The sequence below is a fragment of the Callithrix jacchus genome, chromosome 10 (assembly GCF_049354715.1).
Source record: "Callithrix jacchus isolate 240 chromosome 10, calJac240_pri, whole genome shotgun sequence".
NCBI lineage: Eukaryota > Metazoa > Chordata > Mammalia > Primates > Cebidae > Callithrix > Callithrix jacchus.
In genome coordinates, this window is record NC_133511.1 from 100,952,827 (window position 1) to 101,961,043 (window position 1,008,217).

A 1,008,217-nucleotide genomic window follows, 5' to 3' on the forward strand; every position below is an offset into this window, starting at 1 on the left:
TTCTAGGTTTTCTATTGTGCAAAAGTAACAGTGGTTTTTGCCATTACTTTTAATGGCTTATGCACATAAAGGTGTTTACAGTAGCCTTGAATAATAAATTGTATTTCTGTGATATCAGTTGTAAAATCTCCCATTTCATTTCTAATTTAGCTTATTTGGATCATCTCTCCTTTTTTCTTGGTTAATCTCACTAGTGATTTGTCAATTTTATGTATCTTTCCAAGGAACCAGTTTTTGTGCCATTCATCTTTTGTATTTTTTGTTTATTTCAATTTCATTTAGTTCTGCTTTGATCTCATTATTTCCTTCCTTCTGCTGAGTTTGGGTTTGGATTTATTAATCACCAATTTTTTGAAACAAAATAATTTAGAAACTCAAATAATTGCATGAGTTTTTTATTTAATGCTGCTTTCTGAGTTGCAAATGAAAGAAGAGACTTTTGAGGACTTTATTGTTGTATTCTTTTCCCTTACCTTTGTAACCTAGGAATTTACTTGCTTAAACTTTTTATTTTTATTTTTATTTATCATTTCCTTCTATTATTGTGTGTGTGGTGTGGGATGGGGAGCCCTATGAGAGACAAGTAAGTTTGACCTTGAAAATAGCTCCGAGGCTGTCTAATTGGGCCGCTGAAGTAGTCTTTTGGGATCTAGAGTCATGAAGGTCATCTCATAAATTCCTGTTCCTTTTGTGCACTATGGGTAAAAGTAGAGAGAATATATTCTATTCAAGGATGGCCTATCTATATGAAGAGGTCAAATGCATTGAAATGAAAAAAAAAACCCAAAAACTGGAGCTAGTGACATTGCAGACAGATTCTAACATTTCTCCACACTGTTTTGTAATTCAAAAAAAAAAAAAGAAAAAGAAAATGTACCTCTCTGCTAAGAACAGCAATGGTTTGATTATACTTATTGGGGTTAGGTGACTAGGGACTAAAATAAGTGATGCCTCAGTGTAAAAGTAGGTGGAGAATTCCATCTTCTAATTTTCCGTTTTAACAGTCAGGAAACTTTCAGAAAACTGGGTCCCCATAGGGTAATTCCCAATTACCTTCTCCCCCTATAATAAAATAAATAGAATATGAGAGAATTCATTAGTTATTGGACTAACATCAAAATACACAACTCAGTATGAAAACCTTACATGTTTAATCTAATTTAATGTGGTAAAATAAAACATAGACTGTTTTTCCTTGGAAAGTCATGTTCTTACAAATACTTAAAAATGTCTATTTTTGTTAATGGTACTCTAAACTAAAAGCAACACATAAGAATATCAGGAGTATTTTATCATCTTTTCTGCCATTGTTTGTGAATGAAGTGTCTTCAACCCTCATGTGTCTTTGTTGAAACATTGTTGGCAGAAGCCATGAAAAATAAATAATACCAACCCAGTGGACATAGAACAGACTGTGGATAAATTGAGATTGCAGCAATTTGAGGCACCAAATGGCACAATGCTTCTAATCATTGATGTTTCCATATTGTAAAAAAGGTGTGAAATGCATTTGATCATCATGGATTATCTTTTTGATATGCCGTTGGATTCGGTTAGCTGGTATTTTGCTAAGGATTTTTGCATCTATGTTCATCAGGGATATTGGTCTGTAGTTTTCTTTGTTTGCTATGTCCTTTCCTGGTTTTGAAATTAGGGTAATACTGACTTCATAGAATGATTTAGGGAGGCTTCCCACTTACTCTTTCTTGTGGAATAGTGTCAATAGGATTAGTACCAATTCCTATTTGCCTGTTTGGTAAATTCAGCTATGAATTCATCTGATCATGGACTTTTTTGTTGCTGGTGGTAATATTTTTTATCACCATTTCAATCTCACTGCTTGTTATTGCTGTGTTCAGTGTGGTGCTGGGATAATTGGCAAGCCACATGTAGGAAAATGAAACTGGATCTTCATCTCTCATCTTATACAAATATCAACTCAAGCTGGATCAAAGACCTTAAATCTAAGACCTGAAACTATAAAAATTCTGGAAGATAACATCAGAAAACCCTTCTAGACATTGGCTTAGGCAAAGATTTTATGACTGGAACTCAAAAGCAAATGCAACAAAAACAAAAATAAGTAGGTGGGGCTTGATTAAAGAACTTTTGCATGGTAAAAGGAACAGTCAGCAGAGTAAACAGACACCCACAGAGTTGGAGAAAATCTTCACAATCCAACAAAGGACTAATAATATCCAGAATCTACAAAGAACTCAAACAAATTAGCAAGAAAAAACAATCCCATCAAAAAGTGGACTAAGGACATGAACAGACAATTCTCAAAAGAAAATATGCAATGATCTCCAGATTCATCCAAGTCCCTACAAAGGATACGAACTCATTCTCAGCAAACTGACACAAGAACAGAAAGCCAAACACCGCATGTTCTCGCTCATAGGTGGGTGTTGAACAATGAGAACATGTGGACTCAGGGAGAGGAGCATCACATACTGGGTGCAGTTGTTGTGGGGGGTAGGGGAGAGACAGCAGGGAGTGGGGAGGGATAACTTGGGGAGAAATGCCAGATATAGTATAAACCTAAAGTAAAATAAATAAATTTTCTAAAAAAGAAAATATTCAATCACCAAGAAGCATGAAAAAATGCTCAACATCACTAATGAGCAGGGAAATGCAAATCAAAACCACAATGCAATACCACCTTACTCCTGCAAGAATGACCGTAATCTAAAAATCAAACAATGATAGACGTTGGCATGGATACAATGAAAAGGAAACACTTCCTTTTTCTTTTTTTTTTTTAGACGGAGTTTTGCTGTTGTTGCCCCAGTTGGAGTACAATGGTGCAATCTTGGCTCACTGCAACCTCCACCTTCTGGGTTCAGGAGATTCTCCTGCCTCAGCCTCCCAAGTAGCTGAGACTACAGGTGCCTGCCACCACGCACGGCTAATTTTTGTATTTTTAGTAGAGATGTGGTTTCACCAACACTGCTGGTGGGAATGTAAAGTAGTATAACCACTATGGTAAACAATGTGGAGATTCCTTAAATAACTAAAAGTAGAACTACCCTTTGATCCAGTAATCCCATGACTGGGTGTCCACCCAAAAGAAAAGAAGTCATTATACAAAAATGATACTTGCACATGCATGTTTATAGCAGCACAATTCGCAATTGCAAAAATACACAACCAGCCCAAATGCCCATCAATCAACAACTGGATGCCCAAATGCCCATCAATCAAGAAACTGTGGTATACATATATATACAATGGAATACTACTCAGCCTCAAAAACTATAATTGATAATAATAATAAATACCTGTTCATACCCTCCTGTAGCAGGTTGCTACATTGATTGTCCACAATGAATCCCATCTTCCTGTATCCATGCCCTTGCTAGCTCCCTCCCACTGATGCTGGGCTTGGCCATGAGCTTTGCTTTGCCAATGGAACATCACCAGATGAGACATCAACAGAAGTGAATAAGTGCCTGCACACTGGGGCTTGTCCTCTTAAAATACTGACACTACCACAAAAGAAAGCTAAGATATCTTTGTGTAGATGCTACCACCTAGATACTGCAGCTAGCAGCCCCAGCTTCTCACCTAGTGCAGAGCCCAAGGCCCTCCAACATCTGGCTCCTGCCTGCTTCTCCAATCCCCTCCCTCTCCCTTCCCCGTCTCTCCCCTCCCCTCTTTCTATTCACACTGACCTTCCTTCTGATCCTCAAACCTGGCAGGTTTGTTCCCATCTCAAGGCTTTTGCCCTTGATGATCTTTCTTCTTGGAAAACTTCCTCCCAAAATCTGTACACAGCTGTCATTTTTCTCTCACTGAGGGCTCTGTTTATTGTCACCCCCTGCTACCACCTTCTCTGACCAGCCTAGCTAAAACAGCCCCTCCCTTATGTAGTCACTCTATATCATAGTACCTATTTTATCTTCTTGATGGCTCTTAGACACACCTTAAGTTATTTGTGTCTGCTTGGATTGTCTACCGCTATTGACAGGGGGCCCCTTGGGCACAGGGATTCTTCTTTCCTTACTGCTGTTTCCCAACCTGGCACACTGTCTGGCTCCTAATAGGTACTCACTAAGAATAGATTGACTAACGGACGAGTAGATAACACAGCTGGCACTCAGACCTGAGCAGCCAACTGTCCCCCAGATGCTGAGGGGTTTCCAGGATATGTGATGTTCAGTGACAACACTGGGAAAGTCCCAGGCAAACCAGAAGAGTTGGTCACATTCCACTGCCCCACCTTTGGGATTCCAGGACATCGCATGTAAAGTCAGAGACCTCGTGCTTTACAACAGTGCCTAACTCAAAGCAGGCAAATGACAAATATGCATTGGATAAATGAATGAATGACCTGGCTCCCATAATTAGAAGCCCAAACAGAATCTCCCTGTGTCAGTTTGTTTGAACTGTGTGTCCTGGGTACCCCACAACATCACCCTGTGGGTCTAACTAGTCATCTCAGTATCCTAAGTTGTGAGCTATAATGACATCTCCAGGCAGTCCCCAATTCATGTATTTTGTTTTCTCCACTCTCTAGCTGCTGGATTTCAGCTCTAGGCCAAAGGCCTGCATTGAAGGGGATTGAACACAAACAAAGAATATAGAAAACGTATTCAGGTACATTGGAAATTCTTTTCTCCTTGGGAATGTTTTTTCCTTCTCATTAGAATTTGGTGATAAACCCTGCAGTCCTACACATGGGAATGGAAGGGAGTGGATGCACAAAGGTAAGTTATGATGGCCCCTTAGCTGCAGCATGGAGTCGCGAGTGGGAGAAGGCAAGTGTGCATGCCATGCAACGGTGGAACCAATCTGGGACTTAACTGGGGAGGGGCAGAGAAAAAAATAGACTGCTCTAGTAATCAGGTTCTGAGCCAAAAGGCAAGGGACAGACTCCCCTGTGTAGTACACAAAAATACATGTTCAAGGCCTCAGAGTTTCCACAGCTGTAGAGAGGATGGCTTTGGAACCCAAATGACCTGAGTCAAACTCTCAGCTCTGCAATAAACGTATCAGTCACCTGTCTCTATCTGTTCTGTATCACAGATTCAAAACTAACTGCAGGTCTGAAATATTGGAGGAAAATAAAAATAATACGACAATTAAAAATATAATTAAAATACATTATAACAACTATGTTCATAGCATTTGCATTGCATTAGACACAAAGCAATCTAGTGATTATTTAAAGAATATAGGAGGATGTGTGTAGGTTATATACAAACCCTACACCATTTTATATAAGGGAGTTGAGCATCTGTGCATTTTGGTATCCACAGGGTTTCCTGGAACCAATCCTCTGTGAATGCTGAGGGACCAACTGTACATGTGTGACCTTCAGCAGATTATTTAACCCCTCCAAGTCTCCGTTTCTTCATCTGTAAATTGAGATTGCTGTGAGAACTGAAGATTATGGAAGTAAAGCAATTGTCACATAGGAGGCACTGGTGAACAGTGGCTGTCTTTCTCATCATTACATTAAAAGTTTATATCCAAGGGAGAGTTGTTTGGGCCAAGGATAGTAGGTGGCTCTGTACCCGGATAATGAACAATTATCATTGCAGCTGTGCTTTAGGGGCCCCCTTTGGCATCCTCATGGGGAGGTGGCAATAACGAGGCTGGTGGTTTAAGATACCCAAAACACTGCCTGACTAAACCCTCCCTCCCCCTCCAGCACTAATTCCTGACTTTCATTTCAATTTAATAGATTTGGGTTTAACAAGATAATTATTATACTTGAAATAAATACTGACTGGCCAGAAATGCAATGTTTCCTGCAAATGAGGAACAAAGAGGCCACCTCGGTTACGTCTCTGGTATATCTCAAACACAGCCTCTGAATAATTAATTTGCCATTTTGATAACATAATAACTGGCCTATTAAGCCAACAATCCTGCGTTTATTAAATGCTAAATTAATGGCAAACAAATAAAACCTGAGTCAATAGTTGGTTTGCCAGATATTAAAAGCTCTCCTCCCTGAGGATTTGTGTGGGAGGCAAACCACATGGCCGGGGCGTGTGGATCTTAGGAGCACGTAGTAGGAAACTGAAAACTGAAGGTGTATGCAGGAGGATACTCAAAACTCAGATTCTGCTCCGGTGGGAGAATATTACTAGGATCATCTGGAGTAGGTGCCAAAGAAACCACTTGGATTTTCCACCAACACCGTACCAAAGCCATAACATTTGCTTTTTGTTTGGGCTTTCTGAATATTCTTTTTTTGTTTGTTTGTTTGTTTTTTTGAGACGGAGTTTCGCTCTTGTTACCCAGGCTGGAGTGCAATGGCACAATCTCGGCTCACTGCAACCTCCACCTCCTGGGTTCAGGCAATTCTCCTGCCTCAGCCTCCTGAGTAGCTGGGATTACAGGCACGCACCACCATGCCCAGCTGATTTTTTTTGTATTTTTAGTAGAGACGGGGTTTCACCATGTTGACCAGGATGGTCTCGATCTCTTGACCTCGTGATCCACCCGCCTCAGCCTCCCAAAGTGCTGGGATTACAGGCGTGAGCCACCGCGCCTGGCTTCTGAATATTCTTAATGCCTGAAGATGGGGCTTGGAAGCAGGAAAGATATGTAGAAAAGGCCGGGTGCAGTGCCTGACACCTGGAGTCCCAGGACCTTGGGAGGCCGAAGCAGGTAGATCACTTGAACCCAGGGATTGGAGACCAGCCCGGGCAACGTGGCAAAACTCCGTCTCTACAAAAAAAATTAAAAATTAGCCAGGTGTGATGGCATGTACCTGCAGTCCCAGCTACTTGGGAGGCTGAGGCAGGAGAATCGCTTGATCCCAGGAGGTTGGGGCTGCAGTGAGCCATGATTGTGTCACTGCACTCCAGCCTGGATGACAGAGCAAGACCCTGTCTCAAAAAAAATGTGGGAGATAGTAGGGATCCCAATATTAGAATATCTCAATCAAGAATAGTGGAGAACTGAAGAATAGAGCCCTTGTTGTAGTTAACTACACAGTACAGATGTGAACAGTATGGGTTTCAATGAGGAAACAATTAGGATGTTATTGATTGCATATAAAAGCAATTCTAACTCCAAACAGTTTCTACATTAAGAAAATTAATTCTCACCCACAGGAAATTCGGAAATATATAGGCTTCTCAGTTGGGATGAAACCAAGCTGCATATAAAAGAAAACATTAAGTAACAGTGGTTTATGTTAGTTAGAAATTGCTGGCTTACATGGAGAAAATGCTGTATTTCTCTCACATAAAAGAAGCCCAGAGAAAAACAGTCAAAGCAGATATGGCAGGACCCACACTCTCAGCATTGCCATCTTCAGTGTATGACTTGTATCCTCAAGTTATCTTCATGGTCACATAACGGCTGCCATAGTTCTAGCCATCAGGCCCACATTCCTGGAATCAGGAAAGTAAAGAAAGGTAGGGCAAAACCCACATAACTTCCATTGACAAGGAAGTCTAGAAAATGTGGTTTTATATCTGACTACATTACTACACTCATCAATACAGATTTTCTGTTAGTAAACAAGAATAGAATGCACATTGGAAAGGCAAGGCATTGTTTCTGCTGCTTCTCGGAGGCTTCTCGGATGGGTTATTTAGTAACTCAGTCCAATCCTCAAGGAACCAGATTCTCTTCATCCCTGTGCTTCCATTTTGGGTATCAGCCTCACTCTCAGATTTGGCAGCAAATGGCTGTGCAGCAGTTCCAAATGTCCCATCCTGATGCGACAACATCCAGAGCAAGATGAAGGAAACCCCTCCCATAGCACTCCCCCCAAAGTCAGAACACTTTTCTCAGGATCTTATCAGCAGATTTCTAATGGTCAAAATTAGACCAGGGAAAAAGACAGCTGTTCCTTTGGAGGTGAGAGTGAGCGCATATTCCTTAAGGCACATGGCTTCATGGGGGAGAGTGGGATAACTGGCCAAATTTAGGGTCTGTCAGAAAGGAAGAGGGAGGTGGGAGATAGATGCTGGATGGAAAGACCAACTCCACCATATTTAGCCCGGGACCTTATCACGGACTAATAATAACCACCTAGCTGGGTTTTCCTTCTCTGTCACATGGCAATATCAATGACTAACTTGTAGGATGTTGTAAGGCTAGAGTGAGATGATGTATGTCACGCGTGTGTGTGTGTGTGTGTGTGTAATTTCACATTTCTATAGATAATGAGCTGCTCCATGCTCTTGTAACACAAGAAATGCTATAGGTCTTTATTTCTCTAATAAAATGGAAGCAGCTCACACTCCCATATACCAGATTGGAGGGAAGTTCAGTTACTGCACTTTTGAGACTTCGCTGGGGCTTATGGATCCCAAAAAGGAGGTTTGTCAAACTGCCACTTTCATACCAGGATGCCTCCTGAATCACCTGGCCTCCTGTTCCTTTTGCTGTTACTGCTTTTCACTACTTCCTACAAACTAAAAGTAAAAATACTTCTTGTAACAGCGATCAAGAATGCCCTCCATGGCATGCACTCCAAGTGCTACACATAAATGAACTTGTTCAGTGTCCCCAGGGCCCCTCTGGGTCTGTGGCCCTCCATGTCTGCTGCTGCTGCTCCCAGCTCCATGCTCATGCCAAGATAGCCTTTGAAAGACTGATCTTTGAAAGACTGAAGGCCTTTGAAGTGTCTCCTCCACTGATTCACTGCCACAAAGCCATGCAAAATCCTAGAGGCCCCTTGTCTCGCGCTCTAGGACTTGGGTTCTTCATGCCCAGTTTTCTCAAGCACCCTCATGATTATTCTCCTCTACAGCCCCCAACCTAGAGCCCACACTCACTGTCTTGCTTCTCGGTTTGGGAAATTTTTCTACCCCTCTTGGATATTTTCCTACTTCAATTTCAGCCACTCCCCCATGCACCTACAAACACCAGCTATTCCTGCTGTATTATCCAAAGCTAGAGGCTGACAGCTCCCTAACCCTTCCACACACCTCCATTGTGCAGCTGCCATATGGGTGGGATATGGTGTTCCCACCACCACTCTCCCCATAAGTGTGCTTTGCTCAGATAACCTAAGCCAGTTAACATTCCCCAGTCAAATGGACACAGTCAAGTATAAGAAAGAGACCAAATATGAGTCAGTGAGAATACAGCTGAGCTTTTCCAAGAAACTTCTAGGGGCAAAAAAGATTTTTCTGTGTCCTTCTAGATAACATGGAAGTAAAGGCTGGAACTGCTGCATCCATTTTGCCACCATGAGGAAGCCAGGCTGCTACCATATGAAGAACCTAACAGAAAGCTTGAAAGAAACCAGCACTGGATAACATTGGTGAGTCCCTGAACTGACTCAACCCAGAAGACCTTCTAGGTACCTGTGCCTTAAATCTATCTCCTATATTGTTTAAGCAATTTGGAAGTGAGATTCTTATAGTTAGAAGAAAACAAGACTGAAGTGACCCTATGAGGCATCCATAAATGGCCCAGACCTTATAAAGGCCTTAATTCTCTCAGGCTGTAATAAAAACAGCCCAGGTCAAGGGAAGAATATGAGAAATGCTTCCCTAACTGAGGACCTAATTAGATTTCTAAAGGAGTTCAGGCGGAACCTAAAAGAAACGACCCGTAAATGAAGGAACTCATTCATTCGTCTATCCATCCACCCATTCACTAATAATTAGAATTCTAGCTCCTTAAGGTCCCTCCATAGCTCTGCACCAGTATCTAGGCTCTGTCCTCATGCAAACAGTGCCACTGTGCAGGCCTTAATCCAATGCAGGTGATACCCCTGGCTCCCAGCTTTTAATGGCACTCAACTCCCCTCCCTTCCTTTTCATCTCCACTGCTGCCACCCAAGCCCACACCCTTGCTACCATAATTCCAGCTCCAATGGGGCTACTTCATAACAGTCACCTAACCTCTCTGCCTTTTGATAACCTGATGCCATAAAGCATGAATTATTCATCTGAGAGCATTCCCTTGATCATTTCAGTCTGCTCAAAAATATATGCTGAGTATAATGAATTTAAATGTCCAGGAATATATAAAATTTTTTGACAAGGAAAAGGAAGAAAGTCCTTTCTCTTCAAATTTCCTTTTCCCAAGGTAAGGTATGTCAACAGTTAGATATGTTTCCTTTCAGACTTTTTTCAAGGAACAAATATATTTTGGACTTTTCTTTTTCAACAAAGCACAGTATAGCTTTCTAAAAGTTACTATACTACAAGAGAGGGACTGCCCTGAGATCACATAAAAAACCATCCCTACATGATTCCTTAGGGCCACATTCACTCAAAATAATGGAAATTTAAACTCAACTGCCCTGCTGGGAGAGTGCTCTGAACACGATTGGAACACAACTCCAGTTTTGTTGCTGTGATATTTCCGTTGTTACATCCTCCACTGTCTTCATTAGTGCATGCTATTGTCTGACACAATGTCACTTTTATTCCAGTTATAGCCAGAGGCGGTTAACACAACATTCCTGGTATTTTAAATTCCAATAAAACTATTCTGCCTAATGGTCCTGTTTCAGCAACTTTAGAGGGTAGAACACCAGCATCTGAAGTTGCAAATGAAAAAAAAAAAAAAAAAAAAAAAAAAAGCTTTCCATGGTATCTCAGAAGGTCCATGGCTGGGCATGAACTCCTGAGAATTCCTGGTTCCTTGGTCTCCCAAGGCATACACAAAAGAGTTGACTCAGAGGCTTGGCTTAAAATGATGTTAACACCATGCTGGCTCTGGGAGCAAATCTTACATCCTAATTCCCAATCTGTGGTAATCAAGACTACAACTACTCAGCAGTTCTGGGACCCATCCCAGGGAAGCCAGGGATGGGTATCAAAGCTGCCAGTCTGGGGTCCTTTCGAGCTGGCTTTCCAATACAGATGGGTGGTCAGGATCAAGTGACCTGTAGACACACTGGCCCAGATTTGAATCTGGCCTTACCGTTTCAAGGTTGTATCATCTTGAGCAATTTACAAGTCTCTGAACCTCAGTGTGCTCATCTGCAAATGGAGCTTGTAAAATTCACCTGAAAATGTTTGTGGGGCTATGTGAGCTGCCTGGCATGTAGCGAGACTCAGAACTGGCATCCATTGCTAGTCCATCCCTGGTTGTTAGAGATGTGGCTTCTGGCTTCCAATAAGTAATTTCTGATCATCTTCCCCAGCAACCGCCCACCTTCACTTCCAAAGAAAATAAACAAATCACAAGGAATAGGTGGGCGGCAGAGGGGAGGATTTATTGTCACTCGAAAGGACTCCTGTGGGCTGACCGGAGGGGAGCTAGCTGAGCAAGTCCTCTGTGGCGCAGATGTTGCCAGGAGGCATTACAGAGAACACAGAGCATTCTTCCTCCCCTCCTAAACTGGCCAAGCTCCCTGCTTCTCACTTTATCCTCAACCTCTTGGGCCCTGGCTGGGTGCCTCTTTGCTGGGAAACATGGATGGTCTGCATAGAAAATGCAGTCTGGATTTGAGCTTGCCTTAGAAGAGCCCTAAATCAGTCTGCCCCAGGGCAGTGACATGTTTGTCTCTGTCTCTGCCTTTCACACATACACACACACACACACACACACACACACACACACACGTACAGATTAAACCTTGCGTGCCGTCTGTGTGCTTCATATTCTCTGCCTCCCAAGCACTGTAACATTACAGGTCATGATAGAAAAATCAAAAGATCCCCTGTTACTTTTCTTTGCCCTAATAAAGGTCTCAAATTCCCTTCCTAACCGGGAAGGCAGCACTAAACAAATTTATCATAATTCTGGATCGGCTAACCATTGGAATCAAGAAGACAAGTGTTGCTATTGTCGTGTGGGTGTGTTTGCCGTCGTAATCAACATTTATTCAGACCCCAGGCAGACTTGTCACTCTGCGATGTATCACCAAGCATATGAATGATGAATCCTGCTGGATTTCAATTTTTGAATCCTTGCAAAAGATGCACAAAATTCATTTTGTCGAGATGTTATGGAATAGCTCTACTTGCTTTATCCATTGTTAGAGGTTTTATATCATTGTTTTAAAACAAATGCAAGATTATAACTTTTTAAAAAAATCAGACAACACAAAAGTGTCAGGATGGACATGTGCAGAATCATAGTCCAGCACAGAACTATTTCCTTACATACTAAAGGCTGGATGAGCTGATGCTGAAAACCTGGGCCTAAAATGAACCAATAAGATTCCTCCTTCCTGGAATATAAAAGCTTGAATGGAAGGTGCCTATAGCTGAGACATCTTATACCCACACCCTCGATCAAAGGCACTCCTGTTTATGTACCCCGGGCTGCTCAATTTTGGTGTTTGCTGGTGCCCATTTTTCAGTTCTTCTGATGCTGTTACTTGTAGTGAGTATAAATTTTGCAGTCACAGCTGGGCACAGTGGCTCGTGCCTGGAATCCCAGGTGTGAGAGGCCAAGGTAGGAGGATCACCTGAGCCCGGGAGTTCAAGACCAGCCTGGACAACAAATTCAGATCATGTCTCAACAAAAAAATTAAAAACTTAGCTGGGTATGGCGGCACGTGCCTGTAGTCCCAACTATTTGGGAGGCTGAGGCCAGAGGATCCCTTGAGCTGGAGTTCAAGGCTGCAGTGAGCTATGATTGCACCACTGCACTCCAGCCTGTGTGACAGAGCAAGACCCTGTCTCAAAAAAAAAACACAAAACAGATTTTTACAATCACACCGACAGATGTACAAGAATGTCATATTGCTTATTACTCTCTATCTGATCATTACTCTTAACATGAGCAGCACACACCTATTAATACTTACACATCAATCCCACGATGAGATATAAAGTAATAACACATGCAGTATAAAACTGAAAGTGCCCCCCGCACGCAAACATCTTCTTGTGGAGTAATGCCATTAACAGTTTAGTGTGTGTCCTCCCGGACATTCTTCTATGCAGTTTCAAGTGTGATTTTTACTGTTTATTGAGTGCCTACTATGTGCCAGAAACTGCATGTGAACTTTTCACTTGCTATATTTTATCTAATCCCATAATCTCATTGAATTCTTGCAATACTTCTGTAAGGCAAGCATTAATAGCCTATTTTTACAAATGAGAAAACCGAGGTGGGAAGACATCTATAGCTCAGCTACTCTCACTTATCCTAAAGCGCCATGCAGGTCTGTTGTCACCCCTAGCTAAACAGCCCTCTCAATGGGGAGAGATGAAGACTAAGTCAAATACTGTGCTTGGATCTGCTGACTTGATTTTGCCCTGAGTGAGCAGGGGTATCGTGCACAGGAGCAGAAAAACAGGAGGAAGCTTTTTGCTTGTTGCCATTTCCTATTAGCTATCTCAGAGCTGTTTAATGATCTTTTTCCCCAAAAAACCTTCACTCAGCAAATACGTCAGTAATAATAATTACCTGAATTTTCTTTCTCTGACTTCTTGGGTTAGCTCTTCTGCTTACTGAAACAGGTAGGCAGAGAAAAGTATTTAAAAATAATATCTCTCTCTTTTCCCTAACTTTTCGTCCTCATTTTCCTTCCCCACTTCCTTTCTTTCATAAGTGCTAATAAGAGAAATAGAAGAAGCCAATGCAGGCAGGTCAATTGAGGCCAGGAGTCCAAGACCAGCCTGGCCAACATAGTGAAACCCTGTTTCTAACAACAACAACAACAAAAATACAAGCATTAGCAGGGTATGGTGGCATATACCTGTAGTCCCAGCTACTTGGGAGGCTGAAGCATGACAATCACTTAAACCCAGGAAGTCAAGATTACAGTGAGCAGAGACCACACTATTACACTCCAGCCTGGGTGACAGAGCAAGACTCTCTTAAAAGAGAGAAAGAACGCACCATTGAATGGGAAAAGAGCATCTAAATATTCTAGCTTTTTAGCAGTCCTTGGTTTCTTTTATCTGCCCTCATTACTGGAGTTTTAACAGCCATTGTAATATACAGGCAACATGCACCTATAACTATGTGTAAAACATGAGATAGAGATAGAATCTGCAGATGTGAGTCATACAGATTCAAAAGTCTCGTGGTCTGAGGTTTGCTCTAATGATGCTCCTTTTTCCCATCAATGAGATGGGAAAATAAGATCTTGGGGTGTTAATGGGGGGATCTTAAAGATTAAAAGCATGGAAAGTCTCAGCACTCTGCCTGATAGAAAGTATACTGAAAATGATAAATTGTGTCTACCAGAAATCTCTTCAGGGACTCCCCAGTTTGATCTCTAGAAAAACCTTTACCTGAGGTAGAAGCTGAGATCCTAAATGGATCCTGTATGGGAGTAGCCCTGTTGTACATGATGTAAGAGGAAAGTTTCACCTGTTTCCCCACAAGGAAGGGAGAGAGAAAGGAAAGAGAAGACAGCTGCATGAATGAAGACCTTGCATAGTGTGGTAACCTCTCCTCAGCAACGCCCTCTCCCCCAGACGTTCAGTAAAGTCACTAAATTCATGATGTCTTAGTCCAAATGCGGGCGGAGAGGTAGTTAAGGCACTGAACTTCACATTCATGTTAACGTGTGTTGGAGCCAAAGCCACAACTATGAAAGCAGGAAGTGAACACAGAGACAAGTTTGAGGCACAAAGCCCCAGGGAGGGAAAGTCATTGAACTTCCCGCCACCGAGACCATACAATAGGAATTTGGGTTAAGTCTAATTGGATCTCAAAACAGCAGGTGGCTTCACCTGACAGCAGGGTACGTCATTACTATCATCATGATCATCACCATGGCTGTCATCACCATCATCATCAAATGTTATTGACTGTCTGCCTTTGGGATGCAAAAAGCTGATTTTAGGTGACCACACCTGGGGCCCTGGAAGCTAACACATTCTTAACGAGGGCTGCATTGCCTAAGAATGTCTGTTTTTTCGCCCACCTGATTGTGGAAATATAAAACTACCTCTACGGTCACCGTTCCCCATCAGTGTCTGTACATTATCCCTTGCCTTTTCCTACTCTCGCCAGCCATTTTTCAGTACAGCAGCAATGACTTTTCCTGGGTCTGAAAGTCCCTTGATCTCCCACTTAGGTGGTTCACAATTCCAATGCCACTTTTCTGCACTGCAGTAAGCCCCCAGTTATAAATTACTTACCTGCTGGCCATCATTTTAATGTAAATGGATTTTAAAAAGCAGCAAAGGAATATATTTTCATTTGGAGTTAAAGCATCCATTTTTTATTTGAGTGTGAGCCCGGTCTAGGGGAGATGGCAGAAGAATGGCTCCAAGGCTAATATGGTTAATGATTATGATGGAAATCCCAAGAGCAGCCGATATTTCACTTGCAGCCATCTCGATCCGGGCTTTGCTGCTTGCAGTACTCTTTTTCACTGCTACTTCCATTAACACCCACTGCCTATGATGGAACCATTAGGATAATATCTCTGCTTTCGGCAGCCTCAATTGGTCTTGACACATTATCACCCTAAGAGCTTAGCCATGTCACACTAAGTCCTATTTATAATAACCCTTGGCAGGAGCCAGCAAAATAAAACCTGGTACTTATGAGCCACCTTTCATCTGAGGAAATCAGAAAGCTTTACAAGCTTAATTAAGCTTCAGCATCTATCTGACTGATGAGATATGTGGGGCCTTGGAAAGCTGAGGAGGCACAGAATCACTAACTGTGCACTGGATAAACCTCTGGGCAGCAATGAAGAACAGAAATCAACAAAGAAGAATGAGAGTCACCTCTTTCAGTGGGAGTGTTTGTTGAGTGAATTTTTTTCAGAGTGGGTTGAGACCAACAATCATAGGTTATTGACGAAGAGGCCATTGAGGGTCTCTAATGAGGCACTTCTCAATCTAGGGAAGGGGACTGAGATTTACTTCTTTTGCCAAAAGAGGATTAAGTTAATTCAACACCCTTCCTTCCTTCCCTTCCTTCCTTTTTTTTTTTTTTTCAAGATGGAGTCTTGCTTTGTTGCCCAGGCTGGAGTGCAATGGCGTGATCTCAGCTCACTGCAACCTCCGCCTCCTGGGTTCAAGCAATTCTCCTGCCTCAGCCTCCCAAGTAGCTGGAACTACAGGCATGTGCCATGCCTGGCTAATTTTTGTATTTTTAGTAGAGATGGGACTTCACCTTGTTAACCAGGATGGTCTCGAACTCCTGACCTCATGCTCCATCTGCCTCGGTCTCCCAAAGTGCTGGGATTATAGGTGTGACCACCACACCTGGCCTCGATGCTTTCAAGGATGAAGAAGTTGAGGAGCTCCTGAAAGATGTGGTAATCTACCGGTGGGCACATGGCTGCTGAGTTCACATACTGTTCCCTCTACTTGGCTGAATGTCCCACCTGACCTGTAAACCTCCATTTGCCCAACCAGACTGATCTTGATGAAGCCTTCCTGGACTTCCCAGCAGAATCAGTAACTCCCTATTCTATGCTCCTACATGTGCTTTCTATTTCCATAATAGCTACAGCAATTGATATTTATTGAGTCCTTACTAAGTGCTTAAGATACATCTCATCCATACAATAATGAGGCAGGTACAGTTACCATCTTCATTTAACAGATGAGTTAAGTGGTCCAGAGAGGCTATGTAATTTTTCCAACACAGCACAGCTCACAGTGGCAAGACTCAGCCTGGCTACACAGTACATGTTCCAAAAAATTAACCCACACTACTTTCCCAGCAGCCCAGTTGTTATGGAAGAGATCTGTTTGTTTGTAAGTCAGCCTCTTTTAGCGCCTAAGCTCTGATGTGAAAGGGTATATCATTCAGGAAATTTTGGGCTGCAAACAACAAAAACCCCAACTCAGAGTAGCTTAAACCACAGGAAGTCTGGAGGAAGGACATTTTCAGAGTTGATTAACTTCCGTCTTTCTACTCTGCCTTCCTGATTGTGTGAACTTAGTTCCCCTCGTATGAACATGACTTCCCCAGTTCCAGGCCTCCCATCCAGCCTTGAACCATGCAGAAAAGGTGCCATACCTTTCTCATGTCTCTGCAGGAGTACCGACATCTTTCCTAGAAACCTTCCACTGGGCTTCCCAGAACATTCACTAGCCAGAATGGTCTCACGTGCCTATGCCTTAACCAGTCACTGCAAGGAATTGAAATTGCCATGACTGGTTTCGCCCAATCAGGATTCAGCAGCCCTTTAAAGTCAAAGGCACGGAGGAGGAAGGTAGAGACCTGCCAAGAAAGAGGAAAAGAAGGTGGAAGATGAAAAGGAGATAACAAACATTCCCTGATGCAGGTGTGAAGGAAGATCAGATGCCCAATCACTTATAACTCAGTCCTTTGGCCTTTACCATGTGGGCAATAAATGTCTGTTGAACTGAATTATAGTAGAGAAGGTCACACCTCCAAATGCCCAGTCCAGAATTCTTACCATCATACTCTATAACCAGGACTGAAATATGTGTTGGTAACTGCTCTAAAATTTACAACATTGATTCACCAGTGCTCCAACCTTTAGATTCAAGCCTTTAACGCCAGCATCTGCAGGAACCTTTTCAAAGCAGGTCCAAAAGACAGCTAGTTGGAATACAGAGAATCATAAAAATGTTAGTCTCATCACAATTTACAAGGTTCATGTCAACCTCGACTTTCTTTCCAGAAACACGATGTGTTCTTAAAAGTGGGACTTGTTCAAGCAGATCGGTTAATTGCATTCAAAGACTACTCTATTTCCTGACCTCCTTCTAGATCTCCAGCAGGATTTATCTGGAACTAGGCAATATACCTGCCCTTGACAGCCAGGGATGTGAGAATGAGATCAGTTAAGCCATTTCTGGAAGACCACGATCACAGTCAAATAGAGATACCAAGAAAAGGAAACTGATCCCCAAGCAGTTTCATCTTGAGTTAAGGTACATCTCATCCACACAGTAATGAGGCAGATACAGTTATCATCTTCATTTAACAGATGAGTTAAATGTACCCTGGGGTACAAAGATAGGAAGGAGGGAGTATCTTAGTTCAGGCTACTATAACAGAGCACCATTGGCTGGGGCGGTTTAAACAACTAACATTTGGCCAGGCTCAGGGACTCACACTTGTAATCCCAGTATTCTGCGAGGCCGAGGCGGCTGGATCACTTGAGGCCAGGAGTCTGAGACCAGCTTGGCCAACATGGAGAAACCCCATCTCTACCAAAAATATAAAGAAAAAAAAATAGCCAGACATAATGGTGGTGGGCACATGCCTATAATCCCAGCTACACAAGAGGCTGAGGTAAGAAAATTGGCATAGGTTGCAGTGAGCCAAGATTGCGCCACTGCACTCCAGCCTGGGAGATAGAGCAAGACTCTTCCTCAAGTGTGTGTGTGTGTGTGTGTGTGTGTGTGTGTGTGTGTGTATTTGAGGAGGTTGGGAGGTCCAGGATGAAGGTGTCAGAAGACTGGATGTCTAGTAAGGATACTCTTCCTGGCTCATAGGCAGCAGTATTCTTGCTGTCCTCACATGATAAAAAAAAAAAAAAAAAAAAAAAAAAAGAGCTGGAGATCTTACAGGGTTCTCTCTTATAAGGGCACTAATCTCATTTATGAGGGCTCCACCCTCATGATTTAATCACCTCCCAAAGGCTCTACCTCCTAATGCCACCACATTGGAAGTTAGGATCTCAACATATGAATTTGTGGAGGGGAGAAGAACACAAACATTCAGTCCATAACAGAGACATAAATAATAAAACTCTAGCCCAGAGGTTTAGAAAACTCCCCAGGGTCAAACAGTAGTGGCCAGTGTTGGAGTCATACCAGTTTCAAGAAATATTACACTCACCTCTGACATCTTTTTCCCCTCTCTTCCTTTTTGTAGAAACATGTGGAAGGGTACATTTGGAGGCCTCTGTCTTTTCCAGGGCCTTATAATTCAGGAGATCCAAAAGAGGTCAGGATTGAAGGAGGCAGAGCAGTAAGAGGAAGGCAGAAGCTGTCTGCCCAAGGCTGGCTGGAGGCTCAGGACTTTTAACAAGCGTTACACTGGGAATCTCGGCAGAAGCCAGGTGGTCTAGCTCCACAGGGAAGAAATATTGCAAAACTATCAGGAAAGATACCATTTCAGGCTTAAAGCAGGTGCATTGATCTGGAACACCATCAGTGTTAGGTGTCTCAAGACCAAGTGAGGCTTGGTAGAGGACAGCAACAATAGAAGGAAGACATCCCCATCTGGGCAATGGAACAATGAAATAGAAAGGAAAAAGAACAACAACAGCTATCATATAGTGAACACTTAGATGGTCTTTTAAGCACTTTAAATATAAGCACCAACTTAATTGTCCCAATCATCTATAAGATTTGTTTGGCTGGGCACGATGGCTCATGCCTGTAATCCTAGCACTCTGGGAAGCCGAGGCAGGCAGATCACAAGGTCAGGAGATCAAGACCATCCTGGCCAACATGGTGAAACCCCATCTCTACGAAAAATACAAAAACATTAGCTGGGTATGGTGGTGCAGGCCTGTAGTCCCAGCTAGGGATACTGAGGCAGGAGAATTTCTTGAACCCAGGAGGTGGAGATTGCAGTGAGCCGAGATTGCGCCACTGTACTACAGCCTGGGTGATAGTGTGAGACTCTGTCTCAAAAGAAAAAGAAAAGATCTGTTTCTATTCATTAATTACTAGTAATCATTAGATATTGTATATTGTTACGATTTTTATTAGTAATACTAGTAATAGTATTCCTACCGCATTTTACAGATATATACACTGAGGCATAGAGGGGTTAAGTAACTTAGCCAAGGTCACATACCAAGTAAGTGGCAGGACTGGGTTTTAAACCAGACAATCTGGCTTGACATTTGACACTCTTAACTATTTCACTTGGGAGTAACCCCAGAGAACATATGAAACCAAAATTTCATCTGAGTTGAATCTATTTTGATGTAATGTAATAATTTCTGCCCCTGACATTTCCTAGCAATTTATAATTTACCAAGGGTTTGGTCCCCATCATTTTGGAATCTCAGCCCTGCCACTTTCCTGCTGCATGACCCCATTCCAGTGACTGGCTAAGCTTCTGCTTCCCCATCTGTAAAGCGTGGATAATAATACTTGCTGGGAGGGTTTCATGAGATAAAGCACATGCGGGGTTTAGAGCCCCACATCAAGCCCATAATAAGAGCTCAGTAAGTGTTTGCTGCCACTGTTGCTGTGGTTATTATTAATATTTCACTTGAGCTACATTACAACTCTGCGAGTTAGGTAGATTTATTAACTCATTTCTCAGGTTCTGAAACTGAAACCTACAGAAAAAATAAATAACTAGCCCAAGGATCAAACCAGAAAGCACTAATGCCAGACTTGGAAAATATTCCAACTCCAAGCTTCCTCCCCTGCTTCCAACTCTTAACTCCACCTCCTCTTTTCCCCAGGAGGCACCATTACATGAACCGGATCATTCTTCAAACAGGACTGTGGGAAAGTTTGAAGATATTGAAAGTCCCAGCTCAGGGATAAATTCTAAGGAGTATTAAGAAAGCCATAAAGGTGCAAATAGATTTCTCATCCCCAAGCAACAGCCAGAAGGCAGAAGGGACTGAGGTGATTAACTATGGGGACATTAGCTATAGGGACATGGCGATTAATTCAGCTACCCCATAGAGCCACAGTGGTTTGGCAACAGTGGCAGGGGAGTGACCTCAGACCGGGAAGTAAAGGAGAATGGGAGTATGCATCTAACAGCTAAACAGAAGAATGTTCTTAAACCCTGTCTCAAATAATCAATTGCCATTCCAAAATTGCATTCCACTTTGAGGAAGGGGAGTGTTTGTTCCTTTGGCTTTCTGTAGTTCTGCATTTCACTTAATTTATTAAAGTTTCAGTGAATGCATCCTGTTCTGGTACAAGATGCATTCGATCCTGTGGGTATAGGAAAAGGGCTGTTCAATGATAAAGTTAGTTCATCTTACAAGGTGTACGATCTTAGTCAATTTCTTTAAGCCTGGGTTTTTTCATCAGTACCAGTAATATGATTGAGAGATTCCAGGAATTTCTAGTCTCTGTATTTGAAGCCAGCCCTCCCAGAATTAAAATCATGTGCTTCCCCTCACATCTATTATACAGAACTCTCACCAGTATTTTTTCTTTTTAAAATTAATGTAAGTTCTTATTTTGTATCCTTTAATCAGCTGAACAATAACCCACAACCCTTGGACCAAATTATTTTGTATTCTTTAGTAGTGAGGTGTTTAATAAAAATTAAAATTAAAAATAAACTTGATACATGCTACTTGCAGAGCTTCATCTCATTAGCATTCTAAAGATATATTCAGCAGATTGTTGTTGAACACACACTAAGCCAGGCATTGTGCCCAGGCAGCCATAAAACAATGGACAAGACAGACTCCCCAGGAAGTTTACAATGGTAATTACTTACAACTTTTGTTAACAACCAGAAAGACAGAGACCCCAACTACTGTGGATTTCTCTATACCCCCTAGAACATAGCTTGGGACATAGTAGACATTTAATAGTCTCCAAGTTTAACTTGAACAATTAATCATCCAGTTAAAAATGTATACTTCTCTCCATTGGATGATATTCTACTTATGCCCACAAGGTGGCAATCTTGCTTATAGTTTGCCCTCGCTGAAAAAGACTGCCTTTCAAATAAATATATACACATCCCAGTATAAGTTACACCAAAAGAAAAAAAACTAAATTTATCGAGTGCTTATTTCGTGTAATATACTCTGTTAGGTTGTATAAGAAATAAAAAGTTGGCCGGGCACGGTACTTACGCCTGTAATCCCAGCACTTTGGGAGGCCGAGGCGGGCGGATCACGAGGTCAAGAGATGGAAACCATCCTGGCCAACGTGGTGAAACCCCGTCTCTACTAAAAAAATACAAAAATTAGCTGGGCGTGGTGGCGCTCGCCTGTAGTCCCAGCTACTCGGGAGGCTGAGGCAGGAGAATTGCTTGAACCTGGCAGGCGGAGCTTGCAGTGAGCCGAGTTCTGGCCACTGCACTCCAGCCTGGCACCTGGCAACAGAGCAAGACTGTCTCAAAAAAAAAAAAGAAAGAAAAAGTTGATAAGATATAGTCCCTGCCTGCTAGGGAAAGATGGGAAGGACCTCGCATAGGGCAGAAAGATAACACTTTGAATGAATTAATATATTTTGATGTAACCATATGGGAGTCATAGTAATCTCATTATCAGATAAGAGTTATAAAATGGCATGATATGGCCACCATGTGGTTGGGAACAGATTCAACAAAGATCCCACAGTTCAGCCAATATGTACTTAACTACACCAGTGAAAACACTTGACCGTATCCTGGGTCAGTGCTGGAATACTCCAGATGTGGTTTTTTGGTGCCTCTGCTCAGTCACAAACAGAGTGTCTGCTCTATAACCCTACAATGTTTTTTCTTTGGCGAATAAGACATAATCAGTGCCAGCTGATGAGGTAGTCCAGTTGAAAACCCCCACGTGTACCTGATGGGGAGATGAAAGGAGAGAAAAGATACACCATGTAAGGAAATAGATTTAAAACTATGGCCTTCAGGAGGTGGATTCCACCACGCCCCGATCTTGTGTCTACCCTGGGTATTTCATTGTGGATCTGGGACTCACTCTGATGCAGAGAGGTAAGGAAGAGGGCCGACTAGCATCCAAGAGTTTTCCTAGTAAATTTAACCCAGAGGTGGCTGGAAGATGTGCTAGGGTGGAGAGGTTGTTTATTCTGTTTTGTTTGCTCCTTCACCACCTCCCGGCCCCACACCATTTCTTTTTCCCTTAAACCATAAAAGCAGTAAATCAAATGTAGTATGGGATTGAGGGGGTTTTTCCCCTTTCTTATGGAAAATTCTTTTCATTGAAAAATCATATTTGGGGAACAAAGTGACTGTGTTAAATGACAGTGAAACTTGAGAATGCTGACTTGATTTTAAAAATAAGGATCTTTCTTGATGGAGGAATAATCAAGTGCATGCGGCTAGGAGACCTCGGTTTGACTTTTAGCTCTGCCACTTGCTAACTGTGCAATCCTGAGCAACCCCCATCCCTTCTCCATGCCTCACTTTCCTCATGGACAAAACAATATCATTTCTTTCTAAAAGTCGTCCCTGACTCCCCTCTTGCCAAGACGAGGTTGGATGGCTATAATCTCTCCTAGCAACCTGAGAGTCCCACTGGAATGTAAACACCAGCAGCACTGGGACCAGAATCTGTGGATTTTGCTGCTCCTGAGCAGAATCAGAACCAAGGGCAGTCGCTGTGTGGAATGGATGCACGAATGAATGGGAGCTGGCCTAGGTGTTCAAGGGGCACGTTCACGACGAGGTTTCATGCCCTGTGAGTCCCTTGGGAGAGGCAGAGCGGCCAATAGTGATTGGTGCTAGTGTGCGTGCTCGGAAAAGGGGGTGTCGGTTCAAAGTTGTAGGCTACAGACGGTTCCTCTTTCCGCTGGAATCACATCCTCTGTGGCTCAGAGACGTTCCCAAGGATTTACATAAAGCAGCGTGAATCACCAGGGCAGAAACTGAGAAAGCAAAGGGACCCTCCCTGATCATAGCCTGGCGCAACTCGGAGCGCGGTAGAAATCTGAAGTTTGCAGGTGACCCGGCGCTGCCTAGGCTAGGGGCCCAGCGACCACTACACCCCCGCGAGGGCCCAGGGTGCGTCCCTCCCGCCAGGCCCCAGACTCCGGCTCTGCGCCGCCCCCTCCTACGCCCCTGCGCGGGCGCCGCCAGTCCGGCTTCCCCCAGGCCCCTAAGTCCCCAACCGAGTGTGGGGCCGCCTCTCCCGCTCGGAAGGAGCCATCGCCGCTTTAAGGGGAAGAGGAGGGGAAGGGGGCGGAGGAGCGGGGGGCGGGGAGCGGCGGCGGAGGAGAGGGAGGGGGATCCCCCTCGCTCCCACGTGGTCCGGGCGCCTGTGAATCGCGCCCACCGGAGGGTCTCACAGCGAAATACAAAAGCAGCTGGGAAGCGGCGGCGACGCGAGTTCCCAGCGCCCGGCGGATCGCGGGACACAGCCCCGCAGCCGCGATGGAGCCGAAGCGCCCGAAGCCCCGGAGCCCCCGAGCTGCCGGGCCCGCCTCGCCGCCGGGACCCGGGTGCCGGGGCTCGGCTTGAAGCGGCGGCGGCGCACCGGCACAGCCGCGAGAGCATGGGCAGGAGGATGCGGGGCGCCGCCGCCACCGCGGGGCTCTGGCTGCTGGCGCTGGGCTCGCTGCTGGCGCTGTGGGGAGGGCTCCTGCCGCCGCGGACCAGGTTCGTCTCCCGTCCGCCAGAAGACCGACTGCCACGGCGCCCCGGCCGGAGCGGCGGCTCCGCGCCCGCGCTTCGCTTCCCTCTGCCCCCGCCCCTGGCGTGGGACGCCCGCGGCGGCTCCCTGAAAACTTTCCGGGCGCTGCTCACCCTGGCGGCCGGCGCGGACGGCTCGCCCCGGCAGTCCCCGGGCGAGCGCAGGTGGCACGTGCCAGCCGGGCAGCCCCGGCCGGAGGAGAGCGCCGCGGTGCACGGGGGCGTCTTCTGGAGCCACGGCCTGGAGGAGCAGGTGCCCCGGGGCTTTTCGGAAGCCCAGGCGGCCGAGTGGCTGGAGGTGGTCCACGGCTCTCGGGTGGTAGCCCTGGAGCGCGGGGGTTGCGGGCGCAGCTCCAACCGACTGGCCCGCTTTGCCGACGGCACCCGCGCGTGCGTGCGCTACGGCATCAACCCGGAGCAGATTCAGGGCGAGGCCCTATCCTACTACCTGGCGCGCCTGCTGGGCCTCCAGCGCCACGTGCCGCCGCTGGCACTGGCCCGGGTGGAGGCGCGGGGAGCGCAGTGGGCGCAGGTGCAGGAGGAGCTGCGCGCTGCGCACTGGACCGAGGGCAGTGTGGTGAGCCTGACGCGCTGGCTGCCCAACCTCACGGACGTGGTGGTGCCGGCGCCCTGGCGTTCGGAGGATGGCCGTCTGCGGCCCCTCCGCGACACCGGAGGCGAGCTGGCAAACCTCAGCCTGGCGGAACTGGTGGACCTAGTACAATGGACCGACTTAATCCTCTTCGACTACCTGACCGCCAACTTCGACCGGCTCGTAAGCAACCTCTTCAGCCTGCAGTGGGACCCGCGCGTCATGCAGCGTGCCACAAGCAACCTGCACCGTGGTCCGGGCGGGGCGCTGGTCTTTCTGGACAACGAGGCGGGCTTGGTGCACGGCTACCGGGTGGCAGGCATGTGGGACAAGTATAATGAGCCGCTGTTGCAGTCAGTGTGCGTGTTCCGTGAGCGGACCGCGCGGCGCGTCCTGGAGCTGCACCGCGGACAAGACGCGGCGGCCCGGCTGCTGCGCCTCTACCGGCGCCACGAGCCTCGCTTCCCCGAGCTGGCCGCGCTCGCCGACCCCCACGCTCAGCTGCTACAGCGCCGCCTCGACTTCCTCGCCAAGCACATTTTGCACTGTACGGCCAAGTACGGCCGCGGGTCTGAGGCTTAGTGTCACCCGGAGGAAAAGAGAGAGACCTGGGGCTGGGGTATGGATGATGGGGGGAAGGGCCGTCGCTTCTGCCACTGTGGGAGACCAGCTGGCCAACGCCCACCCGCAAAGGTGTCTAAAAACTTCAGCTCTTCACCCACCTGCCCCTTTCTTTCAATCCCACTCTGCTTCCTTTCAAAGTTCTGGGAGGACGAACTCACCGAGGCGAGAAGTCTAACATTCCCTCCACCCAGCTTATAAAAGGATTCTTTCCTGTGCCAGCACAGAGATTGGATCCGCAGAAACTGGCTCCTGGGGTTTGGCCTCGGAGTGGCCGTCCCTGTGGGAGATGCACCCCATTCTTGGGGTCCCCCCATCCCCTTTCCGAAAAAGGAAAACTTCCGTTTGAGCCGTTGAGCTAATTCTGCAATTTTCTACCAAGCACAGCGCTGGTGGCCCGGGAGCAGGGCTGTGACATTGGCTGGTGGAGCCCCCTTCCTGTGTTCTCCCTTTGTTCCAGCGCCGCGATGGTGAGATCACTGTTCCAAGCAGGGGGACGGCTCCCGATTGGACAAAGAGCAGGACCTCCAGACTCTGGGGAGCCCTGCAGACCTTGACAATTTGCCTGACTCATTCCTGACCTCTTGTCATTTTGGCCTGAAGGCTGCGAATTCAGGGCCAGCTGTATGCACTAAGTCAAATAATGAATTTTTTCTTCCTCCCTTTCCCAGCTGACCAAAATTTTGACAATGATGATGTTCACCAGAAGGAAAAAAAATCAGTTTTATGCACTTTATTTTGTTTCTATTTTAATTTTTTATTAAGAAAAACTTTTTTATTTGACAAAATTTGCCTTCTCTGTATATATGTGCATAAAGTGTCGTGTAAATATACTAAACAAACTTATATTTCAATAAAAGGGAGTTTAAAATTTAGAATTTAATTCCTGTGGTTTTAACTTGTTTGATGTTTCTGGTGCCCCATCTGCTTTCAGAATAAGATTTAGGTTTTCTTTCTTGTGGATGTACTTTTAAAACAAAGGATGCATATCCATGCCAGTTGTGACTACAGAACTTAAAGAATTGAACAAAGACGAGAGCAGACTCTGTCCTCACTCAGATGAACCCTGGTGCTGGAAATTTGAGTTTAGCTTAGAATGTGGGGGGAGATGGAAAGACAGATGGGAGGAGAGTGTTCTATTTCCTGGCAAATAAAACTTTGATATGAAAGGATTTCACTGTAATATATTCCTAGATTAATCATTTGGCAAATATGATAGAACCAGATGTGGAGACTAAAATATGACAAATGCCCCCTTTTAAAACTTAGCTACAGTGATCACATGTTGCAAACTATTTTCAGTATCATAATTACGGTGCATCGCAATGTGTACAGATAATAAGCTGAGCCCACATTGGGAACAGGTAGATAAAGTCAAATTAATTCTTATCTTTAATCTCCTAGCATAAATTCCAATGGATTCAGGAGATCATAATCTCCAACATCTGGACTCATCATCCAGTTCTCTAAAGAGGTTGTACTGTTTTCTTGGTACTAACTGCATGGTCCCCTCAGAGCACCCAGCCCGAGACCACAAAAGCGTGCAGTACTTTGACATTTGGACCCTTTTTAGGACTTCAAACAAAATACTTTTGGATTTTTGACTCGAGGAAGAGGTTGATTTTTATTTTACGGGCTTTTGTGTTTTATTTTGGCATTTTCTTTGTTATCTGGGCTCAAGTGATCTTGCCTGTTACTTTCTTTTTATTTAATGAACTTTAACTCAAATCAACTTTTGGTTGCAACTTTAATAGTTTTTTATTTGACTTGCCTTTGTAAATCTAGGGTTTTATAGAGTCAGGAAGCTATAAAATCTCTGTTGCTCCCCCTGCCCCCCTACATTACAACATAGTGTGTAATTTAACTATGTAATGTCATCCTTAGGTTTTCAGTGCCTTTTGCGAAGCCCAATCTTATCTTAGCCTTAAAAAAATAGTCCATAAGCTATGTGTGGTGTAAGTAAAATGTATTCACAGTACAGCCATAGGATGTACTGATAATGGCAAATTTATCTTTTTTCGAGACATTGTTAATGTGATACCTCTCATCATTACACCTTTCAGAAAGAAACATTTTCCATTTCTGGGGATCATTTCACTATTAGATTTTCTGTTTAAGTTAATGGAGGCTGTTCAAAGAACAGGACAAGTATTTGGCAACCTGCATTTTTACCCAGTGTATTCATGGAGGAAAACAATGAGCAGTAATAAGTTAGAAGTTTCACAGATTGCACAGGAAATACATCCTGGCTCCCATGAAGATTCAGCACTGGTGAGTTCTGGGCCAGCGGCATTCTCTACATTCTTTCTATATTTCAGTTCCGAGCCCAGACTTGATCGTGGTTAACCCAGAGCAAAACACTGAGCATAATTTAAATGGCTCTTCTCAGATTCTTTAGTGAACCATACCTGCCTGTTCGAGAAATAAGTTCAATTACGTGGTGGAGTTGTTAATAGAACCAAGACTTAATTACAGAATGGGTTTTAACGGTTGCTCTTCCTCGTGGATAATAAGTAGGTTACGGCATGGAAAGATCAATTAAAGCTTTGCCGTGGTCAGTGAATGCTGCTGGGGTCAAATCATTTCTCAAATGAATAACAACAACGAAACAACTTCAGACCACAGCATGATTCGGAAAGAGTACTGGGTTCTGCAGGCAGATAATACTCTGAATTCTGTCCCCTGCCTGCTTAACTTCAGCAAGTCATTTAACTTAGTTCCCTGATCTGTGAAATGGAGATTCAATCAGAATATGGTGGATTTAAATGTTAACATATAAAACATACAAGCACATACAGGTGCTTCCAAAAAAAACCTCTTTTTATTCCTCTTTAAAAAAAAAAAAAAAAATCTTGCCCTTCTTACACTTCAGTAATTTTCATTATCAAAGCCAAATCTGGCTGTTTCCAAGGTCTGTATCAGTTTTCAACATGTGTTAGTAAATTAATTCAACAAATTGCTTACTAAGGACCGTCTTCCAGCACTATACAAGGCACTGGTTCATAAGGCAAAGGGCACAGGTTTGATCTCCACATGGGTTTGAGTGGGTGGTTTCAGGGCCCAAGCAGACTTCGGCATCAAGGCAGCTATACTACAAATATATGAGGGTGGCTTAGATTAAAAAAAAAAAAGAAAAGCAGATGGCTTATTGCAAATCCATCACCACTTCTGGAAAGCTTCAAGAAGTGATGAATCTTTGCAAGAACAACCCTCTTCCCCATTCCTTCTGCCAAGAGAAAGCGGGCAGTTGACCTTTTCTCCCTGGATTTGACTTTTGATTAATTTGTTTTGTCAATGACATAGTTCTAAACTAAACTCTATTAAGTGTATTCACCCTCCTGTCTTCCAATCAGAAAGAAAAATTATTTTAACACATCTCAATGCTTCTCAACCTTCTGCCTACAACTGCAGCTAGGAGAGTCCTCTAAGACCTTAAGGTTGATTAAGTGGATTAAATGAGCAACTATTTATAATATTGTCAGAATAGTGCCTGGCACACAGCAAATGCAATATAAGTGTTTGTTTATTGGTGCGGTAGAACATTTCTCCTCTAACTCAAAAACAGACGCACCTTAAGTTCCAGACATGATCCTCTTTCATAATCCTGTTCTATCTCTGCAGTTGTGGAACACTATCTACATGCTTCTGTTTTGAACCCAGGAAAACCAGCTAGAGTGCTTGAGTCTGGCAGGAATTACCCAGAACCCACAGCTGTCAGCTAGCTATCTTGTGTCTGAGGATGCCCTCTAAGTGAGTGGTCATATGTACTTCCTTCTTTTTCACAAGGAGGCTGTAATTCTATTCCTGGTGTGGCTCATCAGCTCCAGGGAGCAGTGAGCTGTGGAACTCCAAATCTTCTGAGCTACCGTGAGCTATCCATAAGTCATGGATCATCCAAGCCTAAGTGCTGATATTTTGCCCCTGTGCACACCAGCCCACGTCACACAAAATCACTGATCCCAAGTGGTAGAAGGGCCGTGGGAGTGCTAGAGATGAAGAAAAGGGAATTCAGAACGTAGCAAATGTTCCAGAACATAATAGAATGTCAGCTGCCAAGGAGGTATGAAAATCTAAGGACAAGGGTTGACATCACCTTCAAACATATTTTAGGCATGGAAGTCTAATAGAAATGATACTGGGAGACAGGAGACCTGGGCTACTTCTGACACACTATGTGACTGGAGAAAGTCATTTCCTCTCTCTGGCTCCAGTTACCTTGCCTGCAATGCGAAGGTATTTGGTTAGGTTGATAATTTCCAATTTTTTGGACCAGAACTCACAGTAAGACACACATATTTTATATTGTGACTTCGGTTAGGCAGAGAGACACGCGATCATACCACTGAAACAAAAGTTTCACAAATCAGTACGTATAACATACTTTTCCTTTTTCACCCAATGCTATTCTATTCCTTCTCCTCCTCTATTTCCTAACGCTAACTGTTACCCTCTAAATTGATTTCATAACTCACTGGTGGGGCACAGGCTGCACTGTGCAAAACACTGGATTAGATCATCAGTCTCCCTTTCAGCTCTAAGATTCTAGGGAAATTCCATTTATAACCAGATTACTACCTACTACAATATTTCCCCAAAGGCGATACAAACACACTTGAATTTTGAACACTCTTTAAAAACAAAAGAATGTAGTGCTTTATTTCAGAATGTAATTGGGAGAACTGCTCTAAATCTTACATAGGGTCTTTCTATAAATACTTGAAACATTCCCATATTTAGATATGGGAAGTAACTTTCAGTCTGTTCCAACCATGTATGAGCAAACAGTGCTTTGAAGCAAAAATAATAATAATCTTCTGCATCTCTGCTTCCACACGGCCCAAGGACGACTCAAGAGGACAGTTCCTCTTCTGTGTATTCATAAAGATCAGATGTAGGAGTCATAATTTTTTAATGTGACTGTTTTACCAGTTTCTCTTTCTGTGTCCTGCTGTGGGGGAAACTGCATTAATAAACTATGTCTTAATGCTGCCTAGCTAGAATTTTTTTCTCTGCAGGACTCCACTAAATATAGCTAGAGGAATGCTCATTTTATTTATCTTTCCAACTTTCTTTCCATTTTGGATATGTCTTCCTGACACTTTGGAAATTTTTCTCCTAATGGCACCTTAGTTTAGTTTAGGTTTTTTTTTCGTTTTTTTTTAGGAGAATAGAGAACTAATTGTTCATTGAGTAACAGCAACAAAAAAGAACTCCTTTTTTCTCTTTCATCTGTGCCATATGGTGTCTTTTACGGTTTTATCAGTTATTTTACACCCTATGCAGAAAAATTATGTATAACTGGCATTTCTCCAGTACCAACTCACAGATTCTACTTTGCTGAGAAATTGTGGGTTAAAAAATAGAGAGGTGTCACGTTTAATTAGATACACCATGCATTTGTCTTTGCCACTTTCCACCTTCCTCACAATGATTCTTTTTCCTTTCTAATGTTCACTAAAGACTTTGTCCCCATCTCACAACTGGCCTGGAGAGGCAAAGTGGTTGGGCAATGATTAGTAATGAACTCTTTTCTTCATTGTGGTAACATATGCATAATATAACATTTTTCTTTTTTGTTGTTTTGCTTTGTTCTGTTTGTTTTGTTGTGAGATGGAGTCTCCTTCTGTCGCCAGGCTGGAGTACAGTGGCGCAATCTCAGCTTTCTCCAACCTCCCCCTTTCTGGTTCAAATGATCCTCCTGCCTCAGCCTCCTGAGTAGCTGGGATTACAGGTGTGCACCATCATGCCAGGCTAACTTTTGTATTTTTTTGTAGAGACTGAGTTTCACCAGGTTGGCCAGGCTGGTCTCAAACTCTTGGCCTCAAGTGATCTGCCCACCTTGGCCTCCCAAAGTGCTGGGATTACAGGCATAAGCCACTGTGCCCGGCTCCATTTTGATTATTTTTAAGTGCACTGTTTAGTGTCATTACATATACTCACAACTTTGTGCAACAGCACCATTGTTTATTTCTGACACTTTTTCATCAATCCCCTGACCCCCTGCCAAAACACCTCTGTAACCATTAAGCAGTAACTCCTCATTCCTCCCTTCCTCTAGCCTCTGATAACCTCTAATCTACTTTCTGTCTCTATATTATATCATTGCCTATTTTAGATATTTCTTATAAGTAGAATCATACACTATTTGTCCTTTTGTACCTGGCTTCCACACACAGCCAAGGTCATGGAGGTAACGTGATAAAAGTGAAGCAATACTGTTTGGGAACTGGCAGAACGGCCTTTGAACCTGATATTTACTATTTGATAGCCCTGGACCATAAGACAAATTGGTGAACTCCTTATTTCCCTCATCTGGAAAAGCAATGCAAAGACTACATAGTCTCTGGAGTCCCTTTCAACTCTAGAAAAATGCCATGTTTTTATGTACAACAACTACGCAAATGAATTCCATTCCTGACTTCCAGTTTCTTTTCCTTACCTGCAGATTCCAAAACTTTTTAGGTACCTCCTAAAAAGCCCCAGTCTATATACTAGGCACTGTGGATTCAGTGGTGAGCAAGATAGGTAAGAACCTGCCTCCATGAAGCTTAGAGTCTACCAGTGAAAGACAGATAATTATCTAGCAGATGCTAAATATGAACAGTGCAATCTATAGTAAAGTGCCATGGGACCATATAACAGGACTTTGGATGCTCATCTGGAGATAGGTCAAGGAAGGCTTACGAGTTGGCCCATGTTTATCTCCAAATTTCAGGAAAGGTTTGAAGAAAAGGAGGGTACAAAGAGGAATTTTCATAATGGTTTTCTGAACAACCTAAAGATCTTCTGCTGCCTGTGGTGAGGCATGACCTCTATAGCTTCTCTTAGAGGGTTGAGGGAGCCCTGTAGTAGTGGTTTAAACTTTTCCAGCAGGGATGCTATGTACTTTCTGCAATAGGGCATCCATTTAAATAGTAATCACCCCAAGATTGGCTGCATAGGGAGAGTACAGTAGGAATTAATATCACAGGGAAATTAGTTCTGTCAATAACATCAATACCTACTTTTTACTGAATACATACTAACAAACCAGGCTTTGGGTTAGGGATTTTGCAAGATTGTTAGGATAAGCAATGATATCTATACACCAAATATTTCTGTTACAGACATGGACACTAAGGCTCAAAGGGATTAAGTAAACTGCCCACATGGCTGGAAGACTTGGTTGGGGCTCTGGCTTGAAGAAAGATCTATCTATTGCCAAAGAGTGAGCTGTACTTTTTCCTCTTCATCTTTTTCTTTTTTGTCCTCTTTTTAAATATTAGTCTTTTCTAATTCTTTAAAGTTTCTTTCTTTGTCTTTGGTGTCCTATAATTTCATTATAATGTATTCATATATGGTTGAGGATTTGTTTATTATTTGTTTGTTTTGTAAAGAAAACATCTTGTTATGTTGCCCAAGCTAGTGTCAAACTCAATCCTCCCAAATGTTCAAGCAATCCTCCTACCTCAACCTCCCAAAATGCTGAGATTATAGGAATGAGACACCATGCTGGGCCTTCACTGGGATTTTGTCATTGTTGTCTTTCTGATAGAAACATGCTTTTTCTTAAATCTAAGAATTCCCTTTTATTTTCCAGTCTAGAAAAATTCTCACTCATCATCTCTTATTTTCTCTTTCTTATTCTTTCTCTTCTCTCCTTAGAGAACTGTTACTGGGCATATGTTATCTTTCTATCCTTCATGGCCCAATCTCTCTCACATATCTTTTATCTTTCTGTGTTGCTCTCTGGGTATTCAGTTCTGTCTTTTAGTTGATTAGCTTTCTCTCTGATAGTGTCTAAATTGCTGCTTAACCATCCCTAAAGATTTGTTTTTTCTGTCTGTTTGAATTCAATGACTTTATTTTCTTATTTCCAAAAGTCCTATTTGGTGCTTTTTCAAGAATTGCCAAACACTTAAAAAATGTTTTCTCTTCTTTTCTCGTGTATTCAAGACTTTCTTTGATGTATTCAGTCATTTAAAATTATACATCTGATTACTCTATCTGAAGTTCTGGGGTGCTCTAACCCTGAACCCCAGACTTTTGTGTGTCTCCTGACTTGCACGTTTAGAGCTGCCACATAAAATATGTGAAACCCAGTCAACTTTAAATTTCATATATGCAGTGAACAATTTTTTCATATATATGTGTTGCATGTAATATTTGAAATATGCTTATATTAAAAATTATACATTATTTATTTGAAACTTGAAGTTAACTAGGTGTCCTGTTATGTTTTGTTTTGTTTTCCTAAATCAGCAACTTGACCATGGAGGCTTTTTATTTTGTAATTTTAGATTGTAAACTCATGTTCAGGCAGGATTTTATCTGTGAGACTCTCACTTTGTTTGGTGAACATATGTCTTTCCCAAGATGTTTTCATTTCCTTGTAGCAGACAACCCAGGGTTAAAGCCAGACTGGATTGCTTTTATATTAATCATTTTAAAGTGTAAATTTAAATAACAGACATATGACAACAGGAGGAATCTTCCCAGAGACCTTCATTTTTTTCCCAACTAGAGTTCAAGCTAAGACAAGCAATGTCCTCTCACATCTTCCTTTGCTAGAAGGATAAAGTTTTCCTTTGACAGTCCTGGCTTTATGGAGGGTCTTTGAAAGATTCAACTTTCTCTCCCACTGGGGCACATTAAACCCAATCTGATTACAAAGACCAGACACACACGCACACAAAACCAGGGCAGCTCCAGTTTCAGCTCACACCTATCATTCTGCTTTTGGTTTTCGCTTTGTTTTAGGCCCCTGGGGATTTTCCTTACATTTTTATGAGCTCGGCTATGCATTTAAAAAGATGTTTGTTATATTTTATAAAACATGTATAGGTGTTTTACGGAGAGAAGGTTTTTAGGTCATGTAGTTTGCCTTATTGCTAGAAACAAAGTCCACCTGAGCTCCTTCTAAAGCCTGTTATCAAATCCTGCTTGCAATAAGCTGGCCCTTACTTGAGGATTAGATGCCCTATTTGGTTATTCAGAGAGATTTCCCCACAATGGAAACATTTACTTTAATAGGATTTGACCTGAAATAATCCATAAAACAAGTGACCCAGGAGTAAATAACAAATTCTGTTCTGTTTGCCACCAGCAAGTTTGAGATATATGCCAGGAAAATGATTAAAAGGAAAAGATTGGGAACAAGGGGAAAGGCGAAGGATTGTTAAAAAGAATCGCATGTGGTAGAGTGGCAAAGAAGCAGCCTTTGCCTCTGGTACAGATAGCCCTCACACTGACCTTCAATCAGCATCGGAGACAGCAAAATGATGCCACATTGCAGGGGAAAGAGCTAGTGCCTCTGCAGGTTACATTTAGGATGAAAGAAAGGTCAAGTTACTCCAGGGAAAATTACTTTTCATTTGCAGTCAGCATCCTACCTCTGCCACAGCTCCCAACCATGTAAAGTCCAGCCATCACCACTTGATTTTTGGCCCCTTGACACTGAAGAGCACATTCTGCCAACCTTTCAAAAACGAAAGGCTTTGCCATCACACGTGAATCTCAACCTTGCACTCCCAGAGGCAGCACATTCAATTTCATTATTTAGTGAGCCTATCTCTAGTGACCTATTAGCAAAATCAAAAATGCTAATGAAAAAAAAGGTTAAGCATCTTTAACTTTTCAAGGCATTGAGCTAATAAAAGATGCCCAGAAAACATTGCTGTGTGGCTCCCTTCTCCTCCACCTGTTTATAGTTGGGACCCATCCAAAGTCTCCCTGCAATAGAACATTCATGACCCGACTCCACGTAGTGTCTGTCTTTTCTGATACTACGATCCTGGATGCATGACTCATATCATAAAAATTATTATAGTGACTCTAGACTTAGCAATTCAGAAGTTGGTGCTCCATGTGAAATCCCTCCTGGGCTGTTTTCAAGTGATTACTCTTGGCCCAGGTATGTGCTGCATGTATCAGTATAGTTATGTTGGTTATTAGACTATTGAAATACTTCCAGCTCAATTGATAAATGTCTACTCCGAGGCCCCAGAGTGATTCTTCCACGTTTCTGAACAATACCTCCTCACCATCCCATGATCCTGCAACTAGCAGGTTAACACCTGGAGTAGCAGAGAGTTTCCTGAACCAGTGACCCAACACTAAGACCAACAGTAAGTTCTGATTGCCCCTTATGTAATTAGAATAACATTTCCTGGATATAAGATGTAAAGGTTCAAATCCATGGAACAACAGACGTGTCATCCTAAGCCCTATCTTTAGTTCCCCTGCTTTATTCAAAGCCTTCATTTTGAATAAAGCCTTCACTTGGCAAACAGGCATTAGGCACCTCTCATTGCATTAATGTTTCCTGGCTGCTAACTGTGGGTCAGACACCATGTTAGGTGGTAGAACAGGTCAGTTAACTGGAGAGATATGGTTTCTGATCTTCTGTAGTGTAGAGTCTGGTAGAGGAGACAGACATTAAGCAAATTATTACTGTAATAAATGGGATGACAGGAAAATACATGGCCCTATGAGAGTGTTAATAGGGGACAACCTCACATTGGAGGTTGAAGGATGTGGCATTTAAACAGAGACCAGAGCAATGTGCAGAAGTCAGTCAGCATAGAGGGGAAAAGAAGGAGTGGAGAGCATTTCAATCAGAAGGAATTGCACATTTGAGAGCCTGAGAGAAGGAGCTTGCTGTACGGAAATGAAAGCCTGGTGTGATTGAAGAGTACAACCCTAGAAGGGGATTGCAAAATTTGAGGCTGCAGAGGTAAGTAGGCACCTACCTACTAAGTGCCAGGCACAGAGGGTAGGAGATGTATATCATAATCCTCACGGCTTAGGGAAGCCCTATCACATAGTGGTAAAGGCCAAATTACAGAGGGAGACTCTATAGGTTTGAACCCTGGCTCTTTCATTTTCTGGCTCTGAGAGTTTAGGCAGGTTACTTATGCTCTCTGACCCTCAGTTTCCTCATTTGAATATAGGAATAATAATCCAACCAACCTGTTTATGAATTAACACATGCAAAGTACTTACAACAATGCCCGACACATAGCAAAGACTCAGTAAATATAAGACATGGACTACTAGGACACAAGAAAGAAGTGGAAACACAGATTAAATGGCTTATTTTCTACCAATTTCCACCCAGTTCAAAAGTGGTTATGTGGTGATATGGTTTGGCTCTTTGTCCCCACCCAAAACTCACGTTGAATTGTGATCCTGAGTGTTGGAGGTAGGGCCTGTTGGGAGACGATTGGATCATGGGGTGGTTTCTAATGAGTTAGCACCATCCCCCTAGTGCTGTCTAGTGATAGAGTTCTCACAAGATCTGGCGGTTTAAAAGTGTGCAGCCCTTCGCCCTTCATTCTCTCCTGCTTTGTCATGATAAGATATGCTGGCTTCCCCTTCGCCTTCTGCCATGATTGTAAGTTTCCTGGGGCTTCTCAGCCAAGCTTCCTGTAAAGCCTGTGGAACTGTGAGCCAATTAAACCTCTTTTCTTTATAAATTGCCCAGTCTCAGGTAGTTCTTTATAGCAGTGTGAGAATAAACTAATATATGTAGTAAAACATTCTGTGCTTAATAATCCCACTTAAAGGCACCAACATTGTCTGTGCTATATAGTTCAAGAGATGCTTATGTAATGACCCTCCCTCCCATGACCCATTCTATCAAAAGGAGTTTCCGGCCAGGAATGGTGGCTCACATCTGTAATCCTAGCACTTTGGAAGGCCGAGGTGGGCAGATCACTTGAGCCCAGGAGTTTGAGACAAGTCTGAACAACATAGCAAAACTCTGTTTCTACTTAAAATAAAATACAAAAAATTAGCTGGGCATGGTGGCACTCGTCTGTAGTCCTAACTACTCAGGAGGCTGAGGTAGGAGGATCACCTGAGCTTGGAAAGCTGAGGCTGCAGTGAACCAAGATCACGCCACTGCACTTTAGCCTGGGTGAAGGGAGTAAGACCCTGGCTTAAAAAAAAAAAAAAAAAGCGGCCGGGCGCAGTGGCTCACACCTGTAATCCCAGCACTTTGGGAGGCCGAGGCGGGTGGATCACGAGGTTGGCAGATCGAGACCATCCTGGTCAACATGGTGAAACCCCGTCTCTACTAAAAATACAAAAAGCTGGGCACGGTGGCGCGTGCCTGTAATCCCAGCTACTCAGGAGGCTGAAGCAGGAGAATTGCCTGAACCCAGGAGGCGGAGGTTGCGGTGAGCCGAGATCGCGCCATTGCACTCCAGCCCGGGTAACAAGAGCGAAACTCTGTCTCAAAAACAAAACAAAACAAAAAAACAAAAAAGCAGTTACCATATGCCTACTCTAGGGATTTGCTACTGATTCTTTTCTGAATCAATTTCTTCACAGATGCCTCAAAAGCAAAGCCACAGAAACCTGCTGTGGCAGGGAGATCATCCAGATAGTGCCGAAGAAACAAAGCCATCATCGACAGAGTTGTTATAAACAACAAAAGAAAAGACAAAAGAGGATAAACCACCTTTCTTAAATTTATCACAGTGCAGGACAGAAGGAAAAGGAAATCCAAACAAGAAAAGGCACACTATGGCCCCCACAATACTTCTGACAGGTTTACAGAAGACTTTCCTGGGTGCTCAGCTGGTACCCAAAGAAATGTATAGCAGCCTGGGAGCAAACAAATCACCCTATGATGTCATCCCAAGATTATAGATCCCTCAGGATTCCGCAGAGTTGTCATCAAAGCCATCACCACATTAATCACCCTGGGCAAGAACGGGAGAAACTGGAGGTGAAAAGGGCAGATTAAGTTCTTAAGTCTTTCCCCAGAGAATGCCACATGAAGATCACCCTGTCAAGTGTACTCTCATGAACTCAGTAAACTTTGGGATTACTCAAGCTAAAGGCAGCAGCTTTTCCTTCGAGGTCATTGTTTTCTGCAGTCTGATGGGCTTTGGGTTGTTGTCTCTTTTGTTTTTGTTTTTTGTTTTCATGGACCTATGCTGCCCTGACATTCTGTGAAAAGACCATGGACATGAGGGTTAGTTGCTATGACCATCTCCTTTGCAGAAATGGACCACAAAACATTTCCCACTGAGGGGACTAAGAAAGCAGAATTAACATTTGTTGTGGTTATGGTCACTCAGCATCTATTTCTTCAAAAACATCTGGTTTGCTTTGGAAAAGTACCCAGTTGTGGTTAGTGTTACTGAATCCTAAATCTAGTTCTCCCATACATGGTTCTCCCATACACACTCATCATGCCAAAGAGTGGGCATGTGATCTAAACTCAGTAGATTGAATTCTCCCTTTTAAGAAGTTGCTTCTTGGCCAGCCATGGTGGCTCACACCTGTAATCCCAGATCTTTGGGAGCCCAAGGCAGGCGAATCACAAGGTCAGGAATTTGAGAACAGCCTGGCCAATATGGCGAAACCCCATTTCTACTAAAATATACAAAAATTAGCCAGATGTGGTGGCGCATGCCTGTAGTCTCAGCTACGCGGGAGGCTGAGGCAGAAGAATCACTTGAACCCAGGAGACGGAATTTCCAGTGAGCGGAGATTGTGCCACTGCACTCCAGCCTGGGTGACAGAGTGAGACTCTGTCTCAAAAAAAAAAAAAAAAAAAAAAAATGAAGTTGCTTCTTAACTATTTTTTCCAGCTGGGAAGACAGTTGGAGAGGTCCTGCACCTAGAACTTCTGCAGCTGCCTGGGACCTGTCTATTCCAAGCGACATACTTCAAACTTTCTTTCAAATCTTCTTCATTTCTTGCCATTAAATTCCCATTTTGCTTATGTTTCCCAGATGTGTGTTTTTGTTGCTTACAGTTAAAGACTCCTGATTAAAGAAAGCATTCAAAAAGTAGGAGGGGTGGAAATGATGTCTGGAATGATTGTCCCATGACAACAGATATTTCACCTACTGCATTGTACAGGGGTGAAGACTATGTGGTCAGGAAAGGAGGGGTGTCCACCTTTTCTCATCTGTTTAAGTGGGTAGCAGCCTTTTGACCTGGCTGGGACCCCTGTCTTCACCCCGCCTTGAAGCTGTGGAAAAGGAGGCTCAGTGGCGCAATGTGTTCTCTTGCACTCCGCAGGGTCTTGGTGAATGTTTAACAGTTGGCTTTGGGTAGGGGATGTGGACAAGGGTTGATCTGTAATGTTTGCCAGTTTCCATGGTGTAAAAATTCCCACTGTGGTCAGTTTCAAGCTATAGATGTGATGTCATTGAATAGAGTTGGAAAGAGATGTCATTGAATGCAGTTGGCACATAACTCCCCTGAGCGTGCCACTGCCTCTCTGCCTCTGACTGTGGCAGTGGCACAGGAAAGCTTCTGGGTAATAATAATGGCTAAGACTTATTTTACACTTTACCTTGTGCTACATACCATTTTGGGCATTTTACTACATGTATTATCACATGAATTTAATCATGACTTCTTTGACAGATGTGATTCTTGCCTCTATTTTATAGATAAGAAAACTGACTTTGGGAGGCTGAGGCAGGTGGATCACGATGTCAAGAGATCGAGACCATCCTGGTCAACATGGTGAAACCCCATCTCTACTAAAAATACAAAAAGAGTTAGCTGGGCACGGTGGCGCGTGCCTGTAATCCCAGCTGCTCAGGAGGCTGAGGCGGGAGAATTGCCTGAGCCCAGGAGGCGGAGGTTGCAGTGAGCTGAGATCGCGCCATTGCACTCCAGCCTGGGTAACGAGCGAAACTCCAGCTCAAAAAAAATAATAATAATAGAACGATCCAAGATGGCCGATCGCTAACATCCCGGGATTGCAGCTCTCAGGGAAGGCGCGGAGAACTAGAGGACGCCACACTTTCAGACAAAGTCTGGTCGCTCACGGAGCAGAAGATCCCACAGTGGTGGAAACACACAAGTCGCCAGTGCGACTCTCGTGGTCGGCGCAGCGGTTCCGCTGGCACCTCCGCGCGGCAGCACTCAGCGCAGAGTAAACGGGACCGCTTCCCCTTCTGACCAAGGTTTGGAGCCCTGGGAAGGCAGAGTCACCTACTACGGACACAAGAAGGAAGCCCGACAGGAGAATCCTGGGCAGAAAAGCACCATCAGTTTTAACGCCGCTGCTCTGGCCCTGGGAACTAACAACCTGGACGTCCACTCAAGAGACCTAATCTGAAAGTTGGTAATTTCAAAGACGACAGAGGATAAATTTACAATGACGGGAAGAAACCAGCGTAAAAAAGCTGAGAATACTCAAAGTCAGAACGCCTCTCCGTCTAAAGATGATCACAGTTCCACATCAACAATGGAACAAGGCTTGATGGAGAACGAGCGCCTCCTGATGACAGAATCACTCTTCAAGGCATGGATAATAACAAACTTCGGTGAGTTAAAAGAACATGTTGTAGCCCAACGTAAAGAAACTAGGAACTTTGAAAAAAGGTTTGATGAAATCCTATTGAGAATAGACAACTTAGAGAGGAGTATGAGTGAATTAATGGAACTGAAGAATACAATACAGGAACTCTGAGAAGTATGCACAGGTTTAAACACTCGAATTGTTCAAGCAGAAGAAGGGATATCAGAGGTCAAAGTCCAACTTAATGAAATAAAACGTGAAGAAAAGATTAGAGAAAAAAGGATAAAAAGGAATGAGCAAAGTCTCCAAGAAATGTGGGACTATGTGAAAAGACCAAATTTACGTTTGATAGGTGTACCTGAATGCGACGGAGAGAAAGAATCCAAGCTGGAAAATACCCTTCAGGATATTATTCAGGAAAATTTTCCTAAACTAGCAAAGCAGGTCAAAATTCAACCCCAGGTAATACAGAGAACACCACAAAGATATTCCTCAAGAAGAGCAACCCCAAGGCACATAATCGTTAGATTCACCAGGGTTGAAACAAAGGAGAAGATACTAAGGGCAGCCAGAGAGAAAGGTCAGATAACCCACAAAGGCAAGCCTATCAGACTTACAGCAGATCTCTCGGCAGAAACTCTACAGGCCAGAAGAGAGTGGGGGCCAATATTCAACATCCTCAAAGAACAGAACCTTCAGCCCAGAATTTCATATCCAGCCAAACTAAGGTTCACAACTGAAGGAAAAATAAAATCTTTTATGAACAAGCAAGAACTCAGAGATTTTATTACCACCAGGCCTGCTTTACAAGAGCTTCTGAAAGAAGCATTACACACAGAAAGAAACAACCAGTATTAGCCTTTCTAAAAATACACCAAAAAGTAAAGAGCAACAACATAAAGAAGAATTTACACCAACAAATGGATAAAACAGCCAGTCAACATCAAATGGCAGTAACCCTAAATTTAAATTGACTAAATTCCCAATCAAAAGACACAGCCAAAACCCAACGGCATGTTACATCCAGACCTGTTTCACATGCAAGGATACACAAAGACTCAAAACAAAGGGATGGAGAAAGATTTACCAACCAAATGGAGAGCAAAAATAAATAATAAATAAATAAAAAGCAGGAGTTGCAATTCTTGTATCGGATAAAATAGACTTTAAAGCAACAAAGATATAGTGGTAAAAGGAACAATGCAACAACAAGAGCTAACGATCCTAACACCCAGATACATAGAGACTTAGACACAATGAGACAGAAAATTAATAAGGATATCAAGGACTCGAACTCAGATCCGGAACAAGTAAACTTAATAAATATTTATAGAGCTCTCCACTTCAAATACACAAAATATACATTCTTGTCAATACCACATCACACCTACCCATTAGTTTAAATGAAACATTGATTGGCCATTATTAATACCCAATTTTTTTCAAAATAAAGCAATATTTCCATTTACTCTCCCTCTTTCTCTTCCTCTTTCTTCCTCTCCTTTACTTATTATTTTTTTTTCTTTCCTTCTCTCAAAAAAAAAGAAATCAACTTGTAAACCTCTAGATCCAGGTCGGCAATGTCTCTTTCATTGCTTGATTTCCTTCCTTCCCTTCCCTCCCTCCCTCCCTCCCTCCCTGCTTCCTCCCTTCCTTCCTTCCTTCATCCCTTCCTTCCTCCCTACCGTCTTTCTTCCCTTCCTTCCTGCCTTCCTCCCCCACCAAAACAATAATAATAATAATAATAATAATTAAAAAAAAATAAGAAAACTGAAGTACAAAGAAAATTAGAAATTGTTCCAAATCCTAAGACTTGCAAGTTGCGGTGCCATGATTTTCATCCCTGGTCATTGTTTCCAGGGGCATCTTGCTTAACCACAACATTGTGCTGAGAGAACAAATCAGATCATGAAAGACTTCTGCCTTCTATAATGCAAGGTGAGAAGTGGCATCAGGCTCAAACAACCCAGCAGAAATGACAGAGAAAATGTCTACAGACACACTCAACACAGATGTTTCCTATTCGAATCTAAACTTTATTTTCTGTATGTACATTCTAATAATTCATACCTCATCTACCACCAAAAGGGTACAAGGTGGCTTGATATAGTAATATCTAACAATTATTGAGTACCTACTGTGTACTGTTTACATATTATCTCATCTTCACAACAATCCTTTCGAGAGAGGAATTGTTCTGCCCATTTTGCAGATAAAGAAACTAAAGCTCACTAAAAGTTGATCTGCCTCAGCCCACATAACCAATAAATGACCAAAGAAAGGCAGATTTTTTTCAAATCCTCTTTATTTCTTTGATGCGGAAATAGGCACAGAGTGGTTAAGTAACTTGCCCCATGTGACATAGTTAATTAGTGCTGATGCAAACCCCTCTCTATTTGCTGCTGAGGCCCATGATCTTCACACCATATCCAGTGACGTCTCCCTTTAAGCAGATCCCCTCGTGATGCAGCCAGAATTGATTTTCCTAGAAAGCCCTGTCTGGGACACTCAGGAAAATGACTCTGCCAAGTGACCATTGAAGAACCAGCTGTAATTCCACAGCTCAGAGGGCTGTCTCAGAACCTCCTGCCACTTGCTCATGATCCACAAAGTCAGATATTTTTCTCTCTGAAAAGCTCACCTCTCTGCAAAGATCAGCAACAGGTTAGATGCAACATCAAAAGAATGAGTTTATTTTCCCAATAGTGGTTACCTGTGATCTTCTCTTGTGACTTCCCTATGGAGACTGGGCTGGATGGGGGAGGTACCGCACCAGAGTGCATGATTCTTCTTGTGTGTGATGCTGAGTGGCTTTTGCCGGATGCATACACAACCCAACCTGACTGCCTTGACAGGTGTGATATGAATGAGATGCTCCTGTTATTGGTGATAATGAGACTTTTCAGTGTCTGTCAGTTACAGAACAATTGATGTCATCCGGTAAGTGGCAGCTTCTCGGCTAACTTGAGGCAGGGCTGCTGAAACATGGAACACTTTAAGAAAGTCGTTGATGCTGGTTCTGGAAGGGTTAACACACCCCAATGTGCCTGCCTTAGCTCTTCCAGCAGAAAGAGGAGGGGGTGGACTGGGGGTGGGATGTGTCACATTCAGACACATATCCATAGCAAAACAGTGGAGAAACAGTTTAAACCATAACACTCCCTATTCTGGCTTGCATACTGATGTCTTTGGAATTACTTTTCCCTGCTCTGGCAATCTGTCACCTGTAACTGGGGAGGAAAGGTAGGCATCAGAGAGCCTAAATGATTAAGCAGTGTAGTCTTGTTTTTAAGGAGCTGCCTTGCAGGTCCTTGACCTCATTAAAGCACTGATGGTGGGACAGTCCTGCAGGAACACCTGAGAATCCCTGAGGGTACCTCTCAACACCACTTCTGCTGCAAATAATATAAACATAGGATATCCAGCCCCCAAAAATTAAACCTACAATTATCATAGGTCCAGCAATCTCATTACTGGGTATACACTCAAAAGAATTAAAAGCAGGGAATTAAACTGATATTCACAAACTAATGCTCATAGCAGCATTATTCACAATAGCCAAAAGGTGGAAATAACCAATTATCCACCAATGGATGAATGGATAAATCAAATGTGGTATATACATACAACCTTAAAATCACTTAGCCTTAAAAACAAATGAGTTTCCGACATATGCTACAATGTGGGTGAACCTTGACGACCTTATGCTAAGTGAAATAAGCCAGGCACAAAAAGACAGAGATGGTGTGATTCCACTTAGATGAGGTACATAGAGTCGTCAAATTCAGAGAGACACAGAGGAAGATGATGGTTGCCAGGGGACAAGGGAAGAGAAGAACGGAGAGTTATTTTTTAATGGGTACAGAGTTTCAGTTTGGGATAATAAAACATTTCTATAGATGGATGTTGGTGAGGGTTGTATAAAAGTGTGAATGCACTTAATGCCACTGAACAATACACTTAAAAATGGTTGACATGAGGCAGCGTGGTGGCTCACATCTGTAATCCCATCACTTTGGGAGGCTGAGGCGGGAAGATCACCTGAGGTTGGAAGTTCAAGACCAGCCTGACCAACATGTAAAAATACAAAATCAGCTGGGCATGATGGCACATGCCTATAATCCCAGTTACTTAGGAGGCTGAGGCAGGAGAATTGCTTGAACCTGGGAGGCAGAGGTAACAGTGAGCCGAGATCATGCCATTGCACTCCAGCCTGGGCAACAAGAGCAAAACTCCAGCTAAAAAAAAAAAAAAAAAGGTTAACATGGTAAATTTTATGTTATGTACATTTTACTACAATTCAAAAAAAGATACCTAGCACAGTGCACATAGTCAGAATACTTACAAATCACAAGCCAAATGAAAGAGAGCTGGGGTATTCATTGCCATAGTCTATAAAGTGTCCCACAAATGTTAGCTAAATGTGTACACTTGCCTTTAGCTTACTTATTCTTCAGGGAAGTACCATCAGCTTCTTTTGACAGAAGAGGAAATAGAAGTCAGAGAAGTAAGATAAGTGGCTTAGGTTCCATGGCAGTGATAGAAGGAAGATGTAAAACCTTGATCTGTGTATCATCAAATGCAGTGCAATTTACATACTGCAAAACGCCCAAAAGTGTACCCCTTTTCAGGGTGTTCACATGCCAGACAGTCAGATGAAGCCAACTTCTCATGTTCTGTGAAACATGGGAGAGCTACCCTCATAAATACTTCAGAATTTGTCAATGTAGAAGAAGTCAACTTTTAATTTATAGAACTAAAGTGTATATCTGCTCTGATCATAGCTAAATAGAGACCTGGAGAATTTCCTTAATAAAGATGCAACATCTATCATGTGTGGCTTTGGCTGGCTTAGTAAGAAACAGAATTAGAAAATTCAAAGCATTCCATTTATAATCAAGAGAGCCATGCTTCCACTGCATTGGTAATAACCACACCCCACTGGTAATCACCACACATCACTGGTTATTTTTCTAAACCTAGTTGGAATAACTTACTTATCCCTGGCCAGAGCTCTCTCTTAGTCTGAAAAAGGTAATGATGTGTTATCCTCAGTCTGTTTTTCTTATAGGTTTGAAGATCTTGGGGCTGTGTACTTTTCCCAGGTATTCGTTCCATTCTCAATGTTTATGTTAGCATATACATTTAGTCTAAGCCAGGCTTGGACGAGTTCAGCATAGTGGTTCAGACCATGGGCTCTAGGGTCTCACTGCCTGAACACAAATCCTGGCTCTACCACCTACCAGTTATATGACCCTGGGCAAGTCACTTCATTTTTCAGTGACTTAGTTTCTTCATCTGTGATATGAAGACAATAATAGCGCATACTTCATTGGACTACTGTGAAATTTACCTGCTCTAATAAAACTACCCACCAGGGTGCCTGGTTTAAAATAAACATACAAAGTATATTAGCCATTATTATTAATTTCTTTGAGCACATGGATGCATCTTACTTCCCAAATTCTTGTGATTCAGAAAAGATCTAAGATCACTTATTTTCAGAAGTGCACCCACTACTATTTGAGGAGAGGGAAAGAAAAGGCGGCTTTGAACTAAGTATAAGCATCACACATTCTCCTCTGGTACCAATTACTGTGATAAATTGAAGGTGACAAGTTATTTTATGACATAAATGCAAATCAGCATTCACTTCACTGTTATTTTCCAATGCCCTGGCACTTTAATGGTCCCCATAAGTTTGCTTCACTTGCAGCAAGTATCAGTATGTTCACAGTCAGCCAGAGAATTTATTTTTAGGTGGGGAGTGCAATGAACTGAGCCCACCAGCTGACTTAGAAAAATGATCACATTTCCATCCACAAATTATTCGCAAAGCTAGTTAGCATTTGAGCCTTTGTTGGTGAAATAACGCAATAAATAGAGATGTGTCAGAAGGGCTCATTTCCACCTGCCAGACTTGACTCTCTAAATATCCGGCATTCACACATTTGTGGGTGCGTGTGTGTTTATTAGAAAAACAAAAACTTATCCCAAAAGGTAAAATTCCCTGCAATGGATAGGAGTAGAGACCTTTTACTCCTCAGAAAACACTGCGGAGGGAAGAGCATGGCTTCCTGTCTGCTGAGCCAGTAAAACTGCTGTATACCTGAAACTAATGCTGGCAACATCAACATGAAAGGAGACAAAAACGAGGAAAAAACCATTTGTTTGCCTTTCAGCACCGAACTTGATTTCTCGTTCTGCCGGTTCTACCAGCCTGTCATTCCTTCTTTATTGATGTTGATGAGGGGAGGAGGGGGGAGAAACCAAAAAGTTAAAAAATTTAAAAAAGCACAAACAAAACCAAAGAGACTGGCAGCAACTGTCGCTGTAAACAGGCTCTACCTCTCCACCTGTCATTGCACCATTAACAGGCAGTCGAAGCTGTTAAATACACTACCCAGTTAATTTAAAATACAACTTCAGACAGACAACCCCTAATTGTTAAAAGCTTTTTATTAGGACATAAAGATAATCACAGAATTAAGTCATTAAGAGTCATAATAAGGAAACTGATGCTCAAAATGAAACCAGATCACCAATGCAACCTTCCTCTGTCAAGGAGTTAGCAGCTGCATTCATTCATTTACTTATTAACTAAATATTTAGTGAGTGCCTACCACTCAACCCCTGCCAGTGAGGCACCAAAAAGAAAGTCTTACATTCTAAAGACAAGTGGCATTTTCCCCTGCTTCATCCCTAGAATTGCTGTTTGTGTGTGTGTGTGTGTGTGTGTGAGAGAGAGTGTGCACATGTGTGTATGGTTTGCATCCTGAGATGCAACCCACGTGCAAGAGCAGGGAAGGCTGAGGGAACCCGGCAGTAAGAAACACTTTTAAGCACACCACAGAATGAGGTGGCTTTCTATCAACACCTTTCCTTAGGGACATTGCATTAAGCATTCCCTCTTACAAGTTGCCGCTTAGAGACACGATCTTATCCCCTCCCCCATCCTCCAACTTGAAACCTGACATTGCTTCACATCAAATGTTTAATTTCCCATTGTTTGAAATGAAATGGTATGTAAGGCATGCGTTGCCATGGATGCAAGATCCAACGTGCATATAGGGTTTTCTGAAGCCAGCAACTTTGGATCTGCCCAGGTTACTAGGTGCTGAATAAGGCAGAGGGAGAACTGACCCTCCCAAAAGAACTTCCAGTGCAAATTTCCTCCATTGCAACCAAGCAATAGAATATTTCCCAGTAGCAAACTCTTTCTTCTGCCTGCAGAAAATGTGCCTGCTTCAGTTTTTCCTCATCTGCTGTCAAAAAAAGTCATTTTCTTGGCCAGGTGCAGTGGCTCATGCCTGTAATCCCAGCACTTTAGGTGGCCGAGGCCAGTGGATCACAAGCTCAGGAGTTCAACACCAGCCTGGCCAACATGGTGAAACCTCATTTCTACTAACAATACAAAAATTAGCCAGGCGTGGTGGCATGCAACTCTAGTCCCAGCTACTCAGGAGGGTGAGGCAGGAGAATTGCTTGAACCCAGGAAGTGGAGGCTGCAGTGAGCCAAGATCGCACCAGTGCACTCCAGCCTGGGTGACAGAGCAAGACTCCGTCTCAAAAACAAAACATAACAAAGTCATTTTCTTTTTCATGGAATGTTTCCAGGTTCAAGACCTTATCTGGATGCTCCTCTGATGAAGAAGTCCCAGAATGACACTGTTGTGATCCCTGAGACATGAAGCTTCTTTTGTATACAACACTTAAGGTGAGGCAATAGCTACTAGCAACAGATGCACATTCAATTCCACTCCTAGGTATGTACCTAATAGAAACGTGTTCGTATCTTCAAAAAAGGCACATTAATTAGCATGTTTGCAAAAGCTCCATTCTTAATAGCCCTAAACCGAAAGATGAAAATCTGCTTCTTTGTGCTGCCAGTCCAGATGGTCAGATGCTGCTGCTTTGACTTTTGCTCCTCTAGCTACCCTCCTCAACCCCAGCTATTGTTGTTTTTGTTGTGTTGTGTTTTGTTTTGTTTGTTTGAGACAGGGTTTCACTCTGTCTCCCAGGCTGGAGTACAGTGGTGCGATCTTGGCTCACTGCAGCCACAGCTTATTACAGCCTCAACCTCCTGGGCTCAAGCGATCCTTCCACCTCAGCCTCCCATGTAGCTAGGACTATAGGCATGTGCCACCACACCTGGCTATTTTTAATTTTTTTTGTAGAGACAGGGTCTTACCAAGTTTCCCAGGCTGGTCTCCAACTCCTGGGCTCAAGTGATCCTCCTGTCTTGGTCTCTTAAAGTGCTGGGATTATAGACATGAGCCACCATGCCCGGCAAACCCAGTTTTGTTAAATTCAAATTCCCTGTGTTGTAAGCCTTCAATCTTGGAACACATCGAGTGGCCTTTGTATTCCTGACAGAGCCCTGACAAAGCAGAATAACAGAAAGGCACACACAGAAAGAGGATCTACCATTCTGGGGCCTAATGCCTAGACTTTTAACAGAGCTGTGAGGCTGCTGCCAAGCCCTGAGCCTTACCTAAGGAGCTGGCTTCCAGAACAGCTGTAAGTCCTCCATAATCCCACCTCTGGCTCTTTCTCTAACTGCACCTAATACCAATCATTCCTCACTCTCTCAGCCCCAGCCAAACAAGCCATCTGTGCTTTGGGTCCTTTGACCTGCCTTATTCTACACTGACTCAGAGGCTTCACACCAGCACTTGCTTTTATTTGAGACCCTCCTTCTCCCTTCAGTCATCTAGCACACATCCTGAAGGTGTTAATTAACCAGTCACTTCCTCAGGAAGTCATTTTTGATACCCCAGAGCACGTACTCCCATTACATTCTCTGTGGCTCCTTTCTTATAAAATCAGTCTGTCAACGCTATGTGGGCAGAAACCAGGGCCAAAGAACGCACCACTGTATCTCTAGCATCCAGCATCCTCCTGGGACATGGAGGGTGCACAATGAATATTTGTTGAATGACTGGTATTCGAAGCATCCTCTTCATGGGTAAATAATGTATTTCCCTCAGAACAGATGGGACCCAGTTTTACAGCAGGTGGAATTGAGCAAAAGGAAGAATCACATGTATTGGGCACTTTCTTTACACTGTACATTGTGTCAAGCGCTTTGCCTACATTAACGCCATTTAATTCTTGCAAGAAGACTAAGAGGTAGATGCTATTAATATCTCCATTTTACAAAGGAAGGAACTGAGGCTTAGAGAGGTCAAGAAACTTGGCCAAGGTCATACAGTTGCCCCAAGCCTCAATTTCTCATCCCCTGTTTCATCGGTAATTGCTCATGATGTCATATGGCCTTCACACAGCTGGCAAAAATGTCTCAGAAATAGCAACAGTTAATTTCCATAATTATGTGAGGTTGTTTTGAATGTGTCCTGATATTCTATTTTGCCACTTTAGCAATGACAGGCTTGCATTTCTACATCGTTTAGCTATGGTGGCTTAGTCCTGACCTCTAACCTCCCACAACTCTTTGAAATTGCTTCATTTCTCTCCCTTCAAAGGGAGCCAACACTGTTTCAGTTAAGGGGCTCCACAACAATTTCCTTCTAAATCCCTCATTTCTCAGGATGGATTGAGGTTAATGGTTCTCTGAGAGGCTCCCCCACCCCAACCCCACCCTTAACTAGTAGCCATGGTACATGGCCTGCTGGCAAAAGCAGGTGGGTGTTTAGCAGTATAATAGCCAAATGCATGGGCTTTGGAGTCAAATTACCCATTCAAATCCTGGCTTTACCGTTTATAGTATGTTACACTCTCAACCTCAGTTTCCTCATCTGTAAAATGCAAATAATAATAATATCTCTTGGATGGGATTTTTCAGGCAGTCAACGACATAGAAATGGACCGTGCTTATTGCAGCACCTGGTCCACTGTAAATGCTTGACAAATGTGAGCCTTTGTCATTATCGGTGCCATGTAAGCACTTGAGACAGAATGTAAGCAAGTTTTATCCTGCCTCCAAATTGCAACCATGGCCCTGGTTTTTGCTTTGTTTCGTTTTCCTTCTTCAAATAGACTTGAAGCTAAGTATCCCTTGGCTGTTTGGCAGTGAATTCAAGAAAGCTTAGCTCCAAGGGCAAAGAAGAATAGACCCTAGTGGGGTAAGCCACTGGCATCCATGCTTTCACTGTTGAGGCGTTTCCTCCCTTCAAGAGGGAGAAAAGGGAGAAAAACTCTTCTCCTCTTCTCTCACCAGTGTTCTGTGGCAGAAAAATTTATTCTGCTTTTTAACTGAATCACAGCTTTAATAAAGCTATTGTATTTGACCACAGGCATAGAAAACGGTAATATAAGATAGTAAGAGAAGATCATTAAAGTTCTCTAAAGCAAGCATTCAGCTCCTTCATTTCCAGTGTCCCCAAGCCTTAGATAAGGGATAAACATTTTTTAATCAAAATCAAAATAACTGTAAATCTCACTTTTCATTTTATTTCAACTATTTTTCCAGCTAAGTATGTGGTGTTTTCTAATTTCCTGTGTAGATCAGATGGGCTATAAAAGGTTTTTTTTTTTTTTTAATTTTAAGTTGTCAGGGCACTTTTCTGACTGCAATTCCAGCACCCGTCTCTGGTTAGGTTGTCAGAGAAGTGAGCCAAGAATGATTAAAATTCTGGAAACCGATTTGTAACGGAGTAAGGACAGATAAGTACCGAGAGGTAAACAAACTTACTGTAGGTTAACTGGGAAAGTAGCTCAGAAAGACTGAGAAAGACAGACGTAACTACAATATTCAAAAGGTAGAGTTGCTCTGAGTCAGGAAAATTGTTTTAAAGGCAAACAGAAGCTTTTCATCCCACTGCTTTTGCTTGAAACAGCAAAGGCCACAAGCACTGAGGTCCCAGGCAGAGACTCAAGTCTTATTTATCTCCACCATTTGCTGGCTGGTTAGTCTTGGAAGTAACCAAACTTAACTAAACCTCTAAACCTCAATAGTATTGTCTGTAAATGGCAATAAGAAAAACCTAATTATGCATGAGAAGGTCAGGAGAAATCAAGAGAAATATTTAATGCAGTTAGCACAGTGTCCAACACATAATCAGTTTCAAAACATCAACATTATTGATGTTTTGTGGTGATATTTCTGAACAGTACCATATTTTGAATAATGCAAAACTTCCAAAGGAATTGTTCAAAGAAAACTTACTTAAGATTTTTTTTTTTCCCAATAAGGAGTCTTACTCTGTCGCCCAGGTTGGAGTGCAGCAGCGTGATCTCTGCTCACTGCAACCTCCACCTCCTGGGTTAAAGCGATTCTCCTGCCTCAGTCTCTTGAGTAGCTGGGACTACAGGCACACACCGCCACACCCAGCTACTTTGTGTATATTTTTAGTAGAGACGAGGCCATATTGGCCAGGCTGTTTTCGAACTCCAGGCCTCAGGTAATCTGCCTGCCTTGGCCTCCCAAAGTGCTGGGATTACAGGCATGAGCCACCGCGCCTGGCATTAAGACATTTTTAAATGATTTAGGCTGAGCCTGGCATGGTGGCTTACGCCTCAAATCTCAGCCAAAGCAGGAGGATCCCTTGAGGCCAAGAGTTCATAGTGAGCCTGGGCAACATAGTGACCCATTTCTAAGGTGAGAAGATTGCTCAAGCCCATAAACTGAAGACTGCAGTGAGACTTTATCGTGCCACTGCACTCCAGCCTGGGTGACAGCATGAAATCCTGTCTTAAAAAAAAAAAAAAAGTCTGGGCTGAAGTATAAGGAATCTAAATCATAGGTAAGCCTGGAAACAGACCAGCAAACTGGGATTTGACACTTCATCAACACCATCATTAAAAAAAAATTGTAACTTTATTTTATGGACTGTAAGATTTATTTTTCCACATTTTCCAATCAGGAAGTCTTACGATCCCTAACTTTGTTTTTTCTTAGTGCTATATGGAATGATAGTATGTATTCCAATGAATGGCATCTAAGATTTGATGAAGTATAGGATTAAACATTAAGCTTACTAGTGCACTGTTTTGAGTAAATCAGCCCAAACAATTTTGGCTCTTAAGGAATTTATAATGTGAGGCAGGCAATGTAAAAAGAACATTGAAACAACTAAGTCATTTCAGCATGGAGAGAGGGAAGATGTGGCTCTTTGTGGGCAAAAATTTTAAAAAGAAATTTAATTCTTTAATTAAAATTCCATTTCACCATTTACTTATTGTGTAAACATGTTTAAGTTACTTAATTTCTACATGTATTCATTTTATCCTCTATGAAAGGGGCCTAATAACATCTCTTAAAAGGTTGTGGTGAGGATGGAAAGCATCACTATGTTAAAAGGAAAAGCCCATATTGGCTCTTAGCTTGACACATGGGAGGCATGGCTTTCATACTACCAAAACAGATGTCTCTTTCCTCCCTGAGCACTTCCCAGTATGGATGATGTTTAGTCCATCCAGCCTGCTATGACAAATTAGTCCAACCTCAGGATTCTCATTGTAGATGGTGCTTTAGTCTTTTGGGGATGCTTTGCACAATTACCAAAGACTAAGTGGCTTAAACAACAAGAGATTAATTTCTCACAGCTTTGGAGGCTGGGAAGTCCAAGATGAAGTCACCAACAGACTGATGTCTGCTGACGGTACTCTTGTGGTTTACAGATGGCAGTCTTTTCACTGTGTCCTCACATTGCCAGAGAGTAGAGAGAGGCAGCAAGCTCTTGTACCTCTCTTTTTATAAGGGCATTAATCCTCTTCATGAGGACTCTACCTTCGTGACCTAATTATCTCCCAAGGTTTCCACCTCCTAATTCCATCACATTGAGAGTTAGAATTTTAAGGTATGAATTTGGGGGAGACACAAACATTCACTTTGCAGCAGGAGGAATTGCAAGTATCTACCGTCTCAGCTCTTGTTCCAATTTGCAACCCCTATTCCATTGATACTTTCCCTTTTCATGGGTTTCTGTCTTACATCTCTCCTGCATAGCCATCATGATTTATATCTCCTGATTCTCCTTGGTAAAATCTATCCATTACCAAGTAGGTTTTCATAAAGCCCTAGTTGCTACAGAATGCACACCTCATAAGCTACGTGAGGGCAGGGTCATGCCTATCTCATTCACTGCAGGGTCAATGGTAGCAACGAGAGTCAAATGGGAAGGTGATCAGTAGCAGGTCTCACCAGGCTAAAGTCAAGGTTTAGAGCTCGCATTCCTTTTCAGAGACTTGGAGAGAATTTGCTTTCTTGCATTTTCTATCTTCTAGAGGCTGCCTACATTCCTTGGCTCGTGTCCCCTTTCCTCCACTTTCAAAGCCAGAAATAGCAGATTGAGTTCTTCTTATAATATTGCATCACTCTGCTTACCTCCTCTGTCTTCCTCTTCCATTTTTAAGAACTCCTGTGATTACATTCGACCCACTGGATAGTCCAGGATAATCTTTCTATTAAAAGATCAGCTGATTAGTAACCTAAATTTCATCTGCAGCCATAAATCCCCTTTGCCATGTAACATGATATACTCACAAGTTCTGAAGATTGGGACATAGATATTTTTGTGGGTCCATTATTCTGTCTACATACTAAGTTAGGTTTTTATTCATAATAACAAACATTTGTGAGAGCTTAGTATGTGCCAGGTACCGTACTGGCTAAGCACTTTGTATACATTCACTCATTTTATCTTCACACTAACCCTGTGAGGCAGAAACAATTATAGCCCTAGTTTTAAACATGCTGTAGCTAAAGAACCCAGAGGCTTAAAAGACCTGTGCAAGGCCACAGATCTAATCAGTCCAGAGCCAGGATTTGAACCTAGGAGCAGGCCTAGTCACAAGGCCCTAGTCTTAAGAGCTAGACCATCTAATTGCAAGTGACAATTATATCTACAGGAATGAATGAACTTGGACAAGGAACAAAGCTTCCAAATAAAAGTCCAAGAGAGTTCCATAAAAGTAAAATGCCAGCTTGGTGGATGATTTCATAATGAATATCCACACTTCCTTAGCTGGGACTCCGTTCTTTATAAATGACAGAAATTCTTATCAGGAAAGTCTATTCCAAAAAAGGAGTGGGTCAAGTAAACTGAAAAATATAGAATTTGGGCTTCAGACATGATTGGATTTAAGACTCAGTTATCTTATCAAAAATCAGTTTTCTGAATCTATAATTTTTTTTGTTTTTTTAGAAAAAAGAAACATGTTCTTTTTTCTCTCTTGTATATACCTTCCATGGAGTTGGCTCTTCAAGTTAGCAAGATGTAGGGAAATCCAGCAGCTCCAGCCACTATTCCTCTCTGCTTCTAGGTCCAGCAGGAAAAAAAAGGAAAAGAAAAAAAAATGTCTCTTTCTCAGAAGGCCCAAGGAAAATCATATTGCCTCTCATTGGCTCTGCCACAGTCCTGGCCCATCTTTGAAATAACCACTGTGATCAGGCGAATGCAGATGCTAATTGCTTAGTTTTGGGTTGTGAGCACCTTCCTAAAGTCACCCATGGAGTCAGCATCTCTAGAACCATACAGATTCAGAGGAGTGGAAAAGGAATGCTTTTAACAGCAGATAAGAGATTTGCTTGTTTATATGGGTGTATTATCTCACATAACAAGAAGTCCAGAGGTAAACAGATCTGGGTTGGTGTCTTGGTTCATCTGCGTTGTTATAAAGAAATAATAGACTGGATAATTTATAAAGAGAAGGGATTTATTTGGCTCATGGTTCACAGGCTGTACAAGAAGCATGCCAGCATCTGCATCTGGTGAGAGCCTCAAGCTGCTTGCCCTTATGGTGGAAGATGAAGGGGTCCCTGCCACAGAGCAAGAGTAGGGAGGAAGAGAGAGAGAGAGAGAGAGAGAAGGAGAAAGTGAAGGAGGAGGAAGGAGAAGGTAACAGGCTCTTTCCACAATTGGTTCTGGGGGTGCAGGGCAGGGGGTGGGGGAAGACAAAGTGAGAATTAACTTACTCCTTTGCGAATGTCATCAAGCCCTCCATGAGGGATCCACCCCCATAATCCAAGCCCTCCATGAGGGATCCACCCCCATAATCCAGACATCTCCCACCAGGCCCCACCTCCAACAATGGGGATCAAATTTCAACATGAGACTTGGCAGGACCAAACAAACCATATCCAAATCATAGCACTGGGTGACGTAGCAGTTGGATAAATCCAAAGCTTAATAATGTCATGGGTCTAGGTGTTTCTCTGTGGTCCCTTACCCTAATGATTATAAGATGACTTCCACAGCTTGTTCATCACAAGATCCTAAAGCAGGAAGGAAGGGACAGGGCTTTCCTCTTGCAAGTCTCTTCTGTTTAGAAAAGGAAATCTTTTCCAGAAGCGTCCCAATAAGACTTGCCTTGATGTCTCATTAGCCAGAGCTTGGTCACAAAACAAATTACTCAAAACAAATTACTGGCAAAAGAGGTTGGGATTCTCATGATTGGCTTAGCTCTATGACGGTTCATGCTCCAGGGCTGAGGATGTTAATATCTAAATATCTGGACAGATGAGGGTTCTGTTAGTAAGGAAGCTGGGCTGTAACCAGCTATGTGTGCACCAGGTCCCTGGAGGGAAACTAGGGAGCTTGGTTACCAGAAGAAGGCTGAAGGGACACTAGGTAGAAAAAACGATGAATGTGTATTAGAGCTAAATTGAGAGCAAAAAGGGTTCAAGATTTGGAACGTACTAGGCACTCAGTAGGGAATTCACAGAGTTCAAAAACCAAATTGTGAAGAACTGGAATTGCCTCAGAGCTTTAGGTTTAAATATGGACTGGCAGAGCCAACATGGACCACATAGATTACGGTAATTGCTTTGAAAAATGCTCAGAACAATTCCTCCCATCCTGCATGCCATTTTATAATGTAACTCTGAACGTCTTCAGGAGCTGGAGCCTTTCTCCCTCTCCTAGAATCTTAGTTGACCACTGACTTGTTTTGACAAATATTCCACAGTGAAAGTAATATTGAATGACATCTGGAGTAGGCCTTAAGAAACTTTCAAGCTTCCATTTTGAGCCTCTTGGAAGCCAGTTTCCATGTAAGGAAGTTCAGGTTATCCAGCTGGAGAGACTGTGTAGAGAGAGAATGGCCCTAGAGGATAAGAGTTCCTCTCCCTAGGGGAGAACTGAGGCTGACAAACACAGCTACCAAACAAGTGGGTAACACCATGTTGGATGTTGCAGCTCCAGCTGAGCACCCCACTGAAAGCAGCTGCATGAGCGATCCCAGCCAATAAAGCAGAAGAACCACCCAGCTGAGCCCAGACAATCCATACCATCCTGAGAAATAATGAATTATTATTGTTTTATTCAGCACCTAAGTTTTGGAGTGGTGTGCGGCATACCAATAGGTAACCAAAACAGGAATAATCTACTCCAACTCACTCATTTCACAGAGGAGACTGAAGAGCCAGTGAAGTTAAAGGACTTGCTCAGAGCCACATAGCTCCTTAGTGGCAGAGGCATAGCAAGAACTTGGATTTCTGCATCCTCGATCCACTGCTCTGATCATTAAACCTGGCATAATGGCCAGGCACAGTGGCTCACACCTATAATCCCAGTGCTTTGGGAGGCCAGGGTGGGAGGATGGCTTGAGGCCAGGAGTTCAAGACCAGCCCCAGCAACATAGTGAGACCCTGTCTCTACAAAAAATAATAATAATTTTAAAATGAGCCAGGTGCGATGCCACATGCCTGTAGTCCTAGCTGCTGAAGGAGGCTGAGGCAGGGAATTGCTTGAGCCCCAAATTTTGAGGGTATAGTGAGCTTGCACCATTGCAGTCCAGCCTGGCTAACAGAGCAAGAGCCTGTCCAAAAAAAAAAAACCTGGTATAACTATGCATCCAAAAACAGGTATACTTGTAACTTTTGCTAATGTGCATATAAGCAATAGTTTGCACTGAATGATTGCTTATTATAGCCTGGGCTGTTTAGTTATCTCATTTAATCCTCACAATGAAGTGGATCTGATTTGACCACCCCCTCCCCATTTTACATGTACGATAATTGAAGTTAAAGAGGCTAACTAATGTGCTCAGACTTGCCCTTCTCAGTAGGTGGTAGAGCCAGGATTCAAATTCAGAATTGTTAAGTTCTGAAATGCTTACTCTTTAGCTGTCATGATACACAGCTTCCACTGACTCACGAGGGCATTCTTCACTGCAGATCAAGTTTTCCTTTCTTACATGATGCAGTGATTCCTTTCAGGTCAACTCTGAATTTTGTCGCGTCTCAGATGTACCTTAGGGTGTATATGGACTTCAGGATGAAGACAGAGTAAACATGTTTGAATTATTCTAAGAGGTTTTCTTTACTGAGCATTTTCTCTGAGTCACTAGGACTGTTTATAAGGAAGGAAATTTTAAAATCTTGAGTTTTTATCCCTCAGATGAGCTACATTCAAGACACTTCCCACCCTACCCCACCCAGTCTACACTCTGCATTGAGATTTATGCACTCCTATCATCCTCAAATTACCTGTGAAGTAAGGATGAGAATTGTAGGGTTGTATTTTGGCAAAATTGGACAGTCTTGTTGAGCAAGAAGAAAGTAAAAAAGAAGGGAAGAGGAAGAGTAAAGAAGGAAGGGCCGGGCGCGGTGGCTCACGCCTATAATCCCAGCACTTTGGGAGGCCGAGGCGGGTAGATCACGAGGTCAAGAGATCAAGACCATCCTGGTCAACATGGTGAAACCCTGTCTCTACTAAAAATACAAAAAATTAGCTGGGCATGGTGGCACGTGCCTGTAATCCCAACTACTTAGGAGGCTGAGGCAGGAGAATTGCCCGAACCCAGGAGGCGGAGGTCGTGTTGAGCCGAGATCGCGCCATTGCACTCCAGCCTGGGTAACAAGAGCGAAACTCCATCTCAAAAATAAAAAAGGAAGGGACTTGGATCCATGAAAGAGACACTATTGATCTAGGAGGATTACTGGGGGACTAGAAATCTAAGGCTGCCCCCCTTGGTTACCTTAGTAAGATGACTGTTCATCACACTATATGCAGGACAGTTCTGGTCTCTACCTAGTGTCCTGGCATGATTGTCAGTAGTGCTCTGTTTCATTCTCAAGGTATCCCAGTTGGGACAATAAGTCATGTAGTGATCCTTTCAATCATGTTTCCCTCTTGGCCCACCTCTTCAAGTTTTAAGGGAGAAAACTAGGTACTAGATGCTATCCTGAGTGCTGAGCACACCAGAGTCAACAGATACAGCCCATTCCCCCTCAGAGTTCACTGTGCAGTAGGAGAGACACATGGCTGCTTTATGATTTATGAAGCACAAGAACAGAGTCACTACTGGGCACAGGGGTAGGCAGCGGTTGAGAGAGGAGCGGAGGTGGGCATTACAGGAGAGGGAACAGCAAGTGCAAAGCCATGGAGGCATGGCAAAGCATGGCATGGCTTAGGGAACCATAGAAACTAACCACTCCTAACTGCCGAATGCAATGCAAGATTCTGGCCCCAAATTTTCTTTCAGAAAAGGGCCATCTTATACTTGATTTCTTCCAAAGTCTCTCATTTTATGAGGTGATTTCTGGGTTACTTTATTTTAAATAAAATAAATGACCATTTAGGGAAGTAGATGAAATTAGTTGAGAGTGTGTGTGTGTGTGTTTGTGTGCACGTGTGCATGTGTACTCATTCCTGAGGCTCCCAAGAACACTCCCAGAATAGCTGGGACTAAAAGAGGGAGCTTGCTCACAACAGAGTCTCTCTCCATCCAGTGTTCTTTGCCCCTCTGCCCTACACAGCCTGAAAGCAGGGTTTGCTAAAAAGCAGAGAGGAAAGTAGGCATACAGGCACAGAGCCCAAAGCACAGAGCGGGGTGGGGGGGGGGGTGGGAGGAGATTGAGGTTTAAAGACTCAGTATTATCCCTTGCCTGGGTACCTCCTTAAAATGCTTAGTGGTGTATGTCATTGTAAAGTAGCCTTTTTAAGTCCACTATTAAAAAGCAACAACAGAGCACATGGCTACATTGTGGAGAATACATATATTCTCACCTATAAGGGACTTTTTTTTTTTGAGACAGACTTTCACTCAGTTGCCCAGGCTGGAGTGCAGTGGTGTGATCTGAGCTCATTGCAACCACTGTCTCCCAGGTTCAAGCGATTCTCTCGTCTAAACCTCCCAAGTAGCTGGGATTACAAGCACCCACCATCATGCCCGGCTAATGTTTGTATTTTAGTTGAGACGGGGTTTTACCATGTTGGCCAGGCTGGTCTTCAACTCCTGACCTCAGGTGATCCACCCGCCTCAGCCTCCCAAAGTGTTAGGATTACAGGTGTAAGCCACCATGCCCAGACTATGAGAGACTTTTAAAAAATGTCCTGTTGTTATATAAAGGCATATATGTGACTTGTGATAGAAATTCCAGTGGCCACATCATTTCGTTTCAGAAAGTCCTATGTTACAGTGTAAAAGCTGTGAAGATGGAATGCTTTGAAAAGCTGTGTTCTGTGACTGAAAACATGGCTCTGGTGGTGATGGAGACAAACATTGTCAGAACTGCCTATGAAGAGTTGGAATAAACTTATTCATGAAATTTGAGAGACAAAAAGAACCAATGTTTCTAAATTAATATTGCATATATTTATTTAAAATATATGTAACTAAATTAATACATGAAATATTACAAGGAAACACTGGAAATTTTCAGCTATATCCCCAAATATTTATGCATTCAAGTCGGCCATACAAGTTTTGTTATACGGTCATTTCATAAGAAAATGGGGGAATTGCCTCATTTGGGGTCACCAGATGTTTCGCATATACAAAATATCCCCCTTGGTCTATGGGGAACCAAGGTGGGGGGAGGAGCAAGATATGAAGTTGGAGAGGTAAACAGGTGGTCAAATAAGGGAGGACCTTGCATACCACGCTGAGTGTGCAGCAGGCAATGGAAATCTAAAGAATATTCAGAAGATAAGTATATCTTAATTAAATTTGCATTCTGAAAGAATAATTCTGGTGGTAATATGGAGGGTGAACAGAAATAGAAGAATGTTAACATGTGCTAGAAGTACAAATGCACTGGCAGCGCTCACGGCTTTGTTCTGCAGTTGCATCTTCAGAGCCTAGGAGAGGGACTGGCCCATGGAAAGTTACCAACACTTATTAAATGAATAAGTTAATGACTGAAGGAACGACCCACTCTGAAACTACCCATTCTCACTCGTCATCCCTCCCCATCAGAAGAGGCTGCCTTAGCGTTTTCAGGATGGCTCTTCCTCATTTTGACTGTCTGTGGGCCCTCTGGCTTATTTGTGTTTCTTGAACCGAGGCCTCCTCCATTCTCAACTTCACTCCTCTAATGTCTTGTCATCATAGTCTAAATAACTATGATGGCTATATGCTATTTTAAAACTTTTTTGAAAAGGTGCCACTTTTAGAGAGCATACTTAGGGGAAATAAGTCACCTGTTAGCTGTCCCTCACTCTCTACTCTTATCTACATCATTATGGTACCTTCCACAATACAAATTTCTTTATTCATAGGTAAGATTATAAATTGAGTCAAGATATTAAGAAAACTGCCTCACTCTATGGCAAAAAAAAAGGTTAAGTTAGACCCCTATCTCAAACCATATACTAAGGTAACTTCTAGATGGAACTTAATGTGAAAGGTAAAACCATAAAGATAAAGAAAGAAGATATTGTAGTGTATATGTATAATCTTGGAGTACAGATAAACTTTTAAAACGGAATGGATTTGACTACATCAGAACATAAAATCTCTATTCAAAAAGGATACCACTAGACAACGTTAATGGACAGGTGACAGACCGAGAGAAGATATTTACAATGTCTAAAACTGACCTGGATTAATTACCCAGAAGAAACAAGAAAATTCTGTGAAAACAATAATGAAATGTCAGAGAATTCAATCAAAAGTAAGCAAAAGCTATGAACACACTGCTCATATAACAAGAATATTAAGAGCCATTCATCTTTATAAGTAAACCAGGACATGCAAAAATAATACAAGTTATCCCTTTATACCCACTGACAAAAATTAAAAAGTCAGATAATACCAAATGTTATCAAGGAGTGGATATGCAAGATTTTAACAATCTCAGCATTGTATTAAAAATAAAAGAAAGAAACAAAAAGCATTCCTTAGTGCCATATTTATGTAAGGACTAACACGTGCATAAACAAAATAATAGAACATTTTTTAAAGATAGATATATACTCAAGGATATTTATCAAACACATTACAGTGAGTTTCTTTAGGAAGAAGTTGGGGTAATGAGAGTGGGAGTTTGTAGATAAAAGAAAAATTAAAATTACATAAAATAAGAAAGATGACTTGTATAAACTAAAGACAAGTTATGATCTGAGTAGTATGATTAACTGGTATATCTGCACCTGAGTTCCAAAATAATTAAATAAATGGTGAGAACAGGGCTTGGGGAGATTTTCCCTCATAATCCCTGATTTACAAGGGCAGTGCACTAACCACGGAAATACAAAGACTTTAATTACTTCCAGTCCAGAGGTGACGGCTTTTCCAACTGGAGTAACGGAAGGCAAATTTAGGGATTTTTTCACTCCCAAAGAGGGCTGATGTCACAGATGATTAAGTGTCTGCTTCCATTCCCCAAAGCCCACTCAGGTAAAAGCGAAGACCACCCCTAAGAAAGCATTTTCAATAAGAGGAGTTTGGAAAACATCATTTTGCCAAAAGGAATTAGCACCACCCAGGGGTTAGGGAGCTGGCTTGGGACCAGGAAGGAAGTCAGAGATTAACTCACAATGGACTGGATGTTCTTTTAAATCTCTCTCTTGGCCTTTCGCTTTCACACTGGTGAAATGAAGGCCTCCGCTAGCAGAGACTATAGAAAGTGTCTGAAGAAAACTGAAACGACAATCAATGAAATCTTTTGAATTCTTACAGTGAATAAAATAATGAATATAAAAATGGGACATGTTAGTATTGCTATTATCGGGCCTCCAAGTCAAGTCTGGCTATTTTAGCCTTGGTGACTTGCACATATACCTCTGGATGGTCCCCAGAAGCCAGAAAGTCTGAAGCATCCACAAGTAACCAGGTGGCCATAGAAAGAAGTGAAAAAACTTGTTCTTGCCTCAGCTAATTGCTCTCCTGCTGCAACCTGCAACCATTGTTCCTGCTCAGCCTTGTGAAAATTTCCCCCTGGACATTGGGTTTCTCAAAACCCCCACCCCTGTTGCTATGTAACTTATTGCACCCTTCCCTCTGTTTGCAACCAATAGCCCCCCACCCTTATGATTATGCTTGTATGTAATAGATAAGTCCTACCCTCGTGACTATGCATCCTGTGATGCCCTTCCCCTCCCTAAATTAGATTACCACCTTTAACTGATCACTTGCCCCAACCTATAAAACCAACTCCTAGCCCACTGCCCTTTGCTGACTCTCTTTTTGGACTCAGTCTGCCTGCACCGGGGTGAATAAACAGCCATGTTGCTCAGAGAAAGCCTGCCTGGTGGTCTCTTTATGTGAGTGCCACACCTAACACTTAGAGTTACAGGAACTATTTAGCAAGTATGATACTAATTGCATGTAATGAAAATGTCTTGATCAGGGCTTCTCTGAAGTTATCTTTACAACTGCTTATTTTTTAAGGGTTTGGGGTGTTTAGATCATTGTAATTTTTTTTTTCTGTTTGTTTTGGGGTTTTTTTGTTGTTGTTGTTCTTTTTTTTTTTTGAGACAGAGTTTTGCTGTTGTTGCCCAGGCTGGAGTACAATGCCACGATCTGGCCTCATTGCAACCTCAGCCTCTCGGGTTCAAGTGATTCTCCCGCCTCAGCCTCCCAAGTAGCTGGGATTCGCCACCACACTTGGCTATTTTGAGTTTTTAGTAGAGACGAGGTTTCTACATGTTGGTCAGGCTGGTCTCGAACTCCTGACCTCAGGTGATCTGCCTGCCTCGGCCTCCCAAAGTGATGGGATTATGGATATGAGCCACCTCGCCTGGCCAGAGCATTGTTATGTTACCAAGAAGTGAAGCACTTGCTTGTAAGCACTGGATGAAATGAAAATATTCAGAAGGGAATTGGGCCTTGGAATTATTTTGTATATCTCTCACCAATAGCCTTCTGAGGAACAGTCAGGCTCAGCCATAAAGGCTTCATTCTTTATATTTTGTCAGGGCTGGGATGGGCTGGGAGATACTATATTTCACTGCACTGACTTTAATAGGATAAGATGTTAGCTAATATGATAACAGCATGAGATGAGATTTAGGTGATCTCAGGGGCTTGTTGGGGAAAATGAAATTAGTCACTGAAGTGACAGTCTAATTACATAAGAATGGGATCAGCTGAAGGGGTGCACTACTTTCCCTAAAGCAGTGGACTTTGAAATTCCACCCTGTTCTCTTTTCAATTTCTAAAGGTTTTTCCGAAATTAAATGTACTATGTAATGCATCTTACTAAACTCGATTCTTCTGTTTGGCATAGGTGAAGGTGATAGAAATAGATTTCACAGCTGGAAGGAAAAGACAGGTAAAGTTACTTAGAATCAGGCAATTAGGGGGATATTCCCTACTGTAACCACAGATGAATATGGTAATATCCAATCTAAGAGATCTGAATTTGAATCCCAACTCAGCTAGCTTCTGGCTGTGTAAACCTTAACAAGTTTCTTCACCTCTCTGAATCTAGGTTTCCTCATCTGTGTAGCGTTCAAATGTTAAAAGGCTTAAGGGCTATCAGCCATATAACAGCTGACACCTGTTTATTTGGGAATACACTATTTCTGGAAGTCTCACATGCACTCAGAAAACAGCTGCAGCTGCTAACTGCCCCTTTCTCCACATCTGCTGGCTCTGAGGATCTCGGAGCTGCCTTAGAGCCATTGCTAACTACAATGGGAAGAAAACAGCAATGCCAAGTGTGATGACTAGCCCCCAAGATGACTCAAAGTTTTGGGGTAATTTGTTATTATTGGGGCTTAGAAAATGATACCCCAAAATGAAGGTGTCTGAAGCATAAGTTTCTCTCTGACCTTCTCCCACTTTCCTGTCTCTAGCCCCTCATTCTCCCCCGAGGCTAGCCATAGAAACTAGAATCCTTCTTTCTCAAGGTAGGTCATAGACACAGAACTTTATGCCCCAAAGCCAGTCATAAAACTTAAAAGTATTACTCTAACTTTCCCCCAGATTTCTGTGTAAAAACTGGCCAAAAAGAAATTATTTGACTTACCTTGCTTGATTGTAGGTCATAAGACCCCCATTCCAGAGAAAGTCCTGTCCTGTTCCTAGAAGAAAGGAACGTTGCACAGAAAGGCCAAGAAGAATCTAGACAGGCAGGCCCTGCTGTCTCCCCACTCAGTCTGTTAGTGTTACCAGAAAGAGAGGGTTGGGATCTCGGGAAATTAAGAATTCAGGGCGAGTCCATGAAGTGAAAGCAAGTTTATTAAGAAAGTAAAGGAAAAAAAGAATGGCTACTCCATAGACAGAGCAGCCCTGGGGGCTGTTGGTTGCCCATTTTTATGGTTATTTCTTGATTATATGCTAAACAAAGCGTGGATTATTCATGCCTCCCCTTTTTCGACCATATAGGGTAACTTCCTGATGTTGCCATAGCATTTTTCTTTTTGAGAGAGTTTTGCTCTTGTTGTGTGGGCTGGAGTGCAAGTGCGTGACCCTGGCTCTATTCACTGCAACCTCTGCCTCCCAGGTTCAAGCGATTCTCCTCCCTCAGCCTCCTGAGTAGCAGGGATTACAGGCATACGCCACCATGCCTGGCTAATTTTATAGCCATAGCATTTATAAACTGTCATGGTGCTGGTGGGAGTTTAGCAATGAGGACCACTGGAGGTCACTCTCATTGCCATCTTGGTTTTGGTGGGTTTTAGCTGATTTCTTTACTGCAATCTGTTTTGTCAGCAAGATCTTTATGACCTGTATCTTGTGCTGACCTCCTATCTAATCCTGTGACTTAGAATGCCTAACATCTAGGAATGCAGCACAGTAGGTCTCAGTCTTATTTTACCTGGCCCCTATTCAAGATGGAATTGCTCTGGTTCAAACGCCTCTGAAATTAGCATTAGATCACACCCTTTTTTCTTCAATCATATTTCTACATAGTTGTTCATACTTCATTGAACCAAAGTATAAAAATAGTTTCCGTCGTATCTTTGGGTCTTCATTCTGAAGACTCTGGGTAATGTAAAACTTACATTAAATAAATTTATATGTCTTTTCTCCTATTAATCTGCCTTTGTTCAGGTGATTTTTCAGGAAAGCTGTTGAGGGTGAAGTTTCCCCTCCATTCCCACATTATGTAGCAATAGATAATGAACACGAATTTTATTAAACAGAATAAAGTTTTATCATAACAAAAACCTAAAATGTTGGAGTGGTTTTGGAACTGAACAAAAGCAGACGCTGGAAAGACTTCGAGGACAATGTTAAGTGAAAGACTAGAGTCTTTGACTAGAGTCTTTGTTGGGCATGGTGGCTCATGCCTATAATCCCAGCACTTTGGGAGACCGAGGCAGGCAGATAGCCTGAAGACAGGACCAATGTCTTTAAATCTCTTGAAAGACCCTAAGTCAGAACCACTTAGCTAAGTCATTTCCAGAGTCCTGGCTCACAGAAACTATGTGAGATAATAAATGTTTATTGTTTTAAGATGGTACATTTTGAGGTCATTTTCTGGTTTTTTGGTTTCGGTTTTGGTTTTTTCTTGAGATGAAGTTTCACTCTTGTTGCCAGGCTGGAGTGCAATGGCACAATCTTGGCTTACCGCAACCTCCGCCTCCCGAGTTCAAGCCTCAGCCTCCCAGGTAGCTGTGATTAAAGGCATGTGCTTCCATGCCTGGCTAATTATGTATTTTTAGTAGAGATGGGGTTTCTCCATGTGGTCAGGCTGGTCTTGAATTCCCAACATTTTGAGGTCATTTTCTATGTATCGATAGATTAATATAATAAGGGAGCTATTTGTGGACACTCCCAAATATACTAATTCTTGGGGAATCAGATGGTTTGGATTTCTGTGCAGAAGGTTACAGAGATCTGCCTCATTGAGTTTGCCACACCTTGTCACCAGAAATTTTTGAAGTCCCTTTCTAATAGTTTAAACTGGCCAGGTGTGGTGGTTCACACCTGTAATCCCAGCACTTTGGGAGAATGAGATAGGTGGATTGCTTGAGTCCAAGAGTTTGAGACCGGCCTGGGCAACATGGCAAAACCCCATCTTTACTAAAAATACAAAAATTAGCCAGGCATGGTGTCACACACCTGCAATCCCAGCTACTCGGGAGGACGAGACAGGAGAATTGCTTGAACCTGGGAGGTGGAGGTTGCACTGAGCCAAGATCGTGCATTCCAACTTCGGCAAAAGAGCGAGACCTCGTCTCAAAAAAGAAAAAAGTTTAATCTTTCTGCCTTGAAGACCCTCTCCACAGAGTGCTCAAAGAAGGATTGTAAAGTGTCAGATACTGAACTTCACTGTGTTATATGTTAACTTCTGTCAGGTAACATTAAGAAGAAACAGTAATAACAATAATGTTAACATGACTCCCCTTGCCCCCATCAAAGACCCTGAATACAAAATGTCCTTTTAAGATATTAAAAAGGCCAGGCCATGGCTCACACCTACAATCCCAGCACTTTGGGAGCCTGAGGTGGGAGGACTGCTTGAGTCCAGGAGTTCAAGACCAGCATGGGCAACATAGTGAGACCCCTGTCTCTACAAAAAAATGCCAAAACATGTAGTGGAGCTTGGTGGCTCATGCCTGTGATCCCAGCTACTTGGGAGGATTGCTTGAGCACAGGAGGTTGAGGTTGCAGTAAGCTGTGATCACGCCACTGCACTCCTGCATGGGCAACAAAGAGAGACCCTGACTCAAAAAAAAAAAAAAAAAAGGACATTAAAAATTATTTTCATTGAAAAAAGACTTTCTAAATGTGAGAACATTATGTTTGTAAAGGCAAAGTTGTTTCCATTTAAGCCTGGGGTGAGGTCAGGAGTGAAATAACCAAGCAAGGCACACTTCTCCCTAGATACATTAATATTGATGTTTGAGTTGACATTTGTTGAATTTTTTTTTCAGAATAGTACATCAATTCATGTTTCAAAAGCTGACACAGAAATAACTTCCAGAGAAATGAGCCAGGGGAATACAGAAATGTGTATGGAATTGGAAAAAAATAAACCTGATTTTTTTTTTTTTTTTTTTTTTTTGGACAGGAAGTCAATTTATTGGTTCATTATTACGGGAGGGTAGCACAGTGGAAACCCTCATGAGTGCAGGGCCTGCCACTTGTCCAGAGGGCCACGATTGGGGATGTACTTAACCCCACAGCCATCTGGGATGAGCCGCTTCTCAGCCACCATGTCTTCAAATTCATCGGCATTGAACTTGGTGAAGCCCCACTTCTTTGAGATGTGGATCTTCTGGCGGCCAGGGAACTTGAACTTGGCCCTGCGCAGGGCCTCAATCACATGCTCCTTGTTCTGCAGCTTGGTGCGGATGGACATGATCACTTGGCCAATGTGAACCCTGGCCACAGTGCCCTGGGGCTTTCCAAAGGCACCTCGCATGCCTGTTTGGAGCCTGTCAGCCCCAGCGCAGGACAACATCTTGTTGATGCGGATGACGTGGAAGGGATGGAGCCGCACTCGGATATGAAAGCCATCTTTGCCACAACTTATCATCATGTACTTATTGGCACAAATTCGGGCAGCCTCCAGGGCTTCAGAGGAGAGCTGCTCATATTCATCCGATACCATGTGGCCACAGAGTGGAAACTCATCCACTTTTGCCTTCTTCCGCCCCAGGTCAAAGATGCGAATTTTGGCGTCAGGGACACCTCGGCAGAAGCGGGACTTTGGGTACGGCTTGTTCTTACAATATCGGTAACAACGGGCGGGGCGGCGGCCCATAGCGACACCAGGATCTTCAGTGGCGTGCCGAAGGAAAAGATAAACCTGATTTTTTTTTTCAACACTCTATAGAATTGTTCTGAGGTTAGAAAGAAAGGTTTCTAAAAAATAAGTATCTAACAAAAGCTGCACAATGATCAGGCATATATTATCCATGGATACATTAAAAACTACTTAAAATGCTTTTTATCCCACCTCATCCTCTGGTATGTTTGAGGAAAGCATCTGGAAATTCTAGCTCAAAATCATCTAAGGGAATCAGTGTAAAACAGACACCATTCCAATCCTCTTCATTCTTCTTGACCATACCTCAGCCTCTCCCTTGACCAGATAAAAACATCCTTTTCCCTCTCTCAAATACAGTGCAAAACAAAAACTCTTCTGTGAATGGAGAGACATGAATATGGGGTAGAAATCGGGTCTTGCCAGCTGAAAATGCCCTATGTGAGTAAAATATGTTCCTTCAAAGGTGCATTGTGAGCACTAAATACACTTTGTGCCAAAAATAATGAAAGTTTAGTGAAAACAGTACAGGAATCTTTACATTTAATCCACAAAACTACCCCCTGAGGTAGATGTTTACCATTCTTTTCACTTTACACATTTTTTAAAAAGTGGAAAACAGAATGATGAATTAACTTGTCCATGGTCGCAAAAACTGATAGTGGCACCAGGATTTGGGGACCATTGGGCAGTGGATCTTCCAAAACTGGCTTTTAAAGAGCCACAAAAAGATGTAGCCGGGTTCTTGGCACTATAGTATTGCTTTATAAACTACAGTTCCTTCCTTTCTCTTAGAGCCCAATAGGATCTAGAGGGACACCTTACATAAAGGAAAATGACTGCAATCTGGACCTGTCACTTGACAAATGATGCCTCTCCCCACTTCACTTCACCTGACATCTCTGCCCAACCCAAGGCAGGCTCTCAGAAAACCGTACAGAGGTTACCACCCCAGAAGTTCTGAGATCCTAGGAGGCAGGAATGCAAACAGACAAAAGCACAGTATTGCTTTGGATCGAAAATGTTTGCTCATCCTAACTCCGATTCCCCAAGCCTAGAACAAACACAGCCCTTCCGCACTCAGGAAATCCCAAGAGGCCAGGTTCAGTCTGCTAAACAACACTGTCCTGGCATCTTGCAGAACGCTGGGGACTGTGACGGGCGGCAACAAATTGGCACAAGAGCGACTGAAATGCACGGGGACACCAGCCTAGTGGCCTTGAAAACGCAGGTTGACACTTCCAGGAAGGGAATGGGGGAGGCGGAGCCCAATTCTCGCCCCTGGAAAGAGCGAGAGACTTCCCCTATCCTCCTTCTTCTCCCCTCACGCTCCTCCAAGGCACGGTGAGATTTGGAGCTGCGGAGCTGAGCCCCGCGGGAAAAGCGGAAAAGGGTCATTGCCACTTTAAATGACTCAGGAAGTGAAAGCAGGCCGCCTGACGGGGAAAGGGAAAGTGGAACCGGGGCGGCGCGGGGGCCGGCGGCGGCCGCGATCTCGCCCGGGTAGCGGGAGGCCGAACGGGCGGCGCGACGCGGGGGCCGACGGGGGCGCCGGGCGGCCGCGCCGGAAGTGCCCGGCGCAGCAGAGGAAGCGCAAGGACCCTGCGGAGCAGGCAGAGCCGGTGGGAAGGCTCTTTGCTGCTTCGCCCGGGCAGGGGCTTCCGCGGCCCCAGGTCCCGCTCCGAGAGGCGAGGCGGTCCAGGCGGGCGGCAACTCCCGAGGAAGGGAGCCTGGGCGGGAGGAGGAAGTGAGGAGGCCGCGCGGAGGGAAGGCGGCGAGCCCCGAGGCCCCGAGGCCTTGGCAGCGTCACAGCACCCACATGGCCTCCGGAGTGGGCGCGGCCATCGAGGAGCTGCCTCACGACGGCACGTGTGACGAGTGCGAGCCCGACGAGGCTCCGGGGGCCGAGGAAGTGTGCCGAGAATGCGGCTTCTGCTACTGCCGCCGCCACGCCGAGGCGCACAGGCAGAAATTCCTCAGTCACCACCTGGCCGAATACATCCACGGCGCCGAGGCCTGGACCCCGCCGGTTGACAGGGAGGGGGCGGGGAAGGAAGAAGCGGAGGAGGTCAAGGTGGAGCAGGAGAGGGAGATAGAAAGCGAAGCAGGGGAAGGGAGCGAGTCGGAGGAAGAGAGCGAGTCAGAGGAAGAGAGCGAGACAGAGGAAGAGAGTGAGGATGAGAGCGATGAGGAGAGCGAAGAAGACAGCGAGGAAGAAATGGAGGATGAGCAAGAAAGCGAAGCTGAAGAAGACAACCAGGAAGAAGGGGAATCTGAAGCAGAGGGAGAAACTGAGGCAGAAAGTGAATTTGACCCAGAAATAGAAATGGAAGCAGAGAGAGTGGCCAAGAGGAAGTGTCCGGACCATGGGCTCGATTTGAGCACCTATTGCCAGGAAGACAGGCAGCTCATCTGTGTCCTGTGTCCAGTCATTGGAGCTCACCAGGGCCACCAACTTTCCACCCTAGACGAAGCCTTTGAAGAACTAAGAGTAAGTATTGGGCCTTCAGAGCATAAACGTAGGGGTCAGGACACCTGGGTTTCAACTCAGGTGGCCTGGCTGTGACCACATTCGTTTTATGTCCCCAAGAAGCTAGTCTTTCCATCTTTTTGGGAGTAGTTCTTATTCACTCTTTGTGGTTGAACTCCTTTGAGAATCTGATGAAAGTTCTGGACTCTGACCTGAGAAAAAACATGCACACACAAAATCTGGTGTACAGTTTCTAGAAAATTGCAAGTTCTGGTCTGTGGATCCCAGGTAAAGCATTTCTTGGGAGTTTTGGCCCCACTTAGGCCAATTTCCATGGCACCACTATTGTTGAAACTGGTGCTTTGTGCTAGGGCTCTTGATAAGGCAATCTTTTTGCCTACTTGAAAACATGGGAAATATGCTTTTGCCACATGAATTCAATCAAGTGATACTTCTGCATTGAAAAGACTAACAAAATAGTTTTAATAGTAACAATATGTGCCCTGAGTTCATTTTAGATTCTTCATGTTTGAAACTTAGTAGGAAAGGAGGGTAAAAAGATGAAGGCCAAATTGGGGTGGGTGAGGGAGTTCCCATGTCCTCTATCTGGGTCTTTGTCTTGGACCTTACTAGTCCATAGCAGTGGACACTTAGGAAATATTTGTTGAATGAATGAATTTGCAGATGATGCGCCTTGTATTTATATTGTGAGTATTTACTATCAGTGAGAGAAACTGCTGTTGTTAATCGAGGAGGGAGGGGGAAATTTTGAGTGGAGTGATAAATTCATTAAGAAATCTGTCTTAGTGAACATTGTCATATTATGATGACCTTTGCTTCCCTGAGTGACCTTACAGTAGCTGGCATTGGGATAACAAATACCTCAACAATGAAGATCCTCTGTATTAGGTTTTTCTTTTTTAGTCCCTATTTATAGTTGTAAAATGCACATTCAGAAAGTATGTAAAAATTTATGAACAGTCTAACAAATAATTATAAAACAAGTATTGAGGTAGTCTTCTTCCAGATTAAGAAATAGAACAATTGAATTGAAGCAATATTGAAGCCTTTCCCCCATACCTTTTCCAATTATAACCATCTCTCTTCTGCATAAGTAAGCATAATCTTGACTTTTGTGATCATTTCCTTGCTTACCTTTGTGCTTTTACCCCATATGTATGCATTCCTAAACTTAATTGAACTTGACACCATAGGTATCGTATTTTTATCATGCGTTTTTCTGGGTTTCCCTTCATTATCTCAACGTTGTGTTTGTGAGAGTCATCCAGTGAGTGGCTGTAGTTTGTTCATTTTCATTACTATATTGAATTCCATTTTATGAATATACCACAAGTTACCTATTCTGTCATAGATGGACATTTGGTTTGTTCCCAGGTTTGGGAGCATCGGGTTATTACAAACAATGTTGGTGTAAATATTCTTGGTCATGTCTCTTGGTGTACATTTACATATGTTTAAGTGGAATATAAATGCAGGAGTGAAATTGCTGTGTCAGAGGCTATGCATATCTTCCATAGTACTACATGTTGCCAACTGTTTTCCAGAGTGGTTGTACCAGTTTGAATCACTATGAAGAGTATATGAGAGTCCCTGTTACTTGGTATCTTCAGCCCGTGCTATTACAGTGTTTTTAATTGTTGTCAGTCTTGTGGATATGTAATGGTATTTTATTGGGGTTTTAATTTTCAGTTACTCTTGACTTTGAGGATCTTTTGTATTTCCTCTGAAGTACCTAGTCAGGTCTTTTGCTCATTTTTCTATTGAGTTGTCCTTTTCTCATTACTTTATATGAGAGTGTGTGTGTGTGTGTCTAGACACACACACACACACACACTCTGTCACCCAGGCTGGAGTGCAGTGGCATGATCTCAGCTCACTATAACATCCACCTCCCAGATTCAAATGATTCTCCTGCCTCAGCCTCCTGAAGAGCTGGAATTACATGCACTTGCCACCATGCCCAGCTAATTTGTGTGTGTGTGTGTGTGTGTGTGTATATATATATATACACGTATATACGTGTATATATATATATTTTAGTAGAGACAGGGTTTTGCCATGTTGACTAGGCTGCTCTTGAGCTCTTGACCTCAGGTGATCTGCACACCTCAGCCTCCCAAAGTGTTGGGAATACAGGCGTTAGCCACCACACTTGGCTGTATATTTGTTTGTGGTTTTGTTGTTGTTCTTTTTATGTGGGTTGCAGATATCTTCTATGTGGTTTTTCTTTTTAAAAAGGTTCTGCCTTGAATAGAATTTTAATGTGGTAAAATTTATTAATACTTTTCCTTATGGTTAGTGCTTTTTGTGTTTTGTTCTTCTTACTATTGATTTTTGTGTAGTAGAAGTAGGGGCCCAATTTTATTTTTTCCCCCATACAGATAGCCGATTGCTATTGCTGTATTTATTGAAAAGCCCTCCCCTTTTTGCACTGATCTGCTGTGCCACCTGTCATATATCAAGTGCCCATAATGTGTATGAATATGTTTCTTGGCTTTTCTGTTCTCTGCCGTTGATCTGTTAGTATACCCCTGTATGAACAGCATATTTTCTCAGTTACCATCCCTTTATAACATGTCTTAATATCTGGTAAAGCAGGCCCTTCCATCTTGTCCTACAAGAGTGTATTGGCCAGTTTTGGCCCTTTAAATTTCTTAGACTCATGCCATTAAAAAGCCTGCAGGAGTCTTTTTGGATATTGTATTAAATTTATAAGCCAGTATAGGGAGAATTAATGTTATTACAACATGAAGTCTTCTGATCCATTTATTTAGGTCTTTTTTATTGCTTTGCAGTAAAAGTTTAATCTTTTTTTTCTGAACAATTTTGCACATCATTATAAAATTTATTCCTAGATACTTCATAATTTTATAGTATTGTAGAAAATATGAGCCAGGCACCATGGTTTACACCTGTCAGCTGTATGTAAGGCTGAGGTGGGAGGATTGCTTGAGTCTAGGAGTTTGAGGCTGCAGTGAGTTAATGATCCTTCCACTTCCCTCCGGCCTGGTTGACAGAGCAAGACCCTGTCTCTAAAATACAAATAAATGATTTTAAGTCTTGTTTTCTAGTTGCACAGAGGAATATGATTAACTTTTATGTATTGAGTTTTTTGTAATCTATCAGCTGAATTTTCTTACATATCCTAATACTTTATCTGTAGATTTATTCTACATACATGATTGTATTATGTGTGAAGAAAGATAGTTTTTGTTTGTTTCTTTTCAATCCTTATACCCTTTATTTGTTTTTTCTTGCCTTACTGCATTGGATAGTACCCTGAGTTTTATGTTGAATGGATGTGATTGGTGGGTATTCTGGCCTTGTTCCTAATCTAGCAATAACTGATAACATTGCACACATGAGTGACATGTTCTGTGGTTTTTGAAAATAGATATGTTTTATCAGTTTAAGAAAATTCTAGCTGGGTGTAGATTACACCTGTAATCCCAGCACTTTGAGAGGCCAAGGCAGGTGGATCATGAGGTAAGGAGATTGAGACCATCCTAGCCAACATGGTGAGAACTTGTCTCTACTAAACATACAAAAATTAGCCAGGCATTGTGGTGCATGCCTGTAATCCCAGCTACTCGGGAAACTGAGGCAGGAGAATCATTGAACCAGGGAGTGGGAGGTTGCAGTGATTGCACCACTGCACTCCAGCGTGGTGACAGGGAGATTCCATCTCAAAAAAAAAGAAAAGAAAAGAAAATTCTAGGCCTAGTTTGCTATGTTTTCTGATTTTTGATTGGTTACTTAATATCAAATGCATTTTTTGTATCTTTTGGGATGGTCATATGATTTTCTCTTTTATTGTTATGATGATGAATTACATTAATTGATTTACTTTTTAAAGTTAAATTTAAAAATCAGTGATATGTTCACATATCTCAAAAGCCTTTGCCCTTTTCACCTGATTCTTCCACCAGGTGTTGGCAACTACTTGTTTTTTTCTTAGAAACAGGATCTTACTCTGTTGCCCAGGCTGCAGTGCATTGCTAGGAGTATAGCTCACTCTAATCTCAAATTCCTGGTCTTAAGCGATCCTCCCACCTGAGTAGCTAGGACTACAGGTATGCACCACCATGCCTGGCTAATTTTTTTTATTTTTTATTTTGTAGAGATTGGTGTCTTGCTATGTTGCCCAGGTTGGTCTTGAACTCCTAGCTTCAAGCAGTCCCTCCACCTTGGCCTCCTAAAGCTGTGGGATTACAAGTGTGAGCCACTGCACCTGGGCAGTAACCACTTTTATTAGTTTTTTGGTTACTGTTCAAGTGTTTCTTTTTACAAATATAGGTGTGTGCATATATATGGTCTTATTTTTATCTCTTTGTATTGTTCTATTATAATTAAAGCAGAAAGGCAAGCATTTCTGAGATATCCTTAACCCAACTTGGTCATAATGGAGTAGACTTATGTTTTTGGATTTGGCTTATTAATAATTTATGTAGCATTTTTTCCCCATTTATATTTATGGGCTTCATAGTCTGAGGCAGAGTGTAGTGTTTCTTATATATTCTTTCTCTTAATGCTCTGGAAGTATTTGTGAAAGATTGAAATATTTCTTCCTAGAGTGATTGGTAGAACCGACTATGGAAGCCATCTATTCCTGGAGAGAGTGAAGGGGGAAGGGAGAGTTGGTTTATTATTGGTGTTTTGTTTTGTTTTACATTTTTTAATTGGTAACCAACATTTTATTATTTTTAGTTTCCAACTTGTAAATTCAAGGTTACATGTGCAGGATGTGCAGGTTTGTTACATAGATAAATGAGTGCTGTGCTTGTTTGCTGCACAGATCATCCCATCATTTAGGAATTAAGCCCAGCATCCATTAGCAATTCTTTCTGATGCTCTCCCTCCTCCCACTCACTATCCACTGACAGTCTCCAGTGTATGTTTTCTCTACCACGTGTCCATGTGTTCTCATCCTTCAGCTCCTACCTGTAAGCGAGAACATGCAGCATTTGGTTTTCTGTTCCTGCATTAGATTGCTGAGGATAATGGCTTTCAGCTCCATCCATGTCCTTGCAAAGGACATGATTTCATTCCTTTTTATGGCTGCATAGTATTCCATGGCAAATGTACCACATTTTCTTTATCCAGTCTATTATTGTTGGGCATTTAGGTTGATACCATGTCTTTGCTATTGTGAATAGTGCCACAGTGAACATACATGTGCATGTATCTTTATAATAGAATGATCTATATTCCTTTGGGTATATACCCAGTAATGGGATTGCTGGATATTATTGTTTTATGTAGTGTTTTTGACTGTGGACTCAATTTCTTTAATGGTCATAGGTATGTTTAGGTTGTCTACTTTTTCTTAGGTCAGTTTTGATAAGTTACATTTTCTCAGACATTTGTCCATTTTGTCTAAATTTTCAAATGTGCCAGTATAAATTTGTGAATCATGTTCTTTTTTTTTTTTTCATTCTAATAGCTGTCTTATCTATTCCTTTAAGAACTGTAGGCATATTGATTGACAATCTTCTCTGATAATTCTAGTATGTGAAGACTTTGTGGACCTCTTTCTGCTGCTGTTTTTATTTTATTTCATGTTTCATGTTTTTATTTCTTTTTGTGCTTGGTTCTGTGTAACTGTGAGCTTCTCATTGCCTTTAAAAAATTGTTTATGGGACTTTCCCAAATCTTGCATGAAGCTGCATCCTTCGAGAGAGAAATTGAGTTTGATTCTGCTAAGGCCTGAGAGTACAACTTGTTTAGAATCCTCTTTTACTAAATTAATTTCTTGAGGTTTCTTGAACCAAACTGTCAGGAGGACCTTGCCCAAATCTTAGAGATTTTCTTTCATATTTTCCCACCGCTCTGTTTTGTTTACCTCTCTACTGCCCCTTTGGATATTTGGATAGAGGCAAATTTAGTTTGCTGTTACTCTGGGATTTTACTCCTTAGCAGGGTGGAAAGGTGAGAGGGTCTCAAGTTTATATGGAAAGGATCCCCTTTATTTATTTATTTATTTATTTATTTATTTATTTATTTAGAGACGAAGTTTCACTCTTGTTGCCCAAGCTGGAGTGCAATGGCTCGATCTCGGCTCACTGCAAACTTCACCTCCCAGATTCAAGCAATTCTCCTGCCTCAACTTCCTGAGAAACAGGGACTACAGGTGCCCACCACCATGCCTAGCTAATTTTTTGTATATTTAATAGAGATGGGGTTTCACCATGTTGGCCAGATTGGTCTTGAACTCCTGACCTCAGGTGATCCACCCGCCTCGGCCTCCCAAAGTGCTGAGATTACAGGCATGAGCCACTGTGCCTGGCTGTAAAGGATTTCCTTTAAGTGTTTTTTTTTGGTGGGGCGGGGGTTGTTTTTGAGATTGAGTCTTATTCTTTTCTCCAGGCTGGAGTGCAGTGCCGCAATCTCGGCTCATTGCAACCTCTGCCTCCTGAGTTCAAGCAATTCTCCTGCCTCGGCCTCCCAAGCAGCAGGGACTACAGGCATATGCCACGGCACCCAGCTCATTTTTTGTAGTTTTAGCAGAGATGGGGTTTCACCATGTTGGCCAGGCTGCTCTCGAACTCCCGACCTCAGATGATCTGCCTGCCTTGGCCTCTCAGAGTGCTGGGATTACAGGTGTGAGCCACCACACTTGGCTGTCCTTTAAATGTTTTACTCTGAGTATGCCATAGGCTTTGCTTTCTGTTATCCCATACTCCCCTCGCACCTCACTTTCTACTAACCGAATGCACAGCCTAGTTTCTTGGGTTCAGTATATGTTCTCAGATCAAGAGCTGCTTCATGTACTCTGCTTATCCTAATGTTAGACCATTACTAACTGAACTATAGACTTTACTGAATGTCAGTAGTTTTTCCTCAGATGACTTCTGTACCACGATTCTATCTAGAACCTCACATTACATTTCCTTGTTTTGGATGATCTTGATAGTGTTGAGTAATGCTAGTCAAGTATTTTGTAGAATGTTCCTCAATTTGGATTTGTCTGGTGTTTTTTTTCTCATGACGAAACTGTGTTTTAAAGTTTTGGGAGAATATAATATGATTTTATGCTTAGTTTTTTATACTTAGTATGTCCTGGAAATCACTCCATAGGTTTGCTTCATTCTTCATGTATAGCAGCTGGAAATACTTCATTGTGTGTCATTAAATTCTTAATTGAAGATACCGTGTTTTTCAACTCCAGAATGTCAATTTGATTATTTTTTTAGAGATCTGTTTCTCTGGATCTTTTTGGGAATCCTCCTTGACTGTATATTATATTATTCTGATTCTTGTCATGCCTCACAGTTTTTCATTTAATGCCAGATGTTGTGTTTGAAGGAATTGTAGAGTCTGGAGTGATATTTTCTTTATTCTCCTCAGAAAGAGCTTGACATTTGCTCTGTTAGGCAGCTAGGGTGAGAAGCTGTTCATTTTGATTCAATAAAGATGTGAGCTTGATGGCACCTCTAGTTTCAGTTTTCTGGTTTCAGATGTTTTGAGTGAAATGTACATTTACTTATTGGCAAGAGAATATCTTGGAATAACTTGGAACAGTAAGAGTGGCTCAGTGGGATGATGGGCAAAAGAAGAGAATTGTTGTTATACTGCATTCATTCATTCAGCAAGTGTTTATTGAGCATCAGCTGAGCGTAGATACTCTTAAGTATTGGGAATATAGCAGTGAACAAAATGAAAGTCTGTACTTCTGTCAGAGTTTACATTCTATTGGAGGGAAGTAGAAAAGGACGAGTAAGCAAATAAACATGTAATAAGTGTCATATATGAAAAGTGAAACATACAGTATTAGAGAGGGACAGGAAATATCCTACCTTTACCACTTTTTGACCTTAGGCAAGTGATATTATAGTTTGGCCTTGTTTCCATGTTTCTAAAATGGGCATAATATTAAGAAATAAAATAGAGCTTTCGTGAGAATGAAATGACTTTGTGGGTGATTAAGAGACTTTAACAATGCTTAACACATTGTTGGTGCTCAATACATGTTAGCTGTTCTATTTATTTATTTATTGAGATGGCCTCTCATTCTGCCAGCCAGGCTAGAGTGCAGTGGTGCAATCTCGGCGCACTGCAACCTCTGCCTTCAGGTTCAAGTGATTTTCCTGCTTCAACCTCCCAAGTAGCTGGGACTCAAGGTATGTGCCATCATGCCTGGCTAATTTTTGTATTTTTAGTAGACACAGCATTTCATCGTATTGGCCAGGCTGGTCTTGAACTCCCAACCTTGCGATCGACCCTCCTTGGCCTCCCAAAGTGCTGGGATTACAGGCATGAGCCACCACGCCTGGTCTCTTTTTATTATTAATATAAAGAGGCTAATTATATAAGTTTAGGATGAGTGGAATTTGTACAGTTTATATTTTGATACCTCAGTGTTTAACCAGGCTGTGAGTGGCTGGTATTGGCAGTAGAAGGCCAAGTTGTTGTCAAAGTCTGCTGACATTTAGAGGAAAAGCAAATTTCAGAGTAGGCCAGAATGAGCAGAAAAACAGGGTGATCCTAAAGCGAGATGGAGTTAGGAATGGAGACAACCTACTAGACCAAATGAACTGAGTGAACATCTTGAAGGGGCAAGATCAGCACTTAGTCGCTTGAAGTACTCTTTCTTTTCTCCTGGACATTGCTGTTTTATAGTTTTGGTCTGTGGCGTTTGATCTCCAGAGGATTTTATGGGTCCAAGTTTGAATTGAGCCTAGTCTTTAGCTTTAGCATAGAAAAATAGTTATGCATCCCAATTTATGACCTCTTACCCGAGTCATGACTTCCCATCTCAGATATGTGGGATTCTCTTACTCTGACCATAATTTCTGGCTAGGAAAATGGGTTATTGGATCTGACAAAGGAGCTTGATCTGGCTTATGGATTTATTCAAATGAAAATTCTTACGTTGTCAAGGGAGTTTGCATTCAGAGCTACATTTAATGAATTTTTATGAATAGTAAAAGTGCTTTAGATATATATACTCAATAGTCTAGTAATATTTAAAATTATTTCGAACACAACCTACAGCAGAGGAAATATATTTTATACTGTGACCTCCTTTATACACAGAGCCACCCACTTACACATACCCCTTTAACTCAAATGGAACACCATTTACCTTACTACATATGATATGTTCTGTTTCTATTCTATTCTGTTTTTAAAAAAAAATTCTGGAGGCTCCCGCTAAAGTGATTTCCTGGCACTCTAATGTGTCATGTCCTGTGGTTTGAAAACCACTTATCTAGTTTACCCCAAGATCACCTGAAGAAAAGGTAGAGTCTTACAAAGTGGCAAACGGAGAAGTGGTTGGCAGAATTCAGTAAGTATATAGCATCTGTGGAGTTCTTAACATGGCTTTTTGAAGACAGATCCTAAGGTTTTGAAGCCACACCCTTTGCTTTAAAGATGGGTATTTGGGGAGAATGTTTGGTTAAGTGATAAGAGGAACAACTGCATGGGGAGTCACTGAAGATGCATAGGTATCTGGGTGGATGGAAGGATATAGGTATATGCTCAGAAGAACTGTAATTCCCGAGGGACTGGAGGTGTGCTGTAGTGTATCCCGTACTGATCAGTGAATCTGTCTTTTCATTCAGCTCATAGAAGAAGCTCTCATAGGGAAACAGAAGGTTGAAGGCTTGCTGTAATGTATCTATTTATATTTTTATATTTTTTATTCTTGCTGAAGAAATATAGGTCACCTTCTAATTAGAGTTTGTAGCACTGACACACATAGTAGTTCAACCAGTGTCTTATTTATTTGTACAGAACAAAACAAGAGCTAAAACCAAGGTAAAGTGTATGGCATGCTGTCATTAGTTGGAACCACCCCCTACATAGTTCTGTAGAAAGTTTATGTGAGGCCTGCACTCCTGGGATTTCCAAGGAGTGATACTTCCTTAACCTGTAAAAAGTCTTGGAAGTATGCAGTGAACTAGACAGATAGGGCCCTAGCTGTTTGGAGTTTACTCTCTACAGTGGGAGAGAAATAGTAGAATAGTTTTGGGTGGTGTTATGTGCTATGAAAACAATAAAGAATGAGTTAGTGTGGCAGGATAGGTTACTTTTTGATAAGATGTATTACAGAAGGCATCTCTGAGCATATGACATTGGTTGGAGACCTGAATTTAGACATCTTTCTAGGATCTAGAGAAACTCTCCTATTGTGTTACCATTCAATATTACTGTATAGAGTCCAGTGACTTTATTCATAGCATAGACAGTTGGTTTGGTTTATATGAACAACTCCTCCATAGAAGGGTTAGTTGGCTCTGTAAATGAGAGAATGACATTATTCTAGCAATTGAATGTGTTGTTAGCACAGATGAAAATACTATTCTACAGAGGGAATACGAGATTATGGGAGTCCCTTTTATATTAGTTAGATTTTTCAGGGGATTTGACATTGGCAGTGATGGAGCTTCATTAAAGAACTAGAGTGCTTAGCCAGGGGTCTGAACAATCCACTCTTGAGAGATGTCGGGGTCCGGCACGTCTGCCGGAGGACTACCGACCCGCGGGAGTCCCCAAGACCGCCAACGTAGATGTCTCGTTCAACCTGAGAGAGAGAGTGCGCGGAAAAGAAAGAACATAGAAAAGTAGAGTCTGGAGGGCTGCGTGAAGATTATGGCCAAAACGCAGCAAATTTATTTTTGTGGGTTACAGCTTTTATACCTTTTGTCTTGTTTACATTTACGTCATCTCAGCAGAAAGAAACAAAGGGGAAAACAGAAAGGAAACAAAAACTCCATAAAATAGATATCCGGGGCTTGATATCCTGCTCAGGAAGCAGTTTAAGGGGGCTAATGGTAGTAGTTTACATTTCAATGATTTTACATTCTAAAGATACAATGGCGCCCTTAAGGTGGCTGGTTAAACCTGTTTTGCATCAGGAGCTAAAACAAAGGCTTGGCTCCAGGGAAAATATGGGCAGAGGTCTCTGCTCCTCTTAGACATTTCAATTGCAGCAAGTTTATTGCTTACACAGAGACTGAAGGGGGACATGGAAGCAGACAGCACAATGTCCTCATAAACTGCAGGCCTTTGCTTTGCATTCTGTTGTTGCTTTTAGTGAGTCAGCTTACGGCTTTGTCTCACTCGACAGCCCTCGAGGTGAGGAAATGCAGTACAGGTCCAGCAGCCAAACTGAGACGAATCAACTAACTGTCTCGAGCCTTTGGCGCGAACACCACAGAGAGAAAAGGTCCAGGCTTTCTCTACCCTCTCTCCTGAAAGTCTAGTGCCCTCCTTTTCTCTTTCCCGACCTTTCAATCAAGATAAGATGAGTTCATAGGCATTTTATGCTATTAGGTCATTGATTTTTGGGGTAAGGTTTCTGATGCAGTAGGCTTATTCTTAGGCTCCACTGGAGATAATGGACTCTTGAGCCTCCGTCACCATTGTCTTGACCACAACCCTCAACATGGAGATTGCCCTGCCTGCCTGTTCTTGACATACCCACCTTTTCCCTCGCCTTTCATCTAACCCAAGTCTGAGAGGCCAGAGATTCATCTGTATCAGTGTCTAGTATGTGTGCTGCTTGAGCTTATAATTCAGTCTGGGATAACCAGCTCAGTTTCATGCTTATATTCTTGTTTTAATATTCACAACTGGGGCTAAACTTGTTAGGTGGCAGGAAGGAACACCGATACTCATGGACCTTTCAGAATAGGAGACATATTTTAGACAATGGATGGAACAAAAGCTCTAGTCCTGATATGGGGAGTAGAGATGAGAATCAGGTAAGAAACACAGAAGGCTGGCTCTGGAAGAGTTGAATCCTGTGTATGTATGGTTGGAGAGAGAGAATTCTGTGTGTGTGTTTGTGTGTGTGTGTGTGTGTGTGTGTGTTCATGCATGTGTGCATATGTATGTATATCACTATGATAGGATCAAGCCAACATTGCATCAGGTTAAAAATCAGTATTGATGGCCAGGTGCAATGGCTCATGCCTGTAATCCCAGCACTTTGGGAGGCCAAGGCAGATGGATCACAAAGTCAGGAGTTCAAGACCAGCCTGACCAATATGAGGAAACCCTGTCTCTACTAAAATTAAAAAAAAAAATTTTTTTAAAAGAGGAAAAAAATAAAAAATTAGTATTGATGCCCTTTTTACATGTCAGAAAACTGATCAAGAATGAAAAAAACAAAACCAACCAATGAAACAAAATCTCCCAAATATACCAAAGGCTCAGTCCACAATTTACGGCAAATAACCATATAGGCAGTGACTTTGATGTATACTAGAATGTGCTTGATTATTTTCATTGAACATTTATTTATATATTAAACCCACTTCAGATGGGTTTAGCTAGTTTTCGGCAAGGCAATAACTGGTTTTTAACGTCAATAAGAAGATTAGCAAATATATTCATTATAATATGCCCAAACTATAACATATAGCTAGCTTTCATTTTAGAGACTGATATTTTATTTTTTTAAACTAATTTTATTCATCTGAATAATTTTGGAGCACTTATTATGGGGAGCTATATGGGGGATACTGAGAAGAATAAGGAAAGTTTCCAACTTTGAGAAGCTTACACCCTAATAGGAAAGATAGTCTTTTCACATGCTTATTTGTATGTATTAGAAAAAAGGTACAAACAGTATGCTATGGAAGTAGAGAGAAAAGAGAAATTGGTATCACTGGAGGGCATGGAGCCAGGAATAGATTCTTAGAGAAAGGAGTCTTTGAGGTGGGTCTTGAAAGATGGGTAGGGTGTTAGTAGGTAGTTACAGGCTTTAAGGTATCCTTCTCTGTGTTTCCATAATAACAGCCTGTGAACATTTATTGTAGCACTAAATACTGTGTACTATATCATGTTATTTCTTTCCATGTCTTTCCCTGGTGAAATAACATGTTATTTAGAAGAGGCTAGAACTATATGTGATTCATCTTGGTATTCTCAGCACCTAGCACAGTGCCTGCTGGATAGGAGATGAACATGAAATATGTGGTAAATGTGTAATAGGAAGTATAATCTTGTCTAGTTCCAAGGCATTAATGAAGAACTGAGAGAGTATTACTTAATTGTTAAGTATTTACATTGGGATTAAGTTTGACTGCATCTAAAATAATGAAATAATTTGGAAACATCCAAAATAACCCCTCCCACATGATGTTTATTTCTCTGTCACATAAAAGAACTTTAGGTGTAGGCAGTTGTTGGTGTGGAGGAACCATGAAGTTACCAGAAATCTAGGCTTTTTTCAGCTCCATTCTGACATCCTTACTGTGTCATGGACCAAGATGACTGCTGGAGGTCCAGCTAGTATTTCCTAGTTCCAGAATGACAGACATAGAAAAACGAAGAAGGGCACACCCCTCTATTTTAATGGAACCCTCAAGAAGTTGTACATATTGCTGCTTAGGTTTCATTGGCCAGAACTCAATTCCCTGGCCTTATCTAGTTGCATGGGAGGCTGGGAAACAGTCATTTCTCCGGGCCACAGTGTGTCCAGCTAAAACCTGAGATTCTCTTACTAAGGAAAAATGGTAGAAAAATATTGAAGGACCAAACAGTCTTTGACCCAGTTGGCTTTACAATCTGTTTTTGAGTCTTAGCTCTTCCACTTACTAGCTGTATAATGTTGGGTAATTCATTCAGCCTCTCTGAGTCTTGGTTTCTTCTTCTGTAACATGAGCCAAGTATTGTTTCTCCTTATTGAGTTATCATGAGGAACAAACAAGATCCTAGATGTAAACAGTTTAACACAGTGCCTGGAATATAATAAGCCCTCAGCAATGGGTTGCTCTTATTCTTATTACTGTTATAAAGTCATCTAAGGTTCTATTCTGAGTTCCATTCTAGACAAGTTAGTCTGGCAGCAGTAGAAGTTCTGGACATCAAGTTTCTTGGGTGCAAACTATTCATCCCCCTCTTCATCTGTTCCTTCTGCCTGCTCTAATCTGGTGGGTAGACAGGCTGGAGAAAAACTTGTCTTTAGAGAAGAAGCTTCTGTATATTTCAGTGTCCTGCTGGTGCCTTATGCACTAGCTAACCAAAACACAGCTGGTAGGTCTAATTTTAGGTTCACAAGTCTTCCTGGTTGTCCTCTTTAGATTCTGTTTTACATTCTGAACTATGGGAAGTTTTTATAGAAGCAGAGGGGAGGTGGGGACGATATACTCTTTTCTTTCTGGTTAGAAAACAGCCTTCATTTTCTTTCTAGTAGGCAGTCATGGGGAGAGATGTAAGGTTAAGTTTATATAGGCACCCCTACTATTTTCCTCTGTGAATTTTTGAGTGTATGCAAACCCTGGCAGGCTATAATCTGTGTTGATTGGTAGACTCTGACTCCATGTTTATAAATAATGAAAATGCTAATCTTTGGCTGAGATTATAAAACCAAGAGAGTCTAGAAACTTTTGTCTGTTGAATTTTGAGACTCTGTTTCCTCAGATGAGAAAAATAACAAATAGTTATCATTTATTGAGTGGTTTGTGGCCAGGTGCTTTTCATGTATTGTTTCATTTGATCCTCAATAAAATTCCACAATAAGCTGTGTTGTTATGTTTCTCATTTTATATATGAGGAAACTCAAAAGAGGTTTGGTTTTGCTGAACATTACTTAGCTAGCAAGTGTAAGGACTAGGATTTGAATCCAGGCCTGTCGAAGTACATATTCTTTCCATCCTTCGATTTTTGCCTCTACCAATTTGATTACTTCCTCTCATATTTAAGCTAAGTTGTACTCACATATTATCCTTATGTTTATTTTCTGTATGATGGTATTTAATAGATGAATACATTCTGTATATCCTAAAACTATTTTTCCCTTCTCTTTGGCTTTCTTTCTATATATTGTATATAATTTTCATTAGTAACAGATTGTTTTTTATTTTGTTCAATTCAGCACTTCTCTAGATCAATACTTGATACTTAGTAGTCACTCGGTCTATTGTTACTTAATTAATAACAATACCAGAAATGATAACTAACATTTATCGAGAACTTAGCTTATACCACTTTTCTACTATAAACTTTGTGCATATTTTTTATTTATTTTATTTTATTTTAGGGAGGAAGGGAGGAAGGCAGGAAGGGAAGAAAGGAGGAAGGGAGGGAGGAAGGGAGGGAGGGAAGGAGAGAGGGAGGGAGGGAGGGAGGGAGGGAGAGAAGGGAGGGAGGGAGAGAAGGGAAGGAAGGAAATCGAGCAATGAGAGAGACATTGCCAACCTGAATCTAGAGGTGTACAAGTTGATTTCTTTTTTTTCTTTTTTTGAGAGAAGGAAAGAAAAAAAAAGGAGTGAAGGAGAGGAAGAAAGAGGAAGAAAAAGAGGGAGAGAGAAGGGAAATGTTGCTTTATTCTAAAAAAAAATGGGTATTAATAATGGCCAATGTTTCATTTAAACCTATGAGTAGGTGTGATGTGGTATTGACAAGAATGTATATTTTGTGTATTTAAAGTGGAGAGCTCTATAAATATTAAGTTTACTTGTTCTGGATCTGAGTTTGAGTCCTTGATATCCTTATTAATTTTCTGTCTCGTGGAGTCTAAGTTTCTTTATAGGTCTTATGTATCTGGGTGTTAGGATCATTAGCTCTTCTTGTTGCATGGATCCTTTTACCACTATATCTTTGTTGCTTTAAGATCTATTTTATCTGATACGAGAATTGCAGCTCCTGCTTTTTATTTATTCATTTATTTTTGCTCTCCATTTGGTTGGTAAATCTTTCTCCATCCCTTTGTTTTGAGTCTTTGTGTATCCTTGCAAGTGAAATGGGTCTGGATGTAACATGCCGTTGGGTTTTGGTTGTATCTTTTGATTGGGGGATTTAGTCGATTTAAATTTAGGATTACTGCCATTTGATGTTAACTGGCTATTTTATCCATTCGTTGATGTAAATTCTTCTTTATGTTGATGCTCTTTACTTTTTGGTATATTTTTAGAAAGGCTAATACTGGTTGTTTCTTTCTATGTGTAATGCTTCTTTCAGAAGCTCTTGTAAAGCAGGCCTGGTGGTAAGAAAATCTCTGAGTACTTGCTTGTTCATAAGATTTTATTTTTTCTTCAGTTGTGAAGCTTAGTTTGGCTGGATATGAAATTCTGGGCTGAAAGTTCTGTTCTTTAAGGATGTTGAATATTGGCCCCCACTCTCTTCTGCCTTGTAGAGTTTCTGCTGAGAGATCTGCTGTTAAGTCTGATAGGCTTGCCTTTGTGGGTAACCTGACCTTTCTCTCTGGCTGCCCTTAGTAATTTCTCCTTTGTTTCAATCCTGGTGAATCTAACGATTATGTGCCTTGGGGTTGCTCTTCTTGAGGAATATCTTTGTGGTGTTCTCTATATTACCTGGGGTTGAATATTGTTCTGCTTTGCTAGTATAGGAAAATTTTCCTGAATAATATCCTGAAGAATATTTTCCAGCTTGAATTCATTCTCTCCGTCGCATTCAGGTACACCTATCAAACGTAAATTTGGTCTTGTCACATAGTCCCACATTTCTTGGAGACTTTGCTCATTCCTTTTTATCCTTTTTTCTCTAATCTTGTCTTCTCGTTTTATTTCATTAAGTTGGACTTCTACCTCTGATATCCTTTCTTCTGCTTGAACAATTCGAGTGTTTAAACCTGTGCATACTTCTCGGAGTTCCTGCATTGTATTCTTCAGTTCCATTAATTCACTTATATTCCTCTGTAAGTTGTCTATTCTCATTAGGATTTCGTCAAACATCTTTTCAAAGTTCTTAGTTTCTTTACATTGGGCTGCAACATGTTCTTTTAACTCACAGAAGTTTCTTATTATCCATCTTCTGAAGCCTGATTCTGTTAATGGGATGCGCTCGTTCTGGATCAAGCCTTGTTCCCTTGTTGATGAGGAACTGTGATCCTCTTTAGAGGGAAAGGCGTTCTGATTTTGAGTATTCTCAGCCTTTTTACGCTGGTTTCTTCCCATCATTGTAAATTTATCCACCTGTTGTCTTTGTAATTACCAACTTTCAAATTAGGTCTCTGAGTGGACGTCCAAGTTGTTAATTCCCAGGGCGAAAATATGAGCAACCCACTGCACCTGCCAAAACAGCCGCGTTAAGACTGATGGTGCTTTTCTGCCGGGAATCTCCAGTCTGGCTTCCTTCTTGAGTCTGTAATAGGCGACCCTGCCTTCCCAGAGCTCCAAACCTCGGTCAGAAGGGGAACCAGTCCCGTTTACTCTGCACCAAGAGCTGCCACGCCGAGGTGCCAGCACAACCGCTGCACCGGCCACAAGAGTCGCTCTGGCGACCCGTGTGGCTCCTCCAAAGCTTGGTCAGAAGGGGAACCAGTCCCGTTTACTCTGCACCGAGAGCTGCTGCGCCGAGGTGCCCACGGAACCGCTGCGTTAGCCACAAGATTCGCGCTGGCGACCGGTGGAGCGCCTCCACTGGGAATCTTCTGCTCCGTGAGCGATCAAAATTTGTCTGAAAGTGTGGCGTCCTCTCCTTGTCTGAGCTTTCGCTGGGAGCTGCAAACCCAAGATGTTAGCGATTGGCCATCTTGGATCGTTCAGCCAACTTTGTGCATATTTTTTAATACTTACCACAGTTTTTTGAGGTATAGTATTTATTAAGATATGTTTATATGTTATTCAAAAATAGTGGCATGATTTATTTTCTTTTGGTCTATTTATTCATTCAACATATATTTATTGAGGCTTAAAATTTGCCAGGTAGAATATTTTGGGCAGTAGGGAACCTAACAAGGAACAACTCTAAGTCATGGAATTTATAGTCTATGAGCAAAACAGACAGTAAGCAAGTTAAATAATAAGTAATATTTTAAATAATAAGTGCTATGAATAAACAAACTGGAGAAGGAGATAGGGAGTGACTGGGATGTGGGAATGAGAGGGAAGCTTTTTAAGGAACTGAGAAGGACTTTTTGAAATAGTAACCTGGGTGTAGTTAGAGCCAGTGATGAGAAGATCTAGGGACATAGTGGTTCAGCTGGAGGGAATAGCGAGTGTAAAGGCTCTGAGATGGAACAAGTTTATTGAGGGGATAAAATGAATGGCTGGAGTATAGTCAGTAGGGATGAGGTGGCAGTTGAGAAGTAGATGAGGTCAGTTTACCAGGTAGCCTGTGGTAAAGATTTGGAGTTTTATTCTAAGTTGTCATAGACTGTTTAAGCAAGGGAGAAAATCATCTGATTTATGTTCTTTTTTTTGAAATGGAGTCTTGTTCTGCCACCCAGGTTGGAGTGCAGTGGCGTGATCTTGGCTCACTGCAACCTCCACCTCCCGGGTTCAAGCAATTCTCCTGGTTCAGCCTCCTGAGTAGCTGGAACTACAGGCACGCACCACCATGCCCAGCTAATTTTTGTATTTTTAGTAGAGATGGGGTTTCACCTTATTGTCAGGCTGGTTTCGAACTCCTGACCTCCTGATCCACCTGCCTTGGTCTCCAAAGTGCTGGGGTTACAGGTATGAGCCACTGTGCCTAGTCTGATTTATGTTCTTAAAAATTCTCTTTCATTCCTATGTGGAGAATGGGCTGTAGGGTAGCAAGAGTGGGAGCAGTATTGCTGCTTGTACTAGGTTGTGAATAGTGGACATGGTGAAGAATACATGCCAACTGGATATGGCATATATTTTAGAGTTAGGCCTAATAAGACTTGCTGATGGATTTTTTTTTCAGAGCCAAGAATGACTTTGTGTCTGAACAACTAAAAGTGATAGCCTAGCATAGGAGTGGGTTTGGAGTTAGAAAAAGAAGTAATGTAAAGGAGATGGTAAAAATTTTCATATGTGGGATGGTGATACTAAAATTTAATTTCATTTCTTTTTGACAAAACTTTGCTTTCTGATTTGATTCCTTAGGAGAACTTTTCTCCTCTCCTCTCTCCTCTCTTTTCCTCTCTCCTCTCCCCTCTCTTCTCTCCTTTAGACAGAGTCTTACTTGGTTGCTCAGGGTAGAGTGCAGTTGATCCCAGCTCACTGCAACTTCCACTCCTTGGGTTCAGGGGATCCTCATGTCTCAGCCACCCAGGTAGCTGGGAATACAGGCATGCAGCACCACACCCAGATTATTTTTGTATTTTTAGTAGAGATGGGTGGGGTTTTTCCATGTTGACCAGGCTGGTGTTGAACTCCTGGCCTCAAATGATCTAACCGCTTTGGCCTCCCAAAGTTCTGGGATTACTAGTATGAGCCACTGTGCCTGGCCAAGGAGGACTTCTGTATTCCATCTTCTGATCCTTTTCTACTATTTCTCCCTGGCAAGACCTTCTGGTATAAATGACCAAGTTAGTTTGATTTTTATTTTTATTTTTTAGAAGAATGATACCAACAAAAGCCAATGGAATATGGGGGGAAACACCCCAAAACAGCCAGTATTCTTTCTGAATTTAGTGTCTTCTGATTCATTCTTTGTATTAATAAAATTCAATATTCAGGAGCCAGTGTAGGATATCTTTTTGGCTTATATTTACATTTTTGCTGGCCCATGACTTTTCTTTTGAGTGCTTAGCTGATTATTGGCATTAGACTAGACTGACTTCCGTGAAAGTGTAGAGACCACTTGTCAAGGAATACTTCTTCCTATTCTTACGCCACTTTTACCTGCCATATTCTACTTTTGCTTCTACCCTTTGCCCATTGTTAAGGCATGTTTACATTGGAGTGAAATGCTATTTCTGTGTTTAGGGGTGAATGGATATGAATCTATCAGGTAATATGTACTCCTTTGAAGAAAGGCACCCCAATTTTCATGGTGCTCAAACACAAGGAACCTTAGAGTTAGAAAACTTTTAGAGTTGCTTCCAGGGATAGCAACTTCAAATATCTACCAGAAAGGTGCCGTAAACGAGAGAAGCAAGCCAAGATAACTGGCAAACTTGAGAGAGCTTACTGTGCCTAAAGTGAGTAGTTGCTACTCAGCTTCAGCCAATTTCTGCTGTGTGGGAATGGGAGCCCATTACAGTCATACCCTTTGGATTTACAAAAGAAGCTAGAAATCTTTATTGTTATGTTGTATCTCCTGATTTTTAAATACTAGCAACTAACTTAAAATTCTTAGTAGATATGTGGGACAGCACTCTAAAAGCCAAAGAAAATAGTTCTGTAGGCTGCAGGCTGTGGATGTATAGCTTTTGATCTGGTCCATCTTTCTCATTTACAGATGGAAAAACAGAAACCTAGGGACATAAAATGACTTTCCCAAGCTCACACAACAGTTACTGGCAGTGCTAGTAGTAAAACCTGGGTCTCCTTTCTCCTTGTGCAATGCTCTTTGCTCTTGGAATGTTGTTTTTGAGGATGTGAGAAAATCTAATGTGATATACAGCCCAAATTTTAAGTCATTTTGAGGAGTTCAGAGCCCCTGAAATCCATACATGAATATTAAGTAAAGAACCTTCTCTTGGCCCTGCTGGATCATATGTTTGCAGTGTCAAAGGAAAAGGTCCCAGTATTTACATTTAGGCAAACTCATGGGAAGAAGCACTGGGAGCAGGAGTCCTTGGCCCCCTTAACCCTCAGGTTAACTTCTACCTCTCTCCTTCCCTGCCTGCCTTTTTTATTTTTATTTTTTGTATGCTAAATCTTAATTATGCAATTAACAAGAATATATTTAACTCTAAAATTCTTCTATCCCAAGTACTAGTTCCTGACGTACATTAACGAATTTAACTAATTTAAAAGCAATAATTGATTTTCTAATACTTTACATCCTTCTATATCACTCAGAGAAAATAATCCTTTTTTAAAATGTATTTGTTACATGTACCATTTTGCAAGGTTTTTCTTTTTTAATTCAACAGTATATCATGCCTTGTAGCCAGGTACATACAGACTACCTTATTCTTTTTATTTGCTATGTCATTTTCCACAGCTTGTTAATTCCACGGCTTGCTTAGCCACCCACTCTTGATGAATCCTTGGGACGTTTACAGATTTTTAGTATTACAAACAATGCTACAATAAATACTTTTGTACATGTATCCGTGACTCAGATGCGAGTCTTTCTCAAGAGGAAAAGAGAAGTAGATTGGTAGGCATGTGATTTCAGAGTGGCAGTAATTTTACATATCCAACAACATGTGGAAGTCTCCAATTTCCCCAGGGCCTAACACTTGCTGTTAGGAGATTTACATTTTTTTCAGACTGATGGGTAAGAAATGATCTTTTAATTATTAGTGAGTTTGCGCATCTTTTGAATGTTCTGATGTGTTTGTATTTCACATTTCTAGTATGTTTATTTGAGACAGGTTTTATCTGTTCATATTTTGGGGGGATTTCTTTTGGGGTTATTTGGCTTTTTCTTACTGATCTATAGAAATTCCTTATGTGTTTTTTGTATATTCTTGATACCAGTGTCTTCGATCATATATGCTATGAGTCTTTTTCGTTTAGATCTTTCTGATCCTGGTTTTGTCATTGATCATCTCTGTGATTTGGGGGCCACTGTTTGTCTTCCACAGTGCCATTTTCATTTATTGTGAAGTGAGAATACACTACCTTTCAGTTACTGTGTTATTGTGAAATGCCAGTGAAAGAGTAAAAGCTCTCTGATTTTTTGATTCATTTGATTTTCACCAGCCATTGTTCTCAGCTGTAAAATGAGAATACACTGCTTTTTAGGGTTATTGTGAAATGCCAATGAAAGAGTATGTGAAAGTGCTTTGGAGACTAAAGAATACCTTCACATGTACACCATTTTGTCCTTTCTTGCTTTTATTATGATTCATTCCTAGGAACTGGCTTTTGTGAAGCATCCCACGCTTCTACAGATTAGTCAAATTCTGAGTGGTGGGGGTCACAATGTAGCACTTGTCTCTTTTTATTCTACACCTTCTTAGGGGAGGAACAAGGTACATAAACAAGATATGCTCCCATTGAACTCCTGTGTTCTTGGAATGCATTGGGTGGGATGGAGGTGGAGAAGTACGGAGAGCAGGAGAATCCTGCTGATTTGCTAGTCATGGTGTGTGCCCCAAGGATTGATAATCATTTCTACTATGGAACCAAATGTCTGCCTTTTGTTATTGTCCTGGTTGATTTCTCAATTAGAACTCAGGATTCAGAGGCAGCTGTTCTGTTCCACTAGCTGTTCTGTTCACTAGTTCCCTAACTAGGGAACATATGAGGGTATAATCTCTTGTCTGGCTATCTTTTGATTAATGGCTGTCCTCAACAAACAACCAAAACATGGTACTATTCTATGGTTTGGGGATACTCAGATGCAGATACCACCACCCTTAAACGCAAACAGCCTCATGCACCTGACCTATCTCCCATGCTTTTTTTTTTTTTTTTTTTTTTTTGAGATGGAATCTTGCTCTGTCATGCAGGCTGGAGTGCAGCAGCACGACCTCAGCTCATTGTAGCCTCCACCTCCTGGGTTCAAGCGATTCTCTTGCCTCAGCCTCCCCAGTAATTGGGCTATGTCCCATGCTTTTGAAGACCCCTCCTGTAGCCATGACTGTGCTATTCCATACCACTCTTCAAGTACCTAGCTACCTAAGAATTACCTGGTAAAGTGGCGTGAGCTTGCTTGCAGGGCATGCAGAGCCTCTTCCTGAGTCCATCTGCCTGAAGATGGACCAGCCTCTGACACATGTATCCCTAGGTCCCACATATGTATCAGGGGTGACCAAGAGGGATACTCTAAGCTTGGACATGCTAGCTTGAACACATGTGCACAAGGCTCCTTGGGGTGCAGAAAGGGATTGGAATGTGGGGAAAGTGGTGGGAGTGGATTGGGGCCAGAGTCCTCCATTTGGACTCTTGCCCCAGTTCTGCAGCTGTCAGGGTCAGGTCTGCCCAGAGGAGCCTCTCCCTTCGGACCAACTGATTATTTTATGGTTTTTAAAAATCCTTTGGGTAAGGTTTTCTTCACCACTCATTTAGAGACTGAGTATAGCCGGCTCACCATAGAGCCCAGTTAATCTTTGTGAATAATTCACAGAGAGTGGGTTGGGGAGGTGGAACAGGTGAGTTTCCTTAAGGGAGGCTCTTTTAGGTTCCTCTCCTCTGTCTCTTCCCTGGTTAGGGGATGCTGCTGGTGCTTTGTGAAAAGGAGGAAAGATTCTGTTGACACACTGAATTTTTATGAAAGGAGGCTAGGGTTCCCTTATGCGTTTACACGAGGCACATCTGCCTGCAGACAGGCTGTCTGCTTCTTAGGGATTCCTTCGTTGTCGTTTTATTCTTTTCTGCAGGTTTTAAGGCACAATTTGGTGCATTCCTTTCTGTTCTCTAGAGCCGGGATAAAGCCATAATATATCAGGGCTCTTGCTGAAGAGCTTAAAATGGGCGCTGGCAGCTGGGATATGGGGGAAGAGAGCTTTCCAGGGACAAGTGACCTGCTTGTTCAGCCAATGAGAAGCAGGTTAGAGGAATGATATCACCAGACAGCCTTTATTGTCTGATCATCTCATAAAAGCAGGATTGTGTCTGGCAACTTAACCCTTTTTTAGGCACTTCAGGTCTCATCTGCTCCCTGGTATGTGACTTCTAAGTTCCTTTTCTCAACTGTCTGCTGTGAGACTACAGAGATTAAAGACTAAAAGTAGTGGTGGAATTAGGCAAGTTGTAAACCATCATTTTAAAAAACAGAACTTATTAAAATTTAGAATGACTGCTAAAACGGAAATGTGATCTAAGCTGTGTTTGGAGAGCACATCTAAAGTAGATATTGGTTGTAGGCATGTTACGTCTGAGTTTTACTGTGTAGTCTTGAGAGGCAAGAAAGGTCAGAGAGGTAAAAATGGAGCCTTTTGTATCTTTTAATTTATAAAATGGAATCTTATTTGGTATTTCCTATTTTGGAGGAATTGAAATTAGTTCTGTAAATTTGGAAGATATGTTATCACTGATTCAGAGGCCAATTTTGAGTAAGAGCTATTTGCAGTGTCTGTTTATTCTTGTGCTTCTTTATTTTCCCTTCCCCCATAAAAATGACAGTGATTTTACCTCTTTGTGCTTCCTTTCCCTCATTGGTAAAATGAATGGTCCTGCCTATCTCATAGAGTTGTTGAGATAAAACAAATGAATTCCTGTGATTTTAGATTGTCCTATATACAGTGTAATGTATTATTATTAGGGCATTCATGTCTTAAGGTTATATGTTCATTCATTGATTTGTTCAGACTTTTTTTACAACTTCTAGATGCTGGGCATAAGAGATACAGAGATATAAAACATACTTCTTACCCTTAAGGAACTGAAAACATCGTGAGGGAGACAGTAATAAAACTGTTTCATACTTCCTTTTGTATCTACTATGTTCTAGGCTTTGTTCTGAGCACCTTGGCATACATTAACTAATTTAATTTTACTACAGTCCTGTGAAATAGATACTGTTATTAGTTCCATTTTACAGATAAAGAAATTGAGTCATCAAGAGGCTAAGTAACTTGCCTAAGGTCACACAGCTAGTGTGTGACTAATGGCACTAGGACCATTAGTACTGACCAATATAGTAATCACTTGTCACATGTGGCTTTGGAGCACTTGTAATGTGGCTGGTTTAAGTTGATTGGTCTGTAATTGTGAAATACTAGATTTCAGTGACCTAGCATGAAAATTGTGAAATACTAGATTTCAGTGACCTAGCATGAAAAAAAAAATCTCATGTTGAAATTACATGTTTTAATGATATTTTGAATATAATAAGTAAAATATATCAAAATCAATTTTACTTTTTTAATTGCGGCTACTATAAAATTATATACATATGCTTGCATTTGGGGCTGACATTAGTCTTTTACTTTACTGCACTACTCTAAATGATTATACTGTAATAATAGTAATAGCATGTGAAATTTTTGAGCACTCACTGTGTGCCACATACTGTGCTAATACCTTTTAAAACAGTGCTTTAATTGGGCCCCAAAATAGCCTGGTTTATTATCCCTATTTTATAGAAGGAGGAGAAGGTTTTGAAAAATTTAGTAATTTGCCTCAGATTAATTAACTAGTTAATTAACTAGTTAATGGCAAATCCAAAATTGGAACTATATATGTCTGACTCAAAAACCTGTCAGTTTTGTGGGTTTTTTGGTCTTGAACTCCTGGCCTCAAGCAGTGCTCCTGCCTCAACCTCCTGAGTAGCTGAAATTACAGGTGCAAGCTACCATACCCAGTTAAAAAACATGTGTTCTTAATCACTACACTGCAGTTCCATTCATAATTAAATTTCGGGCTATTTTCTTTGTTTTTATTTTTATAAGTATATTTAATACTGCATACGGCTATATCTGATGCATAAAGGTTCAAAATAAAAATTACTATTCTATAAAATAGATATCTTGTGTGGAACTGTTACATAGAGCTGCAGTGAGCACTAGCACAGTTGAGCCTGAGATGAAGCAGTGAGTCAGCCTATGCAAATTGTATTTAATTTTTATTCCTTATAGTTCTTCCAGTCACTGGGCAATTTGTGTCCTGACTCTTTTTGTCTATAGAGAAGGGGAAGCGGGGAAATGCACCTCTCCTTAGTTGTTAAGCTCTCTTGGCTGATAAGAAAAAAAATTGCTTTCTATTTCATTGTCCTCCAAAATGCTGTTTGTGTTTGAGAGAGCAACAAAATACTGTCTGGTGACCTCTCATTTTTCTTTCTTCTAGAGCAAAGACTCAGGTGGACTGAAGGCAGCTATGATCGAATTGGTGGAAAGGTTGAAGTTCAAGAGCTCAGACCCTAAAGTAAGTATTGTTTTGGAATTGATTGGATGTTGACACTCCAAGCATTTTATTTTCCCTGAGCTAAATTTGTGGGGCATTAATGATCATCTTTCTGAACACTGCATTAAGATTTAATTAAGCCTGTCCATCAGAAACCGTGTCCTGACATGCCTAAAGATAAGTCATCTATTTTTCCCCTTCTTTATTTTATGACTTACGACACATAATCATTAATTGTTTTCCCTGAACTGCAGACAAGTGCATTTTTAATCTTCCTTTACCAGGGTTCTTTGAGACTTTGGTCCTCTGTGTCCATTAAATGCAGCCAAAGGCATCTGAGAGAAATACTGATCATCTTAATGCCAGGGACTGGAATAGGATCCGGACTCATCTAGTTGGTGTTCAGCACTAGCGTCTTATCTCTCCTCTGCTTCCAGGAGCCAGCTGCCACTCAGAATACTTTTTTTCTCATGATCTGGAGTCTGGTTTGGGAACTGGTTTCAGTGTCCCAGACTTTTTTTTTTTTTTAAATATGTTAGGGTCTAGAAGATTGATATTCTGGGAGACACCATAACAGGGTGGAAGTAAACTGGGAACTGAACATGCTGGAGGGACTGTGACTAATACAGACTCCCTTCTCCTTCCTACCCATACACTTATTGTGGCACTACCTGGTATTGGGGCCATCTGGCTTTGCCTTAGAATCAGAGTTTTTCACAAATAGGGAAAGGAGCATGATTTTATTTTATTTTACTGTAGGTCTTTTTTTTTTTTAAAAGAGGAATGGGACTAGCATTTCTTGAGTATCTACCGAGATCCAGGCACTTTGCTGAAACTCTTACATAATTGTACTAAAATATACATAAAAAATTATAGTTCAATGGCATTAAGTACATACACTTTGGCTTTTTTGTTTATTTGTTTTTTGTTTTTTTGAGACAGAGTCTCACTCTTTTGCCTAGACTGGAGTGCAGGGGCATGATCTCAGCTCACTGCATCCTCCGCCTCCCATGTTCAAGCCATTCTCCTGCCATAGCCTCCTGAGTGGCTGGGATTACAGGCACATAGACCACACCCAGCTGTTTCTAGTCTCGCACTCTTGACCTCAAGTGATCTGCCTGCCTGAGTCTTCTAAAGAGCTGGGATTATGAGCAAGCCACACTTCGTTGTACAACCATCACCACTGTCCACCTCCAGAATTTTTTATTATCCTTAACTGAAATTCTATACCCATTAAATGCCAAATTCTCATTCCCGCTCTCCCCTTAAATATTTTTAATTATTTTGACAACACTGTAAAGTAGCATTTTATTCCTAATTTATTGATAAGAATCCTGAGACTTACAGAGGTAGACTCATCTGCCCAATACTAATATAATATAGAGGTGGAATTCAAACTCTGACTCCAGTGCCTTTATTTTGTGTCGTGCTGCAAACAAGCATTGGAGTTTATCTCCTTTCTGCCGCAGAATCATATTGTGCTGCCGTTTTCTAAACTGAAACACAATGTGTGGCAGAGCCACAGACAGTGGTAAAGTCTTCAAAAGCTGGCTACAGCCACAAAAATAAATTTCTCTTCGTATACTGATTAAAGTATTGGGGACATTGGTAAGATCTCTTGTCTTCTGGTGCAGTTAGGGTTTCAGAAGTAGAGAGTATCTTGGTAGATAGAAAAAGTTGGGGTAACCTTTATCAACTTTTGTAGCTCAAAGTAGGAGGACCCTTGATAAAAGTTTTTCCTTTAGTTAGGATGAACCACTTATTAAAAGTTACTGAAAGCTTTTCTTTTTGTGTGTGTGTGTGTGTGTTTAAAAAAATTTTATTATAGATAACTTTGAATGCACATGAAAGCAGATAGATCAATAATGTGAACCCTCAAGGATTCATCATCCAGCTCCAACAATCAATCCATCAACTCATGGCCAATTCTGTCCCATTCTGTTCCATCTTTTTACTTTCCTTATTATCTGGAAGCAAATTTTAGATACTTGTTATTTAATCTGTAAATATTTTATACATATATATTTTCTCACCTCTCAGGCACATAACACAGAACCTTGTATACATTAGGTAACAAGAAGATAGATTTTGAATAAATGAATGATAGTAGGTTGGGAAAGGTAAGAGATGAGGCACCTGAACCCCCACCCAATTGAAAAAATGGTCAACATTTAAAAATTTCTCAGGGTAGTGGAGGAGGGGGAGCCAAGGCTTCCAGTTAAAAGTTATTGAAAGCTTTTACCAAGTTTCTCTGGTTTCTGGGGCAACTCCTGTTCTGTGGGAAAACAACCATATTCTGTTTCTGCCAAATTTATAATTAGCAGGGCAGATTATGAAGAGGGAGAGGATGCATACAAATCACACTGAGTGTTCTCTGTGTATGACGATAATACAGGTAAAGTGCTTTGGAAGCCTTTATGAATGCATATAGTGCTTCTGATGGAAAGCTTGCCAGAAGTGAAAGGATTGAGTGGTTGCATGAGAGGAATCCCTGGAAGTGTCAGGGTTTTCCCTTGATGCATCATAAGGTAAAGGATATTTGTAAGGACCTGACTTGATCTTGGGTATATTTGTATACTGGCACCTCTCTTTCACCTATTCTTTCTTTTGCCCTGGGTCATTTACTACCAACCTATTTTATTTTCAAGCCTCTTCTTAGTCTACCACAAGCATATGCTGTATATACTTGGAGCCAGTTTGAAGAAGGATGAACCTAACTGTAGAACAACTGCCATGTCAGCAATGGGGGTAAAAAATGGGTCACTTAAATATATAATTTCTTCAACAAAGAAGATTTTCCTAGAAATAAATTGGCATCTTCCAAGACAACCAAAGTTTTCTGACTTTTCTGTTTTCCCACAGAGCCCTACCGTGCCCTTTTTGAGTTGGCCTATTTAAGAAGGGCAAAAATCCCTTAGGCTTTGTGACTTTTGTCATTTCCTGTCACAGAGGCTTTACATAGAAGCACTGATTGAGTCATGGAGGACTGAGCACTATCTCTGCCACACTTCCTCTAGAATTCCCTAAAGCATCATAAAGCTTGATTAGTCCAGACACTGAAGCTTACTGGGTAATGAGTTAATTTTTACCTCTGAGTTTTGCTGGAAATCAGTAGAAGATGCCTGAATTAATCATTTTTTAAAATTATAAAATAATAATGTTTATAGATTTAAAAATACAGATATTCATAAAGAAAAAGTAGAATAAATCTCCCACAAGTTAGCCACTGTTAACAATTTAGTATGTAACCTTCTAGACATTTTTCCATGTAGAAATAGACTTTCAAAATTTTTTTGCAGATTTATACCTGTAGCTTTACAATTGCTTTTTCCTTTATGTAGAATATCCTAGATATTCTTCTGTGTCAATAATATAGACTTGATTCTTTTTAATGAGATGCCTCATTTTATCCAAAACATTTGTCAGACGTCTTTTCTTCAGACCCAGAGGTTCTTAAACTTTAATGTATATGAAAATTGCCCAGAACATGTATTACAATACAGAGTTCTGGGCCACCTCCAGAGTTTTTGATTCAGTTGGCCTGGGGTAACTAGAGAATTTTCATTTCTATCAAATTATCAAGTGATGCTGATGTTGCTAGTTCAAGTACCACACTTTGAGAACTTCTGTGCTATACCTTAGCTATTTTGCTCCGTGCTAGTTAATGATTTTTTTTCTTCCTTTGAACAAGTAGAAGAGCCCCTAGAAATAAGTCCAGGTGATTTCAACTTTGAAGGAAAAAAGTAGATAAAAATCTAGGCTTATGAAACAAACAAGTTGAGCAGAGGTAGCAAAGGAATAGGGAGGGGGAAAAAGAGGTGGATTGGGAAGTCAGCTCAGGCTAAAAGGACAGGACTGCTTACACTGTCACTTCCAACAAGTAGCAAAGCCAAAAGGAGGGAAATGGGTTTTGATCAGGATTTAGGAGGATGATCAAAGCTCCCTGCCATTGTTGAGGTGTAGGCTGAGTTCTAAAACCAGAGGAAAATTAGGAACAACCAGCCATTATGGGTGAGCTTGAGGAAAGGAATCAGAGCCAGTGTTGGTTAAGAAATAGGGCACAGGACCAAACAGTTTTGCGCATGGATCTTGCTGCATTGAACCCTGTTTTAAAGTGTGCATACCTCTCGGCATCTAGAACCCTTTATATCATGGAAGAAGATTACTTTTAATAACAAATAATCTTCAGTTTGTCAAAAGGATTAATGGAAGTGGTTTTTTACATAAGTTGTCCTAATGTGTTTGACTTGATTCAGTTTGCAAACATTTTTTTTCTCCAGCCATACTTTGCTGAAACACCTATTGCACAAGCAGGATTTTTATCTGTAAATTGTTTACATTTATGCTAGGCTTTAGGGAAATTTTAAAATGTAATCAATCAGGTGTGTGTGTGTGTATATATGTGTATATACTTGGATTTTTAAGAATTTTAAAGCTTTCTTAGTTCTTTATCTTCACAGCTTTCCTTTGTAGTGACAATGCAGTTATCTTTCACAGTTTACTCAGAGGTAACCTAGGGTTAGAAAACACATTGATTCCCTTTTCTTCCTTCACCTGCCCTGTCCTCAGAAAGCATTGAACCAAAAGTACAACATGCTAAGCCCAATCGAACTAACCTCTTATTATACAGTTAATAACAGCCACTTTGTCTCTATTATGTATTGAATGCTTTTCTTTCCCTGTGATATGCACTGTTTATTGTTTCCTATAACTGGTGTGCTTGAAGTAAACAGTTAACAACACAGTTGTGTGTCTTGATTTAATACTAATCTTATATTCTCAAAAAGGAAGCATCTTAAAACTTGAGCCAAGTGGTTCACATTATTCTGTGACTGGAGTGGGATTAAACATAGGATCTGATCATACCCAAGACTTCCTAAAACAGCAGGTTTTTTTTTCCTTTTGTTTCCTCTAGCCTCTAGAGGTATTCTTACTGAAGTGTGAAACCAAAAAATTAACTAGCAACATGAAATTAGTTAAATAAATCCAAGAATGGTTTTCTTTTTTTTTATTTCAGCATTTATGTAGCATTTTATAATTGCAAAATAACTTTGCAATCATTTTTCATAGCTGATATAATTGGCATGAAACACAGCCCAGTTCTTCACTCTTCCATAATAATCAGATTCTTGTCAAAAAATATAAATTTCAAATGTACAGGTAGTGATGAATATAAGCAAAACCTAATTTGAAATTCTTGTTATTGTGTCCTATTATTCACAAAGATCAAGCCAGGCATCATCTTAATCCTTGCCCCATGCCAAAAAAGTATTCCCTGGGGCACTGTTTATCCAACCAGCCAAAGCAGAAAATTGAGATGCCTCAGCTATCAAGTTGTTACATATAGAAGTGTTCCTTTGGTTGATGAGTTATTAGAATTATTGACCTATTTCTGTACTTTTAATTTAAAAAGTTGTAAGTCGGGAATTTTGGAGGTCCTGAGTTATATTTATTTTATCTCTGGATCTTCAGCCCTTATTAGCATGGAGCCTGGCACATAGTAATTGATATGTGTTATCTATTAGAGCAACCCTATAAAATTAAGTATTTGTCTTGTTTTATGGATGACTATTTTGAGACTTAGTTGGGCTAAATAGCTTGCTAGTTAGTGATGGGACCAGGGCTTAACTTGAGGTTTGTCTTATTTCATTTGCTTCATCCATACTCTATTATTGAATCCATGGGTAAATAGATGTATATATTCCCTGGCATCCCTAGCAATATGACCCTTAACTGATTATTTTTCCCTCACACTCTTTTTTTACCTCCCTTTACTGGGATCCTACAGCCACAGCACAGTGCTCCACAATTCCAGAGAACTAGGACTGGAGAATGGCCTTTTTCAACAGAAAATGTGGGGAGATGGCCCAAAAAAAAAAAAAAAAAAAAGCCATAACGCTCAGAGCATTTAGCTCTAGCTAAATAAAGAACTGAGGCAAGTACTTCCACAGTTTGACCTGATTAGTGAAGAACACCAATTTGGAAAAATACCTGTGCTCTCTCACTCCTGCTCTAAGCTGTGAGGCATGGAAACCACCCAGAAGTAAATGTGCCCCCTTTTTATCCTCTGTAGACACGTGGGCAAGAGAAAAAGGAGAAGCAAGCCCTTTCTCTCCTTCACCATTCCCCTGGCCTTATCAAAACAAAACAGCTTATGCCTCTAACCCTCCCCTACCCAATTATAAAAGAAATACACATGCTCCTTGACTTACAGTGGGATTACATTCCAATAAACCCATCATAAGTTGAAAATATTATGTCAAAAATGCATTTAATACATCCAACCTACTGAGCATCATAGCTTAGCCTACCTTAAACATGCACAGACACTTACATTAGTCTATAGTTGGGCAAAATCATCTAACACAAAGCCTATTTCATAATGAAGTATTGAATGGGCTCATGTAATTCATTGAATACCATACTTTTAAAGTTAAAAACAGAATAGTTGTATAGGTACTTGAATTACAATTTCTATTGAATGTGTAGCACGTTTGCACCATCATAAAGCAGAAAGATCATAAGTCAAACCATTATATGGGGGCTATCTGTACTTGTTTTCTGTAGAAAAATGTAGAAGACACAGACAAGTATAAAGAAGAAAGAAATAAAACCCACTTTTAATCCCTGCAGTAGTTTGTAAACTTTGGGTACTCACTTTTTTTTTTTAAAGCAGATTCTTGAGCCTCACCAAAGCATCTAATTTTATGGTTCTGAGATATGCCTTTTAAATATGCAACCTGGATGATTCTCTGGAACATGGTCATGTTCATTCTTTGAGACCATACTTTGAGGTGAGAGACACCTATGGGAAAAAACTGGGTAATATTATGGTTCTTCGCCTTTTGTGCAGAAAATGGTAGTATAGATTGAGTATCCCTTATCTGAAATGTTTAGAACCAGAAGTATTTGAATTCTGGATTTTGGAATATGTGTATTATACTACTTGAGCATCCCTAGTGTGAAAATCTGCAGTCTGAAATGCTTCGGGGGGCATTTTCTTTGCGTATCATGTCAGTGCTCAAAGGGTTTTGGAGTTTGGAGCATTTCAGATTTTTGAGTTTTGGATTTGGAATGTATTATAACCCGTATTATATATTATTAAAAGAAAAACTTCGGCTTATTTAAATTTAAAGGAGTTTAATTGAGCAATGAACGATTTGCAAATTGGGCAGCCCCCAGAATCGACAGATTCAGAGAGACTCCAGGGGTGCTCCATGGTCAGAACAAATTGGTAGACAAAAAAGTAAAGTGACGTGCAGATATCAGAAGTGAGGTACAGAATAGCTGGATTGGTTACAGATTGTTTGAACACAGATTGAACACTTAGCAGTGTATGACTGGTTGACGTATGGCTGCTGGGATTGGCCAAGACTCAGCGATTGTAATGGGCACATACTTCTAAGTTAGGTTTTCATTCTTGTCCACCTATTAAGTTAGGTTGTAGTCCATCCACAAAGACTCAAATACAGAAGTACAAAGTCTTTCTCAGGCCGTATTTAGTTTGCTTTAACAATTCCCCCCTTTTGGTCATTTTCTTAATTTTGAGAGATTGACTAAAACTTTAGTCATTGATGTCAGTATTACCATCATAAATGTACTTCATTTGGTCTTGAAACCCACTGGGAAACAGTAGAACAGTGAGTCTTGCAAAGATAGGCACAAGGACTGAGTAGTGGGTACCTCTTTATGCTGGAATGTCCTGTTTACAGGAGAAAAACAAAACCTGTTTTTTTCTGGTGTAAGATCTGTGTTTCTTTAAAGTCTTAGTTTGATATGTCATATTTAGCATGAACAACTCCATTTTTGTTCTGTTGGGGCCTAGTGCATGAGCTCAGTCTAAAACAATGGCATCCCATAATTTTGATTTACAAAACTCCCCCTTTTCAGCCAGGTTCTCACTTATGTGAGCATGACCTAAACTTAAGACCTTGGCGCCACTCTTAGTTACCATCATTTTGGGTTTCCAGTCTCAGCGTGTCATTCATAGGGTATGGTGCCCTATAATATTTCTTTCAGCTCTTGTCATTCCAGTTGAAGAGAGACCATTTGACATTCTAGAGATGGCTGTATGCAAACATTTAAAACCTTTGATAGAATAGAGTGCACCAGGAAGACTATTTAATTATGACTATTGAAAGGATAATAACAAGAGTTTGGAGTATGCTCCTAACCCAGGGTCCCCATAAAGCAAACCACCTAAAATCAAATATATCAAAGAAAGCTAAAGAGTCTGCTCACTTAACTAAGTAGTCTCTTCATTAATCCCCTACAACTAAATCTCTATAATACCAGATTTTTTCTCTATAGGCCATAAGTGCCAACCCCTGCACATACACAAATACTTTTCTGTTTAGCCAATTCTATTATTTAGTATAACTTTCGCAAGAGAATTTAAAGTCTGTTGTGTAACCATAGCCTTTATAGTAGAATCTGCTATAGAGCCGATTATGTGGGATTCATTCTAATCATTGCCTTTTTCATTACAAACCATGGACAAAGGACCTAACAAATTATGTCCCTCTAGAAGAGTGAAAGCTTCCTGGTAGTGTTTTTTGTTTTTTGTTTTTTTTTGCTGTTGTTGTTTTTGTTTTTTGAGACAGAGTTTCACTCTTGTTGCTCAGGTTGGAGTACAAAGGCGTGATCTCAGCTTACTGCAGTCCCCGCCTCCCGGGTTCAAGCAGTTCTCCGCCTCATCCTCCCGAGTAGCTGGGATTACAGGCATGCCCCACCATGCCCAGCTAATTTTGTATTTTTAATAGAAACGGGGTTTCTCCATGTTGGTCAGGCTGGTCTTGAACTCCCAACCTCAGGTGGCTGCCTCAGCCTCCCAAAGTGCTGGGATTACAGGCATGAGCCACCCCGCCCAGCCAGCAGTGTTCCTTTTAATTCATGATGTAGGTTAAGAGGAGTGAATTAATGTTCTGTTTCTGACTGATAATGAGGCAACATATGTACCATTAAAATTTCTCACCTACATTGGGCCTTCATCTTTTACCTTATGAAATATAAGGTTATCCATGTGTAAGTGTAGCTGCAAAATCCTTCACAAATAAAAGTATACCCTATAAGTGCACACAACAGACCCTCTTTCATTTCTGTTGTTTGTAGAAGCATAAATAAGAAAAAGTATTCATAGTTAGGAGTCTCATGATAGTAGAAGTCTTGATCTGTGTTCATGGAAAAAGCTGTTCACATCAAGGATGCTATCTTCTGGGGAGAGATTACCTGGGTAGCTTTACTCTAAGGGTTCTAATGGGTGTGCATTTCTAAGAGTGTGGAAGGACCCTTTTCAGTTGTGAGATTATGAACTGAAAATTCAAGGTTCCAAAGTTTTGCTGCAATGTGGATGGCAAGAACAGTCTTTCTCTGATGTTCTTAGAGGATCCAGTCTTCAGGTTCTAGATTGTGAAGGGGTTGACTGTCCTCAGTGAACCATAAAAAGCTTTCTTTACCTGGTGAAAATACACTGTGGAATAATAGTTTAGTGTTATAACATTAGCCCTTTCACATGGGAGAGCTTTTATACAACCAGAAAACATGCATTGAAAATAATAGTTGAATGAAATTTTTTAAAAAAATGTTTAAATGCCCATGAGGTGACCAAATGTACCTGAAGCTTTGATTTTTTTTCCCCCAGGAAGATAGAACCAAACATTGTTTATAAACTATTTTAGCAATTTGTAAGTTACCATACCAATGTATTCAATTTGGATCATTTTTTCTTTTCCATGACAAGTCATGGAATACAGAACTTTTAATAACAAAAGCTTTCAGGACTCAGGAAGGACAAGGTGGCCATCCTGGTTCTCCATGAATCCATGCTTAATTAACATTAGACTTATGTCCTCCTGAGTACCAGTTGTTTCTTCAACCTAATTGCATAGCACTCATAACTGATGGGTTATCAGTAATTTGACTTAGACCATAGAGTTCATTCAAATTGTGTATCTAAACAATTTCAGTATCAGCTGATTTTGCATTAAAATCTGGCAAAGTATTTTCTTGGTATTTAATTAATTTTTGTTCTGCTTGGGTTAGCAGTTTTATAACCCAGTCAGTCTTTTCATTCAAGTTCCAGGAATTTTTACCCAGTTCAAATGATGATTCTAAAGTTATTAGAAACCTGTATTTAGGGGTGCTTTTTAGGGTCATTTTCATCCTTTCATGAACCTCCTAAAAGACACCATATTCTAGGATTTTGTGTGCTCATGAAGTTTTCAGAAACTACATCAGCATTAAGCATTTAACTGTGGAAATAACTAGTTACAGATAAAAACACAATTGAGAAGGAAATTTGGTTATTTCTGTGTTCTACAATAACTTAACATAAAATAGTAGTATTTTGAATGATAGCACATACTCAGACATATTAGAATTTTAGAGATCCCATACAATTTTGGAACATATGTTAGTATCATTCGCTAAAATACAATCTGAAGAAGATTAAACTTTTTAGTTTTTGATAGTGCTTCCCATGTAACATGTCAAATCTGTTTACCTCTCTTTTGGATGCTTTGGGGGCCCTCTGTAGCATTTCAGTGTTAGAAGAAAGAAAAGACAGTTTCAAAGCTGAAATTTGATTTTGGTACCCTATCAAATATGGTAAAAGTTTAAAATACTTGACATTATGAAATAGAATTCCAGGTTGCCATAAGTCATTCATTTAGCCAAAATGAGTCAAAATTTTTTTTTAAAAGCTAAATACATTTACTCATTGATAGAGTGAAGACTTAACTTTGCAATCTCTCTCTTTCCCCTCACCCCTTTTTGGTAGTTTATTTAAAAGGCAAACAAAAATCTTTCATTATCTTTTAATATTACATGAAAATCTTGTTCAAGAGAGAAAGCCAAATTTCACTCTTGCATTACTGTACTATTAATTTTTAGTAAAATCTTACAGACAAATCAACTCCAATTTTTAATAAAACCTTAAAAACAAAGGATAATCTTAAGATTAAGATTGTCCAATCTTAATCTTTCCAATCTTAATCAGTTTGACCATAAGGAGATTCTCATAAACCTTTTATAGCCCTTTACAAATTTTCATTAAAGAGCAGATCAATGCTTTACAAAAACCCTGTTTGTGCTTTTATTTCTGTATTCAATTTATGAAAAAACTGGAAAATAGTGTTTTAAATTTAGTCAGTGTGTTCATACACAGAATTTTTTTACAAGATTAATTTTTACAGACCTTTTACAACTTGTTCAAGCCTTTAGCTTATTCTTATCTAATTTAAAACAATCCTTTAACCCTCTAAACCAGGCAAAAATTTACATTCCCATGCCTTATAATCTTTCACTAAATACACATTTCATTCTTCTCACACACCTTGCTTGTAAAACTATTTTTTCAGTCATCTCAATCACATGTTATAATGCTAACTCTTAGCAACTTTTGCTTTTGGTGCATAAATGTCCTTTCATGAATCCTTTCATTATTTAACACGGCCATCTATATCATGCATGGATTTTCTGACTTATTCTAAACATCTCTCTTTTTAAACAACCACTTATTTTACTTTAGGACAAGAATTACCCATACAAAATCTTTCTTATATAAAATCTCTTTTCTTTATAATCTTCTTTGCATAGCTAGGGGGCATGGCTAATTCCACATGTCCCCAGGCCTTACCTACAATCTAATGCTCCAAAGTAGGTAAACTGAACAATTTCAAAAGCTTAGGAAGCAGTTTTTATTTCCCAAAGATTACTAAAGTTATGTGAACTAAAACATTACAGTTTTTACTTTTCTGACAAAATAGGCACTTATTATTCTTAAAGCCTATTAATTAGAGCTATTTCATATAAACATTACATATGCAATACATGTATACTACACAGAGGATCCAGTAGTTGTAAGATTTTTCATTTGCCAGTTTTAAAATTTTCTTAAATTGGATTACTGGCTTTAGGGTAGAGTCCTTAGAAGAACAGGGCCAGGACAGCATGTAGTTTCTAGGGTCCAGTGTAATAAGCAGGCACAGCAGGAAGGCAAAACAGGTCCCCACAAATTAAGGGTCCCATTTTTATACCAGCTCCTGGATCCCAAAGAGAACAGAACCTTAGATTTTGGGTGGATATATCCATTTCCAATTCCTGGGGTTCCATGAGGAAAACAGGTTTTGGATTTTTTCCCCCAAAATGTGGTCTCTGGCACACCCTGTTTTTCCCAGGGAGTCCCAGGCTGTTAGAGCTTGAATATCTGCTTTTAATTAAGCTGATATTTAATCATAGCACTCTTTTTAAAAAAGTCATTTTAAATCTTTTATTACCCAACTTTGGCTAGGCCAAATGGCCAATTTCTGTGCTCAGAAAAAGAAAATTTAAGACGGTTCATGGAGGGGAAGAGAATCAATGGTCAAGGTCACGCAGATCTCAAACCAGAAAGTATTCATTCCCTAAGCCAAGAAGTGAGCCCTGAACCTGGGCCGCCATTGTGAAAAGAGAAAGCACAGCCACATGGTTACAAGGTCGAGCTCCAAGGACATAATGGACCAGTTTTCTGGGCCGTCTTGAACAGCAGACTTCCGGGGTCCTAGGCACGCATTTTATCCTGAGGTAACCCACTTTATGGCAGAACAATACAGAAAGACGCAAAGCACACCAGATTCACTACAGCTTAAGACCGGTCTCAGATGTCTTTTTTTTGTATTAATCCAAACTTTATAGAGGAGATAAACAGTGACTTTTACAATTCATTTAACGAGTTTGCACGGAGAGAGAAACGTCAGGGTCTGACTGGTAAGAAATTGTTACCGTTTTGCCGGCAGGCCAGACTTCTGGGTTCCTTTTCCCTGAGAGGCCCTAGTTACCCCGCTTGCCACACTATAACCCTGGGGGCCAAGCCGTATCATAAAGGAAGATCATATTTTTTGTTTTGTGGTTCCATAGGCAAAAGCCTCTCAGTTTTACAGGTTGCCACCCAAGGGGTTACATGGCGTAACCCAATTAACATTTTTCATTCTGGCCAGAGCAAAATACGTGTGACTAAACCTAGACATTAGCCACTCTGCCTAGCACCCAATATTGAACTGGCAAGCCTCAAACTTACCCCTGGTTGGACCCTGTCACCTTTAATCCATTTTCAACCAAGAAGGACTTTACTGAGGGAAGGACCTATACCCCAATCCCATCTTTTACTCAGGTAAAATGTACCCCATTACTTATCCAAAGTCAGCCAATTGGTGCTGCAGTCTGTTTCCTTTGGATCAGGATAGTAACTAAGCTGAAAGAGTAGCACATATAATTTTGGGGGGGCTCTCATTTGTAAATGCAGTTCAATGCATTGTTATTTATTCAGAACGTTCTACTGTAAGTTGCCTTTACCAAGATTTCACCATTTTCTATAAGACTTCGCTGCCTTCTGTGCCTAATGTATAAGCCAGAAGGAACTCAGTTTTTCAGAAATTAAGGATCCCATCTTTACATAAAACATTGGCTTTGCTCTCAGATTCCCTTGATTAACTTAGCCAATGATTTTTCCTACCTAAATGGGCAAGAAAAATGAAACAAAGGGGTCAAAAAAACTCCTTGCAAATCTTAAAGAGCCAAATTTTATACCCCTAAACTATTACCATTTGCTGTCAGTTTCTTTCTGACCCAGTCAGATGTAAGAGGCCTCTAACTGGATCCCAGCCAGTTAATTACCGGATCAAATCCATTCCTGGACCCAGCCCAGTTTCTGTCATGACTTCCAAACCTAGATTGGATCAGAAATTTGCTCAAAGAAACTCGGAGAGCTCAAAATGCAAATCCGTGGAGCTCTGAAATCCAAGAAAAAACTTACACTCCCCAGCCACTCTTGAGAGATTAAAGGACACAGGTGGGTCCTGCAGGCACCTTACTTGTTCACTCAGCACTCCTGGGGGTCGTTAGAAGCTGTACTTCAGACTCCCACTTCTGAATACCATTTGTTTAAACAAAAACTTCAGCTGAATCAAATTTAAAGGAGTCTAATTGAACAACGAATGATTTGTGAATCGGGCAGCCCCCAGAATGACAAGATTCAGAGATCCAGGGATGCCTTGTGGTCAGAACAAATTTATAGACCAAAAGAAATTAAGTGACATACAGAAATCAGAAGTGAGGTACAGAAACAGCTGGATTGGTACAACACTTGCCTTATTTGAACACAGCTTGAACCCTCAGTAGTATATGACTGGTTGAAGTATGGCTGCTGGGATTGGCCAAAACTCAGTGATTGTTATAGGTGCATACTCCTAAGTTTTCAACCTTGTCTACCTATTAGGTTAGGTTACAGTTCATCCATAAGGACTCAAATATAGAAGTACAGAATCCTTCTTGGGCTATATTTAGTTTAACTATATTTAGAGAGTTTTGCATTCTACTTTTTTCACTTAATGTTATCTCTTATAAATAGGTATAATTTTATCATTTGAATCCAGTTCTATCTTTGAACCCAAACTTAGGAAACTGGGATCCTGAAAAATAATTACCCTTGAGAGTTCTCAATTGAGACAGACCCTTTTAACAAAGACAGATTATCAAGAGAATAACAGAAGTTTATTAACATGCATACCTCATGTGTACATGGGATACCTAAGGGAATATAAGTAAATCCCAAAGAGGTGGCTTTGAGTTCAGGCATAAATACCATGGAAGGGAAGGCTAGTTATGGGGAGAGACCCAGGAAAAGCATAGTAAACAAAGGTAAAGTTGTTATGCAGATTTAAGTTGGTGCCTTCTCCATTTATAACATAAAACAGTTTCTAATGATTGAGAGTCATCCTTCTCTTCCTGATATAGGAAGGAGACAGCCCTGCAAATGGCAATTTCCTTTATAAATGTAAATTTATTTTACAAAAGGGTAATTTTTCTTGTTTTCAGTGCTTCTCCTGTATTTGCAGTTTCTCCAGATAATCAGCTCAAAACAATTATGCTAAAGATGCATATTTTGGGGTGGCATATTCTGTCCCCTACAGTCATATTTTGGGGTAGCATATCTTGAATCCCATCAGTAGTCACTGAAAGAAGTTATTCACAAAAGACCAAATATATGATTCTATATGAAATTTCAGAATAGGCAAATATATAGACATAGAAAGTAGAGTCAATACTGTATGGGACTGAGGGAGATGGAGGAATGGGGGGTGACTGCTAATAGCAATGGGGTTTCTTTTGAGGATAATGAAAATATTTTAAAACCAATGGTGGTGATGGTTGCACAACTCTGCGAATATACTACAAACCACAAAATTGTATATGTTAAATGGGTGAATTATAAAATACATGAATTATATCTCAATAAAGCTGTTGAGAATGAGATTACTGCCTGAATCACTTTTTTCAACTATTCGCTTGAAGCGTCAGCAGTGAGTATTAATTTTCTTTTTCCTTTTTCTGACAGGGATGAGAGTTGGAAACCTCATGTTAGCCTCTGGCAGGAGGAAGTAGTATACTACTTTTATTAAAAGTTCAGGCTGGGGAATTGCCCCATCAGCTCCAGCATTGATAGCTATCTGACCTTGGGCAAATCCTGTGCTTAATCTCTTAATTTATGAGATATTTTGTTTTTTTTCAGTACCAAAATAGGGAATAATAGTACATATTTCATAGAATATATATGTACTATTATTTCTAGAGAAATATTATTTCTAGAGAAAACTAAGTGAGATGGAAGCAGGAAATGCCACAAAACAAACCTCTTGAACACCAAACTGGGAAGGAAGTGATGATTTATTCGGCCAGGACTGTGAAGGCATAGATGCCTAACAGGCAAGCTCCCCTAACAAAGAAAATCCCTGCCTTTTTAAAGGCTTACAACTCTAGAAATTACATGTGAAAGGGTCTTGGGCTTACAACTCTAGAAATTACATGTTAAAGGGTATTGATCCATTAAGTAGGTAAGGGGTATGTGACTTAGGTGGGGGTGTGATCATATTTAAGTAAAAACAACACCTTCCAGAAAGATTCCTCCATCCATACTATGCCTGCAATCTATAGGTGTGCAATTAAGGGTGGAGCCCAAGTCTTCCGGCCTTTACTTCTCCTATTGAAATGCAATGTAGAAGTCTAGGGGGAAGGGCTCCTAGAAGCTTAAGCAGATTAAGAGTCTCCTTCCTCACTTTGAGAATCTCACCTATAACATTAGTGAGAGTTCTCACTCTTACTCTCATTCTCATTTTCCTGATCCTCTATTTTAGCTATTAACTTAGTAGGGCTGTTCCTTTGCCCTGTTAGGAGTTTAATTTCAAAAATTGTATGCATAGGGGTTCTGATGGATCATAGCAGACATCAGGTTGTCCATCCCCTGGGCTACACACCTTTTACTGAGTACCATTATATAAACAGATTCCCTTTTGTGTCCCTGCACATTCATAATAACTGTAGAACAAAAGAAGGACAGCAACTTTCCCTCCTACCTCAGTAACCTGGTACACACACTGAGAGCATTCTCCGAAATCAGTTAATATCCCTACTATGTAAGTTCAAATTTTTAAGGAGAGTAAGTCCCACAATGACTTTCACCATGTGTGGACCAGCCAGCCTCCAGATGTGGCTGGAGCAAGGATGGTTGTCCTTCTTAAGGTGATTCTGCAGTTGTTGTCTGGGTCTAGGTTTAGCTTCCCAAGTTGCTGCAGGTTTTGCGTGGCTGTGGTGGATCCAGGCTGGGATTCCCTCCACCTTTATGACTGTGGGAGTGGTCAGGATCATGGTCTGGGGTCCTTTCCACTGTGGCTTCAGGAGGACTACATTCCAGTCTTTTATCCACATGCGATCACCTGGTGAGAAAGGGTGAACCAGGGAGAATAAGCTTTCAGGGCCTCTTTCATTTAGCCAGGTTGAAATGTCCTGAGTGATTTTTCCTACAGCTTGTAGCTGTCATCCTAGCTCAATTTCTCCCCTTTCCTGAGGAGTTCCTGGGAGTGCCCACAGTATAGGAGGGGACCTATGATACAAGACTTCATAGGGGGAATACCCTGTCTTCTTAGAGAGAGTACGTCGATTTTGAATAACACCAAGGAAAGTGCCTGCACCCACTTTAATCCTGCTTTCTGACACATGTTCCCTAAGCTATTCTTAATGGTCCAGTTCATCCACTCCACCTTTCGGAACTCTGTGTTTGGTAAAGTGTGTAGCCTCCAAGTAATACCCAATGCCATCACTGTTTTCCGGACCAAATCTGCCACAAATGCTGGTCCGTTGTCTGATCCAATGCACAGTGGCAGTCCAAACCTAGGGATGAGATCTCGAAGAAGCACAGGGGTTACTTCATGGACCTTTTCAATCAGGAAGGCCTCTACCCACCCAGAGTATGTGCACACCAGGACCAACAAATACTTATGCCCACCTCACTTGGGCATTTCAGTGAAATCTACCTGGAGATCTTCAAATGGAGCTGCGCCATGGCTTGAATGCCAGGGGCAATAGTTGGACCTTGCCTCGCGTTGTGGTGCGACATGTAATGCATTGCTGTGCCACAGTTTTGGTCAGGGCTATACGTGTGAGATGTAAAAATACCGTCCTAACAGCTTCTCAAGTGACTCTTGACCTAATTGAGTGGTTTTGTGTATAGCCCGTACAACCACAGCCCCCAATAGCTGTGGCACTGCTACTGTTCCATCTGGCAGCTGGATCTATCCCTCTTTATTTGCCCCCACTTAGTGACTTCATAAAGGGGTTTGGCCAGTACCTCGAAGTTTGGAATCCACAGTTTACAGAAACCCATGGCTCCCAGGAACTCTCTCACCTGCCTTCTAATTTTGGGTCCTGGCAGGTTGCAAATGACTTGTTTCCTCTCTGCTCCTAGGCTGTGCTCTCCCTGCTGGATGGTGAACCCCAGATATCAAACTTGCTGTCAGCAAATCTGGGCTTTCTTTTTAGACACTTTATACCCACAGTCCTCTAGGTGCCAAAGTAAGGCATCTGTTCCTTTAGCATACCCAACTGCCATAGGGTGTCCCAGTAAAAGGCCATTAGCATATTGGAGCAGCATGTAGCCTAAGTCCTTAGCAGGAAACTTCTGGAGGTCATGGGCTAATGCCTTCCCAATGATGGTGGGAGAGTTCTTGAACCCCTGGGGGTAGTAGTCAGGTCCAAGTGTATTAAGTGGTTACACCTGTTTCTGGATTTTTCCATTGAAAAGCAAATAGTTTCTGACCCTCTGAGGCAAGTCCAAGCCTTAAAGAAAGTATCCTTTAAGTCCAAGCAGGTGAACCAACTATTCTCTGCTGGTAATGATCCCAACAGTGTGTACAAGTTAGGTGCAGTTGGGTGCAAAGTCACTGTGGCTTGATTAACCAAACACAAGTCCTGCACTGGCCTATAGTCTTTGGTCCTTGGTTTAGGAACAGGCAAGTGGGGGGTGTTCCATGGAGACTGGCAAGGAACTATAATTCCATAGTCCTTTAAGTGTTTTAGGTGGACCTGCATGCCTTCTGGGGTCTCCCAGGGAACTGGATATTGCTTTTGCCCAACCGGTGAACCGCAGGCTTGACTTCAATGAGCACAGGGGCCTGGTTGATTGCCAGCCCTGGTGGATTGTCCTCTGCCCAGACCTTAGGCCATCATTTTGCTAATGCATGTTCTATCTCCTGGTCTGGTTTGGTTAAGAAGAGCCTCCATACTTCTTCATGAGGCACCCTGAAGGCCATTATGACTCCAGTTTTAGGCAATGCCAGCCGTAAAGAGCCACTCTTGGTGAAGGTGATGGCTGCCCGTAGCTTACTGAGCAGATCCCTTCCTAGCAGGGGCAAAGGGCAATAGGGCATGTCTAAGAACTGGTGAATCACCTCGTGCCCCTCCACCTCACAAGTCCAAAGCAAACAGAAAGACTGTTTCTCTGATACTCAGTAGCTCCAACAACATCGGTTGTTTCTTTACTTTGATGTGGGGGTTACAGTACTGTCATCATCACCATGGGCTATTTGGGGGCAGTTGAACCTGGCCCCGTTCAGTCCAGTGGCCCTTCCATTAGATTGAACAGAGCTCCTTTACTTTTATCTGAAGCCTCGTGGTCAAGATCTCCCTGTTTTCCTGCCAACTGGGGGAATTTGTCCTTCCAGTGTCCCACTTCCCTACAGTAAGCATACTGGTTATGCTGCAGGCACAGGCGATTAGACTGGGCAGCCTTCCAGGATCCCCCCTTTCCCCGCCCTTCTGGGGGTGCTCCTCTAATAGTGGCAGCTATCAAGTCAGTGCTCCATCGAGCTTTATGCTCATTTTCTCTACAGCTCTCCCTATGGCTTACCGCATCTCTGTTCACAAACATCTGGTTAGCTGTTTCCTAGAACTGTGAAGTATTCATGTCTGCAAATTCTGCCTGCTTCTGTAACTTTCACCTAATGTCTTCTGCATACTAACTGACTAATGCCATATTTACCATATGCATTGGTTTTCGGGGCTCTCAGGATCGAAAGGAGTATACATGCAATGTGCTTCATACAGCCTCTCATAGAGCTGTGCTGGGCTTTTCTCTTTCCCTTGGATAACCTCAGAGACTTACTGATGTTTGTAGCTTTCTGGGCTCCCTTTTTCAATCCTTCTAGTGAGGGCTCTCTGTACCAGATTAGCCTTTTGTCCTCTGGGGTGTTTGGATCCCACAGGGGGGTCAGTGTGTGGTAACTGGACCCTAACATACTCTTGGGGTTCTGGTAAACTGCTGGAACATGCTCCTCCACAACCATTTGGAAGCAGCCTGGAGTACTCTCTGCCTTTCATCCATGTTAAAAAGATACATAAGTAGCTGGTGGCAATCAGCCCATGTTGGGTTGTGAATTTGGATGATAGTTTGCAATAGGTCAGTGAGAGCATGTGGCTTCTTCTTGTTATAAGATGGGGCGTTATTTTTCCAGTTGATAAGATCAGCTGAGGTGAATGGCAGGTATGTAAAAACATGCCTTTTTACTGTGTGGCCATCCTCATCCATTCCCATATACCTCTGCATCTGTACCCCTGCCTTGGGTCACAGGCAGGCAGCTATAGGAGGAGTTCCTTCCAGGAAGTGGGCGGCTATGGGAGGAGTCCCCCCACATTCTCTCTTGTCTACCCTGGGCTGTTTAGGGGTGTGCAATTCTGGCAGGGGTGCTGAGGTTTCAGGCCCAGGGGTGAGGAGTTCTTTCTCCAGACCAGGGGGATAGGGTATCATCGGCAAAGACTCCTCTGCAGCTGGATCTGCCAGGACCTTAGGACACTGTGTCCCTTGGCGGGTGGAGCAGGGTATTTCCCTAGCTGCCTGTCCCTTTGCCATCAGTACGGTTGCTGCCTGTCCTCTCAGCCACTGTGGGGGGTTTAGAAAAAGCTGCAGCCATGAATATATGTATGGAAATTGATCAGGGTGTCCTGGCTTGATGCATGTAACCTTATGCCATACTTTGGAGACAAGAGACCTGTCTAGGCTCCCCTCTGAGGGCCAGTCCACCCCAAATACTGGCCAGTCTACCTCACATGAGGTCCTCAGTTTTTCTGGTGTCATAGTTACTCCATAATTCCCACTAAATCCCTTCTTGAAATTTTTCAGCATAGTCCCTAAAGGAGTAGGCTTGCTATGAGTGTGATCCATGTTTTTGCACAGAAAAACAGTCCTCACAGACAGTTAAGAGAATTTTACTCCACCCTCAGTTTCTCCCACCCAGCATGGTGTGACACATTCTTTTTCACTTTTTCTCTAGGCCAGTAGGATCGTCTCCCTCTTGGGAGTGTTTCAGATGCTGCTTGGCATTGGAGAGTTTATTACTCCCCTCACAATACCTAGATTGCAAGGGCACCTCTTTCTAGGCATATGCAGATCGCCCCTAAACCCATCTGGTCCCACAAGTCACTTGGAGCTTAAGGACCTCTCAAAGGGACCTGCTGCTCCCACATTTCACAGCTGGTGAGTCCAGTTGGACCTCTCCAATCACATACAATCACACTCCTCCCCGTTTCCCCACCCATTACGACCTGACACACTCTGTTTCACTTTCACTTGAGGCCGGCAGAATCATCTCCTTCTTGGAAATGTTTCAGATGCCACTTGGCATTGGAGAGTTCGTTACTCCCCTCACAATGTCTAGATTATGAGGGCACCTCTGTCTAGCCATATGCGATTGCCCCAATCCCAACCAACCCCACAGGTCGCTCAGAGCTTTGGGTCCTCTCTAATGGGCCTGCAGCCCCCCCATTTCATGGCTGGCAAGTCCAGTTGGACCCCTCCAGTCACTCACACAATCACACTCCTCCCTCCACCTAAATTGAAACCAAAAGCAAAACTTCCAAGGTTAGTTATAGAAAGAGAGAGAGAGAGAGCGTGAGAGCTGAGTTCAAGAGTGCAAATCCAGCACATGTGGGTGATCAGGCCACACTTCCACCTAAAGGTGGTGGGCAGGTTTCCCGGGATCTACCCTACCATGTTTCTGTCATCCAGACACTCCAGGCACTCATTCCTTCTTGGTGTTCAGCGCTGGGTGGATCCACACTGTGGGAACTTTATTGCTCTGCTCTGGCGAGGCTTTCCATCGGCCCCAATACCTGACCAGTAGTGCTCTTAGGAATTGCGTTGCCTAAGTGGGTTGAAGTCCCCCACAGGGATGCTTCACAGGGCAAGGCAAAACCACCTGAAAGACTGTGCTGGCTGGCCGCCAACCAAAACTCCCTTCCCAATCAGGGAACCAAATAATGAAGCAGGAAAGGCTGTGAAACAAATCTCTCGAACACCAAACTGGGAAGGAAGTGATGATTTATTTGGCTGGGAGCTGCCGCAGCATAGATGCCTAACAGCTGAGCTCCCCTAACAAAGAAAATACCTGTCCTTGGAGAGAGATTCAAGATGGCTGATTCCTAGCAGCTTGGGATTGTATCTCCCAGTGAAAGTACAGAGAACAAGAGGACGCCACATTTTCAGACGAACTTTTGTTGCTTGCAGACCAGGAGATTCCCAGCAGAGGAGCCCCACGGGTCGCCAGCGTGACTCTTGTGGCCAGCACGGCAGTTTTGCCGGCACCCCGGCGTGGCGGTTCTTGGTGCAGAGTAAGCGGGACTGGATCCCCTTTTGTTGGATGTTTGGAGCTCCAAGAAGGCAGTTACCTACTCAGCTGATTGAAAAAGGGACTCAAGAAAGAAGCCAGACCGGAGATTCCCAGGCAGAAGAGCACCATGAATCTTAACGCCACTGTTTTAGCCAGCACAGTGGGTTGCTCAGATTTCAGCGCTGGGAATCAACAAGTTGAACGTTCACTCAAAGACCTAATTTGAAAGTTGGTAATTACAAAGATGATAGATGGATAAATTTATAATGATGGGAAGAAACCAGCGTAAAAAGGCTGAGAATGCCCAAAATCAGAATGCCTCTCCCTCTACAGGGGATTACAGTTCCTCATCAACAAGGGAACAAGGCCTGATGGAGAACAAGTGCGTTCCTTTAACAGAATTAGGCTTCAGAAGGTGGATAATAAGAAACTTCTGTGAGTTAAAACAACATGCTGTAGCCCAATGTAAAGAAACTAGGAACTTTGAAAAAAGATTTGACTAAATCCTAACGAGAATAGACAACTCAGGAATATAAGTGAATTAATGGAACTGAAGAATACAATACAAGAACTTCGTGAAGTATGCACAGGTTTTAACAGTAGAATTGATTAAGCAGAAGAAAGTTTATCAGAGATTGAAGACCAACTTAATGAAATGAAACAAGAAGACAGGATTAGAGAAGAAAGAGTAAAAAGGAATGAGCAAAGTCTCCAAGAAATATGGGACTATGTGAAAAGACCTAATTTATGTTTGATAGGTGTACCTGAATGTCATGAAGAGAATGAATCCAAGCTGGAAAATATTCTTCAGGATATTATTCAGGGAAACTTTCCTAACCTAGTAATGCAGGACAATACTCAACTCCAGGTATTACAGAGAACGCCACAAAGATATTCCTCAAGTAGAGCAACCCCAAGACACATAATCATTAGATTCACCAGGGTTGAAATAAAGGAGAAAATTCTAAGGGCAGCTAGAGAGAAAGGTCAGGTTACCCATAAAGGGAAGCTTATCAGATTCACAGCAGATCTCTCAGCAGAAACCCTACAAACTAGAAGAGAGTGGGGTCAATATTCAATATTCTCAAAGAAAAGAATTTTCAACCCAGAATCTCATATCCAGCCAAACTAAGCTTCATAAATGAAGGAAAAATAAATTCTTTCGTGAACAAGCAAGCATTCAGATTTCATCACCACCAGGCCTGCTTTACAACAGCTTCTGAAAGAAGCACTATACACAGAAAGGAACAACCAGTATCAGTCATCCCAAAAATTTACCAAAAGGTGAAGAGTATCTCCATAATAAAGAATCTATATCAACTAATAGGCAAAATAGCCAGCGAGCATTAAACAACAATATAAACTCACATATCAATATTAATCCTAAATTTATTTTATTTATTTATTTTTAATTTTTTATTGGATTTTAGGTTTTGGGGTACATGAGCAGAGCATGCAAGACATTTGCGTAGGTACGCAAATGGCAGTGTGCTTTGCTTTGCTTCTCTCCTTCACCCACATTTGGCATTTCCCCCCAGGCTATCCCTCCCCACCTCCCCCTCCCACTGGCCCTCCCCTTTCCCCCCCAATAGACCCCAGTGTTTAGTACTCCCCTTTCTGTGTCCATGTGTTCTCATTTTTCATCACCCACCTATGAGTGAGAATATGCAGTGTTTCATTTTCTGTTCTTGTGTCAGTTTGCTGAGGATGACGTTCTCCAGATTCATCTATGTCCCCACAAACGACACAAACTCATTATTTCTGATTGCTGCATAATATTCCATGGTGTATATGTGCCACATTTTTCCAATCCAGTCTATTATCAATGGGCATTTGGGTTGATTCCAGGTCTTTGCTATTGTAAACAGTGCTGCAATGAACATTCGTGTACATGTGTCCTTATAGTAGAACGATTTACAGACTTTTGGATATATACCCAGTAATGGGATTGCTGGGTCAAATGGAATTTCTATTTCTAAGGCCTTGAGGAATCACCACACTGTCTTCCACAATGGTTGAACTAATTTACACTCCCACCAACAGTGTAAAAGTGTTCCTTTTTCTCCACATCCTCTCCAGCATCTGTTGTCTCCAGATTTTTTAATGATCGCCATTCTAACTGGCGTGAGATGGTATCTCAATGTGGTTTTGATTTGCATCTCTCTGATGACCAGTGACAATGAGCATTTTTTCATATGATTGTTGGCCTCATATATGTCTTCTTTCATAAAGTGTCTGTTCATATCCTTTACCCACTTTTGAATGGGCTTGTTTGTTTTCTTCCTGTAAATCCGTTTGAGTTCTTTATAAATTCTGGATATCAGCCCTTTGTCAGATGGGTAAACTGCAAAAATGTTTTCCCATTCTGTTGGTTGCCGATCCACTCTAGTGACTGTTTCTTTTGCCGTGCAGAAGCTGTGGAGTTTAATTAGGTCCCATTTGTCTATTTTGGCTTTTGTTGCCAATGCTTTTGGTGTTTTGTTCATGAAGTCCTTGCCTACTCCTATGTCCTGGATGGTTTTGCCTAGATTTTCTTCTAGGGTTTTTATGGTGCCAGGTCTTATGTTTAAGTCTTTAATCCATCTGGAGTTAATTTTAGTGTAAGGTGTCAGGAAGGGGTCCAGTTTCTGCTTTCTGCACATGGCTAGCCAGTTTTCCCAACACCATTTGTTAAACAGGGAATCCTTTCCCCATTGCTTGTTTTTGTTGGGTTTATCAAAGATTGTATAGTTGTAGATATGTTGTGTTGCCTCCGGTGTCTCTGTTTTGTTCCATTGGTCTATATCTCTGTTTTGGTACCAGTACCATGCTGTTTTGATTACTGTAGCCTTGTAGTATAGTTTGAAATCCGGTAGTGTGATGCCCCCCGCTGTGTTCTTTTTGCTTAGAATTGACTTGGCTATGCGGGCTCTCTTTTGGTTCCATATGAAGTTCATGGTGGTTTTTTCCAGTTCTGTGAAGAAAGTCAATGGTAGCTTGATGGGGATAGCGTTGATTCTGTAAATTACTTTGGGCAGTATAGCCATTTTCACGATATTAATTCTTCCTAACCATGAACATGGAATGTTTCTCCATCTGTTTGTGTCCTCTCTGATTTCGTTGAGCAGTGGTTTGTAGTTCTCCTTGAAGAGGTCCCTTACGTTCCTTGTGAGTTGTATTCCAAGGTATTTTATTCTTTTTGTAGCAATTGTGAATGGCAGTTCGTTCTTGATTTGGCTTTCTTTAAGTCTGTTATTGGTGTAGACGAATGCTTGTGATTTTTGCACATTGATTTTATATCCTGAGACTTTGCTGAAGTTGCTTATCAGTTTCAGGAGTTTTTGGGCTGAGGCGATGGGGTCTTCTAGGTATACTATCATGTCGTCTGCAAATAGAGACAATTTGGCTTCCACCTTTCCTATTCGAATACCCTTTATTTCTTTTTCTTGCCTGATTGCTCTGGCTAGAACTTCCAGTACTATATTAAATAGGAGTGGTGAGAGAGGGCATCCTTGTCTAGTGCCAGATTTCAAAGGGAATGCTTCCAGTTTTTGCCCATTCAGTATGATATTGGCTGTTGGTTTGTCATAAATAGCTTTTATTACTTTGAGATACGTTCCATCGATACCGAGTTTATTGAGGGTTTTTAGCATAAAGGGCTGTTGAATTTTGTCAAATGCCTTCTCTGCATCAATTGAGATAATCATGTGGTTTTTGTTTTTGGTTCTGTTTATGTGGTGAATTACGTTGATAGACTTGCATATGTTGAACCAGCCTTGCATCCCCGGGATGAATCCTACTTGATCATGATGAATAAGTTTTTTGATTTGCTGTTGCAATCGGCTTGCCAATATTTTATTGAAGATTTTTGCATCTGTGTTCATCATGGATATTGGCCTGAAGTTTTCTTTTTTTGTTGGGTCTCTGCCGGGTTTTGGTATCAGAATGATGTTGGTCTCGTAAAATGATTTGGGAAGGCTTCCCTCTTTTTGGATTGTTTGAAATAGTTTTAGAAGGAATGGTACCAGCTCCTCCTTGTGTGTCTGGTAGAATTCGGCTGTGAATCCGTCTGGACCTGGGCTTTTTTTGTGTGGTAGGCTCTTAATTGCTGCCTCAACTTCTGACCTTGTTATTGGTCTATTCATAGTTTCAGCTTCCTCCTGGTTTAGGCTTGGGAGGACACAGGAGTCCAGGAATTTATCCATTTCTTCCAGGTTTACTAGTTTATGTGCATAGAGTTGTCTGTAATATTCTCTGATAATGGTTTGAATTTCTGTGGAGTCTGTGGTGATTTCCCCTTTATCATTTTTTATTGCATCTATTTGGTTGTTCTCTCTTTTATTTTTAATCAATCTGGCTAGTGGTCTGTCTATTTTGTTGATCTTTTCAAAAAACCAGCTCTTGGATTTATTGATTTTTTGAAGGGTTTTTCATGTCTCAGTCTCCTTCAGTTCAGCTCTGATCTTAGTTATTTCTTGTCTTCTGCTGGGTTTTGAGTTTTTTTGATCTTGCTCCTCTAGCTCTTTAAATTTTGACGATAGGGTGTCAATTTTGGATCTCTCCATTCTCCTCATATGGGCACTTATTGCTATATACTTTCCTCTAGAGACTGCTTTAAATGTGTCCCAGAGGTTCTGGCATGTTGTGTCTTCGTTCTCATTTGTTTCGAAGAACTTCTTTATTTTTGTCCTCATTTCATTGTTTACCCAGTCAACATTCAAGAGCTAGTTGTTCAGTTTCCATGAAGCCGTGCGGTTCTGGGTTGGTTTCTGTATTCTGAGTTCTAACTTGATTGCACTATGGTCTGAGAGGCTGTTTGTTATGATTTCAGTTGTTTTGCATTTGTTGAGCAGTGCTTTACTTCCAATTATGTGGTCAATTTTTGAGTAGGTGTGATGTGGTGCTGAGAAGAATGTGTATTCTGTGGATTTGGGGTGGAGAGTTCTGTAAATGTCTATCAGGTTTGCTTGCTCCAGGTCTGAGTTCAAGCCCTGAATATCCTTGTTGATTTTCTGTCTGGTTGATCTGTCTAATATTGACAGTGGAGTGTTAAAGTCTCCCACTATTATTGTGTGGGAGTCTAAATCTCTTTGTAAGTCATTAAGAACTTGCCTTATGTATCTGGGTGCTCCTGCATTGGGTCCATATATGTTCAGGATCGTTAGCTCTTCTTGTTGTATGGATCCTTTTACCATTATGTAATGGCCTTCTTTGTCTCTTTTGATCTTTGTTGCTTTAAAGTCTATTTTATCAGAGATGAGAATTGCAACCCCTGCTTTTTTTTGCTCTCCATTTTCTTGGTAAATCTTCCTCCATCCTTTTATTTTGAGCCTTTGTATATCCTTGCATGTGAGATGGGTTTCCTGGATACAGCACACTGATGGGTTTTGGATTTTTATCCAATTTGCCAGTCTGTGTCTTTTGATTGGTGCATTTAGTTCATTTACATTTAGGGTTAATATTGTTATGTGTGAATTTGATACTGCCATTTTGATGCTAAGTGGCTGTTTTGCCTGTTAGTTGTAGATTCTTCATTATGTTGATGCTCTTTAGCATTTAGTGTGATTTTGGAATGGCTGGTACTGGTTGTTCCTTTCTATGTGTAGTGCCTCTTTTAGGAGCTCTTGTAAAGCAGGCCTGGTGGTGACAAAATCTCTGAGTACTTGCTTGTTCACAAAGGATTTTATTTTTCCTTCACTTCTGAAACTCAGTTTTGCGGGATATGAAATTCTGGGTTGAAAGTTCTTTTCTTTAAGGATGTTGAATATTGGCCCCCACTCTCTTCTGGCTTGTAGCGTTTCTGCCGAGACATCTGCTGTGAGTCTGATGGGCTTCCCTTTGTGGGTGAACCGACCTTTCTCTCTGGCTGCCTTTAGTATTTTCTCCTTTATTTCAACCTTGTTGAATCTGACAATTATGTGCCTTGGGGTTGCTCTTCTTGCGGAATATCTTTGTGGTGTTCTCTGTATTTCCTGTATTTGAGTGTTGGCCTGTCTTGCTAGGTGGGGGAAATTTTCCTGGATGATGTCCTGAAGAGTATTTTCCAGCTTGGATTCATTCTCTTCGTCCCCTTCTGGTACACCTATCAAACGTAGGTTAGGTCTTTTCACATAGTCCCACATTTCTTGGAGACTTTGTTCATTCCTTTTTGCGCTTTTTTCTCTAATCTTGGTTTCTTGTTTTATTTCATTGAGTTGGTCTTTGACTTCAGATATTCTTTCTTCTGCTTGGTCAATTCGGCTATTGAAATTTGTGCATGCTTCGCGAAGTTCTTGTATTGTGTTTTTCAGCTCCTTTAATTCATTCAGATTCCTCTCTAAGTTATCCATTCCTGTTATCATTTCCTCATATCTTTTTTCAAGTTCCTTAGTTTCTTTGCATTGATTTAATACATGTTCTTTTAGCTCACAAAAGTTTCTCATTATCCACCTTCTGAAGTCTAATTCCGTCATTTCGTCACAGTCATTCTCCATCCAGCTTTGTTCCCTTGCTGGTGAGGAGTTTTGGTCCTTTATAGGAGGCGAGGTGTTCTGGTTTCGGGTGTTTTCCTCCTTTTTTCGCTGGTTTCTTCCCATCTTTGTGGATTTATCCGCTTGTTGTCTGCGTAGTTGCTGACTTTTCGAATGGGTCTCTGAGTGGACACCCAGATTGTTGATGATGAAGTATTTCTGTTACTTGGTTTTCCTTCTACCAGCCTAGCCCCTTCGCTGTACGACTGCTGAGGTCCACTCCAGGCCCTGCTTGTCTGGGGTGCACCTCTAGCAGCTGTAGCACAGTGAGGGATGCTACCTGTTTCTTTTTCTGCTATCTTTGTCCCAGGATGAGGCCTGCCAAATGTCAGTCTTTTGGATATAGAGGGGTCAGGGAGCTGCTTGAGGAGACAGTCTGTACTTTATAGGAGCTCAATTGCTGAGCTATGAGCTCTGTTGTTCATTCAGGGCTGTTAGGCTGCTATGTTTGATTCTGCTGCAACAGAGCTCATTTAAAAAACCCTTTTTTTCTCAAATGCTCTATGTTGGGGGGTTCGGGCTTTATTTTTGGATGTTCATTGAGGTGTCCTGCCCAGCTAGGAGGCAGACTAGCCACTGTTTGCCTGCCGAGCCTCCGCCCTGCTGTTGTGAGGCTCGCCCTGTTGGGGCAGGCTCTGCTGTTCTGCTGTGGTCTCCGCCACACCCTGAGGCGGAGTCTCTCTGTTGTAGCGGGTTGCATCGGCAACGGCAGGCTGCATCAGCAGTGGGCATGTATCTCGGTAGGGACGGGTTGCCTCGGCAACAGCTGGCTGCGTCAGCAGTGGGCGTGTATCTCAGTTGGGGCAGGTTGCCTCAGTAATGGTGGACGCCCCTCCCCCACAGAGCGTCTCAGACCGACTGCACAGGGATCGTTTGAAATCGCGGTTTTGTTCGTCCCACTGGGCTAGCCCAAACGCTCTGTCCCTGCAATCCCCTGGGCTGGCCCACTGTCCAAGTCTCGTTCAGTCTCAAGTCCAGCCCTCTCAAGTCTCAGGTTGCCAGTTTAACAGGGCACCCGGACAAGCGCGCCCTGTGGGGAGTGCTGGGTAGGGCCGGCCGCCGCCACCCTGGCTGCCGGCTTTGCCAGGCAGAGGTACTGCCAGGCGTCCCGTGTCTCCTTTATACTTGGGAATTTCCCCGTTTTGTGGGCAACAAAGATGAGTCTGGAAATGCAGCTCCGACTCACCTCTCCGCGGATTCAAGGAGAGCTCCAATCCTGGGTTGTTCTCACAGCGCCATCTTGAGTCCTCCGCAATCCTAAATTTAAATGGATTAAATGCCCCAATCAAAGACACACACAGGCAAATTGAATAAAAAGTCAAAACCCATTGGTATGCTGTATCCAGATCCATCTCATAAGCAAGGACACACAAAGAATCAAAGGGTTGGTGGAAGACTTACCAATCAAATGGAGAGCAAAAAAAAAAAAACAGGAGTTGTAACTTTCGTCTCTGCCCAAATAGACTTTAATAGTAACAAAGACTAAAAGAAACAAAGAAGGACATTACATAATAGCAAAAGGATCAATGCAACAACAGGAGTCAATGATCATAAATATATATGCACCCAATATAGGAGCACCCAGATACATAAGACAAGTTCTTAATGACTTATAAAGAGACTTGGACTCCCCCACAATAATAACGGGAGACTTTGACACCACATTGTTAATACTTGATGGATCAATGAGATAGAAAATTAACAGGGATATCTATGATTTGAACTCAGACCTGGAACAAGTAAACTCAGTGAATATAGAATTCTTCACCCCAGGTCCACAGAACATACATTTTTCTCAGTATCACATTACACCTATTTTGAAAGTGACCACATAATTGGAAGTAAATCACTCTTCAGCATTTGCATGGCATTTCACAGACTTAAATGAAATATTGGTTGGCTGTTATTTTCCTTCCTTATTCCTTCCTGTCTCTGCTGTTAAGCACAATTATTGGCATAAAGGAGGTTATTGATACCTATTTTTGGATTGCATTCCAGCCTAGACAATAGAGCAAGACTCTTGTTCTCTCTCCCCCTTTCTCTTTCTTTCTAAACAAAAAAATAATAAGTGATCAACTCTGTCAAACACAACTGAGAAGACAAGGACTGTGAGATCTTAAAGCAAACCTGATTATGTCATTCTTCCTCAGAAACCCTATCAATGCTTTCCCAGTGCACTGTGACTAAGAATCCCTCCCCCAAGCACTTACACTTGCCCTCACATACACATACAGGGTAACCATAAAATCCTGCCTTCTCTCTAGCTTCAAATATATCACTACTCTTCCTGTTCTCTAATACTGGACTTCTTTGCAATTCTCAGATGGATTCCAATGGTCCACAGAATGAACTCAAACCGCAATGTGTATACAAATTTCCTGCATTTCTAACATGTTCCCAGGTGATGGGGATGCCACTAGTCTGTAGACTGTATATACTTTGAGTACCAAAGACGTAAAACGTTCTTTCCCCTCCTCCTGTCTATCTTCTATCCATAAAAAAAAAAAAGAAAGAAAGAAAATACCTGTCCTTTTAAAGGCTTACAACTCTAGAAATTACATGTGAAAGGGTCCTGGGCTTACAACTCTAGAAATTACATGTGAAAGGGTCTTGATCCATTAAGTAGGCGTGGGGTACATGACTTAGGTTGGGGTGTGATCGTGTTCACGTAAAAACAGTGCCTTCCAGAAAGATTCCTCCATACCATGCCTGTGATTAATAGGAGTGTGATTAAGGGTGGTGCCCGGATCTGGGGCCTTTATTTCTCCTATTGAAATGCAGTGTAGAAGTCCGGGGGGAAGAGCTCTCAGAAGCTTGAGGATTATCTCCTTCCTCAAGATAATCCATTTGAAGTGCCAAGTACGTAGGAGACCCTCATCTCTACTAAAAATTTAAAAAATAAATTAGCCAGGCATAGAGACACATGCCTATAGTCCCAGCTACTTGGGAGTCTGAGGTGGGAGTATCTCTTGACTGTACTACACTGCACTCCAGCCTGGGCAACATAGTGAGATCCTATCACAAAAAAGGTACAGAATACAGCATCCTATAAATGGTGGCTGCTGTTAGCCTGCAGTCCAGAGAATAACCTCTACTCCCAGCAGAAGGGCAAGCATATGTTAGGTCACCTTCTTCTTCACAAAGTTCAGGAAACCTTCCAAGCCTTGCAGAGAAAAATAAACCACCTGTGTGCTTTGGTCATAACACTTCCTAGGAATAGTGATACCAATTGCATGTTTTAAAGGGCCATTGATAGCTGTTTGAGTGATAATGACTTACAAATAAATTGAGTTCGGTCTCTACTTTTGGGATCCCTTGGTGTGGCTTGTTGGCTTCTCACTCTGTGGGTCTTTCCTGGCAGCAGAGTAACTGGCAGTAGTTCAGCATAGGTCTGTTACCTGTTCAAGTCAAGGCAAGTGTATCTGCCTTGGGAGTGTGTAGTTGTATATCCATATATTGCCAAAAGAAGGAAGAAATCAATGCATAGAAGCAAGAATGTTTATTATGAAGCAGACTCCTTAGTTAGCAGAACTGCTTGGTGCCAAACTATAAGAAAAATAAAGAAATTATGTCAAATTTAAGAAGCACATTAGGAAACATTCACACTTTAAAGTAAATGCTACTGAGATTCTTCACTCCCTTCCTACCTCCTCTTCTCTCTTCTCCTGCAGTTTTGTCTTATCCTTCTCTTTCTTACTGGAGTGCCAGAGTTCCTCAACACCAATAGGTTATAGTTATTTTAAAACTAAGGTGGCCATGGTTTCCAAGCTGCCTGGTGGACTGAAGCATTGCTACAAAGCCAAGGGACTCAGCTTTAAATGGCTTAATAAAATTAACACTTTGTGATGTCTTCTTCCCCCTGCTCCAGCTCCTTTCTGCATTGACAGAATACTTGATAATATACTCTCTGCCAAAGGCTTGATGGGCTTATTACACAGCGAACGTGGAGAGGGGAGTGAAGCTGTCAGAACTCCCCCATAGCAGCCACGCTTCAGGTTTCCTGTGCAGGATTGTATTTGACAGTTAATTTAGGAGCCAGGGTACCTAGATATAAAACTTTACTGTGATAATAGTGATAAAACCACCAGACTTTTATTTAAGGGCCTGCTGCTCTCCTGTCCCCCTCCTTCCTCTTTCCCTGTTAGTTCAAGCTCTCATTCAGTTAAGGAAATAAAATCAGATTTGCTCAGAGAAAAAAAGGTGTTTTCTTTGGTGTTTTTAGACTAAACCTGCAGAATGCAACTCTCAGTCTGTTTCATATCTATATGTAGATGCCTGTATGTATATATATATGTATATATATATATATATATATACACACACGCACACATATATATACACATATACATATACACACACACATATATATACGTATATATATACATACATATATATATATAATTTGAGAACAGTGCCTCTCTCCTGATTGACTGCATTTAGCCGAAGGGCACAATTTATTAGGTCTCCTACTAAGAGACATTTCATTCAACCCAGTGATCCAGCTGATGTCCATCCTCTTGTTCAATGACTTTTGTTTACTTCTACACAGGTGAAATAGATTCTACCGAGTCTCCCTACTTCCTGACTCAACCTATTTATTTATTTATTTATTTTTGAGATAGAGTTTCCCTCTGTCCCCCATATCAGCTCACTGCAACCTCTGCATCCCGGTTCAAGCAATTCTCCTGCCTCTGCCTCCCAAGTAGCTGGAACTACAGGTGTGCGCCACCATGCCCAGCTAATTTTTTTATTTTAGTAGAGATGGGTTTCACTATGTTAGCCAAGATGGTCTTGATCTCTTGACCTTGTAATCCACCCACCTCAGCCTCCCAAAGTGCTGGGATTACAGGAGTGAGCCATTGTGCCTGGCCTCAACGCATTTATTTAGACATTATGATCCCCGTTTACAAATGAAGAAACAAGATTTAAGAGGTTAAGTGACTTGTTCAAGGTCACAGGGCTAATGATGCTAGTAAGTTGCCTTTCTTTGACTTCTATAATAGAAGTTATTAACTTTTACATACAGAAGATGTATTGAGCATGGTATTCCAATATAGAATTTGTTCAGACTTTTCAGGGTAAAAGTTTACCTTGAGTATGACTTGCTTTTCTTTTTTTTTTTTTGTGGTGAAAGCACACAAATATTGGGGTCAGATGACATGAGTCCATATACTTCTGTTTCATCTATAAAGGAGGACTAATCATATTATATTTTTATTAATGAAGATCCTGAAAATGAAAACTTGTGAGGAGGAGATAAGAAACAGTGGAAGAAGATTTTGGGGACTTAAAGGTATGTTAGCAATTGTAGTTAGTTAATGAGCACTGTGGTTCTTGTGTAAACAGGTTGTTAGCTCCTTAAGAGAGTAAGTAGGTTTCAGTCTACAAAGGAGAGAAAATACCCTAAGAGGCAAATTGTGAGATTGAGGAGACAACTATTCCCATAGACTGACTTTGTATAGGTACAGAGGAGCAGAACATGACCATCCTTCCTGTGCTTTCTGTACTTTGCTTCTGTATCAGTGAAGTAGACTGACTCTGGGATGTTGCACAGTCAGATCTTATCAAATTAGGAAGGCAGCCATTGCTACTTGACAGTCTGTGGCCATTTAATTCAAACTGAGGCAAGGAGCCTTGCCTCAGTATTGACATCTTTGCTCTTCAGTGCGGAGGATGTGTAAGAAAGTCCTTTATATGTTCCCTTGGGAAATTAGATATAAACTCCCAGGGGCATAGGCTCCCTCTTTTCTTTAGGAAAACTCATTGGGGGCTCTTTTTCTGTGAGAGCTCATTAGGCACCATGTGGGAGACACACAATAAAAGTTCACAGTTGCTATTATCTCTAATGAGCACAATGGTTCTGCTGATGGTCCTATGTGCCCATGAAGTACTAAGTGCTTTCCATGTATTTTGTATTAAGTTTAGAAAAATAGGATGTTATTACTACCCTCATTTTACAAAGAAACTTTCTATGGAAAAACTTTCACCTTTCTGAGCTTCAGAAGCATGGAGTTAGCAGAACCAGTCCTCAAACCCCTTTCTCTGCTACATCAAATTCTGTATCCTGTGCTGTTGTGATCCTCTGTAGAAAAGAAGACTCAGCAAACATGAGAGCTGTGTCTCAGTGCCCTTTCCTGAGTATGTGTGTTTGCATGAAGTTGTTTTGCTGTTGTGGTTTTAATAAAATACAAATAACTGACTTTACAGGGAAATTGCTTGAGGACAGAACTGGAATGGAGGTTGAGTCTTATTTTAAAAGTGCTTTCATCTTCGGCAGATAAAAGAGACTTTCTTTGTATATTCAAGTCTAACTTATTTTAAGTCAATACTTAAAAATAGTATAAATTCTGTATAGTTGTCCCTCAAACTTTCAGTGTCACTTCCCACCTCCCACTTCCTACATGAGAATTCCCGAAGCAGAAGTTGTTTTTCTAGCTTATGCATAGGTTAAGGTGTTAAGAAAGCAGGAAAATAAGATAAAATAGAAGCTCTCACCCTTATTCTTGGTTGTTACAAGTCTGGGTGTCTCTGGGGACACATTCTTCTAGTTTCACATTCCTATAGCAGGGGCCACCCAGAATTTTTTTCTGTTTGCTCTGGAAAAGTGGTGCTCAGAAATTTGTGATGACTTTCTTTATTGCCACCCTGGGGTCAGACAAAGAGAGAAGCATCTTAAGAGCAAGCATTAGTACTGAGTCAAAGTGAACCCAGCATCCCCAGTGAACTGCTTTCTGTTGCATCCAATTCAGTGCCATGTCACTGGGTTACACATCAAGTTGTCATAGCAATAAAGTCATAGCAGCTGACAGCATGAACAAGCAGCCCTGGGAGGAGAGGATGCTTGGCGGCGATGCCACAGTTATAGTGGTTAGACATCCATCTCTCACATTAAGGGGTACTTGTCAGTCAGCTGTGACTGTGTCTACTTCACAGCTGATTAACAGATTCAATTCAAGTGTTTATTAGGCCCTTTAAAGCCTCTAAGAAACATGGTCCTGAGCCTCCATTACTCTGTGAGTGAGTGAGTGAGTGAGTGTGTGTGAGAGAGAGAGAGAGAGAGAGTATGTGTATGTACACAGGACATATATATTTATGACTGTATATGGAGGAGGGAGAACCATGAAGGGAAGGTGATTCAGAAGCATAGGGTCTTATTCATGAAGCTGTTAAGGAACAATACAGAATTTGGACTTAAGTACCAACATTTTAGTCTTAGGAAGAAGTACTCTGGCCATAACTAGAGGAAGGATAGAGTAGTCAGACTGAGATACAGGTGTATTAGTCCATTCTTGCATTGCTATAAAGAACTACCTGAGACTGGGGAATTTATAAAGAAAAGAGGTTTAATTAGCTCACAATTCTGCAGGCTGTACAGGAAGCATAGTGGCTTCTGGAGAGGCCGCAGGAAACTTTCAGTCATTGTGGAAGGTAAAGGGGAAGCAGGCATGTCATACGTGACCAGATGAGGAGGAGAAAGAGAGAGGAAGAGAGTGCCACACAATTTTAAACAATCAGATCTTGTGAGAACTCCCCCACTATACTACAGTACCAAGAAGGATGGTGCTAAATCACTCATGAGAATTCCACCCTTATGATCCAGTCATGTCACAACAGTCCCCACCTCCAACACTGGGGATTACAATTGAATGTGAGATTTGGGTGGGGACACAGATCCAAACCATATCCAAAAGTATTCGTTTCTGGGAGTCAATGCTACAAGCCAAGACAAAGACTATATAAGAGAAAGCTGAGTTCCAAGCACGAGCAGAGGGAGTGAAGGGCACATATAATCGCTAAGTTTGAAGGGGCCAAAGATGGAATTTGAGGTCAAGATTAGAAAGCCAAGAATTAAGGGCCAAGTAGAGATGAGAAGGGAGAGAAAGCTGTCCAAGAACAAGTTGGAAGTAAAAGCAAGATACTAATCAGTGTTCTCACATCACTCCAGAGTTCTTTGAGACTTTGAATATTTTTCAGCAAGATGGTACAGGGGGCAGTGGCACTAGGTTAAAAGGCCTAGGTGGGGTGAGCAGGGGGTGCTAAAGTGGAGCCTTGAAGAATGGGTCTAAATTTTAGCAGAGTATTTGGAAGGGAATACAAAGAAAAGAAGGGGATTTTCATGTAAATGGGGCAACATCTCCACTGCCAGACTGGTGGAGGGACAGATGTGGGATGACCTCTGACATTCAGTCAGCATGTATTGCCCACCATTTTGTACATGGCCCTTAGTTAAGGTGTCATAATTTCTCCTCAAGGTAGTAGTAAATCAAGAGACCTATTGTCTGGTGGAGAAAATAAAACTTGACTCCAGAGTTTGGAGCCTGCTAACTGCCTAAATCGTGGTGTCATTATGGGGAATAGAGGAAGCAAGTCAACATTTGAAAGGAGGTTGGAGAATAATGTTGTGGTCAAAAGGCACATTGTATTGTCAAACTATTTGGGTTCAAAATCTGCTACATACTACATGTCCGAATTTGGGCAGGTTTCTTACCCCCCTACGTTAGTTTCTTCATCTGTAAATGAGTATAATAGTACTAGCCACCTTATGGCATCGTCATGATGATTAATTGCAATAATACACATAAAGTGCTTAGAATAGTGTCTAATAGTGAGGCAGTGAATAAAGATAGCAGTGATAATGATGAGGAAGAGGAGGACTCAGTTTGAGGCTTGATGGCTTCTATAATAAAAATGTATCCAGGTAGAGATGTGCATCAGCCAAGAGCAACTGTAAGACTGGTTGCCTGTAGAGAAAATCCAGGCATAGGTGCCATCTCCATGGAGGTGGTAGTTGAATTTTCAAAGATGGAATGAAATTGTTAAGGAAGAGTGTATAGTAGTGCTTCTCAGTGGAAAGTGATTAGAAGGCAGTGTTTCAAGACTAAGGGGTGTCAGTAGTGCTAAATACTACAGACAGATCGGTAGTGAAGTTAAATAGAGTTGGTGACTCGTAGACACCATTGTAGTGGGGGAAAAAGGGTAGCAAGTGTTATGCTACTTTTTTTAAAAGCCTGGTGTGAAAGGTAGACAGCTCCCTATGATTTCATCTCCAGCCTGACCAATCAGGACGTCTGACTCCCTGGCCTCCATCTGCCAAATTATCCTTAAAAAGCCCCAGTCCTGAAATTTTAAGGGAGACTGATTTGCGTAATAATAAAGCTCTGGTTTCCTGTTCAGCCAGCTCTGTGTGAATTAAACTCGTTCTCTATTGTAATTTCCCTGTCTTGATTAATTGGCTCTATCTGGGCAGTAGGCAAAGTGAACCCACAGGGCGGTTACAAAACTGTGCCTCTGAGAACCAAGATTAGACCACTGGTAAGCAATCCAGAACTGAGGAAAGCACCAAGATAAAAGCAGAGGCCCCAAATGTCCAACCAGCTATGTGATTTTGGGCAGGTAACTGAATTTCTCAGAGCCTCATTTTTTTTTTAATTATAAAAAATAAAAAGCCAAACTCAGTTTCCTTTTATCTCTAAAGTAATAGAACTGCATAGATTTTCGACTCTTGAAGGAGTAATTCACCAATCCAGATTTGTCTCTAATCACATTTGTTGCCAAAACAAGAGTGGAGATTCAGGGCACTAGGAATCTAACTCAGTAGTTGTTAGGATGACATAGTCAAAATAAGAAGTGAAGAAGATAATAATAGAATAATCTTGTCTTTTGACAATGCTCCTTAGCTGTTTTGGATGCTGTTATTTTCATGGGCTTAAATTGAAATGGGCTTTTAAAAACTTGGATTTATTCTAGAAGAACAGAGTCATATGGGAATGAAGGGTCTAATATTAAATGGGAAGGCAGAGAATGAAAATGTTGACAAATGTGGGTATAAGATTTAGGCAGAATTATCTTTCCTGATCTATTTGATGCTCACCCCATCCCCAGATCTTCTCTAGGCTTCTCAGTGGCTACTTAGTTTTCTGTTTTAATTTTATTAGCTGGTGCAAAAAAGTAATTGCGGCTTTTGCCAGTGAAATGAACCAAATTAATATTAACATTTAAAAAATAGATTTTATTTAGAGTGGTTTTAGGTATATAGAAAAATTCACTGCTGGTATATAGAAAAATTGAATGGAAATGTAGAGGGTTTCCATGTACTCTCTCACCTCATATGCACAGCCTCCTCCACTATTATCATCCTGTACCAGTTAAGTACATTTGTTATAATTGGTGAAGCTGTACTAACATATCATTATCACCCAAAGTTTATAGTTTGCATTAGGGTTTACTGTCAGTGTTGTATGTTCTATGGGTTGATAAATATATACACCATTAAAATATCATACAGGATAGTTTCACTGCCCTAAAAATCCTCTGTGCTCTGCCTTTTTATTTTCTCCTCCTCCAAACCCCTGGCAACTGATTTTTTTTAAATATCACCATAGGTTTTTTACCTTCCTATAATGTCATGTAGTTGAAATCACACACTGATTTCCAAGCTTTTTAGATTGGCTTCTTTCACATAGTAATATACACTTAAGATTCTTTCATGTCTTTTTATGACTTGATAGCTGTTTTTCTTTCTTTTTTTGGTCAAGGGGGCGTTGATTAACATTCTGTTGCCTGGATGTACCACCGTTGATTGATTGATTTATTTTTTTTTTGAGACGGAATTTCACTCTTGTTACCCAGGCTGGAGTGCAATGGTGCGATCTGGGCTCACCGCAACCTCTGCCTCCTGGGTTCAGGCAATTCTCCCGCCTCAGCCTCCTGAAAAGCTGGGATTACAGGCACACGCCACCATGCCCAGCTAATTTTTTGTATTTTTAGTAGAGACAGGGTTTCACCATGTTGACCAGGATGGTCTCGGTCTCTTGACCTCGTGATCCACCCGCCTCGGCCTCCCAAAGTGCTGGGATTACAGGCTTGATTTATTATTTTACCTACTGAAGGACATCTTGGCTGCTTCCAAGTTTTGGCACTTATGAATAAAAGTTGCTATAAACATCTTTGTGCAGGTTTTTATGTAGATGTAAGTTTTCAACTCATTTGGGTAAATACCAAGGAGCATGACTGCTGGGTTCTATGGTAAGAGTATATTTAGTTTTGAAAGAACTGCCAAACCATCTTCCAAGTGGCTTTACCATTTTTCATTCCCACTGCAATGAATGAGATTTTCTGTCGTTCTACATCTTTGCCAACACTTGGTCTTGTTAATGTTTTGATTTGGACCCTTCTCATAGGTGTGTATGGAATCTTATTGTTGTTTTAATTTTTAATTTCCTAAAGACAAGATGTTGAGTGTCTTCTCATAGGCTTATTTGCCATTCGTGTCTTTTTGGTGAGGAGTCTGTTCATTTTTTAATCAGGTTGTTCATTTTCTTATTTTGAGTTTTTATAGTTCTTACTTAGTGTATTTTATATATTAGTCCATTATTAGATATGCCTTTTATAAGTATTTTTTCCCAGTCTGTGGTTTCACTTCTCATTTCACTAGATATTGTCTTTCACAAGGCAGAAGTTTTTCATTTTAATGAAGTTCAGCTTATCAATTGTTTTGTTCATGGGTATTAACATTGGTGTTACATTTAAAAAGTTATCACTAACTCAAGGTTTTCTAGCTTTTTAAAGATGTTATTTTCTAAGAGTTTTATAGTTTTGTATTTTACATTGAGGTCCATGATCCATCCTGAATAAATTTTGGTGAAAAGTATAAAGTCTGTGTCTAGATTATTATTTTTTCATGTGCATGTCTAGTTGTTCAACACCATTTGTTCAAAAGACTGTCTTTTCTCTCTTGTATTGCCTTTGGTCCTTTGTCAAAAATCAGTTCACATATGTATGTAGGTCTATTTCTAGGCTCTTCATCATGTTTCACTGATCTGTTTGTCTGCTCCTTTACTGTTTTGATTATTCCAACTTTATAGTAAGACTTGAATTGAGTAGTGGCAGTTCTTCAGTTTCATTCTTCTTCAATATCGGGTTGACTATTCTAGGTCTTTTCCTTCTCCAAGTATACTTTAGAATCAGTTTGTTGATACCCACAAAATAACTTGCTAAAATTTTGATTGGGATTGTATTAATCTACAGATCAAGTTGGGAAGAACTGACATCTTGACAGTATTGAGCCTTTTCTCAATTAATATGGAATGTCTATTTACTTCTTCTTTGAATTCTTTTGTTAGAGTTTTATAGTTTTCCTCATATAGATCTTGTACATGTTTTTTAGAATTATACTTATTTCATTTTTGGAGGTGTTAATGTAAATGGTATTTTTAACTTAAAATCCCGCTTGTTCACTGCTGGTATATAGGAAGGTGATGCGATTGACTTCTATATATCAATCTTCTATTCTGTAGTCTTGCTATAGTTGCTTATTGGTTCTAGGAGGGTTTTTTTTTCTTTTCTTTTTTCAAATTTTGTGAACTCTTTCAGGTTTTCTACATAGACAATCTTATCATCCACAAAGATAGTTTTATTTCTTCATTATTAATCTGTATACCTTTTATTTCAGATATATTAGCTAATTTCTCAAATGTTGAACCAGCCTTGCATATTTAGTATATGTCTGTCATTTTTGTCATCTGGCCTATAATTCTTTTTATACATGGATAGATTATATGGATAGATTTGACTTGCTAGTATTTAGTTGAGGATTTTTTTTCTTTAAATCACATTTCTTTTAAAAAATAGTTTTTAAAACGTGTTACATGTTATTTTAGAAAATTTGGACTGAGAAGTAAAAAAGAAAAGTACTTGTAATTCCACTATTCACAAATAATCACTCTCCAACATTTTGGTATTTATTTTGGTCTTTTACAATGAAAATAATAATGATAACAACCGCAATAGTAAATATCATTATATTGTTTCATTGAATAGATAGAGATCCAGTGGTGCCCTATGAACAAAGTGGAGGTGATGAAAGGACGTGAAGATACAAATGACTGCTTTTGACTGGAGGCTTCTGAAGAAGATAAGAAAGATAGCTTAATGAAGAGTTTAAATGTTCACTTCAGTAAACTTTTTTTCTTTCACTGTCAACACCCCATTGTAAAATCTGCTCAAGTCAGGCTTCTAATTAGGTCACTGAGGATGACATCACTGAGAATGTTGGTAGTGGAATGCTGTTCAGAGTTTATGTCCATCATGTTTCTGTGCTGCTGAATAATTTTCTAAGCCTTGTGGGTGGGCAGTTGTTTTATTCACAAATAGTGACTATTCCACCCATATGCAAAAGACATAAGAAATGGGAGATCTTACTGTCTATTGAAAACGCCTTGATCTCCTTGTTGGTGAAGTTTTCCCTTGCCTGCCCTCACTGGAGCCTGGCCTAAGCTTGGAAGGAGCTCTCTTGGAGTACAATATAGGAATAAATGCAGGAGGCTAAACAGAAGCCTTAACTATGAACTTCCCAACTTGAAGTTTCCATAGACACTGGCAAGTGGGGAGGATGCTGCACTGTGGGAGTATGGACAGCTCATAGCATCTGGAAAAGTTCCACTTCCTGCTTTTTTGTGTTTCTGTTTTAGAATAATAGCCTTTTAAATGAGGAAGACGGCAGTGAAAATACTTTTTGGGGAGGTATTTAGAGTCTTCAAACTCTATTTTAGGCGGTCTACAATTTTCAAAGTTATTTTTGGAGTAGTCTCCTTAACATCTCGCAGAATTTGACTTATAGGACTGTTACTGGAAAGGGGTCTCAATCCACACCTCAGAGAAGGTTCTTGGATCTTTTTCATGAAATAATTCAGGGCGAGTCCACAGAGTAAAATGAAAGCAAGTTTATTAAGAAAGTAAAGGAATGAAAGAATGGCTACTCCATAGGCAGAGCAGCCCCAAGTGTTGCTGGTTGCCTATGTTTATGGTTATTTCTCGATCATATGCTAAGCAAGGGGTGGATTATTCATGCCTCTTTTTTTAGACCATATAGGGTAACTTCCAGACATTGCCATAGTGATGGTGGGACTGTAATGGTGCTATGTTGATGGTGGGACTGTAATGGTGAGGACCACCAGAAGTCACCCTCATCGTCATTTTGGTTTTAGTGGGTTTTGGCCACTTTCTTGACTGCAACCCGCTTTATCAGCAAGGTCTTTATGACCTGCTTGTGCTGACCTCTTATCTCATCCTGTCACTTAGAATGCCTAACCTGCTGGGAATTCAGCCCAGTAGGTCTCAGCCTTATTTTACCCAGCCCCTATTCAAAATGGAGTGGCTTTGGTTTAGACACCTGTGACAGAACAAGTGTTTCTGAAATCTTCAGTGTAGATTTGGATGCTTCTCATTTGAGTAGGTTCTTGTTCCTAACCCTGACATAATTCTTAGTTCATCTCAGCAATACTTTTTTAAAATAATTTTTTTAAATCTCTCTCTCCTCTCTCTCTTTCTACCTCCCTCCCTCCTTCCTTACCTCCCTCTCTTTCTCCCTTTCTCTTCCCCTTCTCACTCTCTCTCCCCCACTCCCCTTCTCTTTTTCTTCTTTCAACAGGGTCTCACTTATAACTCATTGGAAATGATGAGTTATAAAAGTACATTGGACTGGACCAGAGGAAAGTTTCTAAACTTAACTTTCTTATTGTATTTCTCTGTGGCTTTTTTCCCCTTCACCTGCATTGGACTGGACCAGAGGAAAGTTTCTAAACCTAACTTTCTTATTGTATTTCTCTGTGGCTTTTTTTCCCCTTCACCTACATTGGACTGGACCAGAGGAAAGTTTCGAAACCTAACTTTCTTATTGTACTTCTCTATGCCTTTTTTTTTCCCTTCAACTATAAAATTAGAAGGTTGGATTCAGATGTTCACTAGGTAGTTCTGACCATACAGTGGTCAAATTTTTCAAATTGCAGTGCTATGTTATAATTTCAATAAAATGCTATGTTTAATCATATTGTGCTTTACCCTAATGCAACTATAACAACGATATATCAGCTTGATTGAACTTACATGCTAAAGGTTTTGATATCTTAGATTGGAAAATGTGTATTTGTTCATTAGAGAATGAGACTGGGAAGAAGGCATAAAGGTTTTAAATAGATTTTTTTTCTTCAGTTTTCATTTATGACCTGATCTATATAAAATACAGGGTCATGTTGAAAACCCTATGTAATAAAGCCATGGGAAATAGAGACTTTTTAAATCCACGACTTTTTCACCTGCTGCAGCCTGGCCCACACCTTTACTAAGTGAGATGTCAGCTTCGTAACTCACATATGTATGTGAGGTCAAGTAAAATAGGTTGTGAGTCAGTTTTTTTTATGATATTCATTTTTAGTTACTTGTAACCATTAAGAGAATTTCTCAGGCATTCAGAAAATTTCATCCCTTAGTGAAAAGGTTTGGTTTCTGAGAGAAGGTCCTAGTCATTTAAGACCCAATTTATTTCAGGAGTAGAGATCCACTGATCAGTGATCACTGTAAAGCATACTAGCCCTGAAATATATACACTAAAAATAAAAAGGAATTACATAAACACAAATCACAGTGCTAAACTGGATACAGAATTTGCAGGGACATTAATAACATTTAACACTCCTTCCCATTTTCTGCACCACCAGGGAGAGTACCTGTGGAGAGTATATGAGGGCCTCTGTCACTTAGTCACTTGATATGTGAGCAGATACAAGTCACTCAGGCCTTATTTTGCATTGATGTCCTTAGCAGTGTTACAGAAGCTGCTTAAGGTATCAAGCTTCTTTCAGTTTTTAAGAGGCTAATTAAAAATGGCCTAATCTGCTACCCCCTCCTTTTTAGGCTTTCTCTTTCTCAGTCTCCTTTCTTAGGTTTTCCCAGTTTGACTTTTCTTCTGACAGACTTTTATACTGAACAGAGAACCAGACTGAGAACAACACTGGAGTCTCTCCCTCTTCTACAGGTCTGCAACTGTGATCATTTCCTTATGTGTAAAAAGAAGGGGTTCATTTAGATGACAACTACTTTCTCTTCCAGTTCTAACATCATCTATTGGCTTTTCTTCTGCCTTTCTCCTTTTGTCTACAGTTTCCTTCTTCTCTACTCCCTATCTCAGCTGCTCATAATGTGTGTAGTTTTTTAAATCCTCATAAAATAAACATGGTTGTGAGGAAACATCAATAAATGCAGTTCCTGGTAAAATTTGGAGTTTAGAAGTTCTCATTTTGAAATTTCTCACTTTGTTAGCCTTTCTTATGCCCTAAGCATAAATATAGCTAGCAGTTGTATTTTCTTTGGTTTGCAGTTGTTATAAAATAAAACAATAATATGCGTACACCCATTATAGTAAAAATTTAAAAGCTTGATATTATCCAGTATTGGCAAGGGTGTAGGAAAGTACTTACTTTCATACATTGTTGTAGGAATGTAATGAATACATCTTTTTCAGAAGGCACCTTGGCAGTATGAACCAATATTTTTAGAGTATATGTCTTGACTAAGTGGCTCTAAACATCTTTAAAGAAACTCATATGCAAATATTAAGAGATATAGCCAAGGATGTTTATAGCTGTGTTGTTTATAATAACAAAAATTTGGAAATATCCTGTATTTCCATTAAGAAAGGAATGGTTGGATAGGAGATACACACACACACACACACACACACACACACACCCTCACCCTCCATCTCCATATCATACAGATAGTAAAAATAATAGAATGAAGTTGATCCGTATGCACAAACATATCCTAAGTAGAAAAGCAAGACAACAACCATATTTTCACTATGATCCATTTATATAAAAACTACTTAATTGTCTATATACAGAGACTTGCTCTGTCATCTAGGTTGTAGTGCGGTGGTGCAATCTTGGCTTACTGTAACCTCTGCTTCTGGATTCAAGCAATTCTCCTGCCTCAACCTTCCAAGTAGCTAGGATTACAGGTACCTGCCACCATGCCCGGCTAATATTTTGTATTTTTAGTTGAGATGGGCTTTCACCATTTTGGCCAGGTTGGTTTCAAACTCCTGACCTCAAGTGATCCACCCACCTTGGCCTCCCAAAGTGCTAGGATTACAAGTGTGAGCCACCGCACCCTGCCTCATTTTTTACTGTATATACTCATCATATATATTACTGGTATAAAAGTGAACAAAACCAAAAGGAAGAAAGGATAAGAAAATACTCCCTGAAGAATGAAAAAAGCAAAAAGATTAGCAGGAAATGCATCAAAGATACTAGGGGAACATTGTTCTTAGGATATTCCCAAAACTTCTGGATCAGATCGTATCTATGATCTGTATTTTGGCCAAAGCTGTGTAGTAATAACTCTGCCCTTTTGTTTCTTTGTATGTTCAACTTATTCTTCTTATTTGTGTCTGTTCTATAGGTAACTCGGGACCAAATGAAGATGTTTATACAGCAGGAATTTAAGAAAGTTCAGAAAGTGATTGCCGATGAGGAGCAGAAGGCCCTTCATCTAGTGGACATCCAGGAGGCAATGGCCACAGCTCATGTGACTGAGATACTGGCAGACATCCAATCCCACATGGATAGGTTGATGACTCAGATGGCCCAAGCCAAGGAACAACTTGATACCTCTAATGAATCAGCTGAGCCAAAGGCAGAGGTAAAGGAAAAGCCTGTAATACTAGTAGCAAGAGAAATAGGAGGAAACTGATGCCATCTTTGTTAGACCCCATGTGTTCCCTGAACATGAATGAATTGAAAGCTGGGTAGGGTATAAGTGTTTTACATGATGTGTAAACTAGTATGGAAGTATTGGCCACTACTGCATTCAGTGGCTGGGCCTAGCAAATTATTTATCCATCATTACTTTAAGGAGTATAGTCAGTGGGAGCAGATACTAATCACAGTTAAGGAAGGAAGCCAAAAATTATAGCCAGAGAAGAGGACAAGCAATAGACCCTAAGTTGTGAGATGAATGACTTGGGCTGAGTAAGAACAAATCATGAAGTAGAGCATAAAGCAGGCCAGAATGAAAGATGTTGGACTTACTTTGCATGTAGTGAAAGAGTATCTCAAGCTGGTTGTTACATGCAGCCAGCTGAATAAATTGGGGTCATAACTGCTGGATTAAGAGTGGCATGTCCACTAGGGCATTGTAAGATTAAAAAAAAAAAAACTGAATGAAAGATACAAGGTAAATGTTGAATCACTATACAAATGTTAGTTGTCATATTCATTGTTATTTTGTAACAAATAAAAGGATCTTAGGCATTTTACTAAACAACATATTTAGGCATTTTGAATCTACTTTGAAAAAATTATTTAAGGTAACCATTAAAAAAAAAGCTGGGCTTAGTGGCTAATGCCTGTAATCCCAACACTTTGGTAGGCTGGAATGGAAGGATTGCTTGAGCGTAGGAGTTTGAGACCAGCCTGGGCAATATAGTGAGACTGTGTCTACAAAATAAAATAAAAATAAAAAATTAGCCAGTATGATGTCACCTGCCTGTAGTCCCACTTACTCAAGAGGCTGAGGTAGGAAGATTACTTGAGTTTTGGAGGTTGAGGCTGCAGTGAGCTGTGATTGGGCTGTTGTACTCTAGCCTGTGTGACAAAACTAGATCCTGTCTCAAAAAGAAAACAAAAAACTTAAATTTCAACCACTAGAGAGAGGCTACTGTTCCTCAGATTTCATAGCATTATGTTGACAATTCTAGTCAAGGTAATGTCAGATAGGTTTAAGGTAGGTCCTTCTAAAAGAAATCCTAGGAGAGCCCTGTGGACTTTCTAGGATTGTTGCTGACTCAGCGAGCACAGGCTTAACTGGAAGTCCTGCCTTGGCTTGAGAGAGCCTGGCCACAGAATAAACTGGCCGGTAGAAGAGCCAAAGTAATCCAGGAGGCAGGTATTTCCAAGCTATCCTGACAGGAAAAGTAAGAAACCATTGAAAGGTATCTGCTGTACCCAGCTAAGGCTTTTGATTAATTTTCATCAATGTGTGAAAAGAGTAACTTTTCATTTTATTTTCTCCATAATTGAGAAATTATGTGCCTAAATAAGTTTCTAGATAGGCAAGAGAGCATTTTATATTCATCATTTCATTTAATCGTTATGTCACCATTCATTAACTCCATTTTACAAATGGGATATTTGAGATGCAGAGAACTGCCGAGATACTGACCCAGTGTCGTTTAGTTAGTGGAAAATAGAACCAGGGTTTAGATTTAAGTCTGTCCTATTCTAGTGCCTGTGCTTTCCCCTTACTATATGACATATGCTAAGCACCCCATGTGTATGTGTGGGAAAAATGAGAAGAATCCATGTTCTAGACAGCTTTGCATACCTTTACAATGCAGTTTGTGTCTTAATAAACAAAAGGATCAACCAGAGTTAATTTAAGGAATCAACAGCATAACTTTGTCTGCATTCCCATTTAGTTTGACCCCTTTATTTATTCTGTATATTGATTAGGTTGGTTTTTGAAAAAACAAAAGTTTAATTTTGGCTGGGCGTGGAGGCTTATGCCTGTAATCCCAGCACTTTGGGAGGCCGACGTGGGTGAATCACCTGAGGTCAGGAGTTTGAGACTGCCCTGGCCAACGTGGTGAAACCCTGTTTGTACTAAAAATACAAAAATTAGCTGAGTGTGGTGGCAAGCACCTGTAGTCCCAGCTACTTGGGAGGTTGAGGCAGTGAGCCAGTCTCTTGCAGTGAGCCAAGATTGTAGCCACTGCACCCCACCCTGGGTAACAGAGTGATACTCCATCTCAAAAAAAAAAAAATGTTTAATTTTGAGGTTTATTTCTCTTTTATTTTCATTTCAATCTATGAATTTAGTCCTTCTGCAGCATGAACTGTCCTTTAAGCACCTCAATTGTACTATGCTTGTTAACTGTGATGGAATTACTCTTAGAAGGATGCAAGAGCTGACAAGGCTTAAGGATCAGGCTGCAAACAAAATAAGCTATTAAAAACAGAGGGTAGCGTTCAGCCACTAGAGTGTTTACAAAGAGCTGTTATCATTTAATAGCCTCTTGTTCCAGTAAATCTGCTAACTTGTTGGTGAGAGCAAATATCCAGTACCTGTCTTTCACTCATCAGAGGAATTCTGTTCTTTGCATGGTATAGAATTTGTCAAAAATCACCTGCATTTTGAATTCAGCTAAAAGACTCCCCCCCCAACATTTTATTGTAAAAAATTTTAAACATACAGCAAAGTTGAAAGGATTTTACAGATTACACCCATGTACCTACCACCTAGATTCTCCTATTAACATTTTGCCATACTTGTTTCATTGTATAGCTAGCCATCTTTCCAATAAATCCATTTTATTTTTGTCATATTTAAGGCAAATTACAACTTCTGATTCTGAGCAAGATGGAGTAAACATTATCTGTTTTACTCCTTTCACTTATTACAGTAGAACCTCTGGGCAAAAATACTGAAATCATCTACCAAAAGACTCTTGAAGATGGAGAAAAGATGGCATACTGATCCAGGACCTTGGGATTTGAGGGACTACAAGGCAGTGAATTCCCTGGCATATTCTTTACTTCCTATATATCCTAACCTGGATGTTCTACAAACTGGAAACAGTAATACACACAGACAAAAAAGAAAAAAAAGAAAAGCCTTCTTCTTTTTCTTTTTTTTTTTTTTTGAGACGGAGTTTCGCTCTTGTTACCCAGGCTGGAGTGCAATGGCGCAATCTCGGCTCACCGCAACCTTCGCCTCCTGGGTTCAGGCATTTCTCCAGCCTCAGCCTCCTGAGTAGCTGGGATTACAGGCATGCGCCACTATGCCCAGCTGATTTTTTTTTTTTTGTATTTTTAGTAGAGACGGGGTTTCACCATGTTAACCAGGATGGGCTCGATCTCTTGACCTCGTGATCCACCCGCCTTGGCCTCCCAAAGTGCTGGGATTACAGGCTTGAGCCACTGTACCCGGTCTGAAAAGCCTGCTTCTAGAGGCAAACATCATGAAAAAAGTGGCACTGCTCCTCAAGCCCAATTGGCACTGCAGTAGTGGAGCCAGTGAGTGAAACTCACTTATTTTATATACTTCCTGTAGTAATGAGGTATGTTTCTCTATGGAGCTTGTGGGTGAAACTCTGACTTCTACCTTTAGCCCTGATTCTGTCAGTAATGAGTGGTACTCATCTCTCGTGCACTGTAGGTAGAACTCTGACTTCTGCCCTACTTTGCAGTAATATTACAGAGGAAGTTGTACCTCTTCGTTTTGGAGACTATAGATAGGGCTCTAACTCCTCCCTCTTACCCCTGCATTAACTAGGCTATTCACTTCCCCAGCTGAGTCAGTTATTGGAATTTTATATTTTACTCCTTCCCTGTAGCAATGAGTTGGTCCCCCTCTTCCTCCCCAACTAGCTCTTTGGAGAATGTAGAATGGAGTCCTGTCATCTGAGTGGGGCAGACAAGAATAGCACTGTAGAGGCTTTATAAACTTAAGGTAACTTGGGAACCGTAGAGGCTTTATAAACTTAAGGTAACATGTGAACCATAGTTCACAAAAGTGATCCAGAACATGCATTTTGAATCTAAACAGGTTGACTCCTATAAAATAGAAGATTTAAATGGGAACTAGATTTTTATAATATAACTCAATATGTTCAGGACATAGATCAAAGAACCAATAAAAATCTCAGTTCTGGAAGGCCAAGGCAAGAGGATCGTTTTAACCCAGGAGGTCAAGGCTACAGCAATCTGTGTTCACACCACTGTACTCCAATATGGGTGACAGAGCAAGACCTTGTCTCAAAAAATAAAATAAATGAAAATCTCTCAATTCTAAGAAGAAAAGAGAATTGATATATGCCAACTCTAAGTTGGTATAGATATTAAAGATTTTAAACCTGCTATTATAAGAATGTTTCAGTGAGCAGTTATAAGCTATCTGGAAATAAATTAAAATCTCAATAAAGAAATAAAGATATTAAAAAGTACCAAATGAAAATTTTAGAACTGAAAGATACAGTTACCAGCACCAAAAATTCACTGGATGAGCTCAATGGCAAATTGAAGGAAATATTTGGTGAATTTGAAGCTAGACTGATGCTGATCCAATCTAAACAACAACAAAAAAACACATGGAAAAATAATCGAACTGAGCTTTAGGGACTTTTAGGACAATAATGAAAGCTACATGTCACTAGTGTCTAATAAGGTGGAAAAGAATGTGGAGCTGAAAAAAAGTTTGAAGTAATAGTGTCTTAAAATGTCTGAAATTTGGCTGAAAGACATAAACCTACAGATTTAAAAAGCAGAATGAACCCAAACAAGTTAAAGAAATCCATACCCAGACACATCAGAGTCAAACTTCTGAAAACTTACGGTAAAGAAAAAAAAATCTTGAAAGCAGAGAAGGTAAAGAGAAATGACACATTAGGCATGAATGAACATATGTCTCCATTTATAAGTCTGTTTTTACATGCTCTCAGAAATGGTTCATGGTTTCCATTTAAAGGTCTTAATGGCTTTTGTTAAATTTATTCCTAGTTATTTAATATTTTCAATAGTATTGAAAATAGAATTGTTTTTAATTTTATTTTTCAGTTTATGTTAATATATAAAAATATAATTGGTCTTAAATATTAACCTTATATCTTATAACTTTGTCAGATTCACCTATTAGCTATAATAGTGGCTTTATAGATTTTTAAGGATTTTCTATATCAGCAATTATGCCATCTACAAATAGAGACAGTTTTACTTCTTTGTTTCTAATCTTTATGCTTTTCATTTCTTTGTCTTGTATTATTGCAGTGGCTAGAACCTCCAGGGCAATGTCTAACATAAATGGTTAAAGTGGACATCCTTGCCTTGTTCCTAATCTTAGAAGGAAGGCATTTAGTATATTACTATTAAGTCTGATGTTTTTTGTAGATGCCTTTTATCAGATTGAGGAAGCAGCTTTCTATTCCTAATGTGCTGAGGGCTTTTATACAAATTGATGTTGACTTTTGTGATTTCTTCTGCATCTCTTTAAATGATCATAAGCATTTTTTTTCATTATTCTGTTGTACTGGTTAATCACGTTGGTTAATTTTACAATATTAAACCAAACTTGCGTTTCTGGGATAAACTCCCATTTGGCCATGATGTATTATCTGGGTTCAGTTTGCTTATATTTTGTTCAGGAGTTTTGTGTCTTTGTTCATGAGGAATATTGGTCTGTATATTTTTATAATGCTATTGTCAGGTTTGAGTATTAGGGTTATGTAGGCCTCATGAAACAAAATGAGAAGTATTCCCTTCTTTTTTTTTCTTACTCTTTTCTGCCAAATTTAGTTACATCATTTTATAAAACTTTTTACTAAAGCTAACTATTTAAAAATGGTGTGTAATGAGCATTTTTGTCTTTCGTTCAGTTTGGAAAGGAGAATACTGAATTGCAATGATATAATATTGGAAAAAATATGTTCAGATGGATAAACCATTAAAAATGATACATGCATATGATGACCATTTATTTTAAACTTGAAACATATATTTGTACTTTTTTTTTTATTCAGAGGCAAGGTATTTGAAAATATGGGTTTGCTAATTGAGTTAAATATCATGTTTCTGGTGTAAACCACACCCATTTTGTACCATTTATAAGGTCCAATTGCAGACTGTCTGTAGTGAGGATGATACCATTCAAAGCAAGCTGAATGCAGAATATTATTTCTTATAACTTATTTTTCTAGTATTTTGCATGTGTTTCACCTTTGTCCAAATTGACAGCAATTTTTAAGTAATTCATCTTTATTAAATACTGTGGATGCATTCAACTTGGTTTTTATATGAACAGGTTATCTCTCTTGCACTCACTTTTTGTTATTTAGTTAAATGTGTCATCGTTACAAGTTCATATAAACAGCCCTGTTTGATTCTTGGTGAACAACATTTCCACTGGTGGAGGGAGAAATGGGAGGTTGCACAAGAGTGCAGTCTGCCAACCAAGAGCATTCATGATATCTTTATTAATGATTTGGGAGCACCGCTTAATCTAACAAGTCATTTAAATGGAAGTTGGTATTCAATAGACTCTTCTTCGGATATTCTCTGAAACCAGAATTCACTCGTAATAGGAGTAGAAATTAATGTTAAGCCCTATGTATATCTTGTGTAATTATTTACTATGAAATAATTACTTGTGCTTTGTTAAGTGCAGCGAATACAGAAATGAACAAAACACAAGTTTCTGTTCTCAAGAAGTTGAAATCCAAAGAGGGATGTACTGTTTGATGTTGTCATTGTCAGTTTTCTTCTTGAAGTACTAGTGTAGAGTGGCAAACCCTTCAGATGTGGGGGAAAGGAGCAGGATTAACTTATGATGTTAGTGAATAAATTTCTGAGTAAGGCTTGATCTTAAAGGATAGCTAGTAATTAACTAGGTTTTTGGAATAGGGATGTGCATTTCAGGTAACAGGAACAGCACATGCACATCTTGTACTAGCAAGATTAGCCCTCCTCTCTGGGCCAACTTATAATTCATATGTGTGTGTGTTTTCTTGCTTTGTAACAGTGACCATTGTTTCTGAAAAGAAGCATACATGTATAAGCAATAGAATTGGATGAACATAGAGTGAAACCTTGTGTCCCATCTTTTCTGTCCTTCCCTGCTCTCCCCTAGAAATGTTATTAACAATTCAAGGAAAATAAAATAATGGCTGCCATTATTGAATGAGTACAAAGTACTAGTCATTTGCTTAGTGTTTTACACAGATTTTCTCATTTATTTTAATCTATATGGTGACCCTTTGAGGTAAAAACTAGGATCTTCATGTGCAGATGGAGAAACTGAACCTTGGAAAAGTAAATTGCCAGAAGCTTCACTGTTGGGATTAATTAACCAGAATTTGAGACCATATTTTTATATTATAACTCAGAAACCCTGTCTATTAATCATTACACCAAAGTATGTGATTTTGAGGAGGACTTGCTCTAAATAATGGGAGAAAGTTTAGGTATTTTTTCCATAAAGTTCTCTTAGGCAATTAGGCTTAAACATCCAAAAATAATTGAAAAATTTGTGTTGAGATTTAATTGTGTCATTCATAGTTATGTAACTCATATTAACCTTAAATTATATAACTTTTTTCTTGGTATATTATAGTTCCCATGAGACATACCAGATGATAAAAATGCAAAGAAAGCTTCCACCATTCGTATACCCTCCCTCTACCACTCGCCCTACTTCCCTCTAGTTGGAGTGTGGATAATTAGCACCCTTCCCACTATTGCAGATCCTTAACAGTCTGCTAAAAATGCCCTTCTTATTCAACCTCAAATGGCTAGTCTGATTTAAATCACCTTTCTGACTGCAGCTGTACTTGACAGGCTTGCACCCTGGCCATCTCCCTTTACCTCAGTCACGCTCAACCCCACTTTGCCTCAGTTCCAACGCTATACCACCCTCAATGCCCTGCCCAAAACATACATGTGCACATCCCCATTCCCTAGCTTCACGGAACTCAAAGTTCCTTGAACAAGACATTTTTAAACACTTGCCTTTGCTCTTACTAGTTCCGTGCTCTTCCCGCTTTTCTCTGTTGTCAGCCTGGGAAAATAATATTTATCCCTCAAAGTGGCAACATCAATGTTACCTTCTCTGTGTGAAGCTTTTCCCACCTTCTCCAGGAGAGGCAGCGTTCATAACTTCCCTGCTGATTATCATATTATTCTCTTTATGTCTTTGGTATTATCATTAATACATTTAGTAATAGTTTGTTTGCTTTCTGCCTGTTTATTGTGCTCCTGATTGGAAGATCCTAGAAGGTTAAATCATTATGGGTGATTTTTTTCCCTTAGTTCGCATATATATAGTAGCTTCTTAATGAATTATATGATTTGTTACTGATACTGATAAATAACCTTTATTAAATGCATCCTGTGTCACAGGCACTGTGTTTGATGATTATAAGCATAATTTCATTTAATCCTCATACTTATCTTATGATACAGAGACAATTATTACCCCATTTTACAAATTAGGAAATTGAAGTTAAGAAAGGCAAAATAATATGAGTAGGCTAATACATTAGTAAAGGGATGGGGTCAAGACATGAACCCAGAACACCTGACTTGAGAGCTCATTCTGCCTTATGAGAATACCAGTAGGAACCATTCATTCATTCATTCATTCATTCTCTGAGGAGTACAACCAGAATGTACATTCTGTATTAGGACTATCCCTGAATGGCTAAAAAAGGAGGATATAAAAGATAAGCTGACACCAAAAGGTGAGTGAGATCACTTGGGAAAGGCTTGAGAGTTATTTGAAAAATCTCAGTTGATCACAGAAGGAAGCTCAAAGGAATCTGTTGTGTTCACTTCTGATAAAGTTAGGTTGAGAGAATGCTATACCTGGAAAAACAATGTTCACACATTGTTTTTGAAAAGTGGACAAGAAAAAGAGAGCCATTGTTTGGCTGAAGAACGATGTGGATCATCAAATGCCAGAACTACCCTCTTACAGAGGAGAAGACCAAAATCCAGATTAATTAATGTTTGCCCAAGGATACATAACTAATAAGTAACAGAACTTAGACTAGAACCCCAATTTCCTGAGTCCCAGTTCAGTGCCCTTTACACCACAGTGTTCTTTACATTAGAGTTGCTGTGTTCATGTTTGATGAAAAATGCTAGAACAAGGTAGAAATGAGTCTTTGAAGGAAACAGCTTGACACTTTTGGGACTGGCTAGCTTTTGCCTAAGACCTGCCTCTATTTTGGGGTTCTCAATTTGCTGAGAACTAAATACTGCCAGCCATACAAATCAAAAGGCATGGCTCTTTTTTAGCCTCCTAGGTCTGTGCATTCACTTCTCTGCTCTGCTTCCCGGGGCAAATTATCAGTTCATTTTTACTGGTCAGTTTGCACACAGGATTATATTAGCTCTTGTCTTAGCCCTTAGATGTCTGTTGGTTTGTCTCTGTTACCATAAATGTATAGTCTGTGCATTCAAGTTGGGAGAGGAGAGGGAAAAGAAAGAAATCTAACTCTGTACCAGCAAAAATTTCTAATACTGTTTCTTTCTGTTTGTCTTTCAGGGCGATGAGGAAGGACCCAGGTATGAACACATTATTGTTGCTTGTCTTTTCTCATGATTGAAGTAGAGTGACATTTGTGGCCTTTTAGTACTCCATGAAATATGGACAGCCAAAGAACAGCACAGGAAAGGGATCTCTATCTTAAGCCTGGGATTTGAAGATCTTATTTTGTAAGACTCCCATCTCCCTCTCATCTATGTCATTTCCTGCCTGTAACCTTAAGATAAAGGTAGACTTTGGCGTATATAATGACAGAAAGTTTGCTGTATTCTTTTGTACATTCAGAATACCGTGTTAAGAAGAATAGGCACTACATTTAAATGGTAATATAGTATCATTTTGATAATGGTAATGGTATCAGGTGAACTGACTAGATAAATTTTTGTATTGTTCTTTCTTGATTGGAATTGGATTGATTTTTTAAAATGGGTTCTAGATCTAGTATTCTTTATTTCTCATCTAAAATATCTTTGTGTCTGACCCAAGACACCTATATAATGAATCCTAGGATATAGGTATACAAAACTTTCTTTAGGAAAAAAAAAATGTTCCTTTGTGCTTCTGTATTGCCACAGTTGAATACGGTTTAAAGATGCATTTTATTATGGTCTCAGCCTGGCAGTGAACCTGGACTGTGGTTTACTCATCCTTCCTGTCATTCTCCTCAAGAAGTGAAAACAGACTTTGGGAAAAGCTACAGCTCTGTCATCAACACAATTGAGGAATATTTGTACAAAGTAAAATGCAATGTCCAGATGGGTCCCATCTGTCACATAGAATAAAGGGTTGTTAAGGCTGGGAAGTATCAGAATGGTCATCCAGGCCACTGCTATTCAAACTTTATTTTTAGCAGAAGCACCCTTTTTTCAAATGGACTTTAAGCAGGACCTCAATGTGTAAAAAGCATCTTTCCTCTTGCTAAAGTTGGGGCAGCATGCATTGGTGAACCTTCCCTCTTCATCACAGTAGACCCTGAGGAGCTTTTGCAGAGACCTAGCGTTCCTCATTTTGAAAATCACTATCAAGTCCCTCATTAAAAGAAGCTAAATGAATTGTCAAGGTTACCTTACTGGAAGCAGGATTTGACCCTTCTTTGTTTTGTTTGTTGTGTGTTTGCTTTTTACAAACCAACAAAAACAGTTTCCTCTCTATTTTCCTTTTTCTTCCCTGTATCCTGAACCTCTTTCTTAGTGCCAAATGTTGTCCCATATCTGCATCTCCTGGTGTGTTCTTGCCTTGGAAGCTATAGTTTTTAACATCTGCTCAGGAACCAGAAGATCCTATCCAGCCCCTTGTCTACTGTGGCTAAAGCCACAGGCACCCAACTTTAAAAGGCGGAGGCACCTTGCTTCAAACCCACAGGGTTTCAGGGAACCGCTTCAGAATCCATCTTCCAACCATTCTGAGGAACAGGCTTCTTCTGTGTTGTGGCTCTTTTCCTTCCTTTCTCATTCTTCACTCCCTTCCTTTTGTTCATTTAACATATATTTGTGACCTACTATGTGTCTGGCACTGTGCTACATCCTGGGCATATGATGGTGACTAAAGCAGACATAGTTCCTACTCTTGTAGATCCTAAGTCTAGTAGGAGAGGTAAACATATAACTGGGTAATTATGCAGTTGGGAATGTGTTCTGATAAGCTTAGGCTACTTTAGGAAGGGCTCCTAAGTTAGTCTTGGAGGATAAGGGGAGGCTTACCAGAAAAGGTTATATATAAACAGAGGTCTGAAAAGGGGAGAAGGCAGATGAAGGAGGAGCAGGGGTTGGTTGTTCTAGGTAGAGTAAACAAATTGTATACAAGCTCCAGACAAAAGAAGAGGGGAAGAAAGACAGCAGAGCCCAGATCCTTTAGGGCCTTATAGACTTCTTAAGGCATTTGATCACTATACTGAAGGCAGTGGGAAGCTAGTAAAGAATTTTAAACAGGAATTAACCTGAACAGGTTTGCATTTTAGAAGTGTCTCCTACCTACAGAATGGAAAATGCATTGGAGGTAGATCAAGAGCCTGGGAGACTTCCAGGCGCAGTGACGTGCACCTATAATTCCAGCTACTCAGAAGGCTGAGGTGGGAAGATTACTTTAACCCAGGAGTTTAAGAGCGGCCTGAGCAATATTATAAGACTCTGTCTCTAAAACTAAGTAAATAAAAAATAAATTTTAAAGATTGAATAATAAGGAAGAGCCTAGGAGACTAGTTAGACTAGGTTAGCAATGATGGGAGCCTAAATCAGTATCTTTTAGTTATTGTTCAGGTTTTCATCATTTTGCACAGACCTTTGGTTTAGACATACTTTAAACACTCCTTGGCCTTCCACCGTTTATCTCAAGATTAGTTCTAGCTCCTTAAAATCCAGTCCAGTCACAGCCCTAGACTTTCTTTGCCACAGAAAGAGTTCAAACAAGACCATGTTAAAGAAAATACCTTGGCAGAGGTAATATGCAGGCTCCACAGGATAGCAGTGACATTTCTGTCTTGGGAGAGCCGGATTAGGATGAACACACTCATCTTTATAGCCACATGTGAGAGTCAAACTTTGATGAGAAGAATACAAGGACCATATGAAGACATTAACTCCCTTAAAGGACCATATGAAGACATTAACTCCCTTAAAGATGCTATTCAGTGTGAGATACTGGTTTTGGAGTTTAATTGCAGATACCTTTGTATCATTTTGACAAGATAATTGAGAGGCATAGAGTTTCTTTCCTTGCAACCAAGATGTCAGGCTGTCTGCCTCAAGCCAGGCTGCTATGGAGGTCAGCAGGGAGTCCATTTGACTAGGACTTGACAGAACCCTTTTTGGTACAATAAGTACTCAAAGTGCATGTTCTGATTTGTCGGAGGAATTGTCACATTTTCTTTTTTAACCTTTAAATTCCTACTTGTTGGTTCCATTCACTTAATTCGTTTTGAACTACCATTTGGCTCAATTTATTCTGATTAACCCTTAGGGAAAATTGCCTTTGATCTGAAATTTTTCTCATTTATGATGTATACTTTACCATTTCAACAAGCCAAATAGAATTATGTTACAAAGGCTTCTGTATTGATGACAGTACTAAATGGGAATTCGATGTATAAGAAAGGCAGAAAGGAAGTGTGGGAGTCCCTATACAAGGGATGGATGAGAAGTGAAGCTGGAGACACTGAGTTCCAGTTCTTCGATCATTATGCCTGTGTCTACATTGCTAGCATTCTTTTCACACAGCCACCTCTCCACTGTCTACATAGAAGTCCAGAGAGAATTAGATTCCATCCAGTCTCCATGGTGGAAGGAAAAAAGAAAAATTCCTGTCCTATGGAAATATATTTGTCTATAATGAATCTTCCTCCTTTTCTACTAGCTGGAGTGTCTTGCTTTGTTTCCTCATTTCTTTCTGTTTTGATTTCCCAAGCTGTTTGATATGAGGGGACCAGATGTTGTGCTTTTAGTCATGTCTGTTCCTTGCCTGAATTTCATTGTACAGTTATTCTGCTAATTTACAATAATAATCATAGCTCCCATTTATTGACAGTTCATTATGTCCAGAGTCCTTTATATGTATTCTAATTTAAGCTGCATACAAACCCCATGATGTAGTTAGTATCCCACTTATCAAATGAAGAAGTTAATGCTTGGAGAGATTAACTTGCCTTAGATCACATGGCTAGTAAGTGGCAGAGCATGACTTGAATCTAGTGTGGCTTCAGAGCTTAACCACCACATGCTCTCAGCCACCATTTGGACTATCTCCAAAATGCCAGCATGCTTCTCTCTGTTACCCTATACGAAAGCCAAGAGGATTCACACACGGTCCTCAGAACATCACTTTGGTCTTGTTCCTCTAACCTGGGAGTTCTTTAATTGCTTTGACATTGAATTGCTGTGGCCTCTGTTTTCTGCAATTTGCTTCCCCTCTCAGACTCTGTCATTATAAAGGGAATGTCTTTGTTTCATTCTCACGCAGTATCCTCTGAGGGTTAGCAGAAAAAGGGGTGCTCCCTGGGGAGCAGCCGACCGAGCCTTCTTTTGACTCCACAGAATAGCTACCTGTGGCCTCTCGGTCTGGCAGATTACTCCTCAAGTCCATGATACACAGTCATACAGCTGGCAAGAATTCTTGGAGGGCATGGAGAAGCAAAAGTCCTAATAAGTAGGACATGTATATTAACTGCTGTGGAGTTTAAGAGGGTATCTTTGACTTTGGGAGGCCAAGGCAGGCAGATCATGAGGTCAGGAGATCAAGTCCATCCTGGCCAACATGGTGAAACCCCATCTTTACTAAAAATACAAAAATTAGCTTGGCATGGTGGCATGTGCCTGTAATTTCAACTAATCAAGAGGCTGAGGCAGGAGAATCACTTGAACCAGGGAGTGGGAGGTTGCAGTGAACCAAGATCATACCACTGCACTCCAGCTTGGCAACAGAGCGAGACTCTGTCTAAAAAAAAAAAAGGGTGTCTTTGAAGTCCAGAATATTTTTTTTTCTAAGCAAAAAAGCAATTTACACTTTTGGCAGCAATTTTCTGTCTTCTCTATGCTATTATGGGAGATCTTGCATTCACTCCCTCACAGATTGACTCCTCTACTCCTGCCGGAGCCTGCTGAGAAGTAATATATATTCGAGGAGAGGGGGTGGCAATAGGATCTGTTGGTGGAAAAGCTATTGTGTAGTGGGAGTAAGTCAGAGAGGGAAAAGACCCTTAAACTCTTGTGCTTAGAGAAGAAGGAGCAAGATCAGGATTAGATTTTGATTTGCTATTGAGGTTTTCTGTAATTTTTTTTTTAACCTAAGAGGAAAATGGCTTTTTAATAGTAACAGCCATACTTGGAACTTCTGTAGAATTTTTCATCTTCAAAGCTGGCTGTTATTCAGGCAAATAGCTCCCACTGAGATCAGTGTGAACCTGACCCATACTGATTCTGTGATCAAAGAGGAAGCACGTTCTGAAGGAGTAGGTGCTAAAGGAGAGTCAGCGGACCTAGCTTCTATTTTCGATTCTGTCTGTAATTGATTGTGTGACCTTGGGCAAGTCATTTAACCTCCTTGTACTCTATTTTTAGTTCCCTGTAAATACTAGCCTACCCCTCTCCACTCTTTCCTCCACCTAGTTTTGAGGATATCCTTGTGAGGAAGAATACAAGTCTTTTATCAAATATGGAGTGGAAACAACCTGCTTATAGATTCCGTCATTTGGTAGATTTCTTTTTTCTCAATTTTGTTTCTTTAAAAATTATCCTGGGTCTGTATGCTGGTTACTCTTTTCCCCCCTCTAAATGAATAACCATATGTTCTTAGATGTGGCATTTCTCTTTCTATTTAGGTTTTAGAGATAAAAGAGGACTAAGTTACTGATACACTTGGGTTTCTTCTGTCTTTTGATTGCAAATTTGTGGTTTGGTGTTGCCTTGTCTGAATTGCAGGAAGTCTATCTGGAAGCCGAAGAAAATGGTTGTGATACTTGTGACATGGAATGGAATTGTCAGGGCTGTTTATTATGCAGAGTGGGGTGCCAACATCTAAGTTGGTCTTCAGCATATAGAGTCTCTTAACTGTCGTGTTTCCCTATTATGCAGCTTGAGTGGATTTTATTTTTCCATGCTGATAAGGATGTTTATCCCCCACTTAAGCCAGGTGAAAGTTGAAGCCACACTACGCATTGTGCTGCCTGTCTATACCCGTAACATTCCTCCTTGCTAAAATTATTGATTTTCAGAAATTTGCCTGTAAGAGTCACAACTTTACTTTGTGCATGTTAGTATATTAACCAGAAAATCCATTCACAGATGGAAACTTCAGCTGAAGTTCCTCTAGCTTATTGCATCTGTTTCCAACTGGAAATGTTGATTAGAAGCAGCTTATATTTTTAACATACATCTACCTACTTCGTAATGCTAAGAGAAAAGGACCCAAGAGGAAGGGGCATAGATATCACTTTGCATGCTGTGATTTTACTCTAATCAACTTGTTTGCCATCCAGTACAGTAGTTATGATGGTTGGCAGGCTAACCTTGTTTATATATTTGGCCTCAGAACTTATCAGGATAACATTTCCCACTAGGAGCTCTATTCCCTAACCTCTCAGACGAGAAAGATTGCAGAGGAATTCTTTCTTTCAACAAAATCTTAGAGTGCCTAATGCCAGGCCCTCTCTGCTAGGCTTTGGGAATATGAAGATGACTAAGACTTTGTTCCTGCATTTAAAGATCTCAAAGTCTAGTTCGAAAGAGAGCTAAATAAACCATTGACTGATTGATTGATTGATTGATTGATTGCCAGAAACTTGCTCTGTTGCCTAGGCTAGAGTGTAATGGTATAATCACAGCTCACTGCAGCCTCAGTCTCCCTGGCTTAAGCAATCCTCCCAACTCATACTCCCACCCCCATTGGTGAGTAGCTGGGACAATAGGTGCATGTCACTATGCCTGGCTAATTCTTTTATTTTTTGTCGAGATTAGGTCTCACTTTGTTGCCCAGGCTGGTTTTGAACTCCTGGGGTCAAGCTATCCTCCTGATTTGGCTTCCCAGAGTGCTGAGAATACAGGCACGAGCTACCACATCTAGCCAACATTTAAATTTTATATTTAAGTGTAATATAATAATTATCATGATAAATTATCATAGAGAAGCATTGCATGCCAACTATATGTGAGGAAATATTTTAAACATTTATATATATTATCTGCTTCTCACAACAGTCCTAATAAGTGATTAATATATTATTTTTATTTCTCATTTGAATGAAAAAACTGAGTTGCAGAAAGGTTATACACTCATGAGGTCACACAGCTAAAAAGTGGTAGAGCCAACATTCAGACTCAAGTTTTCTAACTCCAGACTGCAGTTTCTTAACTACTGCAATATAATGATTCTCTGAAAAGCATGTTGGAAATACCATAGGCTCCAACTAACTCAGGATAAAGAATCAGAAAAGATAGCATTTCTTCTGGACCTTGACAAATGGATAGGTCTAGGCTTCTTCAGATGGAAAAAATAGGAAAGCTGTAAGCAAAGAGACCATTAAGTATAAAGGTTCAAGGAGTGAAAACAGGTGTGCTTCGGGGTAGAGAGGGAGGGAATGGTGAATAACTGCATGACTGGCCTGGGACAGGAGACGAGACTAGAAGGTGGGTTGAGTCCAGCTTGTAAAGGGTGAAATGTACCATGTTGAGACACCAAAACTTGTTACCGGTTTCTATTACACTTTACCTCTTGACTACAGCATTAATCTCTTATAGAAGAAGTGAACAGACTTCTGAATTTTACAGGTTTCTTCCTCTAGTCACATCTCATGATTTTTTATGGGTAAATTTCTTTCTTTATGTTTTTGTTTCCCTGTCAAAATATTACATCTTCTTAAACTTAAAGGACAAATAGGATTTGAAGCATTTAAAGTATTCCCCTTTTGCTCTTTTAGATGGAAAACTAAGCAACTGAGGTAAAGTAGTTGTAAAAGGGAGTTGTCTATTTGATTTGTATTTATTTTGATAGCTCCTACCTTCCTCTAATTTATTCTTTTTTTTTTCAACAACAACATGTTTATTACATAAAAGACACGCTGACACTCTATTCTGTTTCATCATTATGATCACTAATGTTGTTTGTGACTCACTAAAATGATTTCCTGGCCCATCAGTAGATTATAATCCATGGTTTAAAAAACCCGGCAGTACATTTTATGCTAACCTGCCATGGATACAGGTTTACCACTGTCCCTGATAACCTTGGTGTGAACTAGAAAAAAGTGCCCTTTCCTAAAGATGCTTAATTCCATCTGCCAAAAAATTGTCATAATGTGCTGACTTTGTGAGAGTAAGACACTACTGTCATATGCCAGAGAATGGTTGAAAATAAATAAGTAAAACTTGATGTCAACATTATGAATGGTGTCCCTAATAAATAATGATGTTGTAAGCACCGACACAAAACCAGATGACAAAATAGGTTGGAGATATTTGTTCAATGGATAAATTATCTCAGAGTAGCTGTATACCAGGGATTTGTGACAGCTCTTTTGCCTTCTTAGGCCCTTTCTGCTCATTTCCCTATTGGAGTAGCCAGATAAAATACAGAACATCCATTTTAACTGGAATTTCAAATAAACAACAAAAAAAATTTAATATGAATATGTGCTACACAATATTTGGAATATACTCATGCTAAAAATATTCATTATGTATTTCAAAATTGCTAAATGACTACATCTTAAATGTTCTTAACACAAAAAATAAGTATGTGAAGTCATGGATATATTAATTAGCTTAACATAATTGTTCCACAATATTTACACATATCAAAATATCACATTGTATCCTATAAATATATACAATTATTTGTCACTAACATTTAAAATTAAGAAATAGTTAAAAACACTGGCTGTTCTCTGAAATTTAAATTTAACTTGGCATCCCGTATTTTTATTTTTATTTCTTCTTCAATATTTATTTTAAGTTCAGGGGCACATGTGCCGAATGTGCAGGTTTGTTACATAGGTAAACGTGTGCCACGCTGGCTGCACAGATCATCCCATCCCTTATTAAGCCCAGCATCCATTAGCTCTTATTCCTCCCACCCACAACCCTCTGACAGGCACCAGTGTGTGTTGTTCCCCCCATGGGTCCATGTGTTCTCATCATTCAGCTCCCACTTGTAAGTTCCTATGTTAGTTTGCTGAGGATAATGGCTTCCAACTTCATCCATGTCCATGAAAAGGACATGATCTCATTCTTTCTATGGCTGCATAGTAATCCATGGTGTATGTAAACCATATTTTCTTTATCCAGTCTGTTATTGATAGGCATTTGGGTTGATTCCATGTCTTTGCTATTGCAAATATTGCTGCAGTGAATACATGCATGCATGTATCTTTTTATAACAGAATGATTTATATTCCTGCAGGTGTATACCCAGTAATGGGATTCCTGGGTCAAATGGTATTTCTGGTTAGGTCTTTAAGGAATTGCCACACTGTCTTCCACAATGATTGAAGTAATTTACACTCCCACCAACAGGTTTTTCTCTGCAACCTTGCTGCAATCTGTTATTCTGACTGGCATGAGATGGCATCTCATTGTGGTTCTGATTTGTATTTCTCTAATGCTCAATGATGTTGAGCTTTTTTGTGTTTGTTGGCTACATGTATATCTTCTTTGGATAAGTATGTGTTCATGCCTACTTTTTAATGGGGCTGTTTGTTTTTTTCTTGTAGATGTAAGTTCCATGTAGACTGTAAATATTAGACCTTTGTCAGATGGATAGATTGGAAAAACTTTTTCCTACCTTCCTCTAATTTGAAGTCAAGTTTGGAAAGCACAGTAAGTCCTCACTTAACATCATTCATAGGTTCTTGGAAACATCAGCGTTAAGTGAAATGATGTATAAAGAAACCAATTTTACCATAGACTAGTTGATATAAGCAAGAAAGATTAATAAAACAAGTAAGACAATTATTTATTCAGTTATTCCAGTTCAGAGTCATGTGTGGCTGGAACAGCTCAGGGCACAAGGTGGGAACCTCCCCTGGCCAGGTTTCATGGCCGGCTGCACTCACACCCACACTCACTCAGTCTATGACAATCTAGACACACCAGTTTACCTAAGGTGCACATCTTTGAGATGTGGGAGGAAACCACAGTACTTGGAGGAAACCCACATAGACATGGGAGAAAGTGCAAACACTACACACAGTGGCCAGGGCTGGGTATTCCCCCCCAACTTTCTTTTCCTAATCAACATTATAAAAAAACAATGCTAAATGAAATTACTCTATTCAAGGACCTGCTGTAGTTTAGTTCCTTCTAAATTAATGGAGAAAAGCAATGTTAAAGTACCATCTTCCAAACAGATTTAAGGACATAGAGGTTTTACTTAAAAGGTAATCAAACAATTAAATTGATGTGAAGGAATGCCGCATTGGTTAGATCCAGTGCTGAGGAGTCTAGCTGCACCTAATTCTCTTCTTCCTTACTTGTCTTCATAGCTATTTTGCTCTAGCACTAAGCAGAATGGATTTTAGGAAGTCACACAACTTTAGTCTATGTTTTAAGAATAACTAAATTTGATGTCCTTAGTTATGCCCCTCCTCCCCAACCTGTGGACAGCCACAGCAAAATTGTTGTTGGTGGTATCTTTTTCGTTTTAGGAGAAACCTGCTGGTCTTAAGCATCTTGTCACATTTATTCCCAGTGAGAGGCAGGCAAGAGGTCAGTAATTCCATTTTCCCAACAGCTTTCAAGGATTCTTCCCTTTTTTTTTCTTTGTAGCTCTATGTCACTGAACTGCAGTCACCTCTTTATCCAGAAACTGAAGCAGCGGGCATCTGTAACTCATGCTGGCAGCACATACTCAGGGAGTTTTCTGTTTGTTTTTTTTTTCTTTTCAAGATAATGTGAAGTTCTAGAGTCAGTGAGTGTAGATTTACTTAAAATTAGAACTGTAGGGAGGTGGCTTCAGAACTTTAAGAAAAGTAGCCAAAGACTGAGTTAAAACTGGGGTACCCTAAATAGTGGGGTTTTACCATGAGGCAAATTCATGTGCCTATCCTTGTTTACACCCAGGACCTAAACATGAGTAGTTGCAGGTTCATAAAATAAATAATTTCTCATCTATAAGCTGGGGTTCCAACGAGGAAAAACATGCCTTACTCCTTCTTAGCACCACTACCAGTTGTTCCCTGTAGGTTTGCAGTGTGGTTGTAAAATGAAAACGTATTTTGTTTTCTTGGTGAGTACATGTCTTATCCTCTGGTTTCATCATTTCTATTTAGAGGGAAGTGAGATTAAGCATGAGAAAAACAGTGCAGAGAGGGAGGAGCTGACAGAGTTGCAGCAAAAGCAGGGAGAGAGGCATTTCTCAGCTGCCCCTGGCTGCTAGATGCGTCTTGGTCTAGATACTGTGGGACAGCTGCTATTTTCTCCCACCTGTACAGGTATTATTATCTCTTATACAAGGACTAATTAAAACTGACTAAGCTGCCATCTTTTCCCTAACTTTCAGGATTATCCAGGGTTAATAGTTAACCAGCAGTAATACCTGACTATATATTGAGCATTAACTATGAGCTAGATCTACATATATAATTTCAAAGTTTTAAAACAACTCTGTGAGGACAGTTATACTAACCCCATTTTTGTTTGTGTATATGAAGACATTGATACTACAAGAAGTTAAGTGACTAAGCCATGATCACACAGTTAGAAAGTGATTCAACCAGGATTAAGAACCCAGATCTATCAGGATTAAAATTCTATGCTTCCAACAATTATGCTATACTGCCTTTGTCAGAAGATGGAAGATTCCTATCTTCCAACCTTTTGGCCAGGAATAAGTGAAACTGATGGATGGAATTCTGACAAGCCAACAGGGATTTGTTACTTTTTTGAGAAAATTTTTTCATTATCTTTGTTGAATGTCAACAAGCAGTTTGTCTGAGAAGAAAGTTTAGGTGGGAGTTGCCAGGAAAGTGTCTAAGGTGGAATGAACTTCTCTCCCCAGACAGGTAAACATTAGTTTACTCACTGGCTTTTATGGAGCCCACAACTGCCATTGCCTCTTCTGAAAGAGCCACTGTTCACCAAGTGGCAGGTGCAGGGCAACTGTTACCATGGCAACGGCAGGAGAGGCTAGCAGTTTAATTCTAGAACTGATAATTAGCTGAGGGGTATGGTGTGGGGTGGGGAGAAAATGGGGGGATAATTGTTGCAGGAGGGAAAACTTAGCAATTACCGGCAAGCAGCATAGACGAAAAGGCCAGGCACAGATGCTCCAGCCCAGCATGCTCCTAGCTTTTAGCACTCATCCCCTCAGGTTAGGAATTTTTGATACACTAAAATGAAGGGTTGAATCCCTAGCCAACTAAGTCTCTTTAAGGAATCACCTGAGGAAAGAAGATTGTCACATAGGCTGTGAAAAGAAATACAAGGGGCCATATGAATGACTACCCTAAATTATACCACTCACCCAGAAGCAACCCAGAAATGCATCTAAACTCTGCAGGAAGGATTCATACTGGTGATAAAATAGGACCCATAAAGCATACTTGTTATGGGTGTCTACTTCTTTGGATTGAATGGGAGAAATTGGCTTATTAGAAAATAAAAAGAAGACTCCAGGAGGTGATGAACTTGTTTAGGTACTTAATCATCATAGCTATTAGTCCATCAACCTTTCAGAGACTACATTAATGAAAATAGCTAGCACTCACATGGATGATTATCTATCTCATTTAATCTTCAAAACAATTTAGGAAGAAGATGTTATTAATATTCTCATAACAGACTCAGAGATGTTCAGTACCTTGACCAAGGTCATAGAGCTAGTAAGTTAATGTACTGAGTCTTATCCTATTGAGTTGTATTTTAAAATAGAAAATATAGAGAAATCATGGTCCCAGTCTAGAATAAAACAGACTTAAGCAGATATAAACAATTTATAATAAAAAGGAAAATATTTTCTAGTAAAATAAGGTTAGCTGCAAAATAAAATATCCTGAATGAGCAATATTGGAGAATATCCTTTTCTTTTGAGATCTGTCAGGCCCATAGCTCAAGATTAGCTCTAGGTCCCAAGCCCTGATCAGGTGAGTAATGTGAGTCATGATTCTTTCCTGACTTGGTTCTGTGGCTCAGGTGGGTTAAAACTCAGAAGAAGAGGTAACTTGTTGAATGAGGCTGTCCAAAGCTCATCTAATGATCTGTTAGAACCTAACTTCCATGATGTATGTATTTCTCACGTGAAAAAGCCATAACGTACAGCAAGACTTCCTTGTATTCCTCAGTGTGTGTGTGTGTATGTTAGAGGGTGAGAGAGAGAGACAGACAGAAACAGAGATTTTACTTTGAAACAGTGAGTCTCAGTGGGAGCAGAAACATGGCATTCATTTGGCAGAGTTTATAGAGCACCTGCTTCATTCTAGCATTGTCCTTGGTGCTAGGGATACAACTTTAGAGAAAACATTCAAAGTCTTGGCCTTCAAAGAACGTATGCTCTAGAATCTTAAGAAAAGGTAGAGGAAGGTAATTGATGTGTAATTTAAAAACACATTTTAAGAAGACTGTTAGTCCTTCTTTCAAAATCTATTATAGAAAATAAAACTTAGTCCTTCTGGCTGGTAGGAAAATAAAATATACAAAAGTTAGAATAAGAGAGCAGTACAGGCCAGGCTCTATGGCTCACTCCTATAATCCCAGCACTTTGGGAGGCCTAGATGGGTAAATTGTTTGAGGCCAGGAGTTCCAGACCAGGCTGGCCAACATGACAAAACCCTATCTCTACTAAAAAACAAAAATTAGTGAGGCATGTTGGCACACTAATTCCAGCTACTCAGGAGGCTGAGGCACCATAATTGCTTGAACCCAGGAGGTGGAGGTTGCAGTGAGCAAGATTGCGCCACTGCACTCCAGCCTGGGTGACAGAACAAGACTCTGTCTCAAAACAAACAAAGATAGTAGAGGTTGATAATCACTATTTAAAACTGTGAGCTTACCCTTGATTTTCCAAAGCTTTGACAAATTAATAAGTTGATACTGCCTTTGCAAGGGAAAAAATTAATACCAAAATTTGGGAGCTTGACTGACACAGTAATTATGCTGGAAAATGTAATTTTACTTCCATAATAGAGATGGGATTATTTCAAGAAGATCTCATTAATGTGCTGTTCATCAACAAAAAGCAGTGTAACCTTTCTTTATTAGATTAATGCAGGGTTGTGATGCAAAGGCTGTTGGAATATTTCTCAGCTCTTTGTTCTAAGAAAATAAGGTAAGTACTGTCTTAAAGACTAGATATGGAAATTAAAATCATTGAAAACAGAAAAACAGTGTGACCACCCATTCCAAAATCTCCATGAGCCTTCTGTCATTTCTATAAAATTCATTCATTTATCCATTTATAACACAAATTTTATCAAGTGTCTACTATGTGCTAGGTAGTGCTAGATGTTGGAGCGATAATAGAAAGCAAAACCAAATGCAGTCCTTGCTTTCATGGCGCTTATTACATGGTGAATGGTCTCTACTCCACATTTCAGGGGCATATATTCTGCGTCTGCTCAACTCACATTAAAGAATCAGCAGCCTACTAAAAGATGCATGTCACTTGGAACTGTAAATGGAAATCTCCCTTGCAGGGCTTTCTAGACATATTAGACTAAACACAATTTTAGTTGTCAGTTTTTCCTTCTAAACTAGGGTTCCATGGTCCACTAACTTTGGCAAAGTCTACCCTCTTGGAGTTCCACAAGTATCATGATGACTTTGAACAGCCTTGTGATAATGAAATACGTTTATATTGTTTAACCTGACATTCCCAAATGTATTGACCATAAGACTCTTTTAACCCCTATCACATAAATATTCTTTATAAACTATGTTCCTCAAGATATACTATGATGAGTACTGCTTTTTCTCTGCTAGATGTGGGACTTATTGCTAATGACTGACATGCAGAAAGAGGGTATAAAAAATGTGGAGCTATTTCCTTAGTTGAAATCATCTCTTCACCATACTTTGGGACTTCTAGGATATTTCCCTGTATTAATGTAATTTATCTGTACCACAATTAAAAGTATACCTATTAGGGATATAGAAAATGAAGCTAATACACATTCCTGGGAAATAGAGCTGCTCAGATTTTTTTTAAATTGCCATAAAAAACTTGGATGTACATAATTCCATTTAAAAATATATCACCATAAATAAGTTTTGTGTTCTTTTCATCTTAATAATGTGATTTTTCCCCTATTTTTAATAACAAAGCAGTGGTACCACTATATAACAAGCACCCAGCACATTGTCTAGCACAGAGTAGACACTCCAATCTTGGTTAAATGAATGAATGAATCAGATGGTGACAAGGAACATTACTAAATATAAAGCAATGCAGAACAATTACATTGTTCCAGTTTTAAGTCATTGCATGTCTTGATAGTGCCTCTAACATCTAAAAGCTAATACATGTTTACCACATGTTGGAGGAAACCAAGAAGATACTCTGCAAACCTTAAGTACTGCATCTAAGGAATAGTAATTTTTTTTTCATCAATGATCATGGAATTGCTTTAACATTCTGTGTGTGAGAAATTTCTCTAATATGGCCAGGCCTTGATGCCAAATGAATTACACACTAGGATCACAGTATCTGACTAAAGGCCAAGAGAGAAGGGCAGAGAAACCAGGATATTAGGCTTTCATTAGAACCTCTCGCTGTCTCAATTTTTTCATCAGCCATATAGGAGCAATAGTACCTACTCTGTATTAAGAATCAAGTAATGATAGTACATAAGAAATACAAATAAGAAGTGTAAATTGTATCCTTCAAAAGTGTAAAGTGCTAAACAAGTGAAATAAGATTGGATGAAGTAAAGGTAACTTTTTTATAATGGTATCTGTTAAGACATAATTGTATTTACAACCTGAGGCTTAAATATGAGTCATTTAAACATTTACCAGAAATAACAAAGGAGACAAGAAAATTGACCTTGATTCAGCAGCTTTACAATTTACAGGATGTACAGAGACATCTCATTTACTTATTTGTCAATCCTGAGAGGTGGTTTTGCTATTTCCATATTACACAGATGAGGAAACTGAATGAGTGTAAGTGACTTGTCCAAGTTTGCCCAGCTAGAACTGAAAGTGGCAAGAGTGAGGACTTAGAGTTAAGACCTTCCTGCCTTACATCCTATGGCCTAGCTCTCCTGGATACTTTTGTTCAAAACATAACTCTTGTTTTCTCCTCTGTCCTCCAAATTCTTCTACCCTTTACCTTCTTAGTAAATGACATTACTCTGTCTCAGGCCAGTAGCCTAGGAATTATCCCCAATATCTTTCTTTTTTCTTTGCATTCCATATCCAGTTAATCAGCAAATCCTGCCAGATTTATCCTAAATATATATCAAATATAGAGACTTCTCCCACCTCCATCCCAGTTTCCTAGTCTATGCCATATAATTCCCTCCAAGAATCCTAGTGCCTTCTTGTTGCCACTCTTACTCATTCTTTCCCCTGACAGACCTCCCATTCCATTCTTCACATAGAAGCTAGCATGAACTTTTAGGATACAAAGAAGATCATATAATTCTCCCCATCAGAACACTGCAGTATGAATTATATTGTGTCTGGAATTTGTGTCAGAATAACCTGGGGATAAGGGGAACTATAAAGTCTCAGAAAACAAGGCTCCCACCTACCTCTCTCCTTCCTCATGCCCCATTGCTCACCTTAGCCACATTGTTTTCTTCCTCTTCTTCAGAGGTCAAGTTATTTCCTATCTCAGGGCCTTTGTGCTTATGTTCCCCTCTTCAGGAATGCTCATACCCGGATCTTCACATGGCTCTTTCTCTCGCTTCACCCAGGCCTCTGCTGAAATATTACTTCTTTAGTATAATATTCCTGACTGTGCTTTGGTTTTCTGCATAAACTTGCCACTTGCATGAAAGTGTATTATATATTTAACTTTTTTTGTTTCTGTTCCACTAGAACATAAATGTAATAAGGATAAAAAATTTTGGCCATTTCACAACTGTATTCTCTAGAATATAACAGGCATTATTTTTGAATAAGCAAATTGCTTTGCAAACCCTGTTTTCTAAGTGAAGAAAACCCTGATTTGGAATAGGAAAGCCTTAGATTCACTGGATTACATTCCCAGTTTGTCACCTTGTGCAGGTCATTTGCCTTGAGCAGTTATTTGTGATTCTGCTTTTGTTATTTACGCAACGGGGATAAGAAGGTGATATAATTGGGAGGGAATTAAATGAGCAACTGTTTATGAGTCCTTTGAAAATAGTAAGGTGTTATAGACATGGATGAGAAAGCCTGTATGTGGGCCCAATTCCCCTCTAAGACAGCACCTGTAGGGTATCTATACAGACCTATTTCTTCAGTGTTTCTCTGCAGCTCTGTACCCTCACAGCTTGGCTGAGATTCCACTCTGCCAGTGTTAGAATCCCAAGCTTAGGACCTGCATTCATTTTCAGACTCTAGCCTAAAGAATAACTTGTCCAAGCCATATGGTTACCAAATAGCTTTGGGAAATAATGCTTATGGGTCATAATTTTTGCTAGGAACCAATATTAGACCATGTAGGGGCAGCTTTCTTAGGCAGGACTACCTTAATGACAGGCAAGTATTCTCTTGCTTCTTTTCAATCTTGTTTCGCTTCTAGAACATGCAAATTTTGCTTAAGTAAATGAGTAGCATTGTTATTACTAAAACCACATCCATCCTAATGCTGTTTGGAATGAGAATGTAGTTGCCAAATTTATTTATTTTTTTTTTTGAGATGGAGTCTCACTGTGTCACTGAGCAGGTTGGAATGCAATGGCACAATCTAGGCTGCCTGTAACTTCTGCCCCCCGGGTTCTAGTGATTTCCCTGCCTCAGCCTCCCAATTAACTGGCACTACAGGCACGTGCCACCACACCTGGCCAATTTTTGTATTTTTAGTGGAGACAGGGTTTTACAATGTTGGCCAGGCTGGTCTCGAACTCCTGACCTTGAACCCAGGAGGCCAAGGTTGCAGTGAGCTGAGATCATACCGCTGCACTCCAGGCTAGGTAACTGAGCAAGACTCTATCTCAAAATAAAAAAAAGAAAAAAATAAATTTATTGAATACTTCCTAAGTGACTAATGAGTGCTAAGGATTTTACATATGAGTATTAGCTTGGGCCTTGAGACTGTGTTCGAGATAATCTTTTCTTTCTTTAGTAATCTTTACTAATCTTGTAGTGGTTGTACAAAAGAGAGACATGCTAGTGTTATTGTAGTTAAAGGGAAATTATTGGCGAAATCCTTAGGTAAGTAAACAGAGAATCACGTGGGATTCCTTGCAGTATGCAGGGAAACATTCCGGATATAGTACAAAACAGGTACCCAGTATCCATGCTGCCTGCAGTTAACTCTAGTGCCTGGCTATTATGGAGACTCACTGCCCATCTCCTCTTTACCTGTACACCTCCTACCTTTCTCTCAAGGTCCCATTTAGTTGCCTCTTTTTTCCATCAGTCCATCTTTGATCCTTCAGTCTTTGTCGTTTATTCTTGTATTTTTTAAAATTAATTTTTTAGGTTCATAGATAAAATTGTGTATTTATATAGTACAACATGATGTTTTGAAGTACGTATACATTGCTGAATGGTTAAATCTAGTTAATTGGAGAACGATCCAAGATGGCTGATTGCTAACATCTCAGGATTGCAGCTCCCAGTGAAAGCGCAGAGAACGAGAGGATGCCACACTCTCAGACAAATTTTGGTCGCTCATGGAGCAGAGGATTCCCAGTTGAGGAGCTGCACGGGTCGCCAGCGCAACTCTTATGGCTGACGCAGCGGTTTCGCATGCACCTCGGTGCGGCAGCTCTCGGTGCAGAGTAAACGGGACTGGTTCCCCTTCTGACCGAGGTTTGGAGGAGCCACATGGGTCACCAGCGTGACTCTTGTGGCCGGTGCAGTGGTTGTGCTGGCACCTCGTCGCGGCAGCTCTTGGTGCAGAGTAAACGGGACTGGTTCCCCTTCTGACCAAGGTTTGGAGCTCTGGGAAGGCAGAGTCGCCTATTACGGACTCAAGAAGGAAGCCAGACTGGAGATTCCCAGGCAGAAAAGCACCATCAGTCTTAACGCCGCTGTTTTGGCTGGCGCGGTGGGTTGCTCATATTTCAGCCCTGGGAATTAACAACTTGGACATCCACTCAGAGACCTAATTTGAAAGTTGGTAATTACAAAGACGACAGTTGGATAAATGTACAATCATGGGAAGAAACCAGCGTAAAAAGGCTGAGAATACTCAAAATCAGAATGCCTCTCCCTCTAAAGAGGATCACAGTTCCTCATCAACAAGGGAACAAGGCTTGATGGAGAACGAGTGCTTCCCATTAACAGAATCAGGCTTCAGAAGATGGATAATAAGAAACTTCTGTGAGTTAAAAGAACATGTTGTAGCCCAATGTAAAGAAACTAGGAACTTTGAAAAAAGGTTTAACGAAATCCTAATGAGAATAGACAACTTACAGAGGAATATAAGTGAATTAATGGAACTGAAGAATACAATGCAGGAACTCCGAGAAGTATGCACAGGTTTAAACACTCGAATTGTTCAAGCAGAAGAAAGGATATCAGAGGTAGAAGTCCAACTTAATGAAATAAAACGAGAAAACAAGATTAGAGAAAAAAGAATGAAAAGGAATGAGCAAAGTCTCTAAGAAATGTGGGACTATGTGAAAAGACCAAATTTACGTTTGATAGGTGTACCTGAATGCGACGGAGAGAATGAATCCAAGCTGGAAAATATTCTTCAGGATATTATTCAGGAAAATCTTCCTAAACTAGCAAGGCAGGACAATATTCAACCCCAGGTAATACAGAGAACACCACAAAGATATTCCTCAAGAAGAGCAACCCCAAGGCACATAATCGTTAGATTCACCAGGGCTGAACCAAAGGAGAAAATACTAAGGGCAGCTAGAGAGAAAGGTCAGGTTACCCACAAAGGGAAGCCTATCAGACTCACAGCAGATCTCTCAGCAGAAACTCTACAAGCCAGAAGAGAGTGGGGGCCAATATTCAATATCCTTAAAGAACAGAACTTTCAGCCCAGAATTTCATATCCAGCCAAACTAAGCTTCACAACTGAAGAAAAAAATAAAATGATTTATGAACAAGCAAGTACTCAGAGATTTTATTACCACCAGGCCTGCTTTATAAGAGCTTCTGAAAGAAGCATTGCACATAGAAACAAACAACCAGTATTAACCTTTCTAAAAATATACCAAAAAGTAAAGAGCATCAACATAAAGAAGAATTTACATCAACGAATGGATAAAACAGCCAGTTAACATCAAATGGCAGTAATCCTAAATTTAAATCTACTAAATCCCCCAATCAACAGATACAGCCAAAACCCAATGGCATGTTACATCCAGACCCATTTCACATGCAAGGATACACAAAGACTCAAAACAAAGGGATGGAGAAAGATTTACCAACCAAATGGAGAGCAAAAATAAATGAATAAATAAAAAGCAGGAGTTGTAATTCTCGTATCGGATAAAATAGATTTTAAAGCAACAAAGATATAGTGGTAAAAGGATCAATGCAACAACAAGAGCTAACGATCCTGACACCCAGATACATAGAGACTTAGACTCAATGAGACAGAAAATTAATAAGGATATCAAGGACTCAAACTCAGATCCGGAACAAGTAAACCTAATAAATATTTATAGAGCTCTCCACTTTAAATACACAAAATATACATTCTTGTCAATACATCACACCTACTCATAGGTTTAAATAAAACATTGATTGGCCATTATTAATACCCATTTTTTTTTAGAATAAAGCAACATTTCCATTCTCTCTCCCTCTTTTTCTTCCTTTTTCTTCCTCTCCTTCACTCCTTTTTTTCTTTCCTTCTCTCAAAAAAAAAATCTAGTTAATTAACATACATTACTTCAGATTGTTATCATTTTTTTGTAATGAGAGCACTTAATATTTACTCTTTCAGCATTTTTCAAAAATACAGTATTTTGTCATTATCTATAGGCAACATGGTGTAGTCACCATGCAATCAATCTATTGAAGATATTCCTTCTACCTAGCTGTAATTTTGTATCCTTTGACCAACATCTCTCTAACCCCTCCCTTGAACTGCTCCAGCTTCCGGTAACTACTATTCTCCTCTCTACTTCTGTAAGATCAACTTTTTTAGATTCTCATATTAGTAAGGTTGTACAGTATTTGTCTTTCCATGCCTGGCTTATTTCACTTAATATAATATCCTTCAGGTTCAGCTGTGTTGTTGCAGATGACAGGATTTCCTTTTTTTTTTATGGCCAACTAGTATTCCATTGTGTATAAATACTGTATTTTATTTATTCATTTATCCATTGATGGTCACTTTAAGTTGATTCCACATCTCAGCTATTGTGAGTATAATTTATCTTTGGACTTAGCATTTTCTTCTCTATTTTATAATTATCTATCTGCTACATTATACCAACAGCCTTTGATCTCCCAAATGGCAGTGTCTGTACACAAGTTTTCTTTATCTCTATAACTGGTCTTTTGTAGCAGGTCTGTTGTACTATTTGCTTATTATGTAGATATGAGCAATACTTTGCCATGTTCTAGACTTGGAAAATGATTGACCAGGACTCATGAACCCATGGCCGTTCCTTAGATAATAATGATCATGGCCATAATAGTTAATATTGATTGAGGGCCTACTGTATGGCAGACACTGTTAAGAATGTTGCCTGTCATAATTCCATTAAATTCTTATAATAACCCGATAGGAGTAGAGTAGGTACTATTATCATCCCCATTTTCCAGATGAGGAAAATTAAACGCAGAAAGATAAAATACTTTGTCCAAAGTCACATAGCTCGCAAATGGTAGAATAGTATTTGAACCAAAGCTTTCTGGCTGCAGAGTCAAATCACTATCGTCGGCTTGCACTAAAAGAAATAAAACTTCTCCTATGCATGTCTACTCTTAAAGATGGCTTTAAATCTAACTCCTCAAGGCTGTTATTGGTTATTTTTGCTTAAAGCGACTTACCTTCTCTGTTTGCTCTTTGAGCCTTTTGAGAAAGGCAAGGATGCAGCAGGGAGAGCTTTGGAGAGAGTAAACCGTATTCTCAGGAATACGAGGGCAGAAGAGCACCTGGAGAGATTTGGGCAGTGCTCTTTTCTCTTTCTTTGGGAAGTGATAGGCTAAGAAGGTGCTTTCATGGCAGTGGCTGCCCATTCAACTTCAGGCTTGTGTACAGTGGTCTGTCTGAGTCAATGACTGTGCAGGCTGCTCTCTGGAAAAGCAGGGTGTGAATGCAAATTTATTGTCCTGGGCCATTCTGCAAAATAAACAGATTTTCTTTTTTGTGCTGGCTCCTGCTTTTCCAATTGAAACCCATTTTCTCTTTCTTTTTTTAAAATAATCTTTCTAGATGGCATTTCTTTTCCTTCCTGTCTTTGAGGGATAGGGCTCATATCTAGGAAGGAAATGATCTTTTCCTTCAAAGGTTCTATCTCTGTCAGACTTAAAGTTGTTTAAAATTAAGTCTTTGCCTCTGGAGCTCTGAGTCAAGGTGAAGAGTGCTCACTCCAGAGTTCTGATTCCTTGAGGACTGGAAGTAAGAGTGAACTCTTGCCCTGAGCCAGCTACAGTCAGTCAGGGAATAAGTCTTTATTGAGCCTTGACTAGGTGCTTAGGCTTGTGGTAGGATGAAATCCTTGCCCTCAAGTTGTTTACAACCATGGAAAATGGTGTAGAAGAGTCAAGATCATAATATGTGAAATAACCAGACAACAATAAGAAAATACATAATTAAGAACCAAATACTTACATCAAACTCAAGCGGTTGTAAGCATTCTCAGAATCAGTATGATGCACTGGTTAAAGAATTTTGGCTTTGGGGTTAGAAGTTCTGGGTTCGAATTCCAGCTTTACCACCTATCAGCTGCATAACCTTAGCCTTGCTATTTAAACTCCTTAAACCTTAGTTTTCTCATCTGCAAAATGGAGATGATAATAATGTCTAACGTACAGTTGCTGTTAGGCCTAAATAAGATGATTCATTCTTTCAGTTCAAAAAAAATCTGAATGCTTTCTTTGTGCAAGGCACTGTTTTAAGTACATCTGTGGAATATACAGATGACCCTGGAATTTCAGTGGCAATAACAACAAATGTTTATTTTTCTCACGTACTGCATGTCCATTGTGGATCAGCTTTACTCTTCAGCCTTCTCCTCTATTCTAAGGCCAAGGCTAAAGGTGAGCCCCTCTGTGAGACATGCTGACAAAGGGAAAAGGGCAATAAGAAAACCGTGCAACCCACCCAGGTAGAGCAGAAAATCACTGGTCAGGCAGATTAAGAAGTGATTTCAGATGGAGAAAAAGAGAGTCCCGAAGGCCCACTAAATTAGAACATTATTGTAGTGATTCAGATGAAAGATCTTGACATTCTAGACTTGGATAAGAATAGTAGCCAAGGAGAGAAAAGAATAGGTGGAGAGAACAAGGATACAGGGAAATGGAGAGGACTTAGTGAGTGGCTATATTTGAGGAATAAAGGAGAAGGAGGAGCTAAACTAAGAGCATTAACTTCCAAAATTAACTGTGCTACTAAGTTTACATAGTTGTATAAACTCAAGACAAGTCATTGAACCTCTCTGGCCTCGAGTTTTGAACATTTATAAAATGAGAGTCCTGAGTTTGATGTGGCCCCTAAGGTTCCTTCTGGCTCTATTCTTTTATGGCTATAAAACTCCAAGGTCTTTGTTCTGGAAGACCACACAGTACTACTGGGATTGGTGCTTTGGGAGGGAAAATTAATTTGGAGAGAAAGATGTTACAACAGCCTAATTTTGCATTTGTCTGCACCTGTTGGATTGGGTGCCTTTCTTTTTTGCCTTTGCTCATAGCCTTCACTTTCTCCTTGGCTTGATTGTGAATCCTGCAAGGAGATAGTCTTTCTTTTAACTTCTCTATCAGGTCACTTTTTCCCTGGGACTTAGATAACTTCTAATTTAGTCGAGAGGTGGCAAGAAACACCTATAGCCTCAGACACCAGTCCATGAAAGATAGCACTGTACTTTATTAATTGGGTCTCCATCAGCAAAAGTAGTACCTTGATCACAGTTTAGCTGCTTAGTTTCTACTCTTCCTGTTTGAAGTTGAAGAATCTGGTAAATCAGTGACACCATGACCTTTGGCAGAACCCTTTCAGCATCACATCATAGTTATTAATGGTTTCCTGTCCGTCTTTACCAGCTTTGCCAGTAGGAGAGTGCAGTTATCAAAGAGGCAGACTGTTTGTACTTTGCATCATAGGAAGTAGTTTACAAAGCTGAGTGGTCATCAACCAATATCTGCTTGGCCCATAACTGCTTCGAGGAAACTCGATCCAGCTTTATATCCTGACATATTAACCATTTCAGATGGTCTTTTCAGTTAAATGATTGACTTTTCAGTATTAAATTTATTGTACAGTGTGAGCTCTCTGAAGATGAATGTTGTACTTAATAGTTTGGGAATTTTTTTAAACTTCCTTCTTATCCCCATCTCTATTCCATATCCCATACAGTGTTTTGGAAGAAAACTTTTCAACTGGCAAGTACTTAATAAATTCTGACATGATATCGAAATACGTTGTTGTTTGTTTGTTTCTAAATTGAGAGGCCAACTCATCTGAAATGGTTAAGCCATTTGTGTGCATAGTTGTAATCCCAGTTGACTTGTTACAGAAAAAATTTAAATCTTAATAATTATTTTGAGGACCTCTCTCATGAGACAGAGCTCATGGGCCTTGATTTTTTCCACACACATGTATACCAGGTACTGTGTGAGGCACACAGAGATAATAAGCCAGGGGCCCTGCTTTCAAGGCATCATAGTCCAGTTGAGAAACAAAATTCCTGGACAAAGAATTATAATCTACCAGTATGAGAACCCACATAGAGAAATGTGTTAAATGCTATGGGAGGCAGGGTAAAATGTGACTAGTTCTTCCTAGGAATCAAGGAAGATTTCACAGATGTTTACTCATTCTGACCAGTGACTTGAAAAGAGCTGTCAACAGTAAGTTGAGCGGTAATGGGTAGAGAATGGACATCCTAAGAGTAAGCTCTGTTAATTACAAGGAGATTTTTGAATTATGGTTAAGGAGAAAATATGCATTGCCTCACTATTTAAGTCCTTTGTCAGCATCATGCTTTATTATGTAACGAGAGGTTCTGTCAGCATTTATTCTTCTGATTCTAGGCAAAGCATTTACCCCAAAAAAGAAGTAAACTTGGCATATTATGAGGCAGCCATAATTTGGAGCCTTTTCAGTCTTGATGTTTCATTCATTCATTATTTTATCCATTCTCTCCTGCTCTTTCTGTGTAATCTGATAGAATAAAATTTAGTTTTTTTTTTAACTGTCCCTTACTCTTTCACTTCTTCTTTGGTATAACTATGTCTCCTGATTCTTACTGTGTTTGTGAGAGGCTAATCATAAGAAACCAAAATCCATCCAAACTAGTTCAGTCAACACAGTGGGGTAAGGAAGGGGTATGGTACATTTCTTAAGACCCAATCAAAGCAGGTATTTCTGTGCCTGGTGGAGACAGGAGTAGTAACTGCTTACAACCAGAGATTACTCTCACAGTCTTCTTTCTTCTCTTTGTTTCTTTCTCCTTTTTGTGTCATTCTTTACCTTCCAGAACAGCCTCCTGTTTACTTGTGTCTTTTTTCTTCCCACGTAATTTCAGCTTGCACTGACATCACTTTGGCCCATGCTCTGCAGTTCTCTGATGCTCAGTTCACCCTTACCTGAACACTGTTTAAGAAGAAAACCCAACCAATTCATCTCTGTGTTAATTAGCTGCTCGAGTTAAGAGGGCATACCTAGTCCAGTCAGCTACAGTAAAAACATATGCACGTGTTGGGGGTCGGGAATTCATGTGGTTATATAGGGCTTCTCCTCTCCAAGGCCAGCGCAGAGGAGAAGGATAAATTGGGAAAGGCAGGCAAAATTGAATGATACTCTGCTATGTTACCCTAGAGAGACAAACCAGCATGCAATCTAAGATGACAATTGAGACTTTCTTAACAGAAGTTTTACATAGTTGGACAACAGAGTGCCCCTACATGCCCACACTCAGTGTCCATTTCAGAACAAATTACTTATTGCATGCCTCACATTTTGCAGATAAACAGAGTAGTGACCATTCAACCAGCACATAGTTCTTACCCCTGTTTCTCACTTGCTGTGGCCTCGGCAGGCCGGGGTATATGAGAAAAACCATGAATTTGGAGTCACTGGATCTATTAGTTCCATCTATTACTAATTCAGTGACCATGAATAAGCTTCAACTTCTTAGAGCCTCTCTTCCCTGATTCAAAAAATGAGGTTGACTTGTGCCTCACCAGCCTCCCGGATACTTATGAGGGGCACATGATACATGTGTGTTGAATGACTTTGTGAATAGTTAAAGCACTCTGCAAATGAGTTCAATCATTAACAAATTATGTTACAGATGGGAACAAAGGTTTATTTTTGGTTTGTCTGACATTTAGCATGAGGTACTAAGGAATAAATTCTCTGATACCTGCTCATCCAAGTTAAGGCTTGGTTTTAGGCAACATTCATAAACACACCACGTTTCTGGTTCTCTGGCTCTAACTCTCAGAGTGTCGTCAAGCATGTGAAGTTCCTTGAATGAAAGATGTAATGGAAACAAATAGGTGCATGCCCCTGCATCAGCATGTGTACCATTATGGTCCCCAGACATGACAGAGGACCCTTCATTTCTTAGCTGTAATTATTCAATCATTATAATGGTATTAAATGGGCTGATATCTGGGTGCTTATTTTAGTTAGATGGTGATGGTGAGAGAAAAACATGGATCACAAATGTGATTTAACTGAGGATCGTCTTTACTTGGTGTGGGTAAAAGACCAAACTTCGCAACACATAAGATCACCTTCCCTGGCCCTCCTCTGTCAGTCATAGGCATGCAAAAGATAATCCTCAGTACTGACGCTCTGTTCCAGGATGGAGAATTAAGGAGAGGAGAGGTTAGAGGTGCTGGCAGCTCTTTTACTTTGTCTTTTCTAGGGTCGTATTATGTCTCTGTGCTGTGGTGGGATAATGAGGAAACAATGAGAATAATGGTCTTTCTCTGTGGGAGAAAAGATCATCCATATATATTTACCACCTCAGATGTATTATTTGAAGAGAGTTGAAGAGAGGCAACTTGATGTAATGGAAGGACCATGGGCCTTGAAGTTATACACACATGGATTCAAAAATCCAATCCCACATTAACTATTTTTTAATGGATATGACCTTGGGAAATTACTTAATCTCTGTGAACTTTTCAGATGTTTCATCTGACAGTGTAGATATGGGATCCCCTAGGACAAGACCTGGCACATAGATGCTCACTAAATGGTGGCTATAGTGGTAACTATGTATGCCTCTGAGGGTCGTTGGCTCTGAAGTTGTTCAACCAGGTGAAGGCTGACCATTGTGACAGCTGCAGTGGAAATTTTAGTCAGAAGGTGAGGGGGGGGCTTCTTTCTAAAACCATAGTTAGTTCATAAGGCTGCTCACAGCCCTCTGCTGCAGTTATAACATTCACTGAATTACACGGAGGAACCTTTGGAGAAAGAGCACTGCCTAGGGCATAGCAGACAAAAAGCCTAAAGGAAACTTAGACGGGGTGTGGGGATTGAAAACCGAGTGATTTGATTCTGGGTGGCCCAAAGAGACTGTTTAACTTGGATTCAAACTTTGAATATAGACTACAGAATAGAGATTAAGAAAGTTTTATTTAATCCCCTGCCATGTGGCAGGCACCACGCGAAGTAGCTTGCATACTTAATTTAATTTACTGTTCATGGTAGCCATACAAGGTAGGTGGGATTATTTTCACTCTGAAAATAAGTAAAAGAAGCTAAATAATTTGTTGAAGGTCACACAGCTAGAAGGTGAGGGTTTGCACTCAACCCAGTTCCAATTCCAAATCCCACAATTTACCCAGTATGCCTCACTGCTATCAGATCTTAGAGCCCACTTACGTTAGTGCAGTAATTTCTTTTTTTTGAGACGGAGTTTCGCTCTTGTTACCCAGGCTGGAGTGCAACGGCGCGATCTCAGCTCACCACAACCTCTGCCTCCTGGGTTCAGGCAATTCTCCTGCCTCAGCCTCCGGAGTAGCTGGGATTACAGGCATGTGCCACCATGCCCAGCTAATTTTTTGTATTTTTAGTAGAGACGGGGTTTCACCATGTTGACTAGGATGGTCTTGATCTCTTGACCTCGTGATCCACCCGCCTCGGCCTCCCAAAGTGCTGGAGTGCAGTAATTTCTAATTGTGGCCCTTGGATCCCAAGGGGATCCCTAAAGGTAGAAATGAATTCTGTGTCATTTTCATTATTTCAAAAACTTCAATGGAAAATCTTACATTTAGTTGCAACCAGTTTATACTCAGTAACAAAAATGGCATGTTTCTTTGCTTTGGGTAGAGTTAATGTTAACTATTTTTCTCCCATGATGACCTAGTTTGTCAGTTATTTATTAATTAATAAAACTAATTAAATACTCAAAAATGCTGTTTGTTAGACATTCTTTCAAATTCTGAAGCTCCTGGGGAGGGTAAATGGGGGTTCTTGATGGTGAAAAAAAATTGTGAAATGTAGTCAGATCTGAAGACTGCAAATTGATGGGTCATCAGCCAATTCTGGCCTAAAGATGCATTTTGTTTGGCTAATAAGGTGTTGATGTTTTTCAGTTTATAAATTACTGACAAGCATTTAAAAATTAGAAAATATCACATCAAAAAGCAAATGTTTAAGCTTCTTGTCAAAATTCCAAAGTTCTGGCATTAATGGATGCACATATCTTCATGACAATAACCAGCTGGAACTGGGTTGTCACTTAAATGTAGCATGTGCTTTTCCAACTTCCCACAGTCTCCACCTGACCCAGTTCATTGATGTATGTTACCTGTCAGGCCCTGTAAGCATGTGAGTCTGTGATGCCTGAGCTAGCTCAGACTCATCATTTTGTTTGGCTATAGAGTAAAACCCATTTTCTGGTTGTGATCACTCACATCTTTGATATTCTGTACAGCTTCATGTCTTGGGATTTTTTTCCTACGTTGTTATTTTATGTCTTTCATGTAAATATATCTATTTGACAAGAGTCACATTCTCATCAGTTCACAATTGGCATTGTTTTGGGGGGTGGGAATGCAGAGGAGGCATATGGTGCCCCCACCCTGAAGGAGGTCACAGTCTAGCTTGTTTCCTTTTAACTTACAAAAGCATCCAGCATTCTGATATGCATGTTTAGGGCTTACTAGAATGTGGAGATTAACAGCATGGGATTTGGTATCAGAGAGGCCTGGGTTAGAGGACTGACATAGTTTATGTAAACTCTTCAGACTCTGTTTTCTTGTCTTTAAAAGGGGGATATTTTTAGTACTTATGGGATGCAGTGAGGTTTGAATGACCCAATGATTACAAGGGGCTTAGTTCCAATGCATAACATTTAATAACTGCCAAATACCTGGTAACTTTTATTACTAGGGCTAGACTTGCAGTTAGCACTCAATTTATGCTTGTCGAATTAACAAATAAATTGAACAAATTGAGTGTAAGGAATTAGATGTATTCAGACAAATAGCTGCAATGGATGATGTCACGAAAAATGTCTCCAGCAGACCTAAGGACTATGGATTTATTTATTTGTAATTTCAACTTCTATTTTAGTAAGTTCAAGGGGTACTTTGCAGGTTTGTTACATGAATATATTGCATGATGCTGAGGTTTGGGGTACAATTGATCCTGTCACCCAGGTGGTGAATATAGTATAGTACCCAGTAGTTAGTTTTTCAGCCCGTGCCCCACTCCCTCCCCCGTCTAGTAGTTGCTAGTGTCTATTATTCCCATCTTTAGTCTGTGTACCCCGTATCTAGCTCCCACTTACAAATGAAAACATGCAATATTTGGGTTTTTGTTCCTGTGTTAATTCACTTAGGATAATGGCCTCTAGCTGTATCCATATTGCTGCAAAGGACATGATTTTGTTCTTTTTATGACTACATAGTATTCCATGGTATATATGTGCCACATTTTCTTTATCCAGCGTACTGCTGATGGGCATACAAGGTTGATTCCAAGTCTTCACTATTGGGAATAGTGCTGTGATGAATGTAAGAGTGCATATAACTTTTTGGTAGAATGGCTTGTTTTCTTTTGGATATATACCCAGTAATGGGATTGCTGGGTTGAACTGTTTTAAGCTCTTTAATTGCTTTCCACAGTGGCTAAACTAATTTACATGCCATCAATCGTGTATAAATATTTTCTTTTCTCCATAGCCTCACCAGCATCTGTTGTTTTTTGACTTTTTAGTAATAGTGATTCTGACTGGTGCGAGAAGGTATCTCACTGTGGTTTTGATTTGCAATTCTCTGGATTAGGATGTTGAACATTTTTCCATATGTTTTTTGGCCACTTGGATGTTGATATGGTTTGGCTCTGTGTGCCCACCCAAATCTCATCTTGAATTGTACTCCCATAATTCCCATGCATTGTGGGAGGGACCCAGTGGGAGATAATTTGAATCATGGGGACAGTTTCCTGCATACTGTTTTGTGGTAGCAAATAAGTCTCACAAGTTCTTGCATCTTCCTATTTTCTTTTGCCACCACCATGTAAGAAGTACCTTTTGCCTCCTGCCATGATTCTGAGGCCTCCACAGCCATATGGAACTGTAAGTCCAATTAACCCTCTTTTTCTTCCCCTAGTCTCGGTTATGTCTTTATCAGCAGCGTGAAATGGACTAATACAGTACATTGCTACCAGTAGAGGAGCGTTGCTGAAAAGATACCTGAAAATGTGGAAGTGACTTTGGAACCGGGTAACATGCAGAGGCTGGGCTCACAAGAAGACAAGGAAATATGGGAAAGTTTGGAACTTCCTAGAGACTTATTGAATGGCTTTGACAAAAATGCTAGTAGTGATATGAACAATATGAACAGTAAGGTCCAGGCTCAAGTGGTCTTTGCTGGAGGTGAGGAACTTGTTGGAAACTAGAGCAGAGGTGACTCTTGTTATGTTTTTGCAAAAAGACTGGTGACATTTTGCTTCTGCCCTAGAAATTTGTGGAACTTTGAACTTGAGAGAGATGATTTAGGGTCTCCAGCGGAAAAAATTTAGAAGCAGCAAAGCATTCAAGAAGTGACTTGGGTGCCGTTAAAAGCATTCAGTTTTGTATGGGCATGGTAGCTCATGCCAGTAATCCCAACACTTTGGGAGGCCAAGGCAGGCAGATCACAAGGTCAGGAGGTCGAGACTAGCCTGGCCAACATAGTGAAACCCCGTCTCTAGTAAAAACAGAAAAATTAGCCAGGTGTGGTGGCAGTCACCTGTAATCCCAGCTACTCAGGAGGCTGAAACAGGAGAATCACTTGAACCTGGGAGGCGAACGTTGCAGTGAGCTGAGACAGCACCACTGTACTTCAGCCTGGGCAGCAGAGTGAGATTCTGTCTCAAAAAAAAAAAAAAAAAAGGTATTTAGTTTTAAAAGGGAAACAGAACAAAAAAGTTTGGAATATTTGCAGCCTGACAATGTGATAGAAAAGAATAACTTTTTTTTTTTTTTTTTTTGAGGAGAAATTCAAGGCAGCTGCAGAAATTTGCCTAAGTAAGGAGAAGCCAAAAGTTAATCCCCAAGACAATGGGGAAAATGTCTCCAGGGCATGTCGAGGTCTTCACAGCAGCCCCTCCCTGCACAGGCCAGGAATTCTAGGAGAAAATGGTTTCCTTGGTCAGGCGAGGGTCCCTGTGCTGTGTGTAGCCTAGGCACTTGGTGCCCTGCATCCCAGCCACTCCAGCCTTGTCTCGGGCCTTGGCTTCAGAAGGTGGAAGCCCTAAGCCTTGGCAGCTTCCACATGGTATTAAGCCTGTGTGTGCACAGAAGTCAAGAAATGAAGTTTGGGAATCTGCCTAGATTTCAGAAGATGTATTGAAATGCTTGGGTGCCCAGGCAGAAGTTTGCTGCAGGAATGGGGTACTCATGGAGAACCTTTGCTAGGGCAGTCTGGAAGAAAAATGTGGGGTCAGAGCCCACACACAGAGTCCCTACTGGGGCACTGCCTAGTGAGGCTGTGAGAAGAGGGCCACAGTCCTTCAAACCCCAGAATGGTAGATGCACTGACAGCTTGCACCATGCACTTGGAAAAGTGTCTATGGCCAGCCATGAAGGCAGCTGGTAGAGAGGCTATACCCTGCAAAGCCATAGGGGTGGAGCTGCCCAAGACCATGGGAAACCACCTCTTGCATCAGCGTGACACATATTTGAGACATGGCATCAAAGGACATCATTTTGGAACTCTAAGATTTGACTGCCCTGCTGGATTTCAGACTTGCATGGGGCGAGTAGCCCCTTTGTTTTGGCCAATTTCCTACATTTGGAATGGCTGTATTTACTCATGTCTCACAGATAGAACTCAGTGCCTGTACCCACAGTGTATCTAGGAAGTAACTAAATTGCTTTTGATTTTACAGGGTCATAGGTGGAAGGGACTTGCCTTGTCTCAGATAAGACTTTGGACTGTGAACTTTTGATTAAATGTGGAAATGAGTTAAGACTTTAGGGGACTGTTGGGAAGGCATGATTGGTTTTGAAATGTGAGGTCCTGAGATTTAGAAAGGCCAGGGGCAGAATGATATGGTTTCGCTGTGTGTCCCCACCCAAATCTCATCTTGAATTATACTCCCCTAATCCCACATGTTATGGAAGGGACCTGGTGGGAGATAATTTGAATAATGGGGGTGGTTTCCCCCATGCTGCTCTAGTGGCAGTGAGTAAGTCTCACGAGATCTGATGGTTTTATCAGGGGTTTTCACTTTTGCATCTTCCTCATTGCTGCAGCCATGTAAGAAGGGCCCTTCACCTCCCGCCATGATTCTGAGGCCTCCCTAGGCATGTGGAACTGTAAGTCCAATTAAACCTCTTTTTCTTCAGTCTGTATTATGTCTTTATCAGCAGCGTTAAAATGGACTAATACAGATGTCCTTTTTAAAGAAGTAGCTATTCATGTCTTTGACCCACTTTTCAATGGAGTTACTTGTTCTTTGCTTGTTGAATTAAGTTTGTTATAGATTCCAGATATTAGACCTTTGTCAGATGCATATTTCACAAATATTTTCTCCCATTTTGCAGGTTGTCTGTTAACGCTGTTGGTAGTTTCTTTTGTTGTGCAGAAGCTCTTTAGTTTAATTATGAATAGATCCCACTTCTCAATTCTCGTTGCAATTGCTTTTGAGGACTTATTAATTCTTTGCCAAGACTGATATCCAGGTTGGTGTTTCCTAGGCGTTTTTCTAGAATTCTTAATGTGGGATGAGATGGCCGGGGCAGGCCTATGTTACTTACAGTTAAATGATTACAAGCTTGCTTTGCTTTTTATACACTGTGATTTGTGCCACAGATCATATCCAAACTATGGTGTAGTAAAAAAAAGCACAGATGAAGTGGTAACAGGAGGCCTATGGTAAAGACCATCTGAGAGCTCCCTATAACCATGGAACACTGTGGTGTGGTTGCAGAGCAGAAGAAAAGAACCTGCTTTGATTCCACAACTCTTCCCACCATAGAGTTTGTGTAAGGATCTTGTTAAGGGAGCTTATGCAAAAGACTCTGGGAAGGAAATGCAACCTCGGCTCATAAGACTCGAGAGGGTCTTTGCAGATGGTGCTGGTAAGGCCAGAAAGCCTTTCAGGGCAGAGACACAAGAACACCACAGGCTCTGCCTATGTTCTCAGAATATGGAGCAATTCCAATTGTTATGTGTCCACAATGCTTGGGAGATAAAAGCCCCTTGATGCATTGTGTGTGGTCAGATCTTACGGCACTGCTGCACCTCTCTTGCCAAAACACCTGGATAGACGATGGATGGTAAAATCTCAGTGTCCTTAGTTAGCATTTCTTAGGAGAACTGGATTTGCCATTGAATGCTGCAGACACATGTTCTTCCTCCAGCCATCTTCCTCCTCAACCCCACTCCCCACAGCCTGCAACACTAACAAGATAATATACCTAATAAAAACGCTTGGAACCCAGAGCTCATTGCCAACAGGGATTACCCTGTGAGAGTGCATTGGACCCCTGAACCCATGCTTTAAAATTCTATTCTTGTGTCTTTGTCTTTATTTCTTTTCTCACTCCCTCATCACTGCCAGGACACAGGGCACCCATGCACAGGGTTAGGCTGGTTCCCAACACTTATAGTTTGAGATCATCTGTTTAAATCTTTAATTTATCTTGAGTTATTTTTTGTATATTGTAAAAGGTAGGCAGCCAATTTCATTCTATTGCATATGGCTAGTGAGCCATCCCAAAACCATTTATTGAATAGCAAGACCTTTCCCCATTGCTAATTTTTTTTAACTTTGTCAAGGATCAGGTGGCTATAGGTGTGCAGTTTTATTTCTAGGTTCTCTATTCTGTTCATTGGTCTATGTCTGTTTTGGTATCATTACCATACTGTTTTGGCTACTGTAGCCTTATAGTATAGTTTGAAGTCAAGTAATATGATGCTTCCAGCTTTGTTCTTTTTGCTTAGGATTGCTTTAGCTATTTGGGCTCCTTTTTGGTTATATACAAATTTTAGAATAGTTTTTTAAAAAATTCTGAGGACCACAAATTTTTGATGATTTTGAATACCTTGCAGGATGAGGCCAGAGAAGCACATGTGGCAGAATCAGGACCCAGACTTATTTAAAATAGATTTATAAGCCTACCTCTGTGGGATAACATCAGCCCCAGTTTAATATGAGTTGATACAAGGTTGAGAAGAGAGGATAAATCTCTAATATCCTTGGAAGGTATCCGTGCTCAGTGTTTTGAGAATGTACTCAGGACTTCAGAATTGGCTGTAGGCTAGACACCCTGATAGAGCAGCTTGAGATTATCTCCCTGAAGAACTATAACAGTTACTAAGGTGACTGCTAGAAGCATTAGTCACTTTCCTAGGGATCCTGCATTGCTTTTTAGAGCCTTAAGGACAGGCAGAGAAGAACTGATACTCTGTGGTATCACTGTTTCATTTAATTGTTAAACTGATCCTCTGGGAAAATTCACTAAATAGATAATAAACTAAATCTCAGAGAGATAAAGGAATATGTTCCAGTATTCATACGTTTTATAAATGGCAACCAGAACTCTTTGGACAATTCCTCATAACATCTCAAACCCAACCCTGTCACCCCTACACATATTAAATACATAGTACCCATCAGCCCAAACCCACCCTCACTCTGAAAAGGAAACTTAATGAATTGACTCAGTGAACACACTCTGCCTTCTTTCTTTTTATTCATTTTCAACACACATTTATTAAGCACCTACATTATGCCAGGCACAGCTCTTGGTACTGAGAATATAGGATTAACAAATCAGATGAGATTCCTTCTCTGGCAGAATTTAGTTCTAGTGGGAAGATCTAGACAAAAAACTAATAAACCACTAACTGAACAAAATAATTTTTGATAGTCATATTAGAAAGGAAGTGAAACCTGATTTGTAGAAAGGGACTGGGGAGAAGAAGCTACTATAGCTACAGTGTGGAAGGTGTTCAAAGAAGGGCTAAGGAGGTCACTTTTGAGCTGAAACGTGACAGAACAAAGCCATCCAAACAAAAATGAGGCAGAGGAACAGGGAGTTCAGACCCGCGTCAGACCACTTCATATTTCAGCCTTTTGTTTAATGTAATGTGCATAACAGTGAAGCATGTTTCTGATTTATAATCTGAATGATATTGTATTAGTCAGCATTATTATTATTTTTCTGGGTGTTTTGGCAGTGGGGCTAGTAATCTTATTTCAAGAAGGCTATGATCTGCACAAGTTCCAGAGACAAGCTGGCTTTATAGGAGGAGAGAAAACATGGGAGTTTACATCTGTTTTCTGAGAGAACCACACACCTTAGGCTCAGCCTGAGGAGCAACTCACTGTCAGGGATAGTCAGGGCCCAGATATGCCAGGGTCAATGGGAAGCCTCCAGATCCCTAGTCACACAGATGGAACTCAGGCACCTCAGAAGCAAGGTGCCGGATTATATGAACATTTATTTTAGTGCCAAATGGGACTATTGCCAAGATGTCTTTGGTTATCATGAAGAGTATATTCTAAAACAAGGAAGGAAATGAAATTATTTTTATATAGATAAGAATAGACTATGTGGCATAAAATAATTGAGAGAGCCAGGAGTAGGGGAATGTTATGAAGTCAAACAAGGATCAAGTGGAATAACTTTTAAAATGATAAAAATCACTGCCTAGACCTATGCTTTTCCAACCTAGAATCTCTGAAAGTAGTAACAGGAACTAAAAAGCTATATGTAGTGTTTCAAAGATACAACTCAATGATAAGGCTACATAGGCTATCCTTTACTTCATGCCCTTTCAGAGCATTCTTTCACGGTTCAGTGTTTCAACAAATTGTTAATGAGTTGGCTCCTATGTGCCAGGTGCCATGCCAAGTGCTAGGAAATTTTATAAATGGCTCAAGTAAGCATCCTTGCTGTTAATATATTTTAACCATCTAACATGGCAAAGAGACAAGTAAATGGATAATTTTAAAACAATATTACATATACTGATTGAAGAGTTTATGGGGTACTTTGCAAAGTCCAAAGGGTGGGGGGAATGCTAATTCAGCTGGGGTAGGGTCTTACATAAACTTCCTAGAGGAGACATTGCTAAATCTCAGTTTTAAAGTACATTTATAAATTAGCCAGATGGATCCAAAGGAATGAAATTCTTGGCAGAGGAAAAATCATATGCTTATGTATAGGACTTTTAATTCTCCAGAGTACTTATTCATTTTATCAGTTAGAATTGTGTTCAGTTCTGAGGAACAGAAAACTCTGGTATCAGTAGTCTAAGCAAGTAAAGGTATATTTGTTTCACAGAATAAATTTGGAGATAAGTGACGTCTGGCTTTGGTTTAGTGGCTAATTATATTAGGACTGCCAAGTGTCTCTGAGATTCCTTGGACTTTTCCTTCATGCTTGTGGCCTTATGATGGAGGAAGAGCTGCAGCTTTGTTCATGTTGTCATGAGGGAGGGGTCAGAAGAAGCACCATGTCTCTATTAATCAGGAAAATAAACACTTTCCCAAGGAGCACCCCACTACCACCAAACCAGAAGACTTACCCTTCTGTGTCATATGCTCAAGCAAGGCCATGTGCCACTCCTAACTGCAGTATAGGCTAGATACACAAATATTTAACTCTTCTACTCTCCAGAATAGAAGTTAGCAAGTAGAGAGAGTTAGGAATGACTAGTAAGTCAGCCAGTCAGTAGTATCTGCCAAATATATCATTTCATTCGCCTCCTTATAATAAGTTTGTGAGGTGGAAAGAGTGGGTGTTATTAGCTCCACTTTACAGAAGAAAGAACATTTGGAGAGCCTAAAATCACAAAGCGGAACATTTATTCACTGGTAACAAAAACAAAAGCTAGTATTGGTTGTATGTATGCTTATTATGCACCAGACTCTATGCTAAGCACTTTATATATGTTCTCTCATTTTCTTCCCATGCAGTCCTGTAGGCGTTCCTCATTTTATAGATGTATCTGAGTAACACATTTGAGGTGTAAGGAGATATTGACATAAGTTGGCCAGGATCACAATGCTAGTGTATAACAGAGCCCTCAAACTTCAGTTCCTCAGAATGTCAGCCTGATGCTTTTCTTGTCTCATCTCCCTTTGATTTAAATGATCAAACCTTTCTCCCTGTAGATCTAGCGAATGTACCTCCTCACTGTTGTTGCCCAGAGCCCTCAAAGCCACCCTATGCCCCTGTTACTTCTAATTTATGTGAGCCACCCCTGTTTCTTCATTATTGCTTTTATGAACTTAGAATCCAGCAACACATTATTTCAAATGTGCTGCCATTATGAATGCATTTTCTATCATTGTAATAGCACCAACCATAATGAATACATTTTGTATCCATGCAGATGTCACTGGTGCTTTCAGTGCTTCATTCTAATTTATGTTGGAAAATGAATACTTAAAGTATTGCCCAGGCTCCCATTACTCCAGAGGAAATTAGGGATGCCTTGTGTGTGTGCATGTTTTTGCATTCATGTAAAATGAATGTTTTGGTCAGAATGAATTGTGTGTGTGAAATGAGAGTCTAGCCCTTTCCCGAAAGGGCACATTGGAGGTAATTCCCTGTACCTATCAGTGAACCTTTGCAAGCAGTTTTCTTTGTGAGTGGGTGTTTTGGGCACAAATTATAGTCAGATTTTGTAGAAGTAAAATCGGGAAAGCCCTTCGGATTGAGAGATACATGTTTTGGGGTGTCCCAAAGTCTTCTGTATAAGAAGGGTGCCCCTTCTTATACACAGCCAGCAAAGGTTCCCGATGTGCTTCGTGGTAGAACTCACCCCATCTATCAGCCTCACACTGACATAGCCTTCAGTGTTGAGGGTGAACAGTGAGGCAGAGGCCTACTGGGAATGTGCTGGGCTTGGGATTCATTATGTGAACTGACCTTTATGACAAGAGTTAGTTCATGATGTAGAGGATTTAAATAGTCAAAGATGCTGAAACTCTGGATTGTGGTAGGATGTAGCCCCATTATGGATAAGGGCAGGAGTACTCAGCAATCCAAGAAATGACCTCTCTTATGTTTGAAATAATATGTAGGTCATAATGCTCTGGATATTCAGCCTGTCTCTAGGGGATTCTTGAAATAGATCTTTTTAGGTATATCTATGGCAAAAATATTGTTTCTGAGGCTTGGGATCTGAGCAGCTAAAGGGTACCTTGAAAATAACTTGTAAGATCCAGTATTACAAATCTTCATTCAAGGGTTCTATGTATTAAAAGGAGGAGAAGTGGTGGTTTACATAATATAAGAGTATTCTAAGTTTCTTTAAAATACCACATTTTTATACCATACTTATTTAAATCTTTTAAATAATCAAGAGTTGCCTCTTTTTTGTTTTTGTTTTTGAGACGGAGCTTCACTCTTGTTACCCAGGCTGGAGTGCAATGGCGCAATCTCGGCTCACCGCAACCTCCACCTCCTGGGTTCAGACAATTCTCCTGCCTCAGCCTCCTGAGTAGCTGGGATTACAGGCATGTGCCACCATGCCCGGCTAATTTTTTGTATTTTTAGTAGAGATGGGGTTTCACCATGTTGACCAAGATGGTCTCGATCTCTTGACCTCGTGATCCACCTGCCTCGGCCTCCCAAAGTGCTGGGATTACAGGCTTGAGCCACCGCACCCGGCCCAAGAGTTGCCTCTTAATAAAAAGTATCTACTTTGTTTAGGATTACTGACTCCATAATTGCAAGGCAAATCAAAGAAGGGATAGTGATTGCAAACTGAATTTAAAATGGGTGTGTATTTATATGTATGTGTATGTGTATATACACACATACAATATGTATATAGATTAAGGGGTTTGGAAATGTTTGTTTTGTCTCTAACACAAAAGGGCGATAATGATTCTAAAATTTGGCTTGGAGAGAAGCAAAATTTCTCTATGTATCTTTAGGTGATCTTAAATTTCACCAGGTTTTTATTGCTGAAAATCTAAGAACAAAAAACTAAGTTGTACAATTTCAATATCTTTCATTTTCTGTTTCATAATGAATACTCTTCCCTCTTGGAGTCTCTCAAGCCTTAATTTTTACACAATACATCACCTGACTCTTATGTCAATATCTGAAAGGCAGATTTGCAAGAACTAGTTTTCTCAAATCTATCTAGAAACAGCCTAGATAAGACCAATGCAATAACCTTAAAGAAGGTATTGTTCAACTAGGAGATTAAAGAAAGATTCCATCAAAGCCTTCATTAGCTCATTTAAGATAAAGAGGTTGACTCTTCTTTTAATCAGGTGTACAGGATAAGCCACCATGCTCTGCACACCACCCGCAGTAGGACCTAATTAACCCAGGAGCAATAGCTACTGAGACCTGGCAAGACTCACATTCCCACCCAACCTTCTTTTTAGTGGGAAGAACATGAGTTTTGCAGCCAGTCACTGACCCCTCTGAGCCTCATTTTCCATATCTGTAAAACAGAATCATAATGCCTTCTTCACAGAGATGCAGCCCTAATTGGACAAGAGATTACATATGAATGCCTATTATATGTGTTCATTGAATCATTTTTTAAATATACACAGTTGCTTAAAATGTCATTTTCTCTGTGTTAGCAAAAGATTTCCCAGGCACAGGAGAGTGGTTGGAAGATATAATGTTCTTTAGTTTCCATTCTTCAGGTTCATTCTTTATAGCCAACTTTGCTTTTTATGTCATGTTTTTCCCTCCAAGGTAGGAAGTGGGCTGACACTTTCCCTTCTGCCCTCCCCATCCTTTAGCTTTCTGTAAGTATTCTCTAGCCTCCCTTTTGTGATTTCCTTAAGTGCTTTTAATGGTTGCTTGACACTAGAAAGATATTCCCAGCAGGCACTCAATTTGTAATCCCTGCTTGTTGCTTGATGTGAACTTGTGACTGACCTCTGGGAAAGCTGTGTGGGCGGGCATGGGGATGAGAGGAGGAAGCAAGGCTCTGTTCCAGCAAAGCGAGATGATATGTCCCTGAGCAGCTGGCTAGCAACTGGAGGGGTGGCTCTGAAGATTGCTGTCACACCTTCTGCCACCTTGGGTTGGCCATCGTGTCTGGAAGTATAATCTGTAGTAGATTATGGAATGGTTAAACAACCATATTCTTAACACCAGCCAAAGCACAAACAAAAAAGCAAGAGAAGCTACAGTACATTTCCACAGTGTCTTTGTTGTTACCGCAAGGTGAATGGAATGCCCTGAGGAGCAGCCTGCGTACAGCTAGAGCTAATCATCCATTATTCCACAGCCTGCGACCAGGGGGCATAGAATGTCCCCACTTTTTTTTTAATCTTCTAATTCTGATTGTCTTCACCAAAGTAGGTGACTGAGGTATTGCAAATGAAAGAAAAATGCAAAAAGTTCTTTGTATCTTCATTCTACAAATCTTATACACCTGGCTGCTAATCAGGGCCGAAAGTGATAAATCCGGACACTTGCCTTGAAGCAGCAGTTCCCTGTCTAGAGGAGGAAAAGCCAAGTGTCTGTACCGAGTTAGTATTACCACAAGAGACACCTGTGGTAGCAGGTGTCAATGTTAGGGAAATGGGTTTCATGTTAAATGCCTTGTCCCCAATCTTTTGTGACCTGCCTGAACCTTATGGGTTTATCCCCAAACCACACTCTGAGCTAGGACTTCATAAAGAGACATCCAGAGTCTTGTCAATGTTAGGGAAATGGATTTTATGTTAAATGCCTTGTCCCCAATCTTTTGTGACCTGCCTGAATGTTATGGGTTTATCCCCAAAACATACTGTGAGCTAGGACTTCATAAAGAGACATCCAGAGTCTATCACTGTTCACAGCTTCACTTCGTAGCCTTTGTAATGAATTACCCTGTTTATTACAAGGCTCACTTTCCAGGCTGCCACTCTCCCCTTCCTCACCTGCTCTGATACCAGCCTTACCCCTATGGCAGTTGTTCATGCTTATTCCCTTGATTAGGCTACTTCTAGCTCACCTGGTCTTACCAGCCCTTGGGATCCTACATTTCTACTGCTCCTCCATGAACAGTAGAGCCACTATGTTCCCCCTTAGTCCTACAAGCAGGACCCCAGATTCTCTGAGCCTGAAGATGGATGATGAGTAATCTCTAGGCTGGACTGGTCAGCACAGACTTAATGGAAGACTTAGGCTGGTTATGATTTGAGTGGGGAAAGAGAAAGGATATGGCTATTCCACCCTGGAGCAAGAGAGATCTTTGTTATGACTTGTTAACAGACATTCAAACCATCATTGTAAAGGAGGAGTTTAGAACTGGAGCTGCCACAGAGATTCAAGGATTATCTGTGGATTTCAGTGTTGTACTGTTCTCTACCAAAGGGAGGGGGAAGGGAGAGAAGGGGCCATTGGAACAAAAGAAAGAAAATAAGGCCTCTAGTATGGAGTTATATCAGATTCATAGAGTCATTCTATTCTCTTCCTCGAGACAATTTTTATATTCCTATGTTGGGCCTAATTTGAGAGTCTGGTTTTGACCCCTAACAAGAATGTCATTTGCAGCCATGTTGTGACCATTCATGCCAATTAAAATGAAGTGATTGTCTTGCCTTTCACACATACCAGTGGTTCTCAGCCTTGGTTGCTGGACCCCTACAGTTCATGGCTCCATTTCCAAAGCCTGGTCTTTCCATACTCTTCAGTGGGCAAAAAGAGGCATATGATTAGTCATCAGAGGTCTTAGTCCCACCAGAGCTCAGAGCTTTATCAGAAATCAGACTCAGGAGAGATGGTTGGAGAAGCAGTCTGGGAAGGAAGTAATTTCTCTTTACTGAACATAAACTAAGTTGTTCCACAGGCTTTGCTCAAACTCTTACACACAGAATTATGACTCTTCTTTTTAACTCCTTTTTTCTTTCCTGTGTATATTTCAGCCTGAGGCCCTAAAAAAATTTTTTTTTATAGAGGAGGAGATTTATTGTCTCACAGCAAATGTTTTTTTAATTTAAAAACAACTCTCAAAAGAATTTTCTCATATTTTCCCCAAAGTGGTTGACTGAAAAATAATTTGTTGTCATTCCCTCCCTCCTACCCATCTCTGCTGGGCTGAGTGAAGACTGCAGTGGAATGTTGTCAGTACTGAGTGGTTGAGTGTGTAGGAAAGTAAAAGATCTATACACCTCTCATTAACTTCTCATTCTAGTGTAGAAGAGCCATCTGATATAGTTATTGTTCTATATTAAACTTGAGTCTGATTGAGACTGAGAGTGAAAGAGCCTTAGAAATCATCTAATCCAAGAAAGAAGTAGGGGATACAGCAATATGTTATGAAAGCTTAGCATGAGTAGGGTACTGCTTTGTACAGTGTTTAATGAGAAAAGTGATCACTTAATAGTTTACCATGTGCTATATGTTTTTATGCTCATTAAAAACCTGGGAATCATTGATCATCTTTTACAAGTGAGGAAACTGGGACCCAGTGGAATAAGTTTTGCCCAGTGGGGACTCAGTTAATAAGTAAAAGGACTGGATTCAGCCTTAGTTTCTTAGTTTTTTAGTCTTTCAGAAAGACTGCACTTTCTGCCCGTCTTAGCCTGAAAGGCAAAGTTGAGAGTTCTGACAGCAGGGAGCCCTGTCATCCAAGTTACTGACAGCCGCCCCTCAGTTAAGCAGTCTGAAAGAGCAACTGGGTCTTACTCAGTTCTAAGAGGCATATTCCCCGTATTTACTGTTCCTTCTGCCTGGGCCCTCCAGTTGGGCCAGTGATGAGCAACTGCTTTTCAGGTATCATAAGTACATCTTATGACACTTGATTTCTATTGACAATAAGCCATAAACAGGTTCTTCTTCATGTAGGTGAAACAGGTCTGAAGTTGTAGGATTATGTCATTTGGGTGTCACAGCAGAGCTGGCGTCAGGGAAAACTGGGAAGAGGGCAAAATGTGTCTTTAAAAATCTTATCTGCTTCTTTCAGCACCCTGTACTTATGCCCTAGTCCTGACCCTTTAAAGATTATCATTTCTTTCTCCCAGCAAAACTTAACCTCATCCTGTCACCTCCTAAGATGACAGCTGGCTCATCCGGAAGCTCTTCTGCACTCAAGTGGTTTGTGGTGGTTGTCCCATGGCATACTCTTGTCTTGTGATACATACTGATGTTTAACTAGCGGCAAAACTACAAGGACCCTTCTGAGTGCAGTGCCTTAGACTAAAGGAACAATTTTAATAGGGACTTTAGGCTTAATGGCTTATGGGAGATCTTTTGAAAGTGGCAGAGGCCTTGCTGTTTTTCACATGCTCTCATGTTTGGTATCTGCTACTTCCTCCAGTACATAGAGCAGTCCTTTGAGTTCAAACACTGGTCTTTGTCCAGTCTTGAGATTGGGCAGTGACATATAAAGGATGGAGTCTTCAGTTCCTCTCTTCTCTGTGCTTCAGCTCTCCTATTTTGTGTTTTTATGTGTTTTGGGTCATCTAGTGGTGACCAGACTAGTGCCATCTCTCATATGAGAGCACTGAACTGCAGTACAAGGAGAGCCTCTAGTAAGATTGGCTGAAAGTAAATGAGATGTGATGTTCATCATCTCTTTGCTGTCTACATCAAGCAGCCCTCCTCCCAGGAGGGGCAGATTTCCTACAGTCCAGACCTGTTGACTGTATTATGAGCTTTTGAAGTATTGAGGTTGGAGTGCAGGTGGCGATAGCTTTCTTACATTCTTTTCCATTTCCTAGGGAAACTCATAACAAGAACACTTACTGAAAGGGGAATGGTAGAACTGGGTAGTAAACAGGGAAGAAACCAGGAAGTGGGACAACAGGGACCCTCTGTTCCCTTTCATAAACATCCACTTCTCAGTTATACTTATCTGAGAAGACATGCTGCCAGAGATGCTTGAGTTATTAACTAGGCATAAGACACCTCCTCATGGTTTCTTGTTTTCCCATTTCAGAGCCCTCTCACTGTCCCTGGCACAGGCTTTAAACTCCTGGATAAGTGAGTCTGGCTTTGGCAAAGAGGGAGGCCTGGCTTCTGCTTGGGAGCAAGTGTCTATTCACTCCAGACCCCCAGCATCCCGACATTGGCACCTGTAATACTCTCCAAGCTGAGTCTCAGATCTGTGCTGATGACGCAATCCCATTTGAGCAGCATAATGCCTGCTGGCCCCCATGTAGGCTTTATATGGAGTTACCGCTGAGTGTTTGTTTTTCTTTTTTTTTTTCCTGAAACATCTGTTTGTGATGCCTCAAGGAGTGTCACACAGAACACAGCCTGAATTTTTTAAGCATAGCCCTTGTTCACATTTTGAAGTGCTGGCAGTGTGGTAGACGCCGTATGGAGCCCTGACACCCTTCTCATCTCCTGTTCTTTTCCATTCACATGCCTCCATTTTCTTGGGAGACACTTCAAGCATGACCCATAAAGATAAGCATTAGGAGCTGCTGATGAGACACATTCTCTCAGTGGACCTCTCATACTTTATCTGTAGCCATTCTCAATTTTTCACATCTTCCTGAACGTGCTGAGCTGTTTCACATCTCCAAGAGTTTGTTCAAGCTATTCCCTCCACCTGGCATACCCCACTCCTCACCCTGTTATCTTCCTGGAAAATACCAATCTATCTGTCAACACTCAGTGATAGAGTCTTCTCTGACTCTGTAAGTGGAATTTAGCACTTCTTCTCTCATGGCATATAGCTACATTCTTCACCCTACTGTGAGCTCCTGAACGGTGGAGATACCTGATACACCACTGTGTTCCATCACTGTCATGTATTTGGAGCTCAGTCACTGCAAGGTGAAAGAGTAGCCACTGACTTCAGGATGGGAGTGATATAAACACAGTTGAATTTAGTTGAGTACTCATTAGTCAGTAGGCTGAACACATTATATCCATTGTCTCATTTAATATTGATATCAACTCTAAGAGGTAGATCCTGATATTGCCCCTTCCTGAATCACCCCTACACACACACACACACACACACACACACACACACACACACATGCATATGCACCCATCATTCTCTATTTCAGCATCCTGGTTTATTTTCTTCATATCCACTATCTGAAATATTTACTTGTTTATTGTCAACTTACTGGAAGTTAAGCTCCGTGAAAACAGGGACTTTGTCGGTCTCTTTCACTGTTATTTTACCTATTTGAGTGCCTTATATACTGTGGGTACTTAATAAATACTTGTTCACTGAAAGCACAAATGAAGGAATGACTCCCCATTTCACAGATGAGGAAACCAAGGTCTAGAGGATGTTAAATAGCTTTGCCAAAGTTATACAGCTCAGAGCTGAAGGGCTTGGATGGTAATCCTGGTCTCATTCCAAAGTGAATGATCCTAACATATTATTCTCCCTCCTTTAGGAGTTCTTCAAGTAGACAGATCTTAGTGCTCCTAGAGAAAGGTCTGCTTTCCTGCCGGATGTAGTTTTTTACCTTGAAGGTTTGCCTTCCCCGCCTTTTACCTCACAAGTGAAATCCCTCCTCCTAGGCCAAGGCAAGTTATAAGAGCCGCCATATGCCAGCTGCCAAATGTCTTCAGTGCCAGGCATGTTGCTAAACGTGGGTTAATACGGTGAATGAGAAACAAATGCAGCCTCCAAAGAGATCAAGTGGCAAAGACTGACTTTTACAGTATAACCACCTGCATCACTGGTTCCCTGACGGCAGATGGGGGACATCATCTTGACCTAATTTAGATTTCATCTCCTTTAGTAGGGTATAGTGAAAATCAGCTCAAACCTTGAAAGATGTTTCTATGTAACCTAATCAAATGAGTGAGACCTTGGTGTCTCTCACTGCAGGACAGACAGAATTGAAAATGAAACTGATACCTGACTCAATGAGATTCTGTCCTAAGTTCAGGGGAACAGGTCTTGGTGGCAGGCCCTTTTTCAGGACTGTGCTAGAGCCCTCAGGAACCAAGATGAGAGTCTGAGGGAAATGGCCACTTTGCAGCCAGGTTACGACAGGAAAGTTATGACTGGCTGCAGTTGTAAAAACTGAAAAAAAAAATTGTTGTGCTTTTTTTTTTAAAGGAGACTATTGGGGCTAGCCACAGTGGCTCACACCTCCAATCCCAGGACTTTTGGAGACCAGGGCAGGCAGATCACCTGAGGTCAGGAGTTCGAGACCATCCTGGCTAACATTCTATAACCCCATCACTACTAAAAATACAAAAATTAGCCTGGCATGGTGGTGTGTGCCTGTGTTTCCAGCTACTCAGGAGGCTGAGACAGGAGAATCGCTTGAACCCAAGAGGTGGAGGTTGCAGTGAGCCAAGATCGCACCACTGCACTCTAGCCTGGGTGACGGATTAAGACTCTGTCTCAAAAATTAAACAAACAAACTAAGAGACTATTGGGATCCCCTGTAACAGGGAGAAAGTTTTCTGGTAATTGGTGCCCAACTGGAGTTTGAGTCTGCCAAGGCCTTGGAACATCTTTAGCAACAAGGTACCAGTTACCTCCTCTGCTACTAGTACTGAGGCATTACAAATAATCCAGCTGAATAAATGCAGCCAGCTGATGTCACCAGTTCCTCATCTGCTGCCTTCACTCATCATTGCTCAGGGCTAAAAACAAAAGCCAGGCCTTGATAGTTTCAGCTCTGCTTAGCCGGGACCTTGGGATGTTACTTCATTTCTCTACTCTGCATGTTCTTCGTCTGTAAAATGGAGTGTTAATGCTGTTATACAAGGTTATTATGAAAACTGATTGTAAAGATTTGGTGAAGTGATTAGTTCCATGTCTAGTAAGTAATAACATCCATTTATTAATTGTAAGTGCTTATAATATGTAATTATCCTCTTTTTACCGATAACGGAAAATTTAAAGAGCCATCTCACCCAAGGTTGTACAGCTAATGCGTGCTGGAATGTGGTCTCAGAACTTAGTTGTGTGCTTTTTCCACAGTCTCAACCACCACAATAACTAACCCAACTCTCCCACTTCTGGATCCCTGCCTCTGCTGACATATTATCTGAGGGAAAGAGGGGAGCCATGAGTTAAGCATCTCTTCACCTCTATCTTGGCCCTGCTGAATTGATATCATCCTCATCTCTCTTGCTTCATAGACTGTTAGGGTAAAAGGTGGATAGTCAAAAGTACAAGCCTGCCTTGGGGACAGCTCACAGCTGGGTTGTGGAGAGTTAAAAGTTGGCAAACATGCAGCTGTTTTATAGAGAAGCCAGATGAGAACATTTCCTGATGGAGATGAATTTGTTCTTCAGCTTTCTCTGTTTAGGGAGGGCCGGATACGAGCTTGTTCTGCTTTGTTCTTAGTGACAACAGCATTCCCTGTCCATGGGCCACATGGTCCTTTACTATACAGCTTCCGGTGAGGCTTACATGTTTGTAAGAATAATCAGTTTATAATACAGCATTTTCATTCAGCCTAGAGCTCCGGTGTTTCTGTATGCCTGGTCATTGCAGAGACAATTAGAAAAGAAATGGAGCTTGGGTTTACCTGTCAAAGTAAGCTACTCATGAGATTCCTAGCTAGTGTCTCCATGACCAGCAAGTAGCCCATGTTTTGCCTGGGGAGGTTTCTTGAACAGTCACGCTTTATAGGATCGTTTTGATCATTTACTCATTCGTTCACTCAAAAATATTTGTTGAGGTTTCAAGAGTGCCAAGCACATTACCAGGTCCTGGTGATACGACAGGGAACAAAATAGTTAAAGACCTTTGCCACTGCAAAATAATTTTAGATAGTGATCAGTGCTATGAAGGCAATATAGCAATTTAGTGTAACAGTACAGTAGATTTCCTGTCCAGGACAGCTTCTGAAAAGGTGATATTGGAGCTGAGACCTGAACGTTCACGAGTAATTCATTCCAAGATGTCAGGGTAACAGCTTTGAGGCAGACCAGCAAGGCACAAGCTTTAAAGCAGAAACAAGCTCAGCTTTTTAGGGGAACAGGAAGCAAGCCAGTTTGGCTATAAGGTAGCATAAATCAGGTTGGAGAGGGAGAGAGGGGCCAAAGCATATAGGAATTTTTGGGTTATGGACTTTAAGGGTTCTAGGAAGCCATCGAAGGATCTTTAAATAGGGCACTGACATAATCTATTGCACATTTTTTGAAATATTATTCTGAGTACAGTTTGGATAATAGACAATAATGCATTAAGATGAGAAGTAGACAGACTAGTCAAGAGGTAATTCCAGTAGTTCAACTAGGAGATGGCAGCAGTGGAGAAGACGAATGGACACAAATGGGAGAGGTCATGCAGGGCTAGTCAGTAGGACATGCTGTTGGACTGAGTGGGATAGGGAGATGGTGCTCCTAAGATTTTGAGCACAACGCTTGGCACATAGAATGCATTCTTATTCATGATAGCTGTTACTGTCCTTATTTTTTTAAATGGCCTATATACTAAGAAAACAGGCTTGAGAAGGAATCTTGAGCCCATTGGAATGACAGCATGGTGCCCATAGTGTACATGCAGCAAGAGTGTTAACTTTTCTCCTTTTTTTGTTAATAAATAGCAGTTTCAGAAGCAATGGGGTTGCAGGTATGGTGATGTATTCAGGAGCCGGAAACTGACTTCCAGTCGATCTCACTGCCACCAACTCACTGTATGACTTTTAACCTCTCTTAGTCTTGGTTTCTTCATACGATGTTATTAAATAACTATAAAATGTTTTGAGCACTTGCTGTGTGACAGGTACTATGTCAAGCTCTTTATATATCTGCCAAGCACTTCATACACATTACTCTCATTTAATCCTTCCAGCGCTCTTCCAGATAGGCACTAGGTTGTCCACTATTTCCAAGTATAAATACTGACCTCAAAATCTCACAGCTAGGAAGTGGCAGAGCTGTGACTCAAACCCAGGTGTTTCTAACTCCCAGGTCCATATTCATAACCCACTGCCATATGAAAAGTAGCACTAGGTCTTTATGGGTTGGTATACTTCCAGCTTCCTACAGCTTCAGGACCTCAATTGAAGATTGTCATCATAGGACTCCCAAAGCCACTGAAAATTATTCTCTCTCTCTCTCTCTCTCTCTCTCTCTCTCTCTCTCTCTCCTCTCTCTCTCCTCTCCCCTCTCTCTTCCCCACTCCCTCTGTCTCTGTGTGTGTTCATGTGTATCTCTGCTTCTGTGTGTGTGTCTGCCTCTTGCTCTCACACACACACACACGTGCGTGCACAGACACACAGCCTACTATTCAGATAGATTAGAGATAAGTGTCAAGTATATTTATTTATTGATCTTTTCTCTTTCTCGCTTTGGTAACTTGTGAGATATAGCAGCTGAGGCAACAGGAAATTTGAAGTCCAGCATTTTATTAAATCTTACGTTTGAGATATCTATGGAAGGAAACTGCTTGAGAGAGATTTGGTTTTCATTATACACATGCCAACAGAAGATGAGGAAACTGGGTCAGGTGTATTCCCTGAAGATATGGGAAGCAGGGAAGGTAAACCCTTTGGCTAATTTCTGCTTCTAACTCTCCACCCCCTGAAATTGACTGGGCCCTCATAGAGGGTATAGGAAAGGTTCCTTTCAGACCTCATCACAGGAGATCCCCAGTGATAGACAATCCAGCAGCACTGGGGGAGGAAAGGGAAATTGGGGAAGGCCAATGTAAAGGCAAAGAAAAGGAAAAACTTAACTTCCCCAGAGCGTTTTTCTCTTGAAGTTCAACAGGAAACTAGGTAGTTTAAACTGAAGAAGTTATTTTAAAGAGACAGAACAGATAGACACATACATGCATATATATGCACACTATCCCATGCCAGGTCATCCCACTGCAGACACTTTGAAATTGCCCCGTTATTGGCAAGGGTGTGGGGAAAATGGGCATTCCTGTGCTGATGTGAGTAATGAATGTAAATCAATATAAGATTTCTGGAGGGCAGTATCAAATGCCTCTAAAACCACATGTCCTGTGTTCTTTGGAGAATATCTGATTTTACGTTTGGGGAGAAAATAGACAGCTAAGCCTAGCTCTATAGTGCTAGAAAGTAGGGGAGTGCACAAACACCAAAAACAAACAGAAAACCCACGTTGATGGGGATATGTCAGTGGAACACAGGAGCCAGTTAGGAGAGCTCTCAACGGCCAAAGCTGAGCAGTTTGAACAACAAAATGGTAATACTGGATTGTAGCCAAAAGAATAAAATAAACATCCATGAGTCCATACTCATATAAATGATCAAATAAATAAATGAAGGAGAAGAGAGAAATCTCATGTTTGAAAGTATTTCACATAATTAATGTAGATACTGCGCCCTCAAGGAGAGGGAACATAACTCCTAACTCTAAATATAGGCAGCTCATAGTGACTTCCTTCCAAAGAATACACTGTGGGAATGGGGAAAAAAAGAGTAGCTATACCACAGAAAAATATGACAAGCACTACCTCAACCAGGTGGCCAGGGTCAACTTCAACAGTGCTGTCATATTGATAGATAAACCCTTGATATGATGTAATGATAATGGCACTTTACCTCTGTAATTTTCCTTCCAAAAGCCCATAACCATGGCCTAATTGTGAGGGAAAACATCAGATAACTTCTCATTGAGGGACATTCTGCAAAATACCTGATCAGCACCGCTCAAAACTGTCATCATAATCACAAACAAGAAGAGTGAGAAACTGTCACAGCTACGAGGAGCCTACAGAGTCTTAATTATTAAAAGTGAAATCAGGAGAAGAAAAAGGACATTAGGGGAAAAACTAAGGAAATCTCAAAATAGGAACTTCAGTATGAATGTATCAATATTGGTTCTGTGAACCTCAAGTATCTGAGACAGGTCTTAGTCAGTTTAGAGAGTTTATTTTGCCAAGGTTAAGGACACACCCATGACACACCCTCAGGAGGTCCTGACATGTGCCCAAGGTGGTTGGGGCACAGCTTAGTTTTGTACATTTTAGGGAGACATGAGACATCAATCAATATATGTAAGATATACATTGGTTTGGTCCAGAAAGGCAGGAGAACTCGAAGTCGGGAGGGGCTTCCAGGTCATAAGTAGATAAAGGACAAATGGTTACATTCTTTTTGAGTTTCTGATTAGCCTTCCACTGAGTCAAAGGAAGCAATTGGATACGAATTTGTCTCACATGAGCAGAGGAATGACTTTGAGTGTTGTCTGTCCTTTGTGAGGGAGGTATGTAGCTTTTTTATCTTTGTAGCCACCTTATTTTAGAACAGAATGGGGGGAAGGTTTGCTGATCGTGGTTCCCAGCTTGACTTTTCCCTTTGGCTTAGTGATTTTGGGGTCCTGAGATTTATTTTTCTTTCACAGTTTGTCGAATGTAACATGCTAATGTAAGACGTTCATAATAAGAGAGACTAGGTATGGGAATCCTGTATTATCATTGAAATTTTTGGTAAATCTAAAACTGTTCTAAAAATTAAAGCTTATTAAACAAATACAAACATGCCTTTGGACCCAGGAGGAAACTCCTGGGAATTTTTCTTTAGAAATCACCAAGGATGATTCATCCACAATGATGTGTGTCACTGAGATGTGGGTAATAGTGAAAATATAGAAATAATTTAAATGCCCAATATTAGGTATGATAATCCATAGAAATCTATCATGAATCATAATCTTATAGAAATATATTTCTTGATATCACATCCATGATTGATAGCTGAGTGGAAAAAACAGACAATGAAGGAAAGGAGCCTGTCAAGTATGAGCTGATTTTATAAAAGATGCTTACTTTTATATATGTATAGAAGGCATAGGGCAAATATACTTCACTGTGTTAATGGTGATTATCCCTGGTGGTAATATAATGGAATTTTTTTCTTTTTTATGGAACCAATACTTAGCAACAAAAAAGAAAAAGTTACTCTTTGAATTAAAAAAAAAAAAAAAAGGCTGTAAATGATGCCATTCTAAATCCAGCAGCAGTAAAGGACTCAGTCCTAAAGAAGGGAGTTCTGGGAGCAAATGGGACACTGGCAGGCTTGTAGCCTGCCAGTTACTTCCATTCAACCACCTCCCTATTGCAGGGCATGGCCTGAGCAGGCTTGCTGGCTCCTTTTAATCCTCCATAGAAGTAGGCCATCCCCACACAGGCCCTGCCAAGTGTAAGAAAGGTAGCCAACTACAAAAACAGTAAATAGGCTACAAGGTATATGGAGATCAAACGTGGCACTGTGGTCAGAGTGTGGGCTTGAGGTCATGCTGGAGACCTAAGCCTCTCTCAGAGGTCCCTTAATAGGTCTGGAGAGACAGAGTCAGCTGTGAGGGCTGAGACAAACTCAGGGCTGTATTTCTTTTTCTTCTATAGTAATCTTTCTTCTATAGTAATCCTCTGGCATTTTTTCATCTTAAAAAAGCACTTGCTTGTATCTTCCATCTCTTGATGAGTAGGTATTAATATCCCATTTTTTCAGGTGAAAACATTCTGCCTCAGAAAACTTAAATGGCTGCTACTTACCAGCTGGATAACTAGGGGTCAGAAAAAGGCTCACCGCTTATGCAAGTTCAGTTCATTTCTGAGGGTTCTAGAGTCTGATTACTTAACCTAGGTCTATTATTTACAAGTTGTATACCTTAAGCACTTCTTGTAGCCTCTCTGGACCTCATTTTTCTCACTGTAGAATGGAGATAATACCAGAAGCTATCACTGAGTTTATGTTTATAGATTTCTTAGCACAGTTTGTGGAACATTAAGTAAGTCCTCTGTGAATAGTGGCCATTACTGAGAGAACGTTCATAGGATAAAGTAGAAGCAAACTAGAGAGAGAAAGCCCTTCTTGTGGTTTGAGAAGGAATTGCAGTGAGGCTAGAGCCAAGGCCAACTTTTTTTAAGACTCATGATGAAACAAAGAATCACGGGGCTTTTGCTTACGGCAGAGCTTACTCTTGGGTCTGCACTAGGTAATGATCAGGCAGTATCAGTCATCAACTCAGTATTTGGGCCCAGCCAGAAAAAGAGGTGAAAGGACTTGGAACATTTAGACCCTCCTTCAGATTATGGTGACAGAGGATAGAGAGGGGCACAGGAAGCTAAGGGAGACAGCTGTATAAACGAGAGCAAATTAATTAGCTCAGCAAGTCTGTATGTTGGAGTAGAGCTTTATTAGCTTTTGTCTGGTGTGGAGTTTTCCTAAATTTTACTTAAAATGCAAGGCATCCTAATTTCTCATATAAGGATACCGAGTCCCAGAGTCACACAGCAAAACTAGGCCTAAAACTGTAGTATTTTCATGTTTTTCTCAGTTAACCTAAAATAGACTAAGGACATTTTGCTTTATTAAGTTCAGATCCCTTAAAGCACAGTAACCCCCTTATTTTCAGTCCAGGCTCTTGGGGGAGGTGAGTGTGGGACAGAGGGGACAAAGAAGGCAACTCTGGTAGAGAAAGGTCCCTGGATCCAAGCATTTAGTCCATCTCCCCAGCGATGCTGATTGCACATTTACTGCCACTAGGCAACCACTTCCTCAGACATTTAGTGAGACTTCCCAATTAGCTCCTTGTACAGTGCCCCAGCAGCATAATTTTTGGAGTATATTAAATACTTTTTAATTTCAGCTGAATCTAGCCTTTCTCCCTTGTCAACACCTCTTAATTTGTCCATATTCCTGAGTTAAATAATCCTTTTACAGCAATAATTAATTAAATACCCAAGAGCTCAGCAGACATGAGTGATGCCAAGTCACATTAAGTTGTACTATATGCTTAGGAAGAGAAACTATTTTTTCTGCTGCCACATTTATTAACTTCCCCTTTATACTTCTACAGCACTGGGGACAGAAGCTGAAAAGCTGAGCTGCATATCTATACAGCCTAACTAAAAAATTGTCAGACAGTGAAACACTGTAAAATGATGATGATAAAATATAATCATTTTATCAGTGGGTATTTAGGGTCTGAACGTGAAGCTTAAGGCATGTCTCTGACATTTCAGTTTCACAGGCACCACATCAGACCATGGGCCCAACTCAGAAGGGACACAGCATTCTGCTGTCTGAGATACCTTAGTCTCATTCTGCCACCCCAACCCCTGCCCACAACCAAGAAAGTGTTAAATTTCACACCACCTTCCTGGTCAGAATTTAGGAGCTCCCAGTTCCTTTAGCTAAACTTTTTGGTTTGACATCACCTAAAAGAAATAAGAAGTATGTGCCTTTTGCCCATTTTTGAATTAATTCCTGAAATTATCTATCAAGTGTAAATAGTTGCTAATGGTGTGATTGCTGACGTTACCTAGCTTATATGAGTTTTTGTATATATTTTTGTCAAAACTTTGGCACTATGAATTAAGCTTATTAAATTTACAGGCAAGATGTACTATATAATCTAATTGGCAAAGCCAGTTCTGATGGTCCAACCATCCAGCCAAATCAGACTTGCTTTCTGTCGGGATTAAGTCTGATTTCATTTTCTTTCAATTCAAATAAATATTAGTACACACCTCATGACAACTATCTCACTTCTAAATCTGAAGTGTTAGATCGATGGATAGGTAGAGAAAACACCCAGCCTTGGCAAGAGTTTCCTGCCTGGGTGAGAAAAGAGATTGTCTCTTACTATTGCTTGCCCTTCTCTCATAGGACTCCTCTAAGGGAGACATTCTAAAATTGTTACGTGCTAAGATTCAGAAGGGTGAGAGGTAGCATTTCTGCTGAAGTGTGGGAGTAAGGTGATCTGGAAAGTGGGAGTGGCTGAAACAAGAACCTTACAGAGCACAGGCATGTTTCTGAGAAAGTAAGTTTTACGAAACAGTGTACGTGGAAGTTAAGGATTTGGACATTTATTTTTCTTAAAATTACTCAGGCCCAAATACTTCCTGGAAAGTAATTACATACCACAAGGGTATCCATACCCCAGTTTTAAGGCCACCATTTTTAGATACAACAGTGTCCTCAAGCTAGATCGGTGACTGAGCTAAGGCTGGTTAACCAAATTAAACTTCACTCGGCATTTGTTCTCACCAGTGTTTGGCAGGGATGACTTTTCTCGAGACCTGCCACCTAGAAGGGTCAGAATGATACTCAACCTTTCTACTTAGTACCTGTATTTCATTAGGTCTGGGGTTGTCATTAAAAAACTCTCCAAGTGAGCAAGACAGGGTACTGTTGCTCTTCAGATATTTGAAGGGCATTCGGGGATAGGAACACACTTGTTCTGGAATGTTGTATTTCAGCTGCCAGACTAGGAACACTGGGGGAAAGTAGGAAGAGGCAGATTTTTATTCAGGATAAGAAGGAAGGTGGGTTGAAGAAGAGAAGCAACATTTTTTTATCATTTGTATTGCATAAAATCTATAAAGCTTCCACAGTAACCCTGGAAGATAGCATTTCAATGAGGAAACTGAGATTTAGAGAGGTTGGTGACTTACTTAAGTTCCCACAGTTTATTAGCTCATAACAGGGATTTGAACCTAGTTTAGGCTGGTGACATGAAAGTAATTATGTAATACTGCCTCTCTCTTTGCTAAGTATCTGCTGTAGAATGGGCTGTCTGCCTAACACCTTTAGTTTATTTATTTTTTTTAATGAAATAACCATTATTAACCTCTGAGTCCCACTCTAGTTGTAAGTCTCAGTGTGACTGGTAGATGTTTCAGACGAGCACTATAAGTGGCTGAGGTGGAAGGCTGTATTACTTCCCTTGCAGAAAGTGAAGACTTTTATAGACTATTTAAGATAAAATCTCATGAACAGCCGGGCATGGTGACTCATACCTGTAATCCCAGCACTTTGGGAGACTGGGGTGGGCAGATCTGTGATCTCTACTAAAAATACCAAAATTAGCTGGGTGTGATGGCATGTGCCTGTATCCCAGATACTCGGGAGGCTGAGGCAGGAGAATTGCTTGAACCCAGGTGGTGGAGATTGCAGTGAGCCAAGATCGTACCATTGCACTCCATCCTGGGCAACAGAGCGAGACTCCATCTGAAAAGTAAGTAAGTAAATAATCTCGTGAACATAGACTAGCTTATATACAAAGTGAAGCAAGAACATTCAGGAGAGGAGAGGATGCCGCACACTAATTATATTGTTGAATCCTTCAGGAGAGGCTACATACAAGCTGAGCAAAGCTCTATGTTACAGATTCAGTTATAACGTCTTTTCTTCTTCATTATTGTGAGAAAAGGGTTATTATAAAAATAAGATGCTTTCTTTGAAGATGCTATTACGGAAAATAAAAGGTTCTCTTTCCCTTCCCCAGCCTGTATCTCACCTACTAGGCTTTAAAGTCCTAGAGGTCAACTCCTGTGTCCATCTTATTCATTATTGCACCTAGCATCATGACTGACACATGGTTGACAGTCAATAAATATTTAGCAGATGAAATCATCAATAAATGATATGCCAGTATCCTAAGATCTCATGTTTTAAACTGCGAGATAAGTTTCAGGCCCAAGAACAGGTCTCTTTTAAGTTAATGAGAAGAGATTTTCTCAGTCAGGACTTCAGACCTTTTTCCCAAGTCACTCTCCAGATCTTATAATAAAGAACCTGGCAACAGGAAAAGAGTTTATTTATAATTTGATTATTCTCAATTTGGCAGGAGTTGACTTCTTTGAGAAAATGATGAAAAGTATGGCTTCTCTCAAAGGAACACACAGAAAAAATTCTGTATACAGTTTCATTAGGTTCGTGAATGTTTAAACATTTAAACTATGTATCTCAAGTTAAGAATGCTAAAAAGTGAACTGCGGCTTAGGGCAGAGTTACCATGCTGCCCTCATATTTGAAATAAAACTGACAAGAGAACAATGAAAGCTTGCTTTGGATATAATACCAAGGGGGAGAATATGGCGCCAGTTCCAGCTCTGCCTTGATTCTGATGAGAAGCTTTCATAAAAGACCTTTTGTTCCCTTTGGGACAGATGCCATTAAATACTGCTCCTTAATGACAGCCCACTGTCCAGCTCTTGGTGGCATGCACCCTTCATCCCATGATTGTATAATCAGCAGGAAAAGGGAGTGGAAATAGGTTGGAATTCGGAATGGTGAAGATTATTGAGTTGGTTCTTTGGCTCCTAGCATACACTTACCTTAACTTGCAGAACCTGTTTCTTGAAATGTTTCTACCTTTAGTGGAAGTTCTAGAAATCTGTTTCCTAAGATATTTTCCCTTAAAGTCTTTCCCAAATGGATGCAAAAGAGCACAGGTTTTATACAGACACATTTTTGTCCTTCAGAGTGTGCTCATTCCTGCTTTCTCAGGCTGGGCCTTCTCCTTGCCCCAATCCCTGTACCAACAGTGTTCTCTCCCAGGACCAAGCCACAGGTGCTGTAACTCTGAGCAGCTGAGGTACTAGCCATGCCTCTGGGCCTTGACAACCCATTTTTTGGTCTCTGAAACATCCATAACATCTGGTACACCCTGGACAGGGCAGTAATGACTGACCAGTCCCTTCAATTGTGTTCATCCCTCCCTCCCTTTCTTCTTGTTCATATTTCACTTCCTTTTTAAAAACAATTATTTATGCAGCACTTCTATATGCCCAGCCCAGTGCTAGTGCTAGTGCTAGATATACATCGTTAATAAATAGCAGTGCTATTCTTGTATGCTCTAGTCAGGGATAGAGAGAAGAGTAAATCACAAACAAATAAATTATGTAATGTCATAAGGCCTATGAAAGAAATAAGAGAATCACCTGGGAGTCCTACTAAGTAGAGGCCTTCTCTGACGAGGTGGATATGTCCTTATGGCATGAGTTGAAATCTTGGATTTTCTCCCAAGTGCAAAGTGCCATTCAAAGTGCAGATGATAGTAGCTTTTCCTTGTTTTTTCTCTCCTCATAGATGGCTTAAGGCTTAGAGGAAATCACACATCTGATTTTTACCAGCTATTTACTTTTTTAGTTAAGTTTGAAAGAATTAGGACTCTCCTTTAAATAGCTCCTCACTTACTGTATACCAGATACTGTGCATTTTATATGTATTCTTTTATTTAATCCTCTAGTAACTCAAGAAAGTGCATTTTATCATCATTCCCCCTGCGGCAAGATAAAGAAATCAGTTTAAACAAACTAAGTAACTTGCCTTTGTCCATATTGCTCAATCATGGTATTAAGACTTAAATCCAGGTATGTCTGACAAAGCCTGTGCTTTGTCAACCAGTAAACTAGGCTGCCTCCCTTCTTGTGATATCTTAACTCACCTGGTTCTCCTTTTTTCTTTTTTTTTTTTTTGCAGTGGTGCCAGTGAAGAAGAGGACACATGAAGGCTACTACCCCCAGTGGAAAATCATCCCCTCCCCTTGTGTGTATGTGACAGCGTGTATGTAACGGCTTCTGATTTCTGTGAAAGCTGCTCAGCCACAAACGTACTTCCGCCGGATGTGTCCCCATATCCACAGCAGGCACATATCTCTCCAAGGGATGACCAGTTTTATGCTTACTGACTGTGCTCTTCTCATCCTCTGTGGTAGGTCAAGGAAAAGAGCCCATTTGATCCACCGGGAGCAATTAAGGGTCCTTCAAGTAATCCCTCAGTGGCTGCTTTGAACTTACTCAGGAAAGCCAGCCCCCATAATATTTTACAACCAAACAGTACGCTTTGTTAGGAAGGATCTGGAATAATCTTGAAGGAAAGTCAGAGTTTTCTCCCTGGCTATTGACAAAAACCCAGTTTTGTTCATATCAAAGCATGAAATAAATGAGGGCAAGGCAGGGCCAAATTGCCTCATATTGTCCCTAAAAGTCCAGTTCTATGTTTGTGAAAATGTGGTGCCATGAATTAATATGGATGACTGGAAAAAGGTGTTGGAGAAAGACTTAAAGGTTAGGAAGAGATATTTTTAGTATATGAAGTTATCTAGGACTTGAGCTTCATAATTCAGTGCTGTGGAAGTGAAAAAAAATGATTGAAGAGGTGGAAAGGAAATGACCTTAGGAGGGGGAAAAGGACCAAAGAAATCTGATTAAAAGGTGAAATCAGTGTTTCCAAATTCAAATTGCCTGAATTTCTAAAATAGTCACTAAAGGATCTAATAGAACCAGAATTATGTGGGTGAATTCTGCAGGTTTTATGGGCTTATCACAATATGAAGGGCTGGAATGTATATTACCAAATGGGAATTTTCAGTGTAGGTTTTTACTATTCCCACCCCAATTTTAGCCTAATTTGGCTTAAATGCAGTAGGGGGAGAATTATTGCCACTCCATGTGTTCTGAATGCAGCTCATCTCCCAGCAGATAGATATATACCCTCCTTTAACTCCAACCAGAACCCTTCTTCCTGTGGCACCCCCCACCCACAGACCTTCAAATCATCTCCCACACCCTGGATCTCGCTCTCCTCTTAGTAACAGACACACCTGAAGTTGGACTTCCTTGCTTTTCTCTATGCCCAAATCACAGTTTCTTACAACCAAGCTTTGTACTCCCAAGTAAGCAGGGATGTGCTAGGGGAATATAAAACTGCAAACTTAAAAACCTGCATCTTCTTGAAGCATCAGTTTTATTTACCAAATAGTTCAGAGTCAGGAGATGACCTATTTTTATATAAAAGTTATATTATAGAATAAAATGTTCAGATAAAATAAACTGTTAAGATAAAATAGGAATCTTGAAAGGTACTTCTTACTTGCAGGTGGGCTATGTGTTCACTCTTCTCTGTCTTTATGGTATTTTGGGGTTCACTTATGAGGAATACAACCGGAACCATATCCAAGCAGACTCTGGGTGCTGCTAAACCAGGACCTAGACTTCTAGTGCCTCTAAGGCAAAACCAAAGCAGCCTGCACTGGGGGAAAATCCCTTTTCCCGCCTGCCTGTCTGCCTGTGACCTGTGTACCTATTACAAGCATTAGGGCCAGCTGGTTTTTGTGCTTGCAGGATGGTTTGAAACAGAAACAATACTTGTTTACTGTAGGAGTCCTATTTATTTTTTAGTCCTGTGAATGCTGTGAAATGATTTATTCCTTTGAGGCCAAGAAGCTCCCAGGCATATATGCTTCTAGGTTAGGATTGTCATAACTCACTAAAAATGTCAGGATATTGGGGCTAAGTAGAGTCTGAAATGTAAAAAAAAAAAAAAAAAAAAAAAGGTGTTTTTCTCTCAATCTTGTGGTCAAGAAATGGCTAAGACAATTTTGATGCTTTACCTATCTGTGCAAAGACTGGAGAATTTGGCATACCGTTACTTAGAACCTCCAATCATATCCAACAAAACTACCCTAAAAGAAGGACCAGTGGTCACTCTCAGAAAAGTTTAAATATCAGAAGATTAAAAAGATTTTAGGATTTGGAAGCATGTTGTCTTTCCCCAATAATCATTGTTTGATATCCAAATAGTAGCCTTATATTAGCAATGGAGAGATCATTGGCTGTCCGTATCTGATCATATGTTATTACTTTGAATCAGTATTTGGGAAATTCAAGCCTTTATGCAGTGGATATAAATGGAAATCTGAAAATATGTGCCAACCTGTCTCAGTAACTTATCATATCTCTGTAATCCTCAAGGAAAGCACTTTTGCTTTTACTTAGAAAGGGTTTGAGATTTGCTTTATAGACTCCTGCTGTCTTCAGCACCTGATAAAACTTTAACCAGGGAAGCATTAAACACAGCACAGCAGCTTTTGCCCAGGCTCCTAAGTTCCTGCCGGCAGCATTTATCAATGTAAGAACTAGGATGCTTCCTGCAGGGGCACCACCTTCCCCCAGAGCTGGAGCATGCTGCTTGGCCTTAACCCCCAGCATGATGAGGCTTCCCTCCTGCCAGGTTAGTAAAAGTTAGAGAGCTCAGAATTGTGTCTTGTCTGGCTGCAGGTTGTAGGGTTTGCAGAAACCCCTAACGAGATGTCACCAAGGTGGGCAGGTAATGAATGTCTCCAGAATCAGTCAGATACTCAGCAATTTCTAGCTACCTTTCAAATGCTGAATTTCTGGATGCTGAGAGGGACTTTGGTTTGATATCATTAAATCCAGGACAGTCTCAAGAAGTGCTTGGAGTCTTGGCTTTGACAGCTCAAGAAGGGGAATAACTTATATTAAGGAACAACTATGAGCCAGGCCCTAAATGACACCCTGTTTCTTAGATAATAAAACAGATGGGGAGCATTAGAGTCATTTGCTTCAAGTTACACAGCTAGGAAATACTCAAGCCAGATCTTGAATCCAGCTCTCCCTAATTCTCTGGACAGGCACTTTGTACCATACACCCTGGTCCATCTAAAGACAGAAGGATAAAGAGGCTTCAGGTTTTTCCCACTGCACTTTGACCATCCCAATTTATGAATCTTTTTCAAAGTGACATTTCACAGTTGCAGTTAGGGCTCAGAAATGGCATTGTGGTGGCCTTATTTCTTTCCTTTAGCAGATACTTTAAGTACACCTTGCTGACTTGAGCCCACCCCCAGGAGCTGGGAGAACCTTTCCTTTTTTGTGCCATCTTCCATAAAAAGGAAGATGTTTCTTGACCTTCAAGGGTACAGAACTTTGCAGCAGTAGTAAAAGTAAAGGGTGTTCTGCTCTCTACTCAACTTTATTTGAAAATGTCAGCAGCTTCACTGCTGTAGAAAAGGAAATCTTCATATTTTAGTAAACCTAGCTGCCAGTGTGCTCTGTGAGGATGTAGCAATTCAAAGTCCAGTGAATCTGGACTTTCTACTAATTCCTGTTTGTGTGTGGTGGGGGGATGGTGGTGGTGGTGGTATATGTACCTATATATAAATGCTAAATGACAAGTGTGATGTGTGTATATATGTATATACATACATATATAACCACTCATACGACATACAGAATACCTGAGAACTAAGGAAAACTCAAAGCAGCCCTTCATTATCTTGCATACTACTTCAGAGGTTTCTGTCAGCCCTAATTACAAGTGCCGCCATATAGTTGGAGCTTAGGTACTTGCTTACAAGAAGGGCAATTCTCTAGCAAAGTTATTAGCTCCTAAAGCACTGAGTCAAAGTGACAGCCCTGAAGGAAATTGCACTCCAGCCCTCCTCCAAGATGTTTGATAACACAGGAAATTTGGATGCCCAGCCATTTTGGTGACCTGAGAGTCTAATTATTCAATTTAGACCTGAGGGCACGAATGCAGAATTCATGATCTTGTAGTAGTGGCAGGGTCTAGGAAGTCCTCTCTCCCTAAGTAGAAAATATTATCTTGCCATTCCTGAAATTCCACACTCATATAATGGCCGTTCAATACATGCTTCTCAATAAGAAAATGAATTGCATGTTTACTGTGTGCTGATAACATCAGATTTTTATGTTTAAAAAAATCTCATTATGGATTGAGTCCAGCCCAGCCCTAAGAGAAGAAGAAGGCCCATAGGGGAGACTTCAGATCTCATTATTATTGCCTTTATCCAGCAGTGCTTATGAAGCCCCCTAACCCTGTCGCATTCCAGAAACCATAAGACTCAGGCAGTTCTTGCTTCTGAAGGCCTGCCTGGTAAGATAGTATCATTTGGAACTGAGAACACACCGGAAACAACAGAACAAGGCCCAGAGAAGAAAAATGAAAATAACTGAAGATACCTGTGGGTACATTGGTGCAAAAAAAGCCACGGAGCCCATACTGGGCTTGATATGACTTTGAGGGGACAGCAGATTAATACTTAATGAAAGTTAAATCTGACCAGTCTTTCTACAGTGACAGGCCACACTGCATGAATGGGGAGAACCAATGAATTCATTGTCCTCTGCCTATTTTCCTGTGCACCATCACATTCCCTCCTTAGTCATCTTCCCCTTCCACCCTTTACATTAAACAAGGGAACACTGAATCTTTCAAGGGAATTACACATTTGAGTTAATGTTTCAGTATATCATTTTCATACTGTAAATTATTTTGTAAGAGAGATTTACTGCTATCCCAGGATGTTCGGACTCAGCGCCCCTGTGCATTTGCAAATCAATAAACTATTACTGGAAATGCCATTTGTTTCTCCGAGTTGTGCACAAAGGACCCTGCAAGGTGTAAATATTCATGATGATCTGCATACTTCACTGTGGTAATGCTAAAGATGCTGGTGTTTTGGTTACTAGATGTAGGAGTCTAATTTACTTCTGACTTTTCCAGAGTGCCTTAGGAGATCTCTGGGAAGTGGCAAAAGAACAGACTGAAGATCATTATTATTTAGTGATATGTTTTCTCCTCAAAATGATCGAGACCGAGATTAAATTTTATGAGCAACTTAGATTGTAACCTAAAAAATACTTGGTGCTGAATTATGTTTTCAAATAACATTAAAGCTTTAGAATTTGGATGAACTACAAGGAAAGTCAAATTGTAATTTTTGACATATTTTCTAGAAAAAAAATATGTCATCATAGAGCAAAGTACAGTTAGGCCAGCAAAATCTTTGTTTTGTGAAACTTTAGAAGTACATATTTGCATGTAATTGATGAAGAAATAGAATTGAGTTGTAAATGAAGCAATTCCAATCTGGTTTGTAGTTCATTGAAATCAGAAGTCATATACTCAGATGCCTTCATGAGCCAAATGTGAAGACTCAAGATGGTAGATAATGTGTGAATTAGAAAATACCAAGCCCTGCCTAAATGCATTAAAATTTAATGTTTAAAAATCCTAAAACCCACAAGCAAGTATGTCTGGAGGGGCAATTTGTGGACTCTCCTCTAAATTTTCTTTTAACAAATATATCTTCATCAGACCCTTTACATAACAAATATATCACCCATCAGACTGTGTGAGAACCTTGAGGAAATTGTCCATGTAGGGATATACGTCACTCAAGGTCACCCAACAAGCCAGGCTGGTAAAGCCCAGGACAGCAGACTCTCTGTCTCCAGGAGCAATCATTAGACCCTACTTCCCCTTCCACAGCTATGGAGGACACTACTGCCTGATGGGGTGACACTGCCTGCCACTGTAGCACTTAAGAGTCTTCAGTGTTTTAACAAACCACAATGTGTTTGGAGGTTTTCCCTGCTTCCTGGTGCCAGTATCTCAATACCACATCCATTGCCCCAGCCCTCTCTCGTTGTATCTTTCCCTCTGAAAGCTACAACTCTCTTATTTTTTTTTACTACTCTTTATTTGATCCAACTTATACATGGCCCCATTGCCTTTATACTCACAAAAAGGTAGAATTTCAGCTTGTCTGGAATATGTCCTGGCCTTCACAAGGACCAGAGTTAGAGACACCCAACAGAAAGTTGTAATAAAAGAAGATGTCACAGAAATAAAAAAAGCAAAAGACTGCTTGAAGTCAATAGCGGGCTGCACTAAGTGTCTGTGCTTGTTAACTATTGTAATCTCAAGGTTAAACCGTTCATTTTTGTTCATAATAAGAGCTGTCACTTAGCTCTTTCTCTGGACCAGGCACTCTCCCTAGTTGTTTTTCACATTATCATAATTGTAACAGCACCAATACTATCATTCCCCGCTTTATTGCTCAGGCATCAAATTTAGAGAATTAAGTACTGTGACCATGGTTACACCCTAATAAGTGGGAAGCCAGGACTTAAACCCAGGTCTAGCAGACTTCACAGCCTCTTTCCTTAATCTCTTCTCTCCTAGCTGCACTGATTCCACCTTGTATTGGTGAATAACAACACTGATCCCCCTACACCTACCCCTACACATGTACAGTATGGCGGTGGGACAACAAGTTTGGCCTTTGCAAAGAAGGTCTTGCTTTGTATAGCCTGGAAAATGTAATGTAAAAGTGAGGGAAGGAAGTGTAAATATAGTGAAATTTTCTTATGGCCTGAAATTGCACTTTCAGAAGACAGGACTGTTAGACTTGCTTTATCTTCTTTATTCCAAGGCCATAAATAAGGAAATCAACAAGAGAGGCAAAACCATGTCTTCTTTTGCTACAGGCTTAGAATCCTGAAAGTCAGCCAGCTCTGACACTGAGTCTGTGATTTAATTAAACATCTCGAAGGCTCTCCAACAGCTTGACATCAGGCCAGCTTCATATTCTTGGAAAGGGAAACAGCAAAAGGAGCTTATCTGTTTTAAAGTTCACTTATTGAGTTCAGCTGTCATGGCCACAGCATACCATTTGCCTTATAACGTTTCAGGATTCATAGCAACTCATTTACCTAGGGCTTAGCCACCTGATAGCTTCACCTGTCCCTATTTCCTGAACACAAAATCTAAACTGGTGGTTTGACAATGAGTAACTGAGACAGAACTAGAAAAATCTAGAGCCTCTGCTCAACCCATCAAAAATGAGAATTAAGAAGTAAGCAAACCAGGCTTCCAACCAGTTGAAATAAATACCACAGAGCAAATGCATAAGACAAAGGCTCTACATCTACTCATGAAGCACCTACTCAGAACCTATTTGCTCTTACTTCACACATACTTCTTTTTTTTGAGACCGAGTCTTGCTCTGTCGCCCAGGCTGCTGTGCAGTGGCATCATGATGACTCACAGCATCCTCCGCCACCTGGGTTTAAGCGATTCCCCTGCCTCAGCCTCCTGAGTAGCTGGGACTACAGGCGTGCACCACCAGCCAATTTTTTTTTTTTTTGTATTTTAGTAGAGATGAGGTTTCACCATCTCTACTAAATCAAGGCCAGGATGGTCTTGATTTCCTGACCTCGTGATCTGCCCGCCTCGGCCTCCTAAAATGCTGGGATTACAGGTATGAGCCACTGCACCTGGCCACTTCACACATATTTCCAAATATAAAGGAGAGAAACAGACTTTGAGAAGAAACAAGAAGGAAAAAGAAGGACAGCAATAGAGAAAACAGAAATTTTGAGTAAATCGAAAAGCTCCAAAAGCCCAGATATATGGGTTATTTAGTGCCAAAAACAGCCTATACACATCTCAATCTTTAAGAGCCTCACTGTATCATAGGACAATATTACATTCAAAATGATGATCCTGTGCACCGTACATAAAATAACTATGCTCAGAAGGCAAAAATTTGTCTATCAAACATTTTAGAAATATTTACATCCTAGTGGTTAAAAAAAAAACTTTTAGGAATTGAATAAACCATTGACCATCCAGAATATTTAGCTAAATCAAACAATATATATCCCCCTAGCTGATGTTTTATTGTTTTATTAGCCTCTGGTGTTTAGAATTTTTTTTTCACAGTTTTGTAAGTGACTTTTATGCTACAGTGCTTTGCATATAATGGCATGAACAATGGAAGTGTCAGGTTTCCAATGTGATGAATAAAACGAATAACTAGAATACAGGTCAAATTCTGTGACAACAAATACTGCTACCATAAAAGTCACTTAAGCATCCCTGTTATTTCTAAGCCCCTGTCGATTGTCCATTTATTTTAGGCAATAGTCATTCAACAAGATTGGAGCATAATAAAAAGAAACTGGACCCTCAGCACAAGTTGGGTGTGACACAGTTTAACCTCTAATAACAGATTCTCACTTGTATTTCTTCAGTTCATTGCCATAAGAAGAATAAACGTTATGTAGATATAATACCAATGTGAAAGCTTGTGGTTGGTTGTTTCTAAGAGAAGAAAGAATTTAAAAGCAAAGGACACATAAAGTCATGTGGCAATTCCTCACTGGGGAATTTGGTCTCCAGGGCCACTTTGACCTTAATCCATGTTGGAGCCGTCAACCAAAGAGTTGCTTGCATATAATAATGGTATAATGCATATACTAAGCCCTGAAATGAAGACATGATTCATTTCTCATGAATCATTGAGCGCTCTGGGGTAACCTGGCCCTGATCTGATGATGCTAAAATTTAAAAACCCAGACACATGAGACTAGAACTGTCTTTTCTCCCATCAGGCACTGCTTTCAACACTGCATGATTGTAAAAACATGTGCCATGTTGATTAAAGAGAGAGACGGTCTAAGTTAATGAGCTACATCCCATTTGGTATCCAGGCAAGGATTTTTCCATACCTATCCTTTTGCTGGTGGTAATGATGAGTTTTGTCACTTGCTATAACATTCTCTATCTGTCCATCTTCTTTTCTTTCACGTAAATATTTTTATGACTTCATTGCAACCAGAATTTTGTAATACTCTTAACAACAGAGGGGATTAAATCATGATTCACTTCTGAACAGTACAATCAGCAGTAAGAAGAGGAGGAGGGAGGGAGGGAGAGGAAATTGTCCACCTTTTCTCAATGATAATACCTGGCTCAGACCCCAAATTCACATCATACTTGAAGTTAATAAATTCTGGGCACTGCTCAGCTTGAGGAGGCAGGCATTGCTTCTTCATATTTCAGGGTGAGACAAGTGGTCTGTTGAAGCCTTGCCACTACAGGATACGTTCACCTCTGCTTGCTTTCCTTCCTAAGCCAGAGTGTAGTTAAACATTTATGTGTTCCAATCCAGGAGACCAAATTAAAAAGAGGTTAGCTACTTTGCCTGGTTCTTAAGAACATTGAGTCCAAGTATGGTTTTCTGGCTTGAGGGTGGCCATTTGCTGCCTCACTGTTTTTCTTAGGACATCTGGAGATCAGAGGGGTATTGATTGGAGGTAAATTTTCTGTATTTGGTTTCTCTCCACACATGATGAGACCTTTTAGACCCAGCTGGATGGCTATATCCTAGCATGAAATTCAGCTTCTAAGTAGGAAGAACAACGATAGAGGAACAAGACTGCTCTTTGACTTGGTGGCAACAGTGGCAATAGGGAGTGTCAGTAGGGTAGTTTTGGGTGGGAGGATGATAAACCACTAATAACAATAAAAATGGGTATTTCTCAACATTCAAGCCAATTTCCTATTTGATAACAGGTAGGTTCTGATCTGTTTTCCTAAAATTAATATTTTCCCTGGAAGATTCTGATCTGTCTGATCAAATAAAGGTATTCCTTCTGAGAGTATACCTAGCCCACTTGTGGCCAAACTATACCTGCCTGTTATGTATTCAAAACAAGCTTGCCTGTTAATCTCTTTCTCTTACCTCTATTCTGAGGACAACACGTGGAAGAAGAACTAGGGCACCTGGGGATCTGCTGTTGCATATGTTTAAGTGGTATAAGGAAGTCAGGATTCCTAGAATTGTCTGTCTTTTGCCATTTCTGGGACAAAGAGAAAATCCATCTGGAATGTTTATGCCCCTCTGAATAGCTAAGTCATGGGCTTGTTTGCTTTCAGTCACTGCCTTTAGGAAAAGACAATTTCACAATGACTTACTTTCTAATCACTGAAACAGCTTCATAAGAACATGCAAAACTGCTGTCTATCTTCAGGCCTGGCCCACTGTCAAATGTCAAACTTGCAGAGCAAATGAGACCTGGCCTAGTTCACAAGGCAGTCAGAAGTGATCCAGAGTTCAGGCTCCCCCTCCCTTTTATCCCTCCACCCTGCCTCCACTCCTCCGCCTCCTATTCTTCCGGCCTTTACATCTGGAAACCATGAGTCTCATGGATTCCAGGCACAAATTCTCAGATTTCAGATGTTTGGGAAATTTCTCAGCTTGGGTCATTCTTCAAGAGTAAGAGATTCAGTTTGGGAGAAAAAAACAGCTGAGACCCTTCCACAGAAGAGAAAATAAATAAGGTGTGGTGTGTATCCACCCTCTTTCCCACTTAGTTCCAAAACCACACACAATGTCTAACTTCAAACAGAGTATTTAGATCCCCCCTGGGAAGGAACAGAATGGAAAAACAATCTCCACTCATAAAAACACTTTTCTCCCTTCTACGATATAAACACAACTGGCATCAGATAATATGATTTAATTGATTTTGTGTGTGTAATGGGGGAAGGGAAGAGTCTCTAGAGGGTAGACCTAAGAGTAATGGAATGAAAAGTAAAATTTAGACTGAATTGTTGGGAGGAAACTGTTAACATTATGAACCACTTGACCCTAGTGTTGCATCTTCACAAAAAAGAACAATGTGCCGTCTTCCGTCTTTGGAAAATGGAACAAGCTTGTTCTTGATACGAGGTTTCAGAAGCAGACAGACTTAGTTTTAGTACTGGCTTTGTCCTTTACTAACTCAGTGATTAAATAAGCAGACGGCCTACAGGGCTCAGCACAGTGCCTGACACATAGTAAGCACTTAAAAATGGTAGCTTATGACCGTTGTGCTGGACTCCTGTTAGGAATTCAGTAGGTGGAGACACCCTCATGTTGCCCTCACTGAGCTGCTCTGACCCATAGATGCTCCCTACAGCTGTTTTCATAGCCCTCTGTACCACATCCCCATGTTGCAATGTTTCATATCAACGGTGAGTACCTCAAAGTACTGTATGTGTTTACTTGTTCCTGTGGTTGATGTCTGTAACTCTGAAGGTTGTATTATTTGCTTGCTACTATATTACTAATGATGACAAAGTTGCCTGGCAGAGTAGATGTTCAAAAAATATTTAGGGACTTAAACTGAAGGACATCCTGATAGTGTCCATATCCAGAGGTACTACAGATATTATATCTTGATGCAGAAAACTGAAAGATGCCGTTAGCTACATCTACCCTAGAATGAGTGTCCAGAGCAAGTGGCACCACCAAAAGGCACCTTTTTTTCCCACAAGGAGGAGGAAGAGAGTTGAAAAACCTCACTCCCAACCCTGCTCTGTCACTAACAAGTTGCACAGCATTTGGCCAATCATCTTCTCTCTCTCCAGGCTCCTAAAATGAGAGGTAGGGTCAGAGAATCAGAGAAAATCTCTGTTCTCTTCCACCTCTAACACTGTAAGATCTTAGCAAAGTAAAAAGGAACAATGGTAATGGGAAAATTGTTTCTCTAAGAGTCCCAAGTCATCTTTTTTCTCTCCGTGTGTGTTAGCACATGTGTGTGTCTGTGGGTGTGTATGCATGTGTGTGGAGGCTGTACCAGGAAAACTGGATCCCTATGTAGACTTTGTGGAGAGCAGCACTGCTCCCAATGTGCACAAACCATGTGATATGGTTTGCCTCTCTGTCCCCACCCAAGCTCATGTTGAAATGTAATCCCAATGCTGGAGGCAAGGCCTGGTGGGAGGTGGTTGGATCATGGGGGAGGTTTCTCATGGCTTAACAACATCCATTCTTTGCTGTTGTCGTGATAGTGAGTTCTTGTGAGATCTGATTGTTTAAAAGCATGTGGCACCTCTCCCTGACCTTCCTTCTGCTCTGACCATGTGATGTGCTCACTCTGCCTTTGCCTTCCACCATGATTGTATGTTTACTGAAGCCTCCCCAGAACCAGAGCAGATGCCAGCATCATGCTTCTATGCAGCCTGCAGAACTGTGCACCAATTAAACCTTTTTTCTTTATAAATTACGCGGCCTCAGGTGTTTCTTTATACCAGCCAGAGAACAGACTGATATATCATGAAAAAAATGTACCACAGTCAAGTAAACTGGGAAGCAAAACAGTGGGCCAAAGTTAAATAGATTTCTTCCCCATAGAATTTCTGGGGGCTTTTAGTATGTTCACGTGCATTGTAGAGCTTCCATGTAACAACTATCTGGTTTTCTGGCAGTTCTGTGTAACAATTTTAGGAAACACTGATTTAGAGATGAGTTTAACTCTTCCTGAGTTAACTACTGAGAGAACAAAGGCCCAAAGAGATTAAAGAATTTGCTTAAGGTCACCTGGCTATTGGGAAACCTGAGTTCTTATCCACATTTGGCCACTGCATCCCAGAAGAGAATGTCTGTTTCTTGACTTAAGAGTCTACATTAGAACATTCTAGGCGACCCCTCAAGGTTTCTCCCTTGACTCTAAAGTGAAACGTTTGATAGGCTGCAGTTCTGTCTCAGGACTTGCACAGACATTAATGTTCAGCACCATGCAAGCTTCTTTGTCAGTGTGGTGCCATCTGTAACATGGGCTGCAACTCTGACAAGCTGTGGTTCTCTCTCTCTCTCTCTCTCTCATTCTTCTTTCCTCCCTCCCTCCTGGTTCTCTTTTCCAGGTTACATTCCAGGCTCACTATTGTCATAGTCTTGGAGTGATGGTAAAGAATAAAGACAGCACTGACCTGCTTAAGATCTCTACCACATGGCTACTCTGAGCCCCAGGGTGTTCAGGTGCTCAGAAGCCTGGTGCATGGGAAGCCTCTTGACCCAAATGAATGGTGACCAGGAAACTGAGGTGGAAGGCCACTAAAGGTGGCAGTTTGTCTCTGGCCTCTAATAGAGTTCACCATGAACCATTCTCAAATGCCTTCCCTGGCACGTTAGCCTGAGGCCTCAGAGGAACTCTCCGGTGCCTTGTGGGGGTACTAGTGTGTGACAGGCAGCAACCTGGGAGTGGGAGGTGTAAGAGTAGGCATGTGTGCGCACAACACCACAGGGAAATATGGGCATATCAGGAAGAATAATGACTTGGCACCCCTCCAAACTGCTATTTTTTAGATATTATGTCAACATTTATTTAGAGAGGATGGAGGCAGGTGTGGGGTAGGGAGCTGGAGTCTGTGACCCCACCTGCTCACCACCCTCACAGAAACAAAAGCCCAGGCCCTCTTTTTAGCAGACCATTTAGGGAACATCTGTTGTTATTCCAGCCTAACGTTTTTGGGGTCTCACCCCACCCACTTCCCAGTGGGTTTCAGATTATTTCTTCCAATCCCATATAGTTATACCCCTGAAAGGAGTTCTTGGAAGTTCACTTTTGTCCATCTCATTATTTAGGTTTTTGTAGCACCACAACCCCCTCCCCCTGCAAACTGGTCATATGGGGTGTGTGTGTGTGTGTGTGTGTGTGTGAGAGAGAGATCAGGCTGGTGATTTAGTGAGGAGCCTACTCCACATCTATAAAGTATGCATGACACCAAGATCACAGCACTCGCCATGTGGTCGCCGGCTGTCTCGTACAGAGTTCATGACCTTCCAAGTAAGAAGAGACACAAGAGTGGTATTTTCTTAAGAGATTATTAGACCCACCAGAATGTAACAAGAGCATTTGGCAATGGTAAAGAATAAATATCCCCACATACTGGGACAGCTCTCCTTCCTCTATCTCCTCCTCATCCCTTTCCTCAGCTTCCTCCTAGTGTTGGCCCTAGTGTTGCATCTTCACAAAAAAGAATGATACTGCTTCTCTCCCAGGAATAAAAGAGCCTCATCCAGAAAACTCATGGACAACAAATATGCCTGGAAAAAGCTATTACCTGATTGGGTCCCAATTCTCACTGTGATGTTTCACACCTATCAAGCGACTTTGTTTTTAGGAATGCACAACCCAAGAATGGCCTTGAACTGGACCAACCCAACATCTTACTTCACAATACTCAGCCTGACGTGACAGAACACCAAGACAACCAGTTAATATAACTGGGAAAAAAAAATCAGTTCAATTGTCTGGCAGAAGTTAGGTATAACTGTTGATTGAATTATGCATTTTAAAAAGAGGTTGCGTAGGTACAGCAGAAATGAAATCCTTTTACGACCTTGAACTTGGGTCTTTATATCAACATAAAACTCAAAGATTTGTTAATGAAGACACAATATTCCCAACGAAAACATTTCCAATAAAATGCTTCTAGTTAGTTTCTTTTCCCAGGTGAAGTGGCCAACTTCAGTAAGCCCAGTGGCTACCTTTTGCCCAAGCTCTGTCTTCTTGAAACAGAGGTATGTTCTCTTTGAGTGAAATAATTGGAGCATGGACTTCTAGATCAGAATGCCTGGGCCTGGCATTTTAAACAAGTAACATATATGCCCTGTACTTCAATTTCCTCATCTCTAAAAGAGGAATCATAACAGAACTTACCACACTGGGTGGATGAGAGGATCAAATAAGATAATGGATGAAAAGTGCTTAAAACAGTGCATGGCACATAGTAAGTCATCAAGAAATAAAAGAGTTATCAATATTAGCATCATTGTAACTTGACTGGTGTAGTAATAAAACCAATTTTTTGATGGGAAATTTGGTGGTATCCAACCCCATTTTTAGACATCTCCCTGAAAGAAATATGACATAGGTATAAAGCTTTTTGCATAAAAATGATCATGTAGCATTACTTTTAAGGGCAAAAATATGGTAATGACTTCAATATTCATAATCAGGGGATGGGCTAAATGTCTAAGAATCTGTCCATGTAGAAGAACACTCTCCAGAAAATCAAGGGTAGGTTTATCTCTGCTGACTCAGCCCAGCCAACTGTGCTTCCGAAAATCATTTGAGGCCTCCAAGTTCAGATTGGCAATCACAGCTTTCCTTCCTGCAATCATGGAACATTCTCTAGGAGGCTAATCAGGATGATTTTGTTTTACTGGGAAGAGTGGATTTGTGTCACTCAAGCCAAACTCTAAGAGGCACAAGCCCTAATGAGGAAGCGATCAAGAAACATGGTTGAACACCCTGGTTCCCAGTGTAACCCCATCTCGTAACTGTTACTGCAAGTCATGGGGCCAGTATGTCAAATGAGTTAAAACCTTAAGTTTTGGACTTTGATAACCTTCTTAGAGGTTTCTACTGTTGAGAAGAAAAGGTCATCTGCTAGGCCATGTTCAAGCAGAGAAAAGTGGAATTTTTCCCATCCATTGTGACTCCCCAGTCCCAATCCTTTAGGATTTGTTTACCTATTCATATTAACCAAAAACCCTGAGTTGGAAGTGGGACCAAGCCCCTTATCACTTTACCACTCCCTAACATCACTTCTGCTATGTCAGATTTCTACCAGACAGGAGCACTAATCAAGATCCCTTTCCCCAAAACAAAAGCTTTGCCTCCTTGAGGCTCTTGTTTTGTTTGGGTCCTTCTTGCTATCCCTGACTTGCGCTGTGCTTCCTTTTCCTTGGGCTCCATTTCATTCCAGTATCAGGAAAGAAGAGGAGAAAGTACAGACCACAAGAAGGAAAAGCAGTGTAATTCTGGGTGCTTTATATACCCACAGACGACAACGACTCCTATTGTAATATCCTGCATCATGTGTATCCTTGAAAGCTCCATCGTGCCCTTGACCCTTCCTAGTCCCTGTTCCTTGTCTTGGAGCAATAGAATGAAAAAGCTGAAGGCCGGGTGCGGTGGCTTACACCTGTAATCCCAGCACTTTGGGAGGCTGAGGCAGGTGGATCACTTGAGGCCAGGAGTTGGAGACCAGCCTGACCAACATGGTGAAACCCTGTCTCTACTAAAAATGCAAAAGTAGCTGGACGTGGTGGCTTATGCCTATAATCCCAGCTACTGGGTAGGCCGAGGCACGAGAATCGCTTGAAACCGGGAGGCAAAGATTGCAGTGAGCCTAGTAGAGCACATCACTGCCCTCCAGCCTGGGCGACAGAGTGAGACTCTTTCTCAAAAAAAAAAAAAGAAAAAAGCTGAGGCGAACGCCTCTGCGCCCCCTAGAGGTTAGAGAGTGCAACCAACAATGAGTATGAACACGTGGAAAAGCTCAGTGCTAGCCTGCAAGCTGTTAGCAATGAAGAGTGAGCTTGTAGGACAGGCGGATCCAAGCCCCAACCGCCCTGAAGGGAGATTATAATTCCCAGTTCCTCCTCAAGAACTTCTCCATTGTAAGTCAAATCCCACTTTTCCTGCTCCCATATTGGGACCTAGATATAAAGAGAGACAAAACCAAATCTTTGGCGTCTCAGTCCTTTGCTTCTGTAAACGAAATTTCCCCATTAAGAATTGGAGACTGTGTTACCCCGTGCAGTGCCAGACCAGGCCAGCAGGGGTCTGACATTAGTTGCTTTTAACCTGCAATGACTGGCTCTCCACGGTGGTGGCTGGGTGAGTGAACTTGAAGCGAGGAGCTAACAGCCACGGCTGGAGAAAGCAGGTATAAATAGTGCATCCATTTTTGTAGTAAGACTATAAACAGCCCAGCCCCCAGGCTATCGATTTTCTTTATCCACAATGAAGTGCTTGGTTTAATACACTTTTCATGTTTACTCTGAAAATGCATTCATAAAGAGAGCTACCTTAATCCAGGATCTTGGAACCATCCAGATTTCTGTCTGAAGCAATTCACTAAGTACTGTTTGGTCTCTAAAGAAGATGGCATGAGGACTAAAGGTGATATAATAAAAATGACCATGTCTCAAAAAGCAAATGTCTCCAACTTAGAGAAGCCATACTTTAAAAAACAAAATAAACCATGAGTTTAGTATTTCTGGATCATTCTTAAGGTTGGTATTTGAAACTGTAAGCTCAAATATTTACATTGTCGAATATATTTTTATTGTGGCTATTAATTACATCAATGATTAAATACGTAAGAAAACTAGTGTGCTTTCCAGTTTTCAGTCTTTTTACATACATTACCTCTTGGTCCTTTAATAAAAGAAAAAATTATTAGTCTCATTTTATAGCCAATGAAATTGAGGCTCACAGAGGTAAAGAATGTTGCCTGAGATAACACCACTAGTAGTAGCAGAGCTGGTAATTTTCCACGCCAAATGCAGCAATTAAATTAAAGTCCATGGGCATTAAAAGACATTTACATGTGCAAACATTTATATAATGCAACCTTATGATGAATGGTTTTTCAGCAACTAACCTGAGTTACTTATTAATATCTATTTATATCTTGTTGCTATGATAGAATAATCATACTGTAATTTCTTTAAATTATGGAATGCGTGCTTTTCATGAAGTGCACATTCCTTCACTTCATATAGCCCTGTTCTATGTTTGGCTCTTTGATGAGATGGCAGGAAATGGCAAGAATCCAATCTACCCAGACTCAAAAACTTCTTATCTTCAACAGGCCACTCTTTCAGAGGAAACGAAACTGTTTTAATCACATAACAACCTGAAGAGCTAGGTACTATTATTTTTCTAGATGAAAGAAGAGGCATAGAGAGGCTAACTTGCCCGAGTGCAACAACTATAAAGTGCAAGGGCTGATTTCTACCCGGCTAGACTGACCCCCTACCAAGGCCACAATCACTACAGCACCGAGGGCAAAGACCCTCCAGATGGCACAGAAGAGGTAACGGGACAGACTATAATTTCCCCTAGAAGAGTCTAACGTGGTTGTGAGAGTTAAATAAAAAGGGCTGTGTTGTTACACCTTGGAGAATAGGGAGAAGCGTTACAGGTGTTTAAAAGTCAAACGCAATATGGATTTAAAGGACTTTAGAGGCAACATTATGATTTTGATACCAATCACTCTTGAGCTGCTCAGCTTGTCTCAGAATCTCCATTTTCTCCCCTCCCTTTTGTTTAGAGGTTTAATGACCTCAGATACTAATAAGGAAACTCACCTTGAGCTTGCCTGTCTGTAACCACCAGCACGCCAGAGCCAGTTGTGGCAATCCGCCCAATCCCTACAGCATAAGTTTCCTACTATGTGCAGGCATTTTGCAGGCTGCCTCTACAACAGGCACTTCAGGCTGCCTAATGAGTGGGTGTCTTCTCCCTCTTCTTGCAGTATTGGGTGCAGGGATTCGCCCTCCTAGGGACCTCTAGAAACTGGCTCCGCCTACCAGCTCCAGGGGTCAACTTAATTGGTGTAAAGGAATTCTCACCCTCTTGGTCATGAGTGGTTCAGAAATAAGCATGTGACCTGCAGGGACTTCTGGGAAGTTTCCCCATGCCTACAAAAGCCTGCCGCAGGGCACTGCCTCTCTCCTTTACCCAGATGGTGCCTCCATTTGTTCCTGTGGTTTGAGGAAGAAGCTAACCTGGGGCTGCGGAGCAGAAAGTGATCCAGCTTGAGGCAGACTCACTACGAATTATGCCCGAAGCTCTAAGACCCTGTGGTCCTCACAGCAACCCCACTAAGGAAGCCTTGTTAAGGCCCTTTTGCAGATAAGGAAACTGAGGCCAAGGGAGATAGAGAGTAAATAACCAAACCCAGAGATGTCTGCCTCCAAAACCTGGGCTACCCTTCAGCTCACTGATCTGTCCACTTGTCCAGAGCAGGGAAAGTCAGAGCAGGACCCCTTTGATCTGGGGAAACCAGTGGACTCCTCCACCTCAGACATACCTTCTGCTTCCCTCCTCACCTTTCTTTAGTCAATTCCCTCTGCTCACTGTCCCCTTTCACTGTCCCCCTCCAATCCTTGACATCCTTTCCATCCTCCACAGCCCACCTCTGAGTTGAATTCCCCTTCTGTCCACGAAACACACTAGATCTGCAGCCTATACCAAGCTTTCAACTGAACTTCAGACCTCATCATTTGTGCCCTAGGTTTGGCAATTGCCAAGTTCATGTCATTCCTGGGAGTTTTAATTTATCCACATTTTACTCTTGTTATTGACCATTAAGTCTTTTGGGGACCTATTTCTGGCTTGTATATCTGCATATCTTAAGGAATCAGGTCTGACACCAGAAGCCACTTCTTCCCTGCCGGGAGCCACATTCTGCGTTCCTTTGTTCTCCTTGTTCTCTGTGAGCCAAACTAGGCGCTTCCCATTGGTTTTACAAACTAGATTTTTGCTCAGGCCATTTTCTTCTGCCTGGAATGCTTGCCCATCCTTTATGTCCACCCAGAGTTATGTTCATTTTTGTGTGTGCCTTATCTCCTTGAATGACCTGGAGACTTCATGAGGGAAAGACCTTAGTCAGTCTTATCCTGATATCCTCACAGCACCTGACACAGTGCCTGGCCCATAGGAGACATTCCACAGATGTTTGTGGAATGAGTTTTCCTTTGATATGAGAAGACTGCAGCTAGTGAACTCTCAGGACCAAGAAAAAACTCTTTCTTGGAACTGGATCTCCCAACGAGGTAGTACTTTACAGTTGGTGGGATCTCACACTATTTTAAACTATTTAAATGACTATCAGTTTCTCTCATATATTTTAAATAAGACTTTAATTTTGGTGCATGTCCATAGGCAGTGTTGCAAAGCCGAGCATTTTATAATCAGTAACACTGATAAATGTGTGGCAGCTCCATCACCCCCACTGCACACACACACAGTCTCAGACAAGGCTCAGGGAGCCTCCCGCTCCCTGTATCTTCCGGCCTAATTACAGCCACAGACTGGGTTGTGGGTGGAGGATTCTGGTAGATAATTGAAATCCACAGACACCTGTATTGTACTTGACAGCTTTGACCTTCTCTCTTGATCAGGTTAATAAGTCAGAAATATAAGACACTGAAATTTGTCCCCCTCTCCTGGCTTTTACTCCAGCCAGCCAATAGTGCAAAGTCAAGTACCGTATACTCTCAAAAGACACAGAAAGATGGAACAAAGCTCACATCCACCCACCTCCACCCTTCTCAGCTCCTGGGTTATAATGATCCTAATAATAATTTGAAATGATCCATATTTAAGAAAACTCACCTGGGAAGACAGTGTTGCCTCATGGTTAAAAGCACAGGCACTAGAAGCAAGCAGACCTGAGGATAAGTACAGATTCTGTCCCCAACTGGGGACACTTGAGGAGGTTCCTGAGCCTCTGAAAGCACTGGTTTCCTCATCTATAAAACCCTGCCTTACAAGAGTTTGGACCACTGTTGTAAATGTAAAGATGCTCCATAAACAGTAGCTCTTAGTATCTATACAGACTCTGGCCCCCTGGAATATCATTTTGCAAACAGGGCAGGTATGGAGACCACCCTCTCCACTCTTGCCTGCCCAATCCTAAGGCAGACAGAGAAACAACACAGAAAATTTATCCCTACCTTTGGCTCTTTCCCTTTGCCCCTCCAGGGGTTCACTGCCTGTACTGCACACCCGCTCAGTGGCGCTCATGGTCCTCACTCAAGGCACTCTAGAGGATCTTCTTAGCATATAGGCTTTGGAGACGGATTGCACGATTTTGAATTCCAGCTACATCCAGGACATCCATTTACCCCAGCTTGACCTGAACTGCCTAATTTTAGCACCAAAGCCCTTGGTCCGGGGCAGAGCAGGACATTTGGGCCTCCTCACTCCATGCCATCATAGGCTGTAATCCTGGATAATCTGACCTCTTAATACCTTGGTGATTTGAGCAACTCTAAAATCATCCTTGGTCACTGGAATGGAAGAATCGAGCACTTGGGGCATCCTGTTCCAGAGACTTGGCCAACATTCAGATTCTACCCTGACCTAGTATGTGCACCAAAGGACCTGTCCCTACGATCCCTAAGCCCTCACTCTCAGGCTGGCCTGCCCTTGAGAAGCTATCAGCTGCCTAGTCTCGGGGTCATATTTTCCCTTCGGGTGGGAGGTAACCTTGTCATGACCACAACTAAGGCATGCTCTCAGCTGACACCCTCACCTGTGTTGGAGTCGCCATTAAATCTTGACTCTCCCCAAGCCATCATGAACCCAAGGACAAAGGAAACCAGTGGGGTCGAAGGAAATGGGAAGTGTTCTCCCTGAGGGACCAAGTGTAGACTGGAGGTGAGGGGAAGGTGAACAGAAATGGAGCAGCTGCTTCTCTTTAATGAGAGCAGGGCTGTTGTCTTCCCCAGGAGTGCATCAACAGCACTAATGAACCTGAAAATCAATTCTTGTTGCTGTGCAGGGGGTTCAGCCAGGTCAGCTGGCAGCTCTGGGGTTATGACTCCACACCCTACAGGGAGCTTTCCTGCCACCCGTCCAGAGTGACATTGACATGAGAGGCAGCCACCACCTGCAGTACCTAGTGACTTCTGCCAGAGTGGCTTTCTGCTATTATTGCTGAGCACTTTACAGTTTGCTTGGTGTTTGGAATTTTGAAACAATCCTTCAAGGTAGACAGTATCAATATTTCCACTTTCCAAATGAAAACAAAAAAAATCTAGGCCAGGAAGTCAAAGGGAATTTTCTTCTTTTGACTAATGGAAGAAATATCTCACAGTTGGTGTAAAGGTAGGAATTGAGGCCGGGCACAGTGACTCATGCCTGGAATCCCAGCATTTTGGGAGGCCAAGGTGGGTGGATCACTTGAGGTTAGGAGTTCGAGACCACCCTGTCCAATATGGCAAAATCCAGTCTCTACTAAAAATACAAAACTTAGCCGGGCGTGGTGGCACATGCCTGTAATCCCAGCTACTCAGTGGCTGAGGCAGGAGAATTACTTGAACCCTGGAGGCAGAGGCTGCAGTGAGCCGAGATCACACCACTGCACTCAAGCCTGGGCAGCAGAGTGATACTTTGACTCAAAAAATAATAATAGTAAGTAAAGGTAGTGATTGAGAGTAATCTTCCATCTTGGAGTCCTGTCAGAAAAATGATTCTGAGCAAATGCCTCCAATGTACATGCATAATTTATTTATAAATTGTAGCCATGACTATTATATTAATAGGTTAAGTATATTATGAAACATGCAAATAAATAATAAGGAATGAGACTATACATATAAATAGAAGGTCCAATACTTGCTTCTTCTGCACTTTGGAGACACAGTCCAAATGCCTACTGGAGCCAAGCAGGCAACATATGTAAGTAAACTGGGCTGAGTGTAAAAGAACCAGCAGTCCAGGCAGGATGAGAAGTGGCAACTGATTCTCAGCCTCAGAACTCAAGACAATAAAGAGCAGCAGGGACTGTGGCAGAAATGAGAACAAATACCCCATCTAAAGGGAGCTGCTATTATTCAGTTTCAGCCAATTATTGCCATATAAGAAGGTAGGTCCAGGGTTTCTGACCTTCCAATTTTTTCAGTAAAAGTCAGATATCTATATGTTTTGTAAAAATTGTACAATTTTTATGGCATTGGCCACTGACTTTACTTTTTTTAACAAAATTCCTGAGGTCCAAGTGGGTCAAAATCGGCTTGCAGTCTTCCAAAGGACAACGATTAGAGTAAAGGAAGGAGCTTGCTTGGCCTTTGTAGCTAGACGGTCTTGATTTTGCATCCTGTTTCTACCTTTAACAAGTATTTTAACCTCTCTGTGTTTCAGTTTTTAGGCCAATAAAATGGAAAGAATAGGCTTCTGGAGGGTTAGTGATGATGTACATGAAGCATTTAACACAGTTTCCGGCACATAGCGGAAGTTCAATAAATGATACCTATTGTTAGTGGGGACCGCCCACAACTCGACCCTGCTGACTGCTGACCCAGTTCTCTTTCCATTATGAAGAGGCTTAGAAAATTCACATCCCTGGCACTCAATTTCCAATTCTGCACTTTGCAGAATTCATTCTGCTACAGAAAGGCAGGTCTTTCCCACCCTGGTCTTATCATTCCCAAGAAGAATCCAGAAGCCAGAGGAATGAGGAGGCTATCACCCTAGCAGGCTGGTATGGCAGGTGCTATGAAACAAGGGGAGCCAGTTGATCTGAGCTCTAGTCCAGGCTTTGCCACTAACAAGCCGTGTGAGCTTGGACAAGTAACTGAATTACTATGGGCCTCTGTTTGCCATTAAAACTAAGCACAGTAATATTCACCTAAAAGAGTAATCATGAGAAAGTCAAATTATACATTGTGCCGGGTTTCCTCCATCTACGTTCCCACACCTGCCACTCTCCCGACTTGTACAGGAAAAAAGCACCTGTACAAGTGCTTTCTCCATGCTCACACTTAACACAGAGCACTTCTGGGACCAAATATTGGAGGGAGAGGGTTGTCTCACACCAAGTATTCATAATTCCCCACTTCTTGGTGGACACCAACTGGGTGCCCTATAATTTAACTCAATTATGACACTATCTACCTGGAGATAACATCAAAATCCTACAGGTTAAGGGCTTGGTCCTATGAGATTACCTGATTGCAAGTTCAGGTGTCACCCATGCTTCTGACTCATTGACTATACATCAGAGCTTCCCATGACCCCTCAGTTTCAACCATTTGGGCTAGAACAGCTCACAGAACTTAGGAAAACAGTTCACTCATTCAATTCCTAACTTATTATAAAAGGATACAACTCAGGTACGAATGGGAGAGATGCATAGAGCAGTGAGTGGGGAGTGGGAGGAGCTTCCATGCTATCTTCCAGGTGCCGCCCTCCCAGCACCTCCACGTGTATGCCTTCCAGGGAGCTCTCCAAACCTCATCCTTTGCTATTTTTATGGAGCTTCATTACATAGGCATGATTGATTAAATCATTGACCATTGGTGATCAAGTCAGTCTTCAGACCCTCTGTCCTCCCAGAGGAGATTGGGGTTGGTCGGAGAAGGCTTGAAATTTTAAAAGTTACCTCATTAACATAAACTCAGGTGTGGCTGAAAGGGGCTTATTATGAATAACACAAGACACTCCACCTTTACTACTATCACTTAGGAGACTCCAAAAGTTTTAGGAGCTCTGTGCTTGAGAATGAGGACCAAGACCAAATATATATATACGTGTGTGTGTGTGTGTGTGTGTGTGTGTGTGTGTATTTATTTATTTATTATGAGTCACAATATCACACCACTTTTCTCCCCCTAGCTTTGTGCCCTGGAGTTTGATCTCAATGGGCTGCATCAATAAGGCCCTTCCCCTCTGGTTTCCAGTAGGGTTCAGCACTGAGATGCATCAACAGGTGACCAGTGGATGGAAAGAAAGAGAGATGGCAGAATTTATTGCCCCAGCTTATGGCAGTGACTAGAAGCTATGCTCCTCTCAGTCTCCTATAAAGCAGCCCATTCCTACAGCTTCAGTTCCAGATCTCCATTCAGCTGTAGCCATAGATCCAGATGCAGCTATCACTCTCTTTTTCTTTGAGGATCCCCTTCCTCCCCAACCCTTTCAGCCCAAGGGTGGTAGCAGCTCCCCAGTCTGTGTAGCCCCAGGACTTCACCACCCTTTATTGGTTTCCATTAACCCTGCTACAGCTTTGTAATCAGTCTCTTACTAAACTCGCCCCCATTACCCTGATTGTGCCATCTGTTTACTGCAGGACCCTGACCCTGTCTCATAGAGCATATGTTTGTTTGTTTTTTTTACCTTGGAATCTGGGACCTGGAAGCCACTCAAGCAGTGTTGTTGGAATTTGAGAGTATAAGCCTTTCTGCTTCATCCTTAGGTTGTCGGAGAATCCAGTTAACCTGAACCCTCATCTCCAGAGTGGCCCAGTCCAAATATGTTGATGAGACACACATTCATTCACAAATGTTTGTCATGTACCTCTAACATACCAGGTCCTGCACTAGGTCTTGAAAATCCAGCTGCGATCAAGCAAACATTTGTGTCTTAGTGGAACTTACAGTCTTATGGGATGATGTGGAAAACGTTCCCAGAGAGACAACCTCTTTACAGGCCATTAGGAGGCCAGCTGACAGGCCAGAGTTCCCATGGCCATGAGGACCCAAGGATGCTCCCTGGGGACTATGTGTACTTATTGTTTGCAACCAACCCTGTAGACTGGCTAACCTAACACCTGTCCAGAGCTCCTAGCCACCAGTTATGTGGCCATGAGGCACACTTCTAGCTAATGAGACATAAGCATGAATCTTCAGGTTGGGGCTATCAGCAAAGCCCTTGCTTCCCTTATAAATTAGGACAGACTCTGCTGGTGTTAACCTTCATTCTCTTTTTGTCCTTTCCCTTTACCTGCTTAGAACAAAGATGTGATGCCTGGAGGTACAGTGACCATGAGACAACGAGCCAATACTCCAGGCCTGGCAAAGCAGGAAAAGGAAATCGCTTGGGGCCGTATAGCATCATTGAGCTGCTGCATTTGTATAAAATAAATAAACCCCTTTCTGTTTAAGCCACATGGGGGTAAGCGGTCTGTTATGTACATTCAAGAGAATTCATATCTGGAGGGAACCTTTGGATTGTCTGTTCCAACTTACTGCCATGTATATGATGAAAATGAGGCAAAGAGAGGGAAGGAACTTGCCCCAAATCACACAGCCCAACTAGTGCTTCCATCTCCCAGCCATCCCGAGTCCTCACTCATAAGCTCCTACAACTCATGCAAGGACTGAGCTCTGTGTGTTTCAGCTGTTTGCTAGTTAACAGGTCCTTTGGAAAGAGCTAATTTCACTCAGTCCTGCATGGTCCCCTCAAAAAAATAAAAGCCTAGTTGCTGCTCAAGCACAACCCCATTGAGCCTCTAGTAGGTCTAGTCTGGCCGACCCTGCACTGGGTGATTTCCAGAGCTGTGAAGAAGCACCTTGTGCCACCCAGAGCATTTATGAGAAAAATAGAGGCTCTCTGAGGCCTCTTGACATGGACTTTTTGTGGACTGTGTTTAAGTCCATTGCTAAAGCTATCTTTTGAAGTACCACTCCAAAAGTATTCTCGATTGCAGGCAGAGATCTGGTTCTGTCCCTTACCCCAAGTAGTCCGCTCTCTCCTTCCCCACCTCCATCTGCCACCATGCATATGCACATGCGTGCACACGAGCGTGAGTGCGCGCACACACACACACACGCGCGCCACATGCTGGAGATTTTACTGTGAGTTACTGCTTTAGGAAGTAATTACTCTCTTCCTGAGAATGCTGAAAGAGGGGGAAAAGCCATAGAAAAAGAGTCTCTGGAATCCCAAAAATAGGCTCATCAGCTTTATCAGAAGCTGCAATGGACTGAATGTTTATGTCTCTCTAAAACTGATATGTTGAAATTCTAATCCCCACTATCATGGTATGAGGAAGTGGGGCTTTGGGTATGTGATTAGCTCATGAGGATGGAGCCCTCATGAATGGGATTAGTGCCCTTACGAAGGAGGCCCTGGACAGCTCCCTTACCTCTTCTGGCAACTATCTATGGACCAGGAAGCAAGCCTTCGCCAGACATGGAATCTGCCAGTGCCTTGATCTAGGACTTTCCAGCCTCCAGAACTTTGAGAACTAAATTTCTGTTGTTCTTAAGCCACCCAGTCCAGGATACTTTGTTACAGTGGCCCAAATGGACTAAGACAGGGAATTCCTGCATGCCAAGAGTACCATATGTTGCAACCTGCTGACTTTCCCCCAGGACATTCTGCATATTCATTGAGAAGCCTGTAGTCACTGCTGTAGGATAAATTCAGAATTCTCAGCAGCTAACAACGCCCACCTCTCAGCTTTTTCCCTAGGTCCATCTTCTGCACTGCAGTCTGATGAGGGCTGCTGAGGGAAGACAGGAACCCACCACTCCACACACTCATGGTTTTGAGCAGGAGTTAGCTGATTCTGGAGCTGGAAATGCTCAGCTCAAGAGATGCAGATAAAGAGAAATTTCTTGCTCTTCTGGCTGTTCTAGAGCCCTGCTCTTGGGATGATGGGACTCAGGAGCCCCGTGGCATGGCTTTCTCCAGGGTACCAAACTGTCAACATCATCATCACTACCACTACTACCAATGATGATGGTACCTAACATGTAGACTGATATGCAAATGGCCCCGATTCCCCTTCCCTCTTTTATCCACACCATTTCCAATGTGTCCCTGCAGTTCTTCTTCTCATCCACACCATTTCCAATGTGTCTCTGCAGTTCTTCTCATCCAGCATTTGGCTGTTTCCCCACAGTTTGCATCTGGATGAACTTGTGACTTGCTTTGGCCATTTGAACACGTCAGAAGTGACATGGGGCCAGTTCTAAGCTTAGGCCTCAAGAGGCCACACTCTCCCTTGGGACCCTGCCACCAACATGTGAGTAAACCCAGGTTAGCCTGTTGTATGAGGAATGACACGTGACTCATTTACCCCCTTGTTCCAGTTGACAGCCTACCAGTCTCCAAACATGTGAGTGAGGCCATCCTAGACAGGGAGCTCCCAGCCAACCTGCCCACTGACCACTGACACAACAAAATCAGTCAAGCCTGGCAGCAGAGCTTCCAGGCTAACACGTAAACTCATGAGCAATAATAATAAACGATTCTTAAGCCAACGAGTTGGGGGGTTGGCCTACATGGTCATTTTTTGACCATTAACTATAGGCCAAGCTCTATACCAAGAGCTTTTCACAGAGTGCTTCATTAAATTCATACAACAGCTTCACGAAGTAGAAATTATTATCTTCCTTCTCTAGAAGAAACTGATATTTTAAAAAATTAAATAGCTTGCCTTCAGTCACACAGTAAGAAGTGGATCTAGATTTGAAGCCAAGCATTCTGACTCTACAACTATATTAGAATCTCCTTTCTTCCACGAGTTTTTTTTTTTTTTTTTTCAATTTCATAGACTGGTTTGGCTCCAAAATTTTAGAACTTTTTCTTTTTAGATTCTTGTCATAGTACCTACAGCAGGGGTTTCCAGTGCCCAGGCCATAGACCAGTACTGGTGCATGACAGGAGGTGAGTGGCGAGAAAGCATTGCCTCCTGAGTTCACCTCCCGTTAGATCAGTGATGGCATTAAATTCTCATAAGAGTGTGAACCCTGTGATGAACTGTACCTGCGAGGGATCTAGGCTGCATGCTCCTTTTGAGAATCTAACTAATGCCTAATGATCTAAGGTGGAACAGTTTCATCCTGAGACTATCCCTCAATGCCACCCCATCTGTGAAAAAACTGTCTTCCATGAAAGTGGTCCCTGGTGCCAAAAAGGTAGGGGACCTCTGACCTATAGTCTCTTTGGGGTCAGGGCATGAGTCATTTGGGCCCATGTGTGAATGCACATTCTGAATAAGTCTGACCATCACATCCGCTCTAATTCCTCTCTTTCCTACATGTAATCCATCAGCAAATCCTGTCAGCTCTGCCTTCAAAATCCATCTGAACTCTTGTCACTTCTCATCACCTCCATTGCAACCAGTCTAGTCCAACCCACCATCCCCTTTGACCCGCTTGATTGAAGCAGGCTTCTAACTGATCTCCCTGACTTTATTCTTCCCCACAACAATCTTCTTCTCCTATCAGCTAGAGTGCATTTGAAAATTAAAGTCAGTTTATGGCAATCTACTATGTAATTGTAGATTGCCATAATCTGACTTTAATTTTAACGTTAACCCTTTAACGATTTCCCAGAACACTTAGAATAGAATCTCAAATCACTACCACATCTCTAAGGTTTCATGATCTGGGCCCTGGCTATTTCTACAACTTTATCTCCCTCCTCCTTCCTCCTTGCTCACCACTGTCTGGTCATGCTGGTCTCCTGGATCCTCTTATGCAAAGCATGCTTCTGCATTTGGGACTTTGCATTACTTCCTCTACCTAGAATGTTCTCTGCCCTCAAATATCTACAAAACCTTACTCTTACTTTGTCAACCCAAATACTACCTCCGTAGTGTTCTCTCTTCTTACCATACTTTATTTGTATTTGGAACACCTACTATTACCTACCATTATGTCATTCATATTTTCTTATTGTTCAATTTCTTTTTTCCTTACTCTGTCTCCCAGGCTGGAGTGCAGAGTGCAGTGGTGGTGCCATCTCAGCTCCCTACAACCTCTGCCTCCCAGGTTCAACACTTCCGGGGTTCAAGCAATTCTCCTGCCTCAGCCTCCCGAGTAGCTGGGACCAAAGGCACCTACCACCATTCCTGGCGAATTTTTGTATTTTTAGTAGAGACAGGGTTTCACCATGTTGGCAGGCTGGTCTCAAACTCCTGAGTTCAGGCAATCTCTCCCAAGTTGTCATCAACTGATCCCAAGTGCAAGAACCTAGAAACTTGCAAGCACTTCTGCACATGTGGCCTCTTTCTTATCTGCAACTGACAGCTTCAAGCAAGGATGCACCTCAGGACTTTAACAGTGAAACTAGTATGCAAATAGATCCTTTTGTTGTGGGTAAATAAATTCAGATCATTTGAGTACAGAAAAATGGCTCCTTGCAATCCTGAGTTGATCCACTTCTTTGGCCCTGGTGGCAGTTTCTGGAATTGCAGGCAAGTAAGAGGGAGTGGGAAGTAAAGGGAAACATTTTGTTTATTCAACAATTATTTCCACTAGGCACCTTGGCGGGTACATGTAGTCTCAGCTCTTTGGGAGGCCGAGGTGGGCTGGTCACTTGAGGTCAGGAGTTCAAGACCAGCCTGGCCAACATGGCAAAACCCTGTCTCTACTAAAAATACAAAATTAGCTGGGCATAGTGGCATGCATCTGTAATTTCAGCTACTCAAGAGGCTGAGGCAGGAGAATCACTTGAACCCGGATGCAGAGGTTGCAGCGAGCCGAGATGGCACCCACACCACCGCACTCGGGCTTGGTGACAGAGTGGGACTATATCTCAAAAAAAAAAAAAAAAAAAAAGCATTTATTTCACTAGACTGAAGACATGGCTGCCTCCCCTTTGGGAAATCAAACCCCAGTCTCTAGCAAAATAGGATCTAGCAGTACCACTGTCCAGGGTGTTGCCGATACCTTCTCTGACCTGGTCTGTAGAATGCATTTGGCAGGGAGCATCTATTTGAATACTCACAACAGACCTGTTGGAGAGATGTCTATCCCGTTATTAACAAGGAAACCAGGGGCCAGGCGCGGTGGCTCAAGCCTGTAATCCCAGCACTTTGGGAGGCCGAGGCGGGTGGATCACGAGGTCAACAGATCGAAACCATCCTGGTCAACACGGTGAAACCCCGTCTCTACTAAAAATTACAAAAAATTAGCTGGGCATGGTGGCGCGTGCCTGTAATCCCAGCTACTCAGGAGGCTGAGGCAGGAGAATTGCCTGAACCCAGGGGGCGGAGGTTGCGGTGAGCCAAGATCACACCATTGCACTCCAGCCTGGGTAACGAGAGCGAAACTCTGCCTCAAAAAAAAAAAAAAAGAAAGAAAAAAAGGAAACCAGGATGTGAAGTATTCTTAGGGCTGAAATGGGAAAGAATCGGAACCTAGGTCAGGCTGATTTTCAACCCTGTGATCTTCCTTGTACTGACCAGAAGGATAAACTTTGCAAATTCAACTCATTGCGTACCGCATCGAACTTCCCAAGTCTCTGAAATTTGAACTTTCCTGCCAGTTATAATCTCGTTAATTCAACAGCCTTTATTGATTGCCTCCTGCATGCCAGGAACTGTGCTTTGCCTAGTGGCTTCCAGAGAATGACAAGTGAACAATGATAATGACATAATTTATGTGGCAAAAATGCAACTCCTAAGGAGTGCCTCTCTCAAATTGAGTTACTTTTTCACTATTGAATAAATTGTAATTTGAAAGGCTAGTAAAAGTGCCCTCTTTTGGTGAGCCAAGCCAATCAATATGTGCCATTTTAAATGCTTCATTATGCTTTTCTCCTATTCAGGCAGACTGGAGAAAAAGCAAGCATTTGAGGGCTGAGATTACTGGGTTAGGTTTCTTAACAGAGTGAGGTTTTTTTTCCTGAGTGATTTGTTTCTGAAGAACAGGCAGCCTAGGGCAGCAGGCTAAGTGGACGGCTTTTCTGTTTCCTGGACCCCCACCCCCGCCGGGGCTTGCCTGTCCGCTGGTCATGGGGACAGGGTGAGGGGGATAGGAAACAGCCTCTGCCAAAATCTTCTCAAAGACACAGACACTTAGGCCTCGGGGGGCGCATCCTGACAGCTGCCATCAATAGTGATCAGCCACAAAGCAGATTCTAGAACAGTAGGTACTTGTTATAGAATATACATCATCACATACAAAACCTGGGAACTTTGGCTCTAAAATCTTCAAAGGGGTTATTCCTGCCTTGCAGGATTATGAGTGGGTGTTTTTTTTCCTGTTGTATCTCTGCAATGCCTCATTTTTCTTCTATAGATCTGTATCACCTATAATCAACAGGTGTCACTGGTCTGCTTCACCCTACTTTCACTCTCCCATTCCCACTACCCTTTCTAGCCCCTCCTATTCCCTTTTCAGAGTGTGTGTGTGTGTTTAATCCTCTCTCCCCACCTTACAGAGATGAGGAAAATCTTCTCTCTGCCCTCCCACTTCCAACCACTTCACAGCCTCACTAAGGATGCAGGAGGTCCAGGAACCTAAAAGCAGTTTCTCCTGTCCTTAGCCGTATGCCTGTCAAGCAGCTTCCCCCAGCTGTTTCCCTTGGAAAGCAACTGCCCATGGGCCCAAGCGAGGAGAATGGCAGAAGCAAGGATGGTACAGGATCAAAAGGCCACAAATCTGTCCAGCACAATTTCCTTTTCCTGAGCTCCAGGAAGGACCAGGCTAAGTCCAGTGACCTGGGCCACAGATCTATAGTGTGACCTTCGAGGCACAGAGATATTTGGGGACTTGCCAGTTCCCTTGCTTGTCAAGTGGAAAGAATAATGCCTTCTGCCTCACAGGTGTGTAAGGAGGGTCAGAGGAAATTATGACTACAAACACGTTCCAAAGGTCGAAAGCCCTGCAAAATGAATCACCAAGCCCCAGAAAGCCTTTCTCCTCAATTTCTTTCCCATCTGTCTTCTCCTCTCCACTCCCCCGATTCTCCCTCTTCGTGGCCTTCGCACCCCTGCCTTGCACTCAGGGCCTCCCTGTCTTCTCTCTTTCCTGATCTCAGCTCCAGCTCCACACTTAGGCCCAGTCATCTCTGTAAAACCCACTACTCAGCAATACACATACCTCTACAAAACCTCCAGTGACAATCCTTTACCAAGACAAAAAGCAGAATCCTCGGCCGGGTGGGGACGGACAGAATTATAAGTATGACCACATGACTCCCATTCTTGTATATATAATATGCTTTCTTTTGAGTGTGGGTGGAACCTATTAATAGGTTGAGCTGTCACTTCCATCACTATGTTATACAGCAAAAGGGAGATTCTCTAGGTGAGTCTAATTTAATCAAACAAGCCCTTTAAAAATATAGAGTGTTCTTCAGCTGGTGGCAGAAGAGGAATTCAGAAATTAGAAGCATGAGAAACATTCAACAACAGCCAGCCAGGAAATGCGAATCTACAAACCACAAGAAACTGAATTAGGCCAGCAACCGGGATGAGCTTGGAAGCCAATTTTCCCCACAGAGCCTCCAGATAAGAGCCCAGTCTGGCAACACCTTAATTTCGACCTGTGAGACCCTAAAGAGAAATCCAAATGCTCCTGCCTGGACTTTTGACCTACAGAACTATGACATAATAAATGGGTGTCATTTTAAGCTTCTAAATTCGTGGCAACAGAAAATGAATACACCTGCTATTTCAAAGCCTTAAGAATTCTCATCCAGTCGACTTCTCCAATCCCACTCAGAAATAGAAGCTCTGGAGTGATTTTGGGGTTCTCATCTGGCCTCTACCACTTGCTGGCAAATTATGTGACATCTATGTTTTTCCATTACTTCATCTATATATTTAGGATAATTCTAGAATGTTCCTCATGAGACTGTTCAGAGGATTAAGTGAGATAATACGGCAAAGTCTTCAGTATAGTATCCAACATAAAATAAATGCTGGATAAATCTTTTTTCTTCGTAGTATTATCTTATCTGCAGATGTTCCCCTTAAGTTGAATGGGTTTATTTATAAACTCAGGAAAATACACTCTTGTGCTTGGCTCACTTCATGGCCACGGCCAGGCAAGCCTTCAGCCTGGTACTGTGCCTCTCAAATGCCCATCTGCGTTAGTCCATTTTTGCATTGCTATAAAGATACCACTTGAGACTAGATAGTTTATAAAGAAAGAGGCTTGGGCCAGGTGTGGTGGCTTACGCCTGTAATCCCAGCACTTTGGGAGGCTGAGCGGGTGGATCTTGAGGTCAAGAAATCGAGACCATCCTGGCCAACATAGTGAATCCGTCTCTACTAAAATACAAAAAAGTAGCAGGGCACAGTGGTGCGTGCCTGTAGTCCCAGCTACTTGGGAGGCTGAGGCAGGGGAATTGCTTGAACCCAGGAAGTGGAGGTTGCAGTGAGCCAAAATCACACCGGTGCACTCCACCCTGGTGACACAGCAAGACTCTGTCTCAGAAAAATAAATACATACATACATAAATGCATAAATAAAGAGGCTGAATTGACTCACAGTTCTGTATGCCTGAGGAGGCCTCAGAAAACTTACAATCATGGTGGAAAGTGAAGAGGAAATGAGGCATGTCTTACATGGCCGCAGAAGAGGTGGGGGAGGGGAACTGCCAAACTCTTTTAAGCAGTGAGATCTTGTGAGAAATCACTGCTTTGGGAACAGCACGAGGAAAACCACCCCCATGATTCAATCATCTCCCACCAGGTCCCTTCCTCAGCACATAGGGATTACCATTCAAGATGAAGTATGTGTGGGGATGCAGAGCCAGACCATATTACTCTCCTTCCAGGCCTTGCTCAGATTCCTCTCTGCTTCATGAAACCTTCCCTGGCCTCTCCAGCTTATGCTGGTCTATCCCTTATACTAATTTCCATAGTACCAGAGAATGGCGTAAATACCAAGACTGTCTCATACCTCATTATGTCAAAGTATGCTTTCTATTCCAAAGAAATGCCTGTTTGTCAGAGATAATTGGGAAAATCCACAAAAGTTTGAGGCAGGAAACGAGTTGATATTTCCACCATTGTTAATGTTTTGGTGTGTTTCCTTCCAGTCTTCTTGATTTTGTTATTTGTGTAAATGTAAATATGTATATAAACAGTTGCCTTTCTGAGCATAAATCTTTCTGGCTAAGGCATTCATCTGCCTGAGAAGAGATTAGGATTTGTTCACAGAAAGAATTCAAAAAGAAAGAACATGATATTCAGCTCTAGTAATGCAAAATAGGATTATGCAGGAAACCAACGTATTAAGAGTTGGTTTAGCTGAGGTTCCTGTACTAGTTTCTTATTGAAACTGAAACAAATTACCATAAACATAGAAGCTTAAAACAACACAAATGCATCCTCTTATGGTTCTGGAGGTCAGAAGTCTAAAATGAGCCTTATGGGGCTCAAGGTTTTTTTTTTTTTAAGATTTCCTTCAGGAGACCCCAGGAGAGGCCATTCCTTTCCTCTTCCAATTTCTAGAGGCTGCCTACATTCCTTGGCTCATGGCTGCACCACTCCAATCTCTGCTTCCATCATCACATTGTCTTCTAGCTTTGACCTTCTGTTTCCCTCTCACGGCGACTTGTGATTACGTTACTTGTAATTACAACCGCCTCCCCACCCCCATGTCGAGATCATCATGGTTCCTCACTGCTTAGTGTCACAGAATCAAACTAACTCTGAAAACAGGAAAATTAAGAAGCAGTGCAGTGGAGTGGAAAGGAGCTCCTTAAGGGCTGCTGTGAGCGGCAATGGTGTTTGGAGGGCACCCAAGGACAGGAAGCTGCTAGGAAAGCCATTCTCAAAATTATTATAGAAATAGCTACCATTTGTTGAGTATCTATGTGCCAGGAGCATTTAAAATAGCTGATAGGAAAAACAATATTGAAATAGCCACAGAATCTGAGATAAAAATTGCCCACACTCAAGTCACCTAATTAAATCAATATTTTTATTTGTATACACATATACTCAGATTTTTCATATTCATTACAATATTCTAGATATAACTTAGAATGTTAATTTCTACATTTCTACTTTAATTTTTACTGTAAATAATATTTCCATTTTCCTGTGTTTCTCTCCTGCCACACTGTAACTAGTATCAACAGCCTGAGAACATTTCTCTACATATTCATCTATGTTCACTGAAAACAATAACAGTAAACAAAAAGTCTTAATGCTTATAATACAGACCTGTTTTCACATATTACCTACTGTAGCTCATTTAGTCCTCAGACGACCTTCTGAGAGAAGTATTATCATTATCTGCCATTTACACATGAAGGAAGTGGGACCCAATATACATGGAATATTCAAAAATGTAAACAAATCTGTAGACACAAATAAAGGCAGGTTTTTTGGTCATTTAAGAAACAGAGAGAAAGCCAGTCATGGTGGTACATGCCTACAGTCTCTGCTACTCAGGAAAATGAGGCGGGAGGACTTCCTGAGCTCCGGAATTCAAGGCTGCAGTGTGCTATAATCATACCTATGAACAGCCACTGCACTCAAGCCTGGGCAACATAGCAAGATCCTGTTTCTAAAAATAGAGAGAGAGAGAGAGAGAGAGGAACAAAGTACGTAGATCACAGTGATAGCTTTTGAAGTACAGTATATCTTACCATCTCTCCAGGTCAACAGATCCAGCTCTAGCTCATTTTTAAGGAGTAATTTAAAAAACTGCCCCATTGTATGAACATACCATCATTTATTGCACCTATTGATAAGCATTTATGTTACTTCCTTTTTTTGCCACTACAAATGATGCTGCAATAAATATCCCAGAATATAAATTCTTAGGTCCTAGTCTTTTATTTTGATAGGGTAGCGTCTGCAGACTTTAGCGCTGACTTCGGAAACTGCCATGTGAAATGATAAGCACAGCCATAAGCTGAGCCAAAGCATGACTTCCTTGAAATATGTGGGCTCCACCCAGGTCAGGAAGAGAAGATATACCATTTATATGGCTAAAGGAGTGGTAGCCAAAGAAGACACGCAGCTAAGGAGGCCTGAGCTGGCACAGCCTCTGTACATACCCCAATCAATTCTACAATTGCCTTGGACATTGCCAGAGCAGACAGAGCTAGAGCTACAGCAAATATGCTGCCCCAGTACAAAGGCATCTACCTTCTAGATGCCAAAGAATGGAGAAACAATGTATGAAATCACTCTTACTACCTTTCTGCTTCCCCTAGGAACTCTTTTGTTGTGTACAGGGTACGCGGGGGCAGTGGGGGAGGCATTAGACTGTGCCTCAAAACTTACTTTTATTTTTTAATTTAATATAATTTTTTTTGAGATGGAGTCTGGCTCTGTTGTCCAGGATGGAGTGTAGTGGTGCAATCTCGGCTCACCGAAACCTGCGACTCCCGGGTTCAAGCGATTCTCCTGCCTCGGCCTCCTGAGTAGGCAGGATTACAGGCATGCACCATCACACCCGGCTAATTTTTGTATTTTTAGTAGAGATGGGGTTTCACCATGTTGACCAAGCTGGTCTCAAACTCCTGCCCTTAGGTGATCCGCCCACCTGGGCCTCCCAAAGTGCTGGGATTACATGCTTGAGCCACCATACCCGGCCAAAAGCCTACTCTTTTAAACAGTTGAATCACTGGATAAGGATAATATCACGGTGGGAAAAAAATGGAAGAAAATATAAGACAGAAATGAGAAGGAGAGAGGTGACAGGTAGAGATTCGAGAGAAAGAATAGATGTTCCTGATGTGACTAGTGGAAGAGAAAAACCTCTAACTAAATATTTATAATAGCTTCATCCGTATACAAACAGCTGTGTATCATGTAGGGAAGCATCAGGTAACAAAAACAAACAAAAAAACTGACCACCCTCCATCTAAGGGCTCATTTTTCTTGCATAACAAGTAGTCTAGAGGTGGCCTCTGCTGTTTCAGCAGCTCAGCATGTCAAGTGGGTCTCTGTGAGTCAAAGGAAAGATGCATTAGTAATTTTGCTAGACGTTCCCAAATTCCCCTGCACATAACGTAGGACTGTGCCATTTTGCATTATCTGAAATACAACTTCTAAACTAAGGATCAATATTCTCAATGGATAAAGAGCTTCTAAAAATTGAGAAGAAAATCAGCAATGACCCTATGGAAAAATGAGCAGAAGATATAAACTGTTTGCAGGAAGGAAATGCAAATGGTTGTCAAATGTGTGGCAAGAAACTCAGCTTCCTCAGGATACAAAAAAGCAAGTTAAAAGTACACAGAAATATCACTTCTCTCCTATCAGTCTGGCGAGAATCCAAAGTCTGACTACCTACTCTTGATAAGCATGTTGGAAAAGAGATTTTCTCATAAGCCGCTGGCAGAAATACAAAACAAAATCCCTTATGAAGGGAAATTAAGACTGTGTAGCAAAATTACAAATTTATCTAACCTTTGATACAGCAATACCACTTCTAGGAATCTATCTCAAAAATAAACTGGCAGCTGGGCGCAGTGGCGCAAGCCTGTAGTCCCAGCACTTTGGGAGGCTGAGGCGGGTGAATCACGAGGTCAAGAGATCGAAACCATCCTGGTCAACATGGTGAAACCCCATCTCTACTAAAAATACAAAAAATGAGCTGGGCATGGTGGCGCGTGCCTGTAATCCCAGCTACTCAGGAGACTGAGGCAGGAGAATTGCCTGAACCCAGGAGGCGGAGGTTGCGGTGAGCCGAGATCACGCCATTGCACTCCAGCCTGGGTAACAAGAGTGAAACTCTGTCTCAAAAAAAATAAAAATAAAAATAAACTGGCAAAAATATGAAATGACATATATGCAAGGATATCCATTGCCAATAATTATAATAGTAAAAGAATAGAAATAGTCCAAATGTCTATCAGTACAGGACTGGTTGGATCCATTACAGTGCATCCATACAATGGAGTATTACACAGCTATGAAAATGAATAGGAAGGATTTCTATATATACCTATATTTCCAGATACATTGTTAACTAAGAAAGGCAAGGGACGGGAAAGTGTTTCTGGTATGCTCTCTTTTGTTGAAGAAAGTGGGGTATATAAATAAAAAGATATATTTGCTTATATTAACAAAAGATAATAATAGAAGGATAAAACAAAAATGGTTAAGATGGAGACGTATAAGGAAAGGAAAGGAACAGGGTAGAGAGACAGAGATGGACCCTAGACTTAACTGTAATGTAGTTCATTGTATATTTTAACTTTGGACCAATGTAAATGTTTCAAATGAAAAACAAACATAAATAAAGATAAAAAGGAGTGAGGGTGTCACAGTTCACATCTGTAATCCCAGCACTTAGGAAGGCCAAGGTGGGAGGATTGTTTGACACCAAGAGTTCAAGACCAGCCTGGACAACACAGGGAGATGCCCATCTCCACAAAAAAAAAAAAAAAGCTAGACATGGTAACACATGCCTGTAGTCCCAACTACTCAGGAGGCTGAGGTGGGATGATCACTTGAGCCCAGGAGGTCAAGGCTACAGTGAGCCATGATTACACCATTGCACTCAGCCTGGGTAACAAAGTGAGACCCTGCCTCAAAAAAAAAAAAAATTAAATTAAAAATAAAAGACAAGGCCGGGCGTGGTGGCCCACACCTATAGTCCCAGCATTTTGGAAGGCTGAGGCAGTTATATCACGAGATCAGGAGTTCAAGAGCAGCCTGGCAACGTAGTAAAACCCTGTCTCTACTAAAAATACAACAAATAAGCCGGGCGTAGTGGCCGGCACCTGTAAACCAAGCTACTCAGGAGGCTGAGGCAGAAAGATCACCAGAACCTGGGAGGTGGAGGTTATAGGGAGTGAAGATCACACCACTACACTCTAGCCTGGGCAACAGTGCAAGACTTCGCCTCAAAAATAAAAGACAAAGAAATTAACAAAAGTTGGAAAATGAAAACAAGTAATAATGATTGTGTTATTAGGTCGGTGATTTTTTTTTTTTTAGACGGAGTTTCGCTCGTTTCCCAGGCTGGAGTGCAATGGCCCGATCTCGGCTCACCGCAACCTCCGCCTACTGGGTTCAGGCAATTCTCCCGCCTCAGCCTCCTGAGTAGCTGGGATTACAGGCACGCGCCACCATGCCCAGCTAATTTTTTGTATTTTTAGTAGAGAGGGGGCTTCACCATCTTGACCAGGATGGTCTCTATCTCTTGACCTCGTGATCCACCCACCTCAGCCTCCCAAAGTGCTGGGATTACAGGCTTGAGCCACTGCACCCGGCCCCTAGGTTGGTGATTTAACCACATAAAGAAGAATTATTGCAAATGACTCTAAAAATAATAGTATTTGACAGTATATCCTTACTGGGATATATATCCTAAGGACTAAAAAATAAACATGAAGAAATGTTAAACTGCATTCAATGCTCTATAAATCCAGATAGACTAGATGATGTTATTTTGTGGTAACAAATAAAGCCAAATCAAGGAACCTTCCACAACGCAGCTTCTTTTCTTTCATGCTACGTGGTTGTTGTGTGTTGGCTACAGCTCTGATCCATGTTGCCTTCTCTCCATGACTCAGGCTGGGGGAAAAGCACCTGTCTGGAATATTGTGATAGTCATTGAGACAGAGAAGAAAGATACTCAGGCTCTTAGACCTTCTTCCTGTAAATGACCAATGTCATTTACACTCTCGTTTTATAGGCCAATGAAAGACACACAGCCTGAGTGCAAAAGTGCACAGATGTATAATCCTCTACAGAGATTGGCACCAAACATGAGTGAGCAACGATACAGTCTCAGACAGAGAGGAAACTGTGGGTATTGTCCTTATGAAACTGTCCTCTGCATATTGCAGGATCAGCAAATGTGTGCTTTTACTCACATAATTATGAACCAAGATGTTTTAGCACAAAAGATGAGAGACAAGTAAAAACCCAAAATGAGTTAAGACTGTAACGCAAGGTTTAATTGGAAATACCGATATGAACTCATAATTTATCTTTCCCCAGAGAGAACTGTTTGCCTTTTGCCAGAGTAACTTTGAACAAGGGGAAAGTCCATGGATTGTTTGTTTCTGGTTCTCATTTATAACTCTGGCTAGAACGCATAATTGGGGTGAATATAGTTAACAGATAACAGATCCCTCACATTGGTTCCCTGGCTCACAAGTTAAAAGTCATTTTGATAGGAGGGGCCATGTGGAACCTACCCTTTGTCCTGGCCAAGACAGTATCAGAAGCAGTAGTTCATTTTAAGAGGAATTACAGAGATTACTGCTACTTTTGAGACTTAAAGGATGCAGGAATAGTGGCTCCCATCACACTTCAATTCACTTTTTTAGTCTTTGCAAAAAGCCAGACACCTCATGGAAGATAGTGATAGATTACTGTCAACTTTACCAGGACGTAGCCCTGTTGCAGCACAGCTGCTCTGCCACTGGTGGTACCTCTGACACTTGATTTATGGCTGTTAATATGGTGAATTATTGTTTTTCCTTATCCCTAATAACAGGGGGGTCGAAAGCAGCTCTCCTTTATATGGCAAGGAAAGCAACAGACCTTCTCCATTGTCCTCCTGTTGAGAGATGCATTGGTGCAAAAGAGGTAGGTGCCATGGGAGTCTGGGCCACCTGTTCATGTCATTTGCTTGTACCTTCTGTATTTGGTCAGGCCACATCCTGACTGTGTCATTTTTATGGTACAGTGGATTACTGCTATATCCACCCAACTGCATGACTCACTGGATTCATAACACTCAGATCACAGTGAACATCTGTGGTGCCGTGTAGTCATTTGGCATCCCATGGTCAGGCATGTAATCTTTGGCAGGGCTTGAGAACACACCAGACTCAATGCATGGCCTTGCTGAAGAACCCTAGGGGTCTCTGCTGCATCTCTCTTGCTGAAGTTTATTAACACTCCTGCAGCATTATCACCTGCATGGATACCTCCAGTACTATTGGATCTGCTGGGTCATACCTCCTAAGTGGCAGGGAAACTTGTACTGCTCCTTGGACATCCTGGAGAGCCCCACCTGAAACTGATATCCCTCTGAGCCACTCAATAGGGCTTGGTTATATTCATGATCTACTAGGATTAATACAAAGTTGACCCTAGCCGGAAATTGACTTTGCCATATGACAGCCCCACATAGAAATAGCGGTGGAGGGAAATCCACCCTGTGGGCAGAGCTGCCAGCAGTAGGCTGCTTGCTGTGTGGAAGTGTGGACTCCCTGGCTCTGCTTGTTGGTCAGGAGTCTGGAGGGAAAAAGACAACAGTCCATGTGCCACCTCCGATGTCCCAACCCTGCAAGGTGTCCCTGAGCTGGCCTTTTAGCTGAGACTTCCCCAGGTCATTCTGCCATCTTTTCTCTTGCAAGTGGTCTCTGGGTGATGAGGTATGCGTAAGACTACTTTATCTTGTGGCTTTGAGCCCAGTATGTCATACCTATTTTTTCCTACAGTGCTTCTACCAGCACCACCATCTGAGGGTGGACAGAATGCCTCATCTGTTGACATGATACCCTGCATTACATCGTCACAGACCAAAGAGCACATTCTACTACCAGCCAGATATGACACAATGGGTTCAAAACCACAGGATATAATAGTCTTCCATGTGCCTCATCACGCAGAGACAGCTGGCTTTATAAAAAACAAACAAACAAAAAAGGTGTGATGGGCTGATACAGTCTCAGCTGAAGGGCCAGCTTGGGACAAATGTAGGGTCACCACACTGAATATGCCACCCGCATTGAACCGGAACCGATGCAAGTGCTGAAGTACAATTGACTTCTCACTAACACTGCCAGTGAAGACATGCAGAACTTTAGCTTCATTCCTGCCACCCTAGATTCTGTTGATTAAAGGTCTTGGTACTTAGGTGGGAATATTTTCACCTGGGTATGTAGTAAGGCTTCCACTAAACTGGAAGTTACAGAACAAAATGAGCAGGGCAGGAGGAAGATGATATAGATTTTGGCCACTGGACCAGCAGCAGCAGTGAGGACTGTGGCTTTGTTTGCTAAACAGTTTTAGATCTCTTGAGGAGACTGCAACTGGCCATCATCTGGAAGAACTGACTTGTACCTCCCCTCTAAGGAAAGAAGTATGGGTGATTTTTCCCACTTGAGATCTGAATACCGCAAAAGGATGTGGGCACGTCTAAAAACATGGGGCAGAAGGGGTGGATGTACCCAGTCATGCACTCTCCGAGGTCCGCTTGGTCCCTATACCAATGGTCCTTGGCCATTTGCCTTGCCTCCTGGTCAGTGCAGCCCTAACCATCACTCACATTGTTGTTTTGGTTGTAAAGCTGTGCCCTGAGCCACTGCCACCAGCACACACTGAGAAGTCGCCATGCACAACAGCGTGTGCCAAGAGAAACCACCTTGACAACATGCTGGCTGCACAGGCCACGTGGAGATGCTGGCTTCCCCTGCAGCCATGATGGGAGCACAGAAATACAACATAGGGATGGAGAGGAGATAACAATGTGGGATGCTGCATGGCAGACTGTGCTGAGATGCAGTCTTTCCATGCCTCCTGTGTCAAGAGGCTGAGCATCCAAGCAATTGGCTGCTTATTGGGAAGCTGTGGCCACCTGGGAACATGTCCCTTTGTACTTCATCTTCCCCTCTGCCTCACTTCCCATTTCTTTTAAGCCTCCCTGCTTTCCTGGGATTGCACTCTTCCAAGTAAACTGTTACCACTTACACTTTTGGCTCAGCCTGTTTCCTAGTGAGCCAGGACCAAGACACAGGGCTGATGACAGCTCTGGAGAAAGACCTGTCCAGAATGAGTTTGAGCCATCTTATTGCACCTGATAGCAAGGAAATGATGAAATATTAATGGTGTCAAGTCAAAAGGACACAGAGCCAATTTGAAGGGCTCCCACTGGCCAAAGATTGCACAATATGACATCAAAAGAAACTGACTGCAATGGATTTAAACACCTCAAATATATTTTTAAATTATGAGTTCTTAATAATACCAAGAAAAAAATCATTGAATACTAGTTCACCGACAGTATTCTGAAAGATGATAAAGAAAAAGACATGGGTATGTATTATGTCTTTTCTGTCATATTTCAGAGTTACAAATAGTCAAAAGGGAAAATTCTTCTTTGCAGAAAAATTCTACCTAATAAATGCAGAAGGAACGATAGATTTGGAAGATCAGCGTTTTGCAAACCTGAATGAGATAATAGACCAGGCAATGATCATCCATAAACACCAATATCATTAGATAAAAGGTTAATAGAGAACTTGATAATGGCAAGAGGAAGCTAACATCTCTGAACCCACAGATCATTCTCAACATTACAAAGTGGGAGAAGCAGATAGTCTGTTTCTGCAACGTGATGCAAGAGAAGAAACCACCCATGAATGTAATCAAGTCAAAATCTAACTATCAGTTTGCAGGAAATTCAGGAGACAGAGGAACAAGTTCAGCAACAACTCAGTGATGCCAACAGCCAAATCCAGAACGTGAGAAATTTCACAGGGGGACAAATGACTCCATTCTGTCAACACATAAATGTGATGCATGAACTTTGTTTAGCTCCTGATTATAAGAGACCAACTGTTAAAAGATATTTTTGAAGCAATGGGGACATTTGAGAATAGTATGACACGTTTTTAAGGAATTTCTGTTGATTTCATTGGGTATGCTAAAGACATTACTGCCATTTTTAACAGTTCTTGTTTGTTATAGATGCACACTAAAGTATTTTTGAGTGAAACAATATGGTTTCTGGGATTTGCCTTAAAATACTCCAGAAAAAAAGTCAGAGAAAGATGAAACAAGAATGGAAAAATATTGGTAATTGTTGGAGTTGGGTGATGGGTACCTTTCTCCCTACTTTCCCATGCATGCCCTGGTTCTTCCACTTTTGCCCCCAGGTCCATTCTCTGCCCTTCTGTGGCTTGCTCTGAAGCCTGGGAAGCCACCTTTATTGATGGAAACACCCAGACAACTTTGTTGGCTGGTTTCTGGTGGGTTGAGCCAATGGTGGTCACCAGAATTAGACCAGGAGAGGGAGAAGGAACAGTCAGGGAACTTATCTCCCATGTGCCTTCCTGTGGTCTGACAGTAGCTTTGTTCCACTACAGCAGCTATATTAGTTTGCTGGAGCTGCCATAACAAAATAGCACAGTGTGGCTTAAACAACATAAATTTATTTCTCACAATTCTGGAGACCAGAAATCCAAATACAGGTGTGAGGAGGGTTCGTATCTTCTAATGTTTCTCTCATTGGTTTGCACATGGCCATCTTCTCCCTGCATCTTCACATGGTCCTCCCTTTGTCATGTCTGTGCCCTAATCTCTTCTTATTAGTACACTAGTGGCCAGGCATGGTGGCTCATACCTGTAATCCTGGCACTTTGAGAGGCTGAGGCACGTGCATTGCTTGAGCCCAGGAGTTTGAGACACCCCTGGGCAACACGGTGAAACCTCATCTCTACAAAAAAATTAACAAAATTAGCCAGGCGTGGTGGTGCACACCTGTAGTCCCGGCTACCCAGGAGGCTAAGGTGGGAGGACTGCTTGAGCCTGGGAGGTCATGGGTGCAGTGAGCTGAGATCACACCACTGCACTCCAGCCTGGGCAGCAGAGCGAGACCTTTTCTCAAAAACCATGAAAACATGAAAAACCACAAAACCGGACACCAGTAGTATTCGATTAGGGCTCACTTTAATAACTTCATTTTAATTTAATTACCTCTTTAAAGACCCAATCTCCAATTACAGTCACATTCTGTGGTACTGGGTCAGGACTTCAATGTATGGATTTTGGGGGGTACACTACCCATAACAGTAGTTATCAGCAAAATTTGTGTGGCAAACCTTAAGACAGCAAATATTTTAGGCTTTGTGGGTAGTTACCAGTGCTCAGGTTTGCCATTATAGCACAAAGGAGCTATAGATAATATATAAATGAATGGACATGATGTCTTTCAATAAAACTTTATCTGTAAAAACAGGTGGCAGACCCCTGGGCCATAGTTCCCCGGCCCCCTGCTTCTGTTGGTTAGCCCCTTTTCCATGTGTTCATTTCTCCATGGTCTCTGCCCCTTCAGCAGAGGTGGTAATAGCTTCCCACTACTGCTTATCCCTGGGTGTGACACTTTCCTTCTTTGTTTCCGTTAACCCTGATGATGCCTTCTTTGGCCCCTTCATTCAGTTCTCCTTGGGTAAATACCTTTTGAGTGTATACTCTCTTTCTGGTTTGGACACTTACTGATATTTTATATCTGAAATTCTAAGCTTGAAATTGCCCATAAAAGGATCATAATGAGGGCCAGGTATGGTGGCTCATGCCTGTATTCCCAACCCTTTGGGAAGCCAAAGTGGGCAGATCATGAGGTCAGGAGTTCGAGACCAGCCTGACCAACATGGTGAAACCCTGTCTCAACTAAAAATACAAAAATTAGCCGGGCATGGTGGTGCATGCCTGTAATCCCAGCTACTCAGGAGGCTGAGGCAGGAGAATCACTTGAACCCGGGAGGCAGAGGTTGCAATGAGCCAATATCATGCCACTGTACTTCAGCCTGGGTGACAAGAGGGACTCATCTAAAAAAAAAAAAAAAAAAAAAAAAAAGAGTCATAATGAGGCCGGGCATGGTAGCTCATGCCTATAATTTCAGCATTTTGGGAGGCCTAGGCAGGCAGATCACTTGAGACCAGGAGTTCGAGATCAGCCTGGCCAACATGGCAAAACCCTGTCTCTACTAAAATTACAAAAAATTAGCTGGATGTGGTGGTCATGCCTGTAATCGCAGCTACTCAGGAGGCTGAGGCATGAGAATTGCTTGAACCAAGGAGACAGAGGTTGCAGTGAGCCAAGATCATGCCACTACACTCCAGCCCGAACAACAGAGTGAGACCTTGTCTGTCTCAAAACAAAATAATAATAATAATCATGAAAGAAAAGGACCAATTTAGAAGGTAAAACTGATATGGGTTGCCTCTTGTCTCTGAAGGGTGCCCCAGCCAGAGAGGGGCTAAGATGGAGAGGCTAACAGGTGCTCACAGGTGAGAACCAAGAGGCGGCCTGGGCAGGGAACGTGCCCAGGACCTGACCAAGCCAAAAGAGGGACCAGACCATCGGGGATGCAAGTCACAGGCTTCAGTGCCCCCACACCTGGTGTCAGCTTGGACCACTCCACCTCAGCAGGCCCAGGGCAAGCAGCAGCCCAGACCAGCAACTCTGTAGCTGTGGCCAGCAAGGATCCAAAGGCCACTGCCTCCCTCTGCCACCACACAGGTCGGCCACAGTCCTCCACACACCCAGGCATCATCTCATGGAGAGGCAGGAAGGAAAATATGAGGGACTGGGAAGTTTTCTTGTTTCACTTAAAGAGGCTAACCATGACTTCTAAAAACCTGCATCAAATTAGGTTTACAGGATTAGACTAAAAGTACTTTATCCAGCACCCAGGATCTGTGTGGAAAATCAGAGTAATTATAAATAAACAAAGGAAAGACATTTTCTTGGCACCCCCAAGAGAAGTGTGGGGAATTCTGAGAGTGGCTACAGCTGGGTTAGCCTGGCAGCCCCACACTAGCTACAAAAAGGAGGCTGAGCTTCAAGGGCTGAAATAGGCTCTCAGGGATTTTAGATGCAAACGTGTTCTTTGGTAAAGCCGTGAGAACCACAAAAGCTAAGGCAAGTTTCATCAAAAGATAGAGGTGATTCTGTGACCCACCTAACCTTGGAGTCAGTCCTCAGTTCTCATCCACAACACTCACAGTCAGAGGGCCTGGGAACCTTGCTCAATCTCGTTTCACTTCTTCTCTGCCGGTTGCTGGAATCCCCAGGAAATGAAGCCAGGAGGCTGCCAGCCAGCCTCAACACTCCTCCTTCCTCTTCCTTCACTCTCCTGTGCTGCTCAGGAAATTGCACATATTTCCCCTGCCTTTGGTGCTGGCCAGCAGTGCGGATGTCTGCCCCATTCACCTGCCACCTGAGGCCACCGGGTAGGAAATGAGGAGGGCAAGCTTATGGGAAGGGAAAGCAAACCCAGGGTGACAGCAGAGCCACAGGGCACAGGGATGGGGGCACACATTTATTTAGATGAGATTGTGGGCCCTTGCCTTATTTAGGGATCCCAATCCCGGATATGCTTATAAATCTGTATCAAAAATGCCTTCATTCATCAGAACAATCCAGCACTTTTCCAGGGGAAAGTGCTGTCCTGGCTGGACAGTAAGAAGGATGCAAAAGAAATGGTTAAAAATAAGAGACATTGTTTAAATCATTCATTCAACCAGCAGTTATCGAGTGCCTGATTTGAGCGGTTGGGTTTTAGGCACTGGGGATAGGGTGATGAATAAGATACTAGTGTGGGAGGGAGGCAAGAAACTAACATCTACGGCATGTATGTATACACACGCGCATACTGTACACCTACGTGCATATGTCTACATACAAAGTACATGCCTGCTATACACAGATATGTGTACGTACAACACATTATGCAGCATGAAGTAGGGGTGAGTGATATGAAGAAAAGCAAAGACAGGTTAGGGGAGAGAGAGGGGCAGGGAGGCCCCCGGAGGAAGCCCATCCTACGGAGAAGGGCCAGCAAGTTTGGAAAAGGACTTTCTGTTCTTCAAGGGCTCTCCTTGGGCCTTACCAAACCCTTTCCCTCAATCCTCACATCAGTCCTACTGTCAAGTCAGGGAAACTCAGGACTAGAAATACTAGTCAGGATTTGAATCTTTATCTCTTAGCTGCCCCGACTCTTAACTACTATGAAGGCCAGGCATCATGGCTCATGCCTGTAATCCCAGCACTTTGGGAGGCTGAGGTGGGTGGATCATCTGAGGTCAGGAGTTTGAGACCAGCCTGGCCAACATGCCAAAACCCCATCTCTCCTAAAATACAAAAACTAGTTGGGCATGTTGGTGGGTGCCTGTAATCCCAGCTACTCAGGAGACTGAGGCAAAAGAATTGCTTGAACCCAGGAGGTGGAGGTTGCAGCAAGCTGAGATCACCCTACTGCAGTCCAGCCTGGGCAACAGACAGAGGCTTCGTCTCAAAACAAACAAAAAAAGCCTATGAAGCCTGAAGCCCCAAGTCTTCCAGAAACTCCCATCTCATCAGAAAGCCCCCAAATAAGGAAGCAACGTACTGAGGGGTTGAGAGCACAGCCAGGAGAGCAGATTCTCTGGGTTCCTGGGTCAGCCAGTGGGAGGGAGTAACAGAAGTAGAGGACCTGGAGTGGAGGGAGGAACGGCCAGTGTATTCATCCCCTTGCCCCCTCTGCCTCCTGCCTTGGTAGTAGCTCATTGTGCTGTAGCAGCCGCCAGGACGCTTTTTCTGTCAAGGGCCAGATGGTAAATATTTTAGGCTCCGCAGACCATATGGTCTCTGTTGCCACTACTCCATCCTAACTATCCCACTCACTGGGGCTTTGGGGAAATTATTTCACCCTCCCACCATGCCTCTGTTTCCTCACTTATAAAATGGAAATCAAAAGAGTTCTGACTTCAGGGGTTGTTGAAAGTATTACATCACATACATCTGTAAAATGCTCGGCACAAAATAAGCGCTAAACACTGCCGCCGCTGTCGTAGAGCAGGCCTTCCGCTTCGCCGGGTTCCACCCACCAATCACAGATGGAAGATATTTGAAACACAAAGTACTAAATAACAATAATACAACAATAAAAAATCGTGCAAATAAAAAGCAATATGGTATAACAACTATTTACATAGCATTTACGCTGTATGAGATGTGACAAATAATCTAGAGATGATTTAAGGTATACGGAAGGATATGTATAGGTTAGATGCACATACTACACCATTTTATAGAAGGGACTTGAGAATTCTTGGATTTTGGTATCTGATGGGAGACCAATCCCCTGTGAATACTGAGGGACGACTGTATTTACCCCACCCCTTGCAAGTCAGCAGGTGATTAAGGACTGGCGGGTTACCTGTCCTACCCTCACGCCTGATCCCAGCTGTAAAGACCTCTCTCTGGCGTCTCTATCAGGAGAGGCCCAACCGAAGACTGACTGAACTCAAACAGAAGCAGCCCCTTGGAGGAGAAGTCAGGCCCTTGCACAAACATTACCTTAATTTATCTTGTTGAATGTCTCACAGCAATTCTGTCCATTTGATAGGAAGACTGAGGGTATGGATGATAAGAATTGCTCAGTTTATGACGCCATCCTTTTCTGATGCACCATTGCCTCACAGATGGAGAGGTGTTCAGCTGAGGAAGTAGTAGGCAAATGAAGGGTCTAGATGTGAGAGAAAATGTGTCCACTTCTCCTTGTTCATTCCTTCCCCAGACAGCCTTCAAACTGTCCCCAAGTGCTCCAGGAGCATGCTTCCCTCCCGTGTTCCTTCCCAGCAGGGTCTATGCAGACCTCCTGCTGGCTACATCAGACTCCATCAAGACCTTCCCTCCCTGTGTTCCATACTCTCTGGACCTCCTAATCTCATAATTACATTTGAATAATAATAAAAGCTGATTCGACAGTGGGATGAGCTCCCAGAGAGCACAGACATTTTAACAAAGCTTTAATTCCTTTGAGGGTGGACTAGTCATAGTGGTGTTGTGAGGTACCTTGGCAGACCCTTTGAAGATATTTTCATTTGGTTGGGAAAGGAGATACGGAGGCTTTGTTCCATTTGACAGATGAAACAATTGAAGCTCAAAGAATGTATGTATCTAGTAATGAATGCCCTCCTATTTAGATCATGCTTGGATATCTGTCATGGAAATCAGAAATATAAATGCTACCACATAGATCCAGAACTTAGCACAGTAAAGATTAGTTATCTGACCTTCTCCCTTTTCAATACTCTAACCTCAGGCTGGAGAAGATATTTAGGTAAAGCATTTAAATAAAGTAAGGAAGGACAATGGAAGCAGGATATCCAAGGGGAAGAGTTCCAATTGGACGTGGAGAAAGAGAAAGTGAAAAGGAGTTATTTACAGAGATGTATTGCACATTCATCCAATCACAGTTTAAAAATTGCCAAACCTAACCCATTTTCCATAAATCCATTTACTGACATCTAGAAACCCCACTGAGAAATCTATTTCTGATCTCCTTTTGAAGAGTTACTTAATTCCCAGGGAGCCTGGCCCAGTGGCAAGATATTTCCAAGAAAAGGGAGGGGAATCTAATCTCTATTTGGTTTAATTTTGTTCTGGAACACTTATGAAGGCTCAAATCCAAGGGGAGAAAAAATACGTTTCTACTTTAGGCCACACAGCAAGGACATAAAGAGAAAGCAAAAATTTCCCTTTAAAAAGAGGTAGGCACAACCTCACTCACATTTGCACCACTTTACAAACATAATTTGCTTGAATTTGGAGGGAAACAGGACTTCCAAGACCAAGGGCAGGCGGAGAAGATGGAAACAAAAATGAATGTTTCCATCTTGTAAAGGTTTGAGAGGGAATGTACCCTAACAGTGGAAGAGGGATGGATGGATGGATGGATGGATGGATGGATGGATGGATGGGTGGTTGGATGGATGGATGCATATGAAGGTGGAAAGATTAGTGGGGCGGAGGTATGGCCGTGTGTGTGTGGGTAGATGGATGGATAGACGTATAGATGGGTATATAAATGGGTGGGTGGATGGATGAAAAGTGGATAGATGGATTAATGGATGAATAAATAGGCAGGTGGATAGATTAGTGGGTAGATGTACAGTTATGTGTGTGGATGGGTGGACGAATGGATGTGTATATGGGTGAATGAATGGATGGATGGATGGATGGGTGGGTAGGTGATGAATGGGAAGATAGGTGAACTAAGTGGCTAGCTAAATCCTGCTTATGCTTGAGTTTTGTTTGGCCTGCATGATGTTTTGAAAACATTTGAATTCTTTGCTTTCATTTAAAGCAGATAAAATTTTACCTAAAACCTTGATTTCTGGCTTCTCCCGAAAAATCAAGGGAGCTGGCAAAACTGAGACCACATTTCTTCATGGCAACAACTGACTAGAGCTGGGTAATGACTGTCCCTTTAAACAGAGCACACATGCTTCAGTCCCCCAGAGTCCCTGCTGGTACACACTGGCTCTAACACCCATCAGCTTCACTCTGTCACAGTATCTGCCTGCCCAGGAGGCATTTGTTAATGCAATAAGGGACCTAGTAAATATAGGTCCCATCCTAGTCCATTCAGACTGCTTTAACAAAATACATTAAACTAGGTATTTATGAATCATAGAAATGTATTGCTCACAGTTCTGGAGGCTGGGAAGTCCATAAACCAGGCACTAGCAGATTTGGTGTCTGGTGAAGCCTCACAGATGCTTCACAGATGGTGCCTCTTGCTGCATCCTCACATGGTAGAAGGGACCTGGGAACCTCCAACCTCTTTAGCAAGGTCACTAATCTTATTCATGAAGGCTCTGTCATCATGACTCAATCACCTCTTAAACGCTCCATCTCTTAATACTATCACATTGGTGATTAAGCTTCAACATATAAATTCTGGGGGGACATATTCAGACCTTTCAGTTAGCAGGCACATAGCAAGTGTGTTATTCTCCTACTTCCACTGTCATAGTCCAAGCCTTACAGGATGGAGATGGAGGTTCCATGGATTACCCAAGACCTCAGTTCTCGCCTCTCCATATACCTCCAGTATGGAGATCTAACCTCTTAGCAAAACCCTTAAAGCCCTTCCGGATCCAAGTTCCCACACGCCTATTAAAGTCTACATTCTATGCCACTGCAAACTCAAATATCCAAATGGGCTTTCCTGTTAGGCAGGACATGAACCAGCAGTTCTTTGCCTTTGCTTGTGTTATTTCCTCTTCCAGGAATGGGCCCTCTCATCATTTTTTATCTGTCTGTCTGTCTGGTTAACTCTTCATCTTTTTTTTTTTTTTTTTTTTTTGAGACAGAGTCTCTCTGTCACCCAGGATAGAGTGCAGTGGTGCAACCTCAGCCTACTGTTCAAGCGATTCTCCTGTCTCAGCCTCCTGAGTAGCTGGGACTACAGGTGCACACCACCATGCCCAGCTAATTTTTGTATTTTTAGTAGAGATGGGGTTTCACCATGTTGGCCAGGATGGTCTCAATCTCTTGTCCTCATGACCTGTCAGCCTCGGCCTCTCAAAGCGCTGAGATTACAGGCATGAGCCACAGTGCCCAGCCAACTTTTCCTCTTTCATCTTAGCTCAAGTATCACCTTCTTGCTGAAGTCTTCTCTGACCACCCTTTCCAGACAGAATGAAATATTCACTTCTCTCTGTCTCCACAACTTGAACAATTATATGAACACAGCCTCCTGTGAATGTCTCTCCCAGGAACCACAGAACCTTGCCTGATCCTCAGGCCTCAGTACCGCTCCTGGTTGGTTTTCAGACACATTTGTTGTTGAATGAGTCATTAGCTATGCTGTACCGATCTAGCCACTGAGATATCAAGGAAATGTTTGACTGCCATGGTCAGTCAGGTTGTGCACCATACCACTGCAGGAACCACCACTGACGTAGATTAAAATAGCAATGGAGCCCCCAGATTGCACAGTGCACAGCAGTATAGGTGGAGGACCTGTCCATAGCCCATCCTGGCCTTGGATGACGTGGTCCTTCCTCATAATTATACTCAGTTACAGTTGCCTTCTACTGAGTGTCACCCAGTCCAGAGGCCCTCACTGAGTGAAAGGGACATCTATTATTCCACAATAAATCTATTCAGTACAGAGCCTCATCTTCTTTTTCATAATCTTTCTCTCCCTCTGTCTTTTGGTTCTAGGCCTTAGTTCCTGACAGCCCCTGTGAAGGTATTTATAAGTTATTTTCAACTCTGATTCCAAGGGTGGAGCTTACCAAACTATTTTCCACGCCACATGTCCCTCCTGCCTTCCTTCTTACCCAATTCTGAAGCTGAAAGCCATGCCTCTCCCATCCTCAGCATCCTCAGTTCAATCCTTTCTAGGAGTTGGGCCAACAGCTGCTGGTCTGCACTAATCAGATTGTTCAGGCTTCCTGGGTTTTGGTTTTGGTTTTTTTCCCTGAAGCCTGTATACTTTGAAGTAGTTCCTTATACTCTACCCCCAAGCTAGGTAAGACTATGCTGGCAGCCAATCTGCTATTGACCAGAGTCACCTGATCTTTCCTGCCTATCTTCAGGTGAGGACAGTGATTGCTCTGCACTCCTTCATCTCCACCCAACCCCACCTCCGTTTATTGAATTGTCATATGATCTACAACCTAAGAATAGTCCCTCGGGTGCCAGAGAAGTGGGTCTGACCTACCTTCCACAGGTTCTCCATGCTGCCCTGAGTGAAGCCCTTGTGAATCAGAGGGACAGGGGTCTTGGAGCTTAGAAAAGGATAAGACAATATGTCTTATTGTCTTCCAGTGGAGAAAACTGGACTTACAAAATTAAAAAACTTACAAAATAAGTTTGCAACTCTCTGTGGAGTTTGTCATTTTTTCCAACGTGGGGAGAGTCTGTGTCTGTATTTCCTTTCCCATCGTGCCTAGAACGGGGTGCATTACTGAATGTCAACAGCTGATGTGTAGGTCTAATATGGCCATCACTGCTCTTAACCCCTCCCTCTGGTAGAGGTAACTACTGCAGTGAGTTACTCCTCCATTTCATTGGATTATGGGGGCTGCCGGCCTGGCCACTGGTCTCGGCATATGACCTAAGACAGATAATCAAATAACCCATCCCCATAACCATAGGAACTTGCCAGGAGAAGGGGGGCATATGACTCACACAGACGAATTAGGCGTTTTCCCTAGAATTTTATACATGGGCTCCAGCAAAGATAAATACTTTTCTTCCTCTGGAGTTTCCAACTAGCTTACATAGTTTGGGACCAGGCCTCCCTCCCACTCTTCCTCTCTTTTGCCTCTGGAACGTATGAGGTCATACACTGAGAGAAGCAGACTCGGAGGTGAGAAGAGAAAAAGATGACAAAAAATAATTGGAGAGAAAAGGAGAGAAAGAGCAGTGGGGGGAAGAGAGAAGCCCTCCAGGATCCAGAATATTTTTAAATATTTGAGACAGAGTCTCTCTCTGCCACCCAGTCTGGAGTACAGCGAGGCGGTTTCAGCTTACTGCAGCCTGAATCTCCCAGGCTCAAGCAATCCTCCTACCTCAGCCTCCTGAACAGCTGGGACTACAGGTTTGTGTCACTGTGCCTGGCTATTTTATCTTACTTATTTTGACCTCTGAACTTTTTATTGGCCTCCTCCTCCCCCAAGAGCACCCTGCTTCTGCTGGCTTAATGTCTCAGAAATTTGGTGTCGGTCTCAGACACCACTTTGCCATCCACTATCCGGCGGGTGGTCTTTCTTTTTTTTTTTAAATATACATTTTATTGCATTTTAGGTTTTGGGGTACATGTGAAGAACACACAAGATTGTTGCATAGGTACATACATGGCAATGTGGTTTGCTGCCTTCCTCCCCATCACCTATATCTGGCATTTCTCCCCATGTTATCCCTCCCCAACTCCCCATCCCCTGCTGTCCCTCCCCTAGCTCCCCACTCACAGACCCCAGTGTGTGATGCTCCCCTCCCTGTGTCCATGTTTTCTCATTGTTCAACACCCACCTATGAGTGAGAACATGCGGTATTTGATTTTCTGTTCTTGTGTCAGTTTGCAGAGAATGACGGTTTCCAGGTTCATCCATGTCCCTACAAAGGACACGAACTCATCATTTTTTATGGCTGCATAGTATTCCACAGTGTACATATGCCACATTTTCCCTGTTCAGTCTATCATCGATGGGCATTTGGATTGGTTCCAGGTCTTTGCTATTGGAAACAGTGCTGCAATGAACATTCGTGTGCATGTGTCCTTATAATAGAATGCTTTATAATTGACATCCTATCATCAAAATTGAAAGAGCTAGAGGAGCAAGATTAAAAAAAAACTCAAAACCTAGCAGAAGACAAGAAATAAATAAGATCATAGCAGAACTGAAGGAAATAGAGACACAAAAAACCCTTCAAAAAATCAATAAATCCAGGAGCTGATTTTTAGAAAAGATCAACAAAATAGACAGACCACTAGCCAGATTAATAAAAAAGAAAAGAGAGAAGAATCAAATCGATGCAATGAAAAACAATAAAGGGGATATCACCACAGATTCCACAGAAATACAAACCACCATCAGAAATTACTATAAACAACTCTATGCACATAAACCAGTAAATCTGGAAGAAATGGATAAATTCCTGGACACTTGCCTCCTCCCAAGCCTAAACCAGGAAGAAGTCGAAACCCTGAATAGACCAATAATAAGGGCTGAAATTGAGGCAGCAATTAATAGCCTGCCGACCAAAAAAAGCCCAGGTCCAGATGGGTTCACAGCCAAATTCTTCTAGACATACAAAGAGGAGCTGGTACCACTCCTTCTGAAACTATTCCAAACAATCGAAAAAGAGGGAATCCTTCCCAAATCATTTTATGAGACCAACATCATCCTGATACCAAAACCCGGCAGAGACCCAACAAGAAAAGAAAACTTCAGGCCAATATCCACTATGAACATAAATGCAAAAATCTTCAATAAAATACTGGCAAGCCGATTGCAACAGCATATCAAAAAGCTTATCCATCACAATCAAGTAGGATTCATCCCGGGGATGCAAGGCTGGTTCAACATATGCAAGTCTGTAAATGTTGTTCACCACATAAACAGAACCAAAGACAAAAACCACATGATCATCTCAATAGATGCAGAGAAGGCCTTCAACAAAATTCAGCCCTTTATGCTAAAAACTCTCAACAAACTAGGTATTGATGGAGCGTGTCTCAAAATAATAAAATCTATTTATGACACATCCACTGCCAATATCATACTGAATGGGCAAAACCTGGAAGCATTCCCTTTGAAATCTGGCACTAGACAAGGATGCCCTCTTTCACCACTCCTATTCAATATAGTATTGGAAGTTCTAGCCAGAGCAATCAGGCAAGAAAAAGAAATAAAGGATATTCAATTAGGAAAGGAGGAAGTCAAATTGTCTCTATTTGTAGACGACATGATTGTATATTTAGAAAACCTCATCGTCTCATCCCAAAATCTCCTAAAACTGATAAGCAGCTTCAGCAAAGTCTCAGGTGGTGGTCTTTTGGATGGTTTGCATGGAGTTGCTGCTGTCCAGGGCATCACCAAGATTGAAGTACTCGCCATCTTCCAGCAGGCAGTGGTAGGTGGTAATCTCAGCCTCCAGCTTGACCTTGATGTTCAGCAGGGCCTTCTACTCCTCAGCCTGGTGCTGCCCCTCTGCCCGGGTCTGTGCCAGCTCTGACTCCAGGTGCAGCAGGATCCCATTGAGATACTCTATCTGCAGGGCAAAGCGGGCCTCCACCTCCCTCACGTTTTTCTCCAAGCTGGTCTTCAGATTTCTCATGAAGTCCCGGTCGATCTCCAAGGACTGGACTGGACTTCCCAGCTCCGTGAGCGTCATCTCAGCAGCTACAGCCTCAGAGGACTGTGAGGTGACCACTGTGGTGCTCTCCTCACTCTGCTGAGACCACTACTTGTCCAGCTCCTATCTGCTCTTCTGAACCAGCTCGTCACAGGGCCCAGACGTCTGCCATGATCTTGGCGAGGTCCTGAGATTTGGGGGCATCTACCTCCACAGTCAATCCAGAGCTGGCAATCTGCACTTGTAGGCCTTTTACTTTCTCTTCATGATGCTTCATGAAGAGCAGCTCCTCCTTGAGAGCCTCAATCTCTGTCTCCACCTGCAGCTGAGTGACACCGGTGTCATCCATGACCTTGCGGAGCCCATGGATATTGCTCTCCACAGACTGGTGCATGGCCAGCTCTGTCTCATACTTGACTTTAAAGTCATCAGCAGCAAGACGGGCTTGTCAATATGCAGGATGATGTGAGCATTGTTCACAGTATTTGCAAAGATCTGCGCCCTCAGGTCCTCGATGGTCTTGAAGTAACGGCTCCAGTGTCTGACCTGGGGTCCCTTCTTCTCCAGGTGCTCCCGGATTTTGCTCTCCACCTTCTGGTTCTTGGTCTCCAGGCTCCTCACTCTGTCCAGGTAGGAGGCCAGGTGGTCATTCAGGCCCCACAGCCAGGCCCTTGGACCCCATGCTGCCCCAGAAGCTGGTGAAGCAGGACATGGAGATCTGGGAACCAGAGCCCCAGTGCCTGCATAGACACTGGCTGCACTGCTGACCAGCCTGGCACCATCACTGAACACCTGGACAGAGCCCAGAGACTGGCAGTTTATGGTGAAGGTGGGGTGAGTGGTGAATCTCATGCTGTCCAGGGAGGAGAGCAAGAGGATAGGACTCAGGCTTTACCCTTATTTTATTTTTTGTAGAGACAGGATCTCCCTACATTGCCCAGGCTGGTCTTGAACTCCTGAGCTCAAGTGATCCTCCTGCCTCGGCCTCCCAAAGTGCTGAGGTTGCAGGTGTGAGTTGCCAGACCCCTCCCCTGCACGTTCTTGTGATCAGTTACCTGTTTACCTCTTCTCAGCCTTCAGCTACTGTCTCCCCCTCTTTTTATGCCTTTAACTTTAACTCCTGCCACCAAGCACATAAGTCCCCTGATTTTGGTCTGTGAGGGAATCTGAATGGTTCCGAGAGTCACCCTTGTCCCAGTTAGACCCAACTTTTGCCCAGCGCCACCTCATGTGTTGGTGATCAATATATAGATTGGCTGTCCTTAGGTGACAGACCAATTCCCTATGACCAGGGAGATGGGAGTCAAAAGGCACCATGGGTCAGCATAGGAGAAGAACCCCCAGAAAGGAGGCTAAGGGATAGCAGACAACTGGCATTGTACCCACCCAGGTCCACCAGCCATCCAGAATTGGATTCTTTAATATTTAATAATAGGTAGAAAATACAGAGTTGATTGTTTGTAACTAACTCACACAGAATCCCAAAAATTAAATAAAAGGGAATGAGACATGGGAGGCAAAAAGCAATTTCCTCAAAAAATTCAATTTGTTTTGTTCTCTGTGTCTGATTTCCTTTGGGTTGGCCCTGCTTTCCTTAAGATCTCCAAAGCCCCAGACTTGGCTTGCGTCTGGAACCAAGGCAAGACCGGAGCCATTTCTCCAGCCCAGGCCCATGCCCAAGCCCTGCCAATAACAGAGAGGCTGGCTCAACAGTGGGGTCTCCCCAGGATACATTAACCACCACCACCTCGGTGTGAAAGATGATCAGCCATGAGCTTAATTCCTCATAAAATATCACTTAGGCCAGAGCAGGTTAGCTAAATATGTGGTCCTCAGAATTAAACAGAGCTTAACTTTTAGTTCCAACCAAGAGGTGAAAGGCAGGGCTGCAGGGGTATAATTTTGCAAGGGCCTTCAGGGCTGCTCCTGGGCTGGCTGCTAAGTCACTTGAGGGCAACATCATTGCAATGACAAGGTTAAAGTTTTCTCACCTCCCGCTGGTCCATCCCTCCCGCAACTATCCAGGCACCTACGTTCCTTCAGTGCAGGTGGACCTCAGTGGAAATCTAAAGGTTCTCTTCCTCCTTCCCTAGGGACAAAACCCAGCCTCCAATCTCTATAGACTTTAGTGAAAGATGCCAGGAATGTAAAGTATGGTGAACATGCTTTGTCAGAGGTCAAACATCAATGTATGTATGGCATTGGTAATGCACATTTTAATTTCATCACTAAAGGAAATACGGTATTCTCTACTGTTCCCACATATAACCTCTGATCTAGCTATGCTGGTTTCCTCAACATTCTTTGAACACAGCTGACACCACTCCCACTCAGGACCTCTGAACTGGCTGTTTCCTCTGCTTGGAATGCTTTTTTCCTAGGTAACTCTGCGGCATGCTCCCTTCCTTCCTTTGGGTCTTTATACAAATGCCACCTTTTCTGTGAAGCTCTCTCTGGTCACTCCATCCAAAGCTACAGCCAGTCCAAATTGCTGCTCTTCTTCCTTGCTCTGCTTTTTCCTATTAGCCTTGATTATTATTTACATTTGATATGTTTTACTATTTAACTTATTTGATCTGTTTTCCCTTATATAATGTAAGCTTCATGAAGTCAAGGATTTTTTTCTTTTCTTTTTGTTAACATTTAAGTTCAGAGGTACAAGTACAGGTTTGTTACATAAATCAACTTATGTCATGGGGGTTTGTACAGATTATTTCATCACTCAGGCATTAAGCCCAGTACCCAGTAGTTGTTTCTCTTGATCCTCTCGCTCCTCCCACCCCCCTACCCTCTAAAAGGCCCCAGTGTGTGTTGTTACCCCTGTGTGTCCATGTGTTATCATTTAGCTTCTACTTATAAGTGAGAATATGTGGTATTTGGTTTTCTGTTCTGTGCTAGTTTGCTGAGTATAATAGCTTCCAGCTCCATTCATGTCTCTGCAAAGGACATGAGCTCATTCTTTTTTATGGCTGCACAGTATTCCATGGTGTATATGTATCACATTTTCTTTATTTTTCTTTATCTAGTCTGTCATTCATGGGTATTTAGGTTGATTCCATGTCTTTTGTATTGTAAATAGTGCTGCAATGAACATATGCATACATGTGTCTTTATAATAGAATAATTTATATTCCTTTGGGTATATACCCACTAATAGAATTGCTGGGTTGAATGGTAGTTCTGCTTTTAGCTCTTTGAGAAATCGCCACACTGTTTTCCACAATAGCTGAACTAATTTACACTCCCACCAACACTGTATATGCATTCCTTTTCCCCCACAACCTCACCAGTATGTTATTTTTTTACTTTTTAATAGCTATTCTGACTGGTGTGAGGTGGTATCTCATTGTGGTTATGATTTGCATTTCTCTAATGATCATTGATGCTGAGCTTTTTTCAACACGCTTGTTGGCTACATGTATGAGGTCAGAGATTTGCATCTACTTCATTCACTGCCTCATCTGCAGCAATTAGAACAGTGCCTGACCTATAATAGATGCTCAATAAACATTTGTTGCATTACTGAATGTGTCAGAATGAGCTCATATTTGGGATTAGATATGGGTTCAAATGTGTCTGTAGCCAATTATCAACAGTGAGACCCAGGCACATGACTTCACCTCTCAGTCTCATAGTCTCAATTTTCTTATCTGAAAGTTGGATGTGACCTCTATTTCATAAGGTCCTGGGAAATGTCAACAAGGTAATGCGTATAAAGGGTTGAACACATTGTCTGGCTAGGAAATAAGTTCCTGACAAGTTATTTTACTATTGCAGGAAGAGTGAATGCTGGCTACTTCTGAGGTGCTTGAGAACATTTCAACAGAAACACAAAGAAAAATAAAAAACATCCAAATCTGCCTGGATTGGGAACGGGGGCAAATGTATCTCATGCACAAGGAGAACTTGATATGTATACATCTGTGGATGTGTGTGCATGTGCACATGTGCACATGCTCAGGCACCTCCCATTCATACAGAAGTCAGACCTCATGGTTTTTCATTCCCATGGCAGTTTTTCCAAGTTTTATATTTGTATTTCTGTATGTCCACAAGTGTTGTGAACACTACACACTTGCACAAGCATGAATACACATGCACACACACACATGTGCATACATAAGCACATGTACACACATGTTCCTCCACCCCAACCCCTACCCCTAGGAGTGATGCTCTCTGGTAGGGCAGCTACTTCATTATTCCTGGCTTGCAGGATTTATGCCCTTACAGCCATGTTGCACTGGAGTTCCTTGCTAGACACTGCACCTGCTCCAAGCATGGCTCTCTGTTTGTCTTCCCCAACCCTCTTGCTAGCTCAGACTGTACCTTCTAAGTCCTTTATGAAAAGACTCCTCCCTTCAGACCCAGAAATATCTAGTCTGACTGCAAAGGAGAGTGAGGGCACTGGGTAAACAAATACCAGTCCCGGCCCCTGGTGTCTCTGAGAGAAGCCACGACACTGAGCCAGAGTTTAAAATGGAAATGGCTTTCTGGAAGGCTTTCCTATGTGGCAAGGCATGCTGAAGTCTAGACCAGGAGGCAGCTGCCAGGGTAGAACCAGCACCTGCTGAAAACAGTTGGTGTGGTTAGGTAGCTCCCAGCTGCTCCATACTACCTCATCTGCCCTCCCTGCCATAGTGAAAGTAGAGTCCTGGTAAGAGCACCAACTTTGGAATCAGGTGGTTTGTGGATTAGAATCTCAGCTCCAATACTTGATAGCTATAAAAAGTTCAGCTAATTTCTTCTTCTCTCTGAACCGTAGTTTCATCATCTGTTGAATTAGCTGAACTCCTTAGAATTACTGGAAGGATTTAAGTCAGACTCACCGTGTATTGCTGCTCAGGTTGTGCACTGCTCAGGTCCAGGGAGCTATCATTGACATGGGCTACAAAATCAATGACAGCCCTTGGATTGTGCAGGACACAACCTATACCAACTTATGTGATGATACAGGTATGAAATAACACATTAAAAGCACCTGGCACAAGGCCTGGCACCTAGTGCTAAATAAATGGTGGTCAAAAATAGTTTTATTAATCATGACTTTAATTTACAGAAGGGCACCCACTGGCTGGGTGTGGTGATTCATGCATGTGATCCCAGCATTTTGGGAGGCTGAGGCAGGTGGAGCACTTGAAGCCAGGAATTTGAGACCAGCCTGGCCAATGTGGCAAAACCCCATCTCTACTAAAGATACTATATATACACATATATATGTGAATATACATAATATATATGTACATATATATGTATATTATATATGTAATATACATATATACACACATGTATGTGTTTGCATGTGTGTATATATGCATATATGTATATACATATACATGCGTGTGTGTATACACACACACACACATATAGGCATGGTGGTGCATGCCTATCATCCCAGCTACTCAGGAGGCTGAGGCATGAGACTTATTTGCATGCAGGAAGTAGAGCTTGCAATGAGCCGAAATTGAGCCACTGCACTGCATCATTGGCAATGGGCAACAAAGTGAGACTCTGTATCAAAAAAAAGAAGAAGGACACCCATGTCGCCTTCACTGTCTGCTGACATAATGGCTGAGGGCAGGCAGTTGTAGCCATGGTAATATTTAAAGCAACTTCAGTGGTGATGGGATATGATGCCCTTGGGACATCCACTTTTATTGTTCTTTTTTTTGAGACAGGGTTTTGCTCTTGTTACCCAGGCTGGAGTGCAATGGCGTGATCTCGGCTCACCACAACCTCTGCCTCCTGGGTTCAAGCAATTCTCCGGCCTCAGCCTCCTGAGTAGGTGGGATTACAGGCACGCGCCACCATGCCCAGCTAATTTTTTGTATTTTTAGTAGAGACGGGGTTTCACCATGTTGACCAGGATGGTCTCAATCTCTTGACCTCATGATCCACCCACCTCGGCCTCCCAAAGTGCTGGGATTACAGGCTTGAGCCACCGCGTTATTGTTCTTTAGATAGGAGACTTTAAGAGGTGGCCCGTGGCTTTTGCTCACTGGAAATTTTCTTGGTGAACAATCAGATATTCCCCAGTGCTAGGGTGTGTGTGCTCTTGGAATCGTTTGATCTTAATGAGGTGGGATTTGCTTTAAGTGGAATATAATTGCCCTTCCCCATTAAAATATTTTCTTTTAAATCAAAATACTATGTACAATGTCCTTTTAAACACTGCTGACCTTTAAAAAGGACAATCTAGATGCTCAGACCTCCAAACTCAATCCTTACGGTGTGGTAACTGTCCCTTCTATACCCAGGCAGAAATGGGAGATTTACTTTCTGGTGAGGTCAACTTGTAGACAATGGATATACCCAAGAGAGGTAGCAAATGCCTATTACACACAAGATTTACATTCTGCAAAGTTGGGCCCTCAAATATGCTGCCCCTACCTGGGTCCCATAAAGCTACAGCCAAACCTAACTCACCCCACCCCAGGCAGTAAGTTGAAGGGTTCCAATCAGCACAGAAAATTGGCTTAAAAATATGAACAATAAGGAGTCCTGAGTGAAACAGCCAGGTCCCATTCAGTCAACCTATAGTGAGATTCACCAGCTGCTAAGCCACATTAACAAGCAAAGAACTTTTAATCTGCAGTTTAGAGCCTCTCTCCTAAATGCCCAACAGATATTGAGGGACTGAGTTTGACACGGAAGATAGGCACTAAAAATAACAATCAGAAAGAACAAAAGAAAGAGATGAGAGAAGGAAGGAAGAAAGGAGGGAGGGAGGGAGGGAGGGAAGACAAAAATAACTCTGACACAATTAATACAAAGCAGGGGAAAAATAATACTGGCCAACATAGTGAAACCCCGTCTCTACTAAACATAAAAAAAATTAGCCAGGTGTGGTGGCACGCACCTGTAGTCCCAGCTATTTGGGAGGCTGAGGCAGGAGAATCACTTGAACCTGGGAGGCAGAGGTTGTAGTGAGCCGAGATCACCCCACTGCACTCCAGCCTGGGCAACAGAGTGAGACTTCATCTCAAAAAAATATATACATATATGATTAGTAGTCATGATGAGAGAAGATACTGCAACTATAAAATAAGAATGAAGCTCATAAAAAGAGAAGAACAAGAAAGAATTCATAGAAATAAAAAAATGAGAGAGCAGAAATAAAAAGGCAACAGATGGATGAGAAGATACAGTTGAGGACATTCCCCGGAAACTCTACATTACAACAGAAATGGAAAATGAGAGAAAGTGAGAAGATCTGTCTAGAGATCCAAAGTCTCAATAACTAAGAGAGATAACAGAGGAGGGGAAACAGCAAAGAAAGAAATAGAAGAACTTTAATGAATGGAGGAATGAATGAAGTTCTAGATTAAGGAGCCCTTCATAAAGAGCCTAGCATAATGAAGCAATTTTCAAATCAAAGTCTATCATTCCAAAACTTTAGGTCACCAGAAATGAATAAAAGCTCTCAGAGAGAAATAGAGATCAAAATATCGTCAAATTAGAATATGACAGAACAGTGCTTTTAAAATTTAGAAGGAAAATTATTTCTAACTTTGAATTCTTTAGCCTGCCAAACTATCAGTCAGAAATGAATATAGAATCAAGACATTTTTAGAAAATGCATGGTCTTTAAAAAATCACTTCCCATATACCTTTCTAAATGAGTTACTGAAGGATGTGCTCCATCAAAATGAAGGAGTAAGCTAAGGAAAAGGAATGGAATCAACAGGTAATCCAGCACAGGAGAGAAGAGACAAAGAATTTTCAGAAGGATGGAAAAGAGAAGGCCAGGAAAACAGTTGTACAGCAATTCAAGAGACAAACTAGTCCAGAGTAGAGCAGGAGAATAGAGACCTCCCGGCAAGTGTCTCTGGAAATAAAAATAAAAGCAGTAGATTATCTGACATGTTTTGCTATGTAGAGAGGCATTCTATAGCTGTACAAATATTTCACCAGAAATTTGACAAACCCCAAACTTTTTTTTAAAAGCAATTAAGTACAAGAAAAATAAAATGTTCTATAATTACCTCAGGTAAGGACTGTTAAAATTTTCTCTCCATCGTAACTCTTGAAAAATTATTTCACTTTTCAGACAACTATTATCTTTTATTTTTGTTTTGGAGATAACAAAATTTTACCCAGAAGCATACATGTAATTATATGTGCTGTCTCTTGCTGCAGAAACGTGAGTGGGAGCACCAGGAGCCCGAGCTTGGAGCGGGACCGTACAGATTGTTTTTAGAAAATGGCAGACAAACCAGATATGGGAGAAATCGCCAGCTTCGATAAGGCCAAGCTAAAGAAAACGGAGACGCAGGAGAAGAACACCCTGCTGACCAAAGAGACCACTGAGTAGGAGAAGCGGAGTGAAATTTTCTAAGAGCCTGGAGGATTTCCTGCCCCCATCATCTTCAAGACCCTAGTCCTGATGTGGAGGAAGAGCCACCTGCAAGATGGACACGAGCCACAAGCTGCACTGTGAACCTGGGCACGCCGCACCGATGCCACCGGCCTGTGGGTCTCTGAAGGGACCCCCTCAATCAGACTGCCAAATTCTCTGGTTTGCCCCAGGATATTATAGAAAATTATTTGTATGAATAATGAAAATAAAACACACCTTGTGGCATGGCAAAAAAAAAAATTATATGTGCTATAAGACATGATAATTTGACATTAGCATTTTAGGCAATGACATATCTACCAATTAATTCAACATTTCTAGTCATAGACTAGCATACTGGGCAAACTTGAGTTACTTGCCATGTGTGGACAAGCCCCAAATGCTTTGTTATGCAAGGAATGCCAAATAAGACCTTTTAAACATTTAGTCTTGTGGGTGTGCATACTGCTTCCAAGTTTTGAGGTACTCTCATATTCAGTTTGTGTTTAAACTTAAAAGTGTAGTTCCATACTCGGTTTTTAAGTGCAGCTTGAGCAAATAATAACCATAACCCCAAAAAGTTGATGAATACAATGGTGCAACAAGAACATACCATCCAGAGAATGACTCCCTCTTCCATCACACACTTAAGTCTACTCCTCCTCCTTTGGTGAATAAGTCTTTTTTTTTAGACGGAGTTTCGCTTTTGTTACCCAGGCTGGAGTGCAATGGCACGATCTCGGCTCACCGCAACCTCCGCCTCCTGGGTTCAGGCAATTCTGCCTCAGCCTCCTGAGTAGCTGGGATTACAGGCACGCGCCACCATGCCCAGCTAATTTTTTGTATTTTTAGTAGAGACGGCGTTTCACCATGTTGACCAGGATGGTTTCGATCTCTTGACCTCGTGATCCACCCACCTCAGCCTCCCAAAGTGCTGGGATTACAGGCGTGAGCCACCCCGCGCCCGGCCGAATAAGTATTTATTATATCAACTCATTGGGTATTACTTATTTAAGCTTGTTTTTATTGCTCAATTGCTATTTTTTCCTATCTGTGAAAGTTGGGCATCTTCAGTTGGGATGCATTAAACTTTCCCCTGTTAATATTCATGAGTTTTTTTGGTTTGGTTTTGTTTTTCATTTAACAGATCTTCACTTAGTGGAAGGGCTTTCAGGGTCAAATTAAAGTCCTTAAGAGAAATACGTTTCAGGAAAGGAAATGTAATTACACGACCTGGATCAGCAGTGAATAATACATGGTCCAAGTCATAAAAACAACAAATATGAATTGAATAAAAATATGAATTGGGCCAGGCACAGTATAAAAGAAGTGACTTAAGCTATGCCAGGAAAATGAACAAAGAATTGTATTCAAAGGGTGCTCTAACATAACTGTCTTTGTATTCCTTATTAGAAAGTCAATATGTAATATATAAATCTGAAATATCAAGAATAGCAATATAAACACGTTATTTAGAAAAATGGAAGTAAATACTAAAAAAACATCCAAAGCATTGAACGTGCTTGCCTCTGGAAATGAGCACTGGGGTGAAAGAGAGGCAGAATACTGCTTTTCATTATGTTTTATAGGACTGTTTGACTTCCTAAAGTAATAACTAAGAAAAATTAAAATTACATTTAAAAAGGCAATAAGTATTCATTGGAGAAAACTTGAAAAATACAAAAAATGGAAAGAGAATACAATAAAAGTCATTTATAATATATCTCTACCCAGGAAAGCTGCTGAAGAAACAATTGCAGGTTAGTTTTGAGTTTTTCTACTATACATACATATGTTCACATTTTTAAAATAAAAGTGAGATAGTACTGTAAATATTGTTTTGCAACCTGCATTTTTTTCCTTATGGTAATTATGGCAAATTTTCCTATATTAATATTCATTGACTACATCATTTTAATGGCTATATATTCCCCATTATGTAAATACACTATCATTTATTTAATTCAATCTAACATTAACATTAAGTATTCAACCAGCATAATTCTTCCAGCAAACAAATGCAACGTTTAATTCTTTTGAAAAGATAGCAGAAAGGGATTTTCTCTACCCTTTGCTCAATTGTTGTCGATAGTTTGTATTTTGCTTTGCTAGCAAGGCTGAGATACTTGACTTGCTCTGAGATTTTCCTCTGACAATTCACACCCCTTTTAAAATTCTCTCTTCCTTTAAAATTGTAAAAGGAATGTGTATGTGGCAAATAGATGTTCTCGCCTGATAGTGACCATTTTCTCATCTTTAGGGAATAGCACCTCGATTTTTCTTCCTGGAATCCCTTCTCCTTCTCAGGCAATGCTCAGCCCTTGTGGTTTGGGTAAAACTGACTCCACCTCGGGTCCAGGGTGACCATATGATCTCACCTCATAGTTCATCCCTCAGCCTAGTTCATCTTTCCAGGCTCCATGAACAGTTCAGAGATGGACATATGGTCAGAAAGGATTCAACAGAGTCAACACCATGGCTTTCGGTGGAAACTTTAGGGAAGGAGTTTTCTCTTTCTTTTCACTGGGATGGCTGAGCAGACAAAAGTTTCAGTGTGAGGTGGCTGGTGGCCATTTGCCACTGCAAAGGAAAAGCCTTCCTGAGAATTCAGCCAAAGAGTAATAAAGATGACTGAGAGGTTTTAAAAGGCAGAATCATAATGACACCTTTTGAGCACCTGGATCCAGCACTCCCAGTCAGTTACATGAACTAATACATTTCCTTTTTTCCTTAATCTCTTTTGAGTTGGGGTGCTGTCGTCTGCAAGTGAGTATATATGTTCATAATATACTCTCGAAGTCAAATAACTCAAACAGTATTGGTAAAAAGTGAAAATTAAAACTTCCCCTTTTCTTCCCCAAACTATCAGTCCAAACTCCCCAGAGACAATTACTTCTCATGGTTTCTTAACCATGCTTCCAAAATGTGTCTTTGCATTTACAAATACACCAATTTCTAATTTTTGAAATATACAAACAGGATTATACTATCTATAGTATCCTGTAACTTCTGTTTTCTACCTCACCATGAGGAAAGAAGATATCTTGCCTTGTCCAAATATATATATATTTACTTCATTTTCACTAAGACTTTTTTTTTTTCTTGAGATGAAGTCTCGCTCTGTTGCCCAGGCTGGATGGAGTGCAGTGGCATGATCTCAGCTCACTGCAACCCCCACCTCCTGGGTTCAAGTCATTCTCCTGCCACAGCTTCCCAAGTGGCTGGTACTACAGGCAGGCGCCACCATTCCTTTTTAATAGAGACAGGACTTTACCATTTTGGCTAGGCTGGTCTTGAACTCCCAACCTCAAGTGATCTGCCTGCCTTAGCCTCCCAAAGTGCGTGAGCCACTGTGTCCGGCCATTTTTCCTAAGACATTTACTTATATTTTTTCATTTTGCAAAGGAGTATTAGTGTATTGTATGGACATCCCATATTCTAACCAGTCCTGTACTGATGGCCGTTTAGGTTTACTCAGTTTTTCACCATTAAAAACAGGTTGTGATGGGTGTTATTCTTTTACTGCTTTGTGCAGCAAATCCACAAAGCCAGAGAAGTTTATGCTTCTGGCCCCTTCTAGCCCAGGCCCCTTCCAGGGAGGTTGCATTTCATTTGCTGCCACGGGATTCAGGTATGTGAATGCCAGCTGCACAAGGTAAGAGTGATATCAGTAATAGCACTACTGCCCTGTGCCAACTCACAGGGGTCAAGATCCAAAGTTGCAGGACCCTAGGTCATGTATCAGTAAAAACGTGTCTGAGGACAACAGGTGCAGAATTACACGGAAGTCAAAGAGACCTGGTTTGAAATGTGCGAGGAGCTATTCTGGGGAAAGTTCTAATTGTCAGAGGTATGAAAAGGCCTTTGATTCTCACAAAAGTCTACTAGAAACATAATAATTCAGCACATACAACAAAAAATGCACTATATGTGTTTTTCTTTTTTGACAAGAATAAGGGAGAATAAAATTTATGAAGATTTCTGTCTTTGTAGGGGTCAAATCTGCAGCAATACCACAAGCAGCAAGTCTATGTCTATACAAAGTGGCATGTTTTCTCATCACGACTATCAGTAATAAAGAACGAATGTCAATTTACTGTGCCACAGGAAAGACTGAACTATCTTCCTACTCTCTTTACGAAAAGTGATATTTCAAAATTGTTGTCATATGAATCAGAAGCAATCAAAGAATATGCAGCCAAAAAATATAGGAAAAAAGGCATTGTAAAAGCACATGAGGCAGTAAAGTAATAAAAATATTATTTTTCTGAATTTTGTGATCATGGTATTTGGTAGCTTTTTAAAATGTGTGACTTCTGTAGTTTATTTTCTCTTTGCAAATAAATATTCATTGTGTGCCTAACTTGTATGTGTAACTTTGTGTTTTTTTAAGAGGTGCTCTAAAATTGTGTGAAACTCAGGCTTTGCAAAACTTGCTTCTGCACTTGCACAGAGGCTGAACACACTATCTGCAGCCAGACCTCCCAGCTTCAGATCTCAGCGGGGCCATCTGCCAGATTTATGATGCTGGGCAGTTTACTTTGCCTTTCTGTACCTCAGTTTTCTCATCTATGAAGTGGGGATAATAACCTCAGAAGGTTTTTTGTGAGGGTTAAATGAGTTAATATGTATAAATAACCCAGAAGCTGGCCATCAGTAATCAATAATAACTTGTTTCTTTTTTTTTTTTTTTTTTTTTTTTTTGAGATGGAGTCTCACTCTGTTGTCCAGGCTGTGGAGTACAATGGCACGATCTCGGTTTACTGCAAGCTCTACCTCCTAGTTTCAAGCGATTCTCCTGCCTCAGCCTCCTGAGTATCTGGGATCACAGGCACCCACCCCCCTGCCCGGCTAATTTTTGTATTTTTAGTAGAGGCAGGGTTTCACCATGTTGGCCAGCTTGGTCTTGGACTCCTGACGTCAGGTGATCTGCCCACCTTGGCCTCCCAAAGTGCTGGGATTGCAGGCATGAGCTACCATACTCGGCCACAAATACATTTATTTCTAATGCATGTGTGCAGGTATTTGAGCAGTATGCTTTCCTAGAAGTATAACTCCTAGTACAAGGGTACATGTTTGATTAATTTTAATAGAGAATGCTAAATATCCTTCAGAAAGCTGGGCCAACTTACGCCCCCGCCGCCACTGTATACATAGTGACACATGTCAGAATTGTGGAGTTAGGAAGTCCATCCCGGGTGAGTCTCAAGCTTGGGTTCTTATTTCATTCCAGACTAGCCCGGTTCCCTGAACATGTCCAGGTCAAGTTGTTTCGGTGGCTACTGGGAATTGCCCGCCCTGCCCCCAACTGACACTCCTGTGAATCTTGCAGCACCTTACATTTACAACATTACCTTTTATTGAGCACAGTGGCCCTGTAGGTTAGGCAGGGCAGGACAGGGATTAATAATTTATGGAAGATGAAATTATGTCTCACATCGGCAAGAGAACTCTGCAAGGTTACTCCAGCTGGTAAGCATTAGTTGGGGCAAAATAAACTGTGGTTTTTGCCATCAGAAGTAATTTGCCATTACTTTTGATAGCAAAACCCACAATTACTTTTACCCCAACCTAACAGAAGGAAGAGAAGCAAGAACCCAGGGCTTCTGAAGACCCAGCGTGTTTCCTTGTGGCACCTCGTTGCCTCTCAAAAATCTTTCTACTAAAATGAAATATACTCTTTAAAATGACAGGTATTCACAATGAAATATACCCTTTACTCCAAGTTAGTAGTGAAAAGCAGGCATTAAGGCTATATGATGTACTAAAAAGGCACCTCTTAGAAAAATATTTAATTGAGGTCTCTTGATTCAAATGAAATCCACTCTGTTTTAAACTTTCAATTATAGTAAGATAAAGCTGCAGAGAATGTGCTTTCCATCCTAATTTGAGACTTCAGATGGCAGCTCCTTTTGTACTTCTATCTTTAAAAAACTGCCTCCCCCAACCCCCAATCTTGTTATCTTCTCTTTGACTTGCCAAACAAATGTAGTCCAAAAAATAGAACTGATTAAATGCCTAAGGGAAGGAAGTGAAGAGCTTAAAATTGGTGGAGTCTGTTCCCACATGTTCGGGCTAATTTAACTTTGCTCACATGACAAATTAGAAAGGAAGAGGAAAATTTGCATACAAGGACAATTAAGAATAAACTAAAGGTGTCCTTTGTCCCAAATTAGGACAGGATCCCATAATTTGTTTTCCACTGAAAGAGTAGTTTCTGGCAAGCAGGGACTACTGGGTGGATTGTTTTCTTCTCTGATGTCACCAGCAAGTGGGAGCTTCATCACAAAGTGAGGCTCAGCCCATAGTGCGCTGTGCCCCAGGCCTCCTCTTCAGCAAGCCAGACTAACAACCATGGTAGCGTTTCCATGCTTATGTAAAATGTGAACACGCCTAGGGTCTATCAAAGTGCATCCAGGTCTGGTGGTAGATAGACAACAGGTAGACAGATGATTGACGGACAGATTCATATATAGATTCATCCATAGATAGACAGCAGAGGGATTTATTTTATATAACATGGTGGGTCTAGCCTGCCTACCCTGGTAATTTCCACATACTATGTCTGTCCTCAAAGCTCTAAGAATACTCAAAAGACCTACTCTCTAAGTATAATAATGGGGACAAATTTTTAATATGCAGGACATAGTATTCAGTCACCACTTTGTTATTCCAGCTGCCATAGGAAGTTTCTCTCTCTCCTTAGCAAATAAAAGATGCAGGCACATAGCAATGCCCAGCTATGGACAGTCTTGAATTATCCAGATTTCTCTCTTAAGATGAGCTTTATGGGTGGGTATGGTGGCTCACAACTGTAAGTCCAGCACTTCGGGAGGCCGAGGCAGGCAGATCATGAGGTCAAGAGATTAAGACCATCTGGCTAACAAGATGAATCCCCGTCTCTACTAAAAATACAACAACAACAACAAAATTAGCCGGATCTGGTGGCATGTGTCTGTAGTCCCAGTTACTCAGAAGGCTGAGTCAGGAGAATCGCTTGAACCTGGGAAGCAGAGGTTGCAAACACACACACACACACACACACACACACACACACACACACACACACAGCTTTACAAGAGCTCAAAGGCCAACACACTCTCTCTCTCTCTCTCTCACACACACACACACACACACACACACACACACACACACACAGAGTTTTACGAGAGCTCAAAGACCAACTAACCAAATCCCAAAACAGGAGCTGGCAAACTTCTTACCCCCTCATCGGTGGACCCAAAGGAAAGCTATAGAATGGGCTCTGAAGTTGTTGAGCGTCTGGTTGTGGTATCAGTGATCGTATTTTTTATTTGTTTGCTTACTTTCTTAATAAGTAACAGAAATGAGCTCCGGTTAATTTAATAAAAACAAAATGCAAGAATTTATCAAAAGGCTATATGATTACACGGCAAATTCTAGGAAAAGCTAAGCCAACAGTAGGCACCCCAGTAGCTCTGGGAGTCTGAGGAGCAGAAACTAATAATGGGCAATTAGAGCAAAGAACTACCTTCAAGAAAAGTCTGTTCAAATGATTTTCCTACCAGGTTGCTCTACTTGATTCTATTACTGGGTGAGAGCATCTGATTAGCTCAATGTTAAGCCAGAGCAGGGGATATGTGACACAGGGACAGAGCCTGTATACCTGATTCATACTACTGGGTGAGGCAGGGGATATGTGACACAGGGACAGAGCCTGTATACCTGATTCATACTACTGGGTGAGGTAGGGGATATGTGACACAGGGACAGAGCCTGTATACCTGATTCATACTACTGGGTGAGGACATCTGATTAGCTGAGACAGAAGCCTATGTACAGTGGTAAAGGAGTGACTCCCCAAAGACCAGCTGCTATTATATATATATATTTTAAAAAGGCCAAAGGGAGGTGGGCAAGCAAAAGCAACAGATATCCATCACACTCGCACTTGGAGTTGGGCCCTTCCAAAGGTTTCCAGCCCAAAGCATGAAATACCCAGCACTCTATTTCAGGAAACTAAAGACTGTACTCGGGAACAAAATTTCCCCATCTTCACCTGGCATATCAAGAACAAGCTCACATAAACCTTCAAAAGAGATACGAGGTCCAGGGTACAGACAAGTGAACATTCAAGCACAAAGCAGGGTAGCAAGAGCTATGATAGGGAGGTGCAGAATCCCATGGGAACGCACAGCAGGAGGAGTTGAAGGTAAGCGAGAAGCTGCCCATCTACAAAAAAGTGTCAGATGTCTGAAGGTAGGAAGAAGAGCAGGTGACACTGGAGGAGGCGAACATGGTCAGTCAGCCAGGAGCACATGGATGTGGCAGTAGACTGAGCTATTGACTAGTTCTTCACCTCCCCCCCCACCCCCGCCACCAACAGCCTCAACTTTGCTGTGGCCAGGATGAGAACAGCCTCTCTCCCAATGATTTCGGCTTGGCCATGAGACGTGGTAGGTGTGTCTCTATGTCAATCCTAGGGGCATTTTCAGAGCTTAGATCTTAGGCATTGGGAGCCTCTATGAGCTGCTGCCATGAGAAGAATATCCTCTCAATATCCCACCAGCTAGCTGATGGGCCAAGGAGGATGAGAGACACATGGAGAAGGGCCACAGAAATGCAACTAGAAGTGGAGCCAGACCCAGTCCAGGTTACCCAAACCCCAGTCATGAAGGGCCTTGTATACCTGTTAAGTTGAACTTGACTCTAAGGGCAATGAACTCTATTGAGGTGTTTGGGAAGTGACACAACAGATCTGCTTTTTAAAAAGCTAACTATGGGGTGTGGTAGCTCATGCCTGTAATCCCAGCACTTTGACAGGCTGAGGTGGGCAGATCACCTGAGGTCAGGAGTTCGAAACCAGCCTGGCCAACATGGAGAGATCCCATCTCTAAATTTAAAAAAAAAAAAAAAAAAGCTCACTATGAATGGTCCATTGGGGATAGGGAAACAGTTTCCCTGAAGTTTCCAACCTTACTTTGTCAATGTTTTTGCCTTACAAACATATCTAATAATATAAGAGCATGCTTTTATTAATTAATGAAAGAAGAACTCAACATTGTATATTCACTATCAACTCATCTATTTGCGAAAAAAAATAGAACATATGTAAATAGAAAAAACATGCCCAAAGTTCACAGTTATTATCTCTGGATAAGATTATGGTTATCATTTTCTTCTCTATAATTGTATGATTTTCTACAATGTCACATGTCTTTAATTATTATAAAATAGGCTGAGTGCAGTGGCACGTGCCTGTAATCCTGGCACTTAAAAGTTAAATCTTTTTTTTTTTTTTTTTGAGACGGAGTTTCACTCTTGTTACCCAGGCTGGTGAGATCTTGGCTCACCCCAACCTCCGCCTCCTGGGTTCAAGCAATTCTCCTGTCTCAGCCTCCCGAGTAGCTGGGACTACAGGCTTGCACCACCATGCCCAGCTAATTTTTGTATTTTTAGTAGAGACAGGGTTTCACCATGTTGACCAGGATGGTCTCGATCTGTTGACCTCGTGATCCACCCGCCTCAGCCTCCCACAGTGCTAGGATTATAGGTGTGAGCCACCGAAAAGTTAAATCTTACATAACTGGGATACACTCTATTTGGTAATGATGAATTATCTCTTTCTAAAATATTCAATTTTTCTAGTATTAAGAAATGTATCTAGGCCAGAAGGGATATTGGTCTATAATTCTTTTCTTGTAATGTCCTTAGTATTAGGGTTACACACACCTCATAAGTCAGAAAGTGTTCCCTTCTCCACTATTTTCTGAAAAAGTTTGTGTCATATTGGCATTCTTTCTTCTTTAAATGTTTGATAGAACTTATCAGTGAAGTCATGTGGCCCTGAATTTTTCCTGTGGCAAGGCTTTTAATTATAAATTTAATTTCCTTAACAGATATGGAGTTATTAATATTTTGTGCTTGATATTTTGTGTTTTGTAATTTCTGTCTTTTAAAGAATTTATCAGTTTTATCTAAATATTGTAATTTATTGCTCTGAGATTGTTAGATATAGTCTTTTACTTGTCTTTTACCAAGTGTCTTTAACCACCTGCAGTGGTCTCCCATCTTTCATTCTTGATATTTGTAATTTGTGTTCTCTTTTTTTTCTAGATCAGTGTAGCTAGAGGTCTATCAATTTTATTACCTTTCAAAGAATGAACTTTTGGTTTTGTTGATTTTCTGGGTTTTTTTTTTTTGTTTTTTGAGATGGTGTTTCACTGTTGTTACCCAGGCTGGAGTGCAATGACACGATCTCGGCTCACCGCAACCTCCACCTCCTGGGTTCAAGCAATTCTCCTGCCTCAGCCTCCTGAGTAGCTGGGACTTCAGGTGCGTACCACCATACCCAGCTAATTTTTGTATTTTTAGTAGAGACGGGGTTTCATCTTGTTGACCAAGATGGTCTCGATCTCTTGACCTCGTGATCCACCCACCTCAGCCTCCCAAAGTGCTGGGATTGTTGATTTTCTAATCTACTTTTTATTTCACTGATTTACACTCTTTATTATTTCCTTGTGTGTACTAGAGGTATACTTTACTTTTCCTAGTTTCTTAATATGAAGGCTTAGATCACTGATTTTAAGTCTTCTTTTTAAAATTTCTCTCCCATTTAAATAAGGCATAATTAATAAATAAAAATTGTGTATATTCGTTGTGTACAATGTGATGCATTGATTCATGTACACAGTGAGAAATGATTAAATCAAGATAATTAATAGCCATCATCTTACATAGTTAGCCTTATTTGTAGTGAGAACATTTAAGATCTATTCTTTTATCAATTTTCAAGTATACAGTACCTGATTATAAACTGTGGCTACCACTCTGGAATAAGAACTCCAGAACTTGTTCATCCTGTCTCACTGAAATTTTGTACTCTTTGACCAACATTTTGGCATCCCAAGCACCCTTCCCTCCAGCCCCTGGTAACCACCATTCCATTCTGCTATGAGTTCATCTTTTTCAGATATTACAAAGAATTGAGATCATGGAGTAGCTGTCTTTCTGTGTCTGGCTTATTTCACTTAGCATTATAGCCTCCAGATTTATCCATGCTGTCAAAAATGACAGGATTTTCTTTTTAAAAGTTGAATAGTATTTGATTGTGTATGCATATATACATAGACAGCATATTTATTTTATCCATCAATAAACACTTTGGCTGTTTCCCTATCTTGGCTATTATGAATGATTCTACAATGAGCATGGGTGCAGATATCTTTTTATGTCGTTCCATATCTCTAGTCCTTTAGATATATACCCAAAAGTGAGATTGCTAGATAATATGGCAGTTCTATTTTGAATGTTTTGGGAAACCTCCATATTGTTTTTCTTAATGGCTGTGCTAATTTACATGCCCACCAATAGTATGCAAGGATTCCTTCTTCTCCACATCCCTGCCAATACTTGCTTTTTTTTTTTTTTTTTTTTGAGACGGAGTCATGCTATGTTGACCAGGCTGGAGTGCAGTGGCATGATCTCAGCTCACTGCAACCTCCTCCTTCTGGGTTCAAGTGATTCTCCTACCTCAGCATCCCGAGTAGCTGGGATTACAGGCATCCACTACCATGCCAGTCTAATTTTTAAATTTTTAGTAGAGATGAGGTTTCACCATGTTGGCCAGGCTGGTCTCAAACTCCTGATCTCAGATGATACACCCTCCTTGGCCTCCCAAAGTGCTGGGATTACAGGGTGAGCCACCATACCCAGCCCTCTTTTATCTTTTTGATAACAGCCATTCTCACAGGTGTGAGGTGATAGCTCATTGTGGTTTTAATTTGCATTTCTCTGATGGTTAATGATGGTGAACATTTTTTCATGTACCTGTTGACCATTTGTATGTCTTTTTTTGAACAATATCTATTCAAGTCCCTTGCCCATTTTTTAATCTCATTATCTGTTTTCTTGTTATTGAGCTTTTCTGAGTTCCTTTTGTACTTTGGGTATAAACCCCTTTATCAGCTGTATCATTTGCAAAATGCTTCCTTGCATTCCACCAATCGTCTCTCTGCTTTGTCAATTGTTTCCCTTGATGTACAGAAGCTTTTCAGTTTGATGTAATCTCATTTGTCCATTTTTGCTTTTGTTGCCTGTGCTTTTCAGGACATATCCAAAAAAATGTTGCCTAGACCAATGTCAAGAAGGTTTTTCTGTTTTCTCCTAGGAGTTTTGCAGTTTGGGGTCTTATGCTTAAGTCTTTAATCCATTTGTGTTAATTTTTGTCTATGGTGTGAGATAGGCGTTGAATTTCATGTCTCTGTTTGTAGATGTCCAATTTCCCCAACACCATTTACTGAAGAGACCATCCTTTCTCCATTGTGTGTTCTTGGCACCTTTGTTGGAAATCAATTAACCATAAATGCATGGATTTACTTCCATAAGCCCCCTTCTTCTCTGATATAAACATTTAAGGCCATAAATTTTACTCTAAATGCTTTGTTAACTGAATCTCACAAATTTGGATATGCTATCGTTTTATCAGGACAAAAGACTTTAAAATTTTTCCTATTCATGGGTTATTTCAAATGTGGTTTAATTTCAAAATATTTGGATTTGCCAAACAGTTTTTGTTCTTGGTTTTCATTTTAATTCTTTTGTTATTAAAGAATATATTTTTGGTTGGGTGGGGTGGCTCACACCTGTAATCCCAGCACTTTGGGAGGCCAAGGCAGGTGGATCACAAGGTCAGGAGTTCAAAACCAGCCTGGCCAAGATGGTGAAACTCCATCTCTACTAAAAATACAAAACAAATTAGCTGAGTGTGGTGGTGGGTGCCTATAATCTCAACTACTGGGGAGGCTGAGGCATAGAAGCACTTGAACTCAGGAGGTGAAGGTTGCAGTGAGTCGACATCACACCACTGCACTCCAGCCTGAATGGCAAAGTGAGACTCCATCTCAAAAAGTAATAATAATAATAATATATTCTTTATAATTTCCATCCTTTGAAATGTATTGAGACACATTTTATGGACCAGTTTATGGTCTATTTTGGTGAATAAAGGACATAAACATAAAGAAAATAAAGTACACAAACATAAATGTACATGTTCCATGTACGATTGAACATAGTGTGTATTCTGTAATTGTTGAATAATATTTGATGAAATGTCAATTAGGAGGCCAGGCGTGGTGGCTCATGCCTGTAATCCTAGCACTTTGGGAGGCTGAGGCAGGCGGATTACCTGAGCTCGGGAGTTCAAGACCAGCCTGAGCAACACAGCAAAACTCCATCTCTACTGAAAATACAAAAGAATTAGCCGGGCTTGTGGTGCATGCCTGTAGTCCCAGCTACTTTCGAGGCTGAGGCAGGATAATCACTTGAACCCAGGAGGTGGAGGCTGCAGTGAGCCCGAGATCATGCCACTGCACTCCAGCCTGTGTGACAGAGTGAGACTCTGTCTCCAAAAAACAAAGAAAAGGCCAATTAGCTTATTTTTGTTAAGAGTTATTAAGATGCTCTCTATGTTTTCTAATTTTTTTGTTTATATGTTTTATCAATTACTGAGAAAGGAAGGTAAACCTCTTCAACTCTTATTATGAATTTGTCTGTTTCTCAATTCAATTCTATCAGTTTGCGTTCATATACATTGAAGTCCGGTAGTAAGTGTATATATATTCAGGAATTGTATGTCTTCTCAATGAATTGATTCCTTGGTCATTATGTAATGTTACTCTTCATCCCTGGTAATTTTCCTTGTCTTTGGTAGTAATAGGGCCATTCCTGTTTTTACAATTAATCAATACATGGTTATTTTTTTCTATTCTTTTGAAGTTGTATGTATCTTCATATTTAAAGTGTCTCTTATAAACTTCATATAGTTGAATCTCACTTTTTAAAATCTAGTCTAGCAGTCTTGCTCTTTTCATTAGAATGTTTAGTCAAGTTAGAATGTAATTAGTAATTTGATTGGGTTTGATTCTATCATCTTTCTGTTTTCTCTTTGTCCCCCTTGTCCTTCGTTTCTTATTTTCCTCTTCCTGTCTTCTTTTGGATCAATTGGGTATTTTCTAGTATTTCATTCTATCTTCTCTATTAGCTTTTTTAGCTATCCCTCTTTGTTTTAATTTTTAGTGGGTGCTTTGGAGATTAAAATAAACATATTTTATCGCCGTCTACCTTGAATGGACTTCATGCCACTTCACATAAATGTAAGAACCTTACAACAATGTATGTTCATTTACCCCTCCTCATCTTTTGTGCAATTGTCATACATTTTGCTTCTACACAGATTATACACCTCCCAATACTTTGCTACTATTTTTGGTTTAAACACTCCAATTTTCTTAGAGAAACTAAGAAATAAGAAATGTCTTTTATATTTATGCTTCACATATTTTCCATTTCTGGTAGTCTTTTTAATGCAAATCTGATCCATACGGAATCGTTTGCTTCCTGCCTGGAGAGCTTCCTTTAACATTTCTTGAAATGCATGTATGTTAATGATTCATCCAGCTTTTGCTTATATGGAAATGGCTTTATCCTACTTTTGTTTTTAAGACTCCTTTTTTTGGATATAGATTTAGAGGTTGACTGGAGTTTTTCTTATTATAGTTTTGTTTCGTTTTCATTTAATCACTTCAAAGATGCTGCCCCATTATCTTCTGACTAGTTTTATGTCTGATTAAAAAAAAAAATAGAAGTATTTCTCATTAGTCCTTTGTGAGTTACCTGTCTTTTTTCCCCGGCTACTTTTTAAATGTTGTCTATCTTCAATTTTTAGCACTTTGATTATGATATGCCTAGGTGCAGCTTACTTTATGCTTCTCTAAGTTTTACTGAATTTATTAGATTTGTATGTTGACATTTTTTCATCAAATTTTGGGGAGGCCGGGCGCGGTGGCTCACGCCTGTAATCCCAGCACTTTGGGAGGCTGAGGTGGGCAGATCACGAGGTCAAGAGATCGAGACCATCCTGGCCAACATGGTGAAACCCCGTGTCTACTAAAAAAAAATACAAAAAATAGCCAGGCATGGTGGCATGTGCCTGTGGTCCCAGCTACTCGGGAGGCTGAGGCAGAAGAATCACTTGAACCGAGGAGGCAGAGGTTGCAGTGAGCCGAGCTATCACCACAGCACTCCAGCCTAGCGACAGAGCAAGACTCCGTTTCAAAAAACAACAGCAGCAGCAACAACAAATTTTGGGGAAAGTGACCTTACTTCTTCAACATTTTTTCCTGTCCAACTTTTTTCTTTCTTCTATTGGGACTCCACTTACACATTTATTATACTGCTTGATGTTTTCCCACAGATCACTGAATCTTTTTTTAATCCTTTTTTTCTCTGTGCTTCAGTTTAATTTCTGTTTACCTGTTTTCAAGCTCACTGATGTTTTCCTATGCATTGTTCAATCTAATGTTAAGTATTAGATACAGTGAATTTTTTAATTTTAAGTGTGTTTTTCAGTTCTATAATTTCCACTTGTCTCTATAAGGTTTCTCCATTGAGATTTCTATATCAGTGTGTCCATCTCTTCTTTTTAATTCTTGAACTTATTTCAACTGGATGTTTTAAAGTCTTTGTCTGCTGCTGCCAGCATCTGCGTCATCTCTAGTCATATTTCTACTGTCTTTATTCTCCCGGATGTGGGTCACATTTTCTTACCACTTTGTACGTCTAGTAATTTTTTTTATTGCATGCTGGAGCTTATGAATGCTACAATGTTGAGTTTGGATTACGTTGTTTTCCTTTAGGGTGTTGAGTGTTGCTAAGGTGAGCATTTAATTTATTTGTGGTTCAGCTTGATCCTGTTAGGCTCGCTTCTAAGCTTTGTTAAGGTGGGTCAGGAATAGCTCATAGGCTAGGGCTAAATTAGACCTATTTTTAAGGATTGGCATTTCTGGGATCTCAACTGAATACTCAAGAGTGTTCAGTGATATAGCTGAACTATGATTGGTCAGAAATCCAATGTCTGCCATTGCTGGGTAACTTCAAGAATCTCCAGCCAGCCCGCAGGCCCTCCATAGGTACTCTCTGCTAGGCTATGCAGGGTCCTGTTGCATGTGTGCAGCTTTCCATTTGGCCAAAGACTGAAGGGGACCCAGTGACAGATTTCCAGGGCATCTTCCCTGTTCAGCAATTTCTTCTTTGATATCCTGCCACAGAAATTCCAACCACTTCCACAGTCTGAAGTCTGAACTGTTGACTCCACCCATTGAAACCAGTGCTGTCTTGTGGGATTAACTTCCTTGTGCTACCACTTGGAAAGTGTCCGTGGCAGAAAGCTAACTTGAATGTGGAGCTTAGCACATGTGTTTCCTTTGCTCAAGATTCACTGGTCATGTTTTGGTATATCTTTACAAGCATTGAGCAAAGCTCTTGGCAAATATTAGTACGGTGCTTAGTAAGGTGTTTTTTTCAGGAGGAAGGTGTGATTAATTTAGTTCACTTCTGGAAATACCCACAAGGCTATTCAAATGGCCTGTTCAAAGAATCAATCTCCATTTCCCCCATCCACTCCCAGCTTCCCCTCAGGGGTAAGGAACTTTCTCTTCTCTTCGGAAGCTGACAAGCAGTTTTCTGTGCATTTGGGTTACTCGGTTTGTAAGGCTTTGAGCATTTAGATAATGATCAGAATTACATTCATCCACAGTTAAGATACATACTGTTCTCTGAGGGATTTGATGTACTTTTTCCAAATCAGCTAAATGCTCTCTGGAAGAATTACTGGTGGGGAGGGGAGGCTGTAAACAACTTAGCGTAAATCGTCATTCAGAATGTGTCCTTGAAGCCCTGCATATAGTATCTCGTGTTACCAAGAAAAGAACTTCTGAGTCCATTTAAAGAAGGAAGCAGCAGCCAACTCCAATGTCCTCTTCGAGGAGAATGCTCCAGGTTTAAGAAGTTCTTGGGTGAAAGAAAGCCCCAAAAAGGCCTGCTGGCTCCTTGTATTCACCTCAAACACCCAGCTCAGCCTTATCTTCCCAGGGCCCATTTTCTGGACCAGTGAACCAAATAAAGACAGGCCATTTTCTTTTGTTTGCATCTTGACTGGGAAGACCAGGTCTCCAAAGGAAGGATTATTTCGAGCTTGCTTTAGAGATTATGTTTGAATTTTTCACACTTTATCCTTATCTACTGCCTGTCCCCCACCCCCACCCCAATCACCCTGCAACAAAAACACACAGTATAATCAACACCATCTTCCCTGTGGCCCAATGACCCCATTCTAGCCTTGGGGACACTAGATGGACAATCTGAGTTCAGAATTCCTATAGTTTGACTAGTAGATCTAACCCTTCAACTAAGATTTCCTCTTTACCAACAAGCACTAACGTTCTCTGTGCCTTCGTTTTGATTCAAAAGCACAAGACAAACAAAGGATTGAAAAGATTAAACGTGTGAGAGTTTTAATTTTCCTTTGGGGGAAAAAGACAACAAGCTATGATTTTCTTCTAAGTAAACAAACCATTTTCCATATGCCTCTAAGACAAAACTGCTTTTCTATTCTGCACAATCCACAAGTAAGTCCAGTGGGGAGGGGGGTGCCTAGGAAGCAGCACATTTTCTTATGTTGTAGAAAAAAATGTGTTTTCTGACTCATAGTCTCTACACTCTAGCATAATAATTCGAGGAACAACTCTGTTTTTGAAAGGGAGTCAGGGAGCATGGAAGATCCAGGGCTTTCTGCACGCTGTGAGGACCTCTGGTTGAGGGCCTATTGAGACCTGACCTCCTGGCCTGAGACAGCAGGTATACCATGTACCTGCTTGGCCCCCCACAATAGAGCATTTGCCCCTCACCAAGTGATGGGGCTGGGAGGCTGTGCACCCTATAGAAAGATTGTCCAGAAACACCTTCTGCAGTGCTACTTTCTGGATTCTAGCTCCTGGGGCACATATAGCCCCCATTCTCAAACCTTGGAGGGGAACCTGGGATGGCCCTTCACATCCTTGCTAGAACTTCAGACTTTGGTATCTGACCTTGTCATTCCCCTACTTCAGTCATCCCTAAATGATGGTTTCATGGAAGCCAATTTTTCTATGAATGGTAGGGGGGCGGGTTTGGGGATGAAACTGGTCCACCTCAGATCATCAGGCATTAGATTCTCATAGGGAGCATGCAACCTAGATCCCTCATATGCACGATTCACAATAGGGTTCATGCTCCTTTAAGAATCTAATACTGCAGCTGATCTGAAAGTGGGTGGAGCTCAGACGGTAACAGAGATGCCATTCACCTCTTGCTGTACCAGTACTGGTCCATGGCCTTGGGGTTGGGGACCCCTGCCTTACCTCATTACCTTCAGTAGCTCCTGATTGTTTTTATGATGAAGTTCCCATTCCTCAGATGTTCTCACAAGTTTTTTTTTGTTTTTTGTTTTGAGACAAGATCTCACTATGTCATTCAGCTGGAATACATTGGCAGAAACATGGCTCATAGCATTCTTGACTCCTCGGCTCAAGCAGTCTTCCTGTCTCACTATGCCTGGCCATTTTATTTTATTTTATTATTTATTTATTTTGAAGCAGAGTCTTGCTCTGAGCCCAGGCTAGAGTTGTAGTGGTGCAATCTCGGCTCACTGCAACCTCCATCTCCCGGTTGGAGCGATTCTCCTGCCTCAGCCTCTGGAGTAGCTGGGACTACAGGTGCATACCACCACACTCAGCTAATTTTTTGTATTTTTAGAAGAGACGAGGTTTCACCATGTTAGCCAGGATGGTCTCAATCTCCTGACCTCTTGATCCACCCACCTCAGCCTCCCAAAGTGCTGGGATTACAGGCATGAGCCACCACACCCAGCCTATTTTTATTTTTTTTCTAGAGATGGTGTCTGGCTATGGTGGTCTTGAAATCCTGGGCTCAAGTGTTTCTTCTGCCTCAGCCTCCCAAAGTGTTGGGATTACAAGGATAAGCCACTGTGCCCTGCTGGTAGGTTCTTAATCTGATCCTGCTGTATCTTTCTCTTACCTCTGCAGTCCTCCTCCCTCAACTCTCCTAACCCACCCTCCGCCAACCCTTGCCTCTCTCCTCCAGCATATGGAAGTCTTTGCAGCCCCTTAGATGCACTGGACTCTCTTTCAGCTTGGAATGCTGTACCTGGAGGCTGGGAACAAAGTGTCCATGTCACCTTGTTAACTCCTGTTCATACCTCAAATCTCAACACAGGATTGCTTCCCCCATGAAGGCTTCCTTCAAGGCTGAGTTGGGCACCCCACCTACTTGCTGCTATAGTTCACTGTGCTTACTTTATCACAGTTATTCATTCACAAGTATTTACTGAGTGTTTCCATATAGCAACCACTGGGCTAGGTCCTAGGAATACAGTGGGAAGAAATAGTAATAAATAAGTAAAACAAACAAATACCTGAGAAAATCCTATTTGTGATCATTTCTGGGAAAGAAAAGGATATAGACATGGAAAATAGGGGGTGAGGTAAAGACCACCTTATCCTATTTTATTCTCATGTTCTCTTTATTACTCTCTCCACTAGACATCAGGCACCTCAAGAGCAGAGATTTGTGTTACTACTCTTCTTTTTACTTCTAATGCCCAACGTAGATGCAGCATAATGAAGAGATTCAATAAGAGTCTGTGGTATGAGCTATAACCATTTTCTCTTCCTTCCATTTCCGTGCCTGTTTTCAACATTGTTGGAACCTGAAAATTTCAAAACTCTTTCCAGGAGAGGGTCAACTGGACAGAGAACAAAGGACATTGAACAAAGATACTCTGAATTAAAAGGACAGAGAACAAAGACACTGGCTCAGTTGGGAGTCAGCCTCCTTCCCTCATCTGCCATGTATTTAATACCTATCATTATTGGTATTTTAAATATAAGGATGTTTTAAATACGATCTCAAATTCTTGGACACTTCCTCAAAAGATGTCGCCTAATTTCCCTCCTCTCGAATCTTGAGTGTAGGCTGGACCTAATGACTAGCTTCCAATGAGAAGAAATTGCAGAAATGATGTGTTAATTTTGAGGTTACATCATAAAAGACAAAGATATTGCAGCTTCCAGCTCAGTCCCTCTTGCATCTTGCTCTGTGGGAAGCTGGCTGCCATTTTGTAAGGACATTCCAATAGCCTATGAAGTGATGCCCATGGCTGGGAACCAAGACCTCTTGCCAAATGACAAATGAATGACCATCTCAGAAACAGCTCGCTTAGTCCCACCAAGCCTTCGGAGGACTGCAGCTCCAGCTGAAACCTTAGTTATGATGTCATGAGAAAGCCTGAGTCTGATTCCTGTGGGTCAGAAGTATTCCCAGACTCCTGACCCATAGGAATCCACAGATAATAAAAGTTTGGTTTCAACCACGATGTTTTGGGGTAATTTATTATGTAGCAGCAGATAATTAATATAATTTGTCTGCAGACTTGAACTTATGTCATAAAAGAAGGGAGTTAGCTGGGCCTCCTCTGCAAGAAAAGGCTCTTTCCATTCCAGACAAAAAAGGAGAACGTGTCTGAAAAATCAGAAGGGTAGTGGGATGGACTGAATATTGGTGTCCCCCTGGCATTCCTAAGTTAAAATCTAATCCCCAATGTGATGGTATTTGGAGGTGGGGCCTTTGGGAGGTAATTAGGTAATAAGGGTGGAGCCCTCATGAATGGGATGAGTGCCCTTGTAAAGGGGACCCCAGAGAGCTTTCTTGCCCTGCCCTCTTTCTTCCATGTGGAGATACAAGGAGAAGTGGGCACTCTGAAACCAGAAGATGGCCCTCACTAGAATTGACCACACTGGAGCCCAGAGCTTAAACTTGCAGTCTCTGGAACTGCAAGAAATAAATTTCTGTTGTTTATAAACGACCCAGTTTACAGCTGATGTAGTTCGCATGATTGTCCTTCCAAATCTCATGTTGAAATGTGAGCTCCAATGTTGAAGGTGGGTCCAGTGGGAGGCATTTGAGTCATGAGGTAGATCCCTCATGAATGGCTTGATGCCCTCCCCACAAAAATAAGTTTATGTGAGATCTCTCTGGTCGTTAAAAAAGAGAGAGAGAGAGACTGAGACCTCCTCTCTCTATTCCCTCTTTTACTGTGTGACACACCTGCTCCCTCTTTGCCTTTCATCATGATTGTAAGTTTCTGAGGTCTTACCAGGAACCAAGCAGATGTGGGTGCCATGCTTGTATACCCTGCAGAATCATAATTATAAAGGAAATAAGCCTCTTTCTCTTATAAATTATCCAGTCTCAGGTATTCCTCTATAGGAAGGCAAAATGGACTAACACAATGGCACTCTGTGACAGAAGCCTGAATCAATTCCTTTTCTGAACTGAATCAGTTCCTTTTTTTTAATCTGTAAGGAGATTGGGCCTATCTTGGATTCTCAGGTTTCCAGCCATCTCCACAACATCCCCTATGACCCCAAAGGAGTTGTGAATGTAAGTAGGCAAATAATTAATAATTCATGCATCTTGAAAACATTCAATGCGTTGGCACTGTTCTAAAGAGCTTTGCATATGTTAACTCGTTTAAGCTTCACAGCCGCCCCCTGGGATACTGTGATTGTCCCTGCTTTACAAATGAAGAAACTGAGGCACTGAGCAGAAGTAACTTGCCAAAGCAGGTTTTTAATATGGGAAAAGGCCCTAACATAAAGAAAGGCTTACTATATGACAATCATTTTAACAAACACTTTCACGGTATTTTCCTTAATCCACAACACAAACCTGCAAGAAATAAGTCAAAGGCCCCTCTTTTTTTTTTTTCCGAGACAGAGTTTTGCTCTTGTTACCCAGGCTGGAGTGCAATGGCGCGATCTCGGCTCACCGCCACCTCCGCCTCTCCTGCCTCAGCCTCCTGAGTAGCTGGGATTACAGGCACACGCCACCATGCCCAGCTAATTTTTTGTATTTTTAGTAGAGACAGGGTTTCACCATGTTGACCAGGATGATCTCGATCTCTTGACCTCGTGATCCAATGATCCACCCGCCTCGGCCTCCCAAAGTGCTCGGATTACAGGCTTGAGCCACCGCGCCCGGCCAAGCCCCACTTTTAAAGATAAAAGGTAGGGCCCTTGGACTTGCTCATGGTCATATGCAAAGTGGCAGGTGTGGGTTCAAAGTCTAGGTCTGTTGCTTCCAAAGCCTTCTTTCCTCAACACCCAGCTGCCTCCCTGCTCCCCTACCCTCTCTCTGCTCTCAGCTTCAGATGTGTGTTTGTCAGATCCAGAAAAATGCCTCAGGTGCTGGCCAGCTGCCAAGGTGAGGAATGAGGTGACAGCCTTGAATTTACACATTCCCAGGCACCTCCAAGCAGCTGTTACCTGCACCCAACTCTATGCTGATGTGCTTTACCACAAGCCTTGGGTCAGAGATGAGTGAGAAAAGTGGGAAGATATATGAAAAGGAGGATAAACGGGATGCAGAAAGCCCAGCTGTTTCGGCTTTGAGACAAGAGGTCAGTAAATCCACAAGCACCTGTGCCGGTGACATTCCGGAGGTCAAAGCTGCCTTTAGGCTTGGCTCCGCTTCCTAGGATGAGGCAAGAGTTCAAAGGAGACGGACAGAAAAATCTCTCCTGACTGTCAGGAGAAGGGAAGGGTCCCATCTTTGAAGTCAGATGGGCCAGCCTAGGAAAAATTCATGCTGTGTATCCATCCACCTACCTGTGTCATCTGTGTGAGTAGAAAACCTGCTTCCTCGCACATAACATGCACTCACTTGTCCATGTTAACTCCCTTGCCTCTCCACTCTCTCCTGTCCTCATCTCCAGGGTTTGAGGTACCCCTTGACTTAACATGGAAGTCAGGAGGCCATCCTCATGAGCTAGAAACTGTTAGCTCTCCTTGCATTTCTCTAAGGAAATGGTCTGAGACCTCTTTTGGGTACTTGGGATGATTGCATTTTGCTATAATATAGGGGAAAGAAGACAGCTGTGAGTGTCAAAATTTGGGGGCTTAAAAAAATCTGGAGCGTGTGTTAGAAACACAGACTCCAGTTTCATTCCAGTGATGATGATTTTTGTTTTTTTCGAGACAGTCTTGCACCATTGCCGGGGCTGGAATGCAGTTGTGTGGTCTCGGCTTGCTGCAATTCCCAGGTTCAAGCAATTCTCCTGCCTCAGCCTCCTGAATAGCTGGGATTACAAGCAACTGTCACCAAGCCCAGCTAATTTTTTATATTTTTAGTAGAGACAGGGTTTCACTATGTTGGCCAGGGTGGTCTCAAACGCCTGATCTTATGATCCACCCGCCTTGGCCTCCCAAAGTGCTGAGATTACAGGCGTTAGCCACTGTACCCAGCCCATTCCAGTGATTCTTATTCACTGGGTGCCCCCATGAATGGGTATTTTGTAAGCTACCAGCTGGCCACACTTAGAGAAGCTCTGGATTAAGAAGAGTTTCAGGCAATCAAGAAAAGCATTTCATATCCATCCCCCTTTGACAAATCATTAGATCCTGGTTACCTTTAATCAGTTGAACATAAAATTTCAGATTATGTCTTCATAAGAATTTGAAACCAATTTTTAAATTTCATATTCTATTGCAAACCTAATAAACATCTAAAAAGAGAAAAGGTAGGGCTTATCTCCAAAATCAAAAAGGCAGTTGCTTTTTTTTAATCTTTGGGGAGACTAGGCCTGTCTTTAGGGTTTTTCACTCCCTTCCAGAAGCCAGTTTTGTTTTTCCATGTTTCTATCTGTGGAAGACAGAATTTTGTCCCCCATGACCTTTGCCCCTGGCATTACCCACATGAACATGTTATGCTACCTAGGAAAAAGGACTTTGAAGCTATAATTAAGGTAACTAATCAGTTGATCTGAAGATAGGAAGACTTTCCTGGATTAGCTGGGTGGGCTCAATGTAATCACATGAGCTATTACAGAAGAAGGCAGAAGAAAAGGAGATTTGAAGCATGAGAACGATTTGACACACCATTACTCACTGGCAAATGAAGGTGGCTATTCAAAAAGGAAGGTGAATGGCCTCAAGGAGCCGAGAGACTCCCAGATGACAACCAGCCAACAACAGGGGTCTCATTCATACAACCTCAAGGAACTGAATTCTGCCAACACCCTGAATGAGTTTGAAAGTGCAGTCTTCTTCAGAGCCTTCAGATTCGAGCCTAGCTGGCTGATACCTTGTTTTCAACCTTGGAATACACTGAGCAGAGATCAGAAGAGCCTGTCTGAATTCTTACCCTACAGAATGGTAGGGGAGTAAGTGAGTATTTTAAGCTGTGAAGTGTGTGATAATTTGTTACACAGCACTAGAAAACTAATAAAATCTAAATATTTTCATTAAAAAATATATATTTTGGGTCTGGGTGCAGTGGCTCATGCCTGTAATCTCAGCATTTTGGGAGGGTGAGATGGGCGGACCACTTGAGGCCAGGAGTTCAAGACCAGCCTGGCCAACATGGTGAAACCCCGTCTCTACTAAAAATACAAAAAATTAGCCATGCATGGTGGCATGTGCCTGTAGTCCCAGCTACTCTCAAGGCTGAGGCAGGATAATTGCTTGAACCTGGGAGGCGGAGGTTGCAGTGAGCTGAGATTGCGCCACTGCACTCCAGCCTGGGCGACAGAATAAGACTCCATCTCAAAATATAAAATAAAATAAAAAGTATTTTGGTCTGGAATTTTTTTTCTGTTTTGGTTCGGTTGGTTTTTGGTATTTTTAGACTTGCATTGCTGGATGATTCTCTATGTACAAGTTCCCTGCCTCTCTTTGAAGATGACATCAAATGTCACTTCCTACAGGAAGCTTTTCCCAAGTAAGTCATTTTTTGTCATTAGCCTAATGGTCTTTGCTGGAAAAGTCCTCATTTGTTGGTGAGAAGTTGGAGATGTGACAGTTTGGATACGTGTCCCCACCCAAATCTCATGTTGAGTTGTAAGCCCCAGTGTTTGAGGTGGGGCATGGTGGAGGGTAATTGGTCATGGGAGTGGATTTCTCATGAATGGTTTAGCCCCATCCCTTGATGCTGTGCTTGTGATAGTGAGTTTTTCAAAATCTGGTTGTTTACAAGTGTGTGGCACTTCCCCTGCCTGTTGCCCCTGCTTTCGCTATATGACATACCCTTCCCCTTCTGCCATGATTGGAAGCTTCCTGAGGCCTCCCCAGAAGCAGATACCACTATGCTTCCTGTACAGCCTGCAGAACTATGAGCCAATTAAACCTCTTTTCTTTATATATCATCCAGCCTCAGGTATTTCTTTATAGCAATGCAAGAATTGGCCTAATGCAGGATGATAAAGGATTGACTGTATATATGAGGAGTGGGGATATTTGGGAGCCAGACAGAAAGATAAGTTCATTCATTCAAGAACAAATGATCGAGCATCTATTATGTTTCTTTTAGGTGTATTTAAAAATACGCAGGTGAATAATATGGACAAAATTTCCCTCTGGTAAAGTCTACATTGTACAGGAGGGAGGCAGATAATACAGAAGTCAACAAATAAATAAAATTCTCCAGACAGCAATAAGTCCTATGGGGGAAAACTTCCAGTCATGTGTGAGAAACAGAAAACGGACAGCAGCTGTTAAACCCTTCTCTAAGAGTGTGATTGTTGAGCCAAAACTTGGATGATGAGAAGGAAAATGTGCACAAGAAGGGGAACAGCAATTGCAAAAGCACAGAGGCTGGAGGGAGCTTGATATGTTTTCTGAACAGGGGAAAAGAGGACTATTTGACAACGAAGCAGTAAATGAGTGACAAAGTACAGCCAACGTCAGATTAGCAGACAGAGGCCAAATCAACTAACATCTTGTAGACCACAATGAGGATGTGGGTTTTATTATCTGTGTATTGGACAGCTAGTGGATGTGGCGTATTATTGCAACTTCTTCCACACCAGACTCTTGCAGGAGTCAGATCTTGAAAGAGTGGTCATATGCAGAGACTGGAGCTGTAGGAGGATGCAGCTGTAGTCAGAACCATGGCAGACTTGCAGGGATGATGGGGAACAAGAGAATAAGTTTTCCAACTGCTCTAATCTTGCAATCTTTTGTCAATCCCTCCCACTAGCTACAAAACAGAAAGGGAGAGGGCAAAGCAACCTTGGCAATGCTGTTATCCAAGGGGTCAGCCTCACAGAAAAAGGAGAGAAAGTGTTGGAGAGGGCAGAGGAGATCATCACACACAGACTTGCTGTTTTCAGTACCTAGAATATCTTCTTAGCTGGCAGACTATTCGTTTATCTTCATAACCATCTTCCAAAACCCACCTGGGTGGAGGGAGATAAGTGGAGTTAAAGTATTCTAAGGTTCTTGCATTGTCCATGAAGTAGTAAAAGTACTAATTTATACTAAACTATTATAAATCAGGAAAGCATGGTATAATTTCTAAGATGATCACTTATAAAGGAGATAAAAGAATATATACCTAAAAGGCCAGTAGAAGGGGGAAATGGGAATGACAAAAAAATACTTCACCAATTCAAAAGAATACAAAGGAGAGGAAAAAGAACATAGAACAAAAAAATATGTATCTTATAGTAGATTTAAACCCAAATAAGTTATTATTTCAGTATTTTCATGAACGTAGATGGACTGTGCTACAATTAAAATTTAAACATTGTCTAATTGGATTTTTAAAAAATTCTCAACTATGTGCTACTTACAATAAATATACCTTAAATATAAGGTTATAGAAAGGCTGGCTGTAAATAATCAGAAAAAATACACCATATAAGCATTAGGATAAACAAGGATAATATAGTCGTATATCAGAATAAGTACTTTTTTTTTTGAGATGAGGTCTCACTCTGTTGCACAGGCTATAGTACAGTGGCAAGACTGTGGCTCACTATAACCTGGACCTCCTGGGCTCAAACCATCCTCCTACTCCAGCCTCCCAAGTAGCTGAGACTACAGATGCACACCACCATGCCTGGCTAATTTTTATTTTTTGTAGACATGAGGTCTCGCTATATTGCCCAAGATGGTCTCAAACTCCTGGCCTCAAGCTATTCTCTTGCTTTGGCTTCTCAAAATGCTAGAATTACAGGTGTCAGCTACCACATTTGTCCAGAAAAAGTAAACTTTAATGCAATAGGCATACTAAAGATAAAGAAGGACATCTTATCACGGGAAAAGGAATAGTACACTAAAAAGATATAACACTTCTAAATTTTTTTTTCTTCTTCTTTTATTTGTTGTTGTTGTCGATACTGAAACAGAGTCTTGCTCTGTTGCCCAGGCTGGAACGCAGTGGCATGAATACAGCTCACTGCAGCCTGTCTCCTGGGCTCAAGCAATCATTCCACCTCAGTCTCCCAAGTAACTGGGACTACAGATGCATGCCACCATCCTGAATAATTTTTGTATTTTTTTGTAGAGATGGGTTTCACATGTTGCCCAGGGTGGTCTTGGACTCTTAAGCTCAAATGATCTGCCCCCCTCAACCTTGCAAAGTGCTAGGATTACATGCATGAGCCACTGTACCTGGCCTGTATTTTCCAACATGTAGTACATATCCTCAAAATATAAAGCAAAATTAGCATAAGTAAAGAGGGAAATACATAAATCTATTTCTCAGGAAATAATAGAAGTAGTATACCAAAAGAAGTAAGGATAGAGAATATTTGAATGGCATAATTAATAAACTATGCTTTTGTAGAACATTGCCCTAACAAATGAGGACTATAAATTTCATTCAAATGAATATGGAACATTTACCAAAACTTGACAATATGAATGGACAAAGCAAATCTCAAAATATTTAAAATAAATAAAATCATACAGGATATGTTATTAGCCTACAGTGAAGTTACACTAGAAATCAGTAACAAAAAGATAACTAGAAAATCTCCACTACTAAGGAATAGGAACACTTTCACACTGTTAGTGGGAGTGTAAACCAGTTCAACCATTGTGGAAGACAGTGTGGCGCTTCCTCAAGGACCTAGAAATAGAAATTCCATTGGACCCAGCAATCCCATTACTGGGTATATACCCAAAGGATTATAAATCATTCTAGTATAAAGACACATGCACACACATGTTCATAGCGGCACTGTTTACAATAGAAAAGACCTGGAACCAACCCAAATGCCCACTGACAACAGACTGGACAAGGAAAATGTGGTACATGTACACCAGGGAATACTATGCAACCATAAAAAATGATGATTTTGTGTCCTTTGTAGGGACATGGATGAATCTGGAAACAATATCTCAGCAAACTGACACAAAAACAGAAAATCAAACACTGCATGTTATCACTCATAGGTGGGTGATGAACAATGAGAACACATGGACACAGGGAGGGGAGCATCACACACTGGGGTCTGTTGGGGAAGGGCAAGGGAAAGACAGCAGGGGGGCAAGGAGGTCGGGGAGGGATAACATGGGGAGAAATGCCAGACATAGGTGACGGGGGGGATGGAGGCAGAAAACCACATTGCCATGTGCATACCTATGCAACAAGCCTGCATGATCTGTGTATGTACCCCAGAACCTAAAGTACAATAAAAAAGAAAGAAAGAAAATTTCCACTACTGAGAGATAAAGTTAAAGAAAACGTAAATAAATAGAGGGATAAAACATCTTCATGGATTGGAAAACACAATATTGTAAAGATGACAATGCCCCCAAATTGACATATGGATTCAATGCAAACTAAAGTAAAAACCCAGCAGCTTTGTAAGAGAATATGAATTTGGATGGTGTTAACAGGCTGATTCTAAAATGCATATGGAAATGTAAAGGATTAAACGCAGTCAAAATAATCTTCAAGAACAGAGCTGTAAAACTGACACTGTCAGGTATAATGCTTATTAGAATGCAAGATTTACAATTGTGGAATTATTACAAGAGTATACAACTAGACCAGAGACATAGAACTAAGAGTCCAGAAACTGGTACACATATACATGATCATTTAACTTATGACAAGATTAAAACAAATTTTTTAAAAATAACTTTCTCTGGAGCAATTATAAATCCTAAGGGGGGAAAAAGAATAAAATCTTGATCCCTACCTTTCCATCATACATAAAAAGTAATTCTAATTATGCTGGTACACAATACAACAGATAACATTTTATCTGTCAATTAAAAAATTTTTTAATTATGTCATAAAATTGATACTTTTACATGATTTTTCTAACATATTTTAAATAAACCATTTCCTTAAATTAAAAAAAAGCTCTAGAGGACTGCAATGTAAACTGAAAGGCAAACCAAAATAGGTCTTCTAAAAGTTAAAAACGTAGCCACCCAGCTAGCTGAGTCAGTAGAGCATGAGTCTCTTAAAAGTTAAAAACAGGAGAACAACTTTGTGATCTTGAAGTAGTTAAAATTTTTTAAAGGCGCCGGGCGCGGTGGCTGAAGCCTGTAATCCCAGCACTTTGGGAGGCTGAGGCGGGTGGATCACGAGGTCAAGAGATCGAGACCATCTCGGTCAACATGGTGAAACCCCGTCTCTACTAAAAATACAAAAAATTAGCCGGGCATGGTGGCGCATGCCTGTAATTCCATCTACTCGGGAGGCCGAGGCAGGAGAATTGCCTGAACCCAGGAGGCAGAGGTTGCGGTGAGCCGAGATCGTGCCATTGCATTCCAGCCTGGGTAACAAGAGTGAAACTCCGTCTAAAAAAAAAAAAAAAAAAAAAATTTAAAGGCATTAAAATTGATAAACATGATAGAAACCTTTATGAATTGGACTATATTAGAATTTAAAACTTTTTTTCATTTACAGGCATAATTAAAAGAGTGAAAAGGCAATTCAAAAAGTGGGACAAAGTACAACACATAATTCAAAAAAAAGGGCTCATCAGAAAGCATAAATAACTTTCATCACAAAGAAAATATACAATCCAGTCATGCAATAGAAAAATAGAAAAATGGAGCTGGGCATGGTGGCCCATGCCTGTAATCCTTGTACGTTGGGAGGCTGAGGTGGGTGGATCACTTGAGATCAGGAGTTTAAGACCAGCCTGGCCAACATGGTGAAAACCCCATTTCTGCTGAAAATACAAAAAATTAGCTGGGCATTGGTGGTGTGTGCCTATAGTCCCACCTACTCAGGAGGCTGAGGGAGGAGAATCGCTTGAACCCAGGAGGCAGGGATTACAGTAAGGTGAGATCATGCCACTGCACTCCAGCCTGGGTGACAAAGCTAAGAAAGAGAGAGAGAGAGAGAGAGAGAGAGAGAGAGAGAGAGGGAGAGAGAGAGAGAGAGAGAGAGAGAGAGAGAAAGAGAGAGAGAGAGAGAGAGAAAGGAAGGAAGAAAGGAGGGAGGGAAAGGAAAGAAAGAAAAAGAAAGATAGAAAAATGAGCAAAATGATGGGCTTTACAAAGAAGCTAGCCTAATGGTCAATAACTGTATGGAAAAATGGTTAGTTTAATTAGGCCTCAGAGAAATGCTAACTAAAACTACAATATAACATCACATCTACAAAAATAGGTACAATTTAAAAGGTGGACAATTCTAAGTGCTGAGTAAGATGTGGAACAACCTGGGACTTTTGTATATTGCTTATAGCATTGTAAACTATTTGAATAGATTTATGAAAGTTGAACATATGCACACCCTATGATGCAGACAATTTTATTCCTAGGATACCCCCAAAAAAATACATACATACATTCCCCAAAAGACATTTAACAATATAGTGTCATACTAGCTTACATGTTCATACTGGAAGCCAAATTCTTGTCAATGTTGAAATTGATAAGTAAATTTTTGTGTATTGATGCAATGGGCTACTAAACAGCAATGACAATAAACTATAATTACATGCAATAACATGAATGTCACAAACATAATGTTGCTCAAAAGAAGGCAGATACACAAAAAATACAATATATTATTCTATTTATATGAAGCATGTAACCATACTCTATTGCATTAGAATTTGGATGATGGTTGCTGTAAAGAGTAGGTTCGTGGTTGGAAGTAAGTAGGAGGGGCTTCTGAAGTGCTGGTTACACAGGGGTGTTTAATATGTGAAAATGTACCCAGTTGTACACTTAGGGTTTGTAATTTTAAAAAATCAATTCCTGGTGGATGGATAACTATGACTACATCAAAACTAACAACTTCTGGACTAACATAGCCACACTGAAGATGGTAGGGGTAGAAAAAAACTGAATTTACTGTGAATTCTGGCACATATCACCTTAATCAAGTGATCTAAGTTAACCCAACCCTGAACAATATCAGCAGCCTATACCTTCTGATATGATGCACTGAGAAAAGCAAAATGTCAATGGTATTCTTAAAAAAAAAAAAAAAGCATAATCTGAATCTAATCATGAGAAAAACTGACAATATCAAGTACTATCAAAGACATGGACCAACTAGAACTCCCATTTGAGAATGCAAAATGGTATGGCCACTTTGAAAGAGTTTGGCAATAACTTATATATACAGTTAAACATATACTTAACCATATGATCCAACAATTCCATGCCCAAGTATTTACCCAAGATAAATGAAAGCTTGTGTCCAAAGACTTCTATACAAATTATATAATGGCTTTATTTGTATAGAAGTCAAACTTTGCCAAAAACTGGAAATAACTCAATGTCCACCAGTTGGTGAATGGATAAACCAGTTAGTGCCTGCATATTCTTCACCAGCTTTCTCCAATATTAACATAACCAGAGTACAATCACTGAAAAAAGAAGAACCAAATTGTGGTACATCCATACAATGGAATACTACTAAGCAATGAAAAAGAACAGAGACAACCAAATGAATGTGTCTCAAATGCATAATTACAAGTAAAATAAGCTAGACTCAAAAGGCTCTGTACTGTATGACTCTACATGTCAATTCTGGAAAAAACAAAACTATAGGGATTAAAAACAGATAGGTCAGCAGTCACCAATCTTTTTGGCACCAGGAACCAGTTTCATGGGAGACAAGTTTTCCACGGGATGGGGTGAGGGGGACAGTTTCAAGATGAAACTGTTTCACCTCAGATCATCAGGCATTAGATTCTCATAAGGAGCACAGAACCTAGATCCCTCATATATGCAGTTCTCAATAGGGTTTGTGCTCCTATGAGAATCTAATGACACTGCTGATCTGACAGGAGGCAGAGCTCACATAGTAATGCTCACTCACTTGCCACTCACATCCTGCTTTGCAGCCAGGTGATAACAGGCCACAGACTAATACCATGGCCTAGGAGTTGTGGACCCCTGAAATAGGTGGTTTCCATGGACTGGAGTAGGGGAAGAGGTTGACTAAAAAGGAACATGAGGGAATTTTAGAGGGTTAATAGGACTGTTCTATATTTCAATTATGATAGTTGTTACATGAGTGGAAATATTTGTCAAAATTCAGAACTATACACTAACAAGTGTGAATTGTGCTCTATGTAAATATAAATCATACTCAAAAACCTGACTTAAAAAAAGACAAAGTAAACAATAACCTCTTAGATATGCCATGTTTATAGTTACTAATTATTGGAATAGCATTGTTGATTATGAGAAAACATTAGAGAATCCCAAATTGAGGAAAACTACAAAATACCTCTCCAAAAGTGTTGAGGTCATAAAAGACAAAGACTAGGGAATCGGCCCAGATTGCGAGAGACCAAGTATACATGACAGTTTTAGGCAATGTAGGAATCCTGGGTTGGATCCTGGACTGTAAAAAAAGCGTTAGTGGACAGTTGACAAAATGGGGATTAAGGTCTGTAGATTAGTAAATTGTATTGTGGTAGTATTAATTTTTTGTACTCTGGTTAAGCAATATGTTACTATTAGGGAAGGCTACATGAGAAGTATACAAGCACTCTCTGTATTATTTTTGTAAGTCTAAAATGATTTTATCATAAAAAGTTTTTTAAAAATTAACAACTTCTGTTTATTAAAAGATTTGGTGGGAATGTAAAAAGGCAATCCACAGAGTGGGAGACAGTATTTGCAATACATATATACAAAGAACTCATTTCCATAATATATAAAGAAGTCTTAAATATTAATAAGAAATATATATAACACTCAACAGAAAAATGATGGAAACTGTTCTAAGCACTTCATAGAACAGGATATCCAAATGACAATAAACATAAAAGGTATGCAACCTTATTATTCATCTGGAATATGCAAAATAAGGCCACAACAAGATGCTGCCACACACTTAACAGAATTGCTATCGTTAAAAGGTCAATAATACTAAGTGCTGGCAAAATTAGAACTGATACATGACTTTCATACCTTCTTGGCAGAAATGTAAATTGGGACAACCTATGAACAGTGAATATATGCATACCCTATCCCCCATTATTCACCAAAGACACATACAAAAATGTGATGGCAGTACTATTTGTAATAGTCCCAAATTTGCAAATCAAATGCCCTTCAACATAAATTGTAGTGTAGTCATCCAATGGAATAGTATGCAGCAGTAAAAACGAAGAAACCACCACTATCCATGGCAATACCATTGAATCACACAACTGTAATGTCAAGCAAGAGAGAAAAAATTTATGCTGACGATAGAAGTCAGAATAGTGGTTACCTTCGGGAGGAGGCAGGCAGTCATGGAGGTGAAGGGGGACATGAGGGGACAATAGTTACACAGCTGTGCTCACTTTGTGACAGTACATTGAACTATACACACATCTGCATATGTGATACTTACAAAAAGGTTTAGTTTTTAAAATCTTTTGGAAGGCAAAGAATAGGGTGAGAAATAGAAGTATTTTCATGAAAATTTTAAAAATGTCTTTTGTTTTGAAGAAAACATATCGTTCTGTGTAACGCACTTCTCCACATGGGCAAATAAAACCACCTGGATAGCCCTCTTAACTGTAAGTATGATGTAACATTCAAGACTTCTCTATGCTAAAACAGTAGCAGCAACATAAGCAAATACCAAAAGGTAGTAGACAGAAAATTTACAGAAAAAATAACCACACATCTGGAGAACTAAAAGCAAACAAACAAAAATTCAAAGAAATCAAATTGGAGAAGTAAAAATACAGTATGTGTTTTATAAGATAATCAAACTGCCATGCCCATGGTGATTTCAGGAAGCTGCCTTCTCAGAGTGAAAGTCAGGGGTTACTCTGTGGGGTGAGGATAAAGAGCAAAAAGATACACTGCATAATGAAAGGGTGTCAGAATGAATAGAAGATAATTCCCTTGGACACGAAATGCAATGGAGTCAAGACCCATATTTTATCTCTGCTGGAGGCAGTCTTATTTGTTAGTAAAGTGCTGGGATAATAAACCATTGTTCTCCTTGCCAGGAATGTCAAAACAAATACAAGCTTCTTTGCTCAGTGCTAAAAATGTCTGAGCCTTTGGAGAACAGCTGGGCAGAAAGCAATCTTGTTCGATTTCGGCGCATTTTTCCCCAAGTATTAGGCTGTCCGAATGTAGCCCACATCAAAGCATCCCAGGCACCCAGTGCTGGGACAGACCTGTCATGAAAACACAGCCGATCAAACTCGAGCAAGCGAAACGCACAATAAAACCACTTTAAACCTGTCCAACTCTCTGTCTAAAGGAGCAAGGACTTTGAAGCATAAAAAAAAAGCTACTTTAAACAGATAATTCCTTTGAGGTACTTTTTTTATAAATATAAAAAAAATAATGTTGCTGTGCTTGCAAAATGCTGTATATTGATAAGCCTCTGGGAGCATTAGAAATGATGTATGATCTCTTGGCTACCAATACCAATGTTGCCTAAGGGACAGCTTCTCCTGAGAATTTGCAGAATTGTTCTCCACGCTATCAAGTCAGCTCTCATTAAAGCATGTCTTATTTGTGGTTTGTGATTTGTATTAATTTGGAGTATGTCATTTAGCATGTTTGGGGATTCAGGCAACTAAAAATTTAAAATGAATTCAACTGGCTTAAACGATAAGAACACTTCTTTTATCAAATAACAAGAATCTCAGAAGTCAAGTAGTCCAAGGTGGGTTAACCCAGTGACTCAATGATGTCATCAAGGACCCCAAGTTCTTTCCATCTTTCGGTTCTTCCATTCTCATGCTAGGTCCCCTCATGGGCATAAGATGGCTGCCACAGTTCCATGCATCACAGCTACATCTAAAAGTATCTAAAGAAGGAGTGTTCCTATAAGTTTTTCATCACTGAGAATAAAAAAAAAAATCTTTGCGAAAGGCCTATCAGCAGACTGTGTATCGGATTTCAGTGGCTAGAATTGTATCCCTTGCCTATGTCTAATCCAATCAGTAGATATCCACTAGGATCACAATCTATTAGACTGTGATCACAATCTTTTAGATCAATCTAATAGATTACAATCTATGAACCTATTAGGCTAATTGACATCTAAACACAGGGATGGTTTAGATAAAAGATAGATTCCCATCTTTCCGTGACTGGTAAGATGGTGGAGCAGAAACCCAAATAATGCGCAGTCCTGTCAACTCAGAAAAAAAAAGAATAGGCTGTTAGGTAGGCAAGCATCTGTGTCTGCTACAGTTGAGATGCAGGGTAAAATAAGTTTGGTCTAATTGAATTTTTTGGCTTAACTATGGTATGTATGAAAAAAATCTTTTTATTTACTTTTTTAAGAGGCAGAATGTTGTTCTGCTGCCCAGATTGGGGTTTAATGGGGCAATAATAGCTCACTGCAACTTCTAACTCCTGGGCTCAAGAGATCCTCCTGCCTCAGCCTCCTGAGTAGCTGGGACTTCAGGCGTATACCACCATGTCTGACTAATTTGTTTTTATTTTTATTTTTGTAGAGACAGGATCTCATTATGTTGCCCGGGCTGGTCTTAAACTCCTGGGCTCAAGCGATCCTCACGCCTCAGCCTCCCAAAGTGTCGTAATTACAGGTAGGAGCCACCATGCTGAGTTAAAACCTTTTGGATTTTGTGACTCCAGCTGCTGAAAATTATCCTAAAATATATTAGTTCATTTTCCCCCCTGCTATTTAAACTGGAGTGATACCTTTGGCATGTCATATCTAATGACACTTGCCTTTCCCCACCCTTTGAATCTCCCCCTTTATTTCCATCCTCAGGATCTTAGGAGTAAGTCTCCTCAGCTGTGTTTGTACAATGCTGTCTTTCTAGCTATAGATGATTGCAGCTGAGGTGTACAGCAGACCTTAGCTGAACCAGTCAGCTTCTTTCTCTGAGAATTTCAAATGGGGGCAGCTCTGGTTGCATCAGTCTCTTCATGTGCTTGGGTCTACAACATAACCTCTAGAATTGTGGGGCAGCAGTTTTTCTGTCATTTGGAACATTAAGCAAAAGCCAGTGTAAAAGAAAGTAAAAATGAAAAAGATACACAGTAAGAAGTTTCTTAAGTTTTGGCTCCATAAGACACTTTGAAATACCCCTTCACCACACACAGGCACGTGGGCTTGTGTATGTGCACACACACACCCCTCCAAATCCATATGCAAGCCAGCTTGAGGCAGCTTATGTTACTTGCAACCAAAGAGCCCTAACCAAAAAGGAACACAATGTCCCTTTGCAGAGATGATTGAGGACCTTGCAGAATGCTAGGGTCATCCTGAAGAACTGCCAGTTCTCATTTCCTTTGTGCATAGAAAACTGAAGACAATGAGTCATACCTGTCATAAATTCACTCCAGACTTTGCTACAGAGGTTGCCTTTGTTTGATTTAAATCTTTACTATTGGTTTGGTTTCTAATATTTGTTACTTTTTTCAAAAAGTATTCAACAAATCACTCAACGGTAGCAACAATAAATGACTGTGTATTATGTGACTGGGAGGTGTTGTGTTGTATTGTATCTTAGAGGGGTAGGGAACGGGACTAACATCTATTGAGTTCCAACAATTTGCTTTGCATGTATTGTTTACTTTAATTCTTACCACACACTACCTACTAGTTGTTACAAAACCAGGCTATGTGCAGTGGCTCACGCCTGAATCCCAGCACTTTGGGAAGCTGAGGCGGGTGGATCACTCAAGATCAAGAGTTCAAGACCAGCCTGGCCAACATGGTGAAACCTGATCTCTACAAAAAATGAAAAATTAGCTGGGCATGGTGGTGGGGACCTTATAGTCTCAGCTACTTGGGAGGCTGAGGAAGGAGGATCGCTTGAACCTGGGAGGTGGAGTTTGCAGTGAGCTGAGATCTTGGCCACTGCACTCCAGCCTGGGGAACAGAGTGAGACCCTGTCTCAAAAAATGTGTGTCTGCATGTTCTCACTCATAGGCGGGTGTTGAACAATAAGAATATGTGGATACAGGGAGGGGAGCATCACACACTGGGGGAGCTAGGGGAGGGACAGCAGGGGGTAGGGAGGGTGAAGAGGGTTAACGTGAGGAGAAATATCAGGTATAGGTGATGGGGGATGGAGGCAGCAAACCACTTTGCCATGTATGTACCTGCGCAACAATCCTGCATGATCTGCACATATACCCCAGAACCTAAAGTACAATTTTTAAAAAATGTGTGTGTCTGTGTGTGTGTATAACAAAACCCTTTTACCAGTGAGAAAGCCGAGTCTCAGAGCAGCACATTGATTTTGTTAAGGTCACACAGCTAGAAAGCCACAGAAGATTTTAAACCCAGGTCTCAGAAGAATCAAAGTTAATGATGTTTTCACTATTTCACATTGTTAAACAGAAGAAAAACAGTGCTTTAACCATCCTGGTAGGTAGACTCTGGTTGAATGACATCTGACTCTGGTTTATTCTCACAATATAGGATATTCTCTATCATCAGGGAAGGACAGATAGGGAGAATGATCTTCTAGCACCAGATCTATTAAGGGTATTTCTGCATTTTTTAAATTTCTAAATTAAGCATTGCTATCTCTAGTAAAAAAGAGGATAACATTTTTTGACACTTTATAAAGGTGGAAGAAACAAAAGCCAGGGAAGATTAAATGAGGGGCACAAGATACTCAGACACAGAAACACTTTGTAGCCATCCCTTCTCACTGTCTCAGTAGGTGTACATTCTCAAGCTGTTGATTTTTCTTGACTAATTAAAGATGGCTGAAGTTTTAGAGTTTGGTTTTATTTTTGTTTTTCTCCATCTTTCACATCTTCCAACTCACACACTGGCTGCTGCTGCCAATTAGCAAGAATGTCAGAGAAGAGTTAGTCCTGGCTGTAACCAGGCTAGATACAAACCTGTCACAATGAGATTAGGGGGATTCAAGCAAAAGCATTTACCTTAATGTGTTTCGTTCCTAGCAAAACAATCATGCAAATGTTTTAAGTCAAACTTTCCAAAACAGACACAGCCATGCGGAGCTGCCCATCTGAAACAGGTTGCAAGGGAGAACCACCATTTTTATCTTCTCCTACTGCTGTTCTGTAGGCCAGTTAACTCTTCTCTACCCATTGAATGTTTTCTATGTTTTCACATTAAAAACAAAAACAGCCAGCCAGTTGAATTGTTATAGTACAAAGAAATGTTACCCGTTTGTTTGTAATACATTCCAACATTACGGGAATGAAATGCAGAAAGGGAAATTTGGATCGGAGTGTTTCAAGCTGTCAGTAGCCCTTCCTGTAAACCTTGCCAATCTCAAGAATATCTTAAAGAATGCAGACTACAGGAAAACTCCAATTAGCCAAAATGCCCAGGGAATGGGAGATTCCAGGTTATCTCAGAATTAAGCAGAAAATCCTTTTCACTTCAACACTTGCCATTGAAGATCTCTGAAAAGCATGACTTGAGTTTCCTGCCTTAAAAAGCAGTTTGCTCTTTAATGCTTGTCTGATAGTTGAGGGTCAGGATAAGTATTCTGGACCCCAATTCCCATCATCCAGAAAAAGCAAAAAAAAAGGAAACAGGAGATTGGGTAGAATTCACACTCAACCCTAGGACAGGTTTTTTGAAATTCTTGAAGTGAGCCTTTTCCTTCTGGTATTTTGTTCCTTTCTACTTCTCTAAAGAGAGAGGAAAAGAGTCTGCTAAACCAGGAGTTTTGCCTGTATAAATTCCAATGAAATCAAGATGTTATGACATCTGAATGTTTTGTCTTTATGAAAGAGATGAGTAAGGTGTTGGCCATCAGGAGTTGGGAGCCATCCTCTTCCACCTGGTCTTGGATCTAGTACAGGGAGGCTTGAAAAAGTGAGTTCCCCTAGCCACATCCTACCCTCACTACCCCAACCAGAGAGCAGAATGGCAGGGTTCGTACAGTCAGTTATTTCTTCCCAGATCATTTGTCACTGTCTAGACCAAGGTTCCTCATCCTTGGCACTACTGACTAGGTTCTCTAGAGGGACAGAACTAATAGGAAGATGTATATACAAAGGGAGTTTATTAAGGAGTATTGACTCACGTGATCACAAGATGAGGTCTCACAATAGGCCATCTGCAAGCTGAGGAGCAAGGAAGCCAGTCTGACTTCCAAAACCTCAAAAGTAGGGAAGCTGACCGTGCAGGCTTCAGCTGGTGGTCAAAGGTCCAATAATCCCGAAGCTGGGAGTCTGATGTTCGAGGGAAGGAAGTATCCAGCACATGAGAAAGATGTAGGCTGGGAGACTCAGCTGGTCTAGTCTTTTCACATTCTTCTGCCTGTTTTTATCCTGGCCATGATGGCGCTGATTAGATGGTGCCACCCAGATTGAGGGTGAGTCTGCCTTTCCCAGTCCACCAACTCGAATGTTAACCTCCTTTGTCAACACCCTCACAGACACACCCAGGAACAATACTTTGCATCCTTCAATCCAGTGTCATGGTGACACTGGATGTTAACCATCACAGAGGCTGTTGTGCACACAGTAGAATGTTCCTGCTAGATGCCAGAAGCACTCCCCTCACCTCCTCAGTTGTGACAAACAACAATGTCTCCAGACGTTGCCAAAGGTTCCTGGAAAGGCAAAATTGCCCCCGTTCAGAATTACTGGTCTAAATGGAGGCATAATTATTCCTTTTCCCCCTCATCAAGATTATGAGTTTTCTTGACCTTGGCAAGTAATTTCATACCATATTTCCTATGCAATTTCATGGAAGAAAATAATTCTGATGAAAGTGGTATTTTGACTGGAATTGTATGAGGCAGACCTTATTAAAATACAACTGCAGGTTCTGCGTTGTTTACTGTTCTAAATTTCCTGAGGTCACCGTCATTATGGACATCGAGTCAAGCCTTAGCCGCAGCCTCTTATGTTGTACTGTCACCTTCAATTTCATGTCTGCATCTATCTCAGAAATACTTTCACTACTGTTGCTGCTTCCCAAGGCTTAATAGGTTTTTCACCCACTGGGTTCTTTTAAACCCATTATTCTTTCTCTCCCATGGATTAAGTTTAAATTCTATGTTCTTAAAGAATATTTTGTATATTTTAAAAATTGCTAAATTAGTTGAATTCAGGCAGTTAGTTCTAGATCCCTGATTTTAAGGGTACAGTAGTATTTCAGCTCTAGAAAGAGCAGAAGTTAAACTGTTGTGGAGAGCAGATTAGGAGAGTTACCTACATACATTGATTATCAAATTTCAAACAATTAAATTAATATCTCATATATATTTATATTATATCATGTATATATATGCACACAATTTTCCAGGTTCATCAGATTTTTTTGTGTATATTATTTTTATTTAGACGGTAAAGGACAGAACACAAAACAATAGGTGTTCTCTGACTATATAAAAAATTTTCATGTCCTTAAAGCCTAAAATATAACAGTTAAAACAGCTGTATAGATTATAGCTGATCCTTTTCTCTATTTAAAATTTTTCATAAATTCTTGTTTGCATACATTTAAAATGGCCTTGTTTTTCTGACATGAAAGTAACACCCTCACATGAAGTTCACTGGAAATACAAAAAGTGAAATGATGAAAAGGTACTTGTGATATTATCACCCAGAGATTGTCACTATCAACATTTAGAAAATGTTTCCTTGGCCAGGCGCTGTGGCTCACTCCTGTAATTCCAGCACTTTGGGAGGCCGAGGCCGGCAGATCACCTGAAGTTGGGAGTTCGAGACCAGCCTGACCAACATGGAGAAACCCTGTCTCTACTAAAAATACAAAATTAGCCAGGTGTGGTGGAGCATGCCTATAATCCCAGTGACTCAAGTGGCTGAGGCAGGAGAATCGCTTGTACCCAGGGGGCAGAGGTTGCGGTGAGCTGAGATTGCGCCACTGCACTGCAGCCTGAGCAACAAGAACAAAACTCTGTCTCATAAAAAAGAAAAAAAGGAAAATGTTTCCTTTCAGTCTTTCTTTCCTTTTACAAAACTTAGACCACCCTAGAGTTCTTTATTCTGAGTTTTAAAATCATAGTAAGCACAGTTATAAATATAACTAGTGTATTTCAACTGCCCAACATTGTAGGACTTTAGGTGATTTCCAGTTCTTCACCATTATATGTTTAGTGCTGCAATGAAAGTCTCTATACATAAATCTTTGCACACATGCCTGAGCAGCAGCTAAAACTTGAAAAGACAAATACAGGGTCAAAAGGTATGAATTTCTAAGACTCGATATATATTGCCGAATTACGTCGGGAAAGCTATGCCTATTTTCGGTCTTTATTGGCAATTTTCTTGAAGGGTTTCCATCTTGTTCTGTCAACCGCCAGGCCTATGAAGACATTTCCCATGGGACTTTCTTCAGATACGTCAATGTCAATGTAGTAAGATCCATCTTAAGATATCTGTCAACAGCCTCCCTGGACCCATATCAAACCATCTGTCAATGGCAACTCTAATATATTTTGGGAAGATGCTGATGCAGTTGCCAAAAAAACTTTGCAATGAAATCAAATTATCCAATCACAAGTTGCAAAATTAAACTGTGTTAATGATATGTGACAATTTTGTCACAATATCCAGAGACTCCATATTATAAATATGTCCTTGTAAATTTAAGGGCAGGCTGCAGGAGGGGGAATGGGAATTACCTTTCATGTGGATTCTGCAGAACTCACACAATCCTAACCATGTCGCAAAACTTGGCAGCAAGGATTGACTGCCAACCCCTAGCTCCAATCAAGACTAGGCAGAAAAACACCACTTAGATACAGGACTGTATGACTTAGCAAGGTGGATTAGTGTCATCTGACTATAACACATACAACCGTTACCTTGCCACCAAATGATCTCCAACTAAGTATGGTGCTCCCAGGAAATTGAAAGGATCAACCTTTTTACACTATATGAAAATGTTCTGTAAATTAGAAAGCATGTATACATGTATTTATAAGTACTTTTCTTGCTTTTTTTTTGAGATAGGGTCTCCCTCTGTCGCACAGGCTACAGTGCAGTGGCACCGTCTTGGGTCACTGAAGCCTCCACCTTCAGGGATCTAGTGATTCTCACACTTCAGCCTCTTGAGTAGCTGAGACTACAGGCACAAGCCACCACGCCCGGCTAATATTTGTATTTATACTAGACATGGGGTTTCACCATGTTGGCCAGGCTGGTCTCAAATTCCTGACCTCCAGTGATCACCTGTCTCAGCCTCCAGAGTGCTGGGATTACAGGCATGAGCCACGACACCCAGCCCATAAGCGCTTTTCATTACTGCTTATTACTGTTGTCATTGTTGTATTATTGTTCCGAGCTGACTCTGAAATCCAGAATCTAAAATATCTGAGAACTAATTTTTTTTTTTTTTTTTTTGACGCACAAAATTGGTGTAATCGTCTGGTCTTATTCCCTTACCAGATCCTCCCTGGCCATTTGACCCTCATAAAGAATCATGGAGCTGGAATTAGCCTGTAACTAACTAACTTCCTTCCTCCCTTTCTTCCCTTTCTTACCAGAGTCTCGCTCTGTTGCCCAGGCTGGAGTGTGCAGTGGTGGTATCTCTGCACACTCACTGCAACCTCCACCTAGCCCAGGCTCAAGAGATTCTCCTGCCTCCGCCTCCTTAGTAGCTGGGACTACAGGCACATGCTGCCATATCCGGCTAATATTTTATATTTTTAGTAGAGATGGGGTTTCACCATGTTGCCCAGGTTGGTGTTAAACTCCTCAGCTCAGAGTAGTCCACCTGCCTCGGCCTCCCAAAGTTCTGGGATTACAGGTGCGAGCTATTGCGCCTGGCCCCAGCCTTTACCTTTCAAGGGGCTGGTGTATAGACTAACTGTTCAAGTGGCCAGAGTGGTCTCTACCCTCAAATGGATGAAGTGTTCATGGGTTCTCATGGCTCTGAACCACTGGCTAATTGAGTCACTTTCTGAACTGTCACAGACAGTATAAACTCACCAGGCATTCAGGTTGTTCCTTAGCTCTCTGGGCCATATTATCTCCTTGGCATCTAGTCTTAAAGACAACACACCCCCAAAGTCAGAGCAGACAGAAACCACAAACAACACATAACAGACAGAAGTCAGGGGCCTACCGCTTTGCCAACGAGGCAGACTGGAAAGGCAGGCCTGACCCAAATCGCTTCTCACTATAAATAGCTTTATTAAGAATGGGTTGTACTTAGCCACCCCTCAGATGAGATCAAAGCGTCGTGAATGCATCTCCTACATGTGGTCTGTTGGGTATAAGAATCACCCAAATTCTTTATGTCCGTACACTGCAGCCAAAATTCCCCCAAATGGCATTCTCCTGGAACGGAGACCAGAATCTGGCTTATTCACCTGCATGTGTTCTATAAATGTATTCCCACCCTGAGTGCAGGAAAAGAAAGGGGGATTAGAAACACTGACATTTTTTAAGCACTTTACCCATTTTATCATATGTAGTTGTCCTAATAATCCAGAAGCCAGGACTTTTATCTCTTTCAAAGACGAGAAAAATGAGGCTCAGAGGGGGTAACTATCTCACCCTAAGTCACATAGGAAAGAAATGGCAAAGCCAGGACATGAACATGAATCAAACTGCTCAATTCTTTTTTTTTTTTTTTCAGACGGAGTCTCGCTTTGGCGCCAGGCTGGAGTGTAGTGGCACAATCTCAGCTCACTGCAACCTGTGCCTCCCGGGTTCAAGTGATTCTCCTGCCTCAGCCTCCCAAGTTGCTGGGAACACAGTTACCCACCACCACGTCCAGCAAAGTTTTGTATTTTTAGTAAAGATGGGGTTTCATCATGTTGGCCAGGATGGTGTCGATCTCTTGACCTCGTGATCCACCCACCTCGGCCTCCGAAAGTGCGGGGATTACAGGCATGAACCACTGTGCCCAGCCTCAAACTGCCAAATTTTAAGGTCTCTGTTATCTTCATCATCACATAGCAAGGGTCTCAAGTAGACAAATTTCTTATGGATTAACTTCTGAAATGGTCATGTCCCTACAGAGGCACAATCTTCTATCTTTGCCTCAGAGTTGCTGCTGAGCTGTTGCTAGGAAGGAAGGGGGAGGAGGTGCATCTAGGAGAGTTAGTCAGAATGAGGACCCCAGAGGTTCTATCACTTTGATGAAAAACTAACATTATAAGGCATGGCACATTGCTTATAAATTTGTGCAATTTTTATATGTTAATTTATCTGAATGAACCTCATCTATCCTACATCAACACAAGTAATTTGCGTATCTTTTTGCAGATTTTTGTTTTGTCTTGAACTCCTAGGGCCTAAGAGCCCTAATCATCTATATTATACCTAGAATTCAAATTATTTTTCCTTTTCCTTCAATCTTGATTCAGTGTGGAATTCAGAGTCAGTGCAGACAACTCAAGGGTATATGATCGTTGCAGGAACAGGCTGCCCAGCCAGGGTCACATCTCCTAGTCCTCTGAATCTGGCTGGGCCCATGTGGTCACTTCTAGTCCAAGGTATTTAAAAAACAGTTATGCTCCTTCATGTGTCCTCTTTTCTCTTCCACCTGGTTGCAAAGAACTTTGCCAACTAGACATGGTAGCTCATGCCTATAATCCCAGCACTTTGGGAGGCCAAGGTGGGAGAATTTTTGAGGCCAGGAATTTGAGACCAGCCTGGGCAACATAGTGAGAACTTCATCTTTACCAAAAAAAAAGAAAAAGACATGGTGGTGTGCACCTGTGTACCAAAAAAAAAGAAAAAGACATAGCAAGGCATGGTGGTGTGCACCTGCGGTCCCAGCTACTAGGGAAGCTGAGGCAAGAGGATCACTTGAGGTCAGGGCTACAGTGAGCCCTGATTGCACCACTGCACTCCAGCCTGGATGACAGAACAAGATCCTATCTCAAAAACAAGACAAAACTTGAATATGCCTCTGAATCAACTGGAAGGCTGTTAAAATACAGACTGCTGGGCTCTACCCCCAGAGTTTTTCTTCAGTAGTGTTGGGACCTGATAATTTGCAAGTCTTACAACTTCCCAAATGTTACAGATGTGCTGGTCTGGGCACCACACATTGGGAACCACTGCCCTAGGGCAACACCCTCGCCTAATACTGGCTATACTTTAGACACCCCTCCAGGTGTTTTAAACATGTTGATGCCAAAGCTGCAACTCAAATCAGTAAAATCAGAATATCTTGGGGATGGGGCCCATGTGTTAGCATAAAGCTCCTCAGGGCATTACAAAATTGAGTTCAAATTGAAAATCACTGGTGTAAGGTGGAGCCTTAAGATTGGAGAAACATTGGTTCTTAAATCACTGAGTGGGGGAAAACAGCCTGCCTGGAAGAAATACCCACGTTGGATTGTTATGCGAACAGGAAATAAACTTTTATTGGGGTAGGCTGCTGAAATTTTAGAGATGATTTGCTGTTGCGGCTGGCATTACCTTACAATGCCCACTATTAAGAACCAGGTTGAGGTCGGGCTCGGTGGCTCAGGCCTATAATCCCAGCACTTTGGGAGGCCGAGGCAGGTGGATCACGAGGTCAAGAGATCAAGACCATCCTGGTCAACAAGGTGAAACCCCGTCTCTACTAAAAATACAAAAATTAGCTGGGCATGGTGGTGCGCGTCTGTAGTCCCAGCTACTCGGGAGGCTGAGGCAGGAGAATTGCTTGAACCGAGCAATTGTTGCAGTAAGCCGAGATCGTGCCATTGCACTCCAGTCTGGGTAACAATAGCGAAACTCCGTCTCAAAAAAAAAAAAGAACCAGGTTGCAAACATTCTCTTGCTTCTCCTTTTAATTCTTGCCTTGTTCTGCTCTGAGAGTATTGATTTGATTAGAGTCTGCCGGTGGCCTGTATTTTCTAGAGGTGGAACTTTCAACAGAAATAAGGTGATATACAGCACACATAACATAGGTATAGCCTCTCTTTTTCTCTCTTTATTCTTGTGGCCAGAATAACAGGGTAGCTCTAGTTCATCTTTTTCCCTTCTCCCCGCTCATTCACTTTTTCTCTCCTTGGAAACACATTCCTCCTCCCACCTGGAAGCAGGTTCAATACCCTCAGTTAAGAATAGGTTTTCACTCAGTTTGAAAGGACTTGGGTAGCCACCATTCGGCAAGTATTCTGGGCAAAGGTGACAAAATGCTTTCCCTTTCTTCTCTGAGATAGCTGAAAACCAAACCACAAAATACCTGAGCCAATACGCATCAGCCAGAGGCAGAGGACATGGAACTAGAATGTTGAACAGGTAATTCCTGAGAATTTGCACTTGAACCACAACAGGCAAGAAGCATGAGATCCACTACTGCTCAAATTTGCATTACGGTTTTTCGCCAAAGCTCTCTCTAAAAATAAAGTGCTACTTACTGCTCCTGTGAAGGCACAGCTGAAAAATGGGGCTGGCCAGCCAAAGGCAGGATTCATGTGTTTCAGAGCCCCCAGGCCAAATGTGTTCATGGACCCTCCGTTAGCTAAAAAGATGGTGTAATTGAGATAACATAAGCATTTAAAAGGCATGGTGACCAAAAATGGATACGGATGACTTTTATTGAGGAATCAACCCATGTCTGCGTTCACTCTAAGGGAGACTAACATCATATGAGCAATAAACCTGACAGATTTCCCCACTGCCCATAAAAATGTCAGGATTTTCGATTGACAGGAATGGAAAAGCTAATGGCTCTAAAAGCATATATTGCAAATTCTGCCTTTTCATGATAAGGGACAACAGCCTCAGTTGAGAATAGATTTCCTGGCTGATGATGAGGAAGGAGACCCAGGCATCTGGGGTCAACTTCTCCCTCAACTTCCACAATGCATTTCAATAGAAGAAAAGACTGGCCATTTGGTGCCTCCTGAATTTACCTTCCTGTAAATAACATGATTGGTATGACACTGTTTTTACTTAAAACAAGATCAAACCCAAAAACCTTTTCACATGTGATTCCTAAAACTGTAAACCCGAAACCCTTTCATATGTAAGTTCTAAAGCTGTAAACCCAGAAACCTTTTCACAGGTAAGTCCTAAAGCTGTAAATCCAAAGCCCTTTCTCTCCTGACTTCTAAGGCTGTAAACCTAAGATTCTTTCACGTGTAATATCTAGAGTGCAAGCCTATATAAAGGCGGAACCCTCCTTTGTTGGACGAGCTGGGTAATTTGGAACCATCGCTGGGCTCCAGGCCGTAATAATAATAATAAACTCCTTCCTTCCCCATTTGGTGTTCGAGAGCTCTGTTTCCCGAGGCCCACTCCTGCTACAATGGCTGTGAAATGACCCACCCCCACCTCCCCCCCCTCCGCGTGGCTCTTGTTCTTTGAGCTTCCGCTTAACTTTCCCTAGTGGGAAATGGACAACTTTTTTGGTTGTGAGAAGCGGAAAATCCAACCTAAGATACTGCTCAAAGAAATGTTACTGAATCATGTACTCAGTGTCTGAAATCAGGACTTACTTCAGACTGATTGATTCGAGGGCTCAAGCACTGTCCTCAAGATCCAGCCTCCCGCTTGTTCTGGTCCTGACTTGATTGTGTTCTCAAACCAGTGTCCCTCAATAGATGCGGATGGCTACAGCTGCTCCAACCTCATACCTCTCAAGTCAAGCAAGGATCTAATGAGAGTCTCCTTCCCAGAATTCCCAGCAAAAGTCTCATTGTGTCTCTAATTGGCTCTAATTAAGTCACATGATTATCAATAAGCCAATCATTGGAGTCCAAGGAAATGCAATGCCTTGATGGGCTTAAACTTAAATCACATGCCCTACTCCTGGGCCAGGGCGAGTCATCCTGGTAGAAGGAAGAAGGGATGGTGGAATTGTCAAAAGGAGGAGGATTAGATTCTGGATAGCCATAAAGGAACAGATGTCTGGCACAGTATCCCCGACTTCCAGGGCCAATCCAAGAAAATTCTTTAACTGTTTTCTCCTGAGAGGCAGCTCAGCAGGCACATATGATTCCCTACAATGCATTTCCAACTAGCCACAATAAAAGGGGAAGGATTGAGACAGGAATACGCCTGAAAAGGTAACAGAATTGAGGGGGGAGATCTCCTGAGGAAGGAAGAATGAGAGTGTAGAGTGGGGACTGTGTTATGCACTCTACACATCATCGTTCCCCTGGCAGAGCAGCCCACCCACACAGGAACTGGATCCCAAGTGCTGCTGATGTTCTCTTTTCGATGGATACTCACCAGGCGGATGCTTCCTTCCTTGTTTGCTCTGGGCCTCTTCTCTCCGGCCACTCTATTGACACACACATAGATCCTCTTCTGATGCTCCATGGAAACCAGGGATGGAATGAATCAAAAGTGGTCAGAGGAACCATTGTTCTCCCTTGTAAAATAACTGAACCCTTGTTAATCTGCTGCCAGCCTTACATTTCTCCCAGAGAGATCTCCACTGGATGGAGGCTGTAAACAGGAAATTTGAAACCCTCAGTCATCCTTTGTGTTACTTATTGTTTGCAGGCAGCTGCAGGGTATTTGCCACCACAGAGCTTGTGTCCGGGGTTGAATCCCAGTAGGGAGATGAGCAGCATAGTTTCTAAGACACAACACAAGGAGGAGAAAATACACTTCTTCAAAAGGAAAGCAGAAATAAGGCTCAGAGGTTAGCTAAGATGCATTTTTCAATGGGTGACAGATTTGCAAGGATAGTAAAATAACTCTTAGTTTTACTTTGTGTACAATCGGCATGCCCACACACTGTGGCTATAGGAAAATGTGAGAATTTTTTAATTTCCTGTAGTTTGGCTAAAGATGGACGATTACTATGGACGATACTGAAGCTTTGGGGTAACAGAAGTAAATTGCAAAGTAAGGTATACTTCAGAAATACCAGCAGATGCAGCTGACGTCCAGGCTCAAGAAATCCTTGCTAGAAAGATGGTACCATGTGGAGGATGAGTGCTAGGACCCAGACTGTATGAATGTGACTCCCAACTCTGACACTCACCAGCTGTGGGGCTTTTTCTGCTTATTTCATCATCTATAACGTGGGTATAATAATAGTATGTACCTCACTGGGTTACTGTGAACATTATATAAGTTACTATGAATAAAGTGCTTAGAACAATGACTAATGCATAGTAAGAGCTTGTATGTGTTAGCTATCCTTATTTTTACTAAAGAATTCTTCCCCAGGTAGGTAACTGGATTTGTTTGTTGAGTGAACATAGATGAATGGATAAAATCAACCTTAGCATTCACTGCACATAGAATGCCAACCTCTCAGTCCCATTTTTCCCAAGTTCATTTTCTCAGCTATGACTGGTGGTGTGCAGTGAGGCTCAGACCTCCTGGTTGTTTCTTTCTTTCTTTGAGACCAGGTTTTGCTCTTGTTGCCCAGGCTGGAGTGCAATGGCACGATCTCAGCTTACCACAATCTCCGCCTCCCAGGTTCAAGCGATTCTCCTGCCTCAGCCTCCCAAGGGGCTTGGATTACAGGCACAGGCCACCATGCACAGCTAATTTTGTATTTTTAGTAGAAATGAGGTTTCTCCATGTTGGTCAGGCTGGTCTCGAACTCCTGACCTCAGGTGATCCACCCACCTTGGCCTCCCAAAGTGCTGGGATTGCAGGCGTGAGCCACTGAGCCTGGCCCCTGGTTGTTTCTAAAGCCTTCTTGCGTCTCCACTCTGCAACTCTCCTGGAAGCCAGCCATGCCCCTGCCAACCCCTCACATGTCTAAAAAACAAAGTGTAGTCTAAAATCCATTCAGGGAAAAAGTTTTCTTTAAATAAAAATAAAACAAAGCAATATTATCTGTGAAACAAGCACTTAACTAAATGGAACATTCTTCACTGTATGGAAGGACTTTGAAATGAATCAAATACATTGCTGAGTACATTCGATGAAAATCTACATGCTGTCTTGGGCAATCTTCCAGGGTGTTTGATTCTGTGGAATTGCTGCACCTTTCACTGCCTTGAGCAATTTTACAATTTTGTAAGTTGCACCTGATTGCAATACAAGTGATTATTTTCCATGGACATGTGTATGAGTTTTCTGTTGCTGTTTTAAAAAGCTACCACAAACTAAGCTACTTGATATAACATATACATATTACCTTGTATTTTCTGTGGCTCAGGAGTCCAGGCACAGGTTAACTGGGTCTTCTGCCCAGGATATCAGCAGGTTGAAATAATGGTGTGGTCCCAGGCTTAGGTTCCTCTCCTAAGTGTGTTTTGTTGGCAGAATTCATCTTGTGGTTGAAGGAGTGAGGTCCCTGATATTTAACTGGCTGTCAGCATGGGCTGTGCTCTGCTTCTAGATGCCACTGCCATTCCCTACCACGTGGCCTTTACAGCTTGGCAGTTTGCCTCTCAAAGATCAGCGGAATCTTTCCTACTTTAAATCTCTTCATTTAAGGGTTTGCTTGATTTAGGTCATACCTACTTGGGATAATCTCCCTTTTGATTAATTTGTCTCAAACGTTTAATTACACCTGCAAATTCCCTTCACCTTTGTGAAGGTTACTGATGTAACCTAATCATGAGAATGAAATCCATCATACTCACAGTCCTGTCCATACTCAAGAAGAAATTCTACAGGGGGTCAGCTGTGGTGGCTCACGCCTATAATCCCAGCACTTTGGGAGGTCGAGGCGAGTAGATCACTTGAGGTCAGGAGTTCAAGACCAGCCTGGCCAACATGCTGAAACCCCATCTCTACTAAAAATAAAAAAAAAATTAGCTGGGCGTGATGGTGCACACCTGTAGTCCCAGCTACTTGTGAGGCTGAGGCAGGATAATTGTTTGAACCCAGCAAGCGGAGGTTGCAGTGAGCCAAGATCTCACCACTGTACTCTAGCCTAGGCCACAGAGCAAGACTCCATCTCAAAAAAAGAGAAAGAAATTTTGCAGTCTCAAAAAAAAAAAAAAAAAAAAGCAGGGCATGTACACTAAGAGCTAGGAATCTTAGAATTGTGGCCACCACAATATGCAATGAATTTTGACCATTGTCCCTATTATTCCCCCTCAAGCCAGTTTTTGCATCTCTTAAGCAAATTTGTCAGCATTCTTGTTTGTTTTTTTTGTTTGGGTGTTTTTTTGTTTGTTTTGTTTGAAACAAGGTCTTACTCTGTTACCCAGGCCAGAGTGCAGTGGTGTGATCATAGCTGCAGCTGCTCACTGCAACTTCGAACTCCTGGGCTCAAAAGGTCCTCCCTCCTCAGCCTCAGCTAGGAATTACAGGCACCAACCACCAAGCCCAACTAATTTTTAAATTTTTGGTAGAGATGGAGTCTTACTATGTTGCCCAGGCTATTCTCAAACTCCTGAACTCAAGCAGTCCTCCTCCCTGGGCCTCTTGAAGTGTTGGGATTACAGGTGTGAGCTACCACACTCAGCTGTTGGCACTCTCGATTGCCCATAGGTATATCTACTCTTTGATTGCCTTTGAACCTGTTATAACATATTACTGTTTTCCTCATTAATTAATGAGTTAAATAAAATATTTGACATCCAGTCATTTTCTGTTTGTATGAGTCATGGTTTTACTTTTAAAAATATCCTATTTTAACATCAACTTTTATATTAATATTTATTGCACAAGTTTTCTTAAAAATGATTGATATGTTACTTACTTTCACATGTGCAACTAAAGGGCTCTTTCCCTTTTCTAGAACTTCTAGCTCTTGAGACCTAATATTATTTACTGCTGGGAAAGTATAATGTTTCTGGCTTTTACTAGCCTCATCTTAAGCGGCTTAATCCCGGCACCTAGTAATAGAACTACCACTGCCTTAGCGTTAGAGAAGAGCAAACAACAACCCCACCTCACCGCCCCGAGATTAATTTCTTTCCTTATGAACAAAAAATACCAAAGGGCCCTGCTGACATTTTCTTCTAGAATCTTGGGATTACAGGATTTTGCTACTGGAAAGGGCGGAGGATTTTTCTTCTCTCTATGCTCAAAATCACCATCAATGCCTTTGTGAAAACAGATGTCAATAAAATTAGATGTTATCTTCCTGTGCCTAGCGTGGTGCCTGGTGGGTGCATAGTAGGTCTTCAGGAGATGTTAGGCCTCTGCTTCCGTTCCAGCCATACTGTGAAGGGTGAAAAGAGAAGAGACATGAAGAGGCTTCTGGGTTTCCTGCCTGTATCCTGGCATCAAGCTTGTTGGCGGCAGGGCCAGCCTCTCACCAGTGAGCAAAGCACGTATGTAGCACACTCCTGATAGCTCTCATGAGCAAAGAAAAATCTTGCTCTTGCAAGAGAGGTGAATGAAAGATTAATGCCAGTTAAATAATATATAATAGTAAGATCATTATCCTGTCTTCTCCCAGTCAACAAACTTTGTAATGTGTAAACACTTATTGGGCATACAAAATCAAACTACATAAACTGTTGTAAAGTGGAAGGAATGATGCTGATTAGTCTGGCAGCGCACAAGAATTGTATTTCATTTCTCTCTTTCGAGTGAGGAGCCAGGCTGACATTCTGGACAATCATGGCAAAACAAATTTCCTGTCGAAGTTTAATAGGCAACCATTCAATCTTTACAACTGGTGCCCCCCCCATTACACACCCCCGTGCTAACTTTCTCACAAGCTTCCTCTCTTTCTACCTTTAAGAGCAAAGGCTGGAACATCATAGTTTTGTCTTCAAAGCCATCAGCAAATATTGATCATGTTTCATCAAGGTGTGTCCTGGAGAGACAGAAAACCCACATAACTGTCTTTTTCCATTTTTTCTTACTACGTGCTAAGAATGAAACAACAAACTAATATAGAAAAAGCCTTAAAGAGGGAACTTAAGATGGGGGTTGGGGGAGGTATGGTTTGCAGAGTAAAAGTAGAAAAGACATTAAGTGTGAGCAGTGCACATTTTTGAAATTGCTTCTGAATCCACTATTATAGGTTACATTGTCAGCAGGCTGTATTGATTATTCTTAGGTAATTTATTTGTAGAATTTCTGCTAATGGACACTTCAGGATCATCTTTTGCATTTAATGTATCTAATACCCATTGATCAGGTCATTGGCTTATTGGTTACCTACTTTGCTGCCAAATGATTCTCTATAATTGCTTTCTTCATTACCCATTTTTATTCCAGGAGCAGCTTCTATTGTGTCCCATTACACTAATGGAAATTATTGATATGGAAATTAGTAGACACCGAGCTTAAGAATTCTATGATACGCACTCACATTGCATTTCTTTAAGTTGTAGATGTTCTTGTGTAATTAGCAGTAAATATTGACATGGTGAAATTAGTGAATTTAATTCAAAGCAAGAGAACCAGAAGCATCTTTAGAAAGAAAACACCAAATATTTTGCATAGCTATGTATACTTTAGTAAAAATAAATACGGCAAGTTTGGTGTTTATGTTTAACATTGTTTAGCATCCTGAGTTAAAGACAAGAGTGTTTTTGATTCTTGTTGCTATAAGCATGCTCATTTTCTAGGTGGAAAAGTTAGCCTCAGGCTGGCTAAGATCTGTGTTGTGTTGTCCAATATGTTAGCCACTAGCTACATGTGGCTGTTGAGCACTTGAAATACAGCCAGTCTAAATTGAGATGTGTTATAATTATAAAAGGCACACCAAATGCTGAAGACTTAGCATGAGAAAAGGAATGTATAACATCTCATTAATTTTTTCATTGATTATAGGTTGAAATGATAATATTTTGAATAGTCAGTCATAAAATGTTATTGAAATTCATTTCACTCTCTTTCTTTTTCCCTATTTTAATGTGACTACTAGAAAAAACGAAATGATATTATGTTGTTCGCATGACATTTCCGTTGGACAGCACTGGTCTAACACAAGTCCTAAGTGGGTAGAGTCTAGCACTTCACTGTGCCATATGGTCGCAAGTAGTCTCATGTGATAATTATATTTAAATGTGAATTATTTAAAGATAATACTTCTAAAATTCAGTTCCTCAGTTGTGCTGGTCACATTTCAAGTGCTATTGCTCTATGTGGCTGGGAGCTACCAGACTGGACGACACAGATAGAGAAGCCTCATAGCATCCCAGAACGTTGCATTGAAAAGTGCTGGTTGAGGTCAGGAGTTAGAGACCAGCCTGGCCAACATGGTGAAACCCCATCTCTACAGAAAATATAAAACTTAGCTGGGTGTGGTGGCATGCACCTGGAATCCCAGCTACTCAGGAGGCTGAAGTAGAAGAATCACTTGCACCCAGGAGTTGGAGATTGTATTAAACCAAGCTCATACCACTGCACTCTAGCCTGGGAGACAGAGCAAGATTCTGTCTCAAATAAAAAAAAAAGAAAAGAAAAGGAAAGTGCTGATCCAGCATATCACTAAACAAGCATTAAAACTGAGAATTTCTAGGCTAGGTGCCGTGGCTCATGCCTGTAATCCCAGTACTTTGGGAGGCTAAGGGGGATGGATCTCCTGAGGTCAGGAGTTCAAGACCAGCCTGACCAATATAGTGAAACCTCATCTCTACTAAAAATACAAAAAATCAGCTGGGCGTGGTGGCAGGAACCTGTAATCCCAGCTACTTGGGAGGCTGAGACAGGAGAATCACTTGAACCCAGAAGGTAGAAGTTGCAGTGAGCAGAGATGGTGTCATTGCACTCCAGCCTGGACAATGAGAGCAAAACGTGGTCTCAAAAAAAAAACCAAAAAACCTGAGAACTCCTCTCTGCTCCAGCCATTGTCCATGGAGACTATAATGAAATGCCGTGAAAATAAATGTGTCATATTAAAGGTAAAACTGTGCAAATAGTGATAATGCATAGTTGGCAATGACAGTTATTAAATCAAGTATTCATCCTTGGAAAGTCTAATCTCTAAGCACTGCTTAGAATATTGCTTCAGAGATGATATTTATCCATTGGGGTGACCACTTAATTTTGAAGGACAGAAAAGATGCAAATTAGGCAGAAAAAAATTGGAGACAAGTATAGCATTTTAATAAGTTGTAGTGAACAAGAACTTCCATTTTGGCTCTAATCTCTTTGAAGGGGCTTGGAATTTAGACGACTGTGGTCCCCCAGCCAGACAACGCCAGTCTTCCTTCCTCTGTGCCCTGCTGCCTGGAGGTTAAAAGAGTAATTAGAACTGTGTGTTTGTTTAAGGGGACTGGGGGGTGGGGGGGGGAAGTCACAGATTTTAAAGTAAACACTTAAGGGGAAATTTCTATAAAGCCAAGAGTCAAAATTATTCCTAAACCTAAACCCTCAGAATCAGAAACCAAAATTAATGTCATCAGTTTCTCTTTGCTTTCGGCTGTGACCTTTTTGTCTCTCAGCGGCATAGAAGGCCCAGGTATCATCCGACAAATAAGAAAAGTAGATATAGGAGTAAAAAGAACTGGGGTCTCGTTTTCTTTCTTCAGCACACTCTCTTTTTCGTGGTGGGAATGGGAGTGTGTGCCCAAACACGTTTATTTAAATGTACATTCGATGCAACCACTCTGTAGTTTTGTTATGTTCATTCTGTGTGTCTAGAAGTGAAGATATCAGGGAAATTATCCCTTATTGAGTGCCTGCATGTTATTATTCTCTCCAGTGCTCAAAGGAGGAAACTAAGTCTTCCAATGATAACTTCCATTGTTCAACGTCAGCAGCCTGTTAGTAACTAAACCAGGGTTTAAACTCAGGACTTCCCTGAAGCCAGGCTCTGTTTTACACCAAAAAAGCTCTTCTGGGCACCGAGGCAGGCACCGTGGGTTCCCTGCTGCCAGAATTAATGTGGGTATAAATGAGTTAATACTGCGCACTGCTTCTGGGGCATGCGATGTAGCCCATGAGAATCTCCGCGGACTCTGAGTCTAGAGGCGAAGAATCTTTGTTTTGTCACTGATAAATGATCTGCCTGCCCTTAATCCTGATTCCATATTCCTCATTTGTAAAGCTGTTGGGGTATTTGCACTGAGCAGATCGCTCTCTCTGCCAGCTTAGCTTCACATGGCAGTTTGGGATTTTTTTTTCTTTAAGATTTTATAAAGCTGAGTGTAAAATGGGAATGTTTTCATAAACGCTTAAGCATCTTTAGTGAAGCTAATTTATAGAATTGAAATGTTCCTCTCCGGCAGTTTTAAACTCAAATTCCTCCGCGGTGGTGGGGGGTTGGGGCCAAGAAACAGGAAACTGCTCTGTTTCATTGTTCCCACTCAACAATAAAAAATTAAACCGCCTAAAAAGTGCAAGCTAGAGAGAATTTTTTCAGACATTCTCTCCTCTGAATTGGAGTGATGGTGATAAAGACACAAATGGGCTCCTTCTCCCTCCCCGGGTCTCCCCGCCCTCCCCCTAGCAGGGGGCCCGGCAGCCACACCTTGAATCTGTGGGGTGACTCAGCCCCTATGGCACAGTGCTAAGTACAACACCCAGCACCTTACTCAAGTCACCTTTGCCAGCGGCGTGCCTCCCGGTCCCTCCCTTGGGAGCGCGTCTTGGCAATGGCGTGACTGGATGGCGAAGAACCTGAATTGTGCAACCTTGCGATGTTGTGTAACCACCACCGCTGCACTTTTTTCACAGTCGGCTGGAGAGTGTACCGCACAGCCAGAGTCTGCAGCGAGGTTCCCGTGGTAAGATTTCTCTGGGAGCTACTTTCTGTTTCTATTTTACCTCCCATCCTTGTTTTAGCATCTGTTTTCGTTGCCGAAGATTAGATGGCATGAAGTCTGCTTTCCTCTCTCTTTTTATATGGAACCGGGTGGTGTATACATAAGTAGATACTTAATATATCAAAACTGGGGGCCTTTCTCCTCACTTCTGGTTTATGGCTTTAGGAGTTCAAAAGCCTCCTTTTGCCTCTCAGCCCTAACCAAACTCAAAAGAGACTCAATCTTCTCTCTGGATGTTCTGATTCAACTGGTTTTGTTGTCCTCGTTGTTGTTTTGAGATGGAGTCTTGCTCTGTCATCCAGGCTGGAGTGTAGTGGTGGATCTTGGCTCACTGCAAACTCCACGTCCTGGGTTCAAGCAATTTTCCTGCCTCGGCCTCCCGAATAGCTGGGACTACAGGTGCACACCACCACACCCAGCTAATTCTTTGTATTTTTTTAGTAGAGACGGGGTTTCACCATGTTGGCAAGGATGGTCTCGATTTCTTGACCCTATGATCTACCCACCTCAGCCTCTCAAAGTTCTGGGATTACAGGCAGGAGCTACTGTGCCTTTTTTTTTTAACCGTGCATAGTTGACACCATCCTAGCCTTCAGTTTAAGAGATTGTGGACTGTGTAATAATATAAGTAATATAACAGTTAACATTTAATAAGTGCTTATGCTGTACCCACTGCCATATAATAAATACCTCATCACATTTAATTCTCACAATCCTGAGATAAGTGTTATAATCATCTTCCCATTTTACTGGTGAAACAACTGAGGCTCAGAAAGATTCTGTAATTTATCCAAGGCCACACTGCTTATAAATGGCATGACAAGGCAAGCACCCTGGTCCGTGTTATGCGTATCTCACGTGTCTCACAGAGCTGAAGCTCAGCTTTCCAGATTGCCCATAGTGGAAAGGAAAGACATTCCTCAGGCTAGCCTCTAGGCTAACAGGATTTATCTCATTACATTAAATAGCTGTGTATTTGAAAATCATTCTGTTAGTCCAGGATAAGGTAGGCTACACTGCAGCAATCAACCCAAAGTATTAGTGGCTTAGCATAGCAAAGGTTTACTGTGGACTCATGCAAAATCTAATGTGAAAGGCCAGGCTGGATGGAAGGGCAAGTGCTGATGGTTCAGCCAGTGGTCCCAGCTGAGTCCAGCCTCAGAGTCATCCTGTCCCAGATCCCAGGCATATGAAGGAAGAAGCCTCCAGGCAATTTCCTTTCTTTTCTTTTCTTTTTTTTTTTTGAGACAGAGTTTTGTTCTTGTTGCCCACGCTGGAATGCAGTGGCACGATCTCAGCTCACTGCAACCTCTGCCTCCCAGGTTCAAGTGATTCTTCTGCCTCAGCCTCCTGAGTAGCTGGGATTACAGGCACCTGCCACCACGCCCGGCTAATTTTTTGTAATTTTACTACAGAGTGGGGTTTCACCACGTTGGCCAGGCTGGTCTTGAACTCCTGACCTCAGGAGATCCATCCCCCTTGGCCTCCCAAAGTGTTGGGATTTCAGGTGTGAGCCACCACGCCCAGGCTTTCCAGGCTATTTCTGCTGCTAACATTTCAAGTCACCTTCAGCTGTTCACGTTGTTATGGGCTGTTTGTGTACCCTCAAAATGCATATGTCAAAGCCCTAATCCCCAAAAAATGATATTTGGAGATGGAACCTTTGAGAGACGATTAGGGTTAGAAGAGGCCATGACAGCGGGTAGAGTGGACCTGGTCTGATAAAATCGGTGTCTTACTGAGAAGAGACAGCAGAGAACTCCTTCTCTCTCAACTCTATGAGGACAGAGTAAGAAGGGGCCCCCTGTAAGCCAGAAAGACAGCCTTCCCCAGAAATCGAATGGGCTACCACCTTGATCACGAACTTCCCAGCAGCCAGAACAGTGAGAAAATAAATTTCTGTTGTTTAAGCCACTCATTTTATGACAGCCATAGTTAGGGCAGCCAGGCCAGGCATGGTGGCTCACACCTGTAATCTCAGCACTTTGGGAGCCTGAGGTGAGAGGATCATTTCAACCCAGGATTTCAAGGCAGCCTGGGCATCAGAGTGGGGCACCCACATATACAGAAAGTAATGATAATAATTAGCCGGGTGTTGCGGCGCGCACCTGTAGTCCCATCTACTTGGGAGGCTGAGGTGGGGGGATCACTGGGAGTATCACTTGAGGCCAGGAGATCAAGGCTGCAGTGAGCCGCTCACTAGAGTGCCACTCACTATATGACAGTGCCACTCACTATACTCTAACCTGGGTGACAGTGAGACTCTGTCTTAAATAAAATACATGAATCAATAAATCAATGAAAATATAGTTATGGCAGCAAGTGCAGAGTAATACACACATTTTTCCCAGCTGAGGCTCCAGATAGCATGGAATTAGATAAGACATCCCACTTTGTCCTGTCTGACCTCCTGGCCCACAGAATGCATGAGCCTATTACAATGGTTGCTGTTTTGAGGACGGTTATTTATGAAACCACAGATAACCTATACACACACAATAGATTTGCACACACCACAGGGCATAACTTTCATTCACTCAACAAATATTTACTGAATGCATACTAGGAGCCAAACACTATCAGTGAACAAAACAGATAAAGACCTGTCCTCGTACTGCTTGTATTGTATAGGGATAAAAACTGCTGTTTTTAAAAATAATCATTTTAAGTATATTTTTCTAGTTACAAAAGTAACACTTGCTTATTCAATACATTGAGAAATCATGAAAAGGTACAAAAAAACACAAAAAACATTATGCCGAAATAATGCATGATGCTATTATTATTTTATTATCTGACAATCACACACGTATATAGATGAACAAACACATTCTTAAAACTAGAATCACACTTTCTATTCAGTTTTATATCCTGCTTTTTTTTTTAAGATGGGGTTTCACCATGATGGCCAGGCTGGTCTTGAACTCCTGACCTCAGGTGATCCACCCACCTCGGCCTCCCAAAGTGCTAGGATTACAGGCATGAGCCACTGCGCCTGGCCATATCCTGATTTTATTTCACTTAGTTACTGCAGACTTTTTCTCCTGTCATTGAAATACAATTTTTAATGGTTGCATATTGTTCCAGCATGTAGCAATACCAATTATTTAAACATCCTGCAACTATTTTACATTTCAGTTGATTCCAATTTTTCACTGTGATAAGCAACGTCTTGAAGAACAACTTTGTACTTGAATCTTCGGCTGCATCTCTGATTAGTTCCTTAGAATATAATCAGAGAAGTGGGATTACTGGTTCAAAGGATATGCAAATGTTCAGTCTCTTGATAAATATTGTCAGATTACTTTCCAAAATGTTAGCGCCAATTTACATTCTCACCTGTATTTTATAAGATGTCTCTCTGGTATTCTTGCCAATATTCAGTATTAGAGTGTTCGTAATCTTTGCCAATTTGTTGCATTAAAGAATGGTATTTCATTTCAAGACTGGTTGACTGCCTAGGTCGCTCAATAATTATTGGGATTTGCCTAAATCCGAGTATTTAAATCCTAGCTCTGGCACCCTCTAACAAAATACGTAACCTCTCTAAGCCTTAGGGTTTTTTTCCTACCAAATGGTGACATGTATTCTGACTTCTTAGGCTATCCGGTGGATTAAATATGTTCAAGTTTATAAAGGGTTTAACACCAAGCCTCTCAAAGGTTAGCTAACATCACAGGTGTCACAGTTTAGAAATTATCAATACATGAATAATTCCAGCCTTTTCCTTTTCCTGATGTGTGTTAAAGAAGATCCTGATTTTGCTTCATCATATTGCTCTCCCTCCTCTCTCCTTTGAAGGAGAAGCTTGCCATACTTCGGGGCTTTGGGAATTAGAACTAGGGGGAATGAGAGAGGAGAAGAACAGGGAGACACACTGACCATTGAGAGACCATCCAAAACCCAACGGCTAACAAAAAATGTTTATTCTCTTGCACATGGGTCTGTGGTTGACTGCAGTTAGACTGCCTGTGGCTGGGCTGGGCTCAGCTGGGTGGTTCTGCATCAAGCTGTGGATCTGACTGGACTGGATCCAAGTTGTGAATGGGTTCACGTCTGCCCCATGTCTGCATGGTTTTGGACACATATGGATACAGCAGAAAATACCCAGGGCATATCCTCATGGTAGATTACCAAAGCATAAGAGGTCAGGCCAAAACCCACAAACAAATTTAAGACCTCTGCAATGTTAGATCTGCTAATACTCCTTTGGCCAAAGAAAGTCACATGGCTTAGCCCAACAGCAATGGGCTGGAAAGTCTCCTCTTCCCACAGTGGGAAGGGGAAAGGAAGTGAATATTTGCTGAACGAAAGATTGTAATAAATGTTTCCAGAAATTTGCAAGAAGAGTTTACATACGTTGGGTATGTGTAAGATTTCACAAATCAGGTTCCTCTTAATTTCTGGAAGACTCCAATTAAGAATGCCATGTAAGTTATTTTTTGCCTGTTTAGACTGGAATTTATTAAATTCGATCTCCCCTCAGGACTGATCTTATGGGGTAATGGCTTTGATAGGGTTATGTAATGGAAACCATGTAAACCATACTATCTTTTCTATTGCCACAACCCTACACAGCTCTTCCTCTTTGGGTATTTTAGATCTTTCAAACATATCCTAATGGTTCTCTCTTTTTTTTCCTTCCCTTAGAAGAAAAAGTACGGTCAGCAGCTTCCTGATTGTGATTTACCAAGAAGCGGCACAGTCTCTGCAGGAAATATGTCAGCTGCCCCATTGTCCTCTTATTTAAAGTAGGACAGACACCAAGCTTGAGAATACTTGAATAGGAGGACTCAGAAGCAGAAAATGAGAGCAACCAAGTCAGTCTCAATCATGACTCACAAGCTCCAACTTCACTTATGGAGTCATCCAGTGAAATCAAACTGATAGTGAGTACAGGGAGCAGCAGTGATCAGAGGAAGCCAAAAGAGCTCTGATGAGAGGAACCATGTCATTTTCTCAGCCTTTATTGTTGGTGTCTCCCTGAAGACCATTTACTTGGAACTTAGACAGGAGACTAAAGTCTGTGATCTCTGGGTTTGCTTAACTCTGTAGACAGCTGGTATATCACATACAAAATATTACCCCACACTCTCATAGTGTGATGAGTTGTTAATAAAACCATTCCAAATTTTTGGTTCTCATTCACTCTAAATGTAGATAGTACTGGCTGAACATGGATATATCAGCTCTGCTTATCACTCTAAATGTCATCTGTCTTTAACTTTATCCAAAACAGTTTTATTTTGCTTCAGAGAAAGCAATGCTCTCAATTTCCTGAAAATCCAAGCCAAGAAGAATCACAGTATGAAGAATTATGCTAAATATTTGGTCCTCAGCCTTCCTGGAGCTGTGGCATGAAGCATCAGTGGCCTCAATATGTGTTGGGTTTTCCTTGGAATAATGGATAACACATGTGCTTTCAAAATTTTATGTATAGTTGAGAGTTTTGGGATAGGGAACTGTCCATAATTCTGTCTCCTCAAGACATTACAAGATGTTTTCCTGTCTTTCTGTATTTCCACAAAGAGGACGTGTGAATGTATAAAAATTCCCTAATATCGTTTCTGCCTCACTCTCACCCCATCCCCAAATAGTTGTTTTATTTGGTCTGCTTTCTTTCTTAAGTTTCAGTGTAGGCGATATTTTAACATGGTTTTTCTTTTTTTTTGAGACAGAGTTTCACTCTTGTTACCCAGGCTGGAGTGCAATGGCTTGATCTCAGCTCACCGCAACCTCCGCCTCTTGGGTTCAGGCAATTCTCCTGCCTCAGCCTCCTGAGTAGCTGGGATTACAGGCACGCGCCACCATGCCCAGCTAATTTTTTGTATTTTTAGTAGAGACGGAGTTTCACCATGTTGACCAGATGGTCTCGATCTCTTAACATGGTTTAAAGCTTAGATTAAGATTAAGAATTTGGACAACACAGTTTGAATTGTCAGCTATTTACTAATTGCAACTTTTAATAAGGTGTAGATTCTTCCTCTGAAAACGAGAAAAATAATTCGTGCTACCTTGGCTTCCCAAAGTGCTGGGGTTACAGTTATAATGGATAGCAGAGTAGGGTTGAAGCAGGAGGTGGGACTCAACTCCAGAGGCGGGTCTCAGACACGAGACCATATTGAGGACTAGCTAACACAGGGCTGGGGTGGGAGCAGCTTTCCAATCAGACACACCCACCAGTGTGCCAGGTCAGTTTACCATCACCATGGAAACACCGGGAGTTATTGCCCCTTTCTGTGGCAATGACCCAATGACCCGAAAGCTACTACCCCTTCCCTAGTAATTTCTGCATAAATTGCTCTTGAATCTGCATGTTATTAAAAATAGATATAAATGTGACTGCAGAACTGCCCTGAGCTGCTACTCTGCGTACAGAGAAGCTCTGTTCTGCAGGAGCAGTCACACCACCGGTGCTATAACACTGCTGCATCGATAAAGCTCTTTTCTTCTACCCCTGGCTTGTCCTTGAATTTTTTCCTGGGCAAAACCAAGAATCCTCAAGAGCTAAGCCCCACTTTGGGGCTCATCTCCCTGCATCAGGGTGACTGTAGTTAACAACAGTGTATTATATATTTCAAGGTAGCTAGAAGAGAGGACTTGAACTGTTCCCAGTACACAGAAATGATAGATACTCAAGGTGATACATGCCCCAATAACTCTGACTTCATCATTATACATTCCATGCACGTAACAAAATATCACGTGTCCCATACATATGTATCAATGTAAAAAAGTAGCATGCATGCCCCTCCCCAAAGAATTGAGCAAATGAATAAGTGAATGAATGGTAGTTATTTGCTATTTTCTAGTAGTTGTAATCAAAAATGATATTCAAAAGATGTGCCATCAACTGGTTGCATGAGGCTTTAATCCAGAGGCAGTTGGGGTGATATGGGATGCACCAGGGGGATCAGCCCCCAACTGGTGCAGAGGTGTTTTATTACTCGACAGTTGGTTGTCTGTGTTGGTGTGCTGTCTGAATGTCAGCCCTGCCTGTCAACACTGGCATCATGTCCTCCACACTCTTCCCCAATCCCTTTTTGACCCCAAACACCAACATTGGCAGGATGACTGAGTGGGATGAAGGTCGACCGTAGAACTTTTTTCCTACTCAGTGCAAAGCCAACTGGCCCATACCAGTATCAACCTCAACTTTGGTTCCTTTGGCCCTGCACTGTGAGATTTGAGCCACTGGCCAACGCAACCAGCTTCTAGTATTACCACGAACTGATCTTTTTCTACCTTGGAAATTTTCATTGTAACCACTCCACATTTTTGCTATAATCAGGCTTATGATTATAAGGCAGGGACTTGCACATTGCAGGGTGGGTTGGCACACTTCTTCAGATGGACTGGCAAGGGCACATGTCCTCCTTCCAATTCTCTCTTAAACTGAATCACTCCTCTGGCTTGGCCAGGAGAATACCAGCTTTGCCAAGCTGACTTTATTATGTGTATCCTGGTGCACATTCCCTTTTGTGTATGTAGCTCTGTTTCCTGGCATTATTATTTTTGGTAGGATTGGGGTCGATCTCTGGCGATGTGTTATTTTTCCAGCTGAAGTGTTTTATTCCTGCACTTTGACATTCCATGAAGCTTTGTGAAAACACTCGCCCTGCTCTCGGGAGGTTGTTTGTAGAGGGTAATGTTGCCCCGAACTTTTTCTTCCAGGTCATGGTGCAATCCACAGGACTGAGACGAGTTGCCATTCTGATTCTCCGTTCACTGAAGGACTTGGGGCTTAAAACTTGATTTCTCTGAGCCTTTGTTATCACAACTGTAAAGTGGTGATAAGGAGAGAATAAAAGAGATAATGTGAATTGAAGTACAAAGCAATCTCAGGTAGTCATTCATTACCATGCATCAGCCATAGTTCCTGGCTGTAGGGAGCTATGGATTGATGCGGGAAATAACACATTCATAGTCAATTAAGATACAGACTCAGAAGTCCTGCAAACAGGGATAAATGCAAGGTGTTATAAAAGCACATGGGAAGAGGGCTAAACTCAGTCTTGAGGGCTTGTTAGAAAAAGCATAGAGCTTCATGGAATGTCATGGAATGTCAAAGTGCAGGAATAAAACATTTCAGCTGGAAAAAAGCTCGCATCCTCTCCTTGGCATTTGACTTCAGGTAGAACCCAGGAGTTTACCACCACAGTTCAGACCTGGCGAAGGACTGAGTTTTTCTAGGTGGAAAAAAAAAAATACAGTTACCAAAGTGATTTACACATTGCAGAACATTTCAATTTACAGATTAAAAAAAGAAAAAAAAAGCATAGAAAGAGTAGGAATTATTAATAGTAATGATAATTAAAATTATTGGGGTGATTACAATTCACAATTGAAAAAATATGGAACCAGTCCAAATGCCCATCAATCAATGACTAGATAAAGAAATTGTGGTATGTGTATACCACGGAATACTGCTCAGCCATAAAAAGGAAAGAAATAATGGCATTCACAGCAACCTGGTGAAACATGCCCCAGTAACCCTGGAATGAGAATGATACATTCCCCAATAACCCTGGAATAACCCTGGATGGAATTGAGACCATTATTCTAAATGAGGTAACTCAGGAATGGAAAACCAAACATTGTATGTTCTCACTCATAAGTGGGAGCTAAGCTATGAGAATGCAAAGTCATAAGAATGATACAAAGAACTTAGGGGATTCAGGGGAAAGGGTGGGAGGGGGTGAAGAATAAAAGACTACAAATTGGGAACAGTGTATCCTGCCCAGGTGATGGGTTCACCAACATTTCAGAAATTACCGCTAAACTTATTAATGTAGCCAAATGTCACCTGTTCCCCCCAAAAGTGTGGAAATAGAAAACAAAATAGTGGGATGATTACTGCGTGCCAAGTGGTATGCTAAGCATGACCTCATTTAGTGCGCACAAAGTGTGCTGATCTCATAGGGGTTTTAACTGTCATTTTATAATCAGAGAAACTGGTCCAGAAAGCTTCAGTAAGTTGCCCAAGGGCACACAACTAGGTGGCATGGTCAGATCTGAATTTAAGTCGGATTTCAGAACCCTTGTTTTTAACCACTACGCAAATCTGTTCATGCCATGCCCCTGCTTAAAACTGACCATTTGTGGCCAGGCGCGGTGGCTTACCCCTGTAATCCCAGCATTTTAGGAAGCCGAGGTGGGTGAATCACCAGAGGACAGGAGTTTGAGACCAGCCTGGCCAAGATGGTGAAATCACATCTTTACTAAAAATACAAAAACTAGCTGGGCATGGTGGCACACACCTGTAATCCCAGTTCTTGGGAGGCTGGGGCAGGAGAATCACTTGAACCTAGGAGGTGGAGGTTGCAGTGAGCTGAGATCACGCCATTGCACTCCAGCCTGGACAACAAGAGTAAAATCTCTGTTTCAAAACAACAACAGAAAAAAATCCCTGAGAATTTGTGACTTCCCATTGCTCACAAGATAATGACTACACTTCTTTACAACCCTAAAAGTTTCCTGCCCAACTCTCTGTTGTTACTCTTCATCCTTTTCTCTGCCCCCCACCCCATGGTCATCAGCCTCAGCAGCAGATCATAAAGGATATACTCGGCTAAGGAGTCTGAGCTTGTCCTATCAGCAACAGGGAGCAATGGAGCTTTTAAGCAAATTGAAAAGGAACAAGACAAGACCTGAAAAGGCCAGTAAGGAGGCGGTTGAAGTAACCCAAGCACAGATACATGGAGGTGTGAACTAAGGGATGGAAAGAGGAGAGAGAGGGAGAGGGGTGACTTAAATTTAAAGGCATTAAACACATGGAATCTACAAATCTTGGTGACTGATGAAGCAGGGGAGTCAAGCAAAATGAGGACTCCAAGCTTCTACCCACATTTCTAGCTTGGACAACAAAAGGGCACTAGCCATGCAATGGGGCGATCTCGGCTCACTGCAACCTCTGCCTCCTGGGTTCAGGCAATTCTCCTGCCTCAGCCTCCTGAGTAGCTGGGATTACAGGCATGCGCCACCATGCCCAGCTAATTTTTTGTGTTTTTAGTAGAAACGGGGTTTCACCATGTTGACCAGGATGGTCTTGATCTCTTGACCTCGTGATCCACCCGCCTTGGCCTCCCAAAGTGCTGGGATTACAGGCGTGAGCCACCGCGCCCAGCCAAGGGCACTAGCTATTTTTAAGGAACTGCTATCAATGCCTCACAAAAGCAAATTATATCTATGATTCTGCATTTTTATTATGTATATGTTGCAGGGCCCTGAAAGCTGTAGGATAATTTCCCTTCCCTGTCCCTTTTGTTCACTCCCTTCCAGGTGAGTGTGGGAATTCACTGAAGCTCAGCAAAACCCAACAACCCTGCAGCACCCCCACCCCTGCCCAAGTTGAACTACAAACCCACACAGCAGTCCCAGGTTAGCAATCCAACAGCGCCTGAAATTAAGCTTTTAAACACTAAAGTCAATCAAGCCCAAAGAACCTAACTTGAAATGAAGAGGTGTTTAAAAGGAGTAGGCTGAGGTACACCGAGAAAAACAATTTAAATTATTAAAGTGGAGTTTTCACCGTGCAGGAAAAATGTTCCAATAATGTCAGATTAAAAATGTAAATCTATTTACCTTCCAGATGGTTTTTATGGGCGCTCTTATTAAAATCAGCTGCCTACCTGTTTGTCTGTGAAAGAGTTTGTTGCTTAGGGAAGGTAGTCAGACCCAGGTATGCGGGAATCATTTTCTCACATTTGTCACTGACTGGATAGCTCCTATGACTTCTGATTTGTCAGTTAATTACTGTATTATTCAGTGGAGGTCTTATTCAGTGTTGTATTTTCTTCTGTTTTTTGTTTGTTTGTTTTTTGAGACAGGGTCTTGCTCTGTTGCCCAGGCACGAGTGCAGTGGTGTGATCTTGGCTCACTACAACCTCCTCCTCTTTGGGTTCAAGTGATTCTCATGCCTCAGCCACAAGTACCTGGGATCACAGGTGTGTGCCAACATGCCAGCTAATTTTTGTATTTTTAGTAGAGACAGGGGTTTCACCATGTTGGCCAGGCTGGTCTTGAACGTGTGATCTCAAGTGATCCACCTGCCTTGGTCTCCCAAAGTGCTGGGATTACAGGCGTGAGCCACTGTGCCCGGCCTCAGTGTTGTGTTTTTTCTGAATCCAAGTGACAAATGTTCATATTGTTTAAAGCCGATGTCGTCCCAATTCATTTATCTTCTTCCTCTTGACCCTATAGTGCATTTGTAATACCAAAATTAGGGCATTAATATCACTTCTATATCTATGGACTTTGATGTCTAGGTTATACGGTTAAGAGGCAGAATTAGTCAGATAGAGAAACTGGGAGGGAATAAAAGTCCTTCTTTTTTTTTAATTGAGATGGAGTTTTGCTCTTGTTGCCCAGGCTGGAGTGCAATGGCATGATCTCGGCTGACTGCAACCTCTGCCTCCTTGGTTCAACAGATTTTCCTACCTCAGCTTCCAGAGTAGCTGGGATTACAGGCATGCACCACCATGCCCGGCTAATTTTTTGTATTTTTAGTAGAGACGGGGTTTCTCCATGTTGGTCATGCTGGTCTCGAACTTCCGACCTCAGATGATCTGCCCACCTCGGCCTCCCAAAGTGCTGGGATTACAGGCGTAAGCCACTGCACCTGGCCAAAAGTCCTTCTTAAGTCAGTGATGGACGAGAAGACTTACATTCAACTACGATGAAAGAAACTCTAAAGGGTCATGGGTTCATTCAGGAAATAAAATATTATCTATATCAGTTACGTTTAATAAAAATATGTTGTGAACTCCCTATGGAAGCCATAAATGAAATTTAAAATTGTCTAGGAGTCACATAAAAAAAGCAGAAAGAAGTCGGTGATAATTTTAATATTATTTTAGTGAATTCTACGTATTCTAATACTATATTTCAATATGTGATCAGTGTAAATCCTAGCTAGATCTTTTACATTCTTTTTTGTATGAAGTGTTTGCAATCCAGTTTGCATTCTATTGTTAGCGCATATCACAGTTGAGGATAGCCACATTTCAAATGCTCAATGTCAGAAGTAGCTCATGAGTACAGTACTGCATACTGCAGATCTATGCAGTTCAATGACAGCTTTCCCCATCAAATCGATAGATCAAGATAGGTTTATACGTTTAATAAATCTACCCTATTTTTCCAATTGAGACTGGCCAAAATTTATCTTGCTACACTGAAAGTTAAATTCTTTTTTGTATCCTTGTTCGTTGGTTTCAGATCCGGTCACATGTGAGAAATCATCCTTTTAAGGGGTAGACAACTTCATTCAAGGGACAATAAAACTAAGGCATTAAAATAAATAACCAACTGCACCTTTTAAAAAATGAGGGGTAAAAATGTCATTGTTTCAGATGGTGCAAAATTTTCATTAATAAATGTCAGCAGCTCTCTTTTCTGCAAGCTTGTGACTATATTAAACATGAATTATAAGAACTCTGTTGGTTCCCAGCAGTATTTTCCTGTAGATCAGGCTGACAATTGAAAAATATATAGATACATTTGGCGGCTCTGGGATGACCTCCATTTCCAGCTGAAAGAACTCTCATGCTCAGCATGTTTTGGGGGTGGGTGGAGGCTGCAACAATTAGATGCATCCTGAAAACTTTTCCAGGAGTGCAATTGTATTACGAAATAAATCAAGTTCTGTTTGAGGTGCTGAACATCTTGAGCTTTCTAGCTCAAACCCAGCAAACACATTATCTTCAAAGCCGCAAACACATTTTGTGTTTTAGATACAGGGGATTATTCTGCTGTGGTAGGCAGCATGGTTTCGTATGGTATTGTGGGAATCTTTTAGAATCAATAGGATCTGCTTCAAATCTCAGTTATTCACTGGATTATTTGGGAGAAGTCTTTAATTCTCTGAGCCTCAGATTCCCCATCTGTGTAAAAGAGATAATAATGTCTATTTCAGAGATTATTGTGAAACTTAAATGTGATCATAAATATACAATGCCAGAAGCAGACACTTGATTAATGACAGTCCTCTGTCCCTGTCTTTCTCAGGGTAACTGGTAAGTGATATTCAACGATGTTAAATATTCACAGACCTGATGTTTGCTGTAAGGCTTTGTATTAGTTGTCTTTTGCTAAGGATTAAATAACTCAAAACTTAGTGGTTTGAAATGACAAACATATATAATCTTGCAGTTTTTCTGGGTTGGGAATCTGGGCACAGCTTAGCTGGGTGCCTTTGCCTTAAGGTCTGCCATGAGGTTTTAGTCGAGCTGTTGGCCAGGGTTGTAATTTCATCTGAAGGCATGACTGGAGAAGATCTGCTTCCAAGGCCACTTCTGTGGTTGTTGGTAGGATTTAGTTCCTTGTGAACTGTTGGGTTGAGGGCCTAATTCCTCACTGACTGTTGACTAAAGGCCTTTACAGTTCTTTGTCACATGAGCTTTTCCATAGGCAGTTCACAACATGGCAGCTAGCAAGAGAGAGAGAGAGAGAGAGAGAGAGAGAAGCCAAGGATAGGAGCCAGACTCTTCTTGAAAATTAATCTTGGAAGAGACCATCCCCCAGCTTTTGCCATATTCTATTTGCTCGAATTGAGTCACTAGGTCCAGCAACACTCAAGGGACGGGAATTGCACAAGGGTGTGAATATCTGGAGACGGGGATCATTAGGAGCTGCCTTAGAGGTTGCTGACAGCAGGCTTTTTACCCCTTTTTTTTCTTTTCCAAATCGATTTCAGGCAATATAGCAGCCTTTTCTATTCTTTCCTTTTTTTTTTTGAGACGGAGTTTCGCTCTTGTTACCCAGGCTGGAGTGCAATGACGCGATCTTGGCTCACCACAACCTCCGCCTCCTGGGTTCAGGCAATTCTCCTGCCTCAGCCTCCTGAGTAGCTGGGGTTACAGGCACGAGCCACTATGCCCTGCTAATTTTTTGTGTTTTTAGTAGAGACGGGGTTTCACCATGTTGACCAGGATGGTCTCGATCTCTTGACCTTGTGATCCACCCACCTTGGCCTACCAAAGTGCTGGGATTACAGGCGTGAGCCACTGCGTCCAGCCTTTATTCTTTTTTTTTTTTCGAGATGAAGTTTTGCACCATCGCCCGAGCTGGAGTGCAATGGAGCAATATTAACTCACTGCAACCTCTGCCTCCTGGGTTCATGTGATTCTCCTGCCTCAGCCTCCCGAGTAGCTGGGATTACAGGCACACACCACTATGCCTGGCTGATTTTTTTTGTTTGTTTGTATTTTTAGTAGAGATGGGTTTTCACCATGTTGGCCAGGCTGGTCTCAAACTCCTGACCTTGTGATCTGCCCACCTTGGTCTCCCAAACTGCTGGGACCACAGGTGTGAGCCACTGCGCCTAGCCACAGTAGGCTTTTTCTACAGCTTTAGCCTTTATGTTTCCTTGCCTTACTCTTCCCTGACATGTAGGTTCTAAGTTTGTAATACAAACAAGAGCTGAAAATGTAGCAGCTCTACATTAAGGAACTCTGCTAAATGCTTCACGCAGCCCTTATGACATCATATACCATTATATTATATGCCCTTACATTATATGCTCTATGACCCCACTACCTGATGTGGCCATTTGTTAATTTGATACTCATCTACATCCCAATTATACTGTGAGTTCCCTGAGGACAGGGAATTGGTTTTGTTCACTGCAGAAATCCAGAGCACACATCAGTGTCTAGCACAGAGTTGGTTCTCAGTAAATGTTTGTCATATAAGTAAAGGAATGAGAAAGAGTCCCTTTGATTCATACAACAAACCTACCAGGCGGTTACAGTTCTTATGCTCATTTCACAGGAAATTGAGACTCAGAGATAAAATGACTTTCTCAGTCTTATATATAGCTAAGAAGTAGCTAGGGCTCTAGGAGCCCAGGTGTATCAAGCCACCTCAAAGCCCATTCTCTTAATTACCTGAGTTTTTGGCCTCCTGTTTTTATGTTGGGGGTAGAAAGTGTGTGTGTGTGTGTGTGTGTGTGTGATGTATTTGGAGGACTTAGTGATCTTCTTCTACCAGCAGCTTCTCAGTAGCAGTTTCTACCACCCAGTATAGTTTGGAGTGGAGTAAGCCTTCCTTGGCTGAATCCTCAAGGAATTTCTATTTTCTTCATATATTGGAGAGAAGAATGAAAATCGAATGAAGGGAACGGAGAGCAGAGAGCAAGAAATACGGAACCACAGAAACCATGAGTCACAGAAGTGACTGGGGGAGTTGATGCTCTCCTACTATGTCTGCCTGATTTTTATGAAGTGAATGAAGCTAAGGCAGACCGGGTGTCAGTAAACTTTTTGTAGGTAATTCATCCTTTTAGTGTCCCTACTCCTTTTACTTTCTTTTCAGTTGCCACGTTTCTACTCCTCTTCAAGTTAAAATTTTTGTTTTGAAAGTTTGAAAGCCCTGTGTCTTAGATGCTTTGTGAGAGAGGATACCGATAATTTTAAAAAAACTGTGATAACAAAACTAACATTTATTGAGTGCTTACTATGTATTAGGCAAGATTCTAAGTGTTTCTCATGTACTAACTTATTTAAAAGATCCTATGAAACCATTAAGTTAACCCTATGGATGACCTTAAAGGCGGATATACTAGTTATCTATTACTGCGTGGTGAATTATCCTGAAAGTTAGTGGCTTAGAACAACAATGAACATTTATTATCTCTGCCAGTTTCTGTGTATCAGGAAGTTGGGGGTGGCTAGGGGTTCTATTCCAGCTCACTGAGAGCTCAGTCATATGTTAGCCAAGGGTACAGTCATCTGAAGACTTTACTAGGGCTGGAGGATCTGCTCCCAAAATGGTTCACTCCAAGGCTGGCAAGACTCCAGGAAGCTCAGTTTCTTCCCATGTAGACATATCCACAGGGCTGCTTGAGTGTCCTTACAACATGGTAGCTGGCTTCCCCCAAGACAAGTGATCAGAGAGAACAAAGAAGAAACTGCTGTGTCCTTTTTGACTCAGTCTTGGAGTTATCTGCTGTCACTTCCACAATATCCACTGGTCACATATGGTAGCCCCATTCAGTATGGAAGGACACGGTACAAAGATGGATGCAGAAGTGAGAATCTTTGAGAACTATCACGGAAGTTGGCTTCCGCAACAGTTGTCTTGTAGTGTGTACTACAACCACACAAGGCTAATGTTTCTACGTGTAAGAGACCGTGCCAGAGACTTTACATACATTATCTTTTTAAATCCTGGACAGCAACCCTAAGATCCAGGTGATCCTGTAATCCCATTTTACAGATAAGGAAACAAGGACTCAGAGAGGCTAATAACTTGCCCAAGGTCATGGAGCAAGTGAAATGAGCATAGGAGCCCATCTCAGACACACCTCAAGTTCAGTTTGCGCTATTTTCACCTGTGACATTGCAGGGGCTGCTGTGGGGAGTAAATGAGAAAATGTTTGCAAATTACAGAGCATTGTATGGAGGTCCACAGAGAGACAACATTCTTTCTTCCCTCCCTCAGCAATGTGAAACCATGGCAGAAGCACACATCCAAGGTCAGAGTGTCAATCTCTTGGTAAATAAGAGACATAAAGTACTTCGTTTTGGATTTTTATTAAACCAATCTAAAAAAGACTGATTGGCTCCGTAGGACCTAAACAATTAGCACCAAAACCTCTCACATTAGCCGGAAATGGAATGCTTTGTGCTTTGGATGAATTCTGAAGAACTGGGGAAGAGGAGAGTAATGAAGTATAAAGAATGGTTTCATCTCCTGCCTAGCTGATATGGTGAGGAGGAGGTTGGGAGTGATTTAGTATAATTATAAAAACAACAGTTGGCCTTAAATAAGGTTTTACATTAGTCCAAATGATTTCAAAGACATTAATATATTTAAAAGCGTGTGCCTGTGTGTATGAGAGAGAGAAAGAGAGAAACAGAGTCAAACCTGGAAAGTAAGGAAGTTGATGCCCACAAAGAAACCTAAGGAAACAAGAACTATAGTGCTGGGTCAGTTGCATTATCTTTCCATAACCCTAATGTTTGGAGGCAAATGGGCAGCTGTAGGAGAAATTATTTGCGTATTTGCCTCCTCAGGTATTATTAGCAAAGGGTGGAGGCCTCTTCCCAAGAAGCTACCTGGAACAATGCACATACCCACATGTAAGGGAAAGTTTGCATAACATTTTAGGGGTTTTAAAACTCCCTGAAGCCCATGGGACAGTCTCCTTAATATTCATCCATCCTGGGCCAGGCGCGGTGGCTCACGCCTGTAATCCCAGCACTTGGGGAGGCTGAGGTGGGTGGATCACGAGGTCAAGAGATCGAGACCATCCTGGTCAACATGGTGAAACTCCTGTCTCTATTAAAAATACAAAAAATTAGCTGGGCATGGTGGTGCGTGCCCGTAATCCCAGCTACTCAGGAGGCTGAGGCAGGAGAATTGCCTGAACCCAGGAGGCAGAGGTTGCGGTGAGCCGAAATGGCGCCATTGCACTCCAGCCTGGGTAACAAGAGCGAAACTCCGTCTCAAAAGAAAAAAAAATATCCATCGATCCCAGGATAAAAACCCTAATGCCGTATTATTTAGATAATTTATTTATATTTTCCATATGTACTACGAACTATGGAACTTGCTAAACTTTCCTCCAATACATCACATTTTTCTCATTATCTTGAACGATGATTGGTATTTTAAAATTTTGACCTGATTCATTTTAGCCTTTATGTTTCCAGACTACAGCAGGCAATTACAAAGTAAAGTAGTTGAATCTTAACACCCTTGAGATGGTCTCCAAAGCATCCCAAATCCGATGCAGGCATCCCTTTTATAACTGCCTCTGCACCCATGCCTTTCCCTTTCCTTCAGTCAGCTTCAGTTTGTATAAAGCAAACTTGCCTCGTTTGAGGGGTGGATTTTAGGGATGCAGTTCTAGTGTTTTGACAAATGTATACAGTTGTGAAACTACCATGATAATCAAGATTAGAACAGTGGCACTGCCCCCAAAAGTTTTCAGTTGTTCATCCATTTATCAGTTGATGGACAGTTGAGTTGTTTTCAGTTTTTGGCAATGATTTGTATCAGTCTTTTGCTTTTGCTTTTCTTGTTGGGGGGGGATTGGGGAGAGTGGAGCACAAAAGTGTCATCCCATTCTTTCACCATCTAAGTCCTTCGGGGCTTTTCACCAGTGCTCTCTGGAAGCAACTGCATTGGTGCAGCTATATTTTTGAATTTGGGTATCTGCCTTTCGTTACTTTCCCCCCCTCCCGAATTGGGTTTCAAACGTTCAACTGGTCAAGGTGGACACTATGCAGACGAAATGACTCACGTGGTCCAGGTGTGTGCATGGAAGGTGTCAGCTGCTCTTACCTGTGGCTCCTGGATCATCCGCTTTGGAATCAGCCCCAATGTTGTTAAAAACGCAGAATCTCAGGCTGCACGCCAGATCTACTGAATCAGAGTCAGTATTTTAACAAGACCGTCAAGTGTGCCGGATGCATATTAAACTTTGAGAAGCACTGGTATTCCACACTTGCTACTAAAAATATACTACAATTTTCTCATAAGATTTAGCCCTTTATTTTAACGTTTTCTTTCTCTCTCTGGAGTAAATTCATTTTGTAGTCGAGTAAAGAACTCAAGTTTGGGTCTGAGCGCTGCATCCTCGCTGGATGTGGAAGCAAAGGCAGAAATGAGAGGGACAAAAGGAGGCAGAGAACAGAGCCCAGGCTGTTAGGCTATCCTCGCGGCCAGACCCGGGAGGCGATGAGAGACCGAAAGAAAGGCTGGACCCTCCGCCCCGCTCGGCGGCCCCTCGGAGCCAGGACACTCAGGGTAGGATGCGGGCGGCCACGCGCAACCCAGGCGCTGGTAAAACTTAGCGAAGCCGGGGCCGGGCCGGGGGCCGGAGGACGGGCGCGCCGGAGGAGGGACGGGCGAGGGGGCGGGGCCGGCGCGGCGAGGGGCGGGGTCAGCGCCGAGGCCGCGGGGGCAGCAGCGGCGCCGGGCAGCGGGAGCGGCGGCCGCGCCATGTGGCTGCTGGGGCCGCTGTGCCTGCTGCTGAGCAGCGCCGCGGGTGAGTCGGGGGGCGACCGGCGAACTTCCCGCGGGGCGCGGGGCGCGGGGTGCGGGGCGCGGCTGTCGGGTGCCTTCGCGTCCCCTCCCGGGTGCGGGCCGCTCTCCGGGCGTGGGTGTGCGCGGAGGGCGGACCCCGGCGCCGGGCTGGCCGGGACCCTGCCGAGGGGCCGCCGCGGGGTGCGCGCCGTCCTATTGTGTGGGCGTGCGCGCCGGGTCGTGTTGTGCTGCGCGCGCGGGCGGGGCTCTGTGTGCAGCGGGGGTCTGGGGAGCCCGGCGGCTGCCCCGATTGGGCGTAGCTTGAGTGTGGCTGTGTGTGTGAGGAACGGAGGCGGGTGAGGAGAGAAGTCTTCCCTGATCTGCTCTTCCCACTCTTCCCAGACGCCCGGGCGCGGGCGGCTGCGTTAGCTTCCTCGGGGCCTCTTCCTGAGTCTGGCGTGCACTCCGCGCCTCAGTTTCCCCACCTGCCCGGAGGAAGGAGTAGCAAAACCGCTTCCTTTTATTCCTCTCTGGGACTGTTTGGTTTGGGTAAAGTGAGTTGCAGCAGGGCCAGACCTGGGAATTGCTCATTTTTCCCACTGATCCTGGGAACGGAAGCTTCATTTAAGATGTCTGACCACCCTCACTTGCCCAGCGATGGGCGCCCTGACTGGCGAGGGGCGCTGGGAGAGGACATGGAGCTTCATCCGGCAGCCCTTTGAACCTGGCATCACCACCACGTGTGCATCCCGGGGCCTGGACCGCAGCAAGCCTCCTTCCCTTCCAGACAGCGTGCCGTTCCCAGGAACTTTTCTGCTGATGTGGGCACGCTCCGAATTCCGGCCTGGGAGCCCTTCCTCCTCTGCCCCTGCCCGCTCTCCACAGCTGTCAGCTGTCCCTCCTGTTCTGGGCCCGCCCTTGGCCCCTTGATGTTTATTTCTGGGCATCTGATGCCCAGAATGTGGGTGACAGGGCCCAGTGAACTTTTTTCTGTAGACTCTTGCCTGCCTGGCATTTGTGCCATCCACATGTCTAATAGATGCCCGGTTTTGCCAAGTGCTTCTAGCAACTTGCCTGTCGAGGTATCTTTGGTGATGTGTGGGTTTGCTAAGTTGAGGGTCATTTCATTCTGAGTTGTCCCATGGAGATATGAATGCGTTAAAGGGAAATCTCCCCTCTTCCTTGATGTTCCTGGTCCTGGGCATCCTCACAGCCCACTGGGCAGCCTTTACTGCTCTCAGACCCATGATGTCATCTCCACACTTCTGACACTCCATTTAGATGCTTGTAGGTTTGCTGGGCTTCCAGGGAGGGGTGAGGCGTTCTGGTGGCTGCTGTAGATTTTTAACCAGGTCTGGGTGAGAGTGCCCTATTAGGCCAGCTGGGGAGAGAGTTCCCACAGGACATTGGGCAGCCAGGAGCAGATGTGGATGGTTTGGAGGCTGTTACAGCAGGTCGATTTCCAGGATGTCTGCAGACATGAAGACCTGTTTGGATTCACAAATTCAATTTGTGTAGCTGTGGTATGTCCTCTGATAGCACCTGAGAAGGACAGAATGGAAGCTGGCTCTTGTGTGTGTCCTGGGAGAGCCACTGTGGCCAAATGGAAACTGCTATTTATTGCATCTCCCAGTTGCTACTGGGTTACTTTGAGTTGAGTTTCTATCTCTGCAAAAATAGTTGCAAAGTTAATATTGTCCCTCTCTGGTCAGCTATTTAATGTGTATGTACATCTAAAATAGGGCTAAAATAAATAAAATGGTTATAGTGGGGAGCAGAGGGGTGGGGGATGAAGAGCCCAACTGTCCCTAGTGGGTTTTCTGTGGGTCAAGTTGGTTCCCAACATTTTCCATTATTTGTGGGCTTTGAATTACCTTTTCAGTTGCTGCCTTAGAAACCTCAAGGCAGGTTGGAGTGTACTCATCTTTTATGTTACATTAAGCATCATCTTTTTAGCATGGATTCCAAGTGTTGCCAGAAACAGGGCTGGTCATTTTTAGAATGTCAACCAGATGCCTCTGGTCTCCCAGCCCATAAGAAAAGCCTGTTTTGTAGAGCCAGCCGTGGTGGTTCACGTCTGTAATCCCAGCACTTTGGGTGGCTGAGGCAGCCAGATTATATGAGGTCAGGAGTTTAAGACCAGCCTGACTAACATGGAGAAGTCCTGTATCTACTAAAAATACAAAAAAAAATTAGCTGGGCGTAGTAGTGCGCGCCTGTAGTCCCAGCTACTCAGGAGGCTGAGGCAGGAGAATTGCTTGAACCCGGGAGGTGGAGGTTGCAGTGAGCCGAGGTCGCACTGCTACACTCCAGCCTGGTTCCTGGTGATGGAGTGAGGCTCTGTCTCAAAAAAAAAAACCCAAAAAACAAAAAAAATTAGCCAGGTATAGTGACACACACCTGTAATCCCAGCTACTCCGGAGGCTGAGGCAGGAGAATTGCTTGAACCCAGGAGGCGGAGGTTGCGGTGAGCCAAGATCATGCCACTGCACTCCAGCCTGGGCAAGAAGAGCCAGACTCTGTCGCAGAACAAACAAACAAATGAACAACAACAACAACAACAACAAAAAACCAAGAAAGAGAAAAGCCTGTTTTGTTCAGTTTGGGTTTCATAGACAGACCAGAGACCCTACCCTTCCATCCCGTGGCCTATGCTTCCATCCTCTTCTGGGAAATTGATAAAACGAGAGACTGTACAAGCCACGACTTTGTGTTTCTGTCTTTATCTGATAGTCTATGAAAGAATGTTGGGGTCAAGGTTGAACCCAAGTCCTGGGTCTTTCTGGGGCTAGAAGGCCACTGATATTCCAAGAACAGCTTGGAGGCCTATTATTTAGGAACCTTCTCAGACACCCTCTTGTGTATTTTTTTCTTCCTTTGTTTTTATTTGTATTAGGGAAGTGAAGCATTGATTTTTCAGCATTACTACTTTATAATGTGTCCTGCGAGACAGACTCAGCCCAAGTCACGTCATCTGATCTCCAGTTTTCCTGCATGTGGGTGGATCTAGTGGGTTTAAGTGCATTGGGCTTGAGACATTTCTAAAGCCCGCCATGCTGGACGATGGTCCATCTTCTCATCTCCTCTAGGACTGACCTTTGCTTAGACTTCCTGACATTCTCTATCAGTGAAAAGCCTTGATTTTTCCCGTGTATACTCCCAGGAGTGAGAGTATTGACCTTTTCTACTGGAAAGATCTGCTTAATGATGTGAGGGGTGGGCTTTATTGTTTTTAACTAGCTGAGTAGCTGTGCACAGCTCAGCACTGCTCAACTCGGAAAGATGGAGCCTGGAAGAGGCCTTGTACACCAGGGTATAAATAAACACACCTTGTTGCTTTTCATCTTCAAAGAGATGCGACTAAGGCTCCCTACTGGGGTGTGAGATGTTTTTTCCTGACAGCCTACTTAGGCCGTTTACTGTGGGATAAGTGGGGGAGGGAGAGAGATATGAGTAGGAGAGGGTGGGATGATAAATTCTGGGCCCTGAAGAGTGGTTTAGATACCTTTCAGCCAATCTGCAGGATAAGTCAAAAGTGGACTGTATTGTCATCTTCGTAAAGCAGTTTAGAGAATTTGGAGTTTAAGAACACTTATAATCAAGTAATTTTATAATAAAGAATTTGGCCTTACGCCAGGTGCTGTGGCTCATACCTGTAATCCCAGCACTTTGGGAGGCCAAGGTGAGTGGATCACTTGAAGTCAGGAGTTTGAGACTAGCTTGGCCAAAATGGTGAAACCCTTGTCTCTACTAAAAATACAAAAATTAGCCAGGCATGGTGATGCGCACTTATAATTCCAGCTACTTGGAGGCTGAGGTGGGAAAATCACTTGAACCTAGGAAGCTGAGGTTGCAGCAAGCCAAGACTACGCTACTGCACTCCAGAGTAAGACTGCCTTAATTTAAAAAATTGGCCTTTACAACCTTGCCTGTTTATGTGGGCAAAATGAAGAGAGGGAACCCACTATTAGTGAAGCATCTCCTGTGTGTGAGATGCTTTGCTCATTCCTTTAAGCACATGATCTGATTGAAACTTGCCAAGGCTATCATGTGGCAGGAAATCATTGTACGGTTCAGGGGAGATCAATAATACCAGGGTACCACAATAAAGGCTGAAGCCTAGATTCTGACTGAAGTTTCTCCTCGCCCCCAACGTGGGCTATTCCCACTGTTTACAGGCTTCCTGCACCATACTTCCGTGCCTTTCCTCCACAACGCTCTTGTGAATTGACACAGTCTGTGAGATTGTTTCCCTGAATGCTCCCCCTCCCCAAATGTGTTCACTTTGTGGTCACTGCCCAGGATTTATTCAGCAGAGATATCAGCTTTTTCTGCAGGACACTCTGGTGTTTATGGTAAATATGTAAAATACATCTCAATCCTTATGTGAAGATGAAACTTTTTCAGAATAACTGGTCATTTTGCTGTGTGTGTGGATGAGTGACGAACACACTAGGTGGGGAGATGGTACCAGCCAGGGTTTGATTTCTTGACCTGAATTGTAGTTACATGGGGGTTTGTTTTCATTCTTTGAGCTCTAAATTCATATCCCTCTCCCTTAAAATATATTTATTGTATATTAGAATTGGTGTGATGCAGCTGTTTTCAGGTATAGGATTGCCCCAAGGACGAATCTATTTTTGGTTGTTGGGTTTTCTCGTTTGTTTTCTTTTCCTCTTTCTGTTTTTGAAATATTTAGGAAATGCTTTGGCTGTTCAAACCATGTGGTTTTATTGTTGTTGTTTTACCAGTGCTTCTACCTGACAACCAGGGAGATTTTTAAGTTGGCTGCTCGTGTGTGTGTGTGTGTGTGCGCGCGCATGTGCCATGTGCATATGTATGTAACTGCCTTCTATTGTTGTTGTGAAAGAATCTACTCACTTGGATGCTAAGGAGTACCTTGAAGATACTGGGAGAGCAGCCAGGTACTTCCGGTCTGCCATATTTGCTTGTCCCATCATTGGCTTGATGTTTAATATAGCTTAGCATAGGACGTGGACTTTTGTGACCGAGTAACTGCGTGGTCAGGCGGATAGCAAAAGTTTATCTGAGGTATGATTCTTAGGGCTTGGAGGTGGTTTCAGGGATGGGTTTAGTCTCGGGCGGGGTTTCTCAGCCTAGGTACCAATGACACCTTGGCCTGGACAGTTCTTTGTTGTGGAGCTGTCCTGTGTGTTGCAGGATGGTCACGGCAGCATGACTAGCTCTTCATGCCATTATTGGCTTCCTCTTCACTCCCAGTGGTGACAGCCAAAAATGCCTTCAGACATTGCCACGTTGCCCCTACTTGAGAATCATTGGTCTAGCCTGAGCAAGCATCCTTGCCATGCATCGAGCATTATTACTGTGCTTCCTAAGTGTGACTTCTGGATGCAGGGGTCAAGATGCCACCTTCTCCCAAGGGCCGTTGGGTTCTGGCTTTATGTTTTGTTGCCACACAGTTCCATGGAAAACCCATTCTTAACAAGAAATGCCCTCAGCACTGATCCTTTCCCTCTCACTTTGCTCTTGTGCCAGAGTTAAAACTTCTGGAATTTTCTATACGTGGTTTCCTTTGGGAGAGACATATGCAGAGAAAGCAGGTGACAGGCAGATGGCAGCTGACACCAAAAGCCACTTGTTTCCCTGAATGTTAAACCTGCGAGGTTCACCAGCCCTGAGGGCCTAAGGAGTACAAGCTGCCAGTTTGCCTTGGAAGTCCTGTGTTGAAATCCTAACCCTGGAAGTTTCCCTTCCTCCACTCCACAGAGTAGGTATTGTTCTTCAGGGCTCCCCTTTCCCTCCCCATAATTCCTTTTCCCTTGCCATCAAAAGGCTTTACAACTTGAGTCATTCTGCAGGTGCTTGGGAAAATCGTCTCTACCAGCGGCAAGCTGTGTGCGTGTGTGTGTTTTTAGAAGTTTTCATCTTACACTTTTTTCTCCAAAGTCTCTTTGTTGCTCTGTGTCGCTTTATAACACTTCAGTTCCTTTAAGACACTTTTTCTCCCAGCTGTCGTTTTTCTTTGCTCTGTTCCAAACCTTCCTGGAGAATTGTACTTCCATCTCCCTTAGGACTAGCCACATAACTTATCTGTGGCTGTCTTTTTTTGGGCATGAAATCACAGGATGCGAGGTGGCACCCAGAGGAGGACGATGGCTTCCTGGGGAGAAGTGCACATTGTCTCAGTTCAGGCCCATTTATCTCAAACCATGCCCTCTTGGAAAAGCCTTCTCTAGTGAGGAGCTCTGGCTTCCCACGTGTGCAGATGTCATTTTCTTTGTCTTTGAAGTTATCCAAACAGGAGATGTCCTGATGGATCTTGGACCTTGATGGGAACACAGAGCTGTGCAGATGTTACAGTGCCCAGACAGGCATGGATACTGCATCTTCAGGGATATTTAATCAATGTGTCATTCTTGAACAGGTTTCAGAGGTGATGACATGTGTCCTAGCTTGCTTCTTTAGCTTTCCAGATAAAATGTTGGTGTATGTGTATTGGTGCTCTGAGACTTTTCTAGTTCTAGGCTTCTGAGGTTTGAGCTAGAAATGTCTTCTGTGGCTTTTGGACAATAGCCTTTTTTACCTTATGGTCATACACAGTATATATGCGCATGTGTGTGTGTACACCCTAGTTTTTTATATATATATATATATATATATATATATACTGTATATATGAAACCTCTCTTACCTTCTAAATTCTACTAGAATGAAAACTCCTTGAGAAAATGGGATCATATGTTAAATGTCTATGGTACTTTTTCTTTCGTGGTGTCTAGAAGAGTGAGAATGGTTCCCGTTCATTGAAGGTTTACTCTGGCAGGGTAGCAAGCACTGTATGTTTCTTATTTCGTTGTAAACTTCTTGATTTAAAAACACTGCAAAAATAATACACAGACTGAGTGCATGCTATGATACAAAATTCAAACAAATTAGAAGTAATGGCAGTAATAAAACATTAACGTCTTTCTTCATCTTCCTTTCCCATTTCTCTCCCCTCCCTTAAGTAACTACTGTGAATTGTCCGGTATATATCAATTTAGCTTTAACATGGATTTATATTTATATACATGTACACACACACAGAGACATAATTTAATTGCTCCTGCTTGTCTCTATCTGTAGTTTTTTGGCTGGCTTTTTAACTCAACTACTATATTTCATCAGTTCTACTTTGAGCCATGTAAATGGATCACATCTGTCTCCTGCTGTTTAGACATTTCAGTTATTCCCAAGCAATTTGGCAGTTTTCCTCACCCTCACCTTGCCTTGCTTTGCTCGGCTCTTGAACAGACACCCCTTTTGCTGCTATCGCAGAAACACAGCTGATACAGCTTCAGTTATTTGTGTTTTCCTCTTTTTTTTTTTTTTTTTGAAACCGAGTTTCACTCTTGTTACGCAGGCTGGAGTACAATGGCGCGATCTCGGCTCACCGTAACCTCCGCCTCCTGGGTTCAAGCAATTCTCCTGCCTCAGCCTCCCGAGTAGCTGGGACTACAGGTGTGCGCCACCATGCCCAGCTAATTTTTGTATTTTTAGTAGAGACGGGGTTTCACAATGTTGACCAGGATGGTCTCGATCTCTTGACCTTGTGATCCACCCACCTCGGCCTTTCAAAGGGCTGGGATTATAGGCGTGAGCCACCATGCCCGGCCTCCTCTTTTAAGTGTCTTAAAGAGCTTGGCTCTTGCTTCGCCAGAAAATATGGAATTATAGTAATTTCTTGCAGTGATAGATATTGGCTTCACTATTATGAAATTCACATTGTTTCCTTACCTCTTTGTGTATACACAAATGTGTATAATTTTTCATTTCAATGCCAGATGTATTTACATCATCTTTTAAAGGACATTCTGAATCGTAGGTCAGTTCAACCTTTGCAGCACCAGCCATGCGCATAACTCGACAGAAGTGACGATATGTGAACAGCTGTGACCAGGTTTACCCAGGCACTGCCAGTGACCAATAAATCACAGCGTCTGCCCACCCTGTGCTTTTAGAAGATATAGTTGGCCATTAGGTACATCCTGATGTCGGAGATGTTATACTGTGGAATAAATGTGTCTTCTTGGCCATCTTTCTTTCAGCTTTTACATATCCACCCATTCTTTTAAAAACAGCTTTCCAGCATGTGTGCATACTATAATTTATTTAATGCTTTCTCTGCCGGTGGATCTTACTTCATTTTCAGAGCAGTTTATTCAGGTACGTAGAATGCTCTGCCATTTTATACATAAGGAAACTAAAGGTTAAGTGACTTTCCTAAACCTTGACCAGTAAGACATAGTTTCAGAATTGGCACATGGGTCTGCGTGACTTAGGCCTGGTCTCTTAACCACTTTCTCTGCTGCTTTAGGTATGGAGTAGAAATCCCAGTCTTTGTGTGTTAGGAGGAGAAATCTAAGTCTATATGTGTCAGAGATGATAAGTGCACCATCTACCTTGTGCTGGAGAATTCCTGCATCACATAGGGATGTCAGTATTGACTCCATGCTTATCATATTGGATAGAATGATTTGTTAGAGAGCCATTAGAGTGGGGAGCATCTCAAGTTAATTTTACTCAAATGGCCTGTCTTTGGCAGATAGAAACTGTTGTTCTGCTATTCTCCTGTGTGGAGAGTGTAACAGTCTGGATGTTTAAATTGGCTTTTGCAGAGACTCAATTAAAAGAAACAAAAATAAGAATGAACAAATTATTTCAGCACCATGAGACTCACCTTTGAATATATTAATGGTGGAGACAGTTTTTCCCCTCTTATGGGAATATTTTGATAGAATGCCAACCAAAAGCAATTTCTTTTTCCCCAGCACTTCCCTCAAATAGCGCTGGGTACCAAGTAGAAGGGCCCACTGTTCAAAAACTCTGGAAATAGATTTTTCTACACAAAGCTATAGTACTGATGATAATGCCTCATATCAAAACACAAAGTATTTTTTTTTTTTTTGAGACGTAGTTTTGCTCTTATTACCTAGGCTGGAGTGCAATGGCACGATCTCGGCTCACCGCAACCTCCACCTCCTGGGTTCAGGCAATTCTCCTGCCTCAGCCTCCTGAGTAGCTGGGATTACAGGCACTCACCACCATGCCCAGCTAATTTTTTGTATTTTTAGTAGAGATGGGGTTTCACCATGTTGACCAGGATGGTCTCGATCTCTTGACCTCGTGATCCACCTGCCTTGGCCTCCCAAAGGAGAATGTATTTTTAAAAGTACTTTCTGACCCTGAGCTTAAGCTTATATGGTCCATGTATGAGAGAATGTTTCCTGAACTAGAGATTGATGTTCTTTATTGTGGAAGCTGAAATTTTAATGTGTCACTCGAGAAAGAAACTAGTAATAATTGACCCCATCTTGTTGCTTCAAACTAAGGGGCTCTTGTGAGAAAGCAGGCAGTGGTGCTTTGTGAGAAAGTAATGCCACAGGTCTGTGAAGTGTTAACAACTACATGCAGAGTGGAGTGAACCCCAGGATTTTAAACTCACTCCCAAGCTCTTTCCAGAGACCTGAGAACCAGACTCTCCTTTTAATGAGTCAGTATAATATCAAGAGACTGGTGATAAATTGGGTGAATTCGCTGGTACCCAAATCCAACCGTGATTTTTAGCAGACAAATAGCACAGTGTGCAGATGGTGTTGTCTCTGTCCTGGAGAGTGGCCACAAGGAGGGAGGGCAGGCCCTTTAGCTTACTCTGGAACAGGCCTTGGGCATCTGGGTGCTGTAAGTATGTGAAATTTATGAATAACTTGATTTAAAAGACTTGCAAACCCAAGGTGCCAGTGTTCCAGGTGGCAGTGGGACACTTATGTGTTTGTTGGCATTGAGAAATGAAAGCATAAGGGGTGTTTAATTTTATTGCATTAAAAATCCCTTCTCATTATTATAAGGCCCAGTGAGTTTGGCTTGTGGAATGTCAGAAGTGTGTCCTCTTTGATGGCATTACTGGAACATTTTCCTTCAGCTTTAGCCTTGAAGCAGAGCAGTGTTCTCCAGGCGTCGTTAAACTAATTGGACATGGCTGAAAAATGAGCCCTGGTCACACTTGTAGTTCCACAGTCAGTTCAGAAAAGCCTCTTGATTGATTTGGAAAGTTCTAAATTTAACTTGTTTTTTTTAATTATAAAAATAAAAGAGGGGGAGTTTGGGGAAGGGAGGAGTGATTAGCAACACAGGGTAGTTCATCAGAGTTAAAGCTGTAAAAATTAGTTAATGCTAAGAGAAACCAGAACAGAACTGAATAAGGTATTTCAAAAACTGATTGATAGAATCATTGACTTAAGTTTGATTAAAAAATAGGATACTGGCAAGGGAGCCCAGCTGGCAGGAACCTGGGGAACAGCAGGATTGGAATGAGTTGATCCTTACTACTATAAAAGAGATAAAGTTGGAAAGAATGACTTTTACATGAAGAATATTTGGTATTAATGAAAGATAGAACTAATCTTGTAAATGTTGTAGTGAAACAATAAACATTGGTGGATCCTATGAAGGGCAGTGGTGATATAGTAGGGTAAAGATTTAGCATACTCAGAGTTCATTTATGTTTTCAAGTAAATGATAATGACAATACAAGAAAAGCTAACAGATGTCAAAAATATGTTAAGGTTCAGTTTCTGAATAATAAACATACCAGAACAATCAGAGATGATAAAAAATGTGAATATATATACATATTCAGAGAAAGGAACACTGCCCAGAATTGAAGGCCAACATCAGCATCTTTTGAAAGTATCCATAAAATGTGACTTGGTAACAATCCTGAACAGAAAAAGAGGATTCTCTGTTTTCTTGTGTGACTAAAGCTCCATGAGGCGGGATGGAGTCTACTGTGTTTTTGATGTTTATCTTATTTGCTATTATACTCCAGAAACTGATTCCATGCTTGGCACAGTATCAGGGACACAGTAGGATTTCCTCTAAGTTACCTACAAGAGGGAATGGAGGTGATCACTAAAGTCATGACTATGACTTTGAAAAAGAAATCAAGTTGGGAGTCAGACTAAGCCATGGTGAATGAAATTTACCTGGCCAAGCTAACTTTACCCTTTGGTGAAAATTGTTTCTCCTTCTCTAGAGTTTAGAACAGCCTCATTGATCTTCAAAGACTTGGAAAGATCTTTACAAGAGACTCCTTTTGCTTAAAATGACAAAGAGAAAGAGGCCTTTGAGAGGGCAATGGATTATAGCAATTTTAAATCAAGTGATGAATTAGATATATTATGAGACTAGCATGTGACATATCAAAAGAGTTTCTGACAGACTAATGAAAACTGCTATGCATCTTAATTCCACTTGAAGGGAGTTTACATAGTTACTTAACAAGTAGGAGAGGTCACCAAGAGGAAAGAAATGAAAGCAGGTCTGTTTTATAAAATATCAGTATTTGGCCGGGTGCAGTGGCTCACATCTGTAATCTCAGCACCTTTTGAGGCTGATGCATGGGGATGACTTGAGGGCAGGGCTTCGAGATCAGCCTGGCCAACATGGTAAAATTCTGTCTCTGCTAAAAATATAAAAATTAGCCGGGCATGGTGGCATATGCCTGTAATCCCAGCTACTCGGGAGGCATGAGATTTGCTTGAACCTGGGAGGTGGAGGTTGCAGTGAGCCAAGATCATGCCACTGCACTCCAGCCTGGGTGACAGAATGAGACACTCTCAAACAACACCACCACCACCACCAACAGCGGCAACAAACCAGTATTAAACACATTAAATAGTAAGGAAGAGTTGGTCTAGTTTAAAAGAAAATAAAAGTTTTCTGGTCAAACCACGTAAATGATTCCAGGAAGGAAGCACATCAGTAAATATAACATTAAAGGGAAATGGAAGACTATAGGTATAAATACATCAAGTAAAGACAAAATGTAAAGCAAAATGTTACTAACTCTTATTAAAAGAAATCACTGGTAAGGCATGGTGGCTCACGCCTGTAATCTTAGCATTTTGGGAGGTTGATGCAGGCGGATCACCTGAGCTCAGGAGTTTGAGACAGCCTGGGCAACATGGCAAAACCTCGTCTCTACTAAAAATACAAAAAAAAATTAGCCGGGCATGGAGGTGTGCACCTGTAGTCCCAGCTACTCAGGAGGCTGAGGCACAAGAATCACTTGAACCTGGGAGGAAGAGGTTGCAGTGAGCCGAGATCGTGCCATTGCACTCCAGCCTGGGTGACACAGCAAGACTCTCTCAAAAAAAAAAAAAAGTAGAAATCACCTATTTGCTCATTTTAGGACATGTAGTAAAAATCAGGAGATATAAATAGAGTGACAATTTAAGGAAATAAAATCCATTATGTAAAGACTACTTTTATGGTATTAGATAAGTAATTTCATACCATTAAGCATTGAAATAGATAAACAGGGTTGTAACAAATGGCAAAAGGTTCATTAAACAACAAATATCTGATCATCCCCTCATAAGAAGACATGAAGAATTAGGAACATAATGAAAGGGTGTTTAAAGTTCTTCAAGTATAAAATTAGCTAGTGCTTGCCAAATTTTGGAAGGTTAAAATATTTAGAGAATACATAGTTCTGTTGTTTTTAAGTAAAGTCTATGGGAATGGGGAAGTGCTCATCCAGTGCTGAGGACTGGGTGGTATGTGCAGTGGGAATGGTGGGTGGGACTGACCAGTTCCCTGGGGAGTCCCCAGGGTCCTTTCCTCTACACACCTGCTCCCTGGATCTGCAGAAGTGCTCATTAATGGAAGCTATGGGGGTCAAATCATTCCTGCTAATGAGATGAGAAGGTTGATTAACTTTCAGTTGGGCTTAGTGAGTCTGACACCAGTGGCTAACCAATGGGTGTCTGCTGGTGGGAATTTACAAGAGCAGCTTAGGGCCTCTCAAATGGATGGAGACAGGACTTGAAGTTTACTGAGAAACTGAAGAAAGTGTATTTTTGGTATTATATATTATTAAGCATTCACATTATTTAAATTATTTGATAACAGAGCTGGGCATGGTGGCTCATGCCTGTAATTCCAGCTTCTCAGGAGACTGAGACAGGAGGATTGCTTGAGGCCAGGAGTGGAGACCAGCCTGGGCAACATAGCAAGACCCCATCTCTAAAGATAACATTCAAAAAAATTATTAGAAAACATTTTCCTGGTTAAGTATAGTGTATTGTCTCTTTTCAGATTATACCACATGGATTATTTTGTAGAGCTTGCTACTCCTAGTGTGGTCGACAGACCAACAGCATCAGCATCACCCAAATCAGAATCTGTGTTTTAACAAGATCCCCAAGTGATATGTGTGCATATTAAGTTTGAGAGGCATTGATATAGTGACTAAGAGTACAGGCTTTAGACTGAGTCAGTCTGGGTTCAGATTCCAGCTCCTTGCCTTAACCTTGGCTAAGTTTCTTAAACTTTTTCAATCCATCACATCTTCTTCTGTTAATAGATATAATAATAGTGCTTACCATGTAGAAATATTTTAAATAAGATATTGCATGTAAAGCACTTAACTTTATGCATAATTGCTCACTAAATGTTATTGATTAGTAGTAGATTTATTATAAAAACCTGGGCAAAAGGTAGAAACACATAACATACAGTGTATCACCTAAGGATTTTTTTTTTTTTTTGACATGGAGTCTTGCTCTGTCACCAGGCCGGAGCACAGTGGCACAATCTCAGCTCACTGCAGCCTCCACCTCCTGGGTTCAAGCTATTCTTCTGCCTCAGCCTCCCAAGTAGCTGGGACCACAGGCGCGTGCCACGACGCCCAGCTAATTTTTTTTTGTATTTTTAGTAGAGAAGGGGTTTCGCCATGTTGGCCAGGATGGTCTCAATCTCCTGACCTCATGATTTGCCCGCCTCGGCCTCCCAAAATGTTGGGATTATAGGCGTGAGCCACTGCGCCCAGCCTCACCTGAAGATTTTCAGCACATTGGTTTATTTGTTTATTTTTGATTTTATATAGTTTGGATCATACATAGAATGCAATTTTATGTCCTGCCTTTTTCACTCATGAATATAGCATAAGCATTTTCCTGTGTTCCACTATCTATGAGAGCAAGGAGTGTCGCATCACAGAATGAGGGGTGTGTTCTGTGTATTGACATTGGCTGTAAAAATCATCTGACCCACCCAAGCTAGCAACATGCTGCCTCACAGCTTGTCTCCTTGTCTATACCTAGGAGATGATATTACCTGGCCCCTCTACTTTTACCTGATAGTCTTTAGAATCCAGTTAGAATCATGTAGTATGTAAAAACAGCTAGTTAAAAAGTAACCTGGGCTGGGCGCAGTAGCTCACACCTGTAATCCTAGCACTTTGAGAGGCTGAGGCGGGTGGATCACTTGAGCTCAGGAGTTTGAGACTAGTCTGGGCAACATGGTGAAACCCTGTCTCTACTAAAAATGCAAAAATTAGCCAGGTGCAGTGGCGTGCACCTGTAGTCTCAGTTACTTGGGAGGCTGAGACAGGGGAATTGGTTGAACCCAGGAGACGGAGATTGCATTGAGCTGAGATCGCGCCATTGCACTCCAGCCTGGGTGACAGAGTGAGACCTTGTCTCAAAAAAAGAAAAAAAAGAAGAAAGGAAGAAAAAAGTGAAATGCTGTACACATCTGTGTTATTTTAAGTGGGTGATTCTATATGTAGAAAAAGCCTAAAAACAAAAATTTCTCATTGACTCCACAATTCCATTTCTAGCACTTTAACCTGATGAAATAGTTTGCAATGTGTACACAAGTTTAGCAATGAGGATACCTATACTTGTGACAGTATCCTTTATAGTGGAGAAGTACTGGAGACTAACAAAATGCTCACCAGTAGGAGAGAGTTAATCGTGTCAGTATACCAAAATATTATGCAGCCAGTTAGAAGGTGTCACCGAGCTGACCTGTGTTCTCCAGTAAGGTAGCCACTAGCCACGTGGGGCTACTTAAACTTAAATTAGTGAAGTTTAAATAAAATTTAAAAATTCAGTTTCTTAGTCGCACCCAGCTTATTTTCAAATGCTCAGTGGCCCCGTGTGGCTGGTGGGACCCTATTAGAGAGCACAGGCATAGAGCATTTCTGTCATTGTGGAAAGTTCTAGTGGGCAGCACTGCTGCAGAATGATTCTTCCATGGAAAGAGAATTCTTATGAAACAGATGATTCAGATTTGTAGTGTGTATGTGCGTAAGGTACAGATTGCTCCATGGTGCTTGGTGCCCAGCACGTCATTTCTTTATTTTTCTACATTTAGTCCAATCTGGCCATAGTAGTCCCCACTCACTAAAAGCTAGAGATCTGGTGTCAGTCACCTTGAAGTTTGGTGTATGTCAGTTCTTGAGGGCCTTCCTGTAGGCCCCATTGGGACTTCTGGGTGCCTGGTCTAGTCATGGGTATTACTGTTTCTTTTTGTTTCAAAGCCTGTTGTTACCCAGCCTTGTACCTTCTTTTCTTCCAACTTCTTCAGTCCACCTCTTGCTTTCAGTTAACTACCCCCTACATTTTACAGTAGTGATATTCAAGGGTTGGGGAAGAGGAAGCCACCCTCCCTTCCCTCACTGAGATTGCTGGAGAGTGTTACGTAGGGGGTGGAAAAAAGGCTGAAAACCGTAGTACGTGAGTACACGGTAACAACCACGCCAGACCTTGATTCACATGCGCATGCGTGCGCTCCTCTCATCTAGTTTGCAGACCCTCCTGGACACTTTCCATCCCCTGCCCTTCCCTGCAGTGTTGGGCCTCCAGGTACCCACGCCTTGAAACAGGGCTGAACTGACACAAATCAAGATAGTGTCAGTACCGTAGTGATCTCGGGTTCTTGTTGGCTTTTTTTTTTTTTTGAGACGGAGTTTCGCTCTTGTTACCCAGGCTGGGGTGCAATGGCGCGATCTCGGCTCACCGCAACCTCCGCCTCCTGAGTTCAGGCAATTCTGCCTCAGCCTCCTGAGTAGCTGGGATTACAGGCACGCACCACCGTGCCCAGCTAATTTTTTTTGTGTTTTTAGTAGAGACGGGGTTTCACCATGTTGACCAGGATGGTCTCGATCTCTTGACCTCGTGATCCACCCGCCTCGGCATCCCAAAGTGCTGGGATTACAGGCTTGAGCCACTGCGCCCGGCCTCTTGTTGGCTTTTTTAGCACATGATTCTGGTCAGCTTGATGGAGAAGGAATGCTGTCAGCTTGATGGAGAAGGAATGCTGTCTCCCAGCTCACACCTTGCCCTCCAGCTCAGCCATATGCAGTGTGTGCTCTTGTTTGCTCTCTGGTCTTACTATTAATTAAGGATATGTGTTTGCAGACGGCGTCTCACAGAAAGCTTCCTGCTGTTCACCCTTTGAAACCTGGCTAGTGAGTCTCCTTCTCTAGAAAAGTGTCCTCCCATTTTCAACTCCCAATCAGTGAATTAATCCCCGACTACTTAATGGCCGCCTCGGATTTGTATTTGTTCATGTTGAACTTAACACATGGTATTGCAGTTTATTTATGCTGGTTCCCTGTACTTGAATGGGTATTAAGCCTAGATGATTATGAGTAACTTGGGTGCTTTAATATATTAAATAGAGTATTTAATATCTTGAATATTAAAAATTATAAATACAAAATAAAAAAAGAAATAAATTAAAACATTTCTAATTACTGTAAATTTGGAATCTTCCAAATAGCATAAAAGGTCTGAGAATAATATAACAAACACTAGTGTACCTATTGCATAGATTTATCAGGTTTTTAATATATGTCATTATAATTCAGGCTTTCCTTTTAAAAGAAAAATATGGATGGGTGTGGTGGCTCATGTATGTAATCCCAGCACTATGGGAGCCTGAGGCAGGTGGATCACTTGAGGCCAGGAGTTCGAGACTAGCCTGGGCAACATGAAACCCCATCTCTACTAAAAATACGCAGAAAAATATTAGCCCAGTGTGGTGGGGAACAACTGTAGTCTCTGTAGCTACTTGAGAGGCTGGGGCATGAGAATTGCTTGAACCCAGGAGGCGGAGATTGCAGTGAGCTGAGATTTTGTCACTCTACTCCAGCTTGGGTGACAGAGCGAGACTCTGTTCCTTACCAAAAAAAGAAAAATGTATTACAGATAGTGTCAAAGATTTTGCCTCATCCCATTACTCTCTCTTGTCCCAGAGGTCATCACTATCCTCAAATTTGCATAAATACTTTCTGTCTCTGTTTTTAATCTTTTGCTACTGATGTGCATTTGTATCCCTTGCGTAGGATTTTAAGTGAACGTAGGTGCTATCAAATAGCCTATACTTCTGCAGCTGGCTTTTTTCATTTACCTTTATAGTTTTGTGTTCCATTCCCCTTATAATTTTGAGTTCAATCCACATTGCCACATATAGATATAGTTTATTTTAACTGCTGCAGAATATCCTATTGTATGAATGTACTACAGTGTGCTCATTTCTCTTAACAAGATATTTAGATTACCACGACTAGCCACAGTAGTGAAAATTTTTGTGCGTAATAGCAGGACTTTCTCTGTAATAATACTCTTGAAGTAGAATTGCTGATCAAAGGATTTGCATGTTTTCAACCTGAGTAGATATTGTCAACTTCTCTATAAAATGGTCTGACCCATTTATGCTCTGATTAGTGGTTTATGGGAGCATCTGCTTCTCCACCTTTCTTCCAACATTTGGAATTTAGAGTTTTAAATTTGTTTCTTCAAGGTGCAAGGTGGTGACTTGCTATGGTTTTAATTTGCCTGCCCCTGATGACTAGTCAGGGGAGCAGTGGGCTGTGGCCAGGCTTGCTCCCTCAGCCCCTGCTGAGGTGGATATGGATGGGGAACCCCAGGGCCATTCAGACAGTTAAGAGGCGGTCGGTTGTTCTACAGTTGCCATGGCATGAATGTCCAGGCCCCAGTTCTGGACCGTAGGGCTGGGCGATAAGGCCTCATTCTGCTGGCGATCAGAATGTTTACCATTTGTGTGGATTCTGGTGCCTCTGTGGCTCAGCATATAGAAGGCAGTGAGCTGCAGCCATGTCCGTCTGCTTCCTGGAGGGTGTCTCACTCTGTGACTGCTGGAACCACTCATCCAGGGTATGCCGCTGTGAGAAGATAAGCCGAGCAGTGGGCATCCACTTTGTAGGCTCTGCTTCCAGTGCAGGTGTGAGAGAGTGATGGTTCAGAAGGTGGGCTCTTGAACTAAATGGTCCGAGTTCAAGTCCCGGCTGTGTGACATTAGGCTAGTTACAGAGCTGCTCTGCCTCAATGAGTTCTTTACCTGTAAAAGGAGGATAAGGTTAATACTAGCTTCATGGCATTCTTGGGGAGAGTAGACAAGATCATGAATGCAGGGTACTTAGCCCATGCTGGCTCTTCATGAGCACTTACCACATAGTTACCAATCCATACTGAGGCTAGGATTGAGGGCTGGGAGTGTCATTTATCTCAAATCCCCAGTGCCTAGCCCAGTGCTGGCACTGAGTGGGAACTTAATATATGCTTGTTGGATGCATGAATGAGTTTCTTCTTAGTGACTTCTCATTTGTGGTTTGGTTTATGTAGCAGGCTATGTAAAGCTTTTGCATTTTACTCTAAGAGCAATGAGAATATTAAAATTTTTTTCAGTTTTAAGTTTTTGTGAGTACAGAGTAGGTGCATATTTACAGGGTACATGAGATGTTTTTTGATACAGGCATGTAATGCGTCATAATCACAACATGGAGAATGGGGTATCCATTCCCTCAAGTATTCATCCTAATTATACTCTTTTAGTTATTTTAAAAAGTGTGGATATTTTAAACCAGGCACACTACTGTGATCCTGTTTGTGTTTTTTTTTTTTTGAGATGGAGTCTTACTCTTGTTGCCTGGGCTGGAGTGCAGTGGTGCAATCTCAGCTCACTGCAACCTAGGACTTCTGGGTTCAAGTGATTCTCCTGCCTCAGCCTCCCAAGTAGCTGAGGTTACAGGCACTTGCCACTATGCCCAGCTAATTTTTTGTATTTTTAGTAGAGATGGGATTTCACTATGTTGGCAAGGCTGGTCTTAAACTCCTGACCTCGTGATTCACCTGCCTTGGCCTCCCAAAGTTCTGGGATTATAGATGTGAGCCACTGCGACTGGTCGTTTGTGGTCTTAAAACAGAGATAAGTACTGTTGATCTACCTGAAAATGATAATCCGGAAATTTTTGATCACGAATCATAAACTTGAAATTAGGCTTTTGTGACTCCTCATTTTCACATTGACTTTAAAAAAATTATTCTTTGCATTTTTCCTCCTCCTTGAAATGTTCTTCCCTCTGTATTCTTGGTCGTTTTGAAATATATTTAATAACTTTTTTTTGTTGTTGTTGATTATAAATCCTCACATTTTTGGAGTTTGAATTTGAGCTTGTCTCCAAGTTCTAGGGGTATTCTCTTTTATGACCTAGGACATAATGCAGGGCTAGTGCTAAATGAGATTCTGGAAGCAGAGTCTTTAGAATTCCAGGTATATTTTAGTTTTAATGCTAGTTCAAATAGTTCATCTCAGTCTCTTTTTGCCTCTACAGAAAGTATCTTTTTCATCCTAAATTTTGAGTTGAAGAGGGTATACCCACCTCTGGGGCCATCATCAGGACTAAGTGGCTGATGATCATTTTCCATATGTTGGTTTGCACTGATTTCAAAAGGGTATGAACAGCTTGTGTCTGGGAGGTTCATTAAGTTTCCTGGGCTCTCTGGAGCACCTCCAGTTTAATGAGTGCATACAGTAGACTAAAGAGCCTCAAAGATTTTGAAATAGAAATGCCCTTTCTCTAAGTATATTTAGAGGAGGACACGCTGACTGTTCCCCTTTCCTGTTTAAATACTTTTTATTTATTTGAGAGATGGAAGATGAAAGCAGAATGAAAATAAATTAAAATCTCTGTAGACTTAAGCTGTTTGCATACATAGGACACCATGAAAAGGACATTTAGTGGATTTAGAACCCAACGTGGGTGGGAAACAAAATGGAGGGTAAGAAGACTGGCTTTGCAAAATAAATAATAGTGCCACTTGGAAATGGTGATCTGAGTGAAGATATGGAAATAATGTGGTAAAGACTAAACCAGAAGTAGACATACCAGAAGAAGATATAATCAAAACAACACAGAGATCAGAAGTACAAAGATGTAGATGTTAATTGGAGAACAAAGTAGAGTTATATGGTGACAGTCAGCCACAACTGTGGAGGGAGGAAGGCCAGGCCACAAGGATGATGGATTTAAATGCCATTGGAGTACATTTTTAATTATGGTCCACTTGCATTGCCTGAGATTTTGGGATGAACATATTTGTGTCTATACGTGTGTATGAAACCAACCATAGTCCCATAGATAGTTTTTCTGGGTAAACATAGAAATTGACCCTTTTGGGTCTTAAAGCTTGAAACTTAGATTTTTTTTTTTTTTTTTAAATGTGAGTTCCTTCCTCTGGGAATGATCCTTGGGCCTCTTAAAAAAAGGTATCAAAGAACTGAAACTCGCCAGATCGTTGCATCTGGATGGTTAGATGCCAAACCCCCTCGTTCATTATGATTGCTTCCTTGCCCCTCCCAGATCCATGTTTTTTTTTTTGCATTGTTACATTTCTTCCCTAAAACCTCTAGTTTTAGTCATTCAGGGAGATTGATTTGAGACTGAGTTCCAGTCTCCTCAGCTTCAGCACCCGTTTAAAGCCTTCTTCCTTGGCAATAATCATCATCTCAGTCATTGACTTTCTTTGCGAAAAGCAGCAGGACCTACACCCAACTTGTGTTGTTGCCATAACATACGTACCCACATATAAACATTGCTGGCCTTTGACCTGGGAGGAAATTCAACACTGGGCATTAAATGTCTCCACTCTGTATCTGCTTACCATCTATTTTTAGATGACCTGTTTGAGATTATTGTCACTGGCTTTTTAAAACAATTGCTTATTGTTCACTTACTTGTAGATCAATATAGTAGGGATGGTTGGATGTGCAGAGCTTTCTCCTGACCTTAAGTAATTAGAAATTTATGAAGAGAGGGAAAACGTGCACCTAGGTGTCCAAGTAAGGTGTGTAGTAATGTGGTGAGTGGCACAAGAGTGACATCGACCTAATGTTGCTGGAGTTACAGGAGGTCCACATTTCTTCCAGCAGTGATGAATAAATAAGGATTGGGAAGGCAGTCCTTGACGTGATGGAATTCCAGGATGACATGGGCTGGGTCCCAGAGGTGAGAAACTATGCAGTATATTTGGGAAGCCATAGATATTACAAGTTTGCTAGAGTCTTAAGGAGCAATGGAAGATAAAACTGGGAAGAGGGCATTGTCTACTAGGAACACTCCTACTACTACCCCTGTTCCCGTTATTTGGTGCTTACTGTGTCCCAGCCACTGGGGAAAGTGCTTTACTCACTTGATTTTTTTTGAATCCCATCAAGATCTGTGTAAGGGCAAGACTGTCATGATCATGATTTGATCCAGTAGGAGACTGAGGTTCAGAGACATTGAACAACTTTCTGGGACTTGGGAGAGAGCGAGGCTGTGAATCCTGGGCTTTTCCAGCTCCACAGTCCTGCTTTGGTGGATGGGTTGGTGATGAGGCCACAGAGACTCCGCTGAGGGCTCTGGGTTTGGGCTTTGGACATAGGTACTGGGAAGCCTTTCCCTCGCTCAGGGCTCTGTTTGGAAAGCCTGGGATTAGCCTCCACTTTGGAGGCTGTGGTCTGTCTGAGTGTAATCAGGCCCAGGTCTAGGCTATTAGATGCCTGCTAGAGGGAAGAGGTCGCAGATTTGGACACCATTGAGGGAGTGGTTTCACTTGAATGGTGAGAGTAGAAGCTGGGTTTGTAAATTAGGGTCGAGGCTGGACATGTTAGCTAATGCCTGTAATCCTAGCACTTGGGGAGGCTGAGGTGGGAGGATCACTTGAGTCCTGGAGTTCAAGACCAGCTTGGGCAACATGGTGAAAGCCCATCTCTACAAAAAATATAAAAATTAGCTGGGTGTAGTGGTGCACACCTGTAGTGCCAGCTACTCAGAAGCCTGAGGTAGGAAGATAACTTGAACCCAGGAAGTTGAGGCTGCAGTGAGCTCTGATTATGCCGCCACACTTCAGCCTGGGCAACAGTTCAAGACTCTGTCTCAAAAAAAAAAAAGTGTTGAGAAGAGTTGAGTTGGGGAGGAAGTGGAGGCAGCCAACTGAAACTGATTAGTATTGTAGCAGGAGCGGCCGCTGGAAATGGATTTCTCGGACACCGAATACAGGAGGAAGAAGTTTATTCGGCCGGGAATAAGGTGGCATAGTTGCCTAACAGCCAAGCTCGCCTAACAAAGGAAGGTTCCTTCTTTATATAGGCTTATACTTTAGATGTTACACGTGGAAGAATCTTAGGTTTATAGCTTAACATATGAAAAGGGTCTTGGTTTACAGTCTCAGGAATTACATATGAAAAGGGTTTTGGTTTACAGTCTTAGGAATTACATATGAAAAGTATCTCGGTTTACATATGAAAAGCGCTTTGGTTTACAGTCTTAGGAATGAAAAGGGGAAGTTTACAGTCTTAGGAAAAAGGGAAAGTTGATCTGAGATGCCTGGGTCTCCCTCTTCAGTATAATACCACAATTCCCAGGCTTAGATATTATGGACCAGTAAAATAATGAAAAAAACCCCCAAAAAGTGTTGGCTCCTGATGTTGAGTCACCTGCTTTTATTTGATCAGATCAGAACAATGAAAACAATATGATTCTCTAATTATCTCATCATTAGTTTATGAAATAAATCATGTTTTAATACAAAAATGTCGCAAGTGCTCATCAGACTATAGGATGGTCCTTTAAGTGGAATATGTATGGTTCTCTTTTTTTTTTTTGAGACAGTTTCCCTCTTGTTACCCAGGCTGGAGTGCAATGGCGCTATCTTGGCTCACCACAACCTCCACCTCCTGGGTTCAAGCGATTCTCCTGCCTCAGCCTCCCAAGTAGCTGGGACTACAGGCACACGCCACCATGCCCAGCTAATTTTTGTATTTTTAATAGAGACAGGGTTTCACTATGTTGACCAGGATGGTCTCAATCTCTTGACCTTGTGATCCACCTGCCTCGGCCTCCCAAAGTGCTGGGATTATAGGCGTGAGCCACCATGCCTGGCCCAGAATACGTGTAGTTCTAAGCAGAGCTCACTGCAATTGTGCATTCATTTTCTGCTTTTGTTGCTAACCAGTGAGTCCTTTGTCATGGACCAGGTTGTTCCTGTAACACACATTTAGGAACTGCTGGTAGAGACTGTTCTGTTCAGAGGCTTGACTGGGAGGGAGAAGGCTTCAAGGCTGTGGCTGGGGGCCATGGGAGGATATGGGTAATTTGTTTTCAGTATGTGGGTATGTAGGATTTCAGGAAGGGTTTTCTAAAGCAGGGTGCCCTCACCATGTGCCGAGGAACTGGGAATGGGTAAAACATTCTGGAGAGAAGAGGAAGGAAACCAAAACAAGATGGGAGAAAAACATTTATTTAGCATCTGCCAGGCATGCATTAGCAGAGAGGTCTTTCTCATTTAATGCTCATAGTCTTTGGGGTCAGAGATGCTATTTTTTTAAGGAATAGTATGAGGGTTTACTCAATTTAAAAAATTCGCTTTTTAAAATCAGAGGAAAAGAAGAAAATCAAACAGTAACAACACCGTTAATCATTAACAGGTTGCATTCATTAAGATGACACAAACAATTGATCAAATACCTTTATGACCGACGTTATTTTATAGCAGATCCTGACCGTTATTAGCTTTTGGATCTCTGAAGCTGGGCCAAGGCATGTTACTACTGACCTACTGAATTCTCTTCCCCTTTTGTCACATAAAATTTTCATTCTTTGTTAGTGAGATTCATTCTTTGTTAGTGACAAAGAAGAATACCTACAATTTGTCTTTGGGCAAAATAAAATGTTTTATTTAAAAATGTAGTATGCTTTTCCTTAAGAAATGTGTACATAAAAAGGATTTGGATAAAATATGATGGAAAAAGGCCAAATTTTGACAAAATCAAGAGAAATTGGTGAGGTCTGGAACATGAAAGCAATCAGAACGTGGCCACATGGGGGTCAGGGCAAGTAAGTGGAGAACAGCCATGTCAAGCTTTCCTTGAACCCTCTCTCTCCAGTGTTTTTGTTCTGCAAGTTAACAGCCAGCTCAGAGATGTCCAGGTTGTATACTGTCTTACTTTTACCCACCTCATATAACGGTGAAGCCATCTATTTACTAAATACAATATCAGAAGGGGCATATATATTAGGAGACCCACTTCCACAAAGGGGCTGGAAAATTCTTTTTCTGGAAGAGCATCATATAACCTGGGAAGTACTGTGGAAATCCAGGCACATCTTCTTGTAAACTGTTACTTAAATTCAAAACCAAATTCCATTCCTTTCTGTGTACAGTGAGTCCCTGGGATCCTCGGTGGGAAATCAGCAACAGGAACCTCCTAATCCATAAAGCCAAGCCAAGGGCTGTTTCCTTTTCTTCCTTCAGTTCAGAGGCTCATGCTGTCCTGAGGTGAAGCTTGAAGACCTTGCATTCTTTCCTTTTACCAGGCGTTTGGGGTTTCTTGATCCCTTGTGGTCCCAGAGACCCCAGGGTCACCATGATGGAAGTCTCCCTGTGGGGACTGGGCCTCCTGAGCTTCTCTTAGTTCCCCTTCCGGTGTGGCTGTCTTGGACTTTTCCAAATTCAGCTGCTGCTAGAGTTCTTCTGCTTTCCCCAGGGAGGGCCAGGGTCAATTTCTGACGAGAGCTATTGCAAGTTTCTCTTCTGGATCAGGGTGGATCGTGTTCTTGAGCAGACTGTAAAAGTCTTTTGAGAGCACCTGAGGAATGTCTGGGAAGTTAATCTTAGGGTTATGGTGCCATGCAGCAGTGTTAATGGATAATGTCCCTGCCCCGGCAGCCATTGCAATGATTAATCCCAAGGCAAATAGGTCTGCTTTGAGAAGGTACTAATAATCCTCTTGCAAAATCTCATTTGCCAGTAAGCAACTATCTCTTTCCACTTTCAGTTTGCTTATTGATGTCACATGGCCTAGGTCACCAATTTTATATATCACACGGGCAGAGAGGAACCAATCAGTTTCATTTTCAATTTCCGTGACTCCCGAGGAGTCACTTGGCATCTTGTGACAAGGAAGGTCTTATTAGGTTTGATGTCCAGGTGCATCATGCTAGAGTTGTGGTGTACTTAGGTTCAAGGGAAATCTGTAGAAGGATGTCCTTGAGTTTTGGCTCTTGGAAATGATTAGTAGACTTAGTGTTTTCAGATAGAGCAGCTTGCAAGCTCCTGCCATTGCAGTATTCATTCTGAATGATCATATGGTCATCTTCTGCTGTAAGGACTGGCATTGTACCACTTGGGGTGATGCCCAAGCACCGCATGAGCATATACTTCACATAAAGCCAAATTCTCCTGTGAAATTCTGCAAAAGTTTTCATAGAGTGCTTTATTGCATAAACGCTTCTATCCAGGCTTTCAGTGCACTTGTAGGCTGTACCAAATTCATCAACCCCAATTTTTTCTACCTCTGATAATTTTTTTTGTATCAGGAAGCCATGTTGGTTTCTCATAGAACACATGTCTCGGCAGGCAGCCCTTGTTCTTCCTTGCCTTCCTCTGGACCAGCTTCCTCAAGATCTTGAATTTTCCTCTTACCACTGGATTGAAGGAATAATTTTCTATAGGACTCTGGGGTAAAGGGACTTATATTGACCAGAGCCAGTGAGGTCATCTCATCCTTGGGAGGAGTAGATGTGAGCGTCAAATGTTTAGTGCCTCTGGAAGGAAGCTTTGCTTGGAGAAATAACCTCTGGCTCAGCGGGCTTTTGGGAGTGGAGGGGCTGGCACCATGTGGCAGTTTGTTCCTGTTGTCTGGTTGGCCTAGTGTCTCAGGTCATTTGAGAAGGTGTGACACTGGAGTCCTCAAAATCTGATCTGGATTTTCTTTGTCTTTTTCCTGAGGTGTGTTGAGTTCATGCATGTTACTGAGAGGAGTCCTGAGCAGTGTAAGCATTGTGTGGCAATCCTGCACTTCACTCTTCTCTGGGGTCTGGCTCTGGGCCTCCCTGCTTCCTTGTGCTCTCTCTCCCCCTTTTTTTTTTCTTTTTTGAGACAGAGTCTTGCTCTGTTGCCACGCTGGAATACAGTGGTGCGATCTCGGCTCACTGCAAGCTCTGCCTCCTGGGTTGTAGCGATTCTCTTGCCTCAGCCTACCAGGTAGCTGGGACTACAGGCATGCAGCACCATGCCTGGCTAATTTTTTTGTATTTTAGTAGAGATGGGATTTCACCATGTTGGCCAGGATGCTGTCGATCTCCTGACCTCGTGATCCAACCACCTCGGCCTCCCAAAATGCTGGGATTATAGGTGTGAGCCACTGTGCCCAGCCCCCTTGTACTTTCTTTTGCCCTTCATTCTGAGTCTCTTCTTCACAACAGGAAAAGCGTAATTTCTGCCTTGATTCTTTGTTAACATTTCTGTCATCCATCTCAGCCAAAGAGCTTTACAACATAGGCAAGATCTATTGTAAGAGATCACCATGAATCTGCAGAAAGAGGAGAAAATTATTTAACCTGGCAGGTTTCACAAATCTAGCTTGCCTTTCCTTCCACCAACTAACAGCTAGCTGTTTCAGATGGTTAAATTTCTCGCGTGAGGCCTTGTCATTTGGTAACTGGCAGATGGGATTCTGTCGTCTACAGTATTGTTTATGAACAGTCCTTTTCCAAGTGCATACGGTATGTGTACAAAGTCCCCAGCTCAGCGTCACGACTTTATACACAGGTCCCAGCCATGGAATCCACGTGCCTTAGACTGGGGGGCACTTCTCCCTCAGGACACAGAAGCTCAGAGAGAGGAAAGAAATCCCTAAAATTCGAGATGCAGCTGGGATTTGAACCCAGGCCTCTGTCTTCTCAGTCGATGTCCTTCTCACTTCATGTCCACAGAGGGTTCTCTGCTCACGTTCATGCAAACTCCAGGGGGCTTCCCTGAAAACTCATAGTAGAATCTATGAACAGCTGCCTAAGAAGAGATTTCAGATTTTCAGCCATTTTCCTCTTTTAATGGAAGCTCTGACTGGCTAGTTGGTTAATGGATCCCAGGTTCTCCCAGGCCACTTAACTTCCTAATTTTCAAGCATTATCCATGGAGAAAATCCACTCTGCAGAAGCTTATGACTTAATGAGCTCAGTCAAAGTCAATCTGAAGTTGTGGGCAGCAGCTTTGATCATTGTGATAGGCGTTTTGGTTTCCACCGAGCAGGGAATGGGAAAAAGCTTTGCCCGTGATTTATTAATCACTTCCTTGGCTGAGCTGTCTCGCCTGGCTCTCCTGGGAAGCCCCAGTGTTGAGGTTGCTCAGGATTCAGCCTCAGCACGGCCTTTAGGTGTCCATACTGCCGGTGGTGCCTTGTTTCTGGAAGGCTTTGCTGAGCTGGAATGCAGCCAGATGTTGGAACCAGAGGTGCACACCTTGAGTAAACTCCTCTCTGCTTTCAAGCCACCCTTGAGGGCCCTTACTGGCAGAACCAGCTCCTCCAGGGAGGAAGTGTGTGGGGCCCACCTGTCTGTGTGTGTGTGGAGTTTTTTCAGAGACCCACTGATACAATATTTACATCAGTGACTTGGTACCAAGTTCTGCTTTGTTTGTTTTAAAAGTCTTAACAACACAGCATTAGCCATGAGGATGCTGGCTTGTTATCTTTTGGTTTCTTGCTTGTGGTTTTTGTTTTTATGAGGAGCAAAGAAGCTAGGCCTGATCTCCTGGGAAAGTAGCCTGCCGTATATTAGCGACACACTGGAACAGAAAAACCGTTCTGTGTGCAGTGCCTACTGTGTGCCCAGGTGTTGTCCTTAGTGCTTTTAGGTCACTGTTTCTTTAATCCTCTCACAATCGTCCAGGTAGGTGTCGCAGGTTGAATTGTGTCCCCCGAAAAGATACACTGAAGCTCTAAACCTGGTGCTTGTAAATGGAATCCGATTTGCAAATGGGGTCTTGACATAGGCCATTCGTTAAGACAAAGCTTATTGGATTGGGGTGGGCTCTAATTCTCATGACTGATGTCTTTGTAATAAGAGGGGGCACATGGACCCTCACAGAGGGAAGACGGCCTTGTGAAGACAGAGGCAGACATTGGGACATGTAGGTGCAAGGCAAGGAATGCCAGGGATGGCCAGCAACCCCCGGAAGCCAGGCAAGGAAGGATTCTGCCCTGGAGTTTTCAGAGGAAGCATGGCCCTGCCAACACCTTGAACTTCTAGCCTCTAGAATTGTGAAAGAACATATTTTTGTTGTTTTAAGCCACTCAGGTTGCAGTGATTAATTACAGCAGCCCTTGGAATTAGTGTAGTTAGAATTACCCAGAAGAATGTTAACCACATTTTATAGATGAGTACATCAAGGCTCAGAGGTGCTAAGCATCTTGCCCCAGATCAGTCAGTTCGTAAGTGGAGACAGACAAGTCAGGTCTTGCATAATGTGGCTACCAAGTCCATGCATTCGTTTTCACTCTGGAGCCAGCGAGGTGGTAACTTTCTAATGCTGGATATCTGGGACACCTTAATGAGCAGTTTAGTCTCAGAGGGAGGTCACCCAGTTGCACGTTAGATCTGCTTCTAATCCTAGATTCGGCCAGAAAATTCCTTGATTGATTCTGGGGGAATCTTCGCTTTTGCAGAGAGGATATAGGCCTGGTATTTTCTGTCCAGAGGATCTAAGTGTGGGGTGGAATAATACCATCTCTCCCTGCTGCTCAGCCAGGCCTGTGGGTCATCCAGGACCCATCCCATTCTGCAGAGAGCTTAGACAGCTTGCCCAAAGTCAATCGGTAGTTGGAAGAAGCATGACTAGAAGAGAGATAATGAAAGGGTGCCATTTCCTTCTGATCTCTCTAATTCTGCCTGTATCCTTATCCCCATCTGAACTCCTAGCCCTCCCATGCTCCCCCTCCATTTGGGATGGAGAGAAGGAGGCAGGGGTCATGTTTTAGAAAGGATATCATTTCATGGGCATTGGAACCCCAGTGGAAGATTTTATTGAGGGGAGTGACATGACCTGTTGGATGCTATGATGGGCTGATTTGTATCCCCAGAACCCATATGTTGAGCCCTAACCCTCAGTACCTTGGAAGGTGACTGTATTTGGAGATAGGGCCTTTAAAGAGGTAATTATGTTAAAATGAGGCTGTTAGGATAGGCTCTAGTCCAGTTTGACCTTTGTCCTTATAAGAGGAGGAGTTTTAGAAGCAGAGATAACACCAGGCATGCACATGCACAGAGGAAGGACCACGTGCAGACACAGTGAGAAGGTGGCCATCTGCAAGCCAAGAAGAGTTTTTGAGAAGCCAAATCTGCTGACCCCTTGAACTTGGACTTCCAGCCTCCAGAACTATGTCTGTTGTTCAAGCCCCTGGGTCAGTGGCATTTTGTGATGGAACAAATACAGAACCTAAAAGATGAATTGAGCGTTAGGGTGGGGAGTGGATGGGGTAAGTGATATTGTGGGTATTCAGAACAGCTGGAAAGTTGCAGGAAAGAGGAAGAGGGAGTGGACCAGGGAGATCCACAGAGATGGGAGGAAGGTGACAGATTACAGAACTGTGTAGGAGCCTTACAACAGATGATTGGGATGGGGAAGGAGTGGGGGAAATAATCTAGGAAGATCCCAGGATTCTATCTGAATGGATGGTGGCTCCATTCACTGGCGTGTGGGAACACTGAAGGAGCTGCTGGTGTGGGCGAGAAGGAATCCCAGTTGTCTGTAAGAAGGTATCCTCTGGCATCTGTGTTTTGTATCTGGAGCTCAGACAAGAGATCTGGACAAGGATGGAGATTTGGAAAGCACCAGCATCTAGATGACCACTTGGCTGTGGGTACCAGTGAGGAGGCGATGACATGAACTTGTTAAGCACAAAACTCTGTGAAACTCCAGCTCTTAAGGGAAGACACCACCATCGGAGAATAAGAAGGGGTGTCACCAGACCACTGTGCTGAGAAACTGAGGGAAAGACTGTTTGAGGATGGCACTTCAAGACACAGGCCGGGATAGAGACAAAGATTTAGGAGTTACCAGCATAGAGATGTTGGAGGAATTCATCAGTGAGAATCTTAACAAGGGAAGAGCAGAGGACCAGAGAAACCACAATAGCTTAAACTTTTTTTTTTAATTGTTTGTTTTCAAATTGGTAATATGTATAATGGTATAAAATTTGAAAGACAATTTCTCACCCCTGCTGCCTCATGTGCAGTTTGCTGGTTACCAGTTCTCCAGCCCAGAGGAAACCAGCCCTCAGATTCTGGTGTGCTATTTCAGAGGTAGCTGTTTATGTGCAAGAATGTACATATGTACATACCTATGTCTGAATAGATAGGTAGTCTGAATTTAATTTCTTTACAGAAACTGTAGCATACTATGCATCCTATTGTACAAATAATATGTATTTATTGATTTCAATTTTGTTGTTTGAAAAAGAAATGCAACCATATGGTTCAACATTTAAAAGGTATGAAAGAGGTGGGTGCAGTGGCTCACACCTGTAATCCTAGCACTTTGGGAGGTCAAGGCAGGTGGATTGCCAGAGCTTAGGAGTTTGAGACCAGCCTGGGGAACACGGTGAAACCTCATCTTTACTAAAAATACAAAAAGTTAGCCAGGTGTGTTGGCATGTGCCTGTAATCTCAGCTACTCAGGAGACAGACAGGAGAATCACTTGGTGGAGGTTGCAGTGAGTTGCAGTTGTGTTATTGCACTCCAGCCTGGGCGACCGAGCAAGACTCTATCTCAAAAAAAAAATATATATATATATATATTAAAAAGCACATAATAAAAGCTGTTCTTTTGACCTGACCCCAGCCTCCCTGGTCTCCTCCCTGGAGTCACCTCAGGTTTTTTTGTTTTGATTATTGTTGTTGGTGTTTACTTACTAAATATATTTCAGAGATCTCTCTTTCAGAATGGAAAGAGATTCCTTATTCTCTGTATATGATTTATGGTGTTCTGTTTCATGGATGCACCATAAATGATTTCATTAAGCTCCTATTGGTAGGTGGGTTGATTCACATCTTTGCTGTGACAAACAATGTTACATTGGATAGCTTTACACATATGTAATTCTAAATACCTGTAGAAATGGAATTTTTTGAGTTGAAGGGTCAAGTGCATTTGTAGTTTTTTTTGTGTGTTTTTTTTAGACAGAATCTTGCTCTTCCTTCAGGCTGGAGTACAGTGGCATGATCTCCGCTCACTGCAACCTCAGCCTCCTGGGTTCAAGCTATTCTTCTGCCTCAGCCTCCCAAGTAGGTGGGAATACAGGTGCTCGCCACCATGCCTGGCTAATTTTTTTTTTTTTTTTTAGTAGAAACAAGGTTTCACCATGTTGCCCAGGCTGATCTCCAACTCCTGATCTTAGGTGATACACCCACCTTGGCCTCCCAGAGTGCTGGGATTGTAGGCATGAGTCACCGTGCCCAGCCATGTTTGTAGTTTTGAGAGTTACTGCCTTGATGTCCTCTAAAGAGGCTACATCAGTATACTCCCCACCAGCATTAAATGAGAGTGCCATTTTCCCCATTGCTTTTCAGTCAAGTGTGTTATCACTCATTTTGATCCTAGTCAGTGTCTCATTGTGTTTCTCACTCTTATAATGAGAAAACATCTTTCTATAAGTGTAAGAACCATGTGTGGTTTCATTTCTATAAACTGTTTATATCCTTTACTTGTTTTCCTGTTGAGTAATTAATCTTTTTCTTACTGATTTGTCAGAACTACTCATATATTATAGAAATTAGCCCTCTGTGATACAAGTTGCAGATATATTTTCTCTCTTAATCAGATTTATTAGTCTTTTCTTTCATAGTTTTTGGACTTTCCCTTAGGAAGGGCTTTGTTACTCTAAAATTACACATCAAAGGCATGTTTTCTCTTTTGACATATTTTTCACCTACTTAGAATTTATGTTGATGCCATGTGAGAGTGAGGGATCCAGCTTTTTTTTTCAGGGGCCACCCACTTGTTCTGATCATTTGTTGAATAATCATTCTTGCTCACTGACTTGACCTCTGTACATTTTCTGTTGCTGTGTAAAAATATCATCACAAACTCTTTGTTTGAACACAGCACACACTTATGTCACAGTTGCTGTGGGCCAGGAGCCTGGATACAGCTTAACTGGGCTCTCTGAAAGGCTGCAATCAAAGTGTCAGCCAAAGCTGCAGTCTTATCTGAGACTCGACTGGGGAAGGATTCAATTCTAAGCTCATGAGGTTATTGGCAAAATTCATTTCCTTGCAGGCAGCCAGATTAAAGGCCTCATTTTCTTGCTGGCTGTTGACTAGAGGCCAGTCTCAGTTTCTTGTCATGTGGATCCTCCATACAGCCTCTTGTTTCATCAAGTCAGCAAGAAAGAGAAGGACTCTAGCATGTGGGAGCTGCAATGCACATCTGGTCGCCTTCCTTTTATGGATTAGAAGGGAGTTACAAGTCCTGTCCATGTTCGGGGGAAGAGGATCACACAAGGGCATGATACCAAAAGGTGAAGACCATGGTGGGGCCTTAGGAATCCACCTGCCATCCTAGGTTTATTATACTTTAAATTTCCATGTGTATATACCTGTTTCTGTAACCCCACTAACTTTTAAGAAGTGAAGCAGGCTACAAGAAATAAATGCCATAGCGCTGAGCTCATCTTTCCTGGTTCCCTGGTTAGCTGTGAAGCCTAACTCTGTCTGGTTGTGGACTTCATTTCATGAGACTCTTCGGCAGCTCTTCACTGGCTGAACTTGATATACATGCTGCCAGCTGACTTCGTGTCCACACTCCATGTCTCCAGGCTGTGATAACCGAGGAACTGCTTGGGCATAGGAGAAGCTTACTACCTGTTTCCATACATTTGGCCCTGAAATTCTGTGTTTTATTAGGGATTGTGTTCATATTGTTAAATATTACTTTTCTGGCCACACCACTGCCTCTTAGTGAAATCAAGTATGTTGTTGCAACTTGAAAATGTTATCCTAGTAGAATGCAGTAATAGCAAAGCTGTGGAGTGTTTGAGATGCTGATAGATTAGTGCCAGTCTTTCTCCCTGAAGAACAGGAGAATGCAGAATAGGCATCTGGAAGAAGGAGGGAAATTCTGGCGGCTGTGTTCTCTACATTTTTGTTTTCCCTACATTTCTGCAAATCAATTTTATGACCTGCAGTTCCTGGCCAAAATAATGCTCCCATTTCCTTTCCCAAAAGTCATTATAGATTGATTGACTTGTAGGACTCAGACTCTAATTAAAAGATGATGGGTTAAAGAAAGTTAAAAAAAATTAATAACAAACAGTATAGGCACTGGAGTGCAAATGGTGTAATCTTTGGCACTGAGCTTTGTAGGACAGAGAGGTATAGGACGATGCTGTGATTCATGGGAGAAGGTTGGAGAATGGAACCTCCAAATGGCCTGACCCAGAGAGCTGGCCAGGCAGAGGAGGGAGCACTAGGGTTTTTTCGTTTGTTTGTTTGTTTTTTTAAGTGGAAAGGTAATGAAGCCAAAAAGAGTTATCAGTTGTGTTTGGATGTGCCGATGTTGGTAGAGACTTCTCAGAGCAGATGAGTAGAGCATTGTCTGCCCAGGCTCAGGAAAATGTTCATACAGAAGATGCCTTGGGCAGGTTGATAAGTTAGTTGAAGAGAGGGACCCTGTTTGATACAGGTAAGAGGAGTTGGGCTGTTGAGGGGTGGAGGGATCTCATTTTTCTAGGAGTATACGTTTCTGAAAGGAAGAATAAGGCCTAGTTTCTGAAGCAGAGATGGGACGATCTCAGGGTTGGGGACCATGTGGATGGGTTGGGATGATGTCGGCAGAAAAGCTGCCAGGTAATTCTTTAAACTTGTTGCGAGTGAATGGCATCATTCAAGAATTTGAACTTGGAAGTGTACACAGTTAGATCCTTATGTCTCTTCGTAATTGAGAAAGGCATAGTTGTAGGGAATAGTTCTGTGAGTCCAGCTTTTCCTGAGATGTGGAGGGTCCATATCTTGGTGGGAAAGGAGGGTAGGAGGCAATGTGAGACTTTCGGCCATTGGAACTGGAAAGTTTCTCCCCAAAGCAGGTGACGGGAGCTGGCCAGGTGGCCTCTGAAGGAGATTCTGTAGATGAGAGGTATGGGGACCCAGGGACAATGGATGAGGGGTACTTTCTGGAAACACAAACACAGACACAGTTAGGAAGGGGATGTTGGTATTTCCTGTGTACACTCATTTCCTCCCCTCCTGGGACAGCACATGAATTGGACTTAATCATGAAACTTACTATGTTCCAGGCATCGTGTTAGGCACTTGGCAGTACTGAGTTGCGTAACACAAAGTCTCTTCTCCAGGAGCTTAGTCTGATGGGGGTGGGGAAGGACACTATGAGGTATCTGAGATGATGTTGGAATGAATGAGTCTTCTATTTTCAAAAGAGTTTGTTTTAGTTGAATTGTATTATATGGCAAGTTGGACAGTGACTTAAGGGGTGTGTGTGTGTGTGTGTGTGTGTGTGTTTGCAGATTTGCAGATGTCTGTGCATGCATGTGTCTGTGTTGCTTTGGCTTTTTATTTTTCTTGGAGTTTTGGAAATATGCATACTTAGAACATATTTACAGATGTATTTTTTGGATATTATTGGTCTATTGAAATTCAAACTCCAATTCAATAACTCACCTTATTAGAATGAAAACTGCATTGCTCAGGCATGTGTTATGCCTATTGAGTGGCTTTCAGAGCCTTCTAGGTGATTCAGGGTGGCATGGTGGCTAGCTCCATGCCACCAGGGACCCAGGCTTCCTCTCTTACATGGTATTCCTGTGCTAAGTACCTCATGGCCCAAGATTATTGCTTGAGTATCAGCCATGGCATCCAAATTCCAGTTGAAGGAAGGAGGAAGGCACTGAGAAGGATGAACTCCCTCTTTTTAAGTCCTGGAAGTCACACACTGAACTTGTGCTTATATCCCATTGGTCAAAACACAGCCACATTTTGTTGCAGAGAAGACTGGGGAATGTGCTTAAGTAAAATCAGGAGTCTTTTTAGTAATTAGAAAAGGAAAACATATAATGGGACCTGGAGGAATGTATGAAGGGGCTAATTATGAAGGGAAGAGGACCAAATTCCAGAATTTTACTTCGAAAACTTCGCCAGAGATATTTTACAGAAAATATGATCATTCTTCCAAGCAGCTTTACTAGAGGAATAAGAGGTATCCAGGGAGAGTTCAGGTAGGGAGAGGCCCAATGAGATGTTGCTCTTAGTTTGTTCAAGCTGCTATAACAAAATACCTTAGATTGGGTAATTTATAGATAATGGAAGTTGATCACTCACAATTCTCTAGGCTGGGAAGTCCAAGATCAAGGCACCAGCAGATTCTGAGTCTGGTGAGGACTCTCTGCTTCATAGGTGGTCCTCACATGGCGGAAGGGGAAAAGGGCTCTTTCAAGCCTCTTTTATAAAGACGCTAATCCCTTCATCACCTAACCACATCCTGAGGGCCCCACCTCTTAACACTATCACATCGGGGATTAGATTTCAACATATGAATTTTGGAGGGACACAAATGCTCAGGCCATAGCAACGCCTTCAGATGGTGGGGTTAGGGAAAACAGGTGGTGGTTTCAAACCTGAACCTCCACATCGGTGGTGACTGTGGTAGACTCCAGGATGTCGTTATGGATTTAAAATAGGGCTGCAGCTTCCCACGTGGGTTCCATGGAATATGCTCCAGAGCGAGGCACAGTGGGGAATCTTTTTATTGTCAGTGGCTTGTGAGTCTCCCAAGTGATGCAAGGGAGGCCAGCTTATTTAAAATGATCAGATGTCTAATTCACATTTTTAGGAGGAAGGGAAGTAACACTGAAGTCTATTTCCTGTTGCATCAAAGGCAAAATCCAAACTGTAGCTGTTTGTGAACAGAATCCCTGTCCGCAGCCTCACACCAACTCGAGGTGTACATGCCTGCAGTACCGCACTGCTCCCTTCAGCCTTTGTGCAGGATCGTGCAGGGTGGCCCAGGGCAGAGCAGCCTCATTCATCTGTTGTGTTTGTGACATTGTGTGACATGTACCCGGTCATGCCATCCGTTAAATGGGTTTGCACTCATGGTGGTAGCTCTTCTTGATGTACTAAGCTCCTTGGTTCAAGGTGGGGCTGTTTCTCACATATCTTTGGGACGCCAGCTTTGTTCTGCTTGGGACTTGTGATTCTGATCCAGTGCCCCAGACCTGAAGGCCCCTCTGTGTGTCAGTCCTGCAGAGATTTCCCTGTTTTCTTCACCTCATGGTCTGTCCTAAGCAGGAGGCATTGCTTTACCTAGAGCAGATTATTGAGCTGGAAAAGACAGTTAATAGGTAAATTGATCACCAGCAGAGTCCAGGATAGTCAGCTCAATGAAACATTTAAATTTTAAACACCCCTATTCAGAGTTGTTTCTCTTAACATTCCAAGTGCTTCAGGTCAGGGGAGGAGAGAGGAGTTCTTTTAGCTTAAATTATGCTTATCCTCTGAGGGCCACAGCTATTATATTGTTTCCCTGAACTTGGGCTCATTTTGGATTTTGCTGAATGGTTTACACATTTTTCCCGTATTAGTGATTATTAGAATCTCAGATTTGCAAAGGACTCTTTAATAATGCTGTCTGTTCTCAGCCATTTTGTTTCAGATTTGAGTTGAGCTGGGGTCAAATTGAATAATGTTCTGCTCCAATTCTGGGGTGTCTGCCTAGTGTTGCTTTTATAAACATGGTGAGGAAAGAAGAAGCAGGCCTAGTCTGTAGAAACTGGTCTGGTTGCTAATCCTGGTGGTGGTCACCAGGAAACAGGCATGTGGTTTTAACTTTGGGTACCCCCCAGCCGAGTGGGGCTGGGCTCCTAGATGGGACAGTTCTGCGTTAGTTTGGTCACAGGCTGGACCTGGCGGAAGGGCTTTGTGAGAACTGTGTGCAAGAAAACACTTAGCTGCTGTTCCTTACGGGGCTTGCTTGATCACTTTGGCGGCTTTGGGACTCATCCAACCTATGACCTCTCTGACCTTGGGAACTGAAGTTGCATTTTTAGCCACAGGATATTGATGGTGGAAAGATATGGAAGTCTCTGAGATGTAGTTGTGTTGTAGTATGATATAGTCTCCCTTCCTGAGGGCGACCATGGGTTAGCCCTTGCTATGCAGGGTAGTGTGAGAATTGGGCTTCTCAGGTGAGTGGAGCTTTAGCTGAGTGTTGAAACTGTCTGTCTCAGAGCCTCTGGTCCATTTGTTTTAGGTTGTTGGAGTTTATTTGCCTCTTCGGAAGACATTGGGACAAGCAAAGTTAAAACTGAATTGAGTTAGTTTGTAGGTACCATGCTTGAAAGAGCATTTATAAGATAGACTGGGCCTTGCTGCTCTGTGCTGAGAGATGTGGTGGTTGATGTTGTACCTGGGGCGAGGTTGTTGAGCCAGTGGCATTCTCCTGGGGAGCGCTCTCCTGGTCTCCTGGTTTCAGCCAGGCTCACAGCTATTCTGGTAGATAGATCCTCTTGCCTTTTATTAGCCAATTGTTTATTGATGCGGAGCTTCATTAAGAATGTTAGAGAAAGCCCAATGTCCCTTTGCTAGAAATATCTAAAGGCTGTAAGTATTCTTGTCTTTAAAATAACAAGGTGATGGAAATTATTAAAAAATGAAGCCTCTTAATTGAGCCTTAATCTCCATGGAAGTATTTTTATGAGATTTATAACTGTGTTTAATAGCTCTCTAATGAGTTTGTCAGTTTGCATAATGCTGATTATCCTGGCAATTCAAAGTAATTTATAGATATATTTTCATTACTAGGTGGCAGATATTATCCCCATTTTATTGCTGGGGAAATTGAGGCTTCATCTAGAGAAATAAATGACCCATAGATAGTCAGCCACAGAAAAGAATTACTGCTCTGGCATTTTTCCACTTCCTTGACACTACTGGCTTTATTGGGATGGGGTGTTAGATGGTTCACTGGCTCCTGTTAGGGAACCGATCCACTGGCAGATTAGTTGGTTGGTTTGAGTTATTCCTATTGAAAATGAGGTGTCCGTTTCTGTTTATATACATAGAATGGAAATTCTAGTTCATTTAGCTCCCCTACTGTGAAAGTTAATGAGTGTATGTGAACTTTGTTAAAGTTTGGGAGAATGACACTATAAGAAATGGTATTTTATTAATGAGAAACTTGGATTCTGCTCCTGGACCTCATGAAGGTATTTTCTGGTTTTCCAAATGTGAACAGGTGCTGATGAATCCACTCACTCCCCATCCAATCCAGCTGAGGACTTCTTTTATAATATTCTTTCCACTAGCCAGATGTTTTGAAATAGCAAAATTATTAAATAATAATTTGTATTGTTAAAACATTAATGAAAGACATTTAGAACTTTGCGAGTTTCTACTCAGAAGAAGTATTATCGTTGCCCGCAGATGTGTTTTGATTTCAGCCAAGAACAAAGACATTTGATATGTTAATTGCCCAATATTTAGGAAAAAGGACAGTTTTGGTTACTGCTTTTGAACTAGTGGTGGGAATTTTGGGTATTCCCCGAAGTCTGGGGACCCCAGTTTGGAAGCCATTATTGGATACCCTTGGACCCCTGCTGACCCCCAGGGGAGTCAAGGCTTCCTCATTTGGATTTTGGTTTTCAGATTGGTTGGGGGAAATCTCATATACGGGAGGAAGAAGAAAAAAAATTTAGGTACCATTTCTCTCTGGGGCCATGGGCCGCTTAGAGCTGTGACTTGTACCTTTCAATTCTATTTTGTAAATGCTCACATCATTAGGCCATACCTTTGGGAAACGTGAGGGGAGTGGAGGGGCTGAGTCAGAGGGAGGGAGAGTTTTGTGGTGGCAGCCAGGACTCTGCAGACAGAATAACTTGGGACTATATCTTTGCTGTCTCTCAGCTGTGTGACCTTAGTCATGTCACTTAACCTTTCTAGCCTCAGTGTCTTCATTTGCAAAATGGAGGCAATAACGGCTTGGGTGGGTAGGTGGTTGTGGGGATTAAGTGGGTAAAGGTTTGTGAAGAACAAACAAAAACAGTGGGGGTGTCCCCAGCTGTTAATATTAAGATCAGAAAATAACTCAAGAAGATCTCAAATTCTGATAGGCAGTACACACGCTGGAAGACTTGTTTTCAGATCCTCAGATTTTTTTAGGTGTACACTTCTCTAATGTTCATGTAGATGGTTCTGATGCTGTGACCTTCCTCCTTCTCTTTAGAAAAAGAAGTCCATTTTAGTAGCGCCATCTCATTGCCTGCAGTCTGCCAAAGCCGCATTGGCAGGATACACTTGGAAATGCAAGGGTGGTTGGCATCTCCCATCAAGTTGGCGTTTCCCTGGCTTTAGCTTTCGATGAGAGCCAGCTGTAGCCCTGCTCAGCCCAGGCTGTGAACACAGTGTGTGGGTGGGCATTCGGGTGTTTGAGGCATGCTTTTGTTGCATGTCAGAAGAGCTGTGTTTTCTCTTTTTGGTTCTTCACTGAAAGCTAAAGGACGTTTCTTTCTTACTTGGCTATGTAGCCTGGGAGTAGGGTCGGAACTCCTTGGGTCCTCCACCACCAGTGTTGTTTCCTCATCTGTTCTGGGTTGCAGTAGTTAGTCCTACATTCAGGGCCAAGTTGTGTGCCTGCACTCAGGGACAGGCACCATATTATTACAGTTTTCTGGAGTGGGTGTAACAGAGTACCAAGACTGAGTAGCTTAAACAACAGAGATTTATTGTCTCAGAGTTCTGGAGGTCAGAAGCTCACATCAGGGTGTTTGTAGGGTTTGTTCCATTTGTGGGTGGTGAGGAGGAATCTGTTCCGTGCCCCTCCTCGCTTCTGGTGGCTTCCTGGAAGTCTCTGTCATTCCTTGGGCAGCATCCCCTTGGTCACCGCCTTCATCATGACATGATGGTCTCTGTGTGCCTCCACATCATCCTCCCACTGGACGGGTCTGTCTCTGTGTGCAGATATCCCCTCTTTATAAGGAGGCCAGTCATGTTGGATTGGGCCCCACCTTAATAACCCCCCTTTAACTCGATCACCTGTGTAAAGACCCTGTCTCCAAATATGGTCACATTCTGAGTTATTGGAGGTTAGGACTCTGGCATATTGTTTTTGGGGGACACATTTAAACCTATGACTGATAACCCATTTGCTAATTTGCACAAAGTAACCTACTGATCAAGCCATGGGCTTACTGTGCAGGCCTGTCATCCCTCTTCCTCTGTTCTCATCCATGTCGTTACACAGCCTGAAGACCGCTCAGTCCTCTCCTAGGCAGCCTTTTCTTCTGAATTCATGACCACTGTGTGTATTCCATTCCTCTCCCAAGGCCACTACTTGTGACATTTCTTGTGTCTGTGTTTAGGCGTATTTGCTGTTTTTTTTTTTTGAGACAGTCTTACTCTGTTGCCCAGGCTGGAGTGTGGTGGCATGATCTCAGCTCACTACAACCTCTGCCTCCTGGGTTCAAGTGATTCTCCTGCCTCAGCCTCCCGAGTAATTGAGATTACAGGTGCACACCACCAGGCCCAGCTAAATTTTTATATTTTTAGTAGAGATGGAGTTTTACCATGTTGTCCAGGCTGGTCTCCAACTTCTGACCTCAAGTGATCTGCCTGTCTTGGCTTCCCAGAGTGCTGGGATTACAAGCATGAGCCACTGTGTCTGGCCAAGTTAATGATCTTGAGATGAGGTCGTGTTGGATTATCTAAAGCCAATGACAAATGTCCTTATAAGAGGAGAAACAGTTTGCTAATTATGAAGGATTTTTTCTGTTTGTTGAGAAATCTGATGTCTTCTTGATGTTTATTAAGTACTTGCTGAAATGGATTGCTCCTTTTTTGGGAAAACAGCATGATATACTGGTTTACCTAGAGATTTTGGGCTCCCAGCAAACATTTTAGAAAGGCCTGTCACACTATTAATTGCAAAGTAAATGTCTTTAGCCCCACGTGCAGCTGACTTATTTGGCCAGTGTTTATGTGTTTGGGGATGAGAAGGAACATTTGTTGACCACCCACAATACATCAGGCTTTTTGTTTTTTCATAATTACTTCTGTTAATCCTAATGCTAGGCCTGTGAAGTGGTTTATTGCCTTGGTTTATAGAGACGCCATCTGGGTCACAGAAAGATCAACTGGTTTGTCCAGGGACAGACAGAAGGAGAGCCGAGAGTTCCACCATCCAAGTTACTGTCAGCAGCAAATGACTTTTTCGCCAAGGAAATCTTTACATCAAAGCTAATGTGTGAAACAGGTCATCTGTACCGACCGCTTTGGTTAGATGGGAGTTGGGTGGGGTGAACTCTGTATCCCTCTACCAAGAGTCTCACTAAGCAGGCTCTGGGGCATCCCTGCAGAGCACATTTTAAACTTTATTTATTTATTTATTTTTTCCGGAGACACGGTCCCACACGTAGCTCATTGCAGCCTCAAACTTCTAGGCTGAAGCAATTCTTCCACCTCAGCCTCCCAAGTATCAGGGACTACTTGTGCACGCCGTCATGCCAGGCGCAGTTTTTACTTACAGGTTTTGTGGAGATAAGCTCTTGCTTTGTTGCCGAGGCTGCTCTCGAACTCCTGGCTTCACAGAGTTCACTCACCTTGGTTCCCTGAAGTGCTGGGATTATAGGCATCAGCCACCATGTCAGATCCATTATTGTTCTTGACTTGGTGCTTCCTGTACCCTCCTACTCTCTGGTTCTATGGATTCCCTATTGCATGTCTCTCTGGAGTTAGCAACTTTCTAGCATTTTGAGCTTTTTCTGTTAGACAAGTTAGGAAATGGAGTAGACTCAGGGAGAGGATATTTTTGCAGATCCTCTCTGCAAAAATATGGTGGCAGGTTTTTCCAGTGCCATTCTTGTGATAGTGAATAATAAGTCTCATGAGATCTGATGGTTTTATAAAGGTTCTCTACACAGGTACACAGGCTTTCTTGCCTGCCACCATGTAAGATGTGCCTTTGCTCCTCCTTTACTCACCATGACTGTGAGGCCTCCCCAGCCATGTGGAACTGTGAGTCCATTAAACCTTTTTTTTTTTTTTTTTTTAAAATAAATTACCCAGTCTTGAGTATGTCTTTATTAGCAGCATGAGAACAGACTAATACAGTGGAGTTCAATTTCTGATGTGTGGTAGGTGCAAAATCTAGGCTGGGGTATGCCCAAGGAGAGGGCAGGGGACAGTACCCTGATGCCAGTTTGGAGGGATGGTCTTTGACAAGAGACCTATGTTGATGACTTTGTGTGAGAATACTGCTGTTGTTCATGAGAGACACTCATATCCCAAGCATTTGTTGGATTTAGGAGGATCCAGATCCATCTAGGTTAGGGGCCACTAAGATAAGACAAAAATCTCTGCTTAAAGGGCCATTCAGGTTGCAACTGGATGGTGCCTGGTTATCTCTAGGAAGAGGCTGAATTCTGAAAACACTTCCTATATGCAATGCTTTGGACTGTTTAAAGGAGAGACAATTCATTTCATTTTATTTTTGTGTCCCTTTCATATAGAAGAAAAGAAATTTGAACAGAATGTGTACGATATATTGTGAATTTCCCTCCACCAGAATATTGTTGATGTTTAGGGTCCAAGAATTAGTGTAGTTTTATCTTGGAATTTAACCTGGTATTTATTGTGATATGCTAATGAAAGGACATGTGCTAGATAATGTATTAGGGTAGGAGAGGTCTATGCTGCAGTAAGAAACTTCCCGGAAAGTTTAATACATAGAAGCCTATTTTTCATGTACACGAAAGCCCTGCAGATTGGATGGCAGTAGTGGGTGAGGGGTCTACCTATCTTGGTCACTTTCTCCTGGCTGATTGAGACTCCATCATCTGCAACATTTCCACGGCAGGAGAAGAGATTGCAGGACATGTTATTACTGGCTCCTCTGTTCACCCTAAAAGTGATACATGTCACTTTCTGCACATTCCTTTGACCCAAACTAGTCATGCGGCCCTGCCTACCCTGGGAAACAGGGGGACTGTCAGATGAGTACCACTCTGCCACAAATGACACAGAGCACATCTGTTGGTAATTAGTTCATTGAGTCTGAGTAAAAGCTCAAGCATGAGTAGTGCTGGGCCCATTTACTTGAGAAAATGAAGTCCTGAGCTCCTCAGAGTCAAGGGCTCTATCTCTACATCTCTCACACCGGGCTGTCTGCCTCACACTTTTCTTAGCACCCAGCAGAGTTTGGTTGAGTTGAATGAATGAGGCATTTAAAATCCGTTTGAGTATTTGTCTGATTCACAGGGCTGCTTCACTTAGAGTTTTGCTAATGTCGTTGTCTGCCTCAAGAGAATGCTCATGCCTCCTGTGGTTGAGGTGGGTCAAGTACCAGCTATGACACATTTGTATATTTTGTTAACAAGAAGCTACTGCAGTCTCTGCATGTTTTTAGGGATCATCTTTTTAAAAAGTAATTTCAATTCTATTTTAGATTTAGAGGGTACCCGTGCAGGTTTGCGACATAAGGGTATTGCACGATGCTAAGGTTTGGGACATGATTGATCCCATCATCCAGGTAATGAGCGTAGTACCCAATACTTAGTTTTTCAGCCCTTGCTCCACTTCCTTCCTCCTCTAGCTAGCAGTCTCAAGTGTCTGTTGTTGCCATGTTTATGTCCACGAATACCCACTTATAATGAGAACATATGGTATTTGGTTTTCTGTTCCTGCATGAATTCATTTAGGATAATGGCCACCAGCCGTGTCCATGTTGCTGTACAGGACATGATTTTGCTCTTTTTATGGTTGCATACATAGTATTCTATGGTATATAGGTACTGTATTTTCTTTCTTTCTTTTTATTTTTTTGGTACTGTATTTTCTTTGTTCCATCCATTGTTGATGATCACCTAGGTCGAGTCCACGTCTTTGCTATTGTGAATGGTGCAGTGATGAACATACGAGCACATGTGTCTTTTGGTAGAATGATCTACTTTCTTGTAGATATGTACCTAGTAATGAGATTGCTGGGTTGGTTGAATGGTAATTTTGTTTTAAGTTCTTTGAGAAATCTCCAAACTGCTTTCCACAGTGGTTGAATGAATTAACATTCTCACCAGCCATGTATAAGCGTTCCCTTTGCTCCACAGCCCTCCCCAGCATCTGTTGTTTTTTGACTTTTTAATAATAGTCATTCTGACTGGTGTGAGATGGTATCTCATTATGGTTTTGATTTGCATTTCTCTAATAGTGAACATTTTGAAAAATATGTTTCTTGGCCATGCCTTTGCCTTCTTTTTTGTTTGTTTATTTTTTGATACATGGTCTCACTCTGTCACCAAGGCTGGAGTGCAGTGGCATGGTCATGGCTCACTGCAGCCTCAACTTCCTGGACTCAAGCCATCCTCCCATCTTAGCCTCCCAATTAGCTGGGACTACAGGCATGCACCACTATGCCTGGCTAATTTTTAAATTATTTTTTATAGAGATGCAGTATCACTATGTTGCCCAGGCTGGTCTGGAACGCCTGTGCTCAAGTGATCCTCCCACCTCAACCTCCCAAAGTGCTGAGATTACAGGCATGAGCTACTCTGTGTCTGTAATGAGCTACTCATGTGCCTGGCTCTGTGTCTTCTTTTGAGAAGTGGCTGTTCATGTCTTTTGCCCACTTCTTAATGGGGTTATTTTATTTTTGCTTTTTGAATTAAGTTCCTTATGGATTCTGGATATTAGACCTTTGTGGGATGCATAGTTTGCGAATATTTTCTCTCATTCTGTAAGTTGTTTACTCTGTTAGTTTTTTTTTGCTGTGCAGAAGCTACTTAGTTTAATTAGGTCCCACTTTTCAATTTTTGTTTTTGTTGCGGTTGCTTTTGAGGGTTTAGCAATAAATGATTTGCCAAGACTGATGTCCAGAATAGTATTTGCTAGGTTTTCTTCTCGGAGTCTTATAGTTTACAGTCTTATATTTAAACCTCTAATCTATCTTGAGTTAATTTTTGTATGTAGTGAAAGATGGGTGTCCTGTTTTATTCTTCTGCTTATAGCTAGCCAATTATCCCAGCACCATTTACTGAATAGGGAGTTCTTTACCCATTGTTTATTTTTGTTGACTTTGTCAAAGATGAGATGGCTGCAGGTGTGCAGGTTTATTTCTGGTTTATGTGTCTGTCTTTGTACCAATATCATGCTGTTTTGGTTAGTGTATCCCTGTAGTATAGTTTGAAGTCTGGTAATGTGATGCCTGCAGTGTTATTCTTTTTGCTTAGGATTACTTTGGCTCTTTGAGCTCTCTTTTGGCTCCATATTAGTGTTAGAATCTTTTTTTCTAATTCTGTGGGAAATGACATTGGTAGTTTGATAGTGATAGGATTACCATTGAATCTGTAGATTGTTTTGGGCAGTATGGTCATTTTAACGATGTTGATTATTCTAATCCATGAGTGTGGAATTTTTTGTTTGTGTCTATGATTTCTTTCAGCAGTGTTTTTGTAGTTCTCCTTATAGAGATCTTTCGCCTGCTTCGTTAGGCATGTATTTTATTTGTTAATTTTTTGTGCTATTATAAATGGGATTGTGTTCTTGATTTGGCTCTCAGCTTGAATTTTATTGGTGTATAGAAATGCTACTGATTTTTGTATCCTAAAATGCTATTGATTTTTTATCCCAGAACTTTACTGAAGTTATCAGTTCCATGAGCCTTTTGACGGAGTCTTTAGGGTTCTCTGGGTATGGAATCATATTGTCAGTGAAGAGAGATGGCTTGACATCTTCTTTTCCTATTTGGATGCCTTTCCTTTCTCTCTGTTGCCTGATTGCTCTGCTAAGACTTCCAGGGATCATCTGAAAACCTCATAGGAAAACCACTTTCCAGACACAATGACAACATTTGGTGCCTCTTATTTAGCAGTTCCGTCTTGGGCTTTACTTAGAGTTATATAACCTAGGGGCCTGATTCCTGGTTCCTCCATTTGTTCTCTATGTGATTTTCACATTTTGTTGTGTCTCAGTTTTTTCATCACTTATAAAGGCATGGGGGGTGGTTTGAAAATGCCCAGCTCTCAGGGTTGTCATAAGGACTTTATTCATAGTGGTATTAGTTCCCTAAGCCTGTTGTAACAAATTCTTACCAACTGGGTGGTTTAAAACAGTAGACACTTTACTCTCTCACAGTTCTGGAGACAGAAGTTTGAATCAAGGTATTTGTAGGACTGGTTCCTTCTGGAAGCTCTGAGGGAGAATCTGCTCCATGCCGCTCTCCTAGATTCTGGTGGTCACCAGGAATCTGTGGCATTCCTTGGTTGGCAGCTGCATAACTTCAATCTCTGCCTTCATGTTTTTTTTTTTTGAGATGGAATCTTGCTCTGTCACCCAGGCTGGAGTTCAGTGGCATGTTCTTGGCTTACTGCAACCTCTGCCTCCCAGGTTCAAGTGCTTCTCTGCCTCAGCCTCCTGAGTAGCTAGGATTACTGGTGCATGCCAGCTAATTTTTGTGTATGTGTGTGTGTGTATATATATATATATTTGTGTGTGTATATGTGTGTGTGTGTGTGTGTGTGTGTTTCTTTTTTTTTTTTTTTGAGACGGAGTCTTGCTCTGTTGCCAGGCTGGAGTACGGTGGCGCAGTCTTGGCTCACTGCAACCTCTGCCTCCTGGGTTCAAGTGATTCTTCTGCCTCAGCCTCCCGAGTAGCTGGGGCCACAGGCGTGTGCCAGCACGCCCAGCTAAGTTTTGTATTTTTAGTAGAGACGGGATTTTGCCATGTTGCCCAGGCTGATCTCGAACTCCTGGCTTCAAATGATCTGCTCCCCTCAGCCTCCCGAAGTGCTGAGATTACAGGTGTGAGCACCGCACCTGGCCTCTGCATCTGTCTTCACATGATATTCCTCTCTGTGTCTGTGTCCAAATTTCCCTCTTGTTATAAGGATACCATTCATTACATTAGAACTCACCCTGATCCAGTGTGACTTCTTCTTGAATTTTATATCTGCAAAGACTCTCTTTCGAATCGAGGTCACATTCAGAGGTATTGGAGGTTAGGCTTTGAACACATCTTTTGCATCGTAAAGTACTAATACAGTACCCACACATAGGTGTCCTTCAGTAAATAATTGTTTCCATTGCTCTGCTGTTACAGTGTTCGGCAGTGCCTACGTGGAGCTTTCTAACTGAATTCTGCCATCTTTTCAGATCTTGGAGGCTATCGTATTGATAAAACCAGAGCATATTCTGTTGTTTGGTAATGCATAGCTTCTATTTGCAGCATGATGCCCTTCTAGGGTGTGTGTATGAGCCCCCATGCATCTCAATTACAGAATATATTAGGTGACGGGATTTTGTATGACTTAGCCTAGTACTGTCATGGGTTCCTTCGGGCACTTTTGTCTTGCTTAACAATGCAAACCAGAAACTGCACACAAATGGTTACCCAAAATGAGTCCTGTTATTATTGCTTTTTTCCCCCCCGGGGTCCCAAACTGCAGAAGCTTATTCACTGCAAGGCAACAAGGGCTCTAACTGTCTTGCCTCCATATATTACATTCCCTATTACACTGGAACATGGTGAAATTAATTGTGGCCAGGCAGGGAAGACAGAAAAAAACCCTATAATGGTTTATCATATTTTGTAGGCTTTGTGAGGACCATAAATTTAAGGCATATAGGAATTGTATTTATTCCTTGGATTTCACCAATTTGTCTTGTTCCTTTTTTTCGGTGGGGACAGGTTCTTCCAGACAACAGGGTCTCTGTTGTCAAAGTAGAAAACAGAAAAGGGAGAGGGCACTGGGATGTTCCTAGTGTCACAGATGACTGCAGAGCTATCCCTCGCAAGCTTCTTTGGTTACATGGCTTTTAATAGCTAAATTTTTAATGTAGGTTTGCGGTGGAGGGAGCTGCTTTTGACCATTGCCTCTCTTCTTACATCAGCTCTTTAATAGCCACCATTGTAGGAGTCACATTCCATGTAGAGCACTTCGTAAATTGAATAGTTGTTTGTGTGTGTGTAGCTGGGCAGGCTCGGAGTTTTGGCCTCTGGCTGTATGGCTGTATGCTTGTGAGTGTCTTTTGTCTGAAACCTGATGATGCAGGAATTTACATCTTGGAATAGGAGCTGGTTTAAACAAGGAAATTTATTCATTACTGAATTATCTTGAGAGTTCAGCATCTCCTATCGGCATGGAAGTGCCCCTGGGCTCAGTCTTTTTGGACAGTGAAGATGCATACTCCAAAGGTTAGAGTTCTCTGAAATGACTGTTTTTTCAAGATAGCAAGGAAGCAGTATTGCCCACAGAGATCCAGGTGGCTGCATGAACAAGAATATAACCTTGATTTTATGGTTTTTAGTTCCTTCTCCAAAGTCAAGGTTCATGAGTCGATTAAAAAAAAAATCGCGAAGTGATTTAAGTATTCCTCAGTAACCTTGTAGCAATTGCCATCAAACTTTGTCGACAGTGACTTGTGCCAGCACATTGTTATGTCCACACAAAAATTTGTACACTAGTGGTTCATAGCAGCATTATTCATAATAGCCTGAAAGTAGAAACAACCACATGTTCACCAGTGGATGCATGGGTAAATAAAATGTAGTATATCCATAAAATGGGATGTTATTCAGCCATACAGAGGAACAAAGTTCTGATACATGCTACAATAGGAATGAACCTTGGAAATATTATGCCAAGTGAAAAAAAGCCAATTACAAAAGAATAGATATTGTATGATTCAATTTATAGGAAATGTCCAGAATAGGCAAATACATGGAGATAGAAAGTAGATAGGCGGCTGCCTAGGGCTGGGTGGGGGTTTGGGAGGAAATGGGGCATGGCTGCTGATGGGTATGGGGTTTCCTTTTGGGGTGAAGTGTTCTAAAATTGATTGTGGTGATGGTTGCACAACTTTGAATATACCAAAAGCCATAGCATTGTATACTTTAAATGGGTAAATTGTATAGTGTGTGAGTTTTATCTCTTAGTAATGCTGTTAAAGATCACATTTACATTGCCAACAAGGACATTTATATAAAGGTGAATCAAAACATACTCTTTTCATATCTGATATATTCTGATTTATTCCAGTCTTTTCCATTCTATTTCTTTACAAATGTCTGGACATGAGCCATGATACTGAATCCATAATCCACATTTTTATGGATTCATTTCCATTTTACAGATTAAAAACACAGAGTCCCAGCACTTGAGTGAGTATAGGGTTACACAATGTATACGTGACTAAGTTGAGACTTCTGACTGGGTCTTTCTTCTAACTCCCATTTCACTGTGCTAGCTAAGAGGTTGGGTAGTGTTTAAAAACAGTTTAAAAGATTGAGCAAATGTAGGGGTAAATGAAAAAGTACGAGCAAGGAATAGACTCCTTATAAATACCTTCACCTACAGTCTGAAGTGGTTAGGGAAGCTTTTCAATGTCCGACACCCTGTGCATTGTCCTGGCTGAGCAAGGAGGCTCCATTTGTTTATTTTTCAAGCAAAGATGCTGTTTTCTCAGCTCTGTAGAGTAACAACATTACAAATTTCTAGCTGCCTGCCATGGGGCTTGCTGGCTTCTAGCCCTTCCACTGAGAGTCAAATTTGAGGTAGATGATCATAGAAAATGAAGAAAGACATACAGGTCATTAGGGAGAAAAGAGGAGCTGGTGTCTCCTATAGCTCTGGAATCCGTATCAGATAATTGTGCCCTGACTCTGCAGTCCTGGCCAGAGATGAAAAAAAAAAAGAATTTTTACTGGAGTAAACGAAGTGGAAGCAGGGAGTGAGGTATCAGAAAGGTCTTAGGTTAGTCCAGATGTATGGTATATTTTTAATAGGGAAAGGATTCATTTCTGAATAATTATGAGCTGATTCAGACGTGTGGCCCCTTCCAGTGTCTGTGAGAGGCCATTTTCCTAACCAACGTCTGTTTTTCTCACCAAGTTTTGCTTAACATTTGGAAAGAACACTCTACCTTCATAGTTAATTATGTGCATAAATATTGCTTCTCCCAGCAGGACCATTTCCCATGTTATAAAGGACTCACATAGATTTAAAGGTTTTTTTTTTTCTTCTCCCTCCCATAATGTATTCAGTGTTGCTAAAAGGTGCCCATCTCAGGAACAGAGGAGCTTCTGATTAGTTAGGGGTCCAGCTGAGGGTATAGGAGGAGAGATGGGAGGAATAACAAACAGCCTGTCCTTCCACATGTCTGGACTTCTTCAGGGTTCCAGGGTCCTACCATACCTTAAAGATACCATGGGTTCAGTTCCAGAGCACAGCAATAAAGTGAGTCACATGAACCTTTTGTTTTCCTAGTATATATAAAAGTGCTGTTTACACTATATTATAGTCTATTAAGCATGCAATAGCATTATATGTAAACAAGCAATGGATATACCTTATTTAAAAATACTCTATTGTTAAAAAGTGCTAATGATCATCTAGCCTTCAGTAAGTTTTAATTTTTTTGTTGGTGTAGGATCTTGCCTCAGTGTTGATGGCTGCTGACTGATCCAGGGTAGTGGTTGCTGAAGGTTGGGGTGGCTGTGGCATTTTCTTAAAATAAGATTACAATGAAGTTTACTACATCAGTTGACTCTTCCTTTCATGAAAGACTTCTCTATAGCATGCAGTGCCCCTTTGATAGCGCTTCACCCACAGAACGACTTCTTTCAAAATTAGAGTCACTCTTCTCAAACCCTGCCACTGCTTTGCCAGCTGTTTATGAAATATTCTAAATCCCTGTTATCATTTCACAATGTTTATAGCATCTCCATCAGGACTAGATTTCATCTCAAGAAGCTACTTTCTTTGCTCATCAATAGGAAGTAACTCCTCATTCATTACGTTTGTTCCTGAGATTGCAGCAATTCAGTCACATCTTCAGGTTCCACTTCTGATTCTGGTTCTTTTGCTCTTTCCACTACCTCTGCAGTTACTCCCCCGTCTGAAGTCTTGAACACCTAAAAGTCATTTATGGGGGCTGGAATCAAGTCCCTCTAAACTGCTGTTGATGTTGATATTTTGACCTTGCACAAATCACAGATGTTCTTAATGGCATCTGAAATGATGAATCCTTTCTAGAAGGATTTGAATTTACTTTGACTATATCCATCAAAGGAATCAATATCTATGGCAGCTATGGCCTTAAAAATGTATTTCTTAAATAATGAGTCTTGAAAGTTGGAATGACTCTTTGATCTCTGAGGTGTAGAATGGATATTGCATTAGCAGGCAATAAAAATCATTAATCTTCTTGAACATCTCCATCAGAGCTTGTGGGTAACCAGGTGCATTGTCACTGAGCAGTAATAAGGAATCTTTTCCTGAGCAGTAGGTCTCAACAGTGTGCTTAAAATATTCAGTAAACTATGCTGTAAACAGATGCACTGTCATCCAGGCTTTGTTGTTCCATTTATAGAATATAGGCAGGGTAGAGTTAGCATAAAGACTCTAGAATTTTCAGAAAAGTAAATGAGTATTGACTTCAGCTTGAAGTCCCCAGCTGCAATAGCTTTTAACAAGAGAGCCTGTCCTATGAAATTTGAAGCCAGGCATTGACTTATACTGTCTAGATATGAAAGTCCTGGATGGCATCTTTTTCCAATAGAAGGCTGTTCCATCTACATTTAAAAACTGTTGTTTAGTGTGCCACCTTTATCAATGATCTTAGCTCTCTAGATATTCTGGATAACTTGCTGCAGCTTCTACAGCAGTATTTGCTGCTTCACCTTGTATTTTTATGTTATAGAGATGGCTTCCTTCCACTCATTAACCAACCTCTGCTAGCTTTAAACTTTCCTTCTGTAGATTTCTCACCTCGTTAGCCTTCTAGAATTGAAGAGAGTTAGAGCCTTGCCCTGGATTAGGCTGTGGCTTAAGGGAATGCTATGGCTGGTTTGATTTTGTCTCTAGACCACTAAAACTTCCTCCATATCAGCAACAAGGCTGTTTTGCTTTCTTATCGTTTGTGTGTTCATTGGATTAACACTTTTAATTTCCTTCAAGAAGTTTTCCTTTGCATTCATAATTTGGCTAAGTGTTTGGCCCAAGAGGCCTGGCTTTCATCCTGTCTTGGCTTTCAACATGCCTTCCTCACTAAGCTTAACCATTTCTAGCCTTTGATTTAAAGTGAGAGATGTGCACCGCTTTCTTTCACTTGAACACTTAGAGGCCATTGTAGGATTATTAACTGGCCTAATTTCATTATTGTGTCTCGAGGACTAGGGAGGCCCAAGGAGAGAAAAAGAAATGGGGGACTGGCCTGATGATGGGGTAGCAAGAGCTCATGTATTTATCGATTAAGTTGTTACCTTATATGGGTGTGGTTTGAGGTGCTCCAAAATGTTTACAATGATGACAGCAAAGATCACTGCTCACAGGTCACTGTAACAGATATAATAGTAATGAAAAAGTTTGAAATATTATGAGAATTAGCAAAATATGACAGAAACACACAAAGTGAGCACATGAGGTTGGAAAAATAGTACTGGTAGACTTACTGCATTAAGGCTTGCCACAAACCTTCTGTTTATAAAAAGAACATAATACCCATGAAGCTCAATAAAAGCGAAGCACAGTGAGACGAGGTTTGCCTGCGGTTTCTATGTCGAGTGAGTCTGTTCCTTAGATCAAGAATTGATGTTCTTTCTCACCTGATTGAGAGGGCCAGGAGCAAGGAGCAAGCTGAAGGGAATCGAAGCTGTAAATATAAATCATAATGAGTAAAACAATAACATGTAACTGTTTTTGGTTAAATGTGCCAGACCCTGTGCACAGTGTGGGTTGTCTCATCCAAATTCTTCCAATGTCTCAGTAGAGCAGGTATGATATTGCCAAACTTAGGCAGACCTGGTTCAAGTCGGGGCTTCTTCATGTACCTTTGGGAATGGGCTAACCATGTACCTTTGGGAATATTGTGTCTGCCTTTCTAAGCCTTAGTTTCTCATCTGTCAGACAAGGACAGTGATGTCCTTGCCTCATGGCATGATGGATGGCTAAAAATAAAGTAATACATGCACAGCACTTGGCTTTCAAAATGGGGCATAAAATGATTGCTATTTTTATGATTAGGTGGAAACTTTTCAAACTTTTCCTTTTTTTTTTAGTTGTTAAAGGGATCCTTTATTGAAATGTTTACTTTTGTGCTTCTTAACTAGCCAGGCATTTCACCGCACCACTGTTGATGTCATGAGGGCAGTTCATGGACTGGGCAGTTCCGAGGATCTCTTTAATGGTTTCAGAGAGTTCTCTGGCTAAGGATCAGTGCCACATTTGTCAAGCAATGTTGACAATCTCATCAAAAGTGATATTTCCACTGTGTTTAATGGCTTTCTGTTTCTTTTTGTCTCTTTGTGGTTCCTGGAGGGCTTTGCAGAAACCCTCTGGCAAAGGCAGATGGTATCACCTCAGTCTGGGCCTGTTCTGAATTGTCAGTTTCACTTTAATCCTCAGACCCTTCCAATCACTTGTTGCCTTGGCAATGTCATCACCAACTCTTTTTGCAGACAGACCAAGAAGGCCAATCTTGGGGGCCAGCACAGACATGGTACCAGCTATACCCAGGTGCACCTCAGGTATATGACTTTGATCTCTTTGGGGTCGAACTTCAGCGGTGTGCTGGAGGCGGCTGGTGTCGGATGATACTGGATTCAGGACGATCCAAGAAAGTTACACCTTGGCCTCCTCAGAGCGGAAAGCCGAAAGTAGAAACTTTTCTTATTCCTATTTTATAGATCAGGAACGTGAGGCTTAACTAGGTTATGAATTCAGGAGTCACAGCTACAGAGTGGGTGAGGCTGGGACTAGAGTTCAGGTCTGTCGGACTCTGGCCTCCTGTCTTTTTTTCTGTAATCTGATGATTGGCCGAAGATGTTAGGTTTCTAGGAGAGGCTGTGGCAAGGGCACCGGGCCTGTGCTGCCTTTTCAGATTGGAAGGTCTTCTCTAGAAGGGAGTTGACTCACCCAGGTGACTTCCAGGAACAGGGTGAGGGTGTTCACTAGAAGAGGGCAGTCACACCACCTGTTAGTGTGGGATTCCCCCGGTTATTGTCTTTTGTTTCCTTTTTCTCTAACCCTGGGATTACTGAGGCTGAGGAGGTGTTTTCTACTTCCTCTTAAAAGAAGAACTCTGAACTGATTTTTGGTTTCACTATGTGTTTGTTTTTTGTTCTTGTCTGTCAGAGATTATCATCTCTTGTGGCAGAGAAAGGCCTTTTTCCTCCTCCCTCTTCTCTGATGCTTGTAAACATTCCTAGTGGCTAATGAACATTGGATGCACCCATGAAGTAGAATCCACACGTTTAATTCTGGATTGATTCTCTGAGGCCTTCCCTGCCAGGCTCCTTTCAGCCAGAGCATATTCGCCCTTTGTCAGCCTTGAGTGCTCAACTATGGAAATGCTCAGAGCCTGTTGGGCAGGCTGATTTAAACAAACAAACAACAAAGCCAAAAACAGTCCTAGAATGAACTCTGGAGAGGAGTATCCTGGATTCACTTGGAAAATATCCTTTGTGGTTCCAGGGAGGTCGAAGATGTGAACCCAGGGGTCTATGGTTTATGAAGGTTGCAGATTTCTAATTGGGGTCTTGGTCTGATGGCTCCAGGAATCCTCTGGATTTGGTGTAGTAATAATAATACCACTTTAAAGTAGGCTCATTACTAGAGCCGTTATTGCTTTTGTTCGAAATGGCCCATCTAAGTCAGGCCCTATTAAATAGAGCAATTTAACTGACACTTAGCTTCTTTAGGGAGATAAATTATCCTTTGGCCTGGTCACCTCCACTTTGAAATTTGATCATTGGTATGAGCCCCGGGAGGGTAGTTCAGGCAGATACATTTGTTCATGTAAGCCCACATTGCAGTCATTCATTCAGGACACATTTAATGAGGACCAACTCTATACCCGACACTGTAAAGCCCTGGATGTATGGTACAAATGAAGAGGACATGGGCTCTGCTTTTAAGGAGCTCACAGCTTTTATTCAATCATGAAACACTGATTGGGCACCTACTGTGTGCACAAAGCCGTGTGCTTGATATTGCACAGGAGACAGGTTAGTGGCAGAATGTGTGTGTTCGTGGGGCCTTTGTGATCTGTACAGAGAATGAACTTGCAATCAGCTAACGGGGTGCAGCCTATAACTGAACATATGTTATAAAAGAGGTGCAGGAAAATGCTGCGAGCCTGAGAATGGAGAGGTTCCTTCAGTTGGCTGGACTGGAGTAGCCTCGTGGTGGTGGCGTTACTGATCCTTGAAGGATGTCCTCTCTGTTGAGAGTCAGCCAGATTACCTGGAGAAACAGAGTTTAAAGCAGGACTGATTGCTCCAGGGGCCTGGCTGCAGCCACAGGCCTCTCTGGAACTGAGGCTGTGCCTCTCCATCTCTCCTGTTGCCTACAGATTCGCTCCTTTTTGGTGTTCTTGGCTTCTCATTGGAGGCGGTTGCGTTCTCATCCTACCCACTACTTTCTCCAGACTTTATATCCATGACCTGCCCAATCCCAAGTCTCCCTCGTGCTCTTTCACTCAGCTCCTTTGGCTAACCCAAAGTGCATTAATTCTGAAGACCCAAAGGGAGGAGTGTGCCTCACTTTCTCTTTTCTGCACCTCCGTGCATATCATTAGCCTCCTGGAAATCTCCTGTTGGATCAAAGGTCCCCCTCTGGTGCAGTTGGCGGTGGCCATGGTCCAGCACAAGGGATGATGTTGACCCACTCGTGAGGGCTCCAGGCCCAGCAATATCCAGGCAGCGTGAGCCTTGCATCCTGTGGATGCAGCGTTATTGGTCAGAGAAGGTCTCTGCATGTGGCTATGGAGACTTGTGCCAGGATACTCATTGCAGGTCTGTCTGCAGCGGTAAACACTGGAAATGCCTCATACCCTCATACCCAGCCCATCTCAGGGGACTGGGTAGATAAATTGTGGTACTACTGTGAAGTGAAATGCTATTCAGCAATGAAAATGAATAGGCTAGATCTTCACACATCGATGCAGGTAAATCTCTAAGGAGACTTAGAGTGGGTAAAAGGAAGGATCTATATGGTATAATGCCAATTGGCTTTATTTTAAAAGCACACAAAACTGTGTGTGTGTACATACTATATAATGTATATTTTTGTATATATGTGTAATATAGGTGTACATGCTATATACTATATAGTGTAATATATGTATATATAATATGTAACATATATAATATATACACTATGTATAGTGTTTTGTATCTATACACACACACTTGAAATGTGTGGTAAAAGTAGAAAATGTGTTGTAAAGCAGATACACACTGGGATTGTGGTTACTCTGGGGAAGGAACAAAGAGAAAGGAAGATGGGTAAGAGGGTGTTTTCAAACCATCCATCTCAGTAATATTTTATTACTTAAAAAAGATAGGATATAATTATGGTAACTACTAAAATTTATTAATTAAGGGTCTAGTTCCATGAGCATTTATTAGGTTAACTATACTTCTTTATACACTTGAAATATTTCATACTGTTAAATGCTATGTCTAGAGAATGGGAGGTTGTTTGAGGTGTCTGGAACTTAGTGTGTTGGAGGAAATATGAAATATCCTGGATGATAACAGCAGGAAGGTAGGTGGAACCTTGGTCATGCAGGCCATGAGTCTTCAAGCTGGGAGGCATGACATGGAGATGGTGACATGACCCATCCTCAGTGTGAAAAGGGCTGGAGAGGGAGGAGCTTGGGGGCCAGGAGGCTGGATAGGAGGCTAGGAGGCTGGATAGGAGGCTGCTGTAGTGGTCCCAGCTGAGTGGGTGAGAGCCAGAAGGGGATGGGGAGGGTATGCATCAGAGAGTCCCAGGGAATCAGAGGGATGTGGAAGGAAGGGAGGAGTGGAGTTAGATTCTGCAGGAGTCTCTAGTGCTGAATCCTTCACACCAGGGAGTGTTGGCTGTTGAAGTGGTAGAACTGGTTTCCCCATACCTCGAGGGCTGTATGTTCTTGCTATTTAGTGGTACTTTATCAGGAAAGTGCCTGGAAAAATAGATGACAGTGGGAAGGAGAGCTTGGAGCAAACATGACTCCAAGGAGAAGGTGGTCATTTCCTAGAGTCTGGCTGGTCAGTTATAAGTCTGTATTCTTGATATGTAAAATATCTATTTTATTTTCAAAGTACAAATTAGGACAACACTAGGAAGATTCTAAAGAGGAATTCTTTAGTGAGCTCCATGTATGTTTACCTGAGTAGCTTCTTTATAAAAAAAGATCTTTTAATCTAATAACTTGGGAGAAATGTTGCTTCAGAATCAATGTCAACCTGCTTTGACTTACTATTTGGCAGTTTGTTTCTATGGTGGCCTTTAACCTCCCTTACAATTGTAAAAAATAAAAAAAGGCTTTTGTTACCATTCTTATTGTTCTTTGTTATAGAAACTACAGTTAGTCAAAAGAAGAAAAGAAAAATCAGTAATCCCATCATTCAGAAAATGTTAGCATATTATCCTTTCAGTTATATTATATGCACGTGTGTGTGCATATAGTTTTTAACTTTCTTTTTAAATTTTATACACAGTGGATATTTTTCTGTTAACCGAAAGCATTTCTAACTTGGTTTTTACTCAGTCTTCTTTACCCCAACTCTTTTGGTCAGTATAGTTTTTAAATTCTTAGCTTTATTTTTTGTCATCTATATTATTGAAGACAATAGGCTTTTATGTTTGCTGACTTCCAGGTAGGAGCTCTGTTTTAATAGTAATTAACATTTACAAAACACAAAGGGCCGCTTTTGCTGGGGCTCCTCTTCTGGGGGTTGCTTCCTTATTTCTTCTAAATCAGTTTAAACGCTGTATTGAATTTTGTCCAGTAGATGTCCCATAATTTATTTAATGACTCTCTGCTTTTGGGCTTTGTGTCGTTTCCAGGTTTTTGTTGTTGTAAGCGTCACCGTGAATGACAGGTTTGTAGCTATTACTGGCGTACACGGTCATTCCTGTAGATCAGAAAAATCCCCAGAAATTCCACATCCCTTTGTTTCCCCAGAGTTGAATGACTTGCAGCAGGGATAGCTGCCTGGAACTGGCCCCTACAGGTCAGGAGCCTGGAGCTCACTGCTTTGTGCCTGTGTTGTCACTGCTTCCTGTGTCATCCTCATCATCCCTTCAACAACCAGAGTCAGAGCTGGTGCTGCATGATTCTGTTCCTGTGACCGTCCTGTCTGTAGAGGAGCACATGCGATCATCTCAAAGGCCCCATTATACCCTCAGCTAACATCATCTCCTGGTGCTTTTTCTAACTCTGGCCTATCTTACCAGCTGCCCAGGGTCACACTGGATTTTCATCAGGCCCCTCCTGGACTGGGGAGGGTCCACTAGAACCTCACCTGGCTTTAGGACAGTGTCATCCTACTGGACGAGGTCAAGGGAAGTCAGAAATGTTATTCCCAATAAATAGCTTGCAAAAATGATTTTAGCCTGGCTTGCTTCAGTGGGGAAGGGCCCCTAGGGCACACCTACGACATTGCTTCCCACTTTCTGGTAGAAAAGAATTAGAGAGGGACAGCCTAAATACTAAGATGGTATTTATGCCATGGAAGCTCACAGGCATCCTGCAAATTGAATATGTAAGAACAGCTATTTCCTATACAGCAGTGTCCATTTTCTTCCTTAGCTTTCTGGAATATAGAGTAACCTTGCATGTGTTATGAGATTACTATCACATTTTGTTAGGGAAAACCATATGCATTTCTAATTAAGGTAAAGAATATGCCATTTCCTGAAGTCAGGATTGAGGTCACAATTTTGAGTGCTCCAGAATTCCAAGTTTAATTAATCCAACAAATGCTGCTGATAAAGAGAAAATGCCCTGTCAATATCAGAGGTGATGAGAGGGTGATCTGGCTGTGACCGGTCACTCTTCTAATGGCCAAGCCTGATCTTACCTGGCCTGGCTGGTCCAGGAAGTATCTCCTATTAGAGTGAGTGTGTGTCATGTCTGGAAGCTGCCAGATTGTCTTCTCATACCCTTTTCTGTTTCAGTAGAGACATTACACAGAGATTTTGCCACTGTGAATTGGATGTGTTGCTTTTCTTCCATATTTACTGTATTTTCTTAGCCTTTCCTGTTAAAGCCTAGGTCCTTTCAGTCAGGAGGCCTATGAGCTTCCAAGCTGAGTGGACTTGGAGGGAAAGTGAGAGAGCGTGGGTGGGGTCTTACAGCAAAAATGAGCACTGTTGCATCCTGCCTCTTGGAAGGGCTGCAGTGCTTTTGTCCCTGTTCTGAAGAGTCACTTTCCAGGGAGGGAGCATCATATTAGTTTAGCTTAGATTACATGATCTCCCTTTGGCTAGAGATGGTAGAACCTTTGACTATGGTCCTATTACATTAGGGCTGTTGAGAAAACAGTAATTCCAATAGAATGGATGTTGTTTTAGTCCATTTTCATATTGCTATAAAGAACCACCTTAGACTGGGAGATTTATGAAGAAAAGAGTTTAGTTGACTCATGGTACCATAGGCTTAACAGGAAGCATGGCTGGGAGGCCTTAGGAAGCTTACAATCATGGTGGAAGGTGAGGGGGAAGCAAGGATCTTCTTCACATGGTGGCAGGAGGGAGAGAGAAAGAATAAAGGGGCAAGTGCCACACACTTTTAAACCATCAGATCTCATGAGAGCTCACTCATTATCACAAGAACAGCAAGGGAGAAATCCACCCTCATGATCCAGTCACTTCCCACAAGGCCTCTCCTCCAATATGACATGAGACTTGGGTGGGGGCACAAATTTGAACCATATCATTGCACTCCTAACCCCTCCCAAATCTCATGTCCTTTTCACATTGCAAAATACAATCTCAGTAGTCCCTAGTCTTAACTCATTTCAGCATTAACTCAGAAGTTCACAGTTCAAAGTCTCGTCTGAGGCAAAGTAAACCCCTTCTGCCTATGAGCCTGTAATATCAAAATCAAGTTAGTTACTTCTAAGATACAATGGAGATACAGGCATTGGGTGAATGCTTTTCTTCCAAGTGGGAGAAATCGGCTGAAAAAAAATGGGGCTACAGTCACCACACAAATCTGAAACCCAGCAGGGCAGTCATTAAATCTTAAAGCTCCAAAATAATCTCCTTTGACTTCATGTCTCACATCCAGGGCACGCTGATGCAAAAGGTGGGCTCTCAATGCCTTGGGCAGCTCTGCCCCCGTGGCTCTGCAGGGTACAGCCCCTATGGCAGCTTTCACAGGCTGACATTGAGCGCCTGTGGCTTTTCCAGGTGCATGATGCAGTCAGTGGATCCACCCTTCTGAGATCTGAATAATGTTGACCCCCTTCTCACAGCTCCACTAGGCAGTACCCCAGTGGGGACTCTGTGTGCGGGCTCCAACCCCACATTTCCCCTCCACACTGCCCTAGTAGAGATTTTCCATGAGGACTCTGCCCCTGCAGCAGACTTCTGCCTGGACATCCAGGAGTTTCCATACATTCTCTGAAATCTAGACAGATGTTCCAAAATCTCAGCTCTTGCTTTCCGTGCACCCACAGGTCCAACACCATGTGGAAGTTGGCAAGGCTTGAGGCTTGCATCTTCTGAAGCCACAGCCTGAGGTGTACCTTGGCCTTTTTTAGCTGGAGTTGGAGTGGCTAGGACAAAGGACACCATGTCCCAAGGCTGCACAGAGCAGCTGGGTCCTGGGCCTGGCCTACAAAACCATATTTCTCTCCTGGCTTGTGATGGGAGGGGGTGCTGTGAAGTTCTCTGAAATCCCCTGGAGACATTTCCTCCATTGTGTTGGCTATTAACATTTAGTTCCACTTTACTGATGCAAACTTCTGCAGCAGGGTTGAATTTCTTTCTAGAAAATAGGGGTTTCTTTTCGTGGCTGGGCTACAAATTTTTCAAACTTGTATGCTCTGCTTCCTTTTTAAATACAGGTTCCAATTTCAGATAATATCTTTGTTCATGCATATGAGCATATACTTTTAGAAACAGCCAGGTCATGAATGCTTTGCTGCTTAGAAATTTCTTTTATGAGATACCCTAAATCAGCTCTCTCAAGTTAAAGTTCTACAGATCTCTAGGGCAGAGGCAGAATGCCACCAGTCTTTTTGCTAAAGGATAACAAGAATGACTTTGACGCCAGTTCCCAATAAGTTTTTCATCTCCGTCTGAGACCACCTCAGCCCAGACTTCATTGTCCATATCTACTATCAGTGTTTTGGTCAAGACCATTCAACAAGTCTCTAGGAAATTCCAAACTTTCCCACATCTTCCTGTCTTCTTCTGAGCCCTCCAAACTGTTCCAACCTCTGCCCATTACCCAGTTCAAAAGTCACTTTCACATTTTCTGGTATCTTTATAACAGTGCCCCACTCCTGGTAACAGTTTTCTGTATTAGTTCATTTTCACACTCCTATTAAGAACTGTCTTAGATTGGGTAATTTATGAAGAAAAAAGGTCTAATTTACTCACAGTTCTTCAGGCTTAACAGGAAGCATTACTGGGAGGCCTCAGGCAACTGACAATCATGGTGGAAGGTGAAGGGAAAACAAGGACCTTCTTCACATGCTGGCAGGAGAGAGAGAGCAAAGAGGCAAGTGCCACACACCTTTAAACCATCAGATCTTGTGAGAACTTACTTGCTATCACAAGAGCAGCAAGAGGGAAATCCACCCCCATGATTCAGTCACCTCTTACTAGGGCCCTCCTCCAATGCAATATGAGATTTGGACGGGGACATAAATCCAAACTGTATCAGATGCTGAGTAACTTAAACAAAAAACTGCACCTAGTTCCAACTATAGATGTGACCTGAAAATGGCCTACTCACTCCTCATCCCACAGGAAATATGGGCTCAGAGACGTGTGGATAGCACCACTGAGTATATTTTCCTCTAGCCCCAGCAGTTTGATTCTGTTCAGTCTTTCTTTTTTCCCTAAATCATGTAGGCCCCATAGTTACCAGAGTTATAGTTAACTCACAGATTAGGGGAAAAGCCATGACTTTAGGAAGCATATGGATGAATTAAAATGTTGGATTTTCTACACACTAGCTGGATGTGCTTGACATTTTCCAGCTTTGGTTTCCTTATGGGTGCAGTCGAAGGGATGCGATGCCTCCCAGAGTTGTTCTGAGAATTTAATGGAACAGGCTTGGTGAAAGTGCCGAGCTATGTGCTGGGGACATAGGAAGTAGGAGTTACTGAATGGATGTGTGATGGTGGTTCACCCTCCCCAAATCCCAGACTAGGGATCTTGGGCTGGCTACCTCTCCACAGCTGCTGCAGTTCCTAGTGTTTAAGAGTGTGGGTTTTAGAGTCAAACAGACCTGGATTCCATGACTGTCTGATTATGATTCCTTGGGCAAGTTTTTGAACTCTCTGAGCCTTAGTTTTCTCCTCTGTGAACTTAGCACTGGTTTCTTCCTCCATCACATGGTGGTGGCAAGGAATCCCGTGAAGATGTAGGACGTGGGTATTTGCATAAACAGTGCTCCACAGTCATCACACAGGGTGAAATTGCCTTATGGGCTCAAACCTGTGGATTCAAACCTTACTTCTGGCTATGTCTGCCTTGCTGCAAATGTCAACCATTTCCCTTCTTGCAGGGGAAGTAGCATTTTAGCCCAAGAGGGAGGAAATGCCTGCTTCATTGCCATCATCCTGCTCAAGGTTCAGCCCTACTGGTCCCATATTTGACCTCAGTGACTCCCTCAGTCTGTGGGGGAGAAAGTTAATAATTCTGATACCAAGAGCTTTGGAAAAGTCTCACCTCTTTCAGCAGGCATTATTTATTTATACTTTAATCTTCATGGATTACTCTGAGTTGCTCATAGCTTTCCAGAAAGCTCTCAGTAAGTGGAAATTGTACATGCACCTGAAGTAATTAATGTACTTTCTACTAGAGAGAGAAGGTGTAATTTGCAGGAATGTGTGTATCAAGACCCATGCTGCTAAATTTATACCCTGTAATTTGCAACGTTTCTTGGCACTGAATTGGCAGATTGGCGAGTCTAGCCTACCTGCTTTGCAATTATATCTACTGGCCGGTATTTCAGGTTGAGTAACTGGAGAGATGGAGATCTCATCACTTAAGTAAATTAGAACTCGCTCCTGGGACCCATCTGAGATCACCCTCTGGTAGGGGAAGCTGGTTAATCATGTTTCCTTTGTGCAGACTGGAGAGAATCTGATAAGGGTGAGGGAGGAAAGAGGTGAAGACACAGTCCTGAAGCTTGCCTGGGTGTGGAAGGACCGGTGGCTTGGGAAGGCATTTCTGCAGCGGTCCCTCCTCAGCCAGCACTCTGGAAAAGGAAAACACAAAACTATTAGAACATAAATGGTTTTATGGTCTGTTTTATGAGCTGCATCAGCCCTAGTCATCAGCTATGGGGGAGACTTGTTAGTTTTTAAAACTGGAAGCCACTTTGCAGCCTCTGCAGACCGATGATTTTTGTAAAATCCTTGTAAATGTTCTTTTTTGGGGGAAACTGGCAGGGGAATCCTATAGGCTGCAGTGTAGGCTTATAGTTCAGGTGCTGGGAAGAGGGTGTGAGATGGCTGGGTTTTTCCATGGCTGTGTTTTCATGGCCAGATAAAAGAATTGAGTGAAGATGAAATAAAGTTTAGGCAGACCCAACACTTGTAGAAATCCCAGACCCTCAATTTATTCTGCGTGACCTCCCGAGGACTGTTCAGCATCCCTGAGTGGCCTCTCCTCCTTTGTGACAGGGAGCTAATGAGTCTTGATTAAAGTTGTTATAAATGTTAGATGCTTGTAAAGACATCTGGCACGTGGAGAATAGCCAATAAATGGTAGTTATCATTAGGGACATTTTTATGTGAGGAGGGCATATTATTTGTCGTTTGTAAAGAACACTTGCGGTTGCAAACCAGGCAGAATGGGTAAACAAATTGGGTAAATATTTTTTCAAAAAGCGATTTGAATGTGCACTTGAGGCCTGGAAATGTGGATTAGATACAGATTGTGCTTCGATAAGAGTGCAGTCGTACCTCAAGGAAAGCCTCCTCCATCCCAACTCCAGGGTTCATGGTAGATGGTGGTTTCCTATTTGGTGCTGGGACCTCTTCAAGGCTTGAGAAAATATAAAGAGGAATTTAGAATCTGGACAGAGACATCCTGTCTCCAGGAGTTTGTTGGGGTCAAGAAACATAGCTTTAAATGCTCTTATTGCAAGATTGGGTTTGTAGATATACAGATAATTCTGTGGGTGTCCCAGTCCTATGGGGTGAGAAAGAATGAATATATATGTATATTTTTGTTCCTCTGCATATGTCTGTGTCTATTTCTAGTAAATATTTATGGGCGGGCAAACTGAAACTGGAAAAGACCCGTGTTTAACTGGCTAAATATTATTAAGCATATTCAAGAGAATTGAGGCCTTTGTTTTGTCTCTTTAAGAAATGAATCCGCTCTTATTCACTGTGTATTCACAGGAAACTGTGCTGTGCAAGGAAGAAGTACTGCCTTGTTTTCCTTGTAGGCTTTCCAGCTTGGATTTCGATTTCCACTGAGGCCTTATTTTTAAAAACATGTTTTTACAGCAGCGTTACAACTGTGGAGATTATAGCAGTCTCCTACAGCTTCGGTTATGAAAATAATATATATCGTGTTTTCATTCCTTTTAATTGACCATTCTCTTACCTTCCTTTGTCTCCACATGAGGACAGTGCCAGATGTCTCGCTCCTTTGTATTTTTTTCTCTCTTCTCCAGTACTTTCAGATCAAGGACCAAGTACACACTTCACTTTTATCCTGGCTTCCTGGAATCCAGTGAAATGGATTTCATACTGCTGAAATATTCATCCTTTCTCCACCTCCTATCTGTGGCTACTTCTACCTCTCGTCCTAGAACTTTCCTCAAGAGTTCATTTCCTTATCTTGGTGGTGGTTCCCAGGTAATTCCCCTTTTTGCTCTGAGACAGACCTTTTAATATCATTTAATCAAATGCTTCGGAACCACAGTTTAGAACACCTGGTCTGGGAGCAGTCATCATAGGCAGGGCTTTTGATAAACCCCCTTTGCAGGATTTGGTTGGCTATCCTGGTCACCTGGATTTAAAAAAGGCTAAGAATAGCATTGGAGAAGACAGTCCTGTATTATTTTTCACTTACATACCTGAAAAATTAGTTCCTGTAAGAACAGAGATGATTTTCCCCCAGCCAGAGGTTTATGCTGAAGGACGTCAGGTGGAATTGGGAAGATGAAATTAGATTGTTTAGGAAAGAATGGGTTTCCCACCTCCACTATAATGGCTGTCATGCATCCTCATAAGTGGACTGGGCGTTGCTGAAGTGCAAAAGCCGTTTGTTTTGTTGCTGATTTGCTTACTGAAAGTTGCAGAAATTTAATCCATGCAGAAAATGCTATGAGTCACTTCATTTCCTGCAACATTTTTTTCCCCATTATTCATATTGTGGAAAGGAATACATCAAAAAGGCAGGTCTACAAAAAACACAGTTTTCAAAAAGATCGTTTTATTTTTCTTAGGAAGAAGTTTTCCAGAAGTCTCCATCTTTGTGAACATAGCCACTCATTAAGATTGCATTGTACTCCTTGCTTTTCTCTCGCTTGTTGTCTTTGAGGTTTTGAAGATTTGAAGGAAACTGGTCAGAATTATTGACAAAGTGCTCAGGCCTTGAAAACTACTATCAGGATGAGAAACTGAAGAATAAAATCTAATTTCTTGTGTTTGTATCTGGAGTATTTGAATGTTAGAATTTGAAGCCCAGGGTAGCTCTCTGTATTACTTGTTACATTTTAGGGTTGCTTGCCCCTTGCTCCAATGGTGCAGGCAGAAGAAATGCAAACAAAGTACAGCATTAGCCTGAGCAAAACATATAACTAGGACAGTGGATCTGCTGCCAAAAATACCATCTGCTGTTTTCCAAAGCCAGAGATTGATGACTTGAGTTGTCTCTGCCTTCAGCAAATAGAGACTAAATAGATTTATTTACTTTAAGTTTGACCAGCCCTTCATAATATTTCTTATTAGAAGAATATGTTTTAGAATTAGTGAAGATAGACCCAACTCTTTGATTCCTAAATGGATGCCTAAAAATTTCCGATAGCTTCCAAGTTGCATTTTCTTATTACTTTTCTTTCCAGTCTCTTTCTAGACTGGGCTTCCAGGTTAACTTACCTGAAGCATTACTCATCTCATGTCACTCCCTTGCTCAAAAACAGATGATGTTGGCTTCTCCTTGTGTATAAAGTCAAGTCCAAATTCCATAGCCTGGCACTTAAAGCTTTTTCCCACTTTTATATCCTCCTCTCCATGGCCGTTTTCATGCCTCCATTAAACTCAGCGTTTCATTCGGAATGGAGGTCTGCATCTTACGCAACCTACAAACCAGCCTGATTAGAAAGTATTCCATGCAGCATTCCACGATGCTTTCCCTGAAACAAATTTCCCCCTCCTTAGTAATTCTTACATTCCATTTCCTACTTTCTTCTTTAGCGTCTATGACCTCCAACTTTTATAATTATAAAATAATTGTAATTTTATAGCTCTTTATGTGCACACTCTTCTCTGCTGCTCAATGGCAGGTTTTCGATGTGCTCAAGTCTTGTATTCCCTGCAATCTGGAGTATAGTAGGTGTTTAATGCTTTCTTTTTGGGTGAATGAATGAATCAGTTGAATGAATGCTTATTACAAAACAGAGTATGAGAGAGGCAGTGGGTACATATTAAATATAAATATCTTGAAAATGTTGCTGAGGAGATCACTGGCTTGGAATTTGAGCGGTGAGAACACAGTGGCCGTTGCTGTAATTTAGCTTAGATTTGGGTGGTCCTTCAACACTTCAGATGTGTAATTAATTTGCTATTTGTGTATCAAAAGTTCTGCTACCTCAATAATACTGATGTTCTGATTTTTGAAAGGGTAGAGAGAGAACCATAAACAATACTAGCTTATGTCTTCTTCATCGACAGGTCTATTATGCTGTTTTGGGGACAGAATAGAGGTCAGTAGGAAAGAGCTTTGGGGAGCTAGATAGATCTTGATTTGCATCCTAGTTCTCATTAGCTGGCTTGTCATCTTGAACCTCAATTTCCTCATCTGGAAAATGGGCATAAGTAGCTACCCAATAGGGATGCAGTGTGGATTAAATGACATACAGAAAGCACCAGCACGGGCTCTAACATATGGTAGGTGCTCCATGAAGGCAGGCATCACGTCTAAGGAAGTCTGAGTGGTGGCCTGTCACCAGCATCATGACTGTTTGACTTCATAGTCTTAACTGCATAGCTGTGGGGAAAGAAGGCAGACAGGGTCACAGTAGTTTGCTATTTTCCTCAAAAGTGGTTTATTATTGTTGATTTTAGTTCATCAGTTTAGATTGCTATCCTTCTATATTCTAAAGTTACCGGGGGTTAGGAATTCTGATTAATATATTTCTCTAGTAGTCTCTGCTTATCCTTGGTTGGGGGATACATTTCAGGACCCCCAGTGGATGTCTGAAAATGAATATAGTACCCAATTGCTGTCAATTGGAACATATTTCTGTCCCTATGTTCCACCCACAAATTTAATGCCTTTTCCATCCTAACTAAGCACATATCACACACTCTGGCTGTAACCTTTGCAGTTTGAGGTGTGACAGCAAAACTAGCACAAATTTTTTCCTTTTTCACAATTTCACACATGGAAAATTTGTTCTTACTGTACATCGTAGCAAACTCAGCGTAAGATTTTTTTTTTCTTTCCTTACTAAGTTGAGAACTTCCACCTTTTCACTTAAAGGAAGCACTTTATAGCATCTCTTTGGCGTAGCTGAATTACCAGCATCACTCCTCTTGTGTTTTCGGGCCATTATTAAGTAAAATTGGTTACTGAAACACAAACATTGCAAGACCAAGGCAGTTGATCTGATAACTGAGACCTCTCCTAAGTGACTGATAGCAGGTAGTGTAGACTGTGTACGCTGGACAAAGGGAAGATTCATATCCTGGGCAGGCCAGGCGGGATGACATGAGATTTCATCACACCACTGAGAATGGCGCATAATTCAGAACTTATGAATGGTTTATTTTTGGAATTTTCCATTAATATTTTCAGAAGTCCATTGACTGAGGGTAACTGAAACTGCAAAAAACGAAACCACAGAAAAGGGAAGACTATTGTATTTCAAGATGTGAACTTCTGGGAATTTTGAAACTAGAAAAAAGCTGGATGGAAAAGTTGAAAAGAAAAAAGTCAGATGTTTGGGAGCAGAGGATGGAAATTTATGCAGTTTTAATTCTCTCTCCATTATAGTCCAAAGTTACCTGTTAATTTGGAAACATAAAAAATATCCATTAGGTATAAATCGGCTTGCCCAGAGGTTATTCTGTTTGGTACATTTAGAGACAGGCATCCTGAGAAATATTTTGTTTTCCAAATTTTGCTGAGTGTTCCTATCTCTTGTCCATTGAGCAGTATTGAGGATAATGCCTGATTCATAGGGGCAGTTTGGTAATAACACATTTTTCTGAAATTGAGTGCTTATTAGCGGGGATTCTTAGTCTCTCAGCAGCTTGCTGATGCAAAGGGACTTTGAAGGAATGATGTCAATTTCTTTTTTTTGTGGGGGGAGAGGCTTTAAGTTCCAAGTTACATGTCCAGAATGAGCAGGTTTGTTACATAGGTATACGTGTGTCATGGTAGTTTGCTGCACCCATCTAGCCATCATCTAGGTTTTAAGCCCCGCATGCATTAGATATTTGTCCTGATGCTCTCCTTCCTTGCCCCCTGCTTGCTGACAAGCCCCTGTATGTATTTCCCTCCCTGCGTCCATATGTTCTCATTGTTTAACTCCCACTTATGAGTGAGAACATAGTAGTGTTTGGTTTTCTGTTCTTGTGTTAGTTTGCTGGGAATGATGGCTTCCATCTTCATCCATGTCCCTGCAAAGAACATGATCTCATTCTTTTTATGGCTGCATGGTATTCCATGGTGTGTATGTGCCACATTTTCTTTAGGAATGATGTCTATTTCTTTGGATGGTGTTTTACAAAGTCTGTTTCCTTTTCTTCTGAGGAGTTTGCAATTCCCGGGGGAGTGTGCCTGAGTTTTTTCTTTCTGTCTAGGTGGGGTGACTGACAGTGGCTGTTACAGGTGCCTTGAAGTCTTTCTGCCTCCCATCCACTAGGTTTGCTGCTGCCCGGTAGATAAATGTTGTCTGCTAGGATCAGGAAGACATTGGTGGAGAACTAAGGCAAGTCAGGCTTTGCAGGCACACCCACCTGTTTTTTTCCCTAAATAAAGATACTTCGTAGAAAATTCTTGAGTTGGTTCTTTCCTTTGAAACCTTTCCTCCTTTGATCTTTGGATGTGTGTCCTGCTGTGGGTCTGTGATTCTTGGGCCTGGCCAGTGTGTGCTGAGATATTCCTTCTATGCCTCTCTGTTCTTGGAAGCTGAGCTTTGAGTAGACCTTTGCATGTTTACACAAGTTTGGGATTTTACTGGGGTGGGGGAGGCCTCTGGAGATTGGGTTGCTCTGGGAGGGAGTTTGAACAGAAGCTGTTTGTTTTGTGGGAACATAAGAAGCTGATCTGAGAAAGAGCGACAGACAGACAGAGGGGTGCATGACCGGCATGGAGCTGTGTGCTAAATACAAAGGAATGGTATTACCAGCCTGGCCTTTATGAAAATGCCGTATAACACCGTTATGGGAAATGATGGCTTTCGTTGTGCCCAAAGAGTAGAAGTGGCCAGAAGGGTGCAGTACAGGATGCACATTGTACCCTCAGTGATCGTAATGCCTGGAGTGTTCTTAAAGTCACGATTCCCCTTGGCTGGGTGGCCCATCTCACCTGCTCCCTCCTTTTCTGCTTGCAGTGGGGAGGTGACTGAAACTTTGCTGTTGAGGTGAGATCAGCCTTGCTCTCCCGAGGTTCATACTCCTGCCTGAGGATTTATATGGGCAGCGGTGGTGACAGGGCAATGCCTTTTTGAAAGAGTTATTATGGCAAAGAAGAGGGAGAAAGCCAAGTTCAGACATTTCCCTTGGCTGCAGGCAGAAACCAGCATTCAGTTGCCTAATCTGTGGACTCATCAAACGTAAATTATTCTGGATTGCTTTTCTTCCCATACAGTTTGCTGTAAACTTTATGATTTAGTTATTTATTTTTTGCCAAAGACAAATAAGAAACTTTTTAACCAAAGAAGGGGGGATCCCCTAAACCAACACCATGGAAAAGTTCAGTGAAGACCCCCTAAGATTCCCAGTAACCAAGAATAATCCCGAAAGAGTTTAGAAAGTCAGTTGGATTGTAATTGGAGCTGGAATTGGCTTCTAGGAGGTGAGTCACCTACTCCATGTTCAGATTCATTTTGGAACCGAAGCAACAGAAGCCATGCAGACTTTTCTGAATGCATCCCAGAGTCTGGCTCTTCTGCCAGGCTTCAGTAGATGCCACCACAGAGCCCTGCCTCGGGCCTGAGAAGTTCGCTTGCTTGGGGTTTATCAGGTTGTGGCTCGTGCCATTTTGGGCATTGCAAAAAAGGAGCAGGGCTGTTGTGAGTATTTGTGGAAAATGAGTGAGTCAATTAAAAATAAATCCTGGACATGCCATTCCCCCCTCCTCACACTGCCTGTCCCTGCCCTCACCCCTTGTCATTGCATTGTGAGCTATTGGACTTGGCATGACGTTGACAGTGAGGTTGCTGGTGGCTCAGGCTGTAGAAGTAAGAAAGGAGAGGAATGGTGTCTGTGAGCCAGCTATGCTGTTCAAAACATGTTTTTTGTTTTTTTTTTTAATTTAAGTAAACTTTTAATAGAAACTTAACACTACCGAAAAGCCCGCAGGTGTTAACTGGGGAGCTCTATGAATTTTCATGAAGTAAACACACCTGGGGAACCTGGGCTTAGCACAAGAAGTACAGCATTGCTAACCCAGAGCCCTGGTGGTGCCCCGACTCCATTCTCCCACTCCCCACCGCTGTCCTGACTTCCCAATATCACAGATGACTTTTTTCTGTTTTTGAACCTGCAAGAATGTCTGGCTCCTTTTACTCTACATTAAAAAGATCCAGTTTCCACCTCATCTTCCAGGAGGTGGGTTTTAGGATAACCCTCCACCCCCTTGGGTTGCAAGGACAGGCTCCAAAATCTTGGCGATCCAACATCCCACAAGCCTTGGGCTCCAGACTCCAGCACTCTTGTTCCAGGCGCCCTTGAATGAGCTCCTCTGTTTTCCAGCAGAAATTGTGGCCTGATGCCACCTGGAAGACCCAGTAGCTTGGAAACAAGAGTCCAGAGCAGGGTATAATTGTGAGCTCACAGGGAGGGCAAGTGAGATTTGGAGAGACCTGCCACATTCCCTGCAGAGGATGAATGACATTTACATCCCTTCATCAGGGTCAGAGCCGTCCCACCCAGGCTGCTGAGGCATGGCCTCTTGTGGGGAGTGGGGCTGGCCAGAAGGGAGGGGAGAAGTGTGGCTGTGGAAGGTGGCTCATGAGAGATTTTATAGAATACATTTGTGTTCTAAAAGGGAATAAAAGCAAATATAGCCCTTGGGTCATTTTCTGTGATAACTCATTAATGAGCAGCCATCCACAGGTTTCTGTAAGTGATTCCCTGTTCAGTTTTTCTTTTTGTTCAAGCCAACATTTGGGACTGTTGGTTTCTGACGGTATCAAGTACTCTTTTTCCAAACTTGCTTCTCTCATGCTTTGAGGAATGCTTCATGAAAATATTTGTAATTTGGTGAGTAAGATGACTTTTTCCTTTTGGGTTTTGTTTCTTAAAAGGTTAAAGAAGCCGGCCGGGTGCGGTGGCTCAAGCCTGTAGTCCCAGCACTTTGGGAGGCCGAGGCGGGTGGATCACGAGGTCGGCAGATCGAGACCATCCTGTTCAACATGGTGAAACCCCGTCTCTACTAAAAACTACAAAAAATTAGCTGGGCGTGGTGGCATGTGCCTATAATCCCAGCTACTCAGGAGGCTGAGGCAGGAGAATTGCCTTAACCCAGGGGGCAGAGGTTGCGGTGAGCCGAGATCGCGCCATTGCACTCCAGCCTGGGTAACAAGAGCGAAACTCCGTCTCAAAAAAAAAAAAAAAAAAAAAAAAGGTTAAAGAAGCCAATGTCTCTGTATGTGAATGTATTTTTATAATGAGTAGTGCTATGCAAACTCTCCCCCAAATCATCTTGGCTGCTGTCTTAAGTTCTCTAGCCATATTTACTATGGTGACATTTTAGGCAGTTGTTTCTGAAGAAAAGGTGCCAATAGGAGATATACTCACATTCTAACAGGACCTCTCAATTCCTTCCCTGCAGAGTGTGTGTTCTAAGACTGTACAGATATACATGTAAATACCAGTACACACTGTATTAAAGTCTGCATCTCTAGCCATGGACAAACATGGGATGATGCTATACATATTGTTTGCAATTTGTGCTTTCCCTTCTGACTCTGTTGTGGATATTCTTTCACGTCAGTACATTCTAACTCCCGAATTCTTTTGAAAGGCTGATGTGGTAGTGTGGCTATATTGCATCATATGAGGGGACCTCAGAAAGTTCATGGAAAGGTGGAATTCAAAGGTAAAAACATAAACTTTACTTCTCAACATAAGTTCCAGCAAGTTCAAGGCACTTTTGTAAGTGTTGATACCAGCCATTTAGTCCATCCCTAAGGAGCTGAGGATTCTGGGAATTTAACCATGTCAATGTATTTTTTACATTATTAACTGAAGAAAAATATTTGCCTTTTAAAGAATTTTAGGATTATAGAACAGAAAGTCAGAAGACGCCAAGACTGAGATTCTCAAAAAATTGCCCTGTTGGATGAGACGAATAAGCGGGAGCATTACTAGGACGGAGAAGGACTCTCTGGTGAAGCTTTCTGGGGTATTTTTCTGCTAAAGCTTTGGCTAACTTTCTCAAAACCTCTCATAATAACCAGACATTATTGTTCTTTGGCCTTCCAGAAAGCCAGCAAGCAAAATAGCTGAAGTATCCCCAAAACCTGTTGCCATGACCTTTACTCTTGACTGGTCACCTTTTGCTGTGACTGGACCACGTTCACCGCTTGGTAGCCATTGCTTTGATTGTGCTTTTTCTTCGTGATTGTATTGATTAAACCATATTTTATCATCTTTTTTTTTTCTTTTTGAGATGGAATCTCGCTCTGTCTCCCAGGCTGCAGTGCAGTGGCACCGTCTCAGCTTTCTGCTAAATGAGCTTTCTGCTCATTGCAACCTCTGCCTCCCAGATTCAAGCAGTTCTCGTGCCTCAGGCTCCCGAGTAGCTGGAATTACAGTCGCACACCCTTGTGCCCAGCACCTGTGCCCGGCGACTGTGTTTTTAGTAGCGACAGGGTTTCACCATGTTGGCCAGGCTGGTCTCCAACTCCTGACCTCAAGTGATCCACCTGCCTTGGCCTCTCTCAGTGCTGGGATTATAGGCATAAGCCACTGCATCCGGCCCGTATTTTATCTAATATAATTCTTCAAAGACATGCTTCAGGATCTTGGTCCCACTTATTTAGAATTTCCACCGAAAGCTCTGTTCTTGTCTGTAGCTGATCTGGGTGCAACACTTTTGGCATTCATCAAGTGGAAACTTCAATTTTTCGGTCAGAATTGTGTCAGCTGAACCAACTGAGACTGTGGCATTGGCTGTTGTTTCTGTTGTTGATCGTTGATCCTCTTTAATTAGGGCACAAACGAGATTCATTTTCTCTTCAAAAATTGATGTGGATGGCCTGCGACTGCAGGCTTCATCTTCAATGCTGCCTTGCCCCTTCCTAAAATGAGTTAGGCGTTTGTAAACTGCTGATTTTGGCGGGGGCATTGTTGCCATAAACTTTTTGTAAACCATCAATGATTTCATCATCCTTTCACCCAAGCTTCATTGTAAATTGGATATTTGTTCTTGCTTCAATTTTAGCAGAATTCATGTTGCTCTGAAAGGGGCTTTTTTTTAAACAGGTGTCTTATCCTTCTTAGTGCCTCAAGTTCCATCCTGTTCAGACATGTTATAACAAGTTAGTATGAATTTATTTGGGTACAAAAAAATTTTAAAATCTATGCATAGTTTTTTTATAATATGCATTTTCATGAAATTTTTGAAGATCTCTTTCCTTTACCCATCTCATCTTTTTTTTTTTTTTTTTTTTTTTTTTTTTTTTTTTAAGTAGAGACGGGGTTTCACCATGTTGACCAGGTTGGTCTCAATCTCTCGATCTCGTGATCCACCCGCCTCGGCCTCCCAAAGTTACCTATCTCCTCTTATGGAAACTTAAGTTCTTTAAAGTTTTGAGCTTTTACAAATAATACTATAAAGAAAAAACCCAGCCTTTTATATGTTTCTCTCTGCATTTATATATTTCTAAGGCTGATATATTTATATATTTCTTAGAAATGCAATCAGTGGGTACAAAGAAGCTCATTATAAATTATGCCAGTGCTGCCAAGTGGCCCTAGAGAGGTTCTACCAATTTATACTCCCATCAGTAGGGTCTGAGAGTGCCAGTTTCCTCACCCTGCCAACCCTCAAGAGTACCCATCTTTTCAACTTTTGGCCAATCATGTTATTTTAAAAAATGACATTTTCCTTGCATTTGTTTACCTGCTAGCAAGGCTGTGTGTCTTTTCATTTATTGGCCATGTTCATTTTTTGCGCCATGCCTTTCCATTTTCTTTGTTCATTTTTTTCTTGGTTTGTTTGCAGTTCTCTTACTGATTTTTAAAGAGCTCCAATTAGGGACATAGATGATTGTTTTAAAACATGCATTTAGAAAAAAAAAATCTTGATTGGCATTTCTGGCTGTAAAGCTCTGTAAAACACCAAGTAGTTCTTCTTTCTGGCACGAGTTGAAGGCTTTGGTTTTCTGCTTTGTTTTTATTTAATTAGGTGAAATTTTTCCTTCTGGCTGGAGAGTCCGACTGTCTGTAAATGCATTATCATTTGTGCAGCATGGAGTGGATCATGATGTGAGGTGGAAAGTGAGCCGTGCCAGGCAGGGATTGGAGCTTCTTGGAGCTGATTATTGTGGGCATTCAGTGAGAAGCTGGATCTCTTGCCCTGTGTCTCTTAAAACCTGTAGTCTCTCATGTTGTTAGCATAAAGGCACTTGATTGACAAAAGGAGAGACAGGGAGAGTCTCTCTGGAGCTGTGCTGGCACTCTGGTTCATTATGTTGCTTTATTCTGCTGGGATTTTTTATGTCAGTCTAGCTTCACGTGGAGCTGGTATTCCTATCTTGACATCCAGAGTGTGTGGAGAGCTGCCACCTTCCATATAGGTGGATAACCTGGCCTCGTTTGTTCATAGGTCACCTGAGCTGCCAGGAATGGGGTGACTGAGGGCCTGGGTCCCAGTGCTTCGATGGCCATTCATAACAGAGGCAGGCTCTTGACTGAACCCCTTTAGGCTCCTTCATTCCTGCCAGGCCACCCTCACCTCCTTCAGTAGCAAAGGGCGTGCATATTTGCCTGCTCTGGATGAGAGTCCCAGAGCACAGTGGCCTGTCACTGTGTTGCAGCTTCACTATTCTCTGGATACAGAAAGAAACAAATAAAGGCCAAAGGTAGGGTGCTCAAGGTTTGGGACTTACCATGGGGGGAAGATGAATCAGCCTCTCTGGATGGAGGACCAGAGGCTTGACTGAGAGGCTGTCTGCAACCCAGTGTGAGCAGAAACAGGGCTGAATCAGAGAGGTGTTGTCACCTGCCAGGTGTACCTGGGCCTGGCTCTCTTCTCCTTTAACATGTGTCTGACCTTGCTTTCCTGTGAGCCGGCTCTGTGGGCATGGGTCATCACAGCATGTTGGGTTTGTCTTATGAGAAGCTGTGTCAGATGATGCTGACAGCACATGTTATATGCAAAGTCCTCATGCCCCAGAGTTCTGGAGGCAAGCTTTTATCTACCAAGGTTGCCCTATGAAGTACTGGGCTACATTTGAATGTTTACTTTGAGCCATGAAGAATTGCTGGTTTACACTCAAGCTAATCTGGAGGTAAAGGTTGCCACACAGAAAATACTAGGGTCCATGGACTTCTCAAGAAAGTCAATAATAATATAAAGAAAAAATAATATGAACAAAAACTTGAAATTTTGGTTCCTGTCCCCCTTTTGCCTTTAAGATAAGCAAGTTATCATCTGAGCATGAAGAGACTTATTTTAGTTCTGTTATCTTAAAATGCATGCAAATAGGGACTGTCCACAAGATTGAGGAATGATCCTAATTTGATGGAATAATCCACAAAATGTTCATAGTATTTTAGCACAGGGAAGCAACTGTCCATTTTTCCCTCCTTCTTTTTCTCTTTCCATTTCAGTAGACACTCTGTTGTGGGCCCTGGGCTACATTAGAACACATTCCCTCCTCTAGTATAAAAGTTGCCCATGGGTTGTAGGGGAAAGAAAGACACCCAACAGAAATTTATGGAGCATTATGGTAAATGAAGAGATAGATGGAGGTTTGCATAGGTTATGTTGAGAGGTCTGAATGGGGGCATGTACGTTGTCTTGGGGGACTAGGGAGAAAACCCCTGGAGAGGTGGGCTGGCCAAGATACTCAGGGCCATCTCTGCTAACCTGGGGACCTTGAGTTTTACCCTCTGTGGAATGGGGATTTGAAACCGCATGTGACATGGTCAGATTTGTTCTACAGCTGTGTGAAGGATGCTTTTAGGGGCCAAGACTAGAGCCGGGAAAGCCAGTGAGGAAGCCATTAGTGCCAGAGAGATAAGAGAAGGATTTGGACTAGGGTTGTGAGTGGCAGGGTTGGGACATATTAATTATTAATTACAGCACCGGTTGGTTGATGGCAGTGGGGGTGAGGGAGAGGGATGGTTGGTGGTTCTACCAGCTGAGATATCGCATGATGCAGGAGGAGCAGGTTTAGAAGAAAACAAAAGTTCTGTTTTGGACATGCTGAGCTTGTGCCAGGGATGAAGTATCTTTGGCAGTATGGGATAGAAGTGTGAAGCCAATGGTGGAGGATGTTGTTGAAGGGAAGAGAGCTGAATTGGAAGTGTTGGTTTGGGAGTTATCACTGTGAAGGTCAAACTAGTGGAGGACAAAATGACTTAACTAGGGAAGATGTCGCTTGTTCAAGCAGTTGGGAGCAAAACTCTGAAGGCTGTTAAGGATGGGTGGAGGAAAAGGAGCTTCTAAGATGACTGAGAAGGAAGGATCAGGAAGCCAGGTGTGTATTAGGGGGAGGCAGAAGAAGAGAATATTGTTTGAGGGAGGCCAGGGGAATGAAGTTTCAGAAGGAGGGAATGAACTAGTTGATCCAGAGCAGCAGAATTATGCCTAAAGAAAAGATGGAAAATTAACATTTGAATTCAGTGATTGGGAAACCGCTATCCCCGCCCCCGCCCCGCCCCCACCCCCCACCAGTGACTTTGTGAAGACAGATTCAGGAGAGAGTGATGAAACCAGACAGATGTCAAGGATTGAAGAAAATGCAGACTATAGGGTTTCAGCCTCGTTTTTTTTTTTTTTTTTTTAAGATGGCGTCTGGCTCTGTCTTGGAATGCAGCAGCATGATCTTGGCTCACTACAACCTCTGGCTACCGGGCTCAAGTGATTCTCTCTCCTCAGCCTCCTGAGTAGCTGTGACTTACAGGTGCATGCCACCATGCCTGGCTAATTTTTAATTTGTCTTTTTTGGTAGAAATGATGTCTCATTATATACCCCAGGCTGGTCTTGAACTCCTAGACACAACTGATTCTCCCACTTTAGCCCTGTAAAGTGCTGAGGTTGTAGGCGTGAGCCACTGCACCTGGCCTCAAACCTATTTAAAGGTTAATCATGGTCTCAGCGTTCACCTGGCCTTCGACCTCTTCCAGCGCCTTGGTATTGAGCTGCCCCTGTTAATAGGGAGCATTGGAGTCACCTGAAGAACTGGACCCACACTGTGGGGCATGTTATTTCAATTTATTGAAAAACTGTTTCCTAATGAAGAGTTCCCTTCTGCTCTCTCATCTCACCTGGTATGATTCTATTGTATTCAGTTCAGGGTGAATCCTTTTATACTTCAGATCATCCTTCCTCTAATTATTAATCATATAACTATATGAGAATGCTGTGTCTTATGAAATGACATGTTATGTACCTACATTGCATCTGGTCTTTATTTCATAGTAATTCTTTAATCTTGAATAATAGCACCTTTAAGAAATGAGCCCTGGTTAATCTTAATGGCCACTATCTGCATGCTGTCATAAAATGTGTGAAAAATTCAGAAGCTTCCACTGAATTTTAGTATTTTTTTTTTTTTCCTTATGAGGTTTTCTGGTGTGAGGGATACTCGGTGAGAGCTGTAATATTTTCAGGTCTGTGACTACTTGGCTCCAATACCAAGATGGACAAAACAGCCCTTTGATTACCCAGGGAACCTGTCAAGTTTGCATTTGGTCAATCTCTGTTTTATATATAATGAAACTGAGGCAAAGAGTGGATAAGTCATTCCCTAAGCTTGGAAAGAATGGTAATAGAATTCAGTGTATGGGCGCCAGGGCTGACTCAGATGAGAAGAGCTCTATAATCCATCTTTAATTTTTAAACTTGCTTCATTTTCTGGAAGTTCATAAGCTACCCTTTCATAGGCTATCCTTTGCAATCTGGAAACCCCAAATAGGTTCATCTCCACAGTTTCAGCCCTTTAAAACAGATTTACCAAATCGGATAGTTTCTTGCAACAGTAAATTGCTCACTCAGGAAGTCTGAAAGCTGCGATGCTTCAGACATGCATACTAAAGTGGGGACTCCAGTGGTAAGCACTGCTTAACTCTGGCACTTTCTAGATGTTCAAATATCATTTGCTCAAGAAGTCAGCTAATTCCTCATGCTGGAGGGCCTGTCGTTGTGCTCAGGAGGGAGGGTGCCTGCGTGAACAGACTGTAGAAGCGGGATGGACCAGTTTAATGGATTAAGCTACTTAAGAAAAAAAAGACTCATGGGTTAATATACACACCCTCCTTGCTTGACGGAAAAAGACTGGCGTTTTTGATCTCCCTGGCAGGGTTGCTCTCCCAATCAGAAGTGATAAGCCAAACAATTATTTATTTGCTGAGACATGATGGAAGATTATGGATAATTGAAGTGAACCAGAGAAGCCCTTTAATCCATAGGGAACGGGAGGCAGGTGTGATTCCTGTCCCTTTGGAGATTATTTTCTCCTGTTGCAGGGGACCATGGGACTAGCCATCTCCTAGCTGACAGTGGAGATGATCAGAGTTGTAAAGTGCAGAGGCCAGAATTGGGACTCATCTGGGAGCCAGAGACCTGGATTCTTTGGCCAGCTCCGGCACTGCCTTTTGATGGGCTGGTTATCTCTGGCTTTAGTCTCTTTGAATTAAACGGGAGGAACTGTCTTCAGTACCTGCCTTTCAAGGATATTTTCAGTCCTTCAGAGGAGGAGCTCTATGTCAATCCCACGGATTATTTTTAAATGCCGAAGACTATCTAGGACAGGTAGATGATGTGTGTTTGGCTGCTATGGGGATGGTTACGAGTCCACAGAAACAAAGAATAAGTTGAGAGTTGAAAAGGAATTCGGTTGTCATCTATTACTGCCTTATTTTATGCATGGGAAAACTGAGGCTCAGGGAAGTGAAGCAACTCCCCCAAAGCCCAGTGGTGAGTCCCATATGCCTTTCTCTTTTGACCTGCTTTATAGCTTTATAGTTATTTTGAAGAGTTGGTTCATGGATAGTTTGGCTGCTATTAAAGAGCACAAGAAATGATTTAAGGAGGGCTAATTACTTCTTAGGAATAATTGAAGCTGAGGCCATCATGTATGAGAAGACACATGGCCAGGATCTTCACTGGGAACTCTTTAACTGTGTCCTTAAAACCTGGTGTCTGTCCCTACAATCTGCTTTTCTGGATCTGAGTGACCTCCAGGTCCCAGCCAACCAGCCCAAATTCCAGCAGGCTTCCCATCTGACCAGGCAACACTCCCTCTAGAGAGGCAGGAAGAGAAAAGTCAGCCTTCTCTGACTCAGAGAGTCAGTAAAAATGTATGGAGGGAAGGAAGGAGTAACGAATGTATACTAGTACCATTTATTAAACTCCAAGTCTATGCCGCCTGCTCTCTTATATACACTTTATCCTTCTAGCTCTTGTATGTTCACATTATATCCATATTTATATATATTTTATATCTATATCATTAGCTATATCCATATCTATATCTTTATCATTGTCTATATCATCATCCATCTGTCCCTCAGCAATGCTGCCAGGGAGGTGGGGTTTCCTCAGTTTTACAAATGGAAAATTAAAGCTTAGAGAGGGTAGCTCACTTGTTTGAAGTTGCACAGCTAGTTATGGTTATAAGAGAACTAGGCATTCGAACCCAAGTCTGGCTCACTTCTGAGCTCTTGATTTTTTTTTAAGAGACTGCTTTCCTAGAAGGGAGGGACAAGGTGCAGGGATTGGGCTTCACTGTCTGGTTTCCTTGCCTTCCCCCGTCCTTCACCCTCAAACCACTTCTTCTGTGCTGGCCACCCTGGTTTTCGACTCTGCTCTGTGCCTTTTGCCCCTCCTTAGTTGCAAAAGCCAGGGGGCCCTACCAAGTCACAGCCTTGGCTACCCTTAGCTGAGCCCATCTGAGCTTTGCTCAGCCTCCTGCAGCCCCATATTGCGGGGCTAGGAGGCAGATGGTGTGGACTATTCTAAGGAAGACAGCTTTACTGTGGCCTTCCCCACCCTGACTTCTTAGGGAGTTAGTATCCAAAATATCTGACCTACTGGCTAGGCCTTGCTATTTCTGTTTTTGGAATGTCACGGCTTAATGAGTTTGGTGGGTAAATCTATCTTAGGAGATATGTTTATTTTTTCCTCCACAATCAGCTTCTACCCTGCAACGGCTGCTGCCTTTCAGAATATGAAAGGAGTTCGTAAAAGGTGGATTCTCCCAGGAGAATGTCTGCATTTGCTCTTTCTTTTCCAGGATGAACACTTGCCCCCTTTTATTTCACATTCCTTTGTAGTTGGTGGGGTTTTTGAAGTGAGAATATAGTGGTAAATGCTTCCATATGTCTTTCATAGGTTTTTTTTCCCCTCAAATATCAGTGCAAATTTTGTTCTCTATAATATAATTTTATTAATGAAACATTTTTTAAAGGGTAGAGAAAAGTTACCAAGAATAACACAATAACAAAATAACCAAGAATGCACAAAGCCCGCTGTACGCCTGCCACCCAGCTCGACTGAATTCTAATCTTTTGCCATGCTGGCTTCAGAGTTTTTTAAAGACAGAAATCTTGCAGTTGAGGCTCATGTGTACTGATCCCATTTGCCAGAGGTACCCACGATCCTGAATTTGGTATTTATCTCTCCTGTACATTTTAAAAATACTTCTACATCTATATGTATCCATTAAAATAGTATGTTTTTAAACAGGATGTAGATGATATTCTGCAGTTTGCTGTATTCATTTAGCAATAAGTTTCTCAGATTTACCTGTGTTGAGTCACGTAAACTCTAGTTCATTTAATTGAAGCTCTGAGTAGCCTTCCATTGTGCTAATGTACCCTGTTTTCTCATCCATTCTCCTTTCTATGAACATTTAGTTTGTCTTATAGTATCATATATAGTATTGTCTCAGTGAATTTCTCTTGCTCTCACCCTGGGGACATGTACATGTTTGTCCCTAGGCCTAGAGTATGTATTAGGATTGACTGGGTCAAAATATCAGGGCTTTAAACCAGAGTGATTCCATCTTAATAGGGGCTGGATAAAATAAGGCTGAGACCTACTGGGCCGAATTCCAAGGAGGTTAGGCATTCTGAGACACAGGATGAGATAGGAGGTTGGCAGAAGATACAGGTCATAGAGACCATGCTGATAAAACAGGTTTCAGTAAAGAAGCCGGCTAAAATCCACCAAAACCAATGGTGACAAACGTGACCATTGGTCGTCCTCGTTGCTCATTATATACCAATTACAATACATTAGCATGCTAAAGGACACTCCCACCAATTTACAAATGCTTTGACAACGTCTGGAAGTTACCCTCTGTGGTCTAAAATGGGGAGGAGCCCTCACTTCTAGGAATTGTCTACCCCTTTCCTAGAAAACTTATGAACAACCATAAAAATGAGCAACCAGCAGCCCTTGGGGCTGCTCTGCCTTATGCGCTGCCATTCTTTTATTCTTTTACTTTATTAATAAACTTGCTTTCATGTTACTCTGTGGATTTGCTTCGAATTCTTTCTTGCATCAGATCCAGGAACCCTATCTTGGAGTCTGGGTCAGGACCCCTTTCCTGTAACAAAACTGGGAGCTTTACTAGGAGTTGCCAAATTGCTCTTCAGATGTGCATTTGTGAGTTCCTGTTCCTCTGTATCTTCTCGCCACTTGAGAATGTTGGGCTTCAAATTTTTCCAAGTCCAATGGGCATGAAAGAGCTCTAGTGTTCCATTAATCATTCTTTGATTACAGGTGAGATTGAGTATATATTAAGTAGCTATTTGAGTTTCCTTATTACTGAAAGTACCTGTTCCTATGCTTTGTCCATTTTTCTACTGGGCTGCTTGTGTTTTCTTATATCATTTTGTCAGAAAATTCTAGATATTGATACTTTGCGGGTTATACCTGTGCTTTGAGATTTATTTCAGAATTTCTTTCTTACCCTGAGCTCATAGAGATACACTTTGGGGCCTCTATGAAGATTGTTTTGCTTTTCTGGCCTTATTCCTTAGTTGGCTTTGTTGTTTTCCATATATGCCCTGCCTGGTGGCATCTGTGCGGAGCAGAAGAGAGAATGTCAAATGGTTCCCAGTGGCTGTGGAAATTGTCGCAGTTGTCCCTGGGCACAAGGGGCTGGGCTGAACTTGGGGTTGTAGCAAAATCCTTCTTCTTGGCCAGTGACTGTTACTGAGAGGTGCTGAAGTGCAGAGTTGATTGGCCCTCTCATAAGCCCTGGCTTATCTCAAGCCTGATAAAATTGGTCATAAAGTTGTCTCCTCCTTCAGTTTAGCGGCATGTCCACCACACTCCCTCCTGCTGCTGCTGATTGAGCTGAAAAGACAGACAGCATGGTGGGATGGCTCCTGCTCCAGATTCTCTCCCAGGCCTGACCAGCAGCCAGCCCTTGGCAAGGACACGGGTGTGAGTGAAAAGTGAGCGCTTGCAGAATTTCTTCCAGAAGCTCCTCACTTCAGCGCCTTTCCTCTTGGGAGCCCAGAAGTGTTCTTCACCCCAGCCTCATTTATCCATTGCATTTTGTGTGGCAGAGTGTAAATGGGCTCAACTCCAGTTTAGATAAATTCACAGAACTTAAGAGTGTCAGAACTGGAAAGGTCCTTAGGGGTCAACAGGTTCCATTCCTCATTCATTCAGTCAACAGGCATTTATGGAGGGTCTGCCAGGCACCTGGCACTTGCTAGTTGCTGAGGATGCAGCAGCAAGAAGACATGGTGTGGGGAGCAGCCAGTCAACAATGGGGCTCATTTCAGAGTGGTGGGTGTGATGGGATAGGGGGATATGCCTTGGGATTGGGCACTTTTGTCATTTTCTGATTTTACATAAGCCTGTAGTCTTCTAGTGCAGGAGTTAGTTGGCAACTGGGCTAAAGCCAGCCATCCCCTGAGCCAGGTATGGTTTTTATGTATTTAAATGGTTGGGAAAAAAAATCAGACATTTATAATATATTTTGATAATAGGAAACACTAACTTTGAACCTCAATTAAGTGAAATGTTAATTACCCTCCCCAAAATAATTCCATTTTTTCCAGAAAAATTTTCCCAGTGATTATGAACATAATTTAAATTTCATCAATAAAAAATGTGTGGAATATCCTTCTCTCCTCTTACATAGGTACCTTAATTTGGCCTTTGGCCTACACAGACTGAAATATTTACTCTGGCTGTTTGCAGACCTGTTCTAGCTGTGTGACCTTGGGCAAGTTACTTCTTCAATCTCAGGTTCCTCATCTGCAAAATGGATATGGTGCCTGTTTCATAGGGTGATTGTAAGGAGTAAGAAAGAGCTAATGTTTCACTCCTGCCGTGTGTGTTTCAGTAGATGTCAGGTCTTCCCTAGCAAAATGTCCATAATAATTGATTTCTGGAGGGCTATTAAGGGAGCAGGAGGAGGGATGGGATGAGGGTGAGGCTGGGATTCAGTGCTCTTCTTTGAGGTCTGCATCATGACAAACAGCATCTTCCAGAGTTGCTGTCAGACCCCCAAACTGTGGACCTTGGACCTCACAAAGGCCGTATCCCAATGGCTCTGCAAACCCCAAGGAGATCAACACTGCTGCAGCATAATTTTCTTCATGAAATTCACTGAAGCATAACTAAAAAAATGTAAGTAGCAACTATTAGGCCCTTGATGAGGCTATTAAGTACAAGACGAAAATAATCTGTAAAACTATCTTCTGGTGAAATCTGTCCTTTACCTAGACCCTTTTGCTTGCCCCATTAATACCAGCCATTGGCTTTCTTTGCTAACTTTCTTTATAAGAAAGAAATGAAGCCTTTATCATTTTGTAGCTCATGCTGCTTTACCCTTGTAGGAGAAACAACCATCCAGCTGTATGAAGGGCAGACACTTCATGGCACAGTAGGTAGCTAGGCCCACTCACTATCCTGGTGACTTGCTCTGTCCATCAGTTGTTCCTGCTGCAGAATTGCCGACCATCTTCTTTTAGGCTCATTGACAGTGTAAATATGAAATCTGTGCATGTCAATAGCCAGTGGTCCTGGGCTGAACCCAGGAGACATGTTATAACTTCTCACCAATTTCCCTGGGCTGTATCTTCCTTGAACAGATGGATAAATGGAGGCTGGGGCCATTGGAATGAGCTCACAGGGAAGGGTGGCCTGAAGAGTCTAGACAGAGAGGGAGACCTGGCTATGCTCAGGTGCTTGGAGCCAGAGGGCATATCCTTGCCCCAGACTCAGACAGCCTTGTGTGACCATTCTTGGTGACAGTGAGCATGATCCTCATAGACTCCAGCAGGAAGCAATTTGATGGGAACTGAATGGCTCTGGGAAGCGTACAGGACAGATGTCTCTGGGTTTCTCTGACACTGATGCTACTACGTGGAGCAGCCTAGAGTCGAGGAGGTTTTCAGGGATTTTCTAGGGATATTTATAAACAGATCATTGCAGAGCAGCTTACTTGCTGGTCTTACTTGTGCCTGTGCATGGAGAGAGAGAGAGAAAGTGAGAGAAAGAGAGAGAGAGTGTTGGAAGAAGCCATCAAAACAGACAGTGGCTTCATAACGCTATGTTTGTTGGCACTGGGCAGTGGAAAGAGGTTGTTAATTCTCTGGGGAGGTTTAGGACAAGATCTGTTTGAGATCTGCAAAACCAAATGCTAAGCCGTATGTGTGTCTACATATGTGTGGTTGTGTGTCTTCCCTTTGCTGTTCATTGAGCCTTCAGATCCAGATTGTCAGGAAGCAAATGATACAAATGAAGGCCACTGGGCAGAAGTAGGGAAGCAGCTGCCATGGTTTACAGATGTTAATTCTAGATTTATGTCATGACAGGGGGTCCACCTAGGGCGGGAAGAACAGCGGAAGGAGAAAGCCAGGAGGACTCCAGCTGGTAGGATAGTATTCCCATTTCTCAGCTGGAAAAGTCAACATCACTAACTGCATGTTCTGGAGTCATTTGGGCAGAATGCAGCAGCTGTCTGAATTTTTGTACTTGCCCCACTTTTGGCCCCTTTGTCAAATGTAAATTTGTGGGAGCCAGCAGTTTTGGAGAACCTTCTGCAGCGGGCTATTTGCCTTTGTCCAATGAGGGGGACTTGGAAGTTTTTTTTTCATTCTTTTTTTTTTTTTTTTTTGAGACGGAGTTTCGTTCTTGTTACCCAGGCCGGAGTGCAATGGCGTGATCTCGGCTCACCGCAACCTCCGCCTCTTGGGTTCAGGCAATTCTCCTGCCTCAGCCTCCCGAGTAGCTGGGATTATAGGCACGCGCCACCATGCCCAGCTAATTTTTTTGTATTTTTAGTAGAGACGGGGTTTCACCATGTTGACCAGGATGGTCTTGATCTGTTGACCTCGTGATCCACCCGCCTCGGCCTCCCAAAGTGCTGGGATTACAGGCTTGAGCCACTGCGCCCGGCCCTTTTTTTTTTTTTTTCTTTCTTGTTGCAGATGGTGTAGTTATTTTAAGTAAGTATGTGCTGCAGTGAAAATGGGCAACTCTTTTTCATTTTTCAGCTTAATGAAAAAAAGAGAAGGGAGGAGGAGAAAGCCCAACTAGCCAACTTCGTGCTAATGCTTGTCTTTTTTGGATTCTAAATGTGTCCCGAGGCACTAAGATGGGATAAATATTTCAGCCACTAGAAAGTCCTGCCGCCCGCCTGAAAAGATTTCTAACCTCTTTTAAAGCAGACAGGGTAGTAATTTACTTGTACAAATCCAGACACCCCCAAGTCCCTTATTTTATCTATGTATGTAGAGATCCCACTCATATTCTAGGGGGATGAGACAAGGGGTGGATGGAACCTTCCAGGGAAGAGTACAGGGGAAAGGGAGGAAATAAATTAGTGACTGAATACTTGGTTTTCTTAGAGTAGTTACAGGTATTTATTGGAGACTTACAGAGTGGTCAGGTGCCCAGGGTGCAGAGTTGAACACAACAGTGCCTCTCTGCCTTCATGGAGTGTTCAGTATGGTGGAGAGGTAGTATAGACACACCAGTAAGCACAAGCTGGGATAAAGGAAAACAGGACACTACCAGCATGTAAAACAGGGGGACTGCCTGTAGATTGAGTGTCCATGAAGGGATCTGAGGAAGTGATTTAAGCTAAGGTCTGAAGGATGAATGAGGTTAGCCAAGTGTATTTCTTTGCGTGGGCTGCTGTTAGGTTGGTACAAAAGTAATTGCATAATGCAAGTCACACTAATTGCATCATGCAATTACTTTTGTACCAACCTAACATAGCATAGTCCACAGACTGGGAAATGACAGAAGTTTGTCTTCTCACATTGCTGGAGGTTAGAAGTCTGAGATTGAAGTGCAGGGTTAGTGTTCTCTGAGGCCCCTCTTCCCTGGCTTATGGATGGTCCTCTTCTTCTGGTGTCTTCACATGGTCTTCCCTCTGTACACGGTCTGTGTCCTGATCTCTTCTTAGAAGGACATCAGTCAGACTGGATTAGAGCCCACGCTTATGCCATTGTTTTAGCTTCATTACCTCTTTAAAGATCCTCGTCTCCAAATACAGTCATATTTGGAGGTTCTAGGCATGTAAATTTTGGGGGGACACAATGGAGCCCATTACACAGATGAAAGGTAGGTGGAAGAGTGTCTGGGGTCAGCAAACAGCACATCTGGAGGCCTCGCAACAGGGGCCACTGAGGTATGTGGCAGGAGATGGTTTGAAGTAAGTATCCAGAAGCGGGCAGCGACTGGACCAGGCTGGGCTTTGTAAACTACAGCGAGAGTTTTAGATTTATTCTGAGGCCACAGAGAACCCACCAGTGCATTTTAAAATCTCACCCTGAATGAAGAGAAGGAACTGGTGGGAGTGAGAAGTGGGAAGTCCATAGGTTTTTTTAATTACTAAGCTAAGGCTTGTCAACCTCGGCACTATTGACATTTTCAGCTGGGTGATTCTTCATTGTGGGGGCTGTCTTGTGCATTACGGGAGGTATAGCAACATCTCTTAACTCTGCCCACTAGATGCCAGTAGCACCCCCATCTCCCTGTCATGACAACCCAGGGTGTCTCCAGACAGCGCCATATGTTCCCTGGGGGGCAAAATGGATCCCCATTAAAAACCCATGGTTGAAAGGGGCAAGAGAATAATGGCAGCTTGGATTGGGTGGTACCACTTGAGTGAGGCAAATGGATGGGCTTGAGGAATTTTTGAAGACAGAATCAACAAGATTTAACTTGCCTTTGCCTTGGTTTCTCCTCATGCTCTTTTTTGTTTTTTGAGTTGGAGTTTTGCTCTTGTTGCCCAGGCTGGAGTGCAATGACACGATTTCAGCTCACTGCAACCTCCGCCACCTGGGTTCAAGTGATTCTCCTGCCTCAGCCTCCCAAGTAGCTGAGATTATAGGTGTGTGCCATCACACCTAGCTAATTTTTGTATTTTTAGTAGACAGGGGGTTTCACCGTGTTTGTCAGGCTGGTCTCAAACTCCTGACCTCAAGTGATCCACCCGCCTCAGCCTCCCAAAGTGCTGGGATTATAGGCATGAGCCACCGAGACCGGCCCTCCTCATGCTTTTGAGTTTGATGATGTCACTTCCCTGAAGCACACGGCTGTGCACCACCTGCATGCCTAATACAGTAGCTCAGAAGAGCAAAAAGAATGTGCTTCTCTGTTATTGTTCACCAGGCCCCAGGATCCCTGGTCCTGCTGGGAAAGCGCTTTGAGCCCCGTGTCTGGCAGGACCACCTGTGTGTAAGAAGCATGGTATTTAGTCTCTGCATTCACCCATCCATTTGTCAAGTCCATGTGCCGCCAGCCTTATTGACTCTCAGAGCAAGCACTTTTGGATCTAATCTGGCCATTTTCTGGCTCCAGGAATCTGTTTATCAGAACAAGATTTCACAGTTGCAGTGACTTTTCCAGGGGGGCTTGCCTTCAAGGAACTAGTTCTACAAATGCAAGTATAAGTATTTCCAAACAAAGCAGAATGACAGTTACATTCCAGGCCCCTGAAGAATTCTCTGCTTGCTGGAGAAGTCCAGAGCAGTTGTTAGCAAACAGCTGGAATGTCTGCATTTTCTGGGTTGAACATTTGTTGTCTGGCTGGTATTCAGTACCTGGCTACCCTTCTAGGGTCCCCCTTGAGCCATTGCTTGGAGATGGTGGATTGGTTTCATGTTCTTCTCGGGGTTGTTGGTGGCTTTCTGGAGTCTGGTCTTGAGAGGGAGTCTCATATTGATTCTGGGCTCAGAGGAACAGCACATATGATTAATTAGGGATGGCTGACGTTGCAGTGGAATAGGAGAAATAGTAGCATAATACCTTTGCATTTCCTAACAATCAGAGCTGCATGATTTTTAAATTCCATGTTGTTCCATGCTCTGAGCTCCGTCTTCCTGCACAGAGTCTTTGCTGACACTGTTCTCTAGACCTGAGGAGTGCTTGCTTTCATCTATGTATCTATCAACATCCACCGTAAATGCTACTTTCTTTCTTGGAATCTTTTTTAATTTCTTTGAATTTTGACTTTATCTTAAGAACACCAGGGAGCCATTCAACGGCCTGTTAAAGTTAAGAAATGTCATGATTGATTTGCTGTTTAGACAGAGCCTTCTGGCCACAGAGAGGGAGAATGGGTTGGAGAGGGGCAAGATTGGAGCCAGGGAGGCAAACTGGGGAGGTTGTGCTGTGCAGCAGTCCCTGTAAGAGAGGGTGGTGCTTTGGCTAGAGTTGCAGCTGTGGCAGTGGAGGCGTAGGGACTGGTCACATGTAGGAGGTGATAGATTGAGGAGGGGACTAGGGAGATTTCTTGGGTTCTGATGTGGGCAGTTGGGCAGGGTAGAGCCCCTCCTTGTAGCTTCTCTCCTAGAGTTCTCCAGTGAACGATGAAAGCTCATTTTCAGTAATGAAACATGCATGTGCATTATTAATTCTGTATAATACAGCAGATGGTCTACAAGGGAAATTCCATGGCACCAAGGCTGATGGGGTGTTGCTTGCCTATGACGATGTCCCTTGCAATTGGTTGTTGTCCACTTGTTCTAGTTATAAAATATTTTTAGTATCACCCCAGTGGTACCATCACCAGACTACAGAGTTAGTGTTCATCTGTGTTTGGAGAAGCCAGGGAACACTTCAGAGGAAAGGCAACATATTTTTTGTTTTGTTTTGTTTTTGTTTGTTTGTTTATTTTGAGACAGTCTCGCTCTGTCACTTGGATGGAGTACAGTGGCACAACCTTGGCTCACTGTTACCTCCACCTCCCTGGTTCAATTATTCTCCTGCCTCAGCCTCCCAAGAAGCTGGGGATTACAGGCACGTGCCACCACACCCAGCTAATTTTTGTTTTTTTTAGTAGAGACAGGGTTTCACCATGTTGGCCAGGGTGGTCTCTATCTTCTGACCTCATGATCCGCCTGCCTCAGCCTCCCGAAGTGCTGGGATTACAGGTGTGAGCCACCGCACCCAGCTGAAAGGCGTCATATTTGTTTGTTTAAGGGTGTGTAGGGATTTACTAGGAGACCCAGCGGGTCGAAGGGCATCCCTGGTAAAAAGAATAGCACACATAAAGGATAGCAGCATGAAGGAGGATATGATGTTAGGGATCTGGAGATCTAGATGGGTGCTTCTCTTTGGTAAGGTTTATGAAAGAGAATTGTGACCCTTCTCTTCTCCTGCTACCCGCAGGCAGGTCTAGATATCCCTGTTCTTATTTTGCTGTGTGTGCCTTTCCAGCCTAAGGTATAAGTCCTAGCCATCATCTCTGCATCTTTAGAACGTAGCACCAGTATCTGGTCATAAATGTCCAATAAATGCTTATGGAATGACTCAGGAGGGAGCTCTGGAGCTGTGGTGTGCTGAGGGACTGGTCTTTTTTTTTTTCCTGCTTTTCCCCAAAACTCTTTTACTCACATGGCTCCTTATTTCCTAGCCATTGATTACAATGGCTCAGACGGATCAGATCGATCAGAAACTGGCTCCCTTGAAAATCTGCCCCCAGGGTCCACTGGTAGATGAACTCAGCACCCTGCCCACCTCCACCACCATAGGGCTGGCCTTCTCTGTTTGCTCGAGGGTTGGCTGTTTGGGGTAGAGCCCTTGGCACTTTATGACCATGTTCAGTGGAGTTGAATCTGAAGTTGCAGCTTGGTTCTCAGCCTCCAGTAACTCTTGGCGGGCAATTCCATGACCTTGGGACCCTCTTGGAGGTTAGAAATCCTGAGTTCAAGATTCAGCACGGCCTTTTCTACCTGTGTGACCTCAGGCAGGTTGGGTTCATAGGTCTGGGCTCCTGTTTCCTAGAGTGAAATGATCTCCCAGTATTCCTGCCAACTTGGCCCAACTTCAAGGATTCTGTGATTGTAAGGGCTGCAGAGTCTGAGACCGGGAAAGATCTTACAGTTCCTGCTGCTGGAGACATTGGGAGTCCAGTGCTCACTCCTGTCTAGAATTTTTAACTACTGCTGATGGCCAGAAAAGAACATTTGAATTTTATAACCAGTCTTGGATGGAGAACGAAAAAAATTCCTGAATATCCATTTTGTGCCCGACATTTGAATGTGTTTGTTCCCTGTATTTCTCCATTTAGCCCCCTCAGAATCTCTGGAGGTGGAGTGGGGCAGATTATTAATCCATTTCATGGGGGAGGAAACTGAAGGTCAGAGAGGTTGAGTCACCTACCGGAAGTCTCACCTGTACCGAACCACACACGTTTCAGCTGAGGGGCGCTCAGGTGCCTGCTGTTGCTGTGCCGTCTGACCTGTCCCCTCTCTTCCACAGAGAGCCAGCTCCTCCCCGGGAACAACTTCACCAACGAGTGCAACATACCAGGCAACTTCATGTGCAGCAATGGCCGGTGCATCCCGGGCGCCTGGCAGTGTGACGGGCTGCCCGACTGCTTCGACAAGAGTGATGAGAAGGAGTGCCGTGAGTGGCTTGGCCCTTTGCTGGGGTGGGGTGGCAGCCATCCTGGGGTAGAGGGGAGCAGTCCTGAGCTGCTTAGACCCTGCACACTCTGTTTGCTGCAAGCTGGTGGTTTTGTCCCTCTTGCCAATAGTCTTGTCTTCTCTGCTCTAGCTCTGTCTCAGAGCCTCAAGCTCTGTGTAGACCCAGGGCTCTTGGTGCATGTAGAGCCAGTGCTTTGAGAGGGCAGAGGGTTTTACCATCAGGCTCTACCAGTCCCTACCATGGAGTCCTGTCCTCGCCTTCACTTTATGTATGAGCCATTTGAGAATCCCAGAGGTTATGTGGCTGCAGCATCTTAAAACCAGCAAGTGGCACATGGGCTGTGGGAACCCAGGGCTGCCTGACACCCAGGTCCATGCTGGTGACCATCTTACAGAGCACTGTGGAGGTTTCTTGAGGATTAAGTGAGGCATAGCATCCCGCCAAGTATCCAGCATGGAGTTGCACTGAACACAGTAATGTGCTTTCCCCTCCCCTTTTCTCTGCTGATAGATATGACTTGACTCTTTGCTGGGGACTCACCTTCTAATGGGCATCACCAGGATCAGATGGTTTTGTGATCCTCCCCAACCCACCTCCTTTTCAGCCCTTACCTGTTTTGTGCCGCCGAAACATGCATGAGATTTGGGTTGATGATCATCTGTGAGAAAAGTGGGGCTGGGGATGTGGGTTGAGAGGGGTCCATGGTGCCAAATGATCCTGCTCCCTGCCTTGTGGAGGTATATTTCTCTTCCTCTTCCGAGTTTGTCTCTGCAGAGTGAGCTTGACCATGGTGCCCTCAGTGCTTGTCCTCCTGGGTGCTCTGGTAGGTAGGAAATATAACTGACAAGTGGTGGGCACAGGGTTGTCTCATGGGGGATGACCTTGAGACCACATGACTGGACAATGGTTCCTGGCTCTTTCATGTGCTTTGGGGCACCAGGCCATGTGGCTTCTCTGACAAGAGAACTATGTGTCCTGGCTCTGAGCCTGCTGTCTCCCTGGAAGCCAGCTGAGGAAATGGCTGAGGACAGGTTCATCATTTGAACTTTTTTTTTTTTCCTGAGATGCAGTCTTGCTCTGTCACCTAAGCTGGAGTGCAGTGATGTGATCTTGGCTCACTGCAACCTCCGCCTTCCAGGATTAAGCAATACTCCTGCCTCAGCCTCCCAAGTAGCTGGGATTACAGGCACCTGCCACTGTGCCTAATATTTGTATTTTTAGTAGAGACGGGGTTTCACCAAGTTGGCCAGGCTGGTCTCGAACTCCTGACCTCATTATCTACCCACCTCGGCCTCCCAAAATGCTGGGATTAAAGGCATGAGCCACTGTACCTGGCCACCCATTTGAACTTTTACCATGTCTGTGATTGGAATTTGGGGCCCAGTCTGTTGACATCCAGCAAAAGGCACTGGCTTTGCAGTTTACACCTCTGGAGCAAGCTGCCGCCTCTGAAACTGGCCCTTTGCCCATCCAAGGGATCCTGTGTCCCCAATGCCTGCCCCTGCCCTTCAGAGAAGTTTTCGGGGTGGGATAATTGGGGGGTGTGTTTTTTGGGGAGAATATTTCATACTATTGTTACATGTGATCCTCTGAAATGATCACTGTACATACTGAATTTTTATTTGTGCAGAATTTTTTGTTTGTTGTTTTCCAGCCAGGCTGGAATGCAGTGGCATGATTAAAGCTCACTGCAGCCTCGTACTCCTGGGCTCAAGTGATCCTCCCACTTTGGCCTCCTGAGTAGCTGGGAGCACAGGAGTACGCCGTCATGCCTGGGTAATTTATTTTTTTGTAGAGACAGGGTTTCGCCATGTTGCCCAGGTTGCTCCAGAACTCCTGAGCTCAAGCAATCCACCTCCCTCTGCCTCCCAATGTGCTGGGATTACAGAGTACAGGTGTGAGCCACTAGGTGCAAGCCTGGCCTGCAGAATTGTGTGTTTAAAGTATTATGTCTATTTTAGCTTTTCTGTGTTTCTAACATGGCTTCACAATTGCTAGAGATCTAACATTTGTAATCTGAACAAGTGACATAGTATGTCTGAGCTCTGTCATCTGTCTGGTTTTGAGGATTTATTGAATACTATACAAGTGTGCTGAGTTACCATTTTTGAGATATGGTGTATATTTGAACTTCGGCAAATACAGATCGTTGTTAGCTGGTCTGGGAATATTTGGCGCATGATCAGTTTCTGAAAGAATGCAGGTTTAAGAAGTTGATTCCTGAATTGTATTACCAGCTTTGTCAATGGCAGCTGTGTGAAATTAGTGTATTCTATGACATTCTGTGTCCTCTGTCACTCCAGTCTCATGATTTTAGAATTCATGCTCAAACTGGAAGACATGATGGAGAGCGAATATATATATATATAAAGATGTTGCCGGCAGCTGCCTAGAGCTGCTTGGTTTGGTTTGGAACAGGCTCGTTTTTGGCTATTCTCCATTATTTTTTTTTCCTGACTTCCTGCCCTTAGCCCCCAAGTGTGGTGGAGATTTGAATGGCATTTATTTAGTTTTTTGATCAAAACATAATTAAAAAACCATACACCCCAAACATACATTAACCTTTCTCTGTAGCCCTTCTTTTTTGTCTTTAAGTTGTGAAAACAGAACATTAGGAAGTTTAGACACTAGAGGGAAGGAGAAAAATCCCTTTTCTAAAACAAATTCTACTTTCATTTAAAATTTCTTAGATATTCCCTTCCAGCCTGGGAGTTGAGGGTGTGAGCCCTGGAGAAGGACAATTTGTGTCAAAATCTGAGCCCTTCTTCCCCTTTAGGGGGCTGTGTGATCTTGGGAAACTTACCAGAATGTTCCAAACTTTAGCCTTTGGAAGGATTAAAAAGACTTCTTTAACCTCCTGGTGCTTCAGTTTCCTCCACTCCAAAATGGGAGTAATAAGCCTTCTGATACTTACATAACATGGTTGTGAAGTTTTAACCTGTGTGAAGCACGCAGCGCTGTGCCTGTATACAGTAAGTGGCTTGTAAACATTATTATTGGTTAAATCTGTACCAACTATTTATGTGGTCGTTGTCATGAGGAAATACGGTTCAGTTACCTGCTTTTTCCTACTTAACATTAGAGGCCCTTGGCCACATTCTATATTGAGGATTCACAGTTGTGTTGAGAGGCCGCCTAATGCTCTGTCAGGTAGAGACGCTGTAACTTGATCATCCCCCTATTGTTGGCTGTTCCAGTCTCTTCTGCACTTTAACTTCGGCTGATGAAAATGTTTAGGATCATTTCAGGAACTTACGCATCACTAGATGACAGAAATATACAGTGGTTTCAGCCAGAGCCAGGGAGGGTGGACAGGGCTGAGGTCTCCAAGGTGACCAACCTGACCATCTTTTCGAGGCTGATGGGAACGGGGGATGTGGAATTCCTACTGTCTTCCTGGAGGGAGGGAGACTGGTTCTGTGTCTTGCTCATGAGCCACAAAGCCTTTTCTCTGCTTCTTTGGAGCAACTGGGTACCTAAGGGGAGGTGAGTGAAGGTGGCAGTGTTTTCACCTTGAAGACGTGATTGTTTCAAGTGCTCTGTGGAGTGTTGGCATTGGGAAGATAATATGCTTCTTAAAAAAGAGAGAATTCTTGCCCTTTGAAAAGGGCAAAAAAGATCCTGGAGAGGTGTGTTATGGTGGAATAAGAGGCAGTGAGCAGCTCTTCTCTATCCACAGCAGAGGAAGGATTTTCATCAGACAGGAAGAAATTTTTTTTTTATCATGAAGGTAATAAGATAACATGTTGTAAAAATGAAGGGCAGAGAAAGAGAAAATACATCTGTACTCAGATTCACTATTGGCATCCTGGAAGTTTTCATTCAGGCTTTTCCCCAGTGTAATCACCAAGGGTGTACAGTTTTATATTTTGACATTTTTTCATATAACATTTCAACCCTTTAAAATTTTTATGTTTCTCATCTCAGTTTTCTCTTTAACATTTTTAGTGCCATTAACTTGCTACAATATGGTTTATTTACACATAATTTGACGTTTCTCTTATTTCCAGCTTTCTACTATGGGAAACAGTGCCCACTTGTGAACAGGAGGGTGGACATGAGTTTCCCTCTGTTTTGAGAAATTCGCTTAGGCTAAATTCTCAGAATTCAAATTACTGGGTTGGAGGGAAGGCGCCTCTTCTGGCTCTTGACACTGACTGCCCACTTGTTTTGCTAAAGGTTTGCCCCAGTTTGCTGGCAACGTATGAAAACTATGACTTTATTTTAGTCTTGGCAGCACTGGGTAACATGTTTAAAAAATGTTTTTCTGGTTAATTTAATCATTGAAAACAGTTACTCTTTTTAATTAAAAAATTATCTATTGAGATTGAGTGGTTTTCCTTACCTCTACTTACTAATTTTATTTTTTTGTGAGATACCTATTGATGGACTAAAATTAATTTCCAGCTGAGTTAAGACATTAAATTTTCTGCCTCTTGAATCTGTAGAAGAGGTTCATTTTGGGACACTTTGAGTATATTTCTTTCCTTGGTTAGTGGAATGCCTTCAATGATAGTTTTATCTAAATAGCTTTTTTTAAAAAATAAAAGGAATAAAGATAATGTTTTAGAAAATCCTGATTATGAGGAGCACTTATCAGGGCTGCCTCTAGTCCACACGATCCCAGGCATTTTGCATTCTATTGATTCATGTGATCATCACAGAAGCCTTATTAGTAAGGGCTGTTGTCGTTTCTACATGAGGAAATTGAGCCGTAGAGTGATTACATGCAGCTTGCCTGTTGGCCCAGAAAATAAGTCTCTATAACCTTCCCCCATCAGAGACCCCCAGTGGGGTCTTTCAGTCTTTTTCTACAGTTGTCTGTTACCTGCTGAAATGGAATCTTACTATTATCATGACATATTATCATGTTGAACCTGCTTTTTAAAAAGATTCTAAAAACATCGATAATGGTTTCTTATGGACATGACTTTAGATATGGCTGTTAGTCCTGGGAGTCTCTGAAAAGTGTTCCTTGAAGAGACTGTCCTTTAATTAGTGCTGCCCTCTGTAATAAAGCAGCAGTCCAAATTTCCAGAACCCACAAGGGACCGGGAGTCAAGGGCCTTAAGATCTTTTTCCAGGTCTGTGTCGATTTTAGCGGCTGTCTGTGTGTCCTAACCAAGTGGTGTGGGGGGGATATTTGGGCTCCTCCGTCCCAAGGTGGTTCATTTTCTGCTTTGGAAAGTTACACTGATTGATGTCTTTGATTAGGCACGTACAGACCTGGCCCTTTATGTTTGGTGGGTGTGTTTGGTGGGGGGTAAGGAGGAGGGATAAATTTGAGAACTTGTCAAATGATAAAATATTAACGAATCTCCAAATCCAGAGGCAGAAAGGTAGGTGCAAAAATGGGATTTGAATTTTACTTGCTTTTACTCTTCCTGACCATTTCCTGAACATGTGTTATTATTGCTCTGGTGTGAAGGTTTAAATCCATGAGATAGGGTTGAGAGGACTAGTTTGGAAAAATGATCACCAAGAAATATAAAAGAGCAAGAAACCTGGGGTTGTGTGAAATTGTTCAGGCTCCATACTCTTCCTTTTTACTTTTTAGCATCTTCCTCATCTTTTGCCTCTAGGTGGTGCCACCTATATTTTCTTTTAACCTTTCACTACAGGGCAAGTAGAGATGCAGGGGGTTGGGGGTGGGGGTGCAGCGGTGGGCGGGGAGGAAGCTGGATTCTGAGGTATCGTATAACTAAGCTTTACCAGGAATTCAGCTGTTTCTCCAGGGCAACTAATGCTGGCTCCACACACAAAATGCCTCTGGAAATCAGGAAGCTTTCAGGATGGATAGAGCTTGCTACATCTTCTCTTGGGCTGTTCTGTCTGTTCTCAAAGAAGGGGATGTGTTGGCTGATGGGCTGTGGCTGAGGGAGGCAACCTGTCAGTCATTGTGTGCAGCTGCAGTGGGCTCAGTTCTCCTCATCACTGTGTAAAAAGCAGAACTGGCATGACACTGTCATTTTGGGTTGAACTGTAGCCCAGCCTTCCTCTACAACTTTCCGATGTTGAAGTCCTAACCCGCAGTATTTCAGAATGTGACTTTATTTAAAGATGGAGTTTTATAGAGGTAAGCAAGTAAAAATGAGGTCGTTAGGTGGGCCCTAATACAGTATGACTAGTGTCCTTATAGAAAGGGAAATTTGGACCAGCAGTATGTACAGAGGGAAGATGATGTGAAGACTTGTAGCAGGAAGATGACTATCTACAATCCAAAGAGAGGGTCTGGAACAGATGCTTCCCTCACAGCCCCCAGAGGGAATCAACTCTGCTAACACCTTGATTTCAGACTTCTGGCCATCAGAATTGCCAGACAGTGAATTCTGTGGTTGAAGCTGCCCAATTTGTGGTACTTGGTTATGGCAGCCCTGGCAAACGAATACGAACATCAACCTATTATAGGCTGGGCATGGTGGCTTATGCCTGTAATCCCAGCACTCTGGGAGGCTGAGGAAGGCAGATCGCTTGAGCCCAGGTATTTGAGACCAGCGTGGGCAACATGGTGAAATCCCAACTTGACTAAAGATACAAAAATTAGCCAGATATGGTGGCAGGAGCCTGTAATCTCAGCTACTCGGGAGAGTGAGGCACAAGATTTACTTGAACCCAGGAGGCAGAGGTTGCAGGGAGCTGATATTGTGCCACTGCACTCCAGCTTGAGTGACAGAGTGAGACCCTCTCTCTCAACAACAACAACAACAACAACAACAACAACAACAACAACAGAAGCCAGGATTATTTTATAGTGAATCATAACTTGCTGCAGCTGTCTAACAGGCGGCCATCTGCAGACATCCTGCTTTCATTTTTTCCTTTAACAATTTGCGAGTAAGAATGTCACTGTTATGGGTCACATTACGTCTTCCAAAAGGATATTGGATATGTTGAAATCCAAACCCCTGGTATCTCAGAATGTGACCTTATTTGGAAGCGGGGGTCTTTGTGGATATAATTGGTTAATATGAGGTTGTACTGGAGTAGGGTGGGCCTTTAATCCAATGTGAATGTTGTTGTCATAAGATAATAATATGAAGTTATGAGGGAACAAGACCATGTGACAACAGAGGCAGAGACTGGAGGGAGGCACCTGCAAGCCAAGGTGTGCCGAGGATTGATGACCACCACCAGAAGCCGGCCTCCACCCAGTCCATGTGGGCCTTTTCTTAACCCCGGTACTGCCCAGCCTCTCGGGAAGAATCACGCTCTCTGTTTCTTCTAGAGGCCCACAGCTTTCTCATATGAGTGAGATGTCCAATTTTTTTTCCTGCGTCTTGGTTTTTGGCAAGCCAGTGTTAAGTGCTGAATTTCAAAGGCCTTCTGAAGGAGTTGAGCCTCAGGAAACAAAACTAGCACTCCAGAGAGTCTAGACAATATCACCATGGTTTAAAGGTCTGTCCATTAAACACTTCAGAATCAAAAGACATGCTCTTTCACAGCACTTATGGTGTGGAAGAAATCCAAGACCTACGAATATTTAGCAATGTGTCTTTTCTCATTGAGTCATTCTGTTTGTATTTGGTTTTCGAATGTCTCAGCTAATTCCTGGCATGACCCCCGCTTCACTAAATTTCTTTAGTTTTAAATGTAAAACCATAAATCCTGTGGTTAAGAACAGGGACCTTGGGGCCAGACAGTATTGAGTTCTCTCCCCAGTTTCCATTCATGACCTGTGCAGCCCTGGGTGCTTACCATACACCTGTTTTCTCATCTGTAAAATGGAGAGAATAGCAGCGCCTATCCCAGAGGTGTGATATTTTAGGGGTGATATTTCAAACATCTAATAAGTGCTGTCTTCGGGCCCTAAGCCAGTTAGAAAGGAGTGGCTTTAAACAATAATTATTGTTTCCTGGTGCAGACAAGGTGAAGATCAGCTCTGTGAGTCTGACAGGAGCTAATGTGAGGCTTGTAGCTGGTACCTGGTGTTAGTTAAGCATTCAGTGAGTGCTAGCTGACCCTCTTCCCTCAAACACATGTATGCTGGTGACATTTCCTGGCCAGCACGATGCTGGGAGTTACTACTCCCCTGTTCCCAGCACCTCCCTCCTCCACTCCCAGTACTGCACTCCCCGCTCCCATGTGCAGTCTTTTCTTGCTCTTAATTTGAGATCCTGTGCCATGGAAACACCTTCATCTACTAGGTCAATATCTGCTTTTCACTGTCCCGTCTTGAACACACATTCATGAGCTCGCGTGAACTAGCTTTTAGCTTAGAGCTCCAGGGAGCCAGCCAGATGCCCAAACTGGTGCAAAGGGAAAGGAAACAAGCATTTGAGGGCCTGAAGTGAGCCAGACTCTTGAGGTTGCAGGGAAGGAAGCGTGGTGGTACCTCCTCTGTATTCAGATGGGGACCTGTGTCTTAATGGACCTGCAGTAGGCGCCCACCCCCAGAGTGGCTGCCATCGGCTGTTCTCAGCTCTGCTGGAGCCCCGCACAATTAAACACCTAAGTGGATCTTAATGATGATAATTCGCTTCAGTGCTCAGCTTCTCAGCCTCCATGAGTATGTAGTCCTCTCCACCTTCACGACACTGGCCTGAAGTCAGCATCACTCCTTATGGTCGTCAGCATAGAACTTGGAAAAATTACTGTCTTCCTGATCCCCTCTTGCCACTCCAGATGCACTCTTTGTGCCCTGTGGCCTATGGTGAGGACAGACTTTGAGTTCGGATGTTGGAATCACAGCATGACATTTCAGGTGGGCATCTGATAGGCACCCGCCTACACATGGATGTTTCCAGGTTGTCAGGCTACACTTGACATAACATGCATTTGACCGTATGCAAACTTTTCTTAAAGGCCCCTGGTCGATTTTTGAAGATGCTGATAATTTTACACTAGGTGGAGAAGTACAAAGTGCACCAAATCTTTCCAGTTTTATTAGTTTCCTAGGGCTGCTTCCTAGGTAACAAAATACCACAAACTGGGTGGCTTAGAGCAATGCATATTTATTATTTCACAGTGCTGGAGGCCAGATGTCTAAAGCAAGGTGTCGGCTGGGCCATGCTTTCTCTGAGGGTTCTAGGGGAGGACACTTCCTTGCCTTGTCCTCACTTCTGCTGATTTGCTGTCTGATATAGTTTGGCTGTGTCCCCACCCAAATCTCACCTAATTCCCATGTGTCGTGGGTGGGACCTGATGGGAGGTAATTGAATCATGGGGGCAGGTTTTTCCTGTGCTGTTCTTGCAATAGTGAATAAATCTCATAAGATCTGATGTTTTTTTTTTTTTTTCCATTAAGAAAACAGATTTCAATTGTTTTTGAGGAATAGGTGGTTTTGGTTACATGGATAAGTTCTTTTTAAATTTTATTTTATTTAAGTTCTGGGATATATGTGCAGATCGTGCAGGTTTGTTACATAGGTATACATCTGCTGTGGGGGTTTGCTGCACTCATCAACTTGTCATCTAGGTTTTAAGCCCACATACATTAGGTCTTTATCCTAATGCTTTCCCTTCCTTCATCCCCCTTTCCCCAACAGGCCCTGGTGTGTAGTATGTCCCTCCCAGTGTCCATGTGTTCTCATTTTTCAAGTCTTACTTATGAGTGAGAACATGTGGTGTTTGGTTTTCTGTTCCTGTGTTAGTTTGCTGAGAATGATGGCTTCCAGCTTCATCCATGTCCCTGCAAAGAACATGATATCATTCTTTTTTATGGCTGCATGGTATTCCATGGTGTATATGTGCCACATTTTATTTATCCAACCTGATCTGATGGTTTTATAAATGGGGTTCCCTGTACAAGCTCTGTTGCATGCCTCCAAGTAAGATGTGGCTTTGCCCCTCCTTTGCCTTCTGCCATGATTGGAAGGCCTCCCCAGCCATGTGAAACTGTGAGTCCATTAAACTAATTTTTTTCTTTATAAATGACCCAGTCTCAAGTATGTTTTTATTAGCAGCATGAGAACAGACTAATATACCGTCCATTCTTGTGTTCTTCAGCTTGTAGATGCATCACTTGTCTCTGCCTCCATTATCCCATGGTGCTCTCCCTGTGTCTCTGTGTTTCTCTGTGCAAATTTCTTTTTTAAGGACACTGATCATTGGGTTAGGACCCACCCTAATCTAGTAGGACTTCATCTTAACATCATTATATCAGCAAAGACCAAATTTCCAAACATAAGGTTACATTCACATGTCCCAGGGCACTGTTCAACCTGCTACACTGGGTAAATATTGAGGAGGCACAGCTCCTAGAGACCAGCAGCTACCACCGGAGGAGGCCTTTACAAACTCGGCTGCTTGGTGGTCCCCATGCTGTGTGGATGCTCATTGCCTTCACTTGGGAAGTATTGCTGTTAATTGTTTTATCTCTGCCTTTGTAGCATGGTGGTTATAGAACAGAACCAAACGTGTCAATAAAACAGGAATGATTTGAAAGCCTAAGAAGGATGATTCAAATGAGAAAATAAATAAGTACATATATTTTAAAAGTCAGCTGGATGGACTCCTCTTCTCTTCTGCCATCTGATGCCTTCATTTGGCCACTTCCATACTGTAAAAGTACCCTAAATGCTAGTTAGTGTGTGTGGTGGCCTGTGAAAGTTCTGTGCTTTTCCTAGCCCTGGGGTTGAAGGGGCTGCTGTAGGTTAAGCATGGTGTTACCAGCCCTCTGCTGTCCAGCCCTGCTTGGAACCTGGGACAGCTCCAGCTGGGGGGCCCAGCCAGTTTGGACTGCAGTCAGGTTTTGTTTGTCCTGCACAAGGGCACTAAAAACAAGAATTAGTTGCCAGTGTTTATAAAGTGAGAGCTTGCACATAAAAATTAGGATTATCAGATTTTCTTGAGAAATCAGATATTAGTTTAGTTTTTGTGCTCATGGAGAACCATGTCCATTCTGCATCTCTCATGCCTTTCATCATCTTGCTCATTCTAAGGCCTCCAGTGTTTTTTAAATTCTGAGACACACATTTCCCCTGTGCCCTGCCCAACCCCTGCCCCACATTTTCCAATGGGCTAAGAAAACAGTGTCCTAATTTAATTGGCAGAGTTGTTTGTTTCTTAGTTGTACATAAAATAGTGGCATGCTTTGCACTCAGTGGCATCTTGGATTCAATGAAATACACTAATTTTCTCTCATTGTTAGCATATGATGTTTCCGCCCATGGTACTGAACATTTCCAAACAGATAAATGTACCATGTAGGTCTGTTTTCCTTCAGGTGCTGTGCTTAGAAGATAGCAGACAGGGTGCAAAGTGAGAGGGACCCGGCTCTGCAGCCACACTGCCAGCGTTGAATCCTGGCTCCATCATCTGGGAGCTGTGCACCCTGGACAAGGTACTTAGTCTCATTCCGTATAACTCCCATGGCATTTTTTCTGAGGATTAAATGAGCTGATACCTTGAAAACCCTTCAAACAGCAGCTGGCACAGTGAAGCACTCCATCGCTGTCAGCTGTATTCTTCCTGGCAGTGTAGAGATCCCAGCTCTGTACCAGGCTAGTCACTTCTCTTCTTGGAATCTTAGTTTCTTCATCAGGGAAATGGAAGCAGATAAAAAAGGGGCAGGGTGAGAATACATATTCTCACCTGGTGCCTGGTGCATAGTGAGCACTTAATATGATATGTCTTCCCCAGGGATGCATCATGCACTCTAAGGGAGAGCTTCCAGGGTTGTTAGAGAGTTTTTGATCTAGGCTCCTTCAAGTGTCAAAGATGAGCTGGATGATGTTCCATAGATTCTCTTTTCTAACAGGTGACAGTTCTGTTTCAGAAATACTGTGGATGTTCAGGTTGATAGCATGTTAGTCAAAATTAGCATCTCCCCTTCCCTGAACCATTTTTAGGAGATGGAATCCAGGGAGCTCGTGATAGTCTAGTTCTGAGGAGTGGGCTGGGGGACAGCCTAGGATGGGGAGCCCCACTCTAACTACAATGCTTTCAAGTTCCCGTTGACACCCCACCCCCTGCCCAAGAGGTGAGAAGAATCAGACTATCTACCTGGGGTCCTAGTGTCTTCTCCCTTGGAGCTGGGACAGAAGATCCAAGACTCTGGGTGGGAAGAACTTGAGTCAAGTGTATTGGGATAAGGCTTCCCAGACCCTAGAGAAAAACTGGGAGGAACTAATCCAATTCGGTATCTTCCAGGAGAAGAGTGACTGTTTCATTTTCTGAAGTCACGAAATCCCCAGTTCTTAGAAAGTTTGTTTCATTATTTAGTTAAGTCTCCTATCACATATCCCTGCTGGTGCCATTCTAATCCTATTCTGGTGGTGACAGGGAGAATTGGATGCCATCTGTGAGAATCCCACCAGGCCTCTTCCAGCTCCCGTGTTCCCTCCTAGGTGACAGCAGCTGTTGTTTGGGACCTGCCACTGCTTTCTTGGAAACTACCAATTTAAATGCCAAATTAAATACCAAATTAAATGCTAATATTAAACTACCAAAGTAAATGCCAGCTGAGAAGTGAGTGGCATGGAGTCGTCTTAAAGTCATCTTTTAAACCAGGTCTTTTGCACAAATACCATCTTGCTTCCATCTCCCCAGTCTTCTTCCTCACTTCCAGCGAGCTTAATTATCATCAGCACTGTGTGCTGCCTTTTCTCTGCCTGCAAGGGGAGAATCTTAATGAAATAGCTCTGAGCTGGGGGTGTCATGTTTCTGTGTTTCTGGAATGAGTGTGGCCAGGTTGCCTGGGCCCCTGTCATTCCAGCATTCTCTCGTTGCCAGGATTTGGCTGTAACTGCAAAATATAGTCAGTGGTAACAGGCTTGGTAATTGCTAATAAAATTTAAATGGCTGCAAAATCACAGAACATAAAAAAAAATTTTCTCCTGGCACATCCAGACAAATCTTGCTGATCCAATTTAGGGTGTGCAGTCTTTATTTTTATTTTTTAATTCAGACTTGCACTTTTATCTGTGACATAGCTAGTGTGCAATTGCCAAACAGCTTTTTAAAAAAATCATGAGGCAGATGAGAAAATAATAATTAAAAAAAAGAGGATGTAGTGTGTTCATATAATGCAGACACGTGACAAGGGAGCTTCTTTCACTAGTAACACTTGAATATTAGTTTTCTAAAGGTTTAGAGTGGGAGGAGATGGGGGTAGAGAATCTTTGAAGTCAAAAGGTAACTGCATACCCCTCTTTAGAAAGCATTTCAGAAACTTTCAGCTTTTGACTTGGTTAATGCCATGCTCTTTTCTCAGATCACTATAAGAGGAGTCACATAAAATGTAGGGAATGTCTTAGGGCCAAAAGGCCGTCGTGTCTCCTAGAATCAGTGATTGGAAAGTAAAGGACTTAGATAGGTTACATTGAAGGTATTCCATGTTCTATGGCACTGCAGAGCTTCAGGTTAATTTCAAATTAAAATACGGTCTCTGACTCCTGGAAAGCATCATTTGCATGTACCTGGGTTATTTGTTTCTGTCATCCATGACCTTCATTTTGGTGGGATAAGCGTGGAAAGGCAAAAAAAAAAAAAAAAAGTCAGTGTCTCAGATGCTCCATGGGATTTAAATATATAGGGTCTGAAGACCAAGATCTTGGCTCCTACTGTCTCTTTTTAAGTGAAGGATTGTTTGCTTCTCCTGCTCTTTTGGGATTTAGCAATAAAGCCTGTGATGTTTACTGACCTCTGAGAGGGAGATGAGGAGAATAGAGCCGAACATTTTGTTTATTTGGAAGAAGGAGGAAGAGAGTCCATCCTGTTGCCTGCTCGAATCACATAGAGAGTTAAGAGAGAGTGCTTCAAAGATGAATTGGACATTGTTGAAGGAGTAGGTGATGGTGGTAAGGAGGTTTCCATGATCCGTGTTTTCCCTTGGCTGTTTCGAATATTTTAGCCAATGACAGGTAAACTGTAGCAGGATCCTGCTGGTAGCTGTTCCTTTGTTCCCGAGCCTGTGCAAGCCCATCATCATCACTCTGCTGCACGTCCGTAGATGTTGTCCTGTTGAGCCCTGGGCAGTGCCTGCTTTTTGATGCTCAGACCACAGTCACACTGCTGTCAGTCCCCAGGCAGCAGAGCAGGCAGTCTGGTAGGCCACTAAGTGAAGCTGTCAGATGACAGGGAGCAGATGGCCCTGAACATGGTGGGTCTCTGCCACTTGTCTGACATTAAAATCCAAACTGGGGCTGTTCCCAGTTCCCTGGAATGGAGGCCACTGGCCAAACTGATGCTGTGAAGGGAAAGTTGACTGTAGTTCAGTGATGACAGTGCTGGCTGCCTTGATTCAAGGCCTGGCTGCTGCATCCTCTCCATTTCTTGTCACTGCTGCTGCTCAGAGCCTATACTGAGTGTCCCTTTAGATGGGTTTAGAGTTGAAGACCCCCTACTTTATTTCTCCATTTAATCTTCTCAGAGTGCCAATATCTCAGTCCATTCAAATACCACTAACTGGGTGGCTTACAAATAGCAGCACTTATTTCTCCCAGTTCTGGACGGCGCAGGGGAAGTCCAAGACCAAGGCACTGAAAGATTTGGTCTCTGGTGAGGGCTCATGTCCTGGTTTGTCTTCTTGCTGTTTCCTCATATGGTGTAAAGGATGCCTGAGCTCCCTTGGGCCCTTTTTTATAACGGCACTAATCTCATCTAACCACCTCCCAAGAGCCCCACTTCCTCATCCCCTCATATTGGAGACTAGGGCCTCAACAGAAGAATTTCAAGAGGACAAGAACATCCAGTCCATTGCAGGGTGGAAGAACTTTTATGGAAAAGGAAGGCCTAAATACAGCCTTGAGGGTAAAGAGACAAGAGGATGCTGCGTATTTAGGCCTGCCCCTGGTGATTCCTGCGGCTGGTGGGAAGGAAGAGGATAGATTCGGGGTGTCTAGAGAAGTGTGTGGTGGGTCAGGCAGGCAGGGCCACATAGGCCAAGGGAAGGAAGTAGCTGTGTGCTTAGTTGTCAACATGGTCAGAGCGTAGGCTCCAAAGTCAGACGAGTGGGTCAAATCATGCTCTACCTCTTCCTAGCTTTGTGATCCTGGACAAGTTACTTAACCTCTCTGCACCTCAGTTGCCACATCTGTAAAATGGGGTAGGAATAGTTCCTCTGTCACGGGCTGGTGAAGATTAAATGACTCTCTGTAAAGCTCTTAGAAAAACACCTGTGCTACAGTAAGCATTCAATTAAAGTTTGTTGCACTTCTTGACATTGTTTCGTGCTTTAAATTCTTCTGTGTAAAAGTCATGTAAAATTCTTTTAAAAGTCATTTAAATTCTTCTGTGTAAAAGAGTTGTAAATGCTTGCCTGCCACCATCTGACAGTCACCAGACTAACCATAATGACACAACTTCCCAATGTTCTGAACGAATAAAGGGGTACTGGTGTTATCTTGGTGGCTCAGCATGGTGCTGCCAAACAAAAAGAGAGAAAAGGAAAAGAAAAATGAAATGAACTAAGTTTTGAGTTATCTCTTGAATAACCACAAAATAAAGGGCTAAGCTCTTTGCCACCTCGGGCTCCTGGGCTCTTAGGGACAGTGCCCAACCAGTGCTTTCTAAAGTGTGCTTGATGGGTCACCTGACTCACTTGTTAATGTAGATGTGGGGGCACCTCAAAATCTGCTGGAATAGAATTCTTAGAAAGCAGAGCAGAGCCCAGGTATCTGGATCTGAATGAGCAGCCCAGGAGAGTCTGGTGCTCACTCTGTTTTGAAACTCGTCTGTCCTAGGAATAGGCTAAGTCTCAATGAGTGAGGAAGTTGGACAGATCTTACATTGACAGCCTCTGGGTTGAGGGGACGTCTGGCAGAGTATCCCTTCTGCTAAGGCCAGGCAGACACACTGTAGTTAGTAAGTAGCCTCAAAAGCAAACTGTTTTGAACACAGAGTGCCAAGTAATGGGATGGTGACATGATACGGGTTATTGCTTTGTTTTGCTTTTAAAGTTCTTTCATGTGTGTTATCTCCTAAAGAAATCGAATAGATCGCAGATGCTCTCATTGTAATGCCCATGAGAGAAAAATGACTTTATCTGAGCCAGAAATGAAATTCTCAGCAAGAGGTGCCTGTCCCTTGGAAATTTCAACAAATATTGCCAACAAGATTATATCCCTGTTAACAGAGGGTGTCTCAGGAAGGTGGGATCATTGATAATTGTTGTTTTCTAACGTCATCTTATTTTTGCACGAGAGGTGGTGTGTGGAGTGCTTGAAAATAACAAGCTTGGCACAGGCCACCTGGGTTTGTCCTAGTTCCTTTGCATACTGTGCATGTTATTTAATCTCGCTGTACCTCAGTTTCCTCATCTGTGAAATGGGGAAATAATAAAATATTACCTACCTCCTAGAGTTTAAACACATTATACCTTTTAAGTGTTTAACAGGGTTAAGTATTAACAATGCTTAACCCTTCTTAACTGTTGAAAAGAGTTAGCCATTGTTAACAACAATATCGTCTTTAAGTACATGCAACTGGTAGTCCTTGGACCATAAAGAAAAAATAAAGCATAAAGAACAATGCTGCCCAGGTCCTAGAAGCTGATGTGTGAAGGGTCTAGCATATCTGTCCTAAGGACCAATTGGGGGCCAGGCACGGTGGCTCAAGCCTGTAATCCCAGCACTTTGGGAGGCCAAGGCGGGTGGATCGTGAGTTCAAGAGATCGAGACCATCCTGGTCAACCAGGTGAAACCCCGTCTCTACTAAAAATACAAAAAATTAGCTGGGCATGGTGACGCGTGCCTGTAATCCCAGCTACTCAGGAGGCTGAGACAGGAGAATGGAGAATTGTCTGAACCCAGGAGGCGGAGGTTGTGGTGAGCCGAGATCGGGCCATTGCACTCAGCCTGGGTAACAAGAGCGAAACTCTGTCTCAAAATTAAAGATAAAAAATAAGGACCAACTGGGATTTGCTAGGATCCAGGTTTCTGATTTGGGGTCTGATTTTTTTTTTTTTAATTTTTGCAGTGAGAAGTAGGACTCCTCACAGTGTTTTTTCTAACTGTGCCTCTTGGAGTGCCAAAGGGAGACAGGAGAGCACCTGAGCTATGGGGATTGGAGTGTGGGCCCTTTTCCTTGCTGAAAGCAAAGCAGCTACAAGCCTATTTTTTAAAAAAATATCTATTGGACTTGAGATTTGATTTTCATAGGCTTCTGTGGTAAACAGACAAAAGGGTTGATTCCTACTGGACTTGTTCTCTAGGCAGCCTTTTTTTTCCTTTCTTTTTTAAAATCTCATTTTGACATCTGTGATTCCAAAGACAGCACCATAATTGTCTTTTTCCAGAATAGAGCTCACTTCCAGATATCATAGCATGGGAGTACTCTGAAACTCATTTCTCATAATGAGCCAGAATCTCTCTTCAACTCTTTAAAGGTAGCTGTGGAGTGTCTTAGGTACTAATGAGCTCCCTGTTAATAGAAATGATCGGGCTTGCAATGGTTTCAGGTCCCAGCTTCACTCATGACTGGCTGTGTTGTGTGGCTGGATAAATCTTGCCACCTGTCCAAGGAATAAATATGTGGATGCATGCAAAGTGCTTGGTACAGTGCCTGGTAAGCATCAGCCTTGGCTGCCAGCAGCAGCAGCAGCAGCAGCAACACTACTCTTTTAATAATTAGAAGTGACTGGTGCACATCTGCTTGGAATCCTCTTCTCACACCCCAGAAAAGAGTCTTCTCTTCATGATTAAGTATGATTTTTAGGTGATGCCATTAAGATCTCTTTTCAGTGCCCTCGACATTGTGAATGGGCCATGCACTATTAGGAGATGAGCCCTTCACAGTTTCTTCAGGGGCTACCTGGAAATGTTGTGTGAGTATCTCCAAGAAGTTGTAGACATGTGACTCTCATAAGGAGTCACCCTAATGCTAGCAGTGAACTATGCTCACAGATAAGGCAATGGATGGGGTTCCCTAGAGTCCATCAATCTTGCACTCTTCCCTTTGCCTTGCAGGGTGTATTTCAGAAGAAAACATAAACCGTGGATTGTATAATCATCCTCTGACGCAAACCGAACTTTGGCAAGTGTGAACGATTATGAAAACAATGCATATATGAAACACAATTTCCCTGCACTCTCTGTTTAACGTTCCAGGTTGTGTGCCAGGTTTCCATCCCCGCCCCCCTCAATTTTCTGCATTTCAGAAATATTTTGTATTTCATTCCAGACAGTGGGAATACAAAGGCAGGTTTGTGTCATCACCTAATTTGTTAATTCTGCCAGGCTTTTTCTCTCACAAACCAGCAATCCTTTTTGAAGTCTTATGTTTAAGGCTGGCCTTGAGGAAAATTACATAGGAGAAGCATTGTATTTACCTTATGTATGACTGCAGGGGATGTGAGTAAAATCAAAACGAAATAAGCAATTTTAAAAATAAAACAGTGCCTCTGTAAGTGAATTCCAGAGTAGCCTGGTATGCCACAGCTGAGCAAGGTAGAAGAGCAGTTTTTCTTGACCCTGCATGGAATCTAGAGCATGGGGTTTTACTTTACTGAGCCTTCTTTTCCTTCTAAATAGAAACAGGCCCTCTGGCATCTTCCCAGAGATGCTGGTTTTTTACAGGTTCGACATCACTCAGTTCTTTGATTTTTCTGCTGATGGAAGTACAGAAATGTAAAAAATCAACAGAAGCTGCTGCTTAAAAAGAATGAAGATGGATGGATGGATGCATACATACATGGATGAATGGGTGGATGGGTGAATGGATGGATGGCTGGATGGATGGATACATGGATGGATGGATCTATGAATGGATGCGTGGGTGGATGGATGCATAGATGGATGGATGAATGCATGGATGATGGATAGATGGATGGATGCATGGATAGATGGGTGGATGGATGGATTGATACATGGATGGATGAATAGATAGATACATGGATAGATGGATGCATGAATAGATGAATGGATGGATGGATACATGGATGAATGGGTAGATGGTTGGATGAATAGATAGAGAGATGGATGGGTAGATGGATGCACGCATAGATGGATGGATAGATGGATATATGGATGCATGGATGGATAGATGCATGGATGGATGGATAGATGCATAGATGGATAGATAGATGCATGGATGCATGGATGGATGGTTGGATAGATGGATAGATGGGTGGATGGATGGATACATGGATGATGGATGGATGGATGGATGCATGGATGGTGGATGGATGGGTGGATGGATGCATGGATAATGGATGGATGGATGCATGGATGGATGGATAGATGGATACATGGATGGATGAATGCATGGATGGATGGATGCGTGGATGGATGGGTGGATAGATGGATAGATGGGTGGATGGATGGATGCATGGATGCATGGATGGATGGATAGATGGATGGACAGATAAATGAATGGGTAGAAGGGTAGATAGATGGATGGGTGGGTCAATGGATCGATGGATAGGTAGGTCGGTGGATAGGTAGATGGATGAACGAGTAGATTTATGGGCCAATGCATAAAGATAGGGGCTTCTCATTCTATAACCACATTTCCTACTGGAAGCCTTTTCTCCCTTCCTACCCAGGCTAGGTGTATGCCCCTTGTCCCTTATCCCATGGCATTGTGTTTCTTTACATTTGGCTTGTAACAAGAAGACACAGTAAACTGATAATAGTTTTCATTTTCCAAGGACACCAGATGCTTCAAGACAGACAGGAAAGGGACTGATACAACTTGTTAATTGTTATCCTCACATCAAACAACATCAGCTCCTGCTAGATGGGAGAAGCTTAATACACGTTTGTTGAATGAATCAGTGAAAGAACAGTGACTGTTTACTAGAACTTTGGGGAGTGGGGGTGGAAAGTCATTGCTTGCACTCTTATATCTTTCTCACTACTGCTCTCTCAGAGCTAGTTTTCTCTTACCAGGGGGCCAGATGGGATTGCTGAGCAAGAATAAGATTCCTTCCATCTGTAACACTCTCTCTCTCTCTCTCTCTCTCTCTCAGCACTTTTAAAAAGGATCACTTGATTGATTCACTTTAACAGCTTCATATCCTCCCTTTCCTCCTGCACTGACCCCAGTTCCTGCTTGTAATTAATTTTTCTTCTGAAGGTAAATATTCTTCAAATTTTTCTCTTTTTTTCCTTGTGCCCCAAGGGGTGTGAACTCTGGGAAGAGTCTTATCCCTCCCTCTTTCTCTTTCTCTCAGTCCTTGCATCGATGCCTATTATCATCAGCTCAAACCATAGTATCCAGGTATTTTGCTTGGATTTAAAGACCAGAGGCAGAAGCTAATGAGAGGCTTTCATGTTCAGGAACAGAGAGTACCTGGCAGCTTCAGTGGCTTCTCCATTTAATTCCAGGGTGCCAGGGCACTCCCACTGCTTAGCACAGCCTGGGGGAGTGGCAGACAGCACATTCAGCCCAGAAGGACCAGTCTTCCCCAGTTCAGCCATTGCCTATGTGGCCACAGTGTCTGTGTGCAGGGCAGACACCACAGCACTGAAAGACACTTGCCTGTGGTCTTCCTAGTTAGTATACTTTGGTGCAAAGAATTAACTCTTGCTGTGTGTGAGCACTCTGGCTTTTCTCAGTCTCAGTTTTCTCATCTATAAAGTGGTTCTGTTACCTCCAAGCACCCTTGGAACTACAGACCTCTATAATTTTAAATGGAATGTTCTCCTCCCCTGAAAATATGGAATTGTTTTCTTGCAGGTGGGCATATACATGTAGGAATGAGTTTGGGTAGCTTTAGGGTTATGCAAAGTGGTGGGGACCCTAAGTGAGCATGTAGTGTAGGGGTTCTGGGGTCCGGCAGCCTGCCTTTAAACATCAACTGAATTTTATATAATAGGCACCTTGTCCAGTGCTCTTCATGGATGATCTCATTCAGTCCTCACACCACCTAAGTCCTGCTAATATCCCCATTCTACAGTTGGAGAGTTGAGGCTTAGAGAAGTTAAGTAACCGGCTGAGGCACTTGGGTGGCCAAGTCAAGTTTGAAAGCAGACATTCTGGCTTGAGTTGAGCTGCTGAACCACTCTGCTGTGCTGCCCCCTGCAGGTAAATGCCCACCATGGCAGGTCTGTATGCAGGCGGTTTTCAGGATTCAGTTGGAGCTCTGGGAATGCGTATAGTGCAATACTTTCCCATCTCTGCAAAAAGAGATTGCATTTTAAATGTCTGAAATCATGCTTGACTTTGCTCCTCAGCCCTGGAGGGTGCAGCAGTGGCTTGAAGCATCAGAACCTTGAAGGAGGTTTCTTTGAGGAAAACTTTGCTATCTCCTGTAAAAATTAGCAGCAGCCATTCTTAGAGCACTCTCCACTAAATTTGTCTGGCAGGAGGGTACTCCATACCTCTCCTCTCACCCCCCAGATCCTCCCTGTATTGCACTCTAGAGCTTCTGAAACTTTAAATGCTTTCCAGAGGCATGGGGGTCTTGGTAAAATTCATCTTCTGGCTCAGCAGGTATGTGAGGTAAGGCTGATTAAATTTCAAAGAACCCCCCAGCTGGTTGCTGATGCACTGCTCTAAGGTCCACACCTTGAGTCACAAGGATCTAGTTTATAATTTTCAGGGAGCTAAGCTGGCTGTATCAGAATGACCTAGTCTTCAGTAAGCAGCTTCCCAGGACCGTTCTGGGAGATTCTTAATCAGGAAGCGTAGGATAGACGCAGGAAGCTGCCAGTGTTTTAGGGACCACACTGTGAAAACCACTGCCTCACTCAGTGGTTCCTGTGATCATCAGGTTCCCTGGTGGATTGAGGCCAACTTGGGAAACATTGCTTGTTGGGTCCGAGATGGGGCCAGAAGCCCACTTTGTCTTGTTTCACCAGGGGAGCCTGATCTACACTCAGGTTTGAGAATTCTTGGCAGCAATGACTTCTTTATCTCCGCATCTTTAGTGTCTCCCCGGCCCCAAACTCTTCAAGTTAGAGTCCCACTGGCTTTTGTTCCTTCTCCTTTGTTGTAGCTGGTGTGTGACTCCTTGGCCCTCTGCTCCTGGCTTTTGCATCCTCCACAGTAGTGTGTTTGCTCCAAGAATCTCTTAGTTGTCAGATCTAGCAGATGTTGAAATCCATTCTGACTTGACCTTGAAGCCGTACTAGACACTGTGAACTGTCTCTTCATCTTCTCTCCTTTGTTTGCTGGGATTTTCCCCACTGTCTCCTGGCTGCCCTTCTACCTTCTTGGGCTTCTTCCTGGATCATCAGTTGCTTGGAAATGAATGCTGGCCTTTCCATCTAATATGTTCTCCCTTGAAGATCTCATTTATTTCCATAAACTAGTGATCCCCAGATGTTTTTATTTCCTCAGTGATCTTCCTGAACCACACATTTGTGTCAACACTCCCTTGTTTAACATGGACCGTCGAGTCAACTGGTGTGGGTTCACATCCTGGCCCTGCCACTTGTCAGCCAAGAAATCTTGTGCAAGTCACTGAGTTCTTTAGGCTGCAGTTTTCTCATCTGGAGGAGGGAGGGAGGAAGTGCCTTATCTAAGTCGAGCACCCAGCACTTGGTTTGATGCGTCCAAGCACTCAGGAGATGTCTCTGATTTTCCTTTAATCATTAGTAATAGGGAGTATGAATAATAACAGCAATGCTCCAGTGGCTCCCAGATTACCCAAGGAATCAAATGAGACTCAGAAGTGTGTCTTACAGAGCCCTCCTGGCTAATCCCGTCTGTCTCGTTAGCAGCAGCTCCTTCCCTCCTGCCCTCAACCCACTAACCCTGTCTCACACCCCGGTGCTGTTGCACATGCCATTTCCCTCTGTGCCTCTGTCTTCCAGGCACAGCTTTGGAATCTCCCTGGAGCTACTCCCACCACTTCCCCCAGAAGCAAAGAGCCATGTCTTCCTTCATGCTTCTGCTCAGTCGTAGGGGTTTTTCTGAAGCATATGACTTACCCTATCAACCCAATTTGCTTGTATCCCTGGTGTCGAGTTTTGGCAGATGCTCATTGCAGACTGTTTGAATGAATGATTGAGTAGCACTGAAAATCAAAGCCCATCCCATTGGCATAGAGAGGGAAAGTCTTCTGAATGTCTGAGATCATCTTACCTTGTTACATACAAAAACTTGGAAATCCTTCTTGAGTCCTCTCTTTTAGTAACTGCCCACTCCCCCTATTCTAATCCATTAGCAAGACCAGTCAACTCTACTTCTAAAGCAGTGGGTCTTCATCAGAGGTGCTTTTAACCCTCCTAGTTACTTGGCAATGTGTAGAGACATTTTTGATGGTCACAATGGGGGTTGTAGCTGGCCTATATGGATAGAAGCTAGGAAAGATGTGAAACACCTTATAATGTATAGGACAGTGACCTCAACAAAGAATTATCCAGCTTTAGTGAGAAGGATACTGATGTTGAGGATTGCTGGTTTAGAGGATACTGAGTTCATTCACAGTTCATTCTCCATCTTCCCCACTCCTGTGCTAGTGTAAGGCACTGTTGTCACTCGCTGGACTGGTCTTCCTACTTCCTTTGCCTCCCTCTGTGGTTTCAGTGCATTCTCCATGGGACAGCTCAGTGGTCTTTTATAAAGGATAAATCAGGCTGGGTACAGTGGCTCACACTTTTAATCCCAGCACTTTGGGAGGCTAAGGTAAGAGCACAGGAATTCAAGACCAGCCTGGGCAATGTAGTGAGATCCTGTCTCTACACAAAATGAGAAAATTAGCTGGTCATAGTGATACATGCCTATAGTTCTGGCTACTCAGGAGGCTGAGGCAGGAGGATCACTTGGCCAGGGAAGTCAAGGCTGCAGTGAGCCGTGATAGCACCACTGCACTCCAACCTAAGCAATAGAGTGGAAACCTTGTCTTATAAAATAAAAGAAAAAAGTCACTCCCCTATAATGACTTCTCATCACAGCTAGAATTCTGAACTCAAAATCCTTAGCTAGGCTGAAGTAGCTCTACCTGACCTGGCTCCTGCTGACTTCTTTGACTCATTGTACGCCTTCCCCGCCACCCCCTGGGCACTCTGCTTCAGCCCCACTCCACAACCCTTCTTTCTGTTTTAGCTTCTTTCCAGGCTTTAGGTATGTTCTTGAGATGTTCTTTCTGCCTGGGCTGCTGTCCCCTTTCATCCTTGCTTGGCTGGCTTCTTGTCTTCTAAACCTCTCCAGAACTGCTCTTGCCTCAGACATTCCTTTCCTCATCACCCAAACTGCTTGCACAGTTGCCAGCTATGACATCTCCCTACATCACCACATAGCACTTAACACTGCCTGATTTTTTTTTCATCCTCCCCTAACTAGAGTGCCATTGAGAGTGAGACCTCCCCTGCCTTGTACAAGGCTCTGTCCACTCATGCTTAGCACAATTCCTAGCACATAGCCAATTATCACTAGACGGTGATGGGAGTAGGAGGGATAGTAATAGCTTACACTTACGTAATGGGGTCTAAAAAGTCTAAGTGCTTTACATGTAATCTCCAAAGTAGTTCCATGAGATGGGTATCATGATTGTCATCTTCATTTTACAAATGAGGAAACTGAGGCCTCAGAAGTTATGTAACTCATCAGAGGCCATGTAGCTAGAAAGTTATGGAGTTGGGATTTGAACTTAAGTGGTCTGACTCCAGAGTTGATGCTCTTAATCACTCCACCACACTGCTTGTTGAGGAAAGGAATGTGGAAATTGAATGATGAATTAACACTCATCCTTCCTTAGGGCAACCTTTTTAGGATTGGTATTCAGTCTGATCTGGGTTCAAATTTTATAACTGACTCACATTTTATGATTTACTTGCTTGTGTGATGGGGTGATGGTGTTGGGGCACCAAAAATCTCGTCTTAAAGAGTTCACTTCTACTGTTCTGGATACTTCTTTCCATCCTCACTATTGGTCATGCTTCCTTTGTTGTTTTGACTACAAGGAAACTGAACTAAAATTTGAGCTCTGATACTAGTAATCATATAATAGTTTATGGAATGCATTTTGTCTATTACCTTTGTTTTCTGCTTTTCCTTAAAACATCCCATTTTCCTCATTTAAATGATTTTTTCTCAGCCAACTCAATTTATGAAAATAAATTAGGAGTTTATAACAAATAAATACATGCATAAAAGCATGTCCCTAGGCGAGTTACTTAACCACTGTGATGCTTCATGTCCTCTATGCAGTGTAGGTAATCATTCCTGACTCACAGATTTTTGGTGGAGCCTAAGTGGGGTAAAGTCCCTGAAAACCCAGGACATACAATAAACATTTAGTAAGAGTGTCTTCTTCCTCTTCCTCATTTATTGTGAAGATGGGGGATTTTTTTTTTTTCTTTTTGAGACAGAGTCTCACTCTGTTGCCCAGACTGTAGTGCAGTCGCACAGTCTTGGCTCACTGCAGCCTCTGCCTTCCAGGTTCAAATGATTCTTCTGCCTCAGCTTCCTGAGTAGCTGGGACTATACGCACTTGCTACCATGCCCAGCTAAGGTTTGTATTTTTTTTAGTAGAGACGGGGTTTTACCATGTTGATCAGGCTGGTCTTGACCCCTGACCTCAAGTGATCTGCCCGCCTTTGCCTCCCAAAGTGCTGGGATTAGAAATAAGCCACTGTGCCTGGCCCAGGATGATGGAATCTCGTGTTGGTACCTGGCATAGTAGAGGTGATGGAAGGTGGTTTAATATGTTTTATTGAACTGCTTAGAAGTAGCTGCATGCCTTAATGAGCTGTTGATTGACACTACTAAATGGGGAGCTCCATTACAAAAACCCACAATAAATGTCAGGCTATCATCATGTCCTGTTTGGGGTGGCTCTTTTCACTATCATACATTGGTTATTGAGCAGAAAGGTAATAGGTTTAGTAAGTAGAAAAGACTTGACCACAGTCACACTTGTACATAAAGCCCAGCCTGGAAAATTCAAAGCATTTACCAGTAAGATCCACAGAAATTTTTATTAATATGGCAACTGGGTCTTTGGTCATTCCCTCTTTAGCTAGATTATAATGTAGTAGTGAGGAGTATCAGCTGTATGTTTCAATTGCTTATTAGCTCATAAAATTTGCCAGTTTCCATATTGATTGTTATTGGACAAAAATAGTCCTGTTTTTAGGTGACCTAGTCACCCATTTTCTGGTACTAAGCCACCTTGGGAACTTAAAACAATAGTTACAGTAATAAACGCTCTTAGCTTTAGACAGGCATCTTTTCATTTTATCCTCCCAACTACTATGTAAGGTCACTTTCATCTCCAGTTTTACAGGTGAGAGAGGAAAAGCCCAGGGCAGTTTGGTTAGTTGCCCAGTCACAGTTCTGGTAAGGGGTGGATCCAGGATTTTAATCCATGTCTGATTTGTATTGTATAAAAAAACTTTATATTCTTAACCATTAATATGACTATATTAATACAAGTTATATTAATCACCAGGGGTTCTGTCTTTGTCCTGCTGTGCACCACACTGAAAACCAATCACGGAGATGACGATTATTGCCAAGGAAGAGGCCTTTAATCAGGTGCTGCAGCCAAGGAAATGGGAGCTCAGTCTCAAGTCCGTCTCCCTGAGTGATATGGTTTGGCTGTGTCCCCATGCAAATCTCATCTTGAATTGTACTTCCCATAATCCCCACATGTCATGGGAGGGACCTGGTGGGAGATAAGTTAATCATAGGGGTGGTATCTTCATGCTGTTCTGACAGTGAGTGAGTTCTTATGAGATCTGATCGTTTTATAAGGCGCTTTCCCCTCTTTTGCTCGGGACTTCTCCTTACTGCTGCCATATGAAGAAGCACATGTTTGCTTCCCCTTCTACCACGATTGTAAGTTTCCTGAGGCCTCCCTAGCCATGCTGAACTGTGAGTCAATTAAACCTCTTTTCTTTATAAATTACCCAGTCTCAGGTATGTCTTTAGGTATGTCTTTATTAGAACAGACCGATACATTGACCCACTAAAACTAGCTTTATATAGTAAGGAAGAAATGTAACAGTGTGTAAGGAAACAGGAACTAGGGAAGGGCACGGAAGCAATTATGATGAATAGAGAGTCTCTTCATTTCATTGTCTCGATGTGGTGATCTGGTGAATTTCAGTTCTTTTATACTTTTTTGAGAGGTCTGAAAGTCCTTCCCTGAGAAAGGAACTCAGATAAAACAAAATGTGAAGTTCAAACTTTAAGACCCCTTTCTATGTTTATCCAAAATATTATATATGGGATTATTGGGTTGGTTTCATTTTGACGGACTTTCTTGTCAATTGTTGGATGTTTAGCCGCATTCCTGCCAGTAGGTCATCCACACCGCCCCCTCCCCACCACATCCCCCAGTATTGCCTAATTTTGCCTGGGGAGGAATTTGGCTAATTTAGGACTTTCCTGGAAAAGAGCAACTGTTTCATTTTGGATGCCACCAGTTTTCTTAGATCTTAGAATTTACCAGAAAGTTTTGCTCTTTATTTGGTTATGTTCAGAGAGCTGTGTAATTTATTGCTACAATCTAATTTTAGGACATTTAATCACCCCAAGAAGAAACCATAGACCCATTAGCAGTTATTCACCATTCTTCCCTCTCCTAGTCCCTGGAAACCACGAATCTACCTTTTGTCTCTACAAATTTGCCTATGCTGGACATTTCATACAGTGGAATCATATAATATGTGGCCTTTTGTGTCTAGCTTCTTCCACTTAGCATAATGTTTTCAAGGTTCATCTGTGTTATATCATGTATCAGTACTTCATTGCTTGTTATTACAAATAATATTCCACTATATATAATATAGGAGTCCAGTTTCATTCTTTTGCATGTGAATTTCCAGTTGTTTCAGCCATTTGTTGAAAAGACTATCCAGTGAATTTTCTTGGCACTCTTGTAAAAAATCAATTGACTAGAAAAGTAAAGGTTTATTTCTAGACACTCAATTTTATTTCATTAATCCATATGTTTACCCTTATGCCAATAACCACAGTGTCTTGATTACTGTAGCTTTGTGTAGTACATTTTTAAGTTGAGAAGTGTTAATCCTCTAATTTTGTCGTTCTTTTTCAGTATGGTTTCAGCTATTCAGAGTCCCTTGAATTTCCATATGAATTTATGATCAGCTTGTCCATTTCTGCCAAGAAGCTAGCTGAGATTTTAGTATAGGGGTTCCATAGACTCTGTGGATCAATTTGGGGAGTATTGCCATCTTAACCAATTTTAAGCCTTTCAGTTCTTGAACATGGGATGGCTTTGTGTTTACTTATGTCTTCTTTAATTTATTGCAGTGATGTGTTGTAGTTTTCAGTGTACAAGTCCTACACTTCTTTTGTTAAAAATTATTCCTAAGTATTTTATTTTCTTTGATACTATTGGAAATGGAATTGTTTTCTTTTTCTTTTTTTGAGATGGAGTTTTGCTCTTGTTACCCAGGCTGGAGTGCAATGGCATGATCTCAGCTCACCGCAACCTCCGCCTCCTGGGTTCAGGCATTTCTCCTGCCTCAACCTCCCGAGTAGCTGGGACTACAGGCATGCACCACCATGCCCAGCTAATTTTTTGTATTTTTAGTAGAGACGGGGTTTCACCATGTTGACCAGGATGGTCTCGATCTCTTGATCTCGTGATCCACCCGCCTCGGCCTCCCAAAGTGCTGGGATTACAGGCTTGAGCCACCACGCCCAGCCTGGAATTGTTTTCATAATTTCATATTTGGATTGTTAATTGCTAGTGTATAGAAATACAATTGACTTTGGTATATGCATCTTGTCTCTTGGAACCTTGCTAAATTTGTTTGTTCTAATAGTTTTGTTTTTTGTTTTTGAGATGGGATCTGCTCTGTTCCCCATGCTAGAGTGCAGAAGTGTGGTGGTGTATCACAGCTCACTGCAGTCCTGACCTCCCAGGCTCAAGTGATCCTCCTGTCTCAGCCTGCCAAATAGCTGGACTACAGGATGCAGGCCACCACACCTGGCTAATTAAAAAAAAGATTTTTTTTTTTTTTTTTGTAGAGATGGGGTTTCGCCATGTTACCCAGGCTAGTCTTCAACTCCTGGCCTCAAGTGATCTGCACTTCTTAGCCTCTCAAAGTGCTGGGATTTACAGGCATGAGCTACCACTCTCAGCTAGTCCTAATAGTTTTTTTGTGCGTGTGAGTTTGGAATCTTTCTTGTTTTTTATTATAGGCATTTACAGCTATAACTTTCACTCTCAGCCTTGCTTTGGTTTGTTGTGTTTTTGTTTTCATTCATCTCAAAGTGTTTTTTAATTTTATTTTTGTTTTCTTCTTTTGACCCATTGGTTATTTAGGAGTGTGTTATTTAATTTCCACATATTTGTGAGTATCACAAATTTCTGTTGTTGATTTCTAATTTCATTCCATTGTGGTTGGTGAACATATGTTATATGATTTTATTCCTTTGAACTGTATTGAGGTTTGTTTTATGTCCTAACATTTGGTCTGTCCTGGAGAATGTTTCCTGTATACTTGAAAAGAATGTGTTCTGTGCTTGTTAGATAGTGTGTCCTGTAGATATCTATTAGGTCCACTTCGTGGTGTTTTATTGAAAATGGGATATTGAAGTTTCTAACTATTATTGTTTAACTGACTGTTTATCCTTTTAATTCTGTCAGTTTTTGCTTCATGTATATTGGGGCTCCGATTTTAGCCACATGTAATTATGTCTTCCTGATAAAAGATATATTGACTATTTTATCATACAAGTTTTACTTTGTCTCTAGGAACTTTTTTTGGTCTCAAATTCAATTTTGTCTGATATTAGCGTAGCCACTTACACTCTCTTGATTTCAAGTAGTTTTTTTTTTTTTTAAACCTCCCAGGCTATTCTAATAGGCAGCCAGGATTGAGAGTCACTGCTTTTATAGGATAAGCTAGAAGCTGACGATCAGTATTTTGTTGTTAAAGTTAGCTTGTAGCTATCAAGAGATCATAGCCATGGGATTTTCTAATTCCTGTGACTGATGTAGAAGGCATCATAGAAATTTCAGGATGCCTTGGTGAAATCTTTCCTAGAGCAAGATTTGTGGTGCATTAATGTACTATTTGTCTAAAAGAGTTGTTTTCAAGTTACATCATGACACAGAGAATGTTTTCTTGTGCTGCCTGTGGGAGCAGACTGAAGGAGCCTCCTTCCCTCACTGCCCTGTTGATACACTTAACCCCGATGTCTCTGAATGGAATTCCTGGGTTCCTGCGGATGTTACAGTGGTTTAATCCTCACGTCGTAGGTGCTTATCTCTGCCCTTTGCAGGTGTTTTAAGGAGATAAAACCTGAGTTTTAGGGTTCTGCTGTTCATGTGGATTGTATTGGGCGGGCCAAATAATCCTTTCAGAGATGCCTCTAGAGAGCATCAGAAATGAGCTTCTTTTTGGTGTCTGAAGGCCAAGAATATGCTGCGGAAGCGAGGATATTTGAAGAAGAAAAACCTCAAAGTTTGCCAGGAGCCAGGGGGATGGGAGGCAGTGGAGGCTCTCAAAAGTAAACCCTTCTTCTTTTGGCAAACCCTCTTTGCCCAAGTGAGATGGAAAAGGATCTAGAATAGAGTCCTCTTTGAGTTTATGGAAACTTGAAAACTGTCTCTGATTCTCACATTCCTCATTCATTTTCTTTCTGTTTTTCACTTTCTTTCTACCACTTGTTAGGAGTCATCCCTTGGATAGTACCTTTCATGCAGTTGGATGATGCCTTTACTGAAATACTTTTTTTTTAAGGTGGAAACTATTCTGTTCTGCCTGAGTCTCTGTGCCCACATCTGGTCTTAATCCCAGGGACTTGGATACACTGTCAGGAAGTTTTTCCACCAAGTGGTGAAAAGCCTCCAGAGGCTCAGTTACCTAACTCACATTTATTTATTTATTATCTTTTTAGATCTTTTCCCATCCCTTAAGATTTGTCTATAGAAGCAGCAGTTGGGAATGTCTTAGTTTCCTGCTTATAAATTCTCGAGAATTTTCATTCCAGTATATATGCACACGAAAACATCTTTATCCACATATGTATGTGCATTACAAATAGCCAAAATAAATAACCTTTAAAAACCCCTTTAGATTGTAATTTCCTAATCCTGACCTTCCTTGGTGGTTTTGCCTTTTTTCTCTCTGTCATTCTTTATAAAAAAACTACTTTAAAGGTCAATGATAGCCACTTTAAATTCTGTTATGGTTTATAGTGTCTTTCCTCCTAAAAGCACAATGAATCTTATGGACTTATCTCTCTTCTGCTCCCTCGGGGCTTTTGGGAGGATAAGGAGATTTCCTTGACTTCTAATAGCCTCATAATACCTTTGTGAGTTCATAAAAAATGTTTCTTCATAAAAACAAATCTGATACATCACTTTTATTTAGAAAGATGTCCGCTGGCTTCCAGGATAATTCCAGACTCCTGTCTGCCTCGCTCCCAGACTCGTCTCCTGCTGCATAGCCCATGCCCCAGGTTCCCTAACTTCTCCCAGATTTCTGTACAAGCCATAACATGATTCAACTCTGAGCTTTAGTTCATGCCATTCCTCGTGCCTGGTGTGTCCTTCCCTCTTTTTTTCACTGATACACTCCTGATAATCTTTCATACCCAACTGAAGTAGCACAACTTTATGAAGTACTCCCTGGCTCCCCCAGGCTGAGTGAGTCCCACTCTCTCTGAGTTCCTTTTGTATTCTGGCCATTTCCCACATGTTAATTAAGCATCCACTGCTGGGCAGAAAGTGTCTGAAAATAAGAGCAATAATAAATGGGAATAGTGATAATAGCTAATACTGCATAATAATGCTGGATAATCTATAACACTCAGTACTACATACTATATTTTATAATACTATATTTTATAGTGAAATATCAAATAATAACTAAGATATATATAACAATAGCAAATACACTATTAACTATCATAGCTAATACTGTGTTCCAGAAAAAGTGCTAAGTAATTATTATATTGTCTTATTTAACCTCCAGAATGACTGAGTGAGGTTGGTAGTATTCATATCTCCATTTCCTGATAAGGAAATTGAGGCACAAAGAGGCTCACTGACTTACCATAAATCATAAATCATATGGCCAATAAGTGGTAGAGACAACATTTGAACCCAGGCAGGCTGATATCTAACTGCTTAACTGTTGTAATTAACTTTTTTACTTTTTGAGAGAGGATCATGCTCTGTCACCTAGGCTGGAGTGCAGTGGTACAATCTTGGCTCACTGCAGCCTCCACCTCCTGGGCTGAAGCAATCCTCCCACCTCAGTCTCCAGAGTAGCTGGGACTATAGGCATGTGCCTGGCTAATTTTTCTTTTCTTTTCTTTTTTTTTAAAGAAGAAAAGAAAGAGAAAAAAAGGAGTGAAGGAGAGGAAGAAAGAGGAAGAAAAAGAGAGAGAGAGAACAGGAATATTGCTTTATTCTAAAAATGGGTATTAATAATGACCAATCAATGTTTTGTGTATTTAAAGTGGAGAATGTATATTTTATGTATTTAAAATATGCCTGGCTAATTTTTTTTGTGCTTTTTGTGGAGACAAGATTTCACCATGTTGCCCAGGCTGATCTTGAACTCTTGAGTTCAAGCGATCTACCCGTCTTGGCCTCCCAAAGTGCTGGGACTGCGGGTGTGAGCCACCACACCTAGCCATAATTAACTGTTGAAAGGCAAATGTTGATATGGCTTATGTAGTGCTTGCCACATCTCATGGCAATCATCTGTTTATTGTCTCTTTTTCTTTCTCTTTCTGTTGGCCAGGTGTTTTTTTTTTTTTTTTTTTTTTTTTTAAGCCAGGGGCTTCTTGCTAGCAGAAATTGTTCTGTTCTCTTTGCAACCCCTTACACTTGGTCCTGTGTGTGGCATAAAGCGAGTTTGAGAATTAATGTTGGTGGAATGAATAACTGAAAGAGCAAAGCCTTAGACTGTCTAAACATTACATTGATTTCCGCCTCATTTTTCTCAGGACCAGCCATCTATGTGAAAAGCAATTTGTAGAACCATGAACCATGTTAGGGAGGGGAGGGCATTGCTGAATCTCTATCAGACAGCAAGCATTTTGCTGTATTCTGTACATGCAAAAATCTCATTTTATTTTCACAACAGCTGAGGAGTTCTATATCATCTTTATCCTCCCTTTACAGATGGGGACACTGAGGCTGAGGGAAGTTAAGTGATTCATCCAAGATCTCGGTGATTACGTGGTGGAACTGAGGCGAAAGCCTGGATGATTCTTAACCCTAAGTCCTTCTGACCCCTTAACCCCACGCTGTAGGCCTCCTCAGTATAAAAGAGAAGAGATTTGGAAAGAATTTTCTTCGAGAGAATCTTCTGGCAAAGGTGTTTCAACTGGATGTCTTCTTTCCATATTTATATTCCAGTTAGTGTATGGTCTGTTGCTCTTTCAGTCCCCAGTGTGTCTGTCTGAAACAGCCAATATGTTATTTTAGGAAGAAATAATACATTGCAATATCTGATCAATAAAACTTGGAGTCTACTCCAGTAGTCATGTGGAGCTGAACTGTTAAAACGAGCAAAGGGTTTTTTGCTCCACCCATCATTTTCACAAAGGCTTGAAATCCAGGAGTGAGTTTGCTTTCTGGGCTGTTCATCATCTGTCTTGGGACCACAATAAAAGAGCTCCTCGCTTTAACCCCCAGATTTCTTAAAGAATCCAGGCAGATTACTTTTTTAAAGTCAGTTATTTTTACAAGGCTTTCTTTGCTTTCTTATCCCCAACCATGAAGTCATTTGAAAAGGAATCACAGTTTGACCTTTTACAAAATGAGCCAGAGGACTGAGTCTATTAATAGTAGCAACTTCAGATCGACTGCTTTTTGTAGTTTGTAACTGACCATGGCCACAAGTGGGTATTCACTTTGGGGAGCTGTGCATGTTGATTGAAATTACACTTTGATTCTTTTCTATGGTATACTTTTGTGCAGCACTTGTCATTCTCACATCTTTACAGCAAGCCGGATTGTAACTGGTTTATAGCACAGATTTTATGAAAAATAAGGCTTTTAATGTTTTCAATTAATGAAAGATGCCAGGTACTTTTACTGATACGAGAAGCATGTTCACACTGACCTCCTTTCAGTTCCTCCTTTACCGCACTGTTCTGCCTCCAGGCCTTTCCAGAGGCGGCTTCCTCTGGGAACATTTTTCATTCCACAATTCCACAAACACTAAGATTTCAAATGTGGCCTAGCCGTCTTCTGTGTATTCTCATTCTTCGCAGGTGCAACACAGAGTTTGTGAATTAATATTAGTGAATGAAAGACGGAATGAGTGAGGCCTCACGCTGTAAATGTTACGTTGCTTTCCCACCTAGACTGTGGTGGACCTCAGCTGAAACCGACCTTCCCCTGAGAAGCTGGTGCTGATGCCGGCCTCCGCCCTAGTTTGAGATGAAGCATCCAATAGCTCCCCCATCAGGGCACTGCTTGCATTGCATGTAGAGCCTCCTTTACCTGTTACTGTCTTCCACTGTCTGTTAGAGAGAGCCTGTCAGCTTCATCTTTGAATTCCCACACAACTGACTCAGCACCTGACAGATAGTAGGATGCTTAGGAATATTTTACTTATTGCCTCTTTAACCCAGTTTTCTATTGGCACCAGTAAAGGGTAAATCTTTACAAAGTGGACAGAACTGAGTAAATTTCAAAGCTCTTAAAAGGGCCTTTTTGCTTGGACAATAATCATTAAAAAAAATTTTTTTTTTTTTTAAATTTTAGACAGAATCCTGCTCTGTTACCTAGACTGGAGTGCAGTGATGCGATCTCAGCTCACTGCAACCTCCGCCTCCCTGGTTCCAGCCTCCTGCCTCAGCCTCCCTAGTAGCTGGGATTACAGGCATCTGCCACCACACTTAGCTAATTTTTGTATTTTTAGTGGAGAAGGAGCTTCGCCATATTGACTACACTGGTCTCAAATTTCTGACCTCAAGTGATCTGCCCACGTCAGCCTCCTAAAGTGCTGGGATTACAGGCATGAGCCACTGCGCCGAGCCGACATCACCCATGTGTATGTGAGCCCACAGCTTTTGTGTGTGAAGCAGAATTTGTATCTTGCACACAGATGGGGTAGAAGAGAGCAGTGTTGAAATGGGGAAAAATCATAAAGAGGCCAGTTGCAAAAATCATGGCAACTCCTCTATCTGGAATGTAAGTATTAGACTTGACTTGAAGGAGGAATGGCCAGAATAGGTCCCACATAGGCTCTGTAGCCATGATTCTTAGAGTGGCAACAACATCGGGAAGAAAGGAATGATGAGATCATTTGCTCTGTGGGTAAAAGAAAAAGGTAGAATTGGTCAGAGTAGGACGTTCACATTTTAGTGCCCATTGGAATCCTTAGTGTGCTTAGGAAAAAGGCAAATTCTCCTAGGGGAGAGACTCTGGAACCTGCATGTTCACAGGTATCCCTGGGGATCCTGCTGCGGGTGGATCTGTGTGACACTGCCCCAGAGGATGGGGAATCCTGGAGAAATATTGGCAAGTAGGACAGTCCTAGGAGCAAGAACCTGCCTTGCCCTTTGTCAGGGTCCTTAGTCAAAGGAGACCATGAAGCCCAGAAAACTCAATTTGAGGAGCATCTCGCAGAAGGGGGATGCTGCATTTTTTTAATTATTTTTGCAACCCAGGAAAACCAATTCCAGCAAAGATTGGTACCCTACACCCGGTGCAAATTTGAAATGATAAAAAGAAGAGTCATGGTTTCCTTGACCAGACAGGAATGTCCCCTACTTTGCAGAGTAATGAAATACGCAGATGTTAAAATGAAAAGAGACAGAGATGGATGGAGAAGAATAGAGCGCAGCAGCAGTTAAGGAGCGACTTAACAAAAATGCAGAGGAACTGTGGGATGCTCTCAGCCTTTGTGCTTCTAGGAACGTCATTGCCAACCTGAGAGACAATCCTGAGCTGGAGGCTTTTCTCATACCCATCTGTGGCCATTTCCTTAGGGAGGAGGCAGTCATCAGTCAAAAGGATATACCTTTTAACTAGGTATAACTAGCAGTTATACCTACATTCAGGATATAATCTACAAGTGAGAAAAATAATATATGCATTTGGCTGTGCATTGTTTGTTGAAAACACCCCAAATGTCCATCAGTAATGGGACTTATGTATACATAGACACAATAAGGTTACCCTTAGCCATCAAAAATGATGATGTGTACCAGTAGTTATTGACATGAAAGGATGTTACATTATGTTATGCAACAAAAAACAGGGTTCAGAGTAGCATGTATTTTAAGGGTGCATTTAAGTAAAATTGCATGCATTTCTGCCTATTAATTCAGTCTGTATTTATTGAGTAGCCTGAGTGCCTGGCACTTCTTTGGGCATTGGAAATATATAGTGGCCCTTTGCTGTTGGAAGTGTGGTGCCTGGAGCCAGCAGCATCGTCTGGGTGCTTATTAGGAATGCAGAATCCTAGACTCTATCCCAGACCCGCTGCATTTTAACAGGGTCCTGGGACAATCCATTTGCACACACTAGTTTTTGAGATCATGCTGTAAACTATGCATGTTTGAGACCATGCATGTTTACTAAAATGCCCACAGTTTACTTCCCCACATTGTGGCAATTTCTTAAAAATTTTACATCTGCCTTTGTATGTTTCTCCACGCTTTGACTTTTTCACAGTGAGCTCTGTCTTGTGTTTAAATCAAGGGCAGTGATATTGTGGAACCGGTCCTTGTTTGTTGGGCTCTCTCAGCCACATACCCTCAGGATCCTGGGGGCAGGAGTGGGAGGTGAGAAGGGGGTGAAGGTGAGTATCTGTTGCTTATTTGACCAAACAAAGGTCTAGAAGACAGACCCTGGAGACCCACAGCCATAGAAGGAGCTGTTGCCATAGCCTGAGAGATGCAGCAGGTCTGATTAGCTGACTTCATGGCTGTTCTGGTGGAGCAGAGAGGCTTCTATATTGCAGCCTCTCTCCATCTCTGTTGTGCAAGATTGCTGCCTGGGAAGAGTCTGGGGAGGCAGCCAGAGACAGCAAACCCATGTTGCGGTTTCCATCATCCTCCAGCACCTTGAGCAGCCCTGTGCCCTTCCTGGGCAGATTGAGAGCCACAGGCGTGATGTCTGGGGAAGAGCCTTCTATACAAGGCCTGGAACATTCTGTTACTTTGGGAGAGGGGCTTTTTTTCTTGGAAATCTCTCCTGTATCTGTCCCAGATGAGAGGTTTGATCAGGTATGGCCCTAGGGTACCCTGCCTAAAGTGTAGTATAGTTAAAAGAGGCTGGACTCAAGAGCAGGAGAACTGGACTATAGACCAGTTCAACCCTAGATACAGCTATGTGACTCTGGGCAAGTCCAGTTGCCTCTTCTGGCCTCGGTTTTCTCATCTGCGGAATGTGAGAATTAGTTACTGAGTTAACCTGTGTGGACTGCCTGCGTGCTCCAGTTGTTACGAGTCTTTATCTTTAGGATATCACAGCCTGAAGACACTGGCACTCCTCCTTGCCCCCTCTAGTTCTAACATGGACCCCAAATATTGGTCCCAGGACTGTCTCTGATCTATGAACTGGTTGTCACTGGCCCCTGGTGAATTGGGAAAAATAAGGACAGTCTACTAGACATGTAGCTGTAAAGTTTCTACCCTTTCAGGGTAGAGGGTTTTTTATTCTGAGACTGTGCCTTCCTGCATTTTGGATGCTAAGGCATATTTAGGGCAGTAGCGAGTGGAGGTCCTTGCAGGTGTTTCTGTGAGTCTTTACCGGTAAAATTAAAAGTTGACAATTGTGTTAGTCTTTCTTCCACTCTCATCTAGTTTTTTATTTTTTATTTTACTGGTCTGTGAATTCCAGGACTGTGAGAAGTAGGCTCTAAAAAGTCAGAGGAGGACTCAGATCAGGAAATAAACCCAACCCCCAGGATAGCCTTGGTCCCCATCTTGCTGCTAATGAAAGCTGCTGCTTTAAAAAGTTTGTGGACCGGATCCTTGAAAAGTGGTGAATTCAAGTATTCAATGGAATAGTCACCCTGGCAGTCAGGGGGATTTTAAAGACAGGCAGGGTCAGTCTTTCGCCTTCTGCCAGACACTGCTGGGTTCCATGAGGAAATCTCCCCTTTGTGGAAATGGGGGGTGAGAGAGGGACAGTTGGGGCCTTGCCCAGGACCCCCTTTCCCCAAAGCCCTGTAGCAAGCCATGCAGGCAGGGAGCAGCTGACAGCTGTTGTCTGGGACAAGCTTCTCTCTGCCCCTGCCAGGCACTCGGCCGGTTGCCTGTGATCTGCTTTGCAGGCGTGTGATGATGCATATGTAAATCATAACAGGACAGGCTCCCCTGACATAAACAGCGACTCAGCATGGCCGACCAGGCAGGAGGTCTCATTAGTAATTCCTGAAAAGGGTGCAAGGGCAGGGCCAAAGAGCTGGTTAATTGAATGACAGCTAATTCATTTATTATTATTCATATTTTCACTCTTTTCTGTTTCTCCCGTAAAACCTAGTCCTCTAGAGCTGGGCTGGTCCCTAGAGAAATCTAAGGGGGCAGCAGAGCAACTGTGCCCAGGGAAAGGTTTGAGCCTTGACTCTGTTTATATTAGCAGTGTCAAGTTACTTCACTCCCGGACCTCAGTTTTCTTATCTATAAAATGCTTTTGTGTGTATGTGAGAACTTAAAGAAAAAGATACCTGTGAAACAGAGTGCAATGCTTAGCTCATACAAGCATTCAGGAAATGCTAGCCATGTTCTCCAGCCTCACCCTTTCCTTTTATAGGTTCATTTGAACATTATGCAAATATTTATGAGGCACATGGTGTAGATTGTACCTTCAGCTCCTTTAAAAATGGTGAATGAGGCTGGGAGTGGTGGCACATACCTGTAATCCCAGCTCTTTGGGAGGCCGAGGAGGGTGGATCACAAAGTCAGGAGTTCAAGACCAGCCTGGCAAACATAGTCAAACCCTGTCTCTACTAAATATACAAAAATTAGCCAGTTGTGGTAGTACGCACCTGTAGTGCAGCTACTCGGGAAGCTGAGGCAGGAGAATCACTTGAACGTGGGAGGCAGAGGTTGCAGTGAACCGAGACCATGCCATTGCACTGCAGCCTAAGTGTCAAAGTGAGACTCTGTCTCAAATAAAAATAAAAATGGTGAATGAAAGTGTGCAAATGAGTGTATGTCCTCGGAGGCAGGAAGGTAGGGGCATTAGCCAAACAGCTTAATACAAAACTGGTGAGATCAGGTAGTGTTAGGTCCTGTGAAGGGAAAGAAAAGAAGGGTGAGGGTTAGAGTGACTACAGGTGGGAACTGAGGTTCCAGACAGTGCAGTGATTCAAGAGACTGAGTAAGATGGAGGAGTGAGCCACGCTGAGCCCTGGGAAAAAGACATTCCAGGCAGCAGAACAGAGAGTGCAAAGGCCCTCCTGGGGTGGGAATATGCTGTCTGGGCCTGAGGAGGAACAAGGAGGCCTGTGTATTTAGATTTCCAAGATGGGAAGATCTTTGTGGCCTTTATGAGAAAGTGTGGAATTGGAACGCAGCATGATGACTCTAGGTTTTATTCTAAAGTAATGGGAAGGCAGTGACGTTGTTAGTGGAGGATGATGTGCTCAGGCTTTTGAGGAAACACTCTCAGCATGGTTGCAAAGCCTATAAGCATTCTTACAGGTAACCAGAACAAGACTGGCTGATCAAGGACTGTGTGCGTGTGTATGTGTAAAAAGCTTGAACCTGTTTGGAAGGACACAGTGGCTGGAGAGCTGGCAAAGGGGCAGATTTGACCCTGGAAAATGGAACTCCTTTGCTTTTCTGTTACTGTAGACTTTCCCCAGCAGAAGCCAAAATGCCCATCTGCACAGAAAAAGCATTAACACAGCAGGCCTCACTGCTGCGCTTTGAAAAGTCTGCTTGCAACATTGGCCCTTGGCTGGCATCTGGGAACCTAAATTTCAGTAGGTTTCCCATTACCCAACTGTTAATGGCAGCTCACTGGGCCTAAACTGGCTATGCAGAGAGTGTAGTTGATGCTGCTTTTCTGCTGGGAGTCTAGTAATTTGGTGTACCAAGAATACTTAGGTGACCAGCCCCTAATAAAAACCCTGGGCACTGAGCCTCTAACGAGCTGCCCTGGTAGATGACATTTCACACATGTTGTCAACAACTTGTTGCTGGAGGAATGAAGCACATCCTGTGTGTCTACACTGGAAGAGTACTGTGAAAGCTTGAGCCTGGTTTCCTGTGACTTCATTTCATAGACCTTTTCCTTTGGCCTTTTTATCCTTTCACTGTAAGAAATCTTAGCTTTGATTTTATGCTGAGTCCTGGGAGTTACCCTAGTGAATCATTGAATCTGGGCGGGCTTGGAGACCCCAACACAGCATCTTATATGAAGGGACTATAATGTTGATGTGTCTCATTACTGATGATGTTGACCATAGTCACTTGGTTCAGGTGGTATCTACCAGGTTTCTCCACTATCAAGTTACTGTTTTTCTCTTTGTATTTAATAACATTTTGGGGAAGATACTTTGAGACTGTGCGTATCGTGTTTGTCCTCAAGCATTTATTTTCTAATTTTAGCATCCATTGGCAGACCTTGCCTGTAACAGTTATTACAACAGTGTTTGCTTAGCGGTGACTTTGTGTCTCCCATACCTCTTTTACATTTATTAATGAGAAGTCTTCAATAAGGAAGAACTTTCCTTTCTCCCCTGTTTACTTATTTATTCAGCAATTTTTGGCATCAGTCTCAGGTACTAGGTCTTTATTTTATTGGCCTCAGATATTTATTTTATTTTCTGTGTCAGAATCTGATACTGTTGTTGATTTTGTTGCTTGGATTGTTCTAGATTCAGCTATTGGGAACTTCAGGTTAACTTCTGTGTCCTTTCGACATGCTTCTATGATATTTTGATACTTATTTACTTTGTTTTGACACTTCTGGCAACAGAATTTACTCCGGGTTCATCTTGTATATTCTCCCTGGAATCAACCACTTCTCCAAGGAGGCTGGTTCTCTTCATTGGTTAATGATATTTAGAAACCAGGATCTGGGTACTAGGTGTGATTATTGCTGTTGAGGTGTACTGCTTCTAGCTTCTCTCAGCAGACAGAGTTAGGAACTGTATGTATGTGCACTATCCCATACATACACACAAGTCAATATTTACTTTTGTCTGTCTGTCTGTCCATCCATCCATGCTGTCTGATTTTTAAAGACAGACTGAATTTTGAATTCATACTGGTGCCTCCAATTCCTTCAAATTTCCATTGGAAAATGTGGTTCGGTTTCCAATGAACCAGTGCCTTAGGGTTCATTTTATCCTTCCCACTTTCTTTGTTTGCAACTTCTTTCTCTGACAGAAATCTTGTTCTCATTATTTACAATATATTTACATATTTGTTCAACCCTAGTGCACCTAGAAGATAGTTTCAGAATTGCTAACCCATACCTTTGGGAGAAACAAATACAACTAGTGTAGAGATTGTAGTTTTTTTTTCTTTAGCTCTATGGAATCTAGTCAAATAATGTTTTCCTTAGTTACAGGCTGGTTCTTTTCTTCCCCACCCCCTTCAGTGCGGTGGTGTTATTTACCTGTAATACAGCTATGTTTACTTGTTATTGTTTATATTTCATTTTGCATTTTCCCCACATGTGATTGATTTTAAGTGTTTATTTTGGGGGTAGTATTATATAAGATACTACCATGGTTCTAAGATATACACTGCTCTGACTATATTTACACAAGTACATGTTGAGTCGGATAGATATACTCAGAGAAATGTGCAACCGTCTCATCCTGTTATCTTGTCTGATATCAGTTCCCTATGTTACTTCATTCCTTTCCCACTCACCCACTATAGATAACCAGTCTCTTTAGTTTGTAGTTTATCCTCCTGTATTTCTTGTGTACAGATAAGCCAATACATGTATATTTTCTTATACTCCCTTCTTTTCTTATATGGAGGGCAGCAAAGTACTGCTATAGGATCTTTGGGGTGTCACTTTGCCAGCTGGAGATTTCTGTGGCCAATGGCATCTTTGCCCAAGTTTGGCTCTTGCCTACTGGGCTCCTCTGCCCTCTTGGCCTGGCAGGCTGCGCTTGGCTTCTGCTACTGGATGAGATCTCACACCTGCCAAGGGTGAGCCAGGTGCAAAGCAGCCAGGGTTGTATGAGTGAGTGTGGAGTTCAGCCACTGCACAGCCAGGAATGCCAGCTCTGGTGGGGTGGCAGCTTTAGGCACTAGCATGGGTGCCAACTCCCCGCAAGGCTGTGGTTGGACCAAGCGTACCATATGCGGCTTCCACAGCTGACACTGGGTGGGGAGCATGGTGTATCACCTGGAAGCTTGGAGATGCTAGGAACTGCAGAGCCCTAAACAGGGTATCACAACCCTGGCTTGGGGTGCTTCTAGGTCTGGGCTCCCCGAAGGGCCACAGCTCTTCTCTCCTCTTGTTTCTTGCAGCATGGTGGGCAAACAGCATGTTTCGGCCCTGTTTGTGTTACAGCTCTTTTAGCCCTGCCATTCAGCAGGTCCCTAGTTCTTGTCCTGTATCCAGGAAGAATGAGGAACGCAGACAAGTAGAGGGTGGGCAAGACAAAGAGGAACCTTATTGAGTAATAGAAGAGCTCAGAGGATACCCACAGTGGGCAGCTCCTCTCTGTAGCCAGGGTGTCCTGATGAGTGTTCAGCTCTCAGCAGAGAGGGTAGCTCCTCTCTGTAGCTTGTCCCATTGTCTCCTCAAGTCTGGCTGAGTCCAGGGCTTTCATGGGCCTCAGAGGGGTGGAAATATATGCCAATTGATCCATGGGCAGGCCTAGAAAAGTTCCCACTCCTGTCTGTGGGACATATAGCCTGGTCCCCAGGCTTCAGGCCTTCCCTGGCTTGAAGATTGGGCTTCACCAAGGGACCTGCCCCTTCTGCCTAGAAGCCTGTCCGCTTCCTTCTGCCTTTCATGGTGCCCAAGTTTGTGTCAAGGGGCACCTGCAGGGCAGTGCCGAGCTGCCCTCAGCACCCACTTGGTCTTCCTCCCATGCTCGTTTTCACCCAGAGTCTGGAGGTGGCTGAGATGGCAGGAGGCTGGCTTGTCAATGTAGCCCCGAGCATGCACACATCTGGCCAGGTTACAACAGTGCCCGGCTTGGCCTCAGCTTTGCTCCATGATCTGAGTGGGTACTGACAGCAGGGAGAGGCCAGGCAGCTGGAGCAGACACCTCTGAGCCTGTAGGAGTAACAGGGGAGCCTTCCTGGGCTCCCTGAGAGTGCAGAGATGTCTGGGTCTGGGGCTGTAATTTGGGTGGCTGCAGCTATGCCCAGAAGGGTGAGGCACTCCTGGCTGCTCCAGGCTCTGGTGACACCGTGGAGCATGGCACTGCCCTGGGCCCAGACCTGTCTCAGTGTGCCTCTCTGCCTGCCCCATCATAGTGGCTCCCAGGGCAGCAGGCGGCAGCCCCGGGCAACCCCGTGCAAATGAACCTGAGCTTCCAGGGCCAGCCCTAGGCAAGTCCCGGCTACGCCTTCAGCTCACAGACCCCTGGGATACAGTGGGGAGCGAGGTTGAGACTGTGTCAGAGGCTTCAGGCCTGGGAGCAAGTGGTTGGCTACCTTGGGTACGCAGGGCACACGGGACCTACTGCTGCCACTGCTGCTCCCATAGCCACTCCTGCTGCCACCACTCGTACCTCCTCGCTGCAGCTGGCATGATGGCAGCGGCCACTCTGGAAAGCCTGCTGCTGCCATCACTACTATAGATACTCTTTTGTACTTTAGGTTTTTGACTTACCAGTATGTCCTGGAAATCACTTCATATCAGTTTATAGGGATCTTTCATAATAGGCTTTTAAAATGTGGTCATTAGAAAAACATTTGTCGCAGCCCAAGGATCAGTTTTTAAATTCTCCTAACTTAGTGGTGATGATGATGATGATGATGACAAATAGCAGAAGCATTACCATTAATTGAGCACCTACTATATGCCATGCTCTATACTAAGTGTTTTGTATAGATTATCTCACTTAATTCTTACTAGAGCCCGAGGAAGTAGATGTTATCTCCAATTTACTGATAAGTGTTGTGGCTGCAACTGGTTCGGGCTGATGTCGTGAGCGGTAAGAGTTTACCAAGACAGTCATAGGTAAAGAAAGGCAGATTTGTTAGTAAAAGTACAAAAATATGTTGCCTGGGTGCAACAGGCAGCACAGAAGAGAAGGGGCTGTCTGCACAGACACGGGCTGGAGGAGGTTTTATAGGGTCGTGCTAGAGGGGCGTCCTTGTGGAACAAGGTATTTAATGAAAGGATGTTATGCCAGTGGGTTTGTGATTAGTCATTTCTTGGAACATTTGTTCTCCCCCACCTGGGCCCTCTTACTTGTTGCTTACTTATCAGGATGCCGCAATGAGGAAACTGAAGTCCAGCAAAATTTAGAAACCTGCCCAAAGTCATAAAAAATAGAGTTGGAATTTGAACCCAGGACTGTCCTGAGTTTGTGCTTTGAGAAGAGTACACCAGTACCATGACAGAAGTTCAGAGTGAAACAAAGCCACGTGGGTTTTTAACACCTGGTACATTTCGGGCCTTAAAACTTTGACAATTGTTGAGTTGGATGTTGCCAAAGTCAGCATGTTACAGATAGTAAGAACATGGAGGTAATTTATTGCCTGTTTGTTCCAAAGAAATGGCCGTTCCTTCTTGGAGGACCACGGGTCCTGCCTCAAAGACGGGAAACAAGAGGGATGCTACATAGGGCCTGCTACCTAGGATGTAGCAATAGATCTCACTATACACCTCCTAATCGCAAGCAAGAGCACCAGAACCATTAACGGGAGAGTACATTACCCTACAGGGCTGTTTGGTTTAGCAGGACACTCAATCAAGCCCAGGTTACAGCAGTTTCTGCTAAAACTGTTTGTACAGCATGAATGGAAGAAGAATTTCTTTGGAACAGGAGTCTGGTTTCTGTTGTGAAAAGTGACAGCCTCTGGCAGAGAGAGAGGCAATGCTGTTGAGTTGGTTGAGAGCAGGGCTTCTGGAATCTGCATCCCTGGGGCCTCATCCGAATCTTGATTTTCCAGCTGTGTGACCTTGGGCAAGTCACTTCATCTCTCAAAGCGCATTTATGAAGTGCTGATAAGAACCATACTCATTTATGTTTGGAGCTCCCAAGACCACCCCAGGTTCAGCGATTCACCAGGAGGATTCACAGGACTCAGTATATGTTCATACTCATGGCTATGATTAATTACAGCAAAGGGATACAAAGCAAAATCAACACAGGTAAAAGACAATGGAATGAAGTCCAGAGGTAAGCAGGTTCAGGCATCCAAGAACCCTCTTCCAGTTGAGTCCAAAGGATGAACTTCATTTCTCCAGCAATGAGTTGTAACGATCCATGTGGAATGATATCTACCAGGGACACTCACGAGAGACTCAGTATCCAGAATTTTTATCCGGGGCTAACCACATAGGCACCCTTTGCTCAGCATGTACCAAAATTACAGACTCCCAGAAGGAAGGAAAGCAGGGGTGTAAGTTGTACTGTTTGCATAAACAGTTTAGGCACCGTGAGCCACTCTCGTTAGGGTGGTGCAGAGTCTCCCAAAATCCAAGTTCCCAGACTCCAGCCAAGCAAGAGCCAACCTTGCAAGCAGGTCTTTGTAAGCACAGCAGTTTCAGTTCTGTTTTGTTACCTCTTTTCTGCCTATCATCCCATTGGGCAGTTCCTGGGTAGATTAAATGAGACGAGCCATGCAAAGCACTCAGCACACTGCCTAGGACGGTGAATACTTAGCTAAATGTTGATTACAGCTCCTTTGACATTCAGGGAATAAATTTTGATTGGTGCTTCAGCAGCTTCATTTACTCATCATCCATTCACTTACCTGTTCTTTGTTCATGGCTTTGTTCAGTACATTTTGATTGGCACTTGCTGGGTTGCAGGGGCTGTGTTAGCCTCCTGGGTACTTTTGAAGCAGTAACATTAGCCATTCCCTCTCTAGAGGATGCTGCACGTGGGTGTCCAATCTGGCTGGGTGTTTGAGGTGGGTGGTGGTAATGAGAAGAAACCTTCAGGGACTTTAAGGTAAATCTTAAATGGACTCATTTTCACATTCAGTGTCAGTGGGATAAGTATGCAGTCATCTGAGAGCATCTCCTGATGTCTTGCTGTTTGTCTTTTTCTTCCTGCAGCCAAGGCTAAGTCGAAATGTGGCCCGACCTTCTTCCCCTGCGCCAGCGGCATCCACTGCATCATTGGTCGCTTCCGGTGCAATGGGTTTGAGGACTGTCCCGATGGCAGTGATGAAGAGAACTGCAGTAAGTGCCGCACACTTGGACACTGTGATCCCTTGTTCTTTCTGGCCAGCCATACTATTTGTCCACGTTGGTCACCTTTATCATGTGCTTCTTGTACCTAGAGACTCAGTCATTCTCTTCTGCTACTCAGATTCTGTTCTTTCCCACTTCTTTCTTGTGCAAATCTGTAAATGTTCAGCCTAACGCTTGCTTTATTTTCAGTTCTGACAATAGCCCTCCAAATGTGGACGTATTATCCGTAATTAACAGATGAGAAATTTCAAGTTAGAGGAGCATATTAACTCATCCAGGGTTACATAGCTCATAAGTAGCAGAGCCATTTCTAGGTTCATTCAAGCCCTCATCTGACTGATACAACACTTCATGTTTATACGCTTGCTTTTTTTTTTTAAAACTTTGAATGCTTTTCTTTAAAAAGTTGGTTGGGTGTGGTGGCTCTCACCTGTAATCCCAGCACTTTGGGAGGCTGAGGCGGGAAGATCACTTGAGTCAGGAGTTTGCAACCAGCACTGAGCAACATGGTAAAACCCCATCTCTACAAAACATAAAAAAATTAGGTGACCATTGGTGGTGCATGCCTGTAGTCCCAGCTACTCAGGAAGGTAAGGTGGGAGGATTGCTTGAGCCCAGGAGGTCAAGGCTGCAGTGAGCTGAGATGGCACCACTGCACTCTAGCCTGGGCAACAGAGCTAGACCCTGTCTCAAAAAAAGTTGTTTATATGTTGGTTGTATGCATACTATAAAAATGTATTCTTGAAAAAACAATTCAAGTAGCATAGATGAAGTTAATGGCCTCCTCGACTGTAACCACCTTGATTTCTTTTACCTACTGTATAATATTCCCCTGGCATCAGCACATGTGCATGTGGGCATGTGTGTGTGCACACACACACACATGCACACACATATGCGCATGCACAGACACACAGACCTGTTCACTCCCCATCACCTTGCATCTTAGCAGTCTTGCTACTGCATTTAACTACTCCTTGGCTTGGATACATGCAGATCCTTCCTTTTAGCATCCTGGTGTCCACAACGACTTTGCATATAGCAGCCTCAGTGACCTTCAGACCTTTCTTATCTGCCTTTAATGCTGTCCAAGCTCTCTCAGCAAATTGCTTCATACCTGCCACTGATCACTCTGGTCATTGTTTATTCTTCTTTCCCATCCCTCAAAATGTTTAGACTACTTGAGACTTGATAACTATCATTGACTCTGAACAAACTGACACATTTATTTTCTCTGGATACGCATATATGTTTGCGTGTGTGTGTGTGTGTGTGTGTGTGTGTGTGTATGTAAAGACTTTATGTTTTAGAGCAGTTGGAGTTTACAGCAAAACTGAGAGGAAGCTACGGAGATTTTCCGTATCCTCTGCCCCAACACGTGCACAGCTTCTCCCATGATCAACATCCTGGCCAGCATGATACAATCGTTACAATCAAACCTGTGTTAACATATCATTATCACTCCAAGTCCATAGTTTACACTAGGGTTCACTCTTGGTGTTGAACATTCTATGGATCTTGATAAATATAGCATGACGTGTAGCCACCATTATAGCATCATGTAGAATAGTTTCACTGCCCTAAACATTTTCTGTTCTCGTCCTGTTCATCCCTTTTTGTACCCCCACCACATATTTTAATAAGTGTTTTTCTTCTGATTATTGTGAAGAACTTGTAAAATATAAACAAGTATAAACAAGAAAGCAAAACTGCCCATATCCCCTAAGTTAGAATGAGACACTATTAATATTTATGCCATTTTACGCCAGTTCTCTCTTGTCCTCCCCTCTCCTCCCCTCCCTCTCTCTCCCACTCCTTGTCTTCTCTCTCTACTTCTCTCCTCCTCCCTCTCTTCCATCTGACCACTTTCCTCCCCACCTTTCTCTCACTCCTTCTCCCCTTCTCTACACACACACACACACACACACACACATACACACACACACACACAGCCCCCTTCTCTAAGCACAGTGTACTTACTTGCAATGTCCTGTATATTGTGACCATTTTCACATTATTAATTTTTTCCAAACATAAGTTTTAGTGACTTCAGTGATTCTTTTGATAGATTATTTTCTTCCCCTTACCTCATTGGCTCAATTTTAAGTCTCTGATGAGGAGGACATCTGTCTGCTACGTCATTTATGCCTTTCTAGGGAGCAGTCCTGGCTATCTCTTCTCAGCAGGGGCACAGGAAGTTGATAACTTTCCCCTGTACTTTGTCCTGTTGTCTTATTTCATCTTCTGGGCCTCAAGTGTCAGGAATCTGGCATAGCCAGCAGATGATTGTGTAGCTAGCAGGGTGATGGACATGCTCCCCAGCGGGGAGGATGAGTACCACTAAGGGGATAGGGGTATGACTGGGAGAAATGACTTTGGAGCCAGACTCTGGGCTTGGATTTGTGCTGTGCCCTAATGAAGCATGGGTTGGACATGCCACATTATCTCTTGCATAGTGGTTTCCTGGTCTCCACACTGGGATGCTGAGAGCCTTCTTCCCAGGAGTGCTGGAGAATTAGATGAAATAGTAACTGAAAAGTGCTCGGTATAGTGGCTGGCACAGAGTAATTGATTTTTTAAAATTAGCGGTTTCAAACGAAGACCATAGTTACTAGGCTGATACCTTTGACTTTGGACTTACAAAAATATACTTCTTTTGTATTTTAGTTGGACTTACTAAAACACTCCTTTAGTAAGTATCAGCTTGATCTCTGCTTCCTCCTGTCCATGGGATTAAATTATACACACATACACACAAACATACACCCCAAAAAATGCAATGGCAATAAAATGCAAGTATGACACATTGTAGTAAAAGCATTCTAAATGATTATGTCATCCTATATATTCCCTGCCATACTTAAAGACCCTGTATGACTTAAATGTTTGCACATTGGTCTTTAATTTTCTCTTCTTGAGACAGGGTCTTTGCTCTGTCACCCAGGCTGGAGTGCAGTGATGCCTCACAGCTCACTCTGGCCTAAACCTTCTGGGCTCAAGTGATCCTCCCACCTCAGCCTCCTGAGTAGCTGGGATCACAGGTGTGTGTTGCCACACCCTTAATTTAAAAAAAATTATTTCTTGCAGAGATGGTCTTTTGCCCTGTTGCCCAGGCTGGTCTTGAGCTCCTGGACTCAAACAATCCTCCCACCTTGGGTTCCCAAAGTGCTGGGATTATAGGCATGAGCCACCATGACTGGCCTGGTCTTTAATTTTCTAAATGGGTAAATTATACCCATTCCAAACTATGCCAGTCAGGATTAAGCCAGAATCTTCCTCTGACATAGCTACCATTTAAAAATAGTGATTCTGAAGCTAGACGAGGGGGCATCCACCATAGCCCTAGCTACTCGAGAGAGTGAGAGGGGAGGATTGCTTAAGCCCAGGAGTTCAAGGTCAGCCTGGGTAACATAGCAAGACCCCATCTCTAAAAAAATAAATAAGCAAATACAATTTTTTTAAAATTAGAAAAATAGTCATTCTAGCTCACTATTTTGAAAACTGGTAAATAAAAATATGAGTCAAACATTTATCCCCTCTTTCCTATGTGAATTATACTTCAGAGTAATCAAATAGCTGATTTTAAAAGATTATTTTTATTGAAGAATACCAGCTAATAGAAGAATAAAGAAATGAGAGTATCTCCGTTTTGTAGCTCCTAATGAAGAGTGGATCTAGGTAATGATCATCAATGACTGCTTAAAACTATTAGGTAAAAAATTGATGGGGCCTTCATAATGGATAGATGAGGCTAAAAACTCTTGAATCTTCTAGTCAGTCTTTTCACAGACAGCTTTGATCAGTATGGAGTCACTTCAAGTAGAATGTATTAACAGAAACCTTGCCACTCTAGGTCACTTTATAGTATAGTTGTCTTATATAGTGCATCTGTTACATTAGCCACCCACAAGACAATGTTTTAATTTTCGTTTTAAATATTTAAACATATTTTGAAGAGTTCCAAAAGCATAGAGTATTGTATTTACCCAGCTGCTCACCATTTGATCACTCTTTCTTCATTTCTGATATTGCCAAAGTCTCCTTCTAGTATCATTTTCATCCTCTGTGAAGAACTCTCTTTAGCAATTCTTCTAAAGTTGGCAACAAATTATCTTAGCTTGCCTTTGTCTCAGAATATCTTTATTTTACTTTCATTCCTAAAGGATATTTTTGCCGCATATAGAATTCTAGGCTGACAGTTCTTTTCTCTAAGCACTTTAAGTATGCCATTCCATCTGGCTTCTACGATTTCTGAAGAGAAATTTGCAGTCATTCAAGTTGTTTCCCCATACATTGTGCATCGTTTCTCTTTAGCTACTTTGAAGTTTTTTTGTTTTTTTCTTTTTTTGTGTTCAGTTTTCAGCAGTTAGATCATAGTGTGTCCGGGTATAGATTTCTTTGAGTTTATCCTATTAGGGTTCTCTGAGCTATTCGAATCTGTAGGTTTTTATCTTTTGCCATACATGTTCAGCCATTATTTCTTCAAATATTTTTAAAGTACTATACTTTCTCCTCTTTCTTTATGGGAGTCTAATGACAGCAATGTTAGCTCTGTTTTTATTGTCCTACAAGTCCTGAGGCTCTGTGAGTTTTTATTTAGTTATTTATTTTTTAAGACGGAGTCTTGCTCTGTCGCCAGGCTGGAGTGCAGTGGTGCGATCTTGGCTCACTGCAACCTCAGCCTCCTAGTTCAAGCAATTCCCCTGCCTCAGCCTCCCAAGTAGCTGGGACTATAGGTGCGCGCTACCACACTTGGCTAATTTTTTGTATTTTAGTAGAGATGGGGTTTTACTATGTTGGCCAGGATGGTCTTGATCTCCTGACCTTGTGATCCACCTGCCACGGCTTCCCAAAGTGCTGGGATACAGGCATGAGCCACCATGCCCAGCCAAGGTTTTTATTTTTTTATTTTTGGGGGGTGGGGGCGGGCCAGGTTTTCACTCCATCACCTAGGCTGGAGTGCAATGGTGCTATCACAGCTCACTGCAGCCTCAACTTCCTGAACTCCAATGATCATCTCTACTCAGCCTCCTGAGTACCTGGGACCACAGGCACACACCACCATGCCTGGCTAATTTTTTTTTTTATTTGTTGTAGAGGTGGGTTTTGCCATGTTGCCCAGGTCAGTCTCAAACTCCTGAGCTTAGGTAATCTGCCCGCCTTGGCCTCCCAAAGTGCTGGATTACAGGCATGAGCCCCACACCAGAACTCTGTTCATTTTTAATCATTCCGTTTTCTTTTCATTGTTCATAAAGGACAATTTCTATTAATGTCATTGAGTTAACTTACTCTTTCATCTGTCCTTTCCAGTCTGCTTCCAAGCCTATATAGTGTTTTGTTTTGTTTAGCTGTTTAAATTTCTTTCTGTTACTGTATCTTTCTGTTCTAAAATTTCTTTTTGGTTTTCTTTATATCTTCTCTTTCTTTGCTGAGACTTCCTGTTTTTTCAGTTGTTTGGAGAGTGTGTATGGTTGCTTATCAGTGTACTTATGTAATAACTGCTATAAAAACTTCATCACATAATTTCAACATCTGTATCATCTTGGCATTTGTCTGTTGATTGTCTTAACCTGTATGAGTTGAGATTTTCTTGGTTCTTAATATGACAAGTAATTTTGGATTATATTCTGGATATTTTAGTTATTATGTATGACACTCTGGGTTTTATTTGAAGCCTGGAGGTGTGCTTATATATGTGTTTTAGTATGTAAATGACCTGGGCAGGTAAGGCCGCAGGTTTCTACCAGCCTTCCATAGGTTATGGTTGCAAGTTTTCATGCTGTTTTTGCATTGCTGTTTGGATGTGTCCTGCCTGTGCCCCTGCTAGTAGTTTGTCTGTGAGTTCAGTCTTTGATGCGCTGGTTAGGACCAGGTTCATGTGCATGCTTGCAGCTTGGGGATCATCCTAGGAGTTCATAAACAATTGTATGAGGTAGCTTTTCTGAGCTTCTCTCTTTTCTCAATCTCTCTGGTTCTTTCCGGTTTCCTGGAGCTCCAAGAGGCAGAAAATATGGTAAATTCACCACCATTTTGGTGATAATTTAAATTTGGTCTTATTCTCCATTTGGCCTGCTCCAAATTACCCTTTGTAGCTACTGCATGCATTCTCTTCAGGTTTTTAAAGTGATAATTCAGTGGGAAAGCCAGAGTGAGGTGTGATGACTGCATCTGACCCAGAGCAGGAACTTCCATATGCCAGTTTCAGCAGCACAAAAAGAGAGAGTCTTCTGATGTGGTGCAAAGGAATACACATCACCATTCTGAGATCATTCTGCCAAAAACATCCCACGTGAATCTGATTGAGCCTCTAAACCTAAACATTAGTTTACTGGAAATTCAAGGACAGGGGAATATGTTAATGACCCCATATGGAAACAAACTTTTAGATACAGAATGTGGGAAATTCTTCAAGACCCAGTTTCATTTATAAATAAATTCTAAGAAAAAATGGAGGAACAGGAACTTAGAGAGTGAAAGAGTAAAAGACAAATTAGGCAAACGTGATGTATGGACCACATTTGAATGCTGATTATACAAATCAACTGTTAAAAAAATGAGATAGAAAAATTTAAACTGTGGTTTGATACTTGATATTAAGGCATTATTATTTATTTTTAATGTGTGAGAATGGTATTGTGTCTATTTTTTAAAATCCCTTTTAGAAATATATCCTGAAGTATATGAAGAGATTATGTGCTATCTGGGATGCACTTCAAGTCTCTATTTTTGTGTATGTTTGAAATTTTCCATAATGAAATGGTGAAAAGAAATAAATGACAGTTAAAGAAAGGCTGGGCCTGGTGCCTCACACCTGTAATCCCAGCACTTTGGGAGGCCAAGGTGGGCAGATCATGAGGATAGGAGATTGAGACCATCCTGGCCAACATGGTGAAACCATGTCTCTACTAAAGACATGGTTTCTAAAAGAAAATACTTGTTTTGGAGAGCTGAGTGTGGTGGCTCACACCTGTAATCCCAGCACTTTGGAGGTCAATGCAAGCGGACTGCTTGAGCTCAACATGGTGAAACCTCATCTCTACTAAATATAAAAAACTAGCCAGGCGTGGTGCATGGCTGTAGTCCCAGCTACTTGGGAGGCTGAGACAAAGAATCGTTCGAACATGGAAGGCAGAGGTTGAAGTGAGCCGAGATCACACCACTGCACTCCAGTTTGGTGACAGAGCAAGACTCTGTCTCAAAAAAAAAAAAAAAAGTTAAAGAAGTGGTTATGTGTGGTGATGTCTTGACTTTAACAAAAATAACCAGAGAGTTATATTTTTAAAGAACTTTGGTCTGCAGATATGTGTTTTCCAGGTTTGGCATTCATTTTGCACTCAGGAGTGAGAAGAAGCAAAAACCCAGTATATATAATTTTTTTTTTTTTTCAGATTGGGTCTCACTGTCATTGTCAGGCAGGAGTGCAATAGCACAAACACAGCTCACTGCAGCCTTGACTTCCAGGGCTCAGGTGATTCTTCCACCTCAGCCTCCCCAGAATAGCTGGAACTTCAGGTGCACACCACCACAGCAGTCTAATTTTTTTTTTTTTTTGTATTTTTAGTAGTGTTAGAGTTTCACCATGTTACCTGGGCTGGTGTTGAACTCCTAGTCTCAAGAGATCCACCCTGCTTGGCCTCCCAAAGCACTGGGGTTACAGGCATGAGCTACTGCACCTGGCTAAATAATTAAAAAAAAAAAAATTGTAGAGATTCAGTTTTGCCATGTTGCCCAGGCTCGTCTTGAACTCCTGAGCTCAAGCAGTCCACTTGCATTGGCTTCCCAAAGGGCTGGGGTTACAGGTGTGAGCCACCACACTCAGCTCTCCAAAACAAGTATTTTCTTTTAGAGCTTCACAATGCTGAGATTTTGCCCTTTGACTGTTTTTTCTTTTTGCTTTTTGCTGTCCTTGGCCTCTTTCTTTCACTGTCCTCACACATTCTTAGCTGGAAGTGAAACCCCGGTTTGGCTGGCAGCACGGCTTTCACCCCAGTCCTCATTCAGTAAGGACAAGGATTCCAGCCAATAACTGAAATGGCCGGGTGTCTGGGGGACCACAATGGAAAACTGATTCAAGCTGAAGCTCTTCTGCTACAGCTTTTAGTGTAGTTGTGCCCAGAAAAACCACTGTGTCCTGGACTGTATCTCTCCACTGATGATAAATTCTTGCCTGAATTCTGAGCACCACTGAATCATTTAGCTGGTACGTCTGTGTTTTCTGTGCACAGAGCTCCACACCACTGGCATATTTCTGTAGCTCTATTCATGTCAATCCAAATGAGAGTCTCTATTTCCCCTTCACGCCTCAGCTGATTCATCAGTTGTGGCCTCAGAAAGCTGTGCCTTTTATTGGGTGGATTGGCCGAGCTAAAAGTTTCAACAGGAGATTTTTTCCTCCCAGTGCTCCAAAGCTACATCATCAAGGTCGCCTTAAAGACTCTTATATGACTGATTTCCTTTGGAAATCTTTCTGGTTTGCCAAGGCTGGGCTGGGTCATCCTCCTGTGTGTTCTCAGACCATACTGGACCTTCTTCAAACAAATGTTTCCTCATCAGAGAGGCCTTGCATGACCACCTTATGAAAAATGACCCCTTTCCTCCCCAGTCTCACACTCTGTTTCTGTCGCCTGCTTCATCCTTCTCCACATTTACCTCTGTCTTCCGGTGTATATTGTGACAGCCATGAGGTGGTATTATAGTGTGGCTCACAGCTATATTCCCAGTGCCAAAGTACATTGTCAGGCTCAGCCTTAGCAAGCAACAGATATATACTGAATACATGGTACTTCTCGTGCTTTCTCTTAATGGCATATTGACTTGCCTGTATAGTATACAAACTTTCAGGGCATGTGAACTGCTTGGCTGACAGTTACTGAGCACTTACTTTGTGTATGGCATGTTTCTACATGCTTTACATGATAGATCTCATTTTCAGTAGTTAGTATTGTTACCTCCTTTTTATAGATAAGGGAACAGAGACGTAGAAAGGATAAATAACTTGCCCATACTCACACACTTAGTAAGTGGCATAGTTGAGGTATCACAGCAGTGTAAATACAGAACCTGAACTTTTAACTGTTATATGAATATGCATTCCAAATACATATTTTTTAGAGACAGGTCTTGCTCTGCCGCCCAGGCTAGAGTGCAATGGTGCAATCATAGCTCACTGTAGTCCCAAACTCCTGGGTTCAAGTGATCCTCCCATCTCAGCCTCCTGAGTAGCTAGAAGTACAGATGCATGCCACCTTGCCTGGCTAATTTTTAAACTTTTTTTTTTTTGTAGAGACAGGGTCTCACCATACTGCCTGGAATGGTCTCCAACTCTTAGCCTCAAGCCATCCTCCCACTTCAGCAACCTGAAGTGCTGGGACTACAGGCTTGAACCACCATGCCTGGCTAATCATTATTATAATAAGCATTTTTTGAGCACCTACTATGGGCCACATGGTATTTTCTGTGCTTTGCATACATTATCCCATTTAATTTTCATAAAATCTTATGACAGAGACATTATTTTCATCCCCACTTCACAGATGAGGACCTTGAAGCTTAGAGAAGTTGAATAATTTTTCCAACATCACATGGCTAGTGAAGTAGTAGGCTGAAATTTGAGCCCAGATGGACTTCACACCTTCACTTCTAACCACTACAGCAAAACGTATTTGTCAGCTGGGGCAGATCATAAACAGTTGAGATTATAAAAAGTTGTATTTTATGCTCAATGAGAAGCAGTTGATACTGAGCTAGTGCAGGATGAGGAGGAGAAGAAGGTCCACTGGAACTTTTTTTTTTTTTCAAACAAAGAACTGTTTAATTATTTGATGCTGATACAGTTTTCTTTAAATTTAAAATGAGACAAATCCTTTTGTGCCTTTTAAGGTTTCCTTTTAAGCCACCTGTGTGTATATTCTATTTAAGGAATAATTTTTTAAAAATAAAAAGAATAATTTAAGAACTGTACACATAGGGACAAAGCCATAAGCTACACCAACTGGATCATAGATCATCTTTCCCCAAGGGCAGTCCATTCTTGGTTCTTGGGCCTTTTTTTATTTTTTTTTGAGACAGTGTCTCATTGTCGTGGAGGTTAGAGTACAGTGGCGCTGTCTTGGCTCACTGCAACCTCTGCCTCCTGGGTTCTAGTGATTTCTCCTGCCTCAGCCTCCCAAGTAGCTGGGATTACAGGCGTGCACCACCACACCTGGCTAATTTTTGTATTTTTTGTAGAAGTAGGATTTCGCCACATTGGCCAGGCTGGTCTTGAATCCTGACCTCAAGCCAGACACCCACCTCGGCCTCCCAAAGTGCTGGGATTACAGGTGTGAGCTACCATGTCCAGCCAAAGTAGACTTTTTCTGAAGTAGACGTGACTGGAGCCTGGGGAACTGGGACATGGTGGCACTTTCATAGAAGCAGGACCACAGGAAGAGGGAGAGGTTAGGAGCAGAAGGGAGAATGTCAGTTTCAGACATGCAGAGTTTGAGGTGAGTGGATTTTCAAGCAGAAGAACCCATGAGGCAGCAGGAGAAAGGTGTTTATTTCTGGGGGAAGGTTTATGGAGCTGTCCATAGGAAGGTGGTGGTTGAAGCAGTGATACTGGACTTGTTCCTTGGAAAAGGCAGAGTTGGGTGTTGGACAGGAGATAACCATGTCCAGGAAGCCTTTACAATTGAGGAAGAAACAGACTACCATTAGCCATGACTCAGTTCTGCCAGTGGCCCCTTGCACTGACTCTAGAGAGGTTTTAAAAATTAAAATCCGAGGGAGGACTCAAGATGGCGCTGTGAGAACAACCCACGATTGAATCTCTTGGTGATTGCATGGAGAGGTGAGTCAGGGCCACATTTCCAGACTGATCTTTGTTGCCCACAGAATGGGGAAATTCCCAGGTATAAAGGAGACGTGGGACGCCAGGCAGAGGTTTTGGCTGGTGCAGCCGGCAGCCGGGGTGGCGGCGGCCGGCCCTACACAGCGCTCCACACAGGGCGTGCCTGTCCAGGAGCCCTGTTGAACCAGCAACCTGTGACTTGAGAGGACTGAACTTGAGACTGAACGGGACTTGGACAGTGGGCCAGCCCAGGGGATTGCAGGGACACAGCATTTGGGGTAGCGCAGTGGGACAGACAAAACGGTGATTCCAAACGCTCCCGGTGGAGACGGTCCCTGAAAGCGCAGCTCCGTTGGGGAGGGGCGTCCACCATTACCAAGGCAATCCGCCCCTACTGAGATACACGCCCATTGCTGACGCAGCCTGCTGTTGCCAAGGCAACCCGATACAACAGAGAGACTCCGCTGCAGGGCATAGCCAGTGGCAGCAGGGCGGAGACCGCAGCAGCAGGGCAGAGCCTGCAGCAACAGGGCAAACCTCACACCAGCAGGGTGGAGCCTCGGCAGGCAAATAGTGACTAGACTGCCTCCTAGCTGGGCAGGACAGCACAACGGACACTCAAAAATAAAGCCCCAACCTCCCCAGACAAAACATCTGAGAAAAAAGGTTTTTTTTATGAGTTCTGTTGCAGCGGAATTAAACATAGCAGCCTGACAGCCCTGAATGAACAACAGAGCTCACAGCTCAGCAATTGAGCTCCTATAAAGTGCAGACTGTCTCCTCAAGCAGCTCCCTGACCCCTCTATATCCAAAAGACTGACATTTGGCAGGCATCATCCTGGGACAAAGATAGCAGAAAAAGAAGCTGGTAGCATCCCTCACTGTTCCGCAGCTGCTATAGGTGCACCCCAGACAAGCAGGGCCTGGAGTGGACCTCAGCAGGTGTACAGCGAAGGGGCTAGACTAGTAGAAGGAAAACCAAGTAACAGAAATACTTCATCAACAATCTGGGTGTCCACACAGAGACCCAATGGAAAAGTTAGCAACTACACAGACGACAGGTGGATAAATCCACAAAGATGGGAAGAAACCAGTGCAAAAAGGAGGAAAACATCCAAAACCAGAACACCTCGACTCCTAGAAAGGACCAAAACTCCTCACCAGCAAGGGAACAAAGCTGGACGGAGAATGACTGTGACGAAATGATGGAATTAGACTTCAGAAGGTGGATAATGAGAAACTTTTGTGAGCTAAAAGAACATGTATTAAATCAATGCAAAGAAACTAAGAACCTTGAAAAAAGATATGAAAAAAGATTCGAGGAAATGATAACAAGAATGGATAACTTAGAGAGGAATATGAATGAATTAAAGGAGCTGAAAAACACAATACGAGAACTTCCCGAAGCATGCACAAGTTTCAATAGCCGAATTGACCAAGCAGAAGAAAGAATATCTGAAGTCGAAGATCAACTCAATGAAATAAAATGAGAAACCAAGATCAGAGAAAAAAGCGCAAAAAGGAATGAACAAAGTCTCCAAGAAATGTGGGACTATGTGAAGAGACCTAACCTACGTTTGATAGGTGTACCAGAATGTGACGAAGAGAATGAATCCAAGCTGGAAAATACTCTTCAGGACATTATCCAGGAAAATTTCCCCCACCTAGCAAGACAGGCCAACACTCAAATGCAGGAAATACAGAGAACACCACAAAGATATTCTGCAAGAAGAGCAACCCCAAGGCACATAATTGTCAGATTCAACAGGGTTGAAATAAAGGAGAAAATACTAAGGGCAGCCAGAGAGAAAGGTCAGGTCACCCACAAAGGGAAGCCCATCAGACTCACAGCAGATCTCTCGGCAGAAACGCTACAAGCCAGAAGAGAGTGGGGGCCAATATTCAACATCCTTAAAGAAAAGAACTTTCAACCCAGAATTTCATATCCAGCCAAACTGAGCTTCAGAAGTGAAGGAAAAATAAAATCCTTTGTGAACAAGCAAGTACTCAGAGATTTTGTCACCACCAGGCCTGCTTTACAAGAGCTCCTGAAAGAGGCACTAAACATAGAAAGGAACAACCAGTACCAGCCATTCCAAAATCACACTAAATGCTAAAGAGCATCAACATAATGAAGAATCTACAAGAACTAACGGGCAAAACAGCCAGCTAGCATCAAAATGGCAGTATCAAATTCACACATAACAATACTAACCTAAATGTAAATGGACTAAATGCACCAATCAAAAGACACAGCCTGGCAAATTGGATAAAAATCCAAAACCCATCAGTGTGCTGTATCCAGGAAACCCATCTCACATGCAAGGATACAAAAAGGCTCAAAATAAAGGGATGGAGGATGATTTACCAAGAAAATGAGAGCAAAAAAAAGCAGGAGTTGCAATTCTCATCTCTGATAAAATAGACTTTAAAGCAACAAAGATCAAAAGAGACAAAGAAGGCCATTACATAATGGTAAAAGGATCCATACAACAAGAAGAGCTAACGATCCTAAACATATATGGACCCAATACAGGAGCACCCAGATACATAACGCAAGTTCTTAATGACTTACAAAGAGACTTAGACTCCCACACAATAATAGTGGGAGACTTTAACACTCCACTGTCAATATTAGACAGATCAACCAGACAGAAAATCAACAAGGATATCCAGGGCTTGAACTCAGACCTGGAGCAAGCAAACCTGATAGACATTTACGGAACTCTCCACCCCAAATCAACAGAGTATACGTTCTTCTTAGCACCACATCACACCTACTCTAAAATTGACCACATAATTGGAAGTAAAGCACTCCTCAGCAAATGCAAAACAACTGAAGTCATAACAAACAGCCTCTCAGATCATAGTGCAATCAAGTTAGAACTCAGAATTCAGAAACCAACCCAGAACCGCACAGCTTCATGGAAACTGAACAACTGGCTCTTGAATGTTGACTGGATAAACAATGAAATGAAGGCAGAAATAAAGAAGTTCTTTGAAACCAATGAGAACGAAGACACAACATGCCAGAATCTCTGGGATACATTTAAAACAGTCGCTAGAGGAAAGTATATAGCAATGAGTGCCCATATGAGGAGAATGGAGAGATCCAAAATTGACACCCTATCGTCAAAATTGAAAGAGCTGGAGGAGCAAGATCAAAAAAACTCAAAACCCAGCAGAAGACAAGAAATAACTAAGATCAGAGCTGAACTGAAGGAGACTGAGACACGAAAAACCCTTCAAAAAAATCAATAAATCCAAGAGCTGGTTTTTTGAAAAGATCAACAAAATAGACAGACCACTAGCCACATTGATTAAAAATAAAAGAGAGAACAACCAAATAGATGCAATAAAAAATGATAAAGGGGAAATCACCACAGATTCCACAGAAATTCAAACCATCATCAGAGAATATTACAAACAACTCTATGCACATAAACTAGTAAACCTGGAAGAAATGGATAAATTCCTGGACTCCTGTGTCCTCCCAAGCCTAAACCAGGAGGAAGCTGAAACTATGAATAGACCAATAACAAGGTCAGAAGTCGAGGCAGCAATTAAGAGCCTACCACACAAAAAAAGCCCAGGTCCAGACGGGTTCACAGCCGAATTCTACCAGACACACAAAAGAGGAGCTGGTACCATTCCTTCTGTCACTATTCCCAATAATCCAAAAAGAGGGAATCCTTCCCAAATCATTTTATGAGACCAACATTATCCTGATACCAAAACCCGGCAGAGACCCAACAAGAAAAGAAAACTTCAGGCCAATATCCATGATGAACATAGATGCAAAAATCTTCAATAAAATATTGGCAGGCCGATTGCAACAGCAAATCAAAAAGCTTATTCATCATGATCAAGTAGGATTCATCCCGGGGATGCAAGGCTGGTTCAACATATGCAAGTCTATCAGTGTAATTCACCACATAAACAGAACCAAAAACAAAAACCACATGATTATCTCAATTGATGCAGAGAAGGCATTTGACAAAATTCAACAGCCCTTTATGCTATCAATAAACTCGGTATCGATGAAACATATCTCAAAGTAATAAAAGCTGTTTATGACAAACCAACAGCCAATATCATACTGAATGGGCAAAAACTGGAACCATTCCCTTTGAAATCCGGCACTAGACAAGGATGCCCTCTTTCACCACTCCTATTCAATATAGTACTGGAAGTTCTAGCCAGAGTAATCAGGCAAGAAAAAGAAATAAAGGGTATTCAGATAGGAAGAGAGGAAGCCAAATTGTCTGTATTTGCAGATGACATGATAGTATACCTAGAAGACCCCATCATCTCAGCCCAAAAACTCCTGAAACTGATAAGCAACTTCAGCAAAGGCTCAGGATATAAAATCAATGTGCAAAAATCACAAGCATTCCTCTACACCAATAACAGACTTAAAGAAAGCCAAATCAAGAACAAACTGCCATTCACAATTGCTACAAAAAGAATAAAATACCTAGGAATACAACTTACAAGGAACGTAAGGGACCTCTTCAAGGAAAATTACAAACCACTGCTCAACGAAATAAGAGAGGACACAAACAGATGGAGAAACATTCCATGTTCATGGTTAGGAAGAATCAATATCGTGAAAATGGCTATACTGCCCAAAGTAATTTACAGAATCAATGCTATCCCCATCAGGCTACCATTGACTTTCTTCACAGAACTGGAAAAAACCACCATGAACTTCTTATGGAACCAAAAGAGAGCCCGGATAGCCAAGTCAATTCTAAGCAAAAAGAACACAGCGGGGGGCATCACACTACCAGATTTCAAACTATACTGCAAGGCTACAGTAATCAAAACAGCATGGTACTGGTACCAAAACAGAGACATAGACTAATGGAACAAAACAGAGGCATCGGAGGCAACACAATATATCTACAACTATACAATCTTTGATAAACCTGACAAAAACAAGCAATGGGGAAAGGATTCCCTGTTTAACAAATGGTGTTGGGAAAACTGGCTAGCGATGTGCAGAAAGCAGAAACTGGATCCCTTCCTGACACCTTACACTAAAATTAACTCCAGATGGATTAAAGACTTAAACATAAGACCCGGCACCATAAAAACCCTAGAAGGAAATCTAGGCAAAACCATCTGGGTCATAGGAGTAGGCAAGGACTTCATGAACAAAACACCAAAAGCATTGGCAACAAAAGCCAAAATAGACAGATGGGACCTAATGAAACTCCACAGCTTCTGCACGGCAAAAGAAACGGTCACTAGAGTGAATCGGCAACCAACAGAATGGGAAAACATTTTTGCAGTTTACCCATCTGACAAAGGGCTGATATCCAGAATTTACAAAGAACCAAAACAGATTTACAGGAAAAAAACAAGCCCATTCAAAAGTGGGCAAAGGATATGAACAGACACTTTACGAAAGAAGACATATATGAGGCCAGCAATCATATGAAGAAATGCTCATCGTCACTGGTCATCAGAGAGATGCAAATCAAAACCACATTGAGATACCATCTCACGCCAGTTAGAATGGCGATCATTAAAACATCTGGAGACAATAGATGCTGGAGAGGATGTGGAGAAAAAGGAACACTTTTACACTGTTGGTGGGAGTGTAAATTAGTTCAACCATTGTGGAAGACAGCATGGCGATTCCTCAAGGCCTTAGAAATAGAAATTCCATTTGACCCAGCAATCCCATTACTGGGTATATATCCAAAGGACTATAAATCGTTCTACGATAAGGACACATGCACACGAATGTTCATTGCAGCACTGTTTACAATAGCAAAGACCTGGAATCAACCCAAATGCCCACTGATGATAGACTGGATTGGAAAAATGTTCCACATATACACCATGGAATATTATGCAGCAATCAGAAATGATGAGTTCGTGTCGTTTGTAGGGACATGGATGAATCTGGAGAACATCATTCTCAGCAAACTGACACAAGAACAGAAAATGAAACACCGCATATTTTCACTCATAGGCGGGTGATGAAAAATGAGAATACATGGGACACAGGGAGGGGAGTACTAAACACTGGGGTCTATTGGGAGGAAAAGGGGAGGCCCAGTGGGAGGGGGAGGTGGGGAGGGATAGCCTGGGGAGAAATGCCAAATGTGGGTGAAGGGGAGAAAGGAAGCAAAACACACTGCCATGTGTGTACCTACGCAACTGTCTTGCATGTTCTGCTCATGTTCCCCAAAACCTAAAATGCAATAAAAAATTAAAAAAAAAAAATTAAAATCCTCTGAGTCCTCGGAGCCTAAGGAAAAAGCAAGCCAGATTGAGGTATTTTTGCCTCTTGCCTGCTTGCCCACAGTGGCGGCCCTTTCCTCTCCCGCAGATACAGAAGAGGTTCCATGTGCAGAATGCGGCTGTGCATGGACTGTGTTCTGTCTTGGAGGGGTAAGGGCTGCTGAGGCTGGGGGATCTAGTAGCCTTGGGGCTGGGAGAGTCTCAGAAGCCCTGTTGAGCAGACTTTGGAAGGAGGAACTCCTTTGAAGGAGGTCTCCATAGGCAAGCCAAGGTCAAGGCAATGAGCATTTTCCAAGTTGCAAAGGGTACAGGGCTTATTGCAGGGATGGTCTGCAAGGAGACTGCTTCAGTGGACTCTGATTTCCTGGGGCCAGGCACCTTCTATCCTGGAGAAGAGAAAGTCTCAGTGTAGCTCCTTCTCCCTCAGTTGGCCGGTTTCCAGGGAAATTGGAGCTGGGAAGACAGGGACCAATGGAGGCTGTGAGGTTAGGAAGTGAGTGGTGACCACCACAGGATGGAGGAGCCGATGGGAATTGTGGGGGCTAATGATAAGAAGTTTCTCACTTATGCGTTTTGTCAAGACCCTTTGAGGTAGACAAGGAGCCGACTTCACAGACTCTAAATGAATTAAAGAGGACATTTCCTAAGTCCTACTGTAGACAGATTGCTTTATTTCCAGTTACTTTTGGGAGACCACAGTGGTTTCTTGGTCCTATCTTTTAGATGTGGTTGAAGTATACCCTGCCAGTTTAATTAACCACTGAGCGATTTCCTTAACTCCAGCCTCCCACCTCCCTCTGGCAGAGAGAGAGACAAGTTCTTTTTCCTGAGTGTTGCGGCTTGGGAAATAGAGCTTTAGAACCCTGTGTTTCTTTCGGTAATAATAACCATGCAGCTTTTGAGCCTACAATTCCGTTTTTGAAGTTGACTTTGCAGACAACTTTCTCCACCCCTAGTGAAATAAATATTGTAAAATACAATATTCCTCTCCCCAGTTAACTGAGTAACATAAAACATTTCTCAGTGACTGGTAAGCCATAACAAGGACAAAGAAAACAAACATTTGGAGCACATTAAATATGGCTAAAAGGTACAGAAACATAACATCCCAGAGGGTGAAATGCTTCCTGGTCCGCTTATGATCTGTTCATTGAGCATTTACTATGTGCACAGTCCTGGGCCAGGCCCCATGGGCCCACAGAAACCCTTAAGACTTGTCTACCATCGTCCCAAATACAATCATTCTGAAATCTGGCAGAGCTGAGTAAATAGACGCAGAGGCTCTGGAAGAAATGTAGTGAAGCCTGAGCTGTCTGGGGTCTTTGGAGAGATCTCCCTCTTTGCTTAAGTCAGTCTGGCTCTGGAAGAAATGTAGTGAAGCCTGAGCTGTCTGGGGTCTTTGGAGAGATCTCCCTCTTTGCTTAAGTCAGTCTGCTTAATAATTGAATATTTATGTCTTTCAGCACCATCAACAGGAATCTCTCTGAGATGTATCGAATCTTGGCTTTGTCAACATTTACCTCTTTTGGTGACAGCACAGGGTCATTCTTAGGAACATCAATTTTTAGACCAGGCTATAATACAGGGTTGCTTTTGGCTCCTCGTTAGAACTTTCTAGTCTTTTTTAAAACTATCCTAGGCTGCTGTGCTTTTAGAATTTTTAAAAAATATTTTTATTTTTTAAATGTATGCAAATGCATGGAGTAGAGGAGAAATTTTGTTCTGCACATAATGCATGATGTGATCAAGTCATGGTATTAGGTGTCTGTTACTCAAGCACAGTATATTTTTGTTAAGTACATTCACCCTACTATGCTATCCTTTTATCGTACTGTGTGTTTGTATCCTTAACCCCCTTCTCTCCATCTGTTTATCTCTTTATCTTCCTCCCTTCCCCCTGCTCGCCCTTCCCAGGCTCTGTTATCTATTTTGCCACTCTCTACCCCTATGTGATCAAATTTCTAGCTTTTGGAATTCTTGAGGTCGCTTTTTAGAGCTCTTCCGTCCTTTCTCTGGTTGTCAGCTTTTATTTCTTGCTGCCAGTTTGTCTGCAGGGCAGCAAGTGGCATCCCCTCTCCCTTTTAATTTGCTTTGTCCTTGGGACCAGGTATACAGAACGTGTTGGAATTTACATAAATGGAGAAGCCATAGACCTTGAAAGAGGCGATAGCATGAGGGCTTTTCTTTGAGGAAGCTCCCGGCACTTTCAGGACATGAACATTGTGATGGATGTTTTGATGGCTGGGAGGCGTTTTTCTCTGGCTTGCTGCTAGGTTTGGGCTATGTTCCTCTACCATTCATTGCTTCTTTTTTTTTTGCCCTGCAAAGGATGGGAGAGATTGTATTGTGTTTTATGAGAAGTCATTGACAAGGAGGAATCCTAGGTGTGGTTGTATACAAGGATACAGCCATGTCTTCTGAGCAACTATGTCCCTGAGTGTGAAAGATACTAAATATTAAGAGGTGTTTGTGGACCAGGGAGAGCTTTATGATGGGAAAATAAATGACAAGGAAAGTGAATGTTTGTTGAAACATTTCTGCTAGACTAGACCTTTGATAATGTTTAGTGAAGTTTCTGAAACATACTGAAAAGGAAAAGGAAAGTAAAATGAACATCTAGATTCCCAACATCCAGTGTCAAAAATGTATCACCATATCGCCATATTTGCTTCAGAATTTTTAAATAATAAAATATTACCAAATATAATTAGAATTCTCCAGCCAGACTGCGCACAGTGGCTCATGCCTGTAATCCCAGCACTTTGGGAGGCTGAGGCAGGCAGATCATGAGGTCAGGAGTTTAAGACTACCCTGACCAACATGGTGAAACCCTGTCTCTACTAAAAATACAAAAATTAGCCAAGCATAGTGGTGAGTGCCTGTAATTCCAGCTACACAGGAGACTAAGGCAGGAGAATAGCTTGAATCCATGAGGCGCAGGTTGCAGTTAGCTGAGATGGCGCCACTGCACTCCAGCCTGGGCCACAGAGTGAGACTCCATCTCCAAAAAAAAAAAAAAGAACAAAAAATCTCCAGCCATGCCTTTTTTCGTTCCTTTCTTCTCTCCAGAGGCATCCATTGCCCTGGACTTGGGGTTGTTTATTCCCATTCAAGTTTTTTTTTCTTTCCTTATATTTTTTTTTATCCTGCTATGAAAAATAGCATTTTCTTTTATGGGTAACTTCATATCAATGGTTATGGTACATAGCCTACTACTGACACAGGATTTTTCTGGGCCACTTTGCCATTAGGGTACCTCCATAGCTAGTGACACTCCCTGCCCTGCCTGGGCCTCACTTCATCCCAGGACTGCTGATGGAAGCACCCCTTCCACGCAGCCCATCTGTGTTATAGGTTGGACCCATGTTCAGTGGTTCTTGAGCTCTTATCCCATATCCAAGAAGAATGAGGATATGCTGACAATTCAAAGGGCAAGCAGGGGTGGAGAAAAGTTTTATTGAGTGATAGAACAGCTCAGTGGAGAGATTGTAGGGATGATTTTCTTTTCCGGTGTGTCTGGGTCCAGGGCTTTTTATGGACTCAGAATGAGGAGTGCATGCTGATTGGTTTGTGAGTATGCAAAAAAGGTTAAAGTGAAGACCCCACTCAAAGGTGGGCATGACAGTGTAGAAAGCCAATTAGAAAAGGGTAGATATATGTAAAATAGGTAATGGTAGGGATCAATCAGAGGAAAGTGTGCCAAACAGTAAGCAAGGTTCTCAATCCAGTCGGCAGATTTGACTTATAGCTTGGCTTTCAGGCTTTAAACTGTTTTTGGCTTAAAGGTGGAGTTTTACTGGGGACCCGCCCCTGTCTGCCCATGCATTTGTCTGCTTCCTGGTGTTATCACTGCTTGCTTTTGTCCCTTGCTATTGTATTTGTGGGATTCATCCATCTTGACACCAGTTCATTTTTCACTACAGTACAGCATCAGTTGACACACTATGGCCCAATTTGGCCTAACACCAGTTTTTGTACATAAAGTTGTGTTGGAATATAGTATGCCCTTCATTTACAGATTGCCTATGGCTGCTTTGCAACACAATGGCCAAGATGAGTCATTACAGGAGACAAAGACCAAACAGCTACTAAACCTACAATATTTACTGTTGGGCCCTTGATAGGAGCAGTTAGTCAGCCCTGGCATTGTAACAGTATAACACATCATATCTATCCTCTTATAAGTAAACATTTAAGCAATTTTTTAAATTTTTGAGGCAGGATCTTACTCTTTCACCCAAACTGGAGTGCAGTTGGCATGAACTTGGCTCACTTCTACCTCTGCCTCCCAGGCTCAAGCGATTCTCCTGCCTCAGCCTCCCGAGTAGCTGGGAATACAGGCATATGCTACTACCGCCCAGCTAATTTTTGTGTTTTTAGTAGAGATGGGGTTTCACCATGTTGGCTAGGCTGGTCTTGAATTCTGGACCTCAAATGATCCACCTACCTCAGCCTCCCAGAGTGCTGGGATTACAGGCGTGAGCTACCATGGCTGAGCAATTCGGGTCACTTCTAATTTTTTAATTTTACAAATAATGGCTTCAGTAAACATTTTTGTTTCTTCAGGAGTCTTGTGGTGGCTCACATCTGTAATTGCAACACTTTGGGAGGCTGAAGTGGGAGGACTGCTTGAAGCCAGGAGTTTGAGACCAACCTGGGCTACATAGCAAGACCCCTGTCTCTACAAAACATTATAAAATTAGCCAGGCATGGTGGTATATGCCTGTAGTCTTGGCTACTCAGGAGGCTGAGGTGGGAGGATCAATAGCTCAGTAGTTTAAGGCTACAGTGAGGGATGATTGCAGCACTACACTGCAGTTAGTTACTGAAACCCTGTTTCCTTAAAAGGGAGAAAGAGTCTCTCTAGAGAAGAGTATATAGCTGCAAGTGAAATGACTGGACCATGCTACAGGCACCATAGGCTTTACTGTAACTAAATGGGCCTCCCAGGTGGATGTACTAATTTGCACCCTCACTTGTGGTTTATGAGACTTCTTCTTCCTCTACATTCTTGCTAACAACTTGGTACTTTAAGATCTTGAGTGTGGTAAGTCTCCTGCATAGTGGCACTTCATCATCAGTGACAGTATACATTATTTCAAGTTTTTACCGACCATTTGCTGTTCCTCTTATGTCAATTGCCTGATTATATCCTTGGCCCTTTTTTCTATTGAGTTTTCTTTTCCTTTTTGATTTTTGAGAGTTCTTTACATATTCTGGCTACTAGTCTTTTGGGTTATATACATTAAAACCAGTCTGTGACTTGGTTTTTAAACAGATATACACATAATGTATATGTAACATGTATGTAGACATATGTATATACACATATATACATGTATGTGACTTTTTTCTTTTTGAAAGTTTGAGAGATTGAAAGGATCTAAGACTGAAGGAAAAGTAAGCAGATGACAGTGGTTTCAGCATGACTCTGCCCAGCTTTCTCCATCAGGACATTTACATAAACTTTTGAATACCCCATCTTGAAGCACTTAGAATGCCTTTCCCAGGCTGTCTGTCTGAGTGAGCTGACGGTTACTGACGTTTTGGCTGCATAGATGTGACCCACGTGGTCCCAGAGAAGCTGAAGGGCACCATGGTGGATGCTGATGAACACAAGGGTTTGGAGAGCTGCCTTGGACAAAACCAAACGTGATTTGTGGTTTTGGGTTTCTCCATCTCAGTTTGGCTGAAGTCAGACCTTGGTTTCAGCTTGATCCAGTCGAGCCATTCTCTGGCCCACAGCGATGTCAATAATTAAAACTTCCATTTTCAGGCCAGACCACTTCTGTTTGACTTTACATCATTGCTCTATCATCCTCAGCACCGAACCCTGGCTTCCCCCATTTCCCTCACCTCCTCTGGCCTTTCAAATCAAACTTTTGGAATGGAATAGTTAAAATAAAAAAGGCTGCATTTCCTTAGATCTAGATAGTGCTGTGAGGTTAGCCGAGTCCTTGCAGCCATGATCTCTGTGTGTTCACAACAGCTCAGTGAAGCATGGGGAGATTACAACTGCCATGTTGCCGTAGAGGATCCCAGAGAGAGATGCTGGAGCTGGTGTGGCCCTGATCCCAAAGCAACATAGCTATCTTCTGTGCTGGGCCTGATGTTCGCTCTGGTGCTGTGCCCACCACATGCAATGTAGGTGCTGGCTCAGTTCATTCCCCAAGGTCCAGGATGACCCATCTTCATCATTACAGATGTTGCTGCTTTTGGGAAGGCCACACTCTGTAGCGCCAAGATTGATGTAATGAGGGGAACGAGTATAACATTCCTTGAGCCTGTGCTGCATGTCAGACTGGGCGCTGTACATTTTCTCGTGGATCTCATTTGATGCTCAGATTAATGTTGTAAGTAGCAGGATCAGCTTCTTGGTCTGTGGCTGGTGCAGCCATACAGGTCCAGTGCTTAGCTTAGAAGGGGACCACCTTGGTTTTATGCTCTGCTCTTGCCATCTTGAGTTTTTAAAATAACTTTTGATAGCAGACCCCACATGTTTAGTTTGCAGTTTGCAGTGGACCTCACAAATCACGTAGAGGGTCCTGTCCACAGATAAAGCAGCCGAGACTCAGAGAGGTGAAGTAATTCGCCCAAGATTAATAAGTGGCAGAGCTGGGATTGGAGTAATTTCTACTTGGCTGATTCAGTTATTGAAAACAGAGCCCTGGAATGAACCTTGTTTGAATCATACTGCAAGTAAATTGTACTGTAGAAATACTGGTTTTCTGTGGAGACTTGCTCTTGTGTTGTTAAATAGTTTTATGCTGACCTTGTACCAGCCAGTTACCACACTTCTTGAGGGGAGGGCCCGGATCTGTCATTTCTTTTGAGGTCTCAGAAAGTGCCTAGAATAGGAGCCTCATGGAGGAGCTGCTCGGAAAATGCTTACTGACCCACTAGGTGCATGGGCTTTTTGTTTGCATAGAAGAAATTGAGGCTACTAAGTTTGCCTTAGTGAGCCATAAAGAATAAGTGAGGAATTAAAAGGCTGATACATAGTTAGGGAACTGGAAGCATCCTACACAGCTGTGGGATCAGATCGTGCCATGACTTCCACAGTGGCAGAGAGGTGCGTGGATCCCTGCCTCAGCTACTCCTTCCAGCTTGGCTTTGCTCCATGTGTCTCTCTCTTATGCTACCAGCCATTCACTCAGGAGGCTGAGATGGGAGGATCGCTTGAGCTCAGGAGTTTAAGGCTACAGTGAGAGACTGCACTGCACTTAGTTACTGAAACCCTGTTTCTTTAAAAGGGACAGAAAAAAAGAGTCTCTCAAGAGAAGTGTATATAGCTGGAAGTGAAATGACTGGGCCACGCTAGTGCACCATAGACTTTACTGTGACTAAATGGGCCTCTCAGGTGGATGTACCAGTTTGCACCTCCGCTTGTAGTTTATGAGACTTCCTCTCCCTCCACATTCTTGCCAACAGACAGCAGATCCCTCAGTGGAGACATCCGTGAGGTTCAGGTTTTGCCCAGACCCCTCAGTGGCTGCTGGCGAGCCTAGCGGTTGACCATGTCAGGTGAGCCATTGATCACATTGGGGTAGAGAGTGGAAAAATAGATATCGGAGACTAGGAAGGGTGAGTAGGAGCAAGGGTGGAGGATAAAGAGATGGAGAGAAGTGGGTTACAGGGTAACATACTGCAAGATCGAAGGATAGCAGAAGAGGGTGAATATACTTAACAAAAATGTACTGCACTTGGATAATGGACACCTGAATACCCTGACTTGATTACATCATACATTGTGTGTATGTAACAAAATTTCTCATGTACCCCTACATTTGCATAAATAAAAAAACAAAAATAGAAAAACAAAAGAGAATTGCAAAAGCACAGCAGCCTAGGATAGTTTAAAAAGAGACTAGAAAGTTCTGAAAAGGAGCCAAAGGCAACCCTGTTTTACAGCCCAGTCTAAAAATTAGTGTTCCTAAGAATGACCCTGTGCTGTCACCAAAAAAGGTAAATGCTAACGAAGCCAAGATTCGATGCATTTCAAAGGGATTCCTACTGATGGTGCTGAAAGCCATAAATATTCAGTTATTAAGCAGACTTACTTAACCAGAGTGGCAGATCCCTGCAAAGACCTCAGGAAGTTTTAGAATGAGGCAGAGTAAGCCTTGTGTTCACATTTGGCTGTAGAATGAGGCAGAGTAAGCCTTGTGTTCACATTTGGCTGGCCACTCTTCCAGGATAGGCTTTGAGTCTGCCAGCTTAGAAGATAAGCTTACTGCTTCCTGAGCGGGGCGCAAGCTGAAAGAAGTTCCAGGGTCCCCGAGGGGACTTGCCAGCCTCCCTGGTGACCCGTCGTGTTTTCCTTCCGCAGCAGCAGCAGCAAATCCTCTGCTTTGCTCTACCGCCCGCTACCACTGCAAGAACGGCCTCTGTATTGACAAGAGCTTCATCTGCGATGGACAGAATAACTGTCAGGACAACAGTGATGAGGAAAGCTGTGAAAGTTCTCAAGGTAGGAACCTCTCAAGCTCTAAAAAGATGATTGCAACACAATACCGCAGCAAGAACACACTGAAAGGCAGAAAGCAACACCCATCCCCATTTCCAGATACAATAGCTGTGTTAGTTTTTGCACTTGGCCTTGCAGCCCTGGTACAGGTAGTTACCTGTGTTTACGTGGCTTTAACTACAGCACACCTATCATGTTGTATTTTATACTGTTCATGTACTAAATATCATCTGTATATTTCTCTTCAAAACTGTAATATGCCCCAGCTGTATTATATACTGTCATGTTGCTGTACTGTGGTTTTCTGAGGCATTGCCTTGTTGGGGCAACCCAGGTTGTTTATTTCCCTTCAATTACTTCTTTGGGATAAACTTTGCAGAGTGAGGTGCCTACACAGGTGTCCATTACACCTCAGCTTGCAGCTGTTAGATTTTTGTTGTTGTTCTTGTTTACATTGCCGACAGCATGGTCTGTCCCTGTCAGTTTTACTGTAATATCACAGACGGTCACAGGCATCACAACTGCTGCCCTGTTTTTTTTCCATTTTTGCTAATTTAGTAGTCACAGAATGACAGCCTCACAAAATGCTTTCATTTGCATTTGTCTGATAATGAGCAGAGTTAACATTTTCCCCCCTTGCGTTTGTTTACTACTTTGTTTACTTTTCTGTGAATTGCCTCCTTGTGTCTGGGCTCTTGATTTTGGGGCACTTTCATGGAAACTGAAGGATGCAGCTAGAGGACGGGAAGATGAGCTTTGTTGGGGAATCTGAGGAGGACATAGGATAAGGCCATGTCCTCCCATGTTAAAACTGACTGGGTACATTTCTTTACTCATGGACCCTTTCTTAGTATTTCTTCAGCGATTAGAAATACTAAAATTTAAAATACATGTCTGTTTTAAGGTATCTGTAAGAATATATATTTCTAATGTTATAAACCGATATTATCTGATTCATGTTTATGTTATTGAAAATGAATGAAAATGAACAAATGATCATACATAACCACTGGGTAAGAGTGGGTCACAAACCAAGGATTATGGTCAACTCAAATCTATATGCCTGAGGTTCATAGAAAAGAAAAGATAAAATGTGTCTTGGCATAGACTTTGCCAAGGTTTGTGCAGAGAACAGTTGTGGGCGGAGAGTCTTGGGTAGAATTAGCCTCTGATTGTCTTTGCCTGGAAATGCCCTTCTTAGGTCAGCTGTTCACAGTGGTTCTCAAAGTATAATCCTCAGTCCGGGAGCATCAGCATCACATGGGAACTCCAGAAATGCAGTTGTTCAGACACCATTCCAGACCAGCTAAGTCAACCGGTGAGAGTGGGCCCAGCCAGCAGTGTTTTACTTAAGAAGCCCTCAGTGCAATTCTAATGCACACCAAAGGCTGAGCTCCACCGTTTTGCACTCTAGATAGGTTTATAATCTTTCTATTTGCCTAGGAATTTCTGAACTTCTTACTGAACGCAGTGTATTGCTGGCCTTTACACAATATCAAATTTTTATAAAACCAGACATGCCAATGTCTTGCTAGTAATGGATACAAAATCAAGTATTAGCATAGATAGGAAGGATTGGGGAACATTTTCTGTGGAGATTGTTTCCTATACATTTTCTTAAGTATGTATGTATCGTGGACTCACTCACTCATGGTGCTCTAAGACATTCAATGAAAAAACTCCTGAGTCCAAGACGTGGCGGTTAGGCCTGCCAGTGGTTTGGGCAACACCCTCTTCCATGCCCATCCTAGTGTTTTACTGAAGCAGATTTTTGCTTGCCCTTAAGAGGAATGGCAGGTCCCTCTGTAGGCTGTTTGAAGTTCCTATTTTTTAATTCTGCTTTTCTCTCTTTCCATATTCCATGTCTCATAAATATAAGGTTTATGGAGAAAGTGGTGGGCACGTACACATGAAGCCCAACTCTTGACAGATACCTTCCTTAGAATCTCAGCTTTGTGCCTTCCTTAGCTATACGGCGTCCCCTTAGAAAATAAGCTACATATGCACATGCTCCTAGAAAATAAGTCCCACCAGGCAGTTGCTGACACCAGTCAGTTTCACGGGTATAACAGCCACCCCACAAGGAGGCTGCTTGTGGAAGGCATTGCTGTGAGCTACCCAAGAAGAGTAACAAGAACAGGAAGTATGCCTGTTTTGCCTCTCAAATCCCACAGAAGCTATGTGGTGGCACCGTGCTCTGGACATGGTGGATTTGCTAAGTGCAGAAGACTAGAAAAGATTTCTTGGTAGGGTGTTGTTATTAATGCTGGGTTTTAATTTGCACCCTGTGTGATATTATACCACACAGGTTTTTAAGTTACGTGAATTCAGATATCCACGATCTATTAATATAATAACAAATATTATTACTGTTTAAATTGAGTGGAAAGTCTGTCATTTCCTCAGTGGGAATCTGCCCTGCAGTGAGTGTGAGTTGGGAGACAGATCTGGAGTTCTCTTAGCTGCTTGCAGTCCTGCAGCCTCATCCCTCACAGGATATACACATCTCCCTGCCCTGAGGGAGACTCTGGTATTGAGGGTGTGTTTTCTGGTCTCATGTAACCTCTATGTGCAAATCAACCAACTCATTTTAGTGCTTGACCAAAGGAACCTCAGTGCATCAGTGTATCAGTGTATCAGTGCTATGGGAAAACTGACCACACAGAGCTCCATGCAGTATTTTCCTGAAAAATTTCAGAGAGATTTTGACTAGACAAAATATTGCCCTGTGCCGCATAGGATTTAACCCACCGTCGTCTTAACAATACCTTTGGAAGTACCAAGTACTCTGTTGCTAAGCACCTCTGTACATGAGCTTATTTAGTCAAACTGTGTTCTCTGTCTTCTGCTGGGTGTGTCGCCCTTACAAATAGATCTTTGCTCTCAGTTATGTGAGGAAAAATTACACTTTATCATATTTATCTTGATGGAGTGGAGCACATTGGCTCCATGACCAGAAAGAGAGCGCTTAAAATAATTTTCTTGGCTGGGCGCGGTGGCTCACGCCTATAATTCCAGCACTTTGGGAGGCCAAGGCGAGTGGATCATGATGTCAAGAGATTGAGACCATTCTGGTCAACATGGTCAAACCCCATCTCTACTAAAAAGACAAAAATTAGCTGGGCGTAGTGGCGCACTCCTGTAGTCCCTGCTACTTGGGGGGTTTTGAGGCAGGAGAATTGCTTGAACCCAGGAGGCGGAGGTTGTGGTGAGCTGAGATCACGCCATTGCACTCCAGCCTGGGTAACGAGCGAAACTGTGTTTAAAAAAAAAAAAAAAAATTTTTTTTTCTTCCACTTTGACTAGGGTATGAAATAGTGGTTTCTTCACTTCAGCAACACCAGTTTATAGGAGCCCCTCCTCCTTTCTCTCCTTATCTGGAATTGAGTTCCCCTCATTATCCTTGGCCTTGAAAACTAACTACAGTCTGTAAGGAGTTGGGCATGAGAATGGGACCTTGAAAGTGCAGTCATTGTTTTGTCTTTGTATTCTATATGAGGTGTTTGTGGTAGAGCTGAATTTTAATTGGGGCTTCTTTGATTGGAAACAGAACCTGTTTCCAAGATAATTCTAAAAATAGCTGTGGATCCGGAGTTCTATGGCTTTTCTGTTGCTTGGGAACTCTCCGTGGGACACATCTGAGAGTTAGCAGGTCCTACCAAGCACATGTTGGGTATGGCCGGCACTCAGGTGGCCTTACAGATGTTGGCTGAATGTGGCGGGCAGCCTCGGATGATCCCCAGCTCCTGGTGTTCATGCCCTGGTATAATCTCATCCCTTCACATGTGATCTGGCTCTTAGATCCCATTCTTTTGGTGTGTGTCAAATATGTCTACTGTAAAATTTATCATTTTAACGATTTTTAAGTACACAGTTCAGTAGTGTTAAGTGTGTTCACATTGTTGTGCAAGCCATCTCCTGAACGTTTTCATTTTGCGAATCTGAAACTCTGTACTCATTAAAAAATAACTCCCTATTCTCCTTTCCCCAGGCCCTGGCAGTCATCATATTACTTCTGTCCTCATTAATTTGAAGCACTAACTCATTTTAGCGCTTGAGCAAAGGAACCCCAGTACATCAGTGCTGTGGGATAACTCTAGGTACCTCATATAGTGGAGTCATGCAGTATTTAATCATTCCTAAGTGTGTATGTATCCTGGACTCAACTCACGGTGCCCTAAGACGTTCAGTGAAAAGACTCTTAAGTCCAAGACATGGAGGTTAGGCCTGCTGATAGATAGTTTGGGCAACACCCGCTTCCATGCCCATCCCAGTGTTTTACTGAAGCAGATTTTTGCTTGCCCTTAAGAAGAATGGCAGGTCCCTCTGTAGACTGTTTGAAGTTCGTAATTTTTAAATTCTGTTGTTCTCTTTCTCTCTATTCCACATGTTTGCCTTTTTGTGACTGGCTTATTTCACTTAGCATAAAGTCCTCATGGTTCATCTATGTTGTAGCCTGTGTCAAAATTTCCTTCCTTTTCAGTGCTTCACAGTATTCAGGTGTATATGTGTCACATTGTTTATTCATTCATCCACTGATGGACACTTAGGTTGCTTCCACCTTTTGACTATTGTGAATCACTATGCTAAGACATGGGTGTATGAACTGTGACTAGATTTAACAAAGAAAATGCAGCAAAAGTGGCAGCTGTCAGTCCCGAGGCTAGATGATGGAGCCACTCTAGCATTGTCATGCCTGCCCTTGTGGGCTGGCTCTCTCCCACTCTCTGAGGCAAGCCAGCTGCCATACTGTGAGCATCCATACTCAGGGGCCCACGTGGCAAGGAACTGAAGGTGACTCCAACCAAAGCCAGCAGGGAACCGAGGCCTGCCAATAGCCACATGAGTGAGGTTGAAAGTGGGTCCTCCCCTAGTGAAATGGAGACGTCTGCAGCCCCGGCCTGAGACAGGTGTAGCCACTCCTGGGTTTCTGACCCATAGAAACTGTGAGATCATAAATGTTTGTTTGTTTAAACCTCTACGTTTTGGGGGTCATTTTTCTGCCATGTTACGTAACTAACATCCTGAACACTTCTCAGGGGGGCATCAATTCTCACTGCTCTAACCACTGAGAGCTTGTGGTGACTCAGGTCATGGTGATTGATGAAACCTTGGAAAGGTCATGTGGGGTTTTGTAAGAATAGCAAACATTTGGAGTACTAGCTGCATCTCAGGCACCATTCTCAGCTTTACTGTATTCCTGTACAGTTCCCACAGATTCCCTCGGAGAGTGGGTGCTCTTATGACCCCCGTTTTCTAGGTGAAGAAACTGAAGAGCGCCGAGTTTGTTCCTGGTCAAGTCTGCACAGGGAGCGGGTGGTGGAGCCATGATGGGAACTTGGGTCATTACACTGATGGACAGACTTGTGTTTCTCGTCACCCCATGAGGTGCTGGCTGGTACCATTAAGCTGGGCCCAGGACTTTCAGGTGGTCAATCCAACTCTTGGCTTGTGAGTTTATGGGGGAGGTTGTTATGAAGCCTGGCACGTTTTCCCTCTCTTTGTACTCCAAAAGTTTTCCTTTCAGTAAAAAAGAATAACATGCGTGTCCACCTTCCCTCCTCATGAGGAATGCCGGGAAGTTAAGCTCTTCTCAAGAAGCCACCAATGCCAGGAGAGTTAATTAAGTGTTTTGGCAGTTTCTTTATCTTGCTTGCTGTATCCTGGTGATAAGGCTCGAGGAGAATTTGAAAAGCTGGCCATGAGATTTGGCACCTAACTGGAAGCTAACATTGACAGCTTTGTCCTGTTTCTTCTGCAGAAGTGTGTGTGTGTGTGTGTGTGTGTGTGTGTGTGTGAGAGAGAGAGAGAGAGAGAGAGTGAAGTAGGGGTGTAGTTGTGAGAGTATATGCATTCTTCAAGTTGGCATTTTTGTCCGTGGGCAGGTAATAGGTAGGTGAGGGATGGCCTCCCGTGTGCCAGGCCCCTAGCTGCATGCAGGGGTGCAGAAATGATCTTGGCCCTTTGTTGAATGGTGCCCCTCCCCCACTGAAGTTCTTGTGTTGATGTCCTAAACCCCAGTGCCTCAAAGTGTGACCCTATTTGGAAATAGAGTCATTGGAGATGATACTTGTGAAGATGAGGTCAGACGGGAGTAGCATGGGGTTCTTAACTGAATGACTGGTGTTCTTATAAAAAGGGAAATTTGGACACACATATCCACAGGGAGAATAGCATGTAAATGTGAAGTCAGAAATTGGGATGATGCATTTACAAGCCAAGAATCAGCAGAGATCGCCAGCTAACACCAGAAGCCAGGAGAGAGGCTCGGAGCAGATTCTCACTTGCGGCCCTCAGAAGGAACCAGCCCTGCCGATACTTTGATCTTGGACTTCTGGCCTCCAGAACCAGGAGACAATACATTTCTGTTGTTTAAAGCTGCCTGGTCTGTGTTACTTCGTTGCTGCCCAGCCCTAGCCAACTAATACGGTCCCCGAGAAGTCACATTTAAGCAAGGTACAGCCATTCAGTTAAGTGCCAGAGCAGAAATACAGCCAAGAGGATGTGAAACTGCCTGAGAGTGATCAGAGCACAAGAGTGAAGGGATGTGAGGTTCCACCGGAGACTGGAAGGGCTAGATGCAGTGTGGGAACTGTGACAATTGAGAAAGAATCACCTTGGTAGGGAGAGTTACTGGTCTGCCTATGGTGTGGGACTTGGTAGAGCCATGCTTGGTTAGGAGAACACCTCCCAGCCTGTATTTCAAGTTCATTTTCTGTACAGACCTCATTATCTCTGTCTCCACAGCAGCCCTGCACCTGGATTCAGTGGAGTCAGAATCCCTCCGTGTTCCCTGAAAGCCACGGCCTCATCCATCAACACTTCTGTGTGTTAAGGACCTTGGACAGTTGCACTTTCCTCTCCGAGTTCTAATGCCTAAACTAACCGGTGACTGACCCTGATTTATTGCCGGATCCTGGGCTCATGGCGAAAATATATGTAGCAATGAGAAGAAAGAATTAGGGACAGTGACTACTTCTTGCTTTATCCACTCAAATAGATACCTCAAATAAAATCTCAAAAGTGGGGACCCCAGGAGGAGGGTCTTTAGGGCCTCTGGGCAGAGGGGCCACCAAATCAGGCCAACACTGCTAACTCTGTGGCTTCTGTGTCCTACACCCATGATGACCAGGGGCATATTGTATATGGTTCGTCAAGGGAACTATCTTTTAGCTACTGCTGAAATTTGGAGTTCAGTGTCTCTTCATAGTCTCCACCTCCCCCAAACCCACCACCACCACACGGGTTCTGTGGTAGACTGGATTTTTACCTTCAGTTCTTCACTCCCTCCCTCTGCTGTGTAACCTGGCAGAATGGCCAGAAAAAATGTCCCTGCCCGTGGGTGTGGGGCTCGCTTTGGTTCATGGAATGTTGGAGTCAGCGTGAGACCAGAGGCTTGGCCTCTTGCAGCTCAGTGATCTTCCTAGAGAAGAATACACCCTGGAAGCTGCTGGTCTAAGGAGAATGCAGTGGCACATGGGACAGACCTGGACCTGCCCCACAGCTCAGGATCTGTCCCAGCTGAAGCCAGCAGAGCCACAGCCAACCTGCACATCCAGGAGAAGCCAGTAAATCTTTGCCATTGTAAACTGCTGAGATTTTAAGATGTGTGTGCTACATAGCAAAACTGATTGATATTCGATCCTTAGGAAATGTCTGTTTGTAATTTTTTTTTATTTTTGAGACGGAGTTTTGCTCCTGTCACCCAGGCTGGAGTGCAGTGGTATGATCTTGGCTCACTGCAACCTCTGCCTTCCAGGTTCAAGTAATTCTCCTGCCTCAGCCTCCTGAGTAGCCAGGATTACAGGTGCCTGCTACCATATCCCACTAATTTTTGTATTTTTAGTAGAGACATGTTTCACCATGTTGGGCAGGATGGTCTCGAACTCCTGACCTCAGGTGATCCACCCTCCTCAGCCTCCCAGGGTGCTGGAATTACAAACATGAGCCACCGTGCTCAGCCTCTGTAATTTAACAGGTGTAGTCGTGTGCTGCATAGTGACATTGCAGTCAACCACAAACTACATATATGACTGTGGTCCCATGAAATTATAATAGCATGTTTTTACTGTATTTTTTCTATGTTTAAGGACACAAATACCTGCCATTGTGTTACAGTTGCCTACAGTATTCAGTAGAGTAACATGCTGTACAGGTTTATGGCCTAGAAACAACAGGCTGTACCATATAGCCTAGGTGTGTGGTAGGCTGTTCCATACAGCTTTATGTAAGTTCACTCTATAATGTGCGCACCATGATGAAGTCGCCTAATGATGCATTTCTTAGAATGCATCCCTGTCGTCAGACAACACATGACTGTATTTTTTATTGCTACCGGGTGCTAGGCACTATGCCCAGGAGACAAAGGCGCATACCAAATTTTGTTAAAATGCCATCTGTTGTAAGAGCCATCATTATTTTATGTTTGGCTGAGAAAGAAACAATACTGACCATTAAATTATGGCATGCTGTTGTGTTTAAGACGTATTCCAATTTCAAAATGTGAAGTTGTAAAAAAAAAAAATAATTCGCATCTTAGAATTAAAGAATGGTAATAGGGAGCCAGACAAATGCGGCCTCTGCTCTGCTAGAGTTCATACTCTGTAGGAAAAGCAGGTGTTGGGTTGGTCGGTAGTAGCATGAGGAATGTGTTGCAGTGACAGGTGTGGGATGCTCTGGGAGTGAATGGCAGGGCAGTCTGTGGGGTGCTGAGGCTTTCTCAAGATAATGATGCTGAAGTTGAAATCAGAAAGATGGGTAAGAGTTAACTGGATGAGAGAGGAAGGTCGGGGCAGAAGGATCCTTCCAGGCAGAGAGAACTGCAGGTAAGTGGATCCCGAGGTGAGAAACCGCATGATGCATTTGAGGACTGGCAGATCTGCGTGGCTGCCCTGTGGTCAATGTCAAAGAAAAATCAACTTTATCTGGGAAAATGGTTGCCATCAGGGAAAAGAGACCTCAGTATAGAACTGGTTTCAATTCCAAATATAATAGGAAAAGTGGGAATTTTTAGCCAAGCCATCGGGTGGGTGGAAAATTACTACGGGGAGACATCAGGGTAAGGAGGGATTCTAACTCAATGGACCTAACAAGATTCTCACTGAAGGCAGGCCAGGTGATCAGACATCACTGGGAGGATGTTGGAGGATGCGGAACAGGATCAGATACCAACAGGGAGCATGTGGCGGATGGAGGATTTTGCTAAACTGGCTCATCAGGGCTCTTGCTAGATAGAATCAGACAATACAGAGAGGAATGCAGAAGCCCCAAAGCTAAGGCCTCTTTGAGAAGAGAGCTCAGAAGAGCCGGAGTTCAGTTTGGTCGAGGAAAGAATCTTTGTCCTAGACTGGGGAAGAACAGTCTGCAGGGAAGCAGGAGTGGTCTGTGGTGGCCTGTCTGGATTGGGGGTCTCGGAAACCAAGTGAAGGATGTTAAATGCTCTCCCATGGGCTGTGGGAAGTCACACATAAGACACGTGAAGGTGGTGATAGTGGGAACATAGTGGGGATGGTTTCAGGAAGTATTTCAGGCTAGTATTGCTAAGATTTGATGAACTGGATGAGAGTAGCTGGTGGTGTATCACCATGGGGATACTAATTTTGTGGAACTGGAGAATATGCCGTATTATTTTCTGATTGTGCTTGCTTTCCACTTTGCTGCTCCAGGCCCTCCACTAGCCTGGGTAATTGAGAGTAAAAGAGCTTATGCTTTTGGAAGAGAGACCTTTGCCAACTAGAACCAAGTGACTAAGCAGGCAGAGATCATTTCTGCAGAAATCGTGCAGGGCATGTGATAGGAGAAGTGCTAATTTTAGTTTAGTTTTTCAAATACGAATGGGAAAAACTTTATATTAAAAAAAAATAGTAGTCTGTGTTTAGGGGATCCAACCGAAAATGTCAGAACCTGGAATTTGAACGGTGGTCAGTATTTACTCCAAATCTGTGAGTGCCAAGTGATGTCAAGAGCGTCGTTAGGGAGTCCGTAGGAAAGAATCATCACCCTTAAGGAATTCTTGTAGATTTTCATAGAATGAGACTGTTGGAGGTCCATTTAACAGGAAGAATGTGGAAGCCTTTTTTCCACTTTTAATTTAAGAGTTTGAAAGCCCAGCTTCACTGAGAGAGGCAAAAATGCCGACTCCATTCGAAGAAACTGAAGGAGGCTGGAAGAGGTTGATTGCTGCCTTTCTGTACAGGTGGGGTTTTCTTCTTAGTAATTGGTGTTTGCATCACAAAACTTTCCTTTTCTTTAACCACAGCAGCAGGAGTTAGAAGATTTCTGAACTGCCTTTCATTAGAAGCAAGTCAGAATGATTCTGTGATCAAAGACAGTAGTTGCTTCCTGATCACTTTGCCACTGTGGTAGTCTTCAGGGCTGTTTCTTAGTCTCCTCCATTCCCATCAAGTGCAGGCTTCCCCTCTTCTTCCGTCTCCCAGTTGGTCCCTGCCTCTGTCCTGCCTCTCTTTCTCTGAGGGAATGGTGGAATCCAGCCTAGACCCCTGGCAGAGTGGATTCCTCCTGAACTGGAAGGACTGAGTTTCAGAGAAGTCAAGGATCAGTGTAGGGCTTGCTGTCTCTCTGCAAGTTTGCTCTGCAAGTTTCTGGAGCCGTAAGACTGCTGTGTGGTGCTGCTTGATTGTAGAGGAGGCATTTATCCCTCCATGAACTGACTGCTATGGCTCTTAGCTCCCCGTCCCCCAACACCCTTTGACTCTCTTGATTCTTTCTGACATTCATTCATGCACACATCATTTGCAGAGTGCCTGCAATTGCCCAGTTTCACCCAGGTACTGGAAGAAAAACAAACTATTATAGATCAGATCAAAGTTGCCCACAGTCCTGCAAGGGAGAACCATAATAGCTTGCAGATAATCACCCTCAAGTGTGATAAATGCTGTAATAGAGGAATGAGCAGCACACCATGGGAGCGTGAGGCTGGCGAGGAGTGACAGTTTTTCCTAGGGGGATATGGCAAGGCTTCAGATAAATGAAATTGCTGCCCAGTCTTTATGGTTACATATAAATGGACCTGAAAACAAATGTGGGGCTGGGCATCCAGCCAGAGAGGGAATAGTATATCCAAAGACAGAGATTCTGTATAGCTGGAGCAAAGTGTGCATGTGTATGTGTATGGGGAGTGGAAGATGTGAAACTGTTAGGTTGCATTGAGGCTGGCTCCTGGGGGCTCCTACCCTGTGGGTTCCAATGAGAAGGTGGAGACAGAGGAAGAAACCCGGGAGAAATGAGATGTTCAGCCCTGAAAAAGGAATTCATGGGAGCAGTGCATTATCACTGCATGCCGTGAGAATTCTGCTTATTGTATCTTATTGATCCCTGCTAGCCAGCTGGCAGGATGAGCCTGGGGAATCAAGGAATCGTAGACCTGTGAATTTCTTGGGGTAAGAAGAGTTTGGGAAGCTCAGTGACCATGGGCTGGATATCCTCGCCTTCCTGCTTCCAACAAGTAGCTTGAAAACGTACCTGGGTTATGTAATGAAGTCAAGTTATTTCTTTTTTGGCCCCAGTTTGACTTCCTGACAGCTTTGTGGCCAGTGAAAGGTGAAAATATGCTCTCTGTTGCAAATGTGTCAGTTCTTATCTCACCCTCCAAGTACTCCAAGCACCAACTTCTTGTTTCCATCTTGTTTTCCTCTCTGGAAACCCACCATGTTGTCAGTCTGGTTCATCTTTAGTTCATTTTGTGGAATGCCTCTAAATGGCGCCTACCCGTCTTCTCCCATTAGCTCTCTTCCTTGAGATTCCGTGCCCTTCATCATGTGTCTGCTGCTCAAATTTGCTTCAGTAGTTCGGCTGCTACTGAAGTCCTCCTTTTTCTTCTTTAAGAACATTTATTTGTACCTCTACAGCAAAAATAGGGAAAAGGTGTAAGTTTGTGCAAACCATGCTTTATGAAATGGATCCTCATAGCATATCCTTTTTTTTTTTTTGTAGAAAGTGATTTATTTAAAGAGAGAGAGAAACAGGAGAAGGACAGAGAAAGAAACAGCTAACTCTCACACTGAGTGAGAGAATCCAGAAAAATGGAATCCAGGAGAGGAAAGCAGCTTCCATAGGAGTGTTAGGGAATAGAGAGATGGGGTTAGGAGGAGAAGACAGGCTTCCACGAGACAGTGTGGAAGGGGACTCCAGAGGGAAATCCAGGAGAGAGAAACACAGCTTCCATGAAGGGAGTGTTTGTGGAAGGGGATTCAAACATGGAGTCCCAGCACATCCTTCTTAATGCAGGCTTGTTGTTGCAACATTATGCCTGGATTTTCAAAATCCAGCCAACATGGATACCTCAGCTACTCTGAAACCCTCCTTTGTGCAGAGCACATTGCTAGGTGATGAGAGTCAAGAGGATTCCTAGGATCTGCTTCATTCTAGTAGTTTATGTTTTAGTTAAAGAGAAAGACCAGGGATACACAACCACCTCTTTGACCAGTACTCACTTGAGAAATGTTGCATAAGACCTTCTATTTAAAAGTATACATGAATTCCTCATATATCCAGAGTACCAGAGTACATAATGTATGTTGTATTAGTTGCCCTGTTCTTAGCAATTTCCAGACCATGCAGTCATGACCTTTGGAAGGGGCACTCCTCTCTTCTCCAAGACACCTCCCTGCCACCTCAGTCATTGTTGACCAAACCAGAAGTGGACAATTGACCCTAGGCTAGTTGGTTTGCCTGTTGGCCAGTAGCAAATCAGAGTGCCTCTTTCGGTGACACTCAGGACTGAATCAGCCTTAGGATGCTAAGCAGATCATTATGAATAGGTTACAGTCACATAGAAGCCACAGCTGGGAAAGGCAGAATTCACAGTAGAGAGTAGTAGTCCACCTAGAAACCAGCCCAAGAGGCCAAAGGTGGCAGTCCCCGAAAGGTAGCTGGAGAGAGTATTTGCTTTTTTCTCAGATGTTTTTCCAAATCCCCGGGTGTCTGTGCCTTTTCAGTGAAGTCTTTATTTTCTAAGGTAAACCTTTCCCTTCATTTTGAACTGATTTGAGTGGATTGCAAGCTCTTACCAAGAATGATCAGTGTCACTCATTCATGGAGCCATGGAAAACCTACATTGCATACCTCTGACAAACAGGAAGGAACAGGAAGACAGGGAAAAGGTTCAGAAAGACGGATATGTGCACATCTTTTGAGGCACTTTGGAGATCTAGTTTCTAGGGTTTCATCTGTGATTCTTTCTCACATTGGGTTCTTAGAGTGGAATATTTGACATGGCCCAGGGATTCTATATTAGTTAGCCTAAGCTGCTGTAATAAAGAGATCCCATTGTGAAGTGACTAAAATGAGATAGAGGTTATGGCTTAGTAAGTGACTTAAATAAGAAAAATTTTCGGCCAGGCATGGTGGCTCACGCCTATAATCCCAGCACTTTGGGAGGCCGAGGCGGGTGGATCACAAAGTCAAGAGGTCGAGACCATCTTGGTCAACATGGTGAAACCCTATCTCTACTAAAAATACAAAAATTAGCTGGGCATGGTGGCGCATGCCTGTAGTCCCAGCTACTCGGGAGGCTGAGGCAGGAGAATTGCTTAAACCCAGCAGGTGGAGGTTGCGGTGAGCTGGGATCGTGCCATTGCACTCCAGCCTGGGTAACAAGAGCGAAACTCTGTATCCAAAAAAAAAAAAAAAGAAAAATTTTCTCACATGGAATACCCCAGAATAGGCCAACAGGGAGCTCTACCTTCCTCAGGAATTCCAAGACTGCTACAGCGGTTACTATTTCTGAGACATCAGAAAGGAGGGAAGTACAGAAGGAGCAATAATGAAATTTTAAAAAATAAAGAAAAAGAGCAAACAAGAAGACCAGGACAGATAGCTTGATCTGTAAGGAGATGACCTGAAAGTTACACACATCACTTTCACTCATGATCTGGTTGCCTAATCATGACATACTCACATGACCACACCTAGCTGCAAGGGAGGCTGAGCGATGTTTTCTTTCTCATTGTGGGTACTTATATTGCCTTTTATATCCTAGGCATAGAAATCACATAGCATCACTTTTTTTTTTTTTTTTTTGAGACAGATTCTTGCTCTGTCACACAGGCTGGAGTTTGGTGGTGTGATCTCAGCCCATTGCAACCTCTGCCTCCTGGGTTCATGTGATTCTCCTGCCTCACCCTCCCAAGTAGCTGAGGCATGTGCCACCACACCCAGCTAAGTTTTGTATTTTTAGTAGAGACAAAGTTTTGCCATTTTGGCCAGGCTGGTCTCAAACTCCTGACCTCGGGTGATCCACCTACCTTGGTCTCCCAAAGTGTTGTGGTTACAGGCATGAGCCACCGAGCCTAGTCAACTTCTGCCATACTCTATTGATCAAAACAGTCAGGACTTTCTATAATACTATGAAAAGGCAGAAAGGGAGATTGGATGGGTACAGGGATTGATTAGCCCCAGTCTTTGCCACAGACACTTTTGGACCTAGCCGATAGGTCAAAGGTTAGCTTATGCGGTAGCATGGGCTGTAGGTTTCTTTTGCACTGACCAACATCTGAACTTTTAGACTTGGAAGATTGGTTGCTGCTGTGACATTGGTTCACACAGCCTGAGAGAGAACCCTCAGTTCCTGTTGTCCTTCCTTGGGCTCACTCAAGTGAAATGGGTCTGAGCTGCAACACCCTGCAGTGCCAGCAGAGAGAAACCTGCCTTTCAGGGCTGAGAGACGTCCCGCCGTGGCTGCCTGTTCTCCCTTGCCCCAAATGTCAAGTGGAAGAGGTGCTTCACATATTTATTCCTTCATACATAGGCTCATTTATTGAAAGCCTGTTGTGACCCTCAAAAAGCCAAGCTTTTATCTTGCTTTTGGAGTGTGATCAAGGTTACAGTTGTTCTCCAGATGACAGGAATCTGACTTTGGTTTTGCTTTTTTCATAGAGGTCAGCCGGCCTCAAATTTGGGCCAATTTGCATCTGACGGAAATCTCCAAGGACAGATGCTTTGTCCTCATTAGCTAATTTGTCAGACAGTCTTTCCTGTGTGGCACAGAACCTTTTATAGATATTTCCCCAAACTTGTTTTGGCTGGCCGGTGCCTGCCTACCTGCTTTCTTTCTGGAAATGTGCTGTGTACTTGTAGGGATGTGACTCCATGGTGCGTCTGTCTTCCCAATACATTCCCTTTCCCCTATCCACAGCCCTGTTACTTTTGTCTTTCTTCCACTCTCAGTGCAGCAGTTTTAAAGTACATCCACAGATTCTTTGGCACTCCTACCTTTGAGAGGTAGAGACTGTGTTCCCGCTTCTGGAAACTGGGCCAGCCATTGCGACTATTTTGGTCAATAGGGTATGGCAGAAGCAATGCTATGTGATTGCTACAACTAGGATATAAAAGGCAACATGGCTTCCTCCTTGTCGTCCAGAATACCCCTCTTGTAAGCTTTAGCCACCATGTAAATGTGGTGCCCTGAGGCTGCCATATTGTGAGGAAGCCCAAACTATCTACATGAAGAGAACATGGAGAGGCCAATGAGAGGAGAGAGATGCTTGGGCCACCCCTGGCTGCTTCAGCCACTGCTGTCCCAGCTTCAGATACTGTCTGACTGCAACGACTTGTGAGACCCTGAACCAGAACTACCACTTCCTTCCCAATTCCTAAACCACAGAAACTGAGAGAGATGATAAAAATGGTGTTAAATTTGGGGATGATTTGTTATATAGTAGTTGCTGATTGGAACCTCAGTCAATAAAAAGACATCGCCCTGCTGCATCATCAGTGTGCTCGTTTTAATAGAGAAGCTAACAAGTACCTGTTTTCACAGAGTCTTACTTTTCCTACGGGCAGCTTGAGCTTTTCACTGGGCCCCCATTTCCCAAGAGAGCTTTCATGTGGCACTTGTGTTTCTGAACTCTGTCAAAGATGACCACTCCCTGAGGTTGCACATGAAAACCAGAAAGGCTACTGACCTCAAGCTCTGCTGTGTCATATCTCGGTCACACAGAGCTAGTCCTCATCACCCAGTTACATCCCCAAAAGTATGCCCTGGTCTCTCCTCACCTCAAGCATCATCCAGCGAGGCTGTGTATGGTGCTTCCGATGGAAGCTGAGCCTGAGTCCCTGACCTCTCACTTCCTTGCCATGAGACTGAAGCCTGAGATACCTTTTCTTTCTCTGTGCAAGGCCTTTGCTAGGCATGGAGGATACGGAGGAGAACATTAGATGTGAGAAAGTTTAAAAAAAAAATCCTTCAAGCTTTGGGTATAAAGTTCAGGAGCAAGCTGATTTTGTAAGTCCTCCCCCTTACATTAGCATGTATATTAACATATTCATGATATAAAACATTAAGAGCCCAGGCTCTGCATAGGTCAGATGGCAGCTGTACCTCTTAGTAGCTCTGTGATTTTGAGTAAGTGGCTTAACCACTCTGAGCCTCTTCAACACAAAGGCAACCAGGCCTGCCTCTAGGATTGCTGGGAGGAAATGTGAGAAAGGCTGTCCAGCACTTAGCATGTAGTCCTAAGTGTGAATTCCATTCCTCATGGGCCACCATTCCCCTATATAACCAGCAAACATCAGAGCTACCAGCCCAAGCCATTCTATCTTTGGAGAGACATCAGATTGAAGAACCAGATGGGTTCTCCAGGGTCCTCTGTCTCTGACCGCTGAGAAGGGTTTCTTTTTCCTGCTTACCAGCAAGGCACCAGAGTCCCAGCTTGGTTCCATCTGGCATCTTGCTTCCTGGCCTAATAAAAATGGAAATGTCAGTGGAATGGCCACATATAGCTGGGGGTGAAGCAGACCCTCTTCCAGGAAGGCAGGGATAGGAGGATGCTCAGAAGGGTCTTCTATTGTCTAAAGTGCTCACTATATCTCCCTCAACTGTGTTCAGAGAAACTGCATTATGGGTAACAGAGGTGAATCTCATATTAGCCTTTTTTAATTCAGCAAATATTATTGAGTGTTAGGTACCTGGGATGCATCCTTGGGCAAGAGAGACTCCCTGCATTATGTGGTTCTCTTCATTTCAGTGATTGGCACCTCAGATATAAAGGGTGGGGACTAAAAAAAGAAAAAAGAAAAAAATTAAGATTGGCATTAGTTTAAAAGCCACATGTAATTCTTGACTAGTTTGGGGAAATTAACTGTATTTTGATTATTTATCAGTATAAAGACTTGACTTGTGATTGCCTAGCAATCTTTTTTTTGTTTTTGAGATGGAGTCTAACCCTGTCACCAGGCTGGAATGCAGTGGCGCCATCTCAGCTCACTGCAACCTCTGCCTCCTGGGTTCAAACAGTTCTCCTGTCTCAGCCTCCCAAATAGTTGGGACTACAGGTGTGAGCCACCATGTCCAGCTAATTTTTGTATCTTTAGTAGAGATGGCGTTTCACCATGTTGGCCAGGCTCGTCTCAAACTCCTGACCTCGGATGATCTGCCTGCCTCGGCCTCCCAGAGTACTGGGATTACAGGTAGCCTGGCCTGCCTGAGTACTCTTTTAGAGCAAAAGTTGTAAGGTAGAAACTAGAAGGAAAGGGAAGAAAGAGCCTCTGAGATCAGTGATCCATTCTAGACAGTCACACTTAGTGACATTTGGTGTAGATGAGTCACCTTAGACTAATTTATGGTGTGTTTTCTATTAGAATTGCAAAATTCTCCCACTTGCAGGGTGTTAAAATCTGACTTCACATCATATTTAATACATACTATATTTAAAACTGGGCTATAAACTGAAACACAAGGCAAAAACTAGAAAGAGCTATGCTCGTTTGCTGACATCTGAACTGATCTCAGTTTGGCCATTGTCATTTTCATTTCCACCATTGTGACTTTCTGTATTTTGGATTTGAACCATACCATGAATTATCAGATTTATTTAAGAAGGACAAACCTAAAACATCAGAACCACCCAGCAGAGCTGGAACTGAACGGGTTGTTGCCTGGCTCCCTGGTTCCCACCCAGCATGACGGTGTGATGGGCAGCATGACAGCTGTGGCTGCTGTGGTGTCTGCAACCGAGCTGCCACCTCAGCTCTGCTCCGATTCAGGGGCGGGGTCTGTGATGGCCTAGATGCCTCAGATGGTGGATTCTCCACTGTGCCAACCCTTCGACTCCTGATATGGTGGTAAAATTCAGATTAGTATGTAAGATATTTATGAACATTGGTGGAAAGATCTGGAGAGTGGAAAATGAGTGTGATCTGGACTGTATGGAGAGGCAGAGTTATCAGAGGACAAGGCAGCAAGGCCAGCATAAAGAAGTGTTCAGAGCTAGAAGAGTTGCCCTGGAGAACATCTAGTTATAGTGATCCTCAACCAAAGGTGGTAGAAAAATGTGGGGCCAAGAGAGGGCATTTGGAAATGGGGATGGTAAGTTTCACAGTGTTGGTGTAGGGGTGGAGACATGATTGGCATTTAATCACAGGGTCAGGGAAACTTCATGGCCTCCATGATAGGGTAGTCTTGCAAAGCAAAGAATTGTCCTATCCCAAATACCGATAGAACTCTGGTTGAAAGGTGTTAGACCAACTCTTTTGTTTTATAGAGGAGAAAATGGAGACCCAGAGAGATATGTGATTTGTCCAAGGTCAGACAGCTAGGAAATGGCAAGAACTGGGAATGGGAACCCGGTTCTTTGGACCTTAAATCTGAGGTGTGTTTTCATCATGCTCCTTGGAAGGGGAAAAAAATAACATAAGGCGTAGTGATGAGAGAACACCTGCATGGCCTTAATAACTTAAGGCGTAGTGATGAGAGGAGAACACCTGCATGGCATTGTATATGGTATCAGCACATTACTCACTGTGCCATTGACACACAGGTCTCCAAACAACAGAAGTGAGAAAATAGAGTGTGTGTGTGTGTGTGTGTGTGAGAGAGAGAGAGAGAGAGAGGCTTCATTCTCTGACAAGTAGAAGCCCTAAACTGAACAACTGAACGCCATTCAATTTGGGGTCCTGAGTACCACTATGGAAGGTATCAGTCAGTAAGTATATTACTTTGTTTTGGAGTTTTTTTAAACAGCTTTATTTAGATGTATTTAATATACCATGTTAATTCACCCATTTAAAATGTGCAATTCAATATGTATTCACATAGTTAGATAGCCATCACCACTGTCTAATTTTAGAACATTTTCATTACTTCAGAAAGAAACCCCATATCCACAAACAGTCATGCACCTCTCCTTAGCCCTGGGCAGCCCAATCTAATTTCTGTTTCTATGGATTTGCCTATTCTAGACATTTCATAGTGATATAATTATATAATATATGTTCTTTTGTGACTGGCTTCTTTCACTTAGCATAATGTGTTCAAGGTTCATCTAACCACAGGTGTCCTACCTTTTGGCTTCTCTGCGCCATATTAGAAGAATTGCCTTGGGAGACGTAAAATACACGAATGATAGCTGATGAGCTAAAAGAAAAAAAAAGATTTGTGTATAATTTTTGTGATATTTACCACAAAAGATAAGCAAAAAAGTCCTTACATTCAAAGGGTTGGATACTGGTGATTCTAAGCTCTAGTATGTAGTAGCTTTTGGATTGTTTTCACTTTTTGTCTATTATGAATAATGCTGCTATGCACATTTGTGTACAAGCTTCTATATGGACATATGTGTTCATTTCTCATGAGTATGTACCTAGAAGTAGAATTTCTGGTTTATGTGGGAACTCTGTTTTAACTATTTGAGGAACTGCTTTCTTCTATTTTGGACTATTTTCTAAAGCTGCTACTTTGTTTTACATTTACATTCCTACCAGCAGTGCATGAAGGTTCTGACTTTTTGAAGATAGCTATCATAGGGGTGTGAGATAGTACCTCACTGTGGTTTTGATTTGCATTTTCCTAATAACTAACGAGGTTGACCATCTTTTCATGTACTTATTGGCCACTTTAATGCTTTCTTATGAGAAATGCCTATTGCTGTCTTCTGCCCATTTGTAAGCGGAGGTCTTTTGATTGTCGAGTTGTAAGAGTTCTTTTTATTAATTCTTCAGACAGTTCCTTTATGAGATACACAACTTGCAGATATTTTCTCCCATTCTGAGTTGTCATTTCTCACTCTTGATAGCATCACTCACCACACAGAGGTTGAATTTTGATGAGGTCCAACTCATCTGTTTTGTTGTTATTGCTTCTGTCTTTAATGTCATATCTAAAAACCACTGCCTAATTCAAGGTATCCAAGATGTACTCTTACGTTTTCTTTGAAGAGTTTTGTAGTTCTATCTCTTACATTTAAGTCTGTGATTCAGTTTGAGTTCATATTTCTGTGTGCTGGGAGTTAGGCATCATTCTTTGGTATGTGGATGTCCAGTTGTCCCAGCATCTTTTATCGAAAAGGTTATTTTTCCCTCACTGAATTGTCTTGTCACCCTTGTCTCCTGTTTTAGATAAACACCCTGCATAGACTCCCTCGGCTAGATTTCTAGTCTGGAAACAAATAGACAAGTATTGTGTTGTAGGGGTTCAGTTAGGGTGATGGGAAAAATTGTAAAATAGATGCAAACCTCCTGGCCTTCCAAAAAGGATTGTGTCTATTCTACAATTTTTCCCACCAGCCTAACTAAACCCCTAGAGTATGTGACTGTCTCTCCCTTCATATTTAGCTGGGACAAGCCAAAGCTATATGATGATATAACAAGCATTTTTTTTTTTAATGGCCAGATCTCTTCTTCACTGGGTGACCTTACGACACCACACACCTCTCCTGCAGAGAACCAATGCCAGTCTCCTTCACCAGAATACTTTTTACTCCACAGATAGTGATGGTTGTAGCAGGAGTTGTACTCACTGGAAACTGTCCTGTGAGTGTTGAGTATGTGCTCGGCACTTTTCTGAGCACCTTATGCATATTATTTATTTAAACCTTGTGAGATCTTAGACAAGGTAGCATGAAGAAAAAAAGGAATTAAAAAAAAAAAGAAAAAGAAAAACAAGAAAACTTGTGGGAACCTCATGAGTCAGTAAAGCGTATCCACGTTTTGCCAATGAGGAAAATGAGACCCAGAGACATTAGTTAATTTTCCCTGGGTCACTCAGCTAGAAGGTGAAGGGGCCAGGTTTGAATCCAGCAGTTTACCTCCAGATGCTAGTCTGTACCTCTAGAAGTGAGACTGCACTGCCTGCTATGGGTCTGAATCTTTGTGTCTCCCTGAAATTCTATATGTTGACATTCTAACCCCCAGTAAGATTGTATTAGAAGATGAGGCCTTTGGGAGGTGATTAGGTCATGAGGGTAGAGTCCTCAGGAATGCCCTTAGAGAAGAGGCACAAGGGAGCACATTTGCTCTTTCCACCGTGTGTGAACCAAGTGAGAAGATGCTGTCTGCGAACCAGGAAATGGGCCCTTACCAGACCCTGATTCTACCACGTCCTTGATCTTGGCGTTCTTAGCCTCCAGAACTGTGAGGAATAAATGTTTGTTGTTCACCTGGTCCATGGTATTTTGTTACAGCAGCCCCAACTAAGCCACCGCCTCTCTAATTCCCTATTCTGTTCCCAGTACCCAGCACATCGTGGACACTCAGTGACCATTCCTTGAATACACAATCGGATGAAATGAATAAATGACTAGAGGAACAATCCAGATGGAGCAGCTGTGGCCAGGGGAAGGGAGGATTGATTTATGGGAGAAAATTAGGGGAATGAAATCCATAGATAGGGTTTGCCTAAGTGAGAGTGATGGCTGTAGCCAGAAGACGCCCAGGGGGAGAGGAATTGTTTCACATGGTAGGAAAGGGAAGGAGGGAGAGAGGGAGGTGGGGTGGTGGATTGCAGCCTCGAGGCTGGAATATAAATGAAGAGCCACAGAGCTGATGTTTCAGCCTGCGGAAGAGTCTGAGAAAAGTACAGAAATGGCATCATGTAAGCACATAGACACAGGGTGTTCTACCCCGTCCTGTAAAACAGTGAGGGCTCACTTCATTCACGACCACCACAATGTCGATGCCTCCTGGGAAGGGTGCAGCATGTGTCTCAAATTACTATGGTTCGGGAAAAGTGTTGCTGGTTGTGGAATTCTGGAGAAGAGAGACATGCACAGAAGTGTTCAGACAGGGAGAGCTGGTTTGTGTAAATAAGGATTCCATGAGCTATCTGTGATGTTTTATGCCAGGGATCTAGAGACTCTGTACCTCTCACACAGCACGTAAACCCAAAAGGTCGCCTCTAGTTGGAGTGGTGAGGCTACGCCAGTGTGGGAGCAGGCAAAGCCGTGAGGACTCACAAATCCAGCACCTCCCACCTGCCATCGGGTGAAGAGAGGGAGGGCACTGCAAGTGCTGGTGTTACTGAGCCCTTGCGGCAGGCCAGGCACTGCTCATCTGTGTTTTACCATTTCAAGATCCTTTGAGGAAGTTATTTCTGTTATCATGATCCCCATTTTACAGGAGGGGAAAATGAGGTTGAGGGAGATAATGGGACATGCATGAGGTTATCCAGTAAATGGCAGAGCCAGAATTTGAACCCACGTCTTGTGACCTCAGAGCCCAAGCTCTTAACTACTGCCTTCTACAGACACGATCTCTGCACCTTAGGATTTTACCTAAGGTTCTTAGTTTGGTTTGGGGGACCAAATGAACAAGTAAAGAAACAGAATATGACAAGGAAGGGCTATGCTGTGTGGCCAAGAGAGGACTCGTTATTAATAGTTATTATTATTAAGCAGGAACTGTTTTAGGTGCTGGGAAACCAAAAGGAATAAAACCCAGCCCCAGCCCTGAGGAACCTGTAGTCTAGTGAAGGAGATAAACTTGTGAACAGATAATTCCTATCTAACTACTTGCTTCCTTTTCTATGCACTCTGGTGCTGCCTGGTGTGATGGTTCATGCCTATAATCCTAGCATTTTAGGAGGGCATGGCAAGAGAATTGATTTAGCCTAGGAGTTCAAAACCAACCTGGGTAACATAACGAGATCTTGTGTCAATTTTTAAATAAATAAAAAATAATAAAGTTTCATACAAAGCCAATACTGTGACTCACGCCTGTAATGCCACCACTTTGGGAAGCTGAGGTGGGAGGATGGTTTGAGATCAGCCTGGGGCACACAGTGAGGCCTTGTCTCTTAAAAAGAAACAAAAAAAAAAAATTAAAAGTTAGCCATGATGGCCATGCTTGTAATCCCAGCTGCTTGGGAGGTTGAGGTGGGAGGATCACTTGATCCCGGGAGGTCGAGGCTGCAACGAGCCACGATGGCACCACTGCATTCCAGCCTGGGTGACAGAATGAGACCCTATCTCAAAAAAAAAAAAAAAAAAAAAAAGTTGTGGTACATAATAAGTATTCAGCAGATAATGTCAAATGAGTAAGCATCTGTGCATATTTTTAAATGTAATGTGATGTGTGCAACACAAGAGTTGAACCCAGACTATATCTCAGCTAACTGTAGCTCACCAAGCTTGGCTCCATTCTGCAAGCTGGTGCAGGTTTGCCCTACCTGTTTTTCTTTCTCCTGGGAGCCATGGGCTGCCCCATGGCATGGTTTTCTCATGGCACTATTAGAAGTACAGAAGCGCAAGCACAGCCGCATAAGCATCTGCTCATTTGTCCCATTGACCCCAAAGTAAGTCACATGGCCAAGCCTAGTATCAGTGGGGCAGATAAATATATTCTGTCTCCAGTGAGAAAGGCTGCAAGGTGGCATGGAAAGGGCGAAGAATTGGAAAGTCATGCCTCTTTCACAGTGAAGTTCAGAGGGGGAGTAGGCCCTAGCCCTAGCCACAAATGTCTGCCCCTTGGCCTGGCAGATGTCTTGTTTTCCAGGAGTCCAGCCAGGTTGTGGCACAGTGCCGACCCCCTGACTCCTGTCCGAGGGTCCGTGCCAACCACCCAGACTCCAAAAGTCCTGCTGAGCTGTAGAATTGAACTCTGGCTGAAGCCAGGCTGCCTTTATTGAGTCTGCCTCTGCCTCATTATTTACATAGACTGTAAAATAAAGCTTAACTCAAAATTACCGTAAGTCAGCGCATCCGAGTGAAGCCGGCAGCTGGACCTTCACAGTTGAAAGCAGACTAAATAAAAGGGGGAGGATGAAAAAAGAAGAGCTGCAAATAAAATGTCAGGGAATGCTTAGTTATACAAAGGTTATGCATCTGCCTGCATAATTGTCCAAAGGAACCGATGGCAACAGCTGGCAGAGAAACTGGTCTTCAGCTCTATTTATGTTTATCTCGTGCCTGTCACCCAAATGGCTACAAGAAGTGTTGATTACAGATGAATTTGGCCTCATTTCTTCTCCTTTTTGGCTCTACACTTATCAGTCTCACTTACCCCACTAAAATAGGAAACCTACTGAATACATGAAGAAAACTTGGAGGTTGTGGAGGCAGAGGCTACCAAGTAACACCGAAGCAATATATTATATGCCAGGCACACGCATAGGTAGCATTTGTAACTGACTCTTTTAATAAAACAACCCTACAAGGTATCTATTATTATTATTATTCCTGTTTTACATATGAGGATACTGAGGCCCAGAGACGTGAACTCATTTGATAAAAGTCACACAGCTTGGGGTAGCCTGGTGATTCTCTTATCCACGGCTCTCCCAACTGGGCTCTGCAAGGTAGGTATTTTGGGAGTTTTTTCACTGCACCTGGAGTGAAATCTGAATGCCTCATCACCGACTGCATGCCCTGTATATTCTAACTGGTCTTCAAGCACATCTTCTCCTGATATCCTTTACCTTGTTCAGCATGCTAGTCTCCTTTCTATTTCTTTCTTTCTTGTTTTTTTTTTTTTTTTTTTTTTTTTTGGAGACAAGAGTCTTATGCTGTCGCCCAGGCTGGAATGTAGTGGCATGATCTTGGCTCATTGCAACCTCCCCCACCTGGGTTCAAGCAGTTCTCATGCCTCAAACTCCCAAGTAGCTGGGATTACAGGCATGCTCTACCATGCCTGACTAATTTTGGTATTTTTAGTAGAGAAGGGGTTTCATCATGTTGGTCAGGCTGGTCTCAAACTCCTGGCCTCAAGTGATGCACCTGCTTTAACCTCCTCATTTTCTTTTCTTTTTCTTTCTTTTTTTTTTTTTTTTTTGAGATGGAGTCCCTCTCTGTCGCCCAGGCTAGAGTGTAATGGCGCAATCTCGGCTGACTGCGACCTCCAACTCCCAGGTTTAAGCAATTCTCTCACCTCAGCCTCCTGAGTAGCTGGGAGGTGACCACCACAATGCTCGGCTAATTTTTTTGTATTTTTAATAGAGACAGGGTTTCTCCGTGTTGGCCAGGCTGGTCTCGAACTCCTGACCTCAGGATGAGCCATTGCATCCAGCCGTCATTTCCATTTCTTAGACATGCCAAACTCTTTACTGTCTAAGGGTCTTTGCAGGTGCTGTTACCTCTGCTGAGAACTGTGTTCCTGCAAGGTCACCCTCTCTACCTTGGCTGTTTCCTCCCTCACCCTTAGTATTCTTGATCAATGTCCTGAGTGGAACCTCCAGGGCAGCTATCATAATCATCAGTCGTGCCTTTTTTATTTTCCTTTTTTTTTTTTTTTTTTGAGACAGAGTTTTGCTCTTGTTGCCCAGGCTGGAGTGCAATGGCACAATCTTGGCTCACCACAACCTGCGACTCCTGGGTTCAAGCAATTCTCCTGCCTCAGGCTCCCAAGTATCTGGGATTACAGGCATGCACTAGCATGCCCTGTTTTTAGTAGAGACGGCGTTTCTCTGTGTTGGTCAGGCTGTTCTCTAACTCCCAACCTCAGGACATCTGCCCTCCTCGACCTCCCAAAGTGCTGGGATCACAAGTATGAGCCACCATGCCCGGCCCAGTTGTGCCTTTATGATTGTGAGTTTCCACTCTGATTTGTGCATTCCATGTAAGCAGAGGCAGTACTTGTTTCATTCACCTATGTGTACCTAGATCCTGGTACATAGAGGCAGTAGAGCACATCAGAGCATGGCCTCTGAAAGTGACTTTCAGGGTTCAAATCTCAGCTCTGCCATTTATTATCGGCTATGTGACTTTTAGGCAGATGACTTTCTCTTTCTGTCCTTGTTTTCTCTGTCTGTAAAGGAGGAATAATAATGATATTGTTGTTGTATAGAATGATTAACTAAGATATAAAAATACTTTGTACAGTGCCTGATATGCAGTAAGCCCTCAGTACATGTTTAGCTGCTGTTAGTCATCATGATTAAAATTATTAGCACATATTAGATAGTCAATGTTTGTTAAATGAATGAGTGAATTTCTAATTGCAGAAGGGTAAACAGGCCTCAGCTGATCGATGGGGTGAGTTTGCAAGCTCAGTGTGAGACCGCTCCATCTGAGTGACACAGTGATCAAAGGGCTGTTCTTGTTTGCTGTGCTGGTCTCCACTTCCTGGCACCCAGCGGTCCAAACTCAGTACTGTAAGGTAAACAGATTTGGGAGACTACCTTTTGTGATTTTGTAAGTTCTTTTGGTGGAGCTGGATGGAGTTTTGTTGGTGGAGAATGGTGTCTTGCTCCTGCAGTGCATAAGGTGTTTTCAAGCTGCATGGAGAGTGTGGCTGTTAGGCTCCATGGTCCTGTTCCATCTCCTCCCACAACCTCCTCAACCTGATATGTTGCAAAAGGCTGCTCCCCTTGGAAGGCAGCTGATAGAGAAGCTGTAGGCTTGTGCTGGGACCCCACCAGGGAGAAATGAGGCCAATATGGAGCCACTGTGGAACCAAGAAGTCAGTCTGTACATTGTGAGCTGCACCTGCGATGCTCCTCCCCACACTCAGTCTGTGCTGTTTGGAGGGCTCAGTCCTGCTTTCTGCTCTCCTCTTGCCTTTGGCTCTGCTAGACTTTGGCAGGTTCCTACAGGAAGCATTAGAACCCCACCACTGCTCCCCGTTTTTTGCTTCTGTCTGCTGCTGGTTCCTGCTGCCTGCACCGCCCACACCCCCATCTCTGCTGGCCTCTTGAGGGTACTGCGTTGTCCTTCAGTTCCTGGGTATGAACCTGCTCCTCAGGCACCATTTACCTTCTCTGGCCCTCTGCCCTGTTTCTAAATCAAGGCTTACACCATCAAGAGCAGGGTTTATTTTATACCACTGTAATCATTCCTAACATAATAAAAATGCTCAGATCTCTTACTAAAGAGAATAAGTTACCACCAGGATTCCAGCCAGCCCCATTTAAGCTCATCCCAGCATGCAGGGAAAGGATTGAGGATTGGCCCTCAGTGTGGTCTCAGGGTCGGGAGGCTGATCCCCAGAAGAAGCCAGTTGTTGGCTGTGCGTTTGGGGCAGCGGAGCCGGAATCATCCACCAGGGCTTTCAGCCTTGTTTGGGTTTGCAGTGGACGCTCATTCACATATGCAATAACCAGATGCGGGGTAGTCTAAGTTGCTTCTTGATTTTTAGTCTCTGGGAACTCCAGTGTTCCTGGTGTTATTTGGCATGTCTGCGACTTTAATTTCCTTTTTAATTTCTGTTGAAAGGAAGAAAGAACTTTGTGGAGTTATAATCTGCAGAGAACCTACATTGTAAAACCAATGGGTTGGTTGAATGGCTAAATAATTAGAACACATGTAATCATCCAGGGTTAAACCCCCTGCCAAGCGAGTATGTCCTGTGAACTCAACTGTGTGAATAAAATTGTGTAGGATCAGCCCAAGAGGAAACTTCCACAAAATGTGAGCAGTGGTCATCCCTGGTGGTGGATTGTAGAGAATTTAATGTCTGGGTTTGCCCATTTTTCATTTTTTTACACTGAGTACGTTACTGTTGTGTTTTGAAAGAAAGATACATATTAAAAAATAACACTTGTATTCTTGAACACTTGATCTTGCAGTCTTAATATAAAAGACTGAAAAAAAAATGACTGTTAGAAGCTAAAGATACAGGTTTTAAGAAATGTCTTGGCTGAGCATGATGGTTCATGCCTGTAATCCTAGCACTTCGGGTGGCCGAGGCAGCAGATGGTCAGGTCAAGAGATCGAGACCATCCTGGCCAACATGGTGAAACCCCATCTCTACTATAAAATACAAAAATTAGCGGGGCACAGTGGTACATGTCTGTAGTCCCAGTTACTCGGGAGGCTGAAGCAGGAGAATCACTTGAACCCAGAAGGCGGAAGATACGGTAAGCTAAGATCACACCACTGCACTCCACCCCAGGTAACAGAGCGAGACTCCATCTTAAAAAAAAAAAAAGTACTTTATTGTTTACTTATATAATGAAGTATTAATATAATAAAACTACAGATCTGCCTATGCATTTGGGGTTAGCAGGGATTTGAAGGATTATCAGTTACGAATAGTGTACTGTGAAAGTTAGAATCAGAAAGTAAAACAGTACTCAAGAGGAAGGTGTTTTTCACTTATATATTTGAATTTATATAGTACATGCTTTTTAATCCTGGGCTGGTTGCTTAAATCTCTCTGTCTCTCAGTTTCACCCTCTGTAAAACTGGGGTAAAATAGTACTGGCCTGTTAGGTTATTTTTTGGATGAAGTGATTAATATTTGTGAACTTCTTAGAACAGGGTTGTAACATAGTAGTTACTCGATAAATGCTTGATGCTGCTGGGTTAGTCTTACTGTTTTGATATAGACGCTTTGACAACAGTTTTTGCTCCTACATCAGAAGTAACAGAAATAAGAGTAGAAGTGACAGTAGCTATAATGTTAGTGACCCTGGGTAGAGTCCTCACCATGTCTGAACCACCATGCTCAGTTTTTTATTTAGATTATCTCACTTGCTCCTCAAATCTTCTTCCTGTCATTCACTCTGTTATTATCTTCCCTTTACAGTTAAGATGTAGGGGCTCAGAGAGGTTAAGTGACCTGCCCAAGATCACACAGCTTGGAAGAATTTGATTCCAAAGCTCATGCTCTGAATCACTGTTCTATTACCTAGTATTGTATTTTTTTGTTCTGCAGGTATCCAAAATAGGCACTTGCCTTTACTTTCCCTGGGTCAAAGGTCCACTGGTTGAGGTATTTTAATGGACTTCCAAAGGTGTATATTGGGAATTTCTCCAGCTATTTCCCTAAAGCAGCCTCCTCCTGGTGGATGTACACTGAGGACACGGGAACTACCCCACACTCACTGATCTGAGGCCAGGAGGTTCATAACCCAACTGTGGCGTATGATAGAGTTTATTTATTTATTTTTAAGACATGTAGAGCAAGCCGGGAAGGTGGCTCACTCCTATAATCCCAACAGTTTGGGAGTCCAAAGTGGGCAGATCGAGACCATCCTGGTCAACATGGTGAAACCCCGTCTCTACTAAAAATAAAAAAAATTAGCTGGGTGTGGTGGCACATGCCTGTAATCCCAGCTACTTGGGAGGCTGAGGCAGGAGAATCGCTTGAACCCAGGAGGCGGGGGTTGCAGTGAGTGAGGATTGCGCCGCTGCACTTCAGCCTGGAGACAGGCTCAAAACAAAACAAAACACAAAAACAAAAGACATGTAGAGCAATTAAACTCAGAATGGCAACTGAAAGATGAAGAATTAACTTCCTGTTCGTTCATAGTACTGTGTGTAGGCAAACAATCAACATCTGTATAAATACCCTACCCATAGGGGTCTGGCCCAGGGACACGGAGCTCCTCTGCCTCCTGCTAGCTAGAGAATGTTGGTCCATCTCACGCATTTAACAGCAACTTCCTCTGCCCAGCCTTGTGCTGAGTGCTTCAACAAGTGAAGCTTACTGAACCACTGTGCACAGATGCTCCCCCTGGGACCCATGGGTAGAAATACCAGAGGGTGCCATCATAAAAGACTGTAGAAGCCCATGCACCTGGGAAGTTGGACTTTATCTTGAGAGCAGAGGGGAGCCCAAAGGGCATAACTACAATCCAATTTTTCATTAAAAAAATCACTCTAGGCATGGTGGTTCATGCCTGTAATCCCAGCACTTTGGGAGACTGAGGTGGGTGGATTGACTGAGGTCAGGAGTTCAAGACCAGCCTGGGCAACATGGTGAAACCCCATCTCTACTAAAAATACAAAAATTAGCTGGGTGTGGTAGCGTGCACCTGTAGTCTCAGCTACTCAGGAGGCTGAGGTAGGAGAATCACTTGAACCCAGGAGGCCGAGGTTGCAGTGACCCGAGATCATGCCACTGTACTCTATGTGACAGAGTGAGACTCTGTCTCAAGAAAAAAAAAAAGGAAAGAAAAAGAAAAACTGCTTTAGCATCAGTGGAACAGTGGTGGGCAGATGTCAAGGTTAGTAGAGAGACCCTGGCTGGGATGCTCCCTTTTTATTCTACCCGAAGGATGCTGGTGGCTTTCCCTGTAAGATGGCGGGAAGTGGACAGAGTCAAGAGATGTTAAGGAAGTAGAAGTACAGGTCTCAATACTACATTTGATGTTTGGGGAGCAGAGAGGAATACTGATGAGGGAACCAGCCCCTGCCTCTAGCTGGAGAGATTTAATAGACCTTCCCAGACAGAAATGTCCCGCTCATCGTGTGGGAAGATGAGGTTAGAAGACCATATGGCATTTGTTGTCTGCCTGCTTCTGAGCAGAACACTATTAGCCCTCTTCTAAGTCTTTTCTCAAACAAAAACTGAAAACCAAAGGGTATGGCTTGCAAATGTCGATGGCAGAGGCTGCTGCAAGCAGGACCTGGTGTTTTGCTGATTCTAACATTGAGCAAGAGGTATGTGGTCTGGGATTCCCTGTGAAATCAACCCCACAACCTTCGTCTTCAATAGCCTATGCCCACCTGGAAGGCCAGTCTGGAAGCCAAACAAGGAACTAGGATTGATCATGTCCCAGGTCTGTTCAGAAGAGATGAGCCAGTATCAAATCCAACCTTGCTGGGACAGAAAGGGATGGATGTTCTGGGCTCAGATTTTATAAATCGTCCTTTGTGCCAGGTCCCTTCCCAGGAGCCACAGGCAAGACTTAGGTTGTTTTGTGGATTTCCTCACCTAGGACACAGAGAGGCCATGCAATTGGCCATTGCCGTGAGGCAGTCAGAACAGGTGGAAGGAAGCATCCCAGCTGAAATGTCTGCCCCAAGCCTCCTTCTTGGCCCTAAAACCTGCCTGGAATGTTCACCCCCAACACTCTCCCCAGACTGCCTGCCTTCTCTGGGTTTTTGCTCAGTGAGACCTTCCCTTACCATCCTCTTTCCAACTGCATATTTTCCCTTCCCTACTTCTTTATAGTATTTATCACCATTCGGTATACAGTGTCATTACATTCAGTCTTGTGTGCTAGTCTCCCTCCATAAGACATAAGCTCCAAGAGGGAACTTTGATGTTTTGTTTGTTGTTCACTGCAATATCCTCAGCCCCCATAGTGGTGCTTGGAAATAAGGAGGGGCTCAGTCATTACTTGTTGAATGGATAATAATAGTAATGGCTAGCTTTTTTATCAGCTGAGACCCTATGTTTACAGTTCACTGCCGAGTTGAGAGACAGGCATTGAACAGGCTATTTCAAGCGTGATGATTCATGAAGGAAAGTGTAGGGCACGATAGGAGCAAGATGGGCTCCCCTGAGGAAGGGGCATTTGGCTGAGGTCTGAAGGGTGATAGGAGCCTGAAGAGAAGAGTATTCCTGGTGTAGGAAGCAGCATTTGTGGGGACATAAGGTAAAGAGAATGGGGCTCACGGGATAGAACTCACTAATGAAGAGGGGGAGTGTGCACGGACCTGCACATTGGATGTGTCCACAGAGGGTAGAAGGGGTTGGATTTTAAAAACAGTATTAAGATCCCAGCCTTGATAATCAGGGCAGTGAGAGGCCATGAAAGGGTTTGGAAGGAAGCTTGGAGGGCAGAAGGCTGGAGGGAGTGCTTCCTTGCCCAGATGATGCCTGAATGACTTGTAGGGCTGGGGCAAGCTGGCGCCAGTTTTATCCACAAAGCAGTAACCATTTCAGCCAAGATGGTGACAACTCCGTTTCCCCTTCAGGCCCCTCCAGCTCCCCTGTTCTCCTCAACCCATCTGAGCTCCTGCTTCATGCAAGTCATTCAGGCTTCATCCAGGCACTGTGTTAATATCTTAGGTCCTTCTTACAGATCAGCTCACATAATCCTCACAGCAACTGGTTGAGGAACTATTATTGTTATCATCCCCACTGGGCAGTGGTAGAAGTTGAGGCTGAGAGAGTTGCCCAGGTTCACTCTTCTGGAAGGAGCCAGCTCTGGAATCTGGAATTCGGCCCCAGGCCTCTTTCAGTCCATGTCCAGTGCCCATGGTCTGGACTTTCATGGACTGTCTCCCATTCTCAGGATCCAGTGTCTTTATCCCACCCTGCTGTTGACCAGGGTAGAGACCTGGTGCCCTTTGCAGCCCTGGCATCTTAGGAGTCCTCACCTGACTTGTGGCTGGAATCCAAGCTGAGCTGTGCAGTTGGCTCAAAGGGTGGCCAGCCAGCAGAACAGCTTTATCCACACTGGCATGAGGACACTTGAGAGGCTTTCTCTGCCTTTCCCCAGCTCTCACCCACCAGCTCTCAAACCACAAGTAATCTGCTTGAATGGGCTGTCTTGTCTTTTCACACAAATGAATTATAGATGGTGAGGCTCAAGGCAGCAGCAGACACATCCCAAAGCTGGTTTGGGGCATAAGACCTTTCTCTCTGTGAGAATAACCTGCTTCAGAGCCTTCTCAAAGATACGAAGGTTGGTATTTATATAAAGCAGTGTTTTTGAGATGAACAGAGGTATGAGCTGCCTGGCAGTGGCCTGGAACTAGCCAGTTTGTAAAATAACGACTGTTTTGTTGCTTTGGGGCTGGAACACATCAGACCACAGTGAGATGGTAACTGACTATATTATTGTGTTTATTTCTTAGGAATGAAAACACTACTTCTATTATTGGGGATGCTTTGCCTTTTAAAAAAGTTCTGGCGAAATATACCTAACATAAAACCTACCGTCTTAGCCGTTCTTAAGTTTACAGCTCAGTAGTGTTAAGTAGTGAATGATCGTGATGATTTGCATTTTGAAATCCAGAAAAGAATACCTGGGTGTATTTTGTCCAAGCATATAACATTGATTTTTTGACTCCTGTGTATAATTACTAACGTTTGCATGGTTTATTTGTATCATCTGTATTACACGTCTTGCCCCATTGAGCCCACCTGGGGCCTGGGGTGGGCTGGAGGAAGGACCAGAGGCACTGAGGTGTTGGGTGGTCTTTGTTTCGAGCATGTTCTAGCGCCATCTAGTGTCTGTGGAACCTTGTGCTCGCGGGGCGAAGGCTGTTGGATTTCCCCTGCTTGGAGCAAAAGCCCTGTAAAACCCAAATAGCTTTAAAAGAACACCAAGGAGATGTTTGTCTTTTTAGATCAGCTGGGAATTTTTCCCCCCCAGCTCTGATCCCTTGGAAACTTGCAACTGAAATGCATTTCATTAACAGTCAGAACACTGTGTCCCTTTGAAGTTCAGACAGGGTGAGATTAATATGAACCCGATAGTAAACTATTAAGCATCAATTTGGTGAATCTATTTATAAAGGAGAGCAGAAGACGGAAAATAAAGGAGTCTGCATTAAGAGGCTGCTTTGCCAAGTCCACTGTCTCTTGTTGGAAAATGTGTCTTAGTAACCATTTTTTTGTGTGTGTGAGAGAAGAGAAAAAAAGTGTGACTGTGTGTGTATGTACACATACTTCGATGATGTATGTTTCCCTAATAAGAGCAATAATGCAGTGTAGCTGAACTCACACGGTGTTGACTGCATGCCCATCACTGCACTTAGTGCTTTATATTTACAATTTGTTAGTTCACACAACAACCCAGAAGGCGTAGGTGTCATTTCCCCATTTTATAGATGAGGAAACTGAGGCACACAATGGCTAGGTGATTTGTCGAAGATCACAAAGCCTCAGTAAATATCTTGTGATAAAGGAATTATTCAGGACTCAGAAGCGCATGGACTTTTAGTTAGGTTCCAGGTGACATCATGTTTTTTCTTCCTATCCATAATGTCACTTTTGAGCACCTTACAGCCCAGAGAGGAAAGGACCTTATGTGGTGCTTGTTGAGTGAATGCAGGAGTTTAAGCCCATCTGGGGTTTTGGCTTGTTTTAAGGCAGCCCCAGGTACGAGGTCATGAGGGGCTCTGTGTACAGAGGTGGGAGCACCACCTGAGAGGCAGCAGGTATGAGTTTGCTCCTCACCTCTGTGGCTTCCCGGCCATGTGACCCTCGGCAAGTGACTTCCTCTCCCCAGCCTCAGTTCCCCCATTTTGGGGATAAAATAATGAGTTTCATAATGTTTTGGGGTTTTTATTTTGAGAGGATAAATGAGATACTGATTAAAATAGCATCTTGTCTAGTGTTTGGCCCATGGTATATGCTCATTAAATGTTACCTTTGTTTACCTTTTCTCTGGAAACTTCAACTTACTTTAGCTCTCCTTTTTCATTTTCTGGCATCTTCTGCAGTGATGATTCATCTTCCCTATGGCCTAAGAAGGCCAAGTCCATTTTCTTTTTTTTTCAGTCGAGATGGGGCCTTACTGTGGTTGGCCAGGTCGGTCTCAAACTCTTGGGCCCAAGCGATTCTTCTGTCTCAGCTTCCCAGAGTGCTGGGATTAAGGCATGAGCCACCATTTCCAGCCTGAGTCCATTTTTTCTTTTTTTAAAAATTGAGATGAGGTCTTGCTCTGTTGCCTAGGTTGGTCTCGAACTCCTGGACTCAAGCAATCCTTCTGTCTCAGCCTTCCAAAGTGCTGGTATTACAGGCATGAGCCACCACGCCCAGCCCAAGTCCATTTCCTTTTCTTTTGGAAAAAACTAAGAGGAAGTCTTGCTCTGTTGCCCAGGTTTGTCTCGAACTCCTGGGCTCTAGCAGTCCTCCAGCCTCAGCCTCCCAAAGTACTGAGATTACAGGCATGAGCCACCATGCCCAGCCCAAATCTGTTTTCTGCATCGAGGGATAAAATGGTCCAGTTCTGCTTGGGCGTGGGTTCTTAAATGTCTGTTCTAGTTGAAAGAACTGGAAGCTGAGAAAATCTGGCTTTGTTCCTTCTTCCCTCTTTCTGATTTCCAAGTATATATAATATATATGTATACATACACATACACACACGTGCATACATAGCAAGCTGGATAATTTTGTATCAAGCATAACAGGAATGGAGACAAAATTAGAAGGACATCAGACATTCGGATGGGCAGCCAGACACTGGGGAAAAAAATCTTGTTCATCTGCATGTTACCTCCTACAAGGCAAAATTATAACATCAGCATCTTGTGGAAACTGAGGAGGGAGATCCTGAGAAGCTTCCAGAAGACAGAGGTATCCATTGAAATGCATTGTGCTGTCCTCACGATTGCAATTTTAAGATGTGTGAAGTGTTACAGATAGTCTCCTTAATGTGCAGTGCCTGTTGTCATTAGTTATTAATAAGCATTAATGATATTAATAAACACTTTTATCAGTTCCAGTAAAAATCGAGTTTTCCTAATCTTGTTTTTCCTGTTGTGTCTTAGGCCGCCCCATCATTGATTCTCACTCCCTAGGGCCTGCAATATTTGCATGTCTGAAGGATGTGATTTTTTTCATCCAAAGGTCTCAAGCTCTGAGAGGGAATTTTACGTATCATCTTAAAAGTGGTGTGGGGAATGAGATACGGTATTTTTGTTCAAGGGAGCTCTTGTAGGCCCCCTTCTCATCTCATGGAGGAGGCAGCAGTGTGGTTTTTGCAAGCCTGAACCCAACCTTCCAGCTGAAGGGAGCTGCAGCCACATCGGGCATCTGTTAGGGATCTCACAGAAAAATGGAATCATTCATTCCTTCTTTGGCTCATTCAGTTGCAGTTATGTTTAGCTTGCTCTTGGGAACCTTCTCTCATGCTGGGACATTCTGTCTTGATCTGCAGCAGGAAGAATGGCTCAGAGTTGGCAAGCTGGTGGCGGGTGCTGCCAGCTTTCTGGGGACCCAGGAGGCATACATCCTCTGCCTGGTACCGTGAGGGTATTAAAGGGTGAAACACTAATGACTTCTTCCAGTTCCCCTGCCTCTAGGTTTTTCTCTTGCTTACTCTCATGTCCCTGGTTCTCTACTCTTAGCACCCTTCTTCTCTCCACTTTCCCTCTTTCCCCTCTCTCTCCCTCCTTCTCTCTCTCACTGTTGTAGATGCAGTGAAAGGAGAACAATGTTTGGTGGATACTTGGCATAACTGAGCATCCATCCACCTTCTTTTGACTCAGCCTGGAGATGCAGCCTCTTGACTTTTCTATATAAATCATTGATACACCAAGTTTAATAAGCACAAAGTTTTGCTGTGGCTTGTCCCTGGTCTTTGAGATTAAAGCCAGAAGTCCAGGGAAAGATCTGGGAAAAGTTGTGCCTCTGCATTCCAGTTCTGTGCATTTTGAGTCTTGAAAGATTCATTGCTGGCTTTTTGCCCTTTCCCCATGGCTGTGGTTTGGGAAGATTCTGGAGAGTTGTTATTTCTGGCCCCTAAGTCTTGAGTGGTGGTAACAATTATGACCTTGCTTTCCTTCTTCCTGCCTTCTGTTCGCATTCTGATTCTTCTCATTACCCCCAGTGTTTAAAACAATAAACTCCTTCATGCCATCACCCACGCATCCCACAAAACACTGATTGAAAAAGTATGAAAAACCCCATATAAAATGAAGTCAAACATGTTTCTTTTGCTTTGGAACTGCCACAAGTCTTGGGTGCTTTAGAAATCCCTGAGTGGGGCTGGGCGCGGTGGTTCACGCCTATAATCCCAGGACTTTGGGAGGCTGAGGCAGGTGGATCACTTGAGGCCAGGAGTTTGAGACCAGCCTGGCCAGCATGGTGAAACCCCATCTCTACTAAAAATAGAAAATTAGCTGGGCATGGAGGCATGCTTTTGTAATCTCAATTACTCATGAGGCTGAGCCAGGAGAATCGCTTGAACCTGGGAGGTGGAGGTTACAGTGAGCCAAGATTGTGCCACTGCACTCCAGCCTGGGCGACAGAGTGAGAGACTGTCGGGTGTGGTGGTAAGCACCTGTAATCCCAGCTACTCAGAAGGCTGAGGTAGGAGAATTGCTTGAACCCGGGAGGTGAAGGTTGCAGTGAGCCAAATCACACCACTGCACTCCAGCCTAGGCAATAGAGTGAGATCCCATCTCAAAAAAGAAAAAGAAAAAAGAAATCCCTAAGTGGGATATCGTGTCTGGCATTGTCCAAAAGTACCCAACCATGGAATTATTTCTTGGAGTTATCTCATGAATCAACACTGCCAACACTCTATCTCCCAAAGACCTGCTAGCATCATTCCTTCAGGGTAAGACATTCCTTCTGTATAACCCGGTTCATCTGTGCACATGAATCTATATACATTGAGTCCTGTGCTCTATGCTGATTGGGTTTCACGAATGTGTGCTGGAGGCAGCATGCTGACCTATCTCAGAAGGATGAAGTTGAGGCATTAAAGCCTGAGTGCCCACTATGCACCAGATATTTCCTATCTACTGTCTTAGGTAGACCTCGTAATGACCCCACAAGGTAGATCCTGTTGTTCCTATTTCACAACCGAGGCCAGGGTACAGAGAAGTAAAGTAAGTTACTGATACAGTTTGGATATTTGTCCCTGCCCAAATCTCATGCTGAATTGTAATCCCCAGCGCTGGAGGTGGGGCCCTGTGGGAGGTGTTTGGATCAGGGGGGCGGATCCTTCATGCAGTCTCTAGGATAGTGAGTTCTCTTGAGATATACTTGTTTAAAAGTGTGTGGCACCTCCCGCCACTCTCTCATATTTGCTTCTGCTTTTACCATGTGACATGCCTGATCTTCCTTCACCTTCCGCCATGATGGAAAGCTTCCTGAGGCCCACCCAGAAGCTGAGTAGATGCCTGCACCATGCTTTTTGTAAAGCCTGCAGAACTATGAGCCAATCAAACCAACTTGCTTTCTCTCTCTTTCTCCTCTCTCCTTTCCCTTCCTCCTTCCTTTCCTCCCTCCCTTCCTTCCTTCCCTCTTTTGTTTCTTTTTTGAGAGAGTCTTAGTCACCCAATCTGGAGTGCAGGGTGCGATCTTGGCTCACAGTAACCTCTGCCTCCTGAGTTCAAGTGATTCTCATGCCTCAACCTTCTGAGTGGCTGGGATTACAGGCATGTGCCACTATACCTGCCTGATTTTTATATTTTTAGTAGAGGCCGGTATTTGCCATGTTGGCCAGATGAGTCTCAAACTTTTGGCCTTGAGTGAACTGCCCGCCTCAGCCTCCCAAAGTGCTGGGATTACAGGTGTGAGCCACCATGCCCGGTCTGAACCTCTTTTGTTTGTAAATTACCCAGTCTCAATTATTTGTTTATAGCAATGCAGAAACAGCCTAATACAGTTACCCATAGCCCTACAACTACCAAATGGCGGGGCCAGAATTCAGCATAGATATTAGGAAGAGGTCCATGGAACATAACATAGCCATGCTAAGCCTCAGTTGTCACTGGCCAGCAACCTGAACTGAGGTTGACCAGAAAACGGATTTGTGATGGAACCATTCTGTCACTGTTTGTGTATATATATAAGGGACATCTCTGACACCTGCTAGGGTAGCCAGAACATTTAATATCCTTGGCCTACCTGAACACCTTTTCAAACGCAGGGCTCAATTCACGTGGCTACCAGTTCAGTTTTTACCCAACCATCTTCTAATGACATAATCCCATGAGTTCCTTTTATGTGTAACCTCTTGTCAGAATTAGCAGATCCTCTGCAGTCTGGGAACTCTGGACAAAATCCAGGGGAAAGATTCTGAAGGTGAAGCATCCAAGCCTAGCAGCCCTAATGGAAACAGTGTAATAGCAACACGCCCCTCATCTGCAGTCAGCCTGGATCACTTAAATTGGTTTCCAGGAGGTTGAAGGTTCGTGAGAACAGCGCAGCACAGCTAAGCTGGTATTAATAAGCGCATTGTGCCTGTGGACAGCACTGTAGATCAATACAATATATGCTCCAAATTCACATGATAAATGAGTACCATTATGACCTAATTAGCAAGTCTCATATTTTGAATAGATAAATAATAATTCCACCACATAATCCTAAACCACTTCTTGAAAAATGCCGTTGCTGCTGCTCTCCCCTGCTGCAGAGATGAGGGCAGGGTGAGCAGAGGAACGGGCAGCCATTTACATATTTATTTGCTTCTGTGATGGGTAACTGTTTTGTCTGTATTCACAAACATCTCTAACTCAGCTGTGCTCATTATTTTTTAAGAGGAGATAAGAGGAAAGTGTTCTCTTTTTTTTTGACAAACCACCTCTTAAGGGTAGAATTTACTGGGCCATGCATAACTCAGGGGCCCTTTAGACTGTTGCATTTGAGGTGCATCAGCCTGAGTGCTTGACTGAAGATCTGGGAGTTGGGTCCAAGGCTGGCAGTGACACCAGCTGAGTGTCCTCTGCAAGGGAACCATCCATTGCCTCGTGGGCAAGAACATGGGCTCTGGATTCAGAAAGATCTGGCTTCAAATCCTGATTCTCACCTTTCTTAACTTCGTGATGATGTGGGATTGCTGAAAGGCAAGTATGTGGGATTGCTAATAGTACCTACTTCCTTGGGTGGTTGGGAGAATTAAATGAGATAGTATGTGCCATGTCTAGGGCAGTGCCTGGCACATGATGCAGGAATAGATCAGTTAGTTTTTATTGATAGTCTCTTTTATCTTTTGTGCATTGAAGTAGTTGGACCAAGTCAAAGATTCCCAAAGTAAGGTCTTGATGAACATACTGGTGAGGGGTGGCTCTGAGGCTATTTTCAGTATTAATTAGAAATGCCTGATGTCTTTACCTTTGACTGGACTCATTCCAACTTCATAGCAACACCCACTGTGGTGGTCAGCGGCTTGGCTTGGCAGTGACATTTATGATTAGTAAAAATATGGGAATCATATTAATTAGTATTTAGTAACTGCATTTTGGAGACAGATTTTGCTACCAAGCTGCCCTTATATACATCTTACTTGGAAATGCCTCTAGTTTAGAAGATGGCAGCTGTCAGAACATGTGATGCTTGGCGGGCTGGAGGGGTGGGTGCACAATGAAGATCTAGTGGTAGAAACTTTAAGACTGTTGGTCTGGATGGTGTTTTCCAGTTAACCTTCTTCGATTCTGTGAGTCCTGCCTTTGCAGAGATCCCAGCCTTGTGACCCAGCAAGGTTATTACCATAAGTAATAGGGTAGTATGTAATCCCTATATAATAGGGATCCTGACTGTTTACCTATACACACCTTGCCTGTCCTCCCCTCTCCCACCCGTTATGCCCTGGCTGGTAGCCTTGGTTTAAGCCAGCTAAATGTCCTTACCATCTCAGGAAAGTGCAACCCTTACTTCTGCTCCCTGCTTTCCCTGTGCGGCCAGCCTGCCTGGAATGCTCTTCTTCCTTCATGGCTCTACCCAGGGTTGCCTGACCTTGATACTGCTGGCCTTTTGGACTGGTGAACTCTTTGTTGCAGTATAGGACATTAGCCAGCATCTCTGAGGTCTATCCATTAGATACTAGTAGCATCCCTGTCCCCTAAGTTGTGACAACTAACAGTGTCTCTAAGACCTTGCCAAATGTCCCCGGAGGTGGGGGCAGACCCAACTTCACATCCTGCCTTCTCCGTGAAGACTTCAGTTCCAGTCCATGGATTCATCAGTCATTTATAGAGGATCACAGCTTTGGTCTGTGTGTTTTGTCTCCCCATTCAGGTCTCACTGATAGAGTTTGGACCGCATCTTCTCTGTCTCTACAGAGCGGATCCTTGTTTGCTATATTGATGTTTAACAAGATCCTCCTGGCTTGCTGCTGGTTGCCATGAATTGAGTGTATGATATTTTTCAGTCGCTTCATGTATATTTTTTCTAATTCTTAGAACACCCCTCATCTTAACAGGAAAGAAAGCTGAGGCTCAGAGTGGGTAAGTAACTTACCCATAGTCACACAGCTGATGAGTCCAAACCTGTGCCCTTTCCATAAACCACCGAGCCCCACCAGTTTTGGGAGGACAGCAAGAGGGCAGTTGGTGTCTTTGTCCGTCTGTGGACTGTGTTTAAATTATCTCCAGGAGACAAGGGTGAAGGGATAGCACAGGAATGCCCTCTGAGAGTGGGTGTGGGGAATAACTAGTGTGGAAAGAATGGGGTGGGGGAACCTCTCTTCCCCTGGAAGCCTTGGCAGCAGGAATCCAGCTGAAGGGAATGCACTGTGGGTGTAGAGCTGGGTGCTGATTGGTTCTTCTGTGGCAGCCCTGGAGGCTGAGTCAGGAATAGGTCAGTCTGACATCCTTGGGGATGCTCTGGAAAATGATACATCTCTTATTGGGCTAAGCACCATGCTAGGAAAAGTAAATATTCCCTCTGGCAGCCGTGAAAATAACAGCAGTGATGAGCAGGACAAGGGAAATGATTTGTTGTGTCTTGGAAAGCTGTGTTTGTTACCTCTGAATATGGCATGTTTGTTCTTAATAAAGACTTACCTGGGCAGTTCACAGAAGGGGAAATCTGGTGAACCATGAGCCCGTGAGGGGATGTGCACTTTTTCCGGTAGGTAGGGAAAAGTAAACAGAATCGGCAGGATCCTTCTCACACCATAGAACACCTTGCCCCATGTAGAAGAGAATGCGATTAGGCTCATTCATATCCTCATTGTTGATAATGATGAAAAATTAACAAACCATCTAAATGCCCATCTGTAGGGATCTGACAAATCCCTTGATGGAATACCATGCAGCAGATGAGTATTTTTAAAAGACCAGGTATTCATTGATAGTATGATAATAATACAATTTTTGTGCACTTTATTTATTTACTTACTTTTTGAGACAGGGTTTCCTATGTCACCTAGGCTAGGGTGCAGTGGCACGATCACAGTTCGTTGCAGCCTCAACTTTCTGGGCTCAAGCCATCCTCCCACCTCAGCCTCTTGAGTAGCTAGGACTGCAGATGCCCATCATCGTGCCCGGCTAATTTTTTGTAGAGATGGGGTTTCTCCATGTTGCCCAGGCTGGTCCTGAACTCCTGGGCTCCAGCGATCTACACACCTTAGCCTCCCAAAGTGCTGGGATTATAGACATGAACCACTGCACCTGACCTTGTGTGCACTTTATTTACATTTTATTTATTTTTTTGAGACGGAGTCTAGCTCTGTCACCAGGCTGGAGTACAGTGGTGCCGTCTCGGCTCACTGCAACTTCTGCCTCCTGGGTTCAAGCAATTCTCCTGCCTCAGCCTCCCAAGTAGCTGGGATTATAGGCACCCACCACCATGCCCAGCTAATTTTTGTATATTTAGGTAGAGATTGGGTTTCACCATGTTGGGCAGGATGGTCTCAATCTCTTGACCTTGTGATCCACCTGCCTTGGCTTCCCAAAGTACTGGGATTACAGGCAGGAGCCGCCGCACCCGGCCCTTGTGTGTACTTTAAAAGCTCATGTAAACCAATATTATTTATGTATCATAGTTAGGAATGTGTTTATGAAAGTATTAAAAAATAGATGTTCAGGTTGCAAAACAAACTGAAGAAAATAATTACCTGGGAGTCACGGGGCATGGCGGGGGGTGAGCAGGCAATGCAATTGAAGTGGATAAAGGGTCCTTCTTTGCCTTATGTGAAAGGTACTAGTGTGAAAAATAATTAATGGAAATGTGACAAAATCCTAGCTAGTTTTAATTCTGGGTGCTGTTGAGCTTTCTCTCTCTCTCTCTCTCTCTCTCTCTCTCTCTCTCTCTCTCTCTCTCTCTGTGTGTGTGTGTGTGTGTGTGTTTCTGTATTTTAAAAAATGGTTCCAACCTAAATGGAGGTATGTGTGGTACTAGCCCTGCTTCCTGTGTGGGCTGTCAAGGGGATTCGATGGCAGTGGTAGATGTGAAAATGCTCTGTCAACTAGGAAGTAATGCAAAGGCAGGATAATGTTTATTTAATAAGAATAATCACCTATCGGGTTTTTCTTTGGTCCTTGGCTAAGTAGCTTTGTAGCATTCCGAGGCTTGGGAGACTTTGCAGTGATTTACACTCTCATACCTTGAAGTTCATGTTCGTTTGTTTTGTAAAAACTCCCCAGAGCACACAGCAGAGATAAAAGTAAAGAGAACACAGGGATTGAATTTTTATGTGCATCTTGGAAGGCTGGGGAGGATGTGGAAGTGGAGGCATCCCTCCAGGAAAAGGAAGACAGCTGTCTGAATGGAAACCCACAGCCCCATCCCTGCCCTGAGGTCTGGGGTTTCATCTTGTAGCTCATCTGATCAACTTTAGTCTGTGCTTACTGGGTTGTTGGTCTAGGCAGTACCCAGAATAGGAGAATTTGGTGGGGGTGGGAGTAAGGAATGAGTCAGTAAAGGGAGCCAGGGATAGGGAAGAAGGGATGTTGGCTAGCCCATATAGATGAAGGGCATGTTCAAATAGTGGTTTCTATGGCAACATGTGGAGTGAGCCAGGTGACAGGCAGGCTCTGCACGGAGCACTCTCCGTTACCTGAAGAGGTAGCAGGCTGGAGCAGCCAGGGTCACAGGAAGTTGGCTGAGTAGTTGGGTGGAAGGCAGGATAAAACACAGTGCATAGCCTCATCTGCATTTCCGAAGGCAATAAATTCCCATTTAAGCTGCAATATCGACCTGCTCTGTGAAATTGCAGTATCAGAGGTTTTTTTTTTTTTTTTTAACCATACAATTGGGACCTTTCCCTGAATCTCAGACAGGATGTGACGGCTAATTTGTTCCATTTTCTAAGGAAAAATAAACCAGTATTGCTTGCTTCCAGTCTCCTCCCGCTCCTTCACTTTTGAGGAAGCCATCCAGCCATGGCTGGGGTTTCCAGACAGATGGTGCCCATCCTAGCAGCTTCTGTGGACCTCCATTTGGGACACTGAATGCAGTGACATGCTAGAGTCACTCCTTAGTTTCTGGCCTCTCTGATGGTTTTACTCTGATGAAAGGGTGGACTGCAGTTTCTACCTCATTCACACATCTCGGCTGTATTAAGTGAGCTGAAGAAGACATAGACACAAGAATATCCATTTGCCTGTTTGTTCCTGCTCTGTAGTTCTGCTGTATGTGTGTGATTTGTAATCATGTTTTATTTAGTAGCTGCTGGCGAAATTTTGAAGTTGGAGTCTTTATTTTCTTTTTTCTTTTTTTTAAAGATGGGGTTTTACCATATTGGTCAGGCTGGTCTCGAACTCTTGACCTCAGGTGATCCGCCCACCTTAGCCTCCCAAAGTGCTGGGATTACAGGCATGAGCCACTGTGCCCAGCTGAGGTTGGAGTCTTACTAGGACAACCTGTTCATCTGTTAGCCTTAAACCTGGCTCCTCTTGAAGTCTGAATGTCCCCAGCCTTCAGCATGTCTTAGCCCTTTAGTCTGCATGGAGGAGGATTGGGTTACTTGATCCACAATTCATACTGAACCCACTGTCTGGTTCCTGCCGCCACTTCCTGCACTTAGTCTTAAGTACAAGCATCTAAATGAAGCCAGGTGGGCGGGGCAGCCGTGCAGCCAGTGAGGTGAGACTTACAGACATTGGAGGCCATGTGCCACATCAAAGGGAAGCCCCCAGCCCAGCCACAGCCAGGCACTGCCATGCAGGAAGGCGCTTTCTGCATTGCTGCCTCTTCCAGTTTATCTAAAGGAGACAGAGGTTGGAATTTCTGTGTGAAAGCTCTTGATTTTTAAATGTTGGAGGAAAAAAAAAATCAGTATCTGAAAGCACTGTGCAGTCACACAAAAATCCAGTTCCAGGCTCATGGAACCCAAGGGAAAACAGGCAAACCACCCCAATGAGCTTTAGGTACAGTTGAAAAAGGAGCCAAATTGGTACAACCTGTTCATTAATATACATAACAAATATTGAAGAAACACGGACTATGTGGTGGGCACTATGCTAACTGTTTGACATTGCAAAGGCATATTCACCAGTGAGGTGGGTGGGGCTAATTCCACTTTACAGATGAGGGCATTGAGTCTCAGCCTGGGAAAGTGGTTTGCCTGGGGTCACCCAGGAGTGATCAGAACCAGTATCTGAACCCAATTCTCTCTGTGAGCCTGTGCCCGAGGCACAACACGCTATCTCCCACAACCTTGCTTCCCCTGTTTAAAAGTCACAAAGAACTCCTTGGCCAGAAAGGAAATCCAAGGCCTGGTGTCCCCTCCCTCTTTCCCATGGTGGCTTTGAAAGAGAAACCAGAAGAAGGTGACACACCAGGTGAATGTGGCTTTGACCACTCATTCTCTCCAAAAGGCAGGGTGAACCTTCCTCCAAAAACAGACTTGCCAAAAGTCTTGGCTGTTGTTAGCTCAGAAGTAACCTCACTGGGGAGGAGGAACCTGTAACTGGAAATTATGTATGTTCCCACTTCCTATTTGAGCCCAGGGAGAATGCCACAGGAAAAAGGGAAACAGGCTCAGAGACTGTGTGTTCCAACCTTCCTAAGTGTGTTAGTGGCTGTGGCTGCTAACAAAATACCACAGACCAGCTGGCTTAAACAACAGAAATGTATCTGCTCACTGTTCTGGAGGCTGGAAGTTTAAGCACAAGTTTCAGCAGATCTAGTTTCTCCCAGCACCCCCCTTGTTTTTTGGCTTGTAGATGGCATCTTTTTGCTGTGTCTTCATATTAGATTAGGGCCCAGCCTAAAAAAAAAAGAGGTCAGGTGCAATGGCTCACACCTGTGATCCCAGCACTTTAGGAGGCTGAGGTGGGTGGATCACCTGAGGTCGGGAGTTCAAGATCAGCCTGGCTAACATGGTGAAACCCTGTCTCTACTAAAAATACAAAAATAGCTGGACATGGTGGCGCATGCCTGTAATCCCAGCTACTCGAGAGGCTGAGGCAGGAGAATCACTTGAACTGGAGAGGCAGAGGTTGCAGTGAGCCGAGATCGCATCATTGTACTCCAGCCTGGGCAACAAGAGCAAAACTTCGTCTCCAAAAACAAACAAACAAACTCATTTAGCTTAATCACTTCTTGAAAGACCTTGCCTCCAAATGCAGTCACATTCTGAAGTGTTGGAGGTTAGGACTTCAACATAGGAATTTAGGAGGGAACAGAATTCAGCCCATAATACCAGGTAAATAGCCAAATGAATGGGTGCTGCTGAGAATCACCAAGACCTAAATTGTTATTCAGACTCAGCCACCCCTCAGCTTCCTGATCACACTCCAAATCAAGTTGTCGCCCTTAAAATGAGAATGATGTCCCACTGTGCACTTATCTCCCTGGAATATTTGGAATATCCAATGTCTGATGAAAGTAAGAACTACAACATGGCAGCAAGGCTTTGCTCTTAGGTAATCCATCAGTGATAAGAGATGGCAGACTTTTTATATGTTTTTCCTAACCTTTTCTGTCTTTGTAGAAGTAATGTACATGCATCGTCTGTCCACTTTATATTATATAATTGAAATCATCCTGTAAAGAGTCATATAAGCTGCTTCTACATATCATAGCATATTGGTTTCCTCAGGCTGCATTAATTACTACAGATTTGGTGGCTTAAAACAACAGAGAGTTATTCTCCCACAGTTCAGAGGAGAAGTCCAAACCACGGTGTTGGCAGGGTTTGTTCCTTCTGCAGACTTGAAGGAGAATTAACTGCATACCTCTCTTCTAGCTTCTGGTGGCTTCCAGCAATCCTTGACATTTCTTGGCTTGTAGATGCATCCCTGCAATCTCTGCTTCCATCTTTACCTGGCATTCTCTCCAGAGTCCCAATATTTCTTGTCTCTTTGTCCTAAATCTCCATGTGTGTGCACGCACACGCGTGCGTGCGTGTGTGTGTGTGTGTGTATGCATGTATTGAGACGGAGTCTCGCTTTGTCACCCAGGCTGGAGTGCAGTAGCGTGATTTCAGCTCACTGCAACCTCCACCTCCTGGCTTCAAGTGATTCTTCTACCTCAGCCTCCGGAGTAGCTGGGACACAGGCACGCACCACCATACCCAGCTAATTTTTATATTTTTAGTAGAGACGGGATTTTACCATGTTGGCCAGGCTGATCTCCAACTCCTCACCTCAAATAATCAATCCATCCACCTTGGCCTCCCAAAGTGCTGGGATTACAGGTGTGAGCCACCATGCCTGGGCCCTTCTACTGACTTTTAAAAGGACACCAATCATTGGATTTAGGGCCAAATCTAAATGGAAGATGATCTCATCTGAAGTTCCTCAACTCAGTGACATCTGCAGAGCCCCCATTTCCAAATAAAGTCATATATTCACAGGCACCAGGGGTTAGAACGTGGACATAACTTGGGAGGGACACAATTCAGCCCCCTGCACATAGTGTCATGTACACATTCTCAAGTTATTCACAATTCCTAAAACAATCAGTGTTTCAGAATATCTCCCCATAGCTGCGGTATAATGTGTCTGACTCTGCAGTTCACTTCACATGCCAGGCTCCTGTGATTCCGACCTCTTACATCACTACAAAGCAATACCTGACTTTGTATATGCCCTGTGATGCTACAAGGGTGAGCCACCAGCTCGAGTCTTTAGTGCCTGAACCTTTATTTCTTTTCTTTTTTTCCATTAGATTTTTTTTTTTTTTTTTGGAGACAGAGTCTCACTTTGTTGCCCAGGCTAGAATGCAGTGGTGTGGTCCTGGCTCACTGCAACCTCTACCTCCCAGGTTTAAGCAATTCTCCTTCCTCAGCCTCTTGAATAACTGGAATTATAATTACCCACTACTGCCCCTGGCTCCCTGGCTAATCGTTGTATTTTTAGTAGAGATGAGGTTTCATCATGTTGGCCAGGCTGGTCTCAAACTTCTGACCTCAAGTGAACTGGTCACCTCGGCGTCCTGAAGTGCTGGGATTACAGGCGTGAGCTGCTGCGCCCGGCCAGGTTTTTGTTGTTGTTGTTGTTTCTTTTTTTTCTTGTTAAGTAAATGTTACATATCTAGCATAGGGATTTTAGAAAAGGGGCCCAGTGACGATCCTTTCCTTATTTCTCAGCCCTGTGATCTTGAGTTTTAACCTCTCCCTGTCATTTCAAAGGTCTGGAAGCAGAGGGGACATCTGCAAGTGCTCCGTTGGCCACCTCGATACACTTAAGCTGTATTTTCTGGGGTGACTCTAGGGGCATCTTGGTTCATCTGGTGGCAAATCCAGCTTTTCATTCCCTAACTGGGACTTTGCTGTCTTTATGATATTTCTCTTGCTGCCTGCTTTTGGAAAAATCTTCTGGCAGTCATATTTACCAGTAGAACTAGAAGAGAATGCTTCAACCTATCCCGTGTTTAGAATCGTGGAGTTGGAGGAGGTTTAGGTGGGAGTGTGAGTGACAGCCAAGAAGAAGGAGATAGGGCCATTGGGGTTTTCTGCAGTCTTGAACTCTGGGTCTTCATATGACCCTTGGGCACATGAGGTAGCCAGGGAATGGAGCCAGGACCACTCCACCCCAGCAAGTCTCCCAAGCTGTATCTTCAAAGCTTTGAGGGACATGATGCATTCACTTTCCTTCTGCTACCCACAGATGACCAGCTCTGTGAAGGAGGCATCCCTGGCTTCGGTAGGCAGAAAGTGTTGGAAAGGAATTGAAGTAACATTTCAACTGGAAGCTTTTATAACAGATGGTGGTGGCAGCTGCTCTAGGAGAGGCAGATGAAGTTGGTGAAATGGTCTTCATTCAGTCTAACTTGTGTACCCATCCATTTAGCCAACTGTGTCAGTACCTACAATGAACCAGGCCCCATGCGGCACACTGGGATGATAAAGAGAGATAAGACCTGGCCACAGCCTCTGGAAACTCCTTATCTAAGAAGAGGGGCAGACACATGGTCCACTGATGAAGTTCTCTTGAGTGTCAAGGAGGCAGAAAAGGGGAGCTTTGAACTCCATTTGGGAGTAGCCGGGGAAGATAGCCTTTCTGCAGGATTCTTGAGGGAATGATTAGGCACTGAGGCCTGGGAGGAGAGAACACATCAGATATCAGGGGATGATCAGATGTCTGTGCACAAGGTAAAATGAGATCTGTCAAATAAAATCTACCAAAGAATAGGGGTTGGAGAGTTGGGGGTACAACAAATGCAAAGACTACCCTGGATAAAATTAAGTTGGCAGAAAGCAAGAGGAAAAGGAAAAAGAAAGTGTCAGCATGTAGTCACTAGAAAGGATAGGACAAAATAACCCAACTTGGAAGGTCTCAGAAAGAAATGATTCAAGAAGCACTGTCTATGTCTGAGATGCTGACCCTGCATAGCAATGGCCTCCAGCTGGTGAGAGATGAGGATAAGAGGGAGTTTGAATCTGTCCACTGCTCCTGTTTACTTGTTAAAAATGTCAGAGCTGTGAGTCTGCTTCTGTGCTGGTGGCCAGGGTCTATAGCTCCCCGCGCTGTGGTGTCCTGCCTCATTTGCCTCAGGTGGTAATTGGGAAGAAAACCATCTCCTGGGGCTTAGCCACTGGGGGGTGAGTGCACTGAGCACAGTGCTGGAGCTTCCAAAAGTGCTGGTGCAATGGGGCCCTTGCTGCCTTAGGGCCCCATTGAGGCTCTGCGTCTGTTTCTCATGACCCACTGTGTGTCTCAGTTGAGGGATAAAGCCCTGCTTTTCTCTCTTTCTGTTTTTTGTTTTTTTTTTTTTTTTTGAGACCTCCCTTAGGGTACTTACCCACGTAGGAACATCAGCGGCAATTGTAATAGCAGCTACTGTATATTGAGCACTTACATAGATGGGCCAGGGCTGCACATTGCAAAACTTCAGAGGGTGCCATTTACATCAAATACAGGACAGAGGCACTGCTGGCCACTGTGGCAAGACCTGCATACAGATCATCTCAGCCCTAAAAGTTGGACTCTGTTACCACCCTTTTACAAAGGAGGAAACTAAGGCTACAGATGTTGAGTGTTTCTTGCCCACGGCCACATAGCCAAATCTCTAATCAGTTATAAAACATAAACGATTGGGTTGGGCAGTAGTCAGCTCAGGTCTGTTTCTAAAGCCCATGGTCTTTCCGTGACACTCTGCTTCCTCCTTAATAGACGCTAAGCTCCATGAGGGCAGGAGCCCACATTGATTTGTTTTCAGTCTTCCATCTCCTCCATTGAGCTTGATAAATGTTTACTGGTCAAACTCCCCAATCCTGTCTAATGCCAGTTACACATCAGTGTCTGTAGTAGAGACGCTGGCACCAGCATGAATTCTACCAAGTAGGCTAGACTTTATCATCAATGGAATTAAAGGAAGGAAAAGTCACAGTTCCTCCCAGCCCACTGAGTACTATTGTCTTGTCTCTCAGTACCACTACAAGGAAATGCTAGACCATGAGCTGGGGCTACCAGAGGGCTTCTTAGACTTTACCCCAACACTGTAGCTCCATGACTTGGAGAAATTTCCCCCAGAGTGTCTGCAGTGACTTCTGTGACCACCACCAGCTTCCCAAACCAGCCTATCCAACTCTCTTTTCCTGAGTGGGGTAAAAACTGGTAGAACCAAGGAATGCTGAATTTCCAAATGCCTCCTAGGGGAACTGAAACCACAAATTGGCCGCTTGGCTGAGAAATGCTCTTTCTCCCTTCAGCACACACTTTGCTTTTCCTTTAGCTAAAGAATCCATAGATGTGTCTCACTTTGTGATACATGTGCTCCTGAAAGCTGTGTGGAATTGAGTCATATTCTAAATTCACCAGGGAATCTTTCTATTTTAAAGAAAATCTCTAGTCAGTTATAAAACCAGATGCTATCAGAGACAGAAAGACCGTTAGAGGTTTATCTAATTCAGCTTTCGTCTCATTTTACAGATGAGAAAACCAGAAAGGTTAAGTGACTTGGCCAAGGTCACACAGCTCATTAGCAATAGGAATTGACCTTAAGTCAAACAGAACGTTAGGTCCTCTGATGCTGGTGCCAGGGCTTTCTCCTTTCCAAACCTCTTTCATATTGAAATCATGCAGCCCCTATCCATTCCCTATTTATTCCCTCCAAAAAAATCCTCTATATAGTCTATTTTACAAATTTGCCTATTCTTCTACCAGGGAGGGTTTCATCTATACTTCTGGCTTTGTCTGCTTCCAAGTCCCTTTGGCCATTTGCACTGATCAGCTTTTCTAACAGAAGGGTGTACAGAAAAAGTTTAAATAGCAGATCTCTTTTAGGATAAATATTTGGGAAGCTTGACAGCTTGCACCTAGTTTCCCCTAGACTTTACTCCATGCACCTTTTTCCATGCTATTTTTGCTCTGTAACCTTTTGGTCTAATAAATTGTGCCTGTGAGTACAAATATGTGCTGAGTCCTGTGGGTCCTCCTAGCAGATCTTCACACTTGGGGTGCTCTTGGGGACCTCCAACAAAGGGGTAGAAGGAGCTTTCAGTTGAGAGTACAATCAAGCAGTCTCCTTTCTTAATTGAAGCAGGGATGATTAAGGTTTGTGAATGATTACTTTGAGGTCCTGCTCACCTGGGTTCCAGTCTTGAATCTGCCATTTACCATGGATTTGGGGCAAGTTATTTTCTCACTCTGAGCCTCAGCATCTCCAGCAAAGGGGTTAGTCGCACTTATGGCTTTGGGTTCTTGGAGGACTCAGGAAGATGCCCAGCATGGTGGGGGTGCTTGGCTAAGACGTGCTCCATGGGCATAGGAAGTCTTGAGTTGTCGATGTGGTGTCTCTACTTCTCAGAAAATGTCCTGCTGTAGCAAATATTTGTTGAATGTATACTTCGAGAGTGAATAAATGCCACCTAACATTGCTGCGAAAAGCACTTGAGTCCAGGAGGGACCTGAGATTATTGTCAAGCAAGGTGGAGTAAATTCCATGTAAGTTTCTCTCTGAGCAGTGGCCAGCTCTGGTTGCTGTGGGAGAGAACTTTTAATTGAACACAGTTGGGGGTATCTCTACTTTACCCAGACCTCTTGCTGGGTCACTGGCAACCCTTCCTCTCTTAGGATGTTGAGGCTTCTCTCTGGATTACCTTGGTTGATCTATTTCTGGATCAGTTGGAAAATTTGTCATAAAGGTAGACCCTGTTACCAAGTACGCGATCTTAATTAGCAAGACACGTTTTGAATGGCTAAGTGGAACATCCCTTTTTGCAATCCCAGTGACCCATTTCCCAAATGCTCCCTTTTGGCCTTATTTTTCTCTACTTCTTGAACAAAGGAGAGGAAAGGAATGCAGCTATGTGAATATTTATTTGTTGTAGTGGTGGGCAAATGTTTAGCTTCCTGCCTTCGGGGGTTTCTCTAGTTTGCTTTGCTTACTAATGTTTTTTTCCAGGATAAATCATGTGTAAGTACCATCAATAGACTAACAAGAGGTAGGCCAGCTGTGGGAAAGTGGAATTTACCACCTCTCTGACAGCTCAAGGACTTTGTTCTTGTAATTTTTTAAACATTGGCTGGAGTTGTGCCTTTGGTGGGGTGTCGGGGAGTTGGAGAGCACCTTCATCCCCGGACTGAAGACCAGAAGCCTTGGGTTCCAGTCAACCACTGAGTTGTCCAAGAGACTTTGGCATAAACTGTTTGACTTCTATGGCCTCTGGTCATCTTTTTGCAAAGTGATGAGTTCATCCAGAGTGTTCTTTTGCATTTTGGCTTCTTAAAGAGTCCCAATTTTGATCCCTGAGAATGCCACACCCACTGAAAGTCAGTCACACCTTTAAACATCTGAGGGACTTACATTTGAAGAATGTGCCCATGATACCACCACCGTGATTGTCCTCATCCTGCGGGTGAGGCAGGACAGGTAAATAGTGACCCACCTTTAGTGTCCAAGAGATGACTAGACCCCAGGTGGCACAGCCAAGGGGCTCTCGGACCCCACTGATTCCGTTTGTACCCAAGTAGCTTTCCTGAGGCGTGTTTCTTGAAATCCTAAATCCACAAGCAGCTCCACATGTGGTCACATGAATTTGGAAGGAACTTTTCTGATCTTAGAAATCACAACAGAGGTTTAGAGAAGGCAGATGGAAAAGAAATTGTTTATTGTTGTCTAACCTGTTGCCTGAACTTAGCTGACCAGAGAACCCATTATTTCTCCCTCTTCATACTGCCTGTAGCCTCCCATGCAAACCCGTTTCAGAACCTGCAGCTGCAGTCAGTCTGGATGGAGTCACGTAACTTAATTGGGAATTTATTTCATGTCTCATTATTCAGTTCCCATTGGTTAATGTTCTTGGAACCTATGTCAGAGGGACATCCGTATGCATCCTAATGACATCTCATGTGAGACAAAATTTTTCATCATGGACAAACCAACCACCAGGTGATCCCAGGCAGTCTCCCCTAGGATGTCCCTCTCCCAGGAGCTCATGCTATCTTCAGGCTCAGTCCATCTGTCTGCCTGCTTCTCTCTCTTCCTTCCTCTTCTCCTTCCTTGGGCAGCAACTCTTCTCCCCCATTTCCCTGTTCTCCATCCTCTCACCCTAGCCCTACTTTAAATTCTGCTGGTAAGGGGATGGCCTTTTACCCCAGACCCACAATCTTTCCAGGTTCAGGCTGGTTCATTTGCCATCATTTGCTTTCTCATTGATTAGGAATTAATCGATGGCTGCCGGTCTCCCCAGAGTGGATCACAGCTGTCCAGGAAATCTGCTGATCTGGAAAGATTTTCAGATGCTGTTAACAACCCAGAGATCACGCTGTCAAGTATTTACTTTTTTCAGCAGCTCTTGGCATGATGAGAACATGGTTCAGCCCTTCTGCTCTGTGGCCTTTCAGTGACATTCATTATTTATCTGGGGCCTTTGAAGCTCTGCCCCAAAATGTCAAAAATTCTAAATTATTTTCCTCCTTTGTGTTTAAAGAATTGTCATGTAAAACTTTGTTTGGAAAAAGCCCAGTCAAGTCATAGTTACATTGACTTGCATATCTGTTCCCAGCTCATCTTTGCTCCCTGCTTTCTCCCCACGCTGAGTCGATGCCTGGAATGAGTCAGACTTATGTTACTTCCTACCAGTGAGACCTTGAGCAAGTGGCTTAATGTTTCTGAGCCTTAGTTCCTTCCTCTGTGCAATGAGGATGATAATACCTACCTCACAAACTAGTAATAAGGATTACAGGAGACGATGAAAGAATGCGAAGCACTTAGCATAGTCCAAGAACATAGTTATCCATCAGTTTAGGATACAGCAGGGGCCTCTTGTTCACCCCTGTTACTTCCAGGGGTACCTGCCTGGCTCATGGTAGGTACTCAGAAAGATTTGTTTAATGGAAACTAGAGGAGTGGGATGTGCCTTTCTAGAAAATCCTCTGTTGGAGCCTGGTCTAGGTCCTCAAAAGTCCTAGGCCTGCCTTCCCTCCGGCTTCAAGGAGCTACGCCAGCGATAATAGCACGTGGCCACCTGCAGGGCTCTATGGAGGAAAGAGCTTTGAGCTGGAAGATTCTGTTCTTAGGTTCCTGTTCTGTCTCTTTTTTTCTTTAGTGGTTCTCAATCCTAGTTTCACACTAGAATCACTTAGGGGGCAGTTTTTAGAGAATGCATGTGAGAGATTGACTCTGCTGGTTTGAGGCAAGCCGTTCAATGTGTCAGAAGCCCTTTGCTTTCGTTGAGAAGAATGTACTGAGTGGAATTGTATAACCTCATCAACGACTAAGCCCTTGAAGGGATGAAGAAGACCGCCAGTAGTTGGCCGTCTTGGTTGGGACTTTAAGACTGAATCAGAAGCCGTTTGTGATTCCTGTGGAGTGACATGAACCCCAACTTAAGAGCTGTTTGCACAAACACATTGTCACTGCAAACTCAAAGCCCCAGTTTGTTCGTATAGCCAGCTCTGCCCAGCAGGACCCTGGGTAGGGCCAGGTGCCTTGGCAGAATGTGGATCAGGCAGCACAGGGCCACTTGGATCAGGGCCACCCATTTGTCATTGTTAGCATGAGCTGAGAGAAGTTGGGTCTCCCAAGGCTGTTGCTGCCTCACTGCAGTAAACAGAAGTTTTCAGAAGATCTACCTCCTTGAAATATACACAGATTGGGTTTTGTTTGTTTACCCACATACTGCCTTCTCTTAGGGAGAGTTAAGGTAAGGAAATGCCAGTCTCAACACTCACACCCAATAATGATGTGGCATTATTTGGCCACAATGACGTGTTCATCAGCCTCCCCACCTCCTCATGGCACCCACCCAACTGGCAGAAAATGACAAGGAAGGTTAGCATTCATCATCTTCAGCCTGATAAGGTTTCAGAGGTTTCAGAGATTTTTAGCATTTGATTTGTAATATTTCAAAAGGCAACATAAATCATGTTAGTAATTTTTTTTTGTCATGCCCCGCCCCCCCCCCCGCCAAAAAAAAACGTCTGAATCCATTTGGGAGAATATGTGTGTGTCAGTCACAGCTTCTCCGGATCTGGTTGAAAAGCTGCAAATATTTTTCTCCACAGAAAGTACATTCAGGTCTTGTTGATGATGTTGTTGTTAGTACAGCTCTCCTTGGGGCACTGAGTAACCCTGGGGAGAGGATGGGAAACAGCGTAAGGGCTGTAATTTTCAGCCTGAAATAGAAGCAGCAATTTTAGGCAATTTAAACAATTCTATTAAGGGCAATCTGTTGGTCTCCGCTGGAAAGAGAGGACCCCATTCAGAACGCTCTCGGTAATGCTGTAAGGAGCTGATGGGGTCTCCAGATTGTATAGTCTCTTGCACCCCCGAAACCATCATAGAGGACCTCTACCCCCTCATGCCTTCAAACGGGAACATTAATAATTTCCTGCTTAGTGCAAGATGTAGTCCAAAAACTCCAAATGAGTTGTCCAGATAAAGGGAGACCTCTGGGGGATGCCAGACAAACTTGGTCTTGTCAGAAAGGAAACACTTGAGAGGGAGTTAATTGAAGAGTTTCCCACATTGCAGCTTGTGAGTGGTTCTGTTGCACTTTTGTTGTTTTTTTAAAATTTCTTTTTATTTAGTCAGTTTTTAAAGTCCCAAATGAACTATGGGTTCTTGGCCCAGAGAACAGATGAACATTGGTTAGACCAGGGAGTTATTTTCCAACAAACTGCCCATGAGTTAAACTCCACTCTGTGGATTGGGGGTCATGATAAAGGAAAGGAGCCCTTGCCATTGTATGAGTCTCTGTTTTGAGTATCTTAAAATTCTAGCAGAGTAGGAGCCATGGGGACTGTCACATGAAGATGTAGCCCCCGGGCAGGAAGCAGGGTGTCTGTCTTTTGGAGGGAGCAGAGTGTCTCTGTTTCAGTTGTTGCTGAGGCAGGCAGTGTCTGGTGGTAGAGGAAAAGTCATTTTCTCTCTGAGCCTCTTTTTGAGCTTGGGTTTTAAGGAATCTAAATCCATCATGGGCAGATGCTACCAGGTTCTGGGAGCAGAAGACAGTGCCACAGGGAGGCAGGCTGGGGACTCAGTAGAAGGTAACCTGTGTATTAGTAGCTGTTAAGCAATTTTGAACCCAACCTATAATAAGAAATACTTTTATATCACAAATAGGAAATCATTCTACATGCAGCACACGGATGCAGGTATTTTTAATAATTCTACTTCCTCCTTCTAATTTTATGCTGGCCCTGACCCACTATGTTGGTTTCTGTACTTATTATACTATTTGGTTGAGACCTGATGTTTAAAAAGCATTCCAGTGGGATAGTCTGTGAAGAGGACCTCAGCACATGAGTTATGAGAGCCGCCTCAGCTAGAGGAGTTCCAGGTATGTCACTGTCCAGGGGTAATTCCCTTTGAGTTTCACTGAATTTTAAAGAAAAAGCCCCTTTGCTGTTCCTTAAATGCCCCAAAGACTCTCTCACCCCAGGATGTTTGCACTTGCTGCTCTGTCCATTTAGAACACCTGTCTTCCATATGCCTAAGGGTCCATCTTCAGTTATCAGGTGCCACCCTCTCAAGGAGACGCCCATCCACACCCCCTGTTTAAAATTACAACCCATCACCAACCCCACTCCCTCTTCATTCCACCTACCATGTTCTGGGCTTTTTTGTTCTTTTTTTGTCTCAGCATTCAATATACCCTGTATATATATTTTTAATGTCTACTGTCTGTCTCTGCCCACTACCATGTAAGTTCTGTGAGAGCAAGAATTTCTATTCTCTATATCATCGTATTCCATCGGCTGGAGCAGTGCCTATGATGTGATAGATGCTCACTAAAGACTTTGTGGAGGCCAGCGCAGTGACTCACGCCTGTAATCCCAACACTTTGGGAGGCCAAGGTGGGCAGATCACTTGAGGTCAGGAGTTCGAGACCAGCCTGGTCAACACGGCGAAACCCCGTCTCTACTAAAAATACAAAAATTAGCCAGACGTGGTGGTAGGCACCTGTAATCTAAGCTACTCAGGAGGCTGAAACAGGAGAATTGCTTAAACTGAAGAGGCAGAAGTTGCAGTGAGTTGAGATCACACCACTGCACTCCAGCCTGGGCGACAGAGCAAGACTCCATCACACACAAAAAAAGGGCTTTGTGGAATGAATAAATGAATTAATTAATGATTTTTAACTGATAGCCTCTTATTAGTGTGACTGTCTTTTATATGTTTTTAATTGGCAAGTAATAATTGTATATATTTATAGAGTACAATATGTTTTAATCCATATATACCTTGTGTATTGATCAAATCAGGGTAATTGGCATATCCATCACCTTATATGTGTATCATTTCTTTTGCTGAGCACATTTGGAAAGCTCTAGCTATTTTGAAATATACAATACATTATTATTAACCGTAGTCGCCCTATTGTGCAGTGGGACACCAGTTTTTCTAATTGTAATTTTGTACCTCTTGGCTGCTTTCTTAAATTGTGGAAAGTAAAGGAAGGGCTGAACTGTCACTCAGATTTGAATGGAAATGAGGAAGATGAAGAGCAGTGAGATAAAGAGATGGTGACAGTGATACATGGTGACAATTCCATTGAAAAAGGAGAACTTGGCCGTGTATGGTGGTTCACACCATAATCTCAGCCCTTTGGACACCAAGGCAGAAGCCCAGGAATTTGAGACCAGCTTGAGCAACATAGTGAGACCCCATACGAAAAATAAAAAAATTAAAAATTGCAGGGTATGGTGGTATTTGCCTGTAGTCCCAGCTACTCGAGAAGCTGAGGTGGGAGGATCACTTGAGCTCAGAAGGTTGAGTCTGCAGTGAGCCATGAGCACACCACTGGACTAGAGCCTGAGCGACAGAGTCAGACCCTGTTCCTAAAAAGAAAAAGGAGCAAGGTGGTGGCTCACTGCTATAATCCCAGCACTTTGGGAAGCCAAGGCAGAAGGATCACTTGAGGCCAGGAGTTCAAGACCAGTCTGGTCAATATAGTAAAACATCGTCTCTACAGAAACTAAAATAAAACTTAGCCAGATGTGGTGACATGCTCCTGTAGTCTTAGCTACATGGGAAGCTGAGGTGGGAGGATTGCTTGAGCCTGGGAGGTTGAGGCTGCAGTGAGCCCAGATCATGCCACTGCACTCCAGCTTGGGCGACAGAGTGTGGGCCCCCCCAAAAAAAGGAAAACTCAGGGGACAAGAATCAAGGTGACAAACGCCTGTAACATTTGCCCACAGAATAACCACCCCCACCATGGAGGGCCAGGACAGTTCCTTCCTCTCTTTCCATCTCAAGCCTGACTCTTCTGTTCCCTGCCCAGTGGCGAATCCTCCAGCAACACAGAGCTGCAGGGCTTTTGTTGGGACCCCCTGAAAACACTCAGTCCCACGTTGCTGCACATTGCTTATGGTTGATAAGACTGTTGGAGAATTTGTAAATCTGTGGCCTTACTGGCTGTGAGTGAGGCAGATAAGCCACGGTCTGACAAAAAGAAAAGCATCTCCCTTCCCTGTTCCTGCCTGAGATGCAAAGAATAAACCTGGATCTGTGTAGTGAATGAACGTCCTGGTGAAGTGAAGTGAACGTGATAAAATTCCAGCTTGCCGTTTCCTGGGACATATTGCAGGCACTGCATTTTTGTTCTCAGACCCCTCTGCCCTTTGTGCAGGCCAGCCTTGAGGGATGTGGCCCTCCGAAACCTGGAGGAACATTGCGCTCACAGAAAGCCAGCGTGGTTTCCCAGCCAGAGGAGATAAAGGCCCGAGGGAGCAAATGGCGACTTAGCGACCCCCATTGTACCAAATCCTCCTTGAAATATTTAATTATAGGATACATGAATGCTTATCCCAGCAGTTATTTTTTCCTTTTAACCCATATTTAGCCTTGCAGCAGAAAATAAAATATGGTTGCTGGGAGTTTATCTTTCTTTTAATGAGGCTCTCAGGGCTTTTTGCCTTAAAATATCTTTAGCCGGTTGTTCAGCCTAGGAACTCTGTTTATCGGAGAGGGTCTCTGAATAAAATGAAGCTGTCTGGCTCCTTTCATAGGTATCATTGACCCTTTCATATCGGTTTTCAGTTTTAAAAAGTATTTTCACATAGAAATTGGGACTGAAAATGCATTAGTGACCGGCTCAAAGTCACACAGTGACTTAGTGAGAACTCAAAATGGAAGCAGGATCTTTTTTTTTTTTTCTTCATTTTTATGAGATGGAGTCTTGCGGTGTCACCCAGGCTGAAGTGCAATGGCGTACTCTTGGCTCACTGCAACCTCTGCCTCCTGGGTTCAAGTGATTCTTGTGCCTCAGCCTTCCAAGTAGGTGGGACTACAGGTGCCCACCACCACGCCCAGCTAATTTTTGTATTTTCAATAGAGACAGCGTTTCACCATGTTGGCCAGGCTGGTTTCTTACTCCTGACCTTAGGTGATCCACCCGCCTCAACCTCACAAAGTGCTGGGATTACAGGCGTGAGCCACCATGCCCAGCTGGAAGCAGGATCTTTAAGCTCCAGGAATGCCTGTTTCTTCCTCTGTGCACACTGAGGGCTTCCCAGTCTCTGATTTCCCTTTCCTCTAGTGGAGAGGGAAAGATGGTCCACATTTGCCAAGAGCTTTAGGGTACCAGGCACTGTGTGTAGAGTTCATTTCTTCTATTACCCCTTTGATTCTTCCCTTTTCTAACTGAGGAAATGGAACTTCAGAGTGATTTTGTTCCAAGTATAGAAATCAGGCTTTCGCAACTGTTTCTTGCTAGCAGGGTGAGATACAAACTTTTACAAATAGCAAACAGGCCATCATGCAAATATATGATATAGTTATAAATACATATCTATAGATATATCTATAAATGCATGTCTGTAGATGTATTTGTAAATGGGGGGAAAACAGATAAAAATCCCTACCCTTGTGGAGTCTATATAATGTTGATTCATGTTGGGATGGATGGATGGGTGGTTGGATGGATGGGTGGTTGGGTGGATGGATGGATGGGTGGGTGGATAGTTGGATGGATGGATAGATGGATAGATGGATAGATGGAATGCCAACAGTCTTTGGAGGCTGACTCCACTTCTGTTCTAGCAAATTCCTCTTACTGAAGGGCAGGAACAGATACATTGGTAGACTTTACAACCTGGGCTTCAGACCAGAGAAGTTTTATATTGCCACTAAATTTAGCCACTGTGTCAACACATCTCCTGACTTATAAGATGACTGAGAACAAGTGTAAGCTTTTGAGGAAATAAGCCCTTGCCTCAGTCAGCTTTGTGTACCCCGCTGTACTTAGTGCTTCATGGGTGTTCATTAAATGTTTAAATGAATGAGATGCGTAATTCAGTTACAATGAGGCTCTCTGAGAATGAATTAACATCTAGAGTTGTGCAGTCCACAGACTTAGAAATATCCAAAAATAAGAGAGATCTCTGCAAATCAGTAATGAAAAACCTAAGGTAAAACTATAAATCATTCCGTTACAGTTTCATACATTTACAAGTGAGTAATTTTGGAAGCAAAATTGGTATATAAGCTGTATTTAGCCTCCATGTGCTAAGCCACTTTGAACCAAATATAAATTCCTGGCGTGGTATTTTTAAGCCATGGTGGGGGCAGGGTGCTGGGGAAGAAGTAGAGTTGGAGGAGCATCAAAGCTATTTTTGCAAGTTTCATGTACATTTTTAGAAAGATGCATTTTTGAAGAATTGGAATATCAATCACTTCCCCCCGGCAGGATTCCTCATCGGGAGAAATGACAACACTTCCGATCTTCCTTGAGTCTCTTCAGATCTCATTATTAAAATGGTTTCTGTCACTGTGCACCATGTCTGAGAAGAAACCCTTCCTTGGCACACCACCCCGTCCTTCATCTCCTGATGTATCGCTCGCAATAGACTTGTTGAGTGTGAAGCTAAAACCCAGGCAGAATGGTAATGCAGGGAAATGACATGTGATTCAGCAGTGCCCTGGGCTTTGACTACACATGACTGAGGGGAAGCCCAGTCAGCTGTGGCTCTGCTCCTCACATTAGCTTTGATTTTCTAGACAGTGGATGAAGAATGAAGCAGAGCCTTGGCCATGAGCTTCTCAGACCGGAGCTAAGAGATGGTCCTTAAGTCTATAGCTTCCCACCCGAGACTGACTTAATTAGCCAGGATCCTGAGCTTGGCTAACGGTGGGCCCAGTGAATACTTGATTTGCAATGGAAATGCCCAATTTGGTATGGAGTCTCCATTTTTAAAATGCATTGGCTAACTTTGCAGCTTCCCTCTTCCCCTTCTCACAACAGTCTCCCTTTCTGGAATATTTCAAATGCGAAGGGGGAAACAGGGTTGTCGTTTTAACTGGATCCTATCCACAAGAGCTCAGCAGCTGTGATGTTCAGCAGGACAAATACAGACCCAAGAGACCAAACAGCTTCTTCATTCCCCCAGCAGTTAAAACAAAGATCTGCTCACTGCCTTGTCTGTGTGTCTACATGGGTGTTTGATATCAGGGTAAACTCCAGGGGCTAAAAGTGGGAGCAGAAAAAGCAATGCAAGCGCATTAGGTGAGAAGCCAGGGCGGGATCAACAAAAGGTCTGGAATTATGGAAGGTTGAAGATAAGCAGTTTTGGTTGATTTCCAACACGGGCAGTTGCCTGCTTTAATGTCTGGATAAGAACTTGCCTGTAATTGGTAGATGGATTGCTTGGCTATAAATGGAGCCTGAAAAGAATCTATTCCCTTCCAGCAATTAAACATCCCCTTCTGCCGAGGCTTTCTCCACTCTGATTATTCAGCAGACCCATTCTTCTTTTTTTTTTTTTTGAGACGGAGTTTCGCTCTTGTTACCCAGGCTGGAGTGCAATGGCGCGATCTCGGCTCACCGCAACCTCTGCCTCCTGGGTTCAGGCAATTCTCCTGTCTCAGCCTCCCGAGTAGCTGGGATTACAGGCATGCGCCACCATGCCCAGCTAACTTGTTGTATTTTTAGTAGAGACGGGGTTTCACCATACTGACCAGGACCAAGGTGTTGCGTAGCCCAGCCTGGTTTGAATTAGTTTATGGGATCCACATTAATGAAGCTTAGCCTTACTTCCCCATATATGATATGTGACTGGCTATAGTTGAGTGCCCAGTGTAGGTAGATAGATAGGAGAATGCTGATGTGAGATACCTACCAACCACATGTGGGAATCCTTTTCAGGATGGTTTCCCTCTGCAAGACTGTGAAGGTAGGAAATGCACTTCCTTTCCCGCCCTTCACTACTGCACCTGTTTGATAACACACTTGAGTATTTAGAACAGTCTTCCAAAGAGGCATGTGTGCAAGGTGACTGTTGAGAAAAGGAAGAGAGGGAGGGAGGGAAAAGGAAGAGAGGAAGGGAAAGGGAGAGGAGAGGAAGGGAAGGAAGAAAGGAAAGCTATAGTTTTGATATATACATTGACAGGATCATGTATATAGTATAAATCAGTATACATGTATTGGGAGATATTGTCTTAAAAGTATTTATTGATTACAAATGGTAGAAGTTCACTGGTTTAGAGTACTGAATGAGCCACCTCAATTCTGTTCCCATTTTCTCCTTGTCCCTAGTGCTTGAATAGCTTCAGTTTTCACTGCTTTGATCTATGTCCTGCCTGACTGGATTACGAACATAGAGACCTAGAGCTTCCAGTGGGAAGAGAGGAAATCGGTGACAGAACTGAATTAAGACATCTCTCCAGAAGGAGCCATTTTCCTGCCTCTTACCACTGCCCTGGGTGATCCCCTAGGTCACACAGGAGCTGATATCATGGTTGAGTCCTGTGAATCTCAGCCGCTCTCTGTCCCTGTGCATCTCATACAAGCTTCCATGGTGATGAAAATTGTAAAGATGTCTATGTAAAGCACATGGGCATTGGGTTTGCTCATCACAAGCTGCCTGCTGCTTCTGCTGTTTCACCTATTTAAGTCACCCAAGTATTGATTTATTTAAAATTGAACAAGAGTCAGCCACTTAGAACTTTATCAATAAACTCATCACTCAAATCAAATTGTACCCCTACCCCTGCATTTGCATATGGCCTTAGATTGCTGCTCATTTCCAGACACAGACGACTTATCCCAAAATTTTTTGCTTGAACAGGGTAAAAAAGCGAGAGATGGTAGCTTTCAAGTGTACAGATTTGCCAAGAAAGGAAAATGCTGTGAGTGGGGATGATTGCTGGCAGGGAGCAGGGTCCGATACAATCCATGTCTGTCCATCCATGTGTCTGTTCTTTAGCCCTGTGTGGCAGATCGCCTTCCAATGAATGAACTTTAGCAAATGGAGTGTCTGTGACAGCTATTTGACTCATCCTAGAATCTAGTGGCTTAAAGCTGACAGCTCTGACTCTTCCTTTAACTTCTTAAGTGCAGTATTTTGGACAGAGATAGAAGCTTTGCAAGCAGGCAGCCCGCCAGATTCTTCTATGTCCCAGATCTGGATGTTAGATTAGAAAACTTGATACTTAAAAATGTGCTTCACCTTGAATTAGCCGTGACCCAATTGCTATTGTTTGTTGAAGGGGATGTCTTTTAAAATTGTACTTATGCAACTGACTTGCTTTTCAAAAGCATGATGAAATCTTACATTCCCATTATAAAAGTGCATATACACATTACAGGATATTTGGAAAATATAGAAGAGGGAAAAATTCACCTCCTGCTTCCATAAATAATCACTATTAGCAGTTGCTGTATTTCTTCCCATGTCCTTTTCTGTGGATAGGTAATGGAGGCTTTTTGTTTTTGCAACCATATTTTTTATTGTTTTACATGCTACTTTTTCCCCACTTGTATGTATAAATATATTCCCATGTTGTTATAAACTCTTAGCAAACATTCTTAATGGTTGCATGATACCCTGTTAAATGGGCGCATCTTATTTTACTTAGTGACACATCCATTGATGAACATCTATGTTTTGCAAATAAATTGTTGTAGACAAAGTTGTAATGGCCTTTAAAGCTTTTTTTTGCTTTCATCTTTTGGACTACTTCCTTAGGATAGATTTCCATAAGATTTGTATCAGCTATGAACACCTTTAGGGCTCATTACACTTGTATTACTAACGTGTTATCCAAACTGATATCTGTTTATACCCCCAGAAGCAATTGATAGAACCTTTTTTTTCATCACATAATTGCCAACATAGGATATTATCATTTTAAAAAATCATTCTTGCACTGCTAGGCAAGCAATGGTATCTAATTGCAGCTCCCTTCTAAGTGTTGATTGAGCCTTTATTTAGGAAGGCCTTGCTGTGTTTTGCGTAGTTTATGGAAATTCTAGGAAATTGCTCTTGAAAAAGGAAATTATTTATTTTCGTTCCACTTTTTCAGACTTCTCACCTCTCCCTCCAACCCACCAGTTTTAAGTCATCTTACATGAAGAAATATAAGACCAAACTGCAGAAGCAGGGAATTAATGACCCAAAGATTCTAGTTATCAAGATGGCCACCCAGTTTTCAAAAAATAAACAATCTAATTTAATTTTTATGACTTATTTTAGTCAGTAACCACTGAGTGCCTACTGTTTATATTTCTCTTCTAGGCTGACTGGCTTCCCTCCTTCCCTCCCTCCCTTTCACTCTTCCCCCTTTCCCCCTTTTCCCCTTCCCTCCCTCCCTCCCTCCCTCCCTTTCTTCCTTCCCATCCTGAGACAGCTTAGGTGTAAAGGGCTTAACAGAGGGAAATTGACTGGCTAATCTATGTGCAGTAGCCCCTGGTTCCTGCTCTTTCTGCTGAACATGATTTATAGTTGTTTGGCAGAAGGTCAAAATCTGATTCCATAGAGTGGGGATGCAGGGGGAAATATTTGATTTCTTTGACACAGTTCATTAAAAATTCATACATATGGATCCGAAAATGAATTATTTTTCCATGTCAACATGAGTTACAGTGGGAGCCTAGAGCAAGACATGAGGCTTCAAGTGAGACACTGTCCCCAGGTAATCATATCGGCATGGCAGTGCCTCTTAACACGACAGGAAAGGGAGAAAAGTGATCTGGACTCTGGAGGTTGGAAATGAAATTTTTCTCTTTTGCCCAAAGGCTTTCCTTGTAAATAGAAGCCAGTTTGTTAGAAAACCTCTATTACGAAGAGCCCATTTCATTCATGTGTTTTTTTGTCCATTTGTTTGACAAATATTTAGTTTCCACTATTGGTAAGATATATATTGATTAATAAGAGAGATGACTTCTTTCAAATCTCCCTGTAATTTCTACTTTTTCTTAGTTCTTCCTCTTTGACCCTTTACTTTAGAGCCGTCTGACTTTTACAATGTCTAGACTCCAAGCCTTTTATTATAAATGCCAAAAATGGTTGGAAACATGATCTTCTAGCCAGTACTTCTCAAATTGTAATATATACACAAATCATCTGGGGATCTGTTACAATGAAGATTCTGATTGAGTAGGTCCAGGAAGGGGCCAGAGAGAATGCATTTCTATCACATTCCCAGGAGATGCTGCTGCTGATCCAAGCACCACTCTTTGAAGAGTGAGGCTCTAGTCTACTGTATCTATACTGGTTGAATAATGTTCTCCAAAAATTCGTAACCACCCAGCACCTGTGTATGTGACCTTATTTGGATATAGTTTTCACAGATGTAATCAAGTTAAGATGATTTTATAGTCAGTATTCTTCAGGAAAACAGAATTAATAGAATAGGATGTAGACAGAATGATATTAATTTATTTTAAGGAATTGGCTTATGCAATTGTTGGGGGCTAGTGAGTCCAAAATCTGCTGGGCAGGTCAGCAAGCTAGAGACCCAGAGAAGAGTTGATGTTGCAGTCTTGAGTCAGAAGGCAGTCAGGAAGCAGAATTCCTTCTTTCCCCAGGAACCTCAGGCTTTTCTCTTAAGGCCTTCAACTGATTGGATGAGGCCCACCCACATTATCTGCTTTAACTCAGAGTCTACTGATTTCGATGTTGATCTCATCTAAAGAAATAACTTCACAGCTGCATCTGGACTGGTGGTTGACTAAAAGCTGATTGCTATAGCCTAGCTAAGTTAATAAAATTAAGCGTCACAATGGGATCATACCAGATTAGGGTGGGCCCTAAATCCAATATTTCTCATGTCCCTGTAAGAAGCAGGAATTTGGGACACAGACACACACACCACGTGAAGACAGAAACAGATTGGGAGCAAAATACAATTGATCTAATGGAGATAAAGAGTAGAATGATGGTTACCAGGTGTATCTGTAAGCCAAGGAAAACCCAAGATAGCCAGCAGCCACCAACAGCGAGGAAGAGGCAAGGAAGGACTCTTTCCTAGGGCCTTCAGAGGAACATGCCATGCTGACAGCTTGATTTCAGACTTGTGGCATCCAGAATACATTGCTATTGTTTTCATGCCACCCAGTTCATGGCACTTTGTTACAGCAGCCCCAGGAAACTAATAGTCTGTAAGACTACAACAGGCCTGCAACAGGCCTAAGAACGTCATCACAGAGCCACAATGCTTGACTTTTCTGGTAATTTGCCACCTTGACAGATGGATGCAGTATCTGGAAAGCACACCAACTAAAATGCTTTGTTATTCTCATGGAAGAGAATTTCAGAGTCACTGTGGATGGGAATGATTTGGTTAGGAATCCCCTCTTCTTTCTTAGACTCCCGAGTAGGTCTGAAATGCTCATCCGTCTTCTTTACTTTGTCTTTTGGCCTTGTCCTCAGGTTTCAGGGGAGGCCGGTGACAAATGAGGAGGAGCTTAATTTGGTTTTTCTTTGAACAAACTATACTAATTAAAATGGACCCCACTGGGATTACTGTTTGCCATAAGTAATGTGTATTTCATTAACATTTGCTTTAAAAACCAACAGGATCATAAAGTTAAGATTGCTTCAGCCTAAATGCTGTCCAGATTTAATACGCGTAATATAACCTCCTGGCATAGCACTAAGCTTGAGCATGCAATTTTTGGTGCCTCCCTGATGCTTGTTTTTAGCAGGAAGAGAATCAATACGGGGTGAGGGTTAGACTAACAATGTGAACTGTCATAAACCAAAGAAATAATTAAAATTATAATATAACAAAGCAACGTGGTTGTAGAGGGGATGGATAAATGATTTTATTCTTTTCTTTTCTTTTCTTTTCTTTTCTTTTCTTTTCTTTCTTTCACTTTCAAAATGCCTCAAGCATATTGGCATTTTCAAAAGGAGATAGAATCAGGAGGTATTTTTTTCTGCTAAGAAATATTTAAGTAAATGTCAGGTGATCAATAAGGTAGCCTCCACAAAGCAAGCAAAGCAGTAAACGTCACTCATTTCACTTTTTAGCAACAGTTGTGTGGGTACGTTCAAGCTGAAGTCTGAAACCAGTGAGTATCAACCTAAATCGGTGGTGAGGAGATAAAATTGCCCTGAAAAAGCTGGGTTCATCTTAACAGTGGTAGCATGAAGAAATCAAACTTCCAGACGTTGTGATTTCGCAGCTATCTAATTCATCAAATTAAGATGACTCTCAGGACTGCCTGGAGATGGACTTCAGACAAAACACAGCCCACATCGTGCTGTGAGCTAGTTTCACATTGAGGTTGAAGCATGGCTGAGCACATGTAATAAATGACTCTGTATTCCCATTACAGGAGTCACCCTGCTTTTTTACTCTTCCGGAAGAGTTGTCTTATTTCTAATTTGGGTGAGTGCAGACTACAGTTGTGTAGCATTAGCTGGACCCCTGCTCCACCTGGGGCAAAACAAATCCTTCTTATTGGTCTCCTATAAGTTTTTTTATTGATACATAATGATTGTAGTATTTGTGGGGTACATGTGATATTTTGATACATGCATGCAGTGTGTAATGATCAAACCAGGGTAATTGGGATATCCACCACCTCAAACGTATCATTTATTTCTGCTAGGAACATGCCAAATCATCTCTTCTAGCTGTTTTGAATTAAAATTGATCTTTACCTCCATTAGATCAATTGTATTATTCAATTGATCAATTTGAATTATAATTCAAAACAGCTAGAAGAGATGATTTGGCATGTTCCCTGTAACTGTAGGTAACTGTAGTCACCCTACTGCGCTGTTGAATACTAGGACCTATTCCTTCTGTCTAACTGTATGTTTGTACCTATTAACCAAACTCTCTTCATCCCAGCCTCACCCCTGCCACCCTTCCCAGCTTCTGATAACCATCATTCTACTCTTTCTCTCCATTAGATCAATTTTGTTTAGCTCCCACGTATAATTGAGAACATGCAATATTTGTGCTTCTGTGCCTGGCTTATTTCACTTAACCTAATGTCTTCCAGTTCCAGTTCCTGTCATTTGTTACTGAAAATGACAGAATTTCATTCTCTCTGTGGCTAAATAGTACTCTATTATGTATATATACCACATTTTCTTCATCTCTTCATTCACTGATGGGCACTTAGGTTAATTTGGTTTCTTGGCTGTTATGAATAAGCATGGAAGTGCAGGCAGGCATCTTTTCAGTATCCTGATTTCCTTTCCTTTGGATATATCCTCAGCAGTGAGATTGCTGGATAATGGGGTAGATCTATTTTTAGGTCTTTTTAATCTTTTAATTTTTTTTATTTCAATAGATTTTTGGGGAACAGGTGCTGTTTGGTTGCATGGATAAGTTTTTTAGTGGTGATTTCTGAAATTTTGCTGCACCTATCACCCAAGCAATGTACACCATACCGAATGTGCCATCTTTTATCCCTCAACCCTCTCCCACCATTTCCTCCCCAAATCCCAGAGTGCATTATATCATTCTTATGCCTTTGTGTCCTCATAGCTTTGCTCCTACTTGTAAGCGAGAACATACAATGTTTGGTTTTCCATTCCTGAGTTACTTCACTTAAAATAATGGTCTCGAACTCCATTCAGGTTGCTGCAAATGCTATTATTTTGTTCCTTTTTATGGCTGGATAGTATTCCATGGTGTGTGTGTGTGTGTAACATTTTCTTTATCCACTTGTTGATTTATGGGCATCTGGGCTGGTTGGTTCCATATTATTTCAGTTGCAAATTATGCTCCTATGAACATGTACTTGAAAAGTATTTTTTATGTAATGACCTCTTTTCCTCTGGGTAGATACCCAGTAATGGAATTGCTGGATCAAATGATAGATCTACTTTTAGTTCTTTAAGAAATTTCCATACTGTTTCATAGTAGTTGTACTAGTTTACATTCCCACCAGTGGTGTACAAGTGTTCCCTGTTCACCACATCCCTGCCAACATTTGTTATCTTTCGATGACCATTTTTGAAAGAGTAAGGTGATACCGCATTGTGGTTTTGATTTGCATTTCCCTGATTATTAGTGATGTTGAGCATTCTTTTCTTATGTTCGTTGGCAATTTGAGTATCTTCTTTTGAGAATTGTCTATTTGTGTTCTTAGCCTATTTTTGATAAGATGATGATGATGATTTTTTTTTTTTCCTAGCTGATGTGAGTTCCTTTTAGATTCTGGATATTAGTTCTTTGATGAATTCGTAGTTTGCAATGATTTTCTCCCACTCTGTTGGGTTGTCTGTTTACTCTGCTGATTGCTTCTTTTGCTATTTAGAAGCTTTTTAGTTTAATTAAGCCCCACTGTTTATCTTTGTTTTTGTCACATTTGCTTTTGAGTTCTTGGTCACAAAGTCTTTGCCTAAGCCCATGTCTGGAAGGGTTTTTCTGATGTTATCTTTTATAATTTTTATGGTTTCAGGTCTTAGATTTAAGTCTTTGAACCATCTTCGTTGATTTTTGTGTAAGGTGAGAGATGAGGATCCAGTTTCATTTTTCTACATGAGGCTTGTCAATTTATCCCAACACCATTTGTTAAAAAGGGTGTGCTTTCCCCACTTTATATTTTTGTTTGCTTTGTCAAAGGTCAGGTTGACAATACTGCAAGTATTTGGCTTTATTTCTGGGTTCCCTAATTCTGTTCCATTGGTCTGTGCGTCTGTTTTCTACCAGTACTATGCTGTTTTGGTAACTGTCGCCTTATAGTATAGTTTGAAGTTGGGTAATGTGATGCCTCCAGGTTTGTTCTTTTTACTTAGTCTTGCTTTGGCTATGTAGGCTCCTTTTGGTTCCACTTGAATTTTAGAATTTTTTTTTCTAGTTCTGTGAAGAATTATGATAATATATTGATGGGAATTGGATTGAATTTGGAGATTGCTTTGGCAATATGGTCATTTTCACAATATTGTACCCATCCACAAGCATGGATTATGTTTCCATTTGTTTGTATAATTTGTGATTTCTTCAGCAGTGTTTTGTGGTTTTTCTTGTAGAGGTCTTTCATGTCCTTGATTCAGTATATTCCTAAGTTTTTGTTGGTTTGCTCTTGTTTTTCTTCTTTTGCAGCTATTGCAAAAAGGGTTGAGTTCTTGGTTTGATTCTCAGCTTGGTCACTGTTGGTGTATAGTAGTACTTTTGATTTGTACCCTGAAACTTTACTGGATTCATTTTTCAGATCTGAAACCTTTTTGGGTGAGTCTTTAGGGTTTTCTAGGTTTATGATCATACCATCACTGAACAGCAACAGTTTTACCTCCTCTTTGACAATTTGGATGCCTTTTATTTCTTTCTCTTGTTTGACTGCTCTGGATTTCCAGGATTATGTTGAATAGAAGTGGTGAATGTGGGCATCCGTGTCTTGTTCCAGTTCTCAGGGGGATTGTTTTCAACTATTCCCCATTCAGTATAATGTTGGCTGTGGGTTCGTCATAAATGGCTTTTATTACATTAAGGTATGTCCCTTCTATGCTGATTTTGCTGAGGCTTTTAATCATACAGGTGTACTGGATTTTGTCAAATGCCTTTTCTGCATCTATTGAGATGATCATGTGATTTTTGTTGTTGATTCTGTTTATGTGATACATCATATTTATTGACTTACGTATATTAAACCAGCTCTGCATCCCTGGTATGAAACTCACTTGATCATGGTGAATTATCTTTTTTATGTGCTTTTGGATTCAGTTAGCTACCATTTTCTTGAGGAATTTTGCATCTATGTTCATCAAGGATATTGGTCTGTAGTTTTCTTTTTTGGTTATGTCCTTTCTTGGTTTTCGTATTAGGGTGATACTAGCTTCATAAAAGGATATAGGGAGGATTTCCTCTTTCTCTATCATTTGTAATAGGTTCAGTGGGATTGATACCAATTTTTTCTTGAATATCTGGTAGAATTCAACTGTGAATCTGTCTGTTCCTGTACTTTTTTGGTTGGCAGTTCTTTTAATTACTATTTCAATTGGGCTGCCTGTTACTAGTCTGTTCAGAGTTCCTATTTCTTCTTGGTTTAATCTAGGAGGATTGTATATTTCCAAAACTTTATCCATCTCCTCTGGGTTTTCTACTTTATGTGTGTAAAGGTATTCATACGAATGAATAGCCTTGAATGGTCTTTTGTATTTCTGTGGTATCACTTGTGGTATCTCCCATTTTGTTCTTAATTGAGCTTATTTGGATCTGCTGTCTCCTTTTTTTTTGGTTAATCTCACTAATGGTCTATTGATTTTGTTTATCTTTTCAAAGAACCAGTTTTTTGTCTCATTTATCTTTTGTAATTTTTTTTATTTCAATTTCATTTAGTTCTGCTCTGATCTTTGCTTGGGTTTGCTTTGTTCTTGTTTTTCTAGTTCCTTGACATGTGACCTTAGATTGTCTGTGCTCTTTCAGACATTTCAATGTAGGTGTTTTAATGCTATGGACTTTCCTCTTAGCACTGCTTTTGTTGTATCCCAGAGGTTTTGATAGGTTGTGTTACTATTACGGTTCAGTTCAAGAAATTTTAATTTCCATCTTGATTTCATTGTTGACCCAGTGATCATTAAGGAGCAAATTATTTACTTTCCATGTATTTGCATAGTTTTAAGGGTTCCTTTTGGTGTTAATTTTTAATTTTATTCCACTGTTGCCTGAGAGAGTACTTGATATAATTTTAGTTTTCTTAAATTTGTTGAAATTTGTTTTGTGGCTATCATATGGTCTGTCTTGGAGAATGTTCCATGTGCTGATGAATAGAATGTATATTCTGCAGTTGTGTAGAATGTTCTGTACATATCTGTTAAGTTTATTTGCTCTAGGGTATACTTTAAGTCCATTGTTTCTTTGCTGACTTTCTGTCTTGACCTGTCTAGTGCTGTCAGTGGAGTATTGAAGTCCCCTACTATTACTGTGTTGCTCTTTATCTCAATTCTTAGGTCTAGAAGTAATTGTTTTATAAATTTAGGAGCTCCAGTGTTAGGTACATATATATTTAGGCTTGTGATATTTTCCTGTTGGACTAATCCTTTATACCATTATGTAATGTCCCTCTTTGTCTTTTTTAACTATTGTTGCTTTAAAGTCTGTTTTGTCTGATCTAAGAATAGCTACTTAAGTTTGCTTTTGTTGTCCATTTGCATGGACTGTCTTTTTCTACTCCTTTACCTTAAGTTTATGCGAGTCCTTACGTATTAGGTGAGTCTCTTAAAGACAGCAGATACTTGGTTGATGAATTCTTATCCATTCTGCCATTCTGCCATTCTGTCTCTTTTAAGTGGAACATTTAGGCCATTTACTTTCAATGTTAGTATTGACATGTGAGGTCTGTTCATCATGCTAGTTGTTACCTGAATACCGCGTGTCTGTGTGTGTGTGTGTGTGTGTGTGTGTGTGTGTTGTCATTGTGTTACTGTTTTATAGACCCTGTGGGATTTCTGCTTTAGGGAAGTTCTGTTTTGGTGTATTTCAAGGTTTTGTTTCAAAATTTAGAACTCCATTTAGCAGTTGTTTCCTTCATTTATGAAGCTTAGTTTCACTGGGTACAAGATTCTTGGCTGATAATTGTTTTGTTTAGTCAGCTAAAGGTAGGACCGCTCCCTTCTAGCTTGCCGGGTTTCTACTGAGAAATCTGCTGCTAATTTGATAGATTTTCCTTTATAGGTTACTGTTGCTTTTGCCTCACAGCTCTTCAGATTATTTCCTTCATCTTAACTTTAGATAACCTGATGACTATGTGTCTAGGAGATGATCTTTTTGCAATGCATTTCCCAGGTGTTCTTTGAGCTTCTTCTATTTCAGTGTCTAGATCTCTAGCAAGACCATGGAAGTTTTCCTTAATTATTACCTCAAATAAGTTTTCCAAACTTTTTAGATTTCTGTCTTTAGTAACACCAATTGTTCTTAGGTTTGGTGGCTTAACATAATCCCAAACTTCTTGGAGGCTTTGTTCAATTTTTTTTTATTCTTTTTTCTTTGTCTTTGTCAGATTGGGTTAATTTGGAAACCTTGTCTTGAGTTCTGAAGTTCTTTCCTCTACTTGTTTGTTTCTATTGTTGAAACTTTCCAGTGCATTTTTGCTTTTCTTTAAGTGTGTCTTTTATTTCCAGAAGTTGTAATTGTTTTTTATTGATGCTATTTATTTCTCTGGAGATTTTTTTTTTCATTCATATCTTGTATTTTTTTTTTAAGATGGATTTTCACTCTTATTACCCAGGCTGAAGTGCAGTGGCACAATCTGGGCTCACTGTAACCTCTGCCTCCCAGTTTCAAACGATTCTCCTGCCTCAGCCTGCTGAGTAGCTGAGATTACAGGCATTACAGGCATGTGCCACCACACCTTTTTTTGTTTGTTTGTTTTCATAGTTTTAGTAGGGATGGGGTTTCACCATATTGAAGGTGGCCAGGCTGGTCTCGATCTCCTGACCCCAGGTAATCCGCCTGCCTCAACCTCCTGAAGTGCTGGGATTACAGGTATGAGCCACCACACCTGGCTCCTATGTTACTTTTTAAATTTCTTTAAATTGGTTTTTACCTTTTTTTGGTGCCTCTTTGAGTAGCTTAAGAATTGACCTTTTTAAATCTATTTCTGCCAATTCAGAAGTTTCTTCTTGATTTGGATGCATTGCTGGTGAGCTAGTGTGATCTTTGGGAGGTGGTAAAGAACCTTGCTTTGTCATATTACCCAGATTTGTTTTTCTGGTTCCTTCTCATTTGGATAGACTGTGTCAGAGGAACAATCTGGGGTTCAAGGGCTACTCTTCAGATTCTTTTTTTCCACAGGGTGATCCCTTGATGTGGTACTCTTTCTCCTAAGGATGAAGCTTCTTGAGAGCTTGACTGCAGTGATGGTTATTGCTCTTCTGGGTTTAGCCACCCAGAGGAGCTGCCAGACTCCACGGTGGTGCTGGGGAATGTCTGCAAAGAGTCCTGTGATGTGATCTGTCTTCAGGTCTCTCAGCCGTGGAAACCAGCACCTGCTCTGATGGAGATAGTAGGGGAATGAGGTAGACTCAGTCTTTGGTTGTAATTTTGTATAGACCTCTGGTTTTCACAAATGCTGTTTGTGCTCATGGTTGGTTGGCCTCCAGCAAGGAGGTGATACTTTCAAGAGAGTATCCACTGATACAAGCTACCTTAAGGTCGCCCGGCTAAGTATTTGGGTTTCTCAGGCCATATGTGGTGCCATAGACCTCCCAAAAGATTATGTCTTCTGTCTTCAGAGGTTTTGTTTTTTGGCTGTCTCACCAAGCTTGCAGCAGCAAGCCATTTCCCTCAAAGAGTCTGTGAAATCTTTTGGCTTTTCTGGTATGTTCATGTGGTGGTTTCTGGAGCTAAAGCTCATGATGTGAGTTTCTACATGCTGTTCTGTCCATCTGAGTGGGAGCTGCAAGTTAGTCCTGCCTTCTCGCCACAGTTTGTCCCTAGTTTTAGTTTTTTGATGCTACCACAGTTTTATACCACTTCATTCTCAGTCCCTCAAACTCATCATGCAGAAGCCCATGCTTCCAACTCTGTGGAGGAGAATTAGGCTCTTCCAGTAAGAGTTTCTTCAACCTCCTTTCCACCTCAGGATTTCAGTTTCCCACTGTCCCTCTCCCCTCCACTCATAAGGGTCCTCTCCTGGAACCTGCCACACCTCTTTGACCTCCATGGTTCATCTGCCCACTGGTCTTCCCACTTCCTCATTTTCTCTCACTTCAGTCCATCCTACACTCGGTGTCATATTTGTTTTCCTCAGTCTTGTTACCTCCTGCACTCAAACCCCTTCCAAACGCCCCTTTTACCTTTTAGATTAAGAGTAAGCTCAGCCAGGTGGGTTGGCTCATGCCTGTAATCTCAGCACTTTGGGAGGCCGAGGCGGGCGGATCATGAGGTCAGGAGACTGAGACCATCTTGGCCAACATGGTGACACCCCGTCTCTACTAAAAATATAAAAATTAGCTGGGCATGGTGGCATGCACCTATAGTCCAGCTACTTGGGAGGCTGAGGCAGGAAAATCACTTGAACTCGGGAGGCAGAGGTTGCAGTGAGCCAGGATCACACCACTGCACTCCAGCCTGGGCTACACAGCGAGACTCTGTCTCAAAAATAAAAACAAAAGAGTAAGCTCCTCACCCTGGCATTCAGAGCTGTGCATTTGACTCCAATGGAAATATACACCACCCCTATGACCCATCAAAACTGGGCTGTCGATCATTACCCAAAAAATCTTGCAGTTTCTCTCCTTCCACTGACTGGTGCTATTTCCCTTCACATGAAATGTTCTGTCTCCATCTCCACTTGATAAAGTTGTTTCCATCCTTCAAGACTCAAATACCTGATGAATCACAAGCTGATTTCCACTTCTTTGCCAGAGACACTCCCATCCCTCCTGCCTTTGAACATCCATAGCATGTAATTTATACTGCTTTTCCATCACTTATGTTGGAGAACTTGTATTCCTGACACTTGCCTACCTTGATTTGTTCACTGATTTGATTGTAAATTTCTCGAGGTCATAGAAGTAAGAGCATGCCTTGTTACCCAGAGTACAGGCTGTCTGCCTTCGCTATCCTCAGCCCTCCTTAATTGTGAACTGAACTGAACTCTCAACAGAGCAGGGCCTGTCTTAGTTTGTAATTTAATCTTTTCTCTGACTTCAACAACAATGAAGCAGGGAGACGGAATCCTCTGGCTGACATGGGAATCCCAGGGTGTTCACTAAGCTCACCTGATTCTTGGTCAACATCCCTGGAGATCTGAATCAAAAGGTGAACCCGGGAGGTGGAGGTTGCAGAGAGCCGCGATCACTCCACTGTACTCCAGCCTGGGTGACAGAATAAGACTCTGTCTCAAAAACAAAAACAAAACCAAAAAAAAGGTAGTAGGGCCCAGAAACCTGTATCTTTTTTTCTTTTTGAGACGAGAGTTTTGCTGTTGCCCAGGCTGGAGTACAGTGGCATGATCTTGGCTCACTGCAACCTCCATCTCCTGGGTTCCAGCGATTCTCCTGCTTCCATCTCCAGAGTAGCTGGGATTACAGGCATCTGCCACCATATCTGGCTAATTTTTATATTTTTAGTAGAGATGGGGTTTTACCATCTTGGCCAGGCTGGTATTGAATTCCTGACCTTGTGATCCACCCCGTTCAGCCTCCCAAAGTGCTGGTATTACAGATGTGAGCCACTGTGCCTGGCCAGAAAACTGCATTTTTAGCAGACATCTCAGCTCAAAAGTTTATTGCTACTAAAATACTTTGTGGGAACCACTGGGGCACTGGACCAAATGGAGCTGAGTTTGAATCCAGTTCTTCAGTTCCCTAGTTGTGCAGACCTGAGCAGCTTCCTCATCTGTAAAATGGGGTAATATTTGCTTTTTTAGGCCACTGGGGTGGGGGGAGTGACTAAAACAATGTATGTAACGGAGCTCGATGGCTCATGCCTGTAATTCCAGCCCTTTGGGACGCTGAGGTAGGAGGATTGCTTGAGCCCAGTAGTTTGATACCAGCCTGGGCAACGTAGGGAGACCCTGTCTTTACAAAAAGTAAAAAATTAGTGTGGCATGGTGGCCTGGCCTGTGGTCCTAGCTATTTGGGAGGCTGAGGTCAGAGGATTGCTTAAACTCAGACCAAGGCTATAGTAAGCCGTGATTGCACCACCACACTCTAGCCTGGGCAGCAGAGCGAGATCCTGTCTCAAAAAAATAAACAAATACATAATCAAAACAAACAAAAAACAACATATGTAAAACGGCCAAGGCAGTGCACAGATCAGGGTAGATGCTGTGTTAGTTTCCTTCCCAAAGGGTCACATTCAGCCCTGCATCCTGGTTCCAGGTGGGTCCCACGTGCCTCGGTACACTATCACTTTCCTCATCCTCAGCCTTAGTTGAAGGTCTCTTCCACCCTGAGTCAGCAGCTCGTCTTCAGCTGGGATTTGTCTGCCTCTTCACTCCTGTCTGCTTGCGGCCCAGAGGACCTAAGTTGCAGAGGACACAGCTGTTGTGCCGGCTTTCTTAGAACACCTTTCTGTAGGGCCATTTACTCCGCATACACTTGTTGAGTGTCTGCCCTGTGGAAGACTCTGTCCTAGAGGCTAGATGTACAGCAGTGAACACAGCGAGCCAAAATCCCTGTCTTCATGGGCGTGTTGTCTAGAGGGACCGTACATGTAAAAGTAAGTAGGAGGGTGCTCCAGGAAGCCTCTCAGGAGAGTGGCGGGAGCTGTGGACAGCTAAGAAGAGGGGCATGCACCAGAGGGTGAAGCCTTATGAGGCACTGAAGGAACTTGGCATTTACTCTGGGTGACATGGAGCTTGTGGAGAATTTTGAGTAGAGGAATACCTTGGCATAGCTCATATTTTGATGGGATCTTCCGGCTGCCATGTTGAGAATATACTGCAGAGGGCATTGGTGGACGCCAGGAGGTAGTTGGGAGACTCTGGCTGTAATGGGGGGTAGGTGGGTGGTGGGGTGGGGTGAGGGTGGTGGCCAGGGCCAGTGTGTACCAATCTGGGTGGGACAAAGGGTCAGGGCAGGCCACGCTTGGAAAGTAGAGACCATTAGAATTGCTTGTGGATTTGATGTAGAGTGTGAGAGAATAGCCAAGGATGGTGCCAAGGTTTTTGGCCTGAGGAAATGGAAGGACGGAGCTACCAGTAACAGAGGTGGGGCAGTGGCACACATTGCAAAGAGAACAGATCAGGAACTTAGCTGTGGGCGTATTACCTCCTGAAATTCAGGGTGGCCTTGGGTAGCTGATATCTGGCACAGATTAGAAACTCCTGTCCCCGCGTTTGGCTCAACATTAACTTTTTAATGTCATCAAACCCCTCCTAATAAAATGTATTAACTGTTGGCACCTCTTCAAAGCTCTGGCTAGTCTTTAAAATAACTTGTTAGCTTTCATTACAAAAGTAACATATACACATGGTAAAAAAAAAAAATCTAAGGATGACAGAACTATTGTGAAAAAATAAGCCTTCCTCACTACCCTGCTTATTGTTCCCTTTTTGCAGCTAATTTTCCACAGGTTCTGTGTCCTGAGCCCTGCACTAATTAAGGGCTGGATAAGCATCACCTCCCAGTAATCCTCTTATCAGCCTTTGAAATGTAGGTAGCTTTATTATCCACATTTTGCAGATGAGGAAACAGAATTGGGTGAGTGTCTTTTCCAAGGCCACAGGCTCATGCGGGCAGGGGCTCAAGCTTAGGCCTTCAGACTCCAAAGTCCAGACCGTCCCTGGGAACAAGCACCCTAGGCTTTGACAAGGGAGCTTCTGAAATGCCTCTGGCATCTCCTGCTGTGGGGTTGGGTATGAGCTGTCTTACATAGACCCTACCTAAATTAAATTAAAATTGCCTAATTAAATGTGGCGTCTTTGAATAAACTGCCATATTTCTAATTACAGCTTTCCTTCTCTCCTGAGAAGGCAGCCCAGCATTGTTTCTGAAAAGGTCCTCAATTATTAATGGTTAGATAACATTTGAAAATGTAAGTGTCATTAAATTGTTAGTTAGAAGGCCCTGATGGGGGATGAGAGGATGGAAGTCCATTGTCAACCGTCTCTTCTCTCTCTCTGTTTCTCTCTCTCTCTCCTCTCTCTTACACTCTTTCTCCCTCTGTAATACACATATGCACATCCTTAGCTCACAGTTGACCCAAAGTATCAGAAATAAAAGGTCAGAATGAGTGACCTTAGCTGCTAGGAAGCATCTTGTTATGCCTTCCCTCCCTTTCTGACTTTGGCCTTGACACTGATCTGAGCCTGCAGATAAAGGAGGAGCTTATCTAGACAAGAGTGATGGAAGTAGCCGGTAACAAATCATTGAAGTGAAGAGAATGAAGGTAGAGAAATTGATCAGCTTTAAACAAGAGATGACTCAGCATTCCTCTTGCTTGAAAATGATCCCTAGGATGGAATTATGTCCAAGGTATGTTTGTTGTTTGTGATCCAGTCCTTTCCAGATAGAATACATGAGGCTTGAAACTACATAATGCTGATCACTAAGAGGTATACAGGTTTGTCAGAGCTAGAAGTACCCCCACTTCCTCCAAAAAAAAAGGTAGTATAGAAAGTTAGAAAGTAGAGAAATGTAGGTAGAAGTACAGTACCTTTGAGTGACCTTCTGAATTTGGTCCTCTTGGCTCAAAATTTTGGCATCAGCTCAACAAACTCTTTTTTTTTTCTTCCCTCTTTCAGTTTCCCATTCAAGAAGACAGGGAGTGAGTGGACTCCAATCTTGGCAGTGTTGGCTGCTTATTAGAGCATTTGCAGTCCTAGGAGATTTGCTCCTCCTCTTGGTATCTGAAGTTCCACAAGCCCCTTCACCACTTCCCCTGGAGTGGGGCCTGTGGAATGTTGCCACTCACCTTCAGTTCCCTGTTGAAGCTCTTGCGACCCCTAACAGTGCATGCTGACGTTCTGCAGAGAAGACCATGATGACAGACCATAAGGCCTCCTCCTTCATCTGTGGTCTTCTGCGTCTTTGGGAAGGCATTCCTGGAATGACTCGGAGCCATGTATCTCAGTTTAATAATGCAAGCTTTTGGTTTTTGCTAAACACATGCAGAGACTGATATTAAGCATTAAACCAAGAAGCCAGGCTAAGACAGTTATGTCAAGAAGTTGCTGTCTTTGAAGAAGCACAAGGAATTTAAAGGGCTGAGGAAAAAAGAAGGGGGCCTGTATGGTTGGGGACCACAATACAAAATTGAATTTATCACTTATTAATAATGGCTTCTAGTTTTTGAGTGCTTACAGTGTCTCAGGCACTGTAGATGGTGGGACATAGATGGTGGGATGATGGGAAGGTGAGAGACCCAGAGAGCTTAAGTGATCCAACCACAGATACACATTGTTAGTTAATTAACTTAGGGGGGACACTTTTCACAAGCTGGCATGAATGAAACAAAAGCAGCATGTACTTTTACTAAACCTTAATTTAAGCAAAGGTAATAAATTTAAACTTACTCAGAGCAGAACTAGGTGGTGATTACTTGCTTTGTAAAAGAATGTTTGCTTTGGAAAGTTAGAAATACTGGTTTTCAAAACATGTTTTGATTTTCCCATCTAAACCTCTGTTGGATTAAAGTAAAACATGTTGACCATAATACATGGAGAAATATTGCACATCCTGTCCAGCTATTCTGGGTGAAAAGGGTGCAGTCACTGACCAGTGAAAAAGTTAATCTAGTTTGAACGAGAAGAAAAAATTAACTTCTGAACTTTGCCACCTAGATGTCTCTACTCTAATACTTTTCAAAGTAGAGATGGACACCATGCTTGTTGATATTGGATATTCCTGGTACTCATCCTAGTTTGAAGAATCAAAGTAGTGGTATTAGGGCCCCAGAATCCATGTTTTAATAAGTTCCAAAGGTGATTCTGCACCATATTTGAAATTCCTTTAGATCACCTCATTCCATATCTATTTCCATCCTTTTGTGTCTCTGCTGCATTCTGAATAATTCTTCTTGGGTTACCTTTTGGCTCATTTACTCTTTTTTCATCTGTGTTTAATCTACTGTTAAATGGGTCCATCAAGTTTTTAATTTTAGCTACAGTATTTTTCACTTCTAGATGTTCTATTTGGTTCTTTTTCCAAAGATATTCCATCTTTTTTTTTAATAGTTTACTCTTCCCTGCAGATAGACGTATTCAAGCTTTCCTTTTATTTCTTAATAAGTTACTAATGTGTTCATGAAATTTAGTAATATGTTTATGGTTAGGTCTAATGACGTTAGTATCTGAAGTCTTTACATGTCTGGTTCTGGTATCTGCTGCTTTTACTGGCCACTCATGGTGTCCTGGATCCTCCAGTACTTAGTATTTTTGACTCTATATTACTCATTGTCTTTGAAAAATTATTTTTGAAAAATCAATGAGGACTGTGATAAAAGATGTCTTTCTCCAGAAAGATTTAGGGTGGCTTCTACCAGGTGCCTAGTAGTACTACCAGTTCAGGACCATTCCAAACCAAGTTTATGAGGTTCCCTGGACCATCTGAGTAATGCAAGCCCGAGGTACACAATCCATGAGAAGGCCACCCATGCTGAATACATTCTTCCACATCTCCCTTGTTGAATTTCTTGCAAAGACAACCTTCTCCGCAGTCCCCTAATCAGGAGAAGGTTTACTTCTGGTTCTTCCTCACCGTAAAAATTAGCACTTTGGAGCCCAAGTATAACAGAGGGTCTCCTTTAGACTCCCCACTTTGGCCCTGGATCTTGACTTAATATTCCTTTCAATCTTTGGCAAAACTGAAACTCAAGTTGATCCAGCTCACCATTGCCCTTGGAAGAAAAGTTGCCTCAATTTTCCAGGTGCTTACCTTTTACTTTTTATTACTTTTTCAATGATATTAAGAATCTTAAAATATATTTTACTCTAGAATTAGGTTTTTTTCCCACGGGGGGGAGATAGTTTGCATATGTAGCTTGCCATATTACCAGAACTGGACGTCTCTGCACTAGAATTGTAGAATCATTCCTCTGTTCATTTCAGCACATGTTGTTGGAGAGACCACCTAAAGCTGTCCTCTGGCCTGTGGTTGGGAGGACCATTTTATTGACCTTTGCCTAAATCTTTCACCTTGGTTCTCCCTAGGGTGTTTCCAGGTATCTCAAATGAGATGGCCTAAGTCTCAAAGCACCAGTAATTTTAATGCAATAAAAAGATCAAATCATACTTTTAGAAGGAGACCAAGTGGATTCCATAATGGGTAAAAATCTTTAGATGCTGAGAATTTAGGGTGTAGGAACCACAGCTGTTCAGATGAACTTCGGCTAATCTTCCCTGTCATGATTGCTGTGTGCCTCTAGACAGTAAATGCAGTTTGAGGAATGCAGTGGCACAAGACGACTTGTGTTCACCACGGAAACTGATAGATGAGAGCTGGAAAGAGTGCTCCAGAGTCCGTCATTGAAAAGTGGGGAGATAGACAGCCTGTACCTGGGCTCCCTCACTGTCGTGTTCATTATTCTCTCACATGGATTAATTGGCCTCTTGAGGTGATATTGCCACTGATTCTGAAGGATGCCTCTCTTTACCGCTTTATTGCTCGCCCTTCACTCTGCTTCGGAAAGTTACCCTTGAAAACACACTTTCTTCTCTACCGGTGAAGCCTGATTTATCAGCCAACTCCTCAGAGAAGAAACAACAAGATAAAAACCTCTGGCTATAAAACAGTGTTATGCATTATGCTCTGTTGGCTTTGTGTCTAGACAGAGCTAAGAGACCCCTTTGTGACCCTAGCAATACCTAGAGATAACTGTATATTTACCTCTTTATAGAAGAAAGATTGATTTGACATTTTTATATATTAGACAGAGGTCACAGAGGCAAAGAAAGCTCTAGCCAGGGAGACAGGAGGTAACACTTTAAACCCTGGTCTGCCCGTTCTTCTCTGAATGACAGAAAGTATAATATAGCCTTGCAGATAAAAACAAACCCTGGAGTCACCAACTGCCTGGGTTCCCATTTCTCACCCTGTCACTTTTTAATTCTATGACCTCGAGCAAGTTATTCATATCTCTGTGCCTTAGTTTCCCATCTATGAAGTGGAAATAATGGTAGTACCTGTCTCATGGCGGTGTTGTCAGATCAAGCATGTAAAGTTCTTAGAATGTAATGCTTGACATGTAGTAAACACTCAATAAATGTGAGATACCATGATTATTATGCTAGTCCAGAGAAACTATAGTATATGCAGTTACTGGCAATGCCAGTAACTATAAAATATATATCCTATAAAATAGTGTCCTCTCGCAGTGAGTCACAGAAGCTAACAGCTCCCATTTGAAAGGGAAAATTGACAGTGGTAGCTGGCTTATTTGAGAGAGTTGGTCCATGTTCAAAAATCTTTACAGGCCAGTACCTTCTTGCCAGACTGATTGCCTGTGTGGTCTAGGGTTACCATGTTCATTGCCAAGAGACATGTGAATTACTGAGCTAAGAGAAACCCAAATTAGGAGTACACAGAATCAGGAGATCTCTAGGGAAAGCAGGCAGAAGACTAGATAGCACTACCAGCTAGATCCTGATTCAAAATTAGTAAGATGGATGAGGTATGAATCCCATACTCACCACCTATTCTTGTGATTGATCATGGCTGAGTGAGCTCATCTACAGATCTGTGTACTTGCATATAGCTACAAGATTTTGTTTAAAATGAGTCCCCCTGTGGGTTACATGGGCATAGGCATTTTTCAGAAGTCTTGGCTTGTCTACTCACAATGTATGCATTTTGCTATATGGAAATCACACAGCTTTTTAAAAATGAGTTATTCCTCCCCTTAAGTTGTTGGTGGAGCTTGCATAAATGTGCAGGTGGTTGTCATGGCCCACAGGGGATCGATCCATTTGTGGTTACCAGCTGGGAGGAGATACACCTGCTCGTGCATCTCCAGTGGAGGTGTGTGACCTGCCCCTGACTCCTGCCAATTCTGGCCCCTTTGTTAGCCTCTTCTATATCCATCTTTCCTTGACTTCTTATTACCTTTACTTCCCTTCTCAGATTCCGGGTTTTTTTTTTTAACTCTTTTAAGTTACATTTAGTCTTTCCTTTTTTATGATCAGAAATAACCTCTGCATATTATGAGAAAGATGCTTAGAACTATATAATGTAAAAAGCAAAAGTTTTTTCAATTCCGCAGAAGTGACCAGCATGATTTGGTGCAAATGCACCCAGACTTTTCTGTGTATGCATGCCATGTATCTATGTACCTACATAATACAAATATATAGACGTGCAGATAAAGAAATACCTATACATATATAGGGTTGTGTTGTTTCATTATAGGGTTTGAATCCTATAGTAAAACATCTTTCATGTCACTACATATAGCACTGCCACCCCATTCTTTTTCAGGGGCTATAATATATCCACTGTTTGGATATATTAACCTCTCTTTTTTCTATAACCACTTTGGTCAAGATGGACATACAGCACAGCTGAGAAGCAGACGCATGTATAATGAACCCTCCAAAAAGAGTTTCATCTCACTTATCCCTTTTCAACAATAGTATCTTGGGTTCTGGGTGTATTTGTTTTAGATGCTGTGGTACTGGTGGGTTTTGGCAACAAGGACAGAGTTGGTAGGGTGAGAAACACTATCCCAAGTCATGTGTCTATGTGACTACAGGACATTTCTTTTGAATGCCACAAGGATGATTTATATGATTATCGAAGACAAGCCTCTGTCTCCTGCAGTCAGGCCAAGATAATGTTAGATTGAATTTCAAGAGATGAAAGTGAGGTTTTTAAGTAGTAGCAAAGCCTCATGTTTCTGTAGTGTTTTATGCTTTTTGTGCTTTCACAGTCATTATCCTGTTTGATCCTACTAAGAACCCTAAAAGTACTTAAGTTGGTGGTTTTTATCCTAGGACTACAAATGAGACCAAGGATAACAATGAGTAGGAATCAGAGCTAGAATTAACCCCTATTTTCTTACTATTGACCTAGTGTTCTTTCTTTTTTTTTTTTTTTGGGGGGGGGAGGAGGAAGGCAGGAAGGGAGGGTAGAAGGACGGTAGGGAGGAAGGAAGGGATGAAAGAAGGAAGGAAGGGAGGGAGGAAGCGGGGAGGGAGGGAGGGAGGAAGGAAAGGGAAGGAAGGAAATCAAGCAATGAGAGAGACATTGCCGACCTGGATCTAGAGGTTTACAAGTTGATTTCTTTTTTCTTGAGAGAAGGAAAGAAAAAAAAAATAAGTAAAGGAGAGGAAGAAAGAGAAAGAGAAAGAGGGAGAGTAAATGGAAATATTGCTTTATTTTGAAAAAAATTGAGTATTAATAATGGCCAATCAATGTTTCATTTAAACTTATGGGTAGGTGTGATGTGGTATTGACAAGAATGTATATTTTGTGTATTTGAAGTGGAGAGCTCTATGAATATTTATTAAGTTTACTTGTTCCGGATCTGAGTTCAAGTCCTTGATATCCTTATTAATTTTCTGTCTTATTGAATCTAAGTCTCGTATCTGGGTGTTAGGATCGTTAGCTCTTGTTGTTGCATTGATCCTTTTACCACTATATCTTTGTTGCTTTAAAATCTATTTTCTCCGATACGAGAATTGCAACTCCTGCTTTTTATTTATTTATTATTTATTTTTGCTCTCCATTTGGTTGGTAAATCTTTCTCCATCCCTTTGTTTTGAGTCTTTGTGTATCCTTGCATGTGAAACAGGTCTGGATGTAACATGCCATTGGGTTTTGGCTGTGTCTTTTGATTGGGGGATTTAGTCAATTTAAATTTAGGGTTACTGCCATTTGATGTTGACTGGCTGTTTTATCCATTCGTTGGTGTAAATTCTTCTTTATGTTGTTGCTCTTTACTTTTTGGTGTATTTTTAGAAAGGCTAATACTGGTTGTTTCTTTCTGTGTGTAATGCTTCTTTCAGAAGCTCTTGTAAAGCAGGCCTGGTGGTAATAAAATCTCTGAGTTCTTGCTTGTTCATAAAAGATTTTATTTTTCCTTCAGTTGTGAAGCTTAGTTTGGCTGGATATGAAATTCTGGGCTGAAGGTTCTGTTCTTTGAGGATGTTGAATATTGGCCCCCACTCTCTTCTGGCTTGTAAAGTTTCTGCTGAGAGATCTGCTGTAAGTCTGATAAGCTTGCCTTTGTGGGTAACATGACCTTTCTCTCTGGCTGCCCTTAGTATTTTCTCTTTCGTTTCAACCCTGGTGAATCTAACGATTATGTGCCTTGGGGTTGCTCTTCTTGAGGAATATCTTTGTGGTGTTCTCTGTATTACCTGGGGTTGAATTTTGACCTGCTTTGCTAGTTTAGGAAAATTTTCCTGAATAATATCCTGAAGGGTATTTTCCAGCTTGGATTCATTCTCTCTGTCGCATTCAGGTACACCTATCAAACGTAAATTTGGTCTTTTCACGTAGCCCCACATTTCTTGGAGACTTTGCTCATTCCTTTTTATCCTTTTTTCTCTAATCTTTTCTTCACGTTTTATTTCATTAAGTTGGACTTTGACCTCTGATATCCCTTCTTCTGCTTGAAAAATTCGAGTGTTTAAACCTGTGCATACTTCTCGGAGTTCCTGTATTGTATTCTTTAGTTCCATTAATTCACTCATACTCCACTCTAAGTTGTCTATTCTCAATAGGATTTCATCAAACCTTTTTTCAAAGTTCCTAGTTTCTTTACGTTGGGCTACAACACGGTCTTTTAACTCACCGAAGTTTCTTATTATCCATTCCTTGAAGAGTGATTCTGTCATTGGGATGCGCTCGTTCTCCATCAAGCCTTGTTCCATTGTTGATGTGGAACTGTGATCATCTTTAGAGGGAGAGGCGTTCTGACTTTTAGAGTATTCTCAGCTTTTTTACGCTGGTTTCTTCCCGTCATTGTAAATTTATCCTCCTGTCTCTTTGAAATTACCAACTTTCAGATTAGGTCTCTTGAGTGGGCGTCCAGGTTGTTAGTTCCCAGGGCCAGAGCAGCGGCGTTAAAACTGATGGTGCTTTTCTGCCCAGGATTCTCCTGTCGGGCTTCCTTCTTGTGTCCGTAGTAGGCGACTCTGCCTTGCTAGTGCTCCAAACCTCGGTCAGAAGGGATACTGGTCCTGTTTACTCTGCGCCCAGCGCACCCGCGCCGAGGTGCCGTCACAGCGGCTGCGCCAGGCTCTGGTGTCCTGCTGGGGACCTGTGCAAGTCCTCCGAACCTGTTTACTTTGCTCCGAGAGCTGCCGCGCCAAGGTGCCGGCGGAACCGCTGCACCGGCCACGAGAGTCACGCTGGCCACCCGTGTGTTTCCTCCACTGGGGGATCTCCTGCTCCGTGAGCGACCAGAATTTGTCTGAAAGTGTGGCGTCCTCTGGTTCTCCGCCCTAGTGTTCTTTCTACCTTGAAAAGTGCACTGCACTGAGAAGAGATTGGTCACTACAGCGCAGAGCACACAGAACTCCATTGGTGTCACTTACCTGGGAAGTCTCGGTGCCTTTGATAGTTGAGGGGAGTAAATGATATGACTACCTACCTTCAAAACTTGTAGTTTTTTTTTTTTTTTTTAAATCAATGATTTGGAAAAAATCTTGTAGTTAAAAATGGTAACTTGAACATGCCATTTACCTCTGTTTCCTACCTCTAAAATGATTTTTTAAAGCATAAATCCACAAGGACAAAGAAGAGGAGAGGAAAAACCGCAAAAAAAAAAGTGGAAGCTAGAGAATAAATGGATGAGCTATGACTGAATTAGTGAACTCAGAAAATAGAATTCTAAGGTGGCGCTCAGGAGAACCAAGAAGCAACCTACTTTCAGAAGGCCTAGGAATTGGCAACTTGAGATAACTCTGGAAACAGAAGACGTGGTGGAGCTAAAAATGGGAGGATTATTTGAAATTTCATTAGGAATCTATCACACTTTCATATTCCTTCCCTATGCTACCTAGCCAGGCAACTGCCCCTCTCACACTCAGGCAGAAGACTGGAGCTTAGTCTCTAGTGAGGGTTGAACAGGTCTCTGGAATACCAGACATCAAGCACTGCTGAGGATGGGGTTGTCCCTTTCTGAAAACAGGGATTTAGCAGAAGTCAACATAGTGAATATTGAAACTACTAGCCTTTTTCCTCAAGCCAGGTCCCAGAACACAGTCAACGAGGCTCATGTTCCTTCTAAATAGGAGTTTATAAAAGCCTTATTGGGAAAACTCACCAGTTTAAGATTGGATGTCAATGAAATGCCAACCGAATCATCTAATGATGAAGCCCACAATCAACAAGCCCACAGCCAAGAGCTTTTGAGTATCCCACACTTAAAAATGAGCATTAGCCCAGGATCACCAGACATTTGACACTCAACAGAAACCTTGAATATGACAGACAGGACACTCACACATCTATGGGAAAGAGGTGGGAGGAGAAGGAGGAAAAAGGAGAAAAGCACCTTGGCAGGAAACAAGCTGTATCAAGAGAAGGAAACTTAAATAAATCAGAAAAACCTAAAAGATGACTGAAGATATGGAATCCTTGAAATAAAAATAAGATGCTCCTCCCCACTTTTAAAGGACTAAATTATCAGGAAAGGACACATAGAAATTTAACTGGAAAAGTTGGGATTGCTTAAGGCCAGGAAATCAAGACTCATCTAGGCAACATAGTGAGACCCCATCTTCACAATTAAAAAAATATATTAGTTGGGTGTGATGGCACATGCCTGTTGTCCTAGCTACTCAGGTGGCTGAGGTGGGAGGATTGCTTGATCCCAGGAGTTAAAGGATTGCACCATTGCACTCCAGCCTGGGCAACAGAGTGAGAACTTTCTCTAAAAAAACATAATAATGGAAAAAGTTAGGACATAAATTTGAAGGTATATCCCAGAAGGTAGAAAAACACAAGTAAATAGAAAATAAGAAAACTGAAGACCTAGTTAGGAGACATACATCCAAATAGCAGGCATTCTAGAGAGAAAAGAAAAAAATGAGAAATTGAAAAAATGCTCCCTGAACCGAAGAACAGTGGTTTTCAGACAGAAAAGAGCCCACCTGATGCTCAGATGGGTGAATGACAGTTAATCACACCAAACACATCATTATGCAATTTTAGAACATTGGGGAAAAAGAAAATCCTACAAGTTTCTAGAGAGGGCATTACAAAAATAAATAAATAAATAAAAGTAAGTTTGATACAAAGGTTCAAGAATCAGAATGGCATCAGTCTTCTTAACAACATTAGACATGAGGAGACAATTCTGAAACAAATCATTTCAACTCAAATTCTGTACCCTAAAGACATTTTCAGAAATGATTAAAAAGTTACACTCATACAGCCCTTTTGAAAGCTACTAGTAAATACGGTCTACCAAAACCAAGGGAGTAAATCAAGAAAAAGAAAGACACAGGATATGGGAAATTGGGAACCCAACCTTAGAGAGTGAAATGAGCCTCTGGAATGACACCAAAGGGCCATCACAGGGTGGCAGCTGTGTATCAGGCCTGAAAGCCCTTGGTCCAGACTGGAGTGGATCCGAAGGTGTAGGAAGAGATTTCTTTAGGAAGAAATTGATAGGCCAAGCATGGTGGCTCACTCATACCTGTAGTCCCAACACTTTGGGAGGCTGAGGAAAGAGGATCACTGGAGACCAGGAATTCAAGGCCGGCCTGAACAACATAGTGAGACCCCCATATCTACAGAAAAATTAAAAATTATTATAGCTGGGCATGGTGGCACACACCTATAATCTCAGCTACTATTGCTTGAGCCCAGGAATTTGAGGCTGTGGTGAACTATGGTCACACCACTGCACTCCAGCCTGAGTGACCTGAGTGACAGAGCAAGACCCGGTCTCTGCGTGCGTGCACGCGCGCGCGTGCGTGCACACACACACACACACACACACACACAGAAGAAGGAGAAGAAGAAGGAAGAAGAAGAAATTGATGTGGAATACTTAATGTATTTGAATGCATTGAGAAGAGATTTATGAATCTGGGAAAGACTTTGTGTTTGGATTATTGAGAAATTACATGAAATGTTACACAAATGGGGAGGGGGAAGCCTTTCTTCTGGGAAAACAAAAGTTTAAATCAGTATACCTGTGTTGTTCATCTGTAGCATTTTCTTGATCAAGATAACAAAAACACTGATTATCTATAATTACTGTCTAATTAAGGGGCTTGAAAATGGGCATGTGTGTAGCAGTGGCAGCGATGGTAATAAACTAGGGCTGAATCCTCACCTTTCAGAGTGGGAAGACAATAGATAATTCCTGAAACTAGAGAATCACAAAGTAGCACTATAAGCGTGTTATTTAGAGGTACGGCGGGAAGCTATCAAAAGACCTAACCAAAATAGCAGAAAATGACTGCTTCTGGAAGATGAGGGTCAAAGAATGTGATCGCTTTTATCAAGTCTCTTACAACTATTTGATAAATCATATGCACGTGTGACTTTGATAGAAATAAAAGTGGAATTTCAAGAATGCGCTGGTAGGAACAATTGGTCTGTGACAGCACTTGCACTTGAAAAGTGACCTGTCAGACAAAAACCTCTTTCAAGCATCTCTAGCCTTGCAGCAGATGGTCTGGGCATGCAGAACACCACTGTTCCCCGACTTGTCTCCCAGTCTTGGATCCACCTTAATGATGGGAGCACAGATGCAATGGGAACATTTCAGAAGCCTGTGACCTGACTTTTTTCTCTGCAGGTTACTGCAGGATGAGAGGTTTATTGAAAAATCCAATTCTGAGCATTTTGGTCTACCACAAACTAGAAGAGAAGGCAGAGGTGCCATCTAAATGGGTTTGGGTCATATGCAAAGCATCGCAGGCGGCTTTGTGGGGTACGTTATAATGTTGCCCTGCTCTTCAAAGCAAAGCCCCATGCACATATCTGGGATATGTGCAGGATAAGAATCCATTCTCTTCTTTTCATATTCCTAGGCAGCCTGGATTAGGTCCAGAGCATTCATTGTGACACCTTCCCTTACAAACTCCAAATGCAGAATGTGTTACCGAAGTTCTCTCCCTGGCACTCTTCAGGGTGAATGGTGGAGACTCCTTTCCTGAGATGAGATCCTGCCACTTGCTCCCAGGCCAATCCAGCCAAAGCCTCAGGGACCAAATGCACATTCTCATGAGTATAGAAATTCAGAGCATGGACTTTGGACCAAACCAGACAGAGTTCAAATCTTGACCTTGCTTCCTGCTAGCTGGGTGCAACTTAGAGGAAGTTACTTCACTTCCCTGAACCTCCATTTTCTCTTCTGTAAAATGGGGATAATAGTAGTGCCTATGTTGTAGCATGAGATAAGACCTGGGATGTGCTTTTAGCACCTATCATATATTAGCTATTAACTCAATATTATATTTCCTATGTCGTTGTGGAAAAATCACGAATCTCTCTGAGTCCCAGTTTTCTCATTCGTAAAATGGGGATAATCTGGACATGGTGGCTCACACCTGTAATCCCAGCACTTTGGGAGGCCGAGACAGGTGGATCACGAAGTCAGGAGTTGGAGACCAGCCTGACCAACGTGATGAAACCCCATTTCTACTAAAAATACAAAATTTAGCCTGGTCCACACCAGGCAGGTGCCTATAATCCCAGCTACTAGGAGTCTGAGGCAGGAGAATCACTTGAACCCAGGAGGCACAGGTTGTAGTGAGCTGAGATCGTGCCATTATGCTCTAGCCTGGGTGACAGTGAGACTCCATCTCAGAAAAACAAAATGGGGATAATGCTGCATCCTCAGGAGTGTTGGCATTCTGTGAGCCAATGTGTACAAATTGCTTCACCCGAAATATGGCAACAAGTGAGAGCTCAACTTGCGAAGGTGATTATTACTTTCCTGCCTTTTCCTTTCCACAGCTCTCTCCTAATTCAGGCCTACTTTCCTTTTGTCTGGCCACCGAAATAGCCTATCTAGCCACCCTGAGTCGCTCTCCCTCTTTCTGCTGTAGCTCATCCTACATACCGTCGCCAGAACAATTTTACATAAACAATTTTATCACTTTCCACCCCTACTGAGGAGCCCACTGTGGTTAGAAGATCAAAACACCCCAGCCTGTTATTTAAAGCTTTGCACTGCTGAGATGTGTGCTTTGCATCTTTTCTGTCCAGCCAGTCACCTTATTCCTCATCTACCTTTGTGCCTCCTGCCTCTGTGTGCTAGACGTTGTCACATGCCCGTACCAGATCTCCCATTAAGAGCACCACTTAGTTTAATAATTGATTTGAAATGAAACCCACTTCCTTCAGCAATTCGCCCTGACACCTTTACCCCCCTCTTTCCTTTATGCTGTCTTAGCAGCCCTTGGGACTATAGCCAGCACTGGTCTCGTGCAGCTTTGAGCAAATTTCCTTGTGCAGAAAAGCCCCTGAGTATAGAGGAAAGGGCTTGAGCTTTGGAGGTCCGACAGATTTGGATTTAAATCTTAGCTCTGCCACTTACTAGCCGAGACATCTTGGGAACGTTATTTACTTCTCACTGTTCTCACTTACCAAATAGGAATTTATAAACTGGGAATACTGTCATTCTTCCCAGTTTACAAATGGCGACATTGAGAGATAAGATAACACATGAGATTATTATTACATAAAGTCCTTAGTATCACATCTGGCATTTAGCTGCCTACATATTACAGTTCCCTTCCTGCTGTTGTTTCATACGTGCATGGTTTGTTGCTTTGCTAAAATATAAGCTCCTCAGGTGCAGCACCCAGAGGTTTTGCCTGTGTACCTTAGCCCTCCGAATCAGTTGTTAGATGCTAGGTGGTGCTTTGGTAACATACAGGCCCAAGTCTCAGCAGTTTAAAACAATAGGGGTTTGTTTCCCACTTGCTTTGCAGGTCCATTATGGATTAGTAGGGCAGGCTTCTCTCGTCTTAGTTACCCACTCACGTTTCACTGGCCAAATCATGTCACCTAGACAGATCTGAACTTCCAAGGGGACAGGGAAGTCTAATCCTATTGTGTATCTGGCAGGAGAGAAATTCAGGAACATTTGTCAACCGCCTAGTGACCACTATATCCTCCAGGTCCCATCTCAGGTTTCCTACGTGGAGATGTCTGTTGGAAAGCCTAGTGCCACCACTAGGTATATGATTCACTCTCAGGAACCTGGAGTCTTAATGATTAGATACGGTCCTGTTCTCCATGGGTGCGTGGCTACCCAACTGTAATTCACAACCTTTGCCAGAAACCCAGTGTGAATCCAGTTGTCTCAAGACACAACCATACCCCTACCAGTAAAGACAAAATGAAGAAGGCAGCTTTGTCCTGTCTGAAACTATATGAATGTTCAGGGACCTCCGGTTCTCTAAAACTCTGTCATTATTGACTCATTCATTCATTTATTCATTCACTCCACAGTACTAGATGTGTGGAGATTTGCTGTATGCCAAGCATGATATTATTTACAACAATACAGTGATACTAAGACAGACATGGTCCCTGCCTGTTCAGATCTGACAATCAGGTTAAGAAGGCAATAGTCTAAAATGATTAACAGAATGGGCTCTGGAGTCAGACAAGCTCATCACTGGGCCTACATGTCTTCCTATCAACCTTGGGAAAGTTCCTAAACCTCTCTGTACCTCAGTCTTATCATCTGTAAAATGGGGATGATTGACCATACTTCTGTTATAGAGCTTTTTTTCAAGAGGAAATGAGGTTGATAATCCATATAGAACATTTCTTAAAGACATTGGCTTCTAGAAAGCCCTTGGCAAATGTTAGCCATGGCTGCTGTCATCATCTTCATCATCATCATTACCATTCTTAGTAGTAACAGTAAGAGTATTGAGGATGAATAGTGGTAGGAAGAGCAAAATGTTGAGCCAGCAGGGAAACTTTAGCATTTTTCTAGAAGCATCGTACTAAAAAGGGTTGTTGGCATTCCATATAAGTCCATGAAAACCAATTTCCTGTGGACCAGAAGCACACTGTGAACACCACCATTACAGTCACACCTCACCACTGTTTATCACATTGTGCAGGTCCAACTCACCCCCTGTTATTGGTCGTTTATGTTGTTCCAGCTGATTCTCTGTTCTTGGCCCCTGAGGTCCCCCCATCTAATCCCTTTTGAATATTCAAGTAGCTTTTCATTACTAAGGCTCAGAGTATAGAAAGAAACCCTGAATAGGAAATGAGCATTTTAAAACAGGGAGAAAAGGACTAATAATTCTAAAAGCCAGATTAAAGGACTGTAAAACAGTCTCTCAATGCATCAGACTTGTGTCTGTGTATATTTGTTTATGGTCTGACTTTGAGTCACTGTTCTTAAGGAAAAATATATTCTAACTCCCTCTGTGGCTCCCTTCCTCAGTCACCCAAGACATTTGACCCAGCAGTAACATGGTGAATTTAGCATTGAGGCAGGAAAGACGGGAGAGCCAGAGACATGCCTCTGTTAATTCCCCATATGTGCCTAAAATTCAGATAACTTTGAGTCTATATCTACTTGTGTTTCACATCCACACATAAAGAAAGGGAAATTACCCGCCCCTCCCCACCACTACCTCCCATCAGTCAAGGATTACCTGATTCAAGGACATGCTAAGCCATAGTCAGCCCATCCCAACTTTTTGCCAAAATGTCCACCCCAAAAGACAAAAAAAGAAAGAAAAAAGCATATCCCATCCAAAAAGCTGGCCTAATTAAATCCTGACAGATTGCTGCTCTGTTTCACAGCTGCCTAGTAGCTGGGTCTGTTTCTAAGCTCTGGAAGGGATGGGATACATCTGGCTTTACTGAGTTATTTAATATCTTTGGCATAAGCCAGAAAATGGTGGAAATGGTAGAAAATGTGTTCTTTTCTTACTCTAAGACACAAGGGAGTTGGAGAAAAGTACATTTTTTTTCTCTCCACATTGAAAAATGACTAGAAGGTGAGAGAGAGGGAAAGAGGGAGAGTGCTCATCTGCAGCTAGTAAAGTCACATGTTTGCATTCCATTTGTAGGACAAGTTGTCAGTGTGTGATGATTTCCGTAGGCTTTGAAATGGGGCAGCAGTTTAACCATATCAAATGCTTAATGAAGTGAGGCCGTATCTCATCGGTATTCAGTGTGGCACTAACATTACATACGCTAATCCTGAAACAATAAGCTATAAGGAGAGCCTTGCTTTCTGGGTTTGAAATGAATGGAGCAGCCCGAATTCTTTCAGTTTTATCTCCTGCTTTAACCTGGAATGATGCCAGTGTGTTGGGTTTGACCCTGGAGAATTCATATCATGTGAAAAACTTAAATCAGGTCTGTCTGCCAGTACGCGCAGTCCTAATCCGTTAAATATTTCTAGCTAACAATGCACGTGGGGCTCTTCAGCTCTACAGACAGTCATGTTCTGCTAAGTCCATGCAAATATAACCACTTCTGCCTGCTTTTTTGAGGGGGAATCAATAATCCCCCATCCCTACATGGTTTTACCCGAATCCCTCATGCAACATACAAGGCGCCTGGCATGTCTTAACCTTGGTGGTAGTTCCCCATCCATTCTCTAGGGCCCAGCTCTCTTATTGTGAGCTTGGGAAGGTTTCAAATGAGAGATTGCTTCTCTTTCCAGAACTCTTGACTTTATCAGGTTATAGAGACTGGAGCCCAGATTCCCGGCTGCAGAGTGTCTAAGGAGAATGCCATTGGACCCCATCATTCCCTACATCCTTCTGCATTCAGGAAAATCAAAAGCACTGGGACTTGAGTAAACCGTGTATGGGGCATTTTTCTTCAGAGTCAAGCACTGCTGTCTGAAAAAGAACATTTCTTTTCAGAAAACTCTGGTTTTTCAGAACATCCTCTTTCATTTTGCTGCCTCATTCCCGGAGGAGTGATTTTTGTATTTCTCCTTATCCAAACACAGAGATAACTTTTGAGGATTATAAAAAGGAATGTGTGATCAATCTTTTATTTAATACATATTTATGAGGTGCTTCTGTGTGTGAAGTTAAGTGCTGGATAAAAGGGCAGTGTAGCATGACAGTTACAAGCGTGGATTCAAGAGTCCAACTGCCCCGGTTCAGATCCTGGTCATGCACAGTCTTTCTGTGCTGTGGTTTCACCTTCAGGAAAATGGGGATGTTGACCATATTGACCTCATAATGAAGTCCTTGGGGTCTGGTACCTAGCAGGTACTAAGCAAGTGTTAGCTGCCACTGCCGCCATCTCTGCTCCTGCTGCCCTGTTGTTGATCTCATTATGGCTACCTTCATCATTACTGTTGTTAGATGTTGGGAACAAAGTTGTCCACCAAAACAAAGCAAAACTATACCCACCATGGTTCCTCTCCTTATGTAGCACCAAGTTTTCTGAGGGAGGCACACGCTAAATAGAAGACTGTAGAACAGGTATAGTGGCTCATGCCTGTAACCCCAATGCTTTGGGAAGCTGGGCAGGAAGATGGCTTGTGGCAGCAAAGATCAGCCTGGGCAACACAGCAAGACCCCATCTCTAAAAAAATTTTTTTTAATTACCTGAGCATGGTGACACACACCTGTAATCCCAGCTATTCAGGAGGCTGAGGCAAGAGGATTGCTTCAGCCCAGAAGTTCAAGGCTGCAGTGAGCTATGTTTGTATTCCTGCACTCGAGCCTGGGCAGCAGAGGGCGGCCCTGTCTCCAAAAAAACCAAACAAAAGATTGTAGTAAATGTATAACTATGGCATGTGCTGTAATGAAAGAGAGAGAACTAGATCTAGGCAAGCACCAATAAGGGGGACTGTCATAAGCACGAAGGTCATCACAGGCTTTTCCGAAGAGCAGATGATTGACCTGAGATTGAAAGAAAGAGAAGCATTAATTCAATACAAGAAATACTCAGAAAATATAGAAAAATACACACTTCACATCACACATAATTTATCCTTCCAATGGTAGCCATTATTAAATTTTGCTATATACCCCTCCAAACCTTTTTTTTTTTTTTTGAGACAGAGTTTCACTCTTGTTGCCCAGGCTGGAGTGCAGTGGTGTGATTTCAGCTCACTGCAACCTCCGCCTCCCAGGTTCAAGTGATTCTCCTGCCTCAGTCCCCTGAGTAGCTGAGCTTACAGGCATGGGCCACCATGCCCGGCTAATTGTGTATATTCAGTAGAGATGGGGTTTCTCCACGTTGGCCAGGCTGGTCTTGAACTCCCAACCTCAAGTGATCCACCCACCTTGCCTCCCAGAGTTCTGGGATTACAGGTGTGAGCCACCGTACCCGGCTATCTTCTTTATGAATGGATAGAAACACACACACACACACACACACACACACACACACACACACACACTTTTTCATCAACATAAATGGCATCCTGCTCTCATAAAAGATATACGGTCCACTAATGTGCTGTTTTCACCAAGCAGCATGCTGAGTATACCTTTCTGTGTCATCGAGCAAGATCAACATCCCGAGAGCCAAGAGCCACCCCGGACCTTCCAGCTCAGTTCTGTTCCTGGCTTGCTTCCCGCCCCATCCCACTGCTGCCTTTGCATGAAGCAGGATGGTTCTGCCTCTAGAGCCAGCCTTCTGCACTCCCATCTGACAGCTCTTGGCACACACCTAGCACTGGGCTTCCATCTATTTGTAAGTCCACTTTCTGGCACCTGCTTAGAGCCTCCATGTGCCTTACACTGTATTCTCCTGATGTGCAAATTGAATCCAGAGGCTTTATGGCTGTCTGAACACCTTATTTGGGTCTGTGATCCATATCAACATTTATGGGCTTATCTGGAATGAAAGCCTCTGTTTACACATTTGGAGGAAAAATGTATCCACAGGCATAGCACCTTATTTCTTAAAATACCTTTCATATTCCTGGAGCCTGGACTCTAAAGGATCCCTGTTAAGGAATTTGCTCCTAGGGTCATAAGAGACCCCCAAATCTTAGGAGCCTCTTGGAGAATGGATAGTTTCTTCTGAAATTATTGAAGGCCGAGGTCACAAAAGTCACCTTTAAAGGAGATACTTTTATAGAATTAAAAAAAAAAATGTCTTTGTGCTCTGTTAATTTGCTTTCCATCTCTTCCTCCTCCTCAGTCTCCTCTGTGGAGACACACACACACGCACGCACGCACGCACGCATGCATGCATTCTGGCTCATTCCAGGTGAGTTGACAGCAGCTGCTTTGCATGTCCCAGTCCTCAGCCTTCTAACAGTAGCCCATCCAGCGTCCTTTGTATCATAAGGATTTGTCTTCTCCCTCTTGAGTTGATTTTTCTCTTATCTTTTCCTTTGTACTTTCACAGCTTAACCCTGAATCATTCCAAAATATAAAGTGAGTAACCAAGGTCACCTAATCAAACTGTGGAATGATGTCTCAGTCTGCTCAGGCTGCCATAACAAAATGTCATAGACTAGAGCCAGGCGCAGTGGCTCACACCTGTAATCTCAGCACTTTAAGAGGCCAAGGTGGACAGATCCCTTGAGGTCAGGAGTTCAAGACGAGGCTGGCCAAATGGCAAAACACCATCTCTGCTAAAAATACAAAACTCAGCTGGGTGTGATGGCATGCACCTATAGTCCCAGCTACTCAGGAGGCTGTGGCAGGAGAATTGCTTAAACCAGGAAGGCAGAAGTATAGTGAGCTGAGATCGTGCCGCTGGACTTCCACCTGGGTGACAGAGGGAGACTCCATCTCAAAAAAAAAAGACTGGGTGGCTTAAACAATAGACGTTCTCAGGTTTGGAGGCCAGAAGTCCAAGATCAAGGCTCCTGCCAATTCAGTTCCTAGTTAGGGCCCTCCTAGCTTATAGACAGCCACCTACTCATGGTGTCCTCTTTTCAGCAAGCTCTGGTGTTCCCTCTTCATTGGGTCTCTAATCCTAGCATGAGGGTCCCACTCTCAGGACCTCATTACTCCCTAACCTCCCAAAGGCTTCATCTTAACCACCATCACATTGGGGGTTAGGACCTCAATGTTTGAATTGAGGGGGATTCATACATTCAGTCTATAACAATCCATTTTCAGGATTCAGGGTCAAGAAAGGTACTTGCCAAGAGACCACAGCTGACAGAAGCTAAAATCTGAACCGCCAAGATGGCAGGACTTCAGGAAGAGGTTGGAGAGGCAACATGGTGGTGAGGTGGGGGAAGACAGTGTTGGCACCAGATGCCAGCTCTGCCACTTACTGGCTGTGTGAACTTGAGGAACGTACTTACTCTCTCTGAACTTGTGCCTTTCCTTCTCTCTAAAAGTGGTGGGGCCGATGGTGCTCACCCATGGGCTTGCTGTAAGTGTTCTTCTAGCAGCCAGTCAAGAAATAAGGATGATTTATATGTCAGGAACTGTTAGGTGCTGAAATGAAATGAAACTTTTGCTTATTCCTGAAGCTCAGTGCAGGACATAGTAAGCACATGATCAGTGGCTCCTTCCTGGTCCCACACAGAAGGGATCCCCTAAACAGGATTAATGGGAGTAACATAAAAGAGCTGGTGGGAGCCGGGCACAGTAGCTCACGCCTGTAATCCCAGCACTTTGGGAGGCCGAGATGGGCAGGTCATGAGATCAGGAGTTTGAGACCAGCCTAGCCCACATAGTGAAATCCCGTCTCTATTAAAACTACAAAAATTAGCCAAATATGGTGGCATGCACCTGTAGTCCCAGCTACTCGGGAAGGTGAGGCAGGAGAATTGCTTGAACCCAGGAGGTGGAGGTTATGGTGAACCGAGATCGCGCCACTGCCACTGTATTCCAGCCTGGGCAACAGAGTGAGACTGCACGTCAAAAAAATAAAAAATGAATTAAAAAGCTGGTGGGAACAGAGTGCGGTATCAGAGAGGGAGAAAGAAATATTTCCTGTTGGTTTGCTAAGCATGAAAGTGAAGTTTCTTGCATGCCAGATTGCAGTTGGAGCTTGAGGTACCAGCAGAGATATTTGAAGGTAGAAGTGTGATGGAGCGACGGTGGAAACCACATGCTGGTCTTCTTAGAAGACTGAAGATGTAATTTCTGAAGGATAACATGATAAACCTGCAACCAGAAGACAGCTGGACCACTGACAGCCCTCCCCACTCAACACAAGTCTTTGTTGCTATTTGGTAGAAAAAATAGAGATGTGAGTTCTGAGACATTTATGGGACTGTCCTTTTATTGTAACTTGACAAGTACAACGCTGCACTCAAGTTAGAAGTAATCACATCATATTTTTAGTGCACATTGTAAGTCTGAAAAACCAGATTTGCCATAATGCCTGGTAGTAGGATTTTTGTTGTTGTTGTGGGGTTTTGTGGGGTTTTTTGTATCTTTTAATTTTCAATTAAGTTTCGAAAGGACAAAATGTAAAATTAACTAACTTGCAATTAATTTCAACAGTCATTATGCAAAAATTCTAGGCATGTGAAAGATGGGGAGCACAGAATAATTAGGCGTGGATTTTTCACTACCGTAATTACAATGATGAATATGCATGAGGCCATTTGGGAAGGGAACACACAGCAAGCACTTGTATTTAATTAAACTTCTAGCCAGCTTAGCGAGGCAAGCCTGCCTTGTGTTGTGTTGTAGTCTCCTTAAACTATTAGCAAAGTCTTTTCACACAAATAGCCCCCTAAAATATAAAGGAAGCAGTCTCTGGTGCTGTTTTTTTCAACTCTTCCTTTACTTTTCAGACTGCTAGCTTCCTGGGACCTTAGTCATGGATGCACCATTGTCTAGGTGTGGCCTGAACAGGAATACCTTGGAATAGATTTTTTTTTTTTTTTTTTTGAGACGAAGTTTCGCTGTGTCACCCAGGCTGGAGTGCAATGGCTCACTGCAACCTCCGCCTCCCAGGTTCAAGCGATTCTCCTGCCTCAGCCTCCTGAGTAGCTGGGATTACAGGTGTGCACCAACACGCCCAGCTTATTTTGTATTTTTAGTAGAGATGGGATTTCATCATGTTGGCCAGGCTGGTCTTAAACTCCTGACCTCATGTGATCACCTGCCTTGGCCTCCCAAAGTGCTGGTATTACAGGTGTGAGCCACCATGCCATGTCCAGCAGGAGGTGTCTTTATCTCTAACACAGGATGTAGGAATTGGGCTATAGCAGGAACACCAGTAATAATAATAATAATACCACCTCTCACAGCTGAACTGTTCCTATAGGCCAGAGGTGCTGACCACTTGACATGCACTGTTCTCTTTTATCTTCCTGGCCACCAAAGTTTGAGACTTGAGGAACTTGCTCAGAGTCACTTGCCAAGTGAGAGGCAGAGGGAGATTTGAACCCAGGTCTCTTTGATCCTGAGGTCCATGTGCCACTCATTCACTATCATTTTCCTCCAACTTGAGAAAAAGAAGGAAATTAAGTCCCCACTTTAGGCTGCAGATGGAGTTCATGCGTCTCCCTTGTTTTTCCAAGGTCCCCTTCCTACTATAGATAGACGTCCCAGGGGTGCCTAAGTCAGTAAAGCCAGACCCTGACAGGGAACAAGGAAGAAAAACACAGCAGAGGAGGAGGTGATGGTGGCACTGGCAGCAGCAGCTGCAAATATTTAATGACCCCTTAGACTGTTTGCCAGGCACTGTGCTACATACTCATTGATTGATTGATTGATTGATTGAGACGGAGTCTCACTCTGTCATCCACGCTGGAGTGCAGTGCCACGATCTTGGCTCACTACAACCTGCGCCTCCTGGGTTCAAGCGATTCTCCTGCCTCAGCCTCCCGAGTAGCTGGGACTACAGATGTGTGCCACCACGCCCAGCTCATTTTTGTATTTTTAGTAGAGACGAGGTTTCACCACGTTGGCCAGGATGGTCTCAATCTCTTGACCTCCTGCTCTGCCTGCCTTGGCCTCATAAAGTGCTGGGATTACAGGCATGAGCCACTGCACCTGGCCCTATTTATGTATTTTTATTTGTCCTAAGAGATAGGGTCTTGCTCTGTCACCCAGGCTGGAGTGCAGTGGCGCCATCATAGCATACTATGACCTCAAACTCCTTGGCCCAAGAGATCCTCCCACCTCAGCCTCCTGAGTAGCTAGATTTGCAGGAGCATGCCACCATGCCCAGCAAATTTTTTAATTTTTTTGGCGATGGGGTCTCACTGAGTTGCCCAGGCTGGAGTATGGTAGTGCAATCATAGTTCACTGTGACCTTGAACTCCTGGCCTCAAGCAGTCCTCCCACCTCGGCCTCTGAAAGTGCTGAGATTACAGGCGTGAGGCCAGGTGTCCAGCCCTGTGCTACATAATTTATAACGACCCTGTCTGATCTTCACAAACACCTCATGAGATGTATGTTTTTATCCTTCATTTTACAGATGAGGAAAACTGAGGCTCAGGAGTTTAAGTAACTTACCACAGTTGCAAAGCTAATGAATGATAGAGCCAGGACTCAGACATGGGTCTTTCAGCCTCTAGAGTCTGTGGTCTGTGTTGGATGTCAGTGCATCATTGTCTCAATTCCTTATTAATGTCCATGGGTGCCCATCCACCTGGTAGGAAAACCTGGCGCAACAAAGGCAATCTTTAATCTTGCTCGCTGGTGGTAAGAGCCAGAATGTGAGTGTTGGACATCTTGGAAAATTTCCCCTGGCTGCACATAAGATGATATTTGGATACTTGCAAAGAAATTTCTGGAATCTCCACACAAGGAGTTAAAGAAGTGTAGATTGTCTCTCACTGTAATGATTATGGGGTCTTGTTTTTATTTAACACACAGCACTTTGCCTGATCTTCTCATTTCCAAATGCATAACCCCCAGACGGCCTCTCCACCCCTGCCCCTCACTGTCAGGTCACGACATCTTGGCCAGTGGCTTTTTTTTTTTTTATTTGGGAAGCACATTCTTTGAGGTCAGCTATTACTTTCTGGAATAATGTGTGATTTCTGAAAGCAGTCATAGCTCACCAGAGGGGCCAGGATGGGCCCCAATGAATGCTGGTTCCACGGCACTTTTCCAGTTCTCATTAGGCACAATGGCTTTTAGTTAAAAAAAAAAAATCCATCACAGACGCGCATACCAGACTGCCATTAACTGAACCGGGAAGAACCTTTTGCCAAGTGAAGCAATTTCCTTCTTCTGTAATTAAAGCAATTTGGGGGCTGAATGTATTTATGGGCAAACTTGCTGAAGTGAGACCGAAGCGTTTTACAATGTGTATGTCAGAGGAAAATCGGAGGCTCTGGGCAGAACATCCTGGGTATCTCCCCATCATGAAAATGACATAGGAAAGGGATCGGATCCGAGCCATCTCTTCCTGCTATATCGGGGCAGCATAAAGAGACCAGGAAACTGAGGTACAAAGAAAGTAAGCAGTTGGCTCAAAATCAGAAAGCAAGCCAGCCAGTGGCCAGATGGTTCTGGACTTGGTCCTTCCTCTCCTCCCATGTCCCTCCTACACTTAGACAACTTATGCTCATCTCTGTCATGTTGGGTTTTTCTTGTTGTCATTGGAGTTTCTTTGTTTTTTTGTTTTGTTTTGTTTTTGAGACAGAGTCTCACTCTGTCACCCAGGCTGGAGTGCAATGATGTGATCTCGGCTCACTGCAACATCTACCTCCCAAGTTCAAGCGATTCTCCTTCCTCAGCCTCCCAAGTAGCTAGGATTACAGGCACCCACCACCATGCCCTGCTAATTTTTTGTATTTTTAGTAGAGACGGGGTTTCACCATGTTGGCCAGGCTGGTCTTAAACTCCTAACTGCAGGTGATCCACCCACCTCAGCCTCCCAAAGTGCTAGGATTACCGGCATGAGCCACCGTGCCTGGCTGGAGTTTCTTAGTTTTGCTCTGTTTCTTAAGTTTGCAAAGTTTTCCTAAGCTATAATTTCAGGATATGGACATTCCTGTCTCCTGCCAGACAGTCATTTAGGTTGTCACATTGGCACTTGTTCTGCAAAAGTCCCTTGAGCACCTATGTTTACGGGCTGGAGCCATCTATTCTTACCCCCACCCTAATGCGCAGCCCCATCTTGCCTAAGGGTTTCCATGTTCTTCCTCCTCTTCATTTATAAGTGACTTGAATTCTCTGGAACTAAGATTTATACTTTCCAAGCTCAGCTGGGACTCTAGCGCCATGTTCTGTTCATTTTGGTTTTTCCTTATTCTTTTTCTAAATATATATATATATATATATATATATATATATATATATATATATATATATACATACATACATAAAATTGCGTTTTAGATTTTAGGGTACATGTGAAGAACATGCAGGATTGTTGCATAGGTACATACATGGCAATGTGGCTTACTGCCTTCCTCCCCATCACCTATATCTGGCCTTATTCTTAATGGTAACAGAAACCTATGAATTTAGGACAGATTAAGGCAACAAAGCCATTTTGTGTTCTCCATGGGCCTGGGGATTCCTGCCTTCAGCTGAGCTTACCCCACAGTTAACTGCCATCATCATGAATGCCCCAAGGCAGCTTACAGCTGTCTCTTCCTAGAGGGAAAGCCCAGCACTGTGTCTCTCTCTTCCTGCTCCCCTCTGCGTCTTGAAAGTGGATTCCGAGGAGTGGGGCAGTCACCAGCTTCACACAGCTCAGTCATTGTCTTGGTGTCCCTGGTGAAGGGCTGTTGAAGGGCTTTTATCCACAGAGAGAGTAGAGAATAGAGAAACATCACAGATGATGTTTAAATGTAAAGTTGAGGGAGTAGGCTGAAGGAAGCAAGAAGGTTCACAGCATCTCCCCTTATTCCCTCAAAGTCTTTACAGATCAAAAAAGGGTTTAAGAGCTTGTTTATCTGCCATCAAGCAAGATGCCTCAGAATAGCTCCATTTGGGGCCTGTTCTGCTGAGACCACAAGGGAAGTTTGTAATTATGACTGATTATGGGTTTTTCTCCTTGGAAGCCAATGAAAAAATACAATTAGCTGAGTCTCCCTTTATCTCCCTCATTTTCATGTTCAATTAGTGCAATTGGACATAGATACTGTTACAAGAGGAGCTTTGCTGGCAATGATAGGGTGGCCAGCAAATGCTCAGCAGCGATGAGTAGAATATTAATTGACGTGAATCTTGTTCATGCTCCTGCCTGGAAGTTCCTGTTCCCTGGGTCTCCAGTACAGATTTTCTGTTGGTGTTAACAGCAGTGTCTCCTTGTTGCTCTGGGTGGAAGTATCACCAGAGGAAGCACTTGATATGGGGAAATTGCAAAATTAAGCTAGAGGCCCTCAACTTTGGGTGTGGAGTTATTTCTTATTTCTTCTAAACTTAGAAATTCTAAAATTGGAGAGGAAAATCATGGAGAGTCTGGAAAATTAAATCCTTGTTAGAGAAGCAAACATTCATTCTTGAAATAGTGAGTGGTGATAATAATGCTTCTAAGAGTGTGCAGTAGGTGCTCGGGCTGCCTGTTGGTCCTCAACCCATAATTTAAGGCTTATTATTACATATTAGCTTTATGGATATTTTAGAGCACCTAATATGTATGTGCAAGGCTGAGCTTAGTGCTTAGAAGTGAGAAGGATGGGTTATAAACATGACTGAGATGAGAATCCAGCCCTTGACAAGTTTCGTGTTTGCGTTACAGAAGACTAGCTATGTCTGTAATTCTACAATACAGGAAAGAGTAAGATGTGCCACGACATGGGTCAGGTAAAGCACAGTGGGAGGCTGAGGCAGAGCATGGTTGTTTCTAGTTAGGAAACTCACAGGAGAAGTCAAGGAGAGAGCGGCTTAGTAGCCATTTGAATCTTGAAGGCTGGCCAGGATGTGGGCAGGAGGTCATGTTGGCCAAGAGAGCATCAGCTCTCATACCAGATAGAGAGCATCAGTCCTAGGAAGGAAGGACCCTAGAATGATTTAGCTGTATAGCCCTGTAACTAGTAAGACTTGATGATTTTACTTTTGGTACACCAGTTTCTCTAACTTAAGATATCTCTTGTGACTGCAGTTATCCTATCTGCTGGAACTGTGGTCTCATCTGAAGTTCCAACTAGGGGGTTTTCATTTCTTGTGGGTTACTGGAATGACAGCCTCAGTCCTCACTGGCTGACTGTTTGCTGGAGGCCTCCCTCCATTCCTTGACATGTGGACTTCTCCATAGGGCAGCTCACATCATGGCTCTTAGACCAGGCAAACAAGAAAATGATCAAGAGCAAGCAGCTGAGATGGAATAGAAGCCACAGTCCTTTGGTAACCTGGTATTGGAAGTGATATCTTATTTCCATCTTATTTCATTAATGAGAAATGAGAAATGGCTGGGTGTGGTCATTCCTGCCTATAATCCCAATACTTTGGGAGGCAGGAGGAGTTCAAGATCAGCCTGGGCAGGATAGGCAGACCCTGTTTCTAAAAATAATTTTTAAAATTAGTCCAGCATGGTGGCATGCAACTGGGGTCCCAGCCACTCAGAAAGCTAAGGCAGGAGGATCGCCTGTGCCTGGAAGGCTGAAGCTGCAGTGAGCCATGATTGTGCCACTGCACTCGAGCCTGGGTGTTGGAGTCTGAAGGCCTGTTGAAGGGCTCTCATCCACAGTGAGATCCTGTCTCAAAAAAAAAAGAAGTGAGAAATAAGTCTAACCCCAACTCATGGGAAAGGGATCACCAAAAGGCATGGATCTCAAAAGGCAGGTGTTGTGTTGGAGGAGCTGTCTCAGAGGTTGTCCACCACGCTCGGGAGGAGAATAGAACATTGTCAGGAGTAGATGGCAGGGGGAGAACACGGGGATAGTCAGAGAGGGTCTCCTTGGTTTTCGTAAATGCTTTAGGTTTTACTGTAACAATTGCTTATGTATGAAACAGCCCACCTACAAGGATTTTTATTGTAAAAGATTATAATAGAAAAGTTTGGAAATAGATAGATCCTAGTTTTAAATAAATCAGTTCTACATCACCACAAATGGCATGCTCACTAAGTAGCTATTAAGAAGAATTAGAGTTGATTCCAACCCTGGGACTGGGAAACACAAGATGAGCCCAAAGCATCTTCTCCTGGAAAGCAAACAAGTAGCCCCCAAACCAAACAACAAAAAACAAGAACATGGAGGTTCATTGAAAGGATATGGGAGCCAACCTGAAAGTGCTCGCTATGGCCAAAGGTGAAGCAACAAAATAAGTAATAATGACTTTGTTGTATGCTGGTATAACAGAATACCTGAGACCGAATTATCTATAAGGAACGGAAATTTACTTCTCATAGTTCTAGAGGCTGGGACGTCCAAGAGCAAGACACAAGCAGGTTCAGTGGTCTGGCAAGGGCTGCTCTGTGCTTCTAAGAGGGTGGCCTATTGGTACATCCTCCAGAGGTGACAAATGCTGTGTCCTCAGGGTGGCAGAAGGGCAGCTAGCCAAACACTGAGTGATGCCCCTTTTCTAAGGGCCCCAATCCCATTCCTGAGGAAGGAGCCTTCCTGGCATAATCACCCCTTAAAGGCCTCACCCCTCAATACCATCACATTGGCAGCACTTGTATTTTGGAGGGAACCCATTCAAATAGTATTAGATTATATAACTCAGAAAAAAACCTAGTATTGGATTATGTAACTCAGAGAATAACATAGATTTGCATCAGTCCATCTGAAGTAAATAAATAATAAATAAATTCGAGAAAGGGGCAAATCTTGCTTATAGGAAAAATTATAATTATGGAAATGTAGAGGGAATCAAGGAAATCGGGGAAAAAATACCATGAAAACAACATAATAATATTTGCTGCAGGCAGCAGGCAAAATCCATGATAAATGCTAAAATTAGTAGGTGAAAGTTTAAGCAGAAATAGGATATTTGCATTGTTTCAAAGGATCTCCCCCAAGATATTTATTGACTACAAAGACAAAAATAATATCTTTGCAGTGAAGAATCCTGGCAGATACCATCTTAACCAAGTGATCAAAGTTAACATCGTTAGTGAATGCATTTCAGGTACCCCCTGACGGGATACACTGAATATACACTGATACTCTTTTCAGTAATATATCTCCTCAGAATTGTGAAACTGCATCAGAAAAACCAAAATTGAGGGCCATTCTACAAAATAACTTCTCAATCTTCTTCACAGTATTAAAGTCATAAAGAACAAGGAAAGACTGAGAAACTGTCACAGATTAGAGGAGATCAATGCCATGTGGGATCCTGGCAAAATTGGAATCAATTCTATTAACTTCCTTAATACAGTCGTTCCAAGGTTAACTCAGTTTTGACAGTTGTTGTGTGGTCAGGTGAGGGGTCATCACTAGGGGAACCTAGATGAAGGATTTACAGGAACTGTACTATTGTTGCAACTCTTCTATATGTCTAAACATCTCCAAATAGAAAGTTAAATTTTTTAAAAATGAGAACCTAGCATATAGGAAGTGCTGTATACCCATTTAAAATAGACAAAATGGTAATTGGTTAGAAGTATGTATTGATGTGCTTAATTAAGTAGTCATTTATTTACTATCGTTTATTATTTATTAGTAGTAATTGGTTAAAAGTATGTATTAATGTGCTTAATTAAATAAAGAAATCAAGGTGTTAACATGGGTGTTAAAAACCATAGATATGTGCTAATATATGCCTGTACTATTCCTAGAAGGCTACACAAAAAGGAAAATGAAAAAAATAAATGGGTGTCCAGGGTTGCCTCTGGGGAGAGGAAGCCCGTGGCTAGGAGAGGGATACTGGCAACATTTATTTTTGTCTGCAAAATAAGTCCTTCTCTTTACTTCTTTTGTCCTTTCTTTCTTTTGGAATTTGGAATCATGCATATATTGCCTATTCAAAAAATAAATTTTAAATTATCTTAGCTATGGTAATCCTGAGGTTCCCAGAGCTCCCTGTTCATTCCCCAGTAACTTGTGCCCTCTAACAGCAGCTCAGAATCTTCTGGCACCCTGGCTGGCCCTTAGTAGGGGCTAGGAAATGTGTGATGAATGAGTGAATGCACTCTGCTGCCTGCCTTCCAGGGGAATTCATCTCTGTATCACATCAGACTGTGTGGGTCCTTTTATTCCTCTTCCTAAGGAGGCCAGCTTGGGTCCTCTTTAGCAACAGGCTTTGATTTCTTCCCTTTCTTGTTTAAAACACAGCCCCATTAATGTTTAAAATGTCTGCCTGAGCTCTCCAGCCTGTCTTAGGTGTTTCGAGAGCTTTTGACAGGGATTCCAAAGGGGCCCCGGGGATACTTGGTTATTATTTCCTCTTTATAGAAATGAATGAGTAACTTTGAATTCTCCAAAGGGCAAGACCCTATAGTTATTCATCTATTATGGAACAGCGGGGTTCAGTGAGCTGCTGCCCAGGAGGCCCACTGGTGTTGGAATAGAGCCTCCAGCACCTTGTCTTAAAGAACATTAAAATGCTCCACCAAGCCTTCATTTCAAGAAGCATAAATATGAGACATCCAAGTACCTCTCAGAAGACAGGATTCCACAGGCAGGCAACGTTGCCCAACCACTCAGGGACGTGGTGGTAGCAAGAACAGATAGATTTTTAACCATTCAGGTATTTCATTGCCAAGATTGAGAACAAGTTTGCCATTTCCCATAGGAACATTTCAGTAGCTTACTTCTACAAATAACAAAAAGCAAGAGCTAATGGAGGGATAGCAGGGGAGGGGTGTGCTTGATTTCTTGATTTCTCCATTTATTTTCTTCAGCAGTTATAGTTACCTCATGCAAATTGCCACATTTTGTATATTAGAGTAACTTCCCAAAGAGACTATAAGCAGCTGTATAAAAGCACCTAGCACATCTCTAAGCACATGGTTCATTGCAATATTGGTCTGCTCAAGGAGCTAACATTAGTTCTCCTCTTGTTAGGCTTGATGGGCCCTAGAGTCACTGTCTCAACTATGCAACTCTGCCATTGTAGCATGAATGCAGCCATAGATGGTACCTTATGAATGGGAATGGCTGTGTACCAATAAAACTTTATTTATAAAAGCAGATGGCAGGCCAGACTTTACCAACCCCCAGCTAGAACATGGGGTGCTAACAGGCAGGCTGTAGAAGAGTCAAGGGCCGCTTGTAGAGATTATGTGTCTAAGCCATTGCTAGGAGTTTGGATTTTCAGTTCAGTGAGCAACTCTTGGCGAGGGTATAAAGCAGGAAACATACTATGGTCTTATTCACTGCCTAAAACGAGCTTTCTAGATGCTATGTGGAAAATGGATTGAAGAGGGACAAGATTAGCAATTGGGAGACCAAGTAAGAGGTTCACATGGTAATCCGTGCAACAGATGATGGCAACTCGTCCCGTATTATGGAAGCAGAATCAGTAGGACCTGCCCCTGAGTTGGACATGAATGGAAAAGGAAAGGAAGGAACCAGGTTTCAGGCTGAGGCCTGCAGCTCCAGTGATTGCCTGGGGGCCCTGTCTGCGATCGTAATTGCTATTTGATGATGATACTTGTTTTCCTAGCTCCAGCAAATGAGGTTTTATTCGCAACAATGGCCTGCCTGAAGTAGATTTTTCTGTCCCCAGTTTTTAGGGTTTGCTTTTCCCTGCAGTGCTATTTGTGTGTGATTACACCATACTTACAAAGCATCTCCACTCCCTGTATATGCTTGAGTTAGCAGTATTTGCTCTGGCCGCTGACAAGGCAGGCTTAATAAACGATTGTACAGTAACTGACCAAGACTTATTACTGGACCAGAAACCAACTGACCATTGAGTTCAAAGAATGTCTGCTAAGCATTTCATTTTGCAGCTTCCACCAGACACTCCAGGTAAATAGATACAGTAAGCAATAGAAATGGTAATTCTGTAGAGCTCTCCTTATTCAGCAAATTCTAGGCCACGTGGAAAGTCATTTCCAGCATGTTGCCTGCAGGAGCAGCCCAGGATGTCATGTACAGGAACCTGAGTCTGGCGAACCCACTTTATGCAGAGGAGACAGATGCCTCAGAGGTTTCCCTTTGGATGGGTAGAATGATTAGATTAATCCCAATGGAGGTGCGTGAGCTCATTACCAAGTCCCACCCCCTTCCCACGCTGTCTCTCATTGACCTTTGCTGCTTTTGTGGCCTGCAGTAGGAGAGGTAGCAAAGAACTCTTACCCCTCATTTCCACTGCATTCTTCTGTTGACCTTTTTGAAGTGATGACACTATTGAACAGAGTTCTAAAAAGTCCACGTGGGCTCTAGCTCCCAATTACCCTCTCACCGAGTTTTAGTGGCAATATGAATTCCTATTTAAAAAAATGCCCTTGCACTCTAGCCTGGGCAACAGAGTGAGACCCTATCTCAGAAAAAACCAAAGAAGTCCCTTTTGTATCTTAAACAGCCAATTAAATGCCTTACCCTCCAACCAGTGCTGCAACTGCCCTGAGCCTGTGTCTTAGCAAAGAGGCCATTCGCCACCCAGCTCCCTGGCTTATCACTGGGCCTTTCCTCGTTAGAAGCAGAGATCAAATTCTGAGGGTGTATAGCAGCTCTCAGCAGGCTTCAAAGAGCTCTGGGACTGCTGGGGGCTTTCCTCCATTCTAAGAAGCTCTCTGGAGTGAACAGCTTAGAAATTAGGGGCCATTGATACTAGTTGGCTGTTCAGTAGCACTTATTGAAAGGACAGAGTGAAGCTTTCAGGGAGACTCCCTGCTCCCATTTGTCCAAAGGCTGGCAGTGGTTAGGAAGATAGGAAGCCCTTCAGTCTTCTGGAATAAGAATGATTGAAAATCCACAGGGAAATGTATGCTTCATTTGGTCTTCAATCTTAGAACTTTCTTTTCTCTCTCTCTCTCTCTCTCTCTCTCTCTCTCTCTCTCTCTCTTGCTCTCTGTCTCCCCCCTCCCACCCCCCAACCCCCACCCCCGTCTCTCTCCCTCTCCCCCTTCCCTTGCTTTCCCTCACTCTCATTTTGAACTTAATCCTCAGGCACTTGTCTCCCAGCTCTCAATAGTCCCGGTTCCCAGCATCTTGACAGATGGGTCTCCTCTCTCATTTCCCTCTGGCTTGGGGCCAGGATGGCCCCTGCTGTGGTCGGTCTGAGGTTGGGCAGCTCCAGTTTTCCCATCACCCTCTTTTCAGTTAATTTTAGCAACTTGAGTTGCTATGGTAATGGTTCAGCAGGGTTTTCGTGGCTCTCTTTTGATTCAGTCATTTGCTGGGCTGCCCTTTAAATTAAACTTTTTCAGTCTGCATCTAAATTGGGGTGGGCGATGTGCTTGGAATAGGGATCCGCAAAGGCACTCCAGCCCCATGGGATGCTTTTTTAAAATAGGAAAGTCACAGTGGATGTGGGGATGCCCTTGGCTTACAGTGGCCCAGACAGTCCCCGATGCTTCCAGGCTTGAATAAATATGGCAGAGGCCATGGTAGGAGGAGTACAGGAGTGAAATGGGCCCCCCAGGGCCACTCCCAGCCTGGCAGTGCCACCAGGGTCAGGCCTGCTCCTGGCACCTGAGCACAGGATCTGAGCTCTCTAAGTAGAAGAATGAAACTTGGCCCCAGCCAGACTTCCCTCCATCACATCACAGCCCTTGGAGGCTCTGTGTCCCTGTGAATCCCAGCTGCTCTCCCTGCCTCCCTCAGCGGCATTTTCTCTTCCCTGCCATTCAGCACTCCCGAGGCCCGTTTTAATCTAGTGTGAAGGGATCAGACTCTTCGTGCAGGTAAAGGAAAATGCAGAAGCAAGCTCACAGTTGCTTCACTCGGCTCAGTTTAAAACAGTCTTCAATGTTCATCTCAACTTTATGACAAGTACAGGTTGTTCATCCTGATTTTACCCCAATTTGAATCCCACTGCCCCTTCTTCACTCAGCGCTTCCACTTGCCTTTTTTAAACCAGGAGGCTGTGGGGCCCAGCGTTGACAGGCTGTAGACACTAAGCAGACAAGTTGTTCTAGGCGTGGCTGGCACTCGGGAGAGTGGGTAGAGAAGGAGTAAGTGAGAGAGGAGAGTGGGGGAGGAAGGGCCCCGTGGTGAAGAGCTGTGACTTTCATGACGAGGGGGTGGGACTGGACCCCTGGCAAACAGAAATTCCTGGAAGGGCTGTGAGTCGGGGCAAAGCCAGGTCCAGTCTGCAGGGTTGGCCTGGAGTGACTGTGTCAGGGCACCATCTTGGCCACTTTGGGAGAGGATTCTGCCTGCACTGGCCCCATACTTTTGGCCCTGTGGATAGTGGATCTCTAGAGGATTCTGGGAAAGGGTTACATTGATCCCACCTGATTTGTGAGAAGGAAGATTCCAGAAGGGATGAGACTGTGTTTTTGTACAATGCACATGTGTCATCTCTATAAATCCTGAGTTCAGCCAGTGCCCAACAATAACTGACTATTTCAGCCACAAGGGTGGTTTTACCTTTCCCAAACAGATCACTGGGACAGATGGTTGAATGGGACCTCCCTCATACCATGAGTCATCTCTGGATGTTGGTCAAATAGACCTGGGCACCTGTCTCAGCTCCATCACTTCCTGGCTGTGTGACCTGGGGCAAGTGACCTCGCTTCTCTGAGTCTTATCTTTCTCACCTGGGAGGCAGAATGGGTAATGGCCATGAAGGTGTGGAGTCTCATAGGAAAGATGCACAAGCCAAGACGTCACAAGGCCACAGAGTTAGAGACACTCTTCCTGCTTCTCCCAGCAAATTTTTACTATTTGGGTCTTTGGGGATTCAAGGATGAGCAAGCGGAATTCAGCTCTGCCCTCAGGGAGTTCTATTCCAGTAGAAAGGGAGACAATTAAATGCAGAAATAATGTACAGTGTCAGGCAGTGATGGTGCTGTGAAGGTAGACGAGGCGAGTAGGGGGTTAGAGAGTGATGTTGGTGGGCCAGAGAGGAATAGAGCCTTGAATGGAATCATCAGTGATACGGATGCCCTGGAAGGGCCTGCTAAGCGGAGGGCAAGGGCCCTGTAGCAGGTGCATGCTGGGGTGTTCCAGAACCACATCAAGGAGGCCAACGGGTCTGCAGCAGCAGCCAAGGAGTAGCAGGAGTGGGGGTCAGAGTAGCAATGGGGACAAGATTATTCAGGGCCTGGAGGTCCTTGTGAGAACTTTGGACTTTATTTGGGAATCCCCTGGAAGGTTTTGAGCTAGGAGTGACATGAACAGATGAATGTTTTTAGAAGGAGCATCCTGTAACCATGTGGAAAAGAGACTACAGAGAGCCAGAGTGGAAGCAGGGTGGAGGGGACAGTGGCTGGGACCAGGGAGGTTATGAAGCACGGGCCCCAGGACTGGGGATTGGCTGAGGCTGGCATGGAGAGTTCCGTTGGCATCGGGTATGTCTTGTGCTTCCCTTTCGGGCATGCTCATCCTGCCTGCACTGGGACTGGAGCCCAAGAGCCCAGTGTGTGGAGGACAAGAACCCAGTGTGTGCAAAACGAACAGCCCTGCCCTCCAAGGCGCTGGAGCTCATTGGGTCAGGGTCGTTGTAGATCTGACATCTCAAGAAGCCATGAATTTGTTTGTGGTCGATAAAGCTCCTCCTTGGGAGCCCTGCTTACAATGATTCTGTATCAGCCCGTTCCCCTAAATTACTCAGAAAGTTTTCTGCACTCGGAAGCTCCAAGTGTGCGCACTCAGCATTTCCCCGGGTAATAAAGTTTCACGGGCAGGAGTAGCACCAATGAACTGATTATGCAAGGGGCCATGACAAACTCGCAGATCCCAAGAACAGAACCAGGGCAGCCTTTGGACTCCTTGTGAATTTCTGCAGCATCAACTCCTGCATGATTGGTTCTTGACAAATGTCAGAGGCGGCAGAGTATCGTTCAACCCTCATGGTGGCATCTCTCACTTCACACTCAGGAGCTGCTCCCAGTCCTCGGCCGTCAGTAATGCTGATGCTGAACCTTAACTGTGTGGCCTGGGACCTGGGCCTTACTGTATCACGAGAAGAGAGGAGGGGGCTAAGATAATTGTCTCTCAGCTTCATCCTCTTTGATTGGCAGCTGCAACACAGAGCTTCCTCCAACAGCCTGCCAAAGGCCAGGGATTCCCCTTTCTGATCTGTGAGAAGATACCTTCTAGTATGTTGGGAATGCAAATATTTGGAATATGGTGTATGTTTTGTCCATCTCAGCCTAGCACTGAGGTTAAGGAAATAACCGCATCCTCTCATGAAGTGTCACAGTGGACAGTTGCCTAGTAAAGGCTCTGAAAAGTCCTGTAATGATAGCTATTGATAATAACTAAAAGGTTTGTTGAGTGCTGCTTACTCTGTGCCAGACACCATGTTAAACATTTCTGTACATATTTTTCCTTTTTATCCAAAAACTAACCCTATGGGGTGGGTTCTATTATCCCATTTTAAAGATGGGGATTTTGAGACAGAGAGGCAAAGTAACTTTTTCTAGTCCACACAGCTAGTGAGTGACATGGCTGGGGTTTGAATCTAGATAGTTTGATCTCTGAACCTTCCCTCTAAACAGCTACAAAAAAGGGGATGGGGGAGAGATGCATTTAACTGTGATTCAGTTGTTGTCACACCTATTTGACCAAGGTACTTTTTCATGAAATACCTCTTGCCATCCCACAGAGGACACTTCCAGTATACTGATCAGAGTCTAGGATCGGGTCTTCATTGAAGGTACAGGAAAGGGACCCCATTGGAAGAGCAGTACAGTGACGTGACAAACGTTGAGGAGAAATGTGAAAGAGGAGAGGAGAGAGCAGAGAGACGTATTCGGGATAGCGCAGTGGATTCTCACATCAGACTCCTGTGCCCGAAGACTAGTTGTACCATTTGTTTGCTCTGTAAGTTACTTAACCTCTCCGAGTTTCCATTCCCTCATCTATAAAGGTGAGATAATAAAATGGCACACTTCAAAGGATTGTTGTAAAGAAGGGAAATCGTGTATATCAAAGGAAGAGTAGAAGCAGGAGGTTCGGTGCTCACTGCTCAGCGTTTAGGTTATCCTTCTTTTCTTCTTCAAATGTTTGCCTTCCTGTAGTTTTGACTCTGTCTGTAAGTGAAGAGATTGTGATTTACCATGTTGCCATGTTTCAGAGTTAGTTTACCAATATCAAAAAACACTGTAGAGTACCCGTTGTATTTCCCAGATTGCAGTGAGCCCTGAGTGGTGTTCCAAGAAGGAGCAAGCCTGGTCTTTGCCCACTGAGAACTTAACAGTAAGATAGCCACATATGTAAAATGAAATAAAGCTGTGGGTAAGAGCATAGGTGCTGGAAACAGACTGCCTGGGTTCCTCTTGGTTCCTCCACTAGCTAGCTCTAAGAATAGCTATTAATCCTTCCTAAGATATGGGGAGTACTTGGGCAAGTTCCTCAACCCGTGTTTCCATTTCCTCACCTGTGAAATGGTCTACTTCATAGGAGGATATATTCATTTGATAGGGCTGCTATAACAAGTGACTGCAAACTTGGCTTTGAAACAGCAGAAATTTATTGTTGTCACACCTATTTGACCAAGGTACTTTTTCATGAAATACCTCACAGTTCTGGAGGCCAGAAGTCCAAATGCAAGGTGCTGGCAGGGTTTGTTCTTTCGAGGCTCCGAGGAAGAATCCATTCGATGCCTCACTCCTAGCTTCTAGGGCCGCTGGCAGGTGTATCTTGTGTTGGTTGCGGCTGCATGATTCCCGTTTCTGCATTCAACTTCACATGGCCTTCTCCCTTGTCTGTTTGTGTCATCTCCTTCTCCGTCACTCATAAACACACTCATCGTTGGATCTAAAGCTCACTCTAATTCAGAATGAGCTCATCTTGAAACTCTGACGTTAATTGTATCTGCAAAGACCCTTTTTCCAAATAAGGTCACATTCTGAGGTTCTGGGTGGACATATCTTTTGGAGGGACACCACTCAACTCAATACAGATGGTATAAGCATTAAAAGCGTTAGAATGTGTAAAACACATTAGATATTACTGAGAATATGGTAAGAGCTGCTAGGATAATTATGGTGATGGGATTATTTATACTCCTGTTTTTTAGTTCAAAGCAAATATGAGTGGTGGTGATGGTTGTTAGTATTATTAGCATTATTATTTAGTTCAAATCAGGAATGAAGACATGTCACAAGGCAAATGGTGTTCCTCATTCCAACTCTGGACTTTTCCCCATGGCTTCGTGGGGTTGATGCTGGGAAATTAAACAGAACAGTGCTGTCTGTGAATGCCAGGCCCAAAGACCGTGATGTGAGCTGCTGAGTTCCTTGATCTGAAGAATTTTACAAGAGTTACACAGCAACACAGTCCTGGGCAATGTTCAGACTTGTGGGAATATTGCAAAAAGACTGGAGTTTGAAGAGGCTACAGGTGGCAAACTCTCATGGAGGTTTTCTCCCTGACCTGGGCCTATATGTGGCCATAAGAATAGATGTGAGGTTGAGAGGCTGGAGAAGCACAGCACAGTAGAAACTGATCATACTTGGTTGCTTGATGTAGATAGAGAAAAGGAGAGTATTCAAGACAACCCAGAGTGTTTAAACCTGGGAGACCAGATGGCCAGGGAAACATCCAGCAAGTAGGAATTTGTCCAAAGAAATCATTGCATCAGTGACCAAGATCGCTGGCCCCTCCCCTCATGACCCTCACTGTCTGCCTGAATGATATTATAACATTGTTTGTAATAGCAAAAATGGGAAGCAACCTAAAGGTACTTCATTAGAGGTTTGGTTAAATAAACTGTGGTTTATCTCTATAGTGGGACACTATATGGCTATTCTTTCACAAAGATGTGGGTGCCAAGGAAAGATGTCCGCATGCAGAAATACCCATACAGCGTGAAGAAAAGTACTTGTGCATACATAAGTATAGAGAGCAGTTTTCAATGATTTATGCTGTAGGTAGACAGCAAACTATGGCCAGTGGGCCAAATCTGAGCTGCCGCCTGTTTGTATAAAGTTTGATTGGGACACAACCACATTCATTCACTGACATATTTTCCATGACAGCTTTTATGCTACTTGTATAGCTTACAAAGCATAAAATATTTACTATCTGGCCCTTGACAGAAAAAGTTTCCCAGCTCCTGGTCGATATGAAACTGTGAACCATGTCTAGTAGAATTCTAGTAGATTTAGGGGAGAGGAGGGGACATTTTGTCTGCCTTGGACATTTCTATATATATATATATTTTTAAATCATTAACAAGGATTTTTGTAATCAGAAATAAAGTTCAATTTGGAAGGGGGAAAAAGGCACGCAAGATGCACTACCTGATTTTGAGACTTAACTATGAAGCTGTAGTTAACAGCACCCTTATTGGCATAAAGATAGGTATATAGCTCAATCATACAAAATAGAGAGTCTAAGAATAGACTCAGACTTGTATGGTCAATTGATTTTCAACAAAGGTGCCAAGGTAATTCAATAAGAGAGGATAGGCTTTTCAACAAATGGTGTTAGAAAAATTGGAAAGCTAAATGGGAAGATAAAAAGAACCTTGACCTTTACCTTGTACCATAAACAAAAATTAACTTGCTGTGGACCACAGGCATAAATGTAGAAGCTAAAGCTATAAGACTTCTTCTAAGCAAAGACTTAGGGGAAGATTCCTTGAATCGAATATAAAAACCACATACCATTAAGAAAGAATGGATGCAAAGGACTTTGTAAAAATTTGTTTTAACACCTTCTCTTCATTGACTAGTCTTAAAAAAGAAAACACCAAAAATCTCTTTTTAAGACACTGTGAAGAAAATGAAAAGATAAGCCATAGACTAGGAGAAAATATTTGCACAACACGTTTGTGATAAAACACTATGTTGCAGAAATATAAAGTGCTCTTACTGCCCAATAATAATGTCAAAGCAATTTAAAAATGGGCAGAAGATTTGAATAAACACTTCATTAAAGAAGATAAGCTGTGTCAAATCAGTTATATGAACAGATGTTCACATCATTAGTCATTAGGAAATGCTAATTAAAACCTGAATGAGATACCACTAAACACCTATTAAGATGGCTAAAATTTAAAAGACTGGTGTTACTAAGTGCTGCTGAGAATGCAGGGTGATAGAATTTTGTACATTGCTGCTGGTGGGGATGCAGAATGCTATATGCTATAGCAACTTGGAGAACAGTGGAACAATTTTTTCTAAAGTTAAACATATGCTTCCCATATGACCCAGAGCTCTCCCAGCACTGTGTCTGCCCAAGAAATATGAAAATATATGTTAGGACAAAGACTGGCATTCCTGAAACTGGAAACACCCCAGTGCCCTCCCTTATTTGGGAAATCAAATGAATTGTGGTACATCCATACATCAGTAGCAACTGAATGCTACTCAGGTACAAAAAGGAATGAAATATTAATACTCAGAGAAACATGAATGAATCTCAAAAGCAGTGTGCTGAGTGAAAGAAGCCAGACACAATAGGCTACATACTGTTACATTCCACTTGTATGGCTTTCTGGAAAAAAGTGGATCTATTTGGACAGAAAATAGACCCCTGGTTTGCAGAGGCTTGGAATGATGGGAGAAGATTGACCACAAGAAGCACAAAATATTTTTTTGGGGGGATGGAAAGGTTCTGTCTTGATTGTGGAAGAGGACATGTGACTGTTTCATTTTGTCAGAATTCATCTAACCGTGCATTTTTAAAGGGCAAATCTTATGCCTAAGATATACCTCAATAAATCTAACTTTTAAAATATATAATCTGGAGGAAAACAAACTGAAAAAATACTTTTTAAAAAAATAGCAAGGTAGGAGTTTTTCAAAGGGATGAGGGGGAGTCAGTGTGAAGGGCAGTGAATATTCCAGAACAGGAATTCTGGACTCAGGAGGTCAGGCTGGGCCAGGCGCGGTGGCTCATTGCCTATAATCCCAGCACTTTGGGAGGCCGACGTAGGTGGATAACTTGAGGTCAGGAGTTCAAAACTGGCCTGGCCAACATGGTGAACTCCATCTCTACTAAAAATACAAAATTAGCCGGGCATGGTGGCATGTGCTTGTAATCCCAGTTACTCGTGAGGCAGAGGCAGGAGAATCACTTGAACCCAGGAGTTGGAGGCTGCAGTAAGCCAAGATTGTGCTACTGTACTTCAGCCTTGGTGACAGAGTGAGAGTCCGTCTCGAAAAAAAAAAAAAAAGGTCAGGTTGGAGGCATTGGAAGCTGTCCTCAGGGAATCATGAGTCATTAAGGGGTCTCCAAGTAACCATGGGACAGTAAGGCTTGAACCCCAAAAAGCCCTCACACCTACAGGGAGAAAAGGACAGGAAACAATAAAGAAACTGAGCCAGATGCAGTGGCACAGGCTGCAATCCCAGCTACTCAGAGGCTTAGGTGGGAGGATCACTTGAGCCTAGGAGTTCAAGACCAGCCTGGGCAGCATAGCAAGACCCTATGTCTAAAAATAAAAACAAACTGAGATGCACATCAGCCTGGGCAAGTCCAAAGGAAGAGGACAGAATGCTTATTTTTAAAATAGATAATACAGAACAAATAGTACTTAGTAAGCAGGAGTAAACAGTAAAAAGTAAATCTCCCTCTCCACAACCATCTGTTCCCCTTCCTGGAAGCTCCCAGTGTTACTGGTTATATTGTGCTTCTCCAGATATAGTCTATACATTCTCTACTGAACTTTGCTTTTTTCCCCTTATCAATATATCCTTCCAGTTGTTCTATGTTGGTATATATAGAGGTTCCCTAATTTTAGAAATAGCTGCAGGATTGTATGGAGGCACCATGATTTATGTAGCCAGACTGCAGTTGATAAACATTTGGATTGTTTCTGATATATTTTGCTTTTATGAAAAATGTTTTCATAAATGCTTATTTTGTTTTTTGGCTTTTTAGAGACAGGGTCTCACTCTGTCGCTCAGGCTGGAGTATAGGGGTACTGTCATAGCTCACCACAGCCTCAAACTCCTGGCCTCAAGTGATTTTCCTCTTCTCAGCCTCCTAAGTAGCTGGGACTATGGGCACATGCCACCATGCCCAGCTAATTTAGAGACAGGGTCTCCCTATGTTGCCCAAGCTGGTGTCGAACTCCTGGGCTCAAGCCATCCTCCCCACTTTCACCTCCCAAAGAGCTGGAATTACAGATATGCATCACCATGCCTGGCCAATTTAAAACAATATTCACATTTTTATATTAGTATATATTATTAGCTCCTCTGCCACCCTGGGTTGGCACCAACTTACCCTCCCACTAGCCATGCCTGAATATACACAAGGCATGAATATACCTGTTTGCCCAAGACCTGGCCAGCAGAATATGAGATCAAACTTTGCTTTTGCCAATCTGGTAGGCAAAAAATGGTATCCAGTAGGAAATTTCATTTGCATCTGGAGGAGGGGACTTTTTTTGGACGTGAAGGAACACCAAGTCACAATTGTCAGCTGCCTGAGTGCCTTCCCTGGTCCAGAGAGCACCTCTGCGTGAATTAGTTAAAGGTACTTTTCCTCAAGACACTTAGCTGCCATCTGCTAGAAAGCTGTCGTGATAACTCAACAAATATGTGATGACTTTGAGGTGAAGAGCACCCCCAGCGTTGTACAAAGCACAGCCTGCTTCTCCACGGGCAGCTGTGGAGAGGTGTGATGGAGCAGCGGTCTCTAGGTAGGAACCAGATTGCCCAGAATTAGTACAGTAGAAGCAGCACGTACAGAACAAGAATTAAAGATGCTTGACAGTGGAGCACAAGGGCATTAGCTTGAGGGACAGCCAGAATAAATGGAAACTTCATTATCCATGGATTATGCACTTGGAACTTAGGTCCCAGGCAACTCTGATGTTAGTAATTTGGCCAGCAGGCTCATTAAGCTCTTAAGAAAAGTGGGCCTAGTTAATGAATTAACACAAGATGACATTTTACACACAGAGCAAAAACCAGAGCAGGCACCACTGAGTTATGCAACATCATAATTTCTCAGGCAAATGTGATCGCTGCGTCTCGCCTGCCAAAGTGAAGAGAGGTCTGAAGAAAGCCTGCTTTCCGAGACATAAGTGAGACCGTTAAGTTCCACGGGCATTTTATATCCAATGCATTTAACGGACTCCCACTTGTGGTGTTAAAACCTCACATGTTTATACAGAAGTCAGCATTTTAAAATCCCTGGACCATTTGTTTTCTGTGTGACAGTTTACCTACTTTCCTTTTTTACCAAATACGACTCACTGGCTAAGACCAGTGGCTCACACCTGTAATCCCAACACTTTGGAAGTCCAAGATGTATAGATTACTTGAGCCCAGGAGTTCAAGACCAGCCTGGGCAACATAGGTAGGCTCTGTTCTTTACAAAATATGCAAAAATTAGCTGAGCGTGGTGGCGCATGCTTGTAGTCCCATCCACTGAGACGGGAAGATGGCTTAGCCCAGGAGGTTGACGCTGTTAAACCAAGATAGTGCCACTGCACTCCAGCTTGGCCAACAAAGGGAGAGACCTTGTCTCAGAAAATAGATATGAAAAATTAAAAAGGAATAAAAAATAGAAATATATCTCACTGGAATGGAACTCAGTCTGTTCATATCTTCTCCCCAGCCCAACCCCATCCCCTGGAGGTGGCTCCCGCAGCTTTCTACCCCTGGTTGCAAGAAGTTGGTGAGGATAACAGTAAGAAAGGCAACACTACACTAAAATCTAGTGTTCATTAGTGAGGGATGATGAAAAATTCTGGAGCTGGATAGAGGTGATGGACTCACAGAAACATGTATGAACATTAACAATGTGTGTGAACATCAGTGCCACTGAACTGTGCACTTTAAAATGGTGATAGTGGTAAGTTTTATCTTATGTCTGTTTTATCATTATTAGACAAATTATATAATTATATGTTATATATATTATATAATTATATATTATATTATATTTTGTTATATGTTATATATTATGATATATATTATGATATAATATATATTATGATATAGTTACATAGTATTACGTATTATATAATTGTAATTACATGTATAGTATAATATATAACATGTATTATAACATATAAATATATAATAATATAGAACATATTGTTAATATGTAATTACATAATATACATTATATCACATATTTTATAGTATAACATTTTATATATGTATATATTATGTTTTTATCTATAATATATACTATATGTAACATATATACTATGTAATTAATTCTATATTACACTATATCATGTATTATAATTATCAAATTATTATTATTTTGTCATCGGCGTCATTGTCATAAAAAAGAACTGGCATCACTGAGGCAGGCGGCTGCCAGGCACTGTGCTCAGCACTTGTGTGTATTGTACTCTACCATCTGGATAATCCGGGGACGATACGGATACTCACTCAGGACCATCACCATTTCACAGACAAGGAGGGTGAGGCTTCTAAGATTTAAAAAACTCGCTTGAGCTCAAATAGCTAGAAGCAGTGGCTCCAGGATTCCACTCCAAGGCTCCTGACTCTGCAGCTCTCCCTGCTAGATAACAAAATGAAGAAGATATTTTAGTTGAAGCCTGAATTCTGAAACATACGCATACACAAGCCTCCGCCCAGCTTCTAATTGTCTAAGCTGTGAACAGACAGAAGAACTCTGCAGAATCTGTGAGTGACAGCTAATTAATTGTCTCCAGAAAAAATCCAGACCGCCTCCCTTCTTTATCTATACTGCAACACGGTTCTGTCTTTCTGCTGGTCTCCTCTTTACTTCTTTCTGTGTAGTGAATCGCTGAAACACGGACCACCAGGGACTTGGAGAATCTTTGTAGCTTTTAGTCCATTTTTAGGTGTGGCTAGAGAGAGGGATTAACACACAGAGCCAGACCTTGAAGGGGAAGGTCATCATTTGTCTCAGATTGGGATCGTTTGGGGAGTCCAAAAATGTTCATATCAAAAAAGAAGAGAAGTCAGTGTGTTTTGCAGTGTGTGGTTTTTTGAAGGAGAAACATCTAGATTCTAGTCCTGTTCCCTGCTTGCTTCTTATGTGATGTTAGACAAAATAATCCACCTCTCTGAGTCAATCTGCTCACCTAGAAAATAGGAATAACAACAGCACTCACTTTACAAGGGTGTGTGAATAAACAGATTTTTTTCCAATTGAGTGGTGGGTATTTATTGAGTGCCTACTGTGTGCCAGGCACCATCCTACTTTCTGGGGGATACAGCAGTGAACAAAACAGATGTACAGCTAGTGATGAGGGAGGGAGTAAGCCCTTAGCCGATGCCAGGACAGAGGACATGAGTCACCTGTACTCACTGCCACCGCTGCTGCTCTTTCATGGCTACATTTTGAACCCTGTGGACCCACTGAAACCTCCTTACTGGCTCACAGGTGGAACAAGGACAGGGTCGTGGCCACCAGCTATACTCACTTGGTCTGCATTTGTTCTTCCAGCTAGGCCGTGACAGTAAGTAGTGGTAGCTCTCTGTAAAGATGAGGGGTCCCCAGCTCAGACCCCTGGTTTCCTCTGCCTGCCTTGACCTTACCATGGTGGCCACATGTGTCCTGCTGACTGGGAAGCTCCTTAACTGAGTGCTTAAAGTGTGGCTCGTTAGGACGTGTGGAGAGAAGGATATTATTACAGCAACCTGCAGGGGTGGGATGTGTACCAGACCTTCACCCTGGAACCCCCGAGGAAGTACCTGCAGATTGTATGGCAGGTCTTATTCGGGTGATGTAGAGCAGAACGTTGGGGCCAGGTTCTGAAGTCAGACCCCCGGACTCAACTCACATGCAGCTCCTTACCTCCAAACTATGTGGCTGTGGTCAGGGGAACTGACTTCTCTGAGCTTCATTTTCTTCATCTAAAAAAAAGGAGAATCACAACACCTACCCCATGGAGTTGTTATGAGGCAGGCAGATGTGATATAAAGCTTGTACTTGGCCAGGCACAGTGGCTCACGCCTGTAATCCCAGCACTTTGGGAGGCCAAGGTGGTAGGATCACTTGAGGTCAGGAGTTCAAGACCAGCCCGGGCAACGTGGTGAAACCCCATCTCTGAAATACAAAAAGTAGCTAGACATGGTGGCACACACCTGTAGTCTCAGCTACTCAGGACACTGAGGTGAGATAACTGCTTGAACCTGGGACCCGGAGGTTGTAGTGCACTGACATTGTGACAGTTCACTCCAGCATGGGTGACAGAACGAGACCCCTTCTCAAATAAATAAATAAATAAAGCATGTACTTGTATATACTGAACACATGCACTTACAGAACACAACATGTAGCTATGTTTAGGGGCTTGATGAGTATTGACTCATTTCATGCTCACAGAAGCTCCTAGAACTGGACACAATTTTATCTCCATTTTGCAGCCCAGAGAGGATAGCACTTTCAAAGGGCACACAGCAAGCAAGTTTTGTGGGGTGGGGATTTGAGCCCAGGAATTCCTGCTGTTAGCGTGGGCTGTTCTGGCTCTCTATCCCAAAAGCTCCATGTGGAGCCTGGCTTAAAATAAATGTTCTGCACCTATGAGGACCCCAGAGACACTACCTGTGTTCCTGAGGTGTGTTACTTTATACATTTCTACTAAAGAACTGGTTTCTGCCACAAGAACTCTCACTCCTGTTCCCTAGGTATTATATGATACTGACTTTTTAAAACAACTTTATTGAGGTATTATTTGCAGTACTTAAAATTTGCCCATTTTAAGTGTTCGGTTCAGTGATTTTTGAGCGGGGGGGAATTTACCGATTTGTGCAACTGTCACCATAATCCAGTTTCGGAACATTCCCATTTCCCCAACAAGATTCCTCATGCCCATTGTTAATCCCCATCCTCTTTCCCACTCCAGGCAACCACTCATCTACTTTCTACCTCTGTAACATTGCCTTTCCCGGAAATTTCATATAAACGGAATCATACAAGGTGTGATCTTTATGTCTGACTTATTTTACTGCATCATGTTTTTGAGGTCCATCCCTACAGTAGCATGTTTCAGAATTTGTTACTTTTTATGGCCAAATAGTATTCCACTGGGTGGATGTACCACATTTTGTTGATTTGTTCACCAGTTGGTGGACATTTCGGTGGTTCCCACTTTTTGGCTATTGTGAATAGGACTACTGCGAACATAGACATGCAAAATCTGGGGCTGAGGTTGAAACACAAAGATGAGCCAAACTGGTAACCTTCTCTCTTTTCTCTCCTCTCTCCGGGGTTTCTCAGAACCGGGCAGCGGGCAGGTGTTTGTGACTTCAGAGAACCAGCTTGTGTATTACCCCAGCATCACCTATGCCATCATCGTCAGCTCCGTCATCTTCGTGCTGGTGGTGGCCCTGCTGGCTCTGGTCTTGCACCATCAGCGAAAGCGGAACAACCTCATGACACTGCCCGTGCACCGGCTGCAGCACCCTGTGCTGCTGTCCCGCCTGGTGGTCCTGGACCACCCCCACCACTGCAATGTCACCTACAACGTCAATAATGGCATCCAGTATGTGGCCAGCCAGGCAGAGCAGAATGCATCGGAAGCAGGCTCCCCACCCTCCTACTCCGAGGCCTTGCTGGACCAGAGGTGTGTGCTGGATGGAAGAGATTGAGGTGGGAGAGGGCATCCATAGTGGGGAGGGGAATAGGTGCACACACTGAGCTTCCTAGTTCTTGTCAAGAGCCTGGCTTCAGCTGCTGTACGCAGTGGCAACATCTGACATTTGCCTGGTTCTTGCAAAATGCTCTATGTGTATCACCTCAGTTAATCCTCTCAGCACTTCACTTGAGGGGGGAACTGATAGGAATCTCCGAAACTGGATTATAGTGATGGTTTCACAAATCAGTAAATTTCCACATTCTACAGGTGAGTAAACTGAGGTTCTGGGATGTTAAATTACTTGTCTGAGGAACATATCGTTAGGATCCTGGCTAACTCAGAGGTCTGCTCCTCCTGGGAATGCCACGCTGTAGCTCTGAGCCTCACTTGCTGCTGCAGAGAAGTGTCTAGTACTTGTGAGAAGTTTGATTAATATCTGTTGAATGAATGGATGAATGAGTAAGTGAATGAATGAGAGAATCAGTGAGTTCCTAAACTTTGCTTGGCTTCATCTATAAAATAAAGGAGGTAGAAAGGAGAACTTTCAAGATTTTTTAAGCAGTAGACACCTTATTGCAAATGGAATTGTACAAGAACCCCCAGTATATAAAGCCAAGAAGCAGAGTTCTGTAAAGCGAGTAGTGTGCCTGTTTCCTGCTTAACATCCCTCTTCCTCGAGTTCCGCAGGGTATGGCATTAGACTTTTTTGTTGTTGTTGAGACAGAGTTTTGTTCTTGTTGCCCAGGCTGGAGTGCAATGGCACGATCTCGGCTCACCACAACCTCTGTCTCCCAGGTTCAAGTGATTTTCCTGCCTCAGCCTCTCGAGTAGCTGGGATTACAGACTTGCACCATCACACCCAGCTAATTTTGTATTTTTAGTAGAGACTGGTTTTTTCCATATTGGTCAGGCTGGTCTCAAACTCCCAACCTCAGGTGAGCCACCTACCTCGGCCTCCCAAAGTGCTGGGATTACAGGCGTGAACCACCACGCCTGGCCTGGCGTTAGACATTTTGCAGGCCATATTCTGATGGTGACTGGCTCTTCCTTGGACCCTCTTCAGTGGCCACTCTTGTATTCAGTCTTCATTTTCCTTCTTCATTGAAGGTGAATAAAGATTCATAGGTCAGTGGAGGGGATGGCACTTGAGGATCTCTTTGCAAATAAGTGTAAGAATTCAGGACCTTCCTCACCTAATAAAGTTCCCACACATAACCTTTTCATTTGGACCATCCAGTGTAGAGTAAGGTTAAAATTGCTGAATCTGGAAGCAACACATGGGTTCAAATCCCAATATTGCTGTTTACCAGTTATTTCTGATCAGTTTCCCCACCAAAGCAAAAGGCATGAACGTAATGCCCACCTCATAGCATTCTTATGAGCATTAAATAACGTAAGGAATGTAGGGAGCACAGCAAAGTGCCTGGCTCACAAGAAGCCTTCAGTAAATGAGAGCTAGAAAATAAAATGTCTTTTCTGTTAAGTTCATTCCTTTCAAGTCCCTTCTGCAGTAACAGACTGAGAGGCTGAGAGGATGTCCTCTCACTTACCCCAGTTTGCAGCCAGGAAGAGTTGGCTTTCAATATGAATGCTAATTCTGTGTTCCCATCAGAGCCCAGTCAAGACACCAGCTCATGCCAGGCACAATGGCTCACGCCTGTAATTCCAGCACTTTGGGAGGCCGAGGTGGGCAGATCATGAGGTCAGGAGTCCTGACCTACATGGTGAAACTCCGTCTCTAATAAAAATACAAAACTTAGCCAGGCATGGTGGTACATGCCTGTAATCTTGGCTACTCAGGAGGCTGAAGCAGGAGAATTGCTTGAACTGGGAGGTGGAGGTTGCAGTGAGCCGAGATTATGCTGCTGTACTCCAGCCTGGACGACAGAGTGAGACTCCATCTCAAAATAAATAAATAAATAAAAGACACCAGCCCAGCCTCTAGGGCTTTTGGCTGATGGAGCAGAGTGGCAATGCCAAACTACCCAGGTTGAACCGAGGGACTTGATGGGCAACCTCACTCTGGGTCTACCCAGAGGATATGATTTTGGCACTGCACAGTCAACATGAACCAGCCAGAACACACTGGCCTTTTCTGTTCCGCTGTGGTTCCTGGTCCTTGAATTAATTGTCTTTGTACTTGGAGGGAAAATCTCATTTCTCACAGGAAACACCATCTCAGAAATGGGCAGAAGTTGCCTTGTCTTGACTCTAATGTGTTTTCTTCTTTTTCTCTCTCCATTGCCCCTGCCATTCTTCTGTCCCCATCACAGGCCTGCATGGTACGACCTTCCTCCACCACCCTACTCTTCTGACACGGAGTCTCTGAACCAAGCCGACCTGCCCCCTTACCGCTCCCGGTCTGGGAGTGCCAACAGTGCCAGCTCCCAGGCAGCCAGCAGCCTCCTGAGTGTGGAAGACACCTGCCACAGCCCGGAGCAGCCTGGCCCCCAGGAGGGCACTGCTGAGCCCAGGGACTCTGAGCCCAGCCAGGGCACTGAAGAAGTATAAGTCCCAGTTATTCCAAAGTCCATATGGGTTAATCTACTCTGACTTGTCATTCTAACAATTTGTGCTCATGGGAAGCTCTTTAGGCACCTGTAAAGGTGTCTCAACTTGCAGTTTGGGGTATTAAGCTATCCCTGCATTCCCCCTCCTCCCCCAGATTTCAGAGATGTTTTTCTAGCCTCTCAGTTTACATGATCTGTTGTGCATGTTTTCGGTAAGGTCACTCCTCTTTCAGGACCCTAGATCACACCCTTACTTTTCACATTATGTTTCTGTTGGGCAGGCAGCAGATAAAACAGTATTGAAGTAGGCTGGGAGAGAGCAGTGTTTCTACCATATGTTGGATGCTCAGAAGTGCAGGAGATGCTAGGCCAAATCCTCTCTGCTGGGCTGCTGCCTCATAGCATTTGGGGATTTGGATTAGATCATTCTACAAGGAAGCCATCATTAGATGGTCATCCCCCAAAAAAATTCAGTTGAGCATCAAAACCTGCCTTGCACGATCCTATACATTGCCCTGGGTCCAGCAGAGTCAGTAGCCAAAGAAAACTCTGGACATGACTAACACCTTTCGGCAGTTACAGTGCCATTTTGGTTTCATGAAGGACTCTGAAACTATCCCGGCTTTAGAAATTTGCCCAAGAATGCTTATTCCAAGAGTTTTCTCCAGTGGCATATACCATCAGCCTCATCCCAGAACAGGCAGGGAGTTTCTGCCATGAGTTTATCCAAGTTCTCAGCTCTTAAACTGCGGGCTGCCAATTGCCTATGATACCTTGGCTTTACAGCCACTTCCCTGGTTTCTGGGCTGCCACCCTCCCAGCCGACCTGCCTGTAGCCAAGGAATGAGGACCTAACTTGAGTTGGCCCAGAATCTGAACTGGATCTATGTCCCTGTGACCCACACCAAGCCTGTCTTGCTCATTCATGCAGCCTCAGCACTGGCCTCCAAAGTTCCCTTAACATTGCAAGTCCGTTTTACCTGGCGTTTGGTCTTCAGGACGCTGGTTTCTATCCCAGGTGAGAGCCGTATTCAGTACCTCCAGCGAGAGCTCCTGGCTCCCTGCACTGTGCACACTTCTCTGCCCAGGGTCCCAGTACCAGTGCCTCTAGTTAGAGTTAGGGTCGGGTCAGGCCTCTCCCAGCATCCCAGCAGTTTCTCCTCTGAGACACATGGGCAGTAGACAATTTGGAGTCAAGATTTTCCATTTGGATTTATTTTAAATCTTTTAGAAATGCATTTGAAACAGTGTGTTTGTTTTTTTCCCTTCTAGTTAAGGGACTATTTATATAGGAAAGCTATCTCTTTTCTTTGTTTTTCCTTTAACAACATCCAAAGAAAAATGCAAAAGGAGATGACACCCTTGCCCCTCTGAGCCCCATGATGACAAGTCCCTCCAGACTAACCTGTGTGCCAGACATTTGTGCATTGTTGCACTTCGAGGTTATTATTTATCACGTTCTTGAAGGAAACAGAAAGAGGGACTCCTCTTTCCCTCAGTGTATAGTCTCTATGTTTGTGCTAGTTTTTCTCTAACTTTCTCTGTGCCCAGCCAGCCAGAGGGCCCGCCTCCCTGCGGGAATAAGGGGTAAAATGTTAGGCGTTATTTGGCAAGAAACCACACTGACTGATGAGGGGTAAAATGGAACCAGGTAGAGCCACTCCCGGCCGCTGTCACCCATTCAAAACTTCTTTCCGCAGCTGAAGAAATGTTCGGTAACCTGTTTGATGCTAATTAAAACAGAGCCTGCAGGAAGTGGGGCTGAAGTGGCATTCAGTGATCCTGTCCTGTAGACTTTTCTTTCTTTTTTTGACCAAATCCAAAGTATGTTACAGGAAAGCTAGCCACTGGTGTTTTGTTTTGTTTCGGTTTAAAAAAAAAAAAAAAAGAAAGAAAGAAAGAAGGGAACCTAGTTGCCTGTGTATTTCATTTTTAAAATAGCACTTGAGTTATTTTCTGAGTAATCCAATAAAGAACTTTTGATGACAGCCAGAATGTGTTAGAACTCTGGCTGAACATTTCATCTCCTGTGAGTCAGAAGGGCTTTATTCTCCCTTTGATGGGTCCTTGCTTCTTTCTGGTGCTCTGGAAGTTGTTTAGAGGAAGAATTCTAATTTAAGTTAATTGCACAGTGAGTTAATCTCACTCACTCGCTTTTCTGCTTCCAGGCATTTTAAGAAAAACAAATGGTTTTAGTAGATAAAGAAAGCCTATTAATGTTTTTTAAAATAAACAGGGACATTTTTATCATAGATTTGATTTTTTTAATGAATGTTTTTAAAAATATATAAATAGGACACCAAAGCTGCAGGGTTTTTTGGGGGATGGGGTTTGTTTCCTACTCAAGATGGCATATTAGTGGCCAGCAGTATTTTTTAACTCATTCCAACCAGGAAGTTTTTATACATTGCCTGAATCTATGCCATCTGGAAAATAGTCTCGTCTCTTTATTCTCAAGTGAGATCAGCATTTTATTTTAGCATTAAATTAGTTCCACTGTGATGGCTGGCCTATTTTCTGACTCAGCTTCCTCTACCTTGAAACTGACATTTTAAAAAAATGCAACTAAGTGGTTAACAAATAGTGTGTGATGCTCAAAGTTAATGTAAACTGGAAAGGTTGTGTGTTGTTACTTCTTGTTTTTTTCTTAGGCTTGGTTTTGTTTTGTTTTTTAATTTTTATACTTTCAAATAAATTTGCAGTTTCATTCTTTGGATTTGTACAAATGGTTCTTGATCCACTCATCTCCCTTACAGCAGTATAAACAGTGGACAGTCACTTCTGTCATAGCTTTTGCAATGAATTTATACCATAATAAAATGAGAAAAAGGAAGAATATGTTGGTGGGACCTCAAAATGTGATGGATGTGTCCAGATTCCACGGCTGATACGATTGGAATACAGAGGCAAGGTCGTGGACAGCCAGTTAGTGTAATGGGCCCTAGGGAATCGTATCTGAAGATGGGTGTTTCTGCCTTTGTTACAGCGTTGTTCGAGGGAAAAGGACAAGTGGCTGTGATGAGCAGATTCTGACCACATATTCAGGAGCACACTACAGCTCTTGCACAGGTGTGCTAGTAATTAGTTTTAAAACACAGATGGCTCGGATTGTCTCCACCAATGATGGGAGCATCTTTATGCTTTTTTTAAGTCTAGTTTTGGAGCCACATTTGGCCAATGCAGCAGGGACATCTGTGTAGGAAGGAAGTTAGGATGCCCCGTAGGTCACCACCACCACCATCATGAACAGGAGCAATAATTCCAGCCCTGGCCAAAATTGAAATCCACATGGAAATCCAAATGCAGGACCTACAGTACCAAGTCTTAGATCATATATTGGTCCCAGATTTCTCAAAAAGAAAACTGGGCTCTCAGACAGGGGTATCCCAAGTGTGTGCTACATCATGTCCTGCCCCAAGGGGTGTAGAATAGAGTTTCCCAAGCCCCAAAGATTTCTCAAGTTACTCATTTCATCATCCCTCAAGGCACCTTATGAATACCATTTTCATGGATGCCAGGGTGAGCATTTTTTATGGATGCTAGAGCTTTATAATAATTGTAAAGTACTAATCCAGAGCAGGGGTTGACAAACTTTCTCTGAAGGTCCAGAGAGTAAGTATTTTTGGTTTTGTGGCCATGTGGTTTCTGTAGCAACTACAAAAGCAGCCACATAGACAACACAAAAATGAATGGATGTGGCTGTATTCCGATAAAACTGTTTACAAAAGTAGGTTACTGGCTGGATTTGACCTGTGGGCTGTGGTTTGTCAATAATGTAAAGGATTGCTTCCTCCTTGGGTTCACAGATCTAAAGCTAAGGGCATTGAAAAGAAGAAACAGTTGTGTTCATGGCTTGGAGTACTAGAACCGTTGAAATGACACCAACCTCAAAAAATTAAAAATAGAAAAACTCATGAAGTAGGAAATTCAAGGCTCCTAATTGTTCTCTTCCAAAATAAGAAGATCCAGGTTTAAGATGAAGAGAGGCTTTATTAATGAAGTCCCTAATAGTTGGGTTGAATATAGCAATCCTAGTCAATAAATAAATAACTACTCTCACTGGCAGTTCTTCAGGGTCGTGAACTCAGCAATCGGTCTTTTAGTGAAAGTCCATGGGAGTGAGTGACCTGGGAAGTACTGTCTATTTTCTCCATTGCACTTTCAACTCACAGGCAAAGCAGTGGATTCAAAGAGTGAAATGAATGAGAAAGAGATTCAGGTGGCTGCAGTGGAGTGTATGAGGAAATACTGCACCCAGTGAGACTTAGGAAGAAGGTCAGTGAGAAGATATACTGACTCCCTTGACATCCTACAGTTAAACAAATTCATAGGACATTAATTAGAATGCTTAGTTATAAGTAATAGAAATCCGACTCATACTTGATAAATTGTATTGAATTTTAGAAGGTATATTGTCTAATGCAACCAAGTCCAAGATTATGGAACTTTTGGTTTCAAGCAGACCTGCATCCAGCTGCTCAACAGCTGTCATTAGGAATTTGTTTCTCCCTTGCCACTTTCTCAACCCTGCTTGCTCATGGAAGAGAGTTCCAGAAGATCCAGGTTCACAGTGTTGGGTGAAGCACTCTCTCCTAGCATCTACAGAAACCTTTAAACAGACTCATGATTGGTTTTTCTTGGTCATATGACCACTACTGTGCGTGGGACTCAGTCCCTTGATTGACGGCCCCACCTGAATTACATGAAGCAGGAAAGGGAAAATTCCCATATGGAAAGAGCCTGGTAGTGAACCAAATACCAATATATCTTCTATAAACCCTCATCAAAGAATGGGACCCACAGCTGGCTGGTATAATTTGTAATATACATAAGAAAATAGCACATGACTACAAGCTTCAAACATGACCATGGGCATTAAATGGTCTGAAAGAAACAGAGGCAATGTTGCAGTGAAAATTTCAGGAGACCCAGCAGCCTTTCCTTAAACCTCTGAAGCAAGATTAGTCTCAAGTTGGGGTTGGATCATATATACTTTTGTGAGATGGTCATGAATAGGCTGCGTAGGAGGAATTCTACCCTAAAGATACCCCAAGTATCTCCTGGGCTCAGAATTGTCTTCTAGCCACTGAAATAGGGCAATTATCCTGCCAAGAGTTTCCCCATCCTGCACAGTATTTTTAAGCAGATGGATCAGAAATATATTCCCATTCATCATCCTTATCAAGTTACTTAAAGACCTAGACTCAAGTATGCATGTTGTTAATGAGGCTTTCCATATTAACCATTTTATCTATACCTGAAAGTTAGGATGTGTCAATATCTAGAGCACCATCCACTGGAAATTTTGGAACAGCTTTTGTCACGGGAGCCGAGAGGCTGAATTCCAATTAGATTTAGAGCTTGAAGGCATAATCGTGGGGGGCTGTGATGAAATATTGGAGGAAGCATGTTAATTTAAATATGGCTGATGCCTCAATTGGGCTGAGATTATAGTCTGAGCAAGGATAATTGACTCTAAAGTTCCAGTGTCAGACTGTATTTGACTTTACATGCTCTTCAAGGTCACCCTGGTGCACTCACTCCCTGTGAGCCAACAGAGAAAAGGCACTCCAAGGAGCACACATGCATGGGCAGTGTTGACGGGCCAGACCCGGAAGCAGTGCACACACACATTTCATTGCTCAGAATCTGGTGAGTTTCATGGTGAGGATTACCTGTGTGTCCAGGAAGAACCAGAGAAGGATTTTGGTGCTAGTCACCAAACCTGTGTTTGCACTCTTCTGCTTCTGGAAGAAGATACTGATCATTCCATATAATCAGATTCAAGGTCTGGGATCTGGTGAAAATTTCTATGTCAGGTCCAAATGTGGCTTTTCTAAAATGACAACTTTTCAACCCCACACAACTCACTTCATCTCTCCCCTAGATTGCCTCCCTTTGGCATATTCTCAGAATCTTTCTTTCTTTTTTTTTTTTTTTTTTGTGTGTGTGTGTGTGTGACAGGTGTCATTCTGTCACAGGCTGGAGTGCAGTGGCATGATCTCGGCTCACTGCAGCCTTAACCTCCCAGGCTCAAGTGAACCTTACACCTAAGCCTCCCGAGTATCTGGACTACAGGCACATGCTGCCATGCCCAGCTAATTTTTGTATTGTTTGTAGAAGTGGGGTTTCGCCATGTTGCCCAGGCTGGCCTCAAACTCCTGAGCTTAAGTGATCCACCCACCTTTGCCTCCCAAACTATGATTCCAGGCACACACCACCACTCCCATCCTATTCTCAGAATCTTTGAATAACTTGTCCAGGCACACACCACCGCTCCGAGCCTATTCTTAGATTCTTCGAATAACTCAAATCACTCCAGAAAAAGATCAAAATGCTCATCTATGGGACTTTCCACCACTTGTCTCCTCCCTTCTCCCTTACTCTGCTCCATCTGTCCTGACCACCCTACTGGGTCGAACCCACCAGGCACATTCTCAGCTCGGGAACTTTGTTCTTGCTGTTCCCTCTCCTGGAACAGCCTTCTCAAGATCACTAGAATACTCTTCCCCATCAGAGAACCATCAGTAGCCACAGCCAATTGGAATCTTGCTATTGATGTCTTTGGGACCTCAGCTGTGGCCACACTGAGATTCGTGGAAGAAAGAAGTACCAGATTTCTTCTTGACCAAGATGATTGATTCCTAGACTTAAGCAGTACATGGGAACTTGGGAAGGTGAATTGGGGAGTGTACTTGCAAAATCTGGTATAGAAATCTCATTTGGGCCAATGCTCATGTGAACTGTGGGTCCAGAGGTGAATCAACTTAAGAAATACCTTGAAATTAGAAACAATACACTGGAATGTGAAGAATAGGACCACAGGATTGAGGTGGTACCTGAACGCATGCCCCGCTGGGAGCCTGCTCTTTTGGTCACCCCTCAATAAGTATGACTCTTTTGCAAGAGAAATTGGGCCAGCCCATCTTGGAAGTGTGTTCTTCGTGTGCCAGTCAACTAAGGACACATGGACATGCCAGGCAACTTCCCTGGGATAGGACTTTGGATTCTGTTTGAAAATGGTGGCATTCCCAGTTTGGAGATGAGAAACTGACAGTTTGCTCAAACAGGGAAAAGAGGTAAGAAATTACAGAAAGAGAAGACAGCGCTAGTCTCTTTTGAAGTGAAAAATAAACTGCTTAAATAACTCAATCCTCAGTTATCAGGAAATCACTGAATGTGAATGTCTTGACCCAACTTGCTGGTTTGGCTTAGATCTAATAAGTGATCCTTTCGTGAAAATGATGTTTGCGCTTGCCCAAGGTATCAGCTGGGATCAGTCAGAGCCACTACAAGTATTACAGGAATCAGGGATTTCATATGGAAATTAGGGCTTACCCGGATTCAGAAAGAGCTGGTGGAGGTGGAGGGATGGTCTGGAAAGCTGGAGTATCTGGGACACTGTCTCCAAGGACACTAGCCTGGGGCCTGGGACAGATGGAGAAACTGGAGCTGGCAAGGAGGGCTAAGAAGATGCTGCTACATTAAGTCTTCAAAATGGTATTGCAACAAGTGAGCTCATGGAGGAGACTGTGAAGTCACATGTCTGACCACCCCAGTACTTTGAGAAGAATGACTTCTGCTCAAGCCCAATTCTCTGGCCCTCCCAGAAACTCTTCAAGCCTCTTAATGAATTCCTTTTCTGTTTAAACCAGCAAAACAGGTTTCATCGTTTGCAGCAAAAACCCTAACTAATCCAATAATCGGCCCAGGCGAGTTGTGGGAGAAATACTGGAAATTGTTTCTAGAGTCTAAAGATCTGAGGTCAAGACTCAGCTCTACTCCCGATCCTGTGACTTCACTCATGTCAGTCTGTCTTACCAAAGCTCAGTGTCTTGTCTGTAAAATGGTTGTAATAGCCATTACTACTTCAAGCAGCATTGGGAAATCCACACTATTGCAAAGGAAAGTCCTTTGTGAAGGGCAACAGACATTTTTAATGGGAAGTCCTGTCATTGTTCCTTAACTATGAATCCAAACTGTCCTTCCTTTTAAATGTTAAGCAACTGGGAATTTGCATTAAGCAAATCATGTCAGGACAAAATCTTGACTGCACCTGTACCCAGGAGTTGAGTGGGTCCATTCACATGCCCTTTCTGGAAATTGAGGATAGGGGTTGGCTCTGTGTCCGCACCCAAATCTCATGTTGAATTGTAATTGCAGTGTTAAAGTAGGGGTCTGTTGGGAGTTGATTGACTCATGGGGGTGGATGTCCCCCATGCTGTTCTCGTGATGGTGAGTTCTCATGAGATCTGTTTTTTTGAAAGTGTATAGCACCTTAGCCTTTGCTTTCTCTCTTCCTCCTGCTCCTGCCACATAAGATATGCTTTCTTCTTTGCCTTCTGCTATGCTTGAAAGTTTCCTGAGGCCTCCCCAGCCATGCTGCCTGGACAGCCTGCGGAACCGTGAGCCAATTAAACCTCTTTTCTTTATAAATTATCCCATCTCAGGTAGTTGTTAATCGCAATGAGAAAATGGACGAATATATTGACCAATAGATAGGAGACCGCAGGGAAAAGGGAAGTAGAGCTATTTGTTGGCACCTGATGATCTAAGTGGCCGAATGCAGAGCAGCAATACTGATAATAATAGTACTAGTAACAACATTTCTTCTTCAGTTATTTTGTGCCAGTCACTTTGTTAACACATAATCCTCTGAATCGGGACTTGGCAAATGTGACCCACAAGCCAAATCTGGCCCACCACCTATTTCATAAAGTTTTATTGCGAGATACCATTTCCATTCATGTACTGTTTCCCTGGCTACTTTCATGCAGAGCCGTGGCATGAAACAGACCATATGGCCCAAAATGCACAAAATATTTGCTATTTGGCTCTTTATAGGAAAATGTGCTGACTCTTTACTCTGAAGGAACTGTGGAAGATGGATACTATTATTTTACCTTCTTCCAGATAGAAAAACTGAGGCCTAGAGATACAAGGAGCTTAGAAATTCTGACACCAGAAGCTGGTACATCCTCAGTCTCGGATTTGAAAGTGTATAGTACCTTTCAAAGATCAGGCTGTAATCACTGTTTTACCCTCGCCGTCATTTTAGGTGAGTGATGTCCCCTCCTTTTTCTGTTTGCTGTTACTTTTAGGGAAATTGGTGTGGGGCAAGTCACTGTCTTCCACCTTCAAATGATGACATCAGGCTTGGATTGAAACATCTGCTTCCTGCCTTCAGGCTCTAGAGCAGAACCGGATGTTTCTTCTTTAGGGGTTATTTGCTGCCTTGCTGTCTCAAAATCAATCTGTTCCTTAAAGCCGTGGTTCTCCTTCTACTAAATGGTAGGAAATCTGTATAGTTTTGGGGGCTGAGTCCAGGGCCCCTGGAGAAGTACAGCTTTGCCAGGCAGGGCTGGCTTCGCAGAAACTCTTCCTTTTGGAGCCTGAGTTTCCAGAGTTTCAGCTCACATGACTTTGGTGTCCCTGTACCCCGAACCCCACTGTAGGGAGCCCTGGACTCCAGATTATGTTTTGGCATTTTGCTGTACTTCTTGTCTGAGTCCAAAGCTTGCTTGGGATGGATTCGTCTCTAGCAATAAACAACTACAGACTGTGGATGGTGCCGTGGCAGTTGCTCCTCTGGAGAGGGGTGCTTGGTCTGGGTGTTAAAACGCACACACTGAATGAAGAGACACACACACCCCCCACCCGCCCCCCGCCGCGCAAACTGGCTTTGTGTGAGCAACATAGCTGTTTATTCACCAGGTACGGGTGGGCTGAGTCTGAAGAGAGAGTCAGCAAGGGGCGGTGGGATAGGAGTTGGTTTTATAGGTTTGGGGTAAACAGTGGAAAGTTACAGAAGTTACAGTTTAGGGTGGTTTTCTGCAAGCTGGGATGGGGTTATAGGTTTGCAAGCTGAAAGGGGGTGGTAGGGTGTGGAGTCATGAGGTTGACCAAGGTCGATTACAAAGCGCAATGGCCTTGTCAATCGAGGCTGGAATAAGAAACAACAGAAGAATGTGTCGAGTTAGGTGCGCAGGGGTTGATCAGTCTTCACTTTCCATGATTTTCAAGCTACTTCAGGTTTTCTGATTCCAAAAGGGCCTCCAGAGGTGTACGTGTGGGCCACAGAGGCTCCCATGCCATCCACGGCGCACTCAGATCTTACACTGGGCACCTACTCACCATCTGTCTGGTAGAACTAATGGAGGGAGCCAGAAGAACAGTCCTCACTCTGCAACTTCCCAGTTTAATTGCTTCTTCACATCTGGTGGTTTTCTTTTCTTAGTTTTTCTATTTTATTTTCTTAGAGATAGGGTCTTGCTCTGTCACCCAGGCTGGAGCGCAGTGATGCAATCACAGCTCACAGCAGCCTTCAGTCCTCCTGCTTCAGCCTTCCCTGTAGCTTGGACTGCAGGTGTGGGCCACCACACCTGTATAATTTTTTTTTAATTTTATTTTTGTAGAGACAAGGTCTTGCTATGTTGCCCAGACTGGTCTCAAACTCCTGGCCTCAAGCGACCCTCCTGTCTCCACCTCCAAAAATGCTGGGACTACAGCTTTGAGCCACCACACCCAGTCACATCTGGTTTCTGACTGACTTCGTCACCGTAATTCTGGTGTCATGAAACATTTCAGGGTTGGGAGAAACTGGTGGCAGGAAGCAGTCAGGAAGTCCCTGGACAATTCGGTCTGCAGGAAAGGGCTTGGTCCATTGGTATGAAGCCTGAGAGAATGAGTTTGTGCCTGGACCCTGCTCAGAAGCCTCTTTCAAGCAAATGAATGCTGATAGAATGGTTCTGCTCTTTACAATAAGATTCCCATGGCCCTTCCTACCACTCAGAATGGACCCCTCTCTCATCTCAGGGTATGCCAGAAAGATACTCTGTTATGCATAATTTCCAAAAATAGACAAGTCCAGGCCAGTCCTGCCTTCCATGCACCACAGGACTTTTTCCATGTATGAGACCCTTCGGTATGCCTCAGCATCACCATCCGCCAAATGGGAGAGCAACTGGCCAGCAGCCCAGGGAGACTCCGCATTCCAGAAAGCCTTGTTCCCAGTAGACAGGCATGGGGCTTGACAGCACAGATAACAGGAAATTCCAAGGGCTGGGGGAGGGTTCTGCAGATAGTCTCTCAATAGGCCATATATCTAGACTAAATTGCATGTTGGAATTTTATTTAGAATTCCTGCTGTTTCCTTGATGAACGCAAGCCACACTGCAATTAGAGTGATGAAGCGGGCTGCCGCCACTTCTGACAAAAGTGATCTGTCTGAGCAGGGAGGGAGGAGACAGGCAGTTGGCAGGTAGCTGGTGAGCTCATGCTGGGCATGTTCTCAGCATCTCTCCCACCAGAATGAGTAGCCTCAGGAGAGGAAAGCATTCAGGGGACAGAGGTTGTGGACTCTAACAGCTCACAGGGCAGAATGGAGGGGAGAGTTTCAGGGGACTTTTTTGGTTGGTACTCCATGGCTTATACATTGCAGTTTCCTGGGCCCACATGACAGTGAGTACAGCAGATTAAGCTCATGACTTCAGTCTCAGAATCTCACCTCTTCTACCATCCCACTATGGAAGGAAATAAACAGTTATTGAGCACTTACTATGTGCCAGGCACTGGGCTAGGTGCACTAAAGGCATTATCTCATTTAATCCACCCAGCAACCTCATGAGATAGGCATCTTCATCATCTCCATTTTACAGATGCAAAACCTGTGAGCCAAGAGGTTAAATAACTTGCACAAAAGGTCACAGAGCTCATAAGTGATGATGGTAGGTAGGATCTCAACACAATGGTCTGGGTCCAAGTTCCCTTTCCACTTTACCCATGCATCTGCCAAGGCCCTAGCCTTCCAGAGCCTGAGCTGGTCTCTCCCTAATCATCTGCTACTTCCTCCAAAGGATTCTTGCTCCTGGTATCTGCACATCCCCATACTGGCACATTGGAAGGGGAATCTGCTCTCTCCCTACCCTCCTCACTGCTTCCCTGCTTGAGGAGGACTAGCTTATCTGACGCATGCATTTAGGAGAGTTGCCCATTCATGAGACCATATGAAACAGGTGCCATGGGTATGCCTGCCCTCCCGGGCTCTGGGTGGAAAGCAGACTCTGCAGAGTCTACCACTGGAAGCCGGAACTAGGTGTTTGCTCTCTGACACCAGCTCTTCCATCTATGACTAAAGTGAATGCTCCCTGTGGCTGTTTCTGCAGAGGGACTGCAGATAGAGCTAGAAAAAAGCTTCGTTTGGCCTCAGTCTTGGTTGCATACTCTCGAAGCTGACTTTCGAGTCCCATTTTGTTCAGTTCTCTGTATTGATGCAGAGAACTGATAAGCAAGAATTCAGGAAAGGAAGAAAGAGGCTATTGCTTCAAACCTAATCCCCAACTTACAGGTACTGTAAGAACAGGATACCCTTACTCCCAGGCTGTGGTGCTACAGTAGAGGAGATTTTTCCCAGAAACTGCCCCAGAGCACTCAGGCAAAGGATATTTTCTGCTGAGCTCCCAACACATTCTTCTTCCTGATGCTCCAAATCCAAACCATCAGAGAAGAGATGCAAGAAGAGCCAGAAGCCAGGGAAGAGCAGAAGCAATTCCACTGGAAAGTCTACATATAGACAGTCGGCCCTGGAGCAGTAGAAAAAGCGTGGATCTCATAGGCGGTGAACCTGAACTTAAGTCCCGGCTCTACTCCTAGCTTGCTCTGTGGTCCTTCTGGGCTTAACTTCCATGTGGGTAAAGTAAGACTGTTAAATAAGTAACTTTTAAATCATTAGAATGCTATGATTCTAATGTGATTAATGGACATGTGAAAGCCAAGGCAACAGGTCAAGAGATCCTGAGTACTCATGGTGATCCCCTGGTGAAGACAAATGGCAAATATACCCCAGGTGTCTGATGCCATCATTCATTCTGCAAACATGTAGTAGAGGCCTGCTACATATGGCTTGTTTCAGGAGGTAAGAATCCATTACAGGACAAGAAAGTCCTTAGTCTCATGGATCATCATCAAAGGCAGGGAAGGACCGTGCTTATGCATAAGCACAGAGGGCTGACTGCATACCAGTCTCAGCATCTCTTGATGTCACTGTGGTGATTAGGTTATAGGTTTGGCTGCTTAACAGAGACCAAAACTAGACTTGCTCAAATAAGAAAGCTGTCTACTTCTCCCTATCTAGCAGTTCAAACACAAGGCATCCAGGGCTGTTATGATGGCTTCAGGATATCAGGGACTGCATTCCTTCCATCCTGTGTCTCTGCCATTCTTGTGTGTTGCCCTTGTCCCCTTATCTGATGATGGGCCGCCACCATACCCATTGTCCAGCCAGCAGGAGAGATGAGGAGGAAAAAAGGATGGTATAGTCCAGAAGTTGCACACCTCTCTCCTGCTCATGTTCTATCAACCAGAGCTTAGTTATATTTCCATATCTAGCTGGTAAGGACATTGGGAAGGGTGGCTGCCATGTGAAGTGCCTAGCCAAGTAACAGACCAAGGATTCTGTTACTGTATAAAGGAGAGTGGGAAATAGAGAATAAGCCCTCACTGCCAGACTTGCTTTCCCCTTCTTTTAAACCATGACTAAATCAAATACAACAGACTTACCCCAGCATGTTAAGTGCTATTGTAGTCCCAAAAGACAGAGTCCACACATCCTCAGATCATGTAGGTTGGCTGGAAACCAGAGAACGCAGGAGTGTCTGCCGTGGCTTTGTAGGAAAGGGCAAATCAGAAAAGCAGCCACTGTAGGTCTTTTAAACAGAGGACAGTTAGTACAAGGAATTGGTTATACAGGGGATGGAAGAGCTGATAAACCAAACAACCCAGAGACTAGAAACTGCAGGAAGTCCTTCTCAGGCTGCTGGGACCAAAGAGCCAAAATCATGGTGGCTGACACCTGGTGGACCCTGGGACCACAGAAGGAAGAACTGTCCAGCAGGAACTGGAGCCGGCAAGGAAATACAGCCAGAGCTGGGGCTGCCACAGAGGCAGAGTGATAGATGAAGAAATATTCTGGCTTCTCCCTTCTTCCCACCTTCTGTCAATGCTGCCCATTGGCCAAACTAGTGGGATGCCAGCTGGAAAGAGATCCTTGAAAGAGTAGTTTTCTGCAGTGTGGAGCAGAGCAGAGAGCAGGGAAAGGGTAGTGTGTAGATCTGGGTACAAACAGGCTAGCACAGAGCAGCACAGGGCCAGAAACACCCAAGGGACAGATCTTAGAGTATACTATTGGAAAATCATAGTTTCTTCAGTCTAGCGCTAATTAATATAACAGGGTAGGCTTTGATTTTTATAATAAGCTAAAAGCCAGATCCTCGATTTCAGAAAAGCATAGAGTACATTTGAAAGCAGAAGGCCCGTGTATTAGTTTCCTATTGCTGTTGGAACCAAGTATCAACATAGTGGCTGAAAATCCCACGAATGTATTACCTTACAGTTCTGGAGGTCAGCAGTGCCAAATAAATCTTACAGGGATAAAATCAAGGTGTTGGCAAAACTGCATCTCATCTCGAGGTTCCTGTAGATAATCCATTCCTTGCCTTTGGTTTCTACACGTTGCCACATTCTTTGTCTTGTGGTCACATCCCTCCAACTTCTGCTTCTGTGATCGCAGGTCCTTCTCCCGCTGTCCCATGTTCATCCTATAAAGACACTTATTATTACATTGGGCCCATCCAGATAACCCAGAATAATCTCTCCATCTCAGGATTATTAACTTGATAAGTTAAGGGATATCCTTAAACTTATCAAGTTAAGAATCCTCAAGTTAAGGGTTAGTCCTCATCCTAAGTAACATGTTACTTTACATCATAAAAGGGATTTTGCAGAACCTTTTTGTGGATTCCTCTCTAGCAATAAACAACCACAGACTGTGGATGGTGCTGTGGCAGATGCCCCTCTGGAGAAGGGCGCTTGGTCTGGGTGTTAAAACGCATGTGCTGAATGAAGAGCCCCCACCCCCACCCCACCGCCAAACAGGCTTTGTGTGAGCAACATAGCTGTTTATTCACCAGGTACGGGTGGGCTGAGTCTGAAGAGAGAGTCAGCAAGGGGCGGTGGGATAGGAGTTGGTTTTATAGGTTTGGGGTAAACAGTGGAAAGTTACAGAAGTTACAGTTTAGGGTGGTTTTCTGCAAGCTGGGATGGGGTTATAGGATTGCAAGCTGAAAGGGGGTGGTAGGGTGTGGAGTCGTGAGGTTGACCAAGGTTGATTACAAAGTGCAACGGCCTTGTCAATCGAGGCTGGAATAAGAAACAACAGAAGAATGTGTCGAGTTAGGTGCGCAGGGGTTGATCAGTCTTCACTTTCCATGATTTTCAAGTTACTTCAGGTTTTCTGATTCCAAAAGGGCCTCCAGAGGTGTACGTGTGGGCCACAGAGGCTCCCATGCCATCCACGGCACAGTCAGATCTTACACGGGGCACCTACTCACCATCTGTCTGGGCAGAACTAAAGGAGGGAGCCAGAAGAACAGTCCTCACTCTGCAACTTCCCAGTTTAATTGCTTCTTCACATCTGGTGGTTTTCTTTTCTTAGTTTTTCTATTTTATTTTCTTAGAGATAGGGTCTTGCTCTGTCACCCAGGCTGGAGCGCAGTGATGCAATCACAGCTCACTGCAGCCTTCAGTCCTCCTGCTTCAGCCTTCCCTGTAGCTTGGACTGCAGGTGTGGGCCACCACACCTGTATAATTTTTTTTGAATTTTATTTTTGCAGATTCCTTTTATGATGTAAGGTAACATGTTACTTAGGATGAGAATTGGGATGCAGACATCTTTGGGAAGGCCATTATTCTGCCTATTACAACCCTCATTTCATTTTTCTCCCAGATGTGAATCTAGGTCCCAAAGATTATCAGCACTCAAAAGTAATTATAGTCAAATTTCTTCAGGCCCTTGGTAGGTCTCCTATAGGTACTTTGCAGACCATGGCTGTCTTTTCTTTTCTTTTTTTTTTTTTTTTGAGATGGAGTTTCACTCTTGTTACCCAGACTGGAGTGCAATGGCGAGATCTCAGCTCACCACAACCTCCTCTTCCTGGGTTCAGGCAATTCTCCTGCCTCAGCCTCCTGAGTAGCTGGGACAACAGGCACGCGCCACCATGCCCAGCCAATCTTTGTATTTTTAGTAGAGATGGGATTTCACCATGTTGACCAGGATGGTCTCGATCTTTTGACCTCATGATCCACCTGCCTCTGCCTCCCAAAGTGTTGAGAGTATAGGTGTGAGCCACTGTGCCCGGCCCCCATGGCTATCTTTTGAAGACTAACACACAATGCACCTGTGGAGGACGTGCAGAGGGAGTTCAGTCAATACTGGCTTCCTTCCTGGCCAAGCAGCATTGAATCAGTTAGGAATACTTTGGGCTACAAGTACTAAAAAATCTGACTTAAATATGGTTCATCAGTTGTTGTTGTCTTTTTTTCTTAATAGCAAAAGTCTCAGTGGCTGCTGGCCTTGGTTCAGTGGGTCAGTGATTTCAGGGCTAGCATCTCTGGGAGTCTCGTTCCTTACTGCTTTTACCTCACTCACTGGATGTCTGCCTCAGCTCCAGGCATAATGCTTTTGCTTCACGTATGAGATGCTGCCCAGCTCCAGGCATTATGTCCAAAGTCAAGTCAAGAAAGATGGACGAGATGGCAACAATAACTATATCCCTGTTGTCAGGAAAGCAATTTCTTCCCAATCCCCCAGGATACTTCCACTTACATGTCATTGGCCCAAGCAGTCATGTCACTCTTTAGCAGCCAGGAAGCCTGAGAAAACAAGTATTTGACATTTCCAGCATCAATAGTGAAGTTGGTTGAGGGGGAAGGAGGTTAGGTATTGAATTAATCAAACAAAAGAATCCGTCACCACTTCCTTTCTTGGATTTACTTGGTTCTTCCCGTTGAATGTATAGATGAAATATAGTCATTTTGGGCTGATTATGACTATCATCAACTTTTCTCTCACCTTTCCTCTTCTAACTCTCATGAAAGTCAGTTCTTTGGAAAAGCTCATGACCTCTCTGTCCATCCTTGTTGAAATAGGGGCCTGGCAGGCTAGTGCTGGGAGTTGGGGAGTTTGCTAGAGACCCACAACATGGATGATTATGTTTGCTGCTGGTGATGACAGTGACAAAAATAAGTATATGAAGCGAGTTCTATTATTATTTCCATGGAGGAGACTGAGGCTTGGAAAATTTAATGACCTTCCTCAAAGTGCCACCCCTACTAACAGCCTAAGATGTTGATCACTAGGCTATACCTCCTCCTGGAATTCACTTTCCAGGAAGAAAAGACCGGAGGCAGAAAGTCTGTATTACTCCAAAGCTGGGGGAAGAATGTTGCAAGATTAATGATCCAAGTGATGCCTCCAGTGTCCAAAATTTGCTGCATGTACAGCATCAGTAGTTGGAATGTGATCTGAAGAGGCAATAAGCACACCACACACTTAGCCTTGTCCCACAGTTCATTAATCACCCTCCATTCAAAAGCATTTATCATGATTAGATCCAGCCCAGCCCCTGTGATAAGAGATTTCTCTTTTAAATAATGCAAATAGCAAAACATATCTTTTCCTGTGGCCTCTACAGGTCAGGGTCTGGAGGTCAAGCTCACTCATTCATTTACCAAATATTTATTGAGCACCTACTGTGTGCTAGGCGCTGATCCAGATGCTGAAAATCCAGTAGGGCCAAATATATCAAAATCTCTGCCCTTATGGAAACTATATGTCTCCTCCAGTGAAGAGACAGGCAATACGTGAAATAAAGAGGTAAAATATAAAGATTGTTATATGGTGTTCCCACAATCCTAGGAAATAATAGATTGTTCCATAGTCAAAATGACAAGTTTCCATCACTTTGTTTTAAATCTATCTGATCCATCAATGACAGTCCTATAATCTTTGTATCAAATAAAAGAAAAGCTAATTTTACAATTTGGACAAGTTGATGAGTGGCAACTCACTTCAATGAACAAAACTCTGAAAGCCAACAAACCCACTACAGCTTCATGATGTGGAAGTAACCAATCCCTGGTGGACTCACTTTTGTGAACATCCTTCTAAGGCTGATATCAACCCACCTCTGCCTCTAAAAGCAGCACAACCTGCAACACTCTTCCCACCAACTCTATAAAAGACTGGCAGTTTGCTTTGCTTGGAGAAATTTTCCTGACCACTATTGGTATTCCTTAATTAAGAAAGACATTCAGATTTTGAGTGGTGGTCTCCTCCTTTAATAAATCTGGAGATCCCAATGAAATTGTGTTGAAAATGACCAGTTGGCAGAATTCCATGGGACTCAACAACAGATGCTTTGAGCCCAGGTCCTCTGTGCCCTAATTCTACTTACTTTGTGGATTTCCCTGACATGTTCCATTAAAATGTCTTTGCTAAATGTATTTTGTTATCCTAGAATTCATAACCAAATAGTTCTTTGTACAAGAAAATGAGACCTCAGTCTTTTTGTATAATTAGAACTTCTTTTTTGGAAATGCATCATTTGGTGAATATTTTTGCCTTTAATCTGCTTGTTCTTTCCCTGATTGCTTTGCTTTTGTTTTTATTTGACTATTTGTACAAAGTCTCATCTTGTGCAGCTTTGATTTGATCTTCACTGTCTTGTTTCTGATAAATGCATGAGAGAGTGTGCCACAAGGACAGTTGGAGGCGTAGGCTCCAATCCCATCCAAGCTAGCCCTGAGGACTGTGAGATGAAGGTTCAGGAGTCAAGCAATTAATTCACGTAAAAGTGACAGATCAGATTTTGCTCTCAATCCCTTTTCCAATGCTATGAGGATGTTCTCTATCTTATCAACTTGTAAAAGAAGGTCACTTTGTCTATCCCAAGGTCAAACGATTGTTGCATCGTTGATTGTGTGACCTCTTCCTAGATTCTGCTTGGTTGGTTGAAAGACCGTCCACAAGTACACACAATTTTGACTAACTGTGGTGGTCTCTTTGTTATGGGATTGACTAGGTCACAGCCTCAACCTTTTCCTAATAGAACTCCTGCTTTTTGTATGAATTTAGTTTTAACTTGGTAAGTGACAAAACAAAATTGTTTTACTTGATATATTAGCTTGCTAGGTTTGCCATGCCAAAGTACCACAGGCCAAGTGCTTTAAACAACAGAAATTTATTTTCTTGAAATTTTGGAGGCCAATTCTGGAGGCTAGAAGTTTGAGATCAAAGTGTCAGCAGGATTGGTTTCTTCCTGTGTTGTCATAAGGATCTTCTCTCTGTGTCTGTGTTCTAATTTCTCCTCCTCTTCTCCACCACCTCCTCCTCCACCTCTCCTCCTCTGCCTTCTCCTCCTTCTTCTTTCTCCTTCCTCCTCCTCCTTCACCTTCTCTTTCTCCTCCTTCTTGTTTCTTCCTCTTCTTTTTATTCTTCTTCTCTCTTCTTCTTCCTCCCCTTCCTTCTCCTCCTCCTCCCCTTTCTTTTTCTTGATGGGTCTTGCTCTGTTGCACAGGCTGGAGTACAGTGATGTGATCATACAGTGATGTGATTGTGGCCCCAAGCCATCCTCAGCCTCCCTAGTAGCTGGGACTATCAGTACCATACCCAGATTTTTTTTTTTTTTTGAGATGGAGTTTTGCTCTTGTTACCCAGGCTGGAGTGCAATGGCGCGATCTCGGCTCACCGCAACTTCCACCTCCTGGGTTCAGGCAATTCTCCTGCCTCAGCTTCCTGAGTAGCTGGGACTACAGGCATGCGCCACCATGCCCTGCTAATTTTTTGTATTTTTAGTAAAGACGGGGTTTGACCATGTTAACCAGGATGGTCTCAATCTCTTGACCTCATGATCCACCCACCTCGGCCTCCCAAAGTGCTGGGATTACAGGCATGAGCCACCGCGCTCGACCCCAGATAATTTTTATTTATTTATTTTTTACATTGCCCAGGCTTGTCTTGAGCTTCTGATCAAGTGATCCTCCTGCCTCAGCCTCCCAAGAAGCTGAAATTACAGACTCCAGCCATAGCACCTGGTTCTAATCTTCTCTTCTTATAAGGATGCCAGTCATATTGAATGAGGGCTCACCCTAATTACCTCTGTGATGACTAATTACAGTCAGATTCTGAAATACTGGGAATTAGGACTTCATCATATGAATCTCAGAGGGACACAATTCAGCCCCTAACACTGAGAAGAACTGATCATTTGGGGGGAATTGTGACGTGTCAGTATTAAGAAATTAATACATTTCACAATAGCTCTGGAAAATGACAAGAAAAACATATTCAAAGTTCAGTAGTCAGTTTCTTTGATGGATAGACTAAGGACTCAAAACAAAGCATTGATACAGACTGAGTTTATCGCCAAGATTCTGCTTCGCTCCTGCTCAGAACTCTCTCCTTGTGCTCTGCTCTCTTTCCCTGGTCATCACCAACCACTTACATTCCTCTATTTCTTCTGCTCTCTCTCCTGAGCTTCTAAAGGAATTTGTCTCCGGAAAAGAATAATTACATTGCAAAATAACTCCTGAAAACTACTAGACCAGAAGGCATATCTATAGAAGCTGAGTTTTAACCATGGACAACAGCTAAACTGAGGGATATAATTAAAGTATTTTTATAAACCTCAGGAAGGAAGACAGAAATTTGCTGCAGAGTTCAGGATTTTGTTACACTGTCCCCAGCAATCAGATGTATATCAACTAGTCTACTGCATTGTCAAGCCCTTTGGTGAGGGAAAATGTTAAACGTAGCAGTGTAGTAGAGATAAAGAGAAAAACTAAATAATTCAGCTATGCCACAATTTTTTAAATGGACCAAAGGGCACAAGGAAATAGGAAAGTTGTTAAAATAAGGCCATGTCAGAAGGCTTTTCCTAAAAGGCAGTGGTGTGTTGGTAAATATTTAACCACCAGCTCTTTGGGGTTGGGGGAGCAGGGAAAAGCTATGAATTGTAGCATTTGCAGATTTCCATGGTGTAAATACTTCCGCCATAGCCAGTTTCACGCTAACCACGAGATACGGCCTAATGCAGCATTGAGTAAAGAAGCTCTCAAGAGTCAGTGCAAGCCAGTTTCAGCACACCACGGCTTCAGAGTAGCTTAGACAAAGATTTGAATTTGCAAAGAAAACAAGGATGAATCAACACATGCCAAGAACTTTTCAAACAGTATTCTGGAGTAAACCCATAGCTGAAATCAGGAGAAAGTTATCCTCTCTCTTTTTCAATGTGCTGTGACCTAACATAGGAGAATAGGAAAAAAAAAGTTTGAAAGAAAAGTTGCCAATGTAGACAATCTTCCACATGTAGCCTAATAGAAATAAATAAGCTAGTAATGCAAGTAAACATCTGAGTTTCCGAGTTAAACAACTGGCCCAGGGACCCAAACATGCTCTTTGTGCTCAGAATTCAGAACTTGTTTAGAGGATTACCTGTGGAAGTTGCTGGCAGAAGAACCACTGGAAGAATGAATGCCCCATGGTTGTGTAGAAACAGAAAAACCATTGTCCGAAATCTGTCCAGTGATGCCTCACAGAGAGACATTAGCACCCAACAATTCCTACTTTTCCTCTTCTAAACTTCATACATAATAGACATCTGTTGTTTTACCTGCCCAGAGATCTCTACCTCTGGAGTCAAAACCCACTTATCGTGTGCTTTAAGTGAACCTGACCGCAGCTCCTTCACCTTCCCCTTTCAATGTCCTGTGACTCAGAGACAGCTGGTTGGGAACTCCAGCCCCTTTGTTCAATGATGGCCAAGTGACCCAACCTGGACCAATCAGAGTCCTCCTTGATCTGCAGGATTTTCAGGAAAGATGGCATCTCTTCAATGGAGTTGCTCAGCTAGTGAGCAGGCATGCATTTCTCCTTAAACCTGGGCTTGCCACTGGGGCAGCTCAGCTATGTTTTGCCTCTGCTTCTATTCCTGCTGCATTCCTGACCATCTTTCTCCCTCTTCTCACTACCTCCTTCATAGCTGCTGCTTTCTCGTGGCCTCTGATGGCCTACCTAGTTCATGGCCTTCCAAGTTCTTGCCTACTGCTTTTGCACTTTGCATCTTTACACTTCTGCCTATTCTACCTTGTGAAGACGGGACCATGCCTGTTTTGTGAACTATTTTATACCCATATACCCAGTGCCTGGAATTCTTTTAAATAAGTGAATGATCTTTGTCTTTCTTTGAGTTTTCCATTCAAACTTGCCAAAAAATGAGTTCTGATGGGATTGAGCTCCCCACTCCACTGCAGCTGTCTTTAGTCAGGTATTCTATTCTTGTCCAATTCATTATAGCCGATGTCATTATGGCCACCTTGTAAAAGGAACTCCCTGCAGCTAATGGAAGGTTTCCAGAAAGATGAATGTATAGCTTGCAGAAAAAGCCTATTCAGCCCCAACAAGGTATTAGAGGCAGATTCTGACATTACCCCATTTATCTCTGCCTCCTGATATTCCTGCCCTTATGTAATTCCCTTCCCTGAGCAAGGGCTGGACCTACTGACTTGCTTCTAACCAACAGAATAAGACAAAAGTGATGAGATGTCACATCTGTGATTAGGTTAGAAAAGACTGACTTCTCTTACTCTTCTTATATGTTTGTCCTTATGGACAGGCCCATCTGTCAAGGAACTGTGGGTGACCTCCAGCCAATAGCTGGAAACTGAATCCCACTAATATGCACTTGGAAGTGTATCCTTCCCAGCAAAGCCTTCAGATGAGACCACAGCCCCAGTCAACACATTGATTTCAGTCTTGTGAGACACCTTAAGGCAGAGTACCCAGCTAAACTGTGCCTGGATTTTTGATATACATTAACCATGAGAAAATAAATATACTGTTTTAAGTCACTAAGTTTGGGGATGATTTGTTATGCAGTAGTAGGTAACTATATACAAGCCAAGTGATATCTCATTCCCATGTCTATCATTATTTCTTAAAGTACTACTCCCTTAAAACTTCAGGATGGTCCTCCTGGGCTGGGCATTTGGGGTGACATAGTCAACTGTTCTTTAGAACTCTGTTGTATTTCAAGGGCCAGAGGCAGGGAGATGCCTAAATAGACATTCACAGAAGATGTCTCCCACTTGGGCCTATATCCAAGGAAGAGACTACAGCTCCCTAAATCTCTGGCCTCTAGTGCCCTGTAGTGCTAGTGCTGGGAGCTGAGGCTTTAACACCCAGGAAGTGGGTGACCAACCCTCTGAAAAGTGGCCTGGGGACAGAAGACACCAGTAACAGCAAGAAGATGGCCTTGCACTGGGCTGAATTCTCCTCCTTCACTTCTAGAGAATAGTTTATATTTTGGCCTAGTATGGCCACTGGGATCCCACATTCTGCTCTGAGCCTCTGAAACAAATCTCAGCTATCTAGCTGCCTAGAATAGAAGCCCTTGGCTGCCCTCCCTGATATCTGTCTGTTGCATTCCAGGCTCCTAACCTTGCTAGAGTGACCTCTGTCCAGAGAGCCCAGGATTTATGACTCAGAGCCCTTCAGCCAGAGCCAAGACATAGAACTGACCAGCGAGGGTTGGGGCAAAGGCAAAGCTTCTGCCCATTCTTCCCTGGACCAGCTGTCTCCTTGGGAATGTTAAACACCCAGCTGAGGCCTAAACCAGAAAAAAAAAAACAAGCATCACTATTGAAAGAGTGCCTCCATCATTTCCCTTTAGTAGATGAGGTGACTTCTCAGAGAGTAGCTGAGAAACCAAAGACAGAAGAGACAAAGAGCCTGATCCTCATCCTCCCGCAGGCTGCTGGGTGGGTGGGCCACAGGGTGGGTTGGGAGATGCCTCTTCATCTTCAGTGCAGACCCAGCCTCAGGAAAGACATAGTAGATCCCTCTTCCAGGGCCCTTCTAGTTTGAAGCCCTTTCCCTCTTTTTACTTCTGATTTGAAGGCCAAGGAGTTCACCTGGGTTAGCAGAGCCAGTGTGCCCTGGTGGCTCTGCAGAATCTGCCATCATGTCACTATTGTGTGATATAGGAGTCTGAGGGCAGATTTCTGGCCATCTTGGAAGGCCATGTAGCAAAGCAGTCCTGAATGACTTCAAGGAAATGCTCTGGGACAACTTTGTGCAGTGAGAACAAAGGCACAGGAACCAGACCATCCCAGGACTAAATATATCCCAAGCCACCTGCAGTGTGCCCTTGGGTAAATTACCCACCATCCTGTCCCCCTCAAGCTTCAGTTTCCCCATCTGTAAATGTGCAATGATTTATTCACACAGCACCAGCGCCTATCTTGTAGAATTAAACAGGGTTGGGACTAGGGTGAAGTAAGTGAGACACTTGCCTTGGGCACAAAATTTAAGGGAGTGCCAGAAAGCTCAGTAGCCAACAAAAATAATATTTTAATGCAATATTTTTTAAAATCAAAATTAATGCAAAAATAATCCATGAGCAACAAAATATCACAATGAATTCTAAACAAAGATAATCTAGTCAATAAGTGGCTGTGAACATTAAGCTTAATAAGCTTTGTGAGATGCTTTCCAGGAGGCTGCAAAGATGGGTTGCAGCTGTGTGAAGAGCCCCACCAGGCCTGCTCGGGCCCACGTTCAAGTGCACCAGGCTGGCTTGCACTGTGTAGTGCAATGGTTAGTCATATAGGTGCAGGAGTCCAGTAGACCCAGGTCTGAGAACTGACTTCACTTGGATGAGTTATTTTGTCACTCTAAGCCTCAGTTTCCTTATGTGGAAATTAGGATAATAATAACACTATCTCCACTAACAGGTTGTTGTAATGCCTGACCCATAGAAAGAGATTCATCACAGTGGTTGTCATTATGGTGTCATTTAACAAACATCAGAATCAACATGAATAACTCCCTTGGCTGAGTAGAGGATAAAACAGGCTGGCATTTTGTGGCTGTCTGCTTGCTGCCTTTGTGAGTCCTCCCGATAAACTGCAGCTGCCTGGCTTTCTTGTTAATCAAATACACAGCTGGCTTGGGAGCTGCTTGCCTGGGGCTGCTTTTGCTACTGTGTCTGCTGCCATCTGGATATCAGAGGGATCACAGAGAAGAGGCTGGGTGTCAGGGCAGGAACAGCTGGGGCAGAGGGCCAAGAGAGTCCTGGGCTGCAATCTGTTTGCTGCACGCCTGTTTGAGATGCATGGTACTTGGCAAGGAACAAAATAGCATCCCCGGGATACAGCCAGCCACTCCCTACCTTTCTCCTTGGCATGCATACAGCATGGGACTTGGTCTGGTTTTGACCAGTGATCTGCTCCGATGGCTGACTCGTCCTGTTTGAGGAGAGCTAGGGGTGCAGGTGACCCCGACAGGGCAAAGGAGGACACTTTCCAGTTTACTTTGGGCAGGCTTTTTCCTTCTGATGCTTCTGACATCAGATGCAAGAAGAAAGGTTTTGAACCAGAGTTATGTGTAGGTGACAGTATTAATTTGTCCATTTAGTAAGCCACAGACCTGAGCTAGTTACCAAAAGAACTAACTGATGGGGTGGAGACGCAGCACAAGAGCAGAGCACAGGGTTCGTAAACTTTAACGTGTATCAGAATCACCGGGAGGGCTCATTACAAACCAGAGTTCTGAATCAGTAGATCTGGGGAGGGACCCAAGAATTCGCATTTCTAACAAGCTCCCAGGTGCTGCTGCTGGTGGTCTGAGTACGACAGACATTAGATATGATATGCTGTGTAGTTAGACAACCTAAATTTTTGTTGGGACCAACTCAGCTACTTACTGACGGTGGGGCCTTTGGGACCAACTCAGCTACTTACTGGCGGTGGGGCCTTTGGCAGCTTTCTCTCTCTGTGAATCAGTTCCTTATCTGTAAAGTAAGGATGAAAATCACAGCACCTAGCTCACAGGCATCTTGAGTTATGCCTACGAAGCACCCAAAGCAGTGCCTGGAATATGGTAAGCACTCAATATGCACGAGCTATTATAATCTGTAATAGTTAAACATTTTACAATGAATTATTACATGTGTGCTTTTATAAATAAACCAGGAAAGTGAGTAGCAGAAGGTCTCCATGGAGTCATGCATACAGAAAATATTTGTATACAGTTTATAGAGGCTCATAGGCCCCCAGGAACGTCATCCTTCTTGATGCCCTGGGTTTTGTAGATTATAATAGGTATCATTTTCGAGCCTCCTTTCTGTTGCATGAAGTGTGGCAGGTAATTCATATTCCAAATGATTTCATTTAGTTCCCACTATAACGTTGCAAGGCAGTCATTATCATTCCTATTTCACAGGCAGAAGAACCGAGGCTTAGAGAACTTGCCAAGTGAGGGCTAGAGTCAGGATTTGCACCCAAATCTGTCAGACTCTATGTCACATGGCCACTAGTCACATCCTTAGAATGACTGCATCACCAGTTTATCCAGAAGAACACATTTAGCAATGACCAAGTGATCAGCCCTGCACGGGGGAAATTAAAGGTTGTTCTTGACCTCAAAGAGCTTCTATCTAATTGAGAAATCAAAGTAAACAGATATCTGCAAAATACTGTATTATTGCCAGCAAATAATAGGTGTGGCAGAGCACTGATGTGATTCATCAGATAGTCATTTGCTTTTCATGTTTTCCAGCTTCCCTGGCAGCTGTATTAGGCTCATTGACTGGACTTTGGCCAATGAATATTGGGCATGATATAAGTTACTTCCAGTCTTGGCCCTTATAAACATGTTGAATGGTCTCTGCTTTCTTTTCCTTGCCTTGTTGCAGTGATTTAGGAAGCCATGTGTTCCAGATGGCACAGTTCAAGATGGAGGAGAATTGCCCACCTGGTGTCAGACTGAGACAGGAAGGAGAAAAGTACCTCTGCGAGGTAAACCACTGAGCTTGCTGGTCACTGCAGCGTAATCTAAGCCTCCTGACTGGTTAAGTGAGAGCCACAGTTGCATGCTGAGGAGTTCTGAGAAGACTGGGGAGTCCTGAAATATTCAGGTCTTGAATTGGCTGCAGGCCCCATTCTAGACAAAGTGAATCAAAATATTTAGAGAAGAGTCACAGGACTCTTTATTTTTTAAGGTAATACTGAGGAGAGGCTGTTACTGTGGTCTGCCAGGTCTCTCAGAGAATCTCTTATGAGAAAGGCACCATCCCATGAATGTCTAGAGAGCAGGCTCTGGGATGGGACTCCTTGGGCTACAAGCCTGCCTCCACCTCCTTCTAGCTTTATGCTGGGTAATGTAAGGCTCTGCTTTGTAAAGTTGTTTTGATGACTAAATGAGTTGATGTATTCATTACTTATTGCCGCGTAGCAAATTACCCCAAAACTTAGTGCTGTCGACAAAAAAAGAGTCAAACACTGTAAAATATTTGAAGAAGTTTATTCTGAGACAAATATGAGTAACCATGGCCTGTGACACAGCCCTCAGGAGGACCTCAGCACGTATGCCCAAGGTGGTCAGTGTGCAGCTCAGTTTTAGACATTCTAGGGAGTCACGAGACTTCAATCAAATGCATTTAAGAAATACACTAGTTTTGTCCAGAAAGGTGGGACAACTTGAAGCGGGGGCCTCCAGCTTGTAAGTAGATTTAAAAATTTGCTAATTGACAATCGGTTGAGTTTATTTAAAGACCTGAAATCTATAGAAAGGAATATCTGGGTTAAGATCAAATATTGTGGAGACCGAAGTTCTTATTTGCAGAGGAAGCCTTCAGGTATTAGGTTTCAGATAGAATAGATTGTAAAGTGTTTCTTATCAGACTTAAAGTCTGTGTTGATGCTAATGCCAGAGACATATAATGAGATATGTCCAACCCATACTTCCCTTCATGGCCTGAACCAGTCTTTCAGGTTAAATTTTAAGGGTGCCCTGGCTGAGGAGGAAGTCCATTCATATGATTGGGAGGGGCCTTAGAATTTTAGTTTTGGTTTGTGGTGCCATAAAACAGCCACCATTTACTATCTTATCGTTTCTATGGACCAGGAATTCAGGGGTGTTCCACTGGGCAGTTCTAGCCTCTCATGAGGGTGCTGTCATATGTGGGCTGGTGCTGCATCATCTGAAGGCTCAAATGGGGCAAGAGCATCCACTTCCAAGCTGTCTCACTCAGGTTGCTGTTGGCCAGAGGCCTCAGTTCCTTTCCACTCAGGCCACGCCACAGGATCGCCTAAGTGTCCTCACTGCATGGTGGCAAGCTTCCCTCAGAGCGAGTGATCCAAGAAACCAAGGGCGAGGTTGCGATGCACTGGTGTCACACAGGTCAGCCCTGACTCTGTTTGGGATGGGACTAAACATGGATAAGGAGACCAGGAGGCGAGGATCCCTGGAGGCCATCTGTGAGGTTGGACAGCATAAGCTTTTCAAGTATCAACTGATCTGAAATATAATTTTACCCTTATCAACAGTATAATCATTTCAGTTGATATCTGAAATGCTTCAAATCATGCCTGACAAGGAATTATAACTCAATAAACATTAGCTATTTCTTATTACAAATAGAATGATCAGTAATCTCTAACTCAGAACTCCAGCTTCTCCACCATTTTATCCTGCTCCCCTCATTCCTCAACCCTTCCAGGTGGAGTCCAGCTGTATAAACACCTATGCACCTGTTATGCCAGGCTGTGCACTGGGCGCTTGGCTCCAAGAAGGTAGGGGTCCACCTGGGCTCTTCTGTGCCCCAGGGCAGAAGAACTCTAATAGAGACACAGAAGATGCTAGAAGCCAGGGAAGAAGAGGTTGAATAATAATGAGTGCTTACATGGGGGTGTCACATTTGACAGGCTTGTTCACTTCTATTACCCTTCTAGAGAAAAAGTGATGGCGTGGCTAAAAGCACATACTCTGCAATGAGATTGTCTGGTAGCAAATTCCAGTTCTCCTCCTTACTAACTGTGAATTTGGACAAGTTACGTAACTTCCCTGGTATCCAGTTTTCTGTTAAAAAAGGGAATAATAGTTCCCATTTTACAAGGTTATTGTGTGAATGAAATATTCTAAGCATTTAAAAGGCTCAGAACAGTGTCTCTGTCTTATAATAAATGCTAAAAACATTAGCTATTATTTTTCTCAAATCACCTGGGGCAGAGGGTGGGGCCAGGGATTAAGGATTAAAGAGACAAGGGAATAAACAAATACAGACTCCTTAAAAATTCTAAGGCAAAGCTGGTGTTAAGACATAGCTCTCTAGGACTTTCCCCTAGAGTCTCCCTGGCTCAGGGGGCACTGCTCATACAGGGGGAAGCTTGACCCAGAGTGAGTCCATCAGGCTGTAAGTCACTGAGCTGGGGTCGCGCCCCTCACAGCCACCTGGTATGCTTTTCGGCTGACTTCTGTGACCAGGGCCTCTGGTAGCCCTGCTCCCCCTTCCTGCTTGTTGTTTGTATCTTCTTTTCCTAGTTTTCTTTGTTTCAGATATGCTCAGGGGTTCCTGAGCCTATCTTGTGTTCCTCTGATGGATGGGTGGCACGGGAGCAGGGCTGGGGCCAGGGGCTCATCCGTGGAAGGTGGAGGCAGATGGAGTGGGGCGAGGCAGCAGGCAGGTAGAAGAAATCAAAGGGTTTCACATCAAAGAAAGAGAAGGCAATCAGCTGGAGTATTCTCCGTCCTCTGAGATGGGATCTGAGCTCTAATTTGTGAATCTTAGTTAAGTTTTGAAAACCAAAAGCAAAGGGCTGCTGGACCTCCTGCCTAACAGAAGTGTTTGCTGAAAAGATTCAGAACCGTGACAAAGATAAAGCTCCCGCAGAGCTCTAAAGAGAAAAGAATTCAAGCCCCAGAAGGTGGGGACCCCACAGTGAAAGTGACAAACAGGGTTCACACTCTCCTGGAGCTCATCTTCCAGTGGGAGTACACAGACAACGCCAAACAAGATCTTTTCAGCAAGTGCGATACGTCCAACAGAGGCTCCGTGACTCTGGGTTGGGTGGTCAAGGAAGCCTTTCTGAGAAGGTCACACTGGGCTGAACCCTGCACAGCCACATGTGGATCCGGGGAAGTGTGTTCTAGAGTGACGAAAGAGCTGGTGCCAAGGTCTCGGGCAGAAGGGAGTTCAGTGTGATTGGGGAACAGAGGGAGGTCAGCATGCCTGGGGAAAGTGCAGGGAGGAGAGGGACCCACTGAGCCCAGGCGGCTGGGACAAGGAACACAGGTGTTATGGTGAGCCCCGTGGCAGGTTTTAAGTATAGGAGTGATGACATCTGATGGGTTTGAAGCGACCACTCAGCCCTCAGGTATAGAATGGATTTCAGGGGACAACAGAAGGGGTGAAGCCTGTGAGGAGGATGCCAGGAGTCCAGGTGAGGACTACACCTGAACTAGTGTAGATGATGCAACTGAAGGGCATGGCAGGTGGGAGCCATGTTGTGAACACAGAGAAGAGAACCGCTCTTTACAACTCCTGAGGTACCTACCATGAAGGAGCCTCGCTCGATGGTGCCACAGGGTGGGGCTCTGAGGAAAGGCGGCAGGTCACAGCCAGGTCTGCACTGTCTAGAATAGCAAGGGTGTGGGAAGAGTCCCTGATTCCAGCCCCATTCCTAGCATAAGCGAGTTTCTATTATCCTAGGACTCAGCAGATGGGAAGGCGGGCGACTTACCACGGGACTGGGCAGCTGATAGCCGGCCTTCTTTCCGGGCTAGTGCTCCCTGCTGCACGAATTACAGAATGCAGAGCTTAGAAAAGTGAGACCCTTCAAGGGGTTTGGAAAAGGGATGCATTGGACGAGGCCAGGACACATGTGTTGTGAGGCTGGGAGTGCCGTGTCATGGTAGCCTCTGGGCCCTGGCGGCTCAGCCCTGGGGAGGGCTATCCATGCAGCTTCCACTGCTCGTCTGGATGGAGCACAGAGCCTCTGCAGGGCCTCTTCATTGGCAGCAAGGTTCAGAGGGAAAAGGTTCAGGATGAAGCCTGAGGAAGGACAGGTCAGTGGGGACCCACTCCTTACCACTGTCCCCCAGCTGGCCAGGCTCCCAGCAGCCTCACCTCCAGCAGGCAGGAGCAGCAGGGGCTGCTGGGCTGGAGATGGCATGAAGGTACTGTCGAGGCACCCCTGGGAAGCCCTGTGCTGGCGGAGAGAACGAGGAGAGGGGAAAGGGTTTCAGAATTATTGCAGACCACTCAAAACCTGGTTCTCCCCAGGGCAACCTCCCAGACCAAAGTCCATTCACTCAGTCACTCACTCACCAGTATTTGAGACACCAGTGATATAACGAAGAGGTTGAGGAAGAAAGAAAAGAAGGGAGGGAGGAAAAAGAGAAAGGGGTGAAGGAAAAAGGCACAGGTTCTACCCTTATAAAAAAAAAACCTCACGGCCTAGTAGAGAAAAAAATAAAGGAATCAAAGAATTACAGGCCCATGGGTTGGAGGTTCCAGCCAGATGGAATGAGTTTGAATCCCTGCAGTCAGCTCTGAGCCCTTCGCTGTCTCCTCTGAGCCTTTGCACGTGCTGTCCCTCTGCCTGGCCATCTTCTTCCCTGCAGCCTCCCTCTGGCTAACTCTTACTTATGCTTCCAGTGTCAGCCTGATGTCATGTCCCCAGCTCAGCCTCCCCTGGGGTCCTTCCACATTCTCCACAGCCCCTGTACCTCCCCATCATTGCCCCAGGACAGAATGGTCTCTGACTGCATTTCAATAGAGATAGGGAAAACTCTAAGATCCCAATACCACTTCGACTTCCTAATTTTCTCTCCAGTCTTTGGGGGGCCAGTTCCAACAAGGCCTTTAAGACTGATATTCCAGGCCGGGCGCCGTGGCTCACGCCTGTAATCCCAGCACTTTGGGAGGCTGAGGCGGGTGGATCACGAGGTCAAGATGCATGCCTGTAATCCCAGCTACTCAGGAAGCTGAGTCAGGAGAATTGCCTGAACCCTGGAGGCGGAGGTTGTGATGAGCTGAGATCGCGCCATTGCACTCCAGCCTGGGTAAGAAGAGCAAAACTCCAACTCAAAAAAAAAAAAAAAAAAAAAAGACTGATATTCCTCTGCAGGGATGAGAGCTGCTTGCATCCCCCTCTGGACTCTTATGAGACCAATCAGGAGGATGCAGCCTCTCTTGTCATCAGAAGGCATGAGCTATAAATGTGATTCCCCAACCTGGCTGTATGTGCAACATTGGGGAATTCCTAAAAATACAGAAGCCTGGAATTCTAACCCCAAAGACACTGGCCCAGTAGATCTGAGCATATACATTTCTTGGAACTTTCTCTAGCTTCACGTACAAATATATCTATTGCAGCATCCTCTGTGATAGCAGAAGGCTGGTAACAGCCTAACTGTCCACCAATAGGAAACTGGCTGAATAAAGCATAGTCCACCCAGACAGTGGTATTCAGTGTGCCCTAGAGAGGAATGAAGAAGCTCTTAAGTACTGATAGAAAGAGACCTTCAGGATAGGTTATTGGATTAAAAAAAAAAAAAAAAAACAGCAAGGTGTATAACATATACAATTTTTTCATCAAACTTTAATCAAACTTTTTCTGTAAAGAGCCTGATGCTAAATATTTTAGGCTTTACAAGCCATGTATAACCTCGGCCGGGGGTAGGGGCGGGGCAGATGTGGCTTCAACACAGCAATAAATCTGTAAATGGAGTGGATCACAGAAAACAGGCTGAGTGGGAGTTCTGAATGGCCAGTGGAGAAGACAGGCACCTGAGTTAGGACCCTCGGATGGAGGCTTCCAGAGAACTCACAGCGGCACCCGATGTTAAAGCACCAGCTTTCACCATCCCTACCCCCAAAGCCAGAGAATAACCCTACAGAGCCAGCCAGCTACCCGTCCCCACTGTCCTCCCCGCCCCAACCTTGCCCTGCCGCCTGGAATAACATGGATCCCCCCCACTCCCCACGAGATAGCCCTTTGCCTGAGCCTCCTTCTTGCTTTCCCTCCTCTATTTCTTACTGCTCCTAATGTCACAAGGTTCCCAGACGTATCCGCAGCCTCCTTGGATCCTGACCAGCCTCGGTCCATCCGGGGCAGCCCTCTTCTCCCTGGAGCACTCATCTTTAGATCACTGGCACTCCTGAAGGCCATCTCATCGCTTTTGACACTTGTTTCTTCTGAAAATGATCCCTTTCCACACTGTAATTCCCTAGCCTTGAATTTGTTCAGAAACCAAAAACCAGTGGACTTGGGGCCAGACCTAGCCGTGATCTCCAGCAAGTTATTTCACATCTCCAAGGCTCTGCTTCCCGATCTGAAGAAGTGGGGATAATAAAACCACCCTGAAGGATATGAGGATTCAAAGACCTAGTGTACATGCCCACCAGATGCTTTATGTGACAATTTCTGGTGCCCAATGCAAATGTGGAGATACTTTGGCCTCTCAGTGGACTCGTCTCAGTGGATTAATCAGAAGTGCACACAGTTTTTAGAGCTTGTGCTGCTTAAAAGGACTGTGGTTCATGAAAACCCCCTAGATACCTCCAGCCCCTCCTATCCATCCCTGCTGCAGAGGCTCAATTTATATCTGTGGTTAGGGCTGAGCCTGGAGGTCTATACCCAGAGCTGCACACCTAGGAATCTAAGGAACACTCTGAGGAAGCTGACTTGGAAACCCAGAAGTGCCTTCTTCAATCCTAGCAGCTGCCTGGTGCTGCTTGGCTTGGGGGGAGTAGAGCAAGAAACTGGGGGCTGAGCACAGTGACTCTTGCCTATAATCACAGCACTTTAGGAGGCTGAGGCAGGAGAATTGCTTGAGTCCAGGAGTTTGCAACCAGCCTGGGCAACAAAGTGAGACTGCATCTGCACATTAAAAAAAAATCAACTGGGCTTTTGTGGTGTGTGCTACTTGGGAGGCTCAGGTGGGAGGATCGCTTGAGGCCAGGTGGTTGAGTCTGCAAGTGAACCAAGATTGCGCTATACTCCAGTCTGGGCAGCAGAACGAGACCCTGCCTTAAAAAAAAGTGGGTGGGGAAGAAATCCTGTCCAGACACAGAGCCACTTTGCAAAGAGCCAGCAAAGATGTTTAATCTGTCAGATATCTTTACCAGCGGAGGGAGCAGAACTGAGGCTGGGCCAGTAGGACATGTTCACCAGGGCGGCTGAAGGTTCAGTTTAAGGTCTGAAGAGGGGAGACGAAAGGGGCAAAGAGCCCTGCCCCTGCCATCCATTGAAGCTTCTCCTCAGAAGTAGCATGGCCTGCGGGACTTTCCTGATCTCCCGATGACCTTCAACAGTCACATGAGTGGAATGGGGTTTCCGGTCCCCATGGCATGTGCTTCCCTCAACCTTTCACCAAGGACCTACCATGTGTCAAAGACTAAGCACTGGGAATAGAAGGTGAACAAGATCAGTGTGGCCCCCGCTCTCAGATCTGCCGAGCTGCAGGACTTGTTTTCTTGAGACTCCTGACGTTGCCTGGCTTGAATCAGCACCAGGGATTCCCATTCTCTGCATATCTCTTCCCAACCACCCCTCCAAGACAGCAAGAGCTGTTGCTTCTGTTCTCAAATTTCTCCCTTGGATTCTTGATTCAGAGTTTCATCTCAGCTATCGTTTAAAAAGCACACAGCAAACAAACAAACCACACACCCAAACAAATCTCAGCCTGCACAGAATGGAAGCACTGCCTGGAATCATAAAGATCATTTGTTCAATATTCCTTCTTCTCACTACCAGGCTCTTGTCTGCACCATAGAACCCATTATGGCTTGAGCCTTTCCAGATTGATTCCCTGTAAACCTAATGAGGACATTGGAAAGATAAGCTGAGGTAAGGTCGTGAAGAAATTCTAATGGAGCCGCCCTATGGAGTTTGGAGTTTTGACAACATACTGGGGACAACGGGAAGCCACTGACAGAGAAAAGCAGGACAGTGCCATGATGCATCTTCCATTCATTTCCATGTCTCCAATGGGGAAACAGACAATGAATATGGTAAATAAATTAGAATGCACATCAATTCATTGAGTTAATAAGACTTTCCAGGGCATAGGATGGTGGGGGGCAAGAAATGAACGGGATGCTGTGATTCTGAATAAAAGAAGGAATCCTCTTTAGAGAGAGTAGCTTGAGAAAGTTTCTCTAGGAAAGTGACCTTTTAGATGAATCTCAAAAAAATGGAAAGTGGATGGGCACCGTGGCTTACGCCTGTAATCCCAGCACTTTGGGAGGCCGAGGCAGACGGATCACGAGATCAGGAGTTCAAGATCAGCCTGACCAATATGGTGAAACCCCATCTCTACTAAAAATACAAAAATTAGCCAGGTGTAATCCCAACTACTCAGGAGGATGAGGCAGGAGAATCACTTGAACCCAGGAGGTGGAGGTTGCAGTGATCCGAGATCGTGCCGCTGCACTCCAGCCTGAGCAACAGAGCAAGACTCTGTCTTAAAAATAATAACAGGCCGGGCGCGGTGGCTCACACCTGTAATCCCAGCACTTTGGGAGGCCGAGGCGGGTGGATCATGAGGTCAAGAGATCGAGACCATCCTGGTCAACATGGTGAAACCCCGTCTCTACTAAAAATACAGAAAATTAGCTGGGCATGGTGGTGTGTGCCTGTAATCCCAGCTACTCAGGAAACTGAGGCAGGAGAATTGCCTGAACCCAGGAGGCAGAGGTTGCGGTGAGCTGAGATTGCGCCATTGCACTCCAGCCTGGGTAACAAGAGCGAAACTCCGTCTCAAAAAAAAAAAAAAAAAATAATAATAATAATAAAAAAGGGAAGAACCCAATCTTTTCAAGAGCAGGGGAAAGAATGCTACAGTTTGGAGCAGGGTGAGGGGTGGGTAGGGGATGCAGTGAGGGTGCAGGCCTTGTGGCTGGAAAGACTTTGGAGGACTCTTGGAACTAAAGGAAGGTTGGCATGAATGGAGTGCTGAGGAAAGTGTTATGAGCTCAGGAGGCAGAGGTTGGCAGACGTCATCATGCTTAGAGGCTACTATCGGTGAGAAATAGAGAGTCATTAACCAAGTTGGTGCAGAGAAGAGGGAAAGGGACTGATGTGAGTATATTTTGGAGAGAGAACCAGCAAGTCTTGCTGATGGATTAAATGGGAGGAAGGTGGGTGCAGCATAAGCCAGAGAAGGCCCTCGTGTTTCCCACTATTCTGGTTGGAGCTGTATTTACTAAGATGGAGAAGCCTAGGAAGGTGGGACCAGGTTTGGGAGGTAAAACAAGATCAAGTTTCCTTTCTGGAAAGCACTGAGAAGGTTGGACTCGGGGAGGACAAGGCCAGTGCAGGGCACCCTTCAGAGGCTAATCCACTATTCCAGGTAAGAGATTATGATGAGGATGAGTGAAGGTGGTGACGGGGGATGAAGGGAATACCCACGTCTCTGCTGAATAAGCAAAGAGAAGAGCATCCCACTGCTTCAGCTGCTATGAATTTCATTTTGTGAGATGGCTCATCAGGCCAATGAGAGGGAGGAGTTCTTTTTGGATAAGGTTGAAATGAAACCAACATATGGAGAGGAGTGGAGGCGAATGATGTGGAAAATGGGGTCACGAGAGAGACCAGGCAGAGTGCAGCAATGCAGTATCTTCCGCAGCTGGCTGGGAAGAGGGAAGTCTAGATTCACCATCTGTGCCAGGGAGAAAGCCATCCTGGGAAACAGATGGCCGGGCAGCCCATGCACCCTGGATGACCATGGGGATCCCTGGGGCTCTGCAGCCAGGGTGACTTTCCTGGGAGGTTTGGGACAGAGACTTCAGAAGCTGTGGGCATAGCAGGCTCTGGGATTTCTGCCCTTGATGCCACCATCACCCAGACCCCTAGAGCGGGATCCCAGATGGTGCAGCTAAGACGCGCTCTCTTCTCCTTAGCCTTACTGTCCTCCAACAGTGCTCTTTCCAGCCTCTGAGATTAGCAAACAGCAGTGGCTGGTGGCACTGACCGTGAGCACTCAGTCAACCCTAGTCCGGTCAGTATGGCCATTGTTTTTTCATGTGTTCATTCATTCCTACATGCATTCAACAAATTATGACTGCAGGCACTGTCCCAGGCCCTGCCCTCGAGGAAAGGAAGATCGAGAATTGGACATTGCGGGCTACCAAACCCTCTCATTCCCTGCTTCCTCATCCTGTCACTTCTTCCAGTCTTAGTGCCCAGAGCTGAATCATCACCCAGGACTCACTCCAGCCCCTGGCCCTGGCACTGCTGATTCTGATTTAAGCCCATTTATTAATTTTATTTCATGAGACTAAAATGTAGTCAGAAATCAGGTTGTAAAGGACACTGAATAATATTTTTCTGAGTTTGGCCTTTTTTCTGAGTACCTGAGTATTTTAGGCAAGAGAGTGACATTAGATTTCCATTTGCAAGACACCTGCAGCAATGAGGAGGAGGGATGGGAGGCAGGGAGAGAGGGATGGCACGACGGGAGGCAGGGAACCAGTTAGGAGGCCTCTGGGCTTGTCCAGACGAGAGGCGACAAGGGCTCCTCACTATGCCCCACCCTCACCCCATCACACCAAACCTACTCTCAGAAAAGAACTGAAGAGTCCTCTGACCTGTGGAAGGACTCACCCCAGCAGAGGCACCTGTGTACCTGTTTGAGGTTTAACCAACATTGGGCATCTTTTATTTCTCAGACACCTTCATGTACAGTGAATCCCCTCTAAGCTGCACTGCCAGGAAAAAATACTCTCCATCTCTCCCTTTTAGAGATGAAGAAACAGACTTAGCTCTAAACAGATCTAAATTTGAATCCTGGCTCCACCACCTGTCCAGGTGTAGAAAGGTCCACTGTGGACTGACTGCCGGCCCTGCATGGTTGCCATGAGCAAAACCTGATCTGGAAGAGTTGTATCTAATGGGCCCTAATGGTGGCATTTCTGGGATCCAGCAGCCTGTGGCAGAAGCACCGAGGAGACCCTGGGGGCTTCTGCAGCTGGGTCTGGGGACCAGGTTGAATGGGTACCCTGGGTGGGCCTGCCCTGTCTGCTCTGCTTCTGTCCTGTCTGCCTATGTTGCCTGGGGCCTGAGTGGGAGAGTTCTGTAGGTGAAGGGTCCTGGCCGTGCAGGCTTCTTTTGCAGGAAGCTTCTCCCCTTGTGGGGTTCTAGGAGAGGCCTGACCACTACCCCACCTTCCCCCAGCTTTCCTCGTCTTTGTTCCGATTTTAGGCCGGGGTGGGATGATAAGGAGGACGACTGCGCCATCTGCTGGGCATCTCAGGCAAGCTCCAGCTGCGCCCAGGTGAGGTTTGGCTTCTGTGTCTGAGAACCCTTGGGTCACCAACCAGGAAATGGCCCCTTGATCAATGATCTCTTTTATAGCAGTAGCCCCAGGGACACACTTCCAGTTCAGCTGGTTTCAGGAAACTCTCGGTACCCACAGAAGCTGCCCATTATCTGTGTGCTCGGGTGTGGGGAACAGAATGGTGAAGACTATGTGGGGGAAGGCACAGACACAGACCATTAAAACGCAGTATGTCGAGAAATGATAAGAGAAAACGCAGGTGGAGAAGATAGGTCAGTTAATTTGAGTTCCTGGGCCCCTGTTAGATGCTGCTCCTGAACCAGAAGCATGAACAGGAATTAGGCCAGGATTAAGGGAAGGCATTCCAGAGAGAGGGCATGGTGGGGGCAAAGGCCTGGTGACAGTGCTGCCATCTCTGCTCAGGCCCAGGGCCAATGCCTCTTTCCTGCCCTTCTCCAGCAGTTGGAGACTTTGTTGACCTTTTGGAAGCGCTGGCCCCTGAACTCTACAGTGGCAGGAGCTCAGAAGGTCCACTTCTGCCCCTCCATTACCACCTCAGCAGCAGCTCCCTCCTACCCTCCCCTCATCCAGAGTTCGCAAGCCCTACCTCTTCCCACCCAAGCCAAACAGTGTGGCTGGGAGGCTGTGCTATGAATAAATCTCCCATGCCCACAGACTCAAAGCCAATAAAGGCCAGAAATCAATGCTGGAGAATGGAAGAAAGCAAGGTGGAGAATGATGAAATCACCTAGTTGGTGAATTAGGGTCCAGCTGAGGTCGATTTAGGAAGAGCTATTCAAGTGAGCATGAATTCTGTCAGTCTGCCATTCTACTGCATTCAATCGAATTCAGGCATGGTTTACTACACAGGTCAAATCCTGTGAGTTTGTGGAAGAAGTGGGATGCAAAAGGACATTTATGTAGCAATTTACTGTGCGCCAGACACAGCTGAAGCTATTGTGGATGCTGAGTGAATGAGACATGGTCTCTGTCCTCAAGAAGCACCTACATCACCACCCGCTCCTCCCCACCGCTGCATAGTTCCTCTCTGTTCTCTTCTCTTCCTGCACGAAACCTGCTTCCGGGAAAGCAACTGACAAATCAAGCCACACTGAGCTGTAGTCAGCTGAGTGGGTGTTTATGACAGTACCTGTCAATTGTCTCTATCCTATTTCAGTAAAATAAAGAAACCCACTGGCTCATCCTCCTGCCCTCCCCTCTTCACCGTGTTAGCTACATACAAGACCACCCAGCAGAGACTGTATTTCTCAACCTATCTTACAGCTAAGTATAGGTCATGTGATTGAGGCCAGTGGGATATGAGTGAAAATAATGTGGCAACTTCTCGGGTATCCTCTCCTCTTCCCCTTCCCCCTCTCCCACGGCTGGGATAAAGACTGGGAGGGCGATGGCACGCAGGCTTTGCTCACAGCAATGAGGGCAATACCTGGTGGTTGGTGCAGAACGATCCTACCCACTCAAAGCCCTTACCAGCTCAGACTTTTACATAGAGAGAAACTTCTAAATACTTTAATCCATGGAAGCTGGGCTTTTATTAAAGCAGCCAGATCAACATTCTAATACAGCGACTCTTGCTCCCTAATGTTTAATAAGCAAATAAGCAAAAAAGCAAAAATATCTTGAGCAAGAGCATTATCAGAGTTCCTGAAATTCTAACCGGAGGCCATCCCCTGAACTGGGATCCAGCCTGTTTGTAACGGTGGCCCCATTGCCCCTGATGTCCCAAAGCATCTTTCAGATCATTTATCATCCAGTTTGCTGGGACAGTATTGTATTTTACAGTGTGGTATGTGTCTTAGGTCATATGGTTAGTTCAATGTTGAAAACAATAGCCAAGAAAGTTCCATTCTTCAGCCTGTGGGTCAATGCAGTTTACTGTAAATTTATGAGACATATTATCTAAGTAGTTATCTACTTACAGATGATACCTAAAAGCCCACTGGAGACTTTCCCAAGTGCCTGGGGCTAATAGAAACTCAGCCTCTCAGACTTACCTTTAAGAGCTCTTGACACTTGCCCAAATAAAGAACCAATCTCCTTAGAGATTAGGGTCCTCTGATACCAACCAGGGAATACTATTAGAAAATCTTTTTTTTCTTTCTTTCTTAAAGTACTTGTAAGAAGGAATCCCATTACTGGGTATAAATCCAAAGGATTATAAATCATTCTACTATAAGGACACGTGCACACGAATGTTCATTGCAGCACTGTTTACAATAGCAAAGACCTGGAACCCACCCAAATGCCCATCGATGATAGACTGGACAGGGAAAATGTGGCACATATACACCTTGGAATATTATGCAGCCATCAAAAACGATGAGTTCGTGTCCTTTGTAGGGACATGGATGAACCTGGAAACCATCATTCTCAGCAAACTGACACAAGAACAGAAAATCGAACACCGTATGTTCTCACTCATAGGTGGGTGTTGAACAATGAGAACACATGGACACAGGGAGGGGAGCATCACACACTGGGGTCTGTTGGGGGGAAATAGGGGAGGGACAGCGTGGGGTGGGGAGTTGGGAAGAGATAGCATGGGGAGAAATGCTAGATACACGTGAAGGGGAGGAAGGCAGCAAATCACACTGCCACGTGTGTACCTATGCAACTATCTTGTGTGTTCTTCACATGTACCCCAAAACCTAAAATGCAATAAAAAAAAAAAAGGACTATTAAACCACAGAAATGTGAGCACCAAAGAAAGAAGGAAGTTGTGCAAAGGTCAACATTATGCTGGTAAGAGGCTGTTGAGGAATGATCAGTATTTGGAAGCCAGTGGTCACAGGTTCATAATTGTTCTTGTAAATATTCAACCACTGGAAAACTTTAAAAATGCCAGGTAGCCAGTGGTTTCTAGATTAAAATATTAAAACAAATAATAATTTTAAAAAGCCCTCTCACTTCTGATAACATCTCAGCTTACTGAACCAAGTAATGGAGAGCCTCTCGCACCACGCTGGACTTGTTTCCTGGAAATCTGTGAATACCAGACCACAGAGCTTGACTAATGACTAAGGACATGGTGCCCACTGTGTGTGTCTAGAGAATTGGCTTGTGTGGGAAGGACCCAAATGTGTGGTCCTCATGCCAATTTCTCTTTGGACCTAAAAATCACCAGAAAAGGGAGGCAATAGAAAATGACCACGATCCAGATGGAGATGGTGAGCCGGGACTGACGATAGAGTGAGCTGAAAGTTGCCAAATGAAGGGGGAATTTAGGTTAGCTGTAAAGAATCATGAGTTTTCTCTTCCCCAAATGGAGGCAGAAATGGAGAAACCACTGGCTTTCGAGTTGAAGGCCAGATTCTAGTTCCAACTCAGCCCTGGACTCCTCCGAGCTGACTTCTCAGTGAAACGCACAAATACTCGTGAATGGATGCTCCAGTAACCTCAGAAAGTTGTGTGAAGAGGTAAGATGAGAGCTGAGAAAATGTTTCAAGTGCTCTCATGAGCCACACAGGTGAGGCGATTTATCATTATATTATGAGAAAAAGATGCTGAGATGGGGTGTCAGGGCCTGCATTATTGCTCTCCAGCCTGGATTTTTTATTTTTATTTCCAGACAGGGTTTCACTCTGTCACCTAGGCTGGAGAGCAGTGGTACAATCTCAGCTCACTATAACCTCGACCAAGCTCAAGCAATTCTCCCATCTCAGCCTCCTGAATAGCTGGGACTACAGGCACACACCACCATGCTTGGCTGATTTTTGTATTTTGTGTAGAGACAGAGTTTCCCCATGTTGCCCAGGCCAGTCTCAAACTCTTGGTCTCAAGTGATCTGCCTAAGTGCTGGGATTGCAGGCACGAGTCACTGCACCTGGCCACGATTCTTTTGAACAATTTTGCTTCCTTTTGCTTAAGCAAAAGAGGAATCTTTTGGTTCCAATGGCAGGTGTCCGTATTCATCAGAGCTAATCAAACATATCCCACTTCTCTTCCATTCTGGCACATGGTAGTCCTTTCACGGTTAGGTGTGCCCATGTGATTTGATTGTTACTTCTGGCTGGAGCTTTAAGATCACAGGTGCAATTTGCCCTCATCCCTTTCCCTGCATTGGTGATTGTGGAAGCATGTGCTGAGATGAAGTTTCCATCATCCTGAGCCCTTAGTGATTAAAGTGAGCAGAATACCCACCATCCACCTCCAACCTGCAGTGAACGTGGAGCATTGGCAAAGAAACTTTAGTTGTGTTAAAAGCCACTACAACCTTGGGATTGTTTGTTACTGTAGCATAACCTTGTATTGAATATATATTCTTATTTTCTGTATTCTTTTTTTTGAGACGGAGTTTCGCTCTTGTTACCCAGGCTGGAGTGCAATGGCACGATCTCGGCTCACCGCAATCTCTGCCTCCTGGGTTCAGGCAATTCTCCTGCCTCAGCCTCCCGAGCAGCTGGGATTACAGGCACGCACCACCGTGCCCAGCTAATTTTTTAAAATTTTTTAGTAGAAACGGGGTTTCACCATGTTGACCAAAATGATCTCGATCTGTTGACCTCGTGATCCACCCGCCTCAGCCTCCCAAAGTGCTGGGATTACAGGCTTGAGCCACCGCGCCCGGCCTTCTGTATTCTTTATGCTCTAGCATTTAGATCCTTGATCCCAAGAGGCCACCCCACCAAGGGCTAGCAAATTCTGAGAGAGAGAGAGGAGAGAGGAGAGAGAGGAGAGAGAGAGAGAGAGAGAGAGAGAGAGAGAGAGAGAGAGAGAGAGAGAGAGAGAGAGAGAGAGAGGAGAGAGAGAAGAGAGAGAAGAGAGAGAGAGAGAACGGGAGCACAAACAATTCTCCTGGGAGCATACCCTTGATGTGGAAACCAACCAATCCAGAGCCCATACCTCCAACCATCTTCTTCCTCTTTTTAAAACCAAACTCTCACACACCAAGCCAATATTCCCCCTGCCCTAAGTCATCCTAGAGCCAGACAACTAGGAACCATCCCTATGGCCTAGAACCCACCAAAATTTTTCAAGCTATCCAACCCTACACTTACTCAGCATATGTACCATGTCTTAACCATTCCTTCCTGTGAAAACCCCAGTGAAGGCTTGGGGCCATGTTCTCCACTCTCCCTGCCTCTTGACCAACACTTACCCTTCCCCATGTGGCCATATGTGCCATGCCTCCTGCTTCTAGTGCTCTATGAGCCCAAACTTCTTCCCCCATGATAACCATTTCCATGTCCATGTCTGTGTGCCTTATGTTTTACCATTTCTGATTAAAACAAATCCTGAAAACGAAGGATTTAGTTCTGGTGCAGTGAGCAGTGTGGTTTGATGCCAGATGGAGACGGAATGTCCTTAGACTGATCTTGACTTCTACCTGGACCCCACAGAGAGCAGCTGCTGCTTGGCAAGGCACAGCTCGGAGTGGAGTGCTCATGCTTCCTGCTTGATGGCTACTGCACTGTGTTGTGTGCTTTTGTCAGATGTTGTCATTAATTCCCAACTTGAAACTGTGATGCTCAAAAAGCTGAGTCCTGGAGCTGCCTCACAGGCTTGTGATGCATCTGGGACTAACCTATTTCTCCACGTTGGTGGAATGCCCAGGATCCAGGACAGAGCGCCTGGGGTTATGTAACTGGCTACATTCTTTTCTCGAAAGGTCCCTCTAAAGGAGACCAGGAGTGACTGACTACCCTCCTTGTGCCAAGGGACAAATCTGATCAACTGACCAAGGAGCACTGACAACAATGGGGTTATCAGAGTCATTTAGGTGAAAGTGCCTAGCATCTAGGATGTGATGTGCTCCCAAGGACACCCGATAAACCACTTTCCCTTTTCCCTCTGGGCTTTGCTGAATCAAATTTCAGCTTCTTCCTTGGAGTACTGCGAGAGCACTTGCCCAAATGCTTGCTCCTTGCTTGCACGTGTTGACGGTCATTCATGGGGTCAGTGTGAAGGTCTCCTCCAGGGATCACAGCATCCCGCAAATGTTCGGATGGCACACTTCTTTGCTGTTGTCTGCTGCTGGCATGATTTATTTCCCAGTCCCTCCCTGGAGATGAGTGACTCAATATTTAATGATAAAGGGGAAGGAAAAGAAGCATCTGACTCCAACTTCCCCAAAAGCCCCAGAGTGGCCCTACGTGGCATGCCATGCCTCATTTCTAGAGTTCTGTGAGCACAGACTTCTTCTTTATGACAATCACCTCTGTGCCTGTGAGTCATACCATTCATGATTAAAACAAATCCTGGGTACACCTTAACACAAGCCTGGTTCGTCCTGATGGACACACAAGGAGGAAGAGTGGGATTAGCATCAGGCACTGAGATTTTCTCATCTTCTTCCCAACCTCTGGGGTCTAAATGGACTCTCCAGCTGCAGACGGGTTTTTGATGTGGCATGAAGACGGATCCCATCATTACTGGCCTTGCTGTCAGAGCCTAGATGCAGGAGGTGGTCTCTGCTGATTACAGTAGAAAAAGTCCCAGGGACAGACTCAGACTGGCTGGCTGGAATCATTAACCTTCATGAGACAATCGCTGTGACACGTGCATTTGATCAGGATTGAGGCAGATGCTGACTCCTGTGGGTGGGTGGGTAGAATGTGTTGGGCATTGGTGCCAGCACAGGCACCAGTGAGACTGATCATTGTCCTTTTGTGGATGAAGTTTGGACATCCAAACCTTGCCAGACCCTGAGAAAGGGACAGTTTGTATATAGCTGCTTCATCACACAAAGTACTACTGAAAAACCAGACAAGCAGTGAAGGAGCCAGCTTCCTTTCAGATCAACAGATAGAGCCAAGAGGCACTTCTGATATAGGGCCAGGCCAACCAGAAATACAGTATCTACAAACAATCCATCATCAAAACAAAGGAAAACAAATGCCTTAAATGAACATGAGGTGAAGGGTAGCAACATTTATTGACTTTTCCAGTTATTTATCAAATGCCCTCTGCATCATGTATCCAGATGACTCTGCTCAGGCAGATCTGGCTAAAGGAAATTTCCAACTGCCCAGACACCTATACTGGGCTTCTTGTTTCAAGAGAGTTTCTTATGGATGCCCATGGGAGGCCAAGAGAATAGGGATCTGAGATCTCTCTCTGCAGATCACAGGGAATGAAAGGAAAGGAGAGGGATAAATTTGTGACAAGACTGAGCTCAACTGGAGGGTACCACCAGGGGCTCTCAACTTGGAAGTAGTGGGAGGGCTTCTGGGGTCCATGACCTCTTGTCATTGCATGTAAAAGAACTGAATGTTCATTTCTTATAGCAAATAAAGAAGAGCATGGAATTTTTCCCCTTTGATCTTTCTAGTACCTCACTGGGTAGGCAGAGGCAAGATCTCTTATCTTAACTTCAGTTTCAACCTTTTCCAAATGGCACTAGTCACCAAATGGCACCATGTTCCTTGCAGAGTTCTGTGTTGTGAAGAGAAGACTAGAAAAATATGGGTCCACCTCTTAATGAGGCCATTTACCAGCAGATGACTCAATCTCAATGAACTGGTTTCCTGGTCAATAAAGGGAGGATAATAATATTGATTCTCATACCAACCCTGTTATAGTAGATGAGACAATAAATGCACTGAGCTTTCTAGTCCCATCCATTAATAATCAAAGTCTTGCTCGGAGTACTCAAGATGGCACAGTGAGAACAACCCAGGATTGAAGCTCTAGGTGAATGCGCGAAGAGGGTGAGTCAGGGCCGCATTTCCACACGGATCTTTGTTGCCCACAGAACGGGGAAATTCCCAGGTATAAAAGAGATGCGGGATGCCAGGCAGAGGTTTTGGCTGGTGCAGCCGGCAGCCGGTGCGGCAGGTGGCCGGCGCTGTAGCGCAGTGGCGCTACACGGCGCTCCGCACAAAGCGCACTGGTCCGGGTGCCCTGTTGAACCGGCAATCTCAGACTTGAGAGGGCTGAACTTGAGACTGAATGGAACTTGGACAGTGAGCCAGCCCAGGAGATTCCAGAAAAACAGCGTTTGGGGTAGCGCAGTGGGATAAACAAAACGGAGATTCCAAATGCTCCCGGTGGAGAGGTTCCCTTGGGCACAGCTGAACCCAGTAAGGTGCAGCTCCGTGGGGGAGGGTTGTCTGCCATTACTGAGGCAATCCGCCCCTACTGAGGTACACGCCCATTGCTGACGCAGCCTGCCATTACCGAGGCAACCCGCTACAACAGAGAGACTCCGCCGCAGGGCGTAGCCCATGGCAGCAGGGCAGAGACCGCAGCAAAAGGGCAGAGCCTGCAGCAACAGGGCGAACCTCACACCAGCAGGGTGGAGCCTCGGCAGGCAAATAGTGACTAGACTGCCTCCTAGCGGGGCAGGACAGCACAACGGACACTCACAAAGAAAGCCCCAACCCCCCCGAGACAGAGCATCTGAGAAAAAAAGGGTTTTATGAGTTCTGTTGCAGCAGAACTAAACGTACCAGCCTAACAGCCCAGAATGAACAACAGAGCTCACAGCTCAGCACTTGAGCTCCTATAAAGTACAGACTGTCTCCTCAAGCAGCTCCCTGACCCCTCTATATCCAGAAGAATGACATTTGGCAGGCATCATTCTGGGACAAAGATAGCAGAAAAAGAAACTGGTAGCATCCCTCACTGTTCCGCAGCTGCTATAGGTGCACCCCAGACAAGCAGGGCCTGGAGTGGACCTCAGCAGTCATACAGCGGAGGGACTAGACTGGTAGAAGGAAAACCAAGTAACAGAAATACTTCATCATCAACAATCTGGGTGTCCACTCAGAGACCCAATCGAAAAGTCAGCAACTACACAGACAACAGGTGGATAAATCCACAAACTTGGGAAGAAACCAGCACAAAAAGGAGGAAAACACCCGAAACCAGAACACATCCCCTCCTACAAAGGACCAAAACTCCTCACCAGCAAGGGAACAAAGCTGGACGGAAAATGACTATGACAAAATGACAGAATTAGACTTCAGAAGGTGGATAATGAGAAACTTTTGTGAGCTAAAAGAACATGCTTTAAATCAATGCAAAGAAACTAAGAACCTTGAAAAAAGATTTGAAAAAAGATTCGAGGAAATAATAACAAGAATGGATACCTTAGAGAGGAATATGAATGAATTGAAGGAGCTGAAAAACACAATACGAGAACTTCGCGAAGCATGCACAAGTTTCAACAGCCGAACTGACCAAGCAGAAGAAAGAATATCAGAAGTCGAAGATCAACTCAATGAAATAAAATGAGAAACCAAGATCAGAGAAAAAAGCACAAAAAGGAATGAACAAAGTCTCCAAGAAATGTGGGACTATGGGAAGAGACCTAACCTACGTTTGATAGGTGTACCAGAATGTGACAAAGAGAATGAATCCAAGCTGGAAAATACTCTTCAGGACATTATCCAGGAAAATTTCCCCCACCTAGCAAGACAGGCCAACACTCAAATGCAGGAAATACAGAGAACACTACAAAGATATTCTGCAAGAAGAGCAACCCCAAGGCACATAATTGTCAGATTCAACAAGGTTGAAATAAAGGAGAAAATACTAAGGGCAGCCAGAGAGAAAGGTCGGGTCACCCACAAAGGGAAGCCCATCAGACTCACAGCAGATCTCTCGGCAGAAACGCTACAAGCCAGAAGAGAGTGGGGGCCAATATTCAACATCCTTAAAGAAAAGAACTTTCAACCCAGAATTTCCTATCCAGCCAAACTGAGCTTCATAAGTGAAGGAAAAATAAAATCCTTTGCGAACAAGCAAGTACTCAGAGATTTTGTCACCACCAGGCCTGCTTTACAAGAGCTCCTGAAAGAGGCACTAAACATAGAAAGGAACAACCAGTACCAGCCATTCCAAAATCATACTAAATGCTAAAGAGCATCAACATAATGAAGAATCTACAACAACTAATGGGCAAAACAGCCAGCTAGCATCAAAATGGCAGTATCAAATTCACACATAACAATATTAACCCTAAGTGTAAATGGACTAAATGCACCAATCAAAAGACACAGACTGGCAAATTGGATAAAAATCCAAAACCCATCAGTGTGCTGTATCCAGGAAACCCATCTCACATGCAAGGATACACAAAGGCTCAAAATAAAGGGATGGAGGAAGATTGACCAAGCAAATGGAGAGCAAAAAGAAGCAGGAGTTGCAATTCTCATCTCTGATAAAATAGACTTTAAAGCAACAAAGATCAAAAGAGACAAAGAAGGCCATTACATAATGGTAAAAGGATCGATACAGCAAGAAGAGGTAACGATCCTAAACATATATGGACCCAATACAGGAGCATCCAGATACATAAGGCAAGTTCTTAATGACTTACAAAGAGACTTAGACTCCCACACAATAATAGTGGGAGACTTTAACACTCCATTGTCAATATCAGACAGATCAACCAGACAGAAAATCAACAAGGATATCCAGGGCTTGAACTCAGACCTGGAGCAAGCAAACCTGATAGACATTTACAGAACTCTCCACCCCAAATCCACAGAATATACATTCTTCTCAGCACCACATCACACCTACTCTAAAATTGACCACATAATTGGAAGTAAAGCACTCCTCAGCAAATGCAAAACAACTGAAATCATAACAAACAGTCTCTCAGACCATAGTGCAATCAAGTTAGAACTCAGAATTCAGAAACCAACCCAGAACCGCACAGCTTCATGGAAACTGAACAACTGGCTCTTGAATGTTGACTGGATAAACAATGAAATGAAGGCAGAAATAAAGAAGTTCTTCGAAACCAATGAGAACAAAGACACAACATGCCAGAATCTCTGGGACACATTTAAAGCACTCTCTAGAGGAAAATATATAGCAATAAGTGCCCATATGAGGAGAACGGAGAGATCCGAAATTGACACCCTATCGTCAAAATTGAAAGAGCTGGAGGAGCAAGATCAAAAAAACTCAAATCCCAGCAGAAAACAAGAAATAACTAAGATCAGAGCAGAACTGAAGGAGATAGAGACACGAAATACCCTTCAAAATATCAATAAATCCAAGAGCTGGTTTTTTGAAAAGATCAACAAAATAGACAGACCACTAGCCAGACTGATTAAAAAGAAAAGAGAGAACAACCAAATAGATGCAATAAAAAATGATAAAGGGGAAATCACCACAGATTTCACAGAAATACAAACCATCATCAGGGAATATTACAAACAACTCTGCACATAAACTAGTAAACCTGGAAGAAATGGATAAATTCCTGGACTCCTGTGTCCTCCCAAGCCTAAACCAGGAGGAAGCTGAAACTATGAATAGACCAATAACAAGGTCAGAAGTTGAGGCAGCAATTAAGAGCCTACCACACAAAAAAAGCCCAGGTCCAGATGGTTTCACAGCAGAATTCTACCAGACACACAAAGAGGAGCTGGTACCATTCCTTCTGAAACTATTCCAAATAATCCAAAAAGAGGGAATCCTTCCCAAATCATTTTATGAGACCAATATCATCCTGATACCAAAACCCGGCAGAGACCCAACAAGAAAAGAAAACTTCAGGCCAATATCCATGATGAACATAGATGCAAAAATCTTCAATAAAATATTGGCAAGACGATTGCAACAGCAAATCAAAAAACTTATCCATCATGATCAAGTAGGATTCATCCTGGGGATGCAAGGCTGGTTCAACATACGCAAGTCTATAAACCTAATTCACCACATAAACAGAACCAAAAAAAACAACCACATGATTATCTCAATTGACTCAGAGAAGGCATTCGACAAAATTCAACAGCCCTTTATGCTATCAATAAACTCGGTATCGATGGAACATATATCAAAGTAATAAAAGCTATTTATGACAAACCAACAGCCAATATCATACTGAACGGGCAAAAACTGGAACCATTCCCTTTGAAATCCGGCACTAGACAAGGATGCCCTCTTTCACCACTCCTATTCAATATAGTACTGGAAGTTCTAGCCATAGCAATCAGGCAAGAAAAAGAAATAAAGGGTATTCAGATAGGAAAGGTGGAAGCCAAATTGTCTCTATTTGCAGATGACATGATAGTATACCTAGAAGACCCCATCACCTCAGCCCAAAAACTCCTGAAACTGATAAACAACTTCAGCAAAGTCTCAGGATATAAAATCAATGTGCAAAAATCGCAAGCATTCCTCTACACCAATAACAGACTTAAAGAAAGCCAAATCAAGAACAAACTGCCATTCACAATTACTACAAAAAAATAAAATACCTAGGAATACAACTTACAAGGAACGTAAGGGACCTCTTCAAGGAAAACTATAAACCACTGCTCAACGAAATAAGAGAGGACACAAACAGATGGAGAAACATTCCATGTTCATGGTTAGGAAGAATTAATATCGTGAAAATGGCTATACTGCCCAAAGTAATTTACAGAATCAACGCTATCCCCATCAAGCTACCATTGACTTTCTTCACAGAACTGGAAAAAACCACCATGAACTTCATATGGAACCAAAAGAGAGCCCGCATAGCCAAGTCAATCCTAAGCATAAAGAACACAGCGGGGGGCATCACACTACCGGATTTCAAACTATACTACAAGGCTACAGTAATCAAAACAGCATAGTACTGGTACCAAAACAGAGACATAGACCAATGGAACAAAACAGAGGCATCGGAGGCAACACAACATATCTACAACCATACAATCTTTGATAAACCTGACAAAAACAAGCAATGGGGAAAGGATTCCCTGTTTAGCAAATGGTGTTGGGAAAACTGGCTAGCGATGTGCAGAAAGCAGAAACTGGACCCCTTCCTGACACCTTACACTAAAATTAACTCCAGATGGATTAAAGACTTAAACATAAGACCTGGCACCATAAAAACCCTAGAAGGAAATCTAGGCAAAACCATCCAGGACATAGGAGTAGGCAAGGACTTCATGAACAAAACACCAAAAGCATTGGCAACAAAAGCCAAAATAGACAAATGGGACCTAATCAAACTCCACAGCTTCTGCACGGCAAAAGAAACAGTCACTAGAGTGAATCGGCAACCAACAGAATGGGAAAAAATTTTTGCAGTTTACCCATCTGACAAAGGGCTGATATCCAGAATTTACAAAGAACTCAAACAGATTTACAGGAAAAAAACAAACAAGCCCATTCAAAAGTGGGCAAAGGATATGAACAGATACTTTACGAAAGAAGACATATATGAGGCCAACAATCATATGAAAAAATGCTCATCGTCACTGGTCATCAGAGAGATGCAAATCAAAACCATATTGAGATACCATCTCACGCCAGTTAGAATGGCGATTATTAAAAAATCTGGAGACAACAGATGCTGGAGAGAATGTGGAGAAAAAGGAACACTTTTACACTGTTGGTGGGAGTGTAAATTAGTTCAACCATTGTGGAAGACAGTGTGGCGATTCCTCAAGGCCTTAGAAATAGAAATTCCATTTGACCCAGCAATCCCATTACTGGGTATACATCCAAAGGACTATGAATCGTTCTACTATAAGGACACATGCACACGAATGTTCATTGCAGCACTGTTTACAATAGCAAAGACCTGGAATCAACCCAAAGCCCATTGATGATAGACTGGATTGGGAAAATGTGGCACATATACACCATGAAATATTATGCAGCAATCAGAAATGATGAGTTCGTGTTGTTTGTAGGGACATGGATGAATCTGGAGAACATCATTCTCAGCAAACTGACACAAGAACAGAAAATGACATACTGCATATTCTCACTCATAGGCGGGTGACGAAAAATGAGAACACATGGACACAGGGAGGGGAGTACTAAACACTGGGGTCTATTGGGGTGAAAAGGGGAGGGCCAGTGGGAGGGGGAGCTGGGGAGGGATAGCCTGGGGAGAAATGCCAAATGTGGGTGAAGGGGAGAAAGGAAGCAAAACACACTGTCATGTGTGTACCTATGCAACTGTCTTGCATGTTCTGCACATGTACCCCAAAAACTAAAATGCAATAAAAAATTAAAAAAAAAATCAAAGTCTTCATTAGTTATAACAGGACAAAGTGTTTTTAGGTATATCATGTAATTTTCACAAAAGTTCTACCAAATAGGTCCTATTATTATACCCATTTAATTTAGGAGAAAAGTACAAAGTGGGTGAAAATTGAGATTTAGAGGTCAAGCACCTAACCACTGAGAAGCAGAGTTGGCTTCTGACCTTGGGGGTCTGACTTCGGAGAGGGAAATCTTAATCTGAGGATTTACCTCCTCCATTCACTCCATACACAAACTAGCAGAGAAGCCGTCAAAAGAAAGCAAAGAGCAGGCTGCACGCTGTTGCCATGGGGATGATCTGGAGAGTGAAGGGGCAATCTTCACACGTGGAGTCCCTATGAGGCACCAGACACATGACAGAGATGATCTCATTTGGTTAAACTGGAAGGAGCGCCTTCATCATAGCTCTCCTAACAAGCACATCCTGTGGTCAGCCTCGCTTCCTTTGTTCTACATAACAGGTGAAAACATGAAAGGTGGTGAGATTCATTTGCCTGATTTTATGTCATGCCATGGGTCAAGGGCTTTGCTGGGAATTAGGAAGTTGGGATCATCTTTAAAACCTGGAGAAAGTACTTGCCAAAGGCCACAACTTGGGTACAAAAGAAGCTACAAAAATCATGGAAGTTTTAGAACTACTGTTTATTTCCAATTTTTCCCACTTCTTCCCCCAGGAGTGGCTGCATTATAAGAAGAAAGAGGGCCCTGGTTTCATGAAGAAGGGAATTAGCACCCATTTCAGTCTTCCTACACTGGAGAGGAGGTCCAGGGGGGTGGAGGAAGCTCAGGGGACACTCTGGATGGACCATGCTCTGTGGGTTCTGCCTGGCTTCTCTGACAGAGGAGGGGGAACTGGTGGCATCACCTGCCTGATTCCCTCCATGTATTCTGGGATTGGAAATGAACTAATTAGAGCTAATGTTGGAAATAAACTTATTGGATAAACTGCATGATATGGGCCTGAATTTCCCAAACAGCTATATACAGAGGCAACTGAGGATGCAAATGTTCCCTCACTTGGCCATGGTGGTAATGAAGTTGTACTCAGGAGCTTTTCAAAGATGGGAGCTTCTGCTCTCCAGCTTCAAAAAGAGAAAGACGAGTGAGGAGAACGGCAGGGGGTCTGGCTGCTTCCTCCCAATCCAACTGTAACTTCTGGATGGCAGTAGCCCCCTGTTGTCCCCACCATCGTGCCTGATATCAGCTGCAGCTGCAAGGGCATCCTGCATGTGGGAGACTTCTGTCACTCATGAGCAGCTGGGTCATGGCAGTGGCACTGGCAGCTGGCTGGATCATTTACTGGCCACGGCCGAGAGTTGGTCTCGGATGCGGCCCAGGCCATCTAACATGGTATCCAGTGTTTCTTTGCTCAGCTCCATGGTGACAGCTGAGATGGAGGGTTTGTCTCCGCATAGGCTGGGATCTTCCTGGATCTGAAAAAAGAGAACACAGCCTAGAAAGTCATAGCTGCCTCTTTTCCTATCTCCCTGTAAGTAAGCCCTGAGCCTGCGAGGCTGAGCTCAGTTCTGCTGAACCTGTAAAGACAGGCTCTTTCCTAAGCACTAGAGTATCAGCCCTTGAGTCATTTAGTAGTAAGGGAGAGTGAAGGAGATGCCTCAGTGGCCTGGGTCAGCCTCCGTTTGCGACAAGTGCCATGGGTAGGTATCAAAGAAGGCCAAGCCAAGACTCGGCTCTCTGACACCCTAACTCTCAGCATTCAAGTAAGAAAAACATGGTGTGTGTTTATAATGGTACTTTAAGGAGTGGGCTCTGCTGGATACATAAGACAATCCATTGAGATGCAGGAACAATATTACAACCCTTAGTTTAAAAAAAATAAAGAAGTTAAGCTTTACTATTATTTAAAACTTAATTGCTAGAGGCACCCTTCTTCATTTTCTTATAAGTGTTGAATTTCTGGGTATCTGGTTATGTAGATATGTAAATATCTAGTTTTAACTAAACAAACACTACAAAATGGACATGTGGCTTAAAAAGATTCCTGAAAAGAACTATAAAATGAAGACAACACCAATGAAGCGAAGGTGTGTGAGCAAGAAAATGAAGTCCTGACACTTCCCCAGCTGCTGGGAGACCCTCTAGATCAGCCACGTTACACATAATGACAGGCCGATCACTGGACAAGAAGTTGGCTAAAGTACACTGAAACTATCATGCAGAGTAATTAAAGTCTGGAAGTGCAACCTATGGTTAAAGCTAAACTGCTAAGACTATGAGGTAACCTTTAGGTATCAGCAAATTACTTTAAAAATGTGTTTTGCATTTGTTTGTTTTAATATGTCCACAATATGTTAATATGGTAGTACACATACACTTTGTAACTAAACAAAGGAGGATAAAGGGGATGATAATTTTTAAAAATACATGGGTTAGAGATCCCAAACCTTGGAGACTGGTGTTTTAGATGGCCACAGGGGTGCGGCCTCTTCTTTCTAATGGCATGATAGTGAATGTACCTTCATCTGGAGCAGGCAGGTGGGGACGGCCATGCGGCTGATGCTGTCTGAGGAGGTTCTGATATCCACTCTCCAGTCCAGATCCACCAGGCGTGGCAGAGAGACTGTGGAAGGAAGCGCTCAGCTCAATGCTCACGCTGCTCATGTTTAACAAGCCTTTATTCTATGACAGGCGGCTCTGAGGACTGTACACATACAATACATTGGTCTACGTAGCAAGTCTCTGAGACAGACAGACAGACAAAGCCCAAGACCCACAGCAAGTCATGTGCCTTACCCAGTGCTCTTTGCTGCCTGCACTTAGTACTAATTCACAGTGGCAGCATATGCAGGCTTCCGCCTGAACACCCAGCCCTCCAGATTCAGGGCAGAATGAGAAGTGACACAAGGCAGAGAAGAAATCATGGCCTGAGGCTTAAGAAATGTGCCGCTTCAGAAATAGTGGTAAGAGCTCTTGTTTTAGAGAAAAATAGACTTGACTTGAATACAGGTGCTACCACTTACCTAACCTCTGAGCTTCTGTCTGCTCATCAGCCTACCTCACAGGGCTGTCGGGAGGACTAAATGACTTAATGCAGATAAAGGGCTCCAGCACTGTGGCTGGCTCAGTTATTAAATGACCATTTATTAAACACGGACTTTTATTCAGTCTTTCAAACTAATTTCAATTACTGTTAATTTTTTTCACAACTGAAATAGCATTATTTTAAGTACTTTACTTTCTGCTTTGGATAGTTCTGGTTTTTTTTTTTTCTTTTTGAGACAGAGTCTCACTCTATTGTCCAGGCTGGAGTGCAGTCTCGGTTCCACTGCAACCTCCACCTCCCAGGTTCAAGCAATTCTCTGCCTCAGCCTCCAGAGGAGCTGGGATTACAGGCGCCCCCGACCCCCACCAGGCCCGGCTAATTTTTGTATTTTCAGTAGAGATGGGGTTTCACCATCTTGGCCAGGCTGATCTTGTGATCCACCTGCCTCAGCCTCCCAAAGTGCTGGGATTACAGGCATGAGCCACCATGCCTGGCCGATATTTCTGTTTTTTTTTTTTTAACAGCATGCCTATGTAATAATGGTTCTAATCAGAAAAAAGTTAAAAGTAGAATTAGGGGGAAAACCCTACCATACACAGAGTATGGGTTGAGACTAGAAAGGTTCAGTTTGGTTTTTGGCGAAATCTCTGGTCACCTAGCAGATTGAGAGCTGGGGCTGAAGAGACAAGTAAGAAAGGTGGGGAAGATTTCTTGGTACTCACTCTGATTTGCCTGGGCTTCAGTTCTCCAAGTAGACCTGTTTAAGAGGGAAAAATGAGGAAAAAATAATGGAAAGTGGATGAGACTGACTCTTCTGATAGAGGGAGGACCTTGGACCTTCCTGTGATCTTTAGACCTACCATCACCTGCTAACAGGAAAGCACCACAGAAACCCCTCTCTCCAAGAAAGCCTTTTGTTTATCTGTTTTACAAAGCTCAGTGATGTTAAGGCCATAAGTGTTGTTAGTTTTCATAGTTTAGGACAAAAAAGAAGATAATATAATGTATTGTAATCTTACTGTGCGATTGTTCTGAAAGACAAAACAAAAGGAAAGAGGTCAGCTTATCCTGTTTATTGAGCACCTACTGCATATGCTAGTATTGCATCTTCTGCAAAAACACATCCAAACAGACCTAATGCCACAATGAACAGAATAAAATGTGGTCATGTATGAGAAAGTTCTTAATATACAACAAAACCTTTGGTAAATAGGCATTATCAGTTATTGCTATTAGAGAGGTCTGTTCAAGCTTTCTGCTGACCAACAGTTAATCAATTCTGCTTACAATGTATGTGCTTAAAAGGAACTTTCCAGCCAAGAAAATATACAGATACTTCACAAAAGAAATAAAAATGATCAATAAACATATGAAAAAGATACCTGACGTCATTATTGTCAAAGGCAGGAACACTGAAATGAGGTACCATTTGCCATTTGTGGAACCGGGAAAAATGTAAGAAAAGAATCCCCTCAGTGAAGGTGTAGGGAGAGGGGCACACTTGTATCCTGCTACTGTGGAAAAATACTGCAATCTTTCTAATGGCCAACTTGAAAATTTAAGGCCAAATCCTCAAAATGTCCATTACCTTTAACCCAGTAAAAAAAATAAGCACAAGAGCAAAATTTTCATTGTAAGTTGTTCACTGAAATGAAAAGTGCCAATAGCCTCAGTGTCCAACACTAGGAAATTTTAAAATTAAGTTACACATTTCTTCCTATAATAGAATATGTTTAACCATTACAATGATACTGAAGGTAAATATTGACCTGAAATGTCACTATTGTTGATACTGTTAACAGCAAATAAGCAAGTTATAAAATGGCATGATCCATTTTGTAACAGCAAAAGCAAAACATCAACCTCCTGTAGATGTGTAAAGAGAAAAAAATAAACATGTCTTAAAAGGCTTTCTATTAAGAAAAGACTACTGCTAACTCTGGCTGGTGGATTATAGGTGCCTTATTTTCTTTTTGCTTATCTGTGCTTTCTAAGTTTTCAACAATTGAGCATATTATTTCTAGAATGGGAATAAAAATAATAAGAAATATAAAATTTAGAAGGGACTTTTAAGAAATGAGCACTTACACATGTTCTAGGATGATCTTTGTTAGTAGGTTTTTGAGGTTTTGGTGGAAATTTTCTGGAAAGAGAGCCAGAATCGCCTCGGCAGAAGACAAGTCACGGAATGCCACCAGCCTAGTGAGGCGGTGCAGAGCCTGGAGCAGCTGCAAGACAGACGGAGCCACCCTGTAGCTACAACAGAAGCAGCAGACAGAGGGCACAAAACAGGGCTAGGGGCAGGACTCTACACCCCTAAGGCTGCACACTGCCATGGTCATTCAACTGAGTCATGAGTCCAGAGGCCTCTGTGCACAGCACATGCTCATGTCCCATGTGCCTCAGCCTGCCTTGGAGTTCATCTGTTGGTTCAGAAGACAGATGCAGCTGCCTGATCTAAGAAGCTGTCAGCTTACCAGAAACTCTCCACTTGTGGGCAAAGAGTTAACATAGCCCTTTTCCTTCTGCATGAGAATCTGACCTTCAGTTAACTTACTGGTGCTGTTTCCCTGGTAACCTGAGAGCACTGGAAAGTCAGCTGTGTTACTAAGCAACACTGCATTGGTCCCAGCCTCTGAACTAAAAGGACTGCATAAACACCTGGGGTGCCTGTGGCTTTGGACTTGCCTACGTGTGGCTACAGGCTCCTTTCGAGAACCTGAAGCTGTGCTTACTGAACTGTGACATGGGATACTAAGTCCTGTGGAGTGAGGGCCTCGAATCCAGGGTGGTAGGATTCAATGTCCTTTCCTCTCAACTGTCACCTAGGAGGGAAAAGAGAACAAACAGCTCCTGGTGTGGGTTCTTCCTGGGAAGAGGAGTGTCTGCCCATCCTGCTAAAATGCTGTGTTCCCATCCTAGGTCCTTCTAAGTGAATCTGTAACTTTGAAGTGTAAGAGTGGTTTATGGCGGTCTTGTGAATACAGTAATGCTTTGCTAACCTAAAAACACAGCTCTCTGGAGGTAACTGTTTCTCTGCTTTAGGACTTTCTCTGACATCACTGCAGATTGCCTGACACAACCTGGAAGTGAAGGGAAGTCACCTTTCCACCAATGAGAGTGGGTGTTTATGGATAAATGGCCAAGCCTCTCTGTCCTCCAGGGAACAATTCTGAGAGGTGTTCTACTTGGTTTCTTACAGGAACCCAAGTTTTCCACATCAGTAACCTCTCTTAACATCCTCTTTTATTGACTTGTCTTCCCTGTTTGATTTTCCCCACTGCTCTGTGCTTTCCAGAATCACCTCCCAAATAATCTACTTTGGGGGGAACCCAAAATAAGTCTTCAAGTCCATAATTTTGCTTTTCCCTTTTCCTTTTCTACAGCTCATTTCAATAAACAAAGATCCAGAGTTAAAACAAAAAACAAAAAAAAATAGGCCAGGTGCAGTCATTCATGCCTATAATCCCAGCACTTCGGGAGGCTGAGGTGGGTGAATTGCTTGAACTCAAGAGTTTGAGACCAGACTGGGCAACATGGCAAAACTTCATCTGTATAAAACATACAAAAATTAGCCAGGCATGGTGGCACATGCCTGTAGTCTCAGCAACTCGTGGAGCTGAGGTGGGAGGATTGCTTGAGCCTGGGCAGTCGAGGCTGCAGTGAGCCATGTTCATGCCACTGCCCTCCAGCCTGGGTAACAAAACTAGACCCTGTCTCAAAAATAAAGTCCAAAAACATAGTCCCATTTAGATGAAGAAACCGCTGTTCTAAAAACATATATGCCTTGGAAAGATAAGGCTGTCACTGCTACACAAAAACTACGAGTTACCTTTATCTCCCTCTTGGCCACCTGCTGAGATCTGGTGAGATAAGGAGAAGGGGATCTTCTGTGGGACAGAGGGGTGAGGAGGGAGTGAGATACACAAAGCACGCCTCACAAAGCCTGATGGGAGCTAGCAGTGCATACTCCTGAATTTTATTCAGGCCTCAAAGCTTCTGTTCAAAGATCCCTGAAAAATCTGCCCTAAGCTATCCAGCAGACAAAATTCATCAGCATCAGCAAGTTACAGGTTGAAAAAGAAAATCACAAAAAGGTTGGCTTTTGTTCCACATTGTCTAGGTAATAGGTCTGAAAAGCAAATGGTCAGGAGCTCTGATTCTGGGTGTAGTTCTCCCATTCATGTCTCATTCATCAAAGTTTGCTCTAGTGTCAGCAGATGTTTCAAGGGATTTTCCTTGGACATGGCAATGACTGGGAAGTCAAGAAAGAGACTAATAAGTTAAGAGGGCCAGCAGTCGAAGGTCATTTCTGACCACACTTACTTCCTCTGCCTCCTCCTGGGTCACAGACAAGCTGGAACATGTAATATCCAAGAGTGTTTTTGAGCCAAGGGCTGAACTGGAAAAGCTTTCTTGACACAGCTGTCTGACAGCATCTTTTGAGGAGGCCTATGAATTAAATCACAGATAGGAAAAAAACACCTCAGACTCTGAAAACACATGTTTTGAATAATAATGTCTTAGTCACACATGATACCTTTGAGACTTAAAATTTAAAGGTACATAAGACTTTGGTTTCTGGAAAGATCAAATAGATGTACTTTTCCCCAATCCTTCTGCTAAGTACCACTAAAAACTCTGTACATCATATAGAAAACATACATAAGACTCTGGAAGGGGGAGAGGAGGTGGCAGATCTACTAGGGACCTCATAACACAAGGAATTACACAATGATGAGTCCCCTGGATTTTTTTTTTTGCTGCATATATCTCAGACTTTGAGCTGAAGAAGAGGGCAACCTGGAAATGACAATGGATGCAGAGTGAAAATAATAGCCCCGGTAAATACCTGCTCTCTCTAACCAAAGGACCAATAAAGGGGCAGCCTCACAAGACAGAAGACTTTTAGACAATAACCGCTACACCTCAGCCAAATATCACAGAAAGAACTGCGGCCCCACCCACCTCTACGTCAACAAAGACTGAGTGGGAGACCTAGACCTAAGTGAGAAGACTTGTGAGGCTATAATGAGGTACTCCAACACTCCTGCTGAGGAGATGGTAGAGAAGGCCAAGTAGGAAGCTGAGGCCTTTATCCTCACTAGCTGGTATCAAGCCTTATCATTCTGTGATACTAGTGGAGACCATGTGGAGTCAGAGATTCCACTCCTACCCAGTGGTAACAAGGAACCTCTGCTTTCAGGTATCAACAGAAGCCAAGTGGGGAACGTAAACTTGAACTTCTAACTGATAGTAATGTGGTGGCACCCCTTCCCTTGCCTCAGCAGTGCCACAGAAAGCCAGCTAAACATAAGATTTAAATAAAATCCATTCTCACAACATAAAACATGAAAATCATTCATCAAACCAAGAACCAGAAATATCTCAAACTGAATGAGAAAAAGGTAATCAATAGATGTCAATACCAAGATGACAGATGTTGAAATTATCTGACAAAGAACTTTAAGCAGCCAGGATAAATATGCTTCAACAAATAAGTATGAACTTGTTTGAAACAAACATTTTAAATTGCCTCAGCCAAGAAGTAGAAGATATAAAGAAAAATAAAATGGAAATTTTAGAACTGAAAAACAAAATAACCAAAATAAAAAGCTCAGCAGATTGGCTCAGCACCAAAATAGAAAGAATAAAGAATCAATGAACCAAAAGACAGAACAGTAGAAATTATCCAATCAGAAAAACAGAGAAAACAGACAAAATTATGAACAGAGCTTTGGGGACATGTGAGAGTATAATGAAAGACCTAACATTCATATCATTGGAGTCCTAGAAGGAGATGATGAAAGAGAGAAAGACTGAAAAAATATTCAAAGAAATAATGCTGAAAACGTTCCAAGTTTACTTAGAGACATACTCCTATACATTTCAAGAACCTGAGTGAACCCTAAACAGGATAAATCCAACGAAATCCATATCAGGACATATAATTGAACTTCTGAAAATGAAAGACAAATCTTTAAAGCAGAGAGAAATGACAACTTACCTATTAAAAAAACAATTGCAATAAAAGTAGATTTCATATCAGAATCCATGGAAGGAAGAAAGAAGTGACAATATTTTTTAGGTGCTGAGAGGGAAAAAAAACCTGTCAACTTGGAATCCTACACCTAGCAAAAATATCCTTCAGGAATGAAGAAGAAATCAAGACATTCTCAGATGAAGAAAAACTAAGAATTTCCGCTGTAAAAGAATGGTCAAAACAAGTTCTCTAAGCAGAATGGAAACAATGAAACAAGAAACCAGTGAAACACCAGTGTACTAGCCTGAGCTCTCCAGAGAGACAAAACCAACAGGATATGTGAGAAGGGATTTATTATGGGGAAATGGCTTACATGATCACAGAGGCAAAGTCCCACAATAGGCCATCTGCAAGCTGGAGGACCAAGGAAGCTGGCAGCTTGGCTCAGTCAAAGTCTAGCAACCTCAGACGAGGGAAGGTGATGGTACAGCCCCCAGTTTGAGGCCAAAAGACTAAGAGCCACCAGGAGGCCACTGGTGTTAAGTCCTACAGTCCAAAAAAATGAAGAACCCAGCATCTAATGTCCAAGGGCAAGAGGAGAAAAGGCATCTTTCTTTAGAAGGGAGAAAGAGAGCAGAGAGAAAAAGAATCCCTCTTCTTCCACCTGTTTGGCCCAATTGGGTCCCCAGCCAATGGGATGATACCTGCCCACATTTAAGGCAGGTCTTTCTCTCTCAGTCCACTGATTCACACATCAATTTCCTCTGGCAACACTGTCACAGACAAACTCAAAAACAATGCTTCACCATCCATGTAGGCAACCCTCAATCAAGTCAACAGCTGAAATCAACCATCACAATCAGGCAGACAGAATAGGGCAAACAAAAATATGATAAATACTATAGACTTTCTTTCTTTTCTTGAGTTTTCTATTATGTTTGAAGGTTCAAGCAAAAAATATAATACTGTCTGCTGTGGCTCTGAATGTATGTAGAGAAAATATTTAAGACAATTATAAATGAGGAAAGATAAAGGGGTATAAAGGGAGGTAAGGTTTCTATACTTTGCCCTAACTGGTAAAATGATGACAACAAGAGACTGCGGTAAGTTATGTATATAGAATGTAGTAATTAGGGCAACCACTAAAAAGGCTATAAAAAGAAATGCACTTTAAAACATTACAGATAAATCAAAATGGAATTCTAAAAAAATGTTAAAATACATGGGAGGCAGGAAAAAGTAAAATGAAAGAAAAACTAAGAGAACAGGTAGAAAACAAACATAAAATAGTAGACTTGAAGCCCTAAGATACAAATAATTATGTAAATTATTTTATATGTAAATCATTTGTATGTAAATTATTACATTATATGTAAATTATTTATATGTAAATTGACATTTTATGTAAATGTTAATAGTCTAAGTGTACCAATTAAAAGAGAAAAATTGGCACAGTGGATTAAAAATATGACTCAAATGCTATCTATAAGAAACCCTTGGCCATGCCTGATAGCTCAGGCTTGTAATCCCAGCACTTTGTGAGGCCATGGCAGGTAGATTGCTTGAGCCCAGAAGTTTAAGACCAGCCTGAGCCGCATGGCAAAACCCCCTCTCTACAAAAAAAATTTACAAAATTTAGCTAGGTGTGGTGGTGCTTGCCTGTAGTACCAGCTGCTTGGGAGGCTGAGGCAGGAAGATTGCTTAAGCCTGGGAAGTCAATGCTGTAGTGAATTGAGATTGCACTACTGCACTCCAGCCTGGGTGACAGAGCAAGATTCTGTCTCAACAACAACAACAAATCTCCCTTCAAATATAAGATAGAAGGCCGGGTGAAAGTAAAGGAATGAAAAAAGATATATCATGCAAACATTAATCAGAGGAGAGAACTGGTTAAATTAATAAAAAAGTAAACTTCACTGGCAAAGAAAATTACCAGAGACAGAGAGGGATATTATATAATAATAAAAGATAACAAGAGAATTGCAAAATATGTGAAGCAAAAACTATCAGAACTGTAAGACTGAAAGACAAATATAACTGAAGACTTCAACACTCCTCTTTCAACAATTGACATAACCAAACAGATACTCGTATAGAAGAAACTCAACAATACCATCAATTGATTAAATTAATATTTATGAAACAATACCCAGTAACAGCAGAATACAAATTCATTTCAAGTGCCCACTAAACACATACCCAGACATCTAATGTTCTGGGCCATAAAACAAACTTCATCAAATTCAAAAGAAATGAAGTAATACAGAGTATGTTCTATGTGACCACAATGGAATCGAAATAGAAATCAATAACAGAAAGGTAACAGAAAAATATCTGAACACTTATAAACTTAAATAGTCCACTTCTAAATAATTCCTATGTTAAAGGGAAAGTCTCAGGGATATTTTAAAATTACACTGAATAAGTGAGAATGAAAACACACCATATCAACATTTGTGAGGCACAGCCTAGCAAGTGGTTAGAGGAAAACTTACAGCATTAACTAGAAATACATTATAGCATATTAACTAGAAATTAACATTATAGCATACACTAGAAAAGAGGCAAAGTCTCAAATCAACAATCTAAGCTACCACCTCAAGAACCTATAAAAAGGAAAGCATAATAAATCCAAAGGAAGCACTGGAATTAACAGTGATAAGAGCAGAAACCAATGAAATTGAAAATAGAAAAATAAATGAAACAAACAGCTGGTTCTTTGACAATGTCAATAAAAATCGACAAACCTCTAGCAAGACCGACAAAGTTAAGAGGAGAGACACAAATTATCAGTATCGGGAATGAAATATGAGGATATTACCACCGATCCTGCAGACATCAGAAGGATAATGGAAACTTCATGAACAATTCTATAAACATAAATGTGATAGTTTAAATAAAATGGACCAATTCTTCAAATAACACAAACTACTTCCACTCCCCTAATATAAAATTGATAATTTGAATAGGCCTATAAGTATTAAGAAAATTGAATTCACAATTTTAAAACTCTTAAAAAAAATCTCTAGGCTCAGATAGTTTGGAGAATTCTAACAAACATTATAAAAAAGAATGAAGTGATTATATACCATCTCCTCTAGAAAAACAGAAGATGGAGTACTCTCCAAACGATTTTATATAGCTACAAAGCTAGTGTTACCCTGAAACCAAAACTTCACAGAATTGTACAGAAAAACAGCAAAACCACAGACCAATATCCCTCATAAAAATAGATGCAAAAATTCTTAGCAAAATATTAGCAAATAGAGATCAATTATATATATATATATATAATTAGCAGATACATACAATTATATATAAAATATTTAAGTCTATAATTACATAAGTATATACTATAATATATAAGTATGTAATTACACACTATGACCAGGTGGATTTATTCCACAGATGCAAGCCTGGTTCAATATTTGAAAATCTGTGTAATCCACCACATTAAAGAAAATCACATGATACAAATCGATGCAGAGAAAGTATCTGATAAAAATTAAACATCCATTCTTGATAAAAACCCTCAGAAAAACAGGAATAGAGAGAACTTCCTTATATTGATAAACAGCATCTACAAAAAACCTACAGTTAACATTATACTTAATGGTGAGAGGCTAAACACTTTGCCCCCAAAACTGAGAACAAGGCAAGGTATCTGCTTTCTCCGGTCTGAATCAACACAGTGCTGAATGTTCTAGCCACCAAAATAAGGCAAGAAAAGGAAATAAAATGTGTGCAGATCAGAAAGGAAGAAATAAAACTGTCCCTGTTTGCAAATAACATGATTTTCTATGTAGACCATCCCAAGGAATATACCAAAAACTCCTAGAAACATTGAGTTTAGCAAGTTTGCATGTAGAAGATAAACATACATACATCAGTTGTATTTCTATATATTAGCAATGAACACATGGACACTAAAATTAAAAATATGGGCTGGGCGTGATGGTTCACATCTATAATCCCAGCACTTTGGGAGGCCAAGGTGGATGGATCACTTGCGGTCAGGAGTTTGAGACCAGCCTGGCCAACGTAGTGAAACCCGGTCTGTACTAAAAATATACGCAAAAAAAATTAGCCTCAAGTGGTGGCAGGCACTTGCAGTCCCAGCTACTTGGTAGGCTGAGGCATGAGAATTGCTTGAACCCAGGAGGTGGAGGTTGCAGTGAGCTGAGATTGCACCACTGCACTCCAGCCTGGGCCACAGAACAAGACTCTTGTCTCCCATAAAAATAAATAAATAAATAAGGAAAATACCATTTGCAATTGTTCAAAAAAATGAACTACAGGATGTATATACTGAAAACCACACAACACAAAACTGCTGTACAGTCATTACATGAAATACCACTCAGCAATAAAAAGGAAAGGAATATACACACAACATAGATGAAAATTAGGCTGAGTGAAAAAAGTCAATCTCAGAAGGTTATTTACTGTATTTACATGGCATTTATATGGAATTCTTGAAATGTCAAAATTAGAGAAATGAATAATGCCAAAGGTTAAGGAGGGTGTGGCTATAAAACAGCAGTATGAGGAATCTTTGTGGTGATAGAAATGCTTTGTATTTTGACTATCAATGTTAATACCTTTGACATTAGGTATTGACATCCCATTTATCTTTTACCCAGTTTTCCCCACTTCTGCAGGATTCTGCTATACGTAATAGTATATATACTATACATAATAGTATGTACACTATATTAGGTATACTATAGAGTATATATATAATATATATGTTATATATTATATAAATATAATATACATACATACTACATGTTGTATACATACTATACATATATATGGAACGATACATAATAGTATACATACTATATAATGTATATACTATGTATAGATCTGCAGAATCCTGCAGAACTGGGGAAAATTGAGTAAAGGATAAATGATATTATTATTGTTTCTTTCTGTTTTGTTTTTTTTTCAGACGTAGTCTGGCTCTGTCGCCAGGCTTGAGTGCAGTGGCGTGATCTCGGCTCACTGCGACCTCCGCCTCCTGGGTTCAAGGGATTCCCCTGCATCAGCCTCCTGAGTAGCTAGGACTACAGGCATGTACCACCACGCCCGGTTAATTTTTTGTATTTTAGTAGAGATGGGGTTTCACCATGTTGGCCAGGATGGTCTTAATCTCCTGACCTCATGATCTGCCCACCTCGGCCTCCCAAAGTGGGATTACAGGTGTGAGCCACCGCGCCCAGCCTATATCATTTCTTACAACTACATATGGATTTATAATTATCTCATAATTAAAAGTCTAAGTAATTTTTTTTTAAAAGAAGAGAAAGTACATAGGACAGTAGCAATGAAAATCAATGAACTACTGCTACATAATGGTGAGCAAAAGAAGCCAGGCATAAAAAAAAGTATATGCTGTATTATTCCATTTATGTAAAGTTCAAACATGGGCAATATTCAATGAATCGTTCAGAAGCAAAGATAGTGGTTACCGTTGGGCAAGAGAGTGAGGAAGCAAAGAAGGGGCAAAAGGGGGGCTTTGAGGATACTGGTAACATTTCATTTTTTGACCTTGGTGGTGGTTACATTGATGTGTAATAAATCATTTAACTGTACATTTATGATTTATGCACTTTTCTGTATGTATGCTACACATTAATCTTTTAAAGTTTTTAAAATAAAAAAGTGCCTAAGACTAACAGGCATGGAGGTGGAGGTAGGTACAAAGCAGCCAAAATGAAGGTGAAAAGGCACCGGGCTGGTAGCTGAGAGCCCTAGGTTTCCAGTCCCAGCTCTGTTACTTCATGTATAATTAATTTAACAGTTATTTACTGAGCACATGCTGTGTGCCAGGTATTAGTGTTCTACTTGTTGGGCATTAACACCTGTGAACAAAAGAGTAGATCCCTTTAGGAGTGGAGAACGCTAATGAACAGAGAAACCAATTGAAAAATAAACAACTAAAACAAAACAGAGTCTATTAAATGGACCCATGATGATGATGTGCCATAAATTGAGGTGAGTAACTCAACCGTCTTTACCTGGAGTTAAAAGAAAAAAAAAGGAAGAGAGGAAGAAAGAAAAGGTCGCTGATGGATCTTCCATTCTTATGAGACAGACAGTCAAGGAGCAAATAGCGACAAGTTCTACGAAGGAAAATAAAGCTGCCTTTTCTCCCACAGGGCAAATCATGTTAAATAATTCCAGCCGGGCGCGGTGGTTCACGCCTGTAATCCCAGCATTTTGGGAGGCCGAGGCGGATGGATCACGAGGTCAGGATTTCAAGACAAGCCTGGCCAAGATGGTGAAACCCTGTCTTTACTAAAAATACAAAAATTAGCCGGGCGTGGTGGCGGGCGCCTGTAATCCCAGTCACTCAGGAGGTTGCAGTGAGCCGAGATCATGCCACTGCACTCCAGCCTAGGCGACAGAGTGAGACTGCATCTCAAAAAGTAAAAAATAAATAAACAAATAAATTCGACCTATCATTTCATTTGAGCTTTACAAAGTACGGGAAATCCGGACCTCAGTGGAATATTGAACTCACAGCTCATTCGGAGGGCTGGGCTGACGCAGTAGGAAATAATTTCTTAGTGGTGGAGTGCAGGAGGGGCTACGGGATGAAATGAGGAACTGCTAACGTGAATCCAGCAACCACCACTCTAATGCACCAATCCCGAAAAACAATCCCAGAGACTAATAGGAGGGGACACTTGTACTGCGCCTTCATGCCCATTATATTATTATTTTTTCTCTTATCTTCCTGTCAAAACGGTATTTTTTCCTTACTTTTTCAGAAAGACGCAACGATTTGCCTGGGATCACACAGAGAACAAGCAGCGGGGTTGTAGCTCCAAACCAGGGTCAGTTTGTTCCCAATTCCTGCTCCGTCTAAAGTCTCGGAGACAAAGGGCCATCTCATGCTGTCCCCACCCCTTCGATTTACCTTGAGCAGGCTCTGAAGCGCTGCAAAATGCTCCGCTGTCAGGGCAGCCATCTTTCCGAAGTCACATGACCGCGGCACCAGCGAAGCGACGTCATGTGGCGTTTGTTGTCGCGGGGCCTGCCGGGGGCTGTAGTCCTTCAGGGTGGAGGAAGGGTGTCTGGGTTTTGATGCTGTGGGAGTCGAGCCGAGATCAAGACGGACGCGGCGGCTGGATTGCTAAACCCTGGGACTCTAGGACGGAAGGACTAGGGGGACCAGGGTGGAGGATGGTTTACTTGGGGAGGAAATTGTCTTGACTTGCCTACTTACCAGGTCAGGGAAATAGGTTTTCCCTTGACCCATGTGGGTGGGCTCGCCCATTTGGGGAATACACCTGCAGGCTTGGCAGGCACCTTGGAAACGTAGCTCTTCAGGAGTGATCAGCGTACCAGTGCTGGGGATGAAAATGAGGTTGTGCATCTCGGACTTCTTGGAATTTACAAACGCACACACATCCTGTCTTGAAGAATGTAAAATTACTTCTGTGTGTAGTTTTTCAGCCTATGGAGTAGGTAGGAGCTAGTATTATTAGTATTATCCAGACTGGGAAATAATAATTTAGGGTTTTTAGTAACTTTACCATAGTCATAGAGGAGATATGGTTCCAAGAGCAGGTGAGGAAGTGTTTGGAAGACAGGAGAGGAGAGGAATGGAATGAAAGCTACTACCTAGCTAGGTTCTTGTTATACAGGGGTGAGACGGGGGAGGTGGTTTATGGAAATGATTTAGTTCATTTATTCGGGAAGGTAATTACAAGGAGTATAGTTGTGAAGAGTGATTGTGCATGATCCGTGCTGGACTCCGACTTGCACAGTGCTCAGAGGCTGTACCTCAAAGCAGACATGTCCTTTATCTACTTTTAATATTTGGGTGGCTCTTTTCTCTTTCAGTCCTCCACTTTTTATAAAGCACATTCCAGCTCAAAAAAATGGGTTCTGATAAATTCGAGCTTAAGAAAGAATGTCCATTTGTGAAATTCCAGAAATTGGTAAGCCGGTAAGGACATTTGTTCCTTTGTCTCCTCTCCTCCCCCTTCCCCTCTCTGCCTCCATTTTCTGTGGGGGTGTTGTCAAGGCCCAGGAAAACAAAAATCAAATTGTCTAAGGAGAAACCCATTCCTGGATTAGAAGATTTTAGAAGCATTTTGTCACGGAGTCCTGATTCTAGCTCTTTTTCTTGGCCTCTCTTTTCCTTGAGCCCTCATGGCCTGATTCCTGTTTCCTGTCATAACTCAATGTAGGTTCTAGGTTTAACTCCTCTTTGTATCTATAGGGCTGGGCCCATTGCTTTTGGTGAATTGAATGTTTGTTAAATAGACAAGCACTCAAAAAAGTGATTAGACTAAGATGAACTTGTGTGACTTATTTGAGGATATTGCCTTGTTATTTGCAGGGCTGTGCCTTCTTGTCTTACTTTAGAGCAATGAGGAGTGTGGTCACCAGCCTCCAAGATGGCCCTTAATGATCTCAGACTCCTGGTATTCACACCCTAGTGTAGACAATTCCCACCTTGTACCAGGATTGGTATTCATGACCAATAGCAAATGGTGGGTGTTAATGGCATATCACTTCTGAGATTAGGTTATACGAGACTACACCAAAAACAAACAAAAAAGCTGAAGTTCCTGTCCCCTGGCTTGGGCGCTCTCTCATGTGCCCTGCTCTCTTTCACTTGAATCCTTTGCTCTGGGGAAGGCAAACTGCCATGTTGTAAGCAGTCCTACAGAGAGTCCTAGGTGACAAGGAACTGAAGCATCTGGCTGACAACCTCATTACCGACCTTAGAAGCAGATTCTCTAGGTCTGGCAGAGACTTAAGAAGGCGGTAGTCTTGGCCAACAGCTTAACTGCAACCTCATGAGAGATTCTGAGCCAGAACCACACAGCTAAGCCATGCCTGGATTTCTGGCCTTCAACCACTATTAAGATTATAAATGTTTGTCGTTTTAAGCCATGAAGCTTTGAGGTAATTTGTTATACAGCATTAGTGACTAATGCACGGTGGCAACAAAGCGTAGGGGCTTTAGAATTCAACCTAAGTTGGAATCCCAATTCTACACATTATTCACTTTTCCATGTACAAATTTTTGAACTTCTCTGGGCCTCAGTTTCCACCTCTGTAAAATGGTGTTGATCACATCCGTCTATTTCAGAAAGCAGAGCTGAGCGACAGGTCCTGCTTCAGTGGGAGGATTCCCAGCTCTCCTTGCTCTTGTGGGGAGGTATGATATAAATGGCACCATGTCATCCCACTTTGGTTGGGCTACCCAGATTGCCAATTTAATGTTGCATTTAAATGTTTGTCTATGGCCGGCAGAATGTCCAGCAATTTCTAAACCATAAATATTTTCCTTTTTTTTAAGTTGCATTTTAGGTTTTGGGATACATGTGAAGAACATGCAAGATAGTTGCATAGGTACACACGTGGCAGTGTGACTTGCTGTCTTCCTCCCCTTCACCTATATCTGGCATTTCTCCCCATGCTATCTCTCCCCAACTACCCACCCCCTGCTGTCCCTCCCCTATTCCCCCCAATAGACCCCAGTGTGTAGTGCTCCCTTCCCTGTGTCCATGTGTTCTCATTGTTCAACACCCGCCTATGAGTGAGAACATGTAGTATTTCATTTTCTGTACTTGTGTCAGTTTGCTGAGAATGATGTTCTCCAGGTTCATCCATGTGCCTACAAAGGACACGAACTCATCATTTTTGATGGCTGCATAATATTCCATGGTGTATATGTGCCACATTTTCCCTGTCCAGTCTATCATTGATGGGCATTTGGGTTGATTTCAGGTCTTTGCTATTGTAAACAGTGCTGCAATGAACATTCGTGTGCATGTGTCCTTATAGTAGAACGATTTATAATCCTTCAGATATATACCCAGTAATGGGATTGCTGGGTCAAATGGAATTTCTGTTTCTAGGACCTTGAGGAATCGCCACACTGTCTTCCACAATGGTTGAACTAATTTACACTCCCACCAGTAGTGTAAAAGTGTTCCTATTTCTCCACATCCTCTCCAGCATCTGTTGTCTCCAGATTTTTTAATGATCGCCATTCTAATTGGTTTGAGATGGTATCTCAATGTAGATTTGATTTGCATTTCTCTAATGACCAGTGATGATGAGCATTTTTTCATGTTTGTTGGCCTCATGTATGTCTTCTTTCGTAAAGTGTCTGTTCATATCCTTTCCCACTTTTGAATGGGCTTGTTTGCTTTTTTTCTTGTAAATCTGTTTGAGTTCTTTGTAAATTCTGGATATCAGCCCTTTGTCAGATGGGTAAACTGCAATTTTTTTTTCCCATTCTGTTGGTTGCCAATTCACTCTAATGACTGTTTCTTTTGCCATGCAGAAGCTGTGGAGTTTGATTAGGTCCCATTTGTCTATTTTGGCTTTGGTTGCCAGTGCATTTGGTGTTTTGTTCATGGAGTCCTTGCCTACTCCTATGTCCTGAATGGTTTTGCCTAGATTTTCTTCTAGGGTTTTTATGGTGCCAGGTCTTATGTTTAAGTCTTTAATCCATTTGGAGTTAATTTTAGTGTAAGGTGTCAGGAAGGGGTCCAGTTTCTGCTTTCTGTACATGGCTAGCCAGTTTTCCCAACACCATTTATTAAACAGGGAATCCTTTCCCCATTGCTTGTTTTTGTCAGGTTTATCCAAGATTGTATGGTTGTAGATATGTTGTGTTGCCTCCGATACCTCTGTTCTGTTCCATTGGTCTATATTTCTGTTTTGGTACCGGTACCATGCTGTTTTGATTACTGTAGCCTTGTAGTATAGTTTGAAGTCCGGTAGTGTGATGCCTCCCGCTGTGTTCTTTTTACTTAGAATTGACTTGGCTATGCGGGCTCTCTTTTGGTGCCATATGAAGTTTAAGGTGGTTTTTTCTAGTTCTGTGAAGAAGGTCATTGATAGCTTGATGGGGATAGCATTGAATCTGTAAATTACTTTGGGCAGTATGGCCATTTTCACGATGTTGATTCTTCCTAACCATGAACATGGAATGTTTCTCCATCTGTTTGTGTCCTCTCTTATTTCATTGAGCAGTGGTTTGTAGTTCTCCTTGAAGAGGTCCTTTACATTCCTTGTTAGTTGTATTCCTAGGTATTTTATTCTCTTTGTAGCAATTGTGAATGGCAGTTCATTCTTGATTTGGCTCTCTGTTAGTCTGTTATTGGTGTATAGTAATGCTTGTGATTTTTGCACATTGATTTTATATCCTGAGACTGCTGAAGTTATTTATCAGTTCCAGGAGATTTTGGGCTGAGACAATGGGGTCTTCTAGATATACTATCATGTCATCTGCAAATAGAGACAATTTGGCTTCCTCCTTTCCTATTTGAATACGCTTTATTTCTTTTCCTTGCCAGATTGCTCTGGCTAGAACTTCCAGTACTATATTGAATAGGAGTGGTGAGAGAAGGCATCCTTGTCTAGTGCCAAATTTCAAAGGGAATGGTTCCAGTTTTTGCCCATTCAGTATGATATTGGCTGTTGGTTTGTCATAAATAACTTTTATTATTTTGAGATATGTTCCATCAATACTGAGTTTATTGAGGGTTTTTTGCATAAAGGGCTGTTGAATTTTGTCAAAGGCCTTCTCTGCATCAATTGAGATAATCATGTGATTTTTGTTTTTGGTTCTGTTTATGTGGTGAATTATGTTTGCAGATTTATATATGTTGAACCAGCCTTGCATATCCAGGATGAATCCTACTTGATCATGGTGGATAAGCTTTTTGATGTGCTGTTGCAATTGGCTTGCCAGTGTTTTATTGAAGATTATTTTTTTTAGCTTCTTACTACTTTTCTTTTTATTTTTTATTGCGTTTTAGGTTTTGGGGTACATGTGCAGAACATGTAAGATAGTTGCATAGGTACACACCATTCTCAGCAAACTGACACAAGAACAGAAAATGAAATACCACATATTCTCACTCATAGGCGGGTGATGAACAATGAGAACACATGGACACAGGGAAGGGAGTACTACACATTGGGGTCTATTGGGGGGAATAGGGGAGGGACAGTGGGGGGGAGCTGGGGAGGGATAGCATGGGGAGAAATGCCAAATGTGGGTGAAGGGGCGGAAGGCAGCAAAACACACTGCCATGTTGCATTTATGTTCATCATGGATATTGGCCTGAAGTTTTCTTTTCTTGTTGCGTCTCTGCAGGGTTTTGGTATCAGAATGATGTTGGTCTCATAAAATGATTTGGGAAAGATTCCCTCTTTTTGGATTATTTGAAATAGTTTCAGGAGGTATGATGACAGTTCCTCTTTGTGTGTTGCTGGTAGAATTCAGCTGTGAACTCATCTGGACCTGGGCTTTTTTTGTGTGGTAGGCTCTTAATTGCTGCCTCAACTTCAGATCTTGTTATTGGTCTATTCATAGTTTCAGCTTCCTCCTGGTTTAGGCTTGGGAGGATGCAAGTGTCCAGGAATTTATCCATTTCTTCCAGGTTTACTAGTTTATGTGCATAGAGTTGTTTGTAATATTCTCTCATGATGGTTTGAATTTCTGTGGGATCTGTGGTGATTTCCCCTTTATCCTTTTTTATTGCATCTATTTGGTTATTCTCTCTCTTTTTTTAAATTAATCTGGCTAGTGGTCTATTTTGTTGATCTTTTCGAAAAACCAGCTCCTGGATTTATTGATTTTTTGAAGGGTTTTTGTGTCTCTATCTCCTTCAGTTCTGCTCTGATCTTAGTTGTTTCTTGTTTTCTGCTAGGTTTTGAGTTTTTTTGATCTTGCTCCTCTACCTCTTTCAATTTTGACGATAGGGTGTCAGTTTTTGATCTCTCCACTCTTCTCATGTGGGCACTTATTGCTATATATTTTCCTCTAGAGACTGCTTTAAATGTGTCCCAGAGATTCTGGTATGTTGTGTCTTCGTTTTCATTGGTTTCAAAGAGCTTCTTTATTTCTGCCTTCATTTCATTGTTTATCCAGTCAACATTCAAGAGCCAGTTGTTCAGTTTTCATGAAACTGTGTGGTTCTGAGTTAGTTTCTGAATTCTGAGTTCAGACTTGATTGCACTGTGGTCTGAGAGACTGTTTGTTATAATTTCCATTCTTTTGCATTTGCTGAGGAGTGATTTACTTCCAGTTATGTGGTCAATTTTAGAGTAGGTGTGATGTGGTGCTAAGAAGAATGTATATCCTGTGGATTTGGGGTGGAGAGTTCTGTAAATGTCTATCAGGTTTGCTTGTTCCAGGTCTGACTTCCAGTCCTGGATATTCTTGTTAATTTTCTGTCTGGTTGATCTGTCTAATATTGACAGTGGAGTGTTAAAGTCTCCCACTATTATTGTGTGGGAGTCTAAGTCTCTGTAAGTCATTAAGAACTTGCCTTATGTATCTGGGTGCTCCTGCATTGGGTCCATATATGTTTAGGATCATTAGCTCTTCTTGTTGTATCAATCCTTTTACCATTATGTAATGGCCTTCTTTGTCTCCTTTGATCTTTGTTGCTTTAAAGTCTATTTTATCAGAGATGAGAATTGCAACTCCTGCTTTTTTTTTGCTCTCCATTTGCTTGGTAAATCTTCCTCCATCCCTTTATTTTGAGCCTTTGTGTATCCTTGCATGTGAGATGGGTTACCTGGATACAGCACACTGATGGGTTTTGGCTTTTTATCCAATTTGCCAGTCTGTGTCTTTTGATTGGTGCATTTAGCCCATTTATATTTAGGGTTAATATTGTTATGTGTGAATTTGATACTGCCATTTTGATGCTAGCTGGCTGTTTTGCCCATTAGTTGATGCAGATTCTTCATTTTGTTGATGCTCTTTACCATTTGGTGTGTTTTTGGAGTGGCTGGTACTGGTTGTTCCTTTCTATGTATAGTGCCTCTTTCAGGAGCTCTTGTAAAGCAGGCTTGGTGGTGACAAAATCTCTGAGTACTTGCTTGTTCGCAAAGGATTTTATTTTTCCTTCACTTATGAAGCTTAGTTTGGCTGGATATGAAATTCTGGGTTGAAAGTTCTTTTCTTTAAGGATGTTGAATATTGGCCCCCACTCTCTTCTGGCTTGTAGGGTTTCTGCCAAGAGATCTGCTGTGAGTCTGATTGGCTTCCCTTTGTGGGTGACCTGACCTTTCTCTCTGGCTACCGTTAGCATTTTCTCCTTCATTTCAACCCTGGTGAATCTGATGATTATATGCCTTGGGGTTGCTATTCTTGCGGAATATCTTTGTGGTGTTCTCTGTATTTCCTGGACTTGAATATTGGCCTGCCTTGCTAGTTTGGGGAAGTTTTCCTGGATATTATCCTGAAGAGTATTTTCCAGCTTGGATTCATTCTCTTCGTCACATTCAGGTACAACTATCAAACGTAGGTTAGGTCTCTTCACATAGTCCCACATTTCTTGGAGACTTGTTCATTCCTTTTTGCACTTTTTTCTCTAATCTTGCCTCCTCGTTTTATTTCATTGAGTTGATCTTTGACCTCTGATATCCTTTCTAACCATAAATATTTTCATAGGTGGGAACAGAACTCTGAACAGAATGTCAGAGTTCATTTCTATGATGTGGTTCCATTGCCTGGTTTTGATTAGGCCAAATCTAATTTCTTTCCAATTCTGAGTATAAGAATCAGTGCTGACTTTCATTTATTTAATAAACTTGTTATGTGCCCAGCTCTGTTCTAAGCCTCTCATACTTAATGATTTAGGTACTTCCTATTGTTATCCTATGATATGTGTATATGATACACAAACACATATACACAGACATGTACATACATATACATATATAAGCACACACACTGTATTATTATTTCCATTTTACATATGGAGAAACAGACATAGTCAGTTAAAGTAACTGGTCTGAGGTCACACAGCTAAGTAGTGGCAAAGCCTAGATTCAAATATAGGCAGTCTGGCTCCAGATTCTGCACTGTTAACCATTAAGCTGTACAGGTCTCCTTGTCCTGCAGCTGCAAATTCATGTTTCTTCTCTTTGCATGTCTGACTCCCTTCCTCAAGCAGCAAGAACCATCTAAGAGTGTTCCTGGACAATCAACCTGGTGGTGGTGAGAGGCAATCTAATGAGTGGAAGGGCTACCTTGGGCTTTGGAAAAAGACCTAGATTCAGTTTCCAACTCTTGTGTACTGTTAGCAAATTAGTTCCCCTCTTGGAACCTCAGTTTCATCATCGGTAAAATGGGAACAACAATAATAAAAATACATTTTGTCCATTAGGGGGAGCTCAAGGATGATTTATACCCCAAAAGGGGAGGGATTGCTGATATTCTAGCCATTGGCAACACCAAAGGGCAGAATTTACCTGTGTTGTGGGCAAAGGTTTGCACGAGGGGGACCAACCATCCCAGTTTTCCCAGGGATGAGGGCTTTCCCGGGATATAGGATTTTCAGGACTAGCGCTGGGATGGTTCTGGCAAACCAGGCCAGTTAGTCACCCGAGTTTGAGCCCTGAGCCTTGAGTGAAACCAGCGTTTTGGAACACTTGCCCTGATTTCTCCAGTGGGGCAGATATGGAGAGAGGAATATGGACACAGAATTTATTAACAGAAAAATGATTAAAGGCAGCGGTCTTAGTACTGAGGGTTTTTTTTTTTTTTGGTAATAGCTTTATTGAGATAGAATTAACATTCACATACTATACAATTTATCCATTTCAAGTGTGCAATTCAGTGGATTTTAGTATACTCACAGAGTTGTCCAACTATCACCACAGTCAATGTTAGAACATGTTCATCATCCCCAAAAGAAACAGCATATCCTTTAGCTATCAACACCTGCTTCTGCCCCCAGTTCTCACCATCACACCCAGCCCTAGGCAATCACTAATCTACCTTCTGTCTCTGTGGATTTGCCTTCTGGACCATTTCCTATACATTGGATCATATGATATGTGGTCTTTTGTACTGGTTTCCTCCTTTTGTACTTAGCATAAAAGGAGGAAATTTTTCAAGGTTCATTCATGTTGTAGCATGTATCGGTACTTCATTCCTTTTTGCTGAATACTTTTTGTATAGATATGCAGTATTTTGGTTCATTCATTAGTTGATAGACATTTGGATTGTTTTTACTTTTTAGCTGTTGTGAGTAATGTTGCCATGAGCAATCACGTACAGTTTTTGTGTGGACATATATTCCATTTCTCTTGGAGTGTGTACCGAAGAGTGGAATAGTGGAGTTTCTGGGCCATATGATTACTCTGCGTTTAACCTTTGGAGGAAGTACAAGACCATTTTCCAAAGTGACTGCACCATTTTACAGTCCCAACAGCAATGTCTAAGGATTTCAATTTCTCCACATCTGCACCAACATTTATTTTTTAGGAGATGGGGGTCTCTGCTTTTTTACCCAGTCTGGAGTACAGTGGCATAATCGTGGCTCACTGTAGCCTCAAACTCCTATACTCAGTTGATCCTCCCACTTCAGCCTTCTGAGTAGGTTGGACTACAAGTATGTGAACCATACCCAGCTAATTCGATTTTATTTTTTTACAGACAAAAAATATATTTTGTTTCTCAAACACGTTTGCTATGTTGCTCAGGCTGGTCTCAAACTCCTGGCCTCAAACGATCCTCCTGCCTCAGCCTTCTGAGTAGCCGGGATTACAGATGGGAGCCACCGCATCTGGCTCTTGTTGACTATAGCGATCCTAGTGGGTATGAAGTAATATCTCCTTGTAAGCCAGTTTGTTTTGAAGTTGCATTGGCATAGCAAACACATTTCGTCACTTGCTCTGTCTTTTTGATTTTAGCCATCTTAACGGGTATGAAGTGGTATCTCATTGTGAGCAGTCTTGTTTTGAAATTGCTGCACAGCAAACACATTTTGTCACTTACACTACTTTTGTTCATTTGAGATAACTGATGAAGGTTATGGAAGCTTAAATAAACCTCTTTTCTCCCCTTTGGTTTCACTACTAAGTCCTGGCTGCCTTCTTTATCAGAGGAATGCCTGCAGGAGGTGGAGTAGGTCCAGGGTCCTGTAGTTCTTTAAGGAGAGCCCTTGCCACTCTCCCGTTATTTCTCTAGTTTCCTTTTCCTCACCCTCGTCTCAGTCCAGAGATGAGGGTGAGTTGCAGGGGGAAAGGGCTGATCAGTCTTTTTGGCTTTATGCCCCCTGCTGTATGTCAAGGAGCAGCTTTGGAGTGGCCTGATTAGTTCACCAGGCGTCTTAGTCCCTATGGGCGATAGCAAAACACTATGAACTGGGTGGCTTATTAACAACAGAAGTGTACTGCTTATAGTTCTGGAGGCTGGGAAGTCCAAGACCAAGACACTGCCAGATTCTATGTTTGATGAAGGCAGTTCCCTGGTTCATAAATGGTGTCTTCTCACTGTGTCCTCAAATGGTGGCAGTGAATGAGGGAGCTCTCTTGGGCCTCTTTTATAAGGGCACTAATCCCCTTCATGAGGGCTCCACACTCAGGACCTAATTACTTCCCATAGATCCCACCTCCCAGTAACATCACCTTGGAGGTGAAGATTTCAACATATGCATTTATGGGATACACATACACTCAGAGCATAGTGCAAGTTGGGGACAAAAGCTCTGAGTGTCAGCCGGCTTGCACTGGCTTGGAAATGCTTGGGCATTACAACTGCATGGTTTAGGGCTCACTTTACACCAACAAGGTTGTGTTTGGTCCAGTGTTTCAAAATTGGAAAACTTGACATAAAAATCCAGGCTCGGCCAGGCATGGTGGCTCACACCTGTAATCCCAACATTTTGGGAGGCCAAGGCGGGTGGATCACAAGGTCAGGAGATTGAGACCATCGTAGCCAATGTGGTGAAACCCCATGTCTACTAAAAATACAAAAATTAGCTGGGCGTGTTGGTGGATGCCTGTAATCCCAGCTACTTGGGAGGGTGAAGCAGCAGAATCGCTTGAACCAGAGGGTCGGAGGTTGCAGTGAGCCAAGATCGTGCCACTGCACTCCAGCCTGGTGACAGAGTGAGACTCCATCTCAAAAAAAGAAATCCAGCCTTCTGGTTTTTCTTTAGACATTGGCAGGCCCAGCCATGCTGTTTCCATCTTTCTGCATTGCAGCAGTTGGCTGGGGCTGAGCCCTGGCTGCCCCTGAAGACTGGTATGAGCTTTCCAAATCCCACAGTTCCCACCACACACTGTTGCATCACAGTGGCCCTCTCCAAACATTTGTCACCTGCCTCATACTTGAGAATATTTATTAGAGCCCAATTCCTTCAGGGACCTAACCGGGTGAACTTAGACCATAGTAGTTGGAAGCAGGGCTAAATACAGACACTTGGGATCCTGGTTTTCCAGCCACCCCCACACCATCTCCTCATGAGTCCAAGCAAGTTTCAGGTGTAATGTGGGCATCAAATTTGTGATTTACGGTTCTTGATCACTTTTATGGGCCAGCCACTGTTACAAGAGTTTTGCATATATATTAATTCATTTAATCCTCACAGGAGCCCAATCATAATCCCAGTTTACAGATGGGAAAGCTAACACCCAGAGAAAACACCATGGGTAATAGTTGCAGAGCCCGCATTCGAAGGCAGGAGCAAATGAGGTCATTTTGCCAGCTTGCTTCTGGCCTAGTGTCTGGTTCATTATGGGGGTTCAGTGGGTGCAGCCTTGTAGATTCATCTAGTCTTGCCCGCTGCTGCTAATGTGCTGCTTGGCTGGGGATTAGCCCCGGCCAGATGTCCCATCACAGAAGTTAGGAGTTGAAGTAGATGACATATGTGTTTGGAGAAGTGATATGTCTCATTCTTTTCAGCTCTAGCTTGTGGTAAGTTTCTGAAAGCAAGTAAGAGAAGAGGAAGGGGCATTTGTGATCTGTCATGTATAGAAGACTACCACATAGGCAAGTGGTCACACCTGAAAGCATGTCCCCTGAACCCTGTTACCTAATGTCATAAGCTGAATGTCCAAAGCTCCTCTCCCAGCTCTGATTGGCCTGGCTACTATGATGAGTGAAGTCCACCAGAGAAGACACTGTGGCCTCGTTTCTCATCCTGCTGTCCCCAGGAGTAACACAGAAGCGACTAGTAACACAACAGCATTGTCCTCACACACACAGGCCTGCTTTGTTTCCCCACCACACAGAGCAGTGGCTGTAACAATGCCCTTGAAAGACACGTTACCCTCCTTTCTCCAACGTTGCACTTGTTTTTTAGTTCTGGAATCAGCTAAACGATGATTTCCTGCAGGGGGTATCAGTCTCTCATATTTTCTGCCTGCTTCTCTGACAGCCTTCAGGCCCCAGGTCAGTGAGTAGCAAGCCAGGCCTAGAGAGCTCTGGACCCACGGGAACATCCCCTTCTTGGAAGGTGGGAAAGGCCATGATGTTTCACCTCTCTCCAGCAAGCTGGGACCTGCCCTGGAAGAAGAAACCAGACCAGGTAACACAGAGAGAAATAATTACACAACTCACCATAGTGTAGAATCAATGGGAGTCCTGAGCTTGTTTTCCTGCAAGCTTGGGGCTAGGGGGTGAGGTTGCAGGGAATGACTGAGTTTCTAGCCCAAGGAGGATGGGTTTCTGGCTTCAAGACATCCTATTTTCTGGAGAGCCACCATCTGCTGTTGAATAAATAATGAAAAGCAACAGAGGTCAAGTTCAGCAGCCTCCAGATTAGGAAAATACCCTCTGCCTGTCTGGCCCTTTTCAATACCTCTGATATCTCTGGGTGACCAGGATCTTCACGGCCCATGTAGATTTATTGAGGTGACTGTTCCCTTAATACTAGCTGCTAGTACTAAGCTCTTACTCTGTGTGTTGCATATGTATACATATTACTGTATGTATCTCACTGTATGAATAGCAATGATAGCAAACACTTCCACAACGTGCCTCAGATTCTTGGTTCATTCAAACCCAGGCAGTCTGGTTCTAGAATCTGCACTTTCCATTATTATTCCCCTTATAAAGCACTTTTTTACAACACCGTGCTAACAAACTGAGGTCATTACAAGATTTCACTTTGAGGGACAATGATGTGTAATGATAGCTATATGTATTGAGTCCTTTGCCCTGTGCCAGGCAGTGTTCTAAGTGTTTTGCATCTATTTCCTCCACTATTCCACATAATACCCCTATCGGATGGATACTTTATGGTCTCTATTTTATGGGTGAGGAAATCGAAGTACAGAGAATTTAAGTCATTCACCCAGGGTAACACGGTCGTTAAATAGCAGAGCCTGGATTTGAACTCAGTTTTCTCTGAAGTATTATGGGAATATTAGGCCTGCCCAGCCCTGCTGGTCTGGAGTTAGTATGCTTCTCTAGGTCATGGGGTATAGAGGGTGATTTCAGTCTCTGGGTTCATACAACATCTGCACCCAAGTCGACAGCTCAAGGAATGTTTTTTGTTTGTTTTAAATGATTTTTCTATTGGTGTCAGCTTTTGTCTTGCATAAAGAAGATGGAAAGCTCAATGATGACAGTGAAGGAATTTGAAAGGATAAGAATTGCTCAATGAGTGATAACTCTTTCTTGGCCAGAGACCAGCTAAGTTGCCTCATGTGTAGGAGAACATATGTTAAATACACAGGCCTCACAGGGAATATTATGGAAGCAAGCTTACTTTTGCCTTTTGTTGTCCCTAATTTTTTTTTTCTGTGAGTCCTCACTCTTCCCTTGCCCTGGGATGAAAATTAAGGCAGATCCACAACTCTTCTGGCCCCACTTCAGGAATCAAAACTTCTTAAGTCACTTTTAGTTCCAGCACAGCCTCATCCAGCAATTGGGATGTCCAGTCCCAGGGAATCAGCCAGACCTTCGAATTTAGTTCCCAATGGAGACTTCTCTCCCTCCTTCAGGAAGGCCTGCAGCTGGGAAAGGGGATCTGCAGTTGACTTCTCACTTCCCACCTTAAGCTTCCATCCTTCCCTCCTCTGGCTCACTGAGGATTCTGACTCCTGGCAGGGGAAGGGGAGAAGTCAGGAGGCAGGAAAGGAGCCGGAGGTCCTTACTTGGTTAATGCTTGCCACATTAACGCATTTCAATGGTAGGTCCTGGTGGGTGTGTAAACCCAGTCCTTTCTCTCTTGGCACAATCTTGTGGATACTTCAGAGAGTACCATTATTTCCCATCTTTGGGGATTCTGAGTTGCTGGTCCCTTGAAGCTGGTTGCATACTAAGACTCCTTCCTTAGTTCCCAAGCGTATAAGCAGTGCCAGATTTTTTTTGCTGGGGCAGCCATGACAAAGTATCACAGACTGGGTGGCTTAAACCAGCAGTCCCCAGTTTTTTTGGTACCAGAGACTGGTTTTGTGGAAGAAACTTTTTTCCACAGACAAGGTGGGGATGGTTTCAGGATGGTTCACATGCATTACATTTATTGTTTGCCTTATTTCTATTATTATTATAATGTTTTGAGATGGAGTCTCTCTCCTGTTGCCCAGGCTGGAGTGCAATGGCACAGTGTTGGCTCACTGCAACCTCTGCCTTCTGGGTTGAAGTGATTCTCCTGCCTCAGCCTCTCAAGTAGCTGGAATTATAGGCGCGCACCACCACGCTGGGCAAATTTTTGTGTTTTTAGTAGAGATGGGGTTTCACCATGTTAGCCAGGCTGGTCTTGAACTCTTGACTTTGTGATCTGCCTGCCTCAGTCTCCCAAAGTGTTGAGATTACAAATGTGAGCCACCATGCCCAGCCTTATTTCTGTTATTATTACATTGTAATATATAATGAAATAATTATACAACTCACCATAGTGTAGAATCGATGGGAGTCCTGAGCTTGTTTTCCTGCAACTAGGTGGTCTCATATGGGGGTGATGGGAGACAGTGACAGATCATCAGGCATTAGATTCTCATAAGGAGCGTGCAACCTGGATCCCTCTCATGCGCAGTTCATGATAGGATTCACACTCTGATGAGAATCTAATGCTGCTGCTGGTCTGACAGGAGGCGGAGCTCAGGCGGTAATGTGAATGGTTGGGAGCAGCTGTACATATGGATGAAGCTTTGCTCTCTCTCTCTCTCCCTGCTGTGTGGCCTGGTTCCTAACAGGCCACAGACCAGTACTGGTCCATGGCTTGAGAGTTGGGGACCCCTGGCTTAAACAACAGAACTGAATTTTCTCACAGTTCTGGAGGCTAAAAGTCCAGATCAAGGTGTTGGCAGGTTTGTTTTCTCGGGAGGTCTCTGTCCTTGGCTTGCTGGATGGCTACATTCTCACCGTGTTCTCACATGGTCTTTCCTCTGTGTGTGCATCCTGGTGTCTCTCTGTGTGTCCAAATGGCCTCTTCTCATAAGGACACCAGTCAGAGTGGATTAAGGCCTACCCTAAGGTAGGCCTTTAACCTAATCACATTTTTTAAAAGGTCTTTCTTCCAAATACAGTCACATTTTGAGGTCCTGGGGGTTAGGGCTTCATCATAGAAATTTTGGGAGGATAGTTCAGGCCACAACAGGTGCTGTCAACTTTTTTCTGAAGATGAATTTTCATCCTTCCTGGTGGTTCTTGTCAGAAGGACCTACACATCCCACAGGTTGGCCATGGTATATCTCTGGCTTGCAGAAAATACTCAGGTTCCATTTTCCCAGAAAATCCAAAGCGACCACTTTCTCCTCACTCCCAGCTGACCACTCCGTCTCTCTTGTATTTTGGGATTCTCAGACATGATTCAGCCATCAGCCCTCAGTGACAGTCAACCTCCAGGGACACAGCATCTTGGAGGCCACTCCTGGAGGGTGGATAGCGGGCAATTGGGACTTGGTGTGCACCTATCGCTGTCTTCAAAATTCCTTCTCTACTCCACCAACTGCTCTCCTCATCCAGCCTTCTTCGTGGGCTGGAGGTGGTCAGGTAAGAGGGAAACCTGCTTCATGCCACTTCTTCTGTCAACCCTGCATGATGGCAACAGAGTCACAGCTCACTTTGAAACATGTCTTTTTTCCTTGGCATTACCCAAACTGAGACCAAAGTCATTTTTACATCCCACTACACAAGCAACATCTCAGTTAGTTTCCATAAAGACCCCTAGGAGTTCTTCTAGATGTGGAAGAGAAATCTGGAGCTCAGGAAGGTTAACAAATTCATCCAAAAGAAATTATTCAGCTAGTGCAGGGAGGGGAGTAGAGATTCAAGCCTCAACCTATTTCATGATATACTTCTCTGGACCTTCACCATCCAGGCTTCTTAGAGCTTTTACCTGCTAGAGTTTGGTCTGTGCGAATAGGACATTTCTTCTTAGCAGAAAACTATAAAGGTAAAAAAAAAACTTCATCTCTGCTTGCACCACTTGTGACACAGGGGCTGGTGACAGGGGTGACAGGTGTCTCAGGAGCCTTCTTAGTTATGGTGTGAGTTGAGCGCATGTACCCAGCAGAATTCTTTGACTGCTTGAAAGTCCCCCATCCCTACCCCAGTGTAATTTAATCAGCAAAGTAACAAAGTACAAGTGAAATGTCTTTTTTTGGTAGAAATGCATAAAGGCAGTTCTGTTAGTCTGTTTTGTGTTGCGGTCAAGGAATACCTGAGACTGGGTGATTTATAAAGAAAAGTGGTTTATTTGGCTTATAGTTCTGCAGGCTGTACAAGCATGGCACTTGCATCTGCTCAGCTTTTGGTGAGGCCTCAGGGAGCTTTTACTCATGGTGGAAGGTGAGTGGGGAGCAGGCAAGTCACGTGGTGAGAGAGGGAGCAAGAGAGTGCCAGGATCTTTTTAAACAACCATCTCTCCTTTGAACTTGCGGAGTGAGAACCCACTCCAATATCACCAGGGCAGCATCAAGTCATTGATGAAGGATCTGCCCCAGTGACCCAAACGCCTCCCGCTAGACCCTACCTCCAACACTGGCAGTCATATTTCAACATGAGATTTGGAGGAGACCCACATCCAAACTATATCAGCAATATTGCATTCTGAGAATTTTATTCAAAGCAGAAGGGGCCATATCATCGCACCTTCTATCTCCCGGGAGATACTTTACCTAAAGAGGACTTCCAAATATAAAGCTCTTTCTTTTTTATCCCTCTTTTTTGATTAGATTTTTAATTATTTTCTTTACAAATTAAAAAAGCCCAAGCCCGTTGTTGCCCATTCATCCTTAGAAGAGGGAAGGCTACAAATGGGCCTGGCAGTGGTTCAGAGGCTGCCTGCCAAGGCTGTGTCAGGTTCATTTGGCAGCAGTGCAGAGCTGGGCTGGGCTGGGCTAACGTTGGGGCCCAGGGCAAAGGCCTGGGATGGGCTAGAGCTGCAGCTGCCTCCGTCCAGGGAGGAAGGGGAGGACGATATTTCTGTTCACCCACTCAGCAATTATTTAACAAACATTTATTGTGCCCAAGGCTTTTGTGGGCTCCCCTCCAGGAAAGGGCAGGTCATTGAATGGGCCCTGGGAAAAATGATGTCTGAGTTCCTCTCCAGCTTTCAGAGGAAGGTAAAGCGCTGGAAGCAGGTGGTTGAGGGAGAGGGCGCAGAGATATGGAAAAGCATGGTGTGCTGGGAGACCTATGGATGAACTACTCGAGCATGGGCCAGGGATCAAGGGAGGGCAGGAGTCAGAAGAGAGAAGGAAGGAGGTGGAGGAGCTGCCAGATTGGAACTTGGTAGGCAGGTTGGGCCCTGGGAGGAAGATAGAAGGGTTTGAAACACAGTTATGACCATAGTGGGTTTGCCTTTTAGAGGGAAATCTGAGGCAGGATGGGGACGCACTTGAGCATCAGGGGCGTCAAGGCTCAGGGGGATGGGTGAGGGAAGATGAAGGGCAGAACCGAAGCCCTGGCTGAGATTATGGGAGTGGGGAGGGGTTAAGCTGGAGAGAGTTGCAGCCACCTGAGGGAGGGGTTGGTCTAGAATGCCTCTCAGGTTTCTGACTTGAACCACAGAAGGGGTGCTATTTCATTACCAAGGTCAGTGTGTGTGTAGGGGGCCAAGGATCCTTCCCAGCTGGAGGAAGTGGGGCATGGCGGGTCAGGGGGTTGTTCTTTCTTTCAACAAACACATATGGAAGGGCTGCCCTGATCTGTGTGCTGGGAGAGGAGAGCAGAGAGGACCCCTTCCATTTCTCACAGAGCCCTTAGCCCAGTGGAGGAGCAATTCAAACGCAATGGAGCAGGAAGGCCCTAAGAGGAAACTGGGAAATGACTGGGAAAATTTGAATATAAACCAAGCATTCAGTGATACTAGAGAATTATTCATTTTTTAAGGTGTGATGAGAGCATTGTTTTGGGTGGGAGAATACCCCCTCAGCCTTTTTTTTCTTTTGGGGAGATGCAAGTTGGAATATTTAGGAGTGAAATGTCATGATGCCGATAATTTACCTGGAAACAAAATAAAGAAATACAGAGAGAAAGAAGGAGAGACACACAGAGATAGAATGAGCAAATACGGCAAAACATTACCAATTGTTGGGAGTATATGGGAGTTGACTGTACTATGATTGCACCATGCTTTTGGCTTTTGGCTTTTCTGTGTGAAATATTTTGTAGTAAAAACTGGAAACTACAACGTAGCAGTGCATTGATGGGAGGTAAGCGTGCCAGAGGAACACAAAGAAGGGCCCCGAATCAGACTTGGATGCACGAGGGATGTTTCTAAAGAAACCAGCATCTAAGACCTGAGAGAAGAGTGATCCTTGAAGCAGGGATGGGGGAGAATTTGGCGGACAATGTACTAGGCAGAGGGAACGGCGTGGGTGTAGGCTTGCTGGCTTATCTTGCTAGAGGAACAAAAAGACATTTAACGAGTGTCACATGTGAAGAAGAGTCACCAAGAGATGGGAAGAGAAAGGTAGGCAGGTCCTACAGAGTCTTAAAGGTATATGGGGATGTTGGACTTTGTCCCGACCACAGCATAAATAGGGGGGCTTCATTTCAGAAAGATGCTGGCTCAGCCGGGTGCTGGCTCACACCTGTAATCCTAGCACTTTGGGAGGCTGAGACAGGCAGATCACCTGAGCTCAGGAGTTCGAGACCAGCCTGGACAACATGGTGAAACCCCATCTTTACTAAACATACAAAAAAAATTAGCTGGGCATGGTGGCAGGTGCCGGAAATCCAAGCTACTCAGGAGGCTGAGGCAGGAGAATCACCTGGGAGGTGGAGGTTGTAGTCACCTGAGATCGCGCCACTGCACTCCAGCCTGGGCAACAAGAGCAAGACTGTCTCAAAATAAAAATAAAAATAAGAGAAGAAAAATGCTGGCTCATGTGTGTGCAGCTGCTAGGATCTGGCAGCCCCCATTTTAAGCACTTCATCTATATGAGTTTGCTTAATCCTTGCTGTACTTTTATCAAGTATGTACAAATTAGCAACTCTATTTTAGAGACAAGCCAGCCAAAGCACAGAAGAGTGGTTACCAGCTCAAGGTCACATATCCGGAGGAGTCAGGATTCGAGCCCAGGCATCCTGGCTCCAAAGTCCACACTGCCCTAATCGCAAGGCAACTCTTCCTCTCGAGTTTAGTCTTTCTCTGTGTGGAGAAGGAAGTGGAGGGGAAGCAGGACTCTTCCTTGAGGCAGGAAGACAGCTTAGGAAGCTACCTCACACATCTAGACTCAGGGTGACGGTGACTTGAGCTGAAAGAATGACAGTGGGGATGGAGAGAAATAAATGCGATGAAAACTGATTTTGGAGTGAAATCCACAGGACTTGGTGCTTGAACAGTTATGTCAGGAGAAGTCAAAAACAATGCCGTACCCCACTGAAAACCTGGCTCTGTGCCTTCTTGGCAGGAGAAAAGAGATAGAGTAAGAGAATGTGGAGATATCTTGCTCATAAAAAGACGGCCAGATGTGGTGGCTCACGCCTGTAATCCCAGCACTTTGGGAGGCCTAGGTGGGCAGATCACAAGGTCAGGAGTTTGAGACCAGCCTGACCAACATGGTGAAACCCTGTCTCTACTAAAAATACAAAAATTAGCTGGGTGTGGTGGTATGTGCCTGTAATCCCAGCTACTCAGGAGGCTGAGGCAGGAGAATCGCTTGAACCTGGGAGGCAGAGGTTGCAGTGAGCCAAGATGGCGCCACTGTACTCCAGCCTTGATGACAGAGACTCCATCTCAGAAAAAAAAAAAAAAAGCGAGAAGACATTATCAGATCCATAACATCCCCTTTAACTGTGAGGAGCAGTCTGTTGTCCATCCAACCTACAAATCTCTTGTCCTGGCTCCCACTAATCCTTATTTTTGGTGCAACTTGCCATTTTCACTGTTTGAGTTTTATAATCTGCAGCTGTTGTAAAGTGTAGATTATTCCTTTATCCTGACTTGACTGGCAAAACAGAGTAAAGTCACAGCACCTGGTCCCTTCCATAATTGTCTCTCAACTCACTCAGCTGCCATTAGCCTTAAATGATGTGACGTATGCACCTGTCTGTGTTTCACAAGAAGCGCTTGATCCTTGGGCCTCTTCAGAGGGCTTAAGCGGAATGAAAAATTTAAAAATATTGAAAAAACAATAGAATGAACAATACATGGTCATGTCCCTCTAATGCTTATTGATTTTTAAGATCTTCTCAGGCATGAAAACAAGATTCACTGCAAGTATCCCAACATTGGATTCCTGTTAACTGCAAGAGCAGCTTATTGATCAGCATGGGATGTCCAGCAGGGCAGGAGCAGACCTGTGTCTGCCCCACCAGTGAATCAACCCTAGTTCAGCCCTAAGAGATGGAGCTCAGGTGGGTGGGAGCTGCATTCACTTGAAATGAGGGACACTGTGGCCCAGAAGGGTCCTCGCAGCATCTGCAGAAAAGACTGAGGCCATTCCTCAGTTATATACCAACTCTCCGGGGACCTCATCTTTTTCTTGCTAAGGGCCCCAAGAATTCCACATTATTTTTTTCTGTGTCAAAAATAATATAACTACTACTTGAATTCATGTATAGAGAACGTGGGTCTCAGAATAAAATGAGTTCGTCTGCATATATTCCTGCCTTCCATTCCTCTTTCTCAAGGAATTGTTCATTTAACAACAGATTCTGCTGTTATTATGTGCTGTTTGAAGGTTGGCAATACAGACATTTGCCATATGCCAAATGACAAAAATCCCTGCTGTCTTGCAGCTTACATTTTAGGGGATATTGTGAACAGTTTGGTGAGGAGCCTTCCAATCCATATATGTATTAATATAAACAGGTTTGTGCTGTACATATGATTGTGCAGCTGGCTTTTTTCACTAACAATATGTCTTGGAGCTCATTCCATGTCAGCCAGAATGGTCCTTCCCTGTTCTTTGGTAGTTACATAGTGGTTCTCTGTAGGAATAACCCCCTGCTAGTAAACATAGTTTTTGTTTTCATGAATAGTGTTGTAGCAAACTTCTTTCTGCATGTGCTGTTGTACACACACAATTTTGGACACTTAATAAGTCATGGTATATAAATCAATTACCCTCTCGCCGCCTCAGTTTCCTGATCTGTGCATTGACAGTAATGATCATAGTCTCCCTCTAGCCATCAGGGAAATCCAAATGAAAACCATGATGAGACAGCACTTTAGGCTCACTGGCCATGCATATAATTTTAAAAAATAGATAACAAGTGTGGGTGAAGATGTGGAGAAATTGGAACCCTCACGCACTGCTGGTGAGACTCTAAAATGATGCAGCTGCATCATTTTGTAAACAGTCTGGGAGTTCCCTCAAAATGTTAAACACAGAGTTACAATTTAACCAAGCAATTCCACTCAGAGGTATATATTCAAGAGAAATAAACACACATGTTGCCACAAAAATTGTTTTAGAAATGTTCATGGCAGCATTATTCATAACAGCCAAAAGGTGGAAACAACCCAACTGTTCAACTAATGAAGAGATAAACAAAATGTGGCACAGTCACACACAGGAATGTTATTTCTCATTAAAAAGATGCGAAGTACTGATACAGAATCCAACATGAATGACCTTTGAAATGTTATGCTAAGTGCAACAAGCCAGTTATAAGAGGCTACATATTACATGATTCCATTTATATGAAATTTCCAGAGTAGCCAAATGTATAATGACAGAAAGTAGATAAGTGGCTTTTAGGGGCTGGAAGGGAGGAAATGGAGAGCAAATGTTAATGGGTGTGAAGTTTCTTTTTTGGGGTGATAAAAATGTTCTAAAATTTGCTGTGCTGAAGTTGCACATATCTGTGAATATACTAAAAGCCATTGAATTGTATACTTTAAATGGTTGAATTGCATGGTTCTACGGTCTGAATGTTTATGTCCCCCTGAAATTCATCTATTGAAACCTAATTACTAATGTGATGATGTTTGGGAGGTGATTAGGTCATGAGGGTGGGGCCCTCCTGAATGTGATTATTTCCATTACTTAAAAGGCTGGAGAGAGATCCCTCACCCCTTCCACTGTGAGGACATAGCAGGAAGGCATCATCTACAAGCCAGAAAGTGGGCCCTCAATAGACACCGAATCTGCCCGTGCATTGATCTAGGACTTCCCAGCCTCCAGAACGGTAAGAAATGAATTTCTGTTGTCTATATGCTATTCAGTTTATGGTGTTTTGTTAAAGCAGTTTAATGGACTAAGTCATATATGAATTATATTTCAATGAAGCTGTGAGGACTGACTGAATCACATAAGGTGTGTAGAAAGGTGCTGGCACTTCGAATCTATGTACCTACTACCTCCATTGTCACTTCCAGGGGCTGGATTTCTAGAAGCAGAATGGCTGAGTGAAAGGGGAAGTGCATTATTACTATTTTTTAATCTTGCAAAGTTGCCTTCTAGTAAAGGCTTTACCAGTGCACCCTCCTAGATGTGGTGCATGAAGATACTGGTTTTCCTTCTTTCCTTCTCAAAGCAGCCACCACCAAAAAAGTCTGAAAGGAAATACACAAGTGTTCACAGCGATTTCTTTGGATGCTGGGATCAGGTGTGAACTTTGTCTTCCTTTTCCTATGTTGCTTATCTCTATTTTCTCATAGCGCTAAAAAAGGACATGTAATAATTTTGTAATGTTTAAAAAACAAAAGCACCCCCCATGTCTGTTCTCCTTGAGACTCCTACCCACTCACAGGCTTGGGAGTGATGACTGCAGAAGATCCTTATTGCCACACCCTAGAGAAGACAGGAACCCTTCCCATTGTGATGGTTTCTGTTGTAAATTTCTAGAAGAAATGGCCAGGGGGCGACAAACCTAAACATGAAGGAGGTGCAGAAACTGCCTTTTTTTGTCCCAGACCTGTACTTTCTTGCTAGAAGACACCAAAAAGCCCTGTAACAAAAACCATACTGTGAGCTGATGCCCCCTTACCAGCTACTAGACACAGCAAGTTTGCAAATGCTTCATATGTCTTGCCATTCACTCCTCACAACAATTCTAGGACAGAGGTACTGGCGCAAAAATGGAGTTAAGGGAATTAAGAGGTTTACTCAAAGGCACACGGCTAGGAAGTGGCTGAGGTAGATACTGTTAAGTCACCTTCGACTTCAAGTCAAGGTCATCAACAAGGATCTTTTATTATCTCATTTAAAAGTGATTATTTCACTTTTAAATGAGATAATAAAAGATTCAGGGGAGGCTGGTGATTCGGCAGCTCAGCAATGTCCTCAGGGTACCTCTTCTTTCCACCTCTCTGCTCTGCCATCTTCCTGTCGCTTACATCCTCGGGTAGAAATAGGGCACTAGCAATGACATCTAGAATAGTAGAAGGCCAAGCCAATGCAGCCCCCCAGAAGCAGTGCATGAGGATACTGGTTTTTCCTCTTTCCTTTCCTTCTCAAAGCAGCCACCAACAAAAAAATTCTGAAAAAATACAAGTGTTCACAGCGATTTCTTTGGGCAAAGGGACCAGGTGTGAACTTCCTCTTTCTTTTCCCATATTGCTTATGTCTATTTTCTCACAGTGCTAAAAAAGAACATGTGGTAAATGTGTAATGTTTAAAAAAATAAAAGCATCCCCCACAGTTCCCTTTGCTATGTCCAGGGGAAGAAGACGGGGACAGTTTCTTCCTAGGGTTTTCTCCTTGGAGTGCGGAAACTTTGTTTTTGAAATCCCTTTCCCTTCCTTCCAGCAAACTTTTCCCACAGGCACACTGTGTGTCTCATTGTCCCAATCTAGATCAATTACCTACTTGGGAACCAATCATTGGCAAAGTGAATGAAATTCCCTCTAAGCCTATCCCTGGGGTTTGTGCTGGAGGTGGGTCATTGTCCCCTGAGGGGGAATGTCTCCAGAGAGAAATTGGAATTTTATTAAGAAGAAAGAGGGGAAAAGGATGTTGTGGAGTTGGAAGGAAGATCCAATGTGTTCAGCATTGGTAGAGACTCAAACATGCAATTGTGAAACTAAGTAGTCTCTGTTTTTAGCTGCTGTGCTGTTCTGTATCTTTGCCAAGATTTCCATTGCTAGAAATTGATTATTGAGGATGGAGAATATAAGTCATCCACATCTTTTTCTCTCTGTTTTCAGGTCCCATCCTCTAAGAAAGGGGATTTGAAAGTTTGGTTTGGAGCAGGTTTTTGCAATTAAAGTAGTTGATTTTTGAAATGCCACAGTCTCTACTAGATAATTACTATCTTGCTGTCTCTAGCCTGGAAGAGTGCCATTACACATTTCTCTTCGAGGTGGTCTCCTGGCAGCTTATAGGACTAACCTGATTAATAGTACTGCATTTTAAATTTAGAGGACTTTGGAAAGACCTGCTTGACCTCCCTTCCTGGGAATCACATTTTTAGCTGATGTGATAGATTGAGGTATTGTTCAGAAAATCTTCGCTCACTTCCCTTTCACCTTGGGACACAGTACACTTCCTGAGTCACTGACTTTGGGCTTGGGCATTGACTTGTTCTGGTCAATGGAATGTGATTGGATGTGACTCTAGCAGAGGTCCTAAATAATGCTTGCACTGTTTGGCTTGGCCTTCTGCTATTCTGACAGCCAAGAGAAGAGCATGACTTGGGTAGCCACTGTCATTTCTCTCTGTGCCTCAGAATTAGTCCCATGGAACAGTTACGACTTCAATTCTGAACTAAGGCAGAATTGCCCTAGTCAACTTACACACCTGTAAGTGAGAAAAAGAAAGGCTTATCTTCCTCAGTCACAGAGGTTTTATTTTGCAGCAGTATTGCAGCAATAGTAGATTGACACAGGTGAAATTTGAGGGCATTCAGCAAAGTGTATGCACAGTGTAGGCATATTAGACCAGCTGTGAGAATATCTCATCAAAGCAGCTCCTGGAATAACAAGTGTTAAGTATGGCTCAGGGAGGGAATGCTTTGGAGATGTTTTGGTGAATTTCTTGAAGCAGCCTCAATTCTAAGAACTATCTATAAACTGTTTTCTGACCGATTCTCACCAAAGCAAGTGCCATGGTCAAGAAATTGCTAAACCATGTGTTTCATCATCAATACTCACATGTAGTATAATGTAGAAGAAAGAGCACTGGACATGGTGAGGTTTTGGACCATAGCTGTGTACCACAGTTTAGCTCACGTCTAGTCTGTGGCTTCAGGCATGCCATTTAATTTCTCTCAACTTTACTCTCCTCACCTGCAAGTTAGGGGTAGTTATGAGAATAAAATGATCAGGCATATCTATGGTTTTCAAACTGTACATTTAGTGATGGGATTTTTTTCAAACAAAATCGGTATGTAAACCTGAGAACTGAATCTCACAGTCAGTTTAAACATTCTGTATTTGGAACCAAGTCTTTTACTGTTGGTGAAACCTCCCGAGTTCCTTCTTAGAGCCCTAGAGTTCCCTGCAGCCTCATTTGAAAACAACTGATACAGCACAAGCACTCTACAAATGTGGGTGGTGGTGGTAGATGGTGGTTCTGGTATGTGATTTCAAAGTCCCCAAAAAGGTTTCCTCATCGTCTCTTTCTCCCAGATCCCTCTCACGGGCTGTAATCTGAAAGCCACAATTAAAGATTATGTGTGTATGTTTTGGCACACTTCTAAGGTTAAAGGAATAAAGAGACTCAACCATACTCAACAAGTCCACCATAATGACAACACAATCCTTCTACAGTTCTATGATGTCTCAAGTGTCTGCATATCACCCATGATTATCCCATTAGTTATGTGGCAATTCTTTGACTCAATGTCACTATTTGAGCAGAACAATTTACTATCCTGACCTGGAAGCCTGTCGTGTCCTCTCAAAAGAACATATTATCATTTTGTGGTTTGACATAATGCTGGGCTTCTTTGCTCATATGTGCTACAAATGGTACCCCAATTTACTCTGTCCCCAAGGGTATTCTCAGTTCACAAGTCTGTCTGACAGTGAATAACAATGAGTACAATCAATTGTTGCAAAAATAGATTTTACCGTTAGATCAAAACTTGGCAGCAAACCCGTCAAGAAGTCCTCTGTGTCCAGCCCACTGCTTTAGAACTACTGCCTTAATGATATTTCTGCTTTTAAATATTCCCTGATCCTTAGAAGCTGTTTATACCTTGATAAAACTGAGCCTGTAAGAGTCCACCCAGAGAGCATTCAGTGGGGGCGAAGTAGAGCCTCTTAGTTTGAATTCACTCAGGAGCAGACCCTGAGACAAGGATACAAATGCAAGCAATTTATGTGGCAGGTGAGGAAAACACTGTTACACAGGAAAGGAAGTTAGGTGGGCAAGTAGCCAGTAGCAGATAAATTGTCAGGAAAATTACCCATGTGGGTGACTGAAGCTAAATCCTACCAGGGAACTCCCAGAACCAGCATGGAACACGCACCCCAGAGTTCTCCCACCCAAGAGAACGAGGACTTGCAGTATTTATACAGCAACTTCCTTAGTCACTGGTTAAGAATGTTCTTGGGAACATCAAACTTGACTTTTCTGGCCTTGAGTGTGCATGAGCACAATGCACCCCATAGCATCAATTATAGGGAGAATGGGAGGGAGGAAGAGCTTTGAGAATGCAGCAATTGAGTTTAGGGAAGGAAAGGATGTCAAGGATATTCGAAGTTTCTTAATTCTCATTTTGTTCAGTGCCAGTCCCCTTCTAAGTTGTGGCTGCTTGGCATAGCAGTTTTTAGTAAAAACGTTAAAGAGGTAGAAGAAGAAATACATACCACCTCTTGGTGACATATCTAGTGCCAACACAACATTTTCACAACTTCAGGCAAGCATCTCTGGCTTGGATGGGGCAGAACTGGGGGAGCAAGTATCTTGGTGGTGAGGACTACTGCTTGGCGTCTAATGGTCCCAGCCAGAGAACCAAAGGCCTCCCTGCTTGGCCTTCTCTTGAGTTGGTAGGCTACACTGGGTTGAATTTTATATTACCTTAACAAACCATCTGAAGTTACAGTAAAAAAATTGGGAAGGTTTATTACTTTTATTAAAACTCAAAGACATTAAGCACTAATGCTCTACGTATGGGTTACCTAGTTCAAGATGTCACTTTTATATTTTTTTTCTGGGCTGAGGAGTAATGGGATCTTTGGAAAAATGTAGCTATGGCAGTCTCTCCTGACATAGTAAGATATTTTCACACAGGGGCTTTTGCTGAATGTGTTTTGCTTTTTTGCTCGGAGAGCTTTCAGTGTTGGAAAATGTTGGAATTTTGGATGTCTCTTCATCTTTCTCCTCTCTGAGCTCTAGATAATTGAGGTATAGATTCAAGAAGTTCCAAGTATTAACTTATGAATTACAGAACTTGGAGACCATCTGAATGTTTGTTAATACGGGAAAGATTAAATATTAATGCATTATGGTATATCCATAAAATATAACTCTATGCAGCTATAAAAGAGAATGAAGATGCTCCCCTCCCTTGAATATTCACATAAAAAAGTGCCAATAAAATGGGGAGGAGTGAGAGGAGATAATATACTTGTAGTGTCTTGTACATACATAAAATTTGGAAAGAATTGCAAGAAAATACTAATGGATAGGGCTTGGGAATAGGAACAGAGTAGATGGGGGCCTGGGTGGAAGGGAGAATTTTTACTGAATGCCATTTTTTGAGAAGCACATAAATATATTGCCTGTATATACCTAGACATCTAGAGAAAGACTAAGATAAACCCTCAGAGTGTATCTGAGTATCTCTTACCATGACTTCGGGAAAGGGGAAAAAAGCGGGGAAGAAAACATGGGAATGTACAAATGGGAGAACAGGAGTTGTGTACTCTGAAGGTAGAGATTACCATCTCCATCTGCAAAACGCAGCACTGCTGTGCTCTCTACATTTCACTCAGCAAGTAGGTGCTTGGAAGTATGTCAGCTAAAGGCCGAGGCAGCCAGAGTGTTGTATGATCTGTTGGACCAGCTGTTCATTACCACTCACTCAAAAGGCAGTGTAGGGTGACAGATAAGAGCATGGTCTCCTGCATCAGAATAAACGAAGGTTCAAGTCCTGGCTCTGTCACTTGCTAAATACGTGGGCTTAGGCACCTATTTCATCCTCTCTGAGCCTGTTTTCTCTTGTAAAACAGAAATACTGCTATTACCCACCTCACTATTACGAAGTGTAATATACAGAGTGCACAGCACAGTGTGTGGCCCATTATAGTTGCTCACTAGCTTTTAGTGTTTGTTTTTATGAGTTTGAGTTATCTTTGTGGAGAGGAGCACAGACCCTGACTCTTCTGCTTGAGATAGAACCAAGTCTATGGTACCTGAGTCTGGGCAGGGCAACCTGCCCCTTTCTGACTTTGCTGTGTGACACAGCAGCTGCATTTCCATTCCAGCTTCTAAAGACTGAGTGTGGGGGTCTCCGGAGGAGCTGCTTTACTGGCAGATGTATCCTCTAGGATTCCAGAGTCAATGCCAGATGTCGGTGTGCAGCTGTGTTCACAGAACATCCTACCAATGTTTATTCCCTGTGTAATTGCAAAGTAAATGGCTTAATGCCATTGTAAAAACAACTCTAAAAGTTAATAGTTCTTCTAATAGAACCCCCCACCCGCCACCTTCAACAGCACCAAATTGTTAGTTCTCAGTCTTCTGTCTCACAGAAAGAAGTGAGGGACCTAGATTACACCTTGGTCAATAAATGTACTTAAAGTTTCCTTCTTGATGATTTAATCTGGGTTTGGGTAAGAAAAAAGCAGGTATCAGCCATGCTACTGGGGATTTCCTAACCTTTATATTATTACATGTTTTATCCTGCCTTGAGAAGGAAGTTTTAAGCTACACCAATATTCAAGGCTCAAAGAGTTATGTGTGTTTCAAGTTTTTTAAATGTTTGGTAGATCAAAGTTTTGTTTTTGTCCTGGTCCCTGTGTTCTGGCCCGAGACTCTTTGCTTTGTTGGGTAGTCAAATGCTGTCTCCTTTTGAAGAAGCAGGTGAGCCAATGACAGACGTAATGGGGAGTTGTTGCTCTAAGAATGGAGGGACCTGGGACTGGACATCTGGTTCGTGAATCCAAGTTCATTTCCAATGTCTTTTCCTGTATGAAAAAGCCAAGTGCCTCAAAATAAGGGTCCAGAAGCAGCCAACCTACAGTTTTAACAGCATGATTGACCTTATGTGCTTTGCCAGTTCAATCTACCTTGAGGAAGAATACTAAGTAGAGTTTGCCCATGGTCAACTCAGGAACTAGAAGTGAGAGATTAGAAGGAATGAATGCAATTATTGCCATTGCTGATTTCTCCTCAGTCCACTACACTCTAGGCAGCATGCACTGGGCAGTTTGGTGTAGTGGTTCAGATTATGGGCTCTGAAGCCACACTGCCTGTTCAAGTCCTGGCTGTGCTCTTATTAACAGCTGTGTAGTTTTGACCTAGTCATTTAACTTCCATGAGTTTCAATTTCTCTGGTGTAAAATGGTAGTTACAATAGCTCTAATTCGTAGGATTGTAAGGGTTAAATAACTAACATGGGTAAGGGACCTGTTTCATAGCGAGCAGAGTAGAAACTTCGTCTCAAACTCCCTATCATGAGTGTTTTCATTTGTTTGTTTAGTACCTGATACTAAAGAGTACCTAATTCAGTTGAATCATGTAGTTGGCAAGTAGGGACTGAAATAAGTTCTCTGTAAATTATTTATGTAATATTTGGGCTCCTGCACCCACATGAGCAATCTCTGTTTTTGCCTTGCAACCGTCCACAGATAGGGTTAACTTATCCAAAAAGAATCTCCCTACACATCAGTGAGTAAAGTGGACGTGGCTCACAGTAGGCTGGTGAGGTCTGAGGAGGGAGCAAGGGGATGTGTATTGCACATACTTCAACACACGCACAGATGCACCTACACAACCCTGCAAACCACGTTCACATCTTTCAGGATTTAGTCTCTCCGAAGTACCACTTGACTATGTTTTAACGGTTCCCCTTGATGCACTTTTCCCCATAGCAGCCTCCAGTGTTGTTTTTTTTCTGTCTCTGGGGAACTTCAAATTCCTTAGTCTTTTTAGTAAGCGGAGCTGTTCAGTTCTGCCCCAGCTCTGACCCACAATCTTACTCCATCATACACATCACAGCCCAACATCTTCAACTAGATTCATTGATGTGTGAAGACGGTGCTTTCCCTAAGGGGTCTCAAAGCACTTTGCAGACATCCAAATGTTCATTCCCCAATTAAATGCCTGCCCTGTTATTTACCATCTATGTGACCTTGGGCCAGTTATTTCACCTCTCTGAGTCTCAGGTCACTCAACTGAAAAATGAAGATAATGCAAGGACCGTGGGGGTTGTTAGGAAGGAGAAGTGAAATCGTGACTGCAAAACATAGAACGGCGCCTGGTGTCTAATAGCATCACAATGTATTCTTTTTGTATAAACATAGAGCAGAATCCCTCATCTAAACTGGATTTCTCATGGTAGCAAATGGGCATTGACTATGAGGCACTATAGGGCACCAAGGAGGAACAGGGCTATCTAGATGGCACTAGGAACTTTGCAAGTTACTTTATCACTACACGTTTTTCTCCTCTGTGGTAAAGTGGGGATAGTAATCATACTTATTTATGGCTGTCAGGGAGATGAAATGAGATAATGCATGCAAAAACAGAGCCTAGTCCAATGTAAGAACTTAGGAAAGCTAAGCTATTATTGTTAAAAGCATATGTTTTAAATTGAACTATTAGGATAAGAAAGCATATCTGCTTCCTTTCTGGATTTAAAATTCATATTCGTAAAGTCTAGGTGTAGTTAGGAAATCCTATTATTATTTTTCTGAAGGCTTTATTCAAGACAGAAGTTATTTAATTTAGCAGATAGCTTTGGCTTTACAAGTATTAAATCACTACATAGTCCGTAAACTTACTAGTAATTGTCTCTTGATATTTCATTTGAAAATTTGAACTTCTTTTTGGGCTGTTAGCTTTGTAGTAATATCCTTTCATTAGCTACACCATTAGAATTAATCTGGTGCATGAGAGGATAGTTCAGTACTCCTGACCAGTGTTCCCTCTGAGTTTGTATAAACTGTGAGCAATTGGCCATATTCCACAAGCAACTAGTTATGAGGTGGAATATGCATGAGCAGACTTTAGTGTTGAGATCAAATAAAGTTTGCAGCAAATTTAATGTGATGTTTAAAGGATATGCAAAATCAATATTGTGCGGTGTGATAATTAGACATAAACACAGTTCACACAGATGACTGCAGTTGCCTTCCCTGAAACAAGCCCTTCTAGGATTAGCTACCTAAGAAGTGGGTGGAACTGTTAGGAGCACAAAGCAGCTTTAGAGCTCCTCAGAATTCTTCCGAACTAACAGCCTCCAGATGTCTCTCTGTGGAGATGGAGCCTGGGTTACTGGAGGCTTATTAAGACCAAGACATAAGAGCTCTCAGCGCTGCTCCCAGCCACAGCCTCCCGCGTGCCTCGCTCAGCGCCAACATGGCAAAAATCTCCAGCCCTACAGAGACTGAGCGGTGCATCGAGTCCCTGATTGCTGTTTTCCAGAAGTATGCTGGAGACGATGGTTACAGCTACACTCTCTCCAAGAGGGAGTTCCTGAGCTTCATGAATACAGAACTGGCTGCCTTCACAAAGAACCAGAAGGACCCCAGTGTCCTTGACCGCATGATGAAGAGACTGGACACCAACAGTGATAGGCAGCTGGATTTCTCAGAGTTCCTGAATCTGATTGGTGGCCTGGCTATGGCTTGCCATGAATCCTTCCTCAAGGCTGTCCCTTCCCAGAAGCGGACCTGAGGACCCCTTAGGCCTGGCCTTCAAACCCACCCCATTTCCTTCCAGCCTTTCTGTCATCATCTCCACAGTCCACACATTACCCTTGAGCCCAGCACACCAGCCACCTCATGTAGGCCCCACCTGCGGATAGCAATAAAGCAATGTCACTTTTAAAAAAAAAAAAAAAAAAAAAGACCAAGACATGACAAAATTGGCCTCCTTCTGGTTGTTGTAGGGGATTGACTGAAGGGAAAGTTTGTTAGCCTAGGACAGGAATCAGCAAACTTTTTAATAAAGGGCCAGATAGAAAATACTTTAGACACTGATGGCCATATGGTCTGTGTTGCAATTACTCAACACTGTCATTGTAGGGCAAAAGCAGCCATAGAGGATACAAATGGGTCTGGCTGTGTTCCAATAAAACTTTATAGAAACAGGCGATCTGCTGGACATGGCTGCGGTTTGCCAGCTCTTCCTGTAACCATCCAGTGGGTTCACCTTGCCCACTGCCTAGACAGAGCTGATTTATCAAGACAGGGGAATTGCAATGGAGAAGGAGTAATTCATACAAAACAGCTGTGCAGGAGACCAGAGTTTCATTATTACTCAAATCAGTCTCCCTGTGCATTTGGGGATCAGAGTTTTTAAAGAGAATTTGGCAGGTAGGGGCTTGGGCAATGGGAAGTGCTGATTGGTCAGGTTGGAGATGGAAACAGAGAGAGGGTTGAAGTGAGGTTTTCTTGCTGTCTTCTGTTCCTGGGACGGATCACAAAACTGGTTGAGCCAGATTACCAGTCTGGGTCAGCTGATCTATTGAGTGCAGGGTCTGCAAAATATCTCAAGCACTGATCTTATGTTTTACAATAGTGATGTTATCCCTAGGAGCAATTTGGGAAGGAACAGACTGGCAGCGAGCTGCTGCATGACCCCTAAACCGTATTTTCTAACTTTGTAGTTAATTTATTAGTCCTGCAAAGGCAGACTGATCCCCAGGCAAGAAGGGCGTCTTTCTGGGAAAGGGTTACTATCAATTTTGTTTTAGAGTCAAACAATAAACTAAATTCCTTCCTGAGGTTAGTTTGGCTTATGCCTAGGAGTGAACAAGGACAGCTTAAAGGTTAGAAGCAAGATGAAATCAGTTAGGTCTGATCTCTTTCACTGTCATAATTTCCTCAACTATAATTTGTACAAAGGTAGTTTCACTCCTAGTCTAGACTACAGCTCTGAGTGGGAAGCTGGAGAAGAGGAGAACCCAAACCAACACTTTCCAGAGGAGGCTAGCATCTGGGTTGATGAATGAAACAGAGCCATGGGAAGTTGGAGGACAGAGGAGCCTCAAACACTTCTCTCTTCTCTGACTTTATTGGACTTGTCTGCCTTAATGAGGGCAACCAGCTGGAGAGGTAGTACAGAATGGATAAGCATGTGAATACTGACTGGGGTCAGGCTTAAACCCCACCTCTCTCTCAATTTAGCTGTGTGATCTTCGGCAGGTTGTTATGCCTCTCTGAGCCCATCTGTACAATTGGGTTCATACAACCTGTCTTTTAGAATTGTGAGGATCAAATGAACTTTGCTATGTAAACTGTTTAGCATGCACTAAATGGTAGAGACAGTGTGTCTCTATACTGGGTTTTAAAGAAGGCTCAAGATCTTTTTGAGATTTGTTGTTTTTCCTACAGGCTTTAAATTGCAACTCCCTGTAAGTTGAGTTTGTGTCTGACTAGTTCCATAATATGCCTAGGAGTAGAATTGGTGGTTCAGCTTTAGGTTGTCTATGTTCAGCAAATACTAAACAGCTTAGTAGATACTAAGCAGTTTTCCAAAATAACTATGCCTATTTGCATTTCCATGAGCAATGTGATGTGAATTCCAGCTGTTCATCATTCTGGTTCCTGGCGGTTTTAACTGGCATATTTCCAGTGAGTGTGTGCATGTGTGCACTTTTTCATGTGCTTATTAGCTGTCTGAGTATCCTGACACTTCTGTGGAGTACCTGTTCAAGTGTCAAGTTTTCTTATTGATTTGTGAAAGTTATGTATATAGTCTAGATATGAGACTTTAGCTGCTATGGGTGTTTTCTGATAAACAGAAGTCTCTGATTTTAATATACAGCCATGTACCACATAATGACATTTTTGGCCAATGACTGCATATATATGATGGCTGTCCTGTAAGGTTATAATGCCATATTTTATTGTACCTTTTCTATGTTTAGAGATGCAAATATTTACCGTTGTATTACAATTGCCTACAATATTCAGTACAGTAATATGCTGTGCACACTCGTAGCCTAGGAGTGATATATACCATTTAGCCTAGGTGTGGCAAAGGCTATCCTATCTAGGCTTGTATAAAGTACATTCTACGATGTTTGCACAATGACAGAATCACCCAACAACACATTTCTCAGGATGTGTCTCCATTGTTAAGTGCCTGACTGGAGTTCTATTTATCTATCTTTGCTTTACGTTTGAAGTCGATATTTTAAGTAAATTATTTGGTACTATTCGTACCACATTGCTTGTAACACTTTCCACTAATATCTGCTAGTTGAAAACCATTGGATTTATTGGCTAACTTCCTTCCAATCCTGAAATTTGAAGCAAAAAGCCCATGAAGTCCTCCTGCCAGTTGGTGGTGGTTTGGGCTCATTTTCAACACACCTGAGAAGGATGGATATGTGGAGCTACTGTTAGCTATGAAAAACTATGGACACTTTCATATAATTCAGTTTCGTCTATCGCTTGTCTAGCAACTAACTAAAAATGAGAGTGGTTAGTGCAGAAGAGAAAAGGAGGAAATTTTGCAGTGCACAAATTTGTACTAGGATAGGATTTCAGGGGAAAGGTTAGGTAGTGTGGGGAGATGGAGATTCGAGCAGCTGTGGAGTATAGCCAAGGAAGAATCATGGATATCTGGAAAAGGGAAGAGAAATTGAGAGGGAGGTGGGTCACGGGACAAGTGAGAGGGAAGGGAAATGGGAGGGAAAGGCCAAAAAGAAGGTTTCAATTATGTAGCAAATGTCAGAGGCTCAAACATAACAAGGGAAGCTGTTCATGAGAGCTTGATGTGATGAGAACTGATTTCCTTGACTTTTCTCAATTTTTTACTAGAAAGGTCCTAATACTAAATCACATATCAAGTCTTTCTTTGATAATAGAGGCCATTAATTCTCATCACTTTTTTTCTCTCCTGATTGGGAATAAAATGGATTATTAACTCTTGAATAGAAACCGTATGAAATAAAGGGGATAAAGGAAATTTAGAAGCAGAAGCAAGTACTCTCAGCTCCTGCAGTTAATCCTGATTGGCTTAAGAAAATCCACAAGTCTCATCCCTGGGACCACAGTGAAAGGCTGATTAGGACCAGTGAGGGCCTGGCTCAAGACTTTTATTTGCTAGTGGACGAGATGAAGCTGAGAAGATGTGGTTTGGAATTGATGCAGTCATCTTGCTACCACAGGGAAGAGCCTGAGAATCGAGCTAACACAAGGAAGAAAGGAGACAGAAGCCAAGAGATGGACGGATTGGTTTTAGAAATGTCACCTGAGTCCCTTGATCTAGCGGCACCTGACTTTTAATCTGTCTAAGTCAGGGATTGGCAAACTTTGCCCGTAAAGGGCTTTAGGCTTTGTGGGTCACGTCATCTCTATTACGCTACTGATCTCTATGATTGGAGTACAAAAGCCACAGATGGTGCATAAACCAATGGGCTTCTCTGTGTTCCAATCAAACTGTAAGGCAGGCAGTTGCGGGAGGGCTTGGCACAAGAGCAATAGCTTGTAGATCCCTCATCTAAGACACTAAATTTTCCTTTTTTGCTTAAGCGTATTTGGCATGGGTTTTCTAACACTCGCAACTGAAAAAGACCTTAATTGTTATAGGTTCTTAGGTTGCGAACAATGGAAATTGACTCCAAATTACTCAGGGAAAATCAGAGGTTTATTATCAAAATAAAGCATAGCCAAATTACAAAATCTCAGGAGAGAAATGTCAATTGTTGTGACTGAGGTCACATATCCAGGGAAGGGGGATTTACCAGCCCTCCCAAGGCTGCATGCAGGAAGAAAGAGGTTGTTCCTATAGGGAAAATTAGGGGACTGTATTCAGACAAACAGGTACTAGAGGCTGGATCTACTCCATTAGGAAAGGAAGAAGTTCCCATCTCAAGGGGAACTGCAAATGCAGTTCCTCAAAGGCAGTCTTGTGTATTAGAAAAACATGCTGGTTGACAAAGACGGTGTCCTTGTACCTCTGCCACTAACTGGCTGTGTTGTCCTGGGCAAGAGATGAAATTTCTCTGGACCTTAGATCTTCAAGTACAAAAAGAAGGTGATGAACTGGGAATTTGAGTGTCAAGCTTTGGTGGCTTTTTCCATGCATTCATCGTCTTGCCTGTTAATCTCTGAGACTTAATGCTCTATGCCCTGTGGCTTACCTTTTTGTATAATTACTAGCTGTGGGACCTCCCTCATGTTATGTAATGTCTGCACGTGTTAATTTCCTCATCTGCTGTCAGCCCTACCTTGCAAGGTGGTGTGCAGATTAGAGCTATGCATGCTACTTACTTAGAAAGGCAGCGTGTGTACTTGTATAGAGTAGGGGCTTCAGAATTAGATGATCAGGTCTCAATCTTTGTTTAAGTCTTTTTCTTACTGTGTAACATTAAGCAAATTATTTAAACTCTTGGAATCTTTGTTTCCTCATCTGTAAAATGAGGATATTTATAGAACCCTCTTGATGGGATTGTTGTGTGGATTAAATGAGATCCTGCATATAACATGCTTAGCACATAGCCTGCCATGTGGTACTCTGTTCAGAGAAATTGTTTATTACTTGTAATGATTTAGTTGGTTGCTAGAAATAGGCTCTGTTAGAAAGAAAGTTTCTACTATTTTTTATGGTTCTTATTATGGAATTTTAAAAAATAATTCTTTGAGTCTTGATGTTGCTGTTTACTTTTAGCTATTTATATAAAGCTTAAAAAGTAACAGAGGTGTATTTTTAAAATATTTTATTTTCTAACCATTATAGCAGGATGCATTCAGTTATAACAACAGACTTAAGAAAGAAAAGGCATTTATTGTCCCATGTAATTGCTGTGCTGAAGGCAGCACTCAATAACGTCCTCAGATTATTTTCCTCCTCTCTGCACTCTGCATTCTGTAGGGATCATCTCCTGGTAAAATAGTCTCGACTCATGATCGCAAGATAGTTGCCAATAGACCCAGGGCCTGCCTGCTTCCTCCTCCAGATCCCGTAGAAATAGAAAAGGGGATCTCTTCGTGGTTTTTTCAGAAAAGCAAGAATGTTTCTGTTCCATGAGCTTCGAGCAAGTGTCTTTTCAAGCCTCATTTGCCCATGTTAGAGCATGAACCCATTGCAGAAAGAAATTGTGTCCCCAGAGGTTGGGCATCAACTAAAGTGTTTAGAAGGACCTGGACCCATGTCTGAAGCCAGCTGGCAGTGCCCACACAGCATGCCTGAGAATACAGAAGCAGCATGTCCCGAAGGAAATGCCGCCATGACTGGGTGGGAGAGGTTAGGCGTCAGCTTGGGTTCCCGCCTCTACTTTAATCCTCCATGTTGTCACTGAATCCCTGTATTAATTTTCAGGGGCTGCCACAGCAAAGGACCACAAGCCAGGTGGTTTAAAACAGACGTTTATTTTCTCACACCGTTGGAGTCTGGATGAAATGCAAATCACGGTGCAGCAGGGTTGGTTTCTTCTGAGGACTCTTCCTTGGCTTGTAGATGGCCATCTTCTCCCTGTGTCTTCACGGGGTCTTCCCTCTGCATGTGTCTGTTCTAATTTCTTCTTATATGGACACTGGTCATATGGGGTTAAAGCCCACTTATTTAATGTCATTTCATCTTAATTACTTTTTCAAAACCTCTAGTCTCTAGATATGGTTGTAACTGAGGTTCTTGGGACTTAGGACATATGAGTTTGTGGGGGATGTAATCCATCCATAACACTCTCCCCAACCCTCAGGTCTACGTTCAGAATAACTAGTTTGAACAGTTTGTACATATTTATAATTCATAATTGTTTCAAAAATTTTATTTGAAATGAACCTACATTAACTTTGCTTCAGAGATTAAGTCAACTCTTTTATCAATGAGATTATTTCGGCAGTCAGGAAAACTTCCGTGTGCCTGACAATTTCTCCATAGAAATGGTTTAAGGCAGATGTTACCAATAATTTGGGGTGTCTATTTTTTAAAAGTATCTCCGTAATATATCCCCACCAAAATATACACCATAAATTCTTGGTGAGCCTCCTAAAATGAATTTCATAATATATGAGCACCAGGAAACAGAATGATTTATGGCTTAGAGTGAACCGTTGTAGATACTGTTTGTATCTGTCTACCAGACTTTGGTCATACCATTTCTCTTGTTTATTTGGGGTGAATTCTTTCTCTAGTCCATGTGATTTTAATATGATGCTCAAGTCATTGTGTACCACCACCGACCTCTGGCCTCATCACAGGGTTGAATATGGGATCCAGTACTAAATCATAGTACTGCATCTTTGGGACACCAAAGATAAGTTAAAGGACTGGGCACATAGCCTGAGTCAGCACTTGCCCAAATGTTATGAATTGCAGGGAAAGTGTAGGCCCCCTGTTGTGAATTAGATTGTGTCCCACAAAAGATATGGGGAAGTCCTAACCCCTCTTATCTATGAATGTGACCTTATTTGGAAAGATAGTCTTTGCAGATATAATGAAATTAACATGAGGACACTCTCATTTAATTCAATATGACTGGAGTCCTTATAAAAAGAGGCACAGGGACACAGGAGGAAAACGTCCTAGGAGGATGGACGCAGAAATTTGAGTGACGCTACAAGCCAAGTGGCATCTACAACCCAAGGAACACAAGGATCGCTGGCGACACCAGAAGCTAACAGAAAGGCAAGGACTAGATTCTTCTCTAGAGCATATCTCTGTGCGCACCTTGATTTCAGTGTTCAGCCTCTGTAACTGACAGAGGCGAAATTTCTGTTTTTTTAAAGCCACCCAGTCTGCGGTACTTTGTTGCAGAAGTGCTGGGACACTGCTACACCTCCCATTCTCTTGGATAGAGGTTATCAGAAACCTAGGATTCTGGGTGGCTACCATCCACAGCTCGTTGAGAAAGGATAAGGCCAAAATAAAGAGATGAAGAGCGATGAGAGGTAGACTAGTAGGAAGCGGGTTCTTGTATTATCGAGTCCCTGTTCTAGTATATTGGCCTGGTTCCCATAGCAATTCTTCTTTGTGTTACCTGTTCCCCAACTCAGAGCATTCCAACCAGGGTGCCAAAGGTAGCAGGGTTGAGCATCAACTTGGGTTCATTGCCTCTGCTTTAACCCTCTCTGTGCTTGTTCCTTCAGCCTGGTAGCGAGGCTGGACCGAGGTAGGCATGCTGCCTCCCACTGCAACCAGAGCCAAGTCCACTTCAGATGACCCTGTGCGCTCTTGTACTTATGATCATTTTCTGTGCATGCCATGACATAAACATAGCCTTCCAGTGGTGTGAACCGTACATTTCTATCTTTCGCTGATGCTATTTTGATTTGACTTTCTGTCACTTGGATTTAAAAGTATACTGGTTAATTCAGTGTCATTAGCCATAAATCTGTTAAACATTGGGAGAAGGCCTATTAAAAATTATCTGATGGTTGTGAGCACCAGTAATCCTCTTGGGAGTCTGAAGCAGAGCTTCAGTCTAGAGAGTTTGACACTGCGGTGAGCTATGATCATGCCACTGCACTCCAGCCTGGGCAATATAGCAAGACCCTGTCTTTTAAAAAATTGAGCTAAAATGTAAGAGACAAATAATACTGTGTATTGGCAAGGATGTGGGACAACTGAATACTTCTAATGGTGTTAGTAGGAATATAAAACGGTGCTACTTTGGAAAGCTATTCGGCAGTTATTATAACCAGTTATTTCACTCCTAAGTATATGCCCAAGAGAAATGAGTGCATATGTCCACAAAAGACGTAAACAACAAAGTTCCTAGAGAAATGATTCCTAATAGTCCCTAACTTGAAACAGCTCAAATGCCTCAGTAACAAGTTAATGAATAAATAAATTATGATATAGTTAGATAATTACATTCTATATAGTTAGTGCAAAGGAATGGATCGCTAGAACACAAAAGAATATAGATGAATTACAAACGTTGGGCTGTGTTCCAAGAAGCCAGACCCAGAAAGCATATACTGCATAATTCAGTTTAGCTGATGTTAAAGAACGAGACAAATTTGACAATATTTATGGATGTCAAAATAGTGGTTAATTCTAAGTGAGGGAGAGGGCAATAGACTGGAAATGCGTGTAAGGAAACAGGAGGTGCTGGAAATGCTCTATATCTTGATGTGGGTGGTGGTAACATCTGGGTATGTACACATGTTAAAAAAAAACCACTAGGTTGGGCACTTGAAATTAGTGTACTTTACTGCAAATAAAAAAAATTCCAAGAATATATACACCGACTGTGTACCCACAAAAATTGAAAGTAAAATTTTTGAAATTCAAAAAAATAAAGTCATTGGCAAATAAAAAAATTCCAAGAATATATACACCAACTATGTACCCACAAAAATTGAAAATAAAATTTTTGAAATTCAAAAAATAAAGTCATTGGCAAAAAAATTCTAAGAGAAAATAGTGCTTTTTGCATTTGTAAAACATGACATTTAACATTAATACTTTTCTTACTCTTTTAAAATTAATCTGAAAGCATATACATATTTATATTCAGAGTTTTGGACAATACTGAAAACGAAAAGGTAGAAAATAAGTCATCCAGATTCCTACTATTTAGAGAAAACATTATGACATTCCAGGTATATCTTTTCATTCTCTTAATAAAATGTTTTTATTTTCTTAATTTTAGTGAAAGTTTGATTGTAGTGTACCAATTATTTTGTAACCTTTTAAAAACCTATTTTGTACATTTTTTATATTAGCATTTTTCAACAGCATTTTTCACGATGACGTAATACACCAGCATAGTCTTTTACCATAAGTTAAACTAATTTTACTGATGGCTATTACAGTTGTTTTTCATGTTCTGACATTCTAACCTCCTCCAGGACAAATATCCTTTCAGTAGTCTTCACACATAGCAGGGATTATTTTCCTAGGATAGATTCCTGTGAGTCAACTGTTGGTCTGTAAAAATGCTGAGGTTTTTTTTTTGTTTGTTTTTTATTAAGTGGTAAACATTTTTATTGTTTTCAGTATTTCAGATTCCTTTACAAAGAATTTGTATTGATTTACACTACTAGCAACAATGTGTGCCTTTCTATTTTACTTTCTTTATTATTTAAAATCTCAAATATACAAAATTAGAATAGTGAATCTCTACATACCCATCACCCAGTTTTAATAATTATCAGCATTTTTCTGATTTTGTTTAATCTCTGTCTTTTCATCCTCCAATATACACCTGTTCCTCCTGGGTATATTTAAAGTAAATTGCAGATGTTATAACTTTTTATCTCCAAACACGTTAGTATGTATCCCCAGTAGATACACACACACACGCGCGCGCACACACACACAAACCATTATTGCTATCACTCACAATTTAATTAACAACAATCTATGATCCAATTCTAATTGGATCTTCTAAAACTCAATACACATTCAATTTTCCCAGTTTTCTCAAAAGAAATCTTTTAGCACTTGGCTTATTGGAATCAAGATCCAAACCAAATTACATTTGATTGATCTATCTCTTGAGTCTCTTTTAATCTCTAACAGTTTCCTCTCTCCCCTCTTTTTACCCAATTCCATTGATTTGATGACCCTGGGTTAGTCATTTGTTCTATACCAGATTTCCTATTCCTCATTTGACTGAGGGTACCCCTGTGGTGTGCTGAACAGACTCCTCCCTTCTCCCACCCTCATGCTAGCTGGCAGAGGCTCCATTAGATTATTTCAGTTAAAGTAGCTAAACTCTTGAAATGACTTTTAAAATGTCCCCAGAAAGGTCATAAATATTTAAAGAATCTAAACCATTCTTAAGAACCCAATTAAATATCATGGTAAGTGGGTGTTAACACCTTGTCTAGTTATGGGCAGAAATAAAACCCTGTTATCTGCAGAGGGTGAGTTCCCCTAGAAGCTAATAGGAGATGAAACAGGAGGGTGGTATGAAACCTTTAAATCACAAGTTAAAGTGCAGTGGAAAACTGACTTAGTGAATTTTCTGACTGTCTGCCCCCAGCTGGGGCCATTGGACAAACAGAAGAATTTTGTATACAGGTAGCTATTAATTTCACACTACTTGTGGGGCAATCTCTGTTTCATTTACACTGTGAGGAGGAAATACTTCTCCTTTACCTTATGTTCAGTAATTGAGGAACAGCAAATGAAACTGACTGTGAACCAAAAATAAAACTCTAAGTTGCCCACCAAACTAAATGGACTGAGGGGATTCCAAAGTAAACTTGAAAAACTAGTTCAGGCCATGATGGGAACCGGGGTGTTGGGCATGCCTTATTAAACCCTCCTCCCTTTGGAATTTCAGGCACAACCAATCAACATTAACATTCAAGCAGAGATCCTAAGACTGACAAAACAGACACTTTGTAACAATAAAATTCCAAATTCCAACCTGACTCTAGTATAGCATCACATGACAGCAGGCCCTGAAAGAAATTAAACTATTTTTCCCCAAAATATATTTCTTTGACATATTTTGGAATGTACCTGTAAAATTGTCTCTTGTGGGGGAAATTTACATTCTCTAGAGAATCCTCTTCCCTTTCCAGGTATTTTTCTGATTCTCAAGAGATTGGGTGAGAATCTAGCAGTTTTAAAGATCTGAATAGAAATAATTTGTCATCTATATCCTCTAAGGGCAGCCACCTATGAGACTTCTTCTGCATGGTAAGAACCTTAGACTCCACAATCCCTTATCTTAACCCTGATACTCCTTTCTATTGATTCCAGGTCTTTAGATAATAACTCTTTCAACCAACTGCCAGTCAGAAAATCTCTGAATCTATCTATGACCTGGAAGCACCCCCCATCCTGACTTCAAGTTTTCCTGCCTTTCTGGATCGAACCAATGTACACCTTACATGTATTGGAAAATGCCTGTAGCATTTTCCAAAACTGAGCTGTAACTCAGTCTCCTTAGGTTCTTGTTCTCAGGACTTCTTGGGGTTGTCACTGGTCATGATCCCTACATTTGGCTAAGAATAAATCTCTTGAAATATTTTACAGAGTTTGGCTTTTTCATCAAGATGACAAAAGACAGATTAGCAAGAGTTTTATTCTTTTATGTACATGAAGCTCACAGAAAAATATGACTTAGGCCAGGTGCAGTGGTTCACACCTGTAATCCCAGCACTGTGGGAAGCTGAGGTGGGTGGATCACCTGAGGTCAGGAGTTCAAGACCAGCCTGACCAACATGGAGAAACCCCGTCTCTACTAAAAATAGAAAAATGAACTGGGCGTGGTGGTGGTGCATGCCTGTAATCCCAGCTATTCAGGAGGCTGAGGCAGGAGAATCACTTGAACTCAGGAGGCAGAGGTTGCAGTAAACCAAGATTGTACCATTGCACTCCAGCCTGGGAACAAGACAACAATTCCATCTCAAAAAAAGAAAGAAAGAAAGAAAAATGTGACTTTAAAAGACAGAATTTGTGGTCTTATACTATCATATTAGGGGAATAGAGTCACTTATGGGGAAAGAAATAACTTTTAGGAAAGATAAATTTTTAGGAAAGATAAATGGACTCAGAAATATAAGTGGGAAATATGAGTTTTGAGGCTGATGTGGTTTGGATTTGTGTCCCCACCCAAATCTCATGTCCAGTTGTAATCCTCAGTGTTGGAGGTGGGGCCTGGTGGGAGGTGATTGGATCATGGGGGTACATTTACCCCTTTGGCGCTGTTGTCTTGATGGAGTTCCCACAGATTTGGTGGTTTAAAAGTGTGTAGCAACTCACCCCTCCCTCTCTTTTTCTCCTGCACCAGCCATGTGGAGTGCCTTGCTCCCCCTTTGTTTTCCACCATGATTGAAAGATTTCTGAGGCCCCCTCAGAGGCTGAGCAGATGCTAGCAGCGTGCTTCCTGTACAGCCTGTGGAGCCATTTGCCAATCAGATCTTTTTTCTTTATAAATTATGCAGTCTCAGGTGTTTCTTTGATACAGTGGCAGTATAGTTTTATCCCGATGCCAACTTCTCATCTCCAGTGATAGGAATCTATCTTCCTGGGTTGTGAGACTCCCATAGAGGGGATTTTATGGCTGTTGAATTTCTTTGGGAGGCTCTGCCTTTAGGCAGATCAGAAATGTTCAGAAAAAAGTACTCTTCATAGTGGTCATTCTGGTTCTCTTCATTTCTCCCGTCTGAAACTTCTCTAGAAATGTTGCAGATAAGGAGCTGAATTATTTGATTGCCTCATATTCCATTTAACCAATCTCCCAATCCTGGGAAAGGTGAAACAGTTGTACATCATTTCAGGAGGCAGTGGTGCAGGTGGGAGTAGTGCACCTACTGGAGTTAGGCCTTTATGTGTTGCAAACAATCAGGTATTTGATAAAGGGCATTTCTATGGAGACAAAACAAAAACAAAGATTAATGGTTGAAGCAGACAATTAGCTCATTTTTTTTAGTTTTAGTCTGGAATGTAGCCTGTCAAGAAAGTTTCTAGACATTGGGCCCAAAGTGTCTTTGGTTGATGAAGTGAGGATGACAGTGGCAATGTGACAGTCATGGTCATTTCCTGGAGTACAGCATGGAAGATGAGGTGTTCTAGTGAACTTTCTCACTGGCCCAAACTGTTGTGGTAAATCCTTTGAAGTTATATCAATGCATCCAGCTTCAACTTTCAGGGCTTTGGGAAAAGGGCAGTTTTAGCTCTCAAGTCAGGAAGGTGGGAGAAAAATCAGAAACATTAATTACTGAAAAAATGTGTACAAGGGCAGAATCCAATTTACATAGAGATAAAAACAGCTCCAAGACAATGAAAAGGACTGGCATCTGATAACCCACAGGGTGAGTCATAGTTTTCCACTGCACGTGAAATTTCTCTCTACAATTATTCCCATTTTGATAAAAGATAATCAAAGTAAGACTGCCCTTGTTTATAAAATAAGTCATCTCATTAAATATGGCCTGATCTTTTTTTGCATAAGTACAGCAAATATGGTAATTGACCATACAAACTTTTTAAAATGTGCTTTATTGTAACTTTTACAATGAACCTCAGATTGGACCTTTAAAAGTCTTTGAGGCAAGAAGTCAAGCCAAGAGCTTGCTATCAGACTTCACTTGCAGTCCCTATAGATTTGGGTGAATTCCTGTCCTCTTGAGGTCTTCAAAAAACACTGTTCCGGAGACTGCCATGAAAGTGACCTTCATTACTCCTCCGTGAGGCTGGGAACCCTATAGTCCAGGAACCAAGTACAGATTTCCAAGAGGGCTTTTTAAAGCATTGACTCCATTAAGCCAAACTTAGTTTGTTAAAATATTGGTCATATCTGATTCAAGGCACATCATTCTCAAATATGACAATTTAGTCAAAACCTTCATAATATAATCAATGTTTCCATAATATAATTTCTTGTTTCAAGGAGAAAAGATTTTTATTAAACTTATGCAAATAGTTATACTGCCATGAAAATAAGAATACTCATTAAGAGTTTCTGAATTCTGGAGGGTTTGTAGAGAGAAAAGATGAATATTTAATTTTCGTTTACAGACATATAATCTACTAAATTGCTGTAAGTTATAGATAGTTTAAGAGAAAAGAGAAAGTGGTTCCTTATATCCCCAGACAATAGAACATTAAAGAATTAACAATATTCCAAACAAAAAGGCCATAAAAATTTTAACTCTTCTTCATCAGTTCCTTCAGTCCAGTGCAATTCGTTTTTGTTCTGCTTGGTCTTAGCAGGTTTATGAATCCACACCTCCTTTATTAGTTCTGGAAATCTTTACTCAGTCTAGTGGTATAATGATAAAGTTGCTTAGGTGATGTCATTGGAAACCTGCACTTCTGAGTACTTGTCATATCACTTTCTATGGATCTTGAGATAGACCCTTTTGTTAAAAATGAAGCACTTTGGCCTGTTGCTGATTGTAAAAGCATTCAAGGAGGCATCAGAGTAAAACAGGAACTATGTGTGGATGACAAAGTGGCTGTGGTTGAAGGTCTGATGAGACTTCATTATAATGTAATTGATATAAAAATTTCATTGTCTCTGTGACATATTAATACAACATTTAAAGACCATAACTGGAATTATGACTGATAATATTTGCCAGGAGATATCATGGACAGCAATGGACAGCAAAGATATTGACAGATTTCTTTCCTCTTTTTTTTTTTGTTTTTTTTTTTGAGATGGAGTTTCCCTCTTGTTGCCAAGGCTGGAGTGTAGAGGCACGATCTTGGCTCATGCAATCTCTGCCTCCTGGGTTCAAGTGATTCTCCTGGCTCAGCCTCCTGAGTAGCTGAGATTACAGGCATCTGCCACTATGCCAGGCTAAATTTTGTATTTTTAGTAGAGATGGGGTTTCACCGTGTTAACTAGGCTGGTCTCGAACTCCTGACCTCAGTTGATTCTCCTGCCTCGGCCTCCCAAAGTGCTGGGATTCCAGCTGTGAACCACCACACCTGGCCCACAGTGACAGATTTCTAGGAACATTATATAATTTCAGAAATATTTATATTAATAATGTATACCCATACAAATATAACATAGAGACAGTTAACAATCTCTTTTTATTCGACAACATTTCATAGGCAATTTAGAATGTCAAATAACCTAACTTGTTTAACATCTCTCTTTTTACAAGGCAAAATAACAGATTCTTTTAGATTTTTCAGAAGCTGTCTTAGCTCAAAATCAGTTTTAAGTCAAGAAGAATTCATCTAGAATTTTATCTGGGAAGTTGTCAAAAATGGCAAAAATTTCAAACACTTGAAGTAGAATCACAGATCATTTGGAGAAATAGATTTGGTTCTCTTAAGTAATCATAGACATGACAAAGATAGCATAAAGTATAGGAAATTATTCTGATAAGACAGAGAATCTTTGTTTCTTCAGTAGATTACTCAAAAAAAAAAAAAGAAAAAGCAAACTTTCATAATTTCCTATTAAGAGCTGACCAATAATCCAAGAAACTTTATCCTTTTAAGAGAGAGAACACCAAACTCTAGTTTAGCATTGAAATGCAATTGATATTAAAATTCATTTTCAAACCTTCTAATAAATCCATTCAATGTTAGCCAGATTGACACATGAATTAAACTGTGAGCTAAACTGAAAAGAGAGATTAGCAAGAGAAAAGACAGATTTTTGTTCATCTATATCCACATGAGTTCACAGAAAAATGTGACTCAAAGAGGTGGTTATAATTTGGAGCTTGTATTATGTTCTCCAAAAAAACAGAATATGTGTGTGCATATATATACGTGTGTATACACACACACACACGTGTATATATATTTGGAAATGTTACGAAACATAAGTGTCACTCCTTACAAGCTGTTTGACCTTGGATAAGTTACTTAACCTCTCTGAGTCTTAGTTTCTTTACCAGTAAAATGCAAAAAAAACCCCACAGAATTGTTGTGAAGATGAAATAAAAAATCATTCACCTAAAGCTCTTAGTCTAGTTCTTGGCTTTATGGGCCCATTCTAATCTAAGCCCTTTAATTTTTTTCTCCCTGGATTTGAAGTTAAAATAAGGTATACACAGAAATAAATAATAATAATAATTTCATTAGTATTAACAAAAATGTAATAATATTACAAAAATATCCCCGGGGACGCCAACATCATCATTTATACATCCTCTTTCCTATTGCCTAAAACGCCCTCTTCCACAACAAAACAAAGGTACAAACAACCAAACCAGCAAAACTGTAAGTTTGCCAGAGGTGAAGCTGCCCCCGATGCCAGTTCTCCTCCATGTGACTTTGGCACATTGCAGACAAAGACAGCAGTAGTTGGGAGTATTCTCTGGCATTAAATAGGCCTGGTTCTGAGGCCTGCTCCTCTACTATGTAACCTGAATGATTTTCTTAACTCTCCATACCTAATTTATTATCGAATCCTACATCCATTGTCTCCTAAATGTCTCACCAGTCCAGCTGCTATGGTTTGGATATTTGTCCCCTCCAAATCTCATGTTGAAATGTGATCCCCAGTGGTGGAGGTGGGGCCTAGTGGGAGGTGTTTGGGTCATGGAAGTGGATGCCTCATGAATGGCTTGGTGACCATCCCTTGTTGATGAGTCAGTTCTCACTCTATTAGTTCATGCGAGAGCTGGTTGTTTAAAGAGCCTGGCACCTCCTTCTCCTGCTGTCATTCCCTCTCTCACCATGTGACATGCCTGCTCCCCTTCGCCTCCCATTGTGAGTGAAAACTTGCTGAGGCCTCATCAGGAGCAGGTGCTGGCACTGTACTTCTCGTACAGCTTGCAGAACCATGAGCCAAATAAACCTCTTTTCTTTATAAATTACTCAGTCTTGGGTGTTCCTTTATAGCAACGTAAAATGGATGAATAAACCGTTCATTTTTCTCTCTCTCCACTGCCCTCCCCTACTCCAATCTACCATCATCTCTTGTCTGAACTACAGGAGTGTCCTAGCTGGTCTTTCTCCTTCATTCCTTGCTTTCTGTATTCAATAGAATTAGCTTTGGCAAATCCAAAATAATGTGGCTTAAGGACAACTTGAAAGTTTATTTCTTACTCATATAAAAATCCAGGTAGCCTACTGAGAACCCACTAGAATGTCTAAAATTCAGAAGACTGACAATACCAGGTATTGGGAAGATCTGGAGCAAACAGCACTCCCATTTATTGCTTGCTGGGATGTAAAATGATACAGTCACTTTGAAAAACTGGCTGTTTCCCATATTGTTAAATACAAACCTACCATACAACCCCACCATTCCACTCCCAGGTATTCTCCCAGAGAAATGAAACATACATGTACACAAAGACTGTACGTAAATGTTCACATTTGTGTAAACAATAGCCCCAAACGCTAAACAACCCAAATGTCCACTGATGAGTGGATTAAACAAAGTGCAGCACATCCATACAATAGAATACAACTCAGTTATAAAAAAGAATGAATTATTTATAGAACAGCATGGCCGAATCTCAAAATAGTTACACTGAACGAAAGCAGCTAGACACAGAAGAGTGTGTAGCATGTGATTCCATTTATAGAAAGCTATAGAAAATGAGAAATAGTCTGTGACAGAAAGCGGATCAGCGATGGCCTCATTCTGGGTGGAGGGTTGGGGATGAACTGCAAAAGGGCGTGGAAATCTTTTGGGAGTGGTAGAAATGTTCTGAACTTCGGTTGTGTTGGTAGGTGCATAGTTGTATACAACTGCCAAACAAATCAAATTGTACACTTTAAATGGATGCAGGGGTTTATTGTATATAAAAAGTGTGTACAGATTGTAGCTCAATAAATTAAAAAGTCAAAGGAGCTGTCCAGGGCTAGTAAAGCAGTTCACACTGTCAAGAACCCAGGATTCCCTTTTTGTGCTGCTCCTGCACAAGGAACTTCTTTCTCATGGTTCAAGATGGTAGCATCTGTTTTCCAGGCTGCGCCATGGAGGAAGGGCCAAAAAAAAACAAAGAGCACACAGCGAGTCTCTTAAAGGAGAGCCTTAGAAGTCCCTCCCACTTGACAATTCTGCTCACGTGCATCTTCTAGTCGCGGAGCTACGCCTAGTTGCAAAGGAGGCTGGGAAATGTAGTCTTTGTCCTAAGTGGTCTCATGTCCAGGGGAAATTTCATAACTGTGGAAGAAAGGAAAAATGGATACTGAGGGACAATTAGCAGGTATTTTTGACACTGCCACTTGATCTGGTTTCCAAAATGTGCAACTGATTATATTTTCCTCTCTGCTTAAAGCTCTTTTCCATTGGTCTCAGAATACAATCCAAACAAGCTCCTGGCTATTGCCTCCCAGAACCTGTGAAATGTGACCCCTGCCTACCATGTACCTTACTCTTGTCTAGTTCCGAACTCCAGCAAGTATTTGCTGGCTTTAGCTCCTCTGGTACACCATCAAGGTTATTATTTACTCTGTTTCTTTTTGCTTGGAATCCTTTCCTCTCCCTCTTTGCCTAGTTAACCACTCTTTATCCTTTGGCGTTTGGTTGGTTGAATTTAACTCTTCAGTGTAAGTCAGACCCCCTTTCTGTTTTACACTTACCTTTTCTTTGTAGCACTCCTCACAGTTTGTAATTTTATATTTGTGTGGTAATTCGGTTATATCTTCCTCGTATGCTGGACTGTAAGCTCCTTTTTGTTCACTTTTGTATTCCAGCATCTAACACAGTACTTAGCAAGGCAGAAGGAGCTAAATAAACTTTTGTTGAGTGATCGAATGAATGAGTGCATTATGTATGATTCATACTGCCAACTGATCTGATGTTCCTAAGGAATAACTTTGTACTTCTACTGAGCTTTGATTGCAAAGCACTCACTCATTCACTAATTTCCTTTGTTGGGTGTTGCTTTTGAAATACTGTATAGTATTTCATCTGATCATTTGATCTGTACCACTACCATAAATGTTTATTTAAGTCTCCATCTATGTTTTGAGTGGTTTCATTTATTTTATTTTATTTTTTTAATTTTTTATTGGATTATAGGTTTTGGGGTACATGAGCAGAGCATGCAAGACAGTTGCGTAGGTACACACATGGCAGTGTGGCAGTGTGCTTTGCTTTTCTTCTCCCCTTCACCCACATTTGGCATTTCTCCCCAGGCTATCCCTCCCCACCTCCCCCTCCCACTGGCCCTCCCCTTTTCCCCCCAATAGACCCCAGTGTTTAGTACTCCCCTTTCTGTGTCCATGTGTTCTCATTTTTCATCACCCACCTATGAGTGAGAATATGCGGTGTTTCATTTTCTGTTCTTGTGTCAGTTTGCTGAGGATGATGTTCTCCAGATTCATCCATGTCCCTACAAACGACACGAACTCATCATTTCTGATTGCTGCATAATATTCCATGGTGTATATGTGCCACATTTTTCCAATCCAGTCTATTATCAATGGGCATTTGGGTCCATTTATTTTTTTTAAAGACAGAGTCTTAATCTGTGGCCCAGGCTGGAGTGCAGTGGTGCAACGATGGCTCATTGCAGCCTTGACCTCAGCCTTTCTCCCAAGTAGCTAAAACTACAGGTGCATGCCACCACATCTGGCTAATTTTTGTATTTTTTTGTAGAGACAGGGTTTCTCCACATTGCCAAGACTGGTCTTGAGCTCCTGGTCTCAAGTGATTTGCCTGTCTTAGCCCACCAGAGTGCTGGAATTATAGGCATGAGCCACTACACTTGGCTGAGTAGAAACCTTTCTATAAATATTGTCTACTTGGGTGATGGGGTGTGTGCGGGGGGTGGGGCGGGGTAATGTGAAATGAGTAAAGTTTGTGGAAATGAAAGTTACTGTACAGTTCATTAATGCCTGTTTCCCTTTAAGGGAAATTTGAATTATTTAGGGTAGGAACAGGACTGGTGTGTAGCAGTCTCCAGGGAAAGCAGCCACATGTTGTGATGTGGTTATATTGTTCATTTAACTGGAGAAGTTGGGCTCTGTTGATTTACTCCAGGAGACAAATTATTCCCGAGTATGTGATATTTATTTAGAATGCAAATACAATATGGCCTACTTAAGTGGGAGCTTTGACAGGATAATTATAGGATATTAACATAGATTTAAAAAACCATGTTCTCCATAGTGTGACTCATGGTTAGCTAACTATATAATAAGCAAAAGTGAAAACCACTTTTCTTTATAAATATTTTCTTATTCAAAGTTTCCTTCATTTATTCATTTACAAAGCTTTGCTGCAGTGAATCCTATGAGTGGGTTTTCTTATATTTTGAAATGGAAATACTTTTATTTAATCTTGTGTAAGCCTGGAAACAAAGTGAAAGGGGAAACTGCATGACTTGGGGTGAAAACAGGAGGAGGCAGGCAGAACCCGGCAGGGCATGTGGCCATGAGGCTGGAGGTTAGAGCACCAGCCTGGACAACCCTTCTTCCCATGGGTACTTAATGAGCTGCCTCCAACCCAGCACATCCAAATATGGCTGATTTTGTATCACCTTCACCATTTTTGTCATATCTGCCAACCAACCAGGCATTGTTTATTTAATAAGACAGACCCTCTTTTTCAAACTTAAATGTATTTAAAAAAGAAAGCTATTGTTTTTTAAATTTGAGATGGGGTCTCTGTTGCCCAGGGTAGAGTGCAGTGGTATCGTCACGGCTTATGTCCAACCTCCTTCTCCTGGGCTCAAGCGATCCTCCCACCTCAGTCTCCCGAGTAGCTTGGACTGCAGGCATGTACCACCACACCTGGCTAATTTTTGTATTTTTAGTAGAGACAGAGTTTTGCTGTGTTGCCCAGGCTGGTCTTGAGCTCATGGGCTCAAGCCATCTGCCTGCCTCAGCCTCCCAAAGTGCTGGGATTCTAGGCATGAGTCACCACACTGGGCCTTATGACTTAAAAATTCCAATTCTTAGAATGGCTACACCCAAACAGGTTTCAGCACATGCTTCCTTATTCTTCTTGCCTAGATGGCTGCACTCAGCTTTCTCTCTGAGCTCTTCGCCTCTGCGCTCTTCCTCCTTGCTTCCTTGGTGCACAGTTGCTGCTATATTGTCACGCGTGGTATCCCCCACACCACGTACTCGTCTTACAACCTGCCTGTTCCTAAACTTCCAATGGCTGCCTGCTGCTCCAGGATGAAAGTGTGAAGTCTTTGACTTGCTCATCAGTTATGAATAATTTCAGGCACAGGTTAAGATCCAAAATAAAAGTGGCTTATCTCACAAAGAAGATTCTTTAATGGGAAACAGTTCAGAGGTCAGATGCCCAGGGCTGATATATTCATCAGGGAGGTTGGTCCCTTTCTCTTCCTTTCATCATCTTTAACATTCTGCCTCATGATCTAAGATGGTGCCAAAGATCCAGCCATTATGTTCACAGTCCAGAATTTGTCCGTAGCACTTTCCCTTAAGTCTTAACTTCGTCACACGGCCACACCCAGCTATCAGTAAGGCTGAGAAATATAGTTTATGCTAGGAAAATAAAGTAGATGTCTTGTTAAAAATGAAGAAAGTGGGACATCTAGTAGTCTCAACTACAGTCTGCCATTGAAGGCCTTTCCCAATCAAGTGTCAACCCAGCTTTTCAGGTTTCCTTTACCTACTGGCAGTTCTTAATACCCTATCCCCACTGAGCTCCTTTGTTCACGTCTCTGAAACACACATTGTATTTTGTCATGTTCTCTCCATTCATTCACCCCTCTTGGAATGCTTTTTTGCTTCACATCCAAGCTGCAATTTTGTTTCCATGATTCTTTCCCCTAATGCTGGAAACTGAAATGACTTCTGAAGCAGAACTCTTCTAGGAATGACCATGAGATTTGTTCAGATAATCACTCTCTTCTGCCTTGGATTTTTTTTCTTTTGATGAGTTGAACAGATAAAATCTTTTATTGTTACCCCTCACTTCAGCCCCTCATTCTATATGCCCTGAGGGCAAGATCCCCTTTTGCAAGGAATATTTACTGGCCACCTACCTTACACGTTACATTGTACTCTGTGTTGGGAATTTTATAGGGAATAAGATGTCAGACCTCTCCTCAAAATCCTCATTGTTGCCTATTAAATCAGTTTTTTTTTTTTTGAGACAGAGTCTCACTTTGTTGCCTAGGCTGAAGTGCAGTGGCATGATCTCGGCTCACTGCAACATCTGTGTTTTTGTTTGGCTGGGCTCCACTCAAATCTCAACTCAAATTGTGTCTCCCAGAATTCCCACATGCTGTGGGAGGGACCCAGTGGGAGGTAATTGAATCATGGGGGCCCGTCTTTCCTGTGCTATTCTTATGATAATGACTAAGTCTCACAAGATCTGATGGGTTTATCTGAGTATTCCGCTTTTGCTTCCTCCTCATTCTCTTTTGCTGCCACCATGTAAGAAGTGCTTTTTGTCTTCCACCATGATTGTGAGGCTTCTCCAGCCATGTTCAACTGTAAGTCCAATTAAACCTCTTTCTTTTGTAAATTGCCCAGCCTCAGGTATGCCTTTATAAGCAGTGTAAAAATGGACTAATACACTGCACCTCCCACGTTAAAGCAATTCTCCCACCTCTACCTCCTGAGTAGCTGGGATTACAGGCACCCACCACCACACTCAGCTGATTTTTGTATTTTTAGTCGAGACAGGGTTTTGCCATGTTGACCAGGCTAATCTCAAACTTTTGACCTCAGATGATCTGCCCACCTCAGCCTCCCAAAGTGCTGGGATTACAGATGTGAGCCACCATGCCTTGCCTTGGAATCTGGTTTTAAAACTTGCATATGGGGGCTGGGTGCAGTGGCTCAAGCCTGTAATCCCAGCTCTTTGGGAGGCTGAGGCGGGTGGATCACAAGGTCAAGAGATCGAGACCATCCTGGTCAACATGGTAAAACCCCGCCTCTACTAAAAATACAAAAAAATTAGCTGGGCATAGTGGCGCGTGCCTGTAATCCCAGCTACTCGGGAGGCTGAGGCAGGAGAATTGCCTGAACCCAGGAGGCAGAGGTTGCGGTGAACTGAGATCGCACCATTGCACTCCAGCCTGGGTAACAAGAGTGAAACTCCGTCTCAAAACAAAACAAAACAAAACAAAACAAAACAAAACAAAACAAAACAAAACTTGCATATATTAAGGACTTTGTAATCCCTGTTGGTTTATTAGGAATAAAAACGGACACGTATTTAAATGATTGTAACTTATATTCATAAAAATATTGATTAACTTATATGTTCTAGGCACTATGTTAGTCTTTCATGTGTATCATTTCATTTCTTTCTTTTGACATCTAGTTGACATTAATTTTTACAGATAAAAATGAGGCACAGAGAGATTAAGTTACTTGCCCAAAGTCACACAGCCAGTAAGGGGTGGAGCCAGGATTTAATCCAAGCAGCTTGATTCCTGAGCCCAGGCTTTTAGTCACTATGGTAAGAAGGTGACTGGAAAACAATGGTGGTCTCATGATTCAAAGATTTACGGGCTTTATAGAAAATATCCATCCACAAGGTGGATGATGTCAGCTACCCCATTCCATTAGCAAGCTTTTCTTGGGCTGGGATGGCCTTGCCCTAGGCTGGGCACTGCCAACCTACTTCTCCCAATCCAAGTCTCAGCTGCCAACCCTCTGTCCCTCCCTTCCATTTTGGTTATCAAATCCTACTTTGGACATGATAAATACAATTCACCTCTTTCTGTGTTTTGCCTAAATGACTGCACCCAACCTTCCCTCTGAGCTCTCAACCTCTGGGCTCTCCCTGCTTGCGTCCTTACTGCACAGTTGCTGCCATCCAGTGCACAGCTGTGTTTCTGTGTACAGCTTTGATCTCACCCATTCTGCAGTGACAGGAAGGAGTAACTGACAAAGGCTGCAGTCTGGAGCCCCCATGCTGGACCGGGCTGACCAATCTGTGTTGTTTTGTTCTGTCCACCCCAATATTTAATAATGTTTCTAAATTTGTTGTTAGCATTTGCAAATTAGATGTCACACAAAATCTGGATTTTTAGCTTATCTTGAAAAACTGGCAGATTTTGGAAACACTGGGCCCGTATGCCCATAGGCTCAGGCTGCCAAGTGCAGATAGGGCATGTGCTGTCTAATATGGCATAGTCCGTTCTCCCTATGACTTGGGCCCTTATAGCCATCTTAATTTTCCTTTCTAGCCTGCCACAAATAATAACAGAATAATGATACAGAGTGCGCATGCATATAACACTATGTGTCAGACACTGTTCGAAGTGCTTCACTTGTTATCACTGCAGCCACCTTAGAAAGAGGTCCTGTTACACTGGACCACTTTGCAGATTAGGGAATTGGGGCCCACACTAGTAGTGAAATGGCTGGGACTCACACCCTGGCATTCTGGCTTCACAGTCTTTGCTTTGAAGCTCTGCACTGTTACCTCTCCGTGCAGAGAATGGAATTGTGTCTCTGCTCTATAAAAAGAGAGAAGCAGGGAGGAACCTGCCCCAGCCCCCGTGCTGCCTGAAGCTGACACATCAACAATACAAAAACCCTGGAGCTGATTTCCTACATAAATAACATGCAAGCAGGAAAAGACTGTTTTTCTTTATTGCACTAAACAAAGTTGAACTTGCACTAGAGATGGAGGCAATGAAAGGATCCCAGGTGAACACCCAGCAGTGTCTCTGGAGCCATCTCAGAGCCAGTTGTGGAGAGAGAGTTTTCTTCTATCTCTCATGGAACAGAGGGATTAATTAATTCTATTAAGCTTCCAGCCAACTTTCACTTGAAACATAAGCCTGTAAACAAATGTAATCCATCTCTATCCCAGATTCTCTCCAGGAGAGGCAGGTGGAAGGAGAGGCAGTTATGAAATGTGGTGCTGGACTAAGTAAGCATGCTGGCCTTCATGCCAATGTCCACGGTGGTTGCCCAGCCTGCCTGAGGCCCCCTGTGCTGTGGAGTCCACAGAATGATAAATGGAGCCTGTCACACACAGAGAGATTAATTTGGGGGCCGGGTTACTTGCCTGGAAGCCACGGGAAAATGAGCTGTCTACATGTTTCATTTGAAAGCTTCTATAATTCAGAGGCAAAGGGAATATGGCTGGTTCAGAGGATGACAGCTATCCCAAGACCAGCCTGGGAGCTGAAGATATTCACTGGGCACTTCCGTGTGCTAGGTACTGTGGATGCAGCAACGGACAAGCCTCTAGCATAGTTAAGATGCTCATAGGATTCCAGACCAGAGTGCTTTGAGAGTGAAGAACACAAGCTTCAGCTGGAACTATCTGGGGCTCCCTGGGACCTGCGGTCACAGTAAGCAGAGCCATTAAGACCACCCACAGCTCTGGAGCTTCCAATTCTGAATCTGGCCAAGTCACCATGGGCAAGTTAAACTCTGAGCCTGTTTCTTGCTGCACAAAATGGGAAAAACAGTACAGAGCTCTTGCTTCTCATAAATGTTGTAAGGGTTATATCAGATAATAATAGTGGCTGGAATTTGCTAATAACACCCTCCCCAGAAGAGAAGAGCTTGAGGTCAAGTCATTGGGCTCTGTGGTGTTTACCTGGCTTTCCAGAAGCTGAGATGCCAGGTGGGCTTTGCAAGGTGAGAGCCAGTGCTTAATGGCTCTGGAATATCCAAGGGAATTACAGAGAAAAAGGTGGGGAAGGGAACAGGAGAAATGCAGAGACAACCGGGAGAGGGAAGAAATGTTGGGTGGACATTGGACAGCTAATGGAAATGTTTTAAAGTTCCTTCCTACTGTTTGGATCTACACTGTGATTCCATCTACAAGCCCATCTCTGCATAACGTCTTCAGTAAAATAGCCATTGTTCCTGAATGTCTTGATGGAGGCAGATCGTTTTGGGAGGATACAGCAGACTCAAGGCAGGTGGGCCATGGGAGCTGAGACACTCCCCAAGTCCCACTCCGCACTCCATTAAGGCTCAACTAAGGGTGAATTTGTGAACACCAAGTGCTTAGCCTGGTACCAGTCCACAGAGAAGTTTCTATAAACTGTAGCTCCTGTTATTATTATGATTATCTTTATTATGTAGGCTGGCTGGTTTTGGTCTATCAACACCAACTTAGAAATATAAAGCTGGAAACCAATATGGCAGACAGGAGGGGAAAATATGCCCCATGAGAACAAAGGGGAGTGTTATTATTACACATGATCCTTGGAGAAGCCTAGGGTTCAGCAGAAAGAAATGACTTTGGAAGTCCCAGGAAGTCCCAGGCAGCTCTAAACGTGCCAGGTCTACCTCCATAAAACATGGGTGGTACTCATGGGTTGTTTGAAGAATGAGAAGAATGTTAATTAAACCTGTTATCTGAGCTGAATGCTTTCTGGTTCAATTTCTCTGATAAAACCACCCTGAATGGAGAACTCTCAGAATACCAAAGGAGGCCTCCTTCTGGGATCCCTTGAGGTAGAGAGAGACTTGGAATCCAGGGTGGGATGGGGCACCCTTTCTGCCCTAGGAACTTCAGCATCAGGGCTGACTCTTTCCTTTTAGTGTTCTGACTACAGATCCTGTACCATCCAGTCTTATTCCCTCTTTAAATGTAGCCACACTTTAGAAAGAAATAGGAAAAAATTAATTCATGTGTAACTTTGGCACGTTGTTTTTTCCTCATAATCTCTCTTTAAAAACCCTCAGGCATTAAAAAATAAAATACCGGCCATGCACCAGGGACTGCGTGCTGGGCACTGGCTAGAACTGCTTTAGAACAGACTTCAATAAGTGAATTGTTAAACTGAAAGGCAAGAACAATTTGATGTTTCAAGAGAGATCATGGTTTTGCAAAAGGGATTCTTAAAGTGATTGGCAGCTTATGGAGATTCACAATTTAGCATGTAGGGCTGACAACCTCAAAGGCAGCTAGGCAAAGATTCCAAAATGATTCCTTCAGGACCAGGATGTGACTGGCTTGTGTGATTTGTATTGGAATTCCATGTTAATTAGAAATGCATTTAGAATTATTTCAAATGTTAAAAAAAAAAAGAGAAATTCTAGTTCAGTATCTGTAAGGGAGTACATGTACGCTAAGTGAGTGATATGCAAGATTTGCAGATCAGCTAAAAAAAGTATTATTATTGTCCACCCTGTGTGAAAAGTATGTAAGATGCCTTGACCCTTCTAAGGTCCTCTATCTCGCTACTTAGCGATTTCTTTGTTGCCTGAGGCTGTCTATGAGGGTCTCACAACCTTGCCTCTGAAATATGGTTTCACCTACCTTGGGGACTCTCTCATGCAAGGTGGAGGCTGGTTTTGACAGCTAAAAAGACAGTGAACAAGGACTTCACTGAGCACACAGTAAAGGCTGCAGGAACTACATTATTCCTGTTCACTCTAAAAGTTTAGCAAACGTTGGTAGTGTGGAAGATTTAGTCTGAGACTTGGCCTTGGGTGGTAGAAGAGCAGTTAACCTTCACCCATCAGACTTTATTTGGATTCCATCACTTGCCAAAAAGAAACTAAGAGTATGTACATAAGGTACGTGATTCTCACAATGACTCCATGATGTAAACACTATTATTACCTCTGCTTACAGTTGAGGAAACAGGTCTGGAAAGCTTAAGTCACCCATCCAAGAGCAGAGTCAGGATATAAATCTAGGTCATTTTATTCTAAATCCCATGCTCTTTCTACTATGTAGAAATAAGTTTTGTGATGTTTTTATTTTTAAAAATATCACATGCTTGGCCGGGTGCAGTGACTCACACCTGCAATCCCAGCACTTTGGAAAGCTAAGGTGGGCAGATCACCTGAGGTCAGGAATTCAAGACCAGCCTGGGCAACATGGTAAAACTCCATCTCTACTAAAAATACAAAAATTAGCCTGGTGTGTTGGCACGTGTCTGTAGTCCCAGCTACTCAGGAGGCTGAGGCAGGAGGATTGCTTGAACCTAGGAGGTGGAGGTTGCAGTGAGCCGAGATGGTGCCACTGCACTCCAGCTTGGGCAACAACAGCGAAACTCTGTCTCAAAAAAAAACCAAAAAACAAAACAAAAAAACCACATGTTTGTAGAAAAATTGGAGAATATATAAATGTATAAAATAGTCAAATTCTACTACTCAGAGGAAACCATGTTAAATCTTGGTGTATTACTTCCAGACTTATTTTCATGCACATTTAGTTGATATTGCCCCAGGCTGTGCCCTGAATTCTTGCCCAGGCTAGTCTCAACTGTGCACTGTATTCACAGTTTTGTGTCTTGCTTCCTTAATGTGTTGTAAATATTTCCTGATATTATTAAAAGTTATTGGCATCATTTTTAAGGCAAACCTATGTCCCATTCTATGGCTCTGTTGTACCGCCTGTTTTGAGCATGTAACTGCATTTGTGCTTTTTGCTATCATCCATAACCAGATGGCCATCTCTGAAGGTAATTTTTTGTTTACATTTCTTAGTATTTCATCAGGGCGGATTTCTGGAAAGGGTATTACTGAGTCAAAGGGCAAGACCAGTTTAATGGACATTATGAAGCATTAGAATACGCTAAAGTGTACTCTGCTTGTGTAAATAACAAAAAACCAAGCATTACTTTTCAAGACTGAGATTTAAAAAAATCAAGATAAATGAAAACCATGAGCATTCAGATCAAGAATGAACTGATCAGCCATCAGGTTTATTTAGCCCTACTTTTCTGACCAGGAAGGGGCAGCACAAGCTTCTCCTTGACCAGTGAATTTGGCATTTTTGGAGCATTTTTGCCAAGCTTGATTTGTTAAAATTTAGCAACAACAAAGTCTTCACATTCTCAGGCAGGTGCCAGAAAGGAAAAGCTAGTTCACAAAGATTTACAGCTTTCAGGAATGTTCCGGAAGACTTTTCCAGATGGCAAAGGGCTAGAGAGAAAAGGATCTTTCTAGTGTAGGCTTGACTAGAGGCTAGGAAGGCAGGGCAGGGTGAGAGCAGCGGCAGGAAGAACAGTTATGGCCTGTAGGACTGATGGTAGTGTTCTGTGCGTGTTGAGAGGTGGTTTGAGGGCTGGGAAGTCCGTTTATCTTCCCAAACAGGATAGGAAGAGGAAGAAGAGGGCACGTGACTGCCAGCCTGAGGAAGCCCTTTGGAATGGCAGGCACAAGGTCGATGATGGGAGGAAGGAAAGTGTTAATGAATCACAGAGAAATATGCTGCGTCTTAAACTCCTGACAAGGGGTGGGGGAGCTGCCATAGGGAACGTGATTGCAGTGTTCCTGGAGCTGGGGTTGTTAACCCAGAGATTAACATGTGCCCCATGGATAGCATCTTCAGGAAATCCGTGCATGCCCTGAGTTTATGAAGAACTCATGAAAAACAAAAAAACAAACAAAAAAAAACCAGACGTACTTTTTGTGGTGACAAGGTCTATCTCTAGCTTTTAGGAGTCTGTGATCCCAAAAAGATTAGAAATAAGTGACCTGTGTGTATATTCCCTCCATCTCTAGGACCAAAGTTATCTTCTCTCCTGAGCCTAACCCCTTCTTCTCTGTTCCAAGGTGCCTCTTGCCCTGGCAGTGGCAGAAAACCCTGCCTGGATGCAGTGGTGAGTGACCCAGCCTAATGCTTGAGTTGTAATGGAGGGTTTAGAGGGAGTTGTGGGTAGGTCAGAAATAGCAGATGCTCAGGGAAAAACTCTGTGCTTCAGCAGAAAGCTGGGAAGGGTCTAAGTGAGTCTATCAGGACAAGATTTTCACTTAGAGACATATTCTGTTTCCAAAAAGTATAATTCCTTTCATGGGAGTATGGCAACACCCAGGGCTGGCTTTAACTACTGCTTGAAGAGGCTTATTGACACAGTGACAGGGTCACATTTGAGATTAGGGCTGCATTTCTCTTGAGCTCTTGGCTCTCTTCATTATACCCAGTTTCTTTGGAAGGATTTATCTTTTAATTTTTTTGTAGAGATGGGGTCTTATTGTCTTGCCCAGGCTGGTCTCAAACTCCTGTGCTCAAGAGATCCTCCAGCCTCAGCCTTCTAAAGTGCTGGCGTTACAGGCATGAGCCACCGGCCCAGCCTTCTGAAGGATTTAAGAAATAGGTATTTATTACATCATTGTCTATAGTGGCAGAAACCTGAAAACAATTTCAGTGTCTAGCAATGGTGAAATCATAGAATAAACTGTGGTTCATGCATATTATGAAATACTACATAGCTTTTAAAAGAATATTAGCTCCATAGACAGTGACCTAAAGGGCATCCACAATGTTTTCTTAAGTGAGAAAGCAAGCTAGTATAGGGCACAGGATGGGGACGGATAAACAGTTTTTGTAAAGAGCCGAATAGTAAATATTGTAGGCTTTGTGGGCCACACAGTTTTTGTTATAACTACTCAGTTTGGCAATTGTAGTGCAAAAGCAGCTATAGATAATACACAAAAGAATAAGTATGGCTGTGTTCCAATAAAACTTTATTTACAAAAGAAGGCAGTGCATCAGATTTTGTCTACTGGTCAAAGTATTTGCAGATACTTTGCATAGTGTATGATATCTTCGAAAAGAAACTCTGAATATTGTATATCTGTTTTATAAGAATAGGATCCAAACTATTCATACTGGTTACCCTGGGGAGAAAAAGGGTGGGCTTGGCAGTAGGGTGCTTATTCGTTTTTTCTTTATTCATTTCTGTTTTCTCTGATTTGAAATGAAACACATGTACTGTTTTGTAATTTCTTTTTCAAATTCCTAAAATGAAGTACTTATGCAGTGGGAATTCCCAGCTGTATAGAAATGCCTTGGCCTATGGAATGGGACAGTTTTGACTTGATTTAAGGGGATTTTGGTTGACCACAAGCTTCAAGAAACCAGCAGTTGCTAGAAGCCTAACCTAGTTTGAGATGGTGGTAATGAAATTATAATTTTCTGATTAATAGAGGGGACAGTCCCAGTGTTTTTTGCAACCGTCATACCATATCTAGGACTTTCTTTTAATTTTGGGGTGCTGAGTTGTAAGCCAGGCATGGACAAACTAGATGTTTGCTGAAGGCAGAGACTGGGAAGGTGAAGAGTGTGGAAGCATGATCAAGAGGAGTGGAGCTTGCTGAGCCTGAAGACGAGAGGGCAAACATGGAAGAAGTGAAAGCTGCCCTCACATCCTAGAGAGGAGAAAGGAACTGTTAACTTCTGCTCCAGGCTGTGCCCTGAACCACTGACATCCATTTCTTGTGGAGCAGATGATGGTCCAGCCATCAGGGGTATCAGAGGGGACAAGATCCTTACATAGCCTTCTTCTAAAATATTTCTAACCTGGTCTCTGCAAGATTCAGGAGTTCTGGGGAGAAAAGTTCCTATGGTGGTTCAGGGTCTGAGCTTTGGGGCAGACAGAGCCGGGTTTGCAACCTTGGAAAACATTTCTGAATCTCTGCAAGCCTCCATTTTCCCTCTGTAAAAGAGATAGAATAAGATTATGATAATGTTACTTGTTTCTTGAGGCCATTAGGAGAATCAAATGAATCAATGTACATTTAACATTTTCCATTATGTCTGGCACAATCAGTAAGTGCTCAGTACATGTTAACAGTTTGTTGTTGGCTTGGTGCTTATTATTGTGGTTGTTGCTACAACAGCTGCCAGAGTAGTCTTTTAGTTTACTCCTGTCGCTGTGTTTAACTTGCTGGTTTCCTTAACTTCACAACATATTACCCCATGGTCTTCTTAGCCAAAACCAAGGTGATAGCTTGGCTGCATGGCTTTCTCTGGGCCTTAGTTGTTTTCATCTGTAAAACAAGCTCCGTGGTATCCGTTGTTCCTGTTTAATAAAGCTGATGATGTATGAAAGACTCCGTGGATATATACCTGGAGAGAGAAATGAAGGATGTAAATTGAAGGTGATACAGTGCCCAAAGCCTGAGTCCCCTGCCTCATCTTTCTGTGCATCTGAATCCCACTCTCCTCTAGCTAACCAAAGTCCCTGCCTCTTCTGACCTTGTGTTTATCTCCTTCCTGGAACTTCTGGGCACCTCTGTCTGCCTTGCCCATTTGGGTAAAGTAATTCTTTACCCAAATTCTTTGGCTGGTAATTCTATGCTGTATTGCTTTGCATCATAAATGAATAATCTCACATGGCTGCGTCACAACCATAACTGTAAGTAAGATCTTAGAGAGTTGGGTCTTTGTCTTATATATTATCATATTAATAGCTATAAAAAAGAGATTAGTTCAAAATGAATAATAGGTGCCAAATTCAAGCAGACTGCCATGTGTCAGAAATGGTGCCAGATGTCTTCACAGAGAATCAATATCGAATGACGTCACAGCACCCCTATAATGCAGGTACCAATGTCACCACTTTACTGGTGAGCAATGGAGTTCAGAAAATCAGCTAGCTAGCTCATGACCACTCACACATAGTGAGAGACTGATTCCTTCCTATACTCTCAGGGTCAAGCAGCATATCAGGCAAACAGTAGGTTCAGGGTACATATGATGTAAAATATATTTAGCATCCCTCACTGAAAACTTGAAGATTTTGGCTGGGTGTGGTGGCTCACACCTGTACTGTCAGCACTCTGGGAGGCCAAGGTAGTCGGATTGCTTGAAGCCAAGAGTTTAAGACCAGTGTAGCCAATATGGCAAAATCCCGTCTCTACTAAAAATACAAAAATTAGCCAGGCGTGGTGGCAGGGGCCTGTAATCCGCTACTTGGGAGGCTGAGGCACGAGAATTGATTGAACCCAGGAAGTGGAGGTTGCAGTGAGCTGAGATCATGCCACTGCACTTCAGTCTGAGTGACAGAGTGAAACTAAAAAAAAAAAAAGAAACAAAAAAGAAACTGAAGATTAAAAAAAATTGCTGTTTCTAAAAGAAACTAAGTTAAAGTTAAAAAAAAAATCCATAAGAGCTTGTATTTGTCCCTTCCTGGCGTCTGTTTACCAAAGAAGCTGATCATTCACCTGGAACTGAACCAGGGCCAGTGAGGGAGGGGAAACAGGAGGCCGGAGTAGGACCCAGGTTTCCTGCAGGGAAGTCCTGGCCAAGTATCCCACTTCCTTCTGGTCGATTGTTCATGGGAAGGAAGGCGAGGGGCCTTCTGTTCTTTCTCAGGAATCCCGTGGTGCCCGTCTTTGGCAGGCAGAAACAATGAGCTTACCCCAGCCACTCTCAGTGTGTTTGAGGCACATCTTCCCCATTCTGTGGCCTAGGTGATGCTTGGACATCTTGTAAGCACACAGATATATGGATTTGTTATTATTTCCTAAAACTTATGCTCTATTGCCTGAGATGGGCCTGGGATTTATAAGCCCTACCAATTAGCTGAGTGCTGAGCCCTGTAACCCAGGGCCAGTATTGCTCTCCTAGCTGCAGGGAAGGGGTGGTGAAAAATCTCGAGAGGGAAATGGAACCTGGCACTAGAGTGTGAGCAAAGAAGAAGCAATTCTGCAGACTTTGGAGAAGCCTGCTTGCAGAAGGAATCTGAAACACAAGCACCTCTCTGGGGAGGATGAGAAGAGCGAAACAAGGAGGGAAACATACCTTCGGCTGCATAGGAGGGGCTGCTGGGAATCCAGGTTAAAATGTTTCACCCTGGAGAAAAGAGGTCAAGTAGGAGTTTCTTGCTGTAATCCAGGTGGTGGCAATGTGGGCCTGGATGAAGAGAGTCAGTGAGTGTGCGTGTGAGTGTGTGTGGGGGTGGATGAGTGTGTCTGTGTGGGGTGGATGAGTGTGTCTGTGTGGGGGTGGGTGAATGTGTCTGTGTGGGGGGTGGGTAGGGGGATGAGTGAGTGGGTGTGTGTGGGGGGATGGGTGAGTGTGTGGGGGGGTGGATGAGTGTGTCTGTGTGTGGGTGGATGAGTGGGTCTGTGTGGGGGTGGGTGAGTGTGTCTGTGTGGGGGTGGGTAGGGGGATGAGTGAATGGGTGTGGGGGGGATGGGTGAGTGTGTGACCATGTGTGAGTGTGTGTGGTGTGTGTGTAACAGTGTGTGGCTATGAGAATGTGGGGGGGTGAGTGTGAGTGTGTATGCATGTGTATGCTGGGGAGGAGGTGGTGGTAGAGAAATGAATAATCAGGAGTGAAGAATTAAGAGGAAGTAAGGAATAAAAGGGACAGTTGCAAGAGGTTCTTAAAGATAAAGATAAAACTTGACTTGGGAGTGGCCATGAAACAGAGGGTCAAGTTTCAGAATTTGTGGAAACTCGAGAGTTTTATTTATTTCTTTTTTCTTGTTTAAATTTCAATAGGTCTTTGGGAAACAGATGGTGTTTGGTTACATGCATAAGTTCTTTAATGGTGATTTCTGAGATGTTGGTGCACCCCTCACCTGAGCAGTGTACACTGTACCCAATGTGTAGTCTTTTATCCCTTACCCCCTCCCACCCTTTCCCCTGAGTCCCCAAAGTCCACTGTATCATTCCTATGCCTTTGCATCCTCATAGCTTACCTCCCCCTTATGAGCGAGAACATACGATGTTTGGTTTTCTATTCCTGAGTTACTTCATTTAGAATAATGGTCTCCAGTTCCATCCAGGTTGCTGTGAATGGCATTATTTCATCCCTTTTTTTGGGTGAGTAGTATTACATTCCATACATACACACACACACACACACACACACACCACAGTTTCTTTGCTCGTTGATTGATGGGCATTTGGACTAGTTCCACATTTTTGCAATTGTGAATTGTGCTGCTATAAACATGTGTGTGCAATTATCTTTTTTCTATAATGACGTATTTTCCTTTGTGTAGACACCAAGTAGTGGGATTACTAAATCAAATGGTAGTTCTACTTTAGTTCTTTAAGGAATCTCCACACTGTTTTCCATAGTGGTTGTACTAGTTTACATTCCCTCCAGCAGTGTAAAATATTCCTTTTCATTGCATCCCTGCCAACATATATTATTTTTGATTTTTTGATTACGGCCGTTGTTGCAGGCGTAAGGTGGTATTGCATTGTGGTTTCGATTTGCATTTTCCTGATCATTAGTGATGTTGAGCATTTTTTGATATGTTTGTTGGCCGTTTGTATATCTTGTTTTGAGAATTGTCTATTCATGTTCTTAGCCCATTTTTGATTGGGTTTTTTGTTTCTTGCTAATTTGTCTGAGTTCCTTATAGATTCTTGACATTAGTCCTTTGTTGGATATATAGATTGTGAATATTTTCTCCCACTCTTTGGGTTGTCCATTTAATCTGCTGATTGTTTCTTTTGCTGTACAGAAGCTTTTTAGTTTAATTGAGTCGCATCTATTTATATTTTAAACTAGGGAGTTTTAGATCTAGATAGGGCTCATCTTAATCCTTCCCCATTTCCCTTTATAGATGAAAAATTGAGCCCAGGGAGGTTAAACAACTTGCCTACAGCAGTAACTCATGTGGGCACCTGGCTTCAGGGCCAGTAATTAGATCTCTGGATCCTCAGGCTGAATCCCCAGTTTTCCCATTTCTTCTATCCAGCTCAGAGGGAAGTGCTAATTCTAGGTTACAGTACTTGGCACTCAGATGAACAGTAGGGCTTAATATCCCTAGCCCTCCTTGGTTACCAGGATACCAGTTTTAGGAAGAACAAACCATGACACCAGTGTTCTCAACCTCAGCACTATTGACTTTTGGACAGAGAAGACAGACGGAGGAAATGTGGTATGAGATGAACTGGAGAGGTGGACAGCCATATCAGGAACAGTTCTGTGGGTCACATAGATTTCTGCCTTTCCTGGAAGTGACAGGAAGCCCTTGGCCCACTTGACTGAGAAGGATGGTGTAAAAATATTTGGTTTTGTTTGTTTCTTTTTATAGACAGAGTTTTACTCTGTCACCCAGCTGGAGTGCAGTGGCACAATCATAGCCCACTGCAACCTCAAACTCACACAACTCTTTGTTGTGGGTGAACATCACCCACACTGTAGGATGTTCAGCAGCATCCCTGTCTTGCACATCATATGTTCAGCAGCATCCTTGTCACTAGATGCCCTTGGCATCTTCTCCCTCTCTGCACATCTACAGTGGTGACCTTTAAAAACATCTCTACACATTGCCAAGTGTCTCCAGAGGAGCAGTTATGGAGGGACGAAGTTGCCCCTGGTCGAGAACCAATATCTTGTATTGATGAATTCCAGCATCACATGAGTCAAAGAAAACCAGAAAATTGTAAAGGGTGAAGCTCCTATCATTTGTTTAGAATGAAATGATTCCTACTTTCCAAATAATCTTGAGAAAGGTGATTTGTTCATTCATTCATTCAACAAAAATACATTGTTGATGTACTATTGCCAGGCACTGTCAGTCTTTAGGGAGACGGGAATGAATGAGTTGGACTCTAGAGCAGTGGTTCTCAACCTTTTTGGCACCAGGGACCACTTTTGTGGAAGATACTTTTTCCACGGAGGGTTGAGGGGAGATGGTTTTGGGATGAAACTACCACCTCGGAGCATCAGGCATTAGATTCTCATAAGGAGCACGCAACCTATATCCCTCACATGTGCAATTCACAATAGAGTTAACACTTCTATGAGAATTTAATGCTACAGCGGATCTGACAGGAGGTGGAGCTCAGCTAGTAATGTTTGCTTACCTACCACTCTCCTCCTGCTGTGTGGCCCAGTTCCTAACAGGCCACAGACTGGTACTTGTCTGCTATCTATGGGTTGGGGATCCCTGCTCCAGAGGGTTTATAATCAAGCTCAGTGGCTCTGTGAAAATGAGCGGCCATTCCTAGGACTTCAAGGGTCCAGTGGAGAAAGGGGAAAATGAAGAGAAGCCAGAGGACATAAAGAATCAATAGTAGGAAGTGGCTAGAAAGCCAGGAGAGTACACTGCTGCAGAAGTCAACCTCGGCATGAGGCTGCTGAGACAAGGACTTTGTTGTCAGAAACTGTCTCAGTTCTGGCTTACTCTGACTTGGGCAAATTACTTCCTTAACCTCAGTTTCCTTGTTTGTAGAATGGAAATCATAACAATAGTCATCTCCTGTTTTGAAGATGAAATAAAAATACGATAATACATGTAAAGCTCTTAGCAAGTCCCTGGGACCTGGTAAACATGTGACAAACCTATGGACGCTTCTCTAGTCATCTTTCAGTTTACACTATTTTACTGCTAGGAACAAAGTTGTGCTCCAGGCAAAGGCACTTCAACTGCCACCAAAGATTGGAATAAGTCATTGGGGCAGTTATTTTAGTTTTGGCTATCTGGCTGTTCCTTATCAATAATTTGTTGGTTGTATCCATGGTTGGTTTTGAGGTATCATAAAGTTTACTAAACCTGTTATTTCCTATATGCACAGAAGCAGTGAGAGGAATGTGCTGTGGTCATAATGAAAGTAGAGGTCGTTTTTAAAAATTGAAAGTGAGAAAATATATTGCAATAGGGCCGGTCTATATTTATTTTAAAAAGAAAAGAAAGTGAGAAAATGCAGAATGCTACATGTGCGTTTGAAGTGAAGCATTGGATGATGGGGGTGATGATACATATTGAATACTTAGAAATGAGTTTGGCATATAGTGAGAATTCAAGAAATGTCTTCCTTTATGATTATGATGATGATGAAGTACAGAACCAAGAGGGAATCATACAGTATGTGAAAAATGTTGAGCTTAGGCACAAGACAGTTATTAGCCAGAGGCAAGGAAAAGTGAAAACTAAATTGGAAAAAATCTGGAATATGTGGGTAGAGCTCAGCATCAATTTCAGATGCCTTATGCAAATTCAGGAGATGGCTGGAGGTTGGAGAACATAAAGGGGCAGCCTGAAGAAAATGCTGCTTGGAAATGATTGTTGTAAACCATGGGCATTCCATGAGGTTAATTTAAGTTCATTTATTTGAATCTGTTCCTCATTAAAGTGAATCTCAGGTGATTGGGGCATGGATCCCATACCTCTCAGATATTTCTAGAGGCCATCGGCAGAGATCTCTAGAAATATTTCTGGGGTCTTATCTGCCTCAACAGATTTACAGATTGATCCATTTAAGGAAGGATGTCCAAGAGAGGAATGTTTTACAGTGGCAAAGAGAAACATAAATTTCAGAGCCTAAACTAACACCTCTATTTAGTGGATATGTGAGTGAAGACTGCAAATTTAATCTCTCCTTGTTCACCTGGAATTTATGAATATAGCACCACCAACAACTCACATTTACTGAATATGTGGCAGACAGTTATAGCATATTGCATGGACTTTCACCAAGACTCTGTGAACTAGTTAGTATTATATGTTCATTTTACAGATTTAGAAGCTGAGGCACAACTTGCTTAAGAGACCCAGTTAGTAAACTGTACAAGCAAGATTTGAACCAGGTGGTCTGACCTCAGAGCCCATGCTTTTTTTTTTTTTTTTTTTTTTGAGATGGAGTCTTGCTCTGTCATCCAGGCTAGAGTGCAGTGGCACAATCTCGGCTCACTGCAACCTCCGCCTTCCAGGTTCAAGTGATTTTCCAGCCTCAGCCTCCATAGTGTCTGGGATTACAGGTGCATGCCACCATGCCCAGCTTTTTTTTTTTTTTTAAGCAGAGACTGGGTTTTGCCATGTTGGCCAGGCTGGTCTCAAACTCCTGATCCCAGGTGATCCACCTACCTTGGCCTCCCAGAGTGCTGGAATTATAGGCCTGAGCCACCGCTCCCAGCCCCATGCTTTTTACTACTGTACTTAGAAACATTCTATTAACACCCGATTTTTTTTTTTTCTTTTTGTGATGGGGTCTCACTTTGTTGCCCAAGATGGCGTGCAGTGTTGTGAACAGCTCACTGAAGCCAGGACCTCCCAGGCTCAAGCAAACCTCCAGCCTCAGCACCTCAAGTAGCTGGGACTACAGGCACATGCCACCATGCTCAGCCAATTTTTGTAATTTTTGTAGAGTCAAGGTTTCACCTTGTTGCCTGGGATAGTCTCGACCTCCTGTGCTCAATGGATCTGCTTGCCTTGACCTCCCAAAGTGCAGGGATTACAGGCATGAGCCACCATGCCCAGCCAACACCTGATCTATGTTTAAGTATCAAAGCTTCTGTATCATTGCGACAGCTGTCGCTAGTAAGGAAGCATGATCATTGACGTCAAGGAGAACTGTGATCAAGTAAAAGCCATTCGATTTACAATAAGCACATCATTGGCCTCTGAATGGGTGTTTCCGTAAGGTACTGGGGTGGCAGCCAGACTGTAAGACCTTAAGGGAATTGAGGGAAGTGAGAAAAAGGAGGCCTCCAGGGTTTACAGGCATACTTTGTTTTATTGTGCTTCCCTTTACTGCCCTTCACGGGTACTGTGCTTTTTACAGATTGAATGTTTGCAGCAGCCCTCTGGCCAAGTCAATTGACCCCATGTTTCCAATAGCGTGTGCTCACCTTATGTCCCTGTGTCACATTTTGGTAATTCTCACACTATTTCAAACTTTTTCATTATTATTTTTATCTGTTACGGTGATCTATCGTGAGTTATCCTTGCTGTTACCATTGTAATTGTTTTGGGGCACCATACACTGTACCCGTATAAGATGGCACTCTTAGTCAATAAATGTTATATGTGTACCGATTGCTGCATTAACTGGCTATTCCCCTGACTCTTCCTCTCCTGGGGCCTCCGTGTTTCCTGAGACACAATAATACTCAGATTAGCCAATTAATAACGCCACAGTGACCTCTAAATGTTCAAGTGGAGGAAAGATCACATGTCTCTCACTTTAAATCGAAATCTAGAAATAATTAAGCTTAGTGAGGAAGGCATGTTGAAAGCTGAGACAGCCCCAAAGCTAGACCTCTTGGGCCAGTTAGCCAAGTTCTGAATGCAAAGGTAATGTTCTTGAAATTAAAAGTGCTACTTCAGTGAACTCACTAATAATAAGAAAGCAAAACAGCCTTATTGTTGATATGGAGAAAATTTTAGCGGTTTGGATGATCAAACCAGCCACAACATTCCCTTAAGCCAAAGCATAATCCGCAGCAAGGCCCTAGCTCTCTTTAATTCTCTGAAGGCTGAGTAAAGTGAGGAAGCTGCAGAAGAAAAGTTGGAAGCTACAAGAGGTTGGTTCATGAAGTTTAAGGAAAGAAACCTATCTCCATGACATAAAAGTGCAAGGTGAAGCAGCAAGTGCTGATGGGAAAGCTGCACCAATTTATCTAGAAGATCTAGCTAAGATCATTGAGGAAGGTGGGTACACTAAACAGATTTTCAATATAGACAAAACAGCTTTCATTGGAAGAAGATGCTATCTGGGACTTTCATTTTAGTGAGAAGTCAATGGTTGTTTTCAAAGCTTCAAAGGACAGGCTGACTCTCTTCTTAAAAGCCAATGAAGCTAGTGACTTTAAGTTGAAGTCAGTGCTCATTTACGCTTTGCAAAATCCCAGAGCCCTTACAAATTATGCTAAATATACTCTGCCTGTGCTCTGTAAGGGGAACAAGAAGTTCAGATGACAGCACATCTGTTTATAGCATGTTATACTGAATATTTTAAGCCCACTGTTGAGCTAGTATTCAGAAAAAAAAAAAGATACCTTTAAAAACATTACTGCTCATTGACAATGCACCTAGTCACCCAGGAGTTGTCATGAAGATGCATAAGGACATTAATGTTTTTATGCCTGCTTATCCATTCTGCAGGGATCAAGGAGTAATTTAGATTTTTAAGTCTTATTATTTAAGAAATACGTATTGTAAGGCCAAAGCTGCCGTAGATAGTGATTCCTCTGATGGATCTGAGCAAAGTCAGTTGAAAACTTTCTGAAAAGGGTTCACCATTTCAAATGCCATTAAGAACATTTGTGATTCATGGGAGGAAGCTGAAACCTCAGTATTAACAGGTGTTTAGAAGAAGTTTATTTCAACCCTCATGAGTGACTCTGAGAGGCTAAGACTTCAGTGAAGGAAGTCATTGCAGATGTGGTAGAAATAGCAAGAGAACTAGAATTAGAAGTGGAGCCCAAAGATGTGACTGAATTCCTGCAAGCTCATAAGAAAAACTTGAAGAGATGAGGAGTTGCTTCCTATGGATGAGCAAAGACAGTGGTTTCTTGAGATAGAACCTCCTCCTGACGAAGATGCTGTGAACACTGTTAAAATAACAACAAAGATTTAGAATATGACATACATTTAGTTGGTAAAGGAGTGGCAGGGTTTAAGAGGACTGACCCCAATTTTGAAAGAAATCCCACCCAGAGTAAAATGCCATCAGCTGTCTCTTGTGAATGGAAAAGTTAATTGATGAGGCTAACTTCATGATTGTCTTATTTTAAGAATTCCCACAGCCACCCTAACCTTCAGCACCCACCATCCTGATCTGTCAGCAGCCATCAACATTGAGGGAAGACCCTCCACCAGCAAAAAAGACTACTACTCACTGAAGGCTCAGATGATCAACATTTTTTAGCCATAAAGTATTTTTAAAGTATGTACTTTTTGAAGGCACAATGCTATTGCGCTGTGCAGTAATAGACTCTAGTGTAGTATAAACATAACTTTTATATGCACCAGGGAACCCAACAATTTGTGTGACTCACTTTATTGTGATATTATTACTCACTTTATTGCTACGGTCTGGAACCAAACCTGCGATATTGCCAAGGTACGCCTATATATAACTTCCAAGAATTTGGCAGTAACTGGCAGGAAAGAAATAGAATTACAACTACAAGGAGTAGTCAGCCATGTAGAGGGTGTTTCCCCCCCTCTCAAGGTGATAAATACACACTGGAAGTAAGAAAAAGGTCTGGCAAAAGCGAAGAGGTTGAAGATGCTGAAGAGGAAGGGAGGATACTTCATACATCTGGAAGGGGATAGTGCTCAGGGCATTGGTTAAGGGCTTTGGTATCTGGCTAGATTTGGAGATGTTTTGCGTTTTACTTTTTGATGATCCCTGGTACATCAGTGCTTGGATTTTTAGTAATCCTGGACCCACAATGACCTGCAGGCCCACATTCCTGTGGTTGGATAGTCCATTATCTAATGTTAGGAGAACTGGGTTTGGATTCCAGTGTTTGATTTTGGACTAATAAGTCACTTCATGTCTCTGAGCCTCAGTTTCCTTATCTGTAAGTGGCAGATTTGAACTAAAGATCCAGAGGTCCTTTGTACTTGGAGCAGTATTAACTTCTAATGAGAATAGAAGGATGTTCTGCCATTGTAGGTGAAGGATTAATCCTCTTATTGTAAGATTTTGTCTTAGTGTGGGAGAGAGGCCACAGTCACTTTCTTCAATGTTGCAGAGAGAGGTGATTTGACCAGAATTGTAAGAGAGTCTGCATTATATTTATACATGTGTATGCCATTCTTTGAAATGGATTAATTTGTTACTAGGAGTCTAGGGCATTGTTTTTTATTTATATTTTTTAACATATTATCATTTTATTCTGGTGTTCTTTGGGAAGACATAAATGGTTGCAATCAAATGTTGACAATAATGGTGCAAAGATGTCAGCAATTAGTGTAACACTTTCATTAAAACATAGAAAACTACAGATAAGATAGAGACATACAATTCCAGAGCAGATGCCATGAAGACACTAACAGAAACAGAGAGGGGATAAATCCAGACTGTTCTGTAACAGAAACTATAGGGCATTGTTTTAAATACTTAAGAAGCCTGACTGAGTGCAGTGGCTCATGCCTGTAATCCTATAATCCCGCACTTCGGGAGGCTGAGGTGGGTGGATCACCTGAGATCAGGAGTTCGAGGGCCAACATGGTAAAACCCTATCTCTACTAAAAATACAAAAATTAGCTGGGCATGGTGCTGCGCGCCTGTAGTCCCAGCTACTAGGAAGTCTGAGACAAAAGAATTGCTTGAGCCTGGGAGGCAGAGGTTGCAGTGAGCTGAGATCTTGCCACTGCACTCCAGCCTGGGCAACAGAGTAAGACTCTGACACACACACACACACACACACACACACACACACCAGAAAGCATATTTTCTTTATTAGCTAAATTCATGCCCAAATCTCAGGAGAATCATGAAATATTTCTACCTTGTTTCTAGTGGAATGACAATGACATACTGTTCTTTCTTCTTTGGACAGATCTGCCTATTATTAGTGGGATGGTGACCTCCCTAAGTGTCGAGTTCTCAGGAAGGAGGATCAAACTGGGTAGCTATGTGCCAACTATCAGTTGCTAACAGCATTTAATAAACACGATTTTCTCTAACCACTGGAGTTATAAAACACAACTCAGCAAATGCTTAGAGTGCCTACTGTGTGTAAGGTACCAAACAGGAAAATGGGTACTGTAGATATCAGTTTTGCTGATCAAAGCCTGTAACCCAATAAAAACCCCAAACAGGAAACCATGACAAATATCTGACTATCTGGTGTGCAGCCATTTGGAACACAAAGGGGTATGTGTGACCTATCACACATGTAACACTCACATGTGCATGCAACCCATCAGCTCAAGGGGTGTGTGTGTGTGTGTGTGTGTATGTGTGTGTATCTAGGGTCAGTGTGGAATAATCAGCTGAATAAGAGAAGAAGGTTTTGTGATATAAACCCGGGGGAAAAATCTGTATAAGTTTTTATCTTGTTAGGTATATGTTATTACTCAAGAACATTTGTACCCGGTGATCCAGCAGCTCAAACATACGTGCATGCACACACTTCTAACTTGATATCACCCTGGTGTACCTTAATTGTCTTAAGCCACTCATTTGATTCAAGAAGCATGTATACCTCTACAGCAGCAGTTCTCAACATGTGGTCAGAGACTCCTGAGTTGCCTGCAGGAACTGTGAAGTCACACAGGGCCCCACGCTTGGAGCTCAGTTCCATGTTCTGCTGTGGCTGTCTTGAAGTTCTTTATAACTTTTGGACAAGAAACAGTATTTTCACTTTGCCCTGGTCCCCACACAGGTAACTCATCTTAGTTGCTTGAGATTCTTTCAGGAGGTCCATGAGCTCAAAACTATTTTAACAACAATAATAAGATGAATATATTATTTGCCTTTTCCACTCTCATTTTCACACAATTATACAGTAGAGTGTTCCAGAGGTGGCATGGCATTGGTATTGCAAGAGATTGAGTGCAGAGTAGATATGAGAATCCAGATCTCTTATGCTGGGCATTCAAGAGATTTGCAGAAAGGAAAAACCAAGCCACTTTTCTTGCTATATGTACTTTTGGAAAATATAGCTTCAGTTTCCAAATATGTGAAATGGAAATAATAATAATTGCACTGGCCTCGTAGTGTTGTTACGTGTTTTAGGAGAATTAACGAGTTGATACTTATGATGTGCTGAGAGCTATGCATAGCAAACATTAACATTTGTTACTTATGTTAATTTGTAATGGCTTTTAAAATTATCTTTAAATTGATTAATAAATAACCAAGGATTTTCTCAGCTTTAATTTCTAACATGTTAAATACTAACAGATATAACTTGTAAAAACAAAAGACTTTTGGGAGGCCGAGGCAGGTGGATCATGAGGTCAAGAAATCGAGACCATCCTTGTCAACATGGTGAAACTCCGTCTCTACTAAATATACAAAAAATTAGCTGGGCATGGTGGCGCGTGCCTGTAATCCCAGCTACTCAGGAGGCTGAGACAGGAGAATTGCCTGAACCCAGGAGGCGGAGGTTGCGGTGAGCCGAGATCGCGCCATTGCACTCCAGCCTGGGTAACAAGAGTGAAACTCCGTCTCAAAAAAAAAAAAAACAACTTTAAGGCTCAAAATAGTTTCTAAGACTTTAAAGGGGTACTGAGTTCAAAAGGTTCGACAGTCACTGATCTCCAGGTATTCACTGTTTCTACTAGAGGAAAGAAATCATTGTGGAAGTGTGATCAGACGACAGTGTGTTTGTTTCTACTTACTCATTTATGTGGGTAAATCAATGCCTACTGAAAAAAATGAGGCAGAGAGACAAAGTTTTTCATTATCCTTGGACTTCTGCAGAATTTTCCCAAGTGTGACCTAACACGAGTCACTTGTTTTTACTTTTCTCCTTTGTGTAAGTTTTAGAGCAGTAGGTTCTAGGTTGTATCTAGCCCTTGGAATTTTCTAAAATGGAATGGCTGTTAAAAAGACATCTCTAGCCTCTCTTCCCTCGAGGGGTTTGGGAGAGGTGCTACAGACAATTCCAGCATGAGGCAGAATTGGATAAAGTGACCTCTGAGGGCCCTTTCAGTTTGGGGGATGCTAGTAGAGTCTTTTCCTCTACCAAGTTCAAAGTCACGGGGTTGAAGTAATAATGAGTACATAAAAGACGAAAAAAAAAAAAAAGACATTCTGTCTGTCAGCACGGACAGAAGCAGCAGGCAGTCACCAGAGATTCCTGCCTTCCACAGGCGAACCAGCCACCAGCTCTGAAAAGAGATCTTGCTCCAGTGATGTAGGCAAGGGAGAATGCTCCGATAGGAGGGCAGGGCAGGGTGGGTATGGGAATCGCATGCTCATTCTTATGACTCTGACTCACTGAAACGGATCCCTCCCTTCCCTTTTTGGGGCCCCTTTTGTCCACTTTTAGCACCAAAGTGCTGACGTGCCTTTTCCCCACTTGTCTTTAAACAAATCCATCTTGCAAGTGAATGCTAAGGTGCTTAGCTATTGATACCACTCTTGTGGGGTGGGGGAGGGGTGTGATAGCGGGGGGTGGGGGTGAGGAGGAAATGACAAGGAGAACTGGAGACAGTATCTTTATCCCAGGAACAAATCTCCAAAAAAGGAGGTTTGAGACACTGGGCGAGTATAATGGACATATTGGGGAAAGAATGTTTTTCTAGCACTTCTCACACCCTGCCTGCTGTTTAAAAGGGTAATAATCAATTATGTCTGGCCTCCCTTTTTCTCTCCACCCATCTTTCCTTCTTCATTTCCACTCTTCTTCTTTCCTTCCATAAAAGGTCTTACGGATTCTCTGTTATATCCCAGGCATTGCTTAGATATTGGGGATTCAGAGATAAATAATGTGCTGTCACTGATTTTTTAATTTGTGAGTGGTGACAGGTAAATTGATCACTGTAACAAGAGGAGGCAAATGCTTCCTGGGGTAGGGGCTGGGGGGTGTTGTGTGCTGAGTGCTCGGGCAGCCTGCCTAGGATGCAGGAGCAGGGCAGCCCTTTGACCTGGCTCCTGCAGGGGAAAGTGGGCATTTCGAAGGGGGAGAAAAAGATGAGGTGTTCCAAGCCCAGAGATTTTAAATCATGCACCCAGGTTCACATGGCTATGTCACTGGACCAGGCCTGAGCCTGGTTTGTCTCTGTACCCTCGACCTATATGCAGTAACTACTGCCTTTCCCAGACCACAGGCATCTCAATGTCCCTGGGTGGAGGGTTAGGTGAGGGGAAAGAGTGGCCGGGAATGAGGCTGTGGTCAAGACTTCACACACCATTCTTTGCATCACACCAGAAGACAGAAAAAGGAGGCAAATGTTTACGGACCAGGAGAAAAGTTAAGCCCACTTCTTTGTGGTGCTGTTAACTTACATTCACGCTACAAGTTATTTAAAATATATTCCGGGAGTGCTTTTGAAGTGTGAGGGCAGACATCACTTCCTGACGTCTGGGAGCTCATGTCTTTCTTTCCAGATTAGCTGGGGACAGATTGACTGCACTAAGCAGAATTCACTGTTAATAGCTCAATGCCTTTTCTGCAGATGCTGCGGTTATGCTCCTCACCGCTTCCTTAGAAGCTCTTTTGCCCCTTCTGATAACAAATGCCCTGACTCTTGTCTTTTCTTTTCCCCTTCCTCCTGACCTGCCTATGAGAGAGGAATCGACTCCCGAGCAGGTTTCCTGCAAGGAGAGGAGGAAGGGTCCCAGCTCCTAGACCAGTAGAATACGCAGGCAGGCATCGACTGTCTCTGCCAAGCTCACTTGACAAAGGGATCTGGTCCCCTTTACCTATCAGTGTTTCTGTACCTGCCTGACACAGGCGGAGCACTTACTCTTCCAGAAACAGCTGGACCAGAGGAAAATGGCCTACCCCTCCCACAAGAATGCAAAGAAACAATTGGCTATTAATTTCCAGTAGGATGAACAGGAATCCTTTCAGCCAGGAAATCTAAATTGAACAGTGATTAAGTCATTCAAGCTCCGTGGCCCTGCTTAACTTCCAGGTCTACAGATGGCTCTGCCTTCCTCTGAGAGACCATTTTTAGCCACTGGTCTTGGGAAGGGACTTCACTTTTAAATAAGACACCTGCATGTTCTTGTCAGGCTGCACTCTGTGGTGGTTAAACCCACAGAGTCGTTGGGGCAGAATGTCCTGGTTTGAATTTCAGCTCTGCCATTTGCTGTGTGACTTTGGGCAGTTACTTAACACTCTGTGCTTCAGTTTCCTCATCTGTGAAATGAAAATAATAATAATTGCACTGGCCTCATAGTGTTGTTTCATGTTTTAGGGGAATTAATGAGCTGATACTTGTGATGTGCTGAGAGCTATGCATAGTAAACATTTTTGGATGTTAAATTAATACATATATTTAATTATCCAACTGTGGAAGGTACTCGCCTTTGTCCTTTCCTTCTCTCATGAGGTCTGTCATTAGATAGAAGAAATGAATTTAGTAAAGAGGTTAAATGAAGAGATTTGGGGATCAAATTGCCTCAGTTTAAATCCGGACTCTACCACTTAATTAGAGGTTAGGTCACCTCACCTCTCTACTCCTCAGTGTAAGGTAGGTTATACTTGCACTCATTTCTTAGGATGGTCATGAAGGATGAGCTTTGTAAAGTTCTTAGAGTAGTGCCTGGTGCTTAGTAAGTGCTCAATACATTTTACCTATTGCATTATTATAAACTCAAAAAAAGTGCCATATAAATACAGCGGGTTTTGATCATGCAAGCTACAAGCTGCCCAAAGCTAACGTCCTGAGCAAGTGTGCCCAGAGCCTCAAGCCAGCTCCTAGAGGCTGGCAATGTGTTAGTGGGCAGGAAGCTTGGCAGTTTGCCCAGGAATGAAAGGGCTTAGCTCGCCTGTGTTTGAGTCCTGATTCTCCTGCTTGCTAGAGGTGTGACCGTTGGGCAATTTGACATCTCTAAATGTTAATTTGTTTCCTTTCTCCCTCCTTTCCTCTCTCCCTTCCTTCCTCTAGGTAACATTTATTGAGTGGCTGCTCAGTGGAGGAGGCACTGTGTGAAGTTCTAGGTGTTTCCCAATGGACCGTTCAGTGATCCATGCATCACAGGCGGCTGTAAGGATGAAACGAGTTATTGTCTCGTGAGGGCTTAGTCTGGGCCTGGTACTTAATGTGCACTGAGTAAATAATGGCTGGTCATGCTGATTTCCTATCAAATGTCCTTAGATCATATCTGTTAGGTCTCATCATCCCTTCCGTGAAGGAGGTAGCCGGTTCTTATGATGAAGCACTTAGGCAGGACAGGGGGAATGATTGTTCAAGGTTACTTGCTTTGTTTCTTTCTGCAGTGGAAACTGAAGCAGGGCTTTTTTTTTTTCCTCTGTAAATTTGGGAGACTATCAGCAGACCAGTCATCCAAGAAATTAAAAAGCCAAAAGCAGAGTCTATTGAGTAGACTCAATTAAGGTTTCCCCTCATCTTATGCAGTCTCAGGCCCTTTCAAAGCAAGTTTGACTGACAGGGAATTCTTTTGTCTAGGACTGCATTTCCCAGTTATGTCCTGCAGAATATTATTCCCGTAAGCTGTTAATAGTATTCCATGAAATGAAATGAAGTTATTGAATTTTTTTTCTAAAGACCACCTCCAAGTTCTTAATATACGAATGCATTTTACTGTATTGCTGCAGTATTTCCAAAAGTTACTAGACTAAGGAACGTTTCTCCAGCAACACTAGCAACGCTTCATGATGTTACACCTTCCCCTTCTTGGGGAACAGTTTCAGAAATGCCCATCTAGGAGAGCTAAGCCAGACTTCATCAATGAAAGCCAGGTTGAAACACCAAACCTCTGGTAACACAAGTATGATATTTAGGAGGAGAAGTGAAGCAGATGTTGAGTTATGGGCCAGTCTGTGTTACTGTCAGACTAGACCTGTCCCCCAGTTAATGCTGGAGAAAGAACAGTTATTTGTGAAGGGCAGCCATCCGCTTGGCTGGCATGGCTCACCTTCACTGAGTGAGACATTCGTGCACTGCGAGGTACAGGTGCTGCAAGGGGACATCTTTGCTCTGTTCACTTTCTGCTCCTGCAGAATTGTAATTTCTCACATCCAGCAGAAAACCTCCCTGCAGTGAGTAGTTTGGATGAGAATATTTATCTTCCCCAAACAGTTTTGCAACTTCCTCTTCCTAAATTGGGAGGTCAAGATGACTGAATAACTTACAATGGGAAATAAAACTGTATAATTTGTAGTTATTTCTGCCTCTGACAAGCTGTGGGACCTTAGGAAATGACTAAGGTATTTCTTTTAATCTCAACTTCCTCATCTGGTGATAAGAGGCCAGGCACAGTGGCTCACACCTATGATCCCAGAACTTTGAGAGGTCAAGGCGGGGAGATCACCTGAGAGCAGGAGTTCAAGACCAGCCTGGCCAACATAGTGAAACCCCATTTCTACTAAAAATTCAAAAATCAGTCAGGTGGTACCCCTGTAGTCCCAGCTACTCAAGAGACTAAGGTGGGAGAATTGCTTAACTCAGGAGGCAGAGGTTACAGTGAGATGAGACCACGCCATTGCACTCCAGCCTGGGTGACAGAGTAAGACTCCATCTCAAAAAAAAAAAAAAAAAAAATTGGGATAATAATAGCACCTCTTTCCTAGTGTTGTCTGGGGAGTAAGTGAGCCACTGCTTGCAAAGTATGTCATACAGTGTTAGCACATTGTACATCTGCAATTAATATTAATGTCAGTTATGATTTTTTGTTTTTATCAATTCCATATTTGTGTTTGTGGATGCATGAGAGAGACGGAGAGAGAGAACAAGAAGGGAGGAAGCAGTGGCTCACGCCTGTAATCCCAGCACTTTGGGAGGCCGAGGCAGGTGGATCATGAGGTCAAGAGATCGAGACCATCTTGGTCAACATGGTGAGACCCCCGTCTCTACTAAAGATACAAAAAATTAGCTGGGCATGGTGGTGCGTGCCTGTAATCCCAGCTACTCGGGAGGCTGAGGCAGGAGACTTGCCTGAACCCAGGAGGTGGAGGTTGCGGTGAGCCGAGATCGCGCCATTGCACTCCAGCCTGGGTCACAAGAGTGAAACTCGGTCTCAAAAAAAAAAAAGAAGAAGGGAGGAAGAGGGAGGCATATGCCGGGCTTAAAGTATAATGCAAATTCTGTCTTGCCAAGGAAGATTTAGATTAAAATGGAAAACAAATACATTTCCTATTAATGACATCTCTTTTGCCTAAAGAGATAATTTATAAATGTGATTCTAGGCCGAAAGTCCTAGAAACCAAATTACTGATTAATTGGTATTCTAGTTTATACATCACTTTCTGGGGAATCTAGTAGCATGAGTTAATCCCCCAAAGCTTACTTTGTATGGGATGTGCCTTGTGAGTATATTATGGTGCCTAGGACACTAAATTAGTGGTTAGAGGGTTGTACAGTGGGTTTTGACTCTGAGGAAAGGGGCCGAGATTGCTTTAAGGAATTTTTGATTAGGTGTCTTGAATAGGCTAGATAAACTATTCTGGACAGAATTCTTTCACAGTAGAGTTTAGAACTCTTCTCTCCTGGCTGGGGCTCATACCTGTAATCCCAGCACTTTGGGAGGCCGAGGCAGGCGGATCGTGAGGTCAAGAGATTGAGGCCATCCTGGTCAACATGGTGAAACCTTGTCGCTACTAAGAATACAAAAATTAGCTGGGCGTGGAGGTGGGTGCCTGTAGTCCCAGCTACTTGGGAGGCTGGGGCAGGAGAATCGCTTGAATCAGGGAGGTGAAGCTGCAGTGAGCCGAAATTGTGCCACTGCATTCCAGCCTGGTGACAGAGCAAGACTCCGTCTCAAAACAAAAACAAAACAAAAACTCCTTTCTTCTTTCTCCCCTTCCTTTCCCCTCCCTTCCTTCCCTTTTCCTCCCTTCTCCCACAGACAGGAATGAATAAGCATACACAAATTTTTGCTTATTCCATTTGCCTTTCTATACATCCAATGCAGACTACTGACTTATGTCATTATTTATGTCATATTCATGTGGCTATGTTCATTACCTTGATTTATCTGTTTCTGAAGTGGGAAGGGTGTAAATGTCATGCTTTACATTTTTTTTGAGATGGAGTTTTGCTCTTGTTGCCCAGGCTGGAGTGCAATGGCACAATCTCATCTCACTGCAACCTCCACCTCCTGGATTCAATTTAAGCAATTCTCCTGCCTCAGCCTCCTGAGTAGCTGGGATTACAGGCATGTGCCACCATGTCCAGCTAATTTTTTTTTTGAGACGGAGTTTCGCTCTTGTTACCCAGGCTGGAGTGCAATGGCGCGATCTCGGCTCACCGCAACCTCTGCCTCTTGGGTTCAGGCAATTCTCCTGCCTCAGCCTTCTTAGTAGCTGGGATTACAGGCATGTACCACCATGCCCAGCTAATTTTTTGTATTTTTAGTAGAGATGGGGTTTTACCATGTTGACCAGGATGGTCTCGATCTCTTGACCTCGGGATCCACCCGCCTCGGCCTCCCAAAGTGCTGGGATTACAGGCGTGAGCCACTGCACCCAGCCCCATCTAATTTTTGTGTTTTTAGTAGAGACGGGGTTTCTCCATGTTGGTCAGGCTGGTTTCGAAATCTTGACCTCAGGTGGTCCGCCTGCCTCTTCCTCCCAAAGTGCTGGGATTACAGGCGTGAGGCACCATGCCCAGCCTGTCATGCTTTACTTTTAAGATTGCCACTGTATTTCCATATTCCATACCACTTACTGAGGTCCCATTTATATTCAACAGCATGCAGTAACACACATCAGAATATAAATAAAGGCGAAAACATATGTTCATCAAATTGGAAATAGAATAAACTACGAGGCTTTGACATAAAAGTATTGAGATTATTTATGCTGAAAAACAAACCTAATGGTTGGCCAATAACACACAAAGATCTCTTATTTTAAATATGGTATCTAATTATCTTTCTTTTGTTACTAAAACATGTATTGCGGTGTACCAAGCATTATGCCAAGTATTTCACATAGCTCTCATAAACCTCATTTAGGCCTCACAGAATCCCTGAGAAACAGGTAGCGTCTGCAACTGGGACTCTCACCGCCTTCAAACAGAACTGTCTTTAAATGGTACTGCCAGGTCTCAGTCCAAACCTTAGCCTTTTCCCCACAAAGAAACATTGATTGACTCTAAGGTTTGGCTTATACTAGAGGGGATGACTGACTGTTCTGATCAAGACATTTGGGTTTCAAAGGACGACTTTACCTGGACCCTGGACCCCACTATCTCAAATAAAATGGGCGTCTCATAGAAACAAACCCAAACCAGGCTTCATGGGTGCTGGGACTAGAGAACTTTCTCTCTCTCTCTCTCTCTCTCTCTCTCTCTCTCTCTCTCTCTCTCTCTGTTGCTGTCTCTCTCTCTCTTTCTCTCTCTCTCACTCTGTTGTTTTCTCTCTCTCACTCTCTGCTGTTTTCTCTCTCTCTAAGCAAATACTATGAAGTGTATGAGGTAAACAAAGGGGTAAGTGAGTCCAGGGTGTATGTGAGGAAGATAATATGATAAGTGAATCTAACCTGGGTGAGGAGGGAAGTGAGAACTTGAGGACAAGCAGCCATGGGTCAAGATAGTATAACTCAGGGGAGTTGAAGATTTTGGAAGCCAGGCACCAGAGGGAATGACCCTGAAAGTTGGGAGGTGGTGGTTAGAGAATGGGAGTGGGTGTAAGTAGCAAATGACAACGTCAAGCCTGACTGTGACAGTAAGTGGTAGAGTGGTAGGTCTCTAGGGCAGAGGTCAAGGATCTGAGCTTCTGGGACATTGGAACAATTATTTCTATGGATACTGAAATCATGGAGAATTATGACAAGAGCAACATCTAGGAGACTGATCATAAACCAGGTCTGAAAGTTTTGATGCAAGCGGGAGATAACCCAGGAATCTGTAATGACCACTACAGGGGCAGGGGATAGTGAGTGGAATAGTCTAATGGCTTGATGGGGATTTTTAGGGAGGGATTGTGGTCTGGAAGTGGCACAAAAACCAAGGAAAACAATGACTCTACCTCAAAGTCCATTTATGCCATGAGTGTGGGAGAAAAACTACCATCATTTGAGAGGATTTTCAGGGCCTCAGTGGAAGAGCAGAGTTTACTTTGAACAGTGATTCTCAAAGTGTGGTTCAGGGACCCTCAGGGAGTCTCCAAGACCTGGCAGAGATCCACAGCTCGAACCCATTTTCATGGAAAACTAAGATATTATTCACCTTATTACCCTCATTCTGTCCTAAGTCTATAGTGGCATTTCCGGAGTCTGCGTGATGTGTGATAATGCAACAGATTGAATGCAGAAGTCGGTAGAAGAATTAAACTGTCTTCTATTAAGCCAGGCATTAAAGAGATTTTCAGAAATGTAAAACAATACCATTCTTTCAGTACCTTTTTTCGTTTTAGAAAATATAGTTAATTTCTGTAAAATATGTGATGGTTTTATTATTATTTTAAACCGAATACATTAATTTTAATTTTTAATTTCAAATACAATAAGTATTGATAGATATTACCCACACAAATCAAAGCTCTGGGGATCCCCAATTATTTTAAAGAGAGTCCTGATAAAAATGCTTGAGAACCACTGAGTTAGGGCATAAAGGCAAAGGGAATGTTCAGAAAAGAAGTGAAGTGTAGGGGATTTTGCTGGTGATGGACTATGGGTTTCAGAGCACACAAAAGGATTAGGAATGAGGAAGGGCTGGAAGACAGGTCAGAATGGGATGGAAGAAAGAACGTGGTGATGACAATCTGGGGTGACTAAGAGAACCTTGGGCCCTGATCTTTGGACTGATGGGCAGAAACAAGGATACAGGGCATAAGGGGGCCAGTCCTGATGACTGCAGTGCAGACAGTGATGCTGAGATTGAGTGTTGCGCGGAAACCGAGATCACATGAAGCCAGCTGCTGCTGGGGGAGGATGAAGCTAGGAGACCAGTTGTCTTATATGCCATGTGGGCCCCTTAGTTTGAATTCCAAAGGACACTTTGATTGGCACATTTCATCTGCTCATGTGTCAGGTGCCAAGTCCTGGGACCAGTCGCCTGATACAGGTCTAGGACAATCCGCCGCCCCATTTTGCAGAGTCTGAGGTATGTGTTGGTTCCTGGAAAAGGCAGCATGGTCTTGGCAGCTCTCCAAAAGGCATCACAATCACCAAGAAAGATGAAAAACTCTTTTTTTGGATAACTCTGTGATTTTTTTTTGTTGTTGTTGTTGTAGAGTCTCACTCTGTCATCCAGGCTGGAGTGCAGTGGCACAATCTCAGCTCACTGCAACCTCTGCCTCCCAGGTTCAAGTGATTCTCCTGCCTCAGCCTCCCAAGTAGCTGGGACTACAGACTCCTGCCACCACACACGGTTAAGGTTACCTTTTTTTTGTATTTTTAGTAGAGATGTAGTTTCACCATGTTGGTCAGACCGGAACTCCTGACCTCAGGTTATCCACCTGCCTCGGCCTCCCAAAGTGCTGGGATTACAGGTGTGAGCCACTGTGCCCGGCCTAGAACTCAGTTTTTATTTGGGATGTTTCCCATTTAATTCTGTCTTAAGGTGCAGAGAGGGATTGTATGCAATGGAGTATCTTCCACTGCTTCCATTGATGCAAAAGGCCTTCTAAGAAATGAATTGGGTAATACAATGTCAGCATGTTTGATCATGGCAGTGGTGACTTCCCACTGTGACCAACTCCTTACCACGACCTTGCTCTGTTGCTTAGATTTCATCTTGTCTGCCTCCCCACCCGTTGCCTTCAACCATGGCGGCTTCCTTTCTCCCCTCTGCCTTGCCACACTTCTTCCTGATTCAGGGCTCCTGTACTGACTGTTTCTTCTGTTTGCAACTTTCTTCTTCTGCCTGCATAGATGCCTCTTTTTATCACTTAAGTCTCCATTTTAAAATTATCTTTTATGGAAAATCATCCTGGATGACCCTATGTAAAGCATTTCTCTTCTTTCTAGTCACTCTAGTACTCTAGCTTACCCTCATCAGAGCACATATCAATACTTGAGATGATCTCCTTTATGCATTTGTTTCCGTGTGGAATGTTTGTCTCCTGCTCATTGGTGGTAGAAATCTGGTCCTTCTTGTTCACTGTTGCATCCCTGTTACTTGACACCGATAAGTGACCAGCCAGTAGTCAACCAACCAACTGACTTAGGATTGTGGGAAGGAATACCTGAAATCCTTGAAAGTTACCCAAGAAAAAATTAAGTAGGACCACCAAATTTCTTTTTTCCCTGTTAAGATTTGCTTATTCAAATTATTCTCAACCGGCAGATTTAATTCACTACCAGCCACTTTAGAATGGAGGGGCAGACACTCCCCAATACCAAAAGACAAAAAAGATGGTAAATACCAGCATACCAGAAATACCCCATTGCTAACAAGAAAAGGATGAAAGGGACCCAAATACTTATTTTGTTTATGTCATCCAAAATTCTTCCAAAAAGCCAACTTCGAGGTTCTCCATTTTTTACTGTGGAAGTCACAATGAAGGCAGAAGGAGGGCAAGCTTTTATCATTTGTGTGCTAAATCTCCATGCTGTACCAAAGGTCACTGATTTTACACCCTGGTGTTAGATCAGATGCTGAGCATATTCCTCAAATGGTCCCATTTTTATGGATAGTACAGTGCTGTGGTGGTATATTGAGTGCTTATGCAAGTTTTATATCTAGATTGCTATTTATCATGAGTAACTACATTAACTCATTTTATTATCTGAGCTCTGAAGACCTGAAAAACTGTGTGTTTTTATGTTACATGTGGCTGGGAGACCTCCCTGTGTCCCTGACAAGCTGTGCTAAGCATTAACAAAGGATCTTGGATTTTCAGGGTCTCCTTTTTTCCATCTACAAAAGGAGAAAACTTGTGGAAGGATATACGTTTTTCTTTATTGAAATACTTTCAGATCATAGTATGAGATCTTTGGGTTATCGTGGAAAGAGATCAGACTTTAAACACCTAAACTTGGCAGACATTTGTGTGTATCAGACCCCTAAGACATTAAATGCGATAATGTGAGCTGGGAGCAGTGGCTCAGGCCTGTAATCTTAGCACTTTGGGAGGCCGAGGTGGATGGATCACCTGAGGTCAAGAGTTTGAGACCAGCCCAGCCAACATGGTGAAACCCCGGTCCATACTAAAAATATACCAGGCATGGTGGCACGTGCCTATTATCCCAGCTACTTGGGATGCTGAGGCCAGAGAATTGCTTGAGCTCAGGAGGCAGAGGTTGCAGTGAGCTGAGATCCTGCCACTGCACTCCAGCCTGGGCAACAGAGTGAGACTCCATCTCAAAAAAAGATGAGTGGTGGTGTTCACATTATGTGGTTCCAAGCAAGGTTTTGTTTGTAAAATGGTTTGAACCTGTGTCATTCAATTGCATAATTTCTGGTTGCTCCTACCTCTGGCACCTTCTAACTATGTGTCCGCATCCCTTGCAAGCTGCATTCAGAGTAGCAGGAAAATGGGTGATCAGGCTGGGAACAAGAGAAGCACGGAGTGGCTGGGATTGTGGCTAACTGGAAACTGCACGTTCTCCCTAAAAGGGAGAAAATGCACTGCAGAACTAGCCAATTGTGGAGTGCAGGTTTGCAGCAAGAATAATGCCAGGTCCCCTAGGTTTTTCAAGGCAAACTGAAAAAATCTGTATATTTGCATGGTGTTTTCTGATCTGAAAATATTGGCAAGTAATTCAAACAATGTTGACCTCCTGAGGTTCAAACAATGCAATCTAAAATATAACATTTAACGGGCCCACAGAGCGCCATTCTGCAACTTCCAGAATCTGGAGTTCAGATAAAGTCACAAACTTCAGCTTTTGCTCTGTATACTAGTTGTGTGTATGTGTGTGTGTGTGTGTGTGTGTTCACATTCCTGAATGTAATCCTACTGGTGAAGTGCACTTTTTGGGGCCAGAATTTGTCACAGGACAAATCTATGTATTGGATGCACCTGGGTTAGGTGCCCACCCTTAGTCTTAAAGGTAGCTGGCTAAGGGTTCCTCTTCCAACAGGAGCCTTGATTGGACTAACTTCCATTTCAGAGGCTGTGGACAGGCAAGCTGTGTATGTATCTAATAAAGACCTAGGATTTTCCCTCACAAATTAATGTTTAAATAGAATGATCAACACTGGTTTTTCCTATGCAGATTCTGTTTCCTAATAAGAAAAGGCAATGTCACATTGACATTTAGGTAGAACGTTGGTTAGAATTTGGGTGGTGACAAGCATCATATATTGGCATTAATATTCCTTAGAGAGAAGCTCTGATTTACATGGAAATATTGACTACTGCTCATCTTAAGAAAATTCTGGCTTGGCGTGGTGGCTGTAATCCCAGTGCTTTGGGAGGCCATGGCGAAGGATCAGTTGAGCCCAGAAGTTTGAGGTTATGTGAGCTGTGATTAAGGCACTGCAGTCTAGCTTAGGTGAGAGATCAAGAACCTGTTTCAAAAAAAGAGAAAGAAAGAAGGAAGGAAAGAAAGAAAGAAAGCAAGAAAAGAAGAAAGAAAGAAAGCAAGAAAAGAAAGAAAGAAAAAGAAAGAAAGGAAGAAAGGGAAAAAAATCTGCTTAAAAAATGAAAAACTCTTAGAGTTAGAAAAGACTTTAACCTCTTAAACTTCCCTTTCAGTCCTTCAATACTTTTTTATGGCATCCTCCTATATTATACATGTTTCCCTTTACCAGGAAGAACACTTCTTCCAGAGGAGCCTCTTTTATCTTTGGATAGGCCTCATGATTAACTTTTTTTCTTATTGCACAATGCCCTGCCCACCATAGGCAATCAGTACAGCATTTTCTAAATGAGTTCATTTCTATGGCATTTGCTGAGTACATACTATGTGCCAGACACTATTTTAGGAACTTGGGCAATATTAGTGAATTTTGAAAATTGGATTTGTTTCATTAAAGCAATCCCTTGTAGAGCTGATGTTCTACCCTGAAAGTAGGAGGTGATGGTAAGAGAGAGATAATATATTTTTTTCTTAAAGTAAACCATACAATATATTACGCGGTGATAGATGCTGTATTTTTTTTAAAAAAGAGCAGAGTTGGGACTCCATGTTTGAATCCCCTTCCACAAACAAAAACAGCTTCGTGGATGCTGTTTTTCTCTATCATGGATTTTCCCTCTGGAGTCCCCTTCCACACTCTCTCGTGGAAGCCTGTCTTCCCCTCCTAAACTCTGTCTCTCTCTCAGTTCCCTTCCACTCAGTGTGGATGCTGCTTTCCTCTCCTGGATTCCATCTTTCTGGATTCACTCATTCAGTGTGAGAGTTAGCTGTTTCGTTCTCTCTCCTTCTCCTGTTTCTCTCTTTAAAATTAAAGAAAAAAAAAAAGCAGAGTTGAATGAGGGAGACTGGGAGGGAGGGGTGAATTACAACTTTAAGTGGAATAGGATAGGCTGCATTGAAATAAGACTTGAAGGAGATGAGAGAGTTAGCAATGTAGAATGGATGTTATCACACTGATCTCCCTGCAGCCCGGTAGACCTAGCTCCCTTTCCACTTCCCAGGCTCTAGGGATAATGATAGGAATAATAATAGCTCAATATCCTTTGAATTCCAGCAGGGATTCTAAGCATTTCCTCTGCATGAATTCATTAAATCCTCATAGCCACCCTAAGACATAGTTACTACTTTTATCCCCATTTTCATATGAGTAAACTGAGGCACAACAAACTTAAGTAACTTTGCTAATAACCAGAGGATGGGAGAAGAGGAGCTGCTGCATAGACCTTGCCATTTTGGTTTCATTATTTGGCTCTTAATCCCTTAAACCAGCCTCTATTAAACCTCCTCCCTGATCATTGTCCTATCAGTTTCTGGCCAGGCACAGTGGCTTATGCCTGTAATCCCAGCTCTTTGGGAGGCTGAGGCAGGTGGATCACTTGAAGTCAGGAGTTCTAGACCAGCCTGGCCAACATGGTGAAACCCTGTCTCTACTAATAATACAAAAATTAGCCAGGCATGCCTGTAATCCCTGCTACTCAGGAGGCTGAAGCATGAGAATTGCTTGAACCCAGGGAGGTGGAGGTTGCAGGGAGCTGAGATCATGCCACTGCACTCTAGCCTGAGTGACTGAAGGGAAATTGTCTAAAAAAAAAAAAAAGATTTTGTTTCCCAGGCATATGTCCCATGCCCAGTCTCTTTCATTGTCTGTGATTCCTGGGATGAAATTTAAAGTCCTTCATTATTCCAGGGCTTCTGTTGAGAATCTTTTAGCTTTACCTAATATCACAGGAGAAATGAGATGTCCAGAACTTCCTCAACCCACTCCCATCCCCACAGCAACCCTAACCCATAGATTTATGTGTTGGTTAAATGACCAGATCAAAAAATGAAAATGAATCATGCTCAGTGTTGAGATAAAAGGACACACACACATCTTTTTCTTCAGCAAATGTCATTGTGGTTTCAAAGCCTACAAGTGATGTGCGATGGGGCAGCATTTTTAAAGTATTTCCTGCTCAACCATAGGGTGAAATGATGCAAGTCAGTCCTGCAAACAGCTGCACTAAATTCTTAACACCTGCAAAAAACAAAAAACAAAACCAAACCAAACAAACAAAACCCTAACAGTTTTGCAAATAATTATACATTATTTTTAATTTTTGGATTGTTGTTTTTCTGTGGTTTCAAACTCTAAAGGACCCTCCTCCAGGTCATTAGACCTGCAGTTAGAAAGTGAGTTTGGGAGCTTTAAAAGAATTTTGCAAACCTAAGGGAAAGATTTCACTTACATTGTATTTTCATTAATGCACTTAAAACAACTTCTGACATTGGCCTTGGGACTATACCTTAAAAAAAAAAAAGTTCCGGGCCCCAGTCCTCTATTCAGCTCCGCCCTGCTCCTTTTAATTGAGCTCAGAATCACCTCTAGGCTTGGCAGTTTCCCGCTGCCGGGCAGCGGGGCCAGGGGGTGCTGCAGATCTCCTCTTGTGTGAGAGAAACGCAAGCACGGAGCTCCCTTGCCTTGCTGCATCCTTCTTGACATTTTTTTTTTTTTAACTCAAAAAGCTTGGATATCCTGAAATTGTTGAACTAGATGTAAGTGCTGGTTCCCCCTCTCCGCTCTCGCCAGCAGGCTGAGAGTTACCGAAGGGGAGGAGGAGTGGGATGGGGTGAAGTGAGATGGGGGCCGTTGGAGAGAAACTAAAGTGAGGTGCCCGGGACAGGAAAAGTGGGAGGAGGAGGAGGAGGAGGAGGAGGGGAGGAGAAGGAGGAGGAGGAGGAGGAGGAGGCCGTAAGATGAGAGAGGAGGGAAACGTGTCAACAGCCCGGCTCTGGGAGCTCCGCAGCCGAAGCGTTTGTTGACTTGCGCTTGAGAGGAACCGAGGCGGGACGGGACCCCATCTGAGGGCAGAGCTGGGGGAGGAGGGAGGGAGGGAAGGAGAGCTGGCAGACGGCGAGAACCATCCAGGTCGCTGCTTTCTCTCCGGTGAGAAAACTTCCTCGGGAAGACCGGAAACTTTTTCCTAGGCGCGCGAAGTCTGGGGCGGAGGCGAGCGGCGAGTGTGCGCGGCTTGGGGTGATGCACGCCGGAGACTCCAAGGAGGTGAGTGGTGGGTGGGGGCGTCTCCAGGAGGGGCCGGAGTCCTAGGCTCAGCAACCGCGCAGAATTGAGCAGAAAATTACCGCGCACAGTCTGACGGGGCGCGGCGTGGCGGGAGTCGCGGGGAGGAGCTGGGGAAAAGTGTCACATTTGGAGGGCAACCAGGTGGAAACCCCCTGCGTGGTTAAGGATCCTCCGATCGGACGCTGCAGTCAGGCGTAGGGGATCTTACTCGCGATCACCATGGTCGGGCGGTGGACGGGCCACGCTCCCGGTTGCTATTAAGGGTGGTTGAGGTACCGCCGTGGGGTGGAATGGGGATGCTGGTGATCGGGGAACCTAGGCTGAGCCAGGAGGTCGAAAAAGAAAGTCTGCTTATTTGACTCTCTCGTTTTTCCTCTGTCTGGGCGGCAAATCTAAACAGTTGTCCCCACTCACGCGCGGGCGACTCTGCGCCTGCAAGCAGCCTTTTCCCGGCCGGCCCCCTTTTTCTGGAGTGGGGCGTGGGAGAGGAGGGCAGGGAAGGGAGCCACTTTGTCCCTTGCACCGCTGCACGCGCTCGCTCTGCGGACTGGGGCGGGCCAGGGTCCAGCCCGCGGGGACCCTCCGGGACCGACTGAGAGCAAGCCCTGGGGCAGCCCCGCTGCGGGCCAAGCACTGGGAGCAGGCAGTATCGCCTTTCCGCTTTATTTCTCCCGCCCGCCCACCTTTTGGCGAGGCTTTCCTCTGCGCGCCTAGCATGCGCGCACGCCGGGCTCGCTGCACGCAGGGGGCGCTCTGGGGCCCCTGCCCGGGCAGCTCGGACCCTGCCTTCCCAGCCCTCCTGCCAGTTTTTCTGGAGGCCGCCGCCTGGGGTCGGACCAGCCTGTGTGCTTGCTAACTGTGCTTCAGGATGCCTCCCTGGCTGGCAATAAGGGTTTCCTCCAGTTCTATCCAGCCCCTGCCGTCGGTCACATGCCGCCGCTGCCTCTTCCCCCGCGGTGCCGGGAGCCCGCGTTTTGTTTGTCAGCAGTTAGGCGCTGAGTATTTATAGACGCCACCGCAGTCCTGCGGTGTGCAAGGTTTCAATTACTGCGATGCGCCCCACAAGACGGAAGGCTCACGCGCTACCTCTGAGCTGCACGTCTGCCCCGGAGACCCACGAGGAAAAAGCTCTGGGCTGCAGTTTCTCGGCTTCCCTGCTTGGGCGGAGTTCTGGACCTGTTGCCCAGACGACACGTGCACATTCAGATGACCCATGCTAAGGACCAAAGGGACGTCACCGGCCTAATGGACTATCTTCATCCCCTGCCGTCCCCAAGGGACCCTCGCTGAGCAAGCCCGGGAGACTACCCCTTTTTACCTCTCTTTGGGTGATCCTGACCACCACCGTAGGTTTGCAGCCATGACATTTCATCGCCCTACATACTGCAAAATGTCACAGTGCTGAGCTCTGGTAAATTGCTCTGAGGGAGAAAGCGCTGTTACTGACAACACGAAGCAGCTAGCGGGTCTGGAGGGGAAATGGAGCTTGCAGAAACTAATTTAGCCACACTTAAAATATAGCCCCTGGTAGGGTTCCCAGTACGACCAAGGAAGGTGCAGGGCTCCCTTCTGTGGGACCTGGATGGTTGGTCTTCTCTGGTTGCAGCCCTAGAATCTGGATCAAGGGTGCTGTTTAGAGTGGTTTCTGTAGAATGTAGCCTTGCAGATAAGGGAAGTGATGATGCTTGGTTAATCCACAAAGTTGTCTTCAGTTTTTCCAACTCCAGCCATTGTTCTTGGAGTATGCTATTGATGCTTCTAACAACTGGAACCTTTAATGTGAAAAAGAAGAAAGTCGCTAGAAATAACAAAGTCTAACTAGGTTATTTCTCAAAGTTAAGACTAGCTTGTTTCTCAAGGGCAGAACCTTGTTTCTTTCACACTGATTATCTGAAAATCTCTTGCTGATAGTCCAGACCTAAATCATAATCCTCACTTTGCTCATTGTCTTATTGTATCTTCATCATTAAAGCCATTTATCTGTAGAAAATTGAATTCATAAGGTCTTTATCGATTACTTTTTTTTTTTTTCAGATTTCTCCACATTAATGATTTGTAGGTATGCATGTGTCTGTTTTCCTGTGGCTATTCCTTTCGTACAAGGTAAAATATGCCGAAATCGCTCTTAGATTGCAGCCATTTTCCTTTTCATTCTTTCTGCAGAGCTAGACCTAATACAAAATTGATTAGAAAAATAGTGTGTGAGTTCCTCTGAGAGATCCCTACAAAGTCTAACGTTCATCATTAAAAGTTTGTTCTCTAGAGTTACCTCTCAGTATGTAAAATGTAAATATGTGTTAAAGGTAATGCTTGTAGAAATTATCATTTGTTAACAAGTCATTGTGAAATAATATTTTAGTTGCTGAAATACAGGAATGAAATAATTTATGGATTTTGTACAGAATACGGGGTTTGGAATTGGGGAACAAAGAGAGTGGTACCCTGATAAGCAGAAGGCACTGTTTTACAAGGGAAGATCTCACATGGAGCCAAGGAGGGGGATGGATGATAGTGATGAGGCATCAGAAGTGAACTTGAGTTAATTCCCATTTTTGTCAGTACCTGGGGATCCAAGGTTTACTTTGAAATTGTACAGTTAAAACGAATGAACTGAGTTATTTATTGGGCAACTTCAGGTATAGCTATGGTAATGGCACAAATATGTGCCTGCTAACAACCCAGGCAGGTAGGGATTATTTTCTCTATTTACAGATGAGAAAACAGACGCTCAGAGAGACTTGTTACTTTCCCAGTGTCACAACAGCCATGAACTCAAGTGTCTTGCTCTTTTCAGTACATTTTTTTTTTTTTTTTAAGACGGAGTTTCCCTCTTGCTGCCCAGGGTGTAGTGCAATGGTGAGATCTTGGCTCACTGCAAACTCCGCCTCCCAGGTCAAGCGATTCTCCTGCCTCAGCTTCCCGAGTAGCTAGGATTACAGGCATGCACCACCATGCTTGCTAAATTTGTAGAGACAGAGTTTCTCCACGTTGGTCAGGCTGGTCTCGAACTCCCAACCTCAGGTGATCCACCTGCCTCGGCCTCCCAGAGTGCTGGGATTACAGGCATGAGCCACTACACCTGGCCAGTGCATTTTGATATCTACCCTTGAAGGCCTTCCATGGAGAACCCAGGGTCCCAAGTTCTCAAGAAAATCCTAGTGGTTTACATGGAAGTTTCTGGATCAGAAGTCAAGGCCAGAGCTGTTCAGGGACTCTAAAATGAGGGGACAGAAGGTCTGCAAACCATGGAGCCTGAAGGGATAGTCTGGATAATTCTGACAACAGTGATGGCACAGAAGCAGGAGAGTCGGGCCCTGTAGATATTGTGAATATAGAGAATTACTAGCATTGACCTGGGCAAGGGTGGCTGTCACATTGCAGAACATACCAGAAGAGGTTCCCAGAGGGAAAGACTGAGGAAGTGTCTCCACCTCCCTCCTGTTGCCTTCTGCTGCTCGGTGTTGGCTTTATAGTCAATATAAATTAGGAAGCCTGTGGGACCTGTTTCCATTTTAATTATACTTGGCCCTTTGAGGTACCAGTCACCCAGTCTCCCTCCTTAAACATTCTTTTTTTATGCTTTGCCAGTTTATGGCCTTTGTAGATCAATCCTTGGATTTCGTGTACGGCAGAGAGAAAGAGAAAAAAGCAAAGGTTAGTGATTACCTAAATTGGATTAAGTTCTGTCTAGCAGCGTTTAAAGAAATGCTGCTTGTTCCCTAATTACTATCAACTAAGAATTTAAACGGTCTATTAAATTTAAGCTGACTTTTTTTTCACTCCCTGAAATTTCCAGCTGTAACATATTCTGAGATTTTAGAGGCTTTTATATATTCATCAAATGTGTAGAGGACATTCTCTGCTTTCTCCCCCTTTTAAAAATACTGCATTTCTGGAGCAGGATAATAAATGACATCACTATATATTAACTTCATCATAAAGCAGAAGCTCACAGCTAGGCTCAGCTAGACGGGTTTTGGGATAGCAATAGAAACCTGGCTGACCGTGGCCTATGGGAAGGCCTGCTGGACACCTACCCCTTCCAAACAACCTGTCATTATTATTTGTTCTATTTATTTAACATATAATTATATGTTACACAGAATTATCTATTTACTCATGTATTAAACCCGCAAGGCTCTCATTCTTCTTTTTCTCTCCTCAATTTTGAGGTGCAAATTTATTTCCCTCACCCACACATCAATATTCTGGTTTCACTTTAGCTGGTTGCCAAATGCCAGAACGCTTCCACTTTCCTCTTCTCTCCTTACTTTACCTATTAGAGGACTTTGTCCAGCTTTGCTGGTTCTTTTTGACACAGGCTGCATCCCGCGTTTTGTTGATGGCATCTTTGATGGTAGTTGGGTTTGCAGCAAATACTAGGATTAAGTAATGGACTGCATTGGACTCCTACAGCTGTTTAGGAACTGGAGTATATGTTAGCTTAAGTCGAGCCTGGAAGAATAGCCGAAAGGATTTGTTTTTGCCTTCTTCCCAAGGACGGGGGACAGGGTAGGGGGCAGGTGGGGAGGACGTGAAAATCTACCATTGGCTCTGATGTGTGTCTGTATCAGACTGAACTAAGCTGCCTGAAATTGTCATAACCTGCCTGTGACCTCAGCCACGTAAATCCTTGCTGTAAACCCTTTTATGCTTGCTATTTTATTCTAAATACTTCTTTGAAACTGGTTCATCATCATTCCCCAGATGTTGGGGAAACCACATCGACTGCCGCCGTCATTCTGGAGAACTCTGTTTCATCATGCTTGCTGCTGGACACCACCACTGCGGGAGCAGTGTGGCTACTTTACTTGTAAAACATCTCACAGGCTGAATTAGTGGGTAAACATGGTACTCTTTTGTAGTGTTTGAGATAATTTTTTAAAAATGATTCACCAATGGGACAAGAGATTCCTTTCAGGCCTCAGAAAAGCTCCCCACTAAGCTTGGTATCAACTGTTCAGAGAGGCAGGGTTGTTGAATGAGCCCCCATTTTGGTCCTAAAGGGCATCATGGAGAAAACTCAGGTTGAGGAATTGAGATCTGGAATTTGATCTCAGCTCTGCCATGAGCAAGCTGTATGACCATGGCGAGTTGCTTAGTTACTTTGTGCCTCAATTTGGGCCTCAGTTTCCCTATTTACAAAGTAATGACATTGGCCTGCCAGTGAGGTTCCATTCTGTTCTAAAATTCCTTGATGGCCATGCTTCTGAAAGTGCACATGTATCACCTGGAGTTCCTGTTAAACCTCAGAATCTGATTCAGTAGGTCTGGGCTGGGGCCAGAATGTCTAAGAAACTCCCAGACAATGTTGATTCTGTTGATTCCCAGATCACAGTTTGAGCAGCAGGGCATTCATTAGAGCCGTGGTTGCAAGGGCTCTCCTGTGCATAGTAGGATTTTTGGCAGCATGCTTGGCCTCTACCCACTAGATGCCTATAGCACTCTTTCCTTCCATAGTTATGACTATCAGAAAGTGTCTCCAGGCTGAGGGACAAAATCGCCCCTGGTTGAGGATATTGGTCTAGACCAGTGTTATCAAGCGTTGTTGTACATCAGAATCGCTTGGGAGATATCTGGAAAGTACAGATTTAGGTATCTTGGGCCCAGTGAATGAAAATAGCCAGGGGAGGGCCCGGGAATCTATATTCTTTAAAAATAAGGCGTTAGATGGCCTGGAATTCTTCTCTTTGAGAGTCTAAAAAAGTGCAAGATCTGTACTTGAGTTCTGGTGTTATCCCTCCATAGGAGTGGGACCACACAGGCAAGTTGCTTAAATGCTCTGAACCAGAAACTCTCCACTTCTAAAATAGGAATAGTAATAGTGTCTACCTCCTAGGATTGTTGGGGGTCAAATGGGATAACATGAGGAAGAGCTTTAGATGTTAGTGGCAAGTGTTCTACCACAGGCCTCTGGAGTTTAATTTTTTTTCATTCAATTACTTTATTTATTTTTCCCAGAGCTGAATTTCTTTTTCTTGAGGCTTAGCTTTATAATCATCACAATGTCTCTTTTCATCGTCCCTTTGGCCCTCACAGTCATCAGCTGTGTACATTTGTCTCCACTTAGTCCCATGTGAGGGTCCCAAACTGGCAGCCCATGGGCCAAACTTTGGCATCAGACATGTACTGTTTGGCTTGTATTGTATTTTGGGGAAAAGAAGAAAGCAAGATGATTTTTTCCAGTGTTTAAAAGTTGAGAGAGTTGACATCTGAACACAGGTTTTCAGCTTTTCTGTAATAAACCAAAAGAAGTCTGAGGACAGTCTTTGGTTTGCCACATTCCCCACCTGGCCCTCTAATCTTGGTCACGGATTCTGCTTTGGCCTGCTATTGTGTCCCATCCCAGCATCAGGCCTTCCTGTCTTTTACTTTAATCACCACCAATTGCTATTCCCTTTTATTATTATATTATTGTAGGAGTCATATCTAGCTCATCTTTGTGGCAAGGGTAGAAGGTACTCCCTAGGTATTTGTTGAAATGTGATATTGTCATCCTATACCTCGTCTCTCATGGGTAAGACCTTGGATACACCTTGAACGTTTAAAGTTCTTACCTATGAAATCTTGTTTCTCCTTCTCAAAATTTCCTTCCCAGTCTCCAGGCCCCATATTCTTTAGAGTTATGGGCAAGGAAATGGAGAACCTGGAGTTTTCAGTGGACTTTTCATGGGCTTTGCTTTGTAACGTCAGAATGTGAGTTCACCTTTCTGCCTCAATCTTGTCTCAATTGTCCGTCATCGATTACAGCCCTTGGTGTCTGCCTTCGTTTATAGTTTTACTTTTGGAATATTTCCTTAGAAACCCTGAGCTCCCTGGGGGAAGATAATTTATTGTTCTTTGCCCCCTGTCACTTCCTTTACTCAGATCCTGGCATCCAGTGGACTCTCTAATGTTTGGTTGAGTTAAATGGACTCATGACCTCCATGAAATGATCATATGTGGATGTTTCCATCAGTTTTCTGATCCTCTATTCAATGCCCATTATTCCTGGCTTTACTACCTGAGAAGAAATTTCCCTTCTCTTCATCTCCTTTTCTTTTTTTTTTTAGAGATAGTGTCTCACTTTGTCACACAGGCTGAAGTGCAGTGGCGTGATTATTGCTCCTGCAGCCTTGAACTCCTGGGCTCAAGGGATCCTCCTGCCTCAGCCTCCTGAGTAGCTAGGACTACAGGCATGCACCACCATGACTGGCTATTTTTTTTTTCATTTTTTATTTTTGTAGAGATGGGATCTGGCTATATTGCCCAGGCTGGTCTCAAACTCCCAGCCTCCAGGAATTCTCCCACTTTCGCCTCCCATAGTGCTGCGATTACAGGTGTGAGGCACTGCACCCAGCCTCATCTCCTTTTCTTATGAAAAAAAAAAAAAATTGTATCTTGTTTCTGCAATGAGAGAGCAGAGCTAATTTTTAAAAGTAAGTTGCATATTTTAATTTAGAGCATATTTTCCCACACTTAAAACTCTTGTTGGCTGCCGGACTGTAACTTTTGACTACTCTTTCACCCACCAGGGTTTTATATATGTTACATGTCAGCAATGTAATTGCTCACTCACATAATGGTCAGTCTTAGCTACTGCTTGTGTCTAGACTTTTTGGCTTATCGTCTGATAGGCACTGCAGAGTCACTCTGGATGACATCTGTGGGCCACACCCAGACAGTATGCACTCCAAGAAACTTGATACTTAAAGTGGGCTTATGGATGAGTAAATAAGATGTGTGGTTATTTCCCACAGCTTTGCTTAACTTGTACCACAGAAGGGGATTTTTCTGGTGATTATACAGTGGCTTGCAGGCCAATGTGATGATGATGTGATGATATAATTACTTCTAGGTGCATCTAAATTGTCAGCTTACTGAATCCTGTTGACACTTAGTGAACACTGTCAAGCAGAGATAAACACTTGAACACGTATCCTGTTTGCCTTGAATTTACTGTTGTGCAAATTTGGACTCTCAGACTCTTGTGTCTGCACTCGGTTTCCAGTAGAGCATGAGAAAGTTGTCTCATGCTTCCTGTTGAGCCATTTCCACAGTCCACAGTTGACCCTTAACATTTTCTTGTTTGTAAGAGTCAGTGTTCATTCTTTGGCCAACTTTTGTCTCCTAAGAGTTGCAAAGATTGGTGCTTAATAAAAACAAATGTGCTTTGATATGCAGCTGGCACTTCTGCTCTGCTCTGTCTGTAGGCTCTACTGACCAGCAAACAGACTCAGGATTGCCCACCCACGTGGTCCAGGTCTATGTCCCTGTGGACAATAATGCTAAGGTGAACCCAAGTTTAGTCAGCAGCAAAGAAAATTTTTTCTGATCTCTCAGAAATGGGAAGGCCATTCTTCCTGGTGGCTTGGAAGTGTACCTTTTATTCCATCATTTAAAAATATTTGGGCAGGCGTGGTGGCTCACACCTGTAATCCCAATATTTTGAGAGACCGAGGTGGAAGTATCACTTGAAGCCAGGAGTTCAAGACTAGCCTGGGCAACACAGCAAGACCTGTCTCTACAAAAAGTAGCTGACTGTGGTGGTTCACACTTGTAGTCCTAGCTACTTAGGAGGCTGAGGTGGGAGGATTGCTTGAGCCTGGAGGTCAAGGCTGCAGTGGGCTGTGATTGCGCCGCCACTCCAGCCTGGGTAACAGAACGAGATTTTGTCTCAAAAAATAAGTAAAAATAATTAAAAATATGTAAAAAATAAATAAAATAAAAAGATTTATTGGGTGCCTTTTATGTGCTCAGTGCTGTGGTAGGCACCAGGATATAACAATGAACAAGTTGGGCAAGATTTTTGCCTTTAGAGAGGTTCCATACTGTCAGGGCTAATCAGACACTGAACAAGTAAACAAACACAACACCTGCAGCCTGTTCTGTGGGTGCCACAAGGAAACAGAGACCCTTCCTTGAGGGGCAGAGTCCTCTTGCTCTAAGGTAAGAAGCTATGGGTGACGTTCATGAAGGGAAGCAATGGGTGGCGTTTAATCTCTCAGCTCTGTGTGTGGCACATACGAGCATTGTTTAAAACAGAGGGGTCAGGAGTTCAGGCGCTGGAATCGCACAGGATTTGCCTCTTGGTCCCTCTTCCCAGTCTTCTGCCTTTGGGAAAGTGAATCTGTATGCTTCAGTTTCTTCATCTGCAAAATGAACCTAATGAAACCTACCTCACTGGTTTAGAGTGGAAATTAATTGAGGTAGTAGATGCAAATAGAGGCTTAACACAGTCCTGACCATCGTAGCCAGCCTCTGATGATAGTTAATATTATTCTAATCAGCAGTCATAATGATAATGAAACAGTCATGGTAGGCAATTGATTTGACCAAATGGCCCCACCACTTTTGAAAATCTACTTGTGACCTGGTTTCTATCCAGTGGGCTGGCGCAGGGGCACGTGTGGGGCCAGATCAAGTCTCCTACGCTGGCTTAAAGGGTTCTGCCTTCTCTGTGTTTCCTTTAGCAATACCTTGGGTGCTGCTGGGTTACCCTGTATCTGGGTGTGCGTATAATACGTAGGGGAGTATGTCATACAGAAAGCTTCATAGAGAAATCAGTGATGGGCTGAGAGTGAGATAAGACAAGATAAAACACTGCTTAGTTAAGAGTTTGGTGAATTAGACGATCTAGGTGGGAGTTCAAATATTGGCTGAGGGATGGTTCTGAGTTTATGTTGTGTTAGGGTATCAGCCCCTGCCTCCTCTCTCAAAGACTTCCAGTGTGTACGGCTCCCAGGGTCGGGGCTGAATGCACAGCCAGAGATGACGAAAGATCAATGTGGCCATTAGCTGGGCCAAACTATTAATTAACTGGTGAGTCAGCAGACCCAGAGAAGTGAAGTGACTTGCCCAAGGCCACAGGGACCAATGAGTACAGGCTTACCTTACACCTGGCTTAGGCGTAAAAGGTCTGAGAAGGCTGGAGGCTGTAGCTGTGATGGGGTAGAATAAAGGTTACAAACCTACGTCTTTGGCCTTCAAAGTGCTGGCTGACCTGGTGAATTAGTTGCCAACACTTACAAATCCAGTGATCTCACATTTTTTAAAAATTGGATTTTTGGCTTCTCTGGGAAAAATCAGATCTGGCAAAACTGAGCTTGAATATCCTAAGATGGCAAACCCAATTCAGATTGAATAGTGGCTGCCTCCTTTAGCCAGGGCAGGTGCTGGTAGTGAAACAAGCTTACTGTCCACACCTGCCTCACTCACTGACCTGGTCTCAGCCTGGCCCTTTGGCCCGTTTGCGATGCACAGTGCAGAAAAAAGGAAAATAAACTGGTTCTTCCTGTTATCTACTTTTCCTACCAGTGTTTATTTGCTAGTCCATATTTTCCTGCACAGGGTCACTCCTAGTGTGGAGTAAGTGCTGAAGCAATACATTTGTGTCAAATGAATGAACTGTAATTGCTGGAGCCCAGCTTGGGATCAGCAACTGAATCCTGACTTCCTCCTAACTGCTGGGTGACTTTGAGGAAATCATATGACCTTTATTTTTTCTCTTCCTTTTGGGGAAAAGAGGTTAGGGGAGTCACTGTTGTCTTTGTACTTACTTATTTGAAGAAGTAATGCATTTTCATGTTTCTGAATTCAAAAAGTCCAAAAGGGCGTACAGAGAAAGACTTCCCAACTGTGCTACCCAGCTCCTTGCCCTGGGGGAAACCAGTGTTATCTGTTGCTGGTTTGCCCTTCCAGAGACATTTTATGCACAAGCAATGAAAAGTGTAAGTGCTCTTTTTTATCTTTTTTACATAGATGGTAGCATAATATACACGTGGCTCTGGGTTTAACCTTTCTTTCATTCAAGGTCGGCTCTTTGTTAGAGCTGTGTTGTGTTCTAGTATATGGGACAACATAGTTTACATATGGCCACTTCCCTGTTGGTGAGCACTTAGGTTATTTCCAACTCATTGCTGTTATAAAGAAGGTTGCGGCAAAAACTCATGTTACATAAGCCTGTTGACATGCCTTGAATAAAATTCTTGGAAATAGAATTGCTGGGTCAGAGGGTATGGTCCTTGCCACTTTGGTAGATCTTGTCACATTTCCCTCCACAGCAGTTAATTCAGACTGCTCTCCCTCCAGTGATGTGTGTGAGTGCCTGTCTCCCCCAACCCCACCACCCATCACCTTCTGAAACCTAAGAGGGTTTTGTGAAGAACGCAATGTTGTATAAAAATACCAATACTTATAGCTTTTTGGGCCCCTACTCAGGGTCAAGCCATGATCTAGGTTATCTCATTTTCATCTTAACAACATGCACATAAGCATTACAACCATTTGACAGACAAAGACACTAAAATTCAGAACATATGAGGAATGTACGCAAGTCACCCAGCTAATAAGCTGTAGAGCCTGGATTCGAGCCAAGTTAGTCAGATTTCAATACTATGTTGTTTACACATGGTGAAGCCCATGTAATTTTTGTTGTTGTTGTTGTTTTTGAGACTAGGTTCACTCTTGTCACCCAGGCAAGAATGCAATGGCACGATCTTGGCTCACTGCAATTTCTGCCTCCTGGGTTCAAGCAATTCTCCTGCCTCAGCCTCCTGAGTAGCTGGGATTAGAGGCACCTGCCACCATATCCGGCTAATTTTTGTATTTTTAGTAGGGACGGGGTTCATCATGTTGGTCAGGCTGATCTCGAACTCCTGACCTCAGGTGATCCACTCTCCTTGGTCTCCCAAAATGCCCATGTAATTTTTAATGTTGGTGTTCTGAGCCGACACCTGCTTACGATTCCTGTATCTCAGCAATGATGCCTCACACATAGGGAGCTCATTTACTCATTCACATAATATCTATGAATTCCTGTTTCACTCAGCCCTGTACTAAGCCCTGGGGATGTACCTGAGAACATGACATAGTGCCTGCCCTTATGGGCCTCAAGAAGCCATAACAAATAATTCTGTAGTTATTTATTTAGGCAGATTATGACAAGACTACAAAGGAGTTGGGGAGGGTGTTCTCTGGGGTAATGGAACCTAATCGGGGTTAGGAGAAAGGCGGGTGGATCTGAGCAAGTGAAGGTGGGCTATAAAAGCAGTGCAGGTTTGAATCTGGACAATTGGATGGGAAATATTTCACATAGAAGCCGCAGCACACGGAACAATCCTGGGGCGGGGCAGAGCAGGTGCCGATGGAAGACACAAAGGAAGGTCAATGAGTGGAACTGCAGAGTGGTGAGAAGTGAGGCTGTGAGGATGGAGTTTGTGAATTTATTCTAAGACTTGTGGGGAACATTTGAAGGCATTGCAGCAAAGAGTGACATAGCGTTGTGGCTATGGACTGTTGGGTTCTAGTCCCAGAATCCTTTCTCATAAGCTATGTGACCTTAGACAAGTTAAACACTAAGCTCCTCCATTTGCTTCTCTGTAAGCTGGGGCCGGTAATAGCATCTACCTCCTGGTGCGTGTCAGGTCGGACACAGATGCTTCCAAACAAGCAGGTGCTTTCATGCAGTTTCGAGTGCCATATGATATATGAAATACATGATGCATTTTAACCCAGTAAACATGAATACATTTGTTTTCCCCAAATGCGATGCATTCTGATATTTTCTGTTCTATTTCACTAAAAGCCAAGACACTTTAAGTTCACTTTTAAAATTCTGAGATAATACACGTCATGGGCCAGCCACACGGTTGGCAGTCAGTAAATGGTGCTATCATGATCATCAAGCTTGTCATTAGAAAGACCATTCTGACTGCAATGAGAGAATGGCTTGGTTGAGTAGGACTGATCATTATCTAAATCCTGGTGGTGTGGAAGGGCACTGGGTCGTTCCTGTGTTCACGGCCCAGAGAAGGATTTGCATGCTGGGCTTTCTGACTGCAGAAGCTTCTGAGGGTTATGTGTAAAAGAGGCCATCTCTCTTGTTTCCCTGGGAACTGGTGTCTCCTCGTTTTCCAGGCAGTCACATCAGATGCCATGACTGTTTTCTTTGACTTCTTTGTTATTTACACTCAGAACGGCTTTTTCCTGGAAGCCTCAGAGTTATTATAAGCCACCCACTTCTTTATTTTAAGTTGTTGGGCCATGATTCTACTTCCCTTTTCAGAGTGAAAGGTTGGAGCCCTAGTGGAATTCATTTGCATTTTCCACTAAGTGCAGCATCCTCCTCTACCCACAGCCCCAGCAGGCAGGGCTGTGCCCCATCTTCATGCCCTGGCTGTGGCAGCTGTGAGGAGAAAGTGAGATGACACATCCTTTTTCTCCAAGAAACACATCATGGAAGTTTTTGAAGAAACTTATGTGAGATGATTGTTAACAAGACCAGTGATACCTTCCAGTAACCCTGTCACCACCACCGAATTTCCTGGGCCCAGGGCCTGGGCTTTCCAGATAACTGAAATGAACCCTTTCAGCACCTAAACTTTTAAGTTGCTTTTGAAAGGAATTTTTCTAAATGCAAATGATATGGGTCCTTCAGAAAGAAATATGGACCAAAATTCTAGTTTCTCTAACTCAGAGACATTGGGTATAGAACATTTCTTTTAATTTTTAATTTTTGTGAGTACTTAGTGTTTGTATTTATGGGGTATATGAGATATTTTGGTACAGTCATTCAATGCATAATAATCACATCAGGGTAAGTGGGGTATCCATCACTTCAAGCATTTCTACTTTCTTTATGTTACAAACATTCCAATTATACTCTTAGTTATTTAAAATAGAGTTGACTAAGTCACCCTATTGTGCTATCACATACACGATCTTGTTAATTTTATCTAACTATATTTTTGTTCTCATTTGACATTCCCCCTCCCTCCCACCAGCACTACCCCTTCCCAGTCTCTAGTAACCATTATTTTCCTATCTCCATGAGTTCAATCATTTTAATTGCTACCACAAATAAATGAGAACATGTGGAGTTTGTCGTTCTGTGCCTGGCTTATTTCGCTTAACATAATGATATCCAGTTCCATCCTTGTTGATGCAAATAACAGGATCTCATTCTTTTTTTTGTGGATGAATAATACTCCATTGTGTATACATACCACATTTTCTTTATCCATTCATCTGTTGATGGACGCTTAGATTGCATACAGATCTTGGCTATTGTGAATAGTGCTGCAATAAACGTGGGATTGCAGAAATCTCTTTCGTATTCTGATTTCCTTTCTTTTGGGTATATAATCAGCAGTGAGATTGCTGAATCATATGGTAGCTCTATTTTTTGTTTTTTGAGGAACCTCCAAACTGTTCTCTATAGTGGTTGTACTAATTTACATTCCCACCAACAGTATATTAAGGTTCCCTTTTCTCCACATCCTCACCAGCATTTGCTGTTGCCTGTCTTTTGTATAAAAGCCATTTTAATTGGGGTGAGATAATATCTCACTGTAGTTTTGATTTGCATTTCTCTGATGATCAATGCTGTATTAGACCATTTTCACACTGCTGTAAAGAACTACCCCCAGCACTTTGGGAGGCCGAGGTGGGTGGATCACGAGGTCAAGAGATCGAGAGCATCCTGGTCAAAATGGTGAAACCCCGTCTCTACTAAAGATACAAAAAATTAGCTGGGCATCGTGGCACATGCCTGTAATCCCAGCTACTCAGGAGGCTGAGACAGGAGAATTGCCTGAACCCAGGAGGTGGAGGTTGTGGTGAGCCGAGATCGCGCCATTGCACTCCAGCCTGGGTAACAAGAGCGAAACTCTGTCTCAAAAAAAAAAAAAAAAAAAAAAGAACTACCTGAGACTGGGTAATTTATAAAGAAAAGAGTTTTAATTGACTCACAGTTCCGCATGGCTAGGGAGGCCTCAGGAAACTTACAATTATGGTGGAAGATAAAGGGGAAGCATGGTGGGCAGGAGAGAGAGAGAGCGATGGGGGAACTGCCACACTCTTTAAAACCATCAGATCTCATGAGAACTCACTCACTTTCATGAGAACAGCATGGGGGAAGCTGCCCCATGATCCAATCACCTCCCACCAGGTCACTCTCCTGACACATGGGGATTATAATTCTTTTTTAAAATTTTAAATTATTTATTTATTTATTTTTTAAGAGACAGGGTCTTGCTATGTTGCCCAGGCTGGAGTGCAGTGGCTATTCACAGGCGCGATCCCACTACTGATCAGCACGGGAGTTTTGACCTGCTCCATTTCCGACCTGGGCCGGTTCACCCCTCCTTAGGTAACCTGGTGGTCCCCTGCTCCCGGGAGGTTACCATATTGATGCTGAACTTAGTGCGAACACCTGATTGGCATAGCGCACTATAGCGCAGAACTCCTGCGTTCAAGCAATCCTCCCACCTCAGCCTCCCGAGTAGCTGGGACTACAGGCATGTGCCACTGTGCCCGGCAGGGATTATAATTCGACATGAGATTTGGGTGGAGACACAGAATGAAACCACATCAAATGATGTTGCACATCTTTTCATATACCTGTTTGCCATTTCTAGGTCTTCTTTTGAGAAATGTCTATTCAGATATTTTGCCCATTTTCAAATCAGATTATTGTATTTCTTTCCGATAGCATTGTTTGAGCTTATATGTTCTGGTTATTAATTCCTTATCAGAAGGAGAGTTTGCAAATATTTTCTCCCGTTCTATGGATTATCTCTTCACTTTGTTGATTTGTATCTTCTGCTGTACAGAAGCTTTTTAATGCAATGTGATCTAATTTGCTCATTTTTGCTTTGGTTCCCTGTGCTTGAGGGGTATTACTCAAGAAATCTTTGCCCAGTACAATGTCCTGGAGAGTTTCCCTAATGCTTTCTTTTAGTAGTTTCATAGTACAAGGTCTTAGGTTTAAGTCTTCAACCTATTTTGATTTTTATATATAAGACAGAGGTCTAGTTTCATTCTTCTGCATATGAATATCCAGTTTTCCCAGCACAATTTATTGAAGAAACTATCCTTTCCTCAATGTATGTTCTTGGCATCTTGATAAAAAATGAGTTCACTAAAAATGTATGGATTTGTTTCTGGGTTCTTTATTCTTCTCCATTAATCTGTATGTCTGTTTTTATGCCATTACCATGCTGTTTTAGTTACTACAGCTCTGTAGTATAACTTGAAGTCAGGTAATATGATTCCTCCAGTTTTGTTCTTTTTACTCTGGAAGACTTTGGCTATTCTGGGTCTTTTGTGGTTCCATATAAATTTTAGAATTTTTTTTCCATTTCTGTGAAGAATGTCATTAGTGTTTTGGTTGCGGTGCATTCAATCTATACATTGCTTTAGATAGTACAGACATTTTAACAATATTGATTCTTCCATTTCGTGAACGTGGAATGCCTTTCCATTTTTGCATGTGTGTCCTAGAAGAGGCAATTTGGACATAAAGAGAAACATCAAGGGCATGAGTACACAGAGGAAAGATCATGTGATGGCATGGCTACAGGGCAACCATCTGTAAACCAAGGAGAGAAACCTCAAAAGAAATCAATCCTGTTGACACTTTGATCTTGGACTTCTAGCCTCCAGAACTGTAAGAAAATAAATTAACTTCTGTTGTGTAAGCCATACAGGGTTTCGTTTCATTTTGTAATAGTTTGAACAGGCTAATACAGGGGTAGTAGTAATGGAGGCCATAAAAGAATCCATAGGTAGCGTTTATCAAGCACTTGCTGTGTTCAAGGAGTATTCTAAGCCCTACCTGAGTCATCTCATCTAAACTCTTGCAAATCCTAAATTACCTGTTCAATGCCCTACAGGAAGTGATGACACCAGCCTGACTCAGGTGCCTTTTCTCTCAACCTCCACTGCACCTGTGTCTAGCACCTGTACAGTTCCAGGAATCATGCAAAGTACTTCATAGAAAATCTTTCTGGTCATCACAACTCTCGAAGGTAACTCTTCCTATTCCCACTTTTCAGATGTAGAAGCTGCAGCTCAGAGGTGTCCGAGGTCACACAGTGAGTTTATTAATTTCTTGTGGCTGCTATGACAAATGACCACAGCTTTCATGGCTTCAAACACCAGAAATTTATTCTGTCATGGTCCTAGAGGTTAAAGTGCAGAATTAAGGCGGGGCAGGGCTGTACTCCCTCTAGGGGAGAATCTGTTTCTTTTCTCGTCCAGCTCCCGTGGCTACATCACTCGGTCTCTGCCTCTGTCTTCACAGCACACTCTTCTCTATGTGTGTCTGTGTCTTCTCCTCTTCCGTCTCTAGTGCCTTCTGCATCCCCTTTGTAAGGACACGTGTGATTTCATTTATGACCCACCTGGATAATCCAGGACCAGCTTTTCTTCTCAAGATTCTTATTTGAATCTCATCTTTTGCCATATAAGGTAATATTCACAGGTTTTGGTGACAGGTCAATGTATCTTTGTGGAGGGTGGGGAGATGTTTTTCTGCCTACCACAGTGAGCTTTGGGGGTTTATCTTCCCCCAAAGCCCCAAGTGATACACACCTGTGGCTGTATATCCTTCAGAGCTCTAAACATTACGCTTCACAATATCTTTTCTGCAATGCTATTTCTAGGCTGTGGTTGGGGTGGGTGTTAGAGTGAAAACCAAGAATTTTTGGGCCTTTTGATTCAGAAGTTCCACTGATGAGAAGGCACCCTTGTAGGGTCATGGTCATGTTGTCCTAAGACCCACAGATATGCTCATTCTTTACAGTAACAAAAAAAGGGGAAACTCCTTAAATATCTACCCGTAGGGGATTGGTTAAATAAAATGTAATACCTCCTAAATGGAACAGTCAAGCTACATTAACATAATAAAGTAGATCAATATGTAGTGATATGGGAAGATGGCCATGATGTATTATTAAAAGGAAAGAGGGCCAGGCACGGTGGCTCACACTTGTAATCCCAACATTTTGGGAGGCTGAGATGGGCAGATTATGAGGTCAGGAGTTCAAGACCAGCCTGACCAAGGTGGTGAAACCCTGTCTCTACTAAAAATACAAAAATTAGCTGAGCGTGGTGGTGCATGCCTGTAATCGCAGCTACAAAGGAGGCTGAGGAAGGAGAATCGCTTGAACCTGGAAGGTGGAGGTTGCAGTGAGCCGAGATCGCACCACTGCACTCCAGCCTGGGGACAGAGTGAGACTCCATCTCCAAAAAAAAAAAAAAAAAAAAAAAAAGAAAAACATTACTCATTCTTATTAGTATATTAATGAGAATGTGTATGTGCACGTGTGTACAGCTATAAAAAATTACATAAAATTAAAACTCAGTTCCTCAGTTGCACTAGCCACATTTCAAGTTCCCAGTAGCCATATATGGCTAGTGGCTCCATATTGGACAGCACAAATATAGAACATTTTTGTCATCTCAAAGAGCTGCATGATAGATCTGCTCTACACTAAGTGGCTAGAAAGAGGCCTTTCACTATGTATGTTATAGAATTATGTGAGTGCTTATATACCAAGTATGCTATTATCAGAAAAATAGGGGCACATAGAGTTTCCAAGGTAACCTTCTATTTCTTAAGTAGGTACTAGTTTATTATCATTATTTATTAGTTTTTTTTTTTTTTTTTTTTTTTTTTTTGAGACGGAGTTTCGCTCTTGTTACCCAGGCTGGAGTGCAATGGTGCGATCTGGGCTCACTGCAACCTCCGCCTCCTGGGTTCAGGCAATTCTGCCTCAGCCTCCCGAGTAGCTGGGATTACAGGCATTGGCCACCATGCCCAGCTAATTTTTTGTATTTTTAGTAGAGACGGGGTTTCACCATGTTGACCAAGATGCTCTCGATCTCTTGACCTCGTGATCCACCCGTCTCGGCCTCCCAAAGTGCTGGGATTACAGGCTTGAGCCACTGCGCCCGGCCTATTTATTAGTTTTTTTTTTTTTTTAAATAGAAACAGGGTTTTGCTCTGTTGCCCAGAGTGGAGTGCAGTGACATGATCAGAGCTCACCGTAACCTTGAACTCCTGGACTCAAGTGATCCTCCTGCCTTAGCCTCTTGAGTAGCTAAGAATCTGTGCCTGAATAATTTATTTTTATTTTTTGTAGAGACAGGGTCTCACTACATTGCCCAGGCTGGTCTTGACCTCCTGAACTCAAACAATCATCCTGCTTCAGCCTCCCAAAGTGCTGGGATTATAGGAGTGAGCCACTGTGCCTGGCCTATTATTATTATTTAAAATGTATGTTTGTGTGTGTATAAACTTTTAAAGTATGTTTCATAATGAAAATGTTTGAAATTATATAGGAAAAAGGAATCTCCTGGCAGGCACAACAGTGAGCAAGGTGTGAGGCTGGGCGGCTTCCAGCTGGGGCTGAGTCCCTCACCTGATAGCTTTCTAGCCTTGGCCGGGTCAGGCACCTGTTCAGGCCTCAGTTTCCTAATTTGTGACAGACTATCTGCTCCATCTGCCTTATAGGACTGAGGTAAGACTTAGAACCACAACCATGTGTGGAAAAACACTTACAAACTACACAGAGGAATTGCTACACAGAGGTGAAGGGTCAGTAAATAACGTCATGATTTATCAAAGGCCTAAGGAGGCAAGCGTGAGTGCCCTGTGACCAGGATGTGGGCCCAGTGCCTGCTCCTCAGGGGAGTATTTCCAGATGCTCCTGAGGTCACCAGAAGCAGAGGGGGCTGTCTTTGTATCCCCACTGCTGTCATGGCTTGGCAATTTAGAAATAATTACAATGTGATTTTATTTATTTAACGAGCTCTTATGTAGCACTTCTTTGCCAGGTCCGCCTCTGAGTGCTTGACAAATATTTACTCATTTAATCCTCCTCCAACCCTGAGGCAGTCGCTCAGGGTTATTTCAGGTTATTTTATGTGGGAGGAATTTAAGGCTCAGAGAGGTCAAGTAACTTGATCAAGGTCACACAGCTAGTAGGGAGTGGGTATCTATCAAACTAAGGCAGCTGTACTTTCTCCTTCCATCCTTTCTTACCATCCTCTTGCCCCATGAAATGTGGTCACAGAGTTCCTCATGCTGGTTTATTTATCTCAGGGGCATGAGATTAAACTTTTGATAAGACATTTAGTTCCTAACTTGATAGCTTCAATTCTGGTTTTCTGGCTGAGTTTGGTAGCATGGAAAAGCAGGAATGGGCTGGGGATGAGGCACCAGTCACTCATTAGCTGTGTGACTTTGGGCAGGTTACTTAACTTCTCTGTTGTTCAAGTGGTATTTTGTGAGATTGAGTAAGTTTAGGTATTGTAACAATGCCTGGCTTCATGTCAGCCAGGTAGCCAATGCCTCCTTTTTTTTTTTTTTTTTTTAATTTTTTATTGGATTTTAGGTTTTGGGGTACATGAGCAGAGCATGCAAGACAGTTGCGTAGGAACACACATGGCAGTGTGCTTTTCTTTCCTTCTCCCCTTCACCCACATTTGGCATTTCTCCCCAGGGTATCCCTCCCCACCTCCCCCTCCCACTGGCCCTCCCCTTTTCCCCCCAATAGACCCCAGTGTTTAGTACTCCCCTTTCTGTGTCCATGTGTTCTCATTTTTCATCACCCGCCTATGAGTGAGAATATGCGGTGTTTCATTTTCTGTTCTTGTGTCAGTTTGCTGAGGATGACGTTCTCCAGATTCATCCATGTCCCTACAAACGACACAAACTCAGAAAAGGCCTCCTTTTTTTGAGAGAGAGAGAGAAGCGTAACTCTGTCACCCAGGCTGGAGTGCAGTGGTGCGATCTCAGCTTACTGCAATCCCTGCCTCTCGGGTTCAAGCAATTCCTCTGCCTCAGCCGCCTGAGTAGCTGGGACTACAAGCATGCACCACCATGCCCGGCTAATTTTTGTACTTTTAGTAGAGACAGGGTTTTGCCATGTTGGCCAGTCTGGTCTTGAACTCCTGACCTCAGGTGATCCACCTGCCTTGGCTTCTCAAAGTGCTGGGATTACAGTCATGAGCCACTGCGCCCAGCCTAGCTGATGCCTTCTTAATTCTTATCTTTTCCTTCATCTTTTTTTTAACCAGTGAGCTCCGACTTGAGAATACAGAGGTGAATAAAGCCCGATGCCTATCTTCAGGTTTGCAGAATGGCCTAGGTGGGAGCTGGGGAACATGCTCAATCAGGCCCTTGGAGAACAGCTCTCACCAGTCCTACCTCTCTTCCTGCCTTGAGGACCTTGGAAGAGTTCTTTGCTTCTTTGCTATACCTTTGTCACCTGTAAATGGGACCTGGATTGGCCCCAGTCCAAGGCCCCATCTGTTCTGTCATTTTCTGACTTGTCACATTTAGGTCAGGACAGGCCTGTGCCTGCAGGATCAGCGCTGTAGCAGGTGAACCCAGGGTGTATCAGCTTTTCCCTTTAGGCCACTCTTGTCAATGCTCCCAACGGCCTCCTCCTTCCTCCCTGTGGTGCTCTGGGGAGGTATCTTGGCTCTGCCCTGAAGTAGGAATGGTGGAGACAAAGACAGCTTTGCATTCTCTTCACCTGTAAGGATTGAGAGTGGTGGATTTGGGAGGAGAAAAATGAGTCAGTGGCAACTCGTGTATGACTCTGCAGTTTATCTGAGGCTGCCAGAGCCACAGTCATAGTTTTTGGCTGAAAATAACCCTCATTTAAGAAGGGCTGCCCAGGTACTTTGCTGGACTTGGAGGCCTGGGGACACTAACTGAGAAGTGAAGGGGGACAGGAGCCAGCCTGTCATCCTCAGTGTCTCACAGCCTCCTGGAGAAGTGGGTGTTTCGTCAGGAAGGTGGTGGGTAAACACCTGAAACGATCCATTCTGTTCTCTTTTCTACTTCCTCGTACCAGTGCCATGGAATGAGAGGCTGCTCCATTACCTCAAGTTTAAGATCCTCATAAAGGGAGTTAATATCCTGTAATTACACAGGTGAATTGCACTTAGCAGGCCCATTTGAAGAAGGGCAGTGAAATGGATCCTGTCTTAGTAGTGTGACCTTTACTGGGCAAGTTAAATCCCCAAAGCTAGCCAGTTTAAGGATGCGGAAGGACCCTCTGTGGCTTTATTTCTTCTTCACCTCATTTATTGATTTGTGTAGATCTTTCCAAGTTGCAGTGGCATTTATGAAGCTGCCAAGGCCTTCTGAAGCTTAACAGGTGTTGATAAAGTTTAACAAAACTGTTAAATTCTGAGCATGGGGTGAAGGGGCAAAGACTATACAAGAAAACAGGACATAAGTCTGCTTTCCATTAAAAAAATATATATTAAAAAACGTTAAGCCAGGCACAGTGGGTCACGCATGTAATACCAGCACTTGAGGGGGCTGAGGTGGATGGATTACAAGGTCAGGAGTTCAAGATCAGCCTGGCCAAGATGGTGAAACCCTGGGTCTCTGCTAAAAAAAAAATACAAAAATGATCCAGGCATGGTGGCAGGCACCTGTAATCCCAGCTACATGGTATTTCCTTTTGTCCTTCACTCTGCTGAATTCTCTAAAACCCACTTTTTTAAGTCATTCATTTAGACTTCAGAGTCACTAAAGACTGAGACTGAAATTATGGATCCAAAGGCACTGAGGAAAGAAAGAAATTCATCTGAATGGAAATAGCCAGCTCTTGAGGCCCTTGGCTCTGCCATGCTGCCGGGCATGTCACATAGTCTCATTTTGTCTCTCACCAGTCCTGGAAAGTGGGCATTAGTAACAGCTGAGGACTTTAGACTCAGTGTGTCCAAAGTCACACAACTTGGGAGTGGCCAACTTCAGACTCAAACCTGTAGCCTCTGCCTTTAACCAGGAAGCCATGAAGTCTCCCAAGAACTGCTACAAGGAGACAGTGTTCTTGAACCCAACCCTGCAGGGTTAGTAGGTTTAAATAAGCAGAGAGGAAAAGGAAGAGAATTCTGGGCAAGAGGAGCAGTTGGTATGAGCAAAAGCGTGGGGGAAGGACTATGCACGGCACAGATCAGTGCCTGCTGGTTGCAAACTCTATGGGGCAGGGCACCATGGCCTCCGGAGCCATCTTATATCTCCCAGTGCCTGAGTGCCTGTGCATAGTAATATTTATTGCATGAGCGAATACTTGTAAAGACGGTTATCTTCTCCATAGACCGAATCCCCTGAGGTCAGGGATTTGGTCTTAGAAATCTTTGGATGTTCTACAAGTCACAGTGGTTATTAAATAGCAAACACTCCGTGAGTGTGTCCTGATAAAATGAGGGAAGGAACAGCAGGTAAGAGAAGGTGAGATGTGCTTGAGTGACGAGACACTGATAATTTGAGGGAAATCTGAGCAGTACATGTAGACTGGCGTGGTAAGGGTGTATCATGGAAGGTCATCAATGCTAGGATGAGGAGCTCTTGTGTCCTCTTTGAGACATTTTTAAAAATCCGTCTCTTACTGCACAACGTCATGGACCACAAGAACCCAGGTGGTGCCCCAACTGATGGGTGCCTATTGGAACCAGAGTCTAGCACTGCTTAGAAATTATTTTTCTGCAGGACTGGCCTTGGCCTGGCCCCATTATCACTGTCTTCCCATTTGAGGGTGGCCACACTGTTACAACCAAAAAGAGACCTGTATAGACTTGTGAATGGGAACCTTCTAGATCTCGCAGTTGTTTTGGGGGTAGTTAGGCTGGGAAGTCCCAACCAACTTCCTCTAATAGGTGTTCTCAGGCCAGGAGTTCTCAATAAAAGCTGCCCTCTCTTTTCAGGTGTTGGCTACCTTTGTGGTTTTAAGAAAGCCTGAGGGCCTGAAGGCAGCCACGGGAGAAGCCCTTTCCGAGGGCATTCGGAACCTTCCCATCCTAGAGGTGAAGCTGAACTGTCACCAGGACTTATGACCCGCGGCTTCGCTCCCATTCTGCCCATTGAGTTCCACAAGATGGGCTCCTTCCGCAGGCCTAGACCGCGCTTCATGAGCTCCCCCGTACTCAGTGACCTGCCCCGATTCCAAGCAACTCGGCAGACTCTGCAGCTGAGCTCCAGCTCAGCCTGGAACAGGTGAAGGAGGCCGCAGGGTGTGGGATGGAGGGCTGCCAAGGGCCACGGCAGGGAGGGAGGCACCGGGGGCTGACTGAGCTTCTGCTGATTCTGGGAAGGTCGTGATTATGAAAGCAAATGATGATGACAGCAAGTTTTCTCTTTTTTTCCTTTTTTGTAGAGACAGGGTCTTACTCTGTCACCCAGGCTGGAGTGCAGTGGTGCAATTATAGTTCACTGCAGCCTCAAACTTTTGGGCTCAAGTAATCCTCCTGCCTCAGCCTCCTGAGTAGTTGGGACTACAGGTGCAGGCCACCACGCCCTGCTAATTAAAAAAGAATTTTTTTTAACAGATGGGGTCTTGCTCTATATACGGCCCAGGCTGGCCTTGAACTCCTGGCCTCAAGAGATCACTCCCATTTCATTCTTCCAAAGTGCTGGGATTATAGGTGTGAGTTACTGTACCTGACCAAGAGAGCAAGTTTTTTTTTTTTTTTTTTTTTGAGACAGTCTTACTCTGTCGCCCAGGCTGGAGTGCAGTGGCACAATCTCAGCTCACTGCAACCTCTGCCTCCTGGGTTCAAGCGATTCTCCTGCTTCAGCCTCCTGAATAGCTGGGAACACAGGTGGCCACCACCATGCCTGGCTAATTTGTTATATTTTTGGTAGAGATGGGGTTTCACTGTGTTAGCCAGGATGGTCTTGATCTGCTGACCTCATGATCCACCTGCCTCAGCCTCCCAAAGTGTTGGGATTACAGATGTGAGCCACCACACCTGAACAAGAACTTTTTTTTTTTTTTTTTACATCCAGGTGTCTGTTAGCTTTCTTTGTTTTAGTAGTCAGAAAATAGACCACTGAGAGCCTCTGGCCTGTCAGAGTCAGTTTACCAGACTGGGACAGTTGCACTGGAATTTATAGTCACTGTTCATGCTCATTAGTCACACCTGAAACTGTCAGAGTATCAGAGGGTGGGCTTATATAAGTAATCTTAAGTAACCTACTTCCCATTTGGGAAGATAAAACATGTCTGAAAAATTAAATGAATGGCATAAACCAAAGATTATGAAGACCTGTGAACCACAGGTGCTTGGAAGAGGCAACACAGAGTTTTGTTAGGTGTCCGGCCAACCTCTTGTGCACCAAGAATTGAGTGATTATGGAAGCAAATGATGATGACAGCAAGTTTTCTCTTTTTTTCCTTTTTGTAGAGACAGGGTCTTACTCTGTCACCCAGGCTGGAGTGCAGTGGTGCAATTATAGTTCACTGCAGCCTCAAACTTTTGGGCTGACTGAATCAGCACTATGTCTTACATGCTTATGGGCTACTGTTTTTCAAATCTTTGCAGATACTATTTGGAGAAATTAAATGCATCATTACTTTGAAGCATGATTGAACTCTTTGTACTTTGGGTCACTATGGATATTTTCTTTTCTTTTTTTTCTTTTTGAGACGGAGTCTTGTTCTGTCACCCAGGCTGGAGTGCAGTGGTGCGATCTTGGCACCATTTTCCCCTATAAGTATGGCTCACTGTAACCTCTGCCTCCCAGGTTCAAGCAATTCTGCCTCAGCCTCCCGAGTAGCTAGGTTTACAGGTGTGTGCCACCATGCCTAACTAATTTTGTATTTTTAGTAGAGATAGGGTTTCACCATGTTGGCCAGGCTGATCTTGAACTCCTGACTTCAGGTGATCCACCTGCCTCGGCCTTCCAAAGTGCTGGGATTACAGGTGTGAGACACCATGACCAGACCATTATGGATATCTTCAATGAATGAACACAGAAAGCCTGGCTCTGATACAGGTAGGGAGGGGGGGCTCTAAAATGTTTTGGTATTAAATGGATCCCTGTTCTTTAAAGAAAAGGGGGAGGCTGAGGCAGGAGAATTGCTTGAACCTGGGAGGTGGAGGCTGCAGTGAGCCGAGATCATGCCATTGCACTCCAGCCTGAGCGACAAGAGCAAAACTCTGTCTCAAAAAAAAAAAAAACAAGAAAGAAAGAAAGAAAGAAAAGGCCAGGGCCCTTGATAGAGACAAGATGGCAAGCAGCTCCTTTGCTGAAACACTGGGCTATGGTCCCAGAGGCTGTGGAGTAAGTCCTGACTGACTCTACTACCATACGCCTCACAGGAGTGGAAATACGAGGGCCTTGTCAGGCTGGCCTGCTGGAAATTCTTCCAAGGAAAGTGCTGTTAAAAAGGCAAGGAATTACTGGTTCATGTTAGCTCAAGGCCACCAGGCTTCCCTGTGAAGACAGTGGCTGTGAAAGAACCCCAGGCACAGGTCAGCTTCTGCTTGCAGGAAACACCATTTGGAATCTCTCAGGCCCACGTGGTTTCCTGCGATCAGATCCCACTGCCTGCCCTTGACTATGGCTGCACCTGCAGGGCAGCCAGCAAGGTGAGGGAGGAAGACCTGCTGGCTTGCAAGAAAACGGGGGCTGCTTTTGAGTTCTTTTGGCTTTGGTCTTCTTTCTCTCCAAGGACACTGAGGAGGAAACGGAGGCTGGTTGGAGAGTGTGGCCAGGTTTGTGCCATGAGCTTCCTGGTCACTCCACCCACCTTCAGCCCTGAGCTGCTCATTGAAATGGCCCTAGAAGGGAGATTCTCTAACCGGGGGTTATTCTCTTTTCCTGTAGCGTTCAGACTGCTGTGATCAACGTTTTCAAAGGGGGTGGCTTGCAAAGCAACGAGCTCTATGCCCTGAACGAAAACATCAGGTATGTGGCAGGCCAGACTTGGTGCCATTTTCCCCTATAAGTCTGAGCAGGGGCAAAGGGGCTGCCCCCTTAGGAGGCTTATGGGTTTTTTTTCCTGCTTGGTTCTTATGGTTCTTATTGCTTCTTCTGTCCTATGCGACTTTCATGGCCATTGAGTTCTGAGACCTGTATCTGCCTAGACTTCTGATCCAGAGAGAATTGTTTGTTCAGTACATAGTATGTTTTGTTGGGGAAGGGATAGGGTGTTGATAGATGGCAGCTGCCATTTATGCTGTAAGCGTTTATTGTGCCCTTCCTTAACCATTAGGCACCGTAAAAGGCTTAGTGGTTGGAACCAGACTGCTTGGGGTTCTATTGCTGTTCTTCCTTTTACTAAGTGACTTACCGGCAAATATTTGAGTGCCTCTCTGTTGGCCAGGCACTGGAGAGGCAACAAGGACCAAAGACAGACACGGACCCTGCCCCCATGGGATTTATATTCACTGGGAAGAGAATCATTAGTCAACTAGCCACATGTGTGAAATGCAAACGTGCCACTAAGACAGCTCCTCCAACACAGCTGACATGATAAAAGCATGTTAGAATGACTTGAGTTTTGCCAAGGAAGCCAGGAATGGTGCATGTGATGCTGCCGCTGTGATCTGACACATCCATGGGAATTACCTAGGTGAAGAGGGCTCCAGTTGGTAGAAACGGCACATGCAAAGTTCCTGTGGTTGCAATGAGCAAGGAATCAAGATAAGGCCCATTCCCGTGCATAGAGCACCAGAAGGTGGATAGTTGTGCAGTTAGGTCTGTGTTTTGGTGAAATGGGAGCAGGAAGTCAGGCAGGGCTCATTGCCCCAGAATCTCCTAGGGATAGGAGATCGATCCATCACGTCTTTTAATGCCCTGGCATTCATTTGTTTCTGGATATGTTAAGTGCAGAACATCAAGGCTAAAGGTCCAACCCTGGAGTGGGCAGAACAATAAACAAGTCCATTGTTCTGGTCCTCTTTAGTTTACAGCTAGTTAAGGTCAGGGAGGTGTTTTAAGAGCTCTACTTTCATTAACATCTTTATAATTGTGTTAAATTTCCACCCATGTTCTTGAATTTCACATCATACTTACATAAATATGGAAAGAGACAAAAGATATCTAGCCCAAGGCCTCATTTTACAAAGGAGGAAACTGAGGCCCCAAGAAGTTGAGTGATGGGGGCAAAGCTGGGTCAGCCAACCCCCAAGTTGTAAAGCTTCATTTTTCTCCAAGAACTAAAACTCTGGCCTTTCCATGAGGTTCTTTAGTTCACAATAGAAGTATAAATAAATAAAACAGTGACTCAGCAATGTGCTTCACTTTGGGAGGCTGATCCTGAAATTGTACTTAAAATGTCTGTTTGTGGACAGCTGGGAGAAGTACAGGCAAAGCCAGAGTTCACCAGCCCAGGTAGCCCAGGGACTGCTAACTCAAAAGCCTTCAGGCACCAAGCAGGTCTTCTGAGTGGGTGAAGCTGGCGTGGGTGCCTGGCAGTGAGATCTTGCCCTCTGTCCGAAGAGGATTACCCTGGCAGAGCACAGCCAGTGATACAACTTATTTTCCAAGAAGAACTGGAAATTGGGATTTTTATGTGAAATGTTCTGACTTTTAAATGTTGGTAAATAATCCAGATTTCCCCAAACATTGGTGCAGGCCAAACAAAACACATCTGTGGATTGAATATGGCCAAGAAGCTACCCTTTCCTAATACTAGCCATTGCATGCATCAGGGAGGCATTGATGCTTCGGGGTGTTGAGTTGCAGAAAATGCTAGGCGCCTTCCTCCTAGGTGAACACATTCAACTCTCCCCACAGCACTTTGTTATGAGGAGATGACAAAGAAGAAAATCATACATAAGAGAAACTAAATAACTTGCCCAAAGTCACACAGCAATGAGCAGTGGCATCAGGATTTGAAATCCTTTCTGACCTAGATACCTGTATTAGTCTGCTTGGGCTGCCATAAGAAATACCACAGACTAGATGACTTAAACAACAAAAATTTATTTCTCGATGTTCTGGAGGCTGGGAAGTCCAAGATCAAGGTGCCGGTCATTTCTGTTCCTGGTGATGGCCCTCTTCCTGTTTTGCAGGTGGCCACAGTCTGTGTATACACATGACCTCTTTGCATTTGATGGCGAGAGAGAGAGCTCTCTGATGTCCCTCAGAAGAACACTAATCATGCGGGCCCTATCCTCATGACCTCATCTAACCCCAAGTATCTCTGAAAGGCCCCTCTCCAAATCCCATCAAATTGCAGGGAAGGGGCGGCGGTTAAGGCTTTGACATATAAATTTTGGGGAGATGCATAGCAACACCTTTGTTCTTTGCACTAGATTGTAGTGTCAGAAAGAGATGTCTTACGTTCCGAGAAGGATTAAGCTGATGGTTCCTGATCTTTTTTTCTGCCGTCATTCCTTTCCCGAGGTCTCTGGGAGCCCACCTCTTATCATGTCCTGTGACTAACACCCCTCCTGCAGAGCACGACACTCCCCCAGCCCTCCTTTCCAGTGCTGGAGTTAGGATGGTTAGATGTTCCTCTGTCTTGAGTGATTTTTCAGATTAGTGGGAAATACATGTGGCTGAGATTTGAAACCATTTGCTCAGATATAAATTGAGCCCAGAATAAGCCAAAGCTTAAAAAAAAATCGGAGCTTTCCTTCCCTATGTTTCTATACCTTCCATTCTAGCCACACTGTATTAGAGAAGGCCAGAGGATGGAGATAGACTTTCACATCAGAGATGTGGAATATCACTGAGGATGTGAAGTACCTCCCAGGCATTGGTGTGACCTGGATGTCCCAAGTGGAATAAAGCCAGCCCTCCCACATCAGCAAGTGCCTGTGTGGAGGTAAACACAGCTGCCTTTATTCCAGCGTCTTAAATACAGATATCGGCTGCTCTCTGGTTACATTCAAATAGACACTTGGGTTTCGATTTTCCTTTTGGAAGACTTGTTTGCATAATAGATCTATCAACTCAACATGGTTGAGGCAGAACTGGTGGAGAGGGTTGGGGCATGGGAAGGTACGGATGTCAGAAGGAGATGTGCAAACAGAGAAATGTCCGTTCTTCATCCCATTTTTCAGTTGTGACAGCCCTGTTATATGCAAGAGGATTTATGCTAGGTTTAATAGAATTTTTTAACCTAAGAGAGCAGTTTCTGGATTCAGAGTCTAGGGATCAAGATTGGGCTAGCTGTGTGACCTTGAGCAAGTAACTTTATTTTCTAGGTCTGTTTTGTCTTTTACGAAATGAGGATAATAACCTCATGGTCACTGGGAGGATTGAGACAATGCTAAAAGCATCCTTAATACAGGGTCTGGTGATTTAATAAGGGTTTAATAAATGTTAGCCATATGATGCTTATTATTGCGAACAGTTAAGTGTTAACAGTTATTACTGTGAATAGAAATTGATACATAATGGATGAATACGATGCATGAGAGCACAGGCCAATGTGATGAATTGCCCCATGAATAGTGCCACTTTGGGTCTTTCTCTGTGTTCAAGGGAGACTGACTCTGAGGTGATTTCCCTCTGTCGCTTCTGTGCTTGCCCACTCTGCTGCCACTCTATAGCCCTCTCCAGGCTGGGTGTCATGCTCCCGCCTATAATCCCAGCACTTTGGGAGGTTAGGGCAGGAGGATCGCTTGAGCCCAAGTGTTTGAGATTAGCCTGGGCAGCATAAGGAAACATGGTTTCTACAAAAAATACAAATAAAATAAAAAGCTGAGCATGATGATGCACACTGCACTCCAGCCTGGGCAACAGAGCAAGATCCTGTCTCAAGAAAAACTATAACAGTTTGGAAGCAGTGAGCTTTGAACTGGAGTCTGGGATAAAATCCTCAAAGAGTGATGCCTGAGGTTGAAGTCTTGGTGAGGCTAAGTTCTTGCAAGGAAAGCCAGCTGTTTCTTCTTTCACAAAGAAAAGAACAAGAGGAAATGACTTTCTCAGTTCTCCATTCTACTCAAGCCAAATGGTAATAAACTTTTGGATGGAGTATCCAAGCCTAAGGTCAAAGCCTAAATCAGATTCTTGGGGTCAGTCATCCCAGCCACCCTGGCCACTTTCTATTTGTGGAGTTAGGATGTACCTGGGAAGTACAAATTTATTTAAATAGTAGCCAGTGCAAAGGATGGCTGGGAAGGTAGATGTCTTATATAACTGGATCCTGTAATGCAGTCATTATAATAAGTGGCCTTTCCTTTTAAGACGTGTCTTTGAAAACAGACTCGAGTTTAAATGTTAGCAGATAGACTTTGAAGTAACTATGAAGAAGAACTTGGGACTGAGGAAGGTCAAGTTCTAAAACACAGTATCGGATCCAAAGACAGGTGTCTCCACACTTTAAGAATAAATCCATCAGGCCAGGTGTGGTGGCTCATCTGTAGTCCCAGCACTTTGGGAGACCAAGGTGATAGATCACCTAAGGTAAGGAATTCGAGACCAGCTTGGCCAACATGGCAAAACCCTGTCTCTACTAAAAATATAAAAATTATCCAGGCTTGATGGTGTGTGCCTGTAATCCCAGCCAGCTACTTGGGAGACTGAGGCAGGAGAATCACTTGAACCTGGGAGACAGACGTTGCGGTGAGCCAAGATCATGCCACTGCACTCCAGCCTGAGAGACAGAGCAAAACTCTATCTCAAAAAAAAAAAAAAAAAAAATACCAGTCATAAATACCAGAAATGTCACACCTCAATATGGTAGTAGCCCATATTATTACCCCATACAAAAGTCAGGGCATGTGGTTTGCTGATATGAAAACCGTCAATCAGAATTATTTCCTATTGAAACTGCCTTAGGAAGCACAGCTTACGCATTGTATTATCTCTCAAGGCAAGAAAATGACTTTTCAGAATAGACGTATTCTGGCTAAATCCCCAGGTATCACAATCTACAATTCTGGCTTCCCTAAATTTCCATCTGTAGGGCTGATTTTGGGAGTCTTCTTCAGTGTTGAATTCTCTGTGGGGTGTTAATGCAGCTTTTAACACCCCTCACCAGCCTCACCCCTGATGTGGCCGCATTTTGGCAGCGGGGACAAGTCTGGCTTAGAGGTTCGGGTTTCGTGAGCCCTTCCAAGAGCAAGAGCAGCTAAGCTGACACAGGCATGCACTCTCCCTAAACAGTCTTCTCTGCCAACTCTTCTACTGATTTTATGTGACCGAGAAGAATTAGAAAAGTGTGAAAAAAGCAAGAATTGATGTTTGCTGGTTCTTTGAAGAACCTGCTTACCCGTGTTCATATAAGTGCTTTCAGTTCCTGAGTGTTGGGGTGTGTGTGTCGAAGGAGGGGCCATTGATTGATTTATTCACTTATTGAATGAATGTGGAGTGCTCTGCCCAGGACTGGGCTGTGTTCTGGGGTGGTCACTGAGTAGGTGGTTTGTGTCTTGGAGATCTTATAGCAGGGGAGAGGAACTGGGCAGGCAGTTCTCATAAATGCTTCTAGTGGGGTGATGGTGGAATCTGGAGTGCTGGGGGTATGTGGAGGATGGGCGACTTAGGAGAAGATGATACCCAAGTTGAAGTCTGAAGGGGGAGCAGGCAGAAAGGGCAGTTGAGGATCTAACATTCTTGCCACCACCACTCACTCCACACTCTCCTGCCTCCACTGACTCCCCGGGAGGACTTTTTCTCTGTAGAATAAATGCTCAGAGATGAAATAAATTTCTGGAAACTAGAGATGAGTTATCTGCAGCCGGCCTGAGACAGGAAACACACATTTTCCTTCTCTTTCCAACCACCCTACTTCTGTTCTTGTTGGGAGGGAGGAGGTGGTGCGAAGGAAATCCCAGAGATTTTCAAGGAAAGAGGAGGTTCCAAGAATTGTGTTTGATCTCTCACAGGTCTGAGCTGAAATACCTTCCGTCTGAGTCAGTTCGTTGCCTGAAACCCAAAGGGAAATCCACCTCTGATTTTTCCACTTCTTTAAGAGTCTGATGACTGAGGGAGAGGGGGACCCACAGTGCAGGGACAGCTAGGAGGGGATGGGAGGAAGGTAAGCTTGGATCCAGCTCACAGGCTGATACCATAGACCAATCTCAGGCCTGATGCCATGAGGTAATGATAACAGCAGACACTGGCTTAGCGTTTAGTATGCGCCAGTCTCTAAGTGCTTCATATACGTCAACTCTTAAAACTCACCACACTCTGTGAGATAGATACTGTGTCCCTGTCTTACAAGGGGGAAGTACAGGCACAGAGAGGCAAAAATCCCACTTGGAGTCATGTAGCCAATAAGTGCCTGAGCCGGGATTTGAACCCAAGCCTCCCAGGTACTTAAACTCGTAGTAAGTGGGCTGAAAGAGCCACACAGAGCTGGCATTATCCAGATTTGGGCTTGATGTACCTGGGCATCAGCTCATGAATAGATCATGAGGTAAGCAGTGGCATTGCCTTCTGAGGAGCCTAGTTTGGTAGGGATTAAGATGAGATCTCTTCCTGGTCCTGGTAACTCTGCCTGCTGGTGTGTTACTATCTTGTACCTGCTGTGGCTGAGAAACAGACTTGGCTTTCAGGTTAGGAAGGTTATTAGAAATGGCATTGGAAACCCATGGAGTTAGCCCGTGTGGTGTTTGGCCAAAAAGTTGTTTAGAAATCTGGAAATCTCACCTAAAACTCCAGGTTTCTGGCCTCTCTGGAAAGGTCATATCTGGGCACTGGACTCACAGTCTGGCGTGGAGCCTGTCAGGAAAGCTGAGGCCTGGCTGCTGGCTTTAGAGGGACATTCTTGGACCTTATAATGCACACTCACTCGCTTCGCTTCCCTACCCTGCCTGCCTGCCCCTGTGGAATGGGGGATACCACTGCCTCATTAGGTTGGCCTCCATTTGAGTTGGGATCTACCAATGTATGGCCTCTGGCAAAGCTCTGACTATCAGTCTCATCTGCAAAATGAGGATACATTCCTACCTGTGAGGCTATTGAAGAATTTGGGATGCCGCCTGCAGACTGCTGAGCATAGTGTGCCACATAACTAGGAGCTCAGTAAATGCTCTTAGTTGGTTTCCTCCATGTTTCTCACTATTCCCACAGATACCCACTAGGGTGCAGACGTGCCCTGAGTCAGGGAGTCAAGGACACCATCTCCCATGGGCTCCCATGGAATGGACCAGAGATAGGGGGAGGGGCTTTTATCTGTTCCTGCGTATGAGAAGCTGCCTCCTTGAAACATGTCCTATTGCAGAAGTGAGGTGGGTGATTTCAGAGCATTCAGCAGTCAGACTGGATGGGCACTGACCAGCTACAGCACTGGGCACAGGACTCTGGAGGACTCCTGCTGTTCTTGGATCTTGAGACAGTCTGGGTGGATCTTGCCAAAGGGCCAGGGAACTTGGGGAAACCCCTACTTGCCAAATGGCATGGAAATATTAACAATGATACGGTTTTTCCAACTCATCTTGGCTAACCTGCAGCTCTTCTTACAAGCTGCCTCATCCTCTTTAATCTCATATGGGAAGAGAGTTGGGGCAAAGAGAGGGATTTTGGGCTGGGCATGGTGGCTCCTGCCTGTCATCCCAACAGTTTGGGAGGTTGAGGCAGGAGAATCACAAGGTGAGGAGTTCGAGACCAGCCTGGCCAACATGGTGAAACCCCATCTCTATTAAAAATACAAAAAGTTAGCTGGGAATAGTGGCGGGCACCAGTAATCTCAGCTACTCGAGAGGCTGAGGCAGGAGAATTGCTTGAACCTGGGAGGCAGAGGTTGCAGTGAGCCGAGATTGTGGCACTGCATTCCAGCTCTGGCAACAGAGTGAGACTCCATCTCAAAAAAAAGAGGGCGGTCGGGATTTTGTCACCTTGGGTCTTTCTCAGTGTGCAAGGGAGACTGACTCTGTCCGAGGTGATTTCCCTCTGTCACTTCTGTGCTTGCCCACTCTGCTGCCATCCTGCTGCCCCTGTGTCTCTCCACCAGCTTGACTCCAGCTTTTAGTAATGCTTCCTTTACCTTTAAGCCCACAGAAGTGGGAAGTTGAGTTGATACAAGACGGTGAGAAGTGAGATCGCAGGTCTGTATAATAACAGGAAATCCTGTCAACTGGGGTGGTGTCTCAGCTGGTCAGCCTAGGGGGGAGAAAGGGTGAGATAATGTAGACCAGTCAGTGCTTCCCCATTTCCCCCTCCCATTATGGTTCCTTTTGGCATCTGGCTGAACTTCACACCCAGTTTCTCTTTTTGGTCAGGCCTCGTGTAAGTGTCCCCTTCACATTACTCCCAGCTCCCCAGCTTCCCTTTTTCTAGCTCAGTGGCTTATGGTGGTGGTTGGTAGCAGTAGAATTCTGTTTTCAAATGAAACCAGGCATGGAAGTCCAATATGTGAAACAGATGGGATGGGAGCTGTTGAGGCTGAGGAGTTGCTTTCATGTCAGTTCCATGTCCGGGCAATTCTTTTACCCAAAGCTCTGCCTCCAGCTTCCTACCTTTTAATCCTTTCATCAGCTGGTCTGGCCCTAATATATTACCCCCTTTATGAATTTCTCCTGGGTCCTCAATCCCAGGCATAGGAAATGCTAGTCTGGCTGTACTTGTAGAAAGATGCTGAGAAGCAGCAGGCTGGAATTTTCAAGACCCTGGGCTTCGTTCACAGTCCTGGGTGAAATTATAGTACCTCATGCTCCCCAAGCTTTGCTGTGGGCCAGGCAGCTTCTAGCAATTTAATAGGATTAGCCCATTTTACTTGTGCAGCAATCCTGTGAAGGAGGTACCCTTATCTTTCCCATATTCTAGGTGAGGAAACTGAAGTATGAAGAACCAATGAATTTGCCCAAGTCCTTGCTAACAGCAGCTACTATGTGGCTGCTGGGATGCAGAGCCAGGCAGCTCCAGGCTCCCCGCTCTCAAGACACGTGTTATCTCTGGCCTGCGCTTGCTCGGGTCAGTTTCCTTGTGCATTAAAAGTGGGGTCATCATTGCTGCTTACGGTTCTATTTTAGGCTTAAATCTGAAAACGCCTACACTGTTGACAGTGGTGTCTGGCACCTAGCAAGTGCTCAATAAACGTTAATCAGAGGAAAAAATGCCAGGCTGCGTCCTAGGAGCAATTTGTTTATTGTTCATTGTGATGATGACTGTTTGTTCTAACAAGTAATTGCTTTTCTGTTGACAGGGCAACAACCCTAGGAAAGAGTGGGAAAAGCAGAAGGGAGGCGGCCAGATTCTAGGCCTGAGCCTTGAAGGAGATTATGCCCTAGGTGTTAGGAATCAGGATTTTCATCTTTCCTGCATCTAGGGAACCGCAAACCACAGCCTCTTTAATTTGGCTGTCTCTCTCCAGCTTTTCTCTTCTTTCTTTTCCTTTACAAATTAAATTGGTAAAAGTGAGAAAGGCTGCAGGGTGAATTGTCCCACTGTGATTTTGGTCTAGATATCTAATGCCTTGATATTTTTTACTCTCAATGTTTGTGCTGAATCTCCTGTGCCCTATAAGAGAGTGGCCCAGATCACTCCCTCATGGGGCACTGGAGAAATCATTGAGCTGTTTCTTCCTTTTCTTCTCACATCCAGCACCATATCTAGCACATTACAGGTTTTCAGTAAATGATTAAGATTCAAAGAATTAATTAATGGAGTCTCCACTCTGAATTCCTTCTTTTTTTTGCAGGGGGGAAGGTGGGTTTTAAGTGGTGAAGCATCTGCCAAGTTCCACTGGAAATGGTGTATTGGGACAGAGGTGTAGAAAATCCCTTTCTCTCAATTTAGCTGAGAGAAGAATAGAGATTTTTTCAGAAGCATTCTTTCCTTGTAAACCAATGCAAGCAGAATAAACAGAGTATAGGCATGGATTGTAGTTGCAACATGACTCAGCCACAGTCTGCTCACAGGCTGGTGTCGCCAGCACTGCTGTGGACTCTTGCCACCCCCCTCCCCCAACCCCTTTCCTCATTTCTTTACTCTCTGTATTCCTGGGAACAAGGGTTCTTGGGTTACCAGTTTGAGGCAGGTCTGGATTGGTGGGTTCCCAGGATTTGTGGCGTTCTCTGTTAGCTGTTATCCACCCCAATTCCTGATGTTGTGCCCTCGATAGGGACTTCCTCCCATGATTCTTTCTCAGGCTTCTGGCCTTCCTGTGGTAACCTTGGTGGTGGTTATTAACTTCATGATCTTAAAAATTTGTTTCTGAATAGGATTGTATTGACATAGTTCAAAAATTTTACACATAGAGCAAGGGTATACAGTATAATCTCCCACCCCTGTATCCTAGAAACCAGTTTTCCATTCTCTCTTCCTCAAAGATAAATATTAGTAAGAGTAGCTTATTAGGTATTCTTGCAGAGTTCTTTATGCATATATAAGGAATACATATGGAAACACAGCTGATGATACTGGATACTTTATACAAGGTCTGGGACTGGACTGGGGTCTGGTGATGTGGTATGGTATCTGCAGGACAGTGTCTTCCTCAGACTTCAGGGAATCAAGTCAGCTAAAGTGTTTCATTGCCTCACATAATTTCCAGCAATAGCTTCAAGCTTCTCCAAGGCTTTATGTGTAGACATGTATAAGAGGACACAAAACCCCAGTGCTTTTTCACATATGAGTTTAAAAAATGCCGGCACGGTGGCTCATGCCTGTAATCCCAGCACTTTGGCCAAGGTGGGCAGATCACTTGAGGCCAGGAGTTTGAGACCAGTCTGGCCAACATGGCAAAACCCTGTCTCTACCAAAAATGCAAAAATTAGCTGAGAGCAGTGGTGGGCGCTTGCAATCCTAGCTACTTAGGAGGCTGAGGCACAAGAATCACTTGAGCCCGTGAGGTGGAGGTTGCAGTGAGCTGAGATCGCACCTCTGAATTCCAGCCTGGGCAACAGAATGAGACTCTGTTTCAATAAAAAACAGTTAATTAATTACAAAAATAGGCTGGGCATGGTTCATGCCTGTAATCCCAGTACTTTGGGAGGCTGGCGCCAGCAGATGATGAGATCAGGAATTTGAGACCAGCTTGGCCATCATGGTGAAACCCTGTCTCTACTAAAAATACAAAAAAATTAGCCAGGCATGGTGATGCACACCTGTAATCCCAGCTACTCTGGAGGCTGAGGCAGGAGAATTGTTTGAACCCACAAGGAGGAGGTTGTGGTGAGCAGAGATCATACCATTGCACTCCAGCCTGGGCAACAGAGCAAGACTCCATCTCAAAAAAATTAATAATAATAAATAAAACATAAATAAATAAAATGCATATGTGTTCCATGTGTTTAAAAATCAAGGAGCTATATATTTTGGTTTTAAGGGCCTATGGGGAAACCCATTCATATATATATATAAAACTGACTTGAACAGCCAGTTATAAGCATGGAATTGACCAACAAATGTGTTAGTGTTATGTAAACTCAAATGTGTATTCTTATTTTTCTCTTCTCATTTTACCAGGTGCCCTGTTGTGTGCACACGTTGTTCTGTATCTCACATTGTTTCTTTGCTTACTATGACTTAGATCTTTCACATCCTTATTTAGAGCACTTCTTCACTCCCTTTTTTAATAGTTCCATAGAATTCCATTGCCTGGATGAACAATCTCTTTATTAGCATTTTACTGGTACACACTTATGTTGATTCCTATATTTTGCTGCAGTGAAAAACTCTGCACAGATATGACATGTAACCCTGTCTAACTCATAACATGCCCAGACAGAAGGCAGGATTTTGTAAGGGATAAGGGCAGTACAGCTTATTGATTTGACCACCTAGAGCAATTGAATCTTGATTTAATGATTAAGTAAGGTCTTTTCTGTTCAGATAACTCTATGAACAGTACCTTGTGGAGAAGGTTTTACATTCTGGATTTGATCAAAGGACACGTGTGTGGTTCTCCTGCTGTACCTGGCTATGGTCCATTACATTTAAAGTATAGACAGCAGATTCCCGCATCGTGTCTGGTTTCTCTTCAGTAAAGAACTAGTTATCACTATCAGCCTGGTGGAAGGCCTCTCCTCATGCTCTGCTTCTTTATTCTTACCCATTACCGTCTCATCATTCCTGTTTGGCTGCTTCTAGCTTCAGAGTCCTTTTCGTTAAGTCTTTGTCTTGGAAGTTGCACCGTCTGCTCTTTAGATTCTGCTCTGTTATTGGCTGATTTCTACCTAGACTTTCTCTTCCTTGGACACTCTGCAGATTTCTGGCCTTGGCTGTGGCTTGCTGCACCCTGGCTGCAACACAAGGCTGCTGTGCTTCTACCCTCCCTGTAGAGTGAAGCCCCTTCCTTTCCTCCCTGATAGGAGGGGAGGAGATGTCTTGGGTTCCTCAACTAGATAACATTATGATGCTTTTCTGAATCCCACTGTGAGATACCCCGGGGCAGCCTTTACTTTTTCCATCACATCCACGCAAACTCACAGTTATTACACAGCATAGATCCCTCCTCCATGCTGCTCTCCATGAGGGTGTCCATAGTTTTTTACCTTGAAGGCCCCTTAACCCTGACCTCTTTCTTTTTCAGTCTTACCCATGGCATCTTCATGAGCAGAGTGTTTTCCCATTGTGGGTTCTTTGGGACACCAGTTCCACAGCATTTTATTTGATCGGAGAATCATGTTCATCCCACAGCATCGTGAGTACCCAAGGTATCTCCTTGGGAAGCTCTGCCCTAAGCAGCCCATCGTTAGGACTTGTTTTTTCACTTTAGCACAAAATTTGGCTTCTTCACATATGGTTTTGAGCCTTCCCATGGACCATGAAGACATTGTTGGGAGGTGTTTCTTCCTCCTGTGGTCAGAAGCAATCTCCTTACTTCTTCCTGTTTCAAAGCCTCCATCCACTTGGGACTGCCCTGTAGGTTGCTGTTTCCTGTCTGAGAAACACCTCTAGCTTCTGCCTCAAAGAATACGGATATCTAACCTGCTCTTAGCTCAGTGGCTTTTGAAGAAAGCTTCTCTCTCTCGGATCACACCAGCTCACAACCCCTTGGGTTGTGTTGATGGGGTGGCCCTCCATGAGCCTGCCATTAAATTGGCTCTCAAAATGCAGCATCCACAACAGACATATGTTCTGTCCTGGGAAAAGGAAGGTATTTTCTTTGTTCAGTCTGTGTTTGTGGCTTTCCAGGGCTTTTTCTGGCACAGAGATTCAAATCATGGGTGGTTCTCTCTTCTTTTGTCTAATTTTATTGTGCTGTTTTCTCTGCACATAACAACATCTTGCTATAACGTCCTGTTTATCGTTCACGGACATGTGTGAACGTGTTTTGGGGGAGTAGGTACTCAGCAAGGGTTGTCAGAGACTTGAGCATTTGCTCCTTAATAACCATAGCCAATGGGATGAATAGAGAAAATCATCTGAAGTCATGAAGGGTTTACTCCCTAGGGAACTCACTGGATCTGGGGAGCCAGTTATTCTTGTTTTTAGTTCCCTTACCTTGTCTGGATCAAAATATAGTATAGATAGTTTCATTATTTGTCACAAGGAGAAGGAGAGCTGGTGTCAATATCCCTATCTTCCATTGGTAGTTTTAAATTTTTTTGAAATGGAGTCATGCTCTGTCACGAGGCTGGTGTACAATGGTACAATCTCAGCTCACTGAAACCTCCACCTCCCAGGTTCAAGCAGTTCTCCTCCCTCAGCCTCCTTAGTAGCTGGGACTACAGGCATGTGCTACCACATCCAGCTAATTTTTGTAGTTGTAGTAGAGATGGGGTTTCACCATGTTGGCCAGGATGGTCTCAATCTTTTGACTTCATGATCTGCCTGCCTCCACCTCCCAAAGTTCTGGGATTACAGGTGTGAGCCACCATGCCTGGGCCCATTTGTATTTTATTAGCACTTAAGATCATCGACATCATCTTGTGAGTATATTTATTAATGTGCTATCTATTTACCAGCCCCCAAGAAGAGAAATTCCATGAGAGCGCAGACCTTGTCTGTCTTATTCACCTTTGTACTCCTGGTGATAGAACAACACGTAACACATAAAGAATCACTCAGTGCATCTACATTGCTGGATAAATAAAATCTGTCTGTTCTCTCTGCTGTGGTGTCCTTCGAAGACTGCCTCAGTCCATTGGGCTTGGGTGGTAAGACCACCCAAACCATGGTACCAACTTGAATTTTAGGTCTGGGGGGTGTTCTGGATTTAGAGGAGAGACAGGGTGGAGTTATGGGAAAAGACGTTGAATTTGTGAAAAGTCTGGGGTCAAATCTTGGCTCTGCCACTGACTTGTTTTGGGGAACTCTCTGAGGCATAATTTTTAAATCTGTACAGGAAGAATAATAATTACTCCTTTCTCTTTCCCCAAATACACTTTGTGATCCTTGGTTGAAGAATGTGTGAAAAATGTGTTTACATATTTGCTCTGTAAACATGGAGGACTGCAAAAATAATGGCCTTTTTTTCCCTTCTTTTTGCTTCATCTAAAGCCAGGTGCCCTGGCCTGCCCCTAGCAGCTCTGCTAGAATAAGGATTTCCTGTGGCGGGCTGCCCTCTTCAGAGTGTTACTTTCTCAGCGTGAACTGAGGAATGGATCTCCTTCTAGGATTTCCATCACTGCAATTCCATGATGAAAATGGGGGCAGGAGGATCAGGACCTAGGAAAGTGCCCCCCCACTTCTCAGGGCTGGCCCCAGCCCGTGCCACTGGTGAGCACATTGTCACCATTATTTGTACCATCAAGGGCTGCTTGACGGTATTTCTCTTCTTCCCAGGCGGCTGTTGAAGAGTGAACTTGGATCATTCATTACAGACTATTTTCAGGTAAGCCGTGTGGATCTGAGCATCTGTCATCATGCATGTGGGGGGATGGGCCTAAAGGGGGTGGCCAGTACTGTACAGCTGGACATGCCTTCCACAGCCAAAATGACGTGTCCCAAGTCCCTGCTGTGTCCTGTGCATCACAGAGGGGCACGAGGCCTGTGTGTCCCGGCAGCTGATGGAGATCGAAGGCCCATGCAGCTGTCCTCAGGCATTTTGGTCTCAGGACCTCTTTACACTCGTAAAATGCATTGCTTATTTGGGTTATGTCTAACTTTACCATAGTAGACATTAAACCTGAAGAGCTTTAAAATAGATCTTCATTCATTTAAGTAATAAGCCTAATACATACTAGCACAAATTACTTTTTTATGTAACAGAACGCTCAGAATAAAATAGTAAGATCTCTGCATTGTCTGGCTTCATAGAAGATAGTTGGATTTTTTTTTTTTTTTTTTTGAGATGGAGTCTCGCTCTTGTTGCCCAGGCTGGAGTGCAATGGTGTGATCTTGGCTCACTGCAACCTCCACCTCCCAGGTTCAAGTGATTCTCCTGCCTCAGCCTCCTGAGTAGCTGGGATTACAGGCATGCGCCACCATGCCTGGCTAATTTTGTATTTTTTTTTCAGTAGAGATGGGGTTTCTCTATGTTGGTCAGGCTGGTCTCAAACTCCTGACCTAAGGTGATCCATACGCCTCAGCCTCCCAAAGGTGTGAGCCACCATGCCCAGTGACAGTTGGATTCTTATATCTGCTTCACTTTCAGTGTGTAATGATATTGCATGTCATATAGTTTTGGGAAAACTCCACTGTAAACTTGCAGAGAATGTAAGAGAAAAACAAATAGCTTAGTATTACTGAGAAAATAGTTTTGATCATGAGGATCCCTTGAAAGAGTTTCAGTCCCCCTAGGGGACCCTGAATCATACCACATCTGGATCCATTGTCTGATCCAGACAATCAGACTTCTCTGATGGCGGAAGGGAATGGGGAGGTGCTGGTTGACAGGGAGTAACTGGGTGGCACCTTAGTGAAGTCAGAGTCCCCATTTTCACTCATTTGCTGAGTGGGCAAGCTGTTTTACCTCTCTGTGCCTCAGTTTCCTCTATGAAATGGGAATAAAAATATACCTTATAAGGTTATTATATGCTTTATGTGAAATAACACATGTAAAGCACTCTGTACATAGTGTGTAGGGGGCAGTAGAGGGTAGTGGTCAAGATTGCAGCCTTTAGAGGCAGAGTGCCTGGATTCAATGCCCAGCATAGCCACTTACTAGCTGTCTGACCTTGAGCAAGTTGCTTTACCTCTCTGTATTTCCTTTTCTGTGAAACAGCAGTAAGAGGACCAAACCTCATACGATTGTTGTGAAGTAAGTTATTTCTAAAAAGTGCTCAGTGACTAGCAGAGAGTAAGACAGTAAGAAGTGCTTATTAAATTTATATAAGTGCCTATGTGTTATTCTAAGGTGGAATCCATCTCTTTTAATGGGAAAGTAGCATACAAATGCATAGCATCTTGGTTTCAGGTTAGCAATATTATTCTGTATCCAAATAGAGCATACTTTAAGACAGTTTAAAGAGATTTTAGGTTTTGAAAACAGTACAGGCATCCTTTTATAATTTTTCTTTGTGAGATTCAGGAAGCTTAAATTTTTATACGCACTTTAAAAGAATGACATGTCAGTTGTTTAAACACACACACACACACACGGGGACACCTCCTCTACATCTGGAGAAACCAACACCCACCAAAAGCCTGGAATTCAACTGGGTCATATGTTTCAGCTGCTTGGAAGACGGCTCCCGTTCAGGGAGAGACAAACATAAAGATGAAGAAAGAGGTCATTAGTCACAAATATGAATCATGTCAGTTGCCTTTGACACAAAGGTCAGTCTTGGCCGTACTCTCTTCTCTTGCTGTTGCTACTGATTGATTTTTTTTTTAATTTAACTACAGAGAAGTGGTTTTTCAGTCAGTCCTGGAAAAACCTGCTGGGTTGAGTTGCCTTCCTCCTTGACATTTAAAGGCTCCATGGTTTGGTGTGGTTTCAATCAGATTTCAAATGTCATTTGTCTTTTGGCGCTGGGGGTTACCCCTAAGACGGGTAGGGAAGGGTGTTTGGGTGGGGACTTGTTTATCTGGGAAACCCTGAGGTTTTTGAGGGCGGTTAATACTGCTTACAAAGCATGCCAGATACTTAAAAACTAATAACCACGTGTCATTTCCTATCGGGAACATAATCAGAGAAGCTGCTTTGTGAATATGGAGTTTCTTGCCAGGGGTGCGGGGTGAGGACTGGTTTTCACAGTTTGAAATAGAAGTTTTCTTTATTTAAGGTGCTGATCTGGAAAGAAGGCTCTCCTAGACACACTTGTTGTTGTTGTTTTAGTAGACTTTAAGTGTCATGTGGACACACAGCTTTTTTTTTTTTTTTCTTTCTTAGTCTGTTTGGTTCCCCACTCCCTGCAAAGTTCCTGGAACATAATAGATGCTCAGTAAACTTTCTTGGGAGAGAGGGAGTGATTGTCTGCCATCGATAACCGAAATGATTTTAGGTGATGTGTGCAACAACATGAAATAACGTTAGGGCTCGTGGTTAAAACTGCCCCCCTCTTTTATTTCCCTTTTGCTCTTGGGATTGTGCTAAGGAGTGTCTTGAGTTGCACCATGGCGTCCTCTTCCCTCCTCCAGGACTTACCGATCTCCCTTGTTTGAAGAAGAGGGAGCAGTCCTCGAACTTCATATCTTCAGTTAGAGACACTTTCTAGTTAAGATTTATTCACATTATTTGGTTGGCCCTGAATTGATCATTTGATTGCCCTTGAATTGATCAATAGGTCATGGATACCTAGTTTTGTTTAAGATATATTTGTGTGCATGTATGTGTATGTGTATGTGCATGTATATGTGTGTGCACATATATGAATGTGTATATATTTATTCCACTCAGTATAAATGATGTTGCTATGGTTTCTGTTTTAAACATAGTTACATGTTTAAAAAGTGGATTGATTTCAGAAAAATAACATGCAAAGAATAATTGTGTAGGTGGCCCCGTCTCTAGCCATGGTCATGCGGGTGGGCCAAGAGAGACTCAGGTTTGGAAAGCCCATTGCCAGGCACTGGTTAAAAATAGGCTGGTTTCAAGCCATTCACTCTATGGAAGAAATCTCCATATGAGGAGGCACATCCCAGAGGGAAGCCTTGTTAAAGGGGAGCTTAGCCTTTACATTCAACTGTCAGATGTGTCAGGAGGGAAAGTCAGAAGGGACTCCAGAAAGTGTGTTCCTCCAGTAATGGGGCGGAAGGAGGGCCAGGAGATAGATGAGGAATGGAACCCAGGGATGGACAGAAAAGTTATCAAAACCATGGGTGTGGCTGTCAGAGAAGGTGAAAGATGGGCTTCCTGGGTGCAGGGCTCTGCAATGCAGAGGCTGAGATGGCCATGCCCAGGCATCCGCATTCAGCAGTCAAGTCTGTCTCCTCACCCTGATCCCCAGCTCAGAGCTTGCCACTTGTACAGCCCTCTCTGTGGCTCTGCTTTTAAGAGTGAACATTCTCATTTTATATGCTGTGAGACTTAACACAGAATGTTCTCAGTGAGGAATAATGAAAATGACCCCAGGTGAGGCCAAGAGAAAGCAGGTAGAAAAATTGTGCTTATCTCATGTCTGCACACACAGAAGACAGGCTGTGTGATCTGCAGAAGCCCAGATAGACATCCAGAAGGCACTGGCTGGAAAAGTCTCTGACATTTCCAGTATTGATTTTTTCCTTTTCTTCTGTTTTGAATTGTGCCCGGAAGAAAAATTGGAGTTTCCTAGAGAAACACTATATACTAGTGATAGCTCTGAGTGATAATTAGTTTCTTGTAGTTTTTGAAACTGATGATATGAAACATTTTGCATTTTCCTATTGCCTAATTAGATATCTTGGTAGTTCAGGGCATGGGGATGCTTGCAGATAGTACTTTCTGCCATTCTGCACCTACTGGCTTTGTTGTGTGTTATGAGCTTTCCCCCCAAGCCCAGAAGTTCAATTCCTTTAGTTGGAACTGGAGTTTTGCTTGATACAGAAACTCAGGCTAGAGTTGGTGGCTTTGAATGGGTTAATACTAGGAAGAGAGGAAACTTAGCTACCACAATTGTCAATAGGTGATGGATACCTGGTAGTGTTTGAGATATATTTGTGTGCATGTATGTGTACGTGTGTGTACATATGTATGTATGCATATATATTTATTTTTCCACTTGCTGCTCATATCTGCAAGAGTCCCAGGAGGCCAGTTTCCCCTAGAGTTTACAACATATGGCAGAGATCCGAAGAAGTATAGCATTAACTGTAGACCTGAATGGATGGCAAAGACTTTAAATCAGGCCTAGAAAAAACAATTATACTTTGTGGGGACAAAGATAGGACTTCTAAGTATTCCTGGCAAGCTGGATGGAGAGAAGATCAAGAGTGAAAGTAACTTTTGTGATTTCTAAATCCAAATCGAGGACGAGAGAAAAGTTTCAGCTGTTCTTTGATCAACTGGACAGGCTTCTCTAACAAGCAGGACTCCCAAAATGGAAAAAGAGCCAACTGGGTGAACAGAGAGTAGTAAGAGGAATTCCATATACGCTCTACTTTGAGGGTAAAATTGGAACCTACCTACACGGGGGACTTTGAACAAGTGCAGCAGGGATCTGGTACGACGACAGAGGAGAAGTTATGTTTTTTAGGTGAGAGGTCATTAAAGGTTGCATTTTTTGATTCGGCCAGTACCTAGAGCAGAACAGCATTCTGGAATCTGTAAGCTTTGGGGTGGCCTGGAAGCTCTCATTGGCTGCTGTGAGGGGTGAGAATGAGGTGGAGCCAGAATGGGGGCTTTGAGAAGCACCCCTGGGTGACCTGGGCTACTCCCTGTGGGGCTTGCTGCCAGCCAGCGGTCACCTCTCACTGGCTTTGCCATTCTTAATCTCCTTAGCAATTATTTGAATTTTGTGCAATTAGTTGAATATTTTGATTGTACTTTCATCATATTTTATGAGACTATGTGGAAAAAATGGATCTTTAAATTGATGACCACAGGTCTTAATATAATTGAGATAAAGATGAAAATTAGTAGGCTTGCAGAAATGGAAAATCTCTAGCCTCACTGGACTCAGGCTATTGCACATCAGTTGTGGAAGAAAGGAACACATGGGTACCAAAGGCTGAAAATACATCACCCAAAGATGAGCTCCGAAGATGAGGTGTACTTAGGGATTTTATAATCCTTGCAAGCTCTATGGGGACAGAATTCCTCCTAAATCCTGTCAGTGTGGTATTGTACATGAGTCTGTATTTGCAGAAACTCGTTATGTCTGGAATTCGGTGATTTATTGTAGACAAGGAAGGAATGGCAGGAGCCAGGCTTAGGGCATTGATAGGGAAGCTTAAATGGTAGGAGCAGATGCTGGAAACAACATAGTGTTACAATAGTGAAAAAAACTCAGTGATTCAGTGGGCATGAGAAGTAGAAACTGAGTTGGAAGTGGTAGGAAACTTTTGTTCAATATGGAAAGCAATAAGATGACTTTCCCTGATGCTCTTTAAGAGCCATAAGGAGAACAGAATTAACAACGGTAATGACAGCTAATATTTTCAAGCACATACATGCTGGGCATTGTTCGAAGCTGGAGGTTCTCAAAGTATGGTCCCTGAACCAGGAGCTTCAGTATCAACTGGGCATCTGTTAGAGAAGCAAATTCTAACTGAATCAGAAACTCTGGGGTTGGGGCCCAAGCAGTCTGTGTTTTGATGAGTTCTGCATGATTGTGAGGTGTGCTCAAGTCTGGGAATGCTTTAAGCATTTCTCCTGGGCTAATTCATTTATTCCTTCTGATGACTGATGAGGAAGATTGTTATTATGTATCCCCCTTTTACAGATGCTGCCACTGAGGCTCAGAGATGGGGTTATTTGTGTAAGATATAAATACATATAGATAGTAAATGGTGGTGCAAAGGCCCAGCCCAGGTCATCTGGCCACAGTAGAAAAATCTCTTGGATGATGTTTAAAATGCCCTTAAGGAATCCCCAGGGGGGAAAAAAAGCAAAAAACAAAAACCACCCAGGCGGCAGGAGTTCCAGGGGTACTTTATTTGTTATTGTTTTTGTTTTGAGTGTTCTGCAAATGAGACATGGACTGTCTTCCTGCTTCTTATAAACATAACTTTTTAAAGCCCCAAGTCACCCTTTAATTATGGCTGAAATGGTGCTAAATGAAGAAATAGCATTAGCACTGAGTTTCTACTTCAGTCTCCATCTGGGGACTTCTCGTGGGTCTCATCACACCCACACACACCAACACTGCCTTATTAGGAACTCTTGGGGCCTAGGAGTAAGTTGTGTTTGTAAGACTTGTTGTTTATCTATGAAGGCATCCAGGTTCACAGGAGATGTAGACATCACTACAGGTGATGGCTGGCCTTTCATAGTCACAGAGGGAAAATAAAATGGAAGTGGCCTCTGATTTCCTGCCCTGGGTTTATGCCAACAACAGGAACTTTCTAAGACATCGATATCACCAGAAGCAAATGTCTGGAGTGAAACTGGTTAACATAGTTTCTGGGGAGGCAGAGCAACACAGCTGCCACCCCTCTGGGGTAGGAAAGAATGTTTCATTTGAGAATGGAATCCACTCGAGTGCCAGGCATTCCCCTTGCTAGATGTTGAATGTGGATAGTCGAGGGGAAGGCCCAGCTGGGTGGAGGCCCTGTGGCGGAACGTGGTTCCATGGCCTGAGATTGCCAAGACAACTGCCCCAGTATCTGAATCTGTACTGGATCCCGTCTGCTTTCTTCTCTGGGCAAGGACATAAGAAACCTAAGGCAGGAGAGCATGGTGTCTAAAAGCACCAGCCCTTCTGCCAGTAGGTCTGGGTTCTAATCCTTGTTAGAACACTTATTGGCTGTGTGCCCTCAGCCTTGTTACTTAGCCTCTCTGATCTTCAGTTTTCTTCATAGTAATCCAGGTGAAATCATGGGACCTACTTCATAAGGTTGATGTGGTTGGTAAGTGAGAAGACGTATACAGAGTGCCTGGTTACATAGTGAGTAGTCAACACGTGTTAAGTATTTGTATCTTAGTATTTTTATTACTATTGCTAAAGTAAGCCAGAATATAATAGGGGAAAGATATGGGCTTTGGATTCTAGACCAACCTTGATGCAAAGTCTGGTCTCACATTTGCTAGTTGCTTCTTTGAGCCTCAAATTCTTAATTTGTAAAAAGCGGATAGGTTGTGGCAGAAGCAAAATGTGATAATGCAGGAAAAGACTGTAAGACACTGCCTGGCACCGAGTAAAAACCAATAATTGACTCTACTGACCTTCTTACTGCCATTATCATCTCTACTAAATCATTAAAAGTGATGGTAGTTAGCAGCCTTAGCATTTACAGATTTTCTGCTTCCTGGTCTATATGGAAAGTTCTTCCTGCTGGGAAGATGGAGTTCTCCCTGTACCCAGCCCTCGTGATTACCCATCTCATCTGGGTCCCTCCCATTGGGTTGGGAAGGTACCTGTTTGGTAGGAGACATGCATCATTGGTAGCCCCACACCACCCACAGCCACCCTCTGCTCTGTTCTGCCCGCCCACTCCAGCACTCGCCTTCTGCAGTGACCCAGGAGAAGCTGGGTCTTTGGTGTCCACTGAAGATTTGGCTTTCCCCAAACATCTTGTTTACATTTTTCCCAGCTAAGCCTCATTTTTCTGTTTGTAGCCTGTTTTTCTATGTCTTAGGAAAAATAGATATGTCAGCTATTTTTCTTTTTCACTTCCGTCTCCTCTGTCACTTCATTGCAGTGTGACTTAGACTGTGTCCAAGTTCATTTATGGGGTAAGGAGAGGATGCGTTAAGTAACAATGGGCCCAGTTCCAAGTCCCAAGTCGCTTCCTGGGTGGCTACTGTTTAGTAACTACTTTTGGCTTAGTGTTCCACCTGGGGAGGTGCTGGGGTTGGTGCCATCAGGCAAGGAGTGGGACAAGAGAAACTTGGATCTTCTCCAGCTCTGTTACCATACAGCTCCATCACTCCAGCTCAGAGGCCAGCAAATGCTCAGAAGCTTCTGGAGTCAGGGATTCATCAGGGGATGGGAATACTATGAGGCGAGATCCAGGAAGACTGGACACTTAGGAAGGACAAACAATGCAAGACGGCCACCTGAGTCAAGGCTGGGTTTTGCCCTGCCTTCAACCCATTTGAGCAGGCTTACGCCCCACAGATGTCAAGTTGGCATATCCTTAGGTGAAGTGACAGGGTGAGCTTCATAATTTGCAAAGCCCAGTGCAGAAGAAACGTGGCTACTCAGCATTCTGTGCAAGGACTCCTGCATGCCATTCTTCTCACCACTGATGTCAACACTGGTGTTTCTGGCTTCTAAAAATCATTCTACAAACCAGACTGATATGGGGATGCCAATCTCCCCTTCCCATAGGCCTGCCACTGCAGCTCATAGTGGGCAGGTAACCTTAAGAGATTGCATGTCTGCACTCGTCACTCTTGGTATCTAGATGGAGGGTGGGTGAGAGGCCCCCGCTGAGTCAGCAGCAATTGCACTACAGCACTGGCAGTCCAGGGAGTGCAGGATGGCTGGCACTACGCCTCTCCCCAAGATGCTGCAGGGTGCATGCCCGCTCCTGACTCTCCATGTACTGGTGCAGAGGCTCCCACCGACACGACCCTGTCAGCACCTTGGGAGTGGGGTGACATTAGTGGTGGAGCCCAGGCACTAGGGGTGAGGTGTGGGTGCCTGAAAATTCCTCCTGAGGAGATGGTGAGGAGGCAGGACCATGAGTGAGCTGAGGCTTCAGACCCCAGTGTATGTTCTGTTATCCCTTCAGACTTCACTTATAAAACCCAAATTCAAAGATAAAACTACTGAGAATCAAAGATGGCAACTACAGAGAACCCAATCACAAGTGTTGCCTTCAGAGTATTAGGGCCTTAAGAATGCAAGTTCCTTTGGGGCCCAAATTCCCTACAGAGGAGATTTGGGGCTCATTTTGAGATCCATTAGCAAAGCTGGAAGATGCAGCATGAATGGGGCATGAATGAATGGGCACAGCTCCATTGGGTGGATGGTGGTGGTTCCCCAGTGAAGAGGGGCCTGGGCTTGGCTAATCTGAAAGATCCTTACTCTAATAGTGTGTGCTAAATAAAAGGTGAGTAGTGGAGAGACTGAGCCTCACTCTCATGCCTTTTATTGGAGTTTTGGAGAGGGAGGCCCCACTTCTAGCCTCAGTTTATACAACTATAAGATAAGAGCAAAATCGAGAGTCTCCTGGGGGCAGGGGGTGATATAAGGATTTTCAAGATGCCTTAGCCTCCTTGAAAATGGAAATGGATCCACTAAACATCATCAAAATGTATGTGACCAATTGATTTTGACCATAGGACCAGGGAGAGGAAAGAATGTCTAGGTGATTCTTAAGGCCCCTTCTAACCTCAAGTTTGTGTTTCTCTTATTTTGATCTAAGCTATAGAATTTCCATGCTGTGTACTGTGAGAAGTTTTAAAAGAATATTTTCTTTATCATTTCCCCATAATATAGGAATAACTACTTTTCCTTGAAAATATATATAAAAGATTGTTTTTCTAATGTCTCTTTGAAGGGAGAAGACCTAGAAAGGAGAAGAAAGGAAAATACAGGTCTTGTTTTGAGGTTTATTCCTTAAGGATAGGGACAATGTAATTTTCAAATGATTTTCTAATTCAAATGAAGAAAATGGCAACAAACTTAGAGACCCTATAGCACTTATTCCTCTTAAAAATATTCTATCTTTTATCTTGGCTTCTTAAAAATAAAAAGTGATCTTCATCAATAAAATAGTCAGCATCTATCTATCTATGTATCTATATACATTCAGCAAATATTTACTAGGTATCTGCTATGTTCTACATACTATACCAGAAGCCAAGGGTACTAACTTAAATAAGACATGACCCGCACTCCTAATTACTTACAATTATAACTAATGAATGGTTTGAATTAATTTCTGTTAACTCATGCTATCACCTGGACTAGGTTTTATTTCTGTCAGTGCCTCAGTTCCCCCCAACCTCCTCCCATGTAGATAATTACAGCGATAGAACAAAATGATGAAAATTGCATCACAGAGGCGATCTCGATTACCTCTGTAGGTGCATCTCAGAAATGTGAAATTAGGGAGGGTTAGGAAAGTTGTTTTAGTAGAAGCCTGGAACATCAGTGTTGACACTAGAGGGACTGAGAAGAGTGGCATTCAGGAGCCCGTGCACAGAACGCTAACGGGACGTTCTGAGAGCCTCACCTGGGCTAGGTGAAAGGGAGCAAGCAGGCATAGACTGCAGGGCACCATTGAGATTTGTGCTCCAAAACATTCAGGTGGAGTGGCTGCTGTCTGAACACACCTCCACAGACCATTCATGTCCAGCTCAGCTGTCACAAGATGTTGACTTGGTCCTGGGGTATTTTCTTGCTTTCTGACCCAGAAAGTCTTGCCATGACCCAGCCACCGGGATTCATGCACTTGGCTGGAAGCTAAAGAACAGGTTAGGGCCTCGCCTTTACTGCCTGTGTGTTTCATAATCCTTTGTGAGGAATTGCTTTATTTTTTCTTTAACAAAGTTGGTGTATTCCTATATGGTGTCCCTGTAACTTTGATTTGGGGTTCTATCTGCCATCTTGAAACTACATGGTGGCTGGGCGTGGTGGCTCATGCCTGTAATCCCAGCACTTTGGGAGGCCAAGGCCGGCAGATCACTTGAGGTCAGAAGTTCGAGACCAGCCCAGCCAACATGGTAAAATCCTGTCTCTACTAAAAAAGTACAAAAATTAGCCAGGAGTGATGGTGGGCACCTGTAATCCCATCTACTTGGCAGGCTAAGGTGGGAGAATTGCATGAACCTGGGAGAGGCAGAAGTTGTAGTGAGCCAAGATCCCATTACTGTGCTCCAGCCTGGGTGACAAATCAAGACTCTATCTCAAAAAAGAACCACATGATGGCCAATTACTTTTTCAAATTAGGTCTTATTTTGTAAATCTTAATAGGAGTATGGATTTGGTTTATGGGCATCCATCACAGGAATGGGATAGTACCTTTGATAAAATATTCTATTAGAACATTTTATAAAGGCCTATTCACTACTGACTCTTGGCCTCCCACTCCTTTTGTGAAGAAGTTGGGCTGAGATAGCAGCTATTACTATTGCTACCACCAGTGCTGACTACTAAGGATATAAAATGCTGTGTGTATGTGTTTATAATGATTAATGTGTTTGTAATGGTTATAATGAAGAATGTTATGGTGCTTCTAGTATTATGCCATTTTTTTTTTTTTGAGATGGAGTTTCGCTCTTGTTACCCAGGCTGGAGTGCGATGGCGTGATCTCAGCTCACCGCAACCTCCACCTCCTGGGTTCAGGCAATTCTCCTGCCTCAGCCTCCTGAGTAGCTGGGATTACAGGCACGCACCACTGTGCCCAGATAATTTTTTGTATTTTTAGTAGAGACGGGTTTCCACCATGTTGACCAGGATGGTCTCGATCTCTTCACCTCATGATCCACCCGCCTCGGCCTCCCAAACGGCTGGGATTACAGGCGTGAGCCACCACGCCCAGCCTAGTATTATGCCATTTTACAGATGAGGAGCTTGAGGCTCAGGGATATTAAATACAAAATCACACTGAACTGGAAGTTGAACTGATACCCAAGTTCTTTCCACTCTGCTCCATATGCTTCTTTTATCATTGTAATAGGGTAGTAGGATTTTATAAAGGAGAAGGCTGAAGAATGCATTAGATACTTTGGTAAGATACATATCACTTTTGCCCCTGCCTCTCCCATAAGCATAGGCCTTAATAATCCAATAATATGATATGAGTGTGGAGACACCAGCCTGTCACCGATATCTGAGCTATTGTGACTCACGGAGAGGCTGCTCCATGTCTTAGGGGACCAGCTATAGCCTTTGTAGAAAGACTTGCTGGAAGGCAGCAAAGTGGATTAGAAAGAACATGGCTTATAGAGCCAGGAAGACCAGGTCTGTCTCCCTTGGGCAAGTCTCTTCACTGACCATCAGTAAAGTGAGGACAGTAGCACCAACTTGATAGGAGTGAATTAAATGAGATGAAGGATATAAAGCATATGATATAGACAGCACACTCAATTGGAGTTGCAGTTGCAAGAGGACTTTACTTTCTCTTTACACAATTTCCCATGCACACATTCATTGACAGATGCATATTCACTGCTGCTAAGATTTTGCACGCAGTCTCTTTCATGCTAGTGTGAATAACTAAATCTATCTCTTTTTTAAAAAAATGTGTTATTTCTGCATAGTTTCCCATTGCCTCAGTGCTCCCTTTTGTGAGTTTAGACCACTAAGGGCCTCTAGGACACTGGGTGTCAACAATGGTGAATTCATCCAGGCTTGTGTCATGCCACTTCCCTGGTCTGAGGGATGAGGGTGACGGCTGTGTTTGTCTCTTACCTCACTCGCTCTTTTGCTGTGGGAAGTCTCGCTGTCTGCTCCTGAAGCCTTGGCATTCCAAGAGGACAAAAGGCTTCTTAACTCAGAGGCTAGAACAGAAGTGCCTAGAGCTCTGTGTCCTTGCCCACTGGAAGCGGAAGAGGGTTCATCTCTCACGCTCTGGAGTTGCCCAGACTCTTATGTTCTTTCTTCTCTTTTGGCAGAACCAGCTTCTTGCAAAAGGACTGTTCTTTGTGGAGGAGAAGATCAAGCTGTGTGAAGGCAAGTACAAGACAGCCCTGGTAGATTAGGGCCCCTGTGACTCAGCCTTTGATGTTTGGACAGCTGAGATGGTTCTGTCCAGAAGTGGCAGTCTCCAAGTGAGTGATTCACCCTGTCCATTTCCTCCCCACCTAGGCAGCAGTCCTTTCATTTCAGTCAGCTGCTCACAGCAGTGCAAGTCAGAACTGTGTTTCTAAAAAATGTAGTGCAATGGGGTGGTTTCTTTGGAGACCTCGTTAAAGGTTTTTTTGTTTGTTAGTTTTGAGACAGAGTCTTGCTCTGTTGCCCAGGCTGGAGTGCAGTGGTGCGTCCTCGGCTCACCACAACCTCGCCTCCTGGGTTCAATAGATTCTCCTGCCTCAGCCTCCCAAGTAGCTGGGATTATAGGCGTGTGCCACCACACCTGGCGAATTTTTGTATTTTTAGTAGAGACGGGGTTTCTCCATGTTGGTCAGGCTGGTCTTGAACTCCTAACCTCAGGTGCTTCACCTGCCTTGGCCTCCCAAAGTGCTGAGATTACAGGTGTGAACCACCGCACCTGGCCTTAAGGTTTTTTTTTTTTTAATGGTATGTAGAGTGGTGGTCTCCTTTGAAGGTACAAGTTAAGCTGTTTCCTACATGTCTTTGTAATATTTCTTCTGGTCTGCTCTGAGCTATTTCCTACAGGTCTTTGTAATATTTTGGGGGAGTTCTAGAAGAGAGGAGTCCTGTCCATTTGTGGAGACGTTAGTCTAAGCAGGTACTCACTCAAAAGGGTATGATTTGATAGACGCAGGGAAATTTCCTTATCTTAGATTTTAAAGTCCAACTGACAGGATAGAAAGAAACAGAATAAAGATGGAAACAGATTCCAAAGGCAAGAACTGGGCAAACCCGTGACTCTACCAAGGGCTACTCTTAGCTCCCACAAAGTAGGGCTTGATCTCAGCTTGCCACCTACTTCTTGGATGACTTTCGGTTAGTTACTAGTTCCTCCCAGTCTCAGCTTTTGTCATATTTGAAGTGATAAATTGGGGTGAGGGGTTGTAGGGAAGGGAAGGCACATGAGTAACGTAATGCACACAGCAGGTGTCCACTCCAAACCCTTTCTTTTTTTCTGCTCCAGCCTAATGACCCATAGATCAAACTTATTTCCAGACCCAGACTTATTAGGTGTGTCATGTCATCATCCTTTTGTTTCTTCCCATTCCCTGGGAAAGACACCAGTGTGTCCAGGAAAGGGGCTCCTAGAAAGACAAAGTAGGAAGGAAAATGAGAAACTGACGCTGGAAAGCCCCAAAATCTGGCACACAGTAAATGCTGACCAAGCCTTGGGAAGAACAGAGGTTAGAAATTAACCTTTGCACATTTGAGAGTTGTCTGAACCTGTACATTCTTCCCTTGAATACATCTATGCCGTGATTTTTTTCAACCTTATAAGTACCCAGTAACCCAAGGCCCTTAGAGAAAAAATTTTTAATTGTGGGTTAAAAAAAACCTCACACAATATAAAATGTACCCTCTTTATAGTTTCGGCACTTGTGCAGTGGCGTTGTGTTAATCATATTCACATTGTTCCATAACAGATCTCTAGAACTTGATCTTGCAAAATGGAGACTCCATGTCCATTCCACAACTCCCCATTGACCCCTTTCCTCAGCCCCTGACAGCCACCATCCTACTTTTTGTATCCATGCTTTTGACTATTCTAGGCATCTTATAAGTGGAATCATACAGTATTTGTCCTTTTGCAACTGCCTTAGTTTCATTCGGCATAAGGTCCTCAAATTCATGTTGTAGCATGTGACAGGATTCCCTTCTTATTTTAAGGCGAATGTTCCATTGTAGGTGTTTGCTATATTTGCTTTACTTCTCATGTGTCAAAGGAAGGGGATTATTTTTAGGTGACTTGCTTTGACCAGGAATTTAGTGGCTCTTTTGCTTTTTTTTTGAGACAGAGTTTCACTTCTGTGGCCCAGTCTGGAGTACAGTGGAGTGATCTTGGCTCACTGCAACCTCTGCCTCCCGGGTTCAAGCGATTCCTATAGCTCAGCCTCTTGAGTAGCTGGGATTATAGGCATGTGGCACCATGCCTGGCTAATTTTTGTATTTTTAGTAGGGGTTTCACCATGTTGGCCAGGCGGGTCTCGCCTCCTGACCTCAAGTGATCCACCCGTCTTGGCCTCCCAAAGTGCTGGGATTACAGGCATGAGGCACTACGCCCAGCCCTCTTGTGTATTTTGAGGTCAGGCTAGTACAAAAACGTGGAAGACAACTGCCTGGTAAAGGGAGGGAAGAGAAACATTGTCCCTGGCCTCATTCATTGTATGTTATCTGGGGAGTTAGTACAAGCTCCTGGAAACGTGGAAAAACAGCTCTATGAAAAAGATACCAAATAAAACCAGAGGTCCAAGGGCTCTTAAAAGGGGAAGTTGAGTGTCTCTCACCAAGGAACCCTCATCGTAGATACACTCAGAGTGAAAACTCAGAAATGGGCTAGACAGGGTGAACAAAGTTCATCCAAGATTCTGTGCCCCTGCCCTGGCGTGGCCTGAGGGCACCAGGCCTGGGGTGTTCTCTCTGAGTTTCTTCTAGACCTAGAGTTCTGGGTGTCAGGGCTTTTTCTGTACAGTGACTGGGCACGGGGGTGGCGGGACACGTAAGGGACTTTGCTGTTTTCAACCAGGCATCTCTACTTTTTAATTTTCTGTGTTAGAACTGAAGAAAAATTTTGTTCAGATAAAAGGATTCTCTTGCTATAAACTAAAGTTGGAAAACAATTAATATGATCTGTCCAGTCGCTGAACAGACTCCTCTTCGTTGACATCTCTGCTCAGGTACTCACATGTCTATGTATACACACCCCTCCTTCACTGCTGCCGAAAAGGCAGGTGGCCGTTCATATCCACCTGTTGCTCTTTTGCAAGCAGAAGACACCATGTTAACTTCAGTAATCTTTCTAGAGCCTTAGTGACCTTGACTCTTAAGAAGTTTCTTACACTTATCTATATACTCCTGGTGACCTACACTGATGTGATACATTAGAGGGCAGATTTATAGGACAGTCATCTAGAGCCGTCCATTCAACCCCCTTTATTTTTGCAGGGAGCTAAGTCCTTGACTTACGAGGTGTTTCTGGATGGGAAGGCAACTGTGTTCTTTACCTCTTTCTCCCCCAGGGCTACCCTGTTTCTGTGTCTGTGTCTGTCTGATGTTCTCTGAACACTTTCCAAAACCTCCATTACTCTCTGAAGTTTGCAGCCAGCAATTAGACCTGGGTTCTCAGGAGGCATCTTACTGCTGCTGGGTTGCAGGGTTACCTCGTGTGTCAATGAGCTTCCTGTCTCGGCACTGAAAGGGGGAGTAAGTAGGTACCAGTGCTGACCTGCAAGATTCTCTCTCCTTCCCCTCCTTCAGATCAAAAGCGCTTCTGCTTGTCTTGGTTGTGGAAGGCTTAAGACAAAGGACATCAACAAAGAAGCTGGAGCAGCTTTTTGCCCTTTGGGAGGTTCATTATCCAGGTGCTGGAGTTCACCTTGGTTTTAGGAACCAGGAGGACTCATTATGTGAGACGGTCCTTTTGGACTTCCCCTTCCCCCTCCCTGCAGTAAAATAGCATAGCCTACATTTGAAAGAGCATGACAATTGCTTCTATCAAATATTTATTTGATTATCTACCATGAGACAGTACTTTGGTAGGTGCTGGGGAGTCAGGAGTCAGAAATACCATCACAGGATTACAGGCCCTCATGGAGCTCACACTTGAATCAAATCATTACCAAATATACAACAATACCCAGGACAAGTACTAAGAATACAGTCTGCAGCTAGGTGGTTTGACCAGTGGGGAGAGAATTCCCCCTAGAAGAGATGTTCAAGGTGCAACTAGAAAGATAAACAGAAGTAGGTTAGGTAAAGAAGGGAAAGAAAAAGCAGTCAAGGCAAAAGGGCTAGCATGTGCAAAGGCCCTGTGGCACAAGAGAGCAGGGTGACTGCAAGAAGGTCAATTAGAGTCCAAAGGCCGACAGGAATACAGAAGAGGATCAAGGCCCAGAAGGAGGAGGCAGATTCTCCTGGGCTGTGTACATCATGTTAGTGAGGTTTTCTTTATCCTAGGAGCAAAGGAAAATGTTCATTGCTAACTATTAAGTCCTGTTCTACACTGTCCCATATTTGGGTAACATTTTAACCGCCTTTCACTCACCAGCCCCAGGATCTACAAAAACCTATACACTTGGCACTTTTCATCCATTCATGCAAAGATTTTAAAAGATTGATTTATCGATGTGTCTGGCACCACGCTAAGCACTAGCAACATAGTGTGATGAGCAAGACAGACGGGGCCCCATTCCTACTCCCACTCCAGTGACGAGACAGAATAAGTGAATAAGCCATTCCACTAAAGTGTGATCGGTGCTTTGCACAGGAAAGTTGAGGGTGCCCTGGATTTGCATTTTCCTCCTGTGTATTTCACCCTGACCTTTCAAAATTTGCATGTCTTTGGACCTGCTGGCTACTAGTCATGCCCTTGTTCTATTCTCTCTCCCAAGCTACTGCTTTTATTGCCCATTAAATTAATAGACAGGAGGCGCCAAATGAATCTTTCAAGATTTATTCAGTGGAACTGGCAGTGTCTTGCCAAACGCTTCTCTCAGTGTCTAATCTTGGCTGACCCAGTTTCTCTGCCTGGGATGAGCAGAGGCAGTGACCAATATCAGCTCTGATATCTAGGTCATTAAACAGCAACTGCCATGCAGGCTTCTCTCTGCCAGGGCCCGTCTTTCCTGGAGGTGCAAAGCTCCTCGCACCGCCTTCTGATGGCATCAGGTGACCTGTGTGCTCCAGCCTGGGGTAGCAGAGACACTTGGCCATAACTTAGGCTTCCTGATCCTAGGGGTGAGTAGGGACAGGATCAGGAGGCAGGTGCTATGTTTTGCAGATGGCCTTTTCAGAGAATGCTGCCCTCCCAGTTACTGTAAAAGAAGTGGGTGGAGGGAACAGTTTCCAGGTCCTCTTTCTGCCTCTCTCCACTGACAGCTGAAACCAAGAATAAAGCCGGTGTCCTAATGAGTAAGAAAACAAAACATTATATAACTGTGCACACGATCTTCCTGGATTAGATTGGTCAAGAGCATGGGTTCTGGAATCTCAGCTATGCCTTTGAGCTGTGTGTCTTTGGGGCAGTTAGTTGACCTCTCTGTGAGCCTGTAAAGCGGGGGTATTACATTCTAGTCTTGAGATATCTTATGGATAAGTAAACTAGCATAGTGCCGGATAATGTTATAACCATTGACATGATGACAATTACGATGTGATTTTAAGATGTCAGCTCCCTTTTTGGGATTGGAGGATGGAAAGGCACATTTGCATATTTTCAGTTGAGTTTTCCCACCCGGTCCTACATTTACTATAGTAACACCTTGTAGATCAAATGTAGATCAAATGTAAGCAATGCGCTCTCTTCCCTCCCCTCACTTAATGCTGAACCTCCCATTCAGAGTCTTACTAGTGAATATTAGTAAGTTTAGGTTGCTTATTAGTAAGACCAGTGAGTTAGGATCGATACATGCATCCATGTGAGTCTGAATATATTTCTGCTCTGAGAATTTCTGTTGACCTTGGCCTGGAATAAAGATCCTGTAGCATCACACCTGCTCTCTGGACTTCAATATCTCCTGGCTGCAAGTTTTAGCATATGCAACTTTATATTTTATGTGGAACTGTCTTCTGGGCTTTCCTACAAGTAATAAGTTCTTTTCTTTCTTCCTCCCCTCCCATCTTCTCGCCATCTTGTAGGTGAAAATCGCATTGAGGTTCTGGCTGAAGTCTGGGACCACTTCTTCACTGAGACTCTCCCTACCCTGCAAGCAATATTTTATCCAGTTCAGGTTAGTCTAACTGGGAGACACTTCCTGACATCCTCAGCAATGTGTCTTCTCTCTTGGCGTTTGTGGCCTGGGGGTCCCTGGTGATTGGGGGAAAACTTGGAAACTGAGCACTTGCATTGGTTAAGGAGTTTAGAGATCTTTTAAGGGCTCTCTGGTTCTATATTTAGTACCTAACTTCAAGTGAAGAAGAGTGCCCACATAACTAGCAATTTGTAGGCTCTAGTTACCCTCTTGGTTTTGAGTGTGTCGTTATATTCTTGGAGTGGTTTGTTTTTCTTAGTTTCCAGAAGTAGAGAAGATGCGGGGAGGATGATTTCTTGTTTCTTTTTTCTCTCCCCTGCCTCTTTTCTTTCTTCTCTTTTTTTTTTTTGAAGTATAATTTTAAAGCTAGTTTTCTGTTGCCCTCAAATCATGAAAGAGAAGTCGCATTCCATGCCCTCTGTAAGGGATCCCATGTGATTTAGTAGGAAGAACTCTGAACTAGGAATCTATAGACTTAGATTCCAGAGTGTGGGTGTGGGCACAGTCATTTATCTTCTGTGAGCATAGCTCCATCTCCTGCAAAACGAGGAAGTTAGAGTAAAATATGAATGACATCTCTAGCATTCTTATTCTGTGACCTCCACTCCTACGGTTTGTGTTGATATCCTTGCCCCTTCTTTCTGTGGAGCTAAGATCATGTAATACCATGATCATCACTGCCAGGTCGGCACCATCCCAAAGGAAGGTTGACCTATAAATGTTCCTCTCCAAAATACATGTCTCTCTCACTTAAGCTGCAGTGTGCTCACCCCTCAACTCCTCCCACTGGGGTTGAAGCTTCGTATATAATTAGGTAGTAATGAATTGTGGGTGTGGTATGCAGAGGAACACAGCCATTAGCAGTGGGTAGAATTACCTTATGCCAGAGGTCAAGGCCCACGTGGATTGTTTAGTCTGAACAGTGTTTTAAAGAAATTTTGAATTGTTTAAAACATATGTCAAATATTTAAAACCCAGGAGGTTATGCTTATAGATTTCATTTCCCATGTTAGGTCCACCCCATAACACTTCCAGTAAGATAGTACAGATAGAAGGCTCTGACCTGTAACCTGCAGAAACCTTCCCCTCCCTTGCAATGGTCATGCATCAGCCAGCAGTGAGTCCTCTCTCAGAAAGCCAGACATGGGGATAAGGTTGCCAGGTTAAGCAGTAAAGATACAGGATGTTGTCTGGGGACGGTGGCTCACACCTGTAACCCAGCACTTTGGGAGGTTGAGGTAGGTAGATCGCTTGAGCTCAGGAGTTTGAGGCCAGGCTGGGCAACATGATAAAAACCCATCTATTAAAAAAAATTAGCCAGGCGTGGTGGCATGTGTCTGTAGTCTCAGGTACTAGGGAGGCTGAAGTAGGAGGATCGCTTGAGCCCAGGAGATCGAAGCTGCAGTGAGCCAAGATTGCACCATGGCACTACAACCTCAGTGACAGAGCAAAACCCTGTCTCAAAATAAATAAATAAAAAATACAGGATGTTGAGTTATATTTGAATTGCATATATAAACAAATAATGCAATATTTGGGACATATTTTTTTTTCTTTTTTTTTTGAGACGGAGTTTCGCTGTTGTTACCCAGACTGGAGTGCAATGGCACGATCTCAGCTCACCGAAACCTCCGCCTTCTGGGTTCAAGCAATTCTCCTGCCTCAGCCTCCCGAGTAGCTGGGACTACAGGTGCACACCACCATGGCCAGCTAATATTTGTATTTTTAGTAGAGATGTGGTTTCACCTTGTTGACCAGGATGGTCTCGATCTCTTGACCTTGTGATCCACGCGCCTTGGCCTCCCACAGTGCTGGGATTATAGGCATGAGCCACTGTGCCCGGCCTATTTGGGACATACTTATATTGAAAAACCCTTCAAATAGACATCCTGTGTTTTATCCGGCAAGGCTACTAGAGAGGGCTGGATTCATAAGCGAACGAAGAGGTTGTTGAATCAGTATCTGGCACCTCCTGTGTTTAAAGGCAAACTGAACCAGACCCAAGACAGCAACTTGGAACCACCATTTCAAGGGGCACTGGGTCTCCCTTCCAGCCATTTGTATAGGGAACTCTGAGCTGCAGGTGTCCAGATGGTTCTAGAATGGAGAATGCAGGATCTGGGTGGACATGGCTCCAGTATAGTCAAAAAGGCAAAGGTTGGGGTCAGGGGGAGGGTGCTGGTCTTAAAAGCTCAGAGCCAGGCAGGAGCTCAGACATGTGGGTCTAAGGATATCTCTGTTTTACTTTTCTTGAAAGATGGTAAGATCTGGCAGCAATTAATATTGCCCCTGTTCACCTCCTCACTCCTCAGTGACTGACTTGAATTGTCCTTCTCTTCTCCAGTTTGCCATGGCCCGCACCCTGTCAACTCCTGAGGCCATTCGCATGTGCTAACTCTGCTTTATTCAATTAGCTGAATTGGATATGGGTGTGATGTACACGTCCCAATTCAGATTGTGGACAGGAAATATTCCAGGGGAGTGGGGAATATCTGTAGCAAATGGGCATCAAAAGTATATAGGATGCCCAGAAGGAGGCAAATTGTGCCCCTTCCTCCTTTTTGTTCTCAGCTGATCCAGGTCCACATATTTATAGTTGTATTGGACTGTATGTGTGCTTAGCCTAGAGAAACTGGATGGCATTTGGGTAACAGGGATATGCACTGCTATTTTTAGGGGGGACATAGGTTGTGAGGAGACTGGCTTGGTTTTATTAGGCTTTCCCCCTGCCCCAACCCTAAAACAAGAAAAGCCAGTTCTGGATTAGTATGAATTCCTTCTCTGATTCACTATGGGCCTAAGAGATGGCTAAGGACTTTTAACAAGCCAGTGCTCTGGTTAATGGCTCCGAATGATCCTCTAAGGCAGCAATGATTAACTTGTTTATGTGGCAGGTTGGTATAAACTGGCTACCCTACACCTTCCCTTAAAAGTATTTTTACCTGCATCAAAGGCCAGATTCTGCATACAGAAAAGTCCTTTATGGGTTGGGAACCAGCGGGGAGTTCTCAAGATAAAGCTCCCCTCCACCGCCCATGCTGAGGAGGGATTTAGGTATTGAGAAATTGGGATGTTGGAGCCAGTTCTGACATAAATGGTGGTGGCATGTTGCTGACCTTGGCCCAGTTCAATTTGCCTTTAAACACAGAAGGCACTATGTACTGATTCAACATGTCCCACTGGTCACTTATAAACCCAGGCCTTTTCTTCTGAGAGTGTAATGTTTAACTGTGGGCTTAGAAGCTCCAAAGGCAAAATCGGTCATGTTCTCCAGGTGAGTGCTGTAACTACCCATGCCCAGTCTAGACCCAAGTGACTACAGGTATTTCATGTGAAGAAGGGATGGCAACAGAATAATCTGGGGAAGAAATGAGGGATGGGGAGCAGCAACAAAGAGGAACAAAGAGGTTCATAGCATGAGCTGCAGAGTTAGCTCATGACTGACTGTTAATCTGTTTGTGTTGCTATAAAGGAATACCCGAGACTGGGTGGTTTATAAAGAAAAGAGGCTTGTTTGGCTTATGGTTCTGTAGGCTGAACAAGAAGTGTAGTTGCCAACATCTGCTCCAGGTAAAGCCACAGCAAGCTTTCACTCATGGCAGAAAGCAATAGGAGACCGAGTATATCACACAGCAAGAGAGGAAGCAAGAGATGGGGAGGAGGTGCCAGACTTTTTAAAACAACTAGCTCTCTAATACTAATAGAGAGAAAACTCACTAAAGAGTGAGAGCTCACTCATTACCAAGGGGTGGACACCAAGCTATTCTTGAGGGATTTACCCCCATGACTCAAATGCCTCCTACCAGGCCCCACCTCAAACACAGGAGATCACATTTCAACATGAGTTTTGGAGGGGACAAATATCTAAGCCATAGTATTCTGTTCCTGGTACTCCAAATCTCATGTCCTTCTCACATCGCAAAATATAATCATCACTGCTCAGTAGTCCCCTAAAGTCTTAACTCATTCCAGCATCAACTCAATTAAAAATTTCAGAATCTCGTCTGAGACTCAAGGCAAGTTCCTTGAGCTTGTAAAATCAAGAACAAGTTATTTACTTCCAAGATACAATGGTGCACAGGCATTGGGTAAACATTCCCATTCCAAAAGGGAGAATTTGGCCAAAAGAAAGGGACAGCCAGGCCCCAATTGAGTCTGAAACACAGGGCAGGCATTAAATCTTAAACCTTTAAAATAATCTTTGACCCCGTGTCTCACATCCAGGGCACACTGGATGCAAAGGATGGCTCACAAGGTCCTGGGCAGTTCTGCCTCTGTGGCTTTGAAGGGCAGCCCCTGGGGCTGCTCTGCTGCTCTCACAGATTGGAGTTGAGTGCCTGTGGTTTTTCCAGGCTCCGGGTGTGAACTGGTGTCTCTACCCTTCTTGGGTCTAGAAGGCAGCAACCCCCTTCCCACAGCTCCACTAGGAAGTGGCCCTTTGGGGACTGTGTCAGGGGATCCAAGCCCACATTTCCCCCTGGCACTGCCCTAGTAGAGTCTCTTTGTGGGGGCTCCACCTCTGTGGTAGGCTTCTGCTTGGGCACCCAGGATTTTCCATATGTCTTCTGAAATCTTGGTGGGAGTTGCAAAGCCTCCTTCTCTCTTGCACTCTGTGCACCTGCAGACTTAGCACTATGTGGAAGCCACCGAGGGTTACAGCTTATTCCCTCCAGAGTAGCAGCTAGAATGGTACCTGGGACACTTTGAGCCACAGCTGGAGCCAGAGAAACTGGGATGTGGGGAGCAGTGTCCTGAGGTAGTACTGGGCATCCCCTGAGCGTGGCCTCCAAAACCATAATTTCCTCTTAGGTCTCTGGGTCTATAATGGGAGGGACTGTCCCAGAGGTTTCTGAAATGACTTCAAGGCCTTTTTAAAACTGTGGTCTTGGCTATCAGCATCTGTTTCCCTTTTAGTCATGCAAATCTCTCTAGGAAGTGATTGTTCCACAGCTCACTTGTATTTCTCTCCTGCAAATGCCTTTTCCTTCTTCATTGCATGGCCAGGTTGCAAATTTTTCAAATTTTTATGTTCTGTTTTTCTTTTAATTAAAAGTTCCAACTTTAAGTCATTCCTTCTTACCTATTCCTGATCTTAGGCTGTTAGAAGCAGCTATGCCACATCTCGAATGCTTTGCTCCTTTGAAAATGTTTTTTTGTTTGTTTGTTTTTTTGAGATGAAGTCTCACTTTGTTACCAGGCTGAAGTGCAGTGGCACGATCTTGGCTCACTGCAACCTTCACCTCTCAGGTTCAAGTGATGCTCCTGCCTTAGCCTCCTGAGTAGCTGGGATTACAGGCACCTGCCACCATGCCCAGCTAATATTTGTATTTTCAGGAGAGATGGGGTTTCACCATATTAACCGGGCTGGTCTTGAACTCCTGACCTTGTGATCCACCTGCCTCAGCCTCCCAAAGTGCTGGGATTACAGGCCTGAGCCACCATGCCCAGCCTAAAAATTTATTTTACCAGATACTCTAAGTCATCACTCTTAACTTCAACCTCCCACAAATCCCCAGGGCATGGAAACAATGCAGCCAAGTTCTTTGCTAGGGTAGGACAAGGGTGACCTTTATTCCAGTTCCTAATAACTTCCTCATTTGCATCTGAGACCACCGCAGCCTGGCCTTTACTGTTCTTATTTCTATCAGCATTTAGTTATAATCATTTAACTAGTCTTTAAGAAGTTCTAACATTCCCTTGTCTTTTTGTCATCTTTTGAGCCCTGAGCCCTCTAAACTCTTTCAACCATTACCCAGTTCTAGAGCTATTTTCACACCTTCAGGTAACTTCAGAGCAACATTCTACTCCTTGGTACCAATTTTCTGTATTAGTTCATTCTGCATTGCTATAAAGGAATACCGGAGACTGGATAATTTATTTTAAAAAAACATTTATTATTTGGCTCATGGTTCTGCAGGCTGTGTAAAACACACATATCAGCATCTGCTCCCGGTGAGGCTTCAGGAAGCTTACAACCATGTTGGAAGGTGATAGGGAGCCAGGGGGTCACGTGATGAGAGAAGGGCACAAGAAATGGAGGAAGAGGTGCCAGGCTCTTTTAAACAATTAGCTCTTGTGTGAATTAATTGAGAACTCACTGATCACCAAGGGGAGGACACCTAAGCCATTCATGGGAGATCTGCCCCCATGACCCAAACACCTCCTACTAGGCCCCACCTATAACACTGGAGAAAAGATTTCAACATGGGATTTGAAGGGGATGAATATCCAAACCACGTTACTGACCTGGGTTCACATCCTCAGTCTGCCCTTATCATCTTGATATTTTTGGGAAGATAACTTTGCCTCTATGAGCCTTGGTTTTCTTCTAGAAAGTAAGAAAACATGCTTTGCAAGGGTGTTAAGAAGAGTGAGTGAGATAATACATGAAAAGCACTTAATTTTGCATATGACATATAGTAAAGGCTTAAGAAATGTCACCATCATCATCAATATCATTATTATTACTATTCTCTATACAACAAAGTATGTTGGAATCACAGCAGATAATCCAGCTATTTGGACTTGTTTTTCCCATGTCATGGGCTGAGCAGATGAGTTGACAATGGGTGACTGTTGAGTGTCTACCATATACTGGTACTGTTATGGAAATGTGGGCACAGCCCCTGAGAGTTGCCTAAGTGGGGTTATGGCCTGTATTTTCCTAATCATCCTACTCTTGCTTGCAGTACAATAGATGCAGTCTTTCTGGAAAGCAACATGGCAGTATCTGTGAGACTTTTTATTAAGGGCATATTTTGATTTGAGTAATTTTCCTTTGCAAGAGAATAATCTCGATATGCTGATAAAAGTGCCCAACGTGGCATGGATGAATATGTTTAAAACACACACGTGTTCAAATGAAAGCATCTTGGTCAGGAGAAGGGTGGTTACATAGAGTGTGTTCATATCGTGGTGGAATATTATGCAGCCTTAAAGAAGAGTGAGGTGCGTCGATATGTGCTGGTATGAAAAGATGTCTCAAATATGCAAAGTGAAACAAAAGCAAGCTGCAGAACAGTAGGAGGGGCATAATCTCTGTGTGGGCTTAAAGGTTTTATATGTGATTTTGTGGATATAGGAACTTTCTGGAGAAATCCAGAATATAAATAAAAACCTCAAGGAGCAGTTACCAGTGTGGAGAGAGAATAAGAAATTAGAGGAAGAGAACTTGTAACTTACCTTAAGTCCTTTTTCTGACCTGTTGTAATCTTTGCCTTTAAATATTTTATGATTTAAATATAAAACCAAAAACAATAAGGCAAACAATTGTCTTTTTGGAGTGCGGTTCTGGGAATAAAGACTCCTTCGGGATGCCTTGGTGACCTTGTAGGGAGTTCCTAGAAAATCAGTTCTGGAAAGTGATTTGGCAGTTGTTGGAGCAGGAGGTCCTAAAATTGTTTCCTTTTGCCTTATAGTCTTCCCTTCCCACCAGAACTGCTGTTCTAGTTTCCAGAAGGTTGCATGCCCCAGTCTTCCGCCTCCTCTCTTCCCACATTCTATAGTTTAAATCAAACAGTTCTGTTCCCTTCCCTGGAAGGTTGTCAACAAAAGTTGGTTATATCCCCTCTGCTTCCAACATCATACAGGACCAAGACCCAGGGGCTGGCTAGAATAATGGTGCCTAATGCTGGCTCTCTCCTCGTGCCTCAGCATCTCTGTCCATCAATCCATCCAACAGAGGTAGTACCAACTGGCCAACTTTTCAGAGATACTGAAAGAATAAAACCCAATCAGAGTCCCTCATTATAAGATAAGGTATTTAAAGCATACAACATAATGTGAGCTCTGTTTATAATTGTTTATGTTATTGAAAGGTATGGGTGGTGATTGTGTCTATGTGTTGGATGTGGGGGGTCAGGGGATACAGAGATAGCAAAACCACTCTTGACCATGTTTCTATAAAACCCTACGGAGTTGTAGGAAGTATAAAACATCCTTAAACCTTGGTCAGCTCTGGAGGGTTCCCTAATGAGGTCTTTGGTTCTACCAAAAACAACCAACTTTTAGTGTGCATTTGTATGACTGTGTGTAAGGGAGAGTCTGAAAAATGAACCCTCTTTTTTCTTTTGTTTTGAAAACTTGAGCTCTAAAATCAAGAAGTTTGGGTTGGAAACCCAGCTCCGCTTTGGGTGAATTATAGTAACTGCCTGGGTTTCTGGGTGTTTCATCTGTGAAACGGGTTTGGCTCTACCAAGAACAACCAACTTTTAGTGTGCATTGCATGTGTGTGCGCAAAGGAGAGGCTGAAAAACGCACTTCCTTTCTCTTTCGGTCTGGGGAAACTTGAGGAGCTCTAAAATCAAGAAGTTTGCGTTTGAAACCGAGCTTTACTTTGGGTAGACTATATTAACTCTCTGGGTTTTTGGGTGTTTCATCTGTGAAATGGGTTTTACAATGGTACCTGTCTCAAAGGTTGGTTGTGGGGATGTGGGGACTACGTGTGTTGTTTACACCTAAAATATGTAGACTCATGCCTGGCACATAGAATTTAATAAATGTTGGCTTATATATAGTTATTATTTTCCCCTTCTGCTCCTTACCCCACCCCCACAGTTGGACAAATCCCTTTCCTTTTACTTTTCTATTTATTTTTCTTCCTAAGTTACTGGTATTTAACAAACAATCTAAGAGGTCCCATGTTTTCCTTCTTTATTTGTATGATAGGTGTTCAGATATATTACAAAAGAAGTTGGGAAATGTAGCCTTGAATGTAGGAGGTAGTATTGTTCTTTCCTTTGTTTCTCCCCTCTTTCTCCTTCCTAATAACTCATAACACTGATAATACTGTGCCCTATTATATGCGCCGTGTATTGTCTCTGGGTCATTTAGGTAGGCAGGTTGAGTCACGCCTTATCTTAACAATATTTTGATTCTAGGGGACAGGAGCCAGGTCTTTGACTCTTGAAAGACACACTAGCCCTTGCAGACACCTCATCTCATCTTTGGTGCTACTTAAACATGTGCTGTCTTAAACCCCACGTGGTTGGTGGCAGATTCAGTGAGCTCTCACCTTCCAGCCCTCCCTCCTCTGTTCGCTCTAGGGCCAGGAGCTGACTATCCGCCAGATCTCCCTGCTGGGCTTCCGAGACCTGGTCCTGCTGAAGGTGAAGCTGGGTGACTTGCTGCTGCTGGCCCAGTCCAAGCTGCCCTCGTCCATTGTCCAGATGTTGCTCATCCTGCAGGTGAGACTGTACTGGAGACCTGCCCCAAGGCCGAGGGAGGGAGGGAGGGAAGAGACTGCCATTCTGAGATGAGGGGGAAGGAACCTAGTGACCAGAGCACCTTAGCTTGACTTACTACTATTTAGTTTGTTGGCCCATGTTGATTTGTTCATTCATTTGTTCATTTGATGTGCATTCACTGAGCACCTGTTCCTGGTGCTGTGCTTGGTGCCAGGATTGCACTGGGCAGTAAAGGAAGCAAGTCTTTCATTCAGGAAGTAGATGCCCTTTTCCCTCTCCAGTGATGCCAGGGAGCCACAGGTTGCAAGTTAACAGCAAAGAATATACTTTGGCCTAGTTTAGCCGGAAGAGGAACTCCCTGGGAAGCTCCCAGGGCAGATGGACTTCATGAGGGATTACAACCAGGAATGCGGCCGTCTCGGGCCGTGAAGCCACCATCCTTTCTCTACTTCCTAGTCTCTACTTGAATCTGGGCTACCTTGTCTGTCTTCATCTTGTCCTATCTTTCCTGGACTTGGTCTTTTTCTTCCTGCAGGTTTATGTTCTGTGTTTGGTTTCACCTGATCGAATGCGACACCTCACAGCTCGTGTGCTTCCAGTAAGAGAGTATCCAGTGGCTGCCTAGTGTCACTGAATCCCAGTTCTAAATCAATACTAGGAAGTTGAGCGAACACTTCTTGGTCCTTGGCTATGTGCCAGGCACGGGCCAAGGACTTTAAGTGTGTTGTTTTCTTAATCAGATAATCCAGACAATCACCATATGACGTAGGCATTGTTGTTATTCCCATTTTAGAAGTGAGGAAAATGAAACCTAGTAAGTTTGTGTGCTTGCCTGAGGTCCCTCAGCTAGGAAGAGGCCGTAAGATTCAGAGGAAATAATTTAATTGGTCCAGCTTGGACTAGATTCCTCTTTGCCCAATCAGCCATGACTCTTGAGTAAGATCAAGCAGTATAAACATGACCTTGATAAGCCCATTCCTATCGGTGGGGGCACACAGTTCTCAAATAGTAGGACTTTTGGCTTAGAGACACCCCCAAGAGGTGACTGCTATGCCTCTCCACCTCTGTAACAAGTTCAGATGGGGCAGCATTAGCTCTGAGCCCTTCCTCAGGAAAGATGGCTTCATCCTTGATCAGGCCAGTGGTGACCCCTTGCTGCTGATGGAATGTCAGGCATTGCGGCCCCGATCTGATCCTTCTCCCACATCCCCCAGCTGGTGCTCTCTTTCAGTTCTTGAAGCTGGGCCATTTTTCTGGGCATTCCCCCCCTTTTCCTGTAATTAGAGAGGAGGAAGAGTTGCCTAATAGGATGAGGGTGGGTGTAATTGGCTGGAATGCCAGGTCAAGTATTTTTATGGAAGAGATGGAGAAGGAGGGGGATAGAAAAATGCATGAGGGGCTCGGGTCTGAGAAGCCTAATTAGAGCATGCATGCTGAATAAGGAGTCTGGAAAATGAGCCCTTCGGGATTCTGACAGGAAAATTCAGAAAGCTGAGCTCCCATCTTCCCATTTCAGTGGATCATAGTTTAGGGATGAGAAGCGATTCCTGTGTGCTTTGGGTGGTGGTGGTTTGTGTGGTTTGGTTTGGTTGGAAGGAGAATTGATCCAGTCCTGCAGTTGAAGGCTCTCACCTGTTGATGCTGGAACAGGAGGGCCTGTGTCAATAATGAAAAATGCCTATCACATTCCAACATTCCAGGCCTGGTGCCAGGTAGCCCTGCAACCATGTGAGAAAGCTTCAGTCATCATACCCCTGAATCCCCAAAGACAGGTGAGACTCCTTGCTGAGGAGAATCTGCCTCTTCCACTCTGGTCCCCACCCCCAATTTGCTTTCCATGACAGCCTCAGACTCTTCAGCGGTTTCCAATTGATCTTAGAAAAACAGCCCAAGCCTGTACCCTGCCCTTCGGCATCTCCCACCCTTCCATCCCTGCCTGGGAGCCTGACTTCCCCACTGCTCTAGTCTTCTTGGCTTCCCTGCCTACCACGGGATCTTTGTGCTCACCCTTCCCCCTGCTCAGAATCTTAGTCTTCTCAGGCTCTCAAGCTCCTGTCCAATCAAGGAAGGTCCTTATGTTTTCTCTTTGCTTTTGTGCCCTCAGCACCCAGCACAGTCTTTGGCACAGAATAGGTATTGATTAAACACTGTCCAGGGAATATAGCACCAGCTAGTAGAAGCCTGAACAGGGCTGACGTTGTGTCCCTGGCCTCACACCAGGTTCATGACCATCATGCGGGCTTCTTCTCTTGGCAGAGGGAAGTACAGTCAGAGAAGCTCTGGGGTCATGGCGAATTTCGGAAAGTCGGGCAAGGGAACGGTTCCTCCTGTGTCTATACCATTGTTCTCCCCATCTCACAGCTGAGATGGAGGTTCAGAGAAGGTGGCATCTGCGCTCAAGGTTGTGTATTCATTTATAAGAGAGCTGGATTGTTCCCCATCCCTTCGCCTTTGTCTTCCTACCTCCACTTAGCCTTTCTCAGCAACTACTACCTCCTTTCTGCAGTCTCCCAGCGTACCTGGAAATGCCTTACAGGCACCCTACAGACCATTAAAGATCGTCCCATTTTCCTGTAGGGCATCTGGCCTCACTTCCCCTGAGGACTTCCTGGGAATGGTGCCTTTTGCCCATGTTCTTCCTCACCAGGAGCTCTAGAGCCTGAGGCTGGGGGTGTTACTGTGAAGAACACGGATCTTTCCCCTGCCCAAGTCCATCTTCTTGAGCAGTAGGGGTGGTGGGCTCTGGATCTGAATGGAACTTCCAGGTGGCACTGCCCTGGGACCACACGTGCTACAGGAAATGTGGGCCTTGGTTCTTAGAATTGTCCATTCTCTCCCTAGACCTGCACTTTCCACAGTGCCATGAGACCTGGGGCTGATATCTTTCAAAACTACCTGACCTACACAGAGAAAAGAGCTCTCTCTTAGGACTTCATTTCTGTCTTTTCTGTTGCTCTTCCCAAATGTCCGTGACCCAACTCCACCTTTCACCAAATTTACAAATATTCCTACACTGGGCCATGTGCTCTGCCTTCAAACTGCCCCAGTGAGAGGCAGAATCAGAGATATTAACCAGTGTGAAACTTTGTTTGCTCCCAGCTGACACAGACAGGTCCTGAGGCCACCCTAAGAATGGTGCGTTCTCAGAGGCCCCAGCCAGGCAGGGTATTCGGCCTGTGCTTGGAGGACCCTGAGTTTGGTTTAATTTTCTCCCATCACCATTTGACATTCTTAATGATTTTTGAACACGAGTTCCTGCATTTTTTACCCTGGACCACAGCAATTCCATAGCTGTTTGGCAGCCAAGCCAAGGGCCGAGGACAGCACCTTCCTAGAGGGCTGTGCACAAGCCAAGTTCTCAGCAGCGACTTTTCTGGGAGAAAACCATCCAGCTCCAAATCACATGTTTATTATCCATGTTCATCCCACCTTTTGCCACTTCTCATTTTTCTGTGGTCTCTCTCTGTTTAGCATTTATGGAAGGTTTGGGGGAGAATCCACTCGTTTTCTCTGCATCTCTTCTGGCACTGTTTCTACCTCCAAAACTGTGCCATAGAGCTCCCTCTTCAGCCTCTTTGTGTTTCCTGAAGCTGTGTCCTCTCATCCCACAGCCCCTGGCCACACCCATCTCAATGTGACAGTACCAAAAAGGGACCAAGGAATAGCCTATTTCCTTGGCAGCTTACATCTCCCTTGGATCGCCAACCTGCAGGGGTCAGCCCTTCCTACCTGATTACCTGACCAGCTTCCCCTTCAATCCCTGAAACACTGCACTGGAGTGGAGTCTACTTTCAAAGTGAAACTGATTTAGAGTCTACCCCATTTCGAGAATTTGACATGTTAACCCCTCGGGCTGGGCACAGCCTCATGGAGCCTTGTTTCTTTCCTGGCCAAGCCCTTTTCCTGCCAGGTGGTCTCTGTTTCTTTGCAGCTTCTCAACATAACAGCATGTTTGAGTTCTTTCCAGCAAGAAGCTGAGCTCCCTAGGAGTCTGCTGGTTTTCTAGAAAACATTGGTTACTGATTCCTTTCTGGTTTTGACCGTTCTTTACTCAGTGCTTAGCTTGGAGAACTCCTGTCATGCCGGGATTGTTAATTGGCTCTTTATCTTGGTGCTGCAACTATTCCTGGCTCTAGAAGAATTCTCCCTTTCTCTTATCACTCTGCACTTTTCCATAGTCTTTCCTCCCTTCTTTTCTAGCCTGATAGCAAGTGTCAGTAAGAGGGGATCAGAGCCAGTTAGCCTGGGTTCCAGTCCAGGGTTTTTGCCATTTACTGGCCGTGATTTCCTGGGCATGGTACTTAAGCTCTCTGGGTCTTTAGTTCATCATCCAGAGAAGGGGGCTGATAAGAGCACCTTCCTCTTTGCATTGTCAGGAGACCTCTGTGCCTTAATATATGTTAAGTGTCTGTGTGCTGTTTATGAACCAGTCACTACGACAGGGTGGGTAGGATTATTGTCCTTGAGACCAGCCAGATTTCAGCCTTGGAGGTGGGACATCCACACCGCATTGGTGGCCCAATGGGAGACGCTGCTGCAGTTCTAATTGCAGTGACCCATGACAAGTGACTAAGGCTGCAGGCCTCAGTTTCCTTCATTCTAACTGCAAGGATGCTGCCTGCCGGCAACACTGCCTTGTACATTGCAGGAGGACAATCAGGATTTGTTACGTGAGCACCTGCTGGGCATGGCAACAGATGCTGACCTTTGCATATCTTGGCTGTTCATTTTCCAGAGTGTTCACGAGCCCACAGGCCCAAGTGAGAGTTATTTGCAACTGGAGGAGCTGGTGAAGCAAGTGGTTTCTCCTTTCCTCGGCATCAGTGATGACCGTAGCTTCTCAGGCTCTGCGTACATGCTGGGTAAGAAGTGCAGCTCTCAAGTTGTCAAGAGCCTCGGTGATCATGATACCAGCAGTGTTTAACTGAGCACTGATTATGTGCCCAGCCCTTTGCTTCCTGTGTGGGTCAGTGCAAACCCCATGCATGTTAAGCACTCACGTTCCTGGCCTCTGGAGGTTACAGTAACCTTCTTTCCCCCTTGAAGATTCCTCCCCAAGGACTGGTACTATGCCTCTGTGGTGGTGCTTGTCTGATCCACATCTTTGATCAGTGGCTTTGATTATTTTTGTGTGCCTAGGACATTTATCTTTCTGTATCTGATACCAGAAACTGTGCCTGGTTACACCCTCTCTCTGGTTGAGTAGAGAAACCTCCTGTGATGGATTTCCCTTTGAAACCAACTGGAAATGTCAAGCCAACTTGTTGTGTGCATGACCAGATGTTATCAAGCTGCTGTCTCCCACTCCATTTCTGCAGGTTACCACCACATGGCAAGGGAAGGGGCCTCTGGATTTGGAGACAAATCCTGTTGGGGCCTTTTTTTTGGTGGCTGTAAACCTAGCATCAGTGAGTATCAGGCTCTGTACCAGCCATCTTCGAAAATCTAGAGATAAATCAGATCTGTTCCTTCTCTCAATGACACCGCAGTCTAGATGGGTTTGGCACAAATATCTCTATAATATAATACAAAATCGCTCTCAGATCAGTCTTTGTAGAAATAGCTACATGATAAGGCTTCTAATTTTTTAAAAAACCCATTTACTATCTGAAATGTAAACCCTCCAAATGCTTAAACTTTTTCTTTATTGTTCCGACCCCAGGAATGGTGCCTAGCATGTAGTAGACACTCAAAAACTGTTATGTGGTGGCAGCCGCAGTGCTTCAGGACCAGGGGAGCTGGCTCCCACATTCAGATGCAGAGGCGGAAACGGGTTACTCACATTGGGAACCTGATGCCCCCTCTTCTCACTTTAATGGAGTTGTAGTAGTTGAGCTTCAAAGAAAGGAGAGTCCTCCAGTGAGGTTTCTGCCCCTTCCTGGGCCTCTCTACCACTGCAAAAGCCAGCGCCAGCTGGCAGTTTTCACCACCCTGCTTGTGTTTCTCTGGAGACACCAGCTTAACCACAGCCACCACAGATCGGAGGGTGCTGGCCCCAGCCTGCTGCCTACTGGTTCTTCTCCCTCCTCTCTCCTCCCTCCCTTCCTCACTTATTCCTCCCAGGAGCTGGAATGAGCCAGTTTCAATGACACTGAAGGAAAACAGTCTCCCACAGCCCCACTCTGAGCTAGGCGCCATGTTGCTGCCATCTCCCTGGAGCCCACCTTCCTGCTGGCTCAGCTCACCAAGTGTGGGGGATGTGGGTCTCCAGGGAGCTGTCAGGACATCAGCAGGTTAGCTAGACCATGGCAGGAATGCCACCATTGTTTGGGCCTAATGCCAGTGTAGAGGAAGAAAAACAGTTTTTCTTCAAACCCTTCTAAGCTGTTAGTTGGAACAGACTCCTACAACACATTAGCAGGAGAAAAACCAACAGAAGCTTATTAATATTGTGTGTTTCATACATACATGGGACACACCTGGGGAGTCAGTAGTACTTAAATATGTGGCTTTGAATTCCAGCTCATATAGCCTCTTCAACAACAAAAAGTACATTTCTAGAGAAGTGGCAAGGCAAAGAAAAACAATTTTGAGTCTTCAGGGGTGGCAGCTTGTGGCAAGGGAAACAGATGGTAGATAAGGGCCGGTTAGTGAGGCTTGTTCTCATAGGTTCCTCTGGAGCCACTGCCGGTGGATAAGGGTCTAAAGTTGTCTTCAGTGGTTAAGCTTTGCTCCCCCAGTAGAAGTGGGATGGGATACCCTTTGTCTTTATATATCTATAGCCTGCCTTTAAGCAAATAGAGGGAGGCCAGAGAGCTTCCTGTATCTGCTTCTTAACTGCCTTCAGTTCATACATCCTTATACCTAAGAGGCGTATTTGATGGTGGCATATTCTGGTGTCTTATCCTAAGAACAAGAGTCAGTTTGGAAGTTTGTTCAGTGAGGACTCACTCTAAGAGAGGATAGCTTTAGCTTTCCAACTAAAATAAGAATAATGCACACTTCGTCAAATTATAAAGCCAGAGACCCGAGGTTTTACTCTTGTGCCTCAGACAGTCCCTGCCTCTGGAGAGTGGTCGCAGTAGGGGAAGGGAGGGACGTGACCCTCTTTGGTTAATTTTTAATTATCATTTCAGCAAATGTGTACTAAGACCCTGTCCTAGTACCTTGGGAGTGCTATAGATATATCCATAAATGAAGCCAACCCATTCCTGCCCTGCAGCCCACACAGCTGAGGGAAGAAGTCACAAACAAGGCAATGTCTTATCAGTGTACACACATTCTGAGGGGGAAAGTACAGGGGCCATGGGGCCCAGTGCAGGGGGACTTCACCTTGACTAAGGAATCAGCGAAGACTACCTGGAGGAAGTGATGATGTCTGTGATGGGACCTGGAGGATGAGGATGAGTTAGCTGAGTAAACAGAGAGGAATGACTATCCCCGGGCCAGGGAGCGGACCTTGGGAGGATTTGGAGGACAGGAGGTGAGCAAGAGGAAGGAGCATTAGAGGAACTGAAAGGGCTTCAGAGTGGGAAGGAAGTTGATGGCAAGGGAAGCTACTGGACACAGACCATGTCCTGGGCGTGGCACTGGGTGGGCTGGATGCTGGGCCACCGAGCAGACACTGCTCTTCCCAGGTTTACAGACGAAGCAAGTGAGGATGAAGGTCACATAGAGCCAGGATCCAAAAACCCCAGGGTGTGGATGGATACTCGATCAGCTTCCCCACATGTTCTGCGTCACCCCTGCCCCCACTGAGCACTGCCAACTTTTAGGAGGTGACTTTATCAAGGGACAGCCCAGGAGGTGTTCCCTACCCTAAGAGGGATTCAAAGCCAGACATTCCATCCCATGTCTCTGGATACCAAAGAGCTAAAGTGGTCACAGCAGTGCCCATCCTGATGGAGGACACTGCTTTCCAGCTAAAGAGAGGACTCTCAGGGCCTCAGTCTGCCCTTTAGTAAAATGTTTATTTTACCTGTGGGAGGAGAGTGTTGAGATGACTGGCTGAAGTGAAAACTAAGGAGTTGAGCTGGGGGTGAAAAACCCCTTTACCTATGGGAGGGCTTTGCCACGGCTCACCTGGACCCGAGGATGGGTAGGTGTGGTCACAGGCACCCATGCTCTCAGAAGTCACTGGATTACTGACCAGGGTCTCACGTGTAACTCATTCCATCCTTCAAGGTACTGTTGTGCCTTCAGTCTCCAGGTCACCTGCAGGGTAGGTGACCAAAGCCAGAGAAACAGTTTATCCCTAAGGTTCTGTGCTGCACCCACATGACCACACACGTTTGACTAAGTGAGGATTCTTGGGAGGGCTCCCTTCTCACCAGCCAGGCCGTACCCTGGGTATGCAGAGATCAGAGGCCCATGATGGGAGTGCCAGAACGTGCCCCCCTCTCCAAAGCAGCCACTTTTCTGCAATGGTGGGAGTTGGCGAGGGAGGAGGAAGAGGATAGTGACATTTTTTAAAAAAGGCAGACTCCCCAGAGGCTGGCGCTTGCCCCACCTTTCAAGTCCCTGAAGTCTCCAGGCTGTCTCCCGAGCACACCCTTAGCAGCACGCTCGACTTCTCCCACACAAAGGCCCTGGCCTCCCACCGGCCTCCGTCCATTGTGTCTCTAGGGGAGGGCCCTGCTCCTTCAGGACACTGTAACTTCTCTGCGTGACAAGCGGGCATTCACGGCTTTCAGGTGCCAGCCTGGAGAGGGACGCCCACCGCGGGCTTGGTGTGCCGAAGTCACAATGGCCGTATTATGGCGGTTGCTCCGGTGGGGCCTGGCCAGGGAGCCTGGGAGATCAAAGGCCTGGGAACCAAGTCTCCAACAACAAAGGGCCCAAGGACAGCCTTATCCAGGCTCTGCATCTCTGGGGGTTTGAAAGGAGCTGCTGTGGCTGGCTCCGGTGCAGGGAATGAATGCCAGTGCTCAGCAGGGGTCCTGGTGAGTGAGGAGGGAATAAAGACTCCGCTTGGCCCCACCCCGTGTGAAAGGGAAGAGGAGGCAGAGGTGGCCTGGAGATGCCGGGTGAAATGGCAGGACCCTGCCCTTTTCCTGCTAAAAGGGCACCACTGCAAGGGAAGGGCTGGTTTTAGGGCCCCAGGGGGTAGCTACAGGGTAATCAGTTTCTTAGTGGGAGATTCCCTTCCTGGGTGACAGGGCCCTGCCTTCCTGGGAGCACAGAAGAAAAAGGTTGGGGAGAACAAGAAGCAAGAGTGTGGGTCACTGTCTGCCAGCCCCAGGCCTGGCATTCAGTTTTAAGGCCTCCCAAGGGGTCCAGAAGGCCTGACCTCCCAGTGGGGACACAGCTGACGCACTTGTCTGAGGCTTGGCTCTGGAGTCGGGCGGGTGCTTAGAAGGAAATGCTGTCTGCCTGGGGGACTCGACACAGCCGTGTGGTCCCTGTGGTCCTGGCTCTGCCCACACCCAATCTTGGGAATGAAAACATTCCACCCAGAAAGCAGAAGGAAGAGCTGTAGCCTGTCCTGTGAGTCATCAGCAGGGAGAGAAAGGCCTTGGAAACCTGGGGCTCTGCTGTGTGGCCTGGAGCAAGTTACTTAACTTCTGAGCCACAGAGGGCCGAGCGCAGAGGCCCTGTCCTTCCGATCAGGGACAGCAGGAGGAAGAAGCTGCCCTGTCTTGGGGCAGGGCCACGTAGAGGCTGCCTGCTACGTTATGGACCCCAGCTATAGGCGGCCTGGCCCTTGTGGAATAACTCCCTGGGGACGTTGTGTGTACTACCCACATTCCTCCCCTGGATCCCAAATGACATCCTGGGCCTTGCCTTGCTGTATCGCCATGTCCTATTTCTCAGCCTCTCCCTTACACTGAGCTCATTGAGAGGAGGGATTTTATATCCCCGGATCTGGCCCAGACCTCTCCTGTGAATGAATGAGTGGTTCAGTCTGTAAGTCATGCCTAGAGAAGCACAGCCCATCTGAAATAGCCTTTCTTTGTGACTTCCTCCTCTTAATTTCCAGGTGCTGTCGTCTGTACCTCTGACCTGACATTTGCCGCACTGACCTGGTCTAACAGTTATTTGTGTGTGGGTCATGAGCAGGGCCTGTGCTGTCAGCTCTGGGTTTGAGTCCTGGTTTCATCACTAACTGTGGCTATAATTATTCTACATCTCAGCTTCAGGTTCCTCTGCAAAGTGGTTAGAAACCATCAATAGAGCACCTCCTTTTTGGTATAGTGCCTAGCATATCATAGATGCTCAGTAAATAGGTGCTCCTAAAGCCCCCTGCCCCAGCACATGCGCACACATGCATGGAGGTACACAAGTGTGCTGGGCTCAAGCCCCTGTTGGAGGCCCCACGTCAGACTTATGTTCCTTTTCCTCTCTGCAGCTAGTGCAGCATTTTGCATGTACAGGTAGTAGTGTTTATTTTTTGTTTTGTTTTCCTGAGACAGTCTTGCTCCGTCACCCAAGCTGGAGTGCAGCAGTGCAATCTTGGCTCACTGCAGCCCCTACCTCCAGGGTTCAAGCAATTCTCCTGCCTCAGCCTCCTGAGCAGCTTGGATTATAGGCACCTGCCACCATGCCCAGCTAATTTTTTTTGTATTTTTAGTGGAGACAGGGTTTCACCCTGTTAGCCAGGCTGGTCTTGAACTCCTGACCTTGTGATCTGCCTGCCTTAGCCTCCCAAAGTGCTGGGATTACAGGCATGAGCCACTGCACCCAGCCAGTAGTGTTTATTGAAGGTGGGGACAGGTGGTGTTGGGGTCTCCTCCTCCAAGGCAGCCCCGACTCTGGCTACAGCCCTTGGCCCATGAGCAGCCAGAGTGGCTTCCCTTGTCCGTTTGCTGCCTGGGCCCTCCAAGGACCACTGGAGACACCTTTCCCTGAATCATCCCAGTGAGTTGGGACCTGCGGCAATCATCAGACAAATTCTCAACTTCCTCCAAAGATGCTGCACGTGTCTGCCATGCAAGTTGATTTCTTGTTCCCTCAATTTATCCTCTGTCCTCTCTGGTCCCAGCCTTTCCTCCAAGTTTCAGCCATGTTGTAAAATCTAACGTTAATACTGTATCTTTCCAGATACCCCTTCCCCAAAGAGAGGAGTCCCCCATATTCCTATAAAACATTATCAGACTCTTTAGCAACAGTAGAAATGATACTGCTACTGTTTGCCTCTCCGACCCTACCCTCTACACAAACCCTTCCTGGCAGGCAGGTACCCAGTCTCAGGAGCACAGACATCGGCACACAGCAAATGCTCACACCAGAGGTCTTGTGCAGTCTCCTGCTAGGCTAGTTGTAGGGTTCAGGTCCCAAGATGGTTTTCCCAACAGCAATCTAAAGTGTGTAGTTTTAGCAGCAGTGAGAGAGAAATAAATCGTTTTCAAGGGCATTTTTTTTTTAAGGACAGTTTTTCAATGGGATCCTTGCTGCTTTGAACTCTTCTGGTGCTTCTGTTTTATAGTTATTGATTTTTGGAGATCATAAAAGTAATACAGGGTTATTATAAGAATGTGGGAACATTATAGCAATGTGGGGACATTATAGAAATGTGTAAGTTAGAGAGTATGAGCATCCGTGCTTCAGAAAGAACTGCTGCCGGTGCCTGGTGTAGATTCCTTCCTTTTGGTTGCTCCTTGGGGTTTGTCTCCTGTCTCCAAAGAAGGGGGGCCAGTTCCGGCCTCTTGTCTAGCATCTGCTGCTATTACCTGACTTCAGAGAGTGGGCTGGAAGTGTCTTCTGAGGGCAGCAGCAGTGCCCTGAGACACAGCAGTGTGTAGCGGGGAAAGTCTGGGCACTGCTGTCTAAAACCTAAGAGAACTGGGGCTGAGCCTCAGTCTTCCTCATCTGTGTGGTGGGCTACTGAGAACAACTCTGTTTTGAATGGAGATTGGGACTAAAAGGCAAGATCATGGATGGAAACACACTCTATACTCTAAATTCTATGTATTATCCTTTGATTCTGAAAAAGTGTTATTGTTGCCACCAGCTATGTCCCTTGGGCTTTTGAGCCAGTAGACTTGGAGATTTAGTCCAAAGGGTTAGAATGCCATTCTCTTCATTATTTATACACCCATCACAGTCCGATGACAGGAACTGCTGTGAGCTTTGCAGATGGATGTGGGCAGGTCTTGCTGTGATCTCATTCTGGGAGCATGAGCTCTGGAAGTGGCTAACACACGTGTCTAGGGCTCTCCAGTTCCACCGGAAGAGCCAAGAGTAAACTAAAGCAGCATGGGCCACGTGTCCCCACGGCCAGTCTGTGAACAGCATGGTTTGCTTTCCCCTTGGAAAGCGGGGTGTTCCCCATCCTATCCCGAGTGTGGTGGGAATACTGATACCATCGGCCCCACTCCGTTTCTCCCCATTGCCTTGTCCTGCTGGCAGAGGGAACACACTTCTCTTGGGTCTTCAGGGTATGAGAGATATGGGCACTGTGGAAGGCAGGGACAAGTGAAATGGGGTGTGTGATTGGGAAGTTGGGGAGAGGTGTGCTCTGGCAGAAAGAGAGGCTGAAAAGAAGAGGAGGCCTGGAACAGAATCCATCCATCCCACAGCCTCCTGAAGCTGTGTTTCTCCCATGGCCATGCCTTCAAATTCACTCTCTCCCAGGCCAGACCGGCTGCAGGGCTGGACTATCCCACGCCTCTGCCTCTCTCAGGTCCAGAGCCACCCAGCTCGTGACATGATACTGGGCCTAGGTGGCAGAGGAGGCAGCACTGCCTCTAAAGGAGCATGGGTTGGGGGACTTCCCTGGGATCAAGGGCCCAGCCTTGTCATGGTGCTTACTCTGTTCCAAACTGCAGGTTTCTGCCCTGGCACAGCCCATGTGAAGGTGGGAGAGGAGAGGCTTTGGGAGTTGGGGTGTTGCTGTCAGATTTGCTTCCTCCCTTGGGACTCTGCTCCCTAGGCTTTGGTTACCTGAGTGTTTTGGTTCTTCTCCTGCCCCTCTGACCCACCCTTTCCTTCTGGAAAGGCAATGGGGCTCACCTGGGTTTTGGAAGTTGCCATCTGTGCTCCAGCCCCAGCTTTGCCTCTTCTTTGCAATGTTGAACAAGTTATTCATTTATTTGGAGACAGAGTCTCACTCTGTCACCCAGGCTGTAGTGCAAAGGCACGACCTCCGCTCACTGCAACCTCCACCTCCCAGGTTCAAGCGATTCTTCTGCCTCAGCCTCCTGAGTAGCTGGGATTACAGGCATACGCCACCATGCCTGGCTAATTTTTGTTATTTTTAGTAGAGATGGGGTTTCACCATCTTGGCCAGGCTGATCTCGAACTCTTGACCTTGTGATCCACGCACCTTAAGCTCTCTTTGCTTTAATTTCCCCATCTGTAAAGTGGCAGTGGTGATAATAGTAACCACCTCATTGTGTTGAGAGGATTTAATTAGTTCATAGCTACATGATGCTCAGATCAGCACCCAACGCGCTTAAGTGCTATCCTGTGTGCTAGTTGTTAATACTTTCAGCCCCTCTCATTTTAGCCATCCAGCACAAATGCACACACGAGAATAATTTAGTCCTTTACCCCCTCTTCATTTTCAGAGGTCACCTTCACTCTGAGGGCCCCAGCCATTACCAGGTTCCAGAGGACTCTGATATTCATGTCCTAAGATGTTTTCTTCTTGTCATGATGCCCACATAGGGAGTGAACATATCATTTAAAGACATATCAATAAAAAGATAATGAAATTTTAAAAATCATTGGGTAACAGCTTTACCCAGGGATGATAACTAGATATTTTGATGTATGCCTTTCCCAGTTTTTATATGTAGGTGTGGTGGATGAATATGACACCCAGTATAACCCCAGTTTGGCTTAAAAAGGGACAAAATGCATATAATACTGTTGCTTATATTCTACTTTTGTCACCAAATATTATAAACATTTCTTACAATCCTTAAATGTTATTTGAAAATGACTAAATTTCTGTCTTTAGATAGAAACTTGTTTTCCCAGCTCAAAACTGCAAAACTGCATGTCTGTCTGCCCAAAGATGTTGTCCCTTCAGCATCTCAGACACAATGGGGCTGGGGCCCAGCGCTGGGTCTCACGATCTGCCTCCTCCCCATCCCTTGCCCCTCCCTCAAGTCTGCCATTCCATCCACAGCTCCTTCTCCTCCTTCCCGCCCGCTCCCAGGATCTCTTAGGATCTCTTAGTTTCGGGGTATTTTTGTTGTTTTTGTTGTTGTTTTGAGCTGGAATCTTGCTCTGTTGTTGCATGGGCTGGAGTGCAACAACAACCTCAGCTCACTACAACCTCCACCTCCTGGGTTCAAGTGATTCTCCTGCCTCAGCTTCCCAAGTAGCTGGGATTACAGGCACCTGCCACTTCACCTGGCTAATTTTTGTATTTTTAGTAAAGACAGGGTTTCACCATGTTAGGCTGCTCTCGATCTCCTGACCTCAGATGATCTGCCTACTTCAGCCTCCCAAAGTTCTGGGATTACAGGTGTGAGCCACTGTGCCACCACATTGCAGGGTTCTCTGGTATCAGTGTCTATGGTGTCTTCAGCAGTCATCTTCCTCACCTGACCCTCATCACAACTCTACTTCCGTTCCTGATCACCTCTCACTCTGACTCTGAGATTAGCATTACTTTTTTTCACATGCAATGCATATTTATTATAGAACAGAACACCTGAGTCTTCTTCCTAGCTTTCCTCACTGCTGGCCTCGCTGACTCCAACCTGTTCTGCCACACTTCTGCCTGAGGAAGCTTCCTGAGCACAGCCCATCCTGCCCTATGACCTGTGATGTTAACTCCCTCCCCCAAGCTCTGCTCTGATCTGTCTGATGTACCACAGGTGCTTCCATCTGCCATTCCAGGGCCCTCCCGTGCCAGCCTATCCTGCCTGCCTGGGCACCTCTTCACTGTCTCCTGGACTCTGTTCCAGCCAGGATGTGACCTGATGGTGCACCTATCTCAGCAGCTCTGTCACCCCTTCCCCACTTCTGGGAGTTCTGCCATCCTAAAGGCACCTCTCCAGGGTACATCCTCCTGGCAAGTTTCCTATCTCCAGATGGGCATGCTTTTTCCAGCCCTCAGAGCCCCTTTGCTTGGTTCCTCCTTCCCTTCGGCTACTTCACTCACCCTAATTGTCCATGGGCCTTGCATGAGCAGCTAGAAGAGCAAGGCTCTGGAGTGAGACAGACCTTGTTTGAGTCCCAGCTTAAACTACCTTCTATCTATATGACTGTGGGTTAGCTGTTCCCTCTCCGATACTCAGTTTTCTCATCTGTAAAGTGGAAGCTAGTACTATGCCATGACTTAGCTTCAGTTTTTGGGAGAATTCAAAAGATAACATGTCAAGGTTTAGCACAGTTTCTGGAACGTGATGAGAATTCAAAAGCAGCAGTTTAGGCCAGGCATTGTGGCTCACCCCTGTAATCCCAGCACTTTGGGAGGCTGAGGTGGGTGGATCACCCAAGGTTGGGAGTTTAGGACCACCTGGCTAACATGGTGAAACCTCAACTCTAGAAAAAAACACAAAAATTAGCTAGGCATGGTGGTGGGTGTCTGTAGTCCCAGCTACTCAGGAGGCAGACGGGGAAGAATCACCTGAACCTGAGAAGAGGAGGTTTAGCAGTGAGCTGAGATTGCGCCATTGCACTCCAGCCTGGGTAACAAGAGCAAAACTCTGTCTCAAGCCAAAAAGCAGCAGTATTATCATTAGTGTCCAGCCCTCCTGTGTCTGCCTCCCTGGGGCAATCCACAGAACCTGGCCTGTTCTTTGATGATGCTAATGGCTGTTTGAGTCCAGGAGAACTGACTTGAGCAGAACATAAATCTGAGACTTCCACCCGGCAGGAGATGAGGGCCATGGGTAGTCCCAGTTCTGTATAATTTGCAAGATAGTCCTGCTGCCTTGGCTATGACAATGGAGGTAACTCCCCAGTTATCTCTTCCTCTGGATTTCAGCTTATGAAGGCTCTTTTATGTTACCCGTTGGCATGGCAGAGGCTACTCCTACAGGAAGTCAGGGTTGCTTCTTTTGAAAGCTGGCCACCCCATGCCCAAGTCCTCAGAAAACATTGAAAGGGAATTTAGGGCAAATCCAGTGAAGCTCAGGCAGCAGCTGAGAAACACAGGAGATTCTTTTGACCCTTATCTATCAAGGAAAGTCTTTTGGTGACCACCTAATATGTGGGGTGGGGTTGGTTAGGGGCAGAATCTGGCACAGACAGGTAAAGTTGCAGAAGAAACATTTAGATATCACCAAGCTTGTCCCTTGCATTGTAGCTGGGCTGCGCCTAAGAGCTGCTCCTAAAGGTTGAGCCACCACCTTGCTCTTTTCCCCCGGCTGGATTAGGGGCTTTTGAGCACCAATATCCCCTCTTTAATAACAGTCTGCTGATTTTTCTCTTGCAGCCAGGCGGCACTCCAGGGTCCGGCCCAAGGTGACTGTCCTGAACTATGCCTCCCCGGTAACTGCAGTCAGCCGGCCACTGAATGAGATGGCCTTGACCCCACTGACAGAGCAGGAGGGGGAAGCCTACCTGGAGAAGTGTGGCAGCGTGCGGCGGCACACGGTGGCCAATGCCCACTCAGACATCCAGCTGCTGGCCATGGCCACCATGATGCACTCAGGCCTGGGGGAGGATGCCAGCAGTGAGGACAAATGCCTGCTCCTGCCACCCAGCTTCCCCTCACCTCACCGGCAGTGCTCCAGTGAGCCCAGCATTACCGACAGCCCTGACGGACTGGAGGAGGGGGCCGGGGGCAGCCAGGAGGGCTCAGAGCTGAACTGTGCTTCCCTCAGCTGAGTTGCCACCCGAGGCCTTTCCACCTCTTGTTTTGCAATCAGGATGAGGACACCTCCATCTTCATGGATTACCGAGGGGCTCTTGCTTTATGCGATGCTGCCTTATTTCTTTTAGGATACATTCCTGGTCAAAATGCCCTCAGGGGACACCATTGTTGTCAGCCTCTTTATTTTGGTGATTGTGAACACTTCTTTGTGGTCAATTGAAAGTGACTGACTGTCTAATGGTCACTTTCTGACTCCAACCTTGCCAGCCTGACTCAGATCCTCATCTCTAGGCCTTTCCCTGGAAAAGACTGGACTGCCTAATGCTCCCAGTGGCATATCCAGTGTCCTGTCATTTCTGGAGCAGGAGGTTGTCGAGACCACACATACAACAACCAAGGATGTGTTGGCCTTTGGAGTTCCCCTTTAGGTTCCTTGTGATGAGGAGATTTATGGATGAAAAATGAGTAGAGAGGAAATTCCTTTCCCCCATTTTGTGTAGAGTGAAAATAGCCTGCAGCCCTTACCTAGCGTGGTCTGGGAATGTGCCTTCCTTATTTTAGTTTCAGAATTGCTGGGAAATAGTTACCCCTCTGGTGGGTGAGGATCTATCCTCACCTACAACCTGATCCTATGTGCTGCTTGCACAGAGGCCTTTGGCTTTTGACCAAGGAAGGCTGCGAGGCTGAAGCTGCCCTGTCTTTCATTGAGCCTCAGCATTTCCCTCTCAGGCTTCCTCTCAAGCTCAAGAAACTCACCCCCAGATAAGTAGCTGGTACCTCTTGTCTCTCTCATTTCAGAAACAGACTTTCTCACCATGCTTTCCTATGGTGGGTGTGAGGGGCCAACTGATGCCAACCAACTAGCCTGTACCTGGATTTGACTTGAATTTTTAAAATGTGTATCGTTTCAAAAAAAAAGTTTGCAAATTTTGCACGTAGGATCTTGCACTGTTCATTTCCAATGGGGTGAGTCTTCACACTAAAAAAGCAAGCAGAGCTCCTGGGAAAGGAGACTGGAAGTGGTTCAGGATAAGGATCCATGGGAGGCAGGTTTCTTATGTCACAGAGCTCTGGAAGCAGCTGGACTTGATTCTGCAATGGCTTGTGAAAATTTATAAATTTCATGGTTTTTAGGAAAAGCTGCATTGGGATGGGGAGACCCAGTTTGCCTCATGGGCAGAGGATTTTTCCAGGAAGCATGGAAAATGGAATGGATTTTCCCAGGAAGCATGGAGAGGGGATATGTGGGCAGGACCTTTTGGAGGGATGGGATGTTTATTCCCTGTGGTCAAAGAAAGGCCTGGAATTTCTGGCACGTGAAGCACTTGGGGGAAGCAGGCCCTGGCACTGTGCTGCATCCTTCCACTGCTCCCTCCCGCTCTGGGAGTTTTTATCCACCTTGCATCCCTATCCTCCTCTTTGTAGTTGTCCATCTTACTGATAACAGCTCCAGGAAAAAAGACAAGGCTCCCCCTCTGAACTTGCCTGCTGGTGTTTATAAAATCTCAAAGAGATGAGCTACCTTGGCTTCCAATATGGCAAGAGGGTGCTGGGAGGAGGTGAAGATCAGTCTAAGCTGCCACAGTGATGAGAACTTCTAAGCTTACCTAACTCTTGATGGCATTTCCCTTCTGGGTGAAGATTTGAAATATGATTAGAATTGTGCTCTTCGAATTTAGAACTTGGAATTTAGATATTTTAAGAGTTATTTAATTTTCATCCTATGAGCAATGGGAGAGAAATGTCCAAAGGCAATCTGCTGATCTGCTAAGAATTTCAAACAAAAAATAATCTCTATGTATGTGTTGGATAAAGTCTACAAATTGGCTAACATGCATTAGCAAATGGAACATCAGTAGGTAGCAACATGATGATTTATGTAACTGATGGCTTCTGTCCTGATTAGTACACTTAACATTTGAGACTAGTATTTATTGATCCGGCAAAGTAATTAATCATGCTTGGGTTTATAAGGTTAATCATAGGTGTGTGTGTGTGTGTGTGTTTGTATAAATGCCTTTTCAGTTTATAAGGTTAATCATAGGTGTGTGTGCGTGTGTGTGTGTGTGTGTGTGTGTGTATAAATGCCTTTTCCATGTCTTAAATGTCCCTGATCAGGAGTCATCAATTAAATATATAAGCTCTTAAAATGAGAATGGGACTATCAGTATAGACCCAGTGTACTTAATTGCTGATGATGGTTAGCCAGTTTACAACTTTATCATTGATACACACATTTGACATCTGTGCAGTAAATAGACTGTACCTATACAAATTTTATTGATGTTTATGGGCATGTTAGCTATCAGAGAGCTACTGGAAGAGTGACAGCCAAAGTGTTTTTAACCACTTTTTCTTTCCTAGATTCATTTTCATTATTTATGCTAGGATTTTCCTATGGTTGGCGTTTAATGACAGGAAGCAATCGTGACTCTTAACTCCGAGTGAGCTCATAGAAACCTTTCATGTGGTCTGTTTCCAAAATGGATTCAATAAACATTTTGTCCATGTTACCCTATTCTCATGCTGGTTGTCCCAAGGGTGTCTTGATTGAATTTGCAAGTATAGCAGTCAAATTAGATCTTGGTGCATCCTTCCCTCCAACTCCCTGCCCCCACTTCTGCCTCCTCATCTCTTTTCCTGTTGCCTCCACTCCAGAGTCAGACAGAAGCCTTAGCTCAGTCAATCTCCCCTGGGTTTTGTTTGCACTCCTGAACTGGACTGGAAACTTATTTTCTGGAGAAACAGATTGTGGAGCTTAGAAAATACAGACAAAAGTCTGAGAAGCCAACACTTTTTCTAAAACCAGCTTGGCCTTTCTTCTCAGAGTATTTGACCTAGAGGGAACACTTACCATATTTACTCACGGATGATCTCATATATTCTCCTACAATTCTGTTTCGCAGAGGAAATTTGTAAGATTTTACTCTGCATAAATACTTCTAGGAGGCCTATAGCAGCAGTAGTCTGAGATCTCTAAAGGCTTAATAAGAGTCATTGAAGAGGCTGACTGATTAGCAATCCTGTAGGGTGTAAAAGGAGTGTATGTTTTGGTTGAGACTTTGCAGGTTATAACTATGGTAAATAACCACTGATCATTCTGCCTCAATAGGTTTCATGTCATTAGTGTGCCCATTGACATAGCAGTGCACCAGCATATTCATTTTCCCACCCATCCATGCACTGAACATTTGTGGAGCTTCCATTGTGTGTAGGCACTTTTCTTGGCCCTAGGGATATGGTAAGGACAAATAATCAAGGTGCCTGCCATCATGGAGCTTACAATCTAGTGGGGAAGGCTGGAAATCAGGGCAACACAAACATTGTGACTACCACACAACCCTGGATGAAATGGCAAAATGCCAGTGACTGAAGAATGAAGAAAGGACGACTGTGGACAGAATGGCCAAAGGAGGTCTGTCTTCATGTCGACTGAACCAAGACCTGAGTGACAAGGAGCCATCCTTATGATCTGCTTTGTTTCTGGTCACTGCCATACCTATCACAGACTTAGCAGCTCAAAACACCACCTTTATTATTATAGTTCGTGGGTTGGAAGTCTGACAAGGGTCTCACTGGGCTGAAATCAAGGTGGTGTCAGGGCTGCATTCCTTGCTGGAAGCTTTAAGAGATAATCTGTTTCCTTACCTCTGCCAGCTTCTAGAGGCTGCCCACATTCCTTGGCTTATGACCTTCCTCCATCTTCAAAGCCAGCAGTGAATGGTGAGTTGAATCCCTTTAACATGGCATCTCTCCAAACTATATTCTGCCTCCCTAGGACCCTTGTCGATTACGTTGAGTGCATCCAGGTAATCCAGAATTATCTCCCATCTCAAGGTCTTTAATCACACCTGCAGAGTTCCTTTTGCCTTGTAGGATACAATACAGGTACTGTGGATTACGATGTGGACATCCTGGATGGGGTAGGAGGAGTTATTATTCTGCCCCACAGAATAATGATTACCACATAATCCTTAGTTTTTGCTGCTTCTACTGATTACTCTTTGTGGGTGGCAAGCTCCCGAAAGACCAGCTTAGCTGCTCTGGAAACTCCTTGTCCTGACCAGTGGAATCTTATAGGAAGAGTAGGAAAGCAAGATGGACAAAAAGTGTCCACCCCAGAGGCTGACCCTGTCTTCACGTGAAGGAGCAGGGGTAAGTTGGCTGAAGCTCTTCTGAAAATCCTTAAATGTCCTTGAGCCCCTCCGCTGGCCAGAGATGCACTGGTGTCCTCTCTGGCATGCTTGCTATCATCTCCATTCCTTCTCGGCTGTACTGGAGATTTCTGTGGGTACTGTCCTGCTGCCTCCTCTGCTGACATCTCTCTCCCAGCAGGAGAAAGGCCTGCCATGGGGTGTACTGGGGAGCCTGGGAAGATGAAACTGCAGCATATAAGTGCTGGTCTCGGTGTCCGGGGGGACTCAGTGACATGGCCTGGAGATCTTATGGCCTGACCTCCACCCACCATGGCCTAGATTCCCACAGAGACCATGATTCCATAGTCCCAGGCTCCAATCTCTAATTGCCCCATTGCCTTCTGTTGGGCCCTTACCATCTCCAGTCTGGTCTTGCACAACTTGGTACTACCTGTATTTGTGTAGACTCCATCTCTCCCTTATAGACATTCCCATTTGATCTAAGATGCAACCCGTGCTTAAAACTTTTCCTTGGCTTTCAATAAAATCCATACATGTGAACTTGACTTCAGGATCCTTCACAATCTGGCCCCACCTACCTTCCCAGCCTCATTGGCTGCGCTTTGACTCCCCGGAGTTGGAGCCAACAGCTTCACCAGGACTGTTCATTGTGCCAGGAACTGTTCATTGTGCCTTCCATCTCCATACCTCCTGCCATGCTCCCACTGTTCCCTCTCCCTGGGGGCTCTCCCCAACACTTCTCCAGACAGAAGGAGCCACTTCAACCTCTGCACTTTTTCAGGGGCTTAATCCAGGAAGGCAAGACTGTGTAGGATTTCTATCTGCAGGCCTAGGGCTTCACAATACAGAGAAGTTTCTAAGTCATGTTCATTGAACAAATGAATGGGATGGCATAATTCTGATCTCCACCCTGTCCCTCCCAGGTATGTGCAGTAAGGACACTCTCTCCTTTTTCTCCAGGTAGGGATCTTCCACACATGGCTCTCTCCAAGCATGTTCCAACTGAGGCTGTGTGGCCAGGTGACCCAGTGAACACAGGTGGAACTCTGAGCCTTTCTTGCAAATCCTCCCCTTTGCTCCAGCCAGTGTCTGCCACCTCCCTCCAGAGAGTTAACCCTATTCACAGGGATGATGTTTTGCTCCAGAGCCAGCGATTTGTCTTGGCCTGCCCCCTGTCTGATTGCTTGGGGACCTGGGACACCTGCCTGAGGGAGAATGAGAGCACCTGTTGTTTGCCATAGGGCCATCTCTTTGAAGAAGCTCTCCTGACAAGAAGAGGGAGTGTCCCAGGCCAGCGAGCTCAGGCAAGAACCTACCTTGCCCCAACCCTCTCGGAATTCAGGAATCTAGCATAAGGGCAGAGTACTATGCCATTCCTTACAATAACCTTGCAAGGCAGGTATCACCCCCATTTTGGAGATGAGCAAACTGAGCCTTGGGTCTTTTAAGCAATGGAGCTGGGACTTGACCCCAAGTTCACCCCAAGTCCAGTGGTATCCTTTTCTATTCTAGGAGGTACTGTAGCCTGATAGAAAATGAAGAATAGCTAAGCCAGCTGCATAATCTCCTCAGTTGACTACAAGGCAAGAGATGTTTCAGGGTTTCGAGAAAAGCTGAGGAACAAAGCTGCATCTGTTACTTTTCTGCAACCATTTCTAGAAAACCTCATGGCGTAGGGAGTGGGGGTGGAGGACTCTGGTATCCTGGACAGTAAATTTCTTATGTAGAAAAAGATTCAGTTAAAGTTAAATTTTTTTAAAAAAAGTAGTAAGTTTAATAATTAGTAATAATGTAATAAATAATATAATTTTGTCTTTAGAATCATCCATTTCAGATGCAAAGTTTAAACTTTTATGCTTTGAAATTCAGCTTACAAATTTTATTCTATTTTATAAGTCTAACAGATCTTAGCAATAACTTTGAGAAGTCTTTGAATAATGCTTGCTCTTATTTACAAGCATAGCTCAGCATTTCATACACTTTTAAACAAATTTATAAATTTAATACATTTATTTATTTATTAAGTAATTTGTCTTTTTTTTTGACAGCAAGCAAAATCATCCCAAATTTTAAACTCTTATAGAAGCTAATAAATTGAAAAAGAAATCTAAGTCCTCTGAAATGTTTTTATACTCGAATTAAACTTAGATGTCACCATAAAAAAGTCGCAAATCTAAATTAATTCTAAATTATACATTTTAAAGTAGAGTTGTAAAACTTACTCTTTTTTTTAAGTTCGATTTTTTTTTTAATTGCATTTTAGGTTTTGGGGTACATGTGAAGAACATGCAAGATTGTTGCATAGGTACACACGTAGCAGTGTGATTTGCTGGTAAAACTGTTACTCTAGTGGGCTTTATTAAGCCCACTATCTTAAATATCACATTCTGAAACACCAAATAGGCACATATTCCTTCCTAATATAAAATATTACTGCTATGGTTTTGTTTCTTTTAAATATTTCTACCCTTAAATCTAAACTACTGGAGTGTTGGTGAGCTATTGTCTCTGTTTCCAGCCTTTCCTTTTTTTGTGATGCAGTGTGGTTGGGATTCTGCAAACCACATTGCTGCTTTGTCAGCTGGGTCCCTGGTAGGTTCTGCCACTTAGGGGCGCTAAAGAGAGCCTGGGGGGGGCTGGTGGAGGGAGAAGAGCTGGGCTCATCCTGTCTTTGTCCACATCACCTGGCACAGACAGCTGGGTCCAGCAGCAGTATTGAGTTACTGTTTGCAGCTTATTCACATTCCCAGAACCAGCCTCAACATCTCCCCTTAGAGATACAAGCTCTGTCCAGCCTGGGGCCCCTCCTTAGAATTCTGAAGCCCTCAGAGGCCCCTCCTCTAACTTTTAAAATTTCAAAAACCCCTAACACTTCTTTTTGTTTCCCCAGTTCTAAGGGTGTTAGTTGCTTCGTGTAGTTATCACCTCTGTGATTCCTCTGGGTCCCTTCACTGCCATTTTATTTGTCCAATTCCTAATTAATAATTCTTTATATTAAATTCTCTCTGTTAAAATAACTGATACTGCCTTTGTCCTTTGACTAGCCCCTGACTGATGAGCCAGGATTGAAAAAATACACATTCACTAAAAAAGATAATTAATAACCATCCCAGGTAACCAAGGCAAATCACTTGCCAGAAATTTCCTTTGGGTATGAGACCCAGAGCTGCAGACATTGAGTGATTCTTTTCACCCCCACCTAAGAAAACCATATCATTTCAAGTAAATTTGGTGGTTGCTTCTCAGCATTCTTGAGTTTATAGGTAGAGCGTACTTGATTCTTGTCTGAGTCCCCTAGAGATGCTGGGTCCTATTTGTGGTTGCTTAGTCAATGACTTCATAGCTTAAAAGAAGTGACCTCGGAGCCCTTGCTCCTGTATCATACAATTGCCTAATTCTTCAGTTACCTTCGGAAGTATGCATTTCTCACTAAGTCACTCATTAGATTGGCTTTTCATTTCCTTGGCTCTTCTGGCCTAGGTCTAATGACTTTTGAGAGCAATCTTAAGCCATGTAAATACCTTGAACCAAAGAATACCTTGAGAATTCTTTTATATTCTCAGGACTGCATAACTCTTAACAAGTGCTTAAATTTCAGTCTGATATCAGTTAAATATCTCAGATAGCTTTGCTTGTGGTCCAACTTATGAGGTCATTTCATTCTTTGTAGGCTGAAGTAAGGATTAAGTCATTTGCCTGCCAACAGAAACTTTCACTGTCTACTCTAGAGCAGTTTTGAGAAGGGTTCAATAAGTGGAAATCACATTAAGCTTCTGGTTCTGACCATATGGGAATGGCTTGTATCAGATTAATCTTCCTTATAAAATAATTATGAAAGCTGGACAAAATATATAAAGCAACTGTTCAAAGGAACTGGAGAACACCCAGTGCAGGCAGGACCTGAGAGGCTGTGATCCCCCAAGAGAAAGGAAACATGAGGAAAGCTTTACTCTCTTCCTGGCTTTTCCCCTGAGGGGATTTCCCCGAGTCACTGAAGTGGGTGAGGGTACAAGGGAGAAAACAGCAGAAAGCAGGAGGCTGACTAGGCTAAGAGGAGAGTTTAATGCTGCCAGAGCTGCCGGCACTTGAAGGTAACATGACAAAAAGGGGTGAATGAGAAATATGCACACAAGTTCCCCTCAAGTTGTTGGCTGCCTCCTAAGATACACACATAGAGTGAGAACTAGAGGAAATCAGCAGAAAGGAAAACAACTGGGTTGCTAAATACATGAACCAAGTTCAGCTGCCACATGATGCTGAGGAGCTAGAGGTTCAAGTCCCACTGAGGTGGAAAAGCTTTGGCAAACATCCTGGGCTTTGGCTGAGACAGTCACAGTCTAGGAGTAAGGGTCATGCCCCAAAGCAAGCTAGTAGACTTAAACACAACTATATCAGTAATTATGTATGGAGTAAACAGCCTAATGAAAAGACAAAGTAAAACAAGATAAAAAATAATATGTTGTTTATAAGAGACATACATTATTAGGACACAGAAAGATTGAAAATAAAAGAATGGAAAATGATATACCATGTAAACACTAGCAAAGAAAATAGTGTTGCCAATTCAAAATCGTGCAAATTTCATAATGATGAAAGGTCAATTCAAAAAGAAGATATGAATTACAATACAGGTTGAGTATCCCTTATCCAAAATGCTTGGAACCAGAAGTACTTCAGATTTCAGATTTTTTCAGACTTTAGAATATAGATTTGCATTATACTTACCAATTGAACGTCCCAAATCATAAAATCTAAAATCCAGAATGCTCCAATGAGCACTTCCTTTGAGCGTCATGTTGGTGCTCAAAAAGTTTTGCATTTGGGGGCATGTCTGATTTTGAATTTTTGGATCTGGGATGCTTAACCTGTACTTAAATGATCATTTATGGTCATCGACTATATGCCAAGCACCATCCTAAGTATTTCATAATCTTTGTTTTGTGTAGTACTCTGAGCAATTTTATGAGGTAAATGTTATCCCCATTTTACTAGATGAGGAAATTAAAGCTCAGAGAGGTTGAGCAACTTGCCTAAGGTCACACAACCAGAAAATGGTAGAGAGAGCATTCAAAACTAGTTCTGTCTAATCTCTTGCCAGAGAGCTTTTAATCACTGCTCTGCTTTCTAAGCACCATATGGCCAACTTGACTGAACTGGTTGGAGAGGGCCTGTGCACACAGGAGTATTATGTAACCCAAGGGCAGGACATTCTGCAGGGACTCTTGGAACTCTGGACTGAAAACCATTCAAAAAGGTAGTCTGTCTCTCTTTTTCACACACACACACACACACACACACACACACACACACACACACACATTCTTTGTAAATGCCCTGCCCTTCTGTACACATGATCGCCCAAAGGCTATCACAATCTGAGTCTAATGGACCTTATAATTCACCGACCACAGCCCAACTTCTTTGAATTTCTTATTCCAAATTCCCAAGAATATGATTGGTCTGGTTCAAGAATCATGAATCTATCCTTGATCCAACCAGCTGCTTTTAAGGAGCACCATCTCACGTGGTTTTAGATTTCACCTCTGCTAAATCCTTCCTTTGGAGTTGAGGGGAAAGGGTTCAGCAGTCCTTGGGGAAAAGAGAGACTTGTCTGCCCCAAGCTGAATCCATGCATGCATATGTGGGTGTCCAGAGCAGAAAAATTCAGATAATTCTTTCCAAGTAACTTCTAACCCAAATGGAAATATAGCTGAAGGAGGGGTAGGCAGCAGGCTCATGTAGAAGGGGCTTGGGAGCCCTGAGAGAGTGAGGAACAAATGGGCCCATCTTCAGAGTGAGGGGGGTAACATGGAGGAAACCACGAAATTAAAGCACTTCCTAGACTGGGCAGTCTGGGGCTCGAGACTTCTATCTGCCCTCAAGCTCCCAACGGGCACTTTCTTGCAGAATATTGCCCATCAGCTGCAGCTCCTCTTACCTGGGCAGGTGTAACTGGAAAAGCCTCCAGAGAAAATGGCCTAAAGTTGTGGCATCTGCTGTGGTGATGGACAACCAGAATGATGTAGGGGGAGTCCAAAAAACCTACATGTTTTCCAAGCTTCTGAGACCTCCAAGGATATTTCTGTGGCAAATAATTGTAATAACAACATTTAATACTTATTTAGGGTTTACTGTAGCCAGCTGCTAGTATAATCCTTCGTTTCTCTATATTATTTCCTTCAACCCTCGTATCAACCCAGCGATGTAGATACTATTATTATTCATATTTTACACATGAAGAAACTGAGGCACAAAGACGGTAAGTTAACTTGTCCAAGGCCACAGAGTTAATAAGTAGCAGGCCCAGAATGTGAACCAAGACATAGTTCTGCTCCAGAGACTTTGCTTTTAACTCCCATGTAAACTCCTCCACTCTTTGGAAAATGTAATATGAATTGCCAAGCAAAATTACAGTCATTGAGAAAGGCAAGAGCTTGCTGGGCAGCCCCTCAGAGCCCCTGGCTTCTCATAGGGAAGCTGCTCCACTCAAGAGAAATCCCTTCTGTGGGCTCCCCACCCACAATGTGTGAGCCATGAGGCTCATCCCCAAAACCTGCCACCAGAAAGTCAGTGGGCACAAGGTGCAGAACCAACTCCACAAAGAAATCAGGTGTCACTATTTAGGGTTTAAACCCCACCTTCTTTTTTATCTGTCACTCTGCTGCCACTGCTGAGAGTCAGATCCTTTCTCATGCCCAGCTAAACTAGCTGTGTAGCTTTTGGCAAGTCTTTTTCTCTTCTGCAAACTGTAGTTAATCATGTCTGCCTACCTTGCAGGATTAGAAGGTACACACACACGTATTCATATCATATACATACATGTAGCAGAGAAAAGGTTTAGGCTGTCTCTGAGTAGGTAAAATCATGAGTGTTGAGTGTTATATTGCTCTTTTTAGTTGTCTCTATGTTCCTAATTTCTGTAATGAGCATGTGATGTCTTTACTATGAATAGAGTTTAAAAACCTAAACTTCAAAAACTCAACACCAGTCATGAGAATAACAAACAAAACAATTTAACAAACTTGGAATAGAGGCAATTTCCTCAACCTGATGAAGGATATCTGCAAAAACCTAGAGCAAACATCATACATGATAGCGAGAGACTGAATGCTTTCTCCCAAAGATCAAGAGCAAGGACAGGATGCCTGTTCTTGCCTCTTCCATTCAACATAGTCCTGGAGGTTTTAGCCAGGGCTATCAGGCAAGAAGAAGAAAAAAAAAGGCATCCAGTTTGAAAAGGACAAAGCAGAGCTGTCTTTATTTCAGATGACATGATCCTTTATGTAGAAAATTTGAGGCATACACACACCCACAAGCCCCTCTTAGAAGGAAAAGACAACTGTAATACAAGATCAGAAGATACAGAATTGATACTTTAAAACCAACTGTATTTCTATATATAAGCAACAAATAGTTAAAAAATGAAATTAAGAATAAAATTCCACTAATAATAGCATCAAAAATAATAAAATATTCCAGAATAAATTTGACAAAAGAACTGCACATCTTTGTTGAGGGAAATTAAAGAAGATCTAAATAGTGGGAGAGACATTTCATGTTCATGTATTGGAAGACTCAGTGTTACAAAGATGGCAATTGTACCCAGGCTGATCTACAAATTCAATGCAATTCTGATCACAATCCCAGCAAGATTTTTGAGTAGAAATTGACAAGTAGATCCTACAATTTAGGTTGAAATACAAAATATTTATAATCACTAAAATGATTTTGAAAGGGAAGAACAAAGTTGGTGGACTTTCACTTCTAAATTTCAAAACTTATTATAGTGACAGTAATAAAGACAAAATGCTACTACCACAAAGATAGACAGATCAATGGAACGGAACTGAGAGTCCAGAAATAAATCCTTACATTTATAGTCAATTATTGTTTTACAAAGGTAAAAGGCAATTGATTGGAGAATGGTTCTACATTGTTCAACAACTAGTGGTGGACAATTAGATACTCACCTCACACCATACAGAAAAATCAACAATGGATTGCAGGCTTAATGTAAGAGCTAAAACAAGAAAACTTCAAAAGAAAACAGAGAACAAAATTGTTGAGAAACTGAGTTAGGCAAATATTTCTTAGATGTGCTATCAAAAGCATGGTCCATAAAAAAACCCATCATTAATTAGACTTCATCACAATTCAAAACTTTTGCATTTTAAAAAGCACCATTAAATATATGAAAAGATAAGCAACAGGTTGGGGGAAAATATTTGTAAAACACATATCTGATCAAGGATTGCACCCAGAATTAATAACAACAACAAAAAAACTCTTAGAAACCATTAAAAAGATGGCAAACATCCCAATCAAAAAGAGGCAAAAGAACCAAACAAACTTTATCAAATAAAGTATAGAAATGGCTAAAAAGCAGATGAAAAGATGCCTAACATCATTAGTCATCAGCAAAATGTAAATCCAAATGTGAAATGCCATTTCACATTTACTAGAATGGCCATAATAGGATAGAAATAACAAATGTTGGCAAGGATGTGGAGAAATGAGAATCCTTGTATATTGCTGGGTGGAATGTAAAATAGAGGAGCCACTTGGAAAAATAGTTTGGCAGTTTCTCAAAACCGAAACCTAAGACTGCCATATGACTCAGCAATTCCATTCCTAGGTATCTAAGAGAAAAGAAAACATGTCTACACAAAAACTTGCATGAGAATATTCACAGCAGCATTATATGTGATAGCCAAAACTGCAAACAACATAAATGCCCATCAGTTGACACATGCATGGATAGACAAAACATAGCATATCCATACAGATGTTGATGGTTGCATCATTTGGTATATTTACTAACAATTATCATATACCAGAAATTGGTGATTTTTAAATTGCAGTAAAATATGCACAGCATAACTTTGCCATTTTAAGTTTTGGGTGTACAGTTAGCGGCATGAAGTACATTTACATTACTACATGATCCACCCCCAGAACTTCTTCCATCTTTCCAAAGAGAATCTCTATTCAATTACTCAATAACTGTACATCCCTTCCTTCCCCCAGCTCCTGACAACCACCATTCTGCTTTCTCAGAATTTGACTGTCCTGGATAATTCATAAAAGTGAAGTCATGCAATATATGTTCTTTTGTGTCTGGCTTATTTCACGTAGCATAATGCCTTCAAGATTAATCCAAGTTGTAGCATGTATCAGAATTTCATTCTGTATTTGTAGTTTTATTGTGTTAAAATATTTAAATAAGCTAAAATTTAACATTTTAAGCATATTTAAGTGTACAGTTTTGTGGCATTAAGTACATTCATGTTGTTGTAAAACCATCACCACCATCCATCTTCATAAATGTTTTCATCTTCCCCAACAGAAACTGTACCTACTAAACACTAACCCCCAACTCCCCCTTCCCCTACCATTCTATTTTCTGTCTCATGAATTTTGATACTCTTAATGCCTCACATCAATGGAATCATGCAATATATCTTTTGTATTTGGCTTATTTCACTTAATATCTTCAAGGTTCATCCATGTTGTAGCATTTGTCAAAATTCTCTTCCTTTTTAAGGAATATTTCATTGCATGTATTTAACACATTTTGTTTACCCATTTATCCACTGATGGACATTTGTTTCCACATTTTAGCTATTGTGAATAATGCTGCTATGAATATTGGCATATAAATATCCTGATATTGGTGAAGTCTATGATATGTAAAATATACCTCAACAGTTATTTAAAAATAAAACAAAAAAATTAAATTGCCAATAAATGGTAGATGTTATTATCAATAACGTAAAGAATGGTAAATTTGATCAGTGAGGTAGGTTTTAAAAAATCAAGTTAATTAAGTTAGCTAAAAAATTGTTAAGTTTTTGGGTTAAAAATACAGAAAAGTACCAAAAAAAATCTGTAATCCTACTTAGAGATAACCACTGATTACTTTACAAACAATTACTGTATTTTAATTTTACTTGAAATTAGTAGAAAAAATTAAAACAAAATGAAGTTGTTGGACTTTGGATGTTCATTCACAACAGAGATACTCATTCCTAATCTCTCTCTAAAGGCAAAAGAAGTTATGAGGAAACATTGAAGTTGGCTTGGAACACACGATTTTTCTATTTAGATTCATGTTTCTTGATGGTCATAGTTTAATCCCCCAGGTTGACAACTATTTAACAAAAATCAGAGGACATTTCTGATGTTTAAATAAACAGAGCACCCAAATTTTTAGTTTAAAAACAAAAGAACAAAGTTCAAAAATTTAGCAAGCTTTTAGGATAAACTTCTAAGAGAAATTATTAGGGAATGGCTAGCTTATAAACAAAATAACTACAAAGAGGACAATTTACTTGTTAGAAAAGGAGGAGGAAATGATTGTAGTGAGTGTTAAAATAAATCCAAGAAGTTATCAATTCTCTGTATTAGTCAGTTTTCTTCTCCCTCTGAATTGGTTCTTGCTTTTGAATATATCTGCTCCAGCCTGAATTGCCTGAATTGTCTTACCCAGAGTTGAAGAGTCTGCACATTTATGTTCTGCTGTCTTCATTCACTGTATAAAAGAATTATTTAAAACCTGAATATAAGGCAAAAAGTTGAGTGACATGCTCTTTCAATGTCACACTGGAGAATTATTTAACAAGTCCACCCAAGGATCATTTAATTTTCTAGAAGAATGTATCTGTGTTTGACTTTGCTATTTAGATACTGTGAAGCTACATGTTAATTGTATTTTTCTATTAAGAAAGATAACTCCAAAGGTTATGATTTTATTAGGGTACAGGACATTAACCAGGTTCATCTGTAACCTAGCAATCTAATTTTAACTTTTTTCATTTTGAAACTGTTTTTCCTGGTGGATTACATAACGCCCTTTTCCTCGAGTGCTCTTGCAAGAATCAGCTTTCCCAGCTAATGGTTCCATCATAAACTAATGAGCTGAATAAAACCTTTGATGTATCCATATTTGAATGAGAGTAGTGGTTTTAACATTTTATCAATTATACTCTGATAAAGCTGATATATCTCAACTCATGCTTTCTCCTCCCATTTACTGTGCTTACTCTTTAGGTGCAGGAGAGCTACCTGGGAGCCTGTTTAAATGCAGATTCCCCCCACTCCAGGCTCCCACCATCAGAGTCTAATTCAGAGGGGTTGACATGGGCCCTGGTGATTGCATTTTAATAAGCTCCTCAGAACATTCTGAAGCTGATGGTCCTCAGACTAGACTCCTTGAGAAAATTGCCTGGTAAACTAGGTGCTGGTGATGATCTAAGGCCGTATTGATTCACACTGTTCAGAGTGGATGGAGCTGGCTGAAGTTTTTAAATTGAGTCCTGGGATGGACTGGAGGCCAACAGTCCATTTTGTAAATTTCAAGTTGGATGTGGTAGGTGATCTCAGATGTTTGTCCACTTATTGGCTGTATCAGAAAGCAGGTGTACCACCAAGAATCTGTATAGTTTTAATCACATGACATTGCTGATATTTGACTTTTTAATTGACCTTAAAAATTATCAGTTTAATATGCCTTGGCGTAGTAACTCCTCAGCTGTTTCTAACTTAAAGCTGATTTGGCAGTTAACTCATCAATATGACAACTGGGACAATTGGGATTTCCAATATTTGAGGAAAGCGCTTTGTAATTTTCATCAGATTTAGAAAAAAAATTTAATAATCCTCTTCCTAGAAAAATGCACCAAGTGTAACCTTTTGCATACAATCTCAGAAGGATTTATGGACTCCTTAAAGGTCCAAGGACTCAAGGTTAATCCTATTTTACAATTTTTTTTTTTTGAAGGCTGCATTTCCTGAAGGCTGCATTCTTTAGAAATAGAGTTTTGCTGCCACCTACTGCCACATGGTTCTTGAGCTGGGTTTGCTCTTTTTGCCTTGTCAACATCCTCCAGTTTGGAGTTTTGTAGGAGTTATAAGCAGCTATTATCTCGCACCAACTGACAAGAGAAGTCCAATTCTAGGCTAAAATGGGCACCAAAAACCTGTTTGTTTATAATTCAAACACTGAATTGAATTTTTGCGAGAGTGGGGGAAAATCTGCGCACAGTATGCATTGTCTAGTCTATACACACCCTTCAGCTTATAGCTGCCTCTACGAAAGCTTAGAACAAGAGTGAGTTGGAACAGAGTAACAGGGCTATCTGTTTTTGATTTTAAGGAAGCTTATTTTACAACTCTGTCCTGTACATAACTGATAATGCAAAATAATTATTCTAGAAATGCAGGAGGTCTTATCCAGGAGGTTCTCGACCTTCTCCCCGCAGTGTGGAAGAAGCTAGTTTTGGCTCCATTTGCATATTTATTTCAATATTCCTGGTCCATAAGAGCATCTGTTCTTTGGATTCTCCTTTGAATCAGTTATAACACATGCCTGATTTCCTTATTCAGAGTGAAATAAAATCTTTCACATGAGCTCATTTGGTATCTGTTTTGCGAGTCATTATATTTTTTTCAAAATTATTATTTTTTAATTGTTTGAGACAGTCTCGCTCTGTCACCCAGGCTGGAGTGCAGTGGCTCGATCTCTGCTCACTGCAACTTCTGCCTCCTGGGCTCAAGCGACTCTCCTGCCTCAGCCTCCCAAGTAGCTGGGATCACAGGCGCCCACCATCACGCCTGGTTAATCTTTGTATTTTTAGCAGAGATGGGGTTTCACCATGTTAGCCAGGCTGGTCTCGAACTCCTGACCTTAGGTGATCTGCCACCGCCTCTTCCTAAAGCAATGGGATTACAGGCGTGAGCCACCATGCCCGGTTGAAAATTATTCTTTAACAAGGGCCTAAAATAAGTACCTCTGATTCCCATCTAAGAGAGGTCTGGCCCTTTCTTGAAGGCACACAGTCTAATTAAGGAGATGCTCAATGTTGAAAGTAATTTTTTGAGATGTCCCACTTCTCTTTTTCCTTCTGCTCTTTTCAAACAGTTAAGACCCTAACTCATTACCTCATGGGAGGCAGCGGCACAACAAACAAAACAAAGGAGTTTGTATATCTTTCCAGACTTTGTTTTCCTAAAGCTCAAGTTCTTCCAAGAATTTAGAGAAGTGGAGTGGGAAAGGACCTGAACGTTAGAGGAAAAGAGAGGAGATAGGGTTTCCTTCCACAAAAAGAGATTACCTCAGGTTGAGGGAAGGAGGGAGAGGCAGGGGCAGTAGGACCAGGCCCTGAGAGGCAAGGCTGCAGGGGCTGGATGGACTGGAGCCCAGAACACATGGAATCACAGCAAGGCTGTACTGGGAGGACCCTGAAAATAGGGTCCTAGGAGGTCAGGGCTGACCCCTGTGGACTAAGGATCCTTACCAGTGTTCATGAGTGTGTGAACAAATTTGGCCTCTAACCTTCTGGGCAGTCTTGACTCAAGAGGCAAACTGCAGTCTTATAAACTCATTTGTGCCCTGAACTACATTTTAGAAGTGAAAAAAAGGGCAGAAAATAGCAGAAAACATAGAATGTAGTAAAAGTAAGTGTTCCATTTGTTTCAGTTGAGTCAGTATGCACATTATTTTTCTATGATCAATCTACATAATTTTACTGAGTTCTGAGCCAAAAAATAATTGCAAAAAACTGACCCTAAACACATTTTAAAAAGTCAAATTTAACTCTCTTAGCCCAGATGTATTCAGAAAAACCTGAGCTTTCCTTTTCTTCTTTCACAATGGCTCCAAAGGAATACCATATTAGGTCCGAAACAAATTTTACTTTCAGGTTCTAATATATTATAAAGGCAAAGACTAGTTACTTAAAAAATTTTTTTTCCTGTAGAGGTGTGGTCTTGTTATAACGGGGTCTCAAACTCCTGGCCTCAAGTGATCCTCAAGCCTGGGTCTCCCCAAGTGCTGAGCCACCACTACTACTTTAAAAACTTTTACTGGGGCTTTGTCTAAGTACCTATTTAGCTTCAGGTTAAGTGACTTGGGGGAAAATGAAGCTGAGATCAAGACAGCCCAGATCTCCCTGGACAAGTGTCCCCCAGCCGCAATACCCACATTAAAAAAAAATCAGTCTCTGCCAATCAGGTTAGAGCAACCAGTGGGAAAGTGGGAAAGACAGGAACAATTATTTTTCAGAATTTTGGAATCTATTTTTCAGTGTGGTTTTACAATTTAACTTTCAGGAGTATAAGTTCTGTGACAATCAGACCTGCTTTTATATGGAAATGATACGCAAAACCCTACCCAGGCTAAGCAAAAATTATTGTGATTATGCATCACTTCCTGACAAGGTCACAAGTGGTAAAGTACTCTTGCCACTGATGGTCCTGGTAAGACAGTTAATTTTTAAAAATGTGATAACAGAGTAACAGACATATACAAAATGGACTAGAAGATAGAAAAGGGTTGAGATGTTAACCAAAAATAAGGATTGGAATTTTATTGCTCACTCTGGGATTTCTGGGAATAAAAATTTTATTGCTTACTCTGGGATCAATAACAGTATTTTACTTTTGGAATTTTAAAAATTAAGGTGTCTTACCAGCTTCTGCACTCCACTTAGGGACGCCGAGTCTACTTTAGAAGAGGCAGGGGTTGGCCCATAGAAAGTTTCCTAAAAACACTTTTAATAGCTCCACAATAGAGGCACCTTGGCTTAAAAACCCATTCAGGGAGTTTGGTAACTAAGGAGAAGGCAGACAGCCACACCCCTTTCTGCCTTAATTTTTTGGGAATAAATTCATGTTATCTGGCTTCACACTTTCAATTTATCTGTTTTTCTCATTGGACCTAAAGTAGTTATGGAAGTACTCTCTCTTTAGGCTAATTTTGTTTCGTAAAAAGAGTGTTCCCACACTAAGGAGCAAAATGAATCCTCACTTACTCGTATTTCCTGAAGGAGCCAATATTGGTTATTTCAAGTGATAAGTAGTAGCTGAAATTGTTCTCTCCCAATACAGTGAGTTACACAGTACCCCAAATAGAACTACCATGAAGCAAAAATCAAAGTATACTTATTTCATTAAAAACCACTTGGAGTATCACTTATATTTGAATATACATATTTCATTTTAATTAAGAGTGGTTTCTCATAAAGACATCGGTGCAATACACAGGGCTGGTAAGGAAGTAGTAACAGTGGGGAGACAGTAGATATGTCAGTCTGGCATGTTCTAAATTAATACTCAAAAAGGTGCCATTCAGATAATACTTTTGGTCATAGCTTGCAACCAGTACTGAGACATGACATGAAGTTAAAATTCCAGGTGCCTTTGTGAGATAAACGTGAATCTACATTCATAACCTGGGTTGAGAAAGGTCACAAGTATCTGCTTACTAAAATGCAATCCTCCTTCAATCTCTAAGTCAGCCCTGCAACTCCGCTGTATTGACCTGATGGAGGTCAGGTCTTTTACGCGTTCCATGCGTAAAAGAAGCAGGGCTTTTACGCGTTCCATGCATGCCGATGGTTTGGGGAGTGGTGGAAGATGTCCTGTCCTGGATCTGGATAATTCCTTTAATCTCTTCCTTCAATACAAACTGCTCTTAAAACTGAATACTGATTTTCATTCTTTTCATGATTGTTTCCCCACCCTTATCTTTGCATTCACTCCCTCTCGTAAAGGACGTATTTTCAAAGTCCAGATGGATTAGGATAACTGCTTATAAATTTTGTGGCATTGGTAAGTTCTGAGAAACAGCAGGCTTTGTAATAAGACCATTAGATTTGTTTCAGTTTTCAAAAGTGAGATTTCATTCCACAGCTTGTCATACAGTTTATAGAATTATGAGAAGCCTACCTGGATTCACGAAGTGTCTTTCTGAATAGATCCATACATTAATGAATGCTACACATTATTTAATATCTAAATTCCAAATTCTAGTTTCCACTTTACAGGGAAAAGGGCACAAAGACAAAACTGACTGGCCCAGTCAGGAAAAAATTTGTCTTAGCTCATAATTTAGTGGTTTATCTGCTAAATCATACCTCTTCATCCCTCTGAGAACATAATTCTGGAAGCTTGTATAAGCAAAATAGGCCCCAAATTACATTCTCACCACAGAAATTAATTAGATAATTTATCAAGTGCAAAAATAACACGAGAATATTCTGCACAATTTATCAAGGACCTTCAAATAAATCCATCATAAGAAATACCCCTTCAGGCAAAATAAGACTAAAATTCAGCATAACAAATTTACCAAGTTTAAAACCAGCTTAAAGTGAGGGCTGCAATTCCAATTACAAAGCAAATGTTACAAGTTGCCCCAAAGAACTTAAGACAAATTGATTAAAGTTGTTCAGTTATTTTAGAGTATTTTGCTTAGAGAAACCAAACTTGAAGTCTCATTAAAAGTAACATCTATCAAGTGATAAAGCAAATGTAACATAATATTGCTACAGATTCTAGATGTTCGCTATACAAGTCTTTCAACATTTCTGCATGTTTGGGAAATAAAGTGCTGAGGAATAAAAGCAAAAAAAAAGTAACATCTACACCTTACCATCTAAAATTTACATGACAAGATACCAGAAACTGGTCAGCTTCAACTGCTGCTTTCAATAAATGTTCATTTTTACATATCTGAGTGTGTGCAATGTGCCAGGCACTGTGGTAAGAGGGGATTCAGCAGCAATCAGAACACATTCCCATTCCTCATTGAGTTTACCTTCTCCTGAAGGCTTGCATAGGAGAGAACTATGGTCACTGCTGCTTGGGCGATTATCCAAGTGGGACAGCACCTACCTTCAGGGCTGCAAACATCAAGAGCAGAGGCGCACGTCCTTCCCCATCTTAAAGGCAGGGCTAGTGTCCTGCTGAGAAAACACTCTGAGAGAGGAAAAGCAGCACATCTCTTATTTCCTAAAATGTTTTTCCCACCTAGAATTATTTTTCAGAATTTTATAACCCGAATTTCCTGTGGGGGAAAAAGCTTTAAAACATTACAGACACAAGTGACATTTAGTGAAACAACCAGGCATCTCCTTGCAAGTGTGTTTTTGACTGAAAGAGAAGGCTGTAATTGAGTGTGATGGATCTGCCAAGATGCATCCAATCTGATTTCATCAGATCATCTTTCTGGAAACTGGGAATTTGTAGGTGCCAAGTACACTCTACAGGCACAAGGATAGAAACAGAGAAACTAATTTACAATCTATCATGTCAATCTGGGAGTTTAGAAAAAACACACTTCAAAAAAATATAAATATTTTTCATTTCCTTAAGGCATTGCACTGCTTAGGTTCTAAGCAACCGGGCATCACACATACAAAAAAAAAAAAAAAAAAAAACCATCAACATTTTTTTTGTTTTTTGAAACAGTGTCTCACTCTGTCACCCAGACTGGAGTGCAGGTGTGATCTTGGCTCAGTGCAACCTCTGCCTGGGTTCAAGTGATTCCTGTGCCTCGGCCTCTCAAGTAGCAAGAATTACAGGCATGTACCATGACATCTGACTAATTTTTGGTATTTTTAGTAGAGATGGGGATTCACCATTTTGGCCAGGCTGGTCCTGAACTCCTGGCCTCAAGCAATCTGCCAGCCTCAGCCTCCCAAAGTGCTGGGATTACAGGCATGAGCCACTATGCCCAGCCTAATGGTATTTTATATAAAATAATGAGTAGAACTTGAGGTAAGTTAAGAACAAGGTTAGTAAATAAAAGCAATTGCTCCTCTGTAAAAAGAATGCATTCTAACTGTTCACATAATTCATAAGCCTGCTTAGTTTATCTAAGACTTACTGGTATAAAACAGTAATAGAGAATTATACTGTGACCTGTATAATTCTATATGGGTCACAGAAATTGCTAGAGATCGACCAGTATCTCTGTATTAGTCCATCATTAGGATAAAACACACCTGCCTTTATTCTGTTTCATTTTTTTTCTACTATTCATCCCCAAAATAAAAACTGAATCATATTGTTGTATGCCAATAAACAGTCTTTGTCGCCAAAGAATAGTAACAGACTACCAAACTTCAAATCAACATTCAGACTTGTTTGCCAATAGCAAAATGTATGACTTGCAGCAAGTTTCATCCAACGTTGGGTTGGACATCTCTGCAAAGAGAGGAAACAATTTTTTTTTTTTTTTAATTTTAGCAATGTTCCAGAATAATGCCCAAAGAGAAATACGTTAAAAAGTGGTTAACAACATACAACATAAAGCCCAAAGGCTTGTACACCAACTGAGTGAAACTAGCATTTAAGAATAGAGTAGAAGATTGAGAAAACATAAAGAAGAAACCAACTTTCCAGGTTAAGGCTTAGTTCTGAGTTGAAGTCAAAAGTTTTCTATTTGGAACGACAGCTTGACTATTCTGGTGTAGTCACAACGATTGACCAGCATAAAGTAACTGGCTGGTTTATGACAAAATGCCAATTGCTGGGGGTTAAAATTGCTTGTTTTACTTAAGATATGACCCAGCTAATAGACACTAAATTAGAGGAAAGAATAAGTGTCAGCAAAGAGTAAGTTTAAAGACATTTTCTACTGGCAAGACGCTTAGTAATGTCAATGTTCTGCTGGTTGGAACTTAATTTGAGACAGAATGTTATGGCTGGAGGGGGCTGTAGAAACATCTAATCCAACTAATTTTACACATGGGAAGCTTGAAGCTAAATTAGGCAAAACAACTTTTTTTTTTAAGACTCTTGAGTTAGTAGAAAAAATTTTATCAGCAAGGCAGGAAATGACTCCTCTTTGTACCTAATGCACAGCCAATGCTTTTAATAGAAATCTGACCAGGAAGCTTCTAAATATCATTTCCTTTTTTGAGGTGGGGATGTGGAGGTTGAATGTTTTGTGGCGACATTTAATTTTTTTCTCTGATAAAAGTACACATTTATTGTAGAAAATGTAAAAAATATAAGCAAGCACAAAGAGGAAAATAAGCCATCAAAAAGTAGTATATTTCCTTCAGGCTTTTTCTAAGCAAATACAAAAATAACAACTGATTACTTTTTAAATGGAACTTAACAATTATTTATTCATTGTAAAACAATCACAGGAACAGCAGCAGCAGGTTTCCCTACCTAGAGGGTGGTATGCAGTGATTCTGAGAGGCTGGTTGGAAGGCTAGGCTGAAGGACACAAACTGCCAGGAAATAATGTGGTAACTAGCCATGCGCTTGTGGTACTAATGGTGGCACGGGGAACAAGGTCTCTGCTCAACTTTTATTTTCACTCCATAACAAACACACCAGATCAGGAGCTTAAAGGTGGGTGGGAAGGGAGAGTAGAGAAAAAAGCAAAGGGAAAGTTCAAAGTGACACAGGCTGGGGCTGAAAACCACACTCATCTGTAGATGAGGTCCTTGGCTTTCTCTTGAAATTAAGGCTGATCTTGAACCCTGGTTGGGGACGCTGATTTGTCTCTCTGGGGATACAATGTCATCTCTCATTACCAGACAACTTTAAATACGGGATGTATCTTTAGATCCTTTATAAGCCTATACTAGTTGTGGGTCTCCCTAAGAACTAGACTCCATGATTTTTTGTATCTGTGTATAGACCTTTAACAAATACATGATGGCACACCAAAAAATCACCTTTCCCTATTAGGAACATTTGGCTACTTTGAAGACATTCCACAGGATCCTTCTCGGAACCTGCAGTTGTTAGGCTAAAGCAAATTACTCAAGCTAAGTTGTGATATAACCACTGTGACTTCTAATCTTAGTTTGGTGACCTCTTAGATATCGCCAATCATCTCCCAAGTTTTAAAAAATTCTGGGTTTAGGAAATTAATTTTGTTCCATTTAATTGAACTAAACAAGAGGGTATTCAAAAGAGCTGAAGACTTCTGGCTCAAATAGTTTGCCACCACCAATGAGATGCCACATAGCCTGACTACTTAAGTCACTTTTAATTTTTATGTTGGTGATTCTATGTGTGCATCTCCTTGTCTTGTAAGCATCAGACAGCTGAAGACATATGCAGAGCTGTGAAATTCACTCTGCACTGAATAGACAAAGAGGTTCCCTAGCATAACACTGAGCGGCTGGTATCCACATGGTTCTCAGTATTATAAACTCTGGGAAGACAGTACTTCACAGCCTCAAGAAAATATGTAAGCAAGGCAGAACAAACACTCAAACAAGTATTATTCAACAGACATGTTTACACTAAATAAGTAAGGTTATATTTAGGGTTTAAACTCATCCCTGAATATCCTTAGTAACAACGTGGAGGAAAAACCGGGGTGAATGAGAACTTAAAATTTTCCAAGGATTATGGTTCAAATCCTCTGAAATCTGTAACAGGTTAAAAAAATGAGAACTCAACTTTTTAGAGCAATAACTCTTCTTGAGGGCACCAGCACAAGGCGGTAGTGATTCTCACCTTTAATATATTACATATAATACTATAAAAATAGATTGAAGTTTTAAGGAAAGTCCATTATTATTAAAAGTTTAGTACTCTGAGTCTTGGCTTTCTGAGAATAAAACATACCAGAACAAAAACCAAGAAAGTAGAACAGAGAGGTATACTAATTGACAAAATAGCTGCTGCAACATGCCACAGGCACTTAAGGCCTAACATTTCTGAAAAAGCATGGAACGTGTGGACTCCCAGGAAAAAAACTGTCTCAGATCATTTGTAACAGAAAGAAATAGTAAGTGACATCTCTAACAATGCTCACTAGCAGATACTACATCTTTCCCGCTGCTTGTTTGTTTGCATGTTATTGAGAACAGGGAAAGGAAAGGCACTGTTTTCTCCAGGTAGTTGTTTTTGAACAAGTGAGGGCATGCTACACTCCTGTATCAGTACTTCGTGGCTGAAAACCCTCCCTCCGAAGGCTACCCATGTCAAAGCGGGTGGAGACCTCACAGCGCACTAATAATGTGTCATCCTTAATGAAAGTTCTTTGTCTTAGGGCTTCCAGATGCATAAAAGTTACATAGCCAAAACCTTTTGGGTTCCGTGGGATTGTGGGTCGCTGGAAAGCAAGCAGCTCTGGTTTGGCATCCATTATCTCTTCGTGGTTTTGTCTTACAGGTGCTTCAGACTGATCAAGAATTGTAAGGCGTATTGTACCCTGGAAGGGCCAAGGGAGGTGGCTGTCATACTCTCCTTGCATTGTGTGGACAAACAGGGATATATAGTTTGCACAGCGCTGAGCAGTCGGTAACTGAAGGTGCAAGCGCATGCACAGTTTATACCCGGGTTTGCCTGTGTAGAATCCAGGGCTGTGAATCACAACAGGTTTCTCCTCTTCTTGACATTTCAGATGCATTCCAAAGTTGCCAATCTTCCAAATATAAATTCCATTGCACTGCTGTGCTTCAATTTCAGCAACTTTGTCCTCAAGGGTTCGAATGGTTCGCCTGAGCTCATTTACATACATACCCTGAGTTTCCATTTTAGCAGTCAGCTCTCGGATTTGATGGTCTTGTCTTACAAGGCGACCCTCTAACTGGTGAATAGTTTCCTGGAAATTCCAGACCTCAGGAGTGGGAGGAGCGGGAGTTAAAGTAAGGCTCAAGCTATGAACAGCCTGGGCCAACATTCTCATGTGTGACTGGGTGTTCTCCTGCAGGTGGCGTGCCAAGTGATTCCTCTGCATCTAAGAATCAAGCACAAGCCTTAGGTTGGGAATAGATAACTGTGAGGATTAGGAAAAGGACCTGGCCAGGTCACATATGAAGTTTTCACAGGCCAGGCTTGAAAGATTAGCTTTGGACTAGGCACAGGGGCTCATGCCTATAATCCCAGCACTTTGGGAGGCCGAGATGGGAGGATCACCTGAGGTCAGGAGTTCCAGACCAGCCTGGCCAACATGGCAAAACCCCATTTCTTTTTTTTTTTTTTTAATAGAGATAGTGTTTTTTTCCACGATGGTCAGGCTGGTCTCAAACTCCCGACTTTGGGTGATCCGCCTGCCTCAACCTCCCAAAGTGCTGTGATTACAGGTGTGAGCCACCGTGCCTGGCCAAAACCCCATTTCTACTAAAAATACAAAAATTAGCTGAGTGTGGCATGCACCTGTAACCCAGCTACCCAGGAGGCTGAGGTAGGAGAACTGCTTGAACCTGGGAGGCAGAGGTTACAGTGAGCCACTGCACTCTAACTTGGGAAGACAGAGCGAGACTCCATATCAAAAAAAAAAAAAAAAAAAAAAGGCCAGGTGCAATGGCTCACACTTGTAATCCCAGTACTTTGGGAGGTTGAGAATCCCAGTACTTTGGGAGGTTGAGACGGGCAGATCTCAAGGTCAGGAGTTCGAGCCAGCATGGCCAACATGGTGAAACCCCATCTCTACTAAAAATACAAAACTTAGCTGGGCGTGGTGGCGGGCGCCTGTAAAATCCCAGCTACTCGGGAGGCTGGGGCAGGAGAATCTCTTGAACCCAGGAGGCAGAGGTTGCAGTGAGCCAAGACGTGCCATGGCACTCCAGCCTGGGAGACAGAGTGAGACTCTGTCTCCAAAAAAAAAAAAAAAAAAAAGAAAAGAAAAGAAAAGCTGTGCCCAGTGGCTCAGGCCTGTAATCCCAGCACTTTGGGAGGCAGAGGCAGGCAGATCACGAGGTCAGGAGTTTGAGACTAGCGTGGCCAACATGATAAAACTACGTATCTACTAAAAATACAAAAATTAGCCAGGCATGGTGGCATGCACCTATAATCTCCAGCTGAGGAGAGGCTGAGGCACAAGAATCTGTTGAACCCGGGAGGCAGAGGTTACAGTGAGCCAAGATTGAATCACTGCACTCCAGCCTGGCTGACAGTCTGTCTCAAAAAAAAGGAAAATTAGCTTGGCTCATGCCTACAATCCCAGCACTTTGGGAGGCTGAGGTGGGTGGATCACGAGGTGAAGAGATCGAGACCATCCTGATCAACAAGGTGAAACCCCCGTCTCTACTAAAAATACAAAAATTAGCTGGGCATGGTGGCGCACGCCTATAGTCCCAGCTACTTGGGAGGCTGAAGCAGGAGAACTGCTTGAACCCAGGATGCGGAGGTTGTGGTGAGCCGAGATCGCGCATTGCACTCCAGCCTGGGTAACAAGAGCAAAACTCCGTCTCAAAAAAAAAAAATAAATAAAAAGTTTTCAAGTAGTCACACCACTTCCTTCAATTCTCTACAATTTTCCTTTGCCTTCGACAGATTCTTGAGCCAATGAAACAACTCTGCCTCTTGGTTCACTGAAAAACAGGCTATCTGATGACTACTCTCCCAGCTTTCACTCATGTAAATCTCCCTCCAACCTACAAAAATGTCAGTATTTACACCTATCCCTCTTTTCTGACTCAGAGATGCCTGTCTTCTCCAAGATTAATATTCTACCTGTGCTGTAAATGGCATGTGACCTGTTGCCAACACCCCAGAAATTTTACTCAGTGATTTTTCCTCATCTTCAAACATCTCTTCCTCTAACACTTTCCTTTAGAATACAATTATTAAAATCTTTCCCATTAAAAAAGGACACACCTCTCTAAAGATCTTTTGTCTCTAGTTAATATTAATACTATTTTCTCCTTTTTTAAAAAAGTCAAGAATATAGTCTACCTGTATTGTCCACAATTCCCAATATACAAATGTATTGCCAATTGGAATTTTTCCAGTCACCATGCTATTCTAAGGTCATTAAGAATATCCTACTATACAAAAAACATTCATACTACAACAATTTTTATTATAAAAGGTCATATAATCTTAAAAAAAACTAAAAAATATAGATGATCAGAGTATGCAACCTATTATCTCACCTAACTACAAAATTAACATTTTATAATTTCTTTCTTTTTCTCTAAGCACAAAAATACAGAACATTTCTACAAAATATAACCATACCATTTTTCTGATTTTTCAAATTATTAAATATATGTTTATTATATATAAGTCAGGAAAAAAAAGTATAATGGAAAAGCAAAACTGTAACTGCACTCTCCAAAAAGAAAGACATATCATAAACAATGATCTGTCTTAGACGTTTGACAATACTGATCATGAGTCTTGAAACTATTTTGGAGACCATGATACTACTTTCTCTTTGCCTGGTTCATCTGTTTCTTATACTGTTTGTTCATGGCTCTTTTCCTTGGTGTACTTCTCTCTCCTATACATACTCTATATGATCTCAATGACACCTTCCATTATCACTGCACATCACTCCCCCAAAGCAATACTCTGAGTCCTGATTTCTCTATGGAGCTTAAGACTGCACATAACGCATGTCAGTCATCTTCACCTGTTCCCGAGCTGGGTAAGTCATATCCGCAACTCAATTCAGTAAAACAGATTTTTTTTAAACCTCTACCTCCAATCAGTTCTTCCTGTGTTTACTCTTTTTGGTGAATGGCCCATCCATCTACCCAGTGACCAAGGCCAGAAACCAAATTATTCTAGCTAGATGCCTCCCTCTCCTTCACTCATCCCATTTATTTAGTCACACAGGCAATACATCATCTTCTCTCCTATATATGTATTGGCTCCTAGACCTATCTTCACTGTCATTGCTATAATTCAAGCTATCTTCACTTAGGTATTCTAAAAGCTCTGGTACTGCTATCCCCACCTCCATCTCAAATAGTCTACATTGCTACTGGGTTGAACTAGCACAACAAAAACTACCTGTAGTTCCTCAAATCACCATGCTCACTCTTTCTCACTGGTCTTCTCTCCCTTGTTCTTGGAAAACTATTTCACCTGTAAAAATTCAGCCCAAAGCATCATGTTTTGTCAAGTCTGTCTGAAGGCTTTAGGCATTGCTAAGTATGCCTTTGCTTCTGCTCATAGCATCCATAATAACTCTATTATATAACTTATTACAATGCTTTATAAGCATATGTACATTCTTGTTGTTTTCTCCACATGAAGTAACTGAATATTTTTTACTTATATTCAAGAATTAAAAGAAAAAGAAACCCTTACCTTTTCATGGCAACCAAAAGTACTGAATGTGCATGGAATTGGGGCTGTAGGGCAGTCTAGATCATAATGATTAGGCATCTGAAATCCAAAACAAAGGCTGAAAAATATCTTCCCTGCATATCATGTTCTAGTTTGATGTGATCACATTAAACTATATTGTCAATGGCTGCTTTTGCTGGCAGTTATGCTGCAGCATAAACTGTGTCACTCATAACTTTTACTTTCAAAAGTTATAGAGAAAGAAAACATCAACATCTCACAGTATCCCCCCTCCAATTATTCAAAATTCATTTCAAGAAATTGAATTTGATCCTCTTGCTAGGAACTAGGCACCCTCTAGTGGCACTTTACAGAAAAAACACCTGACAATAGCTACAACAGCAAACTCAATCAAGACTCCCACTACTAAGGTCTAGGCCACGTAACAGGAACCAGTCAACTGCATGCGCTGAAGCCACTGACTACATTCATACTTTCCTCATGACCACCTTTCAAAACTCATCTTAACTTTTGTTAATCTGGGCATATTTTAGTTACACTGGGGAGACTCAGATATTAAAAGGTACTTTAAAAACATTAATAAAAGCTCTAAAGAAAGTCTCAGTCCTTGATTTTGGGACTCTAAGACACATTCTCTAAGGTAAGATACATTATACGAAATCGTATTTTTTAAAAGTGGTGCCAAGTTCCCTTTAGAAATTTAATTTGGCTATAGTTGTAGATATTTCAAACAGAAAGTACCTGAGAGACCATTTATTATAATTCAATCCTTCATTTCTCAAGAGCGAACAGTGCAGAACAGGGGTCAATAAAATTTTTTGTAAAGGATCAGATAGTAAATATGGGCCATACGTACTGCCTCTGTCCCAAGTACCCAACTCTACCATTGTTATATAAAAGTAGCCATACACAAGACATACACACATGGTCATGGCTTTCAATAAAACTTTATTTACAAAAACAGGCAGCAAGACAGATTTAGCTGGCAAGCCAGTTTGCTAATCCCTGAGCTATTTAGAATATCAACTTGCTAAAGATGAGAGGGCACAGTTAAACCACAGTTAATACAGTTTAACCGAGGATTAAAACCTAGGTGTTCTGACTCTTAGCCTAGAATTTTTTCCTACACTGTTTTTCTTTTACTGGGTTTTAGTTTGCTGCATGGTTTCCTTTCAATATTAAAAGAGAACAAAAAGGAAAACAAGTTAGGACTTTATAAGCATAAGAAGTTTAACACCCTCAAATTAAGGTTTTGTTGAAAAAAATTAAGAGAATGTTAACAAACCGATGGAAAAGTTTTAAGGTTAACAAACTTGTCCAGTGACAGGTTTTGCTTGCTGCTTCTCAGTAAGGTATATCAATAACGATCTCTGGGTTTACAGATTTCATGAGTATATAAATAGTTAATAGTTAATTTTCATATTTTGTAGGCAAACTCCCCAAATGTCAGAAGATAGCAATCGGATGGAATTTTCCTTTCTCTACTAATAGTCAAAACATACAATCTTCAGACTGGGCTTGGTGGCTTACATCTATAATTCCAGCAATGTGGGAGGCCAAAGTGGGAAGACTGATTGACCTCAGGAGTTTGAGACTAGTCTGGACAATATAACAAGACCCGGTCTCTAAAAAAAATCTAAAACAATAAAAAATTAGCCAGGCATGGTAGTGCACGCCTGTAGTCCCAGCTCCTTGGAAGGCTGAGGTAGGAAGATCACCTGAGCCAGGAATTTGAGGCTGCAGTGATCCATGATTTTGTCACTGCACTCCATTTTGGGCAAGAGTGAGACTCGATTTCAAAAAACAAAAAAACCAACAACAAAAAAAAACCCCCCATATAATTTTCTATTGTAATTACTACTTCTAATGATACCTGGCCTACAGGGCAACTCAACAGAAGGGCTACAGGTCCTGAAAATCTGGAAACTTCCCTGTATGCCTCAAGGATTACAGCTACAAAAATATTCTCCTACTGAACAGAATTACTTTCCTCTGTATCACTGTTCCCTCGTACTCTTTTAGCCAGTCTCTGGACACTTAAGATACTCATTTCACAGTGTGTAAATATCAATATTTTAGCTTTTTCTTTCTTTAAATGGAGACCCTTACTTTTGATTATTTTTATCTTAAAATAGGTTTTGTTGGTAATTTTTATGAATATACAAAAGAACAGGTATTATGTTAATGACTTAGGAATTTTAAGTACTTAAAAAGGGCTAGATGTTTTGTTCTTCGTGAAAATATTTATTACTTAATTTATATAAAAAATTTTCCATAGTTCTAATACTTCTTCAATCTGTATTTCTTTGCCTTATTGATTTAAATTTTCAATTAAAAAACCTAATTCACTTCCTTTTTTAATTTTTCTATTTCTCTAAATAACTCACTTCTTTAAACTGTTTACGAAGAAATTTATGAAAACGAATAATACCTGTTCTCTGATGAGTACAGTATTGCAGTATTCACAGACGACATTTGCCAAAGGACAGTTCTGGTCATGGATCTAAATTTTATTAGAGAAATGCAAGAAAAGCATGAGAATAAAAAGTAAAAACAACTAATTTCGATAAAGATTAATTTTTCACTATAAACAAACAAGGACATCGAATTGTATAAAGCGAAAGTGAGAGTAATATATAAAGGATATTTTCTTTCTCTTTCCCAGTGTAGTAATGAGATTCATTCACCCTTCCAGCTCTTTGAAAGACCACAGTAGAATACAAAAAGAATTTTTCAAATCCCTTCCTTTTATCATGAGGCAATGCATATGTAACTTCTTTGGACATCATCTACCCAGGCTATAATTCTCCAAATGCAATCTTCTTCCAAAAATTTTCAGCAGCAGTATGATGATTTAGTTAAAATTTCTTGTTAGTAGGATTAAAGAACAAATGTTTTATTAGAGCAGGAAAGTTTGGTGCTCAGGTTCTTGTATGCCCCAGAAGGGTGAACCTTATTTTCTAGAATATAATAACTTTAGTTGATGTGCTAAGAAATAATTAGCCTTCCAGGTTAAGTCAATCTAATTTACTAAAGTTTGGAAAGGAGTTGTCATTTTACTCTAATTATGACTCAGACTTCTCTACATTTATACTAAATTAGCTGACTTTTTTGGAGTATTTTATATATGTAATGGATCTAATATGCTTGACCTCAAAGTAGGGAAAAACTGCCAAAATGAATTTATAAAAACTGTACTTTAAGGAAGTATCTAAGTAATAGAATAAAAGAACATAAATTATATGTAGGTTATTTTATAAAAGTATATACAGGATAAGGATCAAGGGCTTAGATTTCAGTGTTAGCTTTTTTATTGGCAATATTAATACAAGTATACTTAATCTAGCTCAGTTTCTGAATATAGAAACTCTCCTATAATCATGACACTGTTAGACACCACCAAGTTTCTTTTTAAAAGATAAACTTTAAAATTTAAATATAACATACATAATGAGAAGTGTAAACACATTATATATATATATAGCATGATGAAGTATCATCGAGGAAACATTTTGTGGGTTTGATTTATTCTTCATAATAGTTATGACAACCCACTCTCTTTTTCAAAATAATTCTGTGTAAATCTTATGTAGTAATTGTTCTACTTGTTTGTCTCCAATCCAAAACTGGTCATCAATTTAATCACAAAGAAAAGTTGATTGGCATATGCTTTTCCTAGCAGTTCTGTTATTTGCTTCTACAGTAGTGATAACTAATATAAATCATGTTTTTTATGAAAGACATGCAAATACAACTTCTACACTTATATACTAAAATGGCTTAGTATGAACTTTCTTTTTCTTAAAAATCATTTTTCCCAAAATTGATAATGCAGAGACAGAGTTAAGCATCACATCCTTATCTATTGCTAAGGCCCTCAAACACACATTTAAGAATGATGTTTTAAGATGTAAAATTAACAAATCCAAGTTAAAACATGCCTCTTTATCTTCAAATGCCATTGATGCAGCACAGTTTACACAAGAAACCTGTCTCCTTGGACAATCCTTCAGAATGTGAATATTAATTTGGCATTTTTGGAAAGGACGCTGGCATTGGGGACAATCCATAAGAGCAAACTCGCAATGTACTTGATGATCCTATAAGAAAATCATAATAGATTAGTATTAGCCAACTCTGAAGTCTTCTAAATATAATCTCTCCTAATAATATACTGCTCTCTTTTAGCAGGCTACTGAACCTCTCTTTAAGTAGACTACTGTATCTACTTTGTCGAGTACACACCACAGAACCATTCATAACATGAATGTCTTTAGTGAATTTTTTCAAATAATGGTTGTGGATTGCAAATTTATACAAAGAATGTGAATTCTCAAGTTCATATATCCGATTAGGGAAGAGAGTTGAAAAGAAGTTAGATTTCCTATTTACCAATTTATTAATGTGTCAAAAAGGCCACTCTCTTTTAGGAAGAGCTAATAAGTAAAAGGAGCAAGTAGCATATCTGTCTTAACCATTTAATTTCAAATGTAACATTAATAACAATTTCTGGCAAAAATCACCAAGCTAATGATTTATTTAGTTTAAAAGCAAATTACTTAATAATCTGATTGTTTCAGTTAATCTCAATCTATAGGAGTATTCCATTTAGTTCATAATAAAATGCATAATTTAGAAAAACAGAGAGAAAAAAGTATAATGAGGATTCTGAGATGATAACTTGGGACTTACTGCTTATTCCAAAATGACAAAAAATGAAGTTATAAGATTAAAATGTGACACTTATATTTAAAATGCTCTTCAGGTTTACTGCAGATAAAGCTCAACAAATAAGCTTATAAAACAATACCGATTAAAAAAAAATTACTGCTGGGCAAACCAGAGTAGATAAAAGTATATTTCTGGTTTCTACCTGTTTATATTCAATAAATAAACGGTATAAATAAATTCAATTCAATAAATAAATTCAATAAAGTAAAAAATTTTACTTTATTGAATTTCAATTTTATTGAATGGCATTAATTCAGCAAGAATTTATTAACCAATTATCATATGCTAGGTACTGGCAATAAACAGATGGATACAGCAAAGTCCCTTTTCTGTAGGAACTTCCTTTTATACATGTGTTAACAGCTAGAAAAGAACTTTAATACCTCAAGATGCCTCAGTTCCATCTTGTGCAAACAACCTTCATTTGGACACCTCACCATCAGAGAAAGAATCTCACGTTTTGCAAAATTGTCTGGAAATAGTTGATTTTCCAGCAGTATTTCGTTGTCAACTGGACATTTGTGACCTGCATCCCTAACAGAAACAAATAAAACACATACAATTCATAGATTTAAATATTCACATTAGAAAATCCACACCACTTTAATTCACCATATATAAATTCTTCATTTATTGTTTCCTAAGGAAAAAATTTAACACATTACATTTCATGTCACAAAAATAAACTATCTTTTAAAATGGACAGCTTATGAACTGTTCTTTTATGAAATGAGTACAACTAGCAGCATATTGATAACCTATCAAAAGCTAAGAGATTTTTATATGGCGGAATAGAGTCCAGCTTTTTGAGAAAAATTAGCTGAATCCATTGGCATAAAATGACGTGACAGTTACAAATGGGAATTTTGGCAATCTGGCCTCTGTGCTGTCACACCTATACAATACACTAGAAAGATGAAATATGCTGCTCACAATACTAACACATGTCTTTAACGCAATTGCTCAGCCGTAAGTAAAAATGTAACCACCTAGCAATACCCCCATGAGGTCAATTTTAAAGTTTACTCTGAAATAGTCACTATAACACTCCAGCTAATCAGCGACAAAAGCTCTCCTTTATTTCTAGGTCTAGGGTCCATCGTAACAAAGAGTTAAAGAATCTCTATGTCCTGCTTCTCAGTGGTTTATTCTTTCTTATTATGGAAAAAAACTACCCTCAGAAAAAGAAAATGGGATAGTATGGAGATGCATTTTGATTCGCTGAATGAGTATAACCAGTGAAAAATTTCAAAGCAGTTCCTTTAAGAGCACTGGAGCTAAGTGGTCATTTTAAAAAAAGCTTACAGGGAGATAGGAAAAAAAAAAGCCTCAAGACTTCTTTTTGTGGGTTCTATTTCCTTTTCAGACCAGTGGCCCAATACTTTCATGAACATCTTGCTATTAAAAAGCTGCCAAAGATTAGCTACCTTCCGGGGCATGGCTGACACCTAGCAAAATAATGTACATTTCTACCTACTGGAAAATCAGTGATCCATAATATGATAACATTTTAACTAAAATACAACATAAATAAAAATAATTATACACACACACACAAAAATTGAGACTGGACACAGTGTTCATGCTTGTAATCCCAACACTTTGGAGGGCAAGGTAGATGGATCACTGGAGGTCAGGAGTTTAAGACAAGCCTGGGCAACATGGTGAAACCCCATCTGTACTAAAAATACAAAAAGTAGCCAGGTACGGCAGTGCACACACCTGTAATCCCAGCTATTCGAGAGGCTGAGACAGGAGAATCAGGTAAATCCGGGAAGAGGAGGTTGCAGTGAGCAGAGATTGTACCCTTGCACTCCAGCCTGGGCATCAGAGTAAGACTGTCTCCAAAAAAAGTTGAGCCTTTAATTCTGCTCTCACGTATAGAGTAGTCTCAACCAGCGGCAATTTTGACCCCCAGGGAACATTTTGGGACTCTTAAGCACAGGAAAGGAGGATATTAACAGCATCCAGTGAGCAGAGGCCAGGGATGCTGCTAAAGATCCTACAGCACACAGGACATTCTTCCATGACAAATAGTTATCCAGTCCAAAATACCAATAATGTCGAGGCTGAGAAAAATCTACCCAAAATAGACCTGGTAAAGTCAGTGATGCATAACACATTTTTCCTCAAAACTGAAACAGCAGACATTATCTTTTGTGACTTAAATTAAGCCAAGTCCTGAGTATGGATGTAGTTACTCTTAAATTCAAGTTTTATAGAAAAGTTAATGTAACAGTTGACAGATAAAAACTTAGGAAACTAACCACATTGCCAGGACTGACTTAACCTACTTACGAATGATTTAGTATAACTACATGGCTATTTATTGAAGAACATAAAATCTGCTCTCCTTCATCCAATTTTTGTCCTTAGTCACCTAAAAATATTCCCATTTACTTTGGAATTATAGTAAAATATATCTATTTCCATGGAAATTGCAAGTACTTTCATTCGGTTAAAGCAACCATGATTTACTGGTCATCTACTACAGGTCAGGCACTGTTTCCAGAACTTAGAAAAAAAACAAGAAATAAAACAGATCTAAACCTTTGCTCTCAAGGAACTTATCATCCAGTGGGGCAAGCAGACAATAAACACATAAATTATCTGGTGGTTTAGAAGGCAGAAAGTGCTAAGAAAAAATGAAAAGTAGAGTCGGGTGGAGACTGGGAGTGTTGGGCAAGAAGGTGGAAGCACACTGTGGTATAAATAGAGTGGTGAGAGGACCTATGAGAAGGTGAGATTTGAGACAAACTGGAAGAGTTAAGAAGTTAGCTGTGGTCAGAGTGCTGCAAACAGAATAGCTAAAGCCACTCACCAAGGCAGGAGCGTATCTGACATGTTCAAGGAACAGCAAAGAGGGAATGAATGAGTAGAAGGAGAAACAGCGCAGTGGAGAGGTCAGAAAATGAATCATGGGCCTATCATACAGGATGTTATAAGGATTTTACTTTTACTCCCAGAAACTGTGCTACCATGGTCTGAGCAGAGATGGTATCTTACTTATTTCACTAGGTTCACTCTGGCTGCTGTATTGAGAAGAGCCTGGAAGAAGGCAAGAACAGAAAGCAGGGGGCCTGTTAGAGAGCTGGTGGTGATTCACAACAGGTGGGTAGTAGGGGACAAAGTGAGAAGGGACTGGATTTTGGATATATTATGGCAGTGGAGCCTTCAGTTAATACTTTCTTTAAAAATGCTGGTAATTTTACAGTTGCCCATACACTTTAGGTGATAGGATTTAACATGCCTAAAATCACAGTAAGTGATCACTTACATAGTCAGTATTCTTTGTGTGGTTGAGATTATCATAATTTAAGGTACATTAAAAAGATACCATTTTCTTTAAAGCATAGAGTCACTCCCCAGTCTGCATTAGAATTGCTTTTAGTGTAAGTAGCAAATTATTTATTTATCCAAGGGTCAAGAGAGGAGTTCATGTCACTTTTCACACAATAGTAGGAACTGGGGAATGTAACTTTCTCAATTTTCTGTCCACTGTTCTTTTTTCCTAAGTAGCTTTTTGTGTGTAAGACTACTTCTGGGATGTTCCATGTTCTGTTTAATAATGTTCTCTGCAACTGGTTTTCTTATAGGACACCATTCTTTCTTATGCTCACATACCTTATTGATTTTATGATGCAGGCTTTGCAGAACCTATGGCCGCACGGTGTTTGCACTGCTTCTCGTAATGCCATCAAGCAGATGGGGCATTCATACTTGCTTTCCAGGGGTGGGTCAAACTCCACATCATATCCCTGGATCTCCTCCATAAAGGAGCTGGAGAGGTTCCCCGTGCTGGCAGTTCCACCCACACTATCATCTTTTGTTGCAGCGCTACAGGAGCTGGCCATGGCCCCACAGCAGTCACTTTCAGACTGGCTGGATCCACAGCTGTTTTCACAATTTAGTAGACTCATAGTAACTTGATTATCACTTGCTCTGTAGAAATAGCAAGAAAAAAATGCCTTAACATATAAGTAACACACACACCCCACACATATATATCATAGCTTATCTATACAAGTCACTTTTTAATTCATGTTTATCAGCTGTATTAATGTTATTTACAGAAAACTTTTTAAAGTGTTTTGAGCTTTTTCATTACTACTATAAGTTATCTGATTCTCTCCTTCAATAAATATAATTTGTGCAAATCACTTGGAGCATACAAAGAAAGCTGGGTGTCTGCAGAAGTTCATGATCTAGGAGAATGACAGAATATAAGGTTAAAAATGGAGAAGCACCTCAGTTGTAATGCTCTTCTATATCACAATTATCTGTTTACATGTCTGTTTCCTGTGACTGAGCTGAATATTTTAATTTCTATTTCCTCAGTACTTAGCACAAGATTTTTCATACAGTAAGTGTTCACTAAGCACCTGCTAAAGAACTTATCCATGTTGTTGAAGTTCCTTCAAGTATCCAGAGCTGAAGAACATAGTATGGCTAGCAGCTCAGTGCTAGGAAAAGTTCACAGGAATCAGGTGATCACGTGCCACTATTAGATATGTGATTTAATGCAAGTTACTTAACCATTTAGATCTTGGTTTCTTCTTCCAGGTCTAAAACTCTGTAAGGACTTCCAAATGCTCAGGGTGGAGATTTCTATTAGGTAGAAAAAAAAGAATTGAAAAAGTATATTTTTATGTCCTTCTGCCTTTAGTCAGGTCAAGTGACTATGTTTCATTAATGACTGGAAAAACAAGTGATATTTTGTTTGCCTATGGAAAACTATTGCTTTCACGAGCAGAGGCTATATCTTCAAATTCTAAACCATCATGGTATATACAAGTGAGAAGCTAATATTTAAAAGCAATTCACAGCCTGTGTAACCACATCTGTATTTGAAATAATTATTTTTAAAAAAAATTCTAGAATGTGCCAGATATCATTCTAAGAACAGAATGTAGGCCTCCAGCCAATATGATAGATAATTCTTCTTCTGCTTGTCTTTTATATAAAATTCCTGGCTGCCACTTCACCAAATCGAGGATTAAGACAGTAGTAGTCAATCCTTTTACCACTACAAATAATTTTTATTCTCTTTAAAAATTCTGAGTAGCACTTGATGACCACTTACAATGAGGCACTATTCTGGCTGGAAAGGCAGTGCTGGTAAGTGGTGATGAGCTCAGATGATGGAACTGAATGATATTAATTTAACTCTTTTCTTCCATTTATGAGCTGGGCAAGTTACATGACCTTTCTGTGGTTCAATTTTCTCATCTGTAAAATGGTTCTAACAATAAAATCCGCCTGAGTTACTAAGAGGATTACATGTGTTAATATGTGCAAAGCTCTTAGAACAGTGCCAGGTGGTAGGAATGAGTTACTACAACAACTTGACATAGTATTTTATTTAAGTTTTGTTGTTCCCACTTATCAAAGTGGTAACTATGAAGCTTAAAAGGTTAAGTAAGTTAACCAAGATTACTCAAATAGTAAGTAACAGAGTTGGGATCAGAACTCAAGTCTACCTGACCTTGGAGCTTTGTACTTTATACTACACTATTTTTAATCCATGTTTTGACCAATTTGTCCATGCAGCTGCATTTAAAATGTATTTGCCTTTATTACACTGAAGTGCTGGCCACAGCTTATTAAACATGGTCTGTCTAGTAATACTACACTGAATTTGACAGAATTCAAAGAATCTGCAAAGAAACCTGGCATGTGGTTCACTTGTTTAGTTTTTTTTTTTTTTCTTTCTTTTGAGACAGTCTCACTCTAACACCTAGGCTGGAGTCTAGTGGCACAATCTTGGCTCACTGCAACTCCTGCCTCCCGGGTTCAAGCAATTCTCCCTCCCTCCTCAGCCTCCCTAATAGCTGGAATGACAGGCACTGTCACCACATCCACCTACTTTTTGTATTTAGTAGAGACGGGGTTTTGCCATGTTGGCCAGGCTGGTCTGGAACTCCTCACCTCAAAGGATCCACCTGCCTTGGCCTCCCCCAAACTGTTGGGATTATAGAAATGAACCACCACGCCCGGCTGTGGTTTATTTGTTTAATTCTGACACAGTATTCCTGAAGTTAAAAACAGCTCCCAAAGCCTTGTTATATCTGATGTGGACTCCTAGGGAAGGTTCACACAGACTGAAAGGAAGCAAACAATGGCAAGACAGCAGAAAAAAGCAGAACTAGTCACTACAGCTGAGCCATAAAATGGGGTATGGGGTCCCCTTTATGCCTTCCAAACCTGAGGACAAATGATGCTGCTATGTTACACCAGCATTTGTTATTTTTATTCCCATATACAGGCATACTCAGACATTTTGGGTTCAGTTCCAAACCACCGCAGTAATCCAAATACCATAATAAAGCAAGTAATAAAAATTCTTTTGTTTCCCAGTACATATAAAAAGTTATGTTTACACTATAGACAATTAAGAGTGCAACAGCATTGTCTAAAAAGACAGTGTATATATCTTAACTTAAAAACACCTTATTGCTAAATAATGCTAGTGATCATCTGAGCCCTCAGCGAACTATAATATTGAGGTCGAGGGTCCTGCCTCATTGTTGATGGCTGTTAACTGATCAGGTTGGTGGCTGCTAATGATTGGGGTGGCTGTGGCAATTTCTTAAAATAATACAACAATGAAGTTTGCTACACAGATTGAATCTGCTTTCATGAAGTATTTCTCTGTAGCACGTGACGCTGTTTGATAGCATTTTATCCCAGGAGAACTTCTTTCAAAAATGGTGTTAATCCTCTCAACTCTGCCACTGCTTTATCAACCAAGTTTGTGGAATATTCTAAATCCTTTGTTGTTATTTCAACAATGTTCACAGCAGCTTCACCAGGAGCTGATTCCATCTCAAGAAACCGCTTTCTTTGCTCATCCATAAGAAGCAACTCCTCATCAGTTCAAGTTTTACCATGAGACTGTAGAAATTCAGTCATATCTTCAGACTCCACTTCTAATTCTAGTTCTCTTGCTATTTCTACCACATCTTCAGTGACTTCTAATGAAGTCCCAAACCTCTCAAAGTCATCCATGAAGGCTTCTTTCAAGTTCAACTTCTTTCAAACTCTGGTTAAGTCTGATAATTTGACCTCCTTCCATGAGTCACAAATGTTCTTAATGGCACCCAGAAAGGTGAATCCTTTCCAGAAAGTTTTCAATTTACTTTGCTCAGATCCATCAGAGGATTCACTATCTATGGCAGCTATAGCCTTATGAAATGTTATGTCTTAAATAATAAGACTTGGAAGTCTAAATGACTCCTTGATCCATGGGCTACAAAATGAATGTTGTATTAGCAGGCAGGAAAACAACATTAATCTTCTTGAACATCGTCAGAGCTCTTGGATGATCAGATGCATTGTTAATAAGCAGTAATATTTTGAAAGGCATCTCTTTTTCCTGAACAGTTCTTGACAATGGGATTAAAATACTCAGTAACTACGCTGTAAACAGATATGCTGTCATCGAGGCTCTGTTGTTACCTTCATAAAGCAAAGGCAGAGAAGATTTAGTATAATTATTAAGGACCCTAGGATTTTCAAAACTGTAAATGAGCACTGGCTTCAAGTCACAGTCACCAGCTGCATTAGCCCCTAAGAAGAGTCAGCCTGTCCTTTAAAGTTTTGAAGCCAGAAATAGACGTGTCTGTAGCTATGAACATACTAGATGGCATCTTCTTCCAATAAAAGGCTATTTTGTATACACTGAAAATTTGTTGTTTGGTGTAACCACCTTCATCAATGATCACAGCTAGATCTTCTGGATAATTCGCTGTCGTTTTACATCAACACTTGCTCTTTCACCTGGCAGTTTTATGTTACAGAGATGGGTTTCTTTCCTTAAACCTCATGAACCAATCTCTGCTAGCTTTCAACTTTTCTTCTGCAGCTTCCTCACTTCTCTCAAACTCTACAGAACTGAAGAGAATTAGGACCTTGCTCTGGATTAGGTTTTGACTTAAGGAAATGTTGTGGCTACTTTGATCTTCTATCCAGACCATGACAGCTTTCTCCATATTAGCAACAGACTGTTTCACTTTCTTATTAGTGAGTTCACTTAGTAGCACTTTTAATTTCCTTCAAGAACTTTTCCTTTGCATTCACAACTTGGCTAAATGTTTGGCTTATTTTGGCTTCTGATGTGCCTTCTTCAGTAAGTATAATTATTTCTAGCTTTTGATTTAAAGTGAGACACATGTGGCTCTTCCGTTCACTTGAACACTTAGAGGCCATTGTAGGATTGGTCTAATTTCAATTCAATTCATTAACTGGTCTAATTTCAAAATTGTTGTGTCTAATTTCGATATTGCTGTGTCTCAGGGAGTAGGGAGGCTTGAGGAGTAGGACAGTCAGGGGACCAGCTCGTCAGTGGAGCAGTCAGAAAGCTCACATTTAGGGTGTGCTTCATGTACCCTAAAACAACAATTCCAATAGTAACATCAAAGATCACTAATCACAGATCACTGTAACAGATATAATAATAAAGTTTTAAATATTGCAAGAATTACCAAAATGTGACAGACAAATACAAAGTGAGCACATACTGTTGGAGAAAATGGCATGGAAAGACTTGCACAACACAGGGTTGACAAAAACCTTCAATATGCCAAAAAAAAAAAAAAAAGCCCCTATTTATGAAGTGCAAAAAAACAATGCCATAAAATGAGGTATATCTGGGCCAGGCATGGTGGCTCATGCCTGTAATCCCAGCACTTTGGGAGGCCGAGATGGGTGGATCACGTGGTCAGGAGTTCGAGACCAGCCTAGCCAAGAGGGTGGAATGCCGTCTCTACTAAAAAATACAAAAATTAGCTGGACATGGTGACTTGTACCTGTAGTCCCAGTTACTCAGCAGGCAGAGGCAGAGAACTGCTTGAACCTGGGAGGCGGAAGTTGCAGTGAGTTGTCACCACTCCAGCCTGGGTGACAGAGTGAGACTATCTCAAAAAAATAAAGAAACAGAGATACACCTGTACATTTCTGTGACCAATTTACTTCCTTAGGTAAATTTCTTAGAGGCAGAATTGTTCTATCAGAGGATATGTAACTTTTTAAGCTTTCTGATAGATGATGCTGGTTATCCAATATGTATCAAAGACATTCTAATTTCCGTCCTCACAATCACGGTATATATGCAATTGTCCATTTTCGATACCCTTGACAACACTAGGTATATTTCAGTCTTTTACCATTTATTTTTAAGTAAAATCACTTTTGAGAAATTAGTATTTGTTATTTGGTTGTGGGACACATATCCAAGTGCTAGCCAGAAGACAAAGGCAGAAATTATGAAGCTAGGTTTATCTTTTCTTTTCTGCCCAAATGTCCAGCTTAAACTTTAGTTTATTGGATAGTCAACACTGCCTGCTTCCAGTCCAGTTCAAAAGGCTTGAAGGCCTTTAGGTCTGAAGAGACCTTGTATAGCTAATGTGTTCCTAAGAAAATCTGTCTAATCAGTTACAATTCCTTAAAAGGAACTCCACTGTGGGAATGCAGTGTGACACATAAAAGTCAGCAATGTTTAAAATCTATTGCCTTCAAGTTTCACATTACTTCCCATGCTTCAAGAAGCAATACAGAAGTTTTCTATTTTCCAAATAAACTTTTTCAGATAGTCAGCCTTTAAATCCACAGTATATAGTTCCAAGTAACTAGACATAAAGGGAAAATTAAGTTAAAAACAGTTCTTGACTGCCACTTAGCATTTCTGTTTCCTCTTCTTTGGCAAATTGAAATATTTTGTCTCCTTAGTTTTAAGGATTGCAATGACTTAAGGAAAAGTCACCTTTCTAACAATTATAATGAATAACTATTTTAACTAACACTAAGAGAAGAACAAAAAGTGCTTTGTGTCAGTTACAGAAGTGAATAAAAGATGATATGGCATGCATGCAGAAAATATTGTGCTCTATCAGGATATTTTTTACTTTTTAAACTACTACTGTGTCACAGGAGTTGTTACAAAAGCAGGCTAGAGACAGAACTTGATTTTACATAAAAATGTTTTCAGAAATATATATATATATAAATGTTTTCATATATATATTTGTGTCAGGGTCCTGCTCTATTGCCCAGGCTGGAGTGCAGTGGCAGATTCACGGCTCACTGCAGCCTCTACTTCTTGGGCTCAAGGGATCCTTCCACCTCAGTCTCCCAGGTAGTTGGCACCACAGATGTGTGCCACCAAGCCTGGTTAATTTCTGCATTTTTTGTAGCAACGAGGTTTTGCCATGTTGCCCAGGCTGGCCCCAAACTCCTGGGCTCAAGCAGTCCTCCCACCTCAGCATCCCAAAGTGCTGGGATTTACAGGGATGAGCTGCCATGCCAGGCCTAAAATAAAAACGTCTTGCAGCCTCTATTCTACTTACTTATGTGGCTTTCTACAGGAATAAAGGGATGGAACAAAGTTTAAATCGTTCCTTAAATTGTATGTTAAGAGTGTCCTGATTGTAATTCCCTTTTGCAGTTGCAAATCTAGTATGGTAAGCACTGCCTTAATTAAATATTGTGGAATGTAACTACTGTTAACTTATTTAAACTGTAAAATTAGTACTGAAAACAGCTTTATCAAAAATCATGCTTTAAATTCACAAATTAGCATCTGAGTATACATTATAATCCAAAGAGAATACTGTAATGTCTTGGGGGAGGGGGAAGTAGGATGCTCTACAAAAAGTTTGTCCTCCAACACAGATGCTAAGGAGATATGTGCCAAGCTAAACAATCAACAAGTTATGTCTTAAATGAGTCCATTTTAAGTCAACTGAAATCCATACATGAGTAAATATGTAACTTATTAAAGTAAAATCATGTAAAGCAAATATAAGAAATCACTTTTAATTTCTACTAGCTTTAGAAACAGAAACTATCAGTTTCTTAAAATTTATTTCTAAAGTGTGAAGAAGACCTGCAAAGGTGCTCCAATGGCCAAGAGATGCTGCAAAATATTCAACTGTTGTGCCTTAACTTTGAATCCAAATTCAAGGGGCATTCCCTTCCTGGGCACTATTTATTCTGCTCCAGGAGGCAAGGATTTGAACTTCTCTCCATTCTACGTGGCCCGAAGTTTATTAGCATCACATATCCCAGTTTATCACAGAGAAGACCTCATCACGTTACAATTCTTAAATATTGTTGCGCATGAAGGTTGAAATTCTGATGTGATCCTGTACCCACCACATGTCCGACTCCTTCCTAGAGTCACAAGAGAGGTCACATTGTTCTTAACCATATCTTCAACTTCAAAATCAGAAAAGCCCCCCTCCCTTCCCTAATAACCAAAGGAGAATGAATGAAATGATAGCGGCCTATTTCACGAGGCCAACACAGAGTTTCTTTACCAGTTTTTCTCCTTTCTATATGGAATCCACGTAACAACACTTTCAGTAATAGTAATCTGCTCCCAGAGAAAGAAACGATCAAATATTATACAGAGAAGCTGCTAATACTTTCGGTGCTTTCTGTTCACATTCAAGACAGTCCTAACTCAGCTGGAGTTCCCCTAAGGCCAAATACTAGGAACAGCTTTATCAACCCAGCGTCTGGAACAATCGCTCGAACTACCCAGTGTAGGGGCGGGGGAGGAAACATTCGTGTCATCTGAGCCTTTTTTTTTTTTTTTTTTTTTAAACTTGCTGCCTGTGACTTATATCGAGTTCAACAGGGAATCCAAAAATAGCTTTCCCATGACAGTGACAGAGAGAGTCGCCAGGAATGTAAAGGATTTTTTTTTTTTTTTTTAATGTAAGCAGGTGTTTGCTCCAAGGGACGGAAAACTCTAGGAGGCAATTTCCTTTTCTGGGAAAGGGAAAAAAGGGAGTGAGCGGAGAGAGACTGAGGAAGGCGACGCGGGAGTTTTTTAGTTGGTGAAGTGAGCAAGGGGTAAGAGGCCTGGGGAGTAGAGGTGAGGGGACTGGGAACGGTGTCCCCGACCTGTGGGAAGCCAGGGGACAGGGAAGGGTGTCCTCGACCTGCGGGAAGAGAGGGGCAGGGGCGGCGTCCCGGACCTGTGGGAGGCGAGGAGACAGGGGCGGCGTCCCCGACTGGTGGGAAGCGAGGGGACAGGGGAGGCGTCCTGGACCGGTGGAAAGCGAGGGGACAGGGACTGCGTCCCCGACCTGCCGAGAGCGAAGGGGCGGGGGGCGACGTCCCTGACGGGTAGGACGCGAGGCCGCGGCCGCCGGGAGGAGGCGCCTGAAGGAGACTCACCGCTCAAGTGCGCGGGGCGGCCGAACCAGGCGGGCAGGGCTCTCCCCAGCCGCAGGACTCTGCTCAGCCAAGACGCTGGTAGAGGACGGACCCAGACACTGCGCTCCGAGACGAGACTGCTCCGACGTCACACTCTGGGTCCAAAAAGCAACGTCTCCACCTCCGCTGGCCGCCCGCAGGCCAAACCCAGCTGCGGACGCCAGTGCTTCCGCTTTCTCTGAGGCTGAGGGGAGCGAGGGGCGGGGAGCCCGCGGAGAGGAGACAGAGCGGCCGACTTGGGCGAGAGCGCCCCCTGGCGGCGGTCCTCCAGGCGGGCTGTGGCGCGGATCGTGTGGGGTGCCCTCCGCCCCACCTTCCGGATTTCTTTCTAGCTAGGGTGTCCCACCTGGGAATTCCTTGCGCCGCACCGCCGAACCCAAGTACGTCAATGGGCGTGTGTTGGAATTGGGGTGGCGATGAGAAGATCACTTTCGGAGTAACTTAATTTGGTGTGTGGTAGAGACAGTAGTAATCCCAAACTGCGCTTTTATAGCGCCCCTATCCAGCAGGAGAAAAACCCAGCTGGACTAGATCGCTTGACCTTTAGGAATTTTTAAACCCCTCCCTAGCTCCACCTTCCTTGCCAAGGAAGTTTCTACGATCGATAGATCCCTCTATTACCACCTACTCTTCCCCTTCCTCCTGTCCAAGGGAGTCAGCCCTTGGATTCAATATTTCCTTGAATTTCCTGCCAACACCACCAGCCCTTTGTCTGTCTCTGTCATGGGAAAGCTATTTTAAATTCCCTGTTTAACTGGTCTTAAATGTCGTGGGAATGTACCAGACATTTTGCTGGAGTAGCACAAAAGATTTTCATCCACCTCTGCATATGTGGTTCAATGTCCACCTCTTCGGGAGGTTTTCCAGGGTAGTACTTATGTGTATGTATTCTGAAACCAGCATGTGTGATTCCAATCCAGTTTTTCCCTTGATAAATGTGTGATTTAGGTAAATTACTTAATCTGTACTTGTTTTGGTTTTCTTATCTCATTTGAACATGGGGATAATAATAGTATCTACCACACAGGGTTGTTGGAAGGATGAAATAAAATATGTAAAGAAATTATTTAAAACTATCTGGCCAGGCACAGTGGCTCATGCCTATAATCCCAGTACTTTGGGAGGCTGAGGCAGGAGCATGACGTGAAGGCAGGAATTTGAGACCAGCCTGAGCAACATAGCGAGACTCTATCTTTACACAAAATTTAAAAATTACCCAGGTGTGGTGGTACACACCTGTAGTCCCAGCTACTCCAGAGGCTGAGGTGGGAGGATGACTTGAGCCCTGGCATTCGAGGCTGCTACAGCCAAGACTGCACCACTGCATTCGAGACTGGATGACAGAGTGAGATCCTGTCTCAAGGAACAAACAAACAAACCTCAAACTAGGACATAGTATGGGCTCAATAAATATTACCAGTACTGTATGTCCTACTTTCTGGCTGCCAAAATTCATAAAAAATGCTTCTCTTTTTAAGAAGAATTTGTCACTGGTTCTCAGATTCTATCAACCACCTTTTGAAAGGATTGTATTTTTAAATACTTAGACATGAAAAGAACACAAACATCTGTGTCCTCACCACCCAGGTTTAAAAAATAAAACATTGTCAGCCTTTGTTTATCCCTCCCTAGAAGCTCCTTTTATAAAATTGAATTTCTAATAGGATGGAGGAAAAGATCATTATGTGAAATTAAGAGATGGAGAAAAGGAAGAGCAAGAGAATCAGAATTCCCTCCACTTAAAGTGAACTCTGGGACAGGTTAAATACTTCCATGAACTGCAATGACCAAAACTATAAAAAAGGGGATAATGTCTACCTTACCAGGTTTTTGTCAGGATAAAATAATAAAAATCTATTGTGAGAGACCCCAGCACCAAGGTTTCAAAAAGATTAGGTGTTCTGTGTATGTTTCTTTACATTGTTTTCATAAGTGCCCTCAAGGGGCCTTCTTCTACTTCTTCAAATCAAATTTATTTAATATTGGAGAGAGTTTTAGTGCTCATGCATGCCTTGGGAACACAGGAAACTTACAAATACCTTTTCCCTTTGCAATCAGGCAGGGCCATGTGATTAGTGCTGGCCTGTGAGCTATGAGGAGAAGGATTCATATCATTCCTAGGTTAAAGCACTTTATTTTCACTGCAAAACTCTGTTCCCTGTGTGTAACCAAGGAGCAAAGGGCAGTTACAAGAGGAAAGAGATGTATTACACAGTTGATGTATGAAGGGCAGTTACCTTGGAAAATCAACCCACCTGCATTGGACTTATATGAGCAAGAAACAAATGCCTGTTATTTCAAGCCATTGAGATACTGAGGTTGTCTTTTCTGCTGCATAGCTAAGCCTGCTTTATGCACAATTCCTTCTTGAAGTCTTTCCTGATACTAGAAATCAGAAAGCCAAAGTTCTACTCCTGCCTCTGTCCCTCATTGAAATTGGGACCTGGTCAGATGTCCTTATCTCTAGAGTTGTCATGAAATCTATCCTGTCTTCTTTTCAGCGCTATTGTGAATTCAAATGAAGTTATATGGAAAGATACCTTGCAAACTGGGAAGTCCTACACAGATGGAAAAAATTGAATATTCCTATTAGTAGAATTACCTATATAGAGCAACCACAATGATCAGGTTTTCTGAAAAGCTGCTATTAGGTTGGTGCAAAAATAATTGCGATCTTTGCCTTTACTTTTAATGGAAAAAACTGCAATTACTTTTGTACCAACCTAATAATTTAAAATATTTTTCCCAGTTGTCCTTATATCAAATGTGAATAAAAATCTAGTCTCCATACCTTCTATAGTTTTCATGTGTCCCCTAAAGTTCATGTGTTGGAAACCTGATCCCCAGTGTGGTGGTCTGGGGAGGTGGGGCCTAATGGGAGGTATTTGGGTCATGGAAGGACACTCTTCATGAACGGATCAATGCCATTATCATTTGAGTGAATTTGTTATTCTGGGAGTAGATTCCTTATAAAGGGACTTGTTTGGTCCGGCCCTGTCTTTCTCTCCATCTCTTTCTCTGTTGCCTTCTCTTTGCCCTTCCACCATAGGATGACACAGCAAGAAAGCCCTTGCAAGATGCCGACCCCTTGAGCTTGGACTTCCCAGCCTCCAGAACTAAGCAGCAAATTTCCATTCATTATAAATTGCCCAGTCAGTATTATGCTGTTATAGCAGTACAAATTGAACTAACACAGTATCATTCCTGGGTTGCTCTTTCTCACATCCTATTTGAAAAATGAAATAGGATATACTTTGTACCACAGCTGAAGGTAGAGTTGGGAAAGTAAGAGATAATTTCTTGAACATTTGGAAATAAGATGGCTCACTACAAGTTGAATTATAAAATTCATTAGCTCAAAATATGCTTATTGAACAACCATTATAAGTGTGTGTGGCAGCCTGCCTTGAAGATGGTATTTATGCCCATGTGTAGTTTGCTTACACAATACATAGGGCTACCTCATGTAACAGTCTATTAGTCTGTTCTCACACTGCTGATAAAGACATACCTAAGACTGGGTAATTTATAAAGAAAAAGAGGTTTAGTGGACTCACAATTCCACATGGCTGGGGAAGGCTTGCAATCATAGTGGAAGGCAAAAGGCATGTCTTATATTGCAGCAGATAAGAGAGAGAATGATATCTAGGCGAAGCGGGTTTCCCCTTATAAAACAATCAGATCTCATGAGACTTATTCACTACCACAAGAACAGTATGGGGGAAACTGCCCTCAAGATTCAGTTATCTCCCACTGGATCCCTCCCACAACACTTGGGAATTATGGGAGGTACAATTCAAGATGAAATTTGGGTGGGGACACAGCCAAACCATATCAAACAGGATATTGTGGAAATGGCAGAATGTGACTTTCTAGGCTGCTCTGTAGAAGACATTGCAGCTTCTGTCTTGCTCTCTCTTAAGTTATTTGCTGTGAGGGAAACCCCTGCCCTGTCCTGAGGATACCCAAGTAGCACTTTTGAAGGGCTGCTGAGCAACTGAGCCCTCTTGCCAATAGCCACATGATTGCTGAGGCTTTCTGCCAAACCCTTGTGAGTGAGTCACCCCAATCAAGCCATCAAATGACATATTGGCTGCAATGTCATGAGAGACCCTAAGCTGGAACCTATGAAAACTGTGATGTAATAAATGTTGTCTTAAGCTCTAACTTTTGGGTAATTTGGTACACAGCAATAGATAATTAATAGAATGTGTTAGGCACTATTCTCAGCCCAGGACATACAGCAGTGCACCAGTCCCTAAACATTTTGGCACCAGGGACTGGTTTTATGAAATCATGACAGTTTTTCTACAGACCAGTTGGGGCCAAGGGGATGGTTTCACGTTGATTCAATGCATTACATTTATTGTGCATTTTATTTCTATTATCATTACCTTGTAATATGTGATGAAATAATTATACAACACACCATAATGTAGAATCAGTGGAAGCTCTGAGCTTGTTTTCCTGCAACTAGACAGTCCCATCTAGGGGTAATGGGAGACAGTGACAGATCATCAGGCATTAAATTCTCATAAAGAACCCAGATCCCTCACATGTGCAGTTCACAATAGGGTTGCACTCCTTTGAGAATCTAATGCCACCGCTGATCTGGCAGGAGGTGGAGCTCAGGTAGTAATGTGAGTATGGGGAGTGGCTGTAAATACAGATGAAGCTTCGCTTGCTCACCCACCACTCATCTGTGAAGGAGAGATTTGAACTAAAAATCCAAGTGATGGTTTCTGCATGCATCTTTAAGCAGAGAGGTCCTGGCATAGGGAACATCTCTTGCAAAGGCCCTAAAGCTGAAATAAGCTTGATTTATAATCCAGAGCCTTAAAGTCAGTGTGGCTGAGGCAGGGAGAAGGAACTAAAGAAACAGGCTTCAGATCAGAGTGGCCATACTCCTGAAGAGACACAAAACTTTCCAGAAGGTGCTGGTGCCCAGCTAGTTTTAAGGACGTGACACAACCTAGGGAGACTGTGTGTTCAGAGAAGAAATTCATTGCCTGCAGTCTGGACAAAAGCACCTGCCAGTCAGACTCCTGTGCCAGAACCAAGAACAAGAATGTAGACAAGCTAACCTCTTATAAAAGTATAGACCAAGAAAGAATGAGTTAATTAAAAGGGGAAAGAGGAATTAGACATGATGGGACATAGGCAAGGTCAGAGATCCAGTGTGGCAGCTGCTTGGTGGAGTAGGTGCCCCGGATCAAAACTCCCCCTGGTTGCCCATTTTCAAAGGCAGGCATTTTGGAGATGGCCTGATGTCGTAATCTTTGAGTTGTTAAATGATATTACGATTGCTAACAGCAGCTAAATGAAGCCAAAGGAACACATGAAGGTTTACTTCTGAATACAGGATTCTGGCCTTAAAATACTCTCTAAGTATCTTAAGTTTCTTGGCAGCTCCCACCGTTCCACCTCTTCTTTTTCCTCTTCACTACTGTACTCCATCAACATGAGGAGAGAAAGTGCTCAGAGCAGTGGAGGGAGGAGGTATTGAGAAGTGGAGGGGAAGGGCAGTGGGATGGGGTAACAAAGAGGGAAGGGAAGGTGTGTGGACATGTGATATGTGCAGGGAGGCTCCTGGGAGACTGCACACGGTAATGGCAGGCTTTGGAGATGCACCTTCGGTTGTCGGCTGTCCAGGCTAGAAGCAGAGTCCGAGCCACCATGAGACAGAAGTTTACTTTTAGAAATCACGTTGGAATCTACAAAAGTTCTCCAAATTGTCCAAGACAATGAGTTTTCCTTGGTAAAGCCCATCAACTAGCAAGGAGTGAATGCATACATGTGCACCCCTTCTCCATCGTCTTCCCCAAATCCCAACCAAGAACCTAGGCTTTCTGTGGCCACACTCATTTTTTTCTGCTTTTGGATAAAAAAGTGAGTCTCTTTTTTTCTTAATTTTGAAGAAAGGGGAAGGTGGGCACACATCCACTGCATTGGAGCCAGTTTTGTTCTCCATTTTGCCACTGTTCATCAAGAAATGTTGCAATGATAAATTGACCCAATTAACTGCTTTCCTCGAGGGAGAAAGTGTACCAGCCAGAGGATGTGAGTATATGATCTACTTGTAAATTACAGTTTTAATGCATATGAATTGCTTTTGACTGATTTGCATATACGTTTCTTGTGAGCTGAGTTAGTGCCCAGGCACATGGTGTGGTAAAATCAGTTTACGAACTGAGTTAAAGATCACATTAATTCACCAAAGTAAATAATACCTTATGAATTATCTTTGTAACTTCCCTTTTGGACACATTTTAAAAAATTACTAAAATCACCCAAAACCTGAAACAAAGCAACATTTATACATGTTCTTTCAATATCATTGCTTAACATGTTCACCTAATAATTATTTATCTATGTTGGGGCATGTGCCTTTGATTGACTTTGCTATTTACTATTGTCTTTGATTAAACACCAGACATTGAAACTACACATTAACTTACAGATTTCTGTCCAGTAAAAATATAACCTGAGGGGTTAATGCTCCATAGGATATTAACTAGTTTTTTGTTCACTAAGCAGGCAAATTCATTTTACCATTCCTTTGACTGCCTGTATAAAATCTCCATTTCTCGAATTCTTTTTTTGAGCCAGCCTTACCATATAATTCATTCCTTCATTCACTAATGAATGAATAAAATCTTAGACATGTGTTCATTGTATATTTCTCTCAGTTTTGTGTTTAACTTTTTGAAAATTATACTTTACCATTACAGCATGCCTGCTTAAGTTGGCTTCTGTCTAACATTTGCATATTGAATAAACTGTGCTTGGTCAGATTGCCGCATGTTTGATGTTTGATCCATTGAATCTGATGACATTGAATCTTTGAGGACATTGAGATCCCCATAATAAACTTCAATCATGCACTGTAGTGTAAAAGCAAGAACTTTTTTATATATATGTATATATAATTTATTTTTATTTTTTCTCATTCTGTTGCCCAGGCTGGAGTGCAGTGGCAGGATTTCTCACTGCAACTTCTGCCTCCTGGGTTCAAGCAATTTTCCCTCCTGAGCATCTGGAGTAGCTGGGACTACAGCTAATTTTTGTATTTTTAGTAGAGACGGTGTTTCACCATGTTGGCCAGGCTGGTTTTGAACTCCTGAGCTAGGTGATCCACTCGCCTTGGCCTCTGGAAGTGTTGGAATTACAGATGTGAACCACCGCACCCAGCCCGATAACATATATTTAAGCTTTTGGTTTATCTGTATTTTGAAACAATTGGAGGTTTATTGTTTAGGAAGTGTCTGAATTTAAAAGCCTGGTTTGCATCTATTGCTGATGGCTGCTAGGTGTAGAGACTTTCGCAGCAGCAGCAAAAGCAGAGACTCTGAGGCAGGACAGGAGGAAGTGTCTCAAACTGAGGTTTGAGCTTGGTGGGAAAAACAGGATACTTGTTTCCAGTGTTCCTCATTAGAATTTGTGATATAATTTTTCCATAAAAGACAGTAAATCACGATTAATTTCCTTGAATTGCCCACAATGTAGTTGAAATAATGTCTTTTATGCAGAAGTAATATGTTCAATAATTGTATATTTTCATTGCAGACATATTTTAGATACAATATGAACCAAATCGTCTCTTGTAAGGCTGACTGGAAAACCAATGTTTCTATAGAATAATGTGTATTTTGTTCCAAACAACTAAATGCAAATATTTTGGGGTGGGGGGAATATACAGTATTTTTAGAGTAGGATCAGCTTATAATGAGGTTTATTAGAATGACAAAATTAGGTAAATTACAAATGGCTTTAGTATAAAAGGAAATGGAAGGTTTGTGTGAGCGTGTTTTGTTAATGCTATCATACCTCTTAGTTTTCTGTCACATGTAGTAGGACTCCTGCAGTCTTTGCCCATGTTTGCCTGTTTTATATGATGTGGTTAATACCTTGTGATTCTTAAGAACAAAATAACTTTCCATATCAAATTGAACTTGCAGAATTCATCCTCTAAAAACTCACTTTCATCCCAATTCCTGCCAAAACAAAACAGATATCTTTGTGGATATACCAAATAGAACGTTGCTCTAACAAACATGAATGTATTTGCTTCCTTAGAACCAAGTAATGTTCATGTTCTGAATGAGTTAATGCTACTACTTTCCTGAAGGAGATTCTGTAGGGGATACAAATTATGTTAAATAAATAATGTCTTTGAAGATTGATATGTGCCCATTGGAAGATTTCTAAAATGGTTATTTGAGGGTGATAATGGTGGCAATAAATGCTTTTTCTTAAAGCATTTATTAAGGATCATTTACATTTTTGTTTGTTTGTTTGTTTTCTACACCAGTAAGGTAGGGATATCAGAAATCAGTGGGCAATAAAGAACTTTAGCTGTGACCAGACAGGTGTGTTTTCTGTTAGGAAATCCCTTGGAACTAAGGTAGGGAAGTGCCAAAAATCGTATTTCAGAGACGGAAGAAAGTATTAGAAATTGAAACACAGTTGGAAACCGAAGGATTCAACAGCTTTAGTTGCATTGCTCTTAGAATCACTTCTATTTATTTCACTTACATCAAGCATCTTTATTTGTGATCAAATGTTTCAGAATAATATTAAAGAATGTACAGTTTCCTAACTATGTGACTGCACTTACAATAAATTAACTATTCCTCTAAGGTTGAACATTAGGTTATTTCTTCTACCTTTGCATTTATAAGGTGCCAATGAACTTTTTTGTGTGAATCTTTGTCAGCATTTTAAACTATGACTTTAAGAAGGATTCCTTCAAGGGAAATTAGTAGGCCAAAGGCTGTAAATATTTATGACTCTTGTTACAAATGACTTCTCAGAAAAGTATCAATTTGTGTTCCATCTGGCTCTTGATATCATCCTATTTATTCTCTCCATGATTCTAAGATTGAGTATTGTTTTAAAAAAAATCAAGTGAACATAACCCCTCCACGCCCTCCCACGAACCCACACCCACAACTTTAAAGGAAATTCAAATTCACAAAGTAGTCACGTTACAAAAGATTAAAAAATAAAAAGTAATAACGTCCTCCTTACCATTTTGAAACTCAGCTCTACTTTCTGAAATAGCCACCATGATTGGGAAAAAAGAAAATGATTACCAATTAAAAAATTTAAAGCTTAGTCTTGCTGTTTATATAGGAACTACATTGGGAAAGGAGGGAAGAGCTTGCCTGTCAGGGCTTGAGGACCACTATTCCACAGTAACCTAAATTCATCAACATCACAAGCTTTCTTTTGATGGGAGTACAATCTAAAGCCACTTCAAATAATCACCTCGTTTTCTTGCTGACACTGCAGTGGGGAAGATGAGACCCAAGGACATTCAGCCAAAAGGGAAAGGTAGACTTTGGAGTCATGTGTTCACAAACTGGAAAAAGACCATTTATTTTTTAATTAAATTTTTTTAGACGGACTCTTGCTCTGTCATCCAGGCTGGAGTGCAGTGGCACGATCTCTGCTCACTGCAACCTCCGTCTCCTGGGTTCAAGCAATTCTCCTGCCTCAGCCTCCCGAGTAGCTGGGACTACAGGAGCGTGTCACCATGCCCAGCTAATTTTTTGTATTTTTAGTAGAGATGGGGTTTCCCCATGTTGGGCAGGCTGGTCTCCAACTCCTGACCTTATTTGATTCACCTGCCTCAACTTCCCAAAGTGCTGGGATATAGGCATGAGCCATCATGCCTAGCGGAAAAAGGCTATTTAAATATAGTGATAACATGTATTTGAAAAAGGTTACAGTATCTATCCAGTAAAACATCAGATATATAAAAGGGTTACCAAACTTATCTAAGAAAGTAAAACATTAGTGTTTAAAAAGGAGTTACTAAGTTTATCCAGGCCAGTGAGACATTAAAGATCACTTTGTTAGTTGAGATCTTAACTCTTAAAATACAGGACATAGTTTATAGCTGTTGATTATGGAGGCTGCTTTCCTTTTCTTCTTTCCTCTCACTTCCCTTTCTGGAGTTTATAATTTCTCAATGAAAGTAAGGTGCAGGTATTGTTATTTGTTATCCTTAAATCTTTCATTATATTAATGATATGGTTTGGCTCTGTGTCCCCACCCAAATCTTTTTTTTTTTTTTTTTAGATGGAGTCTTACCCTGTCGCCAGGCTGGAGTGCAATGGTGGAATCTTGGCTCACTGCAATCTCTGCCTCCTGACTCAGCCTTCCAAGCAGCTAGGATTACAGGCATGCACTACCACACCCAGCTAATTCTGGGTTTTTAATAGAGACAGGGTTTATTCATTTTGGTCAAGCTGGTTCCAAACTCCCAACCTCAGGTGATCCAACAGCCTTGGCCTCCCAAAGTGCTGGGGTTACAGGCGTGAGCCACAGCGCCCAGCCCAAATCTCATCTTTTAGCTTGCATAATTCCCATATGTTGTGGGAGCGACCAGGTAAAGGATGATTGAATCATGGGGCAGGTCTTTCCCATGCTGTTCTCATGACAGTGAATGAGTCTCATGTTTTTAAAAACGGGAGCCTCCCTGCACAAACTCTCTTCTCTTGTCTGCTGCCATGTGAGACATGCCTTTCACCTTCCACCATGATTGTGAGGCCTCCCCAGACACATGAAACTGTGAGTACAGTAAGTCTTTCTTTAATAAATTGTCCAGTCTTGGGTGTGCCTTTATTGGCAGTGTGAAAACGGACTAATACAGTAAATTGGTAGCAGTAGAGTGGGGCGCTGCTGAAAAGATATCCAAAAATGTGGAAGCAACTTTGGACTTTGGAACTGGATAACAGGCAGAGGTTGGAACAGTTTGGAGGGCTCAGAAGAAGACAGGAAAATGTGGGAAAGTTTGGAACTCCCTAGACACTTGTTGAATGGCTTTGACCGAAATGCTGATAATGATATGGACAATGTAATCCAGGCTGAGGTGGTATCAGATGGAGATGAGAAACTTTTTGGGAACTGGAGCAAAGGCAACTCTTGTTATGTTTTAGCAAAGAAATTGGAAGCATTTTGCCCCTGCCCTAGAGATCTGTGGAACTTTGAACTTGAGAGAGATGATTTAGGGTGTCTGGTGGGAGAAATGTCTAAGCAGCAAAGCATTCAAGAGGTGACTTGGGTGCCATTAAAGGCATTCAATTTTATAACGGAAGCAGAGCATAAAAGTTTGAAAAATTTGCTGCCTAACAATGCAATAGAAAAAAAAAATCCCATTTTCTGAGGAGAAATTGAACCCAGCTGCGTGAGTAACAAGGAACTGACTGTCAATACCCAAGACAATGGAAAAAAAATCTGCAGGGCATGTCGGGGGGCCCTCCCATTACAGGCCCAGAGGCTAGAAGAAAAAAGTGGTTTTGTGGGTCTGGCACAGAGTTCCTGTGCCATGTGTTGTCTAGGGACCCGGTAACCTGTGCCCCAGCTGCTCCAGCTGTGACCAAAAGGGTCCAAATTACTGCTTGGATCATGGCTGCAGAGGGTGCAAGCCCCAAGCCTTGGCAGCTTCCATGTAGTGTTGAACCTGCAAGTGCACAGAAGCCAAGAATTGAGGTTTGGGAACCTCTGCGTAGATTTCAAAAAGATGTATGGAAACGCCTGGATGCCCAGGCAGAAGTCTGCTGCAGGGGCAGAGCCCTCATAGAGAACCTCTGCTAGGGATGTGTGGAAGGGCAATGTGGGGTTGGAGCCCCCACACAGGGTCCTTACTGGGGCTCTGCCTAGTGGAGCTGTGAGAAGATGGCCACTGTCCTCCAGACCCCAGAATGGTAGATCCACCGACAGCTTGTGTTGTGTTTCTGGAAAAGCTGCAGACACTCAACACTAGCCTGTGAAAGCATCCTGGAGGGAGGCTGTAGCCTGCAAAACCATAGGTGCTGCCTAAGACCATGGGTACCCACCTCTTGCATCAGTATGACCTGGATGTGAGACATGGAGGCAAAAGAGATCATTTTGGAGCTTTAAGATTTAACCACCCTGCTGGATTTTGGATTTGCATGAGCACTTTAGCCCCTTTGTTTTGGCCAATTTCTCCCATTTTGAACAGCTGTATTTACCCAATGCCTGTACACCCATTGTACCTAGGAAGTAACTGACATGCTTTTGATTGTACAGGCTCATAAGTGAAGGGACTTGCCTTGTCTCAGATAAGACTTTGGACTGTGGACTTTTTAGTTAATACTGAAATGAGCTGAGATTCAGGGGGACTGTTGGGAAGGTATGATTGGTTTTGAAATGTGAAGATACGAGATTTGGGAGGGGCTGGGGTAGAATGATATGATTTCATTCTGTGACCCCACCCAAAGCTCCTCTTGTAGCTCCTATAATTCCCATGTGTTGTGGGAGGGATGTGGTGGGAGATAACTGAATTATGGGGATGGGTCTTTCTTGGGCTGTTCTCATGATAGTGAATGAGTCTCATGAGATTTGATGGTTTTAAAAATGGGCATCTCCCTGCACAAACTCTCTCTTTGCCTACTGCCATCCATATAAGGTGTGACTTTTTCCTCCTTGCTTTCCACCATGATTATGAGGCCTCCCCAGTCATGTGAAACTGTAAGTCCAATAAACCTCTTTCTTTCATAAATTTCACACTCTTGGGTATGTCTTTATCAGCAGTGTGAAATGGATGAATGCAACTAAGAACAAGGAGCATCTTCTATATAACTATAATACAGTTATCACACTTGAAAACTTAACTTATGTAATAAACATTATCCAATACACATCCATATTTAAATTCCTCCAAATGTACTTCAACTATCCATAGAGATGGCTGTTTAGCTTGGGTTCCATCCAGGATTCAGTCCAAGTTAAGAATTGAATTTGCTTGCCATTGCATAATTTTTTAAAAAATAATTGCACTTTTAATTTTGAGATAATTGTACATTCCAATGCAACTGTAAGATATAAGAGAGATTCCATTTGCTCTTTACTCAGTTTCTACCAATAGTAACATCCTGCAAAACCGTAGGCTAATATGACAATATCTTGACATTCATGTAGTCAAGATACAGGATATTTACACTATCACCAGGATCCACCATCATGTTGCCCTTTTATACCACACCCATTCTCACCTCTTCTACCCACCTTTAAACCCCCAAAACTACTAATCTGTTTCCAATTTCTATAATTTTTTAATTTCAGGAATTTTATATGAATAGAATCATATAATATGTAGATTTTTGGATTGGGGTTGGCAAAGAAAATTCCTGTGACAGGTTTTTGTGTGAACATAAATTTTCATTTTTCTGGGTTAAATCCAGGAGTGTAATTACTGAGTCATGGTAATTGCCTTTTAGCTTTTAAGAAATGGCAAAATAGTTACTCAGAATGTCTCTACTATGGTACATTCCCACCAGCAACGTATAAGCGATTCCACTTAATTTTAGGCATCTTGACAAATGTGTAGTTATAGCTCAATGTAGTGGTGTTTTTTTTTTCTTTTTTTTTTTTTCTTTTCTTTTTTTTTTTAGACAAAGTATCACTCTCTTGCCCAGGCTGGAATGCAATGGTGCAATTGCTGAATTACTGCTCACTGCAGCCTCCACCTTCTTTGGCTCAGGTGAACCTCCCACCTTAGCCTCCCAAGTAGCTGGGAATACAGGCACACACCACCACACCTAGCTATTTTTTGGTAATTTTTGTAGAGATGGGGGTCTTGCTATGTTGCCAGAGTTGGCCTCAAACTCCTGGGCTCCAGTGATCCACCCATCTTGGCCTTCTAAACTGTTGGGAATTACAGGCATGACCCACCACACCTGGCCCCAGTGTAGTTTTAATTTGCATTTTCCCACTGGCTAAAAATGTGTAACGTCTCTTAATGTACTTATTTGCCATTTGTATATTCTTTTTGGCAAAAATGTCTTTTCATAGCATTTGCCCATTTTCTAATTGGATTGTTAGTCTTTTTTACTGTGACTGATTTTGAGGTTTTGTGTATAAGAGGTGAAACTTTGGTTAAGTCTTTTTCTTCCTTCCTTCCCTTTTTCCTTCCTTGTTCTTTTCTTCCTTTCTTTCCTTTATCCTTCCCTCCCTTCCCTTCTGTCTGTTTCCTTTTCTCGTCTTTTCTTCGTCTATGATGTCCAGTTGCTCTAGCACCATTTTTTTAAAAGGTTATTTTTTCTCCATTAAATTGTTTTTGCACCTTTGTCAAAAAACAATTGGGTGTACTTTTGTGGGTCTATTTCCGGTTTCTCTATTCATTTTTATTGATTTAAATGTCTCTCTCTCCACCAATGCCAAAAAGTCTTGATTGATTACTGTAGCTATGTGATAAGTCTTGAAGTCAAGCAGATAAATTCTTCCTACTTTAGATTTTTTTAATTCCCTAAGCTCCTTCAGTTCATTTGCATTTCCACATAAATTTTAGAATAATATTGTCAATCTATAAAAATTCTTGCTGGTATTTTTATAAGTATTGTGTTAGACCTGTGTATTAATTTGGGGGAGAATTGATACTTTTATTATGTTGAATATTTCAGTCAATAAACATGGTATGTCTCAATTTATTTAGATCTTCTATGACTTCTTTCATCATAATTTTATAGTTTTCAGAATGCAAGTCCTTTACAAGTTTTGTACATGTTTTGTCAGATTTATATCTAAGCCTTTTTGAGCCATTTAAATGATGTTACAAAAATAAATAAATCATTTTCCAGTGTGCACATTTGTATTGCTAATATGTTGAAATACAATTGACATTTTTACTGGTTATCTTATGTTGCTTTGCTGAACTCACTTTTTTAATTCTAGGAGGGTTTTTTTATATGGATTCTATGAGGTGGTTTACATAGACAACTATGTCATCTGGAAATAGGGATGGTTTCATTTCTTTTTGTTTTCTATGCTTATTTCCTTTTCTTACCTAGTGCACTGGCTGGAACTATGTTATACAAGAGCCCTGTAATTGTGACTTTTCTTGTCAGAGTTGTTGCTATTGCTGATTACATTGACTGGGTTTTGAATATTGAACTAGTCTTGCATCCTTGAGATAAATGTTGTAAAATTCTTTTCATATATTGCTGAATTCTAATTGTAAGGATTTTAAAAGATTTTTAAAATCTGTATTCGGGAGGGATATTGATCTAGAATTTTCTTTATGTAATTATCTCATTTTGGTATAAGGTTAATGTTGGCTTTATAGAATGAATTGGGAAGCCTTCTTTTTTATTTTCTGGAAAAGACTGTGTACAATTGATGCCAATTCCTCCTTATTAACTATTTGGTTGAATACTTCAGTGAAACCATTAGTACTGGAGATTATCTTCTTAAAGTTTTTTAAAACTACAAATTCAGTTTCCTTAATAATTCTACCACTACTTAAATTATTTACTTAATTTTTGGTTAACTGTTTATGTTTTTTGAGGAATTAGTTCATTTCATCTTAATTGTTAAATTTATGTGTAGAATTGTTTGTTGTTATTCCCTTATTTTGCTTATAAAATCCGCAGTGTCTGTACAGATATCCCTGTTTCATTCCTGATGTTGGTAACTTCTAGCTTCTGTTTTTCCTTAGTTCATCTTGCAAAATGTGTTGCAAATTGTGTCAATCTTATTGATATTTTCAAATGACGAGTCTTTGTTTCATTGATTTTCTATATTGGTATGCCTTTTCAATTTCATTGATTTCTGCTCCTCTTTTTATTACTTCTTTCCTTCTGCTTGCTTTGAGTTTATTTTTCTCTTCTTGCTGTAGGTTTTTGAAGTAAGAGCTTAAATTTTTATTTGCGGCTTTTTCTCTCTTCTAATATATGCATTTAGAGCTACAGATTTCCCTCTTATCACTGCTTTAGCTGTGTCCTACAAATTATGAGTTGTATTCTCATTTTCATTCAGTCAAATGTATTTTTAAAATTTCTTTGAGGTTCCCTCTTTGACCCACTGGTTATTTAGGAGTATGTTGTTTAATTTTTAAGTGTTTGGAGATTTTTTTTCTAACTTTTTGTTATTGATTTCTAGTTTAACTTCGTTTTAGTCATAGAACACAATTGACAGGCTTTGATTCTTTGAAATTGGTTGAGTTTCTTTATGGTGTATCTTGATACGTTTTCCTTAGGCCCTTCAAAAGAACGAGTATTCTGGTGGTGTTGGGTGGAGTGCTTCATAACTGTTGATTAGTTCCTACTCGTTGATGGTGTTGTTGAGTTCTTCTTATATCCTTGCCAATTTTCTGTCTAGGTGTTATATCAACTGCTCAGCGAAGGGTGTTAAAGTCTCCAACCACAGCTGTGAATTTGTCTATTTCTCCTTTCAGTTTTTGTTTCACATATTTTGCAACACATTTATTTGGTGCATACATATTTAGATACATTCTCTTGATAAAGTTTTTTTTTTGCATAAGATCCCTCTTTTCATTTGGTAATTTTCTTTACTTTGCATCTATTTTGTCTGCTATTAATGTAGCTACCTACTCTAGCTTTCTTTTGGTTAATGTTCACATGAAAAATTTCCCATTATTTTACTTTCAATCTGTCCTTATTGTTATATTCAAAATGGGGTTCATATGGACAACATGTAGTTGAATGTTTTTTAATCCACTCTGTCAATTTCTGTCTTGTAATTGCTAATTTAAGACCATTTGCTTAATGTAATTTTTGGTATGTTATAGCTTAAGTCTGCAATTTTATGGCTTGTTTTATTTGTTTTTTATTTCTTTGTTTTCTTTTTTGTGTTAATTGCTTAAACATTCTTTAGAATTTCATTTGACTTTTTATATAGTGGTTTTTTAAAATAGATTTTTGACGTTTCTGCTCTAGGCATTACATTATATATATGTATATACATGATTTATATGAACAGTCTATATAGTCTACTGATATCATTTTACTAATTTGAGTGTAATGTAGAAAATGTACTTCCTTTACATTTCAGCATCAAACATAATTTTGGTGATGCTTTCACCATCAAACAAAAATTTGAAAACTCAAGAGGGGAAGGGAAGTCTATTGTATTTACTTTTAGTTACCATGTTTTCTTTTTTCTGATCATCCAAGTTACTTTGTCATTTCCTTTATGTTTAAAGAATTTCCTATAGCCATTCTATAATCTTTTCTTTTATCAAATGACATGAACTACAACCTTTAATATATCATATATTTTATAGCAATGTTAATGGAAGCTCCTTTTTCTTTCTGGCTTTAATGGAATGATTGTAATTTTTTTTCCATTTAGCACAATGTTGAGTTTTAGATTGATGCATGCTTATATATTTTTATCCACAAAATAATTTTTTCATTTTCTTAATTCTCCATTTATCTCTCAGGAAAGTAATGTGATTTCTAGGGAAGTTATATACATCTCTTTTTAAGATTAGTTCTAGATATTTCATGTTTTTATTGCATTTATTAATGAGATATATTGCCCAAATATATATCCTTTTGAATTTTCTTTAAATATATTATTTTGAATAAAAAAGCACTAGAAATACTGGAAAAAATCTGAAAGATACAGAGAAAAAAACTGAAAGTTATTTTTAATATTCTGAACTAGAGATACTATATGTTAACATTTTATGTCTGTCATTTGAGTCTGTCTGGAATATTTTTATGTGTTTTGTATGAAGTATTACATGTGTTAATTTTATGTTTGTCATTTTTTAATATCTATATTTATATTTTGCAAAATGGTGGCATAATACTATACAATTTACTCTTTTCATCTAGCAATATATCATAAACACTCTTCTGTTACATTCAGTAGCATAATTTTAATACTGCATCTATGACAAATGCTTTCCAGAAATTTGTCTCTAGTACAGTAATCCATCTTATCTGTGGTTTTGCCTTCTGTGGTTATTCATGGTTAACCATGGTCCAAAAATATTAAATAGAAACCTCCATAAAGAAACAGTTTATGAATTTTAAATTGCACACTGTTCTGAGAAGTGTGATGAAATCTCACCTGGTCCCTTTGCCCAGCTTATTGGCTGCTGTATATGCTACCTGCCTTTTAGTCACTTAGCCAGCCATCTGTGTTATGAGCTTAAAAGATCAAGAAGAAGAAAGGTAGCTACAGCACAATAAGATATTTTGAGACACACACACACACACACACACACACAGACCACATTTACATAATTTTTATTATAGTACATTGTTATAGTTCTATTTTTAGTTCATTGTCAATATCTTACTATGCCTAATTTATAAATTAAGCTTTACCATAGGTATAAATGTATAGGGGAAAACAATATATATAGGGTTCAGTTTTTTAAGAATTTAAGAAAAAAATTTGTAAGTGTTAGAAATAATAGTTTCTTTAAACACTTTCTTCAAAAGTCTTCTTGCCTTTTTGCTAGAAGCCCTATATTATGTAGCTGTTAGACATGCTTATAGGCCCATAGTACATTCTGTCCTTGTACTTTAACTAAGATATCTCTGCTGAATATGCTCATAGGCATGTCCCAGTTTGCAGCCAATGCCCCTTCCTTATTTGAACTTCCCTTTTTGCTCTCCGTTGCTTTTACCTGTTTAGAAGTTTCAAGTTATTAGCCAATTGGGTTTCAGTTTAGATTGTGAGATCTGGCTCCAGCTAATGGAGATTAGACACAGCAGTGAGGACAACCCCAAATCATAATAAATAAATATGTCTGCTTTCCTTTGTTCATTGTACTCTCATGGCAAGATTGCTAGTGGGAGTACCCTTTCTGCAGGAAATAAAAATAATTGCTTTGCTGAGAGATCCTTTGTCCCAGTACTAATTTTTCTTTGTGGCACCAAAAGAACAATTTTATACATAACAAGTACATTGTTATAGTTCTATTTTATTATTAGTTCATTGTTAATCTCTTACTATGCCTAATTTATAAATTAAACTTTACCTTAGGCATAAATACATAGGGGAAAACATAGTTTACGTAGAGTTCAGTAGTATCCAATGTTTCAGGCATCTACTGGGGATCTTAGGACATAAGCCCCTTGGATAAAAGAGAAACTACTGTATATATTTTGTTGTATATACAAGAAAGCCATTATAATTGCAGGACAGTTTTCTGGGAGGTTGCACCAGCTCAATTCTTCCCTCTTTTTCACTTGTAGTTCTCAAGAATAACTGCAGAATGTGCTAGGAATGCAACATCCTGAGATAAGAGGAAACTGGACAGAACAACCTTGGTTCTGTTCTGGTTCCCCATAGAAACAGGGTGTCTTTCAACACTTAGGCCCAACATGTGATGTGACCGCAGGGTATAAAGCCCAAGGAGGGGGCTCTACTTTCTGGGGTCCCTCAGCTGCTGTGCTAGTTGAGTACTTGTAGCTAAGATGCCATCTATCCTAGGCAACTTTTCTGAGCCTTGCGAGATCAGCTTACAATGAACCCTGTTTATGCTGTCCTTTGTTGTCCATCTGTAAGTAATAAACCCAATTCACATAACTGGTATGTGCATATGTTCTGTTGAATTGGACTGATGCATATTGGTAAGCAGTGCACAGTGCATCTACTTAACATTCAGGGGCATTAATTTTATATGCACTTTACTAAACTTTTTTGAATTGAAAGACTGAAGTTTATTCATAAAATGTCTAGATAGGAAACCATATGGAAGAAGAATAATGATAATTTCGTCTCTTCCTTTTCATGGATTATTTTTCAGTTCTGTTTCATGTCATGGTCACAGCTAAAATGTTTAGATAATGTTGAATAATGGTGAATGTGTTTTGTTTCCCTTACTTCCCTCTGTTTTCTAAATGGGAATGCCTCTGTTCCTTTATTGTTAAGTAGTATTCTGGCTGATGGTTTGATTTGCAATAGTAATCCTTATTATTGATATTGAGATAAGCATCCTTCCCTTTTGAGTAAGGTGATCATATGTATGATGTTAATTATATTTAATTATTTATTAGTTACTAACAGATGTCCTAGTATCCATCCAACTATCCAGATAAAATTTCCACTTTTTGGAGTAATATTACTTTTTTCAGGTTTTGGTAAAGGCTTACACTTGATTCCTGAAGGTATTAAAGCTCTTTAAATAACCTAAATCAAATGAATGTAGCATTATAATTAGCATTTCCTTAGAATTTTGAACAACTCTGGTTAAAAAAAATTATCGATCCCCTGAAGACTTTTTGGAGGTAATTGTAAAATATTTATATTTATTTCATATTTATAATTATTTAATAATTGCCCTCTTCAGATAGGCTACTTCTTAAGCAATTTATGTTTCAAATTATAGTCTTAGAAAGTTTTCTACATTAGTAAAATTTTCAAATTCATTATCAAATAATTTTGTATGATACAGCACGGATAGGCAAGATCAACTATACTCTAGTGGAGAAAGAGAAAAAAAAGCAACAAGAAACGAAAATGATTTTATATAATAATAAACACTGTTTTGCTCACTAAATGTTTCCAGTTTTCCTTCTGGCCGTGGAAGGCTGTACTGTCCTGCCCCTTTGGAGTTAGGTATGGTCACATGACTTGTTTTCCTGGTGAAATGTGCACAGAAGTCACATGTGCCACTTCAGGATGTATAATTTGCCATACTGTATCTTTTCCACTGCCATGGCAGTCCTCACTTCTGCCACATTTTATTGACCAAAGCATGTCACAAGGTCAATCTGGAATCAAGGAGTGGGGAAATAGATTCTACTTCTTGTTGAGGGAACTTGCAAAGTTACATTGCAAAAGATGTAGGGAAGGGTGAAGAATTGTGACTGCTTTGCAATTAATCTATCACAATTATTTTCTCTTTTCATTTTTCTTTCCTTTTTAAAATTTATTTAATTTTTAAGCCTTCAAAAATTTTCAGTTGTGTGCCTATTTCATTTATATTTTAAAAACTTTTACATTTAGATCTATCAATTTACATTTTAGTAAAGCTTTTGGTGTATTCTAGCAGTTCTGACAGTGGTAATTTCTTTGTTATTGCCCTGTAAATGGACTAAAATTGTAATTTTACTTTTTTCTTTGATCTAATAGACATTTAGGGTTATGTTTTAAAACATTCAAATCATCAGAAGTTTTTTTTTCCTTTGGCCACATTATATTACATTTTGACTGAAGGATTGTTTCACATAATTTTGTTGTTTTGGAACTCATGAAGGTCTATCATGTGATCAGTTTTTGTAAATATTTCATGGAGTTCTGAAAAAAGTTGGCATTAAAAAAAAAAAAAATAGGATGTAGGGCTGGGCGCGGTGGCTCACGCCGGTAATCTCAGCACTTTGGGAGGCCGAGGCGGGTGGATCATGAGGTGAAGAGATCGAGACCGTCCTGGTCAACGTGGTGAAACCCCGTCTCTATTAAAAAAATACAAAAAATTAGCTGGGCATGGTGGCGCGTGCCTGTAATCCCAGCTACTCAGGAAGCTGAGGCAGGAGAATTGCCTGAACCCAGGAGGCAGAGGTTGCGGTGAGCCGCGATCGTGCCATTGCACTCCAGCCTGAGTAACAAGAGTGAAATTCGTCTCAAAAAAAAAAAAAAAAAAAAAAGGGATGTAAAGTCTGAGATATATCTATTTCAAATTCAACACATTAATTATAATATATGCATTCTTAAATACATATATAAACATAGGCCAAGCACGGTAATCCCAGCACCTTGGGATTAATAATGGGTTCATTATATAGCATTGAAATATAATGCTTGGGCGGCTGAGGCAGATTAATCACCTGAGCTCAGGAGTTGAAGACCAGCCTGGCTAACATGGGGAGGTTAGCCATTTTGTCTTTGCTAAAAATACGAAAATTAGCCAGGCATGGTGGCACTGCCTGTAATCTCAGCTACTCGGGAGGCTGGAGACTCACTTTCACCTGGGAGGCGGAGGTTGCAATGAACTGAGATAGCACCACTGCACTGTAGCCTAGGTGACAGAGAGAGACTCCATCTCAAATAAATAAATAAATAAATAAATAAATAAATAAATAAGACACACATATATAATTTATTACATAGTAGTGTGTTTTCTTATTACAAGTGAATTTCTGTCCATTTATAGTCTTTTTTTGTTTTAATTATTTCAATACTATATAATTAACCCATTATAGATAATTATTGTTAGCTCATCATTGTGGATTATGTATAATTTAATTTCTGATCCTTATCAGGCATTCATTTCTTTTAGATCTGCTGGACCAGGTTGATATCTATTACTTATTTTTCTCATACAGAGTTAATTAGGTGAGTCTTTCACTTCTTAGGGAAGCTAGAGTAATAAAAAAGAGAAACAAGTGAATCATTTGTAATAATAAATATAAATGGATGTAAGTCACCTAATACAAGGGAAGGATTGGATTAAAACACCAAATCCAATTGTAAACAACTTACAAAAAGCTTAATGAAATGCAGCACTATTAGTTAAAACTGGAAACAATGCAAATGGCTACCTACTGTAAAATGCTTAAGTAAATTTTGATATATTATACAACAGAATATAGCAATAAAATCTACTGCAATGGACCTATATGCGCCAAATGGGCTGCATCTTAAGCATCATGTTGAAGGAAAGAAGTCAGAAAAAAATATTTATTGCTCTTTTATCTACACAAACTTCAAAAATCTTGCTCTTAGGGAGGTATTTCTAGATAGTATAAGTCTAAAATAAAACCAAGGAGGGGACTCAAGATGGCGCTGTGAGAACAACCCAGGATTGGAGCCCGCGTTGAATTCGCAAACGGTGAGTCAGTGCTGCATTTCCAGACTGATCTTTGTTGCCCACAGAACGGGGAAACTCCCAAGTATAAAAAGACACGGGACGCCAGGCAGTAGGTCTGCCTGGCGAAGCCGGCAGCCGGGGTGGCGGCGGCCGGCCCTACCCAGCAATCCCCACAGGGCGCGCTTGTCCGGGTGCCTTGTTGAACCGGCAACCTGAGACTTGAGAGGGCTGGACTTGAGACTGAACGAGACTTGCACAGTAGCCCAGCCCAGGGGATTGCAGGGACAGATCGCTTGGGATACCCAGTGGGACGAACAAAACCGCGATTTCAAACTATCCCGGGCAGACGGTCCGAGACGCTCTGTGGGGGAGGGGCGTCCACCACTACGGAGGCAACCTACCCCAACTGATATACATGCCCACTGCTGAGGCAGCCAGCCGTTGCCGAGGCAACCCGCCCCAACTGAGATACACGCCCACTGCTGACGCAGCCAGCCGTTGCCGAGGCAACCCGTCCCTACTGAGATACACGCCCACTGCTGACGCAGCCAGCCGTTGCCGAGGCAACCCGTCCCTACTGAGATACACGCCCACTGCTGACGCAGCCTGCCGTTGCTGAGGCAACACGCTACAACAAAGAGACTCCGCCGCAGGGCGTGGCGGAGACCACAGCAGAGCCGGCAGGAACAGCGCGAATCACGCAACAGCAGGGCGGAGCCTCGGCAGCCAAACAGTGGCTAGTCTGCCTTTGAGCTGGGCAGGACACCTGATCGGACATCCAAAAATAAAGCCCAAACCCCTCAACACAGAGCATTTGAGAAAAAAAAAAAGGGTTGTTTAATGAGCTGTGTTGCAGCAGAATCAAACATAGCAGCCTAACAGCCCTGAATGAACAACAGAGTGCACAGCTCAGCAATTAAACCCCTATAAAGTACAAACTGTCTCCTCAAGCAGCTCCCTGACCCCTCTATATCCAAAAGACTGTCATTAGGCAGGCATCATCCTGGGACAAAGAGAGCAGAAAAAGAAACTGGTAGCATCCCTCGCTGTGCCACAGCTACTAGAGGTGCACCCCAGACAAGCAGGGTCTGGAGCGGACCTCAACAGTCATACAGCGAAGGGGCTAGACTGGTAGAAGGAAAACCAAGTAACAGAAATACTTCATCATCAACATTCTGGGTGTCCACTCAGAGACCCAAACGAAAAGTCAGCAACTACGCAGACGACCAGCGGACAAATCCACAAAGATGGGAAGAAACCAGCGCAAAAAGGAGGAAAACACCCGAAACCAGAACACATCGCCTCCTAGAAAGGACCAAAACTCCTCACCAGCAAGGGAACAAAGCTGGACGGAGAATGACTGTGACGAAATGACGGAATTAGACTTCAGAAGATGGATAATGAGAAACTTTTGTGAGCTAAAAGATCATGTATTAAATCAATGCAAAGAAACTAAGAACCTTGAAAAAAGATTTGAAAAAAGATTCGAGGAAATGATAACAAGAATGGATACCTTAGAGAGGGATATGAATGAATTAAAGGAGCTGAAAAACACAATACGAGAACTTCGTGAAGCAAACGCAAGTTTCAATAGCCGAATTGACCAAGCAGAAGAAAGAATATCTGAAGTCGAAGACCAACTCAATGAAATAAAACGAGAAACCAAGATCAGAGAAAAAAGCGCAAAAAGGAATGAACAAAGTCTCTAAGAAATGTGGGACTATGTGAAAAGACCTAACCTACGTTTGATAGGTGTACCAGAAGGGGACGAAGAGAATGAATCCCAGCTGGAAAATACTCTTCAGGACATCATCCAGGAAAATTTCCCCCACCTAGCAAGACAAGCCAACACTCAATTGCAGGAAATACAGAGAACACCACAAAGATATTCTGCAAGAAGAGCAACCCCAAGGCACATAATCGTCAGATTCAACAGGGTTGAAATAAAGGAGAGAATACTAAGGGCAGCCAGAGAGAAAGGTTGGGTCACCCACAAAGGGAAGCCCATCAGACTCACAGCAGATCTCTCGGCAGAAACACTACAAGCCAGAAGAGAGTGGGGGCCAATATTCAACATTCTTAAAGAAAAGAACTTTCAACCCAGAATTTCATATCCAGCCAAACTGAGCTTCAGAAGTGAAGGAAGAATAAAATCCTTTGCAAACAAGCAAGTACTCAGAGATTTTGTCACCACCAGGCCTGCTTTACAAGAGCTCCTAAAAGAGGCACTACACATAGAAAGGATCAATCAGTACCAGCCATTCCAAAATCACACTGAATGCTAAAGAGCTTCAACATAATGAAGAATCTACAACAACCAACAGGCAAAACAGCCACTTAGAATCAAAATGGCAGTATCAAATTCACACATAACAATATTAACCCTAAATGTAAATGGACTAAATGCACCAATCAAAAGACACAGACTGGCAAATTGGATAAAAATCCAAAACCCATCAGTGTGCTGTATCCAGGAAACCCATCTCACATGCAAGGATACACAAAGGCTCAAAATAAAGGGATGGAGGAAGATTTACCAAGCTAATGGAAAGCAAAAAAAAGCAGGAGTTGCAATTCTCATCTCTGATAAAATAGACTTTAAAGCAACAAAGATCAAAAGAGACAAAGAAGGCCATTACATAATGGTAAAAGGATCGATACAACAAGAAGAGCTAACGATCCTAAACATATATGGACCCAACACAGGAGCACCCAGATACATAAGGCAAGTTCTTAATGACTTACAGAAGGACTTAGACTCCCACACAATAATAGTGGGAGACTTTAACACTCCACTGTCAATACTAGACAGATCAACCAGACAGAAAATCAACAAGGATACCCAGGGCTTGAACTCAGACCTGGAGCAAGCAAACCTGGTGGACATTTACAGAACTCTCCACCCCAAATCCACAGAATACACATTCTTCTCAGCACCACATCACACCTACTCTAAAATTGACCACATAATTGGAAGTAAAGCACTGCTCAACAAATGCAAAACAACTGAAATCATAACAAACAGCCTCTCAGACCATAGTGCAATCAAGTTAGAACTCAGAATTCAGAAACCGACCCAGAACCGCACAGCTTCATGGAAACTGAACAACTGGCTCTTGAATGTTGACTGGGTAAACAACGAAATGAAGGAAGAAATAAAGAAGTTCTTCGAAACCAATGAGAACGAAGACACAACGTGCCAGAACCTCTGGGACACATTTAAAGCAGTCTCTAGAGGAAAGTATATAGCAATAAGTGCCCATATGAGGAGAATGGAGAGATCCAAAATTGACACCCTATCGTCAAAATTGAAAGAGCTAGAGGAGCAAGATCAAAAAAACTCAAAACCCAGCAGAAGACAAGAAATTACTAAGATCAGAGCTGAGCTGAAGGAGATTGAGACACGAAAAACCCTTCAAAAAATCAATAAATCCAAGGCTGGTTTTTTGAAAAGATCAACAAAATAGACAGACCACTAGCCAGATTGATTAAAAAGAAAAGAGAGAACAACCAAATAGATGCAATAAAAAATGATAAAGGGGAAATCACCACAGATTCCACAGAAATTCAAACCATCATCAGAGAATATTACAAACAACTCTATGCACATAAACTAGTAAACCTGGAAGAAATGGATAAATTCCTGGACTCCTGTGTCCTCCCAAGCCTAAACCAGGAGGAAGCTGAAACTATGAATAGACCAATAACAAGGTCTGAAGTTGAGGCAGCAATTAAGAGCCTACCTCACAAAAAAAGCCCAGGTCCAGATGGGTTCACAGCCGAATTCTACCAGACACACAAGGAGGAGCTGGTACCATTCCTTCTAAAACTATTTCAAACAATCCAAAAAGAGGGAATCCTTCCCAAATCATTTTATGAGACCAACATCATCCTGATACCAAAACCCGGCAGAGACCCAACGAGAAAAGAAAACTTCAGGCCAATATCCATGATGAACATAGATGCAAAAATCTTCAATAAAATATTGGCAAGCCGATTGCAACAGCAAATCAAAAAACTTATTCATCATGATCAAGTAGGATTCATCCCAGGGATGCAAGGCTGGTTCAACATACGCAAGTCTATCAACGTAATTCACCACATAAACAGAACCAAAAACAAAAACCACATGATTATCTCAATTGACGCAGAGAAGGCATTTGACAAAATTCAACAGCCCTTTATGCTAAAAACCCTCAATAAACTCGGTATCGATGGAACGTATCTCAAAGTAATAAAAGCTATTTATGACAAACCAACAGCCAATATCATACTGAATGGGCAAAAACTGGAAGCATTCCCTTTGAAATCTGGTACTAGACAAGGATGCCCTCTCTCACCACTCCTATTCAATATAGTACTGGAAGTTCTAGCCAGAGCAATCAGGCAAGAAAAAGAAATCAAGGGTATTCAAATAGGAAAGGTGGAAGCCAAATTGTCTCTATTTGCAGACGACATGATAGTATACCTAGAAGACCCCATTGCCTCAGCCCAAAAACTCCTGAAACTGAAAAACAACTTCAGCAAAGTCTCAGGATATAAAATCAATGTGCAAAAATCACAAGCATTCGTCTACACCAATAACAGACTTAAAGAAAGCCAAATCAAGAGCGAACTGCCATTCACAATTGCTACAAAAAGAATAAAATACCTTGGAATACAACTCACAAGGAACGTAAGGGACCTCTTCAAGGAGAACTACAAACCACTGCTCAACGAAATCAGAGAGGACACAAACAGATGGAGAAACATTCCATGTTCATGGTTAGGAAGAATTAATATCGTGAAAATGGCTATACTGCCCAAAGTAATTTACAGAATCAACGCTATCCCCATCAAGCTACCATTGACTTTCTTCACAGAACTGGGAAAAACCACCATGAACTTCATATGGAACCAAAAGAGAGCCCGCATAGCCAAGTCAATTCTAAGCAAAAAGAACACAGCAGGGGGCATCACACTACCGGATTTCAAACTATACTACAAGGCTACAGTAATCAAAACAGCATGGTACTGGTACCAAAACAGAGATATAGACCAATGGAACAAAACAGAGGCACCGGAGGCAACACAACATACATACAACTATACAATCTTTGATAAACCTGACAAAAACAAGCAATGGGGCAAGGATTCCATGTTTAACAAATGGTGTTGGGAAAACTGGCTAGCCATGTGCAGAAAGCAGAAACTGGACCCCTTCCTGACACCTTACACTAAAATTAACTCCAGATGGATTAAAGACTTAAACATAAGACCTGGCACCATAAAAACCCTAGAAGGAAATCTAGGCAAAACTATCCAGGACATAGGAGTAGGCAAGGACTTCATGAACAAAACACCAAGAGCATTGGCAACAAAAGCCAAAATAGACAAATGGGACCTAATGAAACTCCACAGCTTCTGCACGGCAAAAGAAACAGTCACTAGAGTGGATCGGCAACCAACAGAATGGGAAAAAATTTTCGCAGTCTACCCATCTGACAAAGGGCTGATATCCAGAATTTACAAAGAACTCAAACAGATTTACAGGAAAAAAACAAACAAGCCCATTCAAAAGTGGGCAAAGGATATGAACAGATACTTTACGAAAGAAGACATATATGAGGCCAACAATCATATGAAAAAATGCTCATCGTCACTGGTCATCAGAGAGATGCAAATCAAAACCACATTGAGATACCATCTCACGCCAGTTAGAATGGCGATCATTAAAAAATCTGGAGACAACAGATGCTGGAGAGGATGTGGAGAAAAAGGAACACTTTTACACTGTTGGTGGGAGTGTAAATTAGTTCAACCATTGTGGAAGACAGTGTGGCGATTCCTCAAGGCCTTAGAAATAGAAATTCCATTTGACCCAGCAATCCCATTACTGGGTATATATCCAAAAGACTATAAATCGTTCTACTATAAGGACACATGTACACGAATGTTCATTGCAGCACTGTTTACAATAGCAAAGACCTGGAATCAACCCAAATGCCCATTGATAATAGACTGGATTGGAAAAATGTGGCACATATACACCATGGAATATTATGCAGCAATCAGAAATGATGAGTTCGTGTCGTTTGTAGGGACATGGATGAATCTGGAAAACATCATCCTCAGCAAACTGACACAAGAACAGAAAATGAAACACCGCATATTCTCACTCATAGGTGGGTGATGAAAAATGAGAACACATGGACACAGAAAGGGGAGTACTAAACACTGGGGTCTATTGGGGGGAAAAGGGGAGGGCCAGTGGGAGGGGGAGGTGGGGAGGGATAGCCTGGGGAGAAATGCCAAATGTGGGTGAAGGGGAGAAGAAAAGCAAAGCACACTGCCATGTGTGTACCTACGCAACTGTCTTGCATGCTCTGCTCATGTACCCCAAAACCTATAATCCAATAAAAAATTAAAAAAAAAAAAAAAACCAAGAAGAATTTACTTTAAGATGTGAGCAAAAAGGAGCATCTAAGGTGCTGGCAAAATACTATTTCTTGATTTGTGTGGCAGTTCTATGGGTATTTACTTTTGTAAACGTTCATTATACTGTACATAAAAATATTTTGTATGTGTAATATATTTCAAAGTTTTTTTTTTTTTTTTTTTGAGACGGAGTTTCGCTCTTGTTACCCAGGCTGGAGTGCAGTGGCGCATCTCGGCTTACGGCAACCTCCGCCTCCTGGGTTCAGGCAATTCTCCTGCCTCCTGAGTAGCTGGGATTACAGGCTCAAAGTTTTTTTAAAAAAACAAATTAAGAAATAGCATAGGTAGGTGAAAGGATGAGTATATATTAAGTAAACAAAATATTTATATTTTTAGAAAATAAAAATATTTTTATTTATACTACACATATAAAATAAATATATTTACTTTAAATACAAAACAAACAACAACAATAAAACAATTCAGAGGCAGAAATAGTTTTCCTAACTTTAGTAGAAATAAAATATCTTTATACTTATTGAGCCTGTTATGTAAGATGAGTATGTTCTAGAGATCTGTTGTACAACCTAGTATCTATAGTTAACAATATGGTATTGTGCACTTCCAAATATGTTTAAATAAATATGTTTAGGCCTCATGTTAAGTGTTCTTAACACACACAAAAAAACAAAACAAAATGAAAAGAACATAAGAAAATTTTTAGAGGTGATAAATATATTTAGGTCTTGATTGTGGTGATGGTATAATGGGTGTATATGTATATCAAAACTCATCAAATGTATGCATTTTTGTGTATCAATTTGTATATCAATTTATATATTTTTGTCTATCAATTATACCTTAGTAAAGCTTAAACAGAAGAAATCAAACAAAATATCAAATAGTATAGTAAAAGTCATTTTATATTATCATACTTCCTAATTTTTGTGCTTCAAAGGTAAATATTTTTCTTTGAAAAAGATCTTTTCAACATCCTTTGTTATTCTTTAAATTTAAAAATTTTAATAACTTATTCAATTGAAGTAAGTCCTTATAGGAACAAAAGTATGTTGCAGTTTTTCTTCTGTTTTTAGAAAGAGCCTTTTCTACTAAATTATTTGGTCATTAAAAATGTTTTGTCTTGTGCTGTAGAATTTCTTCATAGATATCACATTGATTTTATTCTATTATTGATCCTTGAAAGCGGAGAATTCTATGTAGAGCTAGTTGTGTTAAAGAACAGTTATGCTGCCTATTTCTCCCATCACCATCCAGGGTGCCCTCCAGGGGCCAGTGGCAGTCCCAAATGCTTAGCTGCAGCTACTGGTTGGGTGTAAAGCTGAATCTACCACATATAGGAAAGGCAATGCTAGCTTTCTTTCCAAAATCAAAACTTCAATGCAAAGGCAAACAAACTCACATTGAAATTGTTTTTGCTCTATTCAATAGGTTTTTATTTGGAAGACTAAGAGTGAATGGGGTAGGTTCTTGGTTTATTGTATATTTTGCAGGATCCTTTTAGTTTCATGAATTTCTTTTAGATGTTCATTGAACTCGTCATAAATCTTACATACTTCTAAAGCTGCAGTTGCAAAAGGGCACAGTGAAGTTTTAGAGCGGCTTTTAGAGGGGGTCTTTAACCTTTTTCCTCTGGCTGATTTCCTGGTTCGTGCAGTGATGCATGCCTGAAATACATTTTTATTCTTGCCTTTGAAGTCTGCTTCTCAAATACTTGTGACAGTTTCTTATCTGAGGCGGATTTTCAATTCAGTTTCATGCTCCAAAGCCTTTTTGCTCTGGGCTGCCCAGTTCATCAGGGTCACTTCCCTTCCCACCCACCTCCAAGCTGGGAGCTGTCCATGGGGCTGTCCTGTGGCTCAGGAAGAGGCCTCAGTTTGATCATTAATGTACTTTCTTTTTTCTCCCTCCCCTTCCTTCTCATTCTTTTTCTTCCAGGCAATTTTCTCTACAAAAAAAATTGATGAATGGATTGAGACTTTTGTGAATTGAATTGGTACTCCTCGAATTTATATGTTGAAGCTCAACCTCAGTGTGACTGTATTTGGAGATAAGACTTTTAGGAGGTAATTAAGATTAAAGGAGATCATAAGGGTGGTCTTAATCCAATAAGACTGGCATCCTTACAAGGAAAGACACTGGGGATGCATGCACAGAAAAAAGGCCGTGGAAGAATGCAGCGAGAAGGCAGTCATCTGCAACCCAAGGAGAGAGGCCTCAGGAGAAACCCAGGCCTGCTGACACTTTGGTCTGTGTCTTCCAGCCTCTGGAAGTGTTAGAAATAAATGCTTGTTGTTTAAGCTACCCAGTCTGTGGTGTTTTGTTATGGCAGCCCTAGCTGGCTGATATAGACTCAATCTACCCATCATCTGCTAATCTTTAGAGACTTCTTCTGGGGATTTTGCCATATGTCCAGGTTTTTTTGTTTGTTTGTTTTGTTTTTTTGAGATGGAGTCTTTCTCTGTCGCCCAGGCTGGAGTACAGTGGTGCAATCTCCGCTCACTGCAATCTCTGCCTCCCAGGTTCAAGCGATTTTCCTGCCTCAGCCTCCTGAGTAGCTGGGACTACAGGCACCTGCCACCACACTGGGCAGGTATTTTTAGTAGAGACAGGGTTTCACCATGTTGGCCAGGCTGATCTTGAACTCCTAACCTCAGGTGATCTGCCCACCTTGGCATCCCAAAATCTTGGGATTACAGGCGTAAACCACAGCGCCGGGCCCCAGTTTTTATTACTAATATAAAGTACTGCTCAGATTTTCTCTCCTTTTGAATGTAAATCACAGGTATTTTCAAGGGACATTTGAGAAAAAAGGTTCATTTGGTCTTCCATGAATCTCCTCTGAAACTTTACATTTTTCATAGTTTCTGTCATGTGACTTAGCAGATACATTCTATTTTGTTCCATCCATTAATAGCAATAGCTTTAATATCACCTGCTCAATTAACCTGTAGCTTGCAAGCAGCAGGTTATTATGTTCTATAATCCTTGTCTAGCACAATGTTTATGCTTAAAAGTGCTGGAGGGCTGGTTATGTGAACACTGATCCTACAACTTGAGTCATTCTTGTTATATCTAACTAAAACAGAAATGAGAAGCAAGTACTCAGAACACATAACATTCCTCCAAGAATCTGCAAACCTGCCTACTGAAATTGCCTGCTGTAATCTTCAACCGGTTTTGTCTAATGGTTTCTGAGACAACCTGCTACAACTCTAAGATTAATTTTACTCACCAATGTCACTCACTAATTGAAGCTTGCCAGCCCCTCAGAGCCTTACTAGTGCCAGTGAACTTTTTCAAAGAGCAATATTTAATATTTCTTTTCTTTATTTAAAAAAATAAAACCCCCAACCTTCTCTTTGTTTTCTGGACATACCAAAGACCACCCAGTGTGTATGCTTTGAATTGCAATTCTTTCTTCCCAAATAAAATGTTACATTTCAGAGATTCAGCTCTACATTTTTGTTTTGACTTCTACAGTTCATTGGTTTAAATCCTGAAATTGGACTCAGGGGCACAGTGATCTTGATCCTTTCTGTTTCCTATCTGGGTGTAGATGTGAATTCAGATCCCACAAGGTTTGAGGGAAGAGGGGCTGGGGTCCTCTCCCAACAAACATGAGTATTTAGGAATCCCCAGTTCTGGTTCCCACATGACATGATATGTTGCTCTGTTGTTTTCCTCCCAGACCTAGAGGCAGATGTAGACAAACAGCAGGTGAGGAGGAAGGGTGGGGCTGAGCGTTAAATAACAGCTGTGGACTGTAAACAATGGAGCTATATTAAGAAAGGCCTTGCATCTGCAGCATTCGTTCAATCCTGACACCTGCTGGGTGTACTCCTGAATTGACTTTCCATTGTCAGCTGATCAGTGACAGATGTGAAATGACTCGTAACACACACGGGTCACACTGGGTGGATTCTTAGACATCATATTCTTTGGTGCTTCATAAAGTCTTATTGTGGCACATGAAATGATTTTAGATGGCACACAAGGTGATTTTACATGGGAACACATTAATATTGAACACGAATTAACACTGAATTACATTTCAAATATTCTTTCCATCATTTTGGTTTTTGGGCTGGAGAAGTTATCTGTTTAGTGCTGGTAGGCCTTTTGACACTTTTATTTATATTCACTAAAGGAAATAATGTATACAGTGTCCATTTCCAAAACAAAGTGCTTTAAATTGGCTTGGGTCAGCAAACTACAGAAGAAACAGGACATATTAGGTCCCTGATTGGATAGCCTGTTTGTTGGCCTCTCTACCCGCCTTGCTCCTCCTCTTAGTTGCCTTCACCCAAACCAAAAATTTAGTCTAATATAAAAGTTTACTAGCTTGCGAAATAGCTCATTTTGTCTGTTCTTTTCAGCCTGCCCAGCTACTTAGGTCATAAGTCAAATACTTGAAGAGCCTCTGAGCTAACTAGGATTGCAATGCATTGTGGGCTGCAACAAAGTGCAGCAAGACAATCCTAAAAACAAAAACGAAAATGAAAACCTGTGGCCCCTACCCAACAATCCATAGGCAATGTGCGGGAGATTGTGACCCCACAGTACTCAGCCTATGGGAGGCACCTGCCCACTAGGGGATAAATTCCTTGTTGAAAGTGTGCTGGGTGTGCCTGCCTATCAGACACCCGATCTTCCAAGATCATCATTAAAAGTCCCACTTTCGCTGTCCTCAAGGCCTTTGAGTTCATTGTGTGAGTTTGGATGGGTGAGTTTGTTTCTCACATTCATTATCTTCCCTCTCTAACAAAGAGAGCATTTTCTCTCCTACATTGTTTTTCTGCTACTACCACTTGATATCATATGAAAGTCCTTTATATAAATTAATTTAGCTGAACAAAGTGAGTCTCTGTAAAGACAAATACTAAACAAATAATGCTGCAGGTGATATTTGGATAAGGGAATGATTGTGAAGGTGGTACAGAAGGTAACATATAGTTGCTGGTGTAGTTTATCATCAACCTCTATTCCCTCCGTTTCCTTTTATACAACGCAGAAACTGAGGCCTCTTTTGGGATGTTTTGCTGGGAGATCGAGTTGGGAAAGTTGGGATAGACAGTGACTGGAGTCTGTTATGAGCAAGATACCCAAGAGGAAGGAGAGCCTTCCCCAGAAGTAACCAGAGGTTGACATCTTTATGGATCTGGACCATGCCTGCTGCACAGAAAAGATCATTGATCAGACACTCTTTTGCTTGATCCCAGAAGACAAGGAGAAGAACAGTGGGAGGAGAACTGGAAGTGTGGCCTCTGTGGCATTGAATGATACAGAAAACAGGGGACTTTCAGTCGTATGAACTAGCAGTGCCACATGAAGGCAATAAAGCTTGGTGTCAATGGTTGTTGAGCTTGGGGCCATAAATCATGCTTTGAAATTTTTCCTTTTAATCAATCACATAATTGTTGCTCTATATGTTATTTAGGTCCAGGTTAGAAAAATAGAAAAAAAAAACCTTGTATATAAATGGAAAGTATTTACAGATCTCAGTTATGCAATTAGGTGCATTTCTTTATTTTCCTGAGCCAGTTGAATGTCCGTTAGGAATCCCCATCAACTCAAAGGCAGGAAAAATTAATTTAATAAATGCCTAGTTTTTCTGTCACTTCAGATTGAACTATTCCTTACTGGATCTTTCTTCTTCCTCCATCTCCTTCTTCCTTGGTGACTCCTACATTCCTGACATTATGGCTCAGGGATGGCAGATAGGGGAACTGGCTGACATCCTCTCAGGGTCTCAGACCCTGGCTGACACTCTCAGGGTCTTAAGTATAGTCTTGATTAGATCCCAGTCTCTGTGGACATCACCCTGATCATCTGACTGTACCTCTGCCCCCTCCTCCTCCTCCTTGGACGTGTGACGTCATCTCTCAATTACACTGTGTCCTTTTCACTGGTCCAGCATCAGAGAACCCACAGTATGCTTCTCTCATCCCTCTGATACCCTGTACCCCACATAGCTTTACTGCCTCCGCTGCTGCCAGGCCACATGCTGGCATGCTATAGTGGAACTGTGGGGTTTGCTCACTTTTCCAGGCTCTACCCAAGAGTTAGACCCTCCCTGCCCTCAGATCCCAAAACTTATTGGGAGGTGGTTCTATTGTGGCACTTACCCTGCTCTCGACTGAGAAGTGCAGCTTGGATACAGGGGCCCTTCTTGGAGGCTCTCGCCAGCCTCTCTCTTGCTTGGCCTCTCCCTTCCATCTCTACTTCTAACCTCCTTCTCCAGCCCAAGGAATATTGATCACTATTTTGGAAATAAAATGACTTACCTCTTGGTCCAAATTTATTATTTATGGAATACACTAAATTCAGAAGGCCCACGTTAAGGCAAATCAACATATTTTTTTGGGGAACTTCTTCTTTTCTGGGTAATGAGTTTCAACAGACTAATTGGAAGCTGCTATAAAGCTTTGTGGAGAAGTTTTTACATGGACATAGTTTTCATTTCTCTGGGATAAATGCCCAGAAGCACAATTCCTGGGTTCTGTTGTAGTTGCATGTTTGGTGTTTTCTAATTTAATAGACATAAAAAAAAGTTTCAAATGTATAGACAGATTAAGAAGTTAGTACAGAGAATTCTCATATATGCTCTACCTGGTTTCCTTTATTAACATCTTATATTCATATGGAACATTTTCCACAATTGATGAACCAGTAAACTTCCTTCAGCCATTTTCTCAGGATAGGCTGAATAACAGCCTTCAGAGATATCAGGGCCTAATTCCGGGGACCTGTAAGTGTGGCAGAGGCTGCAGATGTGATTAAGTTAAAGATTTTAAGTTAAGGAGGTTGTCCTGGATCATCCAGATGGACCCCAAATGCAATCATAGTGTTCTTATCAGACAGGAAGGGGGATTATTAATGTAGAAGGGTAGGCAGTGGAGATCGGAGTGATGTGGCCACTCTGATAGAACACAAAGAAAGCAGCTCTGGGGGCTAAAAGAGTTAAGGAACTAATTCTACCCTAGAACCTTTCAAAATTGAAATGGTACCAGAGGAATCTAAGAATTTCTCTCTAGTCTAGTTCCCCTTTCTGAAGACAGCCAGTGTGAGCAGGTCCTTGTGCATCTTTCCAGAGATGTCGATGCATATATAAGCAAAATAAACGTTTATATATTTTCTCTCTCTTTTAAACCAAATTATGTCATGTATATTGTTCTGTACCCTGCTTTTCCCACTAACAATAACTCTTGAAGACCATTCCATTTAGTTTTCTGTTTTCTTGTTATTGTATTTTTTTTGAGACAGAGTCTTGCTCTGTTGCCAGGCTGGAGTGCGGTGGCGCAATCTCAGCTCACTTCAACCTCAGCCTTCCAGGTTCAAGCGATCCTCCTGCCTCAGCTTCCTGAGTAGCTGGGACCACAGGCACATCGCCATGCTCAGCTAATTTTTGTGTTTTTAGTAGAGGCAGGGTTTCACCATGTTGACCAGGATGGTCTCAATCTGCAGTGCTGGGATTACAGGCGTGAGCCAGCATGCCCGGCCTCTTTTTCTTTTTAATGGTTGATATGGTCTGGCTCTGCGTCCTCACTCAAATGTTGTCTAGAATTGTAATCCCCATGTGTCAAGGGAGGGACCTTGTGGCAGGTGACTGGATCATGGGGGCGGATACTCCATGCTGTTCTCATGATCATAAATGAATTTTCATGAGATCTGATAGTTTAAAAGTGTGCCGCAGTTCCTCTCTCTCTTTCTCTCTCTCTCTCTCCCCCCTGCCACCATGCTTCCCCTTTGCCTTCCACCATAATTATAAGTTTCCTGAGGCCTCTTCAGACATGTGGAGCTGTGAGTCAATTAAACCTCTTCTCTTTATAAATTACCCAGTCTCAGATAGTTCTTTATAGCAATGTGAGAATGGACTAATACAATGGTTGCATTACATTCCGCTGAAAAGATAGATTACAATTTATTTACCCAGTGACAATTTTAGCCATTCTCAATATTTTATTATTACAAACAGAATTTCAATGAATAATTTTTTACACACATCATTTTTTATATTAAAGTATATCTGAATATTCTTGGGATAAATTAAATAGATGTGGAATTTCTAGATCAAACAGTGAGTGCATGGGCTGAATTGTGTCCTCCCAAAACACACGTGTTAAAGCTCTAACTTCCAGTGTGTTTGTATTTGGAGATAGGATCTCTATAGAGGGCATTAAGATTAAGGGAGGTCATAAGGGTGGGCTTGAATTCAATATGACTGGTGTCCTTGTAAGAAGAGAAAGAGACACCAAGAAAGTGAGTCATAGAGAAAAGACCGTATGAGGGCGCAGCAAGATGGCCATCAGCAAGCCAAGGAGAGAGGTCTCACCAGAAACCAATTCTCCTGACACCTTGACTCCCAGAACTGTGAGAAAATACATTTCTGCTGTTTAAGCCACCCAGATTGTGATATTTTTGTCACGGAAGTCCTAGAAGACAGACATAGTGCCTATGTAATTTTGACAATTATTGCCAAATTGCTCTCCATACAAGTTGGATCGCTTTGTACTTTCTCCAGCTTCTGTTCTCCTGTTGGCAGACATTTAGGCTATTTTCAACAGATAATAAAAAACCATGCTGCAATTAACATTATAAACTTAAAAAAATAAGGTTTTCCAATTAAGAGTTGTTTACCAGATCAAAAATGGTCAGATAGTTGCTTTAATCAGGAACCCAAATTTGATCTACCCTAAGAAAAAAAGGATCTCATTTAGAACATCAAGGAGGCTCTAAAATACCATGGTTTGAACTGCACTTTTCCTTATGAGGTGACCCCAAATTTTTTAGAAAGGCATAGCTTCTAAGGATGATTCACAGTGGCAGAAGAAAAGATAGATATTCACATATGTTAGTTAGGACTTAGGGTTTTGAGGGTTAGATGACCCAAATTCAACCTAGCTTAAACAGGAAATGGAATTGCTTGGCTTTTATTACTGAGAAGCCTGTGAAGTTGGAGTTTATTTGAAAAATAGCTGCAACAAGAGTTTAAATGATGTCATCAGTCTTTTCTCACTGCCTTTTTCCTTCTTTTGCCTAGTTGGCCTTTATTCTCATGTAGGTTTTTCTCGTAAGATAGCATGATGGACTTTGGCAGCGCCTTTGTTGCCAAAAGGATATGAGATCCTTTGGTGTTACAGACCAAGAGAGAAAAGAGTGTCCTTTCTCTCCGTTGTTCATATCAATGCCCCAGAACTACTCTGCCTACTTGGGTCATGTTACTAACCCTGGACCCATCACTTTATCTAACGAATTTTGATTGGCTGGCCTTGATTTGATGAAGGAGGCAGGGCCAGATGACTGATAGCAATGTCAGATTTACTATGAAAGAAGACGAGGTTGTTCTCAGTTGGCGAAAGTGTTGCACAAATGGAAAAGTAACTGATAATCAAATTATAGTCAGAATGTTGCTTGGTGAGAATGCAATCAAAGAAAAAGGATTTAGTTGGGTGATTCAAAAGTGCAGTAAATTCAGACAATGATAGTCTGAGATATTCTTCTGGCTGTATGTGCCTCAATGATAAGAAAGTGGCAGTTTTTGGGTTTATGACTCCCTTCCTTTGCCATGTGTATCTGTATATCTATAGGTCTTTTTGATGAGAATTGCCTATGTTTCCATTAATGTCTATATTAGTTTTCTAGGGTTACCATAAAAAAGTACCATAGCGTAGGTAGTTTAAACACCAAACATTAATTTTCTCACAGCTTTGGAGACTAGAAGTTTGAGATTAAGGTGTTAGTGGAATTGGTTTCTCTGAGGTCGCTCCTTGGCTTGTAGATGGTCATCTTTTCTTTGTCATCACATTGTCTTTCCTCTGTGTGTGTCTGTGTTCTGATCTCTTTTTCTAAGAACACCAGTAGTATTGGATTAGGGTTTACCTAATAACCTCATTTTAACTTAATTACTTCTTTAAAGAGTCCAAATGCAGTCACATTCTGAGGTACTGGCAGTTAGAATTTCAAAATATGAATTTACAGAAAGGGGACACAATTCAACCCATAACAATAATGAACCATCTTACTTTGCTTGTTATCTTCTTTTCACATTTTAATATCTATTCTCAAGTTTTGTTCAAGTTGGAAACCATTGCATTTTGTCTTTTAAATATGACCTTTCATATCTCTGTTCTGATCTATTATGGATCAAACTTTATAGTATATTGATTTTACAGTGTAAGTCTCAGGAGGTGAACTTAATTCCAATATTTTCAGGGGAAGGGTACTTTTTCATTACTTCCATGTAACACTTCATGTTTATTAAATACCTGCTAAGTATCAAGCTTTTGGTCAGGCGTTTTCATTTACTAGTTTAATCCTCACAGGGACTCTGGAAAGTAGGCGTTATCCATTTTTCAGAAGACTAAATTGAGCAAATCACCACTCAGGAATGGTTGTCTGAGTGGTTCAAGGTCACAAAGCTCCATAATGGCAGAGGAGAAATTACATCTTATGTCTCTTGACTTTGAAACTTTTTTTTTCATTGACATAATAATTTGCACATATTTATAGGGTACAATGTGATATTTCAGTACAGGCATTCAATGTGCAATATTCAAATTAGTGTAATTAGCATATCTATCACCTCAAATATTGATTATTTCTTTGTGTTGGGAGCATTCAAAATTCTTCTAGCTATTTGAAAAAATACAACAGGTTATTGTTAGCTATAGTCACTCTACAGTGCTATAAAACACTAAAACTTATTCTTCCTATCTGGCTGTAATTTTATATCCATTAACAAATCTCTCCCTGTTTCCTCCTTACCCCTACTCTCTCCAACCTTTACTATTATTCTACTCTCTACTTCTATGAGATCAAATTTTTCAGCCTCTACATGTGACTGAGATATGTGTTATTGGCTTATTTCACTTAACAATGTCCTACAGGTTCATCCATCTTGCCTTCACTGACAGGATTTTGTTTTTTCTTGGCTAAATAGTATGTCATTGTGTGTATATACCACATTTTATTTATCCATTTATCTCTTGATAAAAACTGAGGTTGATTCCATATCTTGGCTATTGTTAATAGTGCTGCAATGACATGGGAGTACAGGTATCTCTTGGACTCATAAATTTCCTTTCCTTTAGATATATATCCAATAGTAAAATTGCCAGGTCATATGTTCTATTTTTAGTTTTTTGAGGAACTTTCATACTGTTTTGCATAATGGCTGTGCCAATTTACTTTCCCACAAACAGTGTATAAGGGTTCCCCTTCCTCCACATCTTTTCCAGTATTTATTATTTTTTGTGTTTTTGATAATAGTCATTCTAACTGGCATGAAATGATACCTCATTGTGGTTTTGACTTGCATTTTCCTGATGAGTAGTGACATTGAGCATTTTAAAATATACTTGTTGGCTACTTGTATGTCTTTTTTTGACAAATATAAATTCATATTATTTGCCTATTTTTAAATTGGATTTTTTTTTTTTTTTTTGCTGTTGAATTGTGATGTGGTTTTGATCCAAATGTGTCCCATCCAAATCTCATGTTGAAATGTGACCTCCAATGTTGGAAGTAGGTGTAGGGGATGTGTTTGGTTCTTGGAGGTAGATCTCTCATGAGTGGGTTGGTGCTGTCCTTGAGGTAATGAGTGAGTTCTCACTCTATTAGTTCATGTGAGAGATGGTTGCGTAAAAGAGCCTGGCACCTCCTCTTCTCTCTTACTTCCCCTCTCACCTTGTGACACACCTGCCCTCTCTGCTTTCTGCCATGAATAAAAGCTTCCTGAGACCTTACCAGAAGGCAAGCAGATGCTGGTGTCATACTTATATAGCCTGCAAAACAGTAAGTCAAATAAACTTTTTTTCTTTATAAATTACCCAATCTCAGGTATTCCTTTATAGCAACACAAAATGGACTAATAGTTTAGTGGATGAGTAGTTTACATTCCTTGTATTGGAAATTAATCCTTTGGTTGTCAGGAAATAGTCTGCAAGTATTTTTTTCCTATTCTGCAGGTTGTCTTTTTACTCTGTTGATTGTTTCTTTTGTTATGCAGAAGGCTTTTAGTATGCTATAATCTCATTTATCTATATTTTGCTTTTTTTTGTGTGTGTGCTTTTGAGGTCTTATCCATAAAATCTTTTCCTATATGAATGTCTTGAAGTGTTTCCTCTATGGTTTCTTCTTGTAGTTTTATAGTAAAACTTTAATCCATCTTAAATTGATTTTTGTATACAGTGAGAGATAGGGATGTAGTTTCATTCTTCTGCATATGAATATCTCATTGTTGCAGCACCATTTATTAGAGATTGTCCTTTCTCTAAAGTATGTTCTTGTTGTCATAAAAAAAAAAGTTGGCTGTAAATATATGGGTTTATTTCTGAGTCTTCTATTCTATTTCATTGGCCTATGTATTTGTTTTTATGCCAGTACCATGCTATTTTGATTATTATAGCTTTGTAGCATATTTTGAAGTCAGGTAGTATGATGCCTCCAGATTTGTTCTTTTTATTTAGGATTGCTTTGGATAGACAGGGTCTTCTGTGGTTCCATATGATTTTTAGAATTGTTTTTCTATTTCTTTGAAGAATGTCATTAGTATTTTGATAGAGATTGCACTGAATCTTTAGATCGCTTTTGGTAGTATGTCATTTTAACAATATTAATTCTTCCAATCCATAAACAAGAAATCTCTTTCCATTTTTTGGTATCCTTTTCAATTTATTTCATCAGTATGCTATAATTTTCATTGTAGAGATCTTTTACCTCCTTGGTTAAGTTAATTCTTGGTATTTATTTTTATTTGTACTTATTTGTATAGGTATTTCTTTCTTTTGTAGCAATTGCAAATGAAATTGATGTATCATTTCTTTTTCAGTTGGTTTGCTATTGAAGTATAAAAATGCTACTGATTTTTGTATGTTGATTTTGTGTCCTACAACTTTAATAAATTTGTTTATTAGTTCTAAGAGTCTTTTGGTGGAGTTTTAGGATTTTCTGTATATAAGATCACATCAGCAAATGGAGACAATTTGACTTCCTCCTTTCTAATTAGGATACTCTTTATTTCATTCTCTTGTCTAATTGCTCTGGTTAGGACTTCCAGTACTACGTTGAATACAAGGAGTGAAAGTGGTCGTTTTAATCTTATTTCAGTTCTTAGAGGAAAGGTTTTCAACTTTTCCCTGTTCAATATCATAATAGATGTGGGTTTGTCATATATGGCCTTCATTGTGTTTGGGTATGTTCCTTCTATACCTAATTTGTTGAGAGTTTTTGTTATGAAGTAATGTTGAATTTTATAAAAATTCCTTTTCTACATCTATTGAGATGATTGTATGATATTTTGTCTTTCATTCTGTTGATTTGATATATCACATTTATTGATTTGCATATATTGAACCATCCTTGCATTCCTGGGAAAAAAAATTCCACTTCATCCTGGTGAATGATCTTTTTAATGGGCTACTAGATTTAGTTTGCTAGTAGTTTGTTGAGGATTTTTGCATCTATGTTCATCAAGGACATTGGTGTGGTTTACTTTTTTGTTGCTGTTCTGGCCTTATTCGATTTTGGTATCAGAGTGATGCTGTCTTCATAGAAGTATGGAAGAATTCCTTCCTCTTCATTTTTTAAAATAATTTGAGAGAAATTTAGTTCTTTGAAAGTTTGGTAGAATTTACCTGTGAAGCTATCTGGGCCTGGGCTTCCTTTTTATTGGAAAGGACACTTTTTAATCTTATTACTTATTATTGGTATGTTCAGGTTTTCTTTTTTTTCTTGGTTCAACCTTGGTAGTTTGTATATGTCTAAGAATTTATATTTCCTCTAGGATTTTCTATTTGTTTGTGTATAGTTGCTCTTAGAAGTCTCTACTGATCCTTTGTATTACTGTGGTTTCAGTTGTTATGTCTCCATTTCTGTTTCTGGTTTTATTTATTTGGGTCTTCTCTCTTTTTCTCAGTGTAGCTAATGGGTTATTGATTTTATCTTTAAAAATCCAACACTTATTGATATTTTATATTGATTTTTAGTCTCAACTTTTAAAAATTTCTGTTTCAATCTTTTATAACTTCTTTCCTTCTAGGAATTTTTGGTTTGGTTTGTTCTTTTCCAGAGGTGCATTGTTTTTTATTTGAAATTTTTCTGCTTTTCCAATGTAGGCATTAATTTCTATAAACAATTAACAATTAAGTCCCTCTGAGGATTGCTTTTGTTTTATTCCAGAGGCTTTGGTATGTTATGTTTCTATCTTCATTTGTTTCAATTGAAATCTTCTTTTAAATTGCTTCATTGACCCATTGGTTGTTGAACATGTTGGTTAATTTTCGTGTATTTATAGAGTTTCCAAAGTTTCTTTTATTACTGATTTCCAGTTTTATTCCACTGCAATCAGAAAAGAGACTTGATATGATTTCAGTTTTAAAAATTTTTTGAGACTTGTTTTGTGACCAAACATGTAATCTATCCTGGAGAATGATCTATGTGCTGATGAGAAGGATGTGTATTATGTTGATAATGGATAAAATGTTCTTTAAATGTCTTTTAGGTCCATTTGATCTATATTGCAGTTTAAATCCATTTTTGGTTGATTTTCTGTTCTGACAATCTGTTCAATGCTGACAGTAGGCTGCTGTTGATTCCAACTATTACTATATTGAAGTCTGTCTCTCCCTTTAGATCTAATATTTGCTAACATTTCTGATCTAATGCCTGAGTGCTCTGGTATTGGATGTGTGTAAATTTATAAATAATGTATACTCTTACTGAATTGATTTTTTTGTCATTATGGAATGGTGCTATCTCTTTTTGCAGTTTTGGATTTAGTTTATTTTATCTGATATAAGCATATCTTGCTTACTTCTGGTTTCCATTTGCATGGATTATCTTTTTCCATCCCTTCACTTTTCATCTATTTGTGCCTTTGCAGTTGAAATGAGTTTCTTGTAGATAGCACATTGTTATGTCTTGTTTGTTTTTGTCCATTCAAGAGTCTATATCTCTTAACTGAGGAATTTAATTAATTCACTTTCAATGTTATTATTGATGAGGACTTACGTCTATCTTTATTATTTTCTGGTTGTTTTGCATTTCTCTTCCTCTTTTTCTTTCTTATTGTTTATCTTTGTGTGGTTTGCTTGGTGACAAAGTTTGAGTACTTTATCTTTCTCATCTGTATATCTGCTCTACTAGTGAGTTCTATACTTTTGTTTGTTTTCCTAATGGTAGTCGATAGACTTTCTTCATTCTTCTTTAGTTTTTAATCTCTCTCTTTTTTATCTGATTGAGTTATTTCAAAAGACTTGTTTTCAAGTTCAGAAGTTCTTTCTTTTGCTTGATCTAGTCTGTTGTTGAAGCTGTTGATTATCATTTTTATTCCATTTGTATAATTCTTCATCTCCAAGATTTCTGGTTTTTAATGGTATTATCTCTTTGTCAGATTTCTCATCGAGATCATGAATTGTTTTTCTGATTTTGTTAAATTGTCTATCTGTATTTGCTTGTCTCTTGCTGAATTTTCTTATACTCATTATTTTGAGTTCCTTTTCAGGCATTTCATAGAGTTTCTTCTTTAAGGTCTGTTACAGGAGAATTCCTTTGAAGGTGTTATATTTCCCTACTTTTTCATGTTTCTTGTGTTCCTTTATTAGCATCTGTGCATCTGGCAGAACAGTTGCCTCTTCCAATTTTATGGACTATCTTTTGTAGAGAAAGACTTTTTCCTGTGAGTCTGTCCTATAGTGTTGATTGGGTAAAGTGCTTTGGATTTGGTTCTGGGTGGCTATGTAGTGTAGTATCCATGTGATTTCTTTGGCTGTAATATTTACACTATTGATATTTATCAATGGTGTTTGTGGAGACAGTGATTTGGCTTTGCTGGGGTTGGGGAATGACAGGTGAACTGTTTCTCAGGCCCTGATATGGCATGTGCTGGGCATGGTAGCTCTGCTGGTCATCAAGGCAGTATTGCCAGTGGTGGCAAGCATTTGGTGACCAGTCCTTGGGCAATGGGGACATGCATGGCAGTACTCCTGGTCTTTGGGGAAGCTTATTTCCAATTGTAGACCACCTGTTTCTTGGGGTGCAGGGCACTGTGTGGGCAGAGGTGCAGAGTTTACAACTGAACCACTGAATCTAGGTGGAGTCCTGGATTCCGGGTTTTGTAGTCTTTTGTCTGGTTATGGTGGAATAATGGCAGGGCTCCAGGTATTTGGAGATGCCAGGACACTGGCTTCCAGACCAGGATTCACTTTATCAGTGGCTCTGTTCTCAGCATGATGCAGTTCCATAGCAGCTTGGGTCCTGGGGAGTGGAAAACCCAGCATGATTTCCTACTCTGGAGCAATGCAGCTGTGTGGACTTCAGGTAGCTTTTGCACATTGGGCTTAGGGACTGTGAGGACTGTGGGGACTGTAGGGCTCTTTTGTAACTAGGATTTCAGGCATGTGGAGTGGCAATAATGACTGCTAGGAATCTCCTGATTACCATTTCACCTTTTCCCTACTATAGGGAATTCCTCTTGGCTCTGAGCTGATCATGGCTTGTGCTTCATTTCCTTCTCTATACTGCCATCTTGAGTCTCCATGATTCAGAAGGTTTCGTCACTTCCTTGCTGAATTCCAGAGTTCTGCCTTAGACACTCTATCAAAGTATAGTTATTTATTTGTTGTTTTGATTTTTCTTTGTGCAAGAGGTGAGCTTTGACACTTCTAGGCAGCTATCTTGTTGACAACATCTTCCGTGTGCCTTCCTAAGGCACAATTATACTATCTCCCTCCTTCCATAGTCAGGTACTTATGGTGTTGCCCAATGGCTGAATTAAACTGGAAGCTGAAGGTTGAGGGCCCTCTAGGGATGCAGTCTAAATGGCTCGTCTACTTGGAGCACAATGTGGGGCCGAGGAAGGAAAAGATGGATTTTGGGGGGACTTCTTTAAATCTTCCTTACCATACCATACAGGGTGCCTGGTTCTCCAGGCCTTGGAGGCAGATGTGTGAGCATGGTCTCCTACAGCTTCCTTTCCCCAGAATTCCACAGAGGGAACCATAGATGAGGTGGGGTCTCTGGGTGACCTGTCTCTCAGGCTTTGATTCAAATCTCATCACTCTTGATTCATAATCTCATTAGCTCTTTCTGCCCTACCAATCACTCCAGGTTTGTTTATTCATTTTCAGTGTCATTATGGCAGGATCACAGAGTGCTAAGATATTTGGCTAAACATTATTCCAGGGTGTGTCTGCGAGTGCTTTTCTGAATGAAATTAACATTTGATTTAGTCGACTGAGTAAAGCAGATTGTCCTTCTCAATGAGGGTGAGCGTCATGCAATTCATGGAAGGACCAAATAGAACAAAAAGGAGGATGAAGGGTGAATTTTTTCTCTTTGTACCTGATTGCTGCAGTTGCAGCTGAAACATTATTTTTCCTGGCCTTGGACTAAGACTTGAACCATTGGTGTTCCTGGTCTTCAGACTTTTGGATTGATACTGAAACTATAATACTGACTTTCCTTAGTCTCTAGCTTGTAGATGGCGGAGTATGATAGACTCCATAATTATGTAAGCCAATTCCTTATCTTTGTTTGTTTTATTGGCTCTGTTTTTCTGAAGACTCCTGGCTATATAGCAGTGTCTAGTGTGTCTAATGTAATACTTTAAGCAGAGAAAATAGCCAATGTCAGCCAATCTGGACATTTTGAGGACCAGCAAGGAGGCTACTATGGCTACGGGTAAGTGGGAGAAGAGACAGAAGAGGTAGGGAAAGTCATGTTCCCTGGTGGCCCTTGAGAGTCCTTTGGCTTTTATTCTAACCATAATGGGGAACCATAGGAGGGTTTTGATTACAGAAGTAAAGTGATTTGACTTATAGTCTTAACAAGATTAGAATTTGTTGACTGTTTGGGCATGAAGATTTAGAGGAAGAGATAAATGAAAGATAATTCTAAGAGTTTGCCTTAAGGTGTGGAGTTGCTATTAAGTGAGCCGAGGAAGACTTCAGGAGTGGATTTTAAACGGGGATCGTGACTTCTTGAGATAACATTGTATTTAACAGTGTACTAAGCATCTCAAATGTTTGAACTCATTTAATTCTGCAAAAAACATTACCAGCTTCATATTATGAAACTGGAGTCAGAGAGGTTAAGAAATGTGTCCCAAATCACACAGGTTGCAAGAGGTGGAGCTAGAATTTAAATGCATTTTATGGCACTCCAAAGCCTGGGTTTTTAACAGTACCCCATGCCACAGCTCAACATTAGATGGATAATGGCCATGATAATCATACTTTCTCATTAAGAATAAAGCCAATGAGCATCTTCCAACTTGACTTCTTCTATCTCTTTGGGTGGGTGGATGAATGAAATGCCCAAGATGAGAGACTTGACCCTCAGATCCTCATGTGTTAGTTGGCTTGGGCTATCATAACAAAATACCACAGACTGGGTAGCTTAAACAACAGTAATATATATTTTTACAATATGGAGGCTTGAAGTAGAAGATCAAAGTTTGATTTCTTGATTTATACCAGTGGTTTTCCTGGTTCTCAAGCTTGAAGGCAGCAAATTGTGGGACTTCTCAATCTCCATAATTGTGTGATCCAGTTCCCATAAGGTAGCTTTGATTTTTCCTGAGGCTTCTGTTTTTGGCTTGCAGAAGCCACCTTCTCACTGTGTCTTCACCTAGTCATTCTTTTGTACACACACATTCCTGGTGTCTCTGTGTATATGCTCAAATTTCCTTTTCTTACAAGGATACCAGTAAGATTGGATCATAACTCACTCTAATGACCCCATCTTAACTTAATCACCCCTTTAAAGACTTGTAATGGTTAATTTTATGTGTCAACTTGACTGAGTGAAGGGATACCCATATAGCTAGTAAAACAATTCTGGGTATGTCTGTGAACATATTTCTGAAAGTAATTAGCATTTAAGTCAGTAGATTGAGTAAAGACGATCCCTCCTCACCAAAGTGGTTGGGCATCACCTAATGTGTTAAGGCCCAGATAGAACAAAAAAAGTGGAGGAAGGGCTAATTTGCTCTCTCTGAGCTGGGATGTCCATCTTCTTCCACCCTCAGACATCCATGCTCCTGGTTCTCAGGACTTTGGGCTTGGACTGAATCACACTCTGGTTTTCCTGGTTCTCCAGCTTGACGACAGCAGATTGTGGGACTTCTGGACCTCCATAATTGTGTGAGCCAATTCCCATAATAATTTTTCTCTCTCTCTCATAGTTCAGTTTTTCTGGAGAATCCTAACTCATACAAGCCCATATCTCCAGATACAGTCACATACTGAAGTTTTGGGGGTTAGGGCTTTAACATATAAATTTTGAGAGGAAACAATTCCACTTACAACACCCACCTTCAGGCCAACAGACAGCAATCACGAATTACCATGACTCCATACTATATTATTATTATTATCAAGAGAAATACTTTGGATGGAGACAGGAAGTTTTGAGCTTAGGTGGCCACAAGGCCACAGCTCCTGGAGTTGACTCCTGGTATTTTACAGTCTCTACATAACAGTGTGGCCCATGAGCGATAGAGAAGTTGCAAAGAGGCTTTGGAGGCCTGAGGACTATTCAGGTTGTCTTGTCATGTTGCTGAGAACATTTTTTTTTCTTGATAATACACATAACACATGTTCATTAAAGACAATCATAGGTTTTTATGTTGGTGATTGGATTCTTTTTGGAGGGCTCACTGGAGAGATCGGAAATGTTGAGGGAGGCCTGAGGACAATAAAGGTAAATCCCTTTTGATAGCAGGATAAAGATCTGCAGATCTCAACCACAGCACAGCTCAGCTAGTCTCCTCTTATTTGCCACAAGCTAAGTTACTTTTTGAAACTGATTTACAGATAAGAACCAGTAGAATTCAGATGGGTCTTTATAAAAATTTATATAAATTATTTTAAATTCAATTCAGCTGGGTCTTTAAATTTATATAATGACTCCTATTAGCCATTCTCACATATGGGAAGAATGACTTTTATATTTTAATAAATATAATGGCAAAGTGGGATTTATTTGCATTTGGAAATGTATTCTCTGAGTGAAAGGAATGATGTTCCAAGAAAAATGTGTAACAACACAAACATTTAAGTCACATAGTAAATCAGAAACAATTTTTGAGAAACATATTACAATTTAAAAGCAGATTTTTTTACCATCACAAGCTTTAATATAGCCAAAAAAATAAATAAAAGCAGATTTTTATACAAAAATAATCAGAAAATGACGCTCCTTTTCCATCTCTCTCCGGAAGCACTAACTATTCATAAGTTGAAAGTGAATATAGTTTTTAATTAAAGTTTATGAAAAATTTGGCAATTGTTCTCATTACATATAAAATAAAGCTACATAGTTATTATAGTTTAAGCACAATTAAATTAAATTAAAGTTAAAGCTCTTTTGTCTTAAAAACTAACCCTTTCTTAACACCAAAAATTGTGATACTTGAGAGCCCTGAATTTATAGAGCTTGGTAGTTGCCTACCTTGGCTTTTATAAAGATGTTGATTGGTGTTATACTGTCTCCCTCCTTCCATAGTCAGGTACTTATGGTGTTGCCCAATCTCAGCAATTAGTCATTTAGGCCATTATGTTTACTGCACAGTTGAGAAAGCTTATTCCCAAAATCTGTATACTAGTTCTGAGAAATTTAGGTCATGTTGATCCCATGTCAATGTTTGAACTCAATCTGAGATCTTTTGCAGGTAAATAGGATGAGGAGGCAAAACAATGCCTTCCTATTTTGTTAGGTTTGGAAATGAAACAGATGTCTCCTAATTACGAAGGATACTTAGCAATCTTATACACCAGCCTTCACTTTCAGCTCCCGAAACTTTCTCATGGAGCTTGTTTGAGGAATAAGGAGAAGGCATTTATTATGTGTGTTCTGGGACTGGTTAGGATTAGCGAGACAATGGAGTTAATACAGTGTGGGGTCTTGTGTAAGTTACTTTGACCTTTTAAGCTTTGGCTCTGTTTCCTCGTCTATAGGAGTTATTGGGAATTTCCACAAAGGTAAGTGATGGTGGAAGTGGGGATAGGGAGAATAGAGGTTAGCATAAGGGGAAGAGGGAAGAGAAGAGAGACAAACACATGACTTCTTCTTAAGCAGTTCATGGATTCAACAACTTTCTGAGACTTTTTCTCTTGGCTTTTTTTCTGATACTCAAGAACATAGACTTTTTTTTTTGCCCACATGGTGGCAATAGTTGCTTAGAAAACAGCGTAGCTAATAATCAGAAAGCCCGTAGCGGCACTCCTGAAAGCGTGGAGAGTGAGCAGCAGCTGACGTTTAGAGCAATTAATAACGCATTAGAAATTTTACTAACGAGGGTAATTCATATTGAGTTAATTAGAAAATAATTTTAAGACAGAGAAAGTAGGGGAGAAATGAGTGTGTGGAGATGCTGTCTCTCTGCCACCAGTGCAGGGTGGCGAGTTTGCATTATCACCCAGGGCTCTTATCTAGCTATGACCTGTTAAGGCTCTGCTTCATGGCCAGCTTGAGTTTCTTTACGATCTAAGATGCATCATGGCTGGATTAGGGAAGGATGCTTGTCCTGGGAGCTGGGAGATCCAGTTTGTAATGCTATTTCTGCTACAAATTCCCTTCTGTGACATTGAACAGGAACACTTTGCCCTAAGGGATACATAAAATACACGTGCTGGGGAAGTAATCTCTAAGTTCCCTTTTAGTTCTGGCTTTCAGATTGGTGGTGTTGGAAGACAGGGTTTTGCTAGTTAGAGATGTATAGATACATGCTTATGTATGTAATCACAATGTCAGTAAACAGCATCTGCTGAATTATGATAAGAGCTCAAAATGCAGCGTTCACACACTCAGACCATGGCTGCAGGAGTAGATTTTGATTGTTATCAGCAATTGGAACTCACTGCTGTCTGGGAAGAAATTGAATTTGAAAAGTTCTCTTAAAAGGGCCTTTGGGAGCCAAAGGGAATACGTGTAGGCAACATGCTAAGGGGGGTTGGGACTTGGATGGAGAGGCAGGTGAAAGCAGGGATGCAGGGAGCACATTGCCTAGAGGAGCAAGGCTAGTGAAGGGCCTGTCAGCACTTCCAGGGTTAACCACAGCTAATCATGAGGCTGGGAGGTCTGTGCTCAAGGCTGGAGCTTGGCATCAAATTGTCCAGGCTTTAGTTCACCCGTTTCATTCTTTGTCTCTTGCAATTTCAATTGGCCAATACATATAAGCAGTGGCTTACAAGTGGCTTGATTTCAACGTGGATGAGAGAAACTGGGAGGTGAAATTGGGAGAAACATGGAAATACTGGTGATCCTGCCTTTGAAGAATCTGATGTATACAAATCCAGACTTTTATCAAACAAAACAATTAGAAAACTGTATCTTCATACGGACCCAATATTTTGTGTCTCATTTAAAATTCATTGTGTACTTTATTTGTAAATGTTGTGATTTTTCTTAACTATAAAAGTATACATGACTGATGAAAAATTGAACAATACAGAAATCTATGTTAAATATGGGGGGGAGAGAGAGAGAGAGAGAGAGAGACAGACAGAGAAAGCTCCTCCACTATCTGGTTTGAACTTCACACCCTCAACATTCTTTGATGAGTCCATTTGACCAGCTTACTTTTCCAAGGAAAATTGAAAAGGATTCCATTTCTAAACTTTTGAGCACAGAGAAATGTTCTAACTCTGGTTACAGGTGACTAACCAACTCTGTTCACCTTAGACCCTCAGTGCCAAACCAAGGAACATCCAAAACAAACCAGTGCAATTGGTCACCTTATTTCACTTAACTTCCAAGTGAACTTACAGAACTGAAACCTGATCCCTGAACTTGTTGGTTTGTTCCAATACTGTGAGATATTATTGTTTTGCTCTTTCCTTCAAGGGGAAGCATGAACATCTGGCCTTTTCTTTTTCTTCCTGTAAGTCCAGTGGAGATGCAAGATTTTGAGGAGTGGGAGGAAGGGTGGGAAGGACACCCTCTTCCATATAAGTCATGTTATGACTCCTCTCTACTTGACTTCAGTGTATGAGGAGGGTGGCCTCAGGGCCACAAAACCTGCTTTCTGACGGTCCTGTTGAATTTGAACACTGTCTGCAGCAAATTCTTAGCTCTTACCTGCCTTTTCTCACCATGTTGCCTCAAATATGACTGTCAGGTAAAGGCTGCATCTCCTTGGGGAAAAAAACACACTGAAGTTCCTCAAAGCCACAGGCCAGATTCCCCTCTCCCTCAATGTTACTGCAATGGCTTCTACCTTGTCTTTAGCTTAGTGTGCAGAAGCTGTGTCCCTAGGACTGTTGTGTGGTTAGACAGGTCCAAGTGCAGAAGAGTGGGAGGCATAAGAGGAGCGTCTAATGAGGGCAGCACAGAACAGGGAAATCCTTGCACCTGTTGACTTGAACTCCTTGACAGTTTTGCTGAGAATCAGACAAGCAAGGAATCTCTCATTTACTAGCTAAACACAGAAAGACTTTGAGGATAAAGCTTGCCTGAGAATTACAAAGGGGTTTTGAAGCAGAGACAGAGGTGTGTGTATATACCTATTCATTCTTGAGTTATCCTTAGACTATTACTATGAAGTGGCTTTCATTATTCTCCTGTTATGGTATAATGGAGTGATTAAGAACATGAGCTTTGGAATTCCACACCGTCTTCACTAAGTAGTGGCTGTGTGACCATGGGCAAGTCACTCCATTGTTCTGAACTTCTGTCGCTTCTTTTTAGAGATAATAATATCAAATGCATGTGATTGTTGTGAAAATGAAATGATACCTAAAACTTAGAAGCCTGGCCCATTGCTCTCAATAATGGGGACTAATATTATTAATCCTAGGTTGTAGATGATGAGATTGAGTTTCACAAAGTTTAAGCAATAAATCAAAGGCCTGAGTCAAGATTTAAATACAGGTCTGTTGACTTCTATACTCAAGTAATATTTAATTACAGTGGTTACAAAGAGCATCAACTTTCCTCACCAGGATTTGACCAGGTTGAAGGGTTCTGAGATTGTTTGGATACCATTTAAGATAATAACAAAAAACCCCGTAGTATTGTTAATATCTGATGAACATCGACAAAGAGACAGGAATCGTTTTAAGTACTTTCCTACAATAACTCTCATTGTACAACATCATTGACTCTTTGAGGTCCTTTTTACAGATGTGGAACTGAGGCACAGAGATACAGAACCCTGGCAAAAGCTGAGGCTTATACTGACAAGACCACTTCCAACCCAAATACTTGCACGTGGTTCTACACTCAGCCCCCCTCCTCGAGCTTCCTAAAGAGCCAGGTGGCAGCTGGAGCTGGGGTCTCCTGGCCCGTGATTGGCTGCCATCATTTGTGGTTAGCCTCCAAGGTGGGGGAGGCTGGGAAAAACAGTGGAGGCTGATAAACAGCTCAGCAGCATGTTCTGAGACACAAGACAGCAAGGAGGAAGCAGAGAACACACTTTTCCTTCTCTCTGGCATTGAGCAATATCAACCAACTTGCAGACATCTCAACACTTGGTCCAGGCAGCCTGCTGAGCAAGGTAACACTCATACTTTTCCTGCCTTGAGCCAAAATATTTATTACATTTTTATGTTTCTAACTAGAAGTGCTAGAGCATTTTTCCTTCCAGGTGATGAGGGGATGGAATGAACAAAGCTGACATCAATTTTGTTTTCTTTTTAATGTATAAAAATATAAAAGGTACAAGAGGCCAAGTTTAGTGCCACTGAAGGTTCATAGAAAGATGCAAAATATCTGATTTACTATAAATGAATGCTATTGTCAGAGACAGGGTGTAAGGAGTGCTTTCTGAATGAACGTGTACAAATTAGCAGAAGAAAAGGTGTGAGACTCTTGGAAATAAATACTGTTAGTTCAGGCAAGAAAAAGAATCAGAAACAAATTAGTTCTAGGGTGGGAGGAAATATGTGGTTTCCCAGGTATTAACAAGTATTGTCAGGCATTTCCTGAATTAGATTTCTTAAGTAGGAGACCAGTGTTTCTCAAAATATCCACTCATTTTTGAATCACTGAGTGTTTTAAAAAGCAATTTCTGGATTCCATCCCAAACAGCCAGACTCTGTGGGACTTGATGATCTACATTTCTTTTTAAAACCAAACTTGCTCATCATTCTGATTTGTATTAATTTCAAGAATTGCCATGGTAGAGACCCTGCTTTGCAGTTATGTTCTTGAATCAGGATTCCTGGCTAAGGGTTGTGATGATATATTTTTCTTTCTGAAGTGGTTCATGCAAGAAATTGTCTGAAGGCAAAGCAAGAATCATAGTGTTATTTTGTGGATACCTGAGACTTATATAAAAAGGCTTTTTATGTTGTCAAGTTTTTGATGCATGATGTTTGGCAAAAAATAGACAATAGTGTTTGTGGAGTGAATGAATGAATAAGTGGGACAGGTGTGATAATGAGAGGTCACACTTGATCACATAGTGATCACTTGGAAATTGTGTACAGACCAAGTTGAAGATGTTAGGAGGGAAGATTGTGGGCCAAGTAATGAGGTGTAATGTGTGTAGGGTGGGCAGCTGGGATGGGAATTGGGGGGCTGCTGCTGCTGCTGTGCCCTGGCCTCAACTTATTACATCACTCACCAGAAACTACTGCTCCTGTGCTGTCCAAGCCACCTCAAACTAGTTTGTCAAAATGAATCTGTGCCATGTGGAGGGCGGCACCCCTGCAGCTATGATGTCAGATGGCAATGCTGAGATGGCAGTGCCCAGTGGGGACAAGGCTGAGCCAGCGCCAGCCACTCAGCCTTTGAGATCCTGAGGCTGGTCTACTGCTGAGATCTTTTGTTAGAAGAGAGGAGATCAAGCACTGTAAGGTTTCTGAGTGTCAAAATATGAGTCCAAGACAACTCTTTCACAATCCTAACTTTATGCTGTCTACAGATCCATATTTTCACCTGCTTTCTACATGGTTATCAGAAAAGAAAGAAAAGCTAAGGGTGGTGGCCAGATTTGAAACTTAGCCAGATCTTAAGATTTTCTGGGGGAAATTTCAAAGAAAATATGGAAAAGTGACGATGAGCACCTATAAATCTAGTCTTTAAAACTGTTTTATCCAAAATAAATATATCACAAAATTAATAAAACTAGTACCTGCTTGTTTTGAACAATTCAAATGATACAAAAATGAATAAAATAAAAAGGGTAAGAGGCCCTCTTAGTAATGCGAATTCTATTTTTTCAGAAATTAAACACTTGTAAGATTTTAGTGCATATTCTTTGAGAATTTCTATAACTCCATGTATGTACAAATACAAGCATATATACAGAAACAGAATTTTACTATACTTGCCATCATGATTCTGTTCTCTGCTCTTTCATGTAGGCATCTTTCCATGTCACTGATGCATACGGAAATCATACATATGTACCAATGCATACAGAAAATTAAATTTTCTGCATGGTTTTCCACTGTATGTCTGGACCATAGTTCACTTAACAATGCCCTTTGGGTAATTATTTATTTTGTTTCCTGTTTTTTCAAAGTGACAAGCAGTTTTTTTAAACAAATCTCTCTCTCTGTCTCTTTATAAATATCATTGTATTCCTGTGGAAATGTTTCTATTGGATAACTTCCCAAAAGGAGATTTATTGTACCAAAGATAATATATTTAAAAGTTTTAAAGACATTGCTAAATCGTGTAGCAGACATTTTATGCCAATTTATTCTCCTCCCAAGAATGTATAAAGATATCTTAATTTCTTCATGCCTTCATTAATGCTGAATCATATAAATAGTTTTAATCTTTGCTGATTGAATAGATAAAATTAAATCTGGTTCTTAAAAGTTTTATCTTCTACCAAAAGTAATACATGTCTATTTTAGGGAGTAAAAATCACAGGTGAGGATAAAAAATAATACAGCAATAAACACAGGAGTGTAGATGTCTCTGACTATACTGATGTGATTTCCTTTGGATAAATATCCAGTAGTCGGACTGCTGGATCATATCATAATTCTATCTTTAGTTTGTTTGAGGACCTCCATACTATTCTTCATAGTGGCTGTATTCATTTACATTCCTATCAACTGTGTATGAGGGTTCCCTTTTCTCCACTTCCTTGTCAGCATTCATTATTGCTTGTCATTTGGAAAAAATCTATTTTAATTGGGGTGAAATGATATCTCATTGTAGTTTTGATTTGCATTTATCTGATGATCAGTGATGTTGAGCTCCTTTTCATATACCTGTTTGCCATTTATATGTCTTCTTTTGAGAAATGTCTATTCAGATATTTTGCCCATTTTAAAATTGGATTATTAGATTGTTTCCAGTAGAGTTGTTTGAGCTCCTTGTATATTCTGGTTATTAATCTCTGCTCAGATGGATATTTTCTCCCAATATGTGGATTGTGTATTCACTTTGCGGATGGTTTACTTTGCTGTGCAGAGGCTTTTTAAGTTGATGCAATCTCATTTGTCCATTTTGGCTTTCGTTGCCTTCCACAGGCGTATTTAAACAAATGTGGTTTGCTAGATTTTGTCACAGTAATTCAGGCCAGGGGGAGTCAGGGGAGGTGAGATAGTTTTAGAGGTCCTGCCAACATGCCTTATGATTGACTTACTCAACATGAAAGGTTAGTATTAAGCTCGATGAGCTCTAGAGATGGTCATGCATTTTAAAACGAATTACTCAAAATATGATCTTGGAATACCAGAGAGCAAGTGCTTTCAGGATAGGCTAGGAAGTAAAATGCTAAAGGAATGAGAAGGCATTTGGGGTTGAGTTCAAGCCAAGAGTCAGGGGAGCCACATGGAAAGACCTAGCACCTGTTACAGAAGAGAATGAGGAAACAGAATTGAACTATAAGCAATGTTGAGGTGTTTTTTGGGCTGCAGTTGAAATATTTTTTGAGGTTAAGGAGACATTTGAAATGGCTGTGTGTTGTTTAACTCTTGCATAGTCCTGGAGAGGGAACAACCTAATAGGATTTACCTTTTAATAAAGTCTTAGAAATTTGCTTTTAATTTTTATGAAAACACCTTTTTTTTTGAGATGGAGTCTCTCTGTCATCCAGGCTGGAGTGCAGTGGAGCTATCTTGGCTCACTGCAACTTCCACCTCCCTGGTTCAGGCAATTCTCCTGTCTCAGCCTCCCGAATGGCTGGGATTGCAGGCTCCCACCACCATGCCTGGATAATTTTTTTTTTGTATTTTTAGTGCAGACGGGGTTTCACCATGTTGGCCAGGCTGATCTCAAACTCCTGACAAGCCATCCACCCACCTTGGCCTCCCAAAGTGTTGGGATTACAGATGGGAGCCACTGCGCCTGGCCAAAAACACCAATTTCTGATGCATAGTGCATGTAAGATGGAACAAACTTTAGAAAAGCAGGGACTTGAAAAGAGACTTTGGTAGCAGCTGTCAGAATTAGCCCTTGCCCCTTCGTATCCCCTGATCCCACCCTGCTCAAAGTGTGTTTGTCTGAGAATTTGTCTCCATAACTATGTGACTATAAAAATTCTTATCATTTTTTTTAATTAATTGAGAGAAAAAACATGTTACTTGATGTAACTGGTGGGTCAAAAGAGTAAACCCAGGCAAATTTGAGATAGGTGCATGGGATGATGGATTGAAAATACAGTTGCTCTTTTTCCAATTATGTTCTAAGTACTTCGAGCAAGATTGGTCTAATTGGGTCTAGAGAGTACACTTCACATGGCATTGTTAGACTTTTTCTGCATCGCTAGTGATCTGTGCACTACAATTCAAATCAGTAGGGTTTCCTGGCATATGTAATTGCCAATATTTTTTAGCAGAAGAGAAACACTACTCCCACCTCTTCTTATTATGTTACAAACTATAGTGCTAACGACCATCGACCAACAATGACTTTCAGGATGACCTGTGTGAGTTTTATCTGAAACCATGTGAATTTTTCATCTTAAATGTCCCTCAGAATCACACTATATGTACACTCTGGTTTGTTGCAGGTTTAGAGTTCTGTGGTTTTTGTTTCTAATGTAGATACAGCCTTATAATTTACAACAGCATTCACTAATTAAAATTGTAAGCATAATTACTATCCATGATACTTATTATTAGTTTCCATTCATAAAGCTCAAAATTCACTTCATCCTTTCAAGTAGTGAATAATTAGTTTTTTGGGTTTGCAGCTTTATCATCCTTTTATGACCTAGTTGGAAGAAATAAACAACCAACCTCCCAGAAGACTGCTTTAAAACGCTGGAAATATATTGTCCAGCTAGTGCAATGAGGCTAATGCAATGTGGAAAATATTACTTTTCTTTGGTTTTAGTAGCCAGTTTATCTTTACATTTGCTGAGCAAATAACTATTGAGCACGTAATGTATACTAGGACCCTGGGGAGACAAAGATGAATCAAAGATTCTTTCCTCAAAGACTTTAAGGATTTTGTGGAAGGAGATAAAACTTTACATGTATATATTTAAAGATTTATATTTGTGTAACAGGTATAAGTAATCATAAACACTGTCAGAACAGGAAATAACTCTATGATCAGCACCTGACATGATATATTAAAATAGAAGATTTAATACATATCTTTTGGAAAAAATGAATAAACAGTGAATGTATTCATTTTTATTATTATAAGATATATCAGTGGGATATTGATATTGATCTTAATAAGACATTTTCATTGTTCTCAGGTATCTCAGCCAGCATGGCGGCCTCTTTCCCACCTACCTTGGGACTCAGTTCTGCCCCAGATGAAATTCAACATCCACATATTAAATTTTCAGAATGGAAATTTAAGCTATTCCGGGTAAGATCCTTTGAAAAGACACCTGAAGAAGCTCAAAAGGAAAAGAAGGATTCCTCTGAGGGGAAATCCTCTCTAGAGCAATCTCCAGCAGTCCTGGACAAGGCTGATGGTCAGAAGCCAGTCCAAACTCATCCAATGTTAAAACCCCACCCTAAGTTTTCCAAGAAATTTCACGATGATGGGAAAGCAAGAGGCAAAGCAATCCACCAAGCCAACCTTCGATATCTCTGCCGTATCTGTGGGAATTCTTTTAAAACTGATGAACACAACAGGAGATACCCAGTCCATGGGCCTGTGGATGGTAAAACCCTAGGCCTTTTAAGAAAAAAGGAAAAGAGAGCTACTTCCTGGCCAGACCTCATTGCCAAGGTTTTCCGGATCAATGTGAAGGCAGATGTTGACTTGATCCATCCCACTGAGTTCTGCCATAATTGTTGGAGCGTCATGCACAGGAAGTTCAGCAGTGCCCTGGGTGAAGTTTACTTCCCGAGGAAAGCGACTGTGGAGTGGCACCCCCACACACCATCCTGTGATATCTGCAACACTGTCCGTCAGGGACTCAAGAGGAAGAGTCTTCAGCCAAACTTGCAGCTCAGCAAAAAACTCAAAACTGTGCTTAACCACGCAAGACAAGCCCGTCAGCGCAAGAGAAGAGCTCAGGCAAGGATCAGCAGCAAGGATATTATGAAGAAGACTGCCAATTGCAGTAAGATACATCTTAGTACCAAGCTCCTTGCAGTGGACTTCCCGGAGCACTTTGTGAAATCCATTTCCTGCCAGATATGTGAACACATTCTGGCTGACCCTGTGGAGACCAGCTGTAAGCATGTCTTTTGCAGGGTCTGCATTATCAGATGCCTCAAAGTCATGGGCAGCTATTGTCCCTCTTGCCGATATCCGTGCTTCCCTACTGACCTGGAGAGTCCAGTGAAGTCCTTTCTGAGCATCTTGAATTCCCTGATGGTGAAATGTCCAGCACAAGAGTGCAATGAAGTGGTCAGTTTGGAAAAATATAATCACCACATCTCAAGTCACAAGGAATCAAAAGAGACTTTTGTGCACATTAATAAAGGGGGCCGGCCCCGCCAACATCTTCTGTCACTGACTCGCAGAGCTCAGAAGCACCGGCTAAGGGAGCTCAAGCTGCAAGTCAAAGCCTTTGCTGACAAAGAAGAAGGTGGAGATGTGAAGTCCGTGTGCATGACCTTATTCCTGCTGGCTCTGAGGGCAAGAAATGAACACAGGCAAGCCGATGAGCTGGAGGCCATCATGCAGGGTCGGGGCTCTGGCCTGCAGCCAGCTGTTTGCTTGGCCATCCGTGTCAATACCTTCCTCAGCTGCAGTCAGTACCACAAGATGTACAGGACCGTGAAAGCCATTACAGGGAGACAGATTTTTCAGCCTTTGCATGCCCTTCGGAATGCTGAGAAGGTCCTTCTGCCAGGCTACCACCACTTTGAGTGGCAGCCACCTCTGAAGAATGTGTCTTCCCGCACTGATGTTGGCATTATTGATGGGCTGTCTGGACTATCGTCCTCTGTGGACGATTACCCAGTGGACACCATTGCAAAGAGATTTCGCTACGATTCAGCTTTGGTGTCTGCTTTGATGGACATGGAAGAAGACATCTTGGAAGGCATGAAATCCCAAGATCTTGAGGATTACTTGAATGGCCCCTTCACTGTGGTTGTGAAGGAGTCTTGTGACGGAATGGGAGATGTGAGTGAGAAGCATGGGAGTGGGCCAGTAGTCCCGGAAAAGGCAGTCCGTTTTTCATTCACAATCATGAAAATTACTATAGCCCACAACTCTCAGAACGTGAAAGTGTTTGAAGAAGCCAAACCTAACTCTGAACTGTGTTGCAAGCCATTGTGCCTTATGCTGGCAGATGAGTCTGACCACGAGACCCTGACTGCCATCCTGAGTCCTCTCATTGCCGAGAGGGAGGCCATGAAGAGCAGTGAATTAATGCTTGAGATGGGAGGCATTCTCCGGACTTTCAAGTTCATCTTCAGGGGCACTGGATATGATGAAAAACTTGTGCGGGAAGTGGAAGGCCTTGAGGCTTCTGGTTCAGTCTACATCTGTACTCTTTGTGATGCCACCCGTCTGGAAGCCTCTCAAAATCTTGTCTTCCACTCTATAACCAGAAGCCATGCCGAGAACCTGGAACGTTATGAGGTCTGGCGTTCCAACCCTTACCACGAGTCTGTGGAAGAACTACGGGATCGGGTGAAAGGGGTCTCAGCCAAACCTTTCATTGAGACAGTCCCTTCCATAGATGCACTCCACTGTGACATTGGCAATGCGGCTGAGTTCTATAAGATCTTCCAGCTAGAGATAGGGGAGGTGTATAAGAATCCCAATGCTTCCAAAGAGGAAAGGAAAAGGTGGCAGGCCACATTGGACAAGCATCTCCGGAAGAAGATGAACCTCAAACCAATCATGAGGATGAATGGCAACTTTGCCAGGAAGCTCATGACTAAAGAGACTGTAGATGCAGTTTGTGAGTTAATTCCTTCTGAGGAGAGGCACGAGGCTCTGAGGGAGCTGATGGATCTTTACCTGAAGATGAAACCAGTATGGCGGTCATCATGCCCTGCTAAAGAGTGCCCAGAATCCCTCTGCCAGTACAGTTTCAATTCACAGCGTTTTGCTGAGCTCCTTTCTACCAAGTTCAAGTATAGGTATGAGGGGAAAATCACCAATTATTTTCACAAAACCCTGGCACATGTTCCTGAAATTATTGAGAGGGATGGCTCCATTGGGGCATGGGCAAGTGAGGGAAATGAGTCTGGTAACAAACTGTTTAGGCGCTTCCGGAAAATGAATGCCAGGCAGTCCAAATGCTATGAGATGGAAGACGTTCTGAAACACCACTGGCTGTACACCTCCAAATACCTCCAGAAGTTTATGAATGCTCATAACGCATTAAAAACCTCTGGGTTTACCATGAACTCTCAGGCAAGTTTAGGGGACCCATCAGGCATAGAGGACTCTCTGGAAAGCCAAGATTCAATGGAATTTTAAGCAGGGCAACCATTCATGAGTTGGTTTTTGCAATTGAGTTTCCCTCTGGGTTGCATTGAGGGCTTCTCCTAGTACCCTTTACTGCTGTGTATGGGGCTTCACCACCCAAGGGGTGGCAGGTTGGAGTGAGAGGCTATGGATGTTCTCAAGTCAGGAGTGGAAACTGATGAGCTGATTGCTTGAGTCTTTTAGTGAGTTCCTAAAAGCAACAGGAAAAATCAGTTATCTGAAAGCTCGATAACTCAGAACAGGAGTAACTGCAGGGGACCAGTGATGAACAAAGATCTATGTGTGTGGGGGGAGCTGTCATGAAAATCAAAGCCAAGGTTATCAAAGAACAGCCAGCAAGGCCAGGAAAGAAATTGGTCTTCTGGTTTTCATGTTTTCCCCCTTGATTTATTATATTTTGTATTGAGGTGTAAGTGCTTTCTATTTCATTTTTGAATAATTCTTCATTTAAGAAATTTTACATATCTTGGCTTGTTCTATACAATTCAAAAGAGCTTTTTAAATTTTTCTAATAATATCTTACATTTCTACAGCATGATAACCTTTACAAAGTGCTCTCAATGCATTTACCCATTTGGTACATTTATGCAGAAATACTTTGACGACTTTGAGAAAATCAGTCTTTTTATGTTTAAATTATGTATCTGTTGTAACCTTCAGAGTTTAGGAGGTCATCTGCTGTCATGGATTTTTCAATAATGAATTTAGAATACATCTGTTAGCTACAGTTAGTTATTAAATCTTCCAATAATATATGTTTACTTAGCTATCAGAAGCCAAGTATGATTCTTTATTTTTACTTTTTAATTTCAAGTAATTTAGAGTTTCCAAATGCTTCTGCATACAATCTTAAAGCCACAGAGGCTTGCAAAAATATAGGTTAGTTTGGTGTCTAAAAATATATTTCATGTCTTACTGAAACATTTTGTTAGACTTTCTCCAAATGAAACCTGAATCAATTTTTCTAAATCTAGGTTTCATAGAGACCTCGCCTCTGCAATGTGTTTTTCTTTCTATAATGATCAGTTTACTTTCAGTGGATTCAGAATTGTATAGCAGGATAACCTTGTATTTTTCCGTCTGCTAAGTTTAGATGGAGTCTGAATGTAGTACAGTGGAAGAGTTAACATTTGCACTGTGCTTTTTACCACTGTGGAATGTTTTCACACTCATTTTCCTTACAACAACTCTGAGGACTAGGTGTTGTTATTATCTCCATTTGATGGGGTTTAAATGATTTGTTCAAAGTTATTTAGTGATAAAACATACTTAGCTTCTAGTTTGAACCCAGTCCTTTTGTCTCCAAAGTCCTTCTTCTTTTTTCCACAAATTAATCACTGTGTATATTTATAAGTAGTATCAGAATTTGTTTAGGATTCACAACTAATCGCTACAGCACATTACATTTTTATGGGGCAGGGGTAAGTGAGTTTTTAAGTCATTTGTATACTTTGGGCATTTTGATAGAAGAAAGTAACACAACATCTCCAAAGAGCCCCCTAACATTCTTGTGGCTCTAGTTATTTGAAAACTATTATTTGCATCCTTAGGAATTTGGGATTTGCCAGTTGCTGGCAATGTAGAGCAGGCATGGAATTTTATATGCTAGTGAGTCATAATGATATGTTAGTGTTAATTAGTTTTTTTCTTCCTTCGATTTTATTGGCCATAATTGCTGCTCTTCATACACAGTATATCAAAGAGCTTGATAATTTAGTTGTCAAACGTGTATCTGTGACATTATCCTAAATGGTATGCATTTGGTGCTTTTGCAGGGATTGAACTCAGTATCTTTCATTAAAAGCATACAGCAGTTTTCCTTGCTTTTATATGTAGAATATCAAAGTTGTTTGTAATTTATTTGTCAAAAACATAAACATATTTTAATATTATTTTTTTGAAAACTCTTGGTTTTGTTTTTTGGAAGCAAATGGGCCACTAAGCCACCCTTTCCCTTCATCCTGCTTAATCCTTACATCATGTCTCTGCACTAATAAACAGCTAAATTCACATAATCATCCTATTCCCTGAAGCATGGTAGCGCTGGTTGGTAGATTTTTCCCCCCAATTTCCACTCTTTTACTCTATTGGTGGCACTGTAAATACTTTCCAGTATTAAATTCTCCTTTTCTAGCACTGTAGGAACTATTTTTAATGCATGTGACTAAGAGCATGATTTATAGCACAACCTTTCCAATAATCCCTTAATCAGATCACATTTTGATAAACCCAGGGAACATCTGGCTGCAGGAATTTCAATATGTAGAGATGTCGCCTATGGTTTTTTTGCTTTTATTGTTGAAATTGCAATATCTTAGACCCTAGTTTTATGCTAGAGTTTTATTTTTAACAATGCCTATCGCAAATGTAGTCACATACTCCAGGGAAATTCACCACACTGAATGGAGCAATTTTTGTATGTGTGTGTGAAGTATATACTGGGACTTCAGAAGTGCAATGCATTTCTCCCCTGTGAAACCTGATTCTACAAGTTTTTCTGCCAAGCCACTCAGGAGCATTGCAGGGACCAGAGATAATGGCTGATGAAAACTGATGATTGGTGGGTGAGGTCAAAAGGAGGCTTGAGATTAATAAACATGAACTGAGAAGCAAGAGCAGGAGAAAAAGATGTCATTTTCTTTCAGGTGAACTGGAATTTAGTTTTGCCTCAATTTTTTTTTTCCTGCAAGATACAGATGAAGATAAAAATTTCTGTTGTTGTTGTTGAGAGTGTGAGTTTTGTATTACATCATGTAGAATTTGAATTCCACACAGATAGAAGGCAAGATATGTAAGCACCAGTGGTCGTTGGGAGGAATAAACCATCATTTGGATGTAGGTGGTTTTTGGTTGCAGACATATATGTGTCTTCAGTGATTGTATATCAGATGGTGTATTCTTTTGATGTTAAAAAATGTTAAGTAAGAGTAGCTACTTTGTACCCATTTTACTTTTTTTCATTTTAACTACAGTAATCTACATACGTATACCTCAGAATTCATTTCAGGTGATATTTTTTGTTTTGTAGAATTGTACTTCAGTTTATTTTCTTACAAGTAATCTTACATTTTGATTAATGGCTTCCAAGAGCCTTGTTTTCTTTTTCTGTTTCAGAGAAAGTTTAGGAACCAGGATGCAATGGATTTATTTGATGCAGGGGACCTGTATTTCCATGTCAAATGTTTTCAAATAAAATGAAGTATGAGTTTCAATACTTATTTTCTATTTTAATATTTCCATTCATTAATATTATGGTTATTGTTAACAATTTTATGTTTGAGTATTTGAAATAAAAGTTTAAGACTTGAGAAAATAGTGGGTATTGTGATTTCTATTCAAATATTAATAATAATATTGAGTGCAGCATTTAAAAATTAACATCTTTTACTTTGAGAGAAATACAGACTAAATTTGGTGGTCTTTGGATTAAAGGACAATAGAATAATAATTATGCAAAATATTTATCCTAATGTAGGATGAGACAATTTTTTCCCCCAGATACATAAGATAAATAGTAAACCAAATCTTTTTTTTTTTTTTTTAACTTTTTTGAGACTGGTGAAAATACAGAACTATTCTCCAGAAAATTCACTTACTTACTGTAGTAGGCCATTCTTGCATTACTATAAATAAATATCAGAGACTGGGTAATTTATATTTTTAAAAAAAGGAGATTTAATTGGTTCCCTGTTCTGCAGTAAGTATGGCACTAACATCTGATTCACTTTCTGGTGAGGCCTCAGGAAGCTACAGTCACGGTACAAAGGGAAAGGAGAGCAGGAGCATCACACAGCAAGAATGGGAATGGGGTGGGGAGGTGCCACATACTTTTGCATAACCAGATCTCATGTGAACTTGCTGAGCAAGTGCTTGCTCATTATCATGAGAATAGCACCAAGATATCCATAAGGGGTATACCCCCATAATCCAATCACCTCCCATCAGGCCCTCTGCCAACATTGGGGTTACATTTCAACATGAGATTCGGAAGGGACAAATATCCAAAGCATAGCATTCTGCCCCTGGCCGTCCAAATCTGATGTTCTCCTCACATTGCAAAATACAATGATCCCTTCCCAACAGTCCCCAAAGTCTAAACTCATTCCAAGTGTCAACTTAAAAGTCCCAAAGTCCTAAGTCTAGAGTCTCATCATTGGAGACTCATGGCAAATTTCTTCCTGAGCCTGTAAAATGAAAAACAAGTTATTTGCTTCCAAGATACAATGGTGGTAACAGGCATTCAATTGAAATTCTCATTCCAAAAGTTATAAATTGGCCAAAAGAAAGGGGTGATAGACCCCACACAAAACCTGGAAAGGCAGACATTAAACCTTAAAGCTCCAAAATAATCTCTGTTGACACCATGTCCCACATTCAAGGCACATTGCTGCAAGGGGTGGGCTTCCGATGCCTTGGGCAGCTCCACCCCTTTGGCTACGTAGTGTGCAGTCCCCATTGCTGCTCTTTAAGGTTGGAGTTGAGTTACTGCAGGTTTTCCCTGCTGAGGTTGCAAACTGCAGGTACCTGTACTACTCTTGGGGCTAGAAAGTGGTGGTCCCATCTCACAGCTTCATTAGGCAATACCCTGATAGGGACTTTGTGTAGGGGCTCCAACCCCACATTTTCCCTTTGCATTTTCCTAGTAGAGGCTCTCTGCAAGTGCTTGGCCATATAGTAGACTTTTGCTTTTGCACCCAGGCTTTCTTATACATCCTCTGAAATCTAGGGAGAAGTTGCCAGGCCTCCTTCTCTCCTGCGTTCTGAGTACCTGCAGGCTTAAAACCATGTGGAAGCTGGAAAGGCTATGACTATGTCCTCTGGAGCTGAATCCTGAACTGTATCTGGGGCCTTTTAAACCAAAGCTGGAGCTGAGTGGCCTGAATGCAGAGAGTAATGTCTTAAGGCTATGCAAGGTAGTAGGACCCTGGGCCTGGACCCTGAAACCATTCTTTCCTCCTAGGCCTCTGGGCCGGTGATGGAAGGGGTTGCCTCAAAGATCTCTGAGATGCCTTCAAGACGTTCTTCCCATTGTCTTGGATAGCAGCACTTGGCTCCCTTTTAGTCATGCTAATCTCTTTAGTCAGTAGTTGCTCCATAGCTGCTTGAATCCCTCCTCTACCACAAAGCCAAGCTGCAAAATTTCCAAACTTTTACATTCTGCTAGAATTTTAAATATAAATTCTGAATTTAAGTCATTTCTTTGCTTCTGTATTTGATCTTTGGCTGTTATAAGTAAACAGGCTACATCTTAAATACTTTGCTGCATAGATATTTCTTCCATCAGATACCCTAAGTCGTTAAGTTCAACTTTCACAGATCCCTAGCATGTGGACACAATGTAGCCAAGTTCTTTGCTAAGGAATAACACAGGTGACCTTTACTCCAGTTCACAATAACTTCCTCATTTCCATCTGAAACCTCATCAGCTTAGCCTGCACTGTCCATATCTATCAGCATTTTCATCACTACCATTTAACCATTCTTTAAGACGTTCCAAACTTTTCCTCATTTTCCTGTCTTCTTCTGAGCCCTCCAGACTGTTTCAATGTTAACCTCTGCCTGTTATGCAGTTCTAAAGCCACTTCCACATTTTCAGGTGTCTTTATAGCAATGTTTTACTCCTTGGTACAAATGTTCTTTATGGGGCCATTTTTATATTGCTATATAGAAGTATCTGAAACTTGATAATTTATAAAGAAAAGAGATTTATTTGGCTCACAGTTCTACAGGTTGTACAGAAAGCATGACACTGGTGTCACATATTGAAAGTGGGAGCAAGGGGTGGGAGTGAGGTGCTACACACTTTGAACAACCAGATCTTGCGTGAACTTTTAGAGCTGTTCTCATGATAATGAGAACAGCACCATCCACCCCTGTGATCCAATCACCTTCCACCAGGTTCTACTTCCAACATTGGGGATTACATTTCAAGGTGAGATTTGGAGGAAACAAACTTCCATACCATATCACTTATATACTCAAAATTTTGGTCAGAATTGTTGACTTTTCCAGGGCCACTCAGAAAATGGCAGAACTGACTACAGTCTGTGTGCTTTTATCCAGTGCTTTAAATAATATTAATAAAGAATAGTAATAATAGATACCATTTACCAAATTTCTTTTTGTGCTAACCACTTTGCATACATTTTCTTATTTGATCCTTTTGAAGTGGATACTCCTATTATCTCCATGTTACACTTGAAATAGCAGAAGCTGATCTCAGCTAGAAAATGACAGAGCCACAGCCACATATTTTCAGGTACCGTAGACCCACCTTAGTTGGAGGCTTCCCAGCTCCCTTCCACTCAGGGCTGAGATTCAGTCTGGCTGTATCTCTACAGCTATACCATTTTCAAAAATATTGAAAAATGTTTGTATTTTTAGGTAAATAGCTTATGTCCCAAGACCCAAGTGCCTTTACACTACTCTGGCAGCCCTATTCAGTCTTTCAAAACTGTGGATCACTCCGCAATCCGGCAAATAACTCGCAGCACTGCTGGAGGCCTCAGGACCTGGGTTTTAAAATATTTGAATGTTTGAATGCTACGTTTTAGAATGTAGCATCTTCTTACCTTTTAAGATCCAGCTAAGGTCTGCATCCTTCCCACCCTTTCGAATTACTTCAGCCTATATTTTAAATACATATTTGTAGGATGCCTTCTGTGGGCAGTGTGGGCTTGGCATAGGAGATACAGTGGTGAAGAACATAGTTTCTGCTCACAAACAGCTAGGGAGAGATAGACTTCAGATTAACAATAGGATTGCTAAATGCATGGCTACACACTCTAGTAGGTGTCAGGAAGGAAAAACACCAAATGTGATCAGAGTGCAATAGGTGCAGAGCACAATAGGTGAAGTACAATAGAACAATAGAATTTAACTTGGGGTATCAGAGAAAGCATCCAGGAAGAAGGAACTTTTCAGTGGAGACTGGGAGAATGAGTGGGTGAGGTCAGGTGGGCTACCTCGAGTGACAGACCTGAGTAAACTTAGTCTAAGGGAAGACTGTGAGGGGAGAGCAATTGTCAGTGTTTAGGAACTGAAGGAAGGTAAGTGCACAGGAGCAGCCTGAGGGAGGGGCTGCTCTGGAGAATCAGGCAGAGGTTTTATCATGCAGGACCTAATGGACTTGAGTCCTACCAGAAGTGCAAAGAGTTTGAGGCAGGCAAATGAGGCAATCCACACCACACCAGCAGTGGGGCACGAGTGAAATACTTTTGGAAGCATTAAAGTGTGAGGGAATTGATCCAAGTTTGAGAAGGATTATGCATATGAACTAAATGATGGGGTAGTAACTTCAAGAATTTTTTTCTCTTCAATAATACACTGCCTATTAATTAATGTCTCACTTCTTTAGATGACTGTACCCAACTCTAGGCAGTAGGAGATGAAGGAAGTTTCTGGAGTCCTTGATAGTCTCATTTTTTATGAAATCAGCATTTCTTCCCCTGGCTATTTTCCTTCTTTCTCATGGAAATTTTCATTTTTCCCCCTTTAGGCCTTTGTATAATCTTTTTATTCTTTTTGATGATGACAACCTATTTTTGCCATTGCAAAATACATATTGACTTACTTGGAAGCCAAGACCTGCAAATTATTTTTATACTGAGATCTGATCAAGATATAAATAAATGCCTAATCTCACATAGACCTTTGTTTCATCTTTTTCCTCAAGAAACCAGTAACTTTTTCATGATTAAAAATGGATGATTTAGCCATCTTTTGCACACACACAAACCCTGCCTCTTTCGAGGTAACGCTGTACATTTTTTGCATAGCATTTCAAATAGTCTTTTCTACATTTCTAGTTATCTTGGTCACAACATCTCTTCAGCAAGGCTAAATACAACAAAGGAAACTTGAAAATATTTTAGCCCAATTTCTTAATTTTCCCAACATATCCCAGGTTAAAGACAAAGTGAACAGTTATTGTGTGGACAGCCTGGACTACACAGTTTCAAATTTGTCACCCATTATTTGAGTTTATTATTTTATTGTCCACAACTCTCTTGTCCTGCACCTTTTCCCCATTCTATGGTAAGACTATTAATTACCAAATGGTGAGGCCTATGTTTTATATTTATTTTGAAGTTCCCATAACATTTAATGTGAATATCAGATTTTCAATAAATGCTTACTGATTGGAGACCCTGAATAAGCCTACTGGTAGGAAAATTGAGTCATGGATTCAGGGGATTTTTATTCTTAACCAGACTCTTAAAAGAAGTGATATTGATAACTTTTCTATTATCACAAAGTATGATTTAAGTGAGTATGCACATTTTTTGGATTGATATCTGGAGACCAGATGAAGAATTAGTTTTCTTTGAAATAAGTGTGCATGTTAGATGTTTCTTGACAGAATTAGGTTTGGAAAATGTGCTATCATCTATGATAAAGTCCAAGTCAAAAAGCAATATTCTATGCTAGGGTGGAGTTTTGTGGCATATAAATAATTTGGAATTCTTGTCACTGTGTATTACAATGGCTGTCTATTCTAACAAAATTTACCGTGATATCTATACTAATCTTGTGTGAACTCTTTTCACCAGAAAAGAGAATAAATATAACCTAAGATCTCATCTCCTGTGAATTTTACTGTGTTTTTGATTTCCAAGTTCTGTGAGATATTTTAATTGGTCAAGATACTTAGAACACATAATTTATTTCCACATCTCCTCCTTCACACATTAAAGAATTAGAAAGATAGTAAGACAATAGCTGCAGAAGTGAATGAATTTCAGCCCCTATAGAGTGAACTTAATTCAATTCAATGAAAATTTGTTGAACAATTATAATGTACCAGAAGCTATGCTTTCTGTTAAGGAAATGAAACTGAGAAATAAACTTTCCTTTCTTTTAAAAAACCCACTGTCAAATAGCTTCTTTATTTGAAGATCAGGCATATAAATAAATATTTATAATTTGATAGGTGCTATAAAAAGAGATATTTTGGACAGAGAGGTGAATATTCCACACTTTTTAGACTGAAGGCTTTATAGAGAACAACTAAATCTTGAAAGATGATAGTTATTAACCAGGGAGAAGGACTTTTCAGGTGGAGGGTTTCCAGCATTGACAGAGGATATGTACAAGGGGTGTGTGTAGAAGGGAAAGATGGGCTTACAGAATCACATCTTGCCATAGTGAGGCATTTGGATTTTTTTTTTCATGGACGATGGGAAACCACTGAAGAGTTTTCATCAATGAAACATCAGATTTTTATTTTAGAATGCTCACCGTGGTCTCAGAACAGCCAGAGGACTGGAAGGAGACAAGGTAAAGACGGAAGATCCATTAGGAGGTTGGTTAAATAGTAAAGGCAAAAGGTAATAAAAGCAGTGGCAACGAATATATACAGTGTACTAGTTTTCACACTGCTGATAAAGACATACCTCAGACTAGGTAATTTATACAGGAAAAAGCCTTTAATGAATTTACGGTTCCACGTGGCTGGGGAGGCCTCACAATCATGGCAGCAGGCAAGGAGGAGCAAGTCATGTTTTACATGGATGGCAGCAGGCAAGGAGAGAGCTTGTATAGGAAAATCCCGCCTTATGAAGCCGTCTGATCTTGTGAGACTTATTCACTATCATGAAAAAAGCAAGAGAAAAACCTGCTCCCCTGATTCAGTTACCTCCACCATTTCCTTTCATAACACGTGGAGAATTCAAGATGAGATCTGAGTATGTACACTGCCAAACCATATCATGCAATACGTATTTTTGTTTCCAGCTTAGAAGACCTGTTCTAGTACCCTTCATTACTGTTTCAGGGTAAATGGGGCTATTGCAGTTGAGATGTTTAAAATATATACTGGTCAGATGCTGGCTAAATGCTCATCACATACAATTCCCTTTTATAGACATGGAGTTAAACTACATTTCCCAGCCTGCATTTAGGTGGGGCTATGCCACTAGCTTTTGCCAATGGAAGTCAGAGAAAATGATGTATTATTTGCAGGCTGAAACACTTACAAGTAAAAATGCCTTCCCCACATGTTCTCTTTACCTTTCTTTCTTTTATTCTTTTTGTATTTGAAGTTTTGGAGACACATGATGGAGACAAAGATGGTTGAGTTGCCAAATAGAAAAAGCCTGAATCCCTGAGACAAATCTTGGAGGAGAGTCACTCAGGTGAATAGCCTGATAAGAACACCTGCATTGGATTTTCCAATGAGCAAAAAATAAACTTTAGAAGTGTTTGAGAGTTTTTGTTACAGTAGCTAGTGTTAATTACTCTACTACATATTTTCCTATTCTTACCTTTGCCATCCAACAGAAGTTTGTTAGTTTCATTTAAGCTCATATCCCTTACTTCTTTAGTTGCTTTAAGTTTTTACTCTCTCTCACTGTGTGTGTGTGTGTATGCAATATCTACATAAACACATGTATATTTAGCACTAGGCACTCTGCTGGATACTGGAGGCCTTAATAATAAACAATTAAGATCTCTGTCATGATGGAATTAAGAAATAAGAGGAGGAAAAGATAAGCAATAAATGATTATAACAAATATAAAAAGTATAATTAGTGTTATGCTAGATAAAGTATATGTCACTTTGGTTACTCACAATAAAAAGCAGATGCAACTCAGTAATGTATTTAATTCAGTTCAGCTTAACAACACTTTGCCTAAGGTATACCAGGCATCATGTTAAGTACTTGTCATAAACATTGTTCTACTACTTATGAAACTCAGTTTGTTGGAAGAGTCAGACACTTAGATTATGTAACAACAGAAATAATTATATGGTACTGAAGCAGCATGGAGGGGGATACGATGGACTCTGAGCTATATAATACTGTGAGATAGTACTGACTAATTTTCCTCTTAGATATTCCTTTTATCCAAAATTTGAGCACGAAAAATCTATGCTTTGGGAGGTGGGTGCACTGGCTTATTCCTATAACCCTAGCACTTTTGGAGGCTGAGGCAGGAGGATTGCTTCAGGCTAGGAGTTCAAGATCAGCATGGGGAAGATGTGGAGACTGCATCTCTGGAAAAAATAAAATTAGCTGGGTATGGTGGTATGCACCTCAAGCTCTAGCTACTCGGGAGCTGAGGTAGGATTTCTTGAGCCCAGGAGTTAGAGGTTGCAGAGAGCCATGATGGTGCTACTGAATTCTAGCCTGTGTAACAGAGTGATACTCCATCTCTAAAAAATGAAAAAAGAAAGTTAAAAAAAAGAAAACAAATCGATGCCTCATGGGGTAATGGAAAAAATGGAAAATACTAGCATTATGTTTTGAATAATATCTGATGAGTAAGAGCTATTCTATTACACCCTCAATCATTCAATATTCATTCTTTCATGCAATATTTATTTATTGACAAGAAACTGTTTCCATGCCTATATAAACATTTTTGAGAAGTGAATTTGAGACAAAGATGGAGTGAGCAGACACCGTGGGTCCCAGGAAAAGAGTTCTTCATACTTTATACCTTGGGCTGAGCTGTGGGGTTGGGGAGAACAGTAGGAATCCCAGTTTAGTTTCTTGGAGTCAGGAGGAGAGAGGATGTGCATCTTACTTCCCTGATAGAGCCCAGGAAACCAGTAACATCCAGAGGTGAAATGGTAGTGATGTGTGTTTAATTGGTGGTAGTTCGGACTAGAATCTGTGGTCCAGCCAGCTGCAAGAGTAGTAGGATGTGCCCAAGAAAGTTACAGAAATAGGCAAGTTCCTAGATGGTCCCCCAAAGAGAACTGTGGCCATGCTGGGAAAAGAAGGTCTTTCTCAACCAGAGACCAGAAAGCAGCTTAAAGAGGGCTAGACATAAGGACTACTTGTAGTAAGGACTGATGTGCTATTCAGGAGTCATCCTCCAGGTCTGATCATGACAGGTGGATGTTGTAGCTGAAGATAAAGAGGAATGACCCTAAGAATAAGATACTTCACCCTTCCTCCCTCCCTCTCCTGACAATTCTGCATTCTTTTTCTCCATGGAACTTGGATGAAAAGAGGGAGAACTCTAAAACTGTTGAAATTATATTTCCAGCATACAAAGAGATACAGATTACAATGTAAGCCGAGTTAGAGAAAAATACAGCCAGGTTTATTTCTTGCATTGAGTATGTAAGCTGTAAAAGGTAGTGGGGTTCAGAGAAGTCTTCTGGAGTGAGGAGGTATCTAAACTAGTATGTAAACAGTGAATAGTACTGGGCCAGATGGACTAGGGCATTGGCAGGAGCTGCAAAGTGCAAGAGGGAAATTATTCCCAGCAGAAGAAACAGGTTGCTCAAAGGCCCTGGGGTTTGAAACAACCGGGGGTACTCACTAGGAGGGTTATCAGTTTGGTGTTTTGGAAATTGAGCATAAAGTGTGAAGAGAATAATGGGGCTAAAATAAGCCAGGAGGGAACCGGTGAGTGGACCATTCATTCATACTACTGTAAATGACTGATTTATCTCTTAACCAAACTTCATGTACTTCATTTTATCAATCTATACTCTACCAAAAAGAATACTATTTCTGACAAATCTGATCTCATAATTTGATTTTCAATGCAAGATGAGATAACACACCATCAATTATATCTTCTAATCTAGATTGTTTTATTAATCATCTTGTTAAACATTATTCAAGACCATTAGCTTTCCTTCCTTCAGTCTACCTAAAATATTTTTACATAGTCCTTGATGATGCATGGTCTAGATTTTGTATTTGTCAGTTGTAATTTGTAATTACACATGCTTACTATGGTAAAATCTCTGGCAAATACCCTCTTAAATAATTTTTACTTGGAGTGTCTGGATTTATTTCACAGTGATAGAGATTAATAAGACTATGTTTTTGAACACACAAGAGCATATGTTATTTTTCAGTTTATAAAAAATGTGTTTGGCCCTTATAACTCTCAACAATATGGGCAGAGCAGAATGTGATTTTATTTTACTGATGAAAAATTGGATCCCTGGCCCTTGCCTTCCTCTCTGGGCTCATGCCACTCCACCCCTACTTGTTTACCATGTTTGGCTGACCTTTCAGTTCCTCAGATGTGACAATCTTCATCTCTCCCCAGAGCCTTCAGAATAACAATTTCTTTTTCTTTATACCTTCCCTTTCTCCTAACGCATTGAACTCACCTGTACTTATAGATGTGAATAGTCCCCTAAAATGATTACCTTGGGAAGCCATATACTTATTTCTTGACACTACTCTTGCAGTCTTGTACAAACAATTTTGTGACTTTCCTTTAAAACCCATTCATAAGCCATATCAGAAAATCCATTTTGTTAGCTTGTATTCACATTTTTGTTTTGACCTAAAGTGGTAGTGTAATACTGAAAAATCTCACTCTGCTAGGCTTTGAATGACACTTGCCTCCTTCCGGAAATTAAATCCATCTTTAATGAAAAAAGAGGGACAGCTTTTGACCATCTTCAAGGAAAGGAACCATATATTCTAAAGGTGATTGATTGAAATGTGAGTCCCTGAAACATCTTAGGCAAAGGCAATGTTGTTGAAATAGGTGTCTGTTCTTCTAACGTGGCTCATTTGAATGTTTGCATTAGCTTATTAGAAAAGCAGTGACAGTATTTTAAAGTCACATCAAATAAACTCATTGCTCAGATGACATAAAAAGACTTAATTTTACTCAAACATATAATCTATAACCAAACTGCCTGC

The 1,008,217-nt window shown here is 42.4% G+C and overlaps 8 protein-coding genes, 3 long non-coding RNA genes and 3 pseudogenes across 32 annotated transcripts; 8 read left to right on the forward strand and 6 right to left on the reverse strand.

Annotated features, from left to right (window-relative positions):
* Nucleotides 1-23,788: 23,788 nt before the first annotated feature.
* Nucleotides 23,789-26,181, forward strand: FJX1 (four-jointed box kinase 1). Its single transcript, XM_003734241.6, has one exon. The coding sequence runs from the start codon at nucleotides 23,957-23,959 to the stop codon at nucleotides 25,265-25,267; it is 1,311 nt and encodes a 436-aa protein (XP_003734289.5). The 5' UTR covers nucleotides 23,789-23,956; the 3' UTR covers nucleotides 25,268-26,181.
* A 41,450-nt stretch (nucleotides 26,182-67,631) lies between these two features.
* Nucleotides 67,632-68,398, reverse strand: LOC100392235 (ribosomal protein L10 pseudogene; annotated as a pseudogene).
* A 1,442-nt stretch (nucleotides 68,399-69,840) lies between these two features.
* On the forward strand, nucleotides 69,841-214,683 carry TRIM44 (tripartite motif containing 44). 3 transcript variants are annotated; one of them, XM_054240757.2, is made up of 6 exons: nucleotides 69,841-70,852; nucleotides 96,370-96,447; nucleotides 142,124-142,363; nucleotides 151,760-151,779; nucleotides 181,956-182,009; nucleotides 209,978-211,349. In XM_054240757.2, exons 1-5 carry the CDS (start codon nucleotides 70,181-70,183, stop codon nucleotides 181,978-181,980), a joined length of 1,035 nt encoding a protein of 344 aa, XP_054096732.1. In that variant the 5' UTR covers nucleotides 69,841-70,180; the 3' UTR covers nucleotides 181,981-182,009; nucleotides 209,978-211,349. The 3 variants fall into 3 exon arrangements, with proteins under 3 accessions (XP_054096732.1, XP_002755226.1, XP_078196974.1); XM_002755180.6 differs by lacking the exon at nucleotides 181,956-182,009 and having other exon boundaries at nucleotides 209,978-214,683; XM_078340848.1 differs by lacking the exons at nucleotides 151,760-151,779; nucleotides 181,956-182,009; nucleotides 209,978-211,349 and having other exon boundaries at nucleotides 142,124-144,395.
* LOC118145483 (uncharacterized) lies at nucleotides 126,326-322,643 on the reverse strand. The gene is made up of 4 exons (XR_004730612.3): nucleotides 322,536-322,643; nucleotides 313,460-313,990; nucleotides 131,378-131,527; nucleotides 126,326-128,428 (listed from the first exon to the last, which is right to left on the reverse strand). It is a non-coding gene; the product is annotated as an uncharacterized LOC118145483 (long non-coding RNA).
* LOC100409894 (thymosin beta-10 pseudogene) lies at nucleotides 274,205-278,713 on the forward strand (annotated as a pseudogene). Its single transcript, XR_013522924.1, has one exon. The product of XR_013522924.1 is annotated as a thymosin beta-10 pseudogene (transcript).
* An 8,165-nt stretch (nucleotides 322,644-330,808) lies between the features above and the next one.
* Nucleotides 330,809-336,452, forward strand: LOC103796282 (uncharacterized). Its single transcript, XR_624007.6, has 2 exons — nucleotides 330,809-330,862; nucleotides 335,552-336,452. It is a non-coding gene; the product is annotated as an uncharacterized LOC103796282 (long non-coding RNA).
* A 12,975-nt stretch (nucleotides 336,453-349,427) lies between these two features.
* Nucleotides 349,428-644,010, forward strand: LDLRAD3 (low density lipoprotein receptor class A domain containing 3). 11 transcript variants are annotated; one of them, XM_035262369.3, is made up of 7 exons: nucleotides 349,832-349,898; nucleotides 422,449-422,581; nucleotides 441,102-441,248; nucleotides 487,168-487,293; nucleotides 512,721-512,861; nucleotides 638,427-638,772; nucleotides 641,058-644,010. In XM_035262369.3, exons 3-7 carry the CDS (start codon nucleotides 441,161-441,163, stop codon nucleotides 641,293-641,295), a joined length of 939 nt encoding a protein of 312 aa, XP_035118260.1. In that variant the 5' UTR covers nucleotides 349,832-349,898; nucleotides 422,449-422,581; nucleotides 441,102-441,160; the 3' UTR covers nucleotides 641,296-644,010. The 11 variants fall into 11 exon arrangements, with proteins under 11 accessions (XP_035118261.1, XP_078196977.1, XP_009006182.2 ...); XM_054240760.2 differs by lacking the exon at nucleotides 422,449-422,581 and adding an exon at nucleotides 427,198-427,313; XM_078340850.1 differs by lacking the exon at nucleotides 422,449-422,581 and adding an exon at nucleotides 427,198-427,313 and having other exon boundaries at nucleotides 512,724-512,861.
* LOC103796283 (wee1-like protein kinase 2) lies at nucleotides 374,047-376,291 on the reverse strand (annotated as a pseudogene).
* A 49,832-nt stretch (nucleotides 644,011-693,842) lies between the features above and the next one.
* COMMD9 (COMM domain containing 9) lies at nucleotides 693,843-709,197 on the reverse strand. 3 transcript variants are annotated; one of them, XM_078340852.1, is made up of 7 exons: nucleotides 709,135-709,197; nucleotides 700,550-700,675; nucleotides 698,312-698,451; nucleotides 697,243-697,254; nucleotides 696,946-696,980; nucleotides 695,697-695,800; nucleotides 693,843-694,652 (listed from the first exon to the last, which is right to left on the reverse strand). In XM_078340852.1, the coding sequence occupies exons 1-7, from the start codon at nucleotides 709,183-709,185 to the stop codon at nucleotides 694,512-694,514; spliced, it is 609 nt and encodes a 202-aa protein (XP_078196978.1). In that variant the 5' UTR covers nucleotides 709,186-709,197; the 3' UTR covers nucleotides 693,843-694,511. The 3 variants fall into 3 exon arrangements, with proteins under 3 accessions (XP_078196978.1, XP_002755229.1, XP_017833508.1); XM_002755183.7 differs by lacking the exon at nucleotides 697,243-697,254; XM_017978019.3 differs by lacking the exons at nucleotides 696,946-696,980; nucleotides 697,243-697,254.
* A 12,204-nt stretch (nucleotides 709,198-721,401) lies between these two features.
* PRR5L (proline rich 5 like) lies at nucleotides 721,402-889,443 on the forward strand. 5 transcript variants are annotated; one of them, XM_035262376.3, is made up of 11 exons: nucleotides 721,402-721,531; nucleotides 724,756-724,944; nucleotides 731,404-731,538; nucleotides 824,733-825,021; nucleotides 827,638-827,718; nucleotides 842,383-842,431; nucleotides 855,132-855,189; nucleotides 860,965-861,056; nucleotides 870,122-870,262; nucleotides 874,998-875,124; nucleotides 886,539-889,443. In XM_035262376.3, exons 4-11 carry the CDS (start codon nucleotides 824,858-824,860, stop codon nucleotides 886,931-886,933), a joined length of 1,107 nt encoding a protein of 368 aa, XP_035118267.1. In that variant the 5' UTR covers nucleotides 721,402-721,531; nucleotides 724,756-724,944; nucleotides 731,404-731,538; nucleotides 824,733-824,857; the 3' UTR covers nucleotides 886,934-889,443. The 5 variants fall into 5 exon arrangements, with proteins under 5 accessions (XP_035118267.1, XP_035118268.1, XP_035118266.1 ...); XM_035262377.3 differs by lacking the exon at nucleotides 724,756-724,944; XM_035262375.3 differs by lacking the exons at nucleotides 721,402-721,531; nucleotides 724,756-724,944; nucleotides 731,404-731,538 and adding exons at nucleotides 800,545-800,707; nucleotides 801,140-801,215.
* Nucleotides 740,793-741,178, forward strand: LOC100394998 (protein S100-A11). Its single transcript, XM_035262382.3, has one exon. It carries the CDS (start codon nucleotides 740,823-740,825, stop codon nucleotides 741,138-741,140), a length of 318 nt encoding a protein of 105 aa, XP_035118273.3. The 5' UTR covers nucleotides 740,793-740,822; the 3' UTR covers nucleotides 741,141-741,178.
* On the reverse strand, nucleotides 829,725-855,185 carry LOC144578147 (uncharacterized). The gene is made up of 2 exons (XR_013523382.1): nucleotides 854,929-855,185; nucleotides 829,725-835,812 (listed from the first exon to the last, which is right to left on the reverse strand). It is a non-coding gene; the product is annotated as an uncharacterized LOC144578147 (long non-coding RNA).
* A 20,452-nt stretch (nucleotides 889,444-909,895) lies between the features above and the next one.
* Nucleotides 909,896-933,013, reverse strand: TRAF6 (TNF receptor associated factor 6). 3 transcript variants are annotated; one of them, XM_009007943.5, is made up of 8 exons: nucleotides 932,795-933,013; nucleotides 925,148-925,219; nucleotides 924,236-924,553; nucleotides 920,995-921,145; nucleotides 919,822-919,980; nucleotides 918,312-918,383; nucleotides 915,881-915,958; nucleotides 909,896-912,575 (listed from the first exon to the last, which is right to left on the reverse strand). In XM_009007943.5, exons 3-8 carry the CDS (start codon nucleotides 924,529-924,531, stop codon nucleotides 911,760-911,762), a joined length of 1,572 nt encoding a protein of 523 aa, XP_009006191.1. In that variant the 5' UTR covers nucleotides 924,532-924,553; nucleotides 925,148-925,219; nucleotides 932,795-933,013; the 3' UTR covers nucleotides 909,896-911,759. The 3 variants fall into 3 exon arrangements, with proteins under 3 accessions (XP_009006191.1, XP_009006190.1, XP_002755232.1); XM_009007942.5 differs by having other exon boundaries at nucleotides 924,994-925,219; XM_002755186.7 differs by lacking the exon at nucleotides 925,148-925,219.
* A 53,181-nt stretch (nucleotides 933,014-986,194) lies between these two features.
* On the forward strand, nucleotides 986,195-997,899 carry RAG1 (recombination activating 1). Its single transcript, XM_009007944.4, has 2 exons — nucleotides 986,195-986,310; nucleotides 991,432-997,899. Exon 2 carries the CDS (start codon nucleotides 991,446-991,448, stop codon nucleotides 994,575-994,577), a length of 3,132 nt encoding a protein of 1,043 aa, XP_009006192.1. The 5' UTR covers nucleotides 986,195-986,310; nucleotides 991,432-991,445; the 3' UTR covers nucleotides 994,578-997,899.
* The last annotated feature ends 10,318 nt before the right edge of the window (nucleotides 997,900-1,008,217 follow it).

Bases quoted from the DNA above. Each gene is read 5' to 3' on its own strand.
- FJX1 (XM_003734241.6), top strand. From the start codon at position 23,957: ATGGGCAGGAGGATGCGGGGCGCCGCCGCCACCGCGGGGCTCTGGCTG.
- TRIM44 (XM_078340848.1), top strand. From the start codon at position 70,181: ATGGCCTCCGGAGTGGGCGCGGCCATCGAGGAGCTGCCTCACGACGGC. The intron at 70,853-96,369 runs GTAAGTATTGGG...TCTTTCTTCTAG, and splicing joins AAGCCTTTGAAGAACTAAGA to AGCAAAGACTCAGGTGGACT. The intron at 96,448-142,123 runs GTAAGTATTGTT...TCTGTTCTATAG, and splicing joins TCAAGAGCTCAGACCCTAAA to GTAACTCGGGACCAAATGAA.
- LDLRAD3 (XM_009007934.5), top strand. From the start codon at position 349,589: ATGAGAGACCGAAAGAAAGGCTGGACCCTCCGCCCCGCTCGGCGGCCC. The intron at 487,294-512,720 runs GTAAGTGCCGCA...TTCCTTCCGCAG, and splicing joins CAGTGATGAAGAGAACTGCA to CAGCAGCAGCAAATCCTCTG. The intron at 512,862-638,426 runs GTAGGAACCTCT...GGGGTTTCTCAG, and splicing joins AAGCTGTGAAAGTTCTCAAG to AACCGGGCAGCGGGCAGGTG.
- COMMD9 (XM_078340852.1), bottom strand. From the start codon at position 709,185: ATGGCTGCCCTGACAGCGGAGCATTTTGCAGCGCTTCAGAGCCTGCTC. The intron at 700,676-709,134 runs GTAAATCGAAGG...TTTAATTCATAG, and splicing joins CGCTTCAGAGCCTGCTCAAG to GCCTCCTCAAAAGATGCTGT. The intron at 695,801-696,945 runs GTGAGTACCAAG...TTCCTTCCACAG, and splicing joins TGAAGCCCAGGCAAATCAGA to TCTCTCTGCCACGCCTGGTG.
- LOC100394998 (XM_035262382.3), top strand. From the start codon at position 740,823: ATGGCAAAAATCTCCAGCCCTACAGAGACTGAGCGGTGCATCGAGTCC.
- PRR5L (XM_035262376.3), top strand. From the start codon at position 824,858: ATGACCCGCGGCTTCGCTCCCATTCTGCCCATTGAGTTCCACAAGATG. The intron at 825,022-827,637 runs GTGAAGGAGGCC...CTTTTCCTGTAG, and splicing joins TCCAGCTCAGCCTGGAACAG to CGTTCAGACTGCTGTGATCA. The intron at 875,125-886,538 runs GTAAGAAGTGCA...TTTCTCTTGCAG, and splicing joins AGGCTCTGCGTACATGCTGG to CCAGGCGGCACTCCAGGGTC.
- TRAF6 (XM_009007942.5), bottom strand. From the start codon at position 925,013: ATGGATAAGTTCTTTAGCAG. The intron at 921,146-924,235 runs GTATGTGAGCAT...TGTTTCTGTTAG, and splicing joins TGCATCATAAAATCAATAAG to GGATGCAGGTCACAAATGTC. The intron at 912,576-915,880 runs GTAAGGGTTTCT...CTTGATTCTTAG, and splicing joins CTTTTGGTTGCCATGAAAAG to ATGCAGAGGAATCACTTGGC.
- RAG1 (XM_009007944.4), top strand. From the start codon at position 991,446: ATGGCGGCCTCTTTCCCACCTACCTTGGGACTCAGTTCTGCCCCAGAT.